The sequence below is a fragment of the Diabrotica virgifera genome, chromosome 9 (assembly GCF_917563875.1).
Source record: "Diabrotica virgifera virgifera chromosome 9, PGI_DIABVI_V3a".
Classification (NCBI taxonomy): Eukaryota; Metazoa; Arthropoda; class Insecta; order Coleoptera; family Chrysomelidae; genus Diabrotica; species Diabrotica virgifera.
This window is the reverse complement of record NC_065451.1, coordinates 220,803,894-221,911,827: the sequence shown is the minus strand read 5'-3', so window position 1 is coordinate 221,911,827 and position 1,107,934 is coordinate 220,803,894. Positions and strand designations below refer to the sequence as shown.

The 1,107,934-nt window shown below is 32.3% G+C and overlaps 19 protein-coding genes and 1 long non-coding RNA gene across 28 annotated transcripts; 7 read left to right on the top strand and 13 right to left on the bottom strand.

Annotated features, from left to right (window-relative positions):
• Positions 1 to 18,707: 18,707 nt before the first annotated feature.
• On the bottom strand, positions 18,708 to 22,628 carry LOC114339512 (nuclear nucleic acid-binding protein C1D). The gene is made up of 2 exons (XM_028290175.2): positions 22,021 to 22,628; positions 18,708 to 20,819 (listed from the first exon to the last, which is right to left on the bottom strand). The coding sequence occupies exons 1-2, from the start codon at positions 22,300 to 22,302 to the stop codon at positions 20,682 to 20,684; spliced, it is 420 nt and encodes a 139-aa protein (XP_028145976.1). The 5' UTR covers positions 22,303 to 22,628; the 3' UTR covers positions 18,708 to 20,681.
• Positions 22,629 to 27,927: 5,299 nt separating this feature from the next.
• On the top strand, positions 27,928 to 40,649 carry LOC114339515 (transcription initiation factor TFIID subunit 9). The gene is made up of 2 exons (XM_050662904.1): positions 27,928 to 28,165; positions 39,665 to 40,649. Exons 1-2 carry the CDS (start codon positions 28,023 to 28,025, stop codon positions 40,227 to 40,229), a joined length of 708 nt encoding a protein of 235 aa, XP_050518861.1. The 5' UTR covers positions 27,928 to 28,022; the 3' UTR covers positions 40,230 to 40,649.
• Positions 40,650 to 53,593: 12,944 nt separating this feature from the next.
• LOC114330180 (protein nervous wreck) lies at positions 53,594 to 217,309 on the top strand. 4 transcript variants are annotated; one of them, XM_050662900.1, is made up of 18 exons: positions 53,594 to 53,731; positions 81,233 to 81,376; positions 81,441 to 81,526; positions 99,650 to 99,794; positions 118,500 to 118,636; positions 136,279 to 136,437; positions 142,309 to 142,440; positions 143,450 to 143,726; positions 143,941 to 144,147; positions 148,656 to 148,806; positions 160,483 to 160,658; positions 191,358 to 191,496; positions 192,238 to 192,450; positions 196,212 to 196,463; positions 196,957 to 197,211; positions 199,021 to 199,055; positions 204,952 to 205,260; positions 213,311 to 217,309. In XM_050662900.1, the coding sequence occupies exons 1-18, from the start codon at positions 53,711 to 53,713 to the stop codon at positions 213,497 to 213,499; spliced, it is 3,027 nt and encodes a 1,008-aa protein (XP_050518857.1). In that variant the 5' UTR covers positions 53,594 to 53,710; the 3' UTR covers positions 213,500 to 217,309. The 4 variants fall into 4 exon arrangements, with proteins under 4 accessions (XP_050518857.1, XP_050518860.1, XP_050518859.1 ...); XM_050662901.1 differs by lacking the exon at positions 53,594 to 53,731 and adding an exon at positions 57,571 to 57,704; XM_050662903.1 differs by lacking the exons at positions 199,021 to 199,055; positions 213,311 to 217,309 and having other exon boundaries at positions 204,952 to 205,130.
• Positions 217,310 to 243,632: 26,323 nt separating this feature from the next.
• On the bottom strand, positions 243,633 to 312,603 carry LOC114330179 (transcription initiation factor TFIID subunit 1). 2 transcript variants are annotated; one of them, XM_050661398.1, is made up of 29 exons: positions 312,328 to 312,603; positions 311,952 to 312,231; positions 308,455 to 308,688; positions 307,748 to 307,963; positions 306,098 to 306,283; positions 304,987 to 305,106; positions 304,759 to 304,922; positions 303,839 to 304,059; positions 303,247 to 303,406; positions 291,530 to 291,770; positions 289,138 to 289,272; positions 288,906 to 289,072; positions 288,499 to 288,676; positions 287,383 to 287,524; positions 286,167 to 286,297; positions 283,557 to 283,904; positions 283,191 to 283,496; positions 279,834 to 279,957; positions 272,244 to 272,573; positions 271,265 to 271,397; positions 267,570 to 267,741; positions 262,549 to 262,803; positions 260,958 to 261,102; positions 258,072 to 258,365; positions 255,754 to 255,896; positions 253,415 to 253,543; positions 251,729 to 252,002; positions 249,352 to 249,477; positions 243,633 to 244,063 (listed from the first exon to the last, which is right to left on the bottom strand). In XM_050661398.1, exons 1-29 carry the CDS (start codon positions 312,450 to 312,452, stop codon positions 243,843 to 243,845), a joined length of 5,700 nt encoding a protein of 1,899 aa, XP_050517355.1. In that variant the 5' UTR covers positions 312,453 to 312,603; the 3' UTR covers positions 243,633 to 243,842. The 2 variants fall into 2 exon arrangements, with proteins under 2 accessions (XP_050517355.1, XP_050517356.1); XM_050661399.1 differs by having other exon boundaries at positions 262,549 to 262,791; positions 312,328 to 312,584.
• LOC126892004 (uncharacterized) lies at positions 257,143 to 760,114 on the bottom strand. The gene is made up of 2 exons (XM_050661410.1): positions 759,208 to 760,114; positions 257,143 to 257,159 (listed from the first exon to the last, which is right to left on the bottom strand). The coding sequence occupies exon 1, from the start codon at positions 759,807 to 759,809 to the stop codon at positions 759,336 to 759,338; it is 474 nt and encodes a 157-aa protein (XP_050517367.1). The 5' UTR covers positions 759,810 to 760,114; the 3' UTR covers positions 257,143 to 257,159; positions 759,208 to 759,335.
• Positions 315,626 to 321,695, bottom strand: LOC114330174 (rRNA 2'-O-methyltransferase fibrillarin). Its single transcript, XM_028279497.2, has 3 exons — positions 321,533 to 321,695; positions 318,209 to 318,645; positions 315,626 to 316,532 (listed from the first exon to the last, which is right to left on the bottom strand). The coding sequence occupies exons 1-3, from the start codon at positions 321,543 to 321,545 to the stop codon at positions 315,948 to 315,950; spliced, it is 1,035 nt and encodes a 344-aa protein (XP_028135298.1). The 5' UTR covers positions 321,546 to 321,695; the 3' UTR covers positions 315,626 to 315,947.
• Positions 321,941 to 326,932, top strand: LOC114330175 (uncharacterized). Its single transcript, XM_028279498.2, has 3 exons — positions 321,941 to 322,136; positions 322,744 to 322,976; positions 326,494 to 326,932. The coding sequence occupies exons 1-3, from the start codon at positions 321,983 to 321,985 to the stop codon at positions 326,518 to 326,520; spliced, it is 414 nt and encodes a 137-aa protein (XP_028135299.1). The 5' UTR covers positions 321,941 to 321,982; the 3' UTR covers positions 326,521 to 326,932.
• LOC114330172 (transmembrane channel-like protein 7) lies at positions 326,933 to 381,160 on the bottom strand. 3 transcript variants are annotated; one of them, XM_050661401.1, is made up of 4 exons: positions 380,782 to 381,160; positions 359,026 to 359,144; positions 356,987 to 357,112; positions 326,933 to 338,073 (listed from the first exon to the last, which is right to left on the bottom strand). In XM_050661401.1, the coding sequence occupies exons 1-4, from the start codon at positions 380,945 to 380,947 to the stop codon at positions 336,190 to 336,192; spliced, it is 2,295 nt and encodes a 764-aa protein (XP_050517358.1). In that variant the 5' UTR covers positions 380,948 to 381,160; the 3' UTR covers positions 326,933 to 336,189. The 3 variants fall into 3 exon arrangements, with proteins under 3 accessions (XP_050517358.1, XP_028135293.1, XP_028135295.1); XM_028279492.2 differs by lacking the exon at positions 380,782 to 381,160 and adding an exon at positions 373,714 to 373,786; XM_028279494.2 differs by lacking the exon at positions 380,782 to 381,160 and adding an exon at positions 359,503 to 359,661.
• Positions 387,982 to 397,085, top strand: LOC114330173 (eukaryotic translation initiation factor 3 subunit I). Its single transcript, XM_050661407.1, has 4 exons — positions 387,982 to 388,103; positions 388,240 to 388,767; positions 392,232 to 392,506; positions 396,848 to 397,085. The coding sequence occupies exons 1-4, from the start codon at positions 388,101 to 388,103 to the stop codon at positions 397,020 to 397,022; spliced, it is 981 nt and encodes a 326-aa protein (XP_050517364.1). The 5' UTR covers positions 387,982 to 388,100; the 3' UTR covers positions 397,023 to 397,085.
• On the top strand, positions 400,640 to 444,644 carry LOC114330177 (intraflagellar transport protein 172 homolog). The gene is made up of 22 exons (XM_050661400.1): positions 400,640 to 400,711; positions 404,182 to 404,451; positions 407,598 to 407,821; positions 409,796 to 410,024; positions 410,452 to 410,638; positions 411,382 to 411,605; positions 411,663 to 412,012; positions 413,250 to 413,524; positions 417,806 to 418,184; positions 422,627 to 422,952; positions 424,370 to 424,647; positions 427,915 to 428,184; positions 429,399 to 429,547; positions 430,556 to 430,775; positions 432,537 to 432,834; positions 433,111 to 433,298; positions 433,688 to 433,809; positions 437,300 to 437,514; positions 438,467 to 438,768; positions 442,028 to 442,229; positions 442,320 to 442,564; positions 444,341 to 444,644. Exons 1-22 carry the CDS (start codon positions 400,667 to 400,669, stop codon positions 444,572 to 444,574), a joined length of 5,232 nt encoding a protein of 1,743 aa, XP_050517357.1. The 5' UTR covers positions 400,640 to 400,666; the 3' UTR covers positions 444,575 to 444,644.
• LOC114330171 (translationally-controlled tumor protein homolog) lies at positions 451,909 to 465,666 on the bottom strand. Its single transcript, XM_028279490.2, has 3 exons — positions 465,507 to 465,666; positions 465,131 to 465,389; positions 451,909 to 452,291 (listed from the first exon to the last, which is right to left on the bottom strand). The coding sequence occupies exons 1-3, from the start codon at positions 465,532 to 465,534 to the stop codon at positions 452,060 to 452,062; spliced, it is 519 nt and encodes a 172-aa protein (XP_028135291.1). The 5' UTR covers positions 465,535 to 465,666; the 3' UTR covers positions 451,909 to 452,059.
• LOC114330170 (mitochondrial nicotinamide adenine dinucleotide transporter SLC25A51) lies at positions 470,651 to 481,582 on the bottom strand. The gene is made up of 3 exons (XM_028279489.2): positions 481,415 to 481,582; positions 481,231 to 481,360; positions 470,651 to 474,455 (listed from the first exon to the last, which is right to left on the bottom strand). The coding sequence occupies exons 2-3, from the start codon at positions 481,348 to 481,350 to the stop codon at positions 473,730 to 473,732; spliced, it is 846 nt and encodes a 281-aa protein (XP_028135290.1). The 5' UTR covers positions 481,351 to 481,360; positions 481,415 to 481,582; the 3' UTR covers positions 470,651 to 473,729.
• Positions 492,192 to 517,490, bottom strand: LOC114330161 (la protein homolog). Of its 2 annotated transcripts, none has more exons than XM_028279479.2 (3): positions 517,370 to 517,490; positions 510,325 to 510,672; positions 492,192 to 492,988 (listed from the first exon to the last, which is right to left on the bottom strand). In XM_028279479.2, exons 2-3 carry the CDS (start codon positions 510,638 to 510,640, stop codon positions 492,273 to 492,275), a joined length of 1,032 nt encoding a protein of 343 aa, XP_028135280.2. In that variant the 5' UTR covers positions 510,641 to 510,672; positions 517,370 to 517,490; the 3' UTR covers positions 492,192 to 492,272. The 2 variants fall into 2 exon arrangements, with proteins under 2 accessions (XP_028135280.2, XP_050517362.1); XM_050661405.1 differs by lacking the exon at positions 517,370 to 517,490 and adding an exon at positions 513,864 to 514,016.
• Positions 497,372 to 508,349, bottom strand: LOC114330166 (la protein homolog). Its single transcript, XM_028279486.2, has 2 exons — positions 507,943 to 508,349; positions 497,372 to 498,157 (listed from the first exon to the last, which is right to left on the bottom strand). The coding sequence occupies exons 1-2, from the start codon at positions 508,253 to 508,255 to the stop codon at positions 497,451 to 497,453; spliced, it is 1,020 nt and encodes a 339-aa protein (XP_028135287.1). The 5' UTR covers positions 508,256 to 508,349; the 3' UTR covers positions 497,372 to 497,450.
• On the bottom strand, positions 518,316 to 521,594 carry LOC114330168 (S-formylglutathione hydrolase). Its single transcript, XM_050661408.1, has 3 exons — positions 521,113 to 521,594; positions 519,273 to 519,735; positions 518,316 to 518,568 (listed from the first exon to the last, which is right to left on the bottom strand). The coding sequence occupies exons 1-3, from the start codon at positions 521,319 to 521,321 to the stop codon at positions 518,377 to 518,379; spliced, it is 864 nt and encodes a 287-aa protein (XP_050517365.1). The 5' UTR covers positions 521,322 to 521,594; the 3' UTR covers positions 518,316 to 518,376.
• LOC114330167 (protein eva-1 homolog C-like) lies at positions 530,081 to 897,068 on the bottom strand. 2 transcript variants are annotated; one of them, XM_050661403.1, is made up of 8 exons: positions 896,807 to 897,068; positions 567,364 to 567,584; positions 560,256 to 560,394; positions 559,594 to 559,743; positions 554,949 to 555,092; positions 548,940 to 549,185; positions 533,239 to 533,516; positions 530,081 to 531,784 (listed from the first exon to the last, which is right to left on the bottom strand). In XM_050661403.1, the coding sequence occupies exons 1-8, from the start codon at positions 896,871 to 896,873 to the stop codon at positions 531,656 to 531,658; spliced, it is 1,374 nt and encodes a 457-aa protein (XP_050517360.1). In that variant the 5' UTR covers positions 896,874 to 897,068; the 3' UTR covers positions 530,081 to 531,655. The 2 variants fall into 2 exon arrangements, with proteins under 2 accessions (XP_050517360.1, XP_050517361.1); XM_050661404.1 differs by having other exon boundaries at positions 560,256 to 560,379.
• LOC126892006 (uncharacterized) lies at positions 797,200 to 800,170 on the top strand. Its single transcript, XR_007700650.1, has 2 exons — positions 797,200 to 797,755; positions 799,931 to 800,170. It is a non-coding gene; the product is annotated as an uncharacterized LOC126892006 (long non-coding RNA).
• Positions 802,240 to 806,492, top strand: LOC126892001 (uncharacterized). Its single transcript, XM_050661402.1, has 6 exons — positions 802,240 to 802,364; positions 802,471 to 802,805; positions 802,865 to 803,083; positions 803,186 to 803,445; positions 803,845 to 804,126; positions 805,977 to 806,492. The coding sequence occupies exons 2-6, from the start codon at positions 802,477 to 802,479 to the stop codon at positions 806,264 to 806,266; spliced, it is 1,380 nt and encodes a 459-aa protein (XP_050517359.1). The 5' UTR covers positions 802,240 to 802,364; positions 802,471 to 802,476; the 3' UTR covers positions 806,267 to 806,492.
• Positions 806,240 to 811,555, bottom strand: LOC126892003 (uncharacterized). Its single transcript, XM_050661409.1, has 2 exons — positions 811,215 to 811,555; positions 806,240 to 811,155 (listed from the first exon to the last, which is right to left on the bottom strand). The coding sequence occupies exons 1-2, from the start codon at positions 811,465 to 811,467 to the stop codon at positions 810,851 to 810,853; spliced, it is 558 nt and encodes a 185-aa protein (XP_050517366.1). The 5' UTR covers positions 811,468 to 811,555; the 3' UTR covers positions 806,240 to 810,850.
• Positions 897,069 to 1,026,382: 129,314 nt separating the features above from the next.
• On the bottom strand, positions 1,026,383 to 1,107,624 carry LOC126891654 (protein eva-1 homolog C). The gene is made up of 8 exons (XM_050660880.1): positions 1,107,621 to 1,107,624; positions 1,078,662 to 1,078,882; positions 1,061,512 to 1,061,650; positions 1,058,208 to 1,058,357; positions 1,042,322 to 1,042,465; positions 1,040,162 to 1,040,407; positions 1,035,191 to 1,035,468; positions 1,026,383 to 1,031,288 (listed from the first exon to the last, which is right to left on the bottom strand). The coding sequence occupies exons 1-8, from the start codon at positions 1,107,622 to 1,107,624 to the stop codon at positions 1,031,139 to 1,031,141; spliced, it is 1,332 nt and encodes a 443-aa protein (XP_050516837.1). The 3' UTR covers positions 1,026,383 to 1,031,138.
• Positions 1,107,625 to 1,107,934: the final 310 nt, after the last annotated feature.

Here is a 1,107,934-nt window from a genome sequence, read left to right as displayed (position 1 = left end):
AGTGGAAAGTTTGATGCGCCACTGTCGACGCATGTGCCACTGAAAAGTGACGGCAGTGTTCAAACGTTTTCTTTTAGATTCTACTATTTAAGTTATAGGGTCCCATCGTGCCTAAAATGATTAAGAAATTTCACCTATAGCGGCTCTTAGTCTATATAGTTCCTTTAATTTTGCTGGCCTTGACTGTTCCTTCAATTGCTACGTTAAATAATGTGGTTGACAAGGAATCGCCTTGTCGCACTCCTTTTTTTATTGCAATCGATTTTGTGGTACCTTCCTCTGTTGTTACTTTAGCTCGAGATCTATCCATAGTCATTTTTGTTAATCTGATTAACTTTGCTAGTATATCTTGAGTTTTCATTTCAATAAATAATTTATTTCTTCCAATACAGTCAAAGTCTCGTCTGAAATCTACGAAGAGGTTGTGGAGTTCTATGTTGTGTTTGTGACATTTCTTGATTGTTTGTGTAATTATGTGGATCGCATCTGTAATCGAACCTGCCTTCTCTGAATCCTTGCTGTTAGACCCCAATTTTTTTCTCTGATATATATGTATATAAGCATAGCGTTAACAGGTCTGTTAGACCCATTGCTAGATGAATAATTTCCATAGTTTTCTGCTCTTAGCTTTCAGCTAGAATCTCTGATTCCCATCTCTCTGACATCTTCCATCACTACATCTCTCCATTTTTTCTTGGTCTTCCTCTCTTTTTTTTTGCCCTCAGGTACCTACTCTCCAACCAATATTCTTGACTTGTCGTTGACCTTGCATCCTTTTTAGATCCTTGAGCCATTCTAGTTTACGCTTTTTCACTAGGTACTTTTATTATTGGAGGGCTAGCATACAATTGGTACACTTCTACATTAGTTCGTCTTCTTCATTCTCCCTCTACTACTTTTCCACCAAACATTATGCTAAGTACCTGTCTTTCTTTTCTATGCTTCCAATCTGTTCTATGCCAAAGCTTTTGATTGTGTAAATCACGACATTCTGATTAAAAAACTAAATATCTATGGAATTCGAGGTATTTCTTTGAATTGGTTCTAATCTTACTTGAATAATAGGAAACCACTAATTAGAGCAAATAATACTGACTCTAGTCTCAAAAACATTGTATGTGGAGTACCACAAGGTTCAGTATTGGGTCCTCTACTGTTCCCTATCTTTATAAATGACATCACTAATTTAAAAGTCGATGGGAAAATTTTTCTTTTTGCTGATGATACCAGTATCACTTAGAGAAACTCAACTATTGCATCTCTTCATGCAACTATAAATTCTGATTTGCTTACGATAGAAACCTAGTCTGACTCTAATTTACTCTCTTTTAACGTGGATAAGACAGTAGCATTATCCTATAAAAGTACTCTTCGACCACTGCTTGTTAATAACAGCCAGATCGCTACTGTTGATTCTGTAAAATTTCTTAGTATTTTTTTAGACAACAGCTCAAATGGTCCCTTCATATCGATTTGTTAAGTAAGAAACTCGCCTCAGCCTGCTATGCTATAAGATCTGTTTCGAAAGAACTCAATTTAGCATCTTCTAAACTAACATATTTTTCCTTGTTCGAGTCTCATCTTTGATATGGTCTTCCTTTTTGGGGTTCTAGTATAGCTGCCCAATTAGATGTTATTTTTAAATTACAAAAAAGAGCAATAAGGTATCTGTTTGGCCTCAGAAGAACAACACATTGCAGAAACTACTTCAAAGATCACGGGATTTTAACCCTTCCATCTTTATATATTTTGGAAACTGTTTGCTTAATTCGTAAACACATGCATGTCTTTCCAGTAAGGCCTCATCTTGACTACACCAGAAATTCAAATTTTGATGTCTATTTACCGATCCTGTCCTCTGAGTTAGTAAAGAAATCTGTATTAGGTATATTCCGCAAAAAAAACTATACAACCATCTCCCTTTACAACTCAAATCTGCAACATCTTTCCCCAAGTTCCGTAAAATGACAAAAGCTCATCTATCTAAAAGACCATTTTATTCAGTAGAAGAGTATCCTAATGACTAACTAAGAAATTACAGTAATGTACAAGTAACCAAACTTATCTATATTTGGGTGTCACATGCAGCAGCTTAAACTTATTAGTTCCTATGCCTGTATTTTATTTTGTGGTATGTTCACTTTGCAATTTCTATTAATTTTTGCAATATATCGGTTTCGTTCTTTTTTTTCTTTACTTTATTAACTTGTATTTTTTTATATTGAGGATTTATCAAATTTCAGAAAATTGTATTTGTTATTGTAATTGTTATTATTTTTTTTTCTGACTTTATGTTAAGCATTTTCTATGGGAAATAAGCCACAATTTTACTAAAAAATGAATTTATTAACGTTTCGAAGCCCAAATCGCGTTTCGTTGTCAAAATACAAAATACTATTAAAATAAACAAAAATGTTGCTAAGTAAAAAAATTCTTCTAATAATTTATTTAATCTGACTCATTTATATTGGCAATTCAGACGTATATTATACATTTTAAAGTAGAAGACTTTAAAATGATATCGCCAATATTTATGAGTTGCGTTCCTGGGACGACTTTACTAAAAGATAGTTCATTCGATTACATGAAATCAATCCCAACTCAAGAATATCCGTCGCTAAAAAATCATAGCATGTGATTTGTCTTTAAAAAGACAACCAAATGCAACGATGACAGTAAAATTCTCGCGTTAGAGATTCCATAGTAAATCACGAGGGAAAACCAGAAAAAAACCTCGTGATACTATCCCGACATCGTAAGTATTTGGTCTTTTTATTTAATTTACCTTCAAAAATACTAATACCAAATTCTGACTTTAATATGTTTGAATTATAAATAATATTAATAATACATAGATATACAATAAGTAATACTAAAATATAAAATTTGTACTAACTCGATATGTTATTGACTTACTAATCGTGGTATTTTCTTTCTACTGACTTCCTCTTTCAGTATGGGTAACCACATCCTACTGCATTCTACCGAGGAATTTGCGACACAATTGGTTTCATTTAGCATAATTAGAGCCGCTTCTTTGATTTTTCTCTTGTTACTATCTGTTTCTTTCAGGACTATACTTGAATCTCTCCACTGAACTCTATGTTCATTATCCCATGCGTGTTGATATATTTGAGATCTATCAAATTCTCTATTTTTAATATAAGACTGATGTTCACTTATTCTAACGTTTAATGGTCTTGATGTTTCACCTGAATAAAATTATTCACATTCACAAGGTATTTTATAAATGCAATTCTTTGTTCTTTCTTATTCATTGTTAGGTTTAGTTTTAGATAGAATAGATCTCAATGTGTTTGTTGTTTTGAATGTTGTTGAAATGTTGAATTTATTTCCTATTGTTTTAAGTTTCTCGGATAGTCCTTTTATATATGGTATTGTTATTTTCCTCGTATTATTTCTTGTGAATGTTGTAGGATCCCGTTCTAAGTTGTTCTGTTCCATTCGATCCAATCTTGTCAATTCCTTATTTATAAACGATAAAGGATAATCATTTTTTAATAAAACAGATGTTAACAATTGTTTTTCTTCTAAAAATGAATTTTAGTAAAATTGTGGCTTATTTCCCATAGAAAATACTTAATTATAAAAATGCCACAAGGAAATAGCTTCAGAACAACTTTATGTTAAGCTTTGTCCATAAAATTTGTATAATTTTTCAGTGACAATAAAGCATATTTCTATTCTATTCTGTTCTGTATGGTTTTGTTTTTAATCCATATGTCTCAGCAGCGTATATCATCGTGGGTCGGATTATATATAGTTTTGTATACTCAGATTGAAAATGTAGAACACTTTACGTATCTTGGAAGTATCATAACAGAAAACGGAAGTATAGAAAAGGATATTCTTATGAGGATACGAAAAGCTCTACAAGCATTCAGCACGCTCAACCCTGTTTGGAGGTTTAGCGAGTAGGTATACTACAAAGACAAAGATCCGAATATTCCAGTCAAATGTCATGTCTGCTCTAATCTATGGATGTGAAACCTGGAAAGTGACAAACACCCTTACAGACAAGCAAGTGTCTTCACAAACAAGCAGCTCTTCAGTAACAAGTGTCTAAGAAGAATTGTTCATATTTTCTGACCTAACATGATCAGAAACGAAGATCTACTACACCTGACACAACAAGAGGATAGAAAATGTAATACAGTCCAGAAAGTGGGGCTGGATCGGTCACACACTCCGAAAAAATAGTTCCAGTATTGCAAAGTTCCCTACAGTGGAAACCCCAAAGGAAAAAGAAAAAGACAGCGCCCAGCACAAACTTGGAGAAGATCCATCATAGACAAGATAAGAGGTCAAGGAAAATCTTGGAGTGAGGTGAAGGCCTTAGCGTAAAATAAAACCCAATGGCGCGTTTTCACTGAAGCTGTATGCTCGACTTAGCAATTCAAGAACCTAATTATATACAGTCATTCATCATTCTCTTTGCCTTATCCCTACGCGGGGTCGGATTCCCTAATTGCATTTCTCCACACAATTCTATCTTGGGTCATATCAATGTTAATGCCCTTTACCAACATGTCCTGCCTTATCGTCTCCCCCCAGGTCTTCTTTGGTCTGCCTCTCCTACTCCTTCCAGGAATCTGCACTTCAGCTATTCTTCGTATTGGGTGATTAACGTCTCGGCGTTGAACATGACTAAACCATCTTAACCTATGCTCTCTCATTTTGACATCAATTGGTGCCACACCTAGACTTCCCCTAATATACTAATTTCTAATTTTATCCTTCTTTGTCACTCCACTCATCCATCTACGCTTTCTCATTTCCGCCACATGCATTCGTTGTTCCTCTTTCTTTTTCACTGCCCAACATTCAATTCCGTACATCATAGCCGGTCTTATGGTTGTTTTATAGAATTTTCCCTTCAGCTTCATTGGAATTTTTCTGTCACACAACACACCACTCGCTTCTTTCCACTTCATCGATCCAGCCCTAATTCTACTGCATGCATCTCCATCTATTTCTCCATTACTCTGTAATACCGATCCTAGATACTTAAAACTATTACTTTTCACAATCATTTCACCATCCAAAGATACCATTTTATTTGTAGTAACTCCATCTTTAAATGAACATTCCAAATACTCTGTTTTTGTCCTACTAAGTTTTAAACCTTTTTCCTCCAGAGCTTGTCTCCACTGGTCCAGTTTTTGTTCTGTCTTTCACTATTTCCTATTAACACTACATCATCAGCATACATTAGGCACCATGGAATGCTACCCCGTAGTTTCGCTGTTATCTGGTCCAAAACTAACGAGAATAAATAAGGACTAAGCACCGAGCCTTGGTGCAATCCTACTTTCACGTGAAATTTATCAGGCTCTCCCACACCTGTCCTAACACTTGTCGTTACTCCCTCATATATATCTCTCACAATTTTTACATATTCGCCAGGGACTCCTCTCTTATTGAGTGCCCACCACAGAATCTCTCGAGGAATTCTATTATATGCTTTCTCAATATCAATGAATACCATATGAGCGTTGGTCTCTTTATTTCTGTATTTTTCCATCAGTTGCCTTACAATGAAAATTGCATCTGTTGTTGATCTGCCCTGCATAAAACCAAATTGATTATCGGATATTTCGTTTTCTTTACGAATCCGTCTATCAATTACTCTCTCCCATATTTTCATGGTGTGGCTAAGTAGTTTTATAGCCATGTAGTTTGTACATTGTTGTATGTCTCCCTTGTTTTTGTAGACAGGTACTAATATACTGCTTCTCCATTCGTCTGGCATTTGTCCAACTTCCATAATTCTATTAAATAGACCTGCTAGCCAACGTATTCCTGTCTCTCCCAATGCTCTCCATACTTCCCCAGGAATATCATCTGGTCCGACTGCTTTTCCTTTCTTTATTTTTTGAAGCGCTTGAGCCACTTCCTCGTTTGTTATTCTGGTAACTATTGCTGTTACTTCTCCGTTAACTCCACAGGCTGTCTGTCAAATTCTTCATTTAATAAACTGTCAAAATACTTTCTCCATCTCTTTTTGACATCCTTTTCGTGAATTAGTATTTTATTATTTTCATCTCGGATACATCTAATCTGATTAAAATCTCTTGCTTTCTTTGCTCTCTGTTTGGCTATTTCACCTTATTATATACAGTGAAAAATAGAAATATAATTGCAAACAAAATGTAAAAAGTATAATTTATATATCCCTCGTAGCTTTCACCTATTTTTTTTTTATATTCTACCAAATAATCCTTTTTAATAATTTTGACACTTTTTTCTATTGTTTATAAAAATATTTCAACACTTTATATTCTACTGCGATTATATTTTACCGTTTTTAACGACGATATTAAATAATATAGCAACACAAATATGTCAAAGTATTTGTTCACGATGACATCAGGTTTTATTAAGAAAAGACACAACATATATAAAAGATTAAAATTTATCATGTATTCGAGAAAAACAAATCTTGTTTTAAAAATTTAGGTTGTTTTTGAGATATTGTGCACAATAAATTTTTGATGTCAGAAAAATAATGTTAATCATTTGATGTTTTTACATTATAATATCCTGATGGGGTATTAGGAAAGATAAAAGGAGAATAGTCGTTGTTTTGCGTATAATTCTTTATAGGCTATTGATTATGTCCAAAATAAAAGAGCCAAAAGGAACTACAACGTTAACGGGATTTTATTCTCTCATATTGTCAATGGACCTCTCAATTTGAAAAAACCGCGGAGTGCTACAATTTAAATGGGTGCGTTTTTGAGAAAGGGGTGAATTAGTCCCTACGCAAAAGGTGAATAAGGGGGATTTCTAGGCACTTTTGGTACAAACACGTCTACAGGAAAATTGTTCCAGGTTAAATTTACTATCAAAATATCACATTTTAAAGTCAAAAATATTTTTTTACAAAAATATACTCAAAAGAGAAGCAAGAAAAAAACACGAAAGAAAGCAATTTTGTTTTTTGCCCCATAACTTTTTTCCATTGGAAAATAGGTATAGACATTTCTTAAGCGAAAATTAACTTCCATCCTTCCTCTTTAAAATGACTTTTTGTAGAAGTCTCTAGGATTTATAGTTTCCTAAATATGATTTTTCAAAATTCGCCACTCACAGCATTTTTGGGCCATTTTTCCCATTATTTCGCAAACATTGTTCTGTAACTTTTTTCCACGCATTCCTAGGTATATGCAATAGTTAATACACTCACCGGCACAAAAAAAGGGCACCCTAAAATATGTGCCATTTTTAATGACTTGCATTTCCTAAACCTGATATCCGATTTAAGTAATTTTTTAATATGTTATAGACTTATTCTTTAACAATATCGCTGTAATAATATTGTTGCTAGACAGGTACATTGTCATTGTATACAGGATGTACGAATCAAACTGTGTTTTTTTCTCAAACTTTGGAACACCCTGTGGAATTTTCTAGCTTTTATAAAATACTGAAATTAAAACACAACTATAGCCTCAGGTTTTCTTAACATTCTGTTTTGTGATGCATTTGCTTATGTTGGATAATAAAAAAGTTAGGCACTTTAACAACTACCCCTGTTTTTCGTCAATACAGGGTATTTTTAAATAAGTACGGCAAACTTTAAGGGGTAATTCTGCATGATAAAATAATGACAGTTTGCTTTATAAACGTATACCCGCAAATGCTTCGTTTCCGAGATAGGGGGTGTTTAAATTGCTCTTACAAACTGATGATTTATTTATTGCTCTAAAACGTATACCCGTATGCACGCCAATGGTGAATATAAAATTCTTAATTGTATGCCAAAAAATGCGCAATATTTACCTCTTAAAATCTACCAAATTTCATTTGCACATCACAAACCGTTTTAGAGCAATAATTAAATCGTCAGTTTGTAAGAACAATTTCAACACTTCCTATATCGGAAACGAAGCATTTGCGGGCATACGTTTATAAAGCAAACTATCATTATGTTATCATGCAGAATTACCCCTTAAAGTTTGCCGTACTTATTTAAAAACACCCTGTATTGACGAAAAACAGGGGTAGTTGTTAAAATGCCTAACTTTTTTATTATCCAACATAAGCGAATGAATCAAAAAACAGAATGTTAAGAAAACCTGAGGCTATAGTTGGGTTTTAATTTCAGTATTTTATAAAAGCTAGAACATTCCACAGGGTGTTCCAAAGTTTGAGAAAAAACAGATTGATTCGTACACCCTGTATACAATGACAATGTACCTGTCTAGCAAAAATATTATTACAGCGATATTGATAAAGAATAAGGCTATAACATATTAAAAAAATTACTTAAATCGGATATCAGGTTTAGGAAATTCAAGTCATTAAAAATAATCCATTTTTGGGGTTGCCCGTTTTTTGTGCCGGTGAGTGTAGTACATTTAGTAGAAAGAGAAGTCAGTTACTTTTAAAATTGTCTATCGTATAAGATTGTACGACCCTTTTTAAGCAAGTTAAGCTTTTTCAAGGTTTTATACTTTTAATGATTTTTGATATTTTTTATTATTTTTTAATTTTTCATTATGACTTTTTTTCTTGTACATTTAGGTATATACATTGTGAAATAAAAAAAACATATTTTCTTTACTTTAAAATGGTGTATTGCAAAAAAATTCTAGGACTACTTTTAAACAAGATATCCGTAGAATATCCAATGGTATCAGTAATTTGAGAAAAATTTTAAAAATTTTTCAATTAGAAGAATATAATTGCATATTATAATATAATTTTTAATTCCAAATAACTTTTCTTAATAACACTTTTCGATATTGTGAAATATAAAGGTACTTTACTCTTGAGCGAAATTCATATTTTTTAACCTACCTCGTACACTATTGATACAATTTTATATCTGATGATTGCATCTTAGGTTTTAGACTATACAGAATATTTTATAAAGAATAGCTTCTTTGCATAAAGTTAATAACAAAAAAGTTTTCCATATGGTTCCAACTGAGTGGAACCTATTGCATGTGTATATGTCACATTTTGAAAAAGCATATCTTGTTTAAAAATAGTCCTAGAATTCTTTAGAATACACTATTATAAAGTAAACAAGTATTTTACAAAAATCTATTAGGACAACCGAAAATATAAAAACGAACAAATTCAACAAACAATTGAAGATACCAAGAGCCTCAAAGTTCTAAGAAGACAATTAACAAACGGCAAAAAAGAAATAACGAAATTAAAGGATAGAGATGGAAATATCATCATCAACAGAGATGAATTATTAAGGGTAGTAGAAGACTTCTATACAGAACTATACAACAGCCAACAAAACCATGATGAGCCACTAGAATATTCAGGAAAAAGGTTATAAAAAAATATTATAAAAAAAATAATATAAATATTATAAAAAAAAAATATAAAAAAAATAAAAAAAAAAGTCAACCAAGGATCGGAATTGGTGCCTGATATATCAACAGACGAAATCAGGAACGCATTGAGAAAAATGAAAAGAAATAAAGCTCCGGGAGAAGACAATATCGTTATAGAAGCCGTAAAGATTGGAGGAGACAGTCTTTTAAACAACATAAAGGAATTGTTCAATTTATGTCTGCACCAAAGTGAAACACCTATAAGATGGGACAGTGCACTTACCATCTTATTACACAAAAAGGGAGATCCAACAGACCTCGAGAATTACCGGCCCATAAGCCTATTAGACCACCTCTACAAGTTATTCACAAGAATAATAACAAATAGACTGGAAACAAAATTGGATTTTTACCAACCTAGAGAACAGGCGGGTTTTAGGAAAAACTTTGGCACTAACGACCACCTACACTTCATAAAAGGAATTATATAAAAATCTATCGAATACAACCGACCATTGGTACTGGCTTTCGTAGACTTTCGCAAAGCATTTGATACGATAGAAATTAACAGCATAATGAGAGCATTGGAGGAAAGTCATATAGATTATCGGTACTCCAAACCGATAGCGAACATATACAATAATGCAACCATGACCGTCCGACTACACAAAGATACGAAATCTATAAAATTCAAACGAGGAATTAGACAGGGAGACACGTTATCTCCCAAACTCTTTACGGCAGTACTTGAAAATGCTTTCAAACAATTGGAGTGGGACGCCAAAGGAATAAATGTCGACGGTGAAAGGCTCTCCCACCTACGATTCGCAGACGACATAGTTCTTATAACAGACACAACTTAAAAGAGATTAGAACTATGCTTACTGAGTTAAATGCCGCCTGTAAAAAAGTTGGTTTAAACATAAATTTTGGAAAGACACAATACATTACAAACCTGGTACCTACCAAACGAAAATCCAAAAGTCGACGTCAACGAAATAGCATTGGTCCATAAATATAAATACTTAGGGTATGAAATCCAAATTGCCAGGGACAATCAAACTGCCGAATTACAGAGAAGGATCACCTTAGCATGGGCCGCATATGGAGCTCTATCAGACATCTTCAAGAGCAACTTGCCAAATTATTTGAAAAGGAAGACGTTCAACCAATGTGTGCTTCCAGTCGTGACTTACGGCGCCGAAACATTATCGTTAACCCAGGCCACAGCAATGAAACTTAGAGTGGCACAAAGAAGAATGGAACGGTCACTACTTGGACAGACGCTCAGAGACAGGGTCAGAAACGAAGAAATCAGAAGGACAGGCGTCACAGATGTCATAGAGCGAGTAGCATGGCTGAAGTGGAATTGGGCGGGCCATGTAGCCAGAATGAAGGACGGGAGGTGGACCCAAAAAATTACAGTGTGGAGATCAAGAGAAGACAGAAGAAGTAGAGGTAGACCACCTACACGATGGACAGACAACGTCAAAAGGATTGCTAGGAATTGGTTGCAGAAAGCCCAAGATCGACAAAACTGGAAGAAATTAGGGGAGGCCTATGTTCAACTTTGGATGCAGAAGGCTGGATGATGATGATGATTATAAAGTAAAGAAGCTTTCTTTTTTATTGCACAATTTATATACCTCAATATACAAAAAAAAAAGTTATATGTAATAAGAAATTTAAAAATAATCTTAAAATATATCAAAAATCATTAAAAGTATAGAACTTTGAAAAACCATATATTGTTTAAAAATAGTCGTACAGCTTTTTACAATAGCGTATTTCTATTTTAAAGGTAACTGATTTTTCTTCCTATTAAATGCAATATTGCATATACCTAAAGCTGCGTAGAAAAAAGTTACAGAACAATGTTAGCGAAGTAATAAGGAATATGTCCCAAAATCGCGGTGAGTGGCGAAATTTTAAAAATCATATTTTGGAAACTATAAATCATAGGGACTTTTACCGAACGTCATTTTAAAGAGAATGGATGGAAGTTTTTTGAAGTTATACTTCTTTAGGCGCGATTGAGATTGAGGGTTAATTTATATTGATCTGCGCGCATGCGCACACCGACAGTTTGTTATTAGTCTTTATACGGGCTCTGATTGGGTGTTGAAATGATCTGTCAATATTTGTTCAATATGGAGGTTATCGGTAAACAAAAATGTTGTATAATATATTAGTTTTTATTGTTGTGAGGACAGAAATAAAATCAAATTTATAATAATAGTGACTTTTTAAATAGTTTTGAAAAGCCACAGGTACGTAATTCTAAATGTTTCTGTTGTATTCCAATAAAAAATTATCTTCATACCTATTTAGAAAATGTAAAAAAATAATGTACTTACCTAGTACTTGCTATGCTATACCCCTAGTAGGCAATGCTTTAATTTACATAATCTGATTACGAACAAACTTTCTACAAATTTTCATCTAATGTATCGTTTTCTTACTCTATATATTGTTGTATTTTAATTCGACAAAAATCAAACTAATAAAAATTCATATAAACAAAATGTCAAAAAGTTGTTCAGTTTGTGTATATTCCCACATGACGTATACGCAAAGGTGGTGCAGTTTGAAATCGCTTCGACTCTCGTACGGCGGGATACAAGGGAAGTAGGTTCAAGCCCAATGCAAGTTATATCATTTTTTTATTTTTTTTATAGATTTTATGATTGTAAGTATATTATTATATAATTTTTTTCAGAAAATACGTAGGTATTTAATTAAAATTTTTGGCAACAATTATTGTTCAGAAATCATTTGTGGCATATTTCAATGTGTTTGTGTGTGTTTTATTCTTTTATTTTTTTAATTTTTGGTATTGTTTTAATAAAAATTTTTGGAAAGTAGTAGAGAAACTGTTTAAAGTATATTGATTTCGTTGAAATCATGTTATAATAGAAGTATAACTTCTTACGTGCGTACAAAGTACACATTCTTTTTTTTTTTTTTTTTCTATGAAGCAATGCCTATACCTACATCCCGGTAGAAATAAGTTATGGGGCAAAAAAACCTCATTGCTATATTTCGTGTTTTTTTCTTGCTTTTCTTTTGAATATATTTTTGCAAAAGAAAATATTTTTGACTTTAAAATGTGATATTTCGCTAGTAAACTTAACCTGGAGCAATTTTCCTGTAGACGTGTGTGCACCAAAAGTGCACCCGCAGCACTCCGCGGTTTTTTCATACTTAGAGGTCCATTGACTATATGAAACAATAAAACCCCGTTAATGTTGTAGTTCCTTTCTAAAATACATAATTAATAGCCTATTAATTGAAGTATACATTTTTGTAAATAGTAAGTCTATTCCGTGATGTTTTAGCATCTAACAATTCTCAGTGGGACATTTTAAAATTTTAAAGTATAATGAGTTTTTGCCTCATATAAATATACAGGGCTACTAATATCATTAATCCAAATCGGGCCCTGGCCTTCCCCAGCATCCGCCTACAAGTATCTTTGTTCCTGGCTGCTATCCTCCAGTTGTCCACCCTCAATATCTCTTTAGCATCGTTCTCACTTCGTCTATCCACATCTTCCTTGGTCTTTCTACTGGCCGACGTCACACCATAGTTCCGCTAAGCGTTCTACTAAATGTTCTGTCGCTATCCATTCTTATGAGCTGACCAGCCCAGTGCAATCTTTGTGTTTTTGCATAATTTGCAATAGAGAGTTATTTGTAATATTGGTATAACTTGTGGTTGAACCTTATTCTCCATATACCATTGTCGCAAATGGGTCCCAATATTCTCCCTATAGGCTATTGATTATATTCAAAATAAGATAGCTAAAAGGAACTACAACGTTAACGGGGTTTTATTATTTGATATGGTCAATGGACATCTATATATGAAAAAACCGCGGAGTGCTACCATTTAAAGGGGTGCGTTTTTGAGAAATGGGTGAATTAGTCCCTGGGCACAGGTTACATTAGGGTGAGTTCTATGCACTTTTGGTACAAATACGTCTACATAAAAATTGTTCCTGGTTAAATATCCTATCTAAATATAACTTTTTAAAGTCAAAGATACTTTTTTTTACAAAAATATATTCAAAAGAAAAAGCACAAAGAAACCCAAAAGAAAGAAATTTTGTTTTTTGTCCCATAACTTTTGTCCACGGGGATATAGGTATAGACATTGCTTCACAGAAAAAAAACTTACATATTTTCTCTTTAAAATGATGTTTGGTATAGGTCATTAGGATTTACAGTTTTCGAATTATGATCTTTCAAAGTTCGCCACTCACAGCAATTTTTGGCAATTTTTCTTGTTATTTCGCAAATATTGTTCTGTAACTTTTTTCTACGTAACTTTAGGTATATACAATGGTACACGTAATAGGAATAGAAATCAATTACCTTTAAAATGGTCTACTGTATAACGTTGTACGACTTTTTTTAAAGAGATTATGGTTTTTCAAGGTTTTATACTTTTAACGATTTTTTTATAATATAATATAAAAATAAAATAAAATTATTATATATTATATGTATAATCGTACTTAACCATATACAAATATGTGGTGGATTCGATAAATATTCAAAATATCTCGATAAACACTGGCTTATCGAAAAAGTCATAAGAGGCAAAAATGTTTTAAAAACAGTGTGTTTAACTAATGGTGCCACAATAATAATTAAATTGGAACGTACACAAAAGTTTGGGGGGTTTAAGGGAACAAAACCCCCATAACATTTTAATGGGGTACACAAATTTTTCTTTAATTTTTATTTAAGATGCTGCTGCCATAAGAATGCCTCATGTTCATTTTCAATGAAAAATCTCTAAGAGTTTTCGATATATGACAAAAAATTGATTTTTATTTTGTAACTTCAAAGGGCTATAACTTTTTTTGTGTGCACTATTGTATATAGGTAAGTGAGGTTCAATCAACTTATTTTTGACCCCAGAATCTGTGGTATAATTTATGACCAATCTTTTCGGGACACCCTACCCTGTATAATACCTATATAAAAAAATATTATTTTTTACATTTTTAACGATTATTTTTGAAATTTCTCATTATAACTTTTTTTTTTCTTGTACATGAATATACTATCTATATATTGCGCAACAAAGAGGGCTTACTTTCTGTTCTTTAAAATGGTGTATCATCTATGTTTAAATACATAATGGAAACCGAGTGATTCTTTGATTTTTTTTTACCTGTATTATTTAAAAAAATTTTCTTTTACAAAAATTACATAAACATTAGTCTTAAAAAACATCACTTTAGTTAAAATTATTTAAACGTTGACATTTAAAAAATTTTCCAAGTCAGAGTCCATCTCTTCGTTAGCATTAGCTTTAATATCTTTCTCTGACACCTCAGTTATCTTAGAGTTCCCACAATTAGTACCCATGCACATGCACCCTTTGCAGAATATTGAACTAATTCCTATCTTCCTACAACCGCAGTTTTTTGTACATCCTTTGGTACATTTACATGCTATTTTTTCAAGCAAAGCTTGTGGTGCAGGAGCTTTGACAGTAAATATTGGAATTAATCCATATTTTGAAGTTTGCCCGGCCGAGTCAAGTGGATCCAAAGTATTACCTATAAAAAATAAGATTCAATCATCACACAATCACATATAAAAAAGTTATAATGAGGAATTTAAAAAATAATCCTAAAATCAATAATCGTTGCAAGTACTTATTACAATTTGAAAAAGCATATCTTATTCAAAAATAACCCTAGAATTTTTTGTAATACACCATTTTAAAGTAAACAGAATAAGCTTTCTTTTTTATTATATAATATATGTATGTATACACCGTTCTTAGGCGTCAACGCCCTTCGGTAGGGATCTATGGGGGAGTTTCGCCGAGCCGCAAGCCCTTATCCCTTGCCGTACTGCTCCCTCATAGGTCGATCAGATGCCCGCATATTCCAGTCTAAGCGCCAGATTCATATTTAGAATTTTATACTGACGCGTTAGCCTTTTTGTTTTTCCTACGGCCTGGGCTGGGCTTGAACGCACATACCTCACGGCGAAGTGAAGTGTGGGTCAGCCGCTAGTCGCACTGAGCTATCCGATCGACTTATATAATAAAATATATAATATATACCATATAGAAAAAAAGTTATAATGGGGAATTTAAAAAATAATCGTAAAAAATATAAAAACTCGTTAAAAGCACGATATCGTGGTTAAAAGTATAAAGTCGTGAAAAAGATAACCTCTTTAAAAGAAGTCGTACAACATTATACAGTAGACCATTTTAAAGGTTATTGAGTTCTATTCCTCTTACATGTACCTTTGCATATAACTATAGTTACGTAGAAAAAAGTTACAGAACAATATTTGCGAAATAACAAGCAAAATTGCCCAAAATTGCTGTGAGTGGCGAACTTTGAAAAATCATATTTCGAAAACTTTAAATCCTAATGACCTTTACCAAACATCATTTTAAAGAGAAAATATGTAAGTTTTTTTTCTGTGAAGCAATGTCTATACCTATATCCCCGTGGACAAAAGTTACGGGACAAAAAACAAAATTTCTTTTTTTTGGGTTTCTTTGTGCTTTTTCTTTTGCATATATTTTTGTAAAAAAAAGTATCTTTGACTTTAAAAAGTTATATTTAGATAGGAAATTTAACCAGGAACAATTTTTATGTAGACGTGTTTGTACCAAAAGTGCATAGAACTCACCCTAATGTAACCTGTGCCCAGGGACTAATTCACCCATTTCTCAAAAACGCACCACTTTAAATGGTAGCACTCCGCGGTTTTTTCATATATAGAGATTCATTGACCATATGAAATAATAAAACCCCGTTAACGTTGTAGTTCCTTTCTATAGTACATAATCAATAGCCTACTAATATATTTCTTTCAAAAGTATCAATAAGGTTTATTGTCTTTTCAGTCATGATCCATATTTCTACGCAATATGTTGTTATTGGTCGTATGATGGTTTTATATATTTTAAACTTTACTTCCCTATGGGTGTCTTTGGATCCAAAGACCTGCAACAGAGAGAAGTATACTTTATTAGCAAGCATTATCTGTTTCCGTATTTCCTCCTCTTCGCTGCCATCCCGGTATCTGTACACCCAGTTATATGAGATGTTTTACTACCTCAATGTTAGCGTCGTCTATTATCAAATGCAAGTTTCGTTAGTTCCTTGCTTGTATTAGAGCCACTAATACCACAATTTAGAAATAACATGAATAAGGCTTTTCATCGATTGTCATTTGTTTCGAGCTTCTGTCATATGTCATCAAATATTAAAATATCTATGTCATACGTTATTCGTATATACCAATGATACAAGCCAAAGACGTATGACGTAGATATCTTAATATTATACGACACGTGACAGAAGCTAGAAACAAATGACTGTGAATGAAAAGCCCTATTATACAAGAGTATCTCAAAAAAGAGTGGAATATCAAAGATATAGTAGTTTTTATTATAGAACATCCTACTTTAGTTGAATTTGGCCTAAATGTGACATTCCATAACTACATACCTGCTACCTACTATTACCTATTCTAAAGCGCAGCAAACAGTCGAGGTCATTATTGGTGATAAGCTGCCATACGTGTCTCGAGGTGGCGGATAGGAGACCGATTAGAGACAATCCCTTGCTAGTAGCCTTCAGGAGGGGAGAGACAGGGTGAAATCTCTTAATTCCCTACGAAAGGCAAAGCTCTGTGGATAGAAGATCACTGGAGTAGTAGCGGCTGTAGAATCCCCCTGGGGGCACCATGCGACACCCCCTTCTAAGTAGCCTTAACTGGTCATGCGAGGTTCTGGACGAGTGAATCTGTTATATTCCTATCTACTCATGTGACCTTAAAATGATAAGAAACCAAAAATCCAAACCAAAACCTTCTTCTCCGGTAAGTGGCTCCCTCAAGGAACCCACGACTCTGAACCTACGGTAGTTTCCCCCTGGGGTCCCTTCCTCATTACCATCGGAGGGCTCTTTCATTGGGGCCTCCGTTTCCGCTAAACAAGGCAATGAAAGAGCTAATGAACTTGATAGAAGAGCATCAGTTAAAAAATACATCTGTCTAGAGCCGGTCTGGAAGTGCCAAAAGCACCATCAACGACCGGAAAAGGCACATGTCAAAATTTATATTACATGGGCATGTGCTAATAGGGCTTAAATACCACAAAACACAAGCAAGAATCAGTTCAGAGCCATAACAGGCTTCCTTACTGAACATACTCCAGTCAATGGACACCTGCAAACACAGTAGGATTACTTTATGGGGACTTAAGCTACAGCCTCTGTAGCAGTTAAGACTATAAGAAATATTAAATGTATTTTATATAAATAAATATAAATAATAATTGAACTGGAAAATTAAACTTTTCAGCCCTAGGCCTCCAAACCCTTTTGAACGTTATAAATGAATAAATATAAACCGATATTGGCATTTACCAACAGTTCACAGTCGTAGAATACTAGAAAAGACACTATAAAGAATTCAGAGCAAAATTAATTGTAAATAATGAGAGATCAAACAGTATCCAAAGTAATTAAGATAGTGTGATCATATTAGAAGAGTCGATAATAGAACATGGATGCATGAAAGTAGCAAATTAAAGTAAATGTAAAGAAGAGCATGGTATGTAATGTTTTGAAAAAAAAAGAGAACTGGAATAAAGGAAAAAAACTAAAAACTAAGTTTTCAATCTAATAGCACATAAAACAACATCCAAAAATGTTAGTCTACATCCTACCAGATTGAAAACAATGGGAACCTTCTCTGGTAACACCTCCGAGGTTCCTATAATTTGCAAGCCATAACGGATGCTGAGACTAAGGAAGATGAGGGAATTTTACAATTTATAATTCACCGCGCAAAATTAATGATTTTACTCCGTGCAGAATTTTTAATTGAAAACTTAGTTTTTGGCTAGCAGTTTCCGCTAGGGCATCCCTGCCATTTACCACGCTGAGCAGATGGAACGTGAATTATAAATTGTAAAATTCCCTCATCTTCCTTAGTCTCAGCATCCGTTATGGCTTGCAAATTGTAGAAGCCTCGGAGGTGTTACCAGAGAAGGTTCCCATTGTTTTCAATCTGGTAGGATGTAGACTAACATTTTTGGATGTTGTTTTATGTGCTATTAGATTGAAAACTTAGTTTTTTGCTAGCAGTTGCCGCTAGGGCATCCCTGCCATTTCGTTCGTTGCAATCCGTGACTGCACGCCGGGGTTTGTCCTGGTTGGGTCAGAGAGAGCAGCATATGTGCCTCCTGATGAGAGACTAATAAGTTTCGAAACCGGTAGAGGTGCTTGCTGCACTCTCTGATTGAACTGGAATAGTGATGGTTATTCATTTTTTATGGAAAAAGGAAGTTCATGAATAAATGTAAATATGACTGATAAAAACCAAATACTTTCCTCAAAATGTGTAATAAATGATTCAATATAAAACCCATGTATCGCACATCCCGTTCAAAAGTGTATTAACTTAAAAAAAATTTAATTTTTGTGTTTATTTCACCAATGAATTATATTAAGCATCATCTACCCAGAAAACTGTAATATAGCAACCTTAAAAATACATCAGTAAATGAAAAGAAATGATATGTCATAAAATCAAAGCACATAGTCCAGTAAAGACAGTATGATTTGAACTTGTGACAAGAAGGTGTGCTAGATTCCTATGAAATATGTATTAATTCAAAAAGAAATGGTAATATCTACTGAATTTTTGGGAAAAGTGGTGTAAATCAAATTGTTACATAATATAAGAATTAAAATATTAAAGTTTTGAAGAAAACTGTATTATTTCGAAAAGAAATGATGTTTTTAATTGTTATCTTCTTTTAGCATATATTTTTCCTATGTTATTCTGGCTAAGTTGTAACAAGTAAAATATTGACATAAAAATCAGATTTATGTTAACTAAAATAGAAAATATATTACGAAATAATTAAAGCAAATATTTTGTTTTCCCTCTCTTGTAAAATTTCAATATTTTGAGTTGCTACAGTTTAGAACAGGATGTGCGATATATCATAATTCATAGGGTCATTCCATTTCAAATCATTCAATTTTGGATAAAAAAAAATTTTGGATCTCCGATTTGTCTGAAAATTGGTATATAGCTTCTGCGGTACGTAAAAATAAGATATTTAAGGTCAAAACATCTTCTTCTTTTTCTCAAAATGTTATTTTATGCGATTTGGAATCATCATTTGGATTATTTTTAATGGAAAACATAATATTTTATTAAAAAGGACTCAAGAGTGTCATTATATAGCATTATAACAAGTTATTTTGATTCAAAACAAGGTTTTGATCAAATTTTATAGTGTAGAAAACGTTAAAATACCGTTTTTTACATTTTCCTCCATTCCCAAAATACGTCATAATCGATTTGGCTGAAAATTTGCCCACAGATAGCCAAAGCATAAGACTTTAAGTGGTTAAAAGGATTTGAATTATATTACAATACCAAAAAAGTTACATGCAATATCATAGTCAAAAATATAGGCGTCTATTGTAAGTACGGTTAACTCGGAAAATTTAAACCTCACAAGATTGTTAAAAATAAATTGTAATAATTGTAAATACGATTTATTTGGAACAATTTAAGTTTTCACCATTTTTGTCGAAAAGTTAAAAATGGCGGAGATATTGAGCAAAACAAGTTCTCCTTTAAAATTAAGATGGCGGCTAACATAACGGAGGAATTCATTCGCGATTTTAAATTTAGGCTACTACTGACTTATCTAAAGATTAGAAAAATAAAATTTTGGGCAGCTGGGCATGCAAGGTCAAATGCTATCCGAACTGGACTAATATACTTTTGAGTCTGATATTATTGCATGTAACTTTTTTGGTATTATAATATAATTCAAATCCTTCTAACCACTTAAAGTCATATGTTTTGGCTATCTATGGGCAAATTTTCAGCCAAATCGATTATGATGTATTTTGGGAATGGAAGAAAATGTAAAAAAACGGTATTTTAACCTTTTCTATATTATAAAATTTGATCAAAAACTTGTTTTGAATCGAAATAACTTGTTATAATGCCATATAACGACATTTTAAGTCCCTTCTATTAAAATATTATGTTTTCCATTGATACTGTACGATAGAAAATGCAAATTTGTTTAAATAAACACCAAAGCACGGTAAAATCGCATAAAATAACATTTTGAGAAAAAAGAAGAAGATTTTTTTACCTTAAATATCTTATTTTTACGTCCCGCAGAAGCTATACACCAATTTTCAGAAAAATCGGAGATCCAAATTTCTTGCCTGAGTGATTTGACATGGAATGTACCCATAACACATTTAAATTTGTACAATTATAGAAAATCTTTATAATCAAACATAAAATTGATATAAACACTAATTCAGTCCTCAAATCGAATCCTTGTGTTTGGCATTGATTCTGGATTGTCTTCAATTCTACTATAGCTGATTCCATGCTTGATAAATCTCTCTGCTGCGGCTTTGTCTACTTTGGGTCTTATGGTGTGTCTCTCACGGGCCTAAAAACATGGTAAAAATATTAAATGATTGATAAAAATGCAATAAATAAGTACATAACTACAGTTCATTCATTTAGCAAATTCCCAACTATACACAAACTCACGTATTGGTATTCGCCTTCTCATGTGTCAAGAGACTATAAAATATGATTTATCATTGAAAACCTTGGCTGTGATAAATTTATGAACTTACGTTACCTCATTTGTCAACTTGCATTCTTGCCACAGTCAATGAAGCCAACTGTTAATGTAATACGAGGTCTATTTGTCTCGTAACACATCCAAGGTCATGTAGATAGGAAGAAGTTTAAATGTCTAGGAACAATTATAACACGAAAACCTAACATTGAAGAAGAAATCCCAAATAGACTAATGAAAGTGAACATATCAAGAGGTGCTAAATTAAACCAAATATACAGAATGGTTATTAGAGCTATAAGTAACTTATGCATCAGAAACAAGGGCATTAAATAAAAAGCAACAAGAAATGGTGCACATATGGAAACAAAAAGTACTAAGGAAAATGTTTGGAGGAACAGTGTTTGGATCAGAAGGACAAATGGAGATCTGACGGACTAAAATGGGAGCCCTGCATATTAAGACTAATAAGAACCCAACCATTAAGATGGCTAAGACACATACAGAAGATGCCGGAAGGTAGAATGCTAAAATTGTTACTGTCAAGTACAACTGGAGGATGTCAGAGAAGAAGTCGACCTAGAACAAGGCTGAAAAGGATGTAGAAGATGATCTAAAAGGACTCAACATCACAAATTGGAGAATGAAAGCAATGGACAAGAACGGATGGAGGAGAATGGTCAATTGAAGGGCTTGGTGTAATAACCGTCTACGTGAACATTACATAGTTTTGAGGAAAATGTGCATATATCGATCCTAAGGATTATGCTATTAACAATTTTGCTGCAATAATCGTCCATGTTGTTCTACATTGAATGTCTTACACACTAGGTGTACAGTTTTTTCTCCAAACTGTGCAGAGGTATTTTTGAAGGCAAGAAAAATCATAAACTTAATTTCGAGAAAAGTTGCCTTTGGCCAGTTATTGCACCAAACCCTTCAATTAAGCCATGGGCCTACTAGCAACGAGCCACTAATTATTATTAACATAAGGAGGAAAATCTACAGTGCACTAAAACTAGAAAACTACAATAAACGTAAATATGCAGAACTATCTCCCTACCTGTTTAGCTTTGACCATATATTCCTTAATCCTATTCAATTGGCTCTTCACCTCATTCTTATTCGGATCTTCGTTTTGAGTCCTCAGGTATAACCAGTACAATGTATTCAGTGTGTAAGCTAGAAATAAATCGTAATCCACTTTTTCCGATAGAGATAATTGTTCATAAACATCTGCAGACTTCAGTTTTTCCAGCATGAGCTCTATTTTTTCTATGCTGTTATGGAAATTTGTCAGCTTTTCTTGAATAATTACATCATTCTTTAGGTCTCCAAAGTCCATATTTACTCCTCAAATTATTCAATTATAAATAATAATAGTTATTTATCAATTAATACTAAATGAAATGCAAAAAGCTAGGTTACAAACACAAACACAAACCAAAACCAATATTTTTTGCGACACTTATTTTGTCACCTGTCATAATTTGGCAACTTAACCAATCATATTTTATAATGTAAAATACAACAATCATTCACATATCGCTGGGATATCACATGTAATAAAATTGAATAAAAGATATTTAATATTAGTTAAAACATAGTTTTGAAATTTTCAACTTCTTTGTGATAAAAACTAAAATTTTAAAAATGACAGTTAAAAGTTAAAATTTTGGCGAGAGCGCATTTGACAGTCTAAATTTTGACGAGAGCGCAAGTTTCGTTTTTAGAAATTCCACTAAGACTGAGTAGATGTCGCCACAATCGTTACTGTATTATTGGTTGCATAGCTATTAGGTGCTAGTCAAATAGCCGATTGTAGTGACATCTATATTAAAGTAGCTGGACTTCATTAATTTACTTTTAGTTTGCACGTTACTCACTAGATGGAAAACAGCAGAATTCCAACTCATCGAAAGACATTTCTAATACACCCAACTCATATACAGCTAATTTATCGAAACACCCAATTGATCAACTGGACATTTCATATACATTCACAAACTTTAGGTTTTTCTTTATACATTTACTTTTAAAGTGGTTTAAAACTCAATCGCATTTTAAACTATACTTCCATTTGATCAATAATTGAACAAAATTTAGTTAGGTACCTTCTACCTACTTCTTTTATTATATATATTATAAATACCGAAAACTTTTATTGGCACTTTTTTTAATATACCTATCTTATTATATATCTATCTATCTTATTACTAATATATCTATCTTATTACATTAAATAATCTTAAGACATATCTAAAAATTAAGATACATACAAATATGCATCTATGAAAAGTTGGGTTTCATTCAGTGATATGGCATCACTGGTTTCATTTCACATAAGTATTTAGGTAAGTACCTATTTTTATCTTAATTTTCATTAACTGAATATAGAAATTGAAAATGTAAGTATGTATTACATAAATATACAAAATTTGGCGAAAAAACATTAATTAGTTTACCAGTTACCAGTAGATATTCTATTTGTTCATTTACCAGTAGATATTCTAGATAAGTATTCATTTTTGAAATTTAAAAATGCCCTTAATATCATTAGGTATATTTCATGTCACTACCGAGGGCTAATATCTATCTAATTTTTGTTTAGAACTTATATTTTTGCAAGATGTAAGAAATAAATAAATTTTCTTTCGAAAATGGCTAAAAACCCTGCAATACACTCTATTCCTCATTTCCAACTACTTGGACTTCCGATAGTCAACTTCTGTTGCTAAATTTAGTAGCAGGATAACAGAAATGCCAGGAGATCGTCCGATTCTACTTCTCCGAGGCTTGAGTGGGTTCTCCATGTACTTTGGATACGCCATAGCCACCTTTGTAAAGTAAAGGTGGCTATGGATACGCCCACAAAGTGGTGGCATGTTTTAAAGTTTAAAGTTTTAAAGAAAATCTAAAACTAGAAGTGTGTTGTGTTATATACAAATATTAGTATTCCATAAATACTATTACATTTTTATAATATAGTAAATATATTTTAAATCGCTTATTTACATTTAATAAAATAATTAAATAAATTCTTATATTTCATTGTAGCGTCATCTGCTGGCAAAAAAGACAAAGTTTTACGGTAAATTTTTGTTGTACTGGCCCGGTTACAGTTTCCGTCTTTATCAGTTTGGCTTGTTAACTTTGACCCTTTGACGATAGGTGGCAATGGTAGTTATTACAAAAATTAATTTACTATTTAAATTAAATAGGTACAAAATAAATACAAATTCTTAAAGTAGGGAGAATTTTACCATCCAGGGAAGTGTAAAATTCTCCCTACTCTAAGTAAGGTTCAAATAAACTATATAGAATATATTTATTAGGTTGAAATCCAGTGGCGGCTTGTCATTTTTACAATAGGGGAGGCTATACCTAACTGTAAAATATCTAGACAAATTTGCACTAGCAAAAAAATGCGCCAAAAAATGTAATTTAAGGCCCCATCTTTTGACCATTTTTTATTTACATTTCATAATATCATCCTAATTCATAATTATATGATATCATCATTTTAAAAATAGTTAGTCTAATAGTAAAAGTTTAATACCAAAGTTTGTGTCGTTTATTTGTTAACAATTCTATCTATTTGTAAATAGATACCTAAGCATATCAAAATAAATACAGATTTGAAGTTTTGTAGTCCATACATAATGAAGCTTCAAATTTTTTAAGATACTCAACTGAATTTTTTTAATTCTAAACGCGGCCTACTGCGAATTCAAAAACACGATAAATTACCGATATTTTGCTTTGAGTTAGAGATATCGGAAAAAGTTATTTGAGCAAGTTGTTCCAAATATTATTATAACCCCACATACCAAATTTCATAACAAAATTCGCACTTTTAGATTTTTCATTATTTTTAGTCAGGACCCTAAAATTCGTTGTTCCGAGACGCACCCAACCACCCAACGGAGCTGAGAAGCTACACTGCCTCCCTTGGTATATCTCCGGGCAGCGTGTGATGGCGCCGTAGATGCCACTGTTAGGAGACCGGGTCTCCTTAAACGCCTGCTGCGCTGCACGGAGCATTAGCAACGGAGAATGCTGGGCTTCTCGGCTCCGTTCGTGCATCTCGGGATAACCCAGGGTCCTGCCTACAATAAAATGTAATAAAACTGAGACGCGATCATGCGTTCTAATGCTAATGCTCCGTACGTATGGATAATTAGTGATAATATGGAATTTACACGTTGTATAATAGTGAGAGTAATTGTTGTTTTCGCGATTCATGATAAACAAAACAGTATAGAGTGTGTAAAAAATTTATGGGGAGGCTGAGCCTCCCTTGCCTCCTCTGACGAGCCGCCACTGTTGAAATCATATTATCTAGGCGCCCCAGAATTGGACTATCTTTAGGCGTTTCTGCTATCCTGATACAAAATTGTGTAGATCCTAAATATGTAGTGGGAATGAAAAGGAGGATTGCTTGAATTTTAAAAAGTTCTGTTTTTTATGTAAGACTGTTAAAGAGAAACAGAGAAACGATAGATAGGTTTATCGTTTATTGACTTTATTGTAAAAAAATACTTAACTTGATCTAGGTACCTAAATTCTAAATGTATTTAGAAAAAAATTAATTAACTCTACTAAATAGATATAATAAAATTTTCTATAAATCAGGTCCCATTCATAAAAAAAATTTCGCATTGGAACATTGGAAGTAGGTTTATTACCTATAGTCTGACGTTCCAAATTTTTAATCTAAGTATTCCACAATTAAAACTTCCCCTGTTCCTGTGTTCCCAGATCCCATATATCCACTGGCGGATCCAGGGGGGTGTCACGGGGGGGGTCAGTATTCTAAGTATTCCACAATTAAAACTTCCCCTGTTCCTGTGTTCCCAGATCCCATATATCCACTGGCGGATCCAGGGGATGTCACGGGGGGGGGGTCATGACCCCCCCCCCATAATTGTAAACCCAAGTGACCTTGCATAAAAGAAATGTAATTAAATCACCCTCAAGACCCATGACCCCCCTAACCCAAACAACATTTCTGGATCCGCCACTGCATACATCAAAGTTTGTCCGATGAGACACCCTTAAGCTATTAACAAATTTTCAGCTTGTTAAATCAACTTTTTTTGGTAGGCGAGATCCAGGCCTATTACCTAAATCTACATCTATATTTCCTCTAAAACGAAAACCTTAGGTATTGAGCATACATATAATTTATTAAGTAGCTATAATGAATTATTCAAATCAAATTTTGATACTTATCGAAAAGTCATTTCCACATTTTCCACAGAATTAATCTATAAACCCTGTCGAATATTACGATTTCGATTGTCCCTTATCTTGTAGGAATATCTAAGGGCTTGTTTATATGCAGGCGGTTTGCCAACGTCGACTGGGCGGTTTAACTGTTTTACTTGATTTCACCCTAACCTAATGCCGCCTTTGAAGTTTCACGGGAAGAAGTTTCACTTGAAGAAAAATAGGGAAAAAACATGATAATCGCGACGTTTACGTTAACAAACCGCCCTATCTGAACAAGGCCTGAATGAAGGATGAAAAAAGTTACGGAATACCAAAGGACGAGCAGCTTCTGTCGGACTTCGATTCGATTTCTATCGTCGAAATGAGTTTTACAGAATAGCAAATCTTCAACGACGGTCTGCGATTTTGTATCAGGATAGCAGAAATGCAAGGAGGTCGTTGAGCTCCCTGCGTCAGCCGATAGCTTAGTTAGAGTATGGAAAATTTTTTACCCTCTCTAAAAATGTTTCCATACTCTAAGGCCGATAGCGATAGTCAATCTACTTAAGACACGCCTACATAATGGTGGCCCGACTTCTTGGTAACTGGTACTCTATTTTTAAGAAAATATAAAACTAAGAGTGTTTTAAATCAAACTATTACTACTATTAGTATAACAATATTACTCTTTATATGATAATAATAACTTAGTAACTATATTTTAAACAATTTATAATCTATTATATTAAAATAATTCAATAACTTGTCTTATTTAACACTGTTGCCAAGCATACGTTGCTTACATCTGACACCTACCTACAAATTAAATTGTGTTAACAAATTAATTCCAGAGGTTGATAAGTATTGCTCAGGTTATTTTATTAAAAAATTATATAAAAAGGCAGTACTATTTTGTACATGTACCTACTAGATTCTTATCACTTCTATTTCTGATACTGATAAAATTTATAGGTACTATAAATATTTTGTAAGATTGGCAACGCAGCAAGAAGAGATCTTCCCCACTCTACTGGCTCCGTTAGTTTCCTTCTTTGTCAGTTTAGCTTCTCTCATATAGATGATGCAAAGACAGACGAAATAGTAAATTACATAAAATACAAATGAAATATATGTGTTATAAATATCATTTGATAATAAATTTATATAAATATATAAAATAGACGATTGAGAATCAAATTTGAGTACCTAGAACTTGAAATTAATTTATTGACAAGTAAGCTGTATTAACGATTAACGCTTCAAGCAAAACTTCGAGCCTTTAATGACAGGTGGCGACTATAAATACAAAAATGAATCTATAATTTAATCAAATCAAAATTTAATTACAAATAAACTATTTAAAATATATTTATTAAGTTTAAATCATATGATAGTTACTATCAAATACTAATATTTTTATATAAAAAACTTCTAGTTTTAAATATTCTTGAAAATGTTGATCTTTACAATTTATTCAAGCCACCATTTTGTGGGCGTATATTATGAAATGTAGAGGTGCAACTGACGTAGCAGAGGACCCCGGAATTGGACGATCTTTATGCATTTCTGTTCTCCTGATACGAAATTTTGTAGATAGAAGTTGGAGACGATGTGGGCAATTTTAAGGTTTCCCAGTTATTCCTTCAAATTAGGCAATCAACAATACAATAATTCAAGGAATAGAGAAATTTAACAAGAGTCCACAGAAGTAGAAGAAGAAACGTCAAATTTTTGACATTGGCATGTGTCAAGTGCCATAACGTCAAAGTCAATCTAAATTTATTTTGGTTTTTTTGTTTGTTGAGTGAGAGTAAATTTTACCAGTACATTATTTTCAAAAATATTGAAATTATGGCTGAGAAAGAAAAAGCCAAAGCTGTTCAGTCCAAGCACATTCCAAAAGACGGTCAAGTAATCATGGCTATAATGAAAGAAATGGGGATAACAGATTATGAACCCAAAACAATTGTGCAGCTCACAGAATTTGTGTACAGGTAAATGTTTTAAATTAATAACATTTTGGGCGGAGCCCCCAAACAGCTTTGACTCTTTATCTTTTTTAGTGCAGTCTCTCAATAGAATGTTGGATATCATCACTATTATTCTATCCTTACTCTATCTACTTCTGCTGGCTGCTCTGACTTTAAACTGCATTTAAACCAGTCCCTTATATTTTTCAACCACGAGACTCTCCCTCTTTTTATACTGCTCCCTCCCCTTATCTTCCCTGTATTATTTTTTTATTTATTTCAATGGTAGAACCCAGTGGCGTGCGGTGACTTTTTCGAAAGGGGAAGCGATTCAATAAGGATATAAAAATATTTTCTTAAGGGTCGAGGGTCGAGCAACTTTCCACCTGATAACACTCTGATCAACTTCTGTCACACAGAAAGTTGGCCAGCGCAAGGGCATGTAATAATTATTGTTACATGTACTTGCACTGGACAGTTTTCTTTGTGATATGGTGACAGGAGAATGCAGCGTGTTTTGTATGTTCGTTCATGGGTGTTCTTTCATTTTTCCGACTGTACACATTATCTCATGTATTTTATATATTTATATCAAATTGACTTGCTACAATTCAAAAAATTTTTTTTTTGTAAACGTAGTCAATAAATTTTTGAATCTTTTAAATCTTTGAATTTGATGCGCAGGGGCTCTCTATCAGCAAATTACTTAATTATGTGAGACATCCTGCGTACAAGGACTCACACACTAAATCCGTGATGCGTGAATGCGTGAGGCACTCTATTCCCGCTATTTCTAGTGACTAGTGACCTATCATTGATCTGTATTGCTAGCTCGGGCCTTGAGTCCTCGCGCCGGGCTTGGTTTTCTAAAGAAGAATAATATTTTAAAAAAAATATACTCCGAGACATTTTCCACAACACACAACTTTCACTAAAATGACACTTATTTATACTCGAGGTCTATTCTCCTATCAACTTCTGATAATTGTTGAATGCAGTCTTTTTTAATGGATAATAGGGCTAACTTTCAAAGTCTGTCTTCACTTGTTGAATTTCTTTTAAACTGTTAATTTGAAACTTTTAATGCATCTTAATACTGCAAAACTTCCTTCAACTGATGCACTTGTGGCTGGGATAGTTAGTAGTACTAATTCACACAACTTGACCACTTCAAACAGCAACTTGTTTAAACCAGTAGTTATAAAGAAATCCCAGATTTCTGGGTATTTCTTTATCATTCATGTCAGTTGTTTCATAAATGATACTTAACTGAGAATGCAAAGCTGGGATATCAAAAAATTTTCATTATTTAATCGTAATGACATAAATTCCTCTGTGGGAAATTTTGATGAATTATAATTAGAAATATTAAGATTATATGTAATTCTACAAATTTTAAATCGTTAAAATTTTGAAAGCTAGAATTCATTTGTTGTAGAACAGTGGTTTTCAATGTTTTTGAGCCATGTACCACCAAAATGCTTATAATTATTTTTGGTACCACCTAACTGAAGTATCTATGGAGGTAGGTAATTTAATTAACTACAAATATGCTGGATTTTGGCTGTGGTTTCGCGTTTTGTGTACCACCGCACCTAATGAAATGTACCACCACTGGTACATGTACCACAGATTGAGAACCCCTGTTGTAGAATATTATCAAAAGGTCTCTTTGTTTCCTCTGTTTTCTCTGTCTCTCTGTCTCCGAAATTATCAATCTTCATTATTTTTCTTTCATGTTCAAACCCCATATGTTCAGTTTTATCCCAAATATTTTTAAACTGCTCTCGTTTTTTTAATTATCGTATTAATAAAGTCATCAATTTGTCTTATACAAAATGCAATACCATTTGATTTCTGTAAAATGTCAAATAAAAGATCAGTAAAAGAAAATATATCTGCAAAAAATTTAAATCGAAATATTCTTTAAGCGAATGTATGTAATACCTAAGCACCCCTTAGCAGCAGTATCAGTCGGAGCATCTCACTTTCGGGAAGGCGATACGACGAGCGCTTCCATGGCATACCAAAATTCGCGCGACTAGTGGCTGTGGTCATTGAACCCTGACCAATTTTAAAAGGGACAGAAAATTTTATTATTAAATATTAATTAATAATATATTTTCTTATATTGACGAATAAATAGGGAAGCGGCGCTTCCCCCGCTTCCATGGCCTCTGGTAGAACCATTTACAAAAGAATACAAAAAAAATAGTAAAAGTAAAAGTAAAGATCATGTACAAAAAACATCAAAAAATCAATGAATAAAAGACAATTAAACAATAAAATTTGTAAAATAACACAGTATATCAAATCACAGAAGATGAAAAATATCACATATTTAAATCATTAAACTCTCAAGCTGCCTTTTGAAGATATTAATGCTTGGACAGAATGGATCAAGTAGCATGTCATTGCAAAAGCTGAGCATTCTCGACAAGTAAAAATGACGAGCATCCTATCAAAAGGAATATACAAGAGTGCAGTGTGTCAAGTTCCATGTATTGTGGGTTGAACGTTATACATAGATATGCATTTTGCAAATCAGAGCTAAAGCAGGCAGAAGTATGTTCATTGGAATCTTAAATAGGTTGTAGTTTGATGTGTCTGTACACAAAAATACCAAAAATATTAAAAATGTAGTTACGTTTGTATGACCTCAAGCCCTTGGATATCGAAAAGATATAGCATTACAGAGCTCTTATTCTCAGTTATAATCTAAAGATTTTTGTTTTCACCCATTTTGAAAAAATGTGAAATCTTTGTATTATCCACGTCCGTCTGTCCGTAACCACAACTCCTCCGGCAATATAGCAGCTAGAATGACAAATGAGGTGTCAAATGAAAGCTGATAATCCAAGGATGGTACTAAAGGTGAGATATTTGACCTTGGCCGTCTGTCCGTTGGTCTGTACGACCGCGAATATAACTCCTCCATCATTATACCAGGTAGAATGACAAATGAGGTGTCAAATGAAAGCTTATAATCCAAGGATGGTACTAAAGGTGAGATATTTGACCTAACCGGTCTGTGCGTCGGTCCGTATGACCGCGAATATAACTTCTCCGTCATTATACCAGGTAGAATGACAAATGAGGTGTCAAATGAAAGCTGATAATCCTAGGATTGTACTAAAGGTGAGATATTTGACCTAGGCGGTCTGTGCGTTGGTCCCTCCGACCGCGAATATAACTCCTCCATCATTATACCAGGTAGAATGACAAATGAGGTGTCAAATGAAAGCTGATAATCCAAGGATGGTACTAAAGGTGAGATATTTAATTTAGGCGGTCTGTACGTCGGTCCCTCCGACCGCGAATATAACTCCTCCATCGTTATACCAGCTTGAATGATAAATGAGGTGTCAAATGAAAGCTTATAATCCAAGGATGGTACTAAAGGTGAGATATTTGACCTAGGCTGTCTTTCCGTCGGTCCGTACGACCGCGAATATAACTTATCCGTCATTATACCAGGTAGAATGACAAATGAGGTGTCAAATAAAAGCTGATAATCCAAGGATGGTACTAAGCTGAGATATTTGACCTGGGCAATCTTTCCGTTGGTCCGTAGGACCGCCAATGTAACTCCTCTGCCATTATACCGGGTAGAATCACAAATGAGGTGACAAATGTCAAAGTTTAGTAAGAATGACGCAACATTAGTAAATTCGTATATCAATCCACGCAAAGTTACACGTAAAATTCAAATATCGTCTTCCAGTTCTACTTTCGATTACTTTGGGTGAAAACCTAGGACTTACGAAGTCCAATTACTTGTATTGCAGAGAATTGTTTTTGGCAATAAGGCTGGCCCTTATTGCCATTGTTTGATCACTATTTTCTGAAATCCAGGTTCCCAAATACAGTAGAGTCTCGGTTATCCGCCATAAACGGGCCAACGGAAGGGCGGATAAGCAAAAATGGCGGATAATAGGGAGCGTTAAATGAAACACAAGTATAGGCCTTGATGATTTCCAGTCTCTGATAGGAGTGGCACAAGAAGAAGAGAATCAGTTTAATTTTGACTGACATTGGACATTGTAGATAGAATGATTTAGGATGAACGAAAAATACTAGCGATTTTCATCTGCCTGGCCCATGTATCTCGTTAATTGCTGCCAATACTCGCCATCTTGTAGCATCATAATCATAATATCGACAGCTCTGGCTTCTTGTTGCTCAGCGTATTTTATATCATCTTAAAAAATGTTTACTCATTCTTTAATATTTTCAAAGTTATATAAATTTGAAAAAAAAATTTTGCTTAAATGGTGCGGCAGATAAAACGGAACAGCGGATAACCGAAGGGCGGATAACCGAGACTCTACTGTATTTTTATTTATCAATCTTTTCTATTAGTATATTTCTCAAATGTATGCTTGCTTGTACATTATGTTTTCTCAGCTATTATCATATCATTAGTGTTCTTTATATTCATTTTTGGTCCATATTTCTCACAGAAACTGTTTGTTTTGTTTAGTAGTAGTTAGAGTTGTTCAGCAGAGTAATCACAGTGTTATCTGCATATCACACTCCAAAAGTGTGACCCTTGTCCTAATCCTTAAGTGCTTATTATGATTAACGGGGGTGGTATAGTTTGAAAATTTAAATCTTCGATTTTAAGAATACTCTCTGAATATTTCAGATTTCCTACTACCTTCGACTCTCTTTGTTTATTTATTTATTTATTAACGGGATAAACCTAATACATACAAAATACAATAAAGCAGAGCTTTCGTCATAATAATGAAAATATAAAAATTAGATACACCTAAAACTACAACTGTAAAACACAAACTTAAAAAATAAAAAAGAATATAAATTATTTTCAAATGATGAACACAACTGAATAAATTACAACACTTAAATCTATTTAATTTTTTTTAATTCAAAATTCAAGATGCTCGAGTTCTTGTTTAATAGAGGAAATTGAAGAACCAAACAGATCTATTAGATGACTAAACTTGTTTCCATACAGGGTCAATCTACTAATTGGTGAATATTGACCATAATTTGTAGCATGCTGTTGTTCCTTGAATATTTGTGGATTTCGCGTCAATCTAGCAGGTATATTAAAGCACACAAGACTTATCAATTATTCGGTGTTAATAACACCAGAGATAATTTTGCGAAGATAACAAATATCCAACATGACTCTTCTGCGTTCAAGAGTTTGTAAATTTAATCTCATTAATATATTGTCATAAGTATAATTTCCAACTGTTAAACCCATCTTAAAAGCTGCAAAACGTAAAAATTTGTTTTGAACCTTTTCAATATTTAGGATTTGATATGCATAACTAGGTGACCAGACAATAAAACCAAATTCAATAATTAATCTCACGTTACTGCAATATAAGATTTTTATTGTATAAATTGACAAATCTTTTGATGAACGTAATACAAAACCCAACATCTTAAATACCTTCGAAACAGTATGGTCGATGTGAGAGTAAAATGTTAATTTACAATCAAATATTATACCTAAATCCCAAATTTTGTTCACACATGTGACAGGAGTATTATTAATAAAATATTGATTCATCAATTCAAAATAATACCACCAATATTTTATTAATAATACTCCTGTCACACGTGTGAACATTCAGGATTTAGGTATAATATTTGATTGTAAATTAACATTTTACTCTCACATCGACTATACTGTTTCGAAGGCATTTAAGATGTTGGGTTTTGTATTACGTTCATCAAAAGATTCACGTCAATTCACACAATAAAAATCTTATATTGCAGTAACGTGAGATCAATTATTGAATTTGGTTTTATTGTCTGGTCACCTAGTTATGCATATCAAATCCTAAATATTGAAAAGGTTCAAAACAAATTTTTACGTTTTGCAGCTTTTAAGATGGGTTTAACAGTTGGAAATTATACTTATGACAATATATTAATGAGATTAAATTTACAAACTCTTGAACGCAGAAGAGTCATGTTGGATTACAAAATTATTATCTCTGGTGTTATTAACTCCGAAGAATTGATAAGTCTTGTGTGCTTTAATGTACCTGCTAGATTGACACGAAATCCACAAATATTCAAGGAACAACGGCATGCTCCAAATTATGGTCAATATTAACCAATTAGTAGATTGGCACTGTATGGAAACAAGTTTAGTCATCTAATAGATAGGTGAATGGGATCTAGCAAAAGTTATTAAAAAGCATTTATTAATATTAAGTTCCATATCATTTCTACCACACCACTCATAAAAATCACTTTGCAGCAGCTTTGTGCCAGCACGTTTGGGCATAGTGAAAAACGTTTAACAACTGTTGCTCTTCTCTTTTCTAAATAACTCCGTTATTCTAAAACATATTCCGCTGTGCACCACTTTATGATTTGATAGACAAAAATGGCATTGAAAAGAAAAGTCGTCAAAAGCTTAAACCCGTTTTTCCCAAGACTGCTTTTTTTCAAAGATGGTGGACATTGTAACTCAAAAACTACTTATCCAATTCACCTGAATTTTTGCATATGTTTTCTCTAGATATTTAGTGTAACGCTGTTAGATATTTTTTGTTTTATGCTTATTTTTTGTTTAACAATAATAAATAAGTTGATTTTCACCCATTTTTTACAAGCAATTTCGTTATTTTGACTTGTGAGTGATACCAATAACTCAAAAATCATTAACTAAAACAACTTTACTGCTTTACCTCGAGAAATTCATAAGCTAATAAAATCTTCTTGAATTTTTTGTTTCACCTGATCCAATGACAAGTTCTGATGTCCACTGCAAAATCCTTTTTTTTTAGGTGTCACTGTTTTTCAATATTTTGCTTTGAAATCTTTTTAATACTTTGTGCATCCCTCTGAGTCAAAAACAAGCAAAACCATTTTACTTTTCTATCTTTACTCAGATTTGAGTACTAGGAAGTTCCTCTTCTGTCCTTTTCCTAGACGAATGAAAACGGAATGTGATTGCATATAGTGAAGTCCTTTTTGTTTTCTATATTCATCGTCTGCGGTCTTATAAATTGTAAATGTCGCAGATTAAGGATGTACCAGAAAGAACTTTCAACACGAAAAGTTTCAGATTTAAATAACTATTTACCATTTTAATTTTATTATAGTGGTGAATTCTGCATCTGAAACTTTTCAATTTGTTTAAGAGATGTCACTGGATCGCGTCCCAATGGGCATTTCAATGATCTTTGAAATTCCCCTTAAATAGATGGTTGAGCTGTTTTTCGATTTAGAGGACTGCACGCTAGCGCTGTTGAGGAAGCCTGAAATGGTGGAAACAGCTGTCCAGTGATTGTGCATCTCTCTGTGTCGAAAACAAGCAAAACCATCTTTTACTACTTCTTTTTAATACTCTTTCAATGAATATGCTTATTTAATTTAAAAATAAAATCATTCTACGGTAGTTTGAAAAAAATTCACAAAAATGTGCTTGAAATGTTGATTTCAAACCATACTCCCTTTAATCTTCCAAAAAAATTACATTGAAATAGCTATTTGTATAGCTATATAAGGGAGGAAAGTGCTACTTTTCCTCCCGAGAATGAAGTTTACTGCCCAACGCGTAGCGGAGGGCAGTAATCATTCAAGGGAGGAAAAGGCACTTTACTCTCATGTTATACATATGATTTTTCCACCTTCCTCAAATAACAAGTCATTTTTTCATTTTTAAATAATTTATTTATATAACTAACTGATAAAATTTATTAGAGAACTAAAAGTAACAAGTAGGTACATTATAAATGTCAACTGTCAAGTATAAGTCAAATTAATAATGTAAACATTGTTAAATCAAAATAACAATTTACTGTTTTTTACCATTCTACAAAATATAAGGTGTTCTATAAATAAACGTTAAAGTGTATAGATGCTTACTTTTACTTTTCCTCCCAGTACTTTTACTCCCTAGGGAGGAAAACTACGACTTTGCTCCCTACAATAGGTCAGAAAAGTATACTTTTGGTAGAGATAGGTGGAAAAAATATTTGTTGTAATCATAACAAATTGGTCAGTCAGGCTGAAATAGATTTCACTAAAAATTAAAAACAAAAAAGCTAGACGTAATACTTACTTAATTTTTGGCTGCATGGACTAATCCTAAATCCAGAAATAAAAAAAATTCAAGCAACTTGTACAATATACACTCGGGTGCAAAAAAATCGATCCACTGAAAATTTGGTCATTTTTGATGTCTCGAATTTCCTAAACCTGTTGTCCGATTTAAGTGATTTTTTATCATGTTATAGCCTTATTCATTGACAATATCGCTGTAATAATATTGTTGCTAGATAGGTAAACTGTCATTGTATACCGGGTGTACGAAACAAACTGTGTTTTTTTCTCAAAGTTCGCATCACCCTGTGGACTATTCTAGCGTTTATAAAAAACTGAAATTAAAACCAACTACAGCCTCAGGTTTTCTTAACATTCTGTTTTTAGATTCATTCGCTTCTGTTGGATAATAAAAAAGTTAGGTACTTTAACAACTGGCCATGTTCGTCATCAGTAGGAGGGTGTTTCGAAATAAGTGCGGCAAACTTTAAGAGGTAATTTTACACATGAAAATAATGACAGTTTGCTTTATAATCATATGTTTGCAAACGCTTCGTTTCCGGGATACGGGATGTTCAATTTTTTTTTGCAAACTGACGATTTATTTATTGCTTTAAAACCAGTTGAGATATGCAAATCAAAGGGCCTAGCCGGGTAAGATGATGAAAAGTGCCCCCAAGTCGATTCGAATTCCATATAGGTCAACGTTTAGCATATACAGTCGAACCCGCTTATTAGAATACCGGTTAAAGGAATATCCCGGTTTAAGGAATAGAAATTTGAGGTCCCAAAACGTTTCTACTAGGCACATATGATCGGTTATTAGAATATCTCTGTTATAGGAATACTTTTGCTTGGCACGAAGGCTATTCCAATAAGCGGGTTCGACTGTATAGTGAAACTAACTTTCTGAAATTTTTAGCCCCCTAGGTGGTCATGTGACCCACCTAGAGCCTAATTAGGGTTTTTAGGTTTTTATTTTTTATCTCAGTCGCATCGTGAACTAGCGAAAAACGTGCAATAAAAAAGTTGTAAGCTTTAAAAAGTTCTGTACGAATTTTTTTTTTTTTTTATTTTTGGCGGGAAATTTAAATTTAAGAACGATTTTAAAATTTTAAATGATTATAAAAATATAACGAAGAAAATAACTGAATTTTTTCAAATTTTTAAAATTGGTGAAACACACTTTTAAAAATAAAAAATCGCATTTTTTCGGTTTTTTTTTTCGTTTTTTGATACAATTTTATACATATTTTTCAAAAAAGGTAATACCGTCACCAGAATAGGTAAAAAACTGAAAAATAATTGGGGTTTGCTTAATAAAAATTTTTTGTAATGCCATCCATTTTCAAGATACAGGGCGTTGAAGAAAACAAAATTTTACACATTTTTTACGATTTTGCCGAAACTACTGGTAACATTGTAATAAAATTTGGCGAGTTTTAAGAGGTAGTTGTTGTGCATTTTTTGACATACAACTAAGAATTTTATCTGTATCATTGGCGCCAATAGGGGTAATGGTCTGAACTTTTTAAAGAAAAAAGATAGTATGTCACTGACATATTTCAAATTAACAATCGTTTTTGAATTCCTCGTTCAATTTGTGACAAAAAATCTATCTTATTATTTTTTCATACGACGCGCCATTTTTATTCAAGAAATAAAACATCTTAACCCTTACAAAGTATTCGAGCTTCTATGAAATAAAATACTACTATTAGTAGTTTCTACATCCTACATAAACTCGTACATCCATTATAAAAACTAATTTGAATACTTTGGAAGCGTTAAGATATTTTATTTTTTGCAGCAAAACGGCGCCTCATATGAAAAAATGAGAAGATAGTTTTTTATCGCAAATTGAACGAGCAATTCAAAAATGATTGTTAATTTGAAATATGTCAGTGGCGTACTATCTTTTTTTCTTTGAAAAGTTCAGACCATTACCCCTATGCGCGCCAATGATGAATATCAAATCCTTAATTGTATGTCAAAACATGCACAATAACTACCTCTTAAAACCCGCCAAGTTTTATTACAATGTTGCCAGTAGTTTCGGCAAAATCGTAAAAAATGTGTAAAATTTTGTTTTCTTCAACGCCCTGTATCTTGAAAATGGATGGCGTTACAAAAAATTTTTATTAAGCAAACCCCAATTATTTTTCAGTTTTTTACCTACTCCAGTAACGGTGTTACCTTTTTTGAAAAATATGTATAAAATTGTATCAAAAAACGAAAAAAAAAAACCGAAAAAATGCGGTTTTTTATTTTTAAAGGTGCGTTTCACCAATTTTAAAAATTTGAAAAAATTCAGGGTGAAACGTTATGCAAAAATACACGTTATATATTTTTTTCCTGAAAACGAATGTCTTAGTTATTTTTTTATACTCATTTAAAATTTTAAAATCGTTCTAAAATTTAAATTTCCCGCCAAAAATTAAAAAAAAAATTTTTCGGACAGATCTTTTTAAAGCTTACAACTTTTTTATTTAAAGTTTTTCGCTAGTTCTCGATGCGGCTGAGATAAAAAATAAAAACATAAAAACCCTAATTAGGCTCTAGGTGGATCACATGACCACCTAGGGGGCTAAAAATTTCAGAAAGTTAGTTTCACTATATATTATGCTAAACGGTGACCTATATGGAATTCGAATCGAGTTGGGGCCACTTTTCACCATCTTATCCGGCTAGGCCCTTTGGTGGTTTTTAAGACGTAGTTATTGCACATTCTTTAACAAAAAATTAAGAATTTAATGTTCACCATTAGCGCGCAAACGGGTATTCTGACCGATCATATTACCCATATGTACGCCAATGGTGAATATAAAATTTTTAATTTTATGTCAAAAAATGTGCAATAACTACGTCTTAAAACCCACCAAATTTGATTTGCATATTTTAACTGGTTTTAAAGCAATAAATAAATCGTCAGTTTGTAAAAACATTTAACATCCCGTATCTCGGAAACGAAGCATTTGTGAACATATGATTATAAAGCACTGTCATTATTTTCTCATGTAAAATTCCCCTTTAAAGTTTGTCGCACTTATTTAGAAACACCCTGTACTGATGAAGAACGTGGTTAGTTGTTAAAGTACCTAACTTTTTTAATATCCAACATAAGCGAATGAATCTAAAAACAGAATGTTAAGAAAACCTGAGGCTATAGTGGGTTTTTAATTTCAGTATTTTATAAACGCTAGAATAGTCCACAGGATGATACGAACTTTGAGAAAAAAACACAGTTTGATTCGTACACCCGGTATACAATGACAGTTTACTTGTCTAGCAACAATATTATTACAGCGATATTGTTAATGAATAAGGCTATAACATGGTAAAAAAATCATTTAAATCGTACAACTGGTTTAGGAAATTCGAGACATGACAAATGGCCAAATTTTCAGTAGACCGATTTTTTTGTACCCGAGTGTACTATTAAATCACCATTTATCGATTACTAAAAATATTCTTTATTTTTAGGTATGCAACATCCATACTCGAAGAGGCTAGAATGTATTCCAATAATTCAAAACAGAAATTTTTGGGAGTGGATGATGTCCGTCTAGCGCTGCAACTAACCTGTGAATCTACTTTCACGACACCTCCTCCACGAGAAGTATTGATGGAACTAGCCCATGTTAAGAATTATTCACATTTACCTCAAGTCAAACGCCACTGTGGCCTGAGACTACCCCCTGACAGATACTGCCTGTCATCTTGCAATTACACCCTCAAGAGCTCCAAGAAAGGCAAAGGAAACTTTAGTATGGCTGGTAGTCCGGCCATAAAAATGACTCCAAAAGCGAATATAAACTTTTTAAAGAGAACCACACCCACAATCTCGAAACAGACTGTTACGATACCAAAACCAATTACAAAAGTTATTACAACACAACCCCAATTGCAAAAGACATTACTTAAACCAAAAATAGAGATTACACAAAATGTGCAGATAGCACCTCCAATTAAAACTGAAATGGATTTCGATACTTCTGGGATATTGAAACGGAAAAGAGAGGATGACTCTGAACCAATGCAAACATAGTTAATATTTTGATAAAATCTATAAGCAGATATAGATAACTTATATTTTATATATGATGGGTCAGAGGGAAAAACGATGAATGTCAATTTGTGGTAATTTTGAGATTCTTGCACAATCTGTTAGCTTAGAAAGAGTACTATCAACCTGTGAATGGCCGAGAGGAAATAACGATGAGAATTGCCTTAAAAACAGTCAGTCAGAAGATTGGATGCAAGGGGAAGAAACAATGAATATGTAACTTTGTTTTTTATTTTACCGAAAATGTTTCCAGATAGACATTCATTGTTCTTCTCACTGACCCTTCATAGGTAATTCTAATCTATAGTGTATGTATAAATAATTTTAGTATATATTAATTCTGTATAAATTGTTATTTATGTCTGATGTAATTGTATTCTAATTATAAAAAGTTGTGGTGGATACATTTTTTTTATTTAAATTAACACACCTGCAGGGGTTGGTTATTATTACTATAATCTGATCACAACATCTGTTCAATGTATAGTTCTGTTCTAACTTACATTACTAAAGGGGTACAAACGAAGAACTCAGTCAGTAGTGTTTCTTAGGTACTAACGGACTAATAAATACATGAAGCTGCACAATTCTCTGCTTTTAAAATTGCTCACATCACAAACTCAACAGGATTCTTGAGTCTTTTTCTATGGTTTGTGTTATCGATGAGCTGGATGTTTAAGTGTTGGTGAAGTCTCTGTATGAGGCTTTTAGCCAATGGGCCTAGCCGGTTAAGATGATGAAAAATGCCCCCAACTCGATTCGAATTCCATATAGGTCACCGTTTAGCATATATAGTGAAACTCAATTTCTGAAATTTTTAGCCCCCTAGGTGGTCATGTGACCCACCTAGAGATTAATTAGGGTGTTTACGTTTTTATTTTTTATCTCAGCCACGTCGAGAATTAGCGAAAAACTTTAAATAAAAAAGTGGTAAGCTTTAAAAAGTTCTGTGTGAATTTTTTTTTAAGTTTTGGCGGGAAATTTCAATTTTAGAACGATTTTAAAATTTTAAATGAGTATAAAAAATAACTAAGATATTCGTTTTCACGAAAAAAATATATAACGTGTGTTTTTGCATAATGTTTCACCTTAATTTTTTTTTAAATTTTTAGATTGGTACCTTTAAAAATAAAAAACCGCATTTTTTCGGTTTTTTTTTTGTTTTTTGATACAATTTTATAAGTACATATTTTTCAAAAAAGGTAACACCGTCACTAGAATAGGTAAAAAACTGAAAAATAATTGGGGTTTGCTTTAATAAAAATTTTTTGTAACGCCATCCATTTTCAAGATACAGGGCGTTGAAGAAAACAAAATTTTACACATTTTTTACGATTTGGCCGAAACTACTGGTAACATTGTAATACAACTTGGCGGGTTTTAAGAGGTAGTTATTGTGCATGTTTTGACATACAATTAAGGATTTGATATTCATCATTGGCGCGCATAGGGGTAATGGTCTGAACTTTTCAAAGAAAAAAAGATATAACGCCACTGACATATTTCAAATTAACAATCATTTTTGAATTCCTCGTTCAATTTGCGATAAAAAAACTATCTTCTCATTTTTTCATATGACGCGCCGTTTTGCTACAAAAAATAAAATATCTTAACTCTTCCAAAGTCTTCGAATTAGTTTTTATAATGGATGTACGAGTTTATGTAGATGTAGAAACTACTAGAAGTTCGAATACTTTGTAAGGGTTAAGATGTTTATTTTTTGAATAAAAATAACGCGTCGTATGAAAAAGAATGTGTGTGTACTTTGTACGCACGTAAGAAGTTATATTTCTATTATAGATTTCAACGAAATAAATATACTTAAAAGTTTATTTGTATTTTATTTAATTAATAAACTAATTTTGATATTACCACTTTCAAAATGTTTTTATTAAAATAACACCAAAAATTAAAAAAAAAGGATAACAATCGTCCGTGTCAGGATTTGAACCCGGGACCTTCGCGTTATGTAGTCGAATGCTCTACCAATAACCCATCAGGGTTTTATTTTTACGGCTTCTGGGACGTAATTACAAACGACGCTGACAAATAGATCAAGTGAAGTATTATATATAAAAATGTTTAAAATACTTATTATCTTATTCCCAAGGAAGACAAATCCAAAGAAACAAAAATTATAATAAATATATTTACTAAAAACACTAATATATTATTTTCAAACCTTAGTTGCGCTCATACATACATTATACATAAATTGGATGGTTTAGCAACTAACAACATACTGCGTCGGTGTGCGCATGCGCCAGGGAATGTAAAAAATCACCCTCGTGCCTAAAGAAGTATAACTTCAAAAATAGGAAGATATATTTTTTGTCACAAATTGAACGAGGAATTCAAAATCGATTGCTAATTTGAAATATGTCAGTGGCGTACTATCTTTTTTCTTAAAAAAGTTCAGACCATTACCCCTATGCGCGCCAATGATAAATATAAAATTCTTAATTGTATGTCAAAAAATGCACAACAACTACCTCTTAAAATTCGCCAAATTTTATTACAATGTTGCCAGTAGTTTCGGCAAAATCGTAAAAAATGTGTAAAATTTTGCTTTCTTCAACGCCCTGCATCTTGAAAATGGATGGCATTACAAAAAATTTTTATTAAGCAAACCCCAATTATTTTTCAGTTTTTTACCTATTCTAGTGACTATGTTACCTTTTTTGAAAAACATGTATAAAATTGTATCAAAACACGAAAAAAAAAACCGAAAAAATGCGGTTTTTTATTTTTAAAGGTGCGTTTCACCAATTTTAAAAATTTGAAAAAATTCAGGGTGAAACATTATGCAAAAATACAAGTTATATATTTTTTTCGTGAAAACTAATGTCTTAGTTATTTTTTTATACTCATTTAAAATTTTAAAATCGTTCTAAAATTTAAATTTAATAATAAAAATTAAAAAACAAATTTTGGACAGAACTTTTTAAAGATTACAACTTTTTTATTTAAAGTTTTTCGCTAGTTCTCGATGCGGCTGAGATAAAAAATAAAAACCTAGAAACACTAATTAGGCTGATTAATTATTTATATGGGAAATAAGCCACAATTAAATTGAAAAAAATAATTTTATTAACGTTTCGACGCCCAATAATACCTATTTTCAACTAAACAATGAATTCTATAAACAAATTTTGGTTTAGCAATGGGCTCTTCTTTATCTCCATTATTGGCTAATATATTTATGGAGGATTTCGAAACTAATATTATTTCTAAACAAAATTTAAAACCCACAGTATGGTGGAGATATGTAGATGATGTGTTTTCAATATGGCCTCATAGATCAGAATTGTTGGATACGTTCCTGAATATTATAAACGATCAAGAAGAGACAATAAAATTTACAATGGAAAAGGAATACAATAACAGCCTACCTTTCCTCGATGTTTTGATCTCAAAGAAGGATATTGGATATGAGACTAAAGTGTATAGAAAACCAACACACACCAACAGATATCTCAATTACAAGTCAAATCACAACATCAACGTTAAAAAGGGAATCATTAAATCCTTATATGATAGAGCCAAAATTACTTGTTCTAACGAAAATTCCTTTTTAGCAGAAAAACAATTGTTAACATCTGTTTTATTAAAAAATGATTATCCTTTATAGTTTATAAATAAGGAATTGTCAAGATTGGATCGAATGGAACAGAACAACTTAGAACGGGAACATTCACCAGAAATAATACGAGGAAAATATCAATACCATATATAAAAGGACTATCCGAGAAACTTAAAACAATAGGAAATAAATTCAACATTTCAACAACATTCAAAACAACAAACACATTGAGATCTATTCTATCTAAAACTAAACCTAACAATGATCAAGAAAGAACAAAGAATTGCATTTATAAAATACCTTGTGAATGCGAACAATTTTATTTAGGTGAGACATCAAGACCATTAAACGTTAGAATAAGTGAACATCAATCTTATATTAAAAATAGAGAATTTGAGAGATCTCAAATATGTCAACACGCATGGGATAATGAACATAGAGTTCAGTGGAGAGATTCAAGTATAGTCCTGAAAGAATCAGATAGTAAAAAGAGAAAAATCAAAGAAGCGGCTCTAATTATGCTAAATGAAACCAATTGTGTCGCAAATTCCTCGGTAGAATGCAGTAGGATGTGGTTACCCATACTGAAAGAGGAAGTCAATAGAAAGAAAATACCAAGATTAGTAAGTCAATATAATATCGAGCTAGTACATATTTTATATTTTAGTATTACTTATATATCTAGTATTATTAATATTATTTATAATTTAAACATGTTACAAGTCAGAATTTGGTATTATTTTTTGAGAGTAAATTAATGTAAGACCAAATACTTACGATGTCGGGATAGTATCACAGGGTTTTTCCTGGTTTTCCCTTGTGATTTACTATGAAGTCTCTAACGCGAGAATTTTACTGTCGTTGCATTTGGTTGTCTTTTTAAAGACAGATCACATGCTATAATTTTTTATGACGGATATTCTTGAGTTGGGGTTGATTTCATGTAATCGAATGAACTATCTTTCAGTAAGTCGTCCCAGGAACGCAACTCATAAATATTAGCAATATCATTTTAAAGTCTTCTACTTTAAAATGTATAATATATGTCTTAATTGCCAATATAAATGAGTGAGATTAAATAAATTATTAGAAGAATTTTTTTGCTTAGCAACAACACTTTTGTTTATTTTAGTAATATTTTGGATTTTGACAACGGCACCCCATTTGGGCGTCGAAACGTTAATAAAATTATTTTTTTCAATTTAATTGTGGCTTATTTCCCATATAAATAATTAATCATAAAGATGCCACAAGGAAATAGCTTCAGAACAACTAATTAGGCTCTAGGTGGGTCACATGACCACCTAGGGGGCTAAAAATTTCAGAAAGTGAATTTCACTATATACCTATGCTAAACGGTGACCTATATGGAATTCGAATCGAGTTGGGGAGTTGGGGACAGTTTTCATCATCTTACCCGGCTAGGCCCTTTGATTATAGTTTGGTCCACAGTCTCCATCCCTAGATATCGCTGTTTTTACTTTATCGTACTACATACGCAGTATGAGTATAATAGATAAAGTTATAGGATCGTGGAAAAAATTTTTTTCAGATTTCACTTTTTTTCCACGATTTGAGTCCCCTGAGTCTAAAGAGCAAATAAAAAAAACATGTCGGAAGTATGTACGTACGTATGTCGCCACCGCCCAGCAAAAACTACTGGACCGATTTCGATGAAATTCGGTATGAGTAAGTTTAAGAGAATTTTGTCGAGAAACTAAGCTTTTGAAAAAAACCTCTCAAAGGGGGGCCGAAATAGGGGGGTTATTTGGGGCCCATTTTGCAAATTTTGACCGAAACGAATGAAATTTAACTTAAAGTTAGCTCATCGACAGGTAAATAGAAATACGGAATTTGACATTTCCAAATCCAAAATGGCGGCCAGCATGGCCGACCGCCCACCCGATACATTTCCCTACCAATCTAAAAACTTGTTTAAGATAAATTTAATTTGAAAAAACATTTATATAGCCTAAAGATGGGGCTATAACAAGAATATTATCGTTTTTCAGAAAAAGTTATGGGTTGCCTATATTTAAGGGGTCAAAATTTGACATAAGTTTGAACTAGATTTTCTCAAAAATGACTCCAAGGAATTTGTTTATTTTTTGATATATTTTTGATATCCTATCGGTAAATTGAATAACATTAGTCAGATTTCTTAACTCCTCACAGGAGGGGAGTTATGAATTTTTTATAAAAAAATATTCGAGTGCCCGTAACTTCCTCTTTAATAGAAACTAAAATTTGAAATTTGGCAGACATATATAGTACTTTATTATCTATTAGCACAATAAATTTTACCCACAATATGGCTTCCGGTTGAACCGGAAATGAAAAAAAAATCTTAATTTATTAGATACGCCCTGTATATTTTTACATATTTTGAAAGAATGTAAAATTACCTTTCCAATGACATAAAACTCGTTGCTGTAACTCAAAAACTCGAAAAGTTACAGAAAATTTAAATTTTGTGTGTGTCCCCTCTCACGTGATCATAGCAGAGCATTATTATAGGGCAGTCAATGAGGGTATTTGGCTCCGAATTTCATCCTACTACATCGATGTACTTGATATTTTCACTGTAAGTAGAAAATAGCTGAAGAAACAAAATCTACCCTATATACTATGGCGCTTTTATCTTGCGGCAATTCCCATCTCTTCAAGGGGGTGGAAAATTTGTTGGTCAAAATAAGCATGGAAGTGGCTAGAGAACCTATTTTTAAGCAAAAACTGATCTATACTTTTTTTTGAGAACTCAATACTTTTTGAGTTATGCGTAGTTGAAAATTGGCCATTTTCATTCAAAAATGACACGTTTTCGGACGGTTTTTTGTGAATACCTTAAAAACTATGCATCAAACTAAAAACACTATATAAAAATTTTTTAAGATTATAAATAAAAAAGAGATTCGTTCCTTCGTAAATTTTCTATTTATAATACAAAAAGAGATATGGTAGGTAAAAAGAGATTGTTTTTTGGTGCATGCAAGTGCTCATGCTTTTGTAGTGTTTGAAAAGACCTTTAAAACGAGCACAGTTAAATGTCGGTTACATTCAAACTAAGCGAGATATGGTGCAAAAAAAGATATGACTAATGTACTTTAAGGAAAAATGAGAAGTACATACATTTTACCCCTCATTCACCAGAATTTAAATGCATTGTTTTTCTTTTGCAATACCTCTTAATATAGTGTTATTTCTACTTTCAAAAAGTTGGACGGGTGAAAAAAATAAGATCAAATTATAGAGCGCATTTTTAAATTTTCTTAAAATTCTTTCTTTTGCTCCATGCATTTCGAAAATAAAAATGTTCTATCCCCGAGAAGTGGTGGGAACCGCCCCCATGGTAAAAGCGCCATAGTATATAGTATATAGGATAGACTTTGAATTAGGAGATTGGGCTTTGGGCTACTCCCAAAATTTCATTACAATCCATGCAGTAAAATGCAAATATTGTAAACTATTAATTTCTCAGAAAAATGAACTAATTTGAAATGAAAGTATGACTAATATTCTATTGATTTATGCAATAATCTATAGTGTGTCCCCGAACATTTTCTCAAATGCAGGAATTAATGATGCGTAGAACCATAAAATATTTTCAAGTATACAAGGTGTTTCTAAAATATCAAAATAACGAGTAACTTTGTTATTTTTATAGAATGCCAGTATCTAGTACGATAACGATAATAGATCGGTACGATAAAGTTCTCGGGCGGCCCTTCCGTCCAGCGTTTTGATGTACTATATGGAGCATTTACAATGCTTCTCAGTAATTTGTTTTGAAATCTTTGTAACATAGTACCTAATACTGCTGCAAATGGTTTGGATACTCGTATATCTCCCCATCTTTAGTAATCGAGTAAGATAGATTAGAGCCTCATCTCCTTTTACGATTCAATGTAATCCTCTGATACTTAAGAACAATTGCCTGTGCGTTATCTCTTATGAATTCTCTTTGTCTTTGCAAGTCTACCATTCTTCTTTTGTAGCAGTACATTTTTTTAATTGCTACTGGCTACCAAGCAGCCAGTACATTTTTCTGTGTTTGGTAAGGAAAAGAGATAGACAAATGATTAATGAAGAGAAGCAGAGCGATAGGGCCACTGACTTCATATACTGAAAGCAGAAAATGTGTCAAGAACAGCTAAAATGTGAGCCTACGCGATAGTAATCAGACTCACAGTGATGTATGCCAGCTAAACGTGGATTATGAACTAGCAGGAAGAAAGTAGAGATCTTAGAAAGACAGGTAGGTACTTAGAAAAATCTTCGGAGTAGATCTAAAAAAGTCTTCATCAGTAGATCTAAGTTCAGTGTATGAGATGCAAACTTTCTTCTCGTGGCAGTCTACGTGTTAAGTACCAATACTTCCCAATTTTTGTGTATGAGATCAAGAAAGCTTTAATTATACCTAACAATGTCGCATGGCAGTTTCATTCTAAAATCATACCTACAGTGCCTACAGTTGAGTCCGCGAGTCTTTACCACCCACATAACAATTTCATGTTCTTAGTAGATTCATAGAACATACTTTTCAGAAAAAGTATATACTTAGAATATGCGTAATTACCATTGCGAATGTGCAGAGCATATACTGAGTATATACTACATTACAGTACTTAAACGTTCTATGTATATACTTAGAATGTACTACCGCACTTCTTTTCAGTATATACCAAGAACATACTTTTTAGAAGATTCTAAGGAGGTGCTATAAACGTTCTATTTATATACTTAGAATGTACTATCGCACATATTTTTAGTATATGGGAAGAATATTCCAAGGAAGTGCTATATACCTTCTAGTTATATACTTAGAATGTACTATCGCACATATTTTTAGTATATGGGAAGAATATTCCAAGGAAGTGCTATATACCTTCTATGTATATACTTAGAATGTACTATCGCACATATTTTTAGTATATGGGAAGAATATTCCAAGGATGTGCTGTATTTCTCAGAAGTATGTTTTCAACATCACCCAATCTCATCCTATAGGTTCTACCAAAGAATACTAAGTATTCTTTGGTTCTACTAATATATTATATTTACATATTCTAATTGCATATGAAAATGTAGTTATTACATTCTACAATATTACGTAAAAAGTAAGTATAAAATATATAAACTTTAGTTAGTTATATAGGTACCTATGTATAATAAATATTATATGGGTAAGTAGCCTATATATAAAATATAAGTAATATATTTAGTTATTATGTGCACATCAAAATAAAAATGCTGCTTATATAATTATATAATAGCCAAATATAAATATATAATATGTATGTAAATTACTAAAATTTATAGGTATCTATATACATTATACATACTTTTACTTACTAGGTATTTAGGAAATATTGAAGTACCAATATCAATTTATTATTTTCAAACTGCTTTTTATGTTCTTAAAAATGTTTTAGTCCTTGTAGCTAGAAATACTTGGTCCTACCTAACAGCGTAGACATAAATGCATAACTGTACTGGAAACTGGAAACTTTTCATATTTTGCTCTTTTGTTACCTACCCCCTTCCCTTGTGCAGGTATAAAATGCAATGCAAGGGTCAGGTCAGAATGACAATGAATAGCCGTTTCCGGATTCCCGAAAATTATAGGTAAAAATACTTATGGTATAAACTCAAATCAAAATGGTATATATTCATTTCAACTGAAAACGAAACGAGAATTTCTCATTTTTCTTCAATAGAATTAAGTTTTAAACTCTTTACCATACAATTAAAACGGTTAAAAAAAATGAATTAGATAGTTCACTAGTACCTACCAAAATACATAAATTTTATTAATTATTCTTAACGCGAAGTTGATAATCTATAGGCTAACATTATTCTTCTTCCTATAGGTACATACAGTATATTCTTTTTAAGATATTTTAAAAGTATATACAAGTATGTGTTAAGCATATACTTTTGCATATACTTACGCATATACTAAGAATATTCGATTAAGGTATATTCTAAGAATAAACTTTTACGAACATTCCGAGATACTACGTACCCGAATGTGCTCAGTATATTCGGTGCAAGAATATTCTTTGAGGCACATGCAAAGAACATGAAATTTAGAATGTTTTTTATGGTACATGCTATGCTTGTACTACGCATATACTAAAAAGGATATACTTCCACGAATGTTGGTAGGATATGCTTAGAACATGATGCGAACATCATTGTTATGTGGGCAGTGCGTCATTAATATCTGGCGAGATAAAACACATACTTTTATCTAGCATCATTCTCTTCCACGCATGAAACTCATGACAAACGAGCTGACGTTTGTTATTAAGTAAAAACACATGTTATTTTTATGAACGATCTAGACTCAGTGCATTGAAAAGAGATAGGTACAAAAAAAGACGATTCGGTATGTTTTCATATTTTAAGCACAATTTGTTTGACGTTTCTGCTTTGTTTAAAGGCGGATTGACATTACTAGTGAATAACGAACGTGGCTCACGCTTACGTATTTTGCCCGTGCTATTGTTAGATATTCTATTATCTATTTTCAAACTCGAGTAGTACATTTGTATCTATTCATTGCATAAATACAAATGTACTGCTCGAGTTTAAAAATAGATAATAGAATATCTAACAATAGCACGGGCAAAATACGTAAGCGTGAGCCACGTTCGTCATTCACTAGTAATGTCAACCCGCCTTAATTTTGTGACTGTCAGTCAGTTGAATTTTTTGCGGTTTTTGTCGAATTTTTGCGTTCTGAAGTTTCTTTATATTACACAAACAGTTGTTTTCACAACTAATTTTATATTGGGCTTTGAAATTTTAAGGTAAATAATTATATTTTGGCAATTAATATTTAAAACATACAAAGCTAAGGTCATTCACACAGTAAAGAAATGACTGTGTTTAGATTTCCATCAAAGTGAATAAAATAACAAAAATAAAATATGTTATTGATTTTTTTTATAAATTGTTAATTTATTTATTAATCAATAATAATAAAATAATTTATTAAGCTACTTCAAATGTAGCTGTAATTCTGCACAAAAATTTTGAAGCAAAACTTACATTTGACATTCTATATATTTGATAACGTCAAATTTTATAATAAAACCCGTAATCGGAACAGTAGATACTTTCTTTCAGTTGTTGTTGCATGAAATAGTTTTCCGACTTATTTCGTATGCTTTAAATGATGACGCACGGGTAAAGACTCGCGGACTCAACTGTACACTGAGTAGATAAGTGTCATTTTGACAGTGGTTTTTAAAATATCGAAAAAATAGTAACAATAAATATGAAAGAAGTACCTAAGGAAACCAAAAAGGTAAGTCTTCGCATGCATACGTATATCTATAAAGAGTTTTATTGTTTTACTTTGTTGTTAACTCTCTACAGACGATATTGTTACACTTTTTAATACACAAACACTTGAAACGTCAAGATATCGTAACATACGACTTCAAAATAAAGCCAACAATAGCATTTTTGAACACCGAAACAAACTCATTGTTATGAAAATAAACAATATGACTTTTTTATTCTTCATGTGCCTCTTGTCCGTTGCGGACGTTGGCTATCATCATAGCAATTTTAATTTTGTTTGCGGCGATTCTGAATAACTCGATCGATGTTGGTCCGAACCATTGGTGCAAGTTTTGAAGCCAAGAGTGTGTTCTTCTTCCCGGTTCGCGTTTGCTCTCTATTTTACCCCGTATTATCAGTTGGAGTATAATATATTTAAAATGAGTAACCATTTTCAATTTCGCTGCAAAACGAAAAATACAGCCGAACCATATCCTAGACCAATCAAGAGTGCAGCAAGCACCTCTACCGGTTTCGAAACTTATTAGTCTTTCATCAGGAGGCACATATGCTGCTCTCTCTGATCCAACCAAAACAAACCCCAGCGTGCAGTCCCAGATTGCAACGAACGAAATGGCATAGATGCCCTAGCGGCAACTGCTAGCAAAAAGACTAAGTTTTCACTCTAATGGCATATAAAACAACATAATGCTATTCTACACCCCACCAGAATGAAAACAATGGGAACCTTCTCTGGTTACACCTCCGAGGCTTCTACAATTTGCAAGCCATACGGATGCTGAGACTAAGGAAGATGAGGGAATTCTACAATTTACAATTCAAGTCCCATCTGCTCAGCGCGGTAAAGTTCCAACGAGAACTCCCTTCGTACTCCAATCAGAGTAAATGTAAATCAAAATGAATAACCATTTTCAATTTCGCTGCAAAACGAAAATACAGCCGAACCATATCCTAGTCCAATCAGAGAGTGCAGCAAGCACCTCAATAAATATTGTTTGACTTCGTGTGTTTGTTTGTTTTTGAAGTTATACTTCTTTACGGGCAAAATGACGGTGACATTTTATATGGTAAAACCTAGCGACCGGGCGCATGCGCATTATAACTTTGTTCTGATTGGATGTTCAAATGACATGACAAATATTATCCAATATGGCAGATGTGGGACTGTGGTTTGGTTATAATGTATGCTTGTTGCGTTTTAAAATTTGTAGGAAGAGAAACAACAAACAAAAAGTTAGCTAATGGTTATACTGCCTTTTTCAATAGTTTTCATATTATATTTTTGGACTTATTTACATAAAAGAGATGATTGTTGCATGCCAATGTGAAAGCTCATCAAACTGTGACTAGTATATGAGTTCCGCAGATCTCGCTTATTCAAAGCTAAAGAATCTTTCACTGGTAAGTGTTTTATAAATAGTTGAGCAAATTTTGTTATGATATTTGAACATAGCCACTTTGCACGACGCAAGTGATTGCGAAATTTATTAGTCGTTATACGGGCTCCGATACCTACCTTGAACCTACCAAAATACATAAGTAGTATGTAATACTTTTATTTACATAATTTGATTACCATCAAAATTTCTATCAATATTCACCTAATATATTGTTTTCTTACTCTATGCTTTGTTGTATTTTTTCAATTCTAAATCATTTCAATTCAAAATCAAAATAATTTGATTTACATAAGTTAAAAATCTCAAAAGGTTAATCTGTTTAGTTAGACGATCCTCGCACATAATGACAAGCTGTCTCTGTGGCGAAGTTTTAATGCGAGTGAATCCCAATACAACGCAAATACCAGCCGCGTGGTAAGTTGGTTCGAATCCCAATAGAAACTTTTATTTTTTTTATTTTTTTTTATACATTTTATGATTGTAAGTATATTTATTATATAATTTTATTTTCAGAAAATACGTATTTAGTTAAAAAATTTTCCGACAATTAATGTTCAGAAATCATTTGTGGCATTTTTAATGTGTTTGTGTGTGTTTTATTTTTTTATTATTTTAATTTTTGGCACTGTTTTAATAAAAATGTTTGAGAAGTAGTAAGTATAAATTAATTTAATATTTAAATAAAATATATATAAAAAGTATATTAATTTCGTTTATAATCATATAATCATATAATAGAAGTATAACTTCTTACGTGCGTACAAAGTACACACACATTCTTTTTTAAATTCGTGCGAAATAATAAGAAATATTAGATGATTCCATATAAGTTTGGGTGTGTGTATATCTATTAGTAACAAGGTAGAAAGTTACAATAAAATCGCAGTTTTAAAGAAATAATCGTAAATCTGGCATCAATGTTTTCAAGCGATTACCGTTGTAGGTGGCGGTTCGGATTCGTGTCGGAGGCGGTCGAGCGCTCGTGCACCACCGCCACTACCGCCCCCCATTCGTCGCTCGTCAGAAGTCACATAATCGATAGAAGTTCAGCCGCCGCCGCTAGCGGAGTTGATGGCGAAGTCGGGAGTTTCAGCTACGTCGACGGGAGTTGTGGTGAACGCGTAGTGAATGGTTGCCCCCCGAAATATCCGAACACGGAGCAGAAGATGCAACCTCCGCCGAGAAAGGTGGGCCTCATACTTTTAATATATCAGTAGGACACGCACCCTGTATACTTGTAGGCCTATTAGATTGCCTATCGGAAAGGTGTTGCGAAATGACATGTGTACCTCACTTTGCAGAACATGTAATATGCATTTCTAGGTTCTCTAGGTTCTGATTTTCCCCGGTATAGAGTATATCTACTCTTTTCCATAGAGTATTTTGAGGTATTTTTAGCCTATTTTGATTTTACTAGTGAATTTCTCAGTTCGTATACTTATGATTTATAGTTTTTCCATGACATAACATGTTTGTGTAGAAATGGGCCATTCCGTATATGTATACATAAATACACACATATACACACTCACATACAGGATGTTGCTAAATCCGATCCATAAGGGTCAGCTCAAGAACCTCTTACATATTAATAGAAGTACATTAAGAAGGTTACCTAAACGTTTAATTTGGCATATATTTGGCACAGATGTATTTTAGAAAATTGTTATTTAACATAAACTGATCATTTATCTTTCTATATGTTAGCTGTGCAATTTTTTAATTCGTCCTCTTATGCCCTACACTACACAGTAATGAAAGTTAGATATCAATGTGGAAAATTCTTCATCTTCAAGTTCCATCTCCTATCGAAGGTTGGAAATCATTATGGTTATGTGGACCCTGTTGTCGGTGTAAATGGTTCTGAACTACTGCATTCAAACCATTTCCTCAAGTTCTTCAGTCATTCTTAATCTTTCCACAATTCGCTTTCGTCAAATTTTTTCTTGCATAATAAGTTGTAAAAATGAATAAGTATTTCTGCCCTCTCATCACATGTTTTAAGTACTCAAGTTTTCGTCTTTTGATATACTTAGTAATATTATTCTCTCTTCATTCTTCATTGCCTATCCTTCTAATTACTTCCATGTTTGACATTCTTTGAATCCGTGATTCAAACTATAACACCAAAATTCAAAGGCAGCCAACTTATACAGATATACTTGCTTTAATGTCCACGCTTCCAAGCCACAAAGAAGAATAAAGAACACGTAACACCGAAGCATCGTTAGACGTAGTTCTAACCTTATAATTAACAAAACCTTATCTAACAAAACCTTATATTGCACATGCTATTTTAATACGTGTCTTAGTTTCTTTTATTTGGTCTACACTTAATGTCATCTATGCTCATACGTAGTTCTAGGTTTCCACACTCTTCATTACAGTATCTTCAATAATCAATTGGATATTTGCATTTGCTGATTTATTCATGATTATCCATTCAGTTTTCTTCAATGTTATCTTCAGTTCGTATTCATGACAGCATTCATTAAGGGGTTGCATTATTATGTTCTGTAAATCATTGTTGTTATCCGTCATTACTGCTGTCTCGTCTGCAAAACGTAAGTTATTCAAAACTTCTTCATTGATAGATATATCTACCTTCTATTGAATCTGAAAGCGCTTCTTTAAATATCGTTTCACTGTATTCTGGTTGTTAACTCTTGCCTTGGCAAGTTTGTTTACAATATACAGTGATGAGCGCGCTAATAACCGGAAAAATAGCGCAAAAGATGGAAAACACATTAAGTTTGTGAGATAAAAAGAAATGAAACTAGTGGAGGTGGGAGATTTAGCGATAAAAACCTAAAAATATATATTTTATTTATTGTTTCCCATCTTTAGACGTATCGGACGAGTTTGGCAACTGCCACTGTCACAGTGACAGTTTTAGTTGACATACTCCTCTAATACGTCTAAAGGTGGGAAACAATAAACATAATGTATATTTTTAGGTTTTTATCGCTAAATCTTCCACCTTCACTAGTTTCATATCTTTTTATCTCACAAACTTAATGTGGTTTCCATCTTTTGCGCTATTTTGCCGGTTATTAGTGCGCTCATCACTGTAGATTAGATACCTATCATTTTTATATCACGACTGTCAATATTTTTGGTTTTTAATATCTCTAGAAGCTTTATATGTTTAAAATGCCTTTTCAAAGTTTACAAAACATAAGTAAATGTCATTATTCATATCCATACATCTCTGGGCCAGCACATTCCAAACAAATCTCTGGGCCAAACAAAGCATTTCTTGTGCCCACATAATTTCTAAAGCCAAAGACTTTTAACAATTCTGCCGTGTATTATTAAAAAAAAAATGGACTGCAATCGTCTTAAGGCCATCGGTACATAATTCTCAAATATTTTACGGCTATCCCTACTTTTTCTCTCTTTACACGGTAAATTGCGTGTAGTGAAATTCACACTGTTATGGATATATAAACATTATTAGAATGTCATTCTACTTGACAATGTCATCATTAACTTTAAAGAGATGGCTTTTGAATGTTCTTGGATAACTGTTATTTGTATAATTGCAAATTATTAATTCAGTTAATAAATCTGATAATTTTTTCACTGTGTATTCAGTGATTGTAATAATTTATATGCACAACAAAAACTAATACTCAATCGAGAAAAGAGGAAAAGTGTTAAAGTGATTTTTTAATAATATATTGTTAGTATGGAACACTCACAATTTTAAACATCTTCAACAAGAAAATACTTGGATCACAGAATATATTATTATGATGTATTCTCTGCTTTGAACTTCCATAAATAATAAACAATAAATAACTTTTTATTAAGTTCACGTCTTAAATCAATTATTTATCAAATACACTTTCAATATTATTTAATCACCAATTCAAAATATTCCCGATGCCATGTCAAATATTTAAAACTGTCAGTGTCTTGTCGTCATATTCTATTTGACTCAGTATGAGAAAGATAGCGAATGTTCGATTTGGAAAATATCACCACGGACATGGTGTCCATTTTTTCCGAATCCTTAAAAAACTAATAAATATTTTTAAAAAATTTAAACGCAGAATGAAAGACTAAATTATTATCGAGGGCCGAAAGTCCCTTAGAATAAATAAAAAGTTACTTTTGAATGAGATACCTATTTGAAATTAAAAATCACACTACATTTTCTCTTAGTTTTTCACCCCTGTAACTTATTAAAATAAACATTATAGAAGTTTTTAGGGACTTTCGGCCCTTGGTAAGAACGTTATCTTTCATTTTGCATTTAAATTTTTCAAAAATACTTATTAGTTTTCTCAGGATTCGAAAAAAATGAATCTCCATTTGAATAGCATTGCAGCCGTAAATACATACTCATCCCCTTAATACAAAGATCTATTCTATCTAGGGATTGTAACAGTCTGATATGTTTATATTATTAAAGAGTTCAACCAGTACTTACACCAATAACATCTTCATCAATGAGTTTTGGTAATTCGATGAGCAAATTGTGTGATTCAGTAGCTTTGTCTTCTTTTGCGTTTTTGATGGCATGTACGACTTCTTCTCGTAATATTGGTGGTCCCTCTGCGGTTTCTAATGATAGTTCTTCTCTTTCATCATTAAATAGTGGTTGGATGTAATTGGTCCAGTGATACAATCTCTCCTTCACATCAATAATATTATCCCCTTTATCATTTTTAAAGATATTCGTTCTTGTGGTATTTTAGAATCTGTTATTTTTTTGATTTTTGTCTTAACTTAATTTAATTAACTTTAATTAACTTCCTGAATTAAATTTTGTCTACTAAGAAAAGATCACTGAGGTATGCATAGTATAGCTTTACCAGTCGACTAAACCATCACCCTGAATTAAGATTATCTGGATTCAATTTTTCGACAAAAGGAAAATTTGTTTTTATTGTTTATTTACGAAATTGTTGATAACTAATAAATAATTTGGTGTTATCTATTTACGTTAATTGTTAAAATTAATATCTGACGAAGGATTTGTTACTGATTACTTATCTATCCATTGAACTGAAAATATCAAATTATTACCTATCAAGTTATCTTAAAAACAAGAAAATATTAGAACCTATATACCTACAAATATTAGCGTAATATCAGTACAATCCATGTTTTTACACCAAAGTGGGAAAATAGAGTGCCATGGTAACAGAAGTACGTATATACCTACTTATCATTTTCTTTTTTCTAGTAATTTTGTCTATACATTTGGTATTTATTTATTTATTTTTAAAGCTCAGCAGGCCTTGAAAGCATAGGGCTGGAAAGTTTAATTTTCTTATAATCTTTCCATTAACTACTTCATTCGATAGGAGTTATCAACGCTTCTCATTTGTTTCGGCCTTCTGTCATACGTTGTATAATCTATGTATAATATTAATTAATATACGACGTATGACAGAAGCCCGAAACAAATGTGAATCGTTGATAAGCCCTATTGATTTCTGTTCAATGCTTTTTCTTTCCAATTCTTAATATTACTTTTTGTAAGTTATCTTATATTTTATATCTACACCCGAGAGGGTAGAAGGTTTAAAGATTATAAATGAGTTTTCTTATACGCTGTCTTTCCATCTCTTTCTTAGTCTACCTTTTTTCTTTTTTGTATTGGCTTTCATGATAGTACCTACCATTTTCGATATTCTTTCCTTTCTCATTCGTTCAATGTATCCTAAATATCGTCTTCTCTGTGCTTTGATTACCATATTTATTTTTGGTTCCCTATATAGTTCTTCAAGTTATTTATTATTTCTTCTACATTGACCATCTATTTTCACACCCCCATATATTGCTCTTTGTATTTTCCTTTCCCATCTTTCTAAAAGGTCTATTTCTGATTTTTATCAATGTTCGATACTTTCTGTTTCCTTTTGCTATTCTTCCCTTTATCTCCCCTTCCTCATGTCCCTTTTAATCTAGTTTTACACCCAGGTAAGTAAATTCTTAAACTCTTTTGAACATGCATGCATTTTCTCTTTTTTCCTTGTATCTCCAATGTCCAACCCTAACCCTTGGTCTTGGGTTCTTCGTAACCAGGGTTAGACAAAATGTAACAATTAATGAATACAACTTTGAAGTCGTCAAAGAATTCAAGTACCTTTTTTATTATAGTATTGTACACTAATATGGCGTTATGAGGTACCTCACCCAGCGGTTTTACCTCAGTTTCAGCGAAGATCTATGGGCCATAATCTGGGCCATAATCTTCGCAATCTTCTGTTGTTTAGTGGCTGCAGTAGTGGTAATATTAATTGGTTGGCGTGGCCTTCCAATTTCTCGTGGTGTCTGTTGGCTCTTTCTTGAATTACTGTGTTGATTAACGGGATGTTTAGGTCTTTATGAAGGGTTTGGTTGGAAATATACCCCAGGGCATTTTCGATGGTGCGTAGAATTTTTGATTGAGTTCTTTGGATAATTTGTTTATTTGATTTGTTGGCACAACTTCATAGTTCTATACCGTACGTCCATATAGGTTTGATGACTGTTTTATAAATTAGCAGTTTGTTCTCAATGGAGAGTCGAGATTTTCGACCTATAAGTCAATTAATTTCTTTTACTCTCAACTCAATTTTTTTCTTCTTTAAAATGTGTTGTTTCCAGTTTAATTTAGAATCAAGATGAAGCCCCAGGTATTTGACAATATTCTGTTGTGGTATGTTGACTTGATTAACGCTAATATTTGGGCATTGGTCTTTCCTTAGTGTGAAAGTTATATGTGTTGACTTACTTTTTTTAGCTTTTATCTTCCATTTTTATCTCATAACATCTGAAAATAAATATGAAAAGGACGTGGCAGCCAGGATCATTGCAGGAAACAGGGCATATTACTCATTAATGACCGTACTAAATCAAAAATACTCTCAATACCAGCAAAAATAAAAGTATATAAGACAATGATTTGCCCCACAATAACGCATGGAAGCGAGACATGGACTTTGAACCAGCGGGAAACGACAAAATTACTGGTTCTTGAAAGAAAGATACTGCGGACTATCTATGGGCCTTGCAGAGAAGAGACAACAGGAGAATGGAGAAGAAGACACAATGATGAACTCCAGACAGTATATGGAGAAAAAACATAGTACGCTATATTAAAGCTAACCGAATAAGATGGGCGGGACACGTGCTAAGATCGAGTGACGAAAGACTTCTGAACGCCACATTCTGGGAAAGGACCGATGGCAAAAGGTCAGTTGGTCGCCCAAGAAAGAGATGGAAGGACGCAGTAGCCAGTGTTCTACGTAAAATGGGAGTACAGCAATGGGAAATACACAAAGAAACCGAATCAGAAATTTTTTCAGACGGGAGCAAAAGTTGAAATCGACAGGGTGTTACTATTTGGCATATCTGTTTAATAAAATTCCACTCATACATTGTTAAACTATTGTTTATGTATATATTTGTTATGCTTATAATAGCCTTTACAGTTTCTTCTAGCTGAATAAATCTTTCCAACATATAAAATTTCGAATTACAACGTGTGGAAATATCTTGCAGTAATTTGATAGGATTCCCATTTACCTGGATTTTTTGAAAACATAAAAGTTTAGCAGTTGCTTGTAGAACTCTTTTTAAAGTGGCTTCCGGTATTTTTTTATTTTGGTTAAATTTTTAATGATGTCCTCATATCATTTTTGATGACGACGTCCGAGGTGGAAGTCGAAACGTCAATAAAATCATTTTTTAAGTTAAATTGTGGCTGATTTCCTTATCCTTTAAGCCATCGTTCACAATAAAGTTTATTGTGTGTATAAAGCATCCAAAATGTTTCATTTTCATATCATTTTGTATACCACCTTTAATATTTTGTACATTATAGGAAACAATAATTAAAATTTTGTTTTCTACGTTCTCCAAGTTTTATAAGACAGCTTTATCTTACAAATATTGCATGATGCATAATTATCATCCACTTCTATAAAAACGTTCCATAAGCTACTAAATTTTTCTATTTTTGTTTGGCACTGGTGGCATGGTATGCGTTCTAATAGCCAACCCAATTTTATAATAGTGACCTAAACAAAATAATAACACGTGTAGAATTCTACGATGGTCCATAGTGGTAACACTTTTTATTCGGAGTTTAACATACGAATATTTCGTTGCTCTGTTAAATCACAACTACACGCAAAATTCACAATGAATAAAATATCGCTTTATCGCTATTTAGCCCACCTCTAGACTCGTTCGGCTGATTTAAAACAGACTGAAATGGTAAATGGACGCGGGATCTTGCATTTGTATAGCTTAGTTCAGAATCCAGCAGTCGACTAAAGTATTGGACTTTTATAATATAATAATTATTTGAAAACCTTTTATTGGCCAACCGCCTAGAGCCGAAATACATGTATGTATTTGCTATGATCCGTTTAAAGCTCGCTGGACCTGTAGAGTTGTAGAACCAAATGATTATGATGTTGATCTACAATGTGAAATTTCCCATGGGTTTTTTTTATCAGAGTATGTATCTCTTTATGTAGTCTTTTTAGTCCTGCTTTTATTATTTCCGCCAATAATTTTGTTATTTCTGTGGTTTTACTATCTTTTACACCCTTTATCGGAATCGTAATCAATGGAGAGGTTGTAAATAATATTCGATACGCAGACGACACTGTACTAGTTGCAAGAACAGTAGAAGAATTACAACGATTACTTACAAACATAAATATTGCTTGCAACAATTATGGCATAAACATTAATATCAAAAAAACCAAGTATATGGTCTTCAGTAAAATCAGTAAAATTCAGCACATATTAGTATAAACGGCATTCAAATTGAAAAAGTATCAAGTTATAAATACTTGGGAACTTTAATAAACGAAACTGGAGACCAAAACAATGAAATAAAAAGACGTATCGAAATTGCCAGGGCCACCTTCATAAAGATGAGAAAATTCTTCTGCAACAGAGATATAAGCATCCCTCTACGATTAAGAATGCTAAGCGGCTACGTATTTAACACGCTATTATACGGTGTACAGGCCTGGACTCTCAAACAGAACAACATAAAAAATATTGAAAGTTTCGAGATGTGGTGCTACCGTCGAATGCTGAAGATAAGTTGTGTTGAAAGAATCACAAATCTTGAAGTAATACGAAGGATAGGAAGAGACCCAGAAATTTTATTAACGATAAAACGAAGAAAACTCGAGTATTTGGGTCACCTGATGAGAGGTCATAAATACGCATTACTTCAAAATATAATGCAAGGAAAAATAGAAGGAAAACGGAATCCAGGCCGTAGAAGAATGTCGTGGATGTGGAATTTGAGAGAGTGGTTTGGCTGCACCACTAATGAACTTTTTAGGTCAGCTGTAAACAAAGTCAGGGTAGCCTTGATGATTTCCAATCTCCGATAGGAGTGGCACAAGAAGAAGAAGAAGACACCCTTTATTTCATTTTCTATTTCTTCCTTTGTAGGTATTTCTATTACTATATGACCGTCTTCAATTTCGTGGATTGTTTCCCTTTTTTGTTTATTTAATCCTTCTAGATAACATCTAATCCTAATAAATTTGCAGTTTTCTCCTGAAGAAGTCACTAAATCGTGATTCAGTATTGAGATATAGAACAAAATTGAGTTTTATTTCCTACTGACCGAATATCTGATATTTTGAACCACTACTCGTATAATATTAAAAATCAACATCTATCCCCTATTTTAAATAGAACATCTCTTGAAAGTGGAACTAAAACAGCGGCCGCAAGAATTGTTTTTCTGATACAGCAAAAAGAGAATAAAAAGCTGAAATAAGGATGCTGTCTGATGCGAGCTTTAAGATGTGGATATATGTAAATGACTCTCGGGAAATTGGATTCTCAAACATATCGGCGTCGGATTTTTGCGTTGTCTACAAAAAAATTACAATGTTGAGATTTTTATTGTAAACGTTGAAAGATGTTTGGTTTTAAAGCGTTGTTTAGACGGATAATATTGTCGTCAAACTTTTTGATTGATAGTTGATAGAAATTGATAAAAGGGAGAAATACCTTACCTACTCAAATACAAAAAGATCTCAGTTGTTGCTCCATCTTGTCTCTCTATTTTTTGTGCGGTAGGTCGTTACTTATTCTACCACTTCGTGATTTGTCCCTTGCTATTTTATTCTAACAAATCTTGTTACTCCAGGGTAATAAGCTAGAAATAGACCATGTTCGGGATACTCAAAGATCCAGGTAGCTGAATACTTATTGTATATCTGTAGGATAAAAACCTACCTGTTTCCTGCCTAGAGTTCGCGTCCGTTTTACTTTATCGTACTATATACGTAGTATAGTATAATAGATAAAGTTATAGGATCGTGCAAAAAATTTTTTTTCAGATTTCACTTTTTTTCGACGTTTTGAGTCCCGCTGAGTCTAAAAAGCAAATAAAAAAAACATGTCGGAAGTATGTACGTACGTACGTACGTACGTACGTATGTACGTACGTACGTATGTCGCCACCGCCCAGCAAAAACTACCGGACCGATTTTGATGAAATTCGGTATGAGTAAGTTTAAGAGAATTTTGTCGAGAAACTAAGCTTTTAAAAAAAACCTCTCAAAGGGGGGCCGAAATAGGGGGGTTATTTAGGGCCCATTTTTGCAAATTTTTACCGAAATGAATGAAATTCAACTCAAAGTAAGCTCATCTATAGGTAAATAAAAATACGGAATTTGACATTTCCAAATTCAAAAAGGCGGCCAACATGGCCGACCGCCCACCCGACACATTTCGCTACCTATCTAAAAACTTGTTTAAGATAAGTTTAATTTGAAAACGTCGTTATATAGCTTAAAGATGGGGCTATAAGAAGAATGTTATCGTTTTTCAGAGAAAGTTACGGGTTGCCTATATTTAAGGGGTCAAAATTTGACATAAATTTGAACTAGATTTTCTCAAAAATGGCTCCAAGGAATTTTTTTATTTTTTGATATGTTTTTGATATCCTATCGCTAAATTGAATGACATTAGTCAGATTTCTTAACTCCCTATAGGAGGCGAGTTATGTATTTTTTATAAAAAAATGTTTGAGTGCCCGTAACTTCCTTCATAATAGAAACTTAAATTTTAAATTTTGCAGACATATATGGTACTTTATTATCTATTATCACAATAAATTTTACCAAAAATATGGCTTCCGGTTGAACCGGAAATGAATAAAAAATCTTAATCTTTTTAGATGCGCCCTGTATATTTTTACATATTTTGAAAGAATGCAAAATTACCTTTCCAATGACATAAAATTCGTTGCTGTACCTCAAAAACTCGAAAAGTTACGGTAAATAGAAATTTTGCTATAATCTTAAGTGTGTCCTCTCTCACGCGATCATAGCAGAGCATTATTGTAGGGCACTCAATGAGGGTATTTGGCTCCGAATTCTATCCTACTACATTGATGTACTTGATATTTTCACAGTAAGTAGGGAATAGCTCAAGAAACAAAATCTACCCTATATACTATGGCGCTTTTATCTTGGGGCGGTTCCCACTTCTTCAAGGGGGTGGAAAATTTGTTGGTCAAAATAAGCACGGAAGTGGCTAAAGAACCTATGTCTAAGCAAAAACTGGTCTATACTTTTTTTTGAGAACTCAATACTTTTTGAGTTATGCGTAGTTGAAAATTGGCCATTTTCATTGAAAAATGACACCTTTCCGGACTGATTTTTTGTGAATACCTTAAAAACTATGCATCGAACTAAAAACACTATATAAAACATTATTTAGATTATAGATAATAAAGAGATTCGTTCATTCGTAAATGTTGTATTTATAATACAAAAATAGATATGGTAGGTGAAAATAGTTTGTTTTTTGGTGCATGCTCAAATTGGTGTATTCAACTTAAAATAACAGAGGAACGGTAGGTTTTAGGTGTATAATGCTACCAACACCTTTTGTAGTGTTTCAAAAGGCCTTTAAAAAGAGCACCGTTAAATGTCGGTTACATACAAATTAAGCGAGATATGGTGTAAAAAAATATAAGACTAATGTACTTTAAGGAAAAATGAAAAGTATATACATTTAACTCCCCATCCAACATAATTTAAATGTATTGTTTTTCTTTTGCAATACCTTTTAATATAGTGTTACTTCTACTTTCAAAAAGTTGAACGAGTTTAAAATGAATGGTTTTTGTAGAAAATGTGATCAAATTATAGAATGAATTTTTAAATTTTCTTAAAAATCTTCCTTTTTCTACATGTAATTCGAAAATAAAAATATTTCACCCCTGAGAATTGGTGGGAACCGCCCCCATGATAAAAGCGCCATAGTATATAGGATTGACTTTGAATTAGGAGATTGGACTACTCCCAAAATTTCCTTAAAATCCATGCAGTAGGATAGAATTCGGAGATAATATCTTGACTGGCATAATCGAAATAGAATGAAATGTAAATAATATAAGCTATTAATTTCTCAGAAAAATGAACTAATTTTAAATTCTAAAATATCAAAATAACGAGTAACTTTGTTATTTTTATAGAATGCCAGTATCTAGTACCATAACGATAATAGATCGGTACGATAAAGTTCTCGGGCGACCCTTTCGTCCAGCGTTTTTTAATTATTAACAATGTAGTGTAAAAATGGCGAATTTTTGCACCACATTTATCAGCTAAATAGTTGACATAAAATTACAAAATTTAATTTTTTAGATCATTAAAAACCTTCAAAATGCCGATTTTTTAAAGTTAAAAAGTTAATTTGATGCTACGCAAACTGCAAAACAAGCGAAAATCGTTATTTGTTAATAACTTTTACTAAAACTACCTTAGAACTTTAGTGTTTCACCCAAAGTTGGGTATTGGGGTACTTAACAAACCCTCAAAATTTGAGACCGATACATTAATAAGTTTTAAGAGTTATTCTAATTGTTTATTCCAGAGACCTTTATTTTGCAATAATATAAGACAGAAAATAATGAAGATAGGGCAATTCTGCGGATGCCAAATGAAAGTAGATGACTGATGATATCAAAATGTACTAAAAAAAGATAAAAAAATTATCTAATACCTACAGTTAAAAATCCTAATGCCATATTTGTGAAATTTTGTAGTTTATAAACATTTAGAATAACTTTAAAAATATTGTCCGTAGATCATTTAGTACGTTCTTTAACGGTAAAATATTGCAAACCCTCTAAATTTTAAAGAACCACTTGGATTGGCATGAAATTTGGCATACACATAGCTAATAAGTCAAAGAAAAAAAGTGATATTGTGCCGATGTGTGCTTTTGCCCTGGGGGTGAGTTTCACCCCTTCTCGGGGGGTGAAAAAGTATATGTCCAAAATAAGTTCGGAATTCGATAAACTGACTAATTCTAAGCAACTTTTGTTCTATAGAGTTTTTTCACCAAGTCAAAACTTTTCGAGTTATTTACGAGTGAATTTGTTCATTTTTAAACAAAATATCCACGTTTTTAGACGGTTTTTCGCAAGTAACTCAAAAAGTAAGTATTTTTGTCGAAAAAAATATTCTCAATAAAAATATACATAGTTTATAAAAAAATGAAAAAATGGTGCATATATTAAGTCTGTACACCCAGTATAAGCAAAGTTGTAGCTAATGAAAAGTAGGTTCTAATTCGTCAAATTCCAAATCGAATATTTCATCGAGAAATAAACAAAAAACGGAACACTTTTCGGGGAACACTCATTTTAACTTTTTGAAGTTATACTTCTTTATGCGCGATATGAGGATGAATTTTTATATGTTAAAACCTATGATCCCGGCGCATGCGCATTATAACTTTGTTCTGATTGGATGTTCAAATGACATGTCAAAAATTATCCAATATGGCAGCTGTAGCGCAGCTGTGGTTTGGACGGTTGACGGTTTGGTTATCTATGGTTGTTGCGTTTTAAAATTTGTGGGAAGAGAAACAACAAAGGTTAGTTAATAGTTATACTGCCTTTTTAAATAGTTTCCATATTATATTTTTGAAGTTATACTTCAAAATATTTTAATTTATGTATGTATCAGTCCAGAAAAGGTGTGGAAAGAATATATTAGTGTTTTTAAATATATTTTTCTACAAACGTGTTAAAAATGCAATTTTTAGGAATCCATAGGAGCGTTAAAAATGCTACTTTAAGGCACTAGTGCTTTAAAATTTTTAAGGCACTGCAGTTAAAAGTGAATTGTCAAATTGTGAAACGTCAAAATATTTATATTTCATTTATTAACATTAATATTAATAATACAACTTGCGCAATTTGAAAAAGGTGGTTTAAAAGGTTTTTTATTATAATTTTGTGTCTTTGGATTTGTCTTCCTTGGGCGTAAAATAATAAAAGATCTATTTTTATATTTCACTTGTCACCGTGATGTATAATTATGTATATCTGAAAGGTGAGTAGCATGCGGCTTGATGGCCTTGTTGGTAGAGCATTGGACCAGAGATCAAAAAATCGCGAGATTGCGGGTGCAAATACCGGACGATTCATATTTTTTTCTTTTTTTTTTTAATATTTGGTATTGTTAAGTTTTGGTTCATTTTTGGTAATTATTGTTAATTTTTTGTATTGTAACTGTTAAGGTAGGTATATTTATTTCGTTGAAATTATATTATAATAGAAGTATAACTTCTTACGTGCGTACAAAGTACACACACATTATTTTTTAGGTGTTTAAAAAGAGATTTATTTTTGTTTTTTAAAAAAACTTCTAACCTTAAAAGTAAGTGAGTTATGTTCAAAATATTGTTGGTACCTTTTATTTTTTGCTAAAAAGAATCGCGAAAAGCACCCCCCAATTAGCATATAAAATAAAATTAACAGTTACCGCTTCACAAGTTACTTTACTTATTTATTTTTTATATGATCTGTAAGTCAGCGGTTCAAAGTGCTTATTCTTGAAAGGGCTGTAATTAAAATGGCTTGGACGAGTCACTAATCCCGAGTGTATGCAAAATTTGAACAGCCATACCATAAGCGATTTTTGTCTAACAGGAAGACAAAAAGTTAAAAATATTCAGAAAAGCAAAACGTACATTTTATTACTTCTTGAGGTTTTTGGTATTACTAATATTTTTAAGTAATTTTGAAAGAGTTTAATTTAATTTTTCAAAATTAAAAATTTTAAAAATTTTATTTTAAAACCATTTTTTTTTTCAAAAATAAGCACGTTGAATCGATGAAACTTACAGACCATATAGACACAATAAAAATAAAGCAACATGTGAAGCGGAAACGATTAATTGTATTTAAGTTGTTAATTAGAGGGTGACTTTCCCGATTTTTTATGCCAAATCAAAACGGACCAACTGTATTTTGAGCGTAACTTGCTCACATTTAATGCCAGAATATTTTTTTATAAAAAGGATATAAAGGTTTTTAAACTCTTTAAAAAAGTTGTAATGAGTTTTTTCCAAAAATTGCTTAATTTTTGATTATTTCATGTTGAAATATATTTATTTGAAGTTTGGCGAATATGAACCAATTTTTCTTTAGCTATAACTCTGCTTCTACTAGGTCTAGAGACTTCATGTATACACCATTTTTATCACTTTTTTACAAGCTATACTTTTGCTAACAACGGTTTTTTCCATAAAATACTTACTTTTTGAATTATTTGCGAAAAATTATCTAAAAACGTGTTTGTTTTGTTGAAAACTGAACATATTCACTCGCAAATAACTCGAAAAGTATTAACTTGGTGAAAAAACTGTATAGAATAAAAGTTGCTTAGAATTAGGAATTTTATCGAATTTCGGACTTATTTTGAACGTATGTTTTTCACCCCCGAGAAGGGATGAAACTCACCCTCAGGGCAAAAGCACACATCGGCACAATATCACTTTTTTTCTTTGACATGTTGACTATGCGTAGTATGCCAAATTTTATGTCAATCCAAACGGTTCTTTAAAATTTACACAAAAACAGTCAAATAATATACTAATTTTGCATATTAGAAAAGCTGGTATTTTACACTAGGTGGAGCTGGGAGCCGACAAATGCACGAGTTCAGAAACTAAAAAAGGCAACTTAAAACTACTATCATTTTCTATATCTGGGGATCTACTGAATATATTTTGATCGTTCTTTTTTTAATTTGTATGTAATTTTTCTGAACAACAATTTTTGAAAAAATAATATTTTCTCAAAAATCAATGATTTTAATCATACTATCGTTATAAATCATAGAAAAAGTTAAGGTATACTTTAATAAATAAATTATCTTCAATAAATAATTATCTAATAAAAATCATTTATTTATTAAAGTGTACTTCAACTTTTTCTATGACCATTAATGATACTATGATTAAAAAAATAGATTTTTGTAAAAAAAATATTTTTTCAAGAATTGTTTCAACAAATTAGACTGTTTATTAATTAATAAATTTATAAAAAATTGCATATTTGTAATGTACGGTAGAAATTACATACAAATTAAAAAAAGAAAGATCAAAATCCATTGAGTTGATCCGAAGATACAGAAAATTATATTCGTTTGAAATTGCTTTTTCGGTATTTTGACTCTGTGGATTTGTAGGTTCCCCCTAGTAATCGTTTGAACTACATTTTTGAAAAATCGTCGATGGTGCTGTGAAGGTACAATGTTTGTGCAAAAATTTTAAGAAAAAATACAAATCCTATTCTTTAAAATGGCATTAATGAGATTCCTTAGTTATTATAAACGAATTAGCTGTGAATAAAAAAAAACATTTGGCTAACTTTGTCCCAAATGAACTCGGGCTAAATTTTTTTATTTGAAAATTCGTGTTAAAATACTATCTTTTCGAATATATAAAAAGATTGTATCTAATGTTTCTACGGATAACATTTTTAAAGTTATTCTAAATGTTTATAAACTACAAAATTTCAAAAATTTGGCATTAGGATTTTTGACTATACTAATTACTTTTTTTATCTTTTTTTAATACATTTTGATACTATCAGTCTTCTACTTCTAAAACTCAGACGTAATGAATCAGAGGGTAAGTTTAGCAGATGAACAACAGGGTTTTCGTACTGGAAGATCGTGTACAGATGCAATATTCGTCATAAAGCAAATTACTGAGAAATCACTAGAGTATAATAGACCAGCATTTCTATGTCTGATTCACTTAAAGAAAGCATTTAACAGAGTAAGACTCAAAGATGTAATCCATCTTCTGTATAATAGAGAAATCCCTCTAGGTATCATAAAAACTATTGAGAACATCTACCAAAACAACAAAATGGAAGTCAGAATAGATGGACAACTTACAGAACCTATAGATATAGGCAGCGGAATAAGACAGGGAGACTCATTGAGTCCTATGCTTTTCAATTTAATCATGGATGAAATCATCAAAAACGTCAACAAAGGAAGAGGATATAGAATGGGAAACAAAGAAGTAAAAATACTCTGCTACGCAGACGACGCAATATTGATAGCCCAAGATGAAGATGGTCTGCAAAGATTAGTCCACAGATTTAACATAAGAGCAAAAGAATTCAATATGACAATTTCATCTCAGAAAACCAAAACAATAGTAATCAGTAAAGAACCAATCAGATGCAAAATAGAAATTGATGGTATCAGTATTGAACAAGTAATGGAAGTAAAATACCTTGGAATTACATTGTCAAGTTACGGAGATCTAGACAAAGAAGTGAGAAATCAAGTACAAAAAGCAAATAGATTGGCAGGATGCCTTAATAACACTCTATGGCGAAACCGACATATTAACACTGAGATGAAGTCAAGAATTTATAAAGCCAGTGTAAGACCAATAATGACATATGCATCAGAAACAAGACCCGATACAGCCACAACACAAAGACTACTGGAAACGGCAGAGATGAGAGTACTGAGAAGAATTTCAGGAAATACACTGAGAGATCGAAAGAGGAACGAAGATATTAGAAGACAATGTAACGTACAGTGTATAAACGAATGGACACTAAATAGAAAAAAAGAATGCAACAATCACATAACCAGAATGGGGGAGACACGTGTGGTCAAAATAGCACGAGATAAATCACCAATCGGCAGAAGAAGTATCGGCCGACCGCGCAAAAGATGAAGTGACAACCTTCCATAGAGGTATCAATCCGCCAATGAACATAAGCAGAATTGCTTATAAAGAGGAAGAAGAAGAAGAAGAAAAGGCATCAGAGGATAACAATTCGAATTTTAGTTCCCGCCTCCTTTTATTTATACAAAATTTAATTGTTGTAGGTACTATTCTATGGATGTTAATATTCTTATTTTTTTCGCTAATAGCCATATAGGCTCTTGATTATATTCAAAATAAGATAGCTAAAAGGAACTACAACGTTAACGGGGTTTTATTATATCATATGATCAATGGACATCTATATATGAAAAAACCGCGGAGTGCTACCATTTAAAGGGGTGCGTTTTTGAGAAATGGGTGAATTAGTACCTGGGCACAGGCTACATTAGGGTGAGTTCTATGCACTTTTGGTACGAACATACCTACATAAAAATTGTTCCTGGTTAAATTTGCTATCTAAATATCATTTTTTAAAGTCAATGATACTTTTTTTTACAAAAATATATTCAAAAGAAAAAGCACAATGAAACCCAAAAGAAAGAAATTTTGTTTTTTGTCCCATAACTTTTGTCCACGAGGATATAGGTATAGACATTGCTTTACAGAAAAAAAACCTACATATTTCTTCTTTAAAATGTTGTTTAGTAGAGGTAATTAGGATTTATAGTTTTCGAAAAATGATTTTTCAAACTTCGCCACTCACAGCCATTTTGGGCAATTTTCCTTGTTATTTCGCAAATATTGTTCTGTAACTTTTTTCTACGTAACTTTAGGTATATGCAATGGTACATGTAATAAGAATAGAAATCAATTACCTTTAAAATGGTCTACTGTATAACGTTGCACGACTTTTTTTAAAGAGATTAAGGGTTTTCAAGGTTTTATATTTTAACGATTTTTTATAATATAATATAAAAATAAAATAATATTATTATATAATATATTATATAATATTATTATATTATTTTAGTATATATAATATAATATTATATTATATATTGTATAATACCTAATATAAAACAAATATTATTTTTTACATTTTTTACGATTATTTTTGAAATTTCTCATTATAATTTTTTTTCTTCTACATTTAGGTATATACATAGGTATGTATTATATTATATAATAAAAAAAGACCTATTTTTTTACTTTAAAATGGTGTATTACAAAAAATTCTAGGATTATTTTTGAATAAGATATTATTTTTCAAAATGTAATAATATAAGTACTTGCAACGATTTTTGATTTTAGGATTATTTTTTAAATTTCTCATTATAACTTTTTTTTTGTTGTACATGAATATACTATATATTGCTCAATAAAGAGGGCTTACTTTCTGTTCTTTAAAATGGTGTATCATCTATATTTAAATAATGGAAACCGAGTGATTCTGTGATATTTTTTTACCTGTATTATTTAAAATTATTTCTTTTACAAAAATTACGTAAACATTAGTCTTAGAAAACATCACTTTAGTTAACATTATTTAAACGTTGACATTTAAAAATTTTCAAAATCAAAGTCCATCTCTTCGTTAGCATTAGCTTCAATATCTTCCTCTGACACCTCAGTTATCTTAGAGTTCCCACAATTAGTACCCATGTACATGCACCCTTTGCAGAATATTGAACAACTAATTCCTATCTTCCTACAACCGCAGTTTTTTGTACATCCTTTGGTACATTTACATGCTATTTTTTCAAGCAAAGCTTGTGGTGCAGGAGCTTTGACAGTAAATATTGGAATTAATCCATATTTTGAAGTTTGCCCGGCCGGGTCAAGTGGATCCAAAGTATTACCTATAAAAAATAAGATTCAATCATAACACACAATCACATAAAAAAGTTATAATGAGAAATTTAAAAAATAATCCTAAAATCAAAAATCGTTGCAAGTACTTATTACATTTTATAGAAGCATATCTTATTCAAAAATAATGCTAGAATTTTTTATAATACACCATTTTAAAGTAAACAGAATAAGATTTCTTTTTGATTATATAATATACACCTAAATATAGAAAAAAAAGTTATAATGGGAAATTTAAGAAATAATGGTAAAAAATATAAAAACTCGTTGAAAGTATAAAATCTTGAAAAAGATAACCTCGTTAAAAGAAGTCGTACAACATTATACAGTAGAACATTTTAAAGGTAATTGATTTCTATTCCTCTTACATATACCATTGCATATGCCTAAAGTTGCGTAGAAAAAATTTACCGAACAATATTTGCGAAATAACAAGGAAAATTGCCCAAAATTGCTGTGAGTGACGAACTTATTTCGAACATATTTCGAAAACTATAAATCCTAATGTCCTCTACCAAACATCATTTTAAAGAGAAAATATGTCAGTTTTTTTTCTGTGAAGCAATGTCTATACCTATATCAACGTGGACAAAAGTTATGGGACCAAAAACAAAATTTCTTTCTTTTGGGTTTCTTTGTGCTTTTTCTTTTGAATATATTTTTGTAAAAAAAGTATCTTTGACTTTAAAAAGTTATATTTAGATAGGAAATTTAACCAGGAACAATTTTTATGCAGACCTGTTTGTACCATAAGTGCATAGAACTCACCCAAATGTAACCTGTGCCCAGGGACTAATTCACCCATTTCTCAAAAACGCACCCCTTTAAATGGTAGCACTCCTCGGTTTTTTCATATATAGAGATTCATTGACCATATGAAATAATAAAACCCCGTTAACGTTGTAGTTCCTTTCTATAATACATAATCAATAGCCTAATATAGGCTGATGCGAGTTTGTAATTAAAAAAGAAAAAGAAACCCGAAATCATGTATGGGTCGAATAAAACGCTCAATAGAAGTCCACAGAAAACATAAAACAAAAAAAAACAATTAATTATACAATTAACTTTGTTGAATCCGTGTCAGATTGTTGGTGATGCTCTATCTCTGTCTCTGGTAATTTCGTTACTTTGTTTTGAACCTCGTTCGTTATTATTAGGGGCTTACAATTTCAAAAGTCGCTTCATTTTAATCTTGCTGAATTATTAATCAGCAATAAGTGAAAGTTTCACAAAGTTCGCAACTTGGAACATATTTTTGATGAGGTGCGTTTTATAATTCCATAAATATGTGCGACAGCCATTATTTTCTGATTATTTCAATCAGAAGTTAATGTTTTTCTTTTAAAATTAATTTTTTTAATCAAATGTTAGTTTACAAGTTTTCCAATACATTTTTGGCAAATTTTGGATTACGATTTTATAAATATGTATGGCATGCATTATTTTTGGATTCAGTGCAGTGACTGAAGGTTTTCACCTCCGATTTCGTTGAACCTCCATTGATTTTCATGAAAATTGGTGAGTAATTACAGTATACCTCAAGAAACAAACGTGCCAACTTGCGCTTTTACCCTGGGGGTGGATGCCACCCCTTCTCGGGGGTGAAAATTATTTTATTAAAAATAATACCATAAGTCGATAGATGGACAAATTATAAGCAAAATTTGTTATAACAGTTAATCAAATAAATCAACACTTTTTGAATTATTAAATACCAAAGATTTTATTTTTTCGTAAAAAAATGCATGTTTTAAATCGGTTTTTCACGTATAAATCAAAATCTATAAGCTTTTACAAAAAAGTTATTATTACTGAAATTGAAGATAATAAAAATTAAATACACTCCTCACATAAAGAACTAAACTAATGTTAGTTCAAAGTGAGTTATTGGCAAATGAATGTGTTTTTTTTTTCGACAAGTACTCAAATCTAAGTATTTAAGCCTAAAAAAAGGGAAAACGCTAAATAACGGGAAAACGCTGCAAGTACTTCGGAATACCTATCCAATGAGCTTCAGAACAAGGTAATAGCGTCAAAATTAAGCAAGTTATAATGAAAATAAAAGAACCGTTTCGAATTTTTTAGGAAAAAGTGAAAAATAAAACACACTTCATTTCCACAAAAATTAAAATTTATAGCAATCCTTACAAGAACCTCTTTATATTAGCATAAGTAATGTTTTTGATAATTTTGACTGGTTTATAATGTCTATTTTTGTAAAAAAGGTATAATTTAAAAAAATTATAATTTTTAAAATTATTGTAATTCTCATATTCTTTTGATAATAACTCCAAAAATACTCAATATATGTAAAAAATTATATACAACCAAATTTTAGTTTTTTCTGTGCCAAATATTTTACCTGTTTTACTATTTTTATAGGGTAAAAAATACCCGTCTAGAAACGTTTAAATCTTAAATTTTGCTGTGGGAACCATGCAACTGGGGTCATTTAACCTTTTATTTTTAAAAAAAGTAAGGTGTTTAAAAGATTAGTTTCAATGTGCTTAAATATCAGTTGGAATTAGCTTTCAAACAGTTTTTAGATAAACCTGATATCGTAAACACGAACGGAGTTATTAAAAAAAAACAATAACATTTTTTGGAAAAATTTTTAAAAGATAAATTTTGAAAAAATTTTGTAGCATAAATTTTGAAAAAATTTTGTAGCATAAATTTTAACGCTATCAACATTTTCGGGGGCTCATTTAATAGATATTTTTAAGTACTTTGACAAATGTTTAATAAGTTTATGTTATAAAATGTATCAATTTCCCATTATTTCAGCTTGAATACTTAAGGCTGTATGACACTATGCATTTTCTTGTATCATTTCTAATATCGTTTCTGATATCGTTTCTTGTATACATTTTCTTGTATCATTTCTTGTACGTACATTTGTGCCCTGTCTGTATGACTATGCAAGTTCTTGTATCGAAAACTGTATGAAATTCGGCACGTGATTGGTCGAAATTTTGTTTGTCACCCTGTCACGTTACATTGGTATGGTAGTACTGCGTCTACAGCTGATTTTAAGGATTTTATAAAATTTATAAACTTTTAAAAACAAATATTTTAATGTTATAATAACTAGAATTTTTACGTTGACTGTTGATTATTTGTGTTTTTTATTTTGTTTTGATATTTGTGCTAAAATATTTGCATTATAATTATCTTCAGGTTGATCCAAATTGGAACTATTGTATTTTCCTCTATTAAAAAATTATGCAATATGAAACCCAAAGTTATTCTAAATATATGGTTATTAGTAGAACAGTAGTCCATACCAAACGGTATATTAAGTATCAATAAAATATTTATAAATAATACCTACAAAACACAAATAAATTCATCAAGACATAAATCATATGATCTCATTTTCAGCCGCCATTATGACATTTAGAAGTTTTACCAGCAGGTTTTACGTTTTTGCTCTTTGCGCAGAAATTGGCGCAGTTATTGTACAAAAATCTGTGCCTGACACAAATTCTTGTATCGTTTCTGATATCGTTTCTTGTATCTGTGTATGACACTATACATTTTTTTGACATATCAGAAACGATATTAGAAATGATACAAGAAAATGCATAATGTCATACAGCCTTTAGAGTTTTTTAATCGCCGAAAAAAATAAACATTCAATTACCTATAACTCACTTTTAGTTGACATTAAAAGGTTTTCCTAGTAAGGGGTTTATTTAATTTTTTACTAGCTTCAATTTTGATATTTGGGAACTTTTTTTAAAAACTTACACTTTTTGAGTTATTGATGAAAAATTGGTTAAAAACATGCATTTTTCTCAAGAAAAATTAAAATCTTTGATCTTTAATAACTCAAAAAGTTTTGATTTATTTTAATAACTTTATATAACACATTTCGCTTGAAATTTGTCCCCCTATCGAATTATGGGGTTACTTTTAATATAATAATTTTCACTCCCGAGAAGGGGTGGCATCCACCCCCAAGATAAAAGCGCAAGTTGGCACCATGTCACCTTTGTTCCTTGAGACATCCTCTAACCACTCACCAATTTTCATGCAAATCGATGGAGTTTCAACGAAATCGGAGGTAGTAGCTCATATCCACCTTCGGAAACTCCACTAGTCGAGGAAATGAAGGTGAAAAAATGGCAAAACCTCGCAAATTTTTCGTCCAACATCGATTTGTACAAAAATTTGGGATTAGGCTTATTACACATTCTAGTTCATTTTCTATATTGAGCTGTTGTACGCTTTTGTTTTTTTAAGGGTGAAAAGTACCCCTAATTGTAAAAAATTATAAAATAACATTTTAAACTTTAATATTGTCAACATTTGGTTCTTATTAGTTACATAATTATTGTTTTATGCTTTAAGATATACTATCATAATATTTGAACCCTTAAAACCACCATTGTTGGAGCTATATATAAAAAATTTACTTATCCTAAAAGAATAATTTCGGCTTGCATCATTTACATAAAAATTTGGGATTAGGATCATCTCACCCTATAGTTCATATTCTATATCACGCTTAAGGGCGTGGATTATTTTTAGGGGTGTAAACTACCCCTTATTGTCAAAAAATATATAAAAACATTGTAAACTTTCATATGGGTAAAATGTGATTGTGATTGGTTAAATAATGATTGTTTTATATTTTAGGATATATGTAATATCATAATATTTCAACCCTTAAAAACCACCCTTAATAACATTACAGTTTTTATAAGTAGATATTTTAATAGATCTATACATAAAAAAAGTAGAATTAAAGAATTATACGAATTTACAAATATGTACAAATACAAAAACAAATAGTTTTTTAGTCATCTTCCAGTATACGAACCGGTTCTGTGGTATTATACATATGTACATTGAAAATTATCCATAAGGACTATTCGAATTATTCGAAAAAAAATTCGTTTATTAAACATAGCTCCTTCATTTTAGGCGATAAAACGTTTTTTCAAAAATGACTTTGTAGGATTTTTAAAGAGTTATAAGACTGTGTAAACTAAATTCCGTAAGATTCCTTAATATTTAATTAGGGTGGGTTTAAAGGGCTCGAATAAGGGGGTGTTTGTTCGTAAATAGAGGTTTTAAACAGCTATATCTCGCTAATTGTTCACTGTAATGAAAATCTATGCACAAAGGAATTTTAGTTATTAAAAAGCTACAATTTATCAGTCGATCATATTTTTCGTATCTCCAGTATTTTCGGAGATATTTTGAAGTAAAAGGTGAAAAATGAGAAATTCGAAAAAAATAATTTTTCTTTAAACCCCATTTTTTCCAAAATTAGGCGTTTTAAATAGGTCGAACTTCTTGGGTGTATTGATAATATAAATATAAAAGGAATTACAGAAAGGTCAAGACCAATTTTTAATTAGGAGGGTAGTTAGGGGTTGTTTTCACTGATTTTTTCATAGAGAAAAGCAGGTACCGACCTTTTTTTGATCATAAGTCGCTTAATTTTCAGGCTAGAAACTTTTTATTATTATTTTTTGAAAGGCTTGACTGTATACTTGAAAAAATATTATTCAAGTTTTCCTCGAAAAATGCAAGGTTTTTCCGTTATTTTACTTTAAATATTTCAAATTATGCATTTAAGGAAAGAGCTAACTTTTAACATGCCATATCTCGGTTTGTATTGGTTTTAAAGATATTACAGAAAAAGAATTTGGTTTGTATTACTAAAAGATATCATTTTGATATCTGCAGTTTTTTTGATTAAATGCATATTTCTCGAGGTATTCTCAAAAAACCCTCTAAAAAAGTCGATTTTTTCATCAAAAAACTGTTACTTTCAAGCGCGAATAACTCGAAAAATATTAGTTTTACGAAGAAAATGTAAAAAACAATTTTTTCTTAGAATTAATTTTTACATCGATTTACATGGTTAAAATGTAATAAAAAATTTCCGCCCCCCCCCCCCCCCAGAGATGGGGTGGCAACCACCCCCAATGTTTTAGCGTATGATAGCGGCATGATATAAAAAATGATCCTTGGACTATTCCCTACCTTCTGTGAAAATATCAAGCAAATCCATGCTGGACGAAAAAATTGCGAGCCAAAATGCTTCATTTCCTCGACTATAATCAGGAATTAGTACATTTCGTCCAAATTTTATTTATTTAGCGTATGGCTTAAGTATATCACAGAATATATTTAGATTTATGCATTATACAATGCATCACAAACAGATGTCCAATTTTTTTATATATTCGATTGACCCTTCGGTTGCCATTACAAAGTCTATAGGGTCGCCTGTGTATGCTCTGCGTGGGCAGTCCTGAACAATGTGACTGATCGTCTGCCTTGCAGCGCCGCAGTCACAAGAAGGCGAGGGGAGTTTACCCCATCTGTGGAGGGAGTCGGCGCATCTTCCACAGTTTGTTCGAATTCGATTAAGGGCTGCCCAAATCTTACGGGGACGTTCAAATTCGCCAGGTTTCCCTATGATGTCCGGTAGACTATGGTAATGCGGATCTGTCCTACTTTCCCAATCTTCTCTCCATCGGGTATTTAAGTCAAAGTTGGATTGCTGCAGCGCTTGAGCAGATTGTAGAGGGGGTAACCTGGATAGGAGACGGTTTCCAAGAATATCGGGGATGTCGTTGTGGACTAGAAGCTGGCGACTGTCCATTATTTTGTTATATTCTTTAACCAATGCATGTTCGCGGCGTAGGTTGGGTGGTGCTATATTACTAAGGGTAGGTAGCCACATTGTAGGGGTGGGCTTAATTGTGCCTGTTATCATACGCATAGTACGGTTTAGTTGGGTGTCGACCAGGTGGGTATGCCTGCTGTTTAGCCACACTGGAGCACAGTATTCTGCCACCGGATATATCAGGCCAAGAGCAGAGGATCTTAATGTTGATGCTGTGGACCCCCATGTAGTGCCGCAGAGTTTCTGTATTATATTGTTGCGTGTTTTCAATTTTGCTGCTGTTTTCGTCAGGTGTTCTCTGAATGTGAGCGTTCTGTCTAGAGTAACCCCAAGGTATTTCGGGTATTTATTGTGTTTTAACAGCTTGTTATTAAAATACACTCGCAATTCTCTGTTTGCCAACTTGTTGTTTAGATGAAAAGCTGATACTTCAATTTTTGTAGTACTTGGCTGTAGTCTCCATTTCTTAAGGTATTCGCTGAGGATGGATAAGTCATTCGTGAGAGTGATTTCTGTAGTTTCTAAAGATTGGTGGCTTGTTGCAAGGGTCCAGTCGTCAGCATATCCAAACTTCCGAGATTCGGTTTCAGGCATGTCAGCAATATAGAGGCTGAAAAGTAAAGGGGCAAGGACAGAACCCTGTGGAAGACCATTGTTAAGTTTCATCTGTCTACTCGTCTCCTTTCCCATTATAACCTGGAAGGCTCTGTTGGTCAGCATGTTGTCAATGAGGTTAATTATCTTTCTGCAGGGGATAATGCGGGCCAGTTTACATATTAATCCCTGTCTCCAAACAGTATCATATGCTGCTGTTAGATCTATAAATACTGTTGCTGTCTTTTGTTTCTTTTGAAAACTAGTCCAAAAGTACGTCGTTTTTAGGAAAAACATCGGTTTTTCATCATTCCCTTCAATTTTCCTACTTAAATTTTCAATTTGCATCACCTCTCACCTGAACACTTTCATTTCTTCTTCCTCTTCCTCAGCCTTTTCCTCTTCGGCGGTCGCTGTTCCATACTCTTTTTCGCCACTCATTTCTGTCGTATCTTCTTCACCTAAATCTTTCTCTCCTCTGTTTAACAAGTTTCAAAAGTACTCATATCAAACATATTTGCTTTATTTCAACATCGGTTGTTAACACTCTTCCATCTGCACTCTTAATCTGAAATACATGAGTCGAGTCCTTTAATGACTTATCGTTCGTTTAGAAGTGCTATATAACCTTTCCTAGCCTATGGTGTTTCCATGTCTTCATGCAGCTATGCAGACGATATTTCTTTAGCAGTGGCTACAGCGCGCTTTGCTTCCCTATTTGTTACCTTGCATATATCCTTCTTTTCCTCTCTTTTAGACTTGTTTTACCTTCTTTTTAGCCTTTTTCTTCTCTCTAACCACCTTCTGTTGACCTCCATCGTTTCCCCAGCAAGTTTCTTTGTCCCTAGGAAGACCCTTTATCCGATGTTTTTCCCAGCACTTCCTCTATCACTCGTACCACAACTTTCTGTTAGCTTCTTACCAGTCATTGACCGTCTGTGTGTCGTCAAGCTCTTCCGCCACTCTACTCTTAAACACTCTTGTCAAATCCTTATCGTTTAACTTCCACCATTTTACTTTCTGATGTTCTCCTTGCTTTGCTTTCCCCCTCATCTTTATCTCCGGTCGGTGTTGACTAGTTATACACTCACCCTTTATCATTTTACAGTCAGTTGGTAACACTTTCAATTCTCCACTGTTTCGTTAATCGGATTTCAAGATATCTGTTTTTCCATTGTTTCTACGGGTATTTCATGTCTTTATCAAAACTATATCTAAAAATCTTCGATTATTGTACATTTAATCTAGAATGTAGGTGCTGACTTGTTTGACCAACATAAACTCCTTGACAGTCTTTACATAGAATTTCATAGACTATACCTTAGTCTACCTTACCATATTGTACCATAGTAAGACTACCTTACCATAGTGTTTACCTTATCCTTATCATGTAAAATAAATATTTATTCCTTCTTTATATACAGTGTGTTTATTTCATAGCGATTTCGAAATAAAAATGTCATAACTCGTTGTGTACTCTGTATAGTAGTATCAAATCCCATATTGTAATATATAGGTAATATACAGGGTGTCCTATTTAAAACATTGTATGTTTGCTTTACCGTGTATATGTTTGTTAATAAATACTGAACTTGTATTGTCTAAATAAGTACTGTATTTTTTGTTGCAGGGCAATTATGCGAAATTTTTGAAAAACCTTCACTCCGAACAAATCAACAAACTAATTTTAAAAAACCAACATGAGTGCGACCTCTTAGAAGACATTAGGACATTTATAATCAAAAGATCTGCAATAGAAAAATCATACTCAGAAGTAAGTTTTTGTTGACAGCAAACACAGTCGAGTTATTTTATCTATGTTCGTATCTTTTTTTTAGGCTTTACTTAAAATATCATCAGCGTATCTCAATAAGAAAATCCCGAATATTCCCGACATTAAAGTAGATGGAGGAGAGGAAAAATGGTAAGTAATAAGTTTCCTATTTTTAGAAGAAATCTTTTCTTTTTTGAAGAGATTGATTTTAAATAGTACTTACCAATAAAATACATAATTCTGCAAAGAAGATAAAATCCTAGAAATGACAATTATTCTAGTCAATCTGAGCACCTTCTGATAATCAAATCTATTTCCCAGTCTGTAGGTACCTCCTTATTCCTCTTTCCAAGCTATGTATACCTACTAGTATCTCCAGTAATTTTTGTTTTCCTTTGTCATCTATACTTTTAATCATTTCGGCCGTAATTTTATCATGCTCACGTGCCTTTCCATTTTTTAGTTTTCTTATCTTTTCCTTTTGCAAATGTGTAGTGTTTTTTTTCTGCCTGTAAAATTTTTTTGGAGATATTCTGGTTATCTTTTCATTATTGTCCCATCTTCTGTCAGTAGGTCACTTTTCTCGGTATTTATCCAAATTATTTCTTTGTTTTTATTATCTCTTAGACCTGTTATAACTTTATTGAATAGTTTTTGGTTGCTCCAGCGTTTTCTTTAAGTTTGTTTACAAAATCTTTCCAGGATCGTTGTTTTGCTTCGAATATTACATTTTTATTGTTTTCTTCTGCTCTTTTATATTGTTTATACTTGTAGTTTTCATGCTTCACTTTGAAACAGCAAAGTTTAGTGTTCGAAACCGATCGTCTGAAGTACAATATATTGATTGTAAGTCTTCTATTTATTTCTTTAAACTTGTTAATATAGTTTGGCTAATTGTGGCATTATACAGGGTGTCCCGAAAAGATTGGTCATAAATTAAACCACACATTATGGGGTCAAAAATAGTTCGATTGAACCTAACTTACCTTAGTACAAATGTGCTCAGAAAACAAGTTACAGCCCTTTGAAGTTACAAAATGAAAATCTATTGTTTTCAATATATCGAAAACTATTAGAGATTTTTTATTGAAAATGGACATGTTTCATTCATATGGCAGTAACATCTTAAAACAAAATTATAGTGAAGTTTGTCCACCCCATAAAAATTTTATGGGGGTTGTGTTCCCTTAAACCCCCCCAAACTTTTGTGTACGTTCCTATTAATTCATTATTGTGGTACCATTAGTTAAACACCAGTGGCGGTTATCCCTTTAGGTCAATTGGCCAATGACCTCCCTGTAATAATTGTACAATCAAACGATTATAATGTAATTATTTCCTTAAAAAAAGAAAATTTTCTGTATTAAAAATGTTCCGAATACAATAGTATCGTTCAAAGTTAAATTTTGCTTTTATTGTATTGACTTTTCAGTCATTTTGTTGTTGTAAAATATAGCGACAAAGATGCCGCCAAAAGATTACCGATAAATAAACATGAAATACGAGCTGTTTGACGATACCGAAAAGCCAAATTTATCTTTGACTGAAACTACACCGCAATATTACTCTTAAACAGCTAAATACGAACATTCACGATGGTCAAGAAATTTATTTGACCTCACTGTGAGAATACAGCGCTGCGATTCCGAACGTTCACGAAAATACGCACTTATGCAAGTTGGTACTAAATCGTGGTCATTGACCGTAGACCGTAGGTATCGTTTTCGTGACTATCTACGCAGGGAGTAAGATTAGTTCGGAATTTACAAAGTTACGTTAAGTGCGTTCGTGAGATTAATATTATTTTATTATAGATTTTTATAAAATGTCGGTAGTGGTTAGTATAAATGAACTCCAACGCCAAATGAAATTAAATTTTAATGAACGTTTGAAGTTTAAAGATTGCGGAATTCCAAAACCGTGTCTTGAAATCAAACAGACTACAATGGACAAAAATAAACCTGTTCATCGGTATTTTCGCCAAAATATGTATGAATTGTCAGACTGGCTTTGTGGATGTCAGGTATCGAATGCATTTTATTGGTTTCCGTGTTTACTATTTTCTAACGATCCAGTGTGGTGCAAAACGGGGGTTACTGATTTAAAACACTTGAAAGATAAAATAAAAAAACATTTTTTGTCTGGTAATCACACGAAAAGTGCCATGTCTTTTGCAATTCTGGGCCGTGCCGACATCCGAATGCAATTAGATAGTGCGTATAGACAATCAATTAAAATTTTTAATGACAATGTAACAAAAAACCGATTCATTTTAAATAAAATTATTGACTCTATAAAGTTCTGCGGAGCGTTTGAACTCGCGTTAAGAGGCCATGATGAAACGGAATTATCTGAAAATCCCGGTGTATTTCGCGGTTTAGTAAATTTCGTATCAGAACTGGATTCGATTTTTAAAGAACATCTAGACAAAAGTTCAGTTTTTAAAGGTATATCGAAGTCAATACAAAATGATTTACTAGAGTCAATGTTGGCTGTCGTACATCATAAAATAAAATCTGAAATTCAACAATCCGATTTTCTTGCCGTTCAAGCAGATGAGACTACAGATAGTTCAAATAAAACACAGATGGTCATTATTTTTCGCTACGTATTAAATGGTAATGTGCACGAAAGGTTCTGGAAATTTATTAATCCGATAGGAACTAAAGCAGAAAATCTGGCCAACGTTATTATGGATGAATTGGACAGTTTAGAAATAAATAAAACTCCAGAAAAAATAGTCGCTCAAAGTTTCGATGGAGCTTCCGTTATGAGTGGAAAATTTGGTGGTGTTCAAAACAAAATAAGACAAAAATATCACTCAGCTACTTTCATACACTGCTATGCCCACCAGTTAAACTTAATTTTACAAAAAGCGGTTGGACAGAACAAGAGTGTAAAGGTATTCTTTGCCAGTTTACACAGCTTTTCGTCATTTTTTGGAAAATCTCCTAAGAGGACAGCGGTTTTGGACGAAGTTGTGAAGGTAAGACTACCTAAAGCAGCGCCAACCAGATGGTACTTTAATGCACGATGCGTAGAAACTGTATTTTTATATCAAAAAGATATTCTAGCTTGCTTGGAGAAAATTATAGAAAATGAAGACGATAATAATACTTTAAGTCAAGCCATTGGATTGAAAAATTACTTAAAAGATACTGATTTCTTATATTGGTTAGATTTTTTCCATATGATTATGCCGCATTGTGACATATTGTTTAATCAACTTCAGAAACGTAATATCGATGTCTTAAATATTAAAAACTATATTGTCAAGTTTAAAGAGTGTATTGAAAAAATCAGAGCCAAAGTATTAAGCAATTCTTCACAGCCCTCATCGTTATGCACGACAGTTTCTAATAAACGGCCAAGACATGAGGACTCAAAACGTCAAACTTCACTGGAAGTGTGTGATATCGTTTTATCAGAAATTCAACATCGATTCAGTTTTAGTGAACATCTTGTGATTGCTCAACTTTTTTATGCTGAAAGGTTTATAGACTACAGGAAAAAATTTCCCGAAGATACACTAAAGTTAGTCAAAGTCAACTATCCACTTATAAACTATTTCAAACTGAAAACCGAACTTGAAGTGATGTATGATCGTGAAGATTTTAATAAAAACAGCGGGATTATTTCAATTCTACAGTTATTCATAAATAACAATTTATGTGATACCTTTTCTGAATGTGTAAAATTATTGAACGTTTTATGTACATACTTTGCCGATGACTACAGTGGAAAGTGAACGTTGCTTTTCTACGTTAAAACGCATCAAGACGTTTTTAAGAAATACTATGGGAGAGGACAGGTTGTGTGCTTTAGCTATGTTAACTATGGAGAAATCTTTAATTCGAACGATCACAAATTTCAACGAGCAAGTGATCGATCATTTCGCAAAATCTAAGGACAGAAGAATCGATTTACTTTTTAAATCCGCATAAAAATGTAAGTTTTTATTTATTTTAGGTTTTGAGTTTAAGTAGTTTGTTGATATTCTGGCTGTTATAATTACATATATCATACTATTTATCTGATTTATTTGACAATTAGTAATGAATAATGAAGACTTGTTCCTTTTACTTATTTCATATTTACTTGTCAAATAAAGATCCGCTTAAATTTAAACAACATATTGCAAAATAAGTTATAAGAAACCAATACAGATGATGGAATAAGAAATTATTTAAAATGGAATTTGTAGGTCTTGTTTTTCCAAAAAAATCTTGAACTACCGGATATGACCTCCCCCTTCAGTTACAGACCAGCCGCCACTGTTAAACACAACGTTTTTAAAACTTTTTTGCCTCTTAGTATTTTTTCGATAAGCCAGTTTTTATCGAGATGCGGCTTCTTTTTTAATATATTTACATAAAAAATTTATGGGGGTTTTGTTCCTTTAAACCTCCTAAATGTTTGTGTACGTTCCAATTAAACTATTATTGTGGAACCATTAGTTAAACACAGTGTTTTTAAAACTTTTTTGCCTCTTAGTCTTTTTTTGACCAGTCACCTTTTGTCGAGATGTGGCTTCTTTTTCAAAATATACCTAAAAATGTAAATTATAAATAAATTTTCAGATTATTAACAGCTCTCTATTATCGTACTTAAATGTGGTGGATTCGATAAATATTCAAAATATGTCGATAAACACTGGCTTATCGAAAAAGTACTAAGAGGCAAAAAAATTTTAAAAACATTATATTTAACTAATGGTGCTACAATAATAATTTAATTGGAACGTACACAAAAGTTTGGGAGGGGGGGTTTAGAGGAACAAAACCCCCATAAAATTTTTATGGGGTGCACAAATTTCACTTTAATTTTTTTTTAAGATTTGCTGCCATAAGAATGCCACATGTCCATTTTCAATTAAAGATCTCTAAGACTTTTCAATATATGAAAAAAAATCCATTTTCATTTTGTAACTTCAAAGGGGTGTAACTTTTTTGTGTGCACTATTGTATATAAGTAAGTGAGGTTCAATCAACCTATTTTTGACCCCAGAAGCTGTGGTATAATTTATAACCAATCTTTTCGGGACACCCTGTATAAGGAATTAGAATATATGTAGCATCATTTATGTTAGAATTGGAAACTATGAAATAATATGGTATCAATAATTAGAATTTGATTATTTATTTTGTCCCCCTTTTGTTGGTTTTTCGTTTTCACCTTTACTTATATCAGGTAAGGTCTTGTAATCTTATTGCCGACTACTTAAGAGGAAACAGTAGCGATCAACAGGTAGCCAAAACGCGTTCCAAGATTGCGGCTGTAATTTTGAATATTTTTTCGAGATATTTGGCACACGTATTCGTAATATAATAAAGAATGGCGGTACAGAGCCCAATTTGAAAAATATATTAATATGTGGAAATTACTCTGTAATTAAATACAATATTAAAAAAACGAGCCTGTACCGCCATGAAGAAGATCAAAAAAATACACTTTCTTCAAATAAACTTTTTTATCCCATGCCTAGATTTTGTGTCATTTTGGAACTACTAAAATTTTTTATTTCATTAGTAGTTCCAAAATGACACAAAATCTAGGCATCGGATAAAAAACTTTATTTGAAGAAAGTGTATTTTTTTGTTCTTCTTAACGGCGGTACAGGCTCGTTTTTTTAATATTGCATTTAATTACAGAATAATTTCCACATATTAATATATTTTTCAAATTGGGCTCTGTACCGCCATTCTTTATTATATTACGAATACGTGTGCCAAATATCTCGAAAAAATATTCAGAATTACAGCTGCAATCTTGGAACGCGTTTTCGCTACCTGTTGATCGCTACTGTTTCACCTTAATGTGTTTTAATATTTTTTGACGAATTTTACACTGACACTCGTAGTTAACATTACCGGCTTTGCCATTTTCGTTTTCGTGTTACTTTAAAGGAACCCCTAGAGACCCATTAGTAGGAAGTTATACGCGATTACGTCCAAGTGAAACGTAACTGACTCGAATTAGTTTTTTGGCGAGTGGCAAAAGTTTTCGTCTTGATAGAACTTGGCTGGATTATTATATAACAACCATAAAGTTGGATTAACGTCTTAAATGCCAACGTTTAAGAAATCCAAATTGTTCAAATCGGAATATTTATGTGTACATTTATAATATTCCGTAGCTAGATAGTGTGATGCCTAAATATTGTGATATACGTGGCAGAAACACCACTTGATACAGGGAGGACAAAAAGATCGCTATAAATAGCAGAGATGAAAACCATTCGAAAAATGTATGGTAAGACACTATGGGGCAGAGCTAGAAGTGAAGATATATGACGTTAATATCTGGGGAAATAACAGAAGAATGGAAGACAACCGTTGGACGAAGCGAATACTCAAATGGCAACCAAGGGCAAGCAAAAGAAGTAGAGGCAGACCTCAAACAAAATGGATTGATGACATCAAGCAAATTGCCGGCCACGAATGGAAGTAAAAAAAAGCAAACAGAAATTGATGGATACACCTAAGGGAGGCTTACATCACATCCGACAATGGATGGAATAGCTGTTGATGATGATGATGATGAAATAACAGAAGAGTAGAATAGAACGACAACATAAGCTGATTGACAACAAATAGAGTAGTAAGGACGGCGAGAGACGGTTCCCCAATAAGAAGATCAGTGGGAAGACCACGAAAACGATGTAATGACAACTTACTGAAGATGAAGCAGATTTGTAATATTTTGTATTACTTACTAAAATTATATATGTATGCATATATAATTATTAATATAATGATTCTTATCACCCATAAAAATATTACAGGACGCCTTTTTCTTCCACCTATAGTACTTACCTACTCTGGGCTAATTAGCAAAATACAAGGAAAAGTTATTTATCAGCAATATTATCGCTGGAATCGAATCTTATGATTGTATGTATTAATAATTAGTCCTGTCGCCAGGGGGGGTACAACGGCCTCCTGTATTCAGATGGACTTACCCAAGTTTTTTTTATGTATTTTGACCTGTAGAACACGAATTTTTTGGGTAACAGTTGATCCGGATGTCGATAAGATTGTTATAAACCAAGAAGTTGAGGAATCACATAACAGCGATTTCTCGCAAAACAAAACATTTTTTTGTATTTTTTGGGCCATTCTAACCAAAAAATGTTCCTACAAATTTTTTCGTAAGATGCATAGTTTTCGAGAGAAACGCGGTTGAACTTTCAAAAAATCGAAAAAATGGAATTTTTGAACCCGAAAAACTTTTGAATAAAAAAGAAAATAGCAATTCTGCTTACCGCATTTGAAAGTTCAAGTCAAATTATATCGGTTTTAATTATTTGTATTGCTAAAAATGTATTATTTTATTGTTAAAACAAAGCTATAAACACCTAGTGCTTGAGTGATGTTTCAATGATTTCTCATTTAAAATCGAACGAGTACGTAGAGGAGGTAAAAGTGCAAGCGGGGCTATTTCTAAGTAGCATGCATTAAAAAGCATGTATTAGGCACGGGAAACACTATGTGTTTATAGCTTGTTTTAACAATCAAAAAATAAATTTTTAGCAATGCAAATATTCAAAACAGATATAATTTGACTTAAACTTTTAAAGGCGGTAAGCAAAATTGCTATTTTATTTTTTATTCAAACGTTATTCGGGTTCAAAAATTGCAATTTTTCGATTTTTTTAAAGTTCAACCGCGTTTATCTCGAAAACTATGCATCCTACGAAAAAACTTGTAGGAACATTTTTTGGTTAGAATGACCCAAAGAATACAAAAAAATGTTTTGTTTTGCGAGAAATCGCTGTTATGTAATTCCTCAACTTCTTTGTTTATAACAATCTTATCGACATCCGGACCAACTGTTACCCAAAAAATTCGTGTTCTACGGGTCAAAATACATAAAAAAAACTTGGGTAAGTCCATCTGAATTAAGAAGGCCGTTGTACCCCCCCTGGCGACAGGACTAAATATAGGTATGCAAAGTCCGCAGATAGTGTGCTACTTTTTTTTTATAAACAAAATGGCGCCCGAAAATCGTGTTTTTTTCAATTTTTGCTCTATAACTCCAAAGATTTTAACTTTACACCAAAAATACTCAAATAAAAATTCACCGTAATTAAATTCTGCATAGAGACATGTTTTTCCCGATTTATTTTGACGAAAATTTTTCCCGGCAAATGCGGGATTTTCCAACAAAATCTTTAATTTTCAACTAAAATTTTAGATAAGTAATTGTTTATCAATAATTAAATAACTTGGTAATATAAAAGCTCTTTTCGTTTAGATTATAATTCCAGAAGCAGATCGAAATTAAACGAACAGTTTAGCAACAATTGAATTGTCAATTAAAAATTTACGGTTACTATAATAACCACAATAATTATGATACATAAGAATAACTATGATTTTTGAATAAAAAGACACTGTACCTATAGAATGTACTTTACAGAATTGAAATTGGAATATTCAAGCGACCTCAGGAACATTTTAAAATTATAAACAATTGTTTGGCTTATAAACAAATAGAATATCTCGGGAAATATTAAATTAAATTAAATCATGAAAACGGTATTCGAAAAAAAGCGGCAGGACGCTTCTTTTAAAACAAAAAACGTTTAATTGTTATTAGTGGTGCCAGCGGTCAAAGTTGACCGGCATTTACGGCAAAGATATAAACAAAAAGATCATAATTTTCAAACTTTCACCTTTTTATTTTTATCCTCTTTCTCCACACCAATTTTCATATCTTTAAAATACTCAAAACATATATTATTATAATAAAAACTATCGATATTACGAGTGAAAATTGTCAAAAATTGCAAAATTCCAATCAAAAATTAGGTTGGAGAAAATGTAATCTTAAAGTTCAAAATCGGTATACGTTAAAAAATGCATTTTCTCGGCTTCCCATGGAGCAATTTTCTTCATTCTTTTTTTGTTCCCAAGTAACTCGAGTAGAGCCATCTAACTAACGTATTAGTAAATGTCAAATTTGCTTTTGTTTTGTTGACTTTTGTAACCAATAAGTTTTCAATTAAAAATCTTTTATTAATATTTTTAATATTTTTCAAGATTATTAATGTTTATATTAGGTTGAAAACTTTGCCTTTCAGTGGCCAGATGACGCTAGTCACCTACTCCATTAACGTCAGTTGCAATGCGGGGATAAGCTTTCGTGGTTTTGTCACTTCGAGCAGAGAGCAGCAAGCCTACGATGATGTCTCCAAAAAGAGTCGAAAATCGTCAATTTAGAGTGCTGGTTTGCGCTCTCTGTTCTAAGTGAAAAATATGACAGTTTTGCCTTCGCATTTCAACTGAATAAAAATGGTATACATTTTTATTTTACATTAGTATTACTCCTGTAGAGTAACTAGGTCCATTTTTCCGTTGGAACTTTACCAAGCTGTAGACGGGGTTGTGAATTGCAACTTTTTAGAATTCCCTCTTGTCTTCACTGCAGCATCCATTTGGCTTGCAATTTTTAGAAGCCATGGAGGTGTTACCAGGGAAATGGACCAATAAGTTTTTAATTAAAAATCTTTTAGTAATATTTTTAATATTTTTCAATATTATTAATGTTTATATTAGGTTGAAAACTTTGCCTTAAAATTTTTACTTAGGTCGTCATAATAGGTGACTTAAGCTTAAGCAAAAATATTTGTTCTTAAGTAAATATTTTTCGATGGTGGAACGAAACTCAAAGGGACTTATAGTCTAGTAAAATAAAATTACACTACATGTAAATCAAAATGTAAATTCGTACAGGTTGAAACAAATTTTATATCAAAGTTTAGGTGGGTACAAAAGATATTTTCAAAAAAGTATCCAAATCATACAAGGGGATCATTGTTTAAATAATTAAAAAGGGGTCATTTATGCAAAAAAATTACTTTTTTAACTGCTGAGGTCATTCAATTATTAATGAAGGTCTATAGGCTTGTTTTCTGTAAAGTTAAAGGGTAAATCTTTCACATAAGAATTACTAAATTAAATTTGACCCCCTATTTATTTAAATAATTATACATAAAACTTTAAAAACAAATTTGCAAAAAATTATTTTTAGCTTTTTAAATAAGCGCTATAAAATATCTTATTTTACAGGATAAGTTGCGCTATATTATCAGTATTATTGAAAAAAAATTGGTCCAAAAATATTTAATATTTTTTGAGATATTGAATTTGTTTATTAAATGTTACTCTATTTTTAATTGAAAAAACGCGGTTGTTACCAAAGAAATAATTACCTGTCTTAAATCTTATTATTGTTATTTATATGTATATTTTCGACAAATGTATTGATAAATTCAAATTTCAATTAAACTTCCCCCTAAAATGGCATTTGAAAATAATTCAAATTTGTTTATAAATTATTTTTTTAATAACGTCGCGGGGATTAAATATTTTGAAATGCCGTTTCGATAATTGGGTTCCTGGGAATTTTTCACTAATTAACAAATTTTTTTGTCTTTTTTTCCTCTTCTTTTTTTTTCTTGGCATTATATTACTACGGGCCCTTTTTGGATTAAGTTTCATTAAGAATGTCGAATCTCTAAGTTGTAGATTCTAGACCTAAAAATATTAAGATTGGTCTAAAATCACTTAAATAAAATGTGGCTACTTACTGAGCTACAGGGTGTTTTATTTACAAATTTAAAAATTATTTTTACCAAGTACTTTCAAACTATTTGACATATCCTTATCATACTTGGCAGAAAGTGTGGGTACTATACAGTCTACTAAATTGTGATAAATAAAAGTTTCTAGCTACCACCAGAGGCGTACGACAGGGGCCAGTTAATGGTTGACCCTTCCCAAATTCTACGCCACTGAGGGAATTACTATTTTAGCGAAATTGTTCGATTCTCCAATACTTTCTATGTAAATAATGTACTCTTTACTGGTAACGATTAAGTCATTAGTTTTCGAGATAGTGGTCGTTAAAAATAAAACGGCATAGTTATTTTCATTCATTCATTCATTCATTTTAAATTTCCAATATCTCTCAAACTGATGACTTTATCGATACCAATAAAGTTATTTACATACAAAGTATTGGAGAATCGAAAAATTTCGCTACAATAGTAATTCACTCAGTGGCGTAGAATTTGGGAAGGGTCAATCATTCTCTATCCCCTGTCGTACGCCTCTGGCACTAGCTAGAAACGTTTATTAATCACAATTTAATAGGGTGTATAATAGCCACACTTTCTGCCAAGTATGATAAGGATACGTCAAATAGTTTTAAAGTATTTGGTAACAATACTTTTTAAATTTTTAAATAAAACACCCTGTAACTCAGTAAGTAGCCACATTTTATTTAAGAGATTTTAGTTAAATCTTAATATTTTTAGGTCTAGAATCTACAACTCAGAGATTCGACATTCTTAATAAAATTTAACCCTAAAAGGGCCCGTAGTAATATAACTCAAAGAAAAAAAAAAGAAAAAGAAAAATGACCAAAAAATTTTGTTAATTAGTAAAAAATTCCCAGGAACCCAATTATGGAAACGGCATTTCAAAATACTTAATCCCCGTGACCTTATTATAAAAACAAATTATAAACAAATTTGAATAATTTTCAAATGCCATTTTAGTGGGGAGTTGAACTGAAATTTGAATTTATCAATACATTTATCGAAAATATACATAAAAATAAAAATAATGAGATCTTAAGCAGGTGAATATTTCTTTGGCAACAACCGCGTTTTTGCAATTGAAAATATAGTAACATTTAATAAACAAATTCAATATCTCAAAAAATATTAAATATTTTTCGACCAATTTTTTTTTCCTTAATACTGGTAACATAACGCAACTTAGTCTGTAAAATAAGATATTTTATATTGCTTATTTAAAACGCTAAAAATAATTTTTTGCAAATTTGTTTTTAAAGTTTTATGTATAATTATTTAAAAAAATAGGGGGTCAAATTTAATTTAGTAAGTCTTATGTGAAAAATTTACCCTTCAACTTTGCAGAAAAAAATCCTATAGACCTTCATTAGTAATTGAATGACCTCAGCAGTTAAAAAAGTAATTTTTTGGCAAAAATGACCCCTTTTTAATTATTTAAACAATGATCCCCTTGTATGATTTGGATACTTTCTTGAAAATATCTTTTGTACCCACCTAAACTTTGATATAAAATTTGTTTTAACCTGTACGAATTTACATATTGACTTTTTTTTATTTTATTAGGCTATTAAGTAATAGCTATTTGTATAACAAGGGAGGAAAGTGTAACTTTTCCTCCCGAGAATGAAGTTTACTGCCCGACGCGTAGCGGAGGGCAGTAATCATTCAAGGGAGGAAAAGGCACTTTACTCCCATGTTATACATATGGGTTTTCCACCTTCCTCAAATAACAAGTCATTTTTTAATTTTTACTTAATTTATTTATGTAACTAACCAACAAAATGTATTAGAACTAAAACAACAAGTAGGTACAATATAACTGTCAACTGTCAAATATAAGTCAAATTATTAATGTAAACATTGTTAAATCAAACTAACAATTTACTGTTTTTTACCATTCTGCAAAATACAGGATGTTTTATAAATAAACGTTAAAATGTATAGATACTTCGTAATAGAAAATAGATATTATACAGGGCGTCAATAAGTTATATTTCATGAATGAAATACCATGACGTCACTTTTACTTTTCCTCCCTAGGGAGGAAAAATATTTTCCTCCCTAGGGAGGAAAAGTACAACTTTGCTCCCTACAATCAGGTCCGGAAAAGTATACTTTCGGTAGAGGTAGGTGGAAAAAATTGTTTCTTAAGATCAAATTTTCACTTAAGTCACGTTGATGGAACTGGGCGTAGGATTTTGGCAGCCAGGGGCCTAGTAGGGCCTGCAGCACAGTTAATTTTGAGGGACAGTGTAGATAAATTATATTATTCAAGTTTTGATTTAATTAAACCTAATAACATGCAAAACTGTTTTATCCAAGACATTCCAGGAATTTAACTGCTTCTTACTTTAATTATTTTAGGCACGTTCGAGCTTAAAACAACGTATCATTACTTCGTTTTAAACCATTAAAATGCAAGAGTCGTATACCTTGAAGAATATCCTGCACACTTCTTAAAAATCTCTAAACACGTTACTCCGCAAAATAGAGCCATATTCTTAGCAGCTTTAATGAATTACTGCACTTATCCAACACTGCAATCATGCAACAAGTCAAAGGCCTCGAGCTGAAATCCTTTTATCTCTCGCGAACACACTATTCCTGAATATTAAAGGAACATTTTTTTAGAAGATTACCCTATTTAAAATATAAATTGCGCGCTAGAAAAAACGGGCAACCCACAAAATTCAGAAAATTTTATATTTTGTATATTAGCCCATTTTCTTTTAATTTGTTTTATCTTAATTAAATTAAATGTTAATTAAAAAAAATGTTGGATCGGAAATAATGCCAAAAGTAACAATTTCAGAGGTAACTACAGCATTGGAAAACATGAAGAGAAGTAAAGCTGCAGGAGAAGATAGGATTACCACAGATATGATATTAGAAGGAGGTAAGGAACTCATTGCAATTGTAACTAAGCTTATAGACAGTTGTTTATACCAGGGCAAAGTCCCTAAAAGCTGGAACAACTCTAAAGTAATATTATTACACAAGAAAGGTGATAATAGAAAGTTGAAAAACTACAGGCCCATCAGTCTACTGTCACATCTGTTTAAAATACTCACCAAAGTCATAACTACCCGACTAACAAGGAAATTAGATGAATACCAACCATATGAACAGGCAGGTTTTAGAAAAGGCTATTCAACTTCCGATCACCTGTTAACCACAAAAATATTAATAGAAAAATGTAACGAATACAAGTTTACAGTTTTTATAGCATTTGTAGACTACGAAAAAGCTTTCGACACTATAGAACACACTGCCGTAATAAACGCAATGCAAAATTGTAGAATAGACAGCAGATATATTAACTTAATAAAAGAAACTATGAACCAAGCTACAGCTGCATACTACCTAAATGAAAATGAATACACGAACCCTGAACCATTAAACAGGGGAGTCAAACAGGGAGATACTGTATCACCCAAACTGTTCACCTTAGTTTTGGAGGACGTGTTTAAAAATCTAAATTGAAAATATAAGGGAATAAACATCAATGCCCGCTACCTCAGTAATCTACGATTTGCGAATGACATAATCCTGATAGCTACTGACCTACAAGAACTGCAAACCATGCTTTCAGAACTACACACAGAATCTTCTAAAATAGGACTGAAAATGAATTTAAACAAAACAAAAGTCATGCACTCCGAAGAAACCGTGACAATAATAAACGACAAAGTTATGGAAAAAGTTGAAGAATATATATACTTAGGACAAAAAATAATACTAAATAGGGACATTCAAACGGAAGAAATAAAAAGAAGAAGAAAGTTAGCATGGGCAGCATTCGGCAAACTGAACTATATACTCAGAAATCAGCAAATTCAACTACATCTTAGATCTAAAGTTTTTGATGCATGCATTATTCCGATATTAACATATGGGGCACAAACATGGACAATCACAAAAAAGAATATGAACATACTCAGAGTCACTCAACACGCGATGGAAGAACAATGCTCGGCATATCACTTAAGGACAGGAAAACAAACACATGGATAAGACAGAAAACCAAAGTCACCGATGTGGTACAAAAATCATTAAAATTGAAATGGAAATACGCTGGACATGTAGCTAGAAGCGATCTAAACAAATGGCACAGAACAATTCTAACCTGGAGACCATACGAACACAAAAGACCCAGAGGCAGACCTCCTATGAGATGGACAGATGATCTGAAACGAACTGTCGGGAAAAATTGGCTACAAGTAGCGTACAACAAAAAACAATGGAAAGGAAGACTTGAAGAGGCTTATGTTCAGATGTGGACGTGAATGGCTAGACGAAGAAGAAAAAGAAGAAGAAGAATTAAATTAAATGGATTAGTACGTATACTGAGAAGCTAAACTATGCTAAACTAAGCATGCAAAGAGAATAAACTAATGCCGGATTTATACTCAGCCTTTGCCACTGCTAATACCGCTGTCGGAAATATTGCCCGAAATACGAGTGAAGTGTTCACACCAGTCCTCACCAATGTCAGCAATGTCCTCATGACTAATACACACTCGCATTCGCGCTGCCTCTCCTTTGACTTCCGTCCCAAAAACCGACTTCTTGGGGAGCGCCGTGCAATGGCAGTAGCATGAGCAGTGGCAGCGCGAGTGAGCTATTTACACATTCACGCTGCCCACTTCCCTGCCTAATTCCCTGTCCAACAGGACTGAGTGTAAGTCCGGTATAATTCTAAAAATCTATTAAACCATAAAATTCTCAGAACTCATTATTTACGAATATTACGAATCAACGAAGCTTCGCGGAATTGATTGATTTGAGAACGGTGTGAACTATTTGTAGTGTTCTAAAGAGTTTCTGTGGTAACCTCGAGGAAAAAAATTTTTCCTGTAGTTGGCTGTATACAGCTCTATACAGCAATGAGCTCGTATTTTGACTTGTTCACATCATGATTTTATGGTAGCAAGTGTCACTTGCTACTATGCAGTAAGACATGCATGTGTTTACGAATTAAGCAAACAGTTTCTAAAATGTATAAAGTTGGAAGGGTTAAAATTCCGTGACCTTTGGAGTAACTTCTGCAATGTGTTGTTCTTCTGAGGCCAAATAGATACCTTATTGCTCTTTTTTGTAATTTAAAAATAACATCTAATTGAGCAGCTGTACTAGAACCCCAAAAAGGAAGAACATATCGAAGATGAGACTCGAACAAGGAAAAATATGTTAGTTTAGAAGATGCTAAATTAAGTTCTTTGGAAACATATCTTATAGCATAGCAGGCTGAGGCGAGTTTCTTACTTAACAAATCGATATGAAGGGACCATTTGAGGTTGCTGTCTAAAAAAATACCAAGAAATTTTATAGAATCAACGGTAGATATCTGGCTGTTATTAACAAGCAGGGGTTGAAGAGCACTTTTATAGGATAATGCTACTGTCTTATCCACGTTAAAAGAGAGTAAATTAGAGTCAGACCAGGTTTTTATCGTAAGCAAATCAGAAGTTATAGTTGCATGAAGAGATGCAATAGTTGAGTTGCTCCAAGTGATACTGGTATCATCAGCAAAAAGAAAAATTTTCCCATCGAGTTTTAAATTAGTGATGTCATTTATAAAGATACGGAACAGTAGAGGACCCAATACTGAACCTTGTGGTACTCAGGTACTCCACGTACAATATTTTTGAGACTAGAGTCAGTATCATTTGCTCTAACTAGTTGTTTCCTATTATTCAAGTGAGATTGGAACCAATAGGGAACTTGCATAATTTTTTAAATTCGAAAAAAATGTTATAAATCACAACACAACATAATTTAAAACATGTATCAAAGATAAAAAAGTTTTGTTTGTCTTTCGTTTGGCCCCTAAAGACGATTAAAAATTCAAATTAAAACAGGTGGTCCAAAACGCTTCGTGACGTCACTTGGTTTTACATTTACATTTTTCCAATAAAATAAACAGAATTTTAAATTAGACGTAGAGTTATAAACGTCAGTAGAAAATACATTTATGTGACGTTACAAGTGTTTTTGATCGTTTGAACTATTCATAGAAAAATTCGTACTTTTACAAAATGGTTTTATTTTCAATAGTAAACCTTCATTCCTTTCCTTCAAAAACAGTATAAAACTACAATTTTAACAAACTGGTATATATTATTACAATGACATACGATAAATGTCATTAGAATATAAATATTTTTGACTTATTCCACGACGATGAGCTTGCCAAATACCCAAGTAGGTGGAGGCCAATAAACTAAAGAAGGAGAAGAAGAATATACCTAAATATAAGGTTGTGTCTAGGTATACGTTACCGTGTAAGCAAATAAAAAAGTTAGAGTGTCAGTGATTTCTTATTTTTTATTTGTTTAGTGTTTGTTTTTAAATTAACTACGGAGTGTGGACAATTTAGTTCTTTTAATGAGTTTAAGAACATTTTAAAACAGTACGAAAAAGATAAGAGACTATAAATTAATATATATATTTTTTAGTTATAAATGAAATAGTATGTATTACCGTAAAAGATTAAAATAAAAAGAAGACCTAAAGCTTTCACAATAATAATTAACTTGTTCTGAAGCTATTATCCTTGTGGCATTTTTGTAATCAACTATTCTAAATGGGAACTAAGCCACAATTTAACCAAAAAATGATTTTATTAACGTTTCGACGTCTAAATCGGACGTCGTTGTCAAAATACAAAATATTATTAAATTCAACAAAAATGGTGTTGCTTAGTAAAAAATTTTTCTAATAATTTATTTAATCTGATTAATTTTTGTATTTTGACAATGACATCCGATTTGGACGTCGAAACGTTAATAAAATCATTTTTTTAGTTAAATTGTGGCTTATTTCCCATTTAGAATAGTTGATTATAATAATTAACTTACGTATAAAAATTATTTTAACAATATTTTTTACGTGTTATGTCAACTAAATACATATATTTATTTTGCTAACCTAAATATATATACTTTAATATATACATTGATTTATTACAATTAAGTTTGAAACATCTGAATAGTTCTGCTTCCCTTCCTTTAACAAATATTTTTCTATCAAACACACGCTAAACATATCAAAATAGCATGTACCAAAATATACAGTCACTGCGCACGCTAAATAATAACGTCACTGGCTTGATGAAGTTTAATTCGCGTGTACATACCTAACTTTTTTATTTGCATACACGTTAGCGTGTACCTAGACACAGCGAAATATAATCATAATAATAACTAATGTAAAACTATGTGAGGTCACGGGTCGTTTGAACTATTTTATACCGCTGAAGACTTTAAATATGTATTTCTAAGTTATTACGAGTTTTTGAAGCGTGAAATTTTGGAAATCTCATTTTTAAACAAAACTGAACATCATTATGTAATAAAAAAAATTGTGCAAGTTCCCTATTCAAAGAAATACCTCGAATTCCATAGAAATTTAGTTTTTTAATCAAAATTACTTACTTCCTTTTTTTTCATTTAATTGTACAGTATTTGTAACATTCCTATTTTTGTGCTCTTTGTATTTATTTCAAATTTTCCAAAAGTCTTCCAAGGGTTTTCCAACGGAATAATCATATTGCTTTGATCAATTATTTACGGCTCGTTCATGAGCTTGTGTCCAATACATATGTGTTTCAACCTACAATCGCAGAATCTGCATTTCGTAATTGCACAATCTGTTGTACATTTCAGGAATATGTGGAATGTGTGGAGGACCGTATTGGAGGAAAACGAGAAATTGGCGAGAGCGAGGTTGGCGGCTGTCGAAGTATTCCAACAGCAAATTGCAGACGATGCCAAGATACTGAGGGCGCATAAACTACAAACGGCCAAAAAGGTAAGTACTATATTGATTTTATTGATTTAGGTATTATGTAATAAATGTGATAAAATTTAATAATACGGTAAAACCTCTCCATAACGGCCACTAATTTTTTTTATTTGATACACTGAATTTTTACAATCTACTCTATATACAAAGTAATAAGTAAAAGGTATGTAAGTCAATTAACATGAGTTAGGTACCGTCCAGTGACGGTTCTCTAAGCATTATTGTGGTAGGTCGTCTGGTCATATTCTCTTCATTCTTCTTTCAGCAAGTGGTTGGGTGAATTTATCAATTCGTTGGTGTGGTCAGTGGTGCGATTTTTATATTTTATTGAATGATTCTTTATTAAGTCATTGATTAGTGGGATGTCCAGATCATTGTGAAGTGTCTGGTTGGATACGTACCATGGAGCTTTACTTATCATACGGAGTATTTTGGACTGGAATGTTCGGAGTATCTTCGTATTTGAAGGTTTACTGCAGCCCCATAGTTCTATTCCGTATGACCAAACTGGTATAAGTATAGATTTGTACAGAAGCAGCTTATTTTCAAGAGATAACTGAGACCTCTTGTTAAATAGCCAGTTCATATTTTTTAGTTTGAGATCTAATTGTTTACGTTTAGTTTTAATGTGCGTTTTCCATATGAGTTTTTCATTCAGATGTAATCCCAAGTATTTGACAACTGGTTTGATGGCAATCGGAGTATTATTTATAGAAACTTGAGGACATTCCGATTTTCTGGTTGTAAAAGTAATGTGTACTGATTTGCTGGCATTAACATTTATTTTCCATCGCTTGAGCCAGTTTTGTAATTGGTCTAAATGATTTTGTACTTTTTGTGATGCTACATTAGGGTCGACATCCACTGCTAAGATTCCTGTATCATCGGCAAAAGTAGCTAAGAAGGTATCATTTCTGGTTGGAACGTCGGCTGTAAATATCAGATACAGAAACGGGCCGAGAACGCTACCCTGTGGTACGCCAGATTGGATGATGTGGTAATCTTCAATTTTGACTTGGAAGTATCGGTCAGTAAGATACGATTTTAGAATAAAGTATAGTTGGTCCGTTAGGTGTAATTTCAGTTTATAGAGGAGACCTTGATGCCATACCCAATCAAATGCCTCTTGTCTATCGAGAAACACTCCAGCGCAAAACTTTTTCTCTTTAAGAGTTATTTTAATTATATTTACTATTCTGTGGCATTATTGGATGGTTGAGTGTTCACGTCTAAATCCGAATAATTGGTGTTGTGGTATAATTTCATTTATGGGGACAACTTGCTCGATTTTATGTAATAGCAGCCGTTCTAATACTTTCGACATTATTGGGAGTAGGCTTATAGGGCGATATGAATTTGCTTGTGTTGTGGGTTTACCAGGTTTCGGAATCATAATAACTTGAGCTAATTTCCATTGTATTGGAAAGTAGCGAAGACGTAGTATGCTGTTGTATAGTTAATAACACCACTGCTTTTCTCGGTAGCTTCCGAAGTAATTCTCCTGTTATCAAATCATAGCCAGGTGCTTTCTGAGGATTTAGCATTTTTCTTTGTTGTCGAACCTCTGTCGGAGTAAATGCTGTCAGAGGAAGAGATAGTTGACATGGAGTTTCGAGGTACCTTTTTATATCGTCATCTTCATCGTCATTGTTTTCTGGTGCTGAGAATACAGTTGCAAGATGCTCTGCGAATACTGTGGTTTTTTCTTCATTTGTGCAAGCCCAGGTCATATCTGTTTTTCTTAAAGGTGAATTTGTTATTGTCTGTCGTTTAAATTTTTTTGTAGCTTTCCATATAGAGTGGTCTTCACGTGAGAGGTTCGAAACATAAAACTGGAAGGAGTCGTTTTTTTCCTCATGTAGTGCTCTATTTAGTCTATGACTTATCCTATTAAGATACGTTTTATTTAATGGATTTCTCGTCTGTCAAATATTTATATTATTGAACTCTTTTAAAAGTGTACATAGTTTTCTATCTTATTTCCCTTATCTTGTTATCTTCCCTTGTAGAAAAGAGTAGATATTTTGCTTTTTCTTCGCAAATTTCTAGAACTCTTTTCTGGGCTTCATTTATCAGCAGTGTTAATGTTTCTTTCGATATTTCCTTATCTTTTCCTATAAGTATATGCTACTATTTTTGTTGAGGAGTGGGCTATAATTCTTTTAATTCCGCTGGCCTGGACTGTTCCTTCCATTGCCATGTTCAAAACTTTGGTTGACAGGGAATCGCCATATCGAACTTCTGTTTCTAATTGTACATAATTGTGTTTGTGCTACCTTCTTCTGTTTTTATTTTATAGATTGTTCATCAGATAAACATTTCAACAATAAAAATGTATGTAGTGTAATATTTGATTAGAATACATTTGATTGTAATAATTGATATCTCATTCAACGCCCTGAAAGAGTTTAATATTCCAACTCATCTCATTGATATAGTAAAAGAAATACTTAAAGTACAAAGCAGGGTTCGAATTCAAAACGCACTAACAGATACAATCCATGTTAGAACGGTCCTACGACAGGGAGATGCCCTATCCTGTATTCTATTCAACATCACATTAGAGAAAATAATTAGAGAGTCAAAAGTCAACACCACAGGAACAATAATAACAAAAAGTGTACAAATATTGGCATTTGCAGATGATGTTGATATCATAGCTAGAAGCACAAGAGAAATGATAGAAGCATTTAATGTTATAGAAAGAGCGGCACAAAACAGTGGCCTAAATATTAATAAAATAAAACCCAAATAGTATACCATATTTCAGTAAAAAAAAAACATTCGTGAATGGACTCAGATATTAAGTGCAGGACAATTGAAGACCTTGGGACCAGAAGGGGGCATGCCACCAAACAATATTTTGGAGAAAACATAATTTTAAACTTATTTTCAAATCCTGAAATCCAATTTTTAAAATTTTCTTGGTAGTAAGGCCCATAATCAATTGGAAATATGATATTAAATACACAATAAAAGTAACACAAATGTTTATTTAACGGTTTTTGAGTTTTTGAACATTTTTTGAAAAAATATGAGGCTTATCCTCTTTTGTATAAAAAATTATATTCTAAAATATGAACATAAAATGCAACAATAAAATAATTCAGTTGTCAAAATTTTCAATATCTGAAAAGTAGTCCAAATGTTCAATGTCTTCCAGTGGTTCATTATTCTCAATATCTGGTAGAATCTGTTGGCAAGCACCAATTTCTGCCTACACTGTTTTTTGCAACCGCAAGGTGCACCTAATTTTTTTGGTTCTATTTTCTTCCCTTTTGTATTTATATACATATTCGTAAACTAGATTTTTTTTAGTCTTGCGCTTAATTTTTTTTGTCGTTGGGTATCCTTGTGCCCCCATCTAGAAGGCGCTTTCTTTTCTCGAGTTGGCAAGACAACTCGAGAAGTCTGTGGGGTATAAACCTATTCATTTTCCTACAATAAAGTTGGTATTTTACTAAAAAGGGATAAGCCACGAAAAACCTTTAGAACAATCCTAATATTTTTAGGTTCGAAAAATATAACATAAGGGGACAAGCCACACATTTAATAAACTTACTATTCCTGAGTTTATATTTTCCCAATCGCTGCTACTTCCGGAGTCTTTGTCATCTTAGGTTTTATTTAAAAACGGATCTAGGTCACTGTGTTCAGAATCAAACTCAGAAAAGTCTATTTTCCGTTTACATGCACGGGAATGTTCCGCCGCCATGTTGATTACTACTGTGGCTTGTCTCCTTCTGTTGCAATATAAAGTAATGGTGACACAACGGGACTTAACTACAGCGGTGCCATCTATGAGAAAACTGCTGAAATTTTCTGTTTGGGACATTAATATGGTCTTAAAGTGTGCGATTTCTACTTTAACTCATTTTTGACGAAATTGTGGCTTGTCCCCTTCTGGTCCCAAGGTCTTCAATTATTGCACATCTTGCAGAGATCGAGAAGCCTTCGCAATGGTGATCGCCAACGTCGGATAATTCTGATATGGCATGTAAAAAGAAAAATAATACCGTATTTTATTAATTTTTACCATATTCTCCGGCTAACCCGGATCGGCGGTGGTCCCGATTAATCCGAGTTATCGAGGTTCCACTGTATTTTCTTTGGAAAATAACCGAATTTTTTGTATCATCTGCAAAATGAGAAAGAATAAAATAAGAAAAGAAACAAACAAAAAACAGCGATTCTGTAAACTACTTTTATCATTTACTACAAGAATGTTTTAAAGTCTTGAAAAGGATCGATGCAAAAGTTTCAATGCACCATTGACCTAAATTTCCCTCGGCATCATTACGTGGTGAAATATATCTACCAAAACAAGACGATTTTTCCGGTAGCAGTATCTCGTTGTCCCGAATCCACAAAGTTTTATTCCAGTTTACTAACAATCCAGGGGTGAACGTATTCCTAAAACAAATCGCGTGCGATGCCGAAATTAACAACGAAATAAAAAGGGACTTAAAAGTTTTCCCCGAGTCGAAGTCGACTCCATATCAGAAAGTTTTTCACGTGCTAACGGTCAGAGGTATAGTTTATCACTTTTGACAGGTTAAACTATTATGCTGGACGAAAAACGAACACCTTTATATTGCGAGTTTAAGTTTACACAACAACAAAGTAAACTTTGAAATTGATATCGACCAATTCAACAATAAACTCCCATAGTACATTCTTTCACGGTTTTTGCTGTAAATTTTAAAGAACCGCTTGGAGTGACATGAAATTTGCATACGTATTGCTAACATGTCATAGAAAAAAAGTGATATGGTGCCGATGTGTGATTTTGCCCTGGAGGTGAGTTTCACCCCATCTCGGGAGTGAAAAAATATGTGTTCAAGTTAAGTCCCGAAATGGATAAACTGACTAACGTTAAGCAACTTTTGTTCTATAAAGTTTTTTCACCAAATCAATACTTTTCGAGTTATTTGCAAGTGAATTTGCGAACTGGTGTGTACAAACTAACTTGTGGTGACTGTCCGAAAACGTACATCGGTCAAACTGGCCGAACTTTTGACAAACGGATAGCAGAACACAAAAGGGCTTTCAGCAATAGAAAAACAGACACTTCTACATACGCACTTCACCTTCTAGATCATAATCATTCTTTCAATGAAGAGTTTCAAATTCTGCATATCCAAAATAAAGGCCGTAAGCTATCTTTTTTAGAATCTATGGAAATTAATAAACTGAAAAATACAGATATAATTCTGAATGACCAACTCGAGACAAACAGCTCCCCACTCCTCAACCTCTTCAGTTAGAGACTTAAAAAGGCAAACACATTGTAAATTATATCACTTGAAAAAGGCACTCTGCCGAAACATCTGTAGTCAGATAGTTGTAAATAATAAATTCTGTGGAAGTATAGAAAACAAAAGTTTTCAGTGTTTTATTGTAAGATAAAATGAACTTCCATCAAGTAACGGTCGAATCCATCAATATGTTTCTTGTGTTTTGTGCCGCATCTAATATTATTTACAGCCTCTGATATTTGGAACCATTCTAATTCTACCATTCACATATTCACTCGTTATTATTGACGCAGAACAGAAAGAGAGCAGAAACAATCGTAAGAAATAATAATAGCCAAATATTTATAGGAACCATGGAAAAACTGACGAGATGTAAAGAATAAATACATTGAACATGTTTTAGACAATTAGAAACAACCTGGCACACGACATATATCTTCTTCTTGATGTGCTTTGTCCGTTGCGGACGTTGACCATCATCATAGCAATTTTAATTTTGTTTGTGGCGTTTCTGAATAACTCGATCGATGTTACATATGTAGTACGAGTACGTAATAAATGAAAGAATATAGTTGTATAGTCCATTCTTTCACGGTTTTTGCTCTAAATTTTAAAGAACCGCTTGGATTGACATGAAATTTGGCATACGTATAGCTTACATGTCAAAGAAAAAAAGTGATATTGTGCCGATGTGTGCTTTTGCCCTGGGGGTGACTTTCACCCCCTCTTTGGGGTGAAAAAATAATGTCCAAAACAAGTCCGGAAATGGGTAAACTGACTAATTTTAGGTAACTTTTGTTCTATAGAGCTTTTTCGACAAGTCAACACTTTTCGAGTTATTTGCGAGTGAATATATTAAATTTTCAACAAAATAACCACTTTTTAGACGGTTTTTCGCAAAATAACTCAAAACCTAAGCATTTTGTCGAAAAAATATTCTTAGCAGAACTTTAGCCTATAAAAAAGTGAAAAAAAAACGGTGTATATATTAGGTCTCTATACCTAACAAAAGCAGGGTTATAGCTAATGAAAAATAGGTTCATATTTGAAAAATTACAGATAATAGAATAATTATTCAATGTGAAGTATCCAAATAATGAAGCATTCCTGGGGAAAACACAGTACAACTTTTTAAAAGTATTTAAAAAAGCTTTATTTCTGTTTTAATAAAAAAATCTAGCATCAAATGTAAGCAAGTTACGCTCAAAATAAAGTTGGTGCCTTTTGTTTTGGTAAAAAAAATCAGGAAGATCACCCCCCAATTAGCAACTTAAATGAAATTAATCGTTACCGCTTCACAAGTTACTTTACTTATGTTGTGTTTATATGATCTGTAAGTTTCATCGATTCAAAGTGCTTATTTTTGAAAAAAATTGGTTTTAAAGTAAATTTTTTAAAAATTTTAATTTTAAAAAATATGCTTTTTTTTCAAAATAACTTAAAAATTGTTAGAGATACCAAAAGTCTTAACCAATAAAAAAAGTCAGCTTTACTTTTCTGAATATTTCGTATTTTTTTGTTTTTCTGTAAGACAAAAATTGGTCAAGATTCGGTATTTCTAAATTTGCATACACTCGTGATAAGTGACTCGTTCAAGCCCTTTTAACTACAGCTCTTTCAAAAATAAGGACTTTGAACCGATGAAACTTACAGATCGTATGATCAATACATACGCGAGTAAATAACTTGTGAAGTGATATCAATTAAGTTCATTTGAAATGCTAATTAGGGGGTGATTTTCCCGATTTATTACCAAAAAAGGGACCAACTTTATTTTGAGCGTAACTTGTTTACTTTTGATGCTAAAAAATTTTTTAAAAAACAAAAATAAGCATTTTTTAAAGTATTTAAACAACTCCATTAAACACTTTAAATAGAGTTTTCCGCAAAAAGTGCTTCATTTTTTGGTTATTGTACGTTAAAATATACGATTTAGAATTTGACGAATATGAACCAATTTTTCGTTTTTCATTAGCTATAACTCTGCTTCTACTACTAGACCAAGAGGCAGCGCTGAAAAATCTCTTTGAATTTACTAAAGCTAGATTTTTCACAGTTGATTACTGTGATTGTGTAGAGAAACATACAACATACTGCGGTCGGTCAAGCGAAACGTAGAACAGGGGTTACTGACAGGGTATCAAAGTTGCTTTTCTACGAAGGTAATTATTACCATTTACTAAGGCTGAAAATCAGTACAAACATTCTAAATTAAATATAAATAAAAGTTATTATAGTCGGTCAGCTGTATGACGGGACAGAGCGGGTCGGTCGGCCCCAGTGAATGTACAGGGTTATTCACTATATTTTGACCCCCTTGTAAACTGCTTTATTTACAGAATTAGAAAAAAATATATAATACAAAAGTTATTCGATATTTAAATTATGATTTTTTTACATATATATCGTACTAGTGACGTCGTCCATTTGGGCGTGATGACGTAATCGACTATTTTTTTAAATGCGAATAGGGGTCGAGTGCTAGCTCATTTGAAAGGTTATTCAATTCCCTATTCAGTAATATAAACACTAACATCATTAACTATACAGGGTGTCCAAGAAAATTTTTTTAATTAAATTAATTGTTTAATTAATAATTCAAATTTTTTTTGGACACCCTGTATAAATATTGATCTTAATGTTTATAGTACTGTATAGAGAATTGAATAACCTTTCAAATGAGCTAGCACACGACCCCTATTCTCATTTAAAAAATAGTCGATTACGTCATCACGCCCATATGAATGACGTCACTAGTACGATATATGTATATGTCAAAAAATCATAATTAAAATATCGGATAACTTTTGTATTTTACATTTTTTTTTTGCACGATTGATCATTTTTGACTGTTTACCGTGACAGATTTTACGTCAGTAAACTCGACGATAAGTAGTCCAACTCGACGGTAAGTACTCCAACTCGACGGTAAGTAATTCACTTACCATCGAGTTAAAAAATCTCTTAATTTTAATTTATTTTTGCAGAATTTCTAAATATGGAATTTTATCGTCTGATTTATTAACGACTGTAAAAGTACGCTGGATGTTCGTTTTTGTATTGGGTACTTTTACAATCATTAAACCATCGGTTTGTTGGATGTCATTCATAGTAATATTATATAATTCTTCTCTTCTACAGGCACCAGATATTCCCAATATCATTGCGACCTACAAATTATGAAAAAATCTTCATTAGAGTATTTCTTTTACCTAAACTAGCTTATATTACCTTGTGAACTAGAAATTCTTCATCCGGCGCTTCCATCAGAAATTTTTCAAATTGCTCCCGTGTAAAAATGCTCGCTTTCTTAGGCCTATAGCCAACATTTTTTCTCTTCAAATACGAGATCAAAGTTGAAAACTTGGAAATATCAATGCCATCATAAAGAAAAACGGTGGATTTAATCATTGAATATTCTGCCCAGAGGCTTCCAGGAGCTTTCAACTGCATATGTCTTTGAACGAAATATGCCAATAGTCTTTTCTTCGATTCTTAAATTCTTGCCTTCGCACCATTTTTTAAAACTTTGGTATGTATTTTGATAACGGATTTTGGATTTTTCGGGAATAATTGCGGAACACTCTTCTTCCCAAGCCCGTTCAATTTCTTCAAATTCACTTTCGCTCATATTTTAATTTATAATAATCAAAATTGTACTTAAAATTATTGACAACTAAATAAAAACTCAATTCTCCATTGTTGTTATGCACCCTAGTTACTACCTAACAACCAAAGTATCTATCTTGATAAAATGAATGAAACTAGTCAATATGACGAAAATGTTTAATTTTATAATTTATAATGGTATCAATCGTGCAAAAAACGTTATAAGCATGTCGAACGTTAAGGGTAACCGATCTCAGACAATAATTGGAGTCGTCGCTCCGCTCCTCCTCCAAACAATTTTCTTCGATCGGTATAAAACCCTTACCGTTCTCCATACTTAATATACTATTTCTAATTCTGTAAATAAAGCAGTTTACAAGGGGGTCAAAATATAGTGAATAACCCTGTACATTCATTGGGGCCGACCGACCGGCTCTGTCACGTCATACAGCTGACCGACTATAATAACTTTTATTTATATTCAATTTAGAATGTGTGTACTGATTTTCAGCCTTAGTAAATGGATTTAATTACCTTCGTAGGAAAGCAACTTTGATACCCTCTCAGTAACCCCTGTTCTACGTTTCGCTTGACCGACCGCAGTATGTTTCTCTACACACTCACAGTAATCAACTGTGAAAAATCTAGCTTTAGTAAATTCAAAGAGATTTTTCAGCGCTGCCTCTCCGTCTATAGCTACAGTGACCTAATATATATACCATATTATTGCCTAATGGAACTTAAATTTAGATAGATTAAAGAGTGTTGTGAGTAAGGCATCTCCTTGTTTCAGCACTTTATTTATAATCAGGTCATCTGTCTCTTTTCTTTGTAATGATATGCTAATTTTGGTAGTTTTCCTTGTTATATTTATGAACTTTCGGCTAGCATTAGCCTTTTCCTCCTTTTAATCGAATCAAATGCCTGTTTGAAGTAGATAAATAACACTTTAAATTTCAAGTTGCTTTTTCCATTATTTTTTGTATAGCATTTATTGTTGATCTTCCTTCTGTGAATCCACATTGGTATTATTCGACTCTATTTTTCATGATATTTGACAATGTTCTTCGTATTAGTGATGCCATTGTTTTGTACACCGTACTTAGTAATGTTACTCCTCTATAATTTTCACAAATTTTGTGGTCCCCTTTTTATGTAGGTATTGTTATTACATACTTGCATTATTTCTCAGTCCGGTCTTGACGGTCCAGTTAGCTGGGGCGCAGTCGATCGACAAGTTTAGTGGATTTGCGATTTGCGGTCGCTGGTTCGAGCCTCAGCTAGGTCATGAAATTTATAAAAAAGGCCAACGCCGTAGTATAAAACTCAATAGAGTCTACGGCTTGGTCTGGATAAACTGGCGTCGGATCGGCCTATGGAGGAGCGGTACGGCAAGGGATAAGGGATTGCGGCTTGGTGATACTCCTTCATACATCCCTACCGAAGGGCGTTGACGCCTAAGAACGGTGTATATATATACATATATTTCTCAGTCCACTGGAATCTTCCCTTCGTTCTATATAATTTTCAATAGAGTTAGTACTCTTTCCCTCATTTCCCTTGCTCTGTGTGCCTTACACAGTACTCATTCTTAATTGTATTCTTTTTTGTCACTCCACTCTCATTCTTGTTTCCGCCACATCCATTCGTTGGTCCTCTTTCCTCTTAGCTAGCCAACATTCAGTTCCGTAGATGATAGCTGCCGCAGTTTTATTTAGTTTTCCCTTCAGTTTCATAACAATATTTCCACACAACACACTATTAATTTGCTGTCTTACACTTAATTTCTGTTAACCTGTTACTGGGTAATACCCATCCTAGGTAGTTAAAACTATTTGTTTTCACAATAAATTCACTATCCAGAGTTATCAGTTTATTTGTAGTAACTCCTCAGGTCGCCATGGGCAAAATATTTGGTACGAAAGCCAAGTGTTCTGTAAAGAACAAGAATTAGAGATGGTGAAAGACGAAACTTTCAAAAATAAAGAAAGAAGCGATAATATCAGAAACTAATCTAAAACAGTAACCAATAGAAAAAAAATGGAGAAAAGAAAACTGAACTGGTATGGACACTATAGACATAATTAGAATGGAAGAAAACAGACCAGTAAAGAAAGTGACAGACGCCAAAATACAAGAAAGAAGAGAAAAGGAAAGACCTAAAAAGGGATGGATGGAAAAATGAAGGCAATCGGTATCAAAAGAGGGAAAACAGTGCAACTGATGAAGAAAATAGCAGAAGACCGGAAGACGAGTGAGTAAAAGATGGATAGATACCAACAAGAGCTCCGACGCTCTTATGGGACATAAAGAGTACGAGAAGAAGAATTGTTAGTGCTTCCTCTTCTTCGTCTAGCCATTCACGTCCACATCTGAACATAAGCCTCTTTGAGTCTACCTTTCCATTGTTGTTTGTTGTACGCTACTTGTAGCCAATTTTTCCCGGCAGTTCGTTTCAGATCATCTGTCCATCTCATAGGAGGTCTGCCTCTGGGTCTTTTGTGTTCGTATGGTCTCCAGGTTAGAATTGTTCTGTGCCATTGTTTAGATCGCCCCTAGCTACATGTTCAGCATATTCCCACTTAAATTTTAATGATTTTTGTACTGCATCGGTGACTTTGGTTTTCTGCCTTATCCATGAGTTTGTTTTCCTGTCCTTAAGTGATATGACAAACATTGCTCTTTCCATCGCGTGTTGAGTGACTCTGAGTATGTTTATATTCTTTTTTGTGATTAGGTACCTATCCATGTTTGTACCCCATATGTTAATATCGGAATAATGCATGCATCAAAAACTTTAGATCTAAGATGTAGTTGAATTTTCTCGAATGCTGCCCATGCTAACTTTCTTCTTCTTTTTATTTCTTCCGTTTGAATTTCCCTATTTAGTATTATTTTTTGTCCTAGGTATATATATTCTTCAACTTTTCTATAACTTTGACGTTCATTATTGTCCCGGTTTCTTCGGAGTGCATGACTTCTGTTTTGTTTAAATTCATTTTCAGTATTATTTTAGAAGATTCTGTGTGTAGTTCTGAAAGCATGGTTTGCAGTTTGCAGTTAAACGACGCTCTTATAGGGCATAAAGAGTACGAGAAGAAGAATTGTTAGTGCTACTTAAGTTCATAATAACATATCAAAAAAATTTTTGTTCATCTTCATGTGTATATCGTTCAGGAAAGACTGATCTGTCATTTTATATCAACAATCGTATTTCAACTTCAAGGTCAAGCAAGATCGATTGTTATCTAGCGGTCAAACTACTGGAACTTGGAAAACAACTCTATTCAGGAGTAGGAGTAAACTGTTCAAAAAGTTTATATAAATAGTAATATAACCTCAAGAACTTTCACACCTGTTTCACACAAAATCCTTCGGTCACTCCCAGAAGAATTTAATTTCAAAGGTATAACCATTTTCTAACCCGTTTCCCACAAAATGCTCAGGTCATTTCGCAGAATTTTGTATCCTAGTTAGAAATTATATTTTGATAGTATGCATACGCAATCATAAAATCGAAGCTGCTGAAATATTCAGCAGACTTTCTACCTACATAACAGATCCATTACGTAAAAATTTTAAGCGCTTTTAGCACATTTGAAATTCAAATAGCAGCTTAGCAGTTTAGTCGTCTAATCAGCTTAAATCATCGCTGGATATTTTATAACTTTTATATCGGGCGAATGTGCATGTGACTGACGATTTTTTTTTTTTCAAAAAGACGATGAAAATACGTGGATTGGTTGATACCACGTTGTTATAGGTGAAATAATTTAAGAGTTATGTGGACTGTATTATCGGTGTGGTTCAAATGAATTCGGAGAGGTAATTATGTTATACAGAAAATATTAAAATCAAGATTATAAAAAGGCTTACTGTTTGATACACTCGTGGTATTCTGATAAGTAGGTTTCGGTTATCGCATAGAAGATCTTTATTCGCGGTATACACACGTTGTTTCTCATACGAGGATTAGTTGTCTTTAGCGGATTAGCTGGTCCTCAGTAAAAACATGACACAAACAGCACATATTAGTATAAACGGCATTCAAATTAAAAAAGCATTAAGTTAAGTTACAAATACTTGGATACTTTAATAAATGAAACTGGAGACTAAAATAATGAAATCAAAAGACGTATCCAAATTGCCAGGGCCACTTTCATAAAGATGAGAAATTTTTTCTGCAACAGAGATATACAGGGTGCCCCGAAAAGGTTGGTCATAAATTATACCACACATTCTGGAGTCAAAAATTGTTTGATTGAACCTAACTTACCTTAGTACAAATGTGCTCATAAAAAAAGTTACAGCCCTTTGAAGTTACAAAATTAAAATCGATTTTATTCAATATATCGAAAACTATTAAAGATTTTTTATTGAAAATGGACATGTATCATTCTTATGGCAGGATCATCTTAAAACAAAATTATAGTGAGATTTGTCCACCCCATAAAAATTGTATGGGGGTTTTGATCCCTTAAACCCCCCAAGCTTTTGTGTACGTTCCAATTAATTCATTATTGTGGTACCATTAGTTAAACACAACGTTTCTAAAACTTTTTTGCGTCTTAATATTTTTTTGATAAGCGAGTTTTTATCGAGATGCGGCTTCTTTTTAAATATATTTACATAAAAATTTTATGGGAGATTTGTTCCTTTAAACCCCCCAAATGTTTGTGTACGTTCCAATTAAACTATTATTGTGGTTCCATTAGTTAAACACAGTGTTTTTAAAACTTTTTTGCTTCTTAGTCTTTTTTTGATAAGTCACCTTTTATCGAGATGTGGGTTCTTTTTCAAAATATACCTAAAAATGTAAATTATAAATACATTTTCAGGTCTCTATAATCGTACTTAACCATATACAAATATGTGGTGGATTCGATAAATATTCAAAATATCTCGATAAACACTGGCTTATCGAAAAAGTCCTTCTTCTTCTTCTTAGCCTTCTATCGTCCACGTTTGGACATAGGCCTCTCCCAACTCCTTCCATCGGTCTCTATCCTGAGCAACATATTTCCAATTCGTTCCGGCTACTCTTTTAATATCATCAACCCATCTCATCTGTGGTCTTCCTCTCGGTCGTTTACTTTGGTAAGGTCTCCAATGTTGTATCGTGGCATTCCATCGTTGGTCTTTTTGTCTAACAGTGTGGCCTGCAAAGCTCCATTTAAGTTTGGCAACTTTTGTTGTTATGTCCTCGACTTTTGTTTTTGATCTTACCCAGTCGCTCCTCTTTTTATCTGACAGTCGTATACCTAACATTGCTCTTTCCATATGTATTAAATATTGTGTTGTTACTGCCTTCTGGTCCCAATTAATTAAAACTCAGGTTTTCCGATAACATTATATTTAATTCGAAGTCGATGATTCACTACATAAGTTGTTTACAATATTAACTTGACCTATCCTATACGTGAATACCTTCCAACTACATCAATAATCGTAATACTCTTTCTCGACCGAGTTAATGTTTATATACACATTTAAATAATAACAAAACATGACAATTCAATGTTACTTGCGGTTATTGAATCCAAGAACAGATACTACATGGATTAATGACTTTGAATGAGTTTTAAACATCTTTTGTACAGGATGATATTATAATACCATACCTCCCCGTTTTGTTAAAATTACATATTTTTAAAATGTGATGCTCCTCTTTCCCTTTTACAAAAAAGTTTATGGTTACCTAATACTATTTTCAAAAATTAAATTTCCTAACTATCCTAACTAACTGTAACATGGTACGTTTCAGAGTTTTTTTTTAATCCTAAAAATTTTTTATTATTATCACTAATTCACTTTCTGTTCCGTCTTGCTTTTTAGTCTTTTCTCCATTCACAAAACAGTGTCCACATAAAAACAGTGACTAAACCTATCGGGATTTTTAATATAGTCTTTTAGTGCCTATATGCATCTCCTACAAGCAGGGGAATAATCTAATCTACCTAACTAAAAATCTCGTATCTAACTAAAAGTCCTAAGCTAAGCTAATATTACTCGAATAAGTAAAAAAATGTATCCTTTACTCTATTAATACTTCCTATTTCAGTCTTCTTTTGATTTATTTATATATGTCTTACTAACTTTAAAATAATGTACCTATAATAAAAATGTAATCTCTCTAAACATTTCTAATATTTCTCTAAACTTCTAATAACTCTTTTGTAGCTATAATAAAGATTTAATCTCTGTTGCTGAATGTCTAAAAATTTCACTTTTTGTGTCCCTTTGCTTACTAACACTATTGTAAGATATTGTCTATCCTTAATTCAAATACTTCCATTTTCCGCGAAAATTTAACCTGAATTCATTATCTACATTTAAAAATAAGTTATTTATAATTAACATTACTTTAGAGAAAAAAAAATTTACAGCTTTAATTCTTAGACATAATTCAATGATTAGCTACTTATTTGATATTATTCTTAATTTTGCTTCTTTTCTTGCAATTTTTATGTGTCTTCTTTCATTTTTCCCACATATTTTAATAAAAAAATTATCTTTTTTTCTCTTCTTCTTCTTGTCTGGTACTACAACTATATTTCTTCATTTTCTCCACATAATAACACTTCTACAGTGTACATAATTCATCTTCATATACATCTTTCATATAACAATCATATATCATTTATCTCATATATCATTTCATATAACATCATAATCATCACTTCATATACTAGCTCCGATACCTTCGTTTTACCTTAATAAAAGAGGTTTCACTCGGATGTCTTAGTTCTCCGCCAATATTACCCCGAATTTTCGCCCTGATCTGTACGCACCATTAAGGTGGTATAATTAACTCAAAACACGAAATAGGTATTTTATGCCGTTCAAATTCTTCTAAAAATATCACAACCTCAATCCCTTGCTTTGAGGCCGTTGTTTATTCACGAATAATCATGAATAAAATAGGTAACCTTCAAAACACAGAGTGGGTCTCTAATAAGCTTTCAAGCTTCTATAAATCACTTAGTACCTTCCTAATTTGACAAGAGCAGTGGGTTTCTTATTGTCTCTAGTTGCCTCATAATATTTAGCTTATAATATTGTTAGTTCTTCTCCTTATCTATATAGTTCTTCTTCTTATCTATATAGTTCTTCTTCAAATTCCTTATCTCGACTCATCAGATCGGTTCGTTAAAAATATATCTCTTGCTTATAGCAATGTTTGTTGTATGTCATCCCTAATCATTATTCATTAAAAAAAATCATTTATATATCATTAGTCACACAAAAATTATTAATTCAAGTTCATATCATAAAAAAATTTAACACAAAATCGATGAAAATGTATCTATATACTCAATAACAAAAACAACTGGCTAATAAAATTCAATAATAGTATACATATTCGAAAAAAATTCAATATAAAATAGCATATGCAAAAGTTAGATAAAAATATTCAAAATAAGTTTATATTTCAAACTTCGATAGAAATTTTTGGAAAAAATTCGATATTCCATAAAATATTCAAAAATAACCGTACTAAAAATCGAAATCGGATAGAGATTTTTCAAATAAATTCAATAAAGATTCAAAATTCAATAAAAATTCAAGAATAGCATATATAATAAACTTTGATAAAAATATTCAATTCAAAAATCACTTCATGTTTCAAAATTCATAGATATTCTTAAAAAAAAATCGATACTTCATAAATTATTCAAAAATCAGCAAAGATAAATATTCAATGTTCAATAACAATATAAAACGAGGGAAGCATTTTTAATAAAGATAGACATTCTTACTTACATTTTATTACTTTGTCTTTGTTCCCTGGGTTCTCTGCATCTTCGTCCTGGTCCATCTTCGCCGTCTCCGTTTCCAATTTGTTACCGCCATCTCTGCTCCTTTCAGAAGACCTCCTCTAATCTGCAGGATCGCCATGTATTAAATATTGTGTTGTTACTGCCTTCTGGTCCCAATTAATTAAAACTCAGGTTTTCCGATAACATTATATTTAATTCGAAGTCGATGATTCACTACATAAGTTGTTTACAATATTAACTTGACCTATCCTATACGTGAATACCTTCCAACTACATCAATAATCGTAATACTCTTTCTCGACCGAGTTAATGTTTATATACACATTTAAATAATAACAAAACATGACAATTCAATGTTACTTGCGGTTATTGAATCCAAGAACAGATACTACATGGATTAATGACTTTGAATGAGTTTTAAACATCTTTTGTACAGGGTGATATTATAATACCATACATAGCTCTTTCTGTTGTAGCTAGTTTATTCATATTTGCCTTGGTTAGGGTCCAGGTTTGACACCCATATGTCATGATAGGAAGGATGCACTGGTTGAACACTTTGGTCCTCAAATATTGAGGTATTTTGCGGTTCTTAAGTATCCAACCAAGTTTTCCAAATCCTGCCCATGCTAGTCTTGCTCTCCTATTAATTTCCGCACTTTGGTTTTCTTTGTCAAGTTTCAGGATTTGGCCTAGGTAGATATATTCCTGGACTTTTTCTATCTCACTGCCATTTATAGTTATGCGTCTGGGGTCATCTGTGTTGAACATGAAGAAAACAAAAATAATGACAAACACAAATGACAAAAAGTCCAAGAGGCAAAAATGTTTTAAAAACAGTGTGTTTAACTAATGGTGCCACACTAATAATTAAATTGGAACGTACACAAAAGTTTGGGGGTTTAAGGGAACAAAACCCCCATAAAATGTTTATGGGGTACACAAATTTTACTTTAATTTTTGTTTAAGATACTGCTGCCATAAGAATGCCACATATCCATTTTCAATGAAAAATCTCTAGAGTTTTCGATATATGAAAAAAAAATTGATTTTTATTTTGTAACTTCAAAGGGCTGTAACTTTTTTTGTGTGCGCTATTGTATATAGGTAAGTGAGGTTCAATCAACCTATTTTTGACCCCAGAATCTGTGGTATAATTTATGACCAATCTTTTCGGGACACCCTGTATAAGCATCCCTCTACGATTAAGAATTCTAAGAGGCTACGTAATTAACACGCTATACGGTGTAAAGGCCTGGACTCTCAATCAGAACAACATAAAAAATATTGACAATTTCGAGATGTGGTGCTACCGTCGAATGCTGAAAATAAGTTGGGTTGAAAGAATCACAAACTTTGAAGTAATACGAGGATAGAAAAAGACCTAGAAATTTTGTTAACGATAAAACGAAGAAAACTCGAATAATTGGGTCATCTGATGAGAGAACATAAATACGCATTACTTCAAAATATAATGCAAGGAAAATTAGAAGGAAAACGGAATCCAGGCCGTAGAAGAACGTTATGGTTGCGGAATTTGAGAGAGTGGTTTGTCTGCACCACTAATGAACTCTTTAGGTCAGCTGTAAACAAGGTCAGGATAGCCTTGATCGATTTCCAATCTCGGATAGGAGTGACACAAGAAGAAGAAGAAGAAGAAGCGAATTAGCGGTTTTGGTCTATAACATATCAGCGGTATTTTTTCATTATACTGTTTCTTTTTGAGTAATCATTTACTAAGAGAGACCGAAAAACTACGTACATTCTATACAGGAACAAATAGGTAAGAGAGAGCGAAAAAAGCGTCTGCTCAATACAAGAAGCGGTATCAGAGGAATTAGACTTTTCACCACGTGGTAACTAGTGATTATCACTAACAGAGGATAGAACAGAGTGTCTATTCTCTTCGGGAGTCAAAATTAGATCGAGCGATTCGCGATTCACGTCTGTTTAATTCGAGAGGAGGAATATGAGAGTATTTTTCGTTTACACTGCTTAAGAGTCTTTTGATCCAATTTTGTTATATAGGGAGGTAGTATACATATTTTATTTCTTTGTTACAGTGTGTGGATCAGCTAGCGTTGGTACAAAAGGAACTGCAGCTTTGTGTACAGGATGTAGATAAAACGAAAAAATTGTACTTTGACGAAGAACATGGAGCGCATGAAGTTAGGGATAAAGCTAGAGATATAGAAGAGAAGTAAGTTACTATTTATTATAATATTTACAGTCGGAAAAATGAAAGAATACCCATGAACGATCACATCAATCACTTATGTTGTATTTCCTATCTTTTTCTATAACAAACGTTTGTTGTTTATAGAAAAAGACAGCAAATACAAAATAAGTGATTGATGTGATCGTTGGTGGGTATTCTTTCATTCTTCCGATTGTATACGCTCTGAGCTTCGCTGATGCCACTCCTAGCGGATTACTAATGCAACTTTCACCGGTAATTTTTAAATTTATTATTTAATTGTTATCGCTTAATATTTACAACGCAAAAAGGTAATTAAATTGTAATCGATTTTTTAAAGATTTTGCTAATCATTTTAACGTTCTATTAATGAAATATTAATTTCTTACTTCGGATACTTTCACAATTATCGTGTAGATGCAAGTTTCGTTTTTCAATTATACATAATATTTCACTAACTAAAAATTAAAAATTTAATTTAGATTCAGATGCGGTTTAACATCCCCAGACAGCTGTTTCTGTCTCTAGACTTCTTCAGTGGGGCTATCTGAATACCTCTGAATCGAAAAGAACGCAAAGTGTATACAGGGTGGGCCAAAGAAAACAGTCCACCTCGATATTTAGCAGTAATTATTGGATTTTAAGGAAATGACGAAACAGGTCTATTTTTGATCTAAGGGACACATATTTTTACGGTACATATAGCTGTCATTTGTCAACCCCCTCCCTTCCACTTCCAGCACCCCTTATTTTTTCATAGGGAATAGGGGTCGTGTGCTAGCTCATTTAAAAGGTTATTAAATTCTCTATTCAGTAATATAAACATTAGCATAATTATTTATACAGGGTGTTCAAGAAAAAATATTTTAATTAAATTAATTGACACAAAAAGAAGAATGTAAGTAATTTATTTAATTTAAAATACATTCTACTGCTGTCACAAAACAGAAAAAAATGATTTTTAATAAATAAATATTGCTTTTCGCTTAATTTCAATGTTCAACCTGCCACCAATCTGCCTCTTGGTAGGTTTAGGAATATTGGTAGGAATATTGAATTTAAGCAACAAAAAATGTTTATTTATCAAATAAACATTTTTTTCTGTTTTCTGTCAGCAGTAGGATGTATTTTGAGTTAAATAAATGCATACATTCTTCTTTTTGTGTCAATTAATTTAATTCAAAATAATTTTTCTTGGAAACCCTGTATAAATAATAATGTCAATGTTAATATTACTGAATAGAGAATTGAATAACCTTTCAAATGAGCAAGCACACGACCCCTATTCCCTATTTAAAAATAAGGGGTAGGGGAAATGGAAGGATGGGGGTTGACAAATGACAGATGTATGTATGTACCGTAAAAATGTGTCCCCCTTAGATCAAAAATCGACCTCTTTGGTCATTTCCTTAAAATCTAATAAATACTGCCTAATATCGAGGTAGACTGTTTTCTTTGGTCTACCCTGTATATAAGCAGAATTATAATAATAATTTTTATAATCAACTTTTACGACGTTGTAGCGACATCTCTTAAAGAAAAAATGAAAGTCCAGATGCAAAATTTATTTATATATAAATTAATAATAATTTAAAATTGAACTTTTCGTGGAATTTTTTTCTGGTTTGACGAATGCAATGTCCATGAAATGAGGATTCTCCGGTAAATCTGCTATTTTTGCCCCTTATACAATAAATATCTATTTATCCCGTCACGGATTAATGGGGCACAGTTCCTACTCTATTCATCTCGTTCTAAAAACCGATCCACGAAAGATTCATCATCATGCCGGAATTCCAAGATTCGAAGGCCACGACCGGAGAAATTAAATTTTCCATTGTGCTCGTGAGTTGGCCTAACGACTGGCGACGGGACAAGTATGAAAATTACGAAAACCGACCATGAAGTTGGAAGTTTGAGGCCATACTTGAAACGCCACGGAGTCGCAAGCCATCTGGGTCAAACACCGTATGAAGGAAAGAACAAGAATAAATTCAACAAATGACTTTGCATGCATTACCATGTTTATGAGTAGTTTCCTCGTTTTGGTGCAGTCAAGAGGCAGTAAAATAAAAGGATTTTATTATTTAGACAAGTGGATTATGTGGACATATTTTAAAAGGTAGAAATGTCAATGAATCCAAGAAGTTGCACAAAATACATTGCTGGAAATAAAAAGACAAAAGAAGCATGGCTGTTGAAGAAATGTGTATATGTATTGTTATGCTCCACTTTATGCCTTTTATTTAGATTGATTAGCAAATTCTTAATTTAATTGATTATTCAATTATTTTATTTACTGCCTATGTAAAAACACAACTAAATTCAAATTAAACTTTCCAATCAATTTTATTCTCAGGGCTAATTTTGTATTTGATACAATACCTGTGATCTGTGGCTTCTAGTATTTCTAGTTGCTTACTTCTTCCAGGGTGGAAACAGGGAAATTTAAAACACTCAAAATCATATAAATGTAATCTATTGTTTTTATCAAATAAGCCGTGTACATATGATTCAAAAAATACTAAAATTTAACTTTGTTGCAACAATCGCTAACTTAATAAATTAAACTCTGATATCTCCTTGTTTTGACAAAAAAATTTATTTAATTAATTTCTTATTTACTCATACTAAATTGAATGAATTTTACTTTGCTTTTTCTTTACTTTCTCGTTTTCTGGATTGCGCCGTCCTTGATTCTCCCAACACGTACTCTCTGGATGTTGCGAAAAAGTCCCTCTCGTCAAAACTGCTTCCACGAGAAACACACAGAACTTGCTCGAATTCTATTACTCAGTTTTCCTTGCTTGATATCTTGTGCACAACCGGATAATAATCAGCGACTTGTTCTAGACAAAACAAAGGAATCTCCCTCGAAACAGGAAAATGAACTCTTCAAACCGGTCGACAATTTGGTTTCAACTTGATTCTGCTCGCAAAGGCTGATCACACCACTCTACAATGATTACACACTTTTAAAAACTCGACTGTCTCTTATCGATGTTCATTACACAGTACCCCTTATTTCTCTCTCAAATCCAGACTCCAACATTCATTATCCCTACTCTCGATATTTTCCATCCAATCAACAACAACCTCTCTCAAACCATTTATTTCTTGAGAAACCAAATATTCTTCCACATAACTTTTCCAATTTGTCAAATTTCAAGAAATATCATAATTAGTTCTTCTCTACTTTCTACTTTTACATCTAAAAACTAATACAATTTGTTTACCAAATTAAAAACCTTCCCGGAAAGATTTTAAAAACGTCATTGTTCCCGTCAACGCTCTGTCCACTTTCTAATCACCGAATTGTTTATTAATGTCTCGTCCATTTCGTCGAATCATTATCACTAATCATTTTCATTTTTCCGAAACACTTGTTTAATAGCAAAATTAAATTCTATACAATTTTGGTCATATACAGGATGATGAAAAACTATGGTCTTATGGTCTATTGATATAAATTAAATTTTTTTGAATTTCTTAAAAAAAACAATTCTACAACAGTATAGAGCTAACAACTCTCTAAGCATAATTCAACATGGTAAACTCATACAAGCAATGAAACGTACACCTAGATCCCAAAGATATTAATTTAATAAAAAATCTATACTACAATCAAACAGTCACGGCAAAACAACGACAGGTGAACGAGAAACATTGTACATTGGAGACCATGCGAGCACAGTCGTAGTAGAGAAAGACCACAAAAACGATGGCTAGACTACATCAAAGCAAAAGTGGGGAGAAACTGGCCACCAAATAGCACAAAACAGAGAAGAGTGGAGAGCTCATGGGGAGACCTTTGTCCAGGAGTGGATGCAAACAGGCTGAAGACGATTTTATGATTTATGTTTTATTCAACTTTCCTATTTTTTAATAATCACTTGTTAGATACGTATAACGTTCGCAAAAACTACATTACTTGTCACATCATTTTAATCATAAAAATCTGAATTTGCTTTCTCTTTAAAGAGCCACTGGCAAAGTGGCTCTCTCACTTCACAAAGCCATTAGTTATTTGATCCTTTCCATCTCTAGCCTAGACTTACATAAATGCAATTAAAAGCAGACAAAGTAATCGTTTTCCACTATTCTCCAGAGACTAAATCGAGGAATTAAAAAGGCGACACTAGATGCTAAATCGATTTGCTATTTTTATCTAATAAAGAAGTCTCCAGTGGTAGACGGATGGATCCTTTGTGAAAAGAGCAAAAACCGAAAAGATTTTCTATTCTATTCTATTCAGATTTAAAGGCTGTCCAAAAGCTACAAAAGAATTAGAGACTTTTATTTAGAAGCTTTTCTTTTTTCTTCTGGATTCTGTTTTTAATCTGGCAGTTGCTCATCTGTTTTTTGTAATTTTTTTCATATGTTGATTGCATTTTATTTTCCTTTTTTACCTTTGTTTTAACTAATGTTATACTTAAATTCTTAGCAGTAACTGCATATGGTACTTCGATGTTGTTGATTATAACTGGTATACATTGTATTTTTTGTTGGTAAAATTAGCATGAACGGATTTAGCTTTATCAGCGTGATTCTCCATTTTTGTGTAAATTTGTGGATTTGGTTAACTGCTATTTGGACCTTGTTGGTCGCTTCTTCACTCAGTTGACCCTACTCCTTGGATAGCCGTATCATCAGCATATGTGGCAATTGTGTTGTCTTCAGTCTTCCAGTACATGTATATCACACATGTATAGTAGGTATAGGACCGGGCCCAGCACACTACTTTGTGGAACACCTGCTCTAATTCCTTTTAAGTCTGAAAAACAGTCGTCCTGCTTAATTCTAAAATGCCGTTCATGTATGCATGACTGTACTGTAAAAGTCGTAAGTACTGTTTGGACAAAAAACTTTATAATTAATGTATTAAATCTTCATGCCAGACGTTATCTAAAGCCTGTGCAGCATCAAAGAAGACAGTTGAACAAACTTTTCTTCTAGCGACCTTCGATAATATTTGTAATTCTGTGTATAATACCTGGGCCTCGATTTTTGACCCTTCGCTTCGTTATCGAACGTATTCGCTTCGTATCTGTTTAATATACGTAGCGAATACGTTCGGTAACGAAGCGAAGGGTCAAAAATCGAGGCCCAGGTCGATTGTTGTGTTAAGTGCTTATTCCTGAACCCGAATTGATGTGTTAGAATCAGATATTTTGCTTCAATAATTGGTTTAATTATGTTGTAAAGAATTTTCTCAAAAAACTTCGATATCACAGGGGACAAAGATATCGGTATCAGTAGCGACGTGTGACTTTTTCTAAAGTGTTACCAAAACCAGATGCAAAAAATCTTATTTAAAAAAATGAAGATATGGCTAAATGTATATAATATGTCTTTAATAATATCATTTTGTATATCACTTGAAACTCTCGAAAAATCAGTTGATGTTTCTAGAAGTTGGCAAAATTTTTGATCTTTTTTGGCAATTAATGTTAACAATTCCCCTGTAATTGCATCGATTGTCAGAGTCGTCGCCCTCAAAATGACCACGAAACGCTAATTCTTGTTTGACCAAAAAACATACGGTATCTATTATAAGTGTGCTAAGGATAAACTCATTCAGCCTTATTAATAAACACGGACTAACGCCCGACTAACTTTAGTCCGAGGACTAAGTCAATACCATTCATTTTCCCTATTAATAAACAGCGACTAACGATGGACTAAGCTAAACCCTCTCTAGTCTTGGACTAAAATTTAATCCGAGGTAACAGTAGGTTTAAACCGAGACTAACTTGACATTTTGTATTCATAACCTTACAAACTTGCTAAATGCATTATTTGCTTTTGCTTGCTTGTATAATAAATATATAATAACATTGTTATGTTATTATTGATAATGGAGAGATATTATTTTATTAATGATTTAAGATAATTAATAGACAAATTAAATGAGGATAGAAATCAGCGGAACCATATTCCTGTTGTGAGTCACATCAAAATATACAAAATTATAAAAAAATCTTTAGTTTAGAGGAATTAGAAGGTAAATTTAAAGTCAAATACCGATTTTCAAAAGGTACAGCAGTTAATATGAAATACAAAACCATAATACAATAATATAAAATATAAAACACCAGGTAGCACCTTCTCAGAACGAAGTCCAACAAAAATTAACTATTTATGCAGAAATGGCACCGACCGAACAGGCAGCTGTTCGGCCCCACCCACTCTTCTATGCTGTTCGGTTTAGAGGAAAGAGAGGTTAAATCTTAAATCCTCTACATTTTCTTCCTTTTCGCAAAATTCTCTCCATTTCTCTTCTTTTTCGCAAGGGTTGCCAACATAAATTGTTGTAACTAGGACTAAGGAAGGTTTAGTTAGTCCGAGCTTAGTCCGTGTTTATTAATGACAATCTTAAAATGAAGTTAGTACTCGCTTAATCTCGGACTAAGTAGTCCGAGACTAACGTCGGACTAAGCAATTTTTATTAATAAGGCTGATTATGTTTATCAATATTTGCTTTAAAAGCTTGGTTAATAGAACTTTTGATTCTTGTTTTGCCAAACTGAATCAAATTGGATATACATCTTACTTGTAGGTAACGGAGAAATTTCATGTCTCCTTTTTAAAACTCTAAAACTATTTAAATCGTGAACTCGGCTGCTGGTCCACCCATTTTTTCTGTAGAAACAAGAAAACATTCAAGAAGGATTTTCACTGTACCAACTAAATTTAAAATATCGCACTACTTTTTTGATTCCTTTTTTAAATTGTTTAAAATAGGTCTTCCATTTTCAATAATCTCATTTTTTTCTTCAAAATTATACAAGGAGAATTACTTTTCAAGTAGTTGATCGATTACGCAGCGACACTCATCCATGGTTAGTAACACGCATACTGTAATAGGTACTGTAACCAAATCAAAAACTGATAACAGGTCTACTGATATACACAGCGCACCCACGTCGTCGCTCCTTCAAAATTTTCAGCCACTAGCCGGTCCCGATCGACAGCTAGGATCACCACATGTAACCACAACCCAAAGTGGTAACAACGTATATTAAAGTGCAACTAAAGTCACATAAACTCGCTAATAGTCTACGAGTAGTTGGCTATTTACTGAATTAGGTACTAACACATAATATATTTACCAATGGTAACAGTCAACAGTGGTTACATGGACGTTTTGCCAATGGTTTGTATGACGAAATCTCATGTACTGGTTTCTCTGGTTTAGGAATTATGATGGCTTTGGCCATTTTTCATATCATTGGTGCATATTTCAATCTGAAAGCAGCACTAGGTAGTTAGGTTTTTAGTTTTACGATAGCTCTTAGGGGAAGATTTTTCAGCTGCTTACCCGTAATTATATCATAGCATGGAGCTTTCTTCAGTTAAATATTTTCCTTTATTTCTACAAGCACTTATTTTGGTGTAGTTGGTCGAATTTTTTCCTCTAATTGGACAGGTTCTTCCCATCTTTCTTTATTCTCTTGACAAGCATTTGGTTTGAATGTATTTTCAAGATATGTAGCAAATAGTTCGGCTTATGTATTTATTTAGCCTATGGCATTTCGACACATTTAGAAGGTTACATATCCCCACGGCGTTAAATGGAATATGTAAAATAATTACCGGTTGTATGAAGCCTACCCGTCTACCCCTACTGTACCGGGCAGCTGGATTCGCATCACCAGACGACCGTAGATGCGGTTAAGTTGTTGAGTTCTGATACGGTTAAGTGTGCACCAGGTCTTACGTGATAGGTCAAATCCAGGAGGTGTCTCTGTGATGGAAGATATAATTATGTTTGGCTCAGCTTCCGACCATCCATGGGCCTGTTTGGTGATCATGTTGAACCCGGTGGCTGCGGCCCATTCTGCGGTTTGTATAGCAGATTTTCTGGAGCACAGTAGACTTTTGGTTGCATCTTCTGTATAGAAATGAATCTTCAGCGCCGTATTGATAAGAATCTTTTTATATTTTTTGGTTAGCAAATTGAATCGGCGAAGGTGTGGTGGTGGAATGTCACTCAGCATTGGGCCAATGGGTTGGTGTGGATTTGATTGAACCAGCGATCGTTCTCATGGTGTTATTTAGCTGGACAATTCGACTTAAATGCAAATAGCACATATATCTGCAAATTAAACGACTGATCATTTTATTCGCCCACAAATAATTTTCAATTATAGTGTAGGAAACACAGGTTGAACCTTGCAAAATGGACACAAGTCCGGTTTTATTTTTTTTTTGGCATATCCAGGGGTGCTTATTATAAGACTAACTTTTTCTGAAAAAATTTCGCCCCGGAACCCCCCTTTTCACCCCTTTAAAGGGGGTAATTTATGGTTTTTGCAGAACGTAGCCATTCCTGTACCTTTTACAAAAAATTTCTTTTATAGAAATATGAAGAGGACTATATTTTCTACGATTTATTTTCGACAGCATCTCCCTATCATCCACCGTTTAGCAAGGGTGGCGCCCCAAAGTTGACAAGTTTTTAAAAAAGATGTTTTTAAAAAATATATATTTTTCCCTAACTGTAACGGAAATTAAAAAGAAATGCTGCGGAAATTATTCACAAATAGATGATTGATTTTTTGGTATAGGTTTCACTTAAGGGTAATTGCCCTTTTTTTAATTACAGGGTGTTACATTTTAAAAAACCCCTTTTTATACCATCTGAACCGTTTATGCTAGAGTAAAAAGACTTTCAGCGATTACCCATGTACTGGTGTTATTTACAAATTTGTATAATGCACCCCCATTTTTTCCCCGGAACCACCCAAAAAAAAAGAAGAATTAATAAATAAAGTGATTTTCTTGGAATCCTTCACACACAATGCTCTTCATTAATATGCTTCATATATCATTTTGTGCAAGTTATTATTACCCATGCATGGACACTAAAAGCGATTTCCTAGTGCAACCCCTGTAGCCAAAAAAAATAAATAGAAGGGGGGGTTGAAATTTTTTTTTTTGTTTTTTACTTTTTGATCCATATGGGCATATGCTTCATCAATAGTGCTTTTCAAAAATATATATGGTTATTGCAACATCCCTGCGCAAACCACCCCTATCCTTGAAAATATACTGCAGAAACTACCCCTATACCTTATCCAGCATATTTTTACGATTTTCTCATTACCTATTCATTTTTTTTAAACAAAATTTATACAAATTTACTTTTATTTTTACAAATTTTACAACAAAATTATTTTTTTAAACAAAATTCGTTTAAGCAACCGTTACGGTACAGTGGCGCCGTAAACCTCATATATGCTTTGACGGGCTCCAGTTTTTGTTTATTTTTTCGTCATCTGTTTGTTTTATTGATAAAGTACTTATGTAAAATAAAACAACACAGTGTAACCTACAAATCATGACCTATGCACATTTTACATTCTTTGCTCCCCAAAGCTACAGTGGTGGCCCAAAATAAATTTTTTCATATTTTCGCCACCTACACGCATTTTATTGCGTTAATAGCACAATATTCACCCCTAAGTGGTCGCTAAGCAGTGGCGGATCCAGGGAGGGGTGATGGGGGCGATCACCCCCCACCCCTCTCAAACCAAGTGATATTATATTTGAAGATTATAAAAATATTCATTTATTTTTATAGAAATACTTATATTATATTAATATTATTTTTATAAGAATGACTTTTTATGCTTTAGCGACAGTGGCGGATCCAGCATCGTTAAGAGGGGGTGCCAATTGGTTAAATTTTTATAAAAATAAATGAATATTTTTATAATCTTTGAATATAATATCACTTGGTTTGAGAGGGGGGGGGAGGTGATCACCCCCATCACCCCTCCCTGGATCCGCCACTGCGTAGCGACCACCTAAGGGTAAATATTGTGCTGTTAAGGTAGCATTAATGCAATGTAGGTGGCGAAAATATGCATAAATTTATTTTGGGCCACCACTGTGGCTTTGGGGAGCAAAGAATGTAAAATATGCGTGAGTCATAATTTGTAGGTTACACTATGTTGTTTTATTTTGCATAAGTACTTTATCAATAAAACGAACAGATGACGAAAAAAAAAACAAAAACTGGAGCTCGCCAAAGCATATATGAGGTTTACGGCGCCACTGTGCCGTAACGGTTGCTTATACGAAAAAATGAATAGGACATAATTTTTAGAGTAAATAGTGGTCTTTAACCTTGTATAAGTTTTGTTTAAAAAGAATACATAGGTAATGAGAAAATCGTAAAAACATGCTCGCCAAGGGATAGGGGTAGTTTCTGCAGTATATTTTCAAGGATAGGGGTGGTTTTCGCAGAGATGTTGCAATAACCATATATATTTTTGAAAAGCACTATTGATGAAGCATATGCCCATATGGATCAAAAAGCAAAAAACAAAAAAAAAATTCAACCCCCCATTTTATTTTTTTTTGCTACAGGGGTTGCACTAGAAAATTGCTTTTGGTGTCCATGCATGGGTAATAATAACGTGCACAAAATGATATATGAAGCATATTAATAAAGGGCATTGTGTGTGAAGGATTCCAAGAAAATCAATTTATTTATTAATTCTTCTTTTTTTTGGGTGGTTCCGGGGAAAAAATTGGGGTGCATTATACAAATTTGTAAATAGCACCAGTACATGGGTAATCGCTGAAAGTCTTTTTACTCTAGCATAAACGGTTCAGATGATATAAAAAGAGGTTTTTTAAAATGTAACACCCTGTAATTAAAAAAAGGGCAATTACCCTTAAGTGAAACCTATACCAAAAAATCAGTCAATTATTTGTGAATAATTGCCGCAGGATTTCTTCTTAATTTCCGTTACAGTTAGGGAAAAACATATTTTTTTAAAAACATCTTTTTTAAAAACTTGTCAACTTTAGGGCGCCACCCCCGCTAAACGGTGGATGATAGAGAGATGGTGTCGGAAATAAATCGTAGAAAATATAGTCCTCTTCATATTTTTATAAAAGAAATTTTTTGTAAAAGTTACAGGAAGGGCTACGTTCCGCAAAAACCACAAATTACCCCCTTTAAAGTGGTGAAAAGGGAGGTTCCGGGGCGAAATTTTTTCAGAAAAAGTTAGTCTTATAATAAGCACCCCTTGATATACCAGAAAAAAAATAAAACCGGACTTGTGTCCATTTTGCAAGGTTCAACCTTTGTTTCCTACACTATTAATACACCAGACTATTTCACTAGACTATTTTTAACTGATAAAATGTCATAGCAACGCCAGGTTTCCTACTGACAAAACTCCTTCCTGCCCGTGATTTCTCAGCGACAAAATTATGACGGATCCGTCACGAAGGTGCGTCTGGTAATTCTATTGTTGTCAGTTTGACAAACGTCATTGACGCGTAATCAATTTTGAACAGATATAATGAATCCAGACGAAACATCAAGATTTGGATGCCAGACAGGTGAAGAAATAAAAAAATTGGATTCCGAAAATGTCCCATTGAACACGTAGAGGTCCAGAAGCTCTATTTGGACCCAATTTTCGGAGTTCCTACGGGTGAGAAATTTTACGCTTGAAAGATGTACTACCATCACGCAATTTGCAAAAATTCTCGAGGATTATGCCTTTAACATGAAAAAAGGCAATGGCGAAGACTATAAAGAGTCGTCTGTAAAGTCAATGTGGAATACTACAGCAAAAATGGTATAAGAAAAATATTTTACTTAAAGATTGGCCAGAAATACCAAGCGGAGGCAGCTTCAAAGTGATCAAGAAAAAAGAAAACTCAGTTCAAAAGCATTATCAACCGAAGAACTATTAAAAATTATCCAAACATACGACGAGGAAACCCCTGATGGAGCACAAAGAAAGTTTTTTCGCCTTTGGTCATTTGAACTTGCTTGGAGAGGCAATGAGGCCGTAAACTGTAAGATTCACTTTTTCCAGAAGGAATTTGATGGCATAAGAGAATTTACGGGCCGAATTGAATACAACAGCATTTTTTCCAAAACAAATCAAGGCGGTTCGAAAAGTTTGGCAAGCAGCAAATGGCTGGTAAGAAATTCATCAAACGAAAATGTATGCCCAGTTAGGTTATTTTTGAAATTAATGGAAAAAAGGCCACCAAAGATTTTATCAGACAGACTCTTTCTTACCGTTCATCCCAACTGGAAGGATGGATCTTGGTTCAAAAACTTTCCACTTGGAATCAACACCGTATCTAAGTGAACAAAAATGTCAGCTGAAAAAATTGGACTAGACACAAAAAAATATATAATAACAAACCATTCTCATCGATTTTCAGCTGTGTCAACCTTGTTCAAGCAAGGTGTTTCTAAACTGGAGTTAATTAAATTAACGGGTCACTCAAATGCAAGCTCTCTAAAACCATATCCGCAGCTGGATTCCAGTCACCACCAGAAGTTGATGGAAAATCTCAGAACAACAAATGAAGCTGGAACTTCGAGATCCCAAATGCTACAGATCAATAATACACCAAATCATGCTTTGGTAGAAAAAAATGGGTAAACTACTATAGCTTATAATACTTGTACATTTAATAGTGTTAACAAATAAATAAAGATTATGTTTCGTTGATATGGTGCATTAATTGTCTCGTGAAATAGTCTTTAGTCCAAGTAATGAAGCTTAAAATATAACAAAACCTTGCAATTTTTACAGAATGGATCAATTTGCTTGAAAATTTGAAAATAACTAGTGAATGGTCCAATGATCAAAATCTATATCATGCCGAAAGGCGCTTTTACCATGGGGTTTTTTTTTGCTAAAATTGATAGTTTTTGATTTATTTGCTATCGAATGTGTTAGTTTTATATCGAAAAAATCAATGTTTTTAATAAGTTTTCTGCTAATAACTCCAAAAAAATTTCGTTTTATTAAAACAACTTTACTTAGCAAAAATGTACCTTCTGAAAAAATAAACAAAACCATATTTTTAAATTTTCTTCAAGACCAATAGTAATCGATCTATACTTTATTATATGTTGGCTCGTCTTCGTCAAATGCTAAATATTGTAGTTTCAAAGTCAAAAGACGGGAAAACTATGCATTTTTCGATGATAACTTATTCAAACTAATTTAAAGTATCTAAAAATATCTATTTCCGGAAATAAAAAAGTCTCTAATACAAAAATTAAGTGACATAATGAAAATAATGTCAGTTCCCATTTTTTCAGCGAAAAAGTGATCGCAAGCAACCCCCTAATCACCATCCTAATTAAAATTAGTCATTAACCTTATGTGGTCTTTTTTTATTTATGTATTATTAATAGGTGCTAGAAGTTTGACCGGCTTAACATGATTATTTTAAAAAAATGGGGTTAAAAGCGAATTACAAATTTTTGTAGTTTAAAAAAGGCCTTTTCTTCAGAATAGCAAGATTAGCATCAGAGATACGAAAAAATGTTTAAACATGAAATTGTAGCTTATTTAATTCCCAAGAAACTAGTTTGCAAATATTTTTTTCTATGGCAATAATTGAGTGAGCTATTGACAATTAAAACTTGTAATAACATGCAAAATCCACCTTTACCATCTTTCAAAGTCAGCTCTTTCTGCGACTGACGATTTTAAAAAGTAATAATATTAATGGGCTTATAGATCTTATAAAAGCCTACACAATTATTTTTAAGCAGACTTTCTAATATAAAAAATAAAAAAGTTACGGTTAAAAAATCAATATATTTAAAAAAAAAAAAGGAGAAATCCTATTGGAAGCATAATAATGTAAGTTAGCGGTGTTTTTAGTCATTGGCGTTATTCATTCTTATTTATTTGTGTTTTATTAATAGATTCTAGAAGTTTGACTGGTTTAGAATGATTAGTTTTTAAAAAACTGGAATTAAAAACGAATAACGAATTTTTGTAGTTTGGTAAAAATGCCATTTTCTTCAGAATAGAAAGATTAGCATTAGAGATACGAAAAAATGTTTCAATATAAAATTATAGGTTATTTAATTCCCAAGAACTTGTTTTGAAAAAAATTTGCCAAGGCAAATATTGAGTGAATCGTAAATGAGTATATCGAAAAACATTGATTTTTTCGATACAAAACTAACACTTTCGATAGCGAATAAATCGAAAACTATTAATTTTATAAAAAAAATGTATTGAACATTTCTTGCTTAGAATAAATGTTTTTATCAACTTTTGCGGTCAAAATATAATAAAAAATTTCCACCCCCGGGATGGGGTGGCAACCACCCCCATGGTAAAAGTGCCTTTCGGAATCATATAGATTTTGATCCTGGGACTATCCACTACTTATTCTAAAATTTTTAAGCAAATCCATCCATTCTGTAAAAATTGCGAGGTGAAAAGCTTCGGTTCCTGGCCTACTTGTCGAATATCATTCGAGAGAATAGTAATTTACGTAACAAGTTCCGAAAGTGATATTTTACGAGACGAGTAGGAAGTTTCCAGGGCGAGCCGTAGGCGAGTCCTGGAATCCTGTGAGTCTCGTAAAATCAAAATCTACTTTTGAATATTAATAACACAATTATAACAATAATTCTATTTATAAATAGCGGCTTTAGCAGTTTCCCTAATCTCATCTGGAATCATTTCGGCTTCACTTTCACTGCTGATTTCCCCTTCTTAGAATTGAAAAACGAAAAACTAAGCGAAAACACACACGAATCTTAAGTGACAAGCGTTGTCATAATAAAATACAAAGTTGATTTTATTGTCAAAGCCGTTACCTAGCTACCCAAAATCGTCCCGAAAGTAAAAAAAGCGTCCCGAAAGTGAAAAAATTAGTCCCGAAAGTAGCTACATTCGATAAGAGTTGTGTAAAATGGTACTTTCGATTTAATAAAGCATTCTGAAAGTTTTATTTTCGGGACGGCTGCAGAAAAAATTATTTACCGGCCACATTTTCTTCTGGTTTTATTCAAGTTTGTTGCATTTTGAAAATTTTAGCTTATGAAATTTTGACAAAATCACTCGATTGAGGTCTCGTGATTTAACTGTAAAAAATTTAATTCGCGAAAATTGCCAGCCGACAAACTTTCATACCAGTCGAAAATATTGCCGACAAAATTTTCTCTTAATATACGACAATAAAATTATTGTCGGTGGTCGACCACCGATTTCAGAACAAGCTGTACATAGCTGTCGGCGACATTGAAGCTTTTACGGAACATCGTCAATAGAAAAAGTTAATGATTAACCTGAATTTTTCTTACGAAATCAAGCAATTATTTTCTGTTTGCTTTGTTCTTTTCGACTCGATTCGTCGGCGATCGCTCTCGTCGCCTAGAAGTCTCAGCCGCTCAATCTTTATTAAATAAAGAATAGAGAATCCAGTTAGCTCGAAATGTAACTTTTGCCCTTTGTTTTTTCTTAATTGGTAAAAACTGAAGAGGGCGAAAAATAACTTTTCTAAAGAGGTCAATTATCGGATTCAGGTGCTACCATAATAAATGGTTATTAGTTTAAAAGACTGAAATGGTAGATTTTATTTTGCGTAAATCTCTAAAAATTTAGAGAGTTGTATAAACCGCACTATACAGTATCTGAAAGAATTTAACGTAGGTGTTCACTTTACACGATAGGAAGTGAACGAAATATATTTTTTCTACGGCCGTGCTAAAAGAGCCACTTTCCCGCACGCATTTTGTTTCCGAAAGTTGCATTTCCGTTGCATGAAAATACGTTGTAATATGACATTATAATATATTATAATACATGCAATAAACTAATATTTAGATATTATTTACTAATTTATTTCAAATTTATCTTATTGTGTTCATGTTTTAATGAAATTAGCGCGATTATTTCATTCATAGGAGATTCTGACCAATAGAAAGCTACAGAAATAAAAATTAAACTGATTATTTTTTGATGATTTTAACTTCCAATCGTATAGTAAGATATTTGATCACGTGTTTAATTCTGTCCAATCAGATTAAAATTATACTGAGAATTATCTACTGTAGAAAATTACCGATAGAATTTTTTTAAGTAGATTGTTTCTGTTTTATGGCAACCAGTTTCCTAGTTTTGATAACTGTCACATTTAAGAAAATATCCATAATATACGTATTAAAAAATAATCTTACGAATATCACACGACAGTAAGAATAAATAAGAAAATAATGCTTCATTTTTACTCAAATTTTTTGTCATTGGGCAATAGCCACTCGAGCCCTGCGGGCTCTCGTGTCTTTTGCCAGACAACAAATTTTCGAAAAACTGTCGCATTATTTTCAATTTATTCTCACTCTCTTGTGATCACTGGCGGATCCAGGGGGGGTGTCACGGGGGTCATGACCCCCCATAATTGTAAACCCACGTATACTAGGGTTGGTAAGACTAAGTGACCTTGCCTCAGAGAAAGGTAATTAAATCACCCTCAAGACCCATGACCCCCCCCCCCCCAAACAACATTTCTGGATCCGCCACTGCTTGTGATATTATACCCGATTATTTCATTCATAGGAGATTCTGACCAATAGAAAGCTGCAGAAATCTAAATTAAATTGATAATTTTTGATAATTGCCCGTCGTCAAGTATATTACGTCAGATTCCCTTCGTTGCTGCGAAAAAATACATTCAGTAACATTAATGACAATTAATGTTTTAAAAATTATAAAAGTGATGACTTTTAACCGTAAAATATTTATAACAACTGTGTGTTTAGTTGTACTAATTTGTACTTACATAAATAAATTACAATAAAACTTTGGTTTTGAACAGTTTTATTCATGAAATAATCGCAACAAATTGCGCTCGATCTCTAAAATTAATATAGAATTTTAGAGCTCTTGTGCAATTACTACTGATAATTTTTGACAATTTCCCGTCGTCAAGTATATTACGTCAGATGCCCTTCGTTGCTATGAAAAAATATGTTCAGTGACATTAATGACAATTAATGTTTTAAAAATTATAAAATTGATGACTTTCAACGGTCAAATATTTATAAAAACTGTGTGTTTAATTGTACTAATTTGTACTTACATAAATAAATTACAATAAAATTTTGGTTTTGAACAGTTTTATTCATGAAATAATCGTAACAAATTGCACTCGATCTCTAAAATTAATATAGAATTTTAGAGCTCTTGTGCAATTACTACTAATAATTCGATGAAATAAAATTATTTTGACATGATATTTAAAAGTCAGATCAGTAGACAATTACAATGGTTTTGAATCGCCGTCATGGAAACCAATATCGTCGTCGTGGTAACCCATTATATTGAAAGTTTGGTTTTGACAACCTTGTCAAAGAATTAATTTGTGTATTTTCACTCCTAAATAAAAATTGATATAACTCTATTTTTTGTGGCTTTTTCCAAACGTGCGGCCCTAGAAAAAATATTGTTCCTAACTCATGCGGAAAGTGTCTTCCCCGCACTCTACTGCTTGACCGAACTCCGCTATCGCGTCGTTCGGTCAACGGCAGTCTCGTGCGTGAAAGTATCACTTTCCGCACTAGTTAGGAAAATAACTATAAAACGCCACAGCGATATTAGGTCCCTGAAATATCTTGTCGAAAATTTATTAGTGGAAGAAATTCAAGAAGAGAAGTTCAACATTGTTGCTAAACTTATTGATTCTTTGACTTATCGTCTTTTTAGAATTGGAAAAATGTAATTAGATTTAAATGGTAGCTTTTGATTTCCACTTCGGAAATCGTTTTCAAAATACAAAATATTAACAAATAAAATTTATTAGTTATGTAATAAATAAACTATTTTCGTTTTATTTTTTAGGCTCAAGAAAAAGAAAGGCTCATTTTTCCAGTCGATCACCTCTTTGCAAAAGAATAGCGCGAAAGTGTCTTCAAAGCGGGATCAGTTAGAGGAAAAATCGACAGGAGCCAGGAATGATTACCTTCTGTGCCTCGCTGCTGCTAACGCACATCAAACTAGGTAAGCGACTATTTTTTATTACTATAATATAGTGATGGTGAACGTGGAGATTTTTAAATCACACTGTGATCAGTGTCCGTTATTTTTTAATAACGGTGATTTTAAGCGGTGACCGTGATTTATTTATTTATTTATTTATTTATTAACGGGATACCACCCAATTTAATATATATGTTACAGTTCAAGTTGATTCTCAGTTAGAGTTGACTCCAACTAGTTGGAGTCAACTCCAACTGAAACGAGCAGTAAAAGTTGATTTTAAAAATTTAAATCAACTTTTACTAGTTGGAGTTGACTCTTCCTGGATCGATTCAGTAAATGTTGATTATACGAGAATCTCAAGTGCATTTTTGATGAGTGTGCGTTTCTTTATTTTGACCGTTTCAACTACTTATTAGTATAGTCTGTAACGTCGCCCCCGTTAGGTAAATTATTCTGATTCGATTTTTTGCACAAACTTACTCAAACAAATACACAGGGTGTCACGCGGTACCGCGCTCGAAAAATTGTTTAACCAATTTCAGTAAAGTCAGTCAGTAAAGTGACTCTTTATCGAACGAGTCTGATATTACGAGCAGAGGAACAGACGCGTTCGATAACGAGTATTGAGGTGGTGCGTACAAAATTGTATCGTTAATCATAACAAACATTAAGACTTACTTACAACTTTGAGGAATTTTTTTTTAATTTTAGACGAAATAAAAAATTCGTATGACAGAAATGACAGATGACTTTTGCATGATAGCCGGTTTTGATGTTTAATCGATAGTTATCAATATTGTATACCTACCTAATTACTAAATCTGTAAAGTTTTGATTTATTTTGTATGAATATAATTGCGAAACACTACAGAATTTTACTTTTTGACAAAAATTTTATTAATAATAAGATAAATTTTGTACAATATTTTTAATAATTAAAGTAAATAAATTTTAATTTCACTCAAATAAATAATCGATTGCTGCCATTGACCACTTACATTCAATCACGGTTAATTTGATCAATTATCGCGGCAGGTAAAGTAACATTCTTCTTTCAATACAACAAATGGATACAATAATGAATGATTTTAGTGAAGTTTGGCGATAAACAATGATTTTAAACAAATTCGCAAAAATACATAGTTTTTTCATTTCGTACAATTTTTTTTAGATCCGTTGGGCCTTTTTTTCTCTAAAATTGACTGTTGTCGAGTTATTAGCGACTTAAAATTTGAAAAACGCCAAAATAACCATTTTCAAGGTTTAATAACTCGGTTAAAGATAATTATTGTGAAAGTCGAGCGAGCGGCCGTGGAGTAACGGCATAATCGCTGGCCTCATACGCCAGTGCACGTGGGTTCGAGCCCTGCTAAAGACAAATTATTTTCATTTTCAATAATGACACGAGCCGTCTCACCGTGCCTCGGAGAGCACGTTAAGCAGTCGGTCCCCCTGGGCTAGTGTACATCGACACTAGTTACTTGAAACAGGGTTAAAGATGTAATTGGCGCCGGAACTGTCCGAAAGGCAAAAATGCCATACGATATTATATATTATGAAAGTCAGAAACTAAAAAAATCAAAGATTAAAGCTACCTCTATAAGATCCTGAAGAAATTTTTGTCATTCTTTCATTAATAAGATATTATTTTTAATTATCAACAATGAGTGCTAACCGTGTATTGAGGCGCCGTCAATGTGAGTGCGAGTGAGATTCACCATTGGATGGCTGGAATGGTGCATCTCTTTAGCACTCACCATTGACGGCCGCCTAATACGCACTTAGCGCTCATTGTTAATAATTAAAGATAAAGCTTAGTAATAAAATAGTGACAAAAATTTCTGCTGGATCTTGTAGAGGGGGTTATAAACTTTTGGTCACTTTCTGACTTTCATAATAATGGATTTAAACCGAGTCATTAAGCCTTGAAAATGGCTATTTTCGCATTTTTCAAATTTTAAATCGCGTATAACTCGACAATAATCAATTTTAGAGAAAAATCACAAAATACCTTTTTTTGCTCAGAATAACCCAAATGATCTAAAAAAAATTGTTCGAAGTGAAAAAATTATTTTTGTGAATTTGTCTAAAAAAATTGTTTAAAAAACAATTTATCGATCAAGGTACTGCCTGGCACCCAGTAGATTTGTTATAAGGACCTCTTTTTGAGTAAGTTTGTGCAAAAAATTCGAATCGGAGTAATTTACCTAACGGGGGCGACGATACAGTCTAGACTAATTTGAACATATTCAGTAACATTTAATTTCTAGAATCGGCTGTTTGTGTGAATCAGAATCAACTTTTACTAAATGGCATTGGGAAGAGTATACTTTTCCTAGTTGGAGTCTACTTTTACTAGTAAATGTTGAATATAAATCTTCATTTTATATTTATAATCAACCTTTACTGAAACCAGCCGTTAGTGTTGACTCCAACTAGTTGGAGTCAACTCCAACTGGATAATCAACTTGAACTGTAACATATACACAAAATATTATAATTATCTAGTGATACAATAAATATAAAGATATAGTAAATATGTTTGACCAAAATCGGCGATGCAGGTATATAGAAAAAACCAATATTAAAATAATACAAAGTAAATAACAAATATAAATCACATAAGATTACAAAATTTTTTTAAACACTGTCTACAAACATTTTCCGAAGCGCACAGCAACAAATCAAGGTCTATTCTATTCCCATTTAGAATGATTCTACTCAGCGGAGAATGCCTACCAAACTTGCAGCGATGAAATTTAATTGCAAAATTTTGGGATGTTCTAGTAACTCTAGATGGAACATTAAAGTCAATTAGAGACAGTAGATCATTGCAATTAATTTTTGAATTCAGTAGTTTATGAAGAAACAAAACATCAGCATACATCCGTCTGGAGGATAGCCTAGGAAGGTTTAATTTATTTCTAATTTCTGAGTAGGAATGGTCACTTAAAGGTTTGTGTAATTTAAAACTTAAGTACCTAATGAATTTATTTTGGACCTTTTCAAGCTTGGCTATGTGGACTTCATAAGTATGTGACCAAACAACTGAGCAATACTCAAGAACAAATCTAACTAGGGAAATGTAAATCAGTCTGATGGAATTAATGTTATGCAAACATCTAGAAGTTCTAATAATGAAGCCTAACATTTTCAATGTCTGGTTATTCACATAATCAAAACGAGCGCAAAAAATTTAGTTTGGAATTTAATTGAACACCTAGAATCACCTAGTGATTACCGTTCTTTTATAGTACCCCGTACAGTAACCAGTAGTCACAGTAATAAAACTAAAAAAATATATTGATGATATTGATTACAGTAGGAAAAATGAAAGAATACCCATAAACAAACATATAAAACACGCTGTATTTTCCTGTCACCGTGTCACACAAAAAATTGGCCAGCGCCAGAACATGTAATAATTATTGTTACATGTACTTGTACTGGACAATTTTCTTTGTGACACGGTGACAGGAAAATACAGCGTGTTTTATATGTTCGTTCATGGGTATTCTTTCATTTTTCCGACGTATGTTTAACTAACGCAACTTCATAGATGGTTAGACTTATACTTAATAATAAATTTACAATACTAACAATACAGTAATACATTTAAAGCACTATAAAACTTTTTTGACAACTCTTTCAACAAAACTTAAAATAACTCTAGAATATCACCTAATTTTTTAGTTTTAAAACTGTTTTTACGGAAGAAAAAATATTCTTCTTCTTCTTTCTCATAATACTTAGTGCCCTTCAGAGCGTCGGGTGTAGGGTTCCGTCTCTCATCCATTTTTTCTGAAAAAATCATTTTATTTTTCATTTGCTTTCGAAAAAATATACAATACGTTTAATGACATTTTTTAAATTTACTATTTTAAATAGAGAAATATCAGTAGATAATATAATACAATATAATACCTCGTATTTCACCGTTGGTAAATCCCAAGATGTTAGTCACCGTTTCTCATATTACGTTTACCGATAATATGTAATAAGTACTTACTATATAAACACGTTTTGTGAGACAGTGACCGTGATTTAATATCTGATCACTGGTCGCAGTTATCAAAGTTAGCAAAAACCGGTAGTCACCGGTGAATTCTAAATCACGGCGATGAAATCACTGGTAGTGAAATCACGTCCCATTACCTACTATTTTATGCAAAACAGTATTTTATGCACAGTATTATTTACTAGTCTTAATGGGAATCAACCACAATTTCAGTTAAATATACGTTTATATTGACGTACACTCTTGATCTGGGATTCCTGTTACACTTAACAATATATTAATTTTTATATCTTTTTCAATGTGGTGCTTTCTAATGGTTTTCAATATGAAAATATCGACAAGAGGACGAAATTTAAAGATTTTAATGGTAAATAACCCATGCTATCAAAAAGATCAACTGAGTCATTTCATTACTGCTACGTAACTACGACTTTGAAAGGAGAAATGGTCAAAGTTAATATGCAATTTGGGAAGAAGGTAAAGAAAGTATAAAATAGAAGAGAAGAAAGAAAGAAGAATAGAATAGAGAACCGACTAAGTAAGCGCGAGCGATAAAAGACAAAAGAAAGGTGGAATCGAGATCCAGAAAAAAGAAACAAAATTATAATACAATTGATTTCTTCCTAAAATAATTCGAATGTGAAAGAATGAGAATTTAAAAAAACAGAACGTTTTATATAACCGAATAGAGATCCTGAACGAACCAAAATGAGCACCAGTTAATTTAATCTTCAGCAAATTAACAAATCTGTGGGTTAATCTTCTTCTTGACGTGCATATCCGTGACGAATGTTAGCGATCATCATGGTAATCTTAATCTCATCTTAATCTTATCTGCGGAAAAGCTGCACAGATGTTGTGTTGAATCAGTTTCTGTGATTCTTTAACCAGAATGTTCCTCTTCTTCTGTAACATTACGTAGGGCGTTACATAAATTTTGAGGAAGATTTAGACACTGATCAGAAATTTGACAGGTTTCATATGTGTGTGGAACAATTCACGGACCGTTGAAAAACAAGACTCGAAATAATACAAATATAAACATTTTTATTAGTTTGTAATTAGTTCTTTTCGATAAAAAATAGTCAATCAGGAATTTTATGTATTGTAGATGACATATAAAACGGTTTGGTTACAGTCAGAATCAAAACTGAAAAAAAAAATCCAACGGCAAATGAATTTTGCAGGCACTGAAAAACATGGAACTAGTTTTCCTTGCGTGTTGCATCGTTTATTCATGAAAAGGTTTCGTTGTGTATTTATGAAACGGTTGTTTCATTCCCAATACGAAAAAAATCTCGATAAATCTATAAAATTACTATACAGTTCGACGAAGATTTAAATATTGGATTCATTCTGTTTCATATGGGAATTTTTTAATATGTTAAAGCTGACTCAGCTTTTAACTATAATGCTTTATTTTAATAGTATAAAAGTTTTCTTAGTATTTTATTACTAATTTTTATCGACTGTAATAAAACATTTTAAGTCAAAACAAATAGCACTAAAATTTGTATATTTTCAAAATTAAAAGAAAGATTATTTTTTTAAAGTATGAAAAGGCTGTAGTGTATGGTTTATTATTTCTTATACTGTGCAGCACTTTTTTATATGCAGTAATTTATACATGTAAATATTGATGCGTCTGTCCAAAATAGGTATGTTGAGTAACAGTAATATAAATTATAAACTACATCTAATTCACTGTCTTTTGTGACAATAATTTTAAATTTTGAAACATATTTATTAAATGTTGTACGTGAATTATGTCTAACATTAATCTTAATAACATTTTTTAAATTATTCGAAGAAACCATTAATGTAAGGCAATTATATTTATGTTTATTATATTTACACCTTTTTTATTACAGGTACTTTGTTGTGGACCTTCAACTCTGCATGACGACCATGGAAAGCGGGGTCTACGACAAAGTGGCTGAGTACCTTTCCTTAATGGGTCGAACGGAGTTACTCACCTGCTCAGCAATGCAGAACTCATTTAGGTATGTTATATGTATGTGTTACGTGTATAGTATAGCTTGTTTGAATGAACTCAGAGGCTCATGATTTGGAATATTTCTTCACTTTTTTCTGTCCATGATAGTTGTTTTATAATTTAAATTACATCTACTTTTTATAAATCATTTTGAAATGTAATTATTCATTAATTTCCTAACAGTTCTTTTCTTTTTATTCCTTTAGCTAAAAAACAAACCGTCGTTCAATAAGGCCCGGGCCTAACTAGTAATGTTCCATCCATCCACACATATCCTTTCTTATTATTTCTTTTTTAAGTATTTTATTAATTATTTCTCTTCACATTTAGTTTAATTAACGTATGTGTATGCTTTTGCGTTACGCAACTAATACGGTCCTGATCGCCCTGCTTATACAGACCACTACTCAGTTTGAAGGACCAATGAATAAAGGTATTGACTATAAAAGATCACCTTTCGCGGTATGTACGATAGCGACGCGAGCAATATCATCTTGGCCGAAAATTAAAGTTATAATTTAGGAGGTAATTTTTTACACCTCATAACACAGGGCAAGATAGCCGGAAAAAGAGACCCAAGCCGAAGAATAACATCCTGGACATGAAATATTCAACTAAAACAACTTTTTTTGCAAAAATTATTCTTTTTTATTAAGAAAGTCTTCTTAGTGACGATATAATCATTCTAATGCTTTTCTAATTCTTCCATGAGGCCCTTGTAAAACGATTTACCTTTTCCTTCAAAGTAAGCTTCAGTTTCAACGATTACTTCCCCATCGGAGCGATATCTCTGGCCGCAGAACATTTTTTTAGATCGGAAAAAAGGTGGTAGTCGCTAGGATCCAGATCTGGACTATATGGTGGATGCGAAAGCAATTCAAAGCCTAATTCGTGCATTTTTAGATAAAAAATAGAAATAGAATTTCATACAAAAATATAAAAGAGTTAGATTAATGGTCCATTATGTTCTAATCACTTAATTCACTAAATTTTTTATCATTACTAATTTTTTTCAGCACAATTCGAGACCAGGCCAAACAGCTAACTCGAGAATACAACCTCCAGTGCTGTTACCTCTACTACCCGGTACTGAAACAACACATCCACTACGAATTCGACCCCTGCGATAACGACCCTGTGGAGCACGTCACCGCCGACCACGACTCCTCCTCCGCCACACTCAGTAAAGAGGCTCGCCGATGGGCCACCAAAATCGCCAGAGAGAACAATAACGTGAAGGAGAGCGTTCGGAAGTTGCAGATCTATCATGCGCTTAAAGAGTCTGGACAAAGGGTAAGTGTTTTCCCTAGGATTCTAAGTCTGGCATCAAAAAATATGCTGCAGTAATAAATCTGGGGAAAAATGGTAGATCTGGGGGAAAATGGTGAATCTGGCAACATTGCAATCACAAAATTTGAATTCTCCTTATTGCAGAATCGAAGTATCGCGGTTTTTATACAATTTGGACCATCCATTTAAAAAAAATTAACGTATGTTTCTTTTTCAGGTTGATCCAAACGATCAAAACGGTCCTGACTTAGAAACCAAGATCGAAGAAATGAAGCACGCAATACGGAGGGCGGAGACGGCAAAAACGAAAGCGGAAGCTCGAATAGAATGTTTAAGAGGCGGCGGAGTCAACGTGGATGAGTGGATGCAAGAAGCTGAGTCACTTAACGTCCAAGACATACAGAGATCTACCAGCTCGTTATCGGTAAATAATTGAATCATCATCAAATAACCAATTCACGTCCACTGCTGGACATAGGTCTCCCCCAATTGTTTCTACACTTCACGGTTTTGTGTTGATTGTTGCCAGTTTTTACTAATCCGCCTGATATCATCTGTCCATCGTGTAGGCGGCCTTCCTCTACTGCGTTTATCTTCTCTCGGTCTCCATTCCATCAGCTTTCGAGTCTATCTTGAATATTTCATCCTGGCGACGTGTCCTGCCCAGTTCCATTTGAGCCTGGTGATACGTTCTATAACATCCCAGGCAACCAAACGACATTTTTATAACGTAGATAACACGTCATAAAAATGACCAATTAACGTGTTTCTATAACGTGGTACTGACGTTGAAAATTTTAGAACGTCATTGTACATACGTTTTTTTCACGTCGAGATTGTGACGATTTTCAAACGTCAAAAAGATGACGACTTTTACACGTCGCCGTCGGTAAAATCAAGTCTTTAATACATTCAAAAAGTGACCTCTTTCAGATGTTTCAAAATAGTATAAAAAATAGGTAACATGAAAATATAGGCTAAAAATTAATTTAATTAAACTCGATAACACATAATTAGTTTATTAACAGAAAATATACATCAAAAACAAATAAAGATAACCTCAAATAGTTGACAAGAATTACTGCATTAAACTAACTCACTGAGCAAAAACGAATAAAAATCTCTCAATTAACACGTTTCTTCAACTAAATATCTAAATGAAAAATATTATTTTATCACACAAGACACAAAACACGTAAACAATAAATGAAAAATTTCTGATGAACAACGTTATAAACGAAATTGTTTGGAGTCAATACAAACAAGCTTTTTAAGCCCCTCCCAATTTTGTGACGTCAGACTTGGCTGTCTAAAATGAAAACGTTTTTTAAACGTATTTTAACGTCATTAATCTTACGTATTTAAAATTACCTATAAAAGACGTCTATATGACGTAATGTTCAAACACGTGTATACATTCAACCAAAGCTGACGTTTCCTCGACGTTATATGACATCACTTGGTTGCCTGAGATCTGCGATACCGGTTCTTTGTCTGAGATCCTCATTTCTTATTTTATCCCGTAGGGTTACACCCAGCGTGGATCTTTCCATACGCCTTTGAGCAACCCGCATTTTCGACGCTGTTGCCTTGGTTAGAGTCAGTGTCTCTGCTCCATATGTCATTACCGGCAGCACACATTGATCAAACACTTGTCTTTTCAAACCGATCGGTATACTGCTCCTACATATGTCTCTGAGAGCTCCGTAGGCTGCCCAAGCAAGAGTTAATCTTCTTTTCACTTCGCACGTTTGGTTATCTCTGCCAATTCTAATTTCATGACCCAAGTAAATGTACTTTTCCACTAGTTCTACTTCTTGTTCACGTATAATCAGCTGTCCGCTAGGAATCAGATTAATCATAAATTTAGTTTTAGAAAAGTTCATTTTCAGGCCTATTTTCCAGCATATTTTCCAATAATTAAATATACTAAATACTTATATGAAAGACTATTCGTAATATGCTTTTATCATTTGAAGAACTTATTCTTATGTTTGTACATTAACACATTTTATAATAACATTTGTATGCCGATGAAATGTTCATTATTGTGAACGGCATAGATCTTTAATAAACAATACCTAGTTTAGAACTAGTTTAGCTAGACGAAATGGCCTAGCTTAATTATCATACTTTAGAAAAAATAAAAAAAAACAAGTTAATATTGTGTAAATACGGTAGTGACGGTTAGTTGGCGAGATTAGCTTGTAAATATTCCTTTATTATCATGCCAAATTATCCCCCTCCCTCCCACTCTTCAATCATGACACTCCGGAGGGAACATAGTGGTCGTCATAGGGTCGCCTACAGTTTCTCAACTGTCATTAATACGCCTAACTTCATATTGATACAATAATTATAAAAAAATATGCATTGAAATCCAGATCCCGTAATTTTTTGAGCATTATAAAGTGAGTACAAAGACATACATAATCGTTTTTTGTAAATACACCTTCAATTTACCGTACACTTCTCGTAGACTGTGTTACCGACTGTACTGACAGTTGAGAAACTGTAGCGTGCCCGTCGTCATGATGTATAAAGAACATCTTCATAGATCTCTATCTCTTGTAATTTCTTTTAAGTTGTTCTGACCCACGATTACTTTACCGTGAGTATAGGTACGTTGCTATAAAATATTACTTTAGCAAATTAAAATAATATACGACGACACTTTTTGATAGAACTCTTTATTGATTACTATACGTGTTTAGAGATCTAATTTTCGCTGGTTACTGGATACTACTACAATTACAAAACGATTCCTTACCAGAAATCCCTGATGGTGGTGAACACAAAAATGTCCTACACAATTTCACTTTGGAAAAAACGTAATTACAAAACCGTTCATCACTGTCCGTCTCAAAAGCTGACAATAACCGCTGGAGTTGTCTAACTGTTAATTTCCAAATACCTACTTTCTAAAGAGAAGGATTATGATACAAATGACAGATGTTACCCAGAAATATGGGTAAAAATGAATGTATTTTAATTTTTTAAGAGATTTCTGGAAGCTAATTTACCCAAACTTTAAAGAATTACTGATATGAATTTACATCGTAAAATAAAATCGAAAATCAAAATTAACTAAACTATAAAGAGACGTAACATAAGTTATGTATTATAAGTTTTTGCAGATTTCTGTTGTTTGGTCAATCAGTTGACCAATACCATTATTAAAGTTATTTAAATTTGGCACCAATACCAACCCTACACCCTATAACCCTACACCATTGTATGGTAGAAGGGATACGATTATAAATAAATAAATAAATAAATTTGGGAGTCTTTTTATATTTTGGTATTATTCCTAAGAGATCTCTGTAACATGTAAGACATACTGCGGTGGGGAAGACAAAGAAGACGAGAGTGGAATCAGCATGTTACTAGAATGGACAGCGAGAGAATAGGCCGTATAGCCAGAGATTCAAAGCCAACAGGCCAGAGACCAATAGGAAGGCCCTTTAACAGGTGGCGAGATAGCTGGCAGTAACCATCACAGCTACGAATACAAGCTCAAAATCGGTTGAGAACAGGTCAAGAGGCCTAATATAAGAAGAAGAATAAGTATTTTTCCTGTGCCGATCTTTGCTGGATTATATTTACGTTTTATTTTCTCCTGCAGTAACACTGTTTTTGTGATCAATGTTCCCAGATACAAATATAAGTTTAAAGAATCAAACCAGTAAATCTTGTTTATGTGGATACTGATACTGCTTATTGTTCGTCCGCTATATCCTTTCCCATACGTCACGATTAATTTTCAAACAAATTAAGTCAACACATAAAGTGAAACGAACGTCGATGTGTATATTATACATTTTGTACCTACACTCTATATCTACTATATACTACACACATCGGCGTACGTTTCACTTTATGTTTTGACTTAATTTGTTTGAAAATGAATCGTGACGTATGGGAAAAGTTATAGCGGACGAACAATATAAAATCAATTAACTCTTGTTGACTGTTCACAAGACGGACAGTGTCATGCATTTATTGAGATGTCCTTTTCCCATTCTTCAATCATTCTCTTAATATGTTCTCCATTTATATTAAATAGATAAAGTGACAGTATAGATCCTTACCTCACATCTTTTTCTAGGTGCAATTTATTTGAAAGTAGGTTAATCGCTTTTAATGATCCAATGGTGTTTAAATAACTCAGCTATAAGGAAATCATGTGTTGCAGTTCTTTTAGTATCCGTTGGGTGATGCCATTTAATTTTGTCAAACGCCTTTCGGTAATAATCTATTCAGCAGATATAAAACAGAATATTCAATTTCCTTGTTTTTTCGATCATTTCTTTAATATTCAAAAGCTGTTCTCTACCTTTGGCAACACCAGAATGTTGTTTTGTGCAAAGTGTTTCTACTTTTCTTCTGGTATTTCCTTTTGTATTTCCTAAAAGCTGCTATTTTTGTGTGTTTTCCTGGTTGTAGATTGTGTTCAGTCCCTAAACCATTATTTTTAATACTATATTTGAGAGGAGCTAAAGTAAATTTATTCCGTTTCTTCTGTGATATTGGAGGTAGTACTAGTTCTAGTAGAGGATAGATCGATCCTTTATTTCATCAAATTAATACTGATATGTCCTTCTCATCCTGCTCCTGAAACCGGAAGGTCTATAAACATTCCCGATTGAAGCCAAATCGACCTCCAGTACCAGTTAAGACGCATAGAAAAAGATCCTGGACGGCCTTATCATTGTAGCAGTATGGTTGTGATACTGCAATGCAGAAGGGCAGGTACTAATATAAGGCCTCGGATGTTGTCACGCAGTCTAAGTGACGATTGGCGCTATGTTGAGTCCATCTCCACTCTGCTTGCAGAATATTCCATTATTTTTATTATTCAGAATATACGTTTTATTATATATTTATATTTATTTATTTTTAAAGTATAACAATAGAATTTCTTATTTCCAGGATCACCCAAGCTCGGATTCCTTCTACGACAGTGACTTTGCCGACGGGGAACCGACAGCGGGTCCTGTGGAAACGCGAGTGGAAGCGGTCAGCAAAGAGGAAGAACGAAGAGAGAGCCAATCGGATCACTACGAGGCCGCTGAGGTCGACGGTGAGTAGCGAGAGAAAGCGAGAGAGATATAGAGAGAAAGAGAGAAAGAGAGAGAGAGAGAGAGAGAGAGAGAGAGAGACTGTGTGAAAACTATTATCACTTTGGAAAATTAATTGGTCTAGCTTGATACTGCGTTTTGCATAACCTTCGATATCATGCATATTGCATATTAAAATGTTATTCGGAGCATAGGTGTTGCTGTATATAAAATGATTTTAGTGGGGTGATAAAATTGGGTGAACGAATATTCATGAAAATTTATTTTAACTTCCCATTTATTTATGACCTAATTTAACTACAATAAATAAATAATTTCTTTATCTAACTTGTAGGAAAATATCCTAGAACAATTTCCTTCGTTTCATAATTTTAACAAAAATTTTTTATGATTTTTTTAGAATCTGCATACTGACACCGTACACTTCAGATGGTAGGGTTTTTTGACCTTACCATGATCAAATATGCGTTATATGTAATGCAATTTTTTTGTGTGAAAGTCATTTGTGCTCGTATTTAATTATTTAACTTTTCCGGCTACAAATACCAACAGCAAAATTGAGCAATTTTTTCAACAGACAGACAAGGCTTTTTTCCATAATTAAAAAACCATATTTCCATAAGAAATAGAAGTATTTTTATATCGTATATGGGATCCATCTCTCTTCATAGTGGTATTTTGAACTTTTTGACCATAGCTCTGAAGATGGCTATATAAGCCGAAAGCGCTCAGCTAGGAATTATTTATTGGGGTACACACTTCAAAAGTACACTTCTCTCCGTTTATCTGTAATGTTTATATCTACTTCAATTTAGGCATTAATATGAGTTTTCAAGCATCAAAAATGCGTATTTTCGCATTTTTAAGATTTTAAAATGGTTTTAATTCGAAAATTATCAATTTTTGAGAAAAATGAAGAGAACTGTTTTGTTTAAAATGATCCAAAAAACCTAAAAAAACTATCTTTTGGATAAAAAAGGTGATTGTTGAAATTTTTTTAAAAAATTGTAAAATTATTAAAATTTTCTGCCCAAAAATTTTGCCCGGCACCCCTCAGGTATGTTTAAAGGAGATATTTTTGAACCATAATTAACAATTAAGGTTATAATTTCAATTATATTGAAATAGCCCCGATTACTCATCAAAATATTAATATATAATGTTTAATATTCAATTTAGACACTTGGTAACCTTAAAAATTACCAGAGAACGGCAGTTCTCGCCAGTGGCGCACCAACACCCCCCTACACGCGACACTATACAGGGTGTCCAGAAACTCTACCGACAAACGAAGACAGGAGATTCTTCAGATAATTTTAAGTTAATTTAACCCAATTCACTTAGTCCGAAAATGCTTCCTAAGGGAGCTAGAGCTCTTTGAAGATGGCGTCTTGTAATTAGTTTTTCTTAAATACCTCCAGAACGCTTCCATTTAGAAAAACAAAAGTTGGTACGCGTATTTATCTTCAAGATATAAATCTAATCCATCCATTACAAATTTCTAGTACCGATCATAGGCGTCCGTTTTGGGTAGGGCAACGGTTATTTTATCACATAACTTTTTTATCTTTAACTTTTATGCATTTCTGACACTGGATTATTAAATTATGGAGTATTCTAGTACTAAAAGGTACTCTTGTTTTAAATCTGTAGGACACACCGTTTTCTAGAAAAATCGATTTAAAAATTTTTCGCTCTTTGAATTAAAAAAAATTTTTTCAAAAAAAAACTGTTTAGAAAGACCAAAACTGGTACAATTATTTATATTCCAGAGATAAATCGATTTCATTAATTGCGAATTTCTAGTACTGGTCATAGGCGTCCGTTTTGGGTAGGTCAACAGTTATTTTATAGCATAACTTTTTTATCTTGAATTTTTGAGCATTTTTGACACTAGATTATTAAATTATGAGGTATTCGAGTACTAAAAGTTACTCTTACTTTATGTTGGTAAAATACTTCGTTTTTTTTTGAAAAGTTCTTTTCATTGTTTTTTTTTTCAAATTCCAAAAATAAAAAATTTCAAATCGATTTTTCTAGAAAACGGTGTGTCCTACCGACTTAAAGCAAGAGTACCTTTTAGTACTAGAATACCTCACAATTTAATAATACGGTGTCAAAAATGCATAAAAGTTAAGAACAAAAAAGTTATGCGTTAAAATACCCGTTGCTCTACCCAAAACGGACGCCCATGACCGGTACTAGAATTTTGCGATAGATAGAATCAATTCATCTCTGAAAACTAAATACGCATACCAATTTTCGTTTTTCTAAATCTAAGCGTTCTGGAGGTATTTAAGAAAAACTAATTTCATGACGCCATCTTCAAAGAGCTCTAGCTCCCTTAAGAAGCATTTTCGGACTAGGTGAATTGGGTTAAATTGTCTTAAAATTATCTGAGGAATCTCCTATCTTCGTTTGTCGGTAAAGTTTCTGGACACCCTGTATATACACGAAATTTTCGATTTTCTTAATATGACTGATTTGAAATATGGGCCAAGTCCCATCTTAAATTTCAGGAAAAGTCTCACCCATTCATATGTCAACCATAAATTTTGGTCCAAGGGTGTGGATTTTACGGCCCTTTCTATTTAGGGTCTGTTTATCGTTCTACCAAAACTCCCAAAAACTTCAAAAATTTAAGTCCGACCTTTGCGGCTTCTTTTTGGCATTTTTCATATTTTAAATCGCCTATAACTCGAAAACTATCAATTTTTGAGAAAAATTACGAGATACCTTTCTTGTTTAGAATGACCCAAAAAACTTACAAAAATATTTTTGGGAGCAAAAAAATAATCTTCTGTATTTGTTTAAAAAGATTGTTTAAACAATTTCTGCCCAAAATTCCGCCCGGCTCCCTTCAGATTTGTTTAAAGGGGACATTTTTGAATAGGAATCCACAAAGAAACCGAATCAGAAATTTTTTCAGACGGGAGCGGTCTCACCGCATGGCCTGTTCTAAAATTAGATCAATTAACTATGTGTATAATAAAGTCTGTTAAAGATGAAGCCTTTAAGGGCCAATTTCTCATATCGAGTTCAACTCCAGTTTAACCTGAACTTCTAGTAAACGTCAGTTCAAAGTCAAAATCGTCTTTCTCAATTCCCGTTCAACCGATGGCAGTTTAAACTTGAACGATGCTTGAACGGTGGAATTCGGCCGTTCAAAGATTTCAGAACTCAGTTCAGATGATTTCATGGACTACGCATGCGTTGTATTAACACGAAACGCTGTCATAATATAATTATATCCTATTTTATTATATTAAGCCTAACGATAAACGATAACATTATTTGTGTTTTTATAATATTTATTTATAATTATTAAAATGACTATTTGACTATAAATACTTAAATTTAACTTTATTCAAAAACAGCATAAAAAAGGTAGTTCAAAATGGCGACAGTTTTTTACCTTTTGCCATCTATTAGCATTTCTCGAAAGCTGTAGAACGAGCACTGACATGAACGCGCAATGAGAAATGCATTTCAAACAGAACCGGAGATCACCCGTGAACCCGGTTCAACTGAACCATAGATTAACGCAGGTATGAGAAATCGACCCTAAGAATATGTAAGGGTTAGGGAATGACCCCCTACTTTAATATATGAGTAAAAGCGTTCCTTTGAAACGAACGAGTTGAGTAAGTAGGTTTGTTAAAGCGTATAAAGACTCTTCGTGTCGCCGCCGCCAATGAGGGAGGACGCATTTGAATTTATGAGAAAGTCTCGAAATTGGAATTTTCCGAACTGACATGAACTGAGCGGGCCTCAGAAATAAAGTCTCGGGGAAATGCGGAAATGAGTAAAGCGGTGATGAATTGCAAGAATTGCTTGCACCCGATGAATAGCCGAGTTATTTACTCGAGAAGTATGAAAAGTTGCATGGGGTTAAAAAGTCTGCAGTAGTTTTCTGCTGCTTGTCGTTTATTTTAGACGTCTGATGTTTTTGTTTAGAACAAAGGCGAGCGTTTTTGATTAAGTCGTTTAAATAGAGAGAAGAAACCAATTAAAAGTGTGCACTTATTAAACTTTGGATATTATGAAACGGACGTGTATAATAACAATTTGCTTTATGAATATAAATGTACCTTAAGAGGATCGGTACGTATTTTCGGCTGCAATGCTATTCAAATGGGGATTCATTTTTTTTCGAATCCTGAGAAAACCAATAAGTATTTTTGAAAAATTCAAACGCAGAATGAAAGATTACGTTATTAGCGAGGGCCGAAACTCCCTGATAACTTCTATAATGTGTATTTTAATAAGTTACAGGGGTGAAAAACTAAGAGAAAATTTAGTGTGATTTTTAATTTTAAATATATCATTCAAAATAAACTTTTTATTTATTCTAAGGGACTTTCGGCCCTCGGTAATAATTTAGTCTTTCATTCTGCGTTTAAATTTTTCAAAAATATTTATTGGTTTTTTCAGGATTCGAAAAAAATGAACACAATGCCGTGGTAATATTTTCCAAATCTATCTTTGTCTTACAACGCACTCAGCCGAATAGAATATTGTCAGCATATATTGTCAGTCAGACACTGACAATCAGTGACAATTTTAAATATTTGACATTGCATCGGGAATATGTTGAGTTATTGATTAAATATTATTGATATATACTGTATTTGATAAATAATTGATTTAAGACGTGAACTTAATAAAAAGTTATTTATTGTGTATTATTTGTGGAAGATCCAAGCAGAGAATACATCAGGATAATATATTCTGTGATCCAAGTATTTTGTTGTTAAAGATGTTCAAAATTGTAAGCGTTCCATAACAATATATTATTAAAAAATCACTTTAACACTTTTCCTCTTTTCTCGATTGAGTATTAGTCTTTGTTGTACAAATAAATTATTACAATCACTGAATACATAGTTAATGAAAAAATTATCACATTTATTAACTGAATTAATAATTTGCAATTATAAAATAAAAAAATAACAGTTATCCAAGAACATTCAAAACCCATCTCTTTAAATTAATGATGACATTTTCAAGTAGAATGACATTCTAGTAATGTTTACATATCCATACCAGTGTGAATTTTACTACACGTAATTTTCCGTGTAAAGATAGAAAAAGTAGGGATACACGTAAAATATTTGCGAATTATGTACCCATAGCCTTAAATCAAAGTTTATATTTGTTTTTTTTTTAATAAATATGTACGATATTTATTTATTATAAAACTTCCGTTTCGCGTCTTCACTAGCTACTACAATGTCTTAATAGTCCAGAGCGCATCTATTTTGAGATGGACGTTGAGAGGTGACTCAAATTTTTTTGCAGAAATTGCTTGGAATTAACTCATATAATAATAATTGAGTTATCCTCCCACTCAAAAAGGTCCGGAACATTGTTTAAATAATCAAAATGTCAAAAAATGAAGGAAAAATTCGATTTTTTTCTTCGATTTTTGATTATAACTTTCACAGTATTCAATTTAGAGAAAAGTTGTACTGATATAAACGTTATAGCTGCCTTTGAGAACAATTTTGATTTAAGTAGCGTCGCTATTAACGGTAGGCGGCCAGCAGATTGAGAGAGTAAAAAAACATACTTACTTGGGAACGATAATTACATAATTCAAGGCAAAATAGAGGGTATGAGAAGCGTAGGAAAGAATCGCGTTTCCTGGTTGAAGAACGTGAGAGAATTGTGCCTTGAAGGTCAGAAAAGCCATGATGATTGCCAACCTTCGTCGCGGATATGTCACTTAAAGAAGAAGCGTCGCTAGGGAGTAATGCGCTCTATTTATGTAGGATTCGTTAAAGACAATCGTAATAAAAGTCCGTATGAGTCTTAGCAGTTTTAATTAATAAAATAGACAATTAAATTATAGATACTATTAAGTTGACGAAATGTAAAAGTGTTTGTGTAATTGCGACCAAAATTTTACGTGTTCTTACAAAAAGAAATGTATTTGGAAATAATTGCGTCTAATGAATATTATAACCGGCTTGTCATAATACCCGTCTTAAAGCGTCTCTAAGTTGCGTCTTTTTCGATTATCCCAAATAACCTTTGCCAAAAGGTAACCAAACTCATTGATAGCATGCTCACCGACAGACCTTTTCACGTCACAATGGGCAACTTAAGAAGTGTCCAAATGAAGCTCAGCAATGGACTGCCACAGGGATCTGTTTTGGCACCCTTACTCTTTAATTTATACATCGCGGACCTACCTAGGACAACTTCGCAGAAATTTGGGTACGCTGACGATTGGGCCATTGCAGCAAGACATAATAACATGAATGTTACAGAGACAATACTGACGGATAACCTTGCTGTTATGGGTGAATATTTTCGCAAATGGAGGCTACGGCCCAATGCAACGAAAACTGAAGTGTGCTGTTTCCATCTGAATAATGCCCAAGCCAACAAAAATCTCTCCGTTCACTTTGAAAACAGACTACTCGCTCATAACTCAACACCAAAATATCTTGGAGTGACTCTTGACAGAACCTTAAGTTTTAAGGAACACCTACAAAGAACGGCAGAAAAACTGAAGACGCGAAATAATATAATCCAAAAGCTATATGGCACCACATGGGGGTCCTCAGCCTCCGTACTCAGATCATCCGCTCTCAGACTCGTATACTCGGCGGCTGAATATGCTTCGCCGGTATGGCTCAATAGCAAACACACGAAAATCATTGACACCCAATTAAACCAGACAATGCGAATGATCTCAGGTACAATTCGACCAACACCGAACTATTGGCTTCCCATTCTGAGTCACATTACACCGCCTAAACTAAGAAGAAGTCATTCTCTTCTCAGAGAATATCGAAAAATCGAGGCTAACCATCAACTACCCATCCACCATGATAAGCTTGATATCGAAATGAAAAGACTGCGCTCCAGATATCCCGCATTGTTAAGGGCCACCTCCCTACATCAGGAACATTTCGACCTCACCAACGCTTGGAGAAGACAATGGGAGAGCGACTCACCACAGGAATCACACCAAATGGCCTGTATCGATCAGAAACCGCCAGGCTTTGAACTGCCCCGCAATACATGGACGGCGCTGAACAGAATAAGGACAGGGACCGGTAGATGTGCTGACAGCTTGCATAGATGGGGAAAGGCCCTTACTCCTGAGTGTGATTGTGGTGCGCAACGGCAGACCATCCGCCACATTATTGAGGAATGCCCCCGAAGGCGATACCCTGGAGTTTTCGATGAGTTCCTGAATGCGACCGAAAATGTTTTACAGTATATTAATACATTAGATGTTCGTTTGTGATACTTCATGTAGTGTTTTATATACTTTTTTTAAAATTATGTGTTCTTGTTGTATCTATGCCAACCGATAAATAAAAATAAATATCCCAAATAACACGCCCGTCGAGGTCCTGATGTTAAAATCGACTACCTATCGAACCTCCACGCTAAATAAAAATCTCTTACAGCTAATCTTCCTCTTCTCATGGTTAAATTCGCTTTCCTCTGAGAACTAACCTATTAAAATTCAAAGGGATCTAATGTTATTTTTATGTCTTAAGGGCGATTGAAAATAAATACAATCTTCTCACCGCCACCCGTCGATTGGTTCCACCCATCTGTCCACACATCTGTCCCTGTGGGTGTCGACGGACGCTCGTTTCGTGTTCGTAATAATAATTAAGAAAAATTATATACAGGAGACTTAAAAATATAAGAAAAAATATTTACAATTCTACATTTATGTTATTAGCAACAACGGTACAATTTTTATCATAATAGTGGTAAATTTGATACTGATCTTTATATACGATAAGTTGGTCTCTTTTTTTTTTAAGAATTATTAACAGTTACTATGTTAGCTACTGTTGTTACTCTTTCAGATATTTTTGAAATTCTTCCTATATATTATATTATAATATGATACTATAAAGACTTTTATATGTCACGTTCTATCAAATTCCCGTCTTCCTGCAATTTCAATAAAATATTCATCGAATTCAGGATGTGAATGACCCTGTATTCCGGTCGACTTAATAGCACATATTAAAACATCCCTCAGAAAGTGTGTCGACGTCGTCTTTAATAGACCAAGAGCTAGCAACGTTTTCAAAAAAGAATTTTAGGAAATCTTGATTCTTTAATATATTATTCTTTATGCTACGAACGTGAAGAAGGTCCCTGAAGAGACAGAGAGAGAAAGAGAGAGAGAGAGAGAGAGAGAGAGAGAGAGAGAGAGAGATGTAAAGTATTGGGTTACTGGTTGCAAAATATGAAACTCTTACCTGTAATCTATAAATGTCTTAAGCTTTACAAATAGAGCAAAACAATAGGAAACAGATAGTTCCAACAAATGTGATCATAATAATAAACAAAATAATATAACTACAATATTACTTACTAGTTAATATCTTTCAAATGTCTATGTGCACTATTCTCTATCAAAACTCACTGGCACGCAGATCCTGGCTGCAGAGGTGTGATTTGGCAACCTTGGGGTTAGGCTACCAGCAAAAATAAATCTAACTCTTTGGTACACAAATGGCACTATAGCTCCCAATAAGAACCATGGCCTTACGCAGACAGGGTTTTTCTCACCGGCCATGGTTCGGTCCGGAAGCTGTACTAAACTTTTAATAGATTGCTCTGACAATCCTTGACGGATTTTAGGGCACGTGGAGTAGATGTACAGTGTACAGTGAATTCTTCACGAATTCGTGATAACTGCCAAACAAAAATGTTGTTTGAGAATACACGAGGAAAATAAACTTCCTGTAGCTGGCTGTATACCACAAATCACAAAAATACGAGATTTATTGTAAAAGGTATATTTAAAATTCCCTAAATAAGGGTCACATTAAAACAAAACGTTTTCGGATTAAGAAATCCATCATCAGTGTTCTAAAAGCCAAAAAATAGCACGCCTGAGCCACCAAAATATTTTGGGTAAAAACCCTTTATATGTTTACAGTTGTGTTATGTTACATATTATTAAAAATGCTTAGAGATGCTGCCGATATCTTCTATCAAAGACTCTTCCCACGTGGTTGGAATTTTGAGGATTAAAACCTCACATATTAAAGTTCAATGGGCCGTTGGGCCACTGAACTTCAATATGTGAGGTTTTAATCATCAAAATTCCAACCACGTGGGAAGAGTCCTGTGTTGCCCTGGGTAATATTTAGGTATATCTGCAACATCTTTAAGCATTTTTATTAATATGTAACATAACACAACTGTAAACATTTAAAGGGTTTTTACCCAAACATTTTGGTGGTTCAGGCATGCTATTTTTTGGCTTTTTAGTAACACTGATGATGGATTTCTTAATCCGAAAACGTTCTGTTATAATGTTGCCCTTATTTAGGGAATATTAAATATACCTTTTACAATAAATCTCGTATTTTTTTAAATGTTGTTTGGGCAACGTCTTTATTTGCTTTGTTAAGTAGAATAAAATCATTGACGGATTGTTCAAGGTCTTCTGCAAACTAGTTCAGAAAAATAAGGAAAAAAAATATCCTGTTGGTGACACAACCCCCTCCAGGCCGAAACCAAATTTTTTGAGTAGTATGGACATCTATAATAATAACCTATATATGTTTCCTGCAGCCGATTTTGATGATATACATAGTTATAAACAAATGAAGATCAAAAAACGATAAATTTTCGCTTTTTTCGTATATTACCAAAAAGTTACGCATTTTAAAGAAATTTGAGAGTAAGAAACTCATAAATCGTATAAAAAACTTCAATATGCGTTCGCTGAATATGTCTATCCTTATTGGTTGCTTAGAAAATTGCAAAATAAATAATAAATTTTGAGTTTTTATAAATATTCATGTAAACTTATGTAAAAATTAACTTAGAACTTTCTTATTACATGGAATGTTGAGCCTTCTGGTGCTTAAATCATACCCTAAATGTCAAAGCAATCTGTCAAATAGTTTAAAAGTTGTTTAATTTGTTTATCCCAAATTATTTTTTTTGCAACACTATAAGTTAGAAAATGATGAAGTTACAGTAATACTTTGGATAGTTTGTGAAAGAAGAAGATTTACACTATTAGTTTACTTAAAAAATGACAAAAAAATAATTCTAAATATTACAAAATTATTTTGCAAGAACATGTAAATTAAAAAAAGAGGGGGGGCTAACTTCGTCCCTAATTGTCCTAGGACAATTGTTTTTCTTTCTAAATGTGTATAAAAATTAAGTATTTCTAAATATAAAAAAATAATTTTTCTACGTGTAACGGTTAAAAAGTTATTCTAATTGTTTATAAGTAAGCAAAAAATCGACATGTTTTTGCAAAATAATTTTACAGTGTTTAAAATTACTTTTTGTCATTTTTTAATAAGTTACTAGTATAAATAATAATATGTTCTTCTTTCATAAACTGTCCGGAGTTTTACTGTAACCTCATAATTTTCTGACTTATAGTATTGCACAAAAATGAATTTGGGATAAACAAATTAAATAACTTTTTTGTACAACCGTGTTAAAAATGCAATTTTCAGCACTCCATAGGAGCGTTAAAAATGCTACTTTAAAGCACTAATAGTGCTTTAAAATTTTTAAGGCACTGCAGTTAAAAGTGAATTGTCAAATTGTGAAACGTCAAAATATTTATATTTCATTTATTAACATTAATATTAATAGTACAACTTGCGCAATTTAAAAAAGGTAGTTTAAAAGTTTTTTTAAAATTTAATTTAAACTGTAGTATTGCATTTTTAACACGTTTGTAGAAAAAAACTATTAAAATTTGTTAGAATATACAACAATAAAAGTAAGATGTTATGTATTCTATAGTTGTTATGATTTACGTATTGACAGTATAGGCAATTTTGATGTAATGTCCAGAAAAATATAAAAATGGAATGTCAGTCAAGTTCAAGTAAAAGTTTTTGTAGATATTGTCCTGTAATTGAGAATGAATAAATTATAATTGTTGATATAGAAGACGTTTGTAGAAAAAATATTGTATGATATACGTGTTAAAAAGTACATTTTTAAGGCGTGCCTTAAAATTGTACTTTTAATACTTATATCATAAATAACTATTAAACTATTTGATCAATTGCTTTAAAATTTAAAATGTAATTTAAGCACAAGAAGTCTCAGCATTCCGTGTAATAAGAAGGTTCTAACTTAATTTGTACGTAAGTTATGAACATTTATAAAATCTCAAAGTTTATGACTTACTTTGCAATTTTTTAAGCAACAAATAAGGATAGACATATTCAGCGAACGCCATATTGAAGTTTTTTATATGATTTATGAGTTTATTATTCTCAAATCTGTTTAAAATGCTTAACTTTTTGGTAATAGACGAAGAAAGTGAAAATTCCCGTTTTTTGATCTTCATTTGTTTATAACTATGTATATCATCAAAATCGGCTGCAGGAAACTACCATACTACTCAAAAAATTTGGTTTCGGCCTCGAGGGGGATGTGTCACGAGAAAAATCTTATTTCTCTGGACTAAACAGAGATGTTGCGTTGGCCTCGTCTTAATTCACTCTTTTTATGTTTACACTGTTGGCAATGTTGTCAAAAATTGAGTTATATATTATTAGTAAATTAAAAGTATTTTTAATATTTTTCTATGTTCAAAGAATTATTCGAAAATATTAAAGAACCAGCTTTCTTAAACATTTTGTTTTCCGACGTTGCTGCCTCTTAGACTATGACTATCCCTTCTTTTTCCACAGCCATGTTAGAGCAAGAACGACAAAGAATAGAACAGCTGACAGCAGGATGGGACGATCCTACTCAGGTGGATTGGGGCACGGAGGACAACGCCGAAGAGGGCGAAGGGTTAGTAGGAAGGCAGGAAGCCGTCCCTTCAACGCCGCTACTCAAGTGCACCGCTCTCTATTCCTATACGGTGAGTTTTTGAGTTTTTTTCTTTGAGTTTCAATATATCTAATATCTTATCTTGAGAGATTGTTGACGAAGGGTCAATACGATCCGCAAGGGTTCTTGTTTTATATGGAATCCTTTATGTATTTCTCTAATATACAGTGTGACAAAGCCAAATGGAATAAATTCATTATTTCGTAAGCCGGTGGCTTTAAGAAAAAATCCCGAAACAGGTCAATTTTTATTTTTAAATTAGGATGTTTTGGCATATATCATACTATCGACATCATCCATCTCGGCGTGATGACGTAATCATTTTTTAATGAGAATAGGGGTCACGTGCTAACTCATTTGAAAGGTTATTCAATTCTCTATTTAGTAATATAAACATTAATATAATTATTTATACATAAAATGTTTTTGAATTAAATTAATTGACACAGAAAAAATAATGTATGTAATTTATTTAATTCAAAATACATACATCTTTCTGCTCGCAGAAATCAGAAAAAGAATGTTAATTTCACAAATAAACATTGCTTTTCGCATAAATTAAATGTTTAAATTGCCAAGAGGCAGGTGGATGGCAGCTTGAACATTGAATTTAAGCGAAAAGCAATGTTTATTTCTCAAATAATCATTTTTGCTTTTTTCTGGCAGCAGTAAAATGTATTTCGAATTAAATAAATTACATACATTCTTCTTTTTGTGTAAATTAATTTAATTTGAAAAATTTTAGACACCCTGTATAAATAATTATGTTAATGTTTATATTCCTACTGAATAGATAATTGAATAACCTTTCAAATAAGCTAGGACACGACCCTAATTCTCATTTAAAAAAATCATCGATTACGTCATCACGCCTAGATGGATGACGTCACTGGTATGAGATGTATGCCTTTATGGTGGCTCCTGGCTTCTGAGCCACCTTGGATAATTAGGGGTTGGTTACCCCCCTACCATAAGGGTTGATGAAATAACTCGTATCACCGTAGATGCATTTATTTTATAAGTTAGAGTACTAACGGTAAATAGCTGGTGGTACGTTAGTTCTCAGTAGCTGTGATGTTTTCCCTTTGGGATCTCAAATATTAATGACTTACTCTTCGCAATGGAATTAGAAGATAATAATTAGTCTTCTCCTGTTTATTGTTTTGGTATATAATGAAAGTAACATTGTTTTGGTTAAAAGCGCTGAGTCGACTCGGTTATAAAAATAATGAATACTATTGTTATTGCAAACCGACCTTGGTCAAACCTAAACTGTTACACTGATATGTGCTAATTTAGGTCGATCGTATTTACTATAAACAAACGTAGTTTGTTTTGCTAAAGACATTTAAAATTATTAAAAGGATTTGTTTTAATAAGATTACTAAGAGAAGCCGTGTATCCCAACACACCTTCTTCTTCTTAAAGTTCCATCTCCTATCGGAGGTTGGATATTATTTTGGCTATGGTCACTTTGTTGGCTGCTGCTCTAAACAGTTGTAATGAACTACAGTCAAATCATTCTCTAAGGTTCCTCAGCCAGGAGATACGTCTTCTTCCTATGCTTCTTTTTCCTTGGACCCTTCCTTGCATAATAATTCTCAGCAACTCATATTTTTCTCCTCTGGTAATGTGACCCAAATATTCCAGTTTTCTTGTTTTTATACTGTTCATAATTTCCAACTCCTTATTTAAACGTCGTAGCACTTCAACATTGGTAATCCTTTGAACCCTCTGAATTTTCAATATTCTTCTGTAACACCACATTTCGAACGCTTCTATTTTTCTTATGTGTTGTCTCTTCAATATCTAAGCTTCCATTCCGTATAGTAGATAATATAGAAAATATGTAGCATCTTAAAGCACTCAATCTGAGAGGCAACTGAAAGTCTTTGTTTTTAAGCAGTGTTACATTTTTATAAATGCTTGCTTTGCAGTTTCAATTCGGACTTTAATTTCTTTGCTTTGGTCATTTTTGTCATCAATAAATCAGATATCAAATATCAGATATATGCCAAAAAATCATAATTTAAAAATAAAAATCGACTTACTTCGGGATTTTTCCTTAAAATCAGCGGTTTACGAAATAATGAATTTATTCCATTTGGCTTTGTAACACTGTATACACTCACAAACAAAAATATTACATATTTGATTTTGAGTCTGTTTTTGAAATAAATATGTTTTCTCTTTGAAAAGTTTTGTACTTTTTATTGCTAAATAAGTTATGCTGGACTATTCAGTGTCAAGTAACTAGCTTATTGAAGAACTATAACTTTGTAGAGAAATTAATGAAATAGTTCGATTTTGCTTTAATCAGAAAGACAAACAATAACGACAATAGAACACTTTTTACGGCAACATTGTAACAATTTAGTACTTAGTATTTCCTCCTCTAGCTTTAGTGATATCCTGCATCCCTCTAGGCATGCTTCGCAAAAGGTCTTGGATGGTTTCTTGCGGTAGTCGATTCCATTCCTCCTGTGCAGCAATTCTTCATTCTACAATTGAGTTTGGAGCTGGGTTTCTTGATCGTAGATAACGTCATTTTAGGATGTCTTAGACATATTTTATGGGATTTCCATCAGGACTCATTGGTGGTCAGTCTAGAGCCTCAATGTCAACATCCTCAAGATATTATATTGTTTCTGCGGTATATGTACGAGAAATATCATGCATTAGCACAAAATTATCATAACCAATGAAGCCGGCATCAGGAAAAACATGATATTCGAGGAAGTTGCGTATATACAAGTCAGGATTAATTCGAATAGTCACCTCAATAAGCTCGGTACGACTTTTCCAACTAATGCCACTCCATACATAGAACCGCCAACAAAGCTTACATTCTGTACAAAATTACATTCTGTGTAACGTTTCCCAGAGCTTCTGGTTAGGTACTAGATCCGTCTATCTAGCTTCCATAATTGTATCCTTGTCTCATATGTGAAAAGACCTCTTCTACATTGATGTTCGTTCCAGTTAACATGGGCTCACTTTTTTGGCATTTATATGTACACATTAACTTGTCTTGTGATCAGTATGACCAGGAGCACAGTCTCCTGGTGAATGTCGCTTCTAGGTACTGGAAGATTGTTACTTCTCCAAATGTTTATATATTTTTCCTTCTGTGATTATTGTCAGGTATTATTTTTGTATGTTTTTTCCTTCTGTCCATTCCATATATTTGGTATTTTCTTCGTGTATGTATATCCCTTTCTTTCTCGCTTTCACTTCTAGACTTTTTAGCATTTCTTTTAATGCTCGTTTACTTCTGGCTATCAGTACCAACTATGTCATCAGCGAATGCTAGGGCTATACAAGTCCCGTTTTTTTTATTTTGGCTTCTTTAACGACAATTTCAAGAAAGATACTGAATAACAGTGATGACAGTGAGTCCCCTTGTTGCACTCTCTCACTAACTTCAAACTTATCTGTTTCTTTTCCATTTATTTTGACCCTATTCTCCGCAAACTTATCTATTTTTCTATTAATTTATTTAGTTTTCTTGAGTGTTTATGCCAGTGGCGGATCTACGGGGAGGGAAAAAAGGGGAAAATGCCCCCCTAACATGGTTCAAAATTCAAGAAAAAATTGTTGAAACATAAAAAATATATTAGCTGATATGAAACTTAAACCACAGACAGACAAATTCATCCCCATAAATATACTAGTTAGGAAAATTAAGGGAACTTAATGCATATACGTTTTACCATGAATATAAGACAATGGAGGAGAAGGGCACAAGAGAGATCTGAATGAAAGGACATAGCCAGACAGGCAAAGACCCATCCAGGGTGATGATGCCAAAAGAAGAAGAAGAATTCATATACGTTATTATTTCTCTTTTATTAGCCTAATAAAATAAAAAAAAGTCAAAGTGTAAATTCGTACAGGTTAAAACAAATTATATATCAAAGTTTAGGTGGGTACAAAAGATATTTTCAAGAAAGTATCCAAATCATACAAGGAGATCATTGTTTAAATAATTAAAAAGGGGTCATTTTTGCAAAAAAAATACTTTTTTAACTGCTGAGGTAATTCACTTATTAATGAAGGTCTATGGGATTCTTTTCTGCAAAGTTGAAGGGTAAATCTTTCACATAAGACTTACTATATTAAATTTGACCCCCTATTTATTTAAATAATTGTATATAAAACTTTAAAAACAAATTTGCAAAAAATTATTTTTAGCGTTTTCGATAAGCACTATAAAATATCTTGTTTTACAGATTAAGTTGCGCTATGTTACCAGTATTAACCAAAAAAAATTGGTCGGAAATTATTTAATATTTTTTGAGATATTGAATTTGTTTATTAAATGTTACTATATTTTTAATTGCAAAAACGCGGTTGTTGCCAAAGAAATATTCACCTGCTTAAGATCTCAATATTTTTATTTTTATATATATTTTCGATAAATGTATTGATAAATTTAAATTTCAGTTAAACTCCCCCCTAAAATGGCATTTGAAAATTATTCAAATTTGTTTATAATTTGTTTTTTTAATAACGTCGCGGGGATTAAGTATTTTGAAATTCCGTTTCGATAATTGGGTTCCTGGGAATTTTTTACTAATTAAAAAAAAATTTTTGTCGTTTTTTCTTCTTCTTTTTTTTTCTTGTAGTTATATTACTACGGGCCCTTTTAGGGCTAAATTTTATTAAGAATATCGAATTTCTAAGTTGTAGATTGTAGACCTAAAAATATTAAGATTTAACTAAAATATCTTAAATAAAATGTGGCTACTTACTGAGTTACAGGCTGTTTTATTTAAAAATTTAAAAATTATTGTTGCCAAGTACTTTAAAACTATTTGACGTATCCTTATCATACTTGGCAGAAAGTGTGATTATTATACACCCTACTAAATTGTGATTAATAAACGTTTCTAGCTAGTTCCAGAGGCGTACGACAGGGGATAGTGAATGATTGACCCTTCCCAAATTCTACGCCACTGAGTGAATTACTATTTTAGCGAAATTTTTCGATTCTCCAATACTTTGTATGTAAGTAGTTTTATTGGTATCGATAAAGTCATCAGTTTGAGAGATATTGGAAGTTTAAAATGAATGAATGAATGAATCAAAATAACTATGCCGTTTCATTTTTAACATCCAATATCTCGAAAACTAATGACTTAAGCGTTACCAGTAAAGAGTATATTATTTACTTATAAAGTATTGGAGAATCGAAAAATTTCGCTAAAATAGTAATTACCTCAGTGGCGTAGAATTTGGGAAGGGTTAACCATTAACTATCCCATGTCGTACGCCTCTGGTAGCAGCTAGAAACTTTTATTTATCACAATTTAGTAGATTGTATAGTACCCACACTTTCTGCCAAGTATGATAAGGATACGTCAAATAGTTTCAAAGTACTTGGTAAAAATAATTTTTAAATTTTTAAACAAAACACCCTGTAACTCAGTATGTAGTCACATTTTATTTAAGTGATTTTAGACCAATCTTAATATTTTTAGGTATAGAATCTACAACTTAGAGATTCGACATTTTTAATGAAACTTAACCCTAAAAGGGCCCATAGTAATAAAACTCCAAGAAAAAAAAAGAAGAGGAAAAAAAGACAAAAATATTTGTTAATTAGTGAAAAATTACCAGAAACCCAATTATCGAAACGGCATTTCAAAATATTTAATACCCGTGACGTTATTAAAAAAACAAATTATAAACAAATTTGAATAATTTTCAAATGCCATTTTAGGGGGAAGTTTAATTAAAATTTGAATTTATCAATACATTTATCGAAAATATACATAAGAATAAAAGTAATAAGATTTAATACAGGTGAATATTTCTTTGGCAACAACCGCGTTTTTGCGATTGAAAATAGAGTAACATTTGATAAACAAATTCTATATCTTAAAAAATATTAAATATTTTTGGACCAATTTTTTTTTTTGATTAATACTGATAACATAGCGCAACTTCTCTTGTAAAATAAGATATTTTATAGTGCTTATTTAAAACGCTAAAAATATTTTTTTGCAAATTTGTTTTTAAAGTTTTATGTATAATTATTTAAATAAATAGGGGGTCAAATTTAATTTAGTAAGTCTTATGTGACAGATTTACCCTTCACCTTTGCATAAAATATTACTATAGACCTTCATTAGTAATTGAATGACCTCAGCAGTTGAAAAAGTAATTTTTTTGCAAAAATGACCCCTTTTTAATTATTTAAACAATGATCCCCTTGTATGATTTGGATACTTTTTTGAAAATATCTTTTGTACCCACCTAAACTTTGATATAAAATTTGTTTCAACCTGTACGAATTTACATTTTGATTTACATGTAGTGTAATTTTATTTTACTAGACTATATATAGTTTGGGTTTATCTTTTTTGTGTCTTTTGGTTGGTGTTTCATTGGAAGTTCCCCTCTAAGAAAAATTTCCCCTCCCAAGGCAAACGCCTAGATCCGCCACTGGTTTAAGCCTGTAATCCATAAATAATAGTTGAAAAAAGTATTATCTCAGCCAGTGGCGTAGCGTAGTGGGGGCGGTAGGGGAGGGCCGCCCCGTGCGGCACTTTTTAGGGGGCGGCAAAATTTAACAATAAATAATAAAAATATTTAATATTTTCATCGCAACTACAAATTCGGACCGATTGAAAGGAGCACGATATCTTTAAAATCAAAAGGAGAGACAAGACGGCTTACTAAGGCTTAAACCAGCCTGTAATCCATAAATAATAGTTGAAAAAAGTATTATCTCAGCCAGTGGCGTAGCGTAGTGGGGGCGGTAGGGGAGGGCCGCCCCGTGCGGCACTTTTTAGGGGGCGGCAAAATTTAACAATAAATAATAAAAATATTTAATATTTTCATCGCAACTACAAATTCGGACCGATTGAAAGGAGCACGATATCTTTAAAATCAAAAGGAGAGACAAGACGGCTTACTAAGGAATGGTTTTACCCGTTTTACGGTACACTGACTAAGGGCGAAAAGTTTTACGTACTTGGATGGCTTATTCTCCATCTAAAGCATCATTATTTTGCTTTTGTTGTCGTTTATTTGAGAACGTAAATACACCGAATCCATCTAAATTTTGCTCATCTGATGGGTTTATAGTTGGTGGAAATTAAATCCTAAGGTTTCAAGTCATGAATCAAGTGCAATACACATCCAAAATTATTGCAAATGGAAGGAGTTGAAGAGCAAACTTCAAAAAGGACAGACTATTGACCAAAAAGAGCAAGACATAGTAGCAAAAGAAATGGCAGGAAATTCTTATCAGAATGTTTGATATTATAAGATTCCTTGCCAAATAAAATTTGACTTTACGTGGACATATAGAAAACGACGCCAGTACCAATAGAGGAAGGAGACTTTTTAAAATTGGTTCATTTAATTGCAAAATACGATCCTGTACTTCGTGAACATCTTGTAAGTTCTAAAATGTGGGGCAAAATTTCAATCACTTATGTTACCACAAATACAAAACGAATTTATTGCCATTTTGGAAAATAATGTTCGCCAACATATCATCGGGCAAATCAAAAAGGCTCAGTATTATTCAATTATATTCGACAGCATTCCAGATCTTTCACATAAATATCAAACGAGTCAGGTATTAAGATACGTAGTAATTGAAAATCAGGAAGTAAAAGTAATGGAATCTTTTATAGATTTCATTGAAACTAAAGACAAAACTGCTGAAGGAATTTCAAAGATGATTTTGGACAAGATTCACTGATGGCCTAGATATAAGCAACTGTAGAGGCCATGCATATGATAATGTTGCTGTTATGGCTGGAAAGTATTCAGAAGTTCAGCAAATAATTCAAGAAATAAACCCTAAAGCTGAATTCGTAACTTGCTCAAATCATTCGTTAAACCTAGTTTGTTTACACACTGCCTCAGTTGAGGTCGAATTTTTTCGGCACTTTAGAACGTTGCTATTCTTTTTTTCCTCATTGGCACATCGTTGGGAAGTTATGATAGCAGCTACAGGCAAAAGCTTCTTAAAAATGGTTCAAGACACGCGGTGGAGTGCAAGAGGCGATGCCGTAAATGTGACATGGCATCATTACAAAGACATTCTCGTCACTTTGGAAAAATTGACAAAGGAATGTGAAAGCTTAAACACTAGGACAGATGCAGGTGCTTTACTAGTTTCGATACAGTCATTTTCATACCTTTGTTTTTTGGGCCTGTGACAACCGGTGCTACATGAAGTGAATGATGCTCAAAAATATTTACAAACAAGGGGACTGGACATAAAATTGTGCGCTCAGAAAGTAAATGCTTTGCAGATAATATTGACAGAGGATTATTAAACGTGATTGTAAAACTTAGATAAACTTTTTTATTTAAAATCTAGCCTATAGGTATAATGCAAAATAATGATGTTCTGTTCTCGCCGAAAAGTTCTCTATAATTAATGTATGTAATGTATAGTATACATTAAATTAGAATACCTAAATAAGAGGGCGGCAAAATTACACTCCGCCCCGGGCAGCCGACACTCACGCTACGCCACTGATCTCAGCGTTCTTATTCGGAATCTTAGGTTGAGGCTGCTACAACAAAGATGTTGTTTGATCTTTATAAGTAAATGCTGCCCATGCTATTTATATTCTAACTTTTATTTCATGTAAAAGATCTAATGTTTCAGTTAGCCAGTTTTTGAGATATTTATAAATTTTCACTCTCTCTATCTGCTCAATGGTTATGATGATAAGATTACCCGATCTCCTCCATTAATAGTTAGACCCTCACTACAATCACAATCATTCAAAGATTCGTGAAAAGTAGATTCACTGTATAGATTAAAATAGAACAGGAGAAAGAATACAGCCCTGCCTGTCAGAGAGTTCATCATCAGCTTGAACTTTATCGAATGTTTTTTTGAAGTCTATAAAGCATATACGTGGGATTGATTCTATTACCACAACTTTCTACACCATACATTAGGGATTATTATTATACAAAACATTTAAAAACACCCCATTTAATGCAATTTTTTGAAGGATAGAAGATTTTTTATTAGTTTTATTATATTTTATTTTATGTCTGCTCGTGTTGGGTGCTTTAAGGTCAACGAATTACTTATTTAGGAACAAGAAAGCAGAATAGTACTAAATATCATTTATTAGTTTAGTTATTATTTAGTTTTTAAAAGAATGTTGTTTTTTTTGTTGTTATTAGTAGAATTTAGCATAATAACATATACGCTGTTTAATATTCAAAATTTAGATGTACATATATAGTTAAATTACCAGCATTACTTGAATAAAACAATTGTTGCCTGATTTTTTGTAATTAATTTTGAAAAGACAATACACGTAGAAATAAATATTATTTTAATCGACTATGTCAGATTTTCTATTTATTGCTTTTTTTAATATATGCCATTTCCAAAAATAAACGCTTTTTTTCATCTCTTTCTTTTGATTGTTTGAGAACATTTCTTGAGAATGATTGCATGATAGGCTAATGCACAAGGTTTTAATTTTTTGTTGTTTATGTCACTTCTATGCTATGTGATTTTTTCCTACTATGTAGTTAGTGTTCTAGAAGTTTCTCGTATATTAAAAGTTTAGAGATTAAAAGTTTATTATATTAGCTTACTTAGATTATAAATATCTGTTTTTATTTATAACTTTTTATTGAAAGTTCAATAAAAATTAGTTAAATTGATTTTAATTTAAATATGAACTTGCATGTATTTTCTCCTTCTATCTTCAATGTGGAATTGTCTTTTTTCTTTATCTGTTTCTCCCATTGTCATGTACCTATTTTGTCTTTTCCTTATTTATTTCAAGCCCAAATTTTGTTGACTCCTTTATTATATTGTTTATTAATCTTTTTAGTTCTGTCTTACTTTTATATTGTTTCCTGCATATTTATTTTGCTTTTTATGATTATTCCTTTCAGTATCAGATTAAAAAAAAGTCGTTGATAGTGAGTCTCATTGTCGTAATTCTTCCTTTGTTTCAAAATTATTTCATTTGTGACCCTTCCATGCTATTTCATTTGTTATATTCTGCAAAGTGATTTTAAGTCGAGTAACAGGACATAGTCCTGGATCCCGCGTACCAAAAAAAAGTTGATTAATAGCAAGCTGAAAATTTGTTAATAGCTTAACGGTGTCTAGTCGGACAAACTTTGATGTATGGGAACACTGGAATGAGGAAAGTTTTAATTGTGGAACAGGTTACAGATTCCGAACATCATCATCATCATCATTCTCTTTGCCTTATCCCTATGCGGGGTCAGCTTCCCTAATTGCATTTCTCCACACAATTCTATCTTGGGTCATATCAATGTTAATCCCCTTTACCAACATGTCCTGCCTTATCGTCTACCCCCAGGTCTTCTTTGGTCTTCCTCTCCTACTCCTTCCAGGAATCTGCACTTCAGCTATTCTTCGTATTTGGTAATTAACGTCTCGACGTTGAACATGACCAAACCATCTTAACCTATGCTCTCTCATTTTAGCATCAATTGGTGCTACACCTAGACTTCCCCTAATATACTCATTTCTAATTTGATCCTTCTTTGTCACTCCACTCATCCATCTAAGCATTCTCATTTCCGCCACATGCATTCGTTGTTCCTCTTTCTTTTTCACTGCCCAACATTCAGTTCCGTGCATCATAGCCGGTCTTATGGCTGTTTTATAGAATTTTCCCTTCAGCTTCATTGGAATTTTTCTGTCACACAACACACCACTCGCTTCTTTCCACTTCATCCATCCAGCCCTAATTCTACTGCATGCATCTGCATCTATTTCTCCATTACCCTGTAATACCGATCCCAGGTACTTAAAACTATTGCTTTTCACAATCATTTCACCATCCAAAGATACCATTTTATTTGTAGTAACTCCATCTTTAAATGAACATTCCAAATACTCTGTTTTTGTCCTACTAAGTTTTAAACCTTTTTCCTCCAGGGCTTGTCTCCACTGTTCCAGTTTTTGTTCTAAGTCTCTTTCACTATTTCCTATCAACACTACATCATCAGCATACATTAGGCACCATGGAATACTACCCTGTAGTTTCGCTGTTATCTGGTCCAAAATTAATGAGAATAAATAAGGACTAAGCACCAAGTCTTGGTGCAGTCCTACTTTCACCTGAAATTTATCAGTCTCTCCCACACCTGTTCTAACACTAGTCGTTACTCCCTCATACATATCTCTCACAATCTTTACATATTCGCCAGGGACTCCTTTCTTATTGAGTGCCCACCACAGAATCTCTCGAGGATCTCTATCATATGCTTTCTCAAGATCAATGAATACCATATGAGCGTTGGTCTCTTTATTCCTATATTTTTCCATCAGTTGCCTTACAATGAAAATTGCATCTGTTGTTGATCTGCCCTGCATAAAGCCAAATTGATTATCGGATATTTCAGTTTCTTCACGTATCCGTCTATCAATTACTCTCTCCCATATTTTCATGGTGTGGCTAAGTAGTTTTATAGCCCTGTAGTTTGTGCATTGTTGTATGTCTCCCTTGTTTTTGTAGACAGGTACTAATATACTGCTTCTCCATTCGTCTGGCATTTGTCCAACTTCCATAATTCTATTAAATAGACCTGCTAGCCAACGTATTCCTATCTTTCCCAATGCTCTCCATACTTCCCCAGGAATATCATATGGTCCGACTGCTTTTCCTTTCTTTAATTTTTGAAGCGCTTGAGCCACTTCCTCGTTTGTTATTCTGGTAACCATTGCTGTTACTGTCTCCGTTAACTCCACAGGCTGTCTGTTAAATTCTTCATTTAATAAACTGTCCAAATACTTTCTCCATCTCTTTTTGACATCCTTTTCGTGAATTAGTATTTTATTATTTTCATCTCGGATACATCTAATCTGATTAAAATCTCTTGCTTTCTTTGCTCTCTGTTTGGCTATTTTATATATCTTTGCTTCGCCTTCCCTGGTATCAAGTTGATCGTATAGGTTTGAATACGCTTCTGCTTTAGCTTTTGCTACTGCTACTTTCGCTTCCTTTTTGGCGACCGTATAGTTTTGAAGATATATGTCCGATCTGGTTTCTTGCCACTTTTTATATAATTTTTTCTTCTCTTTTATTTTTCCTTGTACTTCATTTGACCACCACCAAGTCTGTTTATCCTCAAACTCCTTTCCTGACGTTTTCCCAAGTATTTCAATAGCCGTCTCTCTAATAATATTGGCCATTTTTCTCCAAATTGTGTTAGGGCTTCCTTTCATGTTCCAACATATTTTTTCTACTATTCTTTCCCTGAATAGACCTTCCTTCTCATCTTTTAGCATCCACCACTTGATTTTTTGTGGTCCTCTCCGATATTTTTGTTTAGTTTCGATTTTTACTTCGATGTCCAGAACAAGCAGCTTATGTTGTTGGCTTACTGTCTCACTAACTATTACCTTGCAGTCCTTGCATTCACGTATGTCTTCTTTCCTTATCATGAAGTAGTCTATTTGGGATTGATGTTGTCCACTTTTGTAGGTAATAAGTTGAGTTTCTCTCTTTTTAAAGAATGTGTTAACAATCGCCATATCCAATGCTGTTGCTAATTCTAACATGTCGTCTCCAGCTTCATTTCTAGTTCCAAAGCCTAATCCCCCATGTATTGTTTCATATCCTGTCTTGGCTTGGCCCACATGTGCATTGAAATCACCTCCTAATATAACTCTCTCCTCTGCTGGAATATCACTTATTACGTCTCCTAATTGGTCATAGAAAGCTCTTCTTTCATTCTCACCCAGCCCTGTTTGAGGAGCATACACACACACACACAACATTCAATACCTCTTTATCAACTACAAATTTCACTGACATCATTCTATCACTCGTTCTGACAACTTCTACTACGTTATTTTTCATTTCACTATCAGCAATTATACCAACTCCATTTCTAGTGTTACTACTCCCTACATACCACAATTTATATCCATCACCTAGTTCTTTCGCCCTTTGTCCTTTCCACCTAGTTTCTTGAATACAAGCAATTTGAACTCTTCTTCGTTCGAGCGTATCCACTAACTCCAGACTCTTACCTGTAAGACTACCAAGATTCCAAGACCCTATCCTGATTTTTCTAACCTGCAATGGTGTTCCCCTGAGATAGTCCTTACCCGGAGATCCGAATGGAGGCTCATTTTACTTCCGGAACATTTTACCTCAGGAGATGCCATCATTTCAGTATAAGTTTTTATTGCGTTTGGAGAAGGTCTTTTCATTATTATGGCCTGAAAAGATTTTTGGATATTTCCACAGATTCCGAACGTCAGACTACGAAAACGTCCCATGTATTTTGCTATTTGCTTTTTTGTGTATTATACATATATCTTCCTCATGTAGAACTATATTGAAGAAAAACTACCAAGAACTTGTAAAAACTACTATAATATTGTTATTGTTGTACATTTTTACTTTGATTTAAAACTTTTAATTCCCTATAACCAATCCTGTGCAATAATTCCCATGACATAAATGTTCTTTAAATAAGTTACGTAATAAGATCACTGTAATGATATAATTAGAGATAATCCGGCTGTATTTTTTTATCCCAAATTATACAATAATAATAAAAAAACGAACAAAAAACCCATTACCCCAACAATCTAAATCGTCTCATTAAACCAACTGTGCCCCCATTTGGCAGGCTCCCATCATGACCCAGTTTTCCACTTATGTTTATAAGTCCTCTATAAATCGTTGTTACTCAAATTCGAATTAACTTGATAGCCAGTTTAATAGGGATTAATTCGTGGTGCCATTATTCGAGCTCTAAAACAGAATTTGTCTAACGTGATGGAAATTGGCCATCATTGAAAACCGTCGAAAGTTTGATAGTTTTAATAACGGCAAAATGTTACACGTCGTTTTTGTTGATATAGGATTTAATGGTGATCATATTAAACTGGATGTTGATTCAACTAAAAAAGAAAATTCACTACCGCATATTTAAGAATAGAATAGAATAGAATAGAATAGAATAGAATAGAATAGAATAGAAATATACTTTATTGTCATGAAAAATTGTACAATTTTATCGACAAAGCTTACAAAAGTCAAGAAAACAAAACAATAACAATTCAATTTACTAAAATTACATAAATCGTCAGTATGAATTAAAATAATAATAATAATAATGAAGTTAAACAGTTAATCAATTCCAAAATTTAAAAATTTAAATAAATTGCAAATTGCATAGTCTACCTAGTAATTAAGTTTAAAAGTTAAGCTGCTGCATATGACACCCAAATATAGATGAAAAATATTAATAACAAGCTGAAAATGCGAGCATTATCATAACGAAAACTTTGTTTATTTACGTATTTTAATTCGTAATATGGAAAATTGCTATTATGAAAAGTAGTTTAGAATTAATAATTATGTTTTAATGTGCAATTATATCATTCTAATTTAAATATTGCGAACTATAAAGGTAGTTTACTCTTGATCTAAATTTATATTTTTATATACCTCGTATAAAATTAATAAAACTTTATATAATATGTTGGTTGCATCATAAATCTTAAAACATTAATTGCTTTTTATGAAGAATAACTTTCCTTCGTCAAATTAAAAATAAAAGAGTTATAAATGAAAATGTTGGTATCCATAATTTGAGAAAAATCTTCAAATATTTTTTTCCATTAGAATTGCACATATCAGACCATATTTTTTATACCAAACAATATTATTTCATATACCTACTGTCGGTTCGCTAAACTCAGACACAACCGGCAAGTGATTTTAGTCAATAATTTTGCCAATTTGGCAAAAAAAATAATTACTAGATAAATCGATTCCATCTATGGTGACTTTGGGTGGTGGTTTTGGGTGGGGCAACGGTTATTTTATCGCATAACTTTTTTGTCTTTAACTTTTAAGCACTTTTGATACTGGATTATTAAATTGTGAGGTATTCTAGTACTAAAAGATACTCTTGCTTTAAGTCGGTAGGACACATCGTTTTCTAAAAAAATCGATTTGAAAGTTTTTCGTTTCCTGAATTTGAAAATTTTTTTTGAAAATTAACAAAAAACGATGTATTTTATCAACTTCAAGCAAGAGTAACTTTTAATACTAGAATACCTCATAATTTAATAATCTAGTGTCAAAAATCCTTAAAAATTAAAGACAAAAAAGGTATGCGATAAAATAACCGTTGATTTACCCAAAACGGACGCATATGACCGGTACTAGAAATTCACAATTAATAAAATCGATTCATCTCTGGAATATAAATAAATGTACCAATTTTGGTTTTTCTATATATTTTTTTTTTATTTTTTTATTGAATTTTTTTTTGATATTCAAACAAAATTTTCAAATCGATTTTTCTAGAAAACGGTGTATCCTATCGACTTAAAGTAAGAGTACCTTTTAGTACTATAATACCTTACATTTTAATAATCCAGACTCAAAAGTGCTTAAAGATTGAAAACAAAAAAGTTATGCGATAATATAACTGATGCCCTGCCCAAACGGACGCCTATGACCGGTACTAGAAATTTGCAATTAATGAAATCGATTTATCGCTGGAAGATAAATATGTGTACCAATTTTCGTTCTTCTAAATAGAAGCGTTCTGGAGATATTTAAGATAAACTAATTACCAGACGCCATCTTCAAATAGCTCTAGCTTCTTTAGGAAGCATTTTCGGACTAGATGAATTGGGTTAAATTGTCTTAAAATTATCTGAGGAACCTCCGTTTGTCGGTAGAGTTTCTAAACACCCTGTATTTTAATTTCATAACAAATGGAACCGTCCATTTATTATAAAGGGTAGGCCGTATACTCGTAAATATATACCTACTTAATAAATTATTGCCTTTAAAATATACTCAAATTGTATTTTTCAACATCTTATTTATTTTATATAATAATTAAATTCACTATCAAGTGTCATTGATGTTTTATTAATACTTAATTTAAAATTTAGTTTGACATTCACGAAGTGTCAAACTCAAATGTAAATAAACTATGCTTTGCTGAACAAATTGAGATTAAAAAAGTAGCCTACTTCCTAATCAACCATTTGAGCTGACGTTTAGTGCGTCGGATTGTGACGTCACATTTTAGACTTTGAGGTCGATTATCTCGAAGACGGTTAGAGATATCGAAATGCCGTTTTCAGATTTGGATTCAGAAGGCAAAACTACATAAGAATCCATCGATACACCTGCTCTAAGTATTGCAGGAGCGGCAACGCAATAACACACAGACTTTTGCAAATTTATAAACGAAAAGTTTTCGTTGAAAATACTACTTGTGCAAAGGGTACTGTAATTTCTTAGTTATTGATTAAGAAAATCTTCTACTGCATAATATGGTCTTTCGGATAGGTAGGCTTTTGTCAGTTTACGGAATTTGGGGAATGATGCTGCAGATTTAAGTTGTAGAGGGAGATGGTTGTAAAGTTTTTTTGCGGAATATAATATAGATTTCTTTACTAACTCAGATGACGTGGTCGGTAAGTAGACGTCAAAGGTAGAATTTCTCGTGAAGTAGTCATGATTAGGTCTTGGTGAAAAGACATGTAGATGTTTACGAATTAAGCAAACCGTTTCTAGAATATATAAAGATGGAAGGGTTAAAATTCTGTGATCTTTGAAGTAACTTCTACAATGTGTTGTTCTTCTGAGGCCAAACAGATATCCTATTGCTCTTTTTTGTAATTTAAAAATAAGATCGAATTGGGCAGCTGTACCAGAACCCCAAAAAGGAAGACTATAACGAAGATGTGACTCGAACAAAGAAAAATATGTTATTTTGGAAGATACTAAATTGAGTTCATTCGAAACAGATATTATAGCATAGCAAGCTGAAGATAGCTTCTTCCTTAACAAATTAATATGGAGGGACCATTTATTTAAAACTTTAATGTTTATAATAGTACCCAGTTGGCGAAGATTTATATAACTACTAATTAACACGGACAATGCGTAAATTTGTAGGAATCTGTGTCACAAATCTTATACGTTACATCGAACATCTAGTTCCATACTGTAATAATACCTGAAATAATCCCTTAAAAGGTTCCGCCGAAAAATGAAGCGAATCTGTCCCGTCCCATTTTGTTTGCAACTGTTCTAAATATCCCAAAGTATCGTTAAAACCACACATATTACACCAAGTAACGGTGCTTTTATCAATTTATATATTTTTCTATAAAATGGCATACCTTTTCAATTATATTTTATTTTTCTTTGTGCAGACGTAATCAACGTATGTAGATGTAAAGAGTTTTAAGTGTGTTTCGAGAATCTTCTCAAAGGGTAAGATATTTTTTGTACCTTTTGTATTCTTTATATTTTTAACTTTTATTTCTTTGCCTATACTTTGTATCTTCTTAACTAGTTAGAGCTTAAGTTTATCTCCGTTAGTCTCAGTTTGTTCCACTGTGAATCCAAATTTAGTTCAAATTATCTCAAGTTTGTCCCGTTGGGAGTTCCCTAGTTTATTCGATTGGGAATGTAAGTTCCTCTTCACTGCCTTAGATAATTCCTTTGACTTCAATCCATATCCATAAGGAGATTGACTGCATCGAAGGTCAATTATTATAACTTTACCTAATTTATTGTGAGTACTTTCTGTGAGTACTTAAGTACTATTCTATTCTCAGCCAATTCAAGTGAAGTTAGTTCTCGAGTTAAGAAAATTCATATAATAATGCAAGAGACTAAAATGAGTTTAGGACCTGTGTTTAATGGACTTCGGATATAACGGACAAAAAATCAGATCAAATGTAAAAAAATTTGAATGCAAAAAAATATATGAAAAATCGAATTCTAGAAGGAAAAAACCACAAGGACAGGTTCTCGGCACTGCTTTGTGCTAACGCCGATGGATCGCATGGATTGACTACTATAATTGTTGGTAAATCTCGTAAACCTATTGTTGTCAAAGATATAATCATCAAAAGGCATCATCTGCTCGTTTCATATTATAGCTCTAATAGGGCATAGTTCACCAGAGATATTTTCAAAAATTGGTTTTTAAAGTATTTGTACCTGCAGCGAGAAAATTTCAAGAGAAGAAAGTGGTAATACCGCCTAAAGACGTGAAATGTTTATTGATTTTAGACAAAGCTCCTGCTAATCCCCCTGAAAGTATTCTAAATTCAGAAGATGGCAACTTTAATTGTATGTTTTGCCAAAAAATACGTCGCTTATTCAACCCATGAATCAGAGAATAATTTTGTCAACCAAATGAGTATATTGCAGAAAGCTTTTAAATGAAGGAAAAGTAAAAAAGTAGCGAACAAAACTTTATTCCTTTCTTGACTTACAGATTTGTACATTGTACCTAAATATAGTAGGTACCTACATAATTTCAAAAAAAAATGGATTGATTTTAAACCTATTTTTATACAAGGACTTTTGGCTTTAACGGACATCCTGTCCCCTCAATTAGTCCGTTATATCGAGGTTTTACTGTAATATACTTTAAAATTTAATTTCTTTTTGGATTTAGTATGATTGTGCATATCTCATTATTCATTATTGAATATGTAATGTTAATTAATATTTACGTGCAGTCTCTATTGATTTATGTTTAAACCACGATTGATTAATAGTACTGTCGCTGTCGCCAGGCCAGGTACAACGGTCTCCTTTATTTACAGTTGAGTCCGCGAGTCTTTACCCGTGCGTCATTAATACCTGAAGAGATAAAACACATACTTTTTATCTAGCATCATTCTCTTCCATGCATGAAACTCATGACAAACCAGCTGCCGTTTGTTATTAAGTAACAACACATGTTATTTCTATGAACCATCTAGACTCAGTGCATTGAAAAGAGATAGGTACACAAAAAGACGATTCGGTATGTTTTCATATTTTAAGCACAATTTGTTTGACGTTTCTGCTTTGTTTACTTTTGTGGCTGTCAATCAGTTGAATTTATTGCGGTTTTTGTCGAATTTTTGCGTTTTGAAGTTTCTTTATATTACACAAACAGTTGTTTTCACAACTAATTTTATATTGGGCTTTGAAATTTTAAGGTAAATAATTATATTTTGGCAATTAATATTTAAAACATACAAAGCTAACGTCATTCACACAGTAAAGAAATGATTGTGTTTAGATTTCCGTCAAAGTGAATAAAATAACAAAAATAAAATATGTTACTGAATTTTTTTATAAATTGTTTATTTATTTATAAATCAATAATAATATAAGAATTTATTAAGTTACTTCAAATGTAGCTGTAATTCTGCACAAAAATTTTGAAGCAAAACTTACATTTGACATTCTATATATTATTTGATAACGTTAAATTTTATAATAAAACCCGTAATCGGAACAGTAGCCACTTTCTGTCAGTTGTTGTTGCGTGAAATAGATTTCCGACTTATTTCGTGTGCTTTAAATGATGACGCACTGGTAAAGACTCGCGGACTCAACTGTAGATGGACTTACAAAAGTTTTTTTTATGTATTTTGACCCGTAGAACACGATTTTTTTGGGTAACAGTTGGTCCGGATGTCGATAAGATTGTTATGAACAAAGAACTTGCAGAATTACATAACAGCGATTTCTCGCAAAACAAAACATTTTTTTGTATTGTTTGGGTCATTCTAAGCAAAAATGTCCTTACACGTTTTTTCGCAGAATGCATAGTTTTCGAGACAAACGCGGTTGAACTTTCAAAAAATCGAAAAATTGCAATTCTTGAACCCGAATAACTTTTGATTATAGCAATTCTGCTTAAAGTATTCGAAAGTTCAAGTCAAATTATACCGGGTTTGATTATTTGCATTGCTAAAAATTAATTTTTTTTATTGTTAAACAAAGCTATAAACAAATAGTGTTTGAGCCTTTTGATGCGTGCCCAATGCATGCGTTTTAATGCATGCTACGTAGAAATTACCTGTTTGCAGGCGCTTGCACTTGTACCTACTCGTTCGATTTTAAAATTAGAGATGCATTGAAAACATCACTCAAGCTCTACGTGTTTTTAGCTTTGTTTAGCAACAAAAAAATTAATTTTTAGCAATACAAATACAGTAAAACCTCGATATAACGGACTAATTGGGGGGACGGGATGTCCGTTAAAGCCGAAAGTCCGTTATATAAACATATTATGTTTAAAATCCATCAATTTTTTTGTTGTAAAATATGTTCTATTTACACAGTGTACAAATCTGTAAGTTAAAAAAGGAATCAAGTTTGGTTTGCTACTATTTTACTTTTCTACTCCATCTAAAAACTTTCTGCAATATATACCCGTTTGGTTATCTAAATTATTCAGTGATCCATGGGTTAAATAAGAGATAAATTTTTTTTTTGCAAAAACATACAATTAAAGTTGTCGTCTTTCAAATGTCGAATATTTTCAAGAGGGTAAGCAGGAGAGTTGTCTAAAATCAATATACTGTTATGATCTGCTTCTTATTAATTTTATATTAATTATTATTTATTTGATTAATTATTTAATTATCGCAAATCATACATAAAAATTAAATAAAAAATCTCAGGGTGCCTTTTTTATACTACTAAAAAAAATCCAAATTATCTCACGTTATACTTATCTTCTCTCGTGGGTTCAGTATCTCTGAGTTGATCCTAATCGGGATAAATTAGGGAAAAGAAATAAATCAAAATATTAAAATAAAAATACAGAATTGACTTTTATTTATCAAAATCAATACTCTGAAATCTATCGAATCTAAAAAAACCTGTGGACACAGATGTCCGAATGAAATTTTTACCACTTAAATTTATTATAGTTATCAAAAAACAATTTATCGGTTTGTTCCCGATGACTTTGGTAAAACAAACTAAACAAAACAAATTTATGTCTTCTCAAGATTACCTATATTTACTATTTATATTTTGAAATATTGGAATTTTAACTCATATGCTTTTTACTCAAAAATTTAGTTTCCGAACATAAAAATTTCTTTCACATAAATTGACTGACCTTTTGCTTCACTCACTCTGATGTCTTCTCGTGACCCAAAATAGCTCTCCCTCGTTGACTATGTGAAAGGCTACTCATCAAAGCCTCTCTCCGTTGTCCAGCTTCAAAACTATCAGCATACCAGCACCAATTCTCCAACAAGCCGGGTCTCTTTTGACACGTACTCGATTCAAACAAAACTCCAAAAATTCTCTGCTCTCCTTCTCACAATAATACAGAATCAAAGAGGTATTTCGTCTAAATTTGATCTGTCTCTCGTTCCACTTTTCAACACTATTCTCCACTATCAAACAGCCACTCGTATCTGCTAACTATCTATCCACTTAACACGTCGAACCGCTCCTTAGCGATGCCAAAAACATAATGACTTGTCTTTCAAACTCTCTCAATCATCCAATCCATTTTTCCCCTTCCACATTGCCAAGAATCAAAGACATCGGCTTTTCCATTTGACAAACAAACGGTCACCCTCAAAATTATTCCGATCATCCTAATTACTTTCTGAGAACTATACAATATTTACTCGTGTTGAAACAAAGATACTAAAATTCCAAACTTTCTCCATAAAACCCCTTTTCTAGAAATTGATAATTACCTCTAAACTAAACAATCTTTTTCCATTTTAAATCTAAATACATCGTTATTTTCACTTTAATTATTCACAAAAGTCTTTAATGGTTCATCGGAAAGCTCACTAAAAGAGAAATCTACTTACATCCAAACTTAATTCTAATAAATACCTACAGCTCAATATACAGGGTGTATCAAATTTATGTGCCCGCGTTATTTAAAAAAAAATTAATTTAATTTTTATTTTGCTTTTGATTGATAAAATGCAAACACAATAATACATTTCACCTCTTTAGGCGGTATTTCCAGTTTCTTCTCTTGAAATTTTCTCACTGCAGGTAAAAATTCTTTAAAAAACCAATTTGTGAAAATATCTGTGGTGAACCATGACTTATTAGAGCTATAATATGAAACGGGCAGATGATGAATTATATCTTTGACAACTCTAGGTTTACGAGATTTTGCCAACAATTATAGCAGTCAATCCATGCGATCCATCGGCATTAGCATAAATCAGTGCCGAGATCCTGTCCTTGTTGACTTTTCTTCCAGAATTCGACTTTTCATTTTTTTATTCAATTTTTTTTACATTTGATCGGATTTTTTGTCCGTTATATCCGAGTCCGTTAAATAGAGGTCCGTTCTATCGAGATTTCACTGTATTCAAAAGCGGTATAATTTGACTTGAACTTTCAAATACTACAAGCAGAGTTGCTACTTTATTTTTTAATTAAAAGTTATTCAGGTTCAAAAATTGCAATTTTTCGATTTTTTGAAAGTTCAACCACGTTTATCTCGAAAACTATACATCCTACAAAAAAACTCGTAATAACATTTTTTACTTAGAATGACTCAAAAAATACAAAAAACTTTCTTTGTTTTACGCAAAATCGCTTTTTTGTAATTTTGCAAGTTTTTTGTTTATAACAATCTTATCGAGATATGGACCAACTGTTACCCAAAACATTCTTGTTCTACGACCTTAGATGCATCAGATACTACTTGTCAATACGTTTCAAACTCATGTTTAGTGATAAAAGTCGATTAAGCCGTTTAGAAGTTATTAAGCTACAAAAGTATAATCCAATTAACCATTATCCCCGAAATGGTTTATGTAGTTTTAGTGGTTACGACGCTAAATTTGATCGGGCAAAGGGCAATCCGAGTTCATCCCAGTATGTTTTTTAATCTATTTCAAATAGAAAGAAAATCTAGTGTACATTCGATGTACACTAGATTATTTTTGGGAGATAATGCGATAAAGGCGACCATTTATAAAGCTTAACGTGTAATCGAGAAACGTTAGAGAGATTTTGCACCTCTTATTTTGCAATTCCGTTATGGTTATCGTTATGCTACATCTGCGCAGTAGCGAATATATGATCCGTTATCGTTATTAAACGTAAAGGATTCCGTAATTTACGGAGGTTTAAAGTAGTGCTTATCGTTATCCTTATAGTAATGGTTAAATTTCTTTGTTGCCAGAATGTAAAAAAATCAGTAAAATTACATTTACATAGATTTTAATTTTGATTACCTATAAATTAAAATATCAAAAACTGTTCAAGTATATGCTTAAAATTACAATAACGTTGTGAAGTGAGGTTATGTTTAAATAACGATATCGATGACACGAAAAACCTACTTGACAGGCTGCAAAACTCTGCTTTTTAACGTTGCCGTAATCGTTATGCTTATAAAGTTAACCATAGCGGAGCCAAAATCAGCGGTTATTTTAAGAGGTGTAAAATCTCTCTATTACATTCAACTTCATACATTTAATTTATAAATAACTTTGAAAACTACTGATACAAGAATAAAAAAAAACGCTAAACGCCGTGAAAATGAGTGGCGCATACAATATTCCGGCTACAAAAGATCTGATATGAATATTACGTGGCGCGAAAATGTATTTTCATGTTGATGCAAATAAAATTCTAGTTTTATTTTAAAAGATTTTTTCATAATATTTGCTAAATTTGAAGTAAACGCGCCACAAAAGAGCTTCAAAATTCAAACTGTATCAAAGTTACTCTTTTGTGGCGCGTTTTACTACAAATTTAGCAAATATTATGAAAACAATTTTAAAATAAAACTAGAATTTTATTTTGCATCAAAATGAATTTTGCGGCGTTTAGCGGCTTGTCTACCAAATAGGGCTTCCAATCCCACAGCCTGAGTTCAATCTCGGTATTTGCGGGACTACCAATTTTCAATCCCGCGGGATCTCGTTGTTTGCGAAATCCGGCATATTGGAAATAGTCATATTTATATAAGGCAAATAAAATAATGAATTAATCTAATTATATCGTTTATGCTTCATAAAAAAACAGTAACAAATATTGAAATAACAAAAAATATACCTTCTTCGAAAAATACACGAAGTTTTAAAAATCAACAAATAAAAAAACACATTTTTAACTGAAAATTTACATAGTTTACTTTACTTATTTAGTTGCTATATTACTTAGCTATAGGTTACTATTATTTAGCTAGAGTTTTCAATTGAAAATGATTGCGAAGGAAACACAACATATCTAAACTGTCGTCTGCTAAACGACTGCGTATTTTAGAGGCAATATAGCCAGCAGCAGAAAATGCCCTTTAGGCTTCCACACTTGTCAGCGGTATTTCTTTTAAGGCTTTATAATATGTAAATGTAAGATATTTTTCCATTGACCCCCCAGATTCATATATTGATTTTTTTTTATAATGGACTCGTGTATTAGTTCGATATGGTGATGGGCAAAAGTATATTACATCTTGACTATAAAGTTAACTCTAACTCCTGTTGTAATCTAATATCAAGATCGGAATCCCATGACGGAAACTCTACATTGACGTTTCTTACTTGATCAGCCGCTTCGTCATCATTGCTCTCAGCCTCTTCGTCACACGACGCGTGATATATCGGTGGTGCGGTCACATTTCTACGTTGTTGTAAAATACGTCGGCGCAAATACAAAGCTAATTCTGAAGCTAACGTTGAATGATTATCTTCTAGTTTCTTCATCATAAATTTGAGCGTAGCTTCAGCAGTAATGAGATTGGCATCTTGACGGCAAAGGAGTTCGACAGCAAGTTTTACCGGATTCAAGATATTTTTAGATTTACTGAAACATCAAAATTTACAAAAGTCACCGAGCGATAGCGCTGGAGAGAGGTCGAATGTATGCTTTTTTCAGTCCCGCAAATCCCGCGGATCCCGCGCCTGTAATCTGGCATCATGCGGGATTGGAGAATGACGCGGGATACCGAGATCTCGGTATTCGGCGTTTGGAAGCCCTACTACCAAATACGGAAATTGTTGTAAGGAAAAAAGCTACTTACGAAAAATTAGCTTGTTAGTAGTAAATGATGAAAATAGGCCTGAGATACATGACTAATACTATTTTTTCACTTCCTTCATTATTGTATTTTAGCTTTTATTTTAAATCAAAGAAAAAAATTATCCACTTTTAGTCGAGGCATTGAAGGACTGAAGTGTCGATTTTTTTGCAGTAAGACGGATTTTAATGCGGATTGGTGCGTTGGATTCGTGAGAATGTCAGGAAAGTTTGTGAACTAATGTAATGAATAAGAAATCTCAAATTGCATTTGTGCATAAGAAAAATGCATTTCGGTAAATAGTGGGAAAAATTGACTCAATTTTCTTACTCGGGTGTTTTTGGGGTCGCTGAAAACGAATATGAGGTCGGCGAGAGTGTGCAAACTACCTGGTGCCTGCAGCGGGTGTAATAGACGTCTTCCTCTGGAGTATTGTGGTAATTTATCATATAATTGGCTTAAACTCATTACTCGGGGTTTTTTGGGGTCGCTGAAAATGAATGTGAGGTCGACGAGAGTGTGCAAAGTACCTGGTGCCTGCAGCGGGTGTAATAAACGTCTTCCTCTGGAGTATTATGGTAATTTATCATATAATTGGCTTAAACTCATTACTCGGGGGGTTTTTGGTGTCGCTGAAAACGAAAATGAGGTCGGCGAGAGTGTGCAAAGTACCTGGTGCCTGCAGCGGGTGTAATAAACGTCTTCCTCTGGAGTATTATGGTAATTTATCATATAATTAGTTTAAACTCGTTACTCGGGGGTTTTTGGGGTAATCTATTTTCTTCGATGTAACTATAGTGATCGAAAAGGGTGGTCTTTTTATTATAAATAAACATACATTTTTATTATTATAATATACAGGGTGTAACAAAAATACAGGTCATAAATTGAATCGCATATTCTGGGACCAAAAATAGTTCGATTGAACCTAACTTACCTTAGTATAAATATGCACATAAAAAAAGTTACAGCCCTTTGAAGTTACAAAATGAAAATCGATTTTTTCCAATATATCGAAAATTCCTAGAGATTTTTTATTGAAACTAGACATGTGGTACTTTTATGGTAGGAGCATCTTACAAAAAAATTATAGTAAAATTTTGATACACCCATAAAAACTTTATGGAGGTTTTGTTCCTTTAAACCCCCCCAAACTTTTGTCTGCGTTCCAATTTAATTATTATTGTAGTACCATTAGTTAAACACAATGTTTTAAAAACTTTTTTGCCTCTTAGTACTTTTTCGAAAAGTCAGTTTTTATTGAGATATTTTGAATATTAGTCAAATCCACCACATATTTTTAAATGGTTAAGTACGATTATGGAGACTTGGTAATCGTATGAAAATTTATTTATAATTTACATTTTTAGGCATATTTTGAACCATATTAAAAAAGAAGCCACATCTTGATAAAAGGTGCCTTATAAGTGAAAAAATACTAAGAGACAAAAAAGTTTTAGAAACATTGTGTTTAACTAATGGTGCCACAGTAATAGTTTAATTCGAACGTACACAAACATTTGGGGGGTGTAAAGGAACAAAACCCCCATACAATTTTTATGTAAACATATTAAAAAAGAAGCCGCGACTCGATAAAACTGCCTTATCGAAAAAATACTAAGAGTCAAAAAAGTTTTAAAAATAGTGAGTTTAACTAATGGTACCACAATAATAATTTAATTGGAACGTACACAAAAGTTTGGGGGGTTTAAGGGAACAAAACCCCCATTATACTTTTTATGGGGTGCACAAATTTCACTATAATTTTTCTTTAAGATGTTCTTGCCATAAGAATGCCACACGTCCATTTTCAATAAAAAATCTCGAATAGTTTTCGATATATTGGAAAAAATCGATTTTCATTTTATAACTTCAAAGGGCTATAACTTTTTTTATGTGCACATTTGTATTAAAGTAAGTTAGGTCCAATCGATCTATTTTTGGTCCCAGAATATGTGATTTTATTTATGACCTGTATTTTTGTTACACCCTGTATTTATGGTTAAAAAAGTTCATTACACAAAATGTATCGTAATTTATCTTTAAAATTCATTTTCTTTATCATTATCATCTTCTTCTTTATTATTGCCTTCCTCTCTCGAGTCCAATGCAATATTTGTGCAATCAGAGCCTGCATAATTTTTGCAGGCTAAATTACAAACTAACCATGCTTCCTGCACCCGCATATGTTGCCGCAGTCTGACTTACAACTACAAAATATTAAATTTAAAATGTATGGAGGACCAGGTGGCTGAGTCATTCTAACTGGAATTACTACATTATTTTGTAATTCCCATCCCCAATCGGTTGGGTTCATGTTACTGTCCTCTCCATGCAGCCAAATTTGTGTTTGTAAATATACCCTTTTTAAATGCTGACAATCCAAAAAAGAATTTTTTCAATGACAATCTTTTTATTTTTGGTAATAGCCATTAAGTACATTCTGTATCTAGTAATTTTCTCTCAAGGCAAAACCACATCATTCACTTGCGCCTTAATTCAAACTGCTTTAAATGATATGAATTTCGAATTTAGTCGTTGCGATATTTATTTTCAGCGACCCCAAAGACCCCCGAGTAACAAGTTTGGGCCAATTATTTAATAAATTACCATAATAGTCCAGAGGAAGACGTTTATTACACCTGCTGCAGGCACCAGGTAGTTTGCACACTCTCGCCGACCTCATATTCATTTTCAGCGACCCCAAGAACTCCGAGTAATGAGTTTAAGCCAATTATATGATAAATTACGACAATACTCCAGAGGAAGACGTATATTACACCCGCTGTAGGCACCAGGTAGTTTGTACACTCTCTCCGACCTCATATTCGTTTTCAGCGACCCCAAAAACCCCCGAGTAATGAGTTTAAGCCAATTATATGATAAATTACCACAATACTCCAGAAGAAGACGTTTATTACACCCGCTGCAGGCACCAGGTAGTTTGTACACTCTCGCCGACCTCATATTCGTTTTCAGCGACCCCAAAAACCCCCGAGTAAGAAAATTGAGTCAATTTTTTCCACTATTTACCGAAATGCATTTTTCTTATGCACAAATGCAATTTGAGATTTCTTATTCATTACATTAGTTCACAAAGTTTCCTGACATTCTCACGAATCCAACGCACCAAACTGCATTAAAATCCGTCTTACTGCGCCAAAGATCGACAGTAAGGCCTATTTTTGTGCTTCAATACCTCGACTATTTTTTATCCTCATTGAAATACTATATCAGTCAAAACCATCCCTGTATCAATTTCCAGAAATATAAAAGCCAGCAGATATCAGAGAAGTTGTGTATAGAGAATTAAATTGTGAGTTTTACATAAAGAACAGCTATTTGATAACAAAATGTTAAGCTTCCGTGAGCTTAATACACACAAAGGAACCAGAAAAAAGCTTATCGCAGATATATTCCCTCCGAGCTTTGGTATAAACGATTTAATGTTTTCTTTTGTGGTAGAAACCAATTGTGCTTTTTACGGAATTATGGTTAATATTAATGTTTAAATCGGTCTTATGTTTATCCAATAAGTTTTTTCGTTTTACCTTTCTTTATTAGGTATATTCCATTATGAATTTAGTATTATTATCATAAAATTTATTAATTTATTAGGAAATAAGCCATAATTTAATTTGAAAATGAAATTTATTGACGTTTAAAATTCCACTTCATTTCTATCTTTTGAATTTTCATCTGATTACATCTTTCTCGCCACATTGTTCCCTGATGATGTTGTTTCGTATTCTATATCTTCTTGTCTTCCCTGCTATTGCTCTTGGTGTCTTCATTTCGGCTGTTCGTAGCATGCTTTTGGTTTTATTGGTGTTTTCTCTTGATTCAATGCCTTAATTATAAATTATAAAACTAATAACAATTATTATAAAGTTACAATGAAATACATTAAAAATAAATTATGCAATAATAAAAAATGCAGTCCTAAAAATGGAATGGAGAACAATCAAGTTTATTTTTAAAAATGTTCACATTTGAGGCGGTTAGTTATACAAGGGAAAGTGGAAGGAAGAAGAGGACATAGTGTCGCGACATACATTCTGTTTGAAAAAGTGAAAGCAGTGGAGTGGAAAAACAAAATAGAACTCTTCAGAATCGTTGAAGACAGAATAAAATGGACCGCGATTATAGCCAATGTCCTTAAAGGATGAGGCACATGAAGAAGTTCAGATAAGTTGCCGATGTGGTGTCTTGATCCAAATTGTTCCAGATATTAAATATTCTGTTTGGCAAGAAGGTCACCCTTGATCTTGCGGTTGTCTATTCCCTCTTTAATTTGTGTCCCCTTAATATCCCGTTTTGGTTTCAAGTAAATATGGTAAAAAATAATTTACAACTCAATGTTACGATTCTGTTATTACCCTATACAATGGAAATTTGACCAAATTATTATGATTGCTAAACCAGGTAAACCACCTACTGAACTTAATTCATACCGTCCCATCAGCTTACTATCTGTTATGTCTAAGGTATTTGAAAGAAAGTTCTGAATTCTGAATAGAATTCAAGATCTTGTTGAAGTTGATGAACTTATACCACAGCATCAATTTGGTTTCCGACAGCATCACTCAACCATTCAACAATATCATCGAATCACTAACACAATAAAAAGCTGCTTGGAAGAGAAGAAAATATGCGCTTCTGCTTTTCTTGACGTAAAGCAGGTATTTGACAAGGTTTGTCACGACGGTCTCTTATTTAAATTGAAAACACACATGCCTCACCAAATATATCTCATTCTCAAATCCTACATCAACGAACGATATTTTCAAGTCAAAGTTAAGGCTTCAACATCAAACTTTCATTCTATCCATTCTGGAGTCCCCAAGGTAGTGTCCTTGGCCCATTCCTATACCTCATCTATACAGCAGACATATCTACCAATAATGATATCCTAATGGCTACTTTTGCCGATACAGCAATTCTAACTTCAGACGCAGATCCTGAAAATGCTGCAAACAAACTTCAAGATTACCTACAAGTGCTACAAACCTGGCTTGAACAATGGAAGAAAAAAGTTAACGCCGAAAGATCGACAGCAGTTACTTTCACAACAAGAAGACAGACATGTAACCAAAGTACACATCAATAATATATCAATTCCACAAAAATCTGAAGTGAAATATTTAGGGCTGAATCTAGATCAGAAGCTTACTTGGAAAACCCATATCAAAGCCAAACGGACACAGCTAAATATAAAAGTTAGACAAATGTACTGGCTACTTGGAAATAAGTCGAAACTATCACTCGATGCTCCATGCTCCATACTCCTATCCCAATGCTCCATGGTACGTATCCAACCATACCATACACAATGATCTTGGTATTCCATTCATAAAAGAAGTCATTGACCTTCAAGCAAACAGAGCCAAAGAAAGAAATTCCACAAACGATTGTCAAATCATCAGAGAACCACGACTACCTACTAGACGTCTAAATAGAACCTGACCCGAAGACCTTGGGGATTAGGTGAAGACTTGGAGAACCGTTAATTAAGGTGAACTTGAACGGTACCCGCTACAAGCTATATACCAGTCAACACATTTGCTAAATACTCCTGTAATACTGAGTAGATTGTAAAAATTTGCTGTAATAGATAAATAAAAAAAAGTAAATATGGTGTTTAGGTTTCCAAATTATGTTACGGTGTTGCAAAGAATAATGTCACGCATATCAGATATACGTAGAGAACATGGACTTGATCTCAATAGGAAAAACAAAGTACATGATAGTCAGTAAGAGCGAAATATTAAATACACGGCTTTTTGTTAACCAACAACCAATTGACAGAGTGGACAGCTACACATGCCTTGGTACCAATATAAACAGCCAATGGGACCAGTCTACTGAAATAAAACAACGGATAGAAAAAGTGAACACATTTTGATTTATTGTTTTGTTTTAGGCTCAAAATCCAGATGAATTGACAATCGTCGAGAACGAACAACTAGAAGTAGTGGGTGAAGGGGACGGAGACGGTTGGTTAAGGGCGAGGAATTACAGGGGTGAAGAAGGTTATGTCCCACAGAACTATTTAGATATAGGTAAGTTTATTTAGATACTCTATTGATTTATTTATAATATTTCTTCGTCTTAACGTTTAATCTTCTCTCGAAGGTTGGTTATCAACACGGCCATTCTTCTTTTACTGACAACAGCTCTGAATAGTCGGTAAGAACTCAGACTAAACCATTACCTTAGATTTCGCAACAGGAGGTTCGTCTTATTCCTACATTCTCTTTTTCCTTTTATTTTGGCCGAAATAGTCAAATTTCCACCTCTTAATTTTCTGTTTAATTTTTTCCCTTTTATTAACCCTACCAAGGACTTCAATATTGCTAATCTTGTCTAACCATGATATTCGTAGCATTCTTTGATAACACCAACGCTCAAAAGCTTCCAATTTCTTAATCTCTAGTTGCTTCAATGTCCAGGCCTCAGAACCGCAGAGCAAAGTTGTAAAAACGTAGCAGCGCAACAGCTTATCCTTAGATCCATTCTTAGGTATGTACTACATAATACATGTTTCATTTTCACAAATTTTACCCTTGCTATTTCCATATCTACGGCCATTGATTATAGACACGGATTTCCGTGTCTATAATCAATGCTACGGCTTTTAACTCTTGTGTTTGTTCTGCGTTTTGAGTAGGTAACCAATGTTCTTAGATATTTGTATTTGCGTGCTATTGTATATCTTTGTTTGGATATCGCAAAAGTGAATCATCTCTACCTCTAACTCTTTAGCTTTAGCTGAATGGAACTAAATCCTATTATGATTTCAGAAAGAGAACAGTCAGTGACCACGCCCGGCCTACAGACTCAAATATCCTTTTCTTCCGTTGATTATACTGTAGATAATGAAGAGGAGAGTGCACAACAAGCTACAGAAACCACGCAGTCCCCCGAACAGATTTCTGTGATCTCTATTCCGCAGAAAACTCCAGACGGCACAACTCCTGAATATTGTATAGCGCTATATGACTACGAAGGAGAAGGTGAGCAAAATTACTGTAAATGTTTAACATCATATCGTATCGTCAAATTAGGTAGATATGTACATTTAGAAACAAGTATATTTTGAAGGTATACTTGTTTCTAAGTGTTTCTAAATTTCTTGAAGAGAGCTAAAAGTTAGCCAACGACCTCCAGTAGAGTCCATCTCCAACAATTAAAATACTTTGAACAAGTTATGAGAGCAAACACATAAAACATGAAAAAAGTCATTATACAAGGAAAGGTGGAAGGCCGAAGATCACGAGGAAGATCCCCAACAAGATGGATCTATCAAATTGTAGGAATATGCAAAAGACCAATGCATGAGTTAAAAGAAATGACCATGAGACAAAGATATTTGGAGACGGACAATACACGACATCAAGTCGACCACTACACTCCCTCCGGGAGGTCAGGATTGAAGAGAGAGAGACAGATACCTTGGAGGTAGAATGGGGTGGTCAGATGTTGGACACCAATACACAACACCATTGTGTTGGAACACAATAGCTGGACGGTGGATAGAACTGTATCTTATCAAGTATCTTATAAAACTGTCAAGATGTCAAGAAAAGTTAAGTACCACAAATAATATCATCCGAAAACTAACTAATACAAAATGGAATAAATGGAATGACTCGTTGAAGTTACTCGAAGGAATGAAGTTAAAGGCACATCTGGCCTGGTTGAGTTGATTCTAATGAATGATTCTAAAATTATGTTCTCTCTTGTTGGCAACATGGATTGGGTCATAGCTCACACGACAAAAGAACAAAGGTTTTTACTTAGTCAGCTAAATTATTGTCCATTGCCGATAATAATAATAATATCGTATGGCATTTTTGCCGGGGAGATCCTTTCGGATAGTTCCAGCGCCAATTACATCTTTAACCCTGTTTCAAGTAACTAGTGTCGATGTACACTAGCCCAGGGGGACCGACGGCTTAACGTACTCTCCGAGGCACGGTGAGACGGCTCGTGTCATTATTGGAAATGAAAATGGTTTGTCTTTGGCAGGGATCGAACCCACGTCTACTGGCGTATGAGGCCAGCGTTTATGCCGTTACCCACGGCCGCTCCGATATTGCCGAATCCATTGCCGAAAATATTGTTTATGAATTGCAACAATTAAACAAATTAAATAACCCGCACATGTTTAAATATAATAACAAATTGGCTGATGCGATATACGGGGTGATAAATTTATACTGTTTAATATCGGATATTAATTCTGAATATTTGATATTTAACATACTGCCCGGAGAAATAAATAATAACGAGTAGTCAGTACAGCTACGCTTACAATGATAATGATAAGTATTTATAACATAAAAGGTTAAAGTACGGTGTGATATGAAGACAACAACGGTCTTTGAACGGTCTTTGAACAAATTATAAATACTCCAACTGCAACACCTTAGGTAATAATATCAAAATTTAATCAAAATCAGAATTTCAATCAACATTCAAGTCAAAGTTCAGGTTAGGTACAGGTAAATGAAAAGGTATTGAGTGGGGTAGATGTTTCAATGTGTTAAGTATTGTATTATTATTGTTTTCTCTTATTATTATAATCGTATTGCAGTTTTAGATATTTTATTATTAATATTATCGAACTGTACGACGAGCTCTCGGTCTATAATTATACGTAGATATATTTAATTGTATTTTATTTCATCCAAACAACTCGGCTAGTGTTTGCTGTTCTCGCAGAATCTGGATCTGTTTTGTAACCTCGGTTTGTATTACATTATATGTAGGCTAATAATAAAGGTCGTGTTTTATAAAGCGAAATATTTCAAAATACGTAAAGTTATTAATGATTTTTATTATTAGACGGTTGTATTATTGTGTATTTATTGTTTCTATTATTATAGCATTGTGTTTTTGTGTTTATTATTGCGGTCAACTTTTGTCTTATCTTCTTGTATGACCATAATTGAAGTATTAAGTTATCAACCCTGTAGTTGTATACAAGAGTTGTATAAGTTTGTAGAAAAGTGTAGTATAAAGTGTAAATAAAATCTACTATAGTTAGTAGATTCCTTGGGGCGGTGACAAAAAAATCCCTCCATTTGCAGCGTTATAGCTGATTTCCAAAAAAAATATATATCCTGAATCCATAATTCCAAGTTCCTTTTGCTTATTCTATCCATCATGTAAAAATCCATTGTCGTACTAGATCTCCAGGACTCAACCGAGTGGGATCCGAATTACCACCCTAGGCCTTCCTCTTAGCATTCTTCCACACGACTTAGTTTTCAACCCTTAAGGTCAATCCCTATTTGTATACATCCCCGAAAAAATTTGCATCAGGCACCGAATTCTTCTGTTGCTCACGGTGGTTGTAAGTCACCCGAGTCCATTGTTTGATTCTTCTTCTGTTAGTATTTCTTCTTTGTTAAGCTTGCCATGCTCCTTTATTATTTTGGATTCTAGTTTTATTATGATAAGTCCTTCTTTCATATGTTTTCGTCTATTTCGTATAATAAATTCGTATAATTTCGTCTTTCGTATTTTCTATTTTTATCTTTGTAAGATTTCTTCTTGTTTTCGTTTGCACTAATGTAGGTTTGATCCCGATACGTCCTTGTATCACGACGTCTATTTTCTTTTGTATTTTTATACGTTTTGTCACGGTACATCTTCGTGTCAAGTTTTTCCTTGGCGTTAGTACTGTTGCAGGTTTTGTTTCTGTATGTTTCTCTTCTTTTAGAGTTATTTTTGTAATCTTCATGTGTTACATTGTTTCCTTCTTTCCGTCGATCGACGTTTTTTACGGTATTGTATTTGTGTCCGTTTGGTACACCTCTTCTGCTCCTTTATACCTATGTCCTTCGGCACCTGCTGGAGTCTTTTGTTTACTGTATTGTATTTGTGTCCGTTTGATACACCTCTTCTGCTCCTTTATACCTACTGTCATTCGGTATCTGCTGGAGTCTTTTGTTTTGTGTTTGAACGAGTGTTTCGTCACTCTTTCTTAGTAATTGCCCCTGATAAGGAGCTGAATTGTACTGTATTGTACAATAGTCATAGTATTATGATCTGCTTGTTGAGGACTGGATTCCTTTCTTTGTGTCGTTCCTGACACTATCCATCCTAGTTTTGTGTTTTGAGTGAGTAGGCCGATTAATCGGTCGATACCCTCCATGAATATGTAACTGTATTCTTTGGTAGTACTAACGCCTCTGTTTCCATCTTGAAATCACTTTGGAAATGTGTTTCGATTAATAGCTTCATGCTCTAGTTGGCTGTCTTTTCTTCAGACGAGCCTATTCCTGATATGGTTGCCTGCATTGGCTGTCTCTTTGTTCCTAGCGCCGTCGCCGCTTGTTCCCTGATAAATGAGCATTGTGACTCTTGGTCTATGAGTGCTCTCATTATGTGAGAGTCTCCTTTTGCATCTCATGCTTACAACCTCTGTGGCAAGTAGTGCTTCTTCTTGTTTATAAAGTTGTTCCAAGTCGCACATTTCCAAATATTTTTATTATTTTCTTATTTAATTCAACAAACTGTCGACGAAAACGAAGTTGAAATTTTGCTATTTACAACTACTGTCTATTTACACTTATGACAATGACCCACTCGTAATATTATCTGATGTTATGTAATGTAACTCCTGCAATGTGCAATGACTTTAATGATAAACAATGACGGTTCACAAGAAAGTCAAGCCGTGGCGTTAGCTATAATCTCTAGGGGTTTTAATGCTTAATGAATGTTTTTTATAACGTTTTTTAGTAGAATAATATTCTTTTTGTAGGTGGTGAAGAACTTACTTTCGAAGAAGGACAAATAATAAAGATATTGAGTAGGTGTGCACACAGCATAGACGACGGCTGGTGGCAAGGAGAATTGGAGGGTCACATCGGCAATTTCCCCTCGTTGGTGGTAGAGGAATGCGACGAGTTTGGGGAACCCTTAGTTAACGAATGGGACGAAACTCCTCCTCAGTCTGCGCCTCCCGTTTTTACACCACCAGACGTGCCCGATTATTTAGCCGATACTGAAGAAGGTAAGGTCAGCAGTTTAGACAAAACAATATCTTCTGTATTAAATCTTAATCTTAACAGATTAAACTTCTTACCATTCTACTAATAAAATTTACTACCTTTGTGCATAATTAACTTCCACATATTACCAAAGAATTTTCTTCTTTAGGTGTAGTGTCCATGTTCAAACGCGCTGGCCAACATTTTGTTTGCAATTTCCTGAATTCTTTCTCTATCAACTGCTGCACAGAATAATTATTATATTGTCTAACCACACCATTGTCTAATATTACCCAGCCATGAAAGTCTCTTTCGATCAATCCATCTTTCTCTCCACTTTTCCTTGTATTTTAAGGCAAGGCAGATGGTATTTAGATCCTCTAATTATATGGCCGAAGTAGTCAGTATTTCTCATGTGAAAAATTGAATAGTATCGTCGGGACATTTTCCATTCTTTTTCTTATTATTGCTACTAAATTATCTCTTTCATGAAATATATTGAATTTATGGTCTTAGGTGACGAAGTGACGATATCTTCTCCACCCCTTCAACCGCCCCCGCCCGCTCCACCTATAGAAGAAGGAGACGAAGCAATCAACGAAAACGGAGAAATACCAGAAGAGGGAGAAGTCGAGGCTGAAGACGGTGAAGAGGCGCCAGAAGACGCAGCGGCCTTAGGGGGCTTCGCCATGGCGCTCTCCCGGGACCAACAGAACCAATACGGAAGTCAATTCAATTCAAGATCGTCCGGAGCTCCCAATGCGGTGCCCAGTAAGTTTTCATAGAAAGTTATATATTTGTAGTAGTCGTAGTGAATGTAGTGATTTTTAAATCACGCCGTGATCAGTGACCGTAAATTTTGAATAACGGTGATTTTAAACGGTAACCGTGATCACCGTTCTGTTATATACATTAACAGGTAGTCTCCGACAGCTTTAACATCACTAAAGGCCTACGACAAGGTGACCCTCTGTCCACTGTATTTTCCAACCTAATATTGGACAAAATTTAGGGAATTAAGGGAAAGCAATATTCACACTAAAAACCCAATCTACGACTTGCCCTAATAACAAGAAAACCAACTTCTCCTTTACGTGCCATCTCCGCGACGAAGGTTGGCAATCATCATTGCTATTCTCACTTTTGACATTTACCAAGAAGAAATTTGACAAAACCAACAGAATTAAGAAAAACTTTTAAAAGGTTCGAGAGAAACGCCAGAGAGTTCAGGCTGGAAGTAAATGAGGAGAAGACAAAGTATATGGAGATGAGGGGAAATAATGAATAGTTATGGCAGTTTTGAAAAGTATCTGCTATCTACCACAGACAAGGAATATAATTTTGAGATAGTTGAACAGTTCTATTTGGGAGTAACGTTAACAAATAGAAATGAAGAGACTCAAGAAATCTAAAAAATGGCCAAAGGTTATAAAATTGATGGAGTCTAAATAAGATGCTGAGATCAAAGAAAATATCCACAGGAGCAAAAATAAGAATATACTTATACTACGGTTATCTGGCCAACGGTGCTTTATGCTAGCGACACCTAGATCTTAAGCAAAACCATAGAGCTGAAACTAGATAGATGGGAGCACATTGGTCTGTGTCCATTGAACTGGCAAGAACTGCGTGTTCTTTTCGAGCAGGGAAGCATGTTGCCCTTTGAGCACTTTTAATATATAATCTTTTAACATCGACTTGTAAGTTGCTACATATATCATAATATTAACACATAAATCATATATCTCGATGTTATCAATTTTAAAAGTGTGCTAGTTTCATCTACTTAGTAGAACGCACTGAAGATGATCTGATCTAGATCGAAAACGTTTTACAATCCATTTGGATGACTTTTAATAGTTTTTTAATAAACTTTATATACCATTATACAAACGAAGTTTTTTACTTCTGTATGATTTTTTACAGTCAGATACTGGGATTTTCCCATTGATTTTGTTTTCAATTCTCTTTCTCCTCATTACGTCTCTCAGTTATTGTAAATTTCTTATTTTTATTGTGTTTATTATTTCGCACTCTTTGCCCATTTCTCGCAATACTTCCGAGTTCGTTTTCTTCTCTGTCCGTACTATTCTAAGCATCATTCTGTAACACCACATTTTAAATGACTGTAGCTTATTTATCAGTTCTTGCTTTAGGGTGTCCATATTCATCTCAAAGTTGTTACTCTCAGTTCTAATCTACGGTCTCCATTATAGAAAATTGTTTTCATTTTTACAAACGCAATTCTTGCTATTTCTGTCCTGACCCTTACTTCTGTTATGTAATCATTTCTTTTTAATCCAGGTCCCAGGTTACTGTGGGAGATACTCCGATACTCTGAGGTTAACATAAATATAACAGTGGACTCAGTGGAGGTGGAGCGAAGTAGTGAAGTATTATTTTGGACAAGCACTCAGTGAAAAATTCAAGATAAATTCAAAGCATGTAAAGAAGAATTAAGTAAAGATTTAATGTTTTTTCAATTACTTATGTGGTTTTAGTTTTATAATATTTAACAGTAATGATAATTTTGTTTTCGTATTGATTAACTAACAATTATAATTTTATTGCTACTTTTAGCTATCGACGTGCCAACGGTTGAGATCGTCGATGAGGTATGATTTAATGCTTACCTTGTTTTATATTTTTGTTTATCGATTATAATTCGATTCAAGGGCCGCGGCCGCCACTATCAGTTGAAACATGTTTCCTCTTTGTATAGTCATCAGAATTGTCTGTGGTACCTATACCCGGAAGCAATCTAAATCTGGCTGTCTACTAAGGATGCTTGTAACGGGTAGCTCTTTTAGGACGACAGACTCAGTAAAACACAGGTTAAAAAATAAACTAAATATTGTTGTGGAATTGTTTTTTTAAGGAAAGTGAAAAAAATTAAATTTATATCAACGACCATAAAATCATAGTTTTTCATCACCCTGTATATGACCAAGATTGTATAGAATTTAATTTTGCTATTAAACAAGTGTTTCGGAAAAATTAAAACGATTAGTGATAATTATTCGACGAAATGGACGGGACATTAACAAACAATTCGGTTATTAGAAAGTGGAGAGAGCGTTGACGGGACAAATAGGTTTTTAAGATCCTTCCGGGAAGGTATTTTAATGTGGTAAACAAACTGTATTAGTTTTTAGATGTAAAAGTAAAAAGTAGTAAAGAACTAATTATGATATTTTTTTAAATTTGACAAATGGGAAAAGTTATATGGAAGGATATTTGGTTTCTTAAGAAATGAATGGTTTGAGAGAGGTTGTTGTTTATTGAATGGAAAATATCAGGAGAAGGGATTATGAATGTGAGAGTATGGATTTGGGAGAAAAATAAAGACACTGTGTAATTGACATCTGAAGAACGCAGTCGAGTTTTAAAATGTATAATCAGTGTAGAGTGGTGTGATCGGCCTTTGCGAGCAGAATCAAGTTGAAACCAAATCGTCGACCGGTTGAAGAGTTAATTTTCCTGGTCCGAGGGAGATTCCTTTGTTTTGTCTAGAACGAGTAGCTGATTATTATCCGTTTGTGCACAAGATATTCGAGCAAGTCCTGTGTGTTTTTCTTGGAAGCAGTTTTGACGAGAGGGACTTTTTCGCAACAACCAGAGAGTACGTGTTGAGAGAATCAAGGACGGCGCAATCCAGAAAACGAGGGAGTGAAGAATAAAAGGTTAGTCAAATCATTTGTCTGAATGGAGAAAATGTATTTATATCAAAACTATATTTGTTAATTTGTTTATTGAACAATTTTTTTAACGCAGTTAGTCATTTAAAATTTGAGAAATCAATTCAAAAGAAGAAAAGTAAAATTCATTCAATTTAGTATGAGTAAATAAGAAATTAATTAAATAAATATTTTTGTCAAAACAAGGAGATATCAGAGTTAGAGTTTAAATTTATTAAGTTAGAGATTGTTGCAACAAAGTAAAATTTTAGTATTTTTTGAATCATATGTACACGGCTTAATTGATAAAAACAATAGATTACATTTATATGATTTTGAGTGTTTTCAATTTCCCTGTTTCTACCCTGGAAGAAGTAAACAACTAGAAATACTAGAAGCCACAGATCACAGGTATTGTATCAAATACTAAATTAGCCCTGAGAGTATTAATTGGAAAATTTAATTGGTATTTAGTTGTGTTTTTACATAGGCAATAAATAAAATAATTGGATAATCTATTAAATTAAGAATTTGATAATTAATCTAAATAAATAGAAAAAGTACAGCAATAACAAAACCATCCATTTCGTCGAATAATTATCACTAATCGTTTTAATTTTTCCGAAACACTTGTTTAATAGCAAAATTAAATTCTATACAATCTTGGTCATATACAGGTTGATCAAAAACTATGATTTTATGGTCGTTGATATAAATTTAATTTTTTTGACTTTCCTCAAAAAAAACAATTCCACAACAATATATTTAAGATAATTATATACAGTTTAAAACAAATAAAAGATAATTCCATCTTCTGCAAAGGAAAAACAATATTAAACTTTATTACAGTCATCCGATCATAATATCAACATTCAAATGATACGATAAACAGCACAATATATACAATAACAATCTCGCTACGTTATATCAACATAGTCATATACGGAGACAACGCATTTCACTTCAATGCGGCACGGATAAACAGCGACACGCAGTCGCTCGTTCCTCGCTACTATGGTGGACGCCACTTTATCACGGTGGCATCCGCCTAGGCACAGTTCCACCTCAAGATACGGTGCATCTCTGACAATCGAGCCATTGCTACTTCAACACGCTAGCAACGATTGATTTTCTCATTCTCCTGGCTCCTCTTAAATATGCTCTCGATGCCCTCTCCTTCGGTTTCCCCCAACGGTGCTATGAAGAAGGAATGCGCCAACACGGACACTCCTCCGGTCGTCTCTGGTAGACCAGCTCATCGCTTGCCGAGGAATCATATCGTTACATGCTGGCCCCTGAATCGAATTAAAGCTAAAGCTGTCTTTTCGTATTTCACTTTAAAAAAATTGGAAAAAAAATCCTTCGTAAAAGGTATAAAATTTTTATTAAAAATCCCTTTAAGGGCTACATCACAGAACGTTTTGAATTTTATAACAAAATCATCATCAGTGTTAAAACAGGTTGGATGCCAGCTGAGCCACCAAAGAAATACTAGGATAAAAACCCTTAAAATATTATATAGTTTCATTAAAGGTGCATACTTAATTAAAACTGCATAGGATGGATATAGATGAAACAGAATAATGCCCTTAGGTAAGGTATGGATCTTTCCAACACGTGAGATGTAAATTGTAATGTAACCAACTCAATTTACATCCCACGTGTTGGGAAGGTCCATACTTTACCTAAAGGCATCATTCTGTTTCATCTATATCCATCCTATGGAGTTTTAATTAAGATGCACCTTTAATGCAACTATATAATATTTAAAGGGTTTTTACCCTATAGTATTTCTTTTGTGGCTCAGCTGGCATCCAACCTATTTTAACATTGATGATGATTTTTAATAAAATCGAAAACGGTCTGTTATGTAGCCCTTAAAGGGATTTTTAATAAAAATGTTGAACCTTTTACAAAGGATTTTTTTGCAATTTTTGTGATTGATACTATACAGCCAACTACAAGAAAAGAAAAGTTTTTCTTTTCCTTGTGGATTTTATTTCATTTTATTCATATTTGAGTACTAAAAAAGCAGAATTCTTTTGTATTTTTATCGAGATAAGCGGACACGTGATGAATGCAAATTGTAGATTCTCCCATGTCCGCTATTTATCCAGGGCCCCCGCTACCATATGTGTAAAGTGTGCAATGCACGCGGGCGCCATTCTTTAGGGGCGCCAAAACCCAGGGTCAAAAATTTAAAAATAATTTCCAAAAAAAAATAAAAATTACTTTTAAAATAAAAGTTGAAAAATTGAATAGGATTAGGTATACAGGGTGTCCAGAAACTCTACCGACAAACTAAGACAGGAGATTCCTTAGATAATTTTAAGACAATTTAACCAAATTCACCTAGTCCGAAAATGCTTCCTAAGGGAGCTAGAGCTCTTTGAAGATGGGGTATTTGAACTAGTTTTTCTTTAATACCTCCAGAACGCTTCTAGTTAGAAAAACGAAAATTTGTACACATATTTATCTTCCAGAGCTAAATCGATTCCATCTATTGTGAATTTCTAGTACCAGTCATAGCCGTCCGTTTTTGGTGGGGCAACGGATATTTTATCGCATAACTTTTTTGTCTTTAACTTTAAAGCATTTTTGATACTGGATTATTAAATTGTGAGGTATTCTAGTACTAAAAGGTACTCTTGCTTTAAATCGGTAGGACACACCGTTTTCTAGAAAAATCGATTTGAAATTTTTCGTTTCCTGAATTTGATAAAAAAATTGAAAAATCTTTTCAAAAAATAACGGTGTATTTTACCAATTTAAAGCAAGAGTAACTTTTAGAGCTAGAATACCTCATAATTTAATAATTTAGTGTCAAAAATTCTTAAATATTAAAGACAAAAAGTTATGCGATAAAATAACCGTTGGCCTACCCAAAACGGGCGCATATGACCGGTATTAGAAATTCGCAATTAATGAAATCGATTCATCTCTGGAATATAAATAAACGTACCAGTTTTCGTTTTTCTAAATAGTTTTTTTTTAATTTTTTTTTTTTGATATTCACAAAACAAAAAGTTTTCAAATCGATTTTTCTAGAAAACGGTGTGTCCTACCGACTTAAAGCAAGAGTACCTTTTAGTACTAGAATACCTCACAATTTAATAATCCAGTATCAGAAATGCCTAAAAATTAAAGACAAAAAAGTTATGCGATAAAGTAACCGTTGCCCCACCCAAAACGGACGCCTATGACTGGTACTAGAAATTCACAATAGATGAAATCGATTTAACTCTGGAAGATAAATATGTGTACCAATTTTCGTTTTTCTAACTAGAAGCGTTCTGGAGGTATTTAAGAAAAACTAGTTCAAAGACGCCATCTTCAAAGAGCTCTAGCTCCCTTAGGAAGCATTTTCGGACTAGGTAAATTGGGTTAAATTGACTTAAAATTATCTGAGGAATCTCCTGTCTTCGTTTGTCGGTAGAGTTTCTGGACACTCTGTATATACACACGAAACATATTATTTAAATTAAGTGACAGCGATCTTTTAAAACGTTGTTTTGTTCTTGAAGAATGACTGACAGATCAGGATAATAAGAATAGGTATAGACTCCAATGATTTGTTTAATGCAATTAAAAAGTTATCTTCATTACCTATTGATAATGACCCCTTAAGTATTTTACAATATATTTATATTTGAAAACAATTTAATCTTCAACCTTCCAAACGTAAACATTTCATTAAGAATTCTTTTGACATTACCTGTATATTTGGCTGCTGACGAGCGATCTTTTTCAAAGTTAAAAATCATTTGGACAATGCATCAAGAACGATTGCCTGGGCTAGCAATATTAGCAATTGAACAAGAAATTTTTGATGGTATAAATGTTAAGAGATGTAATTGATGAATGAGCAACAGCAAAGTCAGAAAATATCGCTACTGCAATAGCTATTTTTTATTTTTCTATTGTACCTATAGCCCAGTAAATGGACGTGAAATACGGCGATACCGTGTAATTTTCAGGGTGACCAACGAATTGCACGAAAATTTGGATGCAGGTTCTACCCTTACCCTCCACTTCATAATTGGACTTTGTTGTTGGTTGCTTTTGCTTGTGAGTTGAATAAAACCCCTTCTCGGTGGTTTAAAAATTATTTGGTGAGTTATTTGCGAGTGAAAATGTTTATTTCTCAACAGAAAAAAACATGTTTTTAGACGGTTTTTCGTAAATAACTCAAAAACTAAGTATTTTATCGAAAAATATTGTTATCAAAAATGTAGCTTATAAAAAACGAAAAAATGGTGTATTTATGAAGTCTATAGACCTAGTGAAAGCAAAATTGGAGCTGATGAGAAAAACGTTCTTATTCGTCAAATTCCAATTCGAATATTTCAACGTGAAATAACCAAAAAAATTAAGCACTTTTCGGGGAAAAATCATTATGACTTTTAAGCTTCAGTTTTTTGCTTTATTTCACGCACCTATCGACCTACCTTCTAAAAAATAAATAAATAAACATGAACTAAAATGCCTAAAGGGCGGCAAACTCCTTTTTTGCACACAGGCGGCATCAGCCCTTACGGGGGCCCTGTATTTATCGCATAGACGGTTATCAAGAATTCTGCATTCCGACCTAAAAGATAATTTTCTCTTTTCTCTTTCGTTTAAATAGATGTCGCTAATGCGGACAGCAGCACATACTTGTTTATTACTTTGCTTAGTAGACAGCCAGTTTTAGTTTGCTTCAGGATACACCACAGATAGTTCTGATGACTAAAAAAAGAAGAAATGTATGTCAACTGATGGTGGTGGCTCCTGAATCGAATTACATGTAAAACTGACTTTCTTTATTCCGGTATTTATTTTGTTATGTGTCTAGGATTCGCAAGAAGTAGACCAGGAGGATCAACAAGCAGATAGTGATTTTGGCTTGTGCGCCGCACAGATCGTCATCACTGCCGCTACTCCCATGATGGAAGAAGCGGCTAGTCCCTTTCCGCCACCGGAAGACTCAGAGGTGAATCACAAAGACGGAGGTAAAGATCACTCTTCCATTCCCGAAGAAGACGAAGAAGACTCGAAGCCCTCGCCATCTCATCCATCCGTGGAAAACGATAATAAACGACAAGAGACTATGGACGATTTGGAGGAAGTTTTTGAGGATCATCATGCAGATACGCCTTTTGTGGTAAATATTTTTATTTATTCTTTATTTCTTGACTGGTTTTACGACTCGGGGTGAGTCTTCATTATATCGAATACTCACTTTAAACTACCACCGAGAAGACTCTACACCTAGAAGTCAAATGCCGAATCAGAGGATTAAAATTATTAGGAACCAAATCGTCTTCATTCTAATAAAAAATCGATTTAGAAACTGCATCAAATCAGTTAAAACTTATCCAGGTGCTGACATTGGGTCTGATCACAATCCCATAGTAGCTGTAACCCAATTAAAATTAAAAAAGGAGATCAAAAAGAAGCCTCGCAAAAATATTGATACAGCCCAATTACAAGACGAGAAAGTTAAGGAATCAGTTCAAAGACAACTGAACGAAAATTTAATTTGGGAAAACATCGGTGAGAATGTAGATAAGGGCTTAAATAAAATCATAACAACAGTTAAAGAAATCTGTGCGAGAAATTTACAAGGCAGATCAAAGCTAAAAAAGCAGGCTTGGATGACAGAGGACATATTGGATTTGATGGAACAACGGCGACTAGCGAAAAACAACGAAACACTTTATATCAGGCATACAAAAAGAAATTCGACGTAAAATACGAGAAGCAAATGGTCAACATCTAGCCAAACAGTGTCATGACATTGAAGAACTTGAAAACAGATACGACACGTTTAACATGTAGTAAAAAGTGAAAGAAGCGGCTGGTATCTTCAATAAGAAACAAACTGCATTGCTACAGGATGAACATGGTAAAGTAATATTTGAAGTAGAGGACAAACTTAAAGAATGGGAAAATTACGTTACGAACCTATTCGAAGACGATAGGAGTAGTTCACCTCCCGATATTACTAACTGCGACGGACCCCTAATAACACGCTCTGAGGTAATAAAAGCCATACAATCATCAAAAGATGGCAGAGCGACTGGTCGTGATGAAATTCCAACTGAAATATACAAGCTTATAAATGATAGTAATGTTTGAGAGGCTATAACTTCGTTTTTCAATGCCATTTATACCAGCGGATAACTTCCTAATGGCTGGTCTAATTCACTGTTTATAGCTCTACCTAAGAACACAACAGCAAAACCTGTGCTGATTATAGAACCATCAGTTTGTTAAACCATTTATTGAAAATTTTTCTGAAGGTAATACATGGTCGTATCTACAATAAATGCGAGGAATACCTGGATGACACACAGTTTGGTTTCCGTAACGGGTTTGGAACGAGAGAGGCACTGTTTGGAATGAACGTACTTGCTCAAAGATGTCGAGATACATCTGTAGACATATACTGTTGTTTTATTGACTTCCAAAAGGCATTTGATCGTGTTAAGTACTTTATATTGATCGAAGCTCTAAAAGACATTGGCTTAGACGGCAGAGATGTTCGAATAATTGCAAATTTATATGTTAATCAAACAACATCAGTTTTAGTAGATGGTGTGGAATCACAAGCTCTTAATATTAAAAGAGGAGTACGGCAGAGATGTCTCTTTTCACCCCTGCTTTTCAACGTTTACTCCGAAAGAATTTTCAGAAAAGCACTTTCTGAAAAACAAGAAGGAATACTTGTGAACGATGAAGTCATCAATAATTTGCGATATGCGGATATGCTTGATAGTGTCGTTGAGAGTTGTAGGGAGGCAGGTCTGGATCTGAACATACGGAAAACCAAAATACTCGTAATAAGTAAACAACAGCATATAAAACCGTCTATATATGTAAATAATACCAAACTTGAGCAAGTTGATAAAATCGTTTACCTTGGACAGCAATTAAATTGTAACGCAGAAAATCACGGCGAAATTAGATCTAGGATAGAGCAGGCTAGAGCCGCTTTTAGAAGGATGTCCAAGGTGTTATATAACACAGACCTAAAATTAGCATTGAGGGTCCGCCTACTTCGCTGCTACGTGTTCTCGGTCTTACTTTACGGTGTCGAGTCCTGAACTGTGAATAAAATTGATATAAATCGCCTTGAGGCTGTCGAAATGTGGTGCTATAGAAGAATTTTAAAAGTTTCCTGTGTGGAGAAGATTCGAAACTCCACAATACTAGAACCTCTCAGCAAGACCACTGAGATCATAAAAAGTATCAAGCAGAGAAAGCTGGAGTATTTCGGACATGTAATGAGAGGTCCCAAATATAGGTTGCTGCAAAATATCATGCAAGGAAAAATAGCAGGCAAATGCAGTCCAGGACGAAGAAGAACCTCATGGTTGAAGAACTTGCGAGATTGGTATGGTGTTGATACAAGCATGCTATTTAGGGTGACAGTGAATAAAATTAAGATAGCTATGATGGTAACCAACGTTCTGAAAGGGCATGGTACATGAAGAAGAAGAAGGTGAGTCTTCGCTCTTCGCTGCATCCACTATAGCTTTCATCTTCTAAGATCTTGCGCTTCCATTTCCCGTTGTTGTACCTCAATCTTAGATAAACCGGCTTCAACATCATCCTTTTATCTTTCTCTGGAATGGTCTACTGATCTTCTACCGTCTGGTCTCTCAAAAAACAAAGAAGATTTTAGTGTCTGGTCTGTAAGTGGTAGGTAAAAGTTATAGTTTTAAAAGGGTGTTTTTCAACAAAATAATGTTTCTTTATTGTTCATCATCATCACCTCATTCATCAACCTCTTACATCTATTGTTGCATATAGGTCTCCTCCATATTCTTCTATTGTTTTCTATCTTGTGCCTTCTGTATCTAATTTTCTCAAGTCACCCATCCATCTTTTTGGTGGTCTACCCAGGTCCGCCGAGAGGGCCGGTCCATTTTACCGGGGCCCGGCGATGTAAGGGGCCCGGCGGCATCGACCAGACCAAAAACGTAATTTTTCTCGTTTTTTTGCTCTTCACTTTATGTGCATAATGAGTTTAATTAATACTCTTTATTTACTTAATTTACTGATTTACTGGCGTAAATATCAACATTGCGGATTCCAGTGCAAGTACTTGGAAGGGAAACGAGAAACGACCGTGCGCGAGTCGCGGAGAAATATTGCAACTATCTTAAATAATTCATATTGTCAATTGAAATTGTCAAATTGACGTATATTTCATACCTTCTGTCATTGAAGCAGAAAAATTGTATATTGCTCCACAATATTGATACGATATGCAATTATTATATGAAGGTAAATTTAATTAATTGTATTTTGCTTGCAGTACTGCATTTTAATAACTAATTTTATTTACTACATACAATTGTTAACGTTTGCATAACATAACCTGCATCTTATTTTTTCTTCTTATTATTTTTTTGGACTATGGCCTTGACAATTATCCAGCAACCAGGACTAATATAATTGGCCAATATAATTAAAAGTGCGAATAAAAGTACATAGCGTAGAAATAGAGGTCGCTTTGCCGAACTTGCACGGTCCCATACCAACTCGACCTGTGGCCATTTGGTCTGAAAATAAACATTAAAAAACCAAAGTGATGTCAATCCGAAAAAAACTAAAATATACCTCAACCTTGCACAATAAATGGGCACATTTAGAACAGGTAAATAAATTTAACTACCTGGGATGTTGGATCGATAGCAGCCTAAATCCTGATCTAGAAATAAGATCGAGAATAGAACAGGCGAGAAAATTTTTCGAAACAATCAAAAACTGCTTTGTAATTCTCGAATAAAACACGAAATTCGACTATGTTTACCAAATTGCGGCCCTGGGTCTACCTACCTCGGTGTCTTTAATCCAGTCTATGAGTCTTTTGGTCCACCTATTATCATTTAAACGTGCTGCATGTCCAGCCCATCTCCATTTGGCTTGTGCATTTTTTTATGACATCTGTCACTTTGTACCTCTCTCTTACTATCCTATTTGGTACCATATTTCTTCTTGATATCCCTAACATTGCTCTTTCCATTTTTCTTTGGGTTATTCTCAATTTATTTGCAGAATGTTTAGTCAAAGTTATGGTTTCGGAACCATATTCGGAACCACGTTATCACAAGTGCTAGCTCAGAACTGCTACGATCAAAGGAAATATGTAATGATGTGCTTTATAGATTATGAAAAAGCCTTCGATCGAGTACAACATCATAAACTCGTACATATACTAAAACAACTCGACATAGATCAAAAAGACATTCGCTGCATAGAAGCTCTTTACTGCAATCAAACAGCTGTCGTCTGAATGAAACAACGCAAGCTCAAAAAATTCAGAGGTGTAAGACAGGGATACCTTATCTCCCCACTACTGTTCAATTTATATTCAGAAAGTATCTTCCAGGAAGCTCTTGAGGAATGCGAAAGCGGCATCAAAGTAAATGGTACCTGGGTCAATAATATACGATATGCAGATGATTCGGTCTTAATAGCAGACAATACAGAAGACCTCCAAAACCTTCTTAATAAAATTGGAGAACATAGCGAGAACATGGGACTTAGCATCAACATAAAAAAGACGAAGTTCGTTATAATCAGCCGTCAATTATTTCAACATCAAAATGCAAGACTATTATAGCATATAACAACCAAGATGTAGAGCGCTTAAAAAAATTTAAGTACCTGGGAACCTGGCTATGTGAGGACTGGATGTCGGATATGGAAATTAAATGTCGGATAGAAAGGGCCAGAAGTGTATTCATGAAATTCAGAAACGTCTTTACGAACTCTGATTTTGACCTGAACCTAAGACTAAGATTCACGAAATGCTATATATGGTCGGTGCTCCTATATGACATGGAAGGATGGACTTTAAAAATAAACACAATGAATAAGCTAGAGGCATTTGAGATGTGGATTTATCGAAGAATCCTTAAAGTTCCCTGGACCGCACGAATAACAAATGAAGAAATCCTGAGAAGAATTGGTACAGAACGACAACTGCTATGCACAATTAAACAGAGAAAACGGCATACCTGGGATACCTAATTATAAACGAAAGATACCAGTTTCTGCAAACCTTAATTGAAGGAAAGATCGAAGGAAGAAGAGGAGTGGGCAGAAATAAAATGTCATGGCTCCGTAATGTCAACGGACAGGACTAAGAAACATAGGAGACCTAATACATACTGCAAGGATAGAGAAAAATGGTCAAACGTGATTCCGAACATCCATTAGTTGATTGCATAAGAAGAAGAAGAAGTTATTACAGGTAGTATACGCTGGTTGTAAACTCTTTTCTTTAAGCAAAACGGTAGCGTTTCTTTTAGAATGTGGCCCATCTTGGCAAATACTGCCCATCCCAAGCCTACACGACGCTGGATCTCACAAGTTGATTACCTTTTCCGGTTCTAATTTCATGCCCTAAATAGATATAGCTCTGATTATAGCTTTATTGTTAATAAACTTACGATAACGTTGCCTATGCATGAACTTCTCGATACAGATCTTTGTTTATCTTCCATCGCTTCTTCTTTTTCTTCACATGCCATATCAGAATTATCCGACGTTGGCGATCACCATTGCAAAGGCTTCTCGATCTTCTGCAATATGAAATAATTGTTCTGCATTTGATATCTGAGTCCATTCAGTGCTTAACAGTCTTTCGCATTTCTCTATCTTGATTGACCCTCCTTAGTACTTCCTCATTAGTTTTTCTTGCTGTTCAAAGTATCTTCAGCATCCGTCTATGAATCCACATTTCTAATGCTTCAATTTTGTTCATGCTCGATACTTTTAGTGTCCACAGTTCTACATCATACAAAAGTACAAACCAAACATAGCAGTTTGACCATTCTTTGTCTTAGTTCTAAACTGAGATGATTATTGCAAGGAAATGACTTCAATTTCATAAAAGTAATTTTAGTCATTACTACTCTACGTTTTATTTGTATATCTGCAGAGCCTATTTTACTTTAAATCAGGCCCGAGGCACTACTTAATTTTCGGGCCCCTAACAAAAATGTATTAATTATTTAATAGAAATATAGTTGCACCAAAAATTTAAATTTTTAAGATTGCAATTTTTAATTAATAAAATTTTTAATATTTAATATTGCAATACTCGTAAATAAAATTTATATTTCAATAATTAAACATTGTTTGAAGTGCAAAAACTACCGTGGAGTTTCTCTATACTATGTACAGCATATAAAGTCCTCACGTAAGTATATTATAAACCAGCGGCTCCAACCACTAGCAGAAAATATTATTGGAGAGTTTCAGACGGGCTTCCGACGGGGAAGATCGACAATGGACCAAATATTTACAGTCAAGCAGGTCTTTAGCAAATCATGGGAACACGACATTGATGTTCACAACGTGTTTATAGACTTCAAACAGGCATACGACTTCGTCGAAAGGAAGAGACTATACTTTGGCTGAACTCGCAATACCCCACAAGCTAGTTAGGCTCATTAATGACACAATAAATAAAACTCAAGCATGTGTATGAGCACAAAACCAAATGACAGACTTTTTCAAAATCTCGCAGCGATTGAAGCAAGATGGGCTGGTCCCAACATTGTTTAACCTGGCACTGGAGTATGCGATTAGGCAAATGCAGACTGGACGAGGAAACCTACTGACCAACAGAACCGTTCAACTGGCCGCTTATTCCGATGATATTGATATGATGAGTAGAACATCAACACGAGCACATGCAACATACGCAGAGTTAAAAACGCAAACGAAAAGGCTAGGTTTGGAAATTAACAGAAAAAAACAAAAATAATTATACAGACTAGAAGAAATATAGTTCCACAAAACATTATACATGAAGATGACATTGAAAGGGTTAGAAAGTTTACATACCTGGAAGTAGAAATATATGCCGATGGAAAGAAGATAGAGAAATACGAGGAGAATAACACAGGCAAACAGAGCTTATTTTGCCCTCTCCCATATATTTCGGTTTAAAAGTGTCCACCGAAATACAAGGATGAGAATATATAAAACCTTAATTCGACCAATAGCATGCTATGACAGTGAAGCATGGATCTTGAAAGAAACATCCAAAAACAAACTCGACACATTCGAAGGTAAAGTACTGAGGAGAAAACTAGGACCTGTGAATTTGGTACAACAACCAGCTTTATAAACTTTATAAGGAAACACCCCTGTCAAACTTCATCAGAATACAAAGATTGCAATGGGCTGGATATGTGATAAGAATGGGAGAGGTTAGGCTACCAAAAAGAGCACTCAACGCTTGGATGCAGGGAAAGAGACCGGTTGGAAAGCAAAGAAAGCGCTGGGAAGACACAGTAAGCAGCGATGCACAAGCCCTTTTAGGAGTCCGTGTATGGAAAAGAGCAGCCACAGACAAGCAAGGGTGGAGGCAAAAAATAAAGGAGGCCAAGGCTCAATTTGGGCTGTAGTGCCGTAGAAGAAGAAGAACAGGATGGGAGAACGAACTTCCTTTTTGCACACTGTTGTGGGTCGTAAAATATGATAATATTGCATCTTTTTGTGCCTGCCGTTCCTGTTCTCTTGATTTTTGTTTTTTTTTTTTTTTCGTTTTTCAGTGCCACTTAAATGTTTGTAACTCATAATAATAACGAAACGATTACTTAGTTAAGAAAAATAAATGTTCAAAGAAATTTAATAAAACGACTAGGTACTGATTAATGAATAGATTAGTAATGATTAATGAATAGATTAGTTGAGCTAACTTAAAAAGAACAGGACTGAAAACTAATACAAGCAAGCAATACTTTATCTTTACAAAAAAAACCGCATCAAACATCAAACTATATTATATTAAATTATTTAAAAGTGCATTTTGAATAAATATTATGACAAATACGTGACTATACCTCTTGTAAATCGTACCTCTTGTTAATCCTTCGGAGGGGTGATTAAATTTTGCTTATTTTTAAAATGCCAACAAGGCAATCTACCTATACTACTCTTATTGCAGTTTTGTGATAAGAATGGTTTATGAATATAAATCTAACCAAATTTGTTATCATTTCCTGTTCGTAAAATTAAATAATATTGAAATTTTAATTTGTTTTTTCAATAAAAATATTATTTTGTTGATCTTTTGGGGCCCCATTAAAATGCGGGCCCGAAGCAGGGGCCTCATGGGCCTAGTGGTAAAATAGGCCCTGTATATCTGGATCTTCAATTGCTACAGCATATATCCTTTTCAGGTGAGCAGCAGTACAGGTAGCGATGGCGAAACAACAGGCCCCAGTACAGCAGAAAACTCAGTAAGTCAAGCCCCTCCAGCGACGGAACCCGAAACCAAACAGGTGGTCGGCGGAAGAGCTAGCATCCCAGACGAATTAGAACCTCACCAGTTGGCCCGCCTTCAAGACCTCAAAGAATCCAACGCCTAGAAGATATTTTAATTAACCAACGCGGTTTTTTTTTGGTCGGAACAAGTACCAAAAAAGTATTTATTCATTTTTGAGGAAGTCATAGATTTACATGTGCTTCACACTATTCAAACGCAAAAACCGTTAACGTGATCAGATATCAGTAGTCAAGACTGCGGAGAAATATGTGAGATACGACATATATAGGGGCGTGACGAGACATTTCGTGACGCGACAGTTCGTAACACCACAATTCGTAACGCCACACATTCGTAACGGCAACACTTCGTTATATCGAAAGTTCGTAACTATAACGTTTCGTAACGGTATAATTCGTAATGTTGCACTTTGCAATTGAAATTACGTTGATCGATTTAACGAACCAGCATCACGATAAACACTTTAACACATTTCATATTTCTTGGAGAAATGTATTTTGAAAATTGTGTCTTAAAATAAATATTATCTACCTGTAACAGTAGTTTTACTACTTTACTTTTAAGTGATAATTCAGGATAATAATTTAAAAAAAATATTCTTGAGTTGTCAGATTTACAAAAATATATACATACCTATGTAAAAAATGGGTGAAATGCATTTAAAAAGAAGTGGTCTTAAAAAAAGTATTACTACTTTTAGTGTAGGAAAGTATGCAAAATACATTCGTTGTATACATTCAGTAATGCTAAATTTGCTAAAAAAAACTAAATGTTGGCGTTACGAATAGTTATAGGTACGATCTGTCGATGTTACGAACTGTCGCCGCTACGAATTTATGGCGTTACGGATTGTCCGTTACCATTTGTGCGGTTACGAACTGTCGCGTTACCTGATGTCATGGAGCCATAGGTGCTACCTTAAAGTTTTGTAGCAGAAAAGGTTGCAGAACTTTTTATCTGATTTTAATATATTTTTCATCGCAGGTTTATGAAAAGAGATATGAAAATAGATCATCAGGTATGGCCAACAGGTAAACCACCATCCAAAGAAAAAATAAAGATATAACAGAAATATTACAGCTGATACTACAAGATATAAAACCATTTTAGGAACAGGGTGACTTTATTGATTATTTTGATGGTTTTGTTGATGGGTTGATTGTTTTTTTCCATTACAACATCCATCTATAATAAAGTTTAAAAATATTCGCTAACCTGATACAGCTATCATGTATCATTGTTGTTCCTCTAATAATAATTCTCATCTAATTGCTCTAATGATTTCCTCATCGATTGTATCTATCTAACATACTTGGCGTAGGTCGTTATATTATACCTAGTACAAAAGTTATGCAACAAGGACCAGACATAAAACTTTAGGATTAACCTTTTCGAAAAATTTGACGTATGCAGAATAAAGCGTGGACATTATTTAAAGGATTCTGTGAATCCGTCTAAATATCAATACGTGGATATAAGTAGATACGTTATAAAAGACTAGGAACAAGGATTTCAAAAGTCGTCTAGATCCGTAAACCCTTTTAGGTTTAGATAAAGATCCTGTGTCAGTATAGAAGAGCAGATGTTAATGCTAGCTAAATTTACTATAGATGAACAGCTTCAGTATGAACACAAGGTGCTATTGGCGATAACTACCAAGTAAACATTCTCTGGTAGATAATAAAACATCTCAGCTAAATGTTTTAGTAGTTTTCGTTATCATTTTAACCCCCTCTGTGGCTTAGTGGTAAGAGCGCCTATCTTTGGATCGAAAAATCCGAATGGTCGTGAGTTCCAATCTCACCAGGGTCAGAATTTTTTCGTTTATTATAAATTAATAAATGAAAATAGTTTCTGTCCTTGTGGGATCGGTCCTCACCGGAGGGACCGCAGACGTTCGGATACAATTAGCGTCTCTTTGCAAAGACAATGACGTCGACTTTGCAAAGTAACAAGACACTTACTCAACACACACACTACACATTACTCCCCTGAGTTAGTGATAAGTTATAGTGTAAAAAATCATTATGAAATTGACTGGCCAGTTGGTTGTGAAAACCAGTGCTAATAAAACACAAAACACACACGTTATCATTTTATTCTTAAATCGAGCAAAATAAATATTTTCCTTTTCCTTGTTGAACCCATTGAAGCGATTCGGATTTGGTTATATCAAGCTTTCGACTACATTTTTGGAGTTATTTTCTGGATTTGGTCTTGTTTTGTGTCTCAGTCTTTCTACATGAGTAACTCTTTTTAGATTGTAGATTTCAAAAGCGTCGTACGATTTCGTTGACCTTCCCGTACTGAGGTCTGAAAAGCCTTTTATAACCTAAAATAAAGTTAGTTTGATTAAGTAGAGTTATTGTTTTCATTCTAGTATTACAACACAGCGTTAAGGTCTTCATATTAAGTCGTCGTCTTTGTCTTGTCTGCATAGAGATTGCTTTTTCATACATTTTGCGTCTCCTGTGGAGGTTGCCAACTTTTTTTGAATCGACCATATTTTGGATTTCCTTATATTGATACGTAAACCATGCCTTATTCTAATCATTAGAACATATATAGAGTTAGGAATACTGAATGCAGATAGAGTATGGGAATAGACATTGGCATCCTGGAAACAACTGTGTAGAAATCTACAAATAATATAGTAAAGTTTGCAGTCACCATCGGCAGGAGTATGTTAAAGTGTAATAACCTTGATCATTTCTCCCATTGGAAAAGAGCTTCTATATGCGTCTATATTCGTTGTTAATATTTTGTAGGTAACTACTTCTTTTTCAAAATAAAATTACAGCTTGAGTATATGAAAGAACCAATTACCAACATTTTGGAATAAAAAAAAAGTCTTCCTATGAAGCTCCCATCAAACTCTAAGTTAACCTAACATCCTACTTTTGCCTAGCATGTACCTATTCTTTGACCGAAAGATTAGTACAGTTACCTGTTTTTCTATACAAATACGATCTTAGTTCATGAGTGGAAGTTATTGACTACAGATAAAGAAAAATTTAGGGCCGGTGTCCCGGTTAAACCTCGGTTAGCTAACCGGGGTTTAATCGGGACAAAAATATATGCATAACATAGACATAAACGCAATTATACTTATTATTATAATCATAAATAATTATAATAATAATTAAAATTGCATTTATTACAACGCAAGAGGACCTACGAGGTACTTTTCTGTCCCGATTAAACTCCGGTTAGCTAACCGAGGTTAAACCGGGACATAAAGTACCGGCTCTTAATGTATATAAAAAATAGTTTTCAAATTAGAGAGTAAAATAGAAAAGAGCTTTAAACGTTAGATATATATAACACTAAAACGAACTAGTTTTTAAGTGTTTTTTTATAAAAGTGAATAAATAATTAGCACCTTAAAATAACAAAGAGAAGACCATTGACAACCGACTGTAGAAAATGATATTAATTTATAATTAAATAAAGTGATTACTGCTTTACTGTTTGATTCCAAAAATACAAAGCTTTTCTATGTACCAGCTCCAGTTCTGATAGCGAAAAAATTCGGGGTGTCTGTCTCGCTCTTTCGCGGATGCATATGTACACGTCACTGTTTCCGTTTTAAACTATTACACACGGAGAAAAAAAATTTGTTTATTCGAGATACAAAATCAGAGCGATTCACGGTTTTAGATTTTAGCACGTGGTACTATACGGAAAGCGGTATCCCAGAGGGATTTATTAGCACATATGTTGCATTCAAGAGAAGAAAACAGAGATAGACCAGGACGCATTTGTAAAAATATTATTATATTTGAAAGTTGAGAGGTGACTCATATTTTTTTGCAGAAATTGCTTTAAAATAACTCATATAATAATATTTGAGTTATCCTCCCACTCAAAAAGGTCTGGAACATTGTTTAAATAATCAAAATGTCAAAAAATGAAGGAAAAATTCGATTTTTTCTTGGTTTTTTGATTATAACTTTAAAAGTATTAATTTTCGAGAAAAGTTGCACTAACATAAAAGTTGCGCTACAATATAGGATTAGTTAAAAATTTTAAAAATTGCCACCCTTGTTGCAAAATAGCAATAATTGCGAAAAAAACATAAAGAAACAAGTATTCGAATTTTACGTTTTTCAACCATTTGTGCTAGAGTTAGGACCTTCATATTTCAACCAGAAAAACTTTATGATATAATAAAACAACACTGTAAATTTCATTAAGATCGGTTTAATAGATTTTGCAAAATAAATTTTGCAATCCAGCTTTCGCAAAAAAATTATTTTTTCAAAATGTTACAAGACTGAAAATAAAGCAGACAGCAAGTTGAATTTTTTTACATATAGAAGAATACTGTACCTTTCATTTGCAATTTGCAAAATTAAAGTTAACTACCAAGACGTCAGGAATTTTTTAAATAAACAATCATTTTTGGTGCTACGCGCAGGACAGCGGACACGTTTGCTCTGATTGGGCATTCCAATGACGTTTGATTATAATGATTGATAAATTTTAATTTTTTGTTCATTTCGATAAAAATACATAAATTTGTTTATTGCAAAATAAAAACACATACTCTGTCCTTTGAAATAACACTTTTTTATCAAAAACTTTCTGTGTTCATATATTTTAACTTAGAGAATAAAAGTTTATTATTTTTAAACATATGCAATTGTTTAAACAATATTTCACAAACAATAATCAAATTAGTTTGATTTTTGTGGAATTAAAATATTAAAATACAACGAAATATAGAGTAAGCAAATAATATATTAAATGAAAATTGGAAGAAATTTTGGTGGAAATCAACTTGTGTGAATCGAACACCGCTGTCTTGCGCGTAGCACCAAAAATTAATGTTTATTTAAAAAATTCCTGACGCCGTGGTAGTTCACTTTAATTTTGCAAATTGCAAATGAAAGATACAGTATTCTTCTATATGTAAAAAATTCAACTTGCTGTCTGCTTTATTTTCAGTCTTGCAACATTTTGAAAAAATAATTTTTTTGCGAAAGCTGGATTGCAAAATTTATTTTGCAAAATCTATTGAACCGATCTTAATGAAATTTACAGTATGGTTTTATTGTATCATAAAGTTTTTCTGGGTAAAATATGAAGGTCCAAAGTATAGCATAAATGGTTGAAAAACGTAAAATGCAAATACTTGTTTTTTTATGGTTTTTTCGCAATTATTGCTATTTTGCAAGGTGACAATTTTTAAAATTTTTAACTAATCCTATATTGTAGGAAATTTAATTACGCAACTTTTATGTCAGTGCAACTTTTCTCGAAAGTGAATACTTTTAAAGGTATACGAAGAAAAAATCGAATTTTTCCTTAATTTTTTGACATATTAATTATTTAAACAATGTTCCGGACCTTTTTGACTGGAAGGATAACTCAATTAGTATTATATGAGGTAGTTCCGAGCAATTTCTGCAAAAAAATATGAGTCATCTTTCAACGTCCATCTCAAAACAGATGCGCCCTGGACTAAGAGACTCGCGTCTGTTCACTTCAGTACGAGGCAGCAAAGAGAGCTATTTCCCCACGCACTGTTCAAAAATGTCTGTATTTCTGTCTATGAGTGGCGAACAGAATGGAGAGCAGAAATTATCATTCAGGGTGGACTTACATAATTATTACCAAATTTCGCAGTTTATGTTGATGCATATATTTAAATATATCTACTCTAGGTAGTCTCTGGTCTTACAAATAAAACTCTCGAAACGTTTATCTGCATGTAAAAACCAATGGTTAGATTTTTCGAATTGGTATCCGTCGTATCTCACAGATTTGACACGTGTTGACTTTGACTGGATATAGATATGATGAATCGCGCGTATATTCGTACCTACTTTGTTACCTATTTGTTAGTGTTGGCGATATTTTCCTGTTAGGAAATATATTTAACTAGATCATTAAATTGAGTTCCTTTGTTATATTATTATGGATCAAATTAAGCCGACGCCAAGCATCTAGATTATTTATAACATTCAATTGCTGTCTAGAGTTGAAATTACCAACAGGTTTACAGGAAAAAAACAGAAAGAATAATTGTTATTTATATCCCATTAACGGAACATTCTGGAAATAATCTGCACATGCAATGTAATACCAAGACAACTAGTACGTTGTCCTGCTGTAAGCTGCATATGGAATATTACTTCACTAATATTAACTGGAGAAACAGGATTTTATTAAAGTTGTTTCTTTAACATATTCGCTGTCGATTATGAATTTGTGAATTTGAACACCAACATACAAAAATCGTTGTCGCAATACGGCTTACCCCCTATTTTCTCTAACTACTGGAAGAAGACGAAGAGAAAGACCTGCTACATTATGGAAAACATACATAAGAAATGCTATGATAAATAGAGATCTCAATAGAATGGGAGAGTAAAATGGTCTGGAAAACGAAAACAGTGAACTCATAATCGAAAAAGCCGAAAAAGAAGAAGAAGACTAGTCGTCGGAAGCGAACGTGTTAAAGAAAAAGACCGACAACCTGTTGTTAACAACATAATGATAATGATTCAATACAAATTAAGAAAGACAATCGATATATATCTGATACAACCAGAAAGGTTATAAAATAGATCAAATAAATTAAACTTGAGTTAAACTGTTCATCAAAGAAGAATTTTTCAGATTATCAACAACAGTTGCGCTCACTTTCCAGTAAATTGGTACTAGCACCAGTGGTACTGGTACTGGTACTAGTATTACTGGTTCCAGGACATCGTTACTACCAATGTACTGGAAAATGAGCGCAACAGTTGTTGTGCAAAATAAAACAACAATTTCAAATAATCTAGATGCTTAAGCGTTGTTAGTTTTCGTAAAAATAAAGTAAGAAGAAAATCGTGATAATTATCAGAATTGATGGTTCCAGGAGACGCACTTGTCATGATGACAAATGATATAGAAGAATATCAAAATAACTAAGCAGTCTAGATGGGAATTTAGAATGTGCAGGTAATCCTTGATTGCCAATAAAAAATCATTGTAATTATATATGAGAAAATCAGACTCCTCTTTCTCTTTCTTACTCCCTTCATTTCTTACCTTTTCCCCCTCTTCCAACGATATCTATCTTTCTCTCTCACAATATCTCTAGATCATACTTTTTTACATTTTGTTTGCTCCCAATGTGAAAGATAGGTATGTATTTAAATATTTTGTTCCCCGTTCATTGCTAACTTATGAGGGACATAAAATAAGCCATGAAGAAAAATTACTAATTTGAAGAAGCGAGTGGAATAAAATATATTGAGTTCCAAATCTAGTGTAGTAATTATTCTTCTATGTTTTGAGTGAGTTTCTTCCTTTTTTGGATTATAATCTCCATTAGGATAAAAAGGAAGAGACTTAAGTGCTCAACACACAGAAGAATAATTACTATCTAAAGTAGAAATAGAAGAATTATTACCTAAAAAAGTGGAAAAGATATGAGGTTGATCCAACAGCTGTACTAGAATCAAAATGATCTTCAACAGTGGAAACAAATAAACACAACAAGTAGAAATAAGTAAGAGCGTGAGACAGGGCTGCATCCTCTCCCCTCTTGTGTTTGACATTTATGTAGAAAAGACAGGACCAGGTCCTAAATGACACTCAGGGTTCAGAGACATAAGAACCTGGTGCGATATAGCTCATATTAACACAATAATAAAAAATCAGAAGAAGGATCCTTATGTAGAAGAAACCAGGATTAACACCTAAGAAGGAATAATTTCAGACAACCCTTTGTAAGCTACGAAAACAGTACAGCATTACAAAGCAGATCCCACTAAAATTCTCTTCTTCCATTAACCCGTTCACTATATTTATATTAAATCCATCCTGGTCACGTAGGTATCTTATAAAATTCTTTCAAATTTCAAATGACATTGATATGACCATGACATGACATTCAAACGATATTAAAGTAACTTGAATCTTCCAACTTACCAGGCATAATTCTAGATTCTCATCTCGATTAATGTAGTCAAATCTACATAGATATTAGAATATGAAGATAGACTGATGGCAGTTGCAGTTGCAATAATGGGTACCGACACTTTATGAGTTTGGAAAAAGAATCTTTGTTGATTTTAGGAGAACTCATTTTTATAATACTCACAATAACCTATGTAGTTTCTTGTCTCGATAAGTAATGTACCGATGAAACATTCTAAATGATTGTTACATCAACCAAAAAACGAGTTTTCAGACTAAGTGTAATTTGTAAGAATACCTACATAACCTGACATCTATTTTTAACTCATTTTTAAATCTCTATAAATTAGAAACGTGCTTGGACCACAAAAAGCACAATTCTAAACAGAAACTGAATATTAGACAATATGGTTGACATAATATCCCAACTTTTTTGATTTTGTGTCTGGCTTATCTTGCCAGACCTTGTGGTAGGCCATTTCTAAGATTCTTGATAGATGGAGAGTACTTTATCTACTTCTTCACGAGTTTCGAGTAAGGAAACTACTGTCTATGAGAACAGTTTTTGTAGGTCAGAAGATGTTCCATATTTTGTATTGCTCCACAGTCACATACATCATCTTAGTTTATTTTTCCCCATTTCGCCGTGTTTGACTTTACTGGAGTTATCCCTTTCATATCCTATTCATAGTTTTCCACTTTTTAAATTCGAGAGATTGACAGATCCATTCAAACTGGGGAAGGGGAAAATATTCAAGTGTTTCATTCTGCATTTATCCATGGAAGCTTTTCCTTGATTTTAGATGCTTTCGTGGTGTTCCACGTTGCTCTGTATAGGACATAGTATAGGGCTCCGTTCCAAGCTGTTACTTTCCCTCTCGTTTTTATGCAGGGTTGTCTGTAGGTGGGGGACTAGCCCAGAGTTACTTCAAGATATTTAGGTTGGTCTATGTGTTCTAATATATTACTATTCCACACATTTTGGAATTTTCGTTTAGCTTCCTTTGCTTGAAGGTAATATATTTCCAATATAATTCTCAACTTATATTGGAATCAGAAAGCTAACATCAAAATAGAAAATGAGATATCAAAAGCAATAGAAATACGTAGAGGAGTAAGACAGGGATGCATTTTGTCACCACTGCTATTTAATGTATATAGTGAAAGCATCTGTCAGGAAGCCCTTTTGCAAACAAATGAAGGAATCGTAATCAATGGAGAGGTTGTAAACAATATTCGATACGCGGACGACACTGTACTAGTTGCAAGAACAGTAGAAGAATTACAACGATTACTTACAAACATAAATATTGCTTGCAACAATTATGGCATAAACATTAACATCAAAAATACCAAGTATATGGTCTTCAGTAAAATCATGACACGTTACACAATATTAGTATAAACGTCATTCAAATTGAAAAAGTATCAAGTTACAAATACTTGGGAACTTTAATAAACGAAACTGGAGACCAAAACAATGAAATAAAAAGACGTATCGAAATTGCCAGGGCCACCTTCATAAAGATGAGAAAATTCTTCTGCAACAGAGATATAAGCATCCCTCTACGATTAAGAATGCTAAGAGGCTACGTATTTAACACGCTATTATACGGTGTAGAGGCCTGGACTCTCAAACAGAACAACATAAAAAATATTGAAAGTTTCGAGATGTGGTGCTACCGTCGAATGCTGAAGATAAGTTGGGTTGAAAGAATCACAAATCCTGAAGTAATACGAAGAATCCAGAAATTTTGTTAACGATAAAACGAAGAAAATCCGAGTATTTGGGTCACCTGATGAGAGGTCATAAATACGCATTACTTCAAAAATAATGCAAGGAAAAATAGAAGGCAAACGGAATCCAGGCCGTAGAAGAATGTCATGGTTGCAGAATTTGAGAGAGTGGTTTGGTTGCACCACTAATGAACTTTTTAGGTCAGCTGTAAACAAGGTCAGGGTAGCCTTGATGATTTCCAATCTCCGATATGAGTGGCATACGAAGAAGAAGAAGCTTGAAGGTGGAAGGTACAGACTTGGGATTGAGAAGGATTGGGTCTCAGGGAATTTTGAAGGTAGTAGGCAATCATTGTTTTTACTTCTACTTCTACTCAGTATAGAGAAAGTGCTGGTTCCAGTCGGTGGGGGTTGTTCGTTTGTATATATATTGAAAAGCATTGGTGCTAAAACACTTCCCTGCAGGAGACCGTCCTTTTGAGCACTGCAATTACCTTCTTTGAGCTTTGCAAATCTACGAAAGCAGGCTCTGTTATAATTTTTTTGAAGCTCTCTTCAATATGTTCTATTAGTGCAAGGACTTGACCGGTGCATCGAAAATAGACAAAAGAGCCAAAATGACTATCTACAGAACATTGATCAGACCCGTAGTAACCTATGGTTGTGAAACCTGGGTAATGACGAAAAAAGATGAAGCCCAGCTCAGGACATTCGAGAAAAGATACTGGCCCGGTGCAAGAGGAAGACGCCACATGGAGAATCAGGAGAAACGACGAGGTTGACGAACTGAATAAAGGGATGATATTGTAAGATTATCGGACATATCCTCCGATCACAACCCGGTTGTTTTGTCTATGAGAGTGAAACTAAAGAAGGTAAAGAGCCCTAGCTCCAATAAAATCATGGATACAAGGCGGCTCAAACAAGACAAGACCTATGCGGAAACGAAATTTAAAATAAACGAGAACTTAAGGAAAGTCAAAGAAGATAGTGCGGAAACTCTGACTGTTTACCAAAAATGGGGAAAAATTCAACATGCCTTAGTATCAGTTGGAAAAGAAACACTCAAACCACTTGGAGAAAAAACAAAATCTTGGATGACAGTAGAAATTCTTGAACTTATGGAAGAACGAAGAAAACATAAAACAAAAGACCCGAATAAATACAAAGAAATTCAGAGAAACATCAGAAATAAAATTCGAGAGGCAAAAGAGAAGTGGCTCTCCGACAGATGCAAAGAAATAGAAGACCTGGATAAAAAGTATGACAGCTTTAATTTACACAAAAAAAATCAAAGAAATGACAGGTTCTAGAAAAAGCACAAGAACGAATACCCTTAAAAATGATAAAGGGGATATTATTACTGACGTGAAGGAGAGATTGTGTCAATGGACCAATTACATCCAACAACTCTTTAATGATGAAAGAGGAGAACTGTCATTAGAAATCACAGAGGATACCGGACCACCAATATTAAGAGACGAACTCATCTATGCCATTAAAAACACGAAAGAGGGTAAAGCTACTGGACCAGATGATGTGCCCATCGAATTATTAAAACTTATTGATGACGATTGTATTGATGTAATGGTTGAACTCTTTAATCTAATATATCAGACTGCCACAATCCCCAAACAATGGCTGCAATCGACCTTTGTAGCAATTCCCAAAAAGTCAAGTGCAATAACCTGCTCGGATCACAGAACAATATCTTTAATGAGTCACACACTTAAAACATTTTTGAAAATAATACACAGTAGATGTTTAGGCAATACGTAAAGTATCCTTAACAATAGTAACCTATACTTATTGTACGGTTATAGAGTATATTCCCATAGGTAAGCTGGTTAAGAGTAGATAACGATTTTTCATATGTAATTTAAAGTATTATCTGCATAAATGGCACAAAGAATATTTGCTACGAGAGGTATATGGTTCAAAATGCATACAGTATCACGACTAATAAGTTATGTTCACATACATGTAGAGTACTTACAGTTTTATTCCTTGATGACGTGTCACATCAGAGCTCTGATTGAATTCCATAATCCATTTGGTTCATTTGTAAGGCACTCACTAATACGCTAAATAAATCATCGTCGATAATACTGAGCAGATTGAATTATCTGAGCGGTATAAAACGATAGCAAAAAAAGCCGGTAAAATGCGGCCTTTTTACGAATAGCGGGAGCGTCGATAGATTAGAGATGATTCTCGTTAGGAAGCTTTTGACGATCTGCCCCGGCGAGGGGTTCAAATGCGAGTCTCAACAATAACCTGGAGTTTCCAGAAAGGTTACATAAATACTACTTGAATTTTAAGTAATCAGTAGTACAGGGGCGTAACTAATTATTTTAGTGAGCCGTGTATAATATATTTATTGTACATATTGCCGGGGGCGACAGGCGAGAGAGATGGCCTATATCACCTCGAAGAGAGGGGATTGGCAAAGATGTGCACAACGATAAGAAATGTTTGAAGAAATTAGAGTTTATATACACAAGGGGTAACAACGATAAAATGGAGGAAAACGATAAGTTTTCCCCCTAGGGATAGATTTTAATCTTCCAGGGGAATCACAGCGATTTTCGTAATACCACGAAGAAAATCACCGTGAGTAGTGTGAATCTTGACAGTACGAACTAGACCATCCTTACCAGGCAATACATCTATTACCCTGGCAGTTGGCCATAAGAGTGGAGGAGTACCATCCTCCTTCAACAGAACCAAATCCCCGATCTTGACAGGGTCAGTAGGGTCGGTCCATTTATTTCTTTGCTGCAGGAGGCAAAGATAGTCTTTTTTCCACAATTTCCAAAATTGCTGTTGAATTTTACTAATACGCTGAAAAAGATTCAACCTATTTTCAGGTATCTCTGAAACACTTGGTTCAGGGGGCGCGGTTAAACTTCTTTGAACTAAGAAGTGAGCTGGAGATAGGAAAGCGAAGTCATTGGCGTCAGACGACATCCTAGTGATGGGTCTCGAATTTAGAATAGCCTCGATTTGGCATAATACTGTGTTAAACACTTCAAAGGTGAAGTGGGAATTTCCTATAATTCGATAGAGGTGATACTTCACACTCTTTATTCCTACCTCATGGAGGCCGAATTGATGGGGGTTGCGGGGAACACCCATCTTGAAAGTTATGGAGTTTTGAGTACAGAATTCCTTAATCTGTTCCGAATTATTTTGATTTAAGAAAAAATCATAGAATTCGCGCATTTCATTTTTTGCCCCATGGAAATTTGTGGCATTGTCGCTCCAAATAATACTGGGCGTGGATCTTCTGGCAATAAACCTTTTCAGAGTAAGAATATAGGCTTCTGCGCTTAATCCTGTGACGAGTTCGATATGAACACATTTAGTGCTCATGCAAATGAAATAGGCTACGTATGCTTTGTAAAGCGGTGCCTTCCTCAAATGTGAGGACTTAATTAAGAAGAACCCCCCATAGTCCACTGAGACGACTTGGAAGGGTCTAGTGGGGAGTACACGATCGGGATGCATATCTGCCATCTGTTGAACAGAATTGGGTGTCATGAATCGGAAACAGTTTACACACTTACGAATTAAGCGTTTAATCTGTCTTAATCCGTCAATTGGCCAGTACTTCATTTTGACATACGAAAGTACTGTTTGCGCGCCTGAATGTAATAACTTATGATGAGCTTGAGTCAAGATTAGTTCTACAACTCGACATTTAGAAGGAAGTAGAATGGGGTGTTTTTGATTATACGATATGGGGGCGTGTCGGAGACGTCCTCCCACACGAATCAGCCCATCATTATGTTGTAGGAAGGGGTTGAGTTTACGAATGGCTTTATTGGTCACGAGTTTAGCATTTTTCAATTCAAGAATCTCTTTTTTAAAGTAGATACTTTGGATATACCTGATGATCGCGTGATCAGCGATCTCCATTTCGGGTGGCGTCAATATATCCGTATCTCGTGGAGAGTTATTTATTTTCTTTTTAATATTACTGATGAATCTAAAAAGATAAGCGACAATTCTTTGAATTTTACGAAAAGAAGAAGATTTAGCGAATAGATTTTCAAAGGTGTCGTTGAGTTCGTGATTTGTTGCTATGTTTGAGACAACTAACTTCCTTAATTCAGGAAGATCATCCTGAAAATGAGGAATTTGATGAAGAGAAAAATCGATGGGATTGTCTCTAATAAAGCTAGGTCCGCATAACCAGTCTTCGGTGGTCTGGGGATTATCAAAGACATTTATCCCTCTGGAAGCGGGGTCAGCGATGTTTTCGTGACTTCTGACGAAATGGAAATCACAAGGAAAAGTTTCCAACAAGGAATTGACCTTTTGAATTCTGTTTTGTACAAAAATGTTCCAAATGTGTTTTTTAGAAAGTATCCAAGACAAGGCAATTGTAGAGTCAGCAAAGAGATGAGATGAAGATATACTCAAATTTTTCTTGAAGATGTGAAAAAGTCTATGAGCCAGAGTGACTCCCAACACTATTCCACAAAGTTCCAATTTGGGGATGGTGAGTTTATTTTTTAGCGGAGAAATTTTGTTTTTAGAAGCGATAAGCCGCGACGATACAGAAAAGTCTGAGTATGTCGCTTTGAGATACACACAAGTGCTGTATATTTTTTCCGATGCGTCGGTGAAAATAATTAATTGAACATCAACAACTTTCTTTTGTAAAAGTAAGCATCGAGGTACCTTGACCTCTTCTATAGTTTTGAATGTCGATAAGAGGTTTTGCCAATTTTTCATAATGATGGGTGAGTCAATGGGTTGATCCCAGTCCAATTTCTGGGACCATATTTCCTGTATCAAGAGCTTAGCGTTCACAAGGACAGGGGATAACCATCCTAGCGGGTCATACAAAGTAGCAATGTAGGAGAGAATAGTACGTTTAGTAACAACATTAGCCAATTTGAAGATAGGAGTTTTAAACGAAAAGTGGTCGCGTTCTGAATCCCAGAATATGCCTAAGACTTTATCAGATCCCGTGAAGTTAAGACTGACTTCAGAGACGGGATTTAAATTGTGTTGAGACAGAAATTCTGAAGAACTGCAGTTCCACTTGTGGAGGAGGAAACCATGGGTTTCTAGCAAAGAAGTTAATTGTTCGAAAAGACAACTTAATTCATGAAGACTGTCAGCACCGCTGATCAGGTCATCCATATAGATAGATTCTTGCAGAACACTAGTAGCAAGTTCGTGGGTATGTTTGTTGTTGTCAGCGATGTGCTTGATAACTCTTTGAGCGATAAATGGGCTACTTGGGAGCCCGAAGGGTAATCTTTGAAATTGATAGCACCGTAAAGGCTGCTGAATATTGTCCCTAAAGAGAAAATTTAACAGAAATGTTTCAGTGGGACAAATGGCGATTTGTAGGAACATAGCCTTGATGTCGCCTACTAGTGCGAATTTAAACTGACGAAACTTAGCGAGAATGTCAAAAAGTTCATGTTGGACGACATAACCTTTGTCTATGACGTCACTGAGGGAGATTCCCGTAGACGATTTATTGTTTGGATCGAAAACTATACGAGTGGAAGTAGTAGAGTTGGATTTGAAAACGGGAAAGTGAGGGAGAAAGTAATTAGGTTTACCTGAGTCATTTAGCATTTTTAACGGCACTTGAATTATTTGTCCGTTATTGAGATATTCCGATATAATGTCCTGATATTTTTCCAATAAATCAGGGTTGAGTTGAAAACGTTTCTCGAGACTGAGAAAACGTCTTTTTGCCGAGAGAAACGAATTTCCCATGTCTATATCTTCGATAGGGAGTTTGAGATTGAGTGTGGACTCATATCGTCCATTGGGGAGAACATTAACATGTTTTACAAAATTAATTTCAGCGGGGTGATCATTAATGAGATCGGTGTTCTGAGGAGCGGCTTCTTCCAGCTCCCAGAATTTTTGTAAATGATCGGATAGTTCCTCGTTGGACACTACCGGCTCATTTACGGCGGAAGGAGTGTTATGAGAACAACAAGTAACGAGAGAGTTTGAATAAAATTCCAAAGCCTTTTTAGTATTTTTCGACTTAAGAGCAAAGTCTGGAACTGACCCTGATATCGTGTACCCGAGTAGAGTGCGTTGAAGAACGGGAAGACCTTTTCCCAAACGAATTATTTCAGGTTGAATGATATCGTTATACAGGTCTGCACCGAGCAGGATACCAATTGGGGATGTTACATGGAACATCGGATCACCTAATGGTATCTCTGAGGGTATGTTTAGTTTGCTCGCCGAAATAGAAATTTGAGGAAGCGGATTTGTTATCTTTGGGAGTACAGAGCACGAGATGTCAAAAGGAACGTCGTTAGCGACAGCGAAAATTGTTGTATCTACAATAGATTGAGACGAGGATGAGGTGGAGTTAATTCCATTGATCCGTAATTTTCCATCTCTAGTGGTGAGTGACAGTTCCTTTACGAGGTCAGCACTAATAAATGAAACCTGTGAGGCCGAGTCTAAAAGTGCCTTTGCGAAGACCCTCTTGCCGCTAGGAGCGACAAGATAGACCTGGAGTGTGCTTAATAACACCAAATGATTATCAAGCGAGGCTGCAGATAGAGCCATTGAATGTGGAGTCGAATTTTGAAGATTAACTTCCGTTTCAGGAGCTCTAACATGTGAGGGCCCCTGTTGTGAATTACCCTGTGTATGGGAGTTATTTGAGATAGCGGTTTTATTATGATTATTTGAGTTGTGTTGGCCAACAGCCGCGGAAGGGTTACTATGACCCGTTTTGTCGAAATGGAGCAACGTGTGATGACGAGATTTACAAACTATGCAAGAGAATTTGGATTTACACTGATCGAGCATGTGAGACCCAAGACAATTAATACAAAATTTATTTTGTTTGACAAAACTAAAACGTTCTTTAGAATTCAACTGCTTGAACTGAGGACAAGAGTAGATCGAGTGAGAGTCGTTGCAATAGGAACATTTCTTAGGACCTAAGCGAGGCGAAAGGTTACTGGTAGAAGTGTCTGAGGCTAGGTGTAAAGAGTGTCTGGAAGTAGTAGTCGATTTTGGTTTTGATTGAGATTGAATATTCTCAAGATGAACAACGCGTGTCTCGATTTCCCCTAGAAAATGGACAAAATCAGGGGTAGCTTGGCTACCACCGGATTGGAACTCAAGAGCCCTAATGGTAGGTGCGTCGAGTTTCTGAGTAGCGATATGTATGAGAAGTAAATGCAAGAGATCTGAAGGGGGCCTATTCAAGTTCAATAGGGCCTTGAAATTATTTGACATGACCGTATGAAAATTTCTTAATTGTGAGTGATTTGCGTTTCCAGAAATAGGAGGCGCATCAAGAATTTGAGAGATGAGAGTTTTGATAAGCGATTTAGAGTTGGCGTACCTTTGTGTCAGGTTATCCCGGGCTATTTTGTAATTGTCACCTGTGAGTGGGATATGCTCGAGAAGCGTCAAAGGCTCGGAAGTTAGAAAACTTTTGAGGTAAATGAGTTTTTCCAGATCACTTAATGTAGTATCAGATCCTATTATTGTATCAAAGGTCTCAATGAATGAATTGTATTCAGTAACTAAGCCACTAAATGGTTTTAACTGAATACGAGGGAGGTTTACTGTTCGTTGCCTAGCCATAGACTGTGAGGTTAGAGAAGAATTAGGGTCAAATTGGAGGGAGGGGGTAGCAGTCACATTAGAACTTTCAATGACCTCTAACCTTTCTTCCAATAGAGAAATTGTATCCAAATATTTATCAAAAACCACAGAGGAATCAGTAGAGGGGGTAGGTTCCTCGGGGATCGTCTCCAGCACATTTTGAGCATCGCGGAAAAGTCCGTAAGAATGTTTGAGTTGTGAAATTATTTCACGAATTTTATATTTGTTTAGAGAATTAAGAGTTGTGGGAACCGAATCAGCCAACTTGGTTATATCAAGTTTTGCGGTGAGCCTCTGTCGGTTATATTTTGATCGGTCAGCCATGTTGCGAGAATGTGAGATTAGATAGATTATTTGCAAATGTCTAAACCTATAAATCGATGCGAAAATGAGAGAATATGTACAATATATTATATATTACACGTTTAATAGTGTGAGATTGGCTTAATAGTATCACCCTGTATGAGCGCAGATTAGTATATGAAATGCAAAACTATAAAATTTCAAAATATATGCAATTTTCCAAAATGGGTATTTTTCAGCAAGTGTGAGACACCCTTAACAAGTATTTAAATTAATTAAATTGAAGGAAAAAACAATTATTTATTTTCTATAGTTTTCTAGAAGTGTAAAATGAGCTTAAGCGAAGCTAAATGTAGCAAAAACTTACAATTTATGCAAGAAAACAAAATTATTTTTAATAATTTTTGTAACCTGTGAACCAGGCTTAATCGGATTCAAAATTATAAATTTAATTTAATTCAAAAGGTTGAACAAACAATGTTAAAATTATAACACCCGTACTATCAGCCAAGAAATGAGTACACTTTTTGTATACTATAAACAGAAAAATATATTTACGAAAATAAAATAATGTAATATATGCAAATATTTTTTCATACAAACAAAACGACTCCTTTATTTGAACAAAGCAAGTAGTTTCTGAAATTGCACGTGTAGACCGGGCTTAACAACCTACCAGCTATTGTAGAGACGTGCTGGGTTAAATACTGAGAATTTGAGTGCAGAAAGAGAGGAATATTTTATTTTTGTGCCGGGGCGGCGTGGCTTGGAAATTTCCAAATGCAACAGAAAGACACTATAAATGAAAAACCGTTATTCTCAGAATAGAGATTATCAAAATATGCAAATACGAAGGACCTTGAGGATTTAATTAATAAATAATTAATATGATACGGCTCGATGGAACAGAAATGTTTAGGCAATACGTAAAGTATCCTTAACAATAGTAACCTATACTTATTGTACGGTTATAGAGTATATTCCCATAGGTAAGCTGGTTAAGAGTAGATAACGATTTTTCATATGTAATTTAAAGTATTATCTGCATAAATGGCACAAAGAATATTTGCTACGAGAGGTATATGGTTCAAAATGCATACAGTATCACGACTAATAAGTTATGTTCACATACATGTAGAGTACTTACAGTTTTATTCCTTGATGACGTGTCACATCAGAGCTCTGATTGAATTCCATAATCCATTTGGTTCATTTGTAAGGCACTCACTAATACGCTAAATAAATCATCGTCGATAATACTGAGCAGATTGAATTATCTGAGCGGTATAAAACGATAGCAAAAAAAGCCGGTAAAATGCGGCCTTTTTACGAATAGCGGGAGCGTCGATAGATTAGAGATGATTCTCGTTAGGAAGCTTTTGACGATCTGCCCCGGCGAGGGGTTCAAATGCGAGTCTCAACAATAACCTGGAGTTTCCAGAAAGGTTACATAAATACTACTTGAATTTTAAGTAATCAGTAGTACAGGGGCGTAACTAATTATTTTAGTGAGCCGTGTATAATATATTTATTGTACAGTAGAATTGTTAAAACTCTCGAATATGAAATCAGTGACACACAATTTGGCTTTAGAAATGGTATGAGCACAAGAGATGATTTGTTCGGCTTGAATGTGCTGGCCCAGAGATGCATGGACATGAATCAGGATATGTACTTATGTTTTGTAGACTTTGAAAAGGCATTTGATAAAGTTCAACATAAAAAGCTTGTAGATATATTAAAAAGCAAAAATATTGACAGTCGTGACATGAAAATTATATCTAATATATATTGGAATCAAACTGCCAAGATAAGAGTTGACAACCAGGACACCCAAGATATCAAAATACAGAGAGGAGTCCGTCAGGGTTGCGTGCTGTCTCCACTACTTTTCAATGTCTACAGTGAAGCGGTATTTCAAGAAGCGCTCTCAAATTCAATAGAAGGTATATCTATCAATGGAGAAGTTTTGAACAACTTACGTTTTGCAGACGATACAGTAATAATAACAGATAACAACAATGATTTACAGAACGTAATGCAACGCCTTAATGAACGCTGTCATGAGTACGGACTGAAGATGAATTTAAAGAAAACTAAATGCATGATCATAACAAAATCAGCACACGTAAACATCCAATTAACTATTGAAGATACTGTGATTGAGAGTGTGGATAACTACAAATACTTAGGAACATGGATAACATCAAATGTAGACCAAACCAAAGAAATTAAGACACGTATTGAAATAGCACGTGCATCATTCATTAAACTTAAAAAGTTTCTTTGTTGTCGGGATATAAGGTTAGAACTACGCCTAAGGATGCTTCGATGTTACGTGTTCTCTACTCTTCTTTATGGCTTGGAAGCGTGGACGTTGAAACAAGTCCATTTGAATAAGTTGGCCGCCTTTGAATTTTGGTGTTACAGAAGAATCCTACGAATATCATGGATTCAAAGAATGTCGAACGTGGAAGTAACTAGAAGGATAGGAAATCAACCGGAAATAATACTAACTATCAAAAGACGAAAACTTGAGTACTTGGGACATGTGATGAGAGGGCAAAAATACTCGTTATTACAACTTATTATACAAGGCAAAATCCGAGGAAAGCGAAATGTGGGAAGACGAAGAACATCTTGGCTTAAGAACTTACGGGAATGGTTCGAATGCAGTAGTGCAGAGATATTTAGAGCGGCAGTCAACAGGGTCCGCATTGCCATGATGATTTCCAACCTTCGATAGAAGATGGAACTTAAAGAAGAAGAGATTGTAAGATTTGTGAAAAGTCGTAACACTGTCATGGCTGGGATATGTTCAGCGACAAGAAGATATAAAAACGACTGAGAAAATATTATAATCGAAGTCGGTAGGAAGGCGAAAAAAAGGAAGGTCCAGAATGAGATGGATGGATGATGTACAAGACGACCTGAAAACCATGAATATAAGACAATGGAGGAGAAGGACACAAGAGAGATCTGAATGGAAGGACATAACCACACAGGCAAAGACCCATCAAGGGTTATGATTCCAAAAGAGGAAAAAGAAGAAGAAACTTGACCGGTGCAAAATTTGCCGGATCTGAATACTCTTTGTGGTAGGATGAGGTGCATGTCGATATTTTTTTTATTCTGGCCAGAATGAGTCTCTCGTATAGTTTGAAAAAGTGACACAACAGGGAAATAGGTCTGTATCGGATCATTTTGGAATTTCGCAGGATTTACAACACTTGTTATAGAATTGCAAGATTGCTTTATTTGTTCACTGCATATATCCTCCTCACCTACAGCTTTCCCGTTTTTTGTCCATTTCATACCATTGTGTAGATCTTTTAGTGTAAATGGAGTTTCCTAGGTCTAAAATGATTTGTCTCCAGATACAGTCTACTGCTAGTGTTAGGTCTTTATTATCAGTTCTTAATTCTTCCATTCACAAGGAGTTTAGTAGCGACTTAGTTTGCTGTACCCTCCCAAGGTGGTTGATGTTCCTTAGATCACCTATTAAAGCAAAGAGCTAGTGGTGTAAATGATGATCTGGATTCTCAGAAATATACCCATTCTCATAATGATCTGAAACGTTTATTTAGAGAAACGGTGGCAAAGTTTAGAATACATGGTATACTATTTAATCGAGACATCAAAATTGTTTAGTTGATTGTTGTATTACTATTAGCAATAAATTAATTTGTAAATATGTTTATATATGTCTTAACCATAGTAGTTTTCTGTTTAAGTGAAGGAATATCGTTTACTATGCGCGTGTACTTAACAACAGCATAAAGGTCTGTATGATTTATGTTAAAATTGATAAACTTATGGAAAATCTGTTGAACCATTTGAATGTTCTTAATAAAAGTTGAAAAAACCTCCACATTTGTTAATATTTGTATATTTATATGTATATTAAATCATACTTCATAACATAAAGCACTTTTTGTACAGGTTTTTCCACCATTTACATCAAATAATTTTTCGAATGATGCAGTTACATGTTTTTGATCTGTTTTCAGATTTATAACTGATATTATGCATTGCTAGTAATTTGTATACTTTTTTTAAATCCATATGCAGAAAAGGACTCGTCTACAACGATATACATGACGAGCCTTAAGATATTATATAAATGTCGTATCATACCTATACCGTTGATTGATAAATACGGAGTATATTTATCAGTCTATTTATCAGTCAACGCCTATACTTTATTCTTCATTATTTTACAATGTACTTGGTGTTTTCTGTAGACCACACATGACACGTATCGATAAAAACAATCTTATTTGGTATCTGAGATTTGAACTTTATACTCATAAGTATAGCTGATTTATACGTCAAACAAGAGTTCATAGTGGGGACTACCTAGATGTCTAAGAAATCCATTAAAAAGTTAAAATGGTACTGACCAGACGGATCTCCTTATTCGACAAGTTACGTAGTTATTTATCTCTGTCTCTCCAAAACCCGAATGTACAAAACCATAATACGACCAGCAGTGACATACGGAAGTGAATCATGGTCATTGAGAAAGAAAGAAATCAATAACCTATTAGTATGGGAACGCAAAATCCTGGACAAATAAATGGAGGAGCAGATACAACAATGAATTAGAGACTCTCTTCGGGCAGGGAAACATCGTGAGATACATAAAAGTCAATAGACTAAGATGGGCAGGCCACGTGGTACGGAATGATGACGACAGACTGATTAGCAATGTGTTTTGCGAGAGTCCAGACGGTAGAAGACCGGCAAGATGGCCTAGCAAAATGGTGGAAAGATGGAAGTGAGACTATGGGAGATAGTAGCACAGGATTGGAACCACTGGAAGACAATAGTAAACGCGGCAAAGACTCACTAAGAGTTATAAAAGCCAAAGATAATGATGATGACAAACAAAAAATAGATTGTATTATTGTATAGAGAAGAAAATGAGGAAAAGCAAGTTAAATAGAAGGTCAAAGTCCTACAAAACGTAGACAACTTTGGGAAAGAATAAAGCAATTAATTAAATGAGCTATGAAAGAAGTAATAGGCACAGTTATTAGAGGAAGAGGAGAAGATTGGTATGATAAAGTGGACAAATAGTTAACAGAAAAAATCAAGCGTGGTAATAGATGCAGTCCATACAGACTAGAATAACAACTACCTAAGGAATATAGGGTAGAACAGCAAACAACATGTGCCATGTGCCGAAAGAAAAAAGGGTTTCTGAGAAGAAAAATATTGAAGAATTAGGAGAACTGAGAGAAGCAAACAAAATGAGAACTTATAAGCAGGTAAAAAACCAAAGAAAAGGCGTCCAACTAAATGGAATTTTCTGCAAAGATAGTGACAAGGAAGAGAAAAATCTTTAGAAATTTATGGACCAGTTTGACACTTTGAAGTCTGGATGGTAACGAGAGACCTGAAGCTACTGCTGCTGTTTGTAAAACCAGACTTGGTGACTGAAATAGAGAAATAGTAAATAAGGTTGGTCACGTTCGGAGGAGGGGGAAAATACCATCAAGAAAGTGTTTCTCGATGGTGCTGGAGGGAGAAGGGGTAGAGTAAAACTCAGACGTATATATAAAATAAAAGATGTATATATAAAATATATGTATAATTCTGTTCACACAACATCTAAAAAAATACAATAGTCTACGGAAAATCGATGGTGACATAATAATTTTAAACGTATAAATCAGCTACTGTTATACAGAAGTTCAAAGTTTCAGATACCTACAAAACCCAATTATTTTAAGAGATAAGTTTAATGTACAATCTACCTGAAACACCTTGTATAATATGATAATCTATCACTAAATAAGATAAAAACAATAATACACAACTTTTTATATTATTCGTGTAAACCTATAACTGTAAAAGTGGTGGTTTTTTGAACACGAAGATTTATTTTTGTTTGTTAGTGGTCAAGATTTTCCTGTATTGTACAAATACGCCAGTTGTTAGGGTATTAAAATATTCGTAAAGTGCTACAGACTTAAATAAATATATTGCAGCCAATAACCTATTAAGAATTTGATCAAAACCTAACATTTTTTTAAATCTCTTTTCTGTACATATTATATAACAAAAGTAAAGTAAATCACAAGACAGCCAGCAAGGAAAAAAAGAAGCTTGTGAATTAAAGCCAGGTTTTAAAATCCTAAAAAGTTAAATATACTTCCGTAGTTCATGAATTGCTTAAAAACGTGTCCAAAAGTGTTTTATAGGATACACAATAATAGACAACAACAAACACAATTACAAAATACAAATTATATCCCAGGTAACAAAGCATTTAAAGCATTTGGGGGAAGTCAATAGAAAAGGTATACCAGGTGAAAAGGGTACTATCTTGTGGACATTTTTACCGAGACATGGTTTTTTCATTAACATTTAAGCAAAAAACCTTTTTCATGCATTTCAATATTGTGAAAAAGCTACGCATTGTAGAAGAAACTGTTCAACACACGACTTTCTTGAAAATACTTGCTCTTTAAAATGAGATTTTCTTAATTAAGAAATGATTATAAACAAAAAAGTTAAGGAAAATTAAACCAAAAAATAAGCATTCTTTCAATTGTTTATAATTATTAAAATAAACAACAAAAATATTTAAAACACAGTTCACAAAGTGAGTTTATGTGGTTCCTATATAGGTATGCAAAAAATGGGCTTGATCGGTCAAATAGTTTTTAAATACTTCTATTTGTTTATGCCATTTAAGAAAAAAAAGGTCATTTGCAGATGGCTGCCTGTGCAGGCTGAACACCAGATGCCTGAACACCACCATCAACAAAATACCCCATTTGAAAGGTTATATAAAAAAGACTTTTAAAAGAAAAAAATGTACCACCCATAGACTGTTTAATATCATCTATTAAACAATGGATTGTATTGCCTCGTGTAAAGAACGTTAATTTTCTCAATACATATTATTATTGCATGTGTAGCCTACATTAATTTGTTTGCTACATGCCGTTAATTTAAGGTGTAACAATTATCTGTTTAACCATATTTGTAATAAGGCTTGAAACGTGGAGTTTGACCTCGTAATTCATTTATAAAAGCACTCGACAGACCAGAGTAGAGGGTAGTCGGTAAAAAGCAGACCAGAGGTCCTAACGCTTTAAGTCAATGAAAACCGGGTTAGGGACAATAAAACGGTCATTGTTGTGATTGGTGGTTTTACTTACATCCAGAACCTCACTACGTTCCTGTATAAAGAATCTGTTCAGACTCATAGGAACAGGATTTTTTATGTAAAAAATTCTGTTAACCCATTCGCTGCCGATCACGCACCAGCACGTGATATGGTTACTTCAGTCAGGTGCCGTTTACGCGCCAGCGAGTGATATGGTTACTTCAGTCAGGTGCTGTTCAACAGAATGGCTCCTAGCCGAGTTCCATCCTCTTCGATAGGCAGCGAATGGGTTAAATACTTTATCTCTGTAGCATTCAGATACGAATAGACAGACCTAACTTCTGGCCTAAACTTAGAAGACTACAGAAGCTGTTTATGCGATTGTATTGATTCCCCGTCTTCTTTCAGCGGTGCCTTCTTATTATAATCTTCAATCTTTCACCTGTAGATATTATGTGATTATTGTTTAACCCGTACAAAATAACTTGAGATTCGAATCTGAATAAATCATCCATTCTGTGTAATAAATATATTAAATAAATTTATGCAGCTGATTATGTTTGTTTATTTAGTAAATAACACCCTCTAGTTCCCTCTAAAAAAAGAAAAGACTGTAAAAATAGCTGAATCGAGCTGAATTTTTTCCAAATAAATATAAGCAAAAGAAACAACAAATCTAATGAGGTTCTTCAGATGAGGGTACTTTTTCCTTTGTAGCGTTTGCGTTCAGCAGTCTTTCACCTATCAGTGCAGATTTGATTTTGAAATCAGATAAATGTTATATGATACCAAGAACTGAGAATGTGGCACATATTGTGACAACACAGTCATCTTATAAAATTCCTTTTTGTCCCATAATGGGAAAGTTACCTCCCTGAATCAGAGGTGTATTCAGGATGATTCTAAGAAGGGGGGGTTTACAACTACTTGGTGGTCTCTGGGAGGTATGAAATAGTAATGGTGTTAAGCGTATAGAGCTCAAAGTACATCCAAATGGGGGGTTATAACCCCCAAACCCCCCTGGTTACGCCTATGCCCTGAATGTTATCTGTATCTCTCGGATGTTTATTCGCTGTGAGCCGAAGAGTAGAGGGGATTTGACAGTTTTCGCTAGCGCTGTTAGTGGCAGTTTTGCGTATTGAATTTGAACAATTTTATCAGAAAAGTATAAGTTTAAAACCGCGAGAGAGCGCTACCGACGAAACTCACAGCCAATAAAAACAGAGGTAACCTCTAAATTTCAAGGAAACTTCTTCTTTTTCTCAATGGCCTCTTTCGTAAGCAGTCATCCAGTCGCACGAATTTATAGATTAAATCATGATACTATAAATAACAAGATAATATATTGCACATCCGGAAGTCGTGACGTAACTGGAGACCGGCAAGTTCGTAATAGTTCGTAATCATTCGTAATGTCCGATTACTTTGAATTGTTCGCGGTTGTATTTTATATTTTATCTTGGACAGTTATTTTGACTGGAATCTCGACACTAAATTCTTTTCGAATACATTGAAGTTTAATGTTATTTTGCTAATTGAATAATTTCATCACATAATGCATACAAATCCCATTTAACTTTAACAAGAATTCAAATTCAACTTCCGGTCTCCAGTTACGTAATCAATGCGAGAACTCGGACGTATTTGAGCTACGGGAAAATACTATCTCTTTATTTATAGTATCATGGATTAAATATTAAAATTATAATGAATAAAATAAAAAAAAAGAATGTGTGTGTACTTTGTACGCACGTAAGAAGATATTCTTCTATTATATAGGTAATTTCAACGAAGTAAATATACTTAACAGGTTATTTGTATTTTATTTACAAATTAAACTAACTTTCTTGTCTACCACTTTCAAAATTTTTTTATTAAAACAACCAAAAAAAAGTATGACTCGCCCAGGATTCGAACCCGCGTCATTCCAATCTCGGAGCTAACGCCCTAACAACTACACCAGCGAGGTCCTTCTAATTGACATGTAAGTTTCGGATATAATTACACAACACGGCGACAATAAATAGTGTAAAAATGTTATAACTACATAATATTTTATTATTTTACTACAGAGAAACACAAATCCAAAAACACAAGAATTATAATAAGTAATATATTTACTAAAAACACTAATATATTCTTTTAATGACTTATTTGCACGGATACAGATACATAAATACCTATCTTGAAAGATTAGCAAGGAACTACATAATGTCTGTGTGCGCAGGCGCGCAGATTTATGTACAATTTTACCCTCAATCGAATCGCGCCTAAAGAAGAATATCTTCAAAAAAACATAATTACTTTTACTATTAATTATGTGTATTCGTTCAGTAATCAGGTTACAATAATAAACTTACGTGCATAGAAATCGGCCCACTTAAAAATTTGGTCATTTTTGATGTCTTATATTTCCTAAACCTGTTGGCCGATTTAAGTGATCTTTGAACATGTTATTGCCTGATTCTTTAACAATACTATTTTAATAATATTATTGCTAAACAGGTAAATTTTTATTGTATACCGGGTGTACCAATCAAACTGTGTTTTTTTCTCAAAGTTCGCATCACCCTGTGGAATATTCTAGCATTTATAAATACTTAAATTAAAACCCAACTATAGCCTCAGGTTTTCTTAACATTCTGTTTTTTGATTCATTCGCTTATGTTGGATAATAAAAAAGTTAGGTACTTTAACAACTAGACATGTTTTTCATCAATACACGGTGTTCCTAAATAAGTGCGACAAACTTTAAGGGGTAATTCTGCATGAAAAAATAATGACAGTTGGCTTTATAAACGTATGTCCGCAAATGTTTCGTTTCCGACATACGGGATGTTGAATTTTTTCTTACAAACTGACGATTTATTTATTGCTTTAAAACCAGCTGAGATATGCAAATGAAATTTTGTAGGTTTTAAGAGACAGTTATTGCGGATTTTTTGACATAAAATTAAGAATTTTATATTCACCATTAGCGTGCATACGGGTAATATGATCGGTCATATTTTATGAGCGCTAATGGTGAATATTAAATTCTTAATTGTATGTCAAAAAATGTGCAATAACTACGTCTTATAGCCCACCAAATTTCATTGGCATTTCTCAACCGGTTTTAAAGCAATGAAATAAATCGTCAGTTTGTAAGAAAAACATCCCGTATCTAGGAAACGAAACATTTGCGGACATACGTTTATAAAGCCAACTGTCATTATTTTTTCATGCAGAATTGCCCCTTAAAGTTTGTCGCACTTATTTAGGAACACCGTGTATTGATGAAGAACATGTCTAGTTGTTAAAGTACCTAACTTTTTTATTATCCAACATAAACGAATGAATCAAAAAACAGAATGTTAAGAAAACCTGAGGCTATAGTTGGGTTTTAATTTCAGTATTTTATAAAGGCTAGAATATTCCACAGGGTGATGCGAACTTTGAGAAAAAAACACAGTTTGATTGGTACACCCGGTTTACAATGAAAATTTACCTGTTTAGCAAAAATATTTTTACAGTGGTATTGTTAAAGAATCAGGCTATAACATGTTCAAAAAATCACTTAAATAGGCCAACAGATTTAGGAAATATGAGACATCAAAAATGACCAAATTATTAAGTGGGCCGATTTCTATGCACGTAAGTTTATTTCAGTTCCTAATTTGTGTTTTTCTTTTTTCTAGATAAATATCTACTTTTCTCGTTTTGTATATTTCACATACACCAATTTTATCAGAAAAGTACAAGTTTCAAACCGCGAGAGAGCGCTACCGTCGAAACTCACAGCCAATAGACACTTAAAGACCTCCAATTAAAAGATAAAGTTGCAGGGCTGACGACAGTACGAGTTTTGCCAAATGTTTCATTGTTTCAGATAATACTGGAAGTTTTTGTTGTAATATTGTCCTTTTCATGCGCATTTTTCAGTGCGTAACAAATGATAGGAAAAAGGGTAAGTCCGTGATAATACACATTTATGACATTTATTCTAACATGACATTTTAGTTAAATCTGGCAGTTGTCACATTTTATTTTCAATTTAGAATAAAAACAAATCAAATGTGTTTCTTGCATTTATAAAATGGTATTTTCTTTGATTTGTATAGTCTTATAAATTATACAGATTAGATTTGTAATATTATTATCTAATTAAAAAAAATTATTTTTTTTATTATGGCGCCATCTATCGACAACTAGAATAACTAGAATAAATGTTGTAAATGTCTATAATCTCGGACGTGCCTTTTTTTCTGTCACATACAATTTAATGCGTTAGAAAGAAATCGAAAAACTGTGACGCACTGAAAGATGATCATGAGAAACAGAATACAACACCGAGGATGTGGCACAGTGGACAAAAATGCTGCTCTCGAAACTAAAAGATTGGGTGGACTGTGGTCACAGGCAACTGGATTATTTCCTAACGCAGGTGCTCACAGGACACAGGTGTTTTAGAGCCTACCTCTCTAGGTTCGAAAAGGCTGACACTGATGAATGCCTATTGGCTCCGTGCGTCTCCCCTCTATTTACAGAAATTTAGTCACGTGACACGCTATCAGTTTTGTAAGGACGTTTTAGTATTGACTCTAATGGGATTATTTTGTTAAACTTGAATATTTTATTTTCTAGTGATAATAAACGAATACAAATTGTTAGAATTCATTAGTTATTCTTTTATAATGTCATTTATAGTTCAACAAAAATATTTTTTGTCGTTAATAAAGATTTATTGATATAATTTACGATAGTGAGGTTATATAGGACATACCGTATCCGTACTTTTTGGAGTCAATTCGGATTTATCAGAGCTAAAAAGTGTATGTAATGTGTACAAAACTTATAAAAACGTAAATATTATTATATCATGTGTATATTCAGTATATTGCCACATCCTTTGTATATATAGAAAAAGTTAACCTCACTTCATCCTTATAACAGCGTTAATTAATTTTATTCTTTGATCTAATTTTTTTTGGGAACGAGGAAAATAAAAGTATTTCACATCACTAGTTTTCCATGTATTATTAAAAACCGGCACCATGAGCAGGTCGGTCGATTTTGCTTTGACACTTTGTTAACGCTCGGAGCGAATACTACAGACACTGTTACACATACGATGGTAGAGTGTAACAGATGTATAGTAGAAAGGAACCGAATGGAAAGAGATACAGGTGTGAATTTTGTGACAGTGAGAGAAATGATTGAGAGAATGATTGAAAATAAAGCAGGTTGGACTGGTATATACAACAAATTATATCCGTGCAGTGATCAAGAAGAAAGAAGAGGAGGAAAAACAGATGTACCAACGACACAGGTAAGGGGGAAATATATTGTAAGAAGAAGGGAAGGTAGAGGGAATAAGTTTTGATAAGAGGCGGATTAGTGGGTTAGATTGTGAAGACAGACTGTGGGAGAAAGGAGCTCCTTGCTGACAATCTGTGGATGAATAGAGGTAAATTGCTTCGGAAGCGATGTCGACCTTACGTGCTGGCCATTGTGCATTAAATCAAAAATACTATTTAATACTAAATGATTTTATTAATAAATGTTCATATACACTGTACTCTTAAATAACTATATTCAAATATAACTACACATATTATACAAGGTAGTGGAGATTAGTTGTGGCTAGGAACTTAATATAATACATAATGTAGCCTTAAGTCTCACAGACTAATTGAAATAAAAAATAATAATTCTCTGTTAAGAAAAAAATTTACAATTCTATTTAAAACCATAAATCTCCAGCATCGTCGTCTTCCTGCATGTTATCCTGGTTTTCCTGCGGCGCGTTGGTACCTTCGTCTTCACTTTCGCTCACCGCTAGATCGTCGTGGATCTTCATGGCGTTTTCCTGTTGAAGTTCTGATTCTTCAACTTTCCGCAAGGGAAGACCAGACATCAGGAAATCGGATGGGTCGTAATTCGGATCGACGTCCATGCTTTCATCTAGAATAATTAAATTTATGTACATTATAAGGTAAAAGTGCTGTATGTAAGTTATGCAAGACGACAAAGTAGAAAATTAGAGAGATTAATGGGAGAGAAAGATGTAACGAAATGGTATACTATTTAAAGCTTTCTCTCTAAAGGTACGATGACGAGACAGTGATATACGGAAAGAATCGGAGAGGTAGAGAAGATTTATTTATTTATCGTATGGCAATTACGTCACATTTAGAACAAAATTAAAAAACACTAGTAATATAGGTATATGACAAACTTTAAATAGTTACAAACAAACATCAAGTGTATTAATATAATCAATTGACTCTGAAGTTGCAAACAGGAAATCTTCAGGGCTACCATTGTAGGATCTTGAGGGACACTCTTCAATAATGTGGTCAATGGTTTGGTTCTCCCCACAGTCACATTGAGGAGACGGGTTCTTTCCCCATTTATGTAGCATGTATGCACATCTGCCATGTCTGGTTCGGATCCTATTTAGAGTGGACCATGTTTTACGTGGAAGATCAAAACCTAGTGGCTTGTGGGTAATGCAGGGCATATTATTTTGCCATGCGTTCCATTCTTGGGACCATGCATTCGTGATGTTGAACTCCTCATGTATCATTCTTGCCGTTTTTATTGGTGGTTTTCTAGAACGGAGACGGGTATTTCGTGCATCCTTGGTATCTTGGTGGATCGGCAGATTTATTTTGTACAGGATCTGTTTGTATTCACGTGTAAGTGCGTCAACTCGTCGTAAATGTGTAGGTGGGATGTGGCTTAATACTGGAAGCCATTGGGTGGGAGTTGATTTAATTGTACCAGCTATCATCCTCATAGTGCTGTGCAGCTGAGTGTCGACCTTTTTTACGTGTGGGCTGTGTAGCCAAACTGGAGCACAATATTCAGCGGTAGAGAAAACAAGGGCTAAGGCAGTAGAGCGGAGAGTGGAAGCCGATGCTCCCCAGGTGGTACCGCAGAGCTTCTGTATGATGTTATTTCTTGTACTCAACTTTTGGGCAGTTTTTGTCAGATGCTCTTTAAATGATAGCGTTGTGTCTAGTGTTACGCCCAGGTACTTAGGTGTTTTGTTGTGGGTAAGTGTGGTATTTTCAAACCGTATGTTGAGTTCCTTTCCAGCAAGTTTATTGTTCAGGTGAAAGCAACTAACTTCTGTTTTGGATGCATTTGGTTGAAGTCGCCACTTGCGAAAATATTTGCCCAATATATATAAGTCTGCCGTCAGAACTTCTTCAGACGTTTCTAGTGTTCTGCATCGTGAAGTGAGGGCCAAGTCATCGGCGTATCCGAACTTTCTTGATTGTGTTTCCGGCATATCTGCTAAGTATAAGCTAAATAGTAGTGGAGAGAGCACTGACCCCTGTGGTAGGCCATTCTTGAGTTTCTTTGGTGGACTGATATCTGTGTCCATCACTACTTGAAACATTCGGTCGTTGAGCATGCTATCTATTAGGCGTGCTATTGGTTTACAGGGGATTGCACGGAGAATTTTGTATATGAGGCCCTCTCTCCATACTTTATCGTAAGCTGCCGAGAGATCAATAAATGCCGCTGAAGTTTTAAGTCTTCTTTGGAAACCCGCTTCGATATAGGTGGTGAGTGACATTACCTGGTCCGCGCAGCTTCGTTCTGGTCGAAAACCTGCTTGTTCGACTGGGATCACCTGGAACAGTTCTGTGCTGATTCTATTATATATAAGCCTCTCTAGTAGTTTGTAGATGGCAGAGAGAAGCGCAATTGGTCTGTAGTTTTTTAGGTTGTCGGCGGGTTTGCCTGGCTTTAGTATGGCTATTATCTTGGAGCGCTTTAGTTCTTGTGGAATATTTCCAGTTTCCATGATGTCTGTGAAAAATCGAGCCAGCCAAACTTTTGTATACTTGCCACAATTTATTAGGAATTCAGGGTGAATATTATCAAATCCTGGTGCTTTTGCTGGCTTAATGTCTTTAAGAGCCTCTGATATGTCTTCGCTGGTGAAGGGGAGGGAATGCTTCGTTTCTGTGGCTACATGTTTTAAAGTTTTAAGTTCTCTCTTTACGTAGATGGTGTGTGCTTTATCCTTTGGTGCCCTGGATGTTTTTACTATATGTGATGCTACAGCCTCTTGCTTTACGGCTGTCTCTCGGCGTTTCGTACGGACACCACTCCCTAATTTTCTTAATAATGACCATGCCTGTTTGCTTGATTTCTGGAAGTTTAGACTTTCTACTGTTTCGGTCCATTTTTGGCTTCTAGCGGCGTCTAGGCTGTAAAGTAGTTCATCCGCTATTTCTTGGTCGCTAGTTTCAAGAAAGCTCTGATATAATTCCTCGCTATTTTCTGACCAGCCAGGGATAATATATTCTTTGCGATAGCCTCTTGGTATGTGTCTTTTGGCTGCACTTAGCACGACACCAACAAATCTGTGGTAGTTTTTGATATTAGGTGTAATCCACCCTAGGCATTTATCCAGATTCGCAGAGTAGTCAATCCAGTTGGCCTTTTTAAAATCCCATCTTGGACGTGGGATAGAACTAATTAAAGGGATTTGCGTCCCTACTTCTATTATTACTGGTCGATGTTGGCTGTGTGGGAAATTAGTTAGAACTCTTCGTGAAGCCCCTAGAGAGGTAAGTCTTTGTTGTCGGTCGAAACGAAGCATAGGTCGGGGTTGTATTCCCGCTTCCATGCCGCGGATCTGAAGGTTGGTCGATCTTTGGCATCAAACAAAAGGTACAGGCGTTCGTCTTCTGCCCATTTTATTAAAGCATTCCCATTCGCATCACTATTTTTGTACTTCCACTGTTCATGATAGCTATTGTAATCTCCAACGTATACAGCAAGGTGAGGATGTACTTCAATTGCTTGGGTTGGCCAAGACGTAGCAGGTGGCTTGTAAATGTTGGACACGGTAATGCTTGCGATTTTCATTATAAATACAGAGAAAGATGTATAGAAGTAGAGGTAGAGAAGATGTAGGATGAGGATGAAAGAATACAGAACAGTAAAATGTTTCAATATTTTGCTATGGAACCTGAGACTAGGCTGTTTGTACATGAGTTTAAAAGGTCCGATAGGAGCTAGCCAATAGATCACATTTCTCCAGTTGTATATTTATGTATAATCTAGACCTTCATATTTCCTTTTTCTTTTTTTGCTTCTCTTTATGAGCTATAAAACGTGTCTGATGTAATTATAGCTATTATTTTATCCATTCCTTCCATTTTTCTTGTCCCTTCGCAAATATTTTATTTATTCTGTCGATTTTCCTCTTTGCTTTCCGATCTGTTTATCTGTTGTACCCAAGTTTTCCTTGACTTACACTTTATCTTTGTTTTTATTCTTCTTGCCTGATAAACTTGTTTGTTTCCTTCATTCTGCCCTCCTCTCCTGCTGAAGTTTCATTTCATAGGTCAAATATAATCCTCAAATTGCTAGAACATGTTTCATAATAATTCGGTAGTTTTACCTTTATATAAAATTCGGTAGATGGGGTCACATGAGAACACATTGCTTTCTGTTTTGACATCTGTCATCCAACGCACTACTTCAAGCAAAAGCAAGAATAAGTTTGTAGAGGGAGACGTGATATGCACCAAAAAGCCTTTAGTTTCTCTCTTAAAGTTTGTTTTTCGTTCACAGTACATGTTTCGACCTAGTTGGATCTCATCGAGTAGTAATAAAAGAAAAAAATTTCTGTTGGGAGTCGCTTTAGAGAAGACAAAATTGTAATAAAAAGATGTCATTTTTTTCTATAAGGGAGCGTTCAAGTATTTCGTAACGCAATTTTTGAAAAATTTTGACCCCCCTCCCCCATGTAACGCAGCGTAACGTTTTTATGTACCCCCTTCCCCTACAAAAACGTTACGTAACACAAAAATGACCTTTTTAACCTAAATGGAACAATTATGTTGCGAAAAGTACCGTAGAGTCGGAAAAAAATTGATTTAACCGCATTTGTGGTAATAAAAATTTAAAATAATAATCTTTTACTACTAATTTTTTGCGTTTTCCCTAGTTGGCCCCATCCTTTATTACATACTTTTTTGGCTTCATCCTTTATTGTTTTTCTCATGTATTCTTCTCCTTTAACTTTTTTTTAATAAAAACTTAAAATAAAAAAACATTTGGCAATAAAATTAGAAATGAAAATTTATATATGAGTATAACATCATTTATATGCTCTATAAACTTTTCATTGTTTAATTTTTCTTTAGACGTTTTCCAAATTTCATGGGTATTTTTTTGGCACACTTGTGCTGACAAGTTAGCATGACAGCTCTTATACGCCAAGAGCTGTTGATGTAAATCACCCTTTTTTTGACGACATTTAATTAATTAAAGTATAAATTAATTACCTTTTCCCTTTAACAACACTGACAAGAACAATACGTTTTGTCTGTATTGCGTAAATGCATTAAAATATTCGTTTAAAGCACGAATGAATACTGCAGAACACTAAGAAAACTAGACTGCATAATATGGACTTCAGAAAACGAGTAGACAAACGATGTATGACTCTCTCTTAAAATTTCTTTGGTTTGAATCCCATCTGTAACCTGTATCTTTTCAGCTTTTGTTCTCCAAAAACGTCCAACTAATTATGGCAAACATAATATGTTACTGTTCTTGATTTGGTGACAAATTTGAAGAATTTTCACTTGAACTTGAATAGATACTATATTATCCTATTGTAGTTGTAGAAGGGCCGGAACATGAGCGGATCATAAGGGACAATATAATATAATCTAGGGGTTCTCCGTAAAATATAAACGAAAGTTGCCAAGTTGGGAGATTTTGATTCCGTAGTCTTTTTTATTTACGTAAATCAAAAAACAATGTTACGTAACGCGCTGTTCGAACCCCCTCCCCCATGTAACGCACCGTAACGTTTTACAAGACCCCCCCTCCCCCAAGCTGCGTTACGTAATACTTGAACGCTCCCTAAGTCTGTTTCGGTTTCACACTACGAAATGTTTCAGCCTAGTGGGTTTCTGGTTCTGTCTTCTACTTCTCCAACTATAAAATGAGGTATACTGATTGTTTGAAAAAGAGCGCAGTAATAAGTGGCATGTACTGTGCAGCTTCATTGGACCGTTTTGACAACCAAGCGGTGGTCGCTCAATCGATTGAGCCACCGCATACACCAGATTTAGATCCGGGTAACTATTTCTTATTCCCAACTTTTAAAAAATGTCTCGGTGAATGCCGTTTACAACCAACAATAATATTGAATCATGAAAAAACATTATTTTAAGGATTTTGAATGTCAAAAAAACAATACTAACCTTTGTACATAAATGACGCTTCTGCGCTATCTCCTTCTTGACCCTCGGTTGGTGGATAATAGCCCATAGTGCCCAATTGCACCATCGCTTCAGCTGCCTGTTGGCTGTCATCGTCTGCAGCCACACCTTCAACAAGAACCATACATAAATGGTTATATATTCAATATGTTCTCATTATACAGTAAGCGTCAGCCTACTAGATACATAGGTAGGTACCTAATTACTATGCTTATGGGCTAATCCGGTCTGTTCTCAGATGTGACTTTCATCCCTCGCAAGTAGCACCGAACGGGTTTATTAAGTCTTTTAAGGATGCTTTAAAACTGTAGAATAAAACTAATATTAAAACCATTTGGTTTTTAGGTAAACCTTAAGGTTGCAATAAAACCGCTTTCAGCATAAAAGGGCCCACTCTGAAAGAGGTCAATAAAACCAAAAATAAAAACCTTCTTAAGACTTTGTTTTCTTAAGCAACTGGTTTTAAAGCTGCTGTGAAGGTGCTTTTAAAACCATGTTAAAAGGCACTTTAAGTGCAGGCAGTTTTATAGCAAACTTAAAAAGGTTTCTTAAATGGAGACTTCTAAAGACAATTTACCATATTAAATGATTCTTTAAACCCATATACTCCATATAAGATGATATAAGCCAACAACTTTTTACATGTGTTATGATAGGTAGATACGTATTTGTAACCATAAAATAATAAAAAGTACTTGGTTATTTCGGACTGTCAAGGTAGAAAAACACTTGCGCACCCAACTTTATTAATAATGTTAACAAAAATAAGTCTAAATAACTCATGCGCCCTAAAATTGGCGATTAAAAAATAAAAATAATAAAAAGTTTAAATCAGAAAAATATTAATTTGAAAGAAAAATAACTTTAATCTACAATTTTAATGTTTTAATGTTAAAATAAATCGAATTTATGTCTTTACGTCGCTTATTTATAATTTTTATGTAAGTCTTATATTGTAATCTATCATGGCTTTCAGCATCTTCAGAAAGCAATATGGCCGAAATCTAAATAAAACTATTTGGTCTATCGACAGAGAATTGTTAAGATCAAATGGATTTATTTTATACCTTTCCAAGAGCATATTATATCCTACATAAAAGCAGGGTTGCCTTGGAATTAAAACCATTTAGTTTTAATGCTGCTGTCAATAATGCCATTCGGTTTTAATGTGAATCTAACCTAAAATCGAAGCGTTGTAGTGCTGTGTGTGTGTGTGTTGTATTTTTCTTTTAAATGACCAGTTCGTTTTTATTTTAAGTACTTGCGACTTATTTCTTCCATACTAACTGTACTTTCACTTTTTACAACACACTACACCACTGTTTCGCTCTAAAAGAAATGGCCGACCAATTTGGACATGCAAGAAGAGGGGATGAGTTTAGTTTTATTGTTTCTAACAAGAAGCATAGTTTAGTCTTTACGATAAGCAAATTGATTCAGTTAAAAGCGTTTGGTTTTAATATAGCCTACTAATGGCTTTTAAGAAAGCAACTTTAAAGAAAATTAAAAAAAATAGTTTTAAGGCTTATGTTTTACTGACATAATAGTCTTGAGATCAAGTAGTTTTAATAATAGGTTTTATTAGTCATATTAGGAGAATCTTTAAAACTGCAATAAAACTAAAAGGTAGCAAACTAGAATCTAATAAAACCAAACAGTCCGGAAGTTCTTCATAAAACTAATTAGTTTTAAAGTGAACTGAGAATAAACCATTTTAAAACTATAATAAGACAAATTATCTATTAAGATTAATTAGTCTTATTTGATACTCTTATTAGATACTTTAAAACTAGTGACAAATGCTTAACAGTTTTAAAGTTCTGGCAGTATATCTACAAGGTAACTTTAAAACCATTATCTTCTTATTTACCACAATAAAATCTTTATACACCTTAAATAAAACTAAAATGTTTTTATTGTGCTACTTGGGCTGTCATGTTACTGTCAAGAAACTATTCAAAATAATTGTTTTTCCATACAAAAAATACATTAATTAATAGTATTATTACTCTGCTTTAAAATAACTTTATTCAAACACCAAGAATATTACAATACGTTAAAACTTTTATAACAAAATGACAACTATAAACGTCAAAATTAGATCAGCTGTATTTAATACAGCTGATCTATTATTTGTCAATTTTGTATGTTAATATTCAGTTTCTATACATTTCCTAACGTTCTAAACGTCACCAGACATAAAAATAAACATTGCAACAAATGAAGGGTCCAGGACTGTAATAGCTCAATGTTCCTATGTATCTAGTAGGGTGGCGCTTACTGTATATGTTTTGTTAATGCAAAATTGTGACAACTTGGATTGAAAAGGCAGTAAAACAATGAGCTAAAATTCACTTACCTTCCATGGGCAATTCTGCAGAAATAAGTATCCCTTTGGTGTCGTCTTCGAATTCGTGTAAAGGCACCTCATCCAATTCCTCCTCGCTCGAAAACTGGAGGTCCTCTTCCAAGGTATTCTCCTCGTGTTTGGGAGTTTTCTTTAATTGCTTCGGAGGTTTGGGTAACAGACGCTCGTCTATGGAATGAAGGCCTTCTCCCTCTACGTCTATGAGATCGAATTCGTCGACTTGGGATTTGACGGAAGAGAGATGATCTGGTGAACTTGCCTGACTCTGGAAAATAATAATTCGTAATGTCGCTCAACCTGTATGTATCTGTCTTATAATTAATTGACTTTTTGTTTTGTTGATGGGGTACATTTCGAGAAATAATCCTTTTTGTAGTTGTTTTCTATGTTCAAGATCTTGACATCTAATAAATTAAATGTTGGAATGGTGTGCTACTGGACAAACATTTTTCTCTGTTTTGCAGTCACTTTTGTGCTGCCTCATTCTTTGTTTTAACCACTTCGATGTTTGCCGTATATTTTGTCCATCACATTCGAGACAAAAAGGTTGGTGTAGCTCAGCAGCTTAATTATATTGTTAGTTATGCGACTAACTTTTTGTAAACAACGGTATCTGTTGGACTGTCATCACATTGCTCGTCGTATAAATTTGAGCTATAGATTAGTTGCTTGGGAATTTTACTAGGATAGCCGTTGTTCAATCCGTTCAAGCCATTATACAAAAAGTTGCAATATGTAAATGACTTAACCAACAAAATAATTAAACTGCTGAGTGGAATTCCTAAAATCAAAATAGCTAAATATAATAGGATATCCAATTATAGCTTGTTCTCGAAGCTAAAAGACCAGACACAGCTTTTAAATCAGAGTCATCTCATTTACCAACTTTCTTGTCTCGAATGTGATAGACAGTATATAGGGCAAACATCGCAGTGCTTAAAACAAAGAATGACGTAACACGAAAGTTACTGCAAAACATAAAAAATTCTTGTGCAGTAGCACACCATTTCAACACAACAAGCCACATTTATATACCTCATTTAACCATCGGATGACCAAGGGGGTAAATTTGGACCCCAGCGTATGTTTTTCTTTAATAAATTCAAAAGTATTTTCAATTTTTAACTCATTATTTTTTTATTTGACTTTAATATCATTCTAGATATCCTCATATTTTGAAATAAAAAAAATTCCCTATATTTTACGAATAAAAAATATATTCTGAAGTTGATGTTTAGTAAAATACCGTCTACTATGTGGAATTCCACGTAGTTTTACACTGCGCGTTATCAAAATCTATTTTTTAACTGTGGTTACACTGTTATGTACGAATCATGACATTCCTGTCTGCTACAGTTAGTCATTATTATTATTTCCTGGCGTATATTATTAGTTTCTTAGTATTTTGTGTACATATAAGATATGGCCCGCAACTACCTTACTGAGGCTGAGTTACAGGAAATTGTTACTGCTAGCGATTTTTATGATGATATAGAAGATGAAATAGTATCAGAAAACGAGGATGTATTGTTAGATGAAGATTTAAATGCTGAAAACATTCATTCCAGGTCATTTTTGACCTGGGGTCATTTTTTACCCCCGTTGGTCATGCGTGTAACAAAAAAAGGTTGGTCATCGGAAGGTTAACAGCTCAAAAACAAGAAATATCAAACTTACAATTCTATCGGGTTCGGCAATGGTGTAATTCTCTTCATCTCCTCCTATCCAAGATTGGTCGTCGTCCTGCATAGCTCGTTCTTGGGCTAACAGCAGTCTGCTCTCCAGCTGAGTAAGATGTTCATCATACTATAAGAAAAACATAGAAATCGTCTATAATGTAACTATAAAGATACAAATTAAACTAAAAAACATAAAATTAATATTGAATATAGCTTTCACGCGAAATATTGATTTGCTCCAATATTCCTTAGACGTTGACCATATAAGTACACCTGGTCTCTGATGGATGATGAAGTGTAGATGTGGTCTTATACCATTTAAAGTGTATAATAAATGCAAATTTAATGTTCCAAGAAAAGATTTATTGCTCTTCTTCTTTAAAAGTTACCGCATGTTCTGCTAACCTGATAATCAAGCTAGCAGAACAGTAGTTCAAAAATTTGATAAATCATTTATAATTGAATGCCAAAGTATTCTCTGAATTAAATGCAAATTTAATGCTCCAAAAAAAATTTATTGCTCTTCTTCTTTAAAAGTTATCGCATGTTCTGCTAACTTGATGAACATGCGGTAACTTTTAAAGAAGAAGAGCAATAAATCTTTTCTTGAAACATTAAATTACATGCAATAACTTTTAAAAGAAAAGAGCAATCAATTTTTTTTCGAACATTAAATTTGCATTTAATTAAAACTGAATTATGGTATAAGAATAATTGTGTTCTGCTGACTTTGTTCTGCTAACTTGATGGGCGTGTCTCAACCATCATGGTAATTCGCACTTTCGGTCATTCGTACATGTGGTCGATACAGAACTCGAAATCCTGCTTGATGTTCTAGCTCAAATGGTTCATATTCGTTTTCGAGTAGAGTTTTCAAAACTCTTCCGTACAATCTACTGAGATGCTGGTAACTGAGATGCAGTAGTAGCTCTTGCAGTCTGTCTCATCCCTTTTTGATGGATCGGTGTAATCCATTCTTCTTTCTAGCTTTCAGGCATATTATCTCTGTTTAGATATATATTAAAAAGTTCTGTCAACATATTAACAAGCAAAAGTTCAGTAGGGATTCCTTCTGGTCCATACGCTCTTTTATTTTTCATGGTTTTTATACGTTTGACAGTTAGGTCATCACCAATGTTTATTTCTGGTCTATGGATTTATTTATTTATTATTTATTTATTTATTTATTATTAATTTATTTATTTCTGGTTGTTTGTTGAAGATATTCAAGTCTGGACTCCTGTAGTTCTTTTGCATAGTGACTTGTGTGTTGTTAAGGCTATGGGTACATAATTCGCAAATATTTTACGTGTATCCCTACTTTTTCTGTCTTTACACGGCAAATTACGTGTAGTAAAATTCACACTGGTATGGATATGTAAACATTACTAGAATGTCATTCTACTTGAAAATGTCATCATTAATTTAAAGAGATGGCTTTTGAATGTTCTTGGATAACTGTTATTTTTATAATTGCAAATTATTAATTCAATTAATAAATGTGATAATTTTTTCACTAACTATGTATTCAGTGATTGTAATAATTTATTTGTACAACAAAAACTAATACTCAATCGAGAAAAGAGGAAAAGTGTTAAAGTGATTTTTAATAATATATTGTTATGGAACGCTTACAATTTTGAACATCTTTAACAACAAAATACTTGGATAACAGAATATATTATCCTGATGTATTCTCTGCTTGGATCTTCCACAAATAATACACAATAAATAACTTTTTATTAAGTTCACGTCTTAAATCAATTATTTATCAAATACACTATATATCAATAATATTTAATCAATACCTCAAAATATTCCCGATGCAATGTCAAATATTTAAAATTGTCACTGATTGTCAGTGTCTGACTGACAATATATGCTGACAATATTATATTAGGCTGAGTGCGTTGTAAGACAAAGACAGATTTGGAAAATATTACCACGGCATTGTATTCATTTTTTTCGAATCCTGAAAAAACCAATAAATATTTTTGAAAAATTTAAACGCAGAATGAAAGATTAAATTATTACCGAGGGCCGAAAGTCCCTTAGAATAAATAAAATGTTTATTTTGAATGAGATATTTGAAATTAAAAATCACACTAAATTTTCTCTTAGTTTTTCACCCCTGTAACTTATTTAAATAAACATTATAGAAGTTCTCAGGGACTTTCGGCCCTCGCTAATAACGTAATTTTTAATTCTGCGTTTAAATTTTTCAAAAATACTTATTAGTTTTCTCAGGATTCGAAAAAAATGAATCCCCATTTGAATAGCATTGCAGCCGAAAATACGTACCGATCCTCTTAAAGTGATAATTTATTGAAAACTTACCTCATCTAGAGTTTCCTTGCACGCTTTGACTAGAATTTCAGCTTTTTCTGTAAATGTAGAATCCTTTCCATTATATAATACACAGTTTTCTAATATTTGCTCGATGTCTGTTAAAAATTCATGCCTGCTGTGATATTTGTGTGCTAAAACAATTTATAGGTACATATTTAGTCCAAACTTTTAAAAAATTCAGGAAACTTTTAGACAACTTCAAAACGTCTACAAACTTTCAGAGCTTTTAAAAGCTTCTAGAATTTTTTAGAAGTTTCTAGAAACTTTAGAACCTTTTAAAACGATAAAATCAATACAAAAAACTTGAGATTTTCTTTAAAACAATTCGATACAATTTTGATGTGAAGTAAACTTGGAATTTCTTAAAATCTTGGGGATTTAGAATTGAATACTTATCCCCGGTTAACGAAAAGAGATTGAAGTAATACCTGAACATCAGTGTGAACACCAGAAGACTATATCGGACCGGTATCGAAACCAGATCGGAGCAACAGTATGAATAGAGCCTGATAGTAAGACGACAAAGAGCAAGATACTTGGGGAGCATCCATAAACTACGTCGTAAAAAATTTGAACTTTTTAATACCCTCCCCCCCCCTCCGTCGTAATTCGTCGTTTAGAGACGCTCCCCCCCATGGCGACGTAGTCGTTGCAACTCACGACCCTCTTTCATTGATTTACAAAAAATCAATATTATTTCTGTTTTTTTTTTAATCACATATGAGAGGGTAGGCGTAAAATCTTGGTCCAATGCTATTTAAATGCATTAATTTTTTCGAATCCTGAGAAAACTAATAAATATATGTATTTGAAAAATTTAAACGCAGAATAAAAGATTACAATATTACCGAGGGTTGAAAGTCCCTTAGAATAAACAATAGGTTTCTTTTGAATGAAATATTTGAAATGAAAAATCAGACAAAATTATCTCTTTTTTCACCCCTGTAACTTATTAAAATAAACATTATAGATGTTTTCAGGAACTTTTGGCCCTCGGCAATAATGCAGTCTTTCAATCTGCGTTTAAATTTTTCAAAAATCTTTATTAGTTTTCTTAGTATTCGAAAAAAATGAATGCATTTTAATAGCATTGGACCAAGATTTTGCGGGGTATGCTTTCTTAACTGCATCATATAAATCTTTATATTTATTTTGTTTTGATTTCGATGCCATTTCTTCTAAAGTATAAATACGACTTACTAACTAAATAGAAAACAATATTTTATTTCTATTCGTTCTTTCAGAACTGTTGTTTCACACACAGTATGCAGCACATAAATGAACTAACAATTTAATATTTTTGCTTCCAGACGTTGTTCTGTATAATATAGAAGCGATTGTTTAAACCCAAAGAACAATGTCTTATTGTTTGTTGTCCTGTACTAAAGTGTTACCTAATATTATTTTAACGCCGTGATTGATAAAAACGAAATGAAAAGTATGCGATAAAAGTATCATATAATAGAATTATTCTTTTTAATTTTAACAAAGGTATATTTATTCGTAAACGTTTTGTTTTATTTTCAATTTCATATATATGAATATATATTTTTATATGAATATCTGATACTTTAATGCTGGTAGAAGCTAGTAAAAAATTATTCTTATAGACACAATAGCGACAAATTTAATAATACCAATATATTAAACGACGTCGAATGGGCACTCATACCCCCTCCCCTATCGTACTCCGTCGTAATAAGCAAGCCCCCCCTCCCTCTTCTCAACGACGTAGTTTATGGATGACCCCTTGTTATTACAAATGCTAAAGTTGAACAATGATTTGTGTATTTAGATTGAAGGTTTAAAATAAAAATTAAAGTTTTAGAATTGAAAGTTTGTCAAGGGAATGGAATGATACCGGAAGATAACTGTGAACACCTTGAGACTATATCGCTCCGGTATCGGAAACCAGATCGAAGCAACAGTGTGAATAGAGACTAATAGTAAAATGAAAAAGAATAAAAAACTTGTTTATTGAAAATTATTAAGTTGGAATGTGATGTGTATATTTAGATTGCCGGTTTAAAATAAAAATAAAAGTTTTAGAATTAAACGCGTGTTCCCGACTAACGAAAATAGATTGAAGTGATACCTGAACATAAATGTGAACACCAGGAGACTATATCGGACCGGTATCGAAACCAGATCGGAGCAACAGTATGAATAGAGCCTAATAGTAAAATAAGAAAGAACAATACACTGTTTACTGCAGATTCGAAAGTTGAACATCCTACTTTTGAGATATCTATGATTTGCGTAATAAAATCAAGGTTTAAGATATAAAATAAAGAAAAAATACTCACCAGTTACCTTCTTGGTGATAGTTTCTAAGTCCATCGGCCTTTTTACAATACTGTAGTAATCCTTAACGAGTTTCTTATTTACAGGCTTCAAGAAGGGCCATGATTCCGACATCGTTTTTAGTTTGGCGTTGACGACGTTATCCAAGATATAAGTTAAGGCAACTTGGTCATCGTCGTCCAGTAGAGGATTGATAGCTTTTTCTAAACGCATTAGCCGATCTTCTTTTTCTCCTAAGCGTTCTACGCATTTACTGAGCATTCTCTGAGCGGCTATCGTGAGACTACTCTTGGGACCTTAAAAAATATCCAATAGAGAACCAAATAAAGAGATGAAACTAGTAGAGGTGGGAAATTATCGTCAGAAACCTATAAATTTACATTATATTACATGATAGTTTCCCACCATTAGACTTCAGTTTAACAGCTAGCCGACTTCAGTTATAATTAAAGTCCGGATTATAAGTATGACAGAAAAGTCAAAATAAGCACTTATATAAGCAAAAAAGTTCGCAAAAATAAGCAAAGTTTTTATGAAATAAGCAAGATTCAAGAAAAAACGTGTAAGTAAACATGGATATAATGATATAAATATGAATAAAGGACATTAACATTAAATTATATTTATTTTTAATTATCGTATTATTAACAATAAATAGAAAATTACCAAAGTGTCAAGCTATAATGTAATAAAAACAATCGAAAAATAATTAACATATTAATATATTTTTTATTCATGGCCATTAAGAACTATTAACAATAATGTTTTTCAAAATTTTCTTGTAAAAAGCTATGTCTCGGTATACAGGGTGTCCCGAAAAGACTGGTCATAAATTATACCACACATTCTGGGGTAAAAAATAGTTCGATTGAACCTAACTTACCTTAGTACAAATGTGCTCATAAAAAAAGTTACAGCCCTTTGAAGTTCCATAATGAAAATCGATTTTTTTCAATATATCGAAAACTATTAGAGATTTTTTATTGAAAATGGACATGTATCATTCTTATGGCAGGAACATCTTAAAATAAAAATATAATGAAATTTGTCAACCCCATAAAAAATTTATGGGGATTTTGTTCCCTTAAACCCCCCCCCAAACTTTTGTGTACGTTTCAATTAATTAATTATTGTGGTACGATTAGTTAAACACAACGTTTTTAAAACTTTTTTGCCTCCTAGTATTTTTTCGATAAGCCAGTTTTTATCGAGGTGCGGCTTCTTTTTCAATATAATTGCGTAAAAATTTTATGGGGGTTTTGTTCCTTTAAACCCCCCAAATGTTTGTGTACGTTCCAATTAAAATATTATTGTGGTACCATTAGTTAAGCACAGTGTTTTTAAAACTTTTGCCTCTTAGTCTTTTTTTCCTAAGTCACCTATTATCGAGATGTAGCTTCTTTTTCAAAATATACCTAAAAATGTAAATTATAAATAAATTTTCAGATTATTAACAGGTCTCTATAATCGTGCTTAACCATATACAAATATGTGGTGGATTCAACAAATATTCAAAATATCTCGATAAACACTGGCTTTTCGAGAAAGTACTAAGAGGCAAAAAAGTTTTAAAAACAGTATGTTTAAGTAATGGTAGCCCAATAATAATTTAACTGGAACGTACACAAAAGCTTGGGGGGTTTAAGGGAACAAAACCCCCATAAAATTTTTATGGGGTGCACAAATTTCACTATAATTTTTTTTAAAGATTTTCTTGCTATAATAATGTCACATGTCCCTTTTTAATAAAAAATCTCTAATAGTTTTCGATATGTGGGAAAAAATTGATTTTCATTTTGTAATTTCAAAGGGCTGTAACTTTTTTTATGTGCACATTTGTACTAAAGTAAGTTATGTTAAATCAACCTATTTTTGACCCCAGAATCTGTGGTATGATTTTTGACCAATCTTTTCGGGACTCCCTATATATAGTTATATATTATATAGCAGTATACATATATTTATACGTAGAAAAAGTTCTTTCAAAATCTGCAGATGTGATTGGTGCGTATTTAAATTTAGACAAATGTACCGGTATTATTTTACAATATAATAAATTTGGGCTGTCTGCAGACAAATATTAGTTTATTACATGGCAAGCATAACTATGGGTTTTCCCGTTTATCTCCTAAGCCTAAGGGATTAACATTCTTATGGTTTATTGAATTATTAGAGTTTTATAGCTCTGTACACTTCATAGAATTTTGCTTAAGACAGGAAATATCATTAAATTTCACTATAGTTTATCGTAAGAAGTAAAATAAACAAAGATAAGCAACATATCTTTAAAATAAGCATTTTTACTAAAAATCCTAATTATAAGCAAAAAAGCAAAAAAACAGCAAAATGCTTATAATCCGGACTTTAGTTATAATAGTCATAACTATACTTATGACGTGTAGTATGAGGTTTTGTAAAATATTTTAGTTGAGCTATTTTTATTATTAGTTTGATTTATAATTAAAATGGCTACTAATTAGGTAATGTTTGTTTACTAGCACCTGCCTTAATTTATTCAATCATTTTTCGACGTCATGCTTATAATTATGACTGAAGTCAACTAGCCACGTATTAGAACTAGCTTTATCTCGTACTTTTTCAAAATCTATTTTCCATCTTCTGCGTTATTTGACCGCTTCTTGGGGCACTGATCACTGTATACTTTTGAGTACATTTATGTTAGAAAGTTTGATAGAGGACCTTCAAAGGGCGTTAAACATTGTTACATGTGATGTGTCGTGAACCAAACAATAAACAATATTTGAAGCCTCTAAAATTGAGGTTTTAGCACGAATCTCAAATGCAGATTTTTGTGCATCCCGCATATAGTCCAGATATTACACCAAGTGAGTTTTTCTTATACAAATCTAATAACTAAAATTACTTACCGTTATAAAGAGAAGAATTCTCCACAATCTGGTTAACGTCGGCTAAAAATTCTTCTCGACTTTGATATTTCTTTTGCCTTAAATTGTCTCGAATCGTTTGTAGATCCATAGGCCTTTGAATAATTTTGTAATAATCTAATACGAGCTGAAAAATAATTAAAACTAAACAAAAACAGACTGGAAAAACGACATCGATGACAGTATACATAAAGAATGCAATTAACTATTTATATGGGAAGTAAGTCACAATTAAATTTAAAAAAAATAGTTTTATTTAACGTTTAAATAAACTTTAAACATAATCAAAACGAAATTAGAGAATGATAATACATTGACAACTAGGACACGACTAAATGTATCAGCTATAATGGAGTTATTGACATTATGTACTAATAATACCTATTTTCAACTACATAATGAATTCTATAAACAAAATTTTGGTTTAGCAATGGGCTCTTCTTTATCTACATTATTGGCTAATATATTTATGGAGGATTTCGAAACTAATATCATTTATAAACAAAATTTAAGACCCACAGTATGGTGGAGATATGTAGATGATGTGTTTTCAATATGGCCTCATAGATCAGAATTGTTGGATACATTCCTGAATATTATAAACGATCAAGAAGAGACAATAAAATTTACAATGGAAAAGGAATACAATAACACCCTACCTTTCAAATTTTCATGCAATTCGGAGTTGCCCCTGAAAATTACACGGTATCGCCGAATTTCCCGTTCATTTACTGGGATAAACAGAACATAATTTAAACCATGTATCAAAGAAAAAAAAGTTTTGTTTGTTTTTCGTTTGGCTACTAAAGACGATTAAAAATTCAAATTATACCAGCCATCCCAAAAGGCGTCGTGACGTCATCGGGCTATATGTTTACATTCTGAACCAACAAAGTAAACAAAACTGTATATAATTTTAAATTAGACATTATAAACGTCAGTAGAAAATCAAGTTATGTGACGTTACAAGTGTTTTTGATCGTTTGAACTATTCATAGAAAATTTGTACTTTTACAAAATGGTTTTATTTTCCATAGTAAACCTTCTCTCCTTTCCTTCAATAACTATATCAAACTCCAATCTCACTAAACTGGTATAATATTATTACAATGACATACGATAAATGCCATTAGAATTTAAATAGTTTTCCTTTATTCCGCGACGACGAGCTGGCCAAATACCCAAGTAGGTGGAGGCCAATAAATTAAAAAAGAAGCAGAAGAATATACCTAAATATAACCATAAACGGAACCGTATAGTAAAACTATGTGACGTCGCGGGTCGTTTGAACTATTTTAAAATACAGAAGACTTTAAATTTGTACTTCTAAGTTATTATGAGTTTTTGAAGAATGAAATTTTGGAAATCTCATTTTTATACAAAACTGAACATTATTAAGTAATAAAAAAAATGTGCAAGTTCCCTATTCACGTCCCATATGCTCAGCGTTCCCAACTTTTTTAAATATAGAAATATTTGCTCAAAAATAGGATCTTCTGCCTCTTTTAAGAAGATTGAATGATGTTAATGATTATGATACAACAAAATAATCCTAAAATATCCATCTACTTACTTTTTGATTGACTGGGAATAAGAAAGGCTGGACGTCTGGCATATCTCGCATTTCATTGAGTATATTCTCTAAAATAGTCGACAAAACGACAACAGGATCCGTTCGTCTTCTATTCGCTGGCCTATTGTGCTTCTTCAAATAATCACAATGTAAATCTTGCACCCCTCTTCTTCTTTTTCGGTTACCTAAAGCGTCCTTAGGGACTTTTAACATTAAACTCCTGCGCTTAATCTCCTCGGCATGCTGAAAGTAATTCTTTAGAATAATTTAATGAATAGAGAGTTAGATAAAGCGAATCTATAAAAAAAACAAAAGTATAGTTAGAAAAAATAAAAACAAGAATCTAGAAACACTGTTATATGGTGCAACATGTATTCCTTCCATTCAGATCTCTCTTGTATCCTTCTTCGAAGCTAGGACAAACAATCCCCGGATAAATAATCCCGGACAAAAAATGCCCACAAATTATCCCTGGACAAAAAATCCCCGGACAAAAAATTCCAACAAAAAATCCCGGACAAATAATCCCCACAATTTTTTTTGGACAAAATATCTCCACAAAATATCCCGGACAAAAAATCCCCAACAAATATTTGCTGCCGAATAGTTCTCTAAAAGTTTTCCCAAAATTTTACCAAATTTCGAATTCCAATTCCATCCTGAACTTCAAATTTTACATGACAAAAGAGTGTGAGTTTTTTCAAAAATCGTGGAATGTTGTTCTGAAGCTATTTCCTTGTGGCATTTTTATGATTAACTACACACACCGGCAAAATTAGCCGAACACGTTAAAAATGGGACATGTTTGATGTCTCGTATTTCATAAACCAGTGGTCCGATTTGAGTGATTCTTTTAGTATGTTATAGCCTTATTATTTAAGAATATCGGTGTAATAATATTGTTGCTAGACAGGTAAATGTCATTTTATACCGGATGTAACAAGCATACTGTGTTTTTTTCTTAAAGTTCGGAACACCCTGTGGAATAATCCAGCATATATAAAATATTAAAATTAAAACTCGATTGTAGAATTATGCTTTCTTAACATTTTCTTTTTTGATTCATTTGCTTATGTTGGAAAATAAAAAAGTTATGTGCTTTAACAACTAGCCAGGTTTTTTATCAATAAATCCTCATAGTAGGGGAGAAAAGTATGCTAAATTTGCAATTACTCGAGCGTTCTTGTGACCTGGAGTGGATTGTGAAGAGTGGGTGCTACAACCAAAAAAAGTTAAGTTAAGTTTTCCATAAAGTGTGGGACTCTCCATTTTTCAATTTAATTTTCAATTTCCACCAATCGTTTTTTCCGATTATAGCGCTATTTATCCATAATAGGAAAAAATGTTGCGAATAAAAGTTGCTTATTTTTACGTCAAGGATCCAAATCTGCAATAAAAATTGGGGCTCCTATTTAATATTTTAATGTAACACCCCACCCCACCTCCGTGGAGGGTCGTGTTTGGTGCCATTCGGTAGATTTTTGAAAAATATTGAATAGGTGTATTTTGCAGTTTTACGATCTGATGTTCATTTCGCAAAATATCGCAGGGTTCGTATTTATAATTTTTAATTTACCCCCCACCCCTCTCCGTGGGGTGTCACGAGCCCCCACGGAGGTGGGGTGGGGGATTTAATTTAAAATCTTAAATAGGAGCCCCCAATTTTTATTGCAGATTTGGATTCTTTACGTAAAAATAAGCAACTTTTATTCGACATATTTTTTCGAATTATGGAGAAATAGCGCTATAATCGGAAAAAAATGATTGTTTCAAATGGAAAATTAAATTAAAAAATGAAAAGTCCCCCACTTTATGGAAAACTTAACTTAACCTTTTTCTGATTTTAGCATATACTCTTCACAATCCAATAGGTTCCCATAACGCTCGAGTAACTGCAAATTTAGTATACTTTCCTCCCCTACTATGAGGATTTATTGATGAAAAACATGGATAGTTGTTAACGCACATAACTTTTTTATTATCTCACATAAGTAAATGAATCGAAAAGGAAAATGTTAAGCAAGCCTAAGTCTACAATCGAGTATTAATTCTAATATTTTACATATGCTAGAATATTCCACAGGGTGTTCCGAACTTTAAGAAAAAAACACAGTATGCTTGTTACATCCGGTATAAAATGACATTTACCTGTCTAGCAACAATATTATTACACCGATATTCTTAAATAATAAGGCTATAACATACTAAAAGAATCACTCAAATCGGACCACTGGTTTATGAAATACGAGACATCAAACATGTCCCATTTTTAACGTGTTCGGCTAATTTTGCCGGTGTGTGTATTTAGTGAGAAATAAGCCACAATTAAATTGAAAAAATAATTTTATTAACGTTTCGAAGCCCAAATCGGGTTTCGTTGTCAAAATACAAAAATAATGTAAAATTACGTTGTCAAAATCGTGGAAGATATGGGAATGAGCTAAGGCCTCATTCTCATAACAGGCGCTTAACGCGTGTTTTGACAACGCGCGATTACAACTACGTACATACATTTTACTTGAGACCGTTCACATTCCAACGCGCGTTTTAATGACATAAAACGCGCGTTAGCATGTGTATGGTCTTCAGTAAAATGTATGTAGTTGCGTTGTAAAACGCGCGTTAAGCGCCTGTCATGAGAACGGGGCCTTAGCTCATTACCCAAATCTTTCACGATTTTTGAAAAAACTCACACTCTTGTCATGTAAAATTTGAAGTTTTCAGCATGGAATTGCAATTTGAAATTTGGTAAAATTTCGGGAAAACTTTTAGAGAACTAATCGGCAACAAATATTTCTTAGGGATTTTGTTGTGGGGATTTTTTGTCAAAAAAAAATTTGTGGAGATTATTTGTCCGGGATTTTTTGTGGGGATTTTTTGTCCAGGGATAATTTGTGGGGATTTTTTGTCCGGGATTATTTGTCCGGACCCCCCTTCTCCTCCACTGTCTTATATTCATGGTTTTTAGGTCATTTTCCACGTCATCCAACCATCTCGTCTGCGCCTTCCTTTTTTTCAAACATAATGTAAGACCAAAATGTCTTTCTATCGGCTTCCATTGTAATATTTTCTTTGCTGTTTTTGCGTCTTCGTATGACTGTCCCAGCCATGACAGTGTATGATTTTTTACAGATCTTAAAATATCATACCCTTCGTTCAATTCATTAATCTAGTATTTTCTCCTAATTCTTCATGGGCTATCTTCCTCTTGCACCAGACCATATACTTTTCTCAGTATCTTTCCCAATAGTCAATAAGTAAATAAAATTACCTGTTTTACTGTTACTGACATGAAGCAAGTTGCGATTTGCAACCATACGGGATCCAGCATAATTTCAAGGGTTGTGGGAACATATATATGCCTGCGAAAACTGGTACGAGTGAAAGAACAGTACAAATATATGACATTTTTTACTTGTAGGAGAAGAAAAAAGGATAAAAATTGAAGATAACTGATAAGACACTTTATCATGTTTAAGTACTCAAGTCTAAGTAAGGACAAAAAGGTCACAGGGCTCTACTATGCCGAATTATTTGGCCGATTCGACGATGAATTGCGGAAAAAACGGTTCCATTTGACTTTTTTACCATGATAAAACACCAGCTTACATCTCGTCGAATTGGTGTGAAATTGGTTTACGAACTGCTGCTCCATCAACTGTATTCTCCAGATTTGGCACCGTGTGACTTTTTTCAAATTTGAAAAGGTTCTTCTTCTTCTTCAGGTTCCTTCTCCTATCGGAGGTTGGAAATCATCATCGCTATTTTAATTTTATTGGCCGCACTTCTGAATAATTCTAATGAGCTGCAACCGAACCACTCTCTCAAATTTCTTAGCCAAGATATTTTGCGTCGTCCTGGGTTTCTCTTCCCTTGTATTTTCCCTTGCATAATTAACCTAAGTAATACGTACTTCTCGCCCCTCATTATATGACCCAGATATTGAATCTTTCTAATTTTAACAGTTTTTATGACTTCACATTCTTTCTTCATTTTTTGTAACACCTCTATATTAGTTACTTTTTCAGTCCACGATATTCTGTGGATTCTCCTGTAGCACTACATCTCAAAGGAGTTTAATTTTTTGATTTCAGAGTGTTTTATTGTCCACGCTTCCATGCCGTATAGTAAAGTAGAAAAAACGTAACAACGTAGCATTCTTGTGCGATCTCTAGATTAAGGTTACGGTTGCAAAGTAAGTTCTTCAATTTTATGAACGTGTTTCTTGCCATTTCTATTCTAGATCTGATTTCTTTTGTTTGATCTCCATCTTCGGTTAGCCACGTTCCTAAATATTTATATGTTGTTACTCTTTCGATCGTTGTATTATTGATGATCAGGTTATCTACATTTTGTGGTTTTTTTGAGAATATCATCGATTTCGTTTTCTTGAGATTCATTTGCAGTCCGTACCTTTCACATCCATTGTATACATGTTGTATTATGTACTGTAGATCTTCCATGTTACTTGCAAATATGACCGTATCGTCCGCATATCTAATAATATTAATGCTATTTCCGTTGACCAAAATACCTTCCACAATATCCGATAAAGCTTCTTGAAATATCACTCCACTGTAGACGTTGAATAAGAGTGGTGAAAGTATGCACCCTTGTCGAACCCCTCTAAGTATACTCACTTCCTTTGTTAGTTCTCCTTCGACTCTTACTCTTGAAAAGGTTATTAAGGGACAAACCACCAGAAGAGATGGACTGACAATTTTTCATAGAGGCAACAACTCGCCCATAAAGAAGCAAAATAACGTATATAATGAAAAAAGAAGAAGAGAAAGAAGACGAAGACAATATAGATGCTAGAAAAATGACTGGGCAAAGCTTTAGTATATAAACATAAGAACAAGCAGAAAACCAAGCATAAGAACAAGAATGAAAACTATAGTATCAAGATGACAATAATCTGTTTACTAAAAGCAGATTAAAAACAAAATGACAAATTGTTAAAAAAATAAAATAAAAAGAACAATGTTATCCATATTTTGAAAAATTATGTCAAAACTCACCTTCAACAACTTTCCAGACAATTTAACTTTGGTTCCATCTACGTTTACGAGATCTTCATCGTCTGTATTAATTTGCTTCTCGATATCTTCTTCTTGTTCTTCAGTCATGGCAACGTTAATAGGCGGGTTCTGACCAGTTGTGGCTTGATAAAGAGGGCAGGCTTTGTTTGTTCTAAAAATATTTAAATTTTTAAAACATATTGCTAAATACTTCAACCAAGACATATTATTATGTAAGCCACACAAATATTACCGGGATTATATTTGAGTAATCCATCTTATTCGCGATGTGCAAGTACTTGGAAGGGAATTGAGAAACGATCGTGCGCGAATAGCGGAGAAATATTGCAACTTTCTTAAATAATTCATATTGTCAATTGAAATTGTCAAATTGACGTACATTTCATATCTACTGTCTATGAAGAAGAAAAATTATATGTTGCTCCACAATATTGATATGATATGCAATTATTATATAAAGGTAAATTTAATTAATTGTATTTTGCTTGCGGTACTGCATTTTAATAACTAATTTTATTTACTACATACAATTGTTTACGTTTTAATAACATAACCTGAATCTTATTTTTTCTTCTTATTATTTTTTTGGACTATAGCCTTGACAATTACCCAGTAACCAGGACACCAACCAGGACTAACATAATTGGCCAATATGATTAAAAGTGCGAATAAAGTTGCAGAGCGTAGAAATAGGTGTCGCTTTGCCTAACTTGCACGGTCCCAATAATGAACTCAATGATGACACCAGAACTAATCTTCACTGAGAAGATTAACAAAAGATCCAAATACTAATGGGGACTTAATATGTTTCACTAAGGGATCTCACACTGCCCATGGTACTGGATCAAAAGTCTTTGAGTAGACATATAATTATAATAAATCTTGCAGCCTAGATATACACTTAGTCCAGAAAGCCACTGCGCATCCGCTAGGAAAAATATTCTGATTCGGATTTTTTGCACAATCTTACTCAAAAAGGACTCCTTTTAACAAATTTGCATGTTGCCAGGACCAAAAGGTGGTCAAACATTTTTTAAACGTATTTTTTTTGTTTTTTTCTTAAAATTATTTTTTTTGCATGGAAAAAAGTTTTTTTAGGTTTTTTGGATCATTCCAAACAGAAAAGGTCTTTAGTGACTTTTCTCTAAAAATGATAATTTTTGACATATAAGCGATTAAAAATTGAAAAATTGCGAAATCGGCCATTTTTAACCCTCAAAAACTATATGAAAAACTGAAAATTTGAATGTTGCCAAGGTAGGTAGATATTCTTTAAACATCGATTGATGAAATCCCGAAGAGTTTTTTGCAATACAATATTCAAAACTCCTTTGTTTTTTAATTGCTAATCAAGCGTGCGCGACACTATTTTCCACCGTTGCATGTGTATACAGTATGGTGCAAATGAAAGGAATAAATTCGTTTTTTCGTAAACCGGCGACTTTAAGGAAAAATCCCGAAACAGGTCGATTTTTATTTTTAAGTTATGATATTGTGGCATATATGGTATACTAGTGACGTCATCCATCTGGACGTGATGACGTAATCGATGATTTTTTTAAATGAGAATAGGGGTCGTGTGCTAGCTCATTTGAAAGGTTCTTCAATTCTCTATTCAGTAATATAAACATTTACATAATTATTTATACAGGGTGTCCAAAAAAAAGTTTTTAATTAAATTATTTGAAAAAAACGAAGAATGTATGTAATTTATTTAATTCAAAATACATTTTACTGTTACCCGAAAACTAAAAAATGTTTATTTCACAAATAAACATTGCTTTTCGATTAAATTCAGTGTTCAAGCCAGCTCCCGCCAGCCACCTGCCTCTTGGAAGTTTGAACATTTAATTTAAGCGAAAAGCAATGTTTATTTGTGAAATTAACTTTGTTTTCTGATTTTTGAAAGCAGTAAAATGTATTTTGAATTAAATAAATTATATACATTCTTCTTATTTTGTCAAATAATTTAATTTAATAAATTTTTTTGGACACCCTGTATAAATAATTATGTAAATGTTTATATTACTGAACTGAGAATTGAAGAACCTTTCAAATGAGCTAGCACACGACCCCTATTTTCATTTAAAAAAATCATCGATTACGTCATCACGTCCAGATGGATGATGTCACTAGTATACCATATATGCCACAATATCATAACTTAAAAATAAAAATCGACCTGTTTCGGGATTTTTCCTTAAAGTCGCCGATTTACGAAATAACGAATTTTTCCTTTCATTTGCACCATACTGTATACACATGGAACGGTGGAAAATAGTGTCGCGCACGCTTGATTTGCAATTAAAAAACAAAGGAGTTTTAAATATTGTATTGCAAAAAACTCTTCGGGATTTCATCAATCGATGTTTAAAGAATATCTACCTATCTGGCAACATTCAAATTTTCAGTTTTTCACATAGTTTTTGAGGGTTAAAAATGGCCGATTTCGCAATTTTTCAATTTTTAATCGCTTATATGTCATAAACTATCATTTTTAGAGAAAAGTCACCAAATATCTTTTCTGTTTGGAATGATCCAAAAAACCTAAAAAAACTTTTTCCCATGCAAAAAAAAATGATTTTAGGAAAAAACAAAAAAAAACGTTTAAAAAATTGTTGACCACCTTTTGGTCCTGGCAACATGCAAATTTGTTAAAAGGAGTCCTTTTTGAGTAAGATTGTGCAAAAAATTCGAATCAGAATATTTTTCTTAGCGGATGCGTAGTGGCTTTCTGGACTAACTGTATTCCAGGCTGAACCGGCAACTGTATTTCCAGGTTTTTGTTTTGGTGGCCTGCATTAAGGAAATCATGGATGAAGACCCCAAAACAAAGATAATCACCATTTATACAGATAGCCAAACGGCTGTTCTGGCAGTAAAGAACCCACTCACCAAATCCAAACTATTGAGAAACTGCAAAGACCTCCTCAACAACCCGGCAAAAGATAGTAAAGTGTCTTTAATATGGATGAATACTAATACTGCTAAGACTGGTACTAAAGTGAAAGATAAGAGGAAGGAGTATAGGAAGGAGGAGAGTGTCATGGTTAAAGAATTTAAGGGACTGGTTTAAATGCAGTTCTATAGAACTCTTCAGAGCAACAGTAGATAGAGTAAAGATAGTGATGACGATATCCTGCCTCCGATTGGGAGATGGCACCTAAAAAGAAGAAAAATGTGGGCGAATGGGTACATGGGAATGAATAAGCAGATTTTTTTTTGGTAAAACAAGGCTCAAGAGGAACCTTTGTAAGCCTATAACCATTCTGTTGCATCACTAGTTACTACAAAAAACGAAGTTGATAAGAAATCATCAAAAGAAATGTAGTCTCGCCTGAACTAAGAAGAAAAAGAAGAACATATGTTTCAGGTGAATGTTTTTGTAGTATTATACAGTAAAGTTGATGAAAGATTCAAGTCCAACGTTTGTGTTTGTTTTTCTTTTTAAGCCACTTGGTTTAAGCCAATCTATTGGTACTCTCAACACTAAAGAAGAACTACACCAAAAATATTCTTCGAAGATCACAATTTAACATTGTGTTGCTGCATATAGCAAACATTTTAAGAATTAATATTTTTATGTATTTATAACAAACACTGCGCAAAAAAATAATATAGCAGCTATATCTTATATTTGACAATGATATTCATTGATTTTCTCATTTACTCACCTCATATGGCCGACATTTCCACAGGCTCCACACTTGAGTTTGAGGTCTGGCTTGAGTTTGGTTTTCCTCCTTGATTTAGGAGGAGACGAGGACATACTCTTACTAGAAGTTGGTGTAACAGGTGTCGAAAGAGCTAAAATACAGTTAACAATTTTAATATACCCAAGATTTTCTTTCTTACATCAAAGATATCAAAAAATGTTCAAATCGAATGGAATCAAAATTCTTACGTAACTTATCAGTAGTCTACACCAAAGTTTATTTGCTTTGATCTGATGACCTCCAACAATATTTAGAAAAGGAAGCCAAACTGAGAGGACCAAAATAAATTAAAATAAAACAAAATACATTAACGTAAGCAAGAAAAATAAGACACAAATGACAGAACTGACAATAGACGCAAACAGCTTCGAAGAAGTTAAAACGTTCAAATATTTGTGAGTATTAGTCAACAGAAGAAATGAAAGTGTAGATATGAAAAAAAGAATTCAAGCGGGAAATAAAGCCTTCTACAGAAATATAAAATTTTTAGAGATAAGAAGATAAGCTGAAACGCAATAAAAATCTACAAAACGACCGTAAGACCAATAGTGGTACATACTTTAGAGACATTTACATTAACAGGAAGAGAGGAAGAGCAACTAAACGTTTCTAAGAGGAAAATAATTATGAAAAAAATACTGGGAACGATGAGGAAAAACGAAGAGGATGAAAGACAATGAATGAATCACGAAATACAAGAATGTATATGTCAAGACAACATAGTTAGAGCAATGAAAGCACAGAGAACTAGATGGTATGGACATAAAATGAGGAGAGCAATTAGTTAAGAGTTATGACGGAAACCAGAAACTGTAAAACCAAACCCAGAATGGGATGATCCTCCACACAAAAAGAATCTTCAAGTGAAAACAGCTGCAGCTTCCTCGGCAGTATATAGCTTGTATATATAGGTTAATATTTTATTGTCTGTACTTACAGTCACTTGGATTTGGCAACTTTTCAATCGCAGTCCCTGCAGGCGGTACGATAGGCGTCGAATGCATATGCGTATGCCCACCTCCCATCTTTTCCTTCTCTTGGTTTCTCTTGATCCGCCTCAGTTGCTCCTGTATCCGTCGCTTCTCTCTCTTCATCTCTTCCTTCTGCGCTTCGTCTAACGTAGCGAACTGTCTTATGAATTCTTCGTCTTTGGTCATACGAATTTTGACGTAGGCGTCTATCACGACTTGCTTCCGGACGTATTCTACGCGGGTGAATTCGCGTCCTTCTGGGTTCCTAAAAGTTCTGAATATTTTCAATATCCTTCCTAAAAAATATTTCCAAAGTTAATTCAATCATGTGAAAGACTGTTTATGTTTCCTTTCGATTCAGAGGTGGTTCTTCATCCACAGGCAGCTGTTTCTGTCTCTAGACTTCTTCAGTGGAGCTACCTGAACACCTCTAAATCGAAAAGAAACCAAACTGTGTATATAAGAGGAATTATAAAAATAAAATAAAATTTTTGTCTCTAGACTTCTTCAGTGGAGCTACCTGAACACCTCTAAATCGAAAAGAAACCAAACTGTGTATATAAGAGGAATTATAAAAATAAAATAAAATTTTATAATCAACTCTTAGGACTCTTAAAGAAAAGATGAAAAGTCCACATGCAAAATTTATTAAAGATAACAAATAATAATTTAAATCTGCAAAATTTTCGTGTAACTCGGCTGCCCCAAGTAAAAACACTGTATATCCAATTTTTTCAATATCGTTTTATTGCATTTTTGGATTTAGGGTGTTGTTATCTACCGTTTACCAAGGAAGAAAAAAATAAAAAATGAGTAGAACCACAATTTAATATTGCTATGAAACATATTATACCACATTCCATTTTCACTTCACCAATTTAAAACACATTATATCCATATCCCCAAGTATAAACAATGTAAATACGGGATATACAGTGTTTTTATTTGGTTTTTGTGATTTACAGTGATTTACCATGGAAATGACAGTATTTACATTTTGCATTCGCCAAGACCATTGATATCCCTAAAGCAATTTATAGTTGTTTTTTAGTTATTAATGGTTATTGTGATAAGTGCAGTAGAAATTTGTCGTGTATAAATTATTTAAGTTTATTGCATTAATTATTTAAAATATATTTTTAAAATTCAACAAGGTGTTAGGTACCTATTAAGAGGAAACAGTAGCGATCAACAGGTAGCAAAAACGCGTTCCAAGATTGCGGCTGTAATTTTGAATATTTTTTCGAGATATTTGGCACACGTATTCGTAATATAATAAAGAATGGCGGTACAGAGCCCAATTTGAAAAATATATTAATATGTTGTTCTGAAGCTATTTTCTTGTGGCATTTTTATAATCAAGTATATTCAAATGGGAAATAAGCCACAATTTTACCTAAAAATGATTTTATTAACGTTTCGACGCCCCAATATATTAATATGTGGAAATTACTCTGTAATTAAATACAATATTAAAAAAACGAGCCTGTACCGCCATTAAGAAGAACAAAAAATACACTTTCTTCAAATAAACTTTTTTATCCGATGCCTAGATTTTGTGTTATTTTGGAACTACAGTGGAACCCCGATAAGTCGGCCCCCGATAACCCGGAACTCCGGCTAACCCGGACCGATTTTTATCAGACAAAAATTTCAACAATAAAGATGTATTGCTGTTACAAAATCTCGTGAACCTAATTCATTCATTTGGTGACGTCAATATACGAACGAAACGATTGAATCCGACATTACTGAAAATATCAGGGTGCAGATGGGACCCTGTCGCGCAATTCGCAGCAAATAAAATAGTCGTATGTTTTTGGCTTCATTTCATTTCGGTTATACATACGCATTTTCAAGGTTCACGAGGTTTTGTACCAACTCTATGTAATATAATATTTGAGAGATAATGGGTACTTGTGTAATTTGAACTACATATACAATTACAAAGACCATTAATATTCTTTTTTTAACAATGGTCTTAGTCATCACTGTTATTAAATAACATAACATCAGAGACGGTATTGTGTGTAGTAAAGTCGTATTGTTCGCTTCCAATCGTTCGTAAATCTATTCAGATTTTGTGTGCGTGTTTTTGTCTATAAGGGCAACAAAACTTAAAAATGTTGTAGTGACAATGGAAAAGAAACTAGAAGCATTAAGTAGAATTGATAAAGGTGAATCTTGCAGCATTATATGGTGTCGGTACATCTACAGTATCGGATTGGAAGAAAAATAGAACTAAAATCGAAGATTTTTTTTCAATATGATAACAAAAGACAGTTTGGACAATCGGTGCAAAGCTAATAAAGCTAAGAATGAGACTCTTGACGACGCTTTGTATGTGTGGTTTTGTGTGGAATGCGAACGTGGTTTACCAGTGTCTGTGTGACAATTATAACGGAGTTTATCTGTAAGCATACCATATTTCATTAATTTTTACCATTTTCTCCGGCTAACCCGGATTTTCGATAACCCGGATAGGCCGCGGTCCCGATTAATCCGAGTTAACGGGGTTCCACTGTACTAAAATTTTGTATTTCATTAGTAGTTCCAAAATGACACAAAATCTAGGCATCGGATAAAAAAGTTTATTTAAAGAAAGTGTATTTGTTTGTTCTTCTTAATGGCGGTGCAGGCTCGTTTTTTTAATATTGTATTTAATTACAGAGTAATTTCCCCATATTAATATATTTTTCAAATTGGGCTCTGTACCGCCATTCTTTATTATATTACGAATACGTGTGCCAAATATCTCGAAAAAATATTCAAAATTACAGCCGCAATCTTGGAACGCGTTTTCGCTACCTGTTGATCGCTACTGTTTCACCTTAATTATCAAATATGAATTAAAATCGAATAAGTCAGTTAATAATAAACATGTGAAATCAGAACAAAAATGACTCGTGAGAATCATCCATACTCAAAGGTAAGATATTGTTTACAGATAATAAAGAACTTTATTAGGACCGTGACTGTTTCCTGGCAGATCAAACAACACGTTTATGTTTTTTTATACGTGTATCCTTATATATTTTGACCTGCTGAATTCGAATTTCAAACTTGCATTTGCGTCGGAAGTGACGAGAATTTATTATAAACAATTTAATTGTTTAAGTTATTATAATTCGTCAACTAAAAAATATAAATCATATTTACAAAATGCATTTTATTAATTTAAAAAAAAACTACAAAATGATGTTTAGTAAACCTTGACCAATAATTAGACCACAGATGCTGCAAAATGAGTGCCAAAACATTGCAAAATTACAGAATTTAGTCGATTTCTCACTTTTAACTCTGCTGAATTTTGAGTAAGATAACCTTATAATAGCCCAAATAAAAAAACTATAGGCTGTAAAACTAAACCTTAATATGCCTTAATTTAATATGTATTATAAATATTATATATAACAAAGTTATAACAATAAACGAAAATTTTTTATTAAAAAATGCATAATATAATTTGTTTATATAGAGAATTTAATATAATTTGTATATGTATACAGAAATAATAGAGAAACTTATTTTTTTGATCTCTGAAAACGGTGTCAAAGGTCGTTTTGGCGTACTTGGTCAGTCGCTGAGACACTAGTGGACAAGCTTTTTCATAACCCTGGATGGATGGCAGCAATTACATGACTCAGACATTGACCATTAAATTGTTGCAATTTGTTATATTTATATTTGTTAAAGGAACTTGGATGAAGTATCATTTGTAGTACTTAATGTCTTTAAAAAGTGGGACATTTTATGCTATATTTTTAGGTTTCCCAAATAGAATAGTATGTGTTCAAAACCTAGTCAGGAAATAAAATGCAGACATAAAAATATTTACTAAAAAACAAGAGTATTTTTTGCTAAATTAATGTGTATTCACTTTTATTTCAAACAAAACAGAAATTTGAAAAGTTAAGTCCTTTACGTTTTCTACTCTGGTGAACATTTTTCGAATTGGCGCTTACAGTGTTTCTACTTAAGACAGCCGAACTACTTTCTGGTAATATCCAAAATCTCTGACTTTTACAATTTATAAGACAAGCGACGACGAATAAAGAAGACGAAAAGGACTCTACAATAGGCAATCACATTTCGCTTCATTCGTCTAGGAAGAAGGTCCGAAAGTTAGTTCTTAGTTCTCAAAAATGTGAGTAAAGATAAAAGTAAAAGACAATTTCCTTTCGATTCAGAGGTATTCAGGTAGCTCCACTGAAGAAGTCTAGAGACAGAAACAGCTGCTTGGGAATGCTGAACCAGCTCTGAATCGAAAGGAAACAAACTGTCTTTCACTTTTACCTTTACTCAAAATTTTAAGTACTAGGAACTAACTTTCGGACCATTTTTCTAGACGAATGAAGCGAAGTGTGACTGCATATTGTAGAGTCCTTTTATAGACTGCATATTGTAGAGTCTTCTTTAATCGTCGTCTCTTGTCTTATAAATTGTAAAAGTCAGAGATTTAGCATGTTACCAGAAAGTAGTCCCACGAAAAGTTTTCAGATTTAGGGCCGGTACTTTATGCCTCGATTAACAGCCCGTTAGTTAACGGAGGTTTAATCGGGACCTCTTTAGGGTCTCTTGCGTTGTAATAAATGCAATTACAGTATTACAAGTATTATAATAATTAAAATAAGTATAATAATAATTATAATTGCATTTATTACAAGGCCCTAAAGAGGTCCCGATTAAACCTCCGTTAACTAACGGGCTGTTAATCGAGGCATAAAGTACCGGCCCTTAAACTATTATTTATTATTTTTAATAAATTTTGCATCTGGACTTTTCATATTTTCTTTAATTCAATCAGTTAACTGAATAGGCTATTGATTATGTATTTCAGAAAGGAACTACAACGTTAACAGGGTTTTATTGTTTCATATAGTCAGTGCTGTTTTTGTAACAATATAGGTTCCGGTACGCAATGTTCCGGAGGGCCTGGAGAGTGTTCATAAAGGGGGTCCACCCCCAGGAAAACTTTTTAAATTTAGCCTCAATACGGGCGTTTTAAGCTGTTTGGGATCAAGGCAAAAATTAATTAATTTGTCTAGAATTTTGTTGTTTTTTTTTTAATTGTTTTTCCAAGAGGTCCCGGTACGGCGTACCGTCACAAAAACAGCACTGCATATAGTCAATGGACCTCTATATTTGAAAAAACCGCGGAGTGCTACCATTTAAATAGGTGCGTTTTTGAGAAAGGGGTGAATTAGTCCCTAGGCACAGGGCGAATTAGGGTGAGTTCTATGCACATTTTTAGTGCAAACACGTCTATAGGAAAATTGTTCCAGGTTAAATTTACTATCGAAATATCACATTTTAAAGTCAAAAAAATGTTTTTTTACAAAAATATATCGAAAAGAAAAGCAAAAAAAACATGAAAGATAGAAATTTTGTTTTTTGCCCCATAACTTTTTTCCACGGTGATATAGGTATAGGCATTGCTTCACAGAAAAAAACTTCCATCCTTCATATTTAAAGTGGCGTTTGGTAGAAGTTCCTGTGATTTACAATTTCCAAAATACGATTTTTCAAATTTCGCCACTCACAGCGATTTTGGGATATTTTCCTTGTTACTTCACAAGCATTGTTCTGTAGCTTTTTTCTACGCATTTCTAGGTATACGTAATGGTACATTTAGTAGAAAGAGAAGTCAATTACCTTTAAAATGTTCTATCGTAGAAGGCCGTATGGCTATATTTAAGCAAGATATGGTTTTTCAAAATTTTATACTTTTAATGATTTTTGATATATTTTACGATTATTTTTAATTTCTCATTAAAACTTTTTTTTATTGTAGATTTGGTTATATTATACATTGTGTAATAAAAAGGAAAACTCATTTTCTTTACTTTAAAATGGTGTACTGTAAAAAATTCTAGGACTATTTTTAAACAAGACTTTTTTTCAAAGTGTGACATAATATACACATCCAATAGTTGGAACCATATGGAAAACTTTTTTAGTATTAATTTTCTGAAAAAAAATTATTCTTTATAAAATGCTCTGCCTAGTCTGAAACCTAAAATTCAATCATCAGATATAAAATTGTATTAATAGTGTACGAGGTATGTTAAAAAATATGAATTTGCTCAGGAGTAAAGTACCTTTATATTTCACAATATCGAAAAATGTTATTAAGAAAAATTATTTGGAATTAAAAATTATATTATAATATGCAATTATATTCTTCTAATTAAAAAAAAATAAAAAATTTTAAATTTTTTTCAAATTACGGATACTCTTGGATATCCTACGGATATCTTGTTTAAAAATAGTCTTAGATTTTTTTGGAATACACCATTTTAAAGTAAAGAAAATATGCTGTTTTCTATTATACAATGTATATCTTTAAATGTACAAGAAAAAAGTCATAATGAGAAATTTAAAAAATAATCATAAAAAATATCAAAAATCATTAAAAGTATAAAACCTTGAAAAAGCAGGACTTGCTTCAAAATAGTCAAGCAACCTTATACATTTGACCATTTTAAAGGTAATTGACTCCTCTTTCTAATAAATGTACCATTGCATATACCTAGAAATGCGTAAAAAAAAGTTACAGAATGGGGAAAACGGCCCAAAAATGCTGTGAGCGGCGAATTTTGAAAAATCCGATTTCGGAAAATATAAATCCTAGAGACTTCTACTATTAGCGGTGTGCAAGTACTTGGAAGGGGAAACGAGAAACGACCCTGCGCGAGTCGCGGAGAAATATTGCAACTATCTTAAATAATTCATATTGTCAATTGAAATTGTCAAATTGACGTATATTTCATACCTTCTGTCAATGAAGCAGAAAAATTAGATATTGCTCCACAATATTGATATGATATGCAATTATTATATAAAGGTAAATTTAATTAATTTTATTTTGCTTGCAGTACTGCATTTTAATAACTAATTTTATTTACTACATACAATTGTTGACGTTTTCATAACATAACCTGAATCTTATTTTTTCTTCTTATTATTTTTTTGGACTATGGCCTTGACAATTATCCAGTAACCAGGACTAATATAATTGGCCAATATAATTAAAAGTGCGAATTTTAGTATAGAGCGTAGAAATAGGGGTCGCTTTGCCGAACTTGCACGGTCCCAATACGTCATTTTAAAGAGAAAGAATGTAAGTTATTTTTTGCTAAAGAAATGTCTATACCTATATCCCCGTGGAAAAAAGATATTAGGCAAAAAACAAAATTGCTTTCTTTAGTGTTGTTTTTTGCTTTTCTTTTGAATATACTTTTGTAAATAAAAATATTTCTGACTTTAAAATGTAATATTTCGATAGTAAATTTAACCTGGAACAATTTTCCTGAAGACGTCTTTGTACCAAAAGTGCATAACACTCACCCTAATTCACCTTGTGCCTAGGGACTAATTCACCCATTTCTCAAAAACGCACCCATTTAAATGGTAGCACACCGCGGTTTTTTCAAACTTAGAGGTCCATTGACTATATGAGACAATAAAATCCCGTTAACGTTGTAGTTCCTTTTAGCTCTCTTATTTTGAACATAATCAATAGCCTAGAAAAGCCTGTTCACAAATTAACATACCTGGGTTATAATTTTGGTCCTCACTTTCGTCTTCGATCTTTTTCTTATCTTTCTCCTTCTTCTCCCCTTCTAATATCATTTTTCTCAACTCTTGTCTTTCTTGTTCTTCTCTCTCGAGGGACAACTATGGAAAGAAACGGTATATTAAATTTGATGAAGGTATTTGTTCAGGTATTTACCATACCAACACACAATGAATCTGATACATCATTTTGATATCAAGGAGGCCAATTTGCATTACCCATATTCAGGCAATCTATACATGCTGATTTTTCGTCTGTTTGCAGAATATTTCTTTAATAGGAATTTCTATCTTAGTCCGAATTGAGTATATGTCCTTTAAGGACTCTTTTAATGAATTAACCACATTACTATTACACGGTGATAAATCAGGATGGTAAAGCGGATGTTCTAGAGCTTTTCATTCCATACCCTCGAGCTGATACTAAACGAGACAAACCACTGGTATGTAGAATGACAGAACTTCTGAACTTTCCTACACATTTATCCTTGATGCTAACATGTAAGCATTTTAATGTACCTAAACATAGTGTTCCGTGGTGTGGTTGAGTTGGATGCGTGTGTAATAACCTTATTGTCCACGGAAACAATTAAATGAAATTAAAATAAATGTAAAAACGACAAACTGTCTGTCAATAATATACTTATTTCAATCGGTAAAAAAAACGTGAAAATGTCTCGAAAGAGGGTTTGTTATTTTAGCGAGGGTGTGACCGCACGGGGTGCCCGCTGTGACTCTACTGAACTAGACCACAAACACTAATCTGTCATTATGTGGTTCTACCATATGGCCAGACAGGCGACAATTTATTAGATCTGGTGTTTTAAAAACTGCAAAGGCATTTTACCTGAATAGGGATATATTTCGTTTCTTAAAACTTAACAGGCCCTTCTATGCATATGGTTTGTATATTAGGAACGAATCACATGTGAATTTTAAATGACCCATATTATTTCGTTTAGAAAGGAAAGTTAATATTTAAAATTGACAATTAAAAAAATAGTAAAATAGTAATTGAAGCGTGTCGCCACAATAGCTTACTCTCAATATTAAGGTGCGATGTTTTTAAATTCAAGGCAACATATACTTGTCATAAGAAAACACAGTCAAAATCTTTAAATTACCTTTTAAACTTTAATTTGAAATTGAAAATCGACTGAATTTAAAAAAATTATTTAATAACTGAAAAATATTTTTGTTATACTTTTCAATTATTAAATCATTATTTAAATTCAGATGATTGTTCATTTCAAATTAAAGTTTAAAGGTAGGTTTCTCAAAAATTTTAAAAATGGAGTTGGTTGGTTTTGGCAGTAAGCCGACGAAATATTGAATTTAATCCAAATAATATTTTAGTAAGTTTTGACATAAACAGTTTATTTACAAATGTACCATTAGATAAAACTTTAAACATAATTAAAACGAAATTAGAAAATGATAATACATTCACAACTAGAACAAGACTAAATGTATCAGCTATAATGGAGTTATTGACATTATGTACCAATAATACCTATTTTCAACTAAATAATGAATTCTATAAACAAAATTTTGGTCTAGTTATGGGCTCTTCTTTATCTCCATTATTGGCTAATATATTTATGGAGGATTTCGAAATAAAATCATTTCTAAACAAAATTTAAAACCCACAGTATGGTGGAGATATGTAGATGATGTATTTTCAATATGGCCTCATAGATCAGAATTGTTGGATACATTTCTGAATATTATAAACGATCAAGAAGAGACAATAAAATTTACAATGGAAAAGGAATACAATAACACTTTACCTTTCCTCGATGTTTTAGTCTCAAAGAAGGATACTGGATATGAGACTCAAGTGTACAGAAAACCAACACGCACCAACAGATATCTCAATTACAAATCAAATCACAACATCAACGTTAAAAAGGGAATCATTTAAATCCTTATATGATAGAGCCAAAATTACTTGTTCTAACGAAAATTCATTTTTAGAAGAAAAACAATTGTTAACATCTGTTTTATTAAAAAATGATTTTCCTTTATCGTTTATAAATAAGGAATTGTCAAGATTGGATCGAATGGAACAGAACAACTTAGAGCGGGATCTTACAACATTCACAAGAAATAATACGAGGAAAATATCAATACCATATATAAAAGGACTATCCGAGAAACGTAATTGGAAATATATTCAACATTTCAACAACATTCAAAACAACAAACACATTGAGATCTATTCTATCTAAAACTAAACCTAACAATGAACAAGAAAGAACAAAGAATTGCATTTATAAAATACCTTGTGAATGCGAACAATTTTACTTGTGAAACATCAAGACCATTAAACGTTAGAATAAGTGAACATCAGTCTTATATTAAAAATAGAGAATTTGATAGATCTCAAATATGTCAACGCGCATGGGATAATAAACATAGATTTCAGTGGAGAGATTCAAGTATAGTCCTGAAAGAATCAGATAGTAAAAAGAGAAAAATCAAAGAAGCGGCTCTAATTATGCTAAATGAAACCAATTGTGTCGCAAATTCCTCGGTAGAATGCAGTAGGATGTGGTTACCCATACTGAAAGAGGAAGTCAATAGAAAGAAAATACCACGATTAGTAAGTCAATAACATATCGAGTTAATACAAATTTTATATTTTAGTATTACTTATTGTACATCTATGTATTATTAATATTATTTATAATTTAAACATATTAAAGTCAGAATTTGGTATTAGTTTTTTGAAGGTAAATTAAATGTAAGACCAAATACTTACGATGTCGGGATAGCATCTAGTATCACGAGGTTTTTTCCTGGTTTTCCCTCGTGATTTACTATGGAATCTCTAACGCGAGAATTTTACCGTCATCGTTGCATTTGGTTGTCTTTTTAAAGACAGATCACATGCTATGATTTTTTTGTGACGGATATTCTTGAGTTGGGATTGATTTCATGTAATCGAATTAACTCTTTTAGTAAAGTCGTCCCAGGAACGCAACTCATAAATATTGGCGATATCATTTTAAAGGCTTCTACTTTAAAATGTATAATATACGTCTGAATTGCCAATATAAATGAGTCAGATTAAATACATTATTAGAAGAATTTTTTTACTTAGCAACAACATTATTGTTTTTAGTAGTATTTTGTATTTTGGCAACGAAACCCGATTTGGGCTTCGAAACGTTAATAAAATCATTTTTTTGGTAAAATCGTGGCTTATTCCCATTAAAAATAGTTGATTATAAAAATGCCACAAGGAAATAGCTTCAGAACAACAAAAAGTGTTTCTATTGGACAATCTTGGTAGTATTGAAGCACGTTTATTGATAAAAGTAAAATGTTACCTGTGAACTGGTCTTCTTATTCGCCAACATGTTCTCGATGTTCTTTCCCATTTCTTCTATATCTTCGTCACTTTCCTCTTCGGAACTCTCCCCTTCATCGGTACTGAGTACCTCAGCACTGGACAAGACGCGATTTTGTAAGTCAAATATCCTCTGGCACTCCTCTTTGTACCTTTCCTGGTGCTCTGCTATGGAAAACCTGTTTCCTCTAGAAAATTTATCCATGCCTTCTTCACCAGCTTTAGCTTTTTCTGTAGACAGTGTCCGGACTACATCAATTACTTCCCATCTAGATAATTTTTTGATCTAAAACAGCAAAAAATCAATATTTAGGTAATGTAAAAACAACGCATGTATAATGCTTACTTCTTCTTCAGGAACTCCAAACTTCCTCAACAAAGCTTTAGCATTATTCAAAGATAATCTCCTCAAATCAGCATCTGTACCAGTAACAGTCCTCTTGGGCTGCGACTCCTGTTCTTCCTTGCTTTGAGTAGGTTTGTTGGGGACTCGCACGTAGCTGAAACCTTCTCCACATCCTGTAGGATCAGCGGGACCAGTCAACTGGAGCAAACATTTGCCCTTCATGGCTTGGATGTAAGCCCTTGTCGTATTCCAAGGTGCCACTTTGACTTCGTCGTCCATCTTCAGTTGCATTTCTTCGTCGTCGTCTTCGGCGGGCGTGAAGATGAATTTTTCTCCATAACCAGCGTCCTAGAAACAATTAAAACAGTATATTTATTGATATTGATGCGACTCAGAAAAATCACAATTTCCGGTTTTTTCGTGAAAAACACCATGAATTAATGTTTGATTGCAACATTACCGTATAGTATGTCAAAAAATTGGCAACCTCGCATAACGGCTGTCATAATTCAATGCAAATGTCATAATTAAAGTCCGGGTTATGCTTTTTTTGCTTTTTTTGCTTATAATTAGGATTTTTAGTAAAAATACTTATTTTAAAGACATGTTGCTTATCTTTGTTTATTTTACTTCTTATGATAAAATATAGTTAAATTTCATGTGTAACTTCCTGTCTTAAGCAAAATTCTATGAAATATACAGGGCCATAAATCTCCAATAATTCAATAAACCATAAGAATCTTAATCCCTTTGGCTTAGGAGATAAACGGGAAAACCCATCGTTATAACTGCCCATATGTAATAAACTAATATTTGTCTACAGACAGCCCAAATTTATTATATTGTAAAATACTTTTCATTTTTAATTTGTGCCTCTTAGTGATCACTTGTAATTAAGAAAAATAATTTGAAACTGGTGTTTTGGTGTTTTAATTGGTGAAAATATGTCTTGAACCTTGCTTATTCCATAAAAACTTTGCTTATTTTTGCGACATTTTTTGCTTATATAAGTGTTTATTTTGACCTTTTTGTCATGCTTATAATCCGGACTTTAGTCATAATAAAGACAGCAAATATTAATTGGCAAAATTGAGTATTTTGGTGAATATCAACCACTTTTTCATTATAATTCAGTATTTTAATGAAAATTATAAAATATTCCGCACTAATATGATATAAATAAAAGGTTAGTAGAAATATATAGTTCTGTTTTATAATTAAGTGAAATCTAACAATAAAACACTGAAAACGTTGTTTTCTATACTTCCACAAAATTTATTATAACTATGTGACTACAGCTGTTTCGGCAGAGTGCCTTTCGCAAGTGATTTCGTTTACTATGTGTTTGCCTTTTTAAAGTCTTTAACTGAAGAGGTTGAGGAGTGGGGAGCTGTTTGTCTCGAGTTGGTAATTCAGAATTATATCTGTATTTTTTAATTTATTAAAAGGTTATTATTAGTAAAAGAAAGGAATAAGACCAGCTTTCAGAACTAACAACAACTTAAGCAAATATATTGTAACAAAATAATTATTGACCTACCCTCGTATACCAGCTCCCGTCTCCGCACAGACAGAACACTATCGATGTTTCGAGATACGCCGATGCAGCGCCGATGACGTGCAAGCGGTCACATGGACATAGCTGGAGATATATAGATATTTCTGGAATATCTGTATCGCATATATAAATAGGACATATTTGTAAATAGAGTTTAGTGTATAAGATAAATTCGTCTGTAACTTATATAAATAAAGTCGTATATAAATTACGAACCGCTAGTTTTATTGTAATTAGAAGTAATTACACTAATCACGCTACAATATTAAGAACAATAAGAGCCGAAAGAGAAAACAACTACATAGTGGTGTCTACAAACTAACTTGTGGTGACTGTCCGAAAACTTACATCGGTCAAACTGGCAGAACCTTTGACAAACGGATAGCAGAACACAAAAGGGCTTTCGACAATAGAAAAACAGACCCTTCTACATACGCACTTCACCTTCTAGATCATAATCATTCTTTTAATGAAGAGTTTCAAATTTTGCATATTCAAAATAAAGGCCTTACGCTATCTTTATTAGAATCCATGGAAATTAATAAATTAAAAAATACAGATATAATTCTGAATGACCAACTCGAGACAAACAGCTCCCCACTCCTCAACCTCTTTAGTTAAAGACGTTAAAAAGGCAAACACATAGAAAACGAAATCACTTGAGAAAGGCACTCTGCCGAAACAGCTGTAGTCACATAGTTATAATAAATTTTGTGGAAGTATAGAAAACAAACGTTTTCAGTGTTTTATTGTTAGATAAAATGAAGTTCTATCAAGTAACGGTCAAATCCATCAATTATTAAGTGAGATGTTTACGTTTGTATAACGGACTCCCCTTGTTGAGTAAATTGACTCTTCCATCTATTTCATGTGTTGTGACGATTTTTGATTTTACTATAGAGAAAAACTAATACAATGTCGCTATAAAAACTTGGCTTCAAAATTCACCGCAAAAATTTATAAATTCACCGCAAATCATTAAAATTTTTGCCCTCTTTCAATTATGAAGTTTCTCCAGGATCATTAAACAATAAAAACAAGGTTTCACTTACCTTCAATCGTTGTTCAGCTGCCACCATACTGAAATAAGAACAACACTGTTCAGGAGACACCATCGCTCTGATTTCTTCTTCAGTCGGTAAACGAAATTCTGGTTTGATAACCCACCAATTGGAGTCCATGCCTAGAAGGAAATACAAAGTGAATAACATCCAAAACATGAATAACATGCCCAAACATCCAAAAACATCAGTATAAGTAAAGGAGTAAAAAAATACTAGATTTGTTGTAAAAGGTATATTTTAAAATACCCTAAATAAGGGTCACAAAACAAAACGTTTTCGGATTAAGAAATCCATCATCAGTGTTCTAAAAGTCCTAAAATTAAGTATAACCTAATTAATTGAGAAAAAGTTAAAAAAATTAACAGAGGTTTTAAAAAACAAGAGGCCATACTTACAAAAAATAGCATGCCTGAGCCACCAAAATGTGTTGGGTAAAAACCCTTTAAATGTAAAAGATTATGTTATATTACATATTTATATAAAATGCAAATGATGTTCTAATTTTGCATTTTATATAAATATTTTGATTTGCATTTTATATAAATATGTAACATAACATAATCTTTTATATTTAAAGGGTTTTTACCCAACACATTTTGGTGGCTCAGGCATGCTATTTTTTGTAAGTATGACCTCTTGTTTTTTAAAATCTCTGTCAATGTTTTTTAACTTTTTATCAATTAATTAGGTGATACTTAATTTTAGGGCTTTTAGAACACTGATGATGGATTTCTTAATCCGAGAACGTTTTGTCTTGTGACCCTTATTTAGGGTATTTTAAAATATACATTTTACAAAAAACCTGGTATTTTTGTGATTTATGGTATACAGCCAGCTACAGGAAGTTTATTTTCCTCGTGGATAAAGGAGTAAGGCAGGATTGTGCACTATCCCTTTTACTCGGACCCACAATTCAGGAAAGCCTTAAAAAACCTCTCTACAGGAATAAAAATTAATCCATTTCACAAATTTCTAATGTAAGGTAAGCAGATGACACTGTTTACCCAGTGCAAGGCTGAATATCCCTTTATCTATAATGATAAATGTGAAGATATTAGAACAGTTCAACCATTACCAGTACCATGGCTGCTAGATTAACCACAAGCTTCACCCAGAACAAGAATTTTTTTGTGTATATTGCAAAAACAAAGAGTTATCCATCTATAAACTACGATCTCGTATAAAATGAAAAATTTGGACTTACCAGTTCTTTTAAAATCAGCACACAACTTCAAACGCTTTCTGATGCTGCTCTCAGAATGGGACGGAAAAGCCCTCTTAATCTCGTCCATCCTTATTTTCCGTGGAATAGTTAAACTTTTCCAGAAAAGACGATATATGAAAACCTACAACAATATGAAAAAGTTTTGTCTTTGGTCAATCTGTTTATCTAAATTCCTGAACAAAATTAACCTCTCACTCTCTCTCTCTCTTTCTCCTGTGCGAGGATACTTGTACGCGATTTCAATAACTTGTACGTTCTCGCTTTCTTTCACTCTCTCTCCCTCTCCCTATGTCTCTGTATTTCATTGTCACACTCTATTTCTATCTCATTGTCTCTTTTTGTGTCTTATCAGTGTTCAGTTCACCACTCTATCTCTCTACTTCTCCCTCTCAGTCTTCAACTCTCTTTCTTTATCTGCTCTTCTTCCATTCTCCGTCTCTCCCTCGATCTCTATATATCACTTCACGTCAATCTCTTTCCATGTATCTGTCTCCTTCTTTATCTCTGCCTTCTCTATCGCTATCTGCCTCTCTATATCTCTTATATCTCCTACTCCTTCTCTATCGTTGTTTTTATCACTCTTTATCGTCCTCTGCCTACATCTTTCGCTCAGTCCGCCCCTCCCTGCCCTTTGTTTCATTCTCTTTCTGCCTTTCTGATATGCCTTCCATTTTACTATCTCCCCATTTCTTTCTTTGCCACTTTCCTCTCTCCCCCTTTATTCTCTGTCTTTATCACAATTTCTTTCACTTCGTCTGTCTTCGTCTCCATGTTCATTTCTGCCTCTGTACCTCTCTGCCTCTCTCTATAACTATTTGCCTCTCACTCTGTCCACATTACTCCCTCTATCATTATATCTGTCTCACACTCGCTGATTTTTGTCTCTCAATCCATCTCCATCTTTTACTCTATCCCTATATTTTTCCTCTGTCACACTGTCTGTCTCTGTATCACTCTCTATCTCTCTCTCTCTTTTTGTTTCTGCATCTCCCTCTGTTAATCTCTCGGTCATAAAATTAGATGTTTCCCTAATCGGGAAGCTTGAATGTCTAGATTATTCAGGAATTTAGTATTTAATTAAAAAATGTTAGTTACCTGTAGAAAATCTCGAACGAAATTATTGGCTCTTTTGGAATTCGGTCCTGGGACTTCGTAAAGAGGGCACTGTTGACCGGCTACATACAAGGCGTCTACTTCTCTGATGTAGTACTGATGGCGGGTTCTTATAATAAGAAAATCTGTCTCTGGCGGGGTGTGTTCGTAGATTGGAGCCCTAGAACCATGAAACTATAATATATGCCTAGTAGAAATTGTGTAGAATGACAGTATTTGACACTTTTAATGTTTTATGTTAGTTAAAAAAAATCTTTTCGTTATTGATAATAAAGGTATACTTATAAAATACTTAAAGAAATGTACCGAAGAGATCATTACAAACATTCTAAAGTACCGTTATAAAAATTATATTTGACATATTATAACAAGCAGAAAAAATATCTCACCTGTACATATTATTTTCAACCGCCTGTATTGACTGTCCAGGATGCAAAATTCCCAAAAACGGAGACGTATGAGCATACGCCGTTTCTCCATACCTATAAGTAGGAGGTCCAGCATCTTTTGCAGCTTTCCTTTTATAATAGTTCTTGATCTTTGAACACATTCCAACCTTAAAACAATAATAATTATTATGCAATTAATTATTATATCAATTTTTAAATCATGTTGACTTACCTGATTCATTAGAGGAGGATGCTCTTCACAAAATTCTACGAGAATTAAATCACCATCACGACCAGTTAAATCTTCGGGAGTCCTCATAAAGAATACGTCACCACCTCCTGAAGCCATTCTTTCCGCCTCTCTTTGCTGCACAAGAAAATAGGCTAAATTACTGAACTTATTTTAAGTAACAAAACCAAACACGAGTGGTCTGAAAATGTCTCGGCCTGATAGAAAAAACGACAGTCGAAGAAGTTTCATTTTTAAACATAAGTTACTATATTAGAATATATTGGATCCAGCTTTGTTTCAATGCCGTTTTTCCATGTCTGTAGATATACTCTCGAAGAGCTACAAAGCTCTTAATGACAGATTCATAAACGGAAATTAATGTCCATATAAAGCATAAAGTCCGAGGATGCCAAGTCTGGAGGATAGGCTGGATATTTCAACAATTCATTGTGTAGATCTAGATTTTGATTGCAGGTGGTCGTCCCTACGGAAAACGGTTGTTTCTTGTTGGGCCGGGTCTATTTTCAAGTCCAGTTTCATTTAACGTTTAGACTTGCATTCTCCAGTTATGGCTTTGTCTTTGTGATCCTCAGTGAGCACGTGCGGTACCAATCTTACTCAAAACTGTTCATATCCAATTCCTAGTGCAAATATGACCAACATTATCCCTTTTCTATCAATAGCACATTAGTAATTTAACTCTCCCCTCCTCCAATACATTCATCATGCACTCAATCATTTCCTAATGTTGTTCTGAAGCTATTTTCTTGTGGCATTTTTGTAATTAACTATTTTTAATCGGAAATAAGCCACTATTTTACTAAAAAAATGATTTTATTAGTAATATTGTGGCTTATTTCCCATTAAAAACAGTTAATCAATCATTTCCACTGTGGCCACAATATTCTAACGTCTTTAGGGAATGCCACCTTGGATATATCACGGGCCTGTATGTCTCTCTGTCTCCCTCTTTCGCTACTTCTCTCTTGGTCTATGTACCTATGTCAGCCCTCTCCTTCGCCTATTGGGACCGTGCAAGTTCGGCAAAGCGATCTCTATTTCTTAGCTCTGTACTTTTATTCGCACTTTTAATTATATTGGCCAATTATATTAGTCCTGGTTGCTGGATAATTGTCAAGACCATAGTCCAAAAAAATAATAAGAAGAAAAAATAAGATGCAGGTTATGTTTAGCAAACGTAAACAATTGTATGTAGTAAATAAAATCAGTTATTAAAATGCAGTACTGCAAGCAAAATACAATTAATTAAATTTACCTTTATATAATAATTGCATATCATATCAATATTGTGGAGCAATATATAATTTATCTGCTTCAATGACAGAAGGTATGAAATATACGTCAATTTGACAATTTCAATTGACAATATGAATTATTTAAGATAGATGCAATATTTCTCCGCGACTCGCGCACGGTCGTTTCTCGTTTCCCTTTCCAAGTACTTGCACACCGCGAATATCTCTCTAGCTATCCCTTCCACTCGTTTTTTTCTATATCTAGGTACCTCTCTTCTCTCTTTCTCTTTCTTGTGGTTCTCTACCAACAAGTGAACATTACTCCCATTTCTGGACGAGGCCAAGAACTTGTCAGACTGTGTTAATTTTATCATATTACAGTATACAGTATAGTCGTCTAGTTTCAAAACCCGATAAATCCACTTTTTATGAATATTGAGTTATTCATGTCAACAGATTTGTAATCTTGCCCTCTACAAGTTTATACTGAATTTCCGATGCAAAACCCTCTAAATCTAATCTTAATTTGCATTTGAAATATTGGGTTGGTTTCAAAATCCATCAAATCCAAGCACTGTTAAAATCAAATGCCAGCAAATCAGACGCAACCAATCACAGTCAGGTAACAAATTAACGTCATTGCATGGCTGCAATGACCATTTGTGTAAATCATTTGACGAAGTCCCGAATTTAATAGTTTAATTCAATGTTTTTTGTCAAAATAAAACCCATTATATGATAAAACAACGATGTTGTTTCATCGGATATAATTCAAAACCCAACAAGTCCGTAAGTAAAAATCAAAACCCGACAAGTCCAGTTTTGTTTTTTTAATTTTATATAAAATTACGTATTTCCAGAATAATTACAAATGGTTGTTAATTCAGAAACATATCTTTTAACTAATAAAAAATATGAATACTCATAAGCTTAACTTTCATACCAAAACAGTTTTTCCGAATTTCCCAACATATGACCTCAGTAGATTTGTCGGGTTTTGAACCTAGACGACTCATATGTCAGTAAGATTTTGTAGATATGTTATGATATTTGTAGCGAATAAAACAGATAAAATGATTACCAAATGGTAAAAAAATTTGTAAATATATTAATGAGTCCCCCAATCAGTTACTCACCTTAGCCTTCTTCTTTATATTCTTCACCAACGGCATAACCGAATGTGGACCGGGGTCTTTCAAAACCCCGTGCGAAAACCTTTTCATAGGCGGTCTATGGAAGTTTCTCAGACGCATCGGGCCCATGTGAGTCTGTATAAACGGTGCTCTTAGCTCTACAACGGGTGTTGAGTGTTGGATCAAGTTTGCGCCTCCTACTTTCAGTCTTAGTGTAGTTTCTGATGTTCTAGGTTGATAATATCTAAACAAAAATAAAAAATATAAAAATAGTATTAATAAACAGTACTAAGCTGTTCAAATAGTTTTGCGGTTCGATAAGAGAGGGCGATGCTACTAGCCTAATTTTATTGAAGTTATACTTCTTTAGACGCGATTTCATTCAGGGTGAAATTTTATTAATCTGCGCGCATGCGCACACAGGGAGTATAGATTTCGTTACCAAATGTTTTAATTTATGTATTTATCAGTCCAGAAAAGGTGTGGAAAGAATATATTAGTGTTTTTAAATGTATTTTTCTACAAACGTGTTAAAAATGCAATTTATAGCACTCCATAGGAGCGTTAAAAATGCTACTTTAAAGCACCGGTGCTTTAAAAATTTTAAGGCACTGCAGTTAAAAGTGAATTGTCAAATTGTGAAACGTCAAAATATTTATATTTCATTTATTAACATTAATAGATATTAATAATACAACTTGCGCAATTTGAAAAAGGTGGTTTAAAAAGTTTTTTAAAATTTAATTTAAACTGTATTGCTTTTTTAACACGTTTGTAGAAAAAAACTATTAAAATTTGTTAGAATATACAAAAATAAAAGTAGATGTTATTCTGATTTACGTATTGACAGTATAGGCAGTTTTGATGTAATTTCAAGAAAAATATAAAAATGGAATGTCAGTCAAGTTCAAGTAAAAGTTTTTGTAGGTATTGTCCTGTAATTGAGAATGAATAATATAATTGTTGATATATACGACGTTTGTAAAAAAATATTGTATGATATTCGCGGTGTGCAAGTACTTGGAAGGGATACGCGAAACGATCGTGCGCGAATAGCGGAGAAATATTGCAACTTTCTTAAATAATTCATATTGTCAACTGAAATTGTCAAATTGACGTAAATTTAATACCTATTGTCATTTAAGAAGAAAAATTATATATAGCTTCACAAGATTGATATGATATGCAATTATTATATAAAGATAAATTTAATTAATTGTATTTTGCTTGCAACACTGCATTTTAATAACTAATTTTATTTACTACATACAATTGTTTACGTTTGAATAACACAACCTAAATCTTATTTTTTCTTCTTATTATTTTTTTTGGACTATGGCCTTGACAATTATCCAGTAACCAGGACCGTATGATTGGCCAATATAATTAAAAGTGCGAATAAAAGTTCAGAGCATAGAAATAGGTGTCGCTTTTCCGAACTTGCACGGTCCCAATAGATACGTGTTAAAAAGTACATTTTTAAGGCACTCATGTGAATTGCAGAATCAGCGAAGCGAATCTTTCACACGAAACTTTCACATACGTGCCCTAAAATTGTACTTTTAACATTTATATCATAAATAACTATTATTATAATTTTTGTGTATTTGGACTTGTCTATCCTGTCTAATATTTAAAGTATTTTATAATTCGCTTCGTCTGTTTGTCACTATAGTCCGTTCTTTAACGGTAACATATTGCAAAATCTCTAAATTTTAAAGAACCGCTTGGATTGACATGAAATTTGGCATACACATAGCTAACAAGTCAAAGAAAAAAGTGATATTGTGCCGATATGTGCTTTTGCCCTGGGGGTGGTTTTCACCCCCTATTGGGGGTGAAAAAATATTCGTCCAAAGAAAGTCAGGAAATGGATAAACTAGCTAATGTTAAGTAACTTTTGTTCTATAGAGTTTTTTCACCAAGTCAACACTTTTCGAGATATTTGCTAGTGAATATGTTCATTTTTCAACAAAATAACCACGCTTTTAGACGGTTTTTCGTAAATAACTCAAATAGTAAGTATTTTGTCGAAAAAACATTCTTAGCAAAAATATAGCCTGTAAAAAATTTTAAAAAATGGTGTATATATCACGTCTCTACACCTAGTAGGAGCAAAGTTATAGCTAATGAAAAATAGGTTCATATTCGTCAAATTCCAAATGGAATACTTTAGCGTGAAATAACCAAAAACGAAGCACATTTCGGGGAAAACTCATTACAACTTATTTAAAGTGTTTAAAAAAGCTTCATTTTTGTTTTATAAAAAAATTTTCTAGCTTCAAAACTAAACAAGTTACGCTCAAAATAAAGTTAGTCCCTTTTGGTTTTGGTAAAAAAATTGAGAAAATCACCCCCTAATGAGTATCTTAAATGAACTTAATCGTTACGACTTCACAAGTTTCTTGACTCGTGTATATATTGTTTATATGATCTGTAAGTTTCATCGGTTCAAAGTCCTTATTATTGAAAGGGCTGTAGTTAAAAGGGGTTGAACGAGTCACTGATCACGAATGTATGCAAATTTAGAAACACCAAATCTTAATCAATTTTTGTCTAACAGAAAAATAAAGAAATACATGATATTCAGAAAAGCAAATCTGACTTTTTTTGTTTTTCGAGATTTTTGGTATCTCTAACAATTTTTAAGTTATTTTGAAAAATAGCATATTTTTCATAATTTAAATTTTTAAAAATTTTACTTTGAAACCAAATTTTTTCAAAAATAAGCACTTTGAATCGATAAAACTTACAGATCATATAAACACAACATAAGTAAAATAATTTGTGGAGCGGTAACGATTAATTTCATTTAAGTTGCTAATTAGAGGGTGGTCTTCCCGATTTTTTTTTGCAAAAACAAAAGGGACCAACTTTATTTTAAGCGTAACTTGCTTAAATTTAAAGAAACTTTTTGTAACAACAAAAATAAAGCTTTTTTTTAAACACTTTTAAAAAGTTATAATGGATTATCCCCAAAAGTGCTTAATTTTTTAAATATTTCACGTCGAAATATTCTATTTGAAATTTGGTGAATATGAATCTATTTCTCATTTTCTATAACTCTGGTTCTACGAGATCCAGAGACCTAACGCGTACACCATTTTTTTTACTTTTTTATAAGCTATATTTCTGCTAAGAACGTTTTTTTCGACAAAATGCTTACGTTTTGAGTTATTTGCGAAAAACCGTCTAAAAATGTGGTAATTTTGTAGAAAAATGATCACCAACACTCGCAAATAACTCGAAAAGTGTTGACTTGGCGAAAAAGCTCTATAGAACAAAAGTTACTTAAAATTAGTCAGTTTACCCATTTTCGGACTTATTTTGGACATATCTTTTTTCACCCCCAAGAGGGGGTGAAGGTCACCCCCAGGGCAAAAGCACACATCGGCACAATATTACTTTTTTTCTTTGACATGTAAGCTATACGTATGCCAAATTTCATGTCAATCCAAGCGGTTCTTTAAAATTTAGAGCAAAAACCGTGAAAGAATGGACTACTATGTCTGAGAAATCTTGTAGCCCGGATAATCAAAAGGGTATAGCTCAGTGGTAGAGCGTTGGGCTGGAGATCAAGAGGACTCCGGTTCGAATCCTGGTGTTTTCTAATCTTTTTTTAATTTTTGGTATTGTTTTAATAAAAATGTTTGGAAAGTAGTAAGTAAAAATTAATTTAATCTTTAAATAAAATACAAATAAACTGTCCCAAAGTATATTTATTTCATTGAAATCATATTTAGAAGTATAACTTCTTACGTGCGTACAAAGTACACACATTATTTTTTTTGTTATGTTGGTATTGGTAATTCATAATAATAATAATAATAATAGCATTTATTGTCCAACAGAATCCATTTACAGGACAAAATATTACACAAATAAAAAAATTAAATAAAATATTAGTAATTCATAGGTATCGATAATAACAAAAATTTTACAAAACTAAATTTGAACCTAAAGAAATAAATTATTAATCACCTAGGTAGATCTTGGCCATAGAAATCAGTTGCTTTAAACTGCAGTTAAATATATCGCAGTAAATACTTAAGGCATTATAATAGCTGCACATGACGAATAGAGGAGAATTTAACATAAGGTTAGTTCTAGCTTGTGTATTTCTGAACGTAATCGAATTTCTTACTGGATAAGACGGAACGTTAAAATTTATTTGTCGAAGGATATCAGGGCTGTCAATGAGATTATGTAGTAGCTTGTACAGGAATACCAGGGAGGCATTAATTCGTCTAGATTCTAATGAAACTACGTCCAAACCGCTACATAACTCATTATTGCTGATACCCCTCGTAGGATATATACCATTAATTTTATAAGACAAAAATTTTAAAAATTTACGCTGAACCCGTTCTATAATTTGGATGTGTACATCATAAAACGGTGACCAAATGATAGAGGCATACTCCAGTTTACAGCGTACAAAAGTGTAAAACAGTAATTTAATGGCCTTAGTATTAGTGAGATTTCGACTATTTCTAATTATAAATCCATAAGATTTAAGTGCTTCTCTAACCTTTACATTAACATGTTCAACAAATGAGTGAGTTTGTGATCAAATATAACTCCAAGGTCTTTAATTTTAGTCAAACGTTCCAGTTCATTGCCATCAATAATATAAGGATGGTATATAGTAGACTGTTTCCTGGAATAACTAACCACCTTGCACTTATTGGCATTAAGATTCAGATGATTTTCCTTACACCATTCATGTACGAGATTCAGTTCACTCTGCAGAAAATGACAATCGTTAAGGTCGCTTATCAATGAATAAATCTTTAAGTCATCAGCATAACATAAACATGGTGCAGAAATAGATTCACACAGATCGTTAATAAATAACAAGAACAATAATGGACCTAGATTAGAACCTTGTGGAACCCCTGAAGAAGCAAGGTACTTTGCCGATGTGTAACCATTGTAAGAAACAAACTGCGTTCTATTTGATAAGTAAGACCTCATAAAAGTAACAGCATCCTCAGAAAGACCAAAGTGGTATAATTTAGAAAGCAATACTCCGTGGTGAATTCTATCGAACGCCTTCGAAAAATCGGTATAGACGACGTCAACTTGACTTCTATTATCTAGGGCCTCTGAAATATATTGTGTGACCACTAATAAGTTTGTTACAGTGGACCGACTGGAGACAAAACCATGTTGGTATTGAGACAGCTGATTACGAGTTCTTGAATAAATACGATTATACAAAATTATTTCAAAAACCTTCGACAGATTGCAAATTATGGAAATTGGTCTATAGTTTTCTACCTGATCCCTTTCACCAGTTTTGAATACTGGGCACACTTTTGACTCCTTCCAGAGACTTGGATATTCTTTATTGAGAAGACATAAATTAAAAATTTTTAATAGTGGCACAGTTAAGGCACCTATGCAATCCTTAACCAGAAGAGATGGTATATTGTCAGGTCCACACGTCATTTTGTCTTTCAATTTCTTACTGGCAGAAATTATCTCAGATTCTACAATAGGATAAAAATTTAAGTAATCTGCGTTAACTGATGAAGAGTTAGCTTTAAAATTAATATCAGATGACAGAAAAACACTATTGAAAAATTCTGCAAAAACATTCACAATATTTTGTGGTTCGGAGGTAGTAATGCCATTATATTTCATTACACCAGGAATTCTTGAACTATTATTTTTCGCATTAACATACGACCAAAACTTCTTGGGATTGATGGATAGAGATATTTGAATGTTATCAACATACACATTGTATGCCAAACTGATTTTTGATTTGACAAGGTGTCTTAACCGTTGAAACTCAAGCAAATCACAATGATTTCTGAATCTTTTAAATTTTTTTCGAAACTTTGCTTTTAATTTGATGTTCTGAATGATGTCAGCATCAAACCAGGGTGGATATTTATGACTAAAATTTTTATAAACTGGAATATGCGTATTAAACAAAGAAAACATTTTATCATAAAAATTACTTAAAATTACGTTAACGTCACTAGTAGTATCCAGAAAATTCCAATCCGTTTCGTACAGTTCTCGATATAAAGCAGGAAAATTTGCTTTTTTAAAGTTATAAGTTATTTGCTCAGAACCATACCTAAATATAGGCTCTTTCACAAATATATCCGTAAATGTAATTTGAAGAGCTGGGTGATGAGAGTCTTCATAGAGCAAAGGTGAGTCATCATGCTTCACTTCACAACTGAAATGCGATAAGACTAAATCTAGCAGTCTACCCAAATAATTAACAACATTGTTAAATTGTTTAAGTCCAGTAGAGCCCGTAAAACTTAAAACTACAGAAGTTTGGAAATCAGATATATCATTATCAATGAACTTTGGAACATTAAAATCGCCTAGTAATATGGAGTTATTATATAAATAATCAAGTTGCCCTAAGCAATCGAAAAAATATTCAAAGTCAACTAAACTTAACCTATCCGGTAAATAAACAACAACTGTATAAAAATGTTTGTAACCAATCTGGCACTTGACAATGATTAGATCAATTAATGGAAATTGAGCATCGAAAGCCGCAATATCCAATATTTCGGATTTTATGAAGTCTTTTACCGCAAGCACTACACCACCACCCTTCACCTTATCCACCACATGGAATTTTCGGTCCTTTCTATATACTACATAATTATTCGGAAAGAGTTCCATGCTCGAAACATCACCGTGCAACCACGTTTCACTTAATGCTATGATGTCGAATTCACAATCACTAATGTTAGCATTAAATAATGCAACTTTGCTATTTAGACCACGTACATTTTGGTAGTAACATGTAAGTTCAACGTGTTGGGATTTACTTGATTTGGAACTGCTGGACACGTTTAGTTTAAAGAGCCATCAGTTTTACTGACTAGAGTAGGTCTGCCCCTTACATACTTAATCGTCAAATTCTGTTCTCCATGATCTGTTCGCCGTTTCAGTTCTGTCCGAAGTTTATTCATGTATTCTCTCTGCCGAGGTGTTTTATCATCAGAGATTGAAATGGTAGAGAAAGTAGATGTGGCTAATTTATTCTTGGCACGCAAAAAGGACTTAGCCTGTGCGGGTGTGGAAAAGGTCACTTTGATTGGACGAGCCTTATTTGAACGTTTACCAATTCTGTGCACATGTCTTGAAGAAATCGGATTTACATTATCACCCTGTACTGTAATTAGAATCTCGTTTACTTTATTATTGTCTTCCACAGCAGAATTAGTTTCTGGGACGTTATACAAAATGATATTATGTGATCGATTAATACGGTCCATGGCTTCTTCAATTATATCTTCCTGATGTTCGGAAGGTATAGTAGTGTTAATATTAGCGATCTTTCTTTCCAACTCTTGCAATTTCGTTTCCACAAGATTGGTTAAAAATTGCTTCAATTGATCGAGCTTGTCCTCTCCATTACTACAAGTATTACATAGTACTTTTAAATTTTTACTACGCATTCGTGTGATCCGACTAGCATCATCGCCCTGTAAGCCAATGCAAGAAGTATGCAAAGAATTCATACATCCCGAACATTTTATAGATTGTGTGTTATTGGTAGATTGTTTACAATTTATACACACAGGCATAATTAATTCTTCGTCCAATTTACAATTTACACCAAAATTAAAAATCAATTAAATGGCAATTATACTTTGTAGGTAGATATTCGATATTCGACAAATGATAAATTAGACCAGTTTTTTTGCTTGTGTGCTGATATAAACGGCAATATAATTATTTATTGCATATATCGGGATTCACATAGGATAACCAATAAAAATAGGTACTCACAGTTGTGTATCTTGTAATAATGAACACTTTGTGAAAATTTCACTAAAAACTGACTTGTATAACTCAAGTAAATGAATGTTCAATGTGAGCCACAAATAATACGTGTTTACTGTTTGGTTAACTATGAATTACCCCATTAACTCCATTAACTATGAATAATGTCGTGGACCTGACGTAATCATTTAGTGACGTCGATCTACGAACGAAACAATGATATCAGGCATTGCTAAAAACATGTAGTTTAATATTTAAATAAAAATCCAATTAAAATGTTCAAAATATATTTGTTTCGTTGAAATCATAAAAATAGAAGTATAGCTTCTTACGTGCGTACAAAGTACACACACTATTTCTTTTTATCTATTGAAACAGATGGAAGTCGCTATGGGCCAAATCTAATTAATAAGGTGAATGTTCCAACAATTGGAACTTTAATTCATGGATTTTAGCAATTGAAAAAATGGTCATATGACCTTTTTTACGAAGTTTTTCCTTCAGCTGGTCTAAAAGGTTACAATAATATCCAGAATTTATTGTTTTACCAGTTTGCAAGTAATTCACGAACAAAATTCCTCTTGCATCCCAAAACACTGATGCTAATATATTCTTGTCGGTTTCTGGACATTAACTAGAATATTAAAAACTAAAAATAATGTTAATACGTCATTTTTTATGAACTGAAGCGTCGTGTCCGCAATTGCTTTTCTCGTAAGGAATCGTATAAAATCTAAAAAAAAAACGTCGTTTTTCGACAAAAAAATTATAGGTACTATAATTTTTTTCATGGACTTTAACTATATCCTTTCAACTTTCTGCTTTATTTTCGTCAAATTTTAAAATCATTAAAAATGGTAAATTCTCGATAAATAATGTTAATCTGTCATTTTTTGACGAACTGGAGCCTCCCAGCAATTGCTTTTCACTTGATGAATCGTAGAAAATAAAAAAAAACGTCAGATTTTCTACACAATTTTAATAGAAGTATAACTTCTAACGTGTTACACATTCTTTTTTTCTATATTAATAAGTCCAAAAATATATACAGTAGACTCGCGATTATCCGAGTCTGGGTTATCCTAGTCCCTTGGTTAACCGAGGCAAAAGTCATAACTGGTGAGTTACAACTTTCAACTTTGGCGCAACATCGCCGCCTCAAAAAGAGGAATGAAGCTTACGCAAAAATCAATCAAAGACTGTTTAAAACAATAACTGATAAGGTAAATGTTTTTACCTTTTACAGACAGTACTGTATTAGTTTTGTCATTAAAATATCCACAGTTATGGTTATTTACCTGTTCTTCTATCAATATAACCAATCTCAGTGTTAACCGAGTTTTTCCGTATCCGAGGTAGTCACGGTCCCAGTTACCTCGGATAATCGCGAGTCTACTGTATATAAAAACTATTTAAAAAGTCAGTACAACTATAAACTCACTTTTGTCTCTGTTCTTAACTTTTAAAATACAACTTAGCAACCATAACCATAATAATAAAAATGACAACACATTCTTTAACCACAGCCGCCATATTGAACAATTTTTGACCTGTCATTGGAATGCCCAATCAGAGTTAACTTATAATGTATCTGCGCGTGGCACCAACAATTTTGATGAATTCGCGCACATTTACACTCACTCCCAAACGCGAATAAAGAAGTATAACTTCAAAAAATTAATGCGTGGAAAGCGTTTTTCATCAAATGATGAGTATATAACAGCTGTGCAAGCGTATTTTGTAGCCCTTCCAGATTCTCCCTTCAGGGATGGAATTTATAAATTGGAATCTCGTTGGAGCAAGTATAGTGATGTTAAGGGAGACTATACTGAATAATAAAGTGTATTTTAAATGATAAAATTGTGTTTTTCTTATCAAACCGCAAAATAACATAGAAACAAACAGAAAGAGCAGATAAAAGATAAAAAAGCTTATTAGCAAATGATACGAATGCTCTTTAACGACGTTCTACACCTTCGTTGCGGGGTATGCCTCTCAGAGGAAAGGTGGAGCGGGGGGGGGGAACTTATATGCAAGCGAAAGTTGGTAACAATGCATTTATAGCAAAATACTCAAATCATATGTTTTAGTATTGAATACTTTATAAAAATAAATTACACACACCGGCAAAATTAGCCGAACACGTTAAAAATGGGACATGTTTGATGTCTCGTATTTCATAAACCAGTGGTCCGATTTGAGTGATTCTTTTAGTATGATATAGCCTTATTATTTAAGAATATCGGTGTAATAATATTGTTGCGAAACACGTAAATGTCATTTTATACCGGGTGTAACAAGCATACTGTGTTTTTTTCTTAAAGTTCGGAACACCCTGTGGAATATTCCAGCATATATAAAATATTAAAATTAAAACTCGATTGTAGAATTATGCTTTCTTAACATTTTCTTTTTTGATTCATTTGCTTATGTTGGAAAATAAAAAAGTTATGTGCTTTAACAACTAGCCATGTTTTTTATCAATAAATCCTCATAGTAGGGGAGAAAAGTATGCTAAATTTGCAATTACTCGAGCGTTCTTGTGACCTGGAGTGGATTGTGAAAAGTGGGTGCTACAACCAAAAAAAAGTTAAGTTAAGTTTTCCATAAAGTGTGGGACTCTCCATTTTTCAATTTAATTTTCCATTTCCACCAATCGTTTTTTCCGATTATAGCGCTATTTATCCATAATAGGAAAAACTGTTGCGAATAAAAGTTGCTTATTTTTACGTCAAGGATCCAAATCTGCAATAAAAATTGGGGGCTCCTATTTAATATTTTAATGTAACCCCCCACCTCCGTGGTGGGTCGTGTTTGGTACCAATCGGTAGATTTTTGAAAAATATTGAATAGGTGTATTTTGCAGTTTTACGATCTGATGTTCATTTTGCAAAATATCGCAGGGTTCGTATTTATAATTTTTAATTTACCCCTTACCCCTCTCCGTGGGGTGTCACGAGCCCCCACGGAGGTGGGGTGGGGGATTTAATTTAAAATCTTAAATAGGAGCCCCCAATTTTTATTGCAGATTTGGATTCTTTACGTAAAAATAAGCAACTTTTATTCGACATATTTTTTCGAATTATGGATAGATAGCGCTATAATCGGAGAAAAATTATTGTTTCGAATGGAAAATTAAATTAAAAAATGAAAAGTCCCCCACTTTATGGAAAACTTAACTTAACCTTTTTCTGATATTAGCACATACTCTTCACAATCCAATAGGTTCCCATAACGCTCGAGTAACTGCAAATTTAGTATACTTTCCTCCCCTACTATGAGGATTTATTGATGAAAAACATGGATAGTTGTTAACGCACATAACTTTTTTATTATCGCACATAAGTAAATGAGTCGAAAAGGAAAATATTAAGCAATCCTAAGTCTACAATCGAGTATTAATTCTAATATTTTACATATGCTAGAATATTCCACAGGGTGTTCCAAACTTTAGGAAAAAAACACAATATGATTGGTACACCCGGTATAAAATGGTATTTACCTGTCTAGCAACAATATTACGGAAATTACGGAATAATTAATATTAATACGGATATAAAATTACGGAAATTACGGAATAATTAAAAATAAATGGTACAGTAAACAATCCTCATTTTTTAATATGTTATTCCTTACAAAAAAAACCTTTAATTTAAGCACAAATAATTAAAAATCGTAAATTTGGGTCAAAAGTTATTAACTTTTTAAGAATTCCCATAAGAGCCCATGTTAAAACTTAACTTTGACCCTTAATAGTAATTAAACGGCACGGTAAAACAATTTTTAAAAAATCAAGTCTTAGTTTTTTGAAGTAAACTATAACATACTAAAATTTCATGCAAATCCTCAATTCTTTGCCGAAGGTGTAGAACGCCGTTAAATACAGAAATGGTAAAGAAGAAAATAAATACTATATGAAATGACAAAAAAGTCACTGAAAAACTTACATATCATTTGAAATATTAAATGGATCCCGGTCTGGTGATTTTGGTGGTGGTGGTGGGGTATCTTCTTGTAAAACATTGATGACACCCGCTTTACCCAGTAATATCTTCGATTTCTTCACATGAGGATGTGGAATCTTTACTTTCACAGGTGTTGGCTGACCTAAGGACAAAAGCAAAAGTCATACAACTGTCTTGGTGTATATACTAGAGATGGAGAACTTAAAAAACAATAAAAAATAACCAATCAACGTATATATTATTTTTACCCAATACATTTTGGTGGCTCAGGCATGCAATTTTTGTAAGTATGACCTCTTGTTTTTAAAACCTCAATTTTTTTTTCTTTTCTCTCAATTAATTAGGTTATACTTAATTTTAGGGCTTTTAAACACTGATGATGGATTCCTTAATCCGAAAACGTTTTGTATTATTGTGACCCGTATTTAGAGTCTTTTTAAAATATACATTTTACAAAAAACCTGGTATTTTTGTGATTTATGCTATACAGCCAGCTGCAGGAAGTTTATTTTCCTCGTGGATTTTGTATACTCGTATATTATTCTTCTTTATAGTCTTTCATATAGCAACTTACCAGCAACTTGTTTAGATGGATCAATATCATCAGGAATGCCAAGGATTATGTTTTCATCATTAGGATCCAGAGTTAAAATGGATGGTTTTGGGATAGATTTCATATTTTCTGTATCCCAAATAACATCGTCTTCCCATCGACCATACACCAAATCCTCATTTTCTACTGGAAAAATTGAATACCATGTGTCATCTTGTTCTGGGTCCTGCCTAGCTTTCAACCTACAAATTTTTTTAACAGAATATCATGTTAATTTTTCTAATTTCCATATTTTGATACTCTATAATCAACTGATGAATATGTTATAGGAGCTGAAGAAGAAGTGAATGTTAAACTTGCAATAATCCAAATGTTTTAATCTAAAATAGGTCAATATGTGAAAAATACAACAAAGTAAAAAGAAATAAAGAACCATAGTAAGAAAAATGAAAAAGGCAGTAGAAATAGTACCCACATCACAATATTAGATCCAAGGATCTTAAAATGAGTTGAACTGTTATAAAATTACCAATGCAAGCTTGTTTTAATGAACAATGAAAGAAAAACAATTCATGTCACTTAAAAAAAAGAAAAAAGATTAATGGCGTTGAAAAAAAGTTTAGTTGTTGTATTTGTCTCATACCAACTCAAAATTTCTACTAAATCAAAGAAGAAAAAGAAGATTGTGTATTGATAGACAGTTGCCCCTAGCGTGAAATTTTTTTATCTTGTCATGTTTGTCCCACACCAACCAAAATTGCTAGTTAACTAAAGAAGAAGAAGAAGAAGAAGCAAATTGTACAATGTACTAACTCCAAATAGTAAGTGAATAAGGGATTTTTCCCTTATTCCGCGACGATGAGCTGGCCAAATAGTCAAGTAGATGGAGGCCAATAAACTAAAGAAGAAGAAGAAGAAAAAAGAAAAACTATGTTACTCACATTTGTTGTTTCGCTTTCATGCCAGGTAGTGGAGGATTCGGCACAGGTGGCATCCTGATTGTAGCTCCAACTTTACCAGGCTGACTAAAAGCTTGGGCAGTTCTGTTACCGCTACTAGGTACCCATCCAGCTGCATTGGTCTTTGAACTGAGCTTCTGCTGAACCTACAACAAATAATATGAAATAAAAGCTCCAAACAGTACTTGGTTTTTTATTGCAAAGACTCACCTTATGTTTGATATCGTTTCCATCCCATACAACATCATCTTCCCAATGTAGTTGAGTAACCATTAGAAAAGCATCATCTGGAAAAGACTCATCTTGGTTTTCTTTGTTTTCCTCTTTGATCTAAAATCAATATAGCCATATAAAGCAGACCAATGGTATATAATTATGAAGAAAATGTAAGCTATAGATGTGTTAATGTATAATGTTAATATTCCGGTGGTGGGGTTGACGGAATTAATAAAAAATAAGTGTAACAACGAACAGTAATATATTTATTTATTTTGGGTAAACAAGCGGTGTTTTGCTTATATCTCGAAAGAGGGTTGTTTGTTAGCGCGAGCGAGGGTGTGTCTGCATCGTTCGCATACTGTGTAGAGACTGACTTTCGGACCACCAACTATTATGTCAACTGGTTTTGCGATTTTGCGATAATGGCCAGAAAGGGCCATAAATTACTGCATATGCCTTTTAAAAGATGAGAACCTTTTTGTATTTTAAGAAATTGACATAAAGAGTAAAAAAACATTAATTTTATACAATCTGTTTAGGGATACATTTTGGTTTCTCGAAATCAACGGCCCTTGTTGGCATATGGTTTGTATATTACATGTGAGTTTTAAATGACTAATGTTGTTTCGTTTTGAGAAAAATTATTAAAAATTAAGAAAATAAAATTAGCAAAAACAGTAATTAAAGCGTATCGCTGTATTAAAATGATGAACAAATTAGAATGTGATCATATTATCATAAAATGCTCAAAATATCATGGGTTCAACGTATTTCAAACATAGAAGTCTTAAACAAAATAAGTCAAGGCGAAGGTGACTTGACGAAGATGGTAAAAAAGAGAAAACTTGAATAACTGGGGCATATACTGCAAGGTAGCAGATAATAGATACTGAAATTAATACAGAAAGATCGAGAGAAAAGGGGGGAATTGGTAGGAAGAAATATTTATGGATCCGAAACCTCCGTTAATGGACTAGCTTATCAGCAGATGAATTGTTAGATTCGGACGATCCAGAACAGTATCAGCAAATTGTCATGAAGCTACCAATGCCTAAAATTTGGGCACAGTACTCAAAGAAGAAGAATGTAGATAAACACTTACCTCTGGTTCATTAATTTTAAATCCATAATTAAATCCGTCACCAGTTTCTGGTACTTCAAGCATATCATACCAAACTTGAGCAGGTCCAAACCTCCAATCAGCAGCTTTTGGACCTGAATCATCTTTCTTTTCTGCATCTTGTCTGTTTTCTTCGTTCGGTGCTTCTGCTGGTTTTAAAAACTTTTCCTACAAAATTTATTTATCAAATATAAGTATTTATTTTATTTAGCTTAAATGCCTCGACAACTAAGGCCATTGGCATGGAACAGTTGATTTCGCAATCAGATTATAGTGTAATGTGTAATGTGCGTGTTGACTAAATGTCTCGTTACTTAGTAAAGTCACAAAAAATAAAAGTATTACTAATGTTGGAAATGGAAAATCAGCTTAAGAAATAAATAATAAAGTGAATAACAAAAACTAAATACAGTGGACTCTCTCTATAACGAACACGGATATTACGAGGTTTCGCTTATAACGAGGTACATTAGGTGTCCCATAAAATTCCTATTGAACTATAACCCTCTATAACGAGGAATATTTGGGTATAACGAGCACAAATGAAACCGAAAAATATGTTTTTTACCTATTTTTAGGGCAGTAGTGGTTATAAATAAACACCCCAACTGCCTGTAAACACCCCTTCAAATAGAAATTCCCAACATCTGTGTTATTATCGAGGCAAGTGCTGTAATATGCTTCTCCACCTGCAATAAACTTCTTCCTGTATATCGACTGATATTGAATATTGTAGAAAATTTACAATTTACGATGGCGAGGTCTCATTGTTCACCATCGACACCTAATAAACTACGTAAGAGGCTTCAAAACATTTCAATATTATTGTTGTCTGATATAATGAGGTAATTAGGCCGCCATTTCAGTTCTCGTTATAGAGGGAGTGTACTGTAGTAAAATCTCGGGGTATTTGGAGAATTCATGAACAAAAGGAAGATTCTGGATGTGTTGCGGTAGTATATGTAACAGATAATTTGAACGAGTTTAGTTGTTAACTACTTAAGATTAAATTTTCACTTACTTAAATCACATTTAGAAAAACGGAAATTACTCTGGTATGGACTTATGCGAAGGATCAACCTACTGCTGGAAACTTGGAAGTGGAAATCAAATAGCAGAAATAAAAGAGGATGTCCTAGATTACAGTGGAACAAACAGAAAAACAGCAATGGAAAAAAAGAGACCTCACAGAGGTGGCAAACAGAAGATGCTGTACAAAGTAAGTAAAGTAATTGTAGGACTAGAATAATAATATTGTCCCAAAAAATACTCAAAGGGTTGGATCATATTATAGGAGTAGGAAAAAACAAAAATGTGTAAAATACTTGAATGGAAACCAGACGACTGAGAGAATAGAAATTGTATTCTGAATATTAAATGGGTAAAGTAACTTTAAGTAACTAAAAAGTTTTTAGTAAGTTTAAAGTAACTTTAAGTAATGGGTAAAGTACTTACTAAAGTAAAGTAACGCAACTTTAATAAACATTATTCAAAAGTGCAGTATACAAAATTAGGAAAAAACATCACAACAAAAATTTAATTAGAGACCTAAAGGATATAAAATGCTACAACAAACTAATTGTCACATGTAAATACCTTAAACTGTTAATATAAATCATAAACTATAAGTACCTCATCATCAGGCATAATCATCTCAGGTTTTGGATCAGCATAGTCAAAGAACCAACCACGATTTTTCGGTTTATCATCATCAGAATTTGAGTCTGAGTCATGGGGATTGATGCTTTCCTTATGTTTGCGCTTCTTCCTCTTTTTCCTTACATTCTTCCAAATATTTGGCAAACTACTGGGCTTTCCTGGACCAAACAATCTTGAAAACCTCAATACCTAAAAAAGATCATCGCTAAATATACTTTATCAATATTTTGTTAACAAAATACAACATAAGAAGACCTAGGGTGAAGAACAAGGGGTGGCTTATGTCCAGCATTATTCATAATGTATTTATGTGCAGTAGATTTCCCTAATTGCATTTTTACATAAGTTTCTATCTTGGATCATGAATGAGTTTAATGCCTCAACGTTGAACATGCCCGAACCATCTTAACCTATGCCCTCTAATTTTGGCATCAGTTGGGGCTGGGACCACTCCTAAACTTCCCCTAATATGCTCATTCTCAATTTTATCCTTTTTTTGGCAATTTACTCATCTGTCTAAGCATTCTCATTCCGTCCACATGCATTTGTTGTTTCTCTTTCCTCTTAACTGCCCAACATTATTATGAATAGATACTGATAACAGTGATAGAGAAAAACCATATTTGGTTTTATTAAATAGGTATATAATAATGAAGGTCTGTATACTGTTATATCCTTACCTTTCCATGTCTGAAATCTGGAAACAAGTCCGTCACATCGACATCTGCATATTTTGAAGGCAACATTGCAGCCAAAGGAGTCTCCAACTTTTTCTTCTCTGCTTCACTAATTGAGGTACCCTCCAATTCCTTGACTTCTTTAGAGATAGGAAAACGTGGTGGAGGCATAAGCTTCTCATCCTTTTGATGATAATCTTCATCATCAGCATCATATAGTTCAGTTTTAATTGTAGGCTAAAAATAAAACTCATCAAAAACTTGAACAAAATGAACACTTAATGGAAAGGTGTGCTCCTTTGACAAGGTGAATTCACACATCCGCTTCAAAAGTGTATTAACTCAAAAAATTTAATTTTTGTGTTTATATCACCAAAAGTGTTTTGTGTTTATATCACCTAAGAATTGAAAACCATAAGTCTGATCCTTTTAAAATAGGTAGAGGAGTCCGACAAGGATGTATTCTATCTTCAAGTCTTTTTAATTTCTATGGGGAATATATAATGAGAAAAGCACTCGACAAATGGAATGGCGGTATTTCTATCGCAGGAAAGAATATCTCAAATCTCAGATATGCAGATGATATAACATTAATAACTGCATCCGAAGAAGAAATGTCCAGCCTGCTGCAGCTAGTGGAAGCCAAAAGCAATAGATGTGGTCTCAAGATCAGTAAACAAAAAACAAAAATTATAATAGTAGATTATTCAAATTCACTTCAGACAATTTATTTATTTATTTATTTATTTATTTATTAACGGGCCTTGCCCACTTTTAGTACAATAATTTACAGTTTAAAAACCTCAATAGAATTAGTCAAATAATAAAATCTTAATATAAAAACAATCTAAAAACAGTCAAAGTGCTTAGAAAAATAAAGTTAAAGTTAAAATAATAAAACAATACAACATTGATATAATATAAAACTGACAGGTACAAATACAATACATCACAATATATCACATTGAAAAATTTATATCACAATTTGCCTTAACAGGCTCACAAATTTACTATAGCTTTCATTAAAAAAATCTAAACTATCAGCATAACAGTTAGCCATTCGTGACACTCTAGGAATATAAGAATTAAGGCCAACATTGGTTCTCCTAAATGGCTGATGAAATACGTTAACTGATCTGGTGTTTCTTAATGGAACTGAAAACAACATTGTGGACATCAATGAAGGACAGTCAATCATGCTATTAATGAGTTTAAAAAATATTTTGAGGACAACAGGAGCCTTAGACCAGTTTGAAATGGTTAACGAGTTCAATTATCTAGGATCCTACATCAGTAATACAGGATCTTGTGAAACAAAAATACGTAGGAGAATAGGCATGGCCAAAAACGCTATGAGTTGATTATCGAAAATCTGGAAAGATCGCTCCTTGTCGAAGAACACCAAAATAAGATTAGTATGTGCCTAAATTTTTCCCATATTTAATTACGGATCCGAAACATGGACAATGAAATCGGACGACAGAAAAAGGATTGACGCCTTTGAAATGTGGTGCTGGAGAAGAATGCTTCGGATCTCATGGACAGAACACAGAACAAATCACTCAATCCTCCAAGAGCTTAATATTCAGACTCGACTTTCCTCTATTTGCCTCTCCACTGACTTAAAATTTTTCGGCCATATTGCAAGAAGAAGTGATGATAATCTTGAGAGACTTATAATTTCGGGAAACGTTGAAGGGCGCAGAAGTAGAGGTCGCTCACCTACTCGATGGACGGATCAAGTACAGAAAGCCAGTGGAAACACATTCTCTGAATCCATGAGGGAAGCTCAGGACAGAAGCCGATAGAAAGAGATAGTTGCTCGTATTATAGGGAATCATGACACTCAGCAATGAGGAAACGACTGAGGAGGAGGAGGAGTATCACCAAAAAATGCATTATCCATCATCTTTTTCCTAAAAAAACTGTAATATTGCAACCTTAAAAATATTTCAGTAGATGGTGCGAACTGATATGTCACAGTTAAAAATAAAAGCTCATTGTCTGGTAAAAACAGTATCATTCAAAATTGTAACAAGATAATGCTCTAGTTTCTGGTGAAAAACATATCATAAAAAGTATTAATTTAAAAAGCGACCATTAACACCAATGTGTTTTACTGTTTCTTTCAGGAAAAAGTGTCATAAATCAAATTTTTGGAGGAAAACTGTATTATCTCGAATTAAAATTTCGTTTTTTAGTTGATATTTTATTTTAACAAATATTTTTCCTATCTTACTCTAGACCAGTTGTAACAGATAAAGTATTGATACAAAATTCATACAATTGAAGTGTTTATTTGCAAAACAACACTTGTCCAAAAATTAAAATTTTGGCAAATCAAGAAAAACTGCCCAGCTTCAATTTATTTAAAATCTTACTTTTATTAAGACATTCATTGGAAGGATTGTGGATATTAAAATAATTGTACAAGCTGGTTTCATGTTTTTATTGACATTTTAAGCAAAAATAGGTACAAACTTAGCAAAAGATATTCGAAAATATAGAAATTTCCTATGTAGTTTTCTCCAGACATCTGAGATTTTTACACAACTGAATGTGTGAGATGGATAAAGAAACTACTATTCTATGAGAACAATACAAAGTCGATTTCGAAAAATGGACATGTTGATGGCAGAAAAGCAGGACCTCGTAAATAGAAGATTATGATTTTACAGGAGACCAAAAAAAACTCATCATTTTTCATTTAGGGCGTATCTTATTATGTTTAGTAGTACCGTTTTTCTGTAATTTAAAGCCTTCCGGATATTTCCCCAGCTTTAAATGCTGGTTAATAGATGCCTCTGCACATATTTTAAAGCGAAAACCAAAACAACTCATTTTAGGCAAATTTGTCAGTTACGAGGTCCTGCCTTTCTGCCATTGATGTGTCGTTTTTCAAATAAACGCTTCAACTAAATGTATACTAAAATAAAAAATATATTACGAAATAATCGAAGCAAATATTTTGTTTTCCTTCTCCTGTAAAATTTTAATATTTTGATTTGTTATGGATTAGAACAGTAGGCTCTGAAATTCGCTAGAAAATTTAAACTGAATATAACAAAATTCAGTTTGCAACATTGTGTGAATACCAAGTTCTCTGGTATCAACAAAAGGGTAATTTAGTCCAGACAAATTAATATATTTTTTACAAACAAAAATGAGATAATTTAACCAAATAGCGTTTCAAAAATGATGTGCAGAATAATTTTGAATTTGGTTCCGCTAGTGAAATTGCTTTTTTGTCCTTAAAAGTGGAAAAAAGCTAAAGCTCTCTTGCTTAATATTTTATCCTCTAATAATTTAACTGTACTAATATGCAAGTTGACTACTAATGACTAATGGACATGATTAATGGGATGTTAAAATATCAGCAAGCTCTTATCTTTAAAGGCAGCATATGGAATTTGATATTGTGGCCATTAATATGACCACTTTTGACACATTCTAATAAAGTTCTGTTTCTACAAATTATCTTTCAAATTTCTTATACTTACTTCTTCATCCTCTGCCAATTCATTTATATCAAAGAAGTCTTCAGCAGTAGGAGACTTTTCATCAATGTTGAATTCATCAAAACCTAGGCTACCTTGGGAAGATGTGAAACTATTTTTGGAGGAATACCCACTATCTTGGGAAAACCTATTTATGGATGAATAGCTATCTTGAGAATTGTTACAATCTGTGGCTTCAGTTTTTATTGAAAGATCGTTAGATTGGGAATCAGTCTCTATCTCATCTTTGATTATATCTTTTACAAATGAACCAAAACCTAACCTAGAATTAAATAATTGTTTATCATATTATGCATTTACCAAGTTTATTACAAGTTCCACTTGTTAACTATTTATGACATAATTCAAATTTGCTTACTTTCCCAGGGAAGCAAGGTGTTTTTGCTCAGAGGAATCAAAAACATCACTTTCTAGATTTCCTGATTCATCAATGTTACCAAAAAGGAATCCTGTTAGGATACCCTCGTCATCACTATCGCCCATGTCTCTATTAGTATTATTTACTGTTCTCTTTTAAAACAGTATTATAAAAAGCATTGTTTATTTTTCTCTTATTATTGTGAAGAATTGAATAAATCAGGATTATTTATCTCTTTATCTGTCATAAATAAATTAAGATTTTACTCATTGACAATTGACGCCTAAACAGTGTTGCCACGGTTGCCAGGCTTCTTTATCTGAAATTCGAGGAAAATTGTGTCTTCAATTTTAGTTCAATCTTCGACATCTTCTAAAGCAGTTACAGCAGCACCTTATTGGAGGAGGGTCTAGAGTCTAGATATTTCTTACTATTCTATTTTGCGCCCCTCTATCAATATATTGGTTCAAAGCCACCGTCTATGTCACTACTTACATCATGAGAGTTAGAGGTGGCTTTGATTTATTTATATTTTTTCGTTTTTCTGCATGTTAACCCAAAGCGTACCATGAGTGCATGGTCCGCTTTGGGCTTTATCGTCGATTCCTGAAGATATCTTATACCGACCACATTAGGTATTAATCAGGGTGTTTTGCTGAGAATGCAAAAAGAAAAAGAGTTGTTAATCACAATGAAAACAGCCAAAATCGCATACCTCGGTCACATCATGAGGAACAGTGAAAGATATATGAACTGCTGCAACTAATCTTGCAAGGAAAAGTAGAAGGAAAGCGAAGGATTTCCTGGCTAAAAATCTACGTACGTGGTTCAACACAACAACCACAAATCTTTTTAGAGCAGCAGTGTGTAAAGTACAGATTGCTATGATGGTCGCCAACATCCGAAACGGATAGGTACTACAAGAAGAAGAAGAACCCAAAGCCATCTTCACTTTACAGATTCACCTAATTAACCGGATCTATTTTGCACTGTCTTCTAATGTGTTAATTTTCCTTCTAATTAATGCCTTTTAATGTGTTAACTTTAATCCTTTTACTTTCGTTCTAAAGAAGAAGCCACGGTTAGCATGCAGTGCAGGTACCTAGCATAGGGCAATGTATTTTTTACCGGAGAATGGCCGATCACGTTGCCGGTTTGCCCCTAGCGGTGCATTAGGGCCGGATTTAAGAATCATAGCACTGGAATATATGTACGTGTACACAACAATTGCCTACGGTTGAATACACGCACCCACCAATTGTGCCGAGATGAGCGGCATCCATGTGCGCCGTAAGAGTAACACTGCATTCTAACTCTGGCTTTTACTATAGTCCGTTACTACCCTCTAATGTGTTTCCATTATTCGTCTTGTTCTACTACTTATGTGTCAGATCTTGTTTCTGCAATGGCGCAATGTACGTTACGTGTTTATATTAAGATGTGTTACTATTTCTTTATATTGTATAGCTTAAGAAGCTCGCTAATTTATTAGCTTTTGTAAATTGGCGTCTTCTCAATTTTCCATGTTTCTTAAACTGGATGATCCTATATCCAGATGTATCTTCTATACTTTTGTCTTTATTCTTCACTACCAAGACATTAGCATACTTATTTTTACTTCCGTATTCTTATTCTTTTATTCTGTTGCTTTGAGCACTTCGATTATTAGGTATATTATCATAATTTCTTGATTTTAAATAGTAATGAGTCTAGTGCAGCGGTGCTCAATCTGTGATACATATTATTTGCGGTGGTACGCAAAACACTGCCAAATTTAGCACCACTATCAGATTACCTCAGTTAGGTGGTACCAAAAAATATATAAAAAGTATTTTGTGGACTCAAAAAGGTTGAGAACCACTGGTCTAGTGAATAACCTTGTCTGATATCACTGTATGTTAAGAGCAAACAAGGCCTCTTTTGTACTCAGTGCGTTTCTGAAACCAAACTGAGTGTTCCTAATATCTTGCTCCAGTTTCCTGGATGTAAAATTTTCAAGAATATCTTTCGAGTGTGGCCTAGATGGTTCAGTGGTTACAGCATTTTTCGATAAAATTACTAATCTGAACTTAAGCCATTCTTTTGGAATGATGCTGTATCATATCGTCGCTATAAGGCTTTTCATTCACAGTCATTTGTTTCGAGCTTCCGTCATGTGTCACATAATATTAATATATCTACGTCATACGTTATTGGTATATACAATAATACAAATCCAAGACGTATGGCGTAGATATATTAATATTATGTGACACATGACAGAAGCTCGAAACAAATGACAATCGATGAAAAGCCCTATAACTTGATAACTCCAAAATTGAAGTTTTTGAGATAACTAGTTCACAAGATGTTCACTGATAACTCGCTCCAAACGAGTTAAGTATTTATTTATGATTGACGAAAGTTGATAAAACTCAAGAGCCCCTAATATTCAGTGCTAAAACTTGACAAGATAAGTTATCAAGTTATTGTTTAATCGAAATAATCGTGAATACGGCATACACTGAATGCTACAACTAGCTAACTCTAGTTATCTAGTTGTAGCACGTGTTTTTCTGAAACCATTGAAAATAATGCTTAAAATATTAGTTTTGTTAAAAAATGAGACATGCGACATTACCAAATGTTAACATTATGGTAGTGCTAAAAGTTGATAACTTTAATTTTTCATGTTATTTTCCATATTGGAAAACAAATTTTCACCGTATTCCTAAATCGATCAGTAGCCAAAAAGTTAAGGATAAGTATTGTAGAACTGCAGAGTGAATTCCGTATTTACCAACATCATGGTAGCAGCACAAATACCTTTAAACCCGTTTATCTCAGAACTACTAATTTCGAGTTATCAAGTTATAGTATTAAGGCGACGATATATGGTGTTGTAAAAGTCTTTTAGTACATTTGATTTTCTGCGATTAATTTAATGATTTTTGCAATTAATTTAATAACTTCTACTGGTATCGCGTCAGGACCTGTATCTGTATTATCTTTTGCCAATTTTACTTCATGCATGACTTCTTCTTTTGTTATACAGGGCCCAGTTTCTCTAGGGTTGCATAGTTGTTTGCCTCTCATCTTTACATAATTCCTGTATGTATTTTTTCCATCTTTCTATTTTCTTGTTGTCAAAAATAATTTTACTCTTTTCATCTAATAGGAAACTACTGTGGCATGTTTTTTGGATGCCGGTCAGTTCTTTTACCTCTCTATGTATATGGAAATCATTGAAAAACAAGGCTTGACTTATCTTCTCTTGAGTATTAAGATATAAAGACTGGTTATTATAATAAAACTACAATTAGGAAGAAAATATCTATATTATTATACTTACAAAACATAGTTATTCTTACATGTAATAAAATTTTTCATATAAAAATTAAAATGCAGAAACCGTTTCTGCATAGTTAAATCAACGCTCTCTTTTGGTGATCCTGTAATTGCCTTTCTTTGTTATTTATTATGTACCTACAATATATGAGGTAGACATACATAAATATATCAATTAATAAAACAAACGATGCCCAAACTAAGAAGTTTGCCGATATCCTAGAGTTCTTAAAGCTACTATAACAACTTATCAAACAATTATGAACTGAACACGATCTAAACAAGTAAAAAATTTAGTTATTCTTAGGTGGCGGCCTAAAAACACCCACCACGACAGCATGGTCTCTTTCGTAAGGCTCTAACGTGAGCTGTTCTTGAGGTTTCAGTTTATCTGCTTGTAATTTTTTAACTTCTGACGCAAACACAGCCTCAGGCTGTGCAGTGGAATCTATACAAGATGCTTTAATAGAAATAACAAAATGTCCATTATTTTTAAGGAAATACTGAGCATTCAGAGCCACGATTCTAGCTTGATCTGGCTGAGCTACATCAGCGAATATAGTATCTACCATTCCTACCAGCATTCTGTATTTGTGGGGGTGTCTAGCATCTTCAATTATTGGGATTATATTTGTACGTTTCTTGGCGACATTTATTAAATCTCTGCCTGATCGGTGTGAGAATTCTACTGCATATACGAGACCTTCAGGACCAACAACATCTGAAACGTGTGATACTGTTGTTCCAGATGCAGCTCCTAGGTAGAGGACTTTACTGCCTGGTGGCATGTGGATTTGGTCTACACCTCCTAATATGGCAGCTGCTAGTTTGCTTCTGAATGGATTCCAAACTCTGTATTCTGTTTTTTCACCTTCATTCTGAAAGAAAAAAAGCAATTAGTTGAATTTATAAATTATAAATTGTATGAAGATTAAAGAATAGAATAAAAGAACTAATAATGTATTTGTCAACTTTTTAAAACATAATTTTAGACTGCTTGAAAATTGTTTGGCTTTCTGAAGAATATGAGAAGGGAAATCACTATACATCCTTAAAATGTCTTAGTAAATATATGCCAAAAATACCTTGACTTCAAACACAAGCTACTAATCAAGTTTAAGCAAAACATTATTTAATTCATATTTCATTCAACTTTTTTCAAAAACTCAAATAGTTGGATTTCATTAGAGCAGTGACGGGCAAAATACAGCCCACGAAAGTATTTAATCCGGCCCGCTGAGGGTCCATCGACACGGACAGTATACATGTAGCTTTAATAAAAAAGTATTTTTTCTATAATTTTATCCCTCCTATAGACTTTCTTGAACGTTGTGGCCCCTCATTAAAAAGTTTGTCCACCACTGCATTAGATGTTCAATCATAATTTTCTCCCTTATGTCTTTGAGAGTACTGAAAGACGAAATTAAAGACCACAAAATATGTAGAAACTACTTATTTTCTAGGGAAATCTGCGTAAAACTGAAGTTTGTTAAAAAATAAACAAACCTAGTTAAACTCTAATTTTCCTTTCCTTTTTGCTTATCTCATATATAACATATTCAGTACACAAAAATGCAGGGACAAAATTGTGGTTGAACTTTGTATTGAAATCTAACAGTCTTTTAACATCTTTATGATCATAAAAGGAAACAATACTAGAATCATTTAAAATATACATCAATGTCTTTTGTGATGTTTCAATTGAAAAACTTGCATTGATGTTGTATATATCGATACCTCAGTTACATAGAGAAATTCAACATTTAGAGTTTTGAGAAAATCACAATCAAAGATGCATACTTGTTGAATATGCAATGTTACTAATTGAATAAGTTGTTTCAGAAATCTCGTAAGTCCAAAAAAGCAAAGTTGTGGAAAAGGACCAAAAATATCTCAGGTTGCCAGGTTTCTCTTAATAGAAAAATTTTCTCCACTCTGTAGGTTCATTTAGAATGTTAAATCGGGTTGGGTTTTTCTTGAAACATGTGACTGTATCTAAGGGTAGTAAAAATGCAAAAAAAATGAAAATCGATTTTTTTTCAGATGTAGGGGTTTTGAAATGACTGATTCAATTAATGTCTTAGTTGTTTCCTTATGAAATTGACACACTTATAGTTGTTGACTTTAGTACAGTGTAGTATTATACAGAAACGTTTTGTAACCAATCAAATAACACAATGGAGAGAGAAAATAAAATGTAGTGTTTTATTTGGAAATGAGCCACAATTTTAGTTTGAAATTAAGTTTATTTGACGTTTTGATCTTGGAACTTGTTATGAAAATACAAAACATTGCATAAGATGTCACAACAAAATAGCTTCAGAAAATAAAAGATTTTTGGCTTTTTTTCTATATAATATCAATAAAAGATGACTTATTGAACAGTTTCTTATAATTAACTCCTAATACGAAATTTTTGGAGTTGTTTCTTTATGGAACTGAGGTATCAATATATTCAGTGTAACTGATGTATTGGATTGATTTGATATATCGAATGGTAAATATCAATGTTTTCAATACATCAATATTTATCAAGAACCTTTACGACACTTACCTCAACAGATATCCTCTTCTCTCCATAAACTTCAGACCCAGGAACAAGATTAAGTGTGACTAGAGCATCTTCTTTCCCTCTCGCAATGAAAACTCCTTCGTGCCTGTGTGGTTCAATAACTACGGTCTTTCCTCCCTTGAATCCGCCTCCTCCACCACCTCTACCTCTTCCACCTCCACGGCCTCCGCCCCCACGGCCACCAAATCCTCCTCTGCCGCCACCTCCGCGGTCGCCACCTCCACGACCACCAAAGCCTCCTCGTCCTCCTCCTCCACGGCCCCCACCGAAGCCACCACGGCCGCCGCCACCTCCTCGTCCACCGCCGCCAAAACCACCACGTCCACCGCCGCCTCCTCGGCCGCCCCCAAATCCTCCTCCTCCTCCTCGGCCACCGCCGAAGCCACCTCGGCCTCCTCTACCACCTCCTGGAGAAAAATCTAAAAGAAAACAAGTTGTTATTTACGTTTTACAAGAAAAACAATAAAACTTAAAATGTACGTAGAAGTACAAACTTTGTATAATGGTATAAAAATTTATTAAAAATTAAGTCATCCAAATGGAGTAAAACAGAACGTTTTCGATCTAATTCAGACCATCCTCAGTGCCTTCCGTGTAGTAAATGAAACTGCACACTAGTTGTAATAATTGTGACATCAAAATACAGTCAAACCCGCTTATTAGAATACCGGTTATAAAAATATCCCGGTTTTACTAGCCACTAATGATCAGTTATTATCGTATTCCAGTTATAGGAATACTTTTGCTTGGTACGAAAGCTATTCCAATAAGCGGGTTCGACTGTATATGGTTTTTTATAAAACCAATAAAATTACAATAGAAAGTGGCATGAAAATTGGTTGGACACGGATCTTCAAAACAATAGGGTCACCAAAAAGGAAGCGAATGTAGCAGTAGCGAAAACTAAAGCAGAAGAGTATACAAATCTATAATATGAACTTAATACCAAGGAAAATAAAACAAATATATATAAAATAGCCAAACCAAGAGCAAAGAAAGCAAAATATTTTAATCAAATTAAATGTATCTGAGATGAAATTATTGAAATACTAATTCACGACAAGGATGTCAAAAAGAGATGGAAACAGTACTTTGACCGTTTAATAAATGACGAATTTGATAGAAAACATGTTGAGTTAGTGAGACAGTACAGTAATGGTCACCAGAATAACAAATGAGGAAGTTGTTCAAGTACAACAGTTCAAAAAATAAATAAAGGAAAAGCAGTTGGACCAGATGACAGGAGCAAGTTGGCTAACAGGTTTATTCAATAGAAATAATAGAAGTTACACAAATTCCAGACGAATGAAGAAGCAGTATATTAGTACCTGTTTACAAAAACAAAGAAGTATACAATACACGAACTGCAAGGTCATACAACTACTTAGTCACACTATGAAAATATGTGAAAGAGGAATTGATAGAATTGTGAAGAAACCAAAATATCCGATAACCAATTTGGCTTTCTACAGGCAGATCAACCACAGACGCAATTTTCATTATAAGGCAGTTGATAGAAAAATCCAGGAATAAAGAAACAAACATTCATATCGATGGCTTAGTGTGAAAACCTTGTATCTCATTAAATTACAATTTTACAGGAGAGGCAAAAAACTGATTTTCTGCATAATATAACCTAAAAACAAAAATTACGTTACATATTTTTAATTCGAGCACATTGTGACAAATATCTGTTGGCACAGAGCTAAAAGTGTTAAATGTTGCTATTAAATTGAAAATACAAATATTAACTATGAAAAATACGTAAATATCCTTGCAGTATATAGAGCCTTTGCTCAAGTAACTATGATAACCTCGTATATCTTGATATACGTGTTTTTCATCTCAAATGAGGTTGTGTTTATTATTATTTACGAGGTTTTCATTTTTCATAGCTCATTGCAAACCTCCAAATACTAGGTCGATCCAATACAAATCTTTTGATTTAAGGTTCATAAAATGTTCCTATATGCCCGACTACCTTTTGTTGTTCACAAAAATCATTTCTGCAAGTCGAATCTCTCAAACAAACACTCCAAATTAAGTACCAAATTCTTGGTTATAAATATACGTGGTATTCACACTAAATCAAGAGAGCAGTTGATATATGTGGTTTCTTTTTTCGGCTGTAGAAAATAGTCTAGTGTATTTGGAATTTTTCGAAAAGTTGTAAATCGTGAAATACAAGGTTTTCCAACTAAAACCACTAAAATGTCATTTTCGAAAAAAAATTAGATACGAGGTTTTCACACTAAGCCATTGATATGGTATTCATTGAACTTGAGAAAGCATATGATATGAGTTCCTCTAGAGATTCTGTGGTGGGTTACTACATAAGAAAGAAGTACCTCGTGAATATGTTAAAAAGAAAGAGGAACAACGAATGCATATGACAGAAATGAGGGACAACTTACAGTTTAGGGCAACCAAACATTGACTGTTGCCCTATTATAAAATATTTCTTACTGTAACATCTATAATTCAAAATCAGATAAGAACACAATATATAATTTAAAAATCAAAAACAAATTAATGTTAGATATAAATCAGAAAATAAATAGAAACATCGATAATATCATTTAGACACTATATTAAAAGCATTAAAATTATATAAAAATCAACAATTAATAGAAAATTTCTAAAATGTAAATAATAAAATATCTAAAATAGTAAATAGTAATAAAAAGAAACTAATGTAGTTAAATGAATAAACTAACCTATGAACTAAGACTAAGAATACACAAAATTAAACTGAAATTTAACTAAACTAAATTATAAAAAATAATATTTTAAACGTCTATATTAGAAAAATAAACGTCTATATTAGAAAAATATATGGCAACACTGTACGCTCGTTGCCCTAAAGCCCTAAACTGTAAGTTGCCCAAAATGAGAATGAGTAATAAAAAGGATAAAATTAGGAATGAGTATATTAGATGAGGTCTCTGGTGGCACCAATTAATGCCAAAATGAGGCGACATAGGTTAATAAACTGGTGATGTTGAACATTAAGACGTTAATCACCCTATATGAAGAGTTGCTGAACTGCGGGTTCCTGGAAGAAGCAGAAGAGGAAGAGCAAATACCTGGGGCCCCTGGGAAAGACGCTTAGGAAGGACATGTCGGTAAAGGGTATTGATGCTGATATGACTCAAAATAGAAACTTATGGAGAAATGCAATTAGGGAAGCCGACCCCGCATAGAGATAATGGCAAAGAGAATGATGATTTTTACGTTTTACAAGAAATTACTGAGTTACCATTGACATGTTTGTTTAATAATTATAAAATTTTGAAAATGACTTACCTGGTTTACCCATAATTGAACTAAATAACTATATAATAAACAAATTCAACAATATATTCCACCACGTGCTGATTTCAGGCCAAGAGCTTTAGAAAACATAACCTCAATAAAAACACGATTCGTGGATTCTTCTTTTTCAACAAAAGAACATTAGTGACAACTGGTGACAACTCAAATCTTTGTTAGTGGCTGTAAATTGAAGTTATCCATCACAATCACAAATAATGAATTTATTTATTTACTCTCTCGTTTGGCATTGGTCGCGTCTTTTTAAAATTATTAGAGTAATACAAAGCGTCCGAATTCCTATTATTTTCTTGCACATATCATTCTGATTTTATTTCCCACTTGATGAGTATGAAAACAAATTTCCATGATGTTAACGTTCTGTGGCCATTTTTTCAAATTTTTTTTAAAGAAACAGAAGAATGAATTTAACCATTCGCAAAAATGGCGACGATTCATATACACAGCGGGAAAAACAATTTAGATTGTAAAAATCGAACAAGTAATATTCAAAGTGTACCTTTTAAAGTCCATGCCGACTGTGACGCTAAAGTTAACAATTTTTTTAATAATTATATCAAAGCTGATGAAAACGAACGTAAGATATTTGCTATTTATCTATATCTAATCTTCTTGGGCTTTTCCCATTTCGAGTTCGCTGTTTTCGTCCTCCACAGCACTATTCTCCCAGTCGCCTTCTCTGAGGTCTCTATCTATCATAGCATTTCCTATGTAAGTTTTCCATCTCATAGCAGGTCTTACTCTCCGTTTTGTTCCTGGAGGGTCCCAATCCAATATTCTTTTCGACCACCTGTGTACCACTGCAGGACTCTGTTTTCCAAGTTTTTTGTAATTGAGCATTCTATTTCCATTCTGTTCAAAATGTCGTCCCTTCTTATCCTCTCTGGTGATTTCTAGATATCTTCTCATAGAGTCCAATGTAACTGTTCCTATTTGATTTTGTATTGCTGTTCTCATTGACTATACTTCCGCTCCAAATAGGGTAATATTCAGCACTATGCTCTGGAAAATATTTTTTTTTTGTTTAGAGTGTTGTTCCATATCACTCCGTAGAGTGCTTTTGTGACTTGTTTTCATTTCTATATCTTTCATACAAGTATCATCTCAGCTTATCATTGACCCTAAAAACTTAAAAGTCTTAATAGTCATCTAAGACCACATATTTAATCTCTAATCAATTTTAGAATTAACCTCTTCGTTTAGAGGATATCCTCTAAAAGGAAAACACGTAAACTTACCTGATGGATACTTTGGACTTGTTTTACATGAAAGTATTCGGCCCGAGACTGAGAAATGCGATAGAAAATTATATGTTACTAATATGTTTTCACAGCTGACACATTGGAATTGGGATAAACAGCCAAGCAAGAACGATACCATAGTCCAAGCTCTAGATTGGATTGACATAGCGGAAGCAGTAAGATTTTTTTTACTTCTTTAAGCCAAATTATTTGTTTAAAATGGTATCACAAGTAAGGTTTTGAATGGCATTTTAAAAATAACTAATAAGTGTTTGCTTCTCTCTTTATAAGTAATTCTGCTTGTTCATTGGTGGATTGATACATCTACAGAAGGTTGTCACTTCGTCTTATCTTTTGCAAGGTTGGCTATACTTTTACAGCTTGGTGGTTTATCTCTTGCTATTTTGACCACACGGGTCTCCTCCATTTTGTTTGTGGTTATTCAATTCTTTTTTTTTTTTTCTGTTTAGGGTCCATTCGTGTATACACAGTAGATTACTTTTTCTTCTAATATCTTCACTCCTCTTTCGATCTCTCAACGTATTTTCTGTAATTCTTCTCAGTACTCTCATCTCTGCTTTTTCCAGTAGTCTTTGTGTTATGGCTGTGGTGGGTCTTGTTTCTGATGCTTTTTTCTGGTTTTACAGAACCAATCTCAGGTAGGGTAAGATGCTATTCATCTTCTTTAAGAGCTCTGTCTCCCACTCAGAGGTTGGATATCATCATCACTATCTATCTACCACTTCTCTGAAGTGTTTTATTGAACTGAAATTTTTTAATTATGACACTCTGATTCTTTCTCTTATCTTTCCCTGTATTATCAATCTTAGCATTTCATATCGCTTTCATTTCAAACATTTAACACTAGATTTCAAATGACTGTAGCTTATTTATGTATTCTTGCTTCAATGTCTGGCTTTTAAGTCCATATTGCAGTATCAGAAACATGTAGCATCTGAGAGCTCTTACCAACGAATATAGAGGTTGCATCTATATTCATTGCTCTTACCAAAGAATACAGCACCCAACAAAAAGCGAAAGCACCTGTCGGCTCCTTTGATATTCAGGGGACAGAAATATCGGTCGGAGAATGATCAGATTGCCACGTATTATTACACTAAGAAAAGTAATGAAGAAATCGCTCAAAACATTAGTCAAATTTTGGTTACACTAAGAAACAGAGTAATAATTAAAACTAGTGTTTTTTTTGTAGATTTTAGTTTTTATACTTTAGATTAGTGTTTTTAAGTTAATCTGATTTATATGAATTGTATTTTTTTCTGTAAAATTTAATATAACCCATATATTAATTTTGTACTGATAAGTAAAAAGGCCTTAAGTTAAAAATATCGATTTTGACTAAAGGCCGTATGACACTATGCATTTTCTGGTATTATTTCTTATATCATTTCTGATATTAGAAAGTTGTATACATTTTCTTGTACGTGCATTTATGTCCTGTATGATATGACACTATGCAAGATCTTGTATCAAAAATTGTATGTAATTCGGCACGTGATTGGTCGAAATTTTGTTTGCCACCCTGTCACGTTACATTGGTATGGTAGTACTGCGTCTACAGCTGATTTTAAGGATTTTATAAAATTTATAAACTTTTAAAAACTTATAAATTTAACATTTTAATGTTAACCATAATTTTTACGTTGACTGTTTGAGGCTGATTACATATTGGTGTTTTTATTTTTTTTTTTTTTTTGATATTTTGTGCTAAAATATTTGCATTAGAATTATTTTCAGTTTGATCCAAATTAGGAACGATTGTATTTTCCTGTATAAAAAAATTATGCAACGCAATAAAAGCCATAGTTTGAACTTTACTGCGAGCTAAATATACCTATGGTTATTAGCAGAACAGTAGTCCATATATTAAGTATCAATAAAAGATTTATAAATAATACCTACAAAAACACAAATAAATTCAGCAAGACATAAATTACATGATCCCATTTTCAGCCGCCATTATGACATTTAGATGTTTTACCAGCAGGTTATACGTTTTTGCTTATTGCGCAGTTCTTGTACAAGAATCTGTGTCTGACACAAATTCTTGTATCTATGACACTATGCATTTTTTTGACATATCAGAAACGATACAAGAAAATGCATGGTGTCATACAACCTTAAGTTTTGTATGTTAAAAAACCGATGAAATGTGATGGATTTTTAATGCTTCGTTGAATTTAATAGTTATGGTAGAGGAGCAAAGTATGCTAAATGTGCAGTCACTCGAGCGCTTTGGGGACCTATTGGGTTGTGAAGAGTCGGTCCTAAAACCAAAAAAAGTTAAGTAAAGTTTTCCATTTTAGTGGGCGCTTGCCATTTTTTAATTTAATTTTTCATTTCCAACAATCGTTTTTCCGATTATAACGCCATCTATCCATAATTCGAAAAAATGTTTCGAATAAAAGTTACTTATTTTTAAGTAAGGAATCCAAATCTGCAATAAAAAATGGGGGCTCCTATCTAAGATTTTAAAGTAACCCCCCACCCCACTCCCGTGGGGGGTTGTTTGGTGACATCCGATATATTTTTCAAAAATATTGAATAAGTGTATTTTACAGTTTTTCGATCTGATGTTCATTTCGCGAAATATCGCGGGATTCGTATTTAAAATATTAAATTTACCTCCCACTCCTCTCCGTGGGAAGTCGTGTTTGGTATCATTCAATAGATTTTTAAAAAATATTGAGCACATTTTTTAGTTTTTTGATCTGTCATTAATTTCGCGAAATCGCTTGTGAAACTTTGGGCTCACCCATTTCCTTACGCCCGGCTCAAATCGTCAGATTTTTGAAATATACACTCTTTTGCATGTACTTAACTTACCTTATCTTAATCTGACAATTTCGAGTTTTTTTAAGGATAGATTTTTTTTTGGGCCCCCCTTAACGAACTCTCCTGTGTTAAGAGCCAATATATGGTAGAGGTACATCTGCAGTGTACCAGGTTTCTCCCCATATGATAATCTGACGCGCTCGAGTAACTCCAAAAATCCCCGCTTGGGCTCCCCTACCATTAATTTCAAAATAAAGATGAAAATTTCTATCGACTTCTATTACTTTTTTTTTTTCGAACTAAAAAACTTGTCAAAATCGATATTTTTGACTCAAGACCTTTTTACTTCAATACAGAATTATTATACTTTCGAAATTTCTAATAACTTTGTCTTGTCTCTTAAACACTAAACAACACCAAAATTTTAAAAATATATTTACGTTCAACAAACATTCATTTGTCTTTCTTTGTTGTCACGTTGAGAAATAGCACTTACACATAATCCGCTAGAAAGATGGCGGCTGGATCGCACATGCGCAAAGAAATTTGGATCCTGAAATAGTCGATGCTTTCGCTTCTTGTTGGGTGCTGTATTTTTTGCTTAAACTGTTAATAGTTCTTCAGTTAATTATTATTCCTTCACTTTAGGATTCTTTCATGTAGATTCTCAGCATACACATTCATTTTTGCATCTTTTTGAGGTCTCAAAATTGACATTCTCAGCAAAATTTAGCTTGTTGGTATGATTTTTAGAGGCCCAGGGGCATTTTTTTCTCTGACGACTTACCTACATCTCATATTGATTTTTTTTAACTTTATATTGACAATCTTTGTTTATGATTAAATAAATGTTACATAAATATGTCGTTTTAATATTTTTTTTTCATATTGTTTCAGCTTCACAGTCCCATACTAGAAGAATAACACTGAATTTTCCAAAAATTCCTTTTCTTCCATCATAGATCAAAAGAAAATGTGCCTTTTACTACAGATACTTACACAACAAGTTACCAACACAAAAATAAGGAGTTAGTGTATTATATACATATTTTTTAATTATTCAATAATTGTTAAACACTCTGCAACTTGTTATAAGTCTGGATTTTTTGAATTTTGTATTTAGATGTAAAAAATATTAACTTTTATAGCGAAATCATGTTTTAATAATAATAATATATTTTATAATTTAATATCTAATTATTTAGTTTATTAATTAAAATAATAAGGCCCAAAATTGGCTTGAAGTAAGTCCTTATTTAAAAATTTGTTGTGTAAAAATGTAGTACCTATCTATTTCATGTAAAAATTGTTTGTTTAATAAAAATAAAACCATTAATGAGTTTGTTTTTATTTATTATGCATAAAAGGTGTATAAATAAAATATTTACTTGACTAGATGTTATCAAACCTTAAAAAATAGGTATATATAATTTATTGTATATATTTTTTTGTTTAAAACAAAGTCGAATAAAAAACAAATAAATTAAAAACCAAATGAAACAAAAGTATTCAAATGAAGTGAATCAAATTCCAATATAAAAACAATAATACTCAGCACACACATAATGATACTATAGTGTTTGTTATTTTGCATATATTTACAATTATTGCTTGACGAAACATAAGAATAATGTTAAAATATTTACAAAAGACTAAAGAAGTCAACAAGACTGAGTGATTCCTCAGGAAAGGAGATCGAGTTAACTAACTAAAGAATAAAGCACAGGAACGAAAGCAAGTGAAGGAACCTTGTTCTGATACCACACTGGATTCAGACTAAACCGGTTAACTGATATTAAACAATTTATCTGAAGTTTTTTTATTTGATTGAGTTGCTTCCGACACTACCATGAATCTTGTATACATTAACTGCCATGCTACTAGACACACGGGTACATTGAGCTAATATAGCCCTGCACTCTTCATTTGTTGCACTGTTTACTTTTATGTCTAATGACATATTCTTCTTCACGTGCCATCTCTAAGAAGGTCGGCAATCATCATGGCAATTCGAACTTTCGATACCGCTTCCCTAAATCGCAGTTAACCATGCTCTCAAATTGTTTAACTAGGAGATGCGTTTTCTTCCACGACTCCTTTTACCCTGTATTCTTCCTTGTATTATTAATTGCAACAAGTTATAACACTCACCCCTCATGACATGTTCCAGATATTGCAGTTTTCTAACTTTAATTGTATTCAAAACCTCTCTTTTCCCATTCTTCCCAACACCTCGACATTCGTGACTATCCACCCAACTTATTTTTAATATCCTGTAGGCCCAAAAAAAAGGCTTCTAATCCGCTTGAAACATCTTTAATGTCCAAGCTTCCAATCCATAAAACAATGCAGAGAACACGTAGCATCTCAGAAGTCTTATCTTTAAAGAAATTGAATTGAATTTATGAAATGAATTGAATGTCGACTCGATTCAAGTCCTCTGTTTAATAAACCCAGATATGACAATATCAAAAGGCACCGCAAGGAAAATATTCCAATATGCGGTTCAGAGAACCTGTATGAAACGAGTCTTTGTACTCTAATACAGAGTATGGCATTAGTAAAATTAGAAAAATCTACGGTTTCGTTTTGATTTAAATCTGTCTGCTGCCATCCCCCGATAGTACTATTTCTAGGTCTACCTGTTGTCAAGGAGGCTGTGCAGAAGACAAATTTACACCAAAACGTCCGTAGTTCTCGGTACAAAAATAAAACTATACCATAGTATGGTTAGAACGCCCTCTAACGGGGAATAAGTGAAATTAATGTCGACTCGATTCAAGTTCTCTGTTTAACCCAGATATGACAATATCTGGGTTAGTGCCTTTTGATATTGTCATATCTGGGTTAAACAGAACTTGAATCGAGTCGACATTAATTTCACTTATTCCCCGTTAGAGGGCGTTCTAACCATACTACGGTATAAATAGTTTTATTTTTGAACCGAGAACTACGGACGTTTTGGTGTAAATTTGTCTTCTGCACAGCCTCCTTGACAACAGGTAGACCTAGAAATAGTACTATCGGGGGATGGCAGATCAAATCGAAACCGTAGATTTTCTAATTTTACTAAATTATAATATCCCTGCTACAGAATACTTTTTTTCAGTTTGTTGAAAGCATTTCTTGCCTGTGTCCTATTCTCGCTTTAATCTCTTCCGTGTATTCATTATTTTCATTAATTATTGTAAATATATTTATATTTTTTTAAACTTTTTTTAACTTGTTCTCCATGTATTGTTATGCTTTCTTGGCGCTGTTGGACTTTTGCTATTACAATAAATTCTGTCTTTTTTGTGTTTAGGGACAGTCAGGTTTTTTCACTGACTTCTACCACTCTGTCAACCATTTGTTGTAAATCTTCAAGACATTCTGCTAACAAAATAGTGTCGTCGGCAAACCGTATAAATGCGTTCGCGGGTGCCTGTCGGCGACAAATTAGCAAAACGCATGCGCACTTTAAAATGATATAAATAATATTGTTAATAGATAAATATACAAGGTATATTTACCTACTATAATTTAATAATTAGTTATTAATATTAATTAAAAGTAAATAACCTTGTTTATTTATCTATTAACGGTATTATTTATATTAAGTGAGGTTAGAAATTGTCGGCGACAATTTGTCCACTGTACCCCCGAACGCAACTAAAGATTGGTCGACCATAGTGACGTCTAAATAGAATGCCAGAAAATGTATTGGAGATGTTAAGTAACAATGACGACCTCTCGTGGATTTCGGCGGAACTACAACTGAGGCATTTTTATTTTTATTGCCTTGCTATAATGGGGTTTTTAATGTCAAATCGTTGTCAGTATTTTCGAAAATCAATAAAGTGAAAAATAATTTAGTAGTCCCATCGATTAATCTACCAGCATCAGTAGAATCAAAAAGAACGTGTTCATCCTAAATATACTCCAAATATTCTGCAACGCAACATACAAATAAGAACACTTTTGATAAAAGGTTTGTAAGCTTTTAATTAAATCTTTTGTATTAAAATTTATTAATTATATTGATTTTCGAAAATACTGACAACGATTTGACATTAAAAACCTCCATAAAAAGAAAAAACACCTAAATTTTAGTTACGCCGAAATCCACTAGAGGTCGTCATTTTGACTTACCATTTCCAATAAACATAGAAAGTTGACAGTTTATAGAACAGTTGTATTTGAAGTTTATAGTTGTCATTGTGTTAAAGTTGTAAAAATTATAAAATATTGTAATATTGTTGGTGTTTGAATGAAGTTTTCTTAAAACAGAGAAACAATACTATTAATAATTAATGAATTTTTTGTATGGAAAAACAATTATTTTTAAGTCACGTCACAATTTTTCAAGTGAGAACGGACCGGATTGGCCCAAGCCTACCAATTAGGTACCCCTGCGTCAACTAGTGTGGCGCTTACTGTAAATAAGGACAATATTACTGGTATTATTTCTTGCCTTTCTTTAGTGCCTGTGTTATTATGATTTCTTTTCTATTAGATCTCGGATAAATACACAGAAATGCCAGAGATAAAATTTAATCACAGTATCAGTATGTGTGTACATTAAAAATAAACTATATTCATATACTTCAAACAAATCATTCACTTGGTTACCGATTTTCAAAATCACTGAATTATGCGTTTTCAAATAAAGTATCACAACATACATGAGATGCTATTCCTATTTTATTGAGTATATCTATTGAGAACTATTTAAAAATTTGGCAAATATGCAATCATGGCAGGTTTTTGTTCACTGTGTATACTTTAAAACTTATAAGAGAATGCACAACTTGTCTCTGTAATGTTTATACACTACTCCCAGAAATTAACGCACCATTTTAAAAATGGGTTATTTTTGGTGTCTCGAATTCCATAAACCTGTTGTCCGATTTAAGCGATTTTTTTTAATAAGTTATAGCTTTATTCTTTAAAGTTTGTTTAGCAGTAAATGGTTAACTTCAATGGTCAATACTTGTACTGGTGCTTCAATAGTATAAGAGGCCCGGTTTCAGGTAAAATTTAAATATGTTTGAATGTTGGTTTTTCTATAATCTTAACAATTGAAAAAGATTTAATTTACTTTAAAACTCATTTGAAAACATTAATTTCGGGTATATAAGGCAAAGCAATATATTTTACATCCGTTTTTTGTTTTTGTCGTCGTAATTATTGTAAATTTTGTGGATCCTTTGCTTTATTACAGGAGTACCGTCTAGTCAGTGTTAATTGTCAAAAGACCAACTCTGTCTACCTGGTTTGCTTATCGCTCCGGACCAGTCTTAACAATGGGCCAAGTCAGATAAATTTAATATTTACGACCGCATTAATTGAAGTCAACCATTTATTGCTAAGCAAACTTTAACAATATCGTTGTAATAGTATTGTTGCTAGACAGGTAAATTGTCATTGTATACCAGGTGTAACAATAATACTGTGTTTTTTCCTCGAAGTTTGGAATACCCTGTGGAATATTCTAGCATTTATAAAATACTGAAATTAAAACCCAACTATAGCCTCATATTTTCTTATCATTTATCATTATGTTTTTCGATTCATTCGCTTATATTGGATAATAAAAAAATTAGGTACTTTAACAACTAGCCACGTTCTTCATCATTACAGGGTGTTCTAAAGAAGTGACAAACTTCAAGAGGCAATTCTGCATGGAAAAATAATCACAGTTTGGTTAATAAACATATGTCCGCATATGCTTCATTTTCGAGATACGGGATGTTGAAATTTTTCTTACAAACTGACGATTTATTTATTGCTCTAAAACCAGTTGAGATATGTTATTGAAATTTGGTAGGTTGTAAGAGGTAGTTATTGCGCATTGTTTGACATACAATTAATAATTTTATATTCTCCATTGGCGCGCATACGAGTTATATTACCAGTATGCACGCTAATGAATATAAAATTCTTAATTGTGTGTCAAAAAATGCGCAATAACTACCTCTTAAAACTCACCAAATTTCATTTGGATATCTTAACCGGTTTTGGAGCAATAAATAAATCATGAGTTTGTAAGAAAAATTTCGACACCCCCTATCTCGGAAACAAAGCATTTGCGGACATACGTTTATAAAGCAAACTGTCATTATTTTTTCACGCAGAATTATCCCATAAGGTTGTATTGACGAAAAACAAGGCTAGTTGTCAAAGTACCTAACTTTTTTATTATCCAACATAAGCGAATGAATCAAAAAACAGAATGTTAAGAAAACATGAGGCTATAGTTGGGTTTTAATTTCAGTATTTTATAAATGCTATAATATTCCACGAGGGTGACGCGAACTTTGGAGAAAAAATCAGTTTAATTGGTACACCCGGTATACAATGACAATTTACCTGACAAGCATCAATATTATTAAAACGATATTGTTAAAGAATAAAGCTATAACAAATTAAAACATTACTTAAATCGGACAACTTCTTCTTCTTACGATGCCGTATCCCTGTACATGATTTATATTAGCATCCAAAAAATAAGAGTAACCCATATCGATTTAATTTTTAAAAGTCTCAAACAAATATTATTTACATGTACTGTTTACATTACGTAAATGGGTGACATTGCTTCTGCAATGTAGGCCACTCGTTTTGAAAACAACGGAGTCAGCAATTATGTACTATTAGTAATTCACGGTCACATTCAAGTATGAAATCATAACAAACAATTGGGATTTATTTATAGATATGTAGAAAGTAAAGAAAGGAATTTATTCATTATTCAGAAACCGACGTGGTTAGATTAGAGAGAGTATCCATCCCGACACCAACTAGTTACTGTCGTACATGGTGACTTAAATAAATATATTTCAGTAATTAGTGTTTCAACTAAATCAACCCCATCATCGGGGGTAACAACCCCCCAGTACCAAGATATCCTTAAGGACGTTGGCCATTTAATCTTATTTGCAGCCGCCCTGAATAGTTCTATGGAGGTCATATTCGTCCATTGTCGTAGGTTTTTAAGCCAAGAGTTGCGTCTTCTTCTTCTCTGTTAGGTTAAAATTGGACAACTGGTTTAGGAAATTCGATACATCAAAAATGACCAATTTTTAAGGTGGTGCGTTAATTTCTTGGAGAAGTGTATCTATTAAAACGCTTCAGTCATTGTACTAGACCTTATCAAGAAATCTCTTACTGTCATGAAAGAATCTTTAAAAACATGTATATGAGATCATCTTTATAAAATACATATTGAGCAATTTGTATTGTTCAACAAGAATGAGATCCAAGAGAGTATTAAGAATATTAAAAATTTACTTGAACAGCAATGTCAAGAAGTCATTTTTCTATAGTACTTAAGTAGACGCGTAAACGCGTCCATAGCACTAATGTAGTCCTATTTGGACGCGCATACGCGTCATCGGAGCTGAAAGAGTTAAATAATTGCTGCAATCGGTTTCAGAGACAAATCGCGAGACTCTCTATAATACTGACAAATCATAAAAACTGCTTTAGTGCTGTTTTGAGCATCGAAGGTTATTATGGGCGTTTTGTTGATACTTCAAAGAGCACCAGGTTATAGAATACTTATAGATGATTATTTACAATATATAGAAATACCTATTACCTAGTTAATTGATTAAAAAAACTGTATAGTAACAAAAACATTACCGCTAGTAAGTCTCTTGGAAATACCTAAGAAGGAACTGTTCCTGATAAAACCAAACATCTCGTATAAATTAAATAAAAATGCAGCTATGGTTTGTTGGTTTTATACAGCAAACAGTCCCGTTACAAAAGTAGGTATTTTTCATATTCTTCTACTAATATTTACATAAGATACTAAACTGGATATGGAAGGTAATGGACCAATTTATGATAAAAATGTTTCTAAAAAAAGTTTTTAGTTTTAACTTCGGTTTATTAATTCGTCAGTAGACAACTTAATCAATCACCCACTGTATTCACCAGATTTAGCACCGTGTGACTCTCTCTGTGGAAATCGAGCAAAATTACATGCAGGAACAGGCTAAGACTATCCGATCGATTGCAAGGGTGATGACGATAGTGTTTTTGGATGCGAAAGATATTACTAATTACTTGGGTCGTGTACTATGCAATTCCATTAGACCGTATCGATGCTAATTTGATAAAAAAATCTCCTTTATCAACATAAATCTTCTCCCAAGACCGTTGCACACTCAAAATTAAACCAGTTTGCATACGAATTAATGAATTCGGTACTGTGACGAAAAATTGTAAGAACAGAAACTAAAAAACGAATTTAAAACACAATATTAAAACAAGTATTAACCTATGGAGCTGAAGTCTGGCAAGTAACCAAAAAGTACAACGCTAAATTATTAGCCACTGAGGTGGATTTTTGGAGGAGGTCTAGACTAGAATACTAGACTAGAAAGAACAATCATAGATGGCATCGAAAGACAACAGCTAGTATGGTACGAATACGTAATAGTCCAAGAGGCAGCGCTGAAAAATCTCTTTGAATTTACTAAAGCTAGATTTTTTACAGTTGATTACTGTGAGTGTGTAGAGAAACATACTGCGGTCGGTCAAGCGAAACGTAGAACAGGGGTTACTGAGAGGGTATCAAAGTTGCTTTCCTACAAGGTAATTAAATCCATTTACTAAGGCTGAAAATCAGTACACACATTCTAAATTAAATATAAATAAAAGTTATTATAGTCGGTCAGCTGTATGACGGGACAGAGCCGATCGGTCGGCCCCAGTGAATGTACAGGGTTATTCACTATATTTTGACTCCCTTGTAAACTGCTTTATTTGCAGAAATAGAAAAAAATGTAAAATACAAAAGTTATTCGATTTTTAAATTATGTTTTTTTGACATATATATCGTACTAGTGACGTCATCCATTTGGGCGTGATGACGTAATCGACTATTTTTTTTAACAGGAGTAGAGGTCGAGTGCTAGTTCAATTACCTATTCAGTAATATAAACATTAACATGATTACTTATACAGGGTGTCCAAAAAAAAATTTTTTAATTAAATTGTTTAGTTAATAATTCAAAAATATTTTTTGGACACCCTGTATAAATAATGATCTTAATGTTTATAGTACTGTATAGAGAATTGAATAACCTTTCAAATGAGTTAGCACACGACCCCTATTCTCATTTAACCTTTAACTACACGCGCTGGCGTACTTTGTACGCCAGATATAAGAATTCTACTGGAAATATATTTAAAAATTTAATTTTTGACCTTGCTTATTTTTCTAACCTATCACTGGAATGTGCTTTACAATTTGGTTTTAGTTTCGTTATAATCGGCGTTCTGGAAAGATCGTAATTTACATTTTATTATTTGTTGTTTACGGTGGTGGACAATATACCCCAGGATTATATTACTATAAGTCGTAATATAAGTACATATTTTAATTGTTTTTTAGTCATTATGGCAAAAAATATATTTTTCTTTGTAAACAATACTTTTTCTCCTGTAAAAAATCACATTTAAAAAAATTTTTTATTAGTAATTTTATTTATCATGGAATCCAGTTATTTCATGATTCCAGTTATAAATCCCAATTGGCTTACTGAAAAGAAACTCCAAGTATTCACTGATGCCGAATAAGGTTTATAACAAACAACTAAGTGTATTTTTTCAAAAAAAATTAAACAAAGCCGCTGTTTTTAAGTGTATTTTCTTGTGGCGTACAAAGTACGCCACGCGTGTAGTTATGGTATAACTTGATGCGCGGGTAGTTAAAGGTTAAAAAAAACAGTCGATTACGTCATCACGCCCAGATGGATGACGTCACTAGTACAATATATTTGTCAAAAAATCATAATTAAGAAATCGAATAACTTTTGTATTTTACATTTCTTTCTAATTCTGTAAACAAAGCAGTTTTCAAGGGGGTCAAAATATAGTGAATAACCCTGTACATTCATTAGAGCCGACCGACCGGCTCTGTCCCGTCATACAGCTGACCGACTATAATACCTTTTATTTATATTCAATTTAGAATGTGTGTACTGATTTTCAGCCTTAGTAAATGGATTTAATTATCTTCGTAGGAAAGCAATTTTGATACCCTCTCAGTAAGCCCTGTTCTACGTTTCTCTTGACCGACCGCAGTATGTTTCTCTACACAATCACGGTAATCAACTGTGAAATAACTAGCTTTAGTAAATTCAAAGATTTTTCAGCGTTGCCTCTCCGTTTATTTTCTTTTGGACTAACTGGATGTAATATTCTTCAAAAAAGATCCGGTTTAAGGAAAACGTCATTGTTTGGTAAGGCAAGACCCTGTCACAACGCTTCAAAGGAAGTCGCGAAATTAGGTGAATTAAAACATAAGTTGTTGCAACATCCACCCTATTCGCCAGATTTAGCTCCTTTTGACTAACTTTATTTCACACGTAAAAGAATTCATCTGTAGGAAAATATTGTTATCGAACGAAAAGGTAGTGTTTGATAGTCTTCTGGATTTTCACTTCAGGAATGGAATTCATAAATTAGATCACTGGAACAAGTGACAAAACTTAACTACGGGTAAAAATTAGATGTAATTAAATTAAAATGAAAATATACCTTCATAAACTGGTCCATTGGTTATTAAATCTAATCTCACAAGTTTTGGCTTATTACCTAATTCGTATCCCCGTCCTCACACCTTTGTTCAGTTCTAAGTCTCTTCCGGTTCTCCTGTTTGATGAACAAGCTCAGCCTATCCAACAAAAATTGCTTATCGTGTCCCTCCAGAACCAACTGGTTCTTCAAAACAGACACCAAGTGTCTGTTAGCCGAGTTCACACCTCTGTAGTAGTACAGAGCGAAGAACAATCCTATGATACATGGTACCGCGAATTTTGCGGTACCCAGGAAGAAAATAATGGTCTGTATCAGATCAGGGGTTTGCCGAAACAAACTCACAGCTAAAGCCCAGACGGATTCCTTATCTCTGAAAGGTCCACATGACTTGGATGGAGTGAGATCCGAAAAGGAAAAACCTAATGGAAGAGCTGCAAACGCAAACGATATTAGAAGTACCAACATAAACATCGAATTTGTTCTAGAAGCTCTGTAGATGATGGGACTTGGTCTACAGTTGTAAACGCAAGCAAACTTCTTAATATAAAACATTAGGAAGAATATTATCGTGCCCATAAAAGAGATGAGTGGGGCGTAAAAGATGCCGATCCAGATGAGAGTTTGCGTGTAGACAATGTCCAAGGAGTGTTTTGGAAGATCGAAGGTTTGTGAACAAAGAAACTGGATTATTTTGTTTTCTACGTGTCGGGCCAATAACGCTTTTGGTGCGTTAATGAAGAAAGTCATTACGACTTGGATAGCGAAGTGAGTCAACAGAAGTTTGTAGATTTGTTGGCCGACGTAACTTTCCCAACAAGTTGGACCGTCTTTACAGACTCCGCAAGCTCTCAGGTCCTCTTTATCGCAGGTTATTTTATTCCAAACTGAACCATAGAGCACGATTAACGCTGAAAGTCTCAGGAAGACGATCCTGATGAGGGAACACTTCAGCTCAGTAGAAGGTTTATATTTCTCGAAGGTCATAAGGAAGTTGAACAGGAATGGGATCACCATGTTCAAACCGACTATCGTCAAAGAAGGTAAGAATTCGTACAAAAACTGGATGTACTTGTCCTCAGACGATTCTTTCGTACAAAAGGTGAACACTAAGTAAATTATACATCCACAGCCCCCTAGGATTGCTAACACTACAGAATTGACAACGATTCTGTAGAAGTATATCTTACATTTTTCTTTGGTGGACCGATTCTGGATTTCATCGTTGATTTTTTCGGTTTCTATATTTGCCTTCAAATCGTTATATATCAGCTGCTGTTTTATCTTCGCAGCTTTTTCGTTATCGATACAGAAATCCCATCCACCGAAGATGGTGTTGCAGTAATGGTAGAACTGTCCTTCTCCTTCTATGAGTCGTTCTCTGAAACCATTGGCTGCTGAGTTGAGGATAGAGAGAGCTGATACAACGAAACAGAGGATCACCAGTAAGAAATAAGCGACTGGTATGTTATACTTCATAGTGACACCTCCCGTCATATATTGAAGTACTTCGTTGCTGTAGAATCCGTAAAACAACAATGTACGTTCTAGGAACCCAGTCCCTTGTACAAAATCGAAAACCACATGGTTTTCCGAAAGCGTCATATTGAAATAGATTTGAGCACAACATTGATCTGTTGCATTTTCAGTAGAATTCGACGATGGGCATATGGTATTCTTCTTAAAATCCAGCAAAATCGTCGGTAAGTTGATGAATAAAAATACGAGTAAGAAGAGGAATACGTTCAAGACGAACAACCATCTGACGAAGAGAAAGAAGGCTACAATTCCCGTGCCAAAGTTGCCTTCGATGTACTTCATGGATCCTCTCCATAATCCTAGATTCAGCACGAATTCTTCGAAGCGGGTTTTGAAGTGGCCCCACATTTTTCGTCGTTTCCATTTGAATTGTTCGAATCCTTGTAGCCGCAAATTGGGTTCATTCTAAAACAAAAACACATCTAATTAATAAAAATTAATTAACTAACTAAATTAAACAAACAGATCAAGGCAAGCTTCATTGTTGAAATATTAAGGCCATCAGTACATAATTCGCAAATATTTTACGGCTATTGCTATTCCTACTGTTTCTGTCTTTACAGGGCAAATTACGTGTAGTAAAATTCACACTGGTATGGATATGTAAACATTACTAGAATGTCATTCTACTTGACAATGTCATGATTAACTTTAAAGAGAATGGCTTTTGAATGTTCTTGGATAACTGTTACATATTTGTATAATTGCAAATTATTAATTCAGTTAATAAATATTATTTCATTCATAGGAGATTCTGACCAATAGAAAGCTACAGAAATAAAAATTAAACTGATAATTTTTGATAATATCCTGTCGTCAAGTATATTACGTCAGATGCCCTTCGTTGCTACGAAAAAATACATTCAGTGAAATTAATGACAATTAATGTTTTAAAAATTATAAAAGTGATGACTTTCAACCGTCAAATATTTATAACTGGGTGCTTAATTGTACTAATTTGTACTTACATAAATAAATTACAATAAAATTTTGGTTTTGAACAGTTTTATTCATGAAATAATCGCAACAAATTGCCTTCGATCTATAAAATTATTATCGAATTTTTGCCCTCGTGACACTTTGACATAATTTAAATTAATTAAAACTGTCAAACTGTCACTCGGGAAAAATTCGATAATTTTAGAGCTCTTGTGCAATTACTACTGATAATTTTTTTACTAACTATGTATTCAGCGATTGTAATAATTTACATGTACAACAAAAATTAATATCGAGAAAAGATGAAAAGTGTTTAAAAGATTTTTTAATAATATATTGTTACTATGGAACGCTTACAATTTTGAACATCTTTAACAACAAAATACTTGGATCACAGAATATATTATCCTGATGTATTCTCCGCTTGGATCTTCCACAAATAATACACAATAAATAACTTTTTATTAAGTTCACGTCTTAAATCAATTATTTATCAAATACGCTATAATATGTATATCAATATTATTTAATCAACAACTCAAAATATTCCCGATGCCATGTCAAATATTTAAAATTGTCACTGATTGTCATTGTCTGACTGACAATATGATATGATATTCTATTCGACTGAGTGCGTCGTAAGACAAAGATAGATCTGTAAAATATTACCACGGACATTGTGTTCATTTTTTTTTTCGAATCCTGAAAAACGAATAAATATTTTTGAAAAATTTAAACGCAGAATGAAAGACTAAATTATTACCGAGGGCCGAAAGTCCCTTAGAATATATAAAAGGTTTATTTTGAATGAGATATTTGAAATTAAAAATCACACTAAATTTTCTCTTAGTTTTTCACCCCTGTAACTTATTAAAATAAACATTATAAAAGTTCTCAGGGACTTTCGGCCCTCGCTAATAACGTAATCTTTCATTCTGCGTTTAAATTTTTCAAAAATACTTATTAGTTTTCTCAGGATTCGAAAAAAATAAATCCCCATCTGAATAGCATTGCAGCCGAAAATACGTACCCATCCTCTTAAAAGCCCTTGAAGCAAAGCGATCAGATTTGACAAAAAGTGTTAACCACTACAGAAAAAAAATAATGTTCCATCTGGAAAAGTGTTAAAAAATGCGTCGTCAACGATACAGACGTTGTGGAAGAATCTACAACTTCTGGCAAGAATACCAATGAAATTTCTGAGCAACCAATAACTACTGACGAATCATTTGATGCAAAACTGGCACCAAAAAACACAAAACAGAGAAGAATGGAGAACTCATGAGGAGGCCTTTGTCCAGAAGTGGATTCAAACAGGCTGAAGAAGATTATCTAGAGGCATTATAGAAAGTTTGCGTTATCTGTTATCATACATATGCTTATTATAATAGAAGGAAGAAAATCAAAGCTGTTGTTGAAATGTGCGATTATCGTATAACAATCGGAATATTACAATTAAATCTTGTATCTCTCAATATGTTGATTGTCAAGAGATTCTGCTGCGTCATGTTTTGTTTATTCGTTTGATATAATTCGATATAATCGACAGATGATAAAAGAAAAGTAAACACACAGTACTCCTATTAATGGAGTAGATACAGAATACAGACTGACAGACTGTATGTATACTACGGCTTGTTGAAATACTTTTTGTATGGTTGTTATTAATGTTTGGCAACCTTTACATTATCTAGATAAGACAGATTAATGTATTTAATGAAATTAATTGTTCTTTATAGTAATTATTGCTGGGATTACTTTATCGATTCGGGGAAAATTATTGCTTTATTGTTACACTAATATGACTTTGTTCTTAAAATAAGTCGTTTAAAAGCTTTTATGTATTAGCTTACGCTTACGGCAATGACAAAATAAATAATATCTCAGAACGAGTAATCACTTTTGGGGTGATATTTATCAAGCCTATTGTGCCTTTCTGAGAATCAGGGGAAAGTACCGTAACATAATGACAGAAGGCTAATAGAATTTGCCTTGAAACAAAGTACGTGATAATGGAGTGCCTTCATTATCTTAATGGCCTTTTAAAAATGGTGGTAAAGTAATTAATGTAATACCCTTCTAATTCAAACTGAAAAGTCTCAGATATAGTGCGGTCACTGAAGGTTTTCACCTCCGATTTCGTTGAACCTCCATTGATTTTCATGAAAATTGGTGAGTAGTTAGAGGATACCTCAAGGAACAAAGGTGCCAGCTTGCGCTTTTACCCTGGGGGTGGATGCCACCCCTTCTCGGGGGTGAAAATTATTTCGTTAAAAATAATACCACAAGTTGATAGAGGGACAAATTGTGCGCAAAATTTTTTATAAAGTTATTAATATAAATCAATACTTTTTGAATTATTAAAGATCAAAGATTTTATTTTTTCGTAAAAAATGCATGTTTTAAAGCTGTTTTACACGTATAATTCAAAAACTATAAACTTTTGCAAAAAAAGTTATTATGTATTACCAAAATTAAAGATAATAAAAAATTGAATACATTTCTCATTTAAAGAACTACACTAATGTTAATTCAAAGTGAGTTATGGGTAATTTTTCGACGAGTAAGCAATTCTAAGTATTCAAGCTTAAATAACGGGAAAACGATGCATTTTATAAAATATACCTACTAAGCACTTGTCAAAGTACTTCAAAACACCTATCAAACGAGCTCCAGAAGAAGTTAATAGCGTCAAAATTAAGCAAGTTATGATGAAAATAAGAGAACCCTTTCGAATTTTTTTGGAAAAAGTGAAAAATTAAACATACACCATTTCCACAAAAATTAAAATTTATAGAAATCCTTACAAGAGTTTCTTTATATTAGCATAAATAATGATTTCAACACTTTTGACTGGTTTAGAATGCATATTCCTGAAAAAAAAAAGATATAATTTTAAAAAATCAGAATTTTTCTAGTTATTGTAATTTTTATTTTCTTTCAATAATAACTCCAAAAATACTCAATATACGAAAAAAATGATATACAGTATGTCCCTGTAAGTTGTATCCATATGGAAAACTTTTTTATTATTAATTTTACGAAAAAAAGTTATTCTTTATAAAAAGCTCTGCATGGTCCAAAACCTAAGATTTAACCATCAAATATCAAATTTTTTGAATATTATACGAGGTATGTCAAAAAGTTTGAATTTCACTCAAGAGTAAAGTAGCTTTATTTTTCGTAATATTGGAAATTGCTATTATGAAGAGTTGTTTGGAATTAAAAACTATATTCTAATATGCATCTGATATCTCAAAACTAACCGAGCTATTTAAAAAAAAACAATAACATTTTTTGGAAAATTTTTTAAAAGATACCTTTTGAAACATTTTTGGAGCATACATTTTAATGCTATTAGACAAGGCGAAAACGGCGGGTTCGAAGGGAAAAATATTCCCATGAAATTTTTTTGCATAATTATATTCGTGAGACATCCCAGAATAAGGTTCAAGAAGTCGCCCACGTGAAAAGTGGGCCAATTTTTTTTAACAATTTTTTTTTAATCAAATTGCAAGAATCAATATTTTTGTCCTAAACAATTTTTTCTTCAATTTTTTGGACCATTCTGGACAAAAAAGGTCTCTTATAATTTTTCTTTAAAGTTGATCGTTTTCGACTTATAAGCAATTTAAAATTGAAAAAAACGAAAAATGGCGATTTTCAAGGCTTAATAACTCGGTTAAAAGTTATTATTATGAAAGTCAATATATGACTAAATTAAAGTTTAAAGCCCGCCCTACAAGATCCTGAAGAAATTTTTGTCATTATTTTATTACTAAGCTGTTATTTTTAAGTATGTAATAATAATATGCGCCATGCACGTGTGCGGCTGCTGTAAATGCTGAGTGCGAGAGAGAAGCTATTCCAGCAGAACAATTGTGCATCTTACTCGCACTCACATTTACAGCCGAGTCAATACGATCTAACCGCTAATGTTATTAATTAAAAATAACAGCTTAGTAGTACATTAATGACACAGATTTCTTCAGGATCATGTAGCGGCGACTTTAAACTTTGATTTAGTCACTTTCTGACTTTCATAATAATAATTTTTAACTGAGTTATTAAGTCTTAAAAATGGCCATTTTCGCCTTTTTCAAATTTTAAATTGCTTATAACTCGAAAAAGATCAACTTTAGAGAAAAATTATAAGAGACCTTTTTTGTCCAGAATGGTCCAAAAAACCTAAAACAAATTAGTCCGGGCCAAAAATATTGATTTTTGTAATTAGATTAAAAAAAAATAAAAAAAAATTGGCCCACTTTTCTCGTGGGCGACTTCTTGAACCTTATTCTGGGATGTCTCACGAATGTGATTATGCAAAAATATCTCATGGGAATATTTTTCCCAACGAACCCGCCGTTTCCGCCTTGTCTATATCAACTTGTTCGTGGGCTCATCTGATAGATATTTTTAAATACTTTGGAAAATGTTTAGTAAGTCTAAAAAACTCTAACATGAAGTAAAAACCACTTCTATGTAATTGGTATATTTATTAAAAATTTAAAAATCCCAATTGATTGAATAAAATGTGTCCAATTCAGAACGTTTTCGGACCTATCAGTCCATCATCAGTGAATATAAAATAGAATAAGCAATCCCACTATTAAAATTGAAAGATATTTGAAATTTTGAATGTTAAAAAATGTGGTTATGATTACTTACTTGAATACTTGCTAAATAGCCCTAGAACCAAACAATGGTTGAATTTATAATTCAATCTACATTATGTCATAGTAATATTGAACAGGCTAAACGCCGATGTTAAAAGATATAACCTCCGGGAACATGGTGAAACCCTACCAGGAAACTTAAACCCTAGCAGGCAACACTTGGTACTCAACGTTGGCCTAAGATGCTTGTTTAAGTTTCTTGGTAGGGTTTCACCATGTTCCCGGAGGTTATATCTTTTAACATCGGCGTTTAGCCTGTTCAATATTACTATGACATAATGTAGATTGAATTATAAATTTAACCATTGTTTGGTTCTGGGGCTATTTAGCAAGTATTCGAGTAAGTAATCATAACCACATTTTTTAACTTTCAAAATTTCAACCATCTTTCAATTTTAATAGTGGGATTACTTATTCTATTTTAGATTCACTGAAGATGGACTGATAGGTCCGAAAACGTTCTGAATTGGACACATTTTATTTAATCCATTGGGATTTTTAAATTTTTAATAAATATACCAATTACATAGAAGTGGTTTTTACTCCATGTCAGAGTTTTTTAACTATATTGTATTGGGACCGTGCAAGTTCGGTAAAGCGACACCTGGTTTCTACGCTCTGCAACTTTATTCGCACTTTTAATTATATTGGCCAATTATATTTGTCCTAGTTACTGGATAATTGTCAAGGCCATAGTCCAAAAAAATAATACGAAGAAAAAAGAAGATTTAGGTTATATTATTAAAACGTAAACAATTGTATGTAGTAAATAAAATTAGTTATTAAAATGCAGTACTGCAAGCAAAATACAATTAATTAAATTTACCTTTATATAATAATTGCATATCATATCAATAGGGCTTTTCATCGACTGTCATTTGTTTCGAGCTTCTGTCATGTGTCACATAATATTAATATATCTACGCCATACGTATTTGGTTTGTATCATTGGTATATATCAATAACGTATGACGTAGATATATTAATATTATGTGACACATGACAGAAGCTCGAAACAAATGACTGTGAATGAAAAGCCCTATTAATTGTGTTTGAGTTTGTATTGAGAAACATATGCCAAATCAAAATGCTTCTTTAATAGGGCTTTTCATCGATTGTCATTTATTTCGAGCTTCTGTCATGTGTCACATAATATTAATATATCTACGTCATACGTCTTTGGTTTGTATCATTGGTTATACCAATACCGTATGTCGTAGATATATTAATATTATGTGACACATGACAGAAGCTCGAAACAAATGACTGTGAATGAAAAGCCCTATATTGTGGAGCAATATATAATTTTTCTTCTTCAACTACAGTAGGTATGAAATGTACGTCAATTTGACAATTTCAATTGATAATATGAATTATTTAAGAAAGTTGCAATATTTCTCCGCTATTCGCGCACGATCGTTTCTCGTATGCCTTCCAAGTACTTGCACACTGCGAATACAGCCAACCTAGGGAACTTCCCTTTTTAGTTTAATAAGTTTATGTTATAAAATGCATCATTTCCCGTTATTTAACCGCTTAACGCACACATTTATTTGCAAAAATACGTCAAAAAATTACCTATTTATTTTATTACAGTAAAATAAACTACGAACAAGACTATTGTCACTAGATATAATCTAAAGTAAAAAAAAACACATATTTTATTAGAAAAATATAAAATAACAAATACCCTCATGCGCTCACCCGAGTTAACTCGGTCGTAACTTTTTACATACAAAATACTACAAGTAAGAGAATAAAATCGCAATTATTCAAGTATAATAATGTTAAATATTGCTGACAGTGTGATACACTCTAAAACAAGGGGTTACACACAGGGGTACGTCACAGTCAGGGCAGAACGTGACGTCAGCAAAATAGAATTCTACTCATTGTGATCCCACCCCAGTCGGCAGTGGATCGTACAAAGTTTACAATTAGAAACGAAAAAACAAGTGGGCACGGGCGCCCATATAAAAATTTAAATTTTTAGGGGGGCCAGACGTGAAGATGTTGCAGATTACATTTCGTATACTTTGGATAACCATATAATATAGTTTAAGCATCCGAAAAGTTAGGGGGGACCGTTATTTAGCGCTAGAGGAATTAAAACGCGTAGGCGCCTTATATATCGTACAAATATTTTAAACACGAGGCAACTCGGTTAAGCGAAAATAGAAACGTAGTTTAAAACCGAGTTAACTCGGGTAAGCACGTTAAGCGGTTAAGCTTGAATACTTAGATTCGGGTAGTCGCCGAAAGAAATATACGTTCAATTACCTATAACTCACTTTTCGTTAACACTAAAAGGTTTTTCGAGTAAGGAATTTATTTCATTTTTTATTAGCTTCTATTTTGGTAATAATAACTTTTTGTAAAAACTTATAGGTTTTGAATTTTTTATAAAAAATCGGTTAAAAACATACATTTTTCTCACGAAAAATTAAAATATTTAATCTTTAATAACTCAAAAAGTTATGATTTATTTAAATAATTTTATATAACAAATTTTGCTTAGAGTTAGTCCCTCTATCGAATTATGGGGTTATTTTTGATAAAATAATTTTCACCCTCGAGAAGAGGTAGCATCCACCCCAGGGTAAAAGCTCAAGTTGACACCATGTCACCTTTGTTCTAACCACTCACCAATTTTCATGCAAATCGATGAAGGTTAAACGAAATCGGAGGTAGTAGCTCATATCCACCTTCAGTGACTGCACTAATACAGAATTCACCATTATAATAAAAATTAAAATGGTAAATATTTAAATCTGAAAACTTTTCTCGTTGGAAATTCTTTCTGGCACATCCTTAATCTGTGACTTTTACAATTTATAAGACAACAGACGACGAATATAGAGAACGAAAAGACTACTATACAGGGTGTCCCAGAATAATTTAGCCACGCTATATCTCTTAAACGAATAGATATTTTCGAATGGGACAAAAAGTGATATATTCTACTTGTAATGCACTTTAATATGGCGTACAAAAAAATCATCCCCTAAATATTCATCCCTTAGTTACAACCCCTGACTTTAATTTTTTTAATAGCACCCTGTATATTTTTTTATAGTTTTGAATGTGGTCTTTTATCGTCTATTCAACACATTTTTTGAAAATAAAATCGGTTCGTAAATAACCAAGAAACTATCAGTTTATTTTTGTTAATTGTGTCTCCCAGACTAATTTATCCAGGCTATATTTCTTAAACGAATAAAGATTTTCGAATGGGACAAAAACTGATCTATTCCATTTGTAATACACTTTCATATGGCGTAGAAAAAAATCATTCCCTAAATATTCATCCCTAACTTACAGGGTGCTATTAAAAAAATAAAGTTAGGGGTTGTAACTAAGGGATGAATATTTAGGGAATTATTTTTTTTCTACGCCATATTAAAGTGTATTACAAATGTAATAAATAAGTTTTTGTCCCATTCAAAAATCTCTTTTCGTTTAAGAAATACAGCCTGGATAAATTAGTCTGTGACACATAATTAACAAAACTAAACTGATATTTTCTTGGTTATTTACGAACCAATTTTATTTTAAAAAAATGTTTTGAATAGACGATAGAAGACCACATCCAAAACTATAAAAAAATATACAGGGTGCTATTAAAAAATTAAAGTTAGGGGTTGTAACTAAGGGATGATTTTTTTCTACGCCATATTAAAGTGTATTACAAGTAGAATAGACCACTTTTTGTCCCATTCGAAAATCTCTATTCGTTTAAGAGATATAGCGTGGCTAAATTAGTCTGGGACACCCTGTATGCAGTCACATTCCGTTTTCATTCGTCTAGGAAAAGGACAGAAATATAAAGATAGAAAAGAAAAAGACGGTTTTTGCTTGCTTTCGATTCAGAGGGATGCACAATCTCTAGACAGCTGTTTCTCTCTTACAGACTTCTCTCAGCAGAGCTAGCGTGCACACCTCTAGAGATGCGCTAGCTGTCATGTGTCCAGAAGGCTGGACACATGATAAGAATCAGTGGTGACAGAAAAGTGAAAATGGCATGGGAGGCCAAAGCAATGGGTAAAAGCACGAGTGGCAGACCAAGGAAAAGCTGGAACACTAGTGTTAACGAAATACTTAAGAAAAGAGGAACATCGTGGCAAGAAGCAAAAGTTATAGCAGCAGATAGGAAGAAGTGGCGTAAATTTGCAGAGAGTAGCATATAAAGGAAGAAACCTCGACACCTATGGGCAGTGGTGTATCCAGGATGATCCTAAGGGGGGGGGGGGTTACATTTACTTGAAGGTCTTTGGGGGGTATGGAATAATAATGGTGTTAAGCGTATAGAGCTCAAAGTACATCCAAAAGGGGGGGGCTATAACCCCCAAAACCACCCCTGGTTACGCCTATGCCTATGGGTAAAAGAGGCAATCGATTATGTGTGTATGTATGAAAATATAGAGAAAATAATCTTCATTTTTTATGAACCACTCTGTATAATAACGGTATAATAATAATGATAACTACTAAAATTGTACGAATTACTAGTTTGGTATTTTTGGAATCGCATATCGCATCCTGTAGATTACAACTTCCTTTCCATAGTAATTACTTTTTGCGTGACAATGAATGTTTTTTTTAAATTAGATTGATATAAAAAAGATATAAGTGCATTATACCTACGCTTAGAATATAATCAACGACATGTAATATTTCCAAACAATGATAATAAGCAAAAACACGAATCTACACAGAATCGATTGTAATTAAATTAAAATTGAGTGATTAAAAACCAATTATACGAAATATCAGATAGAAACAATTATACAGGGTGTCCAGAAACTCTACCGACAAACGAAGTCAGGAAATTCTTCAGATAATTTTAAGACAATTTAACCCAATTCACCTAGTCCGAAAATGCTTCCTAAGGGAGCTAGATCTCTTTGAAGATGGCGTCTTGTAATTAGTTTTTCTTAAATACCTCCAGAACGCTTCTAGTTAGAAAAACGAAAATTGGTACACGTATTTATCTTCCAGAGATAAATCGATTCCATCCATTGTGAATTTCTAGTAGGTACCAGTCATAGGCGTCCGTTTTGGGCGGGACAACGGTTATTGTATCGCATAACTTTTTTGTCTTTAACTTTTAAGCATTTTTGATACTGGATTTTTAAATTGTTAGGTATTCTAGAACTAAAAGGTACTCTTGCTTTCAGTCGGTAAGACACACCGTTTTCTAGAAAAATTGATTTGAAAATTATTCCATCCTGAATTTGAAAAGAAATTGAAAAAAAAAATTAAAAAAAAAACGGTCTATTTTACCAACTTAAAGCAAGAGTAACTGATAGTACTAGAATACCTCATAATTTAATAATCTAGTGTCAAAAATTCTTAAAAATTAAAGGCAAAAAAGTTATGCGATAAAATAACCGTTGACCTACCGGTACTAGAAATTCGCAATTAATGAAATCGATTCATCTCTGGAATATAAATAAACGTACCAGTTTTCGTTTTTCTAAATATGTAGTTTTTTTAAATTGTTTTTTAATAGTCAAAAACAAAAAATTTTCAAATCGATTTTTCTAGAAAACGGTGTATCCTATCGACTTAAAGTAAGAGTTCCTTTTAGTACTATAATCGTTGACTGATAAATATACTGGTATTTATTAATCCGTATGTATCAATCAACGTTATAGTACCTTACATTTTACAGACTCAAAAATGCCTAAAAATTAAAAACAAAAAAGTTATGCGATAATATAACCGTTGCCCTACCCAAAACGGACGCCTATGACCGGTAGTAAAAATTTGCAATGGGTGGAATCGATTTATCTCTGGAAGATAAATATGTGTATCAATTTTCGTTTTTCTAAATAGAAGCGTTCTGGAGATATTCAAGAAAAACTAATTACCAGACGCCATTTTCAAATACTTTCAAATACGCTCCTTAGGAAGCATTTTCGGACTAGATGAATTGGGTTAAATTGTCTTAAAATTATCTGAGGAATCTCCTGTCCTCGTTTGTCGATAGAGTTTCTGGACACCCTTTATATTACACATATATCGTGGAAATGAACTCAAAAAAATGCGAAGAAAATATTTTACATAGGAACAAGGATTAGTTCAGTAGATCTAAGAAGCGCGTAGGAAAATACTTTCAGGATCTCTTGGACTTCCAAGTATTTGAAGGTTTCAGTTGATTTTATGGTTGCCATTTAAATTTGTAGGCTTACTGGTTTTTCCTTTGCAACCGCAAGGCCCCACTTGGTGTATGTACTCCTCTTCCAGTTTTCTAAGCATATAGTCTACATTATTTTTGTCTTCAGCCAGAATGGCTTGGTCGTCAGCGAAGTGTATGGTGTACAATCTCCCGTCTTCGATTAGGATGCCCATATTGCAGCATTTTCTTCTCCACACCGATGTGACACCGAGAAGGCTTCATTCAGATATATGTATTTTGAAGTATGTATGCGCTAAGCAACAGCCTTGCTTTAGACTTACGAATAGAAATATCTGTAGTTTGTTTCCAGTTTTAATGTTTACCGTCATATTTTTGTAAAGCTGTTGTACTACTTTTATATTTATTTGTTTATTCCTTGTTTTTTCATTGGTATCCTGAGCAATGAAAGTGGTACACTATCGTATGCCTTTGTCAGATATATAAAGACTATATGAATTGAAAGATCGTGGGCTAATCTTTTTTCAATAAACTGTTTTAGAGAAAATATCGCTGGTACCTATGATTAATGTGATTCCTAATACATTTCCAGTGAAAATAATAACTCTTGTTATTATTATAAGTATTGGCGATTACAATTTTTTATATGCGTGTCCACGAAGATTATAACTCCCAAAATATTTATAATGAAAAGATTTAGTTCATAATAGATGCCGACGAAAACAATTATTTCCCTTTCTGTTTCTGTTTCTGCCGACGAAAACAATTATTTCTGAGAACTTTTTACTAATTATAATTTTAGTGGACCCACAAACAGAAATGATATTTTTTGACGATACTCCTGAAAAAATAAATTTTTTCGCTAACACTTGAGGCGTATAAATGCAAAACTTGCTTTTTGCCAAAAATACCAAATATGAGTTGACTGTAGTTTAAAATTCATTCACCAACATACATTTAGAAAAACTTACCAAATACTTGCAAAACTGTCTCCTTACCGGCTATTTTGTGCAGAGAAATATGCAAAACTCTCTTTTTACAACGTTAAAAGATATGCGTGAGAAACTTTGACATTGATTATCTCAGAAGAGTATAAATTCCATAAGGCGAGTTTTGCATTTATACGCCTCACTTTATTAGGGATTATAATTTTCACAATCATATAATCGAAAATAATATTTTTCGTGGCGTTCATTGAAAGTTATACTCTTAAGAGGAAACAGTAGCGATCAACAGGTAGCCAAAACGCGTTCCAAGATTGCGGCTGTAATTTTGAATATTTTTTCGAGATATTTGGTACACGTATTCGTAATATAATAAAGAATGGCGGTACAGAGCCCAATTTGAAACATATATTAATATGTGGAAATTACTCTGTAATTAAATACAATATTAAAAAAACGAGCCTGTACCGCCATTAAGAAGAACAAAAAAATACACTTTCTTCAAATAAACTTTTTTTATTCGATGCCTAGATTTTGTGTCATTTTGGAACTACTAAATTTTTTTTAATTCATTAGTAGTTCCAAAATGACACAAAATCTAGGCATCGGATAAAAAAGTTTATTTGAAGAAAGTGTATTTTTTGTTCTTCTTAATGGCGGTACAGGCTCGTTTTTTTAATATTGTATTTAATTACAGAGTAATTTCCACATATTAATATATTTCTCAAATTGGGCTCTATATCGCCATTCTTTATTATATTACGCATACGTGTGCCAAATATCTCGAAAAAATATTCAAAATTATAGCCGCAATCTTGGAACGCGTTTTGGCTACCTGTTGATCGCTACTGTATCACCTTAAAGGAGGCATTTTTCGGAGTTATAATTTTCGTAGGCGGCGGCGATATGCTGTCTACACAGGATCTGCCTACACGAAAGCCATTTTGTTCTTCTATATCTGCCATCTCTTTTTCAAATTGTATTTTCTATAGTTTTTCCATAGCGTCTTAAGAGTGAATTTACCACACTTAGCCCTATGTAGTTTAAATAATTTTTTCTATCTCCTTTTTAGTAGATTTTGTTAGTGCTTTTGTCCACTCCGATGGTAAGTCATGTCCTTTATAGAATAACGTGAAAACATACGCTAGTAGTTCCCGTAATCCTTGTGTACTGTGGTTTAGTAATTCGTTCAGTATACCTTGTGGTCTGCATGCTTTTCAATTTTTTGGAGTCCCTGTACGTCATTTCATCGTCGTCATCATATTCCACTTCATATGTTGTTGTTGTTGTAATGATGTTCCTGAATTGCGGTCTCGTTTCAGTCAAAAGTTGTGAATAATGTTCTCTACTCTAGCTTCTTTTCTGTTTGTTCTTAGGTTTTTCTACCGTTTTCCATGTCTGTTGATTTTGTGGGCCCTATATATTTCTTGAGATCTTCGCATTTACTTTCCCAGGAATGATATTATAGACGTTAAGAATTAAATTTGGACGTAAAATTAGAAAATCCAAAGCACAGAAACTAGAAATTTAACAAAGGAAAATAGTACAGAGACTATTTGAACGAAAAAATAAATAAATGATATGTGCAGAGGATGATTAAGTAAAGAAATAATGGAACTATACAACAGCACAAATAACTAATTTTTTAAGATAGACAGAAAGATTAGTAGTTAAAGAGTAATTAAACCCAGAAGGATATGGTTATCAGCTGTGAAAGATCTAAAAAGATTAAGCATGTAACAATCTGAAAAATGAAGAAGTGTAAAGTGCTTTATTCTCCATGCAAGAGAGAATAATCTGCAAGCAAGCCTTAAACGATGGTGCCTATTTAGAAAACCTTATATTATATTTATGCATTTTTCTTCTAACTTTAATATCGCTATTATAGAGTAATTTCCACATACTAACATATTTCTCAAATTGAGCTCTGTAGTGTCATTCTTTTACTATATTACGAATATGTGTACCAAATAGCTCAACAAAATATTCAAAATTAGAGTTGCAATCTTGGAATGCGTTTTCCGTTTTGATGGGGCGTTGATGTATCCTCTTAATATCACTAATTTAAATTTTTTTAAGATACTCTCTAAAAAATTTTAAAGTATGTTTACTATAATCTGTTTACCCAAGAAATGGCCTCTGGAGGGCTAATAGATAAAACTCTAGCAAAAAATATCTGAAGTACTCATTATATTTTAAAAGACGATATTGATCAATGTTAGTAACCCACAAAAACATCGACTGATAATCCTACGCCTAGAAACCACATGAATCACACATCTCTTTGATGTTTGGCTATTTAATTATAATGTACAGTTACACGGTCATGGTCAGTAAAAACCAACTAGTCTTAATAATAATTACACTTCATAACTTCCATGAAAATCTTGTTTGATGATCACAAATACTGTAACAAAGATGTTTGGGAATTTTGTTTACACACACATATAATGATTTAACATTTTATTCAAATGTTTGATTTGAATACTATAAAAAAATCTTCAAATTCAAATTACATCAAGCAGAAAACATTTTATAATAAAAAATGCCAATTAATTACGATAACGAAAAACAAGTTAATTTGATTTGGAGTATATCAAGCATATAAAGAACGTTCATACAGTATGATGCAAAAGAATGGAATAAATTCAGTATTTCAGAAACAGACGACTTAAACGAAATCTTGAAACACTTCAATGTTAATTTCTGTTGCCATCAGTTGCTATATAATATACAGCGTTGCGAAAAAGTCTGGCAACACGGTAATTTCTCGGAAACCGCTAGAACGATTGTATAGATTTTGGTGGGTAAGGGTCTTCTAATGTGGCCGATATTATAGCGGTAATTACATTGTTGTCAAATCTTTCGTTTTTCTGGAAATCTAATGAACTTTCTTATTTCAAATGGAACACCCTATATATTTTTTGGGTTTTGAAATCCTTAAGAAATACTGATATTTTTCATGTTATATTTCCTATATCTAAATGCCATAATTTCGGAGTTATTGCTACATTTATTAAAAAAAATTAAATAAATTATATCTACAAATCAATTTTTTCGGCTCGGGTAGACATTATTTTAGGTTCTTTGGATCATTGGGAACAAAAAAGGTCCTTTGTAAATTTTCAATAAAGTTAATCGTTTCCGAGTTATAAACAATTTAAAACTGAAAAAATCGAAAAATAACGATTTTCTAGGTTCAAAAACATAAATAACATGAAATATTATTTTTGATATGGGATGTTGAATTTTTTCTTAGAAACTGACGATTTATTTATTGTTTTAAAACAAAACCGGTTGAGATATGCAAATAAAATTTGGTGAGTTTTAAGAGGCAGTTATTGCGCATTTTTTGACATACAATTATATATTTTATATTCACCATTGGCGTGCATACGGGTCATATTACCTGTTATTCTGGGCTAATTAGCAAAATACAAGGAAAAGTTATTTACCAGCAATTTTATTGCTGGAATCGAATCTTATTATTGTATGTATTAATAATATAGGTATGCAAAGTCCGGAGATAGTGTGCTACTTTTTTTATAAACAAAATGGCGCCCGAAAATCGTGTTTTTTTCAATTTTTGCTCTATAACTCCAAAGATTTTAACTTTACACCAAAAACAACCAAATAAAAATGCACCGTAATTAAATTCTGCATAGAGACGTGTTTTTCCCGATTCACTTCGACGAAAACTTTAACCGAAAAAAGCGGGGTTTTCCAACAAAATCTTTAATTTTCAACTAAAATTTTAGATAAGTAATTGTTAATCAATAATTAAATAACTTGGTAATGTAAAAGCCCTTTTCGTATATATTATAATTCCAGAAACCGATGGAAAATTAATGAACAGTTTAGCAACAATTGAATTGTTAATTAAAAATTTACGGTCGCTATAACGACAATAATTATGATGCATAAGAATAACTATGATTTTTTCATAAAAAGACACTATACCTATCTAATGTACTTTACAGAATTAAAATTGGACTATTTAAGCGGCCTCAGGAACATTTTAAAATTATAAACAATTTTTTGGCTTATAAACAAATAGAATATCTCGGGAAATATTAAACTAAATTAAATTGTGAAAACGGTTTTCGAAAAACAGCGGCAGGACGCTTCTTTTAAAAGAAAAAAACGTTTAATTACGACGAGTGGTTCCTGAGATACAACCGGTGAAAGTTGACCGGAATTTACGGCAAAGATATAAAAAATAGGATCATAATTTTCAAACCATCACCTTTTTATTTTTGTCCTCTTTCTCCACACCAATTTTCATATCTTTAAAATACTCATAACATATATTATTATAATAAAAACTATCGATAATACGTGTGAAAATTGCCAAAAATAGCAAAATTCCAATCAAAAATTAGGTTGGAGAAAATGTAACCCTCACAGTTCAAAATCGGTATACGTTAAAAAAATGCATTTTCTCGGCTTCCCATGGAGCAATTTCCTTCATTTTTTTTGTTCCCTAATAACTCGAGTAGAGCCATCGAACTAACGCATTATTAAATGTCAAATTTGCTTTTGTTTTGTTATAATAGTTTAATTTATTTATAAGAACAGAAAACTACATATTTTTTCCAGTTGTAGGCTTTTTTTAGATACACTTACTACAAGTGTACCTTTTAAAGTTAAAAACATAAATATTCTCATTTGAAAGCTGTATAATTATTCAAACAATTTTTATTTAAACAAATTAAAATTTTGTGTTATAATAAATAAATTAATTTATTCTAACAAAACAAAAGCAAGTTTGACATTTAATAATGCGTTATTTCGATGGCTCTACTCGAGTTACTTGGGAACAAAAAAATAATGAAGGAAATTGCTCCATGGGAAGCCGAGAAAATGCATTTTTTTAACGTATACCGATTTTGAACTTTAAGGGTTAAATTTTCTCCAACCTAATTTTTGATTGGAATTTTGCTATTTTTGGCAATTTTCACACGTATTATCGATAGTTTTTATTATAATAATATATGTTATGAGTATTTTAAGGATATAAAAATTGGTGTGGAGAAAGAGGACAAAAATAAAAAGGTGATGGTTTGAAAATTATGATCCTATTTTGTATATCTTTGCCGTAAATTCCGGTCAACTTTGACCGGTTGTATCTCAGGAACTACTCATCATAATTAAACGTTTTTTCTTTTAAAAGAAGCATCCTGCCGCTGTTTTTCGAATACCGTTTTTACAATTTAATTTAGTTTAATATTTCCCGAGATACTCTATTTGTTTATAAGCCAAAAAATTCTTTATAATTTTAAAATATTCGTGAGGCCGCTTAAATAGTCCAATTTCAATTCGGTAAAGTACATTAGATAGGTATAGTGTTTTTTTATGAAAAAATCATAGTTATTCTTATGCATCATAATTATTGTCGTTATTATAGTGACCGTAAATTTTTAAGTAACAATTCAATTGTTGCTAAACTGTTAATTCAATTTCCATCGGCTTCTGGAATTATAATCTATACAAAAAGGGCTTTTACATTACCAAGTTATTTAATTATTGATTAACAATTACTTATCTAAAAGTTTAGTTGAAAATTAAAGATTTTGTTGGAAAAACCCGCTTTTTCCGGGGAAAGTTTTCGTCGAAGTAAATCGGAAAAAACAAGTCTATGCAGAATTTAATTGCGGTGAATTTTTATTTGAGTTAAAATCTTTGGAGTTATAGAGCAAAAATTGAAAAAAACACGATTTTCGGGCGCCATTTTGTTTATAAAAAAAGTAGCACACTATCTGCGGACTTTGCATACCTATATTAATAATATATATAATCATAAGCTTCGATTCCAGCAATAAAATTGCTGGTAAATAACTTTTCCCAAAAATGGCCTATTCTCCGATAATCAGCCCAGACTATGTATGCACATATATAACATAACATAACAATATAACATTTTTAGTTGTATGTCAAAAAATGTAAAATAACTACCTCTTAAAACCTACCAAATTTCATTTGCATATCTCAACCGGTTTTAGAGCAATAAATAAATCGTCAGTTTGTAAGAAAAAATTCAACATCCCGCATCTCGGAAACGAAGCATTTGCAGATAATATGTTTATAAATCAAACGGTCATTATTTTTTCATACACAATTACCCCTTAAAGTTTGTCGCACTTATTTAGAAACAACCTGTATTGATGAAAAACATGGCTAGTTGTCAAAGTACCTAACTTTTTCATTATCCAACATAAGTGAATGAGTCAAAAAGCAGAATGTTAAGAAAGGCTAAGGCTACAATTGAGTTTTAATTTCAATATTTTTTAAATGCTAGAATATTCCACAGGGTGTCACGAACTTTCAAGAAAAAACACAGTAGTATTGTTACACCCAGTATACAATGACATTTACCTGTTCAGCAACACTATTACTACATCCTTACAGAATAAGGCTATAACATATTAAAAAATCACTAAAATCGGACAACACGTTTAGAAGATTCGAGACATCAAAAATGACCCATTTTTAAGGTGTCCCGATTTTTTTCGCCAGGAGTGTGTAAATAATAAAAAGTACATATTTATTACTAAATGTGACGAAAAAAGTAGGGCGAGCTATCAAAAATCCAGAAAACTTATGTATAGGTTTTAACTTACCAAAATTTTGAACTTCATTTCTTTCTTCTCCGACATGGGAATAGGCAAAGATTTTATCCGCATAATTTCCTCCCAAGCAGTCTGTTCATTCGATCTCATTTCTGATAAATCTGGCAGCATAGATACCTGCGAAATAATGACAGTAGCAAATAGAAACAAGTAACAAAAAAAGAAGTTCTAAATTTCTTGAAAATAATAAATAGGCAAGCAGAAATTTTCTTTTCTTTAAAGCAATATATGGTTTGAACATTGTTCAAACAGTACATTGTGAGTACAGTACGGTACAGGTCAGTAGGAAAGGAAATCAAGGAAAAGGTATGAGGCCTATAGAATCAAAACCTGCTAGATCCATTTTTTGAAATTTTTCAGGAGACTAAAAAAACATTAAAAATGTAAATTTCCCAAAAAGTATCCGGCATTTCTTAATCAAAGTGACATCAATAAATGTCAAAAAATGGCACACTAATTTGGTATAGAGTTATTTTTCTGCATGCCCCTTACATCTTCAGAAATTTGTACTTTTAGTTTGGATTTAGCAAATTAAGATTCTAAGCCCACATAATATTGCTCATTTTCAACCGCTTTTAGACGCAATTAATGCACTAAAAGTAGGTATTAAACCATTTTGATAGGAAATCATACAAAACATACAAGGAAAAGAAGTATTTTATTGTTCATAAAACTATGGACATAAGACATAACAGGGTTTGATTCTAAACTTACGTGCATAGAAATCGGCCCACTTAAACATTTGGTCATTTTTGATGTCTCATATTTTCTCAACCTGTTGGCCGATTTAAGTGATTTTTTGAACATGTTATAGCCTGATTCTTTAACAATACCACAGTAATAACATTGTTGCTAAACAGGTAAACTTTCATTGTAAACCGGGTGTACCAATCAAACTGTGTTTTTTTCTCAAAGTTCGCGTCACCCTGTGGAATATTCTAGCATATATAAAATACTGAAATTAAAACCCAACTATAGTCTCAGGTTTTTTTAACATTCTGTTTTTTGATTCATTCGTTTATGTTGGATAATAAAAAAGTTAGGTACTTTAACAACTAGACATGTTCTTCATCAATGCACGGTGTTTCGACAAACAAGTGCAAGTGCGACAAACTTAAAGGGGTAATTCTGCGTGAAAAAATAATGACGGTTGCCTTGATAGACGTTTGTCGAGTTTGTCCGCAAATGCTTCGTTTCCCGTATGTACGCCAATGGTGAATATTAAATTCTTAATTTTATGCCAAAAAATCCGCAATAACTATCTCTTAAAACCTACCAAATTTCATTTGAATATCTCAACTGGTTTTAAAGCAGTAAATAAATCGTCTGTTTGTTAGAAAAAATTCAACATCCCCTATCTCGGAAACGAAACATTTGCGGACATACATTTATAAAGCCAACTTTCATTATTTTTTCATACAGAATTACCCCTTAAAGTTTAAGTTTTTTAGAAACACCGTGTATTGATGAAGAACATGTCTAGTTGTTAAAGTACCTAACTTTTTTATTATCCAACATAAACGAATGAATAAAAAAAAAGTGAATGTTAAGAAAACCTGAAGCTATAGTTGGATTTTAATTTCAGTATTTTATAAATGCTAGAATATTCCACAGAGTGATGCGAACTTTGAGAAAAAAACACAGTTTGATTGGTACACCCGGTATACAATGAACATTTACCTGTTTAGCAACAATATTATTACTGTGGTATTGTTAAAGAATCAGGCTATAACATGTTCAAAAAATCACTTAAATCGGCCAACAGGTTTAGAAAATATGAGACATCAAAAATTACCAAATTTTTAAGTGGGCCGATTTCTAAGCACGTAAGTTTATGTTAACATTTTAGTGGTACATACTTTGAAGAAAGTCTTGAAGGTTTTGAGCCGAAACTTTATGCCTGTAGATTAATAGATACATACTTGAACTTTAAAACTGTGCAAAAAATGGAAAAACGAAAAATTTAGGATTTAGCAGGTTTTGATTCTGATAGGCTCATATACAGATAGAAATATATTCAATAATATTACCTGTACTTCCCCTGCAAGTGAAGTCCTGCGATGAACTGTCGATTCCCTGCGGGATCTGCATCTGAGCGTCTTGTTGTTCGTGCGGTAGTCATTTGTTTTGATGCGGATCGTAGCTGCAGCTGCAACAAAAAGATAACGCAAATACGATAAGTTTAAGTTGATGTTCATGAATAAATTAAATACATATTATGTACTAAAATTATAGTTTTGCATTTAATTAATAAAGATTTTAACGTTCGCCTCTGGTCATGTGTCAAAGAAGTTGACCGTTGTCAATTCTCTAGTTGTTTTTACTTTGCTAAGTTTTTAGAAAAACTTAGGCCTGGATACCGCGTACCAAAAAAAAGTTTATCAATAGCAAGCTGAAAATTTGTTAATAGCTTAACGGTCAGTCAGACCTGAGGATTGCCTAGTCAAACCTAGGAGTGGCTGAAATTCGGGCTTTGACTATAACATATACACAAATAAGTAACTTACACATGTTCTTCTGTCTCTGAGCAATCACACTATTAAACACTATAAACAAGTAAACCTAGTATTTACCACAACATCTTTAAATGATACCACTACATAATTTACATTTCTATCCAAATATTTGCAATTTTACTTGATTTACGAGCACATACTATTTCGTTAACAACAATTCGGTAGAAGTTGCATTGTTATCAAGGTAGAAGATGCTATAATTAAGACGTAAATTAATAAATGGTTGATGTAATTTTTATTGTTATAATAATAGTCTTCATTGTTTAATTGTTACTAATTTTATTGTTCGATGTAATTCCCAAAAAAAGTGATACAGGTGGTATACGTGTTCTTGAAAATTACTTTTACAGGGTGAATTAAAAAAATTGGATACAATAAGAGTGTCAACAACAATGGAGATCATGGACAGGAAAGAGAGCAAGAGGACGACTCCAGATGAGATGGGGCCTCCAAATCTATTTTTTCAAATAGGCCAACAACTTAGTTCTATTACACAAATATACAGGGTGTCCCGAAAAGATTGGTCATAAATTATACCACAGATTCTGGGGTCAAAAATAGGTTGATTGAACCTCACTTACCTATATACAATAGTGCACACAAAAAAAAGTTACAGCCCTTTGAAGTTACAAAATGAAAATCAATTTTTCTCCCTTTATCGAAAACTCTTAGAGATTTTTCATTGAAAATGGACACGTGGTATTCTTATGGCAGCAGCATCTTAAATAAAAATTAAAGTGAAATTTGTGTACCCCATAAAAAATTTATGGGGGTTTTGTTCCTTTAAACCCCCCAAACTTTTGTGTACGTTCCAATTTAATTATTAGTGTGGCACCATTAGTTAAACACACTGTTTTTAAAACATTTTTGCCTCTTAGGACTTTTTTGATAAGCCAGTGCTTATCGAGATATTTTGAATATTTATCGAATCCACCACATATTTGTATATGGTTAAGTAAGATTATAGAGACCTGTTAATAATCTGGAAATGTATTTATAATTTACATTTTTAGCTATATTTTGAAAAAGAAGCCACATCTTGATAAAAGGTGACTTATCAAAAAAAGATCAAGAGGCAAAAAAGTTTTAAAAACACTGTGTTTAACTGATGGTATCACAATAATAGTTTAATTGGAACGTACACAAACATTTGGGGGGTTTAAAGGAACAAAACTCCCATAAAATTTTTATGTAAATATATTAAAAAAGAAGCCGCATCTCGATAAAACCTCGCTTATCGGAAAAATACTAAGAGGCAAAAAAGTTTTAAAAACGTTGTGTTTAACTAATGGTACCGCAACATTAAATTAATTGGAACGTACACAAAAGTCTGGGGGGGTTTAAGGGATCAAAACCCCCATAAAATTATTATGGAGTGGACAAATCTCACTATAATTTTGTTTTAAAATGATCCTGCCATAAGCATCATATATATCCATTTTCAATAAAAAATCTTTAATAGTTTTCGATATATTGAAAAAAATCGATTTTCATTTTGTAACTTCAAAGGGCTGTAACTTTTTTTATGAGCACATTTGTATAAAGGTAAGTTATGTTCAGTCGAACTATTTTTGACTCCAGAATGTATGGTATAATTTATGACCAATCTTTTCGGGACACCCTGTATAATGAACTAACTATAAATAAACACTACAACTACTTTCCTATGAAACAACAATAACGAATTTTTAAAATAAATGAAAATAGTCCATTCTTTCACGGTTTTTGCTCTAAATTTTAAAGAACCGCTTGGATTGACATGAAATTTGGCATACGCCTAGCTTACATGTCAAAGAAAAAAAGTGATATTGTGCCGATGTGTGCTTTTGCCCTGGGGGTGAAAAAATGTAAGTCCAAAATAAGTCCGGAAATGGATAAATTGACTAATTTTAAGTAACTTTTGTTCTATAGAGTTTTTTCGCCAAGTCAACACTTTTCGAGTTATTTGCGAGTGAATATGTTTCAACAAAATAACTACATTTTTAGACGGTTTTTCGCAAATAACTCAAAGTATTTTGTCGAAAAAAACGTTCTTATCAAAAATATGGCCTGTAAAAAAGTAAAAAAAAATGGTGTACGCGTTAGGTCTCTGGACCTCGTAAAACCAGAGTTATAGCCAATAAAAAATAGATTCATATTCACCAAATTTTAAATAGAATACTTCGAAGTGAAATATCCAAAAAATTAAGCACTTTTTGGGGAAAATCCATCATAACTTTTTTAAAGTGTTTAAAAAGAGCTTTATTTCTGTTTTTATGAAAAGTTTCTATCATTAAACGTAAGCAAGTTACGCTCAAAATAAAGTTGGCCCCTTTTGTTTTTGCAAAAAAAAAATCGGGAAGACCACCCCCTAATTAGCAACTTAAATGAAATAAATCGTTACCGCTCCACAAATTATTTTACTTATGTTGTGTTTATATGATCTGTAAGTTTCATGGATTCAAAGTGCTTATTTTTGAAAAAATTTGGTTTTAAAGTGAAATTTTTAAAAATTTTAATTTTGAAAAATATTTTCAAAATAACTTAAAAATTGTTAGAGATACCAAAAATCTCGAATAACAAAAAAAGTTAGCATTGCTTTTTTGAATATCATGTATTTTTTGTTTTTCTGTTACACAAAAATTGATTAAGATTTGGTGTTTCTGAATTTGCATACATTCGTGATCAGTGACTTGTTCAACCCATTTTAACTACAGCCATGTCAAAAATAAGGACTTTAAACCGATGAAACTTACAGATCATATAAACAATACATACACGAGTCAAAAAACTTGTGAAGTCGTAACGATTAAGTTTATTTGAGATACTAATTAGGGGGTGATTTTCCCGATTTTTTTACCAAAAAAAAAAGAGACTAACTTTATTTTGAGCGTAACTTGTTTACTTTTGATGCTAGAAATTTTTTTTATAAAACAAAAATGAAGCTTTTTTTAAACACTTTAAATAAGTTGTAATAAGTTTTACCCGAAATGAGCTTCATTTTTAGTTACTTCACGTTAAAGTATTCCATTTGGAATTTTACGAATATGAACCTATTTTTAATTAGCTATTATTCTGCTTCTACTAGGTATACAGACGTGATGTATACACCATTTTTTTAAATTTTTTACAGGATATATTTTTGCTAAGAATGTTTTTTCGACAAAATACTTATTATTTGAGTTATTTGCAAAAAACCGTCTAAAAACGTGGTTATTTTGTTGAAAAAATGAGCATATTTACTGGCAAATAACTCGAAAAATATTGACTTAGTGAAAAAACTCTATAAAACAAAAGTTACTTAGAATTAGTCAGTTTATCCATTTCCGGACTTACTTTGGACGAATATTTTTTCACCCCCAAGAGGGGGTGAAAACCACCCCCGCGGCAAAAGCACATATCGGCACAATATTACTTTTTTTCTTTGACTGGTTAGCTATGTGTATGCCAAATTTCATGTCAATCCAAGCGGTTCTTTAAAATTTAGAGGTTTTGCAATATTTTACCGTTAAAGAACGGACTAAAACTACTGCACTGAACAGATATCGATAAAGATAACAGAACAGAACAGAATTTCTCTATGTTGCCTAATTAGTTATTAGTTATAATATGTTCGATTTTTTGATAAAAATAAAAAAAATTTAGTAGGTCCAAAATGACACAAAATCTAGGCATAGGATGAAAAAGTTTATTTGAAGAAAGTGTATTTTTTTGTTCGTCTTAATGGCGGTACAGGCTCGTTTTTTTAATATTGTATTTAATTACAGAGTAATATCCACATACTAATTTATTTCTCAAATTGGGCTCTGTACCGCCATCCTTTATTATATTACGAATATGTGTGCCAAATATCTCGACAACATATTCAAAATTACGGCCGCAATCTTGGACCGCGTTTGTTGCTACCTGTTGATTGCTACTGTAGCCTCTTAATATATTTTGGCAAGAAATGAAAACCTATTGACATCATTAATTAAAATAAAGAATTAGAGATATTATTTGTACAGTAAACAAAAACAAAGAAAATATCTGATAAGTATCACATTCTAATGATTTGGCAGTGCTCTGACGTCAGAAATTTTGACCTACGTAATCTTGCTTTTGTAGTAAAAAGACTATAGCTCATTTTTCTTTCCTTCGTAGTGTTAATTACACCAATAATTATAAACATAATACATATAGTCTGGGCTGATTATCGGAGAATAGGCCATTTTTGGGAAAAGTTATTTACCAGCAATTTTATTGCTGGAATCGAATCTGATGATTGTATATATTAATAATATAGGTTTGCAAAGTCCGCAGATAGTGTGTTACTTTTTTTATAAACAAAATGGCGCCCGAAAATCGTGTTTTTTTCAATTTTTGCTCTATAACTCCAAAAATTTTAACTTTACACCAAAAACACTCAAATAAAAATTCACCGCAATTAAATTCTGCATAGAGACGTGTTTTTTCCGATTTACTTCGACGAAAACTTTCCCCGGAAAAAGCGGGTTTTTCCAACAAAATCTTTAATTTTCAACTAAACTTTTAGATAAGTAATTGTTAATCAATAATTAAATAACTTGGTAATGTAAAAGCCCTTTTTGTATAGATTATAATTCCAGAAGCCGATGGAAATTGAATGAACAGTTTAGCAACAATTGAATTGTTAATTAAAAATTTACGGTCGCTATAATAACGACAATAATTATGACGCATAAGAATAATTATGATTTTTTCATAAAAAGATACTATACCTATCTAATGTACTTTACAAAATTGAAATTGGACTATTTAAGCGGCCTCAGGAATATTTTAAAATTATAAACAATTTTTTGGCTTATAAACAAATAGAATATCTCGGGAAATATTAAACTAAATTAAATTGTGAAAACGGTATTCGAAAAACAGTGTCAGGACGCTTCTTTTAAAAGAAAAAACGTTTAATTACGACGAGTGATTCCTGAGATACAACCGGTGAAAGTTGACCGGAATTTACGGCAAAGATATAAACAATAGGATCATAATTTTCAAACCATCACCTTTTTATTTTTGTCCTCTTTCTCCACACCAATTTTCATATCCTTAAAATACTCATAACATATATTATTATAATAAAAACTATCGATAATACGTGTGAAAATTGCGAAAAATAGCAAAATTCCAATCAAAAATTAGGTTGGAGAAAATGTAACCCTCAAAGTTCAAAATCGGTATACGTTAAAAAAATGCGTTTTCTCGGCTTCCCATGGAGCAATTTCCTTCATTATTTTTTTGTTCCCAAGTAACTCGAGTAGAGCCATCGAACTAATGCATTATTAAATGTCAGACTTGCTTTTGTTTTGTTATAATAAAATAATTTATTTATTATAACACAAAATTTTAATTTGCTTAAATAAAAATTGTTTAAATAATTATACAGCTTTCAAATGAGAATATTTATGTTTTTAACTTTAAAAGGTACACTTGTAGTAAGTTTATCTAAAAAAAGCCTACAACTGGAAAAAATATGTAGTTTTCTGTTCTTATAAATAAATTAATCTATTATAACAAAACAAAAGCAAGTTTGACATTTAATAATGAGTTAGTTCGATGGCTCTACTCGAATTATTAGGGAACAAAAAAAGAATGAAGGAAATTGCTCCATGGGAAGCCGAGAAAACGCATTTTTTTAACGTATATCGATTTTGAACTTTGAGGGTTACATTTTCTCCAACCTAATTTTTGATTGGAATTTTGCTATTTTTGGCAATTTTCACACGTATTATCGATAGTTTTTATTATAATAATATATGTTATGAGTATTTTAAGGATATGAAAATTGGTGTGGAGAAAGAGGACAAAAATAAAAAGGTGATGGTTTGAAAATTATGATCCTATTGTTTATTTATATCTTTGCCGTAAATTCCGGTCAACTTTCACCGGTTGTATCTCAGGAACCACTCGTCGTAATTAAACGTTTTTTCTTTTAAAAGAAGCGTCCTGCCGCTGTTTTTGGAATACCGTTTTCACAATTTAATTTAGTTTAATATTTCCCGAGATATTCTATTTGTTTATAAGCCAAACAATTGTTTATCATTTTAAAATATTCCTGAGGCCGCTTAAATAGTCCAATTTTAATTCTGTAAAGTACATTAGATAGGTATAGTGTCTTTTTATGAAAAAATCATAGTTATTCTTATACATCATAATTATTGTCGTTATTATAGCGACCGTAAATTTTTAATTAAAAATTCAATTGTTGCTAAACTGTTCATTCAATTTCCATCGGCTTCTGGAATTATAATCTATATGAAAAGGTCTTTTACACTAACAAGTTATTTAATTATTGATTAACAATTACTTATCTAAAATTTTAGTTGAAAATTAAAGATTTTGTTGGAAAAACCCGCTTTTTCCGGGGAAAGTTTTCGTCGAAGTGAATCGGGAAAAACACGTCTCTATGTAGAATTTAATTGCGGTGAATTTTTATTTGGGTATTTTTGGTGTAAAGTTAAAATATTTGGAGTTATAGAGCAAAAATTGAAAAAAACACGATTTTCAGGCGCCATTTTGTTTATAAAAAAAGTAGCACACTATCTGCGGACTTTGCATACCTATATTATTAATATATAGAATCTTATAATTCGATTCCAGCAATAAAATTGCTGGTAAATAACTTTTCCTTGTATTTTGCTAATTAGCCCAGAGTAATACTTAATTTAGACATATCACAAGAAAACAGTTTCAGAACCTTGCGGAATTAGTAAGATTCTACTTTGAATATTTAGTGCAGTCACTGAAGGTGAATATGAGCTATTACCTCCGATTTCGTTGAACCTCCATCGATTTGCATGAAAATTGGTGAGTGGTTAGAGGATATCTCAAGAAACAAAGATGACATGGTACCAACTTGCGCTTTTACCCTGGGGGTGGATGCCACCCCTCCTCGGGGGTGAAAATTATTTTATTAAAAATAACCCCACAATTCGATAGAGGGACAAATTATAAGCAAAATTTGTTATATAAAATTATTAAAATAAATCAAAACTTTTTGAGTTATTAAAGATCAAAGATTTTAATTTTTCGTGAGAAAAATGCATGTTTCTAACCGATTTTTCATAAATAACTCAAAAACTATGTTTCTACAAAAAAGTTATTATTATCAAAATTGAGGCAAATAAAAAATCGAATAAACTCCTTACTAGGAAAACCTTTCTGTGTTAACTAGAAGTAAGTTATAGGTAATTGAATGTATATTTCTTTCGTCGAGTACCCAAATCAAAGTATTCAAGCTTAAATACCGGCAAAATGATGCGTTTTATAACATAAACTTAACAAACAATTGTCAAAGTTCATAGAAATATCTATCAAATAAGCCCTCGAACAAGTTGATAGCATTAAAATTTATGCACCAAAAATGTTTCAAAATGTATCTTTTAAAATTTTTTCCAAAAAAATGTTATTGTTTTTTTGTAAATAACTCCGTTAATTTTTAAGATATCAGGTTCATCTAAAAACTATTTAATAGATGACTCTAAGAGCTATTAAAAATGTCAAAATTAGTCTTTTAAACCTCTCACTTTTTTAACAATAAAAGGTTAAATGGCCCCAGTTACATGGTTCTCGCAGCAAAATTGAAATTTTTAACGTTTCTATCTCGGTTATTTTTTACTCTACGGAAATAGTATAATGAATAAAGTATTTGAAACAAAAAATACTAAAATTTAGTTATATATAATTTTTTACGTATAGTGAGTATTTTTGGAGTTATTATCAAAAGAAAATGAAAAGTATTATATACTTTAAAAATTGTGATTTTTAAATTGTATCTTTTTTTCAAAAATATGCATTCTAAACCGGTGAAAATTGTTGAAATCATTAACTATGTTAACCTAAAGAAATTCTTGTGAGGATTACTACAAATTTTAATTTTTGTGGAAATGGCGTATGTTTAATTTTTCACTTTTTCCTAAAAAAATCGAAAGGGTTCTCCTTATTTTCATCATAACTTCTTAATTTTGATGCTATTAACTTCTACTGGAGCTCATTTGATAGGTAGGGGAGGAGGGGGCTAGTTGTAACAATTTTCATAAAATCAAATATATCTTGACAGCGATTTTTCCCAATTATCACTAATTAAACACTCAACGCTAGTTTAACTCTTTCTGAATCAAACTGAACTGAAAAAAAGTTAGTTAAAAAGACTGTTATTTTTTAATCAACTAGCATTTTACCAAAAAAAGTGCATTGTTACAACTTACCCCGCGCTTGGGGCTAGTTGTAACATCTATTGGGGCAGTTTGTAACAGTACGATAATTTGAATTTTTTGGTATATTTCAAAGAAAATAAGAACGTTGCTCCTTTTGAAAGATGTTGCTCGACTTAATAACGTGGCTTCCGGTGTTCTTAAATACAACTGTAGATTTCTACGCATAACAATTTGAACCCAATTTGGACCAACTATTTTGATACCAATAAGAAGGAAGTTGCTTAGCACTGAGTTTCACGGCACATTGGTAAATGACAGTTTTTGCATCTTCATGGGAATTAATCCAAAATATATTTCAGCTCACTTCCGAATATACGAAGCCATATTACAACATGTTACAACAAGCCCCAACGTTTTGTTACAACATACCCCGTAGCACACTTTTGTATATTTATTAAAATAACTGTAAAAATATCTTCCTAATCGTAAAATTGTTAAGCAACATCAAAGAATAACTAAATTTAGAAAAGAAATGAACACCGAAAGTTTCATTTCCGTTTAAAACAATAGCGATAACCAAAATTTTATGAGTGTCAAAATTTTATATTAACACATCCAATTGAAGCTCGTGCACAAAACTAATATTTGCAACTATTGGGACCGTGCAAGTTCGGCAAAGCGACCCCTATTTCTACGCTCTATACTAAAATTCGCACTTTTAATTATATTGGCCAATTATATTAGTCCTGGTTACTGGATAATTGTCAAGGCCATAGTCCAAAAAAATAATAAGAAGAAAAAATATGATTCAGGTTATGTTATGAAAACGTCAACAATTGTATGTAGTAAATAAAATTAGTTATTAAAATGCAGTACTGCAAGCAAAATAAAATTAATTAAATTTACCTTTATATAATAATTGCATATCATATCAATATTGTGGAGCAATATATAATTTTTCTGCTTCATTGACAGACGGTATGAAATATACGTCAATTTGACAATTTCAATTGACAATATGAATTATTTAAGATAGTTGCAATATTTCTCCGCGACTCGCGCACGGTCGTTTCTCGTTTCCCCTTCCAAGTACTTGCACACCGCTAATAGTGGAGTCAATGAAGGTTTTCACCTCCGATTTCGTTGAACCTCCATCGATTTTCATGAAAATTGGTAAGTATGTAGAGGATACCTCAAGAAACAAAGGTGACATGGTGCCAACTTGCGCTTTTACCCTGGGGGTGGATGCCACCCCTTCTCGGGGGTGGAAATTATTTTATTAAAAATAATACCACTAATCGACAGAGCGACAAATTATAAGTAAAATTTGTTATATAAAGTTATTACAATAAATCAATAGTTTTTGAGTTATTAAAGATCAAAAGTTTTGATTTTTCCTGAAAAAAATCCATGTTTTAAAGCAGTTTTTCATAAATAACTCCAGAACCATAAGTTTCTTCAAAAAAGTTGTTATTACCAAAATCGAAGATAATATAAAAATAAATAAGCTCCTTATTCGAAAAATCCTTTATTACATATACAAAGTGAGTTATATGCAATTGAATGTATATTTTTTTTCCGCGAGTACTCAAATCTTAGTATTCAAGCTTAAATAACAGGAAAACGATGCACTTTGTTAAATATAGATACTAAACATTTTAATAAAGTACTTAAAGGTAACTATCAAAAAGCTATATAAGAAGTCGATAGCATCAAAATTAAGCAAGTTATGATGGAAACAAGAGGACCCTTTCAGATTTTTTAGGGAAGAATGAAAAATTAAACATACGTCATTTCCACAAAAATTAAAATTTATAGTAACCCATTTAAAACTTTATTTATTTTAACATGAGTAATAACTTCAATAATTTTGACCGGTTTAGAATGCATATATTTGAAAAAAAAATACGATTAAAAAAAATTTGAATTTTTCAAATTTTCGTGAATTTCATTTTCTTTTGATAATAACTCCAAAAATACTCGATATACTTAAAAAATGGTAGAGAACAAAATTTTAGTTTTAACTTTATTTAAGCTTTTTCTTTTTTTAATATTTTTTTACGATAAAAAATAACCGAGATAGAAACATTTAAAACCTAAATTTTACTGCGAGAACCATGTAACCGGGGCCCTTTCACCTTGTATTTAAAAAAAAAATAAAGGATTTAGAAAATTATGTTTAATACAGTGTTATAGACCTTTTACTTAGATTTGTAATGGTTTTTGGATAAATCTCATATTTCAAAAATTAACGGAGGTATTTTTAAAAAACCAATAACATTTCATTGAAAAAATTTTATAGCGGAGATTTTGTATGTATACAGGTTGTGGGAAGTCCAATTAGTCGTTTGTTGTAGGAGATATGAAAAAAGTTTATTTAGGTGAGATTGGGGCCTAGATAATATCAGAAGTTAAATACATTTCCAAATATACAGGGCCACCCATATTGACAGGGTGAAACAAAATTATCTTTTGTTTAATGGAACACCCTGTATATTTTTACATTTTTGGATTCTCCTCTATGTTTTATTTCTTAAAATATGTTTTGTGATGTTATACGAAGTAGTTTAAAAGATAATTACGTTTTTTTTTTCAAATTTCATAGCAATATTCACCCCCTGTATAATTGTAGTGATTTGACATCAGAAAATCAATTTATTTTCAAGTGATTTTTAATATAGTCTATTATTGTTAAAAATTATTAATCTAGCAAAACGTTTAATTTTAGCTAATACAGGGTTGGTCGAAACTGAATGAGTGTTTTCTCAAAGTTTGAGAGTATGAGTTTTCTCAAACGGAGCAGCCTGTAATGCCTGTAACGAACATTGTAATGAAATGCTATTGTATAGCACTTTATTATTTCCCACCTTGCCAGTGAGAACTGAATTTCTTTTTGAAATCCCTAACTTTATGTCTTTAATTATTTTAAATATTGTAAACGATTAAAAAACAATCAAATTAAATTGAAATGAATAACCAGTGTATATCTTCCACATTTACTTCATATTTAACGTAGCCTGTACCATAACATTGCACAGATTATTATCCCTGTATAGCAACGATATACCATGAATGTGAATTCATACTTGAGAAATGTCCTATATCCAGTCTCACAAAAAAAAAGGGATTCCTCAAACATAATATATATGCAGAGAAAATCAGCCAAAGTGATTTGCGATATCTAATTAAAGGCCGTACCAAGTTGGTTTTGTTGAATATAGCATGAAAGCACGACGATACTTTAGTGATAAGCGTATTTTTCGTAGTAGCTATAGTATGTTGTTTTATATTATGTATTACCTATATTAAATTAGTTTTAGTACGTTTCGTTTATCTAAAAAATGTAAAACAAACAAAAATTCTGTTTTTCCTGTAGTTGTTTTTTCGTATAGATATTGTTTTATATTGTAGTAAATTGAATTTAGTTTTAGTATGTTCCGTTTGTTTGTAGAATTATAATTAATTAGATTTGCTTTAATTACTAAAATAAATAAATTTTCAATTATATTTTATGTATTTGTGGAAAAGGAAACCTAGCATTAGCGGCAACATTTCTATAACGGCCACTTGTTTTCTATTTTTAGTGGCCGTTATTGTCAGGTTTTACTGTACCATTAATATTTTATTAAATTATGAAATATTATTTAAATAAAAAATTTATAAACTTGATAAAAGAAAGTTTTCTTAGAATTTACTCCTCTATCTAATTATGGGGTTATTTTTAATAAAATAGTGTTCACCCATGAGAAGGGGTAACATCCACCCCCAGGATAAAAACGCAAGTTGGTACCACATCATTTTTGTTTCTTGAGGTATTCTCTAACTACTTACCAATTTTCATGAAAATTGATGAAGGTTCAACGAAATCAGGGGTGAAAACCTTCAGTGACTGCCTTTTTGGAAATATAAAAGAATAATTTTTTCGTGATTGTCGATTTGCTAATTTTCTGATTTTTATTTGCTATAAGGTTTGAAAAATTAATAAAAATTATAAATCATGCACATAAATGTAAAAAAATATTTATTTTACTTAATTAAACGAGATTGCTTGAGCCAGAATGCTGAAATCTGCATTTTTATCATTAAAAAAAAAAGGTGGATTTGGTGCCATATCACTTTTGTTTTTTGAGGTATCCTCTAACTAATCAACAATTTTGATGAAAATAGATGAAGGTTCAAAGAAATCGTGGGTGAAAACATTTAGTGACTACACTTTCAGAAATATAGAAGAGTAAGGTTTTCGTCATTTTCGACTGGTTAATTTTCGGATTTTTGGTTGCTATAAGGTTTGAATAATTAAAAAAAATGCAATTCATGCACATAAATATAAAAAAAATATTTATTTTTCTTAATTATACGAGATTACTTGCACCATAATGCGGAAATCTGCATTTTTTACAATTTAAAAAGTAGGGGTGTATTGCACCCCTAAATTGCAAAAGCGCAAGTTGATGCTATATAACTTTTATTGCTTGAGGTATCCTCTAACTACTTACCGATTTTTATGAAAATCGATGAACGTTCAACGAAATAGGAAGTGAAAACTTACAGTGACTGGACTTTCAGAAATCTAAAAAATAATTTAAAAAAAGGGGTGTATTTCACCCTTAAAATGCAAAAAGCGCAAGTTGGCACTATGTCACCTTTGTTCCTTGAGGTATCCTTTAACCACTCACCAATTTTTATGAAAATCGATGGAGGTTCAACGAAATCTGAGGTAATAACTCATATCCACCTTCATTGACTCCACTACTATGGGAGGATGGCTTGCTAGACGGTGTCATTTGCAGGGCGATAAGAGAATAAGATTGAGCCAGCTAAATTAGTTAAAAACGGTCAAAAATAACCTATGAAAAAGCCGTGTTACTACTTACCCCTGTTACAACAAGCCCCTTGTTCCCCTACTCCGAAGTACTTTGACAAGTGCTTTACAAGTATATTCTATAAAATGCATCGTTTTCCCGTTATGTAAGCTTGAATACTTGGATTTGAGTACCTACTCGTCGAAAAAAATATACATTCAATTACCCATAACTCACTTTGAAATAACATTAGTTTAGTTCTTTAAGTGGGGAGTGTATTAAAGGACATCGCACACATCTTATGGAAAATATAATGTCACTCAAATTCAATAAAATTTATACCAATAGATTCGTTTTAAATTAACGATCAAATCTTATCATTGCGCCAACTCTCTATTTTTAAAAATAAGAGCAGAAATTGATATAAATAAATCTGAAATCAAATGGGTAGGTACATAAGTTAGAGAGAGAAAAATATTTTAAAATACCCAGATTTTCGGTACTCCATCAATCAGCGGATTAGTTTGACTAATCCGCTTAGCCCAGCAGGATTTAAGCTGTTATGAATAACACTCAGAGCAATAATGATTGTAAACTAACATTTTATGGACTCCAAAAATGTGATTTCGATAAACTTTAATTGCAATTTGCGCCGTAATTAATCATAATTAAGAGTTGGCGCAATGATAAGAATTGATCGTTATATTAAAACGAATCTAATCGTATAAATTTTATTGAATTTGAGTGACATTATATTTTCCATAAGATGCGTGCGATATCCTTTTTTATTATCTTTAATTTTGGTAATAACAGTTTTTTTACAAAAGCTTATAGTTTTTGAGTAATACGTGAAAAACAGCTTTAAAACATGCATTTTTTATAAGAAAAAATAAAATTTCTGATATTTAATAACTCAAAAAGTATTGATTTATGTTAATAACTTTATATAACAAATTTTGCTTAGAAGTTGCCCCTCTATCGATTTCTAGTTATTTTTTTTATTAAAAAAAATTTCACCCCCGAGAAGGGGTGACATCCACCCCCAGGGAAAAAGCGCAAGTTGGCATAATGTCATCTTTGTTCCTTGAAGTATCTTCTAACTACTCACCAATTTTCATGAAAATCGATAAAGGTTCAACGAAATCGGAGGTGAAAACCTTCAGTGACTCCACTAATTACTTTTAATCCATTTTTATTTTAAGACAAATAGACAAAAAATACATATAAACATATAAACAACTACATACAAACTCTTCGTTTGTGTTTCCGTTTATAACGATATTCTTCAATTATCCAACAGATCAACACCCATATACACATTATCACTTAAACTACCTCTTCAAAGTAAACATTTTAGCGAGTTTGTAAAGTTTATAATGTTACTACTGCCCACAAACTATTTAAATAAAATATTTTTACAATAGTAGAATATGATGTGGATTAAACAATATATCATTAAATTAAAACAATTTTAGTTTTAATTATTTGGTATTATCGTATTTTGTAGGTGACAGGTGAACCCGAACTAAAAGATGGAAAGGCAGTAAAGTATATGGTACGGTGTGGAAAAAAGTATGAGATATTTCTAAAAATTTTATGAGACATAATTTTTCTTATTTTCATTGAACTTTTCATTTCAATGACAACAGTGCAAGGAATACTGCTCTTCAATTAAAGATCTGGCAAATCGATCCAAATATCTATTTAGACCTCTTGGTTTTTCACAATCCAACAAAAAAAAAATTTTGATGAATCACAAAAAGAACAAATTCGTAAGCAAAAAAAAACAAAGGCCAAGGAAAACAAAAGCAATAGCATTCTTGACAAACATCCAGTTTCAAAATTTATTAAAATGGTAACAAGAGAAATAATATGGTAATATCTATGAAAACGAAAACAAAAAAAAAATGCAAACAAAAAGATGTTAAAGAAACGGTTATAATATGTCTAGGGCTTCCAATCCCGCAATACCGAGATCTCGGTATTGCGGGATCCCGCATGATGAGGAATTACAGGCGCGGGATCCGCGGGATTTGCGGACTCAAAAAAACGTACATTACTGCTGTAGCTACGCTCAAAATTATCAATAAACTGTCTTTGCGCCGTATTTTACAAAGACGTAGAAATGTGACTGCACTACTGATTTATCCCCAAAAGCCTCGTAGTTACCAAGCGTCGTGTGACGATGAAACGTTTCATCTCCCCACCGAAAAGTTCACTTCGAAAAGAAATTAATGATTTTGTAACGGGAATGAAGCTTCTTTTACAGCCTTTTAAATTTCTTCTGAGAGCAATGATAACGAAGAGGCTTATCAAGTAAGAAACACGTGAGAAACAATGTAGAGGTTCCATCATCGGGTTCCGATCTTAATCTTACATTGCAACAGGAGTTAGAGTTAACTATATCGTCAGCATGTAATATATTTACTTTGCCCGTCGCTATCTCGAGCTAATACACTTGAGTCCATTATTAAAATAGAAATGACTCTCTGTGAATCTGGGGAGTCAATGGGAACATATCTTACATTTGCATATAAAGCCTAAAAAGGAATACTGTCGACGTATCGAAGCCGAAAGGGCATTTTCTGCTGCTGGCTATATTGTGTCTAAAATACGCATAAGTGTGGCAGATGGCAGTTTAGATTTAGATATTGGCTCGTATGAATAAAAATGAGGATGTAGTTTATACTCCAAATTTTGGAGTACATACTCCATGCGGTAGTATCTACTCTTACGTACCAACATGTTTTTATTCATATGAAATTTAGTATAAACTTATATTTTATGCTCATACTCATGACAACATACTCGGAGTTTATCCTCCGTTTTTATTCATACCATCCAATATGTTGTGTTTTATTTGCAAACATTTTCAATTGAAAGCTTTAGCTAAATAATAGTAACTTATAGCTAAGTAATATAGCAACTAAATTAGTAAATTATATTAATTTTCAGTTGAAAATGGGTTTTTGGGTTTTTTTTTAAATTTTATTGGTGTATTTTTTGAAGAAGATAGATTTTTTATTTTTTCAGTATTTGTTACTGTTGTTTGTGAAAAAAAAAACAGTTTTGATCTCATACTAATAGTAATACTTAAATAAATGTGGAGTTAGTTGATTAATTTATTGTTTTATTTGCCTCATATAAATATGACTATTTTCAATATGCGGGATTGAAAATTCGTAGTCCCGCAAATACCGAGATTGAAGTCAGGCTGCGGGATTGGAAGCCCTAAATATGTCTCATACAGCTAACCCTCTTTAGTGTGCCCACATTTAGTGGAGACTATTTATACAAAATTATTATACAATAGTGGTTATGACCTTATTTATATGCATACACTCATATACAAATACAATGTTTGTTAATTTAAATATAAACACCATTTGAAGTTTATGCTAATTGATTATCACAATGTTTATCAAACTTTAAAGTCATTGGCCTACTTGTTTATAATTTAAATTAACTAGAGACTAGAGCATGAAAAACGATAATTTTATTTTTCAGCAGACTCATATAAATATGTACTAATTTTCAATTCAATGAAAATTGCTATGTAAATGGGAACAATGAAACTAGTAAATGAAAATATGGGAAAGAAAGAAGAAATAGATGGTAAAAGACCAGAAAGACACAATTCAGAGGCATTCGAGAGTTATTTTCTTCTTGCAGCTCTCGTCAGTTCGACATTTGACAATTAGGTGGAATACCATGATACAACAATGGAGACCACGGACAGGAACGAGAGCAAGAGGACGACCCCAGATGAGATGGGGAGACGACATTAAAAAGATAGGAGGAACGCACTGGAAACAGAAAGCACTAAACAGAAGCGAATGGAGGAAACTGGGGGAAGCCTATGTTCAAAATTGGATGAATTAAAGGGCAAAAGCAGAAGAAGAAGCTCTAGTCAATCCACTGCTGGATTGATGAAGGTTTTTATGTGCTTTTGTATCTTCAGAGATTTTTGTTCAAATTGTCTCAAAAATTCATTCAATTCAATATCATCCACATATTTATGTTAGTGATGGTCTTCCAAAAAAGCTAATTTGTTTGGTAGAGGAAGATCACTGGAATTTTACCGCAATTTTAAAACATCCACATTTGGTTGAATTTTCCTGAATATGGCAGGTTTATTGAGGCAAAGAGGTCATCAGTTAGCCGATGTTTTCTTGTTCTGTTTTGATCCTGACAAAATTTCTCATAGGTAGAGATTCTAAAATAGTTTCTAGCATAACCTTTACTGATTCCTTAACGTTCATCTATCTTGCCTCACTATTAAAACTTGGATAAAAGAATAAAGCCACATATGGTTGAAATCGATTTTTCAATGAATTTTTTGGTTGTATTTTTAATTTCTAACCAAATCGAAATAATGAGAATGATACTGGGCACCAATGTAATAAAAGAGGGAGAAAAAAGAATGAAAATGAATGCCGAAATTGAAGAAGAATTAAAAGAAGAAATATGGTCAGATACATAAAATCTCTTCGGATATAGAACATATAAAGAGACGCCAATACACAGATATACTGAGAAGGATAACTAACTGGACATCACTATGGCTCAGGTGTAAAGGAAGATCTAGAAAAAGATGACTGGATGATATATAGAAGATATAATAACAATGAATGTTAGAGATTGCAAAGTTCAGTGCAAAGACATGAAGAAATGGATAAGAGTCACGACCGCAGCAAAGACACACAGCAAGCCTTAAATGAAAGAGAAATAATCCACCTCACCCAAGAATAGGATATTGAATGCCATGGCATTAGCTATAATTTCTAGGGGTTGTAACGCTTAATGAATGGTTTAACGAATAACTCAAAAAAAGAACTGATTATGTGCAGTTAGGCCAAAGTAAATCAACAGAACTACCTAATTGTTTTGGCGTACCACAAGGCAGTGTACTTGGAGCATTATTATTTATTATTTTCATCAATGACGTAAATTATGTTGAGGCTCTGGAATTTATTAGTCTTTTTGCAGATGACACATTAATAGGGAACTTGCATAAATTTTTAAATATCAAAATGATATTCAAATACATAAGGTAACATGATCTTAAAACGCTTGCATGCGAAAAAATCAAATATTTTTAACCCGTACGCTAATTACGACGCTTTGAAAATGCTATAAAATTCAAATATCTTAGGAGGCTTTTGAACGTCCTTCTATTGGTCCGATGTCACGGGCCACGTGCTAGCAGTCGGAAACAACGCGATTAGGGTAGGTATCACGGGTATATTACATTTTAATCGTCTTTAATGGAAAATTCCTAGGTATTATTTATGTTCATCTTATATATTGTAATAAGTAGTTCCCCAATCAGCTTAGTTTTAAACTGAAATTGATAAAGTTGAGTGCTACTTTGTAATGAGTTTAAAACACATAATATGACGGACGAGGGTAAGTTTGACAACTTACCTACCGTTGATGTCTTCATGGTGGCAACTTTTATAAAAAGTAGTGAAAGCTATTCTATTGGAGAAATGCGAGGTGTCAAGGCAAATAAGTAAGAGTTATTAATAAGCATGTTTAAACCTTATAACATTAGTTTGGTAAATACCATTATATTATAGTATAGGGTTTACCCCGTGGGTTTGATCTACCTACCTCTAACCGAAGGATTTCGTATATCCTGGAAAAGATTACGGTGTAATTTGCATTATAATAAAGATTATATTTTATTGTAATGTTTATTAGTACCTACTGGAGCCTTTCATTATTGTGTTCAAAGCCTTCTGAGAAAAGATTATGGTGATTAGCAGACGTAACGATAGAACGTGTACATAGCCAACAAAATCCTTCTTTACAAAGTTAATAATACGCATAAATAAGAAGAATCATTATTGTAATTTTACAAGTTAATATCTTTATCGTCTCAGCTTATACTTACACCGCATCCCTTGGTAGACCGCAAGCTATAGTAGAAACCCGACTGTAGACCTCATACTATAGTAGCACCAATACTTTTTATTACTAAAAGTTTTACTAAATTACTTTTTTACTCTTACTTTTACTTTTTATTACTAAACTCTTACTTTTTAAGTACTCTTACTTTTATTACTAAAAGTTTTGTTTATTTTTAAGTTACTTGTTTCTTCTTTGTTCTTCAACACAAGAAACGACAAAAGTAATTTCATAAAAAAAACTTTTTGATACATGTCAACAGAGATAAAATGTTAATATTTTGCCTGTCACAGAAAAAATCATTTTTGCCACAGAGTAAAACAAGATATGTCAACTATATTATTTATCTATGGGCAAACTGCATTAAATGCAATAGCCCAGCGAACGAGCAAACGATACGAGTGGCCTATGATGTCAGACCCCAGCTCTCGCTTTTGAAGTTGTTTGAAACGGAAATTTTAGGCGCGGAACTTTGATCAGATGTTTGTATGTACACTATTCTTAGTTAAAACGTAATATTTTGAATATAACATTTTAAAACAAATTAACAATTTTATGAAAAAAAATTTTTTAGTGCAAGTTCCCTATTGTATGCAGTGGTGATGATATTGTGGAGGTTGTTAGAAGGATGCAGTGGTTGTTAAAAAGAATTGAGATATTTTTGGATGCTAACAAGTTAAAACTTAATGTAATAAAACAAAGTCAATGATAGTTTCTAGTCGGTATAAATTAAATAATATCGAATGGGTCAATGAAATTAAATATCTTGGATTTATACTGGATAACAAACTCAATGTAACCTCATTTTCTGAAACCTAATTTTCAATATATTTGCAAGAAAATATCTAAAAAATTATTTTTCTTTAATAGAATTAGCAAACATCTATCATTATTTTCAAGGATCACTGTATTTAGAAGTATAATTCAGCCCCATTTTGACTACTGTTCAAGTGTTTTATATTTAGGTGATAAAGGATCAATTCAATCATTGCAAATTTTGTATAACAGAGGTATGAGAACAATTCTTCGATGCAATCGCTACACACCAATTGAGATGATGTATTCTACTTTAGGTTGGTTTTCAGTTCAACAAAGGCTTTACTACCTTACCATGGTTTTCATTTTTAAATTAAAAAAAGGAATGTTGGCTGCATATTTTAATGAATATGTTACATTGAGGGGTCAAGTTCATTCATATACCACAAGAAATATTGAAGATTTTGACATTCAAAAAACTAATAAATATAGTACAATGACATCCTTGTTTTACAAATGTATGAATGAATTTAACCATCTTCCCCCCAGTGTTAAGAATGCAGTGACAGTTCAAATTTTTAAAAAATCAACAAAAACATATATTTTACCTGGATAAAAAATAATGTTTAATAAGTCTGTATGTGTTGTATATTGCATGTACTGTATATTGTATGATACATTTAATTAAGCAAATTCATATTAAATATTATAACAGTAAATTATTGTTAGTAGGATTTCTATTTCAATAAAGAATTTCAATTTCAATGAATGAAAGGACAATAATAGAACTTTCAGGACAATAAACAAATTAAAATAAAAGAAGGTACAGTACAACCTGCCACATCCGGACCGGTCATATCCAGACCTACCCATATCCGGACGAAAGGCAGTCCTGGTGTTGGATAACGCACCCTCTCATCCCGACTCAACAGAACTAAAAGATGGCGAAATAAAGTGTATTTTTGCCCCCAAATGTGACATCCCTCTGTAAGCCTATAGATCAAGGTATTATAGAATCTATAAAACATGTCTATAGATGAAAGTTATTGACGGCATTGATTACTGGAATGTATAAAGGAGAACACGTTTCAGAGGCTATAAAAATCTTGATATCCGGATTTTTTCATATCTGGATCGGTCTGTCGCCAAATTGATCCAGATATGGCAGGTTTTACTGTATTAAATAAGGAGGACACTTAAATAGAATTAGAGGCTTTTAAATACCTCACAGACTATTAAAGTATGGCATAAAATAAACAAAAGAAGCTAAATCCTCAATCTTTGTTTCAATAACAAAGAACCTGAGCAAGATAAATCTGTTTTAGTACCTAGAACTAGAAATTCAACAAAAAGGGAACATTTTAAAAATACACTTGGCGAAGAGAATGAAGCAAAGTATTGAAGAAATTATCTGATCATCATAGTTAAAATGAAAATTAAATCTCATCTAATTAATAAGCTAGAAAAGAATTCCTATTGGATTTCTTAAAAACAAAAAAATACAGATATGACACTTATACTAAGTAGAGCATTAAGTTATTATCATACAAGAGTAATTTTTATATTTGTTACTAAGTAAATTTCACTGGAAATTCCACTAAATTTTTAAATACATGCAAAGAATGAAGAAAAAATTGGATACTTACCTCCTCTGTTTAGTTTACTGGGTAGAAGTGTGTGTAAGTGTTTGGGATCCCTCTGCAAAACTTCAATTTCCGTATCAGCAGGGTAACTTTCTTGATAAAACTCCGAACCAGCCTCTTCCCAGCCCTGGGACCGGGTATTTTTCTTCCTGTTTGCACCCCCTGACATTTTACAGTTTGCTTTGGCTTTATTTTATAAATGAAGAAGCAAATATTTTCATACTGATAACGTGTTTTTACTGTAGTAGAAGAGTAGTTTGTTATCTGTTTGATGACATCTCATCTCACCTCATTGATACTTTCGATAATATTTGATTTTAATTAATTTGATAGTGAGTCAGTGAGAGAATCCTTTCCTTCCTTAAACAAGGAAAGAGAGGGGGGAATAATGAAAGTTGAATACCGGAATGAAGTTAGGAACGATTTGGTGACGTTTGCTTCAATTATCACATGGAAGGCAGCATAGCATTGGCGTACTCTAGGATATTAAAGAACGTTTGTTAAATAATAATATTTAAATAAAAAATAATTTGTATTTAAAAATGTTGAATGGGTTGCATATGTGAGTTCATGATGAATGAAAATAAAAGAGAGAAGTACTTACAATCATTGATTGTATTACTCCGACGATCGGTTTCGCTGTCTATAATTTGCACAGCTTCGCTGGTGTCGCTCCTGGCGGATTACTAATTCAACTTTCACCGGTAATTTGTAAATTTATTATTTAATTGTTATCACTTAATATTTACAACGCTAAAAAGTAATTAAATTGTAACAGATTTTTTTAAGATTTTGCTAATCATTTTGACGTTCTATTGATGAAATATTAATTTCTTAATTCGGATTACTTTCACAATTATCGTGTAGATGGCGCCAAGATTAATTAATTTATTTATAATTACATATTACGGAACATTAAAAAAAAGTAAATTCAGTATTTAAAACGTAAGTATATTTAAGGTAAAAATATATACCACAACTTTGACCAACTAATATTTTTTATAATTAATGTTTTTAATTTTAATTTTAAATTAATCACTTTGACATTTATGTCAAATTTCCGGTAAACGTTTACAGACTTGCCACTACTGGCGCTCGCGAATTTATAAACATCCCCTCTACGTACGAGCTCACAGCGTATAGTACCTATGTATACAGTATACTCTTACCGGGACCTGATGATGTTGTGCAAATTAAAGACAGAGAAACCGGTCGTCGGACCCGTCGGAATAATATAATAAATGTCTCTTTTTTATTTTTATTTCAATTTGTATTTATTTATAAAATCTTTAAACGATCTACCCTCTCGGGTGTAAGTATTGTATTTGTTTAACAACGACCAAATTGTATGTAGTAGAGAATCTACACTAACCGGCACAAAATTCCGCCGTTAAAAATGTTTGATTAAGTTTGACAATTTATAACTTTATTTATTATCTGTACTTCGATTTTCAAGATTCTTACATCAGTTTGTAGGTACATGTATTGATATCGTTTGTTATGATTCCAGTAAGAAAATTTTTGCTTAAATGCCATTATACAGGGGCGAATCTATTTTCTTGTAAGAGTAGCACAATTTTGTAAATAAAAACACTGACTAATAAACAAAAATATCTTAAATAGAGGTTGTATTAATAAGATTAGAATGTCTCACACGCAGACCAGATCTCAATCATATCGAGTATTTATGGGATGAATTGAAAATAGCTATTCGCCGTCATCCTAGGCCTCCAGAAAATTTGGTACAGTTATGGCCCTGATAGAGGAATATCGGGCTGTTCACCAGGCAGGGATAAGATATCTTATCTATTCGATGCCAAACAGATTGCGAGTAATCGTTGCTGCGAGAGTTGGAGATTGAATTGTTTTGAAATTAATTTTGTTTTGTGTTGTTAATCTTTGTGCGTTTGATATAATTAAATACACCTTCAAAGCAATGTTTTTATTTACCGTTCTTACAAAAAAGGAATATTCGGATAATTCAAAAAACAAAATGTTTCCGATGATATCTCCAAGGAGATGTCTTCGAGATAATACGAAGGGTGTATGAAACAAAATCAGCCCTTCAATTTTTCCACGGAATTTTTTAAAGTTAGGAGAAAATACATGCTTCCATTCGCCCCCGTATAATGGTATCTAAGCAAAAAAAATTTGTTACTGGAATATCGAATATCGAACGATATCAATACATGTACCTACAAACTGATTCAAGAATCTTGAAAATCGGAGCACAAATAATAAAGTTATAGATTGTCAAGCTTAATCAAAAATTTTAAGTGGCGGAATTTTGTGCCGGTGAGTATATATTTATATACAGGGTGAGCCAAAGAAAACACTCCACCTCGATATTTGACAGTAGTTATTAGATTTTAAGGAAATACCGAAACAGGTCGATTTTTGATCTAAGGGGGCACATTTTTACGGAACATACATCTCTCATTTATCAACCCCTTCCGTTCCACTTCCTCCACCCCTTATTTTTAAATAGAGAATAGGGGTCGCGTGCTAGCTCATTTGAAAGGTTATTTAATTCTCTATTCAGTAATATAAACATTAATATAATTATTTATACAGGGTGTCCAAGAAATAAATATTTTAATTAAATTAATTGACACAAAAAGAAGAATGTATGTAATTTATTTAATTCAGAATACATTCTACTGCTGTCACAAAACAGAAAAAAATGTTTTTTGATAAATAAACGTTGATTTTCGCTTAATTTCAATGTTCAAGCTGCCACCTATCTGCCTATTGGTAGTTTGAATATTGAATTTAAGCAACAAACAATGTTTATTTATCAAATAAACATTTTTTTCTGTTTTCTGTCAGCAGTAGAATATGGTTATATACTAATGGTATTACCTTGTAATCAATTATAGATTGTAAGATAAAGCTGCGTTAATATTGTTGCGTTTTTCTGTGGATTCAGGAATTACGTGAAACAAAGCATAGTTTAACTACCTTTCTTTAACTCATTAACTATAAAAACTCGCTAAATAACAAATATCTTAAGAGCGTAGGCGCAAAATTTCAGACCAATGCTTTTTAAATACATTCATTTTTGTCGAATCCTGAAAAAACTAATAAATATTTTTGAAAAATTTAAACGCAGAATGAAAGATTACATTATTACCGAGGGCCGAAAGTCTCTTAGAATAAACAAAAAGTTTCTTTTGAATAATATATTTAAAATTAAAAATCACACTAAATTTCCTCTTTTTCACCCCCTGTGACTTATTAAAATAAACATTAAAGAAGTTTTCAGGGACTCTCGGCAATAATGTAATCTTTCATTGTGCGTTTAAATTTTTCAAAAATACCTACTTATTAGTTTTCTCAGGATTCGAAAAAAATCTTCTTCTTCTTCTTTAAGTACCGTGCCCAAATTTTTAGGCGTAGGTAGCTTCCATAACAATTTGCCGATATCGTTCTCGATCTTGTGCGGCATGTAACAATTGATCTGCTGATAAGAATGCCATGAATATTTCTTTCGACCAATTCCTCTTTTTCCGTCGATCTTTCCATTGAGTATTAACTGCAGCATCCTGTATCTGCTACCTCTCATTATATGCCCCAGATATTCAAGTTTTCTCTTTTTTATCATCTTCATTAAGTCACCTTCGCCTTGACCTACTCTGTTTAAGACTTCTCTGTTTGAAATGCGTTGAACCCAAGATATTCTGAGCATTCCACGATACGACCACATCTCAAAGGCTTCTAATTTGTTCATCATGTTAACCTTCATGTTTCAGGTTTCACATCCATATAGTAATACAGGATACACATAACATTTTAGGAACTTGATTCTTAGTTGTAAGTTCAGCTGAGATTTGCTCAGAATAGATCTAACCCAAGTAGCAATTTGTCGACGCGACAACGTTGTCTACCGCGTGGCAACGTTTTGTTACAACGTTTGTTATTGCCTAGAAGACGACCCTATTCTGCACTAATTTGGTGGAAGATTTTTGAGTTGTCTTGACGTTGCCTAGGCAACCTCCTATGAAGCAACATCGTTTCGTAAGCGTTACATAAGACAACTGAAGCGACTATAAAAAGAACCTGCGCGTGCAATGGGTGCTCAAGGAGTCAGACTAGTTATGTTTTTTTACCTATATTTTTAACACCTGTATGGTGAATGCGAAAACCAAAATGGTAACTATTTTGACATCGTATTAGGTATTTAAATTTATATAAATACATAAAGGACTTAAACAAAATTACCTGATCTGAAAATTTATAAACGCATCTCAGATTACCGTCAAATATGGATATTTCACCTTTAAAAACACACGCGCTACTTTTTTACGACATTTTTGACAAAAAATATGCAAATTTAAAAAAATCAAATTTTAATATAAAAGTTAAAATTTATGTTAAAGATGTTCTGTATAAATTTAATGTATTGATGGTGCTTTTAAAGGTATCAGAAAAAGGTATCATTTTTTATATTCTGTATTTTCATTTTCTTTACATCCCAAAAATCTCAAGTAAAACCAAAATGGTGCATTAAACAATATTACCTTATTACTAAAAAAATACCTTATTACCAACCCTAGACCGATAAGACAACTTAGAAGTCCAATCGCCAACCAAGCCCGGCCGCGCTGACTATCTCAACCATTTTAGAACGCACCCTCTTATTGGGTGACAGAGAGGTCATTTGACCAGTGTCAAAAGTGTAGCATTCTCCTTAACAGCGTTGCCACATTTTGGAGATTTCTACTTTTTTGGTAGATTTTTGATATTTTTTAAAATATTCTAGTAGGTAATATTGCTTAGTAAATTTTTGTTATATTTCAACATTTTGTTATGACTAAAATAAAATTTGCTTTTTAATAGTATTTACCCCATTTCTAAATTAATTTTCACACATTTGGTTACAATTTCCCAATCCGAAAATAAGACCGAAAATAAGATTCAGAATAATTAGGTCATTACCGAAAATAAGATTCAGGACGTAGATGATGAATATTACAGAGAAATGAAACTGGAAACTGGATTCTTGTGTAACAAACTTGCAGATTTCAAGTAACAGTGCAAGCAGTATTTCAGGTGTTATTGAAGAGTTCTGGCATTCGGTGAGCCTATTAGAAGCTAACGATGGAAAACTAAAATATCTAAACATATGTAACTTTGCAAAACACAAAATGTTGTGTTCACGTGTTTCTAATGTTAAATGCGAAACAATTGTTTGAAGAATTTGATCCAGACATGCAGCTGTTAAAATTAGTGGATGACAAAATATTCTAGTTGTTAAATGTACCTATTCATTTTTTTCGAATCATGAGGAAACTATAATAAGTATTTTTGAAAAATTTAAACGCAGAATGAAAGACTGCATTATTTAGAAAAACCAAAACGTTTCTTTTGAATGAGATATTTGGAATTAAAATGACACTACATTTTGTCTTTTTTTCACCCCTGTAACTTATTAAAATAAACATTATAGAAGTTTTCAGGGACTTTCGGTCCTCGGTAATAAGGTAATCTTTCTTTCTGCGTTTAAATTTTTCAAAATACTTATTAGTTTTCTCAGGATTCGCAAAAAATGAAAACATTTAAAATACATTGAACATTTTAACGGGCGACATTTTGCGCCTATCCCCTTAAGTTAGCTGTTGTTTTTATTATCAAAAATCCCAAATATATCCCAAAAATCCTTAAGTATATTTTAGTTTTTGATTTAGTAGATTTTAGCTAAAAAATGGTAATTACCCGTTGTTGTTTTGGAATAATTATGTTTCCAATTTTTTGGAATTCCTCTTGGGACAGTTAAGACGGATATGCAGATTACTGTATAAGTATACTGTATTTACATGGCCTAAAAAGAATCTACTGATTTTGTGAAAGCAAAACTACTGAAAGAGTAAAAACTGACCTGGCAACCCCGTCTAGCAAAGCTGAACAAAGATTGAAAGATTAAGGTTATCAAATCTACTGATAAAACAGTGGACAATGGAATGGAAACCAGCTATTAAAAAAACAAACAAACAGGTTGTTAAATAAATCGAAAATTTCCAGCAAAATAAAACATATAATAATAAGAAAAAAATAAGGTTATAAAGTAAATTCTTTTTCTCCTTCTGAAGTTGCCGCAAAGGTGTCACACACCTAGAACAACACCTAGGGTCGTGACAGACAACTTCAGAGTCGGCCAGGGCGTAAATTAGTTTAGCATTATAACGTTTTTAAGTCGTTGCGATTGTTGAAAAAACTGAACTGTGATATGTAGTTGTCACAATGGTAATAAATTAGTTGCCCGTGTAACTAAAGGTATTACTTAAAGTTGTAACATCGCAATGTCAGTCGGGATAGGGGACGTTGGCCGAAACAACTTAAAATGCTCTCGGGCAACGTTATATACAGTGCATTTGTTTGTACTGACAACCAATGCGTCGAAAAATTGCTACTTGGGAAGTTTCATAAATGCTCCTCTTGCAATTTCTATACGAGTTTTAATTTCTTCATCCGGATTTAGTGTCTCGTTTATCCAACATCCTAGGTATTTAAAATGGTTAACTTTTGTTATCTTTTGTTTCGAATAAAATGAATGTATTTAAAGAATTCGCCCGAAATTTTGCGCCTACACTCTTAATAATTATTGCTTTACAAAATAATCACTTGTAGACAAAGTGGAACCCATGGCAGATTATATGGTACGGCAAAATCTAAGAATAAAATAAAATAAAAAGACATAAAATAATCTTTTTTTAATCATAGGGGTCCTTTTACTTTACTATAATGTGCCCAAACCCTCCAATAAGTTACAGGCGATAGTGAAAATAAGAATTTCGTAGTAGATAGAAACCTATAGTATGTACCGCATTGCAATCTAAATCACCTGGAAATCTGGTTGATGGAAAAATGAAGAAATTTTGGGCATCTTCTTCAAAACTTCTTCATTTTTTTCATTTTTCTTTTCAAAGCTTCACTGAAGTAGTCTCTTTTTCTTTCACTAATTTTTTTCACTTCACTAGTCTTGGTATTGGAATAAAGCGCCTTACAAAAGCTGCCAATAATTTATTGCTTTAGAATTTAGAACATTGACTAGACGACATAATAGTGAAATTGTGGAATAATTTTTTCAATTTCATTAAATTATGTGTCGGGGGCCCAGTATAAGTGATACGACTGCTACGGCTGTAGCTACGCCCCTGCTTTTTTTCCATTGACATATTCCTTTTATATTTTTTGACACTTGACAGTGTTGGTAAAGTAGAAATCTTTAACCCCGGTTCTTTCCTCATCAATGTGTCAGAAGTTCACGTTTAAAACATTAGATATAATAAATAATTAAACCAAGTTAAAGATTAATCGCCAATATGGTAAGTATACATCTCAAATACTCATCAAAATGTATGCACTTTTATTTAAAAGGTATTTTTTATCATTGTATTATTCTAACCTCAAATTCAATTTTTGTAATAAATATGGTATTAATTTGTGTTTCTAATGTTGTAGAAGCCGATTATGCTCCAGGGGCACGAACGTGCCATCACACAAATTAAATATAATCGAGAAGGGGACCTCTTGTTCTCAGCATCTAAAGGTAACAAACCAGACGTATGGTATGCTCTCAATGGGGAACGTCTGGGTACATTCAATGGACACCAGGGAGTAATCTGGTGTATCGACATAGACTGGACCTCAACCAGGTTCATGTCGGGTGCTGGTGACAACACATGCAAAATCTGGGATTGCGAAACAGGTAAAGAAATCGGAAACATTAATTCTGCGTCTGCGGTTAGGACATGCATGTTCAGCTACTCGGCTAACATGGCTGTATACACTACCGATCAAGCTATGAAGCAGCCTTGCGAGATATTTGTAGTAGATACTAGGTGTGTAGATGATAGCACAGGTAGCCAGAAGCCTATATTGAGAGTGCCCATAAATGGATCCAGAGTATCGTCTATTTTGTGGGATAGTTTAGATGAAAGTTTTATTACAGGACATGAGAATGGAGAGCTTATTCATTGGGATCTTAAGGTAAAGGAAACATTAGCTTTATTGAAACATTTTGGGAAAACTGGGACATATATGTCTTACCAATGAATATAGATACTCACAGAAGGCCAGCATTTCACAAAAAAAATATATTCTTATGTGTTTTGACCTGGCGAATTCTAATTTCATACTTACTTTTGCTTTGGTAGTGACAGAAGTTTTTTATAAACAATTTAATTGGTTAAGCGATTATAATTTGTAAACTAAGAAATACACACACCATCACGAAATACAGGCACCCCAAAAAATGGGTCATTTTTGATGACTCATATTTCCTAAACCTGTTGTCCGATTTAAGTGATTTTTTTAATATGTTATAGCCTTATTCTTTAACAATATCTCTGTAATAATACTGTTGCTAGACAGGAAATTGTCATTGTATACCGGGTGTACCAATGAAACTGCGTTTTTTTTTTTTCTAAAAGTTCGGAACACCCTTTGGAATATCCTAGCATTTATAAAATGCTGAAATTAAAACCCAACTATAACCTCAGGTTTTCTTAACATCCTGTTTTTTGATTAATTTGCTTATATGGGATAATAAAAAAATTAGGTACTTTAACAACTAGCCCTGTACTTCATCAATTCAAGGTGTTCCTAAATAAGTGTGACAAACTTTAAGGGGTAATTCTGCATGAAAAAATAATGACTGTTTGCTTTATAAACATATGTACGCAAATGCTTCATTTCCAAGATACGGGATGTTGAATTTTTTCTTACAAATTGACGATTTATTTATTGCTCTAAAACCGGTTGAGGTATGCAAATGAAATTTGGTAGGTTTTCAGAGAAAGTTATTGAGCATTTTTTGACGTACAACTAAAAATTTTATATTCACCATTGGCGTGCATACGGGTCATACTACCCGGTCATGTTACCCTTATGCACGCCAATGGTGAATATAAAATGTTTAATTGTACATCAAAAAAGACGCAATAACTACATCTTAAAACCTACCAAATTTAATTTGCATATCTCAACTGGTTTTAGAGCAATAAATAAATCGTCAGTTTGTAAGAAAAAATTTAATAACCCGTATCCCGGAAACGAAGCATTTGCGGAAATATGTTTACAAAGCAAACAGTCATTTTTTTTTTGTAGAATTACCCCTTAAAGTTTGTTACACTTATTTAGAAACACCCTGTAGTGATGAAGAACATGGCTAGATGTCAAAGTACCTAACTTTTTTATCATCCCACATAAGCGAATGATTCCAAAAGCAAAATGTTAAGAAAACCTGAGGCTATAGTTGGGTTTTAATTTCAGAATTTTATAAATGCTAGAATATTCCACAGGGTGTTCCGAACTTTTAGAAAAAAACACAGTTTGATTGGTACACCCGGTATACAATGAAAATTTACCTTTCTAGCAACAATATTATTACAGCGATATTGTTAAAGAACAAGGCTATAACATATTAAAAAAATCACTTAAATCGGACAACAGGTTTAGGAAATACCTAAACCTATACATAAAAAATCACCCATTTTGTGGGGTGCCCGTTTTCGTGCCGGTGAGTGTATAAATCATTTTTACACATCGCAATTTGTTCCTTTAAAAAACCTACAAAAGGATGTTTGATAAACCTTGATCCAATAATTATTAGAACGGGATATATTAAAACATTAAGGCATTTAGGCGATTTTTCATTTGTAACTTGGCTGCATAACTTTATAATAGCTCAAATTAAAGGAAAATTTAGCAGCTTTAAAACTAAACATAACTAAACTAAACTTTAATTGAAATATTATTTATAAAAAAATTATAACAATAATAATTATAAACGGATATTTTTATTAAAAAACACATATAATTTGTTTATAAGGTTTTTAGCTACTAAAACTTTAGATTATAGCAAAGCAAGTTGCATAGTCATATTGCACAATTCAAGACAGAAGAATTTTATGTATTATAAGTATGTCTAAATATATTTTTTGACACTTTGACTGCCTTGAGAAGCATGCCGTGATGCACAGGCAATTTCATTATATAGCCGTGAAAATCAACATTTGATTCTTGCTTGTAAGTGTATTATATGGGATAAAAATATTTGCAACTGAAAGGAACTTCTTTTTTTTTCACTTTTGTGGCAGTCAGTGTTAATGCCATAAAGCAGTTTTAAAGCGTGGGTGTCGAACGCCTAGATTCCTATAGCTATGAGAGTATAGACAAGGCCATAAATTACAGTATGATTTGATTTTTCACTAAAATTAATATACTTGTTTTATTTATTTGGTTGTAACTCCTGCGCCACAAACCTTGTTATTTTATTCCTCTATATATTCTTCTTAGGATTTTTTGCTTGAAACATTTGAGCAGTTCTTGGTTATTCTATGTAAGTGACCAAATATCTGAACCATATGTTAGCACTGGTCTTATTAGTGTTTTATAGACAGTCAATTTAATTTTTCTTGGTAGTTTTGAGGCCATCTGTCTTCTTAAGAGCAAACAGTAGCGATCAACAGGTAGCAACAAACACGTTCCAAGATTGCAGCCCTCCTTTTGAATATTTTTTCGAGATATTTGGCACACATATTCGTAATATAATAAAGAATGGCGGTACAGAGCCCAATTTCAGAAATATGTTGGTATGTGGAAATTACTCTATAACTAAATAAAATATTGAAAAAAGGAGTCTGTACCGCCATTAATAAAGACAAAAAATACGCTTTCTTTTATCTCGTGCCTAGATTTTGTGTCACATTGGAACTACTAAAAATCAATTTTTTTATAACAAGAAATCGAATGTCACTGACTTGGCAACATTTCGCGCCTATGTGTATAAAAATTATTGTTTTTGATAGCATAAACATCACTATCAGTGTTGAGTTACCGACGCACTGTTACCTCACTTTTGAAAGTTCGCAGAACTTTCACAATCTTGGACCGCGTTTGTTGCTACCTGTTGATCGCTACTGTGTGCTCTTAAGCCATAGTAACACTTACATATTGGCAAGCACTATTCTTTATTTATCTATTTTATTTTGCCTTTAAATGGAATATCTCAGGATTGACTTTAAATTTCTATATAATATTTTAGAGTTATTTTTGAAGGTGACAGGCATCTACAAATGTAAAAGAAATTGATTTTTTGAAAATTGTAGACAGTAACAAATTTTCTGCCACTCGTTTATTAGTTACTCAGTTTTGGTGTCATCTATATATTCAGTTACTTCAATAGCAGCCAATACGAAAAGAATCCATTTAATTTCAGTTTTTTAATGCCGAAAGTCGACAGTGGCACCTGACTCAAGCAAAGCAAAACGCCTTTTGGCGACAGATGGCAGCAAATGTGGTAATAGCACCTTAAAATGGATGACATCATCTCCATAAACTTTCTATGAGTATTCATATTCGGTTGTGTTACAAACAATAAAAAATGATTTAAGTTTATATAAAATTGATCCCAATAATAATTCTCATTCATTTTGTGTTGGTATTTTTAGACTGGTAAACAACTAAACAAAGTCAGAGAACACGATCTTCTCATCAATGACATGCAATGGAACAAGGACCAAACTATGTTTATCACAGCTTCTAAAGATCATACAGCTAAACTTTTCGATAAAAATGATTTACTGCTTCTTAAAACATACAAAACTGAGAGACCTGTAAATTCAGCAGCCATCAGTCCCATTTTTGACCACGTAGTGCTTGGTGGTGGTCAGGATGCTATGGATGTAACAACCACCTCAGCTAAAGCTGGAAAGTTCGATTCAAGGTTTGTATTTCATATTTCGTCATCTAAATTAAACAGTAAAAGGTGAAAACAGTAAAGTACTTGAGGTAGAGACAATTTTATTGCATGATCTGCTGTTTCCTACTTATTTTACTATCTGTAGACATGTTTCTACAGTAGAACTCCAATTATCCGGACTCCAATTATCCGGATCGCCAATTATCCGGATCATATTGAGAAAAAGAAAAAATCAAGTTTGTAAAAAATAATTCATTTTCCTGTGATTCAGTATTGTGTGTCAATATTACATAATGTAAACTTTGTCATTTACATATTGTTGTGTATACTACAGTGGAACCTCGATTATCCGTCAGGGCACCAGACCAAGGGTATGACGGATAATCGAAAAGACGGTTAACAGAATATTAAAAAAAACTGAACATTGAAAATTGATATTAGATACAACTCTCAAATTTTATTTACATATATGTTTTGTTTTACAAGATAAGAGGAATTTTTGTTCGTACAATCGAATCAATTTGGTTTAAAATATTCTGAAATCTTTGTTTGTTTTACTGATGCTTCACATTTTTCTTAATCCGCTTAAGATCATGCAAACTACTTTATTGGCTTCTTCTTGTCAAGAATACCAACTCGATGAATTGTTGCATGTGCGATGCAGCTTCTCTAGCTTCTTTGCGCAAATCTTTGTTAGTTACAATAACATCATCGACATTGCCACCATCAAATTCCAAGTCTTTGTCAGCTTCTGAATCTGTTTCGTCCGCCTCTTTTGCCATTTCAATGATTTTATCGAATTTCCAGCCAGTGAATTTCGTTTGGCTTATCGCAGTGATCAAACAAAATGAATTAATGACCCAATTTTTGCTTACGTAGTCAATACAACTTATGTACGGACCCTGACGGTTAACAGAGGTGACGGTTAATGGAGAGACGGATAATCGAGGTTCCACTGTATATTGTTTTTCATCTATTGTGTTCTCTATTGTGGTTTGCTGTAATTACGTTTCTTTCCCAGAAAAGGCCTTTTTCGAGAAAAATCCAATTATCCGGATCGGGTCCGGTCCCAATTAATCTGGATAATTGGAGTTCTACTGTATTTGAATATTGACTCAATATATGCTGTCTTCATTAATTATTTACAAATTATTTGTTTCTTCTTCTAGAGTTGAATCCACTATGAAGGTTGGCTGTAATAACTGCAAATCCATCTCTATCTTCTGCTTTTATTTAAAGCATCTGTGTGTTTAACCTCGGCTACCAGAAACCTTTTTTCCTTTAACAACTTTACCTTTCATAATCAGCTGCAACAACTCATACTTAATATTTCTAAGTATGTGCCCTTAAATATGCTGTCTTTTTCCTTTTAGTGGTGGTCAAAAGTTATCTGTCTCTTCCCATTCTGTGCAATATCATTGTGTTCGTAATATGATCAGTCCCTGGTATTTTCAAAATTCTCCTAAACTACACATTTCAAAAACTTCGAGCTTTCTAATTAACTTACTAAAGAAGTAAAACCTCACTTGTAGGTAAATGGTATATAAATTTATTAAAATTTTTATCTAAAATGATCCAAATTGGATTGAAGTGGGTACATCTATGGTACAAAAATCACACAAACGTTTTCGGACCAATCAGTCCATCATCAGGTAGAAAACTTTAGATCCAAAGTAGTTGGAACTAGCTACATAGTTAGGTCAAAAGACCTTAAAATTACAATAATCAGGCCCTTTCGGCTACAACAATGTCGACAATAAGTCGATGTTTGAAGAATTTATAAATGTAGTGGTACTATAATGTGGTCTTCATCTTGGCTTCAAACTGACAGACTGCTTATGACTGACTGCATATTATGGTATACAGCCAATGAGAGGAATCTTTTCCTTTATACTTTCTAATTAAGTCAACATTAACAGCCCAAGCTTCGACACCATAACGAAAAATACAGTGGATATAGTTTATATTGAGTCTTGGGTTACTCAGAAATTTCCTCATCTTCAAAAAGGCTGCTCTAGATTGCTCTAATCTTGATCAAATTTCTAATTTCGGATTTAGATCTTCCGCAATCTAGACTCCTAAGTATTTCATTTTATCCAATTTGTTCAATATTTTCATTTTTAATCTGGATCTTTGTTATAACTTTACCCCTTGTAATGATAACCATGATTTTTGTTATGTTTATGTTTACAGTTAAACAAAACTGTTTATAACATTTTTTTCTAAATTGATCCGTTTGACAAAAAAACGAAAATACATTTTGATATGCAAATTGAAGTCTGGCAACAACGCGCAACTCAAAAATCCAAAGTTGAAAAAAGTAGGTTTGTAGGTCAGTTGCATCTGGTAGGTAAAATAATGTAAATATCAACCAAACCCATATCCATTATTTTGCAGGTAAGTACCTACGATGTCAACAACCCCAAAAATCACACCTCAAAGTAAATAAACAAGGGGTTATTAGGTTAAATTTCCACAGTCACAGCAAGTTCTTCTAGGCTACGTTGCCATGTCATTCAAATTTATGAAAATAAAAATTCACTTATATGGAGAACAATGTAATTTTTTTCTTGGAAACGGTTAACTTTAGAAAAAAATGTTATAGGACTTTTTTGTTCTAAATTGTGTATTATATCCATACCTCAAATGAACGCACTATTTTCGGGGACACCCTGTATTTTCACATTTATCTTTATCCCTTCTGTACAGTTCTCAAGTGCTTGCGTAAATAACTATCCGGAGTATACAGGGTGAGGCAGATAGAAGTCCTATTAGAAATATCTCGAGAACTAAAGGAAACACAATCATGAAAATTGGAATGAAGGGGTTTTAAAGAGTGATCTCTTTAATGAAAATATTTTCATCGATTTGCTACTTCCGGTTATACCGGAAGTGGCTTATAACTTCGTTTTTTTAAATGGAACATCCTGTATATTTTTACATTTTTGGATTCTCCTGGATGTCTTCTTTCTTATAATATGAGGTTTTGTAATGTTATACAGGGTAGTTCAAAAGATAATTACGTTTTTTTTTCTTAATTTCCTAGCAACATTCACATCCTGTAGAATTGGAGTAGTTTGACATCAAAAACTCTATTTATGTTCAAATGATTTTTAATATAGTCTACTATTGTTAAAAATTGTTAGTATAGCTAAATGTTGAATTGTACTATACAGGGTTGGTCGAAACTCGGAAAGAGTATTTTCTGAGTTTTCTTAAATGGAACACCCTATATTTTATTATTGTAGTAAAATGATATTTTATGCTACTTTTTTATTTTTTAAGCATTCCCTATACCTAACTGCTTTAATTTGAGAGTTATTGGTGATTCAAGCCAAACATTAATTTCAACAAAAAAATACGTGAAATTTTATTAGGTTGGCCGTGAAAATATTCAATCACAAATAATTTTTCGGAAATAAATACATATTAATCTAGACTGATCTTTAAAATTGCCAATAATGGTTGAACTATCAAAGTATCTACTTAGTTAACATTCTTGGCGCGATTAACAATTAAGCACAAATTAAAGCATTTAGGTATAGGGAATGCTTAAGAAATAAAAAAGTACCATAAAATGTCTTTTCATTGCAATACTAAAATACAGGGTGTTCCATTTAAGAAAATTCAGAAAATCCTCATTCCGTGCTTCGACCAACCCTGTATATTAAAATTTAACATTTAGCTATACTAATAATTTTTAATAATAGTAGACTATATTAAAAATCATTTTAACATAAATAGAATTTTTGATATCCAACTACTACAATTCTACAGGGTGTGAAAGTTGCTACGAAATTAATAAAAAAAACGTAATTAGCTTTTAAACTACCCTGTATAACATTACAAAACCGCACATTTTAAGAAAGAAGACATCGAATAGAATCTAAAAGTGTAAAATTATACAGGGTGTCCCATTTAAAAAAACGAAGTTTTAAGCAACTTTCGGTATAACCGGAAGTGGCAAATTGATGAAAATATTTTCATTAAATAGATCACCCTTCAAAACCCCTTCATTCCAATTTTCATGATTCTGTTGCCTTTAGTTCGCTAAATATTTCTAATAGGCCAGTTATCTGCCTCACCCTATATATTAAATAGTAATGGTGAAATTACACATCCCAGCCTGATGCCCCAACTTATGTGTTGCGCATTCATACTATTTCCATTTATTGTAACCACAGCCTGTTCGTTCCTATAGAGGTTTCTCACTATGCTAATATCATTTCTGACAAGTTCTTTTCACTTTAGACATTCTATGAGAATGATGTTTAACTTTGTCAAAAGCTTTCTCGCAGTCATTAAATGCGATCAAAAGATTATGTGTTTCAATATGAAAAAATATCAAAATCAAGAATGTTTTAGGTTCTTCCATATGATTTTCGAAGAAGAATTCGGCAGAGTGAAGGGTCATTTCGGTCCCATCAACAGTGTAGCATTCCATCCTGATGGAAAGGGTTATAGTTCTGGAGGAGAAGACGGTTTCGTTAGAGTTCATACTTTTGATACATCATATTTTGAATACAACTTTGATTATTAAGAGCATATTGTTACAAGATGAGGTTATGTAAGATAATTGATATAATAAAACTTTTATATCCTATATATTGTTTTTCTTATCAACCTGAATATTTGGTAGGAAGGGGGCATGATGCATCAAGTAGAATGCCATGATATTAGGTATCATATATCTTAAAGAAGGTGTTAAGCATTTAATCAAAAGCATATTATTATGGATTGGAACTCCTTAATATAACTTCTGAACGCACTCTATGCTTGACATTGAGCTGTGATGGATCATAGTTCAGTTCGTATTACACCATTGACCGGAGTTGAGTGAAATTATGCAATATTGTTTTATGGTAGAGGAGCAAAGTATGCTAAATGTGCAGTCACTCGAGCGCTTTAGAGACCTATTGGGTTGTGAAGAGTAGGCCCTAAAACCAAAAAAAGTTTAGTAAAGTTTTTCATTTTAGTGGGGACTTTCCACTTTTTAATTTAATTTTCCATTTTCAACAATCGTTTTTTTAGATTATAGCGCCATCTATCCACAATATGTCTCGAATAAAAGTTACTTATTTTTACGTAAGAAATCCAAATCTGCAATAAAAAATGGGGGCTCCCATTTAAGATTTTAAAGTAACCCCCCACCCCACCTCCGTGGGGGGCCATGTTTGGTACCATTCGATAGATTTTTCAAAAATATTGAATAAGTGTATTTTGCAGTTTTTCAATCAGATGTTTATTTTGCGAAACATCGCGGGATTTGTATTTAAAATATTAAATTTACTCCCCACCCCTGTCCGTGGGAAGTCGTGTTTGGTATCATTCGATAGATTTTTGAAAAATATTGAGTACGTATTTTTTATTTTTTAGATCTGTCATTAATTTCGCGAAATATTCTCTTTTTTCTTGTGAAACTTTGGGACTCACCCATTTCCTTACGCCCCGCTCAAATCGTCAGATTTTTGAAATATACACTCTTTTGCAGGTACTTAACTTATCTTAATCTGACAATTTCGAGTTTTTTTAAGGATAGATTTTTTTTTCGGCTCCCCCCCCCCCCCCCTTAACGAACTCCCCTGCATTAAGAGCCAATATATGGTAGAGGTACATTTTTAGGGTACAAGGTTTCTCCCCATGTAATAATCTGACGCGCTCGAGTACCTGCAAAAATCCCCGCTTGGGCTCTCCTACTATTAGCAATGCATTACTCTGTTTTGTCAGATCCAAATTATTTTACCACTATAGATTCGTAAAAGTATGTAGTTTCATTGCATCACATCTGATATTTGTTAAATTATTCGGTTTTTTATTTTGAGCATTTTAAATAAAAAATACACCTTGAGTAATGAGAGCCACTGTGGCCACCATTGCCCAGTGAACCCATTGTTAAATTTATTTTAGATGCCCAACATGGAAAAGACAAATCGATAAGGATTCTTAGACATCAGAGGACCTTCAAAGGAGTGCTAGGTTGCTAGCTAATGGAATGAGTATAAGAAGAGCAGCCCTTCAATGTAAGATCTACCAAATATTCCAGAGAAGATTAAAGGACAACTTGCAAATTCCAGCACAATTAGGCAGACGTCTTTGTTTTACAATCGAACAAGAAAAATAAATGGCTGCCCAGATAATTATGTTTTCCAACATGTTCTATGGTTTATTGAGAATTATCTCGCCTTGTCTATAGTTGCGCAGAAAATCATTCAGATAAAGCATCGTTTAAATACCTAGAAGCAGCTAGCTAGAAGATATTAACTGGAAGGCTTCTTAACGAAATCCTACCATTAGCGTCTGTAAGCCTGAAGGCACCTGCTGAATGTTCGAGTGCAGAGAGCCCTTAAGGATATGTTTGTGACTTTTGTTTGGATAAGCAGATTTAGAGGTTTTTGTACCATGTTTGTTCCTGTCTTTATTTTTACCATTTCCTTAGTTTTAGTTTATTTCCTTTGTTAGAAATTATCCTTACCTACTTTAACTATCTATTAAAACAACTTCTGGCTCCCATTACCCATATGATTAACGTTAGCAACGGAAGTCAAATCATTTTATTTTTAATTTTTTTAATAAATTGTTTAAAAAATGTCACATACACTAAGCATCAATATTAACGCACCACCTTAAAAATGGGACATTTTTAATGACTCGTATTTCCTAAACCTGTTGTCCGATTTTAGTGATTTTTTTAGTATATTATAGTTTTACTCTTCTAGAATATCGATGTAATAATAGTATTGCTAAACAGGTAATTGTCATTGTATACCGGATGTAAGAATGATAGTGTGTTTTTTCCTCAAAGTTTGGAACACCCTGTGGAATATTCTAGCGTATATAAGATATTGAAATTAAAACTCAACTGTAGCCTGAGGCTTTCTTAACATTTTGCTTTTTGATTCATTCGCTTATGTGGAATCATAAAAAAGTTAGGTGTTTTAACAACTAGCCATGTTATTCATCAATGCAGGGTGTTTCTAAATAAGTGCGACAAACTTTAAGGGGTAATTCTGCATGAAGAAATAATGACCGTTTGCTTTTTAAACATATGTCCACAAACGCTTCGTTTTCGAGATACGGGATGTTGAATTTTTTCTTACAAACTGACGATTTTTTTATTGCTCTAAAACCGGTTGAGATATGCAAATGAAATTCGGTAGGTTTTAAGAGGTAGGTATTGCGCATTTTTTGACATACAACTAAGAATTTTATATTCACCATTGGTGTGCATACGGGATGTATCTAAAATGTTTATACCCTTATGCACGCCAATGGTAAATTCTTGAATGGTAAAATTCTTAATTGTATGTCAAAAAATGCGCAATAACTACCTCTTAAAAATTACCAAATTTCATTTGCATATCTCAACCAGTTTTAGAGCAATAAATAAATCGTCAGTTTGTAAGAAAAAATTCGACATCCCGTATCTCGGAAACAAAGCATTTGGGGACATATCTTTATCAAGCAAACGGTCATTATTTTTTCATGCAGATGAATTACCCCTTAAAGTTTGTCGCACTTATTTAAAAACACCCTGTATTGATGAATAACATTGCTAGTTGTTAAAGTACCTACCTAACTTTTTTATTATCGAACATAAGCGAATGAATCAAAAAGCAAAATGTTAAGAAAACCTAAGGCTACAGTTGAGTTTTAATTTCAATATTTTATATAAGCTAGAATATTCCACAGGGTGTTCCAAACTTTGAGGAAAAAAACACACTATCATTGTTACACCCGGTATACAATGACACTTACCTGTTTAACAATAATAGTATTACGTCGATATTTTTAAAGAATAAAGCTATAATACATACATTGAAAAAATCACTCAAATCGGCCAACAGGTTTAGGAAATACGAGACATCAAAAATGTTCAATTTTTAACGTGGTGCGTTAATTTTGATGCTTAGTGTATAACAATAATATGCATGTAAACCTTCGTATATCAATATTTAAATTTGTTTAAAGGCTAATATTAAAAAAAATTCCTTAGGTAGCTCCAATTCCCCCCATCTCCTATAAGTTAAACTAAATCGTTCCTTTTCATCCCCATTAATCGCCAGTGTAATATTTTTATGAAAAGCCTTTTTACAAACGATTACATTTCTCTTCCAATACCATGGAAACGTATGATACAAACAATTAAAATATCTTAAAATTAAAGATGGCGCGAATAATGGTCGAATGACAATGCAACTGAAGTTTTTGCAAACAATTCTTGAAGCCCAGGTACGTAAAAACAATAAATAAATTACTACATAATGCAAAAGTATAATCTGCTTTTTGTTTTATCTTCTGATTATATTCATACAAATTAATATTGATTCATCGATAATTTTTGTCTAAGCTCTGCAACACTTCCTGGTTTAGTTTTATAAATTTTACTTTTCAAGTATTCCCAATAATAATCTTTAGGATTCAAATCGGGCCAACGAGGAGGTCATTTAATACTACGTAATCTACCAAACCATTTTCCGGGAAATGTCTGATCTAACGTCGAACATTTACACCAAAATGAGCAGGAACTCCGTCTTGCTGGCGTCATTAAAATTTGCGTATTTTCGGGTTATTTATTGCTAACTTCTTCAGATACAAATCCACTAATAAATGCGTTAGACATCACATTTTCCATTAACTCTCTGTTTCTTGCAATGTGTATGTGTGTCAGAGATTGTATGTCGTTAATCCGTGTCCTTTGCCTTCTGTCAGGACATTTTCTTGCGTCCTATTCCCCTCTTGCCTTCAATAGAGAACTTGCACACTTTTTTTTATTACATAATAATGTTCAGTTTTGTTTAAAAATGAGATTTCCAAAATTTCACGCTTCCAAAACTCGTAATAACTTAGAAATACATATTTAAAGTCTTCTGCGGTATAAAATAGTTCAAACGACCCGTGACGTCACATAGTTTTACATTAGTTATTATTATGGCTATATTTCGCTGTGTCTAGGTACACGCTAACGTATACGTAAATAAAAAAGTTAGATTAATACAAGCGAATTAAACTTCATCAAGCCAGTGACGTCATTATTTAGCGTGCGCAGTGACTATATATTTTGCTACATGCTATTTTGATATGTTTAGTGTTTGTTTGATAGAAAAATATTTGTTAAGGGAAGGGAAGCAGAACTATTCAGATGTTTCAAACTTAATTGTAATAAATCAATGTATATATAAAAGTATATATATTTAGGTTAGCAAAATAAATATATGTATTTAGTTGACATGACTGGTACAAAATATTGTTAAAATAATTTTTATACGTAAGTTAATTATTATAATGAACTATTCTAAATGGGAAATAAGCCACAATTTAACTAAAAAAAAAAATGGTTTTATTAACGTTTCGACGTCCAAATCGGATGTCATTGTCAAAATACAAAAATTAGTCAGATTAAATAAATTATTTAAAAAAATTTTTTATTAAGCAACAACATTTTTGTTTAGTTTAATAATATTTTGTATTTTGACAACGACGTGCGATGTAGACGTCGAAACGTTAATAAAATATTTTTTTTAGTTAAGTTGTGGCTTAATAGTTCCCATTTAGAACAGTTGATTAAAAAATGCCACAAGGAAATAGCTTCAGAACAAGTTAATTATTATTGTGAAAGCTTTAGGTCTTCCTTTTATATTAATTTTGGACGGTAATACTATTTCACTTATAACTAAAAAATATACAGGGTGTCCCGAAAAGATTGGTCATAAATTATACCACAGATTCTGGGGTCAAAAATAGGTTGATTAAACCTCACTTACCTATATACAATAGTGCACACAAAAAAAGTTACAGCCCTTTGAAATTACAAAATTAAAATCGATTTTTTTTCATATATCGAAAACTATTAGAGATTTTTTATTGAAAATGGACATGTAGCAGTCTTATGGCAGCAAAATCTTAAAAAAAATTAAAATGAAATTTGTGCACCCCATAAAAAATTTATGGAGGTTTTGTTCCCTTAAACCCCCCAAACTTTTGTGTACGTTCCAATTAAATTATTATTGTGGCACCATTAGTTAAACACAATGTTTTTAAAACTTTTTTGCCTCTTCGTACTTTTTCGATAAGCCAGTGTTTATCGAGATATTTTGAATATTTTTCGAATCCACCACATATTGGTATATGGTTAAGTACGATTATACACACCTGTTAATAATCTGAAAATGTATTTATAATTTACATTTTTAGGTGTATTTTGAAAAAGAAGCCACATCTCGATAAAAGGTGACTTATCAAAAAAGACTAAAAGGCAAAAAAGTTTTAAAAACACTATGTTTAACTAATGGTACCACAATAATAGTTTAATTGGAACGTACACAAACATTTGGGGGATTTAAAGGAACAAAACCCCCATAAAAATGTTATGTAAATATAGTAAAAAAGAAACCGCAGCCCGATAAAAACTGGCTTATCGAAAAAATACTAAGAGGCAAAAAAGTTTTAAATGTGTGCACTATTGTATATAAGTAAGTTAGGTTCAATCGAACTATTTTTGACCCCAAAATGTGTGGTATAATTTATGACCAATCTTTTCGGGACACCCTGTATATTAATTTATAGTCTCTTAACTTTTTCATACTGTTTTAAAATGTTGTTAAACTCATTAAAACAACTAAATAATTGTCCACACTGCACAGTTAATTTAAAAACAAACACTAAACAAATAAAAAATAAGAAATCTCTTTACTAATCAATATTAAAATTAAAGTGTAAACACAACGCGATTAAACAAATTCCAACACTCTGACACTCTAACTTTTTTATTTGCTTGCACGTTAGCGTGTACCTAGACACAGCGTTATATTTAGGTATATTCTTCTTCTCCTTCTTTAGTTTATTGGCCTCCACCTACTTGGGTATTTGGCCAGCTCGTCGTCGGGGAATAAAGGAAAAATATTTATATTCTAATGACATCGTATATCGTTGTAATAATATATACCAGTTTGTTGAGATTGGAGTTTGATACAGTTTTTGAAGGAAAGGAAAGTAGATTTACTATTGAAAATAAAACCATTTTGTAAAAGTTCAAATTTTCTATGAATAGTTCAAACAATCAAAAACACTTTTAATGTCACATAACTGTATTTTTTACTGACATTTATAATGTCTAATTTAAAATTATATATACAATTGGTGTAGAATGTAAACATACAACCCCGTGACGTCACGATGCGTTTTGGGGTGGCTGGTATAAGTTGAATTTTTAGTCGTCTTTAGGGGCCAACGAAAGACAAACAAAACTTTTTTATCTTTGATACAGGTTCTAAATTATGTTCTGTTGTACAGTCGAACCCGCTTATTGGAATAGCCTCCGTGCCACTCAAAAGTATTCCTATAACAGGGATATTCTAATAACCGATCATTGGTCGCTAGTACAAACGTTTGGGGACCGCAAATTTCTATTCCTTAAACCGGGATATTCCTTTAAGATGTATCCTAATTAGCGGGTTTGACTGTAATTTATAACATTTTTTTCGAATTTAAAATTTTATGCAAGTTCCCTATTTTACCCTCGATTATAAGTTGAAGGAACTGGTATTCTTCGTTTCGCATGATGTGATACGCCATTTTCCTTTTCTTGATGTTTTCGAAAAGTTGAGATTGCTAACAAAGATATGGAAATTGAAAGACTAATCAAGTTACAAAATACAACTTAAACTGTAATAGTGCTCTTAATATTCTTATTATTTTTTCAGGATAGCGATTTCAAAATTGCTGGTCTATCCTGGTCTCCCAACAACCAAAAATTGGCGATAGCCACCAGCGATCGCCAAATATTATTGTTTGACGAAAAAGGAGAGAAAAGAGATAAGTTCTCGACTAAACCTTACGATCCAGAAGCTGGGAAGCGATCATATATCATCACTGGAATTGCTTTCAGTCCAGATTCCACGAAAATCGCAGTAGCACAAAGCGACTGTATCGTTTACGTTTATAAAATAGGAGAGAAATGGGGTGAGAAAAAGGTAAGAAAATTTATTTTATATTGATCTTGCGAAGGTTTATTCTATCCTTGTGGAGTCGGTACTCACCTGAGGGACCGCAGACGTTCGGATACAATTAGCCTCTCTGTGTAAAGACGATGAAGTCGACTAAGTAACAAGACATTTACTCAAGACACACACACTACATAATTAACACATTACACTATAATCTGATTGCGACTGTCATCGTCATCATCAATGGCGTTACAACTCTTCGTGAGTCTTTGCCGCGTTTACTATTGCCTTCCATGTTTGTCGGTCCTGTGCCACTAATTTCCATTGTCCCACTCCCATTTTCTCCAGATCTTCTTTGACTGCATCTTTCCACCTTTTTCTAGGCCGTCCTACAGACCCTTCTTCCATCTGGCCTTTCCCAGAACACATTGTTTATAAGGCGATTGTCGTTACTGCTTATTACATGCCCTACCCATCTAAGTCTATTGGGGTTTATATATCTGACTAGATTTTCCTTTCCAAATAGAGACTATAACTAGTTATTGTATATGCGCCTCCATTCGTTTGTCACGCTGTCTCTGCAAGGGTCATATATCATTCGAAGGATTTTACGTTCCCACACCAGCGCAATTTATTTACTTCTCTTTTTGTTAGCGTCCATGTTTCGTTTCCATACGCGACTGCTGGTCTTATATATCTGGATTGTGACTGGCTTAATCATTATGGTAGGGGAGCCCAAGTGGGGATTTTTGCAGTTACTCAAGCGCGTCAGATTATCATATGGGGAGAAACCTGGTACCCTGCAGATGTACCTCTACCATATATTGGCTCCTAACACAGGGGAGTTCGTTAAGGGGGGCCCGAAAAAAAAAATCTGTCCTTAAAAAAACTCGAAATTGTCAGATTAAGATAAGGTAAGTTAAGTACATGCAAAAGAGTGTATATTTAAAAAATCTGACGATTTGAGCCGGGCGTAAGGAAATGGGTGAGTCGCAAAATTTCGCAAGAAAAAAGCGAATATTTCGCGAAATGAATGACAGATCGAAAAACTAAAAAATATGTGCTCAATATTTTTTTAAATTGTATCGAATGATACCAAACACGACTTCCCTCGGAGAGGGGTAAATTTGATATTTTAAATACGAATCCCGCGATATTTCGCGAAATAAACATCAGATCGAAAAACTGTAAAATACACTTGTTCAATATTTTTGAAAAATTTATCGAATGGCACCAAACACGACCCCCACGGAGGTGGGGTGGTTACTTTAAAATCTTAAATAGGAGCCCTCATTTTTTATTGCAGATTTGGATTCCTTACGTAAAAATAAGTAACTTTTATTCGAAACATTTTTTTGAATGATGGATAGATGGCGCTATAATCGGAAAAAACGATTGTTGGAAATGGAAAATTAAATTAAAAAATGGCAAGCGCCCACTAAAATGGAAAACTTTACTTAACTTTTTTTGGTTTTAGGACCTACTCTTCACAACCCAATAGGTCCCGAAAGCGCTCGAGTGACTGCACATTTAGCATACTTTGCTCCCCTACCATTAATATCTATGCCATAAAAAAAGTTTTATTGTGCTTAATATCCTCCAGAAGTACATGGAACTGTAACTGGGGCTAAGTTTGGAATTAACTGGGACTGACTTAGGAATAACGTTTGGATTTACTTAAGATTACGTCGGACATTGGAATAAACGTTGGAATTAACTTCGAACCCTAATAAGAAAAAAAAAACAAAGTAAAATACAGGCACCGACACAAAATTCCGCCACCCAAAATTTTTGATTAAGTTTGACAATCTATTACTTTATTATTAGTACTCCGATTTTCAAGATTCTTGCATCAGTTTGTAGGTACATGTATTGATGTTGTCTGTTATTATTCCGATAACAACAATTTTTTGCTTAGATGGCATTATACAGGGATGAATGGAAGCGCTGTATTTTCTCCTAACTTTTAAATATTCTGTGGAAAAATTGGAGGGCTGATTTTGTTTCATACTCCTTCTGTGTTATCCTGGAGGTATCACTAAGGTTTTGTTTTTTGAATTATTCGAATATCTCTTTTATTGTAAGAGCTGTAAATAAAAACTTGCTTTGAAGGTTTATTTAATTAAAATTATCAAGCGTACTAAAATTAACGTAACGAAACAAAATGAAGAACAAAACAGTTCAATAGCGGGTATGTTCACCTCTTGCTGCAACGACTGCTCACAATCTGTTTGGCATCGAATAAAGGTGTGTTATCCTTGCCTGGGGAATAGCCCCATATTCCTCTACCAGGACCATAACTGTACCAAATTTTCTGGAGGCCTAGGATGACGGCGAATAGCTTTTTTTAATTCATTCCATAAATGCTCAATAGGTTTGAGATCTGGGCTGCATGCGGGCCATTCTAATCAATCCAACCTCTATTTTATGAGTCAATCAGTGTTTTTATTTACAAACACTGGTACAGCTCTTACAAGAAAAGAGATATTCGGATAATTCCAAAAACAAAATTTTAGTAATGCCTCTGGGATAATATGACAGGACTATGAAATAAAATCAGCTCTTCCATTTTTCCACAGAATTTTTTAAAGTTAGGAGAAAATACAACGCTTCCATCCACCCCTGTATAATACCATGCAAGCAAATTTTTTTTTGTTACCGGAATAATACCAAACGATGTCAATACATGTACCTACGACATGGTGCAAGAATCTTGAAAATCGGTGCACAAATAATAAAGTTATAAATTGTCAAACTTAATCAAAAATTTTGGGTGGCGGAATTTTGTGCCGGTGAGTGTAGATGGAATAACAAAAGATAAAAATATAAAGATTTACGAAAGGTATCAAAAATATCTTACCATTTGTCAGGGGCCTTGACGACACACGTCATGCTTCATGCTAGCTCAGCTAAAGCTGAAAATGAATTTAAATCATGAAGATATTCCTTTTCATAGAGAAAATAAAAATTAAACGGAAACGGTAGGTAGCCCATAACGGTATATTATAGGTACTTCTTTTGAAAGATTATCTTCTATATTTGCAAACAAAAAACCACAGACAACCTTACTCAACACAACAGTAACTTTACCTAACTAACATTTGTTTCTATATCTGAATTTTGACAAGTTACATTTTTGTTGAGAAACTGATCAAGGTTTTACCCCTTTATAGGCGATCTGTAACAAATTCCCACAACCGTCTCCAGTGACGTGCATCATATGGCTACTTACTGGTCCAATAATATGCGGCTTGGTGGATGGAAAAGTAAGGGCGCTACAAACCAAGTCCAACAAGTCGCAAAGCCTTTTCGCATCTGATAGTCTCGTAGTGTCTTTGGCCTCGAATCCTAAAGGTACTGGATTTTTATCTGGACATGTGGACGGAAATGTCATAAGGTAAGTTTTTGTAATGTTTGTCACGCTGTATGTTTTGAATTAGCTATGACAGCAGAATATTTTTACATTTCCAATCCATAGACTTATATATTATCATAGACAGAGTGCCATTCAGACCGAAGTGACGACAACATCTTTTTTATTTGGCTTAATGCTGTTTCACTCTTATGCATAGTAAAGCTGCAACAGTAGTCCTCCTCTTCCGTGCCTATACTCAGACTTAATGTCATCTTAGTTTATCAATACAATGTGTTAGAAAGAGATGCCGCAAACCAGTCCAGGAGATCTTGTCGTCAGGAAACGAGGAGGGTAGGCTCACTCTATGTCAATATTTACCTCTATGTTCCAATCTACTGTCAAGTATTGAAACGAGCTAAAACCACTGGGACCCAAATCTGGAGAATACGATGTAATATTAATTCAGAACAGATTCATTAAGTTTTTGTCATTGTATAGCAAAATAATAGATGGTGGAGAGATGCGTTATCTGATGATAAAGCAATTTCTTCTTTACCGCTTCTTCTTCATATACCATGTCCTTTCAAAACGTTTGTTATAGCTATTCTAATCTTATTCACTGCCAACCCACTGCATGACTGCATGCTTGTAATATGCGAATGTCTTTGCCATCCAAACCAATCTATGTTAGAGCTTAGAGAGCTAGATCAAATGCTTTGTGGAGGTCAATAAAATAGCTGTACACGTCTACAGATATATCATGACATCTTTGAGAAAGTACCACAACTAAGTTTTTGTTCAATTGTTTTTTAACCGTTTTCGAAAATGGGTGAGCCTATTAAAAAAGCTTATTTTTTGCAATAGACCAACATAATATTACCTAGGTACTTATTTTTGGCCATTTTTTTAAACGGTCGACGTCTTTACAATAATAAGCGGTTGCTATAACTTTTTCTATTGTCATTAACTGCTTTTTCTTTCTTTGGCGTAAAAAAATCTTGCTCTCTTTGTCTATTGTTTGGACTGTTATTTGGTTATGAGAATATAATGGCAATGGACTCAGTTTATCAAGGTTTATGACATGAAAACTGGGAATTTTTAATTTCCAATGAATTTACAAACATTTGACCGTCTTAGCAATATTCGATGATCCTTGCATATATCTTCTTCTTCGTGTGCTTCATCCTTTAATCACATCGGCGATCATCATGACCCATTTTACTCTATCTGTAGCAGTTCTGAAGAGTTCTATTGTTGTGCACTCCACTCCACTGTTTCAAATTTTTCAACTAGGATGTGCGTCGTCTACCCAGTCCCTTTTTTCCTCCCACTTTCCCTTATATAACCACAATCACATCAACTCATATTTTTCATTTTTTAGTATGTGACTAAAGTAGCTCATTTTTCTTTCCTTCAAAGTGTCGAGTATTTTTTTTCATTTTGCATTATAGTCTGCATATTTTTAAAACCATAGTTGTTCATGAGTGTTTTTGTGACGAATAGCTAAAATAATCTCTTTCATCCTGTGACATAATTATGTCACAGACTGTTTTCAGCTCCCGGCCTAAGTTGTTTACCAAGTAACCTTTTTTATGATTTATGATGTTCTATTCCTTCTCGACTTTTGGAGTAAATTCTTTCTTTTTTCGTGTAAATACTATTCGATATGTTATTTATTTCTAGAACATTGAATGTTGTATAAATAGTAGGTTTTTGGAATTAGTAGTTCAGTTGTGAATTTGAAAACGTCGGTGTACTTTGATATGTAACGGGCGCGGTATATTTTTGAATTTGTAATTGGATAAATTATTAGATTTGGTGTAATAAAAAAATTAGATATCGTAGTTTGTAAAATAAAGGATATAAATTCAGTGTTTTTCATTTGTTTAGAAGTAAGTTATTAAAAATAAATAAAGTCAACTAAAACTAAACATTAGTGCCTAAAAGATCATAGAAAAGTCAGTTTTGTAACAATCCCCAAAATGAAATCGATAAGAATTATGAAACATTTTTTAGGTTCTTTATAACGAACGACCACAATGATGACGAAGCCCAAGGGCGTGTAGCTTTGCACTCGGTTCCACCATACGGCCTAGCATGGACACAGGGTCATATCTTTATGGCTGGATGCGACAAAAGAGTTTCGGTGGTCAATAATCTTGGAAAGAACGTCAAAACCTTCGATTACAGCAAAGACGGTTCGGAACGAGATTTTACCGTAGCCTGCTGCAGCCCAAGTGGACAGGTAACAGTTTCTTTTTCTCTTTGTATCTTTCAGCGGTATTATGTGAAGAATCCTTTTACACAATAGTGAATAAAAGTATCAAATCTGAATTAAGTGGTCAATATGTAACGATATCATCGCCAGCTCTCGCGCCGCGACTTGCCAGCGCTTTGTACACACGCACTGTCACCGCTACCTACCACTTCCATTCGATACGCGCTGGAGATGAGAGATTTATTAGGTATTACTTTCTAATAAAAGGTTTTGTGAATAGAACAAATAATATTCGAATCACATCTTCACAATAACCTTCAGGGAGATCAAAATATTTGTTAAATCTAAAATAAAATTGTCCAATGTAATATTTTTTACGTATTTATTGAATTTTAGAATCATTACTTTTGTTTTTTCTCAATATACTTATTTTTAACAGTTGAAATATTTTCAGGCGGTGGCGATTGGTAGTTTTAGTCGGCTGCGGCTATACACCTGGAGTACACGAAAGACCATATGGGAAGAAACAACTCCCAAAGAATTGACAGACTTTTATACGATAACAGCTTTGGCATGGAAAAGGGACGGGTCCAAAGTGACTTGTGGTGGCTTGTGTGGTGCAGTTTTTATGTTTGAATCAGGTATGAAGATTTTTCATTTCATATACAGAGTGAGTTTTATAGATGGAACGCCTCAATGATCTCGGAAACGGCTTGAACGGTTTTTATAGTTTGTAGTAAATAAGGGGGTCTTGTTATTTTGGTGTTATTTAAATGTTGTCGTATCTTCCGTTTTTGTGAAAATCTAATGAACTTTCTTATTTCAAATGGAACATCCTATATTTTTTACTCTTTCAGGTTCTTAAGAAATACTGATTATTTTTCATGTTCCGTACATCTAAATGCCATAATTTAGGAGTTGCTGCTACATATATCTAAACAATTTTATTAAAAAAATTATAAAAATTAATTTTTTCGACACACGCAGATATTATTTTAGATTTTTTGGATCATTCGGAACAAAAAAAAGTCTCTTGTAATTTTTCTCTACAGGTTGATCGTTTTCGAGTGACTTCTTTGTGTGGCTTATCCTTTAAGGATATTGGCGATCATCACTACACATTTTGCTATGTCTGTAGCGATTCTGTTGAGTTCTAATGTTATTTCTCCACTCCACTGCTTCAAATTTTTCAACCAGGACCTGCGTCGTCTCCCCATTCCTCTCTTTCCTCTCATTTCCTTTCCTTGTATAACTAATTGAATCAACTCATATTTTTCAATTCTTATATTATATGACCAAACTAGCTCATTTTTAGTGTCATCGCTGCATCATATTTGTTGTTTTCTTCATGTTGAAGAAGTTCACTGTATATTTTGTATTCCAGTGTTGAAAAGAATAGTGTGGAAAGATAAATTTGAAATTACCTACGTCGGACCTAGCCAGGTTTTGGTCAAACCGTTAGACACTAACGAACGAGGAGTAATATTAAGATCCCAGTACGGAGGTGAAATAGAAGATGTGAAAATAATGGGCAAAGATTGTTATTTGGTCGCGAGAACTGAAGAGACTTTGCTAGTAGCTGACTTGTTGAGGAATTTGCTAAGTGAGGTAAGTGAAGTTTGGAATTAGCTGTCTAATTCGTGTAATATTCTGTGGCTGTTTCAGGTACCTTGGAATAATTCTGGCCATAATGAAAAATTCTATTTCGAAAATGCCAACGTTTGTCTTGTATTCAACGCGGGAGAGCTGACTTTGATCGAATATGGGGACAATGATGTCCTCTGCTCGGTTAGAACAGAATTTACGAACCCCCATTTGATAAGCGTGAGATTGAACGAGAGGAACCAGACAACAGACAATAAAAAACTTTCGTATTTGCTCGATTTGAAGACAATATGTATCATAGATTTGGTTTCTGGTGTTATGTTGGCCCAGATCGGCCACGATTCGAAGATCGATTGGTTGGAATTAAATGAAATGGGAAATAAGTTGTTGTTTAGAGATAAAAAGCAGAGGTAATATAATAAAATTACTAATTTTACAAATATGTATTATTTTGATTCTACTTATTTTCTTTATGTAATATTTAGAAATTATACTTATATTTATTTTCAATTATTAATGTAACAAAACTTTTATTGGGGTAGCTCAAATTTATAAATTATCTCAGGGTTTTACGTCATCCAATCACAGAAATGCAAAACCAATACTCAGATGAAACTCATGGAAAAATAAAAGTAAAAAAAAATATAACCGTATATTAAAACAAATTGTTTCTACCAAAGAATTAAACACACAATTTTAATAATAGAATAAATTGTAAAACAAACCATCTGAAACGATTATGTAAATAATAATTGTAAAAGAATATGAAAGATACCGCCAAGTAATCTAAATGGAAAATTACCCAGTATAGGTACAATAATGAACTATAGCTGGTAAACAAAAATTAATTAAAAAAAAATCATGAATATGTTTATGTAAAAGTTTATGTCAAATTACACTGAAGTCTTTATATAGACGTCGGTGAACCAAAGAAAACCGAAATCCTCGCAACGGAGAATATTGATCGAGAAAATTATAGATCTTACTACCTGGGTACAACTGCTACCATTTATCACTGAATTGAACTTTAACTTTAAAAACATTTACTTAGTACTTTTTGTTTACGGGGCCTATAAGGCTTTGATTAACGAAGACCGACACTATTTTTAAATTTTTTTTAACAACACAAACTGCTCCTTTCAGCTATCGGGAATCCACTGCCTTTTTCTCTTTGCCAAAACTGTCTTCGCACAGTGAAACATGAAAGATTACCCATGAACGATCACATCAATCACTCATTTTGTATTTGCTGTCTTTTTCTACAACAAACATTTGTTATTTATAGAAAAAGACAGCAAATACAAAATAAGTGATTGATGTGATCGTTCATGGGTAATCTTTCATTTTTCCGACTGTATATAGTTTCAATGAGAAATAAACTCTCATTTCCAAAAGTTTAATATGTATGAAAAAATTGTAGACTTGGCAACTTCACTGTAACAAAATTAGGTGCAACAAAGCTTTCTAGATCTGCTAATAGATGGCGCCAATGTTGAATATAATAATTATTTCTATAAGTCTCTCTTTTTTCGAGGACGCGGATGAACACTACTTGCATATAATACAATTTAATGCTTTTCATCAAATTTTAGTCGATAAATATACATATAAAAGTATGTACATACTATGAAATGCGCTGTATTTTAGATTAGTCCTTATCGATGTAATTACCCAATTGAAACAAACCATCTTTACTGGAGTCAGCTTCGTCCAATGGGTGGAAAGCAGTGATGTCGCCGTTGCCCAATCTGGAACTAATCTAGCAATTTGGTATAACATAGATTTACCAGAAAACCCCACCTTGATGACGGTCAAAGGAGATGTAATCGATATTGTAAGAAATAATGGAAAAACCGAAGCTATTTGTGTCGATGGCAATAACAGTTTTAATGTGGAATTGGATGAAGGGCTTGTAGAATTTGGTAAGTGGAAGTTTTCATTATTCAATCTTCGCTGGATTTAGATCTCTCTCATAATTTTCCATCTATTTTGATCTTGTGCCTCTTGCATCCAATTCATATGGCAAAATTTTAGATAGTTAGTCCAAGGTGTTGATGGACGACCTTTGCTTCGGTAGGCATCATCTCTTGATCACCATTCCAGTATCCGCTTAGTTCATCCGTTATCTATCATTCGAGTTAAGTGACCTGCCCAGTTCCACTTCAGTGTTTTTTCTACACTACAGCATCAGCCACTTTTGATCTTCGTTGTAGCTGGCAATTTGAGATCTTGTCTCGCAGTAAAACGCCCAACATAGCACGCTCCATCGCCCTTTGAGCCACGCGGATCTTTTGCATTGTTCTCCTTGTCGTGGTCAACGTTTCCGCTCCGTAAGTCAACACTGGCAAACCACTGATTAAAGGTTTTTCTTTTACGACATATACTCTGGGCTAATTAGCAAAATACAAGGAAAAGTTATTTACCAGCAATTTTATTGCTGGAATCGAATCTTATCATTATATATATTAATAATAAATATAGGTATGCAAAGTTCGCAGATAGTGTGATACTTTTTTTATAAACAAAATGGCGCCCGAAAATCGTGTTTTTTTTTCAATTTTTGCCCTATAACTCCAAAGATTTTAACTTTACACCAAAAACACTCAAATAAAAATTCACCGTAATTAAATTCTGCATAGAGACGTATTTTTCCCGATTTACTTTGACGATAATTTTCCCCGGAAAATGCGGATTTTTCCAACAAAATCTTTAATTTTCAACTAAAATTTTAGATAAGTAATTGTTTATCAATAATTAAATAACTTGGCAATATAAAAGCTCTTTTCGTATAGATAATAATTCCAGAAGCCCATGGAAATTTAATGAACAGTTTAGCAACAATTGAATTGTTAATTAAAAATTTACGGTCGCTATAATAACCACAATAATTATGATACATAAGAATAACTATGATTTTTGTATAAAAAGACACTGTACCTATCTAATGTACTTTACAGAATTGAAATTGGACTATTTAAGCGGCCTCAGGAATATTTTAAAATTATAAACAATTTTTTGGTTTATAAACAAATAGAATATCTCGGGAAATATTAAATTAAATTAAATCATGAAAACGGTATTGGAAAAAAAGCGGCAGGACGCTTCTTTTAAAAGAAAAAACGTTTAATTGTGAAGAGTGGTTCCTGAGATACAACCGGTCAAAGTTGACTGGCATTTACGGCAAAGATATAAACAATACAAATTCCAATCAAAAATTAGGAGAAAATGTAATCTCAAAGTTCAAAATCGGTATACGTTAAAAAAATGCATTTTCTCGGCTTCCCATGGAGCAATTTTCTTCATTCTTTTTTTGTTCCCAAGTAACTCGAGTAGAGCCATCTAACTAACGCATGCTAATGTAAATGTCAATCTTGCTTTTGTTTTATTATAATAGATTAATTTATTTATAAGAAAAGAAAACTACATATTTTTTCCAGTTGTAGACTTTTTTAGATAAACTTACTACAAGTGTACCTTTTAACGTTAAAAACACAAATATTCTCATTTGAAAGCTGTATAGTTATTTAAACAATATTTATTTAAACAAACTAAAAAATTTTGTTATAATAAATAAGTTAATTTATTATAACAAAACAAAAGCAACTTTGACATTTAAAAATGCGTTAATTGGATGGCTCTACTCGAGTTACTTGGGAACAAAAAAGAATGAAGAAAATTGCTCCATGGGAAGCCGAGAAAATGCATTTTTTTAACGTATACCGATTTTGAACTTTAAGATTACATTTTATCCAACCTAATTTTTGATTGGAATTTTGTTATTTTTGGCAATTTTCTCTCGTAATATCGATAGTTTTTATTATAATAATATATGTTATGAGTATTTTAAAGATATGAAAATTGGTGTGGAGAAAGAGGACAAAAATAAAAAGGTGATGGTTCGAAAATTATGATCCTATTGTTTATATCTTTGTCATGAATACCGGTCAACTTTGACCGGTTGTATCTCAGGAACCACTCATCCCAATTAAACGTTTTTTCTTTTAAAAGAAGCGTCCTGACGCTGTTTTTCGAATACCGTTTTCACAATTTAATTTAGTTTAATATTTCCCGAGATATTCTATTTGTTTATAAGCCAAAAAATTGTAATATAATTTTAAAATATTCCTGAGGCCGCTTAAATAGTCCAATTTCAATTCCGTAAAGTACATTAGAGAGGTACAGTGTCTTTTTATACAAAAATCATAGTTATTCTTATTTATCATAATTATTGTGGTTATTATAGCGACCGTAAATTTTTATATAACAATTCAATTATTGTTGCTAAACTGTTCATTCAATTTCGATCGGCTTCTGGAATTATAATCTATACAAAAGGATCCTTTATATTACTAAGTTATTTAATTATTGATGAACAATTACTGATCTAAAATTTTAGTTGAAAATTAAAGATTTTACTGGAAAAACACGCATTTTCCGGAGAAAATTTTCGTCGAGGTAAATCGGGAAAACACGTCTATGCAGAATTTAATTACGGTGAATGTTTATTTGAGTGTTTTTGGTGTAAAGTTAAAATCTTTGGAGTTATTGAACAAAAATTGAAAAAACACGATTTTCGGGCGCCATTTTGTTTATAAAAAAAGTAGCACACTATCTGTGGACTTTGCATACCTATATTATTAATATACAGGGTGTAACAAAAATACAGGTCATAAATGAAAGTACATATTCTGGGACAAAAAATAGTTCGATTGAACCTAACTTACCTTAGTACAAATATGCACATAAAAAAAGTTACAGTCCTTTGAAGTTACAAAATGAAAATCGATTTTTTCGAATATATCGAAAACTATTAGAGATTTTTAATTGAAAATGGACATGTGGCATTCTTATGGCATGAGCATCTTAAAGAAAATTATAGTGATATTTGTGCACCCCATAAAAATTTTATGGGGGTTTTGTTCCTTTAAACCCCCCAAACTTTTGTGTACGTCTCAATTAAATTATTATTGTGGTACCATTAGTTAAATTCAATATTACTTAAACCTTTTTGCCTCTTAGTATTTTTTCGATAAGGCAGTTTTTATCGAGTTAAGGCTTACTTTTTAATATGTTTACATAAAAATTTTATGGGGGTTTTATTCTTTTATACCCCCCAAATGTTTGTGTACGTTCCAATTAAAATATTACTGCGGTACCATTAGTTAAGCACAGTATTTTTAAAACTTCTTTGCCTCTTTGTATTTTTTCGAGAAGGCACCTTTTATCGAGATGTGGCTTCTTTTTTAATATGGTTCAAAATATACCTAAAAATGTAAATCATACATAAATTTTCATATCATTACCAAGTCTCCATAATCGTACTTAACCATATACAAATATGTGGTGGATTTGACAAATATTCAAAATATCTCGTTAAAAACTGACTTTTCGAAAAAGTACTAAGAGCCAAAAAAGTTTTAAAAACATTGTGTTTAACTAATGGTACTACAATAATAATTTAATTGGAACGTACACAAAAGTTTGGGGGGATTTAAAGGAACAAAACCACTATAAAATTTTTATGGGGGGTCCAAATTTCACAATAATTTTTTCATAAGATGCTACTGCCATAAGAAGTACTGCCACATGTCCATTTTCAATAAAAAATCTTTAATAGTTTTCGATATATTGGAAAAAATCGATTTTTATTTTGTAACTTCAAAGGGTTGTAACTTTTTTTATATGCACATTTGTACTAAGGTAAGTTAGGTTCAATCAAACTATTTTTGGTCCCAAAATATGTGATTAAATTTATGACCTGTATTTTTGTTACACCCTGTATACAGTCATAAGATTCGATTCCAGCAATAAAATTGCTGGTAAATAACTTTTCCCAAAAACGGCCTATTCTCCGATAATCTGCCCAGACTAATATTGGTCTAAGCATATATCTGGATACAAGATTTGTCATCATCTGGGTTTTAGATATATTTATTTTCAATTTCCATTCTCATTCTAGCTAGGAAAGGTAGAGCTGATTTAAAAGTGCTTTGGTCTCATCTATCGTATCAGCTGTTAGCACAATATCATCTGCAAACCTCAGGTGGCTAAGCTTTTCTCCGTGGAAATAGGAAGTTTTAGGAGACTTATATTCCGTTTGCCTTCTAATTTAGCACTTAGATTGGCTCACATTATTGTAAATATCTGCCTGTATAATTATTTAGATTGAATGACAACCAATTTGACTTCTCTTTAATTTTTAGGTACAGCCTTAAACGACAACGACTACAACAGAGCCATTCTGTTCTTAGAAAGTATGAACAACACTTCCGAAGCTGAAGCCATGTGGCACACGCTCTACCTCATAGCTATGAAACAACAGAACCTAAAACTGGCAGAGCGCTGCAGTACCGCTCTAAAAGAGGTGGCTACTGCTTATTTTCTACACGAAACCTCCAAAGAAGCCCAAAGCTTCGTGGAGAAGTATAAAGAGACTTCGAATAATTCACCCGAGGTATGGGCTAGATTGTCGATCTTGTACGGAGACTTGAACACGGCTGAGAATATTTACCTGGAACAGGGAAATATCGAGAAGGCTTTGGACATGTATAAGAAGTTGCACAAGTGGGATGAAGCTCTAAGGTATTTATTTTTTATATTATATCGTAGATATCTTCTTCTGCTTCAAGTGCCATCTCCGCAATGGAGATCGGCAACCATCATAGCTATTTGGACTTTAAAAACGGCTGCTCTGAAAAGTTCATTTGATGTACATCCGTACCATTCTTTCAGGTTGCGCAGCCACGATATTCTGCGTCTCCCTATGCTTCTTTTTCCTTGAATCGTTCCCTCTTTAATCAATTGGTGCAAGTTGTATCTCTATCCACGTGTAATATGTTCGAGATATTCCAATTTTCTCGTTTTGGTTGTATTTAAGATTTCCATTTCTTTATTCATCTTTTTTAGAACCTCTTTTTTTGTGACGTGTTCTGTCCACGATATTTTCAGAATTCTTCTATACGCCCACAACTCGGATAATTCTAATTTTTCCATTGATGCCGCATTTAAGGTCCAAGCTTCCATTCCATAAAACAATTGTTTTAAAGTCGGGAAAACGTAGCACCTAGCCAACCTAACTCTTAGCTCCAATTTCAATTCTCTTGTACAGAGCACTCTTCTCATTTTGTTAAAATTAGCTCTAGCCTTTTCTATTTTGATTTTGATTTCCTGTAGTTGGTTCCGTTTATGATTAAGATTCTCGCTATTTCTTTGAGTTTTCGATATTGTCATAAATGTTGTCTTCTGGACGTTCATTCTTCTTCTTATTCTTCTTTTTAAACAAAGTCATGTATAGACATGACTCTGTCTGTTTTTTTCAATGTGCCTCTAGTAAGTTGTCGTTCCATCGTTTTCGTGGTCTTCCCATTACGTGGTAGGCATTAAAAAAATTGGCGACAACACGCATCCCTGTCTCACCCAACGTCTGATTTCAATTTCCTCTGACAGCTGTTCGTTAACACTTATTTTGTTCGTTGCTTTTAGTATAAATTCGATATGATCCTGAGGTCATTGTAGTCTATCTTCTTTAATTTCAGGAAATGCATTAATTGTTCATGTCGTGCTTTGTCGAATACTTTATTAAAGATGTAAAATGCCTAGATATCTATAAGTTTATTTGAAATACTATAGTTATTACGCACATGAATCTTAAAATTGTAGATTGCCTTTCTAAAACAGTTTTAATTTAATCACTCTAATGCTCGATTACAAATTCTTTTTGATAAAATCGGCATCACCGCGCTAAAAACTCTCATAAGGATCCACAAGGAAAAAGTTTTCCTGTAGTTGGCTGTATACCATATAATACACAAAACGATAAAGATCCTTTATAAAAGGTATATATTTAAAAATCCCTAAGAAGGGCTACTACATCACAGAACTAGTTTTCGATTGGATGACCAATCATCCAATTACCAAAAAGGTAAGCACTGATGATGCTTGGTCCTCCAATCGAAAACTAGTTCTGTGATTTTTTGGGATTTTTAAATATATACCTTTTATAAAGGATCTTTGTCGTATTTTCTCATAAGGACTGCATTGCCTATGTTGCCTATTCGCGGTGTGCAAGTACTTGGAAGGGAAACGGGAAACGACCGTGCGCGAGTCGCGGAGAAATATTGCAACTATCTTAAATAATTCATATTGTCAATTGAAATTGTCAAATTGATGTATATTTCATACCTTCTGTCATTGAAGCAGAAAAATTATATATTGCTCCACAATATCGATATGATATGCAATTATTATACAGGGTGTAACAAAAATACAGGTCATAAATTTAATCGCGTATTCTGGGACCAAAAATAGTTCGATTGAACCTAACTTACCTTAGTACAAATGTGCACGAAAAAAAAGTTACAGCCCTTTGAAGTTACAAAATGAAAATCGATTTTTTCCAATATATCGAAAACTATTCGAGATTTTTTATTAAAAATAGACATGTGGTATTTTTATGGCAGTATTATTTTAAGAAAAAATTATAATGAAATTTGGACACCCCATAAAAATTTTATGGGGGTTTGTTTCCTTTAAACCCCCCAAACTTTTGTGTACGTTTCAATTTAATTATTATTGTAGCGCCATTAGTTAAACACAGGTTTTTAAAAACTTTTTTGTCTCTTAGTATTTTTTCCAAAAGTCAGTTTTTATCGAGATATTTGAATATTTGTCAAATCCACCACATATTTGTAAATGGTAAAGTACGATTATGGAGACTTGGTAATAATATGAAAATTTATTTATGATTTACATTTTTAGGTATATTTTGAACCATATTAAAAAAGAAGCCACATCTCGATAAAAGATGCTTTATCAAAAAAATACAAAGAGGCAAAAAAGTTTTAAAAATACTGTGTTTAACTAATCGTACCGCAGTAATAGTTTAATTGGAACGTATACAAACATTTGGGGGGTTTAAAGGAACAAAACCCTCATAAAATTTTTATGTAAACATATTAAAAAAGAAGCCGCAACTCGATAAAAACTGCCTTATCGAAAAAATACTGAGACGCAAAAAAGTTTTAAAAATATTTAATGCAACTAATGGCACCAGAATAATAATTTAATTGAAACGGACACAAAAGTTTGGGGGGGTTTAAGGGAACAAAACCCCCATAAAATTTTTATGGGGTGCACAAATTTCACTATAATTTTTCTTTAAGATGTTCTTGCCATAAGAATGCCACATGTCTATTTTCAACAAAAAATCTCTAATAGTTTTCGACATATTCGAAAAAATCGATTTTCATTTTGTAATTTCAAAGGGCTGTAACTTTTTTTGTGTGCATATTTGTACTAAGGTAAGTTAGATTCATTCGAACTATTTTTGGTCCCAGAGTATGTGGTTTAATTTATTACCTGTATTTTTGTTACACCCTTTATAAAGGTAAATTTAATTAATTGTATTTTGCTTGCAGTACTGCATTTTAATAACTAATTTTATTTAGTACATACAATTGTTTACGTTTGCATAACATAACCTGCATCTTATTTTTTCTTCTTATTATTTTTTTGGACTATGGCCTGGACAATTATCCAGTCACCAGGACTAATATAATTGGCCAATATAATTAAAAGTGCGAATAAAAGTACAGAGCGTAGAAATAGGGGTCGCTTTGCCGAACTTGCACGGTCCCAATACTGTAAAGTCAAGTTGGGATGGACTATAGACAATATATTAAAGAATAGTAGTGGCGCTATGAATCAAAAAGTGTCAAAAGTTTTACTGAAACTTTCTACCACAGATGGAACTAAAACATTTCTTGATTCGTGAAAGACAGTTTATATTTCCTTTCGATTCAGAGGTGGTTCACCATCCCCAGACAGCTGTTTCTGCCTCTAGACGTCTTCAGAGGACATGAACATCTCTGAATCGAGAAGAAAACAAACTGCTTATTTAAGTAGAATCATAAAAATAATTTTATAATCCACTTTTAGCGACATCTCTTTCTGGAGAACTTCTTTCTGGTAACATCCTTAATCTCTGACTCTCTGAATAAAAAAGGCGAAAAGAGATGTAGCCCCACTGAAGACGTCTAGACACAGAAACAGCTGTATGGGGATGGTCAACCACCTCTGAATCGAATAGAAACTTAAACTGTCTTTCACTTTTATCTTTACTCAGATTTTGAGTACTAGGAACTATCTTTCGAACCTTTTCCTAGACGAATGAAGCAGAATGTGACTGCATATTGTATAGTCCTTTTCGCATTCTTTATTCGTCGTCTCTTGTCTTATAAATTTTAAAAGTCAGAGATTAACGCCTTAATGTAAACGCTCGATTCTGACACGAGCGACCATTAAATTTTAATCTTTCATTTTTTCAAGCATTGCGAAGTTTGTATTTGTATAAAAGCGTAGATATAAATACATATCTAAATAGCGGTAAACTCTTTATTACATTTCTTCTTCTTCTTTTACATCTACACCTTTTTTATTGCCAAGACTGTGTTGTCATTGTTAAATGATATTTATTTGTCTAATAACTTGCAGTAGGAACCATTGACAATTGATACATTGAATTTTGTTGAATTGTTAAAAATCTGTTTTTATTCGAAGCATTAGTGTAATAAACAGCGGTACATAGATGCCTTTTTTTATTGCCGAGCCAGTGTTAAGAAATTGTAAAATGAGATTTATTTTCTAATAACTTGCAGTCCGAACCATTTGACAATCGATACGAATTGAATTTTGTAGAATTTTCAGTATTTTGTTTTTATACAAAGCGTTAGTGTATTTGAAGCAGTCTGAAGTGAATCGTGTTGTTCTATTGTTAGAACTATTTTATGCCTTATATGTATAGAGATTTTATATAGATTATTTGAATATATGTATTATGAACAAAATATAATTTATTAACTCGCCTCATCCCCAGGTAAAATAAAGGTGCTACGACACTGAAAATATTTTACCAGAAAGTAGTTCCACGAAAGTTTTCAGATTTAAATTATTATTCATTTTTAAAAAAATTTGCATCTGGACTTTTGATCTTTTCATTTCTTGATTCGTTTATTAATTCTTCGCAGATTGGCCGACCAAAGAAGCTACGAGCACGTCAAAGAGCTGAAAGAGGAACACATGTCTCTACTGATGCAAAGCGGCCAGTACGAAAAGGTCGGACAAGTCCTGGAAAACGAGGGAAAATCCGAGGAAGCCTTGAATATGTATCTCAAATCGAACAAGCTTCTAAGAATCCCCAATCTTCTTTCTAAATATCCTCAACTACTCAACGACCACAGTGTTATCGGAGGAGTGTTGAAGAGTTTGATCAAACAAGAGTTGTATGAACCAGCAGCTGAGATCTACGAAAAGTTGGACAAACCGGATCTCGCAATGGAGTGTTTTAGGAAAGGTGAGTGTCAATTTATAATGTATACCTCTTTCTTCAAGGCTTGTGAAACACCGGTCTCTTTCGCCACCACGACAAAATTCTGTCGATTTGACGCTTGCAATGTTGCCAGATTTACACTTTTTCTGATATCATTAGTCACTTTGGTTTTTAAATACATCACTTTTGTACATTTTGCTCTTATTGGAATCCTTACTTCAATACGAGTTCAACCATATGTACCTAACACTTGGTATATTATCTAGCCACGAAGATCTCAAATAAATAAAAATGCTCAGTGCCAAATGCCAAATAGTTTTGAAGTAAAGAAGAAAAGTCGCAGCTACAAAATTCATTATTAAAAAAAAATTAAAATAACAATTAATTTAAATCTGAAACCTTTCTTGGAACTACTTTCTGGAAACATCCTTTATATCTGTCTTTTACAATTTATAAGCCAACAGACGACGAATAAAGAAAGCGAAAAGGATTCTACAATATGCACTCACATTTCATCTTACTTGTCTAGGCAAAAGTCAGAAAGATAGTTCCAATACTCAAAATCTGAGTAAAGATAAAGATCAAAGATAAAAGTGAACGCAGTTTATGTTTCCTTTCGATTCAGAGGATATTCACCATCCCTAGACAGCTGTTTCTGTCTCTTAGACGTCTCCAGTAGGGATACGTGAACACTTTTAATTTTCGTCTTGGTTCAGAGGCGTTCACGACGTTCATGTAGCCCTATTGAAGACGTATAGAGACAGAAACAGCTGTCTAGGGATGGTGAATATCCTCTGAATCGAAAGGAAACATAAATTGCGTTCACCTTTATCATTTCTAAAGAGTTTTTTTTTAATGGCATAGACATAAATCATTCAAACAAATGAAATAGAGAATGTGGAAAAATCCCCTTACGAATAACTCTTTCTAATTACTTTTTTTTTTGTTTTTTAAACATATATTTTACTTTAAGTAATTAGGGTATTAAAACTTGAGACTGTCATTGTCAGATGATGCGTAGATATACGCTCCTGTTATGTCTATGTCTCGGATGTTGTTTTTTGATGGAATGTGTCTAAAGATATTCAACCTCTCATCTTTACCGATGAGCCCAGGGAGGTTGAAGAGAGCGGAACACATTTCTGAGAACTGGTGTTTGGATCTTTGATTCTATTCAGAAAATTTTTCCCAGCCCGAAATAGTGGATGTGTGAGTTATTCGTAAGGGGATTTTTCCACATTCTCTATTTCATTTGTTTGATTTTGTTACGATTGGTCGGTGAACCAACTTTGTATCTTTATAAATCATTCAGTCAGTCGTAATCGGATTACCTATAGTTTATCATTAGCTCAGGGGAGTAATGTGTAGTGTATATATGTGTAGTAAATGTCTTGATACTTAGTAAAGTTTCTAAAGAGTTCAAATCGTTATTTGTTTACAGGTAAAGTCTGGAATAAAGCCGTAGATTTGGCAAGAACAGTAAGTCCGGAAAAGGTAGTCCAGTTAGAAGAAGAGTGGGGCGACAGTTTGGTAGAGAGTAAACAAATGGATGCTGCGATAAGTCATTATATCGAGGCAGGATGTATGTTGAAAGCCTTAAATGCTGCAGTCTCTGCAAGACAATGGAAAAAGGCGGTCCATATCATTAAGGTCATTGATGATGCCGATACTGTGAAGAAATATTATGAAATTATTGCTGAGCATTTTGCTAGTGTTAAGGTAAGTAAATACAATGAATTATTTCTTCTAACTTTGTTTATGTACTACAGTCATCAAAAATGGTCTTATTGAGTTAAAATATTGTTACGATTTCCATTACACGTGTACCAGTCTGGTCCTGACCAGTGTAGCCACTACCGAAGCACCTCTAAGATAGAATGATATCGCGTAGTCTGTAGGGAAATTACTTGATCTTACTAGAAGACATAGTCGGCTTATATAAATAATAGAATCATTGTATATTCTGTAGTCAGTCTGAGTTTATAAATTCTATCGAAAAGTTGAATAATAAAACGGGTATTGAATATACCTCTGTCTTTAAGTATGGAATTTTACATATAAATTATGTTTTAGTGTAAATAGTTTCTTCTTCTTCTTAAGGTGCCTTCTCCATTACTGAAGGTTGGCTATAACTACAGCAAATTGCTCTCTATCTTGAGCGGTTCTTGAGCTTTTCGAGGGCGAAAGATCTTTTCGAAATATATATTAAATAATAGTGGAGAAAGTACACAGCCCTGACGAACTACTTTTTTAATTGACATTTCTGCTGTTAGACGATTGTCTATTTCGATTGACGCCATTTGATCCCAATATAGGTTTTTAATAAGGGAATAAGGGCCACAGAAGTAGGCCACATAATAAGGGTAGTAGAAGACTTCTATACAGAACTATACAACAGCCAACAAAACCGTGATGAGCCACTAGAACATTCAGGGAAAAGGTTAGTCAACCAAGGATCGGAATTGATGCCTGATATATCAGCAGACGAAATCAGGAACGCATTGAGAAAAATGAAAAGAAATAAAGCTCCGGGAGAAGACAATATCGTTATAGAAGTCGTAAAGATTGGAGGAGACAGACTTTTAAACAACATAAAGGAATGTTGTTCTGAAGCTATTTTCTTGTGGCATTTTTGTAATCAAGTATATTCAAATGGGAAATAAGCCACAATTTTACCTAAAAATGATTTTATTAACGTTTCGACGCCCAAGTCGGGTGTCGTTGTCAAAATACAAAATAATACTAAATAAACAAAAATGTTGTTGCTTAGTAAAAAATTCTTCTAATAATTTATTTAATCTGACTCATTTATATCGGCAATTCAGACACGTATTATACATTTTAAAGTAGACGACTTTAAAATGATATTGCCAATATTGATGAGTTGCGTTCCTGGGACGACTTTACTAAAAGATAGTTCATTCGATTACATGAAATCAATCCCAACTCAAGAATATCCGCCACAAAAAATCATAGCATGTGATCTGTCTTTAAAAAGACAACCAAATGCAACGGTGGCACTGAAATTCTCGCGTTAGAGATTCCATAGTAAATTACGAGGGAAACCCAGGAAAAACCTCGTGATACTATCCCAACATCGTAAGTATTTGGGTTTACATTTAGTTTACTCTCAAAACTAATACCAAATTCTGACTTGATATTTTAAATTTTAAATAATACTAAAATACTAAATATGTACTAACTCGATATGTTACTGATTTACTAATTGTGGTATTTTCTTTCTATTGACTTCCTCCTTTAATAACATAAAGGAATTGTTCAACTTATGTTTGCACCAAAGTGAAACGCCTACAAGATGGTACAGTGCACTTACCATCTTATTACACAAAAAGAGTGATCCAACAGACCTCGAGAATTACTGGCCCATAAGCCTATTAGACCACCTCTTCAAGTTATTCACAAGAATAATAACAAATAGACTGGAAACAAAATTGGATTTTTACCAACCTAGAGAACAGGCGGGTTTTAGGAAAAACTTTGGCACTAACGACCACCTTCACTGCATAAAAGGAATTATAGAAAAATCTATCGAATACAACCGACCATTGGTCCTGGCTTTCGTAGAATTTCGCAAAGCATTTGATACGATAGAAATTAACAGCATAATGAGAGCATTGGAGGAAAGTAGTATAGATTATCGGTACTCCAAACTGATAGCGAACATATACAATAATGCAACCATGACCGTCCGACTACACAAAGATACCAAATCTATAAAAATCAAAAGAGGAATTAGACAGGAAGACACGTTATCTCTCAAACTCTTTACGGCAGTACTTGAACATGCTTTCAAACAATTGGAGTGGGACGCCAAAGGAATAAATGTCGACGGTGAAAGGCTCTCCCACCTACGATTCGCAGACGACATAGTTCTTATAACAGACAACTTAAAAGAGATTAGAACAATGCTTACTGAGTTAGATGCCGCCTGTAAAAAAGTTGGTTTAAACATAAATTTTGGAAAGACACAATACATGACAAACCTGGTACCAAGCGAAAATCCAAAAGTCGACGTCAACGAAATAGCATTGGTCCATAAATATAAATACTTAGGGCATGAAATCCAAATTGCCAGGGACAATCAAACTGCTGAGTTACAGAGAAGGATCACCTTAGCATGGGCCGCATATGGAGCTCTATCAGACATCTTCAAGAGCAACTTGCCAAATTATTTGAAAAGGAAGACGTTCAACCAATGTGTGTTTCCAGTCATGACTTACGGCACCGAAACATTATCGTTAACCCAGGCCACAGCAACGAAACTTAGAGTGGCCCAAAGAAGAATGGAACGGTCACTACTTGGACTGACTCTCAGAGACAGGGTCAGAAACGAAGAAATCAGAAGAAGGACAGGCGTCACAGATGTCATAGAGCGAGTAGCATGGCTGAAGTGGAATTGAGCGAGTCATGTAGCCAGAACGAAGGACGGGAGGTGGACCCAAAAGTAGCATGGCTGAAGTGGAATTGAGCGAGTCATGTAGCCAGAACGAAGGACGGGAGGTGGACCCAAAAAATTACAGTGTGGAGACCAAGAGAAGACAGAAGAAGTAGAGCTGGACCACCTACACGATGGACAGACGACGTCAAAAGGTTTGCTGGGAATTGGTTGCAGAAAGCTCAAGATCGACAAAACTGGAAGAAATTAGGGGAGGCCTATGTTCAACTTTAGATGCAGAAGGCTGGATGATGATGATGAAGGGCCACATTGTTATGGTCTATCTATACCATGTTGCGTTAGGGTTTCTATGAGTTATGTTAGTTTTACTCGATCAAACGCTTTTTTGTAGTCGATAAAACAGAAAAAACAGGTTTACAACAGTAAATAGTTTAGTATAAATAAATTACAAATTGGGTGTTGTAGAGCTCAATTCAATAAATTAAATAGATTAAAATCAATGTAATGTAACAATCTATTGTTTGTCGTTTACTATTAAAATTTGTTCCTAAATATCAATTATTGTATAGGAATACTCGACAGCAGAAAAACTGTACGCAGCTTGTGGCATGTACAAAGAAGCTGTGGACATGTACAACGAAGCTGGCCAATGGGAGAAAGCGCACGCCATTGCTTCAGAGCACTTGGACACGGAAGAGGTGTACGACATGTATATAAAGCATGCTGAAGCGTTAGAAGAAGCTGGGAAATACAGAGAAGCTGAAAAATTGTACCTTTCGGTCAACACGCCAGATTTGGCTATTGCTATGTACAAACGCGTCGAACAGTATGATAATATGGTAAGTTTTTTTTATTTTTTTTTTGTTAATTTCTATTAAGTTTGTCGTTTATACACTACGCAGCAAAATAATGCACCACCTTAAAAATGGGACATATTTGATGTCTCGAATTTCCTAAACCTGTTGTCCGATTTGAGTGATTTTTTTAGTATGTTATAGCCTTATTATTCTTTAAGAACATCGATGTAATAATATTGTTAGTAGACAGGTAAATGTCATTGTATATACCGGGTGTAACAATCATACTGTGTTTTTTCCTCAAAGTTCGGAACACCCTGTGGAATACGCTAGCATACATAAAATATTGAAATTAAAACTCAATTGTAGCCTTAGGCTTTCTTAATATTTTTTTTTGTTCATTCGCTTATGTTAAATAATAAAAAAGTTAGGTACGTTAACAATTAGCCTTGTTTTTCATCAATAAATCCTCATTTTAAGTAGGATCTCAAATTGTTAACAGTCAACAAGTGTGCTTTTTTTGTAAAGATTTATTACTTAAAGTTTCAATTAAGACCATATTTTTTTTTGTTTGAAAATGGAACGTGCTACAAGGAATTTTGACCCGTGATAAGTGCGTTCACTTATCACGGGTCACTTCACAAGAATAGCTACAAAACACTAATAGGAGAGAAAAAAAGTTATTAGATAAGAAAAACCATCAAGGTCTACTTCATAATTGATTAACTGAGTAATACACAGAAAAAACAGCAAGGAATAAAAAAAAGCAATGTCTTTGATATGTAAACACATTTAGGAGACTTCCTATACCCGGCAGAATAACGCAAAAGATGGAAAACATAACACATTGCGAAATAAAGAGAGATGAAACTATCAGAGGTGGAAATTATCGGTATAAACGTATAAATTAACATTACATTACATAGTTTCCCCCCTATAGACGTCTGTGACGGGAGTATTTTATAAAATTGATAAAATTCTCCTGTCACCATGACAGTTGTCTAATTCCTTCGATAGTACGTCTAAAGGTGGGAAACTATGTAATGTAATGTTAATTTATACGTTTATACCGATAATTTCCATCTCTACTAGTTTCATCTCTCCTTACTTCGCAAGGTATTATGTTTTCCATTTTTTGCGTTATTCTGCCGGTTATTAGCACATCACTGTATACTTTTACGAAATCAAAATTAAATTATTATTTAGCTTCATTTATAAATCGAATTTTTTTTCTGTACAATTTTGTATACATTTAGGTACGACTTGTGGAACGATACCATCCAAATCTGCTACAAACTACCCACCTTCATCTTGGTCAGCAGTTGGAGAGTCAAGGAAAATATAGAGCAGCTGAGATTCACTTCTTAGCCATCAATGAATGGAAAGCAGCGATGAACATGTATAGGTAAGCATCAAATATTACCAGTGTACTGTTACTGTTGTACAATATTAAGGTATGCATGTACAGTAACGGTCTGTTGCCTTTGGGGATCAACAGTAAAGAGAGAGAATCTTCCTTTGCAGTGTCTAAGAATGTCCGTACTTCTAAAAGAGTGGAGTGGATTCAGTAGTAGGAATTATTAATGTTGGATTAAGGAAAAGTTTTTAATATTGACGTCGAAAATTGAGGATTTGAGATAGTGAAAAGTATAATATTATTTTTTGCATGTGAAAAATTGAACAACTGTCGCGGAAAAACCAAACGTTTATGCTAATAATATTTACATGAAACTTCTACAGGTCTCTTTTTTTAATTAAGCATTTTATGGACTAAAAGTCAGTTAACGCTATCAAAAAAGTCACAAGTCACGCGTAAGTTTGCGGCGTCTCCAAGAAAATATATCATGCTCTGTGATGGGCCTTGCAAACAATCCACAGTTACAAGGTATTGCATATATTCAGCAAGATACGGATTCACCACCTCATTACGGATTGCAAGTTCGTGAGTTTCTAAATGACTAAGGGCCGGTTGTTCGAACGCTAATCAACAATGATCACTATCAAATATTTAATTACTGTCACAACTGTCAATGTCAACTTTGGTTGGGTTGCTGTAAACGTAATTGATTATAATTATGAGATTAGTTAATCAATTAACATAACAATTATTAACATAATTGATTAACTAATTTCATAATTGTAATCAATAATTATGTTTTCAGCAATCCAATCAAAGTTGACATTGACAGTTGTGATAGTAATTAAATATTTGATAATGATCATTTTTGATTAGCGTTCGAACCGCACCTTAATGACTAGTTTGTACCTACTTATTTACAATAAACAATAAACGTTTTTTTACTTCAGGTATTTTAGCTTTTATTAATATAAAAAACGGTTTACTGACTTTTGGTCCACTCGATATTTTTGGAAACTGTAAATTTACCAAAAAATGTATTATTCTTATTGGTAGAACTCTTGGAATGTGGGAAGAAGCTTATAGAGTGGCTAAACAGAACGGAGGACCAAATGCTGCCAACCAGGTAGCCTTCCTGTGGGCTAGAACCCTCCACATCGATTCGGCCATTAAGTTGTTAAATAAGTATGGGATTTTGGAGCCTTGCATCAACTATGCCTGCGAAACTTATCAATTCGAGTTCGCTTTTCAGCTGTGTAAGAATTTACCAAACAAGGTAAGAGATTTTTTTCGAAATTTTATATATCTACATATACAGGGTGTTTCATTAATAATTGTCCATATAGTAACTGAAGAAACCTTAGCACAAAATACGAAGATTTAACCTAAAACACTTAAATAAAATGTGGTTCATTACTGAGTTACAGGGTGTTTTATCTAAAAATTTAAAAACAATTTTTGCTCAGCATTTTAAAACTATTCGACGTATTTTTTTCATATTTGGCAGGAAGTATAGGTACTATACAAACTACTAAATTATGTTAAAATAACGTTTCTGGCTATTATCAGAGGCGTACGACGGTGGAAAGTGAATGGTTGATCCTTTCCAAATTCTACGCCACTGGCGGAATTGCTACTTTAGTTCAATTTTTGGATTCTCCAATACTTTTTATGAAAATAATATACTCTTCATTCGTAACGATAAAGTCGTTAGTTTTCGAGATCTTTGAAGTTAAAAATAAAACGACACGGTTATTTTGATCAATGTGTTGTGCCGCTTCATTTTTAATTTCAAAAATCTCGAAAACTAATAATTTTATCTTTACGAATGAAGAGTATATTATTTACATAAACAGTATTGGAAAATCAAAAAATTACACTAAAATAGCAATTTCGTCAGTGGCGTAGAATTTAGGAAGGGTCAACCATCCACTATCCACTGTCGTACGTCTCTGGTAGTAGCTAGAAACGTTTATTTATCTTAATTTAGTAGAGCGTACAGTATCTACACTTTCTGCTAAGTACGATAAGAATACGCCAAATAGTTTTAAAGTACTGGGTACAAATAATTTTTAAATTTCAATCATATATGAACCATATAAATTAATCAAAATAACTGTGCCGTTTCATATTTAACTTCAAATATCTCAAAAACTAATGAATTTATCGTTACCAATAAACAGTGTATTATTTACGTAGAAAATATTGGAGAATCTAAAATTGGCACTAAAATAGTAATTCCTCCAGTGGAGTAGAATTTGAGAGGGGTCAACCATTCACTATCCCCTGTCGTACGCCTCTGATAGTAGCTAGAAAAGTTTGTTTATCATAATTTAGTAGGGTATATAGTAGTCGCACTTTCTGTCAAGTATGAAAAGGATACGTCGAATAGTTTTAAAATTCTGAGCAAAAATAGTTTTTAAATTTTTAGATAAAACACCCTGTAACTCAGTAAGGAACCAAATTTTATAGGTTCGTCCAGTTACTATATGGACAATTATTAATGAAACACCCTGTATACAAGCTATATTCCCCCGGGGAGATGAAGCTGTTTTCACTTGACCATCCTTTTTGTGTGGGAGATCATCCCATTCTGGGTTTGGTTTTACAGTTGCTGGTGTGACTTAGCTGTTTCCACTACTTTTCTCCTTTCTCTCTCTTTGATTGTTCTTCCTACATTTCTAATTTTCATACTCCTTGAGACTTTTTTTACTTGTTCTCCATCTCAGTTTAGGTCTGCCTCTGGTTCTTTTACCTGGTGGTATCTATTTCGTTATTAAGGCTTAAGGGATTATTCTTCTCTCTTCTAATTATGTATCCATAGCATCTAATTCTCCGTGCTTTGATTGCTCTAACTATGTTTTCTTGACCCATCCATTCTTGTAGGTCGCGATTTATCCATTGTCTTGCAACCTCTACGTTTTCCATCGAAAAATGTTTTTTCGATTTTTCAAGCACTTTTTCTGCTTCGTTTCCTGGGTATCTAAAATTAATTTTGTAATGTAGTAATAGTAATCATATCTCATATCTATTTAAGGTCAGCGAAGTTCATCTGAAGTACGCCATGGCTTTAGAAGATGACGGGAAGTACGCAGAAGCAGAATCCGAATTTATCCAGGCTGCAAAACCAAAAGAAGCCATTCTGATGTACGTCCACGCCCAAAATTGGATCAACGCCTTAAGAATCGCAGAGAAACACGAACCCGACGCGGTACCGGAAGTACTGCAAGCTCAGGCTGGACAGTGCTTCAAAGACAAGCAATTTTCTGAGTTCGAGGTGCTTTTGCTGCGGGCCCAAGCGCCTGAATTGATTGTTCAGAAGTATAAGAGTGAAGGTAGGGGTATAGTAGTACCAGCTGTCTAAGAGATTCGTTAATATGCGGCTCAGCGGAGTGTTATTGTTCGAGGTGTGGAATTCGATAAACAAGGAATCTACTTGTTTTATGAAATGATCACTTGCTTATGCAATTTCACACCTCGAACAATAGCACCCCGCTGAACTAACTAGATATTAATGAGTCTCTTAGAAAATCGTACTTTAGTATGCTGGTACTGGTACTATAGCTAGTACTACCTATCAAATGAGCATTCATCTAAATATATTTTTTTAGATATGTGGATAGATGCTTTAAGAGTATGCAAAGACTATCTGCCTCACCGTTACCCCTCGCTTCAGTCGGAATATAGCAGTTCTCATCACAATCAAATGACAGATATTAATATAGAGACATTGCTGTCAAGGGCTAATGAATGGGCCTTGGCTGGTCAACATAAACAAGCTGTGGACTGTCTTCTACAGGTAAATATCATGTGTTTATTTAAATAGTGGATTTTATTAAGTAAAGTTCACTTTAGAATACAATATTTTCATTTATACTGACTCGTGTAATACAAATTCTCTATTTAAATACTGTGGTCCTATTCTCGAAATTTCCATTGAAAGTACTGGAACATAGCGGGATCTTTCATGACGTCATGCAGATACCTGCTTTTCGATTGGAATAAATAGAATTGTTCCAGAGAAATTGAGGCGGTTCAAAAACCCCTGTGCCTCTCGCAGGTAGGCGAGCATTGTTTATTTGGAGTCCCAGAAATAGAATTCTCTAGTGGGTCATTAACTGGTAACTATTGTAGCAATAAAATGGTAAATTATAGAAATTTTATATTATAGTACTTTCATTTTTGTAGGTTAACACTAGTATTACGGAGCCATCTATCGTTAAACGAGCTCTTCTAAGAGCAGCTGACATGGTCAACAAATTCTTATTCGGAGATGAAGCTCTAGAGGTGATCAAAGTGTTGAGTCCAAGGTAAATATAAATATGCGTTATTTATTATGGGGCGAATTATAGTTTTATATAGGTACCTTTGTTTTAGTTGCCTTTAATACCAATTTTGATTTACAGTTGAGTTCGCGAGTCTTTACCCGTGCGTCATTAATACCTGAAGCGATAAAACACATACTTTTTATCTAGCATCATTCTCTTCCACGCATGAAACTCATTACAAACCAGCTGCCGTTTGTTATTAAGTAACAACACATGTTATTTTTATGAACCATCTAGACTCAGTGCATTGAAAAGAGATATGTACACAAAAAGACGATTCGGTATGTTTTCATATTTTAAGCACAATTTGTTTGACGTTTCTGCTTTGTTTACTTTTGTGGCTGTCAATCAGTTGAATTTTTTGCGGTTTTTGTCGAATTTTTGCGTTTTGAAGTTTCTTTATATTACACAAACAGTTGTTTTCACAACTAATTTTATATTGGGCTTTGAAATTTTAAGGTAAATAATTATATTTTGGCAATTAATATTTAAAACATACAAAGCTAACGTCATTCACACAGTAAAGAAATGATTGTGTTTAGATTTCCGTCAAAGTGAATAAAATAACAAAAATAAAATATGTTACTGAATTTTTTTATAAATCGTTTATTTATTTATAAATCAATAATAATATAAGAATTTATTAAGCTACTTCAAATGTAGCTGTAATTCTGCACAAAAATTTTGAAGCAAAACTTACATTTGACATTCTATATATTATTTGATAACGTCAAATTTTATAATAAAACCCGTAATCGGAACAGTAGCCACTTTCTGTCAGTTGTTGTTGCGTGAAATAGATTTCCGACTTATTTCGTATGCTTTAAATGATGACGCACGGGTAAATACTCGCGGACTCAACTGTAAAGTAACGTCGCTAGGAAGTTATACGCTGTGAGCTCGTACGTAGAGGGGATATTTACAAATTCGCGAGCGCCAGTAGTGGCAAGTCTGTAAACGTTTACCGGAAATTTGACATAAATGTCAAAGTGATTAATTTAAAATTAAAATTAAAAACATTAATTATAAAAAATATTAGTTGGTCAAAGCTGTGGTATATATTTTTACCTTAAATATACTTACGTTTTAAATGCTGAATTTAAGTTTTTTTAATGTTCCGTAATATGTAATTATAAATTAATCTACGCCATCTACACGATAATTGTGAAAGTATCCGAAGTAAGAAATTCATATTTTATCAATAGAACGTCAAAATGATTAGCAAAATCTTAAAAAAATCGATTACAATTTAATTACTTTTTTGCGTTGTAAATATTAAGCGATAACAATTAAATAATAAATTTAAAAATTACCGGTAAAAATTGAATTAGTAATCCGCCAGGAGCGACACCAGCGAAGCTCAGAGCGTATACGCTTTATTTCTAATTCTTTGTTATCTCTGGGTAGAAACATCTCTGGTGGATTGTGCAATTGTGTCTACATCATCAGCAAAAGCTTTAACATTATCTTCTCTATTTTTTTGTGATAGATGTTCTTCTATATACACAGTGTTATGCTCTGTATTTTTTCTCTGTTATGAGATTGATCAGCATTTGATTAATTCAATTAAATAATTAATTATTTTAATTGCTATTCATGGAAATAAAACCAAAATTTAATAAAACTTTCCAATAAAAAATATTCTCAGGGCTAATTGATTTTAATGTATCATCTTTAGTTTGTGGCTTCTAGTATCTCTAGTTGCTTACTTCGTCCAGGACAAAACAGGGAAAATAAATATACTCAAATTCATATAAATTTTATAAATATTATTTATTTAGATACTATACCATAAATATAAGATTCAAAATGTATGCTCAAACTTTATTCTGTCGTCAAAATTTCTTATCTAATAAAAATAATCCTTAATTCTATTATCTCCTTTTTCTTTTAAAAAATTTTCATTTAAATGATTCGGTACACTGTTCTTATTATTATGAAAAAATATTTAATTTACCTTTTAAATAGATTGCTTATATCTTCTATGAATTTTAGAATGAATAAATTATGCTGTAAAACTGTAAAATTGACAAAAAACAAATATGGTATGTAATATACAACAACTCTCTTCTTTTCACAAATAATCTGACAAACCTTTTTTTATCTTCTTTACTTCTTCTCCTGGATTGCGTTGTCCTCGGTTCTCCCACACGTGCTCCTCGGATGCTGCTACGGTCTTCCTCTTCCAAATCTCTCCTCTATTTAGTCTCCGACTCGATACAAACAATATCAATCTTTATAATTCCAAGATTTTTTCTCTCAGCTCGATATCTTGTGCAAAATTGATACAAGCCGACAACTCGTTCCAGACAGAAATTGGAACTATATCGGACACGAGAAGATTGTACTTCTCGACTCGATCACGACTTCGTCTCAACACGAATCTGCTTACGCGACCACCAAATTCACTACTTTACACAAAATTACTACTTTATAAACTGGACTGCTCCCTTCCGATCTTAATTACACAGTAAATCTTTTTCCTTCGTCAATCTGAGACTCAATCACTCTTTTCTCCCTCCATCAATCACAAGCATTCTCTCTACACATTACATCCTTACTTTCATTTTATAAGAACAAATAGTGTTGTATACAAATTTTCTGCCTTGTCAAATTTCCAGGAGATATTAAAATTAATTGTTTTCTTTAATGTTAGAAAAACCCTATATTCTAAAACTAAACAAAATTGTTTATCGTCGTTTCTTTCTAGGAAACCATTTAGAAACATTCTATTGTCTACTCCAACCGCGAGTACATCCACTTTCTAATCCGACCGTATTTTAGTTCATTGTTTAATTTGTATAAGTCCGTTCGTAGAATCTTTACCACTAAACATTTCCTCTTTCCACGAAACACTGCTTACGGCTAAATCATATTATATATCATACAAATTTTGGCTATATACAGGGCGATGAAAATTTACGATCTAGTGGTCTTTGACATAAAATTACTTCTCTAAATTTTCCCCATAAAATTATTTAACAATAGATCAGTATCCATATTTTGATATCTACTTAAATCTCCGCTAGAATAAAGTATGTATTTCTTTAACCTTCCATCTTCTTCTTCTCGTAACACTACAACTCGGGGTGGGTCTTAGTTGACTGCACAACATGCTTCCATCTCGAACAGTCGTCCATGATAGTTGGGTTAGTGGGTAGCCCCATTGTTCTTAGATCTGACCATATATTGTCTGTCCATTGCATTCGTGGGCGTCCTAAGGGCCTTCTTCCTGTGGGGGCTTCCTCCCAGATTAACTTGGCAAGGCGATTATTAGAGAGTCTATGGACATAGCCAGTCCATCTAAGACGTTGAGATTTAATTTCTTGGTCTACGTCGGTCTCCCTATACATCTGCTTGACCTCAGCATGGGTTCTCATTCGGTATCGGTTGCTATTAGGGTCATGATAAGGACCAATGATTCTTCTGAGGATTCTATCTGAAATAAAATACCTTGGTTAATGTTTTTCAGATTAATAGAAATCGGTGAACACAACGTAGCCGCACAGTTATACGCCAGCATGGAAATGATCAAGGAAGCAATAGACGCATTCATAGTAGCTGAAGAGTGGAATAAAGCACGAAAAGTAGCCAAAGAACTAGACCCAGCTTTCGAAAACTACGTGGAAACCAAATATAAGGATAGGCTCTTGAAGAAAGGAGACGTTGAACAGTTGGCAGATGTGGGTGAGTTAAAATTATTCGTATTATTCTATCAAATGGTATAGTATAAGTAAGAAATATAGTAGAGCGGTCAGATTTGTAGGTTTTGGTAGTTCTGCTTTAAACTATTGTAACGGGTAGCTCTTTCAAGACCACAGACTCAGTAAAACACAGGTTAAAAAATAAAGTAAATATATTTAAGATAATTATATACAGTTTAAAATGAATAAAATAAAATATATTTCTATCTTCTGCAAATGAAAAGCAATATTATACTTCTTACTGCCATCCGAACATAATAGTAATAATAAAATGATACGATAAACAATACAATATATACAATAACAATCTCGCTACGTTAAATCAACATAGCCATATATCCCGACACGGAGACACCGCATTTCACTTCAATGCGGCACGGTTGAACAGCCACACGCAGTCATTCGTTCCTCGCTACTACCGCCTACTGCGGTAACGGTTACGGTGGACACCACGTCTAGACGCCATGTCACTACGGTGGCGTCCGCCTAGGCTCAGTTCCAGCTCAAATACGGTGCATCTCTGCCAATCGAGCTATTTCTAATTCAACACGGTAGCAAAAACTGATTTTCTCATTCTCCTGGCTCGTCTTAAATATGCTCTCGATGCCACTACTCCTTCGGTTTCCCCCAGCGGTGCTGTGAAGAAGGAATGAGTCAATACGGACACTCCTACGGTCGTCTCTGGTAGACCAGCTCATCGCTTGCCGTGGAATCATATCGTTACACTATAGTGCGACGGCTGGTTTTTTGCCACCCAACTAAACGTTTTGCTCGAACTAATTTAGTCTGTGCGAACCTGTTGTATAGGTGTAAAAAAACGGAGAAGGGTTCAAACGAACCGCTCTTAAAGCGTTCTAGTATATTTCTTACTTCCATTATACAATATACAACTATTGAGAAGTTCAGGGGAAAATGAAACATTCTTTTTATTTTAGATATAATTGGAGCATTAGATCTTCTCGCAGAACAAGGCCAGTGGTCGCGATGCATAGAAAAAGCAAAATCACACACTGCACCCATACTCCACAAATACGTGGCGCTCTATGCAGCAAAATTGCTCAAAGATCAGTTGGTCACGGAGGCTCTTCAGCTCTATTTTACCCACGGAGCTCCGGCAATGCCTCAGAACTTCAACATTTACAATCACATCGCCACCAAAATGTTTGGAGCCAACTTCATGTCTGATCCAGACAGCTATGGAACTTGGGAACAGCTTAGACAAGTTATGTTTGAGATTGTAAGTATATTTTGAACAGTAATGACTCATTTCAATGACCAATTACATTATGATCATCACCATCATCATCTAGCCTTCTGTGTTTAAAGTTAAACATAGGTCTCCCCTAGTTTCTTCCAGTTCTGTCGGTTTTGAGCTTCCTGTATCCGATTCCCAGCGAATATTTTGACGTCTGTCCATCATGTAGTTGGTATACTTCTACTTGTGGGCTCCACACTGTAATGTAATTTTTTGGGTTTATCACCCTTTAGTCATTCTAGCCACATGACCCGCCCAGTTTCACTTCAGCCATGTTTCGCGTTCTATGAGATCTGTGACGTACCGTAAAATGGGGTGAATAGGAACGGTTTTCAACTTTCAACTGAAAAAAATGTCATTAACACATATTGCAATCATAAAACTTATGCATTGTTATTTGGGTCTTACCTTCCTCTTTTGATATTTAGATGTTAATAAATAAAAAAGTTAATACTTTAATCACAAAAAAATCAAAACCTGGTTTAATCACAAAAAAATTCACCAAGTGGGGTGAATGGGTGAATGGGAACACAAACCTAAATTTCCTAAAGCCATATCACGTTAGCCAATTTGAAAAAAATTAAATAGTCCAACGAAAGATATATGTTTAGCAAGATTATTGTAATTGTTTAGTAAAGTTTTGTTCCTATTCACACCATTTTACGGTACGTCCTTCTTTATTTCCTCGTTTTCACATTATGGTACATTGTTTTAATGGTTTATAGACGGTGGTATAACATTATTTCTTCCTGAGAATTCCACTGGGTCTGAAGATTTTTGCAAGTTTACGGTTATAAACTCATTTGAGACGGGATTCGTCAATATTTTTGTTTTCCCATCATTTATCTTTAAACCCACTCTCTATGTTAATTGCTGTAGTTGTTCTAACATAACTCTGGCTTCTTCTAAGTCGTTTGTCATGAGAACAATGTCATCGGCATATCGGAGATGATTTAATTTCTTTGAGTTCCACTCTAACCGTTTAAATGAGTACTCCATGACTGTGTTAAATAGTTTTGGCGACAAAGTATCTCCCTACCCCACACCTCTGTCAGTTTTTATCTTCTCAGCCATACAATGAAGGTTTAAGGCTGATTTTCCCGGTGTCGCCCCGTTCCGCTGTAAGTTAAACCAGCCAATGCTTTTCATATCAGACCATTCTTCAAAGTCCTCCATCCCGTCTACGTCCCCGTTGTAACATAAATCCGGCTTACAGTTGTTGACACATTTTCGTACATATACAGAGAGGATCTAAATTATGGAATAAATTCATTTTCTCTAAAATGGACGACTTTAGAGAAAAATCCCGAAACAGGTCGATTTTTATTTTCAAATTACAATTTTTTGACATATATTTCATACTAGTGACGTCATCCATCTGAGCGTGGTGACGTAATCGATGATATTTTTAAATGGGAATAGGGATCGTGTGGCACCTCATTTGAAAGGATGTTTAATTCTCTATACAGTACTATAAACATTAATATTATTGTTTATACAGGGGGCCAAAATAATCATTTTTGAATTAAATTAATTGACGAAAAAAGAAGAATGTATGCAATTTATTTAACTTAAAATACATTCTATCGCTGTCAGAAAATAGAAAAAAATGTTTATGTGACAAATAAACATTGCTTTTCGCTTAAATTAAATGTTCAAACTGCCAAGAGGTAGGTGGGAGGCTGTTTGAGATTTAATTTAAGCGAAAAGAAATGTTTATTTGTAAAATAAACATTTTTTCTATTTACTTACAGCCGTACAATGTATTTTGAGTTAAATAAATTAAAAGTACATTCTTCTTTTTGCGTCAATTAATTAATTCAAAAAATATTTTTTTGGTCACCCTGTATAAATAATGATATTAATGTTTATATTACTGAATAGAGAATTGAACACCCTTTCAAATGAGGTGCCACATGACCCCTATTTCCATTTAAAAAAATCATTGATTACGTCATCACGCTCAGATGGATGACGTCACTAGTGTGAAATACACTGCGGTGCAAAAAATTCGATCCACTAAAAATTTGGTCATTTTTGATGTTTCGAATTTCCTAAACCTGTTGTCCGATTTAATTTAGCACGTTATAGCCTTATTCATTGAAAATATCGCTGTAATAATATTTTTGCTAGACATTGTATACCGGGTGTACGAATCAAACTGTGTTTTTGTCTCAAAGTTCGCATTACCCTGTGGATTATTCTAGCATTTATAGAATACTGAAAATACTTTGGTGGGTTTTATGACGTAGTTATTGCACATTTTTTAACATACAATTAAGAATTTAATATTCACCATTGGCGCGCAAACGGGTATTATGACCGATATTATTGACCGTACGCACGCCAATGTTGAATATACAATTTTTAATGGTGTTAAAAAATTTGCAATAACTACGTCTTAAAACCCACCAAATTTCATTTGCATAATTAACTGGTTTTAAAGCAATAAATAAATCGTAAGTTTGTAAAAAAAATTGAACATCCCGTATCTCGGAAACGAAGCGTTTGCGGACATATGGTTATAAAGCAAATTGTCATTATTTTCTCATGTAAAATTACCCCTTAAAGTTTGTCGCACTTATTTAGAAAACACCCTGTACTGATGACGAACATGGCCAGTTGTTAAAGTACCTAACTTTTTTATTATCCAACATAAGCGAATGAATCGAAAGACAAAATGTTAAGAAAACCTGAGGCTGTAGTTGGGTTTTAATTTCAGTATTTTATAAATGATAGAATAATCCACAGGGTGATGCGAACTTTGAGAAAAAAAGCACAGTTTGATTCGTACACCCGGTATACAATGACAGTTTGACTGTCTAGCAACAATATTATTACAGCGATATTGTCAATGAATAAGGTTATAACGTGGTAAAAAATTGCTTAAATCGGACAACAGGTTTAGGAAATTCGAAACATCAAAAATGACCAAATTTTTAGTGGATCGATTTTTTTGCACCGCAGTGTATGACACTGTTTGACATCAGTTGTAGTTTAAAAATAAAAATCGACCGTTTTAGGATTTTTCTCCAAAGTCGTCCATTTTAGAGAAAATGAATTTATTCCATAATTTAAATCCTCTCTGTATATTTCGCATAACTGTGATTGATTCTACATCCTGATAATTCTTTTAAGCTAGCGACTGTTTCCGTTGTGTCACATGCTTTGTGGAAATCAACAAAAAAAGAAGTAGTGTTATATTATAAATACTTACCTACACACTTTTCTTTATTTATAGAATGAAAATCTTGAAGTGGCAATCAATGTGAATCCTGAAACCAAGGTCCATTTCAGAAATTTGCTGTTAGTGTCTCATTTTTACGCGCTGAGATCGGCTTGCAGACAAGTGCCTTCTCTGAAAGTTATTGCAGTTAAAATCAGTACAGCTATACTACGATATACGGATTTCATACCAGCAGACAAGGCATTTTATGAAGCAGGTATGTTTATTTTTATCCTTAACTTATTGGGCTCTATAGGCCTGATTTTTAGTATTTTCATAATTTATTACGAAACACTTCTTTTAACAGGCAAAGATCTAAAAGAAGAAGGAAGATTGTCTGAAGCTTTCGTATTTCTCAATCACTACTTGGATCTGTGCGAAGCGATAGAAGAAGACGAAGGCCAACTGGTAGATCATTCCGACTTGGTCCAGACCGATTTTCCGTCAAATATACCTTTGCCACACCAGCTATATCTCATTGAAGATCCAAAGGAGCACGACAACATCAAGGAATGGGTGCTTGCTATTAGCATGGACCAGAAAATTGAGCAGGTAAGAAATTTGCAGACTGTTCTTTAAAAAACAAGTATTTATTAATATAAAATGAGAGGACCTCTCATTCTTCTGAGGACCTCCTCATTTGTGACTCGGATCAGTCCACGGGATTTTAAGTATTCTCCGATATAGTCGCATCTCAAATGCTTCTAATTTTCTGCATATATCTTCGTTCAAGGTCCACGATTCAACACCATAAACAAGGACAGAGAAGATGTAGCATCTTAGTATTCTTGCTTTTATACCAAGAGAAAGGTTGTGGCTTTTGAAGAAGATCTTATCAGTTTGAAGGTACATCTAGCTTTTACGATCCTCACTCTTATCTAAAAATAAAAAGATGGTAGGTTCTTTTTTAGAAGTGCCATTTTTTGAGAGGGGATATATCCCTACTTTTTTTAAAGAAAACGCATCGAAAATATTGCGAATAGGAGGACTTGGTGGCTGAGTATCTTCGAGTGCAGACGTGTGTCTCTCGTATCTAATATCTTATCTGCAATATATCTTGGGAGTGAGAAGTCACTCTATTATCTTATCTGAGTGTGAATATATTTTATCATCTTCCTGATTTAGATCTAACATCCGATTAGATCCAAATCACAATATAAGTATCTTCAGTGCTTGATTACTAGTTAAAGTAAAGTTAGATTCAGTGCAATTTAAGAGACATCATCAGAGTTACTGTAAGTGTCTTAATTAAACATACATCCAATTATCTCCAAAAGTAGAGCTAATCTACGGGCTATCTACCTCAAACCTTAATTTTATTATATATTTGTTCTTTATATTTTCGATCCATCATTAAATTTATAAGATTAGTTATCTCGAGATAAGCCCTAAACAGCAAAGAGAGATTTTTTATGCTAGATGCTTGATTGATTTTTTTTTAAATAATGACCAGGCTCTCTTTACTGTGCTTGTAATTGTGCATGATTTTACCATACGATACTTGTATTTCGTTTATCACATTTATTGTTTATTTCTACATGTATCCAACCATTTTGATTTGTATATATAGTTTCCTGTTTATTACTTATTTTTTGGGATTCACCCTTCTGGTGAACAATTTGTTCAATATACTGTTTTTTGTTTATTTCCCGATTTTTATTTATCTACTCCCAACAAGTTTCCTGATATGAGATTACCTCTAAATATTTGCTAAGTAACATAACCTATCACTATATTATCTTCGACCAGGAGAAATATATCACGTAGAATAAGTTTTGTAGGTAAGTAGGTGGACGGCTGTCACCGAATATATTTATTATTTCTTTATGTAGTGTGTTGACAACATTTATTTTTTTACTCATTAACTGTTCATATCTTTTCTTGTATTTGGTCTCAGAACCTAATTATCTTTCCTTACTTGTTTCGTTTCTAAGATTTCTTACCACAGAAACTGTGTGTGGTTACTTTGTAACCACAAAAAGTTTAGTGGCGCCCTGTATCTCTTTTCTTTTCTATGGTAATTTTACCTATCTATATTTTTATCTGTTTCTCTCTCTCTTCTCTAATCTACCTTCTCTTGTCTTATCTTTACCTATTTCTTATATTGGCCCCATTCCACGTTCTAAAATGTAGTTCCACGACTCGCTCTCCACCAACAATCTGGCTGCCGTTCGCAGTGTCTCCAGTGGTGACCTTTCTAGCACCATCCAAAAAAGGTTTCTGAGGTAACATCTTCATTTATTATGGTGCCAAGGTAGTTGTAGTACTAATAAATATTACTGATTATTAATTTCATGTATCAATAACGTAACTATTATTCTTTTCTAGGCTCTTCCTGTTGACGACAGAGACCTATACGAATCTTCTCTTCAGCCAGGAGAGACACCTTGTCTAATCACCGGTTACCCCGTTAGAAAACAGGCGATTACTTTTGCTAAAACCAATCTTCAAGCAAACAAAGACGCTTGGAATAAACTCAACATGGGAGCAAAGATGGCGCCTGATTCCAACGTTGCCAGTGCGATTTCTTTTATTGTTAAGTGGTGTGGCCCACCGAGTTAAATAGATTTTTGCGATTTGAGATTTTTCACTTAATATTAAATAAAAGATGTGTTCTAATTCTATTGAGAAATGCGTTTTAATTTTCTTCTTGTTCTTGTGATGGCTTTACCAGTAATGAAGACTGCGTGGTGTTAAGAAATATCAAGAATAGAAACGTCCATATGGCTTTGGGACCACTTACCAAGTCAGTTAAATTGTACAACCTTTAGATCAACCAGAAGTGACTGACTAACCTCTGACAGTAATCGGAAGAAATCAACTTCACAACATGAAAGTGGATTATTCAGATGCTTCAGAGCAGAATAATATCCTCACAAATAAGGATGAAGGCGTCATAAGCCTGAGGGCAATTAAGGGAGGCCCCGAAGGTGGTATTGTCATCAACATTATGAAATATAGTCGTTGATAATCTGATTATCATGGGCTTAGCAGCTAAGAAATCTGGGTCCAAGGTTTCGCAGACGACAACATTGTTACAGTGAATAGGAGAAAATTTTCCAGTACTGTTGCGAATCAGATGGAACCCTCTCCATGAATCCTTCCAAAAATGAGCTGAGATTATTTGGGGAGGAACTAGATAGAACCAACGAAGTCAAGTATCTAGAGGTAACTCTGAATTCCAAACAAACATACCAGCAGGGCTATGTGACTCTTCTGGAACTGCAGACGAGTTTTAGGTAAAGACTGTGTGGTTGAGACCAAAGGTAATCTGCTGTTGTTTATACAAATCAGTGATAAGATTGACAGTTACTTATGGTTCAACGCTTTGATAGAAAAAGACGGCTTTGAAATTTTGTCTGACCTCGTAGTACATACAGTATTTCACGGTTTTTGCTGTAAATTTTAAAGAACCGCTTGGATTGACATCAAATTCGGCATACGCATAGCTGACATGTCAAAGAAAAAAAGTGATATTGTGAAAATGTGTGCTTTTGCTCTGGGGGTAAGTTTCACCGGGGGTGAAAAATAAACGTCCAAGATAAGTCCGGAAATGGACAAAATGACTAATTTTAAGCAACTTTTGTTCCATAGAGTTTTTTCATGAAGTCAATATTTTCGAGTTATTTGCGAGTGAATATATATTCATTTTTCAACAAAGTAACCACGTTTCTAGACGGTTTTCCGTAAATAACTCAAAAAGTATTTTATCGAAAAAATATTCTTATCAAAAATATAGCCTGTAAAAACCTGAAACAAATGGGGTATCCAAAAGGTTTCTAGACCTAGTAGAGGCAGAGTTAGAGCTAATGAAAAATAGGTTCATATTCGCCAAATCCCAAATAGAATATTTCAACGTGAAATATCCAAAACTTAAGCCCTTTTTGGGGAAACTCATCTGAACTTTTTTTAAAGTGTTTAAAAAAGCTTTATTTCTGTTTTTATAAATAAGTTTCTAGCATCAAATGTAAGCAAATTACGGTCAAAATAAAGTTGGTCCCTTTTGTTGTAGCAAAAAAATCGGGAAAATCACCCCCTAATTAGCAACTTAAACGAAATTAATCATTACCGCTTCACAAGTTGCTTTAGTTATATTGTTTTTATATAATTTGTAAGTTTCATCTATTCAAAGTGCTTATTTTTGAAAAAATTTAGTTTTAAAGAAAAATTTCTAAAATGTTTAATTTTGAAGATAATGCTTTTTTTCAAAATAACTTAAAAATTATTCAAAATACCAAAAATACAAACATTAATAAAACAGATTTGCTTTTCTGAATACTCTGTACTTTCGTGTTTTTCTGTAAGACAAAAATTGGTTAAGATATGGCTGTGCAAAATGTGCATACACTGCATAATTTGTGACTCATTCAAGCTCTTTCAACTACAGCTTTTTCAAAAATAATAACTTTGAACCGAAGCAACTTACAGATCATATAAAGAATACATACACGAGTAAAGCAATTTATTAAGTGGTCACGATTAGTTCATTTGAGATGGTAATTAGGGGGTGATTTTCCCGATTTCTTACCAAAAAAAAGTGACCAACTTTATTTTGAGCGTAACCTCTTTACTTTTGATGCAAGAATTTTTTCTATAAAACAAAAATAAAGCTTGTTTAAAACACTTTGAAAAAGTTAAAATGAGTTTTCCCCAAAAAGTGCTTCATTTTTTGGTTACTTCAAGTTAAAATATTCTATTTGGATTTTGACGAATATGAACCTATTTTTTATTAGCTATAACTCTGCTTATCCTATATCTAGAGATCTGATATATACACCATTTTTTTTTTAGATTTTTACAGGCTATACTTTTGCTAAGAATGTTTTTTTCGACAAAATAGTTACTTCTTGATTGCGAAAAACCGTCGTAAAACGTGGTTATTTTTTGCAAAATGAACATATTATTCACTCACAAATAAGTATGGACTTAATGAAAAAATGCTATAGAACAAAAGTTGCTTCAAATTAGTCAGTTTATCCATTTCCGGACTTATTTTGGACGTATATTTTTTCACCCCCGAGAAGGGGTGAAAGCGACCCCCAGGGCAAAGCACACATCGGCACAATATCACTTTTTTTCTTTGACTTGTTAGCTATGTGTGTGCCAAATGCCATGTCAATCCAAGCGGTTCTTTAAAATTTAGAGGTTTTGCAATGTTTTACCGTTAAGAACTTACTATCGGGAGCCTTTAATAGTACAGGAACTGCATCTTTAGAGGATATCAAAGGTCTTGCGATTTAAAGCAAACAATACTTGGAGGCCGAATTATGTATTGAATAGCCACAGAAACACTACTGGAACTATACTTGAGGTATCCATCTTTATGATGAACTCAGATATGATGATATCAGAACTAATCTTCGCTGAGAAGATTAACACAATTATATCAGCTAGAGAACAAAAAGTCCCAAATATTAATGGGGACTTAGTATGTTTCACTGTTGGATCTAAAACTTCTCATGGTACTGAATCAGAAGTCTTTGGGCACACATGTGAGTATAATAAATCTTACAGCCTAGGTCAATATACAACTGTGTTCCAGGCAGTAAAGAACCCACCCACCAAAGCAAAACTGGTGAGGAACTGTAAAGATTTCCTCAACAACCTGACAAAAGATAATAAAGTGTATTTTATATGGGTGCCGGGTCATGAAGGGGTGCATGGGAATGAACGAGAAGATAAAGCACAGAAGGGGGAACATAAAAAATCCATAGGGTTCAACAGAATGGAACCAATGCAAGACAGTTAAAGAAAACTGACATATTAAATAAAGAGATTATAAAAGATATGAAGAAGAGAACAGCATGCTATGTATTAATAATCAATATTACAAACAAAACACAAAACAATCAATTTCGAACAGACAAATTCGAGAAAGCAGAAGTATAAGATTAGATATAGTTAAGAAAAAGAATGCCCAGGGCCTACATATGGCCTTTTCAGCAAAATAAATAATAAAAAATAAGAAGAAGAAGGCTGTTACAATAGACGTAGAAAATTAAAGCTAAAACAGCTAACTAGACGATATATGTACAAACACAAGGATTCTATACCAAAGATGAAACAAACATGCTGTACTAAAGACACAAGAAAGAACATAAACGTTATCCTGGTTGCCTACCTCTCTAAAAGTCGACACTAAAACATTTCTGTTTTAAGAATATTAATTTTATATTGATGTGTTTACATTGATTTAAGAATTATTAATTTCATATTTTCATTTACCTTTATTATGTTTTCAATTACGTAGCAAAAATATAAAAACACAAGATTAATAATTTGTGATTTTATTATTTTGGATACCTAAGTATCCTGGCGCCATCTATCATTTGTACAAACATTCTTCGAATGCATTCTCATTTTACCCATTCGCTTAAATCGACCTGAACAATGTAAAAATGCATCTGAAAAAAACTATAAAAATACAAGTAACCACTGAAAAACAATTGAACATCAGTGACAATCGTTAGTCGGAAATTTTCGGGCCACGAGAGATTGATCAAGCGCAGCCATTCGATCGTCCAGCTAGCTACCTACAGGTGTCCCTTTCGCGATATTCGTGCACCGACATGTTGGTATTTTATTTTAAATTTTATTTAATTTGAAAATTCGCCGGGTTCTTATAAAATAAACTTGTAGTAAAAACAATAAAAAGCCAATGATGTGCGGTTGTTTCTTAATTACGCTAAACAAGACAATAAATGAGTTTTGTTTGTTATAAGTGCGAAAATGTGCAATAAATGTAGTGAAGTGGCATTAGAGAAGCTTTGTATATTCAAATCTACTCTCTTGATTTTCTAAAAGGTAAGCGATTGAAATACTTATTTGATTTTAGGGAACATTTTAACATAAAGTATTAGTTATTTTTACAGTTACATACATTTTTTTTATAACAGGTACAGCAATTTATCAAAAGCGTCCTATCTATCCTAGAAGTAGAAATGAAGTTATTGACACTATCGCGTTGTTATTGCGATTTTCTAACAATATATTGGCAAAGAAATAGGGAGCACAAAATTTCGGAATAGGAGGAAGGATGAAAATTTGGCAATAGGTAGGTAGTTGAAATTGCGTCTATTATTATATAAGAAAAAGTTTACAATTCTACATCCCCTCCATTTTACAAAAATTGGGAAATACGGGGTGAAAAAATATACGTTCAAAATAGGCCCGGAATTGAATAAAATGACTAATTCTAAGCAACTTTTGTTCTATAGAGTTTTTTCACTAAGTTAATACTTTTCCGAGTTATTTGTGAGTTCATTTTTAACAAAAAAAAAAACATGTTTTTGGACGGTTTCTCGCAGATAACTCAAAAAGTAAGTATTCTAGCGAAAAAAATATTCTTAGTAAAAATATAGATTATAAAAAATTGAAAAAAATGGTGTATGCGTGAGGTCTGCAGACCCAGTAGAAGCAGAGTTGCAGCTAATGAAATGTAGGTTTTTCTTCATCAAATTCCAAATCGAATATTTCAATGTGAAATAACCAAAAAACGGAGCACTTTTCGGGGAAAATTCATTACAACTTTTTGAAGTGTTTAAAAAAAAAGGTTTTTGTTTTTTAAAAAAACTTCTAAAATTAAAAGTAAGTGAGTTACGCTCAAAAGTTGGTCTCTTTTATTTTTTGGTACAGAAATCGCGAAAATCATCCCCTAATTAGCTTCCCAAATAAAATTAATCATTACCGCTTAACAAGTTACTTTACTTATGTATTTTTTATATTATCTATAAGTTTCATTGGTTCAAAGTGCTCATTTTTGAAAAAAATTGGGTTTAAAATAAAACATATTTTTTTTATTTTGAAAAAAGTGGAATTGTTCATGGAATTAACTTAAAAATTATCAGTAATGCCAAAAATCTTAAAAAGAGTAATAAAATGTACGTTTTGCTTTTCTGAATATTTTTGCTTGTTTTCTTGTTAGACAAAAATTGGTTATACCGTTGATTGAAATATTTGGCTGTTCAAAATTTGCCTAAACTCGTGATTAGTTACTCGTTCAAGCCATTTTAACTACAGCTTTTTCAAAAATAAGCACTTTGAACCAATGAAACTTACGGATCATATAAATATGACATAAGCAAAGTAACTTGTCAAGTGGTAATGATAAAATTTATTTGTGATGGTAATTATAGGGGGTGATTTTCGCAATTTTCTTTACCAAAAAATAAAAGGGACCAACAATATTTTGAACGTAACTCACTTACTTTTAATGTTATAAGTTTTTTTAAAAAACAAACCTTTTTTAAACACTTATTTGGAATTTGACGAAGAAGAACCTACTTTTCATTAGCTACAACTCTGCTTCTACAGACCTCATGCATACACCATTTTTTTTTTAAATTCTTTATAAGCTATATTTTTGCTAAGAATATTTTTTTCGCTAAAATACTTACTTTTTGAGTTATCTCCGAAAAACCGTCCAAAAACATGTTTTATTTTGTTAAACATGAACATATATTCACTCGCAAAGTATTGACTTAGTGAAAAAACTCTATAGAGCAAAAGTTGTTTAGAATTAGGCATTTTATCCAATTCCAGTCTTATTTTGAATGTATATTTTTCACCTTCGAGCCTCCATTTTACAAAAATGGAGGGGATATAGAATTGAAAACTTTTTCTTATATAATAATAGACAGTTTCAACTACCTATTCCCAAATTTTCATCCTTCCTTTATTTTTTTTGGCGTCAGATTGTTCTTTGATCGGGCTAGACGTGGTAGAAATGAAGTTGACACTATCACGCTGTTATTGCGATTTTCTAACAATATTGGCAAAGAAAATGGATTTGATTGAAGAGCTTTATAATATAAAAAAAAGTAAAGAAATAAAAGGAAACCTAATTAAAAAATTTATTTTTTGTTATTTACAGACTATGATTAAATTTATTTTCATATTTATTCGACTATTATGTATAATATATGTACCGGGTGGTGAATCATCAAACGGGACATAGCGACATAGGAAACTTAATGGAAAATTCTAAATTATTGAATTCCTGCTTCCCTAATAATTTTACATCAGAAGTCATAAGAAACTACAGCCAAACCCGCTTATTGGAATAGCCTTCGTACCAAGCAAAAGTATTCCTATAAGCGGGATATTCTAATAAACGATCATTAGTGGCTAGCAGCAACTTTTCGGTACCTCAAATTCGTTAAAGCGGGATATTCTTCTAACAGATATTCTAATAAGCAGGTTCAACTGTATTTGTAGAAAATTGAAATCTCTATTAAAAACGAATATTAGATTTGTTCTACAAATTAAACACATTCCAAAATTTTACAAAAATGTAATACATTTGCCAGAGTATTATTAGTCTAATCGTGAGAGATTGAACTCTAAAAATCATACGAACTTACGAACAAGCGGAATTTTACTGAGAATATCAATTTTTGCGACCTCAAAAAATGTTTGCCACTCCTACCCCCGGTCCTCCCCTTAAAGCATAAGAATTGTAAAAAATGGCAAAAATCACGGAATTTTTAGTTATTTATTGGTTTTAAAGAAACTGCTTTCATTTACGGCAAAATACAAAAATTGGATACGAAAGCTGCCCTTTTCACCTTTCAAAATGATATTGATTTTTGTCGATAGGACACTCTGATCAAAAGATATCGAATTTTTACCATCGAGTTGATACACATTTTATTTAAAAAATTGATTATGAGTGCGTAAATACGTATCAACTCGACGGTAAAAATTCGATATCTTTTGATAATAATGTCCTATTGACAAAAATCAAAATGTGTTTTAAAGCTGAAAGGGGCAGCTTTGGAGTGTAACTGATGAGTGAAGATCAATAAAACAAGATTTTCGATTCAGGCTGCTGGAGATAGATGCACTGGAATTATCTATGGGAGGCTTATGTTCAGCAGTGGATCAATAAAACAAAATTTTCATAGCAAAATCACTTTATTCTTAAGAGATATAAACACTCTCACAACATACATTTTATCACTTTATTAAATAATTGTTGGAAAACACTGTTAAAGTATTGTAGACGATCGGTATATATTAAATAACAATGTTAATAATTTAAAATGCCTAAAACTTCTCCTCGTCCAGTCCATGTTTGAAGAACATCATTACGGGCACGGATTGTCCGTCGATTTCTCTATATTCCATTAATCCTACCATACCGTCTATTTCCATCGATTCTCCTGTGAAGAATTGGAGTTCTTTAAACCTTCCTAGGATGTCTTTCATTACTTTGTTCATGTTGGATTTGAAAACGTCTACTTGGTCGGGTGATCTCTCTTGTAATTTTTCTACTAGTCTAAAAAAGAAAAAAAAACCAATGTATACTGTACATTATAAATCAAATCTGCAGTGGTATGATATGTCAATAAACATGCATTTAAGAGCATAGGCCCAAAATTTCAGGCCAATGCTTTTGAAATGCATTTATTTTTTTGAATCCTGAAAAAACTAATAACATTTTTGAAAAATTTAAATGCAGAATGGATGATTAAATTATTGCTGAGGTCCGAAAGTCCCTTAGAATAAACAAAAAGTTTTTTTTGAATAAGATATTTGAAATTAAAAATTATACTCAATTTTTTTCACCCCTGTAACTTATTAAAATAAACATATTTGTAACTTGTGAATCCTGAGAATAAAGCTTTTTTTCTATTCTATTCATTACAGAGGTTTTCAGGTGTTTTCAACCCTCGATAATAATGTCATCTTTGTGCGAGTGATATGGTTACTTCAGTCATGTGCCATTGTTCACACGCCAGCAAGTGATATGGTTGGTTCAGTCAGGTGCCGTTTAACAAAATGGCTCCCAGCAGAGTTCCATCCTCATTCATAGACAACGAATGTGTTAAAAAGCATTATGCCAAAGTTTTGTACCTATGCTCTTAATATAGATTTTGGAAAGTGAAAGTAAACAGTCAATGTAAATGTACATTTTCCCCATAATTTTCGGAACTTCGGGTACTAATCTGACCCCCATATGGGTCCTCATAATTTTCGGGTACTAATCTGACTGGTTTCAACATAACTATATCTGATATTTATCTAAAATTATCGGAACTGGATGCGAATAAGGGTCCTGGTCCTGATGGATTGCCTCCTAGCTTTTTCAAGAACTGTTGTTTTATATTATCCAGACCTCTTTTTTACACCTTTAATCTATCCTTAAATAAGGGTGAATTTCCAGAATGTTGGAAAAATAGTTTTTTAACACCCATTTATAAAGCGGGAGATAATTCATTGGTGAATAATTACAGGCCCATTAGTATAATTAGTGTAATACCAAAGATATTTGAATGTTTTGTATGTGACTATGTTAAAGCTTCACTTGAAAAACAACTAGTAGACCAACAATTTGGATTTCGGAATAGCAGATCAACCGAATGTAACACACTAGTATTTGTGGACTTCCGGAGAAAGGCATTGGAGAGGGGTTGTAGGGTACATGCACTATACACCGATTTCTCCAAGGCCTTTGATAGGGTCAACCATAATATTTTAATATTTAAACTTAAACAAATGGGTGCTAATGGCCCACTTCTTGAGTGGCTGAGAACATACTTGATTGACCGAGTTCAGATGGTGCGTATCAGGGATTTTGTTTCCAGTGAGTACCTCAGGGTTCACATTTGGGGCCCCTGTTATTTAACATATTCATCAATGATATACACCACTGCTTCCTACACAGTTAACCTCTGCTTTTTGCAGATGATCTAAAGTTCTATACAATTATCAATAATACAGAAGATTGTATTAATCTTCAACATGATCTTGATCGGTTGAGTGAGTGGTGTATGCGGAATGCCATGGCCCTGAATGAATCTAAGTGTCATGCTATTTCTTTTGGACGATCGAGAGACCCAATAGAATATAATTATAATATACAGAATATTCCTGTTGAATATTCCTGTTGACTGGGTTAATGAAATTCGTGATTTGGGAATTAATTTAGACTGTAAACTTTTATTTGAATCAAAATTTCAATCATTATACGTCAAAAATTTCCAAATCTTTACAAATGCTTGGTTTTATAAAAAGATACACTAGAGACTTTCAGAATATTGAAGCAATTAAATTACTATATTGTTCTTTAGTTAGACCTCATCTAGAGTATTGTTTATTTATTTATTTATTTATTTATTAACGGGATAAACCCAATACATACAAAATACAATAAAGCAGAGCTTTTGTCATAATAATGAAAATATAAAATTTAGATACATGTAAAACTACAACTATAAAACACAAACATAAAAAATAAAAAAGAATATAAATTATTTGTAAATGATGAAAACAACTGAATTAACTATAACAGTTAAATCTATTTAATTTTTTAAATTCAAAATTCAAGACGCCTGAGTTCTTGTTTAATAGAGGAAACTGAAGAACCAAACAGATCTATTACATGACTAAACTTGTTTCCATACAGGGCCAATCTACTAATTGGTGCATATTGACCATAATTTGTAGCATGTTGTTGTTCCCTGAATATTTGTGGATTTCGTGTCAATCTAGCAGGTATATTAAAGTATACAAGACTTATCAATTCTTCGGAGTTAATAACACCAGAGATACTTTTGCGAAGACAACAAATATCCAACATGACTCTTCTGCTTTCAAGAGTTTGTAAATTTAATCTCTTTAATATATTATCATGAGTATAATTTCTAACTGTTAAACCCATCTTAAAAGCTGCGAAACGTAAAAATTTGTTTTGAACCTTTTCAATATTTAGGATTTGATATGCATAACTAGGTGACCAGATAATAGAACCATATTCAATAATTGATCTCACGATACTGCAATATAAGATTTTTATTGTGTGAATTGACAAATCTTTTGATGAACGCAATACAAAACCCAACATCTTAAATGCTTTCGAAACAGTATGGTCAATGTGAGAGTAAAATGTTAATTTACAATCAAATATTATACCCAAATCCCAAATTTCGTTCACACGTGTGACAGGAGTATTATTAATAAAATATTGATGGTGAATAGGCGAATGGGATCTAGCAAAAGTTATTAAAAAGCATTTATTAATATTAAGTTCCATATCATTTCTACCACACCACTCATAAAAATCATTTACTTGTGACTGAAGCTGAAAAATGTTATCCTCATTAGTGACAGTCTTATATATTTTAACATCATCAGCAAACATTAAAAAGTTAACTTCCTTAAAAATAGAGTGAACATCATTCAAGAACAGATTAAATTTCTTGTGTTTGGTCTCCATCTTACAATATTTACATAACAAAAATCGAGACAGTCCAATACAAGTTCTTAAGGTACATAGCATATAAACTGGGTATACCTTTTGAGTTAAATCAGTTAAATTATTATCAAATTGAAACCCAATTGGGTATTCTCTCATTGCGTGACCGACGAGTAATTAAGGATGCAGGGATGCTCTATGGCACAATTAATTCAATAGTTTTGTGTCCTCAGCTACTTGAGCAGGTCGGTCTCCACGTACCTCTCTGTAGAACTCGGTTAAATCAAACATTCTATGTTCCTATCCATAGAACCAACTATGCATATAACAACTTTTTATCTCGAGCACTAAGATGGGCAAATATTCACCCTGATTTAGATTTCTTTGCACCGAAGTCTGAATTCATCTCTGGCCTCAGACGTATGTTTGTTTGAGTAGTTGTTGGATAGATAGTCATTAATGTGATATATAAATCTGATTTGTGTGATTAAGTTTGTGATATTTATATTTTATTGTATTATTTTTTTTTTATTTATTTATTTACGGGTTTCCCCAATTTAAAAAAAATATACATATATAAACAATAAGTAGAAGTAAAAGTAGTATTAGTAAAGTCCAGTAAAACAGTAAAAAACTAAAAATAAAATTAAATGAATTAAATGAAAGTGTGACAGCATAAAACTGTAGTAAGTACATTACAATAAAACTAAATTTAACATACACACAATCCACGTTATGCAGTGACAATACATAATAATATAATATAAACTGACATTAATCAACTAACTACAGACAATAAAAAATTAACACATTACATAATACAAAAGCATTATCCATGGCAAAAATTAACAAATCCACTGAAAATATAATATTAAATATTAAACATAAGTGCTGACGGGAAAAATTGATTTTAGTCGGTTTTTAAATACTCGACTGGAAGAAGAGAATAAATCGATGTCCAAATCATTCAGGCGACTTAAAGTTCTATCTATTGGTGAGTTAAGACCATAGTTAGTTGAATGATGAGGTACATGGAACAAGTTATTATTTCTCAGATTATGGTTTGGAATATTAAAGTTTATTAATTTTAATAAATCAGGACAATTGATTTCACTATTTAATAGTTTATAAATAAAAGCTAGATCATTTATAATTCTACTGTCTTTTAAGGAGTGCAAATTGAGATCACTACGGATGATGGTATAGTTGTGGTTTAGTTCAATAACATTATATCCCAATCTGTATGCTGCAAATCTTAAAAACTTATTTTGAACTCTCTCAAGACAAACAACATGAACATTATAAAATGGTGACCAGACAATAGAGGAGAATTCTAATATAGATATAACCAATGATGAGTAAACAGCCTTTATTGTATTAAGGGAAAGATCAGCACAACTGCGAAGTATATAACCCAGTACTTTTGAAGCCTTTGCTGTCACATAGTTAATGTGATCCACAAACGTTAAGTTTTCATCGAATATTACTCCCAAATCCTTTACTGTTTTAACATAAGAGAGCGCTTTACTGTCGATGACATATGATGATTGATATTTTTTTGCAACTTTGTGGAAGCTAATGAGATGACATTTATTAATGTTTAAAAAGAGTCTGTTTTTGTTACACCATTCAACTAAATTATTGAGATCGTTTTGAAGGAGACTACAATCTTCATGATCTTTGATAGATCTGTAAATCTTCAAATCATCAGCAAATAGCAAGTACTTAGAGTGATTAAAACATTCACCTATGTCGTTAATAAACAGATTGAACAGAAGGGGCGAGCAATGAGCACCTTGTGGAACTCCAGATTTTATTTGTATTGCATCTGACATAAAGGAACCCAGTTTGACCTTTTGTGTGCGACCTATTAAATAGCTATCAAACCACTTTAAAAGCTGATCGCTGAAACCATATGCCTTAAGTTTATGTAGCAGTAAGTAGTGGTCAATCCTATCAAAGGCTTTTGAAAAGTCTGTGTATACACAATCTACCTGACATTTTCTTTCCAGATCTCTGATACTAGATGTTTCATAAGATAGTAAGTTTGTAGTTGTGGATTTCTTGTGCATAAAGCCATGTTGATAATTATTTATTAATTGTTGACAAGTAAAACTAATATGGTTATAAATCAACTTATCAAGTAGTTTAGGAATGGTTGATTGTTTAGATATACCTCCGTAATTTTCTATATTTTCTCTTTCGCCAGATTTAAAAATTGGAATTAAATGGCTAGTTTTCCATTTATCAGGAAGAATGCCTAATTTCAATGATAAGTTATATAGAACAAACAATGGTTGAGTTAGACTGTAAGCACAGTTTTTCAAGAAAAAATCGGGAAGACCATCTGGTCCAGCTGTTACATTATTAGAAAGTTTTGACAAACCGTCAAAAATAACTTCCGCTGTCAAAGAATCACACTTTATAGATGAATAATTATTAAATGTGTCATGATAACTTACATCCAGGGAAGAAACATAAACTTCAGAGAAGTAAACAGCAAAAAGTTCACTTATCTGATCACCATTCACAGCTTTTTTTATCAGCTAGATACATATTATTAGGAACATCATAATATAGATTATTTTTTCGGCTAAAAAATCTCCAAAATGACCTGGGATCGGTATTAAAATTATTTTCAAGGTCTTTTTTGTAATTCACATAACATTCTTTAGATAAAATATTACATTGACTACGTAACTTTGAAAATTCTATGTAATAACAGCGATTGCCAGTATTCTTGTAATTTTTGTGAGCTATTTTCTTTTGGATGATTAAATTTCTCAACTCAGCATTGAACCACTTTGGGAAAGTTGATACCTTACTTTTCTTTTTGGGCACAAAAAGATTTAATGCCATACTCAGAATATGATAGAAATTGTGTACTGCAGTATTTATGTCATTTAAATTTAAATACTTGTGCCAATTGATAGGTCCCAAATAATTCTGTAAGCTAATATAATCAGCGTTTCTGAAATCATAGTAAAATTCTTGGCACAGTAAATTATTTGTAATGCCCGATATAGGTAAATCAAAGGTAAATCAAATTATTGTTTTATTATTACTATTTTATTGTATTTTAATTATTATTGACACATGTATTTTGTATATTGGACTTATAAACTTGTAATCTTATTGGGCAGTAGCCCGTTGAAAATAAATAAATAAACTTGCACCAATTTACAACAAAATTTGGCTATAGGTTCTACTTAGCCCCAACTTCAAAGTTGATCCTGTGCTGTAGAGGGTGATTTACCCTGGGGGATGCCACCTCCTCTCAGGGGCAAAGTTTTTTTTTATTAAAAATAACACTGGAAATGAATATATTAACCAATTTTTGTCCTGTATATTTTTTTTCTGAAAGTCATATATTTTTCGACTTATTCACAAGTGAAAATATAACAAACACGTTTTCAAATAGTTTTTTTGCGAATTACATACCTACTCAAAAAGTATGGATTTTATATAAAAAAAAAGAATGTGTGTACTTTGTACGCACGTAAGAAGCAGTGTTGCCAATCGTATTTCTCTAGATTATCCGATGATCGCTCGAAAAATATCCGATTTGTCACGAAAAGGTACGCTAGGTCCAAAATTATTCTTGTATTAAAATCAATGTTGCCAATGTTATTCTTTTAGTCCCCTTAACAACCACCAAATAACAAAATCCGTTGTTCGTACGCCAATCAGTTGATAGTAATCAATTATCATTATGGTAATTAACATAATTAATTGATTAATTATTTATTAATTATCAATTAAAGTAACAATTATTAACATAATTGATTAATTAATCAATTAATCTCATAATTGTAATCAATTATGTTTTCAGTAACCCAATCAAAGTTGACATTGACAGTAATTAAATATTTGATAATGATCAGTTGATTCCATTTCTGATTAGCGTTCGAACAACCGGCCCTTTAATCTGCTGGATTCTGTGTTTCACAGTTTAAAAAATTTCGTTTATAGATGAAAATCTCGTATCCTAGCTGATTACCTAATTCATGTATGTAAATACTATTTACTTATTATTATTATATTATTCGTATTTTGTATTATCGTAAGTGTTAAATTCTAAATAAATAAAAAATAAAAAAATATAAAAAAAAAAATTTTTAAGAAACGCTTTTCTTTAGTTACGGGTGACTAAAATTAAAAATATTATTAAAAAATCAACTAAAAAGCAAAAAATGAAAAAATCGAAAAAATCTAACACACTCGTCAAAGAAAAGCGTGGCGCGTCTTTATCGAATAAACGGTTTTCGCCCCACGCTTTTCTTTAACGAATGTGTTAGATTTTTCGATTTTTTAATTTTTTGCTTTTTAGTTGATTTTTTATAATATTTTTAATTTTAGTCACTCGTAACTAAAGAAACGCGTTTCTTAAAAAATTTTTTTTTCATATTTTTTAATTTTTTACTTTTTAGTCTTACACTTTTCAAACGTTAAAATATATCGTCATGTTTCTTAAAATATGTATAAAACATATGATGTACAAACATGAAAAGTAGTCGGAATCGGCAAAAATATTGAAACTTTATTGTTTATTTATGAAGCATAACGTAAACAATTAACGTAAAAAGTGAAATTATGTACATATAGTTCATATCATTAGCTACAATCCGTAAAAATTTCAAGTTTTTACATTGTAAAAACAAGACAATTTAAGCATTTTCCATTGAAATGGTTCTTTTTATTTAAACAATTAATAACCATAAAAAAAATTTTTATTTACTATTCATGTATTGTTCCCGCGAATGCCTATGTCTGCAAATTTTTATTCATTTGCATTGGAGAAAAGGCAGTCAAATTAACGTCCAAAGATTTCACGCAAACTATTAAAATAAATAAAAGCGTTTAATAAATAAATCTAAATATTTCATTATTTGGATCGTTATATTTATTATAATTATTTAAGTAAAAAAAACACCTTTAAATATTATTTTATTAAAACGTAATAACTACCTAAAACTATGTACTAGAAAAGTAAATAATAAATAAATCAATACAAAAAACTACAGCTACATTAATAGCATAGGCGCAAAATTTCTGGTCAATGCTTTTAAAATGCATCATTTTTTTCGAGTCCTGAGAAAGCTAATAAGTAGTATTTAAAAATTTAAACGCAGAATGAAATATTACATTATTACCGAGGGCCGAAAATCCCTGAAGATAATTTTTATTATAATAAGTTACAGGGGTGAAAGGAAAAGAGAATATTGAGTGTGATTTTTAATTTCAAATATCTCATTCAAAAGAATCATTTTGTTTATTCTAATGGACTTTCGGCTCTCGGTAATAATGTAATCTTTCATTCTGCGTTCAAATTTTTCAAAAATATTTATTAGTTTTCTCAGGATTCGAAAAAAATGAATACGTTTAAAGATTATTTCAAACAGACGTTTACTTAAGCACTGCACTACATAAAATGAAAATAAAACTAAATCGTGCTAGACCAGGACGCATCTGTAAAAATATTAGTACATTTGGACGTTGAGAGGTGACTCAAATTTTTTTGGAGAAATTGCTTGAAAATAAATCAAATAATAATATTTGAGTTATCCTCCCTCTCAAAAAGGTCCGGAACATTGTTTAAATAATCAAAATGTCAAAAAATTAAGGAAAAATTCGATTTTTTTCTTGGTTTTTTGATTATAACTTTAAAAGTATTCATTTCCGAGAAAAGTTGTAATGAGATAAAAGTTGCGTAATTAAATTTCCTACAATATAGAATTGGTTAAAAATTTAAGAAATAGTCACCCTTGTTGAAAAATAGCAAAAATTGTGAAAAAAACATACAAAAACAAGTATTCGCATTTTGCGTTTTTCAACCATTTACGCTACACTTAGGACCTTCATATTTCACCCTGAAAAATTTTATACTACAGTAAAACAATATTGTAAATTTCATTAAGATCGGTTCGATAGAATTTGCAAAATAAATTTTCCAATCCAGCTTTCGTAAAAAAAATTCATTTTTTCAAAATGTTACAGGACTGAAAATAAAACAGATAGCAAGTTGAAAATTTTTTTGCATATAGAAGTGTACTGTACCTGTCATTTTCAATTTCGCAAAATTAAAATCGCTTAACACCACGGCGTCAGGAAATTTTTTAAATAAACATTAATTATTGGTGCTACGCGCAGGACAGCGGATAGGTTGCTCTGATTGGGCATTCCAATGACCTTTGATAATGATTGATACATTTTAATTTTTATGACATTTCGATATAAATAAATAAATTTGTTTATTGCAAAATAAAAACTTATACTCTATCCTTTGAAATAGCACTTTTATTAGCAAAAACTTTCTTTGTTCATATATTTTAATTTAAATAATAAAAGTTTATTATTTTTAAACATATGCAATTGTTTAAACAATATTTCACAAACAATAATAAAATTAGTTTGATTTTTGTGGAATTAAAAAATTAAAATACAACAAAATATAGAGTAAGAAAATAATATATTAGATAAAGATTGGAACAAATTTTGGTGGAAATCAACCTGTGTGAATCGAACACCGCTGTCCTGCGCGTAGCACCAAGAATTATTGTTTATTTCAAAAATTTTCTGACGCCGTGGTAATTAATCGATTTTAATTTTGATAATTGCAAATGAATGGTACAGTACACTTCTATAAGCAAAAAAAAAATTCAACTTGCTATCTGCTTTATTTTCAGTCCTGTAACATTTTGAATAAATGAATTTTTTTTGCGAAAGCTGTATTGCAAAATTTATTTTGCAAAATCTATTGAACCGATCTTAATGAAATTTACAGTATTATTTTACTGTATCATAAAGATTTTCTGGGTGAAATATGAAGGTTCTAAGTGTAGCATAAATGGTTGAAAAACGTAAAATTCGAATACTTGTTTTTGTATGGTTTTTTCGCAATTATTGCTATTTTGTAACTAGGGTGACTATTTTATAAATTTTTAACCAATTTTATATTATAGTAAATTGAATTACGCAACTTATATGTCAGTACAACTTTTCTCGGAAATGAATACTGTTAAAGTTATAATCAAAAAACGAAGAAAAAAATCGAATTTTTCCTTCAATTCTTGACATTTTGATTATTTAAACAATGTTCCGGACCTTTTTGAGAGGGAGGATAACTCAAATATTATTATTTGATTTATTTTCAAGCAATTTCTGCAAAAAAATTTGAGTCACCTCTCAACGTCCATCTCAAAACAGATCCGCCCTGGACTATGCGTGAATTAGCTTTCATAAGTTTAAAGACTAAAAACTAAAAACTCATAAATACCATCGGAGGGCAGACGGTTTCTGAAATTTGAATTGGATTAGTATGCCTTAAGTGGAGGCACTTGTGCATTTAAATTCTAAACAAAAGAATTGGCACATGTCCCTTTTGTCAAAAGATGAAAAGTATCGTATGTCGGATGTCACTAACATTCATCCAGTATTAAAATTTGGGTGGAACCAAAGAAAATTAATGTGTTGTTGGTGTTGGCAATATATGGATGAGAAAGATTTAGTAGATGGTAGATACACTGAAAAATATACGCAAATATCCTATTTATTTAAAGGTACGAAGAAGATACGACAACTCTTAAAAAGGTACGCAAATCGGATAATTATCCGCCGATTGGCAACACTGGTAAGAAGTTATACTTCTATTATATGATTTCAACGAAATCTATATACAGTGGAACCTCGATAAGTCGGCCTCCGATAACCCGGAAATCTGGCTAACCCGGACCGATTTTCATCAGAAAAAACATTTTTTCACTGAGTTTGACTGAGTTTTTTAGCAAGAAATGAACAATACTGTATACAACTGTACGTAATTTAGATGTACTATGCATATGTATTTCATGTTTTGCAATTATGATGGGGTTTACTTGTAAGTACACCGTATTTTATTAATAATTTTTACCATATTCTCCGGCTAACCCGGATTTTCTATAACCCGGATAGGCAGCGGTCCCGATTAATCCGACTTATCGAGGTTCCACTGTACTTTAAACAGTTTCTCTACTACTTTCCAAAAATTTTTATTAAAACAATACCAAAAATTAAAAAAATAAAAGAATAAAACACACAAACACATTGAAAAAGCCACAAAGAAATATGCTTAATGGCAATGAATGATTTTATCCTGAGTGAAGACCTTGACCTATATAATATGAAAAAGAGTACTATGCTACATAAACTGTGATACCCTTATTTATTGTTTTAACGTGTATTTGTTTTATTGTATTGTATAAATTATTGTATGTTCTTATTGCCTTGTATTGACCAACTGTGCATTTATAATTAGCATCATTGCTGTAAATGTGCAGTATAAATAAATAAATAAAATACGAAATTGCCACCTTCAATGAGTTGTAGCTCAGGTTTGTATTAGGCTTATAATAAAAATAAAAAAGGGAATATCTTTGATTTTTTATGAGCTTCATTTTATCCATTAACAGTTTTTTTGATAAAATGTAGTTTTTGAGTAATTGGTGAAAAATCTATTGGAAACATAAGAAGAATTGATTGATTGACATAAGTATTGATTTTCCAAAGAAACTATAGAATATTTTTGCTTAGAATAAATGTTTCTACCAATTCATGAGATTATTTTCAATGTGAAGCTTCTAACCCCCCCCCATTTGGGTTAGATTCCACCCCAAGGTAAAAGCACAGATTCGGAATAGGGTAGATTTTGACGTTAAGGGTAAATAGAGGTTAATTACAAAATTTCATGCACTAAAATACCTAAACATCTAGGTACAGTATAACCATATCAGTAAACTTGGTTGTTGTTTTTGAAACTGTGATAATTCTTGAGATAAAACAGGTAACTGTATTGGGACCGTGCAAGTTCGGCAAAGCGACCTCTATTTCTACGCTCTGTACCTTTATTCGCACTTTTAATTATATTGGCCAATTATATTAGTCCTGGTTGCTGGATAATTGTCAAGACCATAGTCCAAAAAAATAATAAGAAAAAAATAAGATGCAGGTTATGTTTAGCAAACGTAAACAATTGTATGTAGTAAATAAAATCCGTTATTAAAATGCAGTATTGCAAGCAAAATACAATTAATTAAATTTACCTTTATATAATAATTGCATATCATATCAATATTGTGGAGCAATATATAATTTTTCTAAGTCAATGACAGAAGGTATGAAATATACGTCAATTTGACAATTTCAATTGACAATATGAATTATTTAAGATAGTTGCAATATTTCTCCGCGACTCGCGCACGGTCGTTTCTCGTTTCCCTTTCCAAGCACTTGCACACCGCGAATACTGAACACTTGTTTATAGTATGCAGTAATCACTTTTAACTTGTTGATAACTAAATGTTACTTCTAGAAGATTACATTCCATTAATAAGAACTCTCTAGTGATTAAAAACTAATAAAATAAATAATCTATTAATGATAACTTCAGTGCCATCATGATGGTTTCATTAAGATGAAGCACAAGTGTCATCAGTAATACTAAATGAACGACCAAATGTTACAAATGCATTCTCTCTAAAGTGTATTAACTTCATGAATAACCAATAAGTGGAATCGAATAACTTCATGAAAACATGTATAATGTATTGAAAAATACATTAACAATTGAATGAAAACATATTGTAAAATTGATGAACTCTGTCAGAAAAATTAGAAAAAAACATCCTGTGGGATGCATAAACAAAAATATTTGTAAAATTACATGGAAAATGGGTATAAAAACCGGTATAAGGTTGAAATATGTGTCTAGAAAATTGAAAGATTGGCTACAAAATGTTGAAAAAGATTGTAATAAACGTAGACAATGTTTTTAGCCTTTTAAAGTAAGTTAAATATCCAAATTATGTACACAATTATGGAAATAAACAAATTTTGACAGCTACGTCAATTTTACAATATCCAATATTATTATTGAAAATACTCACTTTTTCATATATTCCTTGAGATATGCGGTGTAAGATTTCTTGTCTCCAAAGGCGTATGTTTCACATAATCTGTGATTGAGTACTATATCAACACCAGATTCTACACCAGCTTCAGTACCTTCATCGGCTTCTTCGGCAGAAGGGTTAGCTCCATCGAGTTGGATGTCTCCTTGTTTACGTTGGATGAGCTTTCCATAGACTTCGTAGATTACTTCATCCACTAACTTCATTTTGTAGGTATCGGAAAACATCTCGTCCCCTAAAACACAAACGTCAAAATGATAATCTGCTGTAAAGTTTTATACGGAAAGTATATGTAAAAAACCAAAAATAAATGGTTAGAAGGTTACTCCATTGTGTTGGGAATAATAGTTACCTGTGAAAATGTCTTTGTAGATTCTCATTTTTGTGGATTATTCGGATTTTGGTGTCAATAAGACCTTCTGCCTTGAGAGCGCAGAAAAAAAGAACCTTTCAACTTCAACTCATAACTCAGCTGTCAAAAGTCATGATTTGACGTTTTCGATACGATTGTGCTGCCACCATTGACATATTGTAGATTTCTGTTGTCACAATGTAGATTTCTGTAAAATCTGCTAGTTCAAAATCATTCAAAATAAAGCAAAAAAATAATTTTATTAGGTAATCATCATTTTTAATAATTTAATTTTTTTAGCACTTTTTTTATTTTTGTATGTTAACGATAAAAACTAAAAATTAATTATTTTTAATTATTAAGTTAAACTAGAGACTGTAGCAAAAACTTATTGTTAAAATACTTTGTTTATTTTTGCAAAACAATCATGAATTTTTTAAAATAAATAGAAACACAGATTATTCTTTTTGAACTTTTGGTATTAATTAATTTTACTTCGGTTGTTTACAAAACAATAAACATACAGTAGTAGAGGCGGCTCTAGCCTATGTAGCGCCCGTGTGCAGTCGATGCTCTGGCGCCCTTTGGTAGACGCGCAGTCAAAATGGAATAGTCGAATAGGTACCTACCTATTCATAGTACTACTACATAGGGTATTAGGTACACTTATATTGTAAACAAAAATCCGGATGTAATAATAGTCCAATATTAAATAATGTCGGGAGCCAATAGGTATTCACGGCGTCAGAACAACCTATCTAAAAGAGCCCCTGCAGACTTTTTATCGGCAGATAGTTTGCCTTCAAACTAATTTGTCGGCCAAATATCGGCCGACAGTTGAATCAGTGTGAGCTAACTAGAACTTGCGCACACACGACAATTGTTTATCGGTCGATAGTTCAATTCTCTCCTAGTTTTGGTATCCAATACTTGTGCAGTGCGAATATTTTTTGAATATTTTGCGAAAAAATGGCATCGTCTAATTCACAATCGTTAATTGTAGACACCTGATGGCCCAATTAGCATGACTAGTTCATTGAAGGTGACTAAGATCATCCGATAAAAGGCGAAAAACTTTTTTGGGTAATCAAGTAGAATACATTGTGTAGAATTTGCCACTAAATAATCTATCACTGAGAATTCATCATCAGCATCATCAACAGCTATTCCATCCATCGCCAGAAGGAAGCCTTCCTTATTAGGTGTATCCATTCATTTTAGTTTGTTTTTTGCATCCATTCGTGACAAGCCATTCACTTGATGTCATCAGTCCATCTTGTTTGAGGTCTGCCTCTACTTATTTTGCTAGTCCTTGGTCGCCATTTAAGAATTTGCTTCGTCCAACGGTTGTTTTCCATTCTTATTATGTGTCCTGCCCAGTTCCATTTTAACATGACAATCTTCTGGATCACGCCTGTTACTTTTAACCGTCACGTCGTCTTATTTGTTTCACTGTAAATTATGATGCACTCAATACTCTCGGAATCTCTTATTGGGTTTCCTCCTCCGTTATATGAGAGCGATAATAACATGTCTGGATAATTTTTTCATTGTGCGACTACTAACTTCAACAGTCAAATAAGAACTTTAGTACTAAATCGTTCGAGAATAGTCGGTCGGCTGTTGATAGTGTGCACCCTCTTCACCAACCCGACTGTTTAGTTGGCTCAGTATGCGCACTAACAACCCATCCCGACTAAACTATCTGACGATAAAAAGTCTGCAGTATGCGGGGCTCCGCTTACTTCAGTGTTTTATCCTTCCAGTGTTTTAATTTTTGAAGGAACGAAAAGTGTCATTATTTTGCTTTAAAAGTTTGAAGCGTTCGTCAAATTTAGTAATTGCGGTATCTAATAGGTAATAGTTTACTTTAAAATGTATTTTCGCGTCAGTTACTAATTAATCTTCCGCCTACTATTTAAAAAAATTTCATATTTTATGTTGAAACAAAGTAAAGGACCCGCTCTTTGGTGCTCGGCGCCCGTGTGCACCGCACAATAGGTAAAGCCGCCCCTGTACAGTAGCATGAAAAAAGTGCATTGTTGCAAATGAATGTTTCTGAAAGATCTCATGTAGGTTTTCCTCTAGTTCTCTATCTTCTATTTCACGACATATGCCATCTCTCCAAATAAGGTGAGGTCTTCCTCTTTTCCATCTACCATGAAGTTGCTATGTTAGGATTCATTTGTTCTGGAAGTCGATATTTGGCATACTTTGGACATGTTCATACCACATCGATCTTAGTTGTTGGGCACCAATCTGCAATCTATTACATACTATTAATGTTATTATGTATGATTTACTTTCATGATTTGTTATTCTACTCCTAGTAACTCTCTCCAATCTCGATTTCTCTGCCGAAGGTCTCCAGAAATCCGTTTCCATTGCCTCAAGTTTTCTTTTGTATCATTCCTCGTTACCATTTGTTATTGCTTGATCCCAAAGAATAGGTATTATTTAGAAGAAAAATTGCTTTTCTTCCTTCCATAGTGTCGTCCACACTCCCTTTTTTTGTGACGATGGTAGCCAGATACTTATATTTGTCAAAATGTCTTGGTTATCTCCATCTTCCAATGTGAGATTCTGCTATATCAGACAGACACATATATTTATATTATATCCTTCTAATATTCATTTGAAGTCCCCACTTTTCATATATTCCTTGTCATAATTCAATATCTTTATACTCTTGTGCTATTACTAGTTGGTCATCTGCAAATAACAACGTGCATAGTATTGTTGTTTCACACGGCAATCCAACATTGAGTTTGTTCGAGGTAAATCTTAAATAATGTCGTTCTTAAACAAGAAGAGACAACATCCTTGTTTAAGACCCTTACTGGTTTGGAATCCCTTGGATAGGTCGTTCTAATTTTCTCATGTTTATATTTGTTTTCTCAAATGCTACCTATTTTGTGGGAGAGTGGCGTATGCCTTTCTCAAGTCTACATACAATAAATGTACTTCCTGGTTAACGGCAACTTTCTTTTCAATAATCTGTGAAGATGAATAAATGGTGAATAGTTGATCGACCTTTTCTGAATCCTGCTTGTTCTTCGGCTTCTATATCTTTGTATTAATATTTTCTAAAGCTATTTTCTTGTGGCATTTTTGTAATTAACTAGTTTTGATGTGAAATAAGCCAAAATTTTACTAAAAAAATAATTTTATTAACGTTTCGACGTTGTCAAATTGGATGCCGTTGTCAAAATACAAAAAATATTAATGAATTAAACAAAAATGTTATTGCTTAGTAAAAAATTCTAATAATTTATTTAATCTGACTCATTTATATCGGCAATAAGACTTCAAAATGATATTGCCAATATTTATGAGTTGCGTTCCTGGGACGACTTTACTGATAGTTCATTCGATTACATGAAATCAATCCCAACTCAGGAATATCCGTAATTTGATTTCATGTAATCGAATTCCCTCTTGTCTTCTTCGCTTCAGCATCCATCTGGCTTGAAAAAATTTGAAGTCTCTATTACAAAATTCATGAAAAAGCAGATAGAAGGTATTGTCACATCACCGACGCATTGTCGATGGCAATATCTTTTAAAGAAAAAAACTTCTTTGAAAAGAAAAAGTGACCTAGTTTATTTTTGCAAAACAATCATGAAGTTTTTAAAATAAAGCAAATATAGGTATTCTTATAGTCAGTATGTAATTAATTTTACTTATGTTTACATATCATATTTCAAATTATCATATTCAAGTTTACATATTTTGGTACTTTTTCAATTAGCTCACAGAGTTGTTCATAGACTTTTTTATTTCCATTTCTTTCTCTACTGTAGAAGCGTGTGCGTTAATTATGCTGATTTTTTTATATTTCTTCTACAATCTTTCTGATATTGCCTGAAAGTCAGTTACTTCTCGGCTTATTCTCTCTGACACCATAAACCCATCCCAGGTATCTGTATCTATTTGACCTGCTGCTTTTAAAAAGAGTACTTTTTACAACTTTCACTATCTCATTTCCCAAATGCTTGGTTTCTTGTAAGGCCATTATTTCGATTCTACAGGGGGAGTGGGGAGGAACGCGCCAAACTTTAATACTGTATAATATACGTAAAAATAATCAAAAATAACTCATAATATGTTGTTATTCGACTTTCATTTGTTTCCAAAATATGGGGTGTTAAAATTTTTATTACAAACTGACAATTTATTTATTGCTCTAAAACCGGTTGAGGTGTGCAAATGCAATTTAGTGGGTTTTAAGACATAGTTATTACGCATGTTTTGACATACAATAAAGAATTTTATATTCATCATTGGCGAGCGTACGGGTAATAGTCTGAAATTTTTTAAAGATAAAAACGGTACGCCACTGAAATATTTTAAATTAAAAATCTTTCTTAAATTCCTCGTTCAATTTGTGACAAAAAAATCTATCTTCCCTTTTTTCATGCAAAAAATAAAACATCTTAACGATTACAAAGTTTTCGACGAAGTTTCTATAGGAATGTGTAGAAACTTACTCGAATACTTTATGAGCGTTAAAATATTTTATTTTTTGCATGAAAACGAAGCATCGTATGAACAAACATGAAGATAGATGGTTTGTCATAAGAACAGGGAATTCAAAAAAAAAAAAATTAATTTGAAATATCTCAGTGGCGTACTATTTTTTTTCTTTAAAAAATTTCAGACCCTTACCCGTACGCGCGCCAATGGTGAATATAAAATTCTTAACTGTGTGTCACAATATGTGCAATAACTATATCTTAAAACCCACAAAATTTCATTTGCACACCTCAACCGGTTTTAGAGCAATAGATAAATCGTCAGTTTGTAAGAAAAATTTTAACACCCCATATCTCGGAAACAAATGAAAATCGAATAACAACATGAGTTATTTTTCATAATTTTTACGTATCTTATACAGCCTTAAAGTTTGGCGCGTTCCTCCCCACTCACCCTGTATATTTCACACGCATTTCATCTAAATTTTTTAATTTTGTTTGTATAGTTGCTCCTCTTTATCCCATTTCCATTTTCTACCGTCTACTGTTAACTTCTGTGTCCGATTCTTATCATTTTTCCTTTTCCTCTTTCTTCGTTCGCCACTTTGTTTATTTGTTTCCGTATTACTTTTTATTTCATTGTTAACACACCGATAACAATAAATAAACTTTTTGGAAAACAATATAAACATTTATTAGATTTTAAGCAAACTACATAATGGCCGAAAAAAATGTCTCATTATCTTGTTTATTTTACATGTTTACAACAAGTAATAAAATACTTATAGCAATATAACTCGTTCAACATAATCTCTCATTTGTGTATTAATTGTTACATTTGCAAAGAAAAAATTTGGTTAAAAATTCTTTAATAGTGTATTGTATATCTAGTAGTAAAGAAAAACATTCCTGAACGACGCACAGACATGTCAAATCGCCAATTCCTGATCAAAAATAGTAAAATCAAAGTTTCAATTTAGAGGTACACCTGGTTCCAAAAAAAACTGATACGACTCTTGACGCGTATTTTGTAGAAAATTGAGCAGTGTATTTTGAAGGATAAATACTTAATATTTACATACTGTCAATGTCACTGCCAAATCTTAAAATTTGTCAGATAGCTTATTCTGTTCCACGGTTATTAGACTTTATTATTAATCTTTATTATTAATACTTTCTCCGCAACTGAGTGTATCTTATCAACTGTATTGTTTTTAAACAATAAATGATAAAATAAAAATATTGACAGTTCAAAAATGTGAACATTATTGCATTGTGTGTGGCCTAAGTTTGGGCTGAAAACTGAAATGTAGGTATTACATTTTTACAAAATTTTGGAATATGTTTAATTACGTAGACCAATTTTAACAGTTGTTTTCAATACAGATTTCAATGCAGTTTCTAATGTCTTTTGATGTCAAATAATTAGGGAAGCTGGAATTCAACAGTTTAGAATTTTACATTGAGTTAATGCAAAATTGTGACGCATGTCAAAATTCTCAATGTATTTTAATTGTATTCATTTTTTTTTTCGAATCCTGAGAAAACTAATAAATATTTTTGAAAAATTTAAACTCAGAATGAAAGACTACATTATTACCGAGGGCTGAAAGTCCCTGAAAACTTCTATAATATTTATTTTAATAAGTTACAGGGCTGAAAATAAAAAAAGTGTGATATTTAATTTCAAATATTTCATTCAATAGAAACTGCTTGTTTATTCTAAGGGGCTTTCCACCCCCGGTAATATCGTAATCTTTCATCCTGCGTTTAAATTTTTCTAAAATACTTATTAGTTTTTTCATGAATCAGTTGGTTGTTGTTTGTTTATTTTATTATTTGTCTGTCATAATAAATATAATGTCAGATCAATCAAATACACTGCTCAACATGATCAAATCTTAGTAAGAGTCGTATCAGTTTTTTTAGGAACCGGCTGTACATATTTAGGATAGTGCATCAGTTGAGGCGGATTACGTTATGACAGCGAAAGTAAGTAAGTGAGATCTTCAAGAAATTAAATTACCCAAACCTCCACGTATTAGTTTGCAAATTTAATGTCCCATATATCAAAAGGAAGCGAGGAATAAAGAGAACAATCTGATTCAGAATATTAAGTGGTTTTTGTATGCGTCGTTGCATATAATTTGTATTTTCTGCCAACAAAACAAAAAACTGTGAAATTAATTTTCTTCGGTTTTTTGTTATCTAAAGACAGTTTTGTTATCTACAGACTGTGGAAAAACTAAACTTAAGTAAATCGAGAAGAAAAGCATCGTCCTTAAGTATAATAAGAACTGAAAAGTCTGCACACCCACCCATATCTGAATACTCTGGCTAGTTTACTCAAGAAGAAATCACGTCAGCAATATCAGAAATTAAGTCTGGACAGGCACCCGGTTCCGATAAAATCCATTTAGAATGTTTACCTCAGTGTGGCAAATATGCTAGGAAATAGCTGGATGATTTCTAGACAGTCTAGACAGCTTCCCCAGTATGGCTCAACAACAAACACACGAAGATTGTTGCCATCCAATTAAACCAGACAATGCGAATGATTTCAGGTATAATTAGATTAACAACTAACTATTGGCTTCATATTCTGAGTCATATCCTACCTCCGAAACTACGAAGAAGCCATTCTCTTATACAGAAAAATCCAAGCTAACTATTCTACTATCGGCACAATCTGGCAACTCTGTAAGTAGTAAAGTCAGTCACTAATACGTCAAGGCCGATGGCAGATCTCATCTCTCCTAACCTGACTGTTTTATATTGAGTTCAATAAACCTGATAAAGTCTAAGAACCCTTTTATTTAACAGAACATGGTGGCAGCGGTGGGATACCCATCCACCATGACAAGCTTGATATCGAAACGAAGACTTAGTTCCAGATATCCTCCATTGTTAAAGGACACCTCTTCAAATTAGCAACGTTTCAGCCTCACCAACGCCTGGAGAAGACAAGGGGATTGTGTCTCACCACAGGAAGTACACCAAATGGCCTGTATTGATCACAAACTGTCTGTCTTCGAACTGCCTCGCAATACATGCCAACTCTGAACATAATAAAAATAAACACTGATAGAAGTGCTAACAGCTTACATAGATGGGGAAAAGCCCTTACTTCTGAATGTGGTGCGGAACAACAGACTGTCTCGTCACATTGTTGAAGAATGCCCCCGAAGGTGGTTCTCTGGAGTCTATGAGTTCCTGAATGCGACCGAAAATGTTTTAGATTATATTGAGGCTCTCTGCCATTCTTACCAGGTGAGTCATAACAGCATTGTAACCTATGAACGCCGTTAGTTGACATATTTTGAAGGATCATCTTTTGGAAAAGTCTTTGCCATTCTACAGTGTCTTTGGGATCTCTTTTTGGGATGGAATCCTATTGATCCATGACGTGGTGCACTGTACGTTCTGTGACAAGAAGATTACTCAGAACCAAGGACCAGATCTCATAAGTCAGAAATGTTGTATTTACCACGAGATATACATATTATTTTTTCGCTGATCGATTGTTCCATTGAAATATACATAGTATGTTCACCTTATTTAGTTTTACAAGTTATTCGTAACAAACTCCACTGGGATATTAATTAGGAACTGTTTATTTCCACAAAACGCAGAAATAAATATTTCCAGTTATTTTCGTTTTGTTAATATTGTTGTTCGATCAGCGAAAAAATACTTCATTTAATGCGTCTTTTAAAAATTTTATCACATCACAAAAACGTTTATAATCTTAAACTTCATTAACCATAGATTTGAGGTGTTCGTAGGCAGTATTCATGACCCCCCAACTAATAAAGGCCCTGGTATAGTTCGCCTGCACCCCGTAGTAAATATATCTAACTTTCCCGCCTCTTTCGTTGTAAATATCTAAGAGTACCCTCCAAGGATTCTCGAACGAGCCGCCTATTTTGCTCTGCATTCTAATTTTTAATACGTTTAAAGGATAAAACACCGTGGAGAGTATCACCCCAATCATTGCACCACATAAAAATTCTAAAGATGTCCTTAAAAACTCGTTTTGGTACTTCGGGAACCGTTCTTGCATCTCTTCCCGTAATATAAAAAAGCCCACATTTGAAGGCCCGTTTCTAAGTATGATCGGCACTAATCCCCGATAGTATTCCCTGATCCCGAATTTGCCTAATTCCCTAAATACGTGTAAAGTGTTCCTAAAGTCTGTGTGATGTTTAGAATCTGCTAAAATGGTTTGTACTCGTTCGAAGGGCATCAGTATGACTTCTGTTGTTCCTGATACTAGTGCGCCTATAGCTTTAGCACCGTACGGATTGAATCCTAGCTGTATCAAAGGTCTTTTGACTTCCTCGTATACTCCGAACATTATCGACAAGGATAATGTTTTTTGACATAGTGGTGGAAGGATCCCTCTGTAGAGGTAGTGGATACCTTCGCTTCGTAGTTGTAAGAAAGCTGGGTATATTTTTGTGCCATGGAGGATCTGAAAAAACAGAAAAATGCTTGCTGAATATAGGGTGAAACACAAACTTGTGCCAAACCAGCATACAAAGTCAAACAATATTTATTTTAAAGCAATTTAATCACCTAGACATGAAAATTTAAGAAAAGAATAATGTATTGAAGTACCAAATTGAAATTATTTATTTTAAAGTCAATAAAATAAAAATTTTCAATATAAAACAAATAATGTATAAATTGTTTTTATTTATTTGTTTTTTTTTTAGTAGTCAGTGTTACCATCCCTAGCCCTAATACTCTGGGATAATTAGCAAAATACAAGGAAAAGTTATTTACCAGCAATTCTATTGCTGGAATTGAATATTATAATTCTATGTATTAATAATATAGGTATGCAAAGTAGTGTGCTACTTTTTTTTATTTTTTATAAACAAAATGGCTCCCGAAAATCGTGTTTTTTTTTATTTTTGCTCTATAACTCCAAAGATTTTAACTTTACACCAAAAACACCCAAATAAAAATTCACCGTAATAAAATTCTGCATAGAGACGTTTTTTTCCCGATTTACTTCGACAAAAATTTTCCCCGGAAAATGCGGGGTTTTCCAACAAAATCTTTAATTTTCAACTAAAATTTTAGATAAGTAATTGTTTATCAATAATGAAATAACTTGGTAGTATAAAAGCTCTTTTCGTATAGAATATAATTTCAGAAGCCGATTGAAATTAAATGAACAGTTTAGCAACAATTGAATTGTTAATTAAAAATTTACGGTCGCTATAATAACCACAATAATTATGATACATAAGAATAACTATGATTTTTGTAAAAAAAGACACTGTACCTATCGAATGTACTTTACAGAATTGAAATTTTACTATTTAAGGGGCCTCAGGAATATTTTAAAATTATAAACAATTTTTTGGCTTATAAACAAATAGAATATCTCGGGAAATATTACATTAAATTAAATTATGAAAACGGTATTGGAAAAAAAAGCGGCAGGACGCTTCTTTTAAAAGAAAAAACGTTTAATTGTAATGAGTGGTTCCTGAGATACAACCGGTCAAAGTTGACCGGCATTTACGGCAAAGATATAAACAATAGGATCATAATTTTCGAACCATCACCTTTTTATTTTTATCCTCTTTCTTCACACCAATCTTCATAATATCTTTAAAATAATCATAACATATATTATTATAATAAAAACTATCGATATTACGAGTGAAAATTGCCAAAAATAGCAAAATTCCCCCTTCAAGTTTGTCGAACTTATTTAGAAACATTCTATATGTTTCTAAATAAGTTCGACAAACTTGAAGGGATAATTATTCTGCATGAAAAAATAATGACCGTTTGTTTTAGAACCATATGTCTGCAAATATTTCATTTCCGAGATACAGGATGTTGAATTTTTTCTTACAAACTGACGATTTATTGCTCTACAACTGGTTGAGATAAGTAAATGCAATTTGGTAGGTTTTGAGAGGTAGGCGCATTTTTTGACATATAATTAAGAATTTTATATTCACCATTGGCGTGTTTATGGGTAACACACCAATGGTAAATATAAAATTCTTAATTGTAACGTGTGATCCAAAATTATTGTCATCAAGGTAGCTCTAAACGAAAGAGATAGCTATACAGTGCATGTCTATTCTTAATTCAGATATACTTTCCAGTTTACGTCAACTTTGCAGTGTACATCAACTTAACAAGAAAAGTTAGGTTATGTAGAGATGTTGGTGGTGGACATATACAGCATCTTGTTTGATTTTATTTATTATTGTTACTTATAATTTTGTTAATTCTTTTTATTTTTGATTAAAGTTCTGTGTTTTGACTGATTTTTATGTTTTATAATGTTAATCAAAATTAATTGATAAACCAATGATATAAATTCAGATTAAAACAAGACATACTTACGTAATTTTTTGCACTAGCTTTGATCCCAATAATTGTGGATCGCTCGTTATGTCAAAAAATGTGCAATAACTGCCTATTAAAACCTACCAAATTTCATTTGCATATCTCAACCGGTTATAGAGCAATACATAAATCGTCCGTTTGTAAGAAAAAATTCAACATCCCAAATCTCGGAAACGAAGCATTTGCAGACATATGTTTGTCAAGCACATGGTCATTATTTTTTCATGAAAAATTACATTTTAAAGTTTGTCGCACTTTTTAGAAACACCCTATTATATTGATTGTATTGATGAAGAACATGGCTAGTTGTTAAAGTACCTAACTTTTTTATTAACCTACATAAGCGAATGATTTAAAAAACAGAATGTTAAGAAAACCTGAGACTATAGTTAGGTTTTAATTAAAGTATTTTATAAATGCTAGAATATTCAACAGTGTAGTGAACTTTGAGAAAAAAACAGTTTGATTGGTACACCCGGTATAAAATAACAATTTACCTGTCTAGCAACAATATCATTACAGCGATATTGTTAAAGAATAAGGCTATAACATATTAAAAAAATCACTTAAATCGGACAACAGGTTTAGAAAATTCGAGGCATCAAAAATGACCTATTTTGTGGGGTTCCCGTTTTTCGTGCCGGTCAGTGTACAAAGAAAGCCAGAGCACACGTGGCCTAAAAGAATAATGGCCCGGGAGCTGCCGGGAAGACTTGCTGTGAGATGGAATACGTACATAAAAAAGGTAGATAGAGACCTCCAAGGTATATCTCTTGCCTCTTAGTAGGTGAATGGAAGAATACAGTGCTGTGGAGAAAGACAACAGCAAACTCATAATGGAAAAAAGCTGAAGAAGAAGAAAAATAAATCAAGGATATTGATTTGGCTGTTCAATTCTTCTACAGCATTATCTATGAGGCTATTCATTTATTTGTACTACTGAAACTTTATAAAACATCAACTTTTCCAGTATGGTTTACAAGAGAATTAAAAAATTTGGTTTTCAAGAAAAAAATGTAGCACAAACAATACAAACACTTAATCCTTTTGACTATCATAAATTTTGTGAACTACGCTTACAATGTAAAGCTCTGAGTGAGATTTGTTATAGAAACTATTTGATTAAAACTGAAACAAATATTCAGAACGATCCTAGTTGTTTTTGGAAATATGTCAATAATTTACGTAAATCTAATGGTTATCCCAACACAATGTGTTTAAATGATGAACGTAGTTCTGATGGTCAAACTGTTGTTAACCTTTTTGCTGAAAACTTTAGCACAGTATATTCAGGTAAAAAAATAACATTACCAACTACTACCTCTATTGATGTAATTGACTTGAACAGGGCAACTCTAAGTATTATTGAAGTGTTCGAAGGTATTAACCAATTAAAAAACAAGTCTTCATTTGGCCCAGATGGTTGCAAATTTACTTTAGCCTATCCCATTTTATATTTGTTTAACTTGTCTTTAAAAACAGAAAAATTTCCTGATTTTTGGAAGGATAGTTTTATTACACCAATTTTTAAATCAGGTGATAGGACAAATATTAAAAACTACAGGGGTATATGCATACAATCAACATTATCTAAATTTTTGGATAAATTAGTGACTTGTCACTTAAACTAGGCATGTAAAAATGTAATTATACCACAACAGCATGGTTTTCAATCAAGTAAATCTATTGTTACAAAGGTCCTAGCCGGGTAAGATGATGAAAAGTGCCCCCAACTCGATTCGAATTCCATATAGGTCACCGTTTAGCATATATAGTGACACAAAATTCTGAAATTTTTAGACACCTAGGTGGTCACGTGACCCACCTAGAGCCTAATTAGGGTTTTTATGTTTTTATTTTTTATCTCAGCCGCATCGAGAACTAGCGAAAAACTTTAAATAAAAAAGTTGTAAGCTTTAAAAAGTTCTGTCCGAAAATTTTTTTTTAATTTTTGGCGGGAAATTTAAATTTTAGAACGATTTTAAAATTTTAAATGAGTATAAAAAAATAACTAAGACATTCGTTTTCACGAAAAAAAATATAGAACGTGTATTTTTGCATAATATTTCACACTGAATTTTTTCAAATGTTTAAAATTGATGAAACGCACCTTTAAAAATAAAAAATCGCATTTTTTCGGTTTTTTTTTTTTCGTTTTTTGATACAATTTTAGGTAACACCGCCACTAGAATAGGTAAAAAACAGAAAAATAGTTGGGGTTTGCTTAATAAAAATTTTTTGTAATGCCATCCATTTTCAAGATACAGGGCGTTGAAGAAAACAAAATTTTACACATTTTTTACGATTTTGCCGAAACTACTGGCAACATTGTAATAAAATTTGGCGAGTTTTAAGAGGTAGTTGTTGTGCATTTTTTGACATACAATTAAGAATTTTATATTTATCATTGGCGCGCAGAGGGGTAATGGTCTGAACTTTTTAAAGAAAAAATATAGTACGCCACTGACATATTTCAAATTAACAATCGTTTTTGAATTCCTCGTTCAATTTGTGACAAAAAATCTATCTTCATATTTTTTCATACGACGCGCCATTTTTATTCAAAAAATAAAACATCTTAACCCTTACAAAGTATTCGAACTTCTATGAAATAAAATACTACTATTAGTAGTTTCTACATCTACATAAACTCGTACATGTCTTGAAATCTGTATCTTGAAAATGGATGGCGTTACAAAAAATTTTTATTAAGCAAACCCCAATTATTTTTCAGTTTTTTACCTACACCAGTGACGGTCTTACCTTTTTTGAAAAATATGTATAAAAATGTATCAAAAAACAAAAAAAAAAACCGAAAAATGCGGTTTTTTATTTTTAAAGTTGCGTTTCACCAATTTTACAAATTTGAAAAAATTCAGGCTGAAACATTATGCAAAAATACACGTTATATATTTTTTTCGTGAAAACGAATGTCTTAGTTATTTTTTTATACTCATTTAAAATTTTAAAATCGTTATAAAATTTAAATTTCCCGACAAAAATTAAAAAAAAAATTTTTTTCGGACAGAGCTTTTTAAAGCATACTACTTTTTTATTTAAAGTTTTTCGCTAGTTCTCGATGCAACTGAGATAAAAAATAAAAACATAAAAACCCTAATTAGGCTCTAGGTGGGTCACATGACCACCTAGGGGGCTAAAAATTTCAGAAAGTTAGTTTCACTTTATATGCTAAATGGTGACCTATATGGAATTCGAATCGAGTTGGGGGCACTTTTCATCATCTTACCCGGCTAGGCCCTTTACTTTGTTATCACAGTTTTATATTAGAGGCTATTGAAAAGGGTTTACAAGTTGATTGTATTTACACAGACTTCTCTAAAGCCTTCGATAGGGTCAATCATGACCTACTTGTATATAAGTTGAAGAATCTTGTTTAGGGAATGGCATTTTGACCTGGTTCAGTAGCTTTCTTTATGGTCGTCAACAACATGTTAATATTGGCAGTTATATATCTAATGAAATTCAGGTTCATTCAGGAGTACCACAAGGCTCACATTGTGGACCATTATTATTTATCAATGATCTATCATCTGTAATTGAAAATGTTAACTTTCTACTCTTTGCTGATGACTTAAAATTATTTCACATTGTAGAGAACTTATTGGATAGTAAAATTCTACAAAATGACTTGGATAAAGTATATGAATGGTCTATTTCCAACAATTTATTATTAAATATCGCCAAATGTCATATTATTAGTTTCTCAAAAACTAACACTGCAGATCTGTATGAATTAATATTGGTATAAATGTGTTGTCTAGAGTTGATAAGATGAGAGATCTATGAATAATTTTTGATAAACAATTAAATTTTAAATCTCACCTGCGTGTTCTATCATCTAATGCTAACAGATCTCTAGGTTTGGTAAAAAGGAATACAAAAGTTTTTTCTGTATCTGTTCTTTGAGTTTTATATTGTTCAATAGTTCGATCATCCCTAGAGTATGCTTCCATTATTTGGTATCCTTATTATGAGGTTGACAAAGTCTTAATTGAGAATATTCAAGTACGTTTTGCTCGATATGCTAGATTTAAATTGCAGATTCTAGATAATTTTAACAACAATCATGTTCTTTAGCATTTGAATTTGTCACTTCTTGTAAATAGACGAATAAAACTAGAAATGCTTTTTATCTATAAACTAATTAACAGCTTTGTTAACTGTCCTGAATTAATATCGGAAATCCGATTTAATACAACCAGTTACAACTTACGAAATCTTTCTTTATTCTATATTGAGTATCACCATACTAATTATGGTAGAAATGATCCGATGACTAGAGCTCTTAGGCACTTTAACACATATATGTACTGTTGATCCATTCTTTAGTTCAATTTATTCTTTTAGGCAATTGTTAAATTGTGTTGATCATGTTTAGTTTGTTAATGGTGTTAAATCATATTTTTAACACGTTTTATATTGTTTTTTATTGTATATGTTAGAATTTAGGAACTATGTCAACTATTTTATAATTCATTGTATTACTTTTTTGAATAATGGTGAAACCGTTAATAAATAATTAAATAAATGGTGTTTGATACAACCTGAATTAAGCTATATCACAAATCACAAGTAACACATCTCTAAAACAGATAAAATCCCACAGACAAAATCCTACTTTTAAATTCATTTGTATTTGTGTTATGGTCAGTTTTGCTAGGTCTATAAATATATGGTTCTATAAGAACTTGAGCTTAAGGGCATATACAATTTGTTCAATTTAAATTGAGCATGCTCAATTCTCAAATCAACAATGGTATACACCAAAATGAATACAATATGTCTTTACCAAATACTTGTCAACACCAACATTAGAATACTGATTGTTTTACTTAAAACATTACCTGTCTAAAGATTAATTTATTGATTGGATAAGTGACGGATACATTTATAAGGGCTGCTCCCCATCCACAAGCAAACTCTTTCCAGTTGATACTCCTGTGAGAAAGTACTCCCCCATTCATATTGGATCACCTTAAAATTATTTAAGTTATATAATTAGCCAAAAAACCCAGTTCAGATATTTACCAAATTTGCAAATTTCAAATCGTTCTTTTTTACTTAACCATACTTTTGTTGTACCTAAGATAGTGTTAATTTAAGTTAACAATTAATTTAAGGTTACCCATCTTGTAAAAATAAATAATCATCTTTCTCTCTCTTGATAGAAGTGACAGAACAGGTGACAGTGACAGTGAACGAATACCTGGAAGGCAACAGTTAGTACTCGATATTTGATGCGATAATTCGATTTATTATGCAGATGGTATTGAATCTTTCTAAAGGCCCTGATCGACAGGCGAGTAAAACCGCGGTTTTGTGGCTCGTCGGTAAAGCTCGCCAGTGTATCATTGCAATACCGCGGTTTTATTTACCGACATGTCTGGCTCGCGGCTCGTCAGTTTGTTTTATTTTTTACTTGGCTCGTCGTTCAAAACCGCGCGTGTATCACGGCTGGCGAGCCAAGCCGGCAGTTTTCGGAGACCGTTGAAGTGAAAAGACCAGTTTTTAATCATGGATATGTGAACTCTCAGCCACGACTTTTTATTAGAATTTATATATTGCTTACGTTTATGGAAATGTAAATCGCCAAAGTACAAAAACAAAGCAATTCGGCTTACCACATTATGTTAAACTATTAAATATCGTAAAAAACATGAACCCAACTCAACTAGAGCCGATGCCAAGAAAAAAATTCAATCATTGCGAGCTTCCTATATACTTTGGGCTAATTAGCAAAATTCATGGAAAAGTTATTTACCAGCAATTTTATTGCTGGAATCGAATTATAAGATCCTATATATTAATAATATAGGTACGCAAGGTCCGCAGATAGTGTGCTACTTTTTTTATAAACAAAATGGCGCCGACAAATCGTATTTTTTTCAATTATTGCTCTATAACTCCGAAGATTTTAACTTTACAACAAAAACACTCCAATAAAAATTCACCGCAATTAAATTCTGCATAGAGATATGTTTTTCACGATTTGCTCGGACGAAAATTTTCCTCGGAAAATGCGGGTTTTCGTAACAAAAACTCTAATTTTCAAATAAAGTTTTAGGTAAGTAATTATTAATCAATAATTAAATAACTTCGTGACATCAAAGCTTTCTTGGTATAGATTGTAATTCCAGAAGCCGGTGAAAATTAAACGAATATTTTAGCAACAATTCAATTGTTAATTAACAATTTACGATCGCAATAATAACCAAAATAACCATGATACATTGATCAAACTTATAAAGATTATAAAGATGAGATGCTTATTTAATATTTTATCGACAAAATATAAATTTTTCTTTTTTTTGCATAATCTTTAAATTTTGAAAAAAAAAATAGTTATAATACGCTGGTCTACTTAGTAAAGTACAAAGAAAGGTTATTTACCAGCAATTTTATTGCTGGAATCGAATTATAAGACCCTATATATTATTAATATAGGTATGCAAAGTCCGCAGATAGTGTGCTACTTTTTTTATAAACAAAATGGCGCCGACAAATCGTATTTTTTTCAATTATTGCTCTATAACTCCGTAGATTTTAACTTTACACCAAAAACACTCAAATAAAAATTCACCCCAATTTAATTCTACATAGAGGCACGTTTTTCCCGATTTGCTCCGACGAAAATTTTCTTCGAAAAATGTGGGTTTTCCCAACAAAATCTCGAATTTTCAAATAAATTTTTTGGGCCAGTAATTATTTATCAGTAATTATATAGCTTGGTGAAATAAAAGCTTTCTTGGTATAGATCATAAATTCAGAAGCCGGTGAAAATGAAACAAATATTTTAGCAACAATTCAATTGTTAATTAACAATTTACAGTCGCAATAACAATTAAAATAATCATGAGACATCGATCAAACTTAGAAAGATTATAAAGGTGTGATGCCTATTTAATATTTTGTCGACAAAATATAAATTTTTCATTTTTTTGCATAATCTTTAAATGTTTAAAAAAAATTGTTATAAACAAATTAACATTTCTCAGAAATTGTTTATTATATTCTAATTTTAAAAAATACTTAAAATGCGTATTTCATAGGTCATGAAAATGAATGCTTTTAAAAAATTTTCCAACCATTTGCAAAAAAGTTATGAAACAGCAAAGTAAATATACGATTTCTCCGTTGTTTATAATTTGTTTTAATTGTTTCAAAGCTTAAAAGTGAGTCTATGGTACAATCTAATTACTCACAAAGAATGTCAAAAATTAGTGCAATGGTTATATTTTAATCAAAGATGAAAAATACTTTTTTTTGTAATTTTTAGCGCAAAAGTAGGCCTGATACAGAGTCGGAACTAAAATGTTCACTCGAAGCGACTGACAAGCAGCATATATTATTTATTAAAAGTGTACGTCGCGCGGCCGATCGTCGCTCCGAGTGAAAATTTTAGCTACAGTACTGTATTAGTCTACTTTCGCGCGTGTAAATTACAAAAAAATGTATTTATAATCTTTAATCAAAATATAACTATTAAACTGATAATCGATATTTTTTTGTAAATAATTAGCTTGTACTTTAAACTCACTTCTACGCTTTGAAAGAATTGAAAAAAAATTATAAACACCGTAGTAATCGTATGTTTACTTTGATGTTTCATAACTAAAGTTTTAAAGCATTCATTTTCAAGATATTTGAAATGCGCATTTTAGCTATTTTTTAAAATTATAATATAATACAAACTTTCTGAGAAACGTTAATTTGTTTATAACTATTTTTTTAAACATTTAAAGATTAGGTATGCAAAAAAATAAAAAATTTATATTTTGTCGACAAAATGTTAAATAGGCATCTCATCTTTATAAGATTTTAAAGTTTGATCAGTGTATCATAATTATTTTTGTTATTATTGCGACCGTAAATTATTAATTAACAATTGAATTGTTGGTAAAATATTCGTTTAATTTTCACCAGCTTCTGGAACTATAATCTAAACCAAGAAGGCTTTTAAGTCACCGAATTATTTAATTATTGGTAGATAATTACTTATCTAAAACTTTATTTGAAAATTAAAGATTTTGTTGGGAAAACCCGCATTTTCCGAGGAAAATTTTCGTCGGAGCAGATCGGGAAAAACACGTCTCTATGCAGAATTTAATCATGGTGAATTTTTATTTGAGTGTTTTTGTTGTAAATTTAAAATCTTCGGAGTTATAGAGCAATAATTGAAAAAAACACTATTTTCGGGCGCCATTTTGTTTATAAAAAAAGTAGCACACTATCTGAGGACTTTGCATACCTATATTATTAATATATATAATCATAAGCTTCGATTTCAGCAATAAAATTGCTGGTAAATAACTTTTCCCAAAAATGGCCTATTCTCCGATAATCAGCCCAGACTAATAGGAAAGAAAGTAACAAGGTTACGAGATGTTGGATGTGCTGTTTTGCTCGCTAGTCGATCAGCACCATCAACGAGCCGCGAGTAAAATCGTCGTTCTTAAAACCGCGGTATTATGGCTCGCACGTCGATCACCCACTTTAAATGTTATTTTATTCCGACACCTAGTTCATTCATGATCTTCCCTCATTGTTTCTTTTTGTTAGACATCATTTCTGGTTCCAGGATTTTCAACTCGAGAGTGTCTAAAACTTTTTTCAGTTGGACAGTCCTCTATGCCTCTATCCTCTAAATTCACTTCTTATTGGCATTCCCGCTGAGGTTTCAAGTATCATCTTTTCTAAATGTCCAATTTCTCATATATTATCTTTTACAAGTTTTTTTTATACCATTTGTATATTTTATTAATCGATTGTCTCCGCATCTCTATCCATTTTTTTCTGACTGCTTCCCGTTTTTGCTGGCACCCTCTAATTTATTTTTATTATACATATCTTCTCTTCTTTACGTGCCATATCCGCGACGGAGGTCGGCAATGATCATAGCTATTCGGATTTTAGAGACGGCTGCTCTGAAAAGTTCATTTGATATACATCCGTACCATTTTCTCAGGTTCCGCAGCCACGATATTCTGCGTCTTCCTATATGCTTCTTTTTCCTTGAATCTTTCCCTGCATCATCAATTGGAGCAAGTTATATCTCTCTCCACGGTAATATATGTATGAGATATTCTAATTATTTCTTTTTGATGGTATTTAAGATTTCCATTTCTTTATTAATCTTTCTCAGAACCTCTTTGTTTGAGACGTGTTCTGTCTACGATATTTTCAGAATTCTTCTGTACACCCACAGCTCGAATGATTATAGTTTTTTCATTGACGCGGCATTCAAGGTCCAAGCTTCCATTCCATAAAACAAGTCGAGAAAACGTAGCACCTAGCCAACCAAACTCTTACCTCCAACCCTGTGAAGTTGATCATTTGTTCCAAGATATGCATATTGATCGACTCTTTCAGACATTGGATCCGTTTATGAAGAGATTCTCGTTATTTCTTTGAGCTTTCGATATATTCTCATAAACTTTGTCTTTTTCTTGACGTTCATTGTTTGACCGTATTCTTATCCAAACTTCGCTTTTCTGGTCGCCAGCCTCTGAATATCCCCAATATTTTCGGCAAAAATGACAGTGTCATCCGCATATCTAATGTTGTTATGGGAACTCCATTTACCTTAATTCCAGCTGTTTCACCCTCAAGAGCTTTCTTCAAAATCTCTTCTGAGTAGGCATTAAAAAGGATTGGCGACAACACGCATCCCTGTCTCATCCCACGTCTGATTTCAATTTCCTCTGACATCTCCATTCGTTCGCCAGCATTGGAAGCGAACGGTTGTGTGTTTTGATTTGTTTCTTGTGTTTTGTTATTTGTTTTGATTGTTGTGTTGTGAATACTAGCTGTAAGTGTTTATTATTTTATTACTTTCATCACATCGACTAACTTTCAACGACGTAGGTAAATATTTGTATATTTAACCTTGACACCATGGCGTACAATAATAATTGTGAAATTTGCTTAGCTGAATTTTCCCAAAACGAAAAATATATTTTACGTTGCCATGGGGATTGCAAACGGTATTTTTGCCTCAAATGTTCTACTCTCAACAAAACAACGGCAAAAACTCTACTGGACCCAAAAAATTGTCATTTAAGATTCTTCTGTTCTTTATGTGAGTCTCCTAGCCTCAGATATTTAAATGAAAAAATAAACGATTTATCAAAAAATCAAATACCAGAAGAGAATTTTGACGCCTTAATTCATGTGACAAAAAAAACTTAATGATAATTTGCCAATTTTCATCGAGACATATGATTTATTAACCAAAAATGACGACAAATTAGACTATCTGACAAAAAAAATTGACGAGATCCATAAATTAAATAACCTGCTAAATCCTGAATATCTTTTAAAATCGATAAGGCAGATGGAACAAGATATCTTCAATATATCGTCAGTTTTTTTCGGCTGTTCCACTGACACAATTAAAGTCCAAGTCCAAGATTCAAATTCATCTGAGATCAAATTGGGATTAGAGAGGCTCTCTTCAAACATAAGTGAAATATCAAATCAAATGAGTAACCTTTCAAACAAACTACCTGCTATACCAACGAAGAAAGAGGTAGTGAAGAGAAACATAGTATATGCCACTACAGGTACCCAAACTGAAGACACTCATTTCGAAGCAGGTCCAGTCAAAAAATCAAAAATTGCAGAAGATAGATGTCACTTTGTCGTTATTAGCAACTTAACCCCAATTTACACCCCTATTCAAGTAGTTCACTACATTAAAGAGAAGCTAGATATTAAGGAATATATTCGATGTTACGCTTTACTTCAAGACGCCAACACAGCAACTGGTTCCTCATTCAAAATAGGCATAAAATCAAAAACGTCCATCGACTTATTATTTAATAAGGAAATTTGGCCACCTGGTGTCAACATTAAATGGTCCACAGAATCATCATACTCTGAACCAAAGACTTCATCTGAACAAAATATGAATCCGAAGTACAATAGAAGCCCGGTTAGCTTGGAAAATCCAATTAGCATTCCAAGCAACAACAAAAATGAAGTTGAAAACACAAATATATTTACAGACAAGCAGGCCATCACAGTTTGCAAATCCAAAGAGCCTTTCCGTTCCCATATCAATTTTATTAAGAAAGATACTTTGGAACCATCCATAAATTTGGATCCTTTAACACCACCAAGAGTTAGACTAACTAATAACTCGAACAGTCGATACCTTCTTGCAAGATTAAGGGAACCGGATATCTTAAAAGCAATTAAACTACATCTTGCTTTTCTTCACGACCAGCCTTCTTCTGTATTTTATGATGGATACACCAACACCAGCGTGAAACTCTTTTTGGCTTCCGAAGGACTACCTACTACGACCGAAGAACTATGAAAAGTTCTTCTAGAATTTAACCATGCCTACGGAATTGGTCCAGCTGAAGTGGAAGCTGATCTTGCCGCTTATAGGTCCTACCTCAGTTCGGAAAGAATTATACACCTACAAAAGTCAAGGGAATGCCACCGAAGCTATTATTCCACTGGCTCTCCAAAGCGAAATTTTTAAACATCACGACGTGTTCTGAGGGACTAGAAACCTCAAATTATTTTAGTGATGACAACTTTGGCATGGTTCTGATTAATATTCGTTCTATAAGAAATAAAACTGATGAATTATTTTTGTTTCTGGAGGAATTAGGATTTCCCCCGATAGTTGCGGTTACAGAGCACTGGCTTGAAGTCAACGAGCCTTTTTTTGTAGAAAAATATACCACAATTGCCAGGTATGATCGCCCAAGTTCGGCTCATGGAGGCACCCTAATTCTCTCTAGAAATAATGATTTTTCTCCGGTAACAAAATACGACTTTTTGTTAAGTGAATCCGTCTTTGAGTTTTCCTTAGTTTATAATAAAAATCTTAATCTTTACATTATTGGCATTTATAGATCACCTGACTCTGCCGTGGAACTATTTTTTCAGAACCTGCTAAATTTGTTAGATGACCTGCCTCATAAAAGCAGAAAAATTCTATGCGGTGACTTTAACATTAATTATGCTGCTGCTTGTGCTACCCAAGTATCCCTGGTCAACATATTTGAATCGTATGGTCTCTCAATGCACGTTAATTCTCCTACAAGGATTACAAAAACTACATCTACCATAATCGATTATATTGTCTCAGATTTCTCACCCCTTGATGTCTGCTCTACAGTTATTAATGCGGGACTATCTGATCATGAAGCAGTGTATACGGTATACGAAGTTTAACATCTTCAGCAAACCCTCCTCAGAACCCAGACGTTTAGGTAGGATTTTTTCCGCCCAGAATTTTCGTAAATTCCAAAATTTATGCTTAACTTCTGAGTGGCAGTTTCCTTCTATGGACGTGGACTATAATTTCAGTGTTTTTCTAGATAAGCTTATCCGCATCTTAAATAAAGCTTTTCCTTTAATTCCTATTAAGTCAAAACATCGAAAACCTTGGGTTACGAAAGGTATCCGCATATCAGCCAAGAATATGCGTTCACTTCTATACATCAAGAAATTTACTACCAATGTTTCTGTCACTGAATATATCACGAAGTACAGGACAACATATCTAAAACTTGTCAAATCAGCTAAAAAAGCCTATTATCAAAATCGTCTGGGAAGCTCTAAAAGTGTTGCAAAAGAAACCTGGTCTATAATAAACGATCTTCGAAATAATACTCACACAGCTCAATCATTTTCCCTTCCAAATCCTGAGTGTCTAAACGATTACTTCGTTAATGTCAGTAAAAATATAACATCAACTATTTTGCCGCAAAAAGATCCCATTTCCTATCTCCCTAATTCAAGAAAGGTCTCGAATTCATTCTTTTTAAAACCAGTCGATAACTCTGAACTGACCCAAACAATCAATAGTATCAATTGATTGGCTCGTCTCACTAATTAATGATTCCTTCGAAAAAGGTCAATTTCCAGAGTGCCTAAAGACAGCCATTATTATTCCTCTTCATAAGGGTGGCGAAAAATCTAATGCCTGCAACTATAGACCTATTGCCTTACTACCGGTACTCTCCAAAATTATTGAGAGACTCATTAAAACTCGACTTATGTCTTTTATCGTTGATAACAACATTTGATCTCAAAATCAATTCGGCTTTTTAATTAATAAATGTACCACTGATGCCATGTTTTCTGTACTACATGAGGTTTATCAAGCACTAAACAATAATTTTTATACTGCCACTGTTTTCTGTGACTATGCCAAAGCTTTTGATTGTGTAAATGACGACATCTTGATTAAAAAATAAATTTCTATGGAATTAGAGGTATTTCTTTGAATTGGTTCCAATCCTACTTGAATAATAGGAAACAACTAGTTAGAGCAAATGATACTGACTCTAGTCTCAAAAACATTTTATGTGGAGTACCACAAGGTTCAGTATTGGGTCCTCTTCTGTTCCTTATCTTTATAAATGACATCACTAATTTAAAAATCGATGGGAAAATTTTTCTTTTTGCTGATGATACCAGCATCACTTGGAGCAACTCAACTATAGCATCTCTTCATGAAACTATAACTTCGGATCTACTGACGATAAAGACCTGGTCTGACTCTAATTTACTCTCTTTTAATGCAGATAAAACAGTAGCATTATCCTATAAAGGAGCTCTTCAACCTTTGCCTCTTAATAACAGTCAGATCAGTACCGTTGATTCTGTAAAATTTCTTGGTATTTTTTTAGACAGCAACCTCAAATGGTCCCTTCATATCGATTCGTTAAGTAAGAAACTCGCCTCAGCTTGCTTTGCAATAAGATCTGTCTCAAGGGAACTCAATTTAGCATCTTCTAAAATAACATATTTTTCATTATTCGAGTCTCATCTTCGATATGGTCTTCCTTTTTGGGGTTCTAGTACAGCTGCTCAATTTGAGGTTATTTTTAAATTGCAAAAAAGAGCAATAAGGTATCTGTTTGGCCTCAGAAGATCTACACATTGCAGAAGTTACTTCAGGAATCACGGAATTTTAACACTTCCATCTTTATATATTCTAGAAACGGTTTGTTTAATTCGTAAACACATTCATGCCTTTCCAGCAAGGCCCAATCATCTTTACTCCACCAGAAATTCAATCTTTGATATTTATTTACCGATCCCATGCACTGATGAGTTAGTAAAGAAATCTATATTATATTTCGCAAAAAAACTTTACAACCATCTGCCTTTACAACTTAAATCTGCAACATCTTTCCCAAAATTCCGTAAACTGACAAAAGCCTATCTACCTGAAAGACCATATTATTCAATAGAAGAATTTCTTAATGAATAACTAAGAAAATTGGGTTTCATACGCAGTAGCTTAAACTGTCAATTCCTAATGTTGTATTTTAGTTGTTGTAAGTATGTTCAACTTTCAATTTGCAATGTATATAAATTTTGCAATTAATTGTTTTTGTCTTTGGTTTTATATCTTATTTACTGTATATTGACGATTTATCTAATTTTATTGAATTGTAGTTGTTATTCCTTGTTGATATTATTTTTCTTTTGACTGTATGTAAGCTTTGTCCATAAAATTGTAAAAATTTTCAGTGACAATAAAGCATATTTCTATTCTATTCTATCTGCGATTGTTAAACGTACTTTTGCTCGTTGCTTATAGTATAAATTCGATATAATCCTGAGCTCATTGTAGTCTATACTATCTTCTTTGATTTCAGGACATGCATTAATTGTTCATGTCATATACTTTGTCGAATGCTTTATTATAGTCAATAAAACACGCATGTATATCTTGATTGACGTCCAGGCACCTTTGTATTAGTATGTTAAGTGAAAAAAGAGCTTTATGAGTTCCTATAGGCCTTTGCGAAATCCAAACTGCAAATTATATAGAGTGCTTTCAGAAGCAAAAACGATAATTTATTGCCATATCTACTACCAATTTTATCTACGAGCAAATAATTTTATTTATTTTACATTACCATATTGACTTATTCTATTCTATTGATACCAAGGTCCTTTATTTTATAGTTTCAGCAAAAATAATATTTTGACCATTTTTGACTTATACTCTTTTTACCGAGCACCCTAGCATTAATGTCTATGTCCACTTTATGATATCTTCGATTGTGGATTACTTTCAGCAGCAACTTTAGCACACGAGACATCAAACTAATGGTGCGGTTGTCGCCGCATTCTCTTGCGTTTTTCTATTTAGGAAGACAAAGATCGACGTTAACCATTCTTTGAATAATATGCCTGAGCTATAAATTTTATTCAAGAGTATCACACTAAAACATCGATATGCTGCTCATCTATAATTTTTAGTAGTTCGATAGGAAGCATGTCAGATCCAGGGCTTTTGCCAATCTTCATTGTTTTTAATGCGTGTATTACTTCTTTCTTTTGTAATATCTGGACCTATTTCTCCTGAAGTAAGTCCTATGTGTTCCAGGTCCTTTCTTTCATCATCGAACAGTTCGTCGATGTATTCTACCCAACGTTGCACTTTCTCATCGGTCTGTGTTATAGCAACTCCTTGTCTATCTAGAAGTGCACCAGTGAGATTTTGTTTCTTAGTCCAGACATTTCTTTGACTTTCTTATGTAGGTTAAATAGATCGTATCTTTTTTGAAGGTCGTCGATCTCTTCAAAGTGTTTTTCTTTTGCCTGTTTCATCATTTTCCTTATCTCGTGGTTAATTTCCTTGTATTTATTGTTATCTTTGTTCTTATATTGTCTCCGTAGTTCCGTCATATTCAGTATGTTCCTCTCACAGTCCAAACACGAGTCCTATTGCAACACTTATGGGATATTGTCAGTAGACACAAAGCACCTTCCTGCTTTCATGCAAGTTATTGCAGTATTAGGTTCATAATTAAAAATAATATTCATAAAAAAGCATCTATTTTTAACCTAATTTTTACAATATCTAAACAATTAGAGAATAGATGATAACATATTTCATATATTAGTCCCTTTTACTAACTTTTCCACCACTTGTCCAACCATACCAGTGGTAAGTTCGTTTCATTTTATTATCAGCATTTTGCTTATTTTTTGTGGCTTTTAGAATAGAGTCTGAAGTTTTCCTTAGATATTCCTCCTCTTCGTCTCCTTCTAACACTCTCAATTTGATGATGTGACCTTTAATTTCAAATGTGGCATTACCAACTGTTTTAAAGAACTCAACAGCTTCGTTTTCTTGTGCAAACCTTAGATAACCCTCCGAAGTGTATTCATTATAATCAACAAATTTTACTTCAATTTTGCCGTAGTCTTTTACCTTTTCTTGAAAATCTATTCTAAATACATTTCTGCGACCTTCACCCCTCTTAATTCCAGAAAAATGAATCACCGTTCCTTTGGGGAATTTAAGTGGCGTCCCCGATTTTGCACATTCCTTGTAAAAAGCTCTCTGTCGTTTTTTCTCCTGTTTTTCTCGTCGTTTGTCCTCAAAGTATACCGTCCGAAATTTCCTGATTAATTCTCTTTTCCCGTATTTCACACTGTCCTGCTCAACGAACTTTTTGCAGGATTCAACATCTTTAAAAACAATAAAACAGGAACCCTTAAATACTTTAAACATTGTGCATCTACGAGTACAAGATTCAACTGGTCCGTATGCTTCCATGAAATTGATAATGTTGCTAAATTCTTCTTTCAATGGAAAATTTTTTGCGTAGGCTAAAACATACAAATACAATAAATAGGTTAGTCTTGTTTATTTTGTTACTAGCATTTGTTACAATAATATAGAACAGACATATGGGCAAATTATTTAAACGGAGAGCCACATAAAATAAAAACGTTCTTTAGGCGACCAGAAAAAAAATTAATAAAACAAGTTTTTATAATATTCCATGCACATAATCACATACATATTAGTTATTGTTGTTCATAATTGTTTATTAAACGCAATAACCTATCAGCACTTATTTGCATTTTGGAATCCCCGATGCCAATCTTCGATAAAATTAAGGTAATGATTTTAATCCTTTCCTTATAATACCTGGAAATTAAAATAATCCCTATATCATCTTCTTTCTTCTTCTTTTGCCCTTTAATTCGTCCAATTCTGAACATAGGCTTCCTCCAGTTTCCTCCATTCGCTTCTGTTTAGTGCTTTCTGTTTCCAGTGCGTTCCTCCTATCTTTTTAATGTCGTCTCCCCATCTCATCTGGGGTCGTCCTCTTGCTCTCTTTCCTGTCCATGGTCTCCATTGTTGTATCGTGCTATTCCACCTATTGTCTGTTTGTCTAGCGTTATGACCTGCGAAGCTCCATTTTAGCCTGGTTATATGTTGACCTGCGTCTTTGACTTTTGTTCTATTTCTGACCCAGTTGTTTTGCTTTTTGTCTGTCAATTTTACTCCTAACATTGCTCTCTCCATGGCTCTTTGTGTCTTTATTATTTTATCCATGTTTGCCTTGGTCAAGGTCCATGTTTGGCATGCGTATGTGAGAATTGGGAGTATGCACTGGTCAAACACTCTTGTTTTTAAGTATTGTTGTATTTTTTTATTCTTTAGGACCCATTTTAATTTTCCAAATCCTGCCCAGGCTAATCTGACCCTTCTTTTTACCTCCGCTGTTTGGTTTTCCTTATTTATTTTTATAATCTGTCCCAAATATATATAATCATTAACCGCTTCTATTGTGGTGTCGTTTAGTATTACGTTTCTATTGTCTTGTGTGTTTGTCATTGTTTTTGTTTTGGCAAAATTCATTTTTAGACCTATTTGTTCGGATTCATTTGCTAGTTCGGTTAGCATGGTTTGTAGTTCTTCAAAACTTGATGCTATGACTACTACATCGTCTGCATATCTTAGGTGGTTTATGTCATAATGAGACCCTATATCATAATGAGACTAAATCAAAATCGTTATTTTCTTTTCATTTTCAAAGTTCAAAGATATTTTAGATTTGTAATATAGTTTTTCTACGAGCGTGCAAAATGTCTACTTTCGCGCACGCGCTTTAGTTTAGAAAGTTTTACTTTTTCGCACGCGTTTTACTTTTCCGCACGCGTTTAGATATTTTAATATGGCCTTAAAATAATTATAATACATGCAATAAACTAATATTTAGATATTATTTACTATTTTATTTCAAATGTATCGTATTGTGATCCTGTTTTAATGAAATTAACGCGACAATTCGATGAAATAAAATTATTTTGATATAATATTCGAAAGTAAAATCGGTAGACAATAACAGTCGTTTTGAATCATCGTCATGGAAACCAAGATAGTCGTCATGCTAACTAATTATATTGAAAGTTTGGTTTTGACAACCTTGTCAAAGAATTAATTTGTGTATGTAATTTCATATTAATTAAATTAATTGATAAAGATTTGGTCATTTTTTAAAGACTCGTAGAAAAAATATTGTTCCTAACTCTTGCAGAAAGTCTCTTTTCCGCACTCGACTGCTTGCCGAACTCCCGCTTCGCGTCGTTCGGCAAACTGCAGTCGCGTGCGGAAAAGTATGACTTTCTGCACTTGTTAGGAAAATAACTATATTTTCCTTACTAGTACGGAAAGTGATACTTTCACGCACGAGACTGCCGTTATTGACCCAAACGACGCGATAGCGGAGTTCGGACAAGCAGTCGAGTGCGGGGAAGAACTTTCCGCATGAGTTAGGAACAATATTTTCCACCTACCTCTACCGAAAGTATACTTTTCCGGACGTGATTGTAGAGAGCAAAGTTGTACTGTTCCTCCCTAGGGAGAAAAATATTTTTCCTCCCTAGGGAGGAAAAGTAAAAGTGACGTCAAGGTATTTCATTTATGAAATATAACTTATTGATGCCCTGTACAATATCTAATTTCTATTACGTAAGTATCTATACATTTTAACGTTTATTTATAAAACACCCTGTATTTTGCAGAATGGTAAAAAAGAGTAAATTGTTATTTTTATTTAACAGTTTACATTAATAATTTGACAGTTACATTGTACCTACTTGTTAGTTTTAGTTCTAATAAATTTTGTTGGTTAGTTACATAAATAAATTAAGTAAAAATGAAAAAATGACTTGTTATTAATGTTTACATTAATAATTTGACAGTTACATTGTACCTACTTGTTAGTTTTAGTTCTAATAAATTTTGTTGGTTAGTTACATAAATAAATTAAGTAAAAATGAAAAAATGACTTGTTATTTGAGGAAGGTGAAAAAACCATATGTATAACATGGGAGTAAAGTGCCTTTTCTTTTCCTCCCTTGAATGATTACTGCCCTCCGCTACGCGTCGGGCAGTAAACTTCATTCTCGGGAGGAAAAGTACCACTTTCCTCCCTTGTTATACAAATAGCTATTTTTCTAGGGCCGTACGTTTGGAAAAAATAAAGTTATATCAATTTTTATTTAGGAGTGAAAATACACAAATTAATTCTTTGACAAGGTTGTCAAAACCAAACGTGACCAAACTTTCAATATAATGGGTTACTACGACGACGATTCAAAACCATTGTAATTGTCTACTGATCTGACTTTTAAATATTATGTCAAAATAATTTTATCTCATCGAATTATCGCGCTAATTTCACAATAAGATAAATTTGAAATACATAAATTAGTAAATAATATCTAAATATTAGTTTATTGCATGTATTATATGTAATATATAATGCCATATTACAAGGTAAATTTACTTTCACGCACGCCGTGCGGGAAAGTGGCTCTTTTAGCACGGCGGCCGTAGAAAAATTATTTTTTCAGCATAAATTAATATACCATTATATGATTTACGGGCGTTTCGCCCCCGGGATTTTACCTAACATTTTTAACTAGTTGCATTGAATTATATATACAATGTTAGTAATACATTTACCTATTGATCATTTTTTTGTTTAATACTCTCCCCCCACCCTCCGTCGTTTAGAGACGACCCCCCATGTCGACGTCGTCGTTGCAACTCACGACCCCCCTTTCATTGATTAAAAAAAAAATCAATATTATTTCTGTTTTTTTTTTAAATCAAATATGAGGGGGTAGGCGTAAAATCTTGGTCCAATGCTATTTAAATGCATTAATTTTTTCCGAATCCTGAGAAAACTAATATATTTGAAAAATTTAAAAGCAGAATAAAAGATTAGATTACCGAGGGTTGAAAGTCCCTTAGAATAAATAAAAGGTTTCTTTTGAATGAAATATTTGAAATGAAAAATCAGACACAATTTTCTCTTTTTTCACCCCTGTAACTTATTAAAATAAACATTATAGATGTTTTCAGAAACTTTTGGCCCTCGGCAATAATGCCGTCTTTCAATCTGCGTTTAAATTTTTCAAAAATTTTTATTAGTTTTCTTAGTATTCGAAAAAAATTAATACATTTAAATAGCATTGGACCAAGATTTTGCGTGGTATGCTTTCTTAACTGCATCATATAAATCTTCATATTTATTTTGTTTTGATGCCATTTCTTCTAAAGTATAAATACGACTTACTAACTAAATAGAAAACGATATTTTATTTCTATTCTTTCTTTCAGAACTGTCGTTTCACACACAGTATGCAGCACATAAATGAACTAATAGTTTAATATTTTTTTTCTTCCAGACGTTGTTCTGTATATAGAAGCGATTGTTTAAACCCAAAGAACAATGACTTATTGTTTGTTGTCCTGTACAAAAGTGCTACCTAATATTATTTTAACACTGTGACTGATAAAAACGAAATGAAAAGTATGCGATAAAAGTATCAATAATAGAATTATTCTTTTTAATTTTAACAAAGGTGTATTTTTTCGTAAACGTTTTGTTTTATTTTCAATTTCATATCAAAAACTATACATTTTTATATGAATATCTGATACTTTAATGCTGGTAGAAGCTCGTAAAAAATTATTTTTATAGACACAATAGCGACAAATTTAAATATACCAATATATTAAATGACGTCGAATGGCCAGTCATACCCCCCTCCCCCTGTCGTACTCCGTCGTAATAAGCAAGCCCCCCCCTCCCTCTTCTCAACGACGTAGTTTATGGATGATCCCTAAGTGTGATTTAAGCCATCAATATGATACCCAATACATGATTCACAAATAAAAGCAATATCTGTAAAAAAAACCTTTATTTTTAACCTAATTTTTACAATATCTAAACAATTAGATAAAGATGATAACATATTTTGTTTATTAGTCCCTTTTACTAACTTTGGCATCTCTTCTTCCGCCACCAAAGTTGCCCTTTCGTTTTCTGTTATTAGAATTTTGTTTCTTATGTTTTCTCATGTTTAGAATAGAATCTGAAGTTTTTTTCAGATATTCCTCCTCTTCGTCTCCTTCTAACACTCTCAATTTGACTTTTTGATCTTTAATTTCAAGTGTGTCATTATCAACTGTCTTAAAGAACTCGACAGCTTCGTTTTCTTCTGCGAAACGTAGGTATCCCTCCAAATCACCTTGATTAAAATCAACGAATTTTACTTCAATTTTGCCGACTTCCTTGACCTTTTCTTTAAGATCTTCCCTTAATAATTTTACACCTTCCTCGATTCCAGAGAAATGAATAATGGCTCCTTTGGGAAACTGAAGCGGTGTGCCCGATTTTGCAGCTACCTTGCTAGCAGCTTTCTCGTTTTTTCTGTCCTGTATCTCTTTTTTTTTGTCGTCAAAATATACTTGTTGGAATTTCCTGATTAGTTCTGTTTCTCCATATTTGATACTTTCCGCTTCTACGAATTTCTTGCAGGTTTCGACATCTTTGAAAATAATAAAACAGGAACCCTTAAATTTATGGTCTTTGGTGGATCTACGACTGCATGATTCGACTGGTCCATATGCATCTAGGAAAGTGATAATGTTGTTAAATTCTTCATCCAATGGAAATCCTTTTGCGTAGGCTAAAATATACATATACAATAGATTAGTTTAATTTATTCTGTTAATAGTTTATGTTAAAATAATAATATATAGTGAGCATGTAAAGGTTGGAATAAATTCTGAAACAGGTCACTAGTATGATATATATGCCAAAAAATCGTAATTTAAAAATATAAATTGACCTGTTTAGGAATTTTTTTCTAAAGTTGTCCATTTATGAAAAAATGAATTTATTCCAACCTTTACGTGCTCACTGTATAGAGATGATTAACCAAAGAAACAGGACAGAACAAGATCCAGAATAAGAACTTAACCAAATTCTGAAAACTTAGTTGGATACCCCAATACATTAGGAGCGAAGTGTTCAATCAGTGCATCCTTCCTATCATGACATATAGATGACAAATCTGGATCGTAACCAAGGCAAATATGAATAAACTAGCCACAACAGAAAGAAAACTGAAAAGAGCATGTATACGACTCAGATAAACGACTAGGTAAGATCAAAAACAAAAGTCGAGGATATAATGACAAAAATTGCACAAACTCAAATGGATATTCGTAAGCTACACTGCCAGATAAAAAGACTAATGTTGGAATGCAACAATACAACATTGGAGACCTAACGAAGGTAAACGACCAAGAGGAAGACCACAGATGATATAAAAAGAACAGCCCGAACAAATAATTGCAAGTACAGTGGAACCCTGATAAGTCGGCCTCTGATAACCTGGAAGTCCGGCTAACCTGGGCCGATTTTCATCAGACAAAAAATACATTTTTTCACTTTGACTTAGTTTTTTACAAAGAAATAACAATACTATATACAACTGTATGTAATTTAGATGTACTGTGCATATGTATTTCATGTTTTTGCAACTATAATCAGTCGTGTGATGGATGACCGAAGTTAACTTTAACGTTTGAGTTAAAGTTAAGATAACTCTCAGGAATAACGATGCCCATAACTATTTAGGTAAAATTCGGTGTGATGGATCGGTCAGAGTTATGAGATAGTTATATCATCAACGTTATATTAGAAATAAGGTTTGAGGCAAAAAGTAACAAAGAGAACCTTATGTAGAAATAGTACAAGTTGGAGTGAGCGCAAGAGATGGATCGGAACATACTGCAGGATGGGTCGATAACCGTAAAAGTAAATCCCCATTGTCGGCCACCGTCGATGACCGAACAGCAAATACGGGTTCGGTGGTGTTTGAAAGAGTAGATAGAAACAGGGTTGCCAGATTGGTGTATTTTCCCACAATTTTGGGGTAATTTGAAAGCGTGGAAATTTTTGTAAGTAGAAATTGTAGTGGGATTTTTGGGGGCGGAAAATTATGGAGTATTTTAAGGGGTCATGGTAAATTAAATTTGCGAATGTACATAGAACTGCGTATATTATACCGGTGATACTCCCATAAAATGAAGACCATAAGAACTAATTTTATTTCCAGGGCCCTCGTTGATAAGTAGTATAATTTTGGTGTACTGTTCTCTTCATTTGACTACTAATTTATTAAAATGCGGCAAAAATTTAAATGTGGGGTATCTGAGCTTCAATTTGAGGGAATTTCAGTTTCTAAGTGGGGGATTTTTATAAAATATCATCTGGCAACTCTGGATAGAAAGCTCAGTAGATACTTAAAATAAAATTTCAACTTATATCTCTCGATTTGATTTTTGTATCATTTTTAAAATTGTATTACCCTTCTATTCTTATTTATTAACTTATTAGCTTCTAAATTCACTTGACTTCTGTCTAAAGAATACGGCAAAACATGGCGGCCGACGATGATTGTGTGTCGGAAGATGGTGATAAAAATAATAAAAATAGAGGCAATATGAAATGTTGTAATACAAAAAAGTGCTCAGTATGTGTGTGTATAAATTGTTTATCGATTTATCACCAAAGTTGCGCAAAAAGGTGTCCAGAAATCAAGTTTTTGGATGAAACTAAAATAACATGTTGTCAAGTGGTGAAAAAACCGGACGACAAAAACGATAAACAATTAGTGTTAGCAGTTGAAAACAAGTATTTAAGGGAACTGGTCGATGAAGTAAAGGATAAAAATAAAATTTTAGCCCTAAATAACGAATTATTGTTAGATAGGATTAGGAGATTGGAACATGAAAATGCTAATTTCAAATGTAAACAAACTTTCGCGGAAGTGGCTACTACACCTATCAGCAGTGTACCAACTTTTATCAGACAAGTGCCTCCAAGAAGTGTACAATCAAATATAAGAAAACCAAACGTTTTACCAATGGAACATGAACAAGGTAAGAAGGAATCTCAAAAAAAGGTAAATAGCGAACAAAAGGAAAATGTTAGCGAAGATACATCCGCAGAAGAACGTGAAGACACTAGAGAAGAATTTCAAACAGTGGTTAGAAGAAAACGACAAAGAAAAAACATAGGTAGGGGGAATAGTTTCAATGATAAAGAATTGGAGTTCTCAGGAGGGGAGTGTAAAGTATGGCTCTACATAAATAGAGTAAAAAGGGCCGCAACTGAAGAGGTGATTAAAAAGTATATTAAAAATAACGTGGAGTTTGAAAACGAAATAGTACAAGTGAAGGAATTACCATCGGATGAAAATCGATTAAAAGTGTTTGTCGTAACAGCATCTCTCAAGAAAAAAGATATTTTATATGATCCATCTTTTTGGCCTAGTGGTGTAGGAATAAGTCGTTTCGATTTTAACCGTCACAAGGATTTTCTAAGTGGGGGGAATTTTGCAGTACTGTAAAAAATAATCACCCAAAAGTGACACAAAAAAATTCAAAACAGTAAATTAATTTAGTTTTTTATGTTGACGAATATTTCGCTCTGCGTATATGTATGTGTCTATGTATATATGTATGTACAATTTTCGCAATAAATATTATTATTATTATTAAAAACAAGTCAAAAATGAACCTAACCTTACATATCCTTACATAACTACAATGTTATCTCATAACTTGAGGTTTAACGTCGTGTTATAAAGTGACAGTTGATATACCAGATAACTCAAGAACTGTCAAGAAATAACGCAAGTAGTTAAGTATGATACATCACACCAATTCGGGGATTATAACATAACTACAGGATAACTTTATGTTAACGATAACTTCGGTCATCCATCACACCGCTGAATGTGTATTTTTGTTTATTATTTACATATGTATTTATTATTTTTTACCATATTCTCCGGCTAACCCGGATTTTCGATAACCCGGATAGCCCGAAGTCCTGATTAATTCGACTTATCGAGGTTCCACTGTATGTTGCTCAGGATAGAGATCGATGGAAGGAGTTGGGAGAGGTCTATGTCTAAATATGAATGATATGAAGTTAAGAAGTACGGAAAAAGAATAGAACTAGTATTTAAATAAACTGAAGCCAAAACTAAGTTGGGATAAGTAAAACAACATACATGTATATCAGCAGAAAAAACAAGATTCATTTTATTTAAAGAACAAACACTTTAGCTGATTTTATGTCATAGTGCCATAACCCTAAAAAAATAGAAAATCTGTTTTTTGGCCTAACACATTTGTTTAGGCATTATTTTTATTGTGGAAGAATGTTTTAGTTATCTTAGGGTGCGTTCAATACAGAGACCAAAGGATGGTATCCTAGCCTAGAGCATGGTATCATACTCTTCATATTCGTGAATTCTCGCATTTAAAATAATGCCTTTTGTCATATTAGAGGTAAAACTCACTAACTGCACTTTTCAGAAAGTGGAGAAAAATCGATTTAAAGGTACAAATTGTTTTTTAAATTCACCTAACTTGAATATTGGAATTTTTTAAATGTAACTTTAAAGAATAAATAAAAATAGATATTTTAAGCGATGTTTCGTCACAAGTAGAGTAGAGTAGAGTAAATTTTTATTTGCATAAATTTTTAACGTAATTGAGCAAATAACATCGCATTACTAACAATCACATATTAAAAAATATTACTAATAATCACATATTCAAAAAATATATTAACAATACACTAAAATATACAAACAATACAAATTACATATATGCTGATCAAGGCTGATAGGCCAGGTACTCCACCACAGTATATGGCTCAATGTTAACTAGGTGTGGAAAAACTGTTTTTTAAAAAGCTTTATACCTTGTTTCCCGTTGAATGTCAGATGGTAGACTATTGTAAAATTTAACGCACGCATACAAAGGACTTCTCTCTGTTAGGGACAATCTGTGAAGTGGAATATTCAAATTAAGGCTTCTTGTGTTATATTCATGATTTGGTAGCAGGTGATAAAATAAAGTAAAATTTTTAAAGAGAAACATAATACATTCATATATATATATATATATATATATATATATATATATATATATATATATATATATATAAAACATGAGATGTAGATCCTTGAAACACACTCAGTGATCAAAGGATCCAAGGTTAATGGTTTGACGACCACTCGTACGAAATCAAACAGATGAAATAGAGAATGTGGAAAAATCCCCTTACGAACAATTCACACATCCACCATTTCGGGTTGGGAAAAATTTTTTTTTTTCGAATAGAATCAAAGATCCAAACACCAGTTCTTAGAAATGTGTTTCGCCCTCTTCAACCTCTCTGGGCTTATCAATAAAGATGAGAGGTTGAATATCTTTAGACACATTCCAATCAAAAAACAACATTCGAGACCTAGACATAGAAGGTGCGTAAATCTACGGCAAGTCCGACAATGACAGTCTCAAGTTTTAATTCCCTAATTACTTAAAGTAAGTAAAATCTATGTTTAAAAACATGAGATGTAGATCCTTGAAACACACTCAGTGATCAAAGGATCCAAGGTTAATGGTTTGACGACCACTCGTACGAAATCAAACAGATGAAATAGAGAATGTGGAAAAATCCCCTTACGAACAATTCACACATCCACCATTTCGGGTTGGGAAAAATTTTTCGAATAGAATCAAAGATCCAAACACCAGTTCTTAGAAATGTGTTTCGCCCTCTGGATTTTTCCACATTCTCTATTTCATCTGTTTGATTTCGTACGAGTGGTCGTCAAACCATTAACCTTGGATCCTTTGATCACTGAGTGTGTTTCAAGGATCTACATCTCATGTTTTTAAACATAGATTTTACTTACTTTAAGTAATTAGGGAATTAAAACTTGAGACTGTCATTGTCGGACTTGCCGTAGATTTACGCACCTTCTATGTCTAGGTCTCGAATGTTGTTTTTTGATTGGAATGTGTCTAAAGATATTCAACCTCTCATCTTTATTGATAAGCCCAGAGAGGTTGAAGAGGGCGAAACACATTTCTAAGAACTGGTGTTTGGATCTTTGATTCTATTCGAAAAAATTTTCCCAACCCGAAATGGTGGATGTGTGAATTGTTCGTAAGGGGATTTTTCCACATTCTCTATTTCATCTGTTTGATTTATATATATATATATATATATATATATATATATATATATATATATATATATATATATATATATATATATAGATAGCTGAGAAAGTGAGTATATTGAGTGATTTGAATCGGCCTCTACAGGATTCTCTCGCCTTTAGTCCTAGGATCACCCTGACTGCCTTTTTTTGGACTATGAAGACAGTTGAGCTATCCACCGAAGCACCCCAGAAGACTATTCCATATCGCATAAGAGAATAAAAGTTTGCATAATATACCGATAGTAAGATTCCCTGGTCAAAATAGTTTTTCAAAACTCTTAATGAGTAGCAGGCTCTATTTAGTTTTTTTGTCGCATTTTTTATTTGTTCTCCCCAATTCAAGTTCTGGTCAATATGAAGAAACTTAACTGATCTAGAAGGTTCTGTGTTTTGGGATAAAAGACTGACTGTATCTGGGAACTCTTCTCGTGATTGGCTGGTTCTAAAGTACACAAATACTGTCTTATCAGTATTAAGCACCGGCCTATTTCCACAGAACCACTGTTCAGCCTTGTCCAGAGTTTGTTCTGCCACTGTGAGGAGTGTTTCTAATGTTTCTTCCCAAAATAGCATGTTTGAGTCATCAGCAAAGTTTACCAGGTTTGAGGAACCACTAATCACCGCATTTGGCAGGTCATTTATATAGACCAAAATGAGAAAAGGCCCTAAAACGCTCCCCTGTGGTATACCTAATTTTAAGTTTATCGGTTCAGAGTAAACCTTACATCCCTGTTTCTCCAAGCATACTTTTTGTGATCTATCTGTAAGAAATGATTTTATCCATTTCAATGCTGGTCCCTGTATTCCATAACAATATAATTTTTGCAATAGGAGAGCATGATCTAGGCTATCAAAAGCCTTAGATAGGTCTAAAAAAGCACCTAGTGTTTTCATTTTTGACTCGTAGTTTTTCTAAAATTTTTGATATAAAATCATAGGTAGCTGTCTCAACTGACCTCCCTGCAAGAAAACCGTGCTGCGAATTACTAAATAAGTTGTTTGTAGTAAAAAAGTTTTGTAGTCTGTAATATCTTGCTTTTTCGAATATTTTTGAGAATGATGGAGGAAGGCTTATTGGTCTATTCGCGGTGTGCAAGTACTTGGAAGGGGAAACGAGAAACGACCCTGCGCGAGTCGCAGAGAAATATTGCAACTATCTTAAATAAATCATATTGTCAATTGAAATTGTCAAATTGACGTATATTTTATACCTTCTGTCAATGAAGCAGAAAAATTATATATTGCTCCACAATATTGATATGATATGCAATTATTATATAAAGGTAAATTTAATTAATTTTATTTTGCTTGCAGTACTGCATTTTAATAACTAATTTTATTTACTACATACAATTGTTGACGTTTTCATAACATAACCTGAATCTTATTTTTTCTTCTAGTTATTTTTTTGGACTATGGCCTTGACAATTATCCAGTAACCAGGACTAATATAATTGGCCAATATAATTAAAAGTGCGAATTTTAGTATAGAGCGTAGAAATAGGGGTCGCTTTGCCGAACTTGCACGGTCCCAATAGTTCTCCATCTTAGTAGCATCACCTTTTTTATGTAGTGGCTTGACAATTGCTAGTTTTAGACTTTGAGGAAATTTACCTTGCCTGAAAGAAGTGTTGACTATAAAAGATAGAGGAAGACAAATCTCTGATGAAACAAATTTAATTAAGCTGGTTGATATTTCATCATAACCAGAGCTATGCTTGTTTTTTAAGTTATTTATTATATGGCTTATGTCTTTTTCTGAAACAGGAGTTAAAAACATGCAATAATTATTTTGTTCGATATTAATTTGAAAATTTTTTACAGGCTTTATTTTCTTTACAGCTTCAGCCGCAGCATTTGCCATAAATTGATTTATTTCATCAGAAAGCACCTGAGGATCACCCCCTAAACAAAAATTACCTTGATTTTTTGAATTGCCCTTAATCTCTTTTACCAACTGCCAAGCCATTTTAGTTTTACTTTCACTATTTTCAATTCGTTCCTTATAACAATTTTTTCGATATTGAGTGAGTAAAGCATTATACTTACGTTTTTCTGCCCTGTAAATATCTTTATATTCATCATTATTACTAGATAGTGTAAACAAAACATCAAGCCTAGATTTACAGTTTTTTAAATCATCATTTTGCAAGCACTGTTAAGATTTTTTTTTATTTGTTGTATTTATCTCTTTAAGTGGAAAACAGTTTACAAAAATTTTTTGAACTATATTCATGAAAGTATCTCACTGATCATCTACTTCTAATGTCTCGATAACAGATACCCAGTCAACATTACTCAACATAAGTTTAAAAGAATCTTTATTCTCATTGTTAAATATTCGTTTTTTTGTTATATTTGAGTCAATATTATTTAATTCAAATTTTCAAAACAAGAACTATGTTATAATCAATATTAGATCAATTTTTGTACTTGATGAGTTTTTCCATGAACAGAATTATTGGATATTTATATTCTATTAGAGGTAAAACTCACTAACTACGCTTTGTTCTTGATGAGTTTTTCCATGAACACAATTATTGAATATTGAGAAGTTAGTGAATTTGTCTCCATAAAGTATCACAACCTTGGGATTCAAAATAAGATACAAAATCACAGGCGATAGAAACAGAAGTAATGTTATTTTTGAAATATCAACATCCATTTTTATACTTAACTTATACAAAGGTACCTATACAAAATTTCGCTGACTTAGAACTCACGAACTATCAAAAATAACAGTCTATTATTTAAAAAATGAAAAATAAGTATCCTTCTTTGAAAATAAATGCAATTATTTCAGTATCTATGACAGCCCGAAAAGTCTCTAATTGCAAAATAGATTATGTTACCGTTTATGTAAGTTATCTGTTACAAAGATATTTAAACTAATATTTCTTTAATCAATCGCGGAACAGATAATGCACACCAATATAATAATAATATACAGTTTCATTCAACAATGCAATACAAACACACAAGTCGCCTGGTTCATTGCAAAAGATTATGTTACCCTTTATGAAAACCATCTGCTACAAAGAAATAATTTAAACTCATGTTTTTAATCATTCGCCGAATAGATAATGCACACAAATTAATATCAGTTGTTATGTTTACTAAACTATTGTTTGAAAAATCACTAAGTAGCGATTCAGCACTCCAGATTGTAAGGAACAATTCACTAAATGCAATAATAAGTTTTAATGAGTTTTACCCTGAAAATGAAATCCACAATAATGCACTCCAGACTGCAAGGAAAAATTCACTAAGTGCAATAATAAGTTTTAATGACTTTTACCCTGAAACCGAAGATCACAATAATGTACTTAGTGAATTGTACCATAAATTATCTCAGCAATTAGAGGGGTTAGAGCCCCAAGTGACTTCTCCAGGGCTGGGCAGTACCTAATTGAGTTCAAATTGATGAAAATGTCAAAATCTAAAAAAAGTGCACTTAGTGAGTTTTACCTCTAATAGGACGATTTATTTTATATAGTGATCGATAATATAGTTTCGATCGCCAGGTAAAATAAATACATTATTTTAAATGTGAAAATTCACGAATATGAAGTGTATGATACCATGCCCTAGGCTAGGATACCATCCTTTGGTCTCCGTAGTGAACGCACCCTTAGAATCGGCATAGTGTGCCTGTGTCGTTATTACCATTTCCAGTTTTGGCTCTATCAGCCTCAGCATTATCAAGCGCGTGCCACAAGGCAGTTTACGTTACGCTGTGGTCAAGAGTGGATGTGTGATAAGTACCGTTCATTTTTAAATATTGCCCTAACATGTGATAATATGTTAATCAAGAACAATTACTCAAAGTGAAACTTCTCTAGTGCCATAACCTGTGATGTGGCAGGTTGATACCCACTAAGCATTGAATTTTGAATATGGTGCCTTAGCAATAGCACCTTATCATATTTTAAGGGCGAATTTCAGGGTAAAGCAATGCCAATAACTAAGAAAATACTAGGATTAGATTATATCTACACATATAATCAACATGGGTGTAGAATTTGGTCTCTTAGATAAGGAAGTTGCAGAGAAAATAATGAAAAGTTCACATAACTCTTGTTTTTGCTCTCCTGAAATGTTTGTGATTTCAGGGTTATGGCACTAACGAAGTTGGTGCAATATGTTGCAATAAATGAGAGCATTGTTAAATAGATAATATTGGACCCAATCTTTGAAGAATAGCTAAAGAGAAACTAGAATATCAATTAACAACCGAATTAAACATGATAGAAGAGACCAAATATACTAAATGAATGAAAACATAGTTCATAGAGTGAAAACCAATGCACAAAATCAATATTCAGATGCCATAAAACAGCTTATTGATAAAGGTTATATGAATTACCACCTACCTGTCCTCCCCATGATCTCTTTGCGTCTTTCCTCATTCAATTCTGGACTCGGTTTCTCTGGATTGCGTCTAAGTTTCTTACGGTCTTCGCTTACCATCACTAGGCCATTTTCAGACTTTTCAACTGCTTTTGCGATTAATTCTTGGTCAGTAGATAACGACGAAAGACGTTTGAACGTTAATAAGACATCCAGAGTGATCCACCCTTCATCTTCTTTGATTTTCTCTTGTAAGAATTTATCACGCGGCAGATTGATGTCTCCGAAGTAATATTCGATTTGTTTGATGATCTTTTGTTCTAAATCGTTAGCCATTGTGAAAATTTGCAGTCAATATACTTAAAAAATAACTTATTTGCTGTAAACACGTGTATCTACAACAAGAGCAAGTTTAGTGAAGGAGTTAACCTAACTTTCAACTTTCAACGAACAAACAACGGAACGATGCGCGATGATTAAATCGATTTTGTCGATTATTCGATAAAAATCGATTGGCCTTCTCCTAATGTGCCATGTAGTTAGTCATCTTTAGTAAAGATGACTCTTCGGATATAAGACTTTATCCAAAGGTTTTTTTTATTTTAGTCCGTTGAAGTTACATTTAGCTTGTATTTTAAAGGACTTTATTTTCATATGTTTAGGGGAGGATAGTGTAAGATTAAGTTCAAGTTTGAGGGGTCGCCACCCTTGTCCTCCGACCGCCATCTTGGAAAAAGGGGTGCAAAGCAAAACTTACGAAGATTTGTACAAAATACGAAGATTTAACCTAAAACACTTATAAAATGTGTTTCCTTGCTGAGTTAGAGGGTGTTTTATCTAAAAATTTAAAAACTATTTTTGCTCAGCATTTTAAAACTATTCAACATATCCTTTTCATACTTGGCAGGAAGTAAACTACTACATTATGTCAAACAAACGTTTCTGGCTATTGCCAGAGGCGTACGACGCGACGGGGGAAAGTAAATGGTTGACCCTTTATAAATTCTATACCACTGGCGGAATTGCTATTTTAGTTAAATTTTTGGATTTTCCAATACTTTCTACGAACACAATATATTCTTCATTCGTAACGATAAAGTCATTAGTTTTCGAGATCTTTGGAAGTTAAAAATGAAACGACACGGTTATTTTGATTAATGTATTGTGTCGCTTCATTTTTAATTTCAAATATCTCGAAAACTAATCATTTTATCGTTACGATTGAAGAGTATATTATTTACATAAAAAGTATTATAAAATCAAAAAAATACACTAAAATAGCAATTTCGTCCGTGGAGTATAATTTTTGAAAGGTCAACCAGCCACTATCTCATGTCGTACGCTTCTGGTAGTAGCTAGAAACGTTTATTTATCTAGTAGGGTGTACAGTACCTACACTTTCTGCCAAGCATGATAAGGATACGCCAAATAGTTTTAAAGTACTGGGTACAAATAATTTTTAAATTTTAATCATATGAATCATATCATAAATTAATCAAAATAACTGTGCCGTTTCATATTTAACTTCAAATATCTCGGAAACTAATGACTTTATCGCTACCAATGAAGAGTATATTATTTACGTAGAAAGTATTGGAGAATCACTATCCCCTGTTGTACGCCTCTGGTAGTAGCTAGAAACGTTTGTTTATCATAATTTAGTAGGCTGTGCAAAAATAGTTTTTAAATTTTTAGATAAAACACCCTGTAACTCAGTAAGGAACTACATTTTATTTAAGTGTTTTAGGTTAAATCTTCGTATCTTGTGCTAAGGTTTCTCCAGTTACTATATGGACAATTATTAATGGAACACCCTGTATACACTGCGCGTCAGAGAGAACAGGCGGCTCACAAAATTGGTCATTTTTGATGTCTCGAATATCCTAACCCTGTTGTCCAGTGTAAGTGATTTTTTTAATATGTTACAGCCTTATTCTTTAACAATATCGGTGTAATAATATTGTTGGTAAACAGGTAAATTTTCATTGTATACCGGGTGGACCAATCAAACTGTGTTTTTTTCTCAAAGTTCGCAACACACTGTGGAATATTCTAACATTTATAAAATATTGAAATTAAAACCCAACTGTAGCCTCACGTTTTAGGATAATAAAAAAGAGCCTTACTTTTTAAAGGTTAGAGATAGAGTATGATCATATTATAGGCAACATTATAAGTTTCTAAAAAATCTTACCCGAGTCACAATTTGGTAACTACTCACTGGCGTCTCGATCAAACACATCTGCCGGTTTCAGAAGCGGTTGCATATTAAGGAATTATTTAAAATTAAGGATTGTAATTATGGGTTTAATACAGTCAAATATAAGATTATTTTTTGCATGTGAAAAATTGAACAGATGACATAAACCTGTTTAATAATGAAGGGTAGGTAAATCACCACCTACCTGTCCTATCTATGATCTCTTTACGTCTTGTACTATTCCATTTTGGACTTGGTTTTTCTGGATTGCGTCTAAGCCTTTTACGATCTTTGCTCACCACAACTAGGCCATTTTCAGACTTTTCAATTGCCTTTGCGATTAATTCTTGGTCAGTAGATAACGAGGAAAGAAGTTTGCACTTTAATAAATCATCTAAATAAATCCATCCTTCAAAAGACTCATTCATTTTCTCTTGTAAGAACCTATCACGTGGAAGATTGATATCTCCGAAGTAATATTCAATTTGTTTGATGATCTTCTGCTCCAAATCGTCGGCCATTATGAAAATTTGCAGTCGGTATACTTAACAAGCTGAAAATGCGAGCATTATCATAACGAAAACTTTCTTTAATTTTTTAACTTCATAATATGGAAAATTGCTATTATAAAAAGTTGTTTAGGATTGAAAACTGTGTTTCAATGTGGTATTACATCCTTCCAATTTAAATATTTTGAACTATAAAGGTACTTTACTGTTGAGCGGAATTCATATTTTTTGACATACCTCGTACAAAATTAATAACAATTCTTCGTAAAATTTATAATAAAAGAGATATAGTATGAAAATGATGTTGGGTATCTGTAATTTGAGAAACAATTTTTTTATTTGATGGATATACAGTAGAACCCCCATTATCCGTGCTCCTCGGGACCGGACGTTGGATAATTGAAAAGCACAGATAATCCGAACATTTATTTCTTATTATATTACATAGGTATACCTCGTCCAATTTACTTACCGTTGCACGTCATCCGCGCCATAGCCTGTGACACGATACCAACACGAAATATCTAGGCGGTAGGTGTGGTCCCCTTTAGAATCATTTTGATTCTAAAAAAGAACACACCCACCGCCTAAAGGCTAATTTTCACAGATCCGATATCCGAAGACACGAAATACGAAATTTTTTCGTACGATTATATTTAATTGTCGTATCCGAAATTTTTTGACATTTGTGTAATATGTCAGATTATTCCATGGATTGATATTTGATACAAATGTTTGCTGTTGGATATTGAACAGTAACAGATAGATAGTTTTATTTCGATTTTATTCTTATTATTGTTTGGATCATCATGGATTCGTCAAATTATCTGTTTGAAGAGGATAAAAATGTGAGTTATTGTTAGAAGTACCATCACATCCACTTATAATTAACTGTTTTTAATGGGAAATAAGCCACAATTTTACTAAAAAATAAAATCATTTTTTTATTAAAATTGTGGCTTATTTCTCATTAACAATACTTAATTACAAAAATGCCACAAGAAAATAGTTTCAGAACAACATCCATATATAATTACGTTTTTGTTGTTCCATTTCAATATATCAAAAACATAAACACTTCACAAACGTAATAAGGTTATCAAGACGTTCAAGATATGTTCAAGATAGAATGTCAACAGTGTCAAAATTCATCCGATTTTCGTGCAAAAGTTAAAATAATTTTAACTTCTTCCGATGACTTTTTAATTTCGTACGAATACCCAACTGTCACTTTTTAGCCAATGAAATTCTCTGAAATTTCTATCGTATCATCGTACCGTCGGACATCGGATCTGTGAAAATCCACCTTAAATATTTCGTTTTGGTATCGTGTCACAGGCTATGGCGCGGATGACGTGCAACGGTAAGTAAATTGGACGAGGTATACATATATCCATACATACACACACCGGCAAAATTAGCCGAACACGTTAAAAATGGGACATGTTTGATGTCTCGTATTTCATAAACCAGTGGTCCGATTTGAGTGATTCTTTTAGTATGTTATAGCCTTATTATTTAAGAATATCGGTGTGATAATATTGTTGCTAGACAGGTAAATGTCATTTTATACCGGGTGTAACAAGCATACTGTGTTTTTTTCTTAAAGTTCGGAACACCCTGTGGAATATTCCAGCATATATAAAATATTAAAATTAAAACTCGATTGTAGAATTATGCTTTCTTAACATTTTCTTTTTTGATTCATTTGCTTATGTTGGAAAATAAAAAAGTTATGTGCTTTAACAACTAACCATGTTTTTTATCAATAAATCCTCATAGTAGGGGAGAAAAGTATGCTAAATTTGCAATTACTCGAGCGTTCTTGGGACCTGGAGTGGATTGTGAAGAGTGGGTGCTACAACCAAAAAAAGTTAAGTTAGGTTTTCCATAAAGTGTGGGATTCTTCATTTTTCAATTTAATTTCCCATTTCAACCAATCGTTTTTTCTGATTATAGCGCCATTTATCCATAATATGAAAAATGTTGCAAATAAAAGTTGCTTATTTTTACGTCAAGGAAGCAAATCTGCAATAAAAATTGGGGGCTCCTATTTAATATTTTAATGTAACCCCCACCTCACCTCCGCGGGGGGTCATGTTTGGTGCCATTCGGTAGATTTTTGAAAAATATTGAATAGGTGTATTTTGCAGTTTTACGATCTGATGTTCGTCTCGCAAAATATCGCAGGGTTCGTATTTATAATTTTTAATTTACCCCCACCCCTCTCCGTGGGGTGTCACGAACCCCCCCGGAGGTGGGGTGGGGGATTTAATTTAAAATCTTAAATAGGAGCCCCCATTTTTTATTGCAGATTTGGATTCTTTACTTAAAAATAAGCAACTTTTATTCGACATATTTTTTCGAATTATGGATAGATAGCGCTATAATCGGAGAAAAATGATTGTTTCAAATGGAAAATTAAATTAAAAAATGAAAAGTCCTCCAGTTTATGGAAAACTTAACTTAACCTTTTTCTGATTGTAGCACATACTCTTCACAATCCAATAGGTCCCCATAACGCTCGAATAACTGCAAATTTAGTATAATTTCCTCCCCTACTATGAGGATTTATTGATGAAAAACATGGATAGTTGTTAACGCACATAACTTTTTTATTATCTCACATAAGTAAATGAACCGAAAAAGAAAATGTATTAATTCTAATATTTTACATATGCTAGAATATTCCACAGGGTGTTCCAAACTTTAAGAAAAAAACACAGTATGATTGGTACACCCGGTATAAAATGGTATTTACCTGTCTAGCAACAATATTATTACAACGATATTCTTAAATATTAAGGCTATAACATACTAAAAGAATCACTCAAATCGGACCACTGGTTTATGAAATACGAGACATCAAACATGTCCCATTTTTAACGTGTTCGGCTAATTTTGCCGGTGTGTGTATATACCTACCATAAAAAGACAACAGAACAAATAAATATTTCATTATGAGTCTTCCCTCTTCGCGTATAGAGTTTCCGTAGAGTGATTTACAGTGACGCTGTTTTGATAAATCCTCAAAAATGCAATTTAAGTAATACAAAATCATAGCACGGATAATCCGCAGCCCGGAAAATCCGCACACGGATAATCGGAGTTCTACTGTATTTGCATATATGAGAACATAATTTTTAATTCCAAACAACTTTTCATAACTAATTTTCAATATTGTGAAAAATAAAGGCACTTTACTCTTGAGTAAAATTCATATTTTTTGACATACCTCGTATAATATAGATAAAATTTTATATCTGATCGTTTGAATTTTTGGTTTTAGACCATGCAGAACTTTTTATGAAGAATAACTTTTTTCATTTTCTTACATAGGTTTCACCCTCTTGGGCTCTTCAGAGAGGCCTATGGTTTGCTGTGAATCAAAAAGAAAACAAACTGTCTCCCTAAGGATAATTATACAAATAATTTGCTTCCAGATCTCTTTAATATACAATCACCGGCACAAAATTCCGCCACCCAAAATTTTTGATTAAGTTTGACAATTTATAACTTTACTATTTGTGCTCAGATTTTCAAGATTCTTGCACCAGTTTGTAGGTACATGTATTTTTATCGTTTGGCATTATTCCAGTAACACAAAATTTTTGCTTGCATGGCATTATACAGGGGTGAATGGAAGCGTTGTATTTTCTCCTAACTTTAAAAAATTCTGTGGAAAAATGGAAGAGCTGATTTCGTTTCATAGTCATGTCATATTATGCTGGAGGTATCACTAAAATTTTGTTTTTTGTATTATCCGAATATCTCTTTTCTTGTAAGAGCTGTAACACTTTTTGTATATAAAAACACTTATGGACTCATAAAATATAGAAGTTGGATTAATAAGATTAGAATGGCCCGCATGCAGCCCAGATCTCAATCGTAGTAAGCATTTATGGGATGAATTAAAAAATGATTGTCGGCGTCATCCTAGGCCTCCAGAAAATTTAGTACAGTTGTGGCCCTGGTAGAGGAATATCGGGCTATTCCCAAGGCAAGGATAACACATCTTCATTCGATGCCAAACAGATTGCGATCAGTCGTTGCTGCAACAGGTGGACATATTCGCTATTTCATTGTTTTGTTTTGTTGGTAATTTTGTTTTGTCAATTTTAGTGTGTTTGATATGTTTCATAAAAAAACCTTCAAAGAAGTGTTTTTGTTTACAGCTCTTACAGGAAAAGAGATATTCGGATAATTCAAAAAACAAAACCTTAGTTATACCTCCAGGATAATACAAAAGGAGTATGAAACAAAATCAGCCCTCCAATTTTTCCACAGAATTTTTTAAAGTTAGGAGAAAATACAACGTTTCCTTTTACCCCCTTATAGTGCCATCTAAACAAAAATTTTTTGTTACCGGAAAATAACAAATGACATCAATACATGTACCTACAAACTGATGCAAGAATCTTGAAAATCGGAGCATAACAAAAAGTTATGATTGTCAAACTTAATCAAAAATTTTGGGTGGCGGAATTTTGTGCCGGTGAGTGTATATATAAACTCAATATTTACTCTTAAGATCAAAGGTGAAATCGTGTCATATGCCGACGATACAGTCATAATTTTTTTTGCATCTACATGAAAAGAAGCAAAACAGAAACTTCAACAAGATCTATTTTATATCAAAAACTTTCTGGATACATTTAAACTTCTTCTAAATGCTAAAAAAACTAAATATGTAGCCTTTTCTATAAATGATACAAATCGTCCAAACTTTGAAAACATTAACATTACAAAACATTGAAGATCCTATTGAACAAGTAAATGTCATAAAATAGCTAGGAGTATATTTAGATAAAAATCTTAAATGGGAACACCACATACTAACAAAAAAGATTAGGGCACTTATCCATAAATTTTATCTGCTAAGGGAGTTTCTTGCAAAAAAACTGATCATATGATTTATCAATAATTTTTAATTGAACCTTTACTAAGGTATGGAATTTTATTGTGGGGTGGAGCATATGAACGCAACATAAGAAATCTCAAAGTAGCTCAAAATTCAATTATTAAAATAATGTTAAAAAATACCTAAACTTTTCTCTACAAATGAATTATATAAAAATAAAATCTGTGACTTGAAAACATTCTATATTTCATCATGTTGCACGTAATATATTCACAAAAATTTCTCCAAACAGACACTAATAGAACATAATTATCAAACTAGAGGTAACATAAAAAAAAACTTAGTATTACCACAGTTAAGTCGAGGAATAAGCCAACATTATGTGATTTTTAGGGTCCCCAAGTATTATAATTTACTGCCAAACAAAATAAAAGAAATCAAATCAATAAAAAAGTTTAATAAAAAAGTAGTTGATTGTATTAATGGAAACAAAACATAATTTGAATTGTAAATCCTGAAAAATTATTGTTTTTTAATTTGGAATTCTATTTACCTATAAGTTGTTTTTTTTACATATTATATAGGTATGTCGTTTACTTAGTTTTAAGTTGTTTGTTTATTTGGGTTTATGACTGCGGACACTAAATCCATTCACCATAGTTTTAAGTTAAATTCCTAATAATTTATATTTATTTAGGATTTTTCTATAGACACACACAGATGTTTTCCCATCTAGGTGTCTTTCTGTACACTATTATTATAACTATGTACTTAAAATTGTAAATTTTGGTTAATAAATTAAATTGAATTGAATTGAGATGCGAATCTCTTTTACAAGTGTTTGGATCCAAGACATCTATTAATAAGTAAAGTTTAGAATAGAATAGAACAACAACATATGGCATAGAAACATGGATCATGGACGAAAAGACAATAAACCCTATTAATACGTTTGAAAGAAAGATATAGGGTCCCATTTGTGACAAAGGTATATTCGGAATAAGGTTCAAACATGAGTTATACCAATAATACAAACTCTCTATAGCAAATTATGCAAAAATACAAAGATTTCACTAGGCAGGTTACCTCATAAGAAAGGACAATGACAGAACACCTAGTAGAATGCTTAGCACAACTACGGTGGGATGTCAACTAGTAGGATGACCAAGGAAAAGGTGGATAGACAACATGAGAACCAATGCTAACGAGATAGGTACCTATTGAGGGTGGATAAATGGAGGAGAGCAGCTGGAGTCAGATGCTAAGGGAGGCCAGGGCCGGACTTGGGCTGTAGCGCCATAGGAGAGAGAGAGAGAGAGAGAAAATGAACCTTCATTAAGTAACAGTCGAATCCATCACTTATTTAACTGGTTTTTAAGTCAATATAAGTTTTTTGATGATGTACTACTAATAAATTTAGGCATGAGTTTAAAGAGTCATTTGAAGAAAAGATATCACAATACTTTGAAAGTTTTTTAATGGACTGGATTGCCATGCTTGATTGGAGTTTTATGATAAATTAGCTAAGGTTGTTTGTTTTAAAGGTTCTGAATGAGAAGATGAGTAATTTGGGGAGCCTTAATTTATGTGTATATGTATTCTTTTCATTTGGTTTTTTGTCTTGAAGTTTCTGCACAATCTCCTTTTGTTGTCTGAGTTTAGGACCACCTGTTGAAATGACCGTTTTACTGTGGATATTCTAAAATTGTTTGTTCTTTGGTGTGATGGTTCTATGGTAGGTATAGAAATATTTGTGGCGGTAGTTTGCGTACTTTCTAATAGCCTGTTAGTTTTAATATTAAGTCTGTTCCCAAAATATTTGTTCGCAAGCAAATACGTTCAAAAAAACGAATATAAGCAAACAATGCTCAACAACTTACCTACAATATATGATATATGTACAACACTTAACAACAACACCGGGTTGTTTAGATATTCAATTAATTTTTGAAAAATATTTCTTAAATTTTGAACTTAACAGTCAACAAACAAAACACAATGATGCTCGATTATTAGATCGATTGTGTCAATAATATAAAAATCGATTGGTCTTTTTCTAGTTTGCCATGTAGCTACACATATTTACATCCAAAGGGTTTCTTTTTCTCCTTTCTTATCATTTATTTGTTATTAATAATTTATTGATTCTAATAAGTTGCTTTAAGCAACATCTTGGTCCAATGCTATTTATATGCATTCATTTTTTTCAAATCCTGAGAAAACTAATAAGAATTTTTGAAAAATTAAAACGCAGAATGAACGATTGCAAACTGAAAACTTCTGATTATTTTAACAAACAGGGGTAAAAAAAAGAGAAAATTTAGTATGATTTTTAATTTCAAATATTTCATCCAAAAGAAATTTTTTGTTTATTCTAAGGGACTTTGGGCCCCTTGGTAATAATGTAAGTTTTTATTCTGCGTTTACATTTTTCAAAAAATTTATTAGTTTTCTCAGGATTTGAAAAAAAATAATGCATTTAAATAGCATTGGACCAAGATATTGCGTCTATCCCCTTAACATGTTATACTTTTTGGTGTCCTGACTTTTTTGTTAGACCACTATTTCAAACTTTAATTTTCTTTCATTCCGAAGATCTTTCTCCTTTTTGTATTAAATCAGTTACATACTATAATAAACTGGTGTCTCTATAGCTATGGACTCTAAGTACCCTTTCTGCAAAGCATGAGCCACTAAAATCAGCCAGATACTCAAAAGTGGCTCATATGTAGTCGCTCATTTAAGACAATGCTTTGCTGCATGGTGGCGGACATAGGTGTCAGACACCAGTGTCCCAGTCTGAATGGGTAGTAAGAAAACTAAAGATTTTGCTCCAAATTATTTATTTTAAATATATAATTTTTCAAAACAAAATATTATTGATAAGTTATAATTTTTTCGACAATAGATGTTCAGCATGATATTTTATGTGTTCCCCAATAAATGATGCTATATAAAAGTAACTATGATTGTATCCTTCCCTCTTCTTTAAAATCACTGGTACTCCGGAAGATTTACATGCTTGGACTAGATTCTCTGGTAAAAGTTGTTCGCTCTTAAGGAAATTGTCTTCTAAACCCTATAAAACAATAAAAATCATCGTTACTGTGTACATAATCATGAAGTACCTGTTATTGGGGTGGGCGCAAAATTTTGGTACAATGCTATTCAAATGCATTCATTTTTTTTTCGAATGAAATATTATCCACATTATTAGCGAGGGCCGAAAAGTCCCTCACAAATTCTATAATGTTTATTTTAATAATTTACAGTGATGAAAAATAAAAAAAGAAAATTTAGTGTGATTTTTAATTTCAAATATTTCATTCAAAAGAAACTTTTTGTTTTTTAAGGGACTTTCGCCCTCGGTCATAATGTAATATTTCATTCTGCATTTAAATTTTTTAAAAATATTTATTGATTTTCTCAGGATTTGAAAAAAATGTATGCATTTGACCAAGATTTTGCGCCTACACCCTTAATAAAAAAATTATTTACTCTATATTTTAACAAACATAAGAACCGACAGAAAAGGAGATAATAGGAGAAAACTGCAGCAAAAGATAGATCAACTTATAGAGCAATATGGAACACAGCACTCATCTGCCCAATTTACAAGAAAGGAGATAAAATGATAGTATATAAGTCATTAGCAAAAAATATAAGAAGTAGAAAACAAACTAACGAAACAGAGGTAATAGGAGAATACCAGGCTACTTCAGTAAAAGAATCTGTGCGGACATAAATTTTCAATTAACAATATAGCTTTAAAATATATATTACCTGATCTAACAGTAGCTCTAGAGGAGGCCCATTGTACTTTTTAACTAATTCTGTAGCATCCCAGTCCGTCCAAGAACACCCTTCTTCAGGTCCCATATATCCTGAAAATGCTTTAACACCCCATGGGCATTTGGTCGGATTAGAAATAGCAGCAAACGACGATACAGATTTATACAATCCAGGATTCTTTAACGCACTTATTAAAGCTCCATGGCCTCCCATACTGTGACCCATTATCGACTGCTGGCCTTCGGCTACTGGAAAGTTTTCGTTCACTAGTTTTGGTAACTCTGAAGTAACATAACTGAACATCCTGTAGTTGGTTTTCCATGGTTCTTGTGTGGCATCAACGTAGAAACCTGCTGCAACTCCAAAGTCCCAGCTGTCGGAATCGCCAGGAAGGTTAAGGCCTCTGGGTGAAGTGTCTGGATTTACGATTATTATGCCATACTCTGCAGCATACCTAATAATAAAACAATGAGAGTCATTTTAGTATGATAACCATGTGAATTCATACAGAAAATGTGTTTAGAGACTAGGTAAAAATAGAATATCTTGGCCATGTTATGAGGAATGAACAGAGATATGGCTCTTTGAGACTCATTCGTCAGGGCAAGGTATTTGGGAAGAGAGGACCAGGGAGAAAAAGAATATCTTAGCTTTAAAAGCTGAGAAAGTGGTTACTAACATTTGGAATGGATAGGCACCATAAGAAGAATAAAAGTAAAAACTGAGACAAAGAAAAGGTAAAATAAAGATAAACAATAAAATTTCAAAGAACGGTTTGTAAAAAAGTGACAAAAGGTCAACAAATAACTAAAGAGTGATCAGTGTACTGCATTCAAAAGCACGAATCTTTTCCAATGTTATAAAAAAATATTGTGGACTGTTATGACGAAGAACAAGCTGGATGCCGAAAAGCCTGATATGTCTAGATACTTTCTTCATCTTCATCACGAGACAAGTGATAGAAAAGAACAAAAAGAAAACCTTTATCGAATTGAAGAAAGCATAATGGTAACATGCTCAGGAAACAACTATGGAAAGCAATGAGAAGAATGCACCTTAGAGAGAAATAGTCTACAAATACCAGCACCAGAGAGGATAGAGTAAGAACAGGGGACTAACAGAATGGAAGTAGAATGATCAATTACAAAAAAGTTGGAAAACAGAGCCCTGCAGTGGTAGGGCTTGTAAAAAGAATGCCAGAGCACCTGCTATAAGATGGAAAACGTACATAGGAAACGATATGATAGATAGAGGCCCAGAGAAGGTGACTGGGTGAATAGAGTGCTATGGAGGATGAAAATGGTAAACTAATATTGGGAAAAATCCGAAGAAGAAGAACAGTTGAACCAATAAAAGAAACATTTTGTATAAAAACAATAACATGGTGATTCCGTAAGTGACTCAACTGTAGACAAACTCATAGCTAAAGAAACAATATCCATGAAACAAAATATATACAGTTGAACCTGCTTATTAGAATGCCGGTTATAGGAATATCCTGGTTTAAGGAATATAAATTTGAGGTTCCGAAACATTTTTACTAGTCACCAATGATCGGTTATTGGAATATCCCGGTTATAGAAAGGCACAAAGGTTGGCACAAAGGCTATTCCAATAAGCGGGTTAAACTGTAATACCTAGTTTCCATAAATACTTCCTATTAACACCTTAGCTGCATTACTAACGGTTGGCTGAGTTGACTGTGTCTTTATGCACTGTGGCAAAGGTTCACTACGGGACATATATACCTCATAACGCACTCAACGTAAGTTTATAAATATCTCTAAACGCAGACAAAGTGTTAAATTTGTATGGATAAAACAAAACTTACCTTTGTGCCCCTGCTTTCTCAATGAAGTTGTTTTCGGAACAAGTAAGACCAGATAGCCAATATATAACCGGAAGCTTTTTGCCCTCTTCCACCTGAGGGGGTAGGTAGACTCCAAACCTCATTTTAGTTCCAACCTCCTTGGATGTATGGGAAAATATTTTTTGGTATCCACCAAATATTTTATTTGAAGCTTCCTCTGTTAAAGGCATTATGAAGCAGGTATTTCAACAGTGATGGAGTGGTGATAGGTAATTATTTTCTGGTTGTAAGTCGGCACAATGATTGTTGATCAAGTAGTATCACAGGTCAAAATATCTAACCCCTTTTTTGTTAATCCTCAAGGTCAAACTGTAGATAACTTTTATAAGTGTTCAAATCAAAATCAACTTTATTCAAGTGCAGTTGCAGTTTGCAGGTGGTTTGCAGTTTTGCTAATATTTACAGATGACATTTTTGAGGTTATGTATGTTTTTTATGATAAATAAAGATTGTCTATTACGAATTTGAGAAGTTACAGGATTTGTAAAGTTTTTTTGTACAAAGAAAGTTATTTTATGGAAAGTAAATAAATTTCATAAAAAAATAAATATTTTAAATTCTGCCGGTGAAAATAGAAACGCTGGCAACACTGTAACTGTCATTTTTCTGAGTTTGATTTTGTTGTCAATAGAGGGCGCGTCAATGCACTTTTCTTTTCGGGATTCGCTTAGAGCAGAGGTTCCCAAACTTTTCTCTCTCGTAGACCCCTTCCACGTCTTTTATAATTTTTCACCCCCTGCTGTTCACTTTGAAATATTTAAATTTCTAACAGTAGTGAACTACTTATAGTGCGAAAAATTAAAAAAAAAAAACAACATTTTTACACACTTATTAATTAAATTTAAATCAAGATACATGTAAATTACCTAACTAAAAAAGCAAGAATTATTGATATCCGTTTCTAAACTGTACCTACTTAAATTCTTCGTTATATTCAATATTAGATATAACAATTCTTCTTGTAATGTAACATCCGTTTCTTCAATGTCACCAAATGGCTTGATAATCCATTGCGCTATTACCAGCGTCAAAATATCCTCAAGTCTAGTTTCAAAATCTGAGTATATAGCATTCAAATGTTGCACATAGTTTGAAACATCGTCTTCCTAGCAGATCGCTCGGAACAAATTGGAAAACTGGGAAAATTCGTACCGTCCAATGTTTTGCTTCATCAGTTTAATTTTGGCAAGAAACTCTGAAATGATCGACTTTGTTTTTATCAAATTTAAACTGTCTTTAATTAAACTTTAATAAACAGAAGAAAAACAAAATTTTTGAATAGTTTTCTCTTTTCTCTTATAGTAGATTCACAGCTCTGTGGAATGAGTGAGAAGTGAGACGTACAAAAATGGGCGGAGATAAAATGAGAGCAGTTTTAGATCGACGATATTAAAATATTATATTAATCATATTACATATCCACTGCGGTGCAAAAAAATTGATCCACTAAAAATTTGGTCATTTTTGATGTTTTGAATTTCCTAAACCTGTTGTCCGATTTAAGTGATTTTTACCACGTTATAGCCTTATTCATTGACAATATCCGTGTAATAATATTGTTGCTAGACAGTCAAACTATCATTGTATACCGGGTGTACGAATCAAACTGTGTTTTTTTTCTTAAAGTTCGCAACAACCTGTGGATTATTCTGGCATTTATAAAATACTGAAATTAAAACTTAACTATAGCCTCAGGTTTTCTTAACATTTTGTCTTTCGATTCATTCGCTTATGTTGGATAATAAAAAAGTTAGGTACTATAACAACTGGCCATGTTCGTCATCAGTACAGGGTATTTCTAAAACATTTGCGCAAAACATTAATAGGGGAGTGCATTTAGATTTTCACTTCGGAAAAAATCAAACAAGATAAAACTTTCTGTAATTTCATTAAGAAATGTTTAATAAACAACATATCAAAAAGTTCTACTCGAGAAGTGGGTGCTTCATTTTTTATTAAACAAATGAACAGCGAAGTTAGATGTTTTTTTAAATAACTCCGAAAATATAATTTTTAGAAGAAAACTGACTCGACCATTGAAAAATTCAGAAAATTTTACAAAAAAAACCTTATATAAAGATTTTTCTAAAATTAAATCTCTAGCTTCTGTAATTTTTTATTTATAACGCTAAAGTCACCCTTCTCACACACATTGGCGCACTGTAAACTAGCGTTGGAAGAAGTGAACGGTTGAGTTTTTTTAATGTAATTCTTTAACTAATGGATCAAAAGAAATTTTACAAATTGGTCATGAAAGAAGATGAAATAAGCTATCTTATGCTTGTAATAAAAAGAAATAAAATATATGGACTTAAGTACGGTGTGGGCGGAAAGTCAGCCTTACATGAATTTTGTTTAAAAATGATTTAAAAATGTGTAACTAATACAATTTTACTTATTAAACTCTCAAATTTGCGCAACTTACCTCTCAATAATATTACTAAACGATGTTTTATTCAAAAAAAAATCTCAAAAATTTAATTCAAATAATACGATGTCTCAAAAAATGTAATTTTTGAAAACTTCGTAGTTTTACAGAATTCCCACCACTTTAAGACGGTATTACTCAAGTTTGAATACATCTAATACAATTTTTTTGATATTTTTTTAAAGCTTAGGATGTAATCTTAAAAAAACACTGAATTATTTTAGTTTAAAAATGAAATAAACAATTTCTTTTTGAGAAAACTAAGAAAGATAACAAAAATGTAATACAAAAACCGAAAATTACCAGCTGAAAAAATGTATATACAGAGTGATCAAAACTTTTGTCTGTAAAACTTACCTAAATTACATTTAATAATAAGCTTCAACAATAATAAATGTTCAACAAAAAAAAATTTTTTTAGCTCTTATACAGTATGTCTGCGTAACTTGGAACCTATTGATAACTTTTTTAATATCAGTTTTACGAAAAAAAGTTATTCTTTTATTAAATACTCTGCATCGTATATAACATAAGATGCAACTATCAAATATCAAATTTTGTTAATTTTGTACGAGGTATGTCAAAAAATATGAATTTCACTCAAGAGTAAAGTACCTTTATATTTCACAATATCGAAAATTTTTATAAAAGAAAGTTGTTTCGAATTAAAAACTATGTTCCAATATGTAATTAGATCCTTCTAATCGAAAAGTTATTTTTTTTAATATTGTTTAAAATTAATTATACCCAACATCATTAAATTTTCACTTATTATTTATGATAACTGTTTTATTATTAATTTTATGAAGAAAGTTATTCGTCATAAATAGCTGTGCATGGTCTAACACTTAATATGCAAATATAAAATATTATATTTTATCAATATTATACGAGGTATGTAAAAAAATTATATTTCGCGCAATAAATATGTACCTTTTCACAATATTTCGATTAGAAGAGTGTAATTGCATATTGACACATCGTTTTTAATTCTGAACAACTTTCCATAATAACAATTTTCAGTACATATTATGAAAAATATAGGTATTTTACTCATAACTGAAATTTGTTTGATTGGATTCTACTTCTTTTTAATTTAAAAATCCTCCATTTTGGATCCGCCATTTTGAAATTTAAATTTTTAATCTTTAATTCAGATTCAACAACCTGTTAAAAATAAAGACAATAAATGTTTTAGAAAAATGTTCTTTTTTATGTTCTTTTTAGAAAATCCGCATTTTGGATCCGCCATTTTATAGTTTATATGTTAACATTTAAGTTAGGTTTATCAAAGCTCTCAAAAATAAATATATGTAGAAATAAATACATTTTGTAAATAAATTATTATTTTACAACTATTTTTTAAGTTATCCGCCATTTGGGATCTGCCATTTTATAATATAAATTATCAAAATTTGATTCAGGTTCAGCAACCTCTCAAAAATATCCACATGTGTAAACAAACACGTTTTATAAAAAAAATTCGAATTTTACAACTATTTTTTAAGGATTTTTAGGAAAAAATCCGCCATTTTGAATCCGCCATTTTGAATTTGTAAATTGTAATGTCAGATTCGGGTTCAGCATAATCAAAACTAAAATAAAAACATTTTTTATCAAAATAAAATGTTGAATTCACCCATATTCTTTACATTATAATTTATACAAAACAATTGTTATTGTTTAAACAATTAATAAACAATTAGCGGCGAAATTTGTTAGTAGAACTTTTTACTTTAACATATTTATAAACTAACAAAAAAAGTTTTAGAAAAATATAACCTTGTTTGATTTTTTCCGAAACATTGTATCTTTTCGTTCTAATTGCACTCCCCTATAAGGGGTTATTGTACATGAGGAAATAATGACAATTTGCTTTATAATCATATGTCCGCAAACGCTTCGTTTCCGAGATAGGGGCTGTTGCAATTTTTCTTACAAACTGATGATTTACTTATTGCTTTAAAACCAGTTGAGATGTGCAAATCAAATTTGGTTGGTTTTAAGACGTAGTTATTGCACATTTTTTGACATACAATTAAGAATTTAATATTCACCAGTGGCGCGCAAACGGGTATTATGACTGATAATATTACCCGTACGCACGACAATGGTGAATATAAAATTCTTAATTGTATGTCAAAAAATGTTCAATAACTACGGTTTAAAACCCACTGAATTTGATCTGCATATCTCAACTGGTTTTAAAGCAATAAATAAATCGTCAGTTTGTAAAAAAAAATTGAACATCCCGTATCTCGAAAACGAAGCGTTTGCGGACATATGATTATAAAGCAAATTATCATTATTTTCTCATGTAAAATTACCCCTTAAAGTTTGTCGCACTTATTTAGAAACACCCTAAACTGATGACGAACATGACCAGTTGTTAAAGTACCTAACTTTTTGAAGTTATACTTCTTTACCGGCGATAGAGGGTGATTTTTTTATATGTTAAAACCTATCAGCCCGGCGCATGCGCATTATAACTTTGTTCTGATTGGATGTTCAAATGACATGTCAAAAATTATCCGATATGGCAGCTGTGGTTTGGAGGTAAAGGTAAACAAATGTATAATATATTAGTTTTATTGTTGTGAGGACAGAAACAAAAAAGTTTATAATATTGTAGTGACTTTTAAATAGTTTTTAAAAGCAACAGGTACGTAATAATTGTTATTGTATCATGGGTATAAACCTACCTATTTGATCTGCCAAAATACATAGTATGTAATACTTTTATTTATATAATTTGATTACCATCAAAATTTCTATCAATACTCACCTAATATATTGTTTTTTTACTGTATGTTTTGTTGTATTTTTTCAATTCTAAATCATTTCAATTCAAAATTAAAATAATTTGATCAATTTTCAAAATATCAAAATATCACAAGTTTAATCCGTTTAGTTAGTCGATCTTCGTAAATAATGACACATAGTGTCCATGGCTAAGCGGAGAAGGCGAATGAATTCCAATACCAACCGCTTTTATCAGCGATGGTTCGAGTCCCAATAGAAACTTTCTTTTTTGTTTTTTTTAATACATTTTATGATTGTAAGTATATTTATTATATAATTGTATTTTCAGAAAATACGTATTTAGTCAAAAAATTTTCGACAATTAATGTTCAGACATCATTTGTGGCTTGTTTAATGTGTTTGTGTGTGTTTTATTCTTTTATTATTTTAATTTTTGGCACTGTTCTAATAAAAATGTTTGAGAAGTAGTAAGTATAGATTAGTTTAATATTTAAACAAAATATAAATAAAAAGTATATTAATTTCGTTTAAATCATATAATAGAAGTATAACTTCTTACGTGCGTACAAAGTACACACACATTCTTTTTTATTATTCAACATAAGCGAATGAATCGAAAGACAAAATGTTAAGAAAACCTGAGGCTATATAGTTGGGTTTTAATTTCAGTATTTTATAAATGCTAGAATAGTCCACAGGGTGACGCGAACTTTGAGAAAAAAACACAGTTTGATTCGTACACCCGGTATACAATGCCAGTTTAACTGTCTAGCAACAATATTATTACATCGATATTGTCAATGGATAAGACTATAACGTGGTAAAAAATCACTTAAATCGGACAACAGGTTTAGGAAATTCAAAACATCAAAAATGACCAAATTTTTAGTGGATCGATTTTTTTGCACCGCAGTGTATTTTATTATATTGTTTTTTGTATTTTTTGCCATTAACCCTCTCTTTTCATTTCATAGATTCACAATTTTTTGTGCCCACGTAGACAACTTGAAGGTTTTCATCAACCCCTGGGGTATGTGGTAGATATAGATCACTTTGGGAATCACTGGATTAGATTATTCAAAACCACCATTTCGTATTTAAAATTTATTTATTTAAATTCTTTACACAAAATTGCTATTTTGTTATACGTCTTTGCTGAACAAAAGAGGGACAAAAGTAATGAACAAGAGGAAGAAAAATAACAATATATATATAAAATCTTTCGTATTCTTTTTCTCATGAGCATCTTTCAGTGCGTCACAGTTTTTCGATTTCTTTCTAACGCATTAAATTGTATGTGACAGAAAAAGGCACGTCGGTGATTACAGACATTTATAACATTTATTCTAGTTGTCGATAGATGGCGCTATAATCGAAAAAAAAATTATTTACGAATTACATAATATATCTACGAATATAATCTGTACAATTTATAAGACTATACAAATCAAAGAACAATAAACACAATTGACTTTTTTTATGCCAAATTGCAAATAAAATTTGACAACTGTCAAACTTAACTAAAATGTCATGTTAGAATAAATGTTATAAATGTGTATTATCACGGACTTACCTTTTTTCTATCAATAGGGCTTTTCATTCACAGTCATTTGTTTCGAGCTTCTGTCATGTGTCACATAATATTAATATATCTACGTCGTACGTTATTGGTATGTACCATGATACAAACCAAAGACGTATGACGTAGATATATTAATATTATGTGACACATGACAGAAGCTCGAAACAAATGACAATCGATGAAAAGCCCTATTGTGACGCACTGAAAAATGCTCATGAAAAGGACCATATTGGCTCCGAGCGTTAACAAAGTGTCATAGGAAAATCGACCGACCTGCTCATGGTGGCGGTTTTTTGAAAGTTTGTAAGGACGCTTTCTGTATGTTTAAATGGAACATTTTAAAAAATGCCGTGTCACGCTAGTGATATTATGTTTTAATATAAACAGAAAATAAAAACGCACTTAATCTGATATAAATTCTTCACTTTCCAATAGTTTGATTAGGTATACATAACCTCACTATCGCAGTTTATGTCGATAAATCTTTATTAACGAAAAAGAAAATATTTTTGTTGCACTATAAATTACACTATAAATTAATAACTAATTAATTCCAACAATTGTATTAGGTTATTATCACTACAAAATAAAATATTCAAGTTTAACAAAATAGTCCCATAAGACTCAATGTTAAAACGTCCTTACAAAATCTGACAGCGTGTTACGTCACTGTAAATAGAGGGGGGACGCACGGTGTGAATTATTATTGTATAATCCGTTCAAATACACTGATCCAAGAATATAATGCGTTAATCGGTAAATTGAAAGTTACTCGTTTGATTGGTTTTAAGGGGAGTTTCATTTTTTAACTTTTCAAAAAATCGATTTTTTTTTGTTACATAAGAACATTCCTTAATATTATAGAAATACTGTCCTAAAATTTTGTTAAGAAATTCGAAATAGAAACGAAGTTGTAGTAGGTATTTGTAACGGTACCTACCTGAGCTAAAACTCGCTTGAATATAATAACGCGCGCGACGGCTCACCTGTGGTGCTGCAACTCGACAGTTGTTTTCTAAAACTTATAAAGCGAGCTCGTGTCTTATATTATTGAAATTTATCGAAAATTATTGTTTTGAAAATCGGAAAAATGCCTGTATTTGGTGGTCATTTAAAAGGCAGTCAAAGTAAGGGAATCATCAAAATCAGCATAATATTAAAAGAAAATTCAAAGGTAAAGTAATTTGGTGGTTATATTTAAATGAAATGACAATCTTATCGAGAATATTCTTGAAACAGTGTTTTGTTTTAATTCTAGCAGGTAGCTGTTTTAAAGTATACATAATGACTCTTTTCTTTTGCGAGCCAACACAAAAATAACAAAACTGCTTATAGCACGATATTTTCTTAAATATTCGGTATCAACATATTTTATCCCTTAGTCTTCCCAAGATACTGTCCATTACCGAACATTATAGACACATCTTAAATATCATATTATACTCCTTTCATTTAAAACCTTACTGGACTTGTAAACTATAACGAACAAGGTCGGTTATGTTCTTAGCAGAATTAGATGAGACTATTTTCTCAGTTGTTTCGAAAACGACCGTCTTTTTCTTAGCCTTATATTGTCCATTTTTGGCCATAGGCATCTTCCAACTCTTTTCATCGATCTATATGCTTGGCAACCGACTTCCAATTTGTTTCAGCTACTTTTTTTATGTCATTTACCCATCTTATCTGTGGTAATCTACCTTTGCAATGTCTCCAATGTTGTATTATGACGATCCAACGTTGTTCTTTTTGTCCAACGCTTGCTTCACACACTAAGAATTTTGACCGTGGGATGGTTGAAATCTACATAGTGGCTCGAGCAATCATATTATGGAACCTTTCTCCCTTCACCGCTTGAGACGCTCGGTGAAGGGAGAAAGATTCCATAATATGGTTGCTCGAGCCACTATGTAGATTTCAACCATCGTATAGTATTTTTACTACAAAAGCGATATTACGTAGGTCAAAATTTTTGACGTAAGAGAACTGTCAAAACATTAGAATGTGACTTTTCATTATTGCCATGTTTATAATAAACATGGCAATAATGAAAAGTCACATTCCAATGTTTTGACAGTTCTCTTACGTCAAAAATTTTGACCTACGTAATATAGCTTTTGTAGTAAAAATACTATAATAGTGTGGCCCGTGAAGCCGCATTTGAGTTTGGTCATAGTATAAATATAAGGTACATTATTTTTGATGACTTTTGCATGAAAATCTCCCATGATTACCTTTATGTCTTTAGATTTTGTGTAGTGTAATATTTTTTGGTAATCTATTTCAGCCTCAAAACTTTGCCCTCAATAAAATAAGGTGGTTTTAAAAGTACACGTGATAAATAATTCTTATATAAGGTATCAGAATGTTACAGGCGACTAAGGGTTACAGTACAAATAGAAGAAAAAGGAGTCTTTGGTCTGTTTCAATGAAAGTATAAGTCGACAGAAATATCTGAAACCGACAAGGTCAAAGCAATCGAAATCATTAGTGACGCGACGTTGTCAGATCAATCAGATTTCAAAGGGTTTTCGGTTTTTATTTGTTACCTATTTCACAGTAAAATTTCCTTCTGTTTGTGCTTCCTACTGCGTAAATCTTAAAATTTTTGCATAATTTCACGGAATTATGCATTTAGGGCCGGTACTTTATGTCTCCGTTAACAGCCGGTTAGTTAACCGAGGTTTAATCGGGACATAAATATATGCAAAACATAGACATAAACGCAATTATACTTATTATTATATTCATAAATAATTATAATAATAATTATAATTGCTTTTATTACAACGCAAGAGGCCCTATGGGGTACTTTTCTGCCCCGATTAAACCCCGGTTAGCTAACCGAGGTTTAACCGGGACATAAAGTACCGGCCCTTAGTGTTCTAATTTTCACCCCATTTGAAATATTCATCTTTATTAACAATATATTAACCTTCCGATGACCAACCTTTTTTTGTTACACGGATGATCAAGGGGGGGGGGGGGGGGAAATGACCCCTAGTCAAAAATGACAATTAACAAAAAAATGAAGCTTTTTTAATTTTTTTTAAATATTTTTTTATGGCATGTACTTTATGTCATTCAGCCGGTCACAACATGAGTATTAGTGTCGTGTGTAGTGTGTATGTTGAGTAAGTCTTGTTACTTTGCAAAGTCGACGTCATTATCGCAAAACTACTTGGAATTACACATAATAGACGCTATTTTACTAAACATCAACTTCAGACTATATCTTTTATTCGTAACAAATAGGGAATTTTTTTTATTTCAAAATATGAGGATATCTAGAATGATAAAGTCAAATAAAAAAATAATGAGTTAAAAATTGAAAATACTTTTGAATCTATTAAAGAAAAACATACGCTGGGGTCACAATTTCCCCCGCTTGGTCATCCGAAGGTTAAATGTATTCTAAATAAACAACTATTCGACGATTTTATCTGGCAATATTGCAAAACCACTGATTTCGTGAACAATTCATTTTAAATGGATGTTTACTCTTTGCACTAACGCGTCCAACTGAAGTCTCCTCTCCTTGATTTGCTACCTGAGAGAACTTCGCGTTTCAGGTATTTCTGTCGACTTGTAGAGTGCACTTAATGTCAATATCGCACACAGCACGGTTCATCACAACACAAGTATCACTTGATTCTTTAAAAACAGTACGTACGTTGACCTGGACACGTGGGTGAATGGGGAAGAGTCGGGCCTCCATGGCCCTGGCACTGGTGTCATCCGTAGTAGTACTGACCGTGTGACGTGCTATTCGAAGTTGCTGTATGGTCTGTTTCCATCGTTAGTGTGAGTCTTCTAGGATTATTTGATATGGTATAGTCGTCAATGTGAGGATACCGAACAACCTATAACATGAATTATGTTATTATACCCATTAAATATAACCTATCAGAACTTAGAAATTAAATGATAAAATTCTTGGTAAAATAATTATTAAGTACTTGTAAACAGTACACAATATATTGTGTCGTATATCGGTCACCACAGTCTGTAGACATAATTTAACACGTGAAAAAACTAGGATTTTTGAATTTTTACACAGTCTCCCACACGATTTAAACTTGATGTAAACGACAGCTTGAAATCGGAATAGGAACTATGCAAGAAAATTTGAATTATACAAAAAAAGAAGGAGAAGAAGACTGGTTCGCTACAGTTTTAACGTGGCTCAATAAATAAAAAGAATAAAACAAAACTTCCACGAAGGAGCGAAAATTGGAAAAGTAGGAACGGTTTACGTTCAGGACAAACAAAACTCCAGGTTGGAACAACAGTAGCATTTTCTGGCTATTGTAACAGCGCCAGAACTATAACATAGCAAGACAGATGTTGAACTACATCCAGACTCAAGCAAAAACTATATATCTAAGAACTATTCTAATTTTTTTTTTGAATTTGCCTTTATATTCGCTTCACATTTTTCTTTTATGCTTTACCAGATGTATCAAATAGAAAGGGTGTATAAACAGTAAAAATCGGAACAAGAGTCAAATTTATCTTCCACCTAGCCTAAAATAAAACAATCGGAAATCGACAGATACAGAATCCATATCCATCAGACTATAAATGGTATTCGAATAATGGATGACGACAAGCGGCAGAAAATTATATCGTGCGTTTCGGTGAAGCGTGAACCCGCAACGCATCATCAGAAACATGTTGGTTCATAATGGGGCCAGAAAATTGTCCCTCTGCGGTGGAAGTAATTAATCAATGCTCGAGTGACACTCTTCAAGTGTCAACATTGAATCACATTTTAAGGGCAGGATAAAAATCCCGCAATTTCGCAGAAAGGAAAATTGAAAATTGTTGTAATAAATTTTTAAAAGATGACCATACTAAATCTTCACTCACGCTCTTTCAATATACGAGGAGTATTCCATAACTATCTACTCAAATTATTATAAAATCAACTAAATAAAAAATAGGTAATTAAAATATAATAGATGCACAAAAAATGAAATGGGAAGTGAGGTAGAAACCGATGAAGCGAAAGAGAGAAGAAGAAGATTACAGCTTTGGAAGAAAATTAAAGAGAACACCACAGAAAAATGGAGAAAATGAAGCCAAATATACAAATGCAGTTAAGATTAGAACGATGAAAGAATTTACGAAGAAAAATGAAGAAATGAATGAAGTGAATGTTAATAAATTATATACCTTGTATAAAGGATTTTACATAAATTTTTCTATAATATATGATTGAACACACAAAAACATGCAAGAAATGAAAGGATATAAGATGAATAATAGAGAGAGTAAGCATAACTATAATATCTACTATAAACAGTTGTCGTACCTCCGCTATACTGCCAATAGCCGCTGAATAGACTGCGCCAGATGGAACTATCGGAGGGGGTAAGGGCATTATTAACTCTATATCTGCATCTACTTCGTCTATATCGCCAACAAATGTATTGGGCAATGAAGTATCTGCTATATTGGCGGCTTCAGATTTCGATCCTACTTTTGCTCGATAATGTTGCACGTAGATCTTCGCCACCAGAAAACTTAAGAGGACAACGACGATTGCTGCCACGGTCATTAGGATGTAGATGAAAAGTCGCTCTTTGTCGCCTGTAACAAATGTAGTAAGCACATCTTAATAGGCGAGCGGCAGCAACCCCTAAAATTACGTTATACCGACCACGAAAATCAACTTTAAGGTGAATGACCAATCTTGATCATTCTTTATGTTTTCGAGGTTGCTGAAACCAAATATAAAGTTTATTTTGATCTAGAATTGGTGGAACATGTTCAAAAATTAAAGTTTAGGCTAAAACGCAAAAAATCAATTTTGATGATTTTTCAACTTTATCTCGCTGTAGGTATCTTTGATTGCTGTCAATATTTCCTTTTGAAAATTTTACTGTGCCATCTTTGACGTATTTAGGTAACAACGATATTTGTCCAAAATGTTTAAACAAATTAAAAGAGGAGTTGTTAATTTTTAAACATTTTATCGTCAGATTTCGTCAGTTTCATGTTTACTTAAAAAAGTTGAGTGACAAACTTTTTAGTTTATAATTTTAACCAACACAGCAATAAAATATAGTTTATGAAGAAGTTTTTTGGAAAATTTTAAGTCAGAATATGCAATAGGAAAAAAGTTATGAGACTTTATAGACGAGCGGCACACCAAAAAAAAGTTCTTTTTTCGGAATACTGACTACGGTGTGGTGAATGGCCAATTTTGATCATACTTTATGTTTTTGATGGTGCTGAAATCGAAAATTAGGTTTATTTTGAATTTCACGTTTTTCTGCGTTTAACTGGCGCAACTCTGTTCCATTTTAATATTTTTTTCTGAATTTTTTTGTAGTATATATTTTTTACCATTCTGAAGACAATGGGGCCTGTTTAAATCTTACTGTCTTATTATAATAAAAGTTATGAATTGTTTAAAGCTAAAGGTTCAGATTCCTGAAATGCAAAGTTTAATCGCAAAAGATGAATGACAAAATTTGAAATTTAGCTTTTTAATCAAGTTTATGTTAAAATATAGAGCACAAAGAACAAAATGTTTTATAGGAAAAATGGTGCAAATTTTAATTTTAAGAAAAACGCCATTTCATTATTTTTAATTTTTAGGGTAAAATTGCGATTTTGACAATGTTTCCCCATCTAAATTTAAAAATAAACCTTATTTTCGTTTTCGACGTCATCAAAAACATAAGGTATGGTCAAAATTAGCCATTCACCACACTGTGCTCAGTATCTCGAGAAATAAGCGTTTTTTGTAGGAGTGCCACTCGTCTATAAAGTCACATAACATTTTTCCTATTGCATATTTTGACTTGACATTTTCCAAAAAATTTCTTCATGACCTATGTTTTAATGCAGTGTTGATTAAAATTATAAACTAAAAGTTTGTCAAACAATTTTTTTAAGTAAACATGAAACTAACGAAATATGACGACAAATTTAAATGTTTACATGTTTAAAAGTTAACAACTTCTCTTTTTTTATTTATTTAAACATCTCGGACAAATCTCATTGTTATCTAAATTCTTCAAAGATGATACAGTAAAATTTTCAAAAGGAAATATTTACAGTTTACAGATTTTTGAACATGTTCCACCAATCTATATATATAAAAGAAAGTCGAGGTTGTGTTAGTTACACCATTTATAACTCGAGAACGACTGAACAGATTTTTATGAAATTTTACATGTATATTCTAGCGGTCTGGGAATAGGATAATATGGAGTTTCATACCCGTACGTCATAAGGGGTGTTGCCCCCCCTGATATATTTTTTTAATTTTTGGAAAAACCGTTTTTTACTATTTTTATGAGATGTAGAAGCAAAAGATACATACAATCCTAAATTTTCAATTTTTTATCTCAGACCGTTATTTTTTAATAGCCATTTAAATATTTTACATCTATATATATAAAAGAAAGTCGAGGTTGTGTTAGTTACACCATTTATAACTCGAGAACGACTGAACAGATTTTTATGAAATTTTACATGTATATTCTAGCGGTCTGGGAATAGGATAATATGGAGTTTCATACCCGTACGTCATAAGGGGTGTTGCCCCCCTGATATATTTTTTTAATTTTTGAAAAAACCGTTTTTTACTATTTTTATGAGATGTAGAAGCAAAAGATACATACAATCCTAAATTTTCAATTTTTTATCTCAGACCGTTATTTTTTAATAGCCATTTAAATATTTTACATCTATATATATAAAAGAAAGTCGAGGTTGTGTTAGTTACACCATTTATAACTCGAGAACGACTGAACAGATTTTTATGAAATTTTACATGTATATTCTAGCGGCTGGGAATAGGATAATATGGAGTTTCATACCCGTACGTCATAAGGGGTGTTGCCCCCCCTGATATATTTTTTTAATTTTTGGAAAAACCGTTTTTTACTATTTTTATGAGATGTAGAAGCAAAAGATACATACAATCCTAAATTTTCAATTTTTTATCTCAGACCGTTATTTTTTAATAGCCATTTAAATATTTTACATCTATATATATAAAAGAAAGTCGAGGTTGTGTTAGTTACACCATTTATAACTCGAGAACGACTGAACAGATTTTTATGAAATTTTACATGTATATTCTAGCGGTCTGGGAATAGGATAATATGGAGTTTCATACCCGTACGTCATAAGGGGTGTTGCCCCCCCTGATATATTTTTTTAATTTTTGGAAAAACCGTTTTTTACTATTTTTATGAGATGTAGAAGCAAAAGATACATACAATCCTAAATTTTCAATTTTTTATCTCAGACCGTTATTTTTTAATAGCCATTTAAATATTTTACATCTATATATATAAAAGAAAGTCGAGGTTGTGTTAGTTACACCATTTATAACTCGAGAACGACTGAACAGATTTTTATGAAATTTTACATGTATATTCTAGCGGTCTGGGAATAGGATAATATGGAGTTTCATACCCGTACGTCATAAGGGGTGTTGCCCCCCCTGATATATTTTTTTAATTTTTGGAAAAACCGTTTTTTACTATTTTTATGAGATGTAGAAGCAAAAGATACATACAATCCTAAATTTTCAATTTTTTATCTCAGACCGTTATTTTTTAATAGCCATTTAAATATTTTACATCTATATATATAAAAGAAAGTCGAGGTTGTGTTAGTTACACCATTTATAACTCGAGAACGACTGAACAGATTTTTATGAAATTTTACATGTATATTCTAGCGGTCTGGGAATAGGATAATATGGAGTTTCATACCCGTACGTCATAAGGGGTGTTGCCCCCCTGATATATTTTTTTAATTTTTGAAAAAACCGTTTTTTACTATTTTTATGAGATGTAGAAGCAAAAGATACATACAATCCTAAATTTTCAATTTTTTATCTCAGACCGTTATTTTTTAATAGCCATTTAAATATTTTACATCTATATATATAAAAGAAAGTCGAGGTTGTGTTAGTTACACCATTTATAACTCGAGAACGACTGAACAGATTTTTATGAAATTTTACATGTATATTCTAGCGGTCTGGGAATAGGATAATATGGAGTTTCATACCCGTACGTCATAAGGGGTGTTGCCCCCCCTGATATATTTTTTTAATTTTTGGAAAAACCGTTTTTTACTATTTTTATGAGATGTAGAAGCAAAAGATACATACAATCCTAAATTTTCAATTTTTTATCTCAGACCGTTATTTTTTAATAGCCATTTAAATATTTTACATCTATATATATAAAAGAAAGTCGAGGTTGTGTTAGTTACACCATTTATAACTCGAGAACGACTGAACAGATTTTTATGAAATTTTACATGTATATTCTAGCGGTCTGGGAATAGGATAATATGGAGTTTCATACCCGTACGTCATAAGGGGTGTTGCCCCCCCTGATATATTTTTTTAATTTTTGGAAAAACCGTTTTTTACTATTTTTATGAGATGTAGAAGCAAAAGATACATACAATCCTAAATTTTCAATTTTTTATCTCAGACCGTTATTTTTTAATAGCCATTTAAATATTTTACATCTATATATATAAAAGAAAGTCGAGGTTGTGTTAGTTACACCATTTATAACTCGAGAACGACTGAACAGATTTTTATGAAATTTTACATGTATATTCTAGCGGTCTGGGAATAGGATAATATGGAGTTTCATACCCGTACGTCATAAGGGGTGTTGCCCCCCCTGATATATTTTTTTAATTTTTGAAAAAACCGTTTTTTACTATTTTTATGAGATGTAGAAGCAAAAGATACATACAATCCTAAATTTTCAATTTTTTATCTCAGACCGTTATTTTTTAATAGCCATTTAAATATTTTACATCTATATATATAAAAGAAAGTCGAGGTTGTGTTAGTTACACCATTTATAACTCGAGAACGACTGAACAGATTTTTATGAAATTTTACATGTATATTCTAGCGGCTGGGAATAGGATAATATGGAGTTTCATACCCGTACGTCATAAGGGGTGTTGCCCCCCCTGATATATTTTTTTAATTTTTGGAAAAACCGTTTTTTACTATTTTTATGAGATGTAGAAGCAAAAGATACATACAATCCTAAATTTTCAATTTTTTATCTCAGACCGTTATTTTTTAATAGCCATTTAAATATTTTACATCTATATATATAAAAGAAAGTCGAGGTTGTGTTAGTTACACCATTTATAACTCGAGAACGACTGAACAGATTTTTATGAAATTTTACATGTATATTCTAGCGGTCTGGGAATAGGATAATATGGAGTTTCATACCCGTACGTCATAAGGGGTGTTGCCCCCCCTGATATATTTTTTTAATTTTTGGAAAAACCGTTTTTTACTATTTTTATGAGATGTAGAAGCAAAAGATACATACAATCCTAAATTTTCAATTTTTTATCTCAGACCGTTATTTTTTAATAGCCATTTAAATATTTTACATCTATATATATAAAAGAAAGTCGAGGTTGTGTTAGTTACACCATTTATAACTCGAGAACGACTGAACAGATTTTTATGAAATTTTACATGTATATTCTAGCGGTCTGGGAATAGGATAATATGGAGTTTCATACCCGTACGTCATAAGGGGTGTTGCCCCCCCTGATATATTTTTTTAATTTTTGGAAAAACCGTTTTTTACTATTTTTATGAGATGTAGAAGCAAAAGATACATACAATCCTAAATTTTCAATTTTTTATCTCAGACCGTTATTTTTTAATAGCCATTTAAATATTTTACATCTATATATATAAAAGAAAGTCGAGGTTGTGTTAGTTACACCATTTATAACTCGAGAACGACTGAACAGATTTTTATGAAATTTTACATGTATATTCTAGCGGTCTGGGAATAGGATAATATGGAGTTTCATACCCGTACGTCATAAGGGGTGTTGCCCCCCCTGATATATTTTTTTAATTTTTGAAAAAACCGTTTTTTACTATTTTTATGAGATGTAGAAGCAAAAGATACATACAATCCTAAATTTTCAATTTTTTATCTCAGACCGTTATTTTTTAATAGCCATTTAAATATTTTACATCTATATATATAAAAGAAAGTCGAGGTTGTGTTAGTTACACCATTTATAACTCGAGAACGACTGAACAGATTTTTATGAAATTTTACATGTATATTCTAGCGGCTGGGAATAGGATAATATGGAGTTTCATACCCGTACGTCATAAGGGGTGTTGCCCCCCCTGATATATTTTTTTAATTTTTGGAAAAACCGTTTTTTACTATTTTTATGAGATGTAGAAGCAAAAGATACATACAATCCTAAATTTTCAATTTTTTATCTCAGACCGTTATTTTTTAATAGCCATTTAAATATTTTACATCTATATATATAAAAGAAAGTCGAGGTTGTGTTAGTTACACCATTTATAACTCGAGAACGACTGAACAGATTTTTATGAAATTTTACATGTATATTCTAGCGGTCTGGGAATAGGATAATATGGAGTTTCATACCCGTACGTCATAAGGGGTGTTGCCCCCCCTGATATATTTTTTTAATTTTTGGAAAAACCGTTTTTTACTATTTTTATGAGATGTAGAAGCAAAAGATACATACAATCCTAAATTTTCAATTTTTTATCTCAGACCGTTATTTTTTAATAGCCATTTAAATATTTTACATCTATATATATAAAAGAAAGTCGAGGTTGTGTTAGTTACACCATTTATAACTCGAGAACGACTGAACAGATTTTTATGAAATTTTACATGTATATTCTAGCGGTCTGGGAATAGGATAATATGGAGTTTCATACCCGTACGTCATAAGGGGTGTTGCCCCCCCTGATATATTTTTTTAATTTTTGGAAAAACCGTTTTTTACTATTTTTATGAGATGTAGAAGCAAAAGATACATACAATCCTAAATTTTCAATTTTTTATCTCAGACCGTTATTTTTTAATAGCCATTTAAATATTTTACATCTATATATATAAAAGAAAGTCGAGGTTGTGTTAGTTACACCATTTATAACTCGAGAACGACTGAACAGATTTTTATGAAATTTTACATGTATATTCTAGCGGTCTGGGAATAGGATAATATGGAGTTTCATACCCGTACGTCATAAGGGGTGTTGCCCCCCCTGATATATTTTTTTAATTTTTGAAAAAACCGTTTTTTACTATTTTTATGAGATGTAGAAGCAAAAGATACATACAATCCTAAATTTTCAATTTTTTATCTCAGACCGTTATTTTTTAATAGCCATTTAAATATTTTACATCTATATATATAAAAGAAAGTCGAGGTTGTGTTAGTTACACCATTTATAACTCGAGAACGACTGAACAGATTTTTATGAAATTTTACATGTATATTCTAGCGGCTGGGAATAGGATAATATGGAGTTTCATACCCGTACGTCATAAGGGGTGTTGCCCCCCCTGATATATTTTTTTAATTTTTGGAAAAACCGTTTTTTACTATTTTTATGAGATGTAGAAGCAAAAGATACATACAATCCTAAATTTTCAATTTTTTATCTCAGACCGTTATTTTTTAATAGCCATTTAAATATTTTACATCTATATATATAAAAGAAAGTCGAGGTTGTGTTAGTTACACCATTTATAACTCGAGAACGACTGAACAGATTTTTATGAAATTTTACATGTATATTCTAGCGGTCTGGGAATAGGATAATATGGAGTTTCATACCCGTACGTCATAAGGGGTGTTGCCCCCCCTGATATATTTTTTTAATTTTTGGAAAAACCGTTTTTTACTATTTTTATGAGATGTAGAAGCAAAAGATACATACAATCCTAAATTTTCAATTTTTTATCTCAGACCGTTATTTTTTAATAGCCATTTAAATATTTTACATCTATATATATAAAAGAAAGTCGAGGTTGTGTTAGTTACACCATTTATAACTCGAGAACGACTGAACAGATTTTTATGAAATTTTACATGTATATTCTAGCGGTCTGGGAATAGGATAATATGGAGTTTCATACCCGTACGTCATAAGGGGTGTTGCCCCCCCTGATATATTTTTTTAATTTTTGGAAAAACCGTTTTTTACTATTTTTATGAGATGTAGAAGCAAAAGATACATACAATCCTAAATTTTCAATTTTTTATCTCAGACCGTTATTTTTTAATAGCCATTTAAATATTTTACATCTATATATATAAAAGAAAGTCGAGGTTGTGTTAGTTACACCATTTATAACTCGAGAACGACTGAACAGATTTTTATGAAATTTTACATGTATATTCTAGCGGTCTGGGAATAGGATAATATGGAGTTTCATACCCGTACGTCATAAGGGGTGTTGCCCCCCCTGATATATTTTTTTAATTTTTGAAAAAACCGTTTTTTACTATTTTTATGAGATGTAGAAGCAAAAGATACATACAATCCTAAATTTTCAATTTTTTATCTCAGACCGTTATTTTTTAATAGCCATTTAAATATTTTACATCTATATATATAAAAGAAAGTCGAGGTTGTGTTAGTTACACCATTTATAACTCGAGAACGACTGAACAGATTTTTATGAAATTTTACATGTATATTCTAGCGGCTGGGAATAGGATAATATGGAGTTTCATACCCGTACGTCATAAGGGGTGTTGCCCCCCCTGATATATTTTTTTAATTTTTGGAAAAACCGTTTTTTACTATTTTTATGAGATGTAGAAGCAAAAGATACATACAATCCTAAATTTTCAATTTTTTATCTCAGACCGTTATTTTTTAATAGCCATTTAAATATTTTACATCTATATATATAAAAGAAAGTCGAGGTTGTGTTAGTTACACCATTTATAACTCGAGAACGACTGAACAGATTTTTATGAAATTTTACATGTATATTCTAGCGGTCTGGGAATAGGATAATATGGAGTTTCATACCCGTACGTCATAAGGGGTGTTGCCCCCCCTGATATATTTTTTTAATTTTTGGAAAAACCGTTTTTTACTATTTTTATGAGATGTAGAAGCAAAAGATACATACAATCCTAAATTTTCAATTTTTTATCTCAGACCGTTATTTTTTAATAGCCATTTAAATATTTTACATCTATATATATAAAAGAAAGTCGAGGTTGTGTTAGTTACACCATTTATAACTCGAGAACGACTGAACAGATTTTTATGAAATTTTACATGTATATTCTAGCGGTCTGGGAATAGGATAATATGGAGTTTCATACCCGTACGTCATAAGGGGTGTTGCCCCCCCTGATATATTTTTTTAATTTTTGGAAAAACCGTTTTTTACTATTTTTATGAGATGTAGAAGCAAAAGATACATACAATCCTAAATTTTCAATTTTTTATCTCAGACCGTTATTTTTTAATAGCCATTTAAATATTTTACATCTATATATATAAAAGAAAGTCGAGGTTGTGTTAGTTACACCATTTATAACTCGAGAACGACTGAACAGATTTTTATGAAATTTTACATGTATATTCTAGCGGTCTGGGAATAGGATAATATGGAGTTTCATACCCGTACGTCATAAGGGGTGTTGCCCCCCCTGATATATTTTTTTAATTTTTGAAAAAACCGTTTTTTACTATTTTTATGAGATGTAGAAGCAAAAGATACATACAATCCTAAATTTTCAATTTTTTATCTCAGACCGTTATTTTTTAATAGCCATTTAAATATTTTACATCTATATATATAAAAGAAAGTCGAGGTTGTGTTAGTTACACCATTTATAACTCGAGAACGACTGAACAGATTTTTATGAAATTTTACATGTATATTCTAGCGGCTGGGAATAGGATAATATGGAGTTTCATACCCGTACGTCATAAGGGGTGTTGCCCCCCCTGATATATTTTTTTAATTTTTGGAAAAACCGTTTTTTACTATTTTTATGAGATGTAGAAGCAAAAGATACATACAATCCTAAATTTTCAATTTTTTATCTCAGACCGTTATTTTTTAATAGCCATTTAAATATTTTACATCTATATATATAAAAGAAAGTCGAGGTTGTGTTAGTTACACCATTTATAACTCGAGAACGACTGAACAGATTTTTATGAAATTTTACATGTATATTCTAGCGGTCTGGGAATAGGATAATATGGAGTTTCATACCCGTACGTCATAAGGGGTGTTGCCCCCCCTGATATATTTTTTTAATTTTTGGAAAAACCGTTTTTTACTATTTTTATGAGATGTAGAAGCAAAAGATACATACAATCCTAAATTTTCAATTTTTTATCTCAGACCGTTATTTTTTAATAGCCATTTAAATATTTTACATCTATATATATAAAAGAAAGTCGAGGTTGTGTTAGTTACACCATTTATAACTCGAGAACGACTGAACAGATTTTTATGAAATTTTACATGTATATTCTAGCGGTCTGGGAATAGGATAATATGGAGTTTCATACCCGTACGTCATAAGGGGTGTTGCCCCCCCTGATATATTTTTTTAATTTTTGGAAAAACCGTTTTTTACTATTTTTATGAGATGTAGAAGCAAAAGATACATACAATCCTAAATTTTCAATTTTTTATCTCAGACCGTTATTTTTTAATAGCCATTTAAATATTTTACATCTATATATATAAAAGAAAGTCGAGGTTGTGTTAGTTACACCATTTATAACTCGAGAACGACTGAACAGATTTTTATGAAATTTTACATGTATATTCTAGCGGTCTGGGAATAGGATAATATGGAGTTTCATACCCGTACGTCATAAGGGGTGTTGCCCCCCCTGATATATTTTTTTAATTTTTGAAAAAACCGTTTTTTACTATTTTTATGAGATGTAGAAGCAAAAGATACATACAATCCTAAATTTTCAATTTTTTATCTCAGACCGTTATTTTTTAATAGCCATTTAAATATTTTACATCTATATAAAAATTCGCGGGTCGCAGTGTTTGTTACCATACTCCTCCGAAACGACTTAACCGATTTTTATGAAATTTTGCAGGTATATTGGACTGTACTGGGAGTAGGTTGCTGTCTATATTTCATACCCGTATGTCATTAGGGGGTTGCCCATGACGCCGTAACTCTCACAATAATGACGTGAAAAATATGAAATTAAGTAGGTAGACTCCTTGCTGAATTCCGAGCAGAACCGTACTAAAATTTTTTGTCTAGCACAATCGGTGTCCGAAATACAATATCTCAAGCCGTAGGAATATTCTGAGGACAGAAGAAGAACGAGCGACAAATTTCATAGAAGAGAAGTGGCACAGTTTAACTTTGGGACTCAAATTGGGCAAAATATGAATTTTTTAATTTTGCGAAATTTTCAAAAAATATCTCTAAACGGAACCGTAAGCAGGAGAAAAATTCTGAGCACACGAAAAGAACAAGCAGCAAATTATAAAATTTTATTTAATTTTAATTCATTTTGTTTAATTTTATTTAGTTTAAGTATTTTATTTATTTTTGTTTATTTTATAAAATTTTATTTAATTTTAATTCATTTTGTTTAATTTTATTTAGTTTAAGTATTTTATTTATTTTTGTTTATTTTATTTTATTTCATTTTATTAAATTTTATTTATTTTTATTAGACTATATTTTCTTTTATTTAATTTTATTATTATTTTTTAATTTATTTATTATTTTTATTTAATTCTTTTTTAACTTTATTTAATTGTATTTAAGTTAATATGATTTTATTTATTTGTATTTAATTTTATTCAGTTTTTTTTATTTTTATTTACGTTTATTCAATTTCATTTAATTTTAATTTACTTCATTTACTTTTTATTTAATTTTAATTGAATTTAATTTTATTTAATCAACACCTATAGACTTGGAATCTCCCCGAACCTAATAATAAATAGATGGTTGTTTTGAATGTAGATATAATAAAGCTGTTATATTCATTATAAGATAAACAAATTTAAGATTGTAACTGTTGCACTACAAACTTTATTTTGTTACTTCTAACTAAACTTTATTATTTCAAACATCATGTGTAATTAATTAAAAATAATAATAAAACCTCATTCACATCGAGCATTTTTGTTTGTTAATTACGAATTCCTTTTGTTAATTTTAAGTTTATTGTATACAACAGTTTGTTTTTATCTATTGAGGCAGTACGAAGTCTGCCGGGTCAGCTAGTTCTAGATAAAAATATACTTTATATTCGGATTCAGCGACCTCTAAAACATAAAGAATGACCAAAAATTTGCCATTCACCTATCATGGTCGCTTTTTGATTTCTAAGCCTCAAATTAGGGGCGTGCCTCTCGCCTATAATTATTTATCGAAAATACGCCAAATTTTGGTGTTTTATTAAATTTTAAATCTCCACGAACATCATCTTACATTTCAGTAAACATTTTCCCATGGGATTATCTTGTAAGATCATCCACTTATCTATTTTGACTAACCGTGATGTTCCCGTAATAAAACTATTCCTTTTCTTTTTATTCCCTTAGAAGTTCTACTGAAAATGCACATAAATATTTATTTTATGATTGTATTGTGAATCTTTTGTAGGAAACAAACGTTAGTTGTCTAAATTTCAGTCCCGTTTAAAAATATTCTCAAATAATGATCGGATCACACATCAATTTAACGGTATTTTCCTTCTGTAAATCATCATCATCAATGGTGCTATAGCCTTATAAAAGAGTCTCGACCTTCCCAAGTCTACTGCGCCTACTGTCTACTGTTGCCAGTCTGCTGCGCCTATTTTTCTACCATCCTCATTTACACCATCCTTCCATCTGAGTTTTGGCCTACCCCTATTTCTACTTCCACTAATTGTGCCATAAGGATTCTTCTAGGAGGGTTGTTCTGCTGTGATCTTGCTAGATGTCTTACTCATATTAGGCTGTGGTCTCCAATAGACGCTGTACGCAGTCTACGGCGTTTATTGTATACCACCGACTAAGTCGGTGGTCACTTCAATTCACCCCGTAATTTGAATTTGATTTAGAATTACTCTTTTTAACAATTTTCGTTTGTAGGATACTTTGTGGCCTTCATAGTTTATTAAAAGTAACGAAAATAAACAATTTTCCTAAGACGTGACGTTGTACGCAGCCTAGAGCGTCTATTGGAGACCATCGGCTTAGTCTCCATATTTTTATAAAAGATACTACGTCTTTATCACCAAATACACACACCCAAACTTATATGAAATCACCATGTATTTCAAAGCAATATTTATTTCTTTTGAAAAAACTTGTTATTGTTACGAAGAATAAGGGTTTTTATTGAAAATAAACAAATCGATAAGACAATCAGATAGTACAGCTCGGTACGGTATAGGTTATTTGCTTGAGTTGCAAATTAAACTAACTTTTGCGTCCAAAAACGAAAATATGCCACATGTGGGGTTATATAACTTACAACGAGGAAAGATTATTGGTCTTGTGGAGAAAGTAATGTTCTCAGAGGGACATAGCTGTAGAGCTAGGCGTAATGCAGGGCGTTCTGTCTAAAACCTATGCTAGGTAACAGGAACTTGGAAGCTCAAAAATAAAGCAAGGGAAAGATGCTAAAAAGTAATAACGGCTCGCCACGATGGTTTAATTGTCCAATCAGCTGGAAGACACCTACCCATTTCTCACCTTCAGCTCCAAAGGCAGCTTTTGGAAGCTACAGGTGTAACTGTTTCAGTTGAAACGATAAGAAGAAGAGTTCGTGTCAAGAAGTATACAGCAGGAGACAGTTGTGGGTTCTCGAGTTATCCAGGCAGCACAAGATTGATCGCCTAAATTGGTGTCTTCACCACCAAAACTGGAACATTGAGAATTGACAAAATGTGCTATTTTCAGAAAAAGTCAGGATTTGTGTAAAATCAGATGACCCACGAAATAGTGTACCTAGAGGTCGAGGAAGACAAACAAGAACAAAAACTGTCAGATCTGTTCACAAATACACAAGGGGAAGTGTAATGTTCTGGAGAGGAATTGTGATCCGTAAAAAAACTCCTTTAATTTTCATCCAATAAACTTTAACTGCTCAAGGTATGTTGATAACCTGTAGTTAGACTCTGGAGAGGTGCAACAGAAGAAAATTTAATTTTCATGCATGATAATGGACCTCCACATACCATTAGAGTGACTAGAGACATCATTAAAGCAGAAGGTATCCCTTGTTTGGAGTGGCCTGCTTGCCTACCAGAGTTTAACCCTATAGAGTATTTGTGGGATATGCTTAAAAGAAAAATTAGAGCTCGCTGAGATAATCCACAAAACACCGCACGGCTAGTACAAGCTGCTCTTGGAGAATGAAGCAACCTACCACAAAAAATGTTGATAATTTGATTAGGAGCGTGCCCACGCAAACAAGCTTGCATAAGGACTATAGGTGATAACACTGACTACAAAAAAAAACAAAAAAAAAAAATAAAAATAATTTAAACATTAAATAAAAGGGGATAATACCCGAAGGTTGGCTGTATACCATCTAGTTAAATAAAATTTAACGTGAAGTAAAACTCCTTGGTGTATTCGGTATATTTAATAAAAATTAAAAAAAAATTTGATTTGTTTTTAAAATCCAAAAGGATTACGTTCAGAACGTTTTCGGAGTTATCAGTCCATCATCAGTGAACACCCTGTCCTTGCTAAATAGCCACAATGCCAAACACTGGTTAAGATGTATGTTCCAACTACATATTAAAATTTGCAAAAGAATTTGGCCTAAATTGGATGCCAATGGATTACTACCAGCAACATGATGCTCTACTGTACCACATAATGTGATACAGTAGAGCATCATGTTGCCGGTAGTAATCCATTGGCATACAATTTAGGCCAAATTCTTTTGCTAATTTTAATATATAGTGTTTTCGTTCTTGTTTGTCTTAACATGATGCTCTACTGTATCACATAATGTGATATAGTAGAGCATCATGTTGCTGGTAGTAATCCATTGGCATCCAATTTAGGCCAAATTCTTTTGCTAATTTTAATATATAGTGTTTTCGTTCTTGTTTGTCTTAACATGATGCTCTACTGTATCACATAATGTGATATAGTAGAGCATCATGTTGCTTGTAGTAATCCATTGGCATCCAATTTAGGCCAAATTCTTTTGCTAATTTTAGTATATAGTGTTTTCGTTCTTGTTTGTCTTAACATGATGCTCTACTGTATCACATAATGTGATATAGTAGAGCATCATGTTGCTGGTGGTAATCCATTGGCATCCAATTTAGGCCAAATTCTTTTGCTAATTTTAATATATAGTGTTTTCGTTCTTGTTTGTCTTAACATGATGCTCTACTGTATCACATAATGTGATATAGTAGAGCATCATGTTGCTGGTAATAATCCATTGGCATCCAATTTAGGCCAAATTCTTTTGCAAATTTTAATATGTAGTTGGAACATACATCTTAACCAGTGTTTTTCATTGTGGCTATTTAGCAAGGACAGGGAGTTCACTGATTATGGACTGATAAGTCCGAAAACGTTCTGAACGTAATCCTTTTGGATTTTTAAAAAAATTTTTAAATTTTTTAAAATTTTTTTTTAATATACCAACTACACCAGGGAGTTTTACTTCACGTTAAATTTTAATTTAAACATTATTCGTTTTACATTGAAATTTTTTATGCTATTGACTTTAAAACAAGTAGTTTCGATTTGTTTGTTAAATACTTTATTGTTTTATTTAATTGTTATATATTTTTTATTAAATTGCTTTAAAATAAATATTGTTTGACTTGGTGTGTTTGTTTTTTTTATCATAAAATCATAAGAAATATCAAATGATTCCATATAAGTTTGGGTTTGTGTATATGCTTATATCTGTGGTATACCTCGTAGTTGTACCACCTCCTCCAAACACCATTTTCACAGATGCCACCGAATATTCCTCTCAAGATACTTCGTTCAAATATAGGCAAAATGTATAAATTTCCTCTAAAACTCTTTTTAAATATTTCTCTATAAAGAGAAATATCTTCCCTATCTAAATTAATTTTTCGCTGAGCCAGTATGTAGTGAACTTCGACTTGGATTTTCAAGAATCCTGACATATTATAGGGTAAGATTTGTTTTATAAAGAATTTAAAAAATTACAACTTACTTAACAGAAAATTGTTCGTGGTCTGTGGTGGTCCGCTTGAACCCACATGATGAAACTCTTTGGTAATATTTTCTTTCGTGACGCCTTCTATGTTTGGATCAGGAGGAGATGCGGCAAATTCCCTGAAATAATCGTTAACGCCTTCGTATACTTCTAACACATTGTCGTCAACGCTTGAAATTTCGTCATCTTTTTCTTCAGCTTCCAGAAATCCGTCGTACTGTTCTTTAAGAACCTTTCTTGGTACTATAAAAAATAGAAATATTTTTATGAGTTGTCGTTAAAAAGATAAAAGAATAAAAATTCCATTTTTATTCAGTTGAAATGCGAAGGCAAAACCGTCTCATTTTTCACTTCGAACAGGGAGCGCAAACCAGCACTCTAAATCGACGATTTTCGACTCTATTTGGAGTCATCATCAGAGAGGCGTACGCCTGCTGCTCTCTGCCCCAAGTGACCAATCTCCGAGAGCTTATCACCACATTGCAACTGACGTTTACGAAGTAGGTGACTAGCGTCATCTGGCAACTGAAAGGCAAAGTTTTCAACCTAATAGAAACATTAATAATATTGAAAAATATTAAAAATATTACTAAAAGATTTTTAATTGAAAACCTATTGATCCATTTCCCTGGTAACACCTCCATGGCTTCTAAAAATTGCAAGAGAGATGGATGCTGAAACGAAGAAGACAAGAGGGAATTCAAAACTTACAATTCACGACCCCGTCTGTTCAGCTGGTAAATTGCAACGGAAAATGGACCTAGTTACTAAAAGAAGTGAAGACCAATATAAAAATTCCATTTTTATTCGGTTGCAATGTGAAGGCAATACCGTCTTATTTTTAACTTAGAACAGGGAGCGCAAACCAGCACTCTAAATAAACGATTTTCGACTCTATTTGGAGTCATCATCAGAGAGGCGTAGGTTTGCAGCTCTTTAACCGAAGTGACGAAACTACGAAAGCTTATCCCCGCATTGTAACTGACGTTTATGGAGTAGGTGACTAGCGCCATCTAGCAACTGAAAGGCAAAGTTTTTCAACCTCATAGAAACATTAATTCCGTTGGAATTTACCAGCTGAACAGACGGGGTCGTGAATTGTAAGTTTTTGAATTCCCTCTTGTCTTCTTCGCTTCAGCATCCATCTGGCTTGCAATTTTTAGAAGCCATGGAGGTGTTACCAGGGAAACGGACCAATAAGTTTTCAATTAAAAATCTTTTAGTAATATTTTTAATATTTTTCAATATTATTAATGTTTCTCTTAGGCTGAAAACTTTGCCTTTATAAATGAATAAGTTTTAAAATGATATATCACACTGTATAATTTTCTGTTTAAGATTTTAGGGATAAAAGCCACTCCCAAATTGGGGCATTGAACTTTGAGAATGATTATACAATTGCAATCATAAAAAGCGGGTCACTCGATGAATTATTCAAGTTAGATGTCTCGAATTTTCTAAACCTGTTGTCCGATTTGAGTGATTTTTTTAGTATGTTATAGCCTTATTCTTTAACAATATCGCCATAATAATATTGTTGCTAGATAGGTAAATTGTCATTGTATACAGGGTGTAACAATCATACTGTTTTTATTCCTCAAAGTGTGGAACACCCCGTTTAATGTTTTAGCATAGATAAGATATTGAAATTAAAACTCGATTGTAGCCTTAGGCTTTCTTAACATTTTATTTTTTGATTTATTTGTTTATGTTGGATAATAAAAAAGTTAGGTCCCTTAACAACTAACTATGTTCTTCATCAATACAGGGTGTTTCTAAATAAGTGCGACAAATTTTAAGGGGCAATTCTGCATGAAAAAATAATGACCGTTTGCTTTATAAACGTATGACCGCAAATTCTTCAGTTTCGAGATACGGGATGTTCAATTTTTTCTTACAAACTGACGATTTATTTATTGCTCTAAAACCGGTTGAAATATGCAAATGAAATTTGGTAGATGTTAAGAGGTAGTTATGGCGCATTTTTTGACATACAATTAAGAATTTTATATTCACCATTGACGTGCATACGGGATGTATCTAAAGTGTTTATACCCGTATGCACGCCAATGGTAAATATAGAATTATTAATTGTATGTCAAAAAATCCACAATAACTGCCTCTTAAAACCTACCAAATTTCATTTGCATATCTATATTGGTTTTAGAGCAATAAATAAATCGTCAGTTTGTAAGAAAAATTTCAACATCCCGTATCTCGGAAACGAAGCATTTGCGGACATATGTTTATAAAGCAAACTGTCATTATTTTTTCATACAGAATTACCCCTTAAAGTTTGTCGCACTTATTTAGAAACACCCTGTATTGATGAAAAACATGGCTAGTTATTAACGTGCTTAACTTTTTTATTATCCAACATAAACAAATAAATCAAAAAAGAAAATGTTAAGAGAGCCTATGGCTACAATTGAGTTTTAATTTCAATATTTTATCTATGCTAAAACATTTTACAAGGTGTTCCGAACTTTTAGGAATAAACACAGTATGATTGTTACACCCTGTATACAATGATAATTTACCGGTCTAGCAACAATATTATTATAGCGATATTGCTAAAGAATAAGGCTATAACATGCTAAAAAAATCACTCAAATCGGACAACAGGTTTAGAAAATTCGAGACATCTAACTTGAATAACTCATCGAGTGACCCGCTTTTTATGATCGCGAGTGTATTTAAAAAATATATCATTCTAGAAATTAAAATTGACAAGCTCGAGCGTTCTTTTATCAACAAATACATAAGAATAAATGCAAGAAACAACATACTATTTACTATTAACAACATACAGAACTCCGCCTGCAGTTTTGTTTGGTGTGATCGAGTAGCTCGACAGAACTGTTGCCGGTCCCAAGCCTGGATAAAGGAGGAGGGGGTCTACAGCCAGGTTAGCACCCTACTGATAGACGTTAAAACCATAGCTCATAGAAACAGGATTATGCATCGGAACAGGAATGATTTCATTACGACGACCAACGCGAGAAAAAGGACAACGAATTTACGGAAAACGAAAAATATACTTCGCATCATTACTTCGAATGTGAAGTCTCTAAACACAAGAAAACAGGAAATCACAAAAGAGCTTGTAGAAAAAAATACACATGTGCACTACAAGAGACCAAGAGAAAAGGAAAGGGTCAAATTATGCTGGTCTCCATCAGAAACAAGACTCGATACAGCCACAACATAAAGACTACTGGAAACGGCAGAGATGAGAGTATTGAGAAGAATTACAGAAAATACACTGAGAGATCGAATGAGGAGAGAAGATATTAGAAGACAATGTAACGTACAGTCTATAAACGAATGGACACTAAATAGAAAAAAAGAATGGAACAACCACATAACCAGAATGGGGTTGACACGTGTGTCAAAATAGCACGAGATAAATCACCAGTCGGTAGAAAAAGTATCGGCCGACCGCGCAAAAGATGGAGTGATAACCTTCCATAGAGGTATCAATCCGCCAATGAACAAGCAGAATTGCTGATAAAGAGGAAGAAGAAAAAGAAGAACAACATATAGATTAAAATATGGAAAATTTTACGTATCTTAGAAGCAGAGCCGTGCGGTATATTTTTTCAATATGATGCAAGTCTTCGAAATGCCGCCCCTTAAATATAACTTAAACTTAACTTTTATTTTTATTAAATGCAACTGCCCAAAATGAACACACTTTTATTTTAAAAAGAAAACATAATTTAAATTAAATGAAATACGTATTAACATTAAATGACATTTACAAAAATTACAATTTTACCCTTCTGGCTTTAATTTTGGCAAATTCGTCACTCAGATTGGTATAGTCTAAAGTAGCAGCCAGTGAGGACTCTGTTGAAATGAGTGCTATTTTTTTTAGTTTTGTTTGTCTTATGCAGCTTCGTAAACAGTTTTTAATAATTTTTAATTTTGAAAAACTTCTTTCCTCACTCACTACCTAGATAGAAAGTGTTAATAAAATTTTTAGCGATACAACTACATTTGGTACAGAAATAGTTCAAAACTTCTAACGGTTTCATGGACTACATATTATGTTATCATTTGGGATATATCACACAATTCTTCTAGAAGATCATTTGCCTGTATATCCGATTCTTTTTTTATTGAAAGTATTGAATGAAGGTTCATAGGTCTTATCATTTATTTTCCCCAATTTTAAAATATCATCAAACATTTATTTATGAATTTCTAGAAGCGAAAATCGAACAATCAAAGAATTAAGGACAATGTCTAAAATATAGATGAAAAAAATTATTTTAAATTTATCTTCTTCTGTTAAGAGCTCATCCATAGGTATTTCGTCATTAAACTGACGCTTTTTTCTCCTAGCTCGAATTTCATTTTTCGCTGCAAATTCGGAGCTTACATCAAGATTTTCTGCAATTTCATTAGCAGTAATTTTCGTTTAGTCATAGCCAGATTATCTGTAGCTATTAATTTTTTTATTGTTTCTGACAACCTTTTTGCACAATCTGACAAATTTATAGTTATATGTTGCAACATCTTCAAGACTGAGACCGAATATATATGAAATAAAATATCATGCCAAAGACCTACACCGCATATAAATTTATAATTTTTAATATTTTTTGCTGATCCTCGTGCTTTGACTTTAGTCTCTGTATCTTTGTTGAGTTCTTCTATTATTTCGAATAAGTCATCATATTATTTCACAAAATCTTAAAGGTTTCAATGCATCTATTCGACTTGACCATATACTAGTATCGCTTAATGGTTTTAAAGTTAGTTGTGAAACATGTTTTTTCAGAGCTTCCCAACGCTTTATAGAACCAGAAAAAAAAGTGTACAAAAATACAAAAATAATATAAAAAAAGGGCATTGTTTCTGTAGAAAAAGACGATTTCACTTTTAAAACTAAGTTTACAGAGTGGCATGCTTTAGCCTAAGGTCAGACAAGCGATCATTTACGGCGCCGTAAGAGCAGTAAAATGAAGCGCGAAAATGGGTCCCACGGTAAGAGTAGTGGATGGCCAGACGAGCTGTAAAATATCGTGCAGCAACATAGAATAGTACCCATTTTACTGCTCTTACGGCGACGTAAATTATCGCTTGTCTGGCCTTAGCCTTAAACTCGAGTGACACACCATCGGATATTTTTCAAATGTTCTATTTTGCACACCCTTTCTTATTCCTATGATTATTTTGATGTATTTTCATTTTACTGATTATGCCGCCCCCTTGTGATGCCGCCTGATGCGGCTGCCTCACCGCATCATAGCACCGCACGGCCCTGCTTAGAAGTGTCATAACAGAAAGCGGAGGTACAGAAGACGACATTCGAATGAGTATACGAAAAGCTCAACAAGCATTCAGCATGTTCATGCTCAACCCCGTTGGGAGGTCTGTCCAATATACTACAAAGACAAAGATCCGAATATTCCAGTCAAATGTTATGTCAGTTCTATTCTACCGGTGTAAAATCTGGAAAGTGAGAAAAACCCCTACAGACAAACTGCAAGTCTTTGTTAACAAATGTCTATGAAGAATTGTCCGTATTTTGGACCTAACATCCTCGGAAACGAAGATCTGCTACACCTAATCAAACAAAAGAGGGTAGAAAATGAAATAAAGTACAGAAAGTGGAGTTGGATCGGTCACACACTCCGAAAAAATAGCTCCAGTATTGAAAATACTGCCCTCAAGTGGAACATTCAAGGAAAAAGACTAAGAGATCGTCCAGCACAAACTTGTAGAAGATCCATCATGGACAAGATAAGAGGTCAATGAAAGTCTTGGACTGAGGTGAAGACCTTAACGCAAAATATAATTCGGTGGCGCATTTTCACTGCAGCTCTATGCTTCACAACCAAAATATAGTCCACGAAAAATATGAGGGAGGAGTAAAGCAATGGACTCCTAAATTTGAGATTTGGCGCCATAGAGAAAACACGGATCAATCGCTTAATGGAAGATTACATAAAATGTGTTGGTAATGCCTGACTTTGATATAAGCATTATTCTTACCACATGTGTAGACCACCTTCAAATACATTCTGGATTCCGGTTTGCACGGACTTCCAAAGGTGCTGATATCCGCTGAAAGGTCGCAGCTTCTTTTTCCATGACACAGCTGCATGACAATTTCAGTGGCGTAGCTTACAAGGCACGCTGAAAAAAAAAACAATCCGTATTTCGAGAAAAACAACGAAAAGCCCCAGATGCAAAGTTTACTACCTTTTAAACAATTTAGTCCTGTCGCCAGGGGGGGTACAACGGCCTCCTGTATTCAGATGGACTTACCCAAGTTTTTTTTATGTATTTTGACCCGTAGAACACGAATTTTTTGGGTAACAGTTGATCCGGATGTCGATAAGATTGTTATAAACAAAGAAGTTGAGGAATTACATAACAGCAATTTCTCGCAAAACAAAGCATGTTTTTGTATTTTTTGGGCCATTCTAACCAAAAAGTGTTCCTACAAATTTTTTCGTAGGATGCATAGTTTTCGAGATAAACGCGGTGGAACTTTCAAAAAATCGAAAAATTGCAATTTTTGTACCCGAATAACTTTTGATTAAAAAATAAAATAGCAATTCTGCTTACCGTCAATTTCTATTTGCTTACCGCAATTTCTATTTGAAAGTTTAAGTCAAAGTATATCGGTTTTAGTTATTTGCATTGCTAAAAATTTATTATTTTATTGTTAAACAAAAGTATAAACACCTAGTGCTGGAGTGATGTTTTCAATGATTTCTCATTTAAAATCGAACGAGTAGGTAGAGTAGGTACAAGTGCAAGCGAGGCTATTTCTACGTAGCATGCATGTAAACGCATGTATTAGGCACGGGAAACACTATGTGTTTATAGCTTTTTTAGCAATAAACACATACATTTTTAGCAATGTATATATTCGAAACCGATAGAATTTGACTTGAACTTTCAAATGCGGTAAGCAGAATTGCTATTTTATTTTTTAATCAAAAGTTATTCGGGTTCAAAAATTGCAATTTTTCGATTTTTTGAAAGTTCAACCGCGTTTATCTCGAAAACTATGCATCCTACGAAAAAACTTGTAGGAACATTTTTTGGTTAGAATGGCCCAAAAAATACAAAAACATGTTTTGTTTTGCGAGAAATCGCTGTTATGTAATTCCTCAACTTCTTTGTTTATAACAATCTTATCGACATCCGGATCAACTGTTACCCAAAAAATTCGTGTTCTACGGGCCAAAATACATAATAAAAACTTGGGTAAGTCCATCTGAATACAGGAGACCGTTGTACCCCCCCTGGCGACAGGACTAATTAGAATAATTGAAATAAAAATATAATAAACAATATTTTAAATCCAAGACTTTTCGTTAATAAACTGCTTTCTGGCTGCATCCCATATCTCCGGATTTTACAATATATAATCACAAGAGACGACGAAAGTAGGAGAAAGCAAATAGAGGACGCTTAGGCCACGCATTTACCTTCCCTTCGTCAAGGAAAAGGACCGAAAGACAGTTTCTAAATACTCAAACAGTAAAAATGAAAAAGATAAAAAAGATCAAGGCAGGTTTTGTTTATATTTGATTCAGAGTTGGACCACCATCTCCATATAGCTATTTCAGCATCCTTATGCCTCATCGGTGAAGCTCAGAAGTCTCAACTCTTTGAGACTTCTGAGCTTCACCGATGAGGCATAAGGATGCTGAAATAGCTATATGGAGATGGTGGTCCAACTCTGAATCAAATATAAACAAAACCTGCCTTGATCTTTTTTATCTTAATCCGTATTTATTAATAGGTAATTCGTTTTACATGATTATACGAGGGTCATTCGTAAAAAAAGAAATTTGGCAACACTGCCTTACACATCAACTCTCCCTCTCTCTCACTCTACCAGTTTCGCCTCGCTGCATTGTTCAGTGTCGGCCTAGCAGCCTTCGAAGATGGAGGTCCCGATCGCTGTTACCGTCAATATAAAATTCATGCTGTGATACGCTTTTTAAATGCAAAATGGATTTCACCTATTGGCATTTATCGTCAGTTAATCAAAGTTTATGGGTGCGTATTTATGTTAAACATCTTCCGCAAATGTTATAGATAATCCAGTGAAGGCCGAACGGAAATTCACGATGAATCTGAAGGCTTTCTGTTCCGATCTCATCGTGAATTTTTGTTCATTGCGAACATGATGAACAAATACACCCATACCTCGCTTTACGGCCCAAGTACGTTCCACAAAACTTGGCCTCACAGCGAAAAGCCGTATAACGAATCAATTATTCTAATACAAATTCATATAAATCCAATGGGATCGGTTCCAAATTTGTTAAATATGTAACATGTAACACACTCCAAAAACCAACAAAAATCTATAAACAAAAATGAAACAACTTCGTGTTACATAAAACATGCTGTGTATGTAAGTATGCAAACATTTTTTTTTAAATGGCTTTAATCTGAAGAACGGTGAAGAAATGGTAACTTGCAGATGACTACCGTCATCATTTTTCGCTGGTAAGGATGGACTTGGCTTAGAAAAATTGTCCAACGTTATTTGTGTTGACCCAATTGACCCAATTGATTTTTAGCCCAATAAATGACCGTTTTAGAGTGTAATTTTCAGGGGCAACTCCGAATTGCATGAAAATTTGGATTTAGGTTGTACTTACCCTCCACTTTAAAGTTGAATTTGTGCCGTTCGTTGCTTTTACTTGGGGGGTGACAGTCACCCCTTCTCGGGGGGTGAAAAACGCGTGTTTAAAATAAGCCCGGAAATGGATAAATTAACAGATTATAAGCAACTTTCGTTCTATAAAGTTTTCTACGGAAGTTAATACTTTTCGAGTTATTCGTGATTGAAAATGTTGATTTTTGGCCAAAAAAAAAACTACGTTTTCAGAACGTTTTTCGCAAATAACTCAAAAAGTAAATATTCTATCAAAAAAATTTTCCAAGCAAAAGTGTATAACGAAAAATATGGTGTATCAGTAAAGTCTATAAATTGAGTAAAAGCAAAGTTGTAGCTCATGAAAAATACGTTCTTATTCGTCTATTTTCAAATCGAATAATTCAACGCAAAATCACCAAAAAATTAAGCACTTTTCGGAAAAACCTTATTAACATTTTTTTAGGTATCTAAATAAATATTTATATTTGTTTTTTACGAAAGTTTCTAGCGTCAAAATACACGAGTTACACTGAAAAAAAGGTTGGCCCCTTTTTTTGGTAAAAAAAATCGTGAAAACCTCCCCTTATTTAACACCCTAAATAAAATTAATCGTTACCGTTTTACAATTTATTTTAACATGTGTATTGTTTATATGATCTGTAAGTTTGATTGGTTTGAAGTGCTTATTTTTGAAAAAAATTGGTTTTATAGTAAAAAAAATTTCTAAAAATTTTTGAAAACTTTGCTTTTTTCTTAATTACCTTAATTACCTTAAAAAGTATTAGTGATAAGAAAAATCTTAAAGAGTAAAAAAATGTAGGTTTTGCTATTATAAATATGTTATTTTATTTTTGTTTTTCCGTTAGACAAAAAATGGTTAAGATATGGCTGTTCAAAATTTGCATACACTCGTGATTAGTGAACCGTTCAAGCTTTTTCAACTATAACCCTTTCAAAAATAAGCACTTTAAATCGGCGAGACTGGCAGCTCATATAAAAAATAGACAAGTAAGTAAATTGTTTGTAAATCGGTAACGATTAATTTCATTTGGGGAGCTAAACACGGGGAGATTTTCATGATGTTTTTTACAAAAAAAGAGAGCCAATTTTATTTTGAGCGTAACTCGCTTATTTTTAATGCTAAACAATTTTAAAAACAATTAAAATAAAGCTTATCATAAACACTTTAAAAAAGTTTAAACGGGGTTTTTCCCGAAAAGTGCTTAATTTCTCGGTGATTTCACCTTGAAATATTCGATTTGGAAGTAGACGAATAAGAACGTATTTTTCATGAGCTACAACTTTGTCCTACTCCATTGATAGATTTTACTGATACACCATTTTTTATTGGTTTTTTATAAAATACACTTTTGCTAAGCATTATTTTTTCGATCAAATATTTACTTTTTGAATTATTTGCGAAAATCCGTCTGAAAACGTAGTGTTTTTGTCGAAAAATAAACATTTTCAATCGCAAATAACTCGAAAAGTATTGACTTACATAAAAAATTCTACAAAACAAAAGTTGCTTAAAATCAGCCAATTTATCCACTTCCGGTCTTATCTTGAAAGTATGCTTTTTCATCCCCGAGAAGGGGTGACTGTCACCCCCCAAGTAAAAGCAACCAACGGCACAAATTCAACTTTGAAGTGGAGGGTAAGTAGAACCCAAATCCAAATTTTCATGCAATTCGGAGTTGCCCCTGAAAACTACACGGTATCGCCGTATTTCTGGGCTATTTGCATTTAAAAACGTATCACAGCATGAATTTTACATTGACGGTATCAGCGACCGGGGCCTCCATCTTCGAAGGCTCCTAGGCCGACACTGAGCAATTCAGCGTGGCGAAAGTGGTGGTGGAAGAGAGCGGAAGAGTTGATGTATAAGGCAGTGTTGCCAGATTTCTCCCACGTGGCACTCTTTTTCAGCGGTATATTCAGCGGCTTTTTTTACGAATGACCCTGGTAATATATTAACTAGCATTTAAAAGGTTATACTTTACTCACTCTCTTCTGGCACACCTTGTGGCTGTGGACACTGTATGCTCTCGTATTCTGTTCGTCCATAACTTGCACTGTAGACTGCAACTCTTGAGTTAGGATTACAATTTAATTTGATTTTACTATTTTGACAGGCTACTTGACTTCTAAATTCATCTGCAAGAGAAAAAACTAACTGTACCTATTTGTTAGAAATGCAAGAATATTGAGCATATCTCAAGGTACCACTATTAAATGGTATTTTTATAGGCAGGAAAGGGAAATGAACTATCCGCAAAAATTATTATCACATGGATATTCTGCCGAAATGTGGCCCCCACAAGGCAGTGATCTGAAGCATAGTTCGGTCCGCGATACTTTCTGACATTAGTTGTGTCTTTTGCCCATATTTTTGAGATGGGGATATGGTTAATTTGATTAACTTCGTTGGTTCCTGGTATTTTCCACGTTCCTTTATAGTTATAGATATCTCTTTATCTAAGTTATCTCTGTGAATTGTGCAACTCTGTCCATTTTGACTGGTTTCAATATGCAAACTATATTTCCCAAATGTATTATAAAGATTTTTTTTCCTCCGAGCTTAGCTTTTCCCATCAGCATCATTCCAGAAGATTCTAATACCTTTAATACCACTAATCATTAAATACTAAATAACAAATATTACTTACATGGTCTGCATTTGTAGGCCACTTCTACGTATTTTCTTACTTCAGGACAGGGATCACCTCCAAAAGTCTTTGGGCTAGTTTGAAACTTACAGTGGCTCTTCTTCTGGCAAGCCTCCACGACAGTCTGTAACAGCGAATACTATATCTGGTCAGTAAGATCAGTGTCTCATATACCCTGATGGATCAATATGTTCATTAATGAATAACGTGTAGGAATGTAGGAAATAACGGAGATAGTGGCTACGGCGTATTGTGATATTCTTCATAGAGTGGTTCATTTGAAGGTGTAACACTATCAAGATTGGAATATGCTTGGTACAGAGGGAAAAGTGTTGTCATAAGAGATTCTCAAAAGAGCTGATGAACTTTGAAATATTATAACCTTAGCATAGTAAGGGTGCATTGATATACTTAAGAGCAGCGCGTCTCAAATCCTGAAAAAAGGGACAATTAGAGAACATAAGACAGAAGTTCTTAACAGAATGCAGAAGAAGAAGGTGCTGATGCCAAAGATCAAAGAACATCGCACACCTAATGTGAGGGGATAGATGTCAAATGCTTTGGTTATTCATGGAACGCAAATTTCAGAGAAACAGGGCAATAGGAAGAAGACAGAAATCCTGGCTCAAGTAAGTACGCCGATGGATAGCCAAATCAGAAATCATCAGAGCCGTCATTTCACATTTAACTATTGTCATTTGGATCACCAACCTGCAAAGAGAGTTGGCGCAATGAGAAGAAGAAGAGAACAGAAAAATGTGGAACAGAGAAACTGAAGTGAGTGAGCCTTCTGGTCTAGAAATTAATTACATTGAGAGAACAAGCAGTGAGGTAATTCTACACTCAAAAAAATTTAGTCCGTAATATTGATTAACAGTGATTATTGAATAGTATTTCGTTGTAACAACTATTTAATTTTTTGTTTCAACGAACTTTTAGACATTGATCAATGTATTTGGTTATTGTCACAATGACTGAATAATAATTGTGAAAATAACTAGAGTACATTAATCAATAACACTCAATTTATTCAGACAATAAGTTAGTTTCGTATATTTAATAAATAATGGTAATTCTGGCAGCAAAGCACTTTCTTGATTTCGTAGACGATAAGTAATTACTAATTACCTTGGTTTATCGTAACAACTTACAGATTTCATTCAAACAATGTACAAATGTTGTTAATATAGAGTAATATTTGATTTTTGCACAGATGTAAACTGATTGTTGTGACAACGAATGCATTAATCAATCTACTACTGCGTTTAATAACCACAATCAATGCGTTCATGGTAACAATAAACGAAGTTGTTGAAACAATAAATGTTTTGCTTGACCATTTGAAACGTAACGGCTTTTCCTTATCGTTATTTGTTAAACAATGCTGTTATCTCTGCCGAAGTGCCGAATAATTTCATTTCGCTTCCAAGTGTATTCCGTACTGGAAGGAAGTTTTCCTGTGTCTATTATCGTATTCATTTTTTTCAAATCCTGAGAAAACTAATTAGTATTTTTGAAAAATTTAAACGCATCATAAAATATTACAGTATTATCGAGGTTCTGAAATCCCTGAGAACTTCTATAATGATTATTTTAATAAGTCACAGGGGTGAAAAAGAGAAAATTTAGTATGATTTTTAATTTCAAATATACCATTCAAAGGAAACTTTTTGTTTATTCTAAGGGACTTTCAGCCCTCGGTAATAATGTAATCTTTTATTCTGAGTTTAAATTTGTCAAAAATACTTTCTCAGTATTCCAAAAGTTTTCTCAGGATACCAAAAAAAATGAATGCGTTTAAAAATATTTCGATCGAAATTTTGCACCTGCGCTCTCCAAAATGATTAAGGGGGTATTAGTACGCTATGGTCAAAATAGGTGGCCAATTTTTAAACTAACGTTTAACAGTTCTTTGAATAGATGGCAGCACGTACATATATTTTATTATTAAATTTAGTTCTCTGAACGACACCGCATTGATGCCATGTATTGCAACTTAGGCTCGGCACATCTCGATCTTAATCGTACTTTGTATTTACAGACGACAGTTGTTAATCCTTTCTTTACCTGCCTAGGGTAAATTCTCATTAATAGATACTAAACGTTCATTCATTTGGATATAGTTTATTATTTAATATTGTATTATACGGCAATTCGTAATTCTTTACCTGCTCAAAAGGATTTATTTCAAACTAAAGAAATTTGCAATTATTTGAAATACAAGTAAGTGCCTATCTAAATGACCAAAAAAGAATTATGCTAATTCTCAGAATGAAGATCGAGTATAAAATTAGTATTTTTAATAAATGTAAAATACGTAAGTCAATTGAAAAACAGAGTCACTACAATAACTTTTTTCATATTGAATGTTTTTTCAACAGGGAAAGTTTTTCCTCGGAAAATTTCACATTTTCATTTCATTTCTCATTTCAACATGCGAGGCAGAATAATAATTAGCCTAATGAACCACTTACTTAAAACATTTTTAAAAGTAATATACTGCAGAATACCTATATAAAAAATGCGAAGAACAAGTATCACGGACAAAGATTTGATTCCGCAATGCCTTGCCCTTAGGCACCCGAGAGGCTCTATTGACTGTCTAAGTGCTATATATTTGTTTTATCGACTATAAAAAGGCATTTGATAGAGTACAACATGATAAGCTGCACATACTCATAAATTATCTTGGAGGAAACTGGATTAGATGATAGATCTAAACAACATTAGATATGCCGATGACGCAGTAGTTTTTGCAGATAGCCTAGATGATTTGCAAAGAATAATGTCGCGCATATAAGACATAAGTAGTGAACATGGAATTTCAATACGAAAAAAAAAGAAAGTAATGGTAGTCATTAAGAGCGAAATATATTACATACACGGCTTTTGGTTAACCAACAACCAATTGACAGAGTGGACAGCTACACATACCTTGGTACCTACATAAACAGTCAATGAGACCACTCTAGTGAAATAAAACAACGCATAGGAAAAGCGAGATCAGCGTTCATAATGATGAAGTCTCGTTTCAGAAGTCACATTTACCACTTGTTAACAAAATTTCGGTGCTACTTCGGTATGCGGTCTACGGCAGAGTTTCTAGTTTGTATGCGGTCTACCGTCTGATATGCGATCTACGGCAGTTTAGCTGATTCGGCATGCGGTCTACGTACAAAAACAAATTAGAGAAACTATTACAAACTTTTTATTTATTATTTATATTTATACTTTACTTTACTTGTCATACTTGTGCTTTACTTCACACTTCACGTGTTATTCTGTCTAAATCCCGAACCGAGGATTAGCGGCGTGTAATTTGGGTTGCCTATATAAACTTGAATCAACGGAATGGGCCTTGAGTGTTAATTTAAAACGCTGAAAAGACCGTTTAGTGATAATAAAAAGGGTGGGTTGTGATTGCGCGCAGCGGTCAAATACCTCCTGCCCTGCGGTTCTCTCACTCTATACCCGTAAGTTGGGTTTGGACCGAAGGGTTAGGTCTTCCTCCTTTCAGGCAAAAACCGATATTTATGCGGTTGCATGATATTTAATATTAAAATAGTATTGGATGTGGTAGAATGTAGACTCTTTGTATAATTACCAATTGAACAGTGAAGCTGTTAGTAATAATAAAATAGTAATGTTTGTAATAGTTTCTCTAATTTGTTTTTGTACGTAGACCGCATGCCGAATCAGCTAAATTGCCGTAGACCACATATTAGACGGTAGACCGCATACCGAAGTGGCACCAAAATTTCTATTATCAGATCCTATGTATTTTCTAGATTATTATACTGAGTAGAAGCCTGGACTCTTTCCGAAACTTCTTTAAGAAAACTCAAGGCATTCAAGATGTGGTATTACAGTCGCATTTTAAGAATTTCGTGGATGGGTCGTGTGACTAATGTTGAGGTCTTACGTAGAATGGGCAAGGAATGCGAGATTATTAACACACATTATTATCAAAGAGCGCAAAGTAGAATATCTTGGCCATGTTATGAGGAATGAATAGAGATTGCCGCTACTCATTCTTCAGGGCAAGGTATTGGGAAGAGAGGACCAGGGAGAAGAAGAATATATCTGAGAAACTGGTTCAATACCTACATCGACAAACAGACTATTCCGAATAGCAGCATGCAAAGTTAGGATAGCCATGCTGATCGCCAACATTCGGAACGAATAAGCACCGTGAGAAGAAGAATATCTCATTTTAAATTCTTCTTCTTCTTCTTCATGTGCCTCGTCCGTTGCGGACATTGGCACGTTAGTCCAAACTATTGGCGTAAGTTTTGAAGCCATGAGTGTCTTCTTCTTCTGGGTCCACGTTTGCTCTCTATTTTACTCTGTATTGTCAGTGGCAGTATACGATATTTATCATGTCTCATAATATGATCGAGGTATTCAGGTTTCCGTTTCTATTGTGAAACAGATTTCTCATTTTTGTTTTCTCCTCAGCGCAATACCTCTACGTTGGTAGTGTGAGTCGTCCAGGACATTTTGAGGATAAGTCGGTACACCCACATTTCGAATACCTCTAGCCTTTTCGATAATGTTTCCGTTATTGTCCAGGTCTCTGCTCCATACAACAAGACTGGAAATACATAGCATTTTAGCAGCCGTATTTTTAGTGGGACAGATATGTCGCAATGATTGAATATATTTCTCATGTTAAATGTAGCTCTGGCCTTTTCAATTCTACATCGTATTTCGGTTGTTTGATCCCATTTCTAGTTGACGACTGTTCCAAGGTATACATATACTTCTACGTGTTGAATTGGTTTTTTATTTTCAATTGTCTGGCAGGTTTTTGAGTTTTGCTCACCAGTGTCCATTTTTGTTTTATTTATGTTGATGGTTAAAATCTCTTTTTTCACTCGCTCTTTGTAGGTACCCGGGTATGACAGGCCTGTCGATACTGCTAGCAACCACAACTGTATCGTCTGCATATCGGTTTATCTAATTATTACTCCAGTAAATTTCAATATTTTTTTTCACTTACGGAAATATTTGACATAAATTAATCAATGATTATACAATATTGTTTTGTCTACAATTTTTTTATTAGGATAATGCCTCAACAAATACTACTAATGGCCATTGGCATGTGTAATGTGTGTAAAAATGTCGACGTCATCGTCTTTACAAAGAGACGCTAATTATATCCGAACAATGCATTATTTGCGGCCCTATAAAAATTAAATTTGCCAGAAAGTGAATAAAACTGAAATTGTTTTTAGATCCGCCCCACATAACATACTAGAGCTTACTTATGTTATTTATGTATTATGTCAAAACTAGTATAATCCCCCAGTAAACACTTTGAGTCATTTTGAACCTCGTTTAACTTTCAACCATTCGTATAACGTCACGGTTTCAAGCATAAAAAATGTATATTTGTATTGTTAAGACACTGTGACGTTATACAATCATGATTGAAAGTGAAAGTCAAACAAGGTCCAAAATGCGTACTGGGAGGGGGTGGGGCCACTTTTCTAAACAAAACCGCGTGATTCATCGTATTTCCCTGGTTACAAAACTCGTTTTCAATTGTTTGTAGATTTTCTTAAAATCCGGCAAACGCGCATCTGTCTCCATTTAATACATCACTGCTGCCATCTACTAAATGACACGTGAACTCATCTTCTCATCTATTAAGTGACAGCGGAACTAATTTATCACTAGAAAAATGCCAACTTATTGCTGTAATTTCAACAAAATCCCCAGATTGCAGCTTTTAACTAAAATTTTTACTTTTAGGTACAGTTAATTTAAAAATTATGGCAGTATGGACAATGAAATTTTGTTTAAAATAAAGCTTTTTGCATAGTTAATCGTTTCTGGTAGTTATTTTCCACCCAAGTTCAAAAATTATTATGCAAAACGAATTTTTATAGCAAGTTACTAAGTAAGTTATGACATGGACTCCTTTATGTACAGTTATAAAAAATATACTGCTTTCTTTGGAAATTTTAACTAGATACTATTAAAATAGAAAGTCTACAGTTCACGTACATACCCCTAAGTTGAAGATTGGTTTTGAAATAGTGACGGTAACTGTACCTAAAAACTATATAAATTTTAACATTGTGTCATACCACCTTAAAGTGTTATACAATTTTGGAATCACTATTTCAAACGCTTTTAAATGAGCTGTCACATGATGTACTTTCCCGTTTAAAAAAATTGAAGTTGTGGCTGTCACCTGAAGAGGTATCGCGTAAAGTTCGAAACATTAATGTTATAATATAGGTACTTTGATTATTTTAAAAATCGACCTGTCTGAGCGTTTTGCTTATGTGCTAAAAATAAATAAGTTAATAAGGGGGCAACACTTTCTCCAGCGTGCTGTATAAGTGAAATCATATGAGAAATCACACAGTGTAAATTCCATTAGGTTTAGGACAAAAAGGGGGATTTTGCAAAATTATTATTAATTTTATTTAGGTATTTATTGTAGGAATGGACGGATATAATTGTAAGAATAAACGGAAATAATTGAAGAAACAAACGAAATACGTTAGGAGAAATAACACTGTTATTGACACAACGAATAGTCTTCGTCGGTCAATTAACGACGTTGTTGTTTCAATGAATAGTGTCCGTTAGCTCAGTGAACTGTGTTCGTAATATTAATAAATGGATGTTCATCCATTCAATAAACGTAATACATTGGATCAACTAACGAAAATAATGAACTGATGAACATCGCTTTGTTGTTCCAATAAAACCAAGAATTGGACAAATTTTAAGTATGGCTTTTGTTGTCTGAATTAACATTTTTATTAATATTTCGTACCTTTTTCGTTGAGTGCAGTAGAGAATTCTGTCTCTGTACCAAATATTGTGTCAGTAGCAAGAAGATCCGGAAAAAAAATAAAACAGGATGTAGTCTAAATAAAAATAAGACAAATCCAAGGAAAAAAAGAGATCTTGAGCAGACTAGATCATACAACGATGTTACAAAAGTATTCAAGATGGCAGTAATATACAGACGGCATAGCACATCAAAAAATGGATTATGGATCCTGCGAATAAGGCTTCTGGGAGATAACAGACTTGACTAAGTATTATTTACCTACATAAAGAAAATACATTGACTACTGACCTGGATAGCGTTGGGCCATAGACAAGAAGAGTTGTAGTTATACGATGACCTTGAAATTGTAGACCTCGTTGATCTAAGCTTACAGATCGATGCTTCAGCTTCTGCTTTTCCATATTGGGCAAGTTCGATGGATATGCTCGTCCCAGTTGGGCAATTCAAGACTACCACTTCGTCATCGCATCCGGCTTGCTGATAGGTCCGTAGAGTTCCAGATAGTAAAGCTGTAACAATAGTAAAGATTATTGGTAACCAAGAATGCCATCATCATAAAAAAGAATATTGTCTTTTAATGACTACAACTTCATTTGTGACTAAAAATGAAGCATGTAATATACTTATATGATATAATAACATAGGTATTAGAATGAAAAAGGGTTAAAAATATTTTGACATCCCCGACAGCGGGATGATCAGTAACTAATTGTTTATGCCAGATTATATTATCTTAACCATATTATGTATATTGCATGAATTTTAAATATGACACAAAATCATTTCTTGTTTTGACAGTAATAAATTTAAAAAATCATCTAAACAAAACTTTGAGTTATCCCTTCTTTTTGAAAAATATGGAAAATGCACCTACTGTAGGCCACATTACGCAATAAAACATGTTGCAATGTCTAATAAATTTTATATTAATAGTGTCTATATTCCACACAGCTCGAGGTCTAAACTATCTATATTAAGGTGATACAGTAGCGATCAACAGGTACCCAAAGCGCGTTCCAAGATTGCGGCTGTAATTTTGAATATTTTTTCGAGAAAATTGGTACATATATTTGTAATATAATAAAGAATGGCGGTACAGAGCCCAATTTGAAAAATATATTAATATGTGGAAATTACTCTGTAATTAAATATAATATTAAAAACACGAGCCTGTACCGCCATTAAGAAGAACAAAAAAATACACTTTCTTCAAATAAACTTTTTTATCCGATGTCTAGATTTTGTGTCATTTTGGAATTACTAATGAAATAAAAAATTTTAGTAGTTCCAAAATGACACAAAATCTAGGCATCGGATAAAAAAGTTTATTTGAAGAAAGTGTATTTTTTTGTTCTTCTTAATGGCGGTAAAGGCTCGTTTTTTTAATATTGTATTTAATTACAGAGTAATTTCCACATATTAATATATTTTTCAAATTGGGCTCTGTACCGCCATTCTTTATTATATTACGAACACGTGTGCCAAATATCTCGAAAAAATATTCAAAATTACAGCCGCAATCTTGGAACGCGTTTTCGCTACCTGTTGATCGCTACTGTTTTAAGCTCATTGCTTAGCTTTAGAATACGTCACCAACGAATGCTGCAAGAGCTGTGGCTTTACTGCAAAATGGTCTAGCTAATATTATGCCTCTCAGTTGCAAGGTGTTAGTCGTTGTGATGTTCAATTGTTCAAAGAGCCATTCAGCGGTTCTATTAGAAGGCCAACTACACTAGAAGGTCAGGATCAGGCCGTAGGAGAGCAACATCAACGTGTTGATTAAGCGATATCAGTAAAACTACTTGCATCATCGCAAAGGCGTATTGATCTGGATACAAGGGATTTAATAACTGAATTAATTTGTGTATTTGATATTTTAATTTACAAAAATGTAACGCCGGATTTACACTCAGTCCAGTTGGACAGGGAAATGGGCAGGAAAAAGGACAGCATGTGTGTGTAAATATGTCACTCGCGCTACCACTGCTCATGACGCTGCCATTGTACGGCTCTCCTTCAATTGTCGGTTTTTGGGGACGGAAGTCAAAGGACAAGCAACGCGAGTGCGTGTTCACATCATAGATATAATAACAAATAGATTAGGTAAGGCATGGGCCACTCTATGCATTGAGGTGTAACGCCAACATTAACGATTGAGTGGTCTAGCCATCTTTGTTTGTCACATGAGCGGGAGCGCTTAGTAAAAAGAGATAGATAAACCACCGATCGACTACTCGCGCGTTACGCTTTTTTGCTCAGTATGCTTTGTCTGTCCTTGCTGGTTGTCTATGGTTCACATTCAGCCACTCTCGCTCACTTGTCGGCGGCAAAGCCACACGTGATTAAGTGAGCAGAGCAAGAGCTGTCGTCCCATTCCATCTTTGGGATTCGTCCCGGTAAATGAGTTGTGAGGACATTGCTGAGGATTCATGTGAACACTTTACTCACGTCGATATTGTATTTCAGGCAATATTTCCGGCAGCGGCAGGAGCAGTGGCAAAGGCTGAGTGTAAATCCGGCATAACTTGAATTTAAATTTACATAAAAGAGTTCCTAGGCCTGGATCCCGCTTACCAAAAAAAGTTAATTAATAGCAAGCTGAAAATTTGTTAATAGCTTAAGGGTGTATAGTCGGACAAACTTCGATGGACGGGAACACTGGAACAGAGAAAGTTTTAATTGTGGAACAGGTTAAAAATTTGGAACGTCAGACTACGAAAACGTTCCATGTATTTTGTCGGGCAGAACTTCCAGTTGATTTGTTACCCTTTCATTAAACTCTCAAGCAAAATCAGACTGTTATTTATCATCTGTCATAATTCCTGTCATTTAACATGTTCCACGTGTCTGTAGTTGTCGTAGTTCCAAATTTTTAACCTGTTCCACAGTTAAAACTTCCCCTGTTCCAGTGTTCCCGTCCATAAAAGTTTGTCCGACTAGACACCCTTAAGCTATTAACAAATTTTCAGCTTGCTATTAATCAACTTCTTTTTGGTACGCGGGATCTAGGCCTATCCAGAACCGTATCAAATCAGAGGAATCAGTGATTTCAGTTTATTCAGTGATTTCATGAAAGTAGCTATAGGGCTTTTAATCGGTTGTCATTTGTTTCGAGCCTCTGTTATATGTTGTATAATCTGTGTATAATATTAATATACACGGATTATATGACATATGACAGAAGCTCGAAACAAATGACTGTGAATGAAAAGCCCTATTGTCTTTCTTCAATCAAATATTTATGAATAATACTGTGGTATTTATTTCGAGATTGTATACATAATTCCACAACATTGAGGAATTTGCGGCCGTACATTTAATCACCAATAATTTATAGAAACCGCTACATCAATAATTTGAGATAACAGGTTCACGTAGGTATTTCAAACTTTTACCGCAAAATTATCAATAATCGGTGTATTTCACCCTCCAAAATATTGTGTTTATTCATTATTACCAGTATAATGTTATTAAATCGAGTGGTATACATTAACAGTACAATACATACAATGTATCAAAGCCAAATTGAATAAATGTATTATTTCGTGAATGCGCGATTTTGAAAATAAATCTCGAAACAAGTCGATTTTTATTTTTAAATTACGATTTTTGGCATATCTATCATACTAGTGACGTCATCCATCTGGGCGTGATGACATAATCGATAATCGTTTTTTAATGGGAATAGGGGTCGTGTGGTAGCTCATTTGAAAGGTTATTCAATTATCTATTCAATATAAACATTAACATCATGATTTGTACAAAGCGTAACAAATTTTTTTAAATTAAATTAATTGACACAAAAAGAAGAATGTGCGTAATATTTAATTCGAAATAAAATTTCCAAAAAAGCAGTAAGAGACGCGGAACAAAAATTCTGGGAAGAATTTGCAAACAGCTCAAAAGAAGATTATACAAATGACAGTAGTTCCTACTTTAGGAACCAGATCAAAGCATTAAGAGGACAAAAGAGAATAAATAGATGAAAATAAAAGATGAACTTAACAAAATACAACATTAAAACTCAATGTTTAATTCTATATTCAGTTGAGTCCACGATTCTTTACCCGTGCGTCATTAATACCTGACGAGATAAAACACATACTTTTTATCTAGCATCATTCTCTTCCACGCATTAAACTAATGACAAATCACAAACCAGCTACCGCCTGTTATTAAGTAAAAACACATGTTATTTTTATGAACGCTCTAGACTCAGCACATTGAAAAGAGATAGGTACAAAAAATACGCTTGTGGATGTTTTCAGATGTTAAGTATAATTTGTGACGTTTTTCGTTTGTTTACTTTAGTGGCTGTCAGGCTGTTGAATTTTTTGCTGTTTTTTTGTCGAATTTTTACATTTTGAAATTTTTTATATTACACAAACAGTTGTTTTCACAACTAATTTTATATTGGAGTTTGAAATTTTATGGTAAGTGTATCTTTTTTATTTTGCAATTTATTTTTTCAACATAAAAAGCTAACCTCATTCACACAGTTAAGTGTGTTAAGTTTACGCCAAAGTGAATAAAATGACAAAAAGAAAATATGTTATTGAACTTTTTTATAAATTGTTTATATTTATTTATTAATCAGTAAAAAGAATTTATTAAGCTACTTCAAATGTAGCTGTTGTAACGGGTATTGTCCCTTTCATGAGCATTTTTATGACATTTATTCTAATATGACATTTTAGTTAAATCTGACTGTTGTCACATTTTATTTTCAATTTGGAATAAAAACAAATCAAATGTGTTTATTGCATTTATAAAATGGTATTTTCTTTGATTTGTATAGTCGTATAAATTATACAGATTATTTTTAAATTATTTTTTTATTATGGCGCCATCTATCGGCAACTAGAATAACTAGAATAAATGTTGTAAATGTCTGTAATCACGGACGTGCCTTTTTTTCTGTCACATAAAATTTAATGCGTTAGAAAGAAATCGAAAAACTGTGACGCACTGAAAGATGATCATGAGAAAAAGAATAGTTACAACAGGTCTTTCAGGACGACAGACTCACGGTAAAACACAGGTTAAAAATAAAGTAAATATATTTAAGATAAATATATACAGTTGTTCTGAAGCTATTTTCTTGTGGAATTTTTATAATCAATTAATTTTAATGGGAAATAAGCCACAATTGTACCAAAAAATTGATTTTATTAACGTTTCGACTCCCAAGTCGGGTGTCGTTGTCAAAATACAAAATAATAATAAACAAAAATGTTGTTGTTTAGTAAAAAATCTTCTAATAATTTATATAATCTGACTCATTTATATTGGCAATTCAGACATGTATTATACATTTTAAAGTAGAAGACTTTAAAATGATATTACCAATATTGATGAGTTGCGTTCCTTCCTGGGACGACGTTACTAAAAGATAATTCATTTGATTACATGAAATCAACCCAACTCAAGAATATCCGCCACAAAAATCATAGCATGCGATCTGTCTTTAAAAAGACAACCAAATGCAATGGTGGCAGTAAAATTCTCGCGTTAGAGACTCCATAGTAAATCACTAGGGAAAACCAGGAAAAAAAAATTAATTTTAAATAATTAAATTTAATTAATGCAGAAGATGGAATTATATTTTATTTTTTTATTTGTTTAAACTGTATATTATAATTAATTACTTTTAATGGGAAATAAGCCACAGTTTTACCAAAAAAATGATTTTATTAACGTTTCGACGCCCAAGTCGGGTGTCGTTGTCAAAATACAAAATAATACTAAATTAAACAAAAATGTTGTTGCTTAGTAAAAAATTCTTCTAATAATTTATTTAATCTGACTCATTTATATCGGCAATTCAGACATGTATTATACATTTTAAAGTAGAAGACTCTAAAATGATATTGCCAATATTGATGAGATGCTTTCCTGGGACGACTTTACTAAAAGATAGTTCATTTGATTACATGAAATCATCAATATTGGCAATATCACTTTAAAGTCTTCTGCTTTAAAATGTATAATACATGTCTGAATTGCCGATATAAATGAGTCAGATTAAATAAATTATTAGAAGAATTTTTTACTAAGCAACAACATTTTTGTTTAATTTAGTATTATTTTGTATTTTGACAACGACACCCGACTTGGGCGTCGAAACGTTAATAAAATCATTTTTTTTTTGGTAAAATTGTGGCTTATTTCCAATTGAAAATAGTTGACAATAAAATACAACAATAAATCAGTTTTGCTATCTACAAGTGTTTTATTAAGTTTTTAAACCAAATACCAGAAACCAGAATACGAGGTATACTCACTCAGTCAATTAACATCTCTTCTCCGTCGATTGAAGGTCTGTAGCCATAATAGCAAAAACGAGCTGTACACTGTACATCCTACTAAATTATGATAAATAAACGTTCCTAGTTACTACCAGAGGTGTACGACAGGGGATAGTGAATGGTTAACCCTTCCCAAATTCTACGCCACTGATTCTTAATGAAACACCCTGAATACCCTTATTTTTGATGTTTGATTTAAAGAGTTGTAGAGGGTTAATAACAGTGCTTTTGTTTCCATATTTTGACACAAAATTTATTTTAATTACGTAACGTTTCCTCCAAATACATGATACAACGAAAAACCTATTTTTCAATGAAAATTGATAACAGAAACTGTAAACATAAATACATACAAATTGTTTACGTTTCATCTAAAGCGCAGGAAAAGGCAGGAAAAAGCAGGAAAAAGCGAAGACGTCGAGCGTTTTTCTTTATTCATTGCTGTAATATATTTCGATAGTGTTCCCTAAGGAGTTTGACCGGATCGTAGATCCATCGTCGCTTGAAACGGCTATTGTCTAAGTAAGCAGAATTGGACGATATAAAACAAATAGATAAAGAGAAGGATGCTTCCTTTATTATATGGCTATTTCGGGGAATGGGATTTTAGCTAACTTCATCATTAAATATTTAAGGATTTCAAGCTGGATTTATTGGTTTGTTTGTAGGGAAGGAGGATTTTCTTTTAAATCTCTTGTTTCTAAAATGTTTAAACGCTGTAGCACAAATCTAGATTTGTCTTATTAAATACGAAGGTAAAATTTACACGACCACTTTATCCGATTCTCCGTTTCTTCTTTTCTATAATGTACAGGTGAACCGAAATAGGAATAAACATGAAAATACTGTGCGCGTCAGAACAAATTACGGCAGAGAGTGACACAGTAACTTCTGCTGAGTAAGCAGTAAACATATTATTATATCATACATATAAAACTTGACACAGAAATGGAAGTTAATTGTATACAAACAAATCGATCTAATAAATAGATACCATCATTCTCTTTGCCTTATCCCTATGCGGGGTCGGCTTCCCTAATTGCATTTCTCCACACAATTCTATCCTGGGTCATATCAATGTCAATCCCCTTTACCAACATGTCCTGCCTAATCGTGTCCTCCCACGTCTTCTTTAGTCTTCCTCTCCTACTCCTTCCAGGAATCTGCACTTCAGCTACTCTTCGTATTGGATGATTAACGTCACGACGTTGAACATGACCAAACCATCTCAACCTATGCTCTCTCATTTTGGCATCAATTGGTGCCTGGTGCCATACCTAGACTTCCCCTAATATATTCATTTTTAATTTTATCCTTTCTTGTCACTCCACTCATCCATCTAAGCATTCTCATCTCCGCCACATGCATTCGTTGTTCCTCTTTCTTTTTCACTGCCCAACATTCAGTTTCGTACATCATAACCGGTCTTATGGCTGTTTTATAGAATTTTCTTTTCAGCTTCATTGGAACTTTTCTGTCACACAACACACCACTCGCTTCCTTCCACTTCATCCATCCAGCCCTAATTCTACTGCATGCATCTCCATCTATTTCTCCATTACTCTGTAATACCGATCCTAGGTACTTAAAAATATTGCTTTTTACAATCAGTTCACCATCCAAAGATACCATTTTATTTGTAGTAACTCCATCTTTAAATGAACATTCGAAATACTCTGCCTTTGTCCTACTAAGTTTTAAACCTTTTTCTTCCAGAGCTCGTGTCCACTGTTCCAGTTTTTGTTCTAAGTCTCTTTCACTATTGCCTACTAACACGACATCATCAGCATACATTAAGCACCATGGAATGTTACCCTGTAGTTTCGCTGTTATCTGGTCCAAAACTAATGAGAATAAATACGGACTAAGCACCGAGCCTTGGTGCAATCCTACTTTCACATGAAATTTATCAGTCTCTCCCACACCTGTCCTAACACTAGTCGTTACTCCGTCATACATATCCCTCACAATCTTTACATATGCACCAGGGACTCCTTTCCTTATTGAGTGTCCACCACAGAATCTCTCGAGGAACTCTATTATACGCTTTCTCAAGATCAATGAATACCATATGAGCGTTTGTTTCTTTAGTCCTGTATTTTTCCATCAACTAACTTATAATGAAAATTGCGTCTGTTGTTGATCTGCCCTGCATAAAGCCAAATTGATTCTCGGATATGTCGGTCTCTTCACGTATCCGTCTATCAATTACTCTCTCCCATATTTTCATGGTGTGGCTAAACAGTTTTATAGCCCTGTAGTTTGTAAACTGCTGTATATCTCCCTTGTTTTTGTAGACGGCCAGTGTAGACAGTTTTATATACTGCTTCTCCATTCGTCTGGCATTTGTCCAACTTCCATAATTCTATTAAATAAACCTGCTAGCCACCTTGTTCCTGTCTCTCCCAATGCTTTCCATACTTCCCCAGGAATATCGTTTGGTCCTACCGCTTTTCCTTTCTTTATTTTTTGAAGCGCTTGAGCCACTTCCTCGTTTGTTATTTTGGTGACCATTGCTGCTACTGTCTCCGTTGACTCCACAGTCTGTCTGTCAAATTCTTCATTTAATAAGCTGTCAAGTACTTTCTCCATCTCTTTTTGATATCCTTTTCGTGAACTAGTATTTTATTATTTTTATCTCGGATACATCTAATCTGATTAAAATCTTTTGCTTCCTTTGCTCTCTGTTTGGCTATTTTATATATCTTCGTTTCGCCTTCCCTGGTATCAAGTTGATCGTATAGGTTTGAATACGCTTCTGCTTTAGCTTTTGCTACTGCTACTTTCGCTTCCTTTTTCGCGACCATATAGTTTTAAAGATCTGTGTTGGATCTGATTTCTTGCCACTTTTTATCCTCAAACTTTTTTCCTGACGTTTTCCCCAGTATTTCAATAGCACTCTCTCTAATACTCCTGGCCATTTTTCTCCAAATTGTAGTAGGGCTTCCTTTCTTGTTCCAACATATTTTCTCTGCTATTCTTTCCCTGAATAGACCTTCTTTCTCATCTTTTAGCATCCACCACTTAATTTTTTGTGGTCCTCTCCGATATTTTGGTTTAGTTTCACTTTTTACTTCGATGTCCAGAACAAGCAGCTTATGTTGCTGGCTTACTGTCTCACTAACTATTACCTTGCAGTCCTTGCATTCACGTATGTCTTCTTTCCTTATCATGAAATAGTCTATTTGGGATTGATGTTGTCCACTTTTTTACGTAATAAGTTGAGTTTCTCTCTTTTTAAAGAATGTGTTAACAATCGCCATATCTAGTGCTGTTGCTAATTCAAGCATATCATCTCCAGTTTTATTTGTAGTTCCTGGATCTAATAGGATCTGTAGTTCCTAGATCTAATAAATAGATACACGAGGAATAATACGGGGATTATTATTACCTAGTTAGATTACGAGATATTCAGTTGCCTGCCGTCTAGACTAATATATTATTGATTGGCGTCATCAGCTGAGTACTATTCATACTAAACAGCTGTAATTAACAACCAACAAAGTACTAATAGGTAAATAAGTATATTCCTGCTGACCAACCCATACCAAGGGTAAATACCACTCTACCTACATATTTATAAAGCGAAACATTTTGAATGCTCAAGCTTGTGATGACGAAGCTGATATTTATGGGTTGCATTTTCTGGGGTTTCTGTGTGATAGTGTTCCCTAAGGAGTTTGACCGGATCGTAAATCCATCGGAACTTGAAACGGCTATTGTCTAATTAAGCAGAATTGCAGAAATGATTTAAACGAGTTCACGAGCGTGTGGCTACTATGGCAGGTAATTTGATAAATGATAAATATTATAATAAACAGAATGGTTTCTAAATAATCTGAATGGGTGCACTGATATACCTGGTGACATTAAAAATCTATATGACATTAAAATCTATACCAATTCAAAATAGCAAGAGTAGAACTAGATCAAAGGTTGACAAGCTAAAATTATGCAATTGTAATGAAAATGTTAATTTTGACTGACCTCAAATAACGATTGCAACTCGGCAGATTGATTCGTGGAGTCTGGAGAGGTCTCGGCGCTGTTACGAGAAGCGGCTAGAAGCGAGACCATGCGATGAATAGAGATGGGTGAATAAGTCTCGATTTTTCTAGAAATAACCTATTTATGTATATAAGGAGCGATATTGGTAATTTCGGGGAGTTAATAATTTAATCTCGAACTGTAGACTTCTAAAATAAATAGTTTTATATAAATTCGAACCGCTAGTTTTATTTGAACGTTACACTATCAATAACTTTCAAACCGAGTGTAGAATACTGACATTTAATCATTAGTTTTAAAATTTTCTGGTAGCCAAGAGAAAACAAGTCCAACAAAAATTAAACTTGATTATTTTCCTCCGTGATTTTCTTTAAAACTACTTATCATCTGCCAATCCCTAGATACCGCAATTACAAAGAATTGATTCAGCTTTTCATTTCCGTTTCCGTTTTATTAGAGATTTCCTCCGTGCGCTACCTAGACGTGGCCGCTCCTAAAAATGACGTGTTGGGGGATGTATTCCCCAAGGATCGTTGGCTTTTCATTTATGGGTTCATTAAACCGTCTCCAGAACGAATTTCTGCACACTGACAAACGAATAAATATAATTAAAAGTTTTCTATACTCGCTAGATTCTAATAAAGTTGCTGTTACTTTCGAGACATACAAAATGAAACAACAATAATTACCTAAAATGGATTAGTTATAGCCAATATATTAATAAATACAGCAATAGTAAGTTGTCAGCTGTAGCAGTAAGTAGAAATCATGCAATTAGCCATTGATGTTCTTCTTCATACTGCCCTAAAAAGTCCGGCAGTGGTCAAGTTGAACCGTCTTCGTAGATTAAGAAGTCAGGTTATTCTTCAACGTTTTTTTTTCATTCACCTTACTTTGAAGTATGGTCAGAAGTAAGTCGTGTCGTAGTTCATTGTGCATCATATGGCCCAGGTATTCCACAAGAAAGTCCTCAACATGCGTCTATAGCACAATATTTCAAATGCGTCGAGTAATGCTTTAGTTAAGAATCATGGCTCCACTCCATATAGAAGAACGGATAATACGTAGAAACAATATACAGAGCATGGCCAAATTACTATAAGATCAACTCGATAAATTTATAACATGATCTAAAACAGGCCTGTCCAACATAATTTTGTGGAGGGCCGGATTTGTAATTTTGTAACTGTAGCGGGCTGACTGACTATTGGATGGATGGATGTGCGCAGTGTTGCCACAGGTCTTGGACAAAATTTCGGTAGGCTGCTGCTAATTTTCAGGTAGAATCCATCAAATTGCGGTAGATTTTTTAGGTAGAAATCGTCAAATTTCGGTAGTCTTTATTTTTTGCTTTTTTTGCTATTACATTGCAAAAAAGTGATACTTTAAGTATGGGCAGCAAGTGTTGAAAGATAAACTACCTTTTTTTAGTAAAAAACAGTAACTTAAGTAGATAAGTAGGTTAAATAGGAAGTAGGTACTTATAATATAAGTACCTAGAAAAAAAAGTAAATAAGTTGGATATCTTTATTTCAAATACCTAGGTATTTTTTATATACAAACAAAAGAAAATCAATCAATAACAAATTGAAATCAATGAAATATTTAACAAAAAAACAACAGTTAATAAAAATATACAAGAATATTGTCTACGTCCCTACGTTATTAAGGAAGAAAACCTTAGTTTTACTTATCACTCTAAAAACCTTATTACTAATGAGATGTTTGACATTTTTTCTGTTTGCACAGTGTATCTATGTCAGCTGGTATTTTAGAAGTAGCTATGCGCAGAATGCCTGTCAGATGATTGTCTGATAAAGATGATCTCGTTTTCGATTTATTATATTTCATGCGAGAAAAAAGCTGCTCGCAAATATATGTACTACCAAATAAAGATATTTGTTGAAGAGCTAATTTGGTAAGGTTTGGGTATTGGTTCCGATTAATATATTTTTTATAAAACTCAATTAATCCGTTCGGAAGGCAACTTTGATATGCCGTTTTTAGAAGAGAGTCACTTTGCAGTTCAATCAATTCCATCTGTAAGTTCAGCACAGCACCATCAATTTCAATTTCAAACGGATTTTGGAACACTTTCATGTTAGGAATTTGTAATTTGAAGTCTACGAATCTCTCTTCAAACTCATTCCTCAATCTTTGCAACAATGACACGTACTTGGCTAAGTCCAACATTTCTTGATTTCTGGCAGATAGAGTCTCCCAATGAACCAACTGTTTTCGTTCCAGTTGTTTTTCTAACAATATGAGCTTCTTTGTGAAAGCTTGAATGTGTTCATATAACTGCGTGCATAATTGATCTTTTCCTTGCAGTTTTAAGTTAAGATCAGAGAAGTACTTAGTAATGTCAACCAGGAAGGCCAGATCAGCCAACCACTGCTCATCAGTTAGGAAATCAATTTCTTGACCTTTGTTTTCAAGAAAAATCTTTACTTCGTCGAGCAACGAATAGAATCGTTTAAGTGTGGATGCTCTACTGAGCCAGCGAACGCTACTGAAGTACACGATGTCTTCGTGATCTGAACCGACATCAGACAGAAAAGCCTGGAACTGTCTGTGATTCAGTCCTCTTGCACGTATAAAATTAACTGTCTGCACTACTTTATCCATCACGTGATTCAATTCAAGTACTTTTGCACACAGCTGTTCTTGATGAATAATACAATGATGCTGTATGATTGTATGTGTGACGTTCTTGCGCATTAAAGCTGCAAAACCACTTGTTCTTCCAGTCATTGCTGGCGCACCGTCTGTAGTCAATCCGCAAAGATTTTCGATTCGTAGTTCATATTTTTCTATGCAACTCTTTACTTCTTCGTAGATATCTTTTCCGGTGGTTGTATCTTTCATTGAACGCAAATCAAGCAATTCCTCGATCACGGTATAGTCTTCTGTTACCCCTCTTACAAAAACTGCCAACTGTGCGGTATCTGATACATCAGTACTTTCGTCGAGTGCGAAACTGTAAAAAACACATTTCTTCAATTGCGTTTTTAAAGACGATTCAATATCTTTGGTCATGTCATCAATTCTTCTTGCTATGGTTTGATGTGACAAGCTTATATTTTTAACTAATGCTTCTTGCTCCGGACACGCTACCGATGCAAACATCTCCAAGCATTCCTTGACAAATTCTCCGTCTGATAGGGGTTTGCTTCGCTTGGCAATGGCTTCTGCTATCATGAAGCTAATTTTTGTGGCTGTCTCGGAGTTTTCTGTTGGTATTCTGAACATCGCCTGTTGACCGATCATATTTTTTTTCAACGAATTTACTCGATCGATTCTAATTTGACCTTGGTATTCATCGTATTTAGAAGCGTGTTTTGTGAAATAATGCCGCTTTATATTGTACTCCTTGCAAACTGATATTTTTTCATGACATATGAGGCACAGTATGTTACCATTTTGTTCTATGACAAAAAAGGTGTCAGTCCAACTGTTTTTAAATATTCGACATTCTTTGTCAACTTTACGTTTTTTTTCTGACGACTCTGCGTGGGTGTGGGTTCGGTGAGAAGGGACTCGCGGGCCGGATGAAGGGCCTACGCGGGCCGCATTGTGGCCCGGGGGCCGTATGTTGGACAGGCCTGATCTAAAAGGAGTAGTTTTCAATTTGCTTCATTTAAAACTCGCTACATCATATCCTCAAAGAGACCAAAGAAGGTAAAGGAAATACCTACTTTAAAATTTAGAGGTCAAACACTTAAATATGTAAAAACAATTAAACATCTAGGTTTAATATTTGATCAAGCTATAATCTGGAAGAACCACATCATATATATTTCAGCAATTTGTCAAAAAAGACTAGAAGGAAGATCTAGAAAGATTTAGAAGGTCTTTCTGGTACGAACTGAGGAGCGGATCGATTATGGATTCCATGCTTACTCGTCTGCTTCAACAACAATTCTAAAAATTTTAGACACCATTCAAAATAACGCTCTTATAATAGGCATTTTAAACAACTCCTATCACAAGTCTTCAGGCCGAACTCAGTGAGCTACCGTTAGATTTAAGAAAACAGGAGTAAAAACTCTACAAAATGAAAAAAATGCAGCGAAGCGGTACTCTTTACAATGATGTCACTTAACCATTCTCTCCTCGAATATTCAGTACGCAAAACCCACATTCCTTTTTATAAAATATTCAGACGAATCTTAAATGAATTAAACTTTAAAATGCCCGAAATCTATCCTAGCAGATGTCAACTCCCCTACCTTGACTAATATCTTATATTTTGGATCTATTGTCGGAAAATAAGAAAGAAACCAATCATCATTTAATTACATAATTCTAAATATCAGATCTTAATTTCCCAATTTCCTTCTTCAAACTGTTATTCACCGATGGATCAATTTTTTTTTATTAACTCCATTGAGTACAACAATCTGCCCATTTAAGTAACCTCTTTACAATTCTAAAACTAAAATTTTATCAGTCTGAATACACTTTTGATTACATTCAGTTGGTCAAGTCAGACGGCAGTTGCCGTTTTAGTCTACGCACTTCAAAGACGTCCCGCACATTTAATTGTCTGGCAAACGCATTAGGATGCACTAACACTCGTTCACAGTATTTAACACTAAAACGTTGTATGGCTTCTTTCACGGATTCTAGGGGGATGTCGTGTTGAATCACCTCGTTGGATACATAGTATGACGCATTGACTATGGCACGCAGCACATTGTTTTGAAATCTCTGTAAGATGTTTGTATTGGAGACGCTAGCAGTGCCCATAGCTGAATCCCGTAAGTCCATATGGGCTTGAGGATGGACTTGTAGAGTAAAATTTTGTTATCCAAAGATAGTTTGGAATTGCGTCCAATGAGCCAATACATATTTCTCAATTTAAGTCCGAGGTGTTTTCGTTTGGTAAAAATATGTTTTTTCCAAGTTAGACGGCGGTCCAAGTATATGCCAAGATATTTAGCGTCCTCGGATTGAGGAATTAGACAATTATCAATATATACAGGGGGGCATGTTTCTCTGCGTAGCGTGAATGTTACATGCAATGATTTAGTTCCATTAGATTTGATGCGCCATACTTTCATCCATTGCTGAATTCTATTTAGGTTTGATTGAAGATTCCTTGATGCTGTTGTTGGATCTGTGTGGGATGCCAGGATAGCAGTGTCATCTGCATACGTTGCAACTATAGTTGTACCAGATGTTGGAATGTCCGCTGTGTATAAAATATATAGAATTGGGTCGAGAACGCTGCCTTGTGGGATGCCTGAGTGAGTAGGATATATCTTAGTGTGCTCGTTACCGTGATTCACAGGGAAGTGTCTATTTTCTATGTAGGATTTTAAGAGCTGGAAGTGAGGATAGGGTAGGAGCTTCTTTAATTTTATTTGTAGCCCTCTGTGCCATACCTTGTCAAAAGCCTGAGATATGTAAAGGAAAGCAGCAGAACAGTATCTTTTGGCGTTAAAATCCTTGTTTATTTGGTTGACTAGCCTATGCACTTGTTCTATGGTTCCGTGTTTGTCTCGGAAACCGAATTGATGTTCTGGAATTATTTTATTTTCGTCTATTATCATTTTCAACCTTTTTACGTACATTTTTTCAAAGACTTTGCTAATCATAGGCAAAAGGCTTATAGGCCGGTATTAAGATGCATTTTCCGGTCTTTTTCCGGGTTTAAGGATCATTAGGATTTGTGCCACATTAGGATCTATGGATGACGGATTATGGTGTAGCACCTGCCTTTGTAACAAAGAATAAAATAAAGGAATATAAACTAGTGTCCTGTTATATGTCAATGAGTGGGGATTAATAATTAACAGGAGAACTCTTTGCAAGATATAAAGCCCTAGGTCGCGTTATAAAAAGTCACGAAATTAACTTCCTAGTAATCACAGACTCCCTAAATTTTCTAGATAGAAAATATATTCTTTCCATCCTGTGGCGAAACTCATTATTAGGAAAGAATTGCACAATCTAAATCACAGAAACTTTCTTGGTATTTTTGAGAGAAAAATTCTTAGAAAGATTTTTGGGGCCGTAAATGAAAATGGGCTATGGTGTCGAAGATACAACTTTGAACTGTATCAGTTATACACCGATCCAGATATTGTGAAATTTGTTAAAGTGCAGAGACTTAGATGGACTGGACACATTGCTAGAATTCCACATCACGAATACACTAAGAAATTATCTTTTTCAAAATCAGAGGTCACAAGAAGTAGAGGACGACCAGAAGAAGATGGATTGATGATGTGGAAGAAGACCTAAAGATTCCAGGGGTCAGAAGATCTGGGAAATTGTCTTATCTGGGAAACTGGTCGAAAGAAATGGGATCTCTGGTCAGGGAAACGATCTGGCAGATAAATATGGACGAGAATAAGCCTTAGAGGACGCAACTATTGAGATCTATCTAAAAACTCCAGAGACATAACTGAAATCATATTTCCGTAGCAAAAATTTTGACCTATAGAATAGCAGATGGCACAAAAAACAACTGAAATTACTTGAGATTAAACCAATATTTTTTTCCTCCTGGTGATGATCCTCTGGTGGGTTCCTCCCAGATGATCATTACCTGGTGACTAACATCAAAACCTCGTTTTTCTCAGGTGATCATCACGCGACTGCGGCTTGATAATAGTCAATATTTAACACCAATAAACTATTTAGATATACAAAATTTAATTGTTGTGGATTGCTATGGATGTTAATATTCTTTTTTTTCGCGAATAGCCATATACGCTGATGCGAGTTTGTAAATAAACAAAAACCTTAAGTTTTAAAAGATTAAATGCCATATAAATTCGAACAACATTTCACCCTGACTAATACAGATATAGAGTTAGGAGCGAGTGCGCTGGTGTATACGAAGGGATGAACCAACCACAGAAATGGGACCAAACAAGTTGTAAAAGCAAACCTGACCACCGAAGCGAATTAGTATACACCGAGAAAAACAATGCGGATCACAATAGAATCGTTAAACTATTGGAAAATTAGGAAACACCTTATTCGCGGCGATAAGAAATTCTCTCGCTCGTCTTAAATATTCATGTGCGGACTGTCGACGGTCTTCACGAACTTGTTAGAACGGTCAGATTCGACGAATTAGTTTGTTAACAAAAGGACCTTTGGAAATACTCCTTGATTAATATTTTAGCGGACAGTACGATGACCCAAAACAATAAAATAGGTTGCATTCCAATAAAATGGACTAAAGTACAACAAGAAATGTGAGGAGGGTGATGCATAAATGTAACAGAATATATTAAAGTGGTTATCACTAACACTTGGTTGTACCATCTGAAATGTTTGTTGCTGAATCGTTTTGATTTACTTTCATGGATTCGAGTTCTGAGTTGATGAGTGTTTCTGTACCAGTTGATGTTCATATGCAGTTTTCATCTTTGTGGCCAGCACAATTACATAGAGAGCAATTTAAGCCATCTAGGGATAATAACGTAACATTAGACAATGTATAGGTCAAATGGTGGAGGAATTGTTTCATATAGCTGCCGACCGAGAAACATTTCATCAGCTTGTTAATACGACGATAGCCAAAGCTTGAAAATAAGTACGGCACACAAAGAAGAAGAAAGGATAAGAAGATTCTGTGAGGAATGTTGTCACAGGTTATTAAGATTGAGCTTGGAATTGGTTTGGAAATTATCGAAGAGAAAAACATTTGCCATCTAAAGCTTAGGACTTATTTAGACTCGGGTCTCCTTCGAAGCTCCAATCCAATTAACGCCCTTTTGATGTTGTTTTGTCGAAGGACCAATGGACAATTCGACGTAGATCTCAGGATCGAATTGTTTTGTAATGCCCCTTTGTCCGCTTCTTCTCGATCGACGATGGTAAATAAATGTTTGAGTGTGGAGAAAAAATATGGTTTTATTGACAGCTACGTAATTACACTATAGATGATGTTCAGGTAACTTTCTATGATAGACTGCCTTTAATGACAGCTACTGATAATAATTACACTCGGCGTAACTTCTAACAACGACTTACGCACTTGTTAACGAGGTAACTATTTCAATTAGACTGCAACCCAAAATATTCCCTTTGGTTAATTTATAATCTCGTCAAAATATACAATTCATCAATAAGTTGCATGACAACCGAACTACGGACTTTGCATGTTGAAAGATTGCAACTATAGTTTAACGGAAGCTATTGCAAAACTTATAAAGTTCAATTGGAAAATATATTATTTGGCAATTTACTAAGTTTGCAGGTTTAATGGACTCTAATTATTAAAATATTACTCGATGTTTCCCAATGTTTCAATTATACATGGTGAAACTATAAAAGTTTAGGAAGTTAAGAAAAAATGTGAGATTACAAATTAAGGGACTAATTTGAGATTGAACACCAACTCTGATGATGATAGCCAGCCTCCGATAGGAGAAGGAACTACAAGAAGAAGAAGATACCAACTTTCAAAAACATTAACTTGGATATTGCAGTTAGTTATAGTTGTTGTTGAAGCTCATCTTCTATACTGTTCGGGATGTTGGGGCAGATATTTGATATCGCTCGTCTCCTTGCTGGCGTAATAAATCTTTGAATTTCTAGTTTTTTGTTTGTTAGGAAGGTATCTACTATGCTAGTATTGTAGATTGCTATAGATGCTTAAATTTAAGTAAATAAAAACGACTTTTCGAGGTGTTTGCTATTCGAGATGCAAAGATAACATTTTTTTGTGAGTAGAGATCGTATAACCACTATCCATATATTTTAATACCTTGGATAGCTGACTGGATAATGGCTTGTTCTTTTGAAGGACAAATTACAGTTGCTTACTGCATTGGAATATGTCGATAGTGGTGATCATGTAGTAGGTTTGCAAATATTTTCAAAACCATCCACTTTTAATTTTTGTTTTCTTCATTTGATGAAAGTTGTCGAAAAACAAGAAATAGGATTATTGAATGTGTTGTACTGAATTATTAGTCATGTTTAATTAATTTGTATTAAACTTGTATTATTATTCCAGATTTAGCCATACGGCTCACACTCCCTCTAAGGGGAAAATTGACTCATCCCAGATACCTACGGTATCAAAAGGATTGAGCTCTGGTGGGACTCTTTCCGTGTTATCGAGCCCTAGGTGACTTGGTATGCAGGTGTATCTCCCAAAAATTTTCGTACACATCTGGCCGTTGCGAGTAGTACTGCTTTCTGCATGGTCTTATAAAGATGTTCATTAAGACCCAGCTTTTTTATGCTTTCGAGGAGGGTCTTCGGAATGACTCCAGTAGTAGACATAATAATCGGTATCGTCTGGGTACTTTGCATTCTCCATTGTCTCCGTATTTGAATTTCCAGATCTCTGTACTTGGCGATCTTTTCAGTAAATTTAGTACGTAGATTATTGTTGTTAGGAATCGCCACATCAATGAGGGTTGTTTGTCTCGTTAATTTATTGACTAATACGAGATCTGGTCTATTATGCGCCACTGTTTGGTCTGTGAGCACAGTGCGGTCCCAGTATAGCTTGTAGTTGCCATCCTCAAGCATACTCTCAGGGACATATTGATAATATGGGAGATGGTCGGTTTGGAGAAGTCCCAGCTTGATAGCTATCTCCTGATGAAGGATTTTTCCCACTGCGTCATGCCGTTCCTTATACTCAGTTGTTTAATTAATTTGTATTAATTTGTACTCCCAGTTTATTTTTTGTGTGATGAAATTTTGTTGTTTAAATATACTATGCATGTAACAATATTTATTTACTCTATATCATATTATGTATAAGTTTTTAGTTTGTGAAAACTGTCATTATAGATAGCAGTGCGTGAAGGATTTAAAGTGTGCGTGTAGTAAAAATGTACTTTAAATGGGATTTACTTTTTTACACTGCTTTTTGGCACACTTTCATTTTCGTATAATTAAATATCCTTAACTTTCGCGTTGTCATGGTGATGACATGTGAGCAATAAATTACAACAAAAGTTTTGACAATTTTGTGGTTTAAATTGTAGAATAGAAATGAATTCCACTGACGAAGCGTTACAGTTTTTTTTATTTGTTTATCGTAGATAAAATATTGTATGAAACTGTGCGTGAAGTACTTTTTGCGAATTACGCGATGTATAGCACTCGCTCCGCTGTCGGTCGTGCTCTAAACATCGCGTGCGTTCGCAAAAAGCATACTTCACGAACTGTTTCATAAATATCTATTTGCGATTTTTGATTATAAACCGCTGAAAAGTTAGTTTGACTAAGAGCAGATTTTAATCGATAATATGAGTTAAGGCTAAACAATAGTACCTAACACATAGCTTTTTTTTTTAAATATAAGAAAGGAATTTCTTGCTGACAAGTGGTATAAACCCATCATTTTATAAGAAATACCCTAAATAGTTGGTAATTATTTTAATTTGCAAATTCGACCGATTACACCGACCGGGCCTCTGTTTTCTTCATTCGAGTGGAACAACTTTGGTGATTCTGGTGCGGATATTCCGAGACGAAAGGGATAAAGGATGGAATTCCACAAACGTCGCTTGATGCTGTATTGAGGAATCTCCAAACAACAAAGCGGAGATGGCATACACGGTATTTACGACATAGCAAAAGATTTTTTAGAACGGTTTTGTTCATAACTTTTGCCGTCCCTCTATGTTCGCTGTATGTTACACAACTCTAATAATACTACAATACTTTAGCCTTTAGATGACCATAAATATATAGATCGAAATAATACTTTTAAAAGTAAAACGGTATTGGTCTAAAGCTATTTTTTTTTATAGAATTTTAAGATAATTTACTCTCTTTATTGAGAATTAACAGCAATTTCAGAAGTTTCGATTTCTAATTCTCAAAATACAAATTAATAAAATTATTTTGTTCTGTTACTTGGTAATACAAAAATATATTATGATAATTTTATCTGCCTCATTTATATTGACAAATTAGATCTACATTTAGACATACAGGGTGCGGTATTAGTGCCAGGTCTTCCAGTTCCTCATTTGTTGTAAGAGATGCTAAAAGATGACGATATTGAGTTAAAGTTGGAGCATACATAAATAGAATTATACTTTGCAAAGATAACGTCGCCAGCTCGTGTCGTCGACCGCTCTGCAGGGTTGCCAGATGATTTTTTTTTAATTCCCTAGAATTTTTGTCAAAATTTCCCTAGATTTCCCTAACAACTTGACAACCATTTTTACCCTAGAATTCCCTATATATTTTCAATATACGCATGCGCATTACAAAACTGGGTATTGGATAAGGTAAACTTTATCCATCTGAACAGCTAATGCGCAGGCGTACTGCCTCTGGGTAATTTCAGGATGTCCTCCTCGGGTAGACCCAGTACTTTTTTTGTATCTGTTACGAGCAAAGCCCGAAATTGGACAATCCTAGCATTGTACGGAAAATATTGTACACTTCTAGCATTGTACTCCCAAACTGTAAAATGTCCGAAATGGTCAAAATTTAAAATGATCGAAACACTGATCGATTCGAATCTATTATTGTTGACAAGCGACACACCAAATCAAAAATCGAACATTTATGGTTATCTAATAATCTAGTACCTAATATTTTTATGGTTAATGGTAGAACCCACTCCCAGAGAAACCTCTTCGTGGATTTTATATATTATGGATAATAATTTAATCCTACAACCCAGAAATCAGAAACTCTGATTAATTATAGATTTATAACATAACCTTATTGATGTTTGTTTGCCCTTGATAACAAATGGGGAATAATCGATAATCGTAAAAATCGATATCTGTCATATTTTCTTCACTTCTAAACTTTGACGCATCGCTGGGATTACCCTAATTCGCGAATAAAACGATTTTCATGTAGATAATATATGTGCAATTTTATAAAGCTTATAAAATCAAACATATTTTTTAAAATCGTCTCACAAATATTAAGAATTCCCTAGATTTTTCATAGAATTGAATAAAATTCCCTTTTTCCCTAAGCTGGCTCAAAATTCCCTAGGTTTAGGGAAAATTCCCTAGGTCTGGTAACCCTGCCGCTCTGTACACACGCACTTCCACCTTATCTTTCACCATTCCACTACAATCTATGCGAACTGGAGATGGATTACCGGCAACGATAAAAAACGACCTTCGCCGTGATAGTGAGGAGAGTTCTACCAGAGTGTTGATCTGGGAATTACCCTACTGGCCCTAGGGTATTGACTGAAGGCCAACCGATCCTGCTAGAGTGTTGATCTAACAAGGGCTCCCAAATCGGACTTAAGACCGCGTCCCACCATCAAATAATTTGATCAAACTGGTTTGAGCAAACTGAAAGTGACAGTTAGTGACGTCACATCCTGAGTGTTCATTGTGGATAATAATGAAAAATTTTAATTTTAAATAAAGTACAAACAAGTTAGACAACTCAATACAAAAAATTTGATCAAACTGGACTGATAGTGAGAGCACAGATTTTTAGAATTTCAAAAAAACTGCAATTGTGACGTCACTTTGACGTACTTCCTCAAGTACGTCAAGTTTGCTCAAACTGTTTGATCAAATTATTTGATGGTGAGACGCGGCCTTTAGAGTATTGATCTGATACCAAACTATTTAGATCAAAATTGGAGCATAGTCCAAAATTTCAAAATATTGACGATATGTTATACGAGGTAGTTTAAAAGATAATTACATTTTTTATTAATTTCGTAGCAACATTAACACCTTGTAGAATTCTAGGGATTTGACATCAAAATATCTATTTATTTTAAACGATTTTTAATATGGGTTACGATATTCCAAAATTATTAACATAGCCAAATATTTAAATTTGGTATAAAGAATTGGTCTTAACTTGGAAGCAACTAACTTATTGGATTATTCTATTTTATGAATTATAATATTTCTGTTCCTTATTTCCTTTTTTAACTTTGCAATTCTTTTCTCTTGTGATTTCACTTAGCGGAAATGTGTCATCCCATGTCAACCCTTCGGAGGAATCGCTCATCTTCCTAGGGACTCCTGTGAGATCATTTCTTTTAGTTAATTATATCTGTAATAATTTCATTTTTTGATTTCGCAATCAGATTTAATGTGTAATATATCTGTTGAGTAAATGTCTTGTTACTTAATAAAGTCGACTTTACTAACACATGACAATATTTAAATTAAGTTAACTTACTGGCATATCTTTAAAACATAATTATAGAAGTACTGACAACTTTTCTAAAGAATACTGGAAACTCAATACTTCAATTATTGTATTGTATTTTAAAAAGTGAAAAAACTTTCAGCATCCGTTCGAGGTATACCTAGTCAGAGTATACTCACTTGTTAATTGTTTCCTTATTACTAAATTGTTAAGGAAAGTGATTAAAGTTCCAACCCAAGGTATTCAATTTTCATCTCCTACTCCAATTAGTATTTTTGTAGACGCCTCTATAGAATTGAGACATGAAATGCGGAGAATGCCCATGGCAGCGCTTCCTATTATCCATATCCATACAGTGTAGAGCTTTACAACATAAAGGGAATCTAATTACACCGAGTTATTAGGTTTGTACGTTTGAATCGCAGTAATTATCATACCTCACCTGTTGTGTTAAATGGGGCACTTGCTGCTAGAACGTGTGGGTAAACTCTATATACAATACATTATCTCGGTTGGTATATTTTTCACTCAATTGTTTTAATTTACAATTTACTTTATTCGTTACTAGTATATTAGAGGAACAAAGGCCTAGGTCTGGATCCCGCGTACCAAATAAGCTGAGAAATTTGTTAATAGCTTAACGGTGTCTAGTAAGACAAACTTTGATGTATGGGAACACTGGAAGAGGGGAAGTTTTAATTGTGGAACGTGATTTTTTAATTGTGAAACGTGTCGTACTGACAAGTTTATGATTTTGAAAACTAGCAGGTTTTTTTAAAGTTTTTTCAACAGCAAACATTATACAGGGTGTCCAGAAACTCTACCGACAAACGAAGACAGGAAATTCCTCAGGTAATTTTAAGAAAATTTACCCCAATTCACCTAGTCCGAAAATGCTTCCTAAGGGAGCTAGAGCTCTTTGAAGATGGCGTCATGTAATTATTTTTTCTTAAATACCTCCAGAACGTTTCTATTTAGAAAAACGAAAATTGGTATACATATTTACTATTCAGAAATGAATCGATTCCATCCATTGTAAATTTCTAGTACCGGCCATAGGCGTCCGTTTTGGGTAGGGTAACGGTTATTTTATCTCATAACTTTTTTGTCTTGTTAACTGTTAAGCATTTGTGACACTGGATTATTAAATTGTGAGGTATTCTAGTACTAAAAGGTACTCTTGCTTTAAGTCTGTAGGACACACCGTTTTCTAGAAAAATCAGTTTGAAAGTTTTTCGCTTTGTGGAATTTGAAAAAAATTGAAAATTTTTTTCAAAAAAAAACGATGTATTTTACTAACTTAAAGCAAGAGTAACTTTTAGTACTTGAATACCTCATAATCTAATAATCTAGTGTCAAAGATGTTTAAAAATTCAAGACAAAAAAGTTATGATATAAAATAATTGTTGACCTACCCAAAACGGGCGCCTATGACCGGTATTAGAAATTCGCAATTAATGAAATGAATTCATCTCTGGAGTATAAATAAATGTACCAGATTTCGTCTTTCTAAATAGATTTTTTTGAAATTTTTTTTTTGAAATTCAAAGAACGAACAATTTTCAAATCAATTTTTCTCGAAAACGGTGTATCCTATCGACTTAAAGAAAGAGTACCTTTTAGTACTAGAATACCTCAAAATTTATTATTCCAGAGTCAAAAATCCTTAAAAATTAAAGACAAAAAAGTTATGCTATAAAATAACCGTTGCCCTACCCAAAACGGACGCCTATGATCGGTACTAAAAATTCGCAATGGATGGAATAGATTTATCTCTGGAAGGTAAATACGCGTACCAATTTCTGTTTTTATAAATAGAAGCGTTCTGGAGGTATTTAAGAAAAACTCATTACAAGACGCCATCTTCAAAGAGCTCTAGCTCCCTTAGGAAGCATTTTCGGACTAAGTGAATTGGGTTAAATTGTCTTAAAATTATCTGAAGAATCTTCTGTCTTCGTTTGTCGGTAGAGTTTCTGGACACCCTGTATAACATATGAAAAATTGTTTGTCCGACAAATAGGTGTTTTAATAAGTTCGAAGCGTAAAACATGTCAAATGACAGGAATTATACTGGTGGCAAATAGTAGCAGTCTGATTTTTGCATGAGAGTTTAATGAAATAGTAACAAATCAATTGAATCGCTTAGGGAATAAGTCCACTTTAGTACTAAAATTTTTTATTTCATTAGTTGTTCCAAAATGACACAAAATCTAGGCATCGGATAAAAAAGTTTATTTGAAGGAAGTGTATTTTTTGTTCTTCTTAATGGCCGCACAGGCTCGTTTTTTTAATATTGTATTTAATTACAGAGTAATTTCCACATATTAATATATTTTTCAAATTGGGCTCTGTACCGTCATTCTTTAGTATATTACGAATACGTGTGCCAAATATCTCGAAAAAATATTCAAAATTACAGCCGCAATCTTGGAACGCGTTTTCGCTACCTGTTGATCGCTACTGTTTCACCTTAATATTTATTAATTGATCGCCTCGTATTATTTTGTATATTTATATTTAATCCATATGCGTTTGTTTTTAAATTTTAACTATCAATGTCATAGTTTGTAGATACCTACCTAATCAAAATATGATTCCAGCTGAATTGTATGATTTTACTGTGTCACCTAACAATACGTGACCTAGATCTCTTTACCTTGCGGTTGTGTTGTAATTATGTAATAAAAACAATATCGTATTAAATATAGAATTCCTAATTTTTTAATATTTTTTAATAAAATGATTTTTAGATGTTTCTGAATAATGCGTTTAATCTCATTACAAAAAAAAGATCCTTGTTTCAATAAATTGTGACCCAAATATTAACCCAAAAAGAATTCATGACAGTTCTAGCTGACATTTTTGTTTACATACATTATTAAAACTTAGATTATCTTTTGCACGAATTTCGAATAATATAAATAATTGATGTATCCGTGTAACTGTTAAATTAAAATTTAATTTTTGTGAGTGCAGTCCGTGAGGACCCGAATTGCAGTCTCCATTAGACTTTATGTACCTACCCAATTTAGTGGCCTCATTCGGAATTCCCATTTAAATACACAAACGATGGATTTTCTAGCTTGTTCATGCTAAAGCTAATACGATAATGACGTCGAAATGCATAAAATGAATGTTAATGTGGTTGTACAGCTCGTTTTTGCTATTATGGCTACAGACCTTTAATCGACGGAGAAGAGATGTTAACTGACTGAGTGCTTACCTCGTATTCTGGTTTCTGGTATTTAGGTTTAAAAACTTAATAAAACGCTTGTAGAAAGCAAAACTGATTTTTTTATTGTATTTTATTGTGTTTTATTGTTTATTATTTGGACTATTAGTCGGGATACACACGCGAGACGATCGTATATTTCGAGAAATGAATATCGAATAGAAAAACTGCAAATTAAGTTTTCAATATTTTTCAAAAATCTATCCAATGAAACCAAACACGTCGCCCAGCCACATCCCTTAAGCGGGTAGGGGAGCACCTTTGAAATCATAAATAGGAATCCCCTTTTTTTGTAGATTTGGATTCCTCATAAGAAATAAGTAACTTTTTTTAATTCCTCGTTTAATCCGATTCCTCGGATAAATCGGATTTTTCCGATTATACACACATCGGCAAAATTAGCCGAACACCTTAAAAATGGGACATGTTTGATGTCTCGAATCTCCTAATCCTCTTGTCTGATTTGAGTGATTCTTTTAGTATGTTATAGCCTTATTAGTTAAGAATATCGGTGTAATAATATTGTTGCTAGACAGGTAAATGTCATTTTATACCGGGTGTTACAATCATACTGTGTTTTTTTCTTAAAGTTCGGAACACCCTGTGGAATATTCTAAAATATATAAAATATTAAAATTAAAACTCGATTGTAGACTTAGGCTTTCTTAACATTTTCTTTTTTGATTCATTTGCTTATGTTAGAAAATAAAAAAGTTATGTGCTTTAACAATTAGCCATGCTTTTTATCAATAAATCCCCATAGTAGGGGAAGAAAGTATGCTAAATTTGTAGTTACTCGAGCGTTATGAGGACCTATTGGATTGTGAAGAGTATGTGCTAAAACCAAAAAAAGTTAAGTTAAGTTTTCCATAAAGTGTGGGACTCTCCATTTTTTAATTTAATTTTCCATTTCCACCAATCGTTTGTTCCGATTATAGGAAATATATAGGCTATATCTATCCATAATTGGAAAAAATGTTGCGAATAAAAGTTGCTTATTTTTACGTCAAGGATCCAAATCTGCAATAAAAATTGGGGGCTCCTATTTAAGATTTTAAAGTAACCCCCACCCAACCTCCGTGGGGGGTTGTGTTTGGTGCCATTCGGTAGATTTTTGAAAAATATTGACTAGGTGTATTTTGCAGTTTTACGATCTGATGTTCATTTCGCGAAATATCGCAGTGTTTTTTTTTTGTTTTAATGGCATGGACTTTATGTCAATCAGCCAGTTACAATGTGACTACTATATCAAAAAGAATAAATATTTAAAGACCTTAAGTCCATAAAATATCAATAATGAAGAAAAATTAGTTCAATAGCTATTGAGAGGAAATTTATGTACTGAAATAAAGAGATGGTACTAAGCGAAGGTAAGCTAATTATAGCCTCCTTTCAACATCATAGGTGTGTTCAAAAACGATCTGCAAAAATTTAATACCAATAACAATAAGATAAGAATAAAAATAAACAATACGGTGAGGTCCTCAAAGTTCCATAGCAAGTTTTTTCTTTGTTTTTATCTTCCGCGGCTCCCTACTCAATCCGAAAGCCGCCTTGCTATGAACTGTCCAAGTTGCTCACCATATTTTCTCTATATACATACATACACATATACACACATATCGCAGTGTTCGTATTTAAAATTTTTAATTTACCTCCACCCCTCTCCGTGGGGTGTCACGAGCCCCCACGGAGTTGGGGTGGGGGATTTAGTTTAAAATTTTAAATAGGAGCCCCCAATTTTTATTTTAGATTTGGATTCTTTACGTAAAAATAAGCAACTTTTATTCGACACATTTTTTCGAATTATGGTAGATAGCGCTATAATCGGAGAAAAATTCAAATGGAAAATTACATTAAAAATGAAAAGTCCCCTCCTTTATGGAACACTTAACTTAACCTTCTTCTGATTTTAGCACATACTCTTCACAATCCAATAGGTCCCCATAACGCTCGAGTAACTGCAAATTTAGTATACTTTTCTTCCCTACTATGAGGATTTATTGATGAAAAACATGGATAGATGTTAACGCACATATCTTTGTTATTTTCCAACACAAGCAAATGAATCAAAAAAGAAAATGTTAAGAAAACCTAAGTGTACAATCGAGTATTAATTTTAATATTTTACATATTATGCCAGAATATTCCACAGGGTGTTCCAAACTTTAAGAAAAAAACGCAGTATGCTTGGTACACCCGGTATAAAATGATATTTACCTGTCTAACAACAATATTATTACAACGATATTCTTAAATAATCAGGCTATAACATACTAAAAGACTCACTCAAATCGGACCACTGGTTTAGGAAATTCAAGACATCAAACCTGTCCCATTTTTAAGGTGTTCGGCTAATTTTGCTGGTGTGTGTAGCAATACCTACCAATAATTCGAAAAAATGTCTCGAAGAAAAGTTACTTATTTTTCATAAGGAATTCACATCTGCAATTAAAATATTAGATTATAAAGTTGCCCTATGCCCCACCTCCATGAGGTGCAGTGGGGAGTCGTGTTTAGTATCATTCGATGGATTTTTTAGCTTGTTCATGCTAAAGCTAATGCGACAATGACGTCGGAATGCATAAAATGAATGTTAATATGGCTGTACAGTGTACAGTCGCCAGACTTTCTGCCAAGTATAATAAGGATACGTCAAATAATAGTTTTAAAGTACTGAATAAAAATAGTTTTCAAAATTTTTAAATAAAACACCCTGTAACTTAGTAAGGAGCCACATTTTATTTAAGTGATAAATCTTAATATTTTGAGGTCTAGAATCTACAACTCAGAGATTGGAAATTCTTAATGAAGCACCCTGTATAAGACAGTGATTAGACCGGTGCCCATGTATGGGTGTGAGACGTGGATGTTGGGCAATGGAAAGAAAGCTCTGGTGTTTTGAAAGAAAAATCCTCAGAAGAATCTTTGGACCTTATCATTTGGAGTATCGAAAGTTTTCAGCAATAAATTGATGAAAATAGATTACTCGAAGGTGTTTGTGATTCCTCAACACGAATACGCCATCAAAACTGACCCCGGACCACCTGGTGCCAAGGGTCACTTCTAAGGCACGTTATGTACTGGATTTTCGAGATTTTAGACACTAAATTGATATAATCAGATTACTCAGGAGATTTTGGGTTTGCTAAATACGAACACGCCATTACAAGGAAGCTAGGACAAATAATCCCCGGACAAAAATTATTCCGGACAAATAATCCCCACAAATTTTTTTGGACAAAATATCCCCACAAAAAATCCCGGACAAAAAAATCCTCAAGAAATATTTGCTGCCAAATAGTTCTCTAAAATTTTTCCCGAAATTTTAACAAATTTCGAATTTCAATTCAATGCTGAAAACTTCAAATTTTACATGACAAAGGAGTGCGAGTTTTTTCAAAAATCGTGGGGAAGACTGTTCACATGCCAACGCGCGTTTTAATGACCTAAAACGCGCGTTAGCATGTAAACGATCTTAAGTAAAATGTATGCAGTTGTAATCGAGCGTTACAAAAACGCGCGTTATCAAGCGTCTGTCATGAGAACGGGGCCTTAGCTTCCCCATATCTTCCACGATTTTTGAAAAAACTCCACTCCTTTGTCATGTAAAATTTGAAGTTTTCAGCATGGAATTGGAATTCGAAATTTGGTAAAATTTCGGGAAAACTTTTAGAGAACTATTCGGCAGCAAATATTTCTTGGGGATTTTTTTGTTCGGGATTTTTTGTGGGGATATTTTGTCCAAAAAAATTTGTGGGGATTATTTGTCCGGGATTTTTTGTCCGGGGATTTTTTATCCAGGGAAAATTTGTGGGGGTTTTTGTCCGGGATTATTTGTCCGGACCCCATTACAAGCGACTCCCGGAACACCTGGTGCCCAAGGTCACTGCTAAGGCACCTCATCTTTTAACTTTCGAAGGTTTTTGGGCACCAGTTGAACCTGAGGCCGGTTCTGATGGCGTATTCTTGTTTATCGAGCCCAAAAACCCCTAGTAGGTAATATGTTTGCATCAATTTAGTGCCGAAAACTCTCAAAAGTCCAGATGACGTATCTTAGCAGTGACCATGGGCACCAGGTGCTTCGGTGGTCGGTGGTGATGGCGTATTCGTGTTAAGCGACCCCAAAAACTCCCGATTAAAAAAATCTGGTACTTAATACACTTATTCTGACATGTTATTATGCACTTTTAGACGAATTTATGCACTTCTTTATTTATCCACCTATTTTTACTTTATCGTACTATATACGTAGTATAGCATAATATATAAAGTTATAGAATCGTGCAAAAAATTTTTTTTCAGATTTCACTTTTTTTCGACGTTTTGAGTCCCCCTGAGTCTAAAAAGCAAATAAAAAAAAACATGTCGGAAGTATGTACGTACGTACGTACGTATGTACGTACGTGTGTACGTACGTATGTTGCCACCGCCCAGCAAAAACTACCGGACCGATTTTAATGAAATTAGGTATGAGTAAGTTTAAGAGAATTTTGTCGAGAAACTAAGCTTTTAAAAAAACCTCTCAAAGGGGGGCCGAAATAGGGGGGTTATTTAGGGCCCATTTTGGCAAATTTTTAGCGAAATGAATGAAATTCAACTAAAAGTAAGCTCATCGATAGGTAAATAAAAATACGGAATTTGACATTTCCAAATTCAAAATGGCGGCCAACATGGCCGACCGCCCACCCGACACATTTCCCTACCTATCTAAAAACTTGTTTAAGATAAGTTTAATTTGAAAAAGTCGTTATAAAGATGGGGCTTTAAGAATAATGTTATCGTTTTTCAGAAAAAGTTACGGGTTGCCTATATTTAAGGGGTCAAAATTTGACATAAATTTGAACTAGATTTTCTCAAAAATGGCTCCAAGGAATTTTTTTATTTTTTGATATATTTTTGATATCCTATCGGTAAATTGAATGACGTTAGTCAGATTTCTTAACTCCCCATAGGAGGGGAGTTATGAATTTTTTATAAAAAAATATTCGAGTACCCGTAATTTCCTTCTTAATAGAAAATAAAATTTGAAATTTGGCAGACACATATGGTACTTTATTATCTATTATCACAATAAATCTTACCAAAAATTCGGCTTCCGGTTGAACCGGAAATGAATAAAAAATCTTAATTTTTTTAGATATACCCTATATATTTTTACGTATTTTGAAAGAATCCAAAATTACCTTTCCAATGACATAAAACTCATTGCTGTAGCTCAAAAACTCGAAAAGTTACGGTAAATATAAATTTTGCTATAATCTTATGTGTGTCCTCTCTCACGCGATCATAGCAGAGCATTATTGTAGGGCAGTCAATGAGGGTATTTGGCTTCGAATTCCATCCTACTACATTGATGTACTTGATATTTTCACGGTAAGTAGGGAATAGCTCAAGAAACAAAATCTACCCTATATACTATGGCGCTTTTATCTTAAGGCGGTTCCCAGTTCTTCAAGGGGGTGGAAAATTTTTTGGTCAAAATAAGCACGGAAATGGCTAAAGAACCTATTTCTAAGCAAAAACTGGTCTATACTTTTTTTTTGAGAACTCAATACTTTTCGAGTTATGCGTAGTTGAAAATTGGCCATTTTCATTGAAAAATGACACCTTTCCGGACGGATTTTTGGTGAATACCTTAAAAACTATGCATCGAACTAAAAACACTATATAAAACATTTTTTTAGATTATAAATAATAAACAGATTCGTTCCTTCGTAAATGTTCTATTTATAATACAAAAAGAGATATGGTAGGTGAAAATAGTTTGTTTTTTGGTGCATGCTCAAATTGGTGTATTCAACTTGAAATAACAGAGGAACGGTAGGTTTTAGGTGTATAATGTTACCAACACCTTTTGTAGTGTTTGAAAAGGCCTTTAAAACGAGCACCGTTAAATGCCGGTTACATACAAAATAAGCGAGATATGGTGCAAAAAAATATATGACTAATGTACTTTAAGGGAAAATGAAAAGTGTATACATTTAACTCCCCATCCACCATAATTTAAATGCATTGTTTTTCTTTTGCAATACCTTTTAATATAGTGTTATTTCTACTTTGAAAATGTTGAACGGGTTTAAAATGAATGCTTTTTGTAAAAAATGTGATCAAATTATAGAATAAATTTTTAAATTTTTTTAAAAATTTTCCTTTTTCTCCATGTAATTCGAAAATAAAAATATTTCACCCCTGAGAAGTGGTGGGAACCTCTCCCATGATAAAAGCGCCATAGTATATAGGATAGACTTTGAATTAGGAGATTGGACTAATTTGAAATGAAAGTATGAGTATAATATTCTATTGATTTATGCAATAATCTACACATCTATAGTGTGTCCCCGAAATATGGCATCGAACATTTTCTCAAATGCAGGAATTAATGATGCGTAGAACCATAAAATACTTTCAAGTACAGAAGGTGTTTCTAAAATATCAAAATAACGAGTATAAAGTATTCTAAAATATCATAATAACTTTGTTATTTATATAGAATGCCAGTATCTAGTACCATAACGATAATAGATCGGTACGATAAAGTTCTCGGGCGGCCCTTTCGTCCAGCGTTTTCTATTGTAGACTTTTTCTGACTTCCGGTTTCTCGAACATATAGGCCAGGGTAATAAGACAAAAATATACCCTGTTCGTGACACTTCAACAGCCAGGGCACTGAAGCGTTTTTTCGACAGGTAATACCTATAGAACCAAATTATAACTATTTCCTGCGTAGGATCTGGCGGCCATTTTTATTTATAAACAATTAACTGTCAAAAAATGGCATTTTCCCATTTTTTTTTCAAATCAACGGAAAACAGTGAAACTTATAATTTTTTAGTACAAAAATATCTTCGAGATTATGGAAAAAGCTTTAAAATGACGTATTACAAAGTTTGATATACTCATTTATTGTTAATATAATTGCGAAAAAAGGTCGGAATTACAAAAAAAATATTTTTTCAGTAACTTTTGTAAAAATTAGTGTACAGGGTGTCCCAAATTGGTATGTTCTGCAGTGTATACCGAAAACTACAGGAGATAGAAAAAAAGTAGTTAGGATGTCATGACTTCGTTTTTCGTTAAAGTAACGATTGTCCAATCAAATCATCAATAGCTCCTCACATTATCGAGATACTGGGCGATTATTGAAAAATGTCGAAAACGACAGGGTTACAGATCTTCTTTATTAAGAACAATTTTAAAAAACTTTATAGGAACTTTTGATAGATATATTATGGACGGATTCAGTGGCGTACAAAAAACTTTTTTAGGGGATCTCGCTAAGGAAATATAAACCATACTTATGTTTTTTTAAATGGGACACCCTGTATATTTTGACATTTTTCGTTTACCTTTTTAATTCTCTTTCATCTAATATGACATATCATATATCTATTTTCAGTTGTTGCACTTAAAAATAAAACACTCGGTAACGTATTTTAACATTTTAATACTAGGGTACCAATCCTACACATTTTTATTTAGCAAAAATAAAATCAATCAACTTAAAAAATAGGAATAACGAATTTACCAACAACAAAAAACTACTTCACTACAAGAATTAATTTTACAAAAATAATAACTTTAACATAAACCAACAAACAACAATAATAAACAACGTAACAACTATAATTAATTTTATAAAAATATGAAAATTATAATAAATGTTCAAAATACTCCCAGTTTTGTTGTAATAATAACTGACACCTTTTTCTTACAGATCTTACACAATTGAGTATATGCAGTGCATATTATGCACTGGTTTTATTTTTCTAAATGCTTGATGAATGCTTTGCAATAATTTTTCCTTTGTGTTAAATTCAGTTTTATAAATGTTGTTTTTTAAAAATCATCAAATAAAAAATCAGGAGGATTTAGTTCTGGTGAACGAGGGGGCCACCTAACAGGACCATAAGTTCCAATCCACCGATTATGAAATTTTTCATTTAAATAATTTCCAACGAATTCTGCATTATGGGCAGGTGCTCCATCTTGTCGGAACCAAAATGTATTCCGATCAGCCAAATATTACTCATCAGAAATGTTATTTAAATTAGTTTCTAAGATGTTAGTTTATCGTCAAATACGTGATAAACTAATTTATTATGCTTGACAAAACAACTAACGTTAAAACCGAATCTGCCTTGCCTCCTGATCCCTTGAACTAAGTGGGAATTTGAGTCATTCCAATATAGTTCATTGTGTCGGTTAAATATTCCTGCACTGGATATGCGAGCTTCACCGCTAAATATTACCTTTGAATAAAAATTTGGATTTTCATTACATTTTTCTATATACCATTCTGCAAATTGTATCCTCAAATAATCGTTAGGATATCAATATCGTGTCAATTATTATTACAACAAAACGGGGAGTATTTTGAACATTTATTATAATTTTCAATTTTTGTAAAATTAATTATAGTTGTTACGTTGTTTATTATTGTTGTTTGTTGGTTTATATTAATGTTATTATTTTTGTAAAATGAATTCTTGTAGTTAAGTAGTTTTTGTTGTTGGTAAATTCGTTATTCCTATTTTTTAAGTTGATTGATTTTATTTTTGCTAAATAAAAATGTCAAGGATTGGTACCCTAATATTAAAATGTTAAAATACGTTACCGAGTGTTTTATTTTTAAGTGCCTTTAACCTGACGTCAACTATAAACAATTTATTTGCACGGTAGCGCCAACAACTGAAAATAGATATATGATATGTCATTACAGATGAAAGAGAATTAAAAAGGTAAACGAAAAATGTCAAAATATACAGGGTGTCCCATTAAAAAAAACATAAGTTTGGTTTATATTTCCTTAACGAGACCCCCTAAAAAAGTTTTTTGTACGCCACTGAATCCATCCATAATATATCTATCAAAAGTTCCTTTAAATAATTGATGGATTCGACCGTTACTTGATGGAAGTTCATTTTATCTAACAATAAAACACTGAAAACGTTTGTTTTCTATACTTCCACAAAATTTATTATAACTAAGTGACTACAGCTGTTTCGGCGAAGTGCCTTTCTCAAGTGATATAGTTTACGATGTGTTTGCCTTTTTAAGTCTTCAACTGAAGAGGTTGAGGAGTGGGGAGCTGTTTGTCTCGAGTTGGTCATTCAGAATTATATCTGTATTTTTCAGTTTATTAATTTCCATAGATTCTAAAAAAGATAGCTTAAGGCCTTTATTTTGAATATGTAGAATTTGAAACTCTTCATTGAAAGAATGATTATGATCTAGAAGGTGAAGTGCGTATGTAGAACTGTCTGTTTTTCTATTGTTGAATGCCCTTTTGTGTTCTGCTATCCGTTTGTCAAAAGTTCTGCCAGTTTGACCGATGTACGTTTTCGGACAGTCACCACAAGTTAGTTTGTACACACCACTCTGTAGTTGCTTTCTATTTCGGCTTTTATTGTTCTTAATATATTTGCTTAAGTTGTTGTTAGTTCTGAAAGCTGGTGTTATTCCTTTCTTTTTTATGTATCTGGCTATCTTTGTTGTTATCTTGCCAGTATATGTGAGAGAGCAGAAGGTACTGGGTTCTTTCTGTGGTGGTGGATACACTAATTTCAGGGCTTTCTTATGGAGTTTTTGATTTAAAATTTTGTTAACTGTTTGTTCGTTATAGCCGTTATAACGAACAAACAGTTAACAAAATTTTAAACCAAAAACTCCATAAGAAAGCCCTGAAATTAGTGTATCCACCACCACAGAAAGAACCCAGTAGCTTCTGCTCTCTCACATATACTGGCAAGATAACAACAAAGATAGCCAGATACATAAAAAAGAAAGGAATAACACCAGCTTTCAGAACTAACAACAACTTAAGCAAATATATTAAGAACAATAAAAGCCGAAATAGAAAGCAACTACAGAGTGGTGTGTACAAACTAACTTGTGGTGACTGTCCGAAAACGTACATCGGTCAAACTGGCAGAACTTTTGACAAACGGATAGCAGAACACAAAAGGGCATTCAACAATAGAAAAACAGACAGTTCTACATACGCACTTCACCTTCTAGATCATAATCATTCTTTCAATGAAGAGTTTCAAATTCTACATATTCAAAATAAAGGCCTTAAGCTATCTTTTTTAGAATCTATGGAAATTAATAAACTGAAAAATACAGATATAATTCTGAATGACCAACTCGAGACAAACAGCTCCCCACTCCTCAACCTCTTCAGTTGAAGACTTAAAAAGGCAAACACATCGTAAACTATATCACTTGAGAAAGGCACTTCGCCGAAACAGCTGTAGTCACTTAGTTATAATAAATTTTGTGGAAGTATAGAAAACAAACGTTTTCAGTTCCTTTAAAGTTTTTTAAAATTTTTCTTAATAAAGAAGATCTGTAACCCTGTCGTTTTCGACATTTTTCAATAATCGCCCAGTATCTCGATAATGTGAGGAGCTATTGATGATTTGATTGGGCAATCGTTACTTTAACGAAAAAAGAAGTCATGACATCTTAACTACTTTTTTTCTATCTCCTCTAGTTTTCGGTATACACTGCAAAACATACCAATTTGGGACACCCTGTACAGCTTTAAAATTTTTGTCAAATGAGGGTTCTTTGGTGGTTAATATGTAATAAGAATTTCAAAGCGATTTATTTAATTGTTTAAATTCTATTCAAATTGTTTTTCCCAGAGAGCATTTTTTTGCAATAACATAAGTCAGAAAAAAATGACCTTAGAACCATTCCACAGGTGTCAAATGAAAGAGCATGAGCTACATTTTCAACATGGTTTAAACAAGTGAATAAAAAAATGCATTTATTAGTAATAAATAATTATGCAAAAGTATCGTCAATTTTTCTTTATAAACTTTTTGAATAACTTTTTCCAAAAAAATTAATTTTTTTACCGTTTTAAGTGCACAACTACCAAGCAATGTTATCTATATCATTATTGATAAAAAATTGGAATATATTTGTATAATTTCTTATATAACAAAATAAAAAGTTTATAAGGAAAGATTTACGATACTTTCGAATAATTACTTATTACTAATAAATGCATATTTTTATTCACTTTTTTTAAACCAAGTTAAAAATATAGCTCATGCTCTTTCATTTGACACCTGTGGAATGGTTCTAACGTCATTTTCTTCTGACTTATGTTATTGCAAAAAAATGCTCTCTGGGATAAACAATTTGAATAAAATTTAAACAATTAAATGAACCACTTTGAAATTTTTATCACACATTAAGCACCAAAGAACCCTTATTTGACAAAAATTTCAAAGCTGTACACTAATTTTTACAACAGGTATTGCGAAAATAATTTTTTTTCAATTCCGATCTTTTTTAGCAATTATTATATTTATACCATTACGCTGTAATTACTATTTTCTGCTAATTTTAATTTTAATTTTTAATAACTTTTCGCAAAACGAAACACCTAATATGTGTTATATAAATTCACATGTAAATACAGAGCAGATGTTAAACGAAACGTTAAACAGATTGTATAAGATTAATGTTTCTTTCAAAGAAACACTTCTTAATTGATTACGATGTCCCCAGCCTCGTTATGTCAAAATTCTTGAAATCCATAAAGTTTCTCAATTTATGGCTTTCTCTGGTTTATTTAAGAAACCGCAAGTCAGTTGACATAACAGTGTGGTTTCGTTCGACCCAGTCAGTCTACTACCAGCGTCTGCACAACACACACCCTTCGATTGTGGATATAGGTCAACAACACACCGCTTGTTCACACGAAATAAATAAACAGATTACCGTTCGTTGTACACATTATTTCTTTGTCGTCTTAATTAAATTCCGCCATACACCAACCGGAATATATTAACAATAAATGAGTACAAACTTTGTAATACGTCATTTTAAAGCTTTTTCCATAATCTCGAAGATATTTGTACTAAAAAAACCATGTTTCCCTGATTTCCATTGATTTGACCAAAAAGTGAAAAATGCAATTTTTTGACACTTAATTGTTTATAAATAAAAATGGCCGCCAGATCCTACGCAGGAAATAGTTACAATTTGCTCTTATAGGTATTACCTGTCGAAAAAACGCTTCAGTACCCTGGCTGTTCAAGTGTCATAGAAAAAACCTTATTACCTGGACTAATAATGCAAAAAGTTGTAAGTCGATAGGTGATGCATTTAAAAATCGATTTATTTTTTCCTAAATGCCCTAGTCTAATCATACTAATATCAATAAGGAAGTGATCAATAAAAAATACCCATTTACAATCATAATAATTTTATCGTTTTACGTGTATTTTAAATAAAAAAACCCGTAGGAAAGATTAAACAGATCCTTTCTTCTCACCAATACCACCATCCGTCCTTGCGTAACCATCGATTTTGCCAGCGTAATTATTTTCCCGACATTTGGAAACCGTCTAAAGACAGGTTTATTTTACACTCCTCGCTTTTCGAACTTTATGTTGGCAGTAAAACGGAGTGTTCTAAAAAGTCCCCTTGTTATTAATTCTCTGAGCTTTGACATTCGTCATGTTAATTTTTTTTCATTTCGACGGCTCGTTCCGTTGACCCGGCTGTTCTGCAATATGTTCCGTTTCAATTTTCGAAGCTTAGATAAGCCTTAAGCCGAGCGCACATCGACCGGCTTTACAGAGGAAGATCGATTACATCGTCGAGGTTAGAAAATTATCGATACATTCCATGTCAAATCACTCAGGCAAAAAATTTTGAAAATTGATGAAAATTGGTATATAGCTTCTGAGGGACGTAAAAATAAGATATTTAAGGTCAAAAAATCTTATTTTTTTCTCAAAATGTTATTTTATGCGTTTTACAGTGATTTGGTGTTTATTTAAACAAATTTGCATTTTATGTCGTAAAGTATCAATGAAAAACATAATATTTTAATAGAAAGGACTCAAAAATGTCATTATATGGCATTATAACAAGTTATTTTGAATCAAAACAAGTTTTTGATCAAATTTTATAGTGTAAAAAACGTTAAAATACCGTTTTTTACATTTTCCTCCATTCCCAAAATACATCACCATCGATTTGGCTGAAAATTTGCCCACAGATATCCAAAAGATAGAACTTTAAGTGATTAGAAGGATTTGAATTATATTACAATACCAAAAAAGTTACATGCAGTAATATCAGAGTCAAAAGTATATATTAGTCCAGTCGGGATATCATTTGACCTTGAATGCCGAGCTGCCCAAAATTTTATTTTTCTGATCTTTAGGGGAGTCGATAGTAGCCTCAATTTAAAATCACGAATGAATTCCTCCGTTACGTTAGCCGCCATCTTGATTTTATAGGAGAACCTGTTTTGCTCAATATCTCCGCCATTTTTAACTTTTCGACAAAAATGGTAGGAACTGAAATTGTTCCAAATAAATCGTATTTATACTTATTACAATTTCTTTTTAACAATTTTTGTCGTGAGGTCGATATTTTCGAGTTAATTGTACTTACAGTAGACGCCTATATTTTTGACTATAATATTGCATGTAACTTTTTTGGTATTGTAATATAATTCAAATCCTTCTCACCACTTTAAGTCCTATGTTTTGTCTATCTGTGGGCAAATTTCCAGCCAAATCGATTATGATGTATTTTGGGAATGAAGAAAAATATAAAAAACGGTATTTTAACGTTTTCTACACTATAAAATTTGATCAAAAGCTTGTTTTGAATCAAAGTAACTTCGTATAATGCCATATAATGACATTTTTGAGTCCTTTCTATTAAAATATTATGTTTTCCATTGATACTTTACGATAAAAAATGCAAATTTGTATAAATAAACACCAAATCACTGTAAAATCGCATAAAATAACATTTTGAGAAAAAAGAAGAAGAAGATTTTTTGACCTTAAATATCTTATTTTTACGTCCCGCAGAAGCTATATACCAATTTTCAGACAAATCGGAGGTCCAAAATTTTTTTTGCTCCAAAATTGAGTGATTTGAAATGGAATACATACCGGGGGTATCTGGAAGATAATTCACGTAGAAATTAATAATGCAAAACATACCACTTTCTTCTTCTTCTTCTTCTTCTTCTCCTTCTTCTTCCTCTTTTTCTTTTTTTCTTCTTCTTCTTTTTCTTCTACTTCTTTTAATAGGACTATGTGTTTCTTCTGTTACAGTCTCTGCTGCGATCCGGAGCTCCAGCTCCAGCATTTGAGTACCTGAAACTGTCTTTCGGTCCTTTTCCTAGACAAAAATGAGGTAAATACGTGGCCAAAGTGTCCTTTATTTGCTTTATTCTATATTCGTCGTCTCTTGTGCTTATATATTGTAAAAGCCGGAGATACAGAATGCAGCCAGAAAGCAGTTTATTAACGAAAAGTCTTGGATTTAAAATATTGTTTGTTATATTTTTATTTCAGTTATTCTAATTGTATAAAAGTAGTAAACTTTGTATCTACGGCTTTTGCGATGGTTTCCCTTAAATAGGCAGGGTTGTTGATGTTTGGTTTAGAGTTGTGACTGCATAGCTTCACTAGATGGTGGTCCAACTCTGAATCAAATAAAAACAAAAACTGCCTTTATCGGTTTTATCTCTGTTGTTCCCATTATTTGTTTGGTCTTTGTTGTCTCGGCCCTTGTCTCAACTGCGTATGTCAGTACGGGTCTAACACTTACTTACTTAATCCAGAACTCGTCTATCTTTCGGTGTGAGTTATTACGGAGTTAGGTTCTCCGTCGTTTTCTTCCACATTTCCTTCTATCCATGGCCAATGCTTTTGTTTCCTCCCATTTTTTTCCTCTTTTGTCGGTTGCTTCCCTCACTTCTTCTGTCCACGTCTTTCTTGGTCTTCCTCCCTTCTTTCTTCCCATATCTCTCGCTTCATATATCTGTCTTACTATTTTTTCTTCTCCTCTTCTCAGTACATGTCCGAACCATCTAAGTGGTCCTTGTTCGATTGTTGTTGTAACTGGGTGTATTTTCAGATTTTCTCTAAAAGTTTGATTTCTAATTTTATCTTTCCTTGTTTTTTCCTCTATTGTTCTCAAAAATCTCATTTCTGTGCTTATTAGTCTATTCTTTTGCCATTTTTGTTAATGCCCAAGATTCACAGGCATAGGTTAGAGTGGGTATCACAATCTTTTTTACTATTTCCGTTTTTATATTCTTAGATATTTCTTTCTTTTTTAAAAAGTTACTCTTAATAATATTGTACAGCTTACCAGTCATCTCAATTCTTTCATTTATCTCATCTTCTAATTGTCTATCCCGGCTTATGATTACCCCCAAATACTTATATCTGTCTACCTGTTCAACTTGCTTGCCATCTACTTCTATTTTATGTTCTCCTTTTTGGTTTCCAATTATCATTGTTTTTGATTTTTCTTTGTTTATTATAAGGTTTCTAATTTTTAGCTCTTCATACAATATGTTTATACTTACTTGTAATTGTTTTTCTGATTCCCCAATGATCACCAGGTCATCTGGGTAGCATAGTTCTGTTATTTGTATCATTCTCAACTTCTATTTTCTCCATTTGTGTTTGTATTCTTTTATTAAGTCATCTAGTACAAGGTTAAAGAGTAGCGGGCTCAGGACACAACCTTGTTTTAATCCAATGTTGCTGTCGAATACTTTTGATTTTTCATTTCTTGTCCTTACATAGCTTTTCGTTTTTTCGTATAAACTCTGGATGCATCCTTGTTCAATTTTTCTCTTCTCTAGTATTTTCCAAATATCTTCTCTTTTAATTCTGCGAAAGCTTTTTCCATATATATGAAACATACACCGATGGCTTAGTGTGAAAACCTCGTATCTCATTTTTTTTCGAAAATGACATTTTGGTAGTTTTAGTTTGAAAACCTTGTATCTCACGATTTACAACTGTTAGAAAAAATCCAAATACACTAGACTATTTTCTACAGCCGAAAAAAGAAACCACGTATATCAATTGCTCTCTTGATTTAGTGTGAATACCACGTATATTTATAACCAAGACTTTGGTACTTACTTTGGAGTATTTGTTTGAGAGAATCGACTTGGAGAAATGTTTTTTGTAAACAGTGAAATGTAGTCCTGCATACAGAAACATTTTATGAACCTTAAATCAAAAGATTTGTACTGTATCAACCTAGTATTTGAAGGTGTGCAATAAGCTATGAAAAATGAAAACCTCGTAAATAATAATAAACACAACCTCATTTAAGATGAAAAACACGTATATCAAGATATACGAGGTTATCATAGTTACTTGGCCAAAAGCTCTATATACTGCAAGGATATTTACGTGTTTTTCATAGTTAATATTTGTATTTACAATTTAATAGCAACATTTAACACTTTTAGCTCTAGGCCAATATCAGATATTTGTCTCAATATGCTCGAATTAAAATTATGTAACGGTAATTTTTGTTTTTAGGTTATATTATGCAGAAAATCAGTTTTTGCCTCTCCTGTAAAATTGTAATTTAATGAGATACGAGGTTTTCACACTAAACCATCGACATGTATTTCTTTTTCTGTTTTAGGAGCTTTTTCTATTATATTTTGTCTTACATTACGGGTCTAACACATGTAATAAATGCGGACTTTGCTTTCCGTGCTCATATATTTATACCTCCAAATGATATGCCTCAGGAAACCAGATATTATCGCTGCTATCGTTGTCTGCTGTTTTGTTTCTTGCCACAGATACCTGTCGCTAGATATTTTCACACCCATGTATCTGGGTATCTGGGTCGAACGAAGTCATCTTCGTTTTCGGCTATTAAGATAGCATCATCTGCATAGCAAAGTATTCTCATGGTTCGGTTACCCATTCTGTATCCCTAATTTATTTTGTTAATACTAGCTATAACTTCATCCATTATTAAATCAAACAGGCATGGGCTGAGGCTGTTACCTTGTAATGCCGACATTGATTTTGAAACCTTCCGTGAGCCCGTGTATGGTTCGTATTCTTGTTTTATTGGATCTATTGACCTCTTTAGGTCTATCTATTGACCCATACATATAAGAAGGGGTGTTCGGCAGGGATGTGTGCTTTCCCCTTTTTTATTTAACATTTATTCGGAAGCCATATTTCAAGAGTCCTTGGAAGATGCAGAGATGGGAATCAAAGTGAATGGAGTAATGATCAACAACATACGATATGCTGATGATGCTGTCTTAATTTGTGACAACATAGCAGATCTTCAACAACTTGTCACTATAATCGGAGAATACAGTAAGCGAATGGGATTAGAGATTAATACCAAAAAGACCAAATTCATGATCATCTCCAGAAACTTGGATGCATTTGAAAACTCTACCATAACACTGAATACTAAGTCCATTAAAAGAGTGAGCAAATTTAAATACCTGGGAACGTGGCTTTTTGAAGACTGGGCATCGGACAGGGAAGTAAAATGTCGCATTGAGCAAGCTCGACAAGCTTTCGTAAAATTCAAGAAGGTACTGACCTGCTCAGAGTTCGACCTTACACTGAGACTAAGGTTTACTAAATGCTACGTGTGGTCGGTGCTGCTATATGGCATAGAGGGCTGGACACTCAAAACGAGGGATATAAACAGATTAGAAGCCTTCTAAATGTGGCTTTATTGCCGTATTCTAAAGATACCATGGACAGCGAAAGTCACAAATGTAGATGTTCTTAAAAGAATCAACCAAGAACGCCAGATTTTCGAAAACATCAAGGAAAGAAAAACGGCGTATTTGGGTCACATCATGCGAAACGAAAAATACCAGTTCCTTCAATTGCAACTGCAAGAAAATGTCCTGGCTCCGAAACATAAGGCAATGGACAGGGATTAACTACATGCAATCTCTGATACACATTGCAAGAAACAGAGAGTTAATGGAAAATGTGATCGCTAACATCCATTAGTGGATTTGCATTTGAAGAAGAAGATTGATCTCTTGATTATGTATCTATATTTCAGACTTATGTGTTTCTTTTCAAGGAGAGTGAGCACGTCCTTCAATCATACTCTATCGAATGCCTGTTTGAGATCTACAAAGCATGTGAACATGGGCTTCTCGAGTTTTATTGATTTCTCAACTAATTGTCGCAGGATGATACCAGTTTCAGATAAAAAAATTAATAAAAACACACATTAACAAAACCTAACAAGAAAAATGAAGCCAATAGAAGCAAAACTAAAAATGATCAAACTATATTAGATGTAACTTCTGCTTTACTACCATTCTCAGCTCAAAGACACGACCAAGTAGTCCTCAGCAGACTGCAGCTAGATCATAAAAAATTTATACATGTTTACATCATCTCCAAGGACCTTTAGTCGATTTGCCACAACTGACAAATACCAATTTCAGTGCAAAATATAATGATAGACTGTCCAGTGTACTCAACAGTAAGATCGACATAACAGCGAAAATACAACACAATCTGAAAGAAGCTCTAATAAAAGACATTAGTAAAACAATAAAATTTCTCATAAATTGTAAACTATATTTATAACAACCAGTAAGGATTTCACAAAATGTTAGCAAAAATGTACTATATTTTAAACCAAAACTCCGGTACCATCTCCATTTGATACATATGTGTAATACTGTAATAGAAGACAGACAATATAATGTACCCATCCTACAAATTACTCATACTGTGATTATTGGTTCTCAATCATAGTTTTCGGTAGTACCACACAGTACTGATAACAGCAACCAACAGTAATCAACGAACAGCTAAAAAAAAACCGCCTTCTTATCAGATTAACACCTACAGTATGTTGCAGTGGGTGTGTCAATTAAATGCAATTATAGTACCACCTTGATAATCGATTTTTTCAGGTATTTCATATTTTATTGTGAAATATGCATCTTTATAGAGAACAAATATAGGTAGATACATACTTTTCATACATTGGAAGCTTGAGCATTTTTTATATGTAAAAAATAGACTAAAGGAGGAATATGAACAGTGGTGCTTGGAAATTAATGTGGAAAAAGCTAAATACCTACCCATAGGAGCTGAGTTATCCAATATCGAACTAGAAGATAATGAACAAATCACATCCTGTAGTGAATACACGTACCTGGGAGTAATCGTCGATAGAACGGGAAAAGACGATGAGGAAATAAAGAAAAGGGTAACACAAGCTAGAAGAACAATTGGATGCCTAAATGGAATACTTTGGAGCTCCGAAATAGGAATACAGCGAAAATACAACATCTATGTTGTTCTGAAGCTATTTTCTTGTGGTATTTTTATAATCAAGTATATTCAAATGGGAAATAAGCTACAATTTTACCTAAAAATGATTTTATTAACGTTTCGACGCCCAAGTCGGGTGTCGTTGTCAAAATACAAAATAATACTAAATAAATAAAAATGTTGTTGCTTAGTAAAAAATTCTTCTAATAATTTATTTAATCTGACTCATTTATATCGGCAATTCAGACACGTATTATACATTTTAAAGTAGACGACTTTAAAATGATATTGCCAATATTGATGAGTTGCGTTCCTGGGACGACTTTACTAAAAGATAGTTCATTCGATTACATGAAATCAATCCCAACTCAAGAATATCCGCCACAAAAAATCATAGCATGTGATCTGTCTTTAAAAAGACAACCAAATGCAACGGTGGCACTGAAATTCTCGTGTTAGAGATTCCATAGTAAATCACGAGGGAAAACCAGGAAAAACCTCGTGATACTATCCCGACATCGTAAGTATTTGGGTTTACATTTAGTTTACTCTCAAAATATAATATCAAAGTTTACTCTAATTATGCTAAATGAAACCAATTGTGTCGCAAATTCCTCGGTAGAATGCAGTAGGATGTGGTTACCCATATTAAAGGAGGAAGTCAATAGAAAGAAAATACCACAATTAGTAAATCAGTAACATATCGAGTTAGTACATATTTAGTATTATTTAAAATTTAAAATATCAAGTCAGAATTTGGTATTAGTTTTGAGAGTAAACTAAATATAAAACCAAATATTTACGATGTCGGGATAGTATCACGAGGTTTTTCCTGGTTTTCCCTCGTGATTTACTATGGAATCTCTAACACGAGAATTTCAGTGCCACCGTTGCATTTGGTTGTCTTTTTAAGGAGGGGGTATGGTTTGAAATCAACATATCAAGCACATTTTCGTGAATTTTTTTCGAAGCTATGGTAGAATTATTTTATTTTTAAATTAAATAAACATATTCACTACAATTAGAAGAATATTTAAGAAAAAATTCAATCCAAAATATTGAAAAATAAGCCATTGGTGACAAATTTTGGCAGGTAGCTAAAAAAAAATGGATTTTGCGGTGGACATCAGAACTCATCACTGGATCATACGAAATAAAAAATTCAAAAAGATTTAATTAGCTTATGAGTTTCACGAGGTAACAACGTCGAGTTTTTTAATTTTTAATGATTTGTGAATTTTTTAGATCACTCAGAAGTCAAAAATATGAAATTTTTGATAAAAATTTTGTGAAAACCAACAGATTTAATATTGTTGAACAAAAACTAAGCGCAAAATGAAAAATATCTCGACGTTGTTACCTCACGAAATGCCTAAAGAAAATCTATGCAAAATTTCAGTTAGATCGGCCAAGTAGTTTTTCAGTTACAATGTCCACCGCATTTGAAAAATCAGTTTTGAGAAAAATGCGTTTTTAAGTTTTGACAACTGCATCTTCATCTTCTTATTTGTTTGCCAAATCGTAAAGTGATGAACATTGGAATATGTTTTTTAAATTGCGGAGTAATCTACAAAAGAGAAGGTGAACAGTTGTTGAACGTTTCTCACTACGCTCAAGCGTGCTGGCGCGAAGCCGCGGCAAAGCGAGACAAAGGTAGGGATACTCAACACTCTGTATATCGGGTAATTTTACTCCGATCAATCTGAAATTTTCAGAGAGTATTCTTGAAAGTATGCACTTTTATTTGAAATAATAAAAAAAATTAAATATTTCAAACCATACCCCCCCCTTAAAGACAGATCACATGCTATGATTTTTTGTGGCGGATATTCTTGAGTTGGGATTGATTTCATGTAATCGAATGAACTATCTTTTAGTAAAGTCGTCCCAGGAATGCAACTCATCAATATTGGCAATATCATTTTAAAGTCGTCTACTTTAAAATGTATAATACGTGTCTGAATTGCCGATATAAATGAGTCAGATTAAATAAATTATTAGAAGAATTTTTTACTAAGCAACAACATTTTTATTTATTTAGTATTATTTTGTATTTTGACAACGATACCCGACTTGGGCGTCGAAACGTTAATAAAATCATTTTTAGGTAAAATTGTGGCTTATTTCCCATTTGAATATACTTGATTACAACATCTATGAAACACTTATTAAAAGCAGCCTACTTTACGGAGCAGAAACTTGAAGAATAACCGAGAACAACAGGAAAAAATTAGAAGCTGTAGAAATGGATGTGTTTAGAAGATCGTTAGGTATATCCCGTAGGGAAAGAATTCGAAATGAGGAAGTAAGGCGACGAATTGGAATAGATGGTTACTTAAAAACAGACATTGAGAAGAAACAGTTGATTTGGTATGGTCATGTTCAAAGAATGGAAGACACAAGATTGCCCAAAAAGATCTTGGAGTGGGTACCACCAAACCGCAAAAAACGAGGAAGACCCAAAAAGACATGGAAAGAAGGGGTAACCAAAGCAATGAGTACAAGGGATCTTAGAGATGGCCAATGGGATGATAGAAGGACGTGGAAGTTAGGCATCGGACAACGTCGAAAGACGTTCTAAAACCGATACATACATACAAAAAATAGACTATAAAATAGGTATATGTTTTGGGCCCAGAATGATTTTGAAAATTTGCAATATTTTGTGAAAAAAGTTGGATTGTAAAATTCTTATGCAAAAACTATTAAACCTATTAATTTTTAAACAATAAACAATATATTTTCAATTTCTTGCTAGTCAAATATTATGTCAAATTGAAAAACGAAAAGTTCTATTTATACCTTGTAAGATTTCTTTTGTATGAGCATTATCTCTGGAGTTACAGTCGAAAATATGTGCACAAGAAGGAAGACTTTTCGATTTTTTTCAGATCTTGTTAAATAAAAATTAACCACAGTTTTGCTACTGGTGCATGTTGTGATTATTGATGCATGGTAGGTAAATCCTGAAGTAATTCCAGCAAAAAAATAGACCTCTATGGAAAATGTATAATTCAAAACGGATTCCTTCTGGACTATATATTTATATTTTTGGTTACTAACACTAATTTCCATTCCGATAAAACTTATTCCAATTCTTAACATAGCGAAAAATACTTTATTGTGGATCATGAAAACCGTTTCATTCATTTCAGCGATTTATTGTAAAGTCCTACTTTCACGCTGCTATTTTAATGAATTGAGAACATTTCAAGCCTTGGAAAGCTAACAAAGATGTATGATTTAATGCACAAAAGTTGTATACAGCGACCAGAGAAGGAAAACGAGAAAATAGAAATAAAATAAAAATTGTTTTCCTTGGACCTGCAGTGTTATGTTGCGCACGAGATTTTCTTTTCAAAGAAAAACTAAATGAACAATGACGGAAAACCTGTACGAGTTCCGGTTTTAATATATTTTGTTTTTCATCACACAAAGATTTTTCAAAGGGAATATTTTAATTTAATACTTAATAAATGTTTGAAACATTAATGAAAAATACCTATTATGCACTTTTTTTTGAGCCAGAGGTGAATATTTTCATTCACAGTATGTATATGTTATGGACAAAGTGATTATGTTAGCCATTATGTATAATGCCCGGTCATTATTAATAATGACTAACTTCAGCGGGCAATTTGATAACTTTTTACAATTTATCATATTGTCTGGTCATTATGAAAAATGCTATACTATGGCCGGGCAATGTGATAAATCGGCGTTCTTAGTAAATCATGCGATCTTCAGCAGCGAATCAACGCGCTGTATCCAAGGTTACAGTCACCGAAGCACGTCGGCCATTATTTATAAATCATATTGCAGTTGAATGTTAGTAATGGTATATACGACAAGTGGTTTGTTTGTGACATCTTACAAGTAAAACTTCGACCTCTTACAAGTAAAAGAGCAGAAGAAGTATCGCATGTACTTTTGGATATTTTCACAATATTTGGGGCGCCGAGTGTGCTTCATAGTGATAATGGCAGAGAATTCGTTAACCATATTATCAAAGAGCTGTGTAGCATGTGGCCCGAGTTAAAAATGGTACATGGCAAACCCAGGCATTCTCAGAGTCAAGGATCTATAGAAAGGGCCAATCAAGACGTAGAGAATATGCTTAGTTCGTGGTTAGAAGACAACAATACAAACAAATGGTCTGAAGGCTTACGTTTTGTTCAACTAATGAAAAATAGAGCTCATCACACTGGTATAGGTTGTAGTCCATATGAAGCCATGTTCGGCACAAAGTTGAAAGTTGGTTTAAAAAGCTCTCTACCCCAAGAAGTTCTGACTGATGTTAATTCGGAGGAAGACTTAGAGGTCCTGTTCAAAAATCAAGAGGCTGGGCTATCTACAGAACCGGATATAATACAAAATAATAATATAAATGTGGACTCTTCAATAATGTTGCCCGAATCAAGTTCATCTCATGTTCAAAATTCATCTCGTGAATCTAGTCAAGTTCCAGAATTTTTAACAAATGCGGTGGAAACGGCTATTGTAGTTAATTTAGAAAATAATGAAAATCTGGATTCCAATATAGATATTAGAATAAACGATGTAAGGAAGAAAAGAAAATTGGCTTTGACGAATCTAGAAAAACAAGCAGAGAAGATGTTAAAATTTTCCAATTCCAAATATCCATCGGCTAAACTAGGTAACACAGTTAGGATACGAGTGCCAGATGTGGACCGAGCTCGTAGTGATCAAAGAAATCTACTACCTATCGTGACAGAGATAACTGAAAAAAAGCTTTACAAACTAGGCACAAAATATGGCATACTAAATCAGTTATATTCAAGAAACCAGTTTACCGTTTGTAAAGAAAAGTTTATCTCCATAGAAGAGATTCCAGACACTGAGATATCTCTTAGAGAATGCGCAAGAAAATCTTCTAACTGTGGGGGACAAGGATACAGTAGGTGCGGTTGTAAAGGTGGGTGTAAATCTGATAAGTGTAAGTGTCGTAAAGAAAAAAAAATATGTAACTCCAAGTGTCACCATAGTGGAACATGTTTCAACAAATAGTTATGTATTGTAAATCATTCATACAAAATAAATTTCGATGATGTAGCACGCAAAGGTGGTAAGTGTATTTTTATTTAAAATTGAGTTTGATTTAGAAGAAAAACGATTTAATTTCTCACTGGCCGCTTTGTGTGTTACCATCGATTTCGGTCATTAGAAAAAAATGCAAATAAAAACACAGAATTCTTTTTTTTGGTTTCCTCAATTACCGTTAATACGTATTATATATTTTATGTATACTTATTCATTAAATGTACTCATGTGCCATTTCACAGAAGACTGCAAGACTGTTTTCATTAGTATATAAGAAATATTTTAGTTTTTACTACATACTTGATTGTATCAAAATAAATATATTTCATATTTAATAAAAATAAAAGTAGTTTTAATCATCCTGTCTAGTAGATGCCAAGCATTATACATAATGCCCGGGCAATGTGATGAATTTAATAGTATTTATTATATTGACCGACAGTATTGGGCATTTTTTATATAGCCCGGGCATTATGAAAAATGACCAATTAATCATATGGTCCATAACATATACATTTCCAGTAGTCTGTACCATTCGTAGGTTATAGCATAGCCCAGGCTGTGGGTGAAGAAGTGACCATTAATTAATGAATTTTTTAAACCTACCCTATAGTATAAAGGATAATGTCAGAAATAACTCCCTAGTCCTTGCAAATATTTGGGTATTATTTATTTGGATATAGGTAATTATTGAAGAGGTAAAATATAAACTTTTTGATCCATATTATTGCTAAGTCTAAAGCCGGATCCACATTAATAAAAATTTATATTCTACGTTGTATTTGACACAAATTTGCTCGTGTGCGTTGAATATTTTCGTGACGAACAACGCACGTTATCCGTCGTGCTGTCGGTTTTTCAGTCGACTCCAAAGAAATTTTCGCCACACAGCAGTGTTAATGTGGACTTGACTATCCCCTTGTCGCTAAGGGGATTCGGCAGTACAACACACAAAATAAATATTCACGTCGTACAAATACTTGACCACATTTAAATTTGTGCCGCAAATATTTTTTCTGAATTTTAAAATACGACACACACAAATTTTTTTGATGTGGATCCGCCGTAAGGTAGATTTATCAGGGAAATAAATATGAACTGAAATACGAGTAAATGCAGCGAAAAAAAAATTGAGAGAGAAAACATGGTTCAGTTCAAGTAGAGAAAAAAAAACAGTTGCAAATAATGCAAAGTAATACCGAAAACCGCATGTCGATACCTTTTTTCTATCTCGAGATATTTTAAGAAACGTGTAACTTTTAAACAACTGTTAATGTCACCGGTAAACGAAGTTAAGGAAAAGTAGTGTGCTATGGAAAAAACAAAGAAACATTTTTCAGATGTAAACGTGTATAATTAATTAAAACAACAATAAAACAAACAACACTATAAAATGAAATATTTTCAATGGGAAATAAGCCACGATTTTACCAAAAAATGAATTTATTAACGTTTCCACGCCCAAGTCGGGTGTCGTTGTCAAAATAAAAAATAATACTAAATAAACAAAAATGTTGTTGTTTAGTAAAAAATTCTTCTAATAATTTATTTATAATAGTAAATAAATTATTAGAAGAATGTTTTACTAAGCAACAACATTTTTGTTTATTTAGTATTATTTTGTATTTTGACAACGACACCCGACTTGGGCGTCGAAACGTTAATAAATACATTTTTTTGGTAAAATTGTGGCTTATTTCCCATTGACAATACTTCATTATAAAAATGCCACAAGGAAATAGCTTCAGAACAACATTAACACTATAAAATATAACAAAGAAATAAAAGCAACTGCTTACTTAGTGACGACCTAACTGTTCAAATTGTTGCCCATCATTTTCGATGGAGGCATTTACTCTTTCAAGAGTAGATTGAACATCAGTCTCAAATTCTGCTTTCGCAATGCTTTGAATGGCTTTTCGTATTCTCTAGATTCAAGATCATGTTTTCTCGAGTAGTGGACCTAGCGGCAAAACAAGGTCTTTAATCCGTCCCCATAAATAAAAATTTAAAACAGTTAAATCTGTTGCTATTCAATCTACTCTTGAAAGAGTAAATACTTGCATCGAAAATGATGAGCAACAATTTGAACATTTAGGCAGTCACTAAGATTAAGTAAGTAGTTGCTTTTATTCTTTGTTATATTTTATAGCGTTGTTTGTCTTATTGTTGTTTTAATTAATTATATACGTTTATATCTGAAAAATGTTTATTTGTTTTTTCCATAGCACACTACTTTTCCTTAACCTCGTTTACTGGTGAGAGTAACAGTTATGTTTAAAATTTACACATTTCTTAAGATATCTCGAGATAGAAAATAGGTATCGACATGCGGTTTTCAGTATTATGTTGCTACTTTAGTCTAATTTTGTAATACAGGATTAAAGATGCATACTTGTATTTAATATTTTCCAAAGAAAACTAGATATCTGAAAATAATTAGGTAAATAACGCCTCTTAGCTTGCATATTACTTATTAGACTATTTCGAAAATAAGACAGTTACACTGACGAAAAAGAGCTGTTTTTAACAAGACCAAGTATGCAAAATTCTATTTAGCAGAACCAGACTTACAGCCATTTTTTTATAAAAAGGTTCTACTCACCCCCACCGCTTATTTGCAAAGGTATACTTAAACTTGTGAAACCAAATATGCGCAGAATTTTATGAAGAATACGATGATTGGATTTCCATTGCCCTTTCATTACACTACTTCATTTCACCCAAGGTAAATTTTGTAAAATTTTGATTTTTAAATTTTTCATATTCAATTACGCCCTCTAACGGTGGACCTACAATTATGAAAATAATTTCCAGGCTTTTCCCGAGGCAACTTTTGTTATAAATATTTTTTTCTCAAAGCTGTACCATAAAAGGTTCCTGAGATATGGCCGAGAGTCATTCTTATTGGGACACCCGGTACATATTGGAGCAAAATTGCCCTCAAATATTGCCATTTTAACATTTCCCAATAGCTTTTTACAATTTTTACGGTTTGGAAAAACGCATTACAATAAAAATTTGATCATGTTCATCTGTTCAAAATGATCGTTCTGATGAAAAGTCGGAATTATTATTATTTTTAAATCTCTCGCATTGGTTCACTGTCATTTTGTGTGAAATTTCCGGCATTGATAGCTTTCAAAAACTATGAATTTTAAATTAAAGTATTTTCATTTCGAAAATAAAATATTTTTGGTCGAGTAGACACATATTCCAATTTTAAAATGATCTATTTTTATGAAGCAAACGGCTGAAGTGGGTTTAGTTTAAATTATATTGTTCGTGGTTAATAAAAAATGTATTTTGAAATTAGTACAGTATTAAAAAATTGATATTTGGTGGATAATAGTGCAGTCATTATGAAATCATTTGTTTTGCTGTTTTTGAAAGCTGAAAAAGGGTACTTTATCAAAATGACCATATTTTTTGAAGTTATACTTCTTTACCGGCGATATGAGGGTGAATTTTTATATGTTAAAACCTATGATCCCGGCGCATGCGCATTATAACTTTGTTCTGATTGGATGTTCAAATGACATGTCAAAAATTATTCAATATGGCGGCTGTGGCACAGCTGTAGTTAGATTATTTATGGTTGTTGCGTTTTAAAACTTGTGTGAAAAGAAACAACAAACAAAAGTTAGTTAATAGTTATACTGCCTTTTTAAATAGTTTTCATATACCTATATTTTTGGACTTTTGGACTATTTTGGACAAGGAAAACTCATTCTAATTTGGTAAGTAGTTTTTATTATAATCATATTGTAATTATACATTTGGATTAGGTTGAAATACAGTAGAGCGTCGATTATCCGAACTAATTGGGGGACATAGGTGTTCGGAAAACCGATTTGTTCGGATAATCGAACTACAATATATTGATACATATTTATAGTCATACATATTTATCCACAAGTGAAAAAAGCCATATTTATATACCTACATATTTATTTATATCTTGATAATGACAACTAGCAACTAAACAAAAAAGTGCAGTCTTTGCAACAGCATAATTATTTTTGGATACAATATTGTAGGAACTTGAAGATATTTTAAGCGTCAATTACTAACGCTTGCTCGGTATTCGAGTGCGGGACGCGGGAGTCGATAGTTCGAATAAGCGGTCGTTCGGTTGATCGACGTTCGGATAATCGACGCTCTACTGTACATTTATTTTCTCAAGAATGGGGATTTTTTGGCGTAGATTTATTTATCTAGTAGGTATGTAATGCTTTGATTTACATACTTAATTTGATTACCAACAAAAGTTCTACCAATCTTCATCTAATATATTGTTTTCTTACTGTTTTGTTATATTTTAATATTTTCTTCCACAAAATTTAAACTGCATAATTTAATTATATTCAAAACAACTGTCAAACAGTAAAACGTTCAGTTACCCTATTTTTCCACATGACAAATAATGTGGAATTGGACGAGTGAGTCTAGGCTTAGATTACGAATCGAAGCGCCACGAAATTCACGGGTTCGATTCCCGATGCAAGTTTTTATTTTTTTATGCATTTTATGGTTGTAAGTATATTTGTTATATATTTTTTTTTCAGAAAATGCGTATTTAAAATTTTTGCCAACAATTATTATCGTTCAGAAATCATTTTTTCTTTGTTGCATTTTTCAATGTGTTTGTGTGCGTTTTATTCTTTTGTTTTTTTTTTAAGTTTTTGGTATTGTCTTAAAAATCACATAATATGTAGTAGAAGTATAACTTCTTACGTGCGTACAAAGTACACACACATTCTTTTTTTTGTAAACTGCTTGTATGATATTTTTTAAAACATTAGATTGAAGCCATTTCAAACCTAAATAAAATAAAATTCTGTAAAACTGAACCGGCCCTTTCGTTGCTAAGATATATGATAATTTTATTATCCCAAGACAAAAAAAAAGTAAAAGGTTAACTTTTTGAAAAAAATCGCTAGAACTAATACAAGGCGCATTCTATCCTTAAAGACCTATATTTTTTTACTATAATGAAACAAAAGTGAAACAAAACCTAAAACATGTTTCAAAAGTTTGTTTAGCAGTAAATGGTTGACTTTAATTAGTGCGGTCGTAAATATTATTAAATTTATCTGACTTGGCCCATTGTTAAGACCGGTCCGGAGCGATAAGCAAACGAGGTAGACAGAGTTGGTCTTTTGACAATTAACACTGACTACACGATACTCCTATAATAAAGCAAAGGATCCACAAAATTTACAATAATTACGACGACAAAAACAAAAAACGGATGTAAAATATACTGCTTTGCCTTATATACCCGAAATTAATGTTTTCAAATGAGTTTTAAAATAAATTAAATCTATTTTAATTGCTAAGATTATAGAAAAACAAACATTCAAACATATTTAAATTTTACCTAAAACCAAGCCTTTTATACTATTATCGGTTAACCCAGGATGTTTATAGTCGGTAACTATTTGAAGTCAACCATTTACTGCTAAACAAACTTTACACCTTATTTATTACATTAGAAATTTGGTTAAATTTTTCTTTTATTTATTACAGAAGAAGTTGTTCTGAAGCTGTAGTATTTACTTGTGACATTTTTGTAATCAACTATTCTAAATGGCCTTATTGACCTTATTTAGCCCCATTGGATTTTTATTTCTTCTAAAAAAATCAGCTCTAACGAAGAGATAATAATGGTCGAAACAAAAGCCTATTCTGCAGTTTCCAGAATCGTATGATTCGGACGAGAAATAAAATAATTTTCAGGAAAAACATGTTTTTCATTTCAAAGGAGGTTACTTATCGAACAACCTATTATTATAAAAATATTATCCCACAGGACCAGGTCGAGGACCTGAAGTTATAATATTACTTAGAGTTATAATATCAGAGGCTCTTTATTTGGATATAAGTAATTGAGAAACTGTAATACTTTACCCTTTGGAGGGCAATACAATATTCTCTATTTAAATACCTACTAATTCCGGTCCTATATCTTATTAAAAAACAGAAAAGCCACAGGACTCGATGGGATACCTAATGAACTCCTAAAATACGGAGGAGAAACCTTAACTGAAAACAGAGATTCTCTTTCAAGAAATAATATGTAGCCAGCGTGTACCAGACCAGTGGAGGACAAAGTATATCAATATCTATACACAAGACAGGAAACAGCAAAGACCCTTGCAACTACCGTACCATGACCTTGCTGAGTACAACTCTTAAACTCTTAACAAAAACACTTGCTAATAAAATAAATGAAGAATACACAATTAGTGAGGAACAACAAGGTTTTCGGAAAAATAGGTCCACAATAGACGCCATATTCATAGCCAGACAAATTACTGAGAAAGCACTGGAATATAATAAACCTGCATTTATGTGCTTTATAGATCTGAATAAGGCCTTCGATTGTGTTAAATTGGAAGATGTGCTAAGATTCTAAAAGAGAAAAATCAGCCCAACAAGATAATAAGGATAATTAAAGACATTAATACGAAGAACAAAACCAGAATAAAAGTCGAAAATGAACTAACATCGGAAGTAGAAATCAACTCGGGATTCAGACAAGAGGATAGCTTGAGCCCATTGCTTTTTAATTTAGTAATGGACAAAATCATAAAAAACATTAAAAAGGATATAAGATGACAGAAAAACAAATAAAAATCCTCTGTTATGCTGACGACGCAAGCTTAATCTCCGATAACGAGGATAACCTACAGCGAATGGCACAAACTTTCAATACAGTGGCGAAAAACTACAACATGAAAATATCAACAGCTAAGACAAAATCCCTGGTAGTGTCAAGGGAACCCATAAGATGCAAATTAGTAACTAACAACGAACTAATTGAACAAGTCTCGAGATTCGAATATCTGGGAATCGAAATATGTAGCTATGGAGATGTTAAAGAGAGCGTCCGAAAGCAAGCAAATAAAGCCAATTACGTGTCTGGATGTCTGAGGGATGTCATCTGAAGAAACAAAGATATGAGACTGCAAGGTAAAGTACGCATATACAAATCATGTATAAGACCGATCATGATGTAGGCGATAGAAACAAGATGTGACACAGCAGAAACCAAGAGGATACTGCGATTATCAGAAATGAGAACGTTGAGGTCAATAACTAGGAAAACACTGAGAGACAGAATACCGAACGACAGAATAATGTACAAGTAAGGGAAAAACCCTTACTTTATAATATACAGGGTGTCCCGGAAAATAGTGCGTTCCTTAAAGGTATAGGTAGAAAGCACCATGTAGAACAAAAAACTCTTATAACATTTTTTTCTAAATTCAACCGTTTGACCAAAAAACTATAAAACATTTTGGAACGCAAATTCAAATCTGGCAACTCTGTGAAGTACAAAAATCTAAACGTAAATAGACCCATGTTTAGTAAACAGATGATTTGGAAGAATCCTGTTTAGTGTCAACGCCGAAAATGTTTTTGAATCGTGTGTTCATGAGTAATATTATGATATTATGTTGGTTATTTATGGCAGATCAATAAATGGAGAGGCATAATACCTACTAAAATTCTTTCAAAATGTTTTGCTGGAATTTCTCGTCGTATGAGTGCATGTTACTCTATGAATTCATGTGTTCGCAAAAGTGGTGGTTCAGTTAAAACATGTGTTTTCATCTTAAAATATGTAAGTAAAATTCGTTTAAAATTATGCCATATTTCAACTACATTTTAAAAAAATTATAGTAAACAAAAATAGTAAGTATTAGGTTGGATTATTTTAAATACTGTAAGACACAAACGAGTTCTTATACACCAGTGCGTAACATGTTGCCAGATTATTTAATTTTCTGAAGATTAAAATTCAGGTATATGGAAACCAATGTAATCTTTTTTTTGGAAACGGTTAACTTTAGAAAAAAATGGTATGGGACTTTTTTGTTCTAAATTGTGTATTATATGCATACCTTAAAGGAACGCACTATTTTCCGGGACACCCTGTATGTATTCTAAAATGTATATAATGATTTAAGCATAAGTAGGTCGTTAACGAGGTGTTGGTTCTGTAATAACAAACAAAGCGAAGGTTGATAATGTAGCTAATTGATGTAGTTTGTTTGGGTAACCTTGCGAATACGAAGCGTTGCTCACGTATAATCTAATTTCAAAGTCCAAGATAAAGGAAAACATAAAAAGTCCGAGGAGGGGTTAATTATGGATTATTATAGTTAGCATTGTTCGGGATGGGAGTCTGAACAACACCTCCGTAAGTCCTAGGCTGATGGACGTTGGATCTTTAAATAAAAGTATAGTGTAGATTCAGTGTTTTTCCTAAGTTCGAGAGTTGACTCTTTTTCCGTCCCTTAAGAACCAACACGACAGTAAGAGATCTCTGCAACATACAAGATATAGTACGGTGGGGAAGACAGAAAAGACGAGAGTGGAATCATTATGTGACGAGAATGGACTGCGAGAGAATAGCCCGTATAGCCAGGGATTCAAAGCCAACAGGCAAGAGACCAATAGGAAGGCCCTTTAAAAGGTGGCGAGAGATAGCTGGCAGTCAACAGCTACGAATAAAAGCTCAAAATCGGTTGAGAGTAGGCCAAGAGGCCTAATATAAGAAGAAGGTCCTATTCGCGAAAGATGCATTGCAGTCTAGAAAGCGGCAATAGGTCTCGGATAGCGTAGATTGAATTAGCTGGTTTTCTCTGGAATCAACTAGAACCGCAATATTGTGCCGTTAGGTGTAGTGGCGCCAACGTTTTTTTACTAGAGGTCTGGACAGACAGGTAATTAACGTAACAGTAGTATGACAATGAACAACATGTATGATATCCTTCTTATCCGCCTTATTCTCCTGATTTAGCCCCATTCGATTTTTATTTCTTCGCAAATCCGAAAAAATGGTTCGAAAATAAAAAATTCAACTCTAACGAAGAAATCGTTGTCGAAATACACGCCTATTTTGCAAAGCTTCCAGAATCGTATTATTCGGACGTAAAATAAAAGAATATTCAGAAAAAACATGTTTTTCATGTCAAAGTAGTTTACCTACTTATAGACCAGGAAGGATCTGTTTTTAGGTGGATGTGAGAGGTGGCATTCGGATTTTTGAGGATAAAGTTAGGTGATAACTTCGTTAATAATAATTGACTTATGCTCCTTCTCAAATATGCCCGGAACGTTGATAAAAAAATAAAATATTCAAAAATTTCAAAAAATTTCGTTTTTTTCTACTTTCGTTGCTTGTAACTTTAAAACGATTCATTTTGGAACAAAGTCGTATAGAAATAAAACAAAGACAATTAAATTTTCTATCAGATACGATTGGTTAAATTTCCATCACTTAGGTTAAACTTGGAACCTTTCTAATTCGCTTAGAAAATTTTTGTAATGTGCTAAAACCGTCTACGAAATTTCATTAAAATTGACTTACTAGATTTTGCATAATAATTTTTGCAATCTAGACTTTTTTTAAAAAATTGAAATTTTTTAAAATCTTGCACAACAAAAACTAGAAAATACAAAGATTTGTCAATTTTTTTACATATAAAGAAGCACTCCACCTATCTAATGCACTTGACAGACTTGAAATCGGAATATTTAAGCAGCCTCAGCAATGTTCTAAACTTATAAACAATTTTTTGGCTTATAAACAAATTAGTGCTGTGTCCAGGAGGGGGTGCTACGGGCTCCTTTATTTAGATGGACTTACCCAAGTTTTTTTATGTATTTTGACCCGTAGAACAAGAATTTTTTGAGTTACAGTTAGTCCGGATGTCGATAAGATTGTTATAAACAAAGAACTTGAAGAATTACATATCATCGATTTTTCGCAAAAGAAAATCATCGACTTTTTTTTGTATTTCTTGGGTAATTCTAAGCAAAAAATGTTCTTACAAGTTTTTTCGTAGGATGCATAGTTTTCGAGATAAACGCGGTGGAACATTCAAAAATCGAAAATCTGCAATTTTTGAACGAGAATAACTTTTGATTAAAAAATAAAATGGCAATTCTGCTGAGAGCGTTTGAAAGTTTAAGTCAAATTATACCGGTTTTAATTATTTAATTATTTGCATTGCTAGAAATTAATTTTTTATTATTTAACAAACTATTTGTTTATAAGCCAAAAAATTGTTTATAATTTTAAAACATTGCTGAGTCCCCTTAAATAATCCGATTTTAATGTAAAGTGTGTTAGATAGGTAGAGCACCTCTTTATATGTCAAAAAATTAGCCAACTTCTAAATGGTCTACTTTTTGTTCAGAAAGATTTTAAAAAATTTGAACTTTTTTAAAAACATTTATATTGCAAATTTATTATGCAAAATCTATTAGGTCGATTTTAATGAAATTTGGTAGACCATTTAAGTAAGTTATAAGAATTTTCTAAGCGAATTACTAAGGTCCTGAGTGCCACCAAAGTGGTTAAGAAACATTGAATAACAACAGGCATATTTTGCACCCTTATTTTGTATTTATTGCTATATTACAGAAAAGGTAATACCTTAAGACATTTTTAACCAGTCGTATATCATACAAAATTCAATTATCTTTATTTTATTTCTCTACGGACTTTGTTCCAAAACGAACCGTTTTAAAGTTATAAGCCAAGAAAGCAGAAAAGAATCGATGTTTTTCGAAATTTTTAAATATTTAAATTTTTTTATTAATGTTCCGGGCATATTTGAGAAGGAACATAAGTCAATTATTATTACTTACTGAAGGTGTCACCTAACTTTATCTGCAAAAATCCGAATGCCACCTCTCACATCCAAAAATACACGTTTTTTTACAGATTAGTCCTGGTCTATTATTAGACTACGTAGTATTACAAAAATACTATTCCATCAGACCAGGTCGAGGACTTGAAGTTATAATATTACTTGGAGTTGTAATATCAGAGGCTCAAATTTATTTGAATAATGTAGAGAAACTGTAATGCGATGACCGTAAAGTTTAAATAGGTCGGCCAGGGATACTTTACCCTTTGGAGAACTGATATGGCTCATTTATTAGCCCTAGAAGGGAAGAGATATAACCGACTTCAAATTAGTATGCGATTTCAATAAAACTACGTGTGTTTGGAAAGTGAGAAAATTCAACTTTGATGATAAATACGCTCAGATGATCAAAATTCGTTGAAAAAGGTTTCATAATTATAAGTTAATTTACCTAAATGTTCTATAACAGACTATATAGTCTAGGGGCAAATGGGGTGTGTCGATGAGGCGGAAGGGATGGTAATTAATCTGCTTCTTTGGTTCTTTATTAGATAAAATTGTATTTCGGTTCAGATAACATTATACACACACCGGCAAAATCAAAGAAACACCTTGAAAATGGGACATGTTTGATGTCTCAAATTTTCTGAACCAGTTGTCCGATTTGAGTGATTTTTTTAGTATGTTATAGCCTTATTATTTTTTGTGAGCTCCACATTCTCGCCAAAGTCGATCGAGGTTCAACAAGTACGAGAGTGTAGACTGCCACCTTGTGCAACTTTGCCTCACTTCGTTCTACTTCCATTCTCTGTCGGTCTGGCGCGTCCGAGTCAAAGGGATCCTTGTGGGTATCGCACGTCCTCGTGAAGTAGAACGAGTGTGTAGAGAGGTACTTCGGACTTCGGTCAACTTTGGCGAAGTAACTTCGCCGAGAGTGTGGAGCCCGCTTAAGAATATCGGTGTAATAGTATTGCTGCTAGACAGGTAAATGTCATATTTTACCGGGCGTAACAATTATACTGTGTTTTTTATATAGAATATAGAATTATAGAATATTGAAATTATAACTGAATTATAGTTTTGGGCTTTCTTAACATTTTCTTTTTTGATTCATTTGCTTTTGTTGGATAATAAAAAAGTAAGGTACTTTGACAACTAGCCATGTTCTTCATCAATACGTTTTCTAAATAAGTGCGACAAACTTTAAGGGGTAATTCTGCATGAAAAAATAATGACCGTCTGCTTTATAAACATATGTCCGCAAATGCTTCATTTCCGAGATATGGAATGTTGAATTTTTTCTTACAAACTGACGATTTATTTAATGCTCTAAAACCGGTTGAGATATGCAAATGAAATTTGGTAGGTTTTAAGAGATAATTATTGTGCATTTTTTGGCATAAAATTAAGAATTTTGTCGAACCCGCTTATTGGAATAGCCTGTGTGCCAAGCAAAAGTATTCTTGTAACCGAGATATTCTAATAACCGATCATTGGTTGCTACTATAAATGTTTCGGTCGGCCCCTCAAATTTCTATCCCTTAAACCGGGATATTCCTTTAAGAGGTATTCTAATAAGCGGGTTCGATTGTATTCACCATTGGCGTGCATACGGGATATATATATATATATATAAAATTGTTATACCCGTATGCATGTCAATGGTCAATATAAGATTCTTAGTTGTATGTCAAAAAATGCGCAATAACTACCTCTTAAAACTTACCAAATTTCAATTTTCATAATATCAGACTCGTTCGATAAAGAGTAACTTTACTGACTTGGTACATAAATATTATTTAGCTAATAATGAATTTTGCGTTACTTTATGGACGCACTGTATGTAGCTTGGGTTTATTTATTTTATGTCTTTTGGTTTGTGATTTATTGGAAGTCTCCCCCCCCCCCAAAGACAAATATTCCAGAAAACTGAGAAACAACCACAACAAGTGCTTTTAAAGCAGCGTAAGTCATCTTACGTTTTTACGCATACATAATAGAGTGCGTCTAAAAACATCAGATATGCCGACGAAGCAGAAGTTTTTTCAAACAGCTTGGATACTATTTTTTATTTATTTATTTTATTTATTTATTTAGTACCCAAATAACAGTACTGGACCAATTAAAATCTGGGTTAGTGTATTAAGCGTATTAGTAAATTTACCGTTTACAGATCATAAACATAACAACAAAACAGTATAAAATACATAGACTACATAAACGCCGTTTATATGTAAGTGTGTGAAAATACTCAAAATCAGAAAAACACACTCACATACGAACAACGACGAACAAAAACTTATAAAGTAATTAAAGAAAAACAGAAAATACATAGTATGTAAAACAATTAAATACAAAAATACAGAATAAATATATAATATAACAGCAAGATGTTAAAAAGTGACTGGTTGCAACCTAATATCGTTAGCAGTATTCTTAATGATGCGTAAATTAGAATTGAAGATGTCAAAGAGATCAGAGTTCGCATTGTAGTGAGCTTGCATTTGTACTAGAGGTGACTGCACCAAAATATTTGATCTGGCTCTGTTAACATAAAACGTTTGTGAAGTACTTCACAAACTTTTTTCACTTTTTACAACTATAATAGGCTTCGGCAGTGGTCTAATAAATTGACAATACCAGAAAACAAAATTATTTTCAACAAATTTATAAATACAAAATAATCATCATAGTTCAGAGAAATAAGGAAAAAAAATTTCCTGTTGGTGACACAACCCCCTCCAGGCCGAAACCAAATTTTTTGAGTAGTATGGACATCTATAATAATAACCTATATGTTTCCTACAGCCGATTTCGATGATATACATAGTTATAAACAAATGAAGATCAAAAAACGGTAAATTTTCGCTTTTTTCGTCTATTATCACAAGTTAAGCATTTTAAACAAATCTGAGAGAGAGAGAGAGAGAGAGAGAGTAAGAAACTAATAAATCGTACAAAAAACTTCAATATGGCGTTCGCTGAATATGTCTATCCTTATTGGTTGCTTAGAAAATTGCAAAATAAATCATAAATTTTGAGTTTTTATAAATATTCATAACTTATGTAACAATTAACTTACAACCTTCTTATTATACAGAATGCTGAGACTTCTGGTGTCATACCCTAAATTTCAAAGCAATTGGTTAAATACTTTAAAAGTTATTTAATTTGTTTTTCAAAAATTAATTTTTTTTGCAACACTATAAGTCAGAAAATTATGAAATTACAATATTACTTTGGATAGTTTATGAAAGAAGAAGATTTACAATATTAATTTAATTAACAAAAATGACAAAAAATAATTTTAAATATTGCAAAATTATTTTGCAAGAACATGTGAATTAGAAAAAGGGAGCCTAACTTGTCCCTAATAATTGTCCTAGGACAATTGTTTTTCTTTCTAAATGTGTATAAAAATTTATTCTTTCTAAATATGAAAAAATAATTTTTCTACGGGTAACGGTTAAAAATTTATTCTAATTGTTTATAAGTAAGCAAAAAATCGACATGTTTTTGTAAAATAATTTTACACTGTTTAAAATTACTTTTTGTCATTTTTTTTATTCAAGTTAATAGTATAAATGCTCTTCTTTCATAAACTGTCTGAAGTATTACTGTAATCTCATAAATTTCTGACTTACAGTGTTGCAAAAAAAATGAATTTTGGATAAACAAATTAAATAACTTTTAAACTATATTTGACCAATTGCTTTGAAATTTAAAATATAATTTAAGTACAAGAACTCTTAGCACTCCGTGTAATAAGAAGGTTCTAACTTAATTTTTACATAAGTTACGAACATTTATAAAATCTCAAAATTTATGACTTATTTTGCAATGTTCTAAGCAACAAATAAGGATAAACATATTCAGCGAACGCCATATTGAAGTTTTTTTATATGATTTATAAGCTTCTTATTCTCAAATTTGTTTAGAATGCTTCACTTTTTAGTAATATACGAAAAAGCGAAAATTTACCGTTTTTTGATTTTCATTTGTTATCATCAAAATCGGCTGCAGAAAACATATAGGTTATTAATATACAGGGTGTAACAAAAATACAGGTCATAAATTAAATCGCATATTCTGAGACCAAAAATATTTTGAATGCACCTAACTTACCTTAGTACAGATATGCACAGAAAAAAAGTTATAGCCCTTTGAAGTTACAAAATAAAAATCGATTTTTTCGAATATATCGAAAACTATTAGAGATTTTTTATCGAAAATAAATATGTGGCATTTTTATGACAGAAGCATCTTAAAGAAAAATTATAGTGCAATTTGTGCTCCCCATAAAAATTTTATGGGGGTTTTGTTCCCTTAAACCCCCCCAAACTTTTCTGTACGTTCCAATTAAATTATTATTGTGATACCATTAGTTAAATTCAATATTTTTAAAACTTTTTTGGCTCTTAGTATTTTTTCGATAAGGTAGTTTTTATCGAGTTGCAGCTTCTTTTTTAATATGTTTACATAAAAATTTTATGGGGGTTTTGTTCCTTTAATCCCCCAAATGTTTGTGTACGCTCCAATTAAACTATTACTGCGATACCATTAGTTAAACAAAATGTTTTTTTAAAACTTTTTTGCCTCTTTGTATTTTTTCGAGAAGGCACCTTTTATCGAGATATGGCTTCTTTTTTAATACGGTTCAAAATATACCTAAAAATGTAAATCATACATAAATTTTCATATTATTACCAAGTCTCCATAATCGTACTTAACCATATAATACAAATATGTGGTGGATTTGACAAATATTCAAAATATCTCGATAAAAACTGACTTTTCGAAAAATTACTAAGAGCCAAAAAAGTTTTAGAAATATTGTGTTTAAGTAATGGTACTACAATAATAATTTAATTGGAACGTACACAAAAGTTTGGGGGGGTTTAAAAGAACTAAATCCCCATAAAATTTTTATAGGGTGTCCAAATTTCCCTATAATTTTTTCTTAAGATGCTACTGTCATAAGAATGTTATATGTCCATTTTCAATAAAAAAACTTTAATAGTTTTCGATATATTGAAAAAAATGGATTTTCATTTTGTAACTTCAAAGGGTTGTAACTTTTTTATATGCACATTTGTACTAAGGTAAGTTAGGTTCAATCAAACTATTTTTGGTCCCAGAATATGTGGTTAAATTTATGACCTGTATTCTCGTTACACCCTGTAGATGTCCATACTACTCAAAAAATTTGGTTTCGGCCTGGAGGGGGGATATGTCACGAGAAAAATCTTATTTCTCTGGACTATCATTATTTTTTAAAAATTTAAACCGTTTATTTTCAGTTTACAATACTAAAAGCATAAATGTCTTTTTGATAAATATCTGAAACAAATCAAAATAATACAAACTGCAATAAAATCAAAAATATTTATACACAAACCAAAATACAACTGACGTTTTTCTTTATGTAATTAACAAACTTTGGAAACTTTTCAGAACAGAAACAAGGGAAACAAACAATACGAATTTTGAATTTAATAAAAGTGAAACAGAAATTGAAACACAAGCATCAGCTGAATATTAAATATAAATGAGGGAATTTATAAAAAAATCATTTTACAGTTTTGTCGCAAAAGCGTTCAGAAATGAGCAACATCGTGAAACTTTTGTCGGAGTTCGCGATACTTTGAAATGGTAATGACAGTTTGTTTCTTAAAAACTGCATTCTATAAACTTTTAATGGTATATGCATCTTATGTAATGTGCAAGTTAAAAAAGATATTATACGATGAGCGCAACGTAGTTTGCAGAAAGGGATGTAGGTATTTCCATAAATATATCATCCTTCGAAACTCTAACCCTTTCAAAGATAAGAGTAATTAATAATATACTAGCACTTCGAGCCAGGGACGCTCATGGCTTGGTTAACAATCTTCCTCCATTCCTATTTGTTTTTCGATTTTCCGTTCTAATTGCTAACTTTTAGATATAGTCTAGTAAAATAAGATTACACTACAAATACATGTAAATCAAAATGTAAATCCGTACAGGTTGGAACAAATTTTATATCAAAGTTTACGTGAGTATAAAAGATATTTTCAAGAAAGTATGCAAATCATATAAGGGGATCATTGTTTAAATAATTAAAAATGGGTCATTTTTGCACAATATTTACTTTTTTAGCTGCTGAGGTAATTTACATTTTAATGAAGGTCTTTAGAGTCTTCTTCTACAAAGCTGAAGGACAAATCTTTAACCTAAGACTTACTAAATTAAATTTGGCCCCCTATTTATTTAAATAATTATATATAAAATTTAAAAATCAAATTTGCAAAAAAATATTTTATGCGTTTTAAATAAGCTATATAAATTATTTTATTTAATAGGAGAAGTTGCGCTATGTTACCACTATTAAGCAAAAAAAACTGTTTAAAAATATTTAATAATTTATGGGATATTTAATTTGTTTATCAAATGTTACTATATTTTCATTTGCAAAAACGCGGTTGTTACCAAACGAATATAAACCTGTTTAAAATCTCATTACTTTTATTTTTATGTATGTTTTCGATAAATGTATTGATAAATTTAAATTTCAATTTAACTCCCCTCTAAAATGACATTTGAAAATTGTTCTAATTTGTTTATAATTTGTTTTTTTAATAACGTCGCGGGGATTAAACATTTTGAAATTCTGTTCCAATAATCGGGTTTTTAACGGGTTTAAAACAAATTTTTTGTCATTTTTTCTTCTTCTTTTTTTTTTCCTTATACTAAAAGATATCGTTTTGCTTATAGAGGGGGTTTCATTAAGAATGTCCAATCTCTGAGTTGTCGATTCTAGACCTCAAAATATTAAGATTTAACCAAAATCACTTAAATAAAATATAGCTCCTTATTAAGTTACAGGGTGTTTTATTTAAAAAGTTAAAAATTATTTTTGCTCAATATTTTAGAACTATTCGACGTATCCTTTTCCTACTTGGTAGAAGGTGTAGGTACTATACACCCTATGAAATTAAGTTAAATACAGGTTTCCGGCTATCACCAGACGCGTACGACAAGGGAAAGCAAAAGATTGACCCATCCCAAATTCTACGTCACTGGCGAAATTGCCATTTTAGCACAATTTTTAGATTCTCCAATACTCTCTATGTAAATAACTTCCTCTTCACTCGTAACGATAAAGTCATTCGTTTTCGAGATATAGTTGAAGTTAAACATGTAACAGTTAAACATGAAGTTACACACAGTAATTTTGATTAATGTTTTGTACCGCTTAATTTTTAATTTTAAATACCTCGAAAGCTAATGATTTTATGGTTAAGACTGAAGAGTATATTATTCATTCTTGACGATAAAATCATTAGTTTTTGAAATATTTGAAACTAAAAATTAAGCGGCACAATATATTAAGAGGAAACAGTAGCGATCAACAGGTAGCAAAAACGCGTTCCAAGATTACGGCTGTAATTTTGAATATTTTTTCGTGATATTTGGCACACGCATTCGTAATATAATAAAGAATGGCGTTACAGAGCCCAATTTGAAAAATATATTAATATGTGGAAATTAATATGTGATTAAATATAATATTAAAAAAACGAGCCTGTACCGCCATTAAGAAGAACAAAAAAATACACTTTCTTCAAATAAACTTTTTTATCCGATGCCTAGATTTTGTGTCATTTTGGAACTACTAAAATTTTTTATCTCATTACTAGTTCCAAAATGACACAAAATCTAGGCATCGGATAAAAAAGTTTATTTGAAGAAAATGTATTTTTTTGTTCTTTTTAATGGCGGTACAGGCTCGTTTTTTTAATATTGTATTTAATTGCAGAGTATTTCCACATATTAATATATTTTTCAAATTGGGCTCTGTACCGCCATTATTTATTATATTACGAATACGTGTGCCAAATATCTCGAAAAAATATTTAAAATTACAGCCGCAATCTTGGAACGCGTTTTCGCTACCTGTTGATCGCTACTGTTTCCTCTTAAACAAAATAACTAAATAACTGTGCCGTTACAGGTTTAACTTCAAATATCTCGAAAACTAATGACTTTATCGTTACGAGAAAAGAGGATGTCATTTTACACAGAGAGTATTGGAGAATCTAAAAATTGTGGTAAAATGGCAATTTAACCAGTGACGTAGAATTTGGGAAGGGTCAACCATTTACTGTGCCCTGTCGTACGCCTCTGGTAATAGCCGGAAACTTGTAATTAATATAATTTCATAGGGTGTATAGTACTTACACTTTCTACCAAGTATGAAAAGGATACGTCGAATAGTTTTAAAATACTGAGCAAAAATATTTTTTTAAATTTTTAAATAAAACACCTTGTAACTCAATAAGGAGCCATATTTTATTTAAGCGATTTTGGTTAAATCTTAATATTTTGAGGTTTTGAATCTACAACTTAGAGATTGGACACTCTTAATGAAACCGCCTCTATAAGCAAAACTATATCTTTTACTATAAGGAAAAAAAAAGAAGAAGAAAAAACGACAAAAATTTTGTTAATTAGTGAAAAAATCCGAGGAACCCGATTATCGGAACGGCATTTCAAAATGTTCAATCCCTACGACGTTATAAAAAAACAATTTATAAACAAATTAGAACAATTATCAAATGCCATTTTAGAGGGGAGTTAAATTGAAATTTGAATTTATCAATACATTTATCGAAAACATCTGGTAACAACCGCGCTTTTGCAATTGAAAATATAGTAACATTTAATAATCAAATTAAATATCTCATAAATTGTTAAATATTTTTTAACACATGTTTTTTGCGTACTACTGGTAACATAGCGCAACTTTTTCTATTAAACAAAATAATTTATATGGCTTATTTAAAACGCAAATAATATTTTTTTGCAAATTTGATTTTTAATTTTTATATATAATTATTTAAATAAATAGGGGGTCAAATTTAATTTGGTAGGTAAGTCTTGGGTAAAAGATTTATCCTTCAGCTTTATAGAAAAAATCGGAAAGACCTTCATTAAAATGTAAATTACCTCAGCAGTTAAAAAAGTAAATATTGTGCAAAAATGACCCCTTTTTAATTATTTAAACAATGATCCCCTCATATGATTTGGATACTTTTTTAAAAATATCTTTTGTGTTCACCTACGTAAACTTTGATATAAAATTTATTCCAACCTGTACGGAATTACATTTTGATTTTTTTATTTTATTAGGCTAATAAATAAGGTCTTATTAAATTCATAACTCCGTCTGGCCATAGACCTTCCTCTTCTCTTTTCCGCCTATTGTAGTGCTTAACAAGATTTTTAGCATTCTAACTTGAATCATTCTTTGGACTTAATCTAACCAGCTAAGTCTTTGTGTTTTTACTACAGCAATTATATAATGCTTCTAACTCTTTGTTTGTTCTTCATGGCCGCTGATTGTTTATCATTTTCCTCTAAGTGTCCTTCGAAGTATTTTTCTTTCCCATACTTTTAACATTGATCACTCATTTTTTGTTATAATCAATGTTTCTGGGGCATATGTAACTATTTAGTACATTCTTTCACGGTTTTTGCTGTAAATTTTAAGGAACCGCTTGGATTGACATGAAAAAATTTGGCATACGCATAGCTAACATGTCAAAGAAAAAAGTGATATGGTGCCGATGTGTGCTTTTGCTCTGGGGGTGAGTTTCACCCCATCTCGGGGGTGAAAAAATATATGTCCAAGATAAGTCCCGAAATGGATAAACAGACCAATTTTAAGCAACTTTGGCTCTATGGAGTTTTTCACCAAATCAATACTTTTCGATTTATTTGCAAGTGAATATGTTCATTTTTCAACAAAATAACCACGTTTTTAGACGGTTTTTCGCAAATAACTCAAAACGTAAACATTTTTTCGAAACAAATATTCTTAGCAAGACTATAGTCTATAAAAAAGTGAAAAAAAGGTGTATATATTAGGTTTCTATACCTAGCAAAAGCAGAGTTATAGCTAATCAAAAATAGGTTCATATTCAAAAAATTCCAAATAGAATAATTCAATGTGAAATATTCAAATAATGAAGCATTCTTGGGGAAACCAAATTACAAGTTTCTTAGTATTTTAAAAAAACTTTTTTTTGTTTTTATAAAAAAATTCTAGCATCAAATGTAAGCAAGTTACGCTCAAAATAAAGTTGAGCCGTTTCGTTTTGCCAAAAAAAAATCAGAAAAATCACCCCCCAAAAACTTGTGAAGTGGTAACAATTAAGTTCATTTGAAATGCTAATTAGGGGGTGATTTTCCCGATTTCTTACCAAAAAAAGGGGCTAACTTTATTTTGAAAGTAACTTGTTTACTTTTGATGCTAAAATTTTTTTTTAAAATAACAAAATAAACATTATTTAAACACTTTAAAAAAGTTAAAATGAGTTTTACCCAAAAAAGTGCTTCGTTTTTTGGTTATGGCACGTTAAAATATTCGATTTGGAATTTGACGAATATGAACCTATTTTTAATTAGCTATAACTCTGCTTCTACTAGGTATAGTGACCTAATATCTGTGGCTTGGTTCTAAAAGAGTTAATGTCAAATTTTTGTTTTTTTTTGTACAGCTCTCTTTTGAATTTAATATTGACCAAACATAATGCAAAAAATTGAAATTGGCCATTTTAACACCAAGTCACATAATGTGGCTTAATTCTAAAAGGGACAGTGTCAATTTTTTGCATTTTGTTTGGTCAATATTAAATCCAAAAGAAAGCTGCACAAAAAAACAAAAATTTGACATTGGCCCTTTTAGAACCAAGCCACAGATATATACACCATATTTTTCACTTTTTTTACGTGCTATATTTTTGATAAGAATTTTTTTTCGACCAAATACTTACTTTTTGAGTTATTTGCGAAACTTTAACTTTAACTTGGTGAAAAATTTTATAAAACAAAAATTGCTTAGGATTAGTCATTCTATCCATTTCCGGACTTATTTCGAACATATATTTTTGACCCCCAAAAGGGGGTGAAACTCACCCCTAGGGCAAAAGCACACATCGGCACAATATCACTTTTTTTCTTTAACTTGTTAGCTATATATGTATGCCAAATTTCATGTAAATCCTAACGGTTCTTTAAAATTTAGAGGTTTTGCAATATTTTGCCTTTAAAGAAGTACTAATTGGTATTATTACAGTTTTACTACAGCCTAAAAGACATATCTTGTTTCAAAAACCACTCCCCAAAGACTAGGCACCCACCTACAAATCAGAGCAAATTAAGACGGGAACGAAGCAACATCTCTGTTGGTAGAGTCCTCAAAAATCCATAAAGGATTTACTCCACACTCATTTATATAGTGCTTTATGAATCTGTCAAAGATTTGTCCCGCTTTTTGGTATATCATCATCACTGGCGTCACAGTTGTTTATGGGCCACAAGTTCTTCAGAACAACCCTCCATTTTCTGGCAACTCTTCTCCATGCTCTAATTCTAATAGATTTTAAATCAGTTTCTATGTTGTCTTGGTACCTAAGTCTCGGTCTTCTTCTTGCTCTTTGTCCCATCGGCCCTCTTCGGCCAAAAACTTTTCTGACTATGGCATCTTCCTCTCGCCTGATTACATGACCTATGCATCTATCTCAATGGATTTTAAAACGTCAGGTTCTCCAAAACTTCTACACAAGCAGCGATTAATTATAGGTTTTGTAGTGCATTTTTTTGGGTAAATCAGTGAGTATTAAAAGCTTTCTTGGGTAAATCATTTCTTGGTAACCTTAGACCCCACTATTGTCACGTCCCCACATTTCTACATTTAGGATCTGTGTGACTTTGATAAAAAATACTGTACACAGATATTCGAAAGACTTAACTATTATTAGCTAGTAAGTTATATTGTAGTTCTAAGATTTTGTTTATGTTTATTTTTTTTCATTTGAGAAGTCCGATTGAGAGGTAAGGTGAGGATTTTAGAGGTAAAAATTTGCTTCATGCTAGTGAACGACGCTCTTGCTTTTTCTATTCTAATACGTATTTCCTTCGCTTGATCCCAATTTGAATTAACTGTTGTTTCTAAGTAACTGTAAGAATCCACGTGTTCAATTCTGTGATTGTATAATATAAGTTGTCTTGCCTGTTGTTGTTTTTCTGATGTTCAGTTTGAGCCCATATTGTGCACTTGTTATTTGTATCTTACCCATCATGCAACTCAGCTCCTCCATGCTACTCGCGAGAATCACAGTTTCATCTGCATACCTCTTTTTCTTCTTCTTTTTATATAGACATTACTCTGTCTGTTTTTCAATGTGCCTCCATTATGTTGTCATTCTATCTTTTTCGTGGTCTTCCCACTGATCGTCTTCCTATTGGGGAACCGTCTCTCGCCGTCCTTACTACTCTATTTGTTGTCACCATTCGGCTTATGTTGGTCGTTTCATTCTACTCTTCTGCTTTTCACCCAGTTATTAATGTTGTCCACCTTGCATCTCCTTCGTATATCTGCACTTCTAGCTCTATCCCATAGCGTCTTACTATCGATTTTTCGCAATATTTTCATCTCTGCTGTTTCTAGCATTCTTTTTGTCCTTTCTGTATCAGGTCGTGTTTCTGCCGCGTATGTCATTATTGGTCTGATAACTGTTTTGTAAATTCTGCCTTTCACTTCTTTTGCGATGTTTTTATTTCTCCATATTGTTTCATTGAGGCAACCTGCGGCTCTGTTTGCTTTATTCATCTGATCTTCCACTTCTGTTTCGAGCTTTCCGTAGCTGCATAGTGTGATGACTAGATATTTAAACTCCATGACTTGTTCTATTATTTGACCTTACACCTTATTAGATCTGCTGTTATAGCCATGCATTTAGTCTTTTTTGGGGAAATTAACATGTTAAATTTTCTAGTGGTTATACTAAATTCGTGCAGCATACGTTGTAAATCATCTTCACTTTGAGAGACTAGAATTGCGTCGTCTGCATAGCAGATTATTTTAAGTTGTTTTTCTCCCATTTGGTATCCTTTTTTTGTTCTTACTTTTTTTATTATTTCGTCCATGATCAGGTTGAACAACAGAGGACTCAGGGAATCTCCCTGTCTTATCCCATTGCCAGCTTCAATTGGGTCAGTTAGTTTCTTCATCTACTTTTACTTTTATTGTGTTGTTCTGGTAGATATTTTCGATCGTTTTAATTATTATTCCTAGAGGTACCTCTCTTGCGTACAATAAATGGATAACGTCCTTTAATTTGACCCTGACAAATGCCTTCTTAAGATCCACGAAACATAAGTATGCCGGTTTGTTGTATTGTAACGATTTTTCTTGAATCTGACTCATTATAAATATAGCGTCGGTGCATGATCTTCCCGACCTAAAACCTTGTTGTTCTTCTGCTAATGTTATAATTTTATTCAGTTTGTTTGTTATCACTTTGGTCGTTAATTTTAGTGTTGTGTTTAATAAATTAATTCCTCTGTAATTCTCCGGGTCCGATTTTTCTCCCTTTTTGAAGAGAGGTATTAGGATGCTTGATCTCCATTCTTGTGGTATTCTGTTTTGTTCTATTATTTTTTGGATTAGATTTAATAATTGTTTGGTCAGGTCTTGTCTTCCATGCTTTAGGAGTTCATTCGATATTCTGTCCTCTCCTGGTGATTTTCTATTTTTTAATTTCCTTAATGCTTCCGTTACCTCTGCTTCTTCAATACTTATTTCTTCGTTTGTTGTCACTTCAGGTGTTGGTGGTTCCTTATCGTTATCTTTAGCAAACAGAGATCGAAAATAGTCTGCCCAAGTTTCCTTCTAAATGTGTTTCGGTTTTATTAGTTCGTTCATCTCTTTTCTTTGTCCTCTGATCATTCTCCATATTTCCTTTTGTATTCCGTAGAAGTCGTGTTCCATCTGTTTTGAGAAACTCTTCCAGTGTTCTCTTTTTATTTGTCTGACAAAAGCCGGGTCTAGACACGTGTAACGTGTAATGTAAGATTACGTGTAATTTAGCATCAACAGTGTGGACGTCGCACGAACGTCCACACGAATCGTTTAGCGAATCTTGGTTTGCACTTAAGTTCTACGAACAGACGAATAAGGGAGGTCGTGACAGCAGGTAGTTTTTTTATACTGCTTTTATTTGTATGTACATATTTACTAACTGAAGACTAAATTTTTTTGATCCCAAATACCGGGGTTTTGTTGGTATAAGCAGGTAGATTCGTCAAGCGATTGCTCGCCACACGTCCAAACGGTAAAACTTTCACTAACGCCGTCCAAACGAGTGCTCCGAGCGCCTTTTTGTTCACGAAAAAAACCGACTCCCGATGGGTCCCGGCGAGCTCCAGCGCGAATGGTACATGTAATGCTCGTAGTGCCGTCCAAACGCAGAATTCGCGTTTCATTACACGTTACGTTACGCATTACATTACACGTGTATGAACCCGGCTTAAAGTGTTTGTTTCGTTTCTAATTCTTTTATAGTGGTTGTATGCCTGTTGTGTTTGTTGTGTTCTGTATTGTAAAAAGGCTTTCTTCTTTTCTTCACATTTTATCTTCACTTCCTCTCGAAACCATGGGGTTTTCTTTTCTGCATACCTTATGCTATTAATTATTTCTCCATTTATTTTTATGCACACTGTGCTTTCATCTAGCTCTGTCTTAAATACTTCTTCCGAGTACCTACATGTTAAAGGGAATAGGAGACAAAATACAATTTATTTATTCATATATTAAAAAATAGCTTCATCCAATCAACAGAAAATATTTTATTACCGTTAGTTATTAGTTTAGTTATTTTATGCAACTGAAAATTTATGAAAATACGAAAATTGTATTAATAATAAATTAAATTTTATTAATAACAAATATAATATTTATCACCATTAATATGTATGTTTTGTTAAATTGTATATTAATTTATTGACGTTTTTAATCGTTTATAAACTATTTATTAGAAAGTGAACATTATTGGACAGTATTTCAAAATGAAAATGAAATAAAACAGAAATCGATATTAAAAGTATCCATTATGTGCATTATCGCAAAATAATATTGAAATGCGAAATATATGCTTCAAATAGGATATGTGTGCATGTACAAAGCTAACTGTGTGACAAAAGGGCTCCAAATGAAAATGTAAAAATTAAAAAATGACCTATCAGGATGTTACATTCTAGGCACCAAAGGGGTCACCGTGTCCTTTTCAATTCTGATGGACAAATTCAACGGTTTCTTATTGATTTTGGTTGCTGATTACGAATTTCAAGGGTGAATTTCGATCCGTGTGGTCGAAAAATTGTTATAAACAATTTAACTGTTTATAAGGCTCTGGCTCGTAAACTAAAAGATATAAAAAAATGTTTCAAAAAAATTTGTTCCTTAATAAAAAACAAAGAAAAAAAAACGTTTACTAAACTTAAATACAACAATTAGAACTCACGATATTGTAAAATTAGTACACAATGTAAATTGCAAATTGCAAAATAAGTATTTTTCGAAGCTTTATCGATCGTAACTCGGCTTTTACGCATGTATATAAGCCTTAGAAGGTCCCATTTTAAAGCTTAATTAATAGGCTTCCAAACAAAGTTTGTTAATTAACTTTATCTTCATTTCTTTAAAGTTATAACCGTTTGAAATTATTATTATTTTTTAAATTGTACATTAATTTGTTTATAAGGGTTTCAAACAAATTTGAGCTATAGATATTTATACTTTAATTAACAATAATGATAGAAGAACCAAAAAGGAACAATTTGAGGTTATGAAAATGTTTGTAAGTTTATTTTTGGCCAAGATATCGATATTTTAATGGCGCGCTCTGAAAAATATTTCCGTTGTTTATGGTTCCACCGGTCCTCAAACAAATGCGCCTGCAGATTATTTTTCAGAGAAGGGTGTTTTATTAGATTTTATGGCTTCCTTCAATTCTTTGGAAACGGTTGTCGTGTAATTTAGTGTTGTATTGATGGCTTAAAGTTTAGAGTTAACAGAAAAAAATAATAAATAATAAAAAAAATACTTATAGACTAAATACAATAAAGGGGTCCAGGGACCCGTTGACTCCCCCTGTATCCGCGCCTGCCGACGGCCCTGCCTTGCTGTCATCCATATTAATCTAACAATGTGCGCTACACGCTTGTCAACGTACTTTCTACTGGCAATTAAAGTGACAATGTGTGCATGTGCAACAGCCTCACAGATCCGTGTCACACGCACGTGTGACAACTCAGCTTGACACGGATTCGTGTCACACGCATTGTGTGACAACTCAGCCTGCGGATCCGTGCCATGCGCAGTGAAATGGTTAATCTTATGATTATGTTTTATAAAAATGCCCTATGTCTTAAGGGCGTGTTGTGCGTTTAAATAAATAAAATACATAGATGGTGTTGTATTTAAAAAGCAAAGTGACTAATGATATCAGAAAAATGGTAGATAAATCTGGCAATGTTACAAACATCAAATTTCAAATCTTCATGTGACAAAATATGGAAAAATGCTGCAATGTGATGTGAACTCAGTAAGTCAATGGTTCGATGACCACAAAATGTTTCTAAACACTTCTAAATGTCATGTTTTTACTATCACTCGAAAAACACAATACTTGGAGTAATGTTTCAGCAAAATTTGAGATTTAGTGAACATTATCGGATCATCATTGGAAAGGCATACAGAACTCTTGGCTTCATAATTCGTAATTCAAAATTCTTTAAAAGAACTGAAACTCTAATATCAATATACAATGCACTGGTAAGACCTCACTTGGAATATGCCTCTATTATATGGGCACCACAAGCCGAATTCAATGTTGATCTGATTAAAAAGGTTCAAAAACGATTCTTGAGGTTTTTTTATGTCAGAAAGTTTGGTATCTATCCATACATGATTTCCTATAACGCTAGCCTAACTTGTTTTAAAGTTCAGTGACTGGATAATATAGGACATTTTCATTCAGCCCTTTTTATTTACTATGTTGTAAATCACATTAAATATACAGATTGCTTTTTTATAAATAATATTAAATTTCATGTTCCAAAAACACATATAAGAATTAATAACAAACGACTGTTCTCAACTAATAAGACTGATTGTTCACCCATAAATAAGATGTTAGAAGAATGTAACCATATATGATGATTAACTGTGATATATACTTTTTAAATTTTTCTGTGAAACAAATAAAAGTTGCTTTTGAAACAAAGGGCCTAACCGGGTAAGATGATGAAAAGTACCCCCAACTCGATTCGAATTTCATATAGGTCACCGTTTAGCATATATAGTGAAACTAACTTTCTGAAATTTTTAGCTCCCTAGGTGGTCATGTGACCCACCTAGAACCTAATTAGGCTTTTTATGTTTTTATTTTTTATCTCAGCCGCATCGAGAACTAGCGAAAAACTTTAAATAAAAAATTTGTAAAATTTAAAAAGTTGTGTGCGAAAATTTTTTTTTTAATTTTTGGCGGGAAATTTAAATTTTAGAACGATTTTAAAATTTTAAATGAGTATAAAAAAATAACTAAGATATTCGTTTTCACGAAAAAAATATATAACGTGTATTTCTGCATAATATTTCACCCTGAATTTTTTCAAATTTTTAAAATTGGTGAAACGCACCTTCAAAAATAAAAAACCGCATTTTTTCGGTTTTTTTTTTTTCGTTTTTTGATACAATTTTATACATATTTTTCCAAAAAGGTAACACCGTCACTGGAACAGGTAAAAAATTAAAAAAAAATTGGGTTTACTTAATAAAAATTTTTTGTAACACCATCCATTTTCAAGATACAGGGCGTTGAAGAAAACAAAGTTTTACACATTTTTTACGATTTTGCCGAAACTACTGGCAACATTGTAATAAAACTTGGCGGGTTTTAGGACGTAGTTATTGTGCATGTTTTGACATACAATTAAGGATTTGATATTTATCATTGGCGCGCTTAGGGGTAATGGTCTGAATTTTTCAAAGAAAAAAAGATAGTACGCCATTGTCATATTTCAAATTAACAATCATTTTTAAATTCCTCATTCAATTTGCGACAAAAAAACTATCTTATCATTTTTTCATGAGGCGCCGTTTTGCTGCAAAAAATAAAATATCTTAACGCTTCCAAAGAATTCGAATTAGTTTTTATAATAATTAGTTTTTATAATGGACGTACGAGTTTACGTATGTAGATGTAGAAACTACTAATAGAAGTTCGAATACTTTGTAAGAGTTAAGATGTTTAATTTTTTGAATAAAAATTGCGCGTCGTATGAAAAAATAGGAAGATAGATTTTTTGTCACAAATTAAACGAGGAATTCAAAAAGGATTGTTAGTTTGAAATATGTCAGTGGCGTACTATCTTTTTTCTTTAAAAAGTTCAGACTATTACCCGTATACGCACCAATGATAAATATAAAATTCTTAATTGTATGTCAAAAAATTCACAACAACTACCTCTTAAAACTCGCCAAATTTTATTACAATGTTGCAAGTAGTTTCGGCAAAATCGTAAAAAATGTGTAAAACTTTGTTTTCTTCAACGCCCTGTATATTGAAAATGGATGGGATTACAAAAAAATTTTATTAAGCAAACCCCAATTATTTTTCAGTTTTTTGCCTATTCTAGTGACGGTATTACCTTTTTTGAAAAATTGTATCAAAAGACGAAAAAAAAAAACCGAAAAAATGCGGTTTTTTTTAAAGGTGCGTTTCACCAATTTTAAAAATTTGAAAAAATTCAGGGTGAAGTATTATGTAAAAATACACGTTATATATTTTTTTCGTGAAAACAAATGTCTTAGTTATTTTTTTATATTCATTTAAAATTTTAAAATCGTTCTAAAATTTAAATTTCCCGTCAAAAATTAAAAAAAAAATTTTTCGGACAGAACTTTTTAATGCTTACAACTTTTTTATTTTAAGTTTTTCGCTAGTTCTCCATGCGGCTGAGATAAAAAATAAAAACTTAAAAAGCCTAATTAGGATCTAGGTGGGTCACATGACCACCTGGGGGGCCAAAAAGTTCAGAAAGTGAGTTCCTCTATATGTGCTAAAACGTGGCCTATATGGAATTTAAATCGAGTTGGGGGCACTTTTCATCATCTTACCCGGCTAGGCCCTTTCTAGTCTACGAAAGTTGTTGTAAAATTTTATTTAGCAGATGTATTTATAATGTTTTTTTACTTGTTTTTATTGTTCTATTCTGTCTAGGTTTCGTTCTTAATATAGGAATTGGTTTTTAGCAGTAGGAAGCACTCTTTTAATGTTTTAACAATTATTTTGTGTATTAAAGGAGGTTAAATAAATAAATAAATAAATAAATAAAATAGGTGTAGATCCCTGTTTTTGCCCTGCAAAAACATACCAATTTGATATACGCTCTGAGCTTCGCTGGTGGCGCTCCTAGCGGACTACTAATTCAACTTTCACCGGTAATTTTTAAATTTATTATTTAATTGTTATCGCTTAATATTTACAACGCAAAAAAGTAATTAAATTGTAATCCATTTTTTTAAGATTTTGCTAATCATTTTGACGTTCTATCGATAAAATATGAATTTCTTACTTCGGATACTTTCACAATTATCGTGTAGATGGCGCCAAGATTAATAGAATAATTTATAATTACATATTACGGAACAGTAAAAAACTTAAATTCAGTATTTAAAACGTAAGTATATTTAAGTTAAAAATGTATACCACAGCTCTGACCAATTAATATTTTTTATCTACGACTGATACATAATATATGTATTATACTTGTGGTGTTTGCAATATAATGCCATATAATAATCCCTTAGGGATTAATAATGCGGGATTAATAGCTATTAATCCCTCTGGCACAACAATCACAAAATTCACCACGGAAACAAAATAATCAACCTCAAAAAGTGTCACTGTCAAACGAATAGTATATTTGACAGTTTGTGTTGAGATGAAAAATTGATCATCTGCCACTCTGTATATTGATGGAGGAGGCGATTTAACTGGATTAAAGCGTCATGGGGGCTGGAAGTCAATACAGGTAGCTGAAGGATACATTGATCAGTCTATGAGAAACAAGGCAACTACAGCAGATACTATCGCTAAAGAGATAAACAGTAATGTACCATCTTCTTGTTCTACAGCAATCGAGATCCCAAATATTTGTATTAAAAACTCTACTAAAGTTAATGCTGATTCTCAACCAATTCAGTTTATTAATTGTACTATTACTAATTTTAATGTTTTTAACAAATAAAGTAGTTCATTAAAAATCTTAAATTAATTAATTTGTCGTAGATAAAGTAGAGTATACTACTCGCAATAATGGCTCTCATTCCCTCGGAATGTTACTCCCTCGCCGCTAACGCGGCTCGGTTCGTAAATATTCCTCGGGAATAATAGCCATCATTATTGACTCGTGGTATAATCTACTATTATAATTAATATTTTTAATTTTAATTTTAAATTAATCGCTTTGACATTTATATCAAATTTCCGGTAAAGGTTTACAGACTTGTCACTACTGGCGCTCGCGAATTTGTAAATATCCCCTCTAAGTACGAGCTCACAGCGTATACCTCGTACGTCGTTTTGCAATTTACTGAATGTTTCATTATGTTAAAGCAGTAGTAAGTGGCTCAACATAATTTGTTAATGTAGAAATCTCTACATCCAAATAGTAAAACTAACGTGAGCATCGTAATAAGCGTATTTGCTCTACAGTGTCAATATTGGGTAGCTGTATACATACACTGACATGTATTTTATTAACTGCGATTGAAATTCAAATTAAATAAACAGTATTTGCCTGGAAGCCACAAATAATATTTCCCTTGATTTGATTTTGGAGCACATCGTGCAAATTGCGGTGATTTGATTTGGTGACGAATCAAGAAGGTTTGCCGTATTGAATTTTTCAGTATTTCTGGTGAAAGGATTTAGGTTTTTTATTTGTGCAATTTATGTACACAACAAAAAAAATCGTTTTGAATAAATTAATTTTTATTGATATTTTTTAAGGAAAGGGAAATAGTGAAAAATAAAATAACAGATACAAGTGGTTCAGATAAACTGATCTAACATTTTTTTCCAAAGTATCGTAAACTTGACATTCTTCGCTGTATAAACAAACAACAAACATTATAAAATAAATAAATTATAAAATCTGCTAAAGAACCACTCAGATATTCCAATCCTAAGATTAACTGTCCGCCATCATTTTACGAGGTCTCGACTTTTGCACCCTCTAAAATATTAGTGTACGTGCATAAAGGAAAAAAGATATATTTTTTGTACTCTCTAAGAGTTAGATATTAATAGGTCTAAAGTTTTATGTTCATTTTTAATAAAGGTTCCGAGAAAATTTTTTTTTTGAAAAAAATGATTATTTTTGGTCTTCTAAAGTGTACTAGTAGTCCAGGGTAATTAGGTTTTTTCCATGACACTAGAACAGCCAGGGTACTGAAGCGTTTTTTTCGACAGGTAATACCTATAAGAGCAAATTGTAACTATTTCCTGCGTAGGATCTGGCGGCCATTTTTATTTATAAACAATTAAGTGTAAAAAAATGGCATTTTTCATTTTTTTTTCAAATCAATGGAAAACAGGGAAACTTATGGTTTCTTAGTACAAATATCGTCGAGATTAGGGAAAAAGCTTTAAAATGACTTATTGCAAAGTTTGATATACTCATTTATTGTTAATATAATTGCGAAAAAAGTCGGAGTTACAAAAAAAATATTTTCGCAATAACTGTTGTAAAAATTAGTTTAGAGCTTTGAAATTTTTGTCAAATAAGGATTCTTTGGTGCTTAATATGTGATAAAAATTTCAAAGCGATTCATTCAATTGTTTAAATTTTATTCAAATTGTTTTTCCCAGAGACAATTTTTTTTGCAATAACATAAGTCAGATGAAAATGACGTTAGAACCATTACACAGGTGCCAAATAAAAGAGCATGAGCTATCTTTTCAACTTAGTTTAAAAAAAGTGAATAAAAAATGCATTTATTAGTAATAAATAATTATGCAAAAGTATCGTAAATCTTTCCTCATACAATTTTTATTTTGTTATATAAGAAATTATACATATTTATTACAATTTTTTATCAATTATGATATAGATAACATTACTTGGTATTTGTGCACTTAAAACAGGGTAAAAAAGTTAATTTTCTTGGAAAAAGTTATTCAATTATTATTATATAATTATTTATTGTTAATAAATGCATCTTTTACTCACTGTTTAAACCATGTTGAAAATGTAGCTCATTTTCTTTCATTTGACACCTGTGGAATGGTTCTAAGGTCATTTTTTTCTGACTTATATTATTGCAAAAAGAATGCTCTCTGGGATGAACAATTTGAATACAATTAAAACAATTGAATGAATCGCTTTGAAATTTTTATCACATATTAAGCCCACGGAGGTTCAGCCATATTGATAAGAGAAACTATAAAACATTATGAAATGCTAAAATACGAAACAAATCACATTCAAGCAACATCGATAAAAATACACTCTTCCATATGATATAACTGTCACAGCAATTTATTGTCCGCACAGGCATAGACTTACAAAAGAAGATCTTCTACCCTTTTTCGAAATTCTAGGGCCAAAATTTATAGCAGGTGGAGATTACAACTGTAAACATACGCTATGGGGTTCACGCCTAACAACCACTAAAGGCAGAGAGCTAGCAAAAGTTATCCAGGATAAAAGCTACTCATGCCTATCGACGGGATCACCGACATATTGGCCAACCGATCCAAATAAAACACCAGACCTATTGGATTTATTTATTACAAATGGAATATCTCAATCATATACAGATGTAGTACCAAGTTTTGATTTATCATCAGATCATAGTCCCGTAATTGCCACAATTATCATAACGGTGATAATAAATAAACCAACACCTCGACTGCATAGCTTCAAAACAAACTGTTGTCAATACTAGTGAGATTGCAAACTCCCGAACAAATAGAAACAGAAACTAGTAATCTAATCAACTTACTTCAAAATGCTGCCAAACAGTCTACCCCTCAACCTGGACAAAAAACTTTTCAACCAACATTCCTCTTGAAATAAAAAGACTAGTAGCAGAAAAACGAAAAGCCAGATCAATTTGGCAAAGAACTCACAGACCAGACGACAGGACAATTTATAATAAAAAAACTAGAAACTTAAAAACAGCTCTAGAACAGATGAGAAACAACTCATTTGAAAACAATGTATCAAACCTTTCGCGTTAAGATAACTCTATCTGGAAACCAATCAAAAACAAAAATAAACCAATAAATACTTCACCTCCAATTCGAAAAAACTCAATACCACCAGGATCATGAGCAAAAAGCAACAAAGAAAAAGCTGATTTATTTGCTGAACATCTAACTGAAGTCTTCAAGCCACACGACAATGACCAAGTACAAGAAGTAGAGCAGGAACTAGCCTTACCAATTAATCAACGAGAGCGACTAACTTTAATTACACCGAAGGAGATCAAAGATGAAATTAATCATTTGAATGAAAAGAAGGCACCGGGCACTGATCTCATAACAGCAACAATGCTAAAACAACTTCCTAAAAAAGGTATAATGAAGTTATTGTACATATTAAATGCAATCTTAAGACTTAATTATTGGCCTATATCACTAAAAATTGCCCAAGTAATTATGATACCGAAACCTGGTAAAGCTTTAACGGATGTTTCATCATACCGCCCAATAAGTCTACTGCCAATAATGTCAAAACTTCTTGAAAAGCTGTTACTTAAAAGAATTATGAGCGACCTAGAATTCCAAAACTGGATCCCACAACATCAATTTGGATTCCGGCAAGGTCATTCTACAGTGCAACAATGCCATCGCATATCAAATGTAATTGCACAGCAGCCTTTCTGGACATCAGCCAAGCATTTGATAAGGTATGGCACCCAGGATTACTTTATAAAATCAAAAAATCCCTACCTAACAAATACTTTGACTTATTAAAATCATATCTAAATCACAGAGAATTTGAAACTAAAGTGGAGGATGAGCTATCAAACCGTAACAAAATTCAATCAGGAGTCCCACAAGGTAGTATATTGGGTCCACTTCTTTATGTACTGTACCTACACATCCGATTTACCAACCTCTCCACAAACCACCATTGGAACTTTCGCTGATGACACAGCAATATTTGCAACTGAAGAGGATCCAAGAGCTGCAGTATTAAAACTTCAAGAACACCTAGACCAAATTGGACAGTGGTTAAAGAAATGGAAGATAAAAGCTAATGAAACTAAGTCAATACATATAACTTTCATACTAAGGAATGACCAATGCCCAAATATAAGCCTTAATCAAGTCAACATACCACAACAGAATATCGTCAAATACCTGGGACTTCATCTTGATTCTAAATTAAACTGGAAACAACACATTTTAAAGAAGAAGAAACAAATTGAGTTGAGAGTGAAAGAAATTAATTGGCTTATAGGTAGAAAATCTCGACTCTCAATTGAGAACAAACTGCTGATTTATAAAACAGTCATCAAACCTATATGGACGTACGGTATAAAACTATGGAGTTGTGCCAGCAAATCAAACACAAAAATTATCCAAAGAACCCAATCAAAAATTCTACGCACCATCGCAAATGCCCCGTGGTACATTTCCAACCAAATCCTTCATACAGACCTAAACACCCCGTTAGTCAGCACAGTAATTCAAGAAAGAGCCAACAGACACCACGAGACATTGGAAGGCCACCCCAACCAATTAATATTACCATTACTGTAGCCACTAAACAACAGAAGATTGCGAAGATTATGGCCCATAGATTTTCGCTGAAACTGAGGTGAAACCGCTGGGTGATGTACCTCATAACGCCATTTTAGTGTACAATACTACATTGATATAAGTTATTGTACTTGTTATCAAATTAACTCATAGAATATCTAATTCTGATTGTTAATAAATGCTTACCAAAAAAAAACATATTAAGCACCAAAGAACCCTCATTTGACAAAAATTTCAAAGCTGTACACTAATTTTTACAACAGTTATTGAGAAAATATTTTTTTTGCAATTCCGAATATCAAACTTTGCAATACATCATTTTAAAGGTTTTTCCATAATCTCGAAGATATTTGTACTAAAAAAATCATAAGTTTCACTGTTTTCCGTTGATTTGAAAAAAAATGGGAAAATGCAATTTTTTGACAGTTAATTGTTTATAAATAAAAATGGCCGCCAGATATTACGCAGGAAATAGTTATAATTTATTCCTATAGGTATTATCTGTCGAAAAAACGCTTAAGTACCCTGGCTGCTGAAGTGTCACGAACAGGGTATATTTTTGTCTTATTACCCTGGCCTATAGTCCTACCTTAATAACATAACCTGAATCTTACTTTTTCTTCTTATTATTTTTTTGGACTATGGCCTTGACAATTATCCTGTAGCCAGGACTAATATAATTGGCCAATATAATTGAAAGTGCTAAAAATGTTGCTGAGCTATGAAACCAGGTGTCGCTCTTCAGAACTTGCACGGTCCCAATAATAGCAATTAACTATTACAATATATTTTTTAAACAAATCAATAAAAATGAAACCAAACAAGTCTAATGGATCTATTTTTGCACCAAACAATCTCTAATGAGCTTATTAAAAATATCCCAGTCCATTAATCATGTCTGAACGTCAAAATAGTTCAGTTTCAGTTCGTTTCTCCTTTTTTTTTATCAAACATTGCATTTTGAGCAGCATTTTGAGCTTGCATAAAAATTGATTATTCGGAGCGAAAGATTAAAAATTAATATATTCAGACATGGTGAGTTTCCCCGTTGCTAGGCATAACTAATGGATTTTCTAATGTTTAATACATACTGTGTGAATACGAACTCAAAGCTTTTAAAAATTGATAAGCTTCTTTGATGGTACGGAAGTTGCGAAGTTGAAATTTTCATCAGTTTAGTCGATTATGTACAACAAATGTTTATAAACATATTAGTCTGGTATCGGAGAATAGGCCATTTTTGGGAAAAGTTATTTACCAGCAATTTTATTTCTGAAATCGAATCTTATTATTGTATGTATTAATAATATAGGTATGCAAAGTCCGCAGATAGTGTGCTACTTTTTTTATAAACAAAATGGCGCCCGAAAATCGTGTTTTTTTTCAATTTTTTCTCTATAACTCCAAAGATTTTAAATTTACACCAAAAACATTCAGATAAAAATTCACCGCAATTAAATTCTGCATAGAGACGTGTTTTTTTCGATTTACTTTGACGAAAACTTTCCCCGGAAAAAGCGGGTTTTTCCAACAAAATCTTTAATTTTCAACTAAACTTTTAGATAAGTAATTATTAATCAAGAATTAAATATCTTGGTAATGTAAAAGCCCTTTTCGTATATATTATAATTACAGAAGCCGATGGAAATTGAATGAACAGTTAAGCAACAATTGAATTGTTAATTAAAAATTTACGGTGGCTATAATAAGGACAATAATTACGATACATAAGAATAGCTATGATTTTTTCATAAAAAGACATCACACCTATCTAATGTACCTTACAGAATTGAAATTGGACTATTTAAGCGGCCTCGGGAATATTTTAAAATTATAAATAATTTTTTGGCTTATAAACAAATAGATTATCTCGGGAACTATTAAACTAAATTAAATTGTAAAAACGGTATTCGAAAAACAGCGGCAGGATACTTCTTTTAAAAGAAAAACGTTTAATTATGATGAGTAGTTCCTGAGATACAACCGGTCAACGTTGACTAGAATTTACGGCAAATATATAAACAATAGGATCATAATTTTTAAACCATCACCTTTTTATTTTTGTCCTCTTTCGCCACACCAATTTTTATATCCTTAAAGTACTTATAACATATATTATTATAATAAAAACTATCGATAATACGTGTGAAAATTGCCAAAAATAGCAAAATTCCAATCAAAAATTAGGTTGGAGAAAATATAACCCTCAAAGTTCAAAATCGGTATAAGTTAAAAAAATGCAGTTTCTCGGCTTTCCATGGAGCAATTTCCTTCATTCTTTTTTTGTTCCCAAGTATCTCAAGTAGAGCCATCGAACTAACGCATTTTTAAATGTCAAACTTGCCTTTGTTTTGTTATAATAAATAAATTTATTTATTATAACACAAAATTTTAATTTGTTTAAATAAAAACTGTTTAAATAATTATACAGCTTTCCAATGAGAATATTTATATTTTTAACTTTAAAAGGTACACTTGTAGTAAGTTTATCTAAAAAAAAAGCCTACAACTGGAAAGAATATGTAGTTTTCTGTTCTTATAAATAAATTAATCTATTATAACAAAACAAAAGCAAGTTTGACATTTAATAATGCGTTAGTTCGATGGCTCTACTCGAGTTATTAGGGAATAAAAAAAGAATGAAGGAAATTGCTCCATGGGAAGCCGAGAAAATGCATTTTTTTAACGTATACCGATTTTGAACTTTGAGGATTACATTTTCTCCAACCTGGTGATGGTTTGAAAATGATGATCCTATTGCTTATATCTTTGCCGTCAATTCCGGTCAACTTTGACCGGTTGTATCTCAGGAACCACTCATCATAATTAAACGTTTTTTCTTTTAAAAGAAGTGTCCTGCCGCTCTTTTTCGAATATCGTTTTCATAATTTAATTTAGTTTAATATTTCCCGAGATACTCTATTTGTTTATAAGCCAAAAAATTGTTTATAATTTTAAAATATTCCTGAGGCCGCTTAAATACTCCAATTTCAATTCTGTAAAGTACATTAGATAGGTATAGTGTCGTTTTATGAAAAAAGCATAGTTATTCTTATGCACCATAATTATTGTCGTTATTATAGCGACCGTAAATTTTTAATTAACAATTCAATTGTTGCTTAACTGTTCATTCAATTTCTATCAGCTTCTGGAATTGTAATCTATACCAAAAGGGCTTTTATATTACCACGTTATTTAATTATTGATTAACAATTACTTATCTAAAATTTTAGTTGAAAATTAAAGATTTTGTTGGAAAAACCCGCTTTTGCCAGGGAAAGTTTTCTTCGAAGTGAATCGGGAAAAACACGTCTCTATGCAGAATTTAATTGCGGTGAATTTTTATTTGGGTGTTTTTGGTGTAGAGTTAAAATCTTTGGAGTTATAGAGCAAAAATTGAAAAAACACGATTTTCGGGCGCCATTTTGTTTATAAAAAAAGTAGCACACTATCTGCGGACTTTACATACCTATATTATTAATACATACAATATTAAGATTCGATTCCAGCAATAAAATTGCTGGTAAATAACTTTTCCTTGTATTTTGCTAATTAGCCCAGAGTATAGTATTATGCTCTGTATTTTCTCTCTGTTATGAGATTGATCAGCATCTTATTAATTCAGTTAATTAATTAATTATTTTAATTACTACTCATGGAAACAAAACCAACACTTAATAAAACTTTGCAATAAAAAATATTCTTAGGGCTAATTGATTTTAATGTATCATCTTTAGTTTGTGGCTTCTAGTATTTCTCGTTGCTTACTTTATCCAGGACAAAACAGAGAAAATAAATATACTCAAAATCATATAAATTTTATAAATATTATTTATTTATATACTATACCATAAATATAAGATTCAAAATGTATGCTAAAACTTTATTCTGTTGTCAAAATTTCTTATCTAATAAAAATAATCTTTAATTCTACTATCTCCTTTTTCTTTTAACAAATTTTCATTTAAATGATTCGGTAAACTGTTCTTATAAAAAAAATATTTAATTTTTCTTTTAAATAGATTATTTATCTCTTATATGAATTTATGAATGAATAAATTATGCTGTAAAACTGTTAAATTGACAAAAAACAAATATGGTATGTAACATACAACAACTCTCCCTTTTTCACAAATAATCTCACTAACCTTTTTTATCTTCTTTACTTCTTCTCATGGATTGTGTTGTCCTCGGTTCTCCCACACGTGCTTCTCGAATGCTGCTATGGTCTTTCTCTTCCAAACTGTTTCACAAACAAAAAACAGCACAATATCAATCTTTATAATTCCAAGATTTTTTCTCTCAGCTCGATATCTTGTGCACAATTGGTACAAACCGGCTACTCGTTCCAGACAGAAACTGGAATCTATTCGGACACTAGGAGCTTGTACTTCTCGACTCGATCACGATTTCGTCTCAACAGGAATCTGCTTATAAGGTCACCAAATTCACCACTTTACACAAATTACTATTTTTCAAACTGGACTGCTCCCTTCCGATCTTAATTACACAGTGAATCTTTTTCCTTCATCAATCTGAGACTCAACCACTCTATTCTCCATCCATCTCTTCGCCAATCACAAGCATTCTCTCTACACATTACATCCCTACTTTCATTTCTTAAGAACAAATAGCGTTGTATACAAATTTTCTGTATTGTTAATTTTCAGGAGGTATAAAAATTACTTTTTTCTTTATATTTTAGAAAAACCCTATATTCTAAAACTAAACAAATTGTTTATCGTCGTTTCTTTCTAGGAAACCATTTAGAAACATTCTATTGTCTACTCCAACCGCGAGTACACTCACTTTCTAATCCGCCCATATTTTAGTTCATTGTTTAATTTGTATAAGTCCGTTCGTAGAATCTTTACCACTAAACATTTCCTCTTTCCACGAAACACTGCTTGCGGCTAAATCATATCATTTACAAATATTGGCTACATACAGGGCGATGAAAATTTACGATCTCGTGGTCTTTGACATAAAATTAATTCTCTAAATTTTCCCCATAAAAATTATTTAATAGTTTCAAAAGTTATGCGTCACCTAAAATTATACTCAATTTTATAGTTGATTTTTTCGGGGACAGATTAACGGATTTCGCTAACTTTTTGTATTATGTTAGAGTTTCTTTAGTATTTACTCAGTTGGGCAAAGGTTTACTTACACTTCGTTTTTGAACTTATACCGGGTGGAATAAAAAATATGCTTTACTGATGTTAAATTTGGGCCACCCTATAGAGAGGACAAAGTATACGTGTGGGTATACATCGAAATCGTATTGTAGTCTAATGTTTTGTGAACATTATGTTTATTGAATGTTCCTGATATATTAAGAAACAAAGAAAATAGACGGTTTTTTTCTTTAACATGATGAGTTTTAACTGAAACCAAACTAAATTAACAATAAAAAATAACAGTTAACAAACCTTTAAAAACAGAAAGGCACATACCGTTAACAATTCTGGTCGACACCTTAAAAGTTGTGGCGGCTAGCTTCAATTAGTAATTTTTAATAACTTTTCTCCTTAAACGAAATAATACTCTGATAATACGCTTTAAAATTGACATTTTTTCGGCTCATAATATCTATACGAAACCATATGTATAAAGTTAATGGTCTTTTCAGTTCCATATCTAACAAATTACCGTATCAGACCAGCTAGCCTCTTCATGCCAATAAATCAGTTTTAAATGCATTCGAACCTTCAACTTCTTAAACCCCTTCGTGCTGGACCGTCATTCGGCAAGTCGGCTCCTATATACGGATTCGAGCGTTTACCGAGCGGCTTCGAGCGGTCGGTTAAAATACAGTATCACACTACAACTAATTAAAGTTAATGTAATAATAACACTAATTTTAGAAATAAAACTATTTTTATTAAATTTATTATTCTACATAGTATGTGAGTTAAATTAAATTTTATCCATAAAATACCATTTTAAACAAAAATTATTAAAAAAGATAAACAAGATAATTCGGATGGAATTCCCCAGATTATTTTGTGCTTGATGCCGTCCCAGTCTCCCAATCTGGGAAATTCCATCCGAATTATCTTGCAAGGGATAGTAAGGTAAGTTGTAAACAGCAGCACACTAACTTAACCTACCACACAATCCCATCAGTTAAAGATCCAAACAACGTTATCACCAATCAAATTAACTAAATCTAATCTCCTTCTAGACATCACCCATTTTGGGCGTGGTTTCGCCACTTTTAGATTTGAATAAGGTAATTCGGACGAAACAAAAATACCTGAAATATGATGAAGATGGTGGCACCGCCTTATGGTAAACGAAAACTCATGATACACACGTGTGCATCACCGTACTGAGCAGACAGTCAAGCATGATGCACACGGGTGCATCACCGTACCGAAGGGGTTAAACCACATGTGACAAAATAAATGAGTTTAGTTCAGCCAGTCTGTCGCAAGCCCTCGCTCGGAAAAGAATAACAAACACTCTCCTGTTCGAGAAATAAGAGCGCTTTTTTACCGAAATAAATAAATATATTATTGACAGTTGTTTTACGTTTTATTTACTTTTATTTTATTTGTTTCCGTGGACAAAAGGTTATCACACGCATCCAACCACAGCACAGAACAGAGTTATTTGTCGATCACGTGAGCGGTATGCACAGCGCAGCATAAGAAAGAAGAGACTGTTTAATGGAGGCTCTGTGATGTTTTGGAGTGGAACTTCCTTGAAAGTAAGTACGGACTTGGTAGCTACGTGGAGGCTTTTTAAATAGTGAGAGGAACATTGCACATATTTTTTTCTTTGAACGCTTTGTTCCTTTCACAGTATGTATAGGAAATAATTTCATATTAGTGTACGATAACACATAACCTCCTTACGTATCGCGTGTCATTAGATAAAGCACATATTAAAGAGTAAAACCGTCTAGATTCTTTGTTATGGAACATATTAGAGAAACATATGAGACTACAACATCATTTCGATATATAACTACCTTTGTACCTTTTCTTCACTACAGGGTGTCTCAATTTTTTGGTTCAGTTACAACACATGCTAAATAATAAAATCGTTTATTTTCTTTATTTCTAAAGATATCAGGGATATTCAAAAGACAACATGTTCACAAAACATAAGACTGTAATACGATTCTGATGTATACTCACGTTTGTACCTCGTCCTCCCTATACGGTGTCTCAAACTTAACATAAGAAACACATTTCTTTTCTTCCACCCGGTATAAGCACAAAAAAGAAGTTTAAGTAAATCTTTGCCCAACTGTGCAAATAAAAGAAAACTCTAAAATAATAAAAAAATTAGGGGAATCCGTTAACCTGCTCATGAAAAAATCAACTATGAAAATGAGCATAATTTTAGGTGATGCATAACTTTTGAAAGTATGTTTAGTTCAGTTTCAGTTTGTTTCCGAGCGAAAGATTAAAAATTAATATGCTTCTTTTCATGAGCATTTATCAGTGCGTCACAAATGATAGAAAAAAAGGTAAGTCCGTGATAATATACATTTCAGTGACATGACATTTTAGTTAAATCTGACAGTTGTCACATTTTATTTGCAATTTGGCATAAAAACAAATCAATTGTGTTTATTGCATTTATAAAATGGTATTTCCTTTGATTTGTATAGTCTCATAAATTTTACAGATTATATTCGTAGATATATTATACAGGGTGTCCAGAAACTCTACCGACAAACGAAGACAGGAGATTCCTCAGATAATTCTAAGACAATTTAACCCAATTCACCTAGTCCGAAAATGCTTCCTAAGGGAGCTAGAGCTCTTTGAAGATGGCGCCATGTAATTAGTCCTTCTTAAATACCTCCAGAGCGCTTCTATTTAGAAAAACGAAAATTTGTATACATGTTTACGATTCCATCCATTGCGAATTTCTAGTACCGGTCATAGGCGTCCGTTTTGGGTAGGGCAACGGTTATTTTATCGCATAACTTTTTTGTCTTCAACTTTTAAGCATTTTTGATACTGGATTATTAAATTGCAAGGTATTCTAGTACTAAAAGGTACCCTTACTTTAAGTCGGTAGGACACACCGTTTTCTAGAAAAATCGATTTGAAAGTTTTTAGTTTTGGGAATTTGAAAAAAATTTTTTTAAAAAATTAAAAAAAAACGATGTATTTTACCAACTTAAAACAAGAGTAACTTTTAGTACTCGAATATCTCATAATTGAATAATCTAGTGTCAAAAATACAAAATTAAAGACAATAAAATTATGCTATAAAATAACTGTTGTGTTGACCTAACCAAAACGGACGCCTATGACCGGTAGTAGAAATTCGCCACTAATGAAATCGATTAATCTCTGGAAAATAAATACCAGTTTTCATCTTTCTAAATAGTTTTTTTTAATCTTTTTTTGACATTCAAAAAACGAAAAATTTTCAAATCGATTTTTCTAGAAAACGGTGTATCCTATCGACTTAAAGTAAGAGCATCTTTTAGTACTAGAATACCTAACAATTTAGTAATTTAGAGTCAAAAATGCTTAAAAATTAAAGACAAAAAAGTTAGGCGATAAAATAACCGTTGCCCTACCCAAAACGGACGCCTATGACCGGTACTAGAAATTAGAAATAGATGGAATGGATTCACTTCTGGAAAGTAAATACGCATACCAATTTTCGTTCTTCTAAATAGAAGCGTTCTGGAGGTATTTAAGAAAAACTAATTACATGACACCATCTTCAAAGAGCTCTAGCTCCCTTAGGAAGCATTTTCGGACTAGGTGAATTGGGTTAAATTGTCTTAAAATTATCTGAGGAATCTCCAGTCTTCGTTTGTCGGTAGAGTTTCTGGACACCCTGTATAATTCGTAAATATTTTTTTTTCGATTATAGCGCCATCTATTGACAACTATAATAAATGTTATAAATGCCACCGATGAAATGTAATCACCGACGTGCGTTTTTTTCTGTAACATACAATTTAATGCGCTAGAATGAAATCGAAAAACTGTGACGCACTGAAAGATGCTCATGAAAAAAAAACATATATTCAGTCATGGTGAGTTTCCCCGTTGCTAGGCATAACTAATGGATTTTCTAATGTTTAATACATACTGTGTGAATACGAACTCAAAGCTTTTAAAAATTGATAAACTTCTTTGATGGTACGGAAGTTGCGAAGCTGAAATTTTCATCAGTTTAGTCGATTATGTCGAATAAAAATGTTGACAGTTCGATACCGGTGTTTTTTTTGTTTTTCATATAAAATGTTTTGTTTTGTTAAAATTTACATATTTCGCTGTCAGTTGTGTATGTTTTAAATCTAATAATATAAAAAATAAAATAAATGTTATATTTGCACATTACATAAAAGTAAATGCCGCCGCGTTTGAAAAATCTATAATGCGGATTAACCCGTAGATTATTAACAAAAACAAAATAATAACGTAAAGCACGATAAATATTATTTTATTCTGCATCATTTTAGTCATTTTGTACAAAAACAAAAGGGATATTCCACAACGCACAAATTGTAATGGTGCAGTGTACCAATATCCAAGTAATGAAGCTTAAAATAGGACAAAACGTCGCATTTTTAACAGAATGGATCGATTTGCTTGAGAATTTAAGAATAAGTAGTGGATGGTCCAAGGATCAAAATCTATATCATGCCGAAAGGCGCTTTTACCATGGGGGTATTATCTTTTAATCGAAAAAGTTGGTTGAAACGTTCATTTTAAGCAAAAAACGTTCTATACATTTTTTTGATAAAATTGTTAGTTTTAGATATATTCGCTATCGAAAGTGTTTTATATATATATAAAAAAAAATCAATGTTTTTAATAAGTTTCCTGCTAATAACTCCAAAGGTTTTCGTTTTATTAAAACAACTTTACTTAACAAAAATTTACCTTTTGCAAAAATAAACAAAACAATTTTTTTAATTTAAGACCTATAGTAATCGAGCTATAATTTATTATATGTTGGCTCTTCTTCGTCAAATGCTAAATATTGTAGTTTCAAATACATAGACAAGGCGAAAACGGCGGGTTCGTTGGAAAAAATATTCGCATGAGATTTTTTTGCATAATCACATTGGTGAGACACCCCAGAATAAGGTTCAAGGAGTCGCCCACGCGAAAAGTGGTCCAATTTTTTTTAACAGTTTTTTTTAATCAAATTGCAAAAATCAATATTTCTGCCCGGAGAATTTTTTTTTAGATTTTTCGGACCATTCCGGACAGAAAAGGTCTCTTATAATTTTTCTCTAAAGTTGATCGTGTTCTAGTTATAAGCAATTTAAAATTTGAAAAACGCGAAAATGGCCATTTTTAAGACTTAATAACTCGGTTAAAAATGATTATTATGAAAGTCAGAAAGTGACTAAATCAAAGTTTAATGCCCCCCCTACGTGATCCTGAAGAAATTTTTGTCATTATTTTATTACTAAGCTGTTATTTTTAAGTAATAATGATAAGAAGCGCCATGCACGTGTTGCCGGCCGTAAATGCTGAGTGCGAGAGAGATGCCATTTCGACAGTCCAATTGTGCATCTTACTTGCACTCACATTTACAGCCGCGTCAATACGATCTAACCGCTCATTGTTATTAATTAAAAACAACAGCTTAGTAATAAATTTATAACACAGATTTCTTGAGGATTATGTAGCGTTAAATTTTGATTTAGTCACTTTCTAACTTTCATAATAATAATTTTTAACCGAGTTATTAAGTCTTAAAAAGGGTCATTTTTGCGTTTTTCAAATTTTAAATTGCTTTTAACTCGAAAAAGATCAACTTTAGAGAAAAATTATAACAGACACTTTTTGTCCAGAATGGTCTAAAAAATCTAAAAAAATTAGTCCGAGCCAAAAATATTGATTTTTTGCAATTTGATTAAAAAAAATTGTTAAAAAAAATTGAACCACTTTTCACTTGGGCGACTTCTTGAACCTTATTCTGGGATGTCTCACGAATATGATTATGCAAAAAAATCTCATGGGAATATTTTTCCCAATGGACTCGCCGTTATCGCCTTGTCTACACTGCTTTATAATCATTTAATATTTTTATATTAAAAAATCCTTTAAACAGGTTATATTTATTTAAAAAAAACCCTTTCGGGCTAAATCGCAGAACTTTTTTGGAATGACAATTCCATCTACAGTGCTGCTTACAAGGTATCTATGTACAGTCGGAAAATGAAAGATTACCCATGAATTTATTATAACAAAACAAAAGCAACTTTGCCATTTAATAATGCGTTAGTTAGATGGCTCTACTCGAGTTACTTGGAAACAAAAAAAGAATGAAGAAAATTGCTCAATGGAAAGCCGAGAAAATGCATTTTTTAACGTATACTGATTTTGAACTTTAAGATTACATTTTCTCCAACCGAACTTTGATTGGAATTTTACTATTTTTGGCAATTTTCACTCGTAATATCGCTAGTTTTTATTATAATAATATATCTTATGAGTATCTTAAAGATATGAAAATTGGTGTGGAGAAAGAGGACCTGAATAAAAAGGTGATGGTTCGACAATTATGATCCGATTGTTTATACTTTTGCCGTAAATGCCGGTCAAATTTGACCGGTTGTATCTCAGGAGCCACTCATCACAATTAAACGTTTTTTTTTGAAAGAAGCGTCCTGCCGCTTTTTTTTCTAATACCGTTTTCACGATTTAATTTAATTTAATATTTTCGGAGATACTAGATTTGTTTATAAGCCTAAAAATTATTTATAATTTTAAAATATTCCTGAGGCCGCCTAAATAGTCCAATTTCAATTCTGTAAAGTACACAAGATAGGTACAGTATTTTTTTATACAAAAATCCTAGTTATTCTTAGGTATCTTAATTATTGTGGTTATTATAGCGACCGTAAATTTTTAATTAACAATTCAATCGTTGCTAAACTGTTCATTCAGTTTCCATAAGCTTCTGGAATTATAATCTATACGAAGAGAGCTTTTATATTACCAAGTTATTTAATTATTGATAAACTTATCTAAATTTTTAGTTAAAAATTAAAGATCTTGTTGGGAAAACCCGCATTTTCTGGGGAAAACTTTCGTCGAAGTAAATCGTGAAAAACACATCTCTATGCAAAATTTAATTACGGTGAATTTTTATTTGGGTGTTTTTGGTGTAAAGTTAAAATCTTTGGAGTTATAGAACAAATATTGAAAAAAACACGGTTTTCGGGCACCATTTTGTCTATAAAAAAAGTAGCTCACTATCTGCGGAATTTGCATACCTATATTATTAATATATAAAGTCATAATATTCGATTCCAGCAATAACATTGCTGGTAAATAACTTTTCTTTATATTTTGCTAATTAGCTCAGAGTACAAATCTATTTTACTTCCAAACTTATTGAATTACTCACAACAAAACGTTTCTAACTGGAAACTGTTTTGTGTCATATTTGTTGCTAAGCAACCAATTTAGAGCTATGATGTATTTTGAATTGAGACTAATGTTTTCAATTTAAAAGTTTCGTGGCATTCGAGGTAAAATAAAATTTATTCTACAATGCATGTAAAGTTAATTTAATATGAAACATGAGTCGTAGCTGAATTATCGCGTCTGCTACCAGAGAGCGCTCTTTGAAAAGTAGAAAACTATTTTTGGATTAGAGTTTTCGCAAAATTATCCAGCCAAGAAGCCTAGTAAATAATTTTTTATTAGATCTGCATCATAATATTACTAAAAATGTTTAATAAAATTAAATATTTGGCCCGGAATTTCAAGCCACAACTTCAAACCATTCAAGTCCATAATAGAGAAGTAAAAACTGACATAGTAATCATTGCAAAAATCTGGAAAAATTACTGCTTAGAATTATACAAGGATACTTTAAAAAATGAGATAGAACATATAGTCCAGAAAGCCACTGCGCATCCGCTAGGAAAAATATTCTAATTCGGATTTTTTGCACAATCTTACTCAAAAAGGACCCCTTTTAACAAATTTGCATGTTGCCAGGACCAAAAGTTGGTCAAAAATTTTTTAAACGTTTTTTTTTGTTTTTTTTTCTAAAATTATTTTTTTTGCATGGAACAAAATTTTTTTAGGTTTTTTGGATCATTCCAAACACAAAAGGTCTTATTCTAAAACGATAGAAGTAGGTCCCCAGGCGGGTAAGTCATACAGTGTTGGCAAGTCCCACTCCTTTATAAAAAAGGACAGCTTCACGGAATCTGGGGGAAGCAAGAAATCGCTAGAAACTAAAAAAAGCTTGGTATCTCACTCATAGATCAGCAAACAAACGAAGCAATCCAAAACAAAACAGAAGTAAGGGATGCCGTGGAACAAGCGGTTAAATTAAAATGGAAATGGGCTGGACACAACGAACGTCTCGAAAATGGTAGATGGAGCAAAGAAGTTGGAAACTGGCGACCGTACGAAGCGAAGAGACCAAAAGGAAGGCCTCAAATGCACTGGAGCGATAACATCAAAAGAGTCGCAGGAAAAATGTGGAAACGCCTCACACACAACAGAGATGAATGGCGAGAAATGGGAGAGCCCTTTATTCGACATTTCGAATAGAAAAAAGGCTATAAAAAAATAAATTGTTCAGATTATATTCGTAGATATATTATATAATTCGTAAATAATATTTTTTCGATTATAGCGCCATCTATTGACAACATGAGTAAATGTTATAAATGTCACCGATTAAATGTAATCACCGACGTGCGTTTTTTTCTGTCTCATGCAATTTAATGCGTTAGAATGAAATCGAAAAACTGTGACGCACTGAAAGATGCTCATGAGAAAAAGCATACCTGATTATCCTTCAAAATAAATGTCCTTCAAAGGCACTCAAAAAGTTTAAAACAGTAAATCAATTCCTTTCTTCGGTACCGCACTGTATCTATGTTAATCAGTAAACATTTTTAAACATCGATATTTATTTTACTCTGCATAAAAGAGTAAAAACAGGACCGAGTTAAAATTTTTTTGCTATATTTTTTACCGATTTGCGATAACAGGTTCACGAGGCACTGAGCAACACAAAATATTTTGTATTTTAGAAAATAATAACGTAGAGCAAAGTCGCCGATTTTGTAAACGGTCGAGTCATTTTAATGATAATAATTTTTCGTAAATTTATTAGAAACACGTTGCGCAACTGTTCAAAAAGTGAATATTATGAATTTTAAACGGATCGGAACAAAAACATTTAATAACAAAATTTGTGATTGTTACAGAGATGGTGGTGATTTTGAACTAACAAAATTAAGGTAAGTTTAGATAATTAAGATAGTCTCAAGATCCGAATAGGAGGTCGAAATGTACCCATCTGCCTGCCGGATGAAACATTGTTTTATTAAATTTCATACATAGACAAACACATGGGTTGCCTATCAAAATCGTGTCATAGCTATCCTTAAGGGAGGGCTGTAGGGGTTGAAATCAATATTTAAAGCACATATTTGTGAATTTTTTTTGAAAGTATGATACAATTATTTTATTTTTAAATTAAATAAGCGTATTCAGTATAATTCAAAGAATACTCAAAAAATTCAAGGAAAAATATTGAAAAATAAGCCAACGGTGGCAAAATTTTAAAGACACATCGAAAAAAAAATTGATTTTGCGGTGGACATCCGAATTTATCATTAAATCATGGTAAACAATACATTTAAAAAGATTTTATTAATTTATATGTTTGTCGAGATAACACTGTCGAGTTTTTTTAGTTACAACTATTTTTGACTTTTTGGTATCACTCAGAAATCAAAACAAAGAAATTTTTTGCAGAAAAAGGCGAAAATCGACATATTTACTATTGTTAAATAAAAAATAAGCATAAAACAAAAAATATATCGACGGCGTTACCTTAAGGAATAGCTATAGTGAACCCTCCGACTAACGGTCTTCATCTAAGGCTACAAATTTGTATAGCAGTGGTTCCCAACCTTTTATGTCTGGCGACCCACCTTCGGATGTTTTTTCATATTCGCGACCCATCACTCACCCATGATGATATAAATGTACGTAATTCAGCTACTGTAAGAGCTACGCCGCGACCCACCTGAAATCCGCCAGCGACCCACTAGTGGGTCGCGACCCACTGGTTGGGAAACACTGTTGTATAGTGATAATTAATAGCACACCAAGGCTAAAAACTATGACCTGGCAGGCATCAGCCCTGCACGTATATCGACCAGGTGAATCGGAAAGTGCATAGTTTTGGGGTAAAATAAACTTTCTCCTGTAAGGTTTTAATTTAAGTATGTGTTTATATCATTTAGAAGAAATGTGTACAATGACAGGCGATTCTGAAGAGCATAAGACCTTGCCAGGCGAGGGAAAAATTAGGGTTTTTTCCTAAAATTATTTTCTTGCATCGAACAAAGTTTTTTTAGGGTTTTTGAATCATTCCACACAGAAAAGGTCTTTAGTGACTTTTCTCTTAGGTTAATAGTTTTTGACATATTATAAGCGATTAAAAAATTTAAAAATTGCGAAATAGGCCATTTTTAACCCTGAATCGGACATTTAACTGAAAATTTCAATGTTGTCAAGGTAAGTAGATATTCTTGAACATATATTCATGAAATCCCAAAGAGTTTTCTGCAAAACAATATCGAAAACCCCTTTGATTTTTAATGCTAATCAAGCGCGCGCGACACTGTAGTATAAGTGAGGACGTTTGATTTTGCATAAATTCATTATCTCGAGTATGGGCGAATTCAAAGAGAAATTCTCAGACAGGTCGATTTTTATTTTTAAATCAGGACTTTTTGGCATATATATAATACTAGTGACGTAATCCATCTGGGCATGATGACGTAATCGATGATTTTTTTAAATAAGAGTAGGGGTTATGTGATAGTTCATTTGAAAGGTTATTTAATTCTCTATTCAGTAATATAAAGATTAATATAATTATTTGTACAGTGTGTACAAAAATTTTTTTATTAAATTAATTTACAAAAAAAAAAGAAAATTTTTTTGCACACCTTGTATAAATAATTATGTTAATGTTTATATTGCTAAATAGCGAATTAAATATAACCTTTCAAATAAGCTATCACACGACCCCTACTCCCATTCAAAAAATTTATCGATTAAGTCGTCACGCCCAGATGGATGACGTCACTAGTATTATATATATGCCAAAAAGTCCTCATTTAAAAATAGCAATCGACCTGTCTGACGATATCTCTTCAAATTTGGCCATTCTCGAGATAATGAATTTATGCTTAATCGACTTTGTTCCAAAATGAATCGTTTTAAAGTTATAAGCGAAGAAAATAGAAAATATCGATGTTTTTCGAAATTTTTAAATGTTTTAATTTTTTTTATTAATGTTCCGGGTATATTTTTGTGATATGTATATGTTATTAATGTTTGAAAGTTTATTTTTGACTATGAAATATTACTGAAAATGTTATGACCAAAATGTGTGTTGCAATTTATTCTTTTTGCAAAGGTTCTTCGATTTTCATGGATAAACAGACAATAAAGCTTTGTGATTTTCTAAAAAAAATTTAAATACTTTGTGACTTAGGCAATTTTTGTGTTGCTATTTGTTATTTCGTCAAAAATTAAAGATATATAAAAGAAAAAATTAACGTTTATACTGAAATAACACTTGATATGTAACGCAGAAAGAACACACAAAACATTTCAACAAAACTGAAGACAAAAAATCATACAAATTGTATCAATTATAAAGAATGCTTGCAGGAAAGATTAGAACTGATAGGCAAGAAGGCTATTCATAAACAGCGTCAGCCTCTTGCACCGGATGAACCTCTTCACTGACAAGGTTATTTTGTTAGATTATAACCTTACAATAACGTGGACTAAGGCACAATTTGCACTGCATATTTGTCAAGTTGGTGACTTAGGTACTTTTTGCATTGAAAACAAGGGAGACTCCTATCAGATGAAATGAAAAATAAAGGAACTTAAGTACATTTTTCTGTAACTTTGAAACTACCATCTGAAAGCTTATAAAAAATACCACTAGATGGCGGTACAAATCCAATTTCATAAAAAAGTGACTTGGCCACTTTTTGCATTGAGCCCTTCATTTCTAACTTAATTTTTCGCAAAAACATCCGAATTGAATAGATTCTAATTTTCCTACCATTGTAAAGGCATACGCAGTATATTGATCGAAACACACGGACGAAATATATTACTAAGGTCGTTTCCGTTTTTACTTTTTATTACATACTACACAGTATTTGATAATGGAAATCCCAATTATCTACATAAAATTAATTCCTCCTGCAGGATTTGCAACAAGATTTAATGGTTATTGCAGGTAATAAAAAGCTTTAACGTGCAACAGCGTATTGCCGACGACGGTAAAGGGAATAAGAAGAAAAAAATCGACAAAGGCTGTACAAAATGTATTTTGTGACATACGAATGGGAAGAACAAAGTCGAATTATACTATGAATATTACTACCTAAAAAAATAATCTATTAACAGGCGGGCTGATAGGCTAACATAGAAAAAAAAATTTTGATAAAATTTGATTTTATTATTCAATATAGTTACCTTCGAGGGTGACACAACAATTATGGCGGTCATACAAGTTTTCAGTACCATTTTTATAATAAATTTGTCTTTAGCCTCAAAATAAGCCTCAGTTTGGGCGATTAACTCTTCATTGGTGCTAAATTTCTTTCCAGCGAGCATTTTATTGAGATCAGCTAATAGGTAGTAGTCAGCAGGAGCCATATCTGGTAAATACGGTGGCTGCCGAGGCAATTCGAAGCTCAATTCATGAAATTTTGCCATAATTTTCATTAATTTATTACACGGTGGGTTGTCTTGATGAAACATCACTTTATTTTTCTTCAAATGGGGCCATTTTTAACCCGGCACCTGCCACGTGGGGTGCTACCAGCACCCCATAACACATTTTCATCAAATATTTGGTATTTCAAGTTTGTTAACCGTGCCGTGTGTCATAGTAGCTTTCTATAATATTATATAGCATAGATCTGTTTGCGTTTGAAGTGGTTATTTAGTGTCAGATTTACATTTTTTATTGTAATAACTGATTTAAATGATTAATATACTCTCTATACTCAGTATATCTTAATTTTTTAGATATTTTAATTCAATTCATTTATTATGGGTTGGTACTTGCTAATTTGCTTATAACACCTTTTTAATTTTATTTTTTAACTTTTATAAAATATTAGTAGCTAATAAGTTAATAAAACATGTTTCTTTATATTCTTGTGTAACTCAACACCTTACTTTTTGTTTATAAAGAAGTAGATCACATAAAATGTTTAAGGGGTGCTGTGAGCACCCCACGTGGCAGTTGACGCCTTGCAAAGCCACGTGGCAGGTGCCGGGTTAAGCGATTTCGTCCTTCAAACGCCCCAATATAGCAATGTAATAGTTGCTGTTAATGGGTTTTTCCTTTTCAAGGTAGTCGATAAATATTATACCATGCTCATCCCAAAATACTGACGCCATAACCTTGCCAGCCGACTATGGCTTCTTTCCACGCATTGGAGTCGGTTCATCACGTGTAGTGGACCCGGCAGACTGTCGATTGGACTCTGGTGTGAAATGATGGAGCCATGTTTCATCCGTTGTAATATATCGAGGCTAAAATTCGATTTTATTACGATTGAATAGCTTCAAATTCTTCTCAGAAACACCAATTCGTTGTTCGTTTTGAGCGCCTGTGAGCTACCGCCGCACCCACTTTGCACAGAGCTTTCGCATACCCAAATATTCATTCACAATAGACCCAACACATTCCTTTCATATCTTGACAGTTTCAGCTTTCTTAAACAACTTCACTTTAGGGTCATCAAAAATTATTTTGTGGACTTTTTTGATGTTTTCATCGGTAACAGCCTCTTTGGGGCCTTCACTGCATGCATCATCCTCATGGCTTATCTCGCCTCGTTTAAACTTAGCAAACCATTTCTCAACGGTTGATTTTCCTGGTGCAGAGTCCGAATATTGTTTATCAAGCCAAGCCTTGGCTTTAAGACCGCGTCTCACCATCAAATAATTTGATCAAACAGTTTGAGCAAACTCCGGAAGTACGTCAAAGTGACGTCACAATTGCAGTTTTTTTGAAATCCTAAAAATCTGTGCTCTCACTATCAGCCTAGTTTGATCAAATTCTTTGTATTGAGTTGTCTAACTTGTTTGTACTTTATTTAAAATTAAAATTTTTCATTATTATCCACAATGAACACTCAGGGTGTGACGTCACTAACTGTCACTTTGTGTCACTAACTGTCAAGTTTGATCAAATTATTTGATGGTGGGACGCGGCCTTTAGCAGTATTTTTTTCGTCAAAAAGCTATAAATTATTAAGGTACGAAATTCCTTTTTATTCATTTTCTTTAAAACTAACCTAAGTTGCTTCACTCAAAATGCTATATCTCATAAACTAATAGTTCGACAACTGTCAAATTTATAAACTCATCTTTTGAAGGTTAGGGCTGACTAAAAATCACATGGATTTAATACCAGTAGCGCCATCTATGTGTCAGCCTACGAACTTTTCAGCCCGCCGATTACAGCGTGTCTATAATAACATCTTTCTATTCGCATACTACATGTTTGGCTGCTACTACTGCCAAAGTAATATGCAATCGTGTTTCATAGACAAAGCTTTTTTTTTCAACCATTTTATTAGAGAGATATCGCAAATGCATTTTTATCGCACGCTAATAGCGGAATACGCTATTTTGACATGTACGCAAGCGCAGAATGAATGTTACGCTAATACCGGATAGCGTGTCCCGCTATTTAGGTTGAAATAAGGGACGGTAATAACGTTAACGCTAATTTGACATTTGGGATGAAACATAAAAATAATGTATAGAATACAAATTTTATAAACTAAATACTGTGAATCATCTTATGTTGGGAAACACGTGCATTTTTATTTTGTCTACAATAGACTACTTTTTGTGGTTAGGATATTATTTATTCAGATATTTTATATTATTTTTATACTAACTATTTATATTTATTGTTGGTTAAATCATTAAAATTAAAATGCATGTCAACCAGCTCAATATCCAAATTCATTTTTCAATAAAAAACAATTACAGTATTCCTCAAAATTAATTTCTAGGTTACATTGTAATACCAAACGTCGGTTGTCATAATAACGTTAAGCCCCGCCCCAGAACATTTGCGATAACTCTCTTGTTGCCTGTGCTGAAATAGAACGTTATACGTTATTTACGTCTTGACACGATATTATCGTTTGCATTTGCGATATCTCTCTATTCTTTGATAGAGTACAGAATGAAAGAAAAATAACTCGATACAATATCAAATACCTACATGGTATTTCATTAATATACCTGTAATATGATTTTTCCTTTTGGGCCCGTATGGTAAAAATATTATTACATGCTTTTTCAATATTTCTGTTTTTTTCGTCATTTATTTCGCTTCAACCGATCTATTGTACTTAAGGCCATGGGTACATAATTCGCAAATATACGGCTATCCCTACTTTTTCTGTCTTTACACGGCAAATTATGTGTAGTAAAATTAACACTGGTATGGATATGTAAACATTACTTGAATGTCATTCTACTTGAAAATGTCATCATTAACTTAAAGAGATGGCTTTTGAATGTTCTTGGATAACTGTTATTTGTATAATTGCAAATTGTTAATTCAGTTAATAGATGTGATAATTTTTTCACTAAATATGTATTCAGTGATTGTAATAATTTATATGTACAACAAAAACTAATACTCAATCGAGAAAAGAGGAAAAGTGTTAAAGTGATTGTTTAATAATATACTATGGAACGCTTATAATTTTGAACATCTTTAACAAGAAAATACATGGATCACAGAATATATTATCCTGATGGTAGGGGAGCCCAAGCGGGGATTTTTGCAGTTACTCGAGCGCGTCAGATTATTACATGAGGAGAAACCTTGTACCCTGAAAGTGTACCTCTACGATATATTGGCTCTTAATGCAGGGGAGTTCGTTAAGGGGGGCCGGAAAAAAAATCAATCCTTAAAAAAACTCGAAATTGTCAGGTTAAGATAAGGTAAGTTAAGTATATGCAAAATAGTGTATATTTCAAAAATCTGACGATTTGAGCCGGGCGTAAGGAAATGGGTGATCCCCAAAGTTTCATAAGAAAAAAGCGAATATTTCGCGAAATGAATGACATATGGAAAAACTAAAAAATGTGTGCTAAATATTTTTTAAAAATCTGTCCAATGATACCAAACATGACTTCTCACGGAGACGGGTGGGGGGTAAATTTAATATTTTAAACACGAATCCCGCGATATTTCGCGAAATGAACATCAGATCGAAAATCTGTAAAATACACTTATTCAATATTTTTGAAAAATCTATCTAATGGCACCAAACACGACTCCCCCCCCCAGGGAGGTGGGTTGGGGGGTTACTTTAAATTCGTAAATAGGAGCTTCCCATTTTTTATTGTAGATTTGGATTCCTTACGTAAAAATAAGTAACTTTTATTCGAAACATTTTTTTGAATTATGGATAGATGGCGTTAAAATCGGAAAAACGGTTGTTGTAAATGGAAAATTAAATTAAAAAATGGCAAGCGCTCACTAAAATGGAAAACTTTACTTAACTTTTTTTTGGTTTTAGGACCTACTCTTCATAACCTAATAGGTACCCATAACGCTCGAGTGACTGCACATTTAGAATACTTTGCTCCCCTACTACGATGTATTCTCTGCTTGGATCTTCAACAAATAATACACAATCAATAACTTTTTATTAAGTTCACGTCTTAAATCAATTCTTAATTAAATACACTATACTACATATCAATATTATTTAATCAACAACTCAAAATATTCCCGATGCCATGTCAAATATTTAAAATTGTCACTGATTGTCACTGTCTGACTGACAACATGCTGACAATATTCTATTCGACTGAGTGCGTTGTAAGACAAAGATAGATTTGGAAAATTTTACCACGGACATGGTGTCCATTTTCTTCGAATTTTGAAAAAACTAATAAATACTTTAAAAAAATTTAGGCGCAGAATGAAAGACTAAATTATTACCGAGGGCCGAAAGTCCCTTAGAATAAATAAAAAGTTTATTTTGAATGAGATACTTGAAATTAAAAATCACACTAAATTTTCTCTTAGTTTTTCACTTCTGCAACTTATTAAAATAAACATTATAGAAGTTCTCAGGGACTTTTGGCCCTCACTAATAACGTAATCTTTCATTCTGCGTTTAAATTTTTAAATTGAAAAAATGAATCCCCATTTGAATAGCATTGCAGCCGAAAATACGTACCCATTCCCTTAATAAAACTTTTAAATAACTATGAGAAAAGTGATTTGAAGGGTTCAAATACAAGGCGATCTGTCATTAGCCTTTGAAACATATGTGGGGTTACAGCATGCAAACATTCTGGCTTGCGTTCTCTTCAATATAGCTTTAGAAAAGATTAATAGTTCATTTAGATACATATACCAAGTTGTCCGAATTTCTTCTTCTTTTATCATCATTTTTCCTGTCGAGTCTGTAAGTATAGACAAGGTGTTTTCGTATGATAGAAGCCAACTTTTTTTCTGCTCTTTTTTTCTTTATACTCTCTTTTATTAATTTTTGTTTCTCTTATATTTTTACTTACTTTTTTCTTCTTTCTTATCTTATTTCTCCCTGTTGTTTCCGTCTTTTCTTCAATTCTCTGCTAAATTAATTCAAAAGTTTCGATAGCCATTCATTGTTTTTTTTGTCTATGATTCTTCTTAGTTTATTTTTCTATAATTAGTGAGTTTTTATCTTTAAACATTTCCTGTATTTCTATAGCATTGTTGTTATGTATTATTTTATTAAGCTGACTATTTAAATCTTCTTTTATTTTGATTTGTATGTACATCAGAGGGATCATTTCGGAAAAGACATTAGTCCCGAAATTTAAATTTAAAATGTCTGTATGGTAAATAATTTTTTATAATAAACAAAATTCTCAAAAATTATATGTAGTACGTATATGTGTTTTATTTAACATCTTTTTTTACACGAAACATATTTTTCTTGATACTGGAAAGTTTTAATGAATGGACTTGTGTTCTTTTCGAAATTACCGATTCAATAATTCTAACTAACAATTTAATTCACCTGTACAACGACGTATCAAAAATTGATGTTAAAATAATTAAATTGCCAAGCTTGAAAAATATATAAACTGTATCCCTACCTGAAAGCCGGCATGTCAGATCCAGAATTTGCTTTAACAGTTTCACACAAAACTGACCTTCAACTTTCAGTTTTTCATTTCTCTGTGCCGGCCAGTTGATTATACGCGAATAGGCCTGGATACCGCGTACCAAAAAAAAAAGTTGATAAATAGCAAGCTGAAAATTTGTTAATAGCTTAACGGTGTCTAGTCGGACAGATTTTGATCTATGGGAACACTGGAACAGGGGAAGTTTTAATTGTGGAACGTGTCATTCTGACAAGTTTATGATTTTGAAACCTAGCAGGTTGTCTTTAAATTTATTCAATAGTAAAATTTATATAATATATGAAAAAATGTTTGTCCAACAAATATGTTGGGCACTTTAGTAAGTCCGACACATACTCCAGGGTAATAATCTAGAAATAGACCATGTTCGGGACACTCAAAGATCCCGGTAGTTGACTACTTTTTTAGTTATTGTAGACCTATAGGAAGAAAACCTACCTGTTTCCTGCCTAGAGTTCGCGTCAGTTTTTTATTATTAACAATTTAATACAAAAATCGCGATTTTTTCGATTTTTTGCACCCCATTTAAAAGCTAAATAGTTGATATAAAATTAAAAAATTTAATCTTTTAGAACATTAAAAAACCTTTAAAATGCGGAATATTATCTAATATAGTCAATAATCCTAATGTCAAATTTGTGAAATTTTGTGATTTATAAATATTTAGAATAACTTTAAAAATACTGTCCGAAGAAAAAATCCTTTTACATATTAGAAAAGCTGGTATTGTACACGAATTTTGAAAAATTGGCGACTAGTCGTGCGTGGTAAGTGAAGGGGGCTGGGTTCCGACAAATGCACGAGTTCAAAATCTAAAAAAGGCAACTTAGAACTACTATCATTTTCTCTATCTCGGAATCTACTGAATATAATTTGATCGTTCTTTTTTTAGTTCATATGTAATTTTTCTGTACATTACAAATATGCAATTGGTCTACACATTTATTAATTAATAAATAGTCTAATTTGTTTAAACAATTTTTGAAAAATAAATTTTTCCCAAAAATCCGTGATTTTAATCTTACTATCGTTATTAATCATAGAAAAAGTTAAGGTATACTTTAATAAATAAATTATCTTCAATAATAATTATCTAATAAAAATCATTTATTTATTAAAGTGTACTTTAACTTTTTCTATAATCATTAATGATACTATGATTAAAAAAATAGATTTTTGTAAAAAAATATTTTTTCAAGAAATGTTTAAACAAATTAGACTGTTTATTAATTAGTAAATTTATAAACAAATTGCATATTTGTAATGTACGCAGAAATTACATACAAATTAAAAAAAGAGAGATCAAAATCCATTGAGTTGATCCGGAGATACAGAAAATTATATTCGTTTGAAATTGCTTTTTCGGTATTTTAACTCGGTGGATTTGTAGGTTCCCCCTAGTAATCTTTGAACTACATTTTTGAAAAAATCGTAGAGGGTGCTGTGAAGGTACAATGTTTGTGCAAATTTTTTAAGAAAAAATACAAATCCCATTCTTTAAAATGGCATTAATGAGATTCCTTAATTATTATAAACAAATTAGCTGTGAATTAAAAAAACATATCGCTAACTTTGTCCCAAATGAACCCAGGCTAAATTTTTTTATTTGAAAATTCGTGTTAAAATAGTATCTTTTCGAATATATAAAAAGATTGTTTCTACGGACAACATTTTTAAAGTTATTCTAAATGCTTATAAACTACAAAACTTCAAAAATTTGGCATTACGATTTTTGACTATATAAATTATTTTTTTTATCTTTTTTTAATACATTTTGATACTATCTCTCTTCTACTTTCATTTGGCATACTCAGAATTGCCATATCTTCATTATTTTCAGTCTTATTTTATTGCAAAATAAAGGTCTCTGGAATAAACAAATAGAATAACTCCTAAACTAATTAATAGATCGGTCTCAAATTTTGAAGGTTTAAGTAGGCCTATACCAAACTTTGGGTGAAACACTAACGTTCTAAGTTAGTTTTAGTAAAAGTTATTAACAAATAACGATTTTCACTTATTTTGCAGTTTGCGTAGTTGTTAATAATTAAAAAACGGACACGAACTCTAGGCAGGAAAAAGGTAGGTTTTGTTCCTATAGGTCTACATTAGAAGTAATCAGCTACCTGGATCTTTGAGTTTCACGAAAAAATACTTATTACTCTGGACTAACATAGAACATGTCAAATAACAGGAATTATATTGGTGGTAAATAGCAGTCTCATATTTACATGAGAGTTTAATGTAAGGGTAACAAATCAATTGGAAGTTCTGTAGGACAAAATACATGGGATGTTTTCGTAGTCTGACGTTGGAAACCTGTAACCTGTTCCACAATATTAAAACTTCTCCTGTTCCAGTGTTCCCGTACATCAAAGTTTGTCCGACTAGACACTGTTAAGCTATTAATAAATTTTCAGCTTGATATTAATCAACTTTTTTTGACACACGGGATCCAGGCCTAGAAGATTTTTTCTGACGGTTTGTACAATATGGATTAAAACGTCTCTCTTGTTTAACACGTATAACATATACTCGCTCATTATGCTCGTTTTTGGAAAATCAATAGACATTTTTGTTCAATTAATCCATTTTCCTAACGAGATACTGCGAATTTTGCAACTAACAATGATTTATATTTATTTATATTAAAACATATAAATAATATTTTGGCTATCTTCTTCCTCTTCACGGCCTTGTCCGTTACGAACGTTGGCAATTAACATGGCTATTCTAACTGTGTTTACGGCAGATCTGAATAGTTCGGGAGATGACAATCCGAAACATTGTCGCAAGTTTTGGAGTCACGAGGGTCTCCTCCTCCCTACTCCTTCTGCTGTCTATTTTCCCTTGGATAATTAGTTAAAGTTAAAGTACTCTATATTTATTGTGCCTCACAACGAAACCCAAGTATTCCAACTTTATTTTCTTTATAGTTTTTCCTACCCCTCTCTCCTTACCTATCCGTATTCCTATGCGCTGATTCTCATTAGGTATCCATCTAGATGGCGGCAGGCAACCGTCCATCAGATGTCCGTCAATTTTATGCTGTACTTGCACTATCTCAGCAGTTAACCATCAGTGTTTCGATTTTTGATAACTCTTGGACGAGTAGTACGCTTTTCCGTGATGTTCAAAAATTATTATTCACTTACCGTTTTAGCCGTTATTGCTGTTTTGCTGGAAGAAGAGGATGAAGAGAAAGAGAAATCTAAAAGAAAAGCTAGAAAGACGAAAAGAAAATATGGTTACATAAAAGTCTCTTGGAAAGGAAAACTGAAGGGGAATTTTTCACGTTATATGTATAAAAAAATGTTAAATTTAATGATGAAGTAAAATTTCATCAATACTATAGAATGTCGAAATATCCATGATACTATAAATAACATTATGATATAACGCTATGTTATTTATTATACGTCATTAGTCCAAGATATACGTCATCGGTAGACCCACCTTTCGAAGATCTATACTTTCTTCATTAATATTACGGTCATTGTCCACGTCTCCATTCCATGGGTGGGTTGTGATTGCGCGCAGCGGTCAAATACCTCCTGGGGTACTCTACACTCTAATACCCGAAAGTTAGGTTTGGACCGAAGGGTTAGGTCTTCCTCCTTCCTGACCGCTGCGCAATTGCAATCTGCCCCATTCCATAGGTATAACAAAACCGGAAATACATAGCATTTGGGAAGTCAGATTTTGAGTGGTAGGGTGAGGTTGTTAGAGGTAAAAATTTGCTTCATGGTAGTAAACCACGATCTTGCTGTTTATCGCACCCTAGGGGAAACAGTGATACAAGTGCAAGTTTTTCACAAATTGACTTATCAACACTATGGTAGGGGAGCCCAAGAGGGGATTTTTGCAGTTACTCGAGCACGTCAGATTATCACTTGGGGAGAAACCTTGTACTCTGTTAATGTACCTCTACCATATATTATCTCTTAGTACAGGGGAGTTCGTTAAGGGGGGTCCGAAAAAAAATCTATCCTTGGAAAAACTCGAAATCGTCAGATTAAGATAAGGCAAGTTAAGTGCATGCAAAACAGTGTAAATTTCAAAAATTTTACGAATTGAATGGAGCGTAAGGACATGGGCGAATCACAAAGTTTCACAAAAAAAGCGAATATTTCGCGAAATGAACGACAGATCGAAAAACTAAAAAATAAGTGTTCAATATTTTCCAAAGATTTATCAAATGATATCAGACATGACCGCCACGGAGACGGGTGGAGGGTTAATTTAAAATTTTAAATACGAACCCCGTGATATTTCGCGAAATGAACATCGTATCGAAAAACTCCAAAATACATGTATTCAATATTTTTGAAAAATCTATCGAATGGCACCAAACACGACCTTCCGCGGATGTGGAGTGGGGGTTACTTTAAAATCTTAAAAGAAGATTTTTATTACAGATTTGGATTCTTGATGTAAAAATAAGTAACTTTTATTCGAGACATTTTTTCGAAGTATGGATAGATGGCGTTATAATCGAAAAAAACGATTGTTGCAAAATGGAAAATTAAATTAAAAAATGGAAAGTCCCCACTTTATGGAAAACTTAACTTTTTTGATTTTAGAACCTACTACATTACTAATACTCGTCTCTGTCTGGGGATCCAAAAGTCAGAATTGCAACTCTTCGTTTAGTTAACTTAAATATTAAATTTGTTTTTTTTTTACATATAAAACCTAAATATAACTTTATTTATTTACAAGACGAAATAAACAATAAATGCAAATAAACCAATAAACGCGACAAGTGTGCTAATGTCACTGTCACTGAAAATTATAAACGTCAAAACTCATAGTAAACATGGTATCAAAGTCATGCCGTATTGTTTATGCTTATTTAACTTTTTGTGATTTCTATGGACAAGCTGCTTAATTTTCCAATACTAGTTCCTGTGAATAAAATAGACATCTAGTATAAAAAGTAATTCGTGAATAATTTCATGCATGGCCAAAGATCAGGGCCGTGCGGTGCTATGATGCGGCGAGGCAGTCGCATCAGGCGGCATCACAAGGGGGGCGGCATAAACAGTAAAATAAAAAGAATTGTCAGATTGTGTAAAAATGTTGTCAGAAACTATAGAAAAAAATGAAAAGTTACAGACAATATGGCTAATGATCAAATGAAAATTTAATGAAATTGCAGAAAATTTTGTTCCGAATTTCCAGCTGAAAATGAAATTCGAGCCAGGATAAAAAAAGCGTTTATTTGACTACGAAAATTCTGTGGACAAGCTCTTAACACATGAAGCTAAATTTGAAATAAATTTGTTCATCTATATTTTAGACATTGTCATTAATGCTTTGATTGATCGATTTTCGCTTCTAGAAACTCATACTTAATAAAAATTTTAAATTTTTATAAATGATATTTTAAAATTGAGGGAAATAGATGACGAAACACTAGAAAAATATGGTATGAATCTTTATTAAATAATTTCAATAGAAAAAGAAAAAATCTGATAATATAATGATCTTATAAAAGAATTGCGTGATATATTTCAAATGTGGTATCATTGACTCCATGAAACCTTTAGAGGTTTTGAACTATTTGTGCTAAAATGACCTAATTTCTTTATACCAAAATGTAGTTGTAAACTAAGAATTTTATTAACACTCCCTGTCTCGGTAGGTAGTGGGGAAAAAAGTTTTTCAAAATTAAAAACTATTTACGAAGCTCCATATGACAAACAAAATTAAAAAATTTAGCACTTATTTCAATAGAGTTCTCACTAGCTGCTACACCTATCTATCCCCACTAGACTACACCAATCTGATTGACGAGTTTATCAAAATTAAAGTCATAAGGGTAAAATATAATCTTTGTAAATGTTACTTAAGAGCAAAAACGCAAAATTTGCTTGCAATGCTTTTTAAATGAAAAATTTTTTTTTCGAATCCTCAAAAAACTAATAAATATTTTTGAAAAATTCAAACGCTGATTGAAAGAATACATTATTAACGAGGGCTGAAAGTCCCTTAGGATAAACAAAAGGTTTCTTTTGAATAAGATATTTGAAATTAAAAATTACACTCAATTTTCTTTTTTTTTACCCTGTAACCTGTTCAAATAGACATTATAGAGATTTTCTGGGACTTTCGGCCCTCGGTAATAACATAATCTTTTATTCTGCATTTATATATTTTTTTTAAATACTAATTAGTTTCCTCAGGAAACGAAAAAAAAATGAATGCATTTAAAAAGCATTGCAAGCAAATTTTGGGCCTATCCACTTATGTAGTGATAATAATATATTTCATTTAATTTAAAGTATGTTTTTTTAAAATAAAAGTTTTCGTTAATTTTGTGTAGTTTCTTTTAATAAAAATAAAAGTTAAATTTCAATAATATTTAGGGGCGGTATTTAGAAGACTTGCATCATATTGAAAAGATGAACCGCACGGCTCTGCCAAAGATAGAGTGGAAGAACTATACAGGGTGTTTGGTAAAGAATGGGCCTTAGCTTAACCTTAGATTCCCGAGGTTAAAATAGGTCGATTTAAGCTAACTTACCTTAGTACGAAAGTTGATAATAACCGAAATACAGGGTGTCAAATTTAAACTTTTATTTTATTTATTTTTAAATATTTTCTGACAGGCATGAGACAACAACATGAAATTTGGTAAGTGGTGCTGGTACTGTACGTACACCCTACTAAATTATGTTAAATAATCGTTTCTGGCTACTACCAGAGGCGTACGACGGGAGAACGTGAATGGTTGACCCTTCCCAAATTCTACGCCACTGGCGGAATTGCTATTTTAATGCAATTTTTTGATTCTCCAATACTTTCTATGTAAATAACATACTCTTCATTCGTAACGATAAAGTCATTAGTTTTCGAGATATTTGAAGCTAAAAACGAAGGAGCATAATACATTAATCAAAATAAGTGTGCCTTTTTATTTTTAACTTGAAATATCTCTAAAACGAATGACTTTATCGTTACGAATGAAGAGTATATTATTTGCATAGAAAGTATTGGAGAATCTAAAAATTATGATAAAATAGCAGTTTCATCAGTAGTGTAGAAATTGAGAAGGGTCAACCATTCACTTTCCCCTGTCGTACGCCTCTGGTATTAACCACAAACGATTATTTAACATAATTACGTAGGGTGTACAGTATTTACACTTTCTACCAAGTACCATAAGTATATGTCAAATAGTTTTATAGTACCGGGCACACACAGTTCATAAAGTTTTAAATCAAGAATAAATTATTAAAAAAAAAAAAGAATACTTTAAAATAATATGACAAATCCGTGTGATACCTGGCAGAAAGTGTAGGCACTGTACACCCTACTAAATTATGTTAAATAATCGTTTCTGGCTACTACCAGAGGCGTACGACAGGGTAAAGTGAATGGTTGACCCTTCCCAAATTCTACGGTACTGCTGAAACTGCTATTTTAGCATAATTTTTAGATTCTCCAATACTTTCTATGTAAATAATATATTCTTCATTCGTAACGATAAAGTCATTAGTTTTAGAGATATTTGAAGTTAAAAATGAAAAGGCACACTTATTTTGATGATTTTGATTAATGTATTATGCTCCTTCGTTTTTAGCTCCAAATATCTCGAAAACTAATGGCTTTATCGTTACGAATGAAGAGAATATTATTTACATACAAAGTATTGAAGAATCAAAAAATTGCATTAAAATAGCAATTCCGCCAGTGGCGTAGAATTTGGGAAGGGTCAACCATTCACGTTCCCCCGTCGTACGCCTCTGGTAGTAGTCAGAAACGTTTGTATAACATAATTTAGTAGATTGTACAATGCCAGCACCACTTACCAAATTTAGTGTTGTTGTCCCATGCCTGTCAGGAAATATTCAGAGATAAATAAAATAAAAGTTTAACTTTGACGGTTATCAACTTTTGTACTAAGGTAAGTTAGCTTAAATCGACCTATTTTAACCTCAGGCATCTAAGGTTAAGCTATGGCCCATTTTTTTGCCAAACACCCTGTATAAGTATGTTAACACATTCATTTATGAATACTTATTCGTTGTATCGGCTTCATCTAATTTTTGCTGTACCGGAGGCCTGATGAGGCATTGTAAATTATAGAAAGCAAAACCTCTGTAAAATATAAGTGATTGTGAGTAAGTCATGTCAATTTATTTCATTTTTCCATATCTGAAATGGACTCACAGATGCAACATATTGATCATTTAAAACCACTCTCTTGTATAACCCGTATAACCAACCTATCATCGCTCATTATGCTCGTTTTGGAAAATCAATAGACATTTTTGTTCAATTAATTCAGTTTGTTCATTAATTCGAGATCCTGCGAATTTTGTAACTGACAATGATTTAAATCGTATAATGACACGGGAAAGTGCGTATTCAACGGATTGGTATTGCAGATACATGCGTTCTGGTCTGAGTCTGACACTTTCCTGACGAGCGAGAATCTCGTGAGAAATAAGAAAGAAACATTATTATAAAAGCCGTAAGTGACAAGCGAGAGAAAGATTACTTTGAAATAAAAGTAATTTGAATATTGTAAGCGATATCCGTATTGCCACTGTGCAAAAAATATACCTTGCAAATATTTTATCAGACAAAATGTTTTTCAGTTTGATATTTGTTAAATGTTCCAATTTTTCACAGTACCTATATTTGGAAAAATTTTAACTGAGGTTAAAGTGAAAGTATAAAAAAAACCATTCTCAACAGAAGAAAAATATGAGGAAGAAAAATCCAAATTATATGAGTATACCATTTATGACCAGTATAATATCTATATCTCTATTAGCAGTAAAGAAAAATCTTAAAAAACTAGAAACTATAAACCAAATAAAATTATCACTTAACTAAAGGTTCAAACAAACCAGCACCTAGTGCTAAATAGAAACCACCAAATCTTAGTCATTCTTCTATTTTAGTTGCTGCAAGCTGGTGGCTCACTCGAATTCACGCCTATTCAAATTTGTCTCGCGCATCCGCCAAAAATAAAAATCTAGGGGAGTCAAATCTGGTGACCGAGGGGGCCAATTTATTATACCTTGTGTACTAATCACACGTTCAGGAAAAATTAAGTCTTAGCCTGGGCATTATTAGGGGAGTGCAATTAGAACGAAAACATGCATTGTTTCGGAAAAATTCAAACAAGCTTATATTTTTCTAAAACTTTTTTTGTTAGTTTATATACATGTTAAAGTAAAAATTTCTTCTCGCAGATTTGGCCGCTAATTGTTTATTAATTGTTTAAACAATAACAATTGTTTTGTATAAATAATTTTAAAAATATCGTTGAATTCATCATTTTACTTTGATCAAATATGTTTCTATTTTGTTTTTGATTATGGTGAATCCGAATATGGCATTGCAATTTGAAAATTCTTATACAGAAGCTCTTATACAGTATATCTGCGTAGCTAGGAACCACATGCAAAACTTTTTTATTATCAATTTTACGAAAAAAAGTTATTCTTCGTAAAATGCTCTGGATAGTCAAAAATTTAAAACTCAACCGTCATATATCAAATTTTATCAATTTTATTCGCGGTGTGCAAGTACTTGGAAGGGAAACGAGAAACGACCGTGCGCGAGTCGCGGAGAAATATTGCAACTATCCTAAATAATTCATATTGTCAAATTGACGTATATTTCATACCTTCTGTCATTGAAGCAGAAAAATTATATATTGCTCCACAATATTGATATGATATGCAATTATTATATAAAGGTAAATTTAATTAATTGTATTTTGCTTGCAGTACTGCATTTTAATAACTAATTTTATTTACTACATACAATTGTTTAAGTTTACATAACAGAACCTGCATCTTATTTTTTCTTCTTATTATTTTTTTGGACTATGGCCTTGACAATTATCCAGCAACCTGGACTAATATAATTGGCCAATATAATTAAAAGTGCGAATAAAAGTACAGAGCGTAGAAATAGAGGTCGCTTTGCCGAACTTGCACGGTCCCAATACGAGTTATGTCCAAAATATAATTTTCGTTAAAGAGTAAAGTACCTTCATATTCCAGAATACCAAAATTATTATTATGAAAATTCCTATTATGCAAAGTTGTTTGAAGTTAAAAACTATGTTTTAATATACAATTACATCATTCTAATCGAAAAATTTTTTTTCTCAAATTACGGATACCCATCATCATTTTATTACAATTATGATAACTAGTTTATTATCAATTTTACGAAAAAACGTTATTCTTCATAAAATGCTCTAACTGGTCTAAAATCTAAGATACAACTAACAGATATCAAACTTTTGCAATGTTATACGAGGTGTGTAAAAAATATGAATTTTACTTAAGAGTTAAGTGCCTTCATTATTCACAATATTTTAATTAGAAGGATGTAATTTAACACTGAAACATATTTTTAATTCCAAACAACTTTTCTTTATAACAATTTTCGATATTGTGAAATATAAAGGTACTTTACTCTTGAGTGAAATTCATATTTTTTGACATACCTCGTATAAAATTAATAAAATATGACATTTGCCGGTAGCGTCTTAGATTATATACGAATCAGAGTATTTTATAAAGAATAACTTTTTTTGTAAAGCTGATAATAAAAAAGTTATCAATAGGTTTCAAGTTACGCAGACACACTGTATAAGAGCTAATATATGAGTATACCATTTTTGACCAGTATAATATCTATATCTCTATTAGCAGTAAAAAAAACTAGAAAATATAAACCAAATAAAATTCTCACTTAATGAAAGGTTGCAAACTTTCACATGCGTGCCTTAAAATTGTACTTTTAACACTTATATCATAAATAACTTTTAAATATAATATTAATCACAGGCTAATTATAATTAATATTCAAATGGTATATCTTTAATCTAGTATAAATATCTTTCATAGTACCTATCTATGAATTATTTAAAAATAATAAAACCCACAGATTTTCAAATCAAGATGTTTTGGAGTTCTGGAAACGTCTATTTAGACGGACTTTTAAGTTCGTCTGCTTAAAACCGGCAACACTGAGCTGCAAGGTTCCAAAAGATTTATATTGGGATATGCTGCCCACACTGCAAAGTGACTGCGGAACGCAGAATAGTTAAATCTAATATCATTATTAACTTGATTTGAAGATGTTGAAGTGCAGGAATAATTTGATTTCCTAGTAATTCAAGAGTATTGGTCCCTTATACGACCACTTATTTTTCAAACTGTACGTCACAAAACGAAATTGTGTTTCAAAATTCAGAAAATTCAGTTTGTTCATTAATTCGAGATACTGCGACTTTTGCAACTGACAATGATTTAAATCATCTAATGACGCGGGAAAGTGCGTATTCAACGGATTGATATTGCAGATACATTCGTTCTGGTTTGACACTTTCTTGACGAGCGAGATTCTCGAGAGAAATAAGAAAGAAACATTATTATAAAAGCCGTAAGTGACAAGCAAGGGAAATATTACTTTGAAATAGAAGTTATTTGAATATTGCAAACGATATCCTTATTGCCGCTATACAGAAAAAATGTGTCTTGAAAAATAGGTTTTACCAAACAAAATCTTTTTTAGTTTGGTAGTTGTTAAATGTTCCAATTTTTCACCGCATATATCTGAGTATATCTTTTATGAACAGTATAATAATATCTGGATATATAGGGTGAGGCAGATAAAGGGCCTATTAGAAATATCTCGAGAACCAAAGGTAACTGAATTATGAAAATTTTAATAATGGGGTTTTGAAGACTGATCTATTTAATGAAAATATTTTCATCTACTTGATACTTCCGGTTATACCGGAAGTTGCTTATAACTTCGGTTTTTTAAATGGGACACCCTATATATTTTGACATTTTTGGATTCTCCTCGATTTCTTCTTTCTTAAAATATATTTTGTAACATTATACAGGGTCGATTAAAAGATATTTACGTTTTCTTATTAATTTCGTAGCAATATTCACACCCTGTAGGATTGTAGTAGATTGACATAATAAACTCTGTTTATATTCAAATGATTTTCAATATAGTCTACTATTGTTAGCAACTATTAGTATAGCTAAATTTTTAATTTTAGTATACAGGGTGGGTCTAAACTCGGAATGAGTATTTTCTGAGTTTTCTGAAATGGAACACCCTATATTTTAATATTGTAATGAAATGATATTTCATGGTACTTTTTTTATTTCTTAAGCATTCCCTATACCTAACTGCTTTAATTTGTGCTTAATTGTTAATCGCACCAACAATCTTAACTTCGATGGTATTTTGACAGTTCAACCATTATTGGCAATTTTAAGTATCAGTCTAGATTAATATGTATTTATTTCCAAAAAATTATTTGTGATTGAATATTTTCACGGCCAACCTAATACAATTTCACATATTTTGTGTAGCAATTAATGTTTTGCTTGAATCACCAATAACTCACAAATTAAAGCAGTTAGGTATAGGGAGTGCTTAAGTAATTAAAATGTACCATAAAACAACATTTCATTACAATACTAAAATACAGGGTGTTCCATTTAAGAAAACTCAGAAAATACTCATTCCGTGTTTCGACCAACCCTGTATACTAAAACGAAAAATTTAGCTATACTAATAATCGTTAACAATAGAAGACTATATTAAAAATCATTTGAACATAAATATAATTTATTATGTCAAACTACTACAAGCCTACAGGGTGTGAATGTTGCTACGAAATTAATAAGAAAACGTAATTATCTTTTAACCTACCCTGTATAATATTACAAAACCTTATATTTAAAGAAAGAAGAAATCGAGGAAAATCCAAAAATGTAAAAATATACAGGGTGTTCCATTTAAAAAACGAAGTTACAATCAACTTCCAGTATAACAGGAAGTAGCAAAGAGACCAAAATATTTTCATTAAATAGTTCACACCTCAAAACCCCTGTATAACAATTTTCATGATTTTCTTACCTTTAGTTCTCGAGATATTTCTAATAGGCCCTTTATCTGCCTCACCCTGTATAATATGCGGATGACATTGACATTGTGGGAAACACAGTCACCAATGAAGGAAACTTTCAACACATTAGAGGTAGAGGCAAAGAAAACTGGTTTAAGGGTAAATGAAGAGAAAACCAAATACATGAAATGAATCAAAATACACTTTGAAAGAATGGAGAGTTTTAAATACCTCGGAGCAACAATCACTGCAGATAACGATATCACGGAAGAAATTAAAGGGATAATTCAGGCAGCAAACAGATGTATGTATGAACTCCACAATACTATTAAATCTAAGAGCCTAACACGAGCATCAAAAATCAGATTATATAAAACAGTGATTAGACCGGTGCTCCTGCATGGGTGTGAGACGTCGACTCTGACCAAAGCAATTGAAAGAAAACTTAGATGTTTTGAGAGAAAAATCCTCAGAAGAATCTTTGGACCTTATTACGACCCTAATAGCAACCAATACCGAACAAGAACAAATGCAGATGTATAGGGCGAGCGACATAGTCCAAGACATTAAATATCAGCGTCTAAGATGGGCTGGCCATGTCCATAGACACCCTAATAACCGCCTTACCAAACTAATCTGGGAGAAAGCCCCCACAGGAAGAAGGCCCTTATGACGCCCACAAATGCGATGGAGAGACAATATATGGGCAAATCTCAGAACAATGGGGCTACCCACTGACCCAACTATCATGGACGACCGTTCGAGATGGAAGCGAGATGTGCAATCAGCCAAGACCTATCCTGGGTTGTAGTGCTACCAGAAGAAGAAGAAGAAGAAGAAGAAGATAATCTATCTTCTTCTACTATCTATATCTATATCTCTACTAGAGTCACCTAGGGCTCGAGAACACGGAAAGAGTCCCACCAGAGCTTAATCCTTTTGATACCCTAGGTATCTGGGATGAGCGAATTTTCTCCTTAGAGGGAGAGTGGGCCGTATGGCTAAATCTGGGATAAATCTATACGTCTATTAAATGTAAAATAGAATCTTGAAAAAACTAGAAATTGTAAACCAAATACAATTCTCACTCTATTTTAATGTTCAAACAAACCACTAACTAGTGCTAAATAGAAATCAAATCGGAGTCTATCTTTTTCTCAGTTGCTTTAAGCTGATGGCTCACTTGAATTCGAGCCTATACACAAATTGATATGCGCATCCGCCAAAAATAAAATTCTAGGCTAGGGGAATTAAGTCTGGTGACTGAGTGTCTCTTTATTGCACCTTGCAGCTTCCCCATAAGTACGCCCTGTATAAAAAAAGCTGAATTATTCAGCATAGTTCTAGAAACGCAAATGCAATTATAGCAAATCGTAATTATTTCGACCCTCTCCCTCTATCAGTTGCTCCAAGTTGGTGATTTGCTAGAATTCACACCATATTGGCATCCACCAAAAATAAAAATCTGAGAGAGTAAGTGTGGTGATCGAGGGGGCTAATTTATTGTATCTTGTGTACTACTCACGCATTGAGGAAAATTTAAAAGTAAGTAGTAGGAACCAAAGCTTTTCACCTCGCAATTTTTACAGAATGGATCGATTTACTTGAAAATTTGAGAATAAGTATTGGATAGTCCAAGGATCAAAATCTATATGATTCCGAAAGGCGCTTTTACCATGGGGGTGGTTGCCACTCCATCCCGTGGGTGGAAATTTTTTATTATATTTTGACTGCAAAAGTTGATAAAAAAATGTTCTATACATTTTTTTGATAAAATTAATACTTTTGATTTATTCGCTATCGAAAGTGTTAGTTTTGTATAGGAAAAATCAATGTTTTTCGATATACTCATTTACGATTCACTCAAATTTTGCCATAGAAAAAATTTCTCAAATCGAGTTCGTGGGAATTAAATAATCTACAATTTTATATTGAAACATTTTTCGTATCTCTGATGCTAATCTTTCCATTCTGAAGAAAATGGCATTTTTTACCAAACTACAAAAATTCGTTATTCGCTTTTAACTCCAGTTTTTTAAAAACTAATCATTCTAGCCATAATATAAAGCCAGTCAAACTTCTAGAATCTATTAATAATACACATATAAATAAGAATGAATAGGGTCAATGACTAAAAACACCGCTAACTTAGGTAAATTATTATGCTGCCAATTGGATTTCTCCTTTTTTTTTTCAAAAAAATATATTGATTTTTTAACCGTAACTTTTTTATTTTTTATCTTAGAAAGTTTGTTAAAAAATAATTTTGTAGGTTTGTATATGATCTATAAGCCTATTAAATATCTTTAAAATCCTCAATCGCAAAAAGAGGTGACTTTGAAAGGGTTGGTAAAGGTGGTTTTAGCATGTTATTACAAGTTTTAATTGTCAATAGCTGACTCAATTTCTACCGTAGAAAAAATTTTTGCAAACCAGGTTCTTGATAATTAAATAAGCTACAAATAAGCTATTCTTGCTCTTCTGAAGAAAAGGCCATTTCTTTCCAAACTACAAAAATTCGCTATTCGCTTTTAACTCCAGTTTTTTAAAAACTAATCATTCTAGCCATAACATAAAACCAGTCAAACTTCTAGAATCTATTAATAATACACATATAAATAAGAACGAATAGGGTCAATGACTAAAAACACCGCTAACTTAGGTACATTATTATGCTGCCAATTGGATTTCTCCTTTTTTTTTTTCAAAAAAATATATTGATTTTTTAACCGTAACTTTTTTATTTTTTATCTTAGAAAGTTTGTTAAAAATAATTTTGTAGGTTTGTATATGATCTATAAGCCTATTAATATTAAATATCTTTAAAATCCTCAATCGCAAAAAGAGGTGACTTTGAAAGGGTTGGTAAAGGTGGTTTTAGCATGTTATTACAAGTTTTAATTGTCAATAGCTCACTCAATTTCTACCGTAGAAAAAATTTTTGCAAACCAGGTTCTTGATAATTAAATAAGCTACAATTTCATATTTAAATATTTTTTCGCATCTCTGATGCTATTCTTGCTATTCTGAAGAAAAGGCCATTTCATTCCAAAAAACAAAAATTCGTTATTCGCTTTTAACACTATTTTTTTTAAACTAATCATTCTAAGCCAGTCAAACTTCTAGAATCTATTAATAATACATAAATAAAGAATATTAAGTAAGGTCAATGACTAATTTTAATTAAGGTGGTGATTAGGGAGTTGATTGCGATCACTTTTTCGCTGAAAAACATAGGGACTGGCATTCTTTTCATTGTAAGTCACTTAATTTTTGAGCTAGAGACTTTTTTTATTTCTGGAGATAGATATTTTTAAGTACTTTAAATTAGTTTGAGCAAGTTGTCCTCGAAAAATGAATAGTATTCTCGTATTTTGACTTTGAAACTACAATATTAGCATTTGACGAAGAAGAGCCAACATATAATAAAGTATAGCTCGATTACTATTGGTCTTAAAGAAAATTTAAAAAAGACTTGTTTATTTTTTGAAAAGGTACATCTTTGTTAAGTAAAGTTGTTTTATAAAATGAAAATTTTGGAGTTATTAGAAGAAAACTTATTATTAAAAACATTGATTTTTTCGATATAAAACTAACATTTTCGATAGTGAATAAATCAAAAAACTATAAATTTTATCAAAAAAATGTATAGAACGTTTTTTGCTTAGAATGAACGTTTTTACCAACTTTTGTGACTACAATATAATAAAAAATTTTCACCCCCGAGATGGGGAGTCAACCACTCCCTGGTAAAAGCGCCTTTCGGCATGACATAGATTTTGATCCTTGGACTATCCACTACTTTGTCCCAAATTTTCAAGCAAATCGATCCATTCTGTAAAAATTGCGAGGTTTTGTCCTATTTTAAGCTTCATTACTGTAAAAATATAACACACCCAATAAATTTAACATATATTGTTAAGATATGTAAAATTTGAATTAATATGGTTTCGATCTTAATATTTTAGAAAAGTTAAAACATATAATAAAAATATACCAAAATTCATTTCGAAGAAATGAAAGTCAATTATCTTTGGATGGCCGTAGGTAAACAAAATTTAAATAGGGATTAAGTATTTTCTTTGTACAGTTAGTATGATAAGAAAGTGGTTATGTGTTTGGACAATGAGACCGGGTTTCCCAAATGGACTTTTGCGGCGAGGGAACAATTGTATTTAGAAATTTAAATGAATGTAATCTTTGTTTAGATATTAAGAAAGAAAAAAAAAAACCGATTGGCATGTAATTAGTTTTAGGAAATTTCTAATGGTAGGGAAAATTGGTGTTTGTTATCTGAAAGGTAGATGGGGATAAAATTGAGGAACTCGGATTGGTGAAGAAGGAAAAAGGAGGGGCTAGGTATGAAGAATGGGAGTTTAGCGAAATGTTAGAGGGTGGAAGAAGAGTCAGTTGTTAAATGATCGTTAAGTCGACTAGTGGTGATCTCTAAGAGTCTCCTGAAGTAGTAAGGCAGATAAGTGAATAGTTGTGAGTTTGTTGAAATAAGTGTCCTGACGGAAGCTCATCACGTAAAGCATTGTAAGTTATATTGTTCTACTTATATTCCAAGAGTCACCGTTGCATGCCGGAACGAGAAATAGATTCAGTTTATCGAGAGGAGAAAAGGCTAGCATTGTTTTTTGAAAGATACGTGCATCTGTAGGGGGTCATTAATGACAATAGGCTTGCAATAATTTGTTGCGAGATTGCTGACTACATAGGGGGCTGCTAAGAGTAAATTGTTGGCGACCAGAGACAAGAATTTGGACAACTCATCATCCGAGAGACAGTTTTATTTTTTTTGTAGAATTATTCATAACGCAAATTTCAATAAGTACTTTAGATAGTGGTAGGGTTATTTCAATAATCAGAATAGGAGATATTATTTTTAGAGGATATTTTGAGGGTGAATTTATTTCAATAGATGCTTTTGTACCATATATGTGTTTTATTCCGTTAATCTTTGACCTTATTTATCATATGTAAAGCAAAGGAGATATTGAAGCACGAGAATATAAAACCCTGAGATTAGAGCATTAAATAGTGTGATTAAATCATAAGTGCATCATTAAAATTAAATTTAATTAATTAGTTAATTATCTAATCAAGTGCTTTGAGCACACCGATCTTTGAATATCACATTAATATATTATCACAAATTAATAATACAGAATTAATGCAATTATTTATAGAACATATTAAAAATATAAAAATCAAATTATAAACTAACTAACGTAAAGACCGAAATTAAAATCTATTACAATATATAAGTAAAACTGTGTTTTTGCCTGATGTGGTATTCCCACTGATCAGTGGTCATTCCTTATAAAGTATGTAGAATAAGTAGGATAGAAAATGTTGAGTAGATAAGTATAGGAAAATATTATTGTAAAATAAATGAGCAAAATTGGTGAATCGGCGAATGAGCTTTGAAGGGTTAGTAGTCATACAACTCCAAAGAAAAAAAAAAAAAAAAAAGCTTCATTACTTGGACTAATAAACACGGTTTTATTCTCATCTCAACGCAACTATTTGGAATAAAAATCTCTGGAGCAATGATTTCTCTATTAATATTTTCTTACGACAAATTATTAGAAATCTACTTTATCGCAGGGTCTCTTCCATAAATATGTCCTGTCTAAAATAAAGCTGAATTATCTAGCATAATTCTACAGACGCAGATACAATTATAGTAAATCGCAGTTATCTTCACTTTCTCTGGCTGTATGAGTTTTGTTGGTGGTTTGCTCGAATTCACACCTGTATAAATAGGTCTTGCGCATCCACCAAAAATAAAAATCCAAGGGTGTTAAGTCTGTTGACCGAGGGGTCCAATTTATTGTACCTTGTAGACTAATCACATGTTCAGGAAAAATTGAAGATAAATAGTCTCTGACATACAGTTCCTACATACACACAGTTTTATTCCCATTCAACGCAACTATTTGTAGTAAAATCTCTCTATTTCTCTAGGAATCTACGACATTAGAAATTTAGTTTATCGTGAGGCCTCTCCCATAAATACATCCTGTCTAAAATAAAGCTGAATTATCTAGCATAATTCTACAGAAGCAGATGCTATTATAGTAAATCGCAGTTATCTCGACTCTCTCTGGCTGTATTAGTTGCTCCAAGTTGGTGACTCGCTAGAATTCACGCCTGTAAAAGTTGGTCTTTTGCATCCACCAAAAATAAAAATCTAGGTCAGTTAAGTCTGGCAAACGAGAGGGCCAATTTATTATACCTTGTGTACTAATGACGCATTCAGGGAAAATTAAAAGTACATAGTCTCTGACATACAGTTCCTACATAAATCCAGTATTATTTCCACCTCAACACAATTCTTTGGAGTAAAAATCTTTAGAGGAATTTTCGTATTTAATGATATCTCTATTTACATTGTCTTACGATATTAGAAATTTGCTTCATCGTGAGACCTCCCTCATAAAATATGTCCTGTCTAAAGACTGACTTAAAGACGCAGATGCAATTATAGAAAATCTCGGTGATCTCTAGTCCCTCTCTGGCTGTATCAGTTTTTCTCCAAGTTGATGGCTCTCCTGAATTCACGCCTGTGATAATAATTGGTCTTGCGCATCCAAAAATAAAAATCTAAGGGTGTTAAATCTGGTGGCCGAGGAGACCAATGTATTTTACTTTGTATACTAATCACGCGTTCAGGAAAAAATTAAAAATAAGCAATCTCTGATATTCATACAGTTTTATTCCTACCTCAACGCAATTCTTTTGACTAAAAATTTCTAGAGCAGTCTCTATTTCTCTATTAGAAATTTAGTTTATCGTGAGGCCTTTTCCATAAATACATCCTGTCTAAAATAAAGCTGAATTATCTGGCATAATTCTACAGACGCAGATGCAATTATAGTAAATCGCAGTTATCTTGGCTTTCTCTGGCTGTATGAGTTTTGCTCCATGTTGGTGGTTCGCTCGAATTCACACCTGTATAAATAGGTCTTGCGCATCCACCAAAAATAAAAATCCAAGGGTGTTAAGTCTGTTGACCGAGGGGGCCAATGTATTGTACCTTGTATACTAATCACACGTTCAGGAAAAATTGAAGATTAATAGTCTCTGACATACAGTTCCTACATACACACAGTTTTATTCCCATTCAACGCAACTATTTGTAGTAAAATCTCTCTATTTCTCTAGGAATCTACGACCTTAGAAATTTAGTTTATCGTGAGGCCTCTCCCATAAATACGTCCTGTCTAAAATAAAGCTGAATTATCTAGCATAATTCTAGAAACGCAGATGCAATTATAGAAAATCTCGGTGATCTCTACTCCCTCTCTGGCTGTATCAGTTTTTCTCCAAGTTGATGGCTCTCCTGAATTCACGCCTGTGATAATAATTGGTCTTGCGCATCCAAAAATAAAAATCTAAGGGTGTTGAATCTGGTGGCCGAGGAGGCCAATGTATTTTACTTTGTATACTAATCACGCGTTCAGGAAAAAATTAAAAATAAGCAATCTCTGATATTCATACAGTTTTATTCCTACCTCAACGCAATTCTTTGGACTAAGAATTTCTAGAGCAATCCCTATATCTCTATTAGAAATTTAATTTATCGTGAGGCCTTTTCCATAAATACATCCTGTCTAAAATAAAGCTGAATTATCTAGCATAATTCTACAGACGTAGATGCAATTATAGTAAATCGCAGTTATCTCGACTCTCTCTGGCTGTATCAGTTGCTCCAAGTTGTTAGCTTGCTCGAATTCAAACCAGTACGTGTTAATCTTGCTCATCCACCAAAACTAAAAATCTAGGGCAGGGCTTCCCAAACTTATTCATACTGTGACGCTCTTGAGACTTTGCTATTTTTTTGCGACGCCCCCCAACCCAACCTCAAGAAAACTTACCAATTTTAGTAAGTACTAGCCTAGTAAAAGGTTATAGTTATAACAAAAAAACTATTTGAACATTTATATTTTTATTAGAAATTAATTAACGAAATCAAAACATAGACACAAAAATAAAAAGGGATATTTTTTTATGTAACTGGTTAATGTGAGGGATGTGCTTGCTTTTTTGAGCACAGCTGATGAAACGGGGGCTCCAATTTGGAAATTGCCGCTCTCATTTCTTTTTTGTTTATGTTTGACCTGTACTTGTTTTTAATTACTGTCACTGCAGAAAACTTCGTTTCATACAAGTACAAAGTCTCAAATGGTAATAAAACCTTTACTGTTGCAGTGCTGATGGCATGATATTCATGATAAACTGAGCTCCAAAATTCAAACAGTTTGTCCTTGTTGTATTGAAGCTTTAGGCTGGACTCACAGGACAATTCCGTCAGTTGTTCTTCTTCCTCTGTTGACAGTGTCAATGATGCCGGATAACTGGAAAGGGTTTCTGAATTGCAGGATAAGGGTATTGTAATAAATATATTTTCTGTATTAAAAGTCCGCTCTGACACGCGACGCCCATGGGACAACTCGGCGACGCCCCAGGGCGCCGCGACGCACAGTTTGGGAAGCCCTGATCTAGGGGAATTAAGTCTGGTGACAAGTAAAAGTAAATAGTTTCTAACGTTCAGTTCCTACATAGACACGGTTTTATTCCCATCTCAACTTAACTCTTCAGAGTAAAAATCTCTAGATTTTTCTATAAAAATATTGTCTTACGACATTAGAAATTTACTTTATCCTGAGGCTTCCCTATAAATACGTCCTGTCTAAAATAAAGTTGAATTATGTAGCATAATTCTACAGACGCAGATGCAATTATACTGAATATCAGTTAACTTGATTTTCTCTGATTTTATCAGTTGCTCCAAGTTTGCCGCTCGCGTAAATTCACACCTGTACAATTGGTCATTGTATGCGCATTCACCAAAAAATAAAAATCTAGGGGAGGTAAGTCTGGTGACCGAGGTGGCCATTTTATTGTATCTTGTGTACTACTCACACGTTCAGGAAAAATTGAAGATAAATAGTCTCTGACATACAGTTCCTACATACACACAGCTTTATTCCCATTCAACGCAACTATTTGTAGTAAAATCTCTCTATTTCTCTAGGAATCTACGACATTAGAAATTTAGTTTATCGTGAGGCCTCTCCCATAAATACGTCCTGTCTAAATTAAAGCTGAATTATCTAGAATAATTCTACAGACGCAGATGCAATTATAGTAAATCGCAGTTATCTCGACTCTCTCTGGCTGTATTTGGACGGAAATACGTACTCGAAGTCGGGGTTGGGGTAGTCTCTTTTATATCAACCTTTCAAGTGCACGGTTCACTGTTTGCTGACATAGCCATGTGAAGCGAAATCCGACGGGCCGCTTTTCCTGATTGACTGTTCAGATAACGGTATAATTTTTGCTGCAAAATTTGCTGGAGAACAACTCTTTTTAGTTTATTTCCTATGAATTATTAAAATGTCGACCGAGTACAGGAAAATCAAGAGCTATATGGATTTGAGGAAATTATAAATCGGAACGGAAGTTATAGTTATAGTGGAGTATCAGAAGATAAAGAATCAGCTGCAGCTGTAGGTTGTATAATATCGACAAGAATAAAAACCGCCAAACCCCGTAAAAATGAGTGGCGCATAATATATTTCAGCTAGAATAGATCTGATATGAATATTACGTAGCGCGAAAGTGTATTTTCATTTTGATGCAAAATAAAATTTTAGTTTTATTTTAAACGATTTTTCCACAATATTTGCTAAATTTGAAGTAAAACAAAAGAGTAACTTTGATACAGTTTGAATTTTGAGACTCTTTTGTGGCGCGTTTACTTCAAATTTAGCAAATATTATGGAAAAATCGTTTAAAATAAAACTAAAATTTTATTTTGCATCAAAATGAAAATACATTTTTGCGCCACGTAATTGTGCAAATAATAATATAAGAAATATTATGCATTTAATGGTAGAAGCATATAATTTGGATCACACATGCTACACATACAAAAATTCAAATTTAGATATGAGGCCATCTCAGCTTTTTTCTTTTACAAAAATGGCGGGCATTCAAAATGAATCTGCCGCCCATAGGTACATGTGCATACAGAGAGGTCATAAATTATGGATTAAATTCATTTTCTCTAAAATGGACGACTATAGAGAAAAATCCTGAAACAGGTCGATTTTTGTTTTTAAATTACAACTTTTTGGCATATATTTCATACTAGTGACGTCATCCATCTGAGCGTGATGACGTAATCGATGATTTTTTTAAATGGGAATATGAGTCGTGCGGCACCTCATTTGAAAGGGCGTTCAATTCTCTATTCAGTAATACAAACATTAATATCATTATTTATACAGGGTGACCAAAAAAATAATTTTTGAAATAAATTAATTGACGAGAAAAGAAGAATGTATGCAATTTATTTAACTCAAAATACATTCTATCGCTGTCACAAAATAGAAAAAAATGTTTATTTGGCAAATAAACCTTGCTTTTCGCTTAAATTAAATGTTCAAACTGTCAAGTGGTAGGTGGGAGGCTGTTTGTGATTTAATTTAAGCGAAAAGAAATGTTTATTTGTCAAATAAACATTTTTTTTGTATTTGCTGACAGCACTATAATGTATTTTGAGTTAAATAAATTGCATACATTCTTCTTTTTGCGTCAATTATTAATTTAAATAAAAAAATATTTTTTGGTCACCCTGTATAAATAATAATATTATTGTTTATATTACTGAATAGAGAATTGAAAACCCTTTCAAATGAGGTGCCACACAACCCCTATTCCCATTTAAAAAAAATCATTGATTACGTCATCACGCTCAGATGGATGACATCACTAGTATGAAATATATGTCAAAAAGTTATAATTTAAAAACAAAAATCGACCTGTTTCCGGATTTTTCTCTATAATCGTCCATTTTAGAGAAAACGAATTTATTCCATAATTTAGGACCTCTCTGTATACGTTAGGCATTAATTAAATGGTAATTAACATAACTAAAAAGTTAAAATATTTCCTAAAAACATATTTACACTCCTTTCAATTATTATTATATTACCTTTTTAAAAAATTTATATATACAGGGTGAAAGAATTGAAAAAGAAACAACATATTTTTACGTAAAAAACCAGTAAAACACAACCTCTGGTAAACCGATTCTTTCGGTTCAAGACCTCGATTTTATTCATAAAAGAAAGAACATATATACCAAATTGGGTTGAAATCTGACGTCTCGTTCAAAAGTTATAGTGCTGTTAGTTACATATGTATAGTCGCCATTTTGAATTCCCGCCATTTTTGTAAAAAAAAACAAAAACTGAGATGGCCTCATATCTAAATTTGAACCTTTATGTATGTATTATATGTGGTCCAAATTTTATGCTTTCACCATTAAATGCACAATAATTCTTATAATATTTGCAGGAATCTGCCGCACACAGGTACATGTGAAGATATGTTATGCCTTTATTAAATGGTAATTAACATAACTAAAAAGTTCAAATTATTTCCTAAAAACTACTTTTACGCTCTTTCAATAGCGGTATTAACTTTTTGAAAAATTAATGCATAGGTACAGGGTGAAAGAATTGAAAAAAAAAAAACTACATATTTTTACATAAAAAATTAATGTTGTTCTGAAGCTATTTTCTTGTGGCATTTTTATTTACTATGAGATCTCTAACGCGAGAATTTTAATGTCACCGTTGCATGTGGTTGTCTTTTTAAAGACAGATCACATGCTATGATTTTTTTGTGACGGATATTCTTGAGTTGGGGTTGATTTCATGTAATCGAATGAACTATCTTTCAGTAAAGTCGTCCCAGGAACGCAACTCATAAATATTGGCAATATCATTTTAAAGTCTTCTACTTTAAAATGTATCATATGTATCTGAATTGCCGATATAAATGAGTCAAATTAAATAAATTATTAGAAGAATTTTTTTACTAAGCAACAACATTTTTGTTCATATTAATAGTATTTTGTATTTTGACAACGGCACCCGATTTGGGCGTCGAAACGTTAATAAAAATCATTTTTTAATAATATTGTGGCTTATTTCCCATTCTAAATAGTTAAAATTATAAAAAATTAGGAAGAACAAAACTTCTGGTAAAGCGATTCTTCCGGTTCTAAATCTCGATCTTACACATCAAATTAAATATCCTACATACCAAATTTGGTTGAAATCGGATGTTTCGTTCAAAAGTTATCGTGCTATTAGTCACATATGTATAGTCGACATTTCGAATGCACGCCATTTTTGTAAGAAGCAAAATCTGAGATAGCCTCCCATCTAATTTTGAACCTAATATGTGCAGTATATGTGGTCCAAATTATATGCTTGCTTCTCTCATTAAATGCACAATTCTTATAATATTTGCACGAATCTGCCGCAGTACTCCTAAAAACGATCATTGAATGAGCTACTTACACTACGAAGCATTTGTAAATTAACACATCGAAATACACTTTGCATTCTATTTTTTATCTCAGCCCTTGTTGTTGGAGGTATTTTATAAACTTCATTATTAACGTAACCCCAAAAAAATTAATCCAGTTTATTCAATTCTGGTGATTTGGGTGGCCACGCTACTGGTCCATTGAAAAATGAAAATATCTAGAAAACTAATAAATTTAGATATAGGTAATATAATACAAAAATTAAAATACGGTAACGGTACTTTTCGATAGTGACATAAAATACAGGGTGTGCTATTTAAAATTACTGAGAAAATAATGTACTTGCGTTTTGACTCACCCTCTATTTGACATAAAGAAAATTAGCAATATCAATCATTTTTGAAAGTTTGACAATACATAAAAATATGGCATTAAGAGGAAACAGTAGCGATCAACAGGTAGCGAAAACGCGTTCCAAGATTGCGGCTGTAATTTTTAATATTTTTTCGAGATATTTGGCACACGTATTCGTAATATAATAAAGAATGGCGGTACAGAGCCCAATTTGAAAAATATATTAATATGTGGAAATTACTCTGTAATTAAATACAATATTAAAAAACGTGCCTGTACCGCCATTAAGAAGAACAAAAAAATACACTTTCTTCAAATAAACTTTTTTATCCGATGCCTAGATTTTGTGTCATTTTGGAACTACTAACATTTTTTATTTCATTAGTAGTTCCAAAATGACACAAAATCTAGGCATCGGATAAAAAAGTTTATTTGAAGAAAGTGTATTTTTTTGTTCTTCTTAATGGCGGTACAGGCACGTTTTTTTAATATTGTATTTAATTACAGAGTAATTTCCACATATTAATATATTTGTCAAATTGGGCTCTGTACCGCCATTGGTTATTATATTACGAATACGTGTGCCAAATATCTCGAAAAAATATTCAAAATTACAGCCGCAATCTTGGAACGCGTTTTGGCTACCTGTTGATCGCTATTGTATCACCTTAATAGACCATTGCTGTTGTGCTTATTTTTATTTATACAGGGAGTTGAACTTGTTACGATTTTCATTTAAAATTGGTTATTACTTTGCAAATACCCTGTATAACAAAACAAACCTTTATATTTTTGTGATGGGGAAGTTAACAGGATTTTGAATATAAAATAAAATATAGCGTGTTCCATTTAAAAATACATAAGTTTGGTCTGCCACTGTGTTATGAAATACCCTGTAACATTCTTACTAATGTTGTAATATCAAGCTCAAAGTTTGCTACAATTTTTGTTATTAAGTATAATTGCTATCTATTGCTATCTACTAATCAATCACCCTGTATAGTCTTTTTTTGGAAGTTAAAATAAACCTAGTACCCCCATCGTTTTTATTTCCCAGACTGTACTCCTGTACATTCTTCTACTTTTCTTCCCCAACCTTTACGTTAAAATCTGCCATTATGATTGTAACTTGCATTTTAATGGATTTTAAAATATTGTTTACTCTTGGTAGAAAGTTTCAATATCGCTCTATGGTTTGTCCGCAGATGGAGCATAAACTTGTGTGTTTATTTTGGGTGTGTTCTGGTTTAATTCATTAATGTTTTTGTTTAGCATTATCCGACAACATATCCTTGTAAACCACATTGACTTCCTGAATAATATATGTATATTTTCACACTTACTACTTCTAAAAATAGCTAAACAAAAATATGTTTTCAAATATATAATTTGGAAAATAACAAATATGGTCTTTATTTTTAATTAAAAGTTGAAATTAATTTTTCTCCCGTTTCTTCGAGCACTTTGGAAATCGTTCTCCAAATACAAAATATGAATGTTTTAATAACCACAACAGTTCCTTGTTTTTGACGAACATTAACACCAAACTAATTATTGCTTTTGCTTGAAATATTAACAGACGTCAACGTCATGCGTGGGGTGATAGATGTCAAAATATATAGCAAATCATTCTTACTGTGGAGGCATTGGTTCTTTACCTGTGCGTCATTATTTAAAGCAAAGGAAATAAGACGAAAATTTACTCCACTCAACAGCAAGTACCAAAAAGTGGTCACTGCTCCGATCACGGATTATATTATAAAATTTTACCTTATCAAATAAATAGTACGTAAAATGATAGTTTTGCTTTACAATTTTAGTGTAGAGATACAGCTACATTTGAAGTAGCTTAATAAATTATTTTAATATCATTAGTGATTAATAAATAGATAATAATGTATTTTCTTTTTGTAATTGCTTTCACTTTTGCGGAAACTTAAACAAAACTATTCCTTAACTGTGTGAATGAGGTTAACTATGTATATAAATTAATGTCAAAATAAACTACACTTACCATAAAATTTCAAACTCTATAAAGTTAGTTGTGGAAACACCTGTTCCTGTTATGTAAATAACTTCTAAATGCAAAACAGGACAAAAAACAGCAAAAAGTCCAACTTACTGACAGCCACAAGAAATAAACCAGAAACGTCTCAAATTGTACTTAAAAGCGTTCCCAAGCGCCTTTTTTATGTACTTATCTCTTTTCGATGTACCTACTAGTTCAGAGAAATAAGGAAAAAATATCCTGTTTGTGACACAACCCCCTCCAGGCCGAAACCAAATTTTTTGTGTAGTATGGACATCTATATTAATAACTTATATGTTTCCTGCAGCCGATTTTTAAGATATACATAGTTATAAACAAATGAAGATCAAAAAACGGTAAATATTTGCTTCTTTCATCTATAACCAAAAAGTTAAGTATTTTAAACAAATTTGAGAGTGAGAAACTCATAAATCATAGAAAAAACTTCAATATGGCGTTCGCTGAATATGTCTATCCTTATTGGTTGCTTAGAAAATTGCAAAATAAATAAAAAATTTTGAGTTTTTCTAAATATTTATAACTTATGTAAAAATTAACTTAGGCAAGCCGCACACCAAAGAAACATGAAACGAAAAACATGAAACATAAAACGAAAAAAATGTTTCATGAAAAGAAAACACTGCTAAACAAATCTCAAAGTCCGCCTATCAATGAAACGAGTGTGATTCATGCTCATGACACATTTTTATTTTCGGAGAGTCTCATAAATGGCCGGACGTATATTTGTTTAGCAGTGGTTTATTTCCATGAAACGTAATTTACGTTTCATGTTTCTTTGATGTGCGGCCTGCCTTAGAACGTCCTTATTACACGGAATGCTGAGACTTCTGGTGCTTAAATCATAGCCTAAATTTCAAAGCGATTGGTCAAATAGTTTAAAAGGTATTTAATTTGTTTATCCCAAATTAATTTTTTTTTGTCACGCTATTAGTGAGAAAATGATGAAGTTACACTAATACTTTGGATAGTTTATCAAAGAAGAAGATTTATACTATTAATTTAATTAAAAAAAAAATGACAAAAAATAATTTTAAATACTGCAAAATTATTTTGCAAAAACATGTGAATTAAAAAAAGGGGAGGCTAACTTCGTCCTTAATTGTCCTAGGACAATTGTTTTTCTTTCTAAATGTGTATAAAAATTCAGTCTTTCCAAATATGAAAAAATAATTTTTCTATGGGTAACGGTTAAAAAATTATTCTAATTGATTTTAAGTAAGCAAAAAATCGACAGGTTTTTGCAAAATAATTTAAGACTGTTTAAAATTAATCTTTGTAATTTTTTTTTAATTAAGTCAATATTATAAATGTTCTTCTTCCATAATCTGTCAGAAGTCTTACTGTAACCTCATAATTTTCTGACTTATAGTGTTGCAAAAAAAAATGAATTTGCTTTACAAATTAAATAACTTTTAAACTATGTGACCAATTGCTTTGAAATTTAAAATATAATTTAAGCACCAGAAGTCTCAGCAATTCGTTTAGTAAGAAGGGTCTAAGTTAATTTTTACATAAGTTATGAATATTTATAAAAATTTAGAATTTATGATTTATTTTGCAATTTTATAAGCAACCAATAAGGATAGACATATTCAGCGACCGCTATATTGAAGTTGTTTATACGATTTATTAGCTTCTTACTCTCAAATTTGTTTAAAATGCTTAACTTTTGGGTTATAGACGAAAAAAGCGAAAATTTACTGTTTTTTGATCTTCATTTGTTTATAACTATGTATATCATCAAAATCGGCTGCAGGAAATAAAGGTTATTAATATAGATGTCCATACTACTCAAAAAATTTGGTTTCGGCCTGGAGGGGATGTGTCACGAGAAATATCCTATTTCTCTATACTATACCGAGCCTAGTCTAGTAGGGCGTTCATAAAAATAACGTGTTTTTACTTAATAACAGGCGGTAGTTGGTTTGTCTTTAGTTTAATGCGTGGAAGACAATGATGCTAGATAAAAAGTATGTTTTTTTATCTCGCCAGGTATTAATGACGAACGGGTAAAGAACCATGGGCTCAACTGTACGTAATCTCGTATACTGATTGCTGTATTCTTGACAAACTGCCATCGTATAAATTGTCTTTTCTTTAATGATCCAGCTTAATTATAATAATATAGATTAGAAACCAGACAAATGAGTGAAATGTTTATTTTATTTCAAATGCCTTCTGTTTTTTTGACATTTGTCTGCTAAATCCCCGCTTTTAAATATTAAACCACTCACTTACTTTTCTCTAATACCTTTTTGAGTGCTCTTTTAAAACAAGTAACTAACTAATGAACGAGCTTATTGTCTTTACTGATAACGGCCTCTGGTCCTAATAAAAACTGGTCACTGATGCCTTTTCGGCTTCAGATGGTAAATGAGAAAAGTTTTGGAAAACAAATCCACTTAAATTTCCTTACAGGGTTGTATATGGGCCGAAAAGGGAAACTTTTTGATTTTCTTATCGAAAGGGGTTGTCATAATGAAACACACAAATCAAAGGTAAAGGAAACGTGTGTGTTTGAAGTATGTATGTACAATGATTAGAAGGAAAAAGGAGCCACTCATAAAGATGTTCGTAGTTTTGAAATAATAATTATGCTCTGATTATATTATTTTTATTTAATTATCGACCAATCCATCTCTTAGGTACTTTCCACTTTTGCTTAATATCCACTAAAAATCTTTAAAATTATCCTTGTAAGAAACTAGAAACTATAAACCAAATAAAATTCTCACCGAATTAAATGTTCAAACAAATCACCACCTTGTGCCAAACAGAAACCAAATCTAATATACACTGCCTTTTTCATATAGTTCATATATTTTGGCTAAGTGCGACTGACTATCTTTGATATCAGTTGTTTAAAGTTGATTGCTCGCTCGACTTCACCTGTACAATGAATTCTGTTTCACTTACTGTTGATTGTACAATAGAGTTTTATTGCGAGCAAACGTTCTTTTTCATGTAATTGCCTTAAAATATGTTTTATTTTTAAAAGCCACCGCCATTATATACCATGACACCAATGACAACTACTGTTTCATAAACTCAAGAAGGGTAATTCTAACAGTGTTGCCATAGTTATATAAAATATGTTTTCCTATGAAAAATAAATTCTTTCAATTTTAAATAATGTTAGTAGTTGAAAATTATATTTGTCAACTAATCCAAATAAAAAAGGCCGTAGAAAAAGTATAGTATTCTACTCGCATGTAAAGGCCATTACTCACTCTGATGAATTACGACACTCGCCTACGGCTGGTGTCGCATACTTCATCACCGTGAGTAATAGCCATCATTACATGCTCGTTAAATAATATACTATTTTTGTCATAAAAAATTGTACAATTTGATCGAAAAAGCTTATAAAAAGTCAAGAAAACAAAACAATAACAATTCAATTTACTAAAATTACATAAATCGTCAATATAATTAAAATAATAATATTGAAGTTAAACAGAAAGAATTAATTGTAAAATTTAAATAAATTGCAAATTGCATAGTCTACCTAGTAATTTAATAAGTTTAAAAGTTATACTGCTGCATATGACATCCAAATATAGATAAAAAAAATAATAAAAATACTACTTGTGCAAAGGGTACTGTAATTTCTTAGTTATTGATTAAGAAAATCTTCTACTGAATAATATGGTCTTTCAGATAGGTAGGCTTTTGTCAGTTTACGGAATTTGGGGAAAGATGCTGCAGATTTAAGTTGTAGGGGGAGATGGTTGTAAAGTTTTTTTGCGTAATATAATATAGATTTCTTAACTAACTCAAAGGACGGGGTCGGTAAATATACGTCAAAGGTAGAATTTCTCGAGAAGTTGTCATGATTAGGTCTTGGTGGAAAGACATAGATGGTAGATGTTTACGAATTAAGCAAACAGTTTCTAGAATATATAAATACTGGGTTTCTGCTACGGATATGGATATGAGGTACTCATATACTATTCTCGGTAATTTATTAGATAGTTTGAACGTGATTTTTAACTCATAATATTTACACACTCACTGCAATCTTTCCTTTTTATTGCCCACCTCTATTATTTGGTTCCTGAAGATCAATGAATATCCTACGAACGTTAGTTTCTCTATTCCTACATTGAATAAAATACCATTTATCGTGGAAATTGCACAAAACGATGCTTTACGTTTTAAGTGCGATGTCACATTATGTGTTTTGACCGGATGCGGTGGAAACGCATCCGTTTCCAACGCAACCGGACCGACCTGTCACACTATGCATTGTCTGATGCAGTTTGTAAGCGCGTAACGATGTCTCAAAACGCATCCGTTTCCATCGCAACCGGACCGACCTGTCACACTATGCGTTTTGACTGGATGCGGTGGAAACGCATCCGGTCAAAACGCATAATGTGGCATTGCACTAATGCTTTATTTCTCTGTCAGATATCACTTTGTATTCTATTATTCAATGATATTTTGACTCTCAGTAATACAAAAATATTTTTAGTTATCTCCGTTTTATATTGATTGTCTTTTTCAGTTAATTTAAAGGTATTGAAATCGTCTATAATTGCATGTGACAACAAAAGATTAACCGGAAATGGGATCTGTTACTATAAAGACGGTAATTGCTTTTTTAAAATGCTTCAACGAATTGAATCGCATTAAGCTGTAGCATTAATCTTCCTCAGAATACGGACACCGAATTAAAAAGGACACTTTGCAGATTACGTAAGGGAAAGACACTGGGTCATTATCTGATCTCTTTAGATCCTTTAAAACTCACTTTGATACTAATTAAATCCAAAAAATATATTTTCTACTCTCATACTTTAATATATTGATTACAATTTCAATAACTGAAATTTCAATATCAAAATCTGTATCATAATGAAGCCCCATTATGATACAGATTTTTAACCAAAAGAATCGCGAGATGTCGTTCTGTATCAGGGCAAATGTGCAATGAGCAATACAATAATTGAAAAAATAAATTTGGTAATCTGTAAAAAATTTTAAATTATTACAAAAATAAAATATTTAAATCAATATTTTTTAGCCACATTTTTAAATATATCTAATTCAATATCTTACACTGGATACTGCTGTCGTTGCATTTCTGCAATAATATAATAATAAAATTAAAACGTCATAGTGAATAGAAATCCTCATCAGTTACTTAAAGTTAGGAACATTGAGGAATCCGTACAAAACAAAATCAATATAGGCAAACAAATTTAAAATTCCCTCAAATGCCAACCAAATTAATCAGGAAAGTCATGTAACAACATCCACGACAGAAAAGCATGGTGGAGTCGTTCACCCTGCTCATTATACTGGCTGCACTAAGATCTTCCGAAAAATCAGTAAGGTAGTTATGCAAAAATTGCTGCAGTTACAGTTTGATGCTCATGCTACAACTTAGCAGTTTGAAGTTTTCCAAGTGTTGGAAAATTTCAGCGTAATTATATGTTATTGTATGTTCAAGAAAGTCTTTAACGATTTTTTCGAAAGCTAAGCAAGCATTATTTTTTAATTTCTAACGTTGTTTCGGTGAAATATTCATCTTAAAGAAGCTTTCGAACCTATGAACTATCAAAAACACCGGGCTTTATTTTTGCAAGTTACAGGCTCGGAAATAACAAGTCATAACAGTCTCCTTCAATTGGCAAAGCTTTAACGAATTGTTTCATGAGACTCAATTTTATATACAGAAATGTAAATATAATGTTCTTTCTTTCCTCAAGCAGTTGTTAAATCACCAGGTTTCAGGTTTAACCTTGCCAGCCAATTCGACTATACCCAATATTTCTCACATACACTCTGCTGTTCCACATACACAAAAATAAGAGATACTTTGAATATCCACATTACTGTCCAAAGAGGAAGCAGATCACTTTAATGATGTCTATAGATTAGTAACTCTCCTTATATCTTCATATGTTTCATTCAAGCAGACTTAATCTCATATCGGCCAAAACCTATGAATCAAATAGATTTTCAATGTGGAGAAGAACACACTTCAAACTCATCTTTGAGCTATCGATCAACAGTCGCTTTTAAGTTGCAATATAGGCTGAAACACCAAATTCTTCCATTAAAACACGCACCTACATTATTCTGTAGTATCGTAGGTAATTTCTCTCGATCAAAAATAGAACACCTTAGCTCCCTTTTCAAGTCATAATTCTCATACCAAATCACTAAACTCTTGCTCATCAAATCGCTTACGAATAGAATCATCTTCAGTTTGAAAATTTTATGCTATTATATAGCTGTGTGTTCTTTTCTTTTGATATGGCTTTTGACCAAAGTAGAGAGTGTTATTCCTTTCTTTTTTATGTATCTGCTTATTTTTGTTGTTATCTTGCCAGTATATGTGATAGAGAAGAAGGTACTGGGTTCTTTCTGTGGTGGTGGATAGACTAATTTCAGGGCTTTCTTATGGAGTTTTTGGTTTAAAATTTTATTAATTGTGTGTTCGTTATAGCCATTATTTACTGATATTTGTTTAATGATGTTCAGTTCTATTTCGAAGTTATTTTTTGACATGAGAATTTCGGTCAGTCTATGTATCATGCTATGGTAATCTGCTAATTTGTGTTGTGTAGGATGGGATGATGAATTGTGTATAGTTGTGTCAGTATGGGTAGGTTTATGATGTACGGAGGACCCATGTTTGTTGTGTAGTCTGGTAATTGTAACATCTGGAAAGTTTATGGACTTATTCTGTTCTGTTTCTATTGTAAACTCAATATTACTATGAAGTGAATATTGGTGGAGATACGTTGATGATATACTAGTATGCTTTACAGGAACTAACAGGCAACTTGACCAATTTCTATCATACATTAATTCACTTCATAGTAATATTGAGTTTACAATAGAAACAGAACAGAATAAGTCCATAAACTTTCTAGATGTAACAATTACCATACTACACAACAAATATGAGTTCTCCGTATATCATAAACCTACCCATACTGACACAACTATATCTACACAATTCATCATCCCATCCTACACACAACAAATTAGCAGCCTACCATAGCATGATACATAGACTGACAGAAATTCCCATGTCAAAAAATAACTTCGAATAGAACTGAACATCATTAAACAAATAGCAGTAAACAATGGCTAAGACGAAAACAAAATTAATAAAATTTTAAACCAAAAACTCCATAAGAAAGCCTTGAAACTAGTCTATCCACCACCACAGAAAGAACCCAGTACCTTCTGATCTATCACATTTACTGGCAAGATAACAACAAAAATAGACAGATACATAAAAAAGGAAGGAACAACACCAGCTTTCAGAACTAACAACAACTTAAAAAAATATATTAAGATCAATAAGAGCCGAAAGAGAAAACAACTATAGAGTGGTGTCTAGAAACTAACTTGTGGTGACTGTCCGAAAACTTACATCGATCAAACTGGCAGAACCTTTGACAAACGGAGAGCAGAATATAAAAGGGCTTTCAACAACAGAAAAACAGACACTTCTACATACGCACTTCACCTTCTAGATCATAATCATTCTTTTAATGAAGAGTTTCAAACTCTGCATATTCAAAATAAAGGCCTTAAGCTATCTTTATTAGAATCTATGGAAATTAATAAAAAATACAAATATATTTCTGAATGACCAACTCGAGACAAATAGCTCCCCACTCCTCAACCCCTTCAGTTAAAGACTTTAAAAAGGCAAACCCATAGTAAACTAAATCACTTGATAAAGGCACTCTACCGAAACAGCTGTAGTCACATATTTATAATAAATTTTGTGGAAGTATACAAAACAAACGTTTTCAGTGTTTTATTGTTAGAAACTCTGATAACCTTGTTCAGTATGTTTGTATAAACATGTCGCTATTATCGTACGCGTTATTCACCTCTACTCCATCTATCGGAGAAGGTTAGTATAATATCCTCCTCTATTTATAGTATCACCTTCGTGTTGTTATGCAATGTTATATGCAGTTATGTCGCTTATGTTTTAATAATTATCAAAATATAATTATCGAAATGTCCTAATTATTTCATCTGAAGATACAATAAATTGGCGACGAGATAAATCATTGAATAACCAGACTTTTCAAATACATATTAAATATGGATCAAGATCAATTCAAACAGTTAAATGTGGGGGAGAGAGTACAAGCACGGTATTACCAAGGTAACCAGGAACTTTGGAAATTTGGCACAATTGTTAAAAATCATGGATTGTTACATTACCAAGTAGGTACAACTTGATGATGGGTATTGTCTAAAACGTCACATTGACCAACTTCGTAAAACCATGGTACCTAAAAGTAATATAACCCTTGTAAACGAACCAGAAGTAATTATCTATCAGCCACAATATCAAGCCCCCCCCTCCGCATTTTCTGCCTTCTATTCAACGTTCAGTTCCACCGGTTAATTTAGATTAACCAGAGTTCATAGATCCAATGATAGAACCTGATCATCCTGATAATGAACTGATACCCATTAATGAACCTGCTGCGGTCTCCATTAATGAACCTGCTGCTGAAGAACAATTCGACTTCTCAATTCAAGATTTTAGATTTAGGTTTTTAATTCTTTGTATTTTTAAGTTCAAAATAGCGTGGGAGACTATAATATCCTCCTCTATTTATAGTATCACCTTCGTGTTGTTATGCAATGTTATATACAGTTATGTCAGCTTATATGTTAATAGTTGTCAAAATATAATTATCGACATGTCTTAATTATTTCATCTGAAGATACAATAGTTAGTGTCCAGAGTTAGGTAGAAGGTCAATTTTGAACCAGCATGTCTAAATACCTAAAAAAGTTCAAAAATCAAAGTCAACAGAATTTTTTTCAACCTGTTTCCCATTGTAATAAATCGCTATTACCTGACTCGTGCCACGTTTTCAACATAAATACATTAAGGGCTAAATAAATAAGGAATATACAAGAAAATAAATTATTTAGGAAACAATTTCGAATAAATAAAATCCTTTTCTAAAACAACATATTAGCCACGCTTTAAATAACATTCTAAAAAGGGAAATCCTTACTGGCCCGTTAAATTTTCCTCCGCAATTCTGTTTTCTTTAATATCTTTCTATATCTCGGGGCCAAATATAAATACACGAGAAAACATCTGTTTTCCACTTCAAACTAGGAAAATTTTTCGCATGCCGCTTATTTTCGACTTTGACGACTTCATTTAATTGTCGTCACAAGGCAGCATTGTCAAACTGTTGATTTAAGTTGCTTTATTTGCATATTATGGTGCTCTTACTTCACCATAAATTTTCGCTTTGAATTCCGCGACTGCTGTAACGTCTTTAACGCTGTAGCAAATATGTTAATTGCGGGTTTGTGGAAGATATGAGTGGCTTGTCGACAACTATATATATTTTTGCGGTTGACGTGTAATGACAAATTAGTTCAGAACTAGTTTTCTTTTCTACGTTAGTTTGAGCACAGTATATAGAGGTTCCACAGTAAAACCACTCCTCTGTCGGCGCTTTGATCTCAAGAAGTAATACCAGCAGTACGCAATTGGTAATTTACCAGTGGTGGATGCGGGTTTTCCCTGTTAAAATCCGTACGTTTCTATGCGACTAGCAATGCGAGAGTGGGGCAAAAGCGACTAAGAACATTGCGCGGTCACCATGCGCGACTACAGATTTTACTTCCAATTTTTCGGAGAGTGGTTCTACTGTCCCTCTTTATACTGTGGTTTGAGCAACTTGCAAGTAGTCAAATTATTATTATGTATTACTATTCGCGGTGTGCAAGTACTTGGAGGGGACACGAGAAACGATCGTGCGAGAATAGCGGAGAAATATTGCAACTTTCTTAAATAATTCATATTGTCAATTGAAATTGTCAAATTGACGTATATTTCATTTCTACTCTCATTGAAGAAGAAAAATTATATACTGCTCCACAATATTGATTAGATATGAAATTATTATACAGGGTGTCCCGAAAAGATTGGTCATAAATTATACCACATTCTGGGGTCAAAAATAGTTCGATTGAACCTAACTTACCTTAGTACAAATGTGCTCATAAAAAAAGTTACAGCCCTTTGAAGTTACAAAATGAAAATCGATTTTTTTCAATATATCGAAAACTATTAGGGATTTTTTATTGAAAATGGACATGTATCATTCTTATGATAGGAACATCTTAAAACAAAATTACAGTGAAATTTGTCCACCCTATAAAAAAATTATGGGAATTTTGTTCCCTCAAACTCCCCCAAACTTTTGTGTACGTTCCAATTAATTCATTATTGTGGTACCGTTAGTTAAACACAACGTTTTTAAAACTTTTTTGTCTCCTAGTATTTTTTCCATTAGTCAGTTTTTATCGAGATGCGGCTTCTTTTTCAATATATTTACGTAAAAATTTTATGGGGTTTGTTCCTTTAAACCCCCCAAATGTTTGTGTACGTTCCAATTAAACTATTATTGTGGTACCATTAGTTAAACACAGTGTTTTTAAAACTTTTGCTTCTTAGTCTTTTTTTCATGTCACCTTTTCTCGAGATGTAGCTTCTTTTTCAAAATATACCTACCTAAAAATGTAAATCATAAATAAATTTTCAGATTTTACTCCATAATCCTTAAATACCTACTTAACCATATACAAATATGTGGTGGATTCGAAAAATATTCAAAATATCTCGATAAACACTGGCTTATCGATTAAGTACTAAGAGGCAAAAAAGTTTTAAAAACATTGTATTTAACTAATGGTACCACAATAATAATTTGATTGGAACGTACACGAAAGTTTGGGGGGGTTTAAGGGAACAAAACCCCCATAAAATTTTTATGGGGTGTACAAATTTCACTTTAATTTTTTTTAAGATGTTGCTGCCATAAAAATGCCACATGTCTATTTTCAATAAAAAATCTCTGAAAGTTTTCGATATATGAAAAAAAATCGATTTTCATTTTGTAACTTCAAAGGGCTGTAACTTTTTTTTTGTGCACTATTGTATATAGGTAAGTGAGGTTCAATCAATCTATTTTTGACCCCAGAATTTGTGGTATAATTTATGACCAATCTTTTCGGGACACCCTGTATAAAGGCAAATTTAATTAATTATATTTTGCTAAATACTGGAAGCTAAAGAACTCGCCTCCACTTTGCGAGGCTTTTCGAGATCTGTCAAATTTTGACTGTGATTATAACGTGATTGATAGCATTGGACTTGAAGATTTTCATTCTTTTTTACATACAGTTAAATTAGTAAAACCAAGTTACCATGAAACAGTGATATTAGTTCTACCATCTTAAGAATATTCTTAGAAAATTGGCCAGACTCTGTAAATATATATACAGATGCATCTAAGACGGTAGTTGGCACTGGATGTGCCTTTAACATACCTGCTACTAAAACAGAAAAAATGTATGAGTTAGACCATGATTTTTCTATCTTCAGTGCTGAAGCCATAGCAATTTATGAGGCCCTGCAATATTTTAAAGAATCAGAAGATATATCTGCAACAATTATTTCCGATTCACTCTCTGTTCTTGCTATTCAAACTATAGATTTTTCCAATAACATTTCAAATATTTATATCCTACTAATTAAGATAATCCTGTTTGAAATTCATAAAAATAAAAGAAGAGTGAACTTTTTATGGGTTAAGGCTCATATAGGACTAACGCATAATGAATATGTTGATAGTTTGGCTAAAAAAGCTATTGAGTATGGTACTTCAAATAATCGTAAGTGTTGCATATCTGATTTAGTTAACACTATTAAGCATCGAGTTAAAATCAGTGGAGTCAATCATGGCGAGATCTTTGTAAACAATCCAAATCTCAGTATTCACTGATTCAACCTTCTGTTCCCAATATATATTGGTTTAAAAATTATGTAGTACCTCGAAGGTATATAACAATATTAATCAGAATGAAGTTTGGACATGCATGTTTCCCTCTACATCTAGCAAGAATTAAAGTTTTTGATTCAAATTTTTGTACTGAATGTCAGAAGGTGGGTGATTTGAATTACACTTTCTTTGAGTGCACAAAATACATTCCACACAGCTATAATTTAATCGAAGATTTAATAAAATGTAATGTTTTTCCACCTTTCAGTATATCCTATCTATGGTCTCTGACCAGCAAAAATATAGATTGTTTAATGAAATTTATCTGTGAAACTAAAATTAACCTCTAAATTTATTAATCCTGATAATTTGATATATTATGTACATATGGAAAAAGAAGAAGAAGAAGATGTATAATGGAAAAATGTGGTGAGCAACTTGGATAGTCCACAGCGGCCATCTGCAGCTTTTGAACTGAGTAGAGAGCTGTGGAAGAGTTTGCTATGGAACTCTAAGGACCTCATTGCCTTCTTTATGTATGAATAGAAAACAAAAAAAAGTTGTGACTGGCTAATTGACACCAAAGTCTATGCCATAAAAATATTTTGCTTGCAGTACTGCATTTTAATAACTACTTTTATTTACTACATACAATTGTTTACGTTTTGAAAACATAACCTGAATCTTATTTTTTCTTTTTATTATTTTTTTGGACTAGGGCCTTGACAATAATTATCCAGTAACCAGGACTAATATAATTGGCCAATATAATTAAAAGTGCGAATAATGTTGCTAAGCGTAGAAACCAGGGTCGTTTTGCCGAACTTGCACGGTCCCAATAGTGTAGTTTAAAAATTGTTTGGTAGGCACTTTTTGTATTAAGCCGCTTTCATTATTTCCTACTAACAGTTCATCTGACGTTAATCAGACTTTCTTTTAACTTTAATAGCGAGATTCAATGACAAAGTTATCCTTTAATGATCTTTTTAGGTATTATTCTTTTGACTTAATACTGGCTGAGTGAATCCAACAAAAGAAGATTTTATAATCGGCGTCCAATATTAAATAGATTACAAATATTTCTGTTTTCAATTGCTGAGGACATCTCTGTAATAGCCACTTTACACGATGCAAGTAATTGCGCAATTAATTGCACAATTTCTTGCGCAAGAACTTGTGCAATAAGTTGCAAGTAACTTTCAGCAATAAAGTGATTACGCGGTGCAAACAATTGCATAAACTGACATGAAATAGACAGAGACTTTGACAAAATAGCATAAATTTTAGGTTTTGTTAGATATTGGATTAAAGATGTTAGATTATAATTTCAGAAAATTATAATATTATGTATTAAGTATAACAGAATCAATTAATACCTAATTCAAGTAGGTAATACATATTATTCATTTATAAAAGGAAACAAGTTGTAAGAAATAAAATACAGTATTTATCATGATCATCTTTCAGTGCGTCACAGTTTTTCGATTTCTTTCTAACGCATTAAATTGTATGTGACAGAAAAAAAGGCACGTCGGTGATTACATTTCGTCGGTGACATTTTTATAACATTTATTCTAGTTATTCTAGGTGTCGATAGATGGCGCCATAATAAAATTTTTTTTTTTTAGTTAGGTAATAATAATATTACAAATATAATCTGTATAATTTATAAGACTATACAAATCAAAGAAAATACCATTTTATAAATGCAAGAAACACATTTGATTTGTTTTTATTCCAAATTGAAAATAAAATGTGACAACTGTCAGATTTAACTAAAATGTCATGTTAGAATAAATGTGTATTATCACGGACTTACCCTTTTTCCTATCATTTGTTACGCACTGAAAAATGATCATGAAAAGGACAATAGTTTTTTTAATCCCTATGTTGCATAATTAAAGTTAGCCATTAAAATAATATTATCTGTGAAGCGTGAAATTGGTAAGAAATTCCTCTAGTTTTGTTAATAAATTGTTTGGTTTGAAATTTAGGATGACAGAATGTCAATGTCATCAAAATCTTTTATTTTTTGACAGCAGAAAAGTAAAAACAAACACTGTAGCCTTAAAAGATACTAAAAATGTAACCAAATTGCAGAAAAAATTGCATGAAAAATAGGACATGTTCTATTTAGCTGCAACTTCTTGTAGCAAGAAGTTGCAGCAAGAAGTTGCAGATTTTCTGTGCAATTCGCGTATGACACGATGCAATTTCTATTGCTGCAAGGAATTGTGCAATTAGTTGCGCAATTAGTTGCATCCTGTAAGGTGGTTATAATTATCCTTTGATTTTAGTAGCTAGTTTTCCTCTCTTCCTAAAATACAAATCCGATTCCATGACCTTGCTCTCCCACCAAAACAAGAGTGTCCGTTCACAAATGAACAATTTATTACTAACTCCTCTAAAATTCCCATTATCTGTTAATCTTTCTGATCAACATTTAGTTGCATTGTTGGCTATTTAGTTTCAAATCCCTTATCGACCCCTATTATCTAAAAGTACACTAATCAGTTCTTATTGTTCCAATTGGCCCCAATTTTTATTAAATTCTATATATTCCCCTTCACCCAAAATCATTATCACCTGAGTAAGTAAGTATTGTTAGAAAATCTGACAACAATGTAAATACCACCATAATATCGGCCGCATCACAAGACACTTTCTGACTAAAAGATATAAAAATCGTCCCAGCCATGTCCGAGAAAATTGGGGCATTCGATATATAAAACTCGTTCTGTATATTATATGTGTATAAGGGAGTTTATTTTTCTAAAAACGTTTTCCTCAGCCATTGTTACTGTATGATACAATGACTTTATTATCCCCCTTCTAACATTGTTTCCGCGCATTATATACATCAATTCTTGTGTAACAAATTGACAACTTAATTAAAATGTAGGTACCTGTAAACGAGAGTAACAATTTTCAGTTGAACAAATACGCGAGGATTCAACAGAGTTGCGTTAATCAGACTTTCTTTTAACTTAAATAACGAGATTCTTCCTGATAACAAGAAGAGGAATTTGTTTCGTAAAACATCTAATTAGAGGAATAAAATAAAGCAAAGAAATAAAACCAAAATTAAGTGGAACAGTGAAAAGGTAATGGCAAAGTTATGCTTTAAGGATTGTTTTAGGTATTATCTTTTTGATTCAATCCTGGCTAAGTGGATTCAAGAGCGGAAGATTTTATAATCGGCGCCCAGTATTAAATAAATTAGAAATCTTTCTGTTTTTAATTGTTGTGGACGTCTCTGTAAGTATCTCGTGATTTAAGTAGCTAGTCTTCCTCTCTCCCTAAAAAGAATCCACTTCCACGACCTTGCTCTCCCTCCAAAACTAGAGTAGCAGTTCTCAAACGAACAATTTGTTACTTATTCCTCCTAAAATCCCCATTATCTGTTAATATTTCCTATCAACATTTAGTTGCTTCGTTGACTATTTCGTTTTAATCGGCAACATCACAAAACCCTTACTTACTAAAACATAGAAATCATACCAGCCGTGTCCAAGACAATTAAGACATTCCATATCGTCGGTTCCCTGTGAAAAGTCACTAACTGACATTTTACTGTTTTCGAGATATATTAATTTGAAGTAATAATTTAAATTTATAAATAAGCCGTTGACAAAATATTTTCCATGTTTATTGTTTCTAGTGAAGCTGCAATAAGTGAATAATGAGTGTTATGTATAATCCGAGAGTAGTTAGTAATACGTCTGATTTTTGGCAAAAAAAGCGGTTAGTGATTTTTTCCAAATACTAAATAGAGCTCATATGCTAGTAATGATTTATTAAAAATTAAGACAATATTATTATTATATTTAGTATAGTTATGACAAGATAAAATAAGTTGTTATTCTGATAAGGCTTCTTCATCATCGTCTTCTTCATCAACGGCTGGTTCCTGTGTTAAATCCGGTGCATTCACTGTTGGTAAGGAAGAATACCAGGCATGAAGTTCCTCATGTATTACTTCTTTCTTGCAAAGTTGTAACAAATCCTTTTTTTTAATGAACTGATTAGAATAGGGTGCTGATATGATTTCTTAATTTCGGTAACATGGGGTTAATGAACTTTTCCACTTACATTGAGTTTGACCTAAGGTCCAGTGTACCCATATCTAAACTTTATAACTCGTGGACAAGCTTTTTCAAAACGTAATTTGAAGCCATTTAACTGTGTGCCAATTTTCATCTTTTAAACGATTTTTTGTTAAGAGTTTAGCAAGACCTTTCAAATCCAACATAAAAAATTAAGCTGTTTGATTTGATACGGATTGGCGGAGTTTCTCTTTCATTTGGATCTAGCTCTTTTCATGATATTAATCCAATCCATAACAGAAGTTACAATGGTGTGCTTTTTTCTGACTCGATGGCGCTGTGCATACTGTCCACCTCCATAAAGGAATGTCCAGATTCCAAAAACTTATGCTCAATGCCATCCAGGTGGGAATTTTGTGACACAAAGAGAAAAAGTGCTGCTATGTGCTGTGGTTCCTATTCTGACTTCCGCATGTGTCAGAAAACAACGAAATTTCTTTAATACTATTAGGAAGACCAGTAGTCCACTGCATTAAGGCGGTGCCAATTTCATTAGTACCCCTTTTGCCATTTACTTCAGACCATACCATACAGTGTGCTTCATTTAGAGGTGTAGCTTCATAAATGCATAAATTGTAAATACACAGTTAACGGCTGTAATATAATAAAATACATTTCCTGAGGGTATCTGAAGAACAGCTTGCATATCAAATGTTGCTGACATAAATGTACCATCTTCTTGTGACCTAATTTTGTCATTGGTTTTTGCCTCATAGGCTGCTTCTTTTCGTTGAATATGCCCATTAAAGTTCTGTTTCAGCTCTTCTGTTAGTTCTCCTGCTAATTTTGCCTCAGAAACTTTATTACACAAAGGGCACTAGTCTTTCTTTGGTACAAAAAATGACAAATTGTACGATTCACAAAACTTTTCGGTATACTGAATGACCTACTGGAACTTTATTTTTTTTCTTCACATAATATAGTATAAAGTGAGAACATTTTGCGAATAGATAACTTGGAGTCCAAGTAGTGTCTCTTTGTACTTTTCCTACAGTAATGCGACTCTATTGAAGGAAACATATTAATATGTTCTTTGACAAAGTCAATATCAGCGACTTTGTTTTATTTTTTGGAGAGCGTTTACCACGCTTGTCTTCGTTCACAAAAACTCCATTTTTACAACCTTCAAACGCTTTATTAATGGGCCCATTGCTAATGTTCAACGTCTTTTGGAAAAAGTTTTGACACACTCTTAATTTTTTATTATTCTTTACAAAAAAGTATGATCTGCTACATTTGCGTTTTTAGGAGTATTTACTATAGGCCTCACAGGTAATTTTCACTCAACTAATTTTAAAATAAAGTCTTTCTGACGATTATAATCAGCAAGAGCCCAGAAAGATTCACAACTATGTAATCTCTCCGCCTCATCAAATTTTTCCTGACATTTAAATTTACATAATGCACATTTTATTGGTTTTGGAGCTTTTGCTGATTTTAATACATTTTTTTTAGTTCTGTATGATAAACAAGTACATTTTTTTTCGACATTACGAGACCATTCCGATGAATTTGATTGACGCCAACGAGAATGTTTAGGTGACGATGTCGTTGGTTGTTGCAATGGATGATGTCCGCCATTTTCAATGTTGTTTTCATACTCTGCAATCTTGGTATTATCATTTGGAGAGTGTACTTATAACTACTACTAACGGAGATCGATGTTGTGGTGTTGTGCTGTTAATAATGTCAATATCAATTTTTTTAAGTTTGTTTATTGATAATTTATAGGACCTTTGTAACTGACACATATATTACACTTCGCAATCCTGTTTTCAATGTCAGCTATGGTTATAAAGTTCCAAACTGGGTTACTTTTTTGTCTTTTGTATCTTGATTGATACACCTTCTAGTGCAGTGCAGCAAACCGCAACGTGCCGCAACACTGTGTTAGAATTGGAACAGTTTGGAACTGAAGTAGTTTTTTTGAAACAGATAATTTTTGGAACTGAAACAGATTGTAACAGTTATTGAAAAACCCCTGTTCCAACCATCCCTAGCTAGGTAATCTCGTTTTGTCGAGAACACTATTGTGGCAAAAGTCACTAACTGCCATTAGTGATTTTTTAACATACAATATTCCCTATATTATAACACATTGATCTTATTGGAAAAAGTCGTTAACTCCGTTAGTGAATTTTACCAGTTTTATATTTTTGTTACATGTCATATAATGATTTATACCAATTCTAAATTACTATGTTCCATTCAGTTTTGCAGTTAGTGACTTCTACAGATGAACAAACTGCCCACAGTAGACCACTAGATGTAGTTAAGTAAATTTCACACAAAATGTCAGTTAGTGACTTTTCGCAGGGAACCGACGATATATAAAACTCATTCTGTATATTATACGGGTGTATAAGGAAGTTTATTTTTCTAAAAACGTTTTCCTTAATTCGTCGGTGTTTGTGACTGTATGAAACAATGACGTTATTATCCCCTTTCTAACATTGTTTTCGTGCATTATATACATCAATTCTTGTGTAACAAATTGCCGACATAATTAAAATGTAGATGTAGGTACCTGTAAACGAGAGGAACAATTTTCAGTTGAACAAATACGCGAGGATTCAACAAAGTTGCGTTAATCAGACTTTCTTTTAACTTTAATAACGAGATTCTTCCTGATAACAAGCAGACGAATTTGTTTCGTAAAACATCTAATTAGATGAATAAAATAAAGCAAAGAAATAAAACCAAAATAAAGTGGAACGGTGAAAAGGTAACGGTAAAGTTATCATTTAAGGATGTTCGAGCATGATGTTATAATAATAATTTTTATAATCAGTAAAAAGAAAAATACCTACGAGATTATGAACTATGGAAGACTACTTTAGTTAAAAATTATCAAAAGGTTCTGGAGATGACTTCTTGTGTTTTTCTTAAATTAATTTATATGGGATTAAACAACATTCCATTGAGAATCCATGAGAATTACATTTTATATTTACATTGACGTTTTGTATTTTCCATATGGAAATCGTTTTCAAACAATTCAGAAATAAAAACTTTTAATCATCTTAAACTATAAATATTGTGACAACGTTTTCATTAAAGGATGAAATAATAGCAAGATCCTTTTTGTCTTCTTCTCCACTTTTATGTCCAATAGCCCTCCCACATGTATCTTTGTGAACTTTCAATTTGTGGTTGTACTCCTTTTTGGATGGTACAATGTTAATCTTATTTATTTTGTATTATGATAGAGTAAATATCTGGCTTAAAATTATCGATGTAATTTTTCTATTTAGAACGGATGGATATTTGAGAATATGGTAATTTTAAGGAGGGATCTCTTATGATCTTATATTACACAACTACATATAAACATAACCTTGTACAAACCCTTAGTCTTAGCGTACATACGTTGGCATATACGCTATACAAAGATATACAGTATGTCCCTGTAAGTTGTATCCATATGGAAAACTTTTTTATTATTAATTTTACGAAAAAAAGTTATTCTTTATAAAAAGCTCTGCATGGTCCAAAACCTAAGATTTAACCATCAAATATCAAATTTTTTGAATATTATACGAGGTATGTCAAAAAGTTTTTGAATTTCACTCAAGAGTAAAGTAACTTTATTTTTCGTAATATTGGAAATTGCTATTATGAAGAGTTGTTTGGAATTAAAAACTATATTCTAATATGCAATTAAATCCTTCTAATTGGAAAAAATTTTTTTTGAGAAATTATGGATAACTATCTTTATTTTTTAAGTTATTTCAATTCTGATAACTCTTTTATTATTAATTTTACGAAAAAAAGTGATTCTTAATAAAAAGTTCTGGATGGTCTAAAACTTAAAATACAATCATCTTATATAAAATTTTATCAATTTTATACGAGGTATGTCAAAAAAGATAAATTTAGATCAAAAGTAAAATACCTTTATAGTTCAGAATATTTCAATTAAAAGGATGTAATTACATACTGAAACATAGTTTTTAATTCTAAATAACTTTTCCTAATAACAATTTTCGATATTGTGAAAAATAAAGGTATTTTACTCTCGAGCGAAATTCATATTTTTTGACATACCTCGTATAAAATTGATAAAATTTGACAAAAGATGGTTGTATTTTAGATTTTAGACCATGCATAAATTTTTATTAAGAATTACTTTTTTCGTAAAATTAATAATAAAAGAGTTATCTGAATTAAAATAACTGAAAATAATGTTAGTTATCCATAATTTTTCAAAAAAAAATATTTTCAATTAGAAGGATGTAATTGCATACTAGAATACAGTTTTTAATTCCAAACAACTTATCATAATAGCAATTTTCAATATTGTGAAAAATAAAGCTACTTTACTCTTGAGTGAAATTCAAACTTTTTGACATACCTCGTATAATATTCAAAAAATTTTATATTTGATGGTGAAATCTTAGGTTTTGGACCATGCAGAGCTTTTTATAAAGAATAACTTTTTTTCGTAAAATTAATAATAAAAAAGTTCTCCATATGGATACAACTTACAGGGACATACTGTATATCTGAATCTACTCAAGTACATTCTGATTGATAACTCATATCTCATCTTGATTACCAATAAATATTTATTTTTCAAAATCTATGGGCATTCTAGTTCAGAAGCACTTAATCGTAAGAAATTAGCTTTCATTTTTAATAACATTCAGTTAAACAATTCCCCGTTCACCATAGAACGAGCCACAAAATATGCTTTTCTCCCATACTTTCCAGAAATCACGAACACGCTTACTAAACTGTTCAAAAACTTACCTCGTAAAATAGCCCTAAAAGTCACCAGAACTGTAGAAAAATTGTTTTCGAAGTCCAAAATTCCTTTACCTCTTTAGACCTCTTTCTTCTTCTTTAGGTACCGTCTCCTCTAAAAAGTTTGATAATCATCACAGCTATTTTCACTTTTGAGATTGCAGCTCTGGACAAGTCGATGGAATTGCAATTATACCACTTTCTCAGATTTTTGAGCCAGGAAATGCGCCTTCTTCCAATACTTAGTTTTCCCTGTATTTTTCCCTGCATTATGGTTAGTAACAACACATATTTATCCCCTCTCATAATATGGCCGACATATTGTGAAAATCTTAATCGTATTCATGATTTCCTTTTCCCTTTTCATCTTCCTAAGAACTTTACATACATTTTTTATTCTGTCCACCCAAGTTATAATTAATATTCTTTGGTAGGTCCACATCTCGAATGCTATAAGTGGATCGCTTATTTCTTTCTTTACGGTCCAGGTCTCCATCCCACACAGCATACCAGCTACCACCATACCTCTTTAGAACATACTAATGCTGTCTATCATATAGGTACCCAGTACAGAGTTCAGCTCCTGCTATATTGGCCAGACTAGCCATTTTCTTAAAGGTCGTGTAACTTCTCATTAAAGTAACACTGCTGTCCTTGCACAACACGCCATTTCTACCAAACATCAAATCGACTTCATAAAGGTCAAAATACTGACCAACCAACAAAATTTTCGTAAGAGCTCCCTCCTTAAAATATTTCATATTCTCAAACATCCATCTGACATAAGTAACAGAACTGACATCGATAATTTGAGCCAGATTTATCTCTTTCTCATCATACACAATAAATAAGAATGATATACCTAGTAGTCCGCCATACAATACCTCCCGTCAAAAGTCATCAGCCTTTTCAAAAAACACACACGTGAATCATGACCACCCATTTAGAGATAGAAGATATACACACCTGTCCGAAATCTATCGGTTCATAAACAAAAAATTCCCATTTGGAAATTCCCCATGTCTTTTAGTTATATATTGTGTCATGATCAACATAACTTAATGAAGCCATCGGTGAAATTTAAATCACCATACAATTTAAATTAATGAACATTGGTGCTCTGGATATTTGTTTATTTTTCGTTCAGATATTTACTCTAAATGTGTAACTTTTTTTTGTCAACTAAATTGACCGAATAAACGTCTGCTTTCACTTGCTGAAAACATCTGAAATTTAAATGATTAAAAAAATAACTCCTGGTAGAATCATATTCTTGAAATGTATACAGAACAAAAAACTAAATATAATATTTTTACACTGACTGACTGTTGTCGTAAAACCCTTTTTATAAAGCTAATAGTAATCTAAATCCCAACAAATTACATTACTTTTTTACACGCCGCATATATAAGATGGTTTGTTATATTGAATCCTATCTCCTCTGCTCCTTTCTCCTCTCATCCCTAAGCTAACCCTTAAACGGCCAAGCCGAGCTTTGAAGGACTTCATATTAAAATTTTCTGCTATGCCATAAAACTTTTTTTCAAGCAAAGCTGGCAATGCCGAGGCCAAGTATGTGCTTGAGTAAATCTGGTGAATTATTAAATAAGCATCTAAGTTATGCAGCGAGTATATTGAAGTCACACACGGATGTAGGTCAGTGGTGTTTAGAAAGAGTCGTAGCAGACATACATAAAGTATGTATATGACAAATATGTTGCAAAGTTTAAAGATTTATATGTTTCTTCACCATATCGTTGGTGATACGCCAATACATTCGATGTCAAATAATATCAATTTTCAATAGAAACAAAATATGTGCTCTTTGGAAAACTGTTTAATGTTAGAATATTTTATAAACTTTGCTTTTTGTGATATATTTATATGTAATATATATGAGGACATCAGAAAGGAGTCTGGGTTTATATCTTAAGTCTAGAAAACGCTGGTGTCCACCTACGAATTTAGTATGAATATAATAATAATAATAATAATAATAAATTGCCTTTATTTAGTCTGTAAAAATTTACAAACACGAGATACATGAGGCGAAGTCTAGCTAGAGCTACTCCACTTAACCTCAAGTTTACAAAGTTAGTTTGAAATAATTAGAAATAAAGTGATTTATAATTTGACATAAATAATAATATAATCCTGAAATGATAGAAACAGTCATGTGGCTACTAGAAAAATAATATAAAGAAAATAATTTGTGATGTTATGTGATAACTGATATGAATGATAAATAAAAACAAAAATAATAGTAACCATAACGACAACAATATACTATATAATAATGATAACGTTACTGCGATTGTAGTAAAAATTTCTTATAATGCCGCTTCATGAAATCAAGGGATTTACCTCTTAAATTTATTGCTAAACTATTAAACACTAAAACATCATTGTAAGTAAATGATCGCTGGAAAATAGCTAGTCTATATCTTGGCAGCATAAGACTATGCGGATATCTCAGATCCAGATTATAAGCATCTCCACGAAATACTAATTTGTTCCTTAACCCGCCAGTGGTCGCTACATGAGATTTTGTCTCACGGTTTCAGAAAATTGCACAGAAATTTGTTTCTGGGAAATTATACGCTCTGTAGTTCCTTCTAGTCTCCTAACTATCCTCCCTCGACAATCTAATAGACTCGTCCGCTTAGATAGTGACTCAGTTGACCTAATATCACCCAATTGTTGAGTCAGCGCGCTTCAAGTGAGACATTCTCTCATCAAGCGACCACCCGCGTTACGAACTGTACATAAAAATTAATTTTATTTTGGCACTTAAACCTGAAATAATGAAAAAAAAAAATTGTAATTATTGTCATCAATCAATTTTTCCAGAGCATTCTTGTTATATTTGTGTGCTTTGCCGTAAATTATCAAGATACGGAGATTAATTAATATTGGTTTAATTCCGATTATTTCTTTTTATTTTATTATATTATTATCTATATTATGTTATATTATTTTTTTCTTATTATTAGTTAATAAAAAAAGTTTAAAAGCTGTTTTAAAAATTTTATTTTGTAAAAAAAGGCAAAATTTGGATATGGGAGAGAAAATCTCACGCGCGACCACTCGCGTAAAAATCCACCTAGCGACCAATGCCGGGTTAAATAAATAGGATTTGACGACGAAATAATTCGATATATTAAAGAGGCGAGGTGATATTTGTATAAATTATCTATGGTTAACCATTGACGTTCTTTTATTTTGCATGATACACGATCATATTTTCTTATGCAAAAGACAAATCTGCAACAATTATTTTCAATTTTTTGCAACCTTAATTTCGTAACTTGATCTAAGCAAGGATAAAATACCAAGAGCCCACAATTGAGAATTGACATTACCATAGTTTCACAAAGTAACTTACGCAATTTAAAGTTTAAAATGCCTTTACTTCTATACAGTTGATGCATAACTAAATAGCACTTTTTTTCCTGCAAGTTCCTGCAAGTTCCTGCAACTATTAACATTTTTTAGAGGTTCATTTTTTTAAATTAGTTTTAAGTTATCCTGAACAGTGGCTTTATAATTTTTTGAACAATATACCAAAGAATTACATTTTTTGCATTTAGTTTAAGATTATGTCTAGTGGAATAAGTACAAATAGGTTCCAAATCCTGATTTATTTTTTGTGACGCTTGATTTACAGAGTTAGGTTCAAAAGAGAAATACAGTTGTGTGTCGTCTGCAAAAGAGTGCAATTTCAAATTATTTAAAGATTTATACAGGTCGGAAATATATATTGAAAAAATAAGAGGGCCAAGAACCGAACCTTGAGGTGCCCCTGAAGCGACAGATGCAAATTCTGATGAATTATTATCGATTATAACCTTTTGATAACGATTTACCAAATAAAATTTGAAAAACTGTAAGGAGGTATCATCAAATCCAAAATATTTCAATTTAGCACACAGAAGAGCGTGATCAATAGTGTCGAAGGCTTTAGAAAAATCAAGCAAGATGACCCGGGTTGCTTTTCCTTCATCAAATGATCGAGGTATATTATCTGTTAAGTCAAGAAGCAGGGTCGTTGTACTAAACTCTTTTCTAAAGCCTGATTGTATATACGTAACTACATTATTTCTAAAAATATAATCGTATATCTGTTTATAAACAACCTTTACGATATTACGGAATACAAAAGCAATAAGTAGGTGAACTGTATAGAAATATATTTTTTCTACAACCACTATTCAAAGTGCACTTTTCTGCACGGTTTTATGTTAGCAAACTTGATATTTTCTCACAGTATAAGATATTTGACATTAGTGTGCAGAAAAGTGACGTTTCTGTGCCGCAAAGTGACGTTTCTGTGCCGCAAAGTCCATTTCTGCACAGTTGACTACCTCATTCTGAGTAACGTTATATTCTGTTTATCCGTGGACTACCGCAGTCTGAGGAACGTTATATTCTGTTTACATCCGTGGTTAAACTTTAGACAAATATATAACCTATAAGACAATTATTATATTTAACTATAGCATAGAAACTAAATTATGGATGTTACAACTGTTTTATTTTACAATTTTATTCTTATTAAACATTTTATAATTATCAAATAACCAATAAGGATTTAGCAACCTGTGCAAGAGACGTCGAATGAAGTAGGTTTTGTGTAAATCCGTGACTGCATAAATATAATGTCAATAATGTGTAATAATTGTTTAAATTTAAACAAATTAAGGCAGTTCATTAATTTTTTAAATTGGAAAAGACTGCAAGACTTGTACACACTTCTGAATAGGTCAAAAACGGCAAACAGGTGTATGTTTTCAAAAAACTTTTGATAGTGTGTAAAAAATATATTTTATATCAGCTAAGTACTTTCAGCACATAACGTGCCATCATCAGAGCTTCCTAAAAGGACATATTTAAGATAAGATTTTTTACATATAAAAAAATGAGTGAAAAACTTACGTCCTCTTAAAATACCTTCATAGAAGAGCAATTGCTTAACAACACAACAAAAAACATGAATACTGGGCAAAAGCCACAGATATAGGGTAATTACCCTATATCTATTAACCATTACCTATTACCAGATATAGGGTAATTACCCTATATCTGTGGCTTTTGCCCAGTATTCATGTTTTTTGTTGTGTTGTTAAGCAATTGCTCTTCTATGAAGGTATTTTAAGAGGACGTAAGTTTTTCACTCATTTTTTTATATGTAAAAAATCTTATCTTAAATATGTCCTTTTAGGAAGCTCTGATGATGGCACGTTATGTGCTGAAAGTACTTAGCTGATATAAAATATATTTTTTACACACTATCAAAAGTTTTTTGAAAACATACACCTGTTTGCCGTTTTTGACCCATTAATTTTTTAACTGATTTCTGTGCAATTTATTTAGGTATAAGGAATTTAAATTGATTAGTAGGTATTAATTAAATACAGTTTAAAATTTATCACATAGGTACCTATTATAATTAATCGTCGTTTGGAAATTGTGATTTTTATTTTTAGGAAAAACTGTGCTTGTAGAAAAAGTATAGTGTGAAACACGTGCAGAATAGTATATTGTGCAACAAGTGCAGAAAGGTACTAATTTCTCACGAGTTTGAAAAGTTGCGGTACGAGCGCAAGCGAGTGCCGCAATTCAAACGAGTGAGAAATTACCTTTCTGCACGTGTTTCACACTATACTTTTTCTACAAGCACAGTTTTTCCTAAAAATAAAAATCACAATTTCCAAACGACGATTATTTATAATAGGTACCTATGTGATAAATTTTAAACTGTATTTAATTAATACCTACTAATCAATTTCAATTCCTTATACCTAAATAAATTGCACAGAAATCAGTTAAAAAATTAATGCACTGCCTTAATTTGTTTAAATTTAAACAATTATTACACATTATTGACATTATATTTATGCAGTCACGGATTTACACAAAACCTACTTCATTCGACGTCTCTTGCACAGGTTGCTAAATCCTTATTGGTTATTTGATAATTATAAAATGTTTAATAAGAATAAAATTGTAAAATAATACAGTTGTAACATCCATAATTTAGTTTCTATGCTATAGTTAAATGTAATAATTGTCTTATAGGTTATATATTTGTCTAAAGTTTAACCACGGATGTAAACAGAATATAACGTTACTCAGAATGCGGTAGTCCACGGATGTAAACAGAATATAACGTTACTCAGAATGAGGTAGTCAACTGTGCAGAAAAGAACTTTGCGGCACAGAAACGTCACTTTGCGGCACAGAAACGTCACTTTTCTGCACACTAATGTCAAATATCTTATACTGTGAGAAAATATCAAGTTTGCTAACATAAAACCGTGCAGAAAAGTGCACTTTGAATAGTGGTTGTAGAAAAAGGTAATTTCTCATTCGTTTGAATTGCGGCACTCGCTTGCGCTCGTACCGCAACTTTTCAAACTCGTGAGAAATTAGTACCTTTCTGCACTTGTTGCACAATATACTATTTTCTACGAGCGTGCAAAAATGTCTACTTTCGCGCACGCATTTTAATTTAGAAAGTTTCACTTTTCCGCACGCGTGTTACTTTTCCGCACGCGTGTTACTTTTCCGCACGCGGTTTTTACTTTTTCGCACGCGTGTTATTTTAGATATGTTAATATGGCCTTAAAGTAATTATAATACATGCAATAAACTAATATTTAGATATTATTTACTAATTTATTTCAAATATATCTTATTGTGTTCCTGTTTTAATGAAATTAACGCGACAATTCGACGAAATAAAATAATATTCGAAAGTCAAATCGGTAGACAATAACAGTCGTTTTGAATCATCGTCATGGAAACCAAGATCGTCGTCATGCTAACTAATTATATTGAAAGTTTGGTTTTGACAACCTTTTCAAAGAATTAATTTGTGTATGTATTTTCATATTAATTAAATTATTGATTAAGATTTGGTAATCTTTTAAAGACTCTTAGAAAAAATATTGTTCCTAACTCTTGCAGAAAGTCTCTTTTCCGCACTCGACTGCTTGCCGAACTCCCGCTTCGCGTCGTTCGGCAAACTGCAGTCGCGTGCGGAAAAGAATGACTTTCTGCACTTGTTAGGAAAATAACTATTGCAAGTGAAGTAAAGGTAGAAAATATCATATTATATAGATACATTTAATTCTAATTCATCAATATCTACACAATTAAAATATTCGACGTGACCCGTCGTACTGCTATAAATATTTATTTAAAGTTGAGAATAATAATTACAAACGTGACTATACAAAACCGACAATTAACCAACGAAATATGGTCAATAAAATATTACAAACAGATAATATCTTACAAAGGAATAATCGTCACAGGCCGTGAATAAATTATACCGATATCAGATTAGCTACCCAAAACTTAATGAAGGATTCGATGCTGGCGAGAGGCGTCAAAAAAGATTAATAACAATAAACTTTAAGGATGCTTTAAAGATCTTTCTTCTTTTCGATTCACATATTTTATTAAGACACATTGAGCAGTTTATCAACCTTATGTTCAGAGTTGTTGAAATTTGAGAGTACTACCTCTTTTGGCTATCTTTTCTACGGTGACATTTGCTAGATTACATTTACGTTTAATTTAGTCCCGCAGTAACATGTTTGTGGTCAATGATCTCAGTATTAGCTCAAAACCTTAAATCGGTTTAAACGGTAAACCTTATTATATTATACCCAAAAATCGACCGGTTTTATCATTTTCACAAAATCTAATGTTTAGAAAAGTAAAGAAAGAATATTAAAAATGGCGCCTCAATATGAATATGTCAAAGACAGAGCATCTTAAAATAGGGGATGATGAAGAAGATCCAGAGTTAGAAATTAGAACCGCAAAAACATCAGCAGACATCGAAAAGAGGACGCAGCAGGACAAAAAAGCGGTAAACATTCTAAGCTCTCTACTGTGGTCTAAAGATATAAGACCAAAAACGAAATTGACAATTAGTGGAGTCAATGAAGGTGGATATGAGTTATTACCTCAGATTTCGTTGAACCTCCATCGATTTTCATAAAAATTGGTGAGTGGTTAAAGGATACCTCAAGGAACAAAGGTGACATAATGCCAACTTGCGCTTTTTGCATTTTAGGGGTGAAATACACCCCTTTTTTAAAAATTATTTTTTAGATTTCTGAAAGTGCAGTCACTGTAAGTTTTCACTTTCTATTTTGTTGAACCTTCATCGATTTTCATGAAAATCGGTAAGTAGTTAGAGGATACCTCAAGCAATAAAAGAGTATAGCATCAACTTGCGCTTTTGCATTTTAGGGGTGTAATACACCCCTACTTTTTAAATTGTAAAAAATGCAGATTTTCGCATTATGGCGCAAGTAATCTCGTTTAATTAAGAAAAATAAATATTTTTTTTATATTTATGTGCATGAATTACATTTTTTTTTTAATTTTTCAAACCTTATAGCAACCAAAAATTCGAAAATTAATAAGTCGAAAATCACGAGAACCTTATTCTTCTATATTTCTGAAAGTGTAGTCACTGAATGTTTTCACCCACGGTTTCTTTGAACCTTCATCGATTTTCATGAAAATTGTTGATTAGTTAGAGGATACTTCAAAAAACAAAAGTGATATGGCACCAAGTTGCGCTTTTTGCATTTTAGGGGTGAAATCCACCTCTTTTTTTAATGATAAAAATGCAGATTTCAGCATTCTGGCTCAAGCAATCTCGTTTAATTAAGTAAAATAAATATTTTTTTACATTTATGTGCATGATTTATAATTTTTATTAATTTTTTAAACCTTATAGCAACCAAAAATCAGAAAATTAGCAAATCGACAATCACGAAAAAAATTAATCTTTTATATTTCCAAAAAGGCAGTCACTGAAGGTTTTCACCCCTGATTTCGTTGAACCTCCATCAATTTTCATGAAAATTGGTAAGTAGTTAGAGGATACCTCAAGAAACAAAAATGATGTGGTACCAACTTGCGCTTTTATCCTGGGGGTGGATGTTACCCCTTCTCATGGGTGAACACTATTTTATTAAAAATAACCCCATAATTAGATAGAGGAGAAAATTCTAAGCAAACTTTCTTTTATCAAGTTTATAAATTTTTTATTTAAATAATATTTCATAATTTAATAAAATATTATTGGTACAGTAAAACCTGACAATAACGGCCACTAAAAATAGAAAACAATTGGCCGTTATAGAAATGTGGCCGCTAATGCTAGGTTTCCTTTTCCACAAATACATAAAATATATTTGAAAATTTATTTATTTTAGTAATTAAAGCAAATCTAATTAAATATAATTCTACAAACAAACGGAACATATACTAAAACTAAATTCAATTTACTACAATATAAAACAATATCTATACGAAAAAAACAACTACAAGAAAAACAGAATTTTTGTTTGTTTTACATTTTTTTTAGATAAACGAAACATACTAAAACTAATTTAATATAGGTAATACATAATATAAAACAACATACTATATCTACTACGAAAAATACGCTTATCACTAAAGTATCGTCGTGCTTCCATGCTATATTCAACAAAACCAACTTGGTAGGGCCTTTAATTAGATATCGCAAATCACTTTGGCTGATTTTGTCTGCATATATATTATGTTTGAGGAATCCCTTTTTTTTGTGAGACTGGATATAGGACATTTCTCAAGTATGAATTCACATTCATGGTATATCGTTGCTATACAGGGATAATAATCTGTGCAATGTTATGGTACAGGCTACGTTAAATATGAAGTAAATGTGGAAGATATACACTGGTTATTCATTTCAATTTAATTTGATTGTTTTTTAGTCGTTTACAATATTTAAAATAATTAAAGACATAAAGTTAGGGATTTCAAAAATAAATTCAGTTCTCAATGGCAGGCTGGGAAATAATAAAGTGCCATACAATAGCATTTCATTACAATGCTCATTACAGACATTACAGGCTGCTCCGTTTTTTGAAAACTCATTCTCTCAAACTTTGAGAAAACACTCATTCAGTTTCGACCAACCCTGTATTAGCTAAAATTAAACGTTTTGCTAGATTAATAATTTTTAACAATAATAACATAAATTGATTTTCTGATGTCAAATCACTACAATTATACAGGGGGTGAATATTGCTATGAAATTTGAAAATAAAAACGTAATTATCTTTTAAACTACTTCGTATAACATCACAAAACCTGATATTTTAAGAAATAAAACATAGAGGAGAATCCAAAAATGTAAAAATATACAGGGTGTTCCATTAAACAAAAGATAATTTTGTTTCACCCTGTCAATATGGGTGGCCCTGTATATTTGGAAATGTATTTAAATTCTGATATTATCTATGCCCCAATCTCACCTAAATAAACTTTTTTCGTATCTCCTACAACAAACGACTAATTGGACTTCCCACAACCTGTATACATACAAAATCTCAGCTATAAAATTTTTTCAAAGAAAATGTTATTAGTTTTTTTAAAATAACTCCGTTAAATTTTGAAATATGAGATTTATCCAAAAACCATTACAAAGCTAAGTAAAAGTTCTATAACACTGTATTAAACATAATTTTCTAAATCCTTTATTTTTTTTAAATACAAGGTGAAAGGGCCCCGGTTACATGGTTCTCGCAGTAAAATTTAGGTTTTAAATGTTTCTATCTCGGTTATTTTTTGTCGTAAAAAAATATTAAAAAAAGAAAAAGCTTAAATAAAGTTAAAACTAAAATTTTGTCCTCTACCATTTTTTAAGTATATCGAGTATTTTTGGAGTTATTATCAAAAGAAAATAAAATTCACGAAAATTTGAAAAGTTCTAATTTTTTTTAATCGTATTTTTTTTTCAAAAATATGCATTCTAAACCGGTCAAAATTGTTGAAGTTATTACTCATGTTAAAATAAATAAAGTTTTAAATGGGTTACTATAAATTTTAATTTTTGTGGAAATGACGTATGTTTCATTTTTCATTCTTCCCTAAAAAATCTGAAAGGGTCCTCTTATTTCCATCATAACTTGCTTAATTTTGATGCTATCGACTTCTTATATAGCTTTTTGATAGTTACCTTTAAGTACTTTATTAAAATGTTTAATATCTATATTTAACAAAGTGCATCGTTTTCCTGTTATTTAAGCTTGAATACTAAGATTTGAGTACTCGCGGAAAAAAATATACATTCAATTGCATATAACTCACTTTGTATATACAATAAAGGATTTTTCGAATAAGGAGCTTATTTATTTTCATATTATCTTCGATTTTGGTAATAACAACTTTTTTGAAGAAACTTATGGTTTTTGAGTTATTTATGAAAAACTGCTTTAAAACATGGATTTTTTTCAGGAAAAATCAAAACTTTTGATCTTTAATAACTCAAAAACTATTGATTTATTGAAATTACTTTATATAACAAATTTTACTTATAATTTGTCCCTCTATCGATTAGTGGTATTATTTTTAATAAAATAATTTCCACCCACGAGAAGGGGTGGCATCCCCCCCCAGGGTAAAAGCGCAAGTTGGCACCATGTCACCTTTGTTTCTTGAGGTATTCTCTACATACTTACCAATTTTCATGAAAATCGATGGAGGTTCAACGAAATCGGAGGTGAAAACCTTCATTGACTCCACTAAATCTATCGTACCTTGGTAGAGCCTATTATGACTCATGGAGCAGAAGTTTGGCAGATGACGAAAAAAGATAGAAAAAGAATAGAAGTAGTAGAAATGGATTATCTAAGAAAAGCCTGTGGTATATCTAAAAAAGATCACATCAGGAATGAAGATATTAGAAGGAGGACACATACTGTATATTTCAGTGTAAATAGAATTGAAACTAGACAACTAGTGTGGTATGGTCACGTGAAACGAATGAATGAAGATAGATGGCCAAAGAAAGCTTTAAATTACATACCACACCAATGAAGAAGAAGGGGAAGACCTTCAGTTGCCTGGGAAGAAAATGTACGGAACATCATGAAAGATAGAGCCATCAAAGAAGACGAATGGGTGGACAGAAAACGATAACGGTCGAAATGCGTGAAGCGGCAGAGGCTGTAGGAACCTCGCTTATAGATAGATAGACAAAATCTAATGAATATTGCTAAATATCTTGTGAATGGTCAACCCTGTATGTACTCTCTACGTGTCTATTGTATACCTCACTTTCTTTCTTACGTTACGTCCATGTTATTAATGTATACAATTGTTTGACATAGTTTTCTTGACTCAGAAACGGAAAATCTCTTTTCTAAGAGATTTTCTCTGCAGATTAATCGAGTACAAATCACAGCAAACTTTTAATCTTCTTAAAGATAAGACGAAACAAGCAGAAAAGTAGAATTTCACAATATTTATCGAAAATATCGCAACATTTTCACTGATTTTTTAAATTGTCTGAAAATATTTTGATCCAATTACAAGAATAGTCGATTTAAAAATAATTTTCCGTAACTAAATTCAAACTCGACTTCTATTCGTTTTCCAGACATCTTTCTGCGGTTGCTAGATTGAAATTTCATACACTTAGATTCATATTTTATTTTCTTTCCGTTTTGAAAACTCCATCATCTTTCAAGTAAAAATTCAGCTAGGTTTGAGCTATTTTCAGATTAAACAAAAGTCCGGGATTAAGGATGCTGCATGGGAAAATAGTTTAAGGAACAAGTGGTTTCCATTTTGGGAAAGTTTTGTTGTGTAGAGATATTATGATCTCATCTTCGTGAATCTGTTTCACTACAACGTTTAGTTGATAGCTTGCAAGAAAAAGACCGCGTTATACAGGGTGCGCCAAACCTCTGGTTTTCTTTGATTACGGCTAAACTATGAGATATACAAAAAAATGTTTATATCAAAACTAATGTGTATCAAAGAGGTCTATAATTTAAAATTATTTTCAATTATACAGGGTGAGTCAGAACGACGGTATGAACCAAAGTTTTATTTTTTTAAATCGAACACCCTGTATATTAAATCATTTTTGAATATACTATTTAAAAATATGAAAAATTTGTAAAGGTCTTATAGGCCTGAAGTTAATAATTTTCGAAATATTTACTTTTTAATTGAGAAAAATGGTAATATTTATAGGGTTGTGGACTATGTTTCCAAGGAAATAAAAATTTAGGTGATAGGTCAAAGTTTTTAAAATATAGTGTTACTTTTAAATAATTTAATATTTTTTACTTTTATCCATAAAATATACAGTGTGATCACTATTTGCAAACACAAAATTTTCTCATTTTTTAAATGGGACACCCTGTATATTAGTTTTGCGTTTTGTAATAAATATTACAACCTTTCTTTTGGTATAAGGTTGGATGTACCTAGCATGTTTCGTTTTGTAGATATTTAAAAAAAAACTATAGATATTACGTTTTTGCGGATTTTATATTTTTAAAAATTTTTTTGCAAAAAAAATAATTATAATCTGGTTTTAGAAACATGCACTAAAATATAAAATATGAAAATACAAACGTAATTAAAGATTAAAATAAATCGTATGCTACTACAATTCAATTGAATTTAATAACTTTAAATTATTTTACAAAAAATATTTTACCATATTAATGAATGCATAAATTAGTTACTAAATTAAATAAACAACCAAATTTTAAATCAACCGTAGTAATTCTTCTACCGCAGCAACTTTCCTGTACCAAATTAATTGTTAGTTATATTGTATTTACGAGTAAGGTCAGCTAATAACTTTTTAATTTACCAACATCTTGAGAACGTATAAAGTATGCTTTGAAACAAATGAACGTTATGGAAGTATATTGAGAAGTAAATAGTATCTACAGTCCGTCTAATTTACTTACCGTTGCACGTCATTATTTACGTTAGAGATCTAAGTTGACATTGTTGCCCAATTACAAAAAATTCTTGAATTCATTTTAAATCAAATACATCACACAATTTTTGCGGAAGTGGATTATACAGCAAAATAAATTAATATTCAATGTAAATAAATAAAAACTTTAGAAATAGAAAACAAGAATTAAGTTATAATTTTACGTTAAATTACATAATAAAAACAGTAAATATAATGAAACAAATACTTATAGTAAAGAATATAAACAAATATGAAGTGTCATCACCGCAAGTGTCAAATAAATGTTACCAATTTATGCCAAAATATCGCCTTCGTTCGATTATAGTTACAGTGTATTCCGAACAAATGTGCTTCATATAAACGCTTTATAATCCATTTATACAAATTAAATGAAACATATTATTGTGTATTTCTTTAAGTTAACATTAATAGAAATCTTTAAATATTATTTTTACGCATATTTAATAAAATATGCCTAGTGGCTGTAACGCCAGTGTACTCGGCAAAGTGATTCTAAAAAAGAACACACCTACCGCCTAAATATTTCGTGTTGGTATCATGTGACGTCTCGGGCTATGACGCGGATGACGTGCAACGGTAAGTAAATTAGATGGAGTATATGTACCTACTCGTGTCACAAAAGCTGGTAATAATTTCTAATGGTTTCGCCCAAAACAAATGTCATATCCAAAAATTTTTCGGTAAAAAAATTAAAATTTAAAAAATCCGCAAAAACGTAAAATCTACAGCTTTTTTAAAATATGTACAAAACGAAACACGCTAGGTACATACAACCTTATACCAAAAGAAAGGTTGTAATATTTACTACAAAATGCAAAACTAATATACATGGTGTCCCATTAAAAAAAATGAGAAAATTTTGTATTTGCAAATAGTGATCACACTGTATATTTTATGGCTAAAAGTAAAAAATATTAAATTATTTAAAAATAACACTATATTTTAAAAATTTTGACCTATCACTTAAATTTTTATTTCCTTGGAAACATAATCCACAACCCTATAAATATTACCATTTTTTTCAATAAAAATGTAAATATTTCGAAAATTATTAACTTTAGGCCTATAAGACCTTATACAAATTTTTCATATTTTTGAATAATATATTCAAAAATGATTTAATATACAGGGTGTTCCATTTAAAAAAATAAAACTTTAGTTCATACCGTCGTTCTGACTCACCCTGTATAACCAAAAATAATTTTAGAATATAGACCTCTTTGATACACATTAGTTTTGTTATAAACATTTTTGAAGATATTCTTCTTTAGCGGCGAATCGACTGAGGGTAAAATTGTACATGATCCGCGCGCCTCCGCACACTGACAGTATGTAGTTCTGACAGTATGTAGTTCATTGCTAATCTTTCAAGATAGGTATGTATGTATCTGTAACCGTGCAAATAAGTCATTAAAAGAATATATTAGTGGTTTTAGGAAATGTATTTTTTATTATAATTTTTGTGTTTTTGGATTTGTGTTTCCCTGTAGTAAAATAATAAAATATTATGTAAGCATAACATTTTTACACTATATGTCGCCGTGTTGTGTAATTATATCCGAAACTTACATGTCTATTTCTAGGGCCTCGCTGGAGTAGTGGGAAATGCGTTAGCACTGAGATTGGAAGGTTGCGGGTTCAATTCCTGGGCGATTCATATTTTTTTTTATTTTTGGTTGTTTTAATAAAAATTTTTTGAAAGTGGTAGATAAGAAAGTTAGTTTTATTTTTAAATAAAATTTAAATAACCTTTTAAGTATATTTACTTCGTTTAAATTACCTATTATATAATAGAAGAATATCTTCTTACGTGCGTACAAAGTACACACACATTCTTTTTTTTTGTATATCTCATAGTTTAGCCGTAATCAAAGAAAACCAGAGGTTTGGCGCACCCTGTATACGATGGTTGTTCGGTAATTACACTACACTCCAAAATTAACGCGTACTTTTATATAACCCCAAAATTATATAAAATATGTACAAAGTCATATAAAAAATTAAGTTTCCTTTTAACATGGCGATTCTGACTTTGTTTATGGCAGATATGATTATTCCGGCAGATAGTCCAAGTAATGAAGCTTAAAATAGGACAAAACCTCGCAATTTTTATAGAATGGATCGATTTGCTTGAAAATTTGAGAATAAGTAGTGGATAGTCCAAGTCCTTTTACCATGGGGGTGGTAAGTATTAGTTTGACATCGAAAACTCTATTTATATTCAAATTGTTTTTAATAAAGTCTATTATATTGTTATTAATTTTTAGTATAGCTAATTTTTTAATTTTAGTATACAGGGTTGGTCGAAACTGGAATGATATTTTATGGTACTTTTTATTTCTTAAGCATTCCCTATATCTAACTGCTTTAAATTGTAGGTTATGGGTGATTCAAGCCAAATATTAATTGTAACAAAAAAAAACCTGAAATTTTATTAGTTTGGCCGTGAAAATATTCAATCACAAATAATTTTTCGGAAATGAATACATATTAATCTAGGCTGATCCTTAAAATTAGCAATAATGGTTGAGCTATCAAAATAACTACGTAATTAAGATTGTTGGTTCAATTAACAATTAAGCACGAATAAAAGAAGTTAGGTATAGGGAATGCTTAGGAAATAAAAAAAGTATCATAAAATATCATTTATAATAACAATACTAACTGTATATATATATATTTAATAACAATACAACCCTGTATACTAAAATTAAAAAATTGGGTATACTAACAATTCTTAACAATAATAGACTATATTAAAAACCATTTAAACATAAACAGAGTTTTTGTTGTCAAACTGCTACAATTCTACAGGGTGTGAATATTGTTACGAAATTTAGAAAGAAACATATTTATCTTTTAAACTACCCTGTATAATATTACAAAACCTCATATTTTAAGAAAGAAGACATTGAGGAGAATCCAAAAATGTAAAAATATACAGGGTGTCCTATTAAAAATAAAAGAAGTTATAAGCAGCTTCCGGTATGACCGGAAGTAGCAAATAGGTGAAAATATTTTCATTAAATAGATCACTCTTCAAAACCCCTTAACTCCAATTTTCATAATTCTGTTGCCTTTAGTTCTCGATATATTTCTAATAGGCAAGGTATCTGCCTCACCCTATATATAAATCGAATAAAATAAAAGAATTTTCCGGAAAAACAGGTTTTCCATTTAAAAATAGGTTATTTATCAGACCATCTATTATGTAGGTTATTTTACAGAAATTTCGACAAATTTTTATAGGATATTTTATTTCAGTGCCTGTATTTAAAATATAGTAATAACAGAATGATTTTTCGATAACAATATATAGTACAGCAAATACAGTAAAACCTCGATATAAGGGACTAATTGGGGGGACGCGATGTCCGTTAAAGTCGAAAGTCCGTTATATAAAAATGGGTTCAAAATCAAAATTATCAATTATTAATCATGATAATTAACCATTATCAATGGGTTCAAAAAATTATTCACTGATCCATGAGTTGAATAAGCGATGTATCTTTTGGCAAAACATACAATTAAAATTGCCATCTCCTGAACATAGAATATTTTCAGGGGAATGAACAGGAATCAATCAATATTTCCAGTTCGGCGGTATTGCCATTTTCTTCTCTTGAGATTTTCTCACTGCAGATGAAGGTACAAATCCTTTAAAAAACCATTTGTGAAAATATCTGAGGTAAACCATACCTTATTAGAGGTATAATATGAAACGGGCAGATGATGCATTATAATAATATCTTTGATAAGTCTAGGTGTACGAGATTTGCCAACAAATATATCAATCAATCCATATAATCCATTGTGTTAGCAGTGCCGATGGATTATATGTCCTGTCCTTGCTGATTTTTCTTCCAGAATTCGATTTTTCAAATTTTTTTGCATTCAATTTTTTTAAACATTTGATCGAATTTTTTGTCCGTTATATCCGAAGTCTGTTAAATTGAGGTCTGTTCTATCGAGGTTTTACTGTATGTAAAACAATTGTGCATTTAATGATAGAAGTATATAATTTGAATCACACATACTACACATATAGAGGTTCAAATTTAGATATGAGTCCATCTCAGATTTTGCCTTTCACAAAAATGGCGTGCATTCAAAATAGCGACTATACATACGTGACTAATAGCATACATTTTGAACAAGACGTCAGATTTCAACCAAATTCGGTACGTAGGTTCTTTTTTATGGCTATGATCAAGGTATTGAAACGGAAGAATCGGTTTAGCAGAAGATGTGTTTTTCCTGATTTTTTTATGTAAAAATATGTTGCTTTTGTTCAATTCTTTCACGCTGTATGTATTAATTTTTCAAAAAATTAATTCCGTCATTGAAAGGAGCATAAAAATATTTTTTTAGGAAATATTTTGAACTTTTTTAGTTATGTTGTACCTATGTGCGGCAGATTCGTGCAAATATTATAAGAATTATGGCGCATTTAATGGTAGAAGCATATAATTTGGACCACATAAACTACACATATACAGGTTTAAATTTAGATACGAGGCCATCTCAGTTTTATTCCTTTTACAAAAATGGCCGGCATTCAAAATGGCGATTATACATATGTGACTAATAGCATGATAACTCATGATAACTTTTAAAAGAGATTAAAACAGATTTCAACCAAATTTGGTATATTGGTTCTGTTTTTGATGAATAAGATCAAGGTCTTAAACCGGAAAAATCGGTTTACCAGAAGTTGTGTTTTTACTGTTCGTTTAAGTAAAAATATGTTGTTTCTTTTTCAATTCTTTCACCCTGTATATATAAATTTTTCAAAAAGGTAATACCGCCATTGAAAAGAGTGTAAAAATATTTTTTCGGATATATTTTGAACTTTTTAGTTATGTTAATTACCATTTAATAAACGAATAACGTATTATGTTCACATGTACCTATGGGCAGATTCATTTTGAATGCCCGCCATTTTTGTAAAAGACAAAATCTGAGATGGCCTCATATCTAAATTTGAATCTTTGTATGTGCAGTATGTGTGGTCCAAACTATATGCTTTTACCATCAAATGTACAATAATTCTTATATTATTATTTGCACGAATCTGCCGCACATAGGTGCCTACATGTGAAGATACGTTATGCATTTATTAAATGGTAATTAATATAACGAGAGTTCAAAATATTTCCTAAAAAATATTTCTACGCTCTTTTTAACGCCGGTACTACCTTTTTGAAAAATTAATATATACAGGGTGAAAGGACTGAAAAAATAAATAACATATTTTTACAGAAAAATCAGGAAAAACACAACTTTTGGTAAACCGATTCTTTCAGTTCAAAAGCTCGATCTTATACATCAAAAAAAGAACCTTAGTCCGTTCTTTAACGGTAAAATATTGCAAAACCTCTAAATTTTAAAGAACCGCTTGGATTGACATGAAATTTGGCATACACATAGCTAACAAGTCAAGGAAAAAAAGTGATATTGTGCCGATATGTGCTTTTGCCCTGGGGGTGGTTTTCACCCCCTCTTGGGGGTGAAAAAATATTCGTCCAAAGAAAGTCAGAAAATGGATAAACTGGCTAATTTTAAGTAACTTTTGTTCTATAGAGTTTTTTCACTAAGTCAATACTTTTCGAGTTATTTGGCAGTGAATATGTTCATTTTTTCAACAAAATAACCACGCTTTTAGACGCTTTTTCGCAAATAACTCAAATAGTAAGTATTTTGTCGAAAAAACATTCATAGCAAAAATATAGCCTGTAAAAATTTAAAAAAAAATGGTGTATATATCACGTCTCTACACCTAGTAGAAGCAGAGTTATTGATAATGAAAAATAGGTTCATATTCGTCAAATTCCAAATGGAATACTTTAACGTGAAATAACCAAAAATGAAGCACATTTCGGGGAAAACTCATTACAACTTGTATAAAGTGTTTAAATAAAAGCTTCATTTTTGTTTTATAAAAAAAATTTCTAGCATCAAAATTAAACAAGTTACGCTCAAAATAAAGTTAGTCCCTTTTGTTTTTGGTAAAAAAATCGAGAAAAGCACCCCCTAATTAGTATCTTAAATAAACTTAATCGTTACGACTTCACAAGTTTCTTGACTCGTGTATATATTGTTTATATGATCTGTAAGTTTCATCGGTTCAAAGTCCTTATTATTGAAAGGGCTGTAGTTAAAAAGGGTTGAACGAGTCACTGATCACGAATGTATGCAAATTTAGAAACACCAAATCTTAATCGATTTTTGTCTAACAGAAAAACAAAAAAATACATTATAATCAGAAAAGCAAATCTGCCTTTTTTTGTTTTTCGAGATTTTTGGTATCTCTAACAATTTTTAAGTTTTAAATTTTTTCAAAAATAAGCAATTTGAACCGATGAAACTTACATATCATATAAATAAAACATAAGTAAAACAATTTGTGGAGCGGTAACGATTAATTTCATTTAAGTTGCTAATTAGAGGGTGGTCTTCCCGATTTTTTTTTGCAAAAACAAAAGGGACCAACTTTATTTTGAGCATAACTTGCTTAAATTTAATGCTAGAAACTTTTTGTAAAAACAGAAATAAATCTTTTTTTAAACACTTTAAGAAAGTTAAAATGGGTTTTCCTCAAAAAGTGCTTAATTTTTTGTATATTTCACGTCGAAATATTCTATTTGAAATTTGGTAAATATGAATCTATTTTTCATTGGCTATAACTCTGGTTCTATGAGATCCAGAGACCTAAGGCGTACACCATTTTTTGTACTTTTTTATAGGCTATATTTTTGCTAAGAGCATTTTTTTCGACAAAATACTTACTTTTTGAGTTATTTGCGAAAAACCGTCTAAAAATGTGATTATTTTATTGAAAAATGAACATATTCACTCGCAAATAACTTGAAAAGTGTTGACTTGGCGAAAAAGCTCTATAGAACAAAAGTTACTTAAAATTATTCATTTTACCCATTTCCGGACTTATTTTGGACATATATTTTTTCACCCCCAGGAGGGGGTGTAAGACTACCTATATACCAAATTTGGTTGAATTCGGATTTTTCGTTCAAAAGTTATCGTGCTATTAGTCACATATGTATAGTCGCCATTTTGATAGCCCGCCTTTTTTGTAAAAGGCAAAATCTGAGATGGCTTTATATCTAAATTTGAACCTTTGTATGTGTACTATATGTGGTCCAAAATATATGCTTCTACCGTTAAATACACAACAATTCTTATAATATTTGCCCGAATCTGCTGCACATAGGTACATGTAAAGATAAGTTATGTATTTATTACATGGTAATTAACATAACTAAAAAGTTCCAAAATATTTTCTAAAAAATATTTTTACGCTCTTTTTTCAATGACGGTATTACCTTTTTGAAAAATTAATTAAACATATTTTTACATAAAAATTCAGGAAAACACAACTTCTGGTAAGCTGATTTTTCCGGCTCAGGAGCTCGATCTTATACATCAAAAATAGAACCCATATACCAAATTTGGTTGAAGTCGGGTTGTTTGTTTAAAAGTTATCGTGCTATTAGGCACATATGTATCGTCGCCATTATGAATGCCCGCCATTTTTGTAAAGGGTAAAATCTAACATGGCCTCATATCTACTTTTGAACCTTTGTATGTGTAGTATATATGTGGTCCAAATTATATGCTTCTATCATTAAATGCACAATTCTTATAATATTTGCACGAATCTGCCGCACTAATAATACAAAACAAGTTTGAAAAAACATTAGCTTATAAAATAAATGCTTGTCAATTATCACGATTTATCAGTTAACACCATTCGCATACCAGATTACAAAAATGAAAACACTGTATGTATAAACTAATTCTAGCATTTAATCCAATAATTTTTACATTTCCTGAAACTCAATCCCTCTCAGCTGAACAACAAATAAAATCCGAATGCAGTTCATAAAAAATTTACAGCACATTTTGTCGATTTCGATTTTTTAAATTTCCCATTTCCGAAATGTTTTGTGGTAGTTACTTTTTTGCTTTTTATGGCTCTGTGGACAAATGGTAAAATAGACTAGCCGTTTCTTTCGCTTACAGGTCATTTAAATGCTTGTGCTCTAAATCATGTACGTCTGTAATTGTATTTCACATATAGGCCATTAAAATGTTACATTTTTTAGGCCATACCTTGCATTTGTTAGGAGTCAATTTTATTTCTTTAATGTGTAGAGGGGATCAGTAGAAGCTTAAGTTTAAGTTTTTAGGGTTGCCACCCTTGTCCCCCGGCCGCCATCTTGGAAATGGAGTGCAAAGGGATTTCGCGCTATATCTCGTAAACTACCATCCCTACGGAAAATCTAATTCAATATAAAATATAGCAAATTAAATTTTCTACAATATTGTTTCTATTACTTTTTATCGTCAAGTGACCAACAAAAAAGTTATAAACAAAAATATGTAAATCTTTTTTAACAAGTTTCCTTTTGGATGTTATAACTTTTTTTTCAGTTCATTTTAAAATAAAATAACATTATAGTAATTTTGTAGAGGGTTTTTCAGCGAACATTTTCCACTATAAAGTTGTTTAATTCTATTTATTTATATAGGTTTTACAGCGCTCCAAACTTGACCAGATGCTCGAATGCTTAAATAAGAATACAATAAAAACAAAACGTTAGGCTTACTTTTCTATCATATATATTGTTATATTTCTATTTGATATGAAAATTAAATTTTGATAATTATAAACAGAATTCAATTTAATATAAAATATTTTCAATTTTCTCAACCACGGGCATATAAATTTAGAACAACCTGTATACAACAAATTGTTATGTTTAATTTTAAGAAGTGATTAGAAGGAGCTTACGAAACTCGGGACAATACGCCGAGAATAAACAAAGTGAATGGCGCGTACCATTATCGTTGTTCGCGGAAGGTTCGATCATTAGCCTATGCTAAATAAGACTCAGTTGAAATAGATAATAGGTCATTATCGTTGTTCGCGTAAGGTTAGATCATTAGCCTATGCTAAATAAGACTCAGTTGAAGTAGATAATAGGTCATTAAATTTTGTAAATAGTAGAAAGTAATTTTAGAATGGGAATTAACTATTTTTTTTGGAAATCCATTAAGCATATTTAGAAAGATTAAAAATGGGTTTTGAGGAATACTGCGAATGAGAGTTGGTGGTGGAAGGTTGATTTGTGAATCTGGAAGGGATATTTAGAAAGTAGGTGAATGAATGAAAAATAGAGATCAGAATGTTTTGAGCTGTCGAGAAGTGAAGTCCAGTAGTAGACGGTAGTGTACGGAGAGTGAGAAAGCCGGTGTAGTTCCGTGAGTGTGGAGTATCTATCGTGGAACGAGAGGTAGGCCAGGTTGAGAGTAAAAGAACCTCCTTGAGCCAAAAGTGTCCCGGTAGCTGATTGCAGTTTCGAAAAAGGTAGAATACAGCATCACGACAGAAGCAGGAGCGAGGGCTATACGAGTTAGTTTTCAAAGGAGAACATTACTGAAAACCAGGACGAGATTTTGATCGCAGCCAAGGATAGCAGGAAACGGGTCTTGTGTGAAGACATTCTCAGTTCACCAGAAAAAGGTCAGTCTCATTTGTTTGGACATGAATGTATGGGTTTTTCGTATTAAATACCACATTATAATTTGAAGAACATAATAAATAATATCAGAAAAGCTTCATCAAACTTAAATAGAATTGTTGCTAATAAATCCTAATAGTTAAATGTTAATAAAAACTTTCAATTGGAAACCAAAAGGAAATAAGATTCCCATTTGTAAATGTTATGTTTAAGAATAATAAGATCTAGCACATATTAAGTAGTGATTGCCTTTAAATAAAATAAACAATATTTTGATTATAATTGTAACCCATATGTGTGTATTATTTTACTCTTTTCTTTCCTATCCCGATTAGGAACCATTGAGAAATACTTAGAAGCCACGAGAGTAAGTAATTAATTTTATAATTCGCCCTGAGATTGAAAACATATTGATATGTGATCTGGTAAATTAATTAGATTATTATTAATGCTTTGATTAAATTAAATGACATATAAGAATATTATCTCATATCAATAATCAAGATCACAACAATATATATTTCTTATTCATACAATTTATTATGATTTAACATTCCTATGCTATTATTAACCTATTTTTGACCTTTCTCCCCACTATAAAACATATAACACTAAGCATATATAGAAAAGGCCCAAGAAGTTGTTTGAGGACAAATTCGCCGGTCCAGAAGAAGAATGACGCAACCGCAAAATTCTTAAGAAGAACGAAAAACGATTTTTGATATCAAAGTCATAAAGTATGAACAAGTTTGTCACTCAACTTTTATAATAAACATGAAACTAACGGAATATGATGACAAAATATTTAAAAATTAACAACTCCTTTTATAATGTGTTTAAACATTTTGGACAAATTTCAGTGTCATCTACATACTTCAACGATGACACAGTAAAATTTTCAAAAGGAAATATTTACAGCGACCAAAGATACAGCGAGGTAAATTTGAAAAATCATCAATATTGACTTTTGACATTTTTGTATAAAATTTGATTTTTGAACATGTTCCAGTGGCGAAGCGTCCATGTAACCACTGTTACCATTGGTAATAGTTACAAATCTTGCAAATAAATATTTTATGACTACTACGAAATAATAGGGAACTTGCACAATTTTTTTTTATTGCATAATAATGTTCAGTTTTGTTTAAAAATGAGATTTCCAAAATTTCACCCTTCAAAAACTCGTAATAACTTAGAAATACGTATTTAAAGTCTTCAGCGGTATAAAATAGTTCAAACGACCCGTGACGTCACATAGTTTTACATTAGTTATTATTATGGTTATATTTCGCTGTGTCTAAGTACACGCTAACGTGTACGCAAATAAAAAAGTTAGGTATGTACACGCGAATTAAACTTCATCAAGCCAGTGACGTTATTATTTAGCGTGCGCAGTAACTGTATATTTTGGTACATGCTATTTTGATATGTTTAGCGTGTGTTTGATAGAAAAATATTTATTAAAGAAAGGGAAGCAGAACTATTCAGATGTTTCAAACTTCATGGTAATAAATCAATGTATATATTAAAGTATATATATAGCAAAATAAATATATGTATTTAGTTGACATAACACGTACAAAATATTGTTAAAATAATTTTTATACGTAAGTTAATTATTATAATCAACTATTCTAAATGGGAAATAAGCCACAATTTAACTAAAAAAATGATCTTATTAACGTTTCGACGTCCAAATCGGATGTCATTGTCAAAATACAAAAATTAGTCATATTAAATAAATTATTAGAAAAATTTTTTACTAAGCAACACCATTTTTGTTTAATTTAATAATATTTTGTATTTTGACAACGACGTCGAAACGTTAATAAAATTATTTTTTGGTTAAATTGTGGCTTAGTTCCCATTTAGAATAGTTGATTAAAAAAATGCCACAAGGATAATAGCTTCAGAACAAGTTTATTATTATTGTGAAAGCTTTAGGTCTTCTTTTTATTTTAATCTTTTACGGTAATACATACTATTTCATTTATAACTAAAAAAAAGAATATATTAATTTATAGTCTCTTATCTTTTTCGTACTGTTTTAAAATGTTCTTAAACTCATTAAAAGAACTAAATAATTGTCCACACTCCGTAGTTAATTTAAAAACAAACACTAAACAAATAAAAAATAAGAATTCACTGACACTCTAACTTTTTTATTTGCGTACACGGTAACGTATACCTAGAAACAACCTTATATTTAGGTATATTCTTCTTCTCCTTCTTTAGTTTATTGGCCTCCACCTACTTGGGTATTTGGCAAGTTCATCGTCGTGGAATAAGTCAAAAATATTTATATTCTAATGACATTTATCGTATGTCATTGTAATAATAATATACCAGTTTGTTAAAATTGTAGTTTTATACTGTTTTTGAAGGAAAGGAACGAAGGTTTACTATTGAAAATAAAACCATTTTGTAAAAGTACGAAATTTTCTATGAATAGTTCAAACGATCAAAAACACTTGTAACGTCACATAAATGTATTTTCTACTGACGTTTATAACGTCTAATTTAAAATTCTGTTTACTTTATTGGAAAAATGTAAATGTAAAGCCAAGTGACGTCACGATGCGTTTTGGACCACCTGTTTAAATTTGAATTTTTAATCGTCTTTAGGGGCCAAACGAAAGACAAACAAAACTTTTTTTTCTTTGATACATGTTTTAAATTATGTTGTGTGGTGATTTATAACATTTTTTTCGAATTTAAAAATTTATGCAAGTTCCCTATTCCATTTATATTTTTACCAACAGAAATACTTGTTAATAGTACCTAATTCAGTAAATAGCCAACTAGACGCACGAAAATATTGGCGAGATATGTGAATCCATGGCACGTTATCTATTATTATGCTGTTACCAATACTGGCACTGGTAAACGGTACGCAGGAGAAACCTCGCTATCGCTCGGGAGTAGCTCTGAAAATTTTGAAAGAGCGACGGGGCTAGAGACGGCGCGCCGGCACGCTGTGCATATCAGTAGTGTCACCATTTTGAAGATTGGTAACGTTGGTTTAGTACCTATTACAGATTACAGTGTGCGTGCATTTAAACATGGAAACGTAACAAAAACGTACAAAATTGTAGAAAATTTAATTTGATTCATTTTATGTTAACTTAAATTTTCTGTAGGGTTGCTAGTTTACGAGATACAGCGCGAAAGCCCCTTGCACCACTTTTTCCAAGATGGCAGCCGGGGGACAAGGGTCTCAACCCCAAAAACTTGAACTTAAGCTTCTACTAATCCCCCCTATACATTAAAAAAATAAAATTGACTCCTCTAAGAAATGCACACTAAATGTAATATTTCAATGGACTAATATAAAAGTTTTCCAAATCTAACCTTCTTCTTCTTCTTCTTCTTTAGGTACCGTCTCCCTTAAGGAGGTTGGTAAGTCGATGGTACTTTCTCAGATTATTGAGGCAGGGTATTATACCATTAGATGGAATAAGTAGGACATTTCGATAATTATATTTTGACAACTAATAAAATATTAACTGACATATAACATTACATAACAACTACTATAAAATAGAGGAGCACGCTATTTTGAACTTGCAAAATACAAAAGAATTAAAAACCTAAATCTAAAATCTTGAATTGAGAAGTCGAATTCGTTTAGATCTTCTTAACTGTGGAAGAGCATTACGTTCTTCAGCAGCAGGTCCATTAATGGGTACCAGTTCATTATCAGGATGATCAGGTTCTATCATTGGATCTACATTTTCGTTGATAGGGTTTGGATATAAATGAACTGGAGGAACTGAACGTTGGATAGACAGCAGAAGATGCAGGGGAATGGTTCTTGATACTGTGGCTGATAATAATTACTTTTGGTTCGTTTACAAAGGTCACATTCTCTTTAGGTACCATAGTTTTACGAATTTGGTCAACGTGACGTTTTAGACAATAGCCATCATCAAGTTGGACTTGGTAATGTAACAATCCATACTTTTTAACAATTGTGCCAAATTTCCAAAGTTCCTGGTTACCTTGGTAATACCGTACTTGTACTCTTAATATCCTCCTCTATTTTATAGCAGTTGTTATGTAATTTTATATGTCAGTTCATATTTTATTAGTTGTCAAAATATAATTATCGAAATGTCCTACTTATTCCATCTGATAATATCATAAATTGGCGACGAGGATGGGATAAGTAGGATATTTCGATAATTATATTTTGACAACTAATAAAATGTGAACTGACATATTATAACATTACATAACAACTACTATTCGCGGTGTGCAAGTACTTGGAAGGGAATTGAGAAACGATCATGCGCGAATAGCGGAGAAATATTGCAACTTTCTTAAATAATTCATATTGTCAATTAAAATTGTCAAATTGACGTACATTTCATATCTACTCTCTATGAAGAAGAAAAATTATATATTGCTCCACAATATTGATATGATGTGCAATTATTATATAAAGGAAAATTTAATTAATTGTATTTTGCTTGCTGTACTGCAGTTTAATAACTAATTTTATTTACTACATACAATTGTTTACGTTTTAATAACATAACCTGAATCTTATTTTTTCTTCTTATTATTTTTTTGGGCTATGGCCTTGGTCTAGCCAAAACGAAACGCCAAAGCAAACGTCTAGAATCGCCTTTGACATTCTCTCCGGGTTGTCAGGACCGAAGAGAAAGAGTTTCTGTAATTTAATAATTTTTTTATTATACAGTTTTTATAATCTTTTTTTCTAGTATAACATCTGCTAAGTTGTAATGAAGTGACTTTATCAAGCCAGTAATTACATCAGTTTAGATACCGCATTTATGTTTTGTTAATTAAAGACTACTTTTAAGGTTTATTCCCATTACATTAAATTAACAAGAAACGAATGAATAAACTCCTACGACTTGAAATATTTGACGAACATTAACATTATTCTAATTATTCTAAAGCAGCAGAAAACTCAACAGCGTCGAAATACGCGACCTTTAATTAATTTGTAGCATCAATTAAAGAATTAGCGATCCAAATAAACTTGAATTAGTAATTTAACTTAAGTAAATGACAGTAATAAGAAATTTACAGGGTGGCCGCAGACGATTTAATATACTCCTGGTTAAAAAGATCCGTACACTTTCATTTTGTATTTTTGTATTTATCGTATTTTCCGGGTAATTTTTGAATTATCTTTCTTGGTTATTTAGTATTTCTTTGTGTTTTTTGTGTATTTCCGTGTATTTTACGAATTATTGTATTTTCGTATTTTTGGAAGGTATCTTTTGTGAATTTTTTGTATGTTGTGTATATTTTACTTATTTTCATATTTTCCGGCCATTTTTCGAATTTTTCGTATTTTCCGGGCATTTTTGTCATATTTACCGTGTTCGTTTTTATATGTTTTCTGTGTAGGTATTATGCGTACTTTTGGTACTTTCAGTGCATTTCTCATGTTTTCCGTGTATTATGCCAACTTTTGTTATTTTTTTTAGATTCTTTTAATTCTTGTATTCTTTTGTATTTTTTGTATTTTTCGGGTATTTTTTGCTTTTTTTGTATATATAGATACTGGGCATTTTTCGTATTTTTCGTATTTTTCGTATTGTTCGTATGTTTCGTATTTTTTGTGGATTTTTGGTATTTTTCATACATTTTTCGTATTTTCCTAATTTTCCGGCCATTTTTCGCATTTTTGAGTTTTAAGTGTATTTTTCGTATTCACTGTGTATTATGCGTATTTTTCGTACTTTTTGTATATTCTTCGAATTTTTCGTTGTTTGTTCCGTATATTTTTCCAGTTTTTTGTATTTACCGTTTATTTTTCGTTGTTTTCGTATTTTTTGTGTATTTTTGGTATTGTTGGTATTTTTCGTCTATTTTTTTAGTTGTGTTAATTTTAGGGTTTATTCCCATTAACTTTAATTAATAAGAAACGAATGAATAAACTCCTACGAGTTGAAATATTTGACGAACATTAACATTATTCTAAAGCAGCAGAAAATTCAGCAGCGTAGAAATACGCGACCATTAATTAATTTGTAGCATCAATTAAAGAATTAGCGATCCAAATAAACTTGAATTAGTAATTTAACATAAGTAAATGACAGTAATAAGAAATTTACAGGGTGGCCGCAGACGATTTAATATACTCCTGGTTAAAAAGATCCGTACACTTTCATTTTGTATTTTTGTATTTATCGTATTTTCCGGGTATTTTTTGAATTATCTTTCTTGGTTATTTAGTATTTCTTTGTGTTTTTTGTGTATTTCCGTGTATTTTACGAATTATTGTATTTTCGTATTTTTGGAAGGTATTTTTTGTGAATTTTTTGTATTTTGTGTATATTTTACTTATTTTCATATTTTCCGGCCATTTTCCGAATTTTTCGTATTTTCCGGGTATTTTTGTCATATTTACCGTGTTCGTTTTTTATGTTTTCTGTGTAGGTATTATGCGTACTTTTCGTATTTTCAGTGCATTTCTCATGTTTTCCGTGTATTATGCCAACTTTTGTTATTTTTTTAGATTCTTTTAATTCTCGTATTCTTTTGTATTTTTTGTATTTTTCGGGTATTTTTTGCTTTTTTTGTATATATAGATACTGGGCATTTTTCGTATTTTTCGTATTGTTCGTATGTTTCGTATTTTTTGTGGATTCTTGGTATTTTTCATACATTTTTCGTATTTTCCTAATTTTCCGGCCATTTTTCGCATTTTTGAGTTTTAAGTGTATTTTTCGTATTCACTGTGTATTATGCGTATTTTTCGTACTTTTTGTGTATTCTTCGAGTTTCTCGTTGTTTGTTCCGTATATTTTCGAGTTTTCCGTATTTTCCGTTTATTTTTCGTTGTTTTCGTATTTTTTGTGTATTTTTGGTATTGTTGGTATTTTTCGTCTATTTTTTTAGTTGTCGTGTTAATTTTAAGGTTTATTCCCATTAACTTTAATTAACAAGAAACGAATGAATAAACTCCTACGAGTTGAAATATTTGACGAACATTAACATTATTCTAAAGCAGCAGAAAATTCAGCAGCGTAGAAATACGCGACCATTAATTAATTTGTAGCATCAATTAAAGAATTAGCGATCCAAATAAACTTGAATTAGTAATTAACATAAAAAAATGACGGTATTAAGTAATTTACAGGGTGGCCGCAGACGATTTAATATACTCCTGGTCAAAAAGATCCGTACACTTTCGTTTTGTATTTTTGTATTTACCGTATTTTCCGGGTAATTTTTTAATTATCTTTCTTGGTTATTTAGTATTCCTTTGTGTTTTTTGTGTATTTCCGTGTATTTTACAAATTATTGTATTTTCGTGTTTTTGGAAGGTATTTTTTGTGAAATTTTTGTATTTTTTGTATATTTTACTTATTTTCAAATTTTCCGGGTATTTTTGTCATATTTACCGTGTTCGTTTTTTATATGTTTTCCATGTAGGTATTATGCGCACTTTTCGTACTTTCAGTGCATTTCTCATGTTTTCTGTGTATTATGTCAACTTTTGTAATTTTTTTTAGATTTTCTGAATTCTTGTATTTTTCTTGTAATTTTTGAATTTTTCAGGTATTTTTTGCTTTTTTTGTATATAGATACCGGGCATTTTTCGTATTTTTCGTATTGTTCGTATGCTTTGTGTTTTTTGTGGATTTTTGGTATTTTTCATACATTTTTTGTATTTTCCTAATTTTCCGGCCATTTTCGCATTTCTAGAATTTTCAGTGTATTTTTCGTATTCACTGTGTATTACGCGTATTTTCGTACTTTTTGTGTATTCTTCGAATTTTACGTTGTTTCTTCAGAATATTTTTCGAATTTTTCGTATTTTCCGTTTATTTTTCGTTGTATTCGTATTTTTTGTGTATTTCTGGTATTGTTGGTAATTTTCGTATTTTTTGTGTTTTTTTTTTGTAGTTTTCGTGTTAATTTTTGGATTTATTCCCATTACATTTAATTAACAAGAAACGAATGAATAAACTCCTACGAGTTGAAATATTTGACGAACATTAACATTATTCTAAAGCAGCAGAAAATTCAGCAGCGTCGAAATACGCGACCTTTAATTAATTTGTAGCATCAATTAAATAATTAGCGATCCAAATAAACTGAATTAGTAATTAACATAAGTAAATGACAGTAATAAGAAATTTACAGGGTGGCCGCAGGCGATTTAATATACTCCTGGTCAAAAATATCCGTACACTTTCGTTTTGTATTTTTGTATTAATCGTATTTTCCGGGTATGTTTTGAATTATCCATATTTTCAGTAAATTCTTTGTATTTTCTTGGTTTTTGTGTATTTTCCGTACTTTTCATATTTGAGGCATTTTTCGTATTTTCCGTGAATTTTTAAAATGTTTGCATTCTCCTTGTATTTTTCATATTTTTCGGCTATTTTTGCATTTCCTTATAGGTACTTATTCCGGACACTTTTCGTATTGTTCGTATTTTTGTGTATTTTACGTATTTTTATATTTACTGGCAATTTTTCGAATTTTTCGTATTTTCCGGATATTTTTATGATATTTTCCGTGTTCGTATTTTACATATTTTCCGTGTATTATGCGAATTTTTGTTGTTTTTCGTGTATTTCTTGAATTCATGTATTTCTATTGTATTTTATGTATTTTTTTAGGACAATTTTTGCATTTTTTGTATATTCCGGGTATTTTTCGTATTTTCCGCCTATTTTTTCGCATTTTTTCGTGTTTTCCGGGTATTTTTGAATTTTTGTATTTTCCGTATACCTATATGTATTTTCCATATATTTTTTGCATTTTTTCGTATTTTCCTAATTTTCCCGCCTTCGCATTTTTCGTATTTACAGTGTAGTTTTCGTATTTTCAGTGTATTATGCGTATTTTTCGTACTTTCATAATTTAAAGTTTCAGGGTAAAATTGTGGATCTGAAAGTGTCCTTTTCATTAAAATATCAGTCTCTGGAAGCGGGTAAAGGTGCAATTTAAGATATTGAATTTTCATAGATTTTTCCAATTATAATTCTTCCCTACCGCATACTCTCTATTATTACCCAATCAGTAACAAAAATGTAGGCAGTTTTCGCTCGAAAACTATTACCATTTTTCACTATTAAATGAGTAGTCGATTGTGTTTTCTCCATAAACCAAATTTATGGCTAGCCGAAAAATTTTGATAGCGTAGTTTCGGTAAACAAATTCGGCAATCAACCGATTGAGTTTTAAAAACACATAAATAACAAGAGAACGAAGTTTTCATTTATGACAGATTTATTTTCTTTTTGATGACGCTCCACGTCAATAACTCTCTCGACGAAGAAATTGGATTAAAATGAACGCAAACGGGCTTAGTTTTTCTGAGGAATTAATTTTTTTTTCGTTCGCGTTGTGTATGTTTGTTATTTTTTTGTCACGTTTTGCTGTACTTTAGTGTTGGTGAATGTGGTGCTTTTTAAATCAGTGACCTCGTTAGACAACGGTGATTTTAAAAAGTGACTGCGATCGCCGTTCTTTTATATAGGTAAAGTAACAGGTAGCCACAATAATTGTAAACTAAACACGATTGCGATTACTCTGTATTAAGCCATACTATAAAAACATATTGCTGATATTGAATATGTTTAACGCAACTAGATGGTTGATTTATTTATAATATAAATTTAAAATGCCAACAATAAAGTAGTGCATTTAAAAAGCATTACAAAAGTTTCTTGACAACGCTTCCCGTTTAAATAAAAATAAAAAAATACGAAAAAATATTTTTAAGAAACGTTTTTCTTTAGTTACGAGTGACTAAAATTAAACATATAAAAAAATCAACTAAAAAGCAAAAAATAAAAAAAAAATGAAAAAATCTAACACATTCGTCAAAAAAAAGCGTGGCACGTCTTCATCGAATAAACGGTTTTCGCACCACGCTTTTCTTTAACGAATGTGTTTTTTCAATTTTTTTTATTTTTTGCTATTTAGTTGATTTTTTTATAATATGTTTAATTTTAGTCACTCGTAACTAAAGAAAAGCGTTTCTAAAAAATATTTTTTTCGTATTTTTTTATTTTTTACTTTTTAGTCTTACACTTTTTAAACATTAAAATATTATATCGTCATGTTTATTAAAATATGTATAAAACATATGATGTACAAACATGAAAAGTAGACGGAATCGGCAAAAAATTTGAAACTTTATTGTTTATTTATGAAGCCTAACGTAAACAATTAACGTAAAAAGTGAAATTATTTATAGTTCATATAATTAGCTACAATCTGTAAAAGTTTCAAGTTTCTTCATTGTAAAAAACAAGAGAATTTCAGAATTTTCCGTTAAAATCGTTTTTTAATTTAAACAATTAATAAACAAAAAACATTTTATTGACTATTCGTGTATTGTTCCCGCGAATGCATATGTCTGTAAATTTTTAGTCATTTGCATTGAAGAAAAGGCAGTCAAATTAACGTCCAAAGATTTGACCCAAACGATTGACTAAAGAAAAGCGTTTAATTAATTAATACGACAAAATGAATTCTAATGCTAATTGTAGCACAAAACGTCTCTACCGGTGGTTTTGCTAAGACTACGATAAAAACACGAATTTTTTGAATTCGAGTTTTGGTTGAAGTTTTGTTTCGTCTCGTATTGAAATTTGACACGAATAAACGCCGATTTATATATAAACAAATATATGGCGTTCAAAATTTGAAACTTTATTGTTTATTTATGAAGCACGTAAACAATTAATATAAAAAGTGAAATTATGTATAGTTCATATCATTAGTTAGAATCCGTAAAATTTCAAGTTTCTACATTGTAAAAAACAAGAGAATTTAAGCATTTTCCATTATTATAGTTTTTTTTTATTTAAACAATTAATAAATATAAAAAAATATTTTTTATTGACTATTGGTGTATTGTTCCCGCGAATGCATATGTCTGCAAATTTTCATTCATTTGCATTGAAGAAAAGTCAGTTAAATTAACGTCTAAAGATTTGATGCACACTATTGAAGTAAAGAAAAGCGTTTAAAAAAGCGTTTTCGTACTTCCGGGCCTAAAGTGACAACTTCACTCCCTTGTGACAGGTACTAAAGTGTCACATTTAATCCCTCCGGGATTAAATATTGACGAAACTCCCGGAACGATTAAATCACAAACAAACGAATTTAAGGGATATTTTATTGAAAAATATAATTAATTAGAATGGTAATTAACGTTAATATTCAAATTAATATTGTGACAGTTCGTCATATTGACCAGTCTTTCCTGGGTTAATGCAGCAGGTAACTGACGAGTTTACCTTAAGCATTAAATATTTATCATCCGGAGCCTCCCGTAAGAACTGATCTACCTGCTCAGACGTGAGAATTCTTGACTTCTTTGGCTTAAATCCCTCATTTCTTCTCTTCAAAAAAGCTAATAATTTTGGAAATTTACTTATATCAATATCTTCTCTAATGTTAATAACCGATTTCAGCATTGAGTAATGTGCCCAGAGAGTTGAGGCACAAACCGCTTTTGATTTATCATCGAAGTAGACTAACAGCGCATTTTCAGTAGGTTGTCTCACATTTTTTAAGCGGCACCACTTTTTAAAAGCATCGTACTGCTGCTCGTATAGTTTTCTAGATTTCGGTGGTAACAATTCTTCACCTACTTCGGCTGCTCTTTTATCAATATCAGATACACCTTCTTCACTCATGATACCAATAATTATCAATAACAATGTTTCTTTACAATGACACTAGTAATGACAATGTTTCTAAATTATAACTGTCACAACGCAATGTTACTATGGTAACTTATTTTAAAGACAGTTTATTAAATGAGTTGAAGAGAGAAAAAACTGATTGAAATTATTGAAATAATTAATAAAATCATACCGGAAGTACGAAAAGTATCGTATATACCTTGCGACTGAAGTACATTTAATCCTTCAGGTAAATTATGGCCCTCCCTGCGGTCGGGCCATAAACTTTACCTTCAGGATTAAATGTACTACTTCAGTCCCGCGGTATATAATGTACTATTAATAAAAATAACTGTAAAATATCAAGTACATTTTTTTACATACTTTTAAGAATGTTTTTACGAAAAAAAAAATTCAATACGTCTGCGATAACATAAAATACATCGTATTTCACAGTTCCTAAAATTCATTGTTGGTAATTCCCTGCGTTAATAATAGCCCAATAAAATAAAATAAAATCAAAATGTAATTCCGTACAGGTTGGAATAAATTTTTTATTAAAATTTAGGTCAAAACAAAAGATATTTTCAAGAAAGTATATGATTCATATTAGGGGATCATTGTTTAAATAATTAAAAATTGGTAATTTTTGCACAAAATTTACTTTTTTAACTGCTGCGGCAGTTCTTGTTTTTATTAAGGATTTTACAATTTTTTCCTGCAAAGATGAAGGACACAGCCTTTTACATGAAACTTACTAAATTAAATTTGACCCTTAATTTATTTAAATAATTGTAAATCAAAATTAAACAAATTTCCAAAAAAATATTATTTGCAATATAAATAAGCACTATAAAATATTTTGTTTTGCACAAAAAGTTGTGCTAAGATATTTCTATGAATTGTAAAAAAAATTGGTTGATAAATATTGAGTAGTTTATGAGATATTTAATTTGTTTATAAAAAATTACCATTTTTTCAATTGCAAAAACGCGGTTGTTGCCGATAGAGTATACAACTTTTGAAGGTCTCATTTTTTTTTTTGCTTTTATGTATATTTTCCATAAATGTATTGACTAATTAAAATTTTAATTAAACACCCTTTCAAAATGGCGTTTGAAAATTGGTGTAATTTGTTTAGAACTTGTTTTTTTAATAACATCACCGGGATGAAAAATTTTGAAATTATTTTTTGATATTCGTGTTCCTGGTAGTTTTTGACACATTTAAAAAAGAAAAAAAATTTCTAGATCCATTTTTTGACAAGCTTTCTAGATAGCTTTTCCAAGTTTAAAAATTCATAATTTGTTTATTTATCAATACTTATCAACATTTAAGTGCGTGAGTATATCTATCAACCCTACTACTTAACAATGTCATCTATACATAGAGTTAAAATTTTAGAATATTTCAAAAAATAATGTTTTTCGTAGCGACTTAAACTGATTATTTCATTCATAGGAGATTCTGACCAATAGAAAGCTACAGAAATCTAAATTAAATCGATAATTTTTGATAATTTCCCGTCGTCAAGTATATTACGTCAGATGCCCTTCGTTGCTACGAAAAACTATATTCAGTGACATTAATGACAATTAATGTTTTAAAAATTATAAAAGTGATGACTTTCAACCGTCAAATTAATATTTTTAACAACTGTTTTTTTAATTGTACTAATTTGTACTTACATAAATCAATTACAATAAAATTTTGGTTTTGAACAGTTTTATTCATGAAATAATCGCAACAAATTGCACTAGATCTCTAAAATTAATATAGAATTTTTGCCCTCGTGACACTTTAGACATAATTTAACTCGCCTTCGGCTCGTGAAATTAAAACTGTCAATGTGTCACTCGGGAAAAATTCAATAATTTTATAGCTCTTGTGCAATTACTACTGAAAACTTTTCACATGAAGAATAGTGCAGTAGTATTTTGCAATACCTTCGTTAATAATGGACCAATTTCAATGTTTTTTTTTTAGTTTATGGTAGCTTATAAAAATAGTAACTGACACAGTAAATGACACTTTTAACAATAAAAATATTCGACAATTTGTTATAAACAATTATCTTTCAATTTTTTTTCTCTAGATGTGACAAATAAAAATTGAGACAAAAGATTTTTTATAAAAAAAAAAATAAAAAAATAATACTGAATTAGCATTAAAAATTTGTTAAAGACTTTTTTCTGTGTAGAACATTACACCTAGTTATACGTTAGAACCTTGATATTTGGTAGTATTTATTAGATTTTAAGGAAATGACGAAACAGGTCGATTTTGATCTAAGGGGGACACATTTTTACGGTACATACATCTGTCATTTGTCAACCCCCTTCCTTTCACATCCCCCACCCCTTATTTTTAAATACGAAATAGGAATCGTGGGCTGGCTCATTTGAAAGGTTATTCAATTATTCATTCAGTAATATTAACATTGACATAATTATTTATACAGGGTGTCCAAGAAAAATTATCTTGAATTAAATTAATTGACACAAAAAGAAGAATGTATGTAATTTATTTAACTCAAAATACATTCTACTGCTGACAGAAAACAGAAAAAAATCTTGAAAACATTGGAATTGGCCCATTATTAACGGAGATATTGGAAACCACTCCTCCGCCAATTTTCAGACAAAAAGTTTTCATTTAAGGTGCTACGAAAATCATCATTTTTCAAAATATTCTACAATTTTTATTACGTGTGTAAATGACATAGTTAAGTAGTAAGGATAATAGATGTATTCACTTACTTTTAAATGTCAACATTGATAAATAAACAAATTATGAATTTTTAAACTGCATCTAGAAAGTTTTTATGCTTTTGTGAATATGTCAAAAATTACCAAGAATACGAATATCGAAAAAAAAATTAAAAATTTTTAATCCCGGCGATGTTATTAAATAAAATAAATTTTAAACAAATTACACCAATTTTCAAACGCCTTTTTGAAAGGGTGTTTAATTTAAATTTTTATTTGTCAATACATTTATCGAAAACATACATAAAAGCAAAACAAATGAGACTTTAAAAACTTGTATACTCTATCGGGAACAACCGCGTTTTTGCAATTGAAAAAATGTTAATTTTTTATAAACAAATTAAATATCTCATAAACTACTTAATATTTTATCAACCAAATTTTTTGTCGATTTATAGCGCAAGTTTTTCTGGAAAATAAAATATTTTATAGATCTTATTTATATTGCAAATAATATTTTTTTGGAAATATGTTTTTCAATTTTGATTTACAATTATTTAAATAAATTAAGGGTCAAAATTAATTTAGTAAGTCTCATATGAAACACTGTTTTATCACCTTTGCAGAAATAAATTGTAAAATCCTTAACAAAAACACGAATTACCGCAGCAGCTAAAAAAAGTAAATTTTGTGCAAAAATTACCTATTTTTAATCATTTAAACAATGATCCCCTAATATGAATCATATACTTTCTTGAAAATATCTTTTGCTTGGACCTAAACGTTGATAAAAAAATTATTACGGAATTACATTTTGATTTACAGGTATTGTAATTTTATTTGATCGGTCTATAATAGCTGTTCCTCCAATGGCGATCACCGAGAATATCGTAATATTTATTATGAGTATTTACTACATCGTCCTTTAATGTTTCACGGTTCCTAATAATCGTCAGATGTAACGTCACGTTTGGCGTACATATCATAAGAATATCATGCCAAGAAAGTACTTAGCTAACGGTTTTCCAAATGGCCGAATAGGTCGAAGACGATCAAGATAATAGCCATTTAGATAACCAGATTTATCTCCCTTTGATTTTTTTATGGGAATACTTGAAAAGTAAACTGTAGAAAAGTATATATAAAAAGTTCATTAATTAATAATAAACTTTGACGTATTGAATTTTTGATAGCGTAGTTTCGGTAAACAAATTCGGCAATCAACCGATTGAGTTTTAAAAAGACATATATAACACGAGAACGAAGTTTTCATTTATGACAGATTTATTTTCTTTTTGATAACACTCGGTGGGCACGTCAATAACTCTCGTCGAGCTGTAATCGAAGAAATTGGATTAAAATGAACGAAAACTCGGGCTTAGTTGTTCTGAGAAATTAATTTTTTTCTACGCTCGCGTTGTGGATATTTGGTATTTTTTGTATTGTTTTGCATTGTTTAGCTATAGTTAAACGAGAAATTGTTAGTCGCGCAAAATTTAAATATTCGTTAAATTTTCTCACATTTTTCAATTTTCTATGTAATTTTCTTCAATATTCTTTCCATAAGTAATTGACAACATAAATTAAAGATGAATGAAATCAGTAAAGTCGTTCTACAATCTTTTTGTACAGTGGTTCCAAATGCCGAAAACGTGGTCATGAACCTTTAAAAGCGTATACTGTTTTATACATTTCGGAATTACTTTCGTTCTTAAGGGTTTTTGGCATCGCTGATTACTAATCTGACATTTAGTGGAGTAACTGAAGGTTTTCACCTCCGATTTCGTTGAACCTTCATCGATTTTCATGAAAACGGGTGAGTAGTTAGAAGATACTTCAAGGAACAACGGTGACATGAAGCCAACTTCCGCTTTTACCCTGGGGGTCGATGTCACCCATTCTCGGGGGTGAAATTTTTTTTATTAAAAATAATACCAGAAATCAATAGAGGGGCAACTTCTAAGCAAAATTTGTTATATAAAGTTATTAACATAAATCAATACTTTTTGAGTTATTAAATATCAAAGATTTAATTTTTTTTTGAAAAAAATGCATGTTTTAAAGCTGTTTTTCACGTATTACTCAAAAACTATAAGCTTTTGTAAAAAAGTTATTATTACCAAAATTAAAGATAATACAAAATTTAATACACTTCCCACTTAAAGAACTAAACTAATGTTATTTCAAAGTGAGTTATGGGTAATTGAATGTATATTTTTTTTGACGAGTACTCAAATCTAAGTATTCAAGCTTACATAACGGTAAAACGATGCATTTTATAGAATATACTTGTTCTTCTCAAAGTACTTCGGAATACCTATCAAATGAGCTCCAGTAGAAGTTAATAGCATCAAAATTAAGCAAGTTATGATGAAAATAAGAGAACCATTTCGATTTTTTTAGGAAAAAGTGAAAAATAAAACGTACGTCATTTCCACAAAAATTAAAATTTGTAGTAATCCTCACAAGAATTTGTTTAGGTTAACATAGTTAATGATTTCAACAATTTTGACCGACAAAAAAAAGATATAATTTAAAAAATCCGAATTTTTAAAATTATCGTACTTTTCATTTTCTTTTGATAATAACTCCAAAAATAGTCAATATACGTAAAAAATGATATATAACTAAATTTTAGTTATTTCTGTTCCAAATACTTTACAGTCGGAAAAATGAAAGAATACCCATGAACAAACATATAAAACACGCTGTATTTTCCTGTCACCGTGTCATACAAAACATGGGCCAGCGTAAGTACATGTAATAATTATTATTACATGTACTTGCGCTGGGCAATTTTCTTTGTGAACGTGACAGGAAAATACAGCGTGTTCTATATGTTCGTTCATGGGTATTCTTTCATTTTTCCGACTGTACCTATTTTATTATTTCCATAGAGTAAAAAATAACCGAGATAGAACCGTTTAAAATTTCAATTTTGCTACGAGAACCATGTAACCGGGGCCATTTAACCTTTTATTTTTAAAAAAGTAAGAGATTTAAAAGACTAAATTCGACGTTTTTTAATAGCTCTTGGAATCAACTTTTCACTAGTTTTTAGGTGAACCTGATGTGTTAAAAACTAACGGAGGTATTTACAAAAAAAGAACAATAACATTTTTTGGAAAAATTTTTAAAAGATAAATTTTGAAACATTTTTGGTGCATAAATTTTAATGCTATCAACTTGTTCGAGGGCTTATTTGAAAGATATTTCTAAGAACTTTGACAAATGTTTAATAAGTTTATGTTATAAAATGCATTATTTTCCCGGTATTTAAGCTTGAATACTTAGATTTGGGTACTCGACGAAAGAAATATACAATCAATTACCTATAACTCACTTTTACTTAACACAAAAATGTTTTTCTAGTAAGAAGTTTATTTAATTTTTTATTAGCCTCAATTTTGATAATACTAACTTTTTTGTAAAAACTTATAGTTTTTGAGTTATTTATGAAAAATCGGTTAAAAACATGCATTTCTCTCACGAGATATTAAAATTTTTGATCTTTAATAATTCAAAAAGTTTTGATTTATTTTAATAACTTTATATAACAAATTTTGCTTATAATTAGTCTCTCTATCGAATAGTGGGGGGGGGGGGGAACTTTAATAAAATAATTTTCACCCCCGAGCAGGGGTGGCATCCACCCCCAGGGCAAAAGGGCAAGTTGACACCATGTCACCTTTATTTCTTAAGATATCCTCTACCCACTCACCAATTTTCATGCAAATCGATGGATGTTTAACGAAATCGGAGGTACTAGTATAAAAGGGATATGTGTCGTAATGGGGTAGTTATTTTCGAATACACTATTTGTCCATACTTTATTTATTGAACACTACTACTTATTATCAGTAACAAGTTGGTGGACGAAAGTCTATATTATAACTACCTTGATGGTTGAATAATGAATGCTGAATAATGAATGATCTCTTTCTTTACTTGTTACGTATCTATAATCAATCCCAATTGTTTATTATGATTGTTGACACGATTCGACCTAATGAAATAATTATATCAAAATAGCTGACTAAGGTGATCTTGAAACAAGTGCATTATATTTGGAAATTTGTGTCACCTAGTTATTTACAACAACAGGCAATGTTTGTTTTAAGATATTTAAAAATTAAATGAATATGAGTTGCTTTTATTTTGGAATGATAATATAAGTCCTGTACATCCCCTACCCTTACAAGAAAAATTTTCTGAGAGATGTACCTTATTTTCTCTGCCTTTCCGACAAAGAAGAAAATTTTTCTAAACAACGTCACCAACTCATTACTGTGTTAAAGATTTATCCAAATATATACAAATATAAAATACAAATATGATATATACAAATATACAACTTATTACCCTATAAAAAAATTAGTCCTCAAACATCGTCTATTCTTACTTATTACTTCCTTATATCTCGCGAAATTCTACACTCAGAAATTGTAATGTATATTTTACCTTTTCCCTACTTAAAATAAAATTATAACTTTAATTCTTACATTTGAACTTACTTTTTAATTATACTTCTTTCACTTTTAAAATAATTAATTGATTTTCTGACCTTTTACATACTGTTCAATTAAAAAAATTTCTCCGTTTTCTTCCTCTTCCTCTTGTCTGGTACTTTACTAATACATATTTTCATTTTCTTTATACTTAGTACTTTCTTCATAGTGTACTATTAAACAAAAATATTCTTCTTCATATTTCTTCATGATTTCTTTATCACTTACTTTATATATCATGTCTCTTCCTTCCTATATTCGTATTATTTCATAATTCTTCATTTTCTAACCCCTACCTACTTGATGGGTAGTTTTTCGCAACTTTATACCCTTGAATTTGCTTCCGGTCCTTTTGCACGTCCTTAGTCGTGAGAAGGTTTGTTCCAAAAAGACAATGGATAGTTGTGCGCTTAAAAATCTTCTTCTACGTCTCGCATCCCTAAATTCCTATTTGAACCTACTGCTCACCCTTAGTTGAGAATAGGATTACTTCAAAACAAAAATTGGGTATGCTAAAATCTTCTGATCTTCATTTTGTACCTTTTTTCTTGACAAGATTGTGTTTTTTTTTGTTTTGTCTAGATTGTCTCATATTAATTATGCTTCTAATAAATTTAAAAAAAATCAATTGTCTACTCTACTTAATTCATCATAACACATTAAAAAATCATATTTATATTAAAATTCAACCGATACTAAAAACTTGAAATCAAAAATCTTATTGTCGGTATCAAAACTTCAACATTCAATAAAAATTCGAAAGAAAGTGGTAATAAAAATAGACTATATTCTGTTAAAAAATCACGGAAAAAATTTTACCTAACACTATTCTACCTATCATTATTCTATCTAGCATTATTCTTTTTCGATTATTCTACCTATCATTATTCTACCTAGCATTATTCTTTTTCGATTATTCTACCTGTCAATATTCTATCTTTCATTATTATTTTTCGATTATTCTACCTATTTATCTATCTATCTATCTATCTATCTAGGGTTATTTTTCCTATCTAGGGCCCTATACTATGTGCACATCTACTACCTATAAAATTAACCTAAAAGTTAAGAACGAGAAAAACTTATGAATAAACGCTAAATAAATAATGTGAGTTTTTGCTATTTACTAAATAATAGTTTTTTCTCACTTAGTTCAGCTTAGTTCGGTTCGGTTCGCGAATGGTCACTAATTACGTCACAAAAAAAAGTCTCTATTTCTCTAATTGAGATACAGTCTTACATGACTTCATTTGGCTTAAATAAGTATATTTATGTTATAGAATTTAAAGTTAGTTTACCTTAAAAAAATTAAAGTAACTTAATATTATACTAAATATCTACATGTACTTGAAGCAATAAAACGTATTCTTCTTAAATAGTACTTTTTACTGTATAAAATTCTTTTTAATTATTCGGTTTTAATTAATTGTCCATATTCTTTTGTCGTTTTCCTCAAATGGGGATTCCTTGTCTATTTTCTTCTTACATAATTACTTTCTTTTCTTCTTAAAATCATTGTATAAAAATTCTTGTATATCCTTGTATATAAATAATTTAATTTCTTTTCCATAGTCATATATTTAATTTTTTTTCGTCTTTAATGTTTCTTTGTCTTGTCCTTGGTAAAAAAATTCTCTAAATCTTGATTCATCGGTCCCATAATATCGGAACTCACATTTTCCGTGGAACTTATTCTTGTCCATCATGTTTGTATTTTCCTTTCTTCTTCTTTAAAACGTTTATTTGTTTGTCGTTTCTTATATTCTCAATAATATTATTTCAATATATTCTCAAAATTCTTCATTATCGTAATTCCATTAAATTCTAATTCACCTTTCCTAGTGTGTAATTTCAGTAATTTTTTATGTCTTATGTAATGCGTAAAACTCTATTCAGCAAATTCCTCATGTATGTATTTCTGACTCGTTCAGGGTCAGGTAACGAAAGTATAATATGCCAAATAAAAGCCTGATATAGCATTTTAATCCGTTCAAGTTAAAAATAGATTTATGTATAATATGTACTCGTATTGAGTTAAAAATAGCTATTATGTAAATAAAAAATCGTAAACACTTTTAAAAGTTCTATCTAGGTATTTAAATCAAAGTTCATCTATTTTCAAAAAATAAAATATAACATCACTTATGCAGTTAAAATATCAAGTAACTTGTCAAGTAAATGTTTCTTGAAACGAATAATATGAAAACTAGACCTAATTTACTAATTGTAATAAAAAATAATTACCCTAATACTTCCATAATAATTATATATTATGCATTCTATTTACTAAAAGAAAATTTGTACGTGTCTGTGAGACTGTATGCAATTTAAAAAATAGTTAAGAGTTACTCACATTCACTATTGTCATTGTCCACTACTGTCTATTTGGTTTCCAAGTCCTCTTGAAGCTGGGCGTGGTCCCAAGACTCCGAACTTCATTCCTGCCGACATCTACCATTTCTACCCTGCGGCTAGGTCTCTCCAAATCCATCTCATACTCCATCTACCAATTTTTTCCTTCTCTTCCAATTATAGAAGCTCGCCATCTTTCCTGTTCCCTACCTCAGAAGTCCAGTTCGTCTCTCCAGGTCGCCATATAATAGAATACGTGTCGTTACTCTGAGAAGAGGGTTGGTTGTTAGGAATACTTTATTTATTGAACACTACTACTTATTATCAGTAACAAGTTGGTGGACGAAAGTCTATATTATAACTACCTTGATGGTTGAATAATGAATGCTGAATAATGAATGATCTCTTTCTTTACTTGTTACGTATCTATAATCAATCCCAATTGTTTATTATGATTGTTGACACGATTCGACCTAATAAAATAATTATATCAAAATAGCTGACTAAGGTGATCTTGAAACAAGTGCATTATATTGGGAAATTTGTGTCACCTAGTTATTTACAACAACAGGCAATGTTTGTTTTAAGATATTTAAAAATTAAATGAATATGAGTTGCTTTTATTTTGGAATGATAATATAAGTCCTGTACACTCATATCCACCTTCAGTGACTGCACTATTAATTTTTTTCTGAAAAACCAAATGGCGGATCCAACATGGCGGAAAGAAATTGAAAATAGTAATTAAAAAGGACATTTTTTGTCAAATTTGGTAGGTTAAGGTCGCTAATTACAAATCTAACATTACTTATTTTAAAACAAAATAGCGGATCCAATATGGACGAAAAAAAATCGAAAATTTTATTTTAACCGCATTTTTGTTTAAAATATTTTATTATAAGGGACTTTTGAAACTCCGGATTACGAATAGATTTTCTTTATGAAGTACAATTTTCAGAACTTATTACTTATGTACAACTACCCATACATACTCAACAATTGCCAGAATCATGTAATATGCGTCATTTTCCACTTTTGTATTCAAGCAACTGCCAGAAATGCATAGGCAGTTATAGGCAGCTAAACCAAAGTGATTCTGTATCTCCTTACTATATATTTTAAGATTAATAAACATTAGTCGCAGAGTTATGCAGAATTTTGTAATTTTTGAATGCATATTTACAATGTTTTAATTATTTCAAGTATGTTTTTACTATTTATGCATTACAAATTTAAGGCATTTATTGTTAATAAATGAAGAGTGGATATACTTATATAACGGGCCAAGTGACAAAAAATCAATATCTCTGTTTTTTTCATTATAATGGTCTATGCAACAATGTCGTTAACCTCTATTATGACGCAAGTGACAGTTGAATTGGAAACAGCTCTAAATAAATTCAACAGCTAGCCTCCGACGTTAAGTTTAGTGTTCCGTTTCCTGATAAAAACTCATTTTTCTCGATTGTGTATTTTTGTCACTTGGCCTGTTATATATATCCACTCTTCAAATGTTGATTTAACTTACATCTTACATTACTACATACTTAAAAAAGAAGAATCTGCTTTACAGCGATAAAATTGATAAACTACAAAACGTTTTACAGCGTTTTCAATATACGCGTTCTTTTTCACTTTCCCTGTCGGCCAAAATAACCTCGGACATGGCTGACTTTTTACTGAGCTGTGAAACAGAATACATCCAGTCTGATACTCATACCTACGTATTAGTAGGTACTCTACAATAGTACAAGAAAACAACTGTAAACATGAAAATCCCTAAATAGGGACTTTTTTTCGCGTCATGACCACGTTTTCAGCATTTGGCACCACTGTGTGGCGTCACCAAGAGAAATATAGATTTATTTATAGAAATAGGGATCCTTTTTCTTCTTCTAGTGCCGACTCCGCTAACGAAGGTTGGCTATAACCATTGCAAACTCGTCTCTATCTTCTGCTTTTTTAAAAGCGTCTGTGTGTTTGACCCTACAAGGACCTACATTTTCTTTGATTTTACAATAGGGAACTTGCATAAATTTTTAAATTCGAAAAAAATGTTATAAATCACAACACAACATAATTTAAAACATGTATCAAAGATAAAAAAGTTTTGTTTGTCTTTCGTTTGGCCCCTAAAGACGATTAAAAATTCAAATTAAAACAGGTGGTCCAAAACGCTTCGTGACGTCACTTGGTTTTACATTTACATTTTTCCAATAAAATAAACAGAATTTTAAATTAGACGTTATAAACGTCAGTAGAAAATACATTTATGTGACGTTACAAGTGTTTTTGATCATTTGAACTATTCATAGAAAAATTCGTACTTTTACAAAATGGTTTTATTTTCAATAGTAAACCTTCGTTCCTTTCCTTCAAAAACAGTATAAAACTACAATTTTAACAAACTGGTATATATTATTACAATGACATACGATACATGTCATTAGAATATAAATATTTTTGACTTATTCCACGACGATGAGCTTGCCAAATACCCAAGTAGGTGGAGGCCAATAAACTAAAGAAGGAGAAGAAGAATATACCTAAATATAAGGTTATGTCTAGGTATACGTTACCGTGTACGCAAATAAAAAAGTTAGAGTGTCAGTGATTTCTTATTTTTTATTTGTTTAGTGTTTGTTTTTAAATTAACTACGGAGTGTGGACAATTATTTGGTTATTTTAATGAGTTTAAGAACATTTTAAAACAGTACGAAAAAGATAAGAGACTATAAATTAATATATATTTTTTTTTTTAGTTATAAATGAAATAGTATGTATTACCGTAAAAGAATAAAATAAAAAGAAGACCTAAAGCTTTCATAATAATAATTAACTTGTTCTGAAGCTATTATCCTTGTGGCATTTTTGTAATCAACTATTCTAAATGGGAACTAAGCCACAATTGAACCAAAAAATGATTTTATTAACGTTTCGACGTCTAAATCGGACGTCGTTGTCAAAATACAAAATATTATTAAATTAAACAAAAATGGTGTTGCTTAGTAAAAAATTTTCTAATAATTTATTTAATCTGACTAATTTTTGTATTTTGACAATGACATCCGATTTGGACGTCGAAACGTTAAAAAAATCATTTTTTTAGTTAAACTGTGGCTTATTTCCTATTTAGAATAGTTGATTATAATAATTAACTTACGTATAAAAATTATTTTAGCAATATTTTGTACGGGTCATATCAACTAAATACATATATTTATTTTGCTAACCTAAATATATACTTTTATATATACACTGATTTATTACAATTAAGTTTGAAACATCTAAATAGTTCTGCTTCCCTTCCCTTAACAAGTATTTTTCTATCAAACAAATACTAAACATATCAAAATAGCATGTACCAAAATATACAGTCACTGCGCACGTTAAATAATGAAGTCACTGGCTTGATCAAGTTTAATTCGCGTGTACCTAACTTTTTTTATTTGCGTACACGTTAGAGTGTACCTAGACACAGCGAAATATAACCATAATAAAAACTAATGTAAAACTATGTGACGTCACGGGTCGTATGAACTATTTTGTACCGCAGAATACTTTAACTATATATTTCTAAGTTATTACGAGTTTTTGAAGCGTGAAATTTTGGAAATCTCATTTTTGAACAAAACTGAACATTATTATGTAACAAAAAAAAATGTGCAAGTTCCCTATTTCATAATCAGCTGCAATAACTCGTACTTATCTTGTCTAAAATTTGAAAATTCTCCAAAAAGATTTTTCGGAGGAGGCTTTTTTTTTCATACCGACCCACTATCTAACATTCCGCAATTTCGGACTAAAATTCAAGATTTTTTTATGTCATTCGACAGACTTTGTTCACAGACATGATTGAGAACCTTAGTGAAGGTTACGAAAAATACTTAACTGAACGGAGGGCATCTTGAACACCTCTTGAACGTTTTATCGGGAACGTGCGTGGTCGTGAATAATGTTTGCAAGGCTATATCATGTATACTAAATATTTAGTGCTAGTCAAAAGTCCACCTCCCCCCCGTATCTTTTGAACGGTTATACTTATAATAGTCAAATTTAGAGGGAGGAAATAAACAGACGTAGGCTTCTCAACTAGTCACAGCAGGTGACGTAATAGTGACAGATGAAGTTACAGAGCCACTGTGACCGATAATTTTAAATGGGACTTTATGACAAGTGATTCCTCGTTTGAAAGGTATTCAAAATACCTATTCAGCCATACTATTTTATTTGGGATTAAGTTGATTTTGATTTTGGTGAATAAATTTAATAAATATAACATTGTAGTTTGGCATTTAATTAATAAAAATTCAAATGTCCGCTTATGGTTTTTTTGTCAAAAAAGTTAACGTTTTTCAATTCTCTAGTAGTTTTTACGTCAAAGTCAACCTTTTCGACAAGTAATCATGGGCGGAAGTTTGAATTTTTATTAATTAAATGAGAAACTACAATTTTATATTTATTCATCAAAATGGGCTTAAACTAAAACAAAATTAGTATCACTAAATAGGTATTTTCAATACCTTTCAAATGAGGTATCACTTGCCATAAGGTCCCATTTAACATTATCGGCCACAGTGGCTGTGTAATGTCATCTGTCAATATTACGTCACATGTCATGACTAGTTGAGAACTTGTTTTTTTTGGGAGGTTAGAATCTTCAAAAGACCGTCTGGGAAGGTATCCCAGGTGTAGCGGATTCGATCCGTCACGCTTCACCGTGCCGAACCGCCTACCGACTAAACTCACCTCCTCTTCCTCCAGCCGACAGGTCTGGAACCGCTCTTGGCGAGCATGTCTGACCCATCGACCTTACTCATAACTCCCCCCGGGCACCCTCTGCGTGCACTCCGTAGATTAAGTGGCCACCCAGCCGCCCTGTCCCGCACACACTCCGCACAAAGACCGGTCGGTGATGAAGACCGTCCCGTGCAGCCAATGTGCGGGTGGGGCGACCGGGGTGCCCCCAATCCAACATGAACTAGCAAAAGGATACCAGTCGACAGTTACGAGCAACTCCAAACATTCGTGCTTTCATCAATTCGCACTCACACTCATACCCATTCATTCTACAGTTAAAACGAAGCAGTCAGTGAGGTTGGGTGTAAAAATCCTCCCCCACTACCTGGTGCAAAACAAAAACAGACTAAAAAAAAACAAGACAAAACAGAAAGTAAACAAAACAATACAAAGGCGGTCAGCATGGGTCAGATGTAAAAAGTCCTCCCCCTGCTGACTACCGCTTACAACACGCAACACATTTGAGTAATAAAATTGATTTAAAATGATAAATATTGTATAAATAAGATTGAAGAAGTAAATAAGGAGATAAAACAAGATAAAATAAATAAATAATTAAAACTAGTTAAAATAAGACAGACAGCCCAGGTTGGATTTAAAAGATCCTCCCCCCACTGGCTGCCATCTACGACACAAAAAAAAACGTTAAAAAATAAATAAATAGACGGTCATCCCGCTTGCAGTCGCCTCTCTATCGCCTCAACAAGTTAAGAACTTGTTGAGAAGCCTACGTCTGTTTATTTCCTCCCTCCAAATTTCACTATTATAAGTATTACCGTTCAAAAGACACGAGGGGGGTACGGACTTTAAACTAGCACTGTATATAAATAATAATAATTTCAATATTCATTTCAGTACCTAATGTTTATTTTGCCGCATACTGGCTATTTTATTGATCCTCTTTGACCTGCCTACCGATTTTAAATTATCGTAACAGGTTAGAAGAATATACAATTTCTTGTTTCCATATATTTATTTTCTATTTCCGATAGGAAAATCTTTACATGATCTGTTTCTGCGAATTTCTCCTTAGTTTTGCTTTTTGGATGGTCAAATGAGTTTTTTGTTTTAATATGTATTTATACATTAAGAATATATTCTTTTCTGGTCCTTGTTTTATCTCCACAACCAATCATAATCAGTTTTTAGTCAACTTCTTGTTAATTAATATTAAGATTTCTTTGAATGAATATTAGTAACTACTTGACAGACCGCCAGTTAAATTGAATTTGCATAATTTGCAATGATCAATAATTATAATAGGGTAACTTAATTAGCCCCTTCAGAACCAGCTTGTGTAAATTACATAACTTACCTAATACATGGTTACAATTTGTTCATTATAATGTAAATAAAGTTTACTGGGTTTTTAAACGTGCCTATACATATATATTTCATAGAAAGGAAAACATGTTGAATAGATATATCTTCTTCTTCTTAGCCTTCTGTCATCCATGTTTGGACATAGGCCTCTTAAAACTCCTTCCTCATTTAAAACATTAAATTGGCGATTTTTTGAATGTTGACTCGAATTTTTTGGTACCTAGTTAATAAATAAGTATTTATTAGGTCTGGATCCCGCGTATGAAAAAAAAGTTGATTAATAGCAAGCTTAAAATTTGTTAATAGCTTAAGGGTGTCTAGTCGGATAAACTTTGATATATGGGAATACTGGAACAGGGGCAGTTTTAGTTGTGGAACAGGTTAAAAATTTGGAACGGTCAGACCACGAAAACGGCACATTTATTTTGTCTGACAGAACAGACTTAAACTCTCCGAACAGAGAATAAACTCTCATGCAAAAATCAGACCGCTATTTATCACCTGTCATAATTCCTGTCATTTGACATATTCTACATGTTCCACTCATTAAAAGGCCCATTTGGTGATAAATAGCAGTCTGATTTTTGCATGAGAGATAAATCTCTGTTCAGAGAGTTTAAGTCTGTTCTGTCGGACAAAATACATGTGCCGTTTTCGTGGTCTGACCGTTCCAAATTTTTAACCTGTTCCACAATTAAAACTTCCCCTGTTCCAGTGTTCCCATATATCAAAGTTTGTCTGGCTAGACACCCTTAAGCTGCTAGCAAATTTTCAGCTTGCTATTAATCAACTTTTTATTCATAACGCGGGATCCAGACCTATATTATATCTAGTAATTACAATGTTTGATAGTACACATAAATTAGAAACTTACAAGTGTCCCTATAATGAATTTCAACACCCACATGTCTATTTAAAAAAAGTGTCTCTGCTTTCATCACATTCACGTAAATGACATCAATAATAAAAAATTGTATCATATATTTATATAGGGTGAGGCAGATAACTCGCCTATTAGAAATATTTAGAGAACTAAAGGCAACAGAATCATGAAAATTGGAATGAAGGGGTTTTGAAGGGTGATCTATTTAATAAAAATATTTTCATCAATTTGCCACTTCCGGTTATACCGGAAGTTGCTTAAAACTTCGTTTTTTTAAATTGGACACCCTGTATATTTTTACATTTTTAGATTCTACTCGATGTCTTCTTTCTTAAAATATGCAGTTTTGTAATGTTATACAGGGTAGTTTAAAAGCTAATTACTTTTTTTTTATTTTCGTAGCCACTTTCACACCCTGTAGAATTGTAGTAGTTGGATATCAAAAACTCTATTTATGTTAAAACGATTTTTAATATAGTCTACTATTATTAAAAATTATTAGTATAGCTAAATGTTCAATTTTAGTATACAGGATTGGTCGAAACTCGGAATGAGGATTTTCTGAATTTTCTTAAATGAAACACCCTGTATTTTAGTATTGCAATGAAAAGCCATTTTATGGTACTTTTTTATTTCTAAAGCATTCCCTATACCTAAATGCTTTAATTTGTGCTTAATTGTTAATCGCGACAAAAATGTTAACTACGTAGTTATTTTGATAGCTCAACATTTATTGGCAATTTTAAAGATCAGTCTAGATTAATATGTATTTATTTCCGAAAAATTATTTGTGATTGAATATTTTCACGGCCCACCTAATAAAATTTCACGCATTTTTTGTTGAAATTAATGTTTGGCTTGAATCACCAATAACTCACAAATTAAAGCAGTTAGGTATAGGGAATGCTTGAGAAATAAAAAAGTAGCATAAAATATCATTTCATTACAATAATAAAATATAGGGTGTTCCGTTTAAGAAAATTCAGAAAATACTCTTTCCGAGTTTAGACCAACCCTGTATAGTACAATTCAACATTTAGCTATACTAACAATTTTTAACAATAGTAGACTATATTAGAAATCATTTGAACATAAATAGAGTTTTTGATGTCAAACTACTACAATTCTACAGGGTGTGAATATTGCTAGGAAATTAAGAAAAAAACGTAATTATCTTTTAAACTACCCTGTATAACATTACAAAACCTCATATTTTAAGAAAGCAGACATCCAGGAGAATCCAAAAATGTAAAAATATACAGGATGTTCCATTTAAAAAAACGAAGTTATAAGCCACTTCCGGTATAACCGGAAGTAGCAAATCGATGAAAATATTTTCATTAAAGAGATCACTCTTCAAAACCCCTTCATTCCAATTTTCATGATTCTGTTTCCTTTAGTTCTCGAGATATTTCTAATAGGACTTTTATCTGCCTCACCCTGTATATTTAGTTTTGAGACAGAAATAATCTAATCATTTGGAGACTCCAGTCTGCAGAGACACCAACCTTGAACATTGAACGAATTACAGAACTTTCCAGTTTGGAGTATTGGTTGAAAAAGACCAAGTTAATCGTTTCTTTCAAGCAGCCATGTTTAATTCATTTCAATTTAAAGTTTTTAATTAGGTAAGGGTTGTTATACCAGTTATTCAGTTATTTAACGTTTACAAAGAGATCTAGAAAGTAATTGGCCATGTTACGTTTGAGGATTATTTATAGCCAGAGAGACATTCTACCTCGGCGTGAAATTATAGAATTTAAATACCTTTTGACGGAAATAAATAGAAAGTGTAAATGTAACGAAAAAGTCAGTAACTATACGCAAATATGCAGCTGTGTACCAAAACAGTGTAGTATACTATTAACCACCCTTAATACAATGAACATAACATATGTTTTACGACTAATTAAGAATAATAATTTTATTAACTTTATCCAAAGCCACTGACCATAAGTAAACATCGAACATTATTTGGTCGTGAAATATTCGTACTGTTGCAATGTTTTCATGTATATCAAACATTGACTAGAATCAGGTGTGATGCCAGGTTTACCTATAATTAGCTTCGCCACTGCTGCTGCCGCTGCCGGAAATATTGCCTGAAATACAATATCGACGCGAGTTAAGTGTTCACACAACAATGTCCTCACAATTCATTTACCAAACGACTCTCAAGGATGGAATGTAACGACTGCATCCTCTTGCCCACTTACTCACTTGCCGCTTTGCCGCGGCAAGTCGTTTGTGCGTCATTAATTTTGACGTCATATAGGATTTTAAGAATGTCGTAAATCATTACATGGCATTTTAGTTAAATCTGACCTTTGTCAGAATATTTATATTTATATTTATGTTTATATTTATGTTTATATTGTAGCGTTTAAAAAACCAGTGAAAATATGATCTTTAGATTTGTATAGATTTTACAATCCCTCTCTAAGAAGTCCAAATTTTTTTATTCAGTTTTTTACTTAAATTCAGATTGCAAGGAATTTTCTAAAACCGCACCTGTATACATCTACAAAGTATTGCGCACATTTCAATGTGTTACAAGATTCCTGTTTATTTGAGACGCAAAAACAGAATTTGTAAGAAGTTTTGACAAAAGTACAGTTCTAATGCGTAGATGAACTTTCTAGAAGAAATGTTGAAAATCAATTTGATTGGTTTGTTTGAATTTGGTACAAAGATCGAAGCTCGTAATTGGCTCTGAAGAACGGAAGCCGGAAATTGCGTAGTGACAGGATCAAGGAATTTTGGCAGGAGACGGAGAAGAAAGCAGGCATTCTTACAATGGTAGTGAATCAGTAAACATCGATAGTCAGTAACCGGCTTTTTTGTGACGCAAAAAGAATTTCCAAGTAAATGGGATCTATCAAAGTTCTTCTGTGTTGTTGTTAAGTAGGTGTACCATCAGTTTGATGGTGTAGCAGTTCCTTTTTTGATGGTAAAAGTGTAATATACGCTTTGTAAAAATACTGCGTATGTATTTATGAAAGCCGGCATAGTACTAATATCGTAGTGATGAATTAAACCCAAGCCTCCCGTCTCCTGGATTAGAAAACCTATTTCCCGAGGTAAATAAGCAAATTTCTTTTGTTTTATGGTATTTTCATGGTATAATGGTATATGGTGCAATCAGTAATTTTCCATTGACATTTTCCCCTTCGAGTGACGTATGAACTACGTACGTGCTGTCAAGTGTCATGTCAAGTTTCACAATGGTGAAGTTTTGAATTTTAAGGTATAGTGACTTTTAATAATTATAAAATTCTCAAACTAATAACGTTAATTTCTTTCAACATAAAAAAAATAAATCTTTTTGGAACTTAAAATACAAAAATGAAAAAGTAAATTGTTGAACAGAACAAAGAATAATTTTGCTTCCATCATTAAAATATTATTGTAAAGACATAATTGTAAGTTAATGTTAAAATCCTTTTTGAAACCTTTTGAAATAGTTAAAAATAAAAGATTTACGGAATGATATTTGACAGGTGACATAGTTGTTGTTATTTTCAATAATTAAGTACTACGAGGAGTAGTCAGTAATTCTTTAATGTAAACATTGTTCCCTGAATGAATATAAATTTTTGTTTTAATGCAAATGCTATAATATATGTCATAATTAGGTCAGTCAGTCAGTTATACAAGTCATAATTAAGTCAGATATCAAATCCTTAATGCAATAATATTATTGTTTATCTTTTGGTGCACCATAACCTATGTTCAGAAAAGTAGATGTATTTTTTTACAGGTAATTTTTTATGTAATCTGAAAGTTTTGTTATCTCAAGGAATAATTTTTCAATAAATGCCATAACTGTGTATTTTGTCCTGTTTATTTACCGCTAACCTATTGGCAAAATTTTAACCACAAACTTTAAAAGCTTTTTAGAGTCAAATTTTAAGATGTTGGATGATCATAGAAAGTAAAACTCCTGGTAAGGCGCCCTAACAAAATATAGCCAGGATTTATATTTAACACCCCAGGATATCTGTAAGTACCCTTGTTTAAATTTTTGATAGTAGTAAATATTCCCTAATCCCTAACTTCTTCTTAACGAACTCACAACCTTAGCTTTCCAACCAAAACACGAGCCGCCGTAGCAAAGTAGTTTTTAGAAATATCCCCTAGTTTTCTCGACCCTTTTGTATTTAAGCAGTATCTAAATTTTCCAAGCTTTTATCTTCCCCCTTATTTCTAAGTGCTACAATATTTATATTTATATTTATATTTATATTTATATTTATATTTATATTTATATTTATATTTATATTTATATTTATATTTATATTTATATTTATATTTATATTTATATTTATATTTATATTTATATTTATATTTATATTTATATTTATATTTATATTTATATTTATATTTATATTTATATTTATATTTATATTTATATTTATATTTATATTTATATTTATATTTATATTTATATTTATATTTATATTTATTTATATTTATATTTATATTTATATTTATATTTATATTTATATTTATATTTATATTTATATTTATATTTATATAAACATATATTTATACAAATATTTGCCAGAATATTAATATTTAAAATAGTTTAATGTGAAATTAAATAAATATAATATCAAATTTCACTACACAATTTCCGAATATACCAATGACATAAAATAGTCGCTGAAAAAAAAATAACCTAGAAATTACAATTGTCATTTACCATATAATCTTTTGAAAATACTATCACAATCGATTACTTTTGTGTCAAATTATCTTTATTCGCATCGTTGATTGGTTATCGGTAGAATTCGGATTTAAAAGCATAAAGAAACGCAAAAAAAGCGCTTAAAAAGCATAACAATTTTACGAAAAAAGCATTTTATTATACAAAAAAAAAGCATGAAAATAAGCATATAAATTTTGAAAAATCATTTTTTTTAAGAAAATATATATAATTATCTCTAGGCTTAGCTTAAGAACTAGTAAAGACCTATTATAAATTTAATAATAAAATAGAATAAACCAAAAAAAAAAAAAAATAGATAACTGAAACAAAAATGCTTTAACCTAATTTTTATCGACACGTTTTAGATGAAGGAAAATATATCATTTTTGTTTAAAGTATGAAATAACTAATTACTCATTTAAATGTTCCATCGTAAAGTTTCGGCACCTATCACTCAAAACATTTTTGTATATCTAAAAGCTTTATTCAACGTCCACATTGGTTATCGGTGCATAGTTATACTTTACCACTACTGCCGGATCCATGTTTATAATATCTTCAACGTGTTCTCAATTTAAAACTGAAAATATTTTATAAAAATATATACCATTTTTATTCAGTTGCAATGCGAAGGCAAAACAATCTCACTTTTCAATTACAATACGGAGTGCAGTCCAGTCCCTTGAATTTTATTTTATAGTCGTATTACTCCGTAGAGTAACTACGTGCATTTTTCCGTTGGAATTTTTCCGTTGGAACTTTACCAGCTGCAGACGGGGGATGTGAATTGCATAGTGTAGAATTCCTTCCCTCTCGTCTTCACTGCAGCATCCATTTGACTTGCAAATTGTAGAAGTCTTGGAGGTGTCACCAGGAAAGTGTACCAATAAGTTTTCAATTTAAAAATCTTTTAGTAATATTTTTAATATTTTCAATATTAATAATTTACTATTAGGATTGAAAACTACTTCGTCTGAAAATATTTTCTTCATCTTTTGAAATCCTTAGTTTTTGTTAATACATCTTTGAATTTTGTTAATACTATCTGACCAATTTTTCCAGGGATACCTTCCATCTTTTTTTCAAAACTGTTTATTTTTTGGATCGACTCAACTAATGACATTTGCTGTTTCTCCAAATATTTTATTGTTTCACTCACAGAACAAAAGTTGCTATTTTATCGATTTGCTAGCAGTCTCTTCAAGTTCCAATACGAAGTTTTTAAAATTTTCGAAATATTCGGCGTAGTATAAAGCTGCATCTAACCATTTACCCCACCGAGTTAACACTGGTTCTGGTGGTAATGGAATGTTAGGGAATCTGTCTCTAAATAGTTGCACCCTTAAAGGAGCTTTATTGAAATTTTTTTCCATTTTTTATCAACTCATTAACAAGTGGAAATTGCAGCTGTATAGTCTCAGCAACGCGATTCAGGCCGTGTGCTAGACAAGTACAGTGATTTAGATTTGGATAAAACACTTTAAGATTTGATGCCGTTTTGATCATATTGATATTTGATGCGTCGAAAAGCATTAATACTATTATGTTGGTCGGCACAGCCTCGGGAAGATAAAAATTTGCTAAAGCGTCATTTACGAATCTTGGAACTGTATTGTTATGTATTGCTTCTAGTTCGTTTGAGCACACTAAATAACCCTTCGTCAAGATTTCTTCGTGGAGTACGCCTATTGCCTCCTCTACACAACGGCAGATGTGTCCGCGTATGCATCCGCAGATGTGTAGATGGGGTAATTTGATCGTCTGTTGTTTACCTCGGACCTCTACGACGCATTAGTTTTCGCAGTGAATTCAAAGTAAATATTGCGTCACCCGAGAATTAACACAGACTGAACGATTTACAGATGTGTACTACAGATGTGTGGTCAGCACCCGTGTTGAGCTGCCCCCCCCCCCCCACTTGCAAAAATCAAAAAACAAATAGCCCTGATTTATGAGCTATTTATGAGCTCTCATATTCCGCAAACTAAAAATTTTGAGCTCGTTCCACTGAGCAGGAATTTGATACTTTAGTGGGGGGGGGCTGAGTCAGCCCCCCCCACTACTTAAAAATAGGAATATTGAATCGGTTTTTGCGGCAGAATTACGAGCTATTTATGAGCTCTTGAAATTATACAGTTTCGATTTTTGAGCTCATCCCCTTCATCCCCAAACAACCCTTTAATTGATTCAACTTAAGAGAAAAATGCCGAGAAAACTTAAAATATATCGTATTGAGGATATAATTCCTATAGCGTATATACTCTAAGAATAAACTATTAAATCACGTGAATTTCGATTATTGAGCTACAACCCCTTCGCAAGAAAACCACCCTATCTTCTCGGCTTAAGAGAAAGTTGTACTTGAAATGCATTAAATTGGTTATTTGGCGACTACATATCATTTAATAATTTATAAGCTTTCAAATTACGCGCATTTAAATCAGTAAATTGCAATTTATTTTATATAGTGCAGTCACTGAAAGTAAAAATCAACGATTACCTTCAATTTCGGTGAACCTTCATTGATTTTCACGCAAATTGGTCAGTGGTTAGAGGATACGTCAAGAAACAAAGGTGACATGGTACCACCTTGCGCCTTTACTCTGAGGGTGGATACCGCCCCTTCTCGGGGGTGAAAATTATTTTATTAAAAATAACTGCACAAATCAATAAAAGAACAAATTAAAAGCAAAATTTATTATATAAAGTTAATAAAATAAGTCAATACTTTTTAAGCTATTAAAGATCAAAGATTTTAATTATTCGTGAAAAAAATGCATGTTATGAAGCGGTTTTTCGTAAATCACTGAAAAACTGTAAGTTTTTACAAAAAAGTTAATAGTAGTTTAATTCGTAAAGCTTATATTCTCAGAATAAAGTCTTAAATCACGCGCCTTTCGATTATAGAGTTACAACCCCTTCGCAAGAAAACCATCCCATATTTCCGGCTTAAGAGAGAGTTGTACTTAAAATAATTTAAATTAATTATTTGGGGACTACATATCGTTTAATAATTTATGAGCTTGCAAAATATACGCATGTCAATTATTGAATTGCCATTTTCTTTCTATAGTGCAGTCACTGAAGGTAAAAATCAACTATGACCTTCGATTTCGGTAAATCTCCATTCATTTTCACGAATTAACAATAACAACTTGGGGTTTTAACCTGGGGTATATGTCACCCCTTCTCGGGGGTGAAAATTACTTTATTAAAAATAACCCAACAAATCGAGAGAGGGACAAATTGTAAGCAAAATTTGTTATATAATGTGATTAAAATAAATTAATACTTTTTGAGTTATTAAAGATCAAATATTTTAATTTTTGTGAAAGAAAATGCATGTTTTAAAGCGATTTTTCATAAATAACTCAAAAACTGTAAGTTTTTACAAAAAAGTGTTCATCACTAAAATTGAAGCCAATAAAAAATATAATAAATTGCTTACTTGAAAAACCCTTTAATGTTAATTTAAAGTAAGTTATTGGTAATTAAATGTATATTTTTTTCTGCGACTGTTCAAATCTAAGGATTCAAGCTTAAATAACGGGAAGACATGCATTTTATAACACTTAGGTACTAAATACTTATCAAAGTACTTAGAAATACCTATCCAAAATGAGCTCCAGAAAAAGTTGATAGCATCAAAATCCGCTCACCAATTTTCGTGAAAATGAATGCAGATTTACCGAAATCGAAGGTCATAGTTGATTTTTACCTTCAGTGACTGCACTATAAAAAGAAAATGGCAATTCAATAATTGAGATGCGTATATTTTGCGAGCTCATAAATTATTAAACGATATCTCGACAAATAATTAATTTAAATTATTTTAAGTACAACTCTCTCTCTTAAGCCGGGAATATGGGATGGTTTTCTTGCGAAGGGGTTGTATCTCAAAAATAAGCTATACGAATAAAACTACTATTAACTTTTTTGTAAAAACTTACAGTTTTTCAGTGATTTACGTTTTTTCACGAATAATTAAAATTTTTGATCTTTAATAACTTAAAAAGTATTGACTTATTTTAATAACTTTATATAATACATTTTGCTTATAATTTGTTCTTTTATAGATTTGTGCAGTTATTTTTTATAAAATAATTTTTCACCCCCGAGAAGGGGCGGTATCCACCCTCAGGGTAAAGGCGCAAGGTGGTATCATGTCACCTTTGTTTCTTGAGGTATCCTCTAACCACTGACCAATTTTCGTGAAAATCGGTGAAGGTTCACCGAAATTGAAGGTAATCGTTGATTTTTACTTTCAGTGACTGCACTATATAAAATAAATTGCAATTTACTGATTTAAATGCGCGTAATTTGAAATCTTATAAATTATTAAATGATATGTAGTCGCCAAATAACTAATTTAATGCATTTCAAGTACAACTTTCTCTTAAGCCGGGAAGATAGGGTGGTTTTCTTGCGAAGGGGTTGTAGCTCAATAATCGAAATGCACGTGATTTAATAGTTTATTCTTAGAGTATATGCGCTATAGGAATTATATCCTCAATACGATATATTTTAAGTTTTCTCGGCATTTTTCTCTTAAGTTGAATCAATTAAAGGGTTGTTTGGGGATGAAGGGGATGAGCTCAAAAATCGAAACTATATAATTTCAAGAGCTCATAAATAGCTCGTAATTCTGCCGCAAAAACCGATTCAATATTCCTATTTTTAAGTAGTGGGGGGGGGCTGACTCAGCCCCCCACACTAAAGTATCAAATTCCTGCTCAGTGGAACGAGCTCAAAATTTTTAGTTTGCGGAATATGAGAGCTCATAAATCAGGGCTATTCGTTTTTTAATTTTTGCAAGTGGGGGGGGGGCAGCTCAACACGGGTGTGGTCAGCGCGTGATGATACATCGGCAGATGTATCCGCAGACGCGTCTGCCGATGTGTAGAGGAGGCATATGAAGTAATTAGCGACGTATCTTCCACAAATATATGTAGCCTCGTCCACAGTAAATCAGATGTAATTGTTTCCCACTAGCGTTTTTACTTTTTTTCTGGTTTTATTTTAGATGCAATTAACATATTTTTTCGCAGAGTATTTTCATCCGGCACATGTCTTCAATACTAGGTATTTTCCAAAAATGATTTAAAACTTTCATTTTGCAATTTATTTAAAGGGAGATCAGAGTCTAAAATTGCACTACATAGATCAAAATTTAATTTCTGCTGTTCGCAAATGCAAAAAATGATAATAGTATATAAAAAAGCACCAAATAAGCACAAAAATTCAAAAAAAGCATAATAATTTAAAAAAGGCAAAAAAAGCATAAAAAAGGGCTGTCAAAATGACTTATTTTTGCACATTTCGTTCATATTTAAAAAGAAAATAATCCTGCTTGTATTATTTACCATAAGCATTACGCTTAGAATTCCGGACTCTAGTTATCGGTTTAGAGTATTGTAATCGCCAACCAATTATAGATCTTTAGGTATAAGCCGTTTTAATAGGCAAATACCCGTCAAGAAATACATAATTTTTTCATAAGTTAATCGTCATAAGTTCAATGTATAATAATCATATCAAAGAGGCACGTTTTTCTGTCACTTCCAAATGTAATGCGTTAGAGAGAATTCGATAATCTGTGACGCACTGAAAAAAGGTTTTTGGACGATCTATAACTAGATTTACTAATGTATACGCTGTGAGCTCGTACGTAGAGGGGATATTTATAAATTCGCGAGCGCCAGTAGTGGCAAGTCTGTAAACGATTACCGGAAATTTGACATAAATGTCAAAGTGATTAATTTAAAATTAAAATTAAAAACTTAATTATAAAAAATATTAGTTGGTCAAAGCTGTGGTATATATTTTTACCTTAAATATACTTACGTTTTAAATACTGAATTTACGTTTTTTTAATGTTCCGTAATATGTAATTATAAATTAATCTATATTAATCTTAGCGCCATCTACACGATAATTGTGAAAGTATCCGAAGTAAGAAAAATATTTCATCAATAGAACGTCAAAATGATTAGCAAAATCTTAAAAAAATCTATTACAATTTAATTACTTTTTAACGTTGTAAATATTAAGCGATAACAATTAAATAATAAATTTAAAAATTACCGGTGAAAGTTGAATTAGTAATCCGCCAGGAGCGACACCAGCGAAGCTCAGAGCGTATACGCTATGAGCTTCGCTGGTGTCGCTCCTAGCGGTTACTAATTCAACTTTTACCGGTAATTTTTAAATTTATTATTTAATTGTTATCGCTTAATATGTACAACGCAAAAAAGTAATTAAATTGTAATCGATTTTTTTAAGATTTTTCTAATCATTTTGACGTTCTATTGATAAAATATCAATTTCTTACTTCGGATACTTTGACAATAATCGTGTAGATGGCGCTAAGATTATAATAGATTATTTATAATTAGATATTACGGAACATTAAAAAAACTTAAATTCAGTATTTAAAACGTAAGTATATTTAAGGTAAAAATATATACCACAGCTTTGACCAACTAATATTGTTTATAATTAATGTTTTTAATTTTAATTTTAAATTAATCACTTTGACATTTATGTCAAATTTCCAGTAAACGTTTACAAACTTGTCACTACTGGCGTTCGCGAATTTGTAAATATCCCCTCTACGTACGAGCTCACAGCGTATACCTCGTAATTATTTTATATTTTGTTATCTCCTGCTAATGCCACTCAGCAGGTAATGTGGGGTCTTTTTGTTCACATAAAAAATATTTCTTTATGTCATACTGTGTCTATAATTTAGTTATATTGATGCAATCAAGTTCATTAAGTTCGCAAATAATATAAAAGTTTTTACATTATATTTATATACAAAAACATGTTTTCACATTTTATCCTTTCAACATACAGTTGGGTCTTTGTGGTTTAGTAATTTAATTAGATTTTACCCAAACAAAATCAAATTGAATTTCACAAAATCTAAATTTGGTTTAATTGGTAAACATATTACTTCGTAATAACCTCAAATTACAAAGTTCTAATTTTGGGGCTTTATAATATAAATGTAGAACAAATACAAATGGAATTTAATTCAGATGAGATTAGACGAAACAAATAGAACAAGGAATACAGTTTAAATATTAGAAAACAAGTCCTGAACAAACTTAACAAAAGAATATCTAGAGAGCCATCTAAGAGGATGTCTTATTTATATTAGCTTCTTCCACCTAATATCGGACGTAATTTTCCCTTAATTTTTTCTAGCTTTCTCTGCTTCTTGCTATATTCCCATATTGATAGTTTTCCTGTTTTTTCCTCATGATTTACGTTGGAATTACTAACGAGCAAATTGAACAAAGAAGGGGATTTAGAGTTCATAAAGCTGCAACACCTGGAACATGTCATTCGTGGTGAGAGATATGACGCACTTCAATTGATTATACAAGCACAGTATAAAGAGGGACAGTAGAACCACTCTCCGAAAAATTGGAAGTAAAATCTTAAGTAGCGCATGGCGACCGCGCAATGTTCTTAGTCGCTTTTGCCCCACTCTCGCATTACTAGTCGCATAGAAACGCACGGGTTTTAACAGGGAAAACCCGCATCCATCACTGGTGAATTACCAATTGCGTACTGCCGGTATTACTTCTTGAGATCAAAGTACCGAATGGAAGAGGTATTACTCTCCCTCTTTATACTGTGATACAAGGGAAGATCCAAAGTAGGAGAGGGGTCGAAAGGAGTCGAATCTCATGACTGCATAACTTGAGAGAATGGCACGTGGATGCACGTCAATCAAACTATTCAGCGCTGCCGCATCTAAGATTAGAGTATCCATGATGATTTCCAACTTCAGATGCAGAGAGGGCACGTAAAGAAGAAGAAGGCTCTAACAATCAAGAAGCGGAACATATATTCTATTTGTTTTCCGGAATCTGGTGCATCCAAAAATGAATGGTAGGAAGGGACCAGGTCGCATAAACTCTTTAAGGAAAAACATAATATGTAAAAAAAACTTAATACCAGTTTAATAAAGCCAACTACACAAGCATGGAACTACACAAGCACTACTCAAAGAACCATGGAACACTCGATATTAGGCATTTCTCTTAGAAATCGGATTACGAACAAGGAAATAAAACGGAGAACAGGAGTGACATATGCCATAGAAAGAATTGTGACCCTTAAGTAGAACTGGGCCACGTACATAGCCCGGACAAAAGATGGAAACAGCAAATAACACACTGGAGATCAAGACTCTTGCCTAAATATACTCAATTTTCAACAGTTTCAATAAGATTAAAGGGCATTGATTCCTGAATAATTCCCAAAATAATTATGAAAACACGTAAATACTTCTTCTTCATCTTCTTCTTCTTTTTGTATAGACATGGCTCTCTCTGTTTTTTCAATGTGCCTCTAATAAGTTGTCGTTCCATCGTTTTCGTGGTTTTCCCACTGATCGTATTCCTATTGGGGAACCGTCTCTGGCTGTCCTGACTACCCTATTTGTTGTCATTCAGCTTATGTGGTCATTCCATTCTATTCTTCTGTTTCTTATTCAGTTATTAATTTTATACACCTTGAATCTCCGTCGTATATCTGTACTTCTAGCTCTGTCTCATAGAGTCTTACCATCGATTTTTCGAAGGGTTTTCATCTCCGCTGTTTCGAGCAATCTTTTTGTCCTCTTCTGTGTCGGGTCGTGTGTCTGCCGCGTATGTCATTATTGGTCTGATGACTGTTTTCTAAATTCTGCCGTTCATTTCTTTTCCGATATTTTTATTTCTCCATATTGTGTCATTCAGGCAACCTGCGGCTCTGTTTGCTCTATTCACTTGATCTTCCACTTCTGTTTCGAACCTTCCGTAGCTAGATAGTGTGATGCCTAGGTATTTAAACTCCATCACTTGTTCTATTATCTGACCTTCCAACCCCAATTTACATATTATTGGATCTGTTGTTATAACCATGCATTTTGCCTTTTGTGAGGAAATTAACATGTTCAATTTTCTGGCGATTATGTTGAATTGGTGCAGCATACGTTGTAGATCATCTTCACGTAAATACTGTATTCCTAAAATATAAAATTACCGAAGCGATTTTTTCTATTTTGGTCTCATCCCAAAACGAAACACCGTATGTAGATGGTCATAATTTAAAACCATTTTAAATAAGCCAAGGAACAGTATAGGTATGATCTGCTTCTATAAATATAAAGAGTTGAAATCAATTTCAAATAGGTTTTTTATATTCAGATTGTAAAGAAGTTGATTCAAAATTTCTTTGTATTACTGAGACGTGGTCCAGATTTTAAAATTGTAAATTTTTATGGTAGATCTGAACATAAAAATGTGGTGTCGTTGCAGTTTGAGCAAGAGGTCACATGAAGTTTGATTTCTTTTGACTTTATCAATCCGGTGCTAAAAGGAACGTTGAGGTATGTGAACTTATAGTATAGTTCATGAATTTGCAAATATTTTTGATTAGGGATGAAAGATTTGACTCAAACAGTCTGAAGTCTGGACTGAAAAAGTTAATAACAAAAATTTTCCCAATATTTGAAGTGCATACTGTCAAAGATAAGTTAAAATACTGTTTTAGGTGATACTATGTTTTACGTTCATTTAGAGAAATATACAGTTAGTATTAGTATCAGAACAGAGAAATATACAATTACAAATTCTATTGTTTCTAAATTGTAGTGGCAAGTTTTTACTGATAGAATAATAACAATAATAGGTACTCAAAATTTTTCTTAATGAGAAAATGAAAACATTTCTTACAATCCTGTGTATTCAAGAACTGAATTTATACTCAAAATCACTGTCTTAAGTGGTTCGATGCCATTTTCACGCACCCAATATTCTTCTATGAACTTTTCACATTAATTTTTCCCAAATTGCAGGAGTAGCAGTATTTAATGTTTCTACAGGTAGCTATGTTTCCAAAACTTCTGTGTCAGTGTAATGTTTACATCAAATTACATCCAATATAGTTATCGAAGATATGATGATTGAACTAAAAAACTTGCGCAGAGAGCAACAAGAAACCTTGAATTGCGTCAGACAGCTGGAGAAAAAGAATAAGGAGTTAGAAAAACGACTCAATGAAGCAAATGACAGAATAGAACGAATTGAGAAGGATAAAAGAAAAAAGAACATAATAATTAAAGGATTAACTCTCGATAGCAATGATAACAGGTCTACTAAACAAAAACTAGAACAGTTTATTGAAGCAAATCTGCAAATAAAGGTTATACTGAGGGAAGGAAATAAAATTGGTGATAAATCATTTCTGGCAGAAATGGAAAATATGACGGATAAAATCTCGGTATTAAGGAACAAAAGTAAACTTAGAAACATAACAGGACAAGGAGTATATATAGAGTCTGACATGACAAAAATGGAAAGAGAGATACAGGCTATAATTAGGAAAATAGCGAAGGAGGAAAAAGATAAGGGTAATACAACAAAAATAGGGTATATGAAGCTAAATATTAATGGAAAAGATATGAAATGGGATAAGGATAATGGTAAACTGACAGAGAGCACACAGAACAGCCAGAGAGGACTCCCAAAAAACTAAAAAGGAATGCAGAAACGACTACAAAAAGTATAACGACTAAAGCAACGGACAAGTACATGAGATTGGAAAATGATAATACGAAGTATAAACAAGATAACGAGGCAAAACAAAACCATAAGTCAGAAAAGCCAAGAGATCAAAAGTCTGACTACGTAGAGAATGATGAAAAAGGTAAAGAAATGGGTGAAGAAAAAAGAAGAGTGGAAAAAGGGAAAAAAGAGAAAATAAGAATGGCAACATGGAATGTACGCGGCACCTATGAGGAAGGAGCCATGAAGGAATTAGTAAAAGAAGTAGGGAGATATAAATTGGATATTGTAGCGGTACAAGAAACAAAACAATTGAGGTCAGAAATATCGGAATTAGAAAATGTGGTTTTTTTTCAAAAGTGGAGGAGCAGATAGGATGTTGGGAACAGGTTTTATTATAAGAAAAGGTCTAAAAGAAAAGATTATGAGTTTTAATCCCATATCGGAGAGGATGTGTTATATACGAATAAAAGGGGAAAAAAGAAATATAAGCATTTTAAATGTACACGCCCCTACCGAAGAAAAAGATGAAGAGATAAAAGACATATATTATGAAAAAATGGAGATGGAATATGAAAAGATACCGAAACATGACGTCAAAATTATAATGGGAGATGTAAATGCAAAAGTGGGGAAAGAGGCAATCTACAGAAATACAGTAGGAAAGCATAGCAAACACGACGAGTCAAATGACAACGGACAGAGACTGATAAGTTTTGCAATGGAAAAAAATATGGTGGTAAGAAGTACACAGCTACAGCGGAAAGAGATACATAAGGGTACGTGGACATCTCCGGACGGAAAAACCGTTAACCAAATTGATCATGTAATGATAGAAAAACGACACGCGGAATTTATTACAAATGTCAGAAGTATGAGAGGAGCAGACTGCAGTTCAGACCATTTTTTAGTAAAAATTGAATGTAAAAGTAAAGTAGAAGAAAAAATAGTTGTAAAAAAGGATGCAAAAAGAACAAAATCATACGAAGTAGCTGAACTGAAAAAAGAAACAACCAGGCAAAAGTATCAAGAAGAAATAGAAAAAATGTTTTTGGAAACAAAGAATGAAGCCACAGATGTAGAAGAAAGATGGGAACAAATAAAACACATTACAAAAGAAGTAAGCAGAAAATTGATACCCAGAATTAAAAAACAGACAAGAACTAAGGAGTGGTTTGATAGGGAGTGTGCAGAGCTGTCAGAAGAGAAGAAAAAGTTAAGAATACGTATGTTGACCAACCCTAACGACAAAAACAGAGAAGAGTATAACCACGTACGAAAACAGTTAAAGAAAAGTTGCAGGAAGAAAAAGAGAGAATCCAATGAAAAAAAGTTGCAGGAGATAGAAGAAAAATTTAAAAACAATGAAATAAGATCATTTTATCAAGAGGTAAAAAAAGTAGAAAAAGGTTACCAAAGCAAAACAAGCTACATAAAGACCAGAGAAGGAGAGCTAGTAAGTGAGCCGGGAAAAGTTATGAAAGAATGGAAAATGTATTTCGAAACGTTACTAAACAGTGATGATGAAGATCAGGGAGAGGACGAAGACAGAACAGAGGGTGCAGATATAAGAATAGCCGAACCATCCAAAGACGAAGTGCAAAGAGTTGTAAGCAAATTGAAAAACAATAAAAGTCCAGGGCCAAACGAAATAAGTGCAGAAATGCTGAAAGCAGGGGGAAGAAAACTACTGGAAAAGGTGTATGAACTGATAGAACTTACATGGAAAGAAGAAAAGATGCCTGAAGAGTGGGCCAAAGCCTGGATAATCCCATTACATAAAAAAGGGGATGCAACGATGTTGCAGAATTACAGGGGTATTGCTTTGCTGGACGTGTGCTATAAGATATTTGCTAGGATTGTAAGAGAAAGATTAGAGGTATACGCAGAGAAACTAATAGGAGAATACCAAGCAGGCTTTAGAAACAATAGATCGACGACAGAGCAAATATTTAACATAAAAGAAATCCAAACAAGCTGCTACGAACATAAAATGGTTTTATATGCACTATTCATAGATTTTAAGCAGGCCTATGACAAAATTAATAGGAAAAAAATGTATGAAGCCCTACGGCAAATGGAAATACCAGAAAAGCTAATCAAGTTAATAAGAATTACCTTAAATATGACATCTAACGAAATAGTGTGGAACAGTCACAAATCGGAAGAGTTTATAGTCAAAAAAGGACTTAGACAAGGTGACCCTCTATCAAGTGTGTTATTTAACCTAGTTTTGGAAACAATTGTAAGGAACAGCAGAATAGAAACACAAGAAACGATCTACCGTAACGAACATCAATGCATGGCCTACGCCGACGACCTTACACTGCTAGCAAAAACTAATACCGAATTAAAGAAAATCATGAGAAGATTAGTCAGAGAGGCAAAAAAATTCGGCCTAGAAATAAATGAAGAAAAGACGAAGTATATGGTGCTAGGCAACACAGAAAGAGAACCTGTAGATATGTTAAAGTTAACAGCGTTCGATGGAAAAGAATATAAATTTAAACGAGTAAATCACTTTACATATCTAGGTGCCATTATAGATGAAAAAGGACACGAGCAAAACGAACTAAAGCACAGGATAGCTAAAGGTAACCGAAAGGTCGGCAGTTTAAAAAAATTATTAAAGTCAAATTACGTATCAAGAAAGACGAAAATTAGAATATACCAAACTGTAATAAGAGCAACAGTCACCTACGGATGTGAAACAGGGGTACTAAACAAAAACGAAGAAGAAATGATAGAGAGATGGGAACGCAAGGTACTGAGGACTATTTTCGGGGGAAAAAATACGGCAGATGGTTGGCAAAGAAGAACTAATGAAGAATTAAGGATGTTTTACAAGGAACCAACTATAACAAGATACACAAAGGCACAAAGAATCAGGTGGGCAGGTCATGTCGAGAGGATGGATAGGTCAAGAATGCCAAAGAAGATACTATTAAGAAAACCAGTTGGGACAAGGAGACGAGGTAGACCAAGAAAAAGATGGCACGAAAAGTTTCAAGAAGATGTAGGATCGATGGAAATTACAGACTGGAAAGAGAAAGCGAAAAACAGGATACAGTGGAGAAACATAGTGCAGCAATTTTTACATAGTCATTAAATCAAATTATATAATAAATATAAGACATTAGTATATATTGTTATTTGTATTATGTAAAATTGTTATTGTTAAGTTGTAAAGCCCTAGGCCTCCAAGGTCTGTAGAGCATGTTAAATAAATAAATAGTTATCGTAGTAAGTTTTCCATATTACCCAAAAATGTGCAATGGTATTGAATTCACGATGCTCAGGAGGTCGTTTCAACATATTATTATGTTCAAAACTATGTGTAATCTCGTCTACTTTAAATAACATAACTATACAGGGTGTACCAAAAATACAGGTCATAAATGAAATCACATATTCTGGGACCAAAAATAGTTCGATTGAACCTAACTTACCTTAGTACAAATATGCACACAAAAAAAGTTATAGCCCTTTGAAGTTATAAAATGAAAATCGATTTTTTTCAATATATCGAAAACTATTTTAGATTTTTTATCGAAAATAGACATGTGGCATTCTTATGGCAGGAACCATCTTAAAAATAAATTATAGTGAAATTTGTGCACCTAATAAAAAATTTATCGGGATTTGTTCCCTTAAACCCCCAAACTTTTGTGTACGTTCCAAATAAATTATTATTGTGGTACCATTAGTTTAACACAATGTTGTTAAAACGTTTTTGCCTCTTAGTACTTTTTCGATAAGCTAGAATTTATCGAGATATTTTAAATATTTTTCGAATCCACCATAATATATTTGTATATGGTATAGAGACCTATTAATAATCTGAAAGTTTATTACAACTTACATTTTAGGTATACTTTGAACCATATATTAAAAAAGAAGCAACATCTCGATAATAGGTGCCTTATCGCAAAAATACGAAGAGGCAAAATAGTTTTAAAAACACTGTCTTTAACTAATGGTGCCACATTAACAGTTTAATTGGAACGTACACAAATACTTGGGGGATTTAGAGAAACAAAACCCCCATAAAAATTTTATGTAAACATATTAAAAAAGAAGCCGCATCTCGATAAAAAATGGCTTATCGAAAAAATATTAAGAGCCAAAAAAGTTTTAAAAATATTGTGTTTAACTAATGGTACCACAATAATAATTTAATTGGAACGTACACAAAAGTTGAGGGGGGGGGTTAAGGGAACAAAACACCATAAAATTTTATGGGGTGTACAAATTTTACTGCAATTTTTTGTTAAGATGCTCCTGCTATAAGAATGCCGCATATCAATTTTCAATAAAAAATCTCTATTAGTTTTCGATATATTGAAGAAAATCGACTTTCATTTTGTAACTTTAAAGGGTTGGTTATAACTTTTTTTGTGTGCACAATTGTACTAAGGTTAGTTAGGTTCAATCGAACTCTTTTTGGTCCCAGAATATGTGATTTAATTTATGACCTACATTTTTGTTACACCCTGTAGTATAGTCAATTTAGATAGTGCATACTCAATTATGTGTATGGGTGTAGGTATAAGAAACTTTAAAGATAGAGCTTAGAAAAAATATATTAATTTCTTCGATATACTTTCAATGCAGCTTGTTATGCTATTTTTTACACTGTTTCTATTGTTTGGAAAAACTTTTATTTTATCAAGGCTTCAGTACCTATACAATGTTGGTACTTCTATGTTAATAACAACAACAAACGTCAATCAGTTTTTGGACACCATGAAACAACACATCATACTTGTCAAATAAAAGCAATCGCAATATAACAAAATGTTCATCGTACACCACTTATTATTAAATTCCTCTAAATTATCGAACAAAACGGCAAATTCACTCGAACTAAACTAAAATAACAGAGTTCTATAAACACATTGTCTACGTCACCTCAGGCTAGCAACAGCGTGAAGGGTGTAATGAAATTCACATTAAAATTACCTGCTCAAAATGTGAATAAATTTGCTTTAAACTTTAAAAAAGTAAGATTGAGTTTTCATAAAATCCATAAAAATTACCGTTGGGAGATCTCTATAGCATACTAAAAATTATATATTGACTAGCTGACCTGGTAAACTTCGTACAGCCTTGAATTGAATAATGGGTCAAAGTTCAATAACTAAAAATTAACAGGCCACGAAAAAATACTCAAAAACATTCTGTGCGAACACATTTTAGTCAATTTATTACTAACTCATTCCATTCTAAGCATATCCAATGAATTACACTGGACAACAAAAGAAAAAAAATTGTTTGTTTCCTGTGATTTTTTTTATGTTTCTATCTCAATTTGGCGCAGATTTTTTAAATACGGCAATTATTTTTCTCTAACAGCTTTTGTTTTCAAGTTATAGCTAACTACCCTCATTAATTATTTTTACTTAGATTTTTGTTATTTATTGGTCACTAAAACAAATGTTGTCGTCGTTTTAGATATTCGTTTAAGATTTTAAATGTTATTTGGGTTGCCTATGCGCACAACCGTTTTTGTCACCAGCACAGCGTGGATTGGCAACACTGTTAGTTACTAGGTCTGTTCCTTTGTTTTTTAGTGTTACACTTTTGAGTGTAAGTGTACGAAATTCTATGGACATTTGAGTGTAAAATGACAGCGGATGTGACAGCGGACAGTATTAAACGAAAATTATCGGTGTGCCAATCAAGCAAAGCAAAGGGATAAGGAACTTCCGAATATGGCCTAACTGGGGGCACATAACATAACATAACCTAATCCTAATATTTACATTTGTAAAGAATATCCTGTTTGTTTTTATTGTCGATTGTGCAGCGAAATTGTGTGCAGCAAATCAAATATAAAGTAGTTTATCGCCTACAGAACTGAATTAGTCCATAGCAGTTATCAGTTTTTCTTTCTTGGGAAGCTTATACATGTAACTTGTATTGTTGTAAATTGTGGGAGTAGGGCAGACAGGGAAAAGTCTTATTTTGTACTGTTCCCAAGGCTCCCCATGCAATACATTTACATGAATTATCCAAACAAAGCTGGGGACAATGGATAAAAGCCACAAGAAGAACAGATATAAGGGAACTAAAATTAAAATATGAAAAGTAAACATTTTATAAGTGGTAAGTTTAATGTAATTCAATTAATAAGGATTTTAAATGTCTACAATAATAATAAAGATGTGATAATTCAAGCTTAATTATTAGGAAAGCCAGCCATGTTTCACTTCCATGAAGCAGAGAAGGGAGGTATATAATATACTGTCCCTTTTGTCTTCTCACTAATTTCTCTTTTGCTAATGAAACCTGTAGTGAGGGAATGATATAATCGTGATGTTTTAGCAATTCTGTTGTTCATTTTTTTTTGCATTTTTTGTCTATTATAGTTTATAAATATTCAAAATCATTCATATGTTCTACTAAATTTCCGTCTAGGTTTATATGGATTTCTCTCAGTGTCTTGGAAATAAGTAAAGTTTTAGTCTTTGCTAATTTTATTTTCATTCCTTTGTCTGCAAGTTCTCTCGTCTATAAATTTAGGTTGCTTTGTAAAGATTTCTCTGAACTTGGTATCAATGCAATGTCATCTGCAGATACACATTTACTCAGAGTTATACTTTTTAATCAATGGTAACCTAAATCTGATTTTCGGGACTCTACTGCATTTTTTTTATTGGTTCATTCATATATATAATATAATGAATAGCAGTGAGCTTAAAACTCCACCTTGCCTTACTCCTTGTGTATTAGCAAATTTGTTTGATTCACAGTTTAATGCTCGCACAATGTTCCAGTACATAAATTTTACTTGCATCAATTAGTTCTCCTCCAACATCGAACAGTTCAAGCCCTTTCCAAATGTGATGTCCGGGTACCTTGTCAAAGGCTTTTTCCATTGTCTTATAGTAAAGATATGATCTTGGACACTGTGCCCGGTCAGAAACCTTTTTGTGCATCGTCTAGTTGATGTTCCACTTTCTTTCTCAGTCTCATCTCCAGTGTTCATTCATAAATCTTAGCCAGTACACTTAGCATGAAAATACCTCGATAATTTGAACATTACTTTTTTACCTCCCTTCTTTACCAGAAGAGCCATTACTGCTGTTGCCCAATCTTCTGGGATGCGTTTCTGTTTCCAAATTGTTATCAGTAATTTGTGTAAGTAGTGTAATGCAGATTCCCCCATATATTTCAACAATCGTGTTTTGATATTATCTATTCCTGCCACTTTACCATTTTTCATTTTTGCAATGGCTTCCGTTAATTCTTCCATTGTTATTTCATTACTCAACTCTTTGGAATATTTACTCCATCTATTAACTATATCTTGTGGTTGGGTAAGTGTTTCTCCATTTTATTTTTTTTTATTTGCACGACAGTACTACCTGATTTACCTCTCATTTTTTCAGACCTTAATAGAACAATTTTTGGTTTGTCCTACTACTGTCTTGCTCCATCTTTTCTCCAAATCTCTCCCACTGTTCCAATTTAGCTTTTTTAACTTTTTCTTTCACAAGCTTCCTTGCTTATTAACTGTTATTTTCTAGATAAGCTCTCCATGGTACTTTCTTTTCTTTCACAGCTATTTTTATCTCTTCGCTCCACCAACTAGTCCTGTTTTTTTTACTACTTTTATTCAATAAAAATATTAAAATACTCTTGTGATAGTGAAGAGACAGCTTATGTTTCCTTTCGATCCAGAGGCGATACACAATCTCCAGACAGTTGTTTCTGCCTTACGGCGTCCCCAGTGGAGCTGCCTGCACACCTCTGAATCAAAACGAAATCAAATTGTCTATTTAAGTGGAATTTCAAAAATAGTTATCTACTATTAGGATGCTTCAGCGATATCTCTTAAAGAAAAGAGAAAAGTCCCAGATACAAAATTCACTATTAAAATAGTAAATAATTATTTAAATCTGAAACTTTTCTTATTGGAACCCCTTTCTGGTACATCCTTAATCTCTTTTTGACTTTTACAATTTCGGACTTTGAATTATCTTTCTGATCTTTTTTCTAGATTAATGAAAGCAGAATGTAACTGTATACTGCAGAGTCCTTTTCCCTTTCTTTATTCATCATCTCTTGTCTTATAAATTGTAAAAGTCAGAGATTAAGGATGTTACCAGAAAGAAGTTCCAATAAGAAAAGTGTCAGATATAAATAATTATTTACTATTTTTATTTTAATAGTGAATTTTATATCTGGGACTTTTCTTTATTCTTGTGATATTTTCCACATTTTTATGATTTTTTTATGGTACACAATGTAGAATTTTTATTTATGTCTTTGTTTTAGGAACAACCACCAGATATTTAAAAGGTATAAAAAGAAGAAACTGCTGGAATTTCAAAACAAATGTGTTTGACTAGTAAAGATTTGGATAAATAACAGGAGTTACTTTGGGCTATAGCTAAGTGCAGATTTATTTCCTTGTGGCTTCCTATGTTAATTCTTATTAATTATACACTTAAATATGTTTTTAGTCTCAGGAAGATTTTATATTTGATTATTTTTGAATAAACATTATTATTATTATTACCTTAATTTCCATTAAATAAATTAACTGTAATCAATAAAGTAATTGTTTAATTGTTAATAAATTATCAAGTATGATTCCCAAATATTTTATTTGTTTGACACCTTCTATGGGCTGATTGTGAGATTATAGTTAAGGTACCAAGGGTATTATAAGGATAATAACACTTGAGGTCAATGGTGTATATACCGAGGGCCTTTGGCCTGAGGGATATAAGTTGACTGAAAGCGATATTATCGTTAATACCCGTGGTGCCTTCAACATTTAATGTCCGACTAAATTATTTTTTATAGGCAAAAAATTGAAGGAATTTTGAATTAATTAGTTTTCAAATAAGTACATTTACCAGCAATAGTCGTAACGTAATTGTGGTAACCATAGTTTTACTTGGGTTGTTATTTGTCAACTTGACAGTATTTAACTAGTTATTTAAATTTAATACCCTAGGGCGTAATTTTTCAAAATAATGCCCTAGAGCCTAGGGCATTATATCATACTTAACTGACTTCGAAATCATGTCATTATTTATCAAACTGACTTCAAAATCATGTCATTATTTGTTAAATAATATACCAGTCGGACATTAATATTATTACAGTAGAACCTCGATTATCTGTCAGGGCACCGGACCAAGGGTATGACGGATAATCGAAAAGGCGGTTAACAGAACATTAAAAAAAAAATAAAAATTCATAGTACAACTCTCAAATTTCATTTGTATGGTTTGTTTGACAATATAAGAGGGATTTGTGTTCATACAATCGAATCAATTTAAAATATTCTGAAATTTGTGTTTGTTTTACTGCTGCTTCATATTTTGCGACGGCTGAATTTCTTAATCGGCATAAGGCATAAGATCATGCAATCTACTTTATTGGCTTCTTCTTGTTGAGAATACCACTCGATGAATTATTGCATATGCGATGCAGCTTCTCTAGATTATTTACGCAAATCTTTGTCAGTTACAATAGGTTCATCAAGCTACAGTCAAGCTTCCTTGTGTCCAAGCATCAATATAGCTACTGTGTCAGCTTCCGAATAGGTTTGGTCCGCCTTTGTTGCCATTTCAATGAGTTCTTTATCTGTCAGCAATGGATAGCCGTTTGTGTCCTCATCACAAATCAAATTACCTTTTTTTTTTTTATTTTTTTGCATTTAAATGATTGCTAATGTATAACTCAATACAACTTCTGTATGTACCCTGACGGTTAACAGAGGTGATGGTTAATGGAGAGACGGATAATCGAGGTTCCACTGTACATGATTTCGAAGTAAGTTATATTATAATGCCCTAGGGCGTTATTTTTCAATATTTATTTTGAAAAATAATGCCCTAGCTAGGGTATTAAATTCAAATAACTAGTTAAATACTGTCGAGTTGACACAATTACGTTACAACTGTTGCTGGTAAATGTACTTATTTAAAAACTAATTAATTCAAAATTCCTTAAATTTTTTTGCCTATAAAGAATAATTTAGTCAGACATTAAATGTTGAAGGCACCACGGGTATTAAAGATAATATCGCTTTCAGTGAATGTTTATCTAAAAAAAATACCAAGAAACTTTACAGAATCAACGATACTGATCTGGCTGTTATTAACACATTCACAGACACACTTTAGATGTAGACACATCTTATGGAGTAAGTGGCTTCATATGCAGTTGTGTCTGTGAATGTGTTAAGAGGTAAAGATTGACGAGCTCCTGTATAGGATAATGCTACTGTTTTATGTTAAAAAAAGGTAAATTAGAATCGGACCAGGTTTTTATCGTGAGTAGATCAGAAGGTATAGGCAACTGAAAATAAGATTGCAGCGCCAAAGTGAGCAATTCTAGAACTATAAATATTGACATGGTCGTTGGTGTTTTGCATGAGTTTTGTATTTATTGAATGTTAAAATAATTTTTAATAGTAATAATTCATTAGTAATAAGTTTAATACGTTAATAAGTTTTATAATAAGTTTAATAGTAATAAGTTTTTAATAGTAATAAGTTTAATAGTGATAAGTTTTCAATAATAATAAGTTTTAAAACCTAGTAGATATCATTTGTTATATTAAATTTATTTTGTAATATTAGGACTTTTATCGTGAACGGCTGTAATTATTGTTTATTTATTTTATATCTTAGAAAGACAATACGTATATTTTTTTTCTCAATTCAGTGTAACCCTGTTCAAACAATTTGAGGTAAGGCTAGACTATAATAAAAATTTCAAATTATTGGTGCATGTTATAATTATTATGTTAATGATTAAATAAGCATTATTATACTACAAGATTCTAATATTTTTAGATCAAAATGGCAAGACTAAGGTTAGTTGAATATTTGGAGTATCTTGGGGGCACAAATACTTCTAGAAGTGTCTGTGAAGGCGAAGAAGTATTAAATGCTGGTCATGTAATTTTATGTGGAAAATCGAATTCTTCCACTTCCGATAAAATTCTGATATACGCTTTGTGTCTTCAAACTAGTGCACTTACTTCAGATCCACATAAAATTCGAGGAGAACTACTTCAATGTAATTCAGAGAAAGGCACCATCAAAATCAAGAGCATGTTTTGTTCCTGCAAAGCTGGAGCTAGTGGTAGATGTAAGCACATATCTGCTGTTTTGCTCAACTGTACAAGGTATATCATTTTACTATTATGTGTTATTAATTTTTTAATATACTCTTTTTTTGTTTTAGGGTAAATCTTGAAGAATTGGAAGTAATTTCCCAAACTGATGTGAAATGTGTTTGGTCAACACAGAAACATGTGACACAAGAAAAATACAAACCTGTTCCCATAAAAGATATGCCATGTTTCAAAAATAAAATTGAACAGTGTCGCTTAGAATTGGATACCAATAAATTGCATAATTTTTTCATGGGCCAGTTACCTCAATCTGCACTTTCTAAACATAAGTAAGTTAATAGTATGTAATACTATGTACTTAGAATATTTTATACTATAATACCAGACGTTTTATGTGTGTAAAATTAAAACAAACTATTTCTTTTTTCAAGTATCGGAAGAAGAGAAGTTGCTGACATAATTGTGGACAAAAAAGTAGGATCTGACATAAATAATTATTATATCCAAGCAATTTTGGACAATGCTTGTCAGTCTATAGCAATGTTAGAAGCTTCCATCATTTCAATATGTAATGAAAATGATTGTTGTAAAGTGTTGTTTTCAAAACTTTTTAATATGACTTCTGATACCATCATCAATATAAATCAACAATCCAAAGAGTGGCATGAACAGAGAAAATACCGAGTAACAGGTAAAGTTGTATATCGATGCCTCGGAAGCCAATGGGTTTAAGTCAATAAATGTTTAGAATAGGATAATAATATGTTTATGAAAGTAGTTGCAGAAAATTAGCGAGTCATTAAAAATAAATAAACTGTCTTTATTATATAATAAAAGGTTGTTTCAAGCATCAGTCTCAAACGGTTTGAAACCATCAGCGAATTGACTGTTTGCTAGAACAAACCTATAATAACTTATATTCATAAATACACACGAGGAAATTATAATATAATAATGTGTTACATCTCATAAGTCATTTTTAAGGAGAATGTGACTTACACTGTTCGACTTCTGAAGCATCCATATAATGTGTTATATACCGTACTTCTAATGCGTTATTGTACTTTTTGTATTAATATATTTTTTATAGGTTCCCGAATATATGAATTATATACATATTCGAAATCTGAGTGGGACAACAAAGCCACAAGATACTTTTATAGTAAAGGCTTCAGTAATAAGTTTACCAAACATGGTGTGAAATACGAGGGTGATGCTAAAGATGCCTTTGTTTCTCAAACATCCCTCCAAGTTGTGGATTGTGGAATGATTGTTTCACATTCTAATCCTTGGCTTGGCTATTCTCCAGATGGTGTGATCTTTGAGAACAACAGACCTGTTGCCCTACTTGAAGTGAAATGTTTATATCAAGGTAATGCTCATAAAAAATTATTATGAAATAAAGCATAAATATGGTGTTTTTTTCTTCTTGTGCTCCACAAATAGGCTATTGCACAGTTTATATGATGGAAAGTGAGATATTAGTAAAAGTGTTTTTTTCTTATCTCTGTTGAATACACTCAGGTAATTGAGTCACCTAATTTTAAAATATATTATATGTGTGTGTGTGTTATCAATTTTCCTGACTGTTATCCATTAGCTGAACTTAGGTAACTATTTGGAGAGTATGGTAACAACAGAAGATGGAATGGAAGCTTAAGAATAATTTCGAAACTATAGAGGCATATCGCTTATTAGCACAGCTATAAAATTTTATCAATTATCTTGCTAAAGAGGCTCACTCCATATTCCGAAGATACTTTAGGCAACTACCAATGAGGCTTTCATGCTGGAAGCTCAACAATAGATCAAATATTGTTGGGCTGCTGGTTCATAATAATGTCTAATATCTCAGACTAAAGGACCCATGTATCCTAGAAGGTACAGTAAGAAAACTGAAAGAATACCCATGAACGAACATATAAAACACGCTGTATTTTCCTATCACTGTGTCACACAAAAAATTGGCCAGCGCAAGTACATGTAATAATTATTGTTACATGTACTTGCTCTGGACAATTTTCTTTGTGACACAGTGACAGGAAAATATAGCGTGTTTTATATGTTCGTTCATGGGTATTCTTTCATTTTTCCGACTGTATATACTATAAGAATAGCCCATTGAATTATTTGAAAATAGTACCTCGTGGTCCCAGTTATTTGATAGGAAGTGATAAAATAAAAAAATTGAATTTTTAGTCAAATGTATTTAGAAACTATACAATATATAATACAATGTATGACATACTTGTTAAAAAAATTATGCGGGAACCTCACTAAAACAATCTACAAAAACGTGGCTGATTTTCTCAATATAAGGCTTTATATACAAAAAACTAGTTTAATAACATTGGTCTGTAGTGTACATATATGAAAATATGGCTGGCAGGGAATGTGTTAAGTATTATAGGTACATTTCTCATACCATATTCATACAAACTTAACCTTCTAGGATGTTAGCCAGATCACTACACCTGTTATATGAGCCATTAAAAACCAGAGTGGTCTAAGTCAAGAATTTCATTTTACATTTATGTCAAGAATTTTATTCTGTTTAACAGTAATCTATTTTGCTAAAAAATTTGAAAAATATTAGTGCATCCACCCACTCACAGACGAAGCTACTGTAATATATCGATGTCTCAGAAGCCAATCTGTGCAAGTTAATAAATGTTAAAAATGAGATACTAAAACATTTGTGATAGTAGTTTCAGAAAAATAAGGAGTCATTAAAAATAAATACACAATCTCCATTTTTTATCATAATAAAACAAGGAAATTGTAATTATATTATATAATAATAATACAAACTATAATATTTAATATGTGTTATATCTCATGAGTAATTTTTATGCAGAATATGACTTACACCATTTGACTTCTGAAGCATCCATATGTCAATATTATATATTAATCTCTCTCTTCAATCCTGACCCCCCGGAGGGAGTGTAGTGGTTGACGTGATGTCGTGTATTGTCCGTCTCCAAAAATCTCTGTCTCTGGTCATTTCTTTTAACTCATGCATATATTAATATATTATATAAAAATAATATACCGAGAGAGCACAGAAAATAAAATTAGCTTGGTCCACTCTGGTGTTCAACGGCTCATATAGAACCATACATCTACTTTGTAAGAAATTATTTTCATAAAAAATACCACTTTTAAAAATGTGGAATAATGTTCTTCAATTATAGAAATTTTAATAGCCATATTTTACAGGGGCTACTAAGAACATCAAGGAAGTGCTGTCTACAACAAAATTTATAGAGAAAATAGGTAACACATATGTTTTAAAAAGAAATCATAAATATTATGGACAAGTTCAACTAGGTATGGCATTACTGAACGTTCCTACCTGTTACTTTGGTTTATATGCTTCTTTTGATAAAAGTATGGAAATATTTAAAATAGAATTTAATTATACTTTCTCAAAACAAATGCTCACAGTGGTAAAGAAAAATTTTTTTGAAAATATGTTACATGTTGTTTGTAAATCTAATAAACTATAGTTAGGCTGAAAGATTTTTTTATTACCATTCCACATTACCCTTTAAATTTATACAGTTGCAACAAAGGATATCAAATATTTTATTTTTAGGAAAACAATAAAGTCACATATCCACAATTGTTTGTTAATTAATAATCAAACTGGATTTATACAAGCTCTTATTGAATAATTCAAATATATTTGTATAAAAATGATAATATTCAAAGGCAAATGTTTACCATCATTCCCTACTTAAAACTAAAACGCTACCTACTTATCCCATTTATTTACAACTTGACAAATAAATAATTAAAGGCAATGAAACTCATTTATCAGGATGTACTTCATTTGCTTTCATCAGTATAACATCAAGGAGAAACAAGAAAATAAAATGAAGAATGACTTAAAATAATACTGATACTAATATACAGTTCGTACAATATTGATACCGTTATATGTTATTATCTACGTCAGAGATCTAAGTTGACATTGTTGCCCAATTACAAAAAATTCTTGAATTCATTTAAAATCAAATATATCACATAATTTATAATAAATGTAATAAAACAAATACTTAAAAGAATAAAAACAAATCTGAAGTGTCAATACCGCAACTGTCTAATAAAGAATGTTACCAATTTATGCCAAATCCACCACACATACCAGTTGAAGGGAGAAAGAACGTACTAGGTGGTTATAAGAGGTTTACACCATTCAATACCTACATCTGAAATAAAAGCTGAACTTGAAAAACAAGACCATAAAATAAAAAATGTTACAAATACTATGCACATCACATAGTAAGGAACCAGTTTCATAAAACTTCATTGACCTATAGCCTTACACCAAAAACACTCCTGCAAGATGTGCATTATGCAATGGTGAACACCTGGTAAATTATAAAGGAAGTACTGTCTATGGTGATTTAATTAAAATAAAATGCAAAAATAATGGAAATTAAATAGCTAATCAAAATCCAGCTGCTCCTGAATAGCTAATCAACACCTAGCAATTCTAGGTTCCAGACCAACAATAAAATTTACAACATAATCCTTTTTCTTAGGCGTAAGCCCTAAACAACCAGACGAAAGACAAATGGTATTGAGTAACTGTCAGAGAAGCAACAATTTTTCTAGGATTTAAGAACTAAATTTTTCCAAAGATTTCTGAATTTAAGAACTAAATCAGAATATCATGATTCTAACCATGCTTACAACAGTAATAAATAAGTTGGCTAAATAATGGCATCCTCATTAAGAATTGCTGTATGGAATGCCAACGGATTAAAAAATCACTATCTAATTTTTACTGCAGACCTCCCACAAACTGACAATATTGCAACAGCTACATTTGCAGATGATACAGCAATAATAACCTCGGACATGGACCCGATGAGAACATCTGAGAAGCTGCAATATCACCTGGATATCCTTTCTAGATTTGGATGAGAAACTGACATGTAAGACACAAAAAAGCAAAAAGAAGCCAACTTAATCTGAAAAGTAAAAATATATACTGGATACTCAATAGAAAGTCCAAACTATCACTTGAAAACAAACTGACCATCTACAAATATATACAAAAGCCAATTTGGACATATGGGATTGAGCTCTGGGGATGTACAAAGCCATCAAATATCAAAATATTAGTCATTTCAGTAAAAGACACTTCGTATGATATCTGGAGCACCTTAGTATGTAACAATTCTAATCATACATAGCGATCTAAAAACCCCATTAATAAAAGATGAAATCGTCGGCTTACTGCCAAAACCAACCAACTCCATTTTAAAAGTTTTGGGAAATCTACCTTTTAAACTTTAATTTGAAATTGAAAATCGACTGAATTTAAAAAAATTATTTAATAACTGAAAAATATTTTTGTCGTACCTTTCAATTATTAAATCATTATTTAAATTCAGATGATTTTTCATTTCAAATTAAAGTTTAAAGGTAGGTTTCTCAAAACTTTTAAAAATGGAGTTGGTTGGTTTTGGCAGTAAGCCGATGAAATATCATCTAGACTGAATAAATATAAAGAACAAACATCAGATCATGACAATTTGTTCATAAGAAACCTACTTGAGTAACTGTATGGAGAGCAATTGCTGAATGGTACCAGGTACATACATACTACAAACTACAGTCGGAAAAATGAAAGAATACCCATAAACGAACATATAAAACACCCTGTATTTTTCTGTCACCGTGTCACAAAGAAAATTGTCCAGTGCAAGTACATGTAACAATAATTATTACATGTACTTGTGCTGGCCAATTTTTTGTGTGACACAGTGGCAGGAAAATACAGCGTGTTTTATATGTTCGTTCATGGGTATTCTTTCGTTTTTCCGACTATTTACTTATTACTCTAAATGTTACAATGTTAGTGTGGAGCAGATTGTAAATTTGAAATTAAATAAAAAAAATTTATGCCAAAATGTTACCTTTGTTCGATTGCAGTTAGAGTATACTCCTAACAAGTAAGCTTTATAAAAACACTTTATATTCCACTTATACAAATTAAATGAAACAAGTTAGGGTATGTTTCTTTAAATTTACATTAAAAGAAATCTTCCAATATTATTTCTACACATATATAATAAAATATGTCTAGTGGCTTTAATTCCAGTGTACTCGGCTAAACAATTCTAAATAGAAACAGACCTATTATTTAAACATTTCGTGTTGGTCTCATGTGACGTCACATGCTATGACATGGAGGAAGTGAACAGTATATTGTACGGAGTGTATGCTGATTTTTTTTCATTACTATTAATTACAAATGTTATATTTACTAAATACAATTTCTCACTAAATTGTTAGTACATTAAAAAAGATTTTTAATTTATTTTTGATTAATGTACTAAGCTAACAGTAAAGAACTACACATTAAGTTGAAAATAAGGGCAAAACCAGAAAAACCACGCTGCAGTGCTACGCTGTGGATCCACAAAAGTAGTTTCCGATGATTTACCGTGGGTTCTTAGGTATATTGGAGAGTACACCCCAGACGAGCGACTGTGGCCAGCTACAGTCGCTCGTCTGGGGTGTAACATCCACTCTACATGTAAGAACCCACAGTAAACCATCGGAAACTACTTTTGTGGATCCACAGCATAACACTGCAGCATGGTCCGTCTGGTTTTGCCCTAAAAGGAACAGTGTCCAGTGATGGATTATAAAAAAATTATGTCACAAAAGAATATTTTCATTTGATTTTACCAATATCACAAAACTTGAAAGTACTCTAGTACAACAGTAAAACTTTAGGAAGTTATTTTTATTTAAACAAAAATTAAGTTTTTGATCTAAACACTGAAATACCTAACCTAACTACTTAAATATTTAACAAAAAACATAATAACAGTTATTTAATATCTACATACTAATAACTTGACGTTATTTGCTAAAATATGTAAAAATTTAATGCAAATAAAAATTATTCTATTCTATTCTAAAAAAAACATAACTTAATTCGTTAAATATCTACGGTCTGCTAATATTGAACTTGACAAATTTGTTATAGCACAGGCAATTGTAAAAATATCTTTAATGTTTTTTACTACAGACCACTGTAGCTTACATCCTAAAATTTTAAAAATCTTAATACGTTGGTTAACACGTTCAATGTGTACTCGAGCAGCTGCTATTTTAGCATTTAGTAATGCCTCATCTGTACTAAACTGTTTTTTATTTTTTAAAAATGGTGGTCTGATTAATTCTATTTTGAATTGGTTACAAATATCATCTATTAAAAAGCCTTTATCGACCATAACAGCATCTTTTGAACTATCCAACTTTAAAATTATGTTGCTTTGTTCGAAAATAGTTTTATCAGAGGCTCTTCCACCATATGGTTCACTAACAAATGTAATTAAACCTCCTGGGGAAATACCTGTCATAAATTTAACAGTGTTATTAGATTTATACTGAGAATAGAATCTAATTCGACAGCAAAGGCATTTTGGCTTTTGTATGAAAATTTCTGTACAATCTAATACCACTCTCAACATTCTGAAAACTTTCAAAACATTCAGGCATGTTTTTCTGTATTTCAGTAGTATCTGTAAACCTTATTACTGAACTCAAGACTTTACTTAAAATGGGTAACATATCGTTAAAGTATTTGTTACACAATTCTTGTGAAATGCCAAATAAAAGCGATATTGTTACATAAGTTAGATCACACTTCAATTTTGTGAAAACTAAAAAGATACGTTGTTTAATACTTAAACGATGTGACCTCTGATCACTGTAAACTGAACATACTGCTTCCACTATTGTATCTAATAATTTGAAACTATTGAGGCCAGTAAAACTATTCAGAGCACTATCTGTTGTTATTAGATCACAGACAGTAGACACTTTAGGTGTATCCACTTGGACTTGAAAATCTTTAATGCCTGGTTGCACCAACAGATCTTAAGTTCCAGATTAGCTAAGCTCTGCTTATAAATAGGGCCTCCTTGAGTATCACTTACGTTGCACCATAATTTTAGATTCTTACCTTATTATCAATTATATCTATTATTATATTATGGTATTCTTATTGTAATATATTATAATTATATTATATTAATTCTTATGATATTCTCGACTTAAGCTTAAGATCTGTTGGTGCAACCGGGCATAAATGACTTGGGTCCCTTATAATTGGGCTGACTCTGAAGAAGCTGTAATAGGCCATGTGCTGCTTCAATTTCATTTTCAGAGGTTTCTGCAGCAGGATTTATTTCTTCACAAACACATTCTACACCAGGATTTTCTTTATTGGAATTTCTTTGGTTTAATCGTTCTGTCCTGCTACTAGAACATTCAGCTTCTTCCTTTATTGCAGTTGATCCAATAGGAAGCCTTTTGGATGGCACGGCCGTCTTTTTTAAAAATCTTCTTTGTTTTGAACTAGAATCTGTAAAGGATTTATGTCTATAAACATAACCTAAAATGAAATGTGTAATTCGTACTTACCCCTATAAAAATAATCATCATCGGTAAAATGCAGTGAACATACTTTCATGTTTTTTGTTATGGGTTTACCAATTTTCAGCTTTAATTTCCAAGCTTCCTGTCTCTTCATTAACACTTTACTTCCCAATTTTCCTTCTATCCGCACAGGATATTTGTCCCCGGTTTGGGGGAAAGCGTGGAAAGTAACATCTGTGTTTTTCTTTTCCCAGGAGGAACATTGAGGAACGGAACAATACCGATTTGAACGACTCATAATTCTTATACTTTTAATACGTAAATATTTGAATACAAATACACAAACTCAAAGCAAAATGGACGAACAATGTCAATATTTCTAGTTACTCCTATGCTCACTAGGTAGCGTACCGCTTATTTTGATTTGCCTATAGTAGCAATATTTGAGTTGCTCCAAGTAATACTGGTATCATCAGCAAAAAGAAAATTTTTTCCATTAATTTTTAAACTAGGGATGTCATTAATAAACGTAAGGAAAAGTAGAGGACCTGATACTGAACCTTGTGGTTTGTAGAGGACCCCAACAATATTTTGGAGACTAGAGTCTGTATTATTTGCTCTAACCAGTTGTTTCCAACTATCCAAGTAAGATTGAAACCAATTCAAAGAAATTCTTCGAATTCCATAGAAATTTAGTTATTTTTATCAAAATTTCATGATTTACACAATCAAAAGCTTTGGCATAATCACAAAAAACAGTGGCAGTGTGAAGATTATTGCTCAGTGCTTGATAAACCTCATGTAGTACAGAAAACATGGCATCAGCAGTACATTTATTATTTAAAAAGCCGAACTTTTGTAATAAAATGTTGTTTTCAACAAGAAAGGACATAAGTCATGCTTTTATGAGTCTCTCAATAATTTTGGAGTACCGGTAGTAATGCAATAGGTATATACTTGCAGGAATTAGATTTTTCACCACCCTTATGAAGAGGAATAATGATAGCTGTCTTTAGGTACTCTGGAAATTTACCTTTCTCAAAAGAATCATTAATTGGCGAGATGAGGACACAAGGATCTACAGATCGAGCGAGTCTCATAAATTGCACGGCTTCGAGCCACGCTTCACACAACCATATTTGCGTACTTGTGTTTTGGGTTGTGTGGTCGTGCTCTGGTCGATTGGAGTTATAATTTACCAAATTTAAATATAATCGTTTCTACTGATTCATAATATGTATACTATAATATAATGGTAGGGGAGCAAAGTATGCTAAATTTGCAGTCACTCGAGCGCTTTGGGGACCTATTGGGATGTGAAAATTAGGTCTTAAAATCAAAAAAAGTTAAGTAAAGTTTTCCATTTTAGCGGGCGCTTGCCATTTTTTAATTTAATTTTCCATTTCCAACAATCGTTTTTTCCGATTATAACGCCATCTATCCATAATTCGAAAAATTGTTTCGAATAAAAGTTACTTATTTTTACGTAAGGAATCTAAATCTGCAATAAAAAATGAGGTTTTCTATTTAAGATTTTAAAGTAGCCCCCCACCCCACCTCCGTAGGGGGTCGTGTTTGATGTCATTCGATAGATTTTTCAAAAATATTGAATAAGTGTATTTTACAGTTTTTCGATCTCATCTTCATTTCGCGAAATATCGCGGGATTCGTATTTAAAATATTAAATTTACCCCCACCCCTCTCCGTGGGAAGTCATGTTTGGTATCATTCGATAGATTTTTAAAAAATATTAAGCACGTATTTTTTAGTTTTTCGATCTGTCATTCATTTTGCGAAATATTCGCTTTTTTCTTGTGAAACTTTGGGGCCCACCCATTTCCTTATGCCCGGCTCCAATCGTCAGATTTTTTAAATATACACTCTTTTGCATGTGCTTAACTTACCTTATCTTAATCTGACAATTTCGAGTTTTTTTAAGGATAGATTTTTTTTTTCGGGCCCCCCTTAACGAACTCCCCTGTGTTAAGAGCCAATATATGGTAGAGGTACATCTGCAGGGTACCAGATTTCTCCCCATATGATAATCTGACGCGCTCGAGTAACTGCAAAAATCCCCGCTTGGGCTCCCCTACCATAATATATTGAAGTTTTTAAATATTGCTAATATTATTAAAGTTTTTAACATTGTATTTTAATATACTTTGTTTTATTAATAATAATATTACCTAAGTATTGCACCTTGTTCAAAAAAAGTTCTAAATACCGCGGTTTTTTCATATGAAAATGCAAAGAAAAAATATACAATTTGCAGAGTATGTAAATGCTTGTTTTTTGATAAAACAATACAAATTGTATGTAGGTAGGTAGAGTAGCAAAGCATTGAGTAGTTATAGCAAAAGTAGCTACGCCATCTGAGACACAATAAGGATGAAATTAGTTTTATATTTTCTTTTCTCATGGAGCATGCATGATGGAGAGTTTTTTAAAATACGTAACAAAGCATGTTGTTTTGTTATCTATGTTGCAAATATGTTGTTTTTTTTTCAAATTACAAAATATGTTGTTTTCAATACAAGTACCTAATTGTTGTTATTATTTACTGAGCATTTAGAATTTTGACTAACGCTCGATTTCATAATAAAGTTAAAGTGTGTGTTACCTTAAAAAAAGCAATTGTTACAGTTAAAGAAAACTTTAAATTTAAAGTCCACTTTAACTTTATTAATATAAAATCGAGCGTAAGAAATTTTATAAACTTTGGAAAATAGCATTTCAAAAAAAGTACTGTAAGTATGCTGTATTTTTAATTTTTTCTCAAAAAATAAAACAAAACTCATTTTAAAACATATATTAAATTATAAACACAACACTAAATAAATAATTTTTCTCAACGGTTAAAAACCACACTTAAAAGTTTTAGAAATTCACACCCCAGAATCAAGTTACTCAAATTTTCAAACACCTCACCTCTGACACAGTGTCTCAAGTTCAATTGCACGAAGCTGTTGATGTTATATTTTTACTCACATTAACAAAGTATTCATTTAGATTTCCAGGGTCTGAAAGGAAAAATGTTTAAGCTGGGTGAATTTTATTTCGAAGATCGTTTATTATGGACTAAGTTTCTTTTGCAACACTTTTATAGCTTATTTTATAAGTTTTAAATAGGTTTTCCTATACTTGCTGATATATTCAGTGACAGAGCCATTGGAAAGTAAATTTCTTGATGTAGAGTAGTGAACGCATATTCATGGCTGATATGCGGATACCGGATACCTTTAGTAGTCCAGGGCCCAGGATTTGCGATGTTTTGGCTTAATTGTAATTAAAGGAAATGCTTTGTTGAAATTAAGGACATAAAAGCATATTAAAAAAATCACTGAAAAGTGATAATTTTAAAATTACAGGAAAGTGCCACTCGGAGGTTAAGCAAAATTAAATTAAAACTTGTAGCTACTTTAGTTTTTTCAATTTATAAATCTAGTTTAAATTAAACTAAAAAGAAATATATCTTTTTTGTAAACAAACACATTTAACGGCTAAACAGCTGGCTCCGGTTGGATGATACTGCGCAGGACGAGTGTAATATCCACCACCGTCTCGGAGGTAGGTGTAGAAAAGTGTTACACTTTTTTTCCTACAGCATTTCAAAGAAACGAGTTGTACGCGTTCTACGACAGAAGTTGAGTGTATCGTGAAAAAAAGTGTAAACACTAGAAAAACAAAGAAACAAGAAAGTGTAACACTTTTACACTTTTCTTACACTTTTCAAGAACTAGTGTTACACTTAAAACAAAGGAACAGACCTACTATTAGTATCAAAAAAGTGTGCGTAGAGTCCGGCGTCATTATTGTTGTTAATTTTGTAATAGTCTTGTCGTGCATGTGTTTGTTTTTTCGACTACCGTACCCGGCAAACTTCAACAATATGGCTTCCTCTAGAAGATGTTGTCTGCTTAATCCAGACTGTTTTTGCTATATTTGTGGTGAATGTATATTTAAGCAATATCGAAAACCTATATCGGACTTTGTGAAAACTGCGTTCCATCAATATTTTAATATAAAATTGTGTAATCAAGACAAGCCATGGGCTCCTCATATTGTGTGCCAAAAATGTGTGGTATGTCTACGGTTGTGGTCCAATGGAAAAAGAGATGCAATAATGTTCGTAACACCCATGATTTGGCGAGAACCTCGAAACCATCATGACGACTGCTACTTCTGCGTTGTGGAAATAAATGTAATTAACCCTGGAAATCGAAGCAAGTGGTCATATCCTAACTTACCTTCTGCTCAACGACCTCAATTAAAATCACGAGAAGTACAACTCAGCACATCTAAATCTTCTGATGATCCAAATCTCTGTGAAACCGAACGAAATACATCAAGTGAAGACTCTGATCCAGACTACAAATGTAGCCTTTCAGAGCCTCAACCATTTAATCAGAAAGAACTAAATGACTTAATAAGAGATCTGAACTTACCGAAAGAAGCTTCTGAAATTTTAGCATCTCGTTTAAAAGAAAAGAATTTACTTACTCCGGAAACAAAAATTACATTTTATCGTACCCGAGAAAAAAATCTGTTGCCGTACTTTTCTGAAGAGAAGGATTTAGTTTTTTGTAACGATGTTGGTGGTATTTTGCAACAGATAGGTTTAAAAAAGTACCAACCTAGTGATTGGCGTCTTTTCATAGACAGCAGCAAAAGAAGTTTAAAGTGTGTTTTACTTCATAACGGTAACAAATACGGATCCATACCTATTGCACATTCGACGACTTTAAAATAAGCATACGCAAATATTTCTAAGGTTATGGAAAAAATTAAGTATGAAGAACACATATGGGTCATTTGTGTTGATCTTAAAATGGTTAACTTCCTTTTAGGTCAACAAGGGAGGTACACAAAGTTCCCTTGTTTCATGTGTCTCTGGGACAGTCGTGACAAACAACATCATTGGTCACAAAAAGTTTGGCCAGAGCGGGAAGAGCTGAAAGTTGGTACAAAAAATATTATAAACGTGCCTTTAGTTAGCCGAGACCGCATCATACTTCCACCACTTCATATTAAACTCGGCATAATGAAACAGTTTGTGAAGGCGCTTGACAAAAGTGGCGAATGTTTCAATTTTCTTTCACGCAAGTTTCCAGGATTAAGTACAGAAAAATTGAAAGCTGGTATTTTTGATGGGCCACAGATTAGACAACTCGTGAAAGATCCTAATTTTGTCGAATCAATGACTGAAGTCGAATCCAAAGCTTGGAATTCATTCGTTTCGGTTATGAGTAATTTCTTAAGCAATAAGAAATCCGACGACTATGTCGAGCTTGTCGAGTGCATGCTATCGAACTTGCAAGAGCTAAAGTGCAACATGAGCATAAAACTCCACTTCCTACACTCACATTTGGACCGATTTCCAAAAAATCTGGGTGATTTTAGTGATGAGCAGGGTGAAAGATTTCATCAGGATCTTCGGACAATGGAAGAGCGATATCAGGGAAGGTGGGACTCACATATGATGGCAGACTACTGCTGGAATTTGAAACGAGATCTACCTGAAGTTTTTCATTCAAGAAAATTATATAAAAGATCATTTGATAGTGTTCAATAAAGATTTTGTTGACTTATATATTAATTTTTTGCATTTATTTTGTCAAAATTATAAAACTGTATATTTCAAAAAGTAAAGCTGTTAGAAATCTTAACGAATTTTTTTCATAGTCAGGCCCATAGAAATACCCAAGAAGAGAAAAAAAAATTTAAGGAAACAAGTATTGTGTTAACCAGTGTTATCTATCACTGTAGAACGCAATTCTGAAAAGCCAGTACGACTGAAGTATGTTTCACTAATTTGCGACCGTTGACTGTTTTGTATTACCGCTATACACTCGACATCCAATAGTTGATCAACCAGTTGATACGTAAGCTATTACTTTTTTTACAAATAAGCGAGAGACAGTACTCAAACTAAATAAAATGGGCGTCCACAGTAGATGGACTCTAAATTAATACTTCTAACAATAAAACGCGAGAGTTGTAACTCTAACCCTAAATAACTAAATTAAAGCGTCGTCCATAGTAGATAGATTCTAAGTTCATACTATCTATGTATCTATCTAATCAGTCCTAAACATCCATCCTTGGATATAGGCCTCCTCTTCCTTCTTCCATGCCTCTCTATCTTGGGAAATTTGCATCCAATTTGACCCAGTGTGTTTCTTCAGGGCATCCGACCATCGCATCTGTGGCCTTCCCCTTTTTCGTTTGTGGTTCCACGGTCTCCAATGTATAATCATCTTAGTCCATCTTTCATCCTTCTTCCGTAGGGCGTGTCCGGCGAACTTCCATTTAAGCTTTGCTACTTGGGTAGAGAAATCTTTCACTTTTATTTTGTTACGGATCCATTCGTTTGTTTTCCTGTCTCATAGTTTAATGTTCAGCATTTGTCTTTACATTGATCTTTCTGTCTGTGCTATTTTTTCCATATTTTCTTTTGTAAACGTCCCCATGTCTGAGATCCATATACTAGAACAGGGAGTATATATTGATTGAATACTCTTGTTTTTAGGTATTGCGGGTATTTTCTGTTCTTTAGAATATAAGACAGTTTTCCGAATGATACTCAGGCCAATCTTATTCGTCTTTGTGATTTGTCCTAGATATATATACTCTTTTACTTGTTCTATTCTTGTTTGTGCCACTGTAATTATTAGTTCTTCTTGTTGATTGGTCATGGTTTTTGTTTTACTGTAATTCATCTTCAGTCCTGTCTTTGTCGATTCTCTATCTAGTTCTTCCATCATTTTTGTAATTCTTCACTTCTTTCTGTTATTAATACAATATCATCAGCATATCGTAAGTGATTCACATATTGCCCGTTTATGTTTATACCCAAGCCATCCCAGTGTAGTTGTTTGAATACATCTTCTGGTGCTTGGTTAAATAGCTTGGGCGAGATGGTATCTCCTTGGTTTATTTTAATAGGCTCCGTTTGTTTCATTAGCTTAATAGTTGTTGTTGCCTTATCTTATATATTTGTAATTAAGTCGGTATATCTCTAGTCTATTCTGCTGTTTTGTAGGGAATTCTTTACTGCCCAGTGTTCCCCACTCTCAAATACTTTTTCGAAGTCAATAAATGCCATGTATAGCGGGATATGATATTCGTTAGCTTTTTCGATTAATATCTTCATCGTTAAAAGGTGGTCACTTGTACTGAAGCTCTTTCTAAATCCGGCTTGTTCTCTTGCCTGGTATCCATCTAATTCAGTTATTAATCTGTTTGTTAATATCTTGGTTAATAGTTTGTACATCACATTTAGTAAAGTTATGGGTCTGTAATTCTTTAGATCCTTTTTATCCCCTTTCTTAAATAGAAACAATGTTACTGCTTCGTTTCAAGTGTTGGGTATTTGTTTTGTCATTAATATTTTATCCCTACGTATGTACAAAACTTCTCTAGTTATTTTTCCACCATTTTTTAGCATTGCTACAGATATCTCGTCTTTTCCTGGCGATTTATTATTCTTCATCTCCTTGAGTGCTCTTTTTATCTCATTTTTACTGATATCTGGTTGTAAGTCGGAATTGACATTTATTATTTTTATTTGTAGTTGCTTAAGGATTTCTTGTGTTAGTTTCTGTTTTGTATTGTAGAGGTTTTTTTAATATTTTTGTGTTGTCTGTACAATTTATTCTATATTATTGGTCTCTATACCTTCTTTGTTCTTTATACTATTCATCTGTATGGTTCCAAGCTGTGGTTTTAGGCACTTCATATTTTTATTTTGTTCAATGGTTTTTTCTATTTTTTCTTCCTGTACTCTCCTTTGACTTTCCTTGATATTCCTTCTGATAGCTTTGTTTACCTCTTTGTAATCTACTGTGTTTCTATTATCTTGTTCTATTAATGTTTTTCTTTTGCTCATGAGGTTTTTTGTTTCCTGGGATATGTAGTTTTCCATTTTTAATTCTTGTTTGTGCTACCTCTTTTCCCGCCTTTGCTAATGTATCGGTTAATAGCTGATTTATTTCATCGATATTTTTGTTTTCCAAATCTCTAGTGACCGGTATATTTTCCGTTATTTTTTGTTTATAATCCTCTTTTGCTTTCCTAAGTTTTCCCATATCTAGTTTTGATCTATTTTCCATTTTTTTTTTGTTTCGAATTGGCTATTAATGCTGAGTTTGGCTCTGACAAGTCTATGGTCACTACCAGTTGAGAAACGGTTCAGTACTGTAACATCTTTGATGATGGCTTTTTGTGTTGTAAGGATGTAATCTATTTCGTTTTTAGTATTACCGTTGCGACTTATCCATGTCCATTTTCTTTGGGGTTTTTTGTTAAAAAACGAGTTCATAGCAAAATATTGTCTCTCCTCTAAGTAGATCATTAATGCATGTCCTCTATTATTTCTTTCGGCGTATCCATATTGTCCTGTTCTGTGTTCGTCTTCATCTATTCTTTCCCCTAATTTGGCATTGAAGTCTCCTATTATTAGCGTCAATTTAGTTTTCTTTTCTTCCACAGCGAGTGTTATTTTCTTCGTAGAAGTTTTCAATATCTTCATCTTTATATGTGCTTGTTGGTGCGTATACCTGTATAATTTTCAAAGACGTTCTTTTTAATTTAAGCAAGTTCGTACTAACTGTATTCAAATTATAACTGCTAGACCTATCAGGGTTTCGGAGGACAACTTATTGGGTAACAAAAATTACCTTTTGAAAGTAAAAATGATTTTGTACTACTAGAGGCGTAGCAATATTTGTTCTCTAAGAAATTTATCCAAATAAAATATTCCATGAGCATTGACCACACTGTATAACTCAGTTCTTCGACATCCTGTTTTATGTAAAAAGAATTGCTATACTTTTAAATTATATTCTTACCCATCTTTTCCTTTCTTACACAAAGTACATTTCATTCAAAAGATGAGTTATTAAGATCTTAAAAAATGTATTCTCTCTGAAAAATTCACTTCTAGATCTTTCTACAAAAGACAAGAAACAATTATCTTAAAATTTCAAACCGATTACTGTATTTATGAATTTCGTTTTCTTTGTTATTATTTCCAAAGTTTTATTGTTTGTCTAAGACACTTGACTTGAATGAAAAATAGCTATTCAAATGTAAATGAAAAGTATCTGAAAGAAGTTTCAAACTTTCGGCACACTCTAATACTCTGGAAAACAATACGATTCCAAGAAGTCTGAAGTAATCAATGTCGTTGAAAAGGTATTACTAAACTTTTAGGGTTAAGTTACAGTTTATTGTTGGCTTAGAAGTCTTACTTACCGACTAAAAACTTATCGAAGTTAATATTAGTTGAAATCATGTAATATTTTTGTAATTTTGGAAGATTTTCCAAGAACATGTAAGTTATTAGTAAATATAGAATACCTATTAAGTTTGTACGTTTAGACCAGGAAGGATCTGTTTTTAGGTGGATGTGAGAAGTGGCATTCGGATTTTTGCGGATAAAGTTAGGTGATAACTTCGTTAATAATAATTCTCTTATGCTCCTTCTCAAATCTGCCCGGAACATTAATAAAAAAATAAAATATTTAAAAATTTTAAAAAATTTCGTTTTTTAAACGCTTTTATTTAGTTCAATCGTTTGCGTCAAATCTTTAGACGTTAATTTGACTGCTAGTCTGGGCTGATTATCGGAGAATAGGCCATTTTTGGGAAAAGTTATTTACCAGCAATTTTATTGCTGGATTCGAAGCTTATGATTATATATATTAATAATATAGGTATGCAAAGTCCGCAGATAGTGTGCTACTTTCTTTATAAACAAAATGGTGCCCGAAAATCGCGTTTTTTTCAATTATTGCCCTATAACTCCGAAGATTTTAACTCTACAACAAAAATACTCGAATAAAAATTCACCGTGATTAAATTCTGTATAGAGACGTGTTTTTCCGGATCTGCTCCGACGAAAATTTTCGTCGGAAAATGCAGATTTTCCCAACAACATCTTTAATTTTCAAATAAAGATTTAGATAAATAATTATCTACCAATAATTAAGTAATTTGGTGACTTAAAAGCCTTCTTGGTTTAGATTATAGTTCCAAAAGCTGGTGAAAATTAAACGAATATTTTAGCAACAATTCAATTGTTAATTAATAATTTACGGTCGCAATAATAACCAAAATAATTATGATACACTGATCAAACTTTGAAATCTTATAAAGATGAGAAGCCTTTTAACATTTTGTCGGCAAAATATAAATTTTTTATTTTTTTGCATAACCTTTAAATGTTAAAAAAAATAGTTATAAACAAATTAACGTTTCTCAAAAAGTTTTTATTATATTATAATTTTAAGAAATAGCTAAAATGCGCATTTCAAATATCTTGAAAATGAATGCATTAAAACTTTTTTGCAACCATTTGCAAAAAAGTTATGAAACAGCAAAATTAACATAGGATTGCTACGGTGTTTATAATTTTTTTTAATTCTTTCAAAGCTTAGAAGTGAGTTTAAAGTACAAGCTAATTATTTACAAAAAAAATCGATTATCAGTTTAATAGTTATATTTTAATTAAAGATTATAAATATATTTTTTTGTAATTTACACGCACGAAAGTAGAATCATACAGTACTGTAGCCAAAAATTTTCACTCGGAGCGACGACCTGCCGCGCGAGACGTACACTTTTATAAATAATACATGCTGCGTGTCAGTCGCTTCGAGTGAACATTTTAGCTCCGACTCTGTATCAGGCCTACTTTTGCGCTAAAAATTACAACAAAAAGTATTTTTAACCTTTGATTAAAATATAACCATTGCACTAATTTTTGACATTCTTTGTAAGTAATTAGATTGTACCATAGACTCACTTTTAAGCTTTGAAACAATTAAAACAAATTATAAACAACGAAGGAATCGTATATTTATTTTGCTGTTTCATAACTTTTTTGCAAATGGTTGGAAAATTTTTTTAAAGAATTCATTTTCAAGACCTATGAAATACGAGTTTTAAGTATTTTTTAAAATTAGAATATAATAAACAATTTCTGAGAAATGTTAATTTGTTTATAACAATTTTTTTAAAACATTTAAAGATTATGCAAAAAAATGAAAAATGTATATTTTGTCGACAAAATATTAAATAGGCATCACACCTTAACAATCTTTCTAAGTTTGATCAATGTCTCATGATTATTTTGGTTGTTATTGCGACTGTAAATTGTTAATTAACAATTGAATTGTTGCTAGAATATTCGTTTCATTTTCACCGGCTTCTGAATTTAAAATCTACACCAAGAAAGCTTTTATTTCACCAAGCTATATAATTATTAAGGTGATACAGTAGCGATTAACAGGTAGCCAAAACGCGTTCCAAGATTGCGATTGTAGTTTTGAATATTTTTTCGAGATATTTGGCATACGTATTCGTAATATAATAAAGAATGGCGGTACAGAGCCCAATTTGAAAAATATATTAATATGTGGAAATTACTCTGTAATTAAATACAATATTAAAAAAACGAACCCGTGTTGAGCTGGCCCCCCCCACTTGCAAAAATTAAAAAACAAATAGCCCTGATTTATGAGCTATTTATGAGCTCTCATATTCCGCAAACTAAAAATTTTGAGCTCGTTCCACTGAGCAGGAATTTAATACCCTAGTGGGGGGGGGGGGGGCTGAGTCAGCCCCCCCCACTACTTAAAAATAGGAATATTGAATCGGTTTTTGCGGCAGAATTACGAGCTATTTATGAGCTCTTGAAATTATATCGTTTCGATTTTTGAGCTCATCCCCTTCACCCCCAAACAACCCTTTAATTGATTTAACTTAAGAGAAAGATGCTGAGAAAACTTAAAATATATCGTATTGCGAATATAATTCCTATAGCTTATATACTCTAAGAATAAACTATTAAATCAAGAGCATTTCGATTATTGAGCTACAACCCCTTCGCCAGAAAACCACCCTATATTCCCGGCTTAAGAGAAAGTTGTACTTAAAATGCGTTAAACTAATTATTTGGCGACTACATATCATTTAATAATTTATAACCTTCCAAATTACGCGCATTTAGATCAGTAAATTGCAATTTATTTTGTATAGTGCAGTCACTGAAGGTAAAAATCAACGATTACCTTCAATTTCGGTGAACCTTCATCGATTTTCACGAAAATTGGTCAGTGGTTAGAGGATACGTAAAGAAACAAAGGTGACATGGTACCACCTTGCGCCTTTACCCTGAGGGTGGATACCGCCCCTTCTCGGGGGTGAAAATTATTTTATAAAAAATAACTGCACAAATCAATAAAAGAACAAATTAAAAGCAAAATTGATTACATAAAGTTAATAAAATAAGTCAATAACTTTTAAGTTATTAAAGATCAAAGATTTTAATTATTCGTGAAAAAAATGCATGTTATGAAGCGGTTTTTCGTAAATCACTGAAAAACTGTAAGTTTTTACAAAAAAGTTAATAGTAGTTTAATTCGTATAGCTTATATTCTAAGAATAATCCCTTCGCAAGAAAACCATCCCATATTCCCGGCTTAAGAGAGGGTTGTACTTAAAATAATTTAAATTAATTATTGGTCGACTATATATTGTTTAATAATTTATGAGCTCGCAAAATATACGCATCTTAATTATTGAATTGCCATTTTCTTTCTATAGTGCAGTCACTGAAGGTAAAAATCAACTATGACCTTCGATTTCGGTAAATCTCCATTCATTTTCACGAAAATTGGTGAGCGGATTTTGATACTATCAACTTTTTCTGGATCTTATTTTTCATAGGTATTTCTAAGTACTTTGACAAATATTTAGTACCTAAGTGTTATAAAATGCATCTCTTTCCCGTTATTTAAGCTTGAACTCTTAGATTTGAACAGTCGCGGAAAAAATATACATTTAATTACCAATAACTACTTTAAATTAACATTAAAGGTTTTTCAAGTAAGCAATTTATTATATTTTTTATTAGCTTCAATTTTAGTGATGAAAACTTTTTTGTAAAAACTTACAGTTTTTGAGTCATTTATGAAAAATCGCTCTAAAGCATGCATTTTCTTTCCAAAAATTAAAATATTTGATCTTTAATAACTCAAAAAGTATTGATTTATTTTAATCACATTATATAACAAATTTTGCTTACAATTTGTCCCTCTCTCGATTTGTGGGGTTATTTTTAATAAAGTAATTTTCACTCCCGAGAAGGGGTGACATATACCCCAGGCTAAAACCCCAAGTTCTTATTATCAATTCGTGAAAATAAATGGCGATTTACCGAAATCGAAGGTAATAGTTGATTTTTACCTTCAGTGACTGCACTATAGAAAGAAAATGGCAATTCAATAATTGAGATGCGTATATTTTGCAAGCTCATAAATTATTAAACGATATGTAGTCGCCAAATAATTAATTTAAATTATTTTAAGAACAACTCTCTCTTAAGCCGGGAATATGGGGTCGTTTTCTTGCGAAGGGGTTGTAGCTCTATAATCGAAAGACGCGTGATTTAAGAGTTTATTCTTAGAATATAAGCTATACGAATTAAACTACTATTAACTTTTTTGTAAAAACTTAAAGTTTTTCAGTGATTTACAAAAAACCTCTTCAAAACATGCATTTTTTTCACAAATAATTAAAATCTTTGATCTTTAATAACTTAAAAAGTATTGACTTATTTTATTAACTTTATATAATAATTTTTGCTTTTAATTTGTTCTTTTATTGATTTGTGCATTTATTTTTTATAAAATAATTTTCACCCCCGAGAAGGGGCGGTATCCACCCTCAGGGTTAAGGCGCAAGGTGGTACCATGTCACCTTTGTTTCTTGACGTATCCTCTAACTACTGACCAATTTTCGTGAAAATCGATGAAAGTTCACCGAAATTGAAGGTAATCGTTGATTTTTACCTTCAGTGACTGCACTATACAAAATAAATTGCAATTTACTGATCTAAATGCGCGTAATTTGGAAGGTTATAAATTATTAAATGATATGTAGTCGCCAAATAATTAGTTTAATGCATTTTAAGTACAACTTTCTCTTAAGCCGGGAAGATAGGGTGGTTTTCTTGCGAAGGGGTTGTAGCTCAATAATCGAAATGCTCTTGATTTAATAGTTTATTGTTAGAGTATATAAGCTATATGAATTATATCCGCAATACGATATATTTTAAGTTTTCTCAGCATCTTTCTCTTAAGTTAAATCAATTATAGGGTTGTTTGGGGGTGAAGGGGATGAGCTCAAAAATCTAAACTATATAATTTCAAGAGCTCATAAATAGCTCGTAATTCTGCCGCAAAAACCGATTCAATATTCCTATTTTTAAGTAGTGGGGGGGGGGGGGGCTGACTCAGCCCCCCCCACTAGGGTATTAAATTCCTGCTCAGTGGAACGAGCTCAAAATTTTTAGTTTGCGGAATATGAGAGCTCATAAATAGCTCATAAATCAGGGCTATTTTTTTTTTAATTTTTGCAAGTGGGGGGGGGGGGCAGCTCAACACGGGTAAAAAACGAGCCTGTACCGCCATTAAGAAGAACATAAAAATACACTTTCTTCAAATAAACTTTTTTATCCGATGCCTAGATTTTGTGTAATTTTGGAACTACTAATGAAATAAAAAATTTTAGTAGTTCCAAAATGACACAAAATCTAGGCATCGGATAAGAAAGTTTATTTGAAGAAAGTGTATTTTTTTGTTCTTCTTAATGGCGGTACAGGCTCGTTTTTTTAATATTTCATTTAATTACAGAGTATTTTCCAAATATTAATATATTTTTCAAATTGGGCTCTGTACCGCCATTCTTTATTATATTACGAATACGTGTGCCAAATATCTCGAAAAAATATTCAAAACTACAGCCGCAATCTTGGAACGCGTTTTCGCTACCTGTTGATCGCTACTGTTTCCTCTTAATAAATAATTACTGCCCCAAAAAAATTATTTTAAAATTCGAGATTTTGTTGGGAAAACCCACATTTTCCGAGGAAAATTTTCGTCGAAGCAAATCGAAAAAAACATGCGCCTATGTAGAATTAAATTGGGGTGAATTTCTATTTGAGTATTTTTGGTGTAAATTTAAAATCTTCGGAGTTATAGAGCAACAATTGAAAAAAATACGATTTGTCGGCGCCATTTCTTTTATAAAAAAAGTAGCACATTATCTGCGGACTTTGCATATCTATATTAATAATATATAGGATCTTATAATTCGATTCCAGCAATAAAATTGCTGGTAAATAACCTTTCTTTGTACTTTACTAATTATACCAGCGTATTATAACTATTTTTTTTTCAAAATTTATAGATTATGCAAAAAAAAGAAAAATTTTTATTTTGTCGATAAAATATTAAATAAGCATCTCATCTTTATAATCTTTATAAGTTTGATTAATGTATCATGATTATTTTAGTTATTATTGCGATCGTAACTTGTTAATTAACAATTGAATTGTTGCTAAAATATCCGTTTAATTTTCACCGGCTTCTAGAATTATAATCTATACCAAGAAAGCTTTGATGTCACTAAGTTATTTAATTATTGATTAATAATTACTTACCTAAAACTTTATTCGAAAATTAGAGTTTTTGTTAGGAAAACCCGCATTTTCCGAGGAAAATTTTCGTTGGAGCAAATCGTGAAAAACATATCTCTATGCAGAATTTATTTGTGGTGAATTTTTATTTGGGTGTTTTTCTTGTAAAGTTAAAACCTTCGGAGTTATAGAGAAATAATTGAAAAAACTACGATTTGTCGGCGCCATTTTGTTTATAAAAAAAGTAGCACACTATCTGCGGACTTTGCATACCTATATTATTAATATATAGGATCTTATAATTAAAATTGCTGGTAAATAACTTTTCCAGGAATTTTGCTAATTAGCCCAGAGTATGCCTTTTCTTCAATGCAAATGAATTAAATTTTGCAGACATATGAATTCGCGGGAACAATACACGAATAGTTGATCAAAATTTTTTTTGTGTTTATGAATTGTTTAAAAAAAAACGATTTTAATGGAAAATGCTTAAATTCTCTTGTTTTTTACAATGTAAAAAATTTAATCTGTTACAAATTGTAGCTAATTATATGAACTATACATAATTTAATTTTTTACGTTAATTGTTTACGTTATGCTTCATACATAAACAATAAAGTTTCAAATTTGTCCAGTTTCTGTTTGATTTCTATCCAGTTTTCAGCGAAAAAAAGTTATGACACAGAAGAGAGACGAATGATGCTCTTAATATTGTCGTGGGCTTTGATTGTCCATAAAACGCAAGGTTCGACTGTTGACTACGCTGTCGTGAACTTGGGTCCGAAAGTGTTTGCGTAAGGGCAGGCTTAAAAGCCTTCATTGAGCCTGCAAAACTTACGTTGCATTGAGCTGAGTGCGATCATTAAGGTACGTATCCATACAAGGGTCAACCCCGCTCAGTGGATCTGCTCAAATGGATACGGCATGCACTCCCCTACATATAAACCGCAAACCGGTTGAATCGAAGAGGGTAAGCGATGAGTGGCGATCACCGACGTATCCACTATGTGGAGCTGCTACACCAAGCGAGGTTTACCCTTGTATGGATACGTACCTTTAGACGGCTTGCGCATCGAAGAACTGCATTGCGAGAAATTAACAGGGTCTACACCGTGCAATAGTAAAGTATTAGTAGAGATGGGACTGCGAAAACTGTAATAGGTGTAAATAATGATTTTAATTTAAGAAATGTATGAAGAAATTACAAAAAATGTACAATATGTGTATCAAAAGTCGAAATAAATGCAAAAAATGTATCTGTCATATACTTACATCCTTTTTAAACATGACGATATATTTATGTTTGAAAAGTGTAAGACTAAAAAGTAAAAAATAAAAAAATATGAAAAAAAAATTTAAGAAACGCTTTTCTTTAGTTACGAGTGACTAAAATTTAAAATATTATAAAAAAATCAACTAAAAAGCAAAAAATAAAAAAAATCAAACTCGAAGGATTATTCTAAAAAAACGTTCGTTAAAAAATGAAAAATTCTAACACATTCGTTAAAGAAAAGCGTGGGGCGCTTCTTCATCGAATAAACGGTGTGCGGATAGCGCTCCACGCTTTTCTTTAACGAATGTGTTAGAATTTTTCATTTTTTAACGAACGTTTTTTTAGAATAATCCTTCGAGTTTGATTTTTTTATTTTTTGCTTTTTAGTTGATTTTTTTATAATATTTTAAATTTTAGTCACTCATAACTAAATAAAAGCGTTTCTTAAAAAATTTTTTTTCTTATTTTTTTATTTCTACTTTCTTTGTTTATAACTTTAAAACGATTTATTTTGGAACAAAGTCGTATGGGAATAAAACAGACATAATAAAATTTTCTATCAGATACGATTGGTTAAAATATGTCTTAGTTTAACGCCCTTGCTGCAAAATAGCAATAAATATAAAATAAGGGGACAAAACAAGCCTGTGTTTATTCAATGTTTTTTCATCACTTAGGTTACACTTGGAACCTTCCTAATTCGCTTAGAAAATTTTTGTTATCTGCTAAAACCGTCCACCAAATTTCATTAAAATTGACTTACTAGATATTGCATAATAATTTTGCTATCTAAACTTTTTTTAAACAATTAAAATTTTTAAAATCTTGCACAACAAAAACTCGAACATACAAAGATTTGTCAATTTTTTAACATAATATAAAGAAGCATTCGACCTATCTAATGCACTTTACAGAATTGAAATCGGATTATTTAAGCAGAATCAGCAATGTTTTAAACTTATAAACAATTTTTTGGCTTATAAACAAATTAGTGCTGTGTCCAGGAGGGGGTGCTACGGGCTCCTTTATTTAGATGGACTTACCAAAGTTTTTTTTATATATTTTGACCCGTAGAACACGAATTTTTTGGGTATCAGTTGATCCGGATGTCGATAAGATTGTTATAAATAAAGAACTTGAGGAATTACAGAACATCAATTTTTCGCAAAATTAAACATTTTTTTGTTTCTTTGGTAATTCTAAGCAAAAAATGTTCTTACAAGTTTTTTCGTAGGATGCATAGTTTTCGAGATAAACGCGGTGGAACATTCAAAAAATCGAAAAATTGCAATTTTTGAACGAGAATAACTTTTGATTAAAAAATAAAATAGCAATTCTGCTGACAGAATTTGAAAGTTTAAGTCAAATTATACCAGTTATTTTGCATTTCTAAAAATTAATTTTTTTATTATTAAACAAAGCTATTTGTTTATAAGCCAAAAACTTGTTTTTAATTTTAAAACATTGCTGAGGCCCCTTAAATAATCCGATTTAATTCTGTAAAGTGTATTAGATGGGTAGAGCACCTCTTTATATGTAAAAGAGATTAGCCAACTTCTAAATGGTTTACTTTTTGTTCATAAAGATTTTAAAAAATTTGAACTTTTTTAAAAACATTTATATTGCAAATTTATTATGCAAAATCTATTAGATCGATTTTAATGAAATTCGGTAGACCGTTTAAGTAAATTATAAGAATTTTCTAAGCGAATTACTAAGGTTCTAAGTGCCACCAAAGTAGTTAAGAAACATTGAATAACAACAGGCTTATTTTGCCCCCTTATTTTGTATTTATTGCTATATTGCAGAAAAGGTAATACCTTAATACATTTTTGACCTTTCGTATATCATGCAAAATTCAATTATCTTTATTTTATTTTTGTACGACTTTGTTCAAAAACGAAGCGTTTTAAAGTTATAAGCAGAAAAAAATGGACGTTTTTCGAAATTTTTAAATATTGTAATTTTTTTATTAATGTCCCGGCATATTTGAGAAGGAGCATAAGTCAATTATTATTACTGAAGGTGTCACCTAACTTTATCTGCAAAAATCCGAATGCCACCTCTCACATCCAAAAATACACGTTTTTTTACAGATTAGTCCTGGTCTAGTATTGGATCGATAATCTGAAGTATGTACTGATGTTTAACTTAACATTAATCAAGTATCCTCGAATCTGACGTAGGTCAATAATTCCATTATGGTACAGAATATTCAAAAAAGGTATTTAGCAAAAATGTAGATAATGATATTCTCCAGGATTGGATACATTGGATACAATTCTACAGGGTGATTAATAACTAATTACTATCAATAAAGCACTGTTTGCAATAAGCTTAACACTGCTTAGTGCTTCTCCTTTGCTGGTTCTTACCAATTTCAAACTATTTGTTGTCTCGTCTGTGTAGTTTGTGATTTATCCTATTATGGGAGTGCATATAGATTTTCACTTCGAAAAAAATCAAACACGATAGAACTTTTTGTAGTTTTATTAAGAAATGTTTAATAAACAACATATCAAAAAGTTCTACTCGAGAAGTAGGTGCTTCATTTTTTATTAAACAAATGAACTATGAAATTAGATGCTTTTTTAAATAACTCCGAAAATATAAATTTTAGAAAAAAACTGACTTGACCATTGAAAAATTCAGAATATTTTACAAAAAAAAACCTTATATAAAAAATTTTCTAAAATTAAATCTCTATCTTCGATATTGGCGTACTGTAAATGTGTGGCATACACCCTTCTCACAAACATTTGCGTACTGTAAACTAACGTGCGGAGAAGTGCACGGTTGAGTTATTTTATTGTAATTCTTTAACTAATGGATCAAATGAAATTTTACAAATTGAACATGAAACAAGAATAAATAAGCTATCTTATGGTTATAATAGAAAGAAATAAAATATATGGGCATAAGTACGGTGTGGGCTGAAAATGAGCCTAACATGAATTTTGGTTAAAAATGATTTAAAAATGTGTAACTAATACAATTTTTCTTATAAAACTCTTAATTTTGCACAACTTACCTTTCAAGCATCTTACTAAATTATGTTTCATTAAAAAAAATTTCAAAAATTTAATTCAAATGATATGACGTTCAAAAAATATAATTTTTGAAATCTTCGTAGTTTTATAGAATTACCACCAATTTAAGACGGTATTACTCAAGTGTGAACAGATCTATTACAGTTTTATAAGTGCTTTTTTAAAGCTTAGGATGGAATCTTTAAAATGCATTGAATTATTTTACTTTAAAAATGAAATAAACTATTTCTTTTAAGGAAAATTAAGAAAGATAACCAAAAAGTAATACAAAAACCGAAAATTACCAGCTAAAAAAATGTTTATACAAAGTAATCAAAACTTTTTTCTGTACAAATTACCTAAAATACATTTAATAATAAGCTTCAACAATAATAAATGTTCAGCAAAAAAATTTTTTTAGCTCTTATACAGTATGTCTGCGTAACTTGGAACCTATTGATAACTTTTTTATTATCAGTTTTACGAAAAAATGTTATTCTTTATAAAATACTCTGCATCGTATATAATCTAAGATGCAATCATCAAATATCAAATTTAATTAATGTCATGCGAGATATGTCAAAAAATATGAATTTCACTCAAGAGTAAAGTACTTTTACATTTCACAATATCGAAGATTGTTATTAAGAAAAGTTGTTTGGATTAAAAAATTTGTTTTAGTGTTCAATTACATCCTTCTAATTAAAATAATGTTAATAATAAAGGCACTTAACTCTTGAAAAATTCATATTTTTTACATACCTCGTATAAAATTAAAAAAGTTTGATATCTGATGGTTGCATCTTAGATTTTAGACCAGGAAGAGTATTTTATGAAGAATAACTTTTTTTCGTAAAAGTGATAATAAAATAGTTATCATAATTGAAATAAAATGATGATGAGTATCTGTAATTTGAGGAAAAATAGAAATTTTTTTTCGGTCAGAATTATGCAATTGTATATTTAGACATAGTTTCTAATTTTAAACGACTTTTCATAATGGCATTTTTTGATATTCTGGAATATAAAGGTACTTTACTCTTTAACGAAATTCATATTTTTGACATAACCCGTATAAAATTGATAAAATTTGATATCTGATGGTTGAGTTTGAGATTTTTTGACTATCCAGAACATTTTATTAAGAATAACTTTTTTTCGTAAAATTGATAATAAAAAAGTTTTCCGTGTGGTTCCTAGCTACGCAGACATACTGTATAAGAGCTCCTGTATAAGAATTTTCAAATTGCAATGCCATATTCGGATTCAGCATAATCAAAAACAAAATAAAAACATATTTGATCAAAGTAAAATGATGAATTTAACGATATATTTAAAATTATTTATACAAAACAATTGTTAGTGTTTAAACAATTAATAAACAATTAGCGGCCAAATCTGCGAGTAGAACTTTTTACTTTAACATGTATATAAACAAAAAAAAAGTTTTAGAAAAATATAAGCTTGTTTGAATTTTTCCGAAACAATGCATATTTTCGTTCTTATTGCACTCCCCTATATGTGTTTTGTGTTAATTTATTTATTTATTTAACAAAATTACTCAATGTAGGTAACCGCACTTTTTACTTATTTACTGCATTTCCATCTACTTTCAATTAATTAAACAATTCCTTTTCATATTTCTATTAACTTTAACTAAATTTGTCTTTTAACTTATCTTTCCCGTTTTAACCAATATTTTACAATCTGACCTATTTTTATTTGATTACTTTTCTTCTTTGTTTTCTCTACACAAAGAAGTTTCCAGTATCAGGTACCTACATTGAGGTAAACTAATTGACATCCCATAGTCTTTTGACTGGGAACACACAATCAATCATTTATTTCCTATTTGTATTTTGCTAATTACGACCTTTGCCCTCAGCTCAAAACGACTAGGAGCAATGACCTTTAAAATTAGGTTACTATTAGTGCATAACCAGAGTTAATAACAATTTATCTGCATTTATTATATGGATTAATGGAAAGAAATAAATGGACAGATTATCTGTTTTGCTGACGATACAGTCATTCTCTACACCAGTAATTCTTGGGACGAACTAAAAATTTTAGCAGAAAGAGAAACTGTTAGGCTACTAGAACGGAAGAATGGAAGATTACTTACTTTTAATTTTGACAAAACTTATTTTATACCGTTTTCAATTTATAAACATAATTTACCTGCTTTCACGGAATTAGATATAAGAAATAATAATAAACATATAAAAATAAGTAGAAAAAACTACATAAAATATTTAGGTGTGTATACTGACTGTCACTTAAGATGGGATGTCCACATAAATATGGTGTGCAGAACTTAGAATAAGAATGTTATTATATAAATTTCGCTATCTCAGCAATATTCTAAATTTGTCTTATTTTGGCATGGGGTGGTACACATGCTTCACATTTAACGAAACTTGTAATACTGCAACGGAGATTTCTAAAAATAATGCTAAATAAGTCAAATATATACCGGTCAGAACTACTTTACCGAGAAGCCGGCGTATTTAGTATTAGAAAGTTGTATCAATTAAACATAATTTTATTCACATACAGGAATAAACATATATATTAAAATCCTTGGATCATTCTTATTACACTAGAAGGAAACATCACGACTATGTTAAAATTTCTAATGCACAAAAATCTATTGGGAAACATAATTATACATACTTCGTATCCAAAATATTTAATTGTTTACCAGACATGTATAAAACCTATATAAAAACAAGAATGTGTATATAAAAACAAGAAGTTATACTTCTACTACATATTATGTGATTTTTAAGACAATACCAAAAATTTTAAAAAATAAAAGAATAAAACGCACACAAACACATTGAAAAATGCCACAAAGAAAAAATGATTTCTGAACGATAATAATTGTTGGCAAAAATTTTAAATACGCATTTTCTGAAAAAAAAAATTATATAACAAATATACTTACAATCATAACATGCATAAAAAAATAAAACTTGCATCGGGAATTGAACCCGTGAATTTCGTGGCGGTTTGATTCGTAATCGAAGCGTAGACTCACTCGTCCAATCCCACATTATTTATAATGTGGAAAAATACGGTAACTGAACGTTTTACAGTTTGACAGTTGTTTTGAAAATTAAATTATGTAGTTTAAATTTTGTGGAAGAAAATATAAAAATATAACAAAACAGTAAGAAAACCATATATTAGATGAAGATTGGTAGAACTTTTGTTGGTAATCAAATTAAGTATGTAAATCAAAGCATTACATACCTACTAGATAAATAAATCTACGCCAAAAAATCATAATTTAAAAATAAAAATCGAACCTAATTTGGGATTTCTCTCTAAAATCCGCATTCTTGAGAAAATAAATGTATGTATTTCAACCTAATCCAAATGTATAATTACAATATGATTATAATAAAAACTACTTACCAAATTAGAATGAGTTTTGCTTGTCCAAAATAGTCCAAAAGTCCAAAAATATAGGTATATGAAAACTATTAAAAAGGCAGTATAACTATTAACTAACTTTTGTTTGTTGTTTCTTTTCACACAAATTTTAAAACGCAATAACCATAAATAATGTAACTACAGCTGTGCCACAGCCGCCATATTGAATAATTTTTGACATGTCATTTGAACATCCAATCAGAACAAAGTTATAATGCGCATGCGCCCGGTCGCTAGGTTTTACCATATAAAAATTCACCCTCTATCGCCGGTAAAGAAGTATAACTTCAAAAATTCATTTAGTTTTGTCAAAACAATTTTTAGCAGATTTCTTAAGTATGAGGAAACTGAAACTCTGGATGCAATATTTTTCTCTGGGTTTTTATTTTTATTTTGTTGATTGGTCTATGTCATAAAGTATTGTGAATACATAATTAGAGCTAAATAAATGTGAATAATCCCTGTGCACAACCTTTGCTTCTTCAGGGAATTTCTTTTGTGTTTATTTATTTGCTTATAACTTGTACAATATGTTCATGATAAATTCATATATATTTATATTTTACTCATTTATATTTATATATATATTTATATTTGTTTATAGGTATTGAACTATTTATATTTATATTTGTTTATATGTATTAAGTGTATTTACATTGTGTTATTTTGAAAGTAAATAAACATAACTGCCTTACTAATAAAACACTCGTATTCTAAGGTTATTCCGTATTTATATCTAGAATAGTTATTCTAATTATAAGGTAGATATAATACAAAAATAATTTGTTACCAATAAACTCCGTATAAGTTAGTTATAAGTATTCCCACTTTATTCCGAAATATTAGTTTGGCAACGGCGCAATCTTCTACACAAATGCATAAAACAACGATATATTGGGCAAAATATGTCAATTTTGACTTTTCTCTACAAATAATACACCAAATTCCGTCATTTTTTGATGAACTACCCGCAGTTGATTTTCCCTTTATGAGTCGTATAAACTCAAAAGTATGTAGCACAAACCATACGTATGGTTTGTGATATGTAGATTACATAATTTTTTGATGGACTATGGCCGTTGTATTCTCTGCTATATTTTAATAAATCGTTATTTCTTATATTGTATGTTGAGTTTGAGCATTTCATAAAATGGCTTCGAATAAAAGGAACTTTGTATTTTCTACTGCATTGTAATAAATCGGTATTTCGTATGTTGTATGTTAAGTTTGAGCATTTCATAAAATGGCTTCAAATAAAACATAACGTTACATTAAATGGGAAAGTGAAGAAAAAGTAAACTTTATTTATTTGACTTATAAATGCAATGTAAATATGTTAATTTCAGCATATTTTTAAGAATATTGTGAGAGATTTTCTACATATTATAGAAAATAATGACCTTATTTTTCTTGTAGAGTGGAGGATAAGCCTTCTCCTCGCTTGCTCACAATAAGTGAATCACCTACTAATTTTTTTAAAATTCTTACATCATCTTTAGCAAACCGGATTTTTATTCTGCTTTGTTTGAAAAGAATTTATGCTTTCTTTGAAAGTTTTCCTTTTTCGTGTATTTTCCATCATGTTAATTAAATTATCAACTTCCTCGTTAGCCGCAATACCTCTTAAACACATTTTTTTATTATATATCTACTCACAAAACAAATCAAAAAATAATATATTTTTCTCTCTGATGACTTTGACAGTCATAAAATAGGTTATACCAGACTTAAACAAGGGTGTGGGTCGGTATAAACTTGGACTAAATTCTTATACCTAAGTATATCCTATACCTAAGTTATTCCATGTTTATTGGTAGTGATTTTGCCTATACCTGATTTATTCTCAGTATAAGTTTTATACTTCGTTTATTAGTAACAGTGTAATATTATTACTCCTATTATTACAATTATATCCAAACGTTGTCTTTCCACAACTAATAGCACATAACAACAAAATTAATACATTAATAGTTTCTCCGTTTAATAAATTAAAATAAAAATAAAATCTAATTCCGTTACACTTTAAAATTTAAATTTAACATCATCTCTTATTCTAACTTACAAACAAAATATCTTACAAAGAACTGTTGGCTCTCTTTCTTTCTGTCTTTCTTTTGTTTAACATTATCTCTCCACCTCCACCCTCAAGAACTAGCCCGTTTATATTATATTATGTGTTAACCTACGCAGCATGTCCGCCCATCCAGTCCTTATTGCCCTTATTATCCTGCTAGCATAATTTGGACTTGAAATCATGTTACTGATGACTGTACAAATTCATCTCTTGCAACGGCATCATTTAATCACTTGTAACACTGACCTGAAGATGACCTGAATATTGCAGAGATCGAAACCGGTCGTCATTGTGATTAACTGATTGTGAGTACATACGTCTTTCTTTTACTTCATTTAAAATGAAGTCACATATGCAACCCATTCAACATTTAAAAGAAAAATATTTCGAGAAAATGAGGAGGGGCAGAAAATCAAGGTCCTATTTTATTCCAGATGTTAAATGCAAAATTTTCAACAAATATCTCAAACTGAAAAACAAGATGTTTTAATTGCGGAAGAATAGGAGATTTGCAAAATAATTGCAGAAACCGATCCCAGGCAAGGAAACCAGAATTAAATAATGAGTTTGAAACGTCACCTAGGTCAACAACCAGAAGCCCGTCACATAGTCCCAAAATGTAGAAATAATGGTAGACACAGGTTTCTAAGAAATAAATATCACATAACTGACCACAGAAAGGAAAAAGACTCTGAAGTTGCTCATTTGAAGGAGCAACTAGCGATTCGTGCAAATGAAATAGAAAAATTAAGAGAACTGGTGTCAATATTAAAAGAGTGTAGTGTAAGGTAACTCTAAGTAGTGCAAAAACTAAACTGGTTGTACAAGCCTCTTCAAGGCTTGCACAACTACGTTTAAATTCAGAAACCGATCTTTTTACTCTATTAATTAAAGGCAAAGAGTCCTCTACACTTTTAACATTCTTTCATAAATATCCTTTGCTTTTAAACATTCCAAAAATAAAACTTCAATCATTCCACGATACATGATTGTTTCTGAACCGCAAAACTCATTGAACAGCAGATAGCCACTGATGTCTTGTCATCACACCTGAAAAATTTGAAGCAATTCGACTAAATTGGATAGAATTTTAACACGTAGATATTTATCTAATTACAACAGTATTAAATTGAGAAAATAGATATTATAAAGGGAATAACCAACACAATATACTTTAAAACAGACTAAAAATGTCTAAATATGATTTTTAGAAATTTTTACTCTTCTATACTTTTTTCTCCATGTATAACAGACATAAAAACGTTGTATTAAATCATCTACAGCCATAAAAGTGATCGTTTCACAGCTCTATCTTTCTTTGTAAATGCCCGTTTCTTGATATTTCCACTATATTTCCACTAGCAGCGCTAAATTATATTTCCACTGCATGAGAGCGCATTATCCCGTATGCTCTATGCTCCTGCTCCCGATTATAGGCAATGGTCAATATTTGAGTTTACCCTCCTGCGGAGAAGCAAATGGATGTTGTAGCGGTATGTTTGTTGGAGATACAGAATTAAGTAATATAAACATATTATACCGGCGAATTTATCAAATAGTTGTAGATTTATTTTAACAAATTTGGAAAGAATTTTAATAAAGAAATTTTAAATATAATTTACACTTTATTTTAAAAAGCTTTAGGTAATAAAGGGTGGCTTTTTGGAGGTACAGTACTTTGAGATGGAATAAAATAATGATTTCTGGAATATGAAATCTAAGGCTGACTCTGATGTAGTCTAATCAGGAGGTCCAATTTTCGAAAGACGAAAGACTTCAAGTGGTCAATCGCTTCAGGCTTCTTGGCGTAGACTAGCGACTTTTTTCAATAAATCAATTGTGGCCCGAGCTGTGTAACATGATGCACCGTCTTTTTGAAACCACAGCTTGTAAACATCATGGTTGTTAAATTGAGAAATGAAAAAGTCAGTAATCATGGCTTTATAACCATAACTATATTGTTACCATTGACTGTAGCTGACGTTCTGGTCAGCATCGTTTTTGAAGAAGTACGGACCACTGATTCCACTAGTCTACAAAGCACACAAAACACTCAGTTTTTCTTGATGTAATAGTGTGTCAACATACACTTGAGAATTATCTTCACACCAAATATAGCATTTTTGTTTGTTGAAGTAGCCATTCAAAAAAAAGTAAGCTTCATCGCTAAACAAAATTCGCTAATGAAAACTGGAATTAACGGCAATTTCGTTTTGGGCCCATTCACCGAATCTACGCTTTGCTAGGTAATCGTGTAGCTTTAATTCTTGAACAAGTTGGATTTTGTAAGCACACACACACACACCAATATATTTCCGCAAAATCTTTCATAAAGTGGATGGATACATATGCAACTGCTCTGCACGATGGCGGGTAGACTGATTTGGGTCTTCCTATATGTTAATTAAGCTCAATAGCTGCAACAACTTCTTCTGTACACATTGCACGACATTTATGTGGATATGTATTATCATTTAGAGTAAACGTGGTGCAAAAACGTTACATGAGTAATCGAATTCACTGCTCTGATGAACAATTAAGTTGACCATACAATGGACGTAGTGCACGATACCTATTTAGAACAGAATCATGATTTTCAAAATTTTGCATAATTTGGAAGCAGCATTGTTCACGCGTGAGTCTATCATGCTGAAATTCCAAACCAAACTAAACATTAATAACTTGACAACTCTCAAAATGGCCGCCTGTTAAAATAGTGTCGCTTACTGACATTTCTGTACCTCTAAAAACACCCTTTCAGCACAAGTTAGGCCACCTATATCTACGGCATCCTCTATCAGCTACATCAAAGTATCCATCAAAGATCAAACTCTAGTTCCTCATACTTAAAAGGACCTAGTAATCAAGTTTTATGAATAAATATCCATAGACATGAAAGTTATAGAGAAAAATAAAATTTTTAGTTTCAAATTTAACACCCTGAAGTTGAGAATCTATTGTTTCTATTTGTTAAATGTGTAATCTACTGTTTCTATTTGTATAATTACTTAAGGACATAAGGGCATGGGCGCAAATATTTTACGGCTATCCTTACTTTTTGTGTCTGTATACGGCAAATTACGTGCAGTAAAATTCTCACTGGTATGGATATGTAAACAGTACTTGACAAATGTCATCATTAACTTTAAAGGGTTGGCTTTTGAATGTTCTTGGATAACTGTTACTTGTATAATTGCATTATTAATTCAGTTAATGAATATGATAATTTTTTCACTAACTATGTATTCAGTGATTGTAATAATTTATATTCTGTACAACAAAAACTAATACTCAATCGAGAAAAGAGGAAAAGAGATAAAGTGATTGTTTAATAATACATATATTGTTACTATGGAACGCTTACAATTTTGAACATCTTTAACAACATAATACTTGGATCACAGAATATATTATCCTGGTGTATTCTCTGCTTGGCTCTTTCATAAATAATAAACAATAAATAACTTTTTATTAGTCTAACAGCCGGTTTCCGAAACGTTATTCAAATCTCCGATCATCTAATCGGCTGTCAGATTTGATCAACTGTTAACCAGTGATGGGTTTCTCAAACGCCAATTATTGTAAAATTACACGATCATAGATCATGTAATCGATGATCTGACATACAATTTGTTTTCGATACTGTCGCAATTGACTGTTATCCTTCAAAATTTCAATTATATTAACCTCTAAATCCAAACTTGTATCTTTGTATCTCTAAAGATGCATTCCCTCTTACGTACTGTCACTTTTGTTTGGAGCAAGAATTGAATGATAGCATTTTAAAAATGAGGCTAGATAATTTCAAAAAGAGTAAAACGCATTAAATTTATGTGATGAGATTTGGAGATATAAAACAGTTTATTTATGATCTATAATATTTTATACTCATATTTTTATTTTTGGTCTATATAATTACTTTTTGTATTTATTTTTAATTTATTTACCGGCTGTTTTATTGTCTTCAAAGTTGGCTGCTATAATTTCACATACGTTTTCCCTCTTATTTACATCGCTATTATCATTATGTTCTGCTTTTTAGAGCTCTGGCCTCTCAAAAAATAGCTCTATGAGTTGTTATTTTACATTTTTAAACGAAAAAAATATAAATTATATAATCAAATATACAAAAATGTCCGAGATATCCATGTTCTGCAAGTTAAATAAATTTTTTTAATTATTTCTTCCATAAAAAACTTATGTTTATTGTATAATATAAATTTATATTATATATATTTATATATGTGTTATTTGACAATTTTTTCCCGGTATTTGTTAATTACAGTAATTAAAAAACTAAAAAAACTCTTAACAGCCCGTTAATCGACGGATAATCTCATATTAGGTAACAGTACATTTTTACCGCCGTTTGACAAGCGAAACTAGTTAATCGACCTTTCAGAGACTCAAAACACTTATGATCGGCTGTTAACAAGCGATTAATCTTTTGTCAGGTGATGTTGTTAAAACTAGTTTGTTTGACGTTTCTGACGCATTTAATCCATTGTTAATCGTCGATTACATAATTTTTGAGATGATCATCCTTTCGGAAACCGGGCGTAAGTTTTTCAACCTAATATATTTTTTTTTTAAAATAAAATATTTTTAAAAGATTTTTAATTGAAAAACTTATTGGACCATTTTCTTGGTGACACCTCCAAGGCTTCTACAATATGCAAGCCAAATGGATGCTGTACTGTTAGTATATATACAAAAGTCAGATGTACTGTTGTTAAAACTAGTTTGTTTGACGTTTCTGACGCATTTAATCCATTGTTAATCGTCGATTACATAATTTCTGAGATGATCATCCTTTCGGAAACCGGGCGTAAGTTTTTCAACCTAATAAATTTTTTTTTTAAATAAAATATTTTTAAAAGATTTTTAATTGAAAAACTTATTGGACCATTTTCCTGGTGACACCTCCAAGGCTTCTACAATATGCAAGCCAAATGGATGCTGCAGTGAAGACAAAAGGGAAGGAATTCTACACTATGCAATTCACAACCCCCGTCTGCAGCTTGGTAAAGTTCCAACGGAAAATGGACCTAGTTACTCTATAGGAGTAATACTAATAGGAAAATGGTCCAATATGTTTTTCAATTAAAAATCTTTTAAAAATATTTTATTTTAAAAATATTTTTATTAGGTTGAAAAACTTAGACTTTCATTTAGCAGATGCCGCTACGCACCTATTACCTTCACGTCAGTTGCCATGGGGGAATAATAAATGTCGAAAATTTTTACCTGGAGTAGAGATAGCAGCCTATGCATTCTCTGAAGAGCCTCTAACAAGAGGTGAAATCATCGATAAGAGTGCTGGCCGCGCTCTCTAACTTAAGTAACAATTGAGACGGTTTTGGTATACATTTTTATTTTAACTTTTTATTAAGTTCACGTCTTAAATCAATTGTTTATCAAATACAATATCAATATTATTTAATCAACAACTGAAAATATTTCCGATGCCATGTCAAATATTTAAAATTTTCACTGATTAATTATTTATATATGAAAAAAGCCACAATTAAAATGAAAAAAACAATTTTATTAATGTTTCGTTAAATTTTATTTTTTTATTTTACTGTCGTTGCATTTGGTTGTCTTTTTAAAGACAGATCACATGCTATAATTTTTTTGTGACGGATATTCTTGAGTTGGAGTTGATTTCATGTAATCGAATGAACTATCTTTTAGTAAGTCGTCCCAGGAACGCAACTCATAAATATTGGCAATATAATTTTAAAGTCTTCTACTTTAAAATGTATAATATATGTCTAAATTGCCAATATAGCTGAGTCAGATTAAATAAATTATTAGAAGAATTTTTTTGCTTAGCAACAACATTTTTGTTTATTTAGTAATATTTTGTATTTTGACAACGGCACCCGATTTGGGCGTCGAAACGTTAATAAAATTATTTTTTTCATTTTAATTGTGGCTTATTTCCCATATAAATAATTAATCATAAAAATGCCACAAGGAAATAGTTTCAGAACAAAATTTTCACTGTCTTGTCACCACATACTATCTGACTCAGTACGTTGTATGACAAAGATGTTCGATTTGGATAATATCACCACGGACATGGTGTCCATTTTTTTTGAATCCTGAAAAAACTAATAAATATTTAAAAAAAATTTAAACGCAGACAATAAATTATTATCGAGGGCATAAAGTCCCTTAGGATAAATGAAAAGTTTCTTTTGAATAAGGTACTTGAAATTAAAAATCACACTACATTTTCTCTTAGTTTTTCACCCCTGTAACTTATTAAAATAAACATTATAGAAGTTTTCAGGGACTTTCGGCCCTGCCTTCGTAAGAACGTAATCTTTCGTTCTGCGATTAAATTTTTCAAAGATACTTATTAGTTTTCTCAGGACTCGAAAAAAATGAATCCCGATTAAATAGCATTTGAGCCGCAACTTTGTACCGATCCCCATAAGGACCACCCTGTATTTAACTCATTGTATATCTGCATATTAATGGAATCGCTCTTCCGCTGCAACCTGCTACTACCGATTACTTAATTTCAACATCCCTTAATTTATTCCGATATCAAATTTAGTATACGTCATATCCCCAATATAACTGACAGGGTTGATTCCCTTCCGTCATCCCCTTCTCATCTTCTTGCTGCATTATAATGACGTTTAGATAGGAAATTTAATGCCTTATTTGACAAATTTATGGTAAAACTCCAAAATAAACTCAATAACTTGGGTTGATAACTTACTTACCAATTAATAAAAAAATTACCTATGGATTGATAAATACGCACTGAAGAAATTGACAATACTCAGAAATATCAAACTAAAAAGGCCTATGCAGAATGGTCTTTATATGTAGGGCTTAGAATATGCCTCAGACGTCCAACATAATGAAATTTATCAGGAATTGAATTAAAATTGGAAATTGGACTCAGAACACGGTAACAATACCAACAGTTTCATAGGCATCAGTAATATGGGAACTAAAGCAGCAGCTCAAAATTCTATCCTCAAACTAAGCACTTGATTACACTACGAATCACAGGGACTATGAGAGAAATTTCAGCCTCCATTGTTTCACAAACAAAAAAAAATAGAACAAAAACATATTATAACTTACCTATAGTTTGTCCTACGTTCATTAAAAACTTCATAGACTACAAAAACTTAAACTGGAATTTAGAGAAATCTGACAAGGGCATCTGCAAAATTATGTTTACAAGTACTTTGAACCCTCTTAGCCAGAATTTTCAATACAAACAGATAATTTGATTTTGTTAATCTAGCCTATATGAGAACAGTGAAACCAGAATAAGAATTGAAAACCATAAGTCCGATCCTTTTAAAATAGGTAGAGGAGTCCGACAAGGATGTATTATATCTCCAGATCTTTTTAATTTCTATGGGGAATATATAATGAGAAAAGCACTCGACAAATGGGATGGCGGTATTTCTATCGCAGGAAAGAAGATCTCAAATCCCAGATATGCAGATGATACAACATTAATAACTGCACCCGAAGAAGAAATGTTCAGCCTGCTGCAGCTAGTGGAAGCCGAAAGCAATAGATGTGGTTTCTAAGATCAATAAACAAAAAACAAAAATTATGATAGTAGATTATTCAAATTCACTTCATACAACAAGAGCCTTAGACCAGTTTGAAGTGGTTCTGAGAACTTCAGAAGGATTTCTGAATTAAATATAGAATTTGGTAATCGCTCAATCAGCCACTACTCGCTTGTCGCACTCTAATTATTAAGGGCGCATCTAAAATTAATATTTATACAGAGTAGGCCAAAGAAAACAGTCCAACTCGATATTTGGCAATATTTATTAAGTTTTAAGAAAATCAAAAAAAGAATGTGTGTGTACTTTGTACGCACGTAAGAAGTTATACTTCTATTATTATGATTTCAATGAAATTAATATACTTTAAACAGTTTATTTATATTTTATTTAAATATTAAATGAATTTTAATACTTACTACTTTCAAAAATTTTTATGAAAACAATACCAAAAATTAAAAAAATAAAAGAATAAAACACACACAAACACATTGAAAAATGCCACAAAAATGATTTCTGAACAATAATTGTTGGAAAATTTTTAACTAACTACGTATTTAAAAAAAAAAAATATATATGTATAATAATATACTTACAATCATAAAATGTATAAAAGTAAAATAAAACAAGAATGTGTGTGTACTTTGTACGCACGTAAGAAGTTATACTTCTACTACATATTATCTGATTTTTAAGACAATACCAAAAATTAAAAAAAAAAGAAATAAAAGAATAAAACGCACACAAACACATTGAAAAATGCCACAAAGAAAAAATGATTTCTGAACGATAATAATTGTTGGCAAAAATTTTAAATACGCATTTTCTGAAAAAAAAAAATTATATAACAAAAATACTTACAATCATAACATGCATAAAAAAATAAAAAAATAAAACTTGCATCGGGAATTGAACCCGTGAATTTCGTGGCGCTTTGATTCGTAATCGAAGCGTAGACTCACTCGTCCAATCCCACATTATTTATCATGTGGAAAAATACGGTAACTGAACGTTTTACTGTTTGACAGTTGTTTTGAAAATTAAATTATGTAGTTTAAATTTTGTGGAAGAAAATATAAAAATATAACAAAACAGTAAGAAAACAATATATTAGATGAAGATTGGTAGAACTTTTGTTGGTAATCAAATTAAGTATGTAAATCAAAGCATTACGTACCTACTAGATAAATAAATCTACGCCAAAAAATCATAATTTAAAAATAAAACTCGAACCTAATTTGGGATTTCTCTCTAAAATCCGCATTCTTGAGAAAATAAATGTATGCATTTCAACCTAATCCAAATGTATAATTACAATATGATTATAATAAAAACTACTTACCAAATTAGAATGAGTTTTCCTTGTCCAAAATAGTCCAAAAGTCCAAAAATGTAGGTATATGAAAACTATTTAAAAAGGCAGTATAACTATTAACTAACTTTTGTTTGTTGTTTCTTTTCACGCAAATTTTAAAACGCAACAACCATAAATAATCTAACTACAGCTGTGCCACAGCCGCCATATTGAATAATTTTTGACATGTCATTTGAACATCCAATCAGAACAAAGTTATAATGCGCATGCGCCCGGTCGCTAGGTTTTACCATATAAAAATTCACCCTCTATCGCCGGTAAAGAAGTATAACTTCAAAAATAAAAGTTGGTTCGAACCCGCGGACCATGGACGCGGTTAGTTTTGAAATTCAAGTATCTTTAGATTTTGGCTACGGAGACATATGTATTATGTTGGAAGATAGACCAACTGAACGTTTTAAACTTATGGCAGTTCTGAATTTAACCAAATTACTTAGTTTGATTTTTGTGGAATTTAAATATTAAAATACAACACAACATAGAGTAAGAAAACAATATTAGATGAATATTGGTAGAAATTTTGTTGGTTCTCAAATTATGTAAATCAAAGCATTACCTACATACTGGGTAGGTTTATTTTACATTTTCCAAATAGGTAAACAGGTAACTATGTACCTAATTTTTTATTACGATACTGAAACATTTAGAATTACGTACCTGCTGCTTTTAAAAACTATTTAAAAATTCACTAGAATTTTAATCTTGATTTTTTTTCTGCCATCACAACAATAAAAACTAATATACACAACATTTGTTTACTCATAACCGACATACTGAACAATTATTGACAATTCATTGTAATATATAACGCGTATAATCAGTGCCGGCGCTAGGGTATAAGGCGCCCGCCTGCAAAACTAGCTAAGGCGCCCTTCGGTTTAATTAGGTACCTATATTTAGATACTTTATCTTCTGGCAATTGTACAAGATGTAATTAAGATGTAAATATCTTAAAAAAATAATTTTCCTTATTTAAATTTCTATAAAATTATCCATAGGATTTTGAAAATGAGTGTTCGCCACTCACTGCGCTTACTGGAGCCGTGAATAAATTAATTCTATTGCATTGCAAAATTTGAAAAAGATAATGGATTTGAGATTATAAATTTTAAAATCTTTAATGGATTTACTGGTATTGTCGTATTTGCACTTGTACTAAAAATAACTGTATCAATATTTCCTCCAAAAATTCTATGGAGTTAATAACACCTTTGTTGTCACCGTGTGTCAAACTTACTTGTAAATTGTCAGTGTTTTCTTAAATCTTTGTTATTTATCTCAAACAGATTTTATAAACACCTAAAGGTAAGTATTAAAGTGATTTTTTAACAAGTCAAAAAGTTCATTTAATGACCATAAAGGAGTATCATCTATAAGGGTATAAAAAAACAAAAAACTAGTGTATAAAAACCCTCTCTTCGGCCGTTTTAGGTTGTTCATCTGGTTGTTCATAAACAAATTGACGCTTCTTTTTTAACTGTCGAACTTCTAATAGATATAGATTTGAATTTTGTTTCTCCATATATCAACATTTTCACTTAATTGTTTTGCAGCCTCCAAAATTTTGTTATAATTTTTATCGTGTCGATATTCAGAAACATAATTTAAATTCTCGATAGATTTCATAAGTAACGAAATATTTATATTTTCCTCTTGAATAGCTTTACTATTTGATTGATACTTCTATTGAGTAAATGTTACCAAATTATTAAACTGCAAATAAACTTAAAATCTTTAACTTATAAGACATACACTACTTTCCCAGCGCGTATCTGACAATTACTTTAGAGTTAAATTTGATATAACTTGTAATAAAATATTCCAACGTTTTGGGGACGATTAAAAAGTTTTATGTAGGTATATAGTTCTTGAACTGTTTGCAGCGTCATTTATTGTTAAATTGAATGTATGCGCAGTACATGGAACAAACAAAGTCAGAGGATTTTGTGTTAAAATTAAATTTTGTAGCCCATTTTTCCTCCTCATATTCGCTCCAATCTCATATCTTTGACCACGCATATCGTCAATGGAATTATTCCATTTCTCCAATATTTCTGATATTTTTTCGTATCAACCGCGGCCATTGAATCATCAATTTCAATAAATCCTAAGAAATTTTCGTTGATCTTCACAATGCCATCAGTGTAAGAAACAAAGCGTATTATATCATTATTGTCATTATTATTCAGTTTTACTGGCATGTCATGTAGAATGCAACAAAATTAAGTTTGGGAATATGATTCATAACTCGGAAATGCGCAGTGGTTCTTGTTTACTAGTCTCATCATGGAAACGGCCAGTTTGGTGATTATTCACTTTAATTGATACGTATTAAAAATTATTTTAAATATCCTTCCGCCACTGGTAGAATTATGCCTGGAATTTAAACCATATTTAAAAAATTAATTTTTCTATGATTATGTGTAACACCAGCAAAAAAAGACGCTCATTTTGGCGCCCCCCACACAGGGGCGCCCGCCTGCATTGCATCCCTTGCAGGCCCGTTATCGCCGGCCCTGCGTATAATTGCACGTTTAATCTTTCAGCTGCGCTCAGGACCAAGACTTTTGATGAATTCGCCCACATATAAATGTACTCACAACGCGCCTAAAGAAGTATAACTTCAAAAACAGGCCAATTTTTGATGAAAGGGGGACACATTTTTACGGTACAAACATCTGTCATTTGTCAACTCCCATCTTTCCACTTCCTCCACCTCTTACTTTTAGATAGGGAATAGGGATCGTGTGCTAGCTCATTTTAAAGGTTATTCAACTCTCTATTCAGTAATATCAACATTGACATAAACATTTATACAGGGTGTCCAAGAAAAAATATTTCGGATTAAATTAATTGACACAAAAAGAAGAATGTATGTAATTGATTTAACTCAGAATACATTCTACTGCTGACAGAAAACAGAAAAAATGTTTATTTGAAAAATAAACATTGTGTATTGCTTAAATTCAATATTCAACCTACCAAGGGGCAGATGGGTGGAAGCTTGAACATTGAAATTAAGCGGAAAGCAGTGTCTATTTATCAGAAAACATTTTTTTCTGTTTTGTGACAGCAGTAGAATGTATTTTGAATTAAATAAATATTAAATAAATAAATAAATAAATAAAATATTTTTTTCTTGGACACCCTGTATAAATAATTATGTTAATGTTTATATTACTGAATAGATAATTGAATAACCTTTCAAATGAGATAGCACACGACCCCTATTCCCTACTTAAAAATAAGGGGTGGGGGAAGTGCAAGGGAGGGGTTGACAAATGACAGATGTATGTACCGTAAAAATGTGTCCCCCTCAGATCAAAAATCGATCTGTTTCATTTTTTTAAAATCTAATAAATACTGCCAAATATCGAGGTGTTGGCCCACACTGTATACAATTTATACAGAGACAAGACAGCTAATTAATAAAGGGTTAATATAGACACCAGTGCCGAATATTTTTACGTATAATTTTAGACAAACCATCAACAAAATCGTGCTTCTGTTATACCTTGAGCCTCACCCGCAAAACCTATTTAATTAGAGTGGCTGTCATCGTTGGGAGAAATAATATCAGGTTTAATCTTGTTAAGCGTGTTTTCAGGTGTCAATCACGTGTTTTATTTAAACAGATACACCACGTACACGATTCGGTGTTATTAGTGAAAAGTACATACAGAGATTTTAGTTGATTTATGTACAGTAGAAATTCAAATTAAATGAAAATTTATCTGTGTAAATTATAATGTGATGTAAAATTTATAGTAACAAAATTGGTGCAGAGTCAATAATAGTTAGAAGACAATAAACTAAGTAAATAAAAAAAGAGTGTGTGTACTTTGTACGCCCGTAAGAATTTATATTTCTATTATTATAATTTCATCGAAATAAATATATTTTAAACAGTTTAATTGTATTTTTATTTAAATATTAAACTAATTGTAATACTTAAAATAATACCAAAAAAATAATAAAAAATGCGTATATTTATATATAATGCGCATAATAAAAATTTAGCGTATAAAAATACTATGAAAAAACTACAAACTTGCTGTAGATACCGCATGTCGAGCTTTTCGGCGAATAAACAATTATTTTGTTATTAACAAAATAAGATCATATTTTGAGTAATCGCGACTAGTCGCATTCGATTCAGCGACCCAAAATACACCAGAGAAGACCTTAACACTCAATTTATTTACAGGGCTTCTAATAATTCCTGAAAAACACCTAATTTTACCATAATTTGTTAATAACAATTAAACGCACCACATTTGGGCTTCCAAACCACTTCCATTGGATTTAGCGACCCAAAAAACCTATGATACCACCACCAAATCGCGGCGAGCTAAAAGTTCCCACGGGACCTCCTATAAAACTCTATGCTCCACTTGGGAGTTTAAGAACATTATAATTATACTTACCTACTAATTTTGCAGAATCACATATATTTACATCTTACTTTATAATAAAGAAATTCTGGTAACTATTAATTTATAATTTTTATTGATATATGTGAGCTGCTATTTCAATTTCTGATTTTTAATATTTTTTCTTGCCTTTCGAATGGCTTCGGAAATATCATCGTCAAATTCTGATATTACTAATTTTATTTAATTGTAGTGTTCAATGTAAAAAGAACTGCTTCGAGCCATGTTTCCTGCATTGTAATTACTGGTTTAGGTGGCAAAGGGACACCGGAAGTCTTTCTTTATATCCACACCCTCAAGGGAGCCTTTACGACAACTTTTTTCAAGATTTATAAAATAATTCAACAACGGAAACAGATTTCTTATTTATTTTCCAATTCTAGTTACCCCGTGGGTTACACAAGTACAATGAATTAAGTGAGAACAAAGCACCTTTAAATAAAAAACAGCTTTTAAAATATATACCGCAGCATCTGAAAGCATCAAAACTATAGTATTCACTGGTATAGGGTGGGGTAAAAGAAATTTGTTAAACTATCTTATAGTTAAAACCTAGTATAAATCTACTTATAGTTTAATTGTTTGTTTTTTTCAATTCTTTAACGGCAACTAAATAAGGTTTACTCATAAGGTGTTCGTTCAAAATTCCAATCATCAAATTAGCTATACACCTGCTGCATACATCTGTCGTTTCGTTAGCGATAATACACAAAAATTGCCCTCCAACTCCCGCTTAATAATTTTTCAAATACAGTGGAACCTCGATAACTCGGATTAATCGGGACCGCGGCCGATCCGGGTTATCGAAAATCCGGGTTAGCCGGAGAGCATGGTAAAAATTAATAAAATACGGTATACTTGTAGATAAAGTCCGTTATAATTAAAATAACATGAAATATATATATGCACAGTACACATCTAACTTACCTATAGTTATATAGAGTATAGTATAGATTATAGGCAGTATAGAGTAGAGTATTGTTCATTTCTAGGTAAAAAAACTCAGTCAGTTTCGGTTGTGTCAATTTCGTCTGCCATCAGAACAATGTTATGTTATTTAAGAACAGTGGCTCTTTCATTGTTTAAAAGACCATTGTTTAAAAAATAATTTTTTAAAAGACAGTTGGAAATAACTAAAGGAATAACAGGTGCCTGTTGTTTGCGATAGCCCCAGATAATTAACATCGCTCTGCCGCCGCCGTGTGCCATGAGTCATTTTTACTATTGTATAGTACAAATTACACAAATACCCATTATCTCTCAAATATTATATTATGGCCGAAGCGAAGTTTTATCAATGAAACTCAATATTTTTAAGACATTCCAGAAGAGGCTACAGATAAAATGTTTTTAACATAATACATACATTTGTTGAAATGTTTGTCTGATGAAAATTGATCCGGGTTAGCCGGACCTCCGGGTTATCGGGGGCCGACTTATCGAGGTTCCACTGTACATTCAATAACATAAAATTTTTCCATAGTTTGGGACTTGGGAGTTTAAGAACATTATATAGGTACTTACCTACTAATTTTGCAGAATCACATATATTTACATCTTACTTTCTAATAAAGAAATTCTGGTAACTATTAATTTATAATTTTTATTGATATATGTGAGCTGCTATTTCAATTTCTGATTTTTAATATTTTTTCTTGCCTTTCGAATGGCTTCGGAAATATCATCGTCAAATTCTGACATTACTAATTTTATTTAATTGTAGTGTTCAATGTAAAAAGAACTGCTTCGAGCCATGTTTCCTGCATTGTAATTACTGGTTTAGGTGGCAAAGGGACACCGGAAGTCTTTCTTTATATCCACACCCTCAAGGGAGCCTTTACGACAACTTTTTTCAAGATTTATAAAATAATTCAACAACGGAAACAGATTTCTTATTTCTTTTGCAATTCTAGTTACCCCGTGGGCTACACAAGTACAATGAATTAAGTGAGAACAAAGCACCTTTAAATAAAAAACAGCTTTTAAAATATATAACGCAGCATCTGAAAGCATCAAAACTATAGTATTCACTGGTATATGGTGGGGTAAAAGAAATTTGTTAAACTATCTTATAGTTAAATCCTAGTATAAATCTACTTATAGTTTAATTGTTTGTTTTTTCAATTCTTTAACGGCAACTAAATAAGGTTTACTCATACGGTGTTCGTTTAAAATTCCAATCATCAAATTAGCTATACACCTGCTTCATACATCTGTCGTTTCGTTAGCGATAATACACAAAAATTGCCCTCTAACTCCCGCTTAATAATTTTTCAAATACATTCAATAACATAAAATTTTTCCATAGTTTGGGACTTGGGAGTTTAAGAACATTATATAGGTACTTACCTACTAATTTTGCAGAATCACATATATTTACATCTTACTTTCTAATAAAGAAATTCTGGTAACTATTAATTTATAATTTTTATTGATATATGTGACTGCCATTTCAATTTCTGATTTTTAATATTTTTTCTTGCCTTTCAAATGGCTTTGGAAATATCATCGTCAAATTCTGACATTACTAATTTTATTTAATTGTAGTGTTCAAAGTAAAAAGAACTGCTTCGAGCCATGTTTCCTGCATTGTAATTACTGGTTTAGGTGGCAAAGGGACACCGGAAGTCTTTCTTTATATCCACACCCTCAAGGGAGCCTTTACGACAACTTTTTTCAAGATTTATAAAATAATTCAACAACGGAAACAGATTTCTTATTTCTTTTCCAATTCTAGTTACCCCGTGGGCTACACAAGTACAATGAATTAAGTGAGAACAAAGCACCTTTAAATAAAAAACAGCTTTTAAAATATATACCGCAGCATCTGAAAGCATCAAAACTATAGTATTCACTGGTATAGGGTGGGGTAAAAGAAATTTGTTAAACTATCTTATAGTTAAATCCTAGTATAAATCTACTTATAGTTTAATTGTTTCTTTGTTTTTTCAATTCTTTAACGGCAACTAAATAAGGTTTACTAATAAGGTGTTCGTTCAAAATTCCAATCATCAAATTAGCTATACACCTGCTGCATACATCTGTGGTTTCATTAGCGATAATACACAAAAATTGCCCTCCAACTCCCGCTTAATAATTTTTCAAATACATTCAATAACATACAATTTTTCCATAGTTTGTTGTCTCACTCTACTCTTCTCCTGTGAGGCTTTAATAAATTGTTTTCTTAAAGAAGAACCTAAAACTAGAGTGAATAACTTAATGTTTTGGTGACATTGTAAAGAGTACAGCTTCGCTGCATATATGAGAGTAAGTACCTATTAATTTCTGTGTTCTTAAATCTAATGGTAGTTCACTGAGTTTGGCCTGAAGATTTATGATAGGAGTTGTTCTAGATGCAACTCATATTATTCTAAGACGTTTGAATGGCGTTTAAAAATTTTAAAAGTTTTTGTTGAAAAGACGGGTGAGCATGGCATCCATAATGGATCTTATCGAAAAAAAATTAAGATATTTTAAAAGGTTTAATCTTTTTTCATATGGTGCTGAAATATATTTGATGTGGTCTTTCCAGGTTAGAGTTGATCAACGGTTATAATTGTTTTAACTAAAACTATAAGATTTGCAAGCAGTGTAGTTTCATACACGAAAAAAAAATTACCCTTTCAATTTATATCCGATAGACCTTGTCATATAATATGTTAGTCCAAGTAATGAAGCTTAAAATAGGACAAAACTTCGCAATTTTTACAGAATGGATCGATTTACTTGAAGATTTGAGAATAAGTAGTGGATAGTCCAAGGATCAAAATCTATATCATGTCGAGAGGCGCTTTTACCATGGGAGTGGTTGCCACCCCATCTCGGGGGTGGACATTTTTTATTATACTTTAATCGCAAAAGTTGGTAGAACGTTCATTCTAAGCAAAAAATGTTCTATACATTTTTTTGATAAAATTGATAGTTTTCGATTTATTCGCTATCGAAGGTGTTTTATATCGAAAAAATCAATGCTTTTAATAAGTTTTCTGCTAATAACTCCAAAAGTTTTCGTTTTATCAAAACAACTTCACTTAACAAAAATGTACCTTTTGAAAAAATAAACAAAACCAATTTTTAAAATTTTTTTAGGACCAATAGTAATCGAGCTATACTTTATTAGGTATATGTTGGCTCTTCTTAGTTAAACGCTAAATATTGTAGTTCCAAAGTCAAAAGACGGGAAAACTATGCATTTTTCGAGGAAAACTTGCTCAAACTAATTGAAAGCACTTAAAATATCTATTTCCAGAAATAAAAAAGTCTCTAGCTCAAAAATTAATGAAAAGAATGTCAGTCCCCATTTTTTCAGCGAAAAAGTGATCGCAAGGAACCCTCTAATCACCACCCTAATTAAAATTACTCATTAACCTTATTTTGCCTTTTTTACTTATGTATTTTGACCAGCTTAGAATGAGTAGTTTAAAAAAAATGGAGTTAAAAGCTAATAACGAATTTTTGTAGTATGGAAAAAATGGCTTCTTCTTCAGAATAGCAAAATTAACATCAGAGATATAAAAAAATATTTAAATATGAAATTGTAGCTTATTTAATTCCCAAGAACCCGGCTTACAAAATTTTTTTCTACTTTCTACGGCAAAAATTGAGTGAGCTATTGACAATTAAAACTGGTAATAACATGCAAAAACCACTTTTACCAACCCTTTCAAAGTCACCTCTTTTTGCGATTGACGATTTTAAAAAGATTTAATGGAAATAGGCTAATAGGCCTTGTAAAAACCTACAAAATTATATTTTCATCAAACTTTGTAAGATAAAAATAAAAAAGTTACGGTTAAAAAATCAATATATTTTTTTGAAAAAAAAGGAGAAATCCAATTGGAAGCATAATAATGTAAGTTAGCGGTGTTTTTGGTCATTGGACTTATTCATTCTTATTTATTTATGTATTACAAATAGATTTTAGGAGTTTGACTGGCTTAGTTTTTAAAAAACTGGAGTTAAAAGCGAATAAAGAATTTTAAAAAATGTTATTTTCTTCAGAATAAAAAGATTAGCGTCAGAGATACGAAAAAATGTTTCGATATAAAATTGTAGGTTATTTAATTCCCAAGAACTTGATTTGAAAAAATATTTTCTACGGCAAAAATTTAGTGAATCGTAATATCGAAAAACATTTATTTTTTCCATACAAAACTAACACTTTCGATAGCGAATAAATCGAAAACTATTAATTTTATCAAAAAAATGTATAGAACAGTTCTTGCATAGAATGAATATTTTTATCAACTTTTTGCCAACCCGAGATGGGGTGGCAACCATCCCCATGGTAAAAGCGCCCTTCGGAATCATATAGATTTTGATCCTTGGACTATCCACTACTTATTCTCAAATTTTCAAGCAAATCGATCCATTCTGTAAAAATTGCGAGGTGAAAAGCTTCGTTTCCTGGTCTATGTATGTATTTTTGAAAATCACGTCTGGTACAATATTTTTCGTTAATTTCCTGCCAAACTCAGTAATTATTTTTTTATTTTAACTTTCACAAATTTTACAAATGCCCAACCTTCTCTTTAATCACGTATTTTTGTACATCACGATCTGCCATTCTCATTTTATTACCCAAACTTCATGTTTTTGTTCCATATATTTTCGGAGAGCAGAAACTTCATTCTGGTTCATATTTAAAGTGTTTTTAAAAGTTTTTTAATGTTGTTTTACCGACATTGAACTCCCGACACGTGCTCTCGTACACAGAACATTAGTTCTACACGTCTATTATGTTTTTCTGCCTTTCCACTCTGAAGTAGTTATATAGACTAGAAATTAGATCATCTACATACAAGAAACTCTTCAACTCGACGTTTTTAACTTTAAACTTTAAAACAACTTCCAGAACAAACTTACCGAAATTTTACGGTTAAAAACGTTAAAGGGAAAGCTTTTAGTTTGAACTCAAAAATTGTATTAAATTTGGAGTCACGAAAATATATGGGTTAGTTTTATTCCTAAGAAGACAAGGATGGTTTTCTGCATGAACATGTACATTCACATATTGAGGTGTACAAATTATTGTATAGTCTTTACCTATTATACTTGTATGAAAATTTGACATGGGAGTTTTTATGACACAGTTGATGGTAAAACTTTTCAACCGTTTCAATGTCATCTTCATGTATAATGTTTTCTGGGACTATATTTCTTCTCGTCTGAGTCATTATTTTTGTTTTTTCTGTGTTAATTTCCAGACCTAGTATTTTTGTTTGTGTTTTTAACTCTTCATATGTTTACTGTGCTCCTGTTGATGTTCTACTCATAATATTAATATCATCAGCATAAGCGGCCAGTTAACCGTTCGGTTGGTCAGTAGATTTCCTCGTCCAGTTTGCATTTTCCTAACCGCATACTCCAGTGCCAGGTTAAACAGTGTTGGGGCCAGCTCATCTCCCTGCTTTAGTCCCTGCGAAATGTTGAAAAAGTCTGTCCGGTGGTTTTGTATTCGTACGCATGCCTGAGTTTCATCCATTGTGGCTTTAATGAGTCTTATTAGCTTGTGTGGTATTGCCAATTCAGCTAATAAATAGTATAGTTTGTTCCTTTTGACTGAGCCGTATGCCTGTTTGAAGTCTACAAACGCGTTGTGAACATCAACATCGTGTTCCCATGCTTTGCTCAAGATCTGTTTGACTGTAAATATTTGATCCAGTGTCGATCTTCCCCGTCGGAAGCCCGACTGATAGTCTCCAATAATATTTTCTGCTAGTGGTTGGAGCCGCTGGTTTATAATATACGTGAGTACTTTATATGCTGTACATAGTAGAGAGATCCCACGATAGTTTTTGCACTGGAGTTTGTCTCCTTTTTTATAGATCGGGCATACTATACTTTTCTTCCAGTCGTCGGGTATTTTCTCTTCTTGCCGTACGTCTTTGATAAGCGCGTGGATGTGACTTGCTAGGTGGTCTCCCCCTACCTTATATAGTTCTGCTGGTATTTCGTCAACTCCCGGAGCTTTATTGTTTTTCTGGGCCTTAATGGCTTCGAAAACTTCCTCTCTGGTTGGAGCTTCTACTCCATTCTCTTCTACGTAGATCATAACCATTTCATCTTCCATGCCTACTTGAGTTCCAAGTAGTGTCTGAAAATAATGCTTCCAGGTTTCTGTGACTTTCTGTTAGTCACTGATTATTTGCCCACTTTCATCTTTACATAGACTTGTTTGAGGTTTACACCCACTTTTTATCTTTCTTCGGTATTCGTAAGCCCCTCTAATTTCGTTGTTTTTGAAATTTTCTTCCATTTTTTCTATTTGTCCACTTTCATAGGCTCTCTTTTTATTTCTACATGTCTTGTCTGCTTTCCGTCTTGCGACTTCAAATAATGTTCATCTTTCCCGTGTTTTTCTTGTTATGTACATTTTGTGTGCTTCATTTCTTTCCTCTATTGCTTGTCTGCACTCGTCATTAAACCATGCTGCTCTTCTCTCCTTTTTCTTGTTTCCCAGGGTGGACACTGCTGCTGTCAGTACTGCTGTTTTGATATTAGTCCATTTGCCCTCTATGGAGTGCAGTTCTAGCGTCCTCAACTCATTTGCGACTTCTTGTTTGAATTTCTCTTTACATTCCTGAATCTTCAGTTTTTCCAGGTCCAGTTTGTTTGTTCTTTGTTGTCTTTCGTTTCTTTCCCTGTTAACTCTGCATCTAAATTTGGTTTGTACTAAACCAAAGTATAAAAAGTATAATAAGTATATTTATAATATATGACTCTAAATTTTCTATATTTTTGTCCAGATTTATATCCTCAGTTACATCTGGAGATTGCTAGATTTATTTTGATCCTATTTATTTTGATTTTATATTTAGATCTAATACCATTTCCTGTAATTCTTTGTCTTTTGCTATTAGCGCAACATCATCCATCGGCAAATTTCATATGATTCAGGTATTCGCCGTCTATCGTCACTCCTATGTTTGCCCATTCTAAAGTTCGAAACATATCTTCTAGAACTAAAGTAAATAGCTTGGGTGAAATAAAATCTCCTTGTCTAACGCCTCTTTGTTGCTTGATCTGTTCTCATCTGATGTTCTCTATTTTTCTTCTGCTTTATTTGCGATATTGCATTGTCACATATACACCCAATGATTTTTGTTTATCTGTCATCAACTCTGTTGTTGCTTAAGAAATGAATAATTGCCCAAATTTCTACGGAGTCAAATGCCTTCTCGTAATCAACCGTACCTATTCATAGTGATATATTGTGTTCGTACGATTTTACGATTAGTGTTCTTATTACTTGTACGTGTATATGGTCTATGGCAGCGGTTCTCAAAGTTTTTGAGTCATGTACCACCTACAGTTCTTTTTATTATTTTTGGTACCACATATGTATACAGGGTGTAACAAAAATACAGGTCATAAATTAAATCACATATTCTGGAACAAAAAATAGTTCGATTGAACCTAACTTAGCCTCGTACAAATATGCACACAAAAAAAGTTACAGCCCTCTGAAGTTACAAAATGAAACTTGATTTTTTCCGATATATCGAAAACTATTGTAGATTTTTTAATGAAAATGGACATGTGGCATTACTATGGCAGGAAATTATAATGAAATTTGTGCACCCATAAAAATTTTATGGGGGTTTTGTTCCCTTAACTCTCCCCCCCCCCCAAACTTTTATGTACGTTCCAATTAAATTATTATTTTGGTACCGTTAGTTAAACACAATGTTTTTGAAACTTTTTTGCCTCTTAGTATTTTTTCGATAAACCAGTTTCTTTTTTAATATGTTTACATAACAATTTTATGGAGGTTTTGTGCCTTTCAACCCCCCAAATGTTTGTGTACGTTCCAATTAAACTATTATTGCGGTACCACTAGTTGAATACAGCGTTTTTAAAACTTTTTTGCCTTATCTGCTTCTTTTTTAATATGATTAAAAATATACCTCAATCTGTAATTTATAAATAAATTTTCATATTATTATCGGGTCTCTATATAATAATCATACTTAACAGTATACAAATATGCGGTGGATTTGACAAATATTCAAAATATCTCGATAAAAACTAGCTTTTCGAAAAATTACTAAGAGGCAAAAAAGTTTTAAAAACATTGATGGGGTGCACAAATTTCACTATATTTTTTTTAAGATTTTAATATATCCGTTTTCAATAAGAAAACTCAAATAGTTTTCGACATATTGGAAAAAATCGATTTTTATTTTGTAACTTTAAAGGGCTGTAACTTTTTTTATGTGCCCATTTGTACTAAGGTAAAATCGAACTATTTTTGGTCCAGAATATGTGATTTAATTTATGACCTGTATTTTTGTTACACCCTGTATTTTTATATGTAGTATTTATGTGTATTATGAAGACTTACTAAGTACTACTATTTTAATTTTTTGTTGTGTTTTGTGTACCACCGCAAGTAATGAAATGTACCACCAGTGGTACATGTACCACAGATTGAGAATCGCTGGTCTATGGTGCTATTAGTTTTTCTAAATGCTATTTCAGAAACTGATATCTATCCAGTTTGTTTGTTAGTTATAATGTAATTATCTTCACAAACAGCTTATACAAGACTGATAACAGGCTAATGGGTCTATAGTATTCTAATTTATATTTATTTGGCTTTTTAAATATCAGTATTGTAAGAGAAAAAATTGAAGAAAAAATCTTCTGTGCGAAATCTTTCTGTGTGAAAAAAGGTATATTATTTGAAAACCCCAATAAAGGGCTACATTAAAAGACAGAACGTTTTCGCTCTAAAGAGAGCATCATCAGTGTTCTTTGCAAGCTCTACATGCTAAGCCACTAAAAATACATGGGTTAAAACCCTTAAAATGTCGACTAGAAGTCTTACATTGACCTATTGTATATTAAATCCTGGCGATGGATGAAATTTAGAAGGATACCTCAAAGCATCATATGACTATTCCACGAGCATGTGGGTGGTCGAGTCGATTTCTCTGTCTTCACAAAGAGAAAGGTGAAAGCCAACCAATATTTTCAGAACATCCACATATTCTCTTTTCTAAACAAATTAAGACATTTCGGATCGACAAAAACGACTACTTCCTCAAAACAGTTAATCAACGATGGCCCGATTACTACCAGTTTTATACCGATGCGATGGATCAAAACAAATTCGTACATGTTCCACTTTTTATGATCACAGTGCAAAATATCATGAAGAGTTCAGACTACCAGATGAGGCAACAATATATACAGCAGAAATGTTTGTAATAAGTGAAGCTCTGAAATATATACTTAGAACTCATAGACCTAAAAGTATTATCTTTACTGATTGCAAAAGTGTAGTCGAAAGACTAGAAAATATAAGTGCATCTAAAAATTTATATCATCTAGAAGTAGAAATAATACAGACCAATTACCAAATACTTGGCACGCAACGAAAGGTGATAATAGTTTGGATCAAAGGACATTCGGGTATTCAAGGAAACGAAATTGCCGATAAGTTTGCAAAATCTGCTTAAGACTTAGACAGAGATTTTATTAATCTGTGTATTCCATATAGTGATTTGAACACCACACTTAAAATTCAGCTAAAAAATAAATGGCAAGAACTGTATGACAGCAAATAAACAGGATTAAATTATAAATCATCAAGTTCAAATCCCAAGGCTAAGATGGTTCCATAACCAAAACAACAGGAATTTTATTATTACTATTAACAGAATAAGAACAAATCATGCAATGTCACCAAGCTATAAACACAGTTATAGAGGTTCCACTTTAAGGGTTCCCTCTTTATACTGTGCTATAAATGTAAAATTGGTTTAGTTGATAATTCCTCATGCTTATGTGGTGAACTGGGAGACTTAACACACATTATACTTGATTGTCCATTAAATAGTGAAAGCACAGATAAATTTTATAAGTAGTGAAGTAATTAATAACAAAATTTGCTTGCCGATTAATTTAAACTGTATAATTTTCAATAAAAATATTATTATACTGTATTGTTTATATAATCACACCAAGAGGTGCAAAATAAAATTGAAAATTGCTAACAATGTCTTCGTTAGCAATTCTGCAAATAATTCCATTTTATAACACAAATCAAAAAATTGCACACATTACCTTTTACCAAATTAATCATTTATCCACTATATAATCATGAAGAAGGATGATTTTTTTTAATTAGAAAAATATGTATGTGTGTTTATATATGTGTATGTATATATATGTTTATATATGTATACGTATGTGTGTGCATATATATCTAGGTATAATATTTTTTTATTATGTTAGTTAAATATATGTAAATGTTTTATAATATCATATACCTATTCTAGTTATGTAATATTATACTTAGATGTAAAAATTGTCTGGCTAATTGGTCTTTACCATGGCCATCAAATTAAATAAAAAAATCGGTATACGATAAAAAAATGCATTTTCGCGGCTTCCCATAGAGCAATTTTCTTCATTCTTTTTTTGTTCCAGTAACTCGAGTAGAGCCATCTAACTAACGCATTATTAAATGTCAAACTTGCTTTTGTTTTGTTCTAATAGATTAATTTAGATATTCATAAGAAAAGAAAACTACATAGTTTTTCCAGTTGTAGACTTTTTTTAGATAAACTTACTACAAGTGTACCTTTTAACGTTAAAACACAAATATTCTCATTTGAAAGCTGTATAATTATTTCAACAATCTTTATTTAAACAATTTAAAAAATTTTGTTATAATAAATAAATTCATTTTTTATAACAAAACGAAAGCAACTTTGACATTTAATAATACGTTAGTTAGATGGCTCTACTCGAGTTATTTGGGAACAAAAAAAGAATGAAGAAAATTGCTCCATGGGAAACCGAGAAAATGCAGTTTTTTAACGTATACCGTTTAATTTTTGATTGGAATTTTGCAATTTTTGTCAATTTTCACTCGTAATATCGATAGTTTTTATTATAATAATATAGTATGCTATGAGTATTTTAAAGATATGAAAATTGGTGTGGAGAAAGAGGACCGAAATAAAAAGGTTCGAAAATTATGATCGTATTGTTTATATTTTTGCCGTAAATGCCGGTCAACTTTGACCGATTGTATCTCAGGAACCACTCATCACAATTAAACGTTTTTTCTTTTAAAGGAAGCGTCCTGCCGCTTTTTTTCTAATACCGTTTTCATGATTTAATTTAATTTAATATTTCCCGAGATATTATATTTGTTTATAAGCCAAAGAATTGTTTATAAATTTAAAATATTCATGAGGCCGCTTAAATAGTCCAATTTCAATTCTGCAAAATACATTAGATGGGTACGGTGTCTTTTTATACAAAATAGTTATTCCTATGTATCATAATTATTGTGGATTTGTGGATATTACAGCGACCGTAAATTTTTAATTAACAATTCAATTGTTGCTAAACTGTTCATTCAATTTCCATCGGCTTCTGGAATTATAATCTATACGACAACAGCTTTATATTACCCAGTTATTTAATTATTATTTACTTATCTAAAATTTTAGTTGAAAATTAAAGATTTTGTTGAAAAAACCCGCATTTTCCGGGAAAAATTTATGTCGAAGTAAATCGGGAAAAACATCTCTTTATGCAGAATTTAATTGCGATTAATTTTTATTTACGTTATTTTGTTTATAAAAAAAGTAGCACACTATCTGCGGACTTTGCATACCTGTATTACTAATATATAAAATCATAAGATTCGATTCCAGCAATAAACTATGCCGGTAAATAACTTTTCCCAAAAATGGCCCATTCTGCGATAATCTGCCCAGACTATAATTATTCTAAGTAACATTGAAGGGCTTCGTTTAATATATTTCCTAATATGCAGTTTGTTAGTTGACATATTTCCTAACTTAGCCTATTATAATATTACTTTATAATCAATTTTGGTGTATTTTGGTCACAGACTAAGTAAAGTTCTCATCGTCAAAGTTGTCTCGCTATTTTCACTTATACTCAGAAATAAGTACCCTAATTTTAACTTGAGCTTTCAGCTTATAGCATAATATCTAGCGTGTAGTTTATGCGCGGCAAGGAGAAGATAAACAGATAAAGTCGCTGCTTGAATAAGAATGTGGTATTATTATTGTCTCCTAATTCGCGTGTGTCGCACTGGAAGATTGCGTTAGAGCAGCATAATTGTCAACTAAGTTGGTGTTCATTTATTTATGATAGCATTACCAGGTGTCTTATTATATTTCTCTGGTTTCGGGAGCTTGTAACTTTCACAAGGCTTAAAATAGATATATGCGGGGTGCGTTGCATAATTTTGAATACCAAAAATTTAATTTTGAATACCAAAAATTTATATGAACGAAAATGATAGAAATATAATAGTAGAATATACGACAAAGTTGAAAGTTGAATGCTTGCAGAATGATTCAATAAGACATCTATTAGACCAAAAAATAATAATTTATCAAGACAGTTGCTTTAACTACTCTCTAACAATTTGTTTTATGTTCTGTATATGTCGAATAACAAAGCAAATTAGAGAATTATTAACCAAGAGAACAAGCAGTATTCTGTTTGAGAAAGCCAAATACTACAGTCGCAGCGACTGTAGTATTTGGATAGATATGTAATAGGTATCCGTCGACTTCGAAAAAGCGTTCGACAGGGTCCGATATGAAAAACTAATAGAATTATTGAAACACAGAGATATAGACAGACGAGATTTACGAATTAACATCAATCTGTATTGGAAACAAAAGGCCAATATAAAGATAGAAGAACAAGAATCCGAGAATATTGATATAAAGAGACGAGTAAGACAGGGTTGTGTTCTGTCACCGCTACTGTTTAACGTGCACAGTGAAGCTATATTTCAGGAAGCGATAGCGGAGCTAAGTGATGGAATCTCTATAAACGGAAGAATAGTAAATAACATAAGATTCGCTGATGACACGGTTATAATGGCAGACACCCTGGAATCGTTACAAGAATTGCTAAATAGAATTAACGATTATTGCATTCGATACGGACTATAAAAATAAACAATAACAAAACTAAATTTATGATTGTCTCAAAAACACAACATGGAAATGAAAGGTTAATGTTAGAGCAAACCCAAATAGAAAAAGTAAAGACGTTAAGTAAAGAAGCTAATAAAATCATTTTTTTAGGAAAATTGTGGCTTATTTCCCATTTAAAATAGTTGATTATGAAAGATTAAGTTTATTTGAGCAGTTAATAGTGTGAGGTAGCAATTTTTGTGTTGTATGTTTCCTATTCCGAGTGTGTTAAAGTGAATCTCAGCAGAGCGAATTCAGTATAGGCAGGATGCATAGCTAGAATGGGCGATGGACAAAGAGGTTATCAGAGAGACAAGAGAACAAGAGAAGGGACTGACGATCTCAGAAGGTTAAATAAAACTGGATGAGAAAGGCGCAAGATAGAAGAGGTTGGAAACACGAGAGAGATAGAGACCTATGTTCTGCAGACCAATTTTGGAGGCTGGATGATGAAAATAACAAAAGTTAGGTAAATTCATCCAAATTTTTTTCGTTGTTTTTTAAATTTTTAAACTAGTTCTGCGGAGTCACAGCTACGTAGGCACTAAAAGAAAGACAAGAAGTTGTCTTCTTCTTAACATGTCTCATCAGTTCCCTTAGCCTTGTTTATTAATTTACACTGTTTTGAGTTCTGAATAGTTTTTTGATACTCTTCATCCACGAGGCTTGTTTTCTACTAAGCCTCCTGCATTCTTCGATTTTACCCTTCATAATTAAAGAATGGAAACTAAATGGAGTTTTAATCCCATATAAATACAGTATTTTTTGGATCACAAAATAGGCCAGGAACCGAAGCTTTTCACCTCGCAGTTTTTACAGAATGGATCGATTTGCTTGAAAATTTAAGAAAAAGTAGTGGATAGTCCAAGGATCGAAATCTATATGATTCCGAAAGGCGCTTTTACCATGGTGGTGGTTGCCACCCCATCTCGGGGGTGGAAATTTTTTATTATATTTTGACCACAAAAGTTGATAAAAACATTAATTCTAAGCAAAAAATGTTTTATATATTTTTTTGATAAAATTAATAGTTTTCGAGTTATTCGATCATCATCATTCTCTTTGCCAAACTCTTATCCATATGCGGGGTCGGCTTCCCTAATTGCATTTCTCAACACAATTCTATCTTGGGTCATATCAGTCATATTTTCGATTTATTCGTTATATATATATAGAAAATTTGTATAGAAAAACCAATGTTTTTCGATATACTCATTTACGATTCACTCAACTTTTGCCGTAGAAAAATTTTTTTCAAACCAAATTCTTGGGAATTAAATAACCTAAATTTTATATTGAAACATTTTTCGTATTTCTGTTGCTAATCTTTCTATTCTGAAGAAAATTGCATTTTTTACCAAACTACAAAAAATCGTTATTCTCTTTTAACTAGTTTTTTAAAAACTAATCATTTTAAGCCAGTCAAACTACTAAAATCTATTAATAATACATAAATAAATAGGAATCAATAAGGCCAATGACTAAAAACACCGCTAACTTACATTATTATGCTTCCAATTGGATTTCTCCTTTTTTTTTTCAAAAAATATATTGATTTTTTAACCGTAACTTTTTTATTTTTAATTCAGTCGCCCAAAAGAGGTGACTTTGAAAGGATTGGTAAAGGTGCATTTTGCATGTTATTAAAAGTTTTAATTGTCAATAGGTTACTTAGTTTTTGCCGTAGAAAAACGTTTTGCAAACCAAGTTCTTGGGAATTAAATAAGTTACAATATCATATTTTAACATTTTTTCGTATCTCTGATGCTAATCTTGCTATTCTGAAGAAAATGTCATTTTTTCCAAATTACAAAGATTCGTTATCCGCTTTCAACTCCATCTTTTTAAAAACTAATCATTCTAAGCCGGTCAAACTTCTAGAACCTATTAATAATACTTAACAAAGAAAGACCCAATAAGGTCAATGACTAATTTTAATTAGGATGGTGATTAGGGGGTTGCTTGCGATCACTTTTTCGATGAAAAAATAGGGACTGACATTCTTTTCATTATAAGTCACTTAATGTTTGAGCTAGAGACTTTTTTTTATTTCTGGAGAAATACATTTTTAAGTACTTTAAATAATTAGTTTAAACAAGTTGTCCTCGAAAAATGCATAGTTTTCTCGTATTTTGACTTTGAAACTACAATATTTGACGAAAAGCAGCCAACATATAATAAAGTATAGCTCGATTACTATTGGCCTTAAAGAAAATAAAAAAAAACGGTTTGGTTTATTTTTTCAAAAGGTACATTTTTGTTAAGTAAAGTTGTTTTGATAAAACGAAAACTTTTGGAGTTATTAGCAGAAAACCTATTAAAAACATTGATTTTTTCGGTATAAAACTAATATTTTCGATAGCGAATAAATCGAAAACTGTCAATTTTATCAAAAAAATGTATACAACGTTTTTTGCTTAGAATAAACGTTTTTGTAAACTTTTGGAATTAAAATATAATAAAAAATTTCCACTCCGAGGTGCGGTGGCAACCACTCCCATATTAAAAGCGCCTTTCGGAATCATATAGATTTCGATCCTTGGACTATCCACTACTTATTGTCAAATTTTAAAGCAAATCGATCCATTCTGTAAAAATTGCGAGGTTTTGCCCTATTTCAAGCTTCATTACTTGGACTAAAATATGAACCATGAATATCTTTTTTTAATTTTTTGTGATAAAAGCAGATTAATACCCTAAAACGAAATCTATTTTTTTATTATTTTGATGTCGTCTACCAAATATTCTATTTTTATAACGGGCCCTACACATCCCACCCCCATTATTTACATTTTTATAAAAGTTGTGGGGTAAAAACGTTAAACAGAAAAGGTTTTTTTAACATTTTCTCTAATAATATGTTCGTAAAATAGCTTATAATGGGCAAGTAGAGGATGTGAGGGATTCCGTCTGTCTGATAACTAAATAACGAGATTTACTTGTACTGAGACTATTTTAAAAAATTTTAATTTGGCGTAAAATTTGACGAAATAATTTATAATTAGTTCGGCAATTAGCAATGCATTGAAAAAGGTCCATGAGAATACAAAATAAGAATCTTTTGATATCATGTTTAAATGAATTAAAAAGGAATAATTAAACTTACCACAGTTTATGGGTTTTTTCACTACTTAAAAATTTATAAATTAACATTGTTTGAAACGAAATCTGCGTAAATAACTCAGTATGGAATAAGATGAGGTTGTTTCATTATTTATATCTTTAGCCAGACTAATTAAAAATTGAGCGGAAATGCAAGATAATTGAATAAGGTATCTATTAGATCAAGATAATAGGACTTTATCAATACAGTGGCTTTAACCATCTAACAATTGTTTAATTTTAAATGTGGTTGGAACAACGGGAGTTATGCAAATTCATCCATTTTTTTTTTCGTATATTTTTATTTGTGAACAATTTTATATTTCTGCAAAGTTATACATAGGAGATACTAAAAGAAAAACAAGTTGTCTTCTTCCTAGCGTGCCTTATCAGTCTCCTTGACCTTGGCGATTAACACAGGACAACTATCTCTGTCTTAGGATTTGAACAGTTGTTCGACTTACCGTATCAGCTCCATTCTTTGATATTCTTCACCGACGAAGCTTGTGTTCTACTAACACAGCCCAACAAAAAAAATTTTTGTTTTGATGCCGAAAAAAAATCAACTGATTTTAGTCAATTCGCCTGTGCTGATTCCAAAAATACAAACCTTTTCTTTGTATCAGCTCTAGTTTTCGAGATATAACATACTTATCAACTACTTAAATATTCTTACATTTCTGTATATTCCACCACTATAATTGCAATATGTTTATAAACAAACTTAACAAATTCTAAGACAAATGGGTAAATGAACAAAAGGGCCTATCTTGGTGTTCATTTAGAAGATCAAGATGAATCCTGAGCTCCACCTGTAGTGTGCAAAACTTGTCTTGAAAACTTGCGACAGTGAACGAAAGGACAACGAAAATGTTTAAATTTGGTTTTCCAATGGTACGGAAGGAACCAACAAATCATTTTGATGATTACTATTTTTGTCTTGTGAATATAAAGGGCATTAATCGTAACAATCGACATACGTGAACATATCCTAACCTGGATTCAGCAATAAGACCAATTCCACATCATGAGCAGATACCCATTCCAATATTTAGCAGTCTACCTATGTTACCAGAGGATAATGCCCAAACGTTATCTGACGAACTGCAGACTAATATATTTGAGGAAGACTACAGTGATTTTGAAGGGGATTCAACACGCCCTGAGCGCCTTACTCAGGAAGAGCTAAGCGATCTTATCAGAAATTTGAACCTTAAAACTAATTCTTTCGAGTTTCTTACCTCCAGACTAAAAGAAAAGAATGTTCTTCACCCAGACACCAAAATTACATACTACCGTAATAGAGATACAAGCTCTTTCGCCTTTTTTTGTCAGCAAGATGATAATATGGTTTTTTATAACAATATTAAAGGACTGTTAGAAAAAATGGGTGTGTCTGAGTATATACACCAGATCATTGGCGTCTTTTTATCGACAGTTCCAAACGAAGTTTAAAGTGTGTCCTTCTACATAATGGCAACAAATATGGAAGTATACCAATTGGGCAGTAGAGTGGAATAAATGCTCAACAATTTTATCAAACACGATTGTCATATGAGTATTAAAATTCATTACCTTCACAGTCACTTAGACCGTTTCCCAGAAAATCTTCGCCAAGATATCAAAACGATGGAGGAGGGGTATCAGGGAGATGGGGCTATCATATGATGGCGATTACTGCTGGAGTTTTCAAAGGGCCGTCCTTATAAAGCCTTTGCAGAAAATCATATAAAAGGAAGTTTTTAGGTGACGCCGAATAACACATTTTTGTTGCGACGCTGCCAGTTAGGTTAGATGAAAAGTTAAGTTTTTTTGGCAGATATGTGTGATTATTTTTGTAAGTACATTATTGTACAATAAAAATTTCTTACTTTTTATTCGTATTTGGTTTATTTCATGGGTAGCAGAACTACATATATGTAGGTAGTGCTGCGTTAAATTACCCTATATGTTAGAAATGAAGAAATGTGATCTGTTGTATTTTCTGAAAACGATCTGATGGAGCAAATCTGGTGGCATTTTTGGATTCAGCAGACCCAAATTATCTAGAAACAGTAAAAAAATTTCCGGCAGCAAACTGTGTGTTTAAATTCTTCTGTATCATTCGATTTTACCCATCACAATTGAAGAGTGGAAATTAAATTGTGGTTTAATTCCATATAAATTCAATATTTGGCCTACCAAGAATTAATAAAGAATATCTATTCAAAAATTTTGTATTAAAAGCAGCTTAACACCCTAAAATAAAATTTAATTTTTTTATTAGTTTGAGGTCGTCTACCAAATATTCTATTTTTATGCTGGTCCTACGAATCCCACCCCCATTATTTATATTTTTATAAAAGTTGTGGGATAAAAGCGTTAAGCATAAAAGGTTTTTTTTAACATTTTCTCTAATAATATGTTCGTAAAATAGCTTATAATGGGAAAGTAGAGGATGTGAGGGATTCTGTCTGTCTCATAACTAAACACCGGGATTTACTTGTATGGAAACTATTCAACAGTTTTTAATTTTACATAAAATTTGATGAAATCTTATATATAAAAATCAATTGCTGCTCGTTATTCTCGCGTGGTCTCGCTAAAACTCGAGAATGACTGGACCGATTTGGCTAATTTTGATGTTGAATTATTTGTGGAAGTTCAGGGAAGGTTTATACGGTTTTATATAGTCAATTTAGTAGCCACAAAATTTTTTACATCTATATGTATAAAATGCTCTTTTCACAGTGTTTGTTGCCATACTCCTCCGAAACGGTTTGACCGATTTTTATGAAATTTAACGCCTAAATTCGGCAGGACCGAGAATAGGTTGTTATGTATTTTTCATACCCATTTTTTTTGGACGATTTTTTTTCTTAATTTTATATTATGGAGAACAACAAGATAAATAAAAATCTAATTTTTTATTTTTCTATCGCTAACAGTTATTTTTTAATAGCCATCTAAATATTTACATCTTATATATACAAACCAATTGCTGTTCGTTAGTCTCGCTAAAACTTGAGAATGGCTGGACCGATTTGGCTAATTTTAATGTTGAATTATTTGTGGAAGTTCAGGGAAGGTTTATACGGTTTTATATAGTGATTTTAGTAGCCACCAAAATTTTTAAATCTATATGTATAAAATGTTCTTTTCACCGATTTCAAATGTTTGACCGATTTTTATGAAATTTTACGCCTATATTCTGCAGGACTGAGAATAGGTTGTTATCTATTTCTCATACCCGTACGTCATAAGGGGGTTGCCCATGACGCCATAACTGTCGTAATAATGACATGGAAAATACGAAATTAATTAGGTAGACTCCTTGCTATTCCGAGCAGAACCGTACTAAAATTTTTTCTCTAGCGCAATCGGTGTCCGAAATACAATATCTCAAGCCGTAGAAATATTCTCAGGACAGAAGTAGACCGAGCGACAAATTTCATCGAAGAACAGTGCAACTGTTTAACTTTTGGACTTAAGTTGGACAAAATATGAAGTTTTTAATTTTTCGAAATTTTCAAAAAATATCTCTAAACGTAACTTCTCTGACGAACCGCAAGCAGGAGAAAAATTCTGAGCACAGAAAAGAACAAGCAGCAAATTATAAAATTTTGTTTAATTTTATTAATTTTGTTTAATTTTATTCGATTAAACAAAAAAATACATTTAACAATTTCAAATATATCACTAAAAAAATTTAAGAATATAACTGTTACACTACAAACTTTATTTTGTTACTCCTAACTAAACTTTATTACTTCAAACATCATGTGTAATTAATTGAAAATATGTAATAATAAAACAGGAGCAGTATTTGTTTATTAATTACGAATTCCTTTTGTTTATTTTAAGTGTATTTTATACAAGTTTAGCTTTTTTTGATTTATTGAGGCAGTACGAAGTCTGCCGGGTCAGCTAGTAATTTATAATTATTTCTGTAATTAGCCATGCATTGAAAAATGACTATGAGAATAGAAAGTAAAAGTATTCTAATATTATATTTAAATTAATTAAAAATGAATCATAATTAAATTTACTACAGTTTGTAGCTTTTTTCACTACTTAAAATCTTATAAATTAACATCGTGTGAAATATCGGCGAAGAACTCAGAATGTAATAAGATGGGGTGTTTTATTAATTATACCTTTAGCTAGACTAATTAAAAATGGAGTGGCAACCTTAAAATTCCTAGTTTTTATTTTATTCTTTAATATTATTCATCGACGAAGCTTGTTTTGTACCAATTCCCATGCAGTCCCCAATTCCCCGGACTCTCTTAGTTTGCTAGCACAACTATACCAAATATTACACACGAATATCTAGTTAAAAATTTTTGTGATAAAAGCAGATTAACACCCTAAAACGAAATCCAAATTTTTTTATTAGTTTGAGGTCGTCTACCAAATATTCTATTTTTATGCTGGTCCTACGAATCTCACCCCCATTATTTACATTTTTATAAAAGTTGTGGGATAAAAACGTTAAGCAGAAAAGCTTTTTTTAACATTTTCTCTAATAATATGTTCGTAAAATAGCTTATAATGGGAAAGTAGAGGATGTGAGGGATTCCGTCTGTCTCATAACTAAACACCGGGATTTAGTTGTACTGAGACTGACCCGTTTGTGTTCCAAGCGACTTATTTTGTCGTAGCTTTTGGAAACTGAGATTTCTCTTGCGCTTTATTTTTAACGGATATTAAGTGCTTCAATAATTAATCAGGTAGCAGTGTTTGTTGTGTGGGAATATGTGGATTCTGTCGAATATTTAGTTAATTTATTAGCACAACAGGTTTTGGAGGATTATGATTTTCCCCAAGCATACGATATAAATTACATAATTCTTAAAACGGAATTTATCGCTTTATCTTTCTTCCTAGTGTGTCTTATCCTTCAATGATATTAGCGATCATTATGGCCTATTTTACTGTATCTGCAGCGGTTCTGTTACACAGTTTCTGAATTGTATTGTTGTTTTTTCACTCCACTGCTTTAAATGTTTTAACCAAGACGTACGTCGTCTCCTCAGTCCCCTTTTTTCTTCCAATTTCTCTTGTATAACCAATCGCATCAACTCATATTTTTCATCTATTAGTATTAGTACATTCTTTCACGGTTTTTACTCTAAATTTTAAAGAACCGCTTGGATTGACATGAAATTTGCCATACGTATAGCTTACATGTCAAAGAAAAAAAGTGATATTGTGCCGATGTGTGCTTTTGCCCTGGGGGTGACTTTCACCCCCTCTTGGGGGTGAAAAAATATATGTCCAAAATAAGTCCGGAAATGGGTGAACTGACTAATTTTAAGTAACTTTTGTTCTATAGAGCTTTTTAGCCAAGTCAACACTTTTCGAGTTATTTGCGAGTGAGAATGTTCATTTTTGAACAAAATAAGCACATTTTTAGACTGTTTTTCGCAAATAACTCAAAAAAGTAAGTATTTGGCCGAAAAAAAACGTTCTTAGCAAAAATATAGCCTATAAAAATGTAAAAAAATGGTGTACGCGTTAGGTCTCTGGATCTGTAGAAGCAGAGTTATAGCCAATGAAATATAGATTCATATTCACCCAATTTCAAATAGAATATTTCGACGTGAAATATCCAAAAGATTAAGCACTTTTTGGGGAAAACCTATTATAACTTTTTTAAAGTGTTTAAAAAAGCTTTATTTCTGTTTTTATAAAAAGTTTCTAGCATTAGATTTAAGCAAGTTGCGCTCAAAATAAAGTTGGTCCCTTTTGTTTTGGCAAAAAAGAATCGGGAAGACCACCCCCTAATTAGCAACTTAAATGAAATTAATCGTTACCGCTCCACAAATTATTTTACTTATGTTGTGTTTATATGATTTGTAAGTTTCATCGATTCAAAGTGCTTATTTTTAAAAAAATTTGGTTTCAAAATAAAATTTTTAAAAATTTTAATTTTGAAAAATATACTTTTTTTCAAAATAACTTAAACATTGTTAGAGATACCAAAAATCTCGAAAACCAAAAAAAGTCAGAATTGCTTTTCTGAATATCATGTATTTTTTTGTTTTTCTGTTGGGCTAAAATTGATTAAGATTTGGTGTTTCTAAATTTGCATACATTCGTGATCAGTGACTCGTTCAACCACTTTTAACTACAGCCCTTTCAATAATAAGGACTTGGAACCGATGAAACTTACAGATCATATAAACAATACATACACGAGTCAAGAAACTTGTGAAGTCGTAACGATGAAGTTCATTTAAGATACTAATTAGGGGGTGATTTTCTCGATTTTTTTACCAAAACAAAAAGGGACTAACTTTATTTTGAGCGTAACTTGTTTACTTTTGATGCTAGAAATTTTTTTTATAAAACAAAAATGAAGCTGTTTTTAAACACTTTAAATAAATTGTAATGAGTTTTCCCGAAAATGTGCTTCATTTTTGGTTATTTCACGTTAAAGTTTTTCATTTGGAATTTGAAGAATATGAACCTATTTGTCATTAGCTACAACTCTGCTTCTACTAGGTATAGAGACGTGATATATACACCATTTTTTTAAATTTTTTACAGGCTATATTTTTCTAAGAATATTTTTTCGACAAAATACTTACTATTTCAGTTATTTGCGAAATACCGTCTAAAAGCTTGGTTATTTTGTTGAAAAAATTAACATATTCACTGCCAAATAACTCGAAAAGTATTGACTTAGTGAAAAAACTCTATAGAACAAAAGTTACTTAAAATTAGCCAGTTTATCCATTTCTTGACTTACTTTGGACGAATATTTTTTCAACTCCAAGAGGGGGTGAAAACCACTCCCAGTGCAAAAGCACATATCGGCACAATATCAGTTAGCTATGTGTATGCCAAATTTCATGTCAATCCAAGCGGTTCTTTAAAATTTAGAGGTTTTGCAACATTTTACAGTTAAATAACGGACTATATGTGAAAGGCATTGATTCAATACCATGTGAAATACTACGGTTAATAGGTGACAAAGGATTACATATCATCCATTCTATCCGCGTCGCTATTTGGAATTCAGGAAAATGGCCATCTGATTGGTGTACCTCAATTTATATCCCACTACACCAAAAAGGAACTACTACCATATGTGAAAACTACCGCACGCTGTCACTAATAACACAAGCTAGTAAAATCTTGTTGCATATCATCAAACACAGATTAAAAACCTATCTACATTACCAAATACCTCAGGAACAAGCGGGGTTTGTAAAGAGTAAAGGTACAAGGGAACAAATCCTGAACCTGAGACAACTCATTGAAAAGTCTAAAAAATTTCAAGTACCTACCTATGATTATATGCTTCGTTGACTACCAAAAAGCATTTGATTGTGTAAGCTGGATAAATCTGTCGTCAATTTTAATAGAAATGGGCGCACCAATGCACCTGGTGACACTTATTAAAAAGCTGTACTAGCTAATATAGAGACAGTACGACTAGATCAGAAGTTTTCAAACCAATTCAAGACCGAGAGAGGTGTTAGACAAGGATGCGTGTTGTCACCTGACTTATTTAACATTTATGGTGAACATGTCATAAGGATGGTTTTAGAAGGATGGGCCGGTGGAGTAACAGTAGCTGGTAGGAAAATCCTCCAATTTAAGATTTGCTGATGACACTACACTTATAGCAGCAAATAAGCAAGAAATGGTTGATCTTCTGCGAAGAGTTGAGTACGAAAGCAATAAAGTTGGTCTGAAAATCAACAAAGCTAGGACAAAAATATTGGTGGTCGACAGATTCCACACTATTCAACTGACTAACATGTTACAGGAATACCAGATAGTAAACACCTTTGTCTATCTCGGTTGTAGTATAACTAACGATGGTAACTGTGAAGCAGAAGTTCGGAGACGTATTGGTATGGCAAAAAATGCGATGAGTCGCCTAACGAAAGTTTGGAAAGAGAGACCTATCTCGTAAAATATCAAGATGAGACTGGTGAATACCCTTGTATTCTCAATATTTCTGTACGGAGCAGAAACTTGCTGGAGAAGAATGCTGCGCATACCTTGGACAGCTCATAGGACAAAAGTTTCCATTCTAAACCAACTAAATATTAAAAAAAGGCTGTCCACAATATGTCTGCAACGAATTCTGTAATTCTTTGGTCACGTGGTTCGCAGAGATGACAACAGTTTAGAGAGAATAATTGTTTCTGGAAACGTTCCGGGGAGAAGATCAAGAGGTCGATCACCAACTAGATGGTCTGACCAAATAAATCATTCAGCTGGAAACTCATTCTGCGAAGCTCTTAGAGCAGCTGAAGATAGAGACCAATGGAGAAACATTGTTAGGAATATTGGAAGAAATCACGATCCTCAGTAATGGGGAAACGACAAGAGAAAGAGAGAGTATGTGAAAGTACAAAGTAGATTCTTTCCTTCATAGTATTTATTTATGAATATTTATTTTTCTTTTTTCATCTTTCTTAATGCTTCCGTGTTTGTCAAGAGTTTGTGTTCATGATATTTTCCTTATTTTTTGATAATAACACATCTGAAAGCTGGTAAGTGTTTTTTCAATTGCATCCATAATTGTCCAAATTTTAACTCTATTTAAAAGGGTACCATTAAATTAACATCGTTCCTTTAACTCACATCCCAAGTAATTGCGTCTGAGTACTTTCTCTAAAACTTTTACTTTAACGTAGATTGTTTCGTCTTCAATTTTTTTATTACTGACAATCACGATTTCCGTTTTTTTTTGTATTCAGAATTATTCCATATCTCTCGAGTTCCTGCGTAGTGTGTGATCAACCAAGATTTGCTACTGTTATTTACTGTCCGCAAGGAACATTTTATCGTCTTCATATCTGAGATTATCCAATATTATTCCGTTAATTGATATGCCTTCATTAATGTCTTCTAATCCCTATTTAAACATCTCTTCTAAACACATATTAAAAAGTAGAGGGAATTGCTTGCAAGCCTTTTGTGTTATATTTTGTTGGAGGCTTTCTCAAATTCAACCAGACATATGAATACGTCACAGCTGATATCTCAATAGGATTCTACGAGTGTTTGTACAGTAAATAATGCTTCTCTAGTTTAAAGACAGATCACATGCTATGATTTTTTTTTGTGACGGATATTCTTGAGTTGGGGTTGATTTCATATAATCGAATGAACTATCTTTCAGTAAAGTCGTCCCAGGAACGCAACTCATAAATATTGGCGATATCATTTTAAAGTCTTCTACTTTAAAATGTATAATATACGACTGAATTGTCAATATAAATGAGTCAGATTAAATAAATAATTAGAAGAATTTTTTTACTATGCAACAACATTTTTGTTTATGTTAGCAGTATTTTGTATTTTGACAACGGCACCCGATTTGGGCGTCGAAACGTTAATAAAAATCATTTTTTAATAATATTGTGGCTTATTTCCCATTATAAATAGTTAAAATTGTAAAAATGCCACAAGAAAATAACTTCAGAATAACTTACATTTGATTATTGTTGGTTTATTTGTCGCATATTATCCTAAAAATCAGCCTTACTGCTAAAAAGGTGCCAGAAGCGCATTAATTCGATTAAGTGTATCATTACGGCTGCTACAATACAAACATTTTCAAAAGGGATATAGTAAATATGGACCCTAGTCCGTAAAATGTTCATCTGGAACGAATTCCTGTATCCATATAATATAATGGATCACCCAAAAAGGATTAGCAGCATCCAACCCGCATATAACAATTATTGCTTTATTAAATTGCTTGAAATACGCAATTAATATAACGAGCCAACTTGAGAGGATTAAGAGAACTAATATTTTACATGAATTTACATAATACAATACAATACAAGGAAATGTTCCGTAATAATTCCGTTAACTGAAAAAGACACTGTCGTAAATGTTTTATTAAGTGGTGATGATTAAATAGACTTAACTGGGCAACGAGTAGCAGCATACGAATTTAAATTAAATAATAAGTCTGGCAACATGCATACATAGCAAAATGATTGAAGCAAAATTATTCCCACAAAACAAACGCTATTACCAAAATTTCGGGAATATTGGTTAAATGATGCTAACTTTAGACAATGGTTAACTCGAGTTTCAGTTTAAATAAAAGAAAACATAACCCTTAAGTACTAACATCTTAAATCAATGACGTAAATACTAACTAACCGCCTGACAGACGAGACGGGTTTAACATTTTATTGGTTATTTTTTTTTGTCAAATATTTTAATGCAAAAAAATATTTCGATGACTTACTGAAAGTATTACTTATCTAAAAAACACAGTAATTGATCTAGTTTTTCTGTATGTATTAAAATAAAAAACATTATAACAAGAATGTAAGGATTGTTTGTGTGACTTTTTATTCCTGAAAAAAAAGTGTGATAAAAATGAAACAAATTAAAGAATCTTGATAAAAATTTAAAATCTAGTTAAACAAAGAGTAGTAAACATGAAAATAAAAAAGTTTTTAAAAAATGTTAAAACAAAAAAAAACTGACAGGCAGTAAAATTTGTACAGTGTAGCAATGGTAGTCAGTGGCAACATTTTCATCCTTATCTCGTTTTCTTCCTCATAAAGTCATTTCAAAAGAGTTTCCTCGTAGTCTTTATTCCCTTATTTAAACTTTTTGACGAACTGGGGCACATTATGTTTAATGACGAACTGGGCACAAACACTAACACCCCGTCTATTAGACGGAAATTACACTTTGAGCCTAAATATCTTTCGAATAACAACCTGCCGCAAATTGCCGAATTCAATACTACTAAATAACAACCCACCTTAAAAAGTCATAAACGGGTCAACATCAAAATTTTCTACGAAGGGAAATATCCCACTTTTAACAAACGATGCCGTCTGGGAGACGGTGTGTTAGTACTTAAGGGATAAGCATAAACTTTAATACCTCTAAACTCCCAAGTTTATATAATATGTAAAGACATTCAAAATGGGAATTTTACATGCTCCTTTGTCCAAATCAGTTGGTTAAATACAATAAATTGTATTCAGCTGATGACGATATCTGACTGACTCAATTAGAAGTAAGTAATAATAATCTCGTGTAATTTCGTATATCGCTTTTTTATAGATGCGTGTTTTGTTTGTATATTTCACTTTCAGTTCAGTTTGTAAATACAATATCATAATATCGTCCTATTAGAGGCAAAACTCCTACACTAAAACTAAAACTAACTACACTTTTCAGAAAGTGGAGAAAAATCGATTTAAAGGTACAAATTGTTTTTTAAATTCACCTGAATTAAGTATTGGAATTATTTTAAGGCAACTTTAAAGAATAAATAAAAACAAATATTTTAAGCCATGTTTCGTCACAGGAACTATGATATAATCAATATTAGATCAAATTTTGTACTTGATGAGTTTTTCAATGAACACAATTTTTGGGATATTGACCTATTAGAGGTAAAACTCACTAACTACACTTTGTACTTAATGAGTTTTTCCATGAACACAATTATTGGATATTGAGAAGTTAATGAATTTGTCTCCATAAACTATCATGACTGAAGTTATGATTTAAAATTAAAGAAATAAGTAACAAAAAATGCTTTCTATTACAAAATGTTAAACCTAAAAGAGATTATCTAACCTCTAACGGAACTAAAAAAGAGAATCTGGTAGTGGTAATGAATGATAATAAATAAAATGTTAATAAACAATTAAATGAGTTTCTACAAAACAGTTCCCTCTAGGTATCAAAAACAGAAGTTAATTATTCTTGAAATATCAACATCAATTTTTATAGTTACTAATTATTTATTGTTTGAAAGATCACTAAGTACCGATCCGGCACTCCAGATTGTAAGGAAAAATTCGCAAAGTGCTATTAATAAGTTTTAATGAGTTTTACCCTGAAACCAAAATTCAAAAGAATGCATTCCAGATTGTAAGGAAAAATTCACTAAATGCAATAATAAGTTTTAATGAATTTTACCCTGAAAAAGAAAATCCAAATAATGCACTTAGTGAATTGTACCATAAATTATCTCAGCAATTAGAAGAGTTAGAGCCTCAGGTGAATTCTCCAGGGCTGGGCAGTACCGTATTGAGTTCAAATCGATGAAAATGTCAAGATCTCAAAAAAGTGCACTTAGTGAGTTTTACCTCTAATAGGTTTTGTATAGGAAATGTTTAATAGGTAATTTTTATTAATAGGTAATGTTTTATGCTTACTTGGCTGGATTCTCTGGGTCAAAGTCGCCGAATGCGTGCGTTCCACTTACTGCAGTCACACTCAATATCTAATACGGTGGTCGCCGTGAGTCACTAATTTCCTTATATGGATATAAGCTTGGGCCAGAAAGAAGTCACACTCAATTCCTAATACGGTCGTCGGCTGGTGGCACTAATTTCCTTATACGGCCAACAGCTTGGGACAGAGTCGATACGGGCCTACTGGTGTTGCGGTGATGATATAAACCCAGCGGAAGGCGATAGATATTTTAATTGGTATCCTAAGTTCGTGGCGAAAGGTATAATTTGGTGTGTGATTACTGTTGACCATTGTGAACGAGTTCAAGTATTAAAATAAATATATTTTCGTAAATAGTTGTTTAAATATTTTAATAGACTACATTACATTTTAATACATCGATTTAAATATTATGTAACCTAAACAATCGTATTAAACAATAAATAATCTATTTTTATTAAAAGGATTTTATAAGTTTCTGAATACTGAGTTAAATCCCGTTACACACTAGGGAACGAAGGAAAAGAAATCCAGCACGAAGAAATAAAAGTGACGTTAAAATATCCATGAAAGATGTATGTACTTACCTAAAATTCAACGTATGCATAAAAATGATTTGAAACTTAAATTACTACTAAAACTAAACTTATCAAAGTTTTTCATTAAAGACGCAAAAAGATGTATCATCAGTCGAAAACTTACTATACCAGCAGCGGCTAGGCACGTTATTATCTCTAGATTGCGGGTACGACACACGCGGAAGTTCAAGCACGTTTTTAATTTATGAAACAACTTTGACTCTGATTATGTTTTATGTATGCAGTATGAATAGTACGCAAGCGGTTGTACAAATCCATTAAATATAGCTTAAGCTATAATTATATACAATAAAAAAAATAAATATACCTACTATAACATTATATACTGATGGCCAAAAAAATGCAACACATAGAACGACCAATATTTTTTTCAATAGATATTCTTCTTCTTCTTCTTTTACTTCTTGGAGATCTTTCGATCTGATTAGTTCTGAAGCTGCCTCTGGTTAATTTCCTGGGAGGTAGATTGCCAACTATCCCTCCATCTTTTAAATAAAATTGTTCGAGTATGTAATCAAATGAACTACCCTCAAATAGAGTATTGCCATCAACAAAATTTACAAATATACAAAAAAGTATATTTTTTAAGTCTTGTTATTGAAATATAAAACAAGATGTGGAAATGTCAACAAAATTGCATTTAAGATTCAATAGTGAGATATAATCCGTTTATTTTGTTTTCAACGCAACAAAACAAGATTGTTTGATTTAAAAATTGCATTTTGAAAAGAATTTCAGATCTCAAAGTTAAAACAATAAACAACCAATTTATTTTCCAATTTATGCATTCTTTCTAAAACTATCTTTGACAATAAGCTACTCGTATATACATAATAGGGGAAGCAATAAAGCACTAAAATCGGCCTTACCTCCGAAAAAAAAAAACGATAAGACGGATCTTAATAATTTTTTTTACATTCGATTCGTGAATGCGCCAGGAAACTTTGTAACCCAGAGCCATGATATAATATTGAAAAACTGCATAGAAAAAATGCATTCTTAAAGTGCATCTCAAACAGTGAATAAAAAAAATTCAGAACTCGTCAATTATCGGCGGAAATGAGTTCAATTTTGTTACTCGGGGGTTTTTGAGGTCGCTGAAAACGAATATGACGTCGAAAGTGATCTCCGGAGTACCTGGTGCCCAGGGTACCTACTGTTTACCTCGACTTGTGGAGTTTTCGGCAAATTAATTAAAAAATTAGTCAAAAATCATTACTCGGGGGTTTTTTGGGGTCGATAACGACGGATATGACATCTGAAGTGATTTCCGGTGTACCTGTTGCCCAGGGAACCAACTGTTTACCTCGTCTTGTGGAGTTTTCGGCAAAGAATTTAGTAAAAAATTGGTCAAAAATAAGTACTCGGGGGTTTTTGGGGTCGCTAACGACGAATATGATATCGGAAGTGTTCTACGGAATACCTGGTGCCTAGGGTACCTTCTTTTTTCAAGTGCCGTGCTCGATTATCGAACGTTTGCTATCAAATTGGCTATAGCAATTTTGTTAACGGCAGCTCGGAAAACCTACCTCGGAAAACCTACCTCGAAAAACAGGGTACCTACTTCTGGAGTTTTCGGCAAATTCATTCAAAAATTAGCCAAAAATCATTACTTGGAGGTTTTTGGGCAACTGACGACAAATATGACATCGGAAGTGAACTACGGAGTACCTGGTACCCAAGGTACCTACTGTTTACCTCATCTATTGGAGTTTTCGACAAATTAATTAAAAATTAGTCAAAATTCATTATTGAGGTTTTTGGGGTCTCTGACGACGAATATGATATTGGAAGTGATCCCCGGAGTACCTGGTTCCCAGGGTACCCACTGTTTATCTCGTGACTAATGATTTTTGACTAATTTGTTAATGAATTTGTCTAAATCTACAACAGACGAGGTTAACAGTAGGTACCCTGGGCACCAGGTACTCCGGAGACCACTTTAGACGTCATATTCGGTTTCGGTAACCTCAAAAACCTCCCGGGTAACAAAATTGAACTCATTTCCGCCGAAAATTGACGAGTTCTGAATTCTTTTAATTGTCTGTTTGAGATGAACTTTAAGAAATGCATTTTTGTATGCAGTTTTTCAATATTATGTCATCGCTCTGGGTTACAAAGTTTCCTGGCGCATTCACGAATCGAATGTAAAAAGAATTATTAAGATCCGTCGTATCGTTTTTTTTTTCGGAGGTAAGGCCGATTTTAGTGCTTTATTGCTTCCCCTATTATGTATATAGCTTATTGAAAGAACGCATAAATTGGAAAATAAATTGGTTGTTTATTGTTTTAACTTTGAGATCTGAAATTCTTTTCAAAATGAAATTTTTAAATCAAACAATCTTGTTTTGTTGCGTTGAAAACAAAATAAACAAATTGTATCTCACTATTGAATCTTAAATGCAATTTTATTGACATTTCCACATCTTGTTTTATATTTCAATAACAAGACTTAAAAATATACTTCTTTGTACTTGTAAATTATGTTGATGGCAATCTATAGCAATATACGGACAAATAGGCAATTAAAATTATATATTTAATTATTTTCCCCACACGATTTCCCCTAATTACCCCATTACTAAAAAAATCAAATTTGAGTATGAATTAAAAGTTTGGTAAAGTGAACCATAAATTAAAAAAAAATAACTTTTATTACAAAAATTAATTTTTTTTGAACAAATATTTAAGTTATGTTACCACCCATTAACTGATTTATACAAACTAGAAAAAAATCAGGCCCGGATTTAAAAAATTTGTTCGTTTCGGTCTTAGAAAAAATTTCACCCTGTATACGCTTTTTGAAAACTCTAATATGAATTTTACAAATTAGACAAATAGGCAATTAAAACGACATATTTATTTTTTTCCCCACACGATTACTTAATTTTTTATAAAAAAATCAAATTTGACTATGAATAATTAAAAGTTTGGTAAAGTGAACAATATTTACTAGAAAACAGATTTAAAAAAATTAACTTTTATTACAAAAATAAATTTTTTTTTGAACAAATATTTAATTTATGTTACCACCCAATCAACTGATTTATTCAAACTAGAAAAAAATCAGGCCCGGATTTAAAAAATTAGTTCGTTTCGGTCTTAGAAAAAATTTCACCCTGTATACGCTTTTTGAAAACTCTGGTATGAATTTTACAAATTAGACAAGTAGGCAATTAAAATGGCGTACTTATTTTTTCCCCACACGATTACTTAATTTTTTATTAAAAAATCAAATTTGTCAAAATCGGAATTTTGCCATAAAAATAAAAAAAAAAATTAACAACGTTTTTCTCAAAATTAAAAGCTTCACCATTTTTTTTCTTCTATACCACGTCTAGATCTAAAACCCATAACACTTCTCTTTGGACTTCATAGTTTAACATAGACGTGATCAAATAGATAAATCTTAAATTTTTTCATTTAATTTTTGCGATTTAACTTTGCAATTCACGAATCTGCACCTTTTATTTTTAAAATTTCATAACTTTTATGAGAAGAAGACGGAAAGTCTACAACAATTTTCATATTCACAATGGTAAGGGATATGTGCTGTAAAATTTCAGAAAAAAAAATATTAAAATGGAACAGAGTTGTAGCGAGTTAAACCGTGATTTCATTTTTTTTCAGTTTTAGGTTAAAATTCCGATTTTGACAAATTTTATTTTTTAATAAAAAATTAAGTAATCGTGTGGAGAAAAAAATAAATATGCCGATCTAATTGTCTATTTGTCTAATTTGTAAAATTTATATTAGAGTTTTCAGAAAGAGTATACAGGGTGAAATTTTTTCTAAGACCAAAACGAACTAATTTTTTAAATCCGGGCCTGATTTTTTTCTAGTTTGTATAAATCAGTTGATTGGGTGGTAACATAAGTTAAATATTTGTTAAAAAAATTTAGAATTTAATTTAGAAATTAAATTATAAATAAATTAAAAATATAAATAAATATTTGTTCAAAAAAAATTAATTTTTGTAATAAAAGTTATTTTTTTTAAATCTATGGTTCACTTTACCAAACTTTTAATTCATACTCAATTTTGCCTATTTGTCTAATTTGTAAAATTCATATTATAGTTTTCAAAAAGCGTATACAGGGTGAAGTTTTTTCTAAGACCCAAACGAACTAATTTTTTTGAAGCCGGGCCTGATTTTTTTCTAGTTTGAATAAATCAGTTGATTAGGTGGTACTAGTGTAACGATTGACCAAAATAAGAGACACATCGATCTGACCGTTGAAAAATTATGACGAATACAAATTTCTGTCAAAATGCGAAACTCTCCCTGTATATTATTAAACAAGGGGAGCAGACACTTTTAATGGTTATTTGTTATTCCCCAAAGGAGCCTCTACACGAGGTAGGAGTATGTACAGTTCCTCATGACTCACCCTGTATAGGTATAGAGTTAAAACCTGGAAAATTGCGGACGCAACTTAAAAAATACTTGCCAGCTTTAATATGTAGTGACAGCGAAGAATACGAAAAATATCATGAATACAACAGGTAACAAATACGGAAACATTAAGAAAGATGGAAAAACAAAAAGATAGACTCAACACTATGAAGGAAAGAGAAGTAAGCTACTTTGGTTACATACTAAGAAATCAGACAAGTTAGACAAAAGAAAGTGCAAGGAAAAAGTGGACCATAGAGACGACACAGGTTCTGGTTGAACAATTTTACGCATTGAAGTAGAAAAACAACAGTAGAACACTTTAAAGGATGAATTACATGAAGAAGTAGAAGATAAATAAGTTGTTTTCTTTAGATTTACTTTAAATTTTTTCCTCGCCTCGCTAAACCTCATAGTTTCATTCAAATCTTATCACACAATTACAGCTTATATCCAATTTTTAAGTTCTTCTAATTTGGTCTAGGGTTAACGGAAGACTTCAACCCTAATAAAAAAGCACTAAATACTTTCGGCCTCTCTAACAAGTATTTCTAACATAATTTTCGTTACAAAATAAAGTTAATAAAACCAAAGCCAAGCGGATGAAAACCCTCATACTTCCTCAAATTTAGTGCTTCAGTGCTTCACAAATGATGGCGATATACAGAGCTATTTACACGGATGCCTCTAAGTCATTACAGGGCGCTGGTTGAGCTTTTTATGTCCCTACATCTGAAGTTTAGAAACTGTTTAAAGTTCTAAACAACTTTACTGTCTTTACCGCAGCGGCCGAAGCTGTATTATTGGCCTTAAATTCGTGATTAAAATTGGGATCAAAGCTGCGGTTATTGTTTCGGATTTTCTATCGGTTCTATTTCTGAACTCGTTCGGAAACATAAAAGTGTATGGACTTTTCTTTGTGTTTGGCATTTCTATCTATATGTATTCTTTGTTGGCTCTATATTTAAAGAACTCCATATTTTAACGATTTCTGTGCATAAAATGGCTATTTATTGGAAATGTCGTTAAAGAAGTGCCATATACCATTAATTTTATTACACGATTCTCAACAACATTATAGTCCAGTCGAATTAGACGAAAAAAAGCCTAACCTTTCAGCTGCCCGAAATTTTATTGTTGTAACCTTTAGAACGTGTCAATAGTAGTGTAAATTTAAAACCGCTACTGAATTCCGCCGTTGTGTTAGCCGCCATCTTGATTTTAAAGGAATACCCTTTTTGCTCAATATCTTCACCACTTTCAATTTTTCGACAAAAATGGTAATCACTGAAACCGTTCTAAATGCGATTTCATAAAATCTATTTTTTACAATTTTTTTGTGCGATCAATAATTCCCGAGTTAAGGGGAAAATAGCGGAAGGGGGAGCATAATTATGGAATGTATCAATCACATTTTATATTAACTTTACGATATAATTGTACATAAACAAAAATGGAGAAAATTATATTTTATACAATTTTAATCTCCTTAATTTTTTGCTAAAATAAATATTTACTGACAAAAACAACAACTCACTAGCATTTATAGATTTGTTAATCACAAAGGAGAATATTACACGATATGCAACTAAAGTCTATAGAAAACCAACCACACCAACAGATATTGAAATTATCACCTAAACCACGTAATATCAGAAAAGGAATCATGAAATTACTATAATATATTCACTGTAGATAGAGCCAAAAACACCTGCTCAAACATAAACTTATCTATTTTAAGACAAAAAACCTGCTAACAAAAATTTTAACGAAAAATTATTAGTCCAGGGCGGATCTGTTTGGAGATGGACGTTCAGAGGTGACTCTAATTTTTTTGCAGAAATTGCTTGGAATTAACTCATATAATAATAATTGAGTTATCCTCCCACTCAAAAAGGTCTGGAACATTGTTTAAATAATCAAAATGTCAAAAAATGGAGGAAAATTCGATATTTCTCTTCGTTTTTGATTAAAACTTTCGAGAAAAGTTGTACTGAAATAAAAGTTGCGTAATGAAATTTCCTACGATGTAAGATTAGTTAAAATATCCTTGTTGCAAAATAGCAATAATTGCGAAAAAAACATAAAAAAACAAGTATTCGTATTTTACGTTTTTAAACCATTTATGCTAAACTTAGGACCCTCGTATTTCACCCAGAAAACCTTTATGATATGATAAAACAATACTGTAAATTTAGTTAAGATCGGTTCAATAGATTTTGCAAAATAAATTTTGCTGCAATCCAGCTTTCGCAAAACAAGTCATTTTTTCAAAATGTTGCAGGACTAAAAATAAAGCAGATAACAAGTTAAATTTTTTCTTTACAAATAGAAGAATACTGTACCTTTCATTTTCAATTTGCAAAATTAAAATCGGTTAACTACCACGGCGTCAGATATTTTTTTAAATAAACATTAATTTTTGGTGCTACGAGCAGGACAGAGGTGTTCGATTCATACAAGTTGATTTCCACCAAAATGTCTTCCAATCTTTATCTAATACATTATTTTCTTACTCTATATTTTGTTGTATGTTCATATTTTAATTCCACAAAAATCAAACTTGAACAAATTTGATTATTGTTTGTGAAAAATTGTTTAAAAAATTGCATATGTTTAAAAATAATACACTTTTATTTTCTCAGTTAAAAAATGTGATTAAAGAAAGTTCTTGTTAAAAAATGTGTCATTTAAAAAGACAGAGTAAGTGTTCTATTTTGCAATAAACAAATTTATTTATTTATTTAGAAATGTACTAAAAATTTAAATTTATCAATAATTATTAAATGTCATTAGAATGCCCAATCAGGACGAAAGTATCCGCTGTTCTGCGCGTAGCACCAAAAATTAATGTTTATTTAAAAAAATTCCTGACGCCGTGGTAGTTAACCGATTTTAATTTTACAAATTGCAAATGAAAGGTACAGTATTCTTTTATATGCAAAAAAATTAACTTGCTGTCTGCTTTATTTTCAGTGCTGCAACATTTTGAAAAAATTAATTTTTTTTGCGAAAGCTGGATTGCAAAATTTATTTTGAAAAATCTATTAAACCGATCTTAATGAAATTTACAGTATTGTTTTATTATATAATAAAGTTTTTCTGGGTGAAACATGAAGGTCCTAAGTGTAGCATAAACGGTTTAAAAACGTAAAATGCGAATACTTGTTTTTTATGGTTTTTTCGAAATTATGGCTATTTTGTAACAAGGGTGACAATTTTTAAAATTTTCAGTTAATCCTATATTATAGGAAATTTAATTGAGCAACTTTTATGTCGGTACAACTTTTCTTAAAAATAAATACTTTTAAAGTTACAATCAAAAACCAAGAAAAGAATCGAAATTTTCCTTCATTTTTTGACATTTTATTTAAACAATGTTCCGGACCTTTTTGAGTGGGAGGATAACTCAAATATTATTATATGAGTTATTTTCAAATAATTTCTGCAAAAAAATATGAGTCACCTCTCAAAATCCAAATGTACTAATATTTTTACAGATGCGCCCTGGTCTATATTACGAATTGTAATTTATAAACGAGGAATTCTTCAGTATTGAAGAAAGGAGACAAACACCAAAATTGATCCAGAAAGGCTCACAAAAAGAGATTTTTAAGATAACTTAAATACCATATTTATGAAAAAGCTTATTATAAAAATGAATAAGGATAGGAAGTAAATACCACCCAAAAACAGCAAAATAACTAATACACTAAGATCTACTCTTACAAGACCAACCCCAACAACACACAGGAGGGATCAAAGAACTCCATTTATAAAGTGCCTTGCGAATACAAGAATTTTTATTTGAGAGAAACTTTAAGACAACTAAAATCCTGTTAGGATAAATGAGCAATAATAATAACATTAAAAGCAGGTTCTGTGACAGATCATAAATATGGAAAGATGCCTGGGATAACGAATATAGAGTATAAAGGAAAAATGCATGAATAGTATATGAAAGACACAGCAAGGAAAAAGAGAACAGTTCTCATCTTATTTATCGAAAAAAAATGTGTAGCAAACCCGAAATCCATCAATAACTCAGAATACAGCAATACAAATTTACATAATAACGAGTTAGTAGCAGGTCAGAGATAAAAGAAAACCTAGAACTGGATGGTTTGATGACCTGAAAACTATGAATTTAAGACAATGAAGAAGAAGGGCAAAAGAGGAGTCTGAATGGAATACATAGCCAGACAGACAAAGACTTATGAAGGGTTATGATACCGAAAGAAGAAATAGGTCAGAGACACATTCTCTATAACGTAAATAAACACAATTTGTAAACATAAACAGATTAAGATTATGAATCAATTTACCCAAATACATTTATTGAGATCACTAGACATCAGTGGCGTGCTGGAACTTTTCAAGCGGCCCGGTGATTTTATAGAAAGCGGCCTCCCATCCACATTTTACCTTCTATTATCAGGATTTTTTATTCATTATTTATAAAACAAAAATGTAAATTATTATCAAATCAAACATAAAACTATGAATTCAATGAAATTTTGGACATCTTGGATATTAGCGCACCCTAATATGTCTGTGTAGATATTGGCATTGGATCCGACCGTCACATGTAACACCGTTGCCGTATCCTCTATTTTTCATACTATCACGTTACAATTTTTTGTGATATTATATTTGTGTGTGAAATGTATCATTTTTGTGTATTTTAGGTATGTTCTAATATGTTATGTATATATAGGTTTTTACTTGATTATTTTAAATCATTGTGACGTTTCTATTATTCTTGTAGGTACATTTAACATTGATTGAAATTATGAAAGAAATATATAGAAAACAGCATGGCAAAACTGTGACGCACAAACATAAAAAATCAGCCACATTCAGCTGTGCGTTACATAGGGTGCTTTAATACCCAAGATGTCCGAAATTTTTTTGAATATGCACTGTTTTTTTTAAGAATAAGCAATCTTACAAATAATAAATATTATCACATGTATGACAATGACAATATTATTTTCAGTAAAGCAGAAACCATAATTTCCTGAATAAATATATATGAATTTAGTGTAATTAAGATAAAAGGAAAATAAAATTTTGTGAATTTCTCAACTATGCTTTAAATTGAATTTTAGTAAATCAATTATACAAGAGAGTACAAATGCAAGTACCTACAGTACAAGTACTTTGATTTAATAATATTAATTAAATGTTAATACAACGCAATAACCTGTCAATTAACTGTCACTCAATAATTTCCGCAGTAAGATTTTTGAGCAAATTCGTCGATTATTTCAGTTGGAATTGTGATAGTAACTATATCCTCAAAAAGGTTTTAGCAATCAGGATTTTTTCGAACGTTATGATATTTTTCAAGTGAGCTTTAGATAAATAGCAAACGTTGTCATTATTCTTTTTCTCATGAGCATCTTTCAGTGCGTCACAGTTGTTCGATTTCTTTCTAACGCATTAAATTGTATGTGACCGAAAAACGCACGTCTGTGATTAGAGACATTTATAACATTTATTCTAGTTGCCGATAGATGGCGCTATAATCGAAAAGAAAAATTATTTACGAATTATATAATATATCTACGAATATAATCCGTACAATTTATAAGACTATACAAATCAAAGAAAATACCATTTTATACATGCAATAAATATAATTGATTTGTTTTTATAAATGTGACAACTGTCCGATTTAACTAAAATGTCATGTTAGAATAAATGTTATAAATCACGGACTTACCTTTTTTCTATCATTTGTGACGCACTGAAAAATGCTCATGAAAAGGAATTTACCACTGGTATTAATAATCTCTTCTAAACTTAAATTTAATTCAACAAATAAACTTTCTAAATTATCTTCTTCTTCTTCTTCTTCTTGTGCCACTCCTATCGGAGATTGGAAATCATCAAGGCTACCCTGATTTTGTTTACAGCTGACCTAAAAAGTTCATTAGTGGTGCAGCCAAACCACTCTCTCAAATTCCGCATCCACGACATTCTTCTACGGCCTGGATTCCGTTTTCCTTCTATTTTTCTCTTTTTAAATTATCTTGGAAGGTTCCAAATATTTTACGAAGAGTGGTCTTTAGGCCACCATTTAGTATCTCCTACTAAATTTAGTCTTTTATTTTTGCAATATTTTTTCCAAACGTCCGTTCGCAGATAACTATCTCAAAATAAAGAAGCAATGACGTTTATTAGTCCAAACATTGTTGATACTAAACCTCGATTTTTAAATAGGAGCAGTGATTCAAATTTCAAATTTACAGCGCCGTAATGCTTGTTTGTAATTTGGTTCAACCATAGGCAAGTTTACTCCAATAAATTATAAAATTTTAACACTATTGACATTTATGAAATTTTGACACTAATGGCATCTAAAATTCATAGGTTAATTAAGATATATAGGCGATTTTTTGTGTTTTCTGCCATATTCCTTTAATTTTTATATTTTTAGTCTGCTTTTATATAAAAAAAACAGTTGCTTTTAGAACTCTTTAGCGACATATTAGAATAATATAATATTTATGGGTTACCTTCGAAGATCGACATGATCAACCAAAAAGAAGATGAATTTGGTTATTTTTATAGTGACATTATTGGGCGTGAATATGTCTTTTGAGTTCACTCCTCCTATTTAAAAAATGAACCATAGAATTATTTCACTTGCAGCATCACAAATGACTAAGTTAAGTTTGTGAGCTTAGCACCAAACAAAAATTTGCACAGGTGAGAATGATTCCAACCAGGTTTTTAAGCTGATTAGCTTTAAAAAGAATTAAATTTCCTTGAAATGTTTTGTTAATATCATTCGATTATAAATTAATAAAATTTTTTTTTACATCTACATACATTATTTGACCGGCCTCAAGAGGCCGCAGCCTCTCGGTGATTGCACCGTTTCGTTTATATGGCCAGCACGCCACTGCTAGACATATTACAATGTAATAGAATACAAATATTTAATAATAATATAAATTCTTAATTCTTAAATAATATTGACAATCCGAGTTGAACTGGTTATTGGTCGTCGATATTGACCGCTATACACAATGACCATAGATAAACATAAACAAACTGACATTAAGTCAAGGGTATCTTGATTTAAATAAATATACAGTAAAACCCTGAAAATCCGAACTAATTGGGGGGACAGCCTGTTCGGAATCCAAAAAGTTCAGATTATCCGAAAGTTAGCCTAACTAATAATTCGAAGCTTTCGTTGTCGTTGATTTTGAGTCTTAAAACATTCTCGCAAGAGTTAGTCCAGGGTAATAAGGTTTTTTTCCATGACACTTGAACAGCCAGGGTACTGAAGCTTTTTTTCGACAGGTAATACCTATAAGAGCAAATGGTAACTATTTCCTGCGCAGGATCTGGCGGCCATTTTTATTTATAAACAATTAAGTATCAAAAAATGGCATTTTTCACTTTTTTTCAAATCAATGGAAAACAGGGAAACTTATGGTTTTTTTAGTACAAATTTCTTCGAGAATATGGAAAGAGCTTTAAAATGACGTATTACAAAGTTTCATATACTCATTTATTGTTAATAAAATTGCGAAAAAAGGTCGGAATTGCAAAAAAAAAAATTTCTTAATAACTGTTGTAAAAATTAGTGTACAGCTTTGAAATTTTTATCAAATGAGAGTTCTTTGGTGCTTAATATGTGATAACAATTTTAAAGCGATTGATTCAATTGTTTAAATTTTATTTAAATTGTTTATGCCAAAGAGCATTTTTTTGCAATAACATAAGTCAGAAAAAATTATGTTAGAACCATTCCACAGGTGTCAAATGGAAGAGCATGAGCTATATTTTCAACTTGGTTTAAAAAAAAGTGAATAAAAAATGCATTTGTTAGTAATAAATAATTATGCAAAAGTATCGTAAATCTTTCCTTATAAACTTTTTGTTTTGTTATATAAGAAATTATACATATTTATTACAATTTTTTATCAATTATGATGTAGATAACATTACGTGGTAGTTGTGCACTTAAAACAGGGTAAAAATATTAATTTTTTTGGAAAAAGTTATTTAAAAAGTTTATAAAGAAAAATTGACGATACTTTTGCATAATTATTTATTATAGTCCAAGTAATGAAGCTTAAAATAGGACAAAACCTCGCAATTTTTACAGAATGGATCGATTTGCTTGAAAAATTGAGAATAAGTAGTGGATAGTCCAAGGATTAAAATCTATATCATGCCGAAAGGCGCTTTTACCATGGGGGTGGTTGCCACCCCATCTCAGGGGTGGAAATTTTTTATTATATTTTAATCACAAAAGTTGGTAAAAACGTTCATTCTTAGCAAAAAACTTTCTATACATTTTTTTAATAAAATTGATACTTTTCGATTTATTCGCTATCGAAAGTGTTGGTTTTATATCGAAACAATCAATGTTTTTAATAACTTTTCTGCTAATAACTCCAAAAGTATTCGTTTTATCAAAACAACTTTACTTAACAAAAATGTACCTTTTGAAAAATAAAAAAAACATGTTTTTATATTTTCTTAAGACCAATAGTAATCGAGCTATACTTTATTATATGTTGGCTCTTATTCGTCAAATGCTAAATTTTGTAGTTTCAAAGTCAAAAGACGAGAAAACAATGCATTTTTCGACGAGAACTTGTTCAAACTAATTTAAAGTATTAAAAATATCTATCTCCAGAAATAAAAAAAGTCTCTAGCTCAAAAATTAAGTAACTTATAATGAAAAGAATGTCAGTCCCTATTTGTTTCAACAAAAAAGTGATTGGAAGCAACCCCCTAATCACCACCCTAATTAAAATTAGTCATTGACCTTATTTGGACTTTTTTATTTATGATTTATTAATAGGTTCTAGAAGTTTCACCGGCTTAGAATGAGTAGTTTTAAAAAAAATTGAGTTAAAAGCAAATAACGAATTTGTGTAGTTTGGAAAAAATTGCATTTTCTTCAGAATAGCAAGATTAGCATCAGAGATACGAAAAAATGTTTAAATACGAAATTGTAGCAGATTTAATTTCCAAAAACCTGGCTTGTAAAAATGTTTTTCTACGGCAAAAATTGAGTGAGCTATCGACAATTAAAACTTGTAATAACATGCAAAAACCACCTTTAGCAACCCCTTCAAAGTCACCTCTTTTTGCGACTGAGGATTTTGACAAGAACTAATATTAATAACCTTATAGACCTTATAAAAACCTACAAAATTCTTTTTTACCAAACTCCTAGGATCCAAATTCAAAATGTTAGGGTTAAAAAATCAATTTATTTTTTTGAAAAAAAAAGGAGAAATCCAATTGGAAGCATAATAATGTAAGTTAGGGGTGTTTTTATTCATTGGCTTTATTCATTCTTATTTATTTATGTATTATTAATAGATTCTAGATGCTTGACTGGCTTAAAATGATTAGTTTTTGAAAACAGGAGTTAAAAGCGAATAACGAATTTTTGTAGCTTGGTAAAAATGCCATTTTCTTCAGAATATAAAGATTAGCATCAGAGATACGAAAAAAATGTTTTAATATAAAATTGTACGTTATTCAATTCACAAGAAATTGGTTTAAAAAAAATTTTTCTACGGCAAAAATTGAGTGAATCGTAAATGAGTATACCTATCAAAACATTGATTTTTTGGATATAAAACTAACATTTTCGATGGCAAATAAATCGAAAACTGTTAATTTTATCAAAAAAATATAGAATATTTTTTGCTTAGAATGAATGTTTTTATCAATAAAAAATTGAAGAATCTCAGATGCAGAATCCACCAATTTAATAAATTAAAATGGTAGAAAACTGAGATCCTTCGTGTTTGAAAGTTCTTACTGGTACATCCTCAATCTGCGACTTTTTCAATTAATAAGACAGCAGACGACGAATATGGAAAACGAAAGGGAAACGATCACATTTCGCTTTCATTCGTCTAGGAAAAACGGGCAGCAGAGGAACTTTCAGTACTGAAATCCGAGTAATAGGAAATAAAAATAATAAAATGATGGTTTTGCTTGTTTTCGATTCAGAGGGTTGCACACTAGCTAGACAGGCCCTGTTTCTACCCTTCTTCGGTTCAGAGGTGGGCACACTTTGGAAAGCTACTGATGACGCCTGAAAGGGTAGAAACAGGGCCTGTCTAGCTAGTGTGCAACCCTCTGAATCGAAAACAAGCAAAACCATCATTTTATTATTTTTATTTCCTATTACTCGGATTTGAGTACTGAAAGTTCCTCTGCTGCCCGTTTTTCCTAGACGAATGAAAGCGAAATGTGATCGTTTCCCTTTCGTTTTCTATATTCGTCGTCTGCTGTCTTATTAATTGAAAAAGTCGCAGATTGAGGATGTACCAGTAAGAACTTTCAAACACGAAGGATCTCAGTTTTCTACCATTTTAATTTATTAAATTGGTGGATTCTGCATCTGAGATTCTTCAATTTTTTAGTAGATGTCGCTGTATCGCGTCTGATGGGAAATTTGAATTATTTTTCAGATTCCCTTTAAAATGATGGTGGAGCTATTTTTCGGTTCAGAGGTGGGCACACTTTGGAAAGCTACTGATGACGCCTGAAAGGGTAGAAACAGGGCCTGTCTAGCTAGTGTGCAACCCTCTGAATCGAAAACAAGCAAAACCATCATTTTATTATTTTTATTTCCTATTACTCGGATTTGAGTACTGAAAGTTCCTCTGCTGCCCGTTTTTCCTAGACGAATGAAAGCGAAATGTGATCGTTTTCCTTTCGTTTTCTATATTCGTCGTCTGCTGTCTTATTAATTGAAAAAGTCGCAGATTGAGGATGTACCAGTAAGAACTTTCAAACACGAAGGATCTCAGTTTTCTACCATTTTAATTTATTAAATTGGTGGATTCTGCATCTGAGATTCTTCAATTTTTTAGCAGATGTCGCTGTATCGCGTCTGATGGGAAATTTGAATTATTTTTCAGATTCCCTTTAAAATGATGGTGGAGCTATTTTTCGGTTCAGAGGTGGGCACACTTTGGAAAGCTACTGATGACGCCTGAAAGGGTAGAAACAGGGCCTGTCTAGCTAGTGTGCAACCCTCTGAAACGAAAACAAGCAAAACCATCATTTTATTATTATTATTTTTGTTTTTATCAATGTTTGCGGTCAAAATATAATAAAAAATTTCTACCCCATGAGATGGGGTGACAACCACCCCCAAGGTAAAAGCGCCTTTCCGCATCATATAGATTTTGATCCGTGGTCTATCTACTACTTATTTTCAAATTTTTAAGGAAATCTATCCCATTCTGTAAAAATTGCGAGGTGAAAAGCTTCGGTTCCTGGTCTATTACTAATAAATGCATTTTTTATTTACTTTTTTAAACCATGTTGAAAATGTAGCTCATCTCTTTCACTTGACACCTGTGGAATGGTTCTAAGGTCATTTTTTTTTGACTTATGTTATTGAAACAAAATGCTCTCTGAGATAAACAATTTGAATAAAATTTAAACAATTAAATGAATCGCTTTGAAATTTTTATCACATACTAAGCACCAAAGAACCCTCATTTGACAAAAATTTCAAAGCTGTACACTAGTTTTTACAACAGTTATTGAGAAAATATTTTTTTTTGCAATTCCGATCTTTTTTGCAATTATATTAACAATAAATGAGTATATCAAACTTTGTAATACGTAATTTTAAAGCTTTTTCTATAATTTCGAAAATATTTGTAGTAAAAAAAAATCATAAGTTTCACTGTTTTCCGTTGAATTGAAAAAAAGTGTAAAATGCCATTTTTTGATAGTTAATTGTTTATAAATAAAAATGGCCGCCAGATCCTACGCAGGAAATAGTTATAATTTATTCCTATAGGTATTACCTGTCGAAAAAACGATTCAGTACCCTGGCTGCTGAAGTATCACGAACAGGGTATACTTTTGTTTTATTACCCTGGCCTAAGTGTGGATTATATTTTTGAACTCAAGTTGACTACAAGAGAACCGGACTTTTATGTTTAACTTTCAGAAGTACTACGTATAAAGTATGTATTCATTTTTAAGAAATTTTTGAATGCCAAAGTCCTATTAATCCTAAATTATTCAATTTTGTAGTTTTACTTTGTAATATAAATATGTATGTTTGTAGTATTTTGTCTTAAATTTTTAAATTTTTTTCATTTTCCGTAGGTTCGGATTTGCCGAACGTTCGGATTAGCGGGGTTCGGATTTTCGGAGTTCTCCTGTAAATACAAGTACCAGAATTATGAGTATTATTGGTCATACTTATGAGATACAAGACCTCTCAGGATTTTTACTCAAAATATGACTAATGCCTACAAAATCGAGGACAAGTATGTCAACTGTCAAATTACCATCCAGCGCCAATTATAAACATTTGCAGGTTAAGATCATTCTTAATTTTTATTTTCAATTTTTTTTGAAAACGGTTTCCGGAGTGAGAATCGAAACGTCATACCAAAAATAAAATATGTAGTTCTTATTACAATCAAATATTGTGGTTTAATCCCATGCAATATAATATTTTATAGGAATATTGAAAGGAAATGTATCTCAAGAATACAGTTTTAGAGCTTATTCTGATTTTATTTTCACACGTCATGTCAGTTTGAAAATGCGATTTGTTTCACATTTTACAAAAGTATATTGTATAATATAATATAACAATAACAGTATTTGAACACGTAACACAAATGGAAAATAATTAGTGTTAAAATTATGTTAAATGTTAAACAACTTACCCAAATTATCTGCTCTAGTATAGGTAACTCCAAAAAGTACCACAAGAACCACTTTCCACAATGTCATTTTGTTTTTGCCACACAATCACAAACAACAAAACAACTATATCCAACACGTACTCATTTAATCTACCAACAGTTATTTATTTCCAAATAAATCAAACAGAAAAATATGAGTAACTCTCGTATCATAGCCCGCGAAGATATAAAGTTTATAACGAGCGGGAAACAGGAATATACCAAGGAAAAGTCGAATGGGCACTGACAGCACGAATGCTCGCTCAATGCATGCTTCATGCTCCATGTTTGAAAATGGACCAATAGTCGAGGGCATACGAGTCGGACCGAACCAGGAATCAGGAACTGACTTTCTGGTCGTTAATTAGAGGTAGTATATTATTTTTATAGGCTCGTGGAAAAGTGTCGGGATTTCTTTGGTGGAACATTGTGTGAAGCATTTAATTACTTAAGAGGTGTGATAAATGCTTCATTAGTATTTAGAGCAGTTATTTTGAAGAATAATATAATAGAGTGGAATGACTCATTTACAGTCGAAATCTTTAAATTAGTTAGAAAAATAAAATGTGTAGAGTGATTGTTCAAATAAACAAATATTATTTTATTTGTGGATAACACATCTTCCTTTTTATATAAGAAAGAGAGCATTTCAATGAGGTTAACAGTTGTTTTTATTTGTTTAAGCTATTCAGAATTAAAAGTTTCTTTTTACATGATTTTCTATATTTATTTTCCACTACACAGAATATACAATAAGTCCATCAAGTTATGGGCCCAGAATCATAGAGGGTACATTTTGTACTAATCTCGGAAAATCAGTAAGCAGTAAGAAAAATATCATGTGCTAAAGAGATATATCAAGAGAAAAAGATAATAATGCTCAACCTACAATTACAGGAAAACATGCCAGCTATTACAAAATTAGAAATCAAACAGGCTCAGAAGAAAATGTTTGGGAGCGTTAGGGATAAGTGTGTAAGACAAAATAAAAACAAAGATCAGGAGAAGAACCAAAGTGACTGACGTAATGGAAAGATAGCCAGACTAAAATGGAGCCGGGCGGTGAATAAAAAGCTTATTGGCACGGCGACCAAGGAAAGACAGGGGAAGTGTCGGTAAACCATCTACACGATGAACTTACCATTGGGCTTTTCATCGATTGTCATTTGTTTCGAGCTTCTATCATGTGTCACATAATATTAATATATTTACGTCATACGTCTTTGGTTTGTATCATTGGTATATACCAATATCGTATGACGTAGATATATTAATATTATGTGACACATGACAGGAGCTCGAAACAAATTACTGTGAATGAAAAGCACTATTTAAGAAGGCTAAATAAAAACTGGATCAGATCAGCGCAACATAGACGGGTTTGGAAACATGAGATAGAGGCCTATGTTCAGCAGTGGACTTTTCAGACTGGATGAAGAAAAAGATATAAAGCTCATAAAGATAAGCATATAAAAGGACAATAACGTTAAAAACGAAAATGGAAACTGTATTATTATTACTAAATAACTGTGAAAACAATTCCAACAATTTAAATCTGGAAAGGTCCCAAAATTTGTCAACATGGAAATTAGAAGTAAAAGTGATGATGTTTCGTTACCAAAACCAGAAATTGCTGAAGCTTTAGGATTTAACGTAAATATGGATACGAAGGTTCAAAACATTATAGTAAATAACAAAAAAATCTCAAAAAGTAATGATTTTGGGCAATGGCTTATGACAATGTCAATCAACTTAGGCTTAGGATACACTACACAATATCTACGAGCAGACATCGGAACCTTAATTTTTCTTGCAAAAACAAAAGATATGAAGTTTAGTGATAGTCTAGATACTTGTATATTTTTATCAACAATTGAAGAAAATACGAATCAAAAGGACAGTTTAAAAGGAAAAAAATCCTAACAAAAATTAAACAAACATTTCTTGTCTGAAAAATTTGAAAAATAGAAACATTTTCTGTAAGCATAAGAGTCGCTAGTATCTGCCACTATAAATAAAAATAATGATATTTTGTAATACTACAAAAAAATTTAAAAAAGTTTATAACAATTTTATGATTATTTATTGCAAAAAGACTTGAGTAGTTATTATTTTGAAGCGCTATCCTAGATTAAATCTACAGGAAGTGATGGTATACCCGCAGAACTTATTAAATATGGAGGTGGTACTCTGGCTAATCAAATATATAAAATAATACTGAGAGCCTGGAATGAGGAACAAATCCCGGAAGAGTGGTGTGTTGGAATCGTTTGCCCGCTACACAAAAAGGGTGATCAATTACTCTCCTTAATACAGCTTACAAAATATTTGCGAGTATCTTATATGGTCGCCTAAGTGCACATTCAAAGGAGCTTCTTGGAGAATATCAAAGTGGTTTTAGGCCTGGTCGATCAACAACAGATCAGATCTATGTCCTAAGAAATAAATTGTAGCAAGCCATGGATGAATTCCACATCCCTGATAGACTGATAAGATTGGTTAAGGCTACAATGCGTAAAGTTGTTTGCAAAGTCGAAATACAGGGCAAACAATTACAGGCGTTTGAAACGCATGTTGGACTGCGACAAGGATATTCGCTGGCGTGTCTCCTCTTCAACATAGCTCTTGAAAAGGTGGTCAGAGATGTCCGAATAGACAACAGAGGAAATATTTTTAATAAATCATTCCAAATTTTGGCATATGCAGATGAAGTGGACATAGTTGCCCGCACAACACGCAAGCTAGAAGAAATGTATACCACCGTCTCAAATGCCTCAAGAAATATGGGCCTGTAAGTAAACGAGGAGAAAACTAAGATGATGGCATCAACACCCAACAATAGAGCCAGAAACATCGGTCACCAATTCACGGTTGATAAATCTACCTTTGAACTGGTGGGCAAATTCACATACTTAGGCTCCCTGATCACCAAGGAGAACGTCATGACGGAAGAAATCAAGCGAAAAATAATCCTAGCAAACAAATGCTATTTTGGACTGAGTAGACATGTGAGAAGCAGAAACTTAAGTCAAAAAACAAAAATATCCATACAACAAAACCCTTATACAACCAGTATTGACATATGGATCGGAGACATGGACCATCTGCAAGGCAGATGAAAACCTTCTGCTTATATTTGAACAAAAGATCCTGAGAGGAATATTCGGTGGCATCTGTGAAAAGGGTGTTTGGAGGAGGAGGCACAACTACGAGGTAGACCACAGATATAAACATATATTTGGTGGTAAAGACGTAGTATCTCTTATAAGATTGGATGAATAAAGTAAAATTAACAATATCAGATTCAAAAACAACATATAGTTTAATAAAAGGAAATTTAGAAAGAGATCCAATTATAAAAATTAGAGGGAAAACAATAAAAAGAAAAAAGGAAACAAGATATTTAGGTATTATAAAAGACGAACAAAAATTATTTACAAAACACATGAGTTGTGTCTGTGAAAAGGCAACAAAGATCATGCATAGCATTGCTAGTCTAGCACAGAAGGAATATAGAATTTCGTTCCAACAGATGAGAATATACCTAAGTACAATACTTGCATCAATTGTAGGGTACGGTTCAAGTGTATGGGCACATAGATTAATAAATAAAAAAAATGCAGAAAAATTAAATAGAGCTGAGAGAGGATTTCTTGTAAGAATGACGGGAGCATTTGGAACAACTGCAACACAGGCACTCACAGTTTTAACTGGAGTAATGCCAATGCATTTAGAAACACAAAAAAGAGCATGTAATTATTGGCTAAAAAAAGAAAAATATGAAAAAATAATACAAATAATAGGATTAGATATAAGAAATAAAAGAGAATTAAAAGAAATAATAAATAGAAAAAGACAAAATGAATGGGAAAATTCAACAAAATCTAGACGTTTATACCATTTTATACCAATATTAGAAAACATTCCAAATTATTTTAATCCAAAACAAGGTTTAGTACACTTTTTAACAGGACATGGACCGTACCCAACATATTTGGAAAGATTTAACTTAAAAGATGATGCATATTGTGAATGTGGAGAACTAGGTACACCAGAACATATAGTGTTACATTGTGAAAATACTATAGAAAATGAAGAACATAGAGAAATGAGAAGAAGATTAGAAAGAATTGAAATAAGAGATATATTACAAAATGAAAAATATTTTGGAATATTAAACAATCTAACAGAAATAATATCTAAAAAACAACAAGAAATTTATAATAATAGAAGAAGACAACAAATAATCCAACCCTGATGAAGTTGAGTAAGATAAAGTTAAAATAAATAAAATAAAATATAAATTCAAAAATAGATATTCACAATTATAATAATAATAATTCAATATAAAATAAATAAATAAAAATAATAATCCAATAAATAATTTATTAAATAAAAAAAAACTACCAACTCTCTTCTGAAAATAGAGGGACTGTCTTTATAACTTAGAAGGGAGTTGATAGTACCAAAAATATTTTAACAAATATATATTGTTTCTTTAAATTTGTTAAATGTAATTTTAATAGATTATGGCAAATTATTAATTGTAAAAATAGATTTAGTAGTTTAGTAAAAAATGTAAAAATATAAAAAAAAATATCTGTAATCCCATCAGCAAAAAAAACGACCTGGATTAGTCACTAGAGGCCAGGTCATATGTATGAACAATAAATAAATAAAAAAAAAAGAATGTGTGTTTACTTTGTACGCACGTAAGAAGATATTCTTCTATTATATAATAGGTAATTTAAACGAAGTAAATATACTTAAAAGGTTATTTGTACTTATTTTATTTAAAAATCAAACTAACTTTCTTATCTACCACTTTCAAAAAAGAAGAATATCTTCAAAAATTATATAATAATATACTTACAATCATAAAATCTATAAAAAAAAAATAAAAAAATAATAACTTGCTTGGGGCTTGAAGCCACTTCACGTCTACCGCGCCGTACGAAAGTTGACGCCATTTCAAACTGCACCAAACTCTCGTATACGTCATGTGGGAATATACACAAACTAAACGTTTACACAATAAATTTATATGAATTTAATAAAATTATTAATTTGATTTTTGTCGAAATAAATTACAACAAAATATAGAGTAAGAAAACGATATATGAGATGAAGATTTGTAGAAAGTTTGTTCGTAATCAGATTATGTAAATTAAAGCATTGCCTACTAATAGGTAACTACATTATTTTGTTTATATTTTCCAAATAGATAGGTATTGAAACTATTAGGTATTTCCAACTGAAACATTTAGAATTACGTACCTGCGGCTTTTCAAAACTATTCAAAAAGTCACTATAATTATAAATTTGATTTTATTTCTGTCCACACATCAATAAAAACTAATATTATACAATATTTTGTTTACCGATAACCTCCATATTGAACAATTATTGACAGATCATTCAAAATTTCAACACCCAATCAGAGCCCGTATAACAACTAATACCATACTGTCGGTGTGCGCATGCGCGCGGATCAATCAAATTTTACCCTCAATCGATTCGCCGCTAAAGAAGAATATCTTCAAAAATTAATAAATATCTCTTATAAGAATAGGAAGACTAAGATGGGCAGGACATCTAGCAAGATCATAGCAGAACAACCCTCCTAGAAGAATCCTTATGTCACGACCTGTGGAAAGCAGAAATAGGGGTAGGCCAAAACTCTGCTAAAAAGGATGGTGTAGATGAGGATGGCATAAAAATAGGCGCAGCAAACTGGCAACGGTTGGAAATGGATAGGACTGACTGGCGTAATAGACTTGGGAAGGTCGAGGCTCTTTCATAGGGCTGTAGCACCATTGATGATGATTATTCTAGATTAATTAAGATGTATAAATGAATACTGGATATATTGTACAATTTTTAAGCCCTTTTAATTTGAAATTTTCATTTTCACTTTTAAGCATTGGTAGTTGACTCCCCCCAAAACTTTCCAGATTTGAGATTCCTTTTAGAAGACACTTTTATCTCGTTGTTTAACGTAAAAAAATAACTTTTTTTATATCTATGGTGGTGACTTGTAAGTTGAAGGGTTAAATGATTTATTACTGGAGTTTAAAGTCTTGATGTTAATAAATAATCAAATAAAGAATTAAAAAATGATAATCTCGGTTGAAAAGAATAACTTTATTTTTTAATTCGTAAAAGATTACCAGCAAAACGAATTTCAAATCAGAATTATAAAATATTTATTTCTCTCAGTTCTTAATGGAAAAACTTATAAACCAATTAAACAGTTTTTCAGTAGATATGGGGTGAGGAAAGGAGTGGGTATCGTTGAAATTTAAATTTATTATTACGCATAAGTCTAAACGAAAAAAATAAAATAGTCCTGATGGACACCTGAAAGACAGAAATAACAATTGCATTTTTTAATTTGAAAAATCCACTTTGTGTCAATAATAGGGAACTTGCATAAAATTTTAAATTTGAAAAAAATGTTATAAATCACAATAGAACATAATTTAAAACATGTATCAAAGATAAAAAAAGTTTTGTTTTCAATTTTACATACCTATTTCACTTGCTAGAAATTGCAAACTTATTGTGTACCTATTGTTTAAAAAATAGCAATCATTGGAAAAAAGGGCAAAAAATTGGGTTTCGCTTTTAAAATTTTTCACCTCTTAAACATAACTTACAGCCTTCACATTGCGCATATAACAACTCTATAACACTACTGAAAAGTGTGCTAAATTTCGTTAAGATCGCTTTAATAGTTTTTGCATAATGATTTTGCAATCCAAAGTCGGAAAAATTTCAAAATTATACCGGGCACAAAATAAGCACTTTAAAAAATTAAATTTTTTTACATAATGTAAACATATAAACGCACTTTGAAAGATTGAAATCGGTCAACTAGGAGAGGCTACGGAATTTTATAAAAACTAAGATGCTGAAAATATGTGGCACATCTGTCTAAGTTATAAATAGTGAATTCGCCAGTATGCTCTTGTGATAATGTTTATATTAGATATTTGACTCATATTTTTCTGTAACGCAAAATTGCTGAGAGATCTACAGACCAATTATAATTCGATCTACAGCAAGAACAATGGTATTTTCCAATTAGTATAGAGTATTTACTAAGTTTCTATGAGTCGAAATTAATTAACTTAACGACCGACTATTTAAGAGAAACAAACATTCTTCTTTAAATGAAACATATACCCTTGTAAAATAACTAATAAATAGATCACGGTAGAAAATAGCAAAGGAAAATCTGTAGCTAAAGGAGCTGCTTCCAAGTGATCATCATCATGTCTCTCTCTCTCTCTCTCTCTCTCTCTCTCTCTCTCTCTCTCTCTCTCTCTTTCAAACACAGCCATCCCTTCTTGTGAAATATTAGGCGCTTACGTTTATTGGTCAAAAGTGTAAGATTGCTGACTGACCGGGTCAGGGCATTTTCTTTTTTGTTTAGCTTCTGCAGGTGTAAATTTTGTATATACCAGTTCCTTCCATTCTCTTCTATTTGTTTCTCTGTTTTTAACTTTACCCCATCATTAGTCTAATTTTTTTCGTATTCTCTCTTAGTGGTTGTTTTCCAGTTATTGTCGGGTCTTTCTTTCTTTCTTTTTTTAAGAGTTTGTGTGTCGGAGTATTGGGTCAACTTATAAATTTTTATTTGCATATGATTTCGGTGACAATGGCCGTTGTCATATATTCCTAATCTTCTAACTAAACTGATCTATCTTTGTCATAAAAAAATATGTTGGTGGTTGGGATCATGTGCCTCTTTGGTCCAAATTAATTAAAACTCTATTTCTTGTTCAAATACATTATATTTTCAATCCACACTATCGATGACTGAACCATAACAACTTGTTTACAATAAAAATATCGCGGCCTAGCCTAACATCGTGTCGACATCCCCTTTACGTTAATACTTACTAACTACAACTCTATATCAACAGGGTAATGTTTATACACCTTTGACTAATAACAAGCATGACATTTCAATGTTGGTCGGTTTTATTGAATCTAAGTTTATAATACTTTGACTTTGTTTATAATACAATCGAATGTTAAACATGATTTATATTAATTATATTAAGGGTGGTCAATATCCGAATCAAGTACTTTTTCTTAAAAATTATGTAAAATAAACGAATTGAAGAAAATTCGTATATTAAAGTGTGTAAATTTATTTTATTATCCTTAGCTAAGCGCTTTCGACAAAATAACATCTTTAGAGCTAATGCTCAATGAATAAAAAAGAAGTACGACTACTTAGAATTCTACGCATCGTGTTGAACGTTGGATATTAGATGTTAAAATTGCATTACAATATTTAGATCTGTTTAAATTGTCTGCTGTGCAACTGCGGGTGATGAAAAATTAATTAATACATGATAAATAGTCACTTAAACAATATAGTCCGTTCTTTAACGGTAAAATATTGCAAAACCTCTAAATTTTAAAGAACCGCTTGGATTGACATGAAATTTGGTATACACATAGCTAACAAGTCAAAAAAAATGTGATATTGTGCCGATATGTGCTTTTGCCCTGGGGGTGGTTTTCACCGCCTCTTGGGGGTGAAAAAATATTCGTCCAAAGAAAGTCAGGAAATCGATAAACTGGCTAATTTTAAGTAACTTTTGTTCTATAGAGTTTTTTTCACTAAGTCAATACTTTTCGAGTTATTTGGCAGTGAATATGTTCATTTTTTCAACAAAATAACCACGCTTTTAGACGGTTTTTCGCAAATAACTCAAATAGTAAGTATTTTGTCGAAAAAATATTCTTAGCAAAAATATAGCCTGTAAAAATTTTTAAAAAATGGTGTATACATCACGTCTCTACACCTAGTAGAAGCAGAGTTATAGTTAATGAAAAATAGGTTCACATTCGTCAAATTCCAAATGGAATAATATAACGTGAAATAACCAAAAATGAAGCACATTTCGGGGAAAACTCATTACAACTTATTTAAAGTATTTAAAAAAGCTTCATTTTTGTTTTATAAAAAAATTTCTAGCATCAAAATTAAACAAGTTACGCTCAAAATAAAGTTAGTCCCTTTTGGTGTTGGTAAAAAAATCGAGAAAATCACCCCCTAATTAGTATCTTAAATGAACTTAATCGTTACGACTTCACAAGTTTCTTGAATCGTGTATATATTGTTTATATGATCTGTAAGTTTCATCGGTTCAAAGTTCTTACTATTGAAAGGGCTGTAGTTAAAAGGGGTTGAACGAGTCACTGATCACGAATGTATACAAATTTAGAAACATCAAATTTTTGTCTAACAGAAAAACAAAATAAATACATGATATTCAGAAAAGCAAATCCGACTTTTTTTGTTTTTCGAGATTTTTGGTATCTCTAACAATTTTTAAGTTCTTTTGAAAAAAAGCATATTTTTCAAAATTTAAATTTTTAAAAATTTTATTTGAAACCAAATTTTTTCAAAAATAAGCACTTTTTAAACTTACAGATCATATAAAGACAACATAAGTAAAATAATTTGTAGAGCGGTAACGATTAAGTTCATTTAAGTTGCTAATTAGGGGTTGGTCTTCCCGATTTTCTTTGCAAAAACAAAAGGGACCAACTTTTGTTTTGAGCGTAACTTGCTTAAATTTAATGCTAGAAACTTTTTGTAAAAACAGAAATAAAGATTTTTTTAAACACTTTAAAAAAGTTATAATGGGTTTTCCGCAAAAAGTGCTTAATTTTTTCGATATTTCACGTCGAAATATCGAAGAATTGTAGTAGTTTGACATCTAAAACTCTACTTACGTTCAAATGATGTTTAATATACTTTACTATTGTTAAGAATCATTAGTATAGCTAAATTTTTAATTTTAGTATACAGGGTTGGTCGGAACTCGGAATGAGTATTTTCTGAATTTTCTTAAATAGAACACCCTGTATTTTTATATTGTAGTGAATTGATATTTTATGGCACTTTTTTATTTCTTCAGCATTCCCTATACCTAACTGCTTTAATTTGTGAGTTATTGGTGATTCAAGCTAAATATTAATTGCATCAGAAAATACGTAAAATTTTATTAGGTTGGCCGTGAAAATACTGAATCCCAAATAATTTTTCAGAAATAAATACATATTAATCCAGACTGGTCCTTAAAATTACCAATAATGGTTTAGCTATCAAAATACCTACGTAGTTAAGAGTGTTGGTGCGATTAACAATTAAGCACAAATTAAAGCAGTTAGGTATAGGGAATGCTTAAGAAATAAAAAAGTACCATAAAATATCATTTCATCACAATACTAAAATACAGGGTGTTCCATTTAAGAAAACTCAGAAAATACTCATTCCGAGTTTCGACCATGATTCTTAACAATAATAGAGTATATTAAAAATTATTTGAACGTAAGTAGAGTTTTAGATGTCAAACTACTACAATTCTACAGGGTGTTAATTTTGCTACGAAATTAATAAAAAAACTTAATTATTTTTTAAAATACCCTGTATAATATTACAAAATCTCATATTTTAAGAAAGAAGACATCGAAGAGAATCCAAAAATGTGAAAATATACAGGGTGTCCCATTTAAAAAAAACGAAGTTATAAGCAACTTCCGGTATAACCGGAAGTTGCAAAGAGATGAAAATATTTTAATTTAATAGATCATCATTAAAAACCCCTTTATTCCAATTTTCATGATTCTGTTGCCTTTAGTTCTCGAGATATTTCTAATAGGCCCTTTATTTGCCTCACCCTGTATACACACACCCAAACTTATATGAAATCACCATGTATTTCAAAGTAATATTTATTTCTTTTGAAAAAACTTGTTATTGTTGCGAAGAATAAAGGTTTTTATTGAAAATAAACAAATATAAATATAAAAGACAATCGGATAGTACAGCTCGGTACGGTATAGGTTATTTGCTTGAGTTGCAAATTGAACGAAAATAAATAATCTAACTTTTGCGTCCAAAAACGAAAATATGCCTCATGCGGGGTTATAGAACTTACAACGAGGAAAGATTATTGGTCTTGTGGAGAATGTAATGTTCTCAGAGGGACATAGTTGTAGAGCTAGGCGTAATACAGGGCGTTCTATCCAAAACCTCTGCTAGGTAACAGGAACTAGGAAAGCTAAAAAATAAAGCAAGGGAAAGTCGCCAAAAGTAATAACGGCTCTCCACGGTCGTTTAATTGTCCAATCAGCTGGAAGACACCCAACCATTTCTCACCTGCAGCTCCAAAGGCAGCTTTTGGAAGCTACAGGTGTAACTGTTTCAGTTGAAACGATAAGAAGAAGAGTTCGTACCAAGAAGTATACAGCAAGAGACAGTTATGGGTTCCCGAGTTATCCAGGCAGCACAATATTGATCGCCTAAATTGGTGTCTTCACCACCAAAACTGGAACAATGGGAATTGAAAAAATGTGCTATTTTCAAAAAAGTCAGGATTTGTGTAAAATCAGATGACCCATGAAATCGTGTACTTAGAGGTCGAGGAAGACAAGCAAGAACGAAAACTTTCAGATCTGTTCACAAATATACAAGGGGAAGTGTAATGTTCTGGAGAATCCGTAAAAAAACTCCTTTAATTTTCATCCAATCACCTTTAACTGCTCACAGGTATGTTGATAACCTGTAGTCAGGCTCTGGAGAGGTGCAACAGGAGAAAATTTAATTTTATTGTATGATAATGGACCTCTACATACCATTAGAGTGACTACAGACATCATTGAAGCAGAAGGTATCCCTTGTTTGGAGTGGCCTGCTTGCTCACCCGAGCTTAATCCTATAAAGTATTTGTGGGATATGCTTAAAAGAAAAATTAGAGCTCGCCATTATAATTCACAAAGCACCGCACGGCTAGTAGAAGCTGCTCTTATAGGATGGAACAACCTACCACAACAAAATGTTGATAATTTGATTAGGAGCGTGCCCACGCAAACTGAAGCTTGCATAAGGGCTAGAGGTGTTAACACTGACTACCACAAAATACAAAAAAAAAGAATGTGTGTGTACTTTGTACGCACGTAACAAGTTGTACTTCTACTATATGATTTCTTAAAAATAAATATACTTTAAACAGTTTTTTTAAATTTTTCTAACCACCAAACTAATTTTGTGCTTACCGCTTTCAAAAAAATAAAAAAAAGTATAGGATTGCTCCGGACTCGAACTCAAGACCTCTCGATCTCTGGCCGAATGCTATACCAACTACGCTACGAGAACTGTGTCTGTATATGTTCGGACGTACCTAATGACAATTCACGGTAACAAACGGACAAGGTGAAGTATAATAAATATACAATAAAATGTTTTAATAATACTCATCTTACTCCTGAGGAAGACAAATCCAAAGACACAAAAATTATAATAAATATATTTACTAAAAACACTAATATATTCTTTTCACACCTTTTCTTGCACTGATATATTTATACATAACTAGAAAGATTTAGCAACTAAACGCCATACTGTCTGTGTGCGCCTGCGCGCAGTATTATGAAATTTTACTCTCAATCGCGCCTAAAGAGTTATAGCTTCAAAAATAAATAAAAACTTTTTATAAACATTGCTCCTTTTACATTGAAATTTTGTATGCTATTGACTTTAAAACAACTACTTTCAATTTGTTTGTTAAATATTTTATTGTTTTATTAAATTTTTATATATTTGTTATTAAATTGCTTTAAAATAAATATTGTTTGACTTCGTGTGTTTGTTTTTTTAAATTCGCACGAAATAGTAAGAAATATCAGATGATTCCGTAGTTTGGGTGTGTGTACATACGAATCTTCTTCACTTCCTTTATTCATTCAAGTTTGTACAAAATTTATCAGTCTTTCGACTATTAAAAATTATGGCTCACAAGTTAGTCTTTTATTATTTAAATATCAAGGAAAATGTTTTAAATCTATCAGTCCCGGAAAAGCCCCAATTCAAATTGGAGTTGTCTTATCAAATCGATGCTAAAAAAATAATTCAAAAGTACACTCAATCTTAGTCTCTTTTGTGAAGCATTCTGTTAGTGGTTTTAATCTGTCCGACTGTTTTATAAATCGTCTGCAGTAGCCTAATAATCCTAAAAATCCTTTTACTTCGCATTCCGTGTCGGGAATTGGATATTTTACAATTCTGGCGGTTTTATCGGGATTCTCTTTTCCGCGAAAGTAACAGTGTGGTGTAGATATGTTAGTTCCTTTCTATGGAATTCGCATTTGTCGATCTTTGCATGTCTGCCTTAAAATTGTTACACCTGGCGGGTATTCGATGTTTAAAAGACGAGAAAAATCGTAAAAAATGGTGTTTTTGTAATCCCTCTATTCAAAGGATTTTTATGCCACCCATTTTTAACAGTTAGTCCAGTCGGATTAGACGAATAACAGGCCTAACCTTGCATTAGGAGCTGCCCCAAATTTTATTTTTCTAATCTTTAGGGAGGGTCAATATTAGTATAAATTTAAAATCTCGACTGAATTCCACTGTTGCGTTAGCCGCCATTTTGATTTTAAACGAGAACCGTTTTTGCTCAATATCTCCGCCATTTTCAATTTTTTGACAAAAAGCGTAGAAACTGAAATTGTTAAAAATGCGATTTTCTATAATTTCATTTATTATAATTTTTTTCGTGCGGTCGATATTTTCCGAGTTATGAGGGGAAAATAGTGAGAGTTGGAGCATAATTATTGAATTATTGAATTAACTCGTTTATTATTAGTTTTACAACAAATATGTACCTATACAAAAATAAATAGAATTAAATTATACACAATTTTGGTCTCTTTCATTTTTTTGCTAAAATTAATATTTAAGGTAGTACGTATGCGGTAATAGCGCGAGCGTAAGACCGGATTGATTTTATAGCAATTGTTTTTGTTCAATACCTACGCCATTTTCAACTAAAATTGTTCAAAATATAATTTCCTACAATTTCTTTTTAACAATTTTTTTCATGCGTTTGATATTTTCCGAGTTACATGGGAAATAGTAAAAAGTGGTGGGGGGAGCATAATTATTGAATTGAATTTTGTTTCCGAGCTGCCCCAAATTTTATAATTCTATCCTTTAGGAAAGATCAATAGTAGTGTAAATTTCAAATCTCGACTGAATTCCGCGGTTGCATTAGCCGCCATATTGATTTTAAATGAGAACTGTTGTTGCTTAATATCTCCGCCATTTTCAACTTTTCGACATAAATGGTGGGAAAGAAAATTGTTGGAAATGCAATTTCCTACAATTTCTTTGGCACAATTTTTTATACGATCAATATTCTCCGAGTTAAGGGGGAAAATAATGGAAGTGGAGAGGAAGCATAATTATTGAATTGTCTCATTTATTATTAACTTTACGACATAATTGGACATAAACAAAAATAAAGAGAATTATATTTTATACAATTTTTTAAACTTCCAATGAAACATCAACCAAACTAAATATATAAACGACATAAAAAGACATTATATGCATTAAGTTCCTTTAATTTTAATAACTAGCGGGTTTTATTGGTTGAATTTGTCTGTCGATATTTTAAGTTTTATGTCAGCTAATATATCGTGATGTTTCATCAATTTTTTTTTTAATTTTGGACCCTGTTGGGGGGAATTTTCCCATTTCCACCCCTTGTAGACACGCCACTGGTTCTCTCGAAAAATTGTAGTAAATCGTAATTGCAACAATTTCAGTTCTTACACTTTTTGTCGAAAAGTTGAAAATGGCGGAGATATTGAACAAAAACAATTGCTACAAAATCAATCAGGTCTTACGCTCGCACCTTTACCACATACGTACTACCTTAAATATTGATTTTATCAAAAAAATGTACGGCATCAAAATTATACAAAATTTAATTCTCTTCATTTTTGTATAGGTATATATTTGTTGTAAAACTAATAATAAACGAGATAATTTAATAATTCAATAATTAGGCTACAACTGTCACTATTTTCCCCTCATAACTCGGAAAATATCGACCACACGAAAAAAATTATAATATATGAAATTATAGAAAATCGCATTTGCAACAATTTCAGTGTGTACACTTTTTGTCAAAAAATTGAAAATGGCGGAGATATTGAGCAAAAACGGTTCTCGTTTAAAATCAAGATGGCGGTTAACGCAACGGCGGAATTCAGTCGAGATTTTAAATTTATACTAATATTGACCCTCCCTAAAGATTAGAAAAATAAAATTTGGGGCAGCTCCTAATGCAAGGTCAAATGCTATCCCGACTGGGTTATCCTATAACAGGGGTCACCAAATAGCGGTCCGCGGTCCGCACCCGGACCGTAGGCTAGTTTGTACGGACCGCTATTAAATTCAGAATATAGTGTTTGGTTTGAAATCAACATTTCAAGCATATTTTTGTGACTTTTTTAAACTGTGATAGAATTATTTTATTTTTAAATTTAATATTCATATTCAGTACAATTCAAAGAATATCCAAAAAAATTTCAAGGCAAAATATTGAAAAATAAGCCAACAGTAGCAAATTTTTACAGACACCTCAAAAAAATGGATTTTGCGGTGGAGGTCAGAACTAGTTGGAACATGCGAAACAAAAAATCTAAAAAAATTTTATTAGCTTATGAGTTTCTTGATGTAACGCTGTCAAGTTTTTTTAGTTTTAACCATTTTTGAGTTTTTGGTATTGCTCAGAATTCAAAATAACCAAATGTTTTGTAAAAAAAGGTGAAAATCAACATATTTATTATTGTTAAACAAAAAATAACCATAAAACAAAAAATATTGCGGCAGTATTACCTCATGAAATGTCTGAAAAATTTTAGGCGGATTGGTCAAGTAGTTTTCTTACAATGTCCACTGCCTTTAAAAAAGCAGTTTTGAGAATAACGAGTTTAAAATTTTGAAAACTTTTATTTTCAATCTCTTGTTTGTCTGTAAAATCGTAAAGTGATGCAAACCGGAATATGTTTGTGAATCGTGAAGTAATTTACAAAAGGGAATGAGAACACGTTTCTCACTACGGTCAAGCACGCTGACGCGAAAGATATTATTATCACCCTGTATTTCCGGTAATTTTCAATCAATCAATCTGAAATTTGCAGAGAGTTTTCTTTAACTTATGTACTTCACTTAAAATAATAAAAGAATCATTATTTAAAAATTTTCAAACCATCCTCCCCTTCCCTCTTAACGTAAGCTAGTACTAAATTCAAAATTTAAATGTATTATTTTTCAAATATGTTCCATAAAATTGTTGAACACTATATTTGCAGAAAAAAACAACCAGACACAGGCAATATTAAATCCGGACCCCAGATGTGTCATAGGTTCTCGAAACGGACCCTCAGGAAACATAATTGATGATCCCTGTTCTATAACACCGTGGTACTTATTACTGTTGCAATTTCGCAACTTTATATAAATACTAGTTGATGAAAAGGGAGACATAGTAATGGATACAGAAAACAAATTGATGGTATGGACAAACTGTATAGAACAGATTTTTAACGACAAACGAGAGACAGTAGATAACGAATATTTCGTTGAAGAGATGGACCAGAAATAACAGAAAGTGAAACACACAATTAAAGAAATGAAAACTGAGAAAGCTGTAGGACTGGACGAAATACCGACAGAAATATTGCAACTTATAGCCGACTGCAATAGACCTACATATAATTATCGAATTATTTAATAGAATATACATAACAGGTATATTAACTAAAGAATGGCTTCTATCAACATTCGTGACTATACCGAAAAAGAGTAAGGCCAGACAATGTTGCGAACACCGTACCATTAGTCCAATGTGTCACATACTAAAAGTATTTCTAAAGATTATTCATCGTAGAATATACAAAAAGTTAGAACAAGACATTGGACAAACTCAGTTCGGATTTAGAAATGCTCAAGGAAACAGAGAAGCATTATTTGCAGTAAATGTGCTAATACAGAGATGTTAAGTTGTAAACCAGGACATATAATATGTCTGCTTCCTAGATTATAACATGGCATTCGATACGGTGAAACATAATTCGTTAATAAAACTACTGAGAACAAAATACATCGACACACGGGATATAAGAATAATAAATAATCTGTATTATGAACAAGAAGCTGTCATAACAATAAATAATTTAAAAACCAATAAAATAAAAATCAAAAGAAGTGTTAGGCAGGGCTGTGTCTTGTCGCAATCACTGTTTAATGCATATTCAGAGGAAATATTCAAAAAAGCTTTAGAAGATGAAGTAGCAGGCATACAAATAAATACCCTACCCATATGTGAAATTAGATACGCTGATGACACAATACTAAAAGCAGAAACTATTATAGATCTACAAAGAATTTTAAATAAGGTTGTTGCGACGAATGAAGAATTTGGTCTGTCACTAAACATAAAGAAAACAAAATGCATGGCTATATCAAAGAAAAATAGTAGAAACATCATCTACACGTAAATAATAAGAATATAGAACGAGTTCAGAATTGTGACTATTTAGGGACAAACATTATTGAAACAAACCATTATACCAAAGAAATCAGAATAAGAATAGAAAAGGCTAGAAGTGCACTCATTAATATGAAACAAATATTATGTAGTAGAGACCTCAGCCTAAATATTAGAAAAAGAGTACTAAATTGTTATGTATTTTCTGTTCTTTTGTATGTTGTGGAGACATGAACTCTTAATTAATAAACAATAGCTCAATAGATTGGAAGCATTTGAAATGTGGATATATCTAAGAATGCTGAGAATCTCCTAGACAGAGAGAATATCCAATGAAAAAGTACTAAGAACAGAGAACAGCAGGGAGATACTGGATTCCATCAAAATAAGAAAACTGCAATACTTGGGTCATATAACACGTGGTGACAGATATGAACTCCTAAAATTAATAATGCAAGGAAAGATTCAAGAAAGGCGAAGCATAGGTAGAAGAAAAATGTCCTGGCTGAGAAATCTCAGAGAATAGTTTGGATGCAGCTCAGCTGAACTCTTTCGGGCTGTAGTGTCAAAAGTTAGAATAGCAATGATGATTGCCAACCTTAGTCGCGGAGATGGCACGTAAAGAAAAAATATATAAATACTAATTAAAAGAAGTATTTATAATTCTTGCCTAGACACCCTATCGAGCGGAAGTACGAATCAAATTGTCAAAACACGTCATACTTGCCTAAGAAAAGCATTTACAGGGTGTTTGGTAGGTAGATGGAAATTTTTTAAGGGATAATAGGGGACGCCATTTGCAACATTTTTTGCTAATAATGTATCTCTCAAACTGTTAAGGTTTCCGAAATACAGTTAAATTTGTCAATATTCGACAACCGTCTATTTCACGTTTAAAAATTATCTAGGCATACTACCTCCCTGTTTTACGAATGGAATAAAAATGTAAACCTACAACACTGACTCTTCGCATACAATTTCCATCAGCTATCGTCATTCTCAGAACGCATAACAAACAAAAAACAATCTACCTGCTATGCTAACAAACAATCTACCTGCTATGAAGTGGTCTATTTTGATTTATAAACATGGTTATTGTATGCGTATGAAAGGTGCGTTTTACTGTTTTGACATCCGAATTGTGTTTGGAGTTGCATTAACAACGAAGGGTTTTTGCAATCTGAGCAAGTAATACGTAAGGCATTTTGTATGTCAGGGAAGTATCTCGCTTAGATAATTATTTTTTAAAATAAAATAGACGAGCAGCCTTATTTTCGAATATTGACAAATTTAACTTTATTTCGGAAACCAGCGATACATTATTAGCAAAAGATGTTGCAAAGGGCGTCCCCTATTATCCCTTAAAAAATTTCCATCGACCTATCAAACACCCTGTATATATAGGGGGAGGCAGGTAACTGGCCTATTAGAAATATTTAGAGAACTAAAGGCAATAGAATCATGAAAATTGGAATGAAGGGGTTTTGAAGGGTGATCTATTTAATGAAAATATTTTCATCAATTTGCCACTTCCGGTTATACCGGAAGTTGCTTAAAACTTCGGTTTTTAAATGGGACACCCTGTATATTTTTACATTTTTAAATTCTACTCGATGTCTACGTTCTTAAAATATGCGGTTTTGTAATGTTATATAGGGTAGTTTAAAAGCTAATTACGTTTTTTTTATTAATTTCGTAGCAACTTTCACACCCTGTAGAATTGTAGTAGTTGGATATCAAAAGCTCTATTTACGTTAAAATGATTTTTAATATAGTCTACTATTATTAAAAATTATTAGTATAGCTAAATGTTAAATTGTAGTATACAGGGTTGGTCGAAACTCGGAATGAGGATTTTCTGAATTTTCTTAAATGGAACATCCCGTATTTTAGTATTGCAGTGAAAAGACATTTTATGGTACTTTTTTATTTCTTAAGCATTCCCTATACCTAAATGCTTTAATTTGTGCTTAATTGTTAATCGCGCCAAATATGTTAACTACGTAGGTATTTTGATAGCTCAACTATTATTGGCAATTTTAAAGATCAGTCTAGATTAATATGTATTTATTTCCTGAAAATTAATTGTGATTGAATATCTTCACGGCCAACCTAATAAAATTTCACGTATTTTTTGTTGAAATTAATGTTTGGCTTGAATCACCAATAACTCACAAATTAAAGCAGTTAGGTATAGGGAATGCTTAAGAAATAAAAAAGTAGCATAAAATATCATTTCAATACAATAATAAAATATAGGGTGTTCCATTTAAGAAAACTCAGAAAATACTCTTTCCTAGTTTCGACCAACCCTGTATAGTACAATTCAACATTTAGCTATACTAACAATTTTTAACAATAGTAGACTATATTAAAAATCATTTGAACATAAATAGAGTTTTTGATGTCAAACTACTACAATTCTACAGGGTGTGAATATTGCTAGGAAATTAAGAAAAAAAACGTCATTATCTTTTAAACTACCCTGTATAACATTACAAAACCTCATATTTTAAGAAAGAAGACATCCAGGAGAATCCAAAAATGTAAAAATATACAGGATGTTCCAATTAAAAAAACGAAGTTATAAGCCACTTCCGGTATAACCGGAAGTAGCAAATCGATGAAAATATTTTCATTAAAGAGATCACTCTTAAAAACCCATTCATTCCAATTTTCATGATTCTGTTTTCTTTAGTTCTCGAGATATTTCTAATAGGACTTTTATCTGCCTCACCCTGTATACACCGGTATTTAGGAGTTAACGCCCTTCCAGCAGGGATCTATGGGGAAGTGTCACAGAGCCGCAAGCCCTTATCTCTTGCCGCACTGCTCCCTCATAGGCCGATCAGACGCCCGCATATTCCAGTCTAAGCGTCAGATTCATATTAGAATTTTATACTGACGTGTTAGCCTTTTTAGTTTTCCGTTGACCTGGCTGGGGCAAGAGTTTTGTAGTATCACAATTGTAGAGTCCAACACCCGCAAGATGTCACTCTAGTGTGGTAGTTTTGTTATTATAAAACTTTTAATTTTAACTTTAATTTAGTCCGACAATGTAAATATGTTAATCACGCGGGACGCGGAAACGCGCCACGAAGTGTTGGCTCTGATAATTAATTGACGACAAAAACAAGGTGGCTTCAGACTATTTTTTTTTGTTTTTTCTCAATATCTTCTTTTTTTATCCACATAATAACGTTCTAGAATTGTTATCGATGATCAATATCGTCGCAAAAATTGAGTACCTTTCGTACAAAGTTTGAAAATTTATTACAATTACATGATGCACAAACCGTGGCATGTTACAAACGTTAATATCGAGGCTGACTATTTATTGAATAACACAAAATTGGCGAGAGGACTAAACATGAAAAAACCCATGGAATTGTAAATTAGTGCAAAAGCAAATTTTAGTACGGCAGTTGCGAATGTAAGTAATTTCTGTAAATAAGAGAAACCAATCAGAAAATTAAGTTTTCGAAAAAACCAATCCATTATCTTGTAATATGGTTCTACAATGTTTTTCTTGAGGTATTTTTTTATTAACTCTTTTTTAACCTCAAGCAATTGCTGAAAATTCATCTAATTAGAAAAATAATTTAGGTGATTCATTTAGAATGGATTAAAACCATAATCTTTAAAAATATAGCAGAAAACAGTATTTTAAAGTTTTTAACCCGGGAGCAGTCGCGCTCACTTCTGCAACGTAAGTAGTCGCGCGTAGAGAAACAATCTCACAACATAGATTTAAATACGAATTTTATTCAAATTTCTATTTAATAATATTTTTATTTATTTGTTATGTTAAAATTATCCATTTCTAAAAATTTTAAAGCTAATTAGTTCACACCAAAGCCATGATACGCCAGTCAATGGGAGCAACAATAGGATATTACCACTGAATTCTATCCTACCGCATGGATTTTAATGAAATTTTGGAAATAGCCTCCACTTATCTCCTAATTCAAAGTCTACCATATGTCGCTGTGTGCTTGTATCTTGGAGGTGGTTCCTACCCAGGGTTGCCAACGACCGAACGTCGTTTTCTACTAGATTTAGGTATAAAATCTACTAAATTCTACTAGATGGAGGATAAAATCTACCAAAAATTCTACTAAATTATTTGCTCACAAAATGACACTTGACAGCCAAAAAGAAGAAGAAATGACAGATGACAGCCCAAAAAAGAAGAAGAAATGACAGATGACAGCTAAAAAAGAAGAAGAAATGACAGATGACAGGTTATTATATGTTAAAAACAACAAAAACCATGTTTATTTAAAATATAATAATTTTTATATTTACATAAACCACACATAAACAACATAATTGAAACTTCTAAAAAATAATTAAAAAAATGTTAAACACTTATTCTATAGAAAAGTATATCCTCTCTAGGAGAAAGTGGTGAAAACAAGAGAAACAAGTTGATTTAACTAATACCATTGATTAAGAACTACCCTTTTTTTTTTAAATTCTAATACATTTTGTACATTTAATTTTTTTAACGTCACTTTCTTGTGCTTAACACAGTTTACTATCAAAAATTTTACTTCAAAATTAAGTTAGTTTAACGTTTTGAATTGTAAACTGATTTTAATATAAAATTATAGCTTATTTCCAGTAAAAATAGTGCATTAGAGTTCATTTCTATCTCTCAATAAACCCCTACTGATAAAATGTTGCAAGTCTGCAAGCATTGGCAATTTCATCTGATTGCACATATCACAAAAATATCCTCTCTAAGAAGAAATATGTAGGTAAAAATAAGTTGTATTTAACTGAAAGGATAAGTAGTTATTAAAATGAAATAAAGTGTCTCTATTTATTATAATATGGGTAACATATTCATAAATACAGACAAGGAAATAATAATATTATATTTTAAGTGTTGTATCCCATAAGTCATTTTTAGGGAGAATGTGACTTACACCGTTTGACTTCTGAGGCATCCATATGTAAACATGTAAAAGACAACTATAAGTTCTAGGCAAAAAAATATCAAATCATATATTTTGTACAAAATTCATTTACTTAAACAACATTTACTCAACTACTTAAAATATTTTCAATTTCCTCTAATAGGGCTTTTCATCGATTGTCATTTGTTTCGAGCTTCTGTCATGTGTCACATAATATTAATATATCTACGTCATACGTCTTCGGTTTGTATCATTGGTAATACCAATAACGTACGACGTAGATATATTAATATTATGTGACCCATGACAGAAGCTCGAAACAAATGACTGGGAATGAAAAGCCCTATTCTAAACCTACAATGGTATGTTTGCTGTCTTTTGTAATGTCTTTAAAGGTAGGTATATCGGAATTAAAATAACATTTGTATATATTTTTTTCTCCTTATGAACTTTTATTTACAATCAATTTCTTAAAAGTTTTAAGTAAGTTTGAATGAAATTTTAAGCAAGGAAGGAGGAGCATCCAATGATGCTTCGTCTTATAGGTTTATTTCACTGTTTTATTAAATCTTGTAGCCACGTTCGCTTGAGTCTTCTGTGTATTCGTCCATTGGTAGATATGTTTGATCAGTTCGTTGTCTTGGTTTCTTGTTCGACTTTCATGGTTGGTCACTTTACGCTGTATTTCATGTATTACGAAGGGAATATTCAGATCATTGTGAGATTACTGACATACCAGGGTGCGCCAGTAATTGGTCTAAGGATTTTTGATTGAAATCTCTGTATGGTTGTGATGTGTGTTAATTTAGCACAATTCCAGAGATGGATACCATACATCCTAATTGATTTCAACATGGCTTTGTATAGTAGTAATTTGATATTTAATGACAATTTGGATATCCTACCAAGGAGCCAGTACATTTGTCTGAACTTGAGATCCAACTGCCTGCATTTCATTTAGAGGTGTTTGTTCCATGTTATCCTTTGGTTGATATGCAATCTAAGGTATTTAAGATGCAATGTAAACTAATTTGAATGCACAAATATCATTCTTGAGACGAGACATTGTGGAAAAGTTTAGAATTTGTTAAAATGCTGGATTCAAAAGTAGGAGTTTAATACAACAGATATATAACATAAATGGTATTAACAATATAAACAGGTTAATACAATAAAACAAAGGTTTAAGTATTTATTTTTTAAATTTTAATACTTTATGCGTTGGAATCTATAAAGTTTTGAACTAAGACCAAAAGTATGACACTTTCATTTGCATGCCATCAGCATTTGTTTATTTAAATGTGCTATAAAAAAACACCATAAATCCAATTCCTTTACTTATTATTTTTTTGTCCTTTAAAACAATTTGTTTATTCATACATTTTTGCTAGCTGTGGAAGTTCTTTTAACGGAATGTGATATAACATACTTTAAATGATACTTCAAATCAAACACCAATATCATGTACCTATGTATTTATAAATTTATTAACAAACTGCAGTCCAAGAAAAATAATGTATTATCAACATTAGCCATTTACAGTAAAACCTCCTTTAACCAAAATAATTGGGGGTAGGCTGTTTTGGATAACAAGAATTTCAGTTAAAAATGACATTGTTTTTGTACTCTTCTTTTATAAAATTACATAGTATTGGAGAGATATAGCTACAAAACATCATTGTCAAAGGGAAACACAAAAGAAAATAGAAGAATTCTTTAAAAAACACTCTAAACCTGTTCATTCCTACCCCTTCTCGGAGGTGGAAATTTTTTTGGTTAAAATAACCACTGAAGTGGCTAGACAACCCAATTCTAAGCAAAAACTGTTCTATAATTTTGGCCGTTTTCATTGAAAAAATGACACCTTTTTAGACGGTTTTCTGCGAATACGTTAAAAACTATGCATCTAACTAAAAAAATATACAAAACATTTTTGTAGCTTATTAAAAATCAAAGAGACTAATTCCTCCATAAATCTTTTAGTTATAATACAAAAAGAGATAAGGTAGATGAAAAAAGTTTGTTTTTTTGGAGCATGCTCAAATCATTGTATTCAACTTGAAATAACAGAAAAACAGTCGATTTTAGGTATATAATTCTACCAATACCTTTTGTAGTTCATGAATACGGGTGGGTCGGTTCTCTAGTTTTTTTATGCCTGTAGTAAAGAAAGTTGCCAAATGGTCTAGAATGAATAGTGAAATTTTTATTTTTTTTATTTTAATATTTAGCCCCCCCGCCCGACCCCTAAAAAAATTAAAAATTAAATTCTTACATCAATGAAACCTGATGCTTCAAACGACTAAAAATAGCTTCAAATGCACTTAAAAAATACTTGATTAATTTTAACAACCTTAAACCTCATCGCCAGGTAAATTTGTCCAGGTCCAGAAAGATCCATAATACCCCTAAGCACTCTACGCCTACAGCGCCTACCTTTGACTGTAATAGACCGAACTGGATTATCGAGTAGAAAAGGAGCAACGATCTCTAGTGCAGTTCTTGAAGATATTGGATTGATATCCAAAAATGACAAGTCTATGTAATATACAAGTCTAAATTAGATCGACAAAGAAAAAAAATCAACGAATTGATTTACAAAAAAAAAACATAAAGGATGATGCTGGTCTGCAAACTCTTTATTTTGATGGTCGCAAAAATCAAACCCTTCACATTCAAGATCAGGGAGAATCGTCATCTAGAAAAACCACTGTCGAATAACATAAAGTGTTATTGAAGGAACCTGGTAGCGACTATATAGGGCACGTAACACCTCAAAATGGTACCGCAAAGACCATAGCATCAACAATTTTTAACTATTTAACAGAAAATCAGGTGTCAATTAGCGAGATGAATGCTGTTGGCTGCGGTGGTACTGTCGTTAACACTGGGCCCACGGTGGTGTAATACATTTTTTGGAATTGCGAGTACGTCATAAACGACCCTTGCAATGGAAAATATGTCAACTACATACAAACGAATTGCCACTTCGACATTTGGTTAGATAGCTGGACGGAAATACCACAGGACCTCTATCATTCTCGTGTTCTATCGGTAAACTTATTGAAACTTATGAGCTATTACCTGTCGTGTGCTACGAAAAATTCAGAGTTGAGTTGCCTGAGGTAAATTTAAAAGAACTAAGCAGCAATCAAAAATATTTATACCAGATGTGCACTGCCGTATCTTCCGAAAACTGTCCAAATAATTTAGCGAATAACCCTCCTGGCGAATTATCTCATGGAAGATGGCTAACTACGGCGAATCTTATCTTAGGGCTTACATTGCAGTAAAGAATCCGCCGCCTAGTTTAAAAATTTTAACAGAGTATATTCTGCGAGTATATGCAAAGGTTTGGTTTTTAATAAAAACTGTACCAGTGAGTACATTTGGAACTCTTCACCTTTGGAAGCTAATTGAATATTTCAGATATTTAAGTGACGAACTAAAAGCTGTAGTTGACACTGTGATCCAACAAAATGGCCTTTATGGCCATCCTGAAAATATTTTACTAACGATGATCTTTGACTCACGTAGTCATATAAGAAAATTAGGATACAAGTTCAAGGATACAAATTCCCAAGTTCAATAATTTTGAAGCCGAATCCTAGATTGATTGAATAAATTGGCAAGAGTGCAGATAATCGGAGCCGCTAATGACGAAAAATCTGGCTGATGAAGACATTCAAGAATTTATTAAAACTGGTAGCTATCCAGAAGGAGATTTATGGAAGTTCTCCTGCCATACACAGGCTGGTCAAAAAAGTGTCAAATTAGTGACGGAGGCATTTTTGGCCGTATGTGGGTTTACTAATAGGGATGGTTGGATACGTACAACTATAGCATCTAGAAGCAACATGCCAAAGTTTAATAGCAAATCAGACTATGAAGTAGGAAATTAAAAATTGCTCATATGGTTGTGTGGATGGATGGGCAGGGATGAAACTCGATGGCAGCTACCTCCCCGCGGTGGGTTCTAGGTTATTTTGTATATTTTAAACCACAAAATAAGCGAAGGGCTGCTCCAAAGTGGAAAAGTACTTGATTGTTTTTAGCCAAAGCTTGTCACGTACGGGGAGCTATAGTATAATGTACATTTATATTATACATAGTATATCATATCGCTGACTATAGTAATGAGTGAGCCTGCACACAGGGAAGCATTTGTTCCATGTATGCAGCCTCACTCATTACTATGAGAGCGATATGATATAATATACTATTATATTATAGTATAGCTCGCCGTGCGAAACAAGCTTTAAGGGCTGGCGGGGGCCTAAATATATCTAAAAATTAAAAATATTTTTTTAGGTAATAAGAGAACCATATTGCATCATTTCAAAATACAGGGAAATTAATTTGTTGACTTAATTTTTTTTGTTTTTGAGGGGGCTGACGGGGGGATCAAATAGTGACGAAAAAAATTTAAAAAAATTTGTACAAGATAATTTTACCAATAGCAACTTTTTCAACTACAGGCGTCTTGAAATTTAAAAAAAAGTATAAAAACGACCCACCCTAAGAATAGACTTTTAAAATGAGCAATATTGGACGTCGATTACATTCAAACTAAGCCAGATATTCTGCAAAGAAAAATTCATGACTCATGTATTTTATGAAAAAATGAGAAGTATATTACACACCTCATCCACCAAAATTTTAATGTATCATTTTAATTCTACATTACCTTTTATTATAGTGTTATTTCTATGTTCAAAAAGTTGGATGGGTTTGAAATGAATGGCTTTTGAAACTGATTTCCTTCGGCCTTCTCCAACTGATTCTCCAAGGGAAGGTAAATGGTAAAAGAGGACCGGGAAGAAGACGCATTTCCTGGCTTCAAAACTTACGAAAGTGGTATAACACCACTACCACTGAACTGTTCCGCGCTGCGGTAAACCAAGTCAAGATAGTCATGATGATCGCCAACATCCGGAACTGCCTACAGTTTAGGTAAAAGAAAGTTTTTGAAAAAAATACGATCAATGTATAGAGCGCACTTTTAAATTTTCTTAAAAATCTTGCTTTTTCTACATATAACTTGAAAATGATAAGAGATACAATAATGAAAAATAAAAACATAATTTTTATCTAACAAAACCTTACATTTTCGCGGATTATCTTTTTTTCGTATCTCTTATAATTTTCGAGTTACGTGGAGAAAAAGGAAGATTTTTAAGAACATTTAAAAATGCGCTGTATAATTCGATCTTATTTTTTTCAAAAACTATTCATTTTAAACCTGTCTAACCTTTTGAACATAGAAATAACACTATTATAAAAATACTGTAGAAGGAAAACGATGCATTTAAATTCTGATGGATGAGAGGTTAAATAAACTTTTCATTTTTTGTTAAAACACATTAGTCATCAATTTTTTTGTAGCATATTTCGCTTAGTTTGAATGTAACCGACATTAAATATTGCTCACTTTAAAGGTATTTTCGACCACTACAAAAGGTATTGGTAGCATTATACATCTAAAATCGACCGTTTCTCTTTTATTTCAAGTTAAATACACCGATTTGAGCATGCACAAAAAAAACTCTTCTTACCTATCATACCTCTCTTTATATTATAACTAGAAGATTTATGAATGAACGAATCTCTTTGATTTTTTATAAGCTACGAAAATAATTTATATAGTTTTTTTGTTAGATGCATAATAGTTTTTAAGGTATTCGCAAAAACCGTCTGAAAGGGGGTCATTTTTCAATGAAAACGGCCAATTTGCAAACACGAAAAACTCAAAAACCATTGAGTTCTCGAAAAAAAATTATAGAATAGTTTTTGGTTAGACTTGAATTTTCTAGCCACTTTCGTGGTTATTTTAACCGAAAAATTTTCCACCCCTGAGAAGGGGTGGGAACCACCCCCAAGATAAAAACACATCGACACAGGGTACACTTTGTGTCTTTAGCTATTATTAGGGCTTACAATACCGAGCCAAAATCTCAATACCGGTATTTGGTATTTAAAATTTCCAATACCGGGATACCGGTATTAAAACCGGTATTATGAATAAACAATATACACGATATATTTATACTATTCTCAGTTGTTATATCGACTTGTTATTAAATAATATATGAAATCTATTAAATTTTGTTTTGAAATGAGTAGATGTTGTTTATAACATTACATAGAGAGTAAGAATAGATAGATACAAAAAATGTGCAAATAGTAAAACTATACATTTGATTCTAGGATAAATTTTGCATATAATAGGATAGTACTTCTACTTATGAAATTTGCTATTTGTAAATTAATTTAACTTTAAAATATAGGTATTAATACAAAGATTAACTTACTGTGACAAATATTTTATATGGATTACTCTGTATTTAGACCGCTATACATTTTCAATTATTATTAATAATTCAGAAAATAAGTGAGCCTAATTTATACACCACAATACACAAAAAAAATGAAAAATAGATCTGAAAATGTAAAAATAATTCAGATTAATAAATCGTATGGGTTATTTATAAAATAAAGTAGTCTAATTTTAAATATTTAAGAATTTTTATATAACTCATTTTATGTATTTGTAGAGACGAGATTTAATAATTTGGTTGTAGAAGATGATATAACCCTTCGCCTTAAATTAACGACATTCACGCTTTTAGAAAGCATTATACTTGACTTGTATTTGTAATAAACGTGTTTAATAAATATTTTTTACAATTTTATTGGTTGTTGATCTTCAAAAATAAATTCTTGTAATAGCAAAAAATATCTTAGAAGAAAGTTTATTGTGCATCAATTCACTTCTTATAAATTAAGCTAATACCGAAATACCGGTATTTTTATTATAAATACCGGTATCGAATACCGGACAAAAGTCGCCTGGTATTGTAAGCCCTAGCTATTATCTACTTACTGTGAAAATATCAAATAAATATAACCTCATTGACTACCCTATAAATTTCGCAAAAAAAATAAAAAGAAATAAAAAAAAATTCTACGCATTACTACGATATTCCTCGAGGCACTTACGAGAGGAAAGCAATGTTGCAAAATTTTTCATCAAGTTATCCCCGAAAAATATAAAATGTGAGATTTTTCTCACAGCGCGACTGCTCCCGGGTAAAATTAAATCACCACATGAGACTTAAAGGGCAACTATATTATATGAACTTTCTTAATTAATTTTCACCTGATGATCCTATTTCTGTTGTAAGACATTTTCAGTTGCAACCGTGAGATGCAAGAAGCTTACCATATTAATTATTACGGAACGTATACAGAAGGATTTAATAACTTGCGAGGTTTCTGATTGGTGTAACTTTCTCGCAACTTACAAAGTACGAAGAAATTGTGGACCCTGCATCTTTTTGTAGGGAGTTTGGCCGAGAGGATAATAATGTTTTCTGAAAGTGTATTATAATATTATTGAAGTCATAATTTTAAATATGTATGAAAATAATGGTTATTTAAGTTATTAGCAAGCCTATTATATAGCAAGTATATAACAAGCAAGGTTATTTAAGTTATTAGAACAAATTAAAAAGCACAAATTGTTTTTTACACTACAACATTTAAGTATATTATATAGTCCAGAAAGCCACTGCGCATCCGCTAGGAAAATGTTCTAATTCGGATTTTTTGCACAATCTTACTCAAAAAGCACTCCTTTTAACAAATTTCCATGTTGCCAGGACAAAAAAGTGGTCAAAAATTTTTTAAACGTTTTTTTTTTGTTTTTTTCCTAAAATTATTTTTTTTGCATGGAAAAAAGTTTTTTTAGGTTTCTTGGATCATTCCAAACAGAAAAGGTCTTTAGTAACTTTTCTCTAAAAATGATAGTTTTTGACCTATAAGCGATTAAAAATTGAAAAATTGCGAAATCGGCCATTTTTAACCCTCAAAAACTAAGTGGAAAACTGAAAATTTGAACGTTGCCAAGGTAGTAGATATTCTTTAAACATCGATTGATGAAATCCCGAAGAGTTTTTTGCAATACAATATTCACAACTACTTTGTTTTTTAATTGCTAATCAAGCGCGCGCGACACTATTTTTCACCGACAGTATGGTGCAAATGAAAGGAATAAATTCGTTATTTCGTAAACTGGTGACTTTAAGGAAAAATCCCGAAACAGGTCGATATTTATTTTTAAGTTATGATATTGTGGCATATATGGTATACTAGTGACGTCATCCATCTGGACGTGATGACGTAATCGATGATTTTTTTAAATGAGAATAGGGGTAGTGTGCTAGCTCATTTGAAAGGTTCTTCAATTCTCTATTCAGTAATATAAACATTTACATAATTATTTATACAGGGTGTCCAAAAATTTTTTATTAAATTAAATTATTTGACAAAAAAAGAAGTAGAAGGACACTGTTATAAATAATTATGTAAATGTTTACATTACTGAATAGAGAATTGAAGAACCTTTCAAATGAGCTACCACACGACCCCTATTCTCATTTAAAAAAATCATAGATTACGTCATCACGCCGAGACGGATGACGTCACTAGTATACCGTATATGCCACAATATCATAATTTAAAAATAAAAATCGACCTGTTTCGGGATTTTTCCTTAAAGTCGCCGGTTTACGAAATAACGAATTTATTCTTTTCATTTGCACCATACTGTCGGTGGAAAATAGTGTCGCGCACGCTTGATTAGCAATTAAAAAACAAAGGAGTTTTGAATATTGTATTGCAAAAAACTCTTCGGGATTTCATCAATCGATATTTAAAGAATATCTATCTACCTTGTCAACATTCAAATTTTCAGTTCTTTACATAGTTTTTGAGGGTTAAAAATGGACGATTTCGCAATTTTTCAATTTTTAATCGCTAATATATCAAAAACTATCATTTTTAGAGAAAAGTCACTAACGACCTTTTCTGTTTGGAATGATCCAAAAAACCTAAAAAACTTTTTTCCATGCAAAAAAAATAATTTTAGGAAAAAAACAAAAAAAAAAACGTTTAAAAAATTTTTGACCACCTTTTGGTCCTGGCAACATGCAAATTTGTTAAAAGGAGTCCTTTTTGAGTAAGATTGTGCAAAAAATCCGAATTAGAATATTTTTCCTAGCGGATGCGCAGTAGCTTTCTGGACTAATACGAGTCCTACATAAAGCTTCTTACCAAGAGGTGTCATAAATCCATTTTTATTACGTTAATTGAAAGGTAGGACGTGGTTTTAAATATTTAACAATTTCCCAGGATATTCTCATGATAGAGATGATACAGAACTAAAACAAGAAGAAACTGAGATACAAACTTTGAAAGAAATAAAGAAAGAAATTCAGAATCTTGCCAGAAACAAGTCACCCAGAGCAGATACCTTATGGCGATATAATTTTGAACTCTAGATGTTTTGGTGATGCAGATATCGTGAAAACCATCAAAATAAACCGCCTAAGATGAGCGGGCCACGTTATACGAATGGATGAAAATGATCCTGTCAAAAAATAATTAGTCTAAATGGGCTAGCCGGAAGAAGAAGAAAAAGAAGAAGAAAAAGAAGAAAATATTTATTTATTTATTTATTTATAGTAAATACAAATTACCTGGCCTCTTGAGACTAATCCAGGTCGTTTCTTGATGGCATTAATAGTTAATACATATAATTTTTATTTGAACAATTTTTTAATTTAATTTATAACTAACTAATAATGGCCTTAATCTATTACTAATTCTGAAAATTATAAAATATAAAAAATTCTAATAAATAATTCTAATAAAAAATTTTAATAAACAATTCTAAACAATTTTAATAAACAAAATATAATTTTTAATTTATTTTTTTTATTTTAAATTGTATTTATATTTTGTTTGTGAAAATAATTTTTATAGTGCTTCCAGTTCTCATTCTCAGATGAGAAATTAATATTAATAGCTCAGATGAGCTATTAATCTAAAAATAGTCAGAAATACTTGTAAATGTAGATCTATTTGACTTGAATAATATTCCCAATGGTATTTTGGTGAGCCTCAGACCCTCAGCCGAAAATATCCATTGAATTTTTTATTTTTTATTCATTTTATTTTATGTTATATTTAATATTAATTTTTAATTTTTAAGTTTTAATTTTTAAGTTTTAATTTTTAATTTCTTATTATATAAATATTTATTTAGTTAGGTGAAGTATTTATTTTATTCCATATTTTTATATATAATTTTAATTTCTATTTTATAATTTCTTATTCAAATTCATATAGGTTGGATATTTACTTGATTTCTTCTTCGTCTGATATTATAGAATTCTAATTGTTTCTTTGATATTATGTCCGCTAAATTATTTAATGTATTATATAATTCTTCATTTTGTATTATGTTTTCTATATTTATGCCAACAAGGTCTCTTATCATTCTTTGTAATTCTTGTGTATTTGTTTGGCTTTCGCAATTAAATAATATGTGTTCTGGTGTGCCTATTTCTCCACATTCACAGTATTCATCATCTTTTAAATTAAATCTATGCAGGTATGTAGGGTACGGACCGTGCCCTGTAAGGAAATGTATTAATCTTTCTTTTGGGTTAAAATAATTTGGTATATTACTTAAATTTGGAATAAAATGATAGAGACGTCTTGCTTTAGGGGAATTATCCCATTCGTTTTGTCATTTTCTATATACTATTTCTTCTAATTCTCTTTTTGTTCTTATTTCCATTCCCATTAATTGTATTATTTTTTTATAATTTTCTTTTCTTTGCCAATATCTACATGCACGTTTTTGTGCTTCCAAGTGCATGGACATTACACCAGTCAAGACTGATTAAGCTGTTGTTGCTGTAGTACTGAAGGCTCCTGTCATTCTAACAAGGAAACCTCTTTGTGCTTTATTTAGTTTTTCAATATTTTTATTATTTGTTAGTCTGTGTGCCCATACACTTGCACCGTACACTACAATTGAGGCAAGTATCGTACTCAGGTGTATTAGTTCTGGATCCCGCGTATGAAAAAAAAGTTGGTTAATAGCAAGCTGAAAATTTGTTAATAGCTTAAGTGGGTCTAGTCGGATAAACTTTGATATATGGGAACACTGGAACAGGGGCAGTTTTAATTGTGAAACAGGTTAAAAATTTGGAACGTCCACACCACGAAAACGGCACATTTATTTTGTCCGACAGAACAGATTTAAACTCTCTGAACAGAGATTAAACTCTCATGCAAAAATCAGACTGCTATTTATCACCTGTCGTAATTCCTGTCATTTGAAATATTCTACATGTTCCACTCATTAAAACGCCCATTTGGTGATAAACAGCAGTCTGATTTTTGCATGAGAGTTTAATCTCTGTTCGGAGAGTTTAAGTCTGTTCTGTCGGACAAAATAAATGTGCCGTTTTCGTGGTGTGACCGTTCCAAATTTTTAACCTGTTCCACAATTAAAACTTCCCCTGTTCCAGTGTTCCCATATATCAAAGTTTGTCCGAGTAGACACCCTTAAGCTATTAACAAATTTGTAGCTTGCTATTAATCAACTTTTTTTTCATACGCGGGATCCAGACCTATACGCGCATATGCTGGAACGGAATTCTATATTCGTTTTGTCCTAGGCTTGCAATGCAATGCATGACTTTCGCTGCCTTCTCACAGACGCTATATATATGGTTTGTAAAGAGTCTTGGTTCATCGATTATGATACCAAGATATCTAGTTGTTTTTGTTCTTTTTATTGCTTTCCCCCTTATTTGTATACTTGGATTTCTTTCAAGTTTTCCTTTTATAAGGCTATATGTGGTTTTTGTTTCTAATGTAGTTAGTTTAACTTTTTTTCATCCATTCTTTTATATTTTCAATTACTCCATTTGATTTTATTTCTAGTTCTATTCTTGAATTAGCATCTATGATGAGCAGCAAATCATCCGCATACGCTATGCTCCCCAGAACTTCAGGATCCACATCTAACCGTTCCAGCAGTTCTTCTAACATTATGTCCCAAAAAATAGGTCCACACACTGAACCTTGTGGACAACCTTTAGTTATATGTCTCGTCTTTTTATCCATTGGACAACTTAAGCTGGCATATCGGTCTTGACAATAGTTTCTGAAACTTCCGTACAAGTCCCTGGGGCAATGCATCTGTCGAAGTCTTTCGAATAATGCCGGCCACCATAAATTGTCAAAAGCTCCAGAAACATCTATAGGATAATCAAAACATACTTCTTTGTGTTCTCTTCAATTATATTAAAAACTTTATTAATAGCATGTTCTGCTGATTTTTCTTCCCTAAAGCCATATTGATTAGGATGAGTCCAGTTTCGTGTCTTATTTGATTTAGTCTTTTACAAAGTAATTTTTCATGTAATTTCCCCATTGTATTTTGTAAGCATATTGGTATATAAGATTTAGGTAAAGTTGGATCTTTAGCTTCTCCTTTACTTATAAGTATAACTTCAGCTTATTTAAAGTTTTTGGGAAACTTTTGTTATCTTAGACATTCATTATGTAGAGAAGTGAGTATTGGTATTAAGTACTCTGAAAGTGCCTGAAGAATTTCTACATGAATGTTATCTGGCCCAGGAGCCCTTTTTCTTTTCATATTTTTCATACATCCATATATATCTTCTTCATTAAATTTATCTAACTCTCTTTCTTCTGGTATCTCCTACTCTTGTATCATCAGTGTTCTAATATTTCTTTGTTCTATTGTTTCATTTTCTAAGTCGTCAGGAGGTAGTAATACATCTAGTAGTGTATCAGCTGAATCCTCCCAACTTTTTGTATATGAACCATCTGCTTTTTGTAAAGTAGAAAGCATTGTTGGACATTTAAGTTTTTTAGATACAATTTTGTATGGGACACCCCACATATCTAATTCTAAATGTCTTGATACAAAAGCTATATAATATGATATATTTTAATATAATAAAATAAAATATAATAGAATATTATAAATATAATATAATAGAATAAAATCTTGATACAAAATTTTCAGATTTATGGGATATTGGAGTAAGGGGGTGGAGAAAACAGACACTCAACAGGGAAGGATGGAAGAATGATGTGAGGCAGCCCAAGGCTTATGAATTGGGCAAAAAAATTGTTACAAAAAAAATTTGGACTATTTGACGAAACCATATGACTAGGGGGTTTTTGGGGTTGCTTATCACGAATCCGGGGTCCGCTGCCCTCTATCGCGTCAGATAAAGGTAATTTCAAAGTCAAATCAAGATAAATCGACACAATCGCTCTGAAAAAGTATATTAGGGGTTTTTGGGGTCGCTGATCACAAAACTGGGGTCCGTTGAGCTCTACCACGTCAGCTAAAGGTCATTTTAAGGTAAAATCAGTTTTGTGGACTTGTCCTGATTTGACCTAGTTTTGTGATCAGCTACCCCAGAAACCCCCTAATATACTTTTTCAGAGCGATTGTGACGATTTATCTTGATTTGTCCTTGAGATGTCCTTTACCTGACGCGATAGAGGTCAGCGGACCCCGGATTCGTGATCAGCGACCCCAAACACCCCCTAGTCATATGGTTTCGTCAAATAGTCCAAAATTTATTTTTTTTTGTAAACTTGTGTAATTGGATAATTTTCTTACTACTTAATTAAATGCTCATCACTCCTCTAAAATTCAAAATCCGCGTTTACAGTTATCAAGAAAGAGGAGATAACCTTTTTGTATAAAAAAAGGAGGACCATCATTCACGAAGACAATGTCCTACTAGGTTATTAGGAGGACCATCATCCACAACCAAAAAAATACTCTAGTTTCCAGTTTGAAACCAGCATAAAAATTAATATTTATTAAGAAACAATAATCAGAATCAATTTTCTAATTAGTTTGAATCAGCTCCCCAAGTTTGATTCCAGAACATTCAACATATTGCTCTGCTGTAATCCTGTTTAGTAAATAGGGAGGTGCTTTTCCATCAGGATAATGCAACTATCTACAAATCTGCGATTGTTAAGGTCAACATTTGTGAATTTAACCTTTAATATGGCTTCTAGCCTTTAACATCTCTTTTACAAACTAAAAAATTGCTCGTTGATACTAGATTTTCTTTCAATTGCAAGGATCTTTCAATCGGATTTACCGAATTCTCTAAAAGGATATAGACCAGGACTAATCTATAAAAAAATGCGTATTTTTGGATGTGAGAGGTGGCATTCGGATTTTTGCAGATAAAGTTAGGTGACACCTTCAGTAATAATAATTGACTTATGCTCCTTCTCAAATATGCCCGGAACATTAATAAAAAAATTAAAATATTTAAAAATTTCGAAAAACATCGATTTATTTCTGCTTTCTTTGCTTATAACTTTAAAACGGTTCGTTTTGGAACAAAGTCGTAGGGCCGGTTGTTCGAACGCTAATCAACAATGATCACTATTAAATATTTAATTACTGTCACCAAAATTGTCAATGTCAACTTTTATTGGGTTGCTGAAAACATAATTGATTAAAATTATGAGATTAGTTGATCAATTAACATAACAATTATTAACATAATTGATTAAGTAATTTCATATTATGTTTTCAGCAACCCAAACAAAGTTGACATTGACAGTTGGTGACAGTAATTAAATATTTGATAATGATCATTGTTGATTAGCTTTCGAACAACCGGCCCTTAGAGAAATAAAATAAAGATAATTGAATTTTGTATGATACACGGCTGGTCAAAAATGTCTTAAGGTATTACCTTTTCTGCAATATAGCAATAAATACAAAATAAGGGGGCAAAATACGGCTGTTGTTATTGAATGTTTCTTATCCACTTTGGTGGCACTTAAAACCTTATTAATTCGCTTAAAAAATTCATATAACTTACTCAAAATGGTCTACCAAATTTCATTAAAATCGCCTAATAGATTTTGCATAATAAATTTGCAGTATAAATGTTTTTAAAAAAGTTCAAATTTTTTAACATCTTTCTGAACAAAAAGTAGACCGTTTAGAAGTTGGCTAATTTTTTTAGAAAGAGGTGCTCTACCTATCTAATACACTTTACAGAATTAAAAACGGAATATTTAAGGGGACTCAGCAATGTTTTAAAATTATAAACAATTTTTTGGCTTATAAACAAATAGCTTTGTTTAATAATAAAATAATTAATTCTGAGCCATGCAAATAGTTAAAACCGGTATAATTTGACTTAAACTTTCAAATGCTGTCACCAGAATTGCTATTTTGTTTTTGAATCAAAATTATTTTCTTTCAAAAATTCCAATTTTTCAATTTTTTGAACAACCGCGTTTATCTCGAAAACTATGCATCCGACGAAAAAACTTGTAAGAACATTTTTTGCTTAGAATTACCCAAGAAATACAAAAAAGGTTTTATTTTGCGAAAACTCGATGTTATGTAATTCCTCAAGTTCTTTGTTTATAACAATCTTATCGACATCCGGATCAACTTTTACCCAAAAAATTCGTGTTCTACGCGTCAAAATACATAAAAAAACTTGGGTAAGTCCATCTAAATAAAGGAGCCCGTAGCACCCCCTCCTGGACACAGCACTAATTTGTTTATAAGCCAAAAAATTGTGCATTAGATAGGTGGAGTGCTTCTTTATATGTAAAAAAATTGACAAATCTTTGTATGTTCTAGTTTTTGTTGTGCAAGATTTTAAAAATTTTTAGTTTAGATTGCAAAATTTTTACGCAAAATCTAGTAAGTCAATTTTAATGAAATTTGGTGGACGGTTTTAGCACATTACAAAAATTTTATAAGCGAATTAGGAAGGTTCCAAGTGTAACCTAAGTGATGGAAAAACATTGAATAAGGACAGGCTTGTTTTGCCCCCTTATTTTATATTTACTGCTATTGTGCAGCAAGGGTGTTAAACTAAGACATTTTTAACCAATCGTATCTGATAGAAAATTTAATTATCTTTGTTTTATTACTATACGACTTTGTTTCAAAATGAATCGTTTTAAAGTTATAAGCAAAGAAAGTAAAAAAAAACAAATTTTTTGAAGTTTTTAAATATTTTTCTTAAGAGGAAACAGTAGCGATCAACAGGTAGCGAAAACGCATTCCAAGATTGCGGCTGTAATTTTGAATATTTTTTCGAGATATTTGGCACACGTATTCGTAATATAATAAAGAATGGCGGTACAGAGCCCAATTTGAAAAATATATTAATATGTGGAAATTACTCTGTAATTAAATACAATATTAAAAAAACGAGCCTGTACCGCCATTAAGAAGAACAAAAAAATACACTTTATTCAAATAAACTCTTTTATCCGAGACCTAGATTTTGTGTCATTCTGGAACTACTAAAATTTTTTATTTCATTAATAGTTCCAAAATGACACAAAATCTAGGCATCGGATAAAAAAATTTATTTGAAGAAAGTGTATTTTTTGTTCTTCTTAATGGCGGTACAGGATCGTTTTTTTAATATTGTATTTAATTACAGAGTAATTTCCACATATTAATATTGGGCTCTGTACCGCCATTCTTTATTATATTACAAATACGTGTGCCAAATATCTCGAAAAAATATTCAAAATTACAGCCGCAATCTTGGAACGCGTTTTGGCTACCTGTTGATCGCTACTGTATCACCTTAATGTTCCGGGCATATTCGAGAAGGAGCATAAATCAATTATTACTAACGAACTTATCACCTAACTTTATCCGCAAAAATCCGAATGCCACCTCTCACATCCACCTAAAAACAGATCCCTCCTGGTCTAATATTTAATTTGAAATATAGGAATATACGCATACAATCGCTTAACATAAAAAACTAGGTAAAGCTGGTATCTTTAAAATGTCGATTTTTCATATTCGCTAAAACCGAAGCCATGTATACTGATTTTTGGCGAAAAATAGGCAACTTTTATGGACTGTATAGGGATGACCTATTCGTAATATATAATACTTTTATCTGGTTCCTCTGCTTTTTAAACTTTCCTGTTACGATGCAAAATAGCGAGGATATTTTAAAACATAAAAGGACACCTTTTTGATCGTACTTTATCATATATGCCACAATATGTAGAGAGTAAGTATTGATACTTCTTTGTACATGGGGATTTTCAGTATTTTTAGTAAGAGCGTTATTGATGTACGGTTATATCCGTTTGAAGGGTTTTTAAGGTTTAAAAATTAAGGACGAAAAACGAAAACTTGGTATAAATCAAATTCAGAATTTTATAGATAGTAGAAAATAAATTTTCTCAAGAAACAGTAACATTTGTTCTTGTTAGTCCGTGTATAACTTCTATCAACATGGAGTTAGTTAACGCTTAACAGTTGGTTTCAAAAGTTAAAGTTACCTTGTTGTAACCTGTTAAAATCCCGATACCATACATCTTGTCAAAACTTTCGTTATGTTGTCGAAAAGTTCTGGTTATTTTTTCAAAAGTTTTCCGTGTTTTTTTTGTAAATATAGAAAATAATCCCCGAAAGAAAGTACTGAGATATTATCCCGTTAGTTTGGTCAATTTCAGTTTAATCATGTTTTTTTTTCGAAAATATTCCCAGAAACTGTTCGGACCACCTACAAAATCTTTTGTAAATACTTTTTTCTTTAAAAAGGAATATTTCTTTATCTAAATTCATTCTCCGCTGATCCAGTATGTAGTGAAGTCCGACTTGGGTCTACAAGACCCTTGACAAAGGGTAAGCTACTATTTGATAACTTTTGTTGTTCTGAAGCTATTTTCTTGTGGCATTTTTACAATTTTAACTATTTATAATGGGAAATAAGCCACAATATTATTATAAATATATAAATATATAAATATATAAATATATAAATATATTAAAGATATAAATGAGTCAAATTAAATAAATTATTAGAAGAATTTTTTTACTAAGCAACAACATTTTTGTTTATGTTAGTAGTATTTTGTATTTTGACAACTGCACCCGATTTGGGCGTCGAAACGTTAATAAAAATCATTTTTTAATAATATTGTGGCTTATTTCCCATTATAAATAGTTAAGATACCTTTTGTATTCCTTATATCTTTATTTCCTATTATTTCGTCCATGTGACTTTTTATTTTCTCCATTTAATTAGCATCTTAGAAAAATCCAATGCCCAAATATAATCCTAAGTAAATTCATGCTTAGTCTAAGTGCACTTCACCTTCTAGATCATAATCATTCTTTTAATGAACAGTTTTAAATTCTACATATATTCAGAATAAATGCCTTAAGTTACCTTTATTATAATCTATGGAAAGTAATAAATTGAAAAATACAGATATAATTCTGAATGACCAACTCGAGACAAACAGCTCCCCATTCCTCAACTGCTAGCTCTTCAGTTAAAGATTTTAAAAAGCAAACCCATAATAATCTAAATCACTTGAGAAAGGCACTCTGCCGAAACAGCTGTAGTCAAATATAGGTCTGGATCCCGCGTATGAAAAAAAAGTTGATTAATAGCAAGCTGAAAATTTTTTAATAGCTTAAGGGTGTCTAGTCGGACAAACTTTGATATATGGGAACACTGGAACAGGGGAAGTTTTAATTGTGGAACAGGTTAAAAATTTGGAACGGTCAGACCACGAAAACGGCACATTTATTTTGTCCGACAGAACAGACTTAAACTCTCCGAACAGAGATTAAACTCTCATGCAAAAATCAGACTGCTATTTATCACCAAGTGGGCGTTTTAATGAGTGGAACATGTAGAATATGTCAAATGACAGGAATTATGACAGGTGATAAATAGCAGTCTGATTTTTGCATGAGAGTTTAATCTCTGTTCGGAGAGTTTAAGTCTGTTCTGTCGGACAAAATAAATGTGCCGTTCTCGTGGTCTGGCCGTTCCAAATTTTTAACCTGTTCCACAATTAAAACAGCCCCTGTTACAGTGTTCCCATATATCAAAGTTTATCCGACTAGACACCCTTAAGCTATTAACAAATTTTCAGCTTGCTATTAATCAACTTTTTTTTCATACGCGGGATCCAGACCTAATAGTTGTAATAAATTTTGTGGAAGTATAGAAAACAAACGTTTTCAGTGTATTATTGTTATATAAAATGTCAAATACTAATCAAGTAACGGTCGAATCCATCAAATATTTATGAAAAATTTAAACGCAGAATGAAATATTACTGTATTCTCGATGGTCGAAAGTCTCGATAAGTCACAGGGGTGAAAAAAAGAGAAAATTTAGTCTGATTTTTAATTTTAAATTATATCATGCAAAAGAACCTTTTTGTTTATTTTAGGGGACTGTCAGCCCCCGGTAATAATGTAATCATTCATTCTGCGTTTAAATTTTTCAAAAATACTTATTAGTTTTCTTAGGATTCGAAAAAGATGAATGTGTTTAAAAAGATTTCGACCGATATTTTGCGCCTACGGTCTCAAAAAGTATTAAAGTATTATACATCTTTGTAATCAGTATTTCAAAAGCTTTTAAAGGAGGCGTCACATGATGTACTTTCTCATTTAAAAAAATCAAAGTTATGCCTGTCACCTGAAAAGGGATCGCATAAACTTCGAAACATTGATTCTATAATATACTGTTTATTTTAAAAATCGACCTGTCCGAGCGTTTTGCTCATGTGCTAAAAATAAATAAGTTTATAAGGGGGTGGGTAACACTTATTCCAGCTCACAGTTTAGTTCTAGCAGCCGTAGAGGTAACATCGTTTAATAGTGGCTTGTGAATTTAACCAATATAAGTTAAAAGTTAAACAGTTTTTATTGTAAACACAACTGTAAGTAGAAAAACTTAATTTTTAAAAAAGAAATACAATTTACATTTCAACGTTCTACTCAATCGAAACCAGAATATTGCCTTAGAACAGTTGAATAGTTTTTACTATAAACACACCTGTAAGGAGAAAAACCCAATTTTTAAACAAGAAATACAATCTACATTTCAGCGATCTACTTAATTGAAACTTGAGTATTGCCTTAGACAAAAACTTAAGTAATTAGTGGTACCTTTAATAGTACGGTTAATATTACTATAATGGATTTAAATTGTCAGGCATGCCATAAAATTATAACACCGACAGATGGTAGCAAACTGGAATGTTCTGGATGCAAAACAACATGGCACGGTGTTTGTGCTCAACCTCAACCCTTAAATTTTTCACCTGCAACCTTGTTGACATGGAAGTGTCAAAATTGTACCACAGAAGCAGATGCTAGCACAATGCACTTCAACGCAATTATGGCTCAGCTTGCTAATTTAAGTAACGCTATCGCAACATGTAACACTCGAATGTCTGACTTACATAATTTAGTAAATTCTCAGTCGACAAAAATTGACGCTTGCATCTCGGAAATAGCGGTTCTAAGAAGAGAAAACGAACAGCTAAAAATTAAAATCCAGAAAATAGAATCCTCTCCTCCCGAAAATATCCTTATAGAGCTGGCTGATAGAAAACAAAGGGAAAAAAATGTTTTGCTCATGGGTGTTCCAGAAAATACAGAATCCGATGAAGTTAATGCACAACAAATATTAAATCAGGTAGCTCCTAACTTACAAATAGCTTCGCATCGCCGGCTTGGCTTTCCTCGCCAAGATATGAAACCAAGGCCGCTGAAAGTTACTATGATGTCCAGTGAAGATGCCCTTTTTGTTCTTAAAAATAAATCTAAACTGAATCAAAACTCAAACTCAAACATATACATAAAACAAGATCTGACACCTTGCCAGTCAAAATATCTAGCTGAATTACGAACAGAGCTACAAAGTCGTATAGATAATGGGGAGAAAAATTTAACGATTAGATACATAAACAAAATACCTAGAATTACTACAAGAGGAACAACCAAACGTGATAGAGAGGAACAGGAATCACCTAGACGTGAAAAGGGACTCAAGACTTCAAAGCCTGCTTTATGTGGGGCAAACTCATCTGTACCTGAATAGCAATCATTCAAAATAGTATTTTGGAACTGTCAAGGATTTGCCAATCTGGATGAATTTGTTAGAGATTACGATGATTTTTCGGTTTTATGTCTTACTGAAACATGGCTACTTAATGAGTGTAATAATTTGTCAATTGTTTTGTCATCCTATAATGTTATAAGTAGTCCTGCTTCGAAAGAGAAATCCGTGGGCAGAGCAAGCGGTGGTATCTACATATTTTATAAAAATGTATACAACTGTGTAATTTTAGAAAAAACACCGTGGTGGCTATTTTGCAGACTGGTTTCTCCTTCGGAAGAGTCTATTATTATTTGCACAGTATATTTTAAACCGTCCTTAGATATTGTGTATATTCTGGAACTTTTTCAAGTATCTCTGTCGGAAATTCTAGAAAACCATTTCGATGTTCCGCTTCTAATTGGCGGTGACTTTAACAGTAGAATATCAGATATTGGAGAAGTTCCGCCAGAGATGCTGGAGGGCACAAATCTATCGGAGTATCGTCTAAGCAATGACATGGTTTTAAATACTAAGGGGCGCCATATTATTGACTTCATGAACACCAACTCTTTCTGTCTACTTAATGGGAGGACTGAGTCTGATACACCGGCACAATTTACTCACATTAGCAAAGCTGGAAATAGTGTAATTGACTTAGCATTTATCCAGAACAGTGCAATACCTATTATCCAAGATTTATGTGTAATGAACCATAACAGCCCTTCTGACCACTTTGGTATACTGGTAACTTGCGTTTCCGACTTTTTTCGAGAAAGTCGTTTCAAAAAAGCACTTCCTATACAAAAAAAAACTATATATCAATGGAATACTGACCTTGCCTTTTTCTATAAAATTTCTATGCAACATTCGAATAAAACGTCTCTTTCTATAAATATTGATGCACAGGAACTATACAATAATCTAATGTCAGCAATTAAAGAAACTGCTTCGCAATTACAACTTTGTAAAGAAAAATCTTTCCCGTCGTGCATCAGGCAAAGTCCTCCATGGTTTGATCATGAATATACCTCAGCTAAAAACAACATGAAACAAAGCCTCAAAACAGCTAAATCAAATAACTTCCGCGACCCCTATAAAACAAATTTTTTGACATCAAAAAAAGCCTATAGACAAATAATTAAAAAGAAAAAACATATATATTTTCATAACCTGTATTCTCAACTTGCAAACAGCAGGGACTCCAAAACATTCTGGTCAGTGATTAGGAAATTTCGGAAAAATCACAATACTTCTTTTATCGATGTAGACGTATGGGAGCAATTTTATTCGAATATATATCCACCAAAACTATATCATAATGCCCGTTTTTTTGATGCAAGACATCCCATTTTTGACGCTATTATAACCAGTGACGAAATATATAGAGTCCTAAATAACTGTCCCAATCGTAAAGCACCTGGAACTGACCATATTTCTTATGAATTCTTTAAAAATCTTCCAAATAATTGGATACTGTATTTAACGGGCATGTTTAATAGAATACTGGAAACAACCATTACGCCGCATAACTGGAGTGAAGTCATTTTTACTATGATATTTAAAAAGGGCAACAGAGATGATCCAGCAAACTATAGAGGTATTGCCTTACTTAATTGTGTTGAAAAAATATTTACTAATATTTTGTTAAACAGACTCAGAGATTGGGTTGAAGTAAATAATGTTCTTCCCGAATGTCAGTCGGGTTTCAGGGGATCAAGGGGTTGCAATGATAATGTATTCACCCTCACTTCTGCTGTACAACTGCAACTACGACTGAAAAAACGCAAAGTGTACGCTGCCTTTGTAGATTATAAGCGGGCTTTTGACTCCATTATCCATCATTTGCTGTGGCAAAAGCTATTTGGCCTTGGGGTGAGTTCTAAAATAATAGCCATTTTGAAAAACATTTATGATAATGCTAGGATGTACATCAAAACTCCAAACGGCTACACAAGACCATTTGATATTTCAACAGGAGTCTTACAGGGTGAACCTTTGAGTCCACTATTATTTAGTTTATTTATTGCGGATATAGAACAGTTTTTTATTAGTCAAGGATCACAAGGTATCTCCATTGATAGCCAAAATCAAATAATAATGCTATTGTATGCTGATGATTTGGTCATTCTTTGTGACTCGGAAGTTGAACTCGGTAAAAATTTAAGTTATCTAGAAAAATACAGTGACAAAAACCAGCTAACTGTAAATGTTGGCAAAACCAAAATTCTTCCATTTGCCCGAAGCGGTCAAATTGGCAATAAAGGCGTTAAGTTCCTATATAAGAATGAAAAAATAGAAGTTGTTAACAAATTTGTATATCTTGGAGTCACCCTAACCACAACATCACTTTTTAAAGCAATGGCCGATACAACAGTGGAAAGAGCAAAACACGCAATTGGTAACGTGATAGGTTTAATGGCTAAAACCAAAATGAATTCTTGGACATCTCGTGTGCAACTTTTCGATTCGCTAGTTCAAAGCCTTGTTATGAACTGTGTGCCCGTTTGGGGAATGAGATATGCTGACCAGTTAGAAAGAATACAAATAACTTTCTTTAAAAAACTTTTACATCTCAGTATCAATACACCTGATTATGCTGTTAGGTTGGAGACAGGAAGAGTAAAAATTTCTTTTACTATTTTCAAGCTAACTTTAAATTGGCTTATCAAGCTATCGCAAATGCATGATTTAAGACTTCCTCTTATTTGTTTTCTGCGTCAGCTTCAAATTTCTTCAGCAAATAATTCAATAAATACGAACAGATACAACTGGGTTTCACAGTTTAAGCAATATTTTCAAATATTAGATTATGAATTTTCTTGGGATGAAAACATCTCTGATTGGCTATTAAAAAACAAGAAAAGCATGTTAAAAAAGTATATGGATATGCTTCATCAAGAAGACATTCAAGCAGTCTCCATGTCAACATTCTCAACTATTTACAAACATTTATCCGTAGATACCTCAGTACAGAAATATCTGGAATTTCAAATTCCCATAAAATACATTCGTGCCATGGCGCAACTTCGAACATCTAATCGCCATGTGTTAAAATTTACCTATAATGGTATAACATATCATATACGACCATCTGAAATCTGTACTATTTGTAACACAAACAAGTTGGAAACTCTTGAACATTTACTGTTTGAATGTCCCATTTACAGTTCAATGAAACCGGTTAATATGGCCCCCCTTAATAATTGCACCGACCTTATTGGTTGTCTTAATAATGTAACTATAATATCTCTGAAAGCAATTTCAATATATATTTGGAATATCATAAAACTTAGATCTTTTGTTTTAAATGAATAAGCTTCAGTTTCTCCTTCATTGGTGTTTATTTAAGAAAACAAGTCTCCATTTCAGTTAGTAATAGCGATTAACTTTTGTTTAAATTTGTTAATAGTTACTTATGTTCTAGACTAGTTGTTAGTTATATTCTGTACTTCAGTTTCTCCTTCATTGGTGTTTATTAAAAAAACCAAGTTCTCCATTTCAGTTAGTGATAGCGCTTAACTTTTGTTTAAATTTGTTAATAGTTATTTATGTTCTAGACTAGTTGTTAGTTATATTCTGTACTTACTAAACTCATTGTTATAAAACAGTAGTTTTTAAAAACAATAAATGTCTATCTATCTATCTATCTATCTAGAATATGTCAAATGACAGGAATTATGACAGGTGATAAATAGCAGTCTGATTTTTGCATGAGAGTTTAATCTCTGTTCGGAGAGTTTAAGTCTGTTCTGTCGGACAAAATAAATGTGCCGTTCTCGTGGTCTGGCCGTTCCAAATTTTTAACCTGTTCCACAATTAAAACAGCCCCTGTTACAGTGTTCCCATATATCAAAGTTTATCCGACTAGACACCCTTAAGCTATTAACAAATTTTCAGCTTGCTATTAATCAACTTTTTTTTCATACGCGGGATCCAGACCTAATAGTTGTAATAAATTTTGTGGAAGTATAGAAAACAAACGTTTTCAGTGTATTATTGTTATATAAAATGTCAAATACTAATCAAGTAACGGTCGAATCCATCAAATATTTATGAAAAATTTAAACGCAGAATGAAATATTACTGTATTCTCGATGGTCGAAAGTCTCGATAAGTCACAGGGGTGAAAAAAATAGAAAATTTAGTCTGATTTTTAATTTTAAATTATATCATGCAAAAGAACCTTTTTGTTTATTTTAGGGGACTGTCAGCCCCCGGTAATAATGTAATCATTCATTCTGCGTTTAAATTTTTCAAAAATACTTATTAGTTTTCTTAGGATTCGAAAAAGATGAATGTGTTTAAAAAGATTTCGACCGATATTTTGCGCCTACGGTCTCAAAAAGTATTAAAGTATTATACATCTTTGTAATCAGTATTTCAAAAGCTTTTAAAGGAGGCGTCACATGATGTACTTTCTCATTTAAAAAAATCAAAGTTATGCCTGTCACCTGAAAAGGGATCGCATAAACTTCGAAACATTGATTCTATAATATACTGTTTATTTTAAAAATCGACCTGTCCGAGCGTTTTGCTCATGTGCTAAAAATAAATAAGTTTATAAGGGGGTGGGTAACACTTATTCCAGCTCACTGTATATGCCACAATATGTAGAATGGTATTGATACTTCTTTGTAAGTGGGGATTTTTCATAAGGATATTATTGATGTAAGAGTATATCGGTTAAAGCATTTTTAAGGTTTAAAAATAAGGACGGAAGAACGAAAAATCAAATTCAGAATTTTAGAGATAGTAAAAATCTAAATGTTCTCAAGAAAAAGTAAGATTTGTTTATGTCCGAACGTGTGCAAACGCTTAGTTAGTTAACGTAGAATAGTTAATGGGTTACGAATGTTTAGGGATGGAAATAAGCAATGATGAACTAAATATGTGATTGACTTTGTAGGGGCATGTATCTGACTAGAAAGACTGATAATGATAAAACTAATGCACATCATTTAAAAGCGAAATCACCGTAAATATCCTAAAAATTAAATTTCTAAACAATTCTAAACAACCCCTACTGATGTGTTTTCAGTATTTGCATCATTTATTAATTTCGCCCCATCCTATCAATTCAAAAGTGTTCTCTTTCCCTAAAAAGGCTTTTAAATAAAATAACACAATCGTAATATTTCACTGAAAGTGTCCCTGCGTAGCGAACTTTCAAGTTTTGTTGTGCCACCGATGAATCTTTAAACACGTAGGTATATGCGGGGAATCGAAAAGCAGCCACTTGTCATTCTGGATAGCTTTACTGATGATATATGCCAGAGATTTATTTATTTTAACACTTGCGCATCTCTCCTGGTTCTCTTCCTTTTCCTATATATGGAAATTCCAAATCACATTTTGTATATTTTAGTTTTATGACAACCATGAAAATAGCACATTTAAAGCTGCTGTAGATATGTATGTTTATACACTGTATCAATCCGTTATTAACTGAATAACGGATTGATATAGTGTACATAAATAATAAATCCGTTATTCAGTTAATAACGGGTTGATACAGTGTACATAAATAATGATTTATTTTGCTATGTGGATCAAATTATCACAATTAATAATACAAATAATAAGAGAGAAAAGAACATCCGGCTTTTTGAGGGCAAATTATGTTCGAATTGGACCAATGATGAAAAAACCATGATAAGATGTGAGAATCCGACTCGAAGGACCAAAATATGTACAATAAAGTCATTTACATATATGATATTATTAATATGACTTCAGTTTGGTGGACTGTTTTTCGGTTGCTGGTTTAAGTCAAAATGGATGAATTTTTAAACACGTAGGTGTATTGTGGGAATCGAAAAGCAGCCACTTATCATTCTGAATAGCTTTACTGACGATATATGCCAGACATTTATTTATTTTAACACTTGCGCATATCTTCTGGTTCTTTTTTTTCTTATATATGGAAATTCCAAATCACATTTTGTATATTTTAGTTTTATGACAACCATGAAATAGCACGTTTAAAGCTGTAGATATGTGTTTGTACACTGTATCACTACGTTATTAACTGAATAAAGGATTGATACAATGTACATAAATAACTATTTATTCTGCTATTTGTATAAAAGGATCACTATCAATAATACAGATAATGAGAGAGAAAAGAACATCCGACTTGCTGTGACCAATTTTGTTCGAATTGGACTAATTATGCAAAAGCGATTATGAGATATGAGAATCCGGCTCGAAGGACCAAAATATGTACAACAAATTTATTTACATATATAAAATTATTAATATACCTTCAGCTTCGTGGACTGTATTTTTAGGTTGTTGGTTTAAGTTAAAATGGATGAATCTTTAAACACACTTACAAAGTAGGTATATGCGGGGAAGCAAAAAGCAGCCACTTGTCATTATGGATAGCTTTACTGATGATATATGCCAGAGATTTATTTATTTTAATACTTACGCATCTCTCATGGTTTTCTTCCTTTTCCTATACAATGGAAATTCCAAATCACATTTTGTATATTTTAGTTTTATGACAACCATGAAATAGAACGTTTAAAGCTGTAGATATGTGTTTGTACACTGTATCACTACGTTATTAACTGAATAAAGGATTGATACAATGTACATAAATAACTATTTATCCTGCTATTTGGATCAAAGAATCACAATTAATAATACAGATAATGAGAGAGAAAAGAATATCCGACTTGCTGTGACCAATTTTGTTCGAATTGGACTACTTATGCAAAAGAGATTATGAGATATGAGAATCCGGCTCAAAGGACCAAAATATTTACAACAAATTGATTTACATATATATAAAATTATTAATATAACTTCAGTTTCGTGGACTGTATTTTTAGGTTGCTGGTTTAAGTCAAAATGGATGAATCTTTAAACACGTAGGTATATGCGGGGAATCGATAAGCAGCCACTTGTCATTCTGGATAGCTTTACTGATGGAAATTCCAAATCACATTTTGTATATTTTAGTTTTATGACAACCATGAAATAGCACGTTTAATGCTGCTGTAGCTGTACACTATATCAATCCGTTATTAACTGAATAAACAATATATATGTTATAGTCAAACCCCGAGCTTCCGGTTTGACTAGACAATCCTCAGGTCTGACTAACGGTCTTAGTCAAGCCCCGAAATAATTTCCATTTTCGGCCTTTAACTGAAGTGTTGTTAGTCAAACCTAGAACTGATTTCAGTCAAACGTCGAAATAAAAATAATCTGTTTTGGCCATTGCCTAGGCAATCCTAGAAATAGCTAACAGACTCGGTCAAACGTCGACCTGTACTGTACACTTACACTGCCAGATTCGATAAAAACAGGACCTGTTCTTCAGACAGAGGAAAAGTTAGAAACGCTATGATTTTGTTTGGTGAAAATCAAACTGATACTGCTGATACTAGTAAGTGGCAACTTTCTCATTACGTGCTGAAATTTTAGATTTCGTAACTATTCATTTCAATAATATTACTTTTATAACTTTTTGCCCACTAAATCAATTTTGTTGAGATGGCAGTTGAGATTACTTCTTCAGATGTGGTTTGTTGTGTTCGGCAAAAAGAGGTTTATGCACAGATAGAAAATATAAAGAGAATTAAAGAAACGGCGATTGAAGGTCTTTATCAGGCTAATTTTATGAAACAATTTACTGGACAAACTGAACTAAACAAAAGTTTTCGGCCCACTACGATCAAAAAGAAAGTAACCATTCCTATTAGACCACGGCGGATCTGTTTTAGGTGGATGTGAGAGGTGGCATTTGGATTTTTGCAGATAAAGTTATGTGACAACTTCAATAATTATAAGTAACTTATGCTCCTTCTTAAATATGCCCGGAACAGTAATAAAAAATTAAAATATTTAAAAATTTCGAAAAACATCGATTTTTTCTACTTTCTTTGCGTATAACATTAAAACGATTGATTTTGGAACAAAGTCGTAGAGAAATAAAATAAAGATAATTAAATTTTGTATGACATACGACTGGTTGAAAATGTCTTAAACTATTATCCTTTCTGAAAAATAGCAATAAATACAACATAAGGGAGCAAAATAAGCCTGATTTTTTCAACGTTTTTCAACCACTTTGGTTGCACTTAGAACCTTCGTAATTCGCTAAAAAAATAATCATAACATACTTAAACATTCCACCAAATTTCACTAAAATCTACCTAGTAGATTTTGCATAATAATTTTGCAATCTACATTTTTTTAAATAAGTTCAAATTTTTTAAAAACTCTCTGAACAACAAGTAGACAACTTAAAAGTTTGATATTTTTTACATATTATAAACAAGCACTCTATCTATCTAATACACCTTACAAAATTAAAATCGGATTATTTAAGCAGCTTCAACAATGTTTTAAAGTTATAAACAATTTTTTGGTTTATAAACAAGTTAGGGCTGTCGCCAGTGAGGGGGTACAATGGCCTCCTTTATTTCAGATAGACTTGCCCAATTTTTTTATGTATTTTGAGCCGTAGAACACAAATTTTTTGGGTAACAGTTGATCCAGATCTCGATAAGATTGTTATAAACAAATAACTTCGGGAATTACTTAACATCAATTTTTGGCACAATAAAACATTTTTTGTATTTCTTTGGTAATTCTAAGCAAAAAATGTTTTTACAAGTTTTTTCATAGGATGTATAGTTTTCGAGATAAACGCAGTTGAACTTTCAAAAAACTTTTGATTAAAAAATAAAATAGCAATTCTGCTTACAGCATTTAAAGCTTATGTTAAATGATACCGGTTTTAATTATTTTCATTGCTAAAAATTAATTTTTTTATTCTTAAACAAAGCTATTTGTTTATAAGCCAAAAAATTGTTTTTAATTTTCGAAATTAATTCCGTAAAGTGTATTAGATAGGTAGAGCGCCTCTTTATATGGAAAAAAATTAGCCAACTTCTAAATAGTCTACTTTTTGTTCAGAAAGTTTTTAAAAAATTTGAATTTAAAAAAAAATAGATTGCACACATCTTATGGAAAATATAATTTCACTCAAATTCAATAAAATTTTTACGATTAGATTCGTTTTAATATAACGATCAATTCTTATCATTGCGCCAACTCTTAATTATGATTAATTACGGCGCAAATTGCAATTAAAGTTTATCGAAATCACATTTTTGGGGTCCATAAAATGTTAGTTTACAATCATTATTGTTCTGAGTGCTATTCATAACGGCTTAAATCCCGCTGGGCCTAAGCGGATTAGTGAAACTAATCCGCTGATTTATGGAGTACCGAAAATCTGGGTATTTTAAAATATTTTTTCTCTCTCTAACTTATGTACCTACCCATTTGATTTCAGATTTATTTATATCAATTTCTGCTCTTATTTTTGAAAATAGAGAGTTGGCGCAATGATAAGATTTGATCGTTAATTTAAAACGAATCTATTGGTATAAATTTTATTGAATTTGAGTGACATTTTATTTTCCATAAGATGTGTGCGATGTCCTTTATTATGCAAAATCTAGTAAGTCGATTTTAATGAAATTTGGTAGACGGTTTAAGTATGCTATAAGAATTTTCTGAGAGAATTACTAAGTTTCTAAGTGCCACCCAAAGTGGTTAAAAAACATTGAAAAACAACAGGCTTATTTTGCCCCCTTATTTTTTATTTATTGCTCTTTTGCAGAAAGGGTAACACTTTAAGACAGTTTTAACCAGTCCTATATCATACAAAATTCAATTATCTTTATTTTATTTCAGTACCACTTTGTTCCAAAATGGATCGTTTTAAAGTTATAAGCAAAGAAAGTAGAAAAAAAATCGATGTTTTTCAAAATTTTTAAATATTTTAATTTTTTTATTAATGTTTCGGGCATATTTGAGAAGGATGATAAGGCAATTATTATTATTGAAGTTGTCACCCAACTTTATCTGCAAAAATCCGAATGCCACCTCTCACATCCAAAAATAGACGTTTTTTCACAGATCAGCTCTGGTCTATATTCCCAGTTTTGACAGAGCTAAAAGTGGTAAAAACCTACGTTCAGCACTGGTTAAATAAAAGCTAATTTATGATTTTATAAAGTTGCGACATTTGTGATTACTTGTGAAACAATGAGCAAGTCATAACGTCCTTTCGGTATAATTTTGTTATAAAGTTTCTAGATTTTCTTACAACATTATAACAAGTTCTTATATGTAATTCCTTATCAAGTTTCTATTCTTAGATGAGACGTTTTCATAAGATTTCAGAAGAAAATTAACTGTCAAAAATTCCAATTACCAAAAGAAACTCTTATTAATTAAAACCAGGGGATCTAATTTGAAAAACCAATATTTCCGTAGGCGGTTCTGGCAAATAACTTCCTGAAATTAAAAGTAATTTACAAAAATTAAATATTTGATTGACCATTTTATTATAACAACGGATTGTTTTAACGCGGTAGGGGAAAAATCTTGGTTTATTGCTATTAAAATGTATTCATTCTTTTCGAATCCTGAGAAAACTAATAAGTATTTTTGAAAAAATTAAAACGCAGAATGAAAGATTCTAATATAATATTCTTATTACCGAGGGCCGAAAGTCTGCAAATTTCTATGTTTATTTTAGAAAGTTACAGGGGTGAAAAAAAAAAAGAAAATTTAGGTGATATTATTTAATGTTACATATATTTTTTGTATTTAATTCAAAAGAAACTTTTTGTTTATCCTAAGGGACTTTCGGCCCTCGGTAATAATGTAATCTTTCGTTGGATTCGAAAAAATGAATGCTTTTAAATAGCATTGGACCAAGATTTTGCGCCTACTCCCTTAAGAACGGGGCCTGATTAAGATTTGACAATGAATTTTAATTTTATATTGTTGAAATAAAATAAGTGAAATATATGTGCATAAAGTAGAGATCCATAAACTACTTAATCACACCATGAAAATATGGGAGAGTGTAATTAATAAACGGATACTTGAAGAAATCCAAATATCCGAGAGTCATTTTGGCTAACCTATCCATCTAATATCTGGTCGTGAACTTCGATGCCAACTTTGAAATCATCATAAAAAACCATACTACTGTAAAGAAGGTGGATGAGTTTAAAGACGTGGGAGCTATAGTAACTAGAGAAGGTCTGGAAAGAAATATACATTCGAAGAAGAATACAGCAAAGCAAAAAAGAAATAGGAAAGTAATAGCAAAAGTAACAGAAAAGGAATAGGATATGCCCTCGTGGAATCAGTTCTGATGTATGGTAGCGAGGTATGGACGTTAATAACAGAGTCCAGAAGACGAATCAACGCAGTAGAATTGTACTACTTGCGCTGAAGTGCTGTAGTTTCGAGACAGGAGAGAGTGTGTAACGAGAAAATCCGAAGCCGAATGCACATCCCAGACACTAGAGATGTTGAAAACGTATCTATTCGTTACAAAGTACTCGTTACTTAGGAATACCGAAAGTAACGATTACTATACAGAGAAACAAATCGTTACTTTGATTACTTACTCTGATAATTTTGTTACTTCGTACCAATCGTATCAGAGCGAGTAACGCCTATTGTATCTACTTTGATTACTTCGAACCAATCGTATCAGAGCGAATACCGACTTTTGTATCTACACTTGATTACTTTCTACCAATCGTATTCCAGCTAATAACGGACGGGACCGGTATTTTACGAGTGTTATCGAATATCGTTATCGGTATGAAGCGTTTTAAGGGTGTGAGCCTCACACTGTGAGGGTGAGGAGAAGATAGAAGATGAAACAGAGGGAGGTATAACGGAGGTAAAATATGTAATGTATATGTCATTAACAAAGATCGAGTGCGAGAACCCTATATTTTTATCTATATCTATATCTATACCTATACAAAATACCTACCTACTGAAAAATACGATTCTCGATATGATTACCGGTACTCAAATACAGAAGTAATTATAGTAATCAAAGTAATGAATACTGTAAATGATTACTTTATACAAAAGTAACGACTTTCGAATACTCGAAAGTAACTATAATCAACATCACTACCAGACACTGCAGTGGACAGAATAGAGCGGAAGAACTTGAAGTGGTTTGGTCACGTGCTTCGGAAGGATGAACAGCGTTGGCCAAAAAATTATTATTGTGGAATCTCCAAGGTAAGAGAAAAAGGGGAAGGCCAAGGCTATCCTGGAATGAAAATATAAGAAGAGCCATGGAACATCGGGACTTGGAAAAAGAGGACGTCCAGGATAGGAATAGATGGCAATTAGGTGTGGGGATGTGGCATAGGCCGTTTTAAACCCATTATTACTACTACATATTGGCTTTATGGAGGGCCATCAATAACAAATACAATTTTCAGTATAGGATGAGCACATCGTACATCTTATCAATACAGTGGAACCTCGATAACTCGGATTAATCGGGACCGCGGCCGATCCAGGTTATCGAAAATCCGGGTCATCCGGAGAATATGGTAAAAATTAATAAAATACGGTATACCTACTTACAAATAAAATCCGTTGTAATGGAAATAACATGAAATATATATATATGCACAGTACCTACAGATCTAAATTATTAAAAACACGCAAAAACACACCTAAGCAAACGGAAGCAAACATAATACAGTCACAATCGGAACGATGTTATGAACAGTGAAAACTAAGACCATTGTTTAAAAAATAATTTTTTAAATAGTCTTTTAGTCTTTTTAAACAATGCTAAGACAGTTTGAAATAAATAAAGGAATAACAGGTGCCTGTTGTTTCCGATAAATTCGAGACAATGACCGTCGCTCTGCCGCCGCCGCCGTGTGCCATGAGTCATTTTTACTATCGTATACATAGTTCAAATTACACAAATACACATTATCTCTCAAATATTATATTACATACTATCCCTTGCAAGATAATTCGGATGGAATTCCCCAGATTAAGAGACTGGGCCGACATCAAGCACAAAATAATCTGGGGAATTCCATCCGAATTATCTTGCAACGGATAGTACATTTTTATTGTTGAAATGTTTGATGAAAATCGGTCCGGGTTAGCCGTATTTCTGCGTTATCGGGAGGCCGACTTATCGGGGTTCCACTGTAATATCAACTCTTTACCAAATGTTTTATTTACATTTCCACATACATTCCCACATATTTAACACCTAATCTCTGTATCGTTTGATTTTATTTGGACTTTACAAAATCAATACGGGGAAAGGATTTGACTTAAAGATAACAATCGGGATGAAATTTAAATGTTTTCGGAATTAGTCATTGTCATTATTCTAAATCCTCCCGCGACGGGCAAAATAACAAAGTGACGCCCCAACATTTTAGAACAATTCTCGTAAATCTTTTCCCAAATAACATCCCTGTTGCCAAATTCTCCATTAACCATTCTACACGGATTTTGTAAAATGCGTATGGAGATTTTCATTAAAATTTGATATTCATAAGAAGAAACATTGTTCAATCACAAAGTAATCCCTTATAGGCGAGCGGCATACCTCTAATTTGAGGCTTAGAAATCGAAAAAGCGACCGTGATAGATGAATGGCAAATTTTAGTCATTCTTTTTATTTTCGAGATTGATGAATCCGAATATGAAGTTTATTTTTATCTAGACTTGGTGGAACATGTTCAAAAATCAAATTTTCTGCAAAAATGCGAAAAATAAGTTTTGATGATTTTTCATATTTACCTCGCTGTATCTTTGGTCGCTGTAAATATTTCCTTTTGAAAATTTTAATGAATCATCTTTCGAGTATTTAGATGACAACGAGATTTGTCCAAAATGTTTAAACAAATTAAAAGAGGGGTTGTTAATTTTTAGACATTTTGCCGTCAGATTTCGTTAGTTTCATGTTTACTTAAAAAAGTTGAGTGACAATCTTTTTAGTTTATGACTTTAACCAACACAGCAATAAAGTATAATTCTGATCTTATATTTTGATCTTACTTTGTGTTTTTAATGGAGCTGAAAACGAAAATAAGGTTTACATAATATTTTGAATTTTAGATGGAGGAACATTGTCAAAATCTCGATTTACCCTAAAATAGAAAAAAATGAAATCACCTTTATATTAAAATTTAAAGCAGCATTATTTTTTTTCTATAAAACATTTTATTCTTTGTACCCTATGTTTTAACATACTTATTCTTTATAATCTTTGTATTGAATTAAAAGCTAAATTTTAAATTTTGTCACTCAATTTTTGTGATTAAACTTTGAAATTCAGGAATTTGCAGCTTTCACTTTAAACTATTCATAACTTTTATTATAATGAGACAGAAAGTTTGTGTATTATTGTCTTCAGAAAGGTAAGAAATATATACTATAAAAATTTGAGAAAATAGTATTAAAATGAAACAGAGTTATTAAACGCAAAATGTGTGATTTCATTTTCTTTTATTTTTAGGGTAAAATTGCGATTTTGCCAATGTTTCCCCACGTAAAATTCAAAATAAACCTAATTTTTGTTTACAAAAACATCAAAAACGTATGACCAAAATTAGCCATTCACCACACCGTGGTCATCACACCACACAGTATCTCGAGAAATAAGCGTTTTTTGTGGTGTGTCGCTCGTATATAGATTCACATAACTTTTTTCCTGTTGCATATTTTGACTTCAAGTTTTCCAGAAAACTTCTTTATGAATTATGCTTTATTGCTGTGTTGGTTAAAATTATAAGCTAAAAAGTTTCTTACTTAACTTTTTTAAGTAAACATGAAACTAACGAAATCTGACGACAAAATGTTTAAAAATTAACAACTCCTCTTTTTATTTGTATCAACATTCTGCACAAAGCTCGTTATTATCTAAATACATCAAAGATGATACTGTAAAATTTTCAAGGGGAAATATTTACAGCGACCAATGATACAGCGAGGTAAACTTAGAAAATCATCAAAATTTATTTTTTGCATTTTTGCATAAAATTTTATGTTTAAACATGTTCCACCAAGTCTAGATAAATATAAACTACATAATAATATTCTAATTCAGCGACCTCGAAAACATAAATAATCACCAAAATTGGTCATTCACCTTAAAGTTGTTAGAACAGCCTTAGAACGTAACATTTTAAAGCTTTGTTAATAGGCTTTCAAGAAAATTTGTTAAATTACTTTATCTTCATTTGTTTTAATACCATATGTATTTACCAGTATGTACCCGTTTGAAATTATAATCCGCTTTAAAAAAAATGTACATTAATTTGTTTATAAGGGAGAAGAAATCAAAAGGAACATTTTGAGCCTACGAAAAGGTTTGTAAGTTTATTTTTGGCCAAGATATCAATATTTTGGCTACGAATTTCGTCACTTACTTACTGTGAGCCGATCTTGCGCCTCATAGCCCGCCATTAAAATATCGATATCTTGACCAAAAATAAAACTTACGAACATTTTCATAAGCTCCAATTGTTTCTGTTGAGTTCTTCTATCATTATTATTAATTAAAGTATACATGTTTATAGCTCAACTTTGCTTGAAACCCTTATAAACAAATTAATGTATATTTTTTTTAAGAAAATTATAACTTCAAACGAGTACTTATAACTTTAAAACGAAGATAAAGTAATTTAACAAACTTTGCTTGGAAGCCTAATAACTAAGCTTAAAATGATATCTTCTAAGGCTCATTTGCATGCCTTGTAGAAGCCGTGTTACGATCGATACAACTTCGAAAAATATTTATTTTGCAATTTGCATTGTGCACTAATTTTACAATATCTTGAGTTCTAATTATTGGATTTAAATTCAGTAAACGTTTTTTCTTCGATTTTTATTGAGGAAAAAATTTTATTTCAAACATTTTTCTTTATTTCTTTAAGTTTATGAGCCAGAGCCTTATAAACAATTAAATTGTTTATAACAATTTTTTGCAAACCAATACCGAAATCCACCCTTCAAATTCGTAATTAGCAGCATCCATAAAGCGCGTGACACACACGCAAACTTTAAGTACGCGGGTTTAAAGATCGCGGACTTACTCGGCTCGCCGTCGGTGCACATGGAAGACTTAGGTATATTGTCGGTATTTTTAGTACCTACGTTTCATTAAAATGAGCACTTATATTTTACAAAAAATATCGTTTTATTTTTTCAAAAAAAAATTGTCCTAATAGACCTCCGTCGTTCATTTATTCGTTCATTTTTTGTAAGTGAGGTAAGTTGTCAAAATAATGATGTGAAATATATCACTTGTTTTGGATCTGTTATAATTTAATACAAGGTAGGCCTATAAATAGGTAGGCCTATAAATAAGTAGGTTTACTCAAAAACAAATAATCTAAAATAATTTAGTATAATAGCTTAAAATAGTTATTTACGGTTTTCTAAAAACTTATAAAATGTAACTTGTCTCCTCTCAACAATAAACGATTCAATTATTTATAGGCAATCTGCTTAACACGTTGACATACAGTGCGTCAAATGCATAAGCAAGTGTTGTGACACTATATATTGTTATGCTCTATTTTATCTCTTTTATTAGATTGATTAGCAAATTCTTAATTTAATTAATTACTCAATTATTTTAATATCTGCCTATGTAAAAACAAAACCAAATTCAAATTAAATTTTTGTGTCCTTTGATTTGTGTCTTCTAGTATCTCTAGTTGCTTACTCCTTCCAGGATAAAAGAGGGAAATTACACAAATTCAATATCATATAAATGTTATCTATTATTTATTTATCCAATATGCTGTATAAATAAGATTTGAAAAAAATACTAAAATCTAAAATTGTTGCAACAATTTCTTACTTAATCAATCAAGCTTTAATTCTGATGTCTCCTTGTTTTAACAAAAAAAAAATTAAATAAATTATTGTTTATTCATACTAAGTTTAATAATATTTACTTTTCTCCTTTTGAGTTGATTACTTAAAGTTGGAATGACTAACTGAGTTATAGAACTGTTCAATACAAAAAATATGAGCATATATGGTGTGGATATAAACAAGCTCTCTCCGTTTCGACAAATGATTTGACTAACCTTTTTGTTTCTTCACTCCTTCTTTTCCCAGATTGCGTTGTCCTTGATTCTCCCACACGAACTCTTTTGATGTTGCGAAAAGGTCCCTCTCGTCCAAACTGCTTCAAAAACAAACAAAACCAGGACTCGCTCGAATTCTCCACTCAGCTTTCTCCTTGCTCAATATCTTATGCAAATAGATACCAATCAGCTACTCGTTCTAGACAGAACAAAGGAATCTTCCTCGGACACAGGAAAATTTTACTTCTCAACCGGTCAACAATTTCGTTTCAACTTGATTCTGCTCTCAAAGGCCGATTTCACCACTTTACACTGACTTCGCACTTTTCCAAAACTGGACTGCTCTCTCCCGATATTCATCACACAGTGTCTATCTTTTCTCTCTGAAATTCCGACTCCACATTCTCATCCCTTCCATCGATCTTTCTCTACCAATCAAAAACAACCTCTCTACCCAAAACATCAATACTCTCCTTTCCTAAGAAAACCAACTTAATTTGTGTCCAACTTTCCATTTTGTTAAAATTCTAAGAGACATCATAGTACTATCGTTTTTCAAAAAACTAAACAAAAGGCCTTACATTCTAAACTCAATAAAATTTGTTTATCGTTTAAACCATCTACGAATTATTTACAAAAATCCTATTGATGTTCACAAAACGAAATAACATGCACTTTCCAGTATTTTCGAACCATTGTCTGTAAATCCTTTCAAAAAACCCATTAACGAAAACCACATTAACGATTTCACCTTCCCCGAAAAAGTACTGTTTATTAACTAAATTAGACTCTATACAATTTTTGGTCATATACAGGGTGAAGAAAATCTACGATCTCGTGGTCCATGATATAAATTTATTTTCTGAATTTTTCCAAAAAACCATTCTATAACAATATATTTCGTAAAGTAGAATAGCGCAAAATGCAACGTCTATAGACGTTGTGTCACATTACATCAATGGAAATTAGACGTCTATAGACGTTTTGTCCGTCAACGTGTAAATTAGTGAAAATATAGGTGTTACTTAAACGCAATAAAATAACGGCTCGCGGCTCGTAGGTCGACGCAGTGATACACGTACAGGCTACGAGTAAGACTTCAAACTTGTTGGATCGACGGCGTGCTTACTCGGCGGACTTAAAGTACGCGTACTTGCGGTGACACACGCGCGAAAAAGGTCGTCTAGCCATAAATTCGCATACTTACTCGCGAGTGTAAGAAACCGTTGAGTTTTTCCATCAGAATTTAAAAGGACACGGTGACGCATCTGACGCCTAGACTAGCTGTCAAAACAAAACTATGAGTCCCATTCAGCGGAAATTTTGACAATTGGTTTGCGATAATAGCCTCATCTGGTGGTGAGGCTAAGTACTTCTCAGACTGCTTTCTCTGTTAATATTAATAACAATATTAGAGTAATGGCTTGAGACCATTGAAGTATGATTTGAGTTATGACTTAATGGTAAACATCGAAGGTATCAACTGTAAAACGAGACGCTAATACCAAAAATTGATAGAATGGCACAAGGAATTGATAGATGGTGTAAATTACTGTATTTAATGACGACTGGAATGAACCGATGAACAAATAATATAAATTTGTCAGGATCGTGGGAGATAACCTTCGAAGCTTCAAAAATTAATTCACAATTAGGAGAAATCGCTTTCCATCGATATTTCAGCGGTGGAATCGACATCGAAGGCGGTCACATCATTAACTGGAATTGTCGCAGTGTTCCTGACTTCAAATTTGGCAAAACGACCAAAGTCGACATTTAATTTGCCGTATGAAGTAACGAATACCGGGAAATGAGGAAAATAGACGAACGAGAGCACAGTCGATATATTGAAAGTGTACTCCAACAATTGAACCAATAAATTAAGCGGGCTGGCCCTGTCGCTGGTGGCATATTCGCAAAAAATAGGACTCGAGGCCGCTGAGCGCGAAGCGCTTTTGAACTGTCATGTCGGATTGACTTTATTAAGTATCTGCTCTTTGCGAAATTTAGAGCATTTAACTTAATTAATGGACGAAATAAGATTGCTGAATAATATTCCCACGAAAAATTACAGGAAATACAAAGAAATTTTCGGGTATAATATCACAAGAGAGTGAGAATAAATTGAAAATAATGCGACAGTTTTTCGAAAATTTGTTGTCTGGCAATAGACACGAGAGCCCGCAGGGTTCGAGTGGCTATTGCCCAATGACAACAAATTTGAGTAAAAATGAAGCACTATTTTCTTATTTATTCTTACTGTCGTGTGATATTCGTAAGATTATTTTTTGATAGGTATATTATGGATATTTTCTTAAATGTGACAGTTATCAAAACTAGGAAACTGGTTGCCATTAAACAGAAACAATCTACTTAAACAAATTCTATCGGAAATTTTCTACAGTAGATAATTCTCAGTATAATTTTAATCTGATTGGACAGAATTCAACACGTGATCCAATATCTTACTATACGATTGGAAGTTAAAATCATTAAAACATAATCGTAAAAAAATGTTTTTAAAATGGAACCTCAATATTTGCCATATATTTACTCTAAATATACAAACGATCATTCATTGGTGAATATAATGTCTTTGATAAAATTAGGTATATGTAGTTATTTTATTTGTTGCTTTATTTCGAATTGGTTAGACTTTTGCTACCGTACGATTCTTACCGAAATACGAGTTGACTTGAAATTTTCTTTCAATAATTATTTTATTCCAATTTCTGTAGATTTTATTCATTTGTTAACTTTCTGCTTGGATTTGATTAAAAATCACACATTGGTGCCCAACGTGGGAAAATGTAAAACATTTAAACGACCTATCCGAAACGGTGGGCGCCAGTGTGTAACATTAGAACTATCACAGAAAGTTTGGGGTAATGTATAACAATAAAACTACAACTAACTATGGGAGCCGATTGTTTGAGGATTCGTCTAGCCCAGTCACTCAGGTGTAAGTTCGTGTTATCTTAATTGAAAAACTGAACAATGAGTCTTGGAAGGGACAAATAAAACAAGAAATTAACTAATAATATTTATTTTACATTTAAAAATAAAATAAAATGAGATTTTAACATCAACTAGCAAACCCTACCTTATAGCTTTACAAGAAAAATGATACTTATCGATTGGATGGCTTGTTGGATCTGAATAGTGTAATGTAGGTAGATCTCTACTAGGTGTGTTTCTTATTTGGGCCGCTCAAAGTTTTTTGAAGTTATACTTCTTTAGGCGCGATTTCATTGAGGGTGAAATTTTATTAATCTGCGCGCATGCGCACACCGACAGTATGGTCACAGAATAAATAACCACACAGAAGCGAAACTTCTGCCGAAAACGGTAACATAATTTTCATGCTCATGTGTCAACCTAACTGGTGCAACCTCACTTTTGCGACTGACGTCACTGACGTGACAGTTGTTTATAGTTAAATTATATATTTATATACGTTTTATTTTATATTTTATAGTTAAATTTTATATTTCATATTTAATTAATAACTACTTGTCAAAATATTACCTAATTTGGAATGGTCTATTCCTTAGAACATCAAGTTCTATTCTGTAACTGGTACACAAGGTCACATATTTCGGTCCCAACAAAATCAATGGAAACGACAGTCAGATTCGCTTCTGTGTGGTTATTTATTCTGTGGTATGGTATTAGTCGTTATACGAGCTCTGATTGGGTGTTGAAATGATCTGTCAATAATTGTTCAATATGGAGGTTTTCGGTAAACAAAAATATTGTATATATTAGTTTTTATTGTTGTGAGGACAGAAATAAAATCAAATTTATAATTATAGTGACTTTTTAAATAGTTTTGAAAAGCCGCAGGTACGTAATTCTAAATGTTTCAGTTGTATTCCAATAAAAAATTATCTTCATACCTATCTATTTGGAAAATGTAAAAAAATATAAAATTACCTATTAGTAGGCAATGCTTTAATTTACATAATCTGATTACGAACAAACTTTCTACAAATCTTTATCTAATATATCGTTTTCTTACTCTATATTTTGTTGTATTTTAATTCGACAAAAATCAAACTAATAATTTGATTAAATTCATATAAATAAACAAAATGTCAAAAAGTATATGATGTAAACGTTTAGTTTGTGTATATTCCCACATGACGTATACGCGAAGGTGGTGCAGTAGGAAATCGCTTCGACTTTCGTACGGCGCGATAGACGTGAAGTGGGTTCAAGCCCCAAGCAAGTTGTTATTTTTTTATTTTTTATATATATTTTATGATTGTAAGTATATTTTTATATAATTTTTTTCAGAAAATACGTATTTAATTAAAATTTTTGGCAACAATTATTGTTCAGAAATCATTTGTGGCATTTTTCAATGTGTTTGTGTGTGTTTCATTCTTTTATTTTTTTAATTTTTGGTATTGTTTTAATAAAAATTTTTGGAAAGTAGTAGAGAAACTGTTTAAAGTATATTGATTTCGTTGAAATCATATAATAGAAGTATAACTTCTTACGTGCGTACAAAGTACACACATTCTTTTTTTTACTATCCATTGTGACGTTTAATGTGTTAAAGTTAATTATGTATTTTGAACAGTAAAGAAACTTGGGTGAGCATTACTCATTGCAATTAATTTGTGTTGCAAAACCCCTTGGCTAATGTGATATTATTATGGAACATCCAGTATAATTATTATTACGAAATGAAATAACCTACGACGCTGAAGTGTAAGAGCACTTAACCGTCTTAGCGGTCGCTTTTGGCGGTTTATAGGTTACGGTTTCGGGCTAATGCTATTCGGACACACCTGATAAAGAACCGCACGGAAGCCGCTGTTATCGTCTTATTCACTTTTATAGCATTTTCTCGACCTACGCTACGTAGACCCAAACTGAATAGTTACTTCCGCTTTTATACGTTTTTGTCCGTATTTTTTTGGTATATTTTTTTTTTATAATTATCGATCGTTTAGTATATTGCGAATGCCGATTTTCATTATACGGCAACTAATGGAAAATATTATAATACAGAGATAAAGAACGTCTGCCTCTTCATTCCAGGATTCACGCATTTGTTGTCTATTTTGGTATAGTCGGTTTGATAATCTCAGTCCCAACTCTCTTCTTCTTCAGGTTCCTTCCCCTATCGGATGTTGGAAATCATCATCGCTATTTTAACTTTATTAGCCGCACTTCTGAATATTTCTAATGAGCTGCAACCGAACCACTCTCTCAAATTTCTTAGCCAGGATATTTTTCGTCGTCCTGGGTTTCTCTTCCCTTGTATCTTCCCTTGCATACTTAATCTAAGCAGTACGTACTTCTCGCCCCTCATTATATGACCCAGATATTGAATCTTTCTAATTTTAATAGTTTTTATGACTTCACATTCTTTCTTCATTCTTTGTAACACCTCTATATTAGTTACTTTTTCAGTCCACGATATTCTGTGGATTCTCCTGTAGCACCACATCTCAAAGGAGTTTAATTTTTTGATTTCAGACTGTTTTATTGTCCACGCTTCCATGCCAACTCTCTAGTAAAACTAATTCTTTTTTGCGAAGTACGTTACATTTTGACAGACTGAAGTGGCTGGAAAATTCTATACAACCACGCACACGTGCTATTCAATTTTCATATGAAATTATATTATATTTTACCCAGTATTATTTCAATAATTTTCACCCTTAATTTTAAATTAATATTTAAGTTCACCCCGAATAATAGTTCCTAGTTCTATCCCTACCCAAATACAGACATTTTCTAAGACACTGAAAAACGAAAGGATCGACCTCTTGATTGTTCGCCGCCGAAGGCAACAGACCTCTCTAATCTAAGCACCAGTTATCACGTGGTGAAAAGTACTGCGAATTTTTCTCTTGTCCGTTGATCGTCAAAAACAATAGAAGTGCAAAGATAACACTCTTGCTGTGTTCACACCGCTAGTTCGTTAAAGCCAATTAAACCTCGTAGGAGAAGCAACCGCTTGTGAAACCTGCATAGGTGACGTTGATTGAGTAACCAGATACTCATTGAGAAATCTCATTTTGTCAATCAGAGCAATGTGCTTCTTTTATCTTCTTTGTCAAGCATTATCTCCATGACGGAGGTCGGCAATCATTAGAGCTAATCAGACTTTAGATACAGCTTATTTGAAAAGAAATAGAAAAGTTTATTTGATGTACACCCATACCATTCTCTCAGGTTTCAACCATGGTATTCTACGTCACCCTATACTTCTCTTTCCTTGGATATTTTCCTGTATAATCAGTTAAAGTAAGTGGTATCTCTATCCACGCGTTATATGTTCAAGATATTCTAATTTTCTTATTTTAATTGAATTTAAGATTTCCATTTCTGTTTTATCTTTTTCTGAACATCTTCAGTCTGCTTATGATGTGTGTATATTTCGGCTTCGTTATGATATAGAAACAAATATTATTGAATATAAAAGCAAAACTCAATATAAAATGTGATGATTACATACATACTTAACTGGCAACAAACGCTGAGTTCAATGTCGATCAACCATAAGAATTTGATTGTAAGTCTAAACTGTAGAATTATTTATTTCGTAGGATTCTTGTTCAATTAATAAGGGTGAAGGAACTACGTTACATCATCCCATTTTAGGAGAAAAACCTTATATCCCCGGAAACAAACTTTTCCTTAACCGAAACAAAAATCCATTCATGTAACCATGTTTCATATGTTAATAGTTGCGGATCTTACATTTATTAAGATAAATTAAAACCATAATTAAAACAACGCCATTGCAAGATACAACTTCTATTAACTGTGATTATTGGTTGACAGTGACTATTACATTGAGAGTGTCTACTGCCACCAGTTATACACAAAATATAAACACAAATTATTTACATTTTTCTCTATTCTAAACTGATATTTTTTAAAACTAAATCATAATAAAAATAATCATAATAATTATCAATTAGGTTTAGTTTTGTCCTTTTTTAGGCCGCTCACTAATTCACTGCTTGTATGAATATAACCTATTCTTATGAACTTCCTTTACTTTTCCTGATTTTAGCCCAACTTCGCAATAACTGACCTTACCTATCTCTGTTATTCTACATGGACCGTTGTATAAGGAATAGAATTTGGTGTTCTCTTCATTTTTAATTAAGTGTCTCCTACTATAATTTCTGAGATGCCGCTACGAGTTGGCTATCCCCTTGCCTGTTTATTTTTTGTTGTCTTAACAATTTGCGGGCTCTGGTATGCCAAAAGTAAAGTTTATACTTTATATCCCGACATATCCGTGTCGGCTTTGGTTTGGCTCTCTTTTACACCTATGGACCGTTTGCTTCGCATTTCTAGTTTATAATTACTATTTTTCTTTATGTTCTTCTGTTCTTTTCTTTCAGTGAAAAGAGCTGTAATTTGGCAGGATCTCCATGTGTCTATGCGGCAGAAGGGATGGTATTTAATCTGCTTTTTGGTCCGTAGTTAATTAAATGCATAATAAGCGATCTTCAGTTTAAGAACATATATTTATAATAAATTTAAATAAATCACTTTATTTATATACATACTTAACTAGCAACAAACGCTAAGTTCAATGTCTAAATGTCTAAGGATGATTTCTGTTCAATGATTAAGGATGAAGGAACTATGTTACACTGCTATAATCCCAAAGCCGCGTTAGGGGGATAAAACGGGTGACTATTATTTTTACAATCGGAAATATTCTATAAACTTTGCCCATCCAAACCCTCACATAGTATCTTTATAATTAAATATATTTGATTAAAAAGTTAGTCGTGGTTTCAGGCGCATTTATTTCAAAATAAACTTGTGCAATTATACCTGACTTTGTACACAAATATCATTGTTTCAGCCATACGTGTGGCAGCTTAATTTAATATCGAATTAAAAGTTCACAAGTTCCAATTCCAAACTAAATCCGTTAAAGGATATAGACAAACTGATCAAACCCGCAAACATTTTCATTTAACTGTTCTGCTAATGTTAAAACTTTCTCAATGTTTAGCCGGAGTTGGAGAGCTACATACCAAAATTTTGTCTTGTTGGCTTCACACATTCCAATTCAGGTCATGGGATGATATGTATTAAGCTTTTAGCTTTACAATTACACTGCCCTCATTAAAAAGTAGCACGAAATATATGGCATACGGATATGGACGACGAAAGTTCGTATCTAGAGTACGATACAGATTCAATGTAAGCTTCGAATACTTTTCAATATTAATTCATTTAGCTTAGAGTTAAATTGTGAATTTCTCAATGGTATCGTCATAAACCGTAAATACAAAAGTTCTGCATTAAGTACGTTCTTTAACGGTAAAATATTGCAAAATCTCTAAATTTTAAAGAACCGCTTAGATTGACATGAAATTTGGCATACATATAGCTAATAAGTCTAAGAAAAAAAGTGATACTGTGCCATTATGTGCTTTTGCCCTGGGGGTGAGTTTCACCCCTTCTCGGGGGTGAAAAAATATATGTCCAAAATAAGTTCGGAATTCGATAAACTGACTAATTCTAAGCAACTTTTGTTCTATAGAGTTTCTTCAATAAGTCAATACTTTTAGAGTTATTTGCGAATGAATATGTTAATTTTTCAACAAAATAACCACGTTTTTAGACGGTTTTTCGCAAATAACTCAAAAAGTAATTATTTTGCCGAAAAAAAATATTCTTTAAAAAAATATAACTTATAAAAAAGTGAAAAAAATGGGGCATATACAAAGTCTGTAGCAACGGCGGATCCAGCAACCTTGCAAGGAGGGGGCAATGAAATAAAAATTTTCTCGTCACTCGCGTACGCAGGATTCTTTTTCGGTATGGGATGTTACTTTATTTTTCTTCATGTACCATGTCCTTTCAGAACGTTGGTTACTATCATAGCTATCTTAATTTTATTCACTGCCACCTTAAATCAACCAGAAAGTGCTTTTTCGTCCTAGACTGCGTTTGCCTTCTATTTTCACTTGCATAATATTTTGTAGCAACCTATATTTGAAACTTTTCATTACATGTCCAAAATACTCCACTTTTCTCTTCTTGATGCCTTCTATGATCTCAGTAGTCTTGCTGAGACGTTCTAGTATTGTGGAGTTTCGAATCTTCTTCACCCAAGATACTTTTAAAATTCTTCTATAGAACCACATTTCGAAAGCCTCAAGGCGATTTAGGTAAGTAGATCGATTTTATTCGCAGTCCAAGACTCGACACCATACAGTAAGACCGAGAAAACGTACTTTGGAGAAGAAATTCTGTTTTATGTTTCATTCCGTTATTCAGTTGTCAACAGGACACAAAACTCACTATTTATTTTCAATCGTAATTATCTCTTTCTTAAAAAAAGGCGACACCAGGCGAAGTCTCAAGGAGGGGGCAATTGACCCCATTGACCCCCCCTTGGATCCGCGCCTGGTCTGTAGACCCAGTAGAAGCAAAGTTGTAGCTAATGAAAAGTAGGTTCTTATTCGTCAAATTCCAAATCGAATATTTCATCGAGAAATAACCAAAATACGGAACACTGTTTGGTGAACAGTCATTACAACATTTTTAAAGTGTTTAAAAAAAGGTTTATTTTTGTTTTTTAAAAAAACTTCTAACATTAAAAGTCAGTGAGTTACGCTCAAAATATTGTTGGTCCCTTTTATTTTTTGGTAAAAAGAATCGCGAAAAGCACCCCCTTTTTAGCATCCCAAATAAAATTAATCGTTACCGCTTCACAAGTTATTTTGCTTATTTAATCTTTATAAATTTGATCTGTAAGTTTCATTTGTTCAAAGTGCTTATTTTTGAGAAGGCTGTAGTTAATATAACCAATTTTTGTCTAACAGGAAAACAAAGAATCTAAAATATCCACAAAAGCAAAACGTACATTTCATTACTCTTTGAGATTTTTGGTATTACTAATAATTTTTAAGTTATTTTGAAAAAAAGCATTTTTTTTCAAAATTAAAAATTTTACTTTAAAACCAATTTTTTTCAAAAATAAGCACGTTGAATCAATGAAACTTACAGATCATATAAACACAATATAAATAAAGTAACCTGTGAAGCGGTAACGATTAATTTTATTTAAGTTGTTAATTAGGGGGTAATTTTCCCGATATCTTTTTGCCAAATAAAAAGGAACCAACTGTATTTTGAGCATAACTTGCGCACATTTGATACTAGAATCTTTTTTTATAAAAATAGAAATAAAGGTTTTTACTCTTTAAACAAGTTGTAATGAGTTTTTTCCAAAAAGTGCTTTATTTTTGGTTATTTCACGATGAAATATATTTATTTGAAATTTGGCGAATATGAACCCATTTTTCTTTAGCTATAACTCTGCTTCTACTAGGTCAATAGACTTCATGTGTACCTACACAATTTTTTCAATTTTTTACAAGCTATATTTTTGCTAAGAATAGTTTTTTCGACAAAATACTTACTTTTTTAATTATTTGCGAAAAATTGTCTAAAAACGTGTTTGTTTTGTTAAAAAATGAACATATTCACTCGCAAATAACTCGAAAAATATTGACTTAGTGAAAAAACTCTATAGAATAAAAGTTGTTTAGAATTAGTCAGTTTATCGAATTCCGAACTTATTTTGGACATATATTTTTTCACCCCCGAGAAGGGGTGAAAGTCACCCCCAGGGAAAAAGCACTCATCGGTACAATATCACTTCTTTTCTTTGACATGTTGGCTATGCGTATGCCAAATTTTATGTCAATCCAAACGGTTCTTTAAAATTTACAGCAAAAACGATCAAATAATGTACTAATTTAATATACGTTTAAACTTTTATAAAGTGGACCAAATTGCAATATCACTATTGTCAATATTGTTCTTCTTAAGGTGTCGTGCATTTGTCAGTTGAGGGGTATAGTTTCAAAGTGTACAATCTCCATGTTTCCTAAATTTTGAGTAATCAAGAAAAACGAATAACCTCTTTCATGGGAACAATTAAATGTCATTGGAGATTGTACGTTTTGAATTTAAGTCTAATTTTCTGCCTTCAAAATTCATTGGATAATGACTACTTTGAAAAGATATTTTCTATTGTTTCTATAGCGATACGCTTTAATTACTATTTTTGCTAATTTTATTTTCTTAATTGTTAATAACTTTTCTCAAAACGAGACAACATTAGTCATTTAAAATTCACATGTAATACACAAACCATATGCCAACAAGGACCGTTGATTTCGAGAAACGAAAATGTATCCCTAAACAGATTGTATAAAATTAATGTTTTTTTTTTAAGGAAACACTAATTGATTACGATGTCAGATTGCCACACTCTTCATGTCAACTTCTTAAAATACAAAAAGGTTCTCATCCTTTAAAAGGCAGATGCAGTAATTTATGGCCCTTTCTGGCCATTATCGCAAAACCGCAAACCAGTTGACATAATAGTTGGTGGTCCGGCGAGACAGTCTCTACACAGCATGCGAACGATTCAGACACACCCTCGCTCTCGCTAACAATACCCTTTCGAGATATAAGCAAAACACCACGCGTGTTTACCCAAAATAAATAAATATATTACTGTTCGTTGTTACACTTATTTTTAATTAATTCCGTCAACACACACCACCGGAATAGTTCGATTCAGGGCTAGAAACTCGACGTAATGCGACATATATCTCAATTTTTTATGAAATAAGGAGATTGAACACTTAGAAACTATACCCCTCCGTTGAGATGTTAGATAGTCAGGATTAAATTATTCTGTTTTTAGCAGCAATATGAAGAATTTCATAACTATGGATTCCTGTCCATTGGCAAATATTACGCAGCCATGACATATTTTTAAGCCTTAGACCTCTCTTACCCTCTCTCTTTCCTTTGAGTACAAGTTGCTGAAAAGTGTATCGTTCATGCTTCAAGTGTATCGTTCAGTGTTCTTACTTTCTACATAATTAAAGAGTTTCCTATCCTGGAAGCTCGCTTTTTAATACTTACTTCCCCATATCTGACTCTGTCCATGACATTTTAAGCATTTGACGCAGGCACTACATTTCAAAGACTCGCGAGTTTGTTAATTGGATTGGCCTTTGACATCCATGCTTCTATTCCGTACAAGAGAACAGGCTAAACGTAACACTTCACTACTTCAGCATCTTGTATCTCAAAAAATCATGTCTGGCTTGTTCTACTAACGTATTTAATTACATTAAGTAGTCCCCCGTTGACATTTATTGCATATGGCTGTCACTTAAGTGCGTTTTAAAATAACTGAAACAGCTGGTCCGAGTAAACATTGAACAATGTTGAGGACAAAATACAACCTTGTCTGATTCCTCGTTGTATGGAGATTTCGTCGGTGCAGTACAAATTTTTAATCACACGAATATCTTTGTCATCCATTCCTATATTGTTTAGAATCAGCATTAATTTTACATGCTGGACTTTATCCAATGCCCTTTCGAAGTCCACGAAGCATGGGAAATACGTATTTTTCTTTGATGACGACAGTTTTGTAGCAGAATATTTAGCGCAAAATGTGCCTCCCTGGTTGCCATAGCAGTTTTAAAACCAGATTGGGCTTTCTGGCATCTAATTCTGTTGTGAAGTATTCTTAAAAAAATCTGAAGAGTCTGGCTCATTAGGCTAATTAATCGATATTATGAGCATATTCTAGTATTGTTTTTAGCTATTGCGGCAAATCACTCATGAGTGTTATATTATGTTACATTAAAAAGTTTTTTTTTATTATTAGCTTAAGCTTATAAACTGCTCGTCAAAAGTTAGGGATATAGAAAATTATGCTGATTTTCATAGTTGATTTTTTCGCGAACAGACGGATTCCGATATTTTTTTATTTTAGCCTTTTCGTTAGTATTTACATAATTGTGCAAAGGTTTACTCAAATTTATTTTTTGTACTTATACCGGGTGGAAGAAAAAAATATGTTTTTCTTGTGTTAAGTTTGAGACACCCTGTAGGGAGAACGAGGTGCAAATGTGAGTATACATCAGAATAATATTGTAGTCTTATGTGTTTTGAACATGTTGTTGTTTGAATGTCCCTGATATCTTTAGAAACAAAAAAAATAGACGGTTTTGTTATTTAACATGTGTTTCAACCGAAACAAAAGTTTGAGACACCTTGTAGGGAGAAAAAGGCACAAAGGTGAGTATACCTCGATATTATGTTGTAGTCTCATATTTTTTGAATATTTTATTTTTTTAATTTCTCTGATATCTTTAAAAACAAAGAAACTAGACGGTATTATTCTTTAATATGTTTTTCTATGTTTCACATGTGTGATGTGACGCATGTCGTCAGTTAAAACACATATTAAAGAGTAATATCGTCTAGTTTCTTTGTTATTAAAGATATCAGAGAAATTAAAAAAATAAAATATTCACAAAATATGAGACTACAACAAAATATTGAGGTATACTCACCTTTGTGCCTTTTTCTCCCTACAAGGTGTCTCAAACTTTTGTTTTGGTTAAAACACATGTTAAATTACAAAACCGTCTATTTTTTTATTTCTAAAGATATTAGGGACATTCAAAAAACAAAATGTTTACAAAACATAAGACTACAATACGATTTCGATATATACTCCCATTTGTACCTCGTCCTCCCTACAGGGCGTCTCAAACTTAACATAAGAAATACATTTCTTTTCTTCCACCCGGTATAAGTACAAAAGAAAGTTTGAGTAAACCTTTGCATATCTGTGTAAATACTAAAGAAAAGTCTAAAATAATAAAAAAAAATTAGCGGAATCCGTTAGTCTGTTCACGAAAAAATCTACTATAAAAATTCAGCAGAATTTTCTATATCCCTAACTTTTGACGAGCAGTTTATTCCTGGTTCCCTTTATAGGCGAAGTAATAAAGCCCTAAAATCGGCTTACCTCCTAAAAAAAAACGACAAGACGGAATCATAATAATTCTTTTTACATTCGCCAGGAAACTTTGTGACCCAGAGCCATGATATAATATTGAAAAACTGTATACAAAAAATGCATTCTCTAAGTGCATCTCAAACAGACAATAAAAAAATTCAGAACTCGTCAATTATCGGCGGAAATTAGTTCAATTTTGTTACTCTAAGGTTTTTGGGGTCGCTGAAAACGAATATGACGTCGAAAGTGATCTCCGGAGTACTTGGTGCCCAGAGTACCTACTGTTTACCTCGTCCTGTGGAGTCTTCGGCAAATTCATTAAAAAATTAGTCAAAAATCATTACTCGGGGGTTTTTGGGGTCGCTAACGACGGATATGACATCGGAAGTGATTTCCGGAATACCTGGTGCCTAGGGTGCCTACTGTTGACCTCGTCTTGTGGAGTTGTCGGCAAAGAATTTTTTAAAAAACTAGTCAAAAATAATTATTCGGGGTTTTTTGGGGTCGCTAACGACGAATGTGACATCGGGAATGATCTTCGAAGTACCTGGTGCCCAGGGTACCTACTGTTTACCTCATCTTTTGCAAATTTAGGCAAATTCATTAAAAAATTAGTCAAAAATCATTAGTCACGAGATAAACAGTAGGTAATCTGGGCATCAGGTACTCCGGAGATCACTTTCGATATCATATTCGTCGTCGGAGACCCCAAAAACCCTCGAGTAATGCATTCTGACTAATTTTTTAATGAATTTGCCGAAAACTCCAGAAAACGAGGTAAACAGTAGGTACCTTCGGTACCAGATACTCCGTAGATCACTTCCGATGCCATATTCGTCGCCAGCGACCCAAAACCTCCAAGTAATGATTTTTGGCTAATTTTTTAATGGATTTGCTAAAAACTCAAGAAGAAGTAGGTACTTTGGGCACCAGGTATTCCGTAGAACACTTCCGATGTCATATTCGTCGTTAACGACCCCGAAAACCCCGAGTAATTATTTTTGACTAATTTTTTAATAATTTCTTTGCCGAAAACTCCACAAGACGAGGTAAACAGTAGTTACCCTGGGCACCAGGTACTCCGGAGATCACTTTCGACGTCATATTCGTTTTCAGCGACCTTAAAAACCCCCGAGTAATAAAATTGATCTCATTTCCGCCGATAATTGACGAGTTCTGAATTTTTTTTATTGTCTGTTTAAGATGCACTTTAAGAATGCATTTTTTGGATGCAGTTTTTTAATATTATATCATGGCTCGGGATCACAAAGTTTCCTGGTGAATTCACGAATCGAATGCAAAAATAATTATTAAGATCCGTCGTGCTTTTTTTTTCGGGGCTTCAGTGCTTTGTTGCTTCGACTATTAGTATTATTTTCTTTTAAAGATTGGAACAGGTTTTTTGGTTTCAGAAGGTAATGGTCGCTTTATTAAAAATAGTAACCCAATTATTGCATTTAGCAATTATCATTAAAAAAACGTTTTTTAACCTAATTTTCGGGACGCCCCATAGAAACCCACTAATCTTTTAAACCCACCGTTAGTTTTTTAAATCACCCCTCAAAGAGGTAATAAAAACATCGGAGTAATTTTAATTTTAAAGTAACGACACTGAGGAACGAAACAACTTCGAGCACTTTTTCCTCACGAGGGTAGAAGTATCCTCTTATCCTTCCTCTTTGGTTACGCCCTTTTCCTGTACCTTATTCAGATTCCCAAATTTTATTCTGATCTTTTCTAAACGCCACCAGCAAAGAAGCCGTTAATATACTCAGCTATTCGGTATCCACAAACAGATGGTTGTCAATAAAAGCGGTTTTCTTATGTAAAAAAGGCAATAAGTAAATAAACAGTGTTTAACCATGAAAGAAGAGACAGTTGTATATTTATTTGTCGTAAATTATGATACAATTTTTATTTGTATGCATTTGAGACCATGAAAATCGTTAAGAAGACTTAAAAACGGGGATACTTAATCTTCTGAAACTTGTGATGGTTTTAGCATGGATATTGTTGTTTGAACTCATATACATTGAGAATATGAAATGGTTCATCAATCTCATTTTTGCCAAAACGTAGAGAATGCTGGAAATAATAGAAATGGCAATAGTCAGAAGAATTATAGGAAATACAATGAGAGACCTAGATTAGAACAAAATATAATGTACAGGGCATAAACGAGTGGACACTAAATACAAAAAATATCGGAATAATCATATCAGTAGAATAGCGGACACAAGAGTCATTCAAATAGTAAGTGACAAATCACCAAGTGGAAGCTAGGACAAAATAATCCCCGGACAAATAATCCCGGACAAAAAATCCCCACAAATTATCTCTGGACAAAAAATCCCCACAAAAAATCCCGGAAATAATCCCCACAAATTTTTTCGGACAAAATATCCCCACAAAAAATCCCGGACAAAATATCTCCAAGAAATATTTGCTGCTGAATAGTTCTCTAAAAGTTTTTCCGTGAATGCAATCGACGCAAATGTTTTTCAGCCTCACTGCATGAGAGTTATAGATAGCAATCGCCATGAAACCTCTTTTCGGTACGAAAATAATGAATAGCAATTAAGATTAAGCATGAATTCTAATTTCGATTAGCAAATTTCGAATTCCAATTTCATCTCGAAAATTTCAAATTTTACATGACCAAAGAGTGAGGTTTTTTCAAAAATCGTGGAAGATCTGGGCAATAAGCTAAGGCTGTGGGAATCAAGTTGAAAATTTGTCAAACATTGCGTATTCGTGATGATAACTGCTGGTCTTAAAAACTATCTTGATCGTATTGCAAAAAAACCTGTTCCTTTTTGTAAAGGCTATAGCGGGATAAGATGGTCAAAATTGCACCAGGCTCGATTCAGTTTTGGGATTATCCATTCGAAATGATATAATTGAAAACCCACCCAGCCAAATTTTCAAGTCCATAGGTGCTTCTGGGGGTCCGCTATGGATAAAAACGTGTTTTTTTAAAAACAATTTTTTTCAGACGCTGTATTGGTGCTACAAAAATTTAAAAAATCCACAAAGGCGTATATTAACAATAAAAAGCTGATTGATTTTTTTCAGATTTTTAGCGTTAAAATTGAGCCCAGAAAATTTTTTTGAAATTTTCAGAAATTTTTTAGGTTATGTTGGAAATTTTTCGCCAACTTTGAAATAATGTTTTTTTGTTAAAATTTTTCCGTTCTTTCGAATGGCATATGCACCAATATCATTTTCAACGTGGAAAATACTTAAAAATCGAAAAAAACTGTTTTTTTTTGGCATTTTTATGTTTTGACATTTATGTTTTAAGTTTTCGAATCATAATCTCAACAACATACAGCTAAATTCATGATCATTTACATTTTTGTATGCATTCTTACCTTTACAATCAAAATCAGCTATTAAAACTTATTTTTTTCCTACAGCCTGCACAAAAATCCAAAAACCTCTTCTTTCAGCGTTTTAACTAAATAGCCTCAAAAATCAGTAAAAAATAATTTTTTGAACGTTTAAAAAATTAAAATTTTGTTGTTATCGATAGAATGTAATACAATTAATACTCAAATAAATGATTTGTTTATACGACTATTTGAATTTCCGTCCCACTAAGGGTAATCTGCTTATAAAAAATAAAAAAGTCAATAAATTAATATTTTTAACGTTTAAAAAATAAAATTATTGTAGTGTTCGATAGAAAATGTTTCCCCTTTATAAAAATGCTCGTTGCGGTTGTGATTTTCAAAGCGTGCTTAGGTTAAAAAAAGGACGCCAGTTTGGTGCCGTACGCAAGGAAGCGCTTCTAGCCATGTTTCGGGGAAATACTCAGGAAAAACTCAGTCCTCAAGTACCTGCCACCAAAGCCACTTTCTACCAACGTAAAAAAAATCTTTTTATTAAACGTCAATGAGGAATTATTATTTAAATAAATTACTAAATTAATTGAATTACTCAATTGATTAAATAGTGCAACCTAGAGAGTGAAGTGTTTAAAGGGATTTATAATGAAATTACAAAAATCAAATTCAAATTAATATACAGTATGATGCAAATGAAAGGAATAAATTCGTTATTTCTTAAACTGTCGACTTTTGTAAGGAAAAATCCCAAAAGGTCCCAAAAAAAGAACGTTTTTACTGATTTTTGAGGCTATTTAGTAAAAACGCCGAAAACGGGGTTTTTGGATTTTTGTGCAGGCTGTAGGAAAAAATTAAGTTTTAGTAGCTGATTTTAATTGTAAAGGTAAGAATACATATTAAAATGTAAATTATCATTAACTTAGCTGTATGTTGTTGAGGTTATGAGTCGAAAAATTAAACGTTAAACAAGTTAATTTATTGATTTTTATGGTACCCCGTCAAAATAGCCCCGTCAAAAAAGCTCCGACAAAATAGCTTCGACATAATATCCCGCACACAAAATAGCTCCGACAAAATAGCCTGCAGACAAAATCGCCGCGGAATAATAGCCCGCCGACAAAATAGCCCCGACAAAATAGCCCCGACAAAATAGCCCCGAAAAAAAAAGCTCCCTTCAGAATGAATCATGAAATAATTCCTTAAAAATGCATTTTTTCGGAAATGGTAATTATCCTCTATTCAGATGTTTATCTTAACCACATTAAACAAAAATTGTCTTTTCAGAGAACTCGAGTCCTGTGTTTCCTGCCTCTTGGAAGTTTGAACAATAAAGTTAAGCAAAAATCAATGTTAATTTATGATATAAACATTTTTTTTCTGTTTTCGGGGAACAGTAAAATGCATTTTAAATTAAATAAATTAAATACATTCTTCCTTTTTGTCAAATAATTTAAATTAAAAAAAAAGTTTTTGGACACCTTGTATAAATAATTATGCAATTGTTTATAAGAGGCTGTTTTAGCCGGGGCTATTTTAGCCGGGGCTGTTTTGACCGGGGCTATTTTGTGTGCGGGCTATTTTGTCGGGGCTATTTTGTGTGCGGGCTATTTTGTCGAGGCTATTTTGTGTTGAGGCTATTTTGACGGGGCTTTTTTGACGGGGCTGTTTTGACCGGGCTATTTTGACGGGTCACGGATTTTTATAAGCCTATGGCAGGGTACCCTTAGTGGGACGATATTATTATATATGAAATTCAAATAATCGTGCAAACAAATCATTTATTTAAGTATTAATTGTATTACATTCTATCGATAACAACAAAATTTTAATTTTTTAAACGTTAAAAAAAATTAATTTTTGACTAATTTTTGAGGCTATTTAGTAAAAACGCCGAAAACGGGATTTTTGGATTTTTGTGCAGGCTGTAGGGAAAAATAAGTTTTAATAGCTGATTTTGATTGTAAAGGTAATAATACATATAAAAATGTAAATGATCATTAATTTAGCTGAATGTCGTTGAGGTTATAAGCCAAAAACTTCAGAACATTGCCAAAAAAAAAATAGTTTTTTCGATTTTTAAGTATTTTCCACGTCGAAAATGATATTGATGCCTATGCCATTTGAAATAACGAAAAAAATTTAATAAAAAAACATTATTTTAAAGTTGGCGAAAAATTTCCAACATAACCTAAAAAATTTCTGAAAATTTAAATTTTTTTTCCTGGGCTCAATTTTACCGCTAAAAATCTGAAAAAAAAATCAGGCAGCTTTGTATTGTTAAGATACGCCTTCGTGAATTTTTTCAGATCTCTTGCATCAATACGGCGCCTGAAAAAAATTATTTTCAAAAAAACACGTTTTTTTCCATAGCGGACCCCCAGAAGCACCTAGGTACTTGAAAATTTGGCTGAGTGAGTTTTCAATTATATAATTTCGAATGGCTAATCCCAAAACTGAATCGAGCCTGGTGCAATTTTGACCATCTTATTCCGCTATAGCCTTTAACCTCAAAAATATTTAGTCATCATCATCATAAATGTCGTTCTAACTATTCAACAGTCTTTGCCGCGTTTACTATTGCCTTCCATGTTTGTCGGTCCTGTTCCACTATTTCCTATTGTCTCACTTCCATTTTCTCCAAATCTTCTCTCACTGCATCTTTCCACCTTTTTCTAGGCCATCCTACAGATCTCCTCCCATCTGGCCTCTCCCCGAGCAGCTATGTCTGGTTTGATTTTTGGATAAATTTTTCACATGGCATATTCTAAAAGCAGCGTTTGATATTTTTTGCCCTATTCTAGCTTGTGCAAAGGAGTAACATACATTTGCGTTACCGCAGTTAGTTTCTTGGGTACGCCCAGCTCGGCCATTTTGGTCGAGCTGGGCGTCGTAAAAATTGTATTCCACATAGTGTTGGTCGATTCATTTAATCATAAGCCTGTTTGGAATCTATAAAGATCTATGTATTTGTTTGTGTTTTATTGGCACTGGTTTTAGCAACCAACTGGCCAGTATAAAGATCTAATGCACGTCTTGATTATACTTTCAAGCATGTGTCTAATAGTAAATATTTGATCAACAATTGATCTTCCAGGTCTGAAATCACACTGGTGTAGTCACCAACTATTTGTTCGGCGTATGGTAGTAATATTTTTTGTAATACCGAAAAATATTTAGTCATCAGTTTCAATTAAAGCAAACAACATTTCAAAAACCTGTTTCAAAACCTTTAAAAAGCTATGTCAAAGCTAAACATTCGTAATAGGGCAAAAGCTTTGAATGGATGCATACAGATAATAGGCCATGTTGTGAACATCTTATTCAAAGCAGAATAAGCAAAAGATTTAAGCAAATAATTACATGATTCCCACAGCCTTAGCTAATTCCCCATATCGTCCACGATTTTTGAAAAAAATCAAATTTTTTTCGGCAGCAAATACTTCTTGGAGATTTTTTGTGGGGATATTTTGTCCAAAAAAAATTTGTGGGGATTATTTTTCCGGGATTTTTTGTGGGGATTTTTTGTCCGGGGATTATTTTTTGTCCGGGGATTTTTTGTCCGGGGATTTTTTGTCAAGGGATAATTTGTGGGGATTTTTTGTCCGGGATTATTTGTCCGGACCCCACCAACGCGGCAATGAATAAGTAAAATTTCTTAAAGTCTACTCGCAACATAGAGGTCCCGTGGGAAATTCCAGCTCGCCGTGATTTGATGGTGGTATTGTAGGTTTTTTGGGTCGCTAAATCCAATTGAAGTGGTCTGGAAGCCAAAATATGGTGCGTTTAATTGTTATTAACAAATTATGGTAAAATTAGGTATTTTTCAGGAATTATTAGAAGCCCTGTCCTATAAATAAATTGATAGTATAGTATTAAGGTCTTCTCTGGTGTATTTTTGGTTGCTGACTCGAATGCGACTAGTCGCGATTACTCAAAATATGTTTTTATTTTGTTAATAACAAAATAATTGTTTATTCGCTGAAAACCTCGAAATAATGCACTATCTACAGCAAGTTTGTAGTCTTTTTCATAGTATTTTTATGCGCTAAATCGATTGCCACCATTCGTGATAGCTTAGACCACGTTACGACTTTGTTATTAATACACTATTGCAAAAATAACGGTTTATAGTACGTTTACTCACGGTTTTTGCTATAAATGTTAAAAAACCACTTGGATTGACATGAATTTGGTGTACACGTAGCTAACATGTCAAACAAAACAAGTGATATTTTGCCGATGTGTGCTTTTACCCTGGGGGTGACTTTTGTCCCTTTTCGGGGATGAAAAAAGAAACCTTTGAAATAAGTCCGGAAGTGGATAAACTGATTATTTCTTAGCGACTGTTGTTCTATACAGTTTTTTCACTAAGTCAATACTTTTCGAGTTATTTGCGAGTGAATATGTTAATTTTTCAACAGAAACCCCACGTTTTAGACGGTTTTTCGCAAATAACTCCAAAAGTAAAAATTTTTTCAAAAAAAATTTTCTTAGCAAAACTATAGACTATAAAAAAGTGAAAAAAATAATGTATGGGTGAGGTCCGTAGACCCAGTAGAAGTGGAGTTGTAGCTAATGAACAACAGGCTCATATTCGTCAAATTCCAAATCGAATATTTCAACATAAAATAACCAAAAAATAAAGCACTTTTTGAGGAAAACTCATTAAAACTCTTTTTTTTTGGTAAAAAAAACGGGAAAATCACCCCCTAATTAGCATCTCAAATGAAATTAATCGTTACCGCTTCACAAGTTGCTTTATGTTGTATTTATATGGTCTGTAAGTTTTATCAGTTCGAAAGTGCTTATAAAACCACCAAAAACGTTTTTTTTTGTTTAAAAATGAACATATTCACTCGCAAATAACTCGAAAAGTATTGACTTAGTAAAAAAACTGTATAAAACAAAAGTTGCTTAGAATTAATCAGTTTATCCACTTCCAGACTTATTTTGTTTCTTTTTTCACCCCCGCAAAGGGGGTGAAAAAAGAAACAAAACGAATGAACTTGTGCAATGAGTTTGAAAAAATTAACAAAAATTTGTGATGACTTTGGGAGTTCAAATAATCAAGTTATGAAAATACTTCTGCAACATATATAAATATGTAAATCAATAAAATCGTATACTTAGAACATAAATGTGATTTATAATTCTGAAAAGGTATCTCGTTCGATACGAGTAGAAATGTATATTTATGCTACTCATTACCTACTTTTTAAGATCGCGAGAGCGCTCTTACCTATGACCTTTCTTCGTAAGGATTAAAATTTCCCTACGGGAGTAATATAGTATGTATATTGTATACAGGGTGCGCCAAACCTCTGGTCTTCTTTGATTACGGCTAAACTATGAGATATACAAAAAAATGTTTATAACAAAACTAATGTGTATCAAAGAGCTCTATAATTTAAAATTATTTTCAATTATACAGGGTGAGTCAGAATGACGGTATAAACCAAAGTTTTATTTTTTTAAATGGAACACCCTGTATATTAAATCATTTTTGAATATATTATTTAAAAATATGAAACATTTGTATAAGGTCTTATAGGCCTAAAGTAAATAATTTAATATTTTTTACTTTTAGCAATAAAATATACAGTGTGATCACTATTTGCAAATACAAAATTTTCTCATTTTTTTTAAATGGGACACCCTGTATATTAGTTTTGCGTTTGGTAGTAAATATTACAATCTTTCTTTTGGTATAAGGTTGTATGTACCTAGCATGTTTCGTTTTGTAGATATTTTAAAAAAACTATAGATCTTACGTTTTTGCGGATTTTTTATTTAAAAATTTTTTTGCAAAAAAAATAATTATAATCTGGTTTTGAAAACATACACTAAAACATAAGATATGAAAATAAAAACGTAATTAAAGATTAAAATAAATCGTATGCTAGTACAATTCAATTGAATTTAATAACTTTACATTATTTTACAAAAAATATTTTACCATATTAATGAATATATAAATTAGTTACTAAATTAAATAAACAACCAAATTTTAAATCAATCGTAGTAATTCTTCTACCGCAGCAACTTTCCTATACCAAATTAATTGTTAGTTATATTGTATTTACGAGTAAGATCAGTTAATAACTTTTTAATTTACCTACATCTTGAGAACGTATAAAGTATGCTTTGAAACAAATGAACGTTATGGAAGTATATTAAGAAGTAAATAGTATCTATGTACCTACTCGTGTCACAAAATCTGGTAATAATTTCTAATGGTTTCGCCCAAAACAAATGTCATATCCAAAAATGTTTCGGTTAAAAAATTAAAATTTAAAATAAAAATAATTGTTACAAAAATTTCAACTACAAAAGTATTCCCAGTTTTTGTGACACCAGTAAATACTATTTATATTAATAAATAATTTGGATGATACATTTAACATTCATTTGTTTCAAAGCATACTTTATAATAATTTTTATATTCTCAAGATGTATGTAAGTAAATTTAAAAGGTAAATTAAAAGTTTAACTAAATACAATTTAACTAACAATTAATTTGGTACAGGAAAGTTGCTGTAGTAGAAAAATTACTACGGTTGATTTAAAATTTGGTTGTTTATTTAATTTAGTAACTAATTTATGCATTCATTAATATGGTAAAATATTTTTTGTAAAATAATTTAAAGTTATTAAATTCAATTGAATTGTACTAGCATACGATTTATTTTAATCTTTAATTACGTTTTTATCTTCATATTTTATATTTTAGTGTATGTTTCTAAAACCAGATTATAATTATTTTTTTTGCAAAAAAATTTTTAAATAAAAAATCCGCAAACACGTAAAATCTAAATTTTTTTTAAATATCTACAAAACGAAACATGCTAGGTACATACAACCTTATACCAAAAGAAAGGTTGTAATATTTACTACAAAACGCAAAAGTAATATACAGGGTGTCCCATTTAAAAAAATGAGAAAATTTTGTAATTGCAAATAGTGATCACACTGTATATTTTATGGCTAAAAGTAAAAAATATTAAATTATTTAAAAATAACACTATATTTTAAAAACTTTGACCTATCACCCAAATTTTTATTTCCTTGGAAACATAATCCACAACCCTATAAATATTACCATTTTTCTCAATAAAAATGTAAATATTTCGAAAATTATTAACCTTAGACCTATAAGACCTTATACAAATTTTTCATATTTTTAAATAATATATTCAAAAATAATGATTTAATATACAGGGTGTTCCATTTAAAAAAATACAACTTTGGTTCATACCGTCGTTCTCACTCACCCTGTATAATTGAAAATAATTTTAAATTATAGACCTCTTTGATACACATTAGTTTTGTTATAAACATTTTTTTGTATATCTCATAGTTTAGCCGTAATCAAAGAAGACCAGAGGTTTGGCGCACCCTGTATATAGCGTAATATTACGTTTCATCGTACATGTTGTAGTTTCAACTTGGTGGTAAATATATTTGAAATAATATGTACATTATTTGCTCCTCTTTAATCATAATATATTATTTAACAATCGGAATATATTGTATTGATTCTACTTATTTTCTTTACGTAATATTTCAAAATTATACTTATATTTATTTTCAATTATTAATGCAACAAAACTTTTATTGGGATAGCTTAAATTAATAAATTATCTCAGGGTTTTACGTCATCCAATCACAGAAATGCAATCCAACACTCAGAGGAAACTCATGGAAAAATAAAAGTCAAAAGTATAATATAACCGTGTATTAAAAAAAATTGTTTCTACCAAATAATTAAATACAAATTTTAATAATAGAATAAATTGTAAAACAAACAATCTGAAACGATTATGTAAATAATTGTAAATAGACCAGGGCGCATCTGTAAAAATATTAGTACATTTGGACGTTGAGAGGTGACTCAAATTTTTTTGGAGAAATTGCTTGAAAATAAATCAAATAATAATATTTGAGTTATCCTCCCTCTCAAAAAGGTCCGGAACATTGTTTAAATAATCAAAATGTCAAAAAATTAAGGAAAAATTCGATTTTTTTCTTGGTTTTTTTATTATAACTTTAAAAGTAATCATTTCCGAGAAAAGTTGTAATGAGATAAAAGTTGCGTAATTAAATTTCCTACAATATAGAATTGAAGAAATAGTCAGCCTTGTTGAAAAATAGCAAAAATTGTGAAAAAAACATACAAAAACAAGTATTCGCATTTTGCGTTTTTCAACCATTTACGCTACACTTAGGACCTTCATATTTCACCCTGAAAAATTTTATCATATAGTAAAACAATATTGTAAATTTCATTAAGATCGGTTCGATAGAATTTGCAAAATAAATTTTGCAATCCAGCTTTCGTAAAAAAAATTCATTTTTTCAAAATGTTACAGGACTGAAAATAAAACAGATAGCAAGTTGAAAATTTTTTTGCATATAGAAGTGTACTGTACCTGTCATTTTCAATTTCGCAAAATTAAAATCGCTTAACACCACGGCGTCAGGAAATTTTTTAAATAAACATTAATTATTGGTGCTACGCGCAGGACAGCGGATAGGTTGCTCTGATTGGGCATTCCAATGACCTTTGATAATGATTGATAAATTTTAATTTTTATGACATTTCGATATAAATAAATAAATTTGTTTATTGCAAAATAAAAACACATACTCTATCCTTTGAAATAGCACTTTTATTAGCAAAAACTTTCTTTGTTCATATATTTTAATTTAAATAATAAAAGTTTATTATTTTTAAACATATGCAATTGTTTAAACAATATTTCACAAACAATAATAAAATTAGTTTGATTTTTGTGGAATTAAAAAATTAAAACACAACAAAATATAGAGTAAGAAAATAATATATTAGATAAAGATTTGAACAAATTTTGGTGGAAATCAACCTGTGTGAATCGAACACCGCTGTCCTGGGCGTAGCACCAAGAATTATTGTTTATTTCAAAAATTTTCTGACGCCGTGGTAATTAATCGATTTTAATTTTGATAATTGCAAATGAAGGGTACAGTACACTTCTATAAGCAAAAAAAATTCAACTTGCTATCTGCTTTATTTTCAGTCCTGTAACATTTTGAATAAATGAATTTTTTTTGCGAAAGCTGTATTGCAAAATTTATTTTGCAAAATCTATTGAACCGATCTTAATGAAATTTACAGTATTGTTTTACTGTATCATAAAGATTTTCTGGGTGAAATATGAAGGTTCTAAGTGTAGCATAAATGGTTGAAACACGTAAAATGCGAATACTTGTTTTTGTATGGTTTTTTCGCAATTATTGCTATTTTGTAACTAGGGTGACTATTTTATAAATTTTTAACCAATTTTATATTATAGTAAATTGAATTACGCAACTTTTATGTCAGTACAACTTTTCTCGGAAATGAATACTGTTAAAGTTATAATCAAAAAACGAAGAAAAAATCGAATTTTTCCTTCAGTTCTTGACATTTTGATTATTTAAACAATGTTCCGGACCTTTTTGAGAGGGAGGATAACTCAAATATTATTATTTGATTTATTTTCAAGCCATTTCTGCAAAAAAATTTGAGTCACCTCTCAACGTCCATCTCAAAACAGATCCGCCCTGGACTAAAAAGAATATGAAAAATACCGCCAATCAATCTAAATGGAAAATTACCCAGTATAGGTACAATGATGAATTCACAGGCCTACAGTGTTTTTGGTGCCGAAGTGTTTAGAGCTGATTTTGAGTAAATTTGGGGTGCTGATTCCGAATATGGCCTTAGTTTTGCTCTATCAGCTCTAGTTTTCAAGATAACGTATTTCATGCCCTTTCATGCATTAAAATACGAATATGCTGATATGGATATACTAAATTAAAATAAAAACCAAACAATCAAAAAATACGTATATTTTAAGCCATTTCATTATCATTCAGCCCTTTGCGTCCACTGCTGGACATAGGCCTCCCTCATTTTTGTCCATTGTGCTCCATTTTGAGCACTTTGCATCCAATTTCTTGACATTTTCTTGAGATCGTCAGTCCAACGAGTAGGGGGTCTTCCTCTACTTCTTTTGTCTAATCTCGGCTTCCACTCAAGTAATCTCTTCGTCTATCTCCAATCACTGATTGGGGCGACGTGCCCGGCCCAGTTCCATTTCAGGGTGGCAATTCGGGAAATACATCGGTAACTCATGTTCTTAGTCTAAGTCTTAATTTTCAACTCGGTCACGAAGCGATATACTCAGCATTGACCTTTCCATTTTCCTCTGAGCTATTTGCAGCATTTTAGAAGTTGTAGCTATCAATGTCAAAGTTTCGGCACCATAAGTCACCACAGGCAACACACATTGGTCACATGTTTTACGTTTTAAATAAATTGGTATATTGCTTTTAAAGATGTCTTTGAGTTTTCCATAGGCTGCCCATGTCCCATCTTCCTTGGTAGCGGTCCTCAATGGTTTTTATCTCTTAGTGAAGTCTCTCACCTTGCTCATTACTTGTGTCATCTAAGTTTTCAGCGAAACGGTACAGGTGGCTGTAATGATAGTTGACTTTGATGCTCATATTCCATCCAAGTGATTGAAAGTTATTCAGCAAACGGTTTACCAGCTCAGCATAGTTTTCATTTTTGTGATTTCCCAGAAAATTTTTCATAATATCCACAAATGAAAGCCGAGCTTTTTCCTCTACCTCATTCATTGACCCCACAAAAGCCGGATCCTCTGTAAGAAGTCTGATCTGTGGCCCATCAAAGATTCCAGCTTTAAGTTTCTCCATACTTATCTGGGGAAGCTTCCTTCCTATGTAGGTGAAGCATGGTCCATGGGCTATGAGCCATTATTAGGTGGAGGCTGAATGGGTTTGCAAGTGGTAAATGTATCATTTTAAAAAGTTTAAAAATACTCTCTAAGCTGTTTTATTTCCTTATAAAATAGTAAAGTAACGATATTAAAGTATTATTTCTTGCATAAATAAGGCGTAATACAGTGGGAACAACAAATATATACTGAGGAATAAGTTTAATTAACAATGTACATTCTTTGAATAGCACATTCTTCATTATCTTAAATATTAAAGCTCTAATTTCGGATTTTGTCATATCCATAAAACTAGAGCTGATACAAAAAAACGAAATCCATATTTCGATTTATCGCCCCTAATATAGTAAAAATCAGCTTGAGGATTTACGGCACCAAAACAATTTTTTTTTCTATAGGCCTGTGTTATAGATGGAAAACAAAAATTAATTTAAAAAATCACGAAATTATTTATGTAAAAGTTTATGTCATATTACACTGGAGTACTGCCTGGGTACAACTGCTACCATTTATCACCGAATTTAATTTTAAATTTAAAAACATTTACTTAGTACTTTCTGTTTACGGGGCCTATAAAGCATTGATGAACGAAGACCGACACTTGTTATTTATTTTTAACAATACAAACTGCTCCTTTCAGCTATCGGTAATACCCTGCCTTTTTCTCTCTTTGCCAAAACTGTCTTAGTTCAACTTTCCCTTCTATCAATGACATCCCTTCAGTTCTCTTGGTCAAAACAAATATTCCTCTTCTTCATATTTTCCCGCCTCGAAATTTCCAATCGTCATTACTTTTAATATTTTCTAGGAACTCGAAAATCCCGACTTTTTCCAAATAGTTCTGGTAACTCCGATAACAACAACACAGTATATAGAGGTTCCACAATAAAATCACTCCTCTGTCGGCTCTTTGATCTCAAGAAGTAATACCGGCAGTACGCAATTGGTAATTCACCAGTGGTGGATGCGGGTTTTCCCTGTTAAAATCAGTACGTTTCTATGCGGCTAGCAATGCGAGAGTGGGGCAAAAGCGACTGGGAACATTGCGCGAGCGCGGTCGCCATGCGCGACTACAGATTATACTTTTTTTTTCAATTTTTCGGAGAGTGGTTCTACTTTCTACTGTCCCTCTTTATACTGTGACAACAACGTCTTTCGTATACTCTCATTCACCCGCGAATTGTTCTTAGAAGCACTTTCTATTGAATTTAACCGCACTAGTAACATTATAAACATTTGTCCAAAATTCATAGAACTATTTTACCATTGTTAAAAGAGAAACTTAATAAATTACTGGGTAATTTCAATCTGTACTGGGTAATTTCAAACATGTCAACATGTTTTACATGTTGACATGTTTGTAATATAAATTGACAAAATGTATGCATACAAATTATTATACAATTGGATAAATAGATTTTCTTCTTCTTCCTCTCTGCCTTTATTTATTTACGACAATATATTATAGTATACTTTATAGTATATAGTTAATCATCATGACTAACAACATAACCAAACACTCTACTGATCATGAAACTCGGAAAACAAGATCCGGCAGAGGAGGAAATTCACAAGACTGCAAGGCCTCCCCGGTCGTCAACATGCGAAAACCTTGCAAAGTAGCGACGTGGAATGTTAGAAGTCTACATCAAGCTGGAAAAGTACATAATGCGTTTATTGAAATGGAAAGGCTGAATGTAGACATTTTAGGAATCAGCGATGTCCAATGGTCCGACTCAGGAAAGATGAAAATCAACAATAAAACAATATACTATTCAGGAAGTCAAGACGGTTCACACAGATATGTTGTCGGGATAATACTAAACAAACACATGGATAAAGCTGTAGTAAATTTCATTCCATACTCCAACAGAATTATCCTCTTACAATTAAATCAGAATAAACCCAAATTAAACATAATACAAGTTTATGCTCCGACTGCGGACAAACCAGAGAGCGATATTGAAATTTTCTACGAAGACCTAGACAATATTTTAAAATCCATTAAAACGCAGGATGTTACAATTATAATGGGAGATTTTAACGCAAAGGTTGGAGACGAAAAAGTAGAAGAATGTACAGGAGGATATGGTCTGGGCAACAGAAACGAAAGAGGTGACAGGCTTATCGAATTTTGCCAAAACAATAATTTTGTCATAACTAATACATTGTTTAAAATGCCAAAGAGAAGACTATATACCTGGAAGTCACCAGCAGATCAAGAAGGGAGAATTGTAAGAAACCAAATAGATTATGTATTGATTAGACAAAGATACAAGAACGCAATTATATCTTCAAAAACCTATCCGGGTGCCGACATAGGATCAGATCACAATCCAGTAGTGAACAAAATTAGGCTCAAAATGAAAATAATAAAACGCAGAACAACAGATGTAAAAATCGATACAAGTAAACTAAGAAATCCACTCATAAAACAACGCCTGACAGATGAAATTAATAACTGTTTAATGAATGTTAAAGAACAAATCCAGCAAAACACTGAAACAGAGACAAAATGGTTATTAATAAAGACAGAAATAGATAAATGTCAAAAAGAAATTCTTACACCAACCAGATACAAAAAGAAACAATGGATGACGGAGGAAATCTTAGATTTAATGGAAGAAAGACGTCAGCATAAAAACAAAGATAATCAGATGTACAAAAATGTGGATAAACAAATAAAATCCAAAATTAAACAGGCTAAAGAACAGTGGTTAAAAGAACAATGCGCAAAAATAGAAGAACACCAGAAAAGACATGATAATTTTAACACACATAAAAAAATTAAGGAATTAACGCAGATCAACAGAAAAAGAAAACCGGGAATACTAAAAGATACAGATGGGAAACTTGTGTTGAGTACTAACGAAAAATTAAAGAGATGGACAGAATACATAAATGAATTGTTCAAAGACAATAGAACAGAGCAGATGGAAGTCGAAGTAGAAGATGATACGGTTTTGAAGATATTAAAAGAAGAAATTAAATCGGCATTAAAAAACAGCAAAAATGGTAAAGCAGTAGGTCCAGACCAAATCCCAGTAGAAAGATTAAAATGTATAAATGATGAAACCTTAGAAATTATCGTAGACTTGTTTAACACAGTGTACAAAACAGGAAACATACCAAAACAATGGTTACTCTCAACCTTTTGTGCTATCCCTAAAAATACAAACGCTAAAGATTGCAGTGAATACAGAACAATATCATTAATAAGTCACATTCTCAAATTATTCTTAAAAATAATACATGGTCGTATAAACAAAAAACTAGAAGAAGGAATAGATGATAGTCAGTTTGGATTCAGAAACGGACTAGGAACCAGAGAGGCGTTATTTGCTTTTAATGTGTTAGCTCAAAGATGCATGGACATGAATGTGGATGTGCATGTTTGTTACGTTGATTTTGAGAAGGCTTTTGACAAAGTAAGACATGAAAAATTAGTCCAAATTCTAAAGACAAAAAACATAGACAAAAGGGACTTACGAATATTAACAAACCTCTACTGGAATCAAAGAGCACAAATTGTAATAGATAACGAACCCAGTCCAGAAATTGAAATCAGGAGAGGAGTTCGGCAGGGATGTATTATGTCTCCATTACTCTTTAATGCATATAGTGAAGCCATTTTTGAAGAAGCATTGCTATCTCAAAGTGAAGGAATAATAATTAACGGAAGATCTATTAACAACATAAGATATGCAGATGACACCGTGATTATAGCAAGCTCTGCTGAACAACTCCAACTACTACTGAACAAAACAAACAATTTCTGTAAAGAATATGGACTAAAAATGAATATAAAAAACACCAAATACATGATAATAACTAAGAAAGCAAACATACAAACAAGCATACACTTGGGATATGTACCGATAGAAAGGGTTGATAAATACAAATACCTAGGAACCTGGATTTCAGAGAAAAATGATCAAACAACAGAAAGAAGGACCAGGATAGAAATAGCAAGAAATGCGTTTGTAAAAATGAAAACAGTTCTCTGCAACAAAGACTTTAGCTTAGAACTGAGAGCAAGAGCTTTGAGATGCTACGTGTTCTCGATACTACAATATGGACTTGAAAGCTGGACATTAAAGCAAGAACACATAAATAAGCTACAGTCATTTGAAATGTGGTGTTACAGAAGAATGCTTAGAATAGCATGGACACAGAGGAAAACGAACACGGAAGTACTGCGAGAAATGGGTAAAGAATGCGAAATAATAAACACAATAAAAATAAGAAAGTTACAATATCTGGGACACGTAATGAGGGGACCGCGATATGAAATGCTAAGACTGATAATACAGGGAAAGATGAGGCGGAAGGAGTATAGGAAGAAGGAGATTGTCATGGTTAAAGAATTTAAGGGACTGGTTTGGATGCAGTTCTATAGAACTCTTTAGAGCAGCGGTGGATAGAGTAAAGATAGTGATGATGATGTCCAACCTCCGATTAGGAGACGGCACTTGAAGAAGAAGAAGATTATAGTATACGTATGTTAACTTGGGAGCTGGGCTCCTTACTGACGTGAAGGTATTCCTTTCAGTGAAGGAGTCCTAGGTTGTCTTCATGTCTGCTGCCAATAATCTCCATAATCTTCGGGCAATTAGTAGTTGTACAAGTGGCTGTAAAACTACGTTGGGGTGTGTCTCCATTTTTTCATGGTGTTTTTTGTACCTAAATATTTTTAATGAAATCTGTGGTGAATGGAACATTCAGATCTTGATGTATTTTTACATCCGACACGAACCAAGGTGCGTTTGTGATCATACGTAGTATTTTTGACTGGCTCCTTTGGATGATAGCAATATTAGATTTGCTTGCTCATCCCTAGACTTCGATACCAATAGTTTGTTTTCCAAGCTTAGATTTGATTTTCTTCCTATTAACTAGTGTTGCCCAAAATCGGTCTTGGTGTTGCAGTCTTGGTCTTGTTCTTGCATTTTCGCAAGACCAAGACCAAGACCAAGACCGCTTTATTTTAGCAAGACCAACACCAAGACTGACCGTGCAAGACTTGAGCAAGAACAAGACTAAGCCTGCAAGACTCTTGCGTCTTGCAGTTAGGATTGAGTGTCGTTTTAGGGAATATACAGTGCGGCCATAAAGAAACGCATAAAATCATTATTTCGTAAACCGGCCACTTTAAGGAAAAATCCCGACACAGGTCGATTTTTATTTTTAATTTTCGATTTCTTAGCATATATATATATCATACGAGTGACGTCATTCATCTGGGCGTGATGACGTAATCGATGATTTTTTTAATGAGAATAGGGGCCATGTGACAGCTTATTTGAAAGGGTATTAAAAACTCTATTCCATGATATAAACATTAACATAATTATTTATACAAGGTGTTTAAAAAACATTTTATTAATTAAAATAATTTAGACAAAAAGAAGAATGTATGTAATTTATCTAATTCAAAATACGTTTTAATGTTGTCAGAAAACAGGAAAAATGTTTATTTGACAAATAAATATTGTTTTTCGCTTAAATTCAATGTTACAGCTTTCACCCACCTGCCTCTTGCCAGTTTGAATATTTCGTTTAAGCGAAAATCAATGTTTATTTGTCAAATAAATTTTTTTTTCGGTTTTCTGCCAGTTTGAATATTTCGTTTAAGCGAAAATCAATGTTTATTTGTCAAATAAATTTTTTTTTCGGTTTTCTGACAGTAGTAAAACGCATTTTAAATTAAAGAAATTACACACATTGTTCTTTTTGTCTCAATCATTTTAATTAAAAAAATGTTTTTGGAACATCCTGTATAAATAATTATGTTAATGTTTACATTAGTGAATAGAGAATTGAATACCCTTTCAAATGAGCTATCACACGACCCCTATTCTCATTTAAAAAAATCATCGATTGCGTCATCACGCCCAGACGAATGACGTCACTAGTATGATATAAATATATTCCGAAAAATCGTAATTTAAAAATAAAAATCGACCTGTTTCGGGATTTTTCCTTAAAGTCGCCGGTTTACGAAATAACAAATTTACGCCTTACTTTATGGACGCACTGTAGTAGTTCGGGTATATGCTTAGAGACTATGAGACGCAAAAAAGGTAAAAAAAATTTGGAAAATTGGACTTATGCGCATTATGAACAATACAATAAGCATACATAGCGAATCAAAATATACATTAAAAGACCACGTGACATATTTATTTGACACGTACTCAGAGGTCATAATAAATTTGTACAATGTAAAAATAAAATATTTTATAATACATTCTTTCTTATATAGCAGACCACGCCTTAGCTCTGAAATTCGTTGTAATTGTGTAGATTTTGAGAATAGGTCCTTTCATAAAATAATCTTGTATTTTGACACCGACAGTAATAAAAATATCCTTTTGAAACTTGTTATGATGTCACCAAAGCTGATATAATACGACAGCCACTTAATTGTTTTTCCTTATCAGTTTAAAGACTAAAGACTATCGTAGGTATATAAACTTTTTGTAGAGTGTGCAATTATATCAATGGGTCAAAGAAAATACCATTCTAGACAAATGTTCTTTAATACAGTAAAGTTGATGCCATTTATTGGATTGTGTGTGTTGTAACCATGCTTTAGCACATGTAAGGTCATTAAATGCAAATGTTTATTAAGAAACAGACTGACTCCCATGGGACATCGTAGATAGCTATAGGCAGGGATAGTTTAGATCGTGGGTTCAAACCCCACCCGATGTGAATTGTTTATAAATTTATGAATTTGGTTGGTTTTGTAACTAAAGGCAACAGAATCATGAAAATTGGAACAAAGGGGTTTTAAAGAGTGATCTATTTAATGAAAATATTTTCATCTATTTCCTACTTCCGGTTATACCGGAAGTTGCTTATAACTTCATTTTTTTGAATGGGACACCCTGTATATTTTTACCTACATTTTTAAATTCTCCTCGATGTCTTCGTTGTTAAAATGTTTTGTAATATTATATAGGGGAGTTTAAAAGAGAATTACATTTTTTTTCTTAATTTCGCAGCAATATTCACACCCTGTAGAATTGTAGTAGTTTGACATCCAAAACTATATTTATGTTCAGATGATTTTTAATATAATCTACTATTGTTAAGAATTGTTAGTATACCCCATTCCACGAATATACGACTCTCTTGGATTATTGCGACAACGAATATTTTACTGGAGTAATTATTGGAGTAAATATTAGAGCAAAATACTTTCGTACTTCTTATGTTGCGTACTAAAATATTCGTCGTCGCGATAATACAAAACAGTCGTATATTCGTGGAATACACCATATAGCTAAATTTTTAATTTTAGAATACAGGGTTGGTCTAAACTCGGAATGAGTATTTTCTGAGTTTGCTTAATTGGAGCACCCTGTATTTTAGTATTGTAATGATATAATATGGTAATTTTTTATTTCTTAAGCATTTCCTATACCTAACTGCTTCAGTTTGTGATTTATTGGTGATTCAAGCTAAATATTATTTGCAACAAAAAATATGTGAAATTTTATTAGGTTAGCCGTGAACATAAAATGTTCGCAAATAATTCAATAGGAAATCATTTTTCAGAAATAGATACATATTAATCTAGAGTCTAGAAGTCTAGACTGATCCAAAAAATTACCAATAATTGTTGAGCTATTAAAATACCTACGTAGTTAAGATTGTTAGTGCGATTAACAATTAAGCACAAATTAAAGCAGTTAGGTATAGAGAATGCTTAAGAAATAAAAAGTACCATAAAATATCATTTCATTACAATACTAAAATACAGGGTGTTCCATTTAACAAAACTCAGAGAATATTCATTCCGAGTTTCGACCAACCCTGTATACCAAATTCAACATTTAGCTACACTAATAATTTTTAACAATAGTAGACTATATTAAAAATGATTTGAACATAAATAAAGTTTTTGATGTCAAATAACCAAATCTACAGGGTGTGAAAACGAAATTAATAAGAAAACGTAATTATCTTTTAAACTACCCTATATAATATTACAAAACCTCATATTTCAGAAAGAAGACATGGAAGAGAATTTAGAAATGTAATAATATACAGGGTGTTCCATTTAAAAAAAAAACGAAGTTATAAGCAACTTCCGGTATAACTGAAAGTAGGAAATAGATAAAATATTTTCATTAAATAGACCACTCTTCAAAACACTCCATTCCAATTTTCATGATTCTGTTGTCTTTAGTTCTGGAGATATTTTTAATAGGAAAGTTTATCTGCCTCACCCTGTATGTTAAGTCAAGCTGAAAATGTACCTATACTGTTACGTTGTTCTAAGATCTAAAGTAACGATTAATAAATAGTAATATGCTACTGGGCAACTGCGAGACTTGCAAGACTCTTGCTGCAAGACCAAGACCAAGACCAAGACCGGGAGTGCAATACCAAGACCAAGACCAAGACCAGGTGTATTGGTGCAAGACCAAGACCAAGACTTGGTCTTGCATTTGGGCAACACTACTATTAACCAGTAGAGTTCTTTTACTTTTATGTTGATTTCTTTTCAGCTTTTTGTTATGTGCACTTTCCAAGTAAGTTTAGTGTCTAGATGTATGCCGAGGCATTTGGATAGGTTGTTTATAGGAGTAAATTTGGTATTTAGGTGTAGTGATGGACACTTTTCATGTAGTAAAGTCGACGTGAATGGATTTGGCGTTGCTAATTTTGCTAGCTTTACAAGTCATTTTGTAGGATGTTGGAAGCTTCTACTGGATCTTGGTGAATTGCTAAGATGACGGTGTTGTCAGCAAAGGTGTGGAGTGGAGACGTAGGAATATCTGATCTATATAAAACATATAAAATGGAACACAGGACGCTGCCTTGTTTGACTCCGGCAGTTGATTGAGAATATTTGCAAATATTCATCATTCACTTTTTCAATAAACTGTCTGTCATGAAGATATGATTCGAGCAGTCGATAGAAGGAAAGGGGAAAGATTTTTGATATTTTGTACAGCAGTCCATCATACCAGCCTTGTCAAAGGCTTGGCTAACATCTGAGAATACTGAGGGACAGTATTGTTTTTGTTGAGTGTTATTCTGTGTATTTGCTGTACTGTTGAGTGGCCTTGTCAAAAACCAAATTGGTGTGATTGGATCTAATTCTCAGGGAGTAATTCATTATTTATTATTTGAAGTATAATTCTTTTAAGTAGGTACCTACTTTTGATAACAGTAACAATAAGCTGATTGGCCGATAAGAGGAAACTTCTCTTTTCTCTGGCATTAATGTTAAAATTATTTCTGCGGTTTTAAACAAATACATTATTAATAAAACAAAATATATTTAAATACCTATCCATGTAAAACTGAGACCATAGATCAACTACTATGTGCCCATAATAATCAACTGTTGCACTATATTGTATAACATCTACTCCAAAACAAGAAAATTAAAGTGGTCGTGTATGAAAACCTTGCCTGCGGAAATACCAACTAGAAAATTATCTATGTGGATTACAAAGACTTGGCTTTCTACTCTAAAGATGGTTAAAATAGCATCTTATATATTATCAAGGTAGTTATTCCGGTTACGTTATAATTAATATTAAGCAGGAACAAACAACACCGCTAAGCTCTAAGATAACATACCTCACATAAGAGACGGCAGTGTGACGTGATAATCAGTTTAAAAACTATTTTTCATAGTTTTCCAACCTTCAAACTTCGTTTTGATTTAATTTAGACAGGCTTTATTCAGGTGCAATAGATATATATTATGATGAGAGAAGCAGAAAAGGAGAGTGTACTTTGTGGAATAATGGATGTTCTTCATAATCAACATTTTCTATTCAATGACTATTCAAGACCCGTGACTAATTTATAAAACAATAACTTTTTTCTTGATACCCAAATTCCATCCTACACAAAACATAATGACAATCAACTTATGACGAATTCTTCTACGAATCACCAACTATGTTTCCCTATACTTTATTGTTTTATAAAAGGAATTTCTAACAATCGTTTTTTCCGATTATAGCGCCATCTATCCATAATTTGAAAAAATGTTTCGAATAAAAGTTGCTTATTTTTACGCAAAGAATCCAAATCTGCAATACAAATTGGGGCTCCTATTTAAGATTTTAAAGTAAACCCCACCCTACCTCCGTGGGGAGTCGTGTTTGGTGCCATTCGATAGATTTTTCAAAAATATTGAATACGTGTATTTTGTAGTTTTTCGATCTGATGTTCATTTCGCGAAATATCGCGTGGTTCGTATTTAAGATTTTAAATTTTTCCCCCCACCCCTCTCTCTGTGGGTTCGTGTTTGGTATCATTCGATAGATTTCAACAATATTAAACACTTATATTTTAGTTTTTCGATCTGACGTTTATTTCGCGAAATATTGTCTTTTTTGTGAAACTTTGTGACTCGCCCATTTCCTTACGCCCCGCTCAAATCGTCAGATTTTTTAAATATACATTATAGTGTATATTTAGTACACTAAATATACACTATACTATATTACATGTACTTAACTTACCTTATCTTAATCTGAGGATTTCGAGTTTTTCTAAGGATAGATCTTTTTTTCGGACCCCCCTTAAAGAACACCCCTGTATTAAGAGCCAATATATGGTAGAGGTACATTTGCAAGGTACAAGGTTTCTCCCCATGTGATAATCTGACGCAATCGAGTAATTCCCCTATCGATTTTTGAAAAAAATATATTACGCACAATATTCGAAGTGGTCTTTGAAATCGGAATATGGATGCGTAGATATAACTTTGAACTGCAGAATATCTACAAACATACGTTTGATGGAATAGCTATTTGTATAACAAGGGAGGAAAGTGCTACTTTTCCTCCCGAGAATGAAGTTTACTGCCCGACGCGTAGCGGAGGGCAGTAATCATTCAAGGGAGGAAAAGGCACTTTACTCCCATGTTATACATATGGTTTTTCCACCTTCCTCAAATAACAAGTCATTTTTTTATTTTTACTTAATTTATTTATGTAACTAACCAACAAAATTTATTAGAACTAAAACTAGCAAGTAGGTACAATATAACTGTCAACTGTCAAATATAAGTCAAATTATTAATGTAAACATTGTTAAATCAAAATAACAATTTACTGTTTTTTACCATTCTGCAAAATAATTCTGTTTTATAAATAAACGTTAAATGTATAGATACTTACGTAATAGAAAATAGATATTGTACAGGGCGTCAATAAGTTATATTTCATGAATGACGTCACTTTTACTTTTCCTCCCTAGGGAGGAAAAATATTTTCCTCCCTAGGGAGGAAAAGTACAACTTTGCTCCCTACAATCAGGTCCGGAAAAGTATACTTTCGGTAGAGGTAGGTGGAAAAATATATTACCACTATAATTAAGCGAAACCGCCTGCATTGGGCAGGACATGTTAGGGTGCATTCACTACGGAGACCAAAGGATGGTATCCAAGCCTAGAGCATGGTATCGTACTCTTTATATTCGTGAATTCTCGCATTTAAAACAATGCATTTATTTTACATACATGTAGCGATCGATAATATAGTTTCGATCGCCAGGTAAAATAAATAGTCCATTCTTTCACGGTTTTTGCTCTAAATTTTAAAGAACCGCTTGGATTGACATGAAATTTGGCATACGTATAGCTTACATGTCAAAGAAAAAAAGTGATATTGTGCCGATGTGTGCTTTTGCCCTGGGGGTGACTTTCACCCCCTCCTGGGGGGAAAAAATATATGTCCAAAATAAGTCCGGAAATGGGTAACCTGACTAATTTTAAGTAACTTTTGTTCTATAGAGCTTTTTCGCCAAGTCAACACTTTTCGAGTTATTTGCGAGTGAATATGTTCATTTTTCAACAAAATAACCACATTTTCAGACGGTTTTTCGCAAATAACTCAAAAAGTAAGTATTTTGTCGAAAAAAACGTTCTTAGCAAAAATATAGCATATAAAAAAGTAAAAAAAAAATGATGTACGGGTTAGGTGTCTGGATCTCGTAGAACCAGAGTTAGAGCCAATGAAAAATAGATTCATATTCACCAAATTTCAAATAGAATATTTCGACGTGAAATATCCAAAAAATTAAGCACTTTTTGGAGAAAACCGATTACAACTTTTTTAAAGGGTTTAAAAAAATATTTATTTCTGTTTTTACAAAAAGTTTCTATCTTTAAATTTAAGCAAATTACGCTCAAAATAAAGTTGGTCCCTTTTGTTTTTGCAAAAAAAAATCGGGAAACCACCCCCTAATTAGCAACTTAAATGAAATTAATCATTACCGCTCCACAAATTATTTTAATTATGTTGTGTTTATATGATCTGTAAGTTTCATCGATTCAAAGTGCTTATTTTTAAAAAAATTTGGTTTCAAAGTAAAATTTTTAAAAATTTAAATTTTGAAAAAGATGCTTTTTTTTCAAAATAACTTAAAAATTGTTAGAGATACCAAAAATCTCGAAAAACAAAAAACGTCAGATTTGCTTTTCTGAATATCATGTATTTTTTTGTTTTTCTGTTAGACAAAAATTGATTAATATTTGGTGTTTCTAAGTTTGCATACATTGGTGATCAGTGACTTGTTCAACCCCTTTTAACTACAGCCCTTTCAATAATAAGAAGTTTGAACTGATCAAACTTACAGATCATATAAACAATATATACACAAGTCAAGAAACTTGTGAAGTCGTAACGATTAAGTTCATTTAAGATACTAATTAGGGGGTGATTTTCTCGATTTTTTTACCAAAACCAAAAGGGACTAACTTTATTTTGAGCGTAACTTGTTTAATTTTGATGCTAGAATTTTTTTTTTCAAACAAAAATGAAGCTTTTTTTAAACACTTTAAATAAGTTGTAATGAGTTTTCCCCGAAATGTGCTTAATTTTTTGTTATTTCACGTTAAAATATTCCATTTGGAATTTGACGAATATGAACCTATTTTTCATTAGCTATAACTCTGCTTCTACTAGGTGCAGAGACGTGATATATACACCATTTTTTAAAATTTTTTACAGGCAATATTTTTACTGAGAATGTTTTTTCGCCAAAATACTTACAATTTAAGTTATTTGCGAAAAACCGTCTAAAAGAGTGGTTATTTTGTTGAAAAAATGAACATATTCACTGCCAAATAACTCGAAAAGTATTGACTTAGTGAAAAAACTCTATAGAACAAAAGTTACTTAAAATTAGCCAGTTTATCCCTTTCCTGACTTTTTTGAACGAATATTTTTTCACCCCCAAGAAGGGGTGAAAACCACCCCCAGGGCAAAAGCACATATCGGCACAATATCACTTTTTTTCTTTGACTTGTTAGCTATGTGTATGCCAAATTTCATGTCAATCCAAGCGGTTTTTTAAAATTTAGAGGTTTTGCAATATTTTACCGTTAAAGAACGGACTAAAGTACATTATTTTAAATGCGAGAATTCACGAATATAAAGAGTACGATACCATGCTCTAGGCTTAGATACCATCCTTTGGTCTCCGTAGTGAACGCACCCTTAACTCGGGCCCCGGAGAAAATTAGTATTTTCAACTGGAAAATCCAAGTATGGGATAAAGCAGAATGGTACAAAAAGCTTGAGAAAAAGGTACCATGATGATGAAAATAATGATTATGATGATGAAAACCCTTTTCATAAAAGTTAAAAAAGAATAAGATTTCTAATGATGTCGAGGTAGTTGCCAGATGTAAAGAACATTTTAAGGATAAATAAAAAGGAGAAAAGATATAGCAACGGAAAAATATAAAACAGAACAACAAATTACAAAACTAAATAAATAAGAAAGTCCGCGAGACTAGCTGAACTTATAACACATGGAGAAGAAGGGAGGACATAAAAACTTTAAGAACTCAAGTTCTCATGTTGGAGACGGAATAAATACCTATATCATGGCACTGCTGATACCAATACATGAAAGGAAACAAACAAGAGTGCTTAAACTATATGGAAAAACATCATTATTATTGTGTCTTTGCTCCTTTTTTTATTTTAACACTTTCTTTTTCACATTGACACTATTGGGTAGTTAAAGTTTGCTACTTCTTATTTAGGCGATTTAAAAGTTATAAAATATATAGGTAATCGACTTCAACAAAGTTTTCATGTTATTGCAGAAAATTCAACCACTGAAATGTCATTATAAAGTTCGGTTATATTACATGTCATACATAACAGTAGAAAAGCATTTCATAATGCGGTTCTGAAATAATTAAAGCTTTCCAGACGTTTGCTTCACAATGTGTGTTCGTTATAAATCAGATAATGTCATTATATTAATATTCCCAGTGGTAATCACAGACCACAGAAATATATTGAGTCGTTTCTGTCGTTTGTGACTTTAAATGTAGATATGGAAGATGACGTCTGCTGTCTGGAAGGTTTGTACATTTCCTATGCTTTCTAATAAATTTGATTTTAAAAATATGTACCAGTTCATATACAGTCCGTCTAATATACTTACCGTTACACGTCATTATCTACGTCAGAGATGTAAGTTGACATTGTTGCCCAATTACAAAAAATTCTTAAATTCGTTTTAAATCACATATATTACAATTTTTGAGGAAGTGGATTATACAACAAAAAAATTAATATTCAATGTAAATAAATAAAAACTTTAGAAATAGAAAATAATAATTAAGTTATAATCCTACGGTAAAATAAATAATAAAAATAATAAATATAATAAAACAAATACTTATAGTATAGAACAAAAACAAATATGAAGTGTTATCACCGCAACTGTCAAATAAAGATTACCAATTTATGCCAAAATATAACCTTCGTTCGATTACAGTTACAGTGTGTTCCAAACAAATGTGCTTCATTAAAACGCTTTATTATCCATTTATACAAATTAAATAAAACATATTATTGTGTATTTCTTTAAGTTAACATTAATAGAAATCTTCAAATATTATTTCTACGCGTATATAATAAAATATGTATAGTGGCTGTAATTCCAGTGTACTGGGCAAAATGATTCTAAAAAGAACACACCTTCCGTCTAAATATTTCGTGTTGGTATCATGTGACGTCACGGGCTGTGACGCGGATAACGTGCAACGGTAAGTATATTAGACGGAGTATAGTGTCGTTTTAAAACAGCAGTCAATTATTTGATAATAGACTATTGACTCTTTCTCTCTCTTTAGCTACATGAGTAGTGAAATTTAATAAACGTAGAATGGTAAATATAAAATACATAAAGGTTGAAAATAAGTTAAAAGAAAAATTTGTAAGAGAATCGCACTCACCATTCATTTGTTGACATGTAGCAAGCATATTTTCTAAACTCGGTTTGGGACAAGTCGCATCTTGCGAATACGACGTATTGAGAAGAACTCGTGTTAACTACTGGTTTCTCTCCCACCCTTAGGTATGAACCAACCAACCAAAGACAAAGTTGATTTGGGGTGGTCTTATGAGAGTTTTTAGAAAGTGTGCACTCGACAAATGCGTAATAGTTTGCTATTCTGTTCCTTTGCTTTTTATGTTACTTCCCTATGAAACTACTATCATAGTGGTGAACATAGAGAGTGTAAACATAAGAAAAAGGACTCTACAATAGGCAGTCACATTCCACTTTCATTCATCTAGGAAAAACGGTCCGAAAGAAAGTTCCTAGTACTCAAAATCTGAGTAAAGTTAAAACTGAAAAAACAGGTTATGTTTCCTTTTGATTCATAAGACGATACACAATCTCCAGACAGCTGTTTTTGTCTTACGACGTCCTCAATGTAGCTGCGTGCACGCCTCTGAAGCAAAATGAAACCAAACTGTCTATTTATGTGGAATTTTAAAAATATTTTCAAATCCTATTTTGGGACGCTGTAGCGACATCTCTTAAAGAAAAAAGAAAAGTCACAGACACAACATTTATTAAAATAATAATAAATAATTAGTTAAATCTGTAAATTTTTCTTGTTTCTTAATCTCTGACTTATACAAGTTATAAGACAGGAGACGACGAATAAAGAAAGTGAAAAGGAATTCTTTAGGAATTTTAAATGTGCTAATTCGACTTGGACCCGTATTCTCAAAGTTCTCAACAACCGTTGAATTTGTTTTATCACCTTAACCAACCGTGATGTAGATACAATTCCCGTCTCTACCAATAACGTTAACACAACATAAGATCGGAATGAACCTTGCAATGAAGTTGGTTATATAATTAACAATGCCCAAGGGATTAACAACTTTCAAAGCGAATCGTCCTCCTTGTGTGATTGTTTTGTTTCATGCTTTCAGGGATTAATTATTATATTAATATTATATTAAAATATATTACAATATTATATTATTACAACAACAATAGCATACAACATCGCAATATTTTGAGACTCTTAATCTCAAGGTCGTTGGTTCGAGCCCCACGTTGGGCGCCACTGTTATGAGAAAAATATCAATACAAAAATTAATTCTTATAATAAGAAAGAAGGGTTTTTCCTTCAGAGAAAGCGAAAAGCACCGGCCAAGAAACATTAAATTTTATTGAGAACTACTCTTTATTTCCAAGGAATACTTTTAAGAAAATTTATTTTTCCTTTAGAGGTTCAAAAACGAATCTATTCACAAATAAATAACGTGTAAGACCGCCATCCTAATTCATTGTTCATCTTCCTTCTATATACATTTTCGTTGGTTATCTTCTACCTCAGCCTGCTATTTTATTTCAATGCTTTTTATGTTGTTTTCTCTCCAAACCACTATCCAAAGTGAACATATACGAAAAAAGGTTAGGTTAGCTTAAAAAGGTAATAAGAAAAAATGTTTTTATTTTATTTGGTATTAAGAGAAATACATCAATCCTTTAGGAATTTTTAATGTGCTAATTTGACTTGTGCCCGTATTTTCAAATTTCTCAACCACCATTTTATGAGCCTAACCAACCGTGACGTAGATACAATTCCTGTCTCTACCAATAACGTTAACACAACATAAGATCGGAATTAACCTCGCAATGAAGTTGGTTAAATAATTATCAATGCACAAGGGAACTTTCAAAGCGAATCTTCCTCCTTGTGCGATTGTTTTGTTTCATGCTTTCAGGGATTAATTATTATATTAATATTATATTAAAATATTATATTATAATATTACAACAACAATAGCATACAACATCACAATATTTTGAGACTCTTAGTCTCAAGGTCGTTAGTTCGAGCCCCACGTTGAGCGCCACCGTTACGAGCAAAATATCAATACAAAATATTAATTCTTACAATAAGAAAGAAGGGTTTTTCCTGCAGAATTATATTTTACTTACATACAAAAATTAAGATAAGATAACGAGAAGCACCGGCCAAGAAACATTAAATTTTATTGAGAACTACTCTTTATTTCCAAGGAATACTCTTAGGAAAATTTCTTTTCCTTTAGAGGTTCAAAAACGAATCGATTAAAAAGCTAATAAGAAAAAATATTTTTTCTTCAAACGTCAAATAATGATGACTTTACTTATCTAACTTGATCCTGTCAAAGTTTGATGTCTCCGCCGGCAGCAGTTTTTTTTCCCCATTTCTTTACGGCGGAGGGAAAAATGTTGTTATGGCAACAATATGAAACATGTCACAAAGCAATAATACAAATGTAATTAACAACAATTAAACATCATTTTTATTTACAGTAATATTAAAAGTACAATTAGTTAATGAGGCATTTTCAAAATTGAAACCGTGCAAAAATGTTCCCGACTCTTGATACGTATTCGTAATTGTTGATGATACTGATGGTCGAGCACAACTTTCAGCAATCATTCCCGATGTTGGCGAATCATGAGGGTTTAAAATTTTTTGAGCATTATCGTTCTTATTTCTTATTGAATCCTCTATATATCCTTCGGCAACCGTGCTTGATTTCCAGCCCCCATGTCGTTTGAGGCATTCTAGATTTCCGCCTCCATCAATTAAAAGTGTTGCTGAAGTTCGTCGTAAAGAGTGACCCGTGTATGCGCTTGCATCGTTTAAATTTAAATAACTAGCTACTTTTTGGGCTACTGCGCTGATCGAATGTATTCCCATGACGCTTCGGTAACACTTTCCATTTTGGTACTTGATAAAAAATCGGTTTTCTGTGAAATTTTCAGGCCGCAGTGATGCATACTTTTTATACAGTTTAATGTAGTATTGACCAATTATCGTAAAGGATCTAATTTGTCGTGTTTTACTGTCTGGGATTTTGATAATTATTACATTTTCTTTATCCTCAATGTCCACAGTCTTCATTTTTACCATTTCGTCGCATCGACAGGCGCCGGTAACCCCAATTAACAAAACAATCTGAAATATTTTTATAATTTAGTAGAGTATACTACATGCTTTGCAATATAATTTTTTTTACCTTTAATCCTAAATACAACTTATCTGGCGCTTCAAACAAAAATTTATCAAACTCGTCTTTAGTGAAAACTTTAGACTTCTTTGCAGTATATCCTTCGCTTGTCTTTTTCAGAAAGGCACGTATCTTTAAAAATTTGCTTATATCCACATTTTTTCTAATAACTAACTCGGATTTTATCATAGAGTATCGTGACCACATTGTAGAAGATTTCCATTTATTTTCATTTTCCATTATATTAAAATATGCCAGTAAAACGTCTTCGGTAACTTGCCGTACTCCTCTTGTATCGCACCACTCTTGGAAGTGCTTGTACGCTAACCGATACTTTATTCCGGACTTGGAGGGCCCCAAACGTGCTACTGCATCATTAGCCGCGAACTCAATTTCGTTTAGGTTTTCCATTTTCGCACTAAATTTGCGCTTGCGGTTGCAACAACAATAAGCTGTCTTTAATAATTGCAAACAACTGTCAAACAACTGTAACCAGGGAGACGCAAATCCCACCGACGACTTAATTATTTTAATTTCTAACATCTACACGACTTTGATAGTTGTCACAGTTAATTTCGAGTAAAAATAGCGTATGAATTGTACTATTTATGGTTGAAAATTGCTACGTTTGAAGAAAAAATAGTATACTTTATTCGGCAAAGGAGCGACTTTTCTTGACTTGCCCTCTATTACGCGCCTCACTTCGTTCGGCGCGTAATATCGGGCGCGTCAAGAAAAGTCATGCTTCTCCGCCTCATAAAGTAATATACTATTTATTTTATTTGGTATTAAGAGAAATACATAAATCCTTTATGAATTTTAAATGTGCTAATTTGACTTGTGCTCGTATTCTCAAATTTCTCAACCACCGTTTTATCAGCCCAACTAACCGTGACGTAGATACAATTCCCCTCTCTACCAATAAGGTTAACACAACATAAGATCGGAATTAACCTCGCAATGAAGTCGGTTAAATAATTAACAAGGGAACTTTCAAAGCGAATCTTCCTCCTCCTTGTGTGATTGTTTTGTTACATGCTTTGACGGGTTAATTTCGCTGACTGATATACACGCAGCGACTAATCAAAATATCTTGTTTGTGCTTTCAGATGTATATTCTTTGTTTAACGTTTTATTTATTAATAATTGATTGTTTTGTTACCTTAAACTAACCACAGATTTTTAAATTTTTTCATACAAAATTGTGTAAATGCTGTGCATGCTAAATTATATACAGGGTGTTTGGTAAAGAAATATGTCGATTTGAGCTAACTTACCTTAGTACAAAAAATAATAATAACGGAGATACAGGGTGTCAAAGTTAAACTTTTATTTTATTTATTCTTGAATATTTCCTGACAGGCATGGGATAATAACACGAAATTTGATAAGCGGGGTTTTTTTGGGATGAGAAATCTAAATTCGCCACCAAAAATGATTTATTGCCCAGAGGGCGCGACATAGGTCTTTCAGTGCTCATTTAATACGTTCAGTTTTTTTATCCCCCACTCTACATATTTTTTTAATTAAAATTTTTATTCTCTTAATATTTTTACATAAAAAAGGTGTATTACATTCATCTCGCTAAATTCAACTGTTTTCGAGATAAACGCATTTTAAATCTGCGATACAACATATTTTTGTGCATAATATCATTGTAGTTAGACCCGAAAAATAAACTTGATACCATAATAATTGTGACAGTTCTCATATTTATGTCATTGCATGGCATTGAAGAAATTTGCGATACATTTTTGTAAATTTTTATGGTTTTAAGTTATTTTTCGGGTGTAACTACAATGGTAATATACAAAAAATTATGTTACCCCGCAGATTTAAAATGCGTTTATATCAAAAACGGTCGAGTTTAACGAGATGAATGTAGTATACCTGTTTTAAGTAAAAATATTAAGAGAATAAAAGTTTTGATTCAGGAAGTATGTAGAGTGGGTATAAAAAAAATTGAACCTATTTAATGATAGATGATAAAGTCGTATGTGGTGCCCTCTTTGCAATACATCATTTTTGGTGGTGAATTTAGATTTCTCGTCCCAAAAAACCTCCGCTTACCAAATTTTGTGTTATTATCCCATGCGTGTTAGGAAATATTCAAGAATAAATAAAATAAAAGTTTAACTTTGACACCCTGTATGTCGGTTATTATAAACTTTTGTACTAAGGTAAGTAAGCTTAAATCGACCTATTTTAACTTCAGGAATCTATGTTTAAGATATGGCCCATTCTTTACCAAACACCCTGTATATGAAATTATTAATATAGGTAATTTCGGTTGTGTGGACTTCATGTTTTAGGTTGCTGGTTCAAGTTCATAAAAAATCTTACCCAAAATCCTGTTTGGTCACTGTTAACTGTTCGAGTTTTGATCAAACACATAGGACGGTTTCACACGCAGATTAACTGGTTCGTGCAAAAGTTTTAATTGTTTACATTTAATTAGTTTCGTGTACTACTTGCGCAGACAAAAAGCGTTAGTTCAGCGGTAACGGCAACCCAGAGAAAGGTCGATTTAATAGTTGGATCCACAGAAAAGTCCGACTGATATAGATGTGTCGCCACGAAAGCTGACACACAAGAGAAAGATTTTACTCTTCACAATGTTCGTTTTCGTACTGAGATTCAGCCCAGAGAAAGGCTCGTGTGGGTGACAATCAAAAGAGTAAGAGTATGTTCGCACTTCTGTTGCCTTAACTGGTCAATAGTGGAAAGGAGTCGAATTGCGCCTTGCAATGTCTAAACAGCCTGTAGTTAGGTAGAGTAGGGGGTGAAGTTAGTACATATTAGGATATTGGTAAGGGTTGCATTAAGGAATAGTTTAAAATTGAGGATAAACATCATTGAAATCGTAGAATGAAAAATATAGTATTATTTTTTGCATGTGAAAAATTGAACAGATGCTAATTCTGTTTAAAGATACTGTAACGATTCAAAAAACCTTTTATTTTTTTTTAATTCCATCTAATTCTGAAAGCAGTACCTTACATTAGAGCCAGATGTATCATGTCGGCACAAGTAAAGTTCGATTGTTTTGTTCGATTGATTGAATAGTAAAACAGTCGATTGGCAAGTTGTTCCCAATTCTATATCAAGTTACAAGGTTTTTCTATCTGTTAACAAATAAAATGTTTACATACCTTTCAGGTAAGATAAAATTAGAAAAAAATGCATTTTTCGTTCTAAATATTTTTATTACATAAAAAACAACTCAAACATTTCTGCAGACAACTAAGTTCTCTTACTACAGGAAAAACTCCTAAAATATCTGTTTATTGCAAATCCCTGAAAAATATATGTATTTTCCTGGACTAAATTATAAAAATATAAAATTGTTATTTACAAAATAAATTCTGCGTTCCATGGATTACCTTAACTCACATTCTATCTTAGTTATCTAATAATGAAAATATTTACTAAAGCACCGCAATATTTATCTTTTTCTTCCCTTCCTTTTCTAATTTGCAAATATGAAATCTAATGACGGCAATTTACATTATTAATGAATTTGAAGTTGACTACTTTAATTAATTATTCTAGAAGTTGGCATTTTCTTTTCTAACTTTTTTCATTTCTAAAATGGGATTTCGCGTAATAAATATTTTTCAAGTCATTTTAATTAAGGCCCTCAGATTCATCACAGGAGCTTTTAGTCAATAAAGAGAGACTGTTGTATATTTAGACAGTTATATAAACGAGTCTTATTTTTTATAGCGAAGAAAAAATTTAGTAGTTTATGTTGCTAATTAAAAAAATTTAAAAACTTTATATTGAGTTTATTCCTTTTATCTTTATTAAAACCTTTCTCGACCTAGTCTAATTAAACTGAAAGAGGTCTAAAATTTACTATATAATATGGATTAACAAAGAATTTATTGCAAATATCAATAATCATTCATGCAAAACACACTTTTCTTCCAATAACAATGTCCAATATCTTATCATAAAACCTATATCTTAATTAATTGCTCCTCTTTCTATTTAAATATGAACTTATGTCTGACTAGTACATTAGCTATACATTCATTATCCCCCTGGGCTAAACATCTTCCTTCCATAGATAGGTACCTCGACTGACTCACTATCTTTAACAACCATGAATCTTCTAACATCCTTTTAAAGAAAGCATACTTAAAAATTATACAAAAAAATATTTCTCTTGACAGATTCTTTTAAAACTAACACTAGTGTTGGCTGTGCAATTACCACTAAACATGAACTTCTAAGATCATCTTGGTTAGGTATCCTTAACATGCACCGTTTACACAGGTGAACTATGTATTATCCTGTTGACTTTTAAATGCATCTTCAAAGAAGCTGCCAACCATAGTACTGGAATAACCATAATTCAATAAGCTAACGATCTCAAACTCGTTTTTAAAAAGTAAATAGAGGATACCTGGCAAAACTTGTTTTCAAACGTTTCAAACGTCACATCGTTGTTTTTTTTTATATACTTTTAAACACTTTCAGTTATTTTCGGCCCATGATATTTAATTTTAGTTTACAATAGTTGCCTTCCTTAATTTTCGCTTTTATTCATCTGTTTCTATATTTTTCTATTTCTATCTCCTATAAATGCTCTGACTAGTTTCTATAGTCCCCTCTTATTCTACTCAGTGACTATATCTGTTTCAGCGCTCTCACATGGCGTTGAAAGCCCCGCCAAAAGAGAGGCTTGCTATAGGATGAGTACTCGATACGAATGCTTTTCCAATTCTTTCTGAAAGAAACGATAGTAAAAAGAGAAAAATCAAAGAACCGGCTTTAATTATGCTAAATGAAACCAATTGTGTACATATTTTATATTTATTAACCTCTTTAGTATTGTTTATAATATATCTATGTATTATTAATATTATTTATAATTTAAAATAACATGCACATATTAAGGTCAGAATTTGGTATTCGTTTTGAGAGTAAACTAATGTAGACCTAATAATTTTAACGGAAGCCAAAAAGTTCGGACTTAAAATAAATGAAGAAAAGACAAAGTATATGATAATGGGAGAGATCCAAAAAGAAAAAGAGAATAACATCATAGTACAAATAGATGGAGAAAAATCATACTCATTCAAAAGATCCAAAGAAATTATTTACCTGGGAGCCAAAATAGATGAAAATGGTCAAGACGAAGGGGAGATAAAGGCAAGAATAGCTAAAGGAAATAAAAAATATGGAGCATTATGCACATTATTGAAATCCAAATACGTATCAAGAAAAACAAAAATAAGAATTTATAAGACTGTTATCAGACCTACAGTAACATACGCAAGTGAAACATGGGTGCTCAAAAAGTCAGAAACAGACCTATTAGAAAGATGGGAGAGAAAAATGCAAAGAGCAATATATGGAGGTGTGAAAATAGAAGGTCAGTGGAGAAGAAGAACCAATAAAGAATTGGAAGAATTATATCAAGAGCCAACGATTACGACGACGATCAAAGCACAGAGAATACGATACTTGGGGCACATAGAGAGAATGGGAAGTAAACGAATGCCAAAAATGGTACTCTCACGAAGACCAATACAAAAGAGGAGGAAAGGCAGGCCAAGGAAAAGATGGAAGGACAGTGTATATGAAGACTTGAAGAAAAGTAACATTGAGAGATGGAAAGAACTAGCATTGGACAGAAGGAGATGGAGAGAGGTGGTGAAGGAGTGTATAAAAAGACTGAAGTGTATTTAAATAAAATTTACAAGTTTTATAAGTTATGTAAGTTATACTAAGTTATTTATTATATTATTTAGGTAATCAGAAATGTAAACATTTTAGCCCTAGGCCTACAAGGCCTGCTGCGCTTAATAAATAAATAAATATCACAAGGTTTTTTTCCTGGTTTTCCCTCGTGATTTACTATGGAATCTCTAGCGCGAGAATTTTACTGTCAACATTGCATGTGGTTGTCTTTTTAAAGACAGATCACATGTTATGATTTATTTGTGACGGATATTCTTGAGCTGGGGTTGATTTTATGTAATCGAAAGAACTAACTATCTTTCAATAAAGTTGTCCCAGGAATGCAACTCATAAATATCGGCAATATCATTTTAAAGTCTTCTACTTTAAAATGTATAAATATGTCTGAATTGCCGATATAAGTGAGTCAGAATAAATAAATTATTAGAAGAATTTTTTTTACTAAGCAACAACATTTTTGTTTAATTCATTAATATTTTTTGTATTTTGAAAACGACACCCGATTTGGGCGTCGAAACGTTAATAAAATAATTTTTTTATTAAAATTGTGGCTAATTTCCCATTAATACTAGTTAATTGCAAAAATGCCACAAGAAAATAGCTTCAGAACGACATTAAAATTTTGTCTAGTGACACTAAAGGTTTTTGAGATACATTTTTAACTACAGGAATAAAATTTTTCTTTTTGTCCAATTTTTTACTACATGTTTATTTCTTGCACAACTGTCCCATTCATATAAAACAGCAAAACTTAATATATCCTCCCTCTAATCCAGTAGGTATAGCTACGACTTTCAGATTAGCACATGTACTACATAGGTATTGAGAAAGTTTTATTTTCTTAAGTAATACTTAAAGACATTTATTAAAGTGTTATGTGCGGTGTCTTTTACTATGGCTGTGAGACCTGGACATTAAAACAGTATGACGTAGACGTGTCACAAACTAAATTCGTTAGAGATGTGGATGTATCGCCGAATACTAAGAATAAGCTCGACCAGCAGCATTACAAATGAAGAAGTACTGGAAATATTAAACACACGTCCTCATCTGGTCAATACCATCAAAATTAGAAAGACGTGATATCTAGTACACATAATGCGCCAACTGGCCAATTGGTTCAAACCAAGGTCATAAATCTAAACACACACACATAATGCGCCATAGTAGGCTATTGATTATGTTCAAAATAAGAGAGCTAAAAGGAACTACAACGTTAATGGGATTTTATTATTTCATATGGTCAACGGACCTCTAAATTTGAAAAACCCGCAGAGTGCTACCATTGAAATGGGTGCGTTTTTGAGAAAGGGGTGAATTAGTCCCTTGTTCCAGGTTAAATTTACTATCGAAATATCACATGTTAAAGTCGAAAATATTTTTTTACAAAATTATACTCAAAAAAAGAACAAGAAAAAACACAAAAGAAAGCAATTTTGTTTTTTGCCCCATAACTTTTTTCCACAGGGATTTAGGTATAGGCATTGCTTCAGTGAAAAATAATTACCATTCTTCCTCGTTAAAATTACGTCGGTAGAGGTCTCTAGGATTTATAGTTTCCGAAATAGGATTTTTCAAATTTCGCCGTTTACAGCATTTTTGGGCCATTTTTCCCATTATTTCGCAAGCATTGTTCTGTAACTTTTTTCTACGCCTCTCTAGGTATATGCAATGGTAAACTTAGTAGAACGAGAAGTCAATTACCTTTAAAATGGTCTTTTGTATAAGGTTGTACGACTATTTTTAAGCAAGTTATGCTTTTTCAAGATTTTATACTTTTATAGCTTTTGATATTTTCTATGATTATTTTTTGAATTTTTCATTATGACTTTTTTTCTTGTACATTCAGGTATATACATTGTAAAATCAAAAAATCATATTTTTTCTACTTTAAAATGATGTATTGCAAAAAATTCTAGGACTATTTTTAAACAAGATATCCGTAGGATATCCAAGGGTGTCCGTAATTTGACAAAAATTTTATAATTTTTCATTTTTTTCAATTAGAAGAATATAATGGCATATTATAACATAATTTTTATTCCAAATAACTTTTCTTAAAAACACCTTTCGATATTTTGAAATATAAAGCTACTTTACTCTTGAGCGAAATTCATATTTTTTAACATACCTCGTACACTATTGACAAAATTTTATATCTAATGATTGCATCTTAGGTTTTAGACTATGCAGAGCATTTTATAAGGAATAACTTTTTTTCATGAAGTTAATAATAAAAAAGTTTTCCATATGGTTCCAGCTTAGTGGGACCTATTGCATGTGTATGTGACATTTTGAAAAAGCATATCTTGTTTAAAAATAGTCCTAGAGTTTTTTACAATACACAGTTTTAACGTAAATAAAATAAGTTTTCTTTTTTGTTGCACAATGTATATACAATATACAATAAATATACAATAAAAAAAATTATAATGAGAAATTTAAAAATAATCGTAAAATATATCAAAAATCATTAAAAGTATTCAACTTTGAAAAACCATATCTTGCTTAAAAATGGTCGCACATCCTTTTACGATAGACCATTTTAAAGATAATTGATTTATATTCCTATTAAATGTATTGCATACGCCTAAAGCTGCGTAGAAAAAAGTTACAGAACAATGTTTGCGAAGTAACAAGGAAAATGTCCCAAAATCGCCGTGAGTGGCGAATTTTAAAAAATCATAATTTGAAAACTGTAAATCATAAAGACTTATACTAAACGTCAACTTTAAAAGGATGAACGTTTTTTTTTCTGTGAAACAATACCTATATCTATATCCCCGTGGAAAAAAGTCATAGGGCAAGAAACAAAAATGCTACCTTTTGTGTTTTTTTCTTGCTTTTCTTTTAAATATATTTTTGTGAACAAAAATATTTTTGACTTTAAAATATGATATTTTTATAGTAAATTTAACCTGAAACAATTTTCCTGTAGAAGTATTTGCACCAAATGTGCATAGAACTCACCATAATTCGCCCTCTGCCTAGGGACTAATTCACCCTGTTCTCAAAAACGCACCCCTTTAAATGGTAGCACTCCGCGGTTTTTTCATACTAAGAGGTCCATTGACTATATGAAACAATAAAACCCCGTTAACGTTGTAGTTCCTTTCTAAAATACATAATTAATAGCCTATAGGGAATTTGAGCAACTCCAGGTGTTCAATTTTCACATGCAAAAAATATTCTTATATTTTTTACTGCATTAAATCTTTTATTACAACCCTTAATTTAAATAAATCTTAAGCCAGCCCTGTTCAATAGTACCATTTTATCCCTCCTACTTTCTTACCCTCTCTCCTCAACCCTTACTACACACAGACAATTTTGGATTCAAGACAGAAGAAATCTTGAACTCTCTCTTCTCCGACACCCGGCGTAGGGTGAGCTTATCTCTCGTACCTCTTGCAACACGTGAGGGTGCAATTTCTCTGAAACTCTCTCTCATCAGCCGTTCGACGGAAAAGACGGTACCGCTCATCTCTTCACTCTGGACGGTCCAGCCTTCCTTTTGGACTGAAACGAAATAGCAATAATACGTGTTACGTTACGTGACGAACAGTAATTCGGGAGTGACGCCATACCTGATTTCGCAAATCGTGGTACGGGAACAATCAATTCGTGTGTGACCACGGCTCTAATGATCTACAACGTTCACAGTTTGGTAAGACTTTATATACATATTAATATTGTCTGTATAAAACCTTATCCTTTATACTCCCACTTGAACCAGTAAATATACAATCCCCTTAATACAGTCCACACTGAAAGGTATTCACTGTCCTTGTGAAGTAAGACGCCTTTAACCTAATCTTAGAAGCATCAATAAAAAGTTAACTTCTCTTTCGGCAAATAATATTTTTCCAAGTTGTTTTTCGAATTCAGAGAAAAAAAATTGTGCGAATCTGCCTTACTATTTTGCGACGTTAAAAACCCAGAAGATAAAATGGAATGAATAAATGACCGGAAAGGTCCGAAAAGGTTATCCAGGATTCAAATAGATTTGAATTTACTTTCCGGAAGGACTAGATAGGACGTTACATAATATAAACGCATCGATTTTGGTCTAAGGTGAGAATAATAATGGCCTGTTTACTTTAATTTTGAATCCATCAGCCCAGATCATTGATACATATGTTTTTACCCTAGGCAATGTTAAACAAATTTTAAAAAATTCCTTTTTTTTTCTTCAAAATTACTTTTTATAAAATGACGAAAGTTATACCTATCATTTTTTTTTAATCCTTGTTTTAAGCCAAAAAGGCAAATAAACAATTAAAAAAGCCAAAAGAACCAAGTTAGCGTTGTTAGAAGCCATTTCTCAATTGGTTGGATAACGAATTTTCTCATATTTTTTGTTTTTTTTAATTCGACCTACTATTTACCTTTTATTTTCAACCGATTGAAAAATAACCTCAAAAAACGGTAAATTCTTCGTCATTCCTAATTGTTTATTTGAATTTTACACTTAAAGTAAACATTTAAGAAACAGTAGCTTTCGATAGCATTTTAGAAGAATAACTATCGTCCTAAATAAGATAAGAATAACAATCGTCTAACAAAATATCACAAAAAGTAATTATTGTGAATCGAGAATTAACAATTGATCCAAAAGATAACATAACCCAGACATCCAAAGTTATCCTCCAACACCAAATTAATCTATATAGTGTACATATTGTTTGAGGGAGAGATGGGGGAGAAGTCGGTAAATTAGTAGTTTTTTTACGTTTTTTATCAATATTTCTAAAACTATGCTTTAGCATAAACAATGTTCTATACAAAATTGTTTTACATAAAATTTAAAACAAAAAAGGTCCTATACATAATTGTTATAAAATCAACGGTTCCATAGTTACGGAGGCTGAAAAGTGGAGGTTTTCGATCCTTTTTATATTTTTTGGGGGATTGATGATGATTTTGGGTGGTAAGGTTGACGTTTCTTCAAGGGCTTATCACTAACATATCATCGGCCACTGAAATAGCAAATTTTATTAACAAAACACAATCCTGTTACAGAAAATTTCTTTCGTCAGTAATAATATTATAAATTGCTCAATAAATATAAAAAGTATCGAATACCTCCACTTTTCACCCCCCGTAACTCTGGAACCGTTGATTTTATAACAATTATGTAAGGGATCTTTTTTGTTTTAAATTTTACGTAGAATATTTTTGTATAGAGCATTGTTTACGCTAAAGCATAGTTTTAGAAATATTGACAAAAAACTTAAAAAAAACTACTAATTTACCGAATCCTCCCCCAACTCCCCCCCAAACCGGACGATCAAAATGGTGTAACTATTTACTGAACAATATGTGGACCAAAGTGGTGAATTGGAAAACGGGCCATAGGAAACTCAATGTAAAATTCTAAACTGTTGAATTCCTGTTTCCCTAACTATTTTACATCAAAAGACATTAGAAACTATTTCTAGAGGATTGAAATCTGTATTGAAAAAAAAACTGTTAAAATTGTTCTACGAATTAAACATATTCCAAAATTTTCTAAAAATTTAGGTAATATATTTTTCAGTTTTTCAGCCCAAAATTAGGCCACACATAGTGCAATAATGTGTCACAATGAAGTTATTATTTTCACATTTTTAAACTGTCAATATTTTTATTTTATCATTTATTATTTAAAAACAATACAGTTGATAAAATACCCTCAGTTGCGGAGAAAGTATTAATAATAAAGATTTTTTATTCAGTCAAGAATGATGTGAGCACTGTCAGTTAAATAGTAACGTGTGGCCTTACTTTTACACACATACCAAATGAGGCAAATGTATTATATTTTTCAAAATTTTGGAATGCCTTTAAATCGTAGAACAATTTTAAATTTTGATTTTAATACAGATTTCAATCCTCCACAAATTAATATTCTCTCATGAATTTTGATGTAAAACAATTAGGGAAGCAGGAACTCAACAGTTTAGAAATTTACATTGGGTTTTCTATGGCCCGTTTTACGATTCACCACCCGCTATAGAACAATTTAGTGTTGGAGGAAAACTTTTACTTTGGATGCTTGGGTTAGGCCTTTTTTTGGATTATACTATTTATACTACCTCCTTAACTTTGGAACCGTTCATTTTAGAAGGATTATGCATAGAGCCTTTTTTATTTCAAATTTAATGTAGAGCATTTGTTATAGAAGGTTGTTTATGCTAAACTGCATACTATTAGAAATATTGACGAAAAACCTAAAAAAAACTTAGAATTTACCGATTTCTTCCCCCTCTCCCCCCAAACCCGAAGCTCAAACGGTGTGACTTTTTTCTGAACATTATGTGGACCACATAGAATAATTTGGTGTTGGAGAATAACTTTCACTTTGGATGTCTGGGTTTGAGTCTAGATATACCATACTAAATAGAAATTTTTTTATATTTGTTTGAAACCCACGTTGTTTGAAGTTTCCACCATAAGACGGTATATTTTGTATTGTTTTTGTAAATGTTAAAACGGCGCAGCATCTTGTAATGACGAAAAATGGCTCTTTATTCTGCGTTAATTAGGTATTTTTAAACAAAAAATTAAAAATAAGTATACTTTTCTAAAAACATGAAAAATTGAAACATTACCCTTTAGTACTCACGTACCCATGAAACAGTACCCTTGTCAATATCTAGAAATCCCATTTGTCAATATCTAGAAATCCCATCTAGATATTGACAAATCACATTTACAGTCATTTGAAAATGATCTTTTTTTGTCAAATCGCATAAACACATATTAGAAATGTTCAAAAACTACTCAACCGTTCTGACTCATCTTTTGCACATATAGGTAACTACATGAAAACTCACATCGTGAAAAAGGTTTTAAATGTTTTTATTGTTTATTTTAATAACTGACAAAAATGCTTACTTTCGGGTTAAATTTGCAATAACTCTTTTTGTTTATAAATATTATTTAATTTAGAAAATCGCTTTTTAAAAAGTAAGTATTTCCGCGTAGCTTTTTACTAATATTGAAATCAATAAAAAAAATTACTTTCTTTGCTTAAATTTTAAGAAAAAACCATGACACTAAAAATTTTGATAACCATGAGATGATGCATATTTTCTATTGACTTCCATCAATTTTTCGATTTTTAAACCCTTCGTTTGCTGAGGTGTTTAATTAATAATAAAAAAACCAAAAAATTGTGCTTTAATATCTCTTTATTTAAAAAGTTATTTTACAGTTGGTATCAGTAAGATATAGTCCAGGGTAATAAGGTTTTTTCCATGACACTTGAACAGCCAGGGTACTGAAGCGTTTTTTCGACAGGTAATACCTATAAGAGCAAATTGTAACTGTTTTGTGCGTAGGATCTGACGGCCATTTTTATTTGTAAACAATTAAGTGTCAGAAAATGGCATTTTTCAATTTTTTTTCAAATCAATGGAAAACAGAGAAACTTATGGTTTTTTTTAGTACAAATATCTTCGAGATTATGGAATAACCTTTAAAATGACCTATTACAACGTTTGATATACTCATTTATTGTTAATATAATTGCGAAAAAAGGTCGTAATTGCAAAAAAAAAAATTTCGCAATAACTGTTGTAAACATTAGTGTACAGTTTTGAAATGTTTGTCAAATAAGGGTTCTTTGGTGTTTAATGTGATAAAAATTTCAAAGCGATTCATGCAGTTGTTTAAATTTTATTCAAATTGTTAATTCAAGAGAGCATTTTTTTGCAACAACATAAGTCAGAAGAAAATGACGTTAGAACCATTCCACAGGCGTCAAATGAAAGAGCATGAGCTATATTTTCAATTGACTTAAAAAAAGTGAATAAAAAAAATGCATTTATTAGTAATAAATAATTATGCAAAAGTATCTTAAATCTTTCCTTATAAACTTTTTATTTTGTATATAAGAAATTATACATATTTATTACAACTTTTTATCAATTATGATATAGATAACATTACTTGGTAGTTTTGCACTTAAAACAGGGTAAAAAAGTTAATTTTTTTGGAAAAAGTTATTCAAAAAGTTTATAAAGAAAAATTGACGATACTTTTGCATAATTATTTATTACTATTAAATGCATTTTTTATCAACTTTTTTAAACCATGTTGAAAATGTAGCTCATGCTCTTTCATTTGTCACCTGTGGAATGGTTCTAAGGTCATTTTTTTCTGACTTATTTTATTCCAAACAAATGCTCTCTGGGGTAAAAAATTTGAATAAAATTTAAACAATTGAATGGATGGCTTTGAAATTTTTATCACATATTAAGCACCAAAGAACCCTCATTTGACAAAAATTTCAAAGCTGTACACTAATTTTTACAACAGTTATTGCGAAAATAATTTTTTTTGCAATTCCGACCTTTTTTCGCAATTATATTAACAATAAATGAGTATATCAAACTTTGTAATACGTCATTTTAAAGCTTTTTCCATAGTCTCGAAGATATTTGTACTAAAAAAATCATAAGTTTCACTGTTTTCCGTTGATTTGAAAAAAGGGGAAATGCATTTTTTGACAGTTAATTGTTTATAAATAAAAAAGGCCACCAGATCCTACGCAGGAAATAGTTATAATATGTTCCTATAGGTATTACCTGTCGAAAAAACAGGGTATATTTTTGTCTTATTACTCTGGCCTAATAGTCAGTCTAACAGTTCTTACATATGGTTAACATATTTACGTACTCACGATAAAGCAGTATAACCAACAGACATTTGAGCATCGATTGGAAAAACTATTGCTTTGCGGACGATAATATCTCACTCTTGTAAAATACCGTGGCATTATTGTTCTCTTTATTCCGCTTCCATGTCGATACATTTTAAAGAATATTTTATCGAAAGGACATCGGACTTTTGGACTGGCTTCCTGTATCTTTGATTTGCTGCATTCCATTGTGTAGGAGTGAAATTTGTTTATTTAATAATTTTTTTACTTAATGAATAAACTCATTAATACCTTCAGATGTTTGGTTATTTACATTTATAGTATTAACTCAGAAAATTTAATTATCTTGGAACAACAATAACAGAAGACAATAACGTGCCACAAAAAGTAAATTTAATACTGTACACGCCGGCAACAGATGTCTCGATGTCCTTCAAAACCTTATAAAAATCGAATCAACTAACAACGCATACAAAGAAACAACTAGATAAAACAATCATACGATCCGTGTTGATGTACCTATGGTAGCGAAACGTGGACGAAAACAAAGGCAAACGAAGAAGGACTAAATATTGTCTGGAAGAGTACTCACAAACAAGTGATTTTTCTGAGTCTTCGCATATGTAGGTGAAGGGAATATGAGAAAATGCTGTAGCAGACTATGTCTCTACCACACATAGATATCAGTGTCCTGCGGGCGAACACTGAGCATACTAAAACAGTTTCGGCAATTTTTACAGTTGGTATAAGCAGTTTCAATGGCGTCTTGATGCAAGCTATCTGGGGTATATGTTCTCTTCTTATAGTCCGCTGACGAAATATCTAAGGCCAGACGTCTATCCTTTGCAATATGACAGAGCTCGCAAGTGGTATTTATGTCTGTCCAGTTCTTTATATTCCGTAACCACAACGTTTTTATGCCACCTAATCCACTCTTGCCCTCAATATTTCCTTAGATAATTATTTGAGGGATTGCATATATTTTCCATGTGGTCGACATTTAAGGTCTTTCGATTGTTGATTTAGAGCTTATAGATATATCACATCTGCCAAAGTCCTCAGAATTTGTGTATATGAGGATTTGAGAATTTGAATTAATGGAAAAAATCCAATAAACCGCCGTTTGTTAGTTATACTGTAGTATGGTACGTAAAAAATTCTTATAAACAACTTTCATTATTAACTTAACATAATATACATAGTATACATACATAACTTAAGTAAGTATAAATTCCATTTACAAGTTATAACAGTGAGATTAAACTTTTGTAATAAAAGTTAACACAAATAATTTGTCATAATAATTTAGCAGCTATCTTTACAATATGTTTAAGTACAAATGTTATCTGCTTGCACCTGTCTTAAGGTGACAGAACACCAGTAGGATGAACTGGTTTGCATCGCAGATCATACATGTAATGTATATGTTACAGTTCAAGTTGATTCTCAGTTACAGTTGACTCCAACTAGTTGGAGTCACCTCCAACTGAAACGAGCAGTAAAAGTTGATTTTAAAAATTTAAATCAACTTTTACTAGTTGGAGTTGACTCTTCCTGGATCGATTCAGTAAATGTTGATTATTCGAGAATCTCAAGTGCATTTTTGATGAGTGTGCGTTTCTTTGTTTTGACCGTTTCAACTACTTATTAGTATAGTCTGTAACGTCGCCCCCGTTAGGTAAATTATTCTGATTCGATTTTTGCACAAACTTACTCAAAGAAATACATCCGTATAACAATCCTTATAACAAATACACACGGTGTCACGCGGTACCGCGGTCGAAAAATTGTTTAACCAATTTCAGTAAAGTCAGTCAGTAAAGTGACTCTTTGTCGAACGAGTCTGATATTACGAGCAGAGGAACAGACGCGTTCGATAAAGAGTATTGAGGTGGTGCGTACAAAATTGTATCGTCAATCATAAAAAACATTAACACTTACTTAAAACTTTGAGGAAATTTTTTTAATTTTAGACGAAATAAAAAATTCGTATGACAGTAATGACAGATGACTTTTGCATGATGGCCGGTTTTGATGTTTAATCGATAGTTATCAATATTGTTTACCTACCTAATTACTAAATCTGTAAAGTTTTGATTTATTTTGTATGAATATAATTGCGAAACACTACAGAATTTAACTTTTTGACATAAATTTTATTAATAATAAGATAAATTTTGTACAATATTTTTAATAATTAAAGTAAATAAATTTTAATTTCACTCAAATAAATAATCGATTGCTGCCATTGACCACTTACATTCAATCTCGGTTAATTTGATTAATTATCGCGGCAGGTAAAGTAACATTCTTCTTTCAATACAACAAAGTGTTACTTTACTGCCGAAAATGAGGGCAAATGAGTACAATAATGAATGATTTTAGTGAAGTTTGGCGATAAACAATGATTTTAAACAAATTCGCAAAAATACATAATTTTTTCACTTCGTACAATTTTTTTTAAATCCGTTGGGCCTTTTTTCTCTAAAATTGACTGTTGTCGAGTTATTAGCGACTTAAAATTTGAAAAACGCCAAAATAACCATTTTCAAGGTTTAATAACTCGGTTAAAGATAATTATTGTGAAAGTCGAGCGAGCGGCCGTGGAGTAACGGCGTAATCGCTGGCCTCATACGCCAGTGCACGTGGGTTCGAGCCCTGCTAAAGACAAACCATTTTCATTTTCAATAATGACACGAGCCGTCTCACCGTGCCTCGGAGAGCACGTTAAGCAGTCGGTCCCCCTGGGCTAGTGTACATCGACACTAGTTACTTGAAACAGGGTTAAAGATGTAATTGGCGCCGGAACTGTCCGAAAGGCAAAAATGCCATACGATATTATATATTATGAAAGTCAGAAACTAAAAAAATTCAAAGATTAAAACTACCTCTATAAGATCCTAAAGAAATTTTTGTCTTTATTTCATTAATAAGATATTATTTTTAATTATCAACAATAAGCACTAACCGTGTATTGAGGCGGCCGTTAATGTGAGTGCGAGTGAGATTCACCATTGGACGGCTGGAATGGTGCATCTCTTTAGCACTCACCATTGACGGCCGCCTAATACGCACTTAGCGCTCATTGTTAATAATTAAAGATAAAGCTTAGTAATAAAATAGTGACAAAAATTTCTGCTGGATCTTGTAGAGGGGGCTATAAACTTTGATTTGGTCACTTTCTGACTTTCATAATAATGGATTTTAACCGAGTTATTAAGCCTTAAAAATGGCTATTTTCGCATTTTTCAAATTTTAAATCGCGTATAACTCGACAACAATCAATTTTAGAGAAAAATCACAAAATACCGTTTTTTGCTCAGAATAACCCAAATGATCTAAAAAAAATTGTTCGAAGTGAAAAAATTATTTTTGTGAATTTGTCTAAAAAAAATTGTTTAAACAATTTATCGATCAAGGTACCGCCTGGCACCCAGTAGATTTGTTATAAGGACCTCTTTTTGAGTAAGTTTGTGCAAAAAATTCGAATCGGAGTAATTTACCTAACGGGGGCGACGATACAGCCTAGACTAATTTGAACATATTCAGTAACATTTAATTTCTAGAATCGGCTGTTTGTGTGAATCAGAATCAACTTTTACTAAATGGCATTGGGAAGAGTATACTTTTCCTAGTTGGAGTCTACTTTTACTAGTAAATGTTGAATATAAATCTTCATTTTATATTTATAATCAACTTTTACTGAAACCAGCCGTTAGAGTTGACTCCAACTAGATGGAGTCAACTCCAACTGGATAATCAACTTGAACTGTAACATATACAGTGCGTCCATAAAGTAACGCATAAATTCATTATTTCGTAAACCGGCGACTTTAAAGAAAAATCCCAAAACAGGTCGATTTTTATTTTTAATTTCCGATTTTTTGGCATATATATCATAGTAGTGACGTCATCCATCTGGCCGTGATGACGTAATCGATGATTTTTTAAATGAGAATAGGGGTCATGTGATAGCTCATTTGATAGGGCAATTCTCTATTCACTAATGTAAACATTAACATAATTATTTATACAGGGGGTTCAAAAAATATTTTTTTAATTAAAATAATTGAGACAAAAAGAAGAATGTATGTAATTTATTTAATTCAAAATGCTTTTTCCTACGGTCAGGAAACAGGAAAAAAAATTATTTGACAAATAAACACTGATTTTCGCTTGAACGAAATGTTCAAACGGGCAAGAGGCAGGTGGGTGGCAGCTTTAACATTGAATTTAAGCGAAAAGCCATATTTATTTGTCAAATAAACATTTTTTTCCTGTTTTCTGACAACATTAAAACGTATTTTTAATTAGATAAATTACATACATTCTTCTTTTTTCTCAATTATTTTAATTAAAAAAATGTTTTTTTGAACACCTTGTATAAATAATTATGTTAATGTTTATATTATGGAATAGAGAATTGAATACCCTTTCAAATGAGCTATCACATGAGCCCTATTCGCATTTAAAAAAATCAACTATTGCGTCATCACGCCCAGATGGATGACGTCACTAGTATGACGTATATGCCAAAAAATCGGAAATTAAAAATAAAAATCGACCTGTTTCGGGATTTTTCTTTAAAGTCGCCGGTTTACGAAATAATGAATTTATGCGTTACTTTATGGACGCACTGTATAATATACACTATGTATAGTATCAGTGTAATGGTATGTACAGTGGTAATAGAGATGAGACCATTGGTATTTAATGACATTTTTTGTGATATTGCGTAGTACTTTGTTGATTATTCATTATGTCTCAAAACAAAAAATGGCTAGTAGTAGTCTTAATCAGACTCGTAGTAGTCTTTGTAGTCTTGTATCATGGGCAATACAGTTGGGGTATTTTTATTGTAAAAATGACGTGCACCCTATCCTTCATACTATGGCATGCTGGACGAGCCATACAGTCTGTATTAAGTATGAGGTATGAATGGACATACAAAGTGTATCAATAGTCATACGCTTATGAAACGCACCTGGCATATCATAAGGGCCTTGATTAAAGACTGTTCAAGAAACAAAATTAGGTGCAGTTAAAATAAGAAGAAAACAAGGGTAGATGACAAAACCAATACCCATAAACCAAAAGAAATAAAGATAAACATGAATACAAGAGGATCCACGCAATAATGAGACAGAAGATAAGACGTATGAAAATACAATTTCATAGTAAAGAATATAATGAAATTGAACACCATGAATAGAAACACGATACATTTCATCTGCGCAAGAAATTAAAAGAGATCGCCGAAAACAAACGGAAACAATTATCTTAAAGTTTAGAAAACAAAAAGGGACACATAATATTAGGTATCAATGAACAGTTAAAAGAATGGAAAACCTACATACATTTCTTAATTATTAGAAGACGAAAGAGTATAACACTATCCACTAATTGATATAACAGGTCCATATATTATAACAGAAAGTTAGGCTACATAGACAACAAAATAAGCAACAATTGGAAAAGCACTTGGCTGCGATGAAGTGACTGCTGAAATACTAAAGTTTTTGGGAGAAAATTGAATTAAAGCACTGTGTAGTCTCTTTAACATACACCAATACATATTACCAACCGATTGGGTAAAGTCGACATTTGTCACAATAGCAGAGAAACACCGTGCAAAGACATGCAGAGATTATCGGACAGTAACTCTGATGAGCAGGGCCGGCGATAACGGGCCTGCAAGGATGCACTGCAGGCGGGCGCCTCCATTTGGGGGGCGCCAAAATGAGCTTTTTTCTTCCGGTGCTATACAAAATACTAATTTAAAAGAAACCTAAGGACGCCTATGCTTCTTTTGCAGGCGGGCGCCTTATACCCTAGCGCCGGTACTGCTGATGAGTCACGATTTGAAGATCTTGAGATCAGTAATACAGATCAGAATATTATGTATGTATACAATATTAGAGAAGAGAGAATTAGTAATACTCAATTCGGATTTGCAAGTGGCTTTGGTACGAGATAAGCCTTGTTCAGTATCAAAGTACTAATACAGAGATGCAGATATTCAGTCCGTCTAGAAAGTATCCGGAATTTTATATTTTTCCTAATTTTAATAGATTTCCTTTTTGTAACAATCTAAGACAAAAGTAATGCATCAAGTAGGTTGTGCCGATAGTAGATTATGGACAAAATCGCATGACAACACCATCTGTCAAATATTGTTGTTTGTAAAAAGACTTAAGATTTGTGAAATAATATCGCAAGTATAAAAAAGAAAAGTGGTTGAATATTTATATAGAAAGGGTATCCGAAACGTTAAAAAATTAGTGCAATTGACTGAACTCGGAAAAAGTGCAGTGTATGAGACAATAAAGGGGATAAAAAATGGCATAGATATGAGACATAGTCCAGTTTCGGGTAGACCGCGTAAGATTCGCGGAAACAATTTAAATGCTTTAGTGGTTTTAAGACTACAAAATCTGCGCCTAGGGTTTCGAAAATTAGCGAACAGATTTGGAAATTAACGAAGAATAAAAGTGTGCCCAGAAACTGTCCGCATGTCACTGAAAAAGCGAGGCTATATATCAAGGAATCCAAAAAAAAAATCCCTACAATGACACCTCTCCAAAGGCAACGAAGAATATATTTTGTCAACGTTTTCGAGAAGATAATTTTAATAATGTCTTTATATCTGATGAGAGTTGTTTCCAGCTTGATGCAAATCATCTAAAAGTCCTATCAAGAGAAAATGTTACCGTACAAATTTCCAAATTTCCCACTAAAATAATGTTTTGGGGAGCAATATCTCAGCGTGGTACTACACACCTCTCTGTATAGTTAATGGTACTGTTGATAGTGCGAAATATTGTGAAATCCTAAATGGGTTTCTTTTTGAAACGGCTCATGTTTTATATCCAGAGGGGTGGCGTTTTCAGCAAGATAATGCAAGATGCCATACTTCTGCTTATACTCAAGTTTGGATGCAAGAACACGAATTGGCAACAATTCCGTGGCCAGCAGCATCTCCAGATCTTAGCCCCATTGAAAACATATGGGAACTGATGAAGATTGAAGTGGAATGAGTAGCTTCACGAGATAAAGAAGGTTTGATTCAGTCGGTTTTACAGGCCTGGAACACCGTTACCGAAAATTATGGCATTGACCTAGTTTCGGGTGTACCAGGACGTTTAGTTAAGTGTTTAGATTTAAATGAAGGTTGTATAAGTAAATGAGATGAATTATTTGTTGAAATTTTATATTTCAAGTGATAGAAATTCTGCTTTTTAGCAGAATTATCTATTGTGCAGAGCAATTTTCTCATTGTGTTAGAATTTGCTCTAGCCTTTTTAGTCCAGGGCGGATCTGTTTTGAGATGGACGTTGAGAGGTGACTCAAATTTTTTTGCAGAAATTGCTTGAAAATAAATCAAATAATAATATTTGAGTTATCCTCCCTCTCAAAAAGGTCCGGAACATTGTTTAAATTATCAAAATGTCAAAAATTTAAGGAAAAATTCGATTTTTTTCTTCGTTTTTTGATTATAACTTTAAAAGTATTCAGTTTCGAGAGAAGTTGTACTGACATAAAAGTTGCGTATTTAAATTTCCTACAATATAAAATTGGTTAAAAATTTAAAAAATAGTCACCCTAGTTGCAAAATAGCAATAATTGCGAAAAAACCATACAAAAACAAGTATTCGCATTTTACGTTTTTCAACCATTTATGCTACACTTAGGACCTTCATATTTCACCCAGAAAAATTTTATGATACAGTAAAACAATACTGTAAATTTCTTTAAGATCGGTTTAATAGATTTTGCAAAATAAATTTTGCAATCCAGCTTTCGCAAAAAAATTCATTTTTTCAAAATGTTACAGGACTGGAAATAAAGCAGATAGCAAGTTAAATTTTGTTTTGCTTATAGAAGTATACTGTACCTTTCATATGCAATTTTCAAAATTAAAATCGATTAATTACCACGGCGTCAGAAAATTTTTGAAATTAACAATAATTTTTGGTGCTACGCGCAGGACAGCGGTGTTCGATTCACACAAGTTGATTTCCACCAAAATTTCTTCCAATCTTTATCTAATATATTATTTTCTTACTCTATATTTTGTTGTATTTTAATATTTTAATTCAACAAAAATCAAACTAATTTTATTATTGTTTGTGAAATATTGTTTAAACAATTGCATATGTTTAAAAATAATAAACTTTTATTATTTAAGTTAAAATATATGAACAAATAAAGTTTTTGCTAATAGAAGTGTTATTTCAAAGGATAGAGTATGTGTTTTTATTTTGCAATAAACAAATTTATTTATTTATATCGAAATGTAATAAAAATTAAAATGTATCAATCATTATCAAAGGTCATTGCAATGCCCAATCAGAGCAAACTATCCGCTGTCCTGCGCGTAGCACCAATAATTAATGTTTATTTAAAAAAATTCATGACGCCGTGGTGTTAATCGATTTTAATTTTTCAAAATTGCGAATGAAAGGTACAGTACACTTCTATATGCAAAAAAATTTTCAACTTGCTATCTGCTTTATTTTCAGTCCTGTAACATTTTGAAAAAATGAATATTTTTTACGAAAGCTGGATTGCAAAATTTATTTTGCAAAATCTATTCAACCGATCTTAATAAAATTTACAGTGTTATTTTACTATGTCATCAGGTATTTCTGGGTCAAACATGAAGGTCGACAGTATAGCATAAATGGTTGAAAAACGTAAAATGCGAATACTTGTTTTTGTATGGTTTTTTTTCGCAATTATTGCTATTTTTCAACAAGGGTAACTATTTTTTAAATTTTTAACCAGTTCTATATTGTAGTAAATTTAATTATGCAACTTTTATATCAGTACAACTTTTCTTGAAAATGAATACTTTTAAAGTTATAATCAAAAAACCAAGAAAAAAATCGAATTTTTCCTTAATTTTTTGATATTTTGATTATTTAAACAATGTTCCGGACCTTTTTGAGAGGGAGGATAACTCAAATATTATTATTTGATTTATTTTCAAGCAATTTCTGCAAAAAAATTTGAGTCACCTCTCAACGTCCAAATGTACTACTATTTTTACAGATGAGCCCTGGTCTATTTCTATTCTGATTTTGATTTCCTGTGGAGTTGATCATTATTCCAAGAAAACGGAGTAACCAGGATGATCCTAATAAGGGGGGGGGGTTACAAACTTTAAAATGGCTTGATTTGTCAACAACACATAATGGTGTTAAGCGTATAGAGCTCAAAGTAGATCCCAATGGGGGGTTATAACCCCCAAAACCTCCCCTGGTCACGCCTATGTTCCAAGATATGCATATTGGTCGACGCGTTCGACATTTGTTCCGTTTATAAAGAGATTCTCGTTATTTCTTTGAGTTTTCGATACTCTCATAAACTTTGTCTTCTTGACGTTCATTGTTAGATCGTATTCTTGCCCAAACTTCGCTATTCTGGTCACCAGCCTCTGAAGATCCTCAATATTTTCGGCTAAGATGACAGTATCATCCGCATATCTAATGTTGTTAATGGGAACTCCATTTACCTTTATTCCAGCTGTTTCACCCTCAAGAGCTTTTTCAAGATCTCTCCCGAGTAGGCACGAAAAATAATTAAAGAATAAGAATTAAAAAGAATAGGCTAATTGCGGAGTAGATCTTTAAAATCTGATGAACAAAATAAAACAAACCTTTCCTGTAGCTGAACTGTTGACCTGTTGACCAAATTGTCTAAAAAATACAAGTAGTAATGAAAATGAATGGATCAATCAATGAAAATTTACCGGATTAAGCGGAAAATTGTCTTTATTACCAGAATAGCTTTATTTAGAAACAACCCATAAAAAAATAAGAACAAGCCCACAAACATTTTATGGATTTTTCACAGACGTTTTGAGTTCATATCCGGAAAGCGTTTTGATGAAATATTTCCTTGAACTGTGTTCCCAGATCTTCATATTTATTGGTCAATTAATCGATGTTATAGTCAACCCTCGCAATAAAGCGAGCTATTGATAAATTTAAATGCCCAAAACTTCCTTCATTACTCAAAAGTCAGGATGGAAGGTGTAATCAAAAAGAAAATAAAAAATATTTTGAGGCTTTCGATAATGAGTGTATAGTGTAGGTATGTTGGAGAATTTGAAGTCTGGAAAATAATTCGATATTATTAGGTAGCGTGTATATAGGATGAGTTGTTATTATGACATTGGTTCATAATTCCATTATGGTACAGACTATCCAAAAAAGTTATGTAGAAACAATGTAGACAATAATATTTTCCAGACTTGGATGCCTAATTCCACAGGGTGATTAAATATATTCTACTTTTCAAATTAATTATTTACTACATATTTTCTCAAGATCAATGAATATCATGAGCATTTGTTTGTTAATTGATACAATTTTTCACCAGTTTCCATCGCAAACAATGTAATCCTTTTCTCGTTGATAAAACATACCAACAGACGGACAGACAACAGTTAACGAAATAAAGAACGCATTAAAGAAAATGAAAGGAAATCAAGCTCCAAGTGAAGGTAATATTGTTATAGGTGAAGATATTATCGTTATAGAAGCAGCAAAGATTGCAGGAGATATACTTTTAGAGAAAATAAAGACATTGATCAACTTCTGTCCACACCAAAGTGAAACACTTACAAGATGGAATAGTGCACTTACTATTTTAATACATAAAAATAAAAATGAGTGATCCAGCAGACGTTGATAATTACCGAATCATAAGCCTTTTAAACCATGTCTACAAGTTATTCACAACAATAATAATAAATAGACTAGAAACAAAATTAGATTTTTACAATCCTAAGGAAGACCTAGGCATTCGAAAAAACGTTGGCACTAACAACCACCTCCACTACATTAAAGAGAATATAGAAAAATCCATCGAATAGGTACAACCAACCATTGGTCCTGGTTTTCGTAGACTTTCGCAAAACATTCGTTATGATAAACATTATCAGCGTAATAAGAGAGAGTTTCGATTATCTTTCGATTATTCTGACCCCCCGGAGGGAGTGTAGTGGTAGATGTCGTGTATTTTCCGCCTCCAAAAATCTCTGTCTCTGATCATTTTTTTAAACTCGTGCATAGGTCTAATGCTGTATATTTCATTAATTTGATCGATCTTTCTTGTTGGGGATTTTCCTCGTGATCTTCGGCCTTCCTACTTTCCTTATATAGTGAGTCTATCCATGTTGTCTGTGTTTGCTCTCATAATATGTTCCAAGTATTTTAATTGTTGTAGATGGACTTTACTGGAGAGTAGTTGGCTAACTTTTAGCTCTCTTAAAATTGAATTATTTGTTCTATGGTCCGTCCAAGAAATTCGTAGCATCCGTCTCTAACAGAACATTTCAGTGGCGCCTACCTTTCGTCTTTACGATTTTCTCAGGGTCCAACATTCACATCTGTTAGGTCGGTATTGGGAATGTTAAGCAGTAGATCAACCTCATCTTTAACGTTCTTGAGATTTGGCAGTCCTTCCATATTGTGGTCATTTTTGCTGTGGCAATTTTTTCTAGATCACATCTACGTTTTATTTCTTCCTGTAGCAGTGACCCTTTGTTTGTGATCAATGATCCCAGATATAAGTATGAGCTCACAACCTCAAACCGGTCAATAAATTGTAGTTATGTGTGAATGAAAGTTATATAGTCTGTGAACTATCATGATCTTTGTCTTTGATATGTTTAATTGCAGACCAAATATTTGACTTTCATTATCGACCAGTCGATCAATTAGCTATGTTTTGACTATTTGCAAGAAGGTCTGGGCAATCTGCGAAATGTAGGTTGTTTATATTGTATTAAGTATAGATTATAGGTGCTTCACACTGTTCACAAAACATATTTTATACAATAATATAACCATGGCCGTAAGATTACACACAGATACAAAATGTATAAAAGTCGAGAAAGAGAAATTAAGAAATTAGACAAGGAGATATGTTATCTCCCAAACTGTTTCCAACACTTTTGGAAGATGCGTTCAAACAATTAGAGTGAAACACCGAAGGAATCAATTTCGACGGCAAAATGCTCTTACAGCTAGGATTTGCGGACGACATAGTTCTGATAACAGATAACTTAAAAGATATAGCAACTACGCTTATTACTGAGCTAGATGTCATCAGTAAGGAAGTTGGTTTGAACATAAATTCTGGTAAGACAAAATATATACCAAATCTGGTACCAAGAAAAAACGAAATAGCATTAGTTGATAAATATAAATACCTACTTAGTTACATCATGAAATTTAAAATGCCAGGAATAATGAAACTGCTGAACTGCAAAGTAGAATTACTTTAGCATGGGCCGCATATGGAGCTCTATCAGACATCAAGAGCAATATTTGCCCAAGCCCAGGCAACAACAACTAAACTCAAAGTTGCCCATGGGAGAATGGAATGGTAACTACTTGTACTGACTCTAATTGACAGGGTTAGAAACGCGGAAATGAGAAGAAGGAAAGCGTCACAGACTTCATTATAGCATGGCTGAAGTGTAACTGGGCTAGCCATGTGTTACACTTCAGCCATGGCTAGAATAGATGACGGCCGGTAGACCTATCCAACTACAATATGGGGACAAAAAGCAGATAGAAGAAACAGAGATATATCACCTACTTGATGGATAGATGACATCAAAAGAATCGCTGGGAATTTCCTGAAGCAAGCTCAAGACTGACAAAACAGGAAGACAGTAGCTGAGACCTATGTTCAACTTTGGACGCAGAAGGTTTGATTATGATGAAAACATACCAAAGTACAAACATTTTGAAACAGTTATAAAGGTTTTAAAAGCAAACTCAAAAGATCTTTTACTAATTCACTTTAGTGTGATTTTTGGTAACTATTTGTAACAGGTATCGACGGTTAAACTGCAAAACCTCGTAAGTCTATTTTTGGCCCATTATTACTTTTATACTTTGTTGGTTTATACTTTTACATATCTTGTAAACTACGAAAGCTTGTCAATATTTAAAAAACCTCATAACTAAGATTTTAAGTTACAAAACCTCATAAGTTGCATTTCAATGAGACAAAACCTCGTAAGTTTAATGATAGTTTAAGATTTTAAGTAACAAAACCTCGTAAGTATCTCTTTGACAAAAAAAATATTACTGAATTTTACTTAATGGTAATGGAATCGTTATCTAAAAAGAACCCTACACACAAAAAACGAATAAATTGAATCTTACATAAAGAAGCCAAAATGTTTTTCGTCTCTCCTCTAAAGTTACATAAAACTGACTTACGAGGTTTTACAGTTTAACCGCCGATATCCTAAAAAAATGAATTGTTTTCGGTGATTATAGAAAAAATATTGTTTGTGTAACGAGCAAAAAGTAGTTATTCCGCTCCACTTGCATTAATCTTGTATTTTCGTTTTAAACACATAACCAACTATTTATTACACAAACTTGTTATCTCATCTTTTATTCGATTCCCCAAAAATAGCGTGCCTAAATAATGTCAATATGGCATAATATATCACTATTAACCACAACACAAATGTCAAACGTCAAATGTCAAATGTCACCGTATCTAAAAACAATAAGTACCTTGGCCTGCACATGTATAAACCGTGGGTGAATGGGGCATAGTGGGGCCTCCGTGGCCCTGGCATTCGGGTCATCCGAAGTAGTATTGGCTGTTGGATGTGTTGCTTAAAGTTGCTGGAAGTTCCCTATCCATCATAAGGGTCGGTCTTCTGAGGGTACCTCCTAGAGGGTTTGGGCCTCCCAGAGAATTTGGGTTGCCGATCTGAGGATATCGAACAACCTGCAAAAGAAATTTTAAAATAAGGAAAGTCATGCAATGTAAACGTGGAAATGTAAATAAATTAAAATAGAAACTAAATAAATTAAGTGTCTAAAGTAAAAATGTTACAGTATCGCTTAGTCCAGAAAGCCACTGCGCATCCGCTAGGAAAAATATTCTGATTCGGATTTTTTGCACAATCTTACTCAAAAAGGGCCCCTTTTAACAAATGTTCATGTTGCCAGGTCCAAAAGTGGGTCAAAAATTGTTTAAATGTTTTTTTTTTTAATTTTTTTTGCATCGAACAATTTTTTTTTGAGTTTTCTGGATCATTCCAAATAGAAAAGATCTTAAGTGACTTTTCTCTAAATGTGATAGTTTTCGAGATATAAGCGATTGAAAATTTAAAAATGACAAAATCGGCTTAACCCTCAAAAACTATGTGAAAAACCGAAAATTTCAATGTTGCCAAAGTAGTTGCTTTAAACATCGATTGATGAAATCCCGAAGAGTTTTTTTTAACACAATATCGAAAACCTCTTTGTTTTTTAATTGTTAATCAAGCGAGCGCTACACTATTTTCAAACGTTGCATGTAGTATATAATGTAATCGGAAAGCAGTTCAAGTTTAAAAAAAATTGTTTAAAAAATTTTTTGTCCCATTTTTGACCCTGGCAACATGCAAATTTGTTAATAGGGAGGTTTTTCAAGCAAGATGGTGAAAATAAATTGAGCGAGAATATTTTTCCGCGCGTATATTTACGCATATTATATACAATGTTGTATAACATGCAACGGTTGAAAATACGTAGTGTAGCAGCCGCTTGATTAGCAATTAAAAAACAAAGGGGTTTTCGATAGTGTATTGCAAAAAGCTCTTCGGAATTTCATCAATCGATGCTTATATAATATCTACGTGCCTTGGCAACATTGAAATTTTCAGCTTTTCACATAGTTTTTGTTTTTGAAGGTTTAAAATGGCCGATATCGCAATTTTTAAATTTTTAATTGCTTATAACATGCCAAAAACTATCAATTTTAGAGAAAAGTCACTAAAGACCTTTTCTGTTTGGAAAAATCCAAGCAACCTAAAAAAACTTTGTTCGATGCAAAAAAAAAATAATTTTAGGAAAAAACAAAAAAAAAACGTTTAAAAAATGTTTGACCCACTTGTGGACCTGGCAACATGCAAATTTGTTGAAAGGGGTCCTTTTTGAGTAAGCTTGTGCAAAAAATCCGAATCAGAATATTTTTCCTAGCGGATGCGAAGTGGCTTTCTGGACTAATTAATACCCCAGGCTGTGGGTGAAAAAACGTGATATAATTCAGGAGTTTTTGAAACCTATCAGGTGTTGTAAGGGACGATGCCAGGAATAACTTATACTAAAATGTGACCGAAAATATTGTGAGCTTTTTTTTATTGCGATTTTCATTTGTTACATTTGCAATTTTTCAAGATTTTTAATTTTGCAGCTTAGGATATTGATTCTAGAGAAAAACTTTTTAATAGAAAGTTGTAGTAATTTAAAAAACCTACAATTTGAGCTATGGCAAGTTTAATTTCGTTTATTGGTTATTGCAAAACAGCCTGCGAAATATCCAAAATGGCCGTTTTTTACAATTGCGTTATTTATTGTACAAATAATTTTTTTTATTTTTTAAAGCTTTAAAATGAAGATCTTTCAATTCCAAAAATGAAAAAATTGTAAGGCCGGATTAACGAATTTGTTGCTTAGATATTATAAATTGTTTATCCCAAGAGGTCAAACGTCGAAGGCTATAACTTTTTGATAAAAAATCGTAGAGAGCTGGTGAAACATCCAATCTCCTTCTAAAGGGTTATATTTTCATATTCTGATGTAAATTAATGCGTAAAACATTTTAAACCTCTAATTTTTTGGTTTGAAAATAAGGGGGCAAATTTCGTTATAAACATTTAGAGCTGAAGCGGCCCTGTACATCCTATGAGTTTCTAACTTACAGATTATTGTTGCTGAAGACTAAACGAAAATTTATAAAAAAATAAAAATTTTCTACAACCAACTGAAGCCGAGATAATTGTTGCTTTTTTCTTAAATCGTAGTGCCTTTATTTATAACAATTAAGAAATTATTTTACGGTCATTGACTAAAGAAAGACTTATATTATCTTAACATAAAAATTATTATAAAATACAGTTACATTTAATTATTAAAAATTATTTTTAAAATCGGTGCTTTTGCGAGCAGCCGAATTTTGCAAATTGCCCGGCTCGCTTCAAATCCGCGCGCTCGGAAAATTTTTACGTAACTTGTATTAAATTTTGACGGAAAACAATTTAATAATATTACCATTATAATATACAGTCTATTTACAGTCTATTTCTGAAGAAATTATATTACAAAAATGATACATATATATGAAATATATAACTATAATTTTAATGTTACTTCTTATTATACAATATAAAACGTTTTCTTCTTGTAGTGACTACCTGTTTTGGATGTTGACGACCATCATGTCAATTTGGCAAACCCCATTTGGAAACTGAGAACCAGGAAGGCGAAGGATTACCTTGCTAGAAAATTTACGTACGTCGTTCAACACAACAACTACAAATCTTTTTAGAGCAGCAGTACCGATTTAGTGTGCAAGTACAGATTGCCATGATGGTCGCCAACATCCAAAACGGATAGTCACTACAAGAAGAAAAAGTTTTATATTGTATAATAAGAAGTAAAATTCGGTCTTACGATTTTTTTTATGTTTGAAATTGAAAGATCTTCATTTTAAAGCTTTAAAAAATAAAAAAAAAATTGTACAATAAATAATGCAATTGTAAAAAACGGCCATTTTGGACCTTTCGCAGGCTGTTTTGCAATAACCAATAAACGAAATTAAACTTACCATAGATCAAATTGTAGGTTTCTTAATTTACTACAACTTTCTATTAAAAAGTTTTTCTCTAAAATCAATATCCTAAGCTGCAAAATTAAAAATCTTTAATAATTGCAAATTTAACAAATGAAAATCGCAATAAAAAAAGCGCACAATATTTTTGGTTACATTTTAGTAGAAATTATTCCTGGCATTGTCCTTTACAACACGTGATAGGTTTCAAAAATTCCTGAATTATATCCTGAAATCGACCTATTTTTCACCCACAGCCTGGAGTATAACTAAATTTCGACATTTACGTGAAGTCAAAAATTTAGTAAACGAGAAATTGTCAGGTATAGACACTCACGACTTTGGAAAAAATATTGAGTATGATTAAAATTAAAAAAAAATCTAATAAATGTAGAAAATATAGATCCAAGAAAAACAAGAAAGAATAAAGAACGTATGACCGAGGAAATATTATAGATTATGAACAAGAGAAGATTTTTTAAAAGAGAGAATTAAAAATAGAGAAAAGAATCCATGTGATATCCAGATGGAATTTTAGAATCTTAGCAACCAAAGAAAAGATATGTAAAAAGATAACTTGCAAGCAGAAAATGTGGAAGAAAGTGTAGATAGACAACATGAATTTGCACTCCTGTTAATTGAGTTGCAAACAGGAGTGCAAGTGCTTCATATTATGAAGGAATACATATGAGTTAACAGGAGTGCAAGAAGGGAAAAAAGATGGGCCAAAGAACTGGCCAAACCAGCAAAGAGTAGCACAACACAACAGAGTAGAGCTTACATTACTAGAGGACTGATATAAGTTATACTGAATGGAATCTCCAAGGAAAACAAAAAGAAGTCACCTAGTAGACAGTTGGAGTAGATCAATTATGGCGAGATGAGCAGTCATGGAAAGATGTAAAACGAGATGAAGACCTTAGTACAAAATTGGACTTGATGGCACGTTTCCACCGACGATCTAAGCATTTTCTTGTGTAAACACTTTAAATAACGTATAAAAATACCTATACCTATAACGATAATTTACTTACCTCTGCTATACTACCAATTGGAGAAGAAAAAACAGTAACTGACGGAACCATTGGACAAGGTAAAGGTGTGGGTAGATCTATATCTGCATCTACTTCGTCTATGTCGTCGACAAATCCGTTGGGGAAGGTGGTATCAGAAATATTCGTGGCTTGGCATTTCGGATCCTGGTTTGATCGATGGCGTTGCACTAGCAGCCTTCCTACCATGACGCTCAGGAGCAAAACAACTGCAGCTGCTACGCTTACTATCAGATAGAGGAAAAATCGTTCTTGGTTTTCTGTAAAGAGATGTAAATATTCAAAAATTTAAAGAAAGAAGTGTTGTATTAAATATTTAATTTACAAGACAATAATCATAAAATCCAATAGATTTCAACAACATAAAGAGACCATCGAACGAGCTATGTTAGGAGTTTCACTGAGAGAACATAACCTACAGAAGGAGAACATTCAAAGAAGGACAATGGTGGAAGATGTATGTAATTGGAAGAATTGCGCAAATAAAATGGAACTGGGTAGACACGTGGCACGACAAAACAACGAAATATGGACCAGAAACATTGTACATTGTACAATGACTACACGACATCACAGGAAAAGTAGGGAGAAACTGGTACCAAATAGTACAAAATAGAGAAGAGTGGAGAACGCATGGAGAGACCTTTCCCACGAGTGAAATTAAATACACTGAAGAAGAAGCGAATCATAAAATCAGTTCAAAACATCGTGTACACTTTCGTTATCTACTACCAAACAGTAGCAAGTCATTGACCGTTATCAGCAGTCTTATGAGGCCTCGTTTAGAAGCGGGTTTTTCCATTCTTCATTTTTTTTATTTCTTGTTTTGGTGTTGGTTTTGCTGAGTGGGGATTTCAATTTTCGGCATAACTTAAATCCATAACAAAGGTAATAAATTTAGTCGGATATTTGGATAAAAAAACATGAAGCTAAAATTATTATGGGAGACTTCAACTCAAAAGTCGCTGCCGAAATCACACAAGATATAACCGGAAAGTATGGACTTGGAGAAAGGAACGAAAGAGGGCAAATACTAATACAGTTCTGCCAAGAAGAGAAATGCATTATATCAAATACTTTGTTTCAGCAACCTAAAAGACGACTATATACCTGGAAATCTCCAGCTGATCAAGAGGGAAAGATAGTCAGAAATAAAATTGACTACATTATCATTAATAGAAGGTTTATAAACAGTATTACATCTGCAAAAACATACCCAAGTGCAGACGCAGCAACTAACCATAATCTGCTCTGTGCTGGATTCAAACTAAAACTAAAAAGAATAAAAGCCCCCACAACGCAGAAGAAACCTAATACTCGACTCCTAAGAAATGCCGTAATAGCAGATGAGTTCGGATATAAGATAAATCGTGAGATTAAAGAGCAGTTAGAAAGATCTGAACAAGAAAATATCGGTCAAAATCTAGATATCATGAATTCCGCCATGGTCACCATAGCAAACGAAGTTTTGAAACCAGAAAAAGACTCAATAAAGAAAAAGGATTGGATGACCGATAAAATACTAGACCTTATTCAACAAAGAAGAAATTGGAAAAACAAAGACGAGATTCGGTATAGAGAGATATATCGACAAATAAGGTACGAGGTTAAGCGAGCAAAAGAGGACTGGATGGAACAAAGATGTCGTGAAATGGAAGAACTACAAAGAAAACATGACGAGTTTAATATACATAAAAAGCTTAAAGAAATTACCTACACTCAGAGAAAAAGAACTCCTCACTTTATGAGAAACTCCAAAGGTAAAATAATTCTCAACTTAATTGAAAAAAGGAAGAATGGACTAACTATATAAAAGAGCTCTTCCTGGATACGAGGCCACCACTTAACACCACAAAGTATACGAATACTGGTCCTAGTATTTTAAAAGTGGAAGTAGAGAAAGCCATCAAACAGAGCAAAAATGGGAAATCTACAGGCCCTGACCAAGTACCATCAGACTGGCTCAAACTTCTGGATGACGACAATGTCTCACAACTAACAAACATTTATAACCATATATACGAGACTGGAATTATGCCACAGATATGGTTAGAGTCTACATTTATTCCACTCCCAAAAAACCTAATACATCATCATGTAAAGACTTTAGACTAATTAGTCTCATGAGCCACTCTCTCAAGCTACTTCTTAAGATAATTCTTAATAGAATCAAGCAGAAATGTGAAGAGACAATGGGAAACAAACAATTCGGTTTCAGAGAAGGATTGGGAACAAGGGAAGCTTTGTTCTCAATGTTAACATTACTTCAACGATCATGGGAAGTGCAGAAATCAATTTACGTCTGCTTTATAGATTTTGAGAAGGCGTTTGATAGAGTTCAACATGATAGGTTGTTTCAATATCTAGAAATGATTGGTATAGATGATAAAGATCTGAGACTTTTACAACATCTATATTGGAATCAAGAAGCTTCTATTCTGGTAGACGGCAAAGAAACAGACAAAATTTGCATTCAAAGAGGTGTCAGACAGGGTTGTGTGTTATCCCCAACTTTGTTTAACGTATACTCAGAAATAATTTTTAATGAAGCCTTGGAAGGACAATGTGGAGTTCGAATCGGGGGTGAAACTATTAACAACATCAGATATGCAGACGACACCGCGATCATGGCTGAAAACATCGAAGATCTTTAATTCCTTATAGATCGGGTCACTAGAGAATGCTCCAATAACGGACTTAACATAAATGCAACAAAGACAAAGTTACTTGTGGTTAGTAAACAAGACGTCGGCCCTATGCAACTAATTGTCAGTGATGAATCAATAACAAAAGTTAAACATTTTAAATACCTAGGATGTTGAATAAACGAGACACTAAATCCGGATGAAGAAATTAAAACTCGTATAGAAATTGCAAGAGGAGCATTTATGAAACTTAGATCTATTCTGAGCATCTCTCAGCTGAATTTACAACTAAGAATCAAGTTCCTAAAATGTTATGTGTATCCTGTATTACTATATGGATGTGAAACCTGGATCATAAAGGTTAACATGATGAACAAATTAGAAGCCTTTGAGATGTGGTCATATCGTAGAATGCTCAGAATATCTTGGGTTCAACGTATTTCTAACAGAGAAGTCTTAAACAGAGTAGGTCAAGGCGAAGGTGACTTAATGAAGATGATAAAAAAGAGAAAACTTGAATATCTGGGCCATATAATGAGAGGTAGCAGATACAGGATGCTGCAGTTAATACTCAATGGAAAGATCGACGGAAAAAGAGGAATTGGTCGAAAGAAATATTCATGGCTCCGAAACCTTCGTCAATTGACTGGCTTATCGGCAGATCAATTGTTACATGCCGCACAAGATCGAGAACGATATCGGCAAATTGTTATGGAAGCTACCCACGCCTAAAAATTTGGGCACGGTACTTAAAGAAGAAGATTTGGATAAAGTATTTGGGATAAACTTCCTCAAAGGTAAGAAGCTTACTCAGAATACAAAACTGAAAATTTATAAAGCAGCAATTAGACCAGTAATCACATATGGTGCTAAAGAAATGTGTCTAACACAGAAAGAGGAAGAAAGATTAAGGATCCTACGAAGTAAGTGAACTTCTGAAAGGAGAAGGCATCGTCAGATTTATCAAGGCACAGAGACTCAGATGGATGGGACATATAGTAAGGAAGAATTCAGAAGCCGTTATCAAGAAAATTTCCAAATGGAGACCTGTATCAGACAGACCACGAGGAAGAGCAAAAACTAGATGGGAGAACCAGATAGTGGAGGACCTTAAGAAGATGGGAGTCAGAGAATGGGTAACCAGAAGCAAAAACATGGAGGAAAATTGCAGATGCCAAGTCACATAACAATTGTAAAACCAAAATGTTAATGCGGCTTGATTTACCACGACAAACGAATCGGAAGAGCCCAAAGAGGCCGGCAATCACTCCGCTAGGAGTGTAGATGCCATGATGATGATTTGGGATAAAATTGAAGTTAAATATGGAGAAAAAAAGACGAGCAGTCAGATCTCAGTCAGACAAAGTCTTTTGCTAAAGTCCATTTTGTGCCCCATTGGGGCACAAAATTTAACAGTATTATATTAACAGTATTATATTTAACAGTAATATTAACAGTAGCATAACACTATTCATAGAGTTTAAGTTTTTGAATTCTTGATGTATCATAGGCTATTTCTTGTACCTAGAAAGTGTTAATTCCTAAAAAAAATACTGAAAAACGTTGTAGGTGCTCCTTGGTACGTGGCAAACAGCGAGACCCATTAGGACCCAGGAATGGACACTGTCGATGTAATCATAAAGAAGAAGATGACAGGAAGTCACCAACAACGAGTTCATAGGCACGAAAATATTGAGGTAATTCAGCTCCTCCATACTACTAGGCAACCTAGAAGATTAAAGAGGACAAAGCCTTTTGAACTAGGTTATGTGATAGTGAAAACCAGAGCATAGTGATTGTGCGTGTTAAAATAATTTTAAGGAAAAAAGGACAGTGTATAATTCCTAGGGCTCAGTGGAGGCTGTTCTTCAGATAAGGGAAACACCAATATAGCGATAAAAGAATTTATTTATAAAACCGACACTAGGGTAATTACCCCGGGAGAACTTTGAGTACTGACTTGTTTAGTTGAAGACTCTTTCTCTAGCTGAGATATCGTAGCTTTATAGAAGCTTAAATTGGGTCATCGTTGACACGATGCCCGTGTGATTTGTATATCTAATTAAGGTAAATAGTTCTACTTTCGTCAGCACTTTCGTATTATTTCCAAATTATATTGTTGATAATTGACCAATTTGTATCTAAACTAATAATCCACATGTGTGAATATAACAACCAATAAATTGGTGCGATCTACTGGGTGATATAATTATACTGTTCAATATCGGATATTAATTCTGAATATTTGTTATAGGACAGACAGTGTCGAGAGTAATGTGAAAAGCTTAGATTTAAAAATGATGCTTACCGAACTCAAACCTGCTGTTGTTCTTGGACAGGCTCTTTGAACTGTCTTGGGTGGATTTTTTGGTAAAATTAACTTTGGTAACTCCTTCTATGTTTGGATCAGAAGGGGAGGCAGCGAATTCCCTGATGTATTCGTTTCCTGCATCATATATCTCGAAAACGCTTTCGTCGTCGTTCGGAAGCTTTTCATCTGTTTCGTCGGGTTCGAGGAATCCTTCGTATTGTTCCTTCAGGACTTTTCTCGGGACTGTAAATAATAAACGTATTAAGATATTTTTGCAGTAAAAACAATAAAATTGTACGTGCTTTCTTTTCCTTAATTTAATATCATAAATAAACCACAAGGAACTTTACTATATTAGTGGCAGGGGAGCCCAAGCGGGGATTTTGCAGTTACTCGAGCGCGTCAGATTATTACATGGGGAGAAACCCTGAAAATGTACCTCTACCATATATTGCCTCTGAATGCAGGAGTGTTCGTCATGGGGGAGGGCCGAAAAAAAATCTAACTCGAAATCGTCAGATTAAGATAAGATAAGTTAAGTACATGCAAAACAGTGTATATTTAAAAAATCTGACGATTTGAGCGGGGCGTAAGGAAATGGGCGAGTCCCAAAGTTTCACAAGAAAAAAGCGAATATTTGGCGAAATGAATGACAGATCGAAAAACTAAAAAATACCTACTCAATATTTCTCAAAAATCTATCTAATGATACCAAACACGACTTTCCACGCAGAGGGGTAGGGGGTAACTTTATTATTTTAAATACGAATCCCGCGATATTTCGCGAAATGAACATCAGATCGAAAAACTGAAAAATACACTTATTCAATATTTTTGAAAAATCTATCGAATTGCACCAAACACGATCCCCCACGGAGGTGGGGTGGGCGGTTACTTTAAAATCTTAAATGGGAGCTCCCATTTTTTATTGCAGATTTGGATTCCTTACGCAAAAAGGAGTAACTTTTACTTGAGACATTTTTTCTAATTATGGATAGATGGCGATGTAATCTAAAAAAAAAACGATTGTTGTAAATGGAAAATTAAATTAAAAATGGAAAGTCCCCACTAAAATGGAAACCTTTACTTAACTTTTTTTTTTTGGTTTAACGACCTACTCTTCACAACCCAATAGGTCCCTATACCGCTCGAGTGACTGCACATTTAGCATACTTTGCTCTCCTACCATAGTATATGGTAAAAAGAAAAAGTTAACAGGGGTATAAGATTTTTATGTTGACATATTTCTCAATTTTTTATCTTTTGTTGATACTTGATAAAGCTGAGTTAGATCTCTTCGATCTATCCCATTTTTGCTTCAATTATTCCTCTCTACATTTGGCTTACTTTTTGGATTTCATCATTATCATTATCACCGCTCATTCCCTTCGGGTTATGGCTTACGCCTTTGCATATTATCCTATTCTGAGTTAGATTTCTTTTTCTCTATTTTGTTTGTGTGTCTACAATTTATTTTCATTGCTTTTGTTTCTCATATTCTTCATTTTTATTGCTCGTTCTCATTTCTTTTACTTCTATTATTTTATCTACTGCTGGCAATATTGTGTTTTTTATATGATTCCATTTATCCTGATTATTTTGTGGTTTGTTTCTTTTTTGCTTTCATTTATTTCTGCTTGTATCGACTAATGGACTGTATTGTTAGATATTTCATTTTAAACTAATATGTGATCTACTTGGTTTTATATAGGTATTCTTATCTATGTAGGTAAGTTTACGTTATTTTGTGTATCTTTGCATGTGTAAATTTTGCTGTTAGAAATCGTAAATGCATCATTTCTGCATGCAAGTGACATATTATATTCCTTTTATTATTTGTTTTTTGATGTATGTTCTACTTTCTGCCACTCGTTTGTGATGTTTTTTTTTTAATTTCATTACTTTCTTCGTTACTCTTATTTGGTCGATTATTTTGTGTTTATTAGAATATTGTTTCCTTATTATTCTTATTTTTTAAATATCCCTGCAAAAGTAAATTTACTGACAATTTTGCTTAATTGGTTTATCTTTACTGAGTTTAGTGTGTTATCTTCTGTTGTTTTGTTCATCAATATTTATCTGGGGGAGAGGGGTAGGTATTTTTTGTATTTTAATATTGTTTAAATACTTTTGTCTGAATTTAATGGATATACATACCACAGGTGTAGACCACCTTTAAATACATTCTGGACTCGGGTTTGCAGGGACTTCCAAAGGTCCTAGTGTCCGCTGACAAGTCACAGTTTCTTTTTCCATGACAGAGTTGCATGACGATCTCAGTGGCGTAGCTAACAAGGCAGGCTGAAACAAAGCAAAGTTAAATTTAAAGCAAATTTAAACAAAAAAAGCAAGTTTGAAGATAGCATATTTGAAATCTTGGTCGTCCGAAACCTCGATTAAAAAAAAGATCAAAATATGATGACAGAAAGCCGAGAAAGTGCAATTTTTGGAGCGGCGACCTACACCTCCATAACATTAAAAAATTCCCTTGGGTCTCCTAGGTAATCCCCCTTTTTTGGGCCTAGCACAATTTTGTTGTTTTTAGAGAGACCCTGTGCCTGGACTATTAATATTTTTTTATATAACTGTTTATCAATTTGCATAATTTTATAAATATAAAGGATTTTCCGACCTCAGCTATGAATTACTTTCTTGGAATAAGCTCTTATCTACAAAACGGTATACAGGCTTTTCAATCCTTGGGCTTCCTTCGTTTTATTACATTTTAAGTACCTTAACCAGCAATTTCTTGTTAACTATTGGCGTCCTTTGTATAGTCCATGTTTTGGGACATCTCACGTATGAAAAAAATTTCTGATTCGGATTCATTGTGGATTTCTGTTTAAAAATGCCCCTTTTAAACAAAGCAGAAGGATGTCAGACGAATTTTTTGAGCAGAAAACATTTAAACAATTTTTGAAGTTATACTTCTTTGGGCGCGTTAGGAGTAAATTTATATGTGCGCGAATTTATCAAAAGTCTTGGTCGTGGGCGCAGCTCAAACGTTATACGTGCTCTGATTGGGTAATTACAATGACCTGTCTACAATAATTGTTCAATATGTCGGTTATTTTATTAATACGTCAATAATTATGGGTAAACAAATGTGTATATTAGTTTTTATTGTTGTGAGGACACAGACAAAAGCAAGTTTATAATTGTAGTGACTTTTTAAATAGTTTTTAAAAGCCACAGGTACGTAATAATTGTAAATGTTTTAGTATTGCAATAAAAAATTATATAGATACTTACCTACTTGGAAACTTGGAAAATGGAAAATAGGTATTAGGTACCTACCTAGTAGGTAATACTTTGATTTACATAATTAAATTACCAACAAAATTTCTACCAATCTTCATCTAATATATTGTTTTATTACTCAATGTTTTGTTGTATTTTAATATTTTAATTCCACAAAAATCAAACTAATTCGATTAAATGTAGTAATGAAACACAGACTTACTCGCAATCATTTAATTATACTTTGACGACCGGTTTCGATCTCTACATTATACAGATCATCTTCAGGTCGGCGTTACAAGTAGTTAAATGCTACAATAAAGAAAACCAGAGTTAGAACATTATCTGGTTGCACAAGTGTTAACAGAAAGCCAAATTCGAAAAATTTTTTTTTTGCAATAAAGGTTTTCAACTGTTGACATTTCAGAATATTGATACCTACAAATGCACACCTATGAGTTAAAGTTAACTCATAGGTGTGCATTTGTAGGTATCAATATTCTGAAATGTCAACAGTTGAAAACCTTTATTGCAAAAAAAAAATGTTTTTCGAATTTGGCTTTCTGTTAACACTTGTGCAACCAGATAATGTTCTAACTCTGGTTTTCTTTATTGTAGCATTTAACTACTTGTAACGCCGACCTGAAGATGATCTGTATAATGTAGAGATCGAAACCGGTCGTCAAAGTATAATTAAATGATTGTGAGTAAGTCTGTGTTTCATTACTACATTTAATATGGACTCACATATGCAACCCATTCAATATAATTTGATTAAATTCAGAACTGTCAAACAGTAAAACGTTCAGTTCGCCTATCTTCCCACATGACAGATATGTGTAGATGGGTAAATGAGTAGAGGCTTCGGTTACAAATCTAAGCAAGCCAAAATGCGCGGGTTCGAATCCCAATGCGAGTTTCTATTTTTTATTTTTTTTATACATTTTATGATTCTAAGTATATTTATTGTTATATAATTTTTTTTTTTCAGAAAATGCGTATTTAGTTAAAAATTTTGCCAACCATTATTCTTCAGAAATCATTTTTTGTGGCATTTTTTAACGTGTTTGTGTGTGTTTTATTCTTTTATTTTTTAAGTTTTGGTATTGTTTTAATAAAAATTTTTGGAAAGTAGTAAGTGTTAAAATTAGTTTAATATTCAATTAAAAAATAAATAAGCTGTTTAAAGTAGATATTATATCATTTTGAACTATTTAGAATGGGGAATAAGCCACAATATTATTAAAAAATGATTTTTATTAACGTTTCGACGCCCAAATCGGGTGCCGTTGTCAAAATACAAAATACTATTAATATAAACAAAAATGTTGTTGCTTAGTAAAAAAATTCTTCTAATAATTTATTTAATTTGACTCATTTACATCGGCAATTCAGATACATATGATACATTTTAAAGTAGAAGACTTTAAAATGATATTGCCAATATTTATGAGTTGCGTTCCTGGGACGACTTTACTGAAAGATAGTTCATTCGATTACATGAAATCAACCCCAACTCAAGAATATCCGTCACAAAAAAATCATAGCATGTGATCAATCTGTCTTTAAAAAGACAACCACATGCAACGGTGACATTAAAATTCTCGCGTTAGAGATCTCATAGTAAATCACGAGGGAAAACCAGGAAAAACCTCGTGATACTATCCCGACATCGTAAGTATTTGGTCTTACATTTAATTGACTCTCAAAATTAATACCAAATTCTGACTTTACTATAATTTTGTTTAAATTATAAATAATATCAATAATACATGGGTATATAAGTAATACTAAAATATAAAATATGTACTAACTCGACTATTGATTTACTAATTGTGGTATTTTCTTTCTATTGACTTCCTCTTTCAGTATGGGTATCCACATCCTACTGCATTCCACCGAGGAATTTGCGACACAATTGGTTTCGTTTAGCATAATTAGAGCCGCTTCTTTGATTTTTCTCTTTTTACTATCTGTTTCTTTCAGGACTATACTTGAATCTCTCCACTGAACTCTATGTTCATTATCCCATGCGTGTTGACATATTTGAGATCTATCAAATTCTCTATTTTTAATATAAGATTGATGTTCACTTATTCTAACGTTTAATGGTCTTGATGTTTCACCTATATAAAACTGTTCGCATTCACAAGGTATTTTATAAATACAATTCTTTGTCCTTTCTTGTTCATTGTTAGGTTTAGTTTTAGATAGAATAGATCTCAATGTGTTGGTTGTTTTGAATGTTGTTGAAATGTTGAATTTATTTCCTATTGTTTTAAGTTTCTCGGATAGTCCTTTTACGTATGGTATTGATATTTTCCTCGTATTATTTCTTGTGAATGTTGTAGGATCCCGTTCTATGTTGTTCTGTTCCATTCGATCCAATCTTGACAATTCCTTATTTATAAACGATAAAGGATAATCATTTTTTAATAAAACAGATGTTAAGAATTGTTTTTCTTCTAAAAAGGAATTTTCGTTAGAACAAGTAATTTTGGCTCTATCATATAAGGATTTTATGATTCCCTTTTTAACGTTGATGTTGTGATTTGATTTGTAATTGAGATATCTGTTGGTATGTGTTGGTTTTCTATACACTTGAGTCTCATATCCAGTATCCTTCTTTAAGACTAAAACATCTAGGAAAGGTAGGGTGTTATTATATTCCTTTTCCATTGTAAATTTTATTGTCTCTTCTTGATCGTTTATAATATTAAGGAATGTATCCAACAATTCTGATCTATGAGGCCATATTGAAAACACATCATCTACATATCTCCACCATACAGTGGGTTTTAAATTTTGTTTAGAAATGATATTAGTTTCGAAATCCTCCATAAATATATTAGCCAATAATGGAGATAAAGAGGAGCCCATTGCTAGACCAAAATTTTGTTTATAAAATTCATTATTTAGTTGAAAATAGGTATTATTAGTACATAATGTCAATAACTCCATTATAGCTGATACATTTAGTTTTGTCCTAGTTGTCAATGTATCATCATTCTCTAATTTCGTTTTGATTATGTTTAAAGTTTTATCTAATGGCACATTTGTAAATAAACTGTTTATGTCAAAACTTACTAAAATATTATTTGGATTAAACTCAATAGTTGATAATTTGTTTACAAAATGTTTTGTATTTTTTATAAATGTGTCATCATTATTAGCAAATGGTTTTATAATGTTTAATAAAAATTTTGATAGTTCACTACAAGGAGAACTGATGGTACTACAAATGGGTCTAAGTGGTATGTTCGCTTTATGAATTTTCGGTACTCCATAAAAATGTGGTGACTTACTGTAATGAGGTGTAATTAATTTTCTTTGATAGTATGTTAGATCATTTTTAAATTTGAATAAAGTTCTATAGATTTTGTTTTCCAGTGTTTTCGTTGGATCCTTCGTTAATTTGGTATAAGGTCCATTTGTAATTAGATCTGTAATTTTGTCCTCGTATTGTATTTTATCCATTATTACAGTTGCATTTCCTTTATCCGCTGGTAGGATCGTTATGGAGTCATCATTTTTTAAAGTTTTTAAAGCTTTAATTTCCTCTTTACTGATGTTCTGTTCAATTTGATTTGTCTTTTCCAATTCAAGTTTACATAGTACCCTATACTGTTCTTTTTCATGAGTTGGTAAACACTGTGATATTTTTTCCACTGAACTAATTATGTCTAATTTTGGAATAGATGGATGAGTAACAGCATAGTTTAAACCCTTTGACAATACCAAATTCTCCGTTGCATTTAACTGTCTATTTGATAGATTGACAACTGTCGCTAATATGTCATTATTTCTATTTAGGTTATCAAAAGTATGTATACTATTTTGTTCTAAAAGAATATTAAATTTATTTAAATGTATATTTCTTTGTTTCTGATATGAATTTTGATAAATTATGTGTAAACTAAAAATAATTCGATCAAAATCAGAATTTGATATCATTCCGAAAAGCAAATCTTTAATACTTACGATGTCTTGTTCAATAAAAAATAAATTTGACCAGTGAAATTGTAACCTTTCCCGGATCATTGACAAACTGGCTCTATGTAGAATATTTTGGAGTCTTCTGCTTGAGTATGCTGGCCGTAACCTCAAGCCCTTCGGTATTAAGTTGTTATCTCTACATGCTATGATTTTTTTGTGACGGATATTCTTGAGTTGGGGTTGATTTCATGTAATCGAATGAACTATCTTTCAGTAAAGTCGTCCCAGGAACGCAACTCATAAATATTGGCAATATCATTTTAAAGTCTTCTACTTTAAAATGTATCATATGTATCTGAATTGCCGATATAAATGAGTCAAATTAAATAAATTATTAGAAGAATTTTTTTACTAAGCAACAACATTTTTGTTTATATTAATAGTATTTTGTATTTTGACAACGGCACCCGATTTGGGCGTCGAAACGTTAATAAAAATCATTTTTTAATAATATTGTGGCTTATTCCCCATTCTAAATAGTTCAAATTGTAAAAATGCCACAAGAAAATAGCTTCAGAACAACATTAAGATATTATATCAATTCCGTTGAAATCACATAATAGAAGTATAACTTCTTACGTACGTACAAATTATACACACATTCTTTTTTTTAATAAAGGACCCTGCAACACCCCTTATGAAAAAGTGGCCCAGGTCAAATTTAATGAAACTTCAGTCAATGCTAGTTATCAGTGCGTAGATTAAAAAATTCCATGGAACCTAGGTCTGAAAAACTATTATTCTGAAGCTACAGCCTTCTGAAGTTAGTAAATTCAGGTGCTTAGTGTAGGTCAAGCGCACTAATTCACAGTCAAGTTAACGAAAATATTTATTATTGAAAGAACAGAGACTCATTCTCTTCATGCATATTTTCATGATCCATATGAATCCGTGGTCAAAAATAGATACATCCTATTTAAATCTTCAAAAATCTTCAGAAAAGGTCTCAGAAAACTTAAAAAGAGACATAGAAAATGTGCTGCTGGAGCGACATAGGATTATTATGTTTTCTTGAATGCTTCACACTTATCCAATACCAGCATAGCTGCAGTTCCGCTTATCTTCAGAAAAGTACTGAACAGTGGCGAATCTACGGGGAAAAGGCAGGGGACTTTTGCTCCCAACACGTTCCAAAATAAAAGAAAAAAATAATTTACATTTGGCAACCTAAAAAATAATTATTTGGCAACCTCGAAAGGGTTTAAATAATTGCTTATAACTCGAAAACTGTCAACTTATGAGAAACATGTCAGGAGACCGTTTATATGTAGAATGGCCCAAAGAATTTCATATAATGAAATATATTCCGGTGTAAAAAAAGTAATCTTTTGAATTTGTTTAAAACATTGTTTAAACAATTTCTGCCCAAAAATTTCGTCCAGAACCCGTCTGATTTGTTTACATGGGTGTCTAATATCAAATATGAAATATTAAAAAGGGGTTCAAGGCAGGTTTTGTTTATATTCGATTCAGAGTTGGACTACCATCTCCATATAGCAACTATTTCAGCATCCTTATGCATCATCAGTGAAGTTTATGCAGTCACAACTCTGAAGGGAATACAAACATTCTGCCTCTTTTAAGGCAAACCATCGCGATGCAATGAACCCACCTTTTGAGACGCAATACAGCGACATCTCTCGTATTACGAGGAAAACAACGAAAAGCCCCAGATACAAAGTTTACTACTTTTTAAACAATTAGAATAATTGAAATAAAAATATAATAAACAATATTTTAAATCTAAGACTTTTCGTTAATAAACTGCTTTCTGGCTGCATCCCATATCTCCGGATTTTACAATATATAATCACGTAGAGACGACGAAAATAGGAGAAAGCAAATAGAGGACACTTAGGCCACGCATTTACCTTCTCTTCGTCTAGGAAAAGGACCGAAAGACAGTTTCTGTGTGTGTGTTTATGTTTTATTGGCACTGGTTTAAGCAACCAACTGGCCAGTCAATGTGTTTTGAATTCTCTCTTTTACAAAATATATGCTTAGTATCTAAATTTAAAACTATTAGTACTACTGTTTTTTTTTACTCTGTTTTTTTTTATTATTTTTTTTTTATTATATTTTTTAACATTTTTTTTTATTACATTTTTTATTTTTTTTTTAGTTTTTTTTTTTTTTTTTTTTTGTATATTTTTTTTATCGCGCTAAGACCTAAACCCGATTCAACCTCGCGGAGGTTTAGATCTTAGTATCTTTTTATTTTATTTAATTTTTTTTTTTTCTTTTTTTTTTCTTTTTTTCTCAGAGCTTTAATTTTAAACAATTAACATGGTTGTACAAAATTTTATAAACATCTAGATTGTTTGTTTGTAAAAGGTATATAAGATTAAAAGGAAATTGTACATTAACTTGAACTAGATTGGCAAAAAAGTTTGATATTTCAATAAAATGTAAAGGACATTCTAATAGCATATGTTGTAGATCAGCTAGCTCTCCACATAAACATTCATCATTATCTACAAGTCCTATTTCTCTTTTGTAGACTGGAGTCAGACAGTGATTACTTCTTATTCGACAAATAGTTTTGATAAAGCCTTTGTTGGAAACTTGATTAAACCATGTCTTGATGGGAAGTGTAGGCTGGATTTTTTTGTAATAATTTCCTTTGTCTGAATTATTGTATTGTTCCTGCCATTTCGTCCGTTTGATAGATCTCATAATAGAAATTATGTCTCCCATAGGAAGTTGATAAGTATGCAGAGTGGATTCCTTCGTTGTTGCTTTTTTAGCCAGATCATCTACTATTTCGTTGTTTTTTATACCAATGTGTGCTTTTATCCAACACAATATTATATTTTTGCCCGATTTCAAAGCTTCACTGTTCATTGCTATGATGTCACTGATGATATAATTTTCTGCAAAATTATGTACATTATATTTCAATGTCTTTACAATGCTTTGGCAGTCTGTAAATATAACATAATTGAGTTCTTTTTGATTAATACATATTTTGTATGCTTCTTTGATTGCAATGAGTTCAGCTGTGAAAATTGTCATTTTATCAGGTAATCTGTTGTTTATTTTTATACTTTTTTGTGGGTAATATATAGCATATCCAACTTTTCCTTCCATTTTTGAACCATCCGTATATAATTTCTGATAACTCCCCCAGTTTTTTTGTACACACTGAAGGTGGTCTATTTTAGTAAGGAAGTCTGTCGCACGAATATTACTTAAATGACAGTTAACTGGAGATAAATAATCTTCATAATTTAGCTTTCGAGACGAGCTTTGTTCAATTTGGTGTATGTCGCCAATGGAATTAGAAACGTTGAGGAAGCTTTCCACAACTAAAAGCAGTTTCTTTTTTTCCCAGTAATAATGAGTTAGGTATGAGGTGGTTAAATGAACAATTTTATTTAATAGCAGTTTATCGTTAACCGCTGTTTTAACTATAAATTTCTCACTTAGGTATTCCCTGCGTAATGAAAGTGGAGGTTCATTAAGCTCACATTCCATGACCAATATAGGTGTGCTACGAAGATAACCAGTGCATAACCTAAGTGCCTTATTTTTGATCCTCTCGATTTTTTGGAGTACAGAGTTTGATGCTGAGCCATAAAAAATAGATCCATAGTCTAAGATTGATCTTATCAAATTTCTGTATAGTAATATTGATATGTTTGGATCAGCTCCCCAGTTACTGACACTTACAGTCTTCATGATATTCATTGCATTTTCCATTCTTCGTAATATGTAATTTGTGTGTTCTTTCCAATTTAATTTGGAGTCTAAAAATACGCCAAGAAATTTTATTGAAGTTTTATAAGGAATACTAGTATTATCAAATTGTAGATGGCTTTGAGGAATATATCGTTTTTTAGTAAAGGTAACAATGGTTGATTTACTCTCTGATATTGTTAAGTTATTATCGGTAGCCCATTTTTTTATAATATTCAATGTCGATTTAAGGTAGTTATTACATCTATCTATTGACTTATTTTCTGCATATATCGCAACATCATCAGCGTACTGTAGGATTTTTATGTGTTGAGGAAGTTTAGTTTCTAAGTCAGCAGTATACAGTATATATAATATAGGACTTAGGATGCTACCCTGAGGTAGTCCCAAAGATGTGTATCGGGAGTTAGATTGATCTCCATTTAATCTAACGTAAACTGCTCGATTAATGTATAAGTTAATGATGTTCCATGTTACTATCTCGGGTATTCCTATTTCCAACATTTTCGCGTATAGTATGTGAAGATTAACGTTGTCGTAAGCCCCTTTTATATCTAAGAACAAAGCACTAACTGCTTTCTTATAAGTAAAGGAACTATAAATGTCTATTAAAAAGTGGCAGAGGCTATCTTGTGTGGATTTACCTTTTCTAAAACCAAACTGACTTCTTGGTAATAGGTCGTTCTTTTCTAGCCAAAATTCCAGACGGTTTTTAATAAGTCTCTCATATGTTTTTAGTATACAGGAAGCCAGACCGATTGGACGGTAAGAATCCCAATTCTTTGATGATTTTCCTGGTTTTAAAACCGGGATAATAGTGTAAACGTGCCAATCGTCAGGAATCTTTATGCGGCGCATCCAAATTTCATTATATATATTTAGTAGTGCAGCCTTACCAATTCTTGAAAGATTTGATAGCATCGAGTAATGGATATTATCGGCACCTGGTGCTGAATTTGAGTTTTTCTTCAACGCAAAGTTTAGTTCAGTGGCAGAAAATGGTTTGACTAGGAAACGGATTGGTTCTGGATAGTCGTATAGAGCATTTAGTTGTAAATCAGGAATTACTAATTCTGCAGACGGCGGTGTGATATTTTGATGGAACTCTTCTATCCACGAAGCTTCCGACAGAATAACAGGGACTTTGTTCTTTGTTTTTCTATTTTTTATTCGGTTAACTTTTGACCATACATCTTTAATAGGGACTGACCTATTTAGGGATCCGACATAATCTCTCCAGCTATTTCTTTTAGTTTGTTTAGTGATCTTCTTGACATGTGCATCATCTTTTTTATACTTAAGTAGGTTTTCATGGTTTGGATTTTCTTTGAATATACAAAAACTTTCCTGTCTTCTTCTGACTGCTTCTTCACATTCTAAATCCCACCAGTATTTTCCTCTGGAAGTCGGTTTTTTTATTTTAAATTTGGGGATGCAATAGGATGCAGTTGTATTTATATTGTGCAAAATTTGTTCATAAGAATTTATATCTTTAAATTGAGAGAATACATCTTCCGAATACTGTTCATATAATTTCCAGTCGGCATTCTTTAAATTCCACTTTTGTGAATATGGATTATATGTATGAGTTGGTTGATCCTCTAACTCTACTCTTATAGGGGTATGGTCTGAACCAAATAGGTCTTGAAGTGTTTTCCAAGTGATCAGGTGGTTTAAGTCAGGAGTACAAATGGTCAGGTCTATTGCCGATTTCGAGAAGTTCCTAAAGAAAGTAGGAGAGCCATCATTTTTGAATATTAAATTATTATCGTCTATACAGTCCATCAAGATTTTACCTTTCATATCTGTTTGGTTGTCTAGGCCCCAGGCAATGTGGTGAGCATTAAGGTCACCTCCTATTATAAATGGTCTTTCTATAGATGTTATGAAATTGTTCCATTGTTGTAACAATAACTTGGTTCCTGGTGGAACATACATAGATATAAATGTGACAGTATATGACTTAAACTTTATTTTTATTGCTACTTTATTGACGTTTATTAAATCTACTTTCATGGTGACTTCCTCGTAATATAGGTTTGAATTTATTAAAATTGCTGAGCCACCGCCAACAGTTACTGAAAAGCGGTCGTCTCTGATAATATTGTACCCGTGAAAGTTATAATACTTTTCTGGTTTAAATCTAGTTTCTGATAATAATGCGATATCAACTTTCTGGTCTTCTAATAGGTGGATAAGGTTTTCTCTATTAGAGTTAGCCGATCTACAATTCCATTGACAAATTACCAATCTATTCATTATTATATAAGAGAGAACTTAAAACTGATTGAATTGAATTTACTAGAACTGATTTTTCTGGAATTTCAAAATTTTTGTGATTTATATTAGAGATAATACTTGTAACTATATTTGATATTAATTCTGTTAATTCTTTTGATGGTTCATGTATTTTAGATCCTTGTTCTGGATTAAATGTAGATTGATACGAAGAAGAGGTGATAATACCACCAGGTCTGTTGGACATGGGGTTTAACTTTATTATTTTTTGATGTTCCATTGTTACTTGGTCTGGTGAGGAAGAGATAGGTCGTTTGTATTTTGGTGGTTTTATTATTGTATATCTATTTGAAACTGAAGGTAGAGCGAACTGATTGGAAGATGTTTGAGACGTGGACAATTGAGTAAAGGAATATGAAGAGGATGGTGCATTCATATTTGGAGTTTGATGAGAATTTATTGAGGAATTATTGGCTGCTATAGATGCATAAGTTATCTTAGGAAAGAGTTTAATTGTTTCCTTAAAAGATAAGCTGTTTTCAGACATATAATGTTTTATTTTCTTTTGGCGATCAAATTCTGGGCATATCTCCCATTCATTAGTGAAGTGTTCACCTTCACAGGATAGACATTTTTTGTTAAACGATGATAAAGGACAAGAATCGGAAAGGTGAGATTCATGACACTTAAAACAGCGAGGATTACTTTTACACTGCTTACTCATGTGCCCATACCTATAGCAGTGGTAACAGATAATTACCTTTTGCTGGTATTTTTCAACAGTGTGTAAGACATGATTAATTACTACATACTTTGGTATATTCTGGCATTTAAAAGACACAATAACTGATTTTGTTGGATTAAATATTACTTTGTCATCTGCTACTATTTTTCTTGTTATTCGTTTCACATACTCAACCGAGAATTTGCAATGGTGATCAAATTCCTTTATTCTATTTTTAAGATATTCTTCCGATATATCTGAATCTATATCCCTTACTACACCTAGTTTAAACAATTGAAATTTTGGAATGTATGCGGTCAGATTTTTTTGAATAAGGAATTTGGAAGTAACTAAAGCATTTGCGCTACTATAATTTTTAAATGAGACCCTAACTCGGTTGCGTCCGATTGAGTCAATTTTTTTTATATAATTGTCAATTTCTGGATGTAACGTAAATAGGATCTCGCCTATTTTAACAGCGTTTAATTTTCCTGTAAAATTTAAACTGGAGTTTTCAATGAAAATGTAAAAAGGTCCTAAATCAATTTTTTCGTATAAATAAACAGGCCTGGTTTTTTCTGGTTGATCTGAGTTTACTAAAGTATTTTGTTTTTCATTAATATTGTTAAGATTAATACTACTACTTATCTTATTTTGAGGCTGGTTGGGTAGAAATCCATTTAAATCTTGTAAATCACAGCTACTATCCATCGAATTCTCAATATCAGGCGGTTCGTCTCCACTAGATGACTCCATAGAGGAGTTTTCAAGTAACGTTTAACTTATGAACACTTTCAAAATGTAAACTAAATAAGGAAAAGTTTAACAAAACTAAACAAACTAAATTAGAACGGTATAAATCAAATAATCCGCCAAAAATTAATATTTTTCGGAGAGATTTCCAAATTTAAATTCACTTTGACAATTATTTTGACGTATCCGAAAGACAGTTTCTAAATACTCAAAAACTGAGTAAAATGAAAAAGATTAAAAAGGGTTCAAGGCAGGTTTTGTTTATATTCGATTCAGAGTTGGACTACCATCTCCATATAGCAACTATTTCAGCATCCTTATGCATCATCAGTGAAGTTTATGCAGTCACAACTCTGAAGGGAATACAAACATTCTGCCTCTTTTAATTGTTTAAAAAGTAGTAAACTTTGTATCTGGGGCTTTTCCTTGTTTTCCTCGTAATACGAGAGATGTCGCTGTATTGCGTCTCAAAAGGTGGATTCATTGCATCGCGATGGTTTGTCTTAAAAGAGGCAGAATGTTTGTATTCCCTTCAGAGTTGTGACTGCATAAACTTCACTGATGATGCATAAGGATGCTGAAATAGTTGCTATATGGAGATGGTAGTCCAACTCTGAATCGAATATAAACAAAACCTGCCTTGAACCCTTTTTAATCTTTTTCATTTTACTCAGTTTTTGAGTATTTAGAAACTGTCTTTCGGTCCTTTTCCTAGACGAAGAGAAGGTAAATGCGTGGCCTAAGTGTCCTCTATTTGCTTTCTCCTATTTTCGTCGTCTCCACGTGATTATATATTGTAAAATCCGGAGATATGGGATGCAGCCAGAAAGCAGTTTATTAACGAAAAGTCTTAGATTTAAAATATTGTTTATTATATTTTTATTTCAATTATTCTAATTATTAAATATTAGTTTTATCGCCTCGTGGATATTAACGCTTATTCTCCCAAATATTATTAATGTAAACTGTTGCTGATGATAAACTGTAACAATTATTTGTTTTATTGTATTTGTTATGAGGCCTGACGCGTGTGTGGTTTGATCTAGAAACTCATTTATAAAAACCATGTAACAGATAAGAGATAGAGCATTCACTATGAAGCAGTTATTATGTAGAAATCACTTCTCAGTCATTAGTTAGAATCAGGCGAGTGTTAACTCCGGACGTTTCACGCCCTTTAACACATTCGCTGCCGTTCACGTGCTAGCAAGTGATATCCCAGGCAACCAAATTACGTCAATAACGTCGAGGAAACGTCAGCTTTTGGTTGAATATATACACGTGTTTGAACATTACGTCGTATAAACGTCTTTTGTAGGTGATTTTAAATACGTAAGATTAATGACGTTAAAATACGTTTAAAAACACGTTTTCATTTCAGACAGCCAAAATCTGACGTCACAAAAATGGGAAGAGCTTAACGAGTTCATGCTTATAATGTTCATAGTTACCAGGTCTACTGATTTTTCAGTAGACCTACTGATTTTAAATCCAATTACTGACCTACTGAAATCTATCAACATTATTGGCCGTTATTAACAGGTAAATTTCTATGAAACAGTCTTTACAAATACGAGATTATTTGGCTGCGTCCGTATTATAAAGATGGCCGTAAATACCAGGTCATAATAATTATGACCTGATATTATTGGATTATTTAAATAAGGAAATCTTCATATAATTGGCCGTTAGTACAGGTGGCCGATTTTGACAGGTGACCGATAACACAGGTTTTACTGTATTTACAGGGTCTAAAAGAATCTACTGATTTCTACTGATTTTTGAAAGCAAAACTACTGAAAAAGTAAAAACTGACCTAGCAACCCTGATAATGTTGTATATTGACGTTTGTAAGCTTAAATTGTCATAAAAAAATTTCATTTATTGTTTACGTGCTTTGTGGAATAAAATAGGACTTTTCATTTAGATATTTACTTGAAGAAACGTGTTAAATAAGAGATTTTTATTCGTTTTTCTCAAATGAGTTAGTTTAATGCAATAGTTCTTGTTGAAAACGGTTTGAGGTTATGTGTTTTGTTTTGTTTTGGTGATTATTTTCTGTTAATGAACTAATTATGTGTTATCGAGTTTAATTAAATTAACTTGTTAATAAATTATTTATTAGTTTATATGTTATTTCAATTTTGACACAGTAAGTATACCTAGATAAAAAGTGAAAATTCTATAATGCTGCATTAAGACTATATTGTAATTCTATGCATTTTATAGTCTCCCCTTTATTGGTTTTACTTTTAGCCTGTAAGCTAAATTTAAAACAGTTAAATGAAAAATTGCAATGCCAACAATGCCCATACGAATAATTATTATTGTGTATTTTTAAAACCATAAAATGAAAAATAATCTAAAAAACGACATAAAAACTACGTTTTTATATCACGTATTTAAAACGTGTTAAAAATGACGTCAGTTATGATGGGACATATTCACGTCACTTTCGACGTCGAAAAAATGTGACAAACTGACGTGGTTTGGTGATAATTATGACGTCTTTTCAACGTTTTGTAAACGTTATTTGGTTGCCTGAGATGGTTGTTTCAGTCAGGTGCCTTTCACGTGCCACCGAGTGATATGGTTTGTTTAGTCAGGTGGCGTTCAACAAAATAGCTCATTGCCGAGTTTCATCCTCTTCGATACGAATAGAATATGGGTTTGGTGTCGAATAAAAGGTCTACTTTAAGATTGGTGATTTTAATTACATCCAAAACTTCAATTCGCTCCTGTACAATCAGAACTATTAATATTCAGACAACTGATTCTATTCAGGGGAAATTTTTGAACAGGCATTCGCAAAGAAACCGAAACAGAAGTTTTTTCATACGGGAAATGCTTCACAACCTGGAGTAATAGAATAATTCTTTGGATTCAGACATAACGACGCTTATCTCAAATCCGCGGTTAAACTCTAATCTTCGTTACTAGTTCCTAAAGTGTAACTTGTACGCTGACTTGTTCTATAGTTGTAAAGCCCGGATCTTAAAACTTAAAACAATATACAAACTAAAAGCGTTCAACTTGTGGGATTTGTGACGGTTGCGGAAAATTTTATGAATGGGTATTAACAAGATAGAAGTTTTCGTAAAAACAAACCCGAAGAGAGGAATTATAAGGAGTAATTTATAGAATGGGCCAGTGTGCATTTGTGACAGGTTAAGAAGATCGCGGGATATAAATCACTTTATAGTCTACAGGGTGTTTCGTTAATCATGTAAATATTTGATGTGGTAATTTGTAAAGAAAATAAAATTGTACCTAAAGAAATAATTATACAACTAAAATTATTTGCCCAATTAATTGACTAATTTATATGTTGGGTCGAGAAATTGTTTATAAATTTCTTCAAACTGAGAAATGAAATGAAACATATTTACTTACTCTCTTCTGGCACACCTTGTGGCTGTGGATACTGAATACTCTCATACTCAGTCCTACCATAACTTGCACTGTAGACTGCAACTCTAGAATTCGGATTGCACTTTAACTGGATTCTATTATTTTGGCAAGCTACTTGACTACGAAATTCGTCTGGAATAGAAAATTGTTTTAAGCCCAGGTTCTTTATAAAAAAAATTCGAAGTAGGTATAGTAGTACCAGCTGTCTAAAAGACTCATTAATTTAGCTCACCGTGGTGCTATTGTTCGATGTATGAAATTCCATAAACTAGGAATCTACCGGTTTCGGCGTTATCGAAATGCCTCCCACTTTTTCAGGTAAATATTTTCATACATGAAATGCCTCCCAGGTACAATCGAAATGCCTCCGTTTCGTTAATAATTTAGGCTGATATTTTGTCTATTTAATCTCTGTATAATGACACAATGTTGCCAAATCATAATTTAAATAGGTAGCATCTATTTATTTTGAATTTTCTAATTCTTAATGCAGTGTACATAAAATTTGTTTCACATAAATATTTCACAATACGACATACATATTTCTTTTTAGAAAAGAAAGTTGTTATACTGAATTCGCTCTATCGAGATTCACTTTGACACTGACGTTAGTAATTTCTTTTTTGGAAAGTTCAGTTGTCAGAAGTGACTGGAGATTACTACACAACCAACGCACCTGCTTATAGCCAATATTATTAATAGTAAACAGACATAAAAATAACATAAACCTTACGCCAATCGATAATTATTTATTTACACCATTATAATGTATTGATAACAAATGAGAAAATTATTTATTGTACAAAATAAAAATATTTTGTAGACATAAACTCCACAAAATTTTATGAGATTAGTAGACACTCCCACTATTTCTAATAATTCTTCTTTTTTTAATGAAATATTCAGTTGATTTTAGCTTATTTTAGCAGTTAATAGTGTGAGGTAGGAATTTTTGTGTTGTATGTTTTCTATTCCGAATATGTCAAAGTGAATCGAATATCCAACTTTTCTAGGTAATTCAAATTCCGATTCTAATCTATTCCATATTTATAATTCCATTTTATAATTCCATAAATAGGTACTTTTAGCTTAATCTTTTTGTTTGTTTATATTCTCTGGGTATTTTCTGAGTAATTCCAATTCCGATTCTAATCTCTTCTTAACGATTCCATGAATAGGTACTTTTACCATAATCTTTTTGTTTGTTTATATTCTCTTTTGTAAATTGTGCTAATGGGCTAAATGTATAAATACTTGAAAGTTTATTAGTTCCTGCATCAGTTAGTTTGTCTATTTCAAGCTTGTCAGTTCGTCGATTTCAAGATCAAATTGTGTTTAAGTCATAACATCCCAAATAATGGAATCAAAAATAAGTGTCAGTCAAAAGGGTAAACCTTTACTATCAATAATTGATGGTTTTACATTCGGTTTTCAAAAAATGTTGGCCAAAGATACAGTAAAACGGTGGACATGTACTAAAAAAACCTGCAAAGCATTTGTTAAAACACAGGGATGTGAAAATACGATAATTGGATCAATATTAGATCATAACTACGAGAAGTTGTCTGCCGAAGTTTACAATAGAAAAGCCGTTAACAATTCAATAAAAAGAGCAGCCGTGGAATATTTCAGCGAAAAACCAATGAAGTTGATCTGTAAAGAACTTAAGAAGACAAATATAGAGACACTTACTATCAATGATATCAATAGGGTGAGACAAAATTTATATTATGCTAGAACCATAAATTCTTTAATTAAACTTCCCAAAAATTTATCTAAATTTCATAAAGCTCTCGATTTACCTTCTATTATTACAAATAGAAATGAAAATTTTATAATTAAAAGTGACAAAGATAATCATATTGTTAACATGTTTTTCAAATCTTCGTTTTCTTTCGACGGTTTACAATTGGTACGTTGACGGAACTTTTGAATACTGTCCTCGTTTTTTCACTCAATTGTTTACTATACATGGCTTGAAAAATGGACATTATATTCCTCTTGTCTTTTGTTTACTTCAAAATAAAAAGTCATCTTCATATTATCTCGCTTTGAAATATATCATAGAAGAATGGTTTAAAATTAATTGTCCTGTATCCCCCAAAGTAATAACTTCAGACTTTGAACTTTACATTCATAATGGTATTCGTATGGCATTTCCTGAAGCAGATCTTCATGGATGTCGTTTTCATTTGGGTCAGGCATGGTATAGAAAGGTTCAAGCACTGGGATTAGCTCCAGAATACCAGAAAAAAGGTCTTGACTCAACCGAAATTACGCATTTTCTTATTTATATTTTTGGTCTTTCATTCTTACATCCTAAAGATGTTATCGATTTTTTGCTATAGATTTGGCAGAAATTAAACCAGTCGATGAAAGAGTCACCCAGTTTTGTGATTATCTTGTTGATAATTACATATCTGAAAATTCGACATTTCCTCCACATCTTCGGGCTGAGCACTCTTCATCCTTACAAAGAACCACAAACCCATGCGAAAGTTTTCATTCCAAGTATAATTCTTCTTTCTACTGCCCTCATCCTAACATTAATAATTTTATTGATGTAATTTTACAATTTCAAATAAATACCTACATTAAAATGAATTCTGTTTCGACACCAAAAAAAAATTGTTGCGAAAAGTACAGCAAAAATAAATTTTCTAAATGAAAACATTTTAGAATTAAGAGACTGTAAAAGAAATAGATTAGAATTTGTCAAAGTAGTATCATATAAATTTAGGAAAAATATTTTGCAATTTTATATTTCTATACACATTTTGTATCTAATATTTTCCAAATAAGTTTTTTTGTGATGTTATTTTTAATAAATCTTATAAATACTTAATATATTTTTGTATGTTTTGTTAAATTATTAATAATAAAAAATGATGGTTATTATAAAATATATATTATAATGGTTATAAAACTAATTATATATGTATAAGTTAGTTAAAATTTATAAATACCGCCTAGTGTCAATAATGTTTAATACATAAAGGTTGAACATAAAATTAATTAAATAACAAAATACCAATTTTGCAAAAAATTTACCAAGGGACGAAGATGCGGCAACGTCTCACCTTCACATGAAGATTAGAAGCATGTAATTTATTTAAAGCTTGGGAGAATTCGTATGTGACCATTTTAGCGACAGGTAAGAAATCCTATTTCGGGAGGCATTTCATATGCGGCCCCGGTTTTAGGAAATGATTCCTTGTTTATATAATTTTACACCTCAAACAATAGAACCGGTACTAGTATATCATAAAGATTAAATATTACTTACATGGTCTACATTTGTATGCTACTTCTACATATTTTCGTACTTCTGGACATGGATCGCCTCCAAAAGTCTTCGGGCTGGTCTGAAATTTGCATTGGCGTTTCTTCTGGCAGGCCTCCACGACAGTCTGCAACAGCGAATACTATATACTGTCAGTAGATCAGTTACTTTTAAAACTCACGAAATATATATTGTTATATTTCTATTTGATATAAAAATTAAAATTTGATAATTATAAACAAAATTCACTTTAATATAAAATATTTTCAATTTTCTCAACCACGGGCATATAAATTTAAAACAACCTGTATACAACAAATTGTTATATTTAATTTTAAGAAGTGATTAAATAAGACTCAAGTGAAATCGTTAATAGGTCATTATCGTTGTTCGCGGAAGGTCGTTCGTTATCATCATTAGCCGATGCTAAATAAGACTAAGTGGAAATAGAGAATAGGTCATTAAAATTTGTATATAGTAGAAAGTAATTTTAGAATGGGAATTAACTATTTTCTTTGAAATCCATTAAGCATATTTAGAAAGTTTAAAAATTGGTTTTGAGGAATACTGCGAATGAGAGTTGGTGGTGGAATTTTGATTTGTGAATCTGGAAGGGATATTTAGAAAGTAGGGGAATGAATGACAAATAGAGAGCAGAATGTTTTGAACTGTCGAGAAGTGAAGTCGAGTCGTAGACGGTAGTGTACGGAGAGTGAGAAAGCCGGTGTAGTTCCGTGAGTGTGGAGTATCTATCGTAGAACGAGAGGTAGGCCAAGTTGAGAGTAAAAGAACCTCCTTGAGCCAAGAGTTCCCGGTAGCTGATTGCAGTTTCGAAAAAGGTAGAACACAGCATCACGACAGAAGCAGAAAACGAGAGCTATACGAGCTAGTTTCGGAGGAGAACATTACTGGAAGCCAGGACGAGGTTTTGATTGCAGCCAAGGATAGCCGGAAACGGGTCTTGTGTGAAGACATTCTCAGTGCACCAGAAAAAGGTCAGTCTCATTTGTTTGGACATGAATGTATGGGTTTTTCGTAGTAAATACCACATTTAAAATTGAAAAAACATAATCAATAATATCAGAAAAGCTTCATCAAACTTAAATAGAATTGTTGCTGATAAATCATAATAGTTAAATGTTAATAAAAACTTTCAATTGGAAATCAAAAGAAAATAAGATTCCCATGTATAAATGTTATGTTTAAGAATAATAAGATATAGCAAATATTAAGCAGTGATTGCCATTTAAATAAAATAAACAATATTTTGATTACAATTGTAACCCATATGTGTTATTATTTTACTCTTTTCCTTCCTATCCCGATTAGGAACCATTAAGAAATACTTAGAAGCCACGTATGTAAGTAATTAATTTTATAAAAAAACCCTGAGATTGAAAACACATTGATATGTGATCTGGTAAATTAATTAGATTATTATTAAAGCATTGATTAAATTAAATGACATATAAAATTATTATCTCATATCAATAATCAAGATCACAACAACTGTCGTCCAACGTGGAAAGCATTTTGAAAGTATTTCTAGTGGCAAATTTGAAGGATAGAAAGAGTAAAGCTGGTATTTGAAAATTTATATGCCTGTGGTAAAAAGTGAGATACTTACATTTGATAACATAAAATTTTAGATCTCTTTAGGTACAAATTTTACATAACTGATTTAATATTTTATTTTTACGATATTTACATTTGATATATTTATTGACAATTGATAATATTTGGGTAAAAAAAAGTCGTCTTGGTAACATACTAGTAAAATTTCATATTTGGCGGGGATAATACTTCTTGAAAACAAATGTCTGTGACAAGAAGCCAAAGCAAGGACAACAAAAAACAAAAAGAACATTCAGACCAAGAAGATATTTTAGACACGACAATCATGGCATCAGAACAGCAAGAATTATCAGGAATAGATAAACTATTACAACTGATGCAACTCCAGTCACAAAAGCTGGATGACAATCAAAGAGAAACAAAACAAGCAATGGATGAAGCAAAAAGGACAATGGATAAAAATCAGGAGGAAACAAAACAAGCAATAGATGAAACAAAAAGAATAATGCAAGAAAATCAGAAGGAAACAAAACAAGCAATAGAAGAGAACAACAAGAAAATGGAGGAACGCATAGGAAAGTATGAAAAGGAAGTAAAAGGATGTTTGACAACAATGAAAAACGAGATGAAAGAACAAGAAATGAAAATCCAAAATAAAATAAAGGAGATAACGAATTGCCAGAAAAAAGAAATGGAAAGTTTGGAAAACAAGTTTCAAAACGCTATTAAAGCAGACATAGAAGAAGTGGAAAGAAATATTGCGGAAATCAATACTCAACAAAATGTCGGAGAAAGAAGAGAAATGGTTATACATAGCACAGATGACGTGAAGATAAGGTTTGGCGGGGACGTAAGAAGATTACACCCAGTGCCGTTCATAAATAGCCTGAAAAAGAAAATACAGCACATCGGAAATTTCGAAACAGCAAAAGAAACTATCAGAAACCATCTCAAATATGAAGCAAGCCTATGGTTCGATAGTATAGAAGAAGAATTCGGCAATTGGCAACAATTTGAACAAAAATTTTTGAATTATTTCTGGGGAAAAGTCCAACAATTGGAAATTAACAAGGAATTGCAAAATGGGAAATACAATGATAGGATGGGTGTATCAGAAAGGACATATGCTTTGCAAATTTACAATAATGCAAAACATTTACAATATAATTACTCATCGGAACAATTAGTCGAACTGATTGCAAGACATTTCGAGGAAACGCTGGAAGACCATATCACATTGCAAAATTACAAAGACATAGATAGTTTATGCCAATTCCTACAAATAAGAGAATCACGTCTAAGAGAAAGAAAATCAAGAAGGTCGCGAGAAGATTACAGGCCCCGAGAAACACAAGATTACAGAGATAGAAATCAAAATAGGAGGGACTATACAAGACGAGATTTTAATCCCAGAAGGGAAAACGAAAATAGAGACAACGGAAGAGGAAATTATGAACAAAGAAATAGGCAATGGAATGAGGACAGAAATCGAGAATACCAGAATAGAAACACCACACGCTCAAATCAAGAAAACAGAAATAATGGTAGACAAAATGAACAGGGATATCGAGAAAACCGAAACAGATCCGACAGACCAAGAGAAAATAGAAGAGAAGTAAATAATACCCAGACAGATGAATATGACGGAGAGAGACATTATGACGAAAATATAAACAACGATGAGCAACCGGCGTCTTTTCACGACGGCGCTCACTAAAAACCAAAAATCAAACAGGAATCTTTTGTCACCCCAAGGAGTTTATTAAATTGGCAGGAAACAACGAAAAGAAAAATGGAATTAATTTAAAATTTGTGGATGGATTTATCAACGAGAAACCAATTAAAATTATGATAGACACTGGATCTGAAATAACATTGGTCAACAGAAAACTAATAGAAGAAGTTAACTTAACAAATTTAATTTATAAAATACCTAGGGTAAATTTAGTGGGCGCAAACAAACGGACATTGGCAACTATAAATGAAGGCATACGAGTAATGGTACGACTGGGCAAGAATATGTATGCACTACAATGTGTAATAATGCCAAACATGTCACATGACATGATAGTAGGAGTGGACGAATTGGCAGAAAAACATGTAGTGATAGATTTTAAAAATAATACGATGAAACTAACAGAAGAAAAAGAAAAAGAACAGGACAAGGAACATGAGAAACAAAATACGGACGAATCAGGTAAAGAACAAACAGTGGAAATGAATTTGGCAGCGAAGCAAGGACAAAGAAGAAAAAGGAGAAAAGGTCAGAAAAAGATAAAAGAAAATGAAACCTGTGGCTCCTCAAAAGAAGAGTTGAGCCCAGAAGAAGAAAATTTGAGAGTATCAGAAACAAAGGAAACCTGGGATTCCTCAAAAGAAGAGACGGGCTCAGGAGAAGAAGAAATAAAGCTAAAAAATGAAAGTGAAAAGAATATGATTGAAACAGTGGTATTTGAAGAGGAGGTATATGCAAACGAGGATGCAGAATGCACGGTAAACATGTGTGAAGAATCTGAGAAAAAAGACAGAAAATTGATATGTGGAGAAGGGAAAGAAAAAGAATTGCGGTTGATGTTAAGAAACTACGAAAATTTGATCAATGAGGAAAACAGAGTGGCTAAAAAGTACGAACATTCATTTGAGGTGAAAAACTTGGGAAATTTTCGATCAAAGACTTACCCGATTCCATGCAAGTATCGACAAGAGGTGAAAGAAGAAATAAATAAAATGTTGGAAGATCAAATCATCGAAAGATGTGATTCACCGTATATTAACCCGATTGTGATAGTAAAGAAAAGCAGTGGAGAATTGAGATTATGTTTAGATGCCAGGAATATCAACCAGCACACTGTATCACAATATGAATCACCTCTAAACATCGAGGCCATTTTTGGAAGAATCACCGGGTCACACATATTTTCGAAAATTGACTTAAAACACAGTTTTTGGTTGATACCGTTGGCTGAAAAGTGTAGAAACTACACCGCTTTTTCTATTGATGGTATTGTCTACCGGTTTAAGGTAGTGCCGTTTGGATTGCAGAGTGCTTGTGCTGCACTCGTCCGAGCTCTACATACCATTTTGAATCGCCACGAAGATTTCATAGTTCATTATATCGATGATTTATTAATTTTTTCACAAGATACTCAGAGTCATCTGAAACACATAGAAATAATTCTGCAAGAATTGGACACAGCGGGATTGAAATTAAACATTGAAAAATGTCAATTTTTTCAAAAAGAAGTCATTTATTTGGGTTTTCAATTGGACACCAAAACAGTAAGATTATCCGAAGACAGAGTCAAGCTCATAGATGAATACCCAAGACCAACGAATTTGAAAACATTGAGAGGTTTTCTTGGCACGATTAATTATTTTAAAAAACTGATTCCCGATTTGAGCCAAAAGGAAATCCCTCTGATAAAGTTGCTTAAAAAAGGAATAAAATGGAATTGGAAAGAAGAACAGGAGGAAGCTTTCGAAACATTAAAACGAGAATTCGCAAAAGGAACGAAAATATACCACCCCATTTACAATTTACCTTTTATACTCCGAACTGATGCGTCCATACAAAAATTTGCAGGAGTTCTGTCTCAAATACAAAACGACCAAGAAGTGCCGATATCTTTTATATCGCGAGTGACTAAAACACATGAGAGAAAATATAGTGTTACAGAATTGGAGTTTGCCAGTGTACTATATTGCGTAAACAAATTGAGGTTTTACTTATTGGGAGCAAAATTCACAATCGAAACAGACCATGCAGCTTTAGTACATATCATGAAGAATAGATTAGTAAATAATAGAATACATAGAGGCATTCTATTATTACAGGAGTATGATTTTGAGTTCCGATATATAAAAGGAAAAGACAACATAATAGCCGACGCTCTAACACGGGATGAGGACACGGGAAAAAAGGAAACAATTACTCTACAGGTGGGACTAAATAGATTAATACAAGAAGAAGGGATATATTCGTTAAATGAGATAAGGACAAACCAAGAAGACCTAGAGGAAAGAGAGAAAAGAAGAGCGGAAGTAGAAAATGACATATATTTTAAGAGAATAGACGGAGAGGAACTATATTTAGTGACACAGACATTGGCCGAAAAGATAATAAAGAAATTACATGAGGACAATGGGCATATCGGTAGCAGAAAAGTTTGGCTCGTTTTTAGGGAAAATTACATCAGCCGACAGGATTACCGCATAGCAAAGGAAATTACCCAGAAGTGCGATGTATGTCAAAAATATAAGAGTCGGAATTTCAAAAACGAAAATGTTGCCAAAAATATTGAAGCCCGAAACAAACTAGACATTGTAGCCATAGATATGTTAAGCGATCTAATTATGACCACTAAAAGGAACAAACATATTCTGGTAATGGTGGATGTGTTTTCAAAATACGTAAAATTATATAGTTGCCGCACCACAAAGGGGGAGGAAATATTAAGAAAAATCGACAATTTTATAGCCATAGTAGGAACACCAAAAAAGATCCTACTGGACAATGCAACGTATTTCCGAAATGATCGTTTCAAAGGACAACTTCGAGAACGAGGAATAGAGACAAATTTTGTCAGCATCAGGCATCCACAGAGTAATCCTTCGGAACGATTCATACAGGAAGTGACGAAATTTCTTCGCATTGCAACAGATGGTCAACATCGCCACTGGGACAGGAAAATGGCGGAAATAGAAAGGTATCTAAATACAATTCCGAGCACAGTAACAAAGGAGACCCCAGAATACATCATGAAGGGTGTAATGCCGATAAGGCCATGGGAAGACCAAGAGCCAAAAGAATATCAACAGGTGATTGAAACCGTACAGAGAAGATTACGGCGAAGCAACGAAAAATATATCCAAAGACAGGAACAAAATAGAAAAAGAAGACCAGTGACTTTCCAAAAGGGTGAAAAAGTACTCGTGAGGGCATTACGAGTATCAAATCTTCCTGGCGGCATTTGCGCAAAGTTGATGCCTGTTTTCGAAGGCCCGTACATCGTGAATAATGAAAATGGGATAAATAGTTATGAGTTGAGACACAGGAACTCGGAAAAGATCCGAGGAATTTATAATATTCACGATGTATACAAATATCACGAATAAAAGACAGAATTACATGAAGTAGATAGTAAGTTAGGGTATAAGACATAGATTAAAGTAAGAAAATATACAGGGAGTTGGTTTTTGCCTCGAGAAAATTTATTTAAAAATGCAGATAAATTTTATCGAATACAAGGCGGGGATTTGTTATATTTCTATTTGATATAAAAATTAAAATTTGATAATTATAAACAAAATTCACTTTAATATAAAATATTTTCAATTTTCTCAACCACGGGCATATAAATTTAAAACAACCTGTATACAACAAATTGTTATATTTAATTTTAAGAAGTGATTAAATAAGACTCAAGTGAAATCGTTAATAGGTCATTATCGTTGTTCGCGGAAGGTCGTTCGTTATCATCATTAGCCGATGCTAAATAAGACTAAGTGGAAATAGAGAATAGGTCATTAAAATTTGTATATAGTAGAAAGTAATTTTAGAATGGGAATTAACTATTTTCTTTGAAATCCATTAAGCATATTTAGAAAGTTTAAAAATTGGTTTTGAGGAATACTGCGAATGAGAGTTGGTGGTGGAATTTTGATTTGTGAATCTGGAAGGGATATTTAGAAAGTAGGGGAATGAATGACAAATAGAGAGCAGAATGTTTTGAACTGTCGAGAAGTGAAGTCGAGTCGTAGACGGTAGTGTACGGAGAGTGAGAAAGCCGGTGTAGTTCCGTGAGTGTGGAGTATCTATCGTAGAACGAGAGGTAGGCCAAGTTGAGAGTAAAAGAACCTCCTTGAGCCAAGAGTTCCCGGTAGCTGATTGCAGTTTCGAAAAAGGTAGAACACAGCATCACGACAGAAGCAGGAAACGAGAGCTATACGAGCTAGTTTCGGAGGAGAACATTACTGGAAGCCAGGACGAGGTTTTGATTGCAGCCAAGGATAGCCGGAAACGGGTCTTGTGTGAAGACATTCTCAGTGCACCAGAAAAAGGTCAGTCTCATTTGTTTGGACATGAATGTATGGGTTTTTCGTAGTAAATACCACATTTAAAATTGAAAAAACATAATCAATAATATCAGAAAAGCTTCATCAAACTTAAATAGAATTGTTGCTGATAAATCATAATAGTTAAATGTTAATAAAAACTTTCAATTGGAAATCAAAAGAAAATAAGATTCCCATGTATAAATGTTATGTTTAAGAATAATAAGATATAGCAAATATTAAGCAGTGATTGCCATTTAAATAAAATAAACAATATTTTGATTACAATTGTAACCCATATGTGTTATTATTTTACTCTTTTCCTTCCTATCCCGATTAGGAACCATTAAGAAATACTTAGAAGCCACGTATGTAAGTAATTAATTTTATAAAAAAACCCTGAGATTGAAAACATATTGATATGTGATCTGGTAAATTAATTAGATTATTATTAAAGCATTGATTAAATTAAATGACATATAAAATTATTATCTCATATCAATAATCAAGATCACAACAATATGTATAAATCCTTTTTACCATATATTTTTAAAGAGTATTATCTCAGACACCAGCGAACCGAAAAATGAGCGCACGAGCCCTCATTTTTCTTGCCATAATATTAACTTTTTGATGAAATGAAGGGCTCGGTAGTAAACAATGGTAAGGGACAAATTTTGATTTTTCGCCAAATAGTATGTAAAAGATGGCAAGGGACATGGCAAAGCAGAAAATTTTACTTAGTTTATCCTCCTAATAATAGATGGAGCCAGATTAATTTCTTAAAATTTGGTAAGGGACATGCATAAGCATGAAAATAATGTTATGTGTCCATAATAATGCAAGCTGTTCAAATCTAAATGGCTTTTTTGCTGTTAACAGTGACAATTCTGAGAGCTACGTTGATTGCAACTCAGATAAAGATACTGAATTTCAAGTAATTAGTGAAGGTCAAGTTTCTATAAAGTTTCTATCTTGGTCAAGTTTCTATAAAGAAGACAATTTCTTTATATTCTTAGAATAAATGTTCGCAAGTAAAAACTGGTAAGAGATGTACTTAACATTGTTTACATCCACGTTCACTTTGCATAAAAACTTAACATTTTTTACTTGCAAACATGAAAATAAATTCTCTCCAGCGCTAGATTATTATTTTTATTTAAACGTTTTAGAAAACCTGAAAGTTGTAAATTCATTTTGGGAATTAATTCCAGCTGTTTACCACAAATGGTATCTAAATTTAAAATTAATTCCTAGTACCTACCAAATTATGTTAAGTCAACACCACTTAACACGTTACGTTAAACTATTTCAAATATTTTAGGTAAACAATGTTAACCTTTAACTACCCGCGCATCTAGTTATAACATAACTACTCGCGTGGCGTACTTTATATGCCACAAGAAAATACACTTAAAAACAGGGCATTTGTTTATTTTTTTTTTTGAAAAAATACATTTAGTGGTTTGTTATAAACCTTATTCGGCATCAGTGAATACTTGAAGTTCCTTCTCAGTAAGACTATTGGGATTTATAACTGGAATCATGGAATAACTGGATTCCACGATAAATAAAATTACTAATAAAAAAATTTTTGAAATGTGATTTTTTAGAGAAGGAAAAGTATTGTTTATAAAGAAAAATATATTTTGTGCCATAATGACTAAAAAACAATTGAAATGTGTACTTATATTACTACTTATCTTAATATAATCGTGGCGTATATTGTCCACCACCGGAAACGACAAATAATAAACAGTAAATTACGATCTTCCCAGAACGCCGATTATAACGAAACTAAAACTAAATTGTAAAGCACATTCCAGTGATAGGTTAGAGAGATAAACAAGGTCAAAAATTAATTTTTTAAATATATTTGCAGTGGAATTCTTATATCTGGCGTACAGAATACGCCAGCGCGTGTAGTTAAAGGTTAAGTTGTAGTTCATATTTTCATACTTTTCTAATTAATCATTATAAAAAAATATTTGGTTTTCCATATTTTGCCTACGTATTAACATTAACAATATATTCAGCTAGTTTTAACATGCTTCATATTCTTATATTTTTTAATAAAAAACATAAGAATATTTTTTTCAAAATTCAACAGTTCAAAACTCAAAACTTCTTTACTGCCCCTTACCATTTTTTACTGCCGGACCCCTCAAATATAATTTGAAAAACCGAAAAAGATACGTTTTATTCTATAGAGTTTAAAAATTTTAAACGTGCGATCGCTAGAACGCACGACGATATTTCAGTGGTGGCTCAAGCAATCCCATGGTAACTTTTACCGAACGTTCCAACCGCCGTGTAATGTGAAAGTTACCATGGGATTGCTTGAGCCACCACTGGAATGTCGTCGTGCATTCTAACGACCGTACGTTCAAATTCTTATATAGTATGTGAAAAGGAGCTTAGAAGAACGAAAACAAAACTTATAAAATTTTATGGTTTTCAAGTAATTGTCAAAATTTAACTAAACCAGGAATAAAAATATAGAAACTGGCAAATGAATGTTTTTTTTTATTTATTTTAATTTATGTGTCTCGGAAGCAATGGCCATTGACACAAACAATATTGGTTATACAATAATTAATTACAATAAGGACTTAAAACTAAATATTATAACAGTTAATTTCTAAATCTTAAATAACATTAGGTAAAAATTATGAAGAAACAAAAATTGGATATACAATCATTGGATAGACGTACAACTAATTATAAAATTGCTTCGGTCTTCTTGGGATATTTCAGACGTTGTTTAGTCATAGTAGCAGTTGCATACGAACTAGTAAGATTACTGGAAGAATTGGATCCAGACATGGTATTGCTAACAGTGGGGGAACATTGATTTAAATTGTTACTCATGTAGTCAAAAGTAACTTGAATTTGTTTATATTAACGCTTTGGATGTCTGGAAATAAGTGATAACCTTGGATACATCACTGCAATACTGGTTGCCTAACCGTTGGCGTCCGTTGGGACAGGATAGCAACAGTGAAAAACTATTGACAGTTTGACACTGTATGTGTTTAAGTTGGAAGATTATTAAGTAAAACATCTCTTACTGACCAAAGTTACAGCTTGTTCTTGATGATTAACACGTAACACAATTGTTATTAGTCACTATTTGAGCGAAAACTAATTTTACCACCAATTTCGGCACCAATTTACAGATCGATACATACACGTTCTGACGTTAGTTTGACAGTCCGAAAGGGTTTTTAAATGCCTTTCAAATGAGCATTTGTAAAATCCGTTTATAGTATTTTCGAAGATAAAGCTATTTGAAATTAGCCAGTTTTTCGAAAATCTCTTTAAAGTCCTAAATCCTAAACTGATAGGTAGTACTTTTTCCTGACAATCTCAAATTGCCTAAAAATTCAGGTGATGTAGTTCTATATGTATACAAAAATCTTTACTTATTGTATTTCTTGACCCCAGGCCTTTGACAATTATTTTTGATGGCCTAAAAATGGAGCTTGTTGCTTCATAAGTTAGCCAACTACGTTATGTTTAATGATATCTTGCATTTGTTTGAGTATTCTGCAGAATTATAACGCAACGAATTATTAAAATAGATAACAAAACCTAAATTATAAGCGTTTAAGTAAGCCTTTAGGTGATCGAGAATCAAAACTATGTCAGTTTTATTTAATTTTAACTTAAATCTGACGTATTTTATTCATGAATTCGTTATTTAACCCTCCGGTGGCGACCTTATTATGGCGATCAGTTACGCCTAGTTTATCGCTTTATGTATATTATATTGCCCGCGGTACTAGGATCGTACTGGCATTAGTTGACAAAGGATAAAAAAATGCAAAAAAAAATGTATAAACATTCTCAATTTCTTTGCAACACGAAAATGCAGCAGCTGTGTAATACTATGGTAAAATCTGAGAGTACAGGAAGAGTCTATACCGGTTTCGGGGGTTGTTTCCCCCTCATCAGTAGTCCCATATCCTCTTCTCTCAGATTCTTCCACGTACCACACTTTGGGCCCTTTCGAATTGCAAAGAAAGAAATGTTACGGATGAACTAGGGCCATCTACCGAAAAACAAAGTAAGTTATTAATCGAAGTAGCACAGAAAACGACAATAAATATCGTCTCCGTACCACCAGATTGACAACAGGTGGAATACTTTCTTTGGTTACACCTCCTGAGATTTTCAAAATTTATAAATCATACAGGATGCCGAGGAAATTAAGATGAGAGAATTTTAAATAATTCACAACTCATCTGCTCAGCGTGGTAAGATCTCCAACAAGAAAGATTCCTTAATACTCAAACAAAAGAGTAAATGAATTAAAAATGTATAAACGTTCTCAATTTCTTTGCAACACGAAAATGCAGCAGCTGCATAATACTATGGTCAAATCTGAGAGTGCAGGAAGAGTCTATACCGGTTTCGGGGGTTATTGTTCCGGTTTCGGGGGTTGTTTCCCCCTCATCAGTAGTCCCATATCCTCTTCTCTCAGATTCTTCCACGTACCACACTGGGATATTGGACTACTGATGAGGGGGGAAACAACCCCCGAAACCGGTATAGACTCTTCCTGCACTCTCAGATTTGACCATAGTATTATGCAGCTGTTGCATTTTCGTGTTGCAAAGAAATTGAGAACGTTTATACATTTTTAATTCATTTACTTTTTTGTTTGAGTATTAAGGAATCTTTCTTGTTGGAGATCTTACCACGCTGAGCAGATGAGTTGTGAATTATTTAAAATTCTCTCATCTTAATTTCCTCGGCACCCTGTATGATTTATAATTTTTGAAAATGTCGGGAAGTTGTAACCAAAGAAAATATTCCACCTGTTGTCAATCTGGTGGTATGGGAACGATATTTATTGTCGTGTTCTGTGCTACTTCGATTAATAACTTACTTTGTTTTTCGGTAGATGGCCCTAGTTCATCCGTAACATTTCTTTCTTTGCAATTCGGAAGGGCCCAAAGTGTGGTACGTGGAAGAATCTGAGAGAAGAGGATATGGGACTACTGATGAGGGGGAAACAACCCCCGAAACCGGTATAGACTCCTCCTGTATTCTCAGATTTTGCCATAGTATTATGCAGCTGCTGCATTTTCGTGTTGCAAAGAAATTGAGAATGTTTATACATTTTTTTTTGCATTTTTTTATCCTTTGTCAACTAATGCCAGTACGATCCTAGTACTGCGGGCAATATAATATACATAAAGCGATAAACTAGGCGTAACTGGTCGCCATAATAAGGTCGCCACCGGAGGGTTAAATAACGAATTCATGAATAAAATACGTCAGATTTAAGTTAAAATTAAATAAAACTGACATAGTTTTGATTCTCGATCACCTAAAGGCTTACTTAAACGCTTATAATTTAGGTTTTGTTATCTATTTTAATAATTCGTTGAGTTATAATTCTGCAGAATAATCAAACAAATGCAAGATATCATTAAACATAACGTAGTTGGCTAACTTATAAAGCAACAAGCTCCATTTTTAGGCCGTCAAAAATAATTGTCAAAGGCCTGGGGTCAAGAAATACAATAAGTAAAGATTGTTGTATACATATAGAACTATATCACCTGAATTTTTAGGCAATTTGAGATTGTCAGGAAAAAGTACTACCTATCAGTTTAGGATTTAGGACTTTAAAGAGATTTTCGAAAAACTGGCTAATTTCAAATAGCTTTATCTTCGAAAATACTATAAACGGATTTTACAAATGCTCATTTGAAAGGCATTTAAAAACCCTTTCGGACTGTCAAACTAACGTCAGAACGTGTATGTATCGATCTGTAAATTGGTGCCGAAATTGGTGGTAAAATTAGTTTTCGCTCAAATAGTGACTAATAACAATTGTGTTACGTGTTAATCATCAAGAACAAGCTGTAACTTCGGTCAGTAAGAGATGTTTTACTTAATAATCTTCCAACTTAAACACATACAGTGTCAAACTGTCAATAGTTGTTCACTGTTGCTATCCTGTCCCAACGGACGCCAACGGTTAGGCAACCAGTATTGCAGTGATGTATCCAAGGTTATCACTTATTTCCAGTCATCCAAAGCGTTAATATAAACAAATTCAAGTTACTTTTGACTACATGAGTAACAATTTAAATCAATGTTCCCCCACTGTTAGCAATACCATGTCTGGATCCAATTCTTCCAGTAATCTTACTAGTTCATATGCAACTGCTACTATGACTAAACAACGTCTGCAATATCCCAAGAAGACCGAAGCAATTTTATAATTAGTTATACGTCTATCCAATGATTGTATATCCAATTTTTGTTTCTTCATAATTTTTACCTAATGTTATTTAAGATTTAGAAAATAACTGTTATAATATTTAGTTTTAAGTCCTTATTGTAATTAATTATTGTATAACCAATATTGTTTGTGTCAATGGCCATTGCTTCCGAGACACATAAATTTAAATAAATAAAAAAAACATTCAGTTGCCAGTTTCTATATTTTTATTCCTGGTTTAGTTAAATTTTGACAATTACTTGAAAACCATAAAATTTTATAAGTTTTGTTTTCGTTGTCAATCTGGTGGTACGGAGACGATATTTATTGTCGTTTTCTGTGCTACTTCGATTAATAACTTACTTTGTTTTTCGGTAGATGGCCCTAGTTCATCCGTAACATTTCTTTCTTTGCAATTCGGAAGGGCCCAAAGTGTGGTACGTGGAAGAATCTGAGAGAAGAGGATATGGGACTACTGATGAGGGGGAAACAACCCCCGAAACCGGTATATACTCTTCCTGCACTCTCAGATTTGACCATAGCATTATGCAGCTGCTGCATTTTCGTGTTGCAAATTTTCGTGTTGCAAAGAAATTGAGAATGTTTATACATTTTTAATTCATTTACTCTTTTGTTTGAGTATTAAGGAATCTTTCTTGGAGATCTTACCACGTTGAGCAGATAAGTTGTGAATTATTTAAAATTTTCTCATCTTAATTTCCTAGGCATCCTGTTTGATTTATAAATTTTGAAAATCTCGGGAGGTTGTAACCAAAGAAAGTATTCCACCTGTTGTCAATCTGGTGGTATGGGAACGATATTTATTATCGTTTTCTGTGCTACTTCGATTGATAACTTACTTTGTTAAAAAAATGTAATTTACTAGTTTCTATATTTTTTTTGCTCGTTTAGTTCAATTTTGATAAGTAGTTGAAAATTGTAAAATTATAAGTTTTCTTTTCGTTCTTCTTAACCTATAAAATAAAACGTATCCTCCGCGGTTTTGAAAATTATTTCATCAAAAAGTTGTCATTATAACAAGGAAAATAAGGTCTTCTACGCTAAAATCATTCCACTGGGCTCAATGATATACCTCTTTAAGTGTAGGGTAAAAAAGGCTATTTTTTTTTATCTTTCGAGGGGCATATTTTAGACCTGGTATCACCTAGAGCAGTGGTTCCCAACCTTTTATGTCTGGCGACCCACCTTATGATGTTTTTTCATATTCGCGACCCATCCCTCACCCATGATGATATACATGTACATGATGATGTATATGTACGTTATTCAGCTACTGTAAGAGCCACATCGCGACCCACCTGAAATCTGCCCGCGACCCACTAGTGGGTCGCGACCCACCGGTTGGGAAACGCTGACCTAGAGGGATAAAAAATAGCTATAGGCTGCTTCTTTAAGGTATAATTTGGAAAACTAATGTGTTAAATTTGGATAAAATTAACTTTACATTTTTGTTTCAGCCACACCCTCCTACGTCTGCTGCTTCGTATGTGGAGACATGTGCGTGAGCGGAAACTACGGAGTGTGGGCCTGTCAAGCGTGCAAAGCCTTGTTCAAGAGGTCTCTCAAACAAAACGATCACTACAGATGCATAAATATCACAACGTGTATTATAAACGTAGAAACCAGGAACGACTGCCAATACTGCAGAAACAAAAAGTGCCTGGAAGTCAGGATAAGTCGGGACAGTAAGTTACTTTTAAAAATAATTATATATGTATTATACCCCCCCCCCTTCAAAAGTGGTCAAGGAGTAAAAATATTGCTCATATAACAAAGAAAAATGTGAACATTCTAAAAGAGGCCATGAACTGACTATGCCATCAGTCATCACTAGTATATATACTGAAACATCATTGGTTTTCAGTCAAATAGTCTAATAATTAATTTAAGAAAAATATTTTGAGATATTGGAAAGCAAATTTTTATAATTTCTGCCAGAAACCATGACATTTGTGCAAATAATTAGGTCAATTATAATAATCAACTAAAACAAGAAACATGTAAGACATGCCGATGATACCGTGGTATTAGCGGAAAGAGAAGACCAACTAAAATTGTTGATCAACATATTCCAATAAAGTCACAGGCTGGGCTGGACATTAACCGTTCCAAAACTAAAATCATGGTTTTCCACAAGAACCCCCATGAACAAATTATATCCAACATACAAATAAATGGTATCACCCTTCAGAGTTTCCAAAGCTTCATATGCCTGGGCAGAGAGCTAACTAGTCAGCTAGACCACTCCAAAAAAATTAGAACACGCATTGAAATAGCAAGGTCTGGTTTTATGAACATTTGTAAAATGCTCTGTAACCCCAAGCTATCAGTCACAATAAGATTGAGAACACTAAAGCATTATGTGTGGTCTCCGTTACTATATCGATGGCCTAGAAGTAATAACACGTAAGTGCATCTGTCAAAATGTGTGATTTTTAGCAAAAAACTTCGTGTCGATTGCCTAAAAGCAATACCATGTAAGTACCAAAAAATTCAAATATCACGCTTTTGGCGCCGCAATACTGATATAAACCTTTTCTATTGATCAGCAGATTGGTAAGCTTTATAATATAACCTTGAAAAATAAATTTTTACGTTATAAACGCCATTAACTACCATAGCAAAATAAACACATACGAGGTATTTATTGCAAGAAAAATATTTTGGGCGAGCTATTGCCACACGATCAAAAGTACGATATTCATTGCTTTGCACCTTTATACTTTTGGTGATTGGTAGAAAAGGTTTATATCAGTACTGCGGCACCAAAAGCGAGATTTTGGATTTTTGGTACTTACGAGGTATTGCTTCTAGGCCATCGATATGGCTGTGAGACGTGTACATTAAAACAGTATGACGTCAACAAACTGAATTCATTCGAAATGTGGATGTACCGCCGAATGCTAATAATAAGCTGAACCAGCAGAACTACAAATGAAGAAGTAGGTACTCGAAATAATAAACACACGTCGTCATCTGGTCAATACAATCAAAATTAGAAAGACGTCATATCTAGGACACATGATGCGCCATAGAGAATTTGAGCAGCTCCAGGTAATACTAGAAGGCGACATCGAAGTTAAAAGGGGTATATGAAGAAAGAAAAAAATCCTGGCTCCGAAACATCAGAGATTGGACCCACACAACAGGGAATGACTTAATTCATCAAGCCCAGAACAAAGAGAAATTTGCCATATTGATCGCCAACTTCAATAGAAAAAGCACTTAGGAGGAGGCGGAAAACAAGAAATTATCTACTGACCTGGATTGCGTTTGGCCATAAACACGAAGAATTGTAGTTGTAGGACGACCTTGAAATAGTCGAAGACGTTGATCTTAGCTTGCAAAGTGATTCTTCTGGTGCTGGTTTTCCATACTGGGCGACTTCTATGGATATGCTTGTTCCAGTTGGGCAGTTCAAGACTACCACTTCATCATCGCATCCGGCTTGTTGATATGTCCTCAATGTTCCAGAGAGTAAAGCTGGAAGTAAAAAGAAGAAGATATTAAAAACTGACCTTCGGATGATTTTGTGTACATTTATTTAATAGTTTTTTATATTAGTAGTGTAGGAAACAAAGGTTGAACCTTGCAAAATGGACACAAGTCCGGTTTTATTTTTTTTCTGGTATATCAAGGGGCCCTTATTATATGACTAACATTTTCTGAAAAAATTTCGCCCCGGAACCCCCCTTTTCACCCCTTTAAAGGGGGTAATTTGTGGTTTTGGCAGAACGTAGCCCTTCCTGTACCTTTTACAAAAAAATTCTTTTATAGAAATATGAAGAGGACTATATTCTCTACGATTTATTTCCCGACAGCATCTGTCTATCATCCACCGTTTAGCAAGGGTGGCGCCCCAAAGTTGACAAATTTTTAAAAAAGATGTTTTTAAAAAAAGTATATTTTTCCCTAACTGTAACGAAAATTAAGAAGAAATCCTGCGGCAATGATTCACAAATAATTGATTGATTTTTTGGTATAGGTTTCACTTAAGGGTAATTGCCCTTTTTTTAATTACAGGGTGTTAGTTACATGTTAAAAAATGCCTTTTTATACCATCTGAACCGTTTATGCTAGAGTAAAAAGACTTTCAGCGATTACCCATGTTCTGGTGCTATTTACAAATTTGTATAATGCAACACCATTTTTTCCCCGGAACCACCAAAAAAAAAAAGAATAATTAATAAATAAAGTGATTTTCTTGGAATCCTTCACACACAATGCCCTTTATTAATATGCTTCATATATCATCTTGTGCACGTTATTATTACCCACGCACGGACACCAAAAGCGATTTCCTAGTGCAACCCCTGTAGCCAAAAAAAAAAAAAAAAAAATAAATTGGGGGGTTGAAAATTTTTTTTTATTTTCTTTTTGATCCATATGAGCATATGCTTCATCAATAGGGCTTTTCAAAAATATATATGGTTATTGCAACATCCCTGCGGAAACCACCCCTATCCTTGAAAATATACTGCAGAAATTACCCCTATCCCTTGGCGAGCATGTTTTTACGATTTTCTCATTACCTATGCATTCTTTTTAAACAAAACTTATACAAGGTTAAAGACCACTATTTCCTCTAAAAATTAGGCCCATTCATTTTTTTCGTATAAGCAACCGGTACGGAACAGCGGCGCCGTAAACCTCATAATATGCTTTGGCGGGCTCCAGTTTTTGTTTTTTTTTTCGTCATCTGTTCGTTTTATTAATAAAGTACATATGTAAAATAAAACAACACACAGTGTAACCTACAATTATGACCTATGCACATTTTACAATCTTTGCGCCCCAAAGCCACAGTGGTGGCCCAAATTCAATTTTTGCGTATTTTCGCCACCTACACGCATTTTATTGCATTAATGCTATCTTTATAGCACAATATTTACCCTTAAGTGGTCGCTAAATAGTGGCGGATCCAGGAAGGGGTGAAGGGGGTGATCACCTCCCCCCCTCTCAAACCAAGTTATATTATATTCAAAGATTATAAAAATATTCATTTATTTTTATAGAAATTCAGCCAATTGGCACCCCCCTCTTAACGATGCTGGATGTGCCACTGTCGCTTAAGCATAAAAAGTACGCCATTCTTATAAAAATAATAATATAATATAAGTATTTCTACTAAATTTCTATCAAAATAAATGAATATTTTTATAATATTTGAATATAATATCACTTGGTTTGAGGGGGGGGCAGGTGATCACCCCCATCACCCCTCTCTGGATCCGCCACTGCTTAGCGACAACCTAATGGTAAATATTGTGCTATTAAGGTCGCATTAATGCAATAAAATGCGTGCAGGTGGCGAAAATATGCAAAAATTGATTTTGGGCCACCACTGTGGCTTTGGGGCGCAAAGATTGTAAAATGTGGATAGGTCATAATTTGTAGGTTACACTGTGTTGTTTTATTTTACATAAGTACTTTATCAATAAAACGAACAGATGACGAAAAAAAAAACAAAAACTGGAGCCCGACCAAGCATATATGAGGTTTACGGCGCCACTGTGCCGTAACGGTTGCGTATACGAAAAAAAAATGAATAGGACCTAATTTTTATAGCAAATAGTGGTCTTTAACCTTGAAGTTTTGTTTAAACAGAATGCATAGGTAATGAGAAAATCGTAAAAACATGCTCTCCAAGGGATAGGGGTAGTTTCTGCAGTATATTTTCAAGGTAGGGGTGGTTTCCACAGGGATGTTGCAATAACCATATATATTTTTGAAAAGCACTATTGATGAAGCATATGCCCATATGGATCAAAAAGCAAAAAACAAAAAAAAATTCAACCCCCATTTTATTTATTTTTTTTTGGCTACAGGGGTTGCACTAGGAAATCGCTTTTCATGACCATACATGGGTAATAATAACGTGCACAAAATGATATATGAAGAATATTAATAAAGGGCATTGTGTGTGAAGGATTCCAAGAAAATCACTTTATTTATTAATTCTTCTTTTTTTTGGGGTGGTTCCGGGGAAAAAATGGTGGTGCATTATGCAAATTTGTAAATAGCACCAGTACATGGGTAATCACTGAAAGTCTTTTTACTCTAGCATAAAAGGTTCAGATGGTATAAAAAGGGGTTTTTTTAAAATGTAACACCCTGTAATTAAAAAAAGCGCAATTACCCTTAAGTGAAACCTATACCAAAAAATCAATCAATTATTTGTAAAGCATTGCCGCAGGATTTCTTCTTAATTTCCATTACAGTTAGTGAAAAATATATATTTTTTAAAAACATCTTTTTTAAAAACTTGTCAACTTTGGGGCACCACCCTTGCTAAACGGTGGATGATAAACAGATGCTGTCGGGAAATAAATCGTAGAGAATATAGTCCTCTTCATATTTCTATAAAATAATTTTTTTGTAAAAGGTACAGGAAGGGCTACGTTCCTCAAAAACCACAAATTACCCCCTTTAAAGGGGTGAAAAGGGGGGTTCCGGGGCGAAATTTTTTCAGAAAAAGTTAGTCTTATAATAAGCACCCCTTGATATACCAGAAAAAAAAAATAAAACCGGACTTGTGTCCATTTTGCAAGGTTCAACCTTTGTTTCCTACACTATAGGTACAATAAGAGATAGGAGTAAGTATATGCAAAGTGCATTTTTTGCATATCTGGCATATTGCATATATTTGATCTAATCTGAAGATTTTTATTTTTAAATTATGTTTTTCTCATATACATCATACTAATGACATTATTGATCTGGTCGTGATGACGTAATCGATAATTCGTTTTAATAAGAATAGGGGTCGTGTGCTAGCTCGTCTACAAGGTTCTTTAATTCTCTGTTCAATAATAAAACAGTAACATAATTTATCTATTTTAATATACTTAAATATAAACCACAGGGACTGCAAGCTTAGTTTTAAGCTGATCCCTACATTATAGAATTCGAAATTAAATAAAGTTCTGGAATAAAACACATATTTGTGAGAAATAGTATATTGTGCAACAAGTGCAGAAAGGTACTAATCTCTCACGAGTTTGAAAAGTTGCGGTACGAGCGCAAGCGAGTGCCGCAATTCAAACGAGTGAGAAATTACCTTTCTGCACGTGTTACACACTATACTTTTTCTACAACCACAATTTTTGCTAAAAATAAAAATCACAATGCCCAAACGAAGATTTATTATAATAATAAATTATAAATTTTAAACTGTATTTCAATAATACTAATCAATTTAAATTCGTTATACATAAACAAATTACACAGAAATCAGTTAAAAATTTAGTGCATTGTCTTAATTTGTTTGAATTTAAACGATTTTAAATAATTACTAAAAAATAATGTCACATTTGACGTTATATTTATGCAGTCACGGATTTCCACCAAACCTACTTCATTCGACATATCTTGCTGAGGTTTTTAAATCCTTATTGGTTAATTGATAATTATAAAATGTTTATTAAAAATAAAATTGTAATATAAAACCGTCGTAACATCCATAATTTAATTTCTATTCGATAATTAGGTATAATAATTGTTTTATAGGTTATATTATATATTTGTCTAAACTTTAACCACAGATGTAAACAGAATATATAATATTACTCAGAATGAGATAGTCTTTTGTAAAATGCCAAATGTAAAGTTCAAAAATAATGTAGTAGCGAATTTTCCAGATTTCTCGGACATGAGTTAAATCGGTTCTTTTTTAAAAAGCAATATCAAATCTAATATCTTAAATAAAACGGTTTCATCTAAACATGGTATAATTATATTTATGACTTTATTGTGAAATGTAATGGTGCTGTGATATTTTCTCACAGTATAAGATTTATGATATTAGTGTGCAGAAAAGTGACGTTTCTGTGCCGGAAAGTTCTTTTCTGTAGAGAAACGTCACTTTTCTGCACACTAATGTCATAAATCTTATACTGTGAGAAAATATCAACTTTGTTAACATAAAACTGTGCAGAAAAGTGCACTTTGAATAGTGGTTGTAGAAATAAATATTTTTGAAGTTACACTTCTTTACTCGCGATATGAGGGTGAATTTTTATATGTTAAAACCTACGATCCGGGCGCATGCGCATTATAACTTTGTTCTGATTGGATGTTCAAATGACATGTCAAAAATTATCCAATATGCCAGCTGTAGCACAGCTGTGGTGTGGACGGTTGACGGTTTGGTTATGTATGGTTGTTGCGTTTTAAAATTTGTGGGAAGAGATACAACAAACAAAGGTTAGTTAATAGTTATACTGCCTTTTTGAAGTTATAATTCTTTAGGCGCGATTTCATTGAGGGTGAAATATTAGTAATCTGCGCGCACAGGCAGTATGGAGTTCGTTACTAAATGTTTTAATTTATGTATTTATCAGTCTCGAAAAGGTGTGGAAAGAATATATTAGTGTTTTTAAATATATTTTTCTATAAAGGTGTTAAAACTGCAATTTATAGCACTCCATAGGAGCGTTAAAAATGCTACTTGAAATCACCGGTGATTTAAAAATTTTAAGGCACTGCAGTTAAAAGTGAATTGTCAAATTGTGAAACGTCAAAATATTTATATTTCATTTAGTATATTAATAGATATTAATAATACCTATTTACGAATGTTTCTTCTAAAATTTAGGAATATATTAATTTTATAATACATTTAAATATGTAGTAATTTTCTTTACAATTTTTACTTACCAATTTGTTTTGTTTATACCTAATATCGCCGTTGTCTAGCAAGTGTCTGCGTATATTATCGGTATGTGTATTTAGCTACGGACCTGTTAGTACTTGGTTCGATTCCCATATAAGGAAATTTTTTTTGTTTATTATTAATGGTTATTGACATCTTAGACTATTATTATATGGACTTATAAATTATTAAAAATAATTAAAAAAAATTAAAATAATTAATCGGGATGTTGCCCAACCATTTACCGGGTTGCAAATTTATAATAATTGCCTATTTCAAAATGCACTTTTGAAATGAATTTTTCTTATGCACAAATGCAATTTCAAGATTTCTTATTCATTAAAATAGTTTACAAAATTTCCTGACATTCTCACGAATCCAACGCACCAAACTGCATTAAAATCCGTCTTACTGCGCCAAAAATCGAGAGTAAGGCCTTTTTTTTGTGCTTCAATGCCTCGACTAATTCGGCCAGAGATCGAGAGGTCGTGCGTTCGAATCCAGTGCAATCCTATACTTTTTTTATTTTTTTGAAAGCGGTAAGTACAAAATTAGTTTGGTGTTTAAAAAAAAATTAAAACAAAGTGTCTAAAGTATATTTATTTTTAAGAAATCATATAATAGAAGTATAACTTCTTACGTGCGTACAAAGTACACACACATTCTTTTTTCACTTCAACGCTATTACCAGTATCACCGATATCGTTTTTTATTTTTATTATTTTTTAACATTTTGACTAACCGTATTAAGGTGCTTCCACCACTTTGTTTAATATAATTGGAATCGTTTATTTCCTGAAGATAAATGTATTTGACTTAAAAATCAGTAGAGCGTTGGATACAAAACCTTTCTCTCTACCTAACATGAACAATAATTAATCTTTTCGCTCCTGAAATGGGTGTTTCTAGTCTTTCATTAAAATTGTAATTCCAAGTAGCACAAAGATATGCAAGCGTTCATATGTTAATATAAATTTCATCCATATAATATATAATATACTTATATACAGGGTCATGAGCAGACGAAAACGAAACAGAGGCATTTTCCGAAACTGTGAAATTTTTGAAAAAATCAATCAACAATTTTTTATTAAAGGGGGATATATTTTTGGTACTATCGATTATTTAACTTTGACCCTTAAGAAAAGATAACGACCACCCCAACACCCTGTACTGGCACAGGTGCCAAAGAGATATCGTTTTAAGTTCCTGCAATTTTCGACACATTAGTCTTTCGATTTTTAAATTTGGTCCAATTCTTTAATATTTTAGGTATTTATTTAAAAATAAATACATTTTTCTACAACCGTGTTAAAAATGCAATTTTTAGCACTCCATACGAGCGTTAAAAATGCTACTTTAAGGCACTAGTGCTTTAAAATTTTTAAGGCACTGCAGTTCCTATTGACCGTATAGGCAATTTTGATGTAATGTCAAAAAAAATATAAAAATGGAATGTCAGTCAAGTTCAAGTAAAAGTTTTTGTAGATATTGTCCTCTAATTACGTTTGTAGAAAAAATATTGTATGATATGCATGTTAAAAATTACATTTTTAAGGCACTCATGTGAATTGCAGAACTCGCTTTCGCTCATTCTGCAAACTTTCTCATGCGTGCCTTAAACGTGTACTTTTAACACTTATACCATAAATAACTATTAAAATTCTAAATTGGATGTGTCTGGTTGACTAGTTAATTAATTCGCCAATGGGTTATATTTTAATTTCTTTCTTTACATATTTTGTGCTTTTTGTCACATTTGTCACATTAAGTAAATGATATGATACGAACACATAAAGAAAATAAAATTAGAGGATACTCTTTTGAATATCAGTCCTATTAATTTGTAGTCTTTGAAAATTTATTACAATCTGCTTGCATATTTTTAAATTCCTCTCTGTAAATTGGCATGGTCATAAAAATTGGTCGTAATAATTGTTCAAGTTCAGATAATCAATTGTCATTAATTATTTAGAAAGCCCAAAAAGCTTTTAATTTAACAAATTGAAAAAAGTCTCAAATGCAGAATTCACCACTATACAGTGTTGCCAATCGCATTTCTCTAGATTATCCGATGATCGCTCGAGAAATATCCGATTTGTCACGAAAAGGTACGCTAGGTCAAAAATTATTCTGTTATAAAATCAATGTTGCCAATGTTATTCTCTTAGTCCCCTTAACAACCATCAAATAACAAAATCCGTTGTTCGTACGCCAATCAGTTGATTGTAATCAATTATCATTATGATAATTAACATAATTGATTGATTAATTATTAATTATCAATTAACGGAACAATTATTAACATAATTGATTAATTAATCAATTAATCTCATAATTGTAATCAATTATGTTTTCAGCAACCCAATCAAAGTTGACATTGACAGTAAGTAAATATTTGATAATGATCAGTTGATTCCATTTCTGATTAGCGTTCGAACAACTGGCACTTTAATCTACTGGATTCTCTATTTCACAGTTTAAAAATTTTCGTTTATAGATGAAAATCTCGTATCCTAGCTGATTATTACCTAATTCATGTACGTAAATACTATTTACTTACTATTATTATATTATCCGTATTTTGTATTATCGTAAGTGTTAAATTCTAAATAAATAAATAAATCTAAATATTTCATTTTTTGGATGGTTATATTAATTTATTATAATTATTTAAGTAAAAAAAAACACTTCTAAATATTAATTTATTAAAACGTAATAACTACCTAAAACTAGGTACTGGAAAAATAAATAATAAATAAATCAATACAAAATAAACTACAGCTACATTAATAGCATAGGCGCAAAATTTCTGGTCAATGCTTTTAAAATGCATTATTTTTTTAGAGTCCTGAGAAAGCTAATAAGTTTTATTTAAAAATTTAAACGCAGAATGAAAGATTACATCATTACCGAGGGCCGAAAGACCCTGAAGACTTCTATAATTTTTATTCTAATATGTTACAGGGGTAAAAGGAAAAGAGAATATTAAGAGTGATTTTTAATTTCAAATATATCATTCAAAAGAAACATTTTGTTTATTTTAAGGAACTTTCAGCCCTCGGTAATAATGTAATCTTCCATTCTGCGTTCAAATGTTTCAAAAATATTTATTACTTTTCTCAGGATTCGAAAAAAATGAATATGTTTAAAGATTATTGGTCCGAAATTTTGCGCCTACGCTCTTTTAACAACTAAATATTTATTACAACTAAAACAATAGAAATGTATTTGACAGTCTTGTAGTTATTAAGGTATCAAAGTTATTATTCATAATACCCGTGGTGCATTCAACGTTAATGCCTGACTAAATAATTTTTATAGGCAAAAAATTTTAAGGATTTTTGAGTTAGTTAGTAGATATCTAGATATTACTAGTTTCAAATAAGTAGATTTTTCTATAACCACTATTCCAAATGCATTTTTCTGCACAATTTTATGTTAACAAACTTAATATTTTCTCACAGAATAACTGACAGTAGTGTGCAGAAAAGTGACGTTTCTGTGCCGGAAAGTTCTTTTCTGCTAGTACCATTACATTCCTCAAAAAAATCATAAATATAATTAGGTAAGTACAACATGTTTAAGATATTAGATTTGATAGAACTTTACAAAAAAGAACTAGATTTAACTACATCTCATGTCCGAGAAATCTGGAAACGTTTACTTAAGCACTGCACTACATAAAATGAAATTAAAACTAAATCGTGCCTGAATTAGCTTTCATAAGTTTAAAGATTAAAAACTAAAAACTCATAAATAACATCGGAAGGCAGACAGTTTTTGAAATTTGAATTGGATTAGTATGCCTTAAGTGGATGCACTTGTGCATTTAAATTCTAAAGAAAAGAATCGGCACATGTCCCTTTTGTCAAAAGATGAAAAGTATCGGATGTCACTAACATTCATCCAGTATAGGCTATTTATAAAAATTTGGGTGGAACCAAATAAAATTAATGTGTTGTTGGTGTTGGGAATATATAAATGAGAAAGTTTTAGTCGATGGTAGATACACTGAAAAATATCCGCAAATATCCGATTTATTTAAAGATACGAAGAAGATACGACAACTCTCAAAAAGGTACGCACATCGGATAATTATCCGCCGATTGGCAACACTGCCACTATAATAAAATTAAAATGGTAAATAGTTATTTAAATCTGAAACTTTTCTTGTTGAAAGTTCTTTCTGGTACATCCTTAATCTGCGACTTTTACAATTTATAAGACCGCAGACGACAAATATAGAAAACAAAAAGGACTCCACTATATGCAATCACATTCCGTTTTCATTCGTCTAGGAAAAGGACAGAAAGAATCTTCCTAGTACTCAAACCTGAGTAAAGATAGAAAAGTAAAAGATGGTTTTGCTTGTTTTTGATTCAGAGGGATGCACAATCGCTGGACAGCTGTTTCCACCATTTCAGGCTTCCTCAACAGCGCTAGCTTGCAGTCCTCTAAATCTAAAAACAGCTCAACCATCTATTTAAGGAGAATTTCAAAGAGGGGACATTATCCTTTTTGTTTTCTATATTCGTCGTCTGCGATCTTAAAAATTGTAAAATTCGCAGATCACGGATGTACCAGAAAGAACTTTAAACACGAAAAGTTTCAGATTTAAATAACTATTTACCATTTTAATTTTATTATAGTAGTGAATTCTGCATATGAGACTTTTCAATTTGTTTAATAGATGTCGCTGGATCGCGTCCCAATGGGAATTTCAATGATCTTTGAAATTCCCTTTAAATAGATGGTTGAGCTGTTTTTCGATTTAGAGAACTGCACGCTAGCGCTGTTGAGGAAGCCTGAATTGGTGGAAACAGCTGTCCAGCGATTGTGCATCCCTCTGAATCGAAAACAAGCAAAACCATTTTTACTTTGCTTTTAATTTAATTTATGACGACACTCACATTTCTTCGATTCGAACCCTAATAACACAAAACATTCCAGGAATGTTCCTAGAAGGTACACACAGGACATTGAAAACATTCCTGGAATGTCCCCAAAAGCACACGAACGTCCCTGGAATGTCCCAGGAAAGTGCTGTGTCAGCATTTTAAAAATTCCTTGAATGTCTTGTTGGAACATTCCATAAATGTCTACGAATGTTCTTTGAACATTCACAGTATATTATTTAGACTGAATGTCTTGTTGAAACATTCCATGAATGTTCTTGGGACATTCAAAGTATATTTTTTAGACATTCTCTGAAATATATCGTCAGTGATGTGACAATACCTCCTATATGTTTTTTCATGAGTTTTGCAGGAGACGAAAAACATTTTTTACGGTCACCTCCTGTTTTCATACGTAAGTTTTGACTTGTTTTGTAGTAAATAGATAGTTGAATTTACTACAAAACAAATTAAAAGATATATGAAAACACGAGGTGGCCCAAACAAGTTTTTCATCTCCTACAAAATTCATGAAAAAGCAGATAGGAGGTATTGCCACATCACCGACGATATACCAGAAGTACAGTAGGAAAAATGAAAGAATACCCATGAACGAACATATAAAACACGCTGTATTTTCCTGTCATTGTGTCACACAAAAAACTGGTCAGTACAAGTACATGTAATAATTATTGTTACTTGCACTGGACAATTTTCTTTGTGACACGGTGACAGGAAAATACAGCGTGTTTTATATGTTCATTCATGGGTATTCTTTCATTTTTCCGACTGTATAGTAGCCATACCAAATAATACATCCTTGATAAATATAAACATTTTTATTGCACAAAATCTTGTCATATATTTTTTTCCATAATCATCACTACGATGACGATTCATTGTATTGAATTGTTCATTAGAATTACAATCTGGTCATAACTCTGACCAATGAGCAATTTTAATTTAACCTAAATTACTACTGTTCCTTAAAATGAAGAGCTTACCCATAGCGTCTCTTATCTAATCTAACAGGCACACAAGCACTATGCTCTGCTTTTCTAACCACACTATTCTAACATACACATGCACACAAGCATTATGCTCTGCTTTTCACTATCACTCAAACTAGTTCAAAAGGCTTTATCCTCTTCAATCTTCTAGTTTGCTCAGTAGCATCCAGGAGCTGGATTTCCTCAATATTCTTGTAGGTACTTACGAAGTTGTTGCTTGTGACTTCCAACTTTACTCCAACTTTAAAAACAAATCCAGCTGTAAAATATTTATATGCCTGAAGGCTTTTGTATGCTTTCATCTATAATATCTATAATAGTACCTAATTTGGTGGAATGCACTTTATGGTAAAATCCAATTCTGACTGAATTGTATATGGATCTAAATCCCCAATTATTTTCAGCTTCAATAAATATCTAAAAAAAATAAAAGAAATAATGTTATTGCTTGCAAAATTCATCAATATTGATAAATATCAGAGAAAAATGAACATTGATAAAAATTGTTTGCCCTACCTTTCTCCAAACATCTGGTGTCTCCAATAAAAATTTTCTTAAATAATCACTTTGCAGTGTGGTCAAGTTTATAAAGTTCACAAAATACAGCAAACGAAATCCAAATGAATCCAAAATATGACGATAAACAGTGAAATGGTGAAATGAAATGATATTACAAACATAACCTCTGTAACCTGTATGCCATGCCAACCAGAACCAGAAGACCAGAAGTCACGTGGTTTGGATTGCCTAAATACATATACACGCGCAGCAAATTTGAAAATGAATGCAAATTGAATAGTAAATGGCCTCTCTTAAAATATAGGACATTGGTAGTATGTTCATAGAATGTCTTGTGGTAACATTCCACGAATAACTTAATCAGATATTCACCGAATGTTCCTTGAATGTCCAGTACATTCAAACATTAATAGAACGTTGATAGTACATTCCTGGAATGTTTTGTGTTGTTAGGGAAGTACCCAGACCAGATCCCTGGATCACACAGAGTAAAAGGAGTTTGTTAATATGAAACGGACAGGTCTTCGCAATACGTCGTGGTTATCTCATCTACAGTTTAACGCGGAAGAATCATTCCTTAGCCGTTGTCTCCAGTAGACGCTGTAGGCTGCGTACAACGACACGCCGTAGGAAATTTGTTTATTTTCGTTACTTTATTTAAATTTTGAAGGAGAAAAACTATCTTACAACCGAAAATAGTCAAAAAAGAGTAATTCTAAAACAAATTTAAATTACGGGGTGAATTGAAGTGACCACCGACGTAGCCGGTGGTACCCAATAGACGCCGTAGGCTGCGTACAGCGTGTATTGGAGACCACAGCCTTAGAAGTCGCGATGTCAAGCGACGCGCAGCACGACGATTTCCTACCTACCAATGGCTTTGATGCTAAATAAGTGCGTTTTTCGTACAGATTATAATTTATGAACTATGTCAAACTGTTTCTTTCATATTGACAATTCTATATTTTATTCCAAAGCTCGCGATTTAAATTAATTAACTAGCTATTTTCAATACTTCCTACTTTAAACACTCTCGTACCGAAAATTCAAATCTCCCCCTATAACTAAAAATATCTGGGTATACTTCATTATGTTAAAAGTACATTAAATCATTAGCGTTATATATTCGCGGTTACATTCCAATTCTTAAGCACTCCTTTGGAATTTTTCTTCGAATATTAATAATTAGTCTGGTGATGTGTAATAAAGAGGAGAGGAGCTAACCCCCTATTTGAGGGATTTCATTTCATAGTTTAGTATCGCGATGTCTGCTGACGTAAATTTATATTTGTGTGATCTAGAACTCACATTTTAAGCGGGAAGTTGAAATGCTTTATCACTGTCCTTAAAACATAAAATATAGAAAGATTTTTCTTATCTCCCCAGAGTCATCCCTTGTGCTGGCATTCAGTTGCTGCACCCATCAACATGTCAATTTAGGAGTGTATCTTATTTAATCTTCTGATTGGTTTTTGAAGATTTAAAGTCCTTTATAAGTCTCAGGTCAAGACTCATCGGCGCCGTATAATTCTGCAATTCCTAGAATTCAATATTTTATGTTTTCTTTGTATCAAACTTTTATCGAATTGTTATCTACCTATTATTCATCCGTTATTTCTGTATTAGTCATATCTATACCCATACCCCCTAAAAAAGCCCCCAACTATGAGCAACGAGCAACGCCTTAAATATTTCATGTATATGATCGGATTATTACCATCCAAAGTACCCTTGGCCCATGGAAGGATAATTATTATCCTCCTGATCTTTTCATTTTAGCCGTTATCATTTTTCTGTTATTCGATCGTTATAGCCCTCATAACAAAAATTTCCAGAACAATCATCGCATTAAATAAAAGACTTTTATTAAAAAATTCTTGATAGTAAAAAATCTCTCCTTCAAAATTAAGGGATATATATTGAAAATTATGTTTTCATTTCTCTTCTTCTCCGATATTAAATTAAAATTTAATTTTACTGAGTGCAATCGATAAGGACTTGAATGGCCGGGAAAGCACTCGCTATTAGATTTTATGTAAGTAACCACACAATTTTGTGGTCTAGTTTGAGATGCTCGTTAAATACATGTTTAAAACGGTTCTTATGCTTTGTTTATGTTGCGGTTATTACGATAATGAAGCTTAAATGCACAGTTGTTAATGTACCGTCAATTTTTTCTTTTGAATATATAGGAATATTTAATAGAAAACGTTGTTTTTAAAGTTTTTTTGTGAGTTATAACAATAAAACAGGGAATACTTTATTTTTATTACTTCCACAAAATTAATTACAAATTAATTTCACTGCAACTGTTGCGGCCGAGTGCCTTTTCCAAGTGATTTGTTTTACTATACGTCTACACTTTATTACCCCATGTTGGGCGCCACTGTTACATTTATTGCTTTGAAGAAAGATGAATGGGCCATATTATTAATCAAACCCTTATTAACAATTCCTACTACTAACTCTCTTCCACATCTTTAGAAATACAGACATTTTTTGGCAATGCAAATGAATTGGTTTTTTTATGGTTTATTTTTTAACCAGGAGGAGTAAACTAAAAAGACAGATTCACACCCAAGAAAGTCACTAGAATAATACCCAAATACATCTTCTTTTTTGGGTGATCTAGTCGGCCCTCAACGGTAATCCATAAGTATTATAATATTATATTATATTAATACGTCGCTAAAGAGTTCCAAACACAACTGCTTTTTATATAAAAGCAGACTAACAATCTAAAAATTAAAGAAATAACACAGAAAACAGAAAAATCGCCGATATAACTTAATTAACCTATGAAATGTCACTGGTGTCAAAATTTGATAAATGTCATTAGTGTCAAAATTTTATAACAGTGGAGTAAACTTGCCCTGCTGTTGTACCAATTACAAACAAGCAATACAGCGCGGTAAATTTGAATAACTCCTCTTGGTTAAGAAACAAACCATAGAAGAGAACACGCGGTTCTCTACACTCTCAGTAATAACCACTATCTAACACTCGAAAATACCGCGAATGTTTCTGCTGCCTTCTCTCGAAGTGATCAGATGCGAATCTCTCTTTCTCTCTCTGATTTTGATTCTCAAAAAGAACACATGTGTAACTGTTCTCCTCTCTCAGTAATGACGACTATCTCAACACAAAGAGTACTGCGAATTAGGGATGGGAAAAACCTACCGGTTTAAACCTAAAACCGGTTTTTTAATTCGCAATAACCGGTTTTATCGGTTGTTTTTTTGTCTCGGTTATAACCGGTTTTTCTTTTTAAAGTAAAAACCGGTTATTAGGTTTTTACGGTGATTAGGATGTTAGGTATTATTTTGGATCCCAATCATAATTATTATTCTCAAGTAATTATTCCAAACAAAACCATAATTCAAATTTTATTTTATTTTATAAAATATAGAAGCAAACTGAAAGTGCAATCTCACATCAGCCAGAAACAATTATTAAGTTTTATTATAATATTTCCTTGAAAAAGTATTTGTAATCATAATATTTACATAAGAAGTGATCTGGTTGAATCAGCGCAGACATCATCTATTTTTCACTCTTAACCCTTGACATTGAAGGTGGGTGAATGACTTTTTCTGTTTAAAAAAAATAATGCTCTGACTATGAATATCGAATTACTGATTACGAATACGAATCTCCAAGAATTTCGTATAGCTTTCAAAACTATACACTCATACTTACAGGAAGTATTAAATGAGTTAAAATGTACCTATTCTACACATATACAAACGTGTTAAAAGTAATACATGTTCTTTCGATAGTATTACTAATTTTGATCATATTGATATCGAGTCGAATGGAGTATCGCAAACTAAAGTGTATTGTAAATGTAACTTTGTAACCTATTTTATTAAAAAAACCGAAAACCGGTTTTTCCAAAAACCGGTTTTTTTGGCCGGTTATAACCGCCAGGTTAAACCGTAATAAAAAAAAAACGGTATAACCGAAAACCGGTGTTTTGTCAAAAACCGCCATCCCTACTGCGAATCTCTCTGATTTCGCTTCTTGAAGTGAATAGACGCGAATATCTCTCTGGTTTTGACCGTCGAAGAGAATACACGGTTCTCGACCCTCTCGGTTATAACCACTGGTTAAAACGCGAAAAGATTTGGATTCTGGAAGGGAAACACGATTTTTTACTTTCTTAGTAATACCCACTAGTACCACATGCGAATAGTAGATGGGTACTACCGCGAATCGATCTGATTCCGCCTGTCGTAATAAACTGTAACGTTGAATATTCCCCAAAACACGGTGGGCGGCCTTTTATGAAACTTGCCCCAAAAAGAGGGTGTAATTTTTGAAATTTGACAAGATGACATATGTCATGTAGGGGGATGTTACATAATGAAGAACATGGGCGCGGTCGCTCAGAATCGAAAGAGATGTGGGGTGGATCTTTAATAGATGTTAATAGTATACTCTTATTAGCTTAGAAAAATTTAAAAAGATAGAAAAATCGAAATAAGGACATAAAATAAAAGTAAAAAAAAAATAAAATATTGGGCGCCATTGGTTACCTAAAGGAACCAAACATTCACAAAATGAAAATATTAAAAGAAAAATAGTATTAAATCAAAATAAAACAAAATAAATAGTCTCACAGAAAATATACACAATATAGAAAGTATTATAATATAACTTACCTTATTTACTCTATACTCAATATGCTATACTCAGCCAATTCTTTATTGTTCTTACGATTCAAGAGAGAAGGAAAGAAATAATAAATTTATATTTTGTAAATCAAACATTATTTATTAAAAAACAAAAAAAATTAATCTCTGACCTCTCGGTGTTACAGATTGAGACCAGATTACCAAATCAAAAAAAAAATGAAACGAAAAGTTCTACAAACATAAAAATGATACCTTTACAATCATTGTCCTGGTTTCTTCTGGTTGTTGGTTGGTTTGTAAGTCCAAGACGCTATTTCACTACGCGAAAATCACTTCACATTGTTAATAGCTATAGCAACAGTACATAAGGTTATCCATAGTTCATTACAAAAGATATCATAGAAAAATTCAGCTTTCTACTCGAACAACAATATTTTAAAGTTCATTAAACGGGATCAAAATTTACTAGTAACCGTAGGATCCAACTAGGGAGTTTAAACTAGTATCAGAAAAAAGAAAACTTATACTGCATATTTCCTGGATCTGACTGCATAAAAAAAGGAATACCAAAAATGGTATTTATAAAATAACGACAATTCGTTTGACAGCAACGAAAATTGCCGGAGTTCCACTTATCCACCACACTGCATCGCCGCGCTGAGTTCTCAGCCGGCCGAAGAACTGGTAATTACATTTTAACGTCGCTGTAAACTGACTGCAAGTCCAAACTAAACTTCTTGATGAAAGCCCTAACAGAACTCTCTCAAATGGAACTGTACTTGAAGATGGCCCAGATGGAACTGACTTCTGGAACCTCTAACTCGATCCTTCTAAACTTGGGTTCCCTCTTCCCAAAAAAAAAAGAAATTACCTCCTATTCTGACAACCATCACCTACTTTGACCAATAGTGATCATACCAAACATTTCCCTACCAATCGGGTGGCTAGAAAAACTTACTCAGGACCAGTGGCGGCTCGTGATTTTTACAATAGGGGAGGCTATACCTAACTGTAAAATATCTAGACAAATTTGCACTAAAAAAAATGCGCCAAAAAATGTAATTTAAGGCCCCATCTTTTGACCATTTTTTATTTACATTTCATAATATCATCCTAATTCATAATTTCATGATATCATCATTTTAAAAATAGTTAGTCTAATAGTAAAAGTTTAATACCAAAGTTTGTGTCGTTTATTTGTTAACAATTCCATCTATTTGTAAATAGATACCTATGCATATCAAAATAAATACAGATTTTAAGTTTTGCAGTCCATACATAATAAAGCTTCAAATTTTTTAAGATACTCAACTGAATTTTGTTAATTCTAAACGCGGCCTACTGCGAATTCAAAAACACGATAAATTACCGATATTTTGCTTTGAGTTAGAGATATCGGAAAAAGTTATTTGAGCAAGTTGTTCCAAATATTATTATAACCCCACATACCAAATTTCATAACAAAATTCGCACTTTTAGATTTTTCATTATTTTTAGTCAGGACCCTAAAATTCGTTGTCCCGGGACGCACCCAACCACCCAACGGAGCTGAGAAGCTACACTGCCTCCCTTGGTATATCTCCGGGCAGCGTGTGATGGCGCCGTAGATGCCACTGTTAGGAGACCGGGTCTCCTTAAACGCCTGCTGCGCTGCACGGAGCATTAGAAACGGAGAATGCTGGGCTTCTCGGCTCCGTTCGTGCATCTCGGGATAACCTAGGGTCCTGCCTAAAATAATATGTAATAAAACTGAGACGCGATCATGCGTTCTAATGCTAATGCTCCGTACGTATGGATAATTAGTGATAATATGGAATTTACACGTTGTATAATAGTGAGAGTAATTGTTGTTTTCGCGATTCATGATAAACAAAACAGTATAGAGTGTGTAAAAAATTTATGGGGAGGCTGAGCCTCCCTTGCCTCCTCTGACGAGCCGCCACTGCTCAGGACATCCTACAAATGCCAAGATTTTTTCTTTCTACCAATACGAGCTCGCTATCTTTGCAATAACAAAATCCCTGAGTTCCCACGAAATCTGCTGCGTCCTAATCTCAGGCTAGTTTCGAGAATTCAATATCTGAGAGATTTATCAATACCTATTGTCATTATTTATGATGACATTTCCTGTTACTAAATACACAGATCTTCAGAGCTCTGACTGAAAATGCAATAAAAATTCCTTATCTTACAACTTACAACAACGCTGCACGGTGGTCCTTTTTCATAATCTATGATTGCAAAAGGTATAAAATTCATCTTCAAATAATCGGTTGTAATGACACTCATTGAATACCTAGATAACTAGGTAAACAAAATAAATCGTTCTTAGAACTCAACTCCCACCTCGAAGTGAACAATTGAAACCGAAAGTTGTACTTTTTTACCGAACTTACGCTCAGCAGTTTCAGGCAATTTACCAGCGCCCGTGCCCTTTTAAAGTGAATTTAAGTGTATCTAAAACTGTTATTTTAATATTTTTTTGAAATGGAAGTCAAGCGAACAGGTATATTTACAATATTATAAAACAATAGTTGTACCTTTGTTGATAAAAAAATATTTGATTGTAAAGATGATGATAGATTAGCACTAAAATAAGAATTTGTAAAGATTTTAATAGAGTAGAACTTTTGGGATTGTTCGGGATTGTTGCCAAACTATTTTTTTATTGTTACTTTATTCATTTATCTCTCAGAAAAAGTTACTCTTGTGTGCTCGAACGTCCTCTTTCTATATTTTTTTAATTTTTGTAGGTTCTTGTATTTTAGATATTATACAACAATGTTTTACCTGTATACGAATTTTCAGTCCCTTATATTTAGTCTAAGAGCTGGAAGCGGATTTTGTGCGTGATAAGTAATATGGAAAAACTATACGGGGATATATTGAATTAGTTGTGCACATGACTTTCCCCAACAGCCGGAAACCAGAGTGGGGCGAGGGTAGTTATAAGGGGTCAAAGTCGCGGTTTCTATTATTTTTTTTGTGATGCCCATGATGGAGATAGTGCACCAAAATTTGGGAATAAGTAGATCATGACATTACTAAGTAAAATCTCCAGGGGCGGAACGCTGCGTGGCGGTCAAATGTTGTGATGCGTCACAAAAAAATAATACAAACTGTGACTTTGACCCCTTAAAACTACCCTCATCCCCAACTCCGGTTTCCGACCCTGGAGATTTTGCTTAGTTACGTCATGATCTACTTACTCCCAAATTTTGCTTCACTATCTCGATCACGAACGTCACAAAAATCCCTTATAATTTTTATATTCACCCCTGCCCTTTGTCGGCACGCAACGTTCCGCCCCTGGAGATTGTACTTACTTACGTCATGACCTACTTATTACCATATTTTGGTGCACTTTCTCGATCATGAGCGTCACAAAAAAAATAATAAAAACCGCGACTTTGACCCCATATAACTACCCTCGTCCCCCACTCTGGTTTCCGGCTCTGGGGATTTTACTTAGTTATGTCATGGTCTACTTATTACCAAATTTTGGTGCATTATCTCAGTCACGAAAGTCGCAAAAAAACCCTTTATATTTTTTATATTCACCCCTACCCCCATCCCTTTGTCAGCCACGCAGCGTTCCACCCCTGGAGATTTTACTTAGTTACGTCATGACCTACTTATTCCCAAATTTTGGTGCACTATCTCGATCATGAGCGTCACAAAAAAAAATAATAAAAACCGCGTCTTTGACCCCTTATAACTACCCTCGTCCCCCACTCTGGTTTCCGGCCGTTGGAGAAAGTCATGTACACAACTAATTCAACATATTTCCGTATAGTTTTTTCCATATTACTTATCACGCACAAAATCCGCTTCTATCTCTCCGACTAATTGTGGTGTAATACTTTTGCAACCGTGATCGTCAGAAAGGACCACTGTGCGCTGGTGGCCTGTTCTAGGTACTTAAATTTCGAAGAATATTCTCTTCGCGTGAGACCTATTTGAAACATATTTTCGTGTGCAAAACTCGTCGTAGTTTTAACTATCAAGACAGGGTCGGACTTGCTGATTTTTAGACGGAGATTTCGAGACTGTTTCAAAACAAACGACTTTTCTCTTTGGGAACTAGTTTACAATGCAAACAGTGACGTGCACACGTGTATCCGCGAAATACAGGCGAACAAGACATCCCGGTTTTATCCGCGATACAATACCGCGAGTGAAACCTGCATATGTTGTAGCACATTAAATTTTGTATAGCATAAAAGGATTAGAAAGAAGAAGAGCTCGACACGGTGGGTGCCATTTTTATATAGCACCATGTTATTAACACGTTAAATGCCAAATTAAACAAAACATAAAAATATACTTGGTGTTACTTAACTTTTTGATGTACCTCGGTAGCTCTAAGTTTTCAGAGACCTAGGGGTGCGGATTCTTAATGGATGTTAAATAAAATTGAAACTCAATTGCTGGGAGGGCGCGATAATTAAAAAAGAAAATATCATATTTGTTTACTTATAAAAAAAAATATATAAAACTAAGAATGCCGGTTATTTGAAATATCTGTACTTACCGTTGGTAGGCTACTTTCATGCGTGATTACTTTATAAGAAGGATAGAGATTGGTAAAGAAAATCTCATAATAATTAAACACAATTCTTACTTTATTGAAACAAATAAATATTTAGCAAAGTTGTTAAAAAAAAGTCTTTAGTCATTTTACTAATTGGCGAGAAAACCTAAGAGTTCAACAATTAAAAATAGCGCAAGTACCTTGTGTTCTTTATCCGTGGGTGATCCATAGTCGATTAATTCGGCAGTTACTGTGTTAAACATTATCCTGATGTTACGGCACATTTGTTGTCACAGCACATAACGACACTCATTTTGACAGATAAAGTACAGCTATTAATTATATTATAGATGAAATTCCATTGTTCGTTTATTATATGCAACACTTGGATACTATCATTATTATTATTGTTATTAATTAAACTTAAGAGGAAACAGTAGCGATCAACAGGTAGCGAAAACGCGTTCCAAGATTGCGGTTGTAATTTTGAATATTTTTTAGAGGTATTTGGCACACGTATTCGTAATATAATAAAGAATGGCGGTACAGAGCCCAATTTGAAAAATATATTAATATGTGGAAATTACTCTGTAATTAAATACAATATTAAAAAAAACGAGCCTGTACCGCCATTAAGAAGAACAAAAAAATACACTTCCTTCAAATAAACTTTTTTATCCGATGCCTAGATTTTGTGTCATTTTGGAACTACTAATGAAATAAAAAATTTTAGTAGTTCCAAAATGACACAAAATCTAGGCATCGGATAAAAAATTTTATTTGAAGAAAGTGTATTTTTTTGTTCTTCTTAATGGCGGTACAGGCTCGTTTTTTTAATATTGTATTTAATTACAGAGTAATTTCCACATATTAATATATTTTTCAAATTGGGCTCTGTACCGCCATTCTTTATTATATTACGAATACGTTTGCCAAATATCTCGAAAAAATATTCAAAATTACAGCCGCAACCTTGGAACGCGTTTTGGTACTTGTTCATCGCTACTGTTTCCTCTTAATTAAAAGAAACGAAGAACTTTTCGACAAAAGAAAACCAATGGATCAGTTTAATCCATCACTAGAAACACAAAATACGGTCGAGAATTTACACTCTACGACCACAGCAGCCACTTAAGCCTACTTCGGCTCTGGAGCAAAAACTGAACTGAACTAAATACAAACAACTATCTCCATTGAACTATTATCAACTATTTTTTCCGTCAGCAAGGCAAAGAGCCTGTTGACGGAAAGGCATCAGCTTCTTACTCTAGACTACCAGAACTGATCTCTCTTCTAGACTACTCCGAACTGATCTCCAATCCTCTTCGAACTCTCTCACAACCCCAAAACTCATTCCATCTCCTCATTTTTCTATTTTACTCAACCATGTCCGGTTTTACCAATCAAAAAATTAGTCAATTAGTCACTCTTCATTCCAAAACGAATAGAAAAGATTTAAGCAAACTTCAACCAAGCCCTCAAAGGCAATAACTCTTTCTCACGCAAATAGGATTAAAACAAACGAAATCCTAATAGCTATATCTCAGCTCAATATTCTCCCATGCTTTTTCGCAACGTTCGCAATATTGCACATGGCGAACTTGTTTTATTACATAAACACACTCAGAGCCTGATTTCTGCAAAGGAATTTACAACATAAAAAAATCAGCTCCAAAACATCATATTCCAGTTTCACAGTCGCCAAAAATACATTAGTAAAAGATTTACGAGTCCCGATTCTTTTGGCGGTATGAAACATATCGAGGTAACTCAGACAGAAGAGATATGAATGTCCATGAGAACACAAGATCAATCCAACATTGTGAGAAACGAATTACGTAATATACTGAAACACAAACATCATTAACGGACTGAGTATACAGGGCGGAGCAAAAATAATAATGACTTTCGGACCGTTACAATGTGACGATTATCGATGCGCGAGTGAAATATCAGTGATATTGGTAAACCCTTTTTTGGCATTAATTTAGATATTGTCAGTACAACATAATTACCTCTCGTAATTCATTTCAACCACACCTATAATACAGTCCTAAAAATTCTGAAATTATTTTAATAAATTAGACATTGAAACATATTAGACAAGAAAAATATTATGAAATAACTAAATACATTTGTATTTATGATAGGGATTTTTTGTACTGGAAGACAATTTTTTTGTTGATGTCAATTTTACGCCAAATGGTGGAAGAACGATAAAGCGAAAATAACAATCTCACACCCCCGGCATTCACGAACAGGAAAGGATTATACAGAGAGAGTCTGTAAAGTGGAATAAATTCAATATCTCAAATACTAATTGTTTTTTTGGAAAATGCTCAGACCCGTCGATTAGTATTTCAAATTGTCCTTTTTGACATTCAATAAAAATCTATACAGGGTGTCCCAATTTAGAGATATGACGTCATCGTCGATTTTCTTAAATGGCAACACTGTCATTTTGATAGCTAATTTGATAGGGTTTGTAAAGTTATACATAACTGCAAAATATCAAATTTTTATTCTCTACCATTTACAAGATAATAGAAAATAACAAAGTTATATCTGTAATTTGGAATATATTCAATAATTAAAATACTAACTGTTTTTTTGAAAAATGCTCAGACCCGTCGATTAGTATATCAAATTGTCCTTTTTGACATATAATAATAATGTATACAGGGTGTCCCAATTTAGAGATATGACGTCATCGTTGATTTTCTTAAATGGCAACACTGTCATTTTGATAGCTATTTTGATAGGGTGTGTAAAGTTATACACAACTGCAAAATTTCAAATTTGTATTCTCTACCATTTAGATGATAATAAAAAATAACAAAGTTATGAAAAAGAAGTAATCAACTAATAATTGAATTTAATTATTTCAATAAATTAAGCAAAAACTCATAATGTTGCCCTCAATTATTGTCAAATTGTCAATGGGCAACGTTATGAGCATTTGCTTAATTGAAATAAATAAATTCAATTATTATTTGATTACTTCTTGTTCTTCATAACTTTGTTATTTTTTATTATCTTGTAAATGGTAGGGAATAAAATTTTGAAATTTTTCAGATGTGGATAACTTTACACACGCTATCAAAATAGCTATCAAAATGATAGTGTTGCCATTTAAGAAAATCAACGATGACGTCATATCTCTAAATTGGGACACCCTGTATACATTATTATTATATGTCAAAAATGACAATTTGATATACTAATCGACGGGTCTGAGCATTTTTCAAAAAAACAGTTAGTATTTTAATTATTGAATATATTCCAAATTACAGATATAACTTTGTTATTTTCTATTATCTTGTAAATGGTAGAGAATAAAAATTTGATATTTTGCAGTTATGTATAACTTTACAAACCCTATCAAATTAGCTGTCAAAATGACAGTGTTGCCATTTAAGAAAATCGACGATGACGTCATATCTCTAAATTGGGACACCCTGTATAGATTTTTATTGAATGTCAAAAAGGACAATTTGAAATACTAATCGACGGGTCTGAGCATTTTCCAAAAAAACAATTAGTATTTGAGATATTGAATTTATTCCACTTTACAGACTCTCTCTGTATATGTATAATATGTTGGAACAATTTTATTATAAAAACCGTAAAATATATCACATTATATTCTGCTCACAACTTCTTTAACTACTTTCAACACAAAGTAATCCCTCGGGCCTCTTCCCTTTAACAATTGATTATGCTGTCTCATAACAGCCATATAAACATCACCCTATTACCGAAGAGGAGAGCGAAGAAAGATGAATGGGTCTGCTCCATCTAAATATTTATATATTCACTGCGAAACCATTTATCATAAAATTTAATATTGCTGAGCAATATTTTTTTATATCGTCCTTTTTTCTATAATATTTCTGACGATTCACCTGAGAATTTAGAACAAAGGGAAGGAATGTGTAATTCAAAATAGAGCACTTACAATTTTATATTTCTAATATTTTCTATATATTAAAGGATGTTACATACATAATGAAATTATAGGTCTGGATCCCGCGTATGAGAAAAAAGTTGATTAATAGCAAGCTGAAAATTTGTTAATAGCTTAAGGGTGTCTAGCTGGATAAACTTTGATATGTGGAAACACTGTAACAGCGGCAGTTTTAATTTTGGAACAGGTTAAAAATTTGGAACGGTCAGAACACGAAAATGGGACATTTATTTTGTCCGACAGAACAGACATAAACTCTCCGAACAGAGATTAAACTCTCATGCAAAAATGAGACTGCTATTTATCACCTGTCATAATTCCTGTCATTTGACATATTCTACATGTTCCACTCATTAAAACGCCAATTTGGTGATAAATAGCAGTCTGATTTTTGCATGAGAGTTTAATCTCTGTTCGGAGAGTTTAAATCTGTTCTGTCGGACAAAATACATGTGCCGTTTTCGTGGTCTGACCGTTCCAAATTTTTAACCTGTTCCACAGTTAAAACTTCCCCTGTTCCAGTGTTCCCATATATTAATGTTTGTCCGACTAGACACCCTTAAGCTAATAACAAATTTTCAGCTTGCTATTAATCAACTTTTTTTTCATACGCGGGATCCAGACCTATTACTAATAAAAATAGTGTAACGATTTTACTTAATTTATTTACATTTAAACTATTTATACTAAAATACCTATACATATATAATTCATATATAAGTATTGTTCGTCCGCTATAACTTTTCCCATGCGTCACGATTCATTTTCAAACAAATTAATTTAAAACATAAAGTGAAACGTACGCCGATGTGTGTAGTATATAGTATACAGTATACAAAATGTATATACACATCGACATTCGTTTCACTTTATTTTTGACTTAATTTGTTTGAAAATTTTTTGCTCAATTAGAAATCCAATGAAATCAATTAATTTGTGGTCATCTGATTGAATACAACCAATAAAACCAACATTATACTGAAAACAGATCCCATGGGCTGTTTTCACTCAATCATGTAGCTATGGATACCTACATTTCGTTTCATTTCGATTTTGACATTTCAAATATTCAATATTTCAAAATGTCACGATTTGGTTGTAATACTGATGAGAATATTAATGAAATTATCGAATCAAATATACCAAAGAATACTGTTTACAGTAAAAAATTTTCTATCCGAATAACCCTCGAACATTGATAAATGGTCAAAAATTTTTTAACAACTTTCTCAAGCTTGTTGCTTACAGGCAACACACCTCCGCCTACGGCGTCGGTCTGTTTCCAAGCAACAAGCTTTCGAAATCTCTTATAAAATTCTTTCGAACAATTATCAATGTCCTTGGGTTATTACTACTGAAAATTAATCGTGACTCATGGGAAAAGTTATAGCGAATGAACAATATACATTATTATTTACAGGAATAAGTTGGGAGAGACAGGAATAATTTGGCTAGCAGGTCTATTTAATAGTATTATGGAAGTTGGACAAATGCCAGACGAATGGAGAAGCAGTACATATATTAGTACCTGTCTACAAAAACAAGGGATACATACAACGATGTACAAACTACAGGGCTATAAAACTACTTAGCCACACCATGAAAATATAGGAGAGAGTAATTGATAGACGGATATGTGAAGAAACCGAAATATCCGATAATCAATTTGGCTTTATGCAAGGCAGATCAACAACAGATGCAATTTTCATTGTAAGACAGCTGATGGAAAAATACAGGAATAAAGAGATCAACGCTCATATGGTATTAATTGATCCTGAGAAAGCATATGATAGAGCCCCTCGAGAGATTCTGTGGTGGGCACTCAAAAAGAAAGGAGTCCCTGGCGAATATGTAAAGATTGTGAGAGATATGTATGAGGGAGTAACGACTAGTGTTAGAACAGGCGTGGGAGAGACTGATAAATTTCAGGTGAAAGTAGGATTGCAGAAAGGTTCGGTGCTTAGTTCTTATTTATTCTCATTAATTTTGGACCAGATAACAGCGAAACTACAGGGTAGCATTGCATTCCATGGTGCCTAATGTATGCTGATCATGCAGTGTCAATAGAAAATAGCGAAAGAGAATTAGAACAAAAACTGGAACAGTGGAGACAAGCTCTGGAGGGAAGAAGGTTTAAAACTTAGTAGGACAAAGACAGAGTATATGCAATGTTCATTTAAAGATGGAGTTACTACAAATAAAATGGTATTTTTGGATGGTGAACTGATTGTAAAAAGCAATAGTTTTAAGTACCTGGGATCGGTATTACAGAGTAATGGAGAAATAGATGGAGATGCATGCAGTAGAATTAGGGCTGTATGGATGAAGTGAAAGGAAGCGAGTGGTGTGCTGTGTGACAGGAAAATTCCAATGAAGTTAAAGGGAACATTCTATAAAACAGCCATAAGACCGGCTATGATGTACGGAACTGAATGTTGGGAAGTGAAAAACAAAGAGGAACAACGAATGCATGTGGCAGAAATGAGAATTATTAGATTGATGCGTGGAGTGACAAAAAAGGATAAAATTATAAATGAGTATATTAGGGGAAGTCTAGGTGTGGCACCAATTGATGCCAAAATGAGAGAGCATAGGTTGAGATGGTTTGGTCATGTTCAACGTCGAGACACTAATCAAACAATACGAAGAAATGCTGAAGTGCAGATTTTTGGAAGGAGTAGGAGAGGAAGACCAAAGAAGACATGGGGGGAGACGATTAGGCAGGACATGTTGGTAAAGGGGATTAATATTGATATGACCCAAGATAGAATTGTATGGAAAAATGCAATTAGGGAAGCCGACCCCGCATAGGGATAAGGCAAAGACAGTGATGATGATGACATTATTATTTACAAATTATCTCCCGACAATACCAAACTGATTTAATTCAACCCTATGTCAACTTTATTTACCAATTTTCACGGTTAATTTGAAAATATAATTTATCCGGTTCGAAGGACCAACTAATTATATATAAAATTCTGGCTAGATAAGGATGATTGACCATATACCTCTCTTCTTCATTTTGTGTAGATATTTTGTCTGTTTTTCAATGTTCCCCCGAGTAAGTTGTCATTCCATCGTTTTCGTAGTCTACCCACTGATCGTCTTCTTATTGGGGGACCGTCTCTCACCCTCCTTACAACTCTATTTGTTATTATTCGGCTTATGTGGTTGTTCCATTCTACTCTTTTGTTTTTCACCCAGTTATTAATGTTGTCTCCGTCGTATATGTGCATTTCTGGCTCTGTCCCATAGTGTCTTACCATCGATTTTACGAAGTGTTTTCATCTCTGCTGTTTTTAGCATTCTTTTTGTCCTTTGTGTATCAGGTCGTGTTTATGCCGCGTATGTCATTATTGGTCTGATAGGTATTTCCTTAGCTAGTTAGTGTGATGCCTAGATATATAAACTCCATGACTTGTAGACTTGTTCTATTGTCTGACCCTCCAGCTCTCTAGATATATAAACTCCATGACTTGTAGACTTGTTCTATTGTCTGACCCTCCAGCTCTAATTAATCTACTAATCTAATAATCTACTAATCTAACTAATCTAAAAATTTACACCTTATTAGATTTACTGTTATAACCATGCATGAGATTAGTATTCCTTCGTCTTCATAGTCTTCTAGTTTAAATTGTTTTTTCCCATTTGGTATCCTTTTTTATTCTCACTTTTCCGTACTTGACCATATTCCTGAATTTATCATGTATTAATGAATTATACATAAAAAACTTAGATGGAAACGAAAAGGAGATATTTATTGTTTTTCTGCTGTTTGACAAGAGAAAGTTTTTTACAATTTGACAGCCGTTAGCGTCAACCATAATAGCGTCAAATCTTACACCAAGGAATTATAACAAAATAAAATGTATGTTTGTCTGACTGGTCTATTATTTGACAAATAATGACATTATTTCGAAGTCTATTAGTAAGTACGATATAACGCCCGACATAAATTGTCGTAAATAATTATATCACCACGCAACAAAATACTCACCCATAGCTCGTTGCGTAACTGAAATTTTAAACAAATTGAAAATACTAACCATTGGCCTGCATTCATACCAGACTTGAAACCGATTGATTTTTGTAGAGTATTCAAGAAAAATTATATCTGTACAAAACACTAAATAAAGCAATATAATATTTGTACAAGTATACAAATCAAGGCTGGATTTATACCAATTTATCCCTTCGTGTTTGGGTTTAGTGAACCCATAAACTGAAAGCCAACGGCCCACTATGTACTGTAGAATTATACAACTTCAAATTACTCGACACGTCAACTTTAGGAGTGGCTATGTTCAGGTA

What these genes read in the sequence shown, in the direction of transcription:
- LOC114339512 (XM_028290175.2), bottom strand. Translation starts at nt 22,302, where the DNA reads ATGGACTTTGGAGACCTAAAGAATGATGTAATTATTCAAGAAAAGCTG. An exon ending in ATATGGTCAAAGCTAAACAG is followed by an intron (nt 20,820 to 22,020) that starts GTAGGGAGATAG and finishes CCATGTTTTTAG; the next exon opens with GCCCGTGAGAGACACACCAT.
- LOC114339515 (XM_050662904.1), top strand. Translation starts at nt 28,023, where the DNA reads ATGGCTGAGAAAGAAAAAGCCAAAGCTGTTCAGTCCAAGCACATTCCA. An exon ending in CTCACAGAATTTGTGTACAG is followed by an intron (nt 28,166 to 39,664) that starts GTAAATGTTTTA and finishes CTTTATTTTTAG; the next exon opens with GTATGCAACATCCATACTCG.
- LOC114330180 (XM_050662900.1), top strand. Translation starts at nt 53,711, where the DNA reads ATGCAACCTCCGCCGAGAAAG. An exon ending in AACTACAAACGGCCAAAAAG is followed by an intron (nt 99,795 to 118,499) that starts GTAAGTACTATA and finishes TCTTTGTTACAG; the next exon opens with TGTGTGGATCAGCTAGCGTT. An exon ending in TTAAAGAGTCTGGACAAAGG is followed by an intron (nt 143,727 to 143,940) that starts GTAAGTGTTTTC and finishes TTTCTTTTTCAG; the next exon opens with GTTGATCCAAACGATCAAAA.
- LOC114330179 (XM_050661398.1), bottom strand. Translation starts at nt 312,452, where the DNA reads ATGGGCGATAGTGATGACGAGGGTATCCTAACAGGATTCCTTTTTGGT. An exon ending in TTTAATATTTCAAATGATAT is followed by an intron (nt 291,771 to 303,246) that starts GTAAGTTTTTCA and finishes ATTTTTGTTTAG; the next exon opens with ATATTATCAACCTAGAACAT. An exon ending in TGCTGATTTTAAAAGAACTG is followed by an intron (nt 286,298 to 287,382) that starts GTAAGTCCAAAT and finishes ATTTCCTTCTAG; the next exon opens with GCATGGACTCCAATTGGTGG.
- LOC114330174 (XM_028279497.2), bottom strand. An exon ending in AGAAGAGGATATCTGTTGAG is followed by an intron (nt 316,533 to 318,208) that starts GTAAGTGTCGTA and finishes TTTTTCTTTCAG; the next exon opens with AATGAAGGTGAAAAAACAGA.
- LOC114330175 (XM_028279498.2), top strand. Translation starts at nt 321,983, where the DNA reads ATGGCGACGATTCATATACACAGCGGGAAAAACAATTTAGATTGTAAA. An exon ending in CAAAGCTGATGAAAACGAAC is followed by an intron (nt 322,137 to 322,743) that starts GTAAGATATTTG and finishes AATCAATTTTAG; the next exon opens with AATTAACCTCTTCGTTTAGA. An exon ending in GGATTGACATAGCGGAAGCA is followed by an intron (nt 322,977 to 326,493) that starts GTAAGATTTTTT and finishes ATATTGTTTCAG; the next exon opens with CTTCACAGTCCCATACTAGA.
- LOC114330172 (XM_050661401.1), bottom strand. Translation starts at nt 380,947, where the DNA reads ATGTCAGGGGGTGCAAACAGGAAGAAAAATACCCGGTCCCAGGGCTGG. An exon ending in CACTTGCAGGGGAAGTACAG is followed by an intron (nt 357,113 to 359,025) that starts GTAATATTATTG and finishes ATTATTTCGCAG; the next exon opens with GTATCTATGCTGCCAGATTT. An exon ending in AAATGAAGTTCAAAATTTTG is followed by an intron (nt 338,074 to 356,986) that starts GTAAGTTAAAAC and finishes TTTTTGTTTTAG; the next exon opens with AATGAACCCAATTTGCGGCT.
- LOC114330173 (XM_050661407.1), top strand. An exon ending in TTATTCATTGGGATCTTAAG is followed by an intron (nt 388,768 to 392,231) that starts GTAAAGGAAACA and finishes TGGTATTTTTAG; the next exon opens with ACTGGTAAACAACTAAACAA. An exon ending in GCTGGAAAGTTCGATTCAAG is followed by an intron (nt 392,507 to 396,847) that starts GTTTGTATTTCA and finishes AGAATGTTTTAG; the next exon opens with GTTCTTCCATATGATTTTCG.
- LOC114330177 (XM_050661400.1), top strand. Translation starts at nt 400,667, where the DNA reads ATGACAATGCAACTGAAGTTTTTGCAAACAATTCTTGAAGCCCAG. An exon ending in AATGGAGTGTTTTAGGAAAG is followed by an intron (nt 422,953 to 424,369) that starts GTGAGTGTCAAT and finishes ATTTGTTTACAG; the next exon opens with GTAAAGTCTGGAATAAAGCC. An exon ending in CAAGGCATTTTATGAAGCAG is followed by an intron (nt 442,230 to 442,319) that starts GTATGTTTATTT and finishes TTCTTTTAACAG; the next exon opens with GCAAAGATCTAAAAGAAGAA.
- LOC114330171 (XM_028279490.2), bottom strand. Translation starts at nt 465,534, where the DNA reads ATGAGAATCTACAAAGACATTTTCACAG. An exon ending in CTACAAAGACATTTTCACAG is followed by an intron (nt 465,390 to 465,506) that starts GTAACTATTATT and finishes TTTGTGTTTTAG; the next exon opens with GGGACGAGATGTTTTCCGAT. An exon ending in CTCAAGGAATATATGAAAAA is followed by an intron (nt 452,292 to 465,130) that starts GTGAGTATTTTC and finishes TTTCTTTTTTAG; the next exon opens with ACTAGTAGAAAAATTACAAG.
- LOC114330170 (XM_028279489.2), bottom strand. Translation starts at nt 481,350, where the DNA reads ATGAATGGGGGAGTACTTTCTCACAGGAGTATCAACTGGAAAGAGTTT. An exon ending in ATAAATTAATCTTTAGACAG is followed by an intron (nt 474,456 to 481,230) that starts GTAATGTTTTAA and finishes CTGTTTTTTCAG; the next exon opens with ATCCTCCATGGCACAAAAAT.
- LOC114330166 (XM_028279486.2), bottom strand. Translation starts at nt 508,255, where the DNA reads ATGGCTAACGATTTAGAACAAAAGATCATCAAACAAATCGAATATTAC. An exon ending in AGAGATCATGGGGAGGACAG is followed by an intron (nt 498,158 to 507,942) that starts GTAGGTGGTAAT and finishes TGTATATTTTAG; the next exon opens with CCTACGCAAAAGGATTTCCA.
- LOC114330161 (XM_028279479.2), bottom strand. Translation starts at nt 510,640, where the DNA reads ATGGCCGACGATTTGGAGCAGAAGATCATCAAACAAATTGAATATTAC. An exon ending in AGAGATCATAGATAGGACAG is followed by an intron (nt 492,989 to 510,324) that starts GTAGGTGGTGAT and finishes TGTATGTTTTAG; the next exon opens with CCTACGCAAAAAATTTTCCA.
- LOC114330168 (XM_050661408.1), bottom strand. Translation starts at nt 521,321, where the DNA reads ATGCCTTTAACAGAGGAAGCTTCAAATAAAATATTTGGTGGATACCAA. An exon ending in GAGAAAGCAGGGGCACAAAG is followed by an intron (nt 519,736 to 521,112) that starts GTAAGTTTTGTT and finishes TTTTATTATTAG; the next exon opens with GTATGCTGCAGAGTATGGCA. An exon ending in TAGAGCTACTGTTAGATCAG is followed by an intron (nt 518,569 to 519,272) that starts GTAATATATATT and finishes ATTGTTTTATAG; the next exon opens with GGTTTAGAAGACAATTTCCT.
- LOC126892004 (XM_050661410.1), bottom strand. Translation starts at nt 759,809, where the DNA reads ATGAGTGAAGAAGGTGTATCTGATATTGATAAAAGAGCAGCCGAAGTA.
- LOC126892001 (XM_050661402.1), top strand. Translation starts at nt 802,477, where the DNA reads ATGGCAAGACTAAGGTTAGTTGAATATTTGGAGTATCTTGGGGGCACA. An exon ending in GTTTTGCTCAACTGTACAAG is followed by an intron (nt 802,806 to 802,864) that starts GTATATCATTTT and finishes TTTTTGTTTTAG; the next exon opens with GGTAAATCTTGAAGAATTGG. An exon ending in GAGAAAATACCGAGTAACAG is followed by an intron (nt 803,446 to 803,844) that starts GTAAAGTTGTAT and finishes TATTTTTTATAG; the next exon opens with GTTCCCGAATATATGAATTA.
- LOC126892003 (XM_050661409.1), bottom strand. Translation starts at nt 811,467, where the DNA reads ATGAGTCGTTCAAATCGGTATTGTTCCGTTCCTCAATGTTCCTCCTGG. An exon ending in TGATGATTATTTTTATAGGG is followed by an intron (nt 811,156 to 811,214) that starts GTAAGTACGAAT and finishes AATCCTTTACAG; the next exon opens with ATTCTAGTTCAAAACAAAGA.
- LOC114330167 (XM_050661403.1), bottom strand. Translation starts at nt 896,873, where the DNA reads ATGACATTGTGGAAAGTGGTTCTTGTGGTACTTTTTGGAGTTACCTAT. An exon ending in GGCCTACAAATGCAGACCAT is followed by an intron (nt 559,744 to 560,255) that starts GTAAGTAATATT and finishes TTTCTCTTGCAG; the next exon opens with ATGAATTTAGAAGTCAAGTA. An exon ending in CACGAACAATTTTCTGTTAA is followed by an intron (nt 533,517 to 548,939) that starts GTAAGTTGTAAT and finishes CATTTGTTACAG; the next exon opens with GCGACAAAGAGCGACTTTTC.
- LOC126891654 (XM_050660880.1), bottom strand. An exon ending in TATGGCCAAACGCAATCCAG is followed by an intron (nt 1,061,651 to 1,078,661) that starts GTCAGTAGATAA and finishes GACAGTATATAG; the next exon opens with TATTCGCTGTTGCAGACTGT. An exon ending in AAAGGTGGTCTACACCTGTG is followed by an intron (nt 1,040,408 to 1,042,321) that starts GTATGTATATCC and finishes TATTATTTACAG; the next exon opens with TCCCGAGAAAAGTCCTGAAG.